The sequence below is a fragment of the Myotis yumanensis genome, unplaced genomic scaffold, assembly GCF_028538775.1.
Source record: "Myotis yumanensis isolate MYYU_CA2020_CCGP unplaced genomic scaffold, mMyoYum1.0.hap1 SCAF_1, whole genome shotgun sequence".
Classification (NCBI taxonomy): domain Eukaryota; kingdom Metazoa; phylum Chordata; class Mammalia; order Chiroptera; family Vespertilionidae; genus Myotis; species Myotis yumanensis.
Window position 1 is genome coordinate 54,606,798 of NW_027223752.1, and position 1,153,433 is coordinate 55,760,230.

At 42.4% G+C, this 1,153,433-nt stretch overlaps 3 protein-coding genes and 2 pseudogenes across 8 annotated transcripts; all 5 read left to right on the forward strand.

Annotated features, from left to right (window-relative positions):
• The first annotated feature begins 64,954 nt into the window (after positions 1-64,954).
• Positions 64,955-781,037, forward strand: RORA (RAR related orphan receptor A). Of its 3 annotated transcripts, none has more exons than XM_070421618.1 (12): positions 64,955-65,227; positions 232,022-232,075; positions 604,386-604,415; positions 745,536-745,621; positions 760,781-760,922; positions 763,440-763,835; positions 770,260-770,381; positions 772,226-772,355; positions 773,287-773,394; positions 774,986-775,096; positions 776,001-776,113; positions 777,124-781,037. In XM_070421618.1, the coding sequence occupies exons 1-12, from the start codon at positions 65,062-65,064 to the stop codon at positions 777,286-777,288; spliced, it is 1,623 nt and encodes a 540-aa protein (XP_070277719.1). In that variant the 5' UTR covers positions 64,955-65,061; the 3' UTR covers positions 777,289-781,037. The 3 variants fall into 3 exon arrangements, with proteins under 3 accessions (XP_070277719.1, XP_070277717.1, XP_070277725.1); XM_070421616.1 differs by having other exon boundaries at positions 64,957-65,227; positions 772,223-772,355; XM_070421624.1 differs by lacking the exons at positions 64,955-65,227; positions 232,022-232,075; positions 604,386-604,415 and adding an exon at positions 685,768-685,936 and having other exon boundaries at positions 772,223-772,355.
• Positions 781,038-791,797: 10,760 nt separating this feature from the next.
• On the forward strand, positions 791,798-848,183 carry ICE2 (interactor of little elongation complex ELL subunit 2). Of its 3 annotated transcripts, XM_070421633.1 has the most exons (16): positions 791,798-791,874; positions 792,798-792,925; positions 795,694-795,798; positions 801,516-801,777; positions 801,909-802,028; positions 809,463-809,600; positions 810,376-810,492; positions 810,662-810,821; positions 813,167-813,348; positions 821,364-822,363; positions 823,076-823,251; positions 828,733-828,862; positions 832,979-833,063; positions 834,406-834,456; positions 841,456-841,714; positions 846,416-848,183. In XM_070421633.1, exons 2-16 carry the CDS (start codon positions 792,885-792,887, stop codon positions 846,536-846,538), a joined length of 2,949 nt encoding a protein of 982 aa, XP_070277734.1. In that variant the 5' UTR covers positions 791,798-791,874; positions 792,798-792,884; the 3' UTR covers positions 846,539-848,183. The 3 variants fall into 3 exon arrangements, with proteins under 3 accessions (XP_070277734.1, XP_070277741.1, XP_070277745.1); XM_070421640.1 differs by lacking the exon at positions 795,694-795,798; XM_070421644.1 differs by lacking the exons at positions 791,798-791,874; positions 792,798-792,925 and having other exon boundaries at positions 795,715-795,798; positions 801,676-801,777.
• On the forward strand, positions 839,534-840,139 carry LOC139002968 (mitochondrial pyruvate carrier 2 pseudogene; annotated as a pseudogene).
• A 26,713-nt stretch (positions 848,184-874,896) lies between the features above and the next one.
• On the forward strand, positions 874,897-918,757 carry ANXA2 (annexin A2). Of its 2 annotated transcripts, XM_070421646.1 has the most exons (14): positions 874,897-874,991; positions 877,527-877,579; positions 886,904-886,962; positions 890,537-890,636; positions 903,916-904,010; positions 907,121-907,234; positions 910,239-910,329; positions 911,247-911,326; positions 912,973-913,032; positions 914,555-914,648; positions 915,188-915,283; positions 915,930-915,988; positions 917,109-917,231; positions 918,393-918,757. In XM_070421646.1, the coding sequence occupies exons 3-14, from the start codon at positions 886,915-886,917 to the stop codon at positions 918,450-918,452; spliced, it is 1,020 nt and encodes a 339-aa protein (XP_070277747.1). In that variant the 5' UTR covers positions 874,897-874,991; positions 877,527-877,579; positions 886,904-886,914; the 3' UTR covers positions 918,453-918,757. The 2 variants fall into 2 exon arrangements, with proteins under 2 accessions (XP_070277747.1, XP_070277746.1); XM_070421645.1 differs by lacking the exon at positions 877,527-877,579 and having other exon boundaries at positions 874,919-874,991.
• A 206,291-nt stretch (positions 918,758-1,125,048) lies between these two features.
• Positions 1,125,049-1,126,219, forward strand: LOC139002280 (transmembrane protein 248 pseudogene; annotated as a pseudogene).
• Positions 1,126,220-1,153,433: the final 27,214 nt, after the last annotated feature.

Here is a 1,153,433-nt window from a genome sequence, read left to right on the forward strand (position 1 = left end):
CACCTCTCACAAAGCCCTGATTCTAACAAAGAAGTATCTTTTCCCTGAAGTAATTTTTCCCTTCCCTGAATCCCCTGTGGCTGTTGCAGCTCTCATTTATAAACTAAAATAGTCCAGATGACAAGCTCCAAATGTACTAACACTTTAGCATCATAACCTGTTAAAATATTCATGGTCATCTTCCTCTCTTTAGGATGTTTTCTGTTGATCAATCACCATGCTTCCCTCTAGGGCACCTCTTTAAAATACCTATAAAGGCAAAGCAGGGTATTCAGCTTTATTTGTGCAATTGTTGCTGGCATGCTGTACCAGAGACAGATGTGAATTTCATCTTTCATTAGCACAGTACCTATAGTCTTTTAAAAATGGTCCTGCTTATGAGTGTGAGGTATGAAATCCATCTGACTATACTCTTCACATAAAAAAAAAGACAGCAAATTTCACACCAGTACCTTCCTCCTGTATCAGGCAATGGGGTGAGATGAGGTTTTGACAAAAATGGTAGGTATTACATAACACCCCATCTTCTTACAGATGCATACGCAGCTCCAAAATAGAAACGGGAGAGCGGTGCATTGTCTGCAGAAGCAAACTATTTGGGGGAGGAGAGCAACATTCCCTCTGCCCACAAATATTAAAGTACTGAATAAGAAGGCGGGGAGGAGATCCCTGTTGGGCACCTCAGAGTGACCTTAAAGAAAGGATGTGGGCAGGACATTATTGAGGAGAGGTTCGTGCTCACAGAAGCGTTTCCATCCCTTAAGGGGCAGCTGCCTTTGAGTCAGGAGACTCTGCTCCCGTTCAGAAGCAGGGTCTTGGTACCCACTCTGTGAATTGTACCATCTATAGAGAGCATGGAGTGGGTTAAATAGTGTCCCGTGAAATTTTGTAGGCACTTAGGACCTCAGAATGTGACCTTATTTGGAAATAGGGTCTTCGAAGATGTCATTTCTTAAGATGTAGTCATATTGGATTAGAGTGGTCCTTAAATCCAATGACTAGTGTCCTTATAAAAGAAGGTCATGGGAAGGTACACAGGGACAACCATGAGATGACAGAGGCAGGTATTGGGGTGATGCAGCTACAGATAAGAAGACCAGGGTTGCTGGGAGCCACCTGAAGACAGGGAGTGGCAAGGAGGGATTCTCTTTGTTTGAAGCCACCAGTTTGTGGTAATTATTACAGCAGCCCTGGGAAATGAATACACCATCCAATCCATTTCACAACTGGGGGAGGCAGGCTCTGTGTCTTACTACTGCCCCCTGAACATGCTGCCCACATCACAAAAGTGCCTTTCTGTCCTCCAGTCTACCTTGCCCATTTCCGTCCTCAGGCTCTGGTCCATAACCTTGACATTGGCCTCTCTCCTCACCCACCACCAAGTCTGATTCTTCAAGGCCCTACTCAAAGCCTCAACTCTCATCAGACTCAAGCTGTGGTATTTTAGGGTAGCTTTCTGCTTCTCCATTAATTGTTTAGACCGATTATTTGGGCCCACTGCTGCCAGCTTTGAGCCCTCTCCACCTCTAGGCATGGGACCTCTGAAGCAAATCAGGGAGTGATGTTCTAGGCCTTCGGTGGGGTTCCCTGTCCCCTCTGTTTGAGATTCAGTTCCCTCAACAGATCTTACAGTAGCCTGTTGTTATTTTTATCTATAAAATTAGCAAAACAGTGGTATCTAACTCGTAAACTTGCTATATGGATTAAATGTGATAATGCACCAAAAGAGCTTAGTACAATGCCCACACACAAAAAAAGGGCATAGATCTTATAAATGCATAACCCTGGATGAATCACAGAACTTCTTTGAGCCTCAGGTTCCTCCTCTGTGAAATGGGTTATAATAATGATTTCATATCTAACACTAGGATGACACCAGCCACTTTTTTTGCTCTTCTCCTTTTCTTCTGAAAAACCTATGCTCCGCCACCCTGGCTTATTCAAAGTTCCCCAAATAGTTAATTATTTTCAGGCTTTTGTGCTTCATTGAATTATTCTTTTTGCCTCTTGTAACCACACGGTGCCTATACTTTCCTGCTTAGGGAAACCTTACTCATCCCTCATTTACTTGAAGCTCACGTTCACGGTGAGTCTTACTAGTTCAGGCTGCGGTCCCCTAGTCATTCAGTCAAGAAGTCTTTATTGAGCATCACTAGGCTAGTCTGAGAACACAGCCAGGAGCAAGATAGACAAGGCCCTGCTCTCATGGAGCTACATTTTTAAAATAGACTTTATTTTCTAGAGCAGTTTTAGGGTCATGGTGAATCTGAGAGGTAGGTACGAAGATTTCCTATATACTGCTTGCCCCCACACATTCACAGCCACCACCCCCACTATCAATATCCCCCATCAGAGTGGGATATTAGTTATAACTGATGTTGTTACATTGACACACCATTATCACCCAAAGTTCATAGTTTATATTAGGGGCTACTCTTGGTGGTGTAAATACTATGTATCTGGAGAAATTAATGACATGTGTCCATCGTTATGGTATCATACAGATTATTTTTACTGCCTTAAAATTCCTCTATGCTTCACCTATTTATCCCTCCATCCTTTCGAATTCTTGGCAACCACAGATCTTTTTACTGTTTCCATAATCTTGTCTTTTCCAGAATGTCATATAGTTGGAATCACAGTATGTAGCTGTTTTCAGATGGGCTTCTTTACTTAGTAATAGGCATTTCAGTTTTCTCCATGTGTTTTTTGTGGCTTGATAGCTCATTTATTTTTAACATTGAATAATATTCCATTGTCTGGATCTACCATAGTTGATGTAACCATTCACCAACAGAAGGACATCTTAGTTGCTTCCAAGTTTTGGCGATTATAAATCTGTTATAAATACCCATCCATGTGCAGGTTTTTGTGTAGACGTGAGTTTTCAACTTCATTGGGTAAATACCAAAGACTCTGATTGCTGGACTGGTAAGAGTATGTTTAGTTTTGTAAGAAACTACCACACTGTCCTCCAGAGTGGCTATACCATTTTGCAGTCCCACTAACAATGAATGGAAGTTCCTGTTGCTTCCCATCTCACCAGCATTTGTCCTTGTCAGTGTTCTGAATTTTGGGCATTCTGATGGGGATATAATGATATTTCATTGTTGTTTTAATGTTCATCTCCCTAGTGACAAGATATGGAGCCTCTTTTCATGGGAGCTGATATTTTAAGTCTGGGACCTTAGTCTCTTCTCTCTGCAGCCCCAGGCTGTCGTGCACAGCCCTCTCCAGAAGCCTCCAGTCACCACAATATCATTGCTGTCTCCTACAGGCTAGGAGGTTTGAAGCAGGCCCTGTCAACTTTATTTTCTTATTCCCCAGAGCATTGGGTGCACAGTGGGTGCTCATTACATGTAGGTGAGATGCCTGCGTGTTGAATGATTGTTAGAAAAGAGGAGCACACTGGTTCAGAGAATTCATGACTGCGGGCAGGAGTAAAGAGTTATGTGGCAGCATTTGTGAGGCAATAAGCAACAGGCGTGTTATGTCAGTGTCCAGATCAAGTGCCGCTCTCAAAAATGCAAATTGACTTCTGGCCAGAGTCCTCGTGGAGGTTTTTCATTCTGCAAGTGTAGCTCTTTTCCTCAGCTTGACAGGGGAGCGTACTGAGCACTCCCAGATGGGCTTACCCCAGGCAGGGCCCGCTGGGGCCCGAATGAATCAAGTTGAAGGAGAGTGAGCAGAGTCAGCAGCAAGAGAAAGACTTTACTGCAAGGTCAAACCCCATTGAAAACAGAGCCGACAGAAGTTTTTCTCAGGTCATTGTATAAGAAGAGGGGATGCTTTGTTTCTTTGCTGATGGTGCCTTCTCACTGTGTGACTAAATAATATTACCATTACTGATTCTGTGTCCCTCACCTAAGATGAGACCCAAGAGGACAGTGTCAAAAGCCTAGAACCCAGTTCTAGCCCTAGCACTACCCTAGACAAAGCCAATGACCTTGGGCTCCTGACCTCTCTGTACCTTAACTTCCGGAACAAGTGAAATGGGTTTGGTGAAAACTTCTTCCTGGGTGTGTTGGGATGAAATATGGTCGTTAATATGCAATGCTTTAGAAAACTGCAAAGCACCCTACAAAAGCAGAGTAATAATATTTTCCTCTGAGAAGCATGTACTCAACAGGACCATTGCCTAGTCAGCATCCTTTGCTCTCCTCTGCCTCTGCCTCAGGAAGCAGCACATAAAAGTCATGGGAGAAAGAGCAGAGAATGCAGAATCGAAGGAATCGCTGGTCTCTAAGAAAGGAAAGGAATAGAGAAGCAAGAACATGAAGGGACCAGCACGGTACAAGGACACCAAGCAATACCTGGCCTCCTGAGGATTTTCTTGCACATTCAAAGCACATTTACTACCTACCTTGTTCTGTCCTCACAGTAGCTGGTTGAATCTATCCAAGTAGGAGAGGCATTCTGCTCCACTGGAATGATGAACACACTGAGGCCTAATGAGCATCAATGACTTGGCTGAAGCTTGTGGAAGTTGAGAGTAGAGCCAGCACTAGAATAAAGGACTCATAAATCCTAACCTGGAGCTTTTTCCAAAACAGCACCATGCTACAGGATCAGGCAAGAGCGAGTGTGCCTCAGCTGCAGTTCCTGAACCCAGAAGGACCCCTTGAGTCCTAATAGATGGCTTTGAGATTGTGAGGAAGCTCTTGTAAAAACCAACTTCCAGGAAATGCACGCGCAGCAATCTCTATTTTAACATACAAATTCAAGGCTTGCTTGAAACCAATTTTTGGATCTGGAGTGAGTCCCTCTTCCAGGGTATACTTAGAAGCATGTTCTAAGGAAAGGGCTGAAATGTTACTGACTCTTCAGGGGATAATGATAGGAAGGGAGTTCATTTTGGTGTTTTTCTACATTATTTTTCTTAACTAACTCATAAGTTTCAAAAAGAAACTGAGTCTGGAAACAGGAAAATAAAAAGTGGATTTCAATCCAAGCAACCTGATCTAAGAACTACCAATGTTTTAGAGATAGAAAGCCAATTTTTAAAGGCTTCAAAGTAGGCCCAACAGGTTATTCATTTTAGAAATTACTGTATTATTATCATTACTACTACTACTACTACTACTACTACTACTACTACTATAGTTTCTATAGTTCCAGTCACTCTTCTTCAAATCTGAGATCTTACCTAGCTAGTACTAGATGGGGAAGCTAAATGTAAAATACTGAAATTTTCAAAACTCTTTGCTCAGGACAGTATCAGCTGGTGGTAAAAAGATCAAGAATAGTTTCATCTCCTGTTCGTTAATTGAAATCAAGACAACTTTAGAATAAAATACAATTGTGGGTTTTCCTTCACCCCAGTGTGCATTCCCACAGCCATTCCTTTCACCCTTGAGTGCGAACATGTCTGTGCCATTTTTTATGTAAATCCTAAATGTAAATTCTTAACAAAATCCTGAGGGAAATCTGGGTTCAGTAGTGCTTGAGCTTCATCATCAAAGATGTGCTTAGTTCATTCAATGTGAGATCTCTTTATTGATGAGAAATTCTTTAAAAACTGGGTATTTAAAAAATCTTATCCAAAGAAAACTCACCCACTCTTACAGCTAATGGGCAGCCCCTCCTGACTCTCCACGGTTTCAGTCCTTCCAGGTTTTTACATGAACCCTGGAAGTATTCCTGAAATTTCTCATTCAAAATCTTTGAGACCAAAGTCTCTTTTCCCCTTGAAACATAATCCTCCTCTTCAAGCTTCTACTGAAGACAACGTTACCTGCCTAGGCATGCAGTCAAGAAACCTCCAAGACACCTTATATGTTTCCATCTCTGTCCCCGCCCCCAACACACACATACACCACCCCCATCCATTCCAGCCAGTTGCCAGGCCCTAAATTGTCCATCTTCAGAGCATCTCTCAATAGCCCCATCATCTTCATTCACACAGGTGCTCTCTTAGTTGCTCTTATCTGTACTGATGTTACTGATTTCCCCACATCTGGTATCTATGTGTTCTTTCTTAATATTGTGTAGTACTTTTGAGCCAAGACAAAAACTGAACAAACAAAACAGCTCTAATCAAGTAATTCCTGAAGCTCAAAACCTTCAAAGGCTTTCTAAAAAGTATTCAAATTACTTAACATGGCATTCATTCATTCTTCAGGATCTGGGTAATACCTAGCTTTCTGGGTGTCTCTTCCTGCCCCAATTACACACTACAGACTCCAGTCAAATTTCACCGTTTCCTTGTCTCCTGCTTCTTTTTACTCCCACTCTTTACTCCATTAGAGGGAGAGCTCTGGAGCATCACTGCCTAGTTATTCAATCTCAGCCCATCACAAGCTGTTACATTGGGCAGGGCCTCTTGTTTGTAATGAGAGTAATAACATGGGCGCTGTGAGGGTGACATGATTTGAGTATGTAAACTGCTTAGCAGAGTGCCCAGCACACAGGAAGATATAAGTAATTGTCAAGCAATTGTTATAATTGTGCCCAGAATGCAGTTTTTTTCTCCCTGATTTATTTTTTATCTAAATTCCTGTCATTTCTCAACACTGAACATGGTCACCAATTCTTTGAAGCCTCCTCTTGTCCTTATGACTAGAAGGATAATTTTCTTCTGTGAACTCTCACTGAATTCCTCTCCACCTTCTTTATGACATACACCATTTTCTAACTTACATGTATTTGTATCCACACATTATCTCTGCTACCAAATTATAAATTTCTTTTTAAAGCAGGATTTATCCATTCAGTTAATAGTATCGAGGGCCTGCTAAGAGCCGGGCACTGTGCTAAGCAAAAGATGACTATCATAGCCCTCTTTCTGTGCTCGCCAGTGAGACAGAGCTGGCACTGAACAGGTGCTTCTACCATCACTGGATAGTTATACCACTCCATTTGTATTTGGTAAGGACATAAGTGATCTCTTTTCCCCCAAATTGGGAGAGAGTGTTTAAGGCCCAATATAGTGAAATTAGCAATCTCAGACTATGTTAAAACAGAACTTTAAAATTATAATTCTAATAGTTTCTATCTACCATTTTTTAGTATTTTAAAAATTAACATTTTTATTTAACAAACTCCTAGTTTTTTTTAGAACTTAAAAACATGTATAGGTCCTAGCCAGTTTTCTCAGTGATTAGAGATCAGCCTGCAGACTGAAGGGTCTCAGGTTTGATTTCCAGTCAAAGGACCCATACCTCAGTTCCAGGCTTGGTTCCCTGACTGGCCCAGGATTGTGTGGTATGCAACCAATCCATGTCTCTCTCTCACATCGATGTGTCTCTCTCTCTGTCTCTTCCCCTCTTTTCCATTCTCTTTAAAAATATCAATGGAAAAAATATCCACAGTTGAGGATTAACAAAAAATAAAGCATGTGTAGGTTTATGGGGTTTATGGAATATTATTCAGCATTAAAAAAGAATAAAGTAATCATTCATACAACAACTTGGATGGATCTCAAGGGTGTTATGCTAAGTGGAAAAGCCAAATCTAAAAAGGTAACATTCTGTATGATTCTATTTATATAACATTCTCAAAATGAAAAAAATATTGAGATGGAAAACAGATTAGTCAGGGGTTAGAGATGGCGAGGGGAAGGGTGGGTGTGACTATAAAGGGTCATACAAGGGAAGTTCATGAGGAGCTGGGGTTGTTCTGTATCTCGGTTGGGGTGGTGGGTACAGGAATCGACAGGCATACCTCATTTTATTGTGTTTACCTTTATTGTACTTCAAATATATTGGGTTTTCTTTTTGCAAATTGAAGGTTTGTGGCAACCCTGTGTTGAGCAAGTTTATTGGCACATCTTTTTCCAAGAGCGTTTGCTCATTTTATCTCTGTGTCACATTTTGGTAATTCTTGATATATTTCAAACAGTTTAATTATATTTGTTATGGTGATCTGTGACCAGTGTTTTTTTAAAAATATGTTTTATTGATTTTTAGAGAGAGAGGAAGGGAGAGAGATAGATAGAAACATTGATGAGAGAGAAATATCATTGACCAGCTGCCTCCAGCACGCCCCCTTCTGGGGGATGGAGCTGCAACCTGGACATGTGCCCTGACGGGGCATCAAACCGGTGACCTCTTGGTTCATGGGTCAACGCCCAAACACTGAGCCACACCAGTGAAGCCATGACCGGTGATCTTTGATGTTACTATTCTAATTATTTTGGGTGCCACAGACCACACCCAAATAAGATAGCAAATGTGACTGATAATTGTGTGTGTTCTGACTGCTCTACCAACCAAATGTTCCCCCGTCTCTTTGGGTCTTCCTATTCCCTGAGACACAACAATATTGAAATTAGGCCAATTAATAATCCTACAATAGCCTCTAAGTGTTTAAGTGAAAGAAATAGTTTCATGTCTCTCACTTTAAATTAAAAGTCAGAAATGATTAAGCTTAGTGAGGAAGGCATGTTGAAAGCTGAGAGAGGCCAAAAGCTAGGTCTCTTGGGCTAGGTAGCTAAGTTGTGAATGCAAAGGAAAAGTTCTTGAAGGAAATTGAAAATGCTACTCCAGTGAATACAGGGATGATAAGAAAGTAAAACAGCCTTATTGTTGATATGGAGAAAGTTTTAGTGGTCTGGATAGACGATCAGACCAGCCACAACATTACCTTAAGCCTAACCCAGAGCAAGACCCTAACTCGCTTTAATTCTGTGAAGGCTGAGAGGGGTAAGGAAGCTGCATAAGAAAAGTTGGAAGCTAGCAAAAGTTGCTTCATGAGACTTAAGGAAGGAAGCCATCTCCATAGCCTGATAGTACAAGATAAAGAACAAGTGCTGATATAGAAGCTACAGCAAGTTATGCAAAAGATATAGCTAAGTCAATAAGGGTGGTACACTAAACAACAGGTTTTTAATGTAGATGAAACAGCTCTCTATTGGAAGAAGATGCCTTCTAGGACTATGATAGCTAGAGAGGAGAAGTCAATACCTGGCTTACAAGCTTCAAAGGATAGGGTGACTCTCTTGTTAGGGGCTAATGCAGTTGGTGAGTTTAAGTTGAAGCCAATGCTCATTTACCACTCAAAAAAAATCCTAATGCCTTTAAGAATTATGCTAAATCTACTTTGAATGTGCTCTATAAATGGAACAACAAAGCCTGGATGACAGAACATCTGTTTATAACAGTTTACTGTATATTTTAAGCCCAGTGTTGGTACCTACTGCTCAGAGAAAATAAGTCCTCTCAAAATAATACTGCTCATTGACAATGCACCCAAGAGCACTGATGAAGATGTACAATGAGATTAATGTTATTTTCATGCCTGCTAACACTACATACATTCTGCAGCCCATGGATAAAAGAGGAATTTCAGCTTTCAAGTCTTATTACTTAAGAAATACATTTCATAAAGCTATAAGCTGCCATAGATAGTGATGCCTCTGATGGATCTGGACAAAGTAAATTGAAAACCTGAAAAGGATTTATCATTCTAGACACCATTAAGAACATTCAAGATTCATGGGAAGAGGTCAAAATACCAACAGTAACAGGAGTTTGAAAGAAGATGATTCCAACCCTCATGGATGACTTTGAGGGTTCAAGACTTCAGTGGAGGATATAACCACCCAAGTGACAGAAAGAGCAAGAGAACTAGAATTAGAAGTGTAGTCTTAGGATGACTGAATTCTGAAATCTCATGATAAACTTTAATGGATAAGGAGTTGTTTCTTATGAATGAGCAAAGAATGTGGTTTCTTGAGATGGAACCTACTCCAGTGAAGATGCTTTGAAGACTGTTGAAATGATAATAAAGGAAAGAATGTTGCATAAACTTAGTTGACAAAGCAGTGGCCAGATTTGAAAAGATTGACTCCAGTTTTGAAAGAAGTTCTACTCTGGGTAAAATGCTGTCAAACAGCACTGCATGCTACAGATAAATTGTTCCTGAGAGGAAGAGCCAACCAATATGGCAAACTTAATTTTAGTTTTATTTTAAGAAATTGCCATAGCCACCCCAGTCTTCAGCAACCACCACACTGATCACTCAACAGCCATCAACATCGAGGCAAGACCCTCCACCAGCAAAATGATTATGGCTCACCAAAGGCTCAGATGATAGTTAGCATTTTTTTTCTAGCAATAAAGTGGCTTTTAATGAAGGTATGTACATTGTTTTTTTAGACATAATGCTCTTGCACCCTTAGTAGACTACAGCATAGCAGAGACATAACTTTTATATACACTGGGAAACTAAAACATCTGTGTGACTCACTTTATTGGAATACTTGCTTTATTGTGGTGGTGTGATACCCAACCCCCAATATCTCTGAGGTATGCCAGTGCACATGTGATAAAATGATAGAACTGTGCACACACATTGTGACAATGTTGATTTCCTGGTTTCTATGTGCTAAACGTTCAGTTTACCTTAAGATATGGTTTGTGCTCTTCTTAGTAATAAAAATTTATCACCATGTTTACCAGAGATTCATAAGGCTGGGACTTCATTGGAAGCATAGGCAACTTCATGGGAGACTGTCCTGTTGGTCCTGATGTCAGAGCTCATCAGAGGTGCTCTTGTCATCAGGTAACATGCCCCTTTATCCTTGTCACTGCTTTCTTTTGGTACACATTTACCCACTATATGCATTCTCTTGATATCTTCATTTCCAACCTTCTTTGTTTTAGGTATATTTCTCATAAAGAACATTTTTATTTGTTCTCAATGCAATTTGAGAATCTGTGTATATGAGTTTAACCTGTTTATGTAGTATATTGATCAGAGTTCAGCTGGAGGAACAGAATCAGTAGGAGATATATATTAAGACATTGGTTGTAAGGAATTGGATCACATTATTAGAAGGGGGACTGCCTAGATGCGTCTGAAATCGTAGATTGGGCTGTCAGAAAGGGCAGGCTGGAACTCTCGGGCATGGGCTGAAGCTGCAGTCCACAGACCAAATTTCCTCTTCAGGGAGGCCTCGGTTCTGCTTTTCAGACTTTTGAACTGACTGAATCAGACCTCCCCAGATAATCTAGGATACTCTCGGTTACTCTCGGTTACTTAAAGTCAATTATGCCCTGGCTGTTGTTGCTCAGTTGGTTGGAGTGTCGCCCATACACCGAAAGGTCGGGGCACATACCTAGGTCAATCCCGGTTGGGACTCATAAGGGAGGCAACTTATCAATGTCTCTCTCTCACATCCATGTCTCTCTCTCTCTCTCTCTCTCTCTCTCTCTCTCTCTCTCTCTGCCTTCCTCTCTCAAAAACACAAAAACAAACAAAAAATCCTATCCTCAGGTTAGGATTAAAAAAACACACAACAACAATAAAAAAATAATGTCAATTGTGATGGATTTTACCCACATCTAAACAATACCTTCACAGTAACATATGGATTAGTGTTTGAGTAACTGGGGACTGTAGGCCAGTCAAGTTGAGGAATAAAACTGGCCATCACAATATATGTCATTAACACATTTGGATTAATTCCTATCATTTTATGTGGATTTTTATATTTACTAAGTTTTTTAGTTGCTGCTGCTGCTCCTCCTTTTCCTTCTCCCTCTTCTTTTTCTCCCTCTCTTCTCCCTCCTCCCCCTTTTTTCTTAATTTTTGCCTCTGTTGAACTGTGACTTTCTCAGTTATCTTTTTTATATTTCCTAGTTTGCAAGTGTAAGTTTTTTTTTTTTAATTTATGATTGCCCTTACATTTTTCAAGACCCACATCTAACTTTGTATTTTTCCAACAAAGTCTAACGTTATTCATCTTTGTTTACCCAAACAACACAAGGAATACAGAATTTTCTAATCCTGTGTCAACTACTCCCCTCTAACAATATAATTCATGTTTTATAAAGCCTTATTTTAAACTCTTACATTAGTGTTTTTTTTCTTTCACTGTGAACCCTCATTTTTATTTATCACATGTTTACTAATGTTTTTTTCATCATCACCACTTAAGTTCTATTCCTTCCTTCTAGATTATATTTATTTTATTAGAAAGTTAATTCAGTGAGTAATAAACTCTCTTTGTATGTCCTAAACTATCTTTATTTCACCCTCATTCTTGCCTGGTCATCCAGTCAAGTGTAGGATTCTGGATTGGCTATTATCTTTTTCCCTTGACACTTAGAAATCATTTTTCATTTCCTTCTAGATTACCTTCTGGCTGATAAGGCCATGGTCAATCTGATTGTTTTTCCTCATAGGTTATCTGTTTTATCACTTCTGGTGGTTTTTAAGATTTCTTCTTCATATCTGATGCTCTCTCTCTCTCTGAGCATTTATGTCTTATTAGAAAATTCCACCAGCATGTTACTCTTACCACATTACTTCCTCTCCCTCCTGGAACTCTTAGACACACATTGGAATTTTTTATTCATTCTTCGCTTCTCTCATTGACTCTGCCTTACCATATATCCTTTGAGGTCTCCAAGTTGCATTCTGAAACTCATCCAGTTTATTAATTCTTGCTTTGGTATACTTTGAGATGTTCTGTTGAATTTTATAATCCTGATAGCAGGATTTTACATTTCTAGAATATATGCTTATTGTCTAGTCTGCTTACTCTGTTTTTATGTCTTTTAACATTATGAATTCAGTTGATTCATTTATTTCTTTGAACATTTTTTTAACATAGTTATTTGAAGTCCCTTTGGAAACTGCTCTGTTTTCCTTAGCCTCTCAACTGGGAGTTCTCTCACTTGCTGTGTTTTCTGACTCTCTCTTATGGAGGTGGATTTCCTGATGTGCTTCATATCTTCTTGCTATTAGCTTATTTTCAACAGCGGTCTTCCCAGTAGTTTCTCAGTAGTGCCCTGGATTGTGGAGGTGATCTCATCTAGCAGTTTAACATTTGCTTTTAACAGTGCCCTCCAGATTCACCAATTTTGGACTACTTAAAAAAATGTTTTATAATAAAATATTTATATCATATATCTGTGTATATATTTATTCTTTTATTTTCTATTTAAGTTTTAGATTACTCAATTCTGATGTTTCTAACAATTCTGACAATCTCTATGTTTAACCACTGAATTGAGACCATTCATGGTCATAACTGATATATTTGGACATATTTATGCTATGTAATTATGTTATTTACTGAAACTTTTTTTCTATCATTTTGTCTCTTTCCTATTTTTTTTAATTGACAAAGATTTTGGAGGGTTGTTTTTTTTTTCCTTCCCCATTGTTTTTTTCTTTACTGATTGGGAAATTGCATGTTCTTTATTCTTCTAGCAACCCTTAAAATTTAGCACCATAACATTTTAACTTTGGTTTCTGGGAAGAGATATCCTCAAACAATTATGAAGTTAGGCCCCTGTGCCTGCTGGGTGATGTGAATTTGGCCCTGAGCATGTGGCACACAGCACCTAGCATGAGATTCCACTTGCTTCCTTTGGCAAATGTTTTACTGTTTTATCCACAGCCCAGGATGAGTTATATGCCACCGTGTTAGTGTTACTTCTCAGGCTACTGATCCTGGTTTTTTGTGACAATAGCCAGCTACTTGCCCAGTGCCAGCTACCTGAGCTCCAAACGTCTTCTTACCAGGCATTATCTGCCCTGTGTCACAGCATCTAACAGCCCATGTCCTCCCTATCATCAACCTCTCATGGCTTTCATTTTGAGCAATATCTTCATTTATGGCATCTTGACATTTATATTTCTTGCGTTCCTACTTAGTTACATTTTTAAAATTTTCTGAACATCCTGTTTATAAGCATATCATGTTTGGAGTAGAACGATGGCATCCAGGGTTAGCTCAATATTCCATCTAAATTTGCTCTATAAAGCCAGACAATTTTTAAAATTTACAACAGTTTCTGCTTTAGCATGAAAGGTCCTTATATATAAATCCCCTTGTCATTACAGAATGCTTCTCCTGAAGTAGAGGAGATACTGTGATGTAACTAAAAATCCAGTTTGTAGGTAGACAGAGTACTTTAGCATGTGTCAGGGAATTTGGTCTTAGTGCTAGTTCTATCACTAACTTTGTGACTTTGAGTAAGTCATTGACTCTCTCTGGGATAAGCTTTTTGCCTTCATATAATGTGACTATTGCTGTTTCCATCTACCTCCTATCCTATATAATAAAAGGATAATGCAAATCGACCCAATGGTGGAACGACCAGTCGCTATGACGCGCACTAAGCACCAGGGGGCAGATGCTCAATGCAGGAGCCGCCCCTTGGTGGTCAATGTGCTCCCACAGGAGGAACACTGCTTAGCCAAAAGCCGGGCTCACAGCTGGCAAGAGCAGCAGCAATGGCAGAAGCCTCTCCAGCCTCTGAGGCAGCACTAAGGATGTCCGACTGCGGCGGCTTAGGCCAGCTCCCCTAAGCCGTCAGTCGGACATTCTCCGAGGGCTCCCAGACTGCTAAAGGGCACAGGCTGGGCTGAGGGACCCCCTCCAAGTGCACAAATGCCATGCACTGAACCTCTAGTTTCAAATAATTCCCTTGAATTTTAAATGGAAGATTAAATTACATAAGTGAAAGTCCTTAAGTTTTTTAGAAATATCTATAGGCAGATACTTTTTACAGTTATTGTCATTACTAATGATGAGCTATCTATTTAGAAGAGAAGAGTTGAAACTTCTGGACATTAATAATTACATTTCAGCTTCCCTACAGCTTTGAGCATAGTGCCCTTAACAGAACAGATGCTTAGAAATTATGGATGGATCGATGTATAGCAAAGAATCCATAGCACAATTTATAGGCTAGTGTTTTATTTGTGTAAAACTTAATACGTTTATATTTAGATCTCATGTCATAATCTGAAGTATTAGGTCAGGAAATATTGTCAAGGTATTGCTCCCTAGAGTAGAATTCAAGCAAATGCAAACATATTATCAGTTATTGGTAGACACTTAAGCTTTTAATAATGAGTTTTTAAAAAATCTTACTCAGAATGAATGATTGCCGTTGATAGCTGAAATATAGTAAAGCCTTAAATAATACATTAACTAATTGCTTGTTTTCTCTGATATTTGCGGTTAGTGTTTTTTAATTGTAACATATGAACTTTAATTCATTTGCCCCCAGAAACCAGAAGAGAGTGAAAGTAAACATGGTGACTGCCACCAACCCCAGAAGTTATTGAGGTACACTTCATGTTTCACCTATCTGGATGACATAAATTGAGTTCTCTGCATGAGACCTTCAGACACATTCCTTATAATAGAGAACCAAAGCGAGAGAGTTGATTGCAGTAGCTACCCTGGGCAGAGTCTTTCAGAACGAGCTATTGCCCAGCATTGTCTAAAATGTACTTGTGCAATCTCCCTGTGTTTTTTGGTCCCAGTGGGGTACTGTAGGCACAGGCTTTGTCCACAGGACAAGGGGGTAATATTAAGATCTCTCTGTTATATTTATAGATCTGACCAAAACCTGGGAAACAATCAAAGAAGCTGAGGCTCCAACGATACCTAGACTGAGTTCATCAGTGCCCATATGTTATTTCTTAATGGGGATGTCAGTATCCCCTTTATCTGGGGAGTGAACAGGGGTTATTCAACTCCTCCCTCACTCCACTTGTTTAAGCCCTACTCTGGAAAACCCAACCAATGCTCTTGTCACTCTAGCAAGCTGTGCCTCTTCTAGTCTTCCTCTGCCTTATTATGAAAGCACCATCTATTTTATGCCAATCTCCTACTGAAGATTGCTTAGCATCTAAACTCCTTAGTCTGCATTCAGAACATCCTCTATGTCAGTGGTTCTCAACCTTCTGGCCCTTTAAATACAGTTCCTCATGTTGTGACCCAACCATAAAATTATTTTCGTTGCTACTTCATAACTGTAATGTTGCTATTGTTATGAATCGTAATGTAAATATCTGATATGCAGGATGGTCTTCGGCTACCCCTGTGAAAGGGTCATTCAACTGCCAAAGGGGTCGCGACCCACAGGTTGAGAGCTGCTGCTCTATGGGATTCTGGTCTTGACTCTGACCCTGGCTCACCTCTCCCACCTGAACTGTTGCAGGCCCTCAGTCTGACAGCCTAAGTTATACAGGGGCTCAATGTGTTCTACTCATTTCCTCTTGTGATCCCGGGGCTCCTTTAGCACAAAAGGGTTCTCCCACCTCCAATGTAACTGAATCTGCTTTTCTAACTAAAGACAGGTCTTCCTTTGTTTGGAAAGTTTGCCATTTTTGACCAAGTTCTCATCTTTTGAATGGCTCCACTTGGAACAGTGTGGGATGAGGGTGCCCGTTAGCCAAATCAATCTAGAATCACCTGGGTGGGGTCGTTGCTGCCAGATGTCACTCTCATCTGAATTCTCCATCTTTCAGAGCTAGTCCAAATCCTACCTTTTCCAGTCCATCTCGTGGGATCTCTTCTTCTTCTCAATGGTTATAAATCTTATAGATTTAGAGTAAAACAGTAAAAGTTAAGATCTTGTCTGTATCAGTACTTCTCAAACCTGAGAAACATATCAACCCCTTCAGGGGAAAAAATTATCTCATATCCCTAATGGTAAATTATTTTTATGATGATACTTAAATTCAACAAACATAGCAGGTACAAATCCTTTACAATTTTCTTGTAAAAAGTTATAAAGTAAATGAAACAAAGCCATGACCACAATTAAGCCCACAGCATGTTATAACACCTGCTTTCTGAATAATTATGACAGATGATATCATTTCACTGAAAGTAAATTATCAACAAAAATGTGAATGTGGTTCAGAGTCCGATAGTGCAAGTTCTTCTGGGTGCAGCCAGTCTGTCACTTTTACACCTCTGTAAGCATTCAGACAGTTTCTCTGAGCCTCAGTTTCCTCATCTATAAAATAGATCAGTAACTGTATCTGTGATATTAAATATGTCTGGAAAGTATTTAACTATAAGATAATTGTGAAGTATTAAATTAAATAAACATGTAAAGTGCTCTGTATCAAGTCTGACACATGCTAGGTGTACAAAAGTTGTTACATATGTTACCATTATTATAGTTATACTACTGTTCTCATTCTATAATATTTAAAAAACTGAATCTTAGTCAAGTAACTGTCTTTAGACAACACAAGTTCCTTTATGTCAGAACTGGAGGCCCGGTGCATGAATTCATGCACCAGTGGCGTCCCTCTGCCTGGCCTGCGGGATCAGGCTGAAACTGCCTCTCCGACATTCCCTGAGGGGTGCGAGAAGGCACAGGCCAGGCCGAGGGACCCCACTGGTGCATGATTGGGGCTGGGGAGGGATGCGGGAGGTTGGCCAGCTGGGGAAGGATCATGGGAGGGCTCCAGGGCATGCCTGGCCTGTCTCGCTTAGTCCTGATTGGCTGGGCCTCAGCTGCAAGCTAACCTACAGGTCAGAGCATCTGCCCCCTGGTGGTCAGTGCATGTCATAGCGAGTGGTTGAGCAGCCTTAGCATATCATTAGCATATTATGCTTTGATTGGTTGAATGACTGACCAGACAACTGAACAGTTAGCATATTAGGCTTTTATTATATAGGATGCTCTGGTAAGGCTACTAATGTAGGGAGAAAATATTACAAATTTAAGCTTCTTACTGGTCATATATAGATTGACTATATTTGAACAATATTTCAAACACTATGGAGCATAAAGTTGGTATTACAAGAATATTGAATTTCATTTATTAATTTATTCCAACCTTATCCCCACAAAGATTTGAGACAGCTTTCCTATGTGTAGTGCAAAAACTTGATAAAGTAAATTGAAAAGGAAAATAAAGTAAAAAGAAAATAGAGCCGAAACCGGTTTGGCTCAGTGGATAGAGCGTCGGCCTGCGGACTGAAGGGTCACAGGTTCGATTCCGGTCAAGGGCATGTACCTGGGTTGCGGGCACATCCCCAGTAGGAGATGTGCAGGAGGCGGCTGATCGATGTTTCTCTATCATCGATGTTTCTAACTCTCTATCCCTCTCCCTTCCTCTCTGTAAAAAATCAATAAAATATATTAAAAAAAAAAAAAAAAGAAAATAGAGAAGCGACTGAAGAGGTTAATATCAATTAGGCATGCTGTACATTTCAATAAAGTCGCTAAAGGTAATGCAAAAATGTCTAACTTTTTAAGGAACTGAAGCATAAGGGATTTTCCTCCTACGAGTCCTCAAACAGGAGTACTGTTTGAAGGAGTGGCATTGATTTCAACAACATACTTTTTTAAACCCAATTGTGAGTTTCATGCAAATGACAACTGCTGTGTCCCTAATGCAAGTGAGTAGCATGATGCGGAAATATAATCAGTAAGAGGCTGCTCCTGCAGGAGGAGGGCCCAGCGGCTCCTGTCTCCCTTCCCCAGACCTCCATGGACAACACTTCTTTCATATGGGCCTTTGGCAAATATTGAATAAGAGGTATTTTTTTAGGTTGATGAAGATAAAAGTAGTGCACTGTGAGTGACTGCTATGTCAAATCAAATGCTTTGCATTCATTATATCCGATAGTAATGATTATTACTATTAGACCCCTCCAGTAAGACAATTTTATTAACTTAAGTTATTTTTATAACAATACTTAAAATATAGGAACATAAAATACACAAACATCTATTTGGTGCTTTCTATGTGGTAAGTTCTATGTGACTCTATAAATGATTTTTGCATTTTATCCTACAACTACCCTGTTTACAAGGAGAAAGCCAACTCTCAGGGAGCTTATTAACCTTGTCCAGGGTCACAGAGCCAACAAGTATCAGAGCTGGGGCTCCATCCCTGGTTTGTCTGACCACAGAGACAATGTTCTTAACCATCATCCCATCCCTACAGAGCACCAGCCCCTCTCAGAGCCGCTGGGGAGGACAGGAGAGCAGAGCCAGGCTTCTCCTCACTGAGCAGGATATATATATATATATATATATATATATATATATATATATATATATAGTGATTTTTATTATAGTAATAAACACTTATTGAGCCTATTATGCATCAGACACTCTGCTAAGCACTTTAGTTGCATCATCTCAGGTAATCTATTGCCCTGTAAGTTAGATACCAATATTATTATCCCCACTTTAGAGATGAAGAGACTGTGGATTAGGGAGATGAAAATTTCATTAACTTGCTCAGAGTCACGGAGGTGGTGGTACCAGAGTTTAAACCCAAGTCTGTTTCCAGAGCTGGCTCTACTATCCTGCATTACAACTTGGACATGGACAGAGGGCAGAGGGAAGGTATTATCATTATAGATTTTCTTATCTCTCAGGTCACATGACCATCCAACTGTGGATACTAGAGAACAGTGGGTTGACTGACTGAACTGCCAGGAACACCAATACTATGGGTTGTATGCTAATGGCTATACTTTAATGATGCATATAGAAGGAGGTAAAAAGCTGTGGCTGCAATGATGATAAATGCTAGACAGACAGACATATTTCCCAGTACTTCTCAGCTCACATGTCCTGTTCTCACGTGTATCATCTTCGGAAACTTTGCCCATCAAATTATTGGGCAATTTGCCAGCATGCTCCTGTGGTAAGGCTAAAGAATACAAAGTTTAGGTCAGCCATTTAGAATTGGGAATTTTTTCTGTCCCCTGAGCAATCCAGGTTTTTATATGTTTAAACAATGAGGTCACATGGTGAAAAAAAATATTACGTTTGATGCTCACTTACCAGGAAATTACTCCCAGTTCTCCACTTCTCTTAGTAAGTGTAGACCTGGCCAAGTTGTCCTCAAACATCCTCTCCTGGCCCTGAAAGCCGGCCAAACTCCAGGGCAGAAGGTAACAGATTTCCAGAATGAAACCTTTCAACGCAGCAGCCAATCATGTGGGAGCGAAGGAAGCTCTCTCCTACAACTGAAACCGCAAGGGAGTTAGAACAGGAGGCAAGATAATTACCTAGCTGGACAGCCGCCAGGGAGGCAGCCCGGCCTCTCATGAAAATGCCATGGGAAATACAATGACCACATGTGGTAAGGAGGACCTCGGCTTCCTACCTGATCTGATAAGCAAGGTCAAGGCAGGACGCTGATCCCAGGGACATAAGGGACTGGCATTTATTATTTATCCAACACTAGCAGCCAGGCAGGCTCTGCACGATGCAGGGATCGAGCTGAGCACCTACCTTAGGGCTTACCATTTGTCTCTGGAGACCTAAATTTCTGGAGTTCTAAGGTCCCACATTTCCTTAAGCTAAACCCTTAAAATCCAGGGGTCTTTAGTGATCTGAATGGGAGTGGCGGCAGTGGCTTCATGGATATTGGGAGTTCATTCTACATCCTCATTCGTTTCCCTAGGCTTCTCTTCCCCTGTCTGACCCAGGTCTCTGTGGCTCATCCTTCAGGACGTAACTTAAACATCTTTTCCCAGATCCCCCAAGGGTGGACAGGGGCACCACCTTGGGGATGCACAGCACTTTGTGATATCTTCTGCCATAGCATTCACCTGTGAACTCTACTCTCTTCCACTAGACAGGACTGTTCAGTAATTTATTCAAAGGCAGTATCCCCAATACAAATTGCTCTTCCATACACAGGTTTTCTGTGATGTGATTTACATACACAAGTTATAAAGAGGGATACGATATCTACATAATGTGGAAATCTTATTGGTTCACAGGCAATTTGTTCCAACACTTTCTTGTTTTGTCCCATGAAACAGCAGATGCAAACTAGCACAGCAACTAGTAAACCAGCAAAGATTACAGTACTAACCCGATGCTCTTTCTCCTATGTTCAATCCCCATTCACCCACTGCAGATGCTGCCTGTAAAAACTTATTTTACTCCCAAGATCCTCTCCACCTGCCCACTTCTACTGGGTCACTGCAGACAATTCCAGAACCTGTCAGTCACTTACTGTCTCTCTCTAACAGAAGGTATTGTCTGGACTACAAAGAGATTATTTGGCCTGTTAAATACTAGTAAGTCAAGAAGGGCCAGGAGTGATCTGCAACCTGGCAGGGTCCCACATGGGGCTGAGACTCAGGGCCCATGTGTTAGATCTGCCCATTGAATTCAAGTTTCCGCCTTTCCCTGTCTCACTGTGTCACTCCCTCACTGTGCTTCCAGGGAGCACCTCCCTGCAAACTTCTTGCACCAAAATCCTGATCCCAAGGTGCATTTGGGATGAAACCTAATGAATACACCTCACTCTTCCTCTTGACTCTGTCTTCATGGGGTCCTGGGAATACTTGGAGCACCATCCTCTTGTAGCCTTGGTCCTGCTTCCAAAACTCAGCAGCCTCCACCCTACCACACACTGCACACTCACTGTACCATGCAACCATAACCTTTTTAAAACAACTTATTTAATAAATATGTACTGTAGTGTTTATCTTTTAGAAAGTTTACATGTCTTTGTAACTGTACTGTTTTTTTTTTTTTTTAAGAACAGTTATCGTTTTTGTTTTTTGTATTAGTGCTCTTGTTACAAAATTGTCTAGATTTCAAGTGGTCTGTCCCAAACTTATTTTACTCCCAAGTCCTGTTATTTTTAGTGCATAATTTTATATAACATGAGTGTTTTTTAGGAATGCATTTATTTTGTTACACCATGATCACCTGTGTTTAGCAAGGTACCCGGCATTCATAAGTTGATCGATAAATATTTGGTAAATAATCAAATAGATGAATTACTAAGTGAGCATTCTGATTGTCCCCCTTAAACTTTGCAAAAGCCACAATTTTCTATGTGACCAAACTTTCCATTTATAGCTAAGACACAAAATTCATATGTCACTTAGAACTTTCAGCAATGTTTTCATTAGGGTTACCTGTCTTATTGGATTTAATTATATATCACTAGAGGCCCAGTGCATGACATTCATGCACTGGCGGGGGGTGGGGGGGGGGGGAGTGGTTCCTCAGCCTGGCCTGTGCCCTCTTGCAGTCCGGGACCCCTCAGGGGATGTCCACCTACCGGCTTAGGCCCGCCCCATGGGGAGTGGGTCTAAACTGGCAGGTGGACATCCCCTGAGGGGGCCTTACTGCTACAGTGGAGGCGGGAGAGGCTTCCACCACTGCCACTGCACTTGCCAGCCATGAGCCTGGCTTCTGGCTGAGCAGCGCTCCCCCGTGGAAGCGCACTGACCACCAGAGGGAAGCTCCTGCATTGAGTGTCTGCCCCCCAGTAGTTAGTGCATCCCTTTGCTGTTTGGCTGACTTGCATATTAGGGTTTTATTATATAGGATTAGGTATTAGAAGACACTTTTAAATGCTTAAAGACAGAAAATATTCAAACAAAAAATCCCTCTCAGAATTTAAATGTGTATATTACATTATCTCTGGTGACATATTTAATTCTCCGGAAGCACCACCATCTGCAAATCGATGGCAGCTATTTTGGTGTCTGCATGTAGGTTGCTCTTATTCCTGCTATTTCTAAATTTTACAAACATTATTCACTGACAATATGCTAGAATAAAGAGTGGAGTCCATTTATACAATTTAAATAAATAGATTTCAGCCAACAAGATTAAAATGATCTACTTAACTCCGTAGAGCAGTAGATAAATCAGCATGTATAGAATTGATGAAACATTTTTTATGTGGAAATAACTATGCTATGAATCCTGAAAAGATGCACAAAAGTATAAAATGATAGTCATCCTGGGTTTTTCGCGGTTGGTCTTCAAATATTCTGCCCTCTTGTGCCCAGAAGTGCATGAGCCCCACTTTGGGATTTGAATGATGTCATAGCCTGAATAATCCATTTCTCCACCTTCAGGGGCTTTCATTGACTCGGGAAGATACACATATGTGGGAAGAACAACATGTTGAGACAATAATGCCAGTGGCACAGATCAGTTTCCTCCTAAACTATGTGCCCTGCGTCCCAAGTGTTCTTTGGGAGATGAGAGGGAGCTGAGGGTGGGGGTCTGTGATGTCCCAGAGCTCTACTTCTTTTTTCAAATTGGGCTTATGCATAAGATTCCAATATTCTGTAAAGAGACCACTGCTGGGGGAAAGTTGAGAATATAGGCAGAATCAGTAAGAATGGGGAACCAGACTCAGGGGCTGGGTCTCCGGATCCCTGTGAGCTCGATTAATGTGGGAAAGCCTTTTGAGGGAGAACAAGGAGGAAGGTCTTAGGTGGGCCTTGAAAGAGGAGTGAGATTAAGTGAAGGGAAAGGAAAATGTTAGGCCAATCATGTGGGTCATCATCGTATTCACACACAAGGACATAGAATTGCAATTAGCAAGTTGATGCCCCCTCCCAAAACACCAAGGCAAACCAAACCAAACCAAACCAAAAAACACACAGCTCTGCTACCTGAAATAATTTAGAACTCAGTTCCTGATGCAGCTGCTCTGGCTGATGCTAGAAAAAGCTTTGGCAGAGGCTGGACAGCCTGGAGGCTTTGGGTCGGGGGCAGGGCTGAGGTAAAAAAGAAACACATGATTTCTCTTTTCAGCAAAGATCTTTGTTCTAAGAAAAATCTTGACTAATTTAATCAAGGAACATCTCTCTACATATTAGCACCACCTGGACCAAGCCCACTCTCTACCACACCTAAATAAGCGATCCCCACCTCTTCGCTTGGCATTCCTTCTGAAGGCCCCTCTGCTGGTCATCTCCTCCCTCCTTCTTTACTTGCCCGGGGACCGACATCACCTGCACTTGGATTAATAGTGTGTGACACTATTTCTTGCTCCTTTAGTGATCTGTAATGGAGATTGGATGGGTCTTGCAGAATAGAACCGAATTTAAGGAAACAGGGACTTTAAATGTCTTCTGACCGACATTGGCTAGCGTGGCTTTACCAATCCCGTCCCATGTGCATGTTTGAAAGCTTCCCTGCTAAATACTAAAAAATAACCTTGAGTGTGTCCTGGGAGCTGTAACCGCTTCCACTCAGTGTTGTCAGTGGCTATGCCTCACGGGCCTGAGAGCAACTCCCAGGGCCGCATCCTCTTGAGAGTTTCTGGTGCTCAAGGGCAAGAGTGGGACAGCCTGTAACTGCAGGAAGGGGGAGCTCATAAAGGGATAGTCTCTGTTTATCTCTGGGACTGTGTCCATCTTTCAGCCAAATGGAGCTGCGACGAGACCTGCCATGTGGCTGCTCTGATGTCCTCCTTCATGGGAGCTGACATAAGGGCCTGGTGCCTCCAAACCCACACTAAGTCCCGGGGGGCCTGTCACAAGGAGCAATTTCATTTTAATTCATTATTCAACATTGACACAAGCTTAGGTTCATTTGGTATATGTAATAGCGAGCAAGCCAAGTTTCTTTTATGAAAACTGAGAAGCCAAACACAGAGTAATTACTCTGGAGAGGGGGAAAACCACCCTTGGTCAAATAGAGCCACTCTAAATATTGACACTGTGCACATTCTGTCTGGTTAACCGTTTGGATCCCTCTGGCCTTTGCATGTAATTCTGTCTCTGCAAGAGACACTGTGTGCAGGAGGGGAAGGGATGAGGTGCAGGAAAATAGCAGTCTGAGCGGTAGCCTAGGAGGCAAGAATGGGAGGGTCGATGTGGTGAGTGGGGAAAAGGAATGTGAGCCACATTCACAGATTACAGTGATCATAGCCGGCGCTCACTGGTACTGTCAGCCCCTGTGCTAAGTGCTTTCGATGTGTTAGCTTATTTACTGACTGCTCACAAAACCGTCTTCTGGGAAGGTGTATGATGCCCATCACCGCTGCAGCCAACGAGCAGACCGCGCAGTTACGGCTAATGGAGTGGAGGTCTTTGAGTCCCAGGAAAGCATCTTTTGATGCCCCTTCCATTGGGATGTCTCTATCATCCCACCTCCCCCAGTGAGTCTCTGTTGACAGTTGCTTTGCATTTTCCCCCCCCTCAAAACAATTACACTGAGCATCTTTTTGTGTCAAGAATGTTTATGTGAGCCCTGGCTGATTTGGCTCAATCGTTAGAGCATCAGCCGGCCGACTGAAGGGTCATGGGTTCCATTCATAATCAAGGGCACGTACCTTGGTTGCAGGCTTGATTCCGGGCCCTGGTTGGGGCACATGCCAGAGGTCACCAATCCAGGTGTCTCTCTCATATCATTGTTTCTCTCTCTTTGTCTCTCCCCCTCCCTTCCACTCTCTCTAAGAATCAAAGGAAAAATATCTTCAGGTGAGGATTAAAAAAAAAAAGAAGAAGAATGTTTATGTGAGAACCAGGACCTCTAGCTGAGCCCAAAGTAGAAGTACAGCATTCCTGTCCCCAAGGCAGGAGCACCTTCCTGATTCTAGAGGCAATGACTTTGGGTGAAAACAGTCACAGGTTTTCAAAAACAATCAGTTCTTCCTCTTTTTGTTTAAAGAAATCAGACCTCAAGTGCACATCACAGTAGAAAGAGAATCCCAAAACTTGTATTACAAGAAAAAGCTTGGCTATCACATGCTCTCATCTCTTCTTTATACCAGTGAAGAAACAGGCTCAGAAAGGAGGAAAAGCACATCTGAGCTCACAAAACCAGTTAGCCTTAAACCTAATCTGTGTCTTATGCTCCACCAGGCTGCTAACTGGCTACTCTCAGGAGGCCAATGGGAACTGGAGAACCAAAATAATTTGAGTCTCAAAGCTCAGTAATTAATTACTGGAATTCCATCCTGAGCAAGAACCTAAAACTATGCATGCACTCACTCCCACCCAGATGTGAAAATCCAGTTAGCAAACTCAAAGGTGAAGAACTGTTTGCTCGCTACTGCGCCGAGCCTCCCTCTGGCCCCTCATTACTGAGTTCCAGAGGTACCTGCAGCCATGCTTCACTAGTCTGTAGAGATGTAGTCTCCCAGGCACGCAGGGCTGTTGAAATGTGTGACACTGATAAGGGAGAGAAGGGTGTTTTTTCCCTTTCAGTAGTGTAAAATTTTACTAGGAGCCATACACGGTTATTATCCAAATTAAGAAGATAAAGGTAATGGGATGAAATTTAAGGACATCTAAAATCTCACCACCCAGAGATAATCAATGTCAATATTTTGTCTATCCTTCTCGGTATTTTTCTCTGTGTGTGTGTGTGTGTGTGTGTGAGTGTGTTTCTGTGCTTAAATATATTTCTTCTTACAAAAAGAAGATAGTAACCCTGGCCAGGTGGCTCAGATGGTCAGAGCATCATCCCATACACCAAAAGATTATGGATTCGATACCAGGTCAGGGTACATAGCTAGGTTGCAGGTTTGATCCCCCATTGGGGTGCATATGGGAGGCAACCAATCAATATTTCTCTCTCTCTCTCTCTCTCTCTCTCTCTCTCTCTCTCGTTCTCTCTCTCTCTCTTTCCTCTTCTTCTTCTTCTTCTTCTTCTTCTTCTTCTTCCTCTTCCTCTTCCTCTTCCTCTTCCTCTTCCTCCTCTTCCCCTTCCCCTTCCCCTTCCCCTTCCCCTTCCCCTTCCCCTTCCCCTTCCCCTTCCCCTTCCCCTTCCCCTTCCCCTTCCCCTTCCCCTTCCCCTTCTCCTTCTCCTTCTCCTTCTCCTTCTCCTTCTCCTTCTCCTTCTCCTTCTCCTTCTCCTTCTCCTTCTCCTTCTCCTTCTCCTCCTCCTCCTCCTCCTCCTCCTCCTCCTCCTCCTCCTCCTCCTTCTTCTTCTTCTTCTTCTTCTTCTTCTTCTTCTTCTTCTTCTTCTTCTTCTTCTTCTTCTTCTCCCTACCTTTTTGTCTAAAATCAATAAGGAAACACATCCTCAGGTGAGGATTTTTTAAAAAAAATTTACTGTTAATAATTTGTCATTAATAATAATGGCAAATTTCTCCTCAAAATAGGTTCTATAACCTATTTTGATGGGTGCAGAGCATTTTATGATTATGTATCCACTGAATTACCTTAGCAAGCAAGCATTTATTAAGTACCTATTTTGCCCAAAGGACTATACTACATATTAGAGATACAGAGGTGACTAAGACAGTCATAATGTCTGCCCTCATGGAGTTACATTACTACCCAGCACCCCAGTCCGCTTCCCAGCACAAGTCAACGTTCTGAAGATGGAACTTTTAGGTCTCTGGAGCAGGGCAATAGCTGGCCCCCAAAATGCTGTGGTGGCAGCCTCAGGTAATAGTTAGCTTCAGGTAATAGTTAGCAAAGGCAAGGAGATCCTCAGAAATGGTTTCCAGAGAACAGAAAACTTTCTCATATTTCCACTTCCCTTGCCTTCTGATCCCGCTCTTACTGTAGAGCAGTGGTTCTTAACCTTCTGGCCCTTTAAATACAGTTCCTCATGTTGTGACCCAACCATAAAATTATTTTCGTTGCTACTTCATAACTGTAATGTTGCTACTGTTATGAATTGTAATGTAAATATCTGATATGCAGGATGGTCTCAGGCGACCCCTGTGAAAGGATCATTCGACCGCCAAAGGGGTCGTGACCCACAGGTTGAGAACCACTGCTGTAGAGTCTAATGTGTATGAAGTGCCTAACAAATTCTTGTAGATTGACTGCATGCCAATTATTATTATCTGATAGATGAATCTACTTTTTAAATGTTTGTTATAAAATAATCTACTCCCCAGCAAGTTAATGTTAGCAAGCAGAGAACACTGCGCAGAGGTCACCTTACCATATTCTTTGTACTTCACTGGCCTGTTCAATATTAAACTCTACTGGTCTATACTGTGCTAAGCTAAAATTAATACCATGTGAACAGCTCATCACATAATTGCTATACTTTGCCTAGGGATGAGCCTACAAACATTTTTTTTTTATTCACTACCCTAAATGGGTAGGAGAGCATTAGCCCTCTTTAAACATGGAGAGAGTCAAGCTCAGAAATGTTAGGTAACCCGCTGAATATCCCAAACACACGCTGGTGGGACCTGAGCCAGAATACAGGCCGTGGCTTTGCTTGTTACTTTAGCTACAGAGCATCAGTAACAAAGTTATTAAATTTGCATAAAATTAAAACTAAAGTGGAGAAGTAGATGACAGCAGAACCTCCTCAGTCTGCAGAAAGAGTTATGAGTCATAGGAAAGTGGGTTTCAAGCTCAGCTCCATTTACAAATTTCTCAACTTCTGGGACTCAGTAGGGATGTGCAGAGTTGTGGTGCGTAGTAAAGATAATGTATATAAAAGCGCCTTCCCAAGGGCTGGTACATAATAATGACCAGTCAGAAGATGATATCGTTGATAGCATCCTTATCAGTATCACTATTATTAGTATCTGCTGCAAGGGGAGGATGCATGCTTTTCCAATTTCTTATTAGAATATGCATAAGCTGAGCAAGTTTGGTACTGCTCGTCCGTCTGCCACGGGGCTCTGTTTACATCTTGAATTACTCAAATTAAATGTAAAAAGAGTTTCACAGCATCTTAAAGTGCTCATTACTTTAATTCAAACAGCACAGAGTTCCCCTCAAAATAGATGACTCTGTCCATCTGTTTATTTCCCTCTGCTGCACTGATTTCCTGCTTTTCTGGAACTGGTGAGAAACACTTCAAAGCCAGCTGATGTAAACTACAAGGGGAAGTCTCCAGCTCACGTCGCTGGGCTCTGGAGGGCCCCGGCAGCCTGGAAGGAATAGGCGTCCACATACTCTCCGGCCCATGCAGAGCATGCTGTCCACAGTGCACGGGCTCTGTCCCTCCGGAGATCCGCTTTAAGGCAGGATGGGTTTGCATGCTAGTTTTTCCATTCATGGCGTCAATAATCTTCTTATTTTCAGTCATATAAATTTTCTCACATTTTTAAAGTTTGTCATTATTTGTCCAAAGTTCTGTCATTATTTGCCCATATTTGATTTAACTGTTTGATAAACGATGGGTTGATCCCTTCAAATATTTAGACTTACTATATCTCTGCCTCCATTTATATTCTTGCCCCAGGACTAGAAGGGGAGGGCCTATTTCTAGCTTCTGGTGACCACAGTGACTGTATGAGTCCATGTTCTAGTGGGGCAAGTGTTGGACTGACTAGGAAACCCTGGAGGCTCTGACAAAGTAATTGCTTCTTTTATGATTTTATATAAAATTGATCTTTCTATTCTTGATTGTAAATGTCAATCAAATGTTCAGGGTTCTCAGACTGTGAAGCTCGTAAGCACTGCAATGCTCTTTGAATTGTAGGCAACCTTGAATTCAGTGTCATTCTGGATAATTCCCAAACAGCTTTAATAACAGGCAGATTTCCCCATTTACATTTGAACAATAATTACAAAAATCTTACCATTTTTATAAGCAGCTTATTTTTATTTTTCTATGTGCCACCATAGTCCATATTATATGCATTACTAAAATTATTAAAATTTTAAAGTCTAACCTAGTTAGAATTTTTATATTCTATTTTGGTATAAGTAATTTTTTTCTGCGTTGTCACAGAATCATCACAAATGACTGCAGAAAATTCATCAGTTTGGTAGCCTGTATTGTATATAATCATTTTTCTATTGCAAGTTTTCGTGTGTCCAATTGTTTGCTATTAAACAATGTTGCAGTGTATTATTCTCCCTCTTCCTGACTGGCCCTATTTTGGGGCTTACTTAGGTGAACTAGTAGTAATGGTAGTAGAAGAAGCAGCATTCCCCAATCCATTATCGAGAACCCTTGGGACAATTATGTTTTGGAATTCAGAATCAATTAGATTTTAGAAAGGTTACATGGTGAGTTTGCTGTGTATCATGTAAAACTCCTAGCAGTGTCTGAAAGCAACAGCCCATAATCAATCCCATTGATATTTCAGCAGTGACATATATGAATATTCACACCAAGCAGTAGAAATAAAGACTATAAATATCCCCTCATTAGTTGAGGTTGGGTTTTGCTATCAAATGAGATCACATCAGGTCAGTTATTGATGCCATATGAGTTATGGAAAAACTTTTCAGCACTTTTTGAATTTGGAACTGAAAATAAGATAGTGAGGACTAACAGAAACTATAATTAATATGAGCTTCCATGAGTTTATTATTATAACCAGAATTAATTATTAAGGTCCAGGCACTATATATGAAGCTCTTTAAACAGCATAGATTTCAGTTTTATTTTATTTGAAAACATTTTTCTTTTAATAAGATTACAACTACATGAATGTAATTTTTGGTCTCTATGCTGTCATGTCATCTTATTTATAATTACTGGTTGTATTTACTAAGTTTATTTCTTTATTTGAAGTGTCCTGTTTTGTTTTTAAATTATTCTACTATTTCAGAAGGTCCGTATTTTTATTTTAATAGTTACATTTGTCTTAATATTTTTATGGTGTTCTGAATTCCCTCTTTACTTACTTATTCTTGTCCTCAGTTTAAATGCCATCCTTTAACTCTCATCTATTACCTATATAACAGTCAATTGTCTTACTCTAAATTCTCCCTTTTTTCTCCTTTTTATTAATTTCTAATTGCATTCTTTCTACTCTATCAGAACATATGATGCTTACATATTACTCTTCAACTTATGATACCTTTCTCATTCTAAGATCTGTAGCTAAATATATGAAATAGCCACCTTTAGTCCTTTGGCAAACTTTTATTTATTTATCATTGGTTGGATGATATTCATTGCCTAAATTAATGGTTGGTAAGCATTTTCTGTAAATTAGGGCCAGAGAGTAATTATTTTAGGCTTTAGGGGCCAAATTTGTCATATCGGTTCGATTCTGCCATTGTTATCACAAAAGCAACCATCGACACTGTGTAAGTAGATGGGTGAGGCTGTGACACAATAAAATTTTATCTTAAAAATGAGTGGTACTTCCCTGGCCAGTGTGACTCACTGGTTGAGCATTGTCCCATGAACTAAGAGGTTGCAGGTTTGATTGCTAGCAGGGCACATACCCAACTTGTGGGCTCAGTTCCCAGTAGGGGGCATGCAGGAGGTTCTCGCTCATCAATATTTCTCTCTCTCTCTCTCTCTCTCTCTCTCTCTCCCTTCCTCTTTCTCTAAAAGCAATAAAAACATATTTAAGAAATAAATAAAAATGGGTGGCAGACTGAATTTGGACTCTGGGCTATACTTTTGACCCCTGCTCTAAATCCACAGGAATGGAACATGTGTTTTTGACCCCTGCTCTAAGTCCACAGGAATGGAACATGTGTCCAATATTCTCTGAGTTCTGGCACATTCAAAACAATTTCTTATGGACTTGATAGTTGGAGGACAGTAAAGCTGGGTACAATAGCCTTTGTCTGCACTTTCTTCCTCAAGCTTATTGAAAATACTGTTTCATTGTTGTTTTGTAGTATGTAGTTTTGGAAAATGTGATACCATTCTGATCTCTTTGCCTTTGTAATGTATTTTATCTTTTTGTCTGGAGACTTTATGGGATTTTCTTTATCTTTAAGGTCTAATGGTTTTACCAGGATATTTCTCAGACATATAAATTATCCTCTGCAGTATTCCGGTCTTCTTTTACCTAGGGAAAGTTTTCTTGGATTTTATTAATAATCATTACATTGGATTCATTGTTTCAAGTTTCTTCTTTCGGGACACCAGTTATACTTAAGTTCAATCTTCTTTGTCAGACTTCCATTTTAACCACTTTCTTTCTGACCTGTTTTATTTTTTCTTTATCTTATTTTAATTCTTTTGGATGTTTATCTGCATACTTCAGTACCCTTTATTAAGTTTTTACTTCCAATGTCATTTTTGCCTTTTTCTTTTATTTTTCTAGAATTCTATCAACTCATGTTTCATTCCTCCTTTTTTTCTCTGTGTTATTAGTTTTTGTATTTCTGATTAGAGGTGTTTTTTTTCTTTTTTCACATTCCCAAATCTTGTTTGCGGATATGTAATTCCATTTAGAATGCTGTGTTAAAGTTTTCTTCAGTTTCATGTCACATTTGTGAGAAAAGAATTTTCATCAGAAGTAAATTTTTGTTCAGATCTTCTTTTTGCACTAGCTCTGTATAGATATGATATGCTTTTTATTAGTCCCATGCACTTATGGGTATTGATTAGTCCTACTCATTTTTCTGTCAGTTATGCTCTCTTTGGGGCAGGTCCTTTTAATGATGATTTTGTTAGTGGGCAGAGGTGGGGCAAGATTTGCATGTTTTGTTTCTCTTTCACTTCTTTAAAATCCTTAATATTCTTCTCTTTCTTTTTTTTCTCTTCACTGCATCATTTCCAAGGGAAATCACCTTTTGTATATTTATCTGATTCTCCCCAGAAGCAACCATTCTCTAAGCTGACACTTTTGGTCCTGCACACTCTTACGCCCCTTTCCTATGGCCAGGACAGTGAACAACCAAGTCTGATCTGTGTTCAGTATTTTGACATTTACTGTTGTACTTTTGCTTTCTGTGGATGATTTTGTCACAACTCTTTCTAAGTCACACACTCTCCTCTGTTTTTTTCTTTTGTTTTGTTTGTGTGTATGTGTGTTTTTTTTTTTTTTTTATTACCGAATCATTTAAGACTCTATTCTCCCATTCTCTGCACCTACAGACTTGCAGCAGTGATGGGCAGCAAGGTCACTGTTAGAATTTATTTATTTATTTTTATACTCATGGGTAATGTAAAGGTTGTAGTGTTCTCTTTATCATGGTAATAGAGAAGATATGTTTTCTATATTCTCTTTGTTGATTTTATGTTTTGAGGGGAAGAGGGAAAGGAAGATTTACAATCAGGTACCTATCATTGTTCAGCAAACCTAGATGCCCCACCTGTTCATTACGATAATTTTGAAAGTATATCAAAATTTCTTGTTGATTCAACAATGAAATCTAGTAAGGTTTTTAAAGATACAATTCCACATCTCTGGGGTGCATAGTTACATCATTATGGAGAGTGACTTAAATATTCATTTCCAATGCTATGAAATACCTACTAGCCAACCCTGTTTTTCTTTAGTCAGTGGTTCTCAACCTTCATTATGCCGCGACCCTTTAATACAGTTCCTCATGTTGTGGTGACCCCCAACCATAAGATTATTTTCATTGCTACTTCATAACTGTAATTTTGCTACTGTTATGAATCGTAATGTAAATATCTGATATGCAGGCTGTATTTTCATTGTTACAAATTGAACATAATTAAAGCATAGTGATTAATCACAAAAACAATATATAATTATATATTTGTTTTCTGATGGTCTTAGGCGACCCCTGTGAAAGGGTCATTCGACCCCCAAAGGGGTCGCGACCCGCAGGTTGAGAACCGCTGCTTTAGATAAAAGTTCCTGGCATGAATTAACATAAATTTTTTCATAATGTAATGAGGTATAATACCACACAGTTATTGTTTGCTTCTACTACTGAATTGTAAATCATTATTATTATATAACTTACTAACCTTATAAGGACATGTCATATTTTGGTACTTGAATACATTTGTGCAAATCACAAAATCTTAGAGTATTAGCTCAGCAATTCAGATGCAGAGCAAATAATTTGATGGGGTTGCCTCAAGGCTCCAGGCTTCAAATTTCTCTCTCCTTATGCTTCACCAAGAATTAATGGTATTAATGGTTAATGTTCTCCATTTCTCATATTAATGATATTAAATACACCTGTTATACTAAATATATTACCAGAAGAAGAGGCACATTAAATTATTATAATCAATTAACAGTTCAATCCCCAAGCAAAGCCCTGAGAAAATGAGACTCAGGATCAGTAAGGCTATCCTGTTAAAAGGGAGGCATTGATGAAGTTAAAAACAGCAGTAAAACAACAACAGCAAAATTAGTAGCAGCAGCAGCAGCAGCAGCAGCAGCAGCAGCAGCAGCAGCAATAGTATTGGCTAACATGAAGTGAACACTGACTCTACTAAGCCAGGGCACTCTACTAGTCTATTTACAGAATTCCATTTTCTTGATAATCCTTTGAGGTATTAGTATCGTTATTTCTATTTTACATATATGGAAAAAACTTTAAAAATCTAAGTCACTTTGCTAAGATACAAAAGGAATTCATATTGGTGGGTATAAATTATCTCATTTAATCATTGTAATAATCTTATAAAAAATTTACTGTGATTATTCTGATATTACAAATAAGAAAATGTAAACTCAGATAATAAAGTGTCCAACTTTAGAAACTTTAGTATCAGTTAAAAACAAAACAAAGGAAGCTAAAAAATAAAAAAATTTAAGTCACCCATATTTCTACTATCTTATAGTTACTACTGTCAATATTTTACTGTATCCCTTTTCAGTAAATATACAAATACATACATGGAATCATACCAAATGAACTATTTATGAACTGTTTTAGTAACTATGTGAAAATTCCTAATGTGCATGTTTCATTCCTCTATTGTTGATTACTTAGGTTGTTCCTTTTTTACTTGTTTGTTTATTTATAAATAATGCTGTGATGAATATTTAGGACAATATTTTTGCACATACCTAGTTATCTCCACTGGATTTAATTCCTAAAGTTCACTTCTGACTTATAAAGTATGCAGCTTTAAGAGATTTAATACTTAATATTAAAATATATTTCTAATAATCTAGCATGTTACAGATCAGAATAATGCTGCATTACATCATAGTTTTGAATGTCACTAAATATGTTGCAATGTGTTATCAGCACTCTATACACACTTGCACCTTCATACTCCAATGCATAACAATGGCTAAAAATATTTTTTATTGAAATAATTGTAAAAGACCTGTCATTGAAAAATTAGATAAACATTTTTGTAGATCAGAAACACTCAAAGGCAAATGGGAGCTGAAACCTTGTTTCTACTGGACTTCCAGAATAGAAGCAGACAACGGCAGCCCAACTGGTCATTCCAAGAGAATGTGATCAAACACACCTGTTCATGGTGGCAATCATATTTAGACTCACTTTGTGAGAAGTTATACAGTAGGGTTCTCCCAGTGAAGAAAGGCTGAAAATGTTTCAATTGCTTCCTGGATCTGCGAATGGCTAGGTAATTAAAGATATAGTCCCACGAGACAAGAGTTAAAGGGCTCCAAATATGAAACCTGTTTCTGAACTAGGGACTCTGCTGTGGTGCCCAGATGAAGACAACCAAAACACATCCAGCTGGGAAGATCAAATGCTGAGAAAAAAATATAAAATATACGAAATGAACTTGCATATCAAATGTCAAAGTTAATGCAGAAAATTGAGGTCTAAAAGATACCTCATCAGCCAAAAACATTCCACTTTAAGGAAATGGATATAATAGGAGATTCTTAAAGTAATTTCAAAATAAATTTATTTAACATATTTAATGAGATTAAGGGAGATCAGAGGATTATTAAAGAAACCAACTAGATATATATTCTAAAAATGAAAAATATGGCTATGGAATTGAAGAACTTGCAGGCATAATAAACACCACACTGACTGACATAGTTGAAAAGAGAATTAATGACTAAAATGATTAATGCTGAGGAATTTATTCAGATTGCAAAATGGGAAGATAAAAGAAAAAATATGAAACAGAACATAGGAATCACTGATAATAGAAGGAGAAGCTATAAAATATAATAGAAGTTCAAGAAAGAAAGGATGGGATCATAGAAACTCAGTGTTAAGATGTTAACTGAGAATTTGCAGACTTAAAGAAAAACTTCAATTATCAGATAGATTTTTTTAAAGCACTGAAATTCACTCAGGAAAAATAAAAATGTGATGGATACATCACAAACTGATGAGCACCAAGTTTTCTGTTAAGAAATATTTACAAAGTTACTTATTTTATTTTAACCTTGGTCACTATTATTAGCTTTGTTCCTTTTGAAACAATTGTTAAGTATAAATGGCTAAATAATGGGGGAAGCGTCTTGTAATACAGAACAGTGAACTATAGAGCATGAGTTTTTCCATATGAAACTTCAAGGACTTTGATATATAGCTCAATTTCTCCAGTTTCTGGCCACCGGGTACTATTTAAAGGATATAATTTATATATAGAAACAACCAATTTTAGGTTAATTTTTAAAAGATTTTTTCATAAATTTTATAATATACTAGAGGCCCAGTGCATGAATTTGTGCACTGCTGGGGTCCAGCCAGTCCACCCCATGGGGGCCTTCAGGGTGGGCTGGCTGGGGTGGAGGGCCAATCGGGGGCGGGGCCGGCCGGGGCAAGGGGGTGCTTTGCCAGCCGGCCCCGCCCCTGATCGGGGTTGGGGAGCCTGCTAGGGGTGGGCCCAGCCAGAGCAAGGGGCCACAGACATTCTGGTCGTTCTGTCGTTCGGTCTATGTGCATATTACCCTGTTATTATATAGGATCATTAGCATTTTAAAACCAGAGCATTAATGATACTTCCAGTGGCCATTTGCCTTATCTACTGGCAAAGCTGCTCTAGCCACAGCTCACTCCATTCCCAAGATTCTAAAGGCCAATCTGCTGCCAGGAAGTCCACCACTGAGGAAAGCCCATGTGTGGTGTCAACTGACAAGGAGAGGACCCCACTTGCTGGAATGGACCCCTGGAGACTTGGCTGAGGGAGAGTTGCCACCTTTCAAATGGACTTCAACTGGAAGAGGAAAGGCAAGGGAACCAGAAAATACATTTGCCAATCTCCCATCTCAGTCCCCTCTGTCTTCCCTGCTCAGCATTGTTCTGAAATACAAAAGTTTCATATGGCCTCAGTGATGACACCTCTTTAGGAGTGAACAACTGAGCTGCATTGGTAATGCACTTGCTGGTATTTGGTCTCTTTCCATCCCTTAATTAATTCCCCCTTTCCCTCACTCTTAAGTCCCTGAAATGGCACTGCCCAACAAAGTGTTATCAGATAATCTTTTGTCTTGGACTCTTTTCTAGGGAGCCTGGGCTAAAAACTATATTAATATCTGACAGATAACTTGAGCCATAAGCCATATTCTGTATCCAGCCAATTTCTCCTCTTTTTATTCACTATATCTAAAAATCCAAATTTACAGTCACAGGTTGTCAGGAATGGCAGCAAGTTTGTGGTGGTTCTGACAAATGGTTCTGTATGGAATACAGACATAGAAATTGAGAAGAGATTTCCTACTGACGACTACTTTCATCATTCAGTCAGATACTAAATCAATGAGTATATCACATTCAAAAGCCAGAGGTTGAATATTTCAACTTGAGAGATGACAGCAAATGGATTCCCAATTTTACTCTTATTGCATTTGATTTTGGAAAGTATTTCTTCATGTCCTTATGGTTCTCATTCTCTGGTTAGTGTAGAAAATCAGTAATAGAATATGTCAAATTCTTAGTGATTATGTTATTTGTACCACACTCTGGCCTTTGTAAATCATCCTAACCTTTACCCTTGACATTAAAAAGAAACATTTTTAAAAAACTGAACTAATAGGTTTATCTTATTTAAAAGACTTAAATAATTGCAAAGAAACACCATATGATTAAACACTTAAAATCCTAAGAATGGTCTTTACAAGGATTATAAGAACCATAATTTTATTTATTAGACACATTTTAATATTTTATTATTAAAATTTTCCAACATACAGAAGAGTTGAAAGAATTGTGCTGTGAATAATTATGTATTACCTACATTCTACAGTTAACATTTTCTTTATCATGTCTTTCTATCTCTCCATATTTTTATTCATCCATCAAGTCATCTCATTTTAGATATATTTCAAAGTAATTGCTATATGTATATTGTTAACTAGAGTTGAAAATTTTTATAGTTTTTTGTGAAAGTAAAATTAATTATATATAATGAATGCACTAGTTTTAAGTGTACTGTTCTATTAGTTTTGACAAATCCAAACATCTATGTTATTCAAACACCTACTGTTAGGTAGAAATGTACCATCATCTCTAGGAAATTCCTTCATGTGACAACCCCATTCTTATTTTTTAATGATAGATTCATTTTGCCTGTTCTAGAGTTTCATGTAAGTGTAATCATAGAGTATCCACTATGTACTATTTTATGTAATAACTTTTTTCACTCCTCATAATGTTTTAAAGATTCATCCAATCCATTGGGTATATTGTTGCAGAAGACCGGAGAAAAATCAAGCCACGCTTAGAGAAAGGGAGTTACATTTTATTATTAAATTCTGTGCAGGCCCAGAGAAAAATGTGTCTTTCAAATTCTGGGCGCCCCAACATGGAGGAAACTCTCTTTATTTATACTTTTCCCAGTCCTTTGTCTCCCAAATTTGAAATGAGACTTCCGGGCCTTCTGAGAAAGAAGGCCAAAATGCTGGGAAGGAGCCATGAGACCATATCTCAAGGCCTGGCTTTGTGTCAGCACTGACAACTCTGTCTGGGGCATAGTTTATGGCCTCTCTGGAACGGGAGTAGTCTTATTTCCCTTACTATTTAAGCAAGCAAGTATTTACAGAAGCCATACTATCAGGGTTAAAATTTCAAACAGCAGTTTTTATATAAGATGGATGCTTCAATATGAGTAGTCCATTCTTTTTTATTGCTGGGCTTTATAACATTATACAAATATACCACAGTTTATTTAGCCATTCTGCTATTGATGGACACCTGAGCCATTTTAAATTTTGGGTTATTATGAATAAAACTACTATGAACATTTTTGTATAAGGTTTTTTTTTTTTTTTTGGTAGATGTATGTTTTTATTTTTCTTGAGTAAATACCCTAGGAGTAAAATTTCTGGGTATAAGGTCAGTGTAGATTTACTTTTATTAAAAAATTGCTGTACCATTTTTCCAAAATGATTAAAGCATTTTATAGGACATCAGCAATACATGAGAGTTTTCATTGCTTCACAGCCTTGCCAATATTTGGTATTGTCAATCTTTTTTAGTTTTAGTCATGTTAATGGGTATGCAGTGGTATCTCATTGTGGCCATAATTTGTATTTATCTGATGATGTTGAGCACATTTTTATGAGCTCACTAGCCATTTGTATATCTTCCTCTATAAAATATTTTTTCAAATATTTTTGCTCATTTCATATTGAGTGAATTATACTTTTTATTATTGTTATAGTTCTTTGTGTATTCTGAAGGCCAAATTTCTGTCAGATTTATATTTGTGAATATTTTATCCTAGTCTATCTTGTATATTTATTTTCTTAACAGTATTTATTGATTAATGCAAGGTTTTTTTTTGTGTGTGTGTTTTTACCACAATGAAGTCTAATGTATCATTTTTTTCTTTTATGTTTATTGTGTTCTGCGACCAAGAAACATTTTGTCTACCCCCAAGTCACCAAAAATATTATTTTATATTTTCTATTGTAAGTTTTAAGGTTTATCTTTATATTAAGCTTTTTATCTACCTTGAATTAATTTTGGGATACTGTATAAGGGAGGGGTAGAGATTAATTTTTTATATATGGATATCTATTTTTATCACCATTTGTGAAAATCTTTGTTTTCTCTATTGGATTAATTTGGTACCTTTTGTGAAAAAATCAGTTAAACTTCCCTGTAGAACACTCCACCCAACAACAGCAAATACATTTCTTCTTTTCTAGTGCACATAGAACATTTTCCATATGTTAGGCCATAAAACTAGTCTCAATATATTTTAAAATGTTGAAACTATACAAAGCATGTCCTTCAACTACAATGCAATGAAATTATAAATCAATCTTAAAAAGAAAGTTGGAGACTTCACAAATATGTTAAAATTAAACAACACAGTTCTAAATAACCAATGGGTCAGAGAAAAATCTACAAAAAATAGAAAATATTTTGCGATAAATTAAAACAAAAACCCAGTGTACTGACACTTGCGAGAAGGAGTGAAAGCAGTGCTGAGAGGGACATTTATAGCTACAAATGCCTTCATTAAAATAGTAAAGATCTCAAATTAATAGTTAAACTTTTCACCTCAATGAAGCAGAAAAAGAAAGAGCAAGAAAAAGGAATGAAATAATCAAGATTAGAGTGGAGAAAAACAAAATAGAGAATATAAAAACAATACGGAAAATCCCTAATATTGGTTCTTTGAAAAGATCAGCAAATTGGCCACCCCCTAGCTAGACTGAATAAGAAAGAAAGAAAGAAATTACTAAAATCAGGAATTGAAGAGGAAACCTTAACTACTGATCTTATAGAAATAAAAAAAAGATTCAAAGAAATTGTGAATAAATTAGATGATCTAGATAAAATGGACTAATTCTTAGAAACACACAAACTACCAAAACTGTATTTAAAAAGCAATAGAAAATCTGAATAGAACAATAACAAGTGAAGAGATTGACTTAATAATAATAAAAAAAATCCAACAAAGAAAAGCCAATCACCAGTCAATTTCACTGGTGAATTCAACCAAATATTTAAAATAGAACAACAATCCTCAAAATCTTCTAAAAAGAAATTGAAGAGGGGAGAATACTTTATAACTCGTTCTAGGAGACCAGCATTACAAAGTCATACAAACACATCAAATGAAAACAGAACTAACGATCATTTTTTCTTATGAATATAGATGGAAAAATCCTCAACAAAATATTAGCAAACCGAATCCAGCAGCATATTAAGAGAATTATATACCATGACTATGTGGGATTTATCCCAGGAATTCAAGGTTGGTTCAACACACAAAAATGAATCAATGTAATATATTATATTAAGAGAATAAAGAAGAAAAAAACACTTGACCATCTCAATAGATACAGAAAATCATGTGACAAAATCCAACACACTTTTATGATAACAAACTAAACAGACTTGGAATAGAAGGGAACTTCCTCAATCTAATAAAGGGTATCTATGAAAACCCACAGTAAACATCATACTTGATGGTGAAAAACTTAAAGCTTTCCCCCTCACATCATAAACAAGACAAGAACTTCTGTTATACTGGAAGTTCTAGCTGAGGCAGTTAGGCAAGAAAAAGAAATAAAAGGCATGCATACTGGAAAGGAAGGAGTAAAACAACCTCTAATTGCAAATAATATTGTATATGGAAAATCCCAAGGAATCCAGAAAAAAATATATTAACACTAATAAGTAAATTCAGCAAAGTTGCAGGATACAAGATCCATATAAAATATCAATTGTATTTCTATATTCTTGCAGTAAACAGTGTAGTCAAGAAAATTCCAGTTATAGTGCCATCAAGAATAAAATACTTAGAATAAGTTTAACCAAGAAAATAGAATACTTGTGCACTGAAAACTATAAAACATTGATGAAAAAAGTCATAGAAGTCCTAAATAAGTGGAATAATATCCCATATTCATGAATTAAAGAGTTAATATTCATTAAATTGCAGTACTCCTCAAATTGAACTATAAATTCAATGTAATTCCTATCAAAATTTCAACTGTATTTTTTGCATAAATAGGCTGATTTTTTAAATTCATATGCAAATGCAAGGAATTCCTTAAAATAATCTTGAAAAGGAATATGGGAGAGCTCATTGGAGGATTCACATTTCCTGATTTCAAAGTTTACAATAAAGCTGCAGTGATCAAGACAGTAAAGAACTGGCAGAAGGATAGATATAAAAATCAAAGGAATAGAAGTGAGAATCCAAAACCAAACCCAGACAGCTATGGCCAACTGATTTTTGGCAAGAGTGTCAAGGTTATTTAGTGTGGGGAAAAATAGTCTTTCAACAAATGGTATTCAAACAACTGGAATATCCACATGTAAAAGATGAATTTGGACCCTAAACACACACAAAGTGCAAAAATTATTTTTTTAAAAACCAAACCTAAGGAGCAAAACTATAAAAGTCTTAGAAGGACACATAGATGTAACTCTTCATGACTTTGGGTTAGGCAATGATTTCATAGGTATGATACCAACAACACAATAACCACAGGAAACAAAAGATATGTTGGACTTCATCAAAATTTAAACTTTTGTGCATCAAAGGACACTATCAAGAACATGAAAACAAAATAAACAAAAAATACCTGTACAGAATAGGAGAAAATCATATATCTGATAAAATTCTAATGTTCAAAATATATAAAGAACTTTTAAAGTCCAGTTGGTGTGGCTCTGAGGTTGAGAGCACCATTCATACACAAAGAGGTCACTGGTTCCATTCCTGGTCAGAGCACATGCCTGGGTTGCAGGCTTGATCCCCAATAGGGGCTGTGCAGGAGACAACCAATCGATGTTCCTCTCTCATCGATCTTTCTATCTCTCTCTCCCTCTTTTTTCCTCTCTCTGAAATCAATAAAAGTATTTTTTTAAAGAAACTTTTACAACTGAGCAATAAAAAGACAAATAACCCAATTTTTAAAAAGTTCAGAGTGTTTTAATAGACATTTCTTCAAAGGAGATATACAAATGGCAATAGGCACATGAGAATGTGTTCAATATCATTAGCCAGTAGGGAAATGCACACCAAAGCTTTAATGAGATACCACTTCACATCCACGAGGATAGCTATCATTATAATAATTTTTAATGGAAAATAAGAAGTCTTGGCAAGGATTTGGAGGAATTGGGACCCTTATAAATTTCTGCTTAAAATGGTACATCTGCTGTGAAAAGCAGTTTGGCAGGTCCTTAAAATGTTAAACTTAGAGTTCCCATATGACCCAGGAATTCCTTTCCTTGGTACTCATAGAATTTAAAACATATGCTCATATAAAAAAACAAATTTCTTAGTAGCCTTATGCATCATATCCAAACAGTGGAACCAACCCAAATGTCCATCAGCAGATAAATGGATTAACAGGATGTGGTATATCTATATAATGGAGTATTACCAGCCATGAAAAAGGAATGACGAAGTACTAATGAAGAAGTTCTAATACTAGGAGGATATTACACTAATTGAAAGAATCCATACACTAAAGTTCACATGTTGTATATTTCCATTTATATGAAATATGCAGAATGGACAAAACCATAGAGACAGAAACTAGATAGTGGTTCCCAGGGGAGAAGGGGACAGGTAGTGAGACCTAACAGGTACAGGTTTTGTTTTGGAATGATGAAAATGTTCTGAAATTTGGTAATGGTGATAGTTGCACAACATTATCAATATACTAAAAAAAAACATACACTTTAAAATTGTACACTCTAAAATGATGAATTCTATATTATATGAATTTTATCTCAATACAAAAATGATTTTTAAGTCAATTGATGACATAAATGCTGGTCAATTTCTGGGCTTTCGAGTCTATCTTACTGGTCTATTTATACCACATTGTCAAGACTCTTGTAGCTTTATTGTGAATTTGAAAGTCAGATGGAGTGAGTCTTCTAACTTTTCTTTTTCAAGATCACTTTGGGTAGTTTGCTATGCTGTTTGCTTTTAAAAACTTGGGTGCATATCTTCCCTTTCACAGCAAGCATACATCAACATAGAAGAGTATTCTATGGGTACGTTACCCTTTTCTTTTTCTTTATTTTTTATTAAATGTATTGTAGTGACATTGGTTAATAAAATTATCTAGGTTTCAAGTGTACAGTTCTATTATACATCATATGTATATTGCATTGTATGTTTACCACAGTTAAATCTCCTTTTCATTTCTTAACATAGCAAATTGAAAAAAAAAAAGTACACTTGGTAGGAATGATTTAGTTGTATTCACAGAGGTAAATATTTCCTTCAGTATTTCATCAAGATCAGAAGGGAATATTGTTCATTCACAATGGCCTTTTTGGAACAAATCAGTCTGTGAATTGGTGTTAAAATAAAGCATCTTTGTGTGATTATGATGATACCTTTCCTTCTTGCTACATGTCTGATGCTCCATCAGTATTTATCACAATACACCTTTTCCAGTTTTATCTTACTTCACAAAACACCACTACCTAAATTCCTATACAACAAAGGCTCTTTAAGCCCTTCTCCCTCTGCGTGCACCATGATTTGCCAGGACCTGATTCATGTGCTACATACCCTTGTTTTTTTTTCCAGTTGAGAGGCTGTCTATGAGAGAGCAATTGCTCTTCCATACTGCATGCCGCTGTTGTTGTGCGGTGTCCAGCTGTATCATTTGATAAAGAAATTTTACCAATAGCTTGTTCTCCTATCTCTCTAAGTATAACATTTGTTATACTGGGGATCATTTCATAAGCTTTCAGTGATACTTGTTCCATTTCATGCTGTAAGGGATGCGACTTTGAAGGATGCTACCGTAGTTTGCTCTCTTTGCCTTTAGCAACAATGTGCATCAGTTTTGTGCGGAAAAACAATTTTTTGTGCTTATTATGGAAAATCTAATTTTATTTACTAGAGAAGTCACTGTGTTTAGAGATATTTTTTTTAATGTGGTGGTTTCATACTACTATTTGACAGTTTCACATGAGACAAAATACTTAGAATTGAGAGTGAACAGCTGGCTGGTTCAATAAAATCTAATTTTCAGATTCATCACAATTCTTTCTATTACCTTTTTTTCTTTTTAGACTGTGTGTGAAAAATCATCACACTTGTAAGCAAAACACACAGACTCACATTTTCTGTTAGCCTTCAGCTGCTCACTATTCATGTTTTAAACATTATTTCGAATTGTGTTATTTTGTCACCACTCACCATAACCCGATTTTTATAAATCAAAATTAAGCTCACATTTCAAACATATATAAACAGAATCATTTAGAACCTTTTTCTGTGAAATCATGAAAGACCTGGGGAACCTTTGATAGACTCCCAGAGACCACCAAAATGCCTAAGACCCCTGAGAGACATAACCAAAATGTTTAAATACTCCCACCTAGCAAGCCTATCTTCTTGAAGTGCTTCACTGATTTTTCCCCAACTTAGCCAACAATCTGTCCCCTTGCTTGTTCAACAAGTGACAGTTCTCAGACACCTCCCAGGCTCTGGGATCATGCAGTGCCAAATTACCATCAAGAAAGCGTCTATCAACTTGTATTTCCCACCATCTGTGGGTGAGAAAGTCTGTCTCCCCAACCTCACCGGCTCTGGGTAAAGTTGCATTTTATACGATGTTTAAATTTTGGAAACAGCACTTAATCAGATACAGTCCAAATGACTCCTCAAGGTCCCTTACATTGTCTGTGGAGTATAGATGCAGGAAATGGATCCACATGTCTTGTATGAAGTGCAGTATTAGAGTTCGGGCTCATTGAGTGGAACGGTAGTCATAATAACCCCGATCATTTTTATTGTGATTTTTCTCTCTCCCTTTATATTTGTTTATTTGTTTTTGACTGCACTTATGTTTTAGTTTTCTTAAATGAAATGTAATTGTTTTATGAATTGCCTTTGTATTTTGTTTGTCTTTTTCTTACACTAAGGGTATGATTTATTATATAATTATTATGTAATTATTCTAAACATGTTTCCTAATATGCCATCTCTATGCATGGTATGATCTGTGTGTGTTTGTATGTGCATATGTGCATGTGTTCTGTTTATGACCCTATTTAAGTATGTAACATCCTAAATTTAATTTGTAGAATACTTTCAATTTATTTTATATTTCAATTTTTAATTTTAATGGAATTTCTTTTTATATATAGCAGCCAAGTTTATTTTTCCTCAAGGGTTTAAACCATTATCTCCTGGAGGGACTTCCTTAAAAGTTCTCTGATATTTTTATATTTTCTCATTCTGGTTTTTCTATAAGACTTTCAGCTCTTAATAATCTGAAAGATCAGAAAACATGTAAAGTGTTTTCTGTACACAAATTTTTCCTGTAACACACTTGTGCCCAGGGCTCTTCCTTCCTCCTGGAGGAGAATGATGCTACCTCAATGATTTAGCTATAAATAAGACAATGGAGAAAAGAAAGCAAGCAAGCTCTTTAATCCTGTGGCAAACACTGTTAATTATCCCTCAATATTAGTTCTTGCATTCCCTCTTAGTAATATTACTAAATTCTTAGCTGGGTATATGACCAACCAGAAGAAATACTAGAGACTATATAATTCCTAGTCTCCTTGAAGCTGGGAAATAACTGGTTTTTGTAACATGTCCTCAAAGGTGGGAGGGATAACCTTTCCTGCCCTTAATTCCTTGTTGCTGGTTAGGATGTGGCCATGATGACTGGAGCTAACACAGCCATTTTGGACTGTATAGCATCCTGTTACACTGGCCAGAGCAATGAGATGGAAGTAGCCTGGGTCCCTGACTTTGTGGAACTGACATCTGGACTGCCTCTTCCACCTCTTCTTTTACGCGCCCCCCCCCCTCTGCAAAAAAATATTAACTTTTAGCTGGTGTAAAATGTTGTGTGTGTGTGTGTGTGTGTGTGTGTGTGTGTGTTTATTGGATTTTTGTTATATGTAGCTGCACTTAATCCTGAATCATACAGAAACATATGAAGGACATATATCTTATTCAGGATTATATTCACAGGACTTGGCACTGGACCTAAAATATAGTAAATGCGCAGTAAATGTGTGTGGAAGACATATTTCCATTTATAGGCAAGATAGTAGTGCTTCTGAGAATTCCAGGTAAGTTGATATAGTATATACATTCCATGTCTCATCTTCCCTAATTTGAACTTTGAAACCTTAAAAAAAAAATCATCCTCTCAGCTATGGTTTGCATAACAATAATCTTTCCTAAAGGACTCTGTAGATGCACCTGCTTTATTTGACGTCTACTTTTTAAGAATGGTCAGGTCTGGGAGCATTCCCCACCACTTGATTCATTTTTCTTGGAGCACACCATAAACGGGGGACGGTGAGTGCTCCGGAATAGATCCCAGCCAAGGTCTGGCACTGCAGTGACAGCTCGCTGCGAGGTTTATGCACCTATTTAATTGCAGTTACATCCTCTCTATTCCCTGGGGGCCCATCTGTATGAAGAAATAGGCAGTTGGCCGAGGATGTTGGAATTAAACATTCCTTGCTAATTATTTAATTTTCGTTTGGCACAAACTAAAACCTCTTAAGTTTAGTCAGAACTAAGAGTCAATTACCTTCTTTTGCTATCAAAGAGCCTACCATTTATAACTAAAAACAAACACACGACTTTATTCTTGCCTTTGTCTTCAACCCTGGCCAATGAAACTGCTTTTCTCTCTCACCAGCTCTTCCTGGAATAATGACAGGAGCATCTCGTGCTTTCTATCATAAAAATGGAGGCGTGGGTAAACATGGAGTGTAGACAGCTTCTCAGACCTCCATTCCTTGCACATGTTCAAGCCTTCCTTTATTTCATCTACAATTTTTTAAAATATATTTTTATTGATTTCAGAGAGGAATGGAGAGGGAGAGAGAGATAGAAACATCAATGATGAGAGAGAATCATTGATCGGCTGCCTCCTGCATGCCCTCTACTGAGGATCGAGCCCACAACCTGGGCATGTGCTCTTGACCGGAATCAAACCCAGGAACTTTCAGTCCGCAGGCCGACGCTCTATCCACTGAGGCAAACCGGCTAGGGCTATTTCATCTACAATTTGTCACCTACTAGCTTGGGATATGATATCCATACCAACTGAGGAAGATGTCAGGGAACTGGGGCTTGGAGTAAAGCTGCTGTCCCACGGCCATACAACTACTACATATCAAAGAGGGTTTGAGCCAGATCTGCCCTGCTTCTGATGTAGGCCCTGGACCATGGACCTATTGCCTTCACTACTCTAAGAGGGTCTTTGACCTCCTTCTTCCCTCATGGAATTCTACTCACCTTTCAGAACACACTGCAGGTGCTGCTTTATAGGACATGATCCCTGCTGCTGGGGCTGAGGCCCCTCTGTGCTTCTGCAACAACCTGTACTTTTATTCCAATCAAGTGTTTATTTTAGGCTAGGAATGTTTTACGTGGATCACCTACTTTAATTCTCACAAGCCTTCTCAGGGAGGCTGCTATGATTATGGACTCTGCAGCAACTAGCACCAGGAATGCAAATTCAGGTCTTTTTGATTCTGAAGCCTGTGCACTTAACTTTATGATGCTACACATTGCAATTAATTTGTTTCTTCATTTGATGACCTCTCTCATGAACTCTGAGTTGTTTTAAGACCAAGAACAGTGTCTTATTCGTTTTGTGCTCTGAGCAGGTAGTACAGAATCAGACCCATAGCCAGCACTAGTTCATCTGATTTAAACCTCCCTCCCTCTCTGTTGGCCCTTGAATGTGTTACCGCCACATGAGATGGGAATATTAACTTTTTGGAATGGGCATAGTTTCAAAGCAAGTGCACACACCATCAAAAGGAGAGAACTGTAGGTTTATGTTCCTCCTACCCACAATTCAGCTGAACTTCTTTCCAGGTGCTTTTAGGTATGTGATGAAGAGTGTCTTTCAAATGCTCCCCATGGTCTGGTCCTCAGTGTGTGATTTTCCCAACTGCTTCCCATGCTCCGTTCTGGGAATATGTTAGGATTTTCTCTCCTGACCACCTTGAATCAGGTGAGCCCGTGTGACTTGTTTTGGCCCATGCAATGTGGATAGAGTGACAAAGGTCACCTATAGGCTGGAGCTTTAAGAGTCCATGCATGACTTCCCACCATTCTAGTGACCAGCATTGTTTGAAATAGGACTATGGAGATCAGAGCTCCAGACTCTGTCCTACAAGTTTATTGCGATTAGGGTGAGCAAGACATGAACCTTGGTTGTCATAAGGTACTATGTCTGAACTGCTGTTGGCTACCTTGGTGCAACAGTCAGACCTGACTGAGACAGTCCTGAAAGTCTCCAAGTGAGTTAATCTTGGCATTTTTATTTTACACTGAGGAATGAGAAGGATAATTATTAACCTGAGGTCTAACTCCAAAAGCTGTAGACTCACTAGAAGCTTACTAACTATCATCAAGCTTAAGAAAGTTGTGGTTTAAAGAATAAACTCAAAATGGATGAAAGACTTAAACGTAAGACATGAAACCATAAAAGTCCTAGAAGAAACCATAGGGACCAAAATCGCAGACCTCTCTTGTAGCAATATGTTTACCAATACATCTCCTAGGATAATGAAAACTAAGGAGAAAATAAACAAATGGGACTACATGAAAATAAAAGGCTTCTGCATGGCATAAGAAACCAATATCAAAATAACAAGAGATCCCACTACATGGGAGAACATATTTGCCAACGATACATGTGATAAGGGGTTAATCTCCAAAATATATGAGGAACTCATACAACTTAACAAAACAAAGATATATAATCCAATTTAAAAATGGGCAAAGGACCTAAATAGACACTTCTACAAAGTGGACATACAGAAAGCCAAAAGACATATGAAAACATGCTCAAAGTCACTAATCATCTGAGAGATGCAAATCAAAATGACGATGAGGTACCACCTCACATTTGTCAGAATGGCTATCATAACAAGTCAACCAAGGACAAGTGTTACTGAGGTTGTGGAGAAAAGGGAACCCTAGTGCACTGCTGGTGGTAATGCAGACTGGTGCAGCCACTATGGAAAACAGTATGGAGTTTCCTCAATAAATTAAAAATGGTACTCCCATTTGACCCAGTCATCCCACTTCTAGGAATATATCCTCAGAAACCTGAAACACTCATCAGAAAGGATATATGCATCCCTATGTTCATAGCAGCACAATTTACAATAGTTAAGACTTGGAAACAACCTAAGTGCCCATCAGCAGATGAGGGGATAAAAAAAACTATGGTACATTTACACAATGGAATACTATGCAGCAATAAAAAAAGAACTCTTACCATTTGTAATGGTGTAGATGGACCTGGAGAGTATTATTCTGTGCAAAATAAGCCAGTCAGAGAAAAGTAAGTGTCACGTGATGTGGAATCTAATGAACCAAATAAACTGATGATCAAAAATAGACCCAGGGCCATAGAAGCATGAACAGACTGTTGAGCCTCATAGGGAAGACAGGGGAGGGTGAGTGGGAAGAGATCAACCAATGAATTTGTATGCATATATGCATAACCTGTGGACACAGACAGTAGAGTGGTGAGGGCCTGTGAGGGAGGAAATGGAGTGGACTGGAAGAGGTTAATGGGGAAAAAGGAGGATCCATGTAATACTTTCAACAATAAAGATTAAAAGAAAAAGAAAACAAATGTTGTGGTTTAGAGCGTTCTGTCCTCCATCTCCACTGGGGACAGAGAAGGTGAAATAAGCCCAAGCTATCGCTGGAGGGATTGAAGTTACTAGGTGTAGAGGTTAATAATGCGGATTTTTTTCAATAGATGGAGTTACACATATGTTGATATATATGCGATTTGATATGTATGCTATTTTGTTGTATTGACAACAAGCTTCAAAACTTCATATGTCAAATTTTCTGAAGGTGTTAACATCATAGATATTTTCACACTTAAAAATGTTGAATTTCATGCCAAAAAAAGAGCATTTGCGGGAAATTTTAATTCGTTACTTTATTTTGAAGAAAAATGCTGCTGAATACTTTGGGAAGCTTATGGTGAATATGCTTCATCTCAAGATACTTCTGTACGCTGGTTTAAATGTTTTAAAAGTGATGATTTTGATGTGAAAGACAAAGAACATCCAGGTAAACTGAAAAAGTTTGAAGACCAACAATTACAAACATTATTGGATGAAGATGCATGTCAAACTCAAAAACAACTTGCAGAAAGTTTAAATGTTGCTCAGCAAACAATTTCTGATAATTTACAAGCAATGGGGACGATTTTAAAGGAAGGAAAATGTGCGCCACTTCAACTGAACAGAAGACAAATGAAAAACCGAAAAGTCATCAGTAAAATGGTGCTTCAATGGCACAAGAGAAAGTCTTTTTTGCATTGAATTGTGACTGGCAATGAAAAGTGGATTTATTTTGAGCATCCCAAATGCACAAAATCATGGGTTGATCCAGGTCAACCATCAACATCAACTTCAAGGCCAAATTGCTTCAGAAAGAAGACAATGCTCTGCGTTTGGTGGGATCAGGAAGGTGTGGTGTATCATGAGCTTCTAAAACCAGGTGAAACCATTAATACTGATCGCTACCAACAATAAAGAATCAATTTGAACCACGCTTTGATAGTGAAATGACCAGAATGTGCCAGAAGACACGGCCAAGTAATTTTGCTTCATGATAACGCACCATCACACTCTTCAAAACCAGTTAAAGACACGTTAAAAGATCTTGCCTGGGAAGTATTAACCCACCCACTGAATTCACCAGACCTTGCTCCTTCATATTACCACTTGTTCCAATCGATGGCACAGGCACTTTCTGAGCAGCACTTCAAAACGTACGAAAAAGTGGAAAATTGGGTCTCTGAATGGTTTGCCTCAAAACAAGAAAAGTTCTATTGGGACGTATCCACAAATTATCTGAAAGATAGGGAAATGTGTAGCTAGCGATGGACATTACTTTGAATAAAGCACTTTTGATGTTTCTCTTGAAATTGTCGTGTTTTCTTTGATTACAAAATCCAAATTATTAACCGGTACACCTAGATGAGTAGAATCGTCTGAAGGTCAAAAGGAATCTCCTCCCTGAAGCCCTTTTGAAATCAGCAAGGATGGCCACCTTGCCTGAGACTGTGGTGAGAGTTACAGAGAGGGTGGTGGGGGCACCTGTTGCTCTCAAGGAGTGCCTTCTGGGTTTATGATTTTATATCTTCAATCTTGACTGGTTAGAAGATTCATTTATACATTTAACCAGATTTTCCTAGGGTGTAAATTCCCCCCCAGAGGTAAATGAAACACTTTTAGGGATACAATCAGTCTGCGAGGCCACCAGGGTACCATTCTCTGCTTTGCAGCAGCAATTTACCAAATGGTACCCTGGTGACTTAGGGAGTGAGTGCGCATCTGTGAAAGGGCTTCCTTCACATCCAGGGATGCACTGTCAGAGTCCCCCCCGCAGTGCATGGACAGCCAAGGGTGAAGATGGGGGAGGGAGCCCCTCGCTGCCCTTCTGTTCCCATCACTCTCATGCTGGGCTGCTGTGTCAGTGGAAGACAAGCCAAGGTAAATTAGTGAAGGATAGAACTCAGCTCCTGAGCACATGCCATTTCCACTTGGTTAGAGTCACCTCTCTGGGGACCTTCCCGGGGAGGGGTTGCCCAGGATCCCAAGTGTCAAGGGCTTTTTCTGGACCACAGTTCCAGAGAGATGGCCCATGCTTTTGCCCTGTCTTGTCTCTCTCACTTCATCAACATATAACTTAGTTTTCCTTCTTTTAGGATCTTAAATTCATCCATTCATTCATTTATTCATTCAACAAACAATTAGCAACCACTTATTATATTCGGAATAAAGTGTTAGTTAATCACGCAGGCCCTTGGTTTAGATGCCTCTGAGTTTAAATGTTAGCCCCATTATTTACAGCCCTTCTGCCTCTGTGCCCCACTGTACCCATCTATGAAATAGAAGTTAATAAAAAGGTGCCTCCAGCCCTAACTGGTTTGGCTCAGTGGATAGAGCGTCGGCCTGAGGACTCAAGGGTCCCAGGTTTGATTCCGGTCAAGGGCATGTACCTTGCTTGCGGGCACATCCCCCGTGGGGAGTGTGCAGGAGGCAGCTGATCGATGTTTCTCTCTCATCGATGTTTCTAACTCTCTATCCCTCTCCCTTCCTCTCTGTAAAAAATCAATAAAATATATATTTTTTAAAAAGGTACCTCCCTCATGTTGTTATAGTAAGGATTAAGTGAAACAATGTATGTAAAAGATTTAATAAAGTGCCGAGCACAGAATAGATATTAGCTATTGTTCTTATTTACCATCTACTGCATGTACCAGGCACTGAAGCTCAAGAGATAAATATAAATAAGGCCTGGTCTGACGCTGAAGACACACATGGTCTGGAGCAGTGATTCACAGAGTGTGGTCCCAGACCACCATCAGCAGCATCACCTGGGAACTTGTTAGATAGACAAATTCTCAGACTCCACCCAGACTTACTGAGCCAGAAACTTGGGGACCCAGCAATCTGTTTTAACAAGCCCTCCAGGGGACTCTGACCCTCGCTTGGTTTGAGAGCCTCTGCTTTAGAGCAATACTAGTATCTGGTATCGGCAGGGTGCTGAAAGTGTGCAGAATGCTGCTACATGCTTTTAATACAACAGCCCTGCAAAGAAGACGTGGTTATGTCCCATTTTCAATGGCGAAATGGCAGGTTCTGTAGTAGAAACGGCTGGGTCACTTACAGGACTGCACTTGTGCTTGGGTATCCATCCCTAAGGGAAGGTGACCTTCAACCATTTAGAATAAATCTCAATTAGCCTAAACCAATTCTGGTACTCCCAGTCCGTTTTGTGTTTGGTTTAGGATTGGGCTTGTGACTCAGTCTGGTCAACAGGCTTGAATGAAAATCTGTTGAGGAGTTTCTGAGGATTGTTTTTTCTCTTAAAAAAGAAAAAAGGCAAAAGGACAAGATGATCCTCTTCTTCTAGACATGATACCCAGAGCAGCAGCAGCCATCTTGTCACCATGAGGGAGGCAATGAGACTCAAGCTGACATTCAGAGACTGTAGATGAGGCAGATGGAAAGGCCCTTGTCAATACCACTAAGGGGCAAGATTAGCCAACCTCAAGACCATCCTATTAAAGGACCTCTTGTATTATGACAAATTTATCTTTGTGTTTAAGCCATTTTGAGTAAAGTTTTCTGTTTCTTGGAAATCCTATCTAATAAAAGAGTAATATGTAAATTAACCATCACTCCACCACAAAGCTGGTGGCGCCCATAGTGGCGGGGGGGGGGGGGGGGGATGCTGGCGGCGTCACCCCAGCAACTCGAGCCCAGTGTCTGTGCCCTGGCCACGCGTAGGGAGAGGAGGGGAGGGGCCCCGACCGCACAGAGGGAGGGGAGAGGAGGGGCCTTGGGCCAGAGGCCGGGGTGAGGGATGCTGGCATTGTTGCAGGCCCGGCTGAGGGACCCCCCCCCCACCCCCATGCACAAATTTCATGCACCAGGCCTCTAGTAGAATATAACCTGATGAACTCCCAAATAGAGAAAGACTGGGCGAGGGCAACAGAGCTAGCAATCTGAACTCATGTTCTAAGGTCCTAAACCCCTGCTCTTTCTATAACATAACTTGATGGTGGCTGGTTCTGATGGATGGGGGCAAATTGATGCAGTAATTCACATGCACACCTCATATTGCATCCCACCCCACTCTCCCCCCCACCCCACCCACCAGCTAGCTTCTTGAACTGAAACTCACATCTTTATACCAATACCTAGCAAAAATGCCTGGCCCACAATAAATGGTAACTAGTATTACTTTTACTTTTATAATGCCTTAACCACATAGTTGCATGAATACCTGAATGAGCGACATCAATAGTCACTTATTCATTTATTTGTGTGATATATAAATTTAAAGTAGTCCTGCTCTATCAAAGTCAGCTTAATGGTAGTCTTCTATGTCTTTACCCAGACAAGTCCTTACTAGAAAAAATCAGAGTTCAGTGGGGAATTGACGAGAGAGGAAGGAAGATAACATATAAGAGCAGAAAGGGACTTTGTGGTTACTGAGCCCAATATTTTATATTTTTAATTTTTTGTGGATTTTTATGAGTTTATTTGAGCCAAACTGATGAGACATACTGGGAAGCAAGATCTCAAATGCTCTGGAGAATGGCAGTTTTGCAGTTCCTTTCATGCATTTAGACTCAAAGGAGAAAAAAATGTAAGGAAAATGAAATCCATTGGTAGTAGATTAACAGGGTAGGAGAAAGCAAGTGGGGGACATCTCTAGGACTGAAGTAAAAGCAAAATGGAGAAACACATACTTCTTTCTATTGCTGGGCACAAAATAGTCAATAAGAGTAGGAAGTAGCAGTATGTTGGGAGATTAGGGAGGGAGGGATGACACTACTCCCCCAGGCTACTGCTCTTCTCCCGCCTCTCCTTTACCTCTTACTCTACTTTCTTTCTGATCGTGTGTTTTTCTTAGTCTTCCTTTCTCACATAGAATCAGCAAATGCTAGATTTGAAAAGGATCCTCCTTGTTTGATTGATGAGGAAGCTGATATCTGGGGAGGGAAAGTGATTTGTTAGGAACCTTGAACAGCTCTAGCCAGTGCATTGGGAGGTGAAAGGCAGGTCTAGTGTCAGCCCCAAATTGGGAAGGTGTGAGGGGGTATCAGATTTCAGCTCTGCCACCATGAGTTAGAAGGTCTTGGTCATATTATTTACCTTCTCTCTGGGCTTCAGTTTCCTCAACCATAACATAGGAATAATAATAGTGGCTGCCTCATTTCATTGTTTTGTGAGAAATATGTGTAATGTTCAAGAAATATGTTTACAGCACTTGAAGGGTGAGTGCTCAATGGCTGTTAGTTGAAATATATATATATATATTTGTTAATCCTCAGCTGAAGATATTTTTTTCCATTGACTTTTAGAGAGAGTGGAAAAGAGGGACAAAGAGGTGGAGGGAGACAGAGAGAGAGAAACATTGATATGAGAGAGACACACAGATTGGTTGCCTCCCACATGCACCCCAACCTGATCCAACTGGACTGGAGATCAACCTGCAACCCAGGTATGTGTCCTTTATCTGGAATTGAACCTGAGAACCTTTGGTGCACGGGCTGGCATTCTAACCAATGAGTCACACTGGCCAGTGCTATAAAAATATCTAATATGTGAATGGGAAGATGATCAAGAAGAAAGACCTGGAATTTAGATCCAGGTATCCTCATTCTTGTTTATTTCCACTAACCCACCTGTTTTGTTTTTTTTTTTTCCTTTTTCTTTTCCCTAGCCTGAGATTAAAGCTTCCTTTTCATTTTGTGTTTTATTATTGTTGCCATTAGAGAGAAAATATGTCATAGAAAGAATATGGGCACCGGAATTAGACAGACCTAGGTTGAGAGCCTATATTCACTAAACATTAACTATGGCACTTTGGTCAAAGCCCATACTAATCTAGGCTAAGTTTCTTTGTAATGGGGGGATTCCATCACCCAGTTCCTAGCGCTGCCATAATATAAGTAACACTCCTGGTATAGTTTAAGACATGTTGATTTTTCCCCAGGGCCACAGCCCTGTAAGTGTCCAGGCAAGGCTCCCAAGTCTTAACTGTACTTCCTCTGGGGCACCCCAAGACTGAGTAGTGGCACTATTTACCCAAATTAACTTTGGCCAACTCCAAATTAACTTGATTGCAACCTGATCATTTGGTTAAGCAGGGACGATTGCTCACCTTCTAGAATCTTACAGTTAAAGTGTGGCTGACAATGAAAGTAAAATATTGACTGGGTTTGGGGCCACACTCATTGGGATCCTGCTGTCTCCTGTGTTATAGGCTATGCTTGTCCTCAAAGATCCTTTTGCTGGAACTAAAACAAATAGTGCTTTAAAGTGACCTTTCCATCAGCCCAACGAGGATAGCTGCCTGTAAAGTCTGGGGCTGCTGAACTTGGGCCATGAAGCAGCTTGGGGCAGAGGGGAGTTGGAAGTCCCGGGTCCTTCTTTCACTTGGCCACCAACTCTGAGAGTGACCTTGGCCAAGTGCCCCCTAACCTTTCTAGTTTCCTCTGAGTCTCCAGTGTTATTTCTCTGTTTAACGAGCTTCCTTAGCACCAGAACATTCCACCCCTAACATCTTCCATATTGAACATCTGCTTTTATCCATCTCTTGTAGCACAGTTCCCTCCAACCCTGTCTTTTGCAGTGCCAAGTATTCTTTAGGCAATTAAATGGAATTGCAGAGGGGCCTTGGAAGTCATCTAATTCATCAGATGAGAAACTGAAGCCCAGAGATGTTTAGCAACTTCTCCAAAGTCACATAGCTTTTTGGAATCACTTCTAGGGCTCCTGCCTTCAGCCTCCTGCAGCGAAATGGTGGTTGTGCGTGCTGATGCATCCTCTTTGGTCATGTCATCTGGGAATAAATGTGAAGGGTAACAGCTGTGTAGACCCAAGGCTTTATTTTCTCTATTATAACAACATGTCCCTGGGAAGAAAATATTTGTGGATCTAACTTTTGGATGTGAAGTAAGTGTCAAACCAAAATGTTATTGACTCTATAGTGCTTCCTACTCTGATAAATGTATCCAATATGTTCCCAGTGACTCATCTGCAGGGCGGATGTAACTTTTTTTTCCTTCTTCTTCTATACTGACATTTTTGTTGCTCTACATAGTGCTCTTGCCCCAAATCAATAACTAGCCATGACATTACAGAATTTCATCCAAAATTAATAATTTGATTGGTTATTCAAAGTCTCAAGCATTCTGACAGCCAGCAATCAATTGAGAGGAGGAAATAATGTGTAAACCATAGTTTAGTTTAGTTTTCCAACAAATGAGCTCACCTAGACAACATATTGGGAAATTATGGGAGGATGTTTTGCTTGATCACTATATCTAGCAGATCCCTGAGAAGGATTTTCTAAAACATAGGTTGGTTCTTGAAATATTATCTTTCTTAAACACACACACACACACACACACACAGAAAGGGGTGTGTGGTGTAATATGTTTTCATAGTTTCATAAAGAGGTTTAGAAAGATCCTAAATGGAAAAGTGAAATAAATTAGTGATGGAATAAATAACATGAGAGTTCTAAGACTAAAATAATCAGAGAACCTTAGGTGGCAAAGCTCTGCCGGGAAGAAGTATGGTTTACAAAGGACTAAGGCTTTAATTAGTCCCAGGTATCCCTTTTCCAAAATTATATGGCAGAAAACAACCCCCTTAGAAATGATCTTTTTAAGGACAGTTGTAAGGTGCTTTATAACTTCTGTGCATTTATAGAACTTTGAATTCTAGAAGACACCAAAAAAGGCGACAGAGTGGTGGGGGAGGGTCTTTCTCCATGTACAGACATAGAGTAACATGAACATAAATGAAAAGCAAAATAAATGTGTTCATCATCTATGCAAGTGTCTTATGCCTTGAGATGGTAGAGTCTAACTTCTCCTAATGATAACACAGCAGGGTTCTACACTCCTAGGTATGGGTTCTCCAGAATTGTAGTCATTTAGCAATTAGCACCCACACCAGTGTTTTCACTTTAACCACAGGTACGTAACAAACAGAATCACTAGTGATTCATTAGAATTCAATGCTAAGAAAATCTCTGATGACACCTTTTCACGAGTCTAACCGGAGGCTGCTCACTGGAGGGAATTGAAATTGCATCTGACATAGTAATGCTTTACTGTAAAAAGTCTTAAAAGACAGGAAGTTCCCCAAATGCATAGGAAAGGGACCTCCCTAAAGCAGTGGTCACATTTTTTTTTTCATTTGTTTAAGCAATAGCATTGGGTTTAACACCAGTGTTTCTCAGACTTGGCTGCTCGTTAGCATCACCTGGGGAGCTATTACCACTCCCAGCCTGGGCTGCACCCCAAACCAATTAAACCAGAATCTCTGGGGACAGGATCCAAGCATTAGTAATTTTTAAAACTCCCCGGGTGATGGCAATGTACAGCCAAGCTTGAAAACCTCTGGTCTACAGTTAAGCCATCTCTGATAATTGAATTATTGGCCTCAGATATTCACTCTCCTGTAGTCATTCTTTACATTCACAGCCTTGTTCTGTCTCTTGAAGGGCAAAGGGTGCTTCCCCACCCCTGGACTTTAGATTTTGCCATGTGACTTGTTCTGGCCAATGGGATAGTAGCAAAGGCTTGGCAATGCTTGGTTGTTGGTCTCACTCTCTTATGCACCTTCCTTTGCCATGAGCTGAGCAGGCCCCATTCAACCACTGTCCCAAGAATGAGAGAGTCATAGAGCAGACTTAAGCCCCACCAGGCACCTGGAGCCAAGCCCAGCTGAACCCTAGCTTCCCCAGAACATAAGGATGAGAATGAGCTTGTTGCTGAGTTTGGGGAGGGTTTATTATTTAGTGTTGTTGTATAATAGGTAACTGACATACCTACCATGGAAAAAAATCGTTTAGTGAGATGCCCAACCACTTTTTGGGGCCAATTATATTTCTCCTGGCATGAGAGGAGGGACAACTCAGACCTATTTCTAAAGGAAAGTTTGACCCATAATGTCTAGTCTGATGTCGCTTTTTGGAACAGTGCTCCCGTCTTTGTCACCCTTCTGATCTGTTAAGCAGAAAATATTTCCTGCTGATTTCTTACTCAGTGTCACACAGGGCCTCTATCTAAACATCCTTCTTCACCAGGGCAGAGCTGGCAATCTGAATCATCAGTGCCCCAGGCTGGTTTGACAGCTTTTTTCCCCTCTTTTTCTTTTAATTTTTAAATTTAAGCTCTATCCAAGTTTTTGTGCAAGAACAGAGAAAAAAATCATCTCTATGTAATTATCACCAAAATAATGAGACGGGCTTAGGCTTAGTTATGGTTCCTCACTTGGTGCTGGAAAATCTGGTTGTGCCTGAGTCACACAGTGGAGGGATCTCATCTCTCATGAGAAGAGCTCTCTTTTTTAGGATTCAGAGTTACTCATATATGTGTCTCTACAAATCAGGGGGTCTTGAATTTAGGACAGTTGCTCTCAAACTTGAGCAGGCATCAGAATCACAATGATGGCTTGTTCCCGCCCAGATTGCTGGGCCCCACCCCCAGAGTTTCTGATTTAGTAAGTCTGGTGTGAAACCAGAGACTTTGTACTTCTAACAAGTTCCCAGGTGATGCTGAGGCTGCTGTTCTGGGGACCACACTTTGAGAACCACAGATCCAGGGTAGAAATATAGATGTATGAGATATTCTAGCTGGGGCATGGCCTGGCACTGTGAAGATTCTGATGTATTCCTTAATGGAAAACTGTCTGTGTGCAACACTAAGACTAGGTCCACTTGGAGAATACAAATGGAGTCAGTGACTTCAACTCTCTGCAAAAAGTTCATCTATACCCATAACCACATACCAAATGAGTACGTATCTTTAGCCCTGACTCCAGGAAAAACAACTCACAAAATGTCCCCTCCTCAAAGAAACCTTCCTTGATTTCTCCTTAGGGAATATTGACTCCTTCTGAAGTCCTAGTACTTTACCTGAACCTGTCCTGTGGCATTCAATACTTCATATCTTAAGTATTGAAGTGCTGATGGACTTGTCTTTGCTCCTCACAGAGCTCTACCCAGTTCTTAGAATCCCTTACATCATCTTTCCATAGCAGGTGCAAAGCAAGTATTTATAGAATCTAAAATTTATGAATGAATATCCATGTGAGGGTGGCTCAGAAGATCAAAAGATTAAAACTGGAAATGAACAGCCTGCAGTCCAATACAATGACCAGTAGTCACATGTGGCTATTTACTTTATGGCAGTTTGGTTTGAGCCTCTTCACTGAATGCCACTTAGTCTGGGTGTGCACATCTGACCTCTATGAGACTCAGTTGTTTTGTCTCTATTTTCCTTAATACCCAGCTCAACATCCTGCAACTAGCAGGAGTACAATGAAGACTTTGTAACATGACAAGACAGATTTCACTCTTGACCAGATGGTGCCCCCAGCCCAACCCTAGCATTTACACTAATTAAATCATCATAATACCTCCTACCTGCCAGACGTGTTTCATGCCAGCACTGTGTAATATATAGATGTAATGTAAAGCGAATAGTAATTTTATGTTTTCTACTAGCCAGATTTTAAAAGGTTAAAAGAGATGAAATTAATTTTATTTTCTTTATTTTTTTAATATATTTTTTTATTGATTTTTTACAGAAAGGAAGGGAGAGGGACAGAGAGTTAGAAACATCGATTAGAGAGAAACATGGATCAGCTGCCTCCTGCACACTCCCCACCGGGGATGTGCCCGCAACCCAGGTACATGCCCTTGACCGGAATCGAACTTGGGACCTTTCAGTCCGCAGGCCCACGCTCTATCCACTGAGCCAAACCGGCTTCGGCATTAGTTTTAATCATACGTTTCATTTTAACCCAATACATCCAAACTAGTGTCTTTTCAATATGCAACCAACATAAATTTATTGATGAGACACTTTACATTTTGTGTGCTGTCATTGAAATCGAATGTGGATTTTAGCATCTACCACATATTTCACTTTGGATTAGCCATATTTCAAGTACACCATAGCCACATGTAGTTAGTGGCCACTGTATTGGACAGTGCAGTTTTATACAGAATTTTATTAAACCCTGTAAAAGGCAAAACAATAATAGCAATATTTTGAGTGGCAAGCATTTTAGAAGGATCATCTCATCTAATCCTGATAACAACCCTCATCTCTGGATGAGGAAATATAGACACAGAAATGGTTAGTGACTTACCCTCAATCATACTGCTAGTACGCGGCTGTTGGGTCTTGAATTCAGGTAATTTAAAGCTACCACCTAGTGCCACAGATTAATTGGGTGGTCTTGAGCAAGTCACTTCTCTGTATTTAGTTTCTTCATCCACAAAGTAGAAAGAGGGGTGGAGTGGATTATCCAGAGTGAGTGCTGCACACTTTAATCTTCCTCTTTATTTCCTAGTTTCTGGCAAGCCTGGCTTTCCTGTTCCCACCCATGAGAACCTCAGATTTACACCATTCCTTCTTTCATTTGCACCGAGGGCTCTGCTATGCTGGACTCTCCTGGTTGGGGCTGCCCTGGCCACATACACACTGTGCAGCAGGATGGAGCCCCTCCCATGTGGCACTGCGTTTTCATCTGAGCTTTTATATTTTCAGCATAGAGTCCAGCTCCCACTTCGTGATGCTTTTTTGAAAGAAAGGAAACTTGACTGGGTACTATCTTTTACTTTTCTGTCTTCTTTGTTCTTAGGCATGTTGTAGAGAGCTTCCCTCTCCCAAGAAAATTCTACTATATATTTCCATAATTTTTCTTCTCTCCATCTCCAAGAAATGCAAAGAAAATAACTGTCAACTTTTTTTGCATATATAAATTTTAACAGCCCATGCATGTCAACTAATCTTTTATCCCGAAAGGAAAGGTTTATTTCAAGTGATTGAAAGCTGAAATGCTTAGGTGTTCACTCCTGTTGTGTGATGGAATCACTGTGTGAATATGCTACCTTATGATTAGTTCATCAATTCCATTCCCCAAACTCACTAACTCTAATGAGTGCCTACTGTGTGCAAGGCCAGAGCCCCTGTTCTCAAGGCATGCATCTTCTATCAGGGAGGGTAAGGCAGATGTTCAATCAACCATAGCACGGAGTGGAGTATACCAAATGCTTTAAGAGGGATGCAGAGTATGCAGACAGTTCAAATACTTGGTTTGGGGTAAATCAGGAAAGGTTCCACAGAGAAGTTGCCTTCTAGAATGGAACTTGAAGGAAAAGCAGAGAAGTCAGGAAGGGCGTTTCAGGGGGAAGAGGCATAGGCACCTGTCCCCGTATCCTGTATCCTGGACTACAAGGAGGAGGAGCAGGGATCAGCATGTGGCCTGGTTTGATTGCAGGGATTATGTAAGGATGGAATGCAGTTTGGCAAACTCCTGGCATGAATGTTACACTCCCCATCCTCCACCCATGGGAGACAGCACTAGTCAATCACACCCCACACCTTCCCAACCAACCTCAGGAGTCCCTTCAGGAGATGAGGTTGATTTGTCATCCCTGGAGCAGGAGTGCAGCAGCAAGTAAGGTAGAAACTTGAATACCACGTTGACTAGTTAGTAGTTAATTGGATAGGCAATGGGGAGCCATTAAAGTCTTGTAAGCAGGGGAGTGACATGGTGGGAAATGAGAGCTGTAGTTCAGGGTAATTAACTTGGCAGAGCTGTCTGGGATGGATTAGAATGGTGGTAAGACGGAAGGCCAGTTATTTGGAAGGTTACTGGCATGGTTTAGGCAAGCAATAATGTCTGGAACTGGCATGGTGGCCACAGAAAGGAGGGGCAAATGTTAGAGATAGATGTTCAAGCACCTGACAAATATGTAAGGACGCGAGGAGCTAGGGGCAGGAGTGAGAGAGAAGAGTTAAAACTGACTCTGAGGTTCCCAGTAATTACCTTGGGGTAAGAAAAAAGTAGTGTTAGCATTAAGAGAGGAGCCTGGCACCTGTAAGGAGGTAGGGAGAGTCCTGGTGAATTTGGGGAGGGAGAGAGAAGTTGTGAAAATTGAGTTCAGCTGTTCTACAAAGCATAGTTTTTGTTTGTTTGTTTCTTTTTGTTTTTTGTGTGTTTTTTTGTAAAGCCATTGTCTGTCAGAGAACTCAGTAGTACAAAGTGAAAGAATCATTTCTAGGTAAACACTGTTGGTCTTTGTCAGTGTGCAGAGTCTAAGGAAGGCTCCGGTCTTTCCAAATATTTTGAAAATTGGAAAGCCTTAATTAGTAATCAGAGTAGGGGCAGGAGGGAAAGAAAGAAATATAAACCTAATCACTGTGCTTTTCAGGTTTCAAATGCTTCCACAATCCAGGTAATTTACACTTTAGTAACAATGATTGACAGTCTGGGAATGTATCTAACTCACTTTTATTTTTCCCTTGGGGAAAGCACACGAGTTCCAAATTGTTTTAAATTGCAGAAGCAGTAATTGTTTGAGAGAGTTAGGAGAAATGGATTTTTGGAGCTGAAATTTACTGCTGAAGGGACTATGGATTTTACCTTAATTGACTAGGGTCACTGGGGCCATTTTCAGGAAGGTCTTTCCAGGGTGAGCAAATACCAGTTTAGGAATCAATTGAAGGCCCAGGGGAATAGACTTAACCAAAAAAATGTTAACAAGTGGCTACTGGTACCTAAAAAGGAGATATTTTTAAGCCACTTGCATTCCAAATTATTGGTGAAATTTAATATGAGAAGTATTTTTTAAATATTCTAAAATAAATATGAGGCAGTGGATGTATTTTGAGACACCCAAGGTCCCACAGGAACTTACTAAACTATGCACTTTGATATATGTGTTTACTTAGAAAAGTTAAGTGTGACAAGCTAGGTCAATTGTATGGAGAACATTAACAGACTAACCAATTACAAATGGTGTTGAAGGCTGCTCTGAAGTCTGTGCTCGAATGTATAGGGACATGCACACATCTGATTTGGGATGGAGGAGACAATCATGGCATTGTTCGTAGGTGCTGACAGATAGGCTAACGCCAGGGATCCTTGCAGAGACTGGATTAAGGTACCAGGACTGTTCACATCTCATTTACATCACTCCCAAGAGTGGACCACAGGTTTTGCTGATTAACACAGAGACCATGGCAAATAGCATTGTGTATTTGAAATCAGACCAACATCAGTAACAGTAACACAAACCACATGTGAAGTTGGCATGTGGAGGTCCTTCTTAAGCTATTATCTACCCAGGTTTTCCCTCCTTATTTTTAAAATGCATTTTTCCAAACCAGGAAGTTAGCAAATGCAAAATGTGCCCCAATTATCACCCCCTAAATTTACATATTTATGCCACCTTCAGTATGTAATAATATTTTTATTGTCAAAATTTGTGAGCGAGCAAGCGAGCCTTCTGAAAGGAAGGTGGGGAGTATGTGTTTAAAATGTACTGATTTCATCTGTGTCTCTGCAGGCAAAAGGAAATGGTGGATTGAGTATTGATGCAGAGAAATCAGGCTATACCACCTGAATGTTTTTCACTCATCCAATTAGTATTGTTCCTTCATATTGGAGTTGGGGGGAGTCAAACAAGCACTGATGCAATTCTCCATTTTCCTTGAGTTTTATTAAACACACTGTGTTTCAATAAACAGTGGGTATAGAGTGATGCCTGCAATGATGTGACTTATTAGGTGCCGTTAAATATCTGAATTTTATTACCCGGATGTTATTAATGCTTCTCCAGCATACATTTTATAGATGAAACTGTACAATTAATAGCAAAAGGAACAGCAGACAGTTAGCAGCCTTGCATGAACAAGATGCATCCCGCTTAGATAGTCATGGACCAAACAGGCCAAAGTTTTCTTCAGTAGAAATTGCCCTGCCAAGTGTTTCTGGACCCTTCGCGGAGGAAACAGCAAAGGAGCCCCAAGAGATCTTTTTCAACCACACCAGAAGCTGGCCATCCATGAGATTCTAAACTCACAAAATCTGCTTTAGCCACGCATGTATCAAACCCAGGTTGGAAACCCACTGGACTTCCCATCAGAAGTCGGAAGTGCCCGGTCCTCCCATCCTCGGCATTTCTTGGGGTGTCAATTCCAGGTCTAATTCCTTTTAAGTTTCTCCTCAGTCCTGGGCTGGGCTGGGCTGCAGGAAGCTACTGGCTGTTCCCCAACGTGGATAATAGATCTGTCTCTTCCCGGGCTGATGCGGGTGGGGACGAGCTCAGTTCCCCAGAGTCTCAGAAGTAGGCACAGAATCATCTCGCCGGTCTTAATTTCTGCCCCTGGACTGGGGAGAGTGGAGGACAGGCGCACGAGAGGCTCTCCTCTCCTCCCCGCCTTTCCCCCACCTCCCAAAATTAGCAGCCTGTCCGTGGCTCCCGGTCTGGGGTCTGGAGGGTGGGGAATGTGGGTGTGGGGGCCGGCTGGAGAAGCTCTCGCTAGCGCTGCCTGTGGCCAGACCCGCCTCCCGTCCCCTCTCGGGCGCACACACACGTCCACCCAGACACACTCCGCGCTCTCTCGCGCTCTTCCTCGCCCGCCCGCCGCTGCTAGCTCTCTCCCTCCAGCTCTCCCCGGTCTCCTTCTCCTTTTTTTTTTTTTTTTTTTTTGGTACCATAGAGTTGCTCTGAAAACAGAAGATAGAGGGAGTCTCGGAGCTCGCCATCTCCAGCGATCTCTACATTGGGAAAAAACATGGAGTCAGCTCCAGCAGCCCCCGACCCCGCCGCCAGCGAGCCGGGCAGCAGCGGCGCGGACGCGGCCGCCGGCTCCAGGGAGACCCCGCTGAACCAGGATTCCGCCCGCAAGAGCGAGCCGCCCGCCCCGGTGCGCAGACAGAGCTATTCCAGCACCAGCAGAGGTAGGAGGCTGCGAGAGGGGTGAGGAGGGGGCGGCGGGAGCCGGGGCGCGGAGCGGGGGGCGACCGGGAGCGGGCGCCCGGGGCGCGGGGTCCCGAGCTGCGCGCGAGCCTGCAGCGGCGCCCCGAGCCCGGAGCACCCCGCTCCCCTCCCCCCTGGGCCCCCCAGAAATGTTGCAAACTTTTGCAACCCGTTCTCGGTTTGCGGGAGGAGAGGGGGGCGGGGAAGGCGGCAGGAGGCTTGACAGCCGGCGAGCTCACCCCCTGGCTTTGATTTTTCTGCAAACAGAGGAGGAAAGCCGCGCTGCCGAAATTAAATACGCTCCCCCAAAATACGGTGAACCGGAGAGTGGGGGCCCGGGAAAGAAACTTTTAAAGCGGCAGTGTCCTTTTAAGAAGGAAAAAGAAAATCTGTTTATGGCTACCTTCCTCCCCTTTTACCTTTTCTCCTTTTGACAGTTTGGGCCCAGGCTGCCGGAGGCGGGCTGGGTTTTTGATCCCCTTAGAGCTGAGGGAGGGCGGGTGGAGTGAGCGACCAGGGAAGCCCCAGGGGTGGAGAAGGGGCGCCCCGGATCTGGGGGCGACGTGAGCACCTTCTCTGGAGCGCGGCGGTGGGCTAGGGATTTGGAAGAAGGGCTGGAGGGAGCAGGCTGCGGGCGCGAGAGGTGCTCGCCAAGTTGCCTGGCGGGCGCGGCGAAGGGAGATGCACAAGTTTGCAGACTGGGGGTTCGAAGCCCGGCGCCAGGGCTGGCGGGGGGCGTGTGCGCACCAGCGCGCGGAGGGCGGCGGTCCTGTGGGGAGCTCCACGCGCATTCGGAGTGAGCGCCTGCAAAAGCAAACAAGCAGTAAAAGAAAGCTCGAAAGGCACCCAAACTTATTTCTGCCCTGGGAATCCTTCCCTCCGTGAGGTTCCAAGCGTTTCTGCAAGAAGCTGGGAATGGTCTGTGCAAGTTGAATGCTGGTTGGATAGTGCGAGCGATGTTCCCCCCTCCTCTCCTTCCCCCTCCCCGGGCGATTTTTACACTTCATTTGGAGGGTGTGGGTGTGGGTGGTGTGGGGGGCTCCATTGGCCCCTCCTTGCTTTTTCCTACTTATTGTGGAGTGCTCGGGAAAGCTCACTCTCTCCCTCTTAAAGGTGTCGGGACACGATGTGGGGGTTTTCTTGGGGTTGGAAGAATTATTTATTTGAATGCGCCTGGAGTTTGGAAAGAAGCGGAGGAAGCTATTGCTTTAATTACTGTTGTAAATAATGTATAAATCATGCCTGTCACTCCGGAGGAAGCAGGCTCGCGCGAGCAGCCCAGGGCTGGGGCGGACAGGATCTCCAGTCCCGGCCTGAGCGCGGCCCTGCGCGCCCCCTCCTCTTGCCACTCGGCTTCCAGCGGCCTTTGGGGAGGGCTGGGAAGAGGCGAGTGGGGACCCTGGGAGCCGCTCCCTTACTCTCGGTGTTAGAGTTGGAGGTAGGAATATGGCTGATCATGTGCTGGCTGTTTTACAGTATCTCCCCCCCCCCCCCCCACCCCGCCCCAACCCAACCTTGGCCACACCCCCTGTCCGGGCGCTTTTCCATTCACGGAATTCGAGTACAGTAAAAGCCATCAGGATGACACACGCGAAAAACATTTAATTAAAGGCGATTTCCGAAGAGTGAACGCACCGAACCGCCTTGGAGCGGGAGGGTGGGCGCAAACCGGGGTTGGAGCGGGAGGGGTGGGCGCAGCGAGGGCCGCGAGTGAAGGGAGAGGGATCAAGGCTGGGGGCCCAGACCTCCGGACCTCAGGCCACCTTGGTGAGTTTGTGTGTGGCAAGCTTTTGGCTGCAAAGAGTATATTTAGACCCTGGGACGGTGGATTTGGAATGCGAGCGGGTTATGTAACAGGGTTAATCAGAAACACTGGAGAAAATCCCCTTCATGTGTTTCTGAGGCTGCTTTATTTTTTTTGGAAGGGGAGATATATTATTTAGGGGGCCACACTAATTTCTGGTTGGAGCTGCCACTCCCCTCCGTCTTAGGCCCCCCCTCCCCCCAACCTCCCCCAAGTTTGTTATTAGCATCTTCAGGTGTCATTCTTGCCAGAAGGTGTTCTTGCAAGAGATCAGGGTGGCAGGCTGCAGAACCAACTAGCAAATCCGTAACTTGCTGTTCTTGCAAATTATATAACGCTGGGGCATTCAGTACCACCAGCCCCCTAGGCTCAGCAAAAAGGGGAGAGGGACAAGGAAGAGGTGCAGCTGACCTGCTGACCTGCTGACCTTTGTCCCTACTCCTCTGTGAAGCAACCCCTTGTCCATTCCTCAGGAGATTTCATGACGGGAGGGAGAGGGGTAAGGCCCAAACACTCAACTCACATCCTGCACGCAGGCACTAGGTTATATAACAGTCTGAATGGAAAAAGGAAGGTCAGAGATGGAGGCATCCTTTAGCTAACACAGCAGTAGTAATAGCTTCCAGAAATGATGTGCATTTGCAGACTCTAACCTCAGACGTAGCGCCTGCTCCTCAGGGGTACCAATCTTTGTGTGTGAGCTAGGGCAAAAAAAGAGTGAATGTGTAAGTGTGCCTGGTAGTTGAGAGTGGTTTAAAAACGGGAAATGTTTGGGTTTTCAGATGATGTAATGGAGTTGGCAGAATATGCAAGTCGGCTCCCAGAGTGTAAGCAGCAAGAAAATTGGAGCTGGCATCCAGTATTAATGTCGCATAAATTACAATATCGGAAAGAAATTAACCTACACACTAGGTGATTATGCCTTTATAATACTTAAAACATAAAGGCACACAGCTCAGAGGAAAAGCAAACATCGCCACTTTATAATTAGCATTTTCAGCCTCAAGGATGGTTGAGTGGAGTTCTTGGCATTGGGTGAAGTGGGAAGCTTTCGGACTTGGGGGATGCCTTCCTGAGAGGTTGCAGGGTTCACATCCTCCAGCCAGTGTTTGAAGGCCACAGAGATTGTGGTCTGGAGTCTCATGACATTGAGGTGACCTCATGAGACATTACCTCGGTAGACTTAAAGCTGTTGCTAAATTCCGAACTCCTGGGAATCCATGTGTGAATTGGCTGTGTATGGTTTGTGCCTGAGCTTCCAAAATTCTATGTGTGACTTTGTAATGTGAGGTTTTGACCTCTCTCTTCCCTAAAAACTGGGCAGGGAATGTTAGCAGTTTTCATGAAAACTGCCCCGTTTTCTAGGTGGTATACATGTTGGCTGGTGTCATGGAGTCCCATCTTGACAAAATGAAAGGGAAAAAAAAGAACGGCAAGAAGCAACATGGGAAGTAAGAATGAAGCAGGAAAAACCACAGCGAATCTTTAACTTAACAAGGCTTTTCAGGGGCTTCGGGGAGCCATGAGCATTGTGACATAACTGTTGTTAAAAACCCTTTTCCAGAATCTCCTTATTATATGCATGCCAGAAGCTTACATATTTTACTTCACTGGAGTTATCCTCACCGCGGGCGGGCGCCACACGGTTGGGTTGGAACGCCAGTGCTGAAGGTTGGATGCTTTTAGGGCACGCCAACCTAAGGGGAAAATCGAAACCAAAAGATGGGATTAACACTGAAAAGCTCAGTTGGGTTGAGATCGAATCCCCTGGAAGCTCAGTTTAAATTGATTTAAAATCAGTTAACAAGGCCTATAGCCCTGAGGAATTCTAGAACCACACAAGTCTTTGACTTTGAAAGTGTTTTGCCTCCACTCACCCCTTCAGTCTCAGCTGATTCACTTTCTGGTAGGTGCTCTTGCCTGGCAATTTAGACCCCTCTCTAGAGACTGATTCTCAGGTCAACTTTTCTTACATGGACCCAGCTCTCCACAGTGAACAAATGAGGCCCCATAGTTTAAAAGAGATGCTGGCTGGGATAAAATCCTTTGCCAGAGGGACAGAATAATTATTTTTTAAACCAAGGGACTTTAATTTTCCAGTAAATTGCTCATAAAAACAGTTATAATTACACCCTCTAAAAATGTAATAGAATAATTTTAGAAAATGCATTTGATGATATTTATGATAGCCTTTTTTGTTGCTTCCCCTTATTTCTTAAAAAAAAAAAAAAATTGAATTATTAATCCAGAAGTCAAATCCTCAGCGGCTACAAACATTTAGAGCAGACTCTTTTTATATTAGTCACCTGCTGGAATTTCCCAAAGCCTCCTGGCATTATGAGGAGCCCTTGGCTTTAGGAAATGTCTCTATTTCTGGTACTGAAATATGGGGCCTGTGTGGGAACCCCTAACCATGAGACCCCTAAGCTCGAGTTTTCCAGGCAGCAGAGGTGCCGGTTCTCTACTAGACTCCTAAATGCGATGCAGGCAGGTCCCAGAATGTTCACAGCGATAGTTGTGCCTCTGGTTGAAAAATGTTCTGAGGAGTTTTGGTGACAACTGATCCCTTTGGGAAGCAAGCCTACCAGAGCTGACCTCTGGAACACCCCGAGACAAGCCCCTGGGACTCCTTGCGCCACACACCTGTCACTTCTGAGTTCAGATGCGCGCTTTTCTTCCATTTGGGGGAGACAGTTCTCCCATTTTTGCCTTTAGGAAGGTGTGGTGTGATGTCGGGAGGACAGACTGAGTTGGGTCTCACGGGGAATTCTGTGGTATGTTCTCCACAGCATCTGCGCTTTACCTGAGTGTTCTCTTTCTGTCCCCTCCATCCTTCGAGTCTACTTGACGAGCTGTGCTTCTTAGCTTAAATACGTACTTCGGTGTCTGTAGAAGCAAAATGCTTAACTATATTTCAGGTGTCTGGGGAGAGTCGTAATGTGACTGCCCGAAACGCCAAAACTTTTTTATAGAAAATGCAGCTCTCCTCATATGACGTTTCCTGCAGCTCACCCTCTTTACCCTCTTTGTCTTCTGTGAGCCAACGTGAAGGGACTGTGAGGTAGACATCACGCACTGCCTCAAGGAGGTTCCTGACCCGTTCACTCCAGATCAGTGATGAGTTTTCCAGAGCAAGAGGGGGTTGCTGTGAAGGCCTTGTGTCTAGGCCCCTACCTAGAATCTGGAATGCCCTTGTGAATATGAAGACTGTCTTCCTTGCTGGGAATCTAGGATCTCTCTCTCTCTCTCTCTCTCTCTCTCTTTCTCTCTCATTTATCATTTAAAATTTTTTTTTCTCTTCTACATGATGGGAAGTGTTAGTTTGGAAATGAGCTGTTAAATTTTTCACCCATCTTATTAAGCTTTATGTTAAGAAAAATAAAATTGAGTCATTTTGAATTCATGCCTCAAAAAAAGTCCTCAGATAATCAGTGTTTGAGTGTTGATCAATATTCAGTAAACCGTGATTTTTCTATACGGGCACCAAGATATTACTGATGAATTTTTTTTTTTTTTACAAACAGATTAACCAGAAATGTTTTGGTCTTTTTCTTTTTGAATGTAGTTTTTAAATATGCAGATCCCATTTTCTACCCTAAAAAGAACATTGAGGATGTAACCGAATCTTTCTCTGAGGTTTGAGGATCTTATGGTGCCACAGGGCCACTGTTCGGAGGATGAATTCTCCTTGTACATTGTAGAAACTGTAAGTAGGGACGGAATCTGAGATTGGACTAGATCTGTCCTGACTCCATATTGAAAATTGTTTTTTTTTTAAATCTTTGATAGCGATATGTTTTGTTATTTGTCTCTCTTGTTCTCCAGGTTGCAAGAAGCAAAATAGAAATTCAGTTCAATTATTTGGTTCTGATTAATTGAGGTTTTTATTTTATGGGAAAATGTCAACCCAAGTCTGGAGCCATGATATTTTCTCTGGAGTTGTAGAGGATGTAAAATCATTCTCCGATATTCAGGGAGGCTATTGTAGTCACAAATAAGTTATGCACTGTAACATAGTAGCATTTTGTAACTACTCCCCTGTATGATGGTAGATAGAAATGCCAACTAATGTTGCCTTTTGCTCAGATATATTCAAGGTGTGTCTTTGGTAAAGGGTTCATAAATCTGGAAGAATAGGAAACTCCAGGGTTAGAAGGAAGACTTTCAAGAATATCAATAAAGAGCACTGAGATTCCCCCCAAAGGAACTCTTATTCTGAGCGGAGGCCTTTGCTACCTGCAGGAGCATCCCTGGGACCACACCAGCAGGGGCGGGCTTTCCCAGGGCCGTCCCACTTGAACTTCATGAGGAAGTTCCTAGGTCCAGACCATAACAGATGAAACTCTTTGGGGGTACAAGGAAGGGTGCCACTTAGTCTGGGACCCAACTTAACGATAGTCTGCAGTTACCTTTTGATACCTTGGATGTCATAGTGTTGGGAATTCAGCTTGGGGGAGACTTGCTGTGCTTTTGTGACATCCCAATTACTTATTTATTTTTTGCTTTTGTAGTAAAAACACCCAGGAGATTTTCTAAAGACATCCTGAGAAGCAGGGAGCGGGGCATGATGAGGAATCCATGTGCCAGAGCCATGGGTTAGGCAGGCTCACTTGGTGCTTCTGTTTTTGCACGCTCATGTTAACAGGAATTATAGGTAACAATTCCTTTGAGCTGATGGAAGAGTTTTTCCACCCCCAACAGATGTTAATGGCCTTACCTGACGCGTCATTATTGCAAACTGTCTTATCACATTATGTGCTGTGGCACATGGACAACGCGGGGCGCTGTGGTTTCCTGGTGATTATGTGGTCCACAGAGCCGAGGCCCTGGTGGCCAGCTGGGGAGCCCTTTGCAGTGTCCCCCTGACAGCAGAGAGTGCAGGTGTCCCACATCCTGGAAAGGGCTGAAGGACTCCAGGCCTCCCTGGGTAGTGGCTGTCCCGGGGCGGTGTTCTCTGAAGCTCCGTCAGCCTTACGTCATCTCTAATAGTGGGATTGGGCATTTGAGGTTTGATTATGAACTATCTGAAAGGTTTTTTTTGAAATCAGGAAGTTCCTAGGTCCAGACCATAATAGATGAAACTCTTTGGGGTACAAGGAAGGGTGCCACTTAGCCTGGGACCCTCAAGCCTGTGAAAGAGGTAGCACACTGTTAAAAATACCTGGCTTACTTCGAGGGAGAATTTGGCTGAATACTGATGAAGTTTATGAAATATAAATGCAGCGAAGTTGCTGTACGTTAAGTGGTAGGCGTGTGTGAAAGGAGTAAGAAGAAATAAAATTGTGTGTAAACGACACTCTGAAACTTGATGGAATTGTATACGTGATAAGAATGGTGACATTTGGGTCTGTGGCTAATGGGGGAAAATAAGCTGGCTTAAAATCTATATGTCAAACTAGATGTGGGAATAAAAACTACAGGATCTGAAATCACTTGACTTACTTTATAAGCAAAGAATGCCACCAAGGATAAATAGGCAGGTTATGAAGAATAGAGGTGAAAACAGAATGGGGGTTGGGGGGAGAAATGAGGGACCAACACTTAAATTTATAATGAGGTATGGTAATCACTGTTTTAAATAATCCAGAACATTAATTGTGCTGCTAGGTAAAGAATTAGTTATAGCAAAACAAAAGGTATAAATATGAATTTTAGGTTGTGTTGGGAGAAATCCTTTTGATCCCCAAAGTATAACTGCATGTACTGAGAAGCAGAGCTGCACACGATGTAATTTTTTCTGTCTTATCCTGATTAATTGACAGCCACTGTATGCCTCTTTCCTGAAGGTGACTTTACAATCTCCAGACACAGACATTTCTCTCAGAAGTGGAGTGAAGGAAGGAGAACCACAAGCTAAAGTGTGTTTCGCTGGGTGAAGTATTTTGGGGAAAAGATAAGCATGGTGAAATAAGGGAATGGAGCAGTGAATACAGAAATTCAGAATGCCTGTCTGGGGCTGGGGAGGGGGGAGGCTGTGAATGAAGGAAGGGGATCTTTAGAGGGAAAAGAGCCTTCCATGCAAAAAAGAAAATGAAATTAGAATTGACTCTGAAATGTCTGGGAATGTGCCTTTCTAATTTTAAATTATCTTTAACAAGGGCAATGGAAAGAGGGAAAGTTGGCACTTTGAGAAGTTGTGATGAACTTGTCGAGAATGCCAATTGACAAAGGCAGGTAAGGGAATACTTGGGAAAACAGAACCGGACAAGGGCTGAAGGGCACGGTGATCTGCTTCCTAGTGTGTGAAAGAAATCAGCATGTTTATTGACTCTTCCAAATAGTTTTAAAGAAACCTGAAGAAATGGACACAGACAGAGAAAAGACAGTCAGATGTGAGTCTGCCCTCCAGAAGCAAAGAGGCTTCCATCATCCCATACGATCGATGCCAGTCATGGGGAAGGAGCCACTGTATAGAAGTTAATGGATTTTCAACATACAGATCACAGAAGACACAAGATATATTTAGCAAGTGTAAAAACTCTTCAGTAAACTGCCTTGCTTTTCGTTTTCACTGCACAGTAATAAACCCAGCACATGGTAAGAAGGCCACAGTAGCCATATAGCATGTAGTCCTAGGAACATTTGTGTGATGGGGCCATGATGTCTGGAAGGACAGGGCAACAGGGAGGGTGAACTGCCCATAATTCTCAATTGTCCAGGTAATGAAGCGTTGAGAAAGCAGAGGCAAATGAAATACTCCGATAATCAAAAATGATTCTTCTTTTGGTGACCGTGTTAGTTGACGGGTGATGACAAGTGAGAAATTGCCAGAGGTGTGTGTTACCATTTCTGGCGCGCACGGACCCCTTCTGATGAACACGGTTATGCAGAGAGTGGACAGTTTCTAGAGGCCGGGCTGTCCGCCCAGAAGATGTAAACCTTCACGGTGTAAAGGATGAAGGTTGACCATCAGGGAGGTTCTGCAACTTCCTTGAGGCCTCGCAGAGGATCAGGGAGGAAGCTGATGCTACTCTGAAAGGGCTCTTGAAATTTCTCATCTGGAGCTTGGGGGTGTAAGTTAGATTTGTAGTGCTTACTCTATCTATATGATAATAGATAATAGACAGAGATAGATACAGAAATACGGTGCTGCCACTTCTCATGTTTTATTAGAATAAAGCCTGTCAGAGCCAGAAGGGGTCTATGAATCATCTGGCCTAGCCTCTTGTCTAAACCGATACCCAGAGATCTAATTGTGTGAGCTCCCGTTCCTAGTACGCAGCGAGGCTGTGCCTGCAACACTAGTCTTCTGCTTCCTTACCTAATAATTAGTTCCTTCCACTTTGGTGCTGTGCCAGGATGCTCAAGTTCCAATAAGCTACAACATCAAGTTCCCGTCTCCCAGGAAAAGCCCCCGAGGATACTAAGACGAACAGGAGTTAATCCAGCATTAGGTAGTGGATATCTATGAAAGTCAGCGCAAGGTGTTTTGGCTGTTCATCAATAGTGGAACATTGTCAGTAATTGTTAGTTTTTAAAATCCCGCTGGTCATTTTTATTTTTAATTAAAAATTAGCCAGGGAGCTTGTGGCTGTGTCAGTAAAGCCATTCTAAAGCATAAAAATAGTGCCTGCGCGTCACGGTCTGGCTTAGTGGAGAGTAAAGGACAGGATATGGAGCTGAGCATCTTGTACTCAGTGCTTGTGGGAGCTAGACGCAGCTGGGAGGGGGAGGGTGAATGGTGGTGGGGGAGGATGGATCTCAGCAGCAGTCCTCCCGCAAGGCAGCCAGTTTAAGGTTGTGCCTTTTATGAGATGTCAAGAGCAAGTCTGCAAATGGAATACTACATGGCCAGTGAAAATCATATTGTACTAGAAAAATATTTCTTAACTGGGGGAAATGTTTATGACCTATTGCTTAGTGAAAAGTCACAGCTTCCGCAGTGTTGTGCACAGAATGGTATCCTCTTTGTGAAAACTATAGTGTGTGTATGTGTATATGTATGTGTATTTCTATGTGTATATGTGTGCATGTAGACACATGCGCACATATACACATATTAACATATGGAACCACATATACCTAAATGATAAAGTTATAAAGTGGTCGTCTCTGGATGGTGGGATCATTTACAAGTTTTTTTTTCCTTTGTGCTCTTCTGTATTTCATTGTTTCCTGCAGTATGCATGTATTATTTTTGTAACTAAAAAAAATAAATTTTTATTTCAAAATAACATTGTGTGTTGTAAAACTGGGGATACCTCGAAGGAACTGATTCTGAAGTTATCATGTTGCGTGGGATTTTTCGACGTTTCAGGGTGGACCAAGCTTACTGGCCTGAAGAGTATTACCTCTGATGATCACCCTCAGCCAGGGAGACAGGGTCATTCAGCTGGAATGTGAAAAGGCGTGCCCCCAAATTGGAATTTCTTGCCCCTCTAGGGCATTGTCTTCAGGTGTTTATACTGTGACCTACAATAAGGAAATATACTGCATTGTGAGCCATTGCACGCGCGCGCACACACACACACACACACAAAATAGTTTTCACAGAAAATATTTAAGCTTTACTTGTGATACACTATAATTTTTGTTGTATTATTTAAAGACAAAATATAAGTCACAGCCACCAACCTTACTTTTTATGATCTGTTTTGGGGCTGCTCCTGCAGTTTGAAAAACCCTGTCGTGGGCATGAGGTAGAAGCCACCTTTCTGCAGGGCATGGCCCTGTGGTGGGAGCGGGGGTGAGAGAGGGTTTCCATAACTGATGTTGAACCCTAGGTGTTCCACATTATGATTTCAGGGAGGGAGTGGGGCAGGGAAAACAATGTAAATACTTATTTGTAATCATATGTTATCTTTATGCCACTTTTAGCACAGGCTCATTAATACACTATTACATTTAGGTATGATTCTGCCTAGACTGGCTTAGAATGTAAATTCTGGGATCCCCTTTGCCTAGAGTTAAAGTCATTGTGTAAAAGCAAGAGATGGCATTCTTTCATTCAACAAATATTTGTTGAGCACCTTCTATGTGCCAGGCACTGTGCTAGTCTCTGGGGATAAAGCAGCAAACAGGAGAGGTCAGAGCCCTTCCTTCCTGGATCTTACATTCTAGTGGTGTTGTTTCTCAATGTAGCCTACTGTCTGGGATACTTCTGATGGTTATCCTCTAAGTGTATCTTGGCATGGCCTTTTTCACCCCTATTCCTTCTGTGTGACTTAATTCTATCCTCCTTCCCTCACCCACCCACTCTCCCTTGTTTGTTATGTCCCAATTTCTCTTTGCTTATTTAAATCCTACAATCATTTTAGCTCTAGATAGGATGCATCCTCTTCCTTCTGCAGTTCCCATGACCCTGTCTTTTACAGTAGTCAGTCTGTGGGCCTTGCTCATTCAATCAACATGTAACCTCCTCTTTTGCCAGGTTCCTTTGCATTGTCTTATAGCGTTCTTTCCTGGGTAAAAGTCTAGTCACCCCCAGGAGACCAGCACCAGGAATTACTCTCTCACTCCTGCACAGTGCCTTGCAGAAAGTAAGTGCTCATTAGCTGTGCAGATAATCTCTCCCACATTGCTCTGCAAGGCTGTTTGCTTCCTCAGTAGATCCAGCTCTACACTTCCCAACTCTGCAAACACAGCTTCTACCTGCTTATTCTTCTAACTGGGCCTTGGGTTTGGACCCATCTGCCCTTGTTCATCCCCCTTCATTTGCCTTGGATCCATCATGCCTCCTCTCAATGGCAGGTTCAGGCCTGTTCCAGGCTTGAGCACTCAGACCAAAGCTGGATGTGTTGGGAGACAGCATGCATGGTTGTTACAAACCTGCCGTGAGTGAGACAGACATAGGCCAGAGGCCAGGTCTGCTGTGTGACCTTACGTAAGGTCATTAACCCTCAGTCTATTTCTTTCAACACCTGGAAATTGGGGATGATGGTAGTGCTGACTTTCCCAAGGTGGGTGAGAGAATACCAGGATTCTGCATGTTGCCGCCCCTGGCAGGATGCCTAGCACACATCAAGTGTGGCTCCAGTGACGGTGTTGATGATGGAGCATGTGATGGTGATGATGGAGCACATGGTGGTGATGATGGAGCACATGGTGTTCATGATGGAGCACTTGGTGGTGGTGATGGAACATATGCTCAGGTCTTCAGCTCTCATTGCTTAGAGCATTCTTCCTTGGTTTCTCTGTGAAATAAGCAGGAGTTCCAGCGCTTCAAAGTCCTAAATCCTTTCCTTTTACTGCCAGTTTCCTTTCCTGGACTGCATCCTGCTGTAGTCCCTCAACTCAGCTGCCACAGGATGGATCCTGCCAAGTGAGGACAGACGCTTGAGTTCAACCCCATCAGCCACTTGTTGACTTCCCTGAGGTTATACCCCATCCCTTGAGCTGAGATAGAGGAAGGCCCATGTCTGGCTGCCACCTTCCATCCTGCCCCCACTACTCCTGTGGTACCCACTGGCTGCCCCTTTAGCCACTGTGGCTGGGGCAGCTCTCTCCACTGTGCTGCTACGTTCTCTCACATCTCATTTTGCAGCAGCCCATCGTTCCTCGCCCTCCCTACCCTTGTACTCACTTTCTCCTTGCTGCCAAAAAAATCATGTTGAAGAAGCTTGTCTGCAAGGGTTCCATTCAACTTGTTCTACATTAATGCTCCACTATGGTGACCCACTGCTGAGCCTTTCACTTGTAATGTAATCTAATAATTTACATGCACTTTGCAAGTAATACTCTCAGAGTCTCACAACCTGCTTGAAATTGCTCTGCTGTTACAGAATTTGAGCTGATGAGAGAGCAGCATGAGAAAGAGTAGTTATTGGTACACAATGGTATTGGGTAAACCCAGGAAAATAATGCTAGCACAAGGTGAGGGTGTGCTGATGGATTATTATGTCCTTTCTTAGAGAACTTGCTAAGGCTCTTTTATTGATTTTAGCTTGTAATTAGCCTAGGATAGGTCAAAGTATAGTAGGGGTGGAAGCATAGCAAGCTAGAAGAAGTGAACCAAGAGTTGAATCCCGTCTTTGTGGGCTGCTGGGAAATGCTTTAGTTTTGATATACTACATGACTTTTATAGAACTAATTGTCACTGTGATTGGGTTTTATTTCTGCACTCAAACATGTTGGAAGCGGATTCAAATATGCAGTAGTAATGAAAATAGAGTAACGCTGTAATAATAGTGCCATTGTAAAGTGAATTACACCATTAAGCATCTATTTTGTCTAATTTGTATTGTGATAGTGTGGGTGATACACACACACACACACATACACACACAGACTTAGAGTGGCTGGTCTTTAAGAAACAGACTCTTGCTGCGAAACCCTTGTAATACTGAACAGTCAGTCAATGAAAATAAGCCCTTGTTCCATGAAAAAGTGAATTTGTATATATTTAAATATAAATGTGTATACACATATGCATATACATACACACATATACATGTAGTTACACATATACCCATAGGTACATAGGCATATTCAGGTAGATCAAGGAGAAGTTATAATACTGTACCATAAAAATACTGGCCTTGTGGTGCCTTTTAATAGTTTGACGAGTCTGTAGGGGACAGCTATCAGTTATGACAGGCTAAGGCAGAAATACCATCAAGGGTAAGGTTGAAAAACAAGGCTTTTGTGTATTTGTTTCAACCTTTTCATCCTCATTACCATGTCTGAGAACTTCTAGTAATTGATATTTCTTAAGTTTGGGAAGAAGGACTAAAGGCCAAGGAACTTCTTTCACAATAGAAAGATAGAGGCATTTTTTTAAGCCAGAGGTTATAAGCTAACCCTCGAGCAGAAACAGAATCTGAGAAGGCAGAAACAAATGGGGCCTCTCCCCCGGTGAGATCTATAAATTCAGAATTCTGAGAGAGTATTACATTTTGTCTTGGTTCCAGACTGTATCCCTTCACCACCACCACCCCCCTGCCCGGAAGGCCTGACATTAGGGGGTCATTTAGCAGTAATTGTTCCCGAGTTTCCAACCATTATGGTGGTATCTCCAGGGAGATCCTGAAGGCTTACCTGGTTCACCTCCAATCTGGATTGATGCCTTCAAGACTCCATGTTTTCCTGCAGGGCCATCCAAAAGGGATTTTACTGGGAGCTTCCATCTCTTACTTGCTGTCATTCCAGGATTTTGCCTCTGTAGCTTTGTCAACACCACCACTTGGTAACCCAGAACCACAGAAAGACCTTGATTAAGGAGTTGAGATTTTATGTAGTTTAGAATATATTTAACATTCATATATATAATGCTTGCTCTGATGACCAAACTATTGAAATAACTTTGCTTCACACACCACTATGCACTCCCCTTATCTCAGTGCAACAAGGTTGATTTTATGTTTTTATTTTTTTAAATATTTGTATTTATTTCAGAGAGAAAGGGAGGGGGGAGAGAGAGAAACATCAATGATGAGAGGGACTCATTGATTGGCTGCCTCCTGCATGCCCCCTACTGGGGATCGAGCCTGCAACCCAGGCATGTGTCCTTGACTGGAATCGAACCTGGGACCCTTCAGTCCCCAGGCTGACGCTCTATCCACTGAGCCAAACCAGCTAGGGCAACAAGGTTGATTTTAAACTCTATGAACATTTGAGGGGAGAGTACACAGCATCAATCAATGCCTGGCCTCTGGATTAGGAATATATTTAGTGGAGAAATTTTATTGCAAACCTCAATGAAAAGTATCAATATTGAATTGTGTCTAATAAAATGTTTTAATGAAAATTGCCATGGTGTTTGACAACATCCCTTTATTAATTGGTCTTTCCCATTATTATTTTCTTAGTAGCAAACACACTCTGGTTTTATCACTCATTAGTTATAGTCCTTATTTAAGTCACATTTTGCTGCTTCAGCTGTGTTTATCTTCTCACTGGTCTCAGTTCCTTCAGGGCAGTGTTGTAGATTGTCTTGAGTCTTCTATCCCATATCTCTGTCTCTTACTTTAGCATTCAGTGAATGCCCTTGGGATGCTAATGATGGTGCAGTTTAGAATCAATATATGAAGAACCAGCCAGCTGAGGGGAAAATGGGATGAGGCAAGAAAATCTAATATTCATTGAAAGTTTCAGATGTTTAAAGGTGATGCTGTACATTGCCTCCTTTCATTGATCCATCAAATATTTATTGAGAACTTACTATGTGCCAGGTCCCTTGTTCAATGGAGATACAAAGTTGAACTAAGGGAATTGATAGGCAGGACAGACAAAGTAACTTGTAATTTCAAAATATCTGAAGAGTGCTAGAATAGAGACACTTACAAAGTATATAGCACACAGAAGAGGGAGAAAACCCTTCATGAGGAGTCAGGGAAAGTTCACTGGAGTGGGTACCTTTGCCTAGCTTTTGGAAAAATGGAGAGAAATTTGCCTAGAGGACAAAAAAGTGGGAGGATATTCGTGGCCAGTTTACACAAGGTGAAAGTTCATGGCACATTCAGGTAGTGTGATTGAGGTGTGTAGCTTAGCATAAGTATGAAGTACGTTGGTGAGAATTAGGAGATGTGGTTGGAAAAAGTAGGCAGGGGTTAGGCTAAGCATTTTGAACTTATTCTTATGGAAAATTTCTGAGCAAGTGAAAAATACCTGATTTTTTATTTGTAGGCTAGATATATATATAAAAGCCTAATATGCAGATTGTCCCCTCAGGAGTTCAACCGGGAGACCGGGAGTTCAATTGCTTGCTATTATGTGCGCTGACGACCAGGGGGTGGTGCAGAACAAAGGAAGGCCCTGGATGCCAGCTGGCAGCCGGGGAAGGGAGGCCCCGGCTGGCAGCTGGAAGGCCCTGATCGGCCCTGATTGCCAGTCAGGCCTAAAGACCCTACCCGTGCATGAATTTTGTGCACTGGGCCTCTAGTTTAAGTATAAGTATGTTGAAATTGGGATAGAGAATTGATAGTGTAGCTACGGAGCCAAGACAGGAGATCTGTGTGATAATTCTGGAGAGACATACTGCAGGCTGGGGCTTGAATGGGTGAAGAGGTGGACTCTAGGGTAGAATTTCCCAGAAGATGGAATTGGAAGGGCATGATGGAGGCAATGACAGAAATCTATCCTAGAGGTGGGTTGATTTACTACTTGGAATGTCTTGGAGTGGAATGAGAAGAGGGGAGAATGCATGGGTTCCATTTTGGGTGGGGAGTTGGAGGTGCCAGGGCAGTGTTTGATGGGCCATTGGAAATGTGGGTCCGGAAGGGATCATGCTAGTATGTTACTTGTGGAATTAGAGGGAAAAATATTTTAGCAAGAGCCTGGAGCTCAGAGGGACAGCTGGGCTGGAGACATGATGGAGTAGCATTTTCGACAGGCAATTGGAAGGTGAAAAATTTTTGTTCTTTTTTTGTTAATCCTCATTCAAATATATTTTTCCATTGATTTTTAGGGAGAGTGGGAGAGGGAAAGACAGAAAGAAACATCGATTGGTTGCATCCTGTACACTCTAACCATGGGTCAGGGAGGAGCCTGCAACCAAGGTACATGTCCTTGACCAGGAATCAAACCCAGGACCCTTCAGTCCACAGGCCAATGCTCTATCCACTGAGCCAAACCGGCTAGGACAGAAGGTGAAATGTTTATACCAGGTCAAGTTCATGGGTTTTGAAGTGATATCAGGGGAAAAAATAAGCCTAGAGTCCAAGTAGGTATGGTTGAGAAAATAAAGGGGATGGATCGGTGTAGTGAAAGAGAAAACAATCTCAGAAAACTGGCTTTAGACCTGGACATACTACTGTTACTAAAGACATAGAAAACAAAGAGTGTGTTAAATCCAGAGGGAGGTTCTGATACACTTTGCTGCTTCTGGTTGCAGTGGGTTGTATCTGCTTTGATGGTGGTCTCCTTCATAACATGTCTAATTGATGACTGAGGAGTTGCTGCCTTTTTTTTTTTTTTTTAATCTTTCTGCCCAGCATTGATTTATCCTGTCTCTAAAGGGAATCTGCCTCACAATTGGCAGAACCTCAAGGCTGGGAGAAACGGAATGAATGGTGGCTATAAGAGGTTTCCACCTTGCCCTGGGAGAAAGGCTTTGTAGGAGGGAAAGATGAAAGGGGGTCTTGAGGAAGGGGGTCAGGTCTTCCAAGGGTGGGTCTAGCCATGGGAAACTAAATGGAAGATTTTTTTTTTTGTTAACTCAGAGGAGAAAAAATGTACAAGTGTTTACTGGCAGATGGGGGACGATGTTGATTATGACTATAGTGGGATTGCCAGTCTGTGCTCCTGGCACTTAACTGTTTTGGGGGGCTTCACATCTGCAGTAGCCTCTGGAGGTCATGGGAGGAAGTTGATAATGTTGTCGCTCACAGAGGGACTGTGTAAAACCTGTTGACTTAATTCCTATACTGATAGGCTGGACTTATCTTTAACTCCAGCGAGTGTGACAAGGGGGGTCTTTGCCCGTTGGCAGGGCCATGCCTTTGCCTTCTAAGGCGGCAGCCAAGCTCCTTATTGTTTTCAATGAGCTCTGACTAAATACTTTCCCTGTAGATCTTCCACTAATACGTCATATGAATTATGTGTGTTATCTCTGTGCTGTGAAAGTAGAGACCTTCCCGCACAGTGTGGTAAGTAGATTAAGATGAAAGCCTGTTTTTTATGGTCTGGGGGAAACCAGGCAGATATCGGGGGGCCCTTTTGTGTGTGTTTGATCTGACAGTGGGGAGGCCTTGGGATGCCAGTGTCTTCTAAAGCCTGAAAGCTGAGCTCCGGCTGGAGTTTTCTTCAAAGAGGTTTATATTTTATCCCTTGGCACTTCTGAGAGGGAAGGAAGGTTGGAGTGGGTGATTCTATGATGATTCTTTTCTTGTTGCTGTTTTCTTCTCCGTCTTTTTAACTCTGCAGAAAGCCCTTCCAGTTCTACGGTCAGACCCCATTCGGGACTTCGGTGGCCAAACAGTCCCCTTTTGTTAAGCAAGCGTCCTATTTTTGTTTCTTTTGAAAGGTGCCCTTCAGGACAGCAGAGCCTTTCTTTGGGTTGTTTAGAATCAAACCCTGGAGAAACCAAGACAGAAATCATTCTCAACCCAGGCCAAGTGCCTCCTTTGCCTAGTGAGGCAAAGCTAACCCCACACAAGATGAAATCTAACCAGCTGGTTACCTGAGAACCACCTTGGGGAGTTCTCCAGCTTGACTTCTCTCGCTTTGGCCACCTTCCCAAGAGCCAGTGAAAGCTGAGGGTCACGGGCTTTCTGTGCAGAGATGCAGGAAGCCGAGTAGATTTGGTTATGTTTTAAAGGGCCCCGTGTCAGTTTGAAAAACTGTAAGGATCTATAACAGCCGTGGGCAAACTACGGTCCTCGGGCCAGATCCGGCCCTTTTGAAATGAATAAAACTAAAAAAAAAAAAAAAAAATAGACCGTACCCTTTTATGTAATGATGTTTACTTTGAATTTATATTAGTTCACACAAACACTCCATCCATGCTTTTGTTCCGGCCCTCCGGTCCAGTTTAAGAACCCATTGTGGCCCTCAAAGTTTGCCCACCCCTGATCTATAAGAATCCTGAATGGAAATGGGGTCACAGAAGATATTTATGACCATCAACCTCGTTGGCTGAAAGTGGAGCAATTTTTCTTTATTGATCAAGCTTTCAATAAGTTCACTTTATTGAATTTATGAATTCAGATATTTTTATTGATTTCAGAGAGGAAGGGAGAGGAAGAGATAGAAACATGAATGATGAGAGAGAAACATTGATTGGCTGCCTCCTGCACGCCCCCCACTGGGGATCAAGCCCATAACCCTGGCATGTGCCCTGGACTGGAATGGAACCTGGGACCCCTCAGTCCACAGGCCGACACTATCCACTGAGCCAAACCGGCTAGGGCAAATTCATATATTTTTTAAGATAAATGTGTCTGTGGATTTAGCCCACCTCACATACTTCTGTTATTCCTGGTTCTGCCATAGCCACAAATTAGGTAAACTGAGTCATCTGAGAAAATTAGAGCATATGTGGGATTTGATCATTTACAGGTTGTGCAGTTTGAGGTTATTTTACTTTCTTCTGTTATACTCGATGTGGGGTTAACCTCTGCGATTTGAAACAGAACATTTGTTCCTTACCCAAAGATCAGGTGGTTTAGGGTTCAGACAGGCCTCATTGCAAAAGGGCTGACTTCAGCTTGGGAGCTTTTCTTCCTTCTTTAGGTATCACCTGGGTCACTCAGGGCAAGAGTGCTGGGTGTTGTTAGAGAAAGAAAGACTGGCTGGACAAGTTTGATCCCTAGGGGCAGTTCAGAGCCTTTGGGAGTGTGAGGTCATCCCTATATTTAAATCCTGAGCTTCCACACATACTGGTCAGCGAAGCTCTTCCCTTCCTCCTTAACTGCCTATTTCCCCCTGTGCTTTGAGGAGGAGACACCTGGGGAACAGCCAGCATCCAGGGAGCATCCATCCAACTGGCCCCTGTGTATACAGACAATTCAAAGTGAAGCAGTTTGGAAATAGGCATCATTTTGAGGCTACAGTCATACATTTTAGAAAGTTAAGGACTGGTTCTGTGACAGGGAAGTTGAGCTAAATATGCAGTTCTATTTAAATTTTTACTTTTTGCCAAGGCAAAAGCATTGAGAGATAGGCTATAAATGTACAAGTAAGTCACTGCAAGAATAGCCCCTTGCAAAATGCAGATTGAGGAAGGCTAAATATTTTCTCACATATTTTAATGCGCATGAATAACTAACCCCTGATAGAGTTCCTGAAAAAGGGACATTGTATAACCAGTTAACCTTGGTCACTGTAATGAATTGTACAGAGGTCTACATAACTAGGGAGTAAGTATTTGGTTGTCTGAGGTTGGGCTGCAATAATAAAATACCATAGACTAGTCCTGGAAGCTGAGAAGTCCAGACCAAGTGTTACTGGGGAAATTGAGGTATCCTTTTCCCCACCGAGTGCTGGGGGTAGACTCTTTACGATATCTCAAGAAAAATAACTTTCTGAGACTCACATGGGAGAGTGAGGATTTTTATTTTTTGTGGAATTACATCCTGTGTTTCCAAAGTCCCGTTTCTCTTAGTCCAGTTATAAAAGAAGTGTAGAGCTAGAAGCAAAGCCAGTGTTCATATTGCAGCCTGGTCCAGTTCTGCACCAGGCTAATTTCAGTTCATTATTCCGTTGAATGTGGGGCCCGCATGGTCATGGGCCACGTGGGCGAATCCGGGGGAGCCCACGAGCACAAGAGAGTGAACTCCTCTGTTGGGGGGTTAAATATCCCAAATTTCTAGCCCTTACAGTGGCCACACCTTTTCTGGGCAATGATCTGTTTCCAGGTGTGACTGACAGAAAGTACCTTCGCTAGTCCCTCAAACTTTACTAAGCATGGGCATATCTTCTCTTTGGCCAGTCTGCTGGGGTGTATAAAGCTTTAGCTTCCTGATGAAGCTGTCTAAATGACATGCCTATAATATTTGACCTTTCCTGTTACTAATAACTAGGTTAATTACAATGGTATCACCAGGTCCTGGAAGATTTAGTTCTTCATGAGGGCTCTCTTCCTGGCTTGCAGATGGCCATCGTTTTCCTGTACCCTCACATATTGGAGAGAGGAAATTCTGGTGTTTCTTCTTATAAGAGCACTAATCCCATGATGGGGACCACATCCTCATGACCTCATCTAAATCAAATTACCTCTCAAAGACCTCACTTCCTAAGACCTTTGCATTGGGGATCAGGACTTCAACCTATGTATTTTAGGGAGACACATAAGTTCATGCCATTCATTGGTCAATGCATAAAACTTAGTAATTTTCAAGGTGATCAGTTTTTCTCCAAAAAGTTGATTAAAATTCTTAATTTTGTCATCTGTTTTTTAAAAAGGGGTCATGTCTTTCTATGAATGTTTTATCTTAGGCATAGCTGTGTCTCTCATCATATTCTAGCACTGTTTGAGAGCAACAGTAGTAAAGCCCATGGTAATTAAGGCTCTCGCATCATTGTTTTAAATTAGTGAGTGCGACTTTTTTTTTTTTTTGTAATTCAACAAGTTCCTTCATATTCTGCATAATTGGATCACATTTTAATTTTGTATCAAATAAAGACCTATTTTACATTTCTATTAGAAAGATGAGCCCCTGTGGCTAGTCTGAATTAGGATGTTTGCTATTGGTTGTACCGAAGCAGCAAGACTTTCAGAGTTGATTCAGCTTCTAAAAAATTCATCTTTGAATCTTTAGCATAAGGAAAGAATCTTCAGTCTAAAGGTAATACACAGCCATAGATTTTGTGCAAAAACAAATATTGAGAAGACAAGAAGACATGTGCTTGTGAAATATACAAGCACTAATGCAAGCAAAGAGTAATTAAATCATGGGTTATCCAGGATGGTATATCTTCCAAAACACATTGATCGGTGACTCAGGCACATCAGCTTGTCAGATGGTTAATGCCCTAGAAGTTTGCATGAAGCAAAATAATGAAGATAAACTGAAGCGTGTTAGTGGACAAGTAATCAAAAGGCCTGGGTTCTGATCCCAGCTCAACCATTATTTATGTAAGTGGCTTTGAGCAATTGGTTTTCATCACCCTCCCTCCTAAGGGCCTCTCTTTCTCTAGGTGAGCTACAGGTGTAGCTCAGGGATGCACTGAGCTACAGGTTAATGCCGGGTCTGACATCCTATGACCACATGGCTAAGACCCAACATTTTTAAGGATCCAGCAAAGAATACACTGTACTTATTCTTTCTACCTTTTTAAAATTGAGGCATAATTTACATATATAAAATTGGCCCTTTTTCCCCTGGCCCATGTCGCTCACTTGGGCATCGTACCATGCACCAAGAGGTCTGCCAGTTCAATTCCTGGTCAGGGCACATGCCTGGCTTTCGGGCTCAATCCCCAGTAGGGGGCATAACAGGAGGCAGCCGATCAATGATTCTCTCTCATAGATGTTTCACTCTCTCCCTGTCCCTTCTCTGTCTAAAAAAAAATCACTAAAACCATATTTAAAAAAAATTCACCCCTTTTAAGTGAATAATTCAATGATTTTTAGTAAATTCATTGAATTGTATAACTACCACCACAATATAGTTGTGGAACGTTTCTGTCACCCAAGAAAGATCCCTCATTTCTATTTACTATTACTACCTCTTCTTCCATTTACTTTCTGTCTCTATAGATTTTCCTTTTCTGGATACTTGATTTAAATGGAATTATACAATATGTGGTCTTTGTGTCTGGCTTTTTTGACTTAATGCAATGTTTTGGGGTTCATCTAGGTTGTAGCAAGTATCAGTACTCAGTCCTTTTTTATTGCTGAATAATATTCCATTGTATGGATATACCACATTTTGCTTATCCAATCATGAGTTTATGGGCTCTTTTTTTTCCCCTTTTCTTTCCTTTGGAGCACTTATGCTCAATGTAGACTGCTCCATAAGGGGAAATAACAGGTCTCTCTCAGAAAAATGCAACATCTTTAGTCTTTATCTCTGGTTGGAGTTTTGTGTTTAAGCCACTTACAACATTCCCAGTCATTGGACTGAGCTGGCTGGGTCATTGAAAATGGGATTAAACACTCTCAGTTAATGTGAAAGCACTGGCTGTAGATCCTTTTCTGTGAAATATAATTAATATAAATGGGAGGTCTCCCCACTAGGGAACTTGACTCAAGATCTTCCCCAATGATGGCCTGCTTGTGGTTTTACACATTGGGTTATGAAATACTTGGAAGCAAGACTTAAGGACACTGGCCTTTACTCTGACTCAGTAACGTCACTTTCAGCATTTTCCTCTGGAGGTCATCAGAATTATCATGAACAACAACAATTCCAGAGAGAGACATATTCGCAGAGAAATTCCTTGCTTTGCTTCTCATCTATGAGTTACAAAGGTCACTAAATATAATTTTGAAGGAAAGGTAAAGAGGTTGAGAAGAGGACTGAGTTAAGTGTTCAGGCTATTGATGTTTTTTAAAGGGATACCAGAGGCTAGACAACTCTAGCGATTTCAATACTCGGTGCTCTTTTTGTGTTGTGCGTGAAGATGGGTTGTGCCTTTCCATTTGGTAATCTCCAAACAACTAATGGAGGGTAACAACTCAGTGGTCTCAGTTATCCTCCAGTTTAAGCTTAGCTCTGGAAATGTGGTTAATCTGCAGTGTTTCCCTCTTTAGCTGCTCCCAGGTCCATTCAATTTCCTGGAATCCATCCTTGGCTTGTCTGTAGGGTGAAGGAGAAAGGCTATTCCACTTGCCTTTCTTATCTCCATGTGGTAGATGTGTTTTGTAGCCATGTTCTATTCTAACTTTCAGAAAGATTGGACCTACAAGTAGTGTGTGTGTGTGCATGCATATATGTATATGAGTATACATGCACACATATATTAATACACACACATTTTCCAAAGGTATAATATGGCTAGGGCTATGAAAGCCAGTAGCTTGTCTTGGTTTTATTTAGCATGCTAATTATAAACAATGTCAGTAATCTCTTTTGGAATTTAGACATTAGACTGTTTACTATTCCCAGTGGTGGAAGAGATGTTTAGAGCATCACACCCTGCCTCTTGGGTCCTGGGAAAACTTCGCCTTGGTTGATCCATATGGTAGGCCCTTGTAAAGAAAGATAAATGGGGCATTCTTCAGTAAACCTCAGCCCCTCCCTGTGCTGAGTCGGAGGTGTGGTGGGTGTGGGCAGAGAGGCTGCGGGGCCGGGGGGCGGCAGGGGGGGGGGGCGGGTGCTTCCAAGGCTTCCTAAGGATGAGCAAGCTGCACCCAGACATGGTCAACTCTCCCCCTTCTCTTTTACGGCTGGAAGAGGGAGAATTTCCTTCTCTATGTCAGGAAGGAACCCTTTAGGAAGAAAGTGTCCTTTTTGCTGGGTGGTGAGTAGGGAGGGAAGTCTGGGGGCCTGTGTTACAGTGTGATCACAGTTGATCATGGCTGGATGATTCATGCATGAGTCTCTAAGTTGTGAGATCCTGGAGGACAGGGATGCAGTGGATTGGCATTGTGTTTTCCTGGGATCCCAGCACAGTGCTTTATGTACAATGGGCACTCAACTTTGTTTGGTAAATAAGTAGTCGATGAATAAATACTTTCTGTACAGCAAACAATATTTGGGAATGTGTTAGTATTCACAGTAGTGTCTGGCATTATTGTCAGGGGCCAAAGAGAAGAGAAATAAAAGACAGAGTCCCTGGCTCTTTCCCTTCCTCCTCCCTCCTTTGCTCCCTCCCCTCCTTCCTTCTACAACTACAAATGCATTTCTTATGCTTGCCAGGCACTGTACTTAGGGGCTGAAGTTGCAAGGATGAAATAAAATAGTATCTGTATCTTCAATGAATTTGCAAGAACAGTTATCCTGGAGTTCATGTTTGACTTGATTGTAATTCATAGTAGTTCTGAGCTCCTACTGTGCTCCAGGCACTGGGCCCACTGAACTGGGCAGTCCTTAACATTATGATCCCATATTGCAGATGAGAAGACTAAGGCCTAGAAGAGTTGGTCTGTCAGATTCAGAACATTGTACCACACCAACTACCACAGCTCCCTGGCCCCTTCCCCTAGCTGTGACACATGAGTCTAGATAACAGCCCCGCCCCTAGCTGGTTTGGCCTTTGGACCAAAGGATCCCGAGTTTGATTCTGGTCAAGGGCACATACCTTGGTTGCAGGCTCCTTCCCGCCTGGGCTCTGGTCAGGGCTCATGCAGGAGGCAACTAATTGATGTTTCTCTCTGTCTCTCCCTTCCACTCTCTCTAAAAATCAATGGAAAAATATCCTCGGGTGAGGATTAACAAAAATAAATAAGTAAATAAATAGATAACAGCCCTGGTCCCCTGGGGTCCCTTTGCATCTCTGTTTCTGCTCCTCTCCATCTGCAGAGGTTGCAAGCTAGGCGAATGGAGCTCCTTGAATTGTGCAGTGTTCAGCCAAGTCAGCTGACCACAGCCGCCCCTAGAGACTGTTTTTTGTGTGTGTTTTGTTTTTTTAAAAAAACTTTCTCTTGTCCTCTGGCTGTTCCTGTGGCAGCTTCTTCATCCTTCCGGTTGCAGGTTTTCCTTTCATTCCTTAGGTATCCCGTTGCCCTTCCTGGGCCTGAGATGGTCCTGCCAGAGCCCCTGGAGACTGAACTCTCCTCCTCGCTGCCTGGGCTGACTTCCGTCTGACTAGACCAAATGAAACGCCAATCTTGCTGGAGGAACTCCTGCGTGCTGTTCTGATGAGTAACTTTATCGGATTGCCGAGAGCAACCTGCGATCGCAACTTGGCAGATGTGTGTGGTGTGGGCACGAAAGTTAAGATGCCGGTCTGCCACGTGGCAGGGCCCATGCACGCAAGGATGAACTGTCCTCAGAACCTCCCAGCTCCACCAGTGCTTTGCAGCCTGAACAGGAGCTGCCAACAGAGACGTTGCTGAATTTGACATTGACTGGGGCGTGCTTTTATTCAGCCAGGCTCTTCGGGGCTTGCTGCCCCCTTTCTAGAAGCTGCCTGCACCAGGAAAGCCATAGTCGGTATCCTAGACCCTTCTCTGCTTTAGCGTTCATGCAAGAAGGGGAAAACTCAAACTTCACAAAAGTTAGTAGCCCTTGCCTGGGCTCACATGTGACATGTTGATATTTCGGGGGAGGGTTTGGACCAGTGTAGGGCAGACAACATGAGAACAGCAACGGTGCCAACCAGCACATTGAAGTTTTTAGATTGAAAAGCGGAACAGAATGTTCAGCTGGAGCTGGGGACATATTCCTTTCCTATTTTATCTTCGCCATAAGCCTCAGGGCTGATCGGAAAACATACCCACTGCAGGATTTGGGTAGCCAGGGTTTTATGTTTATTTCTTAGACCTGCTCACATGGAGTCTCTGTCTCTCTCTCTCTCTCTCCCCCCTCATTTCCCTTCTTCTCTCTCTCTTTTTCAAGCTCTTTTGGGTGGAGATTGGATTGCTGCTCATTATATTACTGGTGAGAAACTTAATCTTTCACTAAGGTCTCTGACATTGACACTAGGACCCACATGATTTTTGCACATGTAAATCTAATATATCTAAACCATCCCACTTAGAATAAAATGCATAAATTGGCCTTTGTCTAGTTTTGCAGTCTCCTCTTCCACCTGTCCTGCTCATCCCCCATTTTCCCCATTAATGCTCTGTTTTCTAGCCATGCTGAACTTTGGGGCTTACACATGCTATGCTTCCTCTCTTCCACATGCTTTCGTGTGTTCAAGCTACTCCATTGGTTTATCCACTCATTCATTCATTCCTTCATTCAGCATTTATACCGTAGTGCACAGACAGACAAGCCCCTGCTCTCACAGAGTTCACAGTCCTCGTTTGCCAATCCCATTCATCTGACGGATCTCAGCTTGGATTTGCTTCTTCGTGGAAGCTTTCCCTGGGTTAGACGTCTTTGCTTTTGCCTTCCAGAGTCCCTGTATTTCAGCCAAAGCAACACTCAAAACATGAATTGGGAGTTTTGAGCTCTCTGAGAGCAGGGAATTTCCTTAGCCAGACTGGCACAGAGTAGGTGCTCAGTAAAAACCTGATGACGGCATGAACAAAGGATGCATTTAACGTGGAAGGCCTTTCTGAAAAAAAAAAAAAAGTTCTTTCTGCAATCATTTCAAATGAAACTCATTTTCCACATTGTCAACAGCTTGGGGTGGCCTCTTACCAATAGAAGGCATAGACTGGGCAGTGATAAGTTTGCTGTCAGCAACATCATTGTTCCTTTATAGGTGATTTGTCCTCCTGGTTGCTTTTAACACTTGGAGTGGGGGAAACGAGTTAAGTCGGCTCGCGTGAATTGCACGTACTCCGCGGGAGCCATCTTAACTCGGTTCATATAGATTTGCGGTGGAGTGTGGGAAACGTGTAAACTCGGGCCGATTGTAACTGCGTATTACCAAATATTTGTTTGTTTGCCGTTCACAAAGATACCTACCTGCGTATGCGAACCGTTTCATACCCATTGGGGTAATAGGTATCATAAAAATCCCTGATTTTGCGAGGGAAACCTAAATAATTGCCCGCGCCATCTTATATTTTGGCGGGAAATTCACCCCACACCGGAGTGTTAAGATGGTCTCTTTCTTCGGTGTTCTGTGATAGGTTTGGGCATGGATTTATGTATTTATTCTGCTTAGGACTTGGTGTGCATATTCATTCTGATAACTCATGCTTGCTTTCATTTCGGAAAATCCTCAAACACTGTCTCTTTTCTCAGTCTCACTTTCTGAACCTCCTTTGGATGTATGAGAGATAGTCTCATTTCTCTTCTCTTTCCTATCTTTTATCTGTTTCTCTGTTCAACATTCTTGACAATTTCCTCGAGTTCACTAATCTTCTCTAGTTTACTATTTAAACAACCCATTGAGCTTTTAAAATGGTGGCTTAACATACATGCAATGAAGTAATGATGGCTTTACATGTGAATACACTCGTGTAACCATCACCCTGTTCAAGATCAAGAACATTGCCTGCTCTCCTGGCAAGACCTTCCCAAAACTAATGCTCTTCTGACTTCATCATCTTAGTTTAGTTTTGCCTTTCACTGAATTTCATATGAATGGAAACTTACCAAATACATTCTTTTATCTCACACCCTTTGAGTTTTTAATTGTAAAAGATTAATATCTGTCCTTTAAGACATTTTTTTTCAAATTTATCTATTTTTGTCATTATGTCCTGTAACTGCATTATTTATCCATTTTTTTCTTTTTTTACCCACTTGAATAATTTTAGAGTTGCTTATTTTATAGAACCTTTCATAATATTCTATTATGTCAAGTTCTTATGGCGCTATTTTTTGTTATTTTTATCTTATGCATAGTGGATCTTTCCCATATATGACTGTAATTTTTCCATCAATTGCAATTGACATTGAATATAATGTTAGTTTCAGGTTATGTGACTGTAATTTTTGATTGTGACTTCAACTTTATTAGGGTGTTTTTTTTTCACGCAGGGAATTATGTCTGTCTTGAGTTGTGGAAGGGTCAATGTCCTGCAGCACTAGAGGAATATAAATTAGAACCTGGATATATTCGCATAGGTTTAGGATTTTAACTTCTTACAGGATACTTTTATTTCCCCACCTGGACTTCTAGGTAGGTGGCAAGTTGCTTTTCCATGTCCCTGCACAAGTGGTAGAGTTTTTCTAGTGTTTCTTTCATGAAGGGGGCAGCTTTTTAAGGAGGATTGTTTTAATAAGAATCTCTATTCTAGCTTCTGGCCAAGCGAGGATGCGGGAGGGTGGTAGCATCGCAGCTCCTGGTCCCCTCCCCAGGGTGTTATATGTGGGGCTGTGCTCCCCCAGCCCCCAGGCCATTGTTGCATCATGAGACCACTCCTTTTCTGACTCAAACTTTTTGTTGTTGTTTTGAAATGTATTTTTCTGGCTCTGATATGTTTGCTTTGCTCTGGCCTCCGTGTTTTATCCTAAGTTTTGGCCTCTGGTAAATTTGTGTAAAAGAATAGATTAGTGAGGCCCAGGCCAGACCTCCTAAATTTACATCTCTAGAAGAAGGACCTAAACACCCTATGTTTTCATGAAATACCCCAGGCAGCTATAAAAATCAGGCAAGTTTGAGAAATATTATAAACTGTTATCTCTTAGGTTCTATTTAGTCCGGGATGGTATGAGGGCCAAATGGTTATTTGGTTGTCTCTGTCCATCTTCCTTTTTCTTACCTCACCCTTCACATCCCTGCAAAAGTGGGCATTGAAATGTCTAATCTGGATATTCTGGCAAAAGTGAGTGGGTCGCATTCTATTTTTTTTCTTTTTTTACCCATTTAAATAATTTTAGAGCTGCTTATTTTATAGAACCTTCCATAATATTCTATCACGTCTGTTATTTTGAGGTACATTTAAGCGCTTCTGGCCCAGGGCTGGAGGAGGCCATGTTACAGTGGCTCACTTCTTTCAGTTTCTCTGTCTCATCAGCAAGTGGTGTGTAAACTTCTGAAGAAAATAGAAAGAGTTACTAAACACTTTTAGTTAATTCAGGGATATTTCCTGGGAACATTTGAGTTAATGTGCAGTGTTTGAGAAAACCGTGTGCAGTGAAGTACCCATGGGACTGAGCCTGACTGGAGGCAAATCACCCAATTACTGGGAGGGAATGAAATCATGTTTGCAGAGGAACCTTCAGAATCCCACCCGTCCCTGTTCCAGTTCTTCCCTGCTTTCTGCTGGCAGCCTGAATGCATTGCTTTGGGGGCCTGGTTCCGGGTTTATCTCTTAGTGGATTGTTTTACCTGCCTCCCCTACCCCCAGCCTTTCTAACCACCATGGCTAACATGAGATACAAGAAACCGTCTGTCATTCTTTCCCTTTATTTTGAATAAGCAGCGGGCTCATGGATGTTCCAACAAATCCACAGAGACTTCATATTCACATCATTTCATAGGCTTGGTCTGACCTTGCTTGGGCACCTGGGTCAGAAAACCTGGTCTGACCTTGTTTGGGTACCGGGATCAGAAAACAGTAGCTATCCATCTTTTGAGTTTATGTGGGGTGCCTCCAAGGAAGTGCCTCAACTTTCAAAACGAAAACCCCTGAATGTAAATGATGAGGGTGGCATGGAAGATAATAATGGCCTAATTTAGAAAAATCATTAACTGTGCCGCTCTATCGCAGTGAAAAAAAAAATAGTCTCTTGCATTTGTTAAAACAAGTCAGCTTCTGCTTTCTGGTCTCAAAACACACTTTGCATTTTTTTTTCCCTGGGACCGTCAATTTAATTCAGGAATGATCTAATTATGAGGAAGTGAATCCAGTCCTCTGGATGGTAAAGTGTTGACTGCCCTGGGAGCAGCCCTGGCAGATGGTTAGTTCAGAGTGAATTTACCTTGGGACTGGGGCTTTAGACTGACAGCTTTTTTCACTCAATTAAGTGCAACAACTGCCAAAAGGACAGCATTGAACTTGATGCAAATCACTGCTGTCTCGGGTGGGCGTTGATAAAGTTTAAGTCTGTACCCGAGTCAGGCAAACGCTTTAGGGTGTTTCAAGGCGCCACATTGTGAGCAGAAAACAGAGCCCAGTGATGCCCAGAGGAGCACCAGGCCCCTCCTTTGAAACGCAGGTACTTACTCCCTTTGCCAGGGCAGCTGCTTTGTGGAGGGCCTCTATTTCGGTGTCCTGTCTGTCAGTGATTCATTAGCTCTCTCTCCTGCTTTCGCTCTGGGCCCCACAGATCCTGCGGTGACTCTGTGCTCCCCAAGGTTAATTTATTACTGTTTTGTTTGGGATACACCATGACCCCACTCTGTCTTGGCCAACTCTGGGTGGCCCTCTAAACACCTGAGGGGTTAGGGTCCAAGAAGAAGAGAGGCCTTCCCAGCATGCTTGGCACTTGTGTACTTTGAGGAGCCCTACTTGCCTTGCGAGGCCCCTCCCCAGAAAGTCAGCTCACCCCAGACCCCGTGCAGAGGGCCTCTTCCCTGACTCTTCTGGCACCTGGAGCTCTGATGGCCTCCGGTCCTCACCGCAGGGCACCACTCTGACTTCTGTCTGTCTCCTCCTGCTCCCCGAAGACCCCTTTGACTTAGTGCTGTGTTTCTGTGGTGTCCAAGGTCAGGACCCATTAAAATGTTTTTGAACAGTGTGAGGAGAAATGGCTTCCTGCAAAACAAGGTCTGGAGGTGGGCCTTTCAGGGGGAGGGAGGCTCCTTGGCTCCCCCACACCCTGCTTCCTCACTCTCCTCTCCCGCCCCACCAACCCCAGGCGCCCAGGTGACTGCCCGCACAGCTTGTTCCCTGTTGTTATTTCTGTTGTACAAGCCGGGGGAATCTGCGCCTGAAATTCCTCCGTCAGGTACATGCCGTTGTCAGCCTGTTATCGGTGTCCTGATTTACTGTGTAAGCAGTTTTGATAATCCCTGTCATATGTGATTACGTTTCCCCCCCTTCCCAGAACATCTCGGTGTAATTGGTTTGATAAACTCAACCTCAGTCCAGGAGTTTGCTTGGAATGTACTTTCGCCTCCTACCTGTGTGACTAAGGTGGTTTTGAATTGCTCGGCTCAGGAAGATGAGGCTTCGCACACCAGGCCCTTAGCTGTGGGAATCAATGTGGCTGGGCAGGCGGCACAGGCCCGGGAGAGCCGGACTGTAGTTCTGCCTCAGGAGGAGAAATGGGAAGTCTCGTCCCTCCCCTGCTCGGGCCTGGAGTGGCTTGTGCTTCTGCCTGTGCATTCTTCAGGCTCCAGAGAAGATCGTCTTGTGTCTGCACCTGGGGCCATTCAGTGGCCCTCTTTTCCATACTTTCTCTTTCCTAGAAGTTGGATGTATTTATTTACCCTTTTAGTGAATACCCATTTTGTTCCAGGAGGAAAGGGAGCTTTCTTTTTCTCTTTTTTCCTTTTCGTTTCTCCCACTGGTGGTGCCGCTCAGAGAGTAGAGAAGGAGGAACCCGTATGCTTTAACAACTAGGGGTTTGTGGTAAATTAAAGCTTTGTTAATTTGGGCTTAAACCGAAATACAAAAGCTACTTGTAGCTCTTTCTTACTAGCATTAATTTGTCTCTTAAGGTAGCACCTCGCCGAGCTCAGAGGATTCTTGGAGGCAGCTATAGAACTGGGACTGGAGGCATGGATACAAGATTTAGACAAGGAGCGATGGGTTGGGGCAGGTGGGAGGAGGGCGTTTCTGGGAGAACAGCCTCAGCACAGGCAGGAAGGCTGGGAAGCCAGGGTGGGGAAGGAAAGAAAACAGAATCGTAAGCATTCGTGTGGAGAGGAAGGCTCTCAATCTGGGGGCTTTGGAGTTTGAGGTTAAGTTTGCAGGGGATTCAGGAACCCTGAGGTTTTGGAGCAAGAGTGGCACCATGAGGACCGCACTTCCACAAAATAAACACGCAGTAGCATATACAGTCCTCTTTCCCTTTCAGAGGAAACTATAATGCAGGGCAAAGCTTAAGCAGTACTTGACTAGTAATTACTTTAAAGAATTATTAGTCTAAACTAAAAAAAAAGGATAATATTTCCTTCTAGGACACAGACATTCCCAGAGTCATCCTGAGAATTGCTGCTCAGTCTGGTCTTAGCAGATAGAAGCCAGATAGTCTCTCGTTGGCATATCCCACCAGCATGACTCCATAGCTCTATTGCTCATTCTCGCATACCCATCATCAGATGTGGCTGAGACAGGGATGAGAATGTGGACAGGTCATCAGCAGTAATTTCCCCTGGTTATTTACGCGGATCTACTTTTAAAATGGGATCTGAAAATGTTATAATGGCTTATCTCACAAAAATCAGACCTTTTTTTAAAAAAAGTGTTTTTTATTGATTTTAGAGAGAGATGAAGGGAGAAGGAGAGAGAGAGAGAGAGAAACATCAACTGGCTGCCTCCGGTACCGGAGATTGAGCCTGAAACCCAAGCATGTGCCCTGACTGGGAATCCCTTTGGTGTCCGGGACAATGCCCAACCAACTGAGCAACACTGGCCAGGGCAGACCTCTCTTAAAGGAATCTGGTCATTACTAGACTGCTGTTCTATTTAAAATTTTGATATTTTGCTCATAAGATTTTTGTGCATTGACATTAACTTTAAAAGTATTGTATTAAAATATTATTTGTCTTGATGACTGATGTTTTTGGCACCCTTGAAATTCTGTGCTTGAGGTGAGTTCTGTACTTGCCCTGTGTAATCTGGCCCGTTGCATGGACAAAAGGGTGGAAAATCTCAATGCTGGGCCTTTTCAGCTTCTCTTCCAATCTATCCTAAGCTATGTCCCTCACATCACACAAAACAGACAACAGACAACTCATCGCAGCCCTAAGCCTCCCTTGAACTTACTGGGGTAGCTTGTCTTCAGATGTGGTGAAGGGCTCTTCCCTGGGCGTACCCTTTCCCGTAAGGTCTTGAGATAGGCCTGGGGAGAACATCTTATGAGTAGACACCTCCTTGTCGAGACTGACTTCACCAAGCCTTTCTGGATGCAGTCCAGGACAAGCCTGCTTCATAATGAGTTCTGCTAGGGAGTGAAGAGGGTTGGAAACATGGTCCAGTGGATTTATAGGTTCTGACATCTTGACAGTTCCCAGTGAATGTCCTTCTCTTAGCCTCACATGACATAGCTCAGTTTAGAATGAGAGGTTCCCCGCAGAGTTAGTCCTTGCTCATAACGAATAAAGATCCACCGATAAAACTACGGGGAAAAATGAGAGAATTGCAAGGGCATCCTGGAGCACTAGCCCCTGTCCCTTATTTTGCAGGTGGCAAACCTGAGAGAAGCACAGGGAGGTGAGGGGGCTCCTCCTGAGACACAGGACCAGCAGTGCAGGGGCCGCCCCGGAACCCAGGCCGCAGCTCTCTCCTGGCAGGCTTCGCCTGGCCCTGGGAATGGTGGAGCCCTCTCCTGGGGACGGGGGCCCACTTTGTTCTCATTGTCAAGCAGCCTATTATTAAAGCCTCCCCCTGATTCTAGGTTTCAGCGCCTTTCCTTCCGAAGGACATGAGGCCCCCTAAGTGCCTTTCCTGCCATGTAGGGAGAGGGGGAATGCAGACAGCTTTGTAATTGAACAACCATGCTCTTGTCAGTACTCATTGTTTTCAAACCACCTATTAGGGGGGCTACTGCTCTGGTATGGCGCAGGCAAGCCGCGCCAGCCTTCTCCACCTGGCTGTCTGGGCAGCTCCTGTGGTCCACGGGGCAATGTATCTTTAAATTTTCGTTGTTTCCTAAGTTCTGCTCTGGCAAGCAGGCTCTGCCTTAAACCTGCAGAGTTAAATTTACCCAGACTGACAACTGTATATGCAGGGTTTAGTTACATAACAGCAGTTGCTGCTTTTCACACCGTGCTAATCCAAACACGGTGCTCAAAGCGACTACGAGAAAGCAGCCTTCCGTTTGCTGCCCCACATGGGCGACTGGATTATGTGTCTTTAAATTTCTTTAAACACTGTCACAATTATCCCATTATCCTGACTTTGGTGCCATTAGGTGACTTTTTAAAATATCTTAATTATTAGGTTGCCAGATGCTGTGTGCACATGTGCAATTTGTTAATTTATGCTGTTTGAAATGAGATCCAGTTGTTTGCGACGTATTTCATAATATTTTGGTGAACTGAATCATTAGCTATCAGAGTTGTAAAGCTACTAGAAGGGGGAATGTGCATGTCAGCCCCATGTCCTCTCTGGTAATCGCCTTGTGTGCTGCTTGTGTAACTGCTCTGTGACTCTCCTCCCCACTTCTCATCTAGAAGATCATTAGATCCTTATGACCTGTAATGGGCCAGGGCGGGACGGGGCAGGCATAGTGCCCTGCAGAGCCACCCCAGCTGGAGGAGGAGGTGACCAGTCTTCAAGCATCCCTGGCTTGTGGGGTGGACTGCTGAACTGCCTAGGTTGTCACACAGGTTCTGAGGACTGGGGCACATGCCACTGGTTGGCTGATCCTGTAATGTTGCAGATATATGATACAAACTGCTTCTTATCTATTTAAGCAACTCATAAATATTTACCAAGGAGGAACTATATGCAATGCTAAATACATATGATTTTAATGGAGCAAAATTACATCATCCTCAGGGGCAGATCAGTTTTGTTTTTTTAAATCCTGAGGATATGTTTTTTATTGATTTTTAGAGAGAGAGGAAGGGAGAGAGAGCGGGAGCAGGAAATGGAGAGAGAGAAGGACAGAGAGAGAGAGAAACATCTATCTATTGGTTACTTCCTGTCTGCACTCCGACCCCAACGGGGGATTGAACCCATGATCTCAGTTATGTTCCCTGACAGGGAATCAAACCCACAACCTTTCTGTGTATGAGACAATGCTCCAACCAACTGAGCCGCTTGGCTATGACCAGATCTGGTTTTTAATTCTGGCTTTTGGATTACCTGCAATGAGGTTGGCCAAGTAATTTTACATCCTTAAGACTCAATTTCTACGAAGGGAATGGAAATATCCATCTTAATGGGCTTATTAATCAAGATTATGGAGTGACCAGCAATGTGATTGGCACATATCAGGTGCTCAATGAATGGCATACATTGCTTTTATTGTTCTTGGACACTCATGTGGGATAGAAAGGCATATGTGGCTTCAGGAGCTTACAGTCTAGTTGGACAGGCAAAGCATCCATATGTCCTGGTTTAAAGAGAGGTACGAAGTAATAATGTGAGCTGTGTCACAAATAGGCTGGGACTCATTGGCTAGTTATTGGCATAGACCTAAAGTTCAGGGAGTTCAAAGGAGGGGCTCTATTGTCAGTAATTTGAAATGCAGAAAATGCTTCATGAAGAATGGGACTTTGGACCAGTCATGGAAGGATGAAAAGAATTTAGATAGATGGAAAGATCATTGGGGAGTGTGTGTGTGTGTTTGTGTGTATGTGTGTGTGTGTGTGTTGCTTATAAGTGGGGGTAAACAGTATTTGTAAAGGCATAGAAATGAAGAGTCCTAAGAACCATTTGGAAAACAATGAAATTATGTACTTGTTTGGGAGTGACAGTTTGTATATGGTACATAGTGAATAGGAGGTTAGAAATGTAGGTAGGAACCCCTTAGTGGAGATCTCTGAATACCAAGTTAAGGAAATAGTTGCATTACTTAATGTGGTTTGGCTTGTTATAACATGGAATTCTGGGTAGACCAGCGGACCTCTGGGAAGCCCAACAGAGCAGTGAACCCATGAATGAAGGGTAGACCTCTAGTGGCCAAGAGAGTTACTGCAAAGCTTAATGGTATGAATCTTGTTTCATGCGTGTTTCTCACAAGCTCGGCTATATTGTAAATTGGAGGCAGAATGTAAATAATATGCAGGCTGACAGCTGTAGTGACTCACAGCCTGAAATCTTAGAGTCAAAAGAACTACAGAAAGCAGAAAAAAATTATAAAACAACCTGAGGTCACTTCGGGATGGTGTAAACCCACTTCTGTACCTCTGTAGACCCCAAGGAAATCACTGCTTTACAAAAACTAATAATTGATGACATGAAAATAACATTAACAATATTACTATTTGTAACAACAAAAAAGCTAACATTTTTTGGCAGGCACAGTGCTAAGCATTTTATTTGTACTATCTTATTTAATTCTCACAGCACTTGGACAAGAACGGCCCTGCTATTATCCCTGTGTTACAGATGTAGAAATTGTAACTTAGAGAGATATACAGTTGAAAACTTTATATAACTGGGATACAAACCCAGGCAGTGTGGCACTACCTGTGCTTTCGACAAATACTCTGTAGTCCCTAATAACCTCCATACCTTAGGTCATGATGAAATAATGTTGAGCAAACCCTTTTAACAACATTGAAATGCCCAATGGTTAGTTCAAAAATACAATGAAAAAATAAACAGTGAGTTTCTTTTTCTATGAAATCATTTATGTGGAATATGGTCTAAAAATTATTACACATTTAAAGTCGATACAAGAAATATATGTTGGTTTGTTCCTATTCCCCCTACTTCTGACATGTGCATTTTTTTTTCTTCTCTGGGAACTTTGGAAGGACCCAGAGTCACACATCTCTGGAAGGTCTTCCATTTACCTTCTGCTCTAGGACTTGAAGGAATTTCATGAGTGCTCTCATTGGTTCCTGCTGAACTTAAGGGCACTTCCCACGGGCCGTTCATTATGAGTCTTGGTCTCCCTACAAGAGTGAGTGAAGGGCAGTGAGAGGTGCGGTTTGTAAAGGTTCACACCTCCTGGCTATAGTAAATTTCTGTGGAGCCCCTTCCAATCAAGTTCTTGAAAATGGGGTCACTGTACCGCCAGCAAACTTTCCTCCACGCTCCCAAAGCCATCCTCTAGGGTTAATGTCTGCAGGCGGCATATGGTGGAAATGGAGCATTAAGCTGGGGGTCTTGACATTTGGCACCATCACTACGTGTGTGACCTTGGGGAAAATTATTGAACCACTCTGAATCTCATCACGTCTATAACTGTAAAGGTGGACATTAAAAGATATGTATCTGTATAGTAATTAACATAATGTTTCTTTACATTCAAATGAAATGCTATTAATATTGCTATTGCTCACATTCTTTGGAGTTGACATGAGACAAACCGGACTTAGACTACCAAAAACATGGGAATTAATAAGCTTATGTAACTTCCTCTCCCCTGGACCTATATGCATCCTTAAAAACATGCCTATTGGCTCAGATTGGGTCATGTGACCCTCACCCTACCCAGCACCATTAACTGTGTCTAGGAGGGGTTGTATTCAGTCAGTAGCCAGCCTGGGTCTTGTTCCTATCCTGTGGAGCAAGCACATAATAGGTCCCAAAAATATATTATTGGCTTATGAATGGATAGAACTTAGATAGGCTGAGTTGAGACGAAGACATGAGTATTTCAGGGTGATGTGAACTAAAGTATAAGGATTGGGAGTTGTATAATGTGTTCAAGAATTAATGAGAACATAATGGTTGGAATCGATAATTCGTATTGGGAGGGAGGAAGATAGAAGGTGGGAGAGAGAACATGGGCTGGGGTGGGTCTTGATCTCTGGGCTGGGGATTTGGTTGTTATTATCTCTTGGTAGTTGAGAGTTGTTGAAGGTTTCAATGCCAAGGCGTTATAAGATGATAATATCAACAACTGATATTTACAAACACTGTTCCATTTGCCAGTCACTGCCACGGGTAAATCTTCTGTTTGACATCACAACAGCCCCATGTTAGCGCTCTTTTACGGATTAGAAAACATGCACTCTGAGATTCAAAGGGGCTTGCTGGAGCTCTCTGATAGCCAGAGTTACAGAGCTGGGAGGTGGACTTAGTCTCTGCTCACCAAAGCACATCCTGTGGATGGGAACATGGTGGGTTTGGATGTGAAATGGTAAGCATGTGCATCAGTCATTCATTCCTTCCCTAAATCTTGTTGAGTGTTAACCAAGGAAAAGCAATAGACTGACTCACTGCCTGATTGGCTTTGGATCTCAGAGAAGTAAAGAGCCACCTGTATTTGGGGTGCTTCCAGGTAGATGAGGCTGGGCCCAGTGCTGAGCTACAGACAAGGCCCCAGTTACTGTGCGTGGTTCCCCATATTTTGTAGCAGGTATGCCTTATTGTGGTGAACCTGTGGGCCTCAGATAGGGAAGGTAAATGTTATCTTCTTTTGTGGCCCATTTAAATTTTCTCTTCTACCCCGGGTGCAGTGGGCTGGATCCCTTGTAGCCTGGTTAGAAAACCGGCAATCCGGAGTAATATGCCCTTAAGCAGGAGCCAGTACAACACATCACTTTTAAAATAAAACACATTAATTTACAGAATGACTGTCTTACGGTGAAGAGCAGCCTGTCTAAATGAGAGGAATTAAAGGCCAATGGTCAAGTCTTCTGCATTATTCACACCACCCTCCTCAATAAATCACCATTGCTGAAACTGCACGTTAGCACTTACTTAATAGCAACGTGCTGGTTGAGGACGACACATGCTGACATGACCTCTGTTTGCACACAACATGCTCCATGGAGAGCGGCCCCCCGAGAGCTGCACATATCCCTTGGCTATCAACCTAAGTACCTGTGCACCATTAAACAGGGTTCAGCTTGAGTCCGACAGCGGTTGTAATCTTCATTCTGGGCAGCCCGTTCTGGGAGAAGTGAAGCTTGAATGGCAATGGTATTTGGCATTCAGACCTGATAGCACTCAGCAGACTTGATTTTTAAATATTCTCATTGCCACCAGGTTTGTGGAACAGATGCAAGACTACAGAATATGGGGAAGCAGGTTCCTGGATGAGCCCATTGGTGCCTTGGGTCTTGTTGAAGCTCCCTTGATGAACAAAGTTGTACTCGGGCCACTGGGTTTTGTCCTTGGGTTAGTGTTTGTGGAATGTCTGCCCGAGCGCCACTTCACTGTTTCTAATGTCTGGAGAGAGCCCAGATAAGCAGCCACTCTCTCAATTCTGCTAGAAGGAAGAATAGAAGGGGCAGATGAATATTTTAAAGGCTGACAACATATTCATCTGAGAAGCACTGGTTTTGTTTACAAAGGCTTGGACACAGCCTAAGAAATACAGTAGCCAGCCTTTTAATATCCTAGGACACATCTCAGTGAACGAGAAAGGGGCTGCCTGGGGGTGTCCTCTTCCCATTCTACTTTTCACTCACAGCTATGAGGTGTGCCCTTGATCAGAAGTGATTTTTATTCTCTTTGCTATGATGAGAACGATGGTGGTATGGATGTGCTTTCCTTTAAGAAATATCAATTTGTGAAATAATGATGTGGGTAACAGTTACTGTGCGCTCTGTGCTGAGAGTCCTTCCAAGATGCTTCATGTGTGGGTTTCCATCCTGCATGAGGGCTGTGCGGGGGGGTGGGGGGGGGGAAGAAGGGGTGCTATTGTGGTGCCTATTTTTAGATGAGGAAACAGAGGCTCAGAGCTTTGCCCAGAGCCACAGAGGTGGGGCCGGCATTTCAGCAAAGGTCTCTTCAGCTCTAAAGATGGAGTTCTTCCCACTAGACAACACTGCTTTTCAGATGAAAGCTGAAATAGACAAAATATCTCCCTGCTGCATTTAGTCTTTGTGTATAGACTATTAATTTCTCTGCCGAAAGGCTGAGCATCTCAAAACTATGTTGTTTGTAATGAACTATTGAAGATCAATCAGGAATTTGTGTGTTTTTTTTAAAGGAAACCAGTGGGAAAATAGGATTCATATATGCAAACAAAATTATTTATACTTTATATAAATTATATATGAAATTATACTCCCATATACACAAACATGCGTATGTGCAAGTGTTCTGTAGTATACCCATTGGGTGATGTATAGGCCTTCCCCGACTTCTTTATGTTAGCTTTTATGGCTTTGTTTTTAGTAGAAGCATCTTCTGATATCTGACAGTGGGCCTCACCTTGTGCAGGAGATGTTTCTGTAACGGTCATGTTAGGTTAGTTTTCACCAGATACCATGCTCTCCTTGCACCCTGTCAAACATTTGATTTCAGAGAACCTATTGGTATCCCTTTGGTAATGGGAAAACACCCTTTGTGCATGAGGAGTCAGAGCTGTTTTTGTGTGTGTTTCCCAATCTTATGTTGAGCACACCTATATTCTTAAGGCAGTACACGATGATTTTGTTTTCTCGGCCAAGTACTAATTGACAGAGGAAATCTTTTTTATTGACATGCATGAGAATTTGCCTCAGCAGGCTTTTGGGGTGATGAATTGATACATTTTTAAATGTATAATGGACTTCATTTCAAGTCAATGGATATAAATCTGATTTTTTGTTAAGAATTGCAAAATTTCCCATAGTATAGACATACACTAATTTATTCATCCCTGTTGAAGAATATGTACATTGTTTGCAGTTCTTTTTTTCAGTACAAACAATGCGAGAATAACTATAGGTAGTCTATCTTTAGTGTCTGAGACCCTTTTAGGCAGTAGCTCTCCTTCTTGTTTGTACATTGTCATGCTGCTGGCCTCATAGGGCTTCTTCTTCCACCATCCTTTAAATCTTCTGCTAGGAGCTGGGGAAACAGGTAAGCAGGCTGGAGGAGACCCTCTGTAAGACAAGAGTCCAAGGATGCTAGTGGGAATCCGCAGATACAGTGCCTGCATGTAGATGTGTTGTTTGTCTTCACCCTTTCATGGGCTTCATGATTATACCATTAACCCTAGGAAAGCAAAGATTGTCCCATATTCATCTTTACATTTTTTATGACATCAATCATGGATGTGGATTTCATTCATTCAAGAAACATTGTAGAGTCACCTGTTAAGATGTGGTATTTAGACTCAGTGAATTGCCACTTGTTACCCAGCAGGTTGTCCAGAGAACCAGGTCTCCTTGCTGTTGTTTTCTCCTCACTCTCATTTCTCCCCAATGTTGTGGATATTTTTATCTTGTTGTAGAAAATGTGAGACAGGGTTGGTAGTGCCTTTGGTTCTGCTGGGCTGGTAAAATATTTCCTTTCTCAGTGAGTACCCCCAATATTAGCTCTTGATGTGGACAGGGGTGGCCAGGCTTTTTCACACTGACCTGAGTTACTCACGTGTTAGGAGGCAATGTCCTGCTTCATCAGAAGTGTTTTGAGCGACTTTAGGGAATTGCCTACCGTGGTTCTCAACCTTCTGGGCCTTTAAATACAGTTCCTCATGTTGTGACCCAACCATAAAATTATTTTCGTTGCTACCTCATAACTGTAATGTTGCTACTGTTATGAATCGTAATGTAAATATCTGATATGCAGGATGGTCTTAGGCGACCCCTGTGAAAGGGTCATTCGACCGCCAAAGGGGTCGTGACCCATAGGTTGAGAACCGCTGGCCTAGAGAAACGCGTAGTGTGAGATGCTTTTGAGATGCCCTATTTGCTGCTAAACAGTGGGCTCACTTTTATTACTTGCCCTCCCCCCATTATAGACCTCATGTTTTGAAAGATTTTCATCATCCACCTTATTTATTATTGAATATTTCCCAACTTGTAATCCCAGTGTAAGGTAGTTATCAAAACAAGTAGCTGGTACAATTCCAGTGAAGAGATTTTGGTTAGCCCATGTTATTGTGGCGAAAGCAAACGTATCTTTGCTGTCAGAATTTTTGAAATATCCCGTCTAGTTTTGCAGAACTTATCAGTCCCTGGTTTCCTGTATTGGGCACTGCTGCTCTAGAGTGAGAGTCAGCAAACTACAATGCCTGGGTCAAACCTACCACACTGCCAGTTTTGGGAAAGAGAATTTTATTGGAGCCCAACCACACCCATTCTTCCATGTTGTCTAGGTTGCTTCAAACCACCAGGGCAGAGTTGAGACTGAAAAGCCTGCAAAGACTAAAATGGTCACTACCTGGCCCTTGCCAGAAGTTCTTCATCTCTGGCCTGGTCCAGAGGAAGGCTGCTACGGTGGGTGGGGTGGAAAAGCTCTGTAAAGCATAGGCAGCTGGGGGTTGGGTTATAGGGTAGCTGCAGGGACCACAGGGACTGTCCCAGCTGCTAAAAGAAAAGGCATGAGGGAGAGAGGCATGGCCCGGAGCCTGTCAGTACCTTCCCTCGCTGGGCCAGAGGAGGAAGGTCTGGGAGGCCTTGAGGAATTCAGGGCTGGCAGGTGTGCTTTGAGGGGGAGCCTGTTGGGGGACTTGCTTGAAATTCCTGCCTTCAGACCAGCACTGGGAGAAGTAGAAGCCCTGACACAGCGAGCAGCAGGGCAGTTCTGTCTTCTTCCTCACAGAATGTTCTCTGGAGCCCCCAGGGTGCTGCTAGGGAAGCGACCAGATAAACAGCAGCGCTCGCCAAAGGTGCAGCCTTGTACGCTTTTCCTCCTTCCTTTTATGCCTGTGGTGACAAACATATGCTTTGAAGCATGAGATTTGATTATCCTGTCTTAGTGCTTATAAATACAAATGTGATTAATGGTCATAAAAAACGGGTTGACAGTGGAAGACTGATTCTCAGCAGAGTAGCCCCACACTGTCCTCTGGAAGCGCCAGCTCCACGCAGAGGCCTGTGGCCGGTGTGGGTGACAGGGGCCCTTCTGTCCCCATGGCATCCTCTCCCCCTGCTCTCGGTCCCCCCAAGACCTCCCCATCCTCCCTCCCAGGCTGCTCTCCTTGATAATTAAAAGCGCTGGGTTTCCCGGGGGAGCCTCTTGGGGGGGGAATCGGGCCTCCTTGTCAGGCCATTAATAGCCCGGGCTGTGCTGTGTGGAGAGGCTCCTGGCTGCGTCTTCCCGCCCGCTCGCCCGGCGGGCCGCCTGTACAGGTTGCGGAACAACACAGCCTGAATCCGGACAATTTGTATTTGAGCAGTGACGGGGAGAGTTGCTCTCTCCTTCTGTCATTTTGCATTAAAGACCTGCCATTAATAAAACTAATTAATAACTGCTGGCTCGGTGTGGAATCGCGGGCTCCTTCAGCCTGGCAGGCTGCCACCAGCGCCTTTGAAAGCAGCACTTCATCTCTGTCACGGGCAGGATGGATATTTCTCCACACTTCTAATTGGACAAAGTGCCTTTCAAACTCGCTGGCATTTCTCAGAGTGCAGATAAGTAGTTGGTGTGCTCTCTTCATGCAGTCACCTCTCCGCGGCCTCCCAGATGGGGAGCCAGGTCCTGGGAGAAGCCGGCACATGGGGCCCTGAGCTTTCTCTCTCTCACTGACTCCTTGGGACATCACCTCTGACCTTTGACCCCAGAGGGAGGGAGCTTGGAGAGCAGGGGACCTGCACTTGTCAGACCCCGGGGTGACTGAGTGGTTCTCATGTTTGGGGAGCAGCACAGTGAACTGGCAGGAGTCAGGGACCTGGTGGAAACCTCAGACTTCTAGAACTCTCTGTGGTCCTCTGAGTCAGAATCAGCAGGGGCAGCGCTAGGGCTCCTGCATGTTTCACAAGCTTCCCAGCTGACTCTGATGCACACCAGCGGCTAGCCCACAGGTGTCATCCTGATGCTGTCACTTCCTTGTACCCGATGGTGTTTGCTCTTCAGTCATGCAGGACCACATCCTTTTAAATGACCCATGTATGCAAGTGGGAGGGAAGATCTTATAGTTCAGTCAAAGAGGCAGCACAGATGCACATGAACGCTTCAAGGATGAGTTACATAATTAAATTCAACAAAGAAACTGTGCTCTGCAGACAATTCTTGAATGGGCAATTGTCCACATCCTAGTAGGGGCCAGCCACATAGAGAACTTTGGTTTGGATACCAAGCAATGCAATGCGTTTGTGTTTTCCCTGGGGTGAAGGTTAAAGCTGGGTGTGGAAGGATGTTTAGGAGTTTTTCCGGTAGAAAAAGAGAGGGGGCAGCCCAAGGAACACGAGTGGTGGCAGCGTGGGTGTCCATCGGGCCATTTCCAGGTACGTGTGGCAAGAGATCAGAGAGGAAGTGACTGTGGAGCAGTTTCTGGTGAGGCCTCGGGCTGTGGTGAGGAGTTGAGATTCTGTTGAGCCTGAGGCACAGAAACCAGGTAGGCCCTTGTCACAGCTGTTTATTGTGTATCCCTAGGACAGTGCTTGGCATGTAGTCAGTGATACAACAAATGTTTGCTAAATCAGAAAATGACTTATCCCCATTCTCTGCCTCCCAGCACCCAGGAACCTTATAAGGAGGCAGACACATGGGATGTGCAGGTTATAGCCAGGGCGATGGGTGTGTAAATAGGTAATTAAAACAGAGTGTGTTGCAAGTACTAAGGCAGAATTATGTATCGGGTGCAGAGGCACCACAGGCAGGAAGCGGTTCATTCTAAGGAGGATGAGCCTTCTCTCGGGGAATGCTAAGGGGTATTTGGGGAAGGCTTCTTGGAGGAGATGGTAAGACTCACAAAGTTTGGGAGGACGCCGGAACACTTTTCAGACTGAGAAGGAGATGAAGGGTAATCTAGGCGAAGAGCACAGAGCATTTTAAACAGTATTTGCTTTTTAGACGTGTAGTGGATGAGAGCAGTGTGCTGTGTTGGATCCTGTGAAGAGACAGAAATATGGTTGCAAAGATAGTTTGTATGTTTAACTCGTGGAAAGAGGGATTGGGGGCAAAATGATAGAATGCAGCTAAATGCGTATAGCTCATCCATGGGAAGCAGGTGCATCTAACAGCAGCTGTGCAGAGATGGGTTTGTGAGCTCTGTAGTCACAGGGATGGGCTGTAGTAGGAGATGTCTCTGTCGGGTCAGCCCCAGGTGAAAGACTCATTGTGTTAGGGCAGAGGGGTGTGGGAGCACCAGGGAACCCTCCCCTTCTCTGTGAATTCCAAGGATGGGCAGGTTTAGACAAGGTAATGTGTGTCTGACATGAATGCAAGGAGGAGAAGTATGAAAAGGACAGCATGGGGCTATTGAGTGTAACTTATTCATTCATGTCGCTGACATTTCCCCCCAGTTTTGTTGATATAATTGGTGTACAGCACTGTATACTAGTAAGTGTGAGGTTATAGCATCATGATTTGACTTACATATACTAGTATTGTAACACTATAAGTTTAGTTAACATCCATCATCTCATATAGATATAGAAAAGAAATGTGGTTTTTTTTAAAAATATATTTTATTGATTTTTTACAGAGAGGAAGGGAGAGAGATAGAGAGTTAGAAACATCGATGAGAGAGAAACATCGATCAGCTGCCTCCTGCACATTTCCCACTGGGGACGTGCCCGCAACCAAGGTACATGCCCCTGATCGGAATTGAACCTGGGACCCCTCAGTCCGCAGGCTGATGCTCTATCCACTGAGCCAAACCGGTCAGGGCAAGAAATGTGTGTTTTTAATTTGTAATGAGAACTCTTAGGATTTACTCTCTTAACAGCTTTCAAATATACCATCTAGCAATATTAACTGTAGTCATCCTGTTGTACATTGCATCCCTAGTGCTGATGTGTCTTATCTTAAACATGGAAGTTTATACCTTTTAATCACCTTCTTCAAAGTCCCCTCCTCCCCTACAGATTCTCCCTTCTCTTGCCACTGGTAACCACTACTCTCATCTCTTTTTCTATGAGTTTGGTTTTAGATTCCACATATAAGTGAGATCATAGAGTATTTGTCATTTTATGAATTATTTCACTTAACATAATGTCCTCAAGGTCCATCCATATTGTCACATTTGTCAGGATCTTCCTCTTGTTTATGGCTTAGTAATATTCCATTCCGTTTATACCGCAACTTCTTTATTCATTCAGCCATCAATGGACACTTAAGTTGTTTATGTCTTGGTGTAGCCAACTTTTTAATTGAGCACTTACTTTGTGGAAAACATAGGATGAGGTGCTCTTAGCAGTAATAAAGGTTCTTCCTGGTTTTTGCCCTTAAAGCATTATCATTTTTAAGTTAGATACACAAGTAATTAGAATAAAAAATTAATAAGGGGTTGAGAGGAGGGACTGGACAGTCTTCAGCTGTGTCTCCTGCCCACCCATGATCGACTTAAAACATTTTTTTAATTTGAAATAATTTTAGACATGCAGAACTGTCGCAAAGATAGTACAGAGCTCCTGCCCATTCCTCAACCAGTTCACCCAAATGTAACACCCCCCACAATATGCCCACAGTATAATGATCAAAACTAAGAAATTCACGTTGGCACAGAACTAGTGTCCCTTTTCTGTTTCGGAATCCAATCCAGGATCTCACTTTGCATTTAGTTTTCTTGCCTCCTTAATCTCCTCCAATCTGTGACATATCTTGGGTTTCCCCCTGTTTTTCACAATCTTGACTCTGTGAAGAGCACTAGTCAGGTAGCTTATAGAATGTCCCCAAGCTTGGGTTATGTCATGGTTAAGTGGAGGCCAGCATTTTTGGGAAGACCACAGAGGTGAAGTGTCCTTCCCAGCACATCATATCAGGGGAACGTGACATCAGTTTATCCCATTTCCGGGGATGCAAACCTCTACCCCCTAGTTAAGGTAGTGTCTGCCAGGCTTCTTAACTATTTTTCCTTTTGCAATCAACAAACACTTTGGGGAGACACTTTGAGGTGAGGCAAAGGGCCCGTTTCTCCTAGACAGCTGCGTGGACCATGTTCAGCCTGTGCCTGGCTCATCTAATAGCAAGCAGCTTTTACAATCAACACCGCTGCTTTGAGGTGGTGCTGGTCTTCCATCTTCCGTCTTCCCACAGTTGGCTTGAGGGGATAAACACCTGCAGTGGATGTTTCGGGGTGGCCGTGGCAGGTGGAAAGCATTGCTTTTTATTTACGTAGGGAGGAAATGGTGCTTGGGGCTAGCAATTTGTCCAAATGCCCATTTCCAAATGAGCATCTATACTTCTTTGCTTTGGTATCATGGAAACAGCACTGAATTAGAGGAGAGGAGACCTGGGGCCCTGTCAGTTTCTGATAGTCGTTGGCTGTGTGACCTCAGGCAATGAACTTGAGTTGTCTGGAATCAGTTATCCTGAAGTGGATGGGGTTAGATTAGTCCACTCCTGGGGTGACTTTCAGCTCTAGCATAGTGGGATTTCCCCCTGGGCTAAGACTCTAGCTCAAATGAGGAAAACTGAGTTATAAATAAAACAGATATGGAGAATGTCTGGGTGTTATATGACCTCGGACTCTCTGATAATTGAGACATTCAATAAGGTGGTTTGAAATCAGACTAATAAATGAGAATGAAATTGCTATTTTCAAAGTCTAACGAAAGGATACATACCCAATTATGTTGTCAGGTTGTAAGGATGGACAAGCTCTTCGTGCTTCAAGAGACTTTTTCTTTCTGTAGCTTTTCATGAGATTACATTGCCTGTCATTACCCAATCTCAAATTTCCTTTGGGTATCACTGGCATCGGCTCTTCCTTTGGAAGTATGCAGACAGCTCTTCCATATTAGAGTCTGAGCAACATCTTAATTCCTACCATATGGCCATATTCTTAAAGTAGGAAACAACCCACTTTACCCATTTCTTTGCCAAAGATAATCCTAGGCAAACAAATTCTGCCTTTGTTCTGCTAATGAAAGTGTGTTCTTGCTGATGGGCATGTCACTTACAAGGTGGCACCAAAGCTCCGATTGACTGTGGAGCATGACTTCCCAACCATTTTTGATGTTGCACAAACATTCCAGTTTGTTAGATTTCCCCCCTTCTCCAGTCCTTTTCTGCTAATTGACTGTTTTTCACTTTGGTCCTGCTTTCTGCCTTGTGAGTTCCTACCTTCCTTTAATCCATCATGTGCAATACTTGCCTATGTCACTTGCAATTTGTATCCTTTCAGGAGGATGAAAGAACTAGATGTTCTTCCAGGAGGTATGTTTTTATTTATAAGGGGGCTTTCTTCACGCAGACTGCTCTCTGTTCTCAAGCATGGCAAGACTAACTCACCATCACTGGGACACACCTCCTGGCTTTGTAACTGGGCTGAAAAATATGGAATTTCACTGCTTCCTCATTATTATTTTGCAATTAGTTTAATTCTGGTAATTGTCCTATGTGTCTGTAAGATGACTGACTAGAATTGGTGTGGGTTTGTGAAGTGTCTCCCAGGTTTTGGCACTGTGACAGGTACTAGAACATGCAGGTGGCGACACATGGCCGCTTTCAAGTAGTCTCCTGTCTACTCAGGGAGAGCGTGAAAAGAAAGAATTTCAATAGCAAGTGCTACTTGCTGCCACAGACGTGTGTGCATAGTATAGAGATAGGATAGATGAAGGAATGTTAACCTTCTCTGGGAAAGAGAATTCAAGGAAAGCTTTATGGAGGACATAATTGTCCAAAGTGGATTTTCCAAGAGAAATAAGACATTACTCGGAGGAAAACTGGGAGAAGCACATGAACACTATGGCCATGGAACCCAACAGAGGTAACTAATTGATCCACACAGACAAGCCCAGGACCTTGTGGGCTCTAAGCACTTGAAGCATGCAGGGTTTGCATAGTTTAATTAGCCTGTGTATGACATTCTCATACACTGCTTTAGTAGAACTGAATTCATAGAAGATATTGTTTCTCTGAAGTGAGAAATAAGTGGGGAGAGGATGGGTAAAGGAAGTCCACTTAGAATTAGAACCTATTTGTACTAATACCTACCCGCCTTTACTTTACTTGTCTTTAATTACCTGCTATGTCTATAAGCCATACTTATAATGCAAAACAAATATTGTATTATCTTTAATGCAATATTGTTTTTTCTACACTTTGTGTTTGTACCATCTTCTTTTAAATTGCATTGTAAGCAGATGTGGAGGACCTGAAGATGGTCATCCCAGGGCCTTTCCTGGCCATATCCATTTATTGAACTGTGGAGTTTCTTGTATATTTAAAAATCATAATGAAAACCCTTTAATCAGTCAACTTGCTACACACGTATTGATCATCTACTGTATGTCAAGCATTGTGTCAAATTGATGGTTGTCAAACTTTTTGGTCTCAGGATCCCTTAATACTCTTAAAAATTATTGAGGACTTTCAAGAGCTTTTATTTATAGGAATTATATATATTGACATTTTCCATATTAGAACTGAAAATGGAGAAAATATTTTAAAATACATTTATTTTTAAAATAATAAACCCATTGCATCCTAACATAAATAACATTGAAATGAAAACACACACACACACACACACACACACACACACACACACACAATTTCCCAAAACAAAAACAGAAGATTGGCCTTCTTTTTTTATTTTATGAATAATCTCTTTTATGTTTGGCTTAATAGAGGGCAGCTGGATGGATTCTCAGCTCTGTTCCTGCATTCCGTCTGTTGCCATAATACATGTCATGTAACCTCTAGAAAACTCCACTTCTTGTGATAAGTATTATTATGAAAATAGTTTTGACCTCATGGGTTTCCTTGAACGAGTCTTGGAGACCCTCAGGGGTCCATGGACCACTCTTGTGGGACCTGCTGAGCTAAATGATGCCCTCGCTTTCCACAAGGTGGAGATGCTGAAACATTGGGAATGGCTTGAAAGGACTCTGAGGAGGCAGAGCTGCAGGCTGATGACCTCCTGTCTGAATTTCAGTTCAGGATTAATCTGTGGGTATTTCACATAACTGTGTTTCTGAGGTTTGCATGCACATTAGAACCTATGTGTGCTTACGATTTCTTTGAGCCAAAGGAAAAAATGTGTGGATGAGGAATGAAAATGGGAAAACATGAAATATGGGTTAGGCCCCCCCAGATGTTTTCATACCATCCAAAGCTAATTTAAAAGTTTTATCTATTCTATACAGTTAGTAATTCAAGGACTGTGCCATTGGTTTGATGTTTTTATTTATCAGATGTCTCTTGGTAGTCTGTGCTCTTTTTTTGGTGTTAATTATATGTAGGCTTGTTTTCTACGTTTACTAATTCATAAAGTAGATTTTCTTGTCCAATTTACTTTGTGTGTATTGGTAAATTGGTATCCTCATTGATAGTTTCTTCTTAGAGAGTATCTTTTTTCTTTAAGAAGCACTTTGGGATAATTTATTTTAGAGTTAAATTAATCAAAATATTGAAAAGCTTTTCCAATGATACTTTGGAAGCATTTTAATAGACACAGTACTATCATTTTTTTCAATATCCATGAAAGAAATGGGTATTGGTATTCTAGACAAAATTGATATATTTATCTGTACGCTTCAGTTCATAAAATGGAATTTGATCACTTTGGGAATATATTTTGAAATATTTAGGGCAAAGTATTTAAAATGTTCTAAAAGTTAACTAGAGAGAAAAGATGAAAGCCTTAATTTCCTTGGACCTGAATAATTCAAGTCAAAAGCTTCTGTATTCAATTTTCCTTGACTTTTCTTGGTTGGTTTGGGATTTTTCTTGGCCTGGGATTGAATATTTTGCATCACTTTAGGAAAGTCAGGATATATCTAGCTTTTCAAGTAATAACCCAGATTTATAGCTGAATGGATTTAGAATCAAAGGATTTTGAAAAGCACACATTAGGTCCATTGCTCTTTTTTGTTGTTGTTCAGTTAGTGCCATTAACAGAGAACGAGAGTATTCTAAACACATTGACTCTTGGAAGTCTTTGTTAAGGCTAAGAAAACAGAAGGATGATTATTTTTCCTCCCTTGGTTTTTCCCTCTGCGTCTTCCTTCTTTCCCTCACGTCTCCTTTCTTCCTTATATATTTTTTAATTCTTTATACTTCCCCCTTCCAGATTTGCAACATTTAGATGCACGTTGCAATGTACGAACAGTGATGTGATAGAAACTGGGCCTGGTGCTGACAGCAGTATTTTTCACATGGTGGTGAACATGTGTGCAGCCACAAATTAGTCCTTGGTTCAATTATTTGAAGCAATAGTACAGTGATTTATAAAGTCCCCTTTCAAAACAAAATCTGGAGTGTGCAGACCACACAAATTACAAACATGTTGAGAGATGTAGGGTGAAAAAGCCAACCCCTTCATATCTCTAAAAGCAGATTTTTGAAAACACAAGTCTTCACTTACCTGCTCTGCTAATTGCATTTTCCTCAAAGCCCCCTCCTGGACACTTGGATGCTCTAACTTTAATTTGGAAATGCAAGTCCTCCTTCTTTGCTGGAAATAGCCTTAATTGTGGGTGCTGTAATGTTCTAGACTTAAACATCAAAGCTCCTTCTGTCAGCTCACAGAAGGCCCATGATAAACACTGAGTGTTCTGGGCGGGGATTATCTCTTCAGTGTTTTTTAAATGTTCAGCCACCAACATCCATCTTAAGCTGACTGACCCTGTTCCCTTCCTCTTTATCAACTCGCTGGCACCCCACCTGTGGTCAAGACGTAGAAATCCTGAACATTCCTATGAAAACCTCCGTAACTCTCTTGATCTTGTATGAATGCCATCCGTAATTTCAATAACAACAGTAATAGTAGCCCTTTTTAGTAAATGCTATTACGTACCTGGCACCACGCGAAGCCCTTTCTATGTATTACCTCACTTAATTATGAGTTGTACAACTCTATAAGGTAAGTACTGTTCTTTGCCCATTTTACAGATGAGGAAACATTGGCTTGCCCAAGTTCAGTCTGTTCAATAAGCAGGTTGTTAAGCAACCAGTAAAAATACTTCATTTCCAGAGACTGGTTTACTTAAAGTGCTGGCCATCTGGTGCCAGGAAATGGAACTTACTCTCAGAAAACCGAGTGTTCCCCTAGACACTGCATTTAGGAGACCAGGTTTTCATTTTGATCCACATAAGACCACACGAGTTAGAGGACACCCTTTCCCCACTACAGTTGGAAGAGTTCATTACTTAAATGGCACTAGGGGGGCCAGCAGAAGGCACACCCAACAATTGGACTACCCACCAGGAAGAGAATGTTTAGACACATCGTGCAACCTCCTGACTGTGGAGTGTTGTATCACTGAATAAGAAAGAACCATGTCTAGTTGACCTGGGAATATATTCAACTAAGTGATAAAAGTTTCAGAAATGAATGTGTGTGTTCACCTTTGATAAACAAAGAATAGGGGGGTGTTTGTATACATGTGTATGAGTTTAGGAAATCGTCTGATGATGTATGACTTGTACATACCAACCTCTCTAGAGGGCAGGCGCTTGGGGTTGGATTGAGCCAGGGGGACACTTTTTTCCTTTATGTAAGCTCTTACTGTTTTTTCTGCTGCAGTGATCCTGCTTTTTGTGTGTCTGATTTTCTTTTTAAAGGCAAAAGACGAGCCTGACTCACAGCAAGAAGCATGGGGTTGAGCCTCAGCTTAGTGGTTCATTAGCTGTGTGACCTGGACAAACACCTAACTACCATGGGTCTCAGTTTCCCCATCTTCAAAATGAGAGAATGAGACCCTGGATATTGAGAGTCTCCTTGGCTGTTCTGATTTTGTGAAACCTGATGAGAGGCTGTGCTGGTGAGGCAGCTGGGCATCTCTACTCATGGAGGCCTGGGCGCCAGGTTCCCTTGAGTCCAGGGTTCTTAGGACTGAGAGTGTGGCCTCGTAGGGCCTGGAGGGGTCCCAGGCAGGCTCAGACCTTTGTCTGATGAGCTCTGTGCTCTTGGCAAGTGAGCCCTCAGGATGGAGCTCTGTCCAGCAGCTATAGCATAGACCCAGAGCCTTTCCTTCTTCCACTAACATTCTGATGTCATTGCATATACTCTGTAAAATCATAGAGATCCTCTTGTTAAAAAAACTTAACGGAGTAGTAAAGAACATGGACTTGCCAGACAGACATATTTAAGTTTAAACTCCAGCACTGCTATCTGTGCAACTGGAGGCAGGTTATTTAACCTCTCTGAGCTCAGTGCTTTCATCTATGAAATGATGATAATAATAGCTTAGAGAGCTGCTGTGAAGATTAGATATTGTGCATATACATAGGGCTGCAGTTTCTGGGACACAGTAAGTGCTCCATAAACTTTAGTTGGTAACCAGTAAAATCTGTCCCCCAGGGAACAGATGCAAGTTGAAAATGCAGACTTGGATGGCTGAGGATCACTGGGGTCTGGGAAGGTGCCATAGGGCTCAGGAGGCATTCGCTTCCTTTCAGGTGTGATTGAGCTAGTCGGTCATGATGACAAATGCAAATGTTAAAACTTTATGTCAGAGCTCATTACAGGAAGTTTTGATCGCAGTAAATACAAGTTCCTGAGAGCCATTGGTCCATTAATAATTCTGGATCACATTTGTAAGGGAAACATGAACCACCCCTTTTTTCTCTTTGTTTAATTCCCATACAAGCCTCTCATCTGGCCCTTTCCTTTCCCCCATTTATAGGTGAGGGAAGAAGCCTTTTTCTAGTACAGTGGCTACTACTGGTCTCCAGTGACACATTAGACCTGTTAATCCTTATTAAGAACCTTCTATGGCCAGTGCCTATACAAAGAACAGGGTGAGCAAAGAATGTTAGTAAGAACCAGTCCTGTTCTTAAAGAGCCTACTGTCCACTGAGTCAGACAAGGGAACAGCTCTCCAAGGTAAAAGGCAGAATGTAAGCAGGGTGGCCCGGAGACAGGTGGGACGTGGCAAAGTCTAACGTAAGCCAGCAGACAAGGTTTCCCAGAGGAGTCCTTTGAGCTGGGCCTGGGAGGAAAGGGTGAGACATGCATTTCAGGCTGGGGGAAGGTCATGAGCAAAGCACAAAACTGAGAGAGTTGGTAATGAGCCTAGAGAATGGCGAGTTGCTCCCAGCTGGCATGGCTCAGGAGTTGAACCAGGAGGTCCCGGTTTTTGATTCCTGGTTAGGGCACATACTCGGGTGGCCAGCTCAATCTCCAATGGGGGGCATGCAGGAGGTGGCCAATCAGTGATTCTCTCTCATCATTGATGTTTCTCTCTCTCCCTCTCCTTTCCTCTCTAAAAATCAATAAAAAGAAAATAAAGAAAATGGTGAGTTACTTAGGAGATTAGAGTTATGCCTGTGGATAGTCATGATCAGATGGAAATGTTTCTCAGTCCAACCTGCCAATGAAGATCTCCCCAGGAGCTTGCTAAAAGTACGGGTTCTCAGGACTCTCACCTATTGATTCAGACTCCGTGCGTAACACAGTTCTGGAAGATGGATTTGAAAAGATAGTGAGGGCCAATTCAAGAAGAACCTTGAACTTCATTCAGAGTTTTGACTTGATTTAACTTTATTTCCCAGGGCATCAGGCAATATGTTTAACTAGCTATTTTTGTTCGGTCCTGGAAGAGTCTCATTGCCAATGGTATCAGGTGGTTCTAGGTCAGTGGTTCCTAAGGTGAGGTCTAGGACAACTAGGGAACCATGAAGACTTTAATGGGGCTCTTCAAGCTATTTTGGGTGTTTTGGAAAGTGTAAGGCAAGTTATCTATTTATCCTTCATAAGTTTGTAACTACTTTGACTAGTCCTTTCTTTGGTCTGGAACTGGGTTAACAGAGATTAACATGGAGAAGGTAAAGCAGTGCAGTGCAGTGGTTAAAAGTATGGGTTTTGGAGACAGATCTGAGTTTTGGATTCATTGCACTACCTTCCAGCTCCAGGATCTCAGGCAAGGTACTTCCCCTGTGTGGTCCTGTTTCCCATATGTAAAGCATGGCTAACAGCAGTCCTCAGCTCATAGGATTGTGGCAAGAATTCCAGGAGAGAATGTGTGTATAGGTTCCACATAAACACAATTCTCGGAAAATGTTATTCATATTCAGCTGCCTCATGGAAAAATAATTATAAATGCCTAGGTCATTTTGTGTGGTAGCAAAACTCGGGGAGGCAGAATAATAGTGGCAAAGGATCCTCAAAGGTGAAAAGTTTGGGAAGCTTCTCCGAGGGCTTGTTTGGACCTAGCATCTAGAGCAGAGAGCAGACACACGCCTTTTCTTCCCTCCCCTGTCTAGGATAGATGATCTTCAGAGGATCCTCATGCTTAAGTTCTGCCTCTGGAGCACGATTTATCCTGGAAATGGTTCTAACAGAAAATAGTAGAAAATTACTTGTCAGGGGAAGAATCAAATGAGAGTGTGTATTTACTTTGGGCGATTTTCCCATTGCACTGGGTTCGTCTGCCAAGAAGTTAAAAATAGTGGTGATAAGCAGTCTGTGAATCGGTCCCTTTTGGGGTTGCAAGGGTCAACTGAAAGTAGAATTGTTTCCCTGGGCCCCCGAGAAGGCTGCATTGTCCCCTCTCACTCTGTGGAGAGCCCCTCTTGCAGCTTCTGTTGGCTGCTCTCCTATGATCTGAATATTCTGCCTGAGTTTCCCTGCCTGGCCCATGAATTCCTCAGACTTGTTCTAGGCAGCCTATGTTAAACTGGCCAGTTTTGGATGGCCTCATACTTTAAATACGCTATTTATAACCAGTAATTTATGTTTTCATGATACTTCACGTAGCAGCTGGTCTTTGTGCCACTGTAGTAAGGGAATAATGAAATACATGGTATTTATATGGGTGGCTGTGGTGTTTGTCATTTTGTATATGGATTGCTATTGTAGAACACGTGTAAAATTGCAGAGGGATTTTTTCCCCCTTAAAGATAAGCCCTAGCGTATTAAATATTCATCGGCTGTGTAAGAACACTATACCATCTTTTTGTTTCCTTCATCCTTATTTTCTCATGGAAATATATTCAGATGTCTACAATATGTATTGTTCTCATAAAATGCTCCTCATTGCAACTGGTCCCCTGAGCAAAACTTAACATCTTTATCAACAGCTGTTCCCAAATATGCTAGTGAGCATGCCCTTCAGCCTTAGGGTCACATCTAAATAATGCCACTAGCACCCTTGAGAGCTTGGCTCCTAAATTCCTTGAAGCCCAGCAAGTTCATGACTTTGGTGGGGGAGGTGTTGAGGATTGGTGGCCTGAAGAAGCTTTGCTCCTAAAAAAAAAAAAAAAGAAAAAATTGCCACTGTCTCCTGCTGCCTCATTTCCAAAGGCACTGTTAGGCTTCGTCCCTTGTATGTCATTGTCTGGTCTAGCTGCAGACTGGGAGCACAGGTGACCCGGCCCCTCTTCTGATGCTGTGATAACGCCAAGGCTGCAGATGGGGCCACCTGGAGCGACAGCAGGGAACTTGAAGGAGTTGTTGTGAGTTCCATGGAGAGGTCACCCCCATCCCTCTGCTGGGCAGTGTCAGTCAAGTGGCCCCCACAGCCCTGTGGACATAAAAACGTGGAAAGCATTTGTGGAGACCAGTGAGCATTGATCCCACACATCTGAGCAGTTTATTCTCCTCTCATGGATTTACCTCCAGATCTCTCAGGAGCAGTGGTTCTCAAAGTGGGCCTGGACCACAGTGTCACCAGGGTGCTTATTTGAAATGCAAATTAAGACCTGCTGAAGTCTGGGGGAGGGGCCGAGGACCTAGTGCTCTGGCCCTCCAGGTGATGCTGATGGTGCACTGGTTGGGTTCTCCTATTCCTGGAAAAATGACAAGGGCTGTGGGGGACACAGGAGAGGCACAACCCTTGCTTTCTGCCCTGAAAGAGTGTGTGGGGGTAGGCCTGGTATTGTTCTGCCCATCAGAGAGCATAGGAGCCAGTAGTTCACCCCATCCTGGTGCCCAGAGAGAGGACAGACAGGCTCTTGAGTCAGACACAAGAGAATTCAGTCCTGCCTTTGCTAGTCACTAGTTGAATGACCTGAACAAAGTGTGTAACCTGAGTCTTATTATGAGGAATGAAAAGTGGTGCTACCTGGTGGGTGCCCAATAAACACTGGTTTTTAAGGATAAGGATATGAAGCCATAAAGGGATGTCTCTGGCACTACCCAGCCCCAATAACACTTCCTCTGGCTCCCATTAAACTTGGAAGCACATGGCCCCACTCTATCTGAGTAAGCATTAACCACCTCTTCTCTTAACTACCGATGCTGGTGCTGACATGCTGCTGTAATCCTAGCTGATGTCTTCTCAGCACTGCCAGGTGCCAGGCAGCATTCTGAGGACGATGTGTGCCTTCTCTTTCTGTATTTCTATAAAGATCCGATGAGAGAAGGGCAGGAGGCGAATTAATGAGCCCCCAATGATGTCCATATCCCAATCCCTGAAACCTGTGAATATGTTACTTCACAGGTGTGATCAGTTAAGGGCCTGCAGATGGGAGGTTATTCTAGAACAGTGGTTCTCAACCTTGGCTGCACATTAGAATCACCTGGGAATCTTTTTAAAATCCTGATTTCTGGGCCTCATCCTCCGGAAATTCTGTTTCTTTGTTATGGGGTGAGGCCACAACATTAGTAACAAAGAAACAGAATTTCCAGAGGATGAGGCTCAGAAATCAGGATTTTAAAAAGATTCCCAGGTGATTCTAATGTGCAGTCAAGGTTGAGAACCGCTGTTCTAGAACTAGAGGCCTGGTGCACGAAATTCGTGCATGGGGGGTGTGTGTCCCTCAGCCCAGCATGCACCCTTTCCAATCTGGGACCCCTCGAGGCATGTCTGACTCCCTCTCACAATCCAGGACTGCTGGCTCCCAACTGCACTTCTGCCTGCCAGCCTGATCACCCCTGAACCACTCCCCTGCCAGCCTGATCGACACCTAACTTCTCCCCTACCAGCCCAATTGCCCCTAACTGCCCTCCCCTGCTGGCCTGGTCATCCCTAACTGCCATCTCTTGCCAACCTGGTCTCCCCTAACTGTCTTCCCCTGCCTGCCTGGCTGCCCCTAACTATCCTCCCCTGTAGGCATGGTCACCCCCGACTGCCTGCCCCTGCTGGCCCTAACTGCCCTCCACTGCTGGCCTGGTCACTACCAACTGCCCTCTCCTGCAGGCCTGGTCCCCCCCAACTGCCCTCCCCTGCAGGCCTTGTCCCTCCCAACTGCTCTCCCCTGCAGGCCATCTTGTGGCAGCCAGCCTGTGTCCACATGGGGGTGGCCATCTTTGACCACATAGGAGCGGCCATCTTGTGTGTTGGAGTGATGGTCAATTTGCATATTACCTCTTTATTATATATGACTAGAGGCCCAGTGCACGAATTTATGCACTGGTGGGGTCCCTCAGCCTGTCCTGTGCCCTCTCGCAATCCAGGATCTCTCAGGGGATATCAGAGAGCCAGTTTTGGCCCAATCCCCGCAGGCCAGGCCTAGGGACTATACCGGTGCACAAATCCATGCCCTGGGCCTCTAGTATGCATATAAGATCTTTGGTAATCACTTCCCACCCTCGTCCCCCTCCCCTCTGAGATTCATCAGTCTGTTCCATGTTTCCATGCCTGTGCGTTGAGCGTCTGACCCCAGTGGTCAGTGCGCGTCATAGCTACCAGGTAAACAGTCGCTTAGGCTTTCACATATATAGATGATGATTCGGTGGGCCCAGTGTAGCATGGTCCTGCTAAGACAGCGGTTCTCAACCTGTGGGTCGTGACCCCTTTGGCGGTCAAATGACCCTTTCACAGGGGTCGCCTAAGACCACCCTGCATATCAGATATTTACATTATGATTCATAACAGTAGCAACATTACAGTTATGAAGTAGCAACGGAAATAATTTTATGGTTGGGTCACAACATGAGGAACTGTATTTAAAGGGCCAGAAGGTTGAGAACCACTGTTCTAAGAGGCAGGTGGGAGAGTTGGAGGTAGAGGAGGAGAGGTGATGTTGTAAGTGGAGGGAGGGCAAGAGGGATTTGAAGGTGAAGAAGGGGCCATTGGCCGGACTGCAGGGGGCCCCTAGAAGCTGGAAAAGGGAGACTATGCATCCTCCTAGGGCTCTGAAGGACCGCATCCTGCCAGCACCATGATTTGAGGACTTCCTCCATCCAGAACTGTAACACCTTTGTGTTGATTTAAGATGTGGCATTTGTTTCAATGTACATGGCAAAGCAATGCTGGGAGTCTTACATTTGACAGCGGGACATGGGGATCAGAAAGACAGAGCAACTCCCCCTGGGTCGCACAGCTAGGAAGTGGCACAACAGGGAATCTTACCTCAATCTGGCTCCAGAGACCACATGGGAAACTGGTGACACACGTCGTCTCCAGGAGCAGGTGCCGTGCGTAGCAGGGCTGCCTTCTGCACCTGCTTCACTTCACTTGCCTAGTAGAGTTGGCAGTAAGGTCCACAGGAGAGTAAGGTCCACAGGAGACTCAACTTTGTGGTGAAATCTGATGAGTTTCCTTCCAGAATGTTCTGTAACTTTAATGTGAGGCTCTCTTTTCTAAGGCAGTTTTTAAGGAAGGCAGTTTCTGGGGGCTTTGAGGGAAAAAGCAGGAATGGGCTTTAGCTTTAATACAGACCAATCAGCTGTTTAAAAAAGAGTCCAACACTGGGGGGTAAGGGAGGGTAGGGGTTTGTCAAGGGGGGGGGGGGAAAGGATACTTATGTAATACCCTTTGTAATACTTTAAGCGAAAAATAAAAAAAATAAAATAAAAAAAAAAAAAAATAAAAAAAATAAAAAAGAGTCCAAAGTGCTTTTTCATGAAAAATAAAACCCAACAACGAAGAAAGCATGAGGCCAAGAATGCCGAGGCTGGAGAAAGCCTCAGAGAGGTCTGGCTCCCAGCGGAAGCACTTGGTCGGTCACTATGTGGAGGAGGAGGGGTGGGGAAGACACTGCCCTTCCGCTCACCTGGCTAGTTTATTCTCTGGGATCAGAGAGACGACAGCACTGCTGCCAAGAGAGAAGCCACAGTGTGGAGATGCCAAGCATCGCGACTTCGTCAGGACCCTAAAGAGCCAAGCTCCAGACTGAATATTTTTTAACATCAAAGTCAAGCCAGGGTCTGAAAGAAGCCCAGACTCTCTCTGAAGCTGTGTACAGGGATGCAAAAGGGAACAGTTCAGAATGGCGAGTGGTGGTTAAGGCTCAAGGAGGCCCCATGCAGTGCCCACCTGCGGAGCCAGCATTGTGCTGGGGGCTGCAGACCCACCTTCAAGGGTCTGCTTATGCCCTGGTAGGAAGAATACAGCATTTTCACATATCCCTCTAAGGTAGAACCAGCAGGATAGAGCCACAGGGAGGCACAAAGAGTAGTGGGGGTTGGGAGAGAAAGAAATCACACTAAGTGGAAAGGAAAGGGATGCATAGCGATTGAGGGTCACTCTGAGGCAGGCTCCATGCTAGACATATTCACATACATTCTCTCACTTGGGCAGTCAGAGACACTGAGGTAGGCATGACACTGCTTCATAGAACGAACTCAGAGACACTAAAGAACTTGCCCAGCCTTAGGAAGTACATGCCAGAAGCAGAATGGAAACTGGATGTTTTGGTTTCAAGCCTAGTGTACTTTCTGTCACACGGCATCCTCTCCTGGGGGGTCATAAAATGCCTCATATGCTATTTAATGATGTGGGAAAATGTTCAAGAGATATATAACTAAGTGGATGAAGCAGGTTATGTGATCCAGCTCTTATTAACACACATTTATCCTAAAAAACATCAAGGTTAATTTATAATACCATCAAGTGGCTACCTCTGAGTGTTGAAGTTAGAACTATTGTTAAAAATCCTTTGCTAATCTACAGTTTACAAATTTCCTACAGGGAACAATCCTTAATGTATTTATAAATACTAATAGAACTTTGGGCTCTAGGCCCCTTTGAAGAAGGAGTTTTTCTGAGTAAAGGTCTTTGGAGGTACCTAAAGGATGGGTGGCCATGGAGGGATTTCCAAGCATATCAGAAGGGCAAGAGCCAATGTATAGAGTGGGGACTGTGGGGTCTAGCTCTGCATCGTGAGTATGTGTAGGAAATATGAATTGAAGGGTGGCTGAAACATGGGGACTGTGTAGGAGATTAGTGGGGGTGAATGTGGGTCGTGGGGTGGTTGTTATTTTGGAGGGCCCTCAATGCCTGGCTTAAGATTTGATGCTGAGTTCTGCAGATTATGAGGGACCTAACCTAGAGATCATGATTGAAATGCTTTGCTAAAGGTAACATTTTAAATGTGGTAGAAGACTCGGTAAGGTGTATGCGAAGAGGTTGCTCTTTGATAGATAGCAAGTGTTGGGGAAGGTCCGCTGATCTCAGCCCCACTGGTTCTGGGTTGTGGCACACTATCACCATCTAGTGGTCACACAGCCAAATTGTAGGGCTAGTGGGTGTAGAGCCCTGGTGGTAGAGAAACTTCATCAAAGCCCCAAATCCTAGTCAAGTTATCTACATCTCCAAAGATGTCTAAAGGTTTATAAATATCTGGATAAAGAACTGAATATTTTATTGGCAACTTGGGCGTCATTAATGATGTGGATGCTGCTTCTTCGAGTTACTTAAAACCATTCAAACCCAGCAGGTAGAGAAAGAACATGTATATCCTCTGGAATATACAACTAGCTCAGCTCGAAGTTGAGAGCACTCAATGGCTTTGAGACTTGTAATGAAGGAGAAAAACTTTCTTACTTCCTACCAGGTTGGCATTTAAGAGACTTAACTGCTGAGAACTAGACGAGCAGTGATTTTTACAGAAGCCCTCATTTCAGCTGATTCCTCTGCCTGATTAGATGTCATTACACAAAGGCCTGGATTCGGAACGGAAGCAGAGTTGGGGATGTAGCCGATTCTGTGATTTCTGTGTCACTGCAGCCAATTTGAGACATCTTCTGGCAACTTGACTTTTTCTTTTTCTTTCTCTGTTGTAATTGCAGGGAGGGCTGGTCTTAAGAAGGGCGTGTAACTGGGCTCAGATAATTGTTTGTTGGTAAGGGGTTTGAGGGGGTTGAGGATGGGAGGGCAAGGAATCTAATCATGGCGACAGTGAGGGAAAAGAGCCTTTTTACCATGTTAGCTTTTGGCAGGCAAAGTAGCTGTGGATAAACACACCACAGGCTCTGTCCTCTTTGTGGTGGGGCGGGCACTGTGCTGGAGTCCTGAGGTCTGGCTCTCCCTCTAATTACCTCTGTGACTTTGGGTAAGGTGGCCTCTCTGAGACCACATGTCCCTTGGCTGTAAAGCTTGGTTTTGTATATGCCCTTCGTCTACTCTAGGGTACCACGAGGCTCCGTCAAACATCACTGAGCGAATAGAAGTGTTGTAGGCAGTATGATGGTTATCAGTGGATGTGCAATTTCTTTGAAGAGTCCAGGTGCTATGTAAGGTTTACTTCTTATTCTCCTTCCTGTCCCCCTCCCTCTCCTTCTATACGTCCTCCTGTTCCCGTGCCCACTCTTGTGTGTTCCCATTCCTGGCTCTGGCCCTGGCCCTTTTCTCTGGTCCGACTCAGAAGGCCAACAGGGGGACATTATTGTGGAATTCCAAGTTGTGTCTTACTCATCCGTTGTCTCTGAGCCCAAACTGAGGCTAACGTCAAGGTTCTGCCACTTAGGTCTGTGTGACCTTGGGCAAGTTACTTAACCTTTCTGGGCTTCAGATTCTTCATCTATAAGCTGAAAGTCTACAAACCGAAAAGAGGGTAGTTGTGGTGATAAAAATGCCTGTATTAAGGGGCAGGTATTTTTATGTTTTATAAAGCAGGCCTATGAGTTTAATGTTTTTGTGTGCCCCGGACAATTAAGAATGTGTTGGCTGTTATCAGCTTCCACGTTTAAGATGGGACATTGCTTTCCTCTCTTTCATTTTTATGAATCTCCTGTTCCCCCAAGTCTTGTTTATTTTTCCACTTTCAGGGATATGTACCACCTGGCTCAGTGATCCACAGGGGTTTCTTCAGGGGTGGGGGACCCCAGCCCCCAACTCTGCTTTAATCTGTTTTACATTTTGGAGTTTAAAATGGGATTTATTTGCGGTAAAGGTGCTTTAGGAAAAAAAAAAGAGAGGGTTTGAAAACACCAATCTCTGGCCTCAGTGTAGGATAAAGACATTGGATCAAAGAAAGAATTCAACAAAGGGCTAGACTGTGGTGAGGTGTAGCAGCTAGAACATCACACAAATGCTTTGGAAATAAAGAGGGGATTGAGAGGCACATGGCCACTTTCGAACTGTTGAGAAGATGGGGCTTTAATTCCAGCAAAAAGTAACCCCAAAGGATGACAGTTAGAGTTGCCTCCACAGTTCATTTTTTAACTGATGGCATTTTCCTAACCAGAGGCTGGCGGAAAGCTGACTTCTGCCACTGGATGCTTGACGTGGTGTTAACATGGGGCTGCTACTCCCCAGGCGGACACAGCAGGAAGGTGAAAAGAATGAGACTGTGTTCTTTCCACAGCACAGCGCACAAATGCTATTTGCAGTCACCCCAGTTTCTTCTTGGGGTTTGCGGAGGGCCTGGGGGGAGAAGCGAAACACCTGCCTCTCAGTAGGTGCCGGGGGAAGGCCTGAAGGAGCTGCAGGGTGGGGTCCAGCCTGCGGGGGCAGGTAAAGGCTCCTGGTGAATGTTATCTATGATTGTAGGCAAGTTGTGCGATGGCTTGAGATGCCAAGATGACACTGGATCCCATCAGAAACTGTCTCTGAAATGAGCCTCTGCTGTATAATAAATGGCACCGCATTCTGTAGCATTGATGGGCACTTAGAATTTTGTGGCGCGTCTTTGGAAAATGATCTGTAATTACCTGCAATCATCTTATTTTTTTCGGTTACACCTCCATACCTCTGTTTTAATTTTTCAAAAATCAGTCTCTTGGCTTCTAGATCTCTTTAACTCTTATCAGGAACCCTCTGTAGACTCTGCAGACCTGGTACAGAAAAGAGTAATTTAGACCTCACGGATGAAGAATTTGTGATCATGTGTCAGAGGTAGAGCAAAATGTAACTAGCCTGGCTTGGGAGGAATAGGCCATCCAGGGCAAGTTCAAGGGAGCAAGCTGCTTGTTGGATTTAAGAGCATGCGAAGTGCTGTTCTAATTACACATCCTTCTTGCCTTTTCATTACAGCAGGACCTCTGCCAGGCAAGGTTGTGTTCCCTGTGTTACTCTTCTTGATAAAATAATGACACGTGATTGTTCAGGAAAAGGCAAACTTTTTGTCATTTATTCTGCTGCTCCTCCTCCCTCCTTTCTCTCTAATTAGCCTGAAGTGGAGAGGCTTAACTCCTATGAAATTATCAGCCTGCCAGCAAGTGCTGGCAACTTTTGGGTCTGAAGACTGCAGAGATAACATGTGGGAAATGGCTCTAAAGTGCTGATGAAACCTTGTACTCAGAGTCGGAAAAAGCACACATTAGTATGTAATTAAGAGTGTACTCTCTACATGTGTTTGATCTGAGGGCGGTCACGGAGCCATGTGGCTACCTGTGTGTTGTTCCAGTGATGGAGACTCCTAGGCTCCCTTGAGAGAAGAAATCTCCAGTCATCTTTCATTTTGTTTATTTCTGATACATATGTATTTAAATTATCTAGCAGTTCATTGAGCCCAGCCTCTATCCTACTGATTCGGATCAATTTTGTCTGTGTTACCGTGGGCAAGTCATTTGATTCCAACCAAGACTCAGTTTTTCCTTGTGAATCATGGAGAGAACAGCCCCTTTTTTGGAAAGAACTCGCTGCGGTTCTTAGCAGGTAAAGGCTCCTGGTGAATGTTATCTATGATTGTAGGCAAGTTGTGTGATGGCTTGAGATGCCAAGATGACACTGGATCCCATCAGAAACTGTGCAAGTCATCTTTGCTTCAGAGAAAACCAGCAGCTATGCTCTCTCTACTCTTTGACCAGCTACCATGCTTTTGTATGACACCTATATGCCCAGGTCTCCACACATCTGCTCTCAATTTCCTGTCTCTTCCCTCAGTACCCCCCCCACCCCACCACCCCATCTCCAGTTGAAAGTATAAAGCATGACTTGTTTTTACGTGCAGATTAGGTCCTGTCAATGTGTTGGTTGCTGGTGCTATTTTCTTCCATTGTCTAACTTGTCTGATTCTAGAACCCTCCACATGTCCTACCACCTGAAACCTTGTGGCTTTTGGAATGCTGACTTGCCTCTGAGCAGGTGCCCTGTCACAGCACTTACACACACAAATGGAGGCATAGATCATTGGAAATGGAAAGTCGCTTTTTTATGAAACCCCACTGAAATCGATGGAGAGAAGTCATGATGTTTAATTATGCTGAATGTGTTGCTTTGGCTACTTGCAGCCACTGGCATTGATTCAGTCATTCATTGACTTCTACCCAACATATATCGGGTCCGTACCTTATGAGCTATTCTTCTGGGTAAAGTGAGTGACACATAGTTTGGAAGACCCATTCTGACCCTATTAAATGGAGCATAAGACAATTCTGTGTTCTGCCAAATGCCTCAGTAATAGTGGGCTAGTGTCTGGTGCTGTGTTGAAGAATTGTGGTGTGGATCACAGTAGCTGGAAACTGGTTGCAGAAAGCCCTGCTATGGAGCTGGCCCAAGTAGCTTGTATACAGCTCCTGAAGGACTGGAAGATGTGTCTGGAGACTGTGTTTATGGTCTCAACTCGTTCACTAAGTGTGGGTCTATAGATCCAGCATCTTGGACCTTGGGTTCTTTAGCCATAAAAAGAGGTGGCTGGTGTAGGTGAGCCAGTTCTTGAATTCTGTTCATTGATAAAAATGATTTTGAACTTCAGGGCTAAAAGAGAGCCATGCTGGCTTCCACCTGGCCCCTCTGTGTTACTCAGAGTTGTTGGGTCCCCCCACCAAGACCCTCCACAGGAGCCTAGTGCAGAAGTGCCTTTCCGACTTTCAGCACCAGAAATGCCCCTAATGGCAACATCTCACTCATGAACCATCCAGCCCCGTGTCTGGTCTTCTGTGTGTGGCCTGACAGGCTTTTGCCAAGACTGGTTCTATAAAAATACACACAAGGCATTTCTTCTTTTGCTTTTGACAAATTTTCAATTAATGCTATATGAAGAGCAAAATTAGCTTTTCAAAGCCTTCACCAATGTAATGATCTAGAACTGATGACTGGACCATGTGGTCTTTTTTTTGTAGTTTTTTTAAAAAATATATATATTATATTGATTTTAGAGAGGGAGGGAGAGAGAGATAGAAACATCAATGATGAGAGACAATCATTAATTGGCTGCCTCCTGCATGCCCCCTATTGGGGATCAAGCCTGCAGCCCCGGCATGTGCCCTTGGCCGGAATCAAACCTGGGACCCTTCAGTCCGCAGGCCGACTATCTATTGAGCCAAACCAGTTAGGGCATGGACCATGTGGTCTTTAAACACAGCTTCTCTAGGGCTGCTGATAACCCAGGGCACCTATGACATGTACATATGATTGGGCAAGGAACATCTACATTTCAGAGCAAATTAACAGGTTATGGAAGCCTATTGTTATTAACCTGTGAAATATTTTTAAAGCCATCTTTAATATTTTTCTAGTTATAGACAAAATATATGCTCATTGGAATAGAAAACAATAATAATAAAACAACCAATTTTACATATTTGTGTATATATAGTGTATAAATATATACATTTCTATTTATTTGTGTTCTGCCTTCTGCATCATACATTACAGCTTATGCATTACTTTTATGATTAAAAATAATTCAAAACATGATTATCAGTGGCTGCATAGAAAATCCGTAATGGGTGTACCATAATTTAACTGTTGCCACATGTATCACTGTATTTTTATTTAGACCTCATGAGTTCTTGTTTGTTGCTGTTGCTTTTTAAATGGCCTTTGTAGTTGGAAAGACAAATATATAACACATTTGAAGTTAATATTCAATGTGAGAAGAAATTGCATGTAACTAGCATATTTAAATTTTCCATTACAGCCACAGTCTAAGATGCTTAATATTTAAAGATGCAAATAATACATAAGGATTTCTTTTGGAGATTCTATTTTTGTACTTATGTGTGACCAAACCCAGTAATAGAGATAAAATACAGTCAAAACAATAAAACATTAGGAAGAGATAGGAAGGGATGAAAACTGACATTTATGGAACACATGCTTTGTGGATGCACATAAAATATTTCATGAAGGTCTCACCTCCAGTGTGTGAGATAAATGGGACTTATCCTTATTTCTCAGAAGACACAACTGAGCTCACAGAGGTTTTGCACTTGCCCAGGTTCATGTAGCTAGAAAATGGCAGAAGCAGTATTGGAATCTAGGTGTGTCAAATCTGAAATCTAAATTCCATCTCCCTCATAACATGCTGCCCAAGTACAGTTCTACTCTGGCTTAAGGTAGTTGCTTCCTGCTCCCTGGCCCATTCACTATAAATCTGTAGGAGAAATTCAGAAGGAAAACCTCTGTTCCTGGGCATTTTCTGTTCCTTGGAACCACTCTGGGCCTGGGAGGCTGGGAGTTTCTATGGCATCCATGGTCCATAAGTCCCCACCTGCTTCTCTCCTACTGCTTCAGAGCAGCTCGGCTTTTCCAAGTTCACAGATAGGACTTCTGAGTAAGAAGATGCCTCTCACTTTTGCAAACCCCCCAACATAGCAAATGTCCTGCCCTGGTGTTTCAGAGTAATGCAATTGGCTTTTAAAAAATATCTCTTGATTGATTTTTAGAGAAAGAGGGAGGGAGAGAGAGTTGTTCCACTTTTTCATGCATTCATTGCTTGCTTCTTGTATGTGCCCTGACCAGGGATCTAACCCACAGCGTTGGCGTGTCAGGGTGATGCTTTAACCAACTGAGCTACCCAGCCAGGGCTGCAATTGGCTTTTCATGAGAATGTGGCTCAAAGCAGATCTGTGCTCACCCAGTGCACAGTGCACTTGTTAGATTGGTACACCCCCCTGAAATGTCCTCCTCAGATTTCCAATGGAAACATTCATTTATGGAACAAATTATTGTTTTGTTTGGGCCTTCGGTGAAAAATAATTTTCTTCATACTAACTCTGCATTGTGACTTTTATGTCTTCATTTGTGAAGACAGTTCTCTTCCAAACCCCCCAAGAGTTCCACTCAGAGAGATCTCTCTTTTCTATGATCAATTATGATAGCTCTGAAATAGCATGCAGTTCTGAAATTCCCCACTTGTCACCATGCTTCTTATCACCTCTGTGGTGAACTCACTCATCCATTCCTTCACCAAGGAGTCACTGAGCACCAGCTGCCAACCAAACATGAGGCCCTGTTGCATCCTCACCCATGTTCCTTCTTAGCATTGGCAGAATGCTGTTGTTCAGGGGATTTTTACATTTACTTGAAGTAATAATAAGAGCTAACTTATTTACTGAATATTAAAGCTCAATAATAAGATACTCAAGTGTGAAATGTGGTTCAACATTAAAACAACAATGCTGTGAAAAAATAGGAAATGTAACATGAACTTGCAAATTATTAAAAAAGTTTTCTTTCTCACCTCAGTTACTTTACATATGTTACCTTAGGCTAAAGACCTCACAAACTAATGTCTATAAATGGGGAACAGCTTGTACTAGCATCAGTAATTGGAGGCAGGTTTATGTGACTTTGCTATTTTGAACTAGGTCTTGTCAGGTTCTTGGATTAGTGATCCCTGTCAGTAGCATGAGAGCTGATGCAGTGTATTGCTTTAAGTTTGTTTAACATTTTCACATCTTTTTAAAATTCTCCCCAGCAGCCGTCTGATGTGCGTAAGTACTAGTGTTTCTGTTTTATAGACAAGGAAACTGGCATCATGCAGCAGGTGATCACAGAGAAGGGACTGGAACCAGTCACTTCTATCCAGAGTCTACTACTCGGTAGTTGGATTTTTCAGAATTATGGAGGAACTAGTAGCTCAGTGCATGAAATTCATGCACATTAAAAGGGAATTAATTGTCCTAACCAGTTTGGCTCAGTGGATAGAGCATTGGCCTGCGGACTCAAGGGTTCCAGGTTCGATTCCGGGTTCGATACCTTGGTTGTGGGCACATCCCCAGTGGGGACTGTGCAGGACGCAGCTGATTGATGTTTCTCTCTCATCGATGTTTCTTTTTTTCCCCCCTTTATTGAATAAGATATTACAAATGTGTCCTTATCCCCCCCAATGTCCCCTCATCCCCCCAATCCTGCCCTCACCCTCACCCCCTGTTGTCCACATTCATCACTTATGCTTATATGCATGCATACAAGTCCTTTGGTTGATCTTTCCCCCTCACTCCCACCCTCCCCTGCTTTCCCTCTGAGTTTTGAGCATCTGATCAATGCTTCTCTGTCTCTACATCTGTTTTTGTTCATCGGTTTACGTTGTTCATTATAATCCACAAATGAGTGAGAGCATGTGATATTTATCTTTCTCTGACTGACTTATTTCACTTAGCATAATGCTCTCCAGCTCCATCCATGCTGTTGCAAATGGTAGGAGTTCCTTCCTTTTTACAGCTGCATAGTATTCCATTGTGTAGATGTGCCAAAGTTTTTTAATCCATTCATCTGATGATGGGCACTTAGGCTGATTCCAAATCTTAGCTATTGTAAATTGTGCTGCTATGAACATAGGGATGCATATATCCTTTCTGATTGGTGTTTATGGTTTCTTGGGATATATTCCTAGAAGTGGGATCACTGGGTCAAATGGAAGTTCCCTTTTTAGTTTTTTGAGGAAACTCCATACTTCTCATCGATGTTTCTAACTCTCTATCCCTCTCCCTTCCTCTCTGTAAAAAATCAATAAAAAATATTTTTTTTTTTTAAAAAAAGGGAATTAGCCATAACCTGTTTGGCTCAGTGGATAGAGCGTTGGCCTACAGACTGAAAGGTCCCAGGTTCGATTCCGGTCAAGGGCATGTACCTTGATTGCGGGCACATCCCCAGTGGGGAGTGTGCAGGAGGCAGCTGATTGATGTTTCTCTCTCATCGATGTTTCTAACTCTCTATCCCTCTCCCTTCCTCTCTGTAAAAAAACCAATAAAATATTTTTTTAAAAAGGGAATTAATTAGCAGAGACATTTTAACATTGCTATTTGCCCTTTCTCTATAATAGAAATGTGAGAGATGAAAGGAAATTAGTAAAATGTATATGAAAATAATATATAAATTTATTAATAAATAAACAGTAACAAAAGGATATAACAACAACAGAGGCATGATATAAAAACGACAAACACATGATATGAAAACAACAAAAACATGATATAAAAACAACAGTGATGCAAACAATGACTGATAAAGTGATTAAACTTATTCTAATATCCCCCTGTACACCACATTAAGAGTGAAAACACTTTCAGAGTGCTTGACTAATTTCCCTTGTGATGAAGTACTTAAAACTTTAACTGTAACATCACATGCTCTTCAAACTCGAGAGAAAGCAACATATAACTGACAATGTGCAAAAACGGGTTCAGGTAGGAACATGCCTACTCTGTCTAGAATTTGTCCTTGTGATTTATTAATAGTCATCACAAATGCTGGCATCACGGGAAACCGTCGTCGAATTAATTTAAATGGGAGACCAGTGTCAGATGGGGACAAATTAATTCTTGGAATCAGAACAGCCTCTCCCTCTGCAGATCCTGTTAATACTTCAGCTTGGATAATGTTAGGTCGTAATCTTTTGATAATAAATCTGGTACCATTACAAGGTCCCCATTTACTATTGAGATTTCTCAATAGCATGATGATTGCACCCACTTTCAATTTTAATTTATGACTCGTCATTCCCGAAGGAGTAATACTATTCAGAAATTTGATGGGGAAATTTTCCTTTGTTTCTTTGTTATGGGGTGGGGCCACAACATTAGTAACAAAGAAACAGAATTAAAACTTTATTGTGGGGAGCTGCTACAGTGTTTGGACAGGTTCAAGCCTTGGACTGATGAGAGGGCACAGTCCTCTCATGGCCATGTGCATGTCCCAGCTTGGAGGGCAGGGCGCTCCCAGCACAATTATAGCCAACAGCTGTAGTTGTAAGCTTGAACCTATGGTCCGAACACGTGGCCCCTCGTGCCTGAGTGATGTGGGCTTGATAGAGTTCAGGTGCATGTAGTTGAGTAGGATTGAAACCCAGGAGAATGTTTGTAAACATCTTGGTCACACCCTTACTTTGCCTCATAGCATCAGCTATAAAATAAAGGCCTGGCTGTGGGCGTGGTCGCTGTCTTTCAGAGAAGCAGCATCCCACGGAGACCCTGGAGACCCGGCTTTCATTCTCTTGTCTGTCTTTTCTAAGCCTTTCAGCCGCCCCACTCAGGTTCACCCAGTGCTGGTGTGGCACACTTTAGAAAGATCTGCCTCCAAGCTCTCAGGGCAGGTTCCTGCCTCAAACTCCGCCCTTATAGGAAACAGCTCCGGGAAATAGCTTGGGGGAGGGCACAGCCTTTGCCGAGACAACCCCTGTAGGACTGACTTCCTTCCCCTCAGTCGTGGCTGTTTGTCTGTATGTGATGAACACCACCCATAGTTTTTATATAAGTAGATTGTATTTTATCATTGGAGGTACCCATCTTCAGATCCTCACAAAATAAAACTTCTCAGTGAACATACATATTCCTACTTGAACAAACACATACTTTTCATTCGCAGTAGAAAATTCAACCTCATTGAATGAATTAGGTAATAGCTGACCCCTATTTATGGACAGCTGCCCGAACTGGTAAAACATACAGAATGTATACTGCTGCCATTCCCCATTTCAAACACAGTGTGACTGACGTGAAAGTACATTGCTACCTCAGTCAGTATGTCACCTAAATGTATGAATGCAATAATACAGTGTGGTATTTTGGAACACGATGTTAGGTTTCCTAATTGGAAATGTTCTTGAACTAAAATATCCTCCGTGAAAAGCTTTTTTTTTTTTTTCTGGTTATAAAAAAAGATCAGCATCTCACAGGTTACCGGATTTGCTAATTACTTAGAATGCAGATCAGGTATTTGTGGTGAAATTAGCATGCAATAACCATCAGTTTTTGACAAGGGCTTCTGATGGAAGAAAGCAATAGCTGGAGGTGATAAAGTGATAAGAAAAAAAGGAAGGAGATTTTCATGGTTTCATTTTATCACCTGGGTTAGATGATGGCTTAATGTCTTAATGATGTTCAGCAAGAGCAGATGGATAAATAGGAAAAGCAAAGTCACTTCTTTATGAGAAGTGTCTCAAAGGGTGTGGCTTTTCCTTCAGAAAGGCTAATAACTGGAACTCTTAATGTGGGCTCAGCTACCCCTTGCACTCTGTGTAGGAGGGCCTGCAGGAACTGGTTATCTTCCAATTAACAAGGGGTAGAGGCCCTGATTTATTTCTATTTACATATGTCTCTGTCTGTCTATATATTTATAGATAAAGTCCTCTATGCTTGCACTTTACTGAGGACTAATCTTAAAATGACTGAGGCTGACTGAGAAAAGACCCTACTACACTTGGGTCATTCCCATCCCTTAGTGTCCTCTGTCCTTGGCTTAAGATGCTGATACCAAGGTGAATGCAGTGTGGAGAATGTTCTTTCTTCTTGTGGCCCTCCCCTTTCCATCTCTGCCTCCACCTTTCAAATGCCATAGACTGTGCTTCAGAAGGACTCACCCTAAAACGGAATGGAGCTCTTCTAACTCTCAAGTCCTCCATCAAATATTGTTTCAGCTGACGTGACGGCTCCCACAGCCATCCAAGACTGAGAGCTGTTTCATAGCTTCTTTGGGCCTCAGTTACTGCATGAACAAACTGGGGGAAATAATAGTACCCACCTGAAAGGCATGGGTGAGGAGTAAATGAGTGGATATTTGCAAGGCACTAGGAGAGCAGTTACTATATATATAGCAAAGGCTCAAAAAGTGTTCATTTGATTAGGCTAAGTGGACTGCTGCCTGGGAAGTAATGAGCTACCTAGCCATTTAGACATAGAGGAGGTCAACATAATGTGTCTGTGAACAATATTAGCGACTCCAGAGAAAGAATGGAAGATGAACATCCAATTAATGCTGAAGATTGCCCATCTCCCACTGGTTCTAGAAAGTTGAGAGTCCAGGATTTGCAAAAACTGTCCTGGCTGATCACCAGTAGAGATGACCTTCCATGAGGAGACTGTACGATCTCCTTTTAAGCCAAGTCAGATCAGCACGTAGTTCCCCGCTGCCTGGAGCAGTGGAAAACTCCATGCTGTCATTCAAGCACTCTGGAGATCACATCTGTCAGGATGGAATTGTTCCTCCCACACTCTGTGGACAAGGGCTTGGCCTCCAAGCCTGACATGTGATCAACACTCGTTTGGGATAGTGGTCACGGCAAACTCTTTTGGAAGGGAATTTGGTGAGTTTTCCTACGAGTCACTGTGCAGCTGGGGTTGGGCTTTGGCATGTCCCCCCATGAATTGGACTGTGGCCCTCATGCTCTCCAGGGGTTGGGGCTTGGCTCCAGCTGAGGAGCATACACATGCCTCCGAGGCCTGACGTTGTTGCTCTCGGCAGCTCCACGGATCATGGAATTTTACTGATGTGAGGCTGAGGCGTGGGGAGATTTGCCCCAGTGCTGCTTTCATTTTCATCCAGTCATTCATCCATATGTGCATTTTTCCACCCATTTATTCAACAGTCATCTAATAGTGGGTGATGGCCCAATGTGTGTCTGTCACTATAGACACTAGTAGGATAGGTCTGCGTCAAATTAATGGCAAGGATTTTTTTCTTTATTTCATCTGGTTATGCCGAGTCTCTTTCATAGTGCCTAGTACTTGGAGGATGGGTGGGGGAGGGGTTATCCCTTACATTTTGGCTATTTGAGAACAATGGGATAAGTGCTACAAGAATCAAATAGATGGTATTTGTGTAGCACAAAGAACCTAGTTTTATCCAATATTTTCAATGTTACAATTTGGTTTAGTATTCACTGTATCACTTAGTTTACACAAATGACTTTAAAAATGAAAAGTTATTCTTTTTCTCTTCTTTTTTAAATATATATTTTTATTGATTTTAGCCAGGAAAAGGGAGGGAGAGAGAGATAGAAACATCAATGATGAGAGAGAATCATTGATCAGCTGCCTCCTGCACGTCCCCCACTGGGGATCGAGCCCGCAACCTGGGCATGTGCCCTTGAGTGGAATCGAACCCGGGATCCTTCAGTACGCATGCCAACACTCTATCCACTGAGCCAAACCAGCCAGAGCTTCTTTTCTTGATGGATTATACACAGAGGAGCTAACTCAACTCCCCAATATCACACAGCTCTTTGGCTCCTATGACCATCATTGAATTGCCTCTGAATTGAAGTTCCCTTTTACATTCTGTTATGCCCAGATTTCAAGATCTCCAAGAAACCAACATCAGGGAGCCAGCCAGTCCGATGCAAAAGCATAAGAATCTGTATTTCAAGCTAGCTTGAGCTCCCCGTCCACCAGACTCGCCGACACAATGGCAAGCCAAGTGGCCGAGAGAGCAAACCCCTGCGTAGAGATGGGCTTTATAGAGGGGGGTTGGAGTAAGGGGAGGAGAAAGGACATAGCCCTCCCCCCCAAAGTATGTTTCAGATGTTGCAATATACTTCCATTTTGCCAAACTAATTGGTTTTGGTCATGTATTTATTCCAAAAACATATGCTGAGAACCTATCATGTGCTAGCTCCTTGGTCAGCAAACTGCGGCTCGCGAGCCACATGCGGCTCTTTGGCCCCTTAAGTGTGGCTCTTCCTAAGCCTTAGGAGTACCCTAATTAAGTTAATAACAATGTATCTACCTATATAGTTTAAGTGTAAAAAATTTGGCTCTCAAAAGAAATTTCAATCGTTGTACTGTTGATATTTGTCTCTGTTGACTAATGAGTTTGCCGACCACTGTGCTAGCTTAAGTGTTCTATTTAAGATTTACAACATGAGTCATATGGGTTTTTTGGTTTTCTGAAGCTTGGAAAAGGATCAATTGTGTTCTATCTTGAAAATGTACTGATTATACTATTGCTTGTGTCATTTGGAAGGGACTTGATGCTCTGACAGTCCCTAGGATCTTCAATACAAACATTTTTCTAACTGTTCATCTATCAAAAGATAGATGGCGCTGAGCTGAATGTAAAAATTGGCTGTGTTTTACATTCTGGAAAATTCTTTTTAAAAGCAAAGCCTTGATATGGGCCAGTACTAAGTAATACAAATATAATCTTGAGCAATTTTGTTAACCTCTTTTCACCTTAGCTTTAACATCATCTGTGAAATAGGGGGGTCTGTAGAATGAGTCAGTTCTTGGGGGTCTTTCTATGTAATGTCAAGCATTCAGGACCCAAACCTAAGTGATGGCTCTTAGAATGTTGGCCATCCTTACCAACATTTTCTCCTTCCCAAACAGCAGGAACCTCCTAGGGTCTCAGGCTTCCTGTTTGCTTTTCACTCCCACAGATTCCTGCTGAGCTGTTCTCTGGCGCCATCTCTCCCTGTCTCTGGGGAAAATGAATAGAGAGGAACTGAGGACTCCATGGAGCTGCCTCCTCCATCAGCTATTTTATGACTCACATACTGTAGGGGGTGCTGGCCTGTACGAGGGAGAAGGGAAACATCCCTTTGTTTATTCCTTTCTGCTTAAAATAAACAACTCAGGGATCCTACTATCTCAGTCAGCTGCCTCTTCCACACAGGGCATTGGACCATTTGCAAAAATTACAAAGCAAACTCTAGAATCTGAAAAAGGGTAACAGGAGCAGATTTTTAAATAGCTTAATACCTCTCTTCTGACTATTTCCCACCTTGTTTTACCCTCTTTTCCTCTACTTTATTCTCTTAAAACAAACATGAAAGAGTGACAGGCAATTGGCTTTTTACCCAATGAAGAACAGGAACATCCCTTTGGCTTTGGAGCAGCTCATGAGATTTTCTCTTCAGAAGTTTCAGGGAATTTCTTCCAGAAAAGTCTTGAGTGAGGAGGGTAAATGGTTGCAGCTGGATTAACACACTGCCTGTTGGGTTCTGAGGCATCAATGGCATCTTTCTCTGTATAATTGCATTTTCCAGAACACAAAGCTCACAAGGCACTCTTGGCCATTGCTGCCTTGACTTGATTCATTCGCTGGGGTCTCCCTTCACCTTGAGAGTGGGGAGGGGAAGGCGCTGCTGTTGTGAGGTGTCTGGATCCTGAGACCTGCGCCCAGTGATTCACCACATTCTCTGTATCTAAACACATCATGAGCCTTTGTCAAGTTTCTGCTCCGGTTAGATAATTAATATCATTGGCGGACACAGTGAATTTTTTCCCCGCACAGCTGAAGAAGAGAATTTGTCAGGCATTACACACAAGTGTATTTTGCTTAATCTTTCCCATTTGAATGATCTGTGTTGCCTAACAGAGCCCAAGAACCCCTCCAAAGATCTTTCCATGCCTGAGGCCACAACTCCCCAAACAGCCAGCATCCATTTAAAGAGGGGAACAAAGCCACTCTGTAGCTTTATTCTTTAACTTCTCTTTTTCACTCTCTCTCCTTTTCCTTCATAATATGGAAATGCTTTTATGCCTTCTCTTGAGCTGGATTTGGCAGTGTGTCTAAGGTTCACATGCCTAAAGAATATGTCTTCCAATGTCTTAAACCAAGAACTGATGGCGTCTGTATCACTGATGTGCCCACAGATCTCCTTGCCCAGGTTGACGCTCTCTTTATAGTGCAAGAAGTATAACGGTCATTTTCCCCATTTCTCAGCTCACTCTCTGCTTTGGAATCAGCTGGAGGTCTCAACATGTGTTTTCTGACATGGTACATGGCAGACATAACCAATGACATTTCTATGTAGGACACATGCCCATATGGAGTCATAGATAAAATGGGTATCCTAGCTCTCTTCTTTCCCATTTGAGGAAACATACTGAATGTAGGGCTGCAACAGGGGCTTTATTTTGTGATAACTATTCCTCTAGTTTATGTAGGAAAGTTTAGATATTTGAAGACTAGAATTTGTATTATTCGTGCCCACAAATGGCTTATGACACATCTAGAATCAGTGAGAACCACTTCTTTCCATCCCAGAGATTTTTCCACAGTCCTGTTGCCCAGAAGTTCAGCAAGGGATGGAGTGCTAAGGCTCAGTTTCTTAGTAATTGTGGTTTTCACCTTGAAAACCAGGGCATGAGAAAGTTTACGTGTCTAAGCGTCTGAGTAACCTGCTTGGTATAGTAACATTTGACAGATGGCCTCAGGGAAGTCTGGTATGTAAGGATTGAATCAGCTTATCTGTCGGTTCTTCCTATCTTGCCCCTTCCTTTTGTATCTCTTTCCCATCTCATAAATAGGATATGCTCATAATGTTATTCAAAGAGTAAAGCAGTTTTGTTATTGGGGAATAATATCTTCAAAATGAGCTGTGAGCTTTGGGGAGGTGAAACATTAAAGTGGGCATGAGAACGGGGTGAGTTAAAGCCTTGACACTGGGACATGAGGGACAAATGGAGGAATAGTTTACTTAGAAACTGTGGGATGTAAGCACGTGATCCACTGATCGAGCAGAGCCACCTGCTTCATATTGATAAGCTGTGTGAACCCACTGCAGGCAAGACGTCCAAGTGGCTGGAAGCAGCTTGGCCCTACAAAATCTGCTCACTTGTAGAGACCAACAAATGCTAGCTAGAATGAGTGATAATGGCTGTGTCCCACTCCATTCTGGGCCTCCATGTCATTGTGTGTCCTTGCATAACACTTTGCTCCTGGAGGTTCTGAGCAATTGAGGAGGGAGCCCATGCATGAAACCCACAATCCAGAATGCACGAGGTCATTACTGATGCATGTAGCCATAGAGAAAAGTCATGGAGCTTTAGAGCCAGAAGAAAATTCAGAGCGTGTCATGCCCAAATCCCCTCATGCAAATCAATTAACAAAAATTATATAGCCAAACATTCACATTGATGCCCTGTAATTAGTAACTAGAGTTTGAGGTACTCAACAAGGTAATAAAGCCCATTAACAGCCATCAGACCCATGGAGTCTCTCTGGCACAGCTAGTGCGTTAGCAGCTGCTCACTGGATGAAGTGGTTGAATGGAAGAAAATACCAGCTCTCTGGATATGTTGGGCCCAGTCCAGCCTGGGCCACTCACACTCACATTTCCATTTCTGGTAATAATTAGCAAAATTTTCCTCATTCATCTGGGGATTGGACAGGGATCAAAACTGAGGGACAAACCATCCCATCCCACTTAAGAAGTACGTAGTATAAGTTTATTTGAACAGGATATTAACCCAAAATGGGTTCATCATGCTATTCTCCCAGGTTAAAGGACAGACTCCTGGGCAGGCTTTGAGACCCAGCCCCTTGGGACTCACTGCCTGTCTTTCTAGAATCCTCTCCTCCTCATCCCCACCCGTGCTCTAGGTCTCAGGGTTTCCAATGAATCTTCCAGCCCTCTCTGTACTCTCACGATTCTCTCTCCGATGTGATTCTCTGACAGGATGACTTTCCTGCCATAGCCTATGTGGTACATGCACTCCTCTTCATCTGTCACAGGCCAGCTCAACTGAGACTTGTGTCTTCCCCCTAAATATGTAGGGAACACTGGTCACCTCTCTATCCATAGGGTTGTGTCCATACCTCTGTTAGAGCAGCCTGTTATTCTATAGTGAGTTACTTATTTATCTAAGTGCTTGGATGTTATGGTCTTGTTTTGCTCCCAGCTTAATCTAAAGCTTGGCATAAAATAGTTACCTATCAAATACCTCTGAGTGTATGGATGGACAGATGTCCCAAAACACTGCTTCCCTGGTTTTCTTTTCTAATGTAAATGTAAACTCTATATGGTCATAAATGTCCATCTGTTCTGTTCACAGCTGAAAGCCCAGCCCCTAGCCTAGTGCAGAGCACATAATAAGTTTCAATAAATATTTGTTGATTGGATGAATGAAGCACAATAAAATACAATTTTCAAAGTTTTAACTAATAAACTTTTGCTCACAAATATGATTGATTTTTATTAGACCTGTAATGATTCTTTTCCTCCTACTGGGTTGTCACCTTCCTCAGGTCTCAGAGTGCTGCTTCCTTCTAGTAGGCTCCTACTAATAGTTGGGCAGTTGCTCAGCTGTTTCTCCAACTTAAGAACTGGGCAGTCTTTAAGGGAATGTGTTGGCTTCAGAAAAATGTCCATTTAAAATATGTGTTTAGAAATTTACTTTTATACTGCTGCCTTCGCTGTTTTATCATTCTCTACCAGGAGACTGGTGGTGGAGGGGGCACAGGGGGCTGGGAGGTGCTGTTGTTTGCTTTCCTTTGCAGATAGAGGAGAGAAACTACTGAGTTGCAGAGAACATTTGAAATAGCACTGGAATTTTTGCCAAGCAACTCTGACTGGCAGCTTGATGGAGAAAGCAGAGCTGATGGCTGTGAACAGCTATTTTCACCAACTCTAAAGTAAATTGGGCCTTGTTTAAGACATGAGTGTGTCAGGTGGGAGACAAACCATGTGCTAATAGGGGACATGGGAACTGGAGGGCAGTCGGCGTATTCTCTTGGTTGATTGTGCCTTTCACCTACCAAAGAGCTATGCTTACAGCAGGCTATTAATAAATAGGTGCTGCATTTAAAGTTAATGTTTGAGTTTCATCATCAAATAGAGTGTTAGAAGTCAGACCTTTGAAACTTTCCATTTAAAAATGAAAATGATGGTGCTCAGAGAAGAGAATATTCAGTTCAAAGTGTCACATCTATAATAGCAAGGTCAGGAATGGTGTGCTGTACTTATCCGGTGGGATTTAACTTGTGGGGTATTTGGTTTGGTAAATATGAGATGTGTAATAATGGATGCTCCAGTATTTTTAAATCCAGGAGTGGGTTTTAGTATTTTCCACTTGCCTACCAATCTTCCTTTGGTACCCAAATATTATGGCTTGATAATAATTAAGAGCATTGTTCCAATACACGTCTTCTCACAAGGGGAAGGCACCCCAGAACACAAAGGAAATGTCCATTTATTCACTTATCCATTTAATGATTGCTCATTAAGTGTACCACACTGTACTGGGAGTCTAGTGAAAGAACACTGGATAAGGGAATGTAGAGGTCAGGGTGTAGTCCTGACTCATTGCTTAACAACTGTGCACCTTAACCAACCTGGAGTTTGGTGTCTTCTTCTCAACATTGGACATGGATGACATAATCAAATGCAAAGAGCCTTCACCTCAAGTGCTGTCAGTTGGTATTAACTACCTGTTGTGCTATGTTCAAAAGAAATCAGAGGCCACATTTGGGTATAGAGTAAATGAATGCTATCCTTGATTGACAGGTGATGATGTCTGCTATGGACAGTGGGCAGGAGGTTATAGCATGTGTGTCACTTAATTTCCCTCCTGGACCAGATAATCTGTGAAGTTATGATGCCTGTATACTATTACCCCATAAGGTTGACGTTTTGCCTTCTAAGAACTTAAAACTTCTGCATATATCCATGGTTCTGTGCAAGTTAAAGATGATAGCACCAAAGGGCAACTGAGGCAATGTAATGATGACAAATCCCTACTTAGAAGTAAAGAAAGGGCAATTTTCCTACAAGCACTTTTTCTTTTTCATACCAGTGGGCCTTAAACAGAACCAAAGAAAGCTATGGGTCCTCTGGTTAATCTAGTTTCCATGTATCTCAATGAAGAATATGTAAACAAATCCAAATGCACCAGAAGAATTTTGCCTGAGTTACTATTTAGCCTAAATGAAAGTTTAGTCATCTGTGCCTCATTTCAGTGAAAACCTTGAATGTTTAAATAAGTCACATGAAGTTTAAAAATATAAGCAAGAGTCTTTTTGTATATTTTGGTCTAGGAGGCAGATTTAATTCTAGCTTGAAATTGTTTTTCATTAGGATGTTTTCTTTTGACTATGGTTTTAAATTAAGGTTGTTATACATAATAGTGTTAGCACAGGGAGGACAAAACAAGGGGGGCTTCTATGTATTATCTCTGTGTGTTCATCTCTGGGCAAGTGATGGCTCTAAAATTATTATTTTTAAATTGCATGTTCCATTTTAAAGAATTGGGCAATTGATGTAGAGCTATAGAAGCCCAAACAGGATCAACCAAAGAAGGCCACATCTGATTTTCTAATAGCGTGTTTCTTTTATTTCTAAGAAATAAGATAGAACAACTCTTGTCATATGTGGCCTCTTGTCATAGTGAATCATAGACTAATGATTCCCATGATGCCTAAGAGTTCCTTTAGAAGGAGGATTTAGTCTTGCTTGTCTACATATAAAGGAGTTTTACCAGGTGTGATATTCTTTTTTTTTTTTTTTTTTTTTTTTTTTTTTTTTTTTTACAGAGAGGAAGGGAGAGAGATAGAGAGTTAGAAACATCGATGAGAGAGAAACATCCATCAGCTGCCTCCTGCACATCTCCTACTGGGGATGTGCCCGCAACCAAGGTACATGCCCTTGACCGGAATCGAACCTGGGACCTTTCAGTCCGCAGGCCGACGCTCTATCCACTGAGTCAAACCGGTTTCGGCAACATTCTTAAACTCTTTAAAAACCAATGATATCTATAAGTCATATAACATTGGGATTGGAAAGGCTATGTTTGGTTCTTGCCTCTTGTTTTACTGCAAAGGGGAGGCCATTTGCCTAATGCCCCTGCTAGTTATGGCAGAACTAGGTGTCACGTGAAGAACTCTGGACTCCTCTTCCAGTTCTTTCCTCAAACAAATAATGAAAAGACAGTATAAAACGGATGAAGTCGTATGGACATTATGGAGAAGAAATAGGAGTTCTTATCCGATGATCTGGTTTTCCCGAATCGGTGCTTTGAAAGCTGCTCTGAAGTTCTTCCCTCCAGGATATTGGTATGTTTCATTATTTCTGATCCTAAGGAACAGGTAGCTATTCCCTAAGTGCTTTTCCTTTTCTTGTGGCTACCTGTTCATGTCGAATCTCAATAGTTGTATTGATTATTATGGGATTAGAGAGCCGATACTAATATCGCTTTCCTCAGAGCTGATTTTGTTTATGGCATATCTGCTATTAGCTCCTTCAAATCCTCTCTGGAGGGAAGTGGAAGAGGAAATGAATAAATAAAAAAGAAACGATTTAGTGAGAATGGCATCTTCTTAGCAGCTGGAACAACTCTTTTCTAGTAGTGGTAGTGAGGTTCTTTTGATGAGAAACTTGTCCCATTACCTCTGTGTAGGAGAGGAGAAAGACTTCGGGGTAACCAGGTTTCAAACCAAAGTTAAGGATTCTCTGTAGATGAAGAGGGACAGGAAGGACCATAGATGGTGAGCTGAGCACAGAGATGTAGTAGGAGACTGTCTAATGGGGACTCCTCCCTGTGGACCCACAGATGTTCAATAACGAGAACAATCATCATAGGCTGGGAGTTCCTCATGGAAGATGGTGGTGACAGGAGAATCTTTTCTGGAGGTGACAGCCAGGAACAGAGTCAGCTGGCTACATGCAGTCCCTGACTCCTGAGTTACATAAGCCACACCTCAGCATTTTCAAGCTCCAATGTAGTTTCTGTCCATTTATTGAAGCATTAAGGGGAACAGAGCAAATTGCCTGATGTGAAGCCTTAACAGAGCTGGCAAGGAGTCCCGTCCCACAAGCACGCAGGAAGGAATCTGAAATGGATGCATCCGCAGGTGCAGCTTCCCTCTCCTCTTCGCGTCTGTGCACTGTGCGCAGGGCTTGTGAGCGCCCTTTGTCTAATCAGCCTTCAGAGGGTCAGCTGGGTAGACTCTCACCCATTACAAATGATCACCCAGGCCTCCTCCCCTCTTGGATTAGCGAGACCACATGATCCTGTTATAATCTGATTTTAAATAACTGCTGAGAAGATTTATATGGGCCTCTTAGTAATATTGAACATTTGGTCAAAGTGTTATCTGTTCCACTTTCTGACCTGAATGGATTGAACAGGAAATTGCAAGAATGCTGTAAACATCATAAGGTGGTTCCTCCCACCCTTTGTTGTTCTCCTTTCTTTGGGGGGTGGGAGAGGTGGTTGGAATTAATTTATTTATTAGGTATTTTAATAATACTTAATAGGAAGAGGTCCCTTCTCTTCCAGACCTTGGCTGTTTCTGGAAACTAGGGAGAACTTGGCGATAGTGGGCAAGGTGATGTGGTGGCTCAGGTGACAGGTCCCTCTCTGGCTGCTTCCGTAGTCCAGTGGACTGTTTGATATCTGGGAAAGCAGGAACTACAAGCCTGAAGTCCAGCACTAGCTTCTGAACACCTCGTTCTGGATGTACCTCAGGTGCCTGGCCCCCAAAGTGCTGCTTCCTGTTCCCCTCTGACCCTTAGAGACCGGCATCACCTTCTGCCTCACTGTCCTGGCCTGACTCCAGAATGTCCATGCCCCTCTCTTGGCCCATATTGCTGCTCACTTCACTCAGCCCCACTGCATGCCCTTGGTCCAAGTCTTTGGTTCCCTTCTCACCCAGACTGATGTGACAGCCTCCTCACTGATCTCTGCATCTCCTCCACACCGGTTTCCACCTCACTGCCAGACTGATGGCTCCAGGAAGCAAACAGTCCCTGTCACTCTATTTAAAATCCCCAGTGGCTCACTATAACCTTCCCGATAAGGTAATTCAGAATGACCTGTGCTTGTTTCTGCCCAGCCATGTTTCCCACCTTTTCCTCTGCATAGTATTGGGGTGAAGCTTGCAGACTCATCCTAGGTACCATGGTTGGACCTAAGATTGGACACACACCCACACCCCCACCCATACTTGCCTCCTGGTTTAGAACTGCAACAGTGAGTGCCTCCATCCAGATCACTTGGGCTTGAAACTTGAAAAGAGGATCAACTGGCTAAGAAAGCCTCCCTGCTTACTTATTCCTCTTGTCACCCTTTCTACCAGAATAAGAAGTTACTGATGGAAGGCCCATTTGTCCTCAATTTCATCCTTTTTTTTTTTTGCCTGTTTTCTGGAAGAGCTGGAGCCAGGATTTCCGGAACCCGAGTCAGCTAGCTTCCAGCAGGGTTGGAACTTCCTTCAGTGTCCTCTTGCACCTGTCAGGTGACCCTCCTCTCTGTTACTGAAGGGTCCGGGAGGGTGGCTGGGACTTGCTGTGCTCAAGCTACTTGGCTTCCAGCAGGAGCAGAAAGAGCCCAGCTCAAGTGGACAGCCAAGCACCACGGAGGGCCAAGTCTGGGCTGCCCAGCCCCTGAGCGTCGCCAGGGCCCCTCCCCATCCCCATAGTGCCCTCAGCTGGTGAAAATATCTGTGGTTCAGGCCCTGGCTTTGTGGTTGACTCCTGAAAGTTCTGGGGAATAAAATAAGATGCTTGAAAATGGCCAGAATGCAGGAGGCATCTGCCCACATTGGACCTATTGTGATGTTTGGCCTGCCTGGTGCTCTCCAAGCGCTCAGGGGTGGCAGGGGAAATGGAATCCATTTAGTTCCCCCGTGACTGCCCGCCCCCCAGCCCCCTGCCACGAATCGCCTGGAGAGGGTTTTCTTGTGAAAACGTCTGCTTCAACCTTCTGTTTCTAGCCCTTGTTTTATTGCCCCCCCCCCCCTCCTTTGCTGCTGATATTTCACTGCCTGTACTCTGACAAAGCACCAGGTTTATTCTCTTTCTCTGTGTGTTCTCCCGCTTGGGTGTCTAACCAATGTCTCCTCTGCAGCTAATACATTAGAATTTGAATAAATGTATAACAGCAGGTAGCAAGTGACTGGTGACAGGGTGACATATTGACTTAATATCGTGTGTAATGTGATATGAAGGATGGGCCTTTTGGTGTGTATTTTCATTTTAATTATTTTGTGTTGCTTTTCTTAGGCAGACACTTGTAGGCAGTTTTGAGTAATTGTCTGAAATCATTAACATGTTTATTAAATAAGGAAGCAGAGTGCATTATCTAGCGAATCAATTATGTAAATGCACAAAAAGCAGAAGAAATTAGTCTTTAACTGTTGCTGAGCTGCATCCATTTTCGAAATTATTAATGAAAGTTGCCGTGTATGCTTGCTTGCACGCTGGGGGGAGAGAGGTATATTTGGAGTCAGCCCCCTTTCTTGGAGTTTTAAAGCAGCAACAATTTCTGGTTTTCTTTCGGAGGGGGCATTTCCGGGGGACAGCAACTAGTAGGGATTTATGTTGATCCTTCATGCAGATGACAACAGATGGTCCATGTGAGAAACAGAGCAATCGCCATTGAAGGGTCCGGGAGAAATGATAAACAGTATCAGCGAGGCGGAAGCAATCCGTCCCTCCTCTGGCTAACAACACGCTCGAGGTCCAGAGTCTTCAGTACTATATATTTTTTAAACCAATCCATCACTTACTCTGATTACTCACAATTAAAAAACCCTTTTTAGAAGTTTTCTGCTGGTGAAGCCTAATTTTTGGTAGCACGAACCATTTTCCTTTGGGAAGTGCTGGCCTCATCTATTTAGGAGCTCTCTCCAAGTACCCAATGTCCCTGAACTCATTAAATCATCCCCACATTTAAGAAAAGCATCCTTCAGTTTATCTCCTTATTGTTTGATTTTGTTCCTCTCAGAATTTTGTGAGTTCCCTTCCTCCCCACAGACTCAAATAGTTCACCCAAACATACATCGGTTTCCATGACTTGGCCTTGAGTTTAATAGCTAAAAGGGAAACAATGGTGCTGGACTCCTGCTCCTTCTCTTGGCTGAATGTGTTTCCTCTAAGCCTTCTTCCTCCTGGCAACCCCAAAAGGAAGCCTGGGGCAGAGATCCCACCTACTTTGAATTCTTTTTTAGTAAGAGTTTATGAACAGATTCAAGTCTACTCAAAAGCAGATAGTAGGAGGGGGAAGACTGGCATGCGAAATTTTATCTCTCCGAGCTAGAAAGAGACATTTGCCTGTTACTGTTTCTCTCAGTCCTTTCTTCTTTAAAATGGAAATCATGCCACTTATATCTAATCATACCAACCATGGAGGTTCCCAGTGGTTGCCTACAAAATTTTTTGGAAGCCAACAGAAAAATGGGAGGCAGAAGGATGTGGTAGAAAGAGTTAAACATCTAGTTATAAACTGGACTTCGGGAACTTTTAGTTGGATTACGTAGAACTGGTCATTTAACCTTTGTGCACCCTGTTTTCAGATTGGTAAGTTAGAAATAATAAGACAACTCACAGGCTTTTTAGAATTAGGTTGGAATATATATTAGAGTACCAATTAGCATAATTGGCACCTTAGTATTTCAACAACTCAGTCTCCTTTTCCAGAAGTGTTAAGAAGTAGTAGGATTTGAGTTAAATTGGCATAGTTTCCTATGCAGAAGATATATATATTTGGAGACTTTATCCAGGTTCCTGCAAATAGGGATAGGTTTATGATATTGGTTGTAAGAAATCGGGAGATATTCTAGCTATAACAGTATGCAAACAAAAAGAGAGATCTATTAGATACAGAAAAGTCTTGAAGCATAGACTATATCTTTATAGGTAGATATTTCAATTTCATTTTCAGATTTTCTCTTGACCATTATGATTGTAAAGTAAAAAATATCAGCATAGTATAAGAGGGTAGACGATGAAACACAGCTCCTATCCTTTCCTTATGGACTGACTCCCCAGAAGTAACCCGTCTTAATAGGCTTTGTAAGTACTTTGGATATACATTGCATCTGTCTGTAGGAACAATTCCTAGAGGTGGAGATGCTGGGTTCCAGGATGTGTGTGCACTTTTAGAGAGATAGGCCAAATTGTCGCATTCCTCTCAACAGTGTCTGAGAGGATCAATATTAACAACTCTGCCTTGGCAACTGTTTTATCTTTGTTTCTCTGACAGGACAAATGGTACTCCTTGTTGTTTTTAATTTGCATTTAGTTAGTTGTGGATGAAGTTGAGTCCCCTTTTGTATGTTGATTAGCCATTTGCCTTACCTTTTCCCTGAAATGGCACTAAGGCAGGGACTGCTGTGCCCTGCTACCCAGATGGCCCTTCCAGAGGATGCCATTCCCTCAGTGGCTGCACAGGAACTGAGCTCTCAGCCCCACTTTGGGGATCCCATCAGCTGGAGAGAACCCACTAGCCAAAGGTCTCACTCCCTTCCTGGGAATACCCATATCCAATTACCCATCAGTATGGGACCTTAAGAGTTCAACCCCTTTGCTACCCATTTGGCCACCCCAGCCCCAGAGCTGCCTTTCCAGCCATTTGAGGTCTTGATTATGAGCCAGCTTCATCTGTGCAGACCTGTTTCCTTCTCTTCCCCCATGGGGACTGATCCTGGGAACACTCCTCAGTGAGCACCCTATTCTCCATCTCTAAATCTGCTTCCAGGATTACCCAACATACAACACTAACCATACTTATTTTTACACTGGGCCTGAGGTCTCTTTTTAAATGATTTTAAGGTACTCTGCTTAGGATAAATTAGCTGATTCTCTATGAGTTGCCGATATCTTGCCTTTGTCACTTTTTTTCACGTTGTCGGTTCTCTGTGCCTTTCAAACATTTCACATGCTGATGCAAATTTATCAGCTTTTCTTTTCTTTTCTTTTGTGATTTTGGCACTTGGTTTTTGTTCCTAGCCTAGTAGGGCCTTCCTTATGTTAAGGCATCTTTTTTTTTTTTTTTTTTTTTTTTTTAATGTTCTCATTTTTTTGTTCTAACAACTTTATTTTTCATTTACATTTTTGAGCCATCTGGGATTTTTTTTTTTTTTTTTTGATGTAAGACAAGAATGGAATCTGCCTTATTTTTCTCCCTAGTAACTGGTCAATCGTGCCAATGTATTTATTGGTTAATCCATCATCCTTCAACATCTGAAATGCCAACTTTATTATATAATACATTTCTATATGTCTTAATATCTGTTCCTGAAATAGTTTTGTCCTATTTTTCTGACTGTTCTTTTGCTAATAACAAACTGTTTTAATTACTTTAGCTTCATAGTATGTTTTAATATCCAGTTGGGTTAATAACCTTGTATTTCCTTATAATTCTCGCAGGTTAATATTCAGTGTGCATTTTAGAATTAACTTTCCAAGTTTCAAAAATATTCTTATTGGCGTTTTTACTGGGATCACATTAAATTTATAAAGTGATTTGGAGAAAATAAATATTTACAATGAGTTTTCTATCTATGAGCAAAGTGTGTCTTTCCATTAATTTGTCATTCTTTATGTCTCACTGTAGGATTTTTAAAAAATAATGAATTCTATATACTTTAAAATTTACTTCTTGAAAAAGTCTGCTCTTTCGCTCTCATACATAGTATCTTTCTTCTATATCTTTAATTAGTTTTTGTCTTGTAAGAAAAGCTATTAATTGTTGTATGCTAGTTTTATAATCCATCTACCTTAATTGTCTCTTAATATTTATTCATTTTCAGTTCACTGTCTTTGGTTTTCTAGATTCATACATGTATCATCTGCAAAAATAATAATTCTGTTTCTTCCTTTTCTCGTTTTATTATTCATGACTACATTACTCTTCATGGGCTGCCATAACTAAACAGGTAGACTGGGGGTGCTTAAACAGAAGATATTTTTTTTCCTCTCATTCTGGAGGCTGAAGTCCAATGTGAGGGACAGGAAAGGAGCTGAAACACGAGCTTTCTGATATCCCTTCTTGTAACGACTCATCCTATAGGATCACAGCCTACCCTTATGACCTCACTTAACTTTATTACGTCCTTACTCCAAATACAGTTACACTGGGGTTGAGGGGTCCACAAGTGAATTTGGGGGTGGTGCACACAAACATTCTGCCCGTAACAATGACTTTCTCCTAAAATTACAGGATACTGGTCATACCCATTCTTGTCTTAATGGGAATGCTGCTTATTTGTCATCATTAAACCTCTTTCTGTCTTCTGAGTTAAGAGATATTTATATTTATATTTATATTTATATTTATATTTATATTTCTTTTTTGTATAAAGTATTCATAGATATCTATTTTATTAGCACATTCAGTCATAATGGATTTATATTTTATTAAATGCCTTTTTAGCATCTATGAAATGATCATATGGTCTTTCTCCCTTAATGTATTAATATTATGAATTATAGAAGTACAATACTTGTTCTTTTTTTTAATATATTTTTTTATTGATCTTTTACAGAGAGGAAGGGAGAGGGATAGGGAGTTAGAAACATCGATGAGAGAGAAACATCGATCAGCTGCTGCCTCCTACACACCCGCCACTGGGGATGTGCCCGAAACTAAGGTACATGCCCTTGACTGGAATCGAACCTGGGACCTTTCAGTCCGCAGGCCGACACTCTATCCACTGAGCCAAACCGGTCAGGGCTACAATACTTGTTCTTGCATGATCCTCGCATCCCTGTATGGTTGTGCTATGTTATTCTTGTATGTGCTGGTGGATTCTGTTTGCTAATGTTTGAGTTATTATTTTTGCATCATTATTTATAAGTTAGATCTGGATTTTCTTTCTTGGGTTATTTTTGTCAGGTTAGGAATCAGTGTTAAAGCTGTTTTGAAAAAAAAATAACTTGGAAGTTTTCTTTCCTGAATATATATTTAAGTATTTTCATGTGAATTGGCATGGAACAGCTTACTACAGTGTCTTTTACAGTGGTTCCCTAAATATGTTTTTAGAGGAAAGTATTTGATAAGTTACAGTATTGACTGTCTAAGTTGGACCTGTCCTGTTCAAGCTGAAAAAGGGAGATCGTTGGAGAGGATAACATACATTTTTTTGTGCATTCATTCCAGACCACTGCAGTAGAGTATCACAATAAAGTCATCTTTTTGTTGGTGAGGTCTTGCCTTCAATTTAATATCCAGTTGGGTTATCGGTGAAGTGCAATAAAACGAGGTATGGCCCAGCTGGCATGGCTCAGTGGTTGAGCATTGACCTATGAACCAGAAGGTTACAGTTTCATTCCCAGTCAGGGCACATGCCCTGATTGCAGGCTCGATTCCCAGTGTGGAGTGTCCAGGAGGCAGATGATCAGTGATTTTCTCTTATCATTGATGTTTCTATCTCTCTCTCCTTATCCCTTCCTCTCTGAAGTCAATAAAAATATATTTAAAAAAGAAACAAACAACTAAACAAGGTTGGCCTGTGTTCCCAATGAATGAAGAAGTGCTAGGGAGCTGAGAAATGTGCCTGCAAGTGCTATGAAGGCGGGGAGTTGTGGAATTCAACTGGCACACTCTGGGAAGCCATAGAGAAACCGTGGAGATCTTTAGGGTAACAAAAAGCCTTTATAAATTGGTCTATGTTGTGTGCACTCTGAAATTATGAATCCTTATATATTCGCACTGTTATCCTGTGGCAAAATGTGAGGAGGGTAAATGTCAGTTACCCTGTGTGCCCCCATTTATACTTTATTTGGAGGCCTTACCATACCTTAGCCTCCTGCCCCTTCCCCACTTAGCTCAGGATCCACCTGGTGGCACTCACAGGCTGGGCACCAGGACTCTGTCACTCTCCTCCCACCAAAGCAAACCTTTGTTAAGGAATTGTCTGGCCAATCCAAGCTCAAGTCCAAATTGGTGATGATGGCTTCTTTCTATGTTTTCCACAAGTGACCTGTTTGTGTTTATTTTTGGGGGCGATCTGACAATACTTAAACCCCAGGAGCAGGTGATGACCTATCAGGCAGGCTTCTGGCGCCTTTGTGTGTCCAGTGGAGCCACACTCCCCATTTCTAACTCTGGCTGTTCTGGGTAGAGTCAGTTTTATGCTTATAAAATCAAGCCCTCATACCATCTCATTCGGTCTCAGCAGTCTGACATCTTTGAAGGGGCTGGATCCTTTACAAAGTCTTATTGAGGTTACTCCTCCAATAGATTTCTAAAATTTAAAGAAAAAACAGCCTTTTTTTTTCAGGTTTCTTCTTTCCTATTTCTCATGCTGGACAGTGGGATTGAATTGGATTATTTTGCCATATATATATATATATATATATATATATATATATATATATATATATCTTGTTCTCTTGCTGCTAGTCCTGAGTAATTGTGTGAGACCATATAACAGGGCATAGGATTTTTATATAATAATATGTGCATTGACTTAAAACTGCTCCAGCTACAAACTGTCCCGATAAAGTCTTCATTCCAAATTCTGCATTGATTCCAAACTTAACTGGTCATGAAAATGTATTCCTGATAACATATACAGAAGAACATTGTGCATAAGAAAAATCTATGAACTTTGCTTCCATCCCAGAAGGCAATATGTGCCCCTTTCTAAGTATAGCCTTTTTAAATATGACTCCTTGCCCAGCCGGAATGGCTCAGTGGTTGAGCGTCGACCTATGAACCAGGAGGTCACAGTTCCATTCCTGGTCGGGGTACATGCCCGGGTTGAGGGCTCGATCCTCAGTGTGGGGCGATCCCCAGTGTGGGGTGTGTGGAAAGGCAGCCAATCAATGACTCTCTCTCATCATTGATGTTTCTATCTCTCTCTCCCTCTCCCTTCCTCTCTGAAATCAATAAAAATAAAAAGACTCCTTGAGCAGTTTTTGGCGTTAAAACTACAAAGGATTTGGGTGGGGGAGTCCAATCTATACTTTTCCACTGTGATACTAACAGATAAGGATACAGCAAATAGAATGGAAGTCCGTAGGATTTGGGGTTCTGAGAGGAGGTTTCTTGTGTGAAAAACAGCTTCTTTTTTTTTTTTTTTGACAAGCTGCTTGTCAAGGTTTTCATCAGCCTCTCTTTTCATTTATTTATTTGGTTTGAGGGAGTTAGCAAGTTATTTGGTGTATTTTGTGCTGGCAGCTCACTATCAAAAACCCCAGACTAAAAATATTCCTCAATATGAATATTCAGTAGTTTCCTCTTCCCTTATCCCCCTAGAATACCAGAGTCAAAGCCAAAGGACTGGTAACTCCTGGTAACACTGCCCAGAGCTGAGCCCCTGTGTCCCTGCTCTTGGTTTCCTGGTTCCTCACCCCTGGCCCACATTGGCTACTCCTGACCAAGATTCCAGGTTCTCCTTGGGGTTCCCTATCTCACCAGCTCCTCTCCAATGGGTAGGACCATTGTTTTAAACTAAATTTATTGGGGTGATGCTAGTTGATGATGACATTGTATAAATTTCAGGTGTACATTTTTAAAACATTACATATCTATATTCTGTGTGCTCACACTGAATGTCACTTTTTTTCACCACCTTATGATCCATTTTCATCCCTTCATCCTTCCCATCCCCATAACCTTCTTTCCCTTCTTATGTTTGCATCTATGATCTTTGTCTGTTTGTTGCTCTTTGTTTTATATCCCACATATGAGAGAAATCCTAAAGTTCTTGTCCTTTTCCACCTGACTTAGCATAACACTCTCAAGACCCATCTGGGTTGTCGCAAATAGCAATATTTCATCATTTTTTATGGATGAGTAGTATTCCATCATATGTATGTATCAGTCATTCGTTGAAGGACACTCAGGTTGTTTCCATGTCTTGGCTATTGTGACTAATGCTGCAGTGAATACATATATCTTTATGAAAAAATGTTTTCAAAACTTGGGGGAAGATACCCTGAATTGGTATTGCTGGGTCGTACAGTAGCTCTAGTCTTAATATTTTGAGGAACTTCCATACTGTTTTTAATAGTGGCTGCACCATTTACATTCCCACTTAACAGTGCACAAAGGTTCACGTTTCTCCACATTACCTGCGACACTTGTTGATAATAGCCTTTTTGACAAGTGTGATGTGGTATCTCATGGTTTTGATTTGCATTCCCCTAATAACTACTGATATGGAATATCTTTTCATATATCTGTTGGCCATCTGTATGTCTTCCTTGGAAAAATTTTTATGTAAATCCTTTGCCCATTTTTTAATCTGATTATTTGGATTTTTGTTGTTGTTGTTGAGTTTTTTGAGTCCTTTATCTATTTTGGATATTGGCCCCTTATGGGAGGTATTGTTGACAAATATCCCATTCAGGTGGTTGCCTTTTGTTTTGTTGATGGTTTCTTTTGCTGTTCAGAAGTCTTATACTTGATGTAGTCTTATTTATTTATTTTTGCTTTTACTTCCCTTGCCTTTGGAGTCAAGTTCACAAAAGCCTCTATTGGTTCAGGTCTTATATTCAAGCCTTTAATTTATTTTGAGTTAATGTTTGTGTATGGTGTCATAGCAGTCTAGTTTCATTCTCTTGTATGTGGCCTTGTAATTTTCCCAACACCGGTTATCAGAGACTTGCCTTTCTCCACTGTATGTTTTCGTCTCCTTTGTGAGAAATTTTTGTCCATATATGAGTGAGTTCAACTCTTCTGTCTAGCGTTTGAACTTATCTTTCCTGGTTACATTGCTTTCTATTCTTAAAAAGTAAACTGAGGCATATTCAACATTTTAAGGGTTTATTTGAGCTAAAACCAATTTGAACCTAGCATCGCCAAACAGACGGTGATTAGGAGCACTGCGCCAACAGCAAGCAGCTCAGCGGAAAGACTTACGTACAGAAAGTGTGGAAGCGCAGAAAGGAAATTGTCTACTGGCTCAAGTTTAAAGGCTACATGGCTGTTTGTGATTGGTTGTTTTCAGTGTTTTGACCTCAGACCTTGAGGCATTTACAGGTTAGATTTTGGCTTGCTTACCTAGGCCACCATTGGACTAGATTCACTTCAGTCTAATGGTCTCCTTGTCTCATTAACTTCACACTCTCACAGTATTTTCTGGAATTCTAGCAGAGAACCATTCAAGTGTGAGGACGAGCTCACATCTGGGTGGAAACATCATAGAATAGATATTGAAAGCGATGACATTTAAAATGGGTCTTTAGGATGAGTAGAATTTTGACAGGCGTTTATCAATCAGGCACACCTTCTCATGCAACATAATTCCTAACTTACTGGCGCAGTCCCTGTACCTAGTGGCCTTGAGAGAATTTTAGGCACTGTGTTTGGCCTTCTGCCTAGACATGAATGGAGTGAAATCAGAACCAAGGGTTCTTCTTCTGTCTTCGTATTTTTGGAAGTGAGCAGACACCGGTAAAATGAAACAATTGACATGTTGAGGAGACATTTTCTCTCCTGAAAAATAAGTTCGACATTGTACATTCAGTGTACTGTGGATGTGTATGCATCCCGGTGGTTACATTTATAGCAGCACAACTGAGAATGTGCAAATGAAGTCTGCGAAGTGCCAGGCGGGGTCCTCCAGCACCTCGCAGAACGTTCCTCGTGTGAGAGAAACTTTCAATCAGGTAACAATTCCTTTCTGTCCAATTTTTTAAACTCTATTTGGAAAGAAAACCTAGGAAAAGAGGCTAGGATTTGGGGAAAACAAAATGTGAAGCCTTAGGGGGAGCATCTTTTCTTTTTTTCTTTTTTTTCAATTCTTTTTCCCCTCATCAGATATTAGGCTCCTCTGTCCCACTTGACCCTCCTGGCAGCCACCCAGGCAGGACAGCAGGTGTGTGTTGTCCTGTGGGAGAGTTTCTGGGTTTCGTCAAGAAAATGGTGAGCAGGAGATTGTCTCACTGAAGAATCAAGCTCTTGGGTTCCTCCAACTTGCTCTGCTTCCCCCAGTGAGATGGAGTCCCTCAAAGCCAGAAGGTCACTGTCATGCTCCTAGCTGAGCTGGCCCCTGGGTTAACTTGGTCACATTATCTCACCTGCAAACCAAAAAGCTTTCTATTAACTCATCTGTATGTGGACATGCCAAGATCCTCTTCCTTTTTGTCCTAGTCTGACTTCATGCAATACAATTTTTTATTCCTTTATTTATTTTTGTTGATATGTTTGTTTTAGTTTTTTAAGAAAGCAAAAAAGACTTTGGGTCTTTTCAGGCAAAATTTTACCCAAACTGAATTCCTTGGAACACTGGTGGTGGGTGAGGGTGTTACAGTTATTCTATGGGAAATATTTCCTTGGTCAGTTTAGTTAGGGAAAAGCCTACCTACTGTGTCTCCCCTTCCCTTCCTTGCTTCCAAGTGCACATTAGCATATTCAAGACCGAGAATTTGCAATTAAAATAGTTTTTAACTTTGGTTAGCTTACCATTTGCAGATTCTTTTACTTAGCAAAATTTCCCCCTAATAGTACCTCTTCACATCAGAGCTACACAACAGTGCCATAGACAGCCTAGGCTGCAGAGCAAGACCCTCCCCTCCTCTCCCAGGAGCTCCGCTGTCTGTGCTCCCAAGCTTTTGCTGTGGTACTAGTTTGATTTTGAGGCATGAAGGGACTTGGATTTCTTGTGCTATAAAAGCTCACACATTTTGCAAAGGATTTCCAAAAATCTGTGCTTAGAACAGGCAACTGCTGCAATTGGAGCATTTTTAGAGTGGTCTTCTTTGCCCCGGGGGAACAATGACAGCCAACCTGAAGCAGTAAGTTTTCACACCCTGTGAAGTCTGCTCTCTGAATATTTTTGCTCATACATCATTCAGCATACAGGGAACCAGCTAGCTCCAGCCCACGTCTATGTGAGTCACTTTTTTTAAGGGCTTCTTTTTTTAAAAAAAATGTCTCATGCACATAGATAATTAGAAAAAAAATTGAATAAAAATAAATCTTGTTGTTTAATTTAAAAACTCAAATGAGTCTTAAGAATCAAATACATATGTTTCTCACTTTCTTGGATTACCAATAATTACCACCTTTGTTCTGGTCTTATTCCAAGCAGGCGAGTTAGCATTTTTTACCATAAAAATGAACACTATGAAAACAGCATGTCAAAATAGAGGTGTTACTGTATTAAATTCCTCCAAGTGACTCAACATAAATAAAGTACGGAAAAGTTCGTTATGACCATATGCTTCAGGTTAACTGCCCCTTGTATTTCTGCTTCCAGGCTAATTATGGTGCCCTGCTGGACAGTAACTTTTCAGTTTATATGCTCCTCTTTCAAGATTGTTGCCCAGGAAATGGGATGTTTAAAGTTCTTCATTATTGTCGAGTGGATTTATTGATTGTGTGATATTTGTCAGAATTGTAACCTGTTACTACCTATTATTTTATCATTAAATTTAATGTATGAAAAGTGTAATTTGATAGCTGTTCATTACTGTGTTAATTTAACGTGATGCAAATTGATTGTTCAGCAAGAGTGGCACTCATCTAAGCACACGTTTTAAATTAAAAAATGCTCACTGTGCTCAGCTCTGTTCTGAGCAGGGAGAGGAGGTGCTCCTTGTAGCTCAGGAGAGTGTCTGCACTTGGAAAGGCCCTGCACACTGAACAAGCTCCCTCATTCACGACTGCAGGCTGATGCCTCCTTCTACTGCAGGCTGCACCAGGCTGCCTGCACACACTGCCAGGAAAAGGGGGCATTTTACAAAGGAGAACACGTGTGTTATTAACTTTGCCGGAAAGAGCTCAAGGTCGGTTTCTTTAAGAAAATTAATATTCAAAAACACAGAAGGGAGCTGAACCTCAGTCTTCAGGTTTGGGCTGCCACTCTCTCTCGAGAGAGAACAGTTTTGGAAGTTAGACCAGGGACTGGTGACTGTAGTTGCTGAGATTTCCTGTGTTGTGTGCGCTGCAGATGAAATGAGTGATGGAGAGCCTGGAGAGAAATAAAACACGTCAGTTTGTGGTATCCAGAAGGCAGTATTAGAGTAAAGGTGCCTAGATTTCTTTGGAATCTTTTTATTTATATTGGGAAATGTTGCCCTTGTTTATTTGGGTCTGGAGAGATATGTGCGCCTCCTCTTTGGACTGCTGTTAGCTTTAGTCTCTGGTCACTGGATGCTAAACTGTGCCTTCTAGGGATGGGTGGATGACAACATGGCAAATCCAGGAAATGTCATGCAAAGCTGAGGCCATTCTTGATATTGGACTTAATACAAACATCATACTTCTGAGCATCATTTTAAGAGTGTAAACTTTAGGGAGAGAGAAGATCCTGAACATCAAGCACTGTGAACAGAGTTTCAGGTGATTTATGTACAATGGCATTGTGTTATAATTGCCATGATTATGATGATCACCATCCTTAATGCCTGTCTTCGGTTGGCTCATCAATCCTGGTGTCTCTGAATTACATATTAATTGAAACACTTTAATCTGGAGAACTGCCCTTTCTGCTGCTCGAATGAATCGTCTTATTTATTTTGTTCAGTTTTATTGAGATTTAATTGAAGTACATCACTGTGTAAGTTTAAGGTGTACAGCATAATGACTTGACTTACAATACTGTGAAATGATTACCACAATTACTCAACACCATCATCTCCTAGAGACACAAAATAAAAAGAAAAAAATGTTTTTCTTCCTTGTGATGAGAACTCTTAGGATCAACCCTCTTAACTTTTAAATGTTACATAGTAGTGTTAATGCTAGTCATCCTGTTGTGCAGTACATCCCTAGGACTTACTTATCTTATAACTGAAATTTGTACTGTCTGACTGCCTTCATCCCATTCCTCTTCCTGCCTCTCTCCCCACCTCTGGTAACCACAAATCTGATATTTTTTTAATGAGTTTTTGTTTGTTTTTAGATTCCACATGTAAGTGAGATAATACAGTATTTATCTTTCTCTGTCTGACTTATTTCACTTAGCATAATACCATCTATCTATGTTGTAGAAAATGGCAGGATTTTCTTTTCCTTTTATTATGGCTGAAAAAATCCTTATTGTATGTATGCACAACTTCTTTATCCATTCATTTATCAACAGACACTTAGGTTGATTCCTTGTCTTGGCTGACAGAAATAACACTGCTATGAACAAGAAATGCACATATCTCTTCCATATAGTGTCTTTGTTTCCTTCAGATATATTCCCTGAAATAGAACTGCTGGACCACATGATAGTTCTATTTTTAATTTTTTAGGAACCTCCATAGTGTTTCCATAATGGCCGCACCATTTATAACCACATCAGCAGTGCACAGGGGTTTCCTTTTCTTCACATCCTCATCTGCATTTGTTATATCTTTTTGATTATCACCACTCTAACAGCTGTGAGGTGATATTTCATTGTGGTTTTAATTTGCATGTCTCTGATGATTGGTGATATTGAGCACCTCTTCTAGTACCTGTTGGCTGTTCTTATAACTTCTTCTGGAAAAAAAAATGTCTATACAGGTTCTTTGCCTATTTTTAAATTGGATTTTTTTTTTTTGCTATTGAGTTATATGAGTTCTTTATATATTTTGGATATTAACTACTTATCAGATATATTGTTTTCGAATTTCCTTTTGCGTGGGTTGTTTTTTTCATTTTGCTGATTGTTTCTTCTGCTGTGCAGAAGCATTTTAGTTTGATGCTTACTTGTTTATTTTATTGCTTGTGCTTTAGGTGTCATATCCAAGAAAATCATTGCCAAGACCCACATCGAGGAGGTTTTTTCTTATGTTTTCTTGCAGGAGTTCTATGGTTTGGGGTATTACATGGAAGTCGTTAATACATTTTGAGTTAATTTTTGTGAGTGGTGTAAGATAGGGAACTAGTTTCATTCTTATACACGTGAACTTTCTTAGTACCATTTATTGAAGAGACTGTGTTTTTTCCATGGAGTATTATTGGCTTCCTTGTCAAATATTAGTTGGTCGTATATGCATGGGTTTATTTCTGGTCTCCTAATTCTGTTCCATTGGTCTATGTGTCTGTTTTCATTCCATATCATTTGATTTTTGTTGCTATAGCTTTATAATATAGCTTGAAATCAGGGAGTGTGATGCCTCCGGCTTTGTAGTTCTTTCTCAGATTGCTTTGGCTATTCAGCATCTTTTGTGGTCACATATACATTTTAGGATTTTTGTTTGTTTGTTTTTTTACTTCTGTGAGAAATGCCTTTGGAATCTTGATGGGCATTGTACTGAATCTATAGATGGCTTTGGGTAGTATGGACATTTAAACAACAGTAATTTTTTCAATCCATGAACACAGAATACCTTTTCACTTATTTGTGTTTTCTTCATTTTCTTTCATCTATATCTTGTAGTTTTCAGTATAGAGATCTTTCACCTTCTTGGTTAAATTTACTCCTAAGTATTTTATTGTTTTTGATGCTATTATAAATGGGAATGTTTTCTTTTTGTTCCAAATAAATTGTTAGAACTTTTTTGACTGTGTTCATGTATTGTTTGTTTATAAGCAATAAAATATATTTTGCCCCAGTTTTGTCTTGTGGTGACAAGGTACCCATTCTGTTTTGTCTCATTGAAATCTATTGTATTCTTTATTTTTTCTTTAATTAAAAAAAACAACAACGATTTTGTTAGGATTGTCAATAACTGTAGATTAAATCTCAAACATTAGATACTAGTTACAAAGTTATTCCACTGTGAACGTCACCACTAAAATGGGACCATCTCTAGAGTCAAGTGTAACAGCTGGTTAACAGTGCCCATAGGCATCACTTCACCTTTAAGAAAGAAAATGGGGGGATTAGTATATGGGAAAATAATAACTAGGAAAAGTATAAATTCTCCAAATGGTTTTGTGGGCAAATCATTGTGGGGAGAGTAGGGATGATAATGACAGCCCCAGATTCTGAGCTTGTATGGCCAAGAAACATTCCACAGCCTTTCAAGAATAGTGCAGTGTAGAGATCTTTCCCCTTTTTTCTTGAACTTGAGGAGTCAGAAGCTATTTATCCCCCTGCCCCTCACAAAAGATTTCACTTCTTCACCCAACTTAGATAGCCAACTACGGGTTGTCGATTGTACTAATCTCTCAGACAGAGCTGGAAGAGAGGTGGCCCGTTGGGTCAAGATCATAGTGGTACATCTACACGATGGAATACTATGCTGCTATAAAAAAGAAGGAACTCTTACAATTTGCAACGGCATGGATGGAGCTGGAGAGCATTATGCTAAGTGAAATAAGCCAGTCAATGAAGGAAAAATACCACATGATCTCACTCATTCATGGATAATAGAGACCATTATAAACTTTTGAACAATAATAGATACAGAGGCAGAGCTGCCTCACACAGATTGTCAAACTGCAGCGGGAAGGCCGGGGAGGGTTGGGGGGCAGGAGGGAGGGGGGTAAGAGATCAACCGAAGGACTTGTATGCATGCATATGAGCATAACCAATGGACGTAAGAGACTGGGGGGTAGGGGAAGCCTGGGTATTGTCAAGGGCAGGGGAAAAAAAGGACACATATGTAATACCCTTTGTAATGCTTTAAGCAATAAAATAAATAAATAAATAAATAAATAAAGATCATAGTGGGGCATGTTTGGGTTGTCTCTCTTATTTAATCTGAAATGATGTGTCAGGTTTGGCTCCTCGTGGTGCTTGGCATCTCCTAGATTTTCTAATGGGCCCGTTTGTCACTTTCAACTGTCTCTCTCAGTTCACCACCCATGGTTCGGTTCTACTAGTCCTGCTTTCTGCTTTCCTGGTGCCAGGCGAACCCCTTACAGGTAGAGATGTGCTGGCATTTGTAGTGACATGGTATTAGGGTTTGGTGGTAGGCTTTATTTAAGTCTTTTAAATGTGGAAATACAAGTCTCTGACGTTACAAATGTGAGAATAGCATCAAAGTGTGAGAAAAGCTCTCACACTTAGATATTATTCTCACACTTTGAGGAACAAAATAGGCTTTAGTGGTAGGTTGCACTTGCTATAAGTGGAATATATAAAGTTATGATATAAACAGACAACACAAAGTTTTGTTAAAGCAAACATTTAACTGGTACATTTGCCAGAAATAAAACAACATAAAGAAGAAAGTGAACTCATTATTGTTAGAAAACAAGGGGAAGGAGGGTCCTTTTTGTGATTTATAAGGATTCTTGATTTTGTCTGTAAGAATTACCTCAAGAAATGCACAAATTGAGTTCTACTGAAGCATTGGAAGTACATAGCACAGATAAATTCTAGCTGATAAGAAACTAGTGACTTTGATCAAGACTCTTGTTTGAATGCTTTTAGATTAAAAAGGAACAAAGATACTAATTTTTTACTGATGTTTTTAACTGATGGATGTTAAGTTTCAACAAAGACATTTCGCTCCTTTCACAAATTAATCCATCCTACCTGTAGTTGAAAACGAATGTAAATAAAATATGTATCTCCTCGTCAAGTTCCAGTTTCTGGTCTCAGATCCAGTCTGGTGTCCTTTGGTTTGATTTCTGTCACTATGAAGGGTTTTCATCTTTAAAAGGAAGCTAATTATTGACCAAGAGTGTTGACTTTCATGTGCACTCTCCAAAGCCAAGGGGCGAATTGAGTAATTATAAAGACACCTAAGAATAAAAACCTACTCCCCTCGATTAAGCAGATAGAATTCTTTTTATGTACTTTTCCTAATAGACCAAATATTTGTTCACCTTTTCAACTCTGTCGCCCTAGGGAAAAATAACCTTCCCTGATGTGTTCTCCTGAAATCTCTCAGGACAGAGGTTTGTTGCCACATTTCTTGAGTCTGTAATCAGTGAAGGATGGGGGGTGGTGACTTCCTGATAAGGAAAATGCCTGCTCTTCTGAAGGCCCATCAAACCCTGAAAAGTGTCGAGGTGTGAGCACACCTGTCAGATACTTGCTTATGTTTTGTTTGTTGGCCCAAGGAAAACTAGAAAAGGCCCGAGTCACATTTGAAAATTGGGATATGGGTTTGGTCATCTAAAATGAAATGCGCATTTACAGTTTTTATAAATCAAACCTAGACCTTTGCATAGTTTGTGTTATTCCTATGCAAAGGGTTGAGAACAGGATTTTTTTGCTCAGTTCTGTATGGGTTAATATTTGTTGAATGTCTGCTCTGGTCCTGTTCTAAGTGCTTTACATGTATTCTTTAGGTCTTGCTTTACAGAGTTTGTGAGGTACTGTTATTATCTTCTGGCCTTGTGAATGGGGAACTGAGGCACAGAAAGTGAGGCAGGAGCTGGTCCTCAGAGCCCAGCAATAGGCTGCAGAATCCATGCTAACTCTGTGGGAAAGGAAATCTCTTTCAAGCCCGAGTGATGAAGAAACTCTCCAGCGTGTGCTAAGACTGCTAATCATCAGTGTGCCCTCCAAGTCCAGCAGACTATCTTGTGCTTCCAGACTGGCCTGGCCACGCCAGTTCTCAAAAGGTTTTTGAGGGAGAGAGAGAAAGTTTCAATGAACCATAAAAGGGCTCTAAATCAGGGTGCTAAGTATGAGTACCAAAGAAGAGGTCTGATGCTGAAGGAAAGAAGTCTGGGGCTGCTCTGTGGTTCCAGAAATCTGTGACCTCCCTGCCTGAGCCTGCAAGAAATCAGGCATATCCTAAAAGAAACCGGACAGTGGTTTCAACAAACCACCTTGGCTTCCACTTTTAGTTGCATTTAGGTAAGATGCCTCCCTAAATGAATTTGAGGAATTTCAGTGTATTTTGCCACAGTTAGAGATTATTTTCATTGAACCTGATGATGCAGTAGGAGGAAGGGTAGGTTTTAGAAAACGGGGGTAAGAGGGGCATCAAGGCAAAGGTTCCCAGATTCCTGGAACTAAAAGGGAACCTTAATAGGATGCCAGAGCAACCAGTCAGTTTCAACAAATGGCTGGTTAGTTTCAGGTTGGAGAAGAGCAGAGAAGAGAAGCTGACATAGAGGCAGTCATGGCCTGAGAGGACCTCCACTGGAGCCAATGGACCTTTTGTCTGTCTGGGCTCTCCCTGGCCACTCTCACTTCTGACTCAGCCTCTTCCCTGGCTTGCATAACATTCCACCATCTGCTGACCACCTCCTCCCTCTCTGATCAATCAGCAGCCTTCCATTTGCTGGGTTTCTTAATCCTGATATATGCTTCTCCAGATTCTTCTTGCTTTGGGTCATTTTGTTGTAGTTTGTTTTGTTTTCACACAAAGATGGTTATGTAAACCTGCTGAAAGGACAAATTTAACTTATTGCACTGTTATGACAATACTACCTTAAGTCTTGTGAGAGTTATGCAATTTAAATTTATAGCTATCCCACAGTTAAAAGATTCAGGAAGGTGTTCAGAACCGGCTTTCTCTCTCCATTCCCACGGGGCATTCACAGTTACCATCCAGAGCCTTCCATATTAGGTGATTGGCATTATTTTATATATATATATATATATATATATATATATATATATATATATTAATCATTTGGAAATAGTACTTACAAAATAAAGACAACTCTTGTTTGGGGATAAGGAACAAAGCTAGTGTTTGTTTTATACATTTGATAGTATATACAGTTGTACTTTTAAAGAGTTTACCTTGTGAAGCATGCTTAGTTAGTATTAAACTATTGTATTCCCATAGTTGGAAGAATCTAATAAAAAGTAGGCTATTTTTATTAACTGCCAGATTTCACAACAGTGGAGTGTTTCATTTTGATACAAAGAGATATATAGCCAGATTTATTCAGAGCGTTCTTTATATTTATAAAAGTGTCAACAGTAACAACAGCATACACTTATACAGGTCAATCATATAAATGCACCACGTGAACGGCGGTACCAAACTTATGGGCTGTGTTTCCCCCGCCAGCTGCACAGTTTGACCTTATTTATAGAACAGTAGGTAAATCTGTGTTTGTTCTTTCAGCTGTTTGCATTTCTGGCAGCAGTACTGTTACAACAGAATGTGCCCCAAAGCCAAAGGAAATTCTATTTATGTGTATAATTGCCAAAGAACAAGCCCTTAATTATTGCACTTCAGTGTTTTAGAATTGTAATTATAGCACATTGAAATGTACATTTTCATTATTCATCTTTGACATTATTTATTGCAGTATCAGGAGATTATTAAAGATAATATTGGAAACAAGGAAAAAGTCTGAACTGGGCTACTCAATGCCGATGAAATAGGGACAAGGATGAGTGTATTATATTGTGGAAAAAAGTTAACTACAGGAATATCAAACCTACACACTTTGCTGAATTGTCTTTGTTTTGTCGTGACAAGGGCATGGTTTATTAATCATTCAAACATCCGTTCAGATATAAAACATTAGTAATTTTCCTGTTGACATGTATTTATACTAGCATTTAATATGGTGATACTTTGGGGAAATTAAGATGAATTGAATTTACTTTTCTGGGATGGCATGGTTTCTGTAAACCACTCTGAATTATTCATTTAGATGAATTTCTACTTCTATTTTATACAGAAACACACAGATTAGTGAGTAAATTTTCTCTTTTTTTAAAGATTTGAATGCACATCTGATTTCTTTTAAAAAGAGAGAGGGAAAGCTAGAAGGAGAAGGAGAGGGAGGTGATGCAAATGCCCAGAGGGATGTGAGGTCTCCCCACATGCTCCAGATCTATGAGGCGTCAGAGTCCCAGCATCCACCTAAGGCCTATTTTTCCAAATGGAAATTTCCTGACTTGCCAATGATGAAATTTTACAAGACAAGTATCTGACCCTAGAACCATTTAGTGGCAGAATTGAGGAGTCAGGTGTCCTTTTGCTTAGTCCTGCACCCCTCTTTTTGACTCCCCTGTCAGTCTGGGAGCTGTGGCTCAGTGCGTTTTTTCCCACTGCACCAAATCTGGGCTTGAATTTTTGGAACATTGACTTTCATCTTGTATTTAATGAGATAATATATGTAAAGTGCTTAGGTTACTGTCTAACCGGGAATAACCGGTAGAGCATGTTTGCTCTTGGTAATATTACTTTTATAGCATAAGTCATTTGATCCCAGTTTCTTGAGCTTTCCAATTAATAGCCAAAGCACCCAGTAATCTCCCTCAGTCCTTGCTCAGCAAGCACTCAGTGCCCACCCCAACCAATACATGCATAGCTTCCTAAGGGACCCCTGCCTTGTTCCTTGCAGAGAGGGTGGGGCCACCCTGCCCCAGCAAGCACCACCCTAATCTGCTAGGAGACTCTTTGGCAGAGACTGGATTCATTTTCCCACAGATGAATCAAAAGAGTTTCAAGTCATCGTATCCATTTATTTTTAGTGGGGGCGTATGCAGATAGTGGAGGCATTTTGCTGAGACTTGAGCAGGATCAGGTCATCTGGAGAGGCATGGAAATAGGCCCTGTTAGAAGCAAAGGCAGGAGTGTTAGTGACTGTCAGGTTCACAGCTACTGTTCAGAAATGGTGTGACCATGCTGACCAAGCAGAGCACACTGTCTTCCCACTCAGCATGCTAGTGAACTCGCTCTTAGGTGATTTGCCTTTTACCTCGCTGGATATCACAGAGGGCTTGCGTAGTGGGTGCATCCTAGGAACGAAACACTACTGTGTGCACTGAGGTTAGTCATGTGTGTGGAGCATTGGGAAAGCTTGCCTATTTGGAGTCAGGAGACCTGGGTTTCAGCTGTGACGGCAGAGCTGGGTCTGAGTGATACCATGACTACATTGTGCAGATGGCCGCCAGCCTTCCCTTCTTTGTTTTTCCTGAAGCCCTAACCTACTTTTTATGAATTTCATGACATTTTTTGTAAACATGTTGAAACACCCCCCCCCCCCCCCCCAAAAAAAGTTGAAAGAAATGTATAGGGAAAACTCATTCTACAGTGAATTCCAACAGACGTGATGCACCAACAACCATCATGTATTGAGAACTTATGTTAAGCCCCGTGTTCAACCTTTTACCTGTATGTTCCTCTTAGTGACATTAGAGATAGATTTACTTCTCCCCATTTTATAGACGAGGAAATCCAGGCCGAAATAAATTAAATTACTTAGAGTACTTTTAGCTACTAAGTGGCAAAACACAATTTGAACCAATCTGTCAATTCTAAGTTCTAAATATCTAACCACACCCTTCTGCCAAAACATCTCATGGTGCTAATGACAATGCCTTCACTTGATTCTTCCATTTTCATAGAATCAGAATCTTCAGAGCATCAAAGTATTCAGAGCCCACCATAAAGATTGTCTTTTCAGATCCTCAGATGCTTTACTTTAACTCCCCGGGCCTCTCTTTTATTACCTGGGAGATGAGAGGGTTGAAGAGAAGACTTCTAAGCCTCTTCCAGCTCTAAGACCATGTAGAACAGTGGTTCTCAACCTTCCTAATGCCGCGACCCTTTAATACAGTTCCTCATGTTGTGGTGACCCCCAACCATAAAATTATTTTTGTTGCTACTTCATAACTGTAATATTGTTACTGTTATGAATCCTAATGTAAATATCTGATATGCAGGATGTAATTTCATTGTTACAAATTGAACATAATTAAAGCATAGTGATTAATCACAAAAACAATATGTAATTATATTTGTGTTTTCCGATGGTCTTAGGCGACCCCTTTGAAAGGGTTGTTCGACCCCCATGTTGAGAACCACTGATCTAGTTCCAGAACTTTTTCACCCACTTAAAGGGAAACCTTGTTGTACTGATTAAACAGTCATTCCCCATACTCCCTCCCCCAGACCCTGACAACCACTAAACTACTTTGTCTTGACTTGCTTATTCTGGAGATTTCATATAAAATGGAATTATGCAATATGTGGCCTTTTGCATCTGGCTTCTTTCACTTATTCTGTTTTCACGAAAACATTGACATTTTAAATCAACAGGTATTTTATTGTTTTGTGTTGTTGTTTTGTGTGTGTGTGTGTGTGCGTGTTTGTTTTGCCTTCGAATCACAAATGGTACCTGATTTTTTTAGCCTCTTTAAATGCCTTCTTTAACATACAGAGAAGGAAAATATCTAGGAGTGAAGACCATATCTAGAAATAGAGGAGATCAAATAAAGAGGAGACATATTTCCATAATGACTTGTAAAACTGCCAAATGCAGATTTTGATTTTCGGCCCAGCTGGAAAGTCATTTAGTGTTAACGAGACATGTGAATTCTTAAATTATTCATTTTTTAAAAAGTTATTTTCAGCTATTTTAATTCATGGTACTAAATTATCTTCTGAAGGGTCGGGGGCATTTGAAGAAGGGGCTGGGTCATGGGCAGACCCAGGTGTCCTTTCACATGGAGGACTAGATGCGGTTCCCATTCCCGGGCATCACTTACCACTTAACTTTCTCTGTCTCCGGCTGTGGGCTGCGTTGTCCTTGTTGAATTGTTCCTGAGAGAATCGATCTCTTGTGATTGGCATTGATTCCTCTGGAGGAAATTCAGAAGTAGTTCTCCTCTCTCCTTCCCTGACAGATGTCACAACTTTCACATGTGTCCCTGGCCATTGAGAACCAGAGAAGGGACATTGCAACCCCCTGAAAAGCTGTAAAGACCAAAGGAATATAGGTGATAAGTCGATTGCAAACCCCAGGATTTCTCTTCCCGTATCCCTGAGTTCTCTAATATAATCAACAACCTCATGGGTCTGTGCTCATGGTATCTGAAATTTTATTTACTTGTATGGGTGTCCAGAGAATTCCAGTGATGAGCCCTGAGAGTGGCTAACTGCAAACAGGAGCCTGCTGGAATTGCAGTGTCACTGGGGGTCTTACACATTTCATGGGGCTGATCTTACATTTATGTACTGCTTGGTTTGCTTTACTTGTTTACTTGCAGTTTAAAAAAAATAAAGGTAAGCCAATCATTCTCAGGTCAGTTTATCATTTCTTATGGGTGCTTTTTAAATGTATCCCTGGAGGGGAAAAAAAAAACCAAAAACCCATGCACAGCAATTGTGATATAGGGGAAACACAGGAATCAATCCAATTTAAGGAGACATGACAAATAAGCTGACTCCTGAAATTGTTTCAGTGTGAAACCAAAAGCATTTTCCCTCTTTTCCCTTTTCATATTTTTTCCTCCAGATTTAGAATCCTGTGGGTAAGCCTCTTCCACTCACTGCATAATTAGGTAGATTAATTAGCACCTGTCCTATAGCTGTAAGAAGTTGGTGCATACAGCGTGGACACATAGTCTATGCCAGACCGCTTAAAAAGAAACTGTTGGGGTCCGATGTCTGGCCCTTTGACATTTGCATAAATTAAAAATACTGAGAGCCAGCCATAGTACTATGTTCTTGCTGGCGCTGGACAGAAGAATGGAGTTGTGCTGGGTGATCTGTCTGAATGGCCCATATTAATGATGACAAATGAACTTACAGACAACTGTTGAAAAATATTGGAAGCCTGAGTTCTGGCATTGAAATGTTCTGTCAAATTAAAAAGTCAACTTAAATGTCAGCAGTGCACATTTGTAGCAGGCAACCAGAAGGAAATTCCCGGATCATCAGATACGCTGCACCTTCGATACCGCCTCTAATTTGGTTTGTGCGTCATGTTAAAAGAAAAGAAAATATGGGTAGTGGGGAGATAAGTGCCTGTGTCTTTAGATAAGTATTTGCTAAACAACTCAGTGAAGTAACAAGTTTTTAAACAAGGTGTCTAAAGAGTCTGCAGGTCACCTATGAACCATTTCTGGTGACCCTGTGTTTTCTGACCTCACACAAAATCCCACCAGTTTAAATGCTGTGTTTAATTTGTTTAATAATCTGTGTGAGGAAAGCTTAATATTCCTCACATGTCATCCTCCAGAGTAAATTGGTAATGGTGTTATTAAAGCTCCTCCGTCATGAGAAATAAACCAAGTCCTTTGCTCAGAGAAAGGCTGCCAGGCATTATTTAACACACACACAAGGTCAGAGGGCACAGTCGGCAGTACACAGGGAAGCCATGTGCAGACTGTGACACACTGCCTTTCAGAGACGGTCCCCCGCTGGCTCTTTCGTGAGTAGGTGTCTAATATCATAATATATTTATAATTGGATTTTAATTGCAGTCTGATTTTAGTATGTGTGTGTTCCAGTTTGCTGCTACAGAAGGACAATTCTCCCAAAGAAATTGTATAGTGCCTCTCCCAGGGCAATTTGTTCGCCACCAAAAATATATTGGAAGGCTCAAATGCACACAGTATTATTTGCCTGAGTTTCTTGACTTAACAACCAAGTCACTTTATTCTTGGTTGTTTTCTCTCTCTCTGTGGCTCACCCAGCAGTGGCACATCATGGTGGACAGAGCCTGGGCTGGGTTTCAGGCTATGTATAGAGTTGCCGGAGGCTCCCTGGCCCTTCCTAGCCTTGAGTCCCTGGGCAACTTACTTACTCTCTTTAAGATCCTTTTCTCATCTGTAAAGTGGGAATAGCAATCTTTGTCAGGTGTGTATGTGGTGATCATTAAATAGGATGAGGCAGGAAAAGTATCTGGCATCTAGAATAGAAGGTGACTTCTATCAATATGTAGTAAATTGTGATTTACAACTCTTTCGATAATGATAATTTCTCATTTAGTATTCTCCACTGTCTCCATATGTCAATCATAAAAAACATTTGAGAGCCCTTGCTGATTTGAGATTTTGGAAAAGCAAGGTCCGGTTGTTGACTGGAGGAGTGGTTAAATGATAGCTACAGTTCATTCCTTACTAGCCCAGTGCACGGATTCATTCACCAGTGGGGTCCCTCAGCCTGGCCTGTGCCTTCTCCCAATCCGGGACCCCTCGGGGATGTCAGACTGCCAGTTTCAGTCCAATCTCCACAGGCCTGGCCAGCCCTGTGGGGCTTGGTCGGAAACCAGCAGTCCTACACCCCCTGAGGGATGTAGTAGTGCTAGAAGTGGCAGGCGGCTGGGGAGGAGCCCAAGCTCAGGCCAGGCACTGCACCATTCCCGCTCATCCCAGCCCCGCTGTGCCTGCCTCCACCACCACTAGGTAGTGCCCCCACCCGCCCCCCTCCGCCTTAGTCACAGCGCCCCGCCAGAGTCCCCACATGGAGATGCAATGAGCTAGGCCAGACCCAGCAGGCCTGGGTGCAGCATGGGCCTCTCGGCCGCAAGTGGCGAAGCATGGAAGCCAGGTGGGCAGCGTGCTCTTTCCTGCCTGCCTCACAGACCGATTCTTGCGAGAACTCACAGGGAGCCCGACTGGCCCCCGTGGTCCCGGCGGTTGTCACCCGGCTCACCCTGAAGACACTGCATAGGTTCGGGGCGGGGTCTTTGCAGGCACCGGGCAGGTGAGCATGGGGACTTCCTGGCACATGAGCCCTGGTGTCCCGAGGGAGGGTACCAGGGAGTGTGAGAGCAAGCTTGGCAGACACCCCGCATTCTCACCGCACCTCTGTCCCTGTCACCCCCGCCTCCAGGTAGCAGCGAGAGGTCACAGTGTGTCGCCAATGCCCACCATGTTCCGTGCTGCCCCCTGGTGGTCTGTGCACATCATAGCGAGCAGTTGAACTCCTGGTCTCCCAGTTGAATGACCACCTGAGGGGACAATTTTCATATTAGGCTTTTATTATAGAGGATTAGAGGCCCCATGCACTGATTCATGCACTGGTGGGGGGTCCTTCAGTCTGGCCTGTGGGGATCAGTGGACATCCACACCGCCGCAGCCCGCCTTACCCACCAGCTCACTGGGCTCCAGCCCACTGTCCATGTCGATCCCGCATAGCACGAAGTAGTGCGCGAAGTGGCAGGCGGCTGGGGAGGAGCCCAAGCCTGGGGTGGGTGCCGCGCCACCCCCTCTCATCCTAGCCTCACTGCGCCTGCCGCATCTGGTGCCCGTCTGTCAGCTGAGTAGTGTTCTCGCTGTGTGAGCACACTGACCACCAGGGGCAGCTCCTGCGTTGAGCGTCTGCTCCATGGTGGTCATTGCGCATCATAGCTACTGGCCGGTCGGCCAGTCATCCAGTCACTTAGGCTTTTATATAGATAGATAGCCTCAGAAGAGTGACTTTCTAGAGGAAAGTGACCAGAGAGCATCCCAGCTCTCATTACCCAGCTGTAAAACTGTAATTTAATGTAATGTGAGATTTCAAAAAGAGCACAATATTAATACTCGTGGCAGTTGGTATTAGAGTGTAGCTTCCCAACATGAAATTTTGCTTTTCTGAATCCTGTGCCACAGTTCCTATGCTGTTACATTGTTGCTCACAGTAAATGTGACAGTTTTTCACTACCTTTTAGCTAATTGATTTTTTAAAATGTGCTAATTGGATTGATTATATTTAAATCAAAAGCACTTGATAGCAGGGCTCTGATGGAAAATAGAAATTTTAGGTTCATCCCTATTGGTAGCTCTGATTCAACAAGGAGGAGAAATGGGGAAGTACCGAAAAAGCAGCAAAATTATAACAGTACTAGAGGCCTGGTGCACAAAATTCATGCACGGGGGTGGGGTAGGGTCCCTAGATCTGGCCAGCGATCAGGGCCGATCTATGGGGTGACCAGTGGGGTGATTGGGGCCCCTCCACTGGCACCCTCCTTGGCTGGCCTGACGCCGCCCACTCACCGGTCCCGCCCTTGCCACCGCCGCTGATCGCCTCCCTCTGCGGGGCGACCCATGGGCCATCGGGGGGGCCTCCACTTGCACCCCCCTGTGAGATCAGGCCTAAACTGGCAGTTGGTCATCCCCCGAGCAGTCCAGATTGGGAGAGGGTGCAGGCCAGGCTGAGGGACCCCACCTCTCCCCATGCATGAATTTCGTGCACTGGGCCTCTAGTTTATTAAAATAGTATAACAAAGTTACTGCATTCTAATCTATTTTTACAAAAGGGAATATTTGAGATCAAATAATATGACACATTTATTATAATCTAACTAACAAAATGATTTGATATGTTGTAATTGAAATAAGCATGGATTCAAACAAAAGAGTAGACATTCTGTGCCCCCTCGTGTGAACACCACTCAGAATCATGAAGTATACATTTGTGTTTTGTAATCTAATAGCAGTAATCAAGAGACTGACTGCTTTGCATAGAAACAATAGCAACAATCCCCTATTTTATAATTTGATAACTGATACCTCTCTATCTGCAATACCAAGAATATTGCCAAAACTCCATCAGTTCACAGAAATATAGAGAGAGTATTTAATGTCACATGCTGTGGTTCCCTCGTCCCTTTTGCCCTCAAAAGATGTGCTTTTTGAAATAATGTGGTGGTTGACTTTTGATATGAATACTAATGTTAATATATGTAAAGTATGACATTTAGTGGGGGGAAAGAGGCAGTTCTATATTATAGCTAGTTTATTTTCATACGACCAATGCTGCAATAATAGGGAAAAAATTAAATTCTTCTGATTCTCCCCTCCTCCCCATCAACCCCCAACACACACTTGATTTTGGGGGGTGGCAGGGATGGACAGGGATGGGCCGTATAAGGGAAGATAACAGGGTTAATGCCTGCTATGGATTAGATGCTAGACGAATACCTAAAGATTATTATGGGATGAAAAGGATTTACAGTCTTAGAGTCATGTGAGGTCAGAATGGAAGATTAGCAGTCATCTGGTGAAGTGTGATCTTATCACAGGGGAAACTGAGGCCCAGAGAGGCAGTCAGTTTTGGTCCATTACAAGGCAGTACCTGCCTGGTTTAGGGATGAGGGCTTATTGCTCCCAGGAATTTAAAAGTAAAGGAATTAGGGAAAAGTGGTGCTGAGAAAAAAAGCAAAAGGAGGGTTAAAAATGGTTAAATAAATACAGGCAAGGTATTTAATGTTACCCATGTCAGACACTGTAGGATGATTCTCTTGAGATGCTCTGGCTAGAAAGCCAAGTTCAAGTTCAGCCTCTTCTGCTGTTGGTCTTGCTGAGCTTCTTCATGAGAAGCCAGGCCTGTGAGGCCAATACCACACTCTGCTCCGAGCAGCCCGGAGGGTACTAAATTGGCACAGGAGGCTGGCAGAGCCTACCCTCTCCACGGGGTCGCTGCCTCCAATTGCATCCATTCTGTTCCTGCCTGGAGGTAGACTGTAGTCGGGATCCCGATACATGGGAAACAAAACCGACCAGCATGAATTATTATAAGCACCCACTAGAATATAAAAATAGTATTTCCCTAGTGTTTGCATTTTCTCTGAGCCCTGATAAGGGAATGGCTGAAAGGAAAAGAAGCTGATACCTTAGTGGTAGGGAGGCCAGGCTGCATAATGGGCCAGGAGGAGGGAGCCTGGCCTGGGGAAGCTGTGAGGGAAAAGTGCTTTGAAGGGAATCAGCAGAGCCAGCGGGCGCTGGGTGCTTGGGGGTAAGGAACCTCCCACGCAGAGCCTCCGAAGGCTGTTTGCCTGTACTCCTGGCAGGCTCAGGCTGATAAGCATATTGTTTAGTAGATTAAGCAGAGACTGGAGGACTTTGAAGCAGTCCGAAATGTTGCTCCTGCCTTCTCACCAGCATCCTAAGTGTCAAGTGCCTGGGAAGGTTGGCCTTGAGAATGTAGGGAGTAGACAGTGTGATTGCAGCTGTCCCAACTTCTCCTTAGGGGTGGACACAGATGGTGGAAAGACCTAGATCAGAGGCATGCTGGGAAATCTCACTTAGACCTACGCTAGAACTGAGCTTCTCACACTTGCCTGCATGCTAGAACCACCTGGGGAGGAAGGGGCAGGGTAGGGCAGTTAAAATCCCACTGCCCATTCTGTAACCCAGACCAATGACATCGAAGTCTGGAGGGATGGAGTGAGGGGGTGCCCAAGCATCAGCATTTTTAAGAAGAGGTGAGTGCTTTCTATATGGATTTAAGTTTAAGATCCAGGGGCCTGGAACATTCCAGATCGGTCTGCAGATAGCTTTAACTGAGGAATTTGGGGGGATAGGGCTGTCTTGGGCCACAGGAAACTCCTTAGGGGCTCTTTATATGCACCCTAAAGTGGATTTCACACCCTGGTTTAGCCCAGGGGAAGGAGGAGGAGGGGGAAGACACAGACCAGATGCCACCTGCTCTCTGTCACCTGGGGTGATGCATTTGCAGGTTTTAGCTGCAATGTTTTGAGGTACATTGATCTGTGAGTCAGTGAGAGCTCTGTGCCCTCCCTTCCAACACACACATGCTGGTTGGCAGTTAATCAGCCTTTGGTGCATTAAGAAAAATCCTCACTACCCATGTAGGGTGCACCATCCCCCCAAGTGCAGGGCAGAGCCAGACAGAAGAGGGGAGCCCCAGGAAAGAAGTCTCATTGGGAGTAGATTAAAACCCCAGCCTCCTGACCTCCACTCTTAAGTTCTGGCTCTGGGAAATAGCTCTCTAATGGGCTTTAGGCAATAAAGCAACAAGGCTGAAATTGAGGTTACATTAAAGCCTAATTTTCTTATGAGGAAAAATGTGCAAATGAATATGAAAGTGATGTACCTTTGTAATACAGCTTCTTGCCTCTGCCCAACCATCCTCAGCCCTTTGTCTCAATTTTCTCAGGACAGCGTGTGCCTGAAGCAGCCTGAATATATTTACCCAGTAATGCAGTGTCCCTCAACTGGGGTGTGGGCAGGGAGAAATGGCTTAGCTCCATTTGGGTGAATCAAAACTAAAGAAGACTGGTATAGCCCGGACGGTGTGGCTCAGTGGTTGATCATCGACCTATGAACCCGGAGGTCCAGGTTTAATTCCCGGTCAGGGCACATGTGCCGGTTGTGGCTCGATCCCCAATGTGGGGCGTGCAGGAGGCAGCCTATCAATGATTCTCTCTCAACGTTGATGTTTCTATCTCTCTCTCCCTCTCCCTTCCTCTCTGATATCAATAAAGATATTTTTAAAATAAATAAATAAAAATAAAGAAGCCTGGTATAGTGCCTTTGCCTACTAGCCACACACCTAAGATGGACAGCTTTCTGGATACCAGAGAAGGATTTCAGATACCTGGCTTCCAGAACTGCCCCTTGCTGGCTTTGTTAGCTGGGGGTGGGGCGGTTGGGGGGATCAGATCCTCTGTCTTGGCTTTTCCACCTGAAGAAAAGGTACATCCTCCATAGGGTATTCATGACATCATATCTGGGCATGGGCTTTAAGTGTTATGGAGCCACATGTACATATGTAAGTTATGACTTGATTAGACTCCGTTCATCCAGGAAGCCAGCTTAATTACCACAAGCAAATTACTCCACTGCCCTGAGCCTGGTTTCCCCATTTTACAATCAGGAGTTTGGAGTGGACACATTGAATACGTTCTAGCTCTGTAGTTCTTGTGTCTAGATTCTAAGGAAAGACGGTAGGTATGCAGTTTTCCCAAACTGCCCTTTTTCAAGTGCTTCTCTTAGTTCCCAGTCCCTCTCCTCCTCTTTCCATTATCCATTATGAGATCTTAGAAATAAAGCAGGGGGGCTAAGGACTGACAGCCTCCAGAACTTCTCAAATCTGACCTATGCTAGAACTGAGCCGAGCCTGGCTTCAGAGAGAAGCTCCGTGAGGGCAGAGAGCTCTGAGACACTATCCAGAAACACTGTTTATCTCCTACAAGCGTCCTGAAAGGTGATCCCGAAATACCAAGTGAATATTTTCCCTCTTACATTCAGATCTTATTTCCCTGGTGTTTCTAGGCAGTATTAGCTTTTATGCTTAGGCAACCCAGCTTATATTGTCCGGGGTTTCATATGCACTAGATGCCATTACGCTATTATCACTTCTAACGCTGCAGTAATTCTCATAACCTGCAGGATGTATATGGATCCTTATTATAACTTCTACTTGGGTCTTTTTTTTTTTTTTTTTTTTAATAAGAAGTCATCTTTTTCTTTTGGCAGCTCCATTGCTAAGGGCTTTGAGGGTTTCCTTAATGCTGTCACTCAATGGGCGTGTGTTCTGAATTGTCATTTTCTGCTTTTGTGCAGTTTCTCCTGTTCCTGTGAGCTTCGTTACCTGCTCATGAGGAATTTGAGTCTTTGGAAGTATGGGTTGCAGGCAGCCCCAGCGAGGCCCAGAGTCTTGTTAGGAGGGCATCTCTTCTTGCCCTTGGCATGACAGATTGGAGATTCGGGTGCAGACTGAAGCTGAAATGAATTGCTGAGATGAGACCCCAAAGACAAAGAGACATGCAAGTGGCGAAGGGCTTCAAGGGGCAATTTAATCATTGCTGACTTCAGGCTTACTAGTTTGCAGAAATTGTTCCTGTAGCAGCAAAGAGCTCCCACTTTGAGAAGTTATTAGAGCTTGAGTCAGAGAGAGTGGTGGGCTCCCAAGTCATTTGATGGTATCTAGGCATTTCCTTCAGAATGAATGCATGGATTCCTCTGGAGAAACACACATCCCTTCACTGCACACAGGCCCCACCCTCCAGTTTTGCTTTTTACTGTCTCTGTGCCCTTGGGCAAGGGAGTAACCTCTCTGAGCCTCAGCTTCCTCATCTTTAAAATGGGACTCTTAGAACCTAGTTTATTTTACAAGGTAAAGTTAAATGATTAGAGATAATGCTTGTGTGTGTGTGTGTGTGTGTGTGTGTGTGTTTTAAAAACAGCACGAACAGGATCCTCAATAAATTTTTACTAATTTCTCTCTAGCAGATAGAGGAATATAAGGTTTTGATTCCTGTTAAAAAAATATTTGCTGCCCTTAAGTGATGGGGTTTTTATGCTGAGCAAATAAGCCAATCAGAGAAAGATAAGTATCACATTATCTCACTCATATGTGCAATCTAATGAAACAAATAATCTGATGATCAAAAATAGACCTAGAGACATAGGAGCATAAACAGACTGTTGAACCTCAGAGGGAAAGCAGGGAGGGTGGGTGGGAAGAGATCAGCCAATGAACTTGTATGCATATACTATATGCATAACCCCTGGACACAGACAATGGGGTGGTGAGGTCCTGGGGAGGGTGGGAAGGGAGCGGGCTGGAAGAGGTTAATGGGAGAAAAAGGAGGACCTATGTAACACTTTCAACAATAAAGATTTTAAAAAATTCTCCACCTGGGACCGTGGTCTTTATTCCTCCTTGCACATTAGATTCTCACTTAATTGCTTTGGATTGTAGCCTGGGAATCAGCATTAACATTTTTTGCAATGTGGTTTAAGACAGCAAAGTACACAGATGTCAGACATATGCTTGGACAAATTTCTACACAAGAATACATCCAGGTAACCGCCACCCCTATCAACATATAGGACATTTGGCATTTGTATTTTTTTGTCCAGATGATTCTAGTGGGCAGCTAGGGCGGAGATCCATAGCCCAAGCAGATGGCCACCCACATGGGATGTGACACTGGCTTTTCCTCCCTCTCGTAAATGTCCTGTGTGTTGTCTCAGCTCTGGGCCCATGCTCTCCTCTACCATCATCTCTGCTTCACAGAGCTCTGGTCCCTGCCCTCTGTGTGCCCCAGCATCTGGGCACACCTCAGTAGGTGACCTTGCACTACAGAGTAGCGGGTAGATGTCTGTCTTCTCCACAGAGCGAGGAGCTCCTCCAGCCCACAGTCTGGATTCCTCTGGCTCCTTGTGTCCCCAGGGTGAGCACACTGAACCCACGTCGAATAAATGGTCAACTCTGCTGCACCCCTACAGTCTGCTCAGCCATAAGAATGAACTGTGATGGGAGGGATTGGTGCAGTTAAGTCTAATTTTTGATTGTGGCCCTTGTGGGGAAAGCCCTAATCACACATCACCTCTGAGCACATCTCTGGGAAATGCCCTTCCCCTGGGTAAGCCCAGTGCTTGTCCCTGCACCTCATGGTGATTGTTCCACAGAGGTCGCAACCTCCTACTCTGGGCCCTGAATCTTCCCATACTTCACCCAGCTCCAGCTCATATCCTCGTTTACAGTGTCTTCCAAGGACCCAACCCTCACAGATTCCTCCTTTTCCTTTTTTTTCCTCTCGCACTTGAAGCCTGTATCATGGTGGCTCAGGACAAGCACGTGAGGGCCAAGCCTAACATGAGAGATGAACTGGGCCTTCTTACCTCCTCTGTCTGCCTTGGAAAGAAATGCAGAAAGAAGTGTTTCAGAAATATTGTGGGAGTTTTAAATGTGCATTTTGTTTCCTTTCTGACTTGCTTTTGTGAAGGGAACAGGAGAGAAAATGACTCTTTCCATTGTTGGCAGGAGGAGTGTACCCTTGAGGGGCGTGTAATGGAGGAAAGCGCCACCTCTGCTGTCCCCACCACCCAGGCCTGAGCATTCTAGGACCTCGCCTGAGGCTTTTTTCATTTCTTTTTTTTCTTAGCAGAGTCTTCCCTAACTCTCCGGGTCATGCGCCTGCATGTCCTCATCTGCGAAATGGAAATGTGTAGTCCTTTCATTGTAAGTCCTCTGTAAATACAAATGAGATAGAGATAATCGGCTGAAACTGGATCTTTAAAAAACATCTTCCAAATCAGGTTTGGATGTTTCCCTTAATAGCTAGAGATGCCAAAGCACCCATTCATTATGCTACAGCTTTCTGTTCCTCACCTGGGAAATAATCCCAGCCCCGCCCTTCAGTGCTTTAGTTCACAAGGCCCTTTCTCAGGCTTAGTCTTAGGAGAGCCTCACACCTGTCTGTGAGGCCAAGCCAGGGCAGGTATTACACTCAGTGGAGGCATCACCTTCTTTAATAAACCCAGACACCACCCCCCATCCCCCACTACCACCCACTGTCACTACTAATGCTCTCTGTGCATCTTTAGTGCTGCACCTACCACACTGTAGGATTATCTGTTTGTATCTCCCTCCTCCCACTCCAGACTGTGGGCCCTTGGGGAGCAGAGACCACCTTCTGTCATTTCTCTATGACTAGTATCCAGCATGGTACCCTGCTGTCAACTTCAATGTGTCTTTGGGGAATGGAAAGAATGAATGAAAGAACAAAATGAGGAAGGTTGCAGAGTTATCAAGTGGAGGAGGACTAGAACCCTGGTATCCTGCGCATTTGAGGACATGTAACCTAAATTCTTTTATATGATTTTCTGGCTGTTTTATTGTGGATTTGAAATCACTTTATATTAAAGTGCATGTGTTGCTATTGTATTTCACAGCAGCAATAATTAAGAATACCTACACTTTTATTTTGATGGGTTGTGTGATGCTTCAAAACAGAAAATTTGCCATTCCAGGAGCCCCAGTGCAGGAGCTAAACTGAAATTATTGGCTCGTCTTTTGTCAGGGAATGACTTTGAAATATCCGAGTGATTTCAAAACCCAGCATCCCAATGTCAGAGAAAATGCCTCAAACACATATAGCAGTCAAAATAATTCTGTATAAAAGATAGCATTTCTATTTCAAATTAAAGTTTGCTAATTATACAAATGAGAAAAGGGTGAATACTTAATGGCAAAATATTTTTAGCAGGGAAGAGTTTAATTTGGGAGGCACATGGGCATATTGCATTATACTAACACTAATGAACAACAAAGTCAGCAATTGAAAGAACCTGGATTAAAAATTTCTTTTCTATTAATATCTATACTTTAATGTGGAGAACAGTCTGTGAATGGGAAGTTAACCAAATCATGGTAGATAAACTGTTATGAGAATAGAATATTCGAATGGTCTTATTTGGATTCACTTACTGCCATTCACAGACTCCTTGTGCCTGCAACCCAGTGGAGTTTTATTTTTGTTTTAATCGGATTTGTTGGCTGAGGCAGTTATGTCGTTAAAAAAAAAAAAAAAGATAAGTAACTTTTAACATCCAGCTGCTTTTCTGAGAATTACCCATCTATGAAAAAAAAAGTGGCACCATTAACATTTATGAGAAACAGACTTAACATTATCATAAATTATACAGTAAACCATCTTGGCCAGGAATTGAAAGGTGTGTGTTTGTCTTTGAAGCTGATGTATTTTGACAGCACACCAGGAAGCAGCTCACTCCGAATAATGGGCGTGATGAGAGCCTCTGAGGAAAGAAATCACTCCCTTAAGTGAGCATAAACCAGATAGGGGGTAAATGAACTTCCCCACCTGGACACATCACAATTTTAGAAGCATTGATCACACAAGAAGTTAGTGCTAGCAGGGGCCCAGGAGCCATTTAGTTATAGCTTTTCTATTTACAAATGCACAATCAGAGGCTCAGGAAAAAAGCATAATTCTCTCGGCTTACCCAGTGTGTCAGTGGTGGAGGCAGGAACAGAGCTCACCCAGTGCCACCTAGTCCCGCTCTGGGAGCCTGGGGGACCTGCAGCCACTGGCTCAGCCTCTGCCACCTCCTTTATAAAACGAGCGTATTTGGAGCTTTACCTGAAAATCTCATGTTTCAATATTTCTAATCATCTAGGTCAGTGGTCGGCAAACTCATTAGTCAACAGAGCCAAATATCAACAGTACTTCTTCAAAATAGACTCGCCCTGGCCGAAAACTGACTTCTGCGCATGGGCCACGAAGTTTCAATCAAACTGTACGTGCGCCCACACGTGGTATTTTGTGGAATAGCCACACTCAAGGGGCCAAAGAGCCGCATGTGGCTCGCGAGCCGCAGTTTGCCGACCACAGATCTAGGTGATTTCTCTGTTTTTTTTTTTGTAGTTTTTTTTAAAATATATTTTATTGATTTTTTACAGAGAGGAAAGGAGAGAGATAGAGAGTTAGAAACATCTATGAGAGAGAAACATCAATCAGCTGCCTCCTGCACATCCCCCACTGGGGATGTGCCCGCAACCCAGGTACATGCCCTTGACCGGAATCGAACCCGGGACTTTTCAGTCCACAGGCTGATGCTCTATCCACTGAGCCAAACCGGTTTCAGCGATTTCTCTGTTTTACTACCTTGTCTTATTAGTTCACCTTACAGGAAATGGTGCCGTGGTATGGAGCATCCAGGAATGGAGTGTCCTGGGTAGGTGACAGTGCAGTGGCATCGTTAGGAGAAGGGACAGGTGGAGGTCCTTCCACTGCTGCCCTCTTGCTATTCGAGGGACACAGTAGGTCCTACTTCAGGTCAGTGGTGCATGTGACCAACCCCCACCCTGTTTTGTCTGCATCTGAAATCCTAAAACTGGATCCATAATTGGGCAGTGGCTCAGGGGGAGGTCCTCTCTTAGCTGTGCCTATTAATATGCATTTTCATATTCACCATCTTCATTCTAACACCTTCGGTATCACACCTGAATGATAGCCTTATAACTAGTCTTATCTTTCCAATTCATCTTGCCCATCATTGCTAAATGCTTCATCCTTCATCAAGACAGTGATTTTGAGGAAGTGTTGAAGGACCATGGTGGGTTGCTGTGGATCATCGCTGCCTTGCCTGGCCTACAAAGGCTGCTCACTGGTGATGGGACTTCCTTTGGCCTTGAGCCACCCAACCAATTTACCTTGTGTCCCCTACGTATGGCTCACTCTTTTCTACCCTACCCAAGTGGCCTTTCTCTCTGCCTATACGGAACGAGCTCATGACTACTCCATCAAAAAAGCCCCTCTTTGACTGCGTCTTGGCTTTTGGCCTCTGGGTGTTGCATGTGGAATAATTACTGAATCATTCTGTTCTGGTGCCCACATTGTTGATGTCCTCTTGAGTCAGAAGAGTTGTGGTACTATAATTTCTTCTTCCTTCCCAAGGCTCTTGGATGCTGCGTAAGCCTCCCAAATCCTGTGGGACCTTAAGGGGGAGGTATTTCTCTTCCTGTTGGGCTTCTATGGGGAGGCCAATTCTCTGAGACTGCGACCCTATGAGGGGAAGGGGTCCAGTTAGCAATGCCATCCCTCTGTAGTAAAGAGAAACCTCACTTCACTCTGAAGCCACAGAAATGTGCTCTTGGCTTTGTTGGATGGAGTCTGTTTTGGAAATTCCATGGTCAGAACCAGCAGAGCTGTGGCAGGAGGCTGTGTGGTGCGGCATGTTCAGGATCGAGTGTCCTGTCTTTTCAAGTCTGCCAGGCTCCCTCTAAAGCCAGTGGTTTGCTGAGAGACCTTGTGTGGGTTTCATTTAAATGGTGCCCTTGAATGTGGCTTGTATTTGCATTTCATTCCAATATCTATTACAAAGCCTTCCTACTAGGGAACCTCCCAGTAAAGGGGGCAAAATTAAACGGCTGGAAAGCCAGCTCCTTCATGCACTTTGGAGATATAAAACAGAGCAGTGTCTCATTGGGCCAGAGCTGAGATTCCAAACCTGTGGGTGCTGGACTCCAGGGACCTCTGGTCTTCACTAGGGGTGGGAACCCATATGCCTCCCACCACCAAACAGTGCCTGCCCACTGCACACAGAACATCGTCTACACCACTCTTTTGCAAATAAATGTAAATGCCTTGGGATTTATTTATGTTAAAGCACTGGTGAGTAATTTGTGAGAGTTTTTAATTAATGGGCTCAAATTATAACTTGAATGATGTGGCAGTCACACAAAATTTTGATGTCAGAAAGGAGTTCTCATGGGCAAAGAGCCCTTGAACAAGGGCCCTGGTGTTGTGTGAGGTCATGTCCATGTGGACAAATGCTGGCCAGGACTTGAAATCGGAAGGGGTATGCCCACTTGGGCTGATTGCCATGACAAGAGCGAGATGTTGGGATGCCTGGCTTCGCTGAAGAGCCCATTGTATTTTATCTGAGGGGGTTACAGACAGGCATCTCGTTAAACCATTTTGTGGGTGTAGCATTCATCTGCAGAAGTTTTACTTGGTCGATTCTTTCAGGCAACAGAGGTAAATGTTAACACCCAATTTCTCTTAGTCCGAGCAACAGACAGGTTAGTAAATATGGATGCAGTGAAGAAAGTTGAGAACCAAGCCTCACAGCAGGGCGTTTTTCTGCTAAAGATCATATTAATATAGTTGTTTTCCCCCCTTCACAGGCAGATGCTAATGGAGTGAATTCCCTGGTCTCTCTCCTTAAAAAGATTTCTAAAGCTGAAACCCACGGGAGCACTGAAGGAGTTTGGAAGTGTGTGCCAGCCATGGCAGAGAGCTGACATTTCAGCCCTTCGCTTCTTTCTCCAGAGCTCACCGGGTTTGGGGGAGAGGAAAGTGGTGACATTGGATAGATGGGACCGTGACATCAGTCTCCAGGCACTTGAAGGGAAAGGTCTCGGTGCCCCTGCGGTGAGCCAGAGTTTCAGCCTCCCAGTTAAGTCCCCTCTGCCAAAGCCTCCCCAAGCTCCCAGTTAAGTGTAAACCTAAAGCTGCGTTGGCTGAACTGAGAACTCTGCGGAGTGACAGTTCTGCTTTAAGGTCTTCTGTGGGGACTGTCTTGCTGCCATAGGAATTTAGCTTCATGGAGCAGGAACCGGTTTCCAGCCCTAGTGAGTAATGTTCCCCTGTTTCAGATGGGAAAACGTTGATTTTGGCCCTCAACCATCAGCTGTAGGTGGCTGCCATCGTTAACTCTATCTATAGTTTTGCTTTGGCAACGATGGCCAGTTTACCACAATAACAGGGACGTGGCTTTTGTGGCGCTTGACATCTTAAAAATGTGCTGAGGTGTCTCACGAATTGGTAAGCAGTCCAGACCAAATGTGCCTTCTGCGTTCAGTATTTCAAGAAAAGGTGTGTGGGGGGCTATATATGTGTGTGTTTGCATATGTATACATATAATTTATGTATGTGTATATACGTATACTTTAAATATTATAAATTATATGTATACATTATTTTTATTTATGTATTATGTTGTGAATATAACTTGTTTCAAAGCAGGCTCAGGAAATTTCTAGCTAGACATTTTTTAAAATATATATATATATATATATTTATTGATTTCAGAGAGGAAGGGAGAGGGAGAGAGAGATAGAAACATCAATGATGAGAGAGAATCATTGATTGGCTGCCTCCTGCATGCCCCCTACAGGGGATTGAGCCCACAACTAGGCATGTGCCCTTGACCTGAATCGAATCCGGGACCCTTCAGTCCGCAGGCCAACGCTCTATTTACTGAGCCAAACTGGCTAGGGCTAGCTAGACATTGTAAGGCCCTGTCTGCAAAATGACTACAGGCATCTTAGGCACCTGCTTTAGGAAGCGCTGACCGCTATTATTTCAGGCCGTCTTTCATTCCTCCAGAGGACCTTGCCTGGGGCCACATGAGTAACTTTGTCATTTCCCACAGTATTGTCCTGCCTAGTCAATGAATGTTCTCCGTGGCAGTAAGGAGCATCCCGTATGATTTTTATGCTCCATCCATCTGCATTAGGTCCTTACTGTCCTCAGCTCCCAGTCCACACCCTGAGCCCCTCTATCTCCTGGCCCCAACCCACTGTGCTGGTCTCCCTCCCTTCTGGCCTCTCTGGAGGCAGCCAGGCCCGAGTTCCAGTCAAGATACAAATGACATCACACTTATTTAAAAGCAAGTGCAGAGCTTGCTTTTAAACACATCTTGTAAATTTAGATTAAGCTCTGTATTTAACTAGCCAGACGTACCAAATCTTGCCCATGTGATGTGAGCTAACTACTCATCGGGGGTCAGATGCCAGATGCAGCCCAGCTCAGCAGAGCTGCCCCAAGGTCCCTGAGAAGGGGTCTGCAGCAACAAGGTCTTGCTGGACCTGGGGAGTCCATGCTGTTGCTCACCTGCCCATTCATTCGTAGGCTCCTATCACCATTCCAAACAACCTGCAGGACAACTCTATGCCCTTGGTTTAAACAGAATATTTACAAATCTGCTCCGTCCCACACCCTCATCCAGCCTGAGGCCATGGAGTTGGTGCCCCTCGGCCTGTGAATGGCCCTGTCTCCCCTTCTTCCCAAGGTGCACCCTCTCCTCTGCCTGAATAGCCTTCGTCTGTCAGGAAACCATTTTCACAAATCACTGTCCCTGCAGGTAGTTAGAAGGAACAAATGAGATAATTCTCAGCATAGAGCCCAGCTCACAGTAAGTAGTCTATAAATGTTAGCCACTATTATTAGCTTATTATTCACCTGCCCTAAATATGTACTGTACCTGTAGAAGCCCTTCCATTTCCTGCCCTCCACCTTTCACCTTGCCTCAAAAGGCCTTTTCTCCTGTCTCTGCCTCCAGATCTCAGTAGTTGAATCAGACTTTGCTCTTGTGCCACCCCTTTCCCCGGCTCCCTGCCAGACTGCAAGTGCTCTCACTCTCTTGCTCTCCCTCTCCTGGGCTTTGTGCACCTACCCTTTCCTCCAGCAAGGCTCCTCGGACTTCTTCCACCTTCAGTCCACTGTGGAGCAATACTCATAGAAGATATAATTAAAAAGAAAAAAGCAATTAAAACATGCAAGCCCCAATTATGTATTATGAGAGTCACCAGACATAAAACTAGACTGTCAAATTTATGTGGAAGGTTTTCAAGGCTTACTTTTGCTTTCTGTCTTGTCCCAGACTGGCAATAACCAGGCTGGGGACCAGCGCTGTCCACAAGGCACACTCTGAGCAGTACACGTTATGTCATCTCTGCCTCCCCTGGTACAGTCATTCAGGTACATGTTGAATCCAAGCCCTCAAACTCCCACACCTGGCAGGAGCCTTGCACATAGAGCGTACTTGATAAGTTAGTTGAAATGAATGGATGAATAATTGAATGCACAACAAATATTAGTTACATTGAATGAATGAATAAATGATTTAAAACTCATAATCCTCAGGAAGAATTTTCTTAATGAATGGTATGCCAAAGGGATTATAATTTGTTCTTTCCCTTTTATAAAATACACTCATTTGCATTGCATATTATGACTCATCCTTTTTCCTTAGTTTTTAAAAATGTCTATTTCTGATAGATAAATGGAGACAAGGTTTATGCTTTCACCTGAATATGAGCATACTTGATAATATCTTGAGCAACAAGACTTAGAGGAGACTCTTCAGAGAACCCTGGTGCTTTAGTGAGAGCCAAGATTTCTGAAGTTAACAATTGCTCAGTAGAGAGCATAAGGAAGAGATTGGATACTTATATGTAAACTAGAGGCCCGGTGCACGAAATTCGTGCACGGGGGGGGGGGGGAGGGGTTGTCCCTCAGCCCAGCCTGCACCCTCTCCAATCTGGGACCCCTCGGGGGATGTCTGACTGCCAGTTTAGGCCCAATCCCTGTGGGACATCCCTCTCACAATCCAGGACCGTTTGCTCCAAACTGTTCGCCTGCCTGCCTGCCTGATTGCCCCTAACAACTTCTGCCTGCCAGCCTGATCACCCCCTAACCACTCCCCTGCAGGGCCGATCGCCCCCAACTGCCCTTCCCTGCCAGTCTAGTCGCCCCTAACTGCCCTCCCCTGCTGGCCTTGTTGGCCCTAACTGCCCTTCCCTGCTGGCCTGATCACCCCTAACTGCCCTCCCCTGCAGGCCATCTTGTGGCGGCCATCTTTTGACCTCATGGGGGCAGCATTCTAGTGTCCACATGGGGGCGGCCATCTTGTGTGAGGGCATGATGGTCAATTTGCATATCACCTCTTTATTATATAGGATGATCTTGACAAGAATAGTTACAAATCAAGAGCCATATTTGAATTAACAGAGGTAAAAGTTTATTTTATAGTATTGCCTTTAATCACCAAATCAACATTGGGCAAAAAGAAAATCTCCCTCTCAAAGTTTTCTTCTCCTTGAGGAATGTACTCTGGTTATTGTCAGAGATGTGGAAAGGGACCAGTTCCCAGCCAGTGGGGTGCTTGCCAATAACCTCTGCTTCCATCTCAACAAAAGAGAAACCCTACTAGACATCCTCCATAGCCACGTAAAGGAGGTTTTGAGATTTGAGGACAAGCTCTGTACATTCTTTTTTAGAAATCACATATTACTGTTGTTTCTTACCTTAAACACACACACACACACACACACACACACACACACACATACACACACACACACAAAAAAAAAAATACTGCCAAGACCTACAGACAGTTCAGCATTCTTCATTTTACTCTCTCACTGCCTCTGGTCCACCTCTTTACAGACTTTAAGAGCACAGCAGTCTCTCCTTCCTTCGGGGTCCACACTGCACAGTCATTCAGTCCACAAGCAGGTATAGAAGTCTCCTGTGTGAAGCTGTAGTAGACAAGACAGAAGCAAACAGCTGCACACGAGTGGTTGAAAGTCTATCTCAGAAGCAAGTACAAGAGTGATGAATCTGTGGAAGGGCAATGCAGGAGTGTGGGCGTTGTCGGTGGATGATGACCCAGTCTGAGAATGGGTTGGTTGGAGAAGTGACATTTCAGCTCATACATGAAGGATGGATAAAATTAACCAAGGGAAGTATGGGTGGGGGGTGCTCTAGGATTTATAGATGATTGTAGTCTCTAACCATCAGCTCTACCAACACATGGGATTAGATTATATTACTCACTAATTGCCTCAGGGGCCAGTTTCTTATCTTTCCACTCGTAGAATTAGGTAAATATAATAAAAGTCACTACAAGTATATATTAGTACCTACTATGTGACAAGCACTGTAACTGTGCAACACCCTCTTTGCTGGGTACTGTAATTGTCCCCATTTACAGATGAAGAAACTGAGCCACCCAAGATCACATAGCAAGCATTGATGGAATGAAGATGTGATCCTTGAGGAGTCTTTCAGAGCTATGATTTTAACAATGATACTATTTTGTGTATGCTACAGGCAAAAAGCACTATATATAGTGTGTGTGTATATATATATAATTTTTTATTGTTGTTTCTAATACAGTGTTAAATAAATCAACCCCAATAAAATTACTAACCACTTAATCAGGTTACAGTTAGTTATCCCATTGCCAAAGGGTCTTTATTGAATTGGAAACAAGATGGGCTGGAACAGGGCTTTCTGACTGAACCACATGTTAACAGGGGCAATGATATAAGTATCAAGAAAATGAAAACACCTGGCTTCAAGTCTCCATTTTCCACTTTGCCTAATACCAGCAAAAACTCCATGGCATTTTTGTGAGGAGTAGCCTCTATTCATCCCTCAAATATTTGGGGGGTAATGTTTTTTTTCTTTTTCTTTTTTTTTTTTGTTTTTAAGTGCACAATTTGATGAGTTTAATAAATACAATGACCCAGCAGTGCACTGGCCAGAAGCAGAATATTTCCAGTACCACAGAAAGTTTTGTTGTGCCACTTCCAGGTGAAGTTTTTTTTTTTTTCCAGAGGCACCACATTTTTTACATTTTTAAGCATCTATGAGTTCTGCCTGTTCTAGATCTTTTTATAAACTGAATCATATAGTACTCTCTTGTGTCTAGCTTTTTTTACTCAACATCATTTTTATGAGATCCATCCATGTTTTTTTTATCTATTCATAGCTCATTTCTTTCCATTGTTAAGTAGCATTACACTGATTGGCTAACCTCAAATAATTACCTGTGTTCCTGGTGGGGAGATTTGGAATATTTCCAGGTTGGGGCTATCTATATAATAAAAGCCTAATATGCAAATTGTCCCTTTGACTGGGAGGTCAACCTCTCACTATCATGTGCACTGACCACCAGAGGGTAAAGGGTGGTGTGGAATGAAGGAAGGCTCTAGCTGGCAGAGGGCAGCCACCAGACGCTAGTGACCCTACCCATGCATGACTTTTGTGCACTGGGCCTCTAGTTATAAATAAATGGCTGTGAGCATTCTGAGATATATAATATTTTCATCCTTGTGAGTAATATCTACTAGTAAGAGTGAAATTTCTAGTTGATAGGGTAGGCAAACATTTAACATTTACTTAATTATTTTTATTTAACAGCCAAATCTCCAGAATGGTTCTACCATTTTACCATAGCACCAGCTATGTATTTGATTTCATCACTCCTCATCCTTACCAACACTGGGACTTGAACTCAAAGTTTTTTGTTTATTTTTGTTTGTTTGTTTGTTTTGTTTTAGAACAGGGCTACTCATTGTTCTAAGCACTGAGGATTCAACAGTGAAACAAGCAGACAAACCCTGCCCTCATGTTTATGTGTTCCTGTTTGGCACAGTGCCTATGGCTATCTGTTAATGTTATGATATGGTGCTGCTGTTTACTGCTTTTTATAGGAAGTGATTGCACATTCCTAATTTTTCATGATGCATGTCAAATATGGCAAATTAGGTGTTGCAAAGTGATTTTAAGGTTTTTTGGAGGACTTCATAATGACCACTGTTGAATTAATCATACAACAGTTGGCCTCAGTTTTTTAAGATATCTAAAGTGTTCTCTTTGGGAGTTATGCTAGTACTAGAGGCCCGATGCACAAAATTCGTGTAAGGGGTTTGGCCCCCAGCTGCCGGGGCCTCTGCCTTGGCACCTGCCACCCGCAGCAGCCACCTCTGCCTTGGCCCCCGCTGCTGCAGGTTCGTCCAGAAGGTCGTCCAGTCTAATTAGCATATTATGCTTTTATTATTATAGATTTTTAAAAATATATTTTTATTAATTTCCAGAGAGGAAGGGAAAGGGGGAGAGAGAGAGATAGAAACATCAATGATGAGAGAGAATCATTGATCAGCTGCCTCCTGCACACCCCCAACTGGGGGTCGGGCCCACAACCCAGGCATGTGCCCGTGACCAGAATTGAACCCGGGAGCCTTTAGTCCCCAGGCTGATGCTCTATACATTAAGCCAAACTGCCTACGGCTATTATAGATTTTTGATGCTGTGCATTTCTTGGTACCTTTTGGTGGTAGCAAGGATCTACACACTCTTTCTGTAAATGGCCAAATAGTAAACATTTTAGGGTTTGTGGGTAACACTGTGCCTGCCACTCTAGCAGGAAAGCAGCCAAAGGCAATGTGACAATGAATGGGCGTAGCTGTGTTGTGTTCCCATAAAGCAAAAAAAAAAAAAAAAATGTGTATGAATATCATAAAATACCATTGACTCACTTCAAACTCAGAATACACTTGTAGACAGTTTTAAATTTGGTTTTGACACTTGATGGTTTAAGTTTCCTGTTTCGCATGACCTTCTTTCCTGATTCTAAGATCAGTGCAAGGAAGAAATTTCGAGAACCCAGCAAGGGCATCTTTCCTGGAACAGAATCCGAGTTAAACTGTCCCATGGGATTTATGTTTAGTAGAAGGACAGATTTTCAGCAGTGAGGGCTGTGCATTATTGAAATAGATTATGCTGGCAGAATTCCCTTCTCTAGATGTTTTAAATTCTAGGAAGGCCCCTCTCTGGCTGCTTGTCAGCACAGTTATTAACCGCTCACTATTAAAAAATCTAACTTTCACCTTCTCTTGTCTGGGGTGGTTGGTTCCTGATCTAGTGGATGGATGGCTGGTAGTGGATGAACTTCGTGGATTGTATGTTCTCTCTGGGAATCTGGTCATCGGCTGTGTAATATTAGCAAACTAGAATGAAGTCTCTACATTGAAGTGAGGGAGTGGAAGCCGATCTGACATAGAGAAGAGGAAGACTTTTCTAATGTTTTTCAAGAAATGAAATTTTATTCAAGAAGCCAAAAGTGCCACAGGGTAATGGGACCATGACCAGCAAACACCTATCCTAGATAAAAGTAAATTTTAATTAACATATCAATAGTGTGCAGATCTTAGGTGTTTCTAAAGTGCTTGAGGGTGTTTGACAACTTTTACTTCCCTTAAGTTCTTTTGCTTTCTCTTTGAAGAGCTATTTTAAAGAAAGAGAACCCCTGCCCTAATCTATTTTGATCTCAAGGATGACTGATTTAATGTAATTTTTCTCACGTTCCTACCAACTTGCCCAAGGTGAGGAATAATTTAGAGAAAAAGAACAAAGAGCTTTCTGGGAAATGGAGAATAGTGGACTTCCTTTAAACATAAGAGAAAGTGCTCTCGTTTTGTACATATTGGCAAAGCTGCCACTAATGATTTTTAAACGTCTTCCTTCTTAGATGGTCTTACTTGCATTGAGAGGCCTTTGTGACTTTGTTCAAGTAGCCAGTCATGCAGAAATAGCTCGTGTTCTTCTCTGTCGGTGGTTTCCTGTGCATTTAGATTTGGTTGGTGGGTGTATTAGGAGCAAGCAGAGGTGATTCCAGCCCATTGGATGCAGCAAGTAATTACGCCCACTTGGGGAATGAATGTGGCCAGGGTCCAGGTGGGCGGGTGCTGGCTGTTCAGTGATCTTGTTCAGGAAGATTGTGTAGGAGGGGAGGAAGGGTTCCAAGAAGACTCCATCTTAAATGGGCCTGAGGAAAGGACCGAACCCGGCACATGTCTCCTTGACCATAAAGCTTACTTGCCATCCTTACCCCCTTTGTCTGCTTTCAGTTGCTCCTACAAAGACCTACTTTGACTCAAATAAAAATGCATTCATTTTCAATCTGCAGAAGATTTGAGGGCCCATGGCCTCCTGGAGTTCTTAACTAGATGCAGAAAATATGAACTGAGAAAAAGGGAAGTAGAGCTATGCAATAAAAGATGACTGTGCTTAGCAGCACAGGCCAAGCATTATTGAAAGAGTAATAAAATCAATATGCAAATACAACATTTTTATAAGGTGTGCATGGGGGAAGGTGGAACTGATCCAGGATGGTGAAGGAAGGATTCATGGGGGAGATGTGATCTGACCAAAGCCTTGATGGGTAAGCAGGACATGGATGGATGGAGAGGAGGGGGAACCAAAGGTGGTGAGTGTTATGAGGGCCTGAAGAGTAGTCATGGATTGATTTTTTAAAATCATTGCCTGTTGTCATGGCCGGTATGGCTCTGTTGGTTGGGTGTCATGCATGCACCTAAAGGATGCTGGTTTGATTATCTGGTCAGGGCATATGTCCAGGTTGCAGGTTCAGTCCCTGGTAGGGAGCGTGCAGGAGGCAGCAAATCCATGTTTCTCTCTCACATCAATGTCTCTCTCTCTCTCTCTCTCTCTCTCTCTCTCTCTCTCTCTTCCTCTCTCCCTCTCTCCCTCCCTTCCTCTTCCTCTAAAACTAAATTAAAAAATAATCATTGCCTGTTGTTTGGTAGGTACTTAATAGATGTTTGTTACACGGATGAATGATTCTTTTGATTCTTTTTCTCCTCTGCACTTAGCCTGTATCTCCTAGGTTAACACTGAATTCTGTACTGTCTCACACTATCAAGGCATTTCTCTCTCGGGTTGTACTATTAGTAGTGCCTTGTGGGAAAAGCCCCTGTTTAATATTTCTGCATCTTCTACTGGAATGTTGAACATGGAGCAGATGCTGGCTAAATACTCTTCATTATTGAACAAAATGGCCATAATCACAGAATGCTAAGCTTTGATTGAAACTAGTATTTTGTTGGGCACTTTGAGAAAGAAATCTTTGTAACATGAGCTGCTTTGTGGTCACAGAGACTAGGCCCACCTCTGCTGGACCCCAGTGGGAATGAACCCAGGTGCCTATTATGAGTCTCTGTGCCAGCTAGTGACAATAATCCTTGATTTTCCTGGCAACTAATTTTGTACATGAACTTGGCCCATGCTGCTCCTACAGTATGTCAGCTTTTAGGCATGAGGACTTTAGTTTATGATGGGCTAATTTGAAGAATGGAAGTGTTTTGTGTGGTGAGAGCTGGTGGTCACCCTGTATCTATTATTTGCCAGGAAATGTCTTCAGTCCTTGGAAAATGCCATTTTATTCAACTTTCTCCATAGTCTTATAAAAACTGTTTTTTCCATCTTGTAAAAGAAGTACAGAGCATTGAAATGGCTTGGTTATGGTCACACAAATAGTAAATAGTGAAAGCACAATTTGAACCTAGGACTTTGATCCAGGGTTGTACTTGTATAACTGCAGTAGGTAGCCTGCTATGTAGCTGCACCTTCATAGGTAACTAGGGTTGAATGGGCAGATGAAAGAAAAGTAATTTCAGATGAAAAGCCATGACCAAGGCAATGACCTTGGCAGGAGAGGAGAGTACCTTTGGGGGACTGATAAGAAATCTTGAATTCCTCTCTTTTGGTGGGATTATGAAGGGTTTGAAAAATTTCAGACTTCACAGAATGTTGTGGGAGCCACTGGAAAATTTTTAACTTGAGGAATGACATCAAATTATTAATTAATTAGTTTAATTATAAACACTTGGAGCACATCATTATGTACCAAGTTTTGTATTGGAACACAATGTACATTGTTTCAGCTCTCATGAAACTTTGGTGGGGAAAATAGAGATTAGTTAAATTTCATAGGTACTATATTTAAGTACCAACTGTGGAATGTATATCAAAATAAATGTTTAAGAATAAGAGAGGGCAAATGTAAGTCCTTTCCTCATCTGTGGAAGTGGCTTTTGAGTTAAGACTCCCAAGGATGAGAAACGACTAAATGAGAAGAGGACTCCATGCAGAGGAATAGCATATGCAAAGGCCCTGCGGCAGATGGAACTTTGACCTGTTTAGAAAATTGAGGAGATAGCCTTTAGTGGGACTGAAGGTCCTGAATTTGTATAATTCTACCACAGAAGGGAGAGGGTCAAGCAAGAAGAGTTTGGGTGGACTGTTTTATATTAACAGAGGATGAGGGTAAGATATGAATGGAGAAGTAGACAAGAACTAAAACTTACCAGGGCCTTACAGGTGATTGAAAGATATCAGTCTTTATTCAGTAAAGTGGTTGCATGCTCCCTAGGTGGCCCTGTGTGATGAGCAGGGGGATGAAGATAAATGTGAAAGTTGCTAATGACCAAACGCTGATACCTCCTCTATTTCAAAGGAAAAGACAGAACTCAAAGGCACCACCCTCCTGTTGTGTTTGCAAGCTGTCCACAGAACCCGGAAAGGTTAAGAGTTTCCAACAGACTTGTCAGAGTTTGTGTTCTGCGGAAAACTGACAGAGCCTACAGGCTGAGGGGCTAATTTTAATAGAGATAACCTAGGTGGGTTTGTTAATTTTCTTCATTCCCTCGATGACCTGTCTGCATAGCGTGAAGGTGCTTTGATGTGACTGGGAGAACAGAAGGATATTTTGTGCATAGCCAACCATGAGAGGGATGCTGGTTTGGCAATGAAGAAGCGCAGGAAGATGACAGGTGAGTGTGGAAGGGGGAGATTAGAACAGGTGTGTCTTTTCCCACCTGCCCAAGTGCAGCCGTGTTGATCTAAGATCCGCCTTTCTTCTAGCACAGAATTAAGTTTTCTGGACTCAGGGTGCCTGGAGTTGCAAGGATATTAGACAAGCTAGGAATTATTTTGTAACTGGAGTGTGAGCATCAGGGTAAGAGAAAAGACCCTTCCTCCTTCCTCTGATTTACTGAGTTTGTTGTCATTCCTCTTCAGTTCCATAAAACTGCAGAGGGCGTTTTGGGTCCCAGCCTCAGGACACATTTGCCTGTGTAAATGGGCAGGATGGGGTGGCCTCTCCCCTGCATGCAGATGATCTTGGTGTTGCCTTGGTAGAGTTCTTTGCTGGCTGCAGTGTCTGGGATCAGTTCTGAGGGGCGTTGCCAGGACATCAGCCTGAGGGTGAGTTGGCAGGGCAGTGGGAATGCCCTGCGAATTAAAATGGACCTCTGAGCCATCTGCACCTGCTGCTTTTGGATCTCGGAGGTCTCCTCCCAGTGGCAGGCGGAGTCTCCGCAGTGTGGAGAGGCCCAGGCACTGAGAAGGAACGGGTGCTGGGCCCTGGTGGTCCTTCTTGTGGCCCTGGTGTCTGCGATGGTGGTTGTGTTGCACAGCCGGCTCCATGTGGGGAGGGCTCTGCTGCTGGGTGCACCACCCTCTCTTTGAAGTAAAGCCCTGGTTTTCATCATGCAAGTGGATGTCACTCTTGGCCCTCAGTTTACTAAGAGGGAGGGATGGGAGGAGATAAAAGAGCTGCTGGATAACCCCAAGTTTGCATCCAGTTAACTCTCAATTATCAGGCGGCTGCAGTCATGGCTATGGTTCCCCCGACCCCCAGCCTATGAGCTCAGTGCCAGTCCTCTGTTGCCAAGTACTCAGCCCTGCCCCTGAGGGGAGGGCAGCCAGGGCCCCCCTGTGCCTTCCTGTGGTTAGCCCGAACACTGCTTCCTCCTCCCCATATTCCCCTCCAGAGCACCCATCTCCAGTTCCCCACCTGAAATCAGTGGAGGACTTAAGAGGGAGGGAGATGTGCTCCCTCTTATGCAGATCTCTCTGCGAAGCATACAGTAGGCACTCAGTAGTTTTCTGTGTCGCCGTAATCCACTGAGCATCCTAAATTAAGAGACATTTGGATTCAGAGTACACGCTCATTCTGAAGTAGAGGAATGGGGTCTCTCGCTGGGGCTTTGAAACACATCTGGTGGTCCCTCTTAGGAAAGCATCTGGTCCCTTAACTGGAGGATCTGATTTTGTAAAATTCCACCACGGAAGGGAGAAGGCCAAGCAAGAAAAGGTTGCGAGGACTGTTGTATATTAACAGAAGGGAAAGCGGGGGCATCTCGCAGAGTAGGGCTGGCGCTGTGGAATGCAGGCTGGGGACTGTGAGGAGTGAGCACTTGGGGTTTAGGAGAGGATGCAGGGGTGGGGGTGAGCAGCAGAAGAATTTGGATTGGTCTCCAGCAGGGAAAAAACAAACAAACTGTGCTTTCGACAGTGGGGGCCATATAAAAGGGAAATGGGTATCAAAGGGTGTCTGAAGAAGAGCTGAGCATGTCAGGGGGTGGAGCAGGCGGAATACACAGCACAGGGGGAAAGCTTGGGAGGCCATAGGCCCTCCGCGGTGGCCCTGACAGTTGGAGCAGCCAAGGCCAGAACTCACAGTGGGAAGCAGGGCTTTCATTTGGTTGTTTTAAAGGAAGGATGTTTATGGGCCACTCCAGGAAGAGGAGAGATTAGATTTCACTGTCTGTGTGACATTTGAGAGTCAGTCATTGGCAAAACTGAGCTTGTCAAGTCGGCGGGGTGGAGGAGGGGCTTCTCATATGGAAACCCCAGGGGTGGAGGGGTGCACCCTGCTTGACATCTGTTCACAAGACCCAGTGCCTGGTTCGCTCAAGCGAATGCTTCCTTCAGTGGGGCCAGGACCTGGACCAGGGTAGGACCTTGTGCCAAGGGCTGGGGTAGTGTGTGTGCAGCTTGTGCCGGAACTGGGACCCAGGGGGACACCTTGGGGCTTGTTAATGTGCATCATCAAACAATTCTCCCATCCCAAGCCTGCCCCTGGAGGTCTAGGGTAGCTTGAAGAATGCCCTCGCCCACATATGAAATCCATCACCCAAGACCTTGAGAGTTACCTCCAACATCATAGCAAACCTATCCTTCATCCCCACTCTGTCCAGCGGCCCCACTGACTTCCAGTGGCCCTCTGGCCAATCACGATTGCTCTTACATCCTGCTTTTTCCTCCCCCAGGCTATCACAGGGAGAACGTCCTTTTCGAATGCAGATCTGGTCCTGTCACTCTCCTGCTCAGAGGCTTTCTGTTGACCTGAGAACAGAATTAAAACCCTTCAGCTGATGTGCAAAGCTTTGCTTGATTTCATTTTGTTATTTTTAAATAAGGATACTTTCAGGACATTCAGGGAAAAGGAGAAATTAGATCCCCATATCGATCCTGCTTCACCTTCTTGCTAAATTCTAGTCACACTGACTTATCAGTTCCTTGAAACAGCAAGCTCTTTCCCACCTCAGGACCTTTGCACATGCTGTTCCCAGTACCTAGAAAACTTTGTCTTCTCCTTCTCTCTCCTCCTGGCTAATTCCTACTCATTCTTCCAACCTCAGAATAAATATAATCCCTTCCTCAGTGTCTCAAGGTCCTTTACTGCCCTTCCTTTTCTTCATTTACTTTGTCACAGTTTGCAATTGGATATTTATTTGTGTGATTACTTGTTCAAATTCTGTCTCCTCCATTAATCACAAACATCCTAAGAGCAGAGGCCATACTTGTTTTATTCCTCTCCATGTCTCCTGTGCACTTTAAATATTGATAGAATAAAAGAATGAATGATTGAATAAATGTATTATAGCAGGTTGTTATGTCCATGTTTGTGCTTCCAAGTAGAAGAATTTAAGCATTTATTCATTAATTTGCTCACTGTACACACGTGTGTGCAAGTCAAGAATAAGGTATATTTTCTGTCTTCAAGGGAATTCTGCTGGAAGAGACAGTCTTAGAATAAGCTAATATTCCACTCAGTAGAAATATTCTAATAGAGCTATAGACAAGGTGGCCTGGATCCACGGTCTCTTGTTGGTGTTCCAGGTAGGTTATTAAGTGTAATATTCTGAAGTTAAAGATGGTGAGAATCAATGGACCTGGGCAGTGATTAAGCATTCCCAAATCTCATCAGAAAGACATTAACCTAAACCAAGTGTCCTCAAACTTTTTAAACAGGGGGCCAGTTCACTGTCCCTCAGACCGTTGGAGGGCCGGACTATAGTTTTAAAAAAAAACTATGACCAAATTTCTATGCACACTGCACATATCTTATTTTGAAGTGAAAAAACAAAACGGGAACAAATACAATATTTGTATTTGCATGTGGCCCGCGGGCCGTAGTTTGTGGACCCCTGACCTAAACTGTAAGGAGTGTGGGGTAAACTGAGATTGATCTAGTTCATTGTAACGTGTGGGCATATACTGCTGACAGGTAGTGTGGTGGCTGGTAAGGAGTATTGAAACCAGGATCTGGGAGAGCAGGTGTGGGTCATTGTCCAGCTCCCGCTGGGAGAGCGAGGCCTCTCATTCCGAATGAATGGCCCCTTCTCTGGGTACAGAGAGCCCTAGATTGGAGAGAGGCAAACCATTCTGCTTCTTTCATATAGAACCCCAGTCCTTCTGGCTTTCCAAAATGCTATTACAAATTAGGAGAGTGTTTAAAAATTAGGTGTTGATGGGGCGAGGTGAGGAGGTAACTCCTGGCTCTCTTGAATTCTGCATGTAATTTAACATGATTGACCATTTTCTTAGATGTAGTGAATTAAATGTCTTACCCCCTTTCTTAAATTATAGATGGCAAGAGGCAATAGTACTGAATCCAAGTTTACTACTTCTAGAACTTTCTTCACGCACTAAAACAATGACTTTTAAGATAGTTCTCTGAGAGTGTCCTACCAACGGGTCCCCTTCACCTGAGGGTAGAGGGTTTGAACTTTATTTCCTGACTTGATGAGTATTTCATGATAAACCAGTTCTGGCCCATTAACTTCATTTCTCCAAACGCAGGTTTTAAAAGAGCGTTTCCTGAAGGAGTTGCCACTAAAAATGGAACGAACCCAACTTGCTGGAAATGAAAATGGTCAGAGCTACTGGATACACAGTCTTGAGGAAAAGAGTTTTTTTTTGGTTTTCTTGGAGTGTGTGTGTGTGTGTGTGTGTGTTCGTTTTGAAGTAATCAGTAACATTTATAAAGAAAAACCAACCTGTATCTGATGAGCAGACTAATGTCCAATAACTATGAAGAATGTTCTCGTTCTCCTACTATCTTTCCTAATTATCTAGAAAATTAAACAAGTGAGGTAATGTTCCAAGAAAGTGTCCCGTCCCCTGTGGGGGGATTTAGCAGAGAACAAGATAGACTGTCCTTTCGTAGATAGGGCACCTGCCTATGTATAGGTAGGATTACGTAAGTGAAGGGGCCCAGCCCTGCACAGGGAAGTTGTGAGCTGGAACCACATGCTGGATGGAATTGACTCCTCATGGGGTGTGGCCTCATTCAAGGTGTTTCTGCAACTCCCACTTCAGGTTGACTAAACAGGCAGCTGTGAGTGGCCACCGGGGTAAGCCATAATTAGGTGTGTCCTTGAGACTTGAGAGCGATTCTTTCAAAGCTTTTTAAAACCGACAAAATTCAAGAAATTTTCCCCACAGATGTTTCAGCTAATTGCTCCTTCCAGGTAAAGAATGGCCCCATTTCTTGGTCTGTCTGATGATGACTTTTTATTTTCCGCCATAAACTAACCTAATTTGCAGATGAAAAATTCCACCCAAGCATCCGTTGCCTGTGAGGGAATCACAGCCGTGCGCCTTTGGAAGTGTTCTGTTAAACACGCGGTTGCCTTTTAAACAGAAGACTTATGATCTTAATTCGCAGCTAAAATAACAATTGCTCCTAAGTGGTACTTATTATTTTTAAAAGTTTAGACATTCCAATAACAGTAATCAAGAGGAGTTATAGGAGGAATTGTCAAAACTCGCTTAGCACTTCCTGTTTGTAGGGGAAGCACACCACAGTTTCTTGGTGATACATTTCACTGAATCTTCCTGGGTAATTGCAGACTGGAAGCCCCATACAGCATCCTGTGAAGAATAGGAGTAACAATTATCTTCCAAGCCCAACAGATCAGCTGGGGTTTTAGTACAAGCCAATAGGATTTAGACCAGGCAGAGGGCTCGGGTTCGAGTCTTAGTTCCTACAGTTATTGACTCTATGACTATCCAAAAGGTGTTTTATTTCTTTTTTGTGGGTTTTTTGTTTGTTTGTTTGTTTGAGGTTTTTTTTGGCTTGAGTATCAGTGAGGGGAGGGAGGAGCAGGAGCAAGAATTGAAATGCCAAATCTTTGTGTGGACTGAGATGACCCTGCATGTAAGAGCTGCAACAATACGCTGGGCATGAATGGTCATAGTGTATCAGGCTTAATCCTCATAGTCCTGTGGTTTAGGGCAGGGGGAGTGATTTTAGCCTGGCCAGAGTTATTTAAAATGTAAAAAAAAATGTATATCCAGGTGAGTTATCCAAGGGAAGCTTCTACATTACATTTGTTGGCTAGTTCAAGCTTTATTTTATTCATGCATTTTCTTCAGATTAAGTTCCTACTGTGTGCTAGGCACTGAGGATACAATTGTAGATGAGACAGTGGCCTCGCTCTGATGCCATTTATCCTCCAGGCAGAGGGGAAACAGCAGTAGAAAGTCCTGGGAGCTGGATGAGCTTGGAGGGCAGGGTGGCCGCAGTGAGGGGAGGGAGCAGCAGGAACCAAAGGTTGGACAACAACGAGGCAAGGTGGGGACATGTGGGCTTGCCATTTGGGGGAAAGAGTTTGGATTTACTCCAGGCATGTGGCAATTCCTATTACTCACTTTGCATGCAGAAAGCCTGTTAGAGTTTGGATATTTAGCCGAACCTTCAATGTGCAGAACAGCACACAAGACAAGGCAGCCGCCTCTCTCATTCAATCCGTCTCCGGCTGGTCAGTCTTACCTGTCTTTCTGGACCCTGCTCCAATCTCATCTTCCACAAGATCCTTCGCAGTCTCGCCACTTGGAATCACTCCCCCTCCTGTTTGCTTTTTTCCTTTTTATAGTACTTCTCACATTCTGCCTTGTTTTAATTCTCGGTGCCGGTTGCCTCTGATAGAGTGAGAGCCGTGGGCTGCCGGGGCCTTATGCTACTCCCTCTTCCTTCTGCATCCATGCCCTGCACATGTGCCTTCTACGTGGGAGATGCCCGATAAATATTTATCAAGTAAAAACAACTCAAATCCGGATATCAGGCCAGCAGGGCATCGTTTCCCAAACACCACACCAGAGAGAAGCTGGTTGGGGAGCACAGTGGAAAGCACTTCATGAGCGCCCAAGAACAGGTTTCATTATTTTATTTGTCTTTTCTTTTCAAGGACATTAGAGATTCAAGGATATTTTAGTTCATTTGTTTCATTTGCTTGATGGATTTAATTGAGAGGACTGTTAACCTAGAAACTTTTAGGATTAAATTCCACTTCAAGCGAGGGCATTTCTATGCATTATAAAAATTTCAAACATATACTTAAAAATGCAAACACTTAGGAAAATACATAAAGTGAAAATATTAAACTCAACCTCTCATATCCTCAGTGTCACCCCCCCCCCCCCCATGCCCCGGTTCAGAGGTAATTATCACTAAGAATTTCTTGTTTATTTTTCCAGAATTTTCTGGCTAATATTCCAATCCCCTTTGTCCATGTCCAATACAGATCTGCTTCATTCTATGAATGTTGCATGGTCTTCCCTAAAGAGGACATATTATTTATACTGCCCCCTATTGAGGGCTTTTGAGATTGTCTTCTATTACAATGAACTCTTTGCCCATACCACTGTACCTCTCAAATGGTATATTTTGCAGAGTCAGCATATGAGTGCATTCTTTTTTTTTTTTTTTTTTTTAAGCATGCATTTTCAACTACCTACTATGTGCCTGGCACTTTGCTCCCCTCGTTTTCCAGACCACACAACAATAACTTAGGCATTACCAGTGATGTCAAGGAGCTCCCTGTCTGCTGGGGGGGTAGGGGAGGGTTTGGCTCTACCTAAGTAATTGTAAACTGTGTGTGAAAGCCAGCCTAGAGGAGGGTGCAAGGTTTCAAGGTGACCTAGAGGGAGATTTGCTGGTGGGTGTCAGGGAAGGTTCTGCCAAAGAGAGCTGGGCTTTTAAATCAGGGGTGGTCTGGAGGAGGGCATTTCAGAGAAGGGCAGTTCAGGACAAAGAAAAGCACCAGGAATGGTGCAGCTGGGATATAGGATGTTGCGGGAGGGAGAAAGGGAAAGAGATGAGCCTGAAGGATAAGCCAACCAAATTGCAGAGGCCTTTGTAAGAAAGAGTTTGGAGTTTTTCATGAGCTTTGTTCTTACTCCATTGCATTTAATGCAAGAGATTGCTGAATATTCAAATCCATGTCTTTTAGTAAATAATTCTCTATTTCAAAGAAACCTTGCTAATAAGAGTAGAGGTGCTCTTACAGCATATGGTGCATTTCAGCGGGCCTGCCCCTGGGTTCTGGTAGCCCTGCACCGGGGCTAACATACTTCTCGCCGTCCCTCCCCTCTCACCCTCCTTTACCTCTGTGTGGAGTCTGTGTGCAGAAGGGCTGAGCATCTTTTGCGGATCCTGCATCTAAATGGATAGGACTGGTCCCCAAGGATGTCAGCCTGGCAACCTTTAGAGTGTGAAATCCATTTAAAAGGGGATCAGGGAAAGAAAATCAGAAAAAAATGGGGAAAGGCTGTGTAGATGGGGTGGTTTATACAGTTAGTGGCTTTAATTTTTATTTCCTGGACAGGGTTTGAGAGAAAGACATGTAAGGTAAATTCTTCCGTGAAGTGCTTATAGACTTGCTACTCCATCAGCAGGGAAAGCGCAGACCAGGGCATAAGTACTGTGAATTTAAAGCAACCTTGGATTAAATTCCTCAGGTAAGCCTGCTAGTCATGTCTCCCCAGTGCCTATTTATCCAGATGTCCTTTTGGGATGGGGCAGGACCAATTTTTAATGACTCTGAACCGCCTCCCCTGGGGACTCGGAGGCTGCGTTTTGCTGACAGTGGAAGCTCTTTGTGTGAGCTCCACGGGCGGGCGGCTGTGTGTCAGGAAGATTCCTGCTCAGGGAGCTTGCACTTGTCAGTTTCTCCATCTCTGAAATGGGGATTACAGCCTCGCTCTCAGGGCCTGTGTTGCAACAGATAATTTTGTGCGGGACTATTTGGTTAAGAAAAAATAAAGATTTATGCTATTAAAATATGCACGTCTAAAATAGCTCCCTGTGCTATTTGGCCGTCTTTTTGCCTGAATTTCACTATGTCTGTAAGTGAGATTCAGCACTTTTTTGTGGATGGTGAATTGTTGCTACTAAATGAGCCTGTCAGTCTCTGCTAAGGAACAAAATGTCCTTGGATTTACCCCACACGCCACGGCTTTGTGTACTTCTATGGGCGTGCTAGATATGGAATGTGCCCAATTCCCATGCTGCCCCAGAAGGCTGCAGCTCCGCAAGGGAGGCTGGTGTACACAGCCACTCCCGAGCCACGGAGGGGCTTGGAGCCTCAGGCCTGGCTCTGCCACTGCCCCTGCCCCTTGCCCCCTTCCCCTATGGGTGTAGGCCTGGGCCAGGTGCCGCCCCCTGGGCCCTCAGTGTGTCATCTGCAGAATCCCAGCTCTGGAACTCAGAGAGAGGAGCCAATCTTTTGTTACTCTCATTTCTCTCACTCTGGGAGTTTTTCTTTGTGGCCCGTGATTCATAATTCCAAGCCTCCTGGTGATTATACAATCAGCAGGAAGTAACCCAGATGCCTTTGGGGTACATCTTGTCATCCATGAGAGCTGGGTCCTTGATGGAAAAGATGGGCCAGTTTGGAAGTTTCTCTGACTTTTGGCGAGAATTTTCTGACCCAGGGAACTCCTTGGGTGTTTGTTCAGGGCCTCTGAGGGCTGCCTCTGAGAGGAGGGGGGGACAGGCAACAGTGGACCCTGGGGTCTCCAAGCTCCTAGGACTCCATCTCAAACAAGGACCCTTATTTTATATCTGATTTGCCTCCTGGGTTTTGCATAAAGTATCAAGGAAAGGGTTCTGCTGCTTTAAAACTTCTGGTTTATGCGCTATGTGATTTTGTATCCTTGCACAACCTTGGCGCCGTCTTATCTCATTCTCCATGAAATTGGAAAATGCATTTGTCACCCGGGCCCAGCCCCCAGCCTGAGTTGATATTTACAAAGTTGCCAGGATTCCTCAGATGGGTAGCCACTGACCTTGTATAGTTGTATCAGTCTTTTTATTAGTGGTTTTGTACATAGCTGTCTTTAAAATCATTAACACATGTTATTAAATGTGCTTTCTTTCCAGAAAATAAACTTTTGAAAAGGTGTTGTCTTCTTTTTTTAATAAATCATTTTTAGAGTATCTTTTTGGTAAACAAATCCCTATTATAAGTGTTTGAAATACTTTTGGAAACGGCCTTCTGTGATGATCTATCGGCATGTCCCAGTCCTCCCTGCTCCTCAGACCATTTGCAGCATTCTCCGATGCAGGAATTCTCGATAATTCCCAGGCAAGCCAGCTCACTCCCATTCTCCAGACCAGCGGTCGCCAACCTTTCGGACCTCACGGGCCACCAGTGGTCCGTGGACCACCAGTTGGTGACTGCTGTTCCAAAGATTTCCTTAAACCAGCGGTCGCCAACCTTTCGGACTTCAAGGACCACCGGTTGGCGACCGCTGCTCCAGATTACTGGGAAAATCTTTCAGAAACAAGGGTCTGACCAGTGACTGCCCTGATGATAGCTTTGCATCCAAAGTGCAGTCTGTGGATCCATGCCCTGAATTCTTGGACTCATTCAGCAACCTTTAATGAGTGCCCAAGTGTTCCAGGCACTGTGCTGGGCACTGAGGGATCAAGGTTGATGTAGGAAAAATAAGACCCTCAAGGATATGCAGTGCCTTTTCCCTGGAATTCTTTTTTTTCTACCTGGCAAAATGGGGGCTCATCGTTCAATAACAAGCCCAAATAGCACCTGTTGTGAATTCTCCTTCACTCAGGCCAAGGAGCTCCTCTCTCACTTCTGGGGCATCATAGCATTCTCTATTTTTCTTCCTCTACAGTAAGGTTATTGTAGGTTAACAACTGGATCCTGTTTGTCATTGTATCCCCAGCATCTCGCCCAGCCCTAGATACCTGCTAGTTGTTCAAACAATATCTCCCTTTTCCTATCTGACCTGAGAATAACTTATTCATCTCCTTTTATGACGTTTATCTCTTTCTGCCTTTAAAACAGTTATTTATCTATCTGTCTTATCTTTCCTACTGGAAGGTAAGCTCCCTGAGGGCTGATCTTTTGCCTAATTTGTCTTTGTCTTCCTCATAAAGCCCTGAGCACAAGTGTGCTTGATGCCTTTGGGGACCCTATCACATCTTGTTTGAGAGCCCATTGCAAGGAGGCTCCTTGTCTGAGAACATGAGCCACATTCCTGGTTTGTCAGTGGATTGGACATCATCTGGAAGTGGGGCAGAGAAAAAGCTGGGCTCTGTACCATCATCTCTTAAAACAGACCAGACTGCAGCTGCCAAAATATCCCTTACATAGATTCTGTTAGTTATTCCCTTGTAGTCATATTCTATTAATTAGTGTGGGTAAGTGGAAGATATCACTTTGAGGCCAACTTAATGGCCTGTTCTTGCTTCCTGTAACTGGAGGGTGGATCTCAGCCATCTAAATATGCAGGTCTTTTTGTGGGTAAGAATTCTCAATATTCAGAGATCCCTGGAATCTATGGAAGTCTCTGTATTGTTGTGTACTCACCCGAAGGAATGGTCACCCCAGGAATGGATGTCTCTTGATCCTCCATCCTTAGGAGAAAAAGCTGGGTCTTACCAATGAATATCACACCTTCACCTGCGAAATTCACCAGCATGAGGCTTTCTCCGTGCCCAAGTGCTACTGGGAGGCACAGCCCTGGGCTATGTTGACCTTGGTCAAGATCTCAGGCCATCATGTGCCTCATAGGAGTTGCCATTGGAAGTGTGGAGTTCTCCCCTCTGTCCTCTGTGGGAGATACTGTTTCAGTTTCAGTCAGTATTTCCCTGTTCAAACCCCATTTCATGGAGCTCTGGACCTCTGTCGACGGGGAGTATAGGATGATGGCACATAGATCTCGTGGAGCAAGAGAAAGTATGCTTTGCTCCTTCCTCACCTTCTCAGATTGTTAGCTTCAGAGATGGCTGTCAACTTTTTGGTCATGATGAGAATAGCTTTGCTGCAGTTACCACCTCCCAGGGGTTGGTGTGAAATGTGCTTTCCTCAAGAAGGAGCCATAGCCCTAGCCGGTTTGGCTCAGTGAATAGAGTGTCAGCCCATGGACTGAAGTGCCCTGGGTTCGATTCTGGTCAGGGGCACATATCTCACTTGCAGGCTTGATCACTGGCCCTGGTCTGGATGCATGCTGGAGTCAACAAATTGATGTGTCTCTATCACATTGATTTTTCTCTCTCTGTGTGTCTCTCCCTCTCCCTTCCAGTCTTTCTCTCTCTCTGAAAAAAAAAAGTTAATGGAAAAATATCCTTGGGTGAGGATTAATAAAACAAAAAAGGAAGAAGGAGCCTTGATCCCACAAGTCCAGATGAGCACTCTGGCTTATCGTCAACTCAACTGCAGTCACCACCATATCGTAAAATTTATTCTGTGTAGGTCACTCTCCCAAATGGTTTTCTGCATTTCCCCACTGTCCAGTGTAACTTCTGAGTACAAGGATGAAAAAAAATCATCAGGTTGGCCATTGGTGGTGGAGAGAGAATTGCATTGTTTGTTTGGGTCTCCAGGCTTAGGGGATAATGCCCAGATAGTGTCTATGTGTCTACTTCATCTGTTTGGCTTGTGCCCTTGGCAGACTCCAGATCCTGAGCTGTGTCTTGGAGAAGCTCTGAGTCCAGGATGGTCTCTACTGGCACCCAATACATTCATAATGAAGGGAAATTGGTCATAGGAAAGGAACCTTTCTTTCTAGTTGCGATTTGAGAAAACTACTACTGCAGGAAGAACATTGCCCTATTTTGTTCACTTATCTCTTCCTGGACTAACTGAGTGAATGTTGTGACCTGAGTCACATGAGGAAGATATCAGCTGTCCATCTAACCAGTGTCTGAGAAAACAAGGAGAAGCCCAGGAGAATGAAGCCCCAGTGTTTGCAACAAGTGAAGGAGGCGAAGCTGGAGGTGGGAGTGTTCAATGGCAAAAGGGCTGGAGGCAGAATGTCTGAGTAGGTCTGTACCTACTTCATCATTCACCTATGTGGTTTTCTTGCTTTCACAGGGGTTTATCTGGTGAAAGGAGCTGTGGAGAAGTCCCCAAATCTCCAGTTTAAATTCCCTTAGTGCATTGCTTCAAAACCTCAGATGGTATCTGTTGACTGGAGGGGAAAGAGGTTCTGACTGTGGTTTGTACTCACCATTCTTTGCACAGTGCCAACACCACCCAAGGCAGTTCATAACATTTTAATTTCCTCCTAAAATGTGCTTTTATTTCATTTTGCAATGTGTAAGCTTATCCGATTGCAGCGATTGAAGTAAATGGAGACTGTTATTTAAGTGGAATCTCATGAAAGACACACCCAGTGATCATTTTCATTCATATTTTTCCATTTCTTTTGGCAGCAATAATGCAGTATTTCCATTTTTCATTGTTATGCAGTGTTATGGAGAATATTCTTTGTGGGTTTAGATTCCAGAGTAGCATATCTGATTTATACTTGATAGAGCAGTGTTTGCCAAGTAATTTTGTTGAAAAGCAGCTGCTTAGGCAGAAAAGGAAGAGCCTACTATAAAAATAATGGAGCATGTTATAGAGCCACAGTGGAGTTCATAGGGACCTAGAGACGTTGGCTCTGGTGAAGTGTGGAGGTGAATTTGGTTTGATTAGACTTCAGTTTCAATTTTATTTCATTTTGGGGGGATAGTCTGCCAGCCTTCCTTTAAGTTAAACGAGTTTCATATTTGCTTATCAACAGGACTCTTGATTATTTCTTCCCTGTAGGACTGGTCACACCAGGCTAAACAATATAGGTGACTACACGTTTATTGTAACCATGGAAACTATTGTCGATGATTTATTAAGCATTCTTTCTCCTGATCCCAAACAATACATTGTGTTGGCCCACGTTCCCTGGAGTGTTTTATAAAAATGTCTCAAAGAACATTTTAGTATATGCCATTGCATTACAAATCAGGAAAAACTGAAGCTTACGTTGTTTGTTTGTTTGTTTTTTCTTTGATTGGATATGGACCCGTAGGAATAGTCCTTAGGTTTCTAACTTAGCAATCTGGGGCACCACTTCACAAAGGTGTGTCAACTTGGCTTTTTTCCAAGGAGTTGTGCTAATGTGAAACTGCTTGTGGATCAGTAGAGAACATCATTGGACTGCTGCCTGTGGTTAATCTATGACAGACTGAGGAAATTGGGTGGGGTAAAGTACTCAGCCCCGGGACCCTCCTCCCAGGGGGCTTTGTGGTGTCCTGTTGGGCAGTGGGAGTCTTTGTGCGCCCAGTCCTGGAGCACACGGGGCTTCGGGCTTCCTCCTTTAAGCAAGCCCTTGAATCGGGCTCAGGCAGTGGCCGTGTAGCTGTGCTAATGGACTCCCATTTTGATGGCAATTTGGCAGGGAGTCAAACTTTGGCCCTAAAGCAGAGGTGGTGCAATTAGACAGCTGAGATGCATTCTCTGAACACACACTTTTAATTGATTTCAGCTTGTTCAGTTCACAAAGATAGAGCTCTGACACATAGCAGCCTTCTTAGAGGGGCTTATTTTTACTTTTCCTTTATTCAGCAGCGTAATTCAACAGCAACAGAAGCAACAATAATACAGAGCTCTACAGAGCGCGGATCTGGCATGGCTCAGATACAAAAAGTATTATTAAGAACTAATGAGTGAGATAGTTAGATGTTAACCGGAAAAGCATTAATGAGCAGAAGAGAATTCTGGCATAAACATCTGTTTCTGAAGCAGATGTTACCTTGTAAATCTGCTGAAGAAAAGCCTGTGCAAATGGAACAGCGGACCATTTTAGGTAATAGGAGGGACCTAGTCCTATTGCGAGGTTTTCAGACCGTTTGGGACTGTTTTGAAACTCAATGACTTTGTGTGTTGAGGCGGTGAATTTAGGAGGGCATTTTGGGGATGACAAGAGGTTCAAACAGAGGCGAATTACAGTGTCAGATCACAAAGAGCTGTAGACCATGGACTCCAGCTTCGCAGGAAAGATTTGGGGTTTCCATTAACTAAAGAGCATGTCTCTTGCCCCATCTTGTCCAGTGCTTTAGACTTTTCAGTTTCTATGAATTGTGGCTGTTGTCACCTGGGCTGGAGATTTAAGACCTCTTCTGCCCCAACAAACATTACCTAACCTTTAGCTGGCTGATTAGATAGCTTACTTCCTGCAGATGACAGCGGGGCTGACAATGGGTTAGTGGTCACACATTCCAAGATTACACAATGAGTACATTTTAGCAGCTTTCAGTCTTTCATCCAAGACTCAGGAGGTGGCAAGATTTTCAGGGATCCCCGGTGGAGGCTTGGGTATTTTTTCAGAGCCTTCAAAATGATGCTGTGTAGGCAACTGCCTCACTCATATCTACACAGGGACAACTTGATTTGGCTGATTTTCACTTAGTATCATGGAAGTAAACTTAGACCTAGAAGGAATTTTAGGATTATCTAGTTGGTCCAAACACCTCAATGAACAGACAAAACAAACAACAAACAGACAAACACGAGGTCCTGAAAGTGGTTTACCTAGGATCACTGGTGAAAGGTCTAGTTCCCAGGACCCTGACTCATGTCTGGAGCACACCCTACCTCACCCCTTTCCAGGGAAAAACTCCTTCCTTCTGTAGCCTCCTGGAGATCAAGAATGGAGAGTTTCCTTAGCAGTAACAGTCACTTCAGAGAAAACCCTGGGCGAGCCCCATTTGGTGCTTTGAAAGTTAGAGGCAAGGACTAAAGTGAGAGACAGTTCCAGCCCCCAGGCTGTATAGTTAGGGGTTGCCCTTAGGGGTCACTTGTTTATTTATATCCACCTTCAGAATAACCACAAGTATGGTAATAGGAATATGTTTTTAACCATTCATCTTTGGAAAGCTGTGTGCACCAGCAATGTAACAAGGCAGTGGCTCCCCCAGTGACATACTTGGGCCCCTGATTGTCATTGCAGTGGAGGGGGGAGGGGGGGTGAGTGGGAGGCTGCAGAGGGACCCAGCAAGCCAGTTCCCATCCCAGGGACCCAGTGGCTGCAGTGATGGTTTGTGCTGCAGCTGGATAGGTCTAGCCTCCTCCAAACAAAAAAACACACACAACCAAACCAGCAAAAACCAAACAAATAAAAAGTGTGGCTCTGAAATCTTTGAAGGAGAAGAATGTCTTGATTAGGGGGAATTTTTTCCCCTTTGTGGCCACACCAAGACTCTCTTCCTGGGCCCTAGGGGCTTCGGCCAGGAGACTGCTCAGAAGAGCCTCCCAGGGTGGCCTGGTATTCAGATTATGTGCAAGGTGCCCCTTCCACTTTGTACTATGTTTCTCAACCCTGTGGGCATGATGACTCCCTTTTCTGCGTGTGTGCATGCACGCACACATGTATTGTTCATGCAACAAAGAACGTGAACAAAAGCCATAGTTGCAAGAAACGACATGATTTCCCAAGTTAGCAAGGTCTGTGATTCCTCTGGGGAATTCCCTCTCACACAGAATCCAGGAAGGCTTGGTGAAGAGTAGCTGCTAATCTTTGACTTTTCCCAGAGCACAGGCATCTACTCATAATCATGAGGGGCTTTTTATTCTCCCTAAGAGAAACTGGAACAGCTCGTGTTAACAGAAAATTCTCAATTAATCCTTTTTGTTATGCTTGAGGTACTGACTCATTTCTCTGGAAAGAACCATTGCATCTGTCATGTAGCTCCTGGCGTGTCACACGCGGATTGTGTGTTATTTCAAGGGGAAGTGGCTTTGCACCCTGCGGTCCCAGGGACACGGGTGTGCGCAGAGCTTCCGTTGGGTTGCACCATCAGGAAGGTGCTCATGGGGCTGCCATTTTAAACAGTGAAAATTGCATTTGTGATTCATCGTCTCCCTGACAGTGTTTCTTTTACCTTTGTGACAACGACTTGGGAAAAGGGGAGATTCAAGCAGCGTTGCTCCGCCTTTGAGTTTCTCTCTTAAATGACTCCTTCCATCATTTTCAGTGCTGATGGAAGAGGCTCTCCATAGAATTCTTAAAAATTCTTCAATTCTTAAATAAATAAAAGCCCCTTTCTTGCTATATGGAATGAGTGTGTTTCCTCCTTGGGTGACTTTGCTGTGAGTTACCAGTTTAGTAGCTCTTTTTGCTCTTAGGACGTAGCCATTATCTCCCTGATCCTCATATGAACCCTCTGAGGTGCACACTAGTAATGAAGACTCTAAAGATTCTGGAGATTCTGGATGCTACTCAAGGTCACGCAGCTAGCAGATGATGAAGCTAGAACTTGAACCAAAGTGTGTCTCACTCCCAGGCCCATTCTCTTTCCTCAGTGGGTCCCACCAGCCCCAGCCACTTTATGCCACACCATTAGCAAATGTCATGGACATTCTGGGAGGAAACCATCCTGTTTCTTGTAACGGTGGCTTTGTTCCTGTTCTTATCTTGCAGGAGCAACACACACACACACACAGAACTTCCTCCGCTCTGTTCCTTCTGCCGATCTTTCAAGCTTTGGTTCAGGCAGGACCTCCTGCAAGCACTCTTCTCTGCGCTCTTGGCTTTGCCCCTGCTCTTGTCTATTCAGAGCTCCTGGGGCACTCTGTCAGCCCTGTGGTAGCATTCTCCATGTCATACTGTGTGTGGCCTCTCACCTGGCCAATATGTGAATGCCTTGAGGTCAAGGGCCTCATCTCAGGGCCACTAGCCGAGCGCCTGGCACACAGAGGCCCTGTGATCTCTCTGCAGATCTGAACCAAACCGATCGTGGGAGATTTTACTCAGGGCGCATGGGTAGTCCAGATCACCTGCACGTCAAGAGGTGGCATAGCCTATATCCTTAAACGGGTCTGGAAATGGCTTGCTAATAGGAGACATCTGTGCCTTTCTACTTTTCAGGCACTGTGACAATCTCCACAAGCAAAAGGTTTGAAGAACTATAACATTTATGGCTCCCTGGCCATAAATTCACTACAGAACACATAAAAAATGCCATTCCCACAGGGTTATGGCAGAGATTCAGTATTGCAAACATCTGCATATGAGCAGTAAAGCTAACCTCTGGTGTGCAGCGCTCGCCTGTTACTGACATATATTAACGTTAGTGACAATCAGATGTGATTATCTAAGATGGCATTTAATCTGCCAACTGCAGACTTATGGCTTCTAAACACCCAATTTGCCCCCTTCTTCATATGTTGTTTTTATAGGACTCAAATCACATGCAGAAATTTGTGATTAGTGTGGCTCTGCTTTAGTGTTGTTGTTTTGGTGGATAATGGCGTACGTATAAATTTTCAGTACTTAGATTGATTTTAGCACTCTGGATAGAATAGGCTTTCAAAAGTTTGTTGAACAGCTGAGTAAATTTCAAAGCGTTATTACTTTACATTTGGAGACATTACTGAGAGCCAGAAAAAACGAATGGATCCTGATATTGGCAGAGAGTGTTTTTGATCCAACAGGTTGTAATTAATTTAGAAGGTAATTGATTGGTGTCTGCATGTTATGTATCCCATCTCAAGGTTTAAATTGCTGCCATTATTTCTTCCCTGTTATTTAAACCAGGGCTTGGCAGAATTTTTCTGTAAATATTGTAGGCTTTGTGGGCCATATGCTCTCTGTAGTGACTACTCCACTCTGCCATTGTAGCAGAGTGACAGTAGACAATGCGCTAGCAGATGAGAGTGGCCATGTTCCAGCAAAACTCCATTTACAAAAACAGGCAGTGGGATAACCCCCGATTGAAACAAATGCAGATTTTTCAAACAGCTATTGGGAAATTTATAACATAAAATGTTTTTAGACTTTTTGGCAATGGACCTCTTATCTGGCTCCTATTCCACTTAATAATTTCTAAAGAGGTCAGATCAAATTTTAAGTTAAAGTATAATATTTTAAGTAAAAAAAATATTATTCTTTATCTTAGTGCAGTGATTCTCAATATTTATTTGATTTTAGTTAACCTAATGCATACAATACATTTCTAGTAACTGGCTTACTGCAGCAAAAATTTTCAAAAAGGAGAGGATCTGAGAAACACCCAGGTCTGGTGACAGTACTCTGAATTATTTTCTCTAAATTCACTTTTAAAATTCCGTCTCAGCATGAGCTCTGTTGCATTTGAATAAGTAGATGTTCAGATGGGCAGAAATATTTAGGCATCTGCAAAGAAGGAGCTTAGAACCAGAATTCCTTCTTAGCCATAATCCCAGCATCACCAGCCCAGGCTTTCTCTGTCTCAGACAGGACCCCTCAACTCGGGGAGAATGGACATATGCAAGAATTTGCAGAGATCTCATAGGTGAAGGTCAGGTTGCTGAACAGCAGAAAGGTGTCTGGTTTTGCAGTTTGAAAAGGATTATAGAGCTTGGAGCAAGGTAAATATCTGAGAGTTTACCTTTTAATACTTCTTTTCCTATTGCTTTGGAGTTATTTTTTTATGCCTCTCCAAACAGTGCATGAGACCACCAAATTTGCATTGCACCTTTCCAGGTGACTTATGCAGTTTGCAAAAATATGACCCAGGATAACAACCGAGGCAAGTGGAGCCTATATAATCTATTCTTATTCCTTCTTTGCTATTTCAGGTTGTTTCCATCTTGTAATTTCAAATGGTTTCCAAGCTGCCCTCACAGGTGTAGCAACTGCTGACAGCTTGAAGTTAAGCCAGCAGCACTCCTTACCCCTGTCTTTGCTGCTTGTCTTTGCAAATGACTGAGCAGGAACTGGGGACAAGAGAAAAACTGCAAGTGTGGGAGAGGCCTGTGGCCTTTGCAGCCCGTTGTGGAAATTTTCATAAGACCAGAACCAAATCTTCCCGACTTCTCTTAAGCCACTGAGTTCAGGGATAGAGCAGTGGAATATTTGAGATGGAAGAGACTGCGGGCCAGTGATTTTCAAAGTGTGGTCCTTGCAGCATCAGCATCACCAGGAAGGATGTTAGAAATGCACATTCTCAGGCTTATGGCCAGCCTGTTAAACGATAATCTTTGCTGGTGGGCCCAGGAATCATTTTTTTAAGTCACCTAAATTATTTTTAATATATTTTTATTTATTTCAGAGAGGAAGGGAGAGGGGGAGAGATATAGAACATTGATGATGAGAGAAAATCATTGATCGGCTGCCTCCTGCATGCCCACTACTGGAGATCAAGCCCCAGGCATGTACCCTGATCTCCTAGTTCATAGGTTGATGCTCAACCACTCCTCACAGGCCAGGCCAGGCCCAGGAATCTTATAACAAGATCTTTTAACAACAGTTTTAACGATGTCTCTGGATGATTATTGTGCATAGCAAAGTTTGAGAAGTACTGTTTGAGTCACTAACCAGGAAGATCTGTCTAGTCCATTTTTAGGGTTGTGGAAATTGAGGGCAGGTAACTTGCCCACCATGAAACAGCTGGTCTAGAGCTCTCTTCAGTGACAGTGCCCATCTAGGTGGATTGCAGGGAGGCCAAGGGCATTGAAAAGATTGATGACTTGGGACCAATGTCCGCCCACCACTATGCAGGCCATGGTGGAGAGGTACTGGGGTTAGAGGAAAAATGGAAGTTTGTGACTGTGAGCTCTCCTCCTATCCTGGGCAGCCTCTCTCCATTTAAAAGCAGGTGACCCTGCTGCTGAACTTCCTCTTTTAAATAAACAGCCCCCTAGAACATCCTTGGCTGAGCTTAGCAATAAGGTGGGAGGGAACAGAGAGGGGTGGGAGGAGAATAGGCACCCCCTTATCATCATGTCAGTGCAATCACTGGGGATTACTGTTGAGGATTAAGAGTCACTTGGGGATAATTCAGCTAGTCTGGAGAGGGAAACACACACATGCACACACACTCACACGTGTGTGCACACACAACACAGACAGATTGCTGAAACTCATGGCAGAAAACAAACAGCATAGGGAAGCAAGGATGAGCGGAACTAAAAGGGCCTGCATGCTGAATAGGTGGTATGGGCTCCAGAGTGATCTGTTTCCCAAACACTTTGGGGGAAGTTGTATACACAGTGACTAGAGTGGAGCAGCTGCTTTCCCAACTCTGCGCATTGCTCTGTTTCAGAGCTAGCATCCTTCTCCTCCAAGCATCTGTTACTGAGAACACTTGCAGGTTCTGCCAAGAGAACTCAAACTGGCAATGGAAGACTTGAAATTTAGAAAATGAGACACACACACACACACGCTCCGAAAAAGATACAGCAAGTCCCAAGGAAAGTGTCAGATATTTCCCAATATCTAGGCACCTCTTGAAAAGGTCAAATACATTATCTATCTTCTGTGATTATCCTTGGACTCGACACAAGACCTCAACAAGTTAGTGGATTGCTTTTCCAAGAGGGGCTGTGGAACTTGCTTCCCCCCTTTTGACTCTGGGTCCCCCAGGTTTGGTACCTAGAAGGCTTTTTCTTGCCATGCTGGGTGAATGTCCAGCCCAATGGGCTCTCGCAGACATGGTTAATGGAGTCTGGGAGAACCTTGTGCTTTTCCAGTGAACCCTGAGAGAGCTTAATAGACCGGAGCTCTCTGAAACAGAGGAAATAATTTGTCTGCCTTCACTGAGAGGCTGGGCAGAAAGTTCAAGTGAGAGGAGTGGCCTGGAAGGTCTAAGGCAGTGATGGCAAACCTTTTGAGCTCGGCGTGTCAGCATTTTGAAAAACCCTAACTTAACTCTGGTGCCGTGTCACATATAGAAATTTTTTGATCTTTGCAACCATAGTAAAACAAAGACTTATATTTTTGATATTTATTTTATATATTTAAATGCCATTTAACAAAGAAAAATCAACCAAAAAAATGAGTTCGCGTGTCATAGGTTCGCCATCACTAATCTAAGGTGAGGGAGCTCCCTTCATCCCCCTCTGCCTCCCCCTGCTGGCTGGTGGTAGAGACTCCTCTCCCTGCTGGAGAGCCTCTTGCCCACTCCTACCCCGTAAGTCCCAGGCTTCACAGGACTTCACCTATGGGTTATACCAGGAGGGGTGGGAACAGCCCCAGCTTCCAATGCAGGGGTGGCTTAGGGTATTTGCCTGTGCTCTTACTATCACTTTGAACCAAACAGAAATGACTCTTTTTGCCTTCTTTCTCCATTCTTCTTCATGCTTTCGGAGGACTTGATGATCAAGAGAGTCTGTGTACTCCCGTTTTCTCTTTGTCCTGCACAGTGGGGTTGACTCTAGTTTACTTCCTGGAGAGGAGCAATCCCCACAAGGCAGGAGGAAGCAGGGAGAGGTGGGGGAGGTGGGGCTGAGGGGTCTTTCTTTGCCTTTTCTGAGTTTCTCGTAAGCCCTAGAGCACTACAGAATCCTTCTCCAGATGAGCAAACACTGCAACAGATGTGTCGACAACAGTGTGTTCTGGGTTATTTGGGTCTGTTTAAATTGGGCCTTTCCTGCACCAAAGGATTTTGTGAAATAGGTTGGGTTTTTGGACATAGATTTCCAGCCTCCGATTTGGAGAGGCTAAGAAATTAATTACCCTATCCCAGAAGGTCTGTGGGAGTGCATGGCTTTGATTGGGGAACTTGATCTTGACCTTCCCCTCTGGATGCTGCCTGGAATTTTAATAACATGGTCACTGTTAGTAAAGCTGATGGCCCATTCAGACGCTGGGAGGGGGGTGGAGAGGGAAGCCATGTCGGGCCTCAGGGGAAGAAACATCAGCCCTGTCTGCCTACTGGGGAGGGACAGAGAGGAGAGGTCCTGTGGTGACCAGTCAGGCACCACCCTCAGCCACCAGACACAGCTTTCACACCAATGCCACACCTTTTAAAAAGGGACACTGTATGGTCTCAGTTGCTGGCTTCCAGTGGAATGCTGGGCAAAAAAGGTTTTGTCTAGCATGGAGCACTGAAGATTCTGAGTGCCCAAGAGGTCAGGAGCCCTTCAGTCCAAACCTGATTCTGTGGTTCTCTGTCTTGGGGGGGAGGGACGTGGGGGGGGGGGGTATTCATTCAGCTCCTCCCTCCTCCCTTTCCTCATCAGCCAAATGAGGAGATTGCATTAGAATGAGATGCTTTCTTAAAACAACAACAATACCAACAACAACAAAAACTCACAGACACCAGTATGGTGATTGCCAGAGGGAAAGGGGGTGGGAAGGTAGGAAAGGCATAGAAGGGATAAATGGTGATGGAAGGAGACTTTACGTGGGGTGGTAAACACACAATACATTATACTGATGATACATTATAGAATTGTACACTTGAAACCTGTGTAATTTTATTAACCCATGTCACCCCAATAAATCCAATTAAAAAGAATTAGATGCTTCCTAAGTTTCTTCTAATGACAACACTTTTTGATTCATGGGCTCAGTATTAAACTGATCAAGTCAGCTATTTGAATTCTACCTCTTTTCTTAGGATCCTAAAGAAAGATAAAGGAATAATTGAGGAAATTTATTTATAAGTATGACTTTAAAATATGCAGGTGTACCTTTTCCCCCAAGAGAGCAACCCCATTGCCATTTGACCTTCAGTCCTAATGAGGAACTAGAAAGATCTGAGTTCCTACAAAACTTAGCCTTTACAAAACCGTTGTACATTTGATCATCACAGCCAGCCTATGAAGCCCTATGTGGGAGCCCCACAATATGGAAGTGATTAGGGAGGGGAGTGGTAAAACCACCATCTAAATACGGATCTTTTGTCTCCCAATTTTCCAGAATTCTAGTTATTATTCTCAGGGCTAGTTTTAACTAATTACTGATTGTAAATCTTGGTTACTCTATTAATCAGGTAGGCTTTTAGCACCTGCTACAGATTCCACTTGGTTTTATTTGAAAACTAAAATATAACCAAAGGAAAGTATACACACTAAGAAGTAATTAAGGAGATCAGTTCACATTTAGTATCTGCAAATATATATATTTTGGGTTCCAAACTTATAAATAAGTTTTAAAACATGACTCACCCTCCTGCCTTTTTATAAAGCTGTATCTAGTTCGTTTCCCTTTTCCAAATATAAATCCCTAAAGGTTAAGAGTACTGTTATTTTTAAGGCAATAAGGAACAGACAAAGTTAGCCTTTTCAGGTATTTTCATGTAGGCAGGGAAGCTCGCCAAGGGAGTGAGGCTAAGATGGCTCAGTGCCCTCCGGCCTTCAGAAAGCGTCTCGCGGGGATCGAAGCTTTGATTCCCAGCAGTGCAGGAGGGAACAGATGTGAGGCTCTCCATGGTGCCTCCCCGAAATATGTATGTGCTGTGGGACAGAGCAAGGCCTTTGAAGATGGGAGAATTCAGCAGCCCTGCGACTGTTCACTTTATTGCTTTCTTCCTGTGCAAAATGTCTCCGGACCCAGAGGGAGAGATACCAGCCAGACAGTGAGTCAAATGACAAGTTGACAAAATGGTTGTAATTCTAGAAGCTGCAGTCCCATCGCAGCTCTTTATGCAGGGGCGGGGATGAAGCCAAAATCTGAGACAGCTCCCAGGAGAGCAAGGAGATATTGTTACTAACAGTTGACCAACTCGAATTCTTTCCACATGTGTTTATGCCAGACGCTGGAATACACATGCGAATCACATCTCCATTCACACCTATACCTAGCAACTGGCAAACTCGTCAAGAGTCAGCCAGTGAAGCCTCCTAATGTGCTCTGTACCCACCGTGTGCAGGTCAGGCAGCTGATGTTGTGCTTGAAAGGCCTGCAAGTGTCACCGCAACCATCTCTACTTCTTGTCCAGAGATTTAATGACATCAGGCACAAGCCGGGACAGCAGAATTTGATGCCACTACTTTTATTAGGACAGACTTGTGCAGGTTTGGACATGGTATCTATTTGCGCTCATTCATTCATCCTCTGCACAAATGGTTCCTGACCACCTGCTGCCATCCATTATTGTCCTAGGAGCTGGGGAGAGAGCACTGGCACATGGTCCTGCCTTCCAGTTTCTGACACTCTGGTAGGGGGTGTAGGCAAGCAAATAGGACTCTCCGAAGCGAGTGGCAGGTTCAGAGATACAGGTGAGCTTAGGTGCTTTGAGAGCATATGGGAGAGTCATCACTCTTGTGATGGAGTGGGAGTTTCAGGGAGAAATGGGAATGGGGGTTGAGGTTAGGCTGAAGGACGAATAGAGGTTAACCAAGTGAAGTGTGCATGGAGTTCAGAGCTAGGGAAGGTGCAACCAAGCAACATCCTGGAGAAGTAAGAGAGGGAAGCTCTGAATAAGTAAGGGCTTCCTGAGCTGTCTGCCATGTGGAGGATGAGCCAGCTTCCATTTCCTCAACTGTGTTCTCTCCTTGGCTTTCATAATCCTTGGAACATGTTGGTCACAAGCTAGCCTCCTTACATACAAGATTTGCTAACTCCTTCCCACTGTATAATAAATACTGTTGTCTCGATTTACAGTAATGGAAACTGAGTCCTCAGGAGGTTAAATAACATGTTCACAGTTGCACAGTAAATAAAGCAACAGAGCCAGGTCTCAGAAGAGATCGGGTTCAGAACATGAGCTTGTCAGCATCACTGTGCTGAAGTGCCCAGGCCAAATGGGCACCTGATACTTAGCTTTGTGTTGTTTGAGTGGCTTCCTTTCTCAAGGCCCTGCCAGCTCTGTGAGGCTGAGGATTGGGGTTACTCTTAAGGTAGCCCTGCCGTGCCCACCACAGAGCAGGCACGTTATACCTTCTCCATAAATACTTGCGAACGGAAGTGGGGCTCTGCCTTGTGTTCCCTTCCCATCCTTCTTGCAAATGTAGAAGTAACTTAACAGTGACCTTTGGACTTAGGCATTTTTAAATAGTTCTTCTGAAACTGGGTAGGTGACTGAGCAAACGATGAACTAGTTGATGTCTGAGAAATTTAGCTATTCCTAAGAGACCCTTGAAATCCTCGTATGACACTCAGTTATACAAATGGGATGATGATGCTGGAGATGGAGAGAGCATAGCTTGTTCCAGGGAAATAGAATCAGTCTATGCCATGGGAAAGTTTTATAAATGAGAGGAATAATATAACACTGCACCTAAGACCTGGTAATGAAATAAGTCACTCACATCTCTTTAACTGATCTATTAATAAATTTCAATTTTATCACTTTTTTAAAAGTGAGTACCTTTTATATGAGAATTTGAAGGCAACATCTAAATGAATTGGTGGCACCATTTCTGCTGCTCAGAGTACAGTGGGGCCTTGACTTACGAGTTTAATTCGTTCCATGACGGAGCTCATAACTCAAATTACTCGTATGTCAAATCTTAAAGTGAACAAGTGAGACACGAGATGCTGGGCTGATGTTGTTGCATTCACTGTGACGTTCGCTGTGCCAACTAGCAGTGGGGTATCTGAAGCTGGCTTGTAACCCGAATTTTAGCTCGCAACTCAAAGCAAAAAATGGGCCGAGAGACGGCTCGTATCTCGAAAAACTGGTTAGTCAGGACACTCGTAAGTCAAGGCCCCACTGTATATAGCTTCTTCAAGGGTATGGTCTTAGAATAGTCTGGATTTGAGTTGGCTTTTTTTTTAACTATTAGAGGGAACACGATAATAAGTTTGTAATTGGTTAATAAGGGGATCTTGGATGAGAGGGCAGAGTGGGAAGCCTGCACCTATCACCGGTGGAGCATAGGCCAGTTATTCAGTCATGCCAGCTCAGGGTTGTCTTGTGTAAGTGAGGCTAAAACAGCTCACCTTTTAGAGTCTGTAAGTTTTGAAATAGCACATGAAGAACAACAGCTCATTGCCCACCATGCAGACATTGCTTCTGTGAGATAGATGAAAACCCACAATCTGCTTCAAATTGTCCCAGTGTGGTATGTGCCCTGGTTGTGGCATGGTTTCTGGCCTTGAATACAGTGTGAGCTTGGACACTGCACTCAGGGAGATGTGGGTTCAAATCATGAGTGCACCACTGCCACTGTGACGTCTGCAATTCATTTACTAGTATTATCTGTGCGTCGGTTTTCTTTTCTGTGGAATGGGTTATTGTTGGGATTGAATGAGAGAAGCTGTTTAAAGCCCTTAGTATGGATTGGCACAAAACAAGTACTCAATAGATGCCAATTATCATCATCTCCTTTTCTTATTATGCAGTGGTTGCTTCACTAGGAAGTATCAGGTTCTTCCCAGGGCTTGCTCTGTTCATTGAGGCTTGCTTTGCAAACAAGGTTGCAGTTCCGTGTTTTTGAGAATGTGACTTAACCACCATGTGGAGGACAGTAGTCAGCAAGGGAGATACATTCATGGGAGAGCTGCCGAATAGGGTGGTGCAAAAGGCACTCGAAGAGATTCCTCCACATGGAGTGGGTGGGAGGCTTCAGAGAAGTGCTGGGCATTTACTTGTATTTCAGGGACTTAATAGCAGAGAGAGGTGAGAGGGCAGGTCTTTGAAAAGATTTCCTCAGAAGGTCTGCATCCTTAGATAAACATGGAGAGAAAGATCTACAGCAGACATGTATTTGGCAGTCGGCTCTCAGTTGCAGACAACTGCTTTCTCGTCCCTTCAACGAAGGACTGTATGGAGGTGGCCATGACTTTGCCCAGAAAGGCTTGTGGACTGGGCAGTGTGGGCAACCAGTTTCTGCCTCATCTCGTCCATAACCCTGTCTCGGTATGTGCAGTCTAGACTGAAGGAAATGATTGCCACTTCTCAAGATGTAATGTCATATCTGAGACACGGATGAAGGAAGATGAAAAATAGCAAACAACTGAATGCAGAATTCTTTGGTTTCCTTACACAGTGTCTTCTTCATTAGGAATCTGAATCTAAGTCTGCTACATCATCCCTAATGTGATAGCCTTCTGAAAATATGTCTACTCATTCGCTCTCTCTCCCTTTTCCCTCCCACACCCTCCCCATGTAAAAATCATAGCCCCCGATCACACCTGGTGTCATCTGCAATTAAAGATTACTTCAACTGCTGACAGTATCCCAAGCTGTTCTTTAAGACAATTTCATTCTACTTAGCAGTACCCGGTGCCTGCTGATTCTGCTGTCGTGTTTTCTCCGTTGAAGACATTGCCTCAACAAAATCTGCTTCAGAGTTTTCCTGGCTTCTCCGTGCTGAATTACAGTGGCAGTCAACGGCCCACTTGTGTGTAGTTCAAGAAGCAATTAAGGGCTCTTTCTTCGAACGAGCAAGGGAGGGGGTAGAGTGAAAAATGATCATTATTCGGATGATTCCTCTGTGTAGCTGAACAGTTCGCAGATCTTTGATGCCGAGAGTCCCTCGCATTGAAACCCACTCCTGTCACCGCCTCTGCAGCCTGCCTCTTGGCAGAGCAGCTCAATGGTGGTCAAGGACTCACACGCCATTAGGTCTGAGCAGCTCAATCTGACATTAGGATTGTGATTAAATACAGTTGAAACGGCGGCACAGCTGTCCAGGGCATGATGACTGCAGCCCCGAAAATCAGAAAGCACCAACTTCTGAATCTTCCCAAGAAAGCTGGCCATCTCCATTGTCAGCCCTTTGTTTTATTCTGGGCGGATTTATTGTAATTGGGATACGGCAGTCTCATCTTTCTAGGCATGTCTACATGACTTACGTCTATCTTTAGAGGCAGGGTCTTTAATCTAACTTACACCACACGGGATCTAAAACAGAGCTGTAGACAAGTGGCTTCACTCTTTCTGTTTAGATCATCAGCTGGCACCTTTCTTGATGTTTCCCAGTAAGTATCTGCTGTGTGTAGAGAAAGAAAGCACATGCCAGTGGTCCTCCAAGGTGGTTCCTGAACCACCAGCAGCAGACCTCTTGGGAATGTGTTAGAAATGCACATCTTTGGCCCTACACTCAAAACTCTGGGAGTGAGAGCCAGCACTCCAGGCATCAGTAAGCCTTCAGGGGATTCTGATGCATGTGCATGACTTTCTTCTGAAGAGGAGACCTTGGGTATGAGTGAGACTAGAGGAAAGAGGGCTGAGCCTCCTTGAGGAGAGGACACCTTTGACATAGCCTCCCAGCTGTCTCTTTTGGATACTTTTGGGGTTCCCTGGCAACTCAAGTTTCACAAGACCATGTGGGTGTAATGTTGGACCATGCTTACTTTAGAGAATGTCTTCTTCCTTCTCCACTGAGTGTGCTTGTTGAAGCAGAGAAGGGCACTGATTCTTGCTCAAAACCAAGCAGCTGTGGTGCAGTGAGGGGAGGTTCAGTCGTAGGAGACTCAGGTCAAGGCACAGCTGTCCAATAGCTCTGGGACTCTGGGAAAATCCATTAACCTCACTAAACTTAGATGGACCTGAGTTCCCCCATCTCAAAAGTGGAGCTAATTATATGTGCCCTAGCTGTTTCACAGGACGTTCTGCTCAATTGAGATGGAGGATGGGATTTTCCCCAAACTTGTTCCTGGGTGAAGGTGCCCCTCCAGCTCAATAGGGACAAAATACTTGGTTAATTTATTAAACTGATGCATTTACATACTGTGCATACATGGCAGGGCTGCTCTGGTAAGGGGAAGTAGAACACAGGGCTGAATCATGTCAGCCCAAAAGAACCTCCCATATCCACCTTGTGGCCACACTCTGTGTCCAGGTGCCCAATCAGATACGACCAGCTGGATCCTCAGGCATGACCGAGGTCAGCGTGTGATGACCACACAAAGGCAGGGACCTGAGTTGGGTCTTCCCAGTACAGACACCTGAATAAGAGAGGGAGGTGAGCCTAGACAGCTGCATAAGAGGACAGCCACTCTGCCCCTTGTGATCATGGCCCAGTGATGGCCAGCCTCCAACCTAGTACATTGGGCAGCCCCTCTCTTGGGAGAGCTAGCAAGGAGTGGAGGGTAGAAATGCAAGTCTGAGGCAACCCCCGCAAGACTCCCCTCAAATAGGAGAATGCTCAAACTCTGTACTCTGTCAGGCAGAAATCCTCCTTCCCTGTAGTACAAACCCTTGGAGAGGATGAGAAAGGTTCCCTCCTCCCTCATTAGCCAAGCAAACACTCTGAAAATACTAATGATTTATCGGTGTGCAGTTTCGTATGACTTTAGTATTTCCTTTCTCCTGTCCCTCAATGCCATGACTAGCGGCAGGTCCTGAAGACCCTCATTGGCAGGGTTGGCTCTTTCCTGCCTGTTGGGCCGGGATGGGGCTCTCCAGCAGGGTGAGTAGCAAGCCAGCTCAGCTTGGTTGCTGAGGCAATTCCAAGGGAGTTGGGAGAATGGAAGATAGGGTGGGGTCAAAAGGAAATAATAATGAGAATCATCATTAGGATGAAGCACTCATTGAAAGAAGTGGGGGGGATAGGGGAGGGGTCTTATGGATGAATGCTTCCAATGGGGCTGGTGTTTGCTACTTACTTTCACAAGCCAGTGGGGCCTGTTGAATGGGTGGATCTGCTAGGTCTAAAATGCTGGGGATGCCACATCTTTTGGCATAACCTGGCAGCACATCAGAAGCCCTAGTCCTACTACTAAGTGTTACCTGAAGTGTGTTTTGCTGTTGGCCTGCCCTCTCCCACCCCCAGCTTATAAACTGTAGCCACCCAAGTCTCTGCATGTGGGCCCGGTCACCACACTGCGCTTCTGCTTAAACTGGTGCTCTGCCACCTGCCCACCTGCGAGGCCTGGAGCCTGTCCTCCACCCCAGCCTTCCTGAGTGAGATCCTGAGAGCCCTCCCCCTGGTGTCCTAACTCCCACTCTGCTCATTGCTGCCCGGGTTCCCATTTCTACTTGTCTGGAGGTACTATGTGAACACTCACCAATAGTGAACATGGCTGCTGGCTAGAGACACCTATCTCTATTTTCTGTCTGTCCAATGGGACTTTAGGATTCTGAGCAGACATATCCGGCAGCCCTAAGTGCCATGGATAAGACCTGAGTTTGTCATACTTCTTTAGATATGTATTGTAACTCAGACTGATGAACTCAACTTTGTTCAGCTCCATGGCTCCTTGCAAAGATCTGCTCTTGGGGTAAAAAGGAGAAAAGAACAGGTTCAGACAGATTACATTTTTTCAAGTCAACTAAGTCTGGCTAGAGATAATCATCACAACCATCCCCCTTCCACTCACTGCTACTACTCACATTTACTGAGCACATACATGCTTGAGGGGCATCCTTTCTCTCACTGTGATTTGGCAGGTCCATTGCTTCTTCCTAAACCCAATGTGACATGTCACACAGTGACGAACAACTATTAAGTCTCCCTTAGCAGCTCCCTTCAAGGATGAAGGGTAGGGGCACTCTTAAGCCTGCTGCTGAGGACACCGAGATCTGATGGAGAGAGGTCCTCCTCCCGTATTCCTAAGGCTCCCAAACATTCTCAGCTCACGGCACCTTCGTGGGTCAGTAACTTTGTCACTCCCTAGACCAAGAGAAATACCTAGCAGTTCACTGTTGGTCTCAAAAAACTTAAGGTCGTAGTCTCTGCTGTCAGACAAATGTAACTGTGTGGCCCTGGACATTTTAAAATAGCCCATGGCTTTGCTGTGAGTTTGTGTCAGCCCCCAGCATGGCCACCAAGACTGAAACCTCACTGAGGCAAAGGGGGTGGGCCTTAGAACAGGGAGAAACATTTCCAGGTGTCTGCCACCTTTACTCACCTTCCCTGAACAATACAGTAAATATTAAGAACTTCTATCCCTTTCTATGGGGATGGAGATAAATTGGGGAAGGTTATTTTGATAAATTATAAAGAATTGGTAGACATGGTTTTTCCTTATAGGCATTTTAATAACAGAATCAATTTCAGGCCACTGGACAAAGCTTCTGCCCAAGAATGTCTTTGGGCCTATTTGCATATGTGCTACCTGTGGGTTAGTTTTGAAATAATGATTTCTTTCTGGAGTAACAGAAAGATTGCCCATGTACCCTGTCTGTTTCCATGTCTGAATCACTCAGTGGACCTTGGGCTGCTTCAGGGCAGTGTCTGGTATAAAGTTGGTGCTCAATTGCTCAATGTATGTATTTTTTATTTTATTTTTTTAAATTATCACCTGAGGATATTTTTTTCCATTGACTTTCAGACAGAGTGGAAGGGAGGGCGGAGGGGGAGGAGAGAGAGTGAGAAACATTGATGTGAGAGAGACACAGCAATTGATTGCCTCCACGTGTGCCCCAACCAGGGATGGTGTTTAAAATGGCAACTGAGATATGGGCCTTTCACCAGGAATCGAACCTGAGACCCTGCGATCCATGGGTGGACACTCTAAGTACTGAGCCAAACCTGCCAGGGCTATATTTTTTAAATTATGTAATTTTTTTTATGGATGGCTTGTGAATATATTTTTAAAGTTTCTCCAAACAGCCATCAGAAATACTTTAATTTATTAAGTGTCCCTGACACACATAATGACTTAAATTGGATCACTATTTCTCATGTTGTAAATTTTTAAATTGAGGTATAATTGACATATAACATGTATTAGTTTCAGGTGTACAACATAATGATTCCATATCTTTATACATTGTAGAATGATCACCACACTAAGTCTAGTTAACATCTATTACCATACATTGTTACACATATTTTTCTTGTGATGAGAACTTTTAAGATCTACTCTCTTAGCATCTTTTAAATATGCAATACAGTATATTGACTATCGTTGCCATGCTGTACATTCCATCCCCAGGACTTATTTTATAACTGGAAGTTTCTATCTTTGACTCCTTTTACCCATTTCACCAACCCCTCATGCCACCCCACCCTACCCTCTACCTCCCTACCCCATGCCTCTGGCAACCACCAGTCTATGCTCTGTATCTATGAGCTTGGTTTTTATTTTTGTTTGTTTTAGAGTCTACGTGTAAGTGAGCTCATACAGTATTTATCTTTCTCTCTCTGACTTATTTCACTTAGTCTAATGCCCTCAAGATCCATCCACGTTGTTGTAAATGGCAAGATTTCCTTCTTTTTTATGGCCGAATAATATTCCATTATTTCTATGTACCACATTTTCTTTATCCATTTATCTATCAATGGACACTTAAGTTGTTTCCATATTTTGGTTATTGTAAATAAGGCTGCATTGAACGTGGAGGTGCATCTATCTTTTTGAGTTAGTGTTTTTTATTTTCTTCAGATAACTATCCAGAAGTGGAATTGCTGGATCATATGGTACTTTTATTTTTAATTTTTTGAGCCACTTCCACACTGTTTTCTATGCTGACGGCACCAATGCACAAGGGTTCCCTTTCTGCCACACCCTCACCAACATATCTTAGCTCTTGTCTTTTTTGTAATAGCCATTCTAAGAGGTATGAAGCGATAGTTCATTGTGGTTTTGATTTGCATTTTCCTGATGATTGGTAATCTTAAGCATCTTTTCATGTACCTTTTGGCCATCTGTATGTCTTCTTTAGAAAAATGTCTATTCAGATCCTCTGCCGACTAGTAGGACTAGTGGATAGTTTTAATTTCTCCAGTAGCTTTCCTAATGGACATCACTGCTGTCATTCTCCAGTCTTGTTCCTGTTAGGTTTGCAGGAAAATGGTAGTGTAAATGCATTCAGCAAAGCAGAGAAGGCCCAGGCATATCTTTACATGAGTTCCCAAGGAGAAGTGAGATCAAAGTGTGCTGGGAGGTGGGGGGCCCTGGGACCCTTTGCCCCTCGTGATCATAGCAAGCACACCCTTGCGAATCTGTACCTAGGCTCCATTCTGTAGGTGGTCTTGTTCTAGAACAGGAAGCTACTGGAACCTCAGTTACGAGTGCTAAGACAGAGCTTTGGTGGTAAGAAATAAAGTCATTGAGGGACTACGTGATATTCTGGAAAACAATGATACCAGGGAATGCCTTTTGAAATTTAGCAGTTTGGCATTTGGGGTGGGGAACATTTCAGTAACTCCAGAAAACACCAATGGTTTTCCTTTTAAAGTATGCCTACCATGGATTACTTGTTCCTCATCTGAGATGGGTGAAGCATAATTGTATTGACGAAGGAAGTAGCTTGGGGAGGCAACATGCTCATTTCCTATTTAATATTGACTGTATTTTACATCAGATACCTGACAAATTGTCAGATATCTGATAATTTCTGTTCTGTGTTTTCTCGACTCTCTCCACAAATCCACTAGGCCAATACCATTGAGTCCCTCCGGTAGAGGCAAGTCAAGCCCAGCAATATAAGCAGTGGTACGTTTGCGAGGCAGGTCAGGACACGGGAGAACCTTGCACCACTGAGCAATGAGTGATAGTGCTGAGGGAGTGGGCCTAGACAACATTTAATACTCATCCTCACCCTGATGGAGTCTATGTGGTTGTAAGCTGTTAATAAACCCACAGGCTCATTATTGTCTTGGTTTTAAATAAAACAGGAGCAGTAAGGAAGCTTGTTGTCACAAACAGTACACCTGCCCACTGCCCTCTTCCTTGCCTTACAATCAACAAAGGCTCTTTAACATATCAATCTCCACAAGCTGCTCAAAGGAGCCATGTACAGCACAGAAAGAAGCAAGGGAGAAGGGACCATTCCAGGCCTTTGCCAGGTGTAGTCAGGGAGCCATGCACTGCCTACCTCGCTCCACTTCTTTTCTGCAGCCAATTAAGAAAAGATGCATCTGATGGAGGTGAGAAACGGATAGGAAGCCACATCTTTATAAAAGCCATTATTTGCTCCAAACCACCTTGGGACTGCCCAGATTTAAATTCCTGTAACTCACTTCCCCTGGGACCCCAATGGAATGGAAACACTGACTTTGAACACTTAACATTATTCCAATACTTTTCCTAGGGTCCATGCCCTGTCCTGTGCTTAAGATGCACTAACTCATTTAATCCTCAAAACAATATTAAAACCCATGAGAAAGATACTATTAGTGTGATCTTTCAATCCTCCTTAGGGCCATATGATAGCCTGATAGCTCTATCTATCTATCTATCTATCTAATCTTGGTATTCCATTAGTACCTGGGAGTACAGGTAGGCTTTATAAAATAAGAATTGTTTATATGAAAATAAAAATAATGTAGCTTATGGTCAAATTTCTGTTAATCCAAATGTACAAAGACCCCCATCTTATACAAAACTTCATTTGGGTTCTTTTAAGGCTCAACTTTTTTGTTGCTGTTCAATGGTACACCTTCCAGTATAGATTTATTTGAAGGTCAAAGAATTGAGTAGCTCTTGGGACAAATGATATCCCTATTCAACACTTAAGTTATAGGCTTTCTGCTCTAATGATTCTTAGAGTAGATTGAAATATGAAAATGTGAGTGATGTGCTTGTACCCGTCACTTTGGATGTTATCCCATGTTCTAAAATCATAACATGAAAATATGAACTTACTGTTGTATTTCTTGTAGGCGTATCAATGCCAGTGTCCACTGAGGGGACTGAGAGAAGGGGGCATGATGCAGGTAATGATATATTTTCATAAAAAGGAAAGAAATGGAAATGTTTTGGCTTTCATTCAGTAACATATAATTTGCAATGTTCTTCCCCTCATTTACAACCCTGTCCATGTATAAACAGTAATTTGCTCTTATAAACATGTACTGTAGTTAGAGTTCTGTTGGGAGCAATTGGTGTTCTTTATCTGTGACATCATGAACATTTAAAAAAACACAATAATTACACATATTCTGTAGGGGGGAAAACAGTAGAGAGAATCACAGAATCTGTCTAGAGGCTAATTGTTTCTTATTGCTCTGTTTCTGCGTGTCCTGCCCCCCACTCCCTTTTCTCATCCTTCAGAACTCAGGGCACATGTTTCCTGTTGCAAAGCTCTAAAGATGTTGTTACTGTTTGGAGAACTGTATTTAGTATTTTTTAATATCTGAAATAACTTGTTGCCCTCGTTAACAATGATCATTCAATTCTGAGATCTGACAATGAATAACCCTGGATTCATTTGCCTGATGCAGTACATTGTGGGTTGTGATTTTTTTTTCTTTTCCTTTCTAATCTTTTTCAAATCCAAGGATGCTGCAGTGGAGTCAAGGTTTGTATTTCTCTGAATGGTTTGAATTAGAAAAAAATCTGATCCTGGTAACACTGGTTAGTGGCACCAGCCACTAGCATAAGTCTCTGGGTGAAAAGCATCAGCCTATTATAAAACTTGTTACAGGGTGTCATTTCAACAGAGGAGACCATTAGATTACTAATGGGGTATTTACAGGAGGAGCAAAGCACAGTGGAATCTGAATGTATAAAGAGCTTATGTTCTTAAAGTCCAGATTCTACACTTTTTTTTTTGGTAATTTGCAATGTGTTTCCCCATTGGAACTATATCTTGCATGCTTTGGTCTCCCAAGCTAGCTTATGAAAATCTTATAATGTAGAAAATGGATTTTTGGAAAGACCCAGAATTAGCTATCAGGTAGCCCTGGGTTTGAGTCTAGGCTGTAGCACTTACTAGTTGCATGGCCCCAGGCAGGTCACTAAACCTTTCTAAGTTTTGGTTTACCCATATACAAAAGTGCTGAAACCTGAAACCCTGTGTTTGATGCAGAGTTTACTAAGTGAGTGAACAAATAAATAAGTATATGTTTTATTTCTGTGGAAAACATTCATCCAAAGAATGAAAGACTCTTACAACCTCTGCAGTCTTGTGGAGATTTCAGGGCAGGATCTGCAGAAATTGAGATTCTATATATATATCGATTTCAGTCAGTGATGAGAGAGAATCATTGATTGGCTGCCTTCTGCACACCCCATGATGGGGTTTGAGCCTGCAACCTGGGCATATGCCCTGACTGGGAATCGAACTGTGACCTCCTGGTTCACAGGTCGCCGCTCACTGAGCCATGCCAGCCAGGCGAAATTGAGACTTCTTAAGGAGCCTTCCATGGCCACTTGTTTGACCTGCAGTCTCCTCTGCAGGACCTGCGGCTGCGTAGCTTCGGGGCAAGACCAAAGCTTTGTGAACACCTTTATAGGCTCCTGTCCAGGTAGTGGTCACATTGAAGGGGTGCGGTGGTCATTTGTGTGTTTGACTCATGCACAGGTTAATGTTTGCAAATAAAGGACTTTGTCTCTAGTCTGTGAAATGTAACAAAAGGTCTAAAACATATATTTTTAGAGAGTATATTAAATATAGCTACATTTTAATTGGTGCAAAGGAGATAGGTTAAAGCATTTGAGAAGGAAAAAAATAAACATACTTTTTTAAAAAATGAAATGCCTAGTGCTACTCCCAGCAGGGAGCAGAAGGATACAAGGTATTTCAGACTTGGAGGCCTTTGTGGAATGGACTTTGGGGTTTTTTTAAACATGACCCCTATTTTTCTAATTATAGTCAGTTCTCAAAGAGACCCGGGTGGGAGCAGTTTTAAATCTGTCTTTTCTTTCAGTAGGCATACCTTCTGAAAAATCCCCAAAATTTCAAGAGGAGCTTTTCTTCTTCTTTTTTTCTTAAGCAATTGCTGTTTTTTGAGCTCCAAGGGCTGACAGCTGTTCTAGTTTTGCTTGGGGACTTTTTCACATTGTGGATTAATCAATGTTATGAACTGGGTCCGTGGGGTTTTGGGAATGTAATTGGTTTCAGATGACACTTTGCTAGTCAATCTGTGAAACAGCCGAATGTTGACACAGCTGAACAATTCCAGCTGTTTCCACTCGCCCCTTCCTCTTTCCTTGGACGCTGCATCCTTTGCCTTTATTTTTGCCTTCCCTCTCTCATTGTGACTTTGCTAAACTAATTTGTTATCCTTTCTGAAATTTCTTTTTGCTTTTCTCTCCTTTGGGATACCATGGCTCCCTGTTTAGTATATCTTCCACTCAATTATATTTTCAAAACTTTTTCCCTTGGTTTGCATAGTTTCTAAGGAAATAATAGTTTTACCATTTAAGTTCCCTTTTATTTGTGGCAGTTGCGTAGTTTGTTTATTTAAAGGCACACAGCAACAAATTTGGGCTTTACACAAGTGGTTGGATTCTGCGAATATTTGGTTTCACAACTGCTTGATTAACATTATTTTTAAATTACCAGAGGCCTTCCATTGGATAAACAATGCAAGCCATTAGCTCCATTCAATGCATAGCTCTATTTGCTACAGCATATCTCCCTGACACACTGAGAAAAAGATATTCAGGTGTCAGTATTGCTGCGAGAAAGATGTATGATTAGAAGGGAGGAGTCAGAAAAAGACCAACCCTGAATTATGTACAGCATATTAAGAGTTTTATACTGTCAGGGGAATGGCATGTAAATTGCTTTCAGTGGTTTTTCATTATCAGACTAATTTCTCTTTGTATTTTCAAGAGGACTTGTTTCTGCATCTTACTCAATGGAGGAAAGTTTTTAACTGCTTGTGTGCCCAATACAATTTTGCTCTTTTACTGGATGATGGGCTGTAGATCTAAAGCTGAATGAGCTAAACTAAAGGATAGGGCTACACAGATAGATCCATGCATTATTGTTGTTATTCCCAAGAACTGAAGGTATTGAAGTTGGCAGGGTAATCCCATCTTCCCAGGATGGTCTGCCTTGAGTAAATGATGGCTCAGGTTTACAGGACGATGGGCCAGCCAGCCACTTACTCTGCCTTGCTTGTGTAGACTTAGGTGCACGACACAATTAAAGTCTGAGGTCAAAGTCAGAGATGTCAGAGAATGTGGAACAACTGAGCAATTATCATGAGAATTTGGCAAATAAATATAATAGACAAAGTGAATTTTTCCAGATATTTCCTCTCACCATAGTTGTTAATGAACATGGTATCAGAGGAAACAGTGTCAGATGGAGACTGTCTTAGAGATGGGAGACAATGTTATTTCTCTGAATGGAGAACTACAAACAATACAGGCCCTTAGACATTGCTTAGGCTGATACAGTTGAACACTTTTATACAATCCTGTGGAGTGAAACTTCCGGATATTTCATAATACTAAGATGTCATGGGCAAGTGTGCTCAAAGGAGGCAGACGAGCATCAGTATGAACAAAGCATATGGAAAAAATACCTCCAATTGCACTCAAAGATGAGCAGCCAGAATTATCTATACTAATAAAAGGGTAATATGCTAATTAGACCGGACGTCTTCTGGACATACATCCAGACGTTCTTCCGGACAAAGCCACGATGTTGGGGGCCAAGGCAAAGGCAGTTTGGGGCAATCAAGCCGGCAGGGGAGGGCAGTTAGGGGTGATCAGGCCAGCAGTCAGAGGCAGTTAGGGGATATCAGGCCAGCAGGCAGAGGTGGTTAGGGGCGATCAGGCAGGCATGGGAAAAGTTAGGGGTGATCAGGCCAGCAGGGGAGCAGTTAGGGGTGATCAGGCAGGCAGGCAGAGGTGGTTAGGGGCGATCAGGCAGGCAGGCAGAGTGGTTAGGGGCGATCAGGTAGGCAGGCAGGTGAGCGGTTAGGAGCCAGCGGTCCCGGATTGCGAGAGGGATGTCCCGGATTGGAGAGGGTGCAGGCCGGGCTGAGAGATGAATTTCGTGCACCGGGTCTCTAGTAGGTGATAACCCAGCAAACAGGTTTATAAATCACTGCAGGCAGTTCTCTGAAGACTGATCAAAATGCAAAATGTGGCTGTGTTCCACGAGGGAGATAGAAACTGGATGTAGTCATGGACAATGCTGGGATAGAAAGTAAAAGCAAGTCTCTGGCCATTAATTATACAATTTACAGCTGAACTGATACACCTTAGCAACAACCTGACAAAGCCCAGGACAGTTCTGAGAGGGGTTGAGCAGCTGAGGGATTGGAGATGTGCCACGTGAGGGCAAACAAACACATACCCTCATCCCCTTTATTTAGAAAGCTGAGACCAGATGGGATGAAGACTATAAGATCATGGAGGGCATGACTGTGAACCTAGACTTGGTAGCCTGAATGTTGAGCATGGTCTGTAGAGTGCCAAATAAGAACACTGTTGTCAAATCCTTGTCCCAGCATTTATTTGTCTGACCACAGGCATTTTTACCTGAATAATAGTACTTCAGATGATAACACTACTGTTAATTTGTGAAACATCCTGCAGCCTTAAGGACATGGTTTACTCAGTTCCTTAGGACTCATTCTCCACGCTTGAGAACACTGATTCTTTTTTAGTCTCTGTAGTGGGAGACTGGGAAGAGTGAGTAACTAGTTCAGGGCAGAGAGGCAGCCTTCGGTATGAGGGGACAAGGACTAGGGTGGGGAACCTGGGGAATGTGTATTACTCCCAAGTGGACTTGCATCTTAGAAATTCTAGAATTCCACTTCTGGGCTAGGAAAGGGGATGGGCGGATCGTGCATAGGTTTTTCTTGCTGCCTGGCAACAAGGAAAGCACAGAAACCTCAGTGCAGGTAATGGTGGGGTCACTCAGCCATCCGTAGAGTCTCCCCCAAACTATCCAGGATGAACTCAGAGAGTCATCTTCACAACATGATTCACCAATATCAGATTAAAATGGCACATCCCTGGGCTCCACTAATCGACCTGCAACATCAGTTTGGAGGGGAGGGGGTCTACATTTTTAATAAGCTCCCCAGATGACTCTCATTCAAGTTTGCACTAGAATTTTAAGCTATGTGGGAGCACTGGCTACAGCCAAGTAATGGGATGTAGCTCACCAATGGAATATCAATCCAGTAGGAATGGGCCATGTAAATGTGCCCTTGGTAACCCAGATATTGCAAAGATAAAAAACTCTTCACGCAATTGGTGCTGAAAAGGTACAGCCTAAAATTATCTGGACAACCTTCTTAAGTGGAAACTGTGGTTCTTCTCAATGACTTCATGTGAGTTGATACCTTCCCTCAGAAAGTGACTGCATAATTGTACACAGAAACTCCCCACCCTGGAGGCAGAGGGCTAATTCCATGGTGTGTCCAACAGTCCCTTCACTCTGTACTCTAATAGTGGTTTATAAAATGTACTGTGTTGACCATGGCCATCACAGATGCCTTCGAGGTTGACTCCAGAATGTTATGGCTGGAAGGGCCTTGTGACTATGCAGCAGTAACTCTACCAAAGCCGTATTCTGAAGCGAGTGGGAAGCCAGCGAGGTGCAGTGATGTGCCCGAAACTTCAGGTAGTTCAGGACCTGGTGTTTTCCATATCCAGTAGCCAAACATGCTCTTTCTTTATTCTACAACACCAGGTCATTTTTCTCAGGAAACCTGATTTAGAACCACCTGGGATTTATAAGTTGAAAAGTTGTCATTTAGTGTTCTTACTCTTTTATATTTACAAAAGTGAAAATTTATTGATAACATGCCATATGCTAAACCCCAAATATGCATTAACCATCAAATCCTTTCAGCAGACCTGTGGAGGTAAATAGCCCATATTAAAGATGGGAATAATGAAGCTTTAGAAACTTTTAAGAATGTTTCCAAGGAGATACAACTAGTAAGTAGCAAACCAAAGATTTCAACGAGGCCAGTTTGATTCTAGGATATTATTTTATATTTTAGCAGACTGTTAGTAGATCATGTTGATGTACAAAAATTTATTTCGTATAGATTCAAGGTTGGGCAAACTTATCTAAATTACTCAGTACATTGAGATAATAAAAGATGAAGTGTATTCAACATTCAATGTGCACCAGGCTCTAGATTACACAAGTTTTTGCTTTATCAAGTTACTTTGGTAGAATATTAATAGTCTAGCATGTTCTCTCTGGGCCGGAGCTGTCTTCTGTCTGCCAGGTATGAATGCCATGGAGGCACTGAGTGCATAAATTTATTACATATATATGTAATAAATTTTATATATATATATATATATATATATATATATATATATATATATTGCCCAGGGACTCCTCCAGGCTGCTCATCTGAGAGTCGAAGTCACAAACATGCCTTTCTCCAGGCTGTTCCCTCTGCTTGACCATCCTCCCTGCTCTGTTTCTCAATACTTGGCTCAAGGTCCCCTCCTCTGAGACCTCTTCCCTGACTCCATCCGGGCCAGAGCGCCCCTCCTCACTGCCTGCTGCTTTGTGCTGACCTTAGTCAGCTTCCACTCTGTGCTTGGTTATAATTTTTTATCTTTTTGGCCAGACCTGATGTTCAGGGTTCCCATCGGCCTCTCCAGGGAAATACCAATCCGGAGAAATGCTTCTTTCCAGCCAAGGGAGGAGAATGAATACTCTTCTTCCTTTCTTTAGCATCTGGGCCACTTGCTTGGGGTTAGGGACTGAGACCATCATCATTACTGGCCGGGAGCCACTGCATGGCACTCTGGGAGCTTATCATCTCAGAATGTAAAAGGGGCTACTTAGTAAGGTCCAAATGAAATGCAGAATCAACAGTGTGGTGCTTCGGAGAAGGGGTAGGTAGCTGAGAACAGGAGGGTGGGGAGAGGGACCTGAGCGAATCTTGAGGAAGGGGCTAAGAAATAGCCATGAGGTGGGAAGTGTGGCCCGTGGCCATCTCCTCAATTCTGTGGTTGTGCAGCAACCAGCCTGTATGTGGGCACAGCCTTTGCCCTTTGAAGGTGTGGCATCACCCCTGTGCACTCTGGAGCATAAGGAGCTGAGAAGACCTAGTGAGGAGGTGGCAGGGCCCCTCAGGGTGCTGGTGCTGGCTTCACCTCTAGCATTTCTATTCCACTCATTAACAATTAGTGAGTGCTTACTATATGCAAGGTACTGATACAGTGGTGCATAAAACCCTACTCTGCAGGCTCCTTGTGCACAGCAACTCAAGCAGTAAATTTCCTTTTAAGTCTTGCAATTAGAAAAAGGCTATGTAAATCTGAATGATTTTCAATATACGTAGAGATAAATCATAGAGAGCTTTAGGGCTATGCAAGAGAACATGTAAAGTCTAGGAATTGTACTTTAGAATGAGGTATGAGTCCAAAAGCTTATGTACCCTGTGCCACCAACACCCACTAAGACAATCCAGGTCTTGCATCAGCGCATGACAGATGTGCTACCACTTATACCAGCATCACCCGGATATCCACACTTCCTGCCATGCCCTTTATTGCCAAAATCCAGGAGGGAAGAAAGCAGCTCCTCCCTCATAATGACTCTGGAGATACCTGCTTTTAGATACTGGCTGAATATTTTATTTTATTTTATTTTTAAAATCTTCCCCGGAGGATATTTTCCCATTGATTTTTAGAGAGCATAGAAGAGAGAGGGAAAGACTGAGAGAAATATTGATGTGAGAGAAACACATTGATTGGTTGCCTCCTGCACAAGCCCCAACCAGGACCCAGGCCAGGGAGGAGCCTGCAACCGAGGTAAGTGCGTGCCCTTGACTGGAATCAAACCCAGGACCCTTTGTTCTGCAGGCCGACACTCTATCTACTGAGCCAAAAAGCTAGGGCTACCAGCTGGATATTTTAAGTAGTCTTTGATGCCAGATTCTATTTATTTTGCTTGTTTTAATACAAAGAATGAGTGTGACCACTGACACGTCCTAAGCTACTTTTCCCGGGTGTTCTTTGGGTGAGAAAGCAGAATCTTCAGTGACAGGGTCCCCAGTTTCACTGAGCGGCTGACAGTGGTCTGTGGCCAAGAGAGATGTTATCAACTATGTACAGGATCTCCACACTTCATCTCCTGCTATGGGCCTCAGGGTCTCCCGCACTCCCTTCTGCCCTGACGTGTAGGGGAAGGCCCTTGTCAGGTGCCTGCTATTAGGGTGTGTTGTCATGGCAACCACCTGGGACCAGGCCAGGGAGAAGCCAGCTCCTACATCCCATTGACTTAGCTGGAGCTGAATGGATTGTTAAAAGTGAGCCAAGAGGACATGTGAAAGGGGAGTCTGGATGCCACGGGACCAGGGAATGTGATTATCACAAATTTTATATGTAGTGATGCCAGGAGTGGTGGAGGAGCCTGGGAAATGTGAAATCTGTCTCTCCCTGAAAGCAGGAAGTTTACAATCACTCACTTACCAAGCACTTACTGAGGCCTTCTCTGGAGCCTCACCCAGCACAGGCGATGAGGATTAATCAGGTGACATACACACCCCTCTGCCTCTATGGACTCCTCATAGGGTGGCATTTACCAGAAAGGCATTGTTTTTTTCAAATGTGGAACTGCATTTTGATCTTTTACATTTTATAGATTATTTTCTTGAAAGTAACCACATCCCCTTTTCTTGGTTAGAATTGTTGGAGTTTTGAATCTACTTTAATTTTTCTCCTCGTTGCTCTCTGTTCTTGTCCCAGTTTTTAGACTGATCCCTATTTAGGGACAGAATCAGTAAGGAAAATTAAGAAAAAGAATCTTTTATTGTAGTACATGAATAGCAGGAAGTCCTGGGCTCTGATTTCCCCACCAGAGGAGAGGTTCTGTTGCTATCAGCCACAATAGTGATCTCAAAGCAGATTCTGAATGAAGGAAGATTTCTGTAAACCTCTGTTCCTCCAGAAACATGTGTAACCGCTTAGACAATGGTTTTATGATAAATAGGGGTAATTTGAATAACTCTTTGCAAAATAAAGTGAACTGTCCTTCAGAGTGACAATTAAGTGTCATTATTCACAGTTGAGTAAACATCACTGGCTGGAGCACAGTGACCATCTTCTGAGATCATCTGCCGATGGCTCCATGGCCTGCATTTTTGTGTTCCTTCGGTAGCCACGGATCTTAGATGTCCTGACTCTGTTAAAACAACTGGAAATTATATTTGTCTTTCTCCTCCTCCTGCCAAGATGGAGGCAGCCCCTGAGGTTCAGTTACTGGTTGTCTTGTCTGCCCTCTGGAGACCAATTCATCGTAGTCGAAACATTTATCTGGCCATAGGAAAGGAAAGGATATAACTCATAGACATTAGGAAGAAAGATGCAAGAGGAACTGTATATTATTTGAGGGTACTTGAGAAAAAAAGTCAAAGATGACCTCTCCCTAATTTCAGCATCAGTTACATCCACAGAAATGCATTCATTGCCATAAATTCACCCTCATCTTCCTCCCAAATGGAGCCTCCCCGTACAAGAGCTATTTCTTGAACACCTCTTTTGTATTGGGTGCTGTGCTTTAGAAGCTTGGAACATATAAAGGAAAATGAGACATAGGCTCTATCCTTCTCTAGCTTACAATCCAGTGGGCAACACCGAATACTGATAATCCAGTGTGTTCTATCTGGTTGAAATGCAAAGTGATAGGTCCTGGAAGTCAGGACAAAGTGCTCCTGAGTTCCCTGCCTCAGTCAATGTTATCGTCACTCTTCTGGTTCCCCCAGAAGAACTAACTGGTTGTCAGTCATCTTGTCCTCTCACCCTGAGCTCACCTCACCCTATGGTAGTCAAGTTAGTCTGCAATTTTTTTAAAAATATATTTTATTGATTTTTTACAGAGAAGAAGGGAGAGAGAGAGAGAGAAATAGAGAGAGAGAGTTAGAAACATCGATGAGAGAGGAACACCAACCAGCTACCTCCTGCACATCTCCCACTGGGTATGTGCCCGCAACCCAGGTACATGCCCTTGACCGGAATCGAACCTGGGACCTTTCAGTCCGCAGGCCGACGCTCTATCCACTGAGCCAAACCGGTTTTGGCAGTCTGCAATTTTCCTGACATTCCTCAGATCATCTCACTTGCTTTCTTCTGCCATTGCCTAGACCAGTGGTTGGCAAACTGCAGCTCGCGAGCCACATGCGGCTCTTTGGCCCCTTGAGTGTGGCCACGAAGTTTCAATGCACTGTACGTGCACGCCTGCACGTGGTGTTTTGTGGAAGAGCCACACTCAAGGGGCCGCAGTTTGCTGACCACTGGCCTAGACCTAGGCCAGTGATGGTGAACCTTTTGAGCTCGGCGTGTCAGCATTTTGAAAAACCCTAACTTAACTCTGGTGCCGTGTCACATATAGAAATTTTTTGATCTTTGCAACCATAGTAAAACAAAGATTTATATTTTTGATATTTATTTTTTATATTTAAATGCCATTTAACAAAGAAAAATCAACCAAAAAAATGAGTTCGTGTGTCAGAGGTGTCATAGGTTCGCCATCACTGACTTAGGCCCTTCCTACCTCCCACCTGTATGGTTTCCTTGCTTCCTAAGCTGATTTCTTTGACCTTGAACTGACTTCCTTTCAATCTAAATCAGACCCTGTCACAAGATTAAGGTTCTTTAAAGCATTTCCTTACTCCTGAGCTTTCATCTTCTGTACCTTCACTCATTCAACAAATGGCTAAGAGGTGCTTTGTGTCACTGAAACTACCATGGCTTTGGGGATAAACTGCATACCATAGCCTGATCTTCTCCGTTATAGTTGCACCCTACCTTTCTGATCTACCTCTCCCCTCTTTACTAGTAAATGTGACCTTCCACCAAGCACTGTTTCCTCAGGGTCTCATGTCATGCCTTGTATGTTCTTCTCTCCTCCTTTGCTCTTTTCTGTTCCCTACTAGGGCATCCGATGTCCCACCATGGTCTAATTAAAGTCCTTTCTTTTCCATGAGGCCTCTCTGACTACTAGTCATTAGGGAATAGAACTGAACAACAGAAACATCCTCTCCAGTCAGTAGCAACTCCTACTACCACTGAATCTGTCATCAAATTGCTTCTTAAACTTGAATCATAATTAAATACTTGTCCTTTAAGCTTCCCTATGTGTAGTGGTCTATTTTAGCAAGTATTATTTTTTTCCAGAAGGACAGATTCCTAAATGAAGAAATGTTGGGAACTCTAGATTCCAAGTCACCTTCTATTAGCTTGAGCTCTGCTCTTTAATAAATCTGGGAGAGGCTTTCAAGTGTAAGTGATGAGCTGAAGGTGACCTTGTACAAAGACAGATACTTTCTGTGTGGTTTCTCCTCCCCTAAGTTCCTAGCTTTAAGGAAACTGGAAGAGACAAAGAAAGAATCTAGAGGTTTCTACAGATATCTATGCCTCAGAGGTGGCCATTAGACCCTGAGTATGAGGCCGCAAGAAGGCTGGTGCCTTAGAGATGGGCATAATTATTTCCTTGTTCCTTTCATTATCGTATGACAATGTTGCATGCTGACTCCAAATTCATGTGCTTTCAGTTTAAAAATGCTTCATGACATCTAAGGAAGTGCTGAAGGCACTTGCCTTCCCAACAGAGAATCCTAAACATGATCCCGCCCAGAAGTGCTGGCAGAGAGATCAAGGTTGAGTGTGCAGGGCCCAGAAGTCACGTGCGCATGAATTTCTCCATCTGGGGGCTTGGCAGTCAGAAATAATATTCTTTGTCTTTTATCCTGCTCTTCTCTTTTCCACTTGAATATTAAAAAGCCAGGCGTAATGAAGTGCATACAATTGAATGAGAAGTGGGAGGAAATGCCTTCCTTCTATGTGGAGTATCCAGTGAGTTGCTCAGGCTGCCTTGCTCAGTCTTCCTCCGCCCGTCGAGCCTAAGGAGAGCTGGCAGCCTGAGATACCCTTGGGTGTTCAGGGAGATCCTCAGCGACAGGCGCCTTTGATGTGCTCACCTACCAAAAATGTCACATCACCACCGGTTCTGTTGTTTCACATTGAATGCGAAAGATTCACTAAAAGGTTAATTTCAAGTCTTGTCCAGTGCAGATCACTAAAGGCCTCGCCTTTCCATAGCACTCCTAGCAAATCTCAGGGGCCAGAGGGAAGGCAGATGTGCAGGTTGACTGGGCTTAATGCTGTCAGATGCCCTTTGGACCACATCAGGGTATTTTTATCTCTACTCAGCACAAGCTGTGATTGGGGCTGTTTGGAGAAGGAAGCAGGGTGGGTGTCTGCCTTTTTTAACAGGAAAAGAGGCCTACTGTACTCCAGGACTGGTTTTGGTAACGATTTTTCATTTTTTGCCTTTATTCTAGGGTAGGGATTGCCCATATTTTTTAAAAAATGGTTTTTATGTTTCTATTTGTTTTGATTTCTGGGACTGTGTTTAGATGACAAAAACACCAGCTTGAAAGACGATCCATCTGGTATCTTTGGCTTTCAGAAGAGCCAGTTTGAATCACATTGTAGTTGATCCAATGACTGGAAAACACATATTTACTCAAAATATGGTTAATTCAATGTCTCTGAATAAGCCTGGACTTTATCTTCTTGGCTGGGTCAGGCTTCAATGTCTCCCCTTTGCTTTCTTCAATGTATGAACAGTGGAAGGCACGTGGGATTCAGACAGACCCAGATTGGAGATCTAGGTTTTCCATTTGAGAGCTTTTGCCTTTGGGCAAGACACTTAACCTCTTTGTACCTCAGTTTCTCTGTTTGACGGAAGGATGTTAATATCTCCCATAGGATTTAGGCTGAATCCAAAAGCCCACATAAGAGTAATCAGGAGCCAGCAGATTAATGATAGTACACAGTTCAAAACTGGTGTTCACTATTGATAGTATTGTTTCTTATTTTCTTGATTATTTCTTTTATTTTTTACTTGCTTTTATTAATATTTTTCTTTTCCTTTGCTTTAAAAACAAAACAAAACAGAAGTAGTGCCTGGTTGGCGTGGCTCAGTGGTTGAGTGTCGACCTATGAACCAGGAGGTCATGGTTCGATTCCAGGTCAGGGCACATGCCTGGGTTGTGGGCTCAATCCTCAGTAGGGCTATGCAGGAGGCAGCCAATCAATGATTCTTTATCATCATTGATGTTTCTGTTTCTCTCTCCCTCTCCCTTCCTTTCTGAAATAGATAAAAATATATTTAAAAAACACACACACAGAAGTAGTGTATGGGTCTCTCATGCATGTGAGCTGATAACTAATTGGATATTTAAGGGGTGTTTTATGGTTGTCTGAGACTTTGCATTTAACGGAAGTGTGCTTTTCAATAGCAGCTCAGTTACCTTGAACACTCCAGAGTTATGGCCTCACATGAAGGGCTATCACCTGTCAGGAGACATTTACTCTGCTGGATGAAGACGGGGGAAGAGTGCCGTGGTGTTAATTATTTAAAGCCACTTTTTCTGAAACCATCCTCAACCCCTAATGATTCTGTTTGTTGCCTATAGACATCGGCAGTGCACTTCTACACTTTCATTGAGATGGTGCTAAAAATACAGAAAGGAAACTGTGATGTGCGATGAAAGTTCAGGATGATCAACCTTTTCTGCCTGTGCGCCTTCTCTAAATATTGCTTTCAAAACGCAGCTGGAGTCCTCAGAGCAGCCTCTTTCTTTCTAAAATTGTTCTGTACGGTGGGCCCAGTGGATGACCTGAATGCCTGAAACACCTTAAGAAGCTGAAACACCTGCACAGCCATGCCTGTGAGGTGGTGCGAGAAGTAAGAAGGCAGATGTGTTTCCTTGGGGAGAGGAAGTGATCTTCCGCTGAGTAGCTGAAGGTACTCTGGAAATATTAGATAAATGTTAGTCCCCACATGGGCCCGGGTCGCTCCGAGAAGCCACATGCACTCCATAAACTGCTGTGACGAAGAGTGAGGAAAGTTTTCAATAAAAACCAACCCATAAAACATGACATTAAAATCCACGCCACTGACTTCACTGCAGAAAGGGTGAATTCACACGTCAAATGTAAAAGAAGAGAAAGAACTGGGGAACAGAGGGGCAGGCTTAGCAGGGTCAAGCTGGCTTTCCTTAGCCAACCTGGGGGAGAGCTCAGGTAAATAAATGCAAGACTGTATTTTACATGCAAGAAAGTTAAAGGGAGAATCCTCCGTGACTTCATCAGCGTAGCTTGGAGGATATGGGCTTTTTATACACAGCCCATTATTTCCCCATTTCCCCACTGTTCAGATGCCCCGCGCTGCTCAAAAATAGAGTATTTAAAACAATCTGGTTAATGAGAGGAAATATAAAACTACTCATTGAAAGGACTTTATTGGGACACTGAGTATTGATTGGAGCCCAGTTCGGAAGGCTGGGTGTTTCTTATGCCCCCAGGGGCTGAGGGATATAAAAGCAGTGGATTCCAATCCTTATGCTGTAGCCCTGGCCTCATGGTCGCCATCACCCCCGTTTGCCATCTCTAAGGGGACCCCCAGATATCATTTGAGACCTTTTAGAAATAGAGCATGGCTGTGGAAGAAATGAATCCTGCATCTGTGGGAGAACATTTTTCTGGAAAAGAGAAGTGCTTTTCAAATGTGTTCAGGGGCTACAGGGAGACAGCACGGCTGATGGCTACTTTTGCTCCCTGCCATATTCTTTGCTCCTCGCGGGACAATGTGTGTCTTCCTGTCCTTGGGAGAAACTGCATCCATCGATATGAACGCCACAGCTAAGTATGAGAAAGCTGACTAAGCCCAGCCTGAAAACTTCCCATTTCGTCACCGCCATTCCTGTTGCTTTTTTCCTGTTCGTGCTCAGCCCAAGTGGGTCTGCTTGAAACAAACTGGAGATGTCCAAGTCACACCTACCACCCAGCAGCTCAGGGGTACAAATATAAAGCAGTCTCTTCTAACCGGAAAGGATTCCTTTTAAAGAAATAACTTTGCAGGAAACAAACTAGTAACAGTAAGCTGTCCCCCTCACCCCGTTTCCCTTCAGTACTGATTTTTCTGAAGGAAACCTTTCCCAAGGATGAATAGATGTATTAGCTAGGGAAGTGTTAAAGGGACAAAAAAAGGCTGAGGCCTCACTGCTGGGTAGATTCTGAGTAGCGTCTTCATGAGCGCATTTGTCTGAACATGTGCCCAATTCTTACTTTACTTGTTTTCTGGCTACAAAAATAACCATCCGCTGTGCTGTCTCCCTGTAGCCCCTCAAAGAGAAGCAAAGGTTTTGTTTTCGAGAGGCGTGCTCAAAGACTGCGCTCCCAGCTTTGTTGCCGGGAGTCTGCTTCTATGTCCTGGGCTTAGCGCTTCCCTGGACAGCAGCCTCAGGGCCAGTGGTGACAGGGGCACCACCAGGGTCCTCCCCACGTCCGCCCACCTGTGACTAAGTGCCTCACCTGCGTGCTGGCATCCTAAAGCCTCAGTGAACCCTCTCGCTGAGCGCTCTCTGCTGCAGAGGGGTCACCTGAGCAAGGCTGATTACGTCTGAACAGGGAGGGGGCAGAGGGGACCTTTGTCCTTTTTGTCAGTGGGGGGTCAGTTGGAGTCTTGACAGAAGAGGAGCAAAGGCCAGATTTTTGTGTCCAAAAAAGAATGTTTTCACAGCTGACAGCTGTAGGCAAACAGTAACAGTACATGGCACGGAGCGCTTTAAAATACGGGGCGCTGAGACTTTCTGGCTTTGGGTGAAAACCAAGTGATTGATAGTTCCAGTCAGGTCTGTCTCTTCCCAACAGCACAGGCATTGGTGTTCCAGGGACAAAGGAGGAGTGATGTGCCTGGTTAAAGCTTTAATCGTATAAAGTAAATGAATGAGCATGAAGATGAGATTTATTTTTCTTTAGGACACTTTATGCCGTGCTAGCATTTATTCCCAAGAGGCACTTTGAGTGAGAGAAAGGGGTCCCTTCTGTAATCCTGTACCAGGCACACAGGTAGGTAGGCAGGGAGGACACAGGCTGGACACCTTTGTACAACCTAACCTGCCATGTACGTGGCATGCTGCCCGAAGTCTTCAGCTTTGCCTCTCTTCCCTTGTTGGGCTTTTTGTACACCGTCTGTGCTTTTGTCTTATTGATTAACTGTAGAAGATGATAGGAGTGCATGGAAATACCTATGACCTAGACTAGAAGCAGTCAGCGAGGGAATCCACTATCCAGTCGGAAAACATACACTCAGAGTTCCTGGAACGGTTCCCACCGAATTGGTGATGATGTGTGGAAACGGGCTGTCTTTGATTTAGTGAAGCAAATCCATTTCTGGAAACTACAATCTGATAAATGCCATTCCCCCTCCATTTCTCTCCTGGACTGATGTTTTTCTTCCTTACGGGAAACTACACAGTCATAGTTTATTATAGTAGCATCTTATGATACTAGAACCACTGTTTGAAAACAGTGTTAGTGGTACTGCTACAGGTAGCTGCCTTTTGAAGGATGAACGGCATGATGCATGAGGCTGTGCCAGCCAGGCCGCTAGAATTCCAGCGATTCGGTAGCCCTCGGGCGGAGAATCTGGTGTGTGTGCATGGGGCATATCCTTGGGTAATTAGTGCTACAGAGTTGGGCTGCTCCTTCTTAGCACAAAGTCATTCATATCCTATGAGCCTCGAGGGGAATGGTTAAATGCAGCCACAAGGAATGTTTTGAAGTGAAGGTGGAGAATTCAGACTTTTTTATTTGCATGTGGAAAGTGTTGGCCAGAAATAGCAAATGCCAGGCCTCCCCGAAGCCTCTCCCGCTTTCTTGAGGATGAGAACAGTACATGCAGGCAGCACTAGGTGGCATAGCTGCCTTGGTGTATTACTCTCCTACAGACAGCTTGGGACTGCAGTGGGATGGTTTGATGATACACCTGATGCCTACCCAGAGACACCAATGAAGTCCATGCTGGGCGGGTTGAAGATTCCATCAGCAGGGGATCATGGACTGACTCCAGGAGGAAGAGGAGCTGCGTGTTGGGTCCGTCACCCCGGCACCTGCTCAGCACAGCTCCTCATTCCCAGGCTGCTGCTGAGACAGCAGCTGCGTGAGCTCAGACTTCCAGGTTTACAGCAACGCATCCCTGAAGTTACAAGACTCGGATGAATATGCAGCAAACCATTTTGATTTGGCCACTAAGCAAAGTTTCCGCCCCACACTTTCATCATCCCTATCGCTGGGGGCAGAACACCACCCCTCATGGGGCAAATCTGGCCACTGTCTGTTCAGTTGTACTGGAGCAGAGCCAACCTCATCCGTTTATCCATTCCTTGTCCATGGCTGTTTTCACATAACAGCAGAGCTGTGCAGTGAGACCGACCTGGCGTGGCTCATAAAACCTAAGATATTTACTCTCTGGCCCTTTAAGGAATAAAAATTGCCAACTCCTGCTCTCTGGAATACAGTTGGGGAAAGTTATTTCATTCCTGGTGTTGGTATTTCTAACAAATGTCTTAAGCTGCAACATTGAGGCACATCCCGTGGTTCGTAGAATTTGTTTAATACCTGCAGTGAATAACTTTCTGGTTGACTATTACAGCATTTTGGCACCAACACAGAAAGGCACCGTGCCATTGTCTGTGGCCCTTGTCTTCAGGGAGCTCACAAGCTCCTCGGAAGGCATTATGTGAGAAAGTGAATGCAGGGCGCAGGCATGGGGCCAGCAGGTGTTGTGAACAGGAGGCAGTGCGGCACAGTGGGAGGAACACAGGAGTGTGGAAGGGTGAAATCTGCCTGGGGTTTCGAGCCAAAACTGTTGGGATTTAGTATCGGCCGTAACACTTCCTCCTGTGATAACAGTAAACTTACTTTTTATCGAACAGTTACCATCTGCCAGACACCATCCAATTGCTTCACATGAAGAGTTTCTTTTACTTCTCATCATAGTGAAGTAGGTCCTATTATGACTCCAGTTTATTGTGAGGAAGCCACATCAGGTCAACATAGCAAAACAAAGCCCATACTAGGGAGTGGTGAACAACGGCCCAAACAGGTGTGTGGGACAGGTAACCACATGTGATAGCGGCTCCTCCTTAGGAATATCGCTGGATCTCTGCATGTCCCTCGAGGTGGTAGGATGCCCCAGCATCCCCTTCTCCCAGGCACAGCGTGGAATGTAATGTTCTCGAAGCTCTGACATGCAGCTCATGTTTGCTGACCAGGCGATCGCACAGCGAGCACCACAGCATCTGCGGTGGAAGGAAGGTTACTCTGGGCTGGACGGCTCACCCAGAAGGCCACCTCTGAGCTGGGCATTGAAGGATGATGAGAGGAGGGAGGGAGGAACAGGGCTTTCAGGGTGGACAGAAGGGGAGAGCGCCGCATGTTCAACTTTGAAGGAATCAGGAAGGTTTTGGGGGAAATACATCCATTTATATTGACTTGGGTCTTGTAACTTCACAGTACTTATTACCATATTCAAAGCTCTGGGAAGTCCTGTAATTAAGAAATACCTTTGGCCCTAGCTGGTTTGACTACAGACTGAAGGGTCCAGGGTTCGATTTCGACCAAGTCTCTCTCACATTGATGTTTCTCTATCTCTGTCTCTCCCTTTTACCCTCTAAAAAATCAATGGAAAAATATCCTCGGGTGAGGATTAACTAAGAAAAAAAAAAAAGAAAAGAAAAAGAAACACTTTTGGTTTAACCTACAGCTTCCCTATTTCTGTGAGCACAGGGTATGTGTTGTTGTTTTTTTTATAGTAGATCAATTAACATCTCCTAGGCCAACCATTAGCCCTCACCTCACCAGTTAGAGATGCTGGAATTGTTTTTGATGTGGGCTTACTTCGAATCACTACAGTTAAACCTACTATATTTTTCAATGGTAGGGTATTTGCATTTATGAAATTGTTACTTTCATTTTGAGGACATGGGCTTAACGATGACCGCTTTCTGCACATTTGAATTCGTCCGTGGAAAGAATGGAACTCCTCATCAGAAAGGAGCCGCGTGCTCTAAGCCCGCACGGGAGGGAGTGGGAGAAGGGTGTATCGCAGCCTCATCTCCGTGCTGAGCTCCAGCGTAAGTGGGAGTTCTTAGAAGCCGTGCGGTTTAATACATCTGTCTCCTTGGCTGCCGTGCCAGCGTTTCATGACAGTGCTTTTCATCATCTGAAACATGTAATTGCTTTTGACGACAACAAGAGAATTGTGGCCAGAGAGCTCTCCACAGTTTCCGAAAACACCGAGTCGCCAGCGCCTCAGGTCGGGTTGACTTCAGCAGACATGGTGTTGGACAGGAGGGTTTTCGGACCCAAAGCGGTGCCCAAAGGGGCAGGCCTCAGTGGGCATGTTTTTCAAAGTGAGAATTTATGGATGGAGCTTCATCCACGAGGCAAAGGCACGATGGAGAGCTGAAGTGGGACACGGTGTGGAGGAGGAGGTTACGGGGCGATCCTGTGGGTGCAGTGGGATGACCTTGGCCATCTCCAAGACCAGCAGTGGGTCCCCACTCCCATTAAGCTCCAGGATGTGGCATGTGCTTGAAGAGCCAAGTCTTAAGTAGAAGAGACTGTATGTAGGAAGCCAGCCCCCCTCCTCTCCATGCCAGCCCCTATTTAAAACCTCCCCTTAGGCTTCCCACACAGACGAGAATTGTTCGAGGGGACTGTATGGTTCCTGCTGGAATTGACGTCAGAGTCTCCTTGTGTCCTGAGCTTATGAAATTTCTAAAACTGCACATGCCAGCAGATTGTCTCCGTCAAGCAGGATAATGAGAAACAGGTTGGCTGCTCGGCCAGGATGCTCTCTGAGCTTTTGGGGTGAGGCCTGCCAGGAGGAGATTTGAGGTCCAGGGCCAAGAGACACAGCTCCCCCAGGGAACGGGGTCTTGTCCTCCCACTCGTGTGCCTTTTCCTACAGGGCGGAGACCCTGTATCAGGCACATCTGCGCCTTCCTCCCTTCCCCGGTCCTTGCTGAGTTGCTGACCTCCCCGGAGGCCTGGCTGCCGGGGGAAGAGGAAAGCAGGATACAGGGTTATCTCTCATTTTCCTGCAGCCAAGGGGGCACTCGGGTAAGTGAAACCAGGCAACTTCAGGAACATGTTATCCAAGGCTTATGGATGAGCCCTGCAAAGTTGACCTGCATACAATGTACCCAGCGATACCAGTTTTGTTTTTATTACAAAGGAAAGAGGCCGTGGAGGGTGTGAGTTAAGAGGAACGTGTGTCAAAGATGAACTCAGCACAGTTTTGAACACGTAGGTCACACACTTATGAAGATGCTGGGAGCCCCTTTTTGGACGGAGCTTGAATCACTACAATTAAACTTACTATATTCTTCAATAGTGGGGCATTTGCATTTATGAAATCCGTACTTTCATTTGAGGCCGTGACTTTATCGTGACCACTTTCAGTACGTTTGTGTTTGTCCACGGAAAGAATGTAGCTCCTCCTCCGAAATGAGCCGCATGCCCCAACCCACAGGGGAGGCAGTGGGAGAAGGGTGTAACGCAGCTCATCTCCGTGTCGAGATGGGCATCCGTTGTTCTCTTTTTCCAAAGCCCTTTCTAAATTCCTGTTACATAATTACATGAATCACTTCTGCCTTGTGGGGAGTTTTAAAGTTAGTCATTTTGTCACCATGAGAACAAGTATCTCACTCAGTGAGGGTGATCCATCCTGGAAAATGGGCTTGTAAGAAATGCTTGCTAAATAAATGGCTATGCCCTGTTTTTGCAGCTGGGAAACCACGGAAAAAAGTTGTGACCAGAGGACCACGCTTCCTCTGCTTTTCTTTCCGGGCCTACACAGGATACGAGCAATTATGCTGCAACAAAGGAGTAGGATGTTTTGTGTACTATCAGGCACGCAAAAAATATAAAACTCACAGTTTGCATGGAACATTGCAGCAAAATGGTAGAGGCGCCTTCGACTTTTCACAGAAGCTCTTCATGGCCACTCTTAGCACCTCCTTCTAATTTATTTCTGGTGAGCAAAGCAGGAGACACTCATAGGAACAGTCCCCTCGCCCTTTCGAGGAGGCAGAGAATACGCTGGAGGCTGCTATTACCAGGCCCTCCACAGGCACTTCTAGGTCTTAAAGCATTTTATTTCTTCCTACTTGTGGTTGTTCTCTTCAGGAGAAATGTGGGTATAGAATGAGCAGAGTGGTCTTTCTTTTGAAATTTTTCAAAAATCGGGGAGCACAGGTCAGTTCCCTGGTAAACCAGCCTCATTGCCTACTCCTGTGCGGAGAAGGATTCTGGAGGGGGACCCAGGCCCTGTGCCCGCCGACGGGAAGAGAGGTGGTGCAGATGCTGGGCATCAGGACAAACAGACCCCATTTGCTCACAGCGTCAGAGAAGACCCTCTGAGCTGCCAGGACCAGTCACATTGTGTCACTTCTCTGCAGGCTGGAGACCCCATCCCTTTCTAGGATAAACAGAGACGATCCTTGCAGGTGCACGCAAGGTGGCTACAGTGTGGCTGGCTGCCCCTTTAAGGTGATCACCTGCGTGTTCTGAGTGGCAATGCCTAGAATAAGCGCATCAGGTTGCCCCACCATCTGGATCAAACCAAGACAATCCCCGCTTCCCCCTCCTCCACACACACACATCTGGTCTCAACTTCTTGTTTCCATGGAGTGATTGAGAGACCCTGTCCATTACACCCCAGTTTTAATTCATTAACATGCTTACAACTCACCTGGGGGTTTATTTGTAATCCAGATTCCAAATGAGTAGGTCTGGGGAGGGATCTGAGATTCTAAATTTCCAACCAGATCCTGGGATCTATGAACCACACTTTCTCAAGGACCACAGTTTCTCAAGACCTGAGTCCAGGGTCTGCTACAATGCAAGGTGATTAATCTGATGAGTACCTCATCAATATTAATGAGGTAAAGAGAAAGTCAGGAAGTAAAAGCCTTGCCCTTTTCCCAGATCTTCTGAGTACAATAACTTCCTGGAGATAACTCATTAGTTCATTCAATAAGTACTTTTCAAGAGCCCATAGTGTGCCGGGCAGTGCTTCTCAAACTTTAACAGGCATGCAGATTGCTGTGGGGTCATGTTAAAATGCAGAGGCTGATTCCGTGGGTCTGCGGTGGAACAAGCTCCCAGTTGATGCTGATGCTTCTGGTGAAGGGAGCACATCACAGATGTCAAGACTCTAGAGCAGTGCCATACAGTGGAAATAAGGCATGAGCCACAAATGATAGCCATCTTTGCAAGTTTAATTTTTTTTCATGGCCATATTAAAAAAAGTAAAAAGAAACAGGTGAAATTGTTTTTGAAGAAATGTGTACTTTAACGGGGTATGTCCAAAATATTATCATTTCAACATTTAATCAATATAAACAACATTGAGATATTCACATTAAGTCTTTGAAATCAGGTATGGCTTTTGCACTTGCAACACATTTCAGTTTGGACGAGCCACATTCCTCGTGCTCATGGCCACATGTGGCTGTTGGTTACCATACTAGACAATGCAGATTATGCTCTCATCACTGGGTAGCTCAGCAGAGTGACTCTGTGAAGAGCAGAAGGTACCACCACCGGGCCTGGGGCTCTCGTTACAGGGCCACATTGTCTCCTCGAGTGAGGAGCAGCTCATGACATGAATCTTAGACCAGCTCACTTCCCACCCCGTGTGAAAAATGAAATAGAAAGCTCAGAGCCCGGGTACAGTTCCTTCCTTCCAGAGAAAGCTGCCCACTGTGGGGTGGGTCAGATTTCCTTTATATCCCAAACATTGTGCCCATCCTGCTTCATTAAAATGGAATCACCTTAAACTCCAATGGGGAGTTGTGGGGGTGGGAGGGAGGAGGAGTCTGCAGTCCATTCTTGTCATCTTTCCAGATTGTTTCTGACGTCAAACCCTGTGAGCATAGTTTTACTTTGGGAAGCAAATTCCGACTCAAGCAAATTCTCTTGACCCTCTAACCTGCTCGGTGAAACTGGGCAGTGAGAGCAGGTTGCAGCGTGCTCATGAGTCACCACCTCCACCTGTCCTGCCAGCCAATCAGAGGAAAGGGACCAGGTTAGAGGACTGGGGACATTTAAAAAATAAAATCCTTTTGCTTCCTTGACTTTACCCTCTTCTATATTCTCCATCCGCTGTACTCTGTGCTTTTATAGTGTTTTGAAGGTTTTATCCTTGCTGACAGCACATTGGGATGTGGCACATGTTGCCAGCCTGGGAGGTAACTGTGCGACAGGCTTTAACCCAGGACAAGATGCATTTCCACGATGGGTGGAATTTGCCCAGGTCCTGTGCCTGATGTCCAAGTTAAATGGCTCTATTAGAATAAAATAAATTATCTAATAGCGTTTAAGGGCTAGTGTACTGATAACAGTTCACACTTACATAGCACTTTTTACTCTATGTAGTTTTTTGACCTCTCCTTTCATTTTTACAAAGTACTGGGTGTGTGTTTTCTGGAGGAGGAGGAGGGACTGAGCTGAGGAGGTGAGAGGCATGGGTCTCTCCAATGCCATTTGTCTCTGACATTGTTATTTGGGGGTGTTTGTGCATTGGAATGTCAAGGCCCAGTGGGCGAGAGTGTCAGCTCTGGGACAAATTACCGATGTTGGACTTCAGGCAAAATTTTTGCCCTAAGTCTCAGTTTCTCCATCTCTAAAATGGGAATAAGAAGTGCACCTGCCACATAGAACTGAGAGAGCATTAAATGAGTTAATTTATGTAAAGCATGATTTCAATCATCAGCAGCACCTGGATTGCCCTCAGCCCGGTCTCCTTTGTGTCTGACTGTAGTTGAAATCAATGGGAAGGAGATGAAGGATCTAGATAACCTTGATGTAGCTCAGTCCTGAGTTTACCTGCTTGTCATGCACTCCCATGCCCTGATTCCTTCCTGTTTTGTTTTAGAAGGGAAATCTTGTGTCTTGCCCAGTATTTCCATTTTCAAAAGAAAAAGGCCCACGAGGAAAATAAAAACTACAAGTTAGAATTCCTCCAGGCAGGCAAAAATTAGGTAAATTAAGGGCTTGGGTGGCAATTCCCAAAGAAGCAGGCTTGGGAGGGACAGTGTCAAGAGTAGATAGAAAGGCTTATGTAAGAGAAGCTGCCAGGCCATGCACAAACCCCATTCCCTATTGAGTCTGCTCAGCCAGCTAAATACAAATTAATCTCTCGTGGCTGACCAATTACGTACAGTCTTCTGTGAGAAAACAAGTTGAAATGGGTTAGGTAAAGAAAGGGCCAACAGCTCTTAGAGTGGAAGGAGGGATGGGCTTGCACAATGTCAGAAGGCATTTAATGTTACCTCTGTAGTCCAGCTGATCTTATTGGAATGTCTCTGAAAGTGACTATATCTAATTGTGTGTATGGACACATATTCATTAGTAGGGTAACCAGGTACCCTTTTTCACCTGGGACAGTTCCAGTTACAACTGTAGTGCTTGGTTGACTATAGTGCATCCTTCCACTCTCAGATGAGTCTTGGTTTGGGCAATAAATTATATAGTTACCTTAATTATAAACACATAGTGTATCTATTTATATAATAAAAAGATGATTTATATTGCTGGAAGAGTCTCAGAGGCTGTTGTTGAGGTATGGCTTTTTTTATTGTATCTAGAAATATATATCAAAGTTGTATCCTGGAGAGAACCTTTTCCAAAGGCCAACCTAGACCCTGTTATAGAGCATGGTTAGGTGTGCTAGTTAAGAGATTAGGGTCCAAAGTTGACAGTGTGGGTTCCAGCCCCAACTCTGCCACTTACCAGCTGTGACTCCTTGTACAAGTTACTTAACCTCTCTGTGTTTGTTCTGTAACCTCTAACAAGGGCATGGAGGTATCCACCTTGTAAGGTTGAAATGAGGACTAGATGAGTTAATAGTTAACACACAAGAAACAATGACTGATATTGATTAATCCTTCAGTAAATATTTGCTGTTACTTTGGTCCTGGCTTTACTGTTCTTTAGCTGTTTGGCCACAGGGACAGAGGTCTCTGAGCCCTAATTTCCTAGAAAATGAACATACTACTTTGTACTTCCTGGAAAGTAGTAAGTACCAAATGGGATCCTGTATGTGAAGAGTTTAGTGTAGCACTGTCAATGGATTCTCAACAAAGGTTAATTTCTCATCTTTCCCTCATTTTTCTGATAGCTCATGTTGCTTTTTTTGAGGTAATTTAAAGGTGGTGTGTGTGTGTGTGTGTGTGTTACTAGTATGAGACTATGACACCCACCAGTGCGATAAGTAAACTTCCCAAGGATTGCCTCTCATCTGAATGATGCATGGAGGCTTGAGCCAGGGAGGACTGTGGTGGTGAAGCAAAGACAGTTTTTAAAGACGTCTGAATCTTTACAGGTTTTTAGAGTGCCCATTGCTAAATACCTTGGTGAAGTTTATTGTTGTTTTTAATTAATTTTCCCATCCCCCTTCCCAATTCCCCCTTCTCCTTCACTCCCCAAATGTCTGCATGTTTTTTGGCTTCTAACGGCATTTCTGTTTAAGTCATGACAAAAAGGAAATGAGCTGAAGACTGCAAAGAAAAATCTGTAAGCTAGCTGGGATTACAAGAGGGCAAATACTATATTTGCTTTTTGGTTTTTATGGGGTAAACAATGCCTAACCAAGAGGTTTTTTTTAATCAATAAGAACAACCTTTGAAAAAATGAGTAGTCACTGGTTAACACTGTAAACTATGGACCTTTCCAACTTTATTCAGTCAGACAGTATCCAGACAGGTGAGCTTTTACTTGTTGTTAGTCATCCATCCATTCTTTTATTCATTTATGTGTTCAACAAATATTTATTAAGTGCTTGCTATATGCCTGGCAGTGTGCCATGTTCAGGGGATATAATGGTGGAAAAAACTGAGTTCTTATAGCGTGGACTGTACCTAGTACATATACAATATACTTGTCATCATTTAAACACACTCCAAGGCCCATCAGATATCCTGAAACACGTAAGTGAAAGACAAAAACTGAGCTAAGAAGGAAATTTACTGATTCTGAATCAAACAAAAGCCTTATATCAGTGCTTTGCAAAGGGATAAAATAGGTACCTTGAGCTGAGGTCACGCAAACAGACTAGAGAAATGAAGCAACTCTTTCTTGTTTAAGCTTCCACACTGCTCTTGCTGCAATTACTGGTCTCCTCTCAAGCCTGGAGCTGGCTCTGTTCTGCTTTTCCACCTCACCTGCCTTAGACAGATTTGGATGGGGTGAGTGGGTGTCCCATATACCACCTGCCTATCTATAATAATAAAAGCATAATATGCTAATTAGACCTTCTGGATGAAGCTGGGGCTGCGAGGGAAGCCTGGGTCCCAGGTGACAGAGGGAAGCCCGGGTCCCGGGTGTTAGAGGGAAGCCAGTGCCAACAGCCCGGGGAAGGAAGGCCTACTCTTGCATGAATTTCATGCATTGGGCCTCTAGTTTAAGATAAAGGCCTACTTACAACTAGTAGAAAGTGGTTATATATGTACAAAAGCATGTGATCATACCCATTAAACTGTGTTCTTGTGATATAGACGATACGTACAATTCATGAACTTGAAAGTGGCTGGGAAGAAATGTGATGAGAAAACTTTCATCAAAAAATGACCCAGCCGAAACCGGTTTGGCTCAGTGGATAGAACGTCAGCCTGCGGACTGAAAGGCCCCAGGTTCGATTCCGGTCAAGGGCATGTACCTGGGTTGCAGGCACATCCCCAGTAGGAGATGTGCATTAGGCAGCTGATCAATTTTTCTCTCTCATCGATGTTTCTAACTCTCTATCTCTCTCCCTTCCTCTCTGTAAAAAATCAATAAAATATATTTTTAAAAAATGACCCAAATTCTTTACTAAATATCATTTCCAATGTTTTTCAAGGCGATTGGCAGAGAAAGTGCTTCAGAATGACCTGGACTTCTTTCTAAAAAGGCAGGTTTCTGGGCCTAACCCCACCTTTTAAATGAGGATTTCTGGAGATGGAGCCTAAACAGCTCTGGTCTCATACACATTGAAGTTTGAGAACCATCAAGTTGATCCATTTTACCAAAAAGAATGTGAATATCAACCTCAGAAAACTGTCTCAGAGAAATGGGCAAAGCAATAATGCAGTATAAAAGAAAAAAAAAAAGGAAACTAATAAAGCAATTCTTAGAGATAATACAGAGGAATCTTGGGAATATTTGGGATTTGCAGGACTACACCTACATTTACGAAGGATCAGTGAAACAAACGTCTTTCCAGTCCTTCAGAAGTCCGAAGTGGCTTTTCCAATGTTTGAGGTTGACAAGAGCTCAGATGTATTTGCCAGAAGCAGATTTCCCTCCTCAAATTTTACCTCCCACTGCCATGCATTTTTAGGGAAATTCATTCCATGTGTTCTTGATAGCCCTGCCCTAAACTCATCAAAATGTCATTTTGTAACAATGATTTGGTAGCCCAGTAGTATTTCAAAGTCTTTTGTTCCTCCTTAGAAACAGGAAGTTGTATTTGCCCAAGGATAGACTAACTCCAAACAGAAAAGAGTTCCAGACAACTGCCAAACACAAGCCCACTAGCATCCTGGGAGTCTCCCACAGACTCTGGGCTCTCTTTTTGGAATTGGAACCTAACCTTCAACTATCCTACCCTCTTGCCTCAAAAAAAAAAAAAAAAAAAAAAAAAGACATTTAATAACAGCGCATGACATCCTGGACAAGCACTGGGCTGGTAGAAAACTCTTGATTTAGTCTTGGGTTATCCTCAGTTAGCTGTGTAGCTTTGGGCAGAGATTTTAACCTCTCCAATCCTCTCTTCCTTCTTGTTTAAATGGAAGGATTAAATTATATGACCTTTGGGTCTAAAATACTTCTCTGTCTCAAGTGTCATACAATTCACAACCACAGTGTATTTTGGTTGGCCTATCTGTTTTTTGCCTTTGCAAACACAATGCATTACTCTGTCTATGGCTTCTTGCCAGGGAAGACAAGCCAATTTGATTATGTTGCTTCTGGATGTCAAAACATTCTCATCTGACCACACCATAGAAGAAGTTTGTTGAAAGTGCGACTGACTGACATAATGACTGATTGGCTGATAACGGCGGCTGACAGTGATTGATTGAGTGTAAAATTATCTGCTCTCATTACTTCTGAAACTGAATTCAGATTGGTTCTATTGGAGGGTTTCCATGGAGACCATAACCTGCTGTAGCAGGTGTTTGTGGCTTATTGTGATCAATACCTGTTTCCTGTGCTGTTCTGAACAAATTATTAGTGATTGTAGTCCAGTAGAAAGAGGCAGCCACATATACAGAAAAAATACTCTCCGTTACATTGCTACATAAAACAAATGCGGGCTTTCTCAGGCTTTTGCTTGGGCCCACTAGCCTAGTCCATGAGACATTTAGTCATTTGCCTTTCTTACTTTGTTATTAACTTCAAGGGTATGCTTTCAAAAACATAAAGTATTCTTGGATTTTTTCTGTTTGAAGATCAGAATAGTAGATAAATGTTCATATTTGTTTTTATAAATGTGATATATTACAGTAACAACAAACATGTAATCCCATCTTATGCACACACATGTTAATGCAGAGACAGGGATGGTCCCTCAGGCTTTTTCTGGGTTGTTTCCATGAATGAAAAAGTCATTAAACAATTTCCTAGGCTTGCCTTATTGATCTCTCATAATGGCATGCTCCGTCTGCTCTTCAGGGAAGCCATTCCTAACTGCTCCCGTCAGAGTTCATTACGGCTTCCTCTGTGTTTGAATGTCATTCTTCCATCCTCTATTAGAGCACTCATTCAGGCGACCTTGCCTTAAAATTACTTGCATCTCTTTTGTATGACATCCTTGAGGACAGGGTCTTTTTCTTTTTTCTTTCTTTATATCATCCTCAGCATCTAGTGGAGTTCCTGATACATCACAGGGGTTCAATAAATGCTTGTCGAATTGAATTACCTGGGTTTGCATTGCGAGGTCATCTCTTTCGAGATTGGGGTTTAATGGGATTCCCACGAAGTAAGAGAGTGGAAGTGGAATGTGTGGTTGGTGGTTCAGTTGCATTGTCTGCTGCCTAGCAGCTGCATCTGTGCCCGAGAGGGTTGTTAGGAAAGATTGTGCTACAGGAGGTTCATATTGTATAGGAAGTCTATACAGCTTCTAGAACCACACTGACCTCCTGAGATAATGGTGGGAGGATACCTAATAAGGATTCAAGTTTTTGCTTGCTTAGCTGTATTCATTCATTGGTTCAGTTGGATTTCTGCTTCAACTTACCTTCTCCCCCCACATTTGGCTCATTAGTTGAGAGCACTTTAGGTGAATCCTCTATTAATAGCAGCTAACATTTTTTGAGCACTTATCATGTGCCTGGTGCTGTGTAAAGTATTCACATATTCTTCAATTCTTTCACATCACTATCATTATCTCATTTTGAAGATAAGGGAACCGAAGCACAGAACAGTTAACCATAATTTCCCAGCCATGCCATGTCCTCTTTCCTGTCTTTCTAGCAGAATTTTTCCTGTTTGATTCCCATTGCCTTTTTGGAGAAATGTTCCCTGCCATGTGTCGCTTCCAAGGAGAGCCTCCCACCTTATGCCTCTGGAGTTCATTTAACCCTCACTTTCACCTTATGCCTCTGGAGTTCATTTAACCCTCACTTTCACCTCAGATTCCCCGTTATCTCCCTCTAACTCAGTGATTCTCAACCTTCTGGCACTTTAAATACAGTTCCTCATGTTGTGGCCCAACCATAAAATTATTTTCGTTGCTACTTCATAATTGTAATGTTGCTACTGTTATGAATCGTAATGTAAATATCTGATATGCAGGATGGTCTTAGGCGACCCCTGTGAAAGGGTCATTTGATCGCCAAAGGGGTCACGACCCACAGGTTGAGAACCGCTGCTCTAACTCATTCCCTAAACTACTCTCAAGGGCAGAGACTATTTCTTAAAGCTCTTTTTCCTACCCATTTTCCTCATTCCAGTGACAACCACAGAGTCTCCATCTCCCTGGACCACCATGACCTCTTAGCATTTATTTCTCCCCCCACCCCAGTTTTATTGAAATACAATTGGCATATAACATTGTGTAAGTTCAAAGTGTACAACTGAATGATTTGATAGATGTACATATTGCAAAATGATCACAATAAGTCATTTCACAGTTACCGCATTAATTTATATTTTATGTTTTTATTGACTTTATTTGTCTATCTTCTGCCTTCCACCATTAGGATGTTTGTAGAAGAAATGAATGCTTATGGGTGAATGGATTTTCTCCTTATTCCCTTCCCCAACTTTTCTGTCTCTCCTTAATATATATATATATATACCTAATATGCTAAGTGTCTGTCCGACGTTTGACTATTCGACCAGTCACTATGACATGCACCATGCACTGACCACCGGGGGAAGACACTCTGACTGGTAGGTTAGCTTGCTTCTGGGGTCTGGCCAATCGAGACTGGGCGAGAGGGGCCGGACATGCCTGGAGCCCTCCCATGGCCCCTCCGCAGCCGGCCGGCCCCAATTGGCTCAATCAGGACTGGGTGAGAGGGCCCCCAATCAGCCCTGATTGGGACTGGGTGAGATGGGCCAGACACACTCTGGAGCCAACCTCCCGCAGTACCTCCCCAGCCTCTAAAATATTTCTTCTAATTAATTTCCTTTCAATGTGCACGAGTCCATGCACCAGGCCTCTAGTCTCTTATAAAGGCTTCCACTCAGGTAGGCATAGCCACTGTCTGGGAAAAGTCATGAGGTTTTGCATGTAGCACAGACATTTTTTTAAAATCTTAATGATTCAAACACCTATCTTTCAGCTTCCCTGCTGTGGTCATTCAAGGTGAACTGGAAAATTCTGTTTTGTTCTTGAAGCTAGTCACAATCTAAAAGCCTCCAGGTGTCTTCCCCAGGGGTCCAGCAACCCCCCTGCAGTCCAGGAATGCTCTGTAACCCCAGCTGTGTGGTTCAGACAGGATTCTTAGGTCTCTTAAGTGAAATCGGACAGGAAATTGCTCGGTGTATTTTCCCACCTGAAGTACATGTAACTGTTGCCTGTTCTTTATACTTTTTCAATTAAGAACTCTCCTAACATTGTGTGGGTAAGTAAAAAATTATTTTTATCTTTATTTGTTCTGTTTTTTTTTGAAAAAGAAAAAAATCTAGGCATTGTCAAAATATTTGCTTAATCTTGCAGATTTGGGAAGTTGTAGAGCTGCTTGCTCTGACAGACCAGAACAATGATCATGAAATGAGAAGCAGATGCAATAAAGTGTGCAGTAAAAGCCTTCTATTACGGCTGCGAGGGGGGGGAAATTAGTTGTTAACAGAACACAGTAAGCTTTATGAAATAAATCAGAACAAAACCATTTCCAATTACTGTACAAAGATAATTAACGTCTACAATGCTAATTAAGGTCTGTTTATATCTATTTCTACTTGTGTACAAACATAGGCACATAGTTAAATATTTCCTATTGTTTTTTATCCAATGCTAACTTCCGAGTTGAATCTCTCTGAATTAACTTTTGTTTTTATATCACCAGGAAGTACAATATCCAGAAATGGAAACTCCAGTTTTTCCTCCTAGATTTTACTTTATTTTTCTTGGCTAACTCCAAAAAATTCTTCAAGTATGTAACACTACTTGAGTGGATTTTTTTTTCTACTGTGTTTTCAGTGGGATCAGCAGGGTTTTGTTCTCTCCATTAAAAAAAAAAAAAGATTTTACTTTGAAGTTGACCAATATGCCAAAGTATATTCACACACACTAGCATTACATAGGATTATAAAATGTCCTTTGGATATGAATCTCAAGAAAATTCAAACTTGAAGAATGAGGAATTGATAAATAATCCTTCCTACTGGCGGTTCCCCAGGGTTTTCTTCACAGGCTATAAATATCACATAAATATTCCCTGAAATGTAAGCTATAATGCTTTGGATGGATGTCATTGGTTTTTAGGGGGAACAACAGTGAGCTATAATTATCGTGCAGAAGTGATCAGCTAAACAATTGCAAAGGCAACAGCTTTCCAAGAAGAAGGTCCAGGAATAGCCTCTGTAGATACTGTGCTTGACTCAACCTTGTGAATCAGGAAGAAACTTAATTCTCACTTGCTGTTGGCATTCTTTTAGAAATCACTTTATGCCACCAAACAGATCAACAATTACATTTTTAATAGAAAATGCTTGCTTCTTCTCTTGGCTTCCTTCCCTTTCTTTCACTCCTTCTTTCAAATCCACCTACGTTCCCTTTTTCCGCCTTAGTGTATGTTCACCCAGGAGTTAATACAACTGCAGTTTTAATACAGTTCTTTCTTCTGGGATTAAACTAAAACAAAAAGAACTGTATGTGGTATGGACTTTTAGTTGTCTTTACGAAGCGCTGGCAAGCCTTCTTCCCGACCAGCTCTGCCCAACAGAACTATAAAGCAAGAGGCATGTGTAATTTTACATTTGCTAGGGAAAAAAAAGTGAAAAGAAATTGATGAAATCAATTTTGATAATATACTTTATTTAACCTCATATATCCAAAATATTTTCATTTCCTCCACGTAGCCAACATCCTATAATTGCTACTGAGATATTTTACATTTTTTTTTACTAAGTCTTTGAAGCTCAGTGTGTATTTCACACCTGCAGCACATCTCAGACGGAAGTAGCTACATCTCATGTGCTCAATAGCCACACGGGCTGGAGGCGACAAAACTGGACAGCACAGCTATAAATATAAATGAACCAAACCTGAGGCTTGGAGGTTTTGTTTAATCTTGTTTACATGAAGCTACTTGTCCAGGGCAGTGTGGTGATAAAGGAGGAATCACCCTCTATTTCTTCACTTGGTTGGTGATGGATTTGGAGGAAGGAAATGGCAGGAGGTCTAAAATTTGAACAGTCCGACAGCATGCCTTATTTTTTTGAGCATAAAGCTACAAATATGGGGCTCTCAAGGTATACTTCTGTGAGAATACTCTGTTGTTGGGCTTCACATTCTTGTTATGAGCAAGCGAGAACTGAACTAGAAGGATCATTGGGAAGATTTAGCTCTCTTTGAACAATCTCAGAACAGAAGGAACATAAAGGCAAACTCAGGGCTCCTCTGTCCTGCTTGCCTGAGGCCGCTCCTGCTGCATGGAAAACTGTGTTGCCGCTTCAGTCTTGTACCCATAGGATAGAGCCTAAATCCATCCCAGGCTTAGCGATAAATCCACACAGACTCCTTGGGGTGTAGCCAAGAGACCATGGACTTTTAGGATCTGATAGCCCTCAGTTTGAACAGCTGGAGGACTTGCAGCAAATTGCAGCTCTGAATCCTTTTCCAACTCTGAAACCAGTAACGATAATGCCTACCTTGCAGAGCTGTTTGAGGAATAAATACCATCAAGTATACAAAGCAATCGGCAGTGTGCCTAACACATAGTAGCAGTCAATGAGTGATAGCTATCATCATAATATACATATGCTATATTTATATAGATAAATGTTAGTGATGTCACATTTAATTATTGTCCCAAGCTGCTGCCTTGGCCCTGTACAGGAAGATCCTGTGTATTGCTCTATGGGCCATGAATGAAAAGAATGCTTTCTAGCTTATGATCTGTATGAATAGATAATTTTGGGTGAAGCTAGGGTAGGAATCAATAGAGGTTTGGGCTGTGTTAGAAAACTCCTAAGTGTTTGTCAAACTAAGCTCCTCCTGCCTCTTTTCATTGTTTCAGAGTGACTCACTGTGAATGCAGAATGTTTCTAACATTGGCACTTGGTCCAACATGGTTATATTACTGTGCAATTCAACTCCTTGTGGTTGTCATCTGAAAAGGTGGTGCAGGCATGCTTTGGTCTACTCTGTTTACCAAATACAGATAAAAGTTTTAGTTTTTACTTTTTAGGAGCTTGTGGTTTTCTTGGAAACCAAGTTTTTTATTATTTTTATTCTCTAACTTTCAATGTTGCATGTTTAGCAAAATCTCCCAATGATTCATTTTCATGGCCAGAAAGCCTCTGTTTGCAGGCTTCTATTTCATTTGGGGGGTAGAGGGAAAGAGGGTCTTTGTTATTCTGTTTGTAACTCTCTTTGCATTAGAATTATGTTTGGACCACATTTTATAGCTTATTTTATGATCCAGGACAATGGTAAACATAATTGGTTAAATGTGATGTGAGCCATCTTTATAATCCTGTGTAGTTTCAAGCACTCTGCATGTGATTTTGCTAACCAGTCAATTAGCTAAAGTGTGCTTCATGGGTAGAGCATGTGCTGAATTTGACATACACGCCTTACTTAACACATAGCCCTTTCACAGTGCATTTCTCCCACAACACAAAAAGACACGGTTTTAAAGACAAACCTGTTTAGGTAATCAGTGATAAATTGACCATTCTTGGCAGGACGCGTAGGAGGGACAAATATCCTCCAACTCTTCAGAAGGGAAGTCGGTGATGTGGAGAACAAAATTATGAACTTCTTTAACTCTTACTCAAAAACATCTGTATATAATATTTTAAATAAGAAGGTTCTCCAACCATTTCTGTGGTTCCGCCCTTGTGCCCTCACCCCCCACATCATGATGGAACAAGAATACAGACTGTTGTTCTTTTACATCTTTTGCTTTGCTAATACAGATGTACATGTTTATGGACACATGTGTCCAGGGGCTCTCTTGGTGGGGGGCGGGTGGCATGGAATTAGAATCATACTACACATATTTTCATTTTTTGCATTTCATGGTGCATCACATATACCCCTAAAACTCAGTAGATGTAGTTCGAACCCTATCCTTTCTTATCTAATTTGCTAAGAAGGTCTTTAACTGCCTCACACATGCAAGTTTAGAATGCACACACAACCACATTGTGTTCCAAATCTTTACTGACAGTAGTCTAGGAAGTTGGTTGCTTGCTAAGCCAAGTCATGTGTCAGTTCAAAAATGCATTAATGCTAAAACCAAATCAAGAGTATTTCCATTTGGTGTAGGCCAGAAAAGAAGTAACTCACATGAATAAACTGGAGGCGTTATGTCTCATGGACATTATAGATCCCAGATAAAGATGTGTCAAATAAAGGTACCCTTCACCTGGAGACCAGTGAGATCTCAAAAGGAAAGAATATAGAGTTTTGTGAATATCTCTTTTCACTGAGTTTGATATCCAGAGAGAATTTTATTTATATCATAATTGAGTTTCAGTTGGCCAATAACAATTTTGGATTTCATATATTTAAGCAGTTGTTTCTCTTACCCTTTCTTTTTCATTGCCAAAATATTGTCAAGAGGGTAATAATTTGTAAAGAAATTCAGCTTAATTTAAAAACTATGTATTGAACAGTTACTAAAGCAAATTATGTTGGTCTTAAAGTATTTCCATGATATTTTAAAACAATCTGTGGTAGTATTTTATTAAAATTATATATATATATATATATATATATATATATATATATATATGTGTGTGTGTGTGTTATGTGTATACACGTATCAGACATATACACACATATAATATATACATACTGAATTTAACTTCTGTGGGTTTTAAAGTATATTTTTCTAATATCTTTCACAACTGGTCATTTGAATTTTTCTCAAATAAGACTGAAAAAGAGACAACCTAAAAATATAGTTTATCGCCCTAATGGGTTTGACTCAGTGGATAGAGCATTGGCCTGCGGACTGAAGGGTCCCAGGTTCAATTCCGGTCAAGGACATGTACCTTGGTTGCGGGCACATCCCCAGTAGGGGGTGTGCAGGAGACAGCTGATTGATGTTTCTCTCTCATTGATATTTCTAACTCTCTATCCCTCTCCCTTCCTCTCTATAAAAAATCAATAAAATATATTTAAAAAATATCTATATATATATATCTATCTATCTATCTATCTATCTATATATATATATATATACAGTTTATCTATTATTAGAAATAAACATGTTTACTAAATTGGATATATATAGCACATAAAGAATCAGTTTAAAATGCTACATTTTAAGTCCTTGACTGTGGTTCAAAGTCACACAGTTGTTGTCCCTATAGCACCATCTTGATAACGAACCCCAGACCGGGCAGTCTTATTCTTCTTCTCTCATCAACTCATTCTCTCACACAACATCACAACTATTTCAAGTCATTTTGGAAACTTTCTGGGCACCATTGGTTATTCCTAGTCTTCTACAATCTGCTCTCCTCAAATGGACATGCCCACTGGCTTAGAGAAAAGTAGCAAGACTAATACAAAAAACTTTCTTTTGCCAGGCCAGTGTGGGCTCAGTGGTTGAGTGTTGATCTATGAACCAGGAGGTCATGGTTCGATTCCCAGTGAGGACACATGCCCTGGTTGTGGCCTCAATCCCCAGTAGGGGGCATGCAGGAGGCAGCCGATCAATGTTTTTCTGCCATTATTTATGCTTCTATCTCTCCCTCTCCCTCTCCCTTCCTCTTTGAAATCAATAAAAATATAAAATTTAAAGACAAAACAAAACAAAAAAACAAAAATACCTTTCTTTTCCTCTGAATCATTTGAGAGTAAGTTGCCAACCTCTTGCCCTATCACCCTGGAATATTTTAGTATGTAATCCCTGTATACAAGGGTATTTTCCTGCCTCTCTATTGTATAACCATCAAAATCAAGAAATTAGCTCTGATACAGTACAACTTTCAAGTTACACCAGTTGTCTCCATCTTTATCTCTTTATGCATAAAGATATAAAAAGGTGTATAACACATATATTGTCCCTTTATAGCAAAAAGTTTCAGTTCAGAATCGTGTATTATGTTTAGTTGTGATGTGTCTTTGGTTTCTTTCATGTGGAACAGGTTCTAACTCTTTCCTTGACTTGCAGGACCTTGACATAGTTGAAGGTTATAGGCTGCTTATTTCATAGAATGACCCTCAGTTTGGGTTTGTCTTATGCTAAACTTTAGTTATGTGGTATTGGGCTATTAAGTGTCAGAATTCCTCAAAGTGCCGTTTCAGGCCCCTTTGTCTTCTTGTTTCTACTTGTTCTACTTGTCTTTCTTTAGGTGACTCACAAATTCACATGTCAGAGAGCACTGGAGTTATAGAACCAACTGCCCCCTCCCCCCACCCCAGTTTCTCCACTTGGATGCTGATTACCAGTCTAACCCCTTGTCCTGCTGATTTAGCATCTTAGACAACTTTCTAATGTGCCCATCAGTGCCACCTCCACCCTTGCCCTTGACACTCATAGCCTCCTGCGTTCTCTTTACATGTACTCTCTGGTCTGTTCTCCTTAATTCAACCAGAATGATCTTTTTAAAATGAAAATGTGATTGTTTCATTTTCCTTACCTGCTGAAAACCTTGCAGTGGCATCCCTGTGTACTTAGGATATGAATAAGAACATGGCCTATGGGTCCTGTGTGGCCTGGCCCCTGCCTTCCTCAGCCTGATCTCATGCCTGATCCTCCTGCACTGGCCACATCAGCCTTCTTTCTGTCTTTACAGTTGTGCTTGCTGCTCCAGTCCTGGCCCCCTTGCTCCTCCGCTCATTATCTTTCTAACCTTCCAATATTTTACAATAACTTTAGTGATAGATAGTTCACATACCATACAATTCACCCACTTAAAGTATAATATTCCATGATTTTTAGTATATGCAGATTTCTGCCACCATCACCAGTACCTAATTTTAGAATATTTTTATCACCCCCCCACCTCAAGAAATCCCATATCCATTAGCAATCATTTCTCATTCAAACCCATTAACAGTCACTCTTCACCCCACCCACCCCTACCTGTTTAGCCTAAGGCAACCACTAATCTTTCTGTCTCTACAGATTTTCCTGTTCTCAATATTTTATATAAACGAAATCACACAATATGTGGTGTTTCATGACTGACTTCTTTTATTTAGCATAATGTTTTCAAAATCCATTCATGTTGTAGCATGAATCAGAACTTCATTCCTTCCAAAGCCAAATAATATTCCCCTGTGTGGCTATATCATATTTTGTCTGCCCACTCATCAGTCAATGGGCATTTGGGCCAACCTCCAAATCTTGAATCAAGCTTTCCTTCCTCAGAGAACTTCCCTGACCTGCCTAGCTAGGCCAGATCCTGCTAGATGGAGTTTCATTGCACCAACTTTCTTTCCTTGGTAGTATTTCTCTTAGCTGCAATTTGATGTTTGTGTGCATGAGTGTTGATCTCATTTAAAGCTGCCCTTCTCCACCAGAAGTAGACTAGAGGAGGCAAGGACCCCCTCTGTGTTTGGCTCCCCATGGTATCCCAACACCGAACACATGGTCATGCCACAGTAGGGACACATTACTAGATATTTCTTAAATGAGTGGCAACACGATCCCATTCATTAAAACAAGATTGCTTCTGGAAGTCTAGATATTTGAACCATTTGTATGCACTTCCTTGGCATGGCCTATCGTGTGCCTTAGATTAGAAGGGCGTTCCATAAACCATTCCGTTCTTCCCTCTTGCCTCCAGCACGCTTTTACTCAATTGTATTTATTAACAGAATTCAGTATTTATTGTATGTTTGTATTTGAATTAAGTTGCAAAAATATGGTTGTAACTATGAGAGGCAAAAGCAGAGGAGCATGCTGAGATTAATGCATTGCCGTTGATTGTGAAGATAGAAGGCCTGGGTACTCTCAGGTGGGAAGAGAAATGGGATTCCTGGGGCAGGCTTCTTTAAGTGTCTGGGGCATATGTGTTAGCGTGTTTCTTCTTTGTCATTAAAGTGTGAGAAATAGTGTACAGTTAACACTGTTGCTTGAACAGGTGGTGAGCTGGAATGACAGTAGCCGCCCTGCCTGAATCTCATTCTGTGGGTCAAGCCCAGTGTTCTGGGCTTTCGGTGTGGAGGCTTATTTCATTCTCCCAGCATTGCTGTTTCCATTTTAAGATGAGTAAACTGAGGCTTTGCGAGGAAAAGTCACTTGGCCTTTTTAGCCCACAGTTTTTCTAATTCCAAATCTCATGTTAACTACCACAATTTTAGATACTATCTGTCCATTTGTTCAGATTTCTGGGATCCCCTTTTAACTCGAAGGTTTAAAGTACAGAATTATAGTAGAAAATTAAAAGCTATTAATGATTATGCCTGGATAAAAAAAAATGTTTGTTGTAACAAAACAGGGGAAATAGCTTAGGCTCTGGAGCTAGATGGATCTGGATTCAACTCCCACCTCTACCGTTTCTTAGTTAAGCTTGTTACTTACTTTCCTTGAACCCCAGTTTCTAATTTTTAAAAGTGGGAATAATTATATCAATATCAGTGGTATAGGTAGGGATTGAATTAAACAAAATAAAACTCCAAGCCAATGCATGGTGCAAATTAAGTCCTGGGGGAGGGGAGGTGGAGAGGGCGCAGAAAATGCTACCTCCCCTTTAATTTCTTCTGTTTTGATATTAATGTGCAAATGAATTGCTTCAGTATAAAGTTTTGCCCAGCATTTCCAGTTAATACTTTTCCAGGGCAAGACTAGAAAGAAAGTAGGTACTAGATAGTTAAAACGTTTTTTAGAAATATAAACTTGCAATCTTACCTTAAATATTCTTCTCTTCATTGCAGTGAATATTAATTCACCTAATACTATTTAAGCACAGAAATGAAGATGATAGTAATGGTCCTTTCCCCACTGGGCTCATATTCCACTAGAAGAGACAAAACAAACAAGCTTTTCAGTTCAGCCAAGTACTGTACAGCTAGCTCACTTACTATGACAAATGCCCTTGAAGCTGCAAGGGGAAATTTGACAACATTTTTTGCAGGCCAAAAGGCTTTCTAAGCTTACTCCTGATGCAGTTCAAACTCTAAGGCGTTGTCCAAGTGTCCCAACTAGTACTCCTACGCAGACAAAGAATTATCAGCCACAGGTACTTCCTATGTCTGGTGTTTAAGAGTTTAAAACAGGAGTAGATGAAGGACAAATTTGGAGGCCTACTGGAAAAGTTAAATTCTCTTGATAAACATTTCTTATTACTTTGTTGTGAAATAGAATTTGTGAGGCCAGCAAGTGACTTATTTCACTCTTTATGAGGCCAGCATATTAAATTTGACATAGACCAACTGGAATTGTAGATGGTATTTCATGACACAGTGTCAAATTCTGGGGGTGAGGGAGACAAGGAGATGAAGTATTCCTGGTTTTCTTGGGAGTCACTTTGCTCTTAAATACCCAAATACTAAAAAGTTTAGAGACATTTTTATGACTCCTTTATATAAAGAGCAAACAGAATGGCTACCATTGTAATTCTGCTGCTCCAGCAATTCGCCAGCAGAATACTTCCCAAAATAGCACATATACAAAGCAGCATGTGCTTTGGTGAATCTAATAATCTTGTGAACTTCGTCGCTGCTGGGTTAGTAATCTATATAGCTTTACCGGTGAACTTTATAAAATTGGGAGCCTCATGAATCAGAAGAGAAAAAAACAAAAGTGGACAGTTTTAACAATGATGGATGAGTTGCTAGGGAGTAAAATTAAATGGTTGATAATAATTGTGGTAGCTCACAAAGACTGATGTTATTTACAAAAGCTCCATTTTGCATGTAATCAGATGTCTATTCCCATGAGCTGGGTCATAATTCATATTCCACTTTAATGTTTGTGGAAAATGTGCTTCTCTGTGTGTATGTATTATTTTTAGGATGTTATGTTTCCTTGGTGCATACACAATGAGCCTGAAATCCTTTAGGAATGTGTTTAATTTGAAAGTTTTATCCTCTGGGTCTGGTTAATTCAAATACACGGCTAGGAACATTACTGTGGGGCCCGAAAGAACGTAGGCATGGCAAATTATGTGCACAGAGGCAACCCCAGCCAGTGCTGCCAATGCTCATTTGGTAAAAGTCAACCCCTCCAGTATTGCCGACACTCATTTGGTGAAGGGTGGCAGGGAGAATTCCCCCGTCCCCTGCTATTTTTTTCATCTATCCACTTACTATGTCAGCACTAATTCTTACCTTAATAAGCTTCATTTACACAGGATCAGATTTCTCTGTTATTAAATTCAGGATCATCTCTGGGACTCTTTTGAATTAAAATCTTCAGCCCAGGGACCTTTTATAAACCCAATAGCTTTATATTCTCTCTGATCCTTGGTCACGAAGATGGGCGGAGCTGCTTCTTCATCACCAGAAGATGGGGAAAGTCCTAAGGGCATGACTCAAGGATCATGGCTCTCATGAATGAGCAGGGTTTATGCTGACAACACAGAGGACATGCTCCTGAGTCATGTCACTGAAGGACAATAGGGTCCTGGGAATTTGGCCAGCAGCCCGTTCAGGGCATGAGTGGCTCTCCGGGTGCTGAGAGGTCTCTCAGGAGAGACACTTTCACAGGGCTCTGTGATACCCAGTCTTACATATGGACGGAGATGTGTCTCATGAATTGAGAAGTCTGAGGTAAAGTTAAATCTTGTACCCGTCTGTAGTGCTATGCTGAGGAAATGGTTAGAACATTCTGGAGCATCCTGAGCCTGATATTTTTATGCATTAGAGTCACAGAGACTTGGGTCTGAGTCCTGGCTGCTCAGATCATTAGATGTGCAAGCAGGGCCTGGCTGAAGCTTTGGAGGTCTTAAATACCTTAGAGTTTGTAATGCAAAAACATGTAATGCAATCGTGTTGTGAAAAAAAAAAAAGTTAAACCTGAAAGTGAGTACAAGGAGACCTGGTACATTCCTATTTTTTCCCCAAGATGCATGCTACATGAATGGCTTCTTTAGAATATCAAATTGTTTTGCCCCATATTTTGCTTGTGCTTTGCTCGGGTGGTGTCCTTAGTTTGGGTTTTATGTAGAAACCCAACACCTGGGATTACTACCATCCTCTGTAGGGGTGTGCACACTAAGTAAACAGAAGTATATCAGGAACCTTGTATAGTGCCAAGCATGCACACAACATTGATTAATTTTCTTTTTAATTCCTCATCTTTTTCCCCCTCCATAGACTCTTTAGAGGCCATTTAATGGGTCCCCAGTGCAATGTAACTGGGCTGTCTAAACTGAGTTTGCTCAAAGTAGGTAGGGAAGGACCGTGGTTATACATATCATGTATACACTTTGGATGCTTTCCTTTTTTTCTTGAGCCACTGAGAGTTGCCTATTGGTGAAGACAGCATGTGTGATGAGATCTCTCACCCCATGGAAATCATGGATGGAAAGAAGTCAGGTTTGTGATTATGATGAATAAAGGTGCATCGTTTACAGCTTGTTCCTTTGTTTTAGTATCTGCCCACTCCAAGGGAATTTGGTTAGACAGAAATATCCAAAGCTCTTAAATGGAATAGTGCAGGGACACCAACATCAGGTTTGCCCTCTCACAGGTTGGTAGCTGATCCCGAGACAGTCTCACCTCTTCATAGCCCTGCAGAAGTTCAACACCTGGTTCTGTCATTCCTTGAACATTGGTTCCCACCAAGGGTACTGCTTTCTCCCTACATCTCTTCGTGGAAGCCCAAAACAAACTGCAAGGCTCATGTTCAACACACCACTTTTGCCCCCCTGTTTAGGCAGCCGAACCACAAATGTTTTGAGCATGGGATTAACCGGTTCATCCTTGGTTTGCCATAATGTGCCTTGGGAGTCGTAGTTTTTACCCAGCTCTGAAAACACACAATTACAGGAAGGTGTTTTACTTACCAAGGCAGGGCTGTGACTATGATCCCCATCTATCTATTCTTAACCCCATAAATTTTATTGTGACTTGTAAAAATTTGTTTATTTATTTATTTTTACTATTATTTTTTCACTGTGGCATTTCTAAGGCCTTGCAACACAGAAGGCATTAAGTGTATTATGTGTCTGTGCTTTGCCAAGTCTATAGCTGATGTCACAGCAACATGATGTGTCTGTGGGCACCAGGCATGGTACTGGCACCAAAACAAAGATGGCTCTCTGAAATTTGCACTCCATTCTTCAAAGCGTTGGGAAGATGGTATTGCCCTTCAGGTCAAACTCACTGGCTACACATCTGATCCAACCTTCTTTCTTGAAACATCTTAGCACATGACACAATCACCACACACATTTTTACTCAGACATGTTTATTTACACAGTTAATTAATGTGTGTGAATTAATGGTTACCAGGATTTTGAGTGTTTCTGTGTTGGGCAGTTGACATGCATTAGCGCACAGTGGTTCCCACCATCCTCTAGACCAGCGGTTCTCAACCTGTGGGTCGCGACCCCTTTGGGGGTCGAACGACCCTTTCACAGGGGTCGCCTAAGACCATCGAAAAACACGTATATAATTACATATTGTTTTTGTGATTAATCACTATGCTTTAATTATGTTCAATTTGTAACAATGAAATTGGGGGTCACCACAACATGAGGAACTGTATTAAAGGGTCGCGGCATTAGGAAGTTTGAGAACCACTGCTCTAGACCAAGGGTAGGGAACCTTTTTTTGCCAAGGGCCATTTGTATATTTATAACATTATTCATGGGCCGTACAAAATTATAAACTTGAAAATTAGCCTGCTATATTTGGTCAAAAATTTAATTAACTCAGCCCTAATGCCTTGGCAGGGCCAGACCAAATGATTTCATGGGCCTTATATGGCCTGCAGGCCAGACATTCCCCACCCCTGCTCTAGGCTAAGTGCCTTTGTTATCATGATTTTATAGGTAGGGAAACTGAGGCAACACACTAATGAATTGAATTGTCCCAAGTTATAGACCCCACAAGTGGTTGACATGATATTTAAATACAAGTGATCTGACTGTAGAGCTGCCCACTCCAAGGGAATTTGCTTAGACAAAAATATCCAAAGCTCACTCCTCACAGCTGCTGCCTTATGGTCCTTTCTCTAAGCAAATTCTACCCACCTTCCAAAGCTCCCTCAGGTCAGTACACAGTTAACTGATAAGGGCACTTCCTCTGGGCAGAGTTCCATGGGAAGCATACCAGGAGATGCTCCACCATTCATGTCTAGTCCCTGCCCACACAACCCATTGCACCAGTGAGATGTGACCTGATGTGTCTGCAAGTGTTCTTTTGGAGGATAAAACTGCAGGGAGAACGGTCACATTCTGGTTTGCTTGGGACAATACGTCCTCCCGATGTAATCATTAATCCACCATGCTTTTGTTCACTCTCACACATGCCCTGCTTTGGGTGATACCATTGCCCTCGCCATAGAAGTAGGTCTGAGGGTTTAAGGCAGGAAGGGGGATTGCATGTAAGATATTCTTTATGGAGAAGATTGTAGTTAAGTTGTTCCTTGCAAGGCAGTATTGTGCTGTGGCTTCGATTGTAGGATCTGAAGTCAGGCTGCCTGTTTTAAACCCCTCACAGCCTCAGTATTCTCACTTGTGAGACCAGTATAATAACATTTTTACCTCAGGGTCATTGTGAAGATTAACAGAATCTCTCTGTGCAGCCAGCTCCTGCTTCCTGCATTGGAATCTAGGTATGGACTTGATGCTTGAAGCTGCTGCTGTCAGCTCTTTCTCTTGGAAGACCAAGAGAATTTTCAACTGAGGCCTCGAGCCCTGCCCTTGTACAACCTCTGAAGCAAAGTACAAAGCCATTTGCCCTTAGACTTCATGTTATGTGGTGAGGGGGAGATGTTTATTTATTTAGGTCACTGTCCACTGGGTTTCTGATACTTATAACTGAATTCATCATAACTGATAGGGAACAAGAAATAATTTAATTTGGCACAAGGATCAGATGCCATTTGGGAAATAGAGAAGATAGGTGAGGCGGGGCCAAAATGTCCTTAGAAAACTAGAGAGAGCCCTTGAAGTCTTCTTAGCTTGGGTGTAATATGACTTGAGTTATGCTTTAGGAAGGTAATTCTGGCTTCGAGGTCTATGATGGATTAGAACAGAGTCTTTAAAATCTAATTGTGCATCAATATTCCTGAGAAACTTTTTAAAATACATATTTGAAGGGACTTTTATGCATATTCTGAATCAGAATCTGTGAGGGTGAAGGCTTTGGGAACATCTGGATTGGAGAAGGGAGACATTGGTGGGCATAACAATAGCCAGGCATTGCTATTTTCAATAAGCCATAAGTAAGGAGCCCATTTACATTTTAGAGGTGATAAAACTGAGCCTGAAAGGGACCAAGTCAATGTCCAAGGTCACTTTGTGAAGAGGCAGCAATTCTGAATTGGACTCCTGGCCCATCTGTGTCCAGAGTGTGTGTGATTTCCCCTTGCAAGATGCTCACTTCTGAGACAAAGGCGGCTCCTTCATCCTGGGTGGATGGATGCAGATCTGACTGTGAGTGGTGGGAGAGGTGGAATATGACATGTGTGAGGAGCTTTGTGGAGGTGATACTTGGAAGCTGACTTAAGGTGAGAGCCAAAAAGGTGGGGGGGGGGGGGGGCAAAAAGACGCACTGAAGCATTTCCCACTGGTAGACTCTAACGGTGGAAGCCCCAGTGGAATTTTGAAGGAAGATGTGGCCTTCAGAGCTGGTTTCACAGCTCCTGAGAGAAGTTAGCCATTCCTTTGATGGTTGGTAGTGAAGGATATAGGAGAGGAGGGGGTCAGAGGTCAGTATGTTGGCCATGGGAGTTACTTGAAGCCAAAGAAGAAATCAGAAGTTGGTGAGAAGTGGGAAGGGAACCGGGAGTGTGCTGTGCTATAGAGGTGAAAAGAGGCAGAAATCACCAGGTGATTGGCTCGCCATAGAGAGGGCAGTGAGGACAGCATGGGGAACATCACACAGAGGATCGGTCCTCGTTCGTGCAGTGCAGGAGAGGCAAAGCAAGATACACAAAGTTAAGGAAGGGGTTGTGGGGGATCTGAAGTAGCAGAATGCTTTATTCTTTTGCGAGGAGCACCTGAAAAGGTGGGGGTGGGCTGGACAGGAGGATTGCTCAGTTTCCTCCTCTTCCCAACCACGCCAGCCCAGAATATTCTTTGTGTCTTCTGAGCATCAGTAGTGGTTACCATCTGAACCAAACCACTCAGCACTGAGACTGAATCTTCCCTTGGCCTCTAATTGTTTGAGATGCAAATCTTGTCTCTTAAATTCTCACAGATGGTTAGTTAGTAGATAGTGGGGTTTACTATATACTAGATAAGTGACTGACAAACAACACCAGGGATCATCACATGAATTGGGGGAGGGACTCAGAGGAAGAGGTTCTTCCTCTTGAAAGGAAGGGCATGATGAGGACGGATATGGGGAAAATGTTACTTTAGAATGTGGGAAGCACAGCCTGAGAACAAATGGGGTTATCACAATAATGCTAGAAATTTGGGGTGAGTAGTGCTGGCAATATCCATTTCCAAAGCGCTGTGCTGTGCTGGGCTGTGTAATGTATTCCGCTGGGCATGCTTTGCGGAGCCAGTGCAATTCTGTGCCTCGCAGCAACTGGGTCCTTTTGTATTAGATGGCTTTGGAGATGTTAAGAGCATTTGGGGATCTTAGCAGAACTAAAAAAGATCTTTCCTTTCAGAGGGCGTAGTAGATAAGAGGGATGGAAACTCGGAGGGGAAAAGAGCTGGATAAGCTCTGCTTGCTGTAAGCCCTTCAGCCTGGACACAGAGGTCTAGATTTAGTCGTAGGTCGTTTCAGGGACTCACTATTGCAAAGGGCACAGGTGAACTGGCACATAGAGACACATATATGTATGTGAGTATGTACTAATGAGCAAATATGAATAATGAGAATGTAGTTAAGTATATCATACGCATACATGCTCATATGTGTAATAAATCTATGGTTGAGGTTACTGTATTCATATATACATCTACTTATACATGGGTACCTATACCTATGTGTGATATGAGCTCAGTATCCAAATGCATGCATATATATATATATGAATGCAAATACAGATGTGTATATAAATACAAGCAATGTAGAATATATGTGTGCTTCACCTTACACTCACAACCCCTCACAATTTGGATACCCATGGTACCTTACATTTATGAACTATTTTAGATACTTTTCCAGGTTGTTTTGGCAGCCTTTCCTCCCTCATTTGATTCCTAAAGCAATCCTGGAATGTTAACAGCTGGGGTAAAGGGGGGGAAGCTCCTTAAATGAAAGAGGCAGTAAGTCCCTGAGGCTCTTGGCCTCTGAGCACAGGAGGCAGTGACAGCGAGAGCTGAGCCAGAGAGGCCTCAGGAACTTGTCACCTTACGCCCCCTACATCTGGCTGAGGAATGGGAAGGCGGGGCTCCTCTGAGTTAGTGAAAATATAAAAATATTCCGGAATATATAAAAATATTCCGTTTCACACTTTTCTACTATGCCTGAAATATAGTGGCCTAACAAAGCATGCCATAGGAGAGTTCTTTGGGGGATCCATCATAATATATGGGAAAGGCAGTTGAGCAGTTTCTCCAATTTTCTATGTAAACAATGTTCCTAAATGCTTGGGAAGGGCTTGTTCCATTATGTAGGCTGAGTGTGCTGCTTCGGTACTTGTTCTGATATTTATGTGCTTTGTCAACCCTTTCACCCCTTAGATAACAGTAAACTTGGGCTCCGCCCTGTCGGAATGATCAACACAGAGAACTCAGGGAATTGGGATTCATATAAGGTTTATCTGCCCCAGCAATGAGGGAGGAATGCACATGTGTTTGTCTCTGAGACAGTTAGAAATGGAAATAAATGCAAAAATATGCTTTTCTGGCAAGTCATCATTTTTAATACGAAAACGGAAAGCACAAGACAGCTTTGTTTTGCCTTTTCTTGGGCTTGTGGTTGATTTTCTTTTCTTGCTTCCTGGTTTTTGCTAGAAAGAAACTTGTTCATTTCCCACCCACTCTACACCCCCCACTCTCAATCTGAAATATCTGTCCAAGATTATCCTTTTAAGTGCCCAGTCTTAGAGAAGAGAGAAGAAAAAGAACGACAATTTAAAATATATATGTACATCTCTTTTTTTTTAAGCTTGCAAACTGGGATTTCTAGACTCAATTTGTGTTTCTGAGACATTGGAGTCAAGTTTATATATAGTTTTTGATGTAAGACCTAATTAGGCTCTCAGCATATCTTAATACTTTCTGCTACATCTGCATTAAATATAACATTGCATACATTTGCATTTCATTTACATAAAAAGTTAGCCATGCTGTATGTAACAATCACTTTAACCAAGTACAGTTGACAGCAAATATTTTGAATGAGCATGTGAAAATCCATGTCTACACAAAGCCTGTCCTGGATTCTGTCGCATCTCCCTCATTTGGAACTTGTTTATGTGTAACACATTCCAACAGAGCCCTTGAGGTTATGCCAACAAGTGAGGACATAGGAATCACAAGGGTCTCATGTATGCAATACACGCCACTGGGGAAAGAAAGGCTCAAATGATACTCTTTTTGATGCTGTTTATAATTTTATCAATAGAGATAATCAGTGGTAATAATCATGATGTGATTTTTAGGATGTGTTTTAAAACAGGGGACAACCTTGAAATAAAAATATTCATTCATTTCTTTATTCATTCATACGTCTCTGGATGAATCTACATGGGGCAACCTTATTTCCAGGTCTCATTAATGAATCTCAGGTTTATCTGGGCCATTTTACTTTAACAGTGAGCTCTTACAAGGGGACTGTACCACCAGCTTCCTCAGAATGAGCTGCTCCTTTTTTAAAATTTTTTAAAAATATTTTTATTGATTTCAGAGAAGAAGAGAGAGATAGAAGCATCAATGATAAGAGAGGGTCATTGTTTGGCTGCCTTCTACATGCCCCCTACTGGGAATGGAGCCTGCAACCTGGGCATGTGCCCTTGATCAGAACTGAACCTGGGACCCTTGGGTCCACAGGCTGGTGCTCTATCCACTGAGCCAAGCTGGCTAAGGCAAGCTGCTTCTTGCATCTTATGTCTTGCATCCACCAGGCACATTTCCTTTATTACAACCTGCCCAATGGCCCACCTCCCAGGTTTGTTCCCTCTTGTGGGTCCTGAAACCTCCAAGCAGACTCTGGAGTGCATGTGAGGGACATCAGACAGTGGTAGACACAGCTTGGGATGTGTTGGCCCGTCTGTAGTCATGGGACCCAAAGCTTGTTCTGGGGAACACATATTCCTTCCAGGGAATGTTCTTTAAAAATGGTTCTAACCAAACAGATCTTTGAATTAGTATATATAGTATATACTTCTACCTCTTCTTACAAAGCTACACTGCCTAGAATAAAAATCTAAGTTGGTATTTCCCAAACCTTTGGGACCATGGACACCTTTATTGGCATGCCGCCTACTGACCCCAGGAGACCAGTTTTCTGCAGTGATTTTTGGAAATTGCTGTTGTGTTTTCAGAACCGTAAGAATGACAAGGATAGAAACAAAAATAACAGTAGCTAGAATTTGCTTAGAGCTTTCTGAGTGCCAGGTACTAGGGTAAGTGCTTTACTTATACTAGTATATCCTCATCTAATTCCTGAGGGTAAGGTGTCACAGTACTGCCACCTTAGAGATGAGAAGATTCAGACTTGGAGAGGTTACATAACTTCTTCCACATATTGCCACAAATAGGAGGAAAAAAGGTGAGACTTGAAATCAGGCCAGTGCTCTTATTTATTACTAGAGGCCCGATGCATGAAGATTCGTGCAAGAATGGGCCTTCCTTCCCCTGGCTGCTGGCACAGCCTTCACTACAGCCCGTAGCCGCCTTCCCACCTTCCCACACTGCCCAGAGGCCCAGAGCAGCTGGAGTGGTGCAGAATGCCTGCATCGTCGACGCAAGTGTCCCGCCTCGCCCCCAGCTGCTCGGTGACTGTGTATGCAAATTAACCCACCATCTTTGTTGGGTTAATTTGCATACTCACTCCTTATTGGCTGGTGGGTGTCGAGAAGGTACAGTCAATTTGCATCTTTCTCTTTTATTAGTGTAGATTGCACTGTTAGCCATCCTTCTCAAAGCCTGGTACTCTTCTGTTTCCAGGCTACCAAAGCTAGCTCTTTCAGTCATTCCTCAGGTGTCATGACTCAAGTCCCTCCACCCTCTCAGCCACCTCCCCCATGATTTGTCCATATCCCATTTGTTATACTGAACACAGACCCCCAGATAGATGCTGTGGTCCAAAGAGTTAGGCAAAGCCATCACCACCCTTGTCCTGGACTCTCTACTACCATTAATACAACCTAAGGTTGTGGTGGCTCTATTACAAGTATGAAATTAGCTTGTATCATTTGGAGCAGATTCTCAGAATATTCTTCTTTTCCCATGGATGCAGCCGACTTTTAAAAACTGACATTTGTGATCTATCGCACATTTTCAACCTCTTGAAGCCTCACTTCTGATGAGTAATAATAGTACAGACCTCCCAGATTTGTGGGGAGGCAGGTGAGCATATGCAGATCTCAGTACAGTGGCTTGTATAGCATGACTCTTCAGCAAATATTAACCAGTATAATCATTGTTGTTATTGGAAAATTACAGATTTCCTGTTGAGCAAAAAGCCTGTTTTCCAGACACTTGACTGTGTCTTTCCATGCAATTAATTTTTCTTTGCTTTAAAAATTTTGAGTTAATATCTCAATTTATGAGTGGTTTTGTCAATGCATTTGAAATGATTCCCACACTGCTGATTTAGGCAGTTTACATTTTTATATGCATGTTTAGCTGGTTTTTAAAGACGCAAGACTCTAAGGAAAAAAGCTAATCCTTAGTTGGCAGGCAAGTCCCCTTCCTAAATCTGTGGATTAAAATAGAATCTGCCGTCGGGGCTTTCCTCGTCTTCTGTGATTGAGATCTGTCTCCGGCAGAAAGGCGTCCCACACCTGTGCGTGGCAAGTACATTCTTTAGAGAGAGAATTTGCAACTTTAATATTTATCGATAGGCACACTAATTCTCCTGATGATGGTAATTAATGAGGTGCTTATAACTTACTTTGCGGTAGTTTAATGAGTTTCAGGCTAGAGGGGAGATCTGGTGCTTATTGTGAATGCTAGAATCAAAAATGCTACAGGAAAATGGAGCAGAAACATTAAGTTTTAGTAGATAAAATGACTCAGATTAAAACAATCTCAAAGCCAACCTTGGTAAGGCAGCAAGGTCTAAAAACCTGAGCTCTTTCTGGGAAGAAAAGTCACGTTCCTCATTCCTCTCCCCCAATTGTGCTGTTCATTTTGACTGCCCATTTGTCTTTCTGCCCCTTGGTCTGGTCTGTATTAGTTAGAGGTGTGGAGTGAAAAATTGAGAGGAAAATATTTTGCTTCTTAAGGCTTAGATAGTAACAAGCCAAAACGTTTTTGTCATATTGGGTTTTGAATAATTGGTTCACATCTACACTTAATTTTGCCTTAGACAGCTAACCTTATAACCCTAGTTAGCCTGGGTTTTCTCCTGTTCTTTCATCCTTTGGAAATGAGGTCCACAGAATACAAATTCAGAAAGGCATAAATTCCAACTCCTCAGAAGACAGAAATAGAAGTCAAAGTGACCTCAATAAATCAAAAGCAACTTGAAGTTCAATAGGGACAAATGTAAGGCAGGATACTTATGTCCAATAAAAGGACTCCCAAATTTAAAGTGATCCTAGCACTGTAGTGGTAGAAACGTGTCTTGGTCAACCATGTGAGGAAGACATCCCTGGCCTTGTCCTAGGACCTACTGTGTGCAGGGCATTCTGCATAAATCAGCTTATTGACAAATGCACTGTGGTAATCTCTACAGTAGCTCTCTAAGCTCTGTGTAATTTGTTCTCCTATTTATAGATGTGGAAGCTGGGGTTGAGAGAGGTTAAATAATTCGCTCAAGTATTCACAGTTAGTAAATGATTTAACTGGTTTTGGATCATGCTCTTTCTACTTGACCAAGAGTGCTTCATTATAGAGCTGTTATTTTAAAAGCCAACTCCATTCTTGACTATATTAACTTGGATTTCACTTGAGAACCAGATAATAACCTTCCCAGTATATTATACATTAATTAAAATTTACAAGAAAAACGAACAGGAGGAACTGGAGCAAGTCCAAAAATACCCCTCCCAGTAACAAAGTCAAAGAAATTGAAAACAGAGCCAATGGGACAGGACCCAAGGTGTTTAGGATTGCTTAGCTGGGAGGACTGCAGCTGTGGGGTGAAGGGCACACTAATTACCTATAAACATCGAGAAGGCAGCAATAAAAATGTACATTTCACCCAAATGCTGCAGTTTACAGAGCACTTCCAGACCCATCATTTCATTGGTTTCTAACCACAGTCTTCCAGAGCAGGAGTCGGCAAACTTTTTCTGGAAAGGGGCAGGTGGTTTCCTATGTTTGGCTTTGAGGACCATGGATCTCTGTCATAGCTACTCAACCCTGCTGTGTAACACAGGAAAGCAGTGCTAGATGGACGTGGCTGGGGGCCAATAAAACTTTATTTACCAGAAGAGGTGGCAGGCTGGATTTGACCCTGGGGCTGTAGTAATGTGAGAACATATTATTGTTCCTCTGATGCAGATGAAGAAATTGAGGCTTGAAAAAATAAAGTGACTTGTCACATGCAACTCAGGAAATAAGCAACGGCTGTGGAACTAGAATTCAGTCCCCCTGGCTCACAAATTGATGCTCAGTACACCAAATTGATGATGTGTCTCCAGAAAGATTTCAGGGAAGTGTGTCATCCCAAGATGCTATTTGCTGGCAGTGGTGATTAATATTTGGAGCAGACTAATCAGGAAGTTAGGTGACCACCTGGTGTAGTGAAATAGTATCTGTCAGGTACGTGCGAAGGGATATCTGCTCCAAAAACATTTCCAAGCTTGCCTGAAATTTTCATTAATAAAGCAATTACTTAAGGATCTTCCTGAGACATGTGAATTTTATTTAAATTACAGCATTCCTATAGCTGGGACAGAAAATACATTAGGCGGCTTACGAATTCGTTTATCTGGTTATCATGTTGGTAAAGGGTAGGATTGGGAGGGAATAAAGCAGCGTACACATTAGTATTTATGGGATTGGGGATGAGGCAGAAGGTTGTCAGCAAAGATCATTGTACCAGAGTGGGTGTCCTCATATGAACAAATGGGGAAATCATTGATTTTTTTTCTGCTAAATTTATTGGGTACTCAATACCATCTTCTAGCACATGTTCTAAGATCTGTGCTAATGAACTCATTTAACCCTCCAAACAATTCTGTGAGAATGATGCTGTTATTATTTCCATTTTAGAGGTAGGGACACTGAGGCAGGCTCACAGTAAGTATGGTGGCGGTGCCACACCTAAATTATGTGCTCTGTAATCTGTTAGCAACATCCCCCCAGCCCTTCCTGGTCAGCTCTGGGGAACAGAAACTGCCCCCCTGGGAAGCTTGGACTGCAGAGCCAGGCTTTCCATGCCAGTGGCTGGAACAGGTGGTCTCCTAGCTCTTTCTGTTTCTTTGATAGAGATGTAAATTGAGATAAACTGTGGAGAAAACCTGGCACTTTCTCTGGAAGTTAATGCCTCATTCCTGTTGAGGCTCCCCAGCATAAACTCTAGCTGAAGAATGCTCCCTCTTGTTTGCTGAGAGAATCCTTAAGTGGGCACTTGTAGCAAGCTTGGCTAAACATACTCTGCTTGGGGTTAAACCCTCATAAAGCAGAATAGCTCAAGTGACCGTAGTAAATGCCAGGTACCGAGCAATGGCTGGAGTAATTCAATCTGCTTTGTACGTGTCAAGTAGCTAATACTTGTATTGTGTGTGTGCCTATGTGTGTGGGAAAGCTTTTGCAAATATACTTTCAATAAGAGTATTTTTCCCAATATCTCCCTTGAGAAAATAGAGGGGAATGCCACTTCTTTTTCCTCTTTAGATTACAGTTTTTATTTCAAACCACTACTCACGTAAAGTAGATAAGATTTATACATTTACATACAAACAACAAATGCAAAGCCTTTTATCATTTGATTAGTCTTGACATCGTTAGTTTTAGGATATCATTATTATTGCAATTTCTTCTGAAATTTCCAATCTTTCCTTAGGGTTCAGAAACTTTAATACCTGTGCAGCCAGAAATAGATTGAGTAATGAGATAATGGCTGCTTATAAAGGAAGGGTAGAGATAAAGAAAGAGAATGTGAAAGGTACAGATAGTGGGAAGAGAAGGAAAGAAACAGGAAATGGAGATAAAGAAGAAAGACAGGAAGCTAGCTGTATGTGCAGTGGAATGAGGAGAGGGGAGGAACACTGAATTTGGAATCAGAAGACCTGGGTTCAGTTCATAGCTCTGCCCCTTCGCTGCACAACCTTGGACTTATCACTTGACTTTAATCAGATTGCTTTCTATCAAGTGAAAATAATTATAACAAGCCTTAAAGAGTGTTTAAGTGACATGATGTGGGTGAAGGTGCTTGGTTTAATCAAGAAAAATGTGTAGTTGTCTGGCCTGCATGGCTTAGTGGTTGAGCGTCAGCCGGTGAACCAGGAGGTCAGGGTTTGATTCCTGGTTAGAGCGTATGCCTGGGTTGCGGGCTCGATCCCCAGTGGAGGGCTTGCAGAAGGCAGCTGATCAGTGATTTTTTTCTCATCATTGATGTTTCTATCTCTCCCTCTTCCTTCCTCTCTGAAATCAATAAAGATATATTTTTTTAAAAAAGAAAGATGTGTGGAATCTAAATAATTGTCTTAGAATAACAGCAAAATAGAACCAAAGCAGATGGGAAGGCAGCATCTCAAGGATTAAATTCATCTTGGAGTTCTTAGCAAGAGTGCTCATTTCCAAGCTCTGGAAAGGCAGGGGCCATTCTTACTGTTTGCTATGTATCACACAGCACCCCTTACATCTAGATCCTAATATTACCAGGCCACTAATTTTCACTGGAACTTTATAAGCCAGTGTGTACCATCTAGTACATGGACACTTAAAGGGGTCGTTTTGGTACTACAGGGACCTTTTAAGTAGGACTCAGGATGACTCTACTAGACTCTCTAAGATAACGTTAGATTCCATGTCTAGTGTGCCTTAAAGAATTCTGTATAAAAAAGTACCCCAAGTTCTACCAAGTATAGGCTTTTCTTCCCCAAAGCTAGGCATTTTCATAAGCTAGATTTAAATATACATCTTCTCTCCCAGTGTCTTTTCTTTGTTACTCACCATCTGACAGGGAATAGTTAGTGTATAACCCAAAGCATATGTGGTAAGCTTGTTCCTCTCTGCCTAAATATGAGTTTAATAAGAAATAGCAGTTAAACATATGTTAAAAATGAAGCAATACAGTTGGGGGCAAAGACTAAAAGGCGACACAACTGTTTATTAGTTGTGTTTTTCATTTTCATGTTCAGAGAATTTTAAAACCCATGTGGGGTTTTTTTTTTTTCCCTCAAGCCTGGGCCAGATCTGCATAGTTACATACTCTATTTTGGTCTTTATTTCCTACAGAAAAACACTAGCTTGACAGTGTTGAAGTCCATGTCCAAAGCAATGAGCATCAATTATCAAATTAATGAATTAGGATCCTTTCATGCGTCAATTGTCCAGGTTAATGATGTCAGGGCTTATAATGTATTACCTCAAGAGAGAGCTTTGGCATTATGTATTGAATTCAATTTAAGAAGTGGTAAGTGATCTTGGCTCTCTGGATGTCAGGATTTGTGAGTTTTAAACCGGGGACAAATCCGATGTTTCTGTTTCTCGTTGTGGTTCTGTTACAGCTTTAAGACAGCTCATCTGACTTAAAATCGGTGATTAGTCCTGACCTTACATGTGAGAATTCATTTGCCCATTTTTCTTTCCTGTGTCATAGAGACATTTTTCATCTTAGTGACCGACTACACTAAGCCATACTTGTTTTAAGAGTAGAACTGTGCCCAGGGCCTTGGCTCTTTGTTTCATTGTAGTGAAACCAGGGTGGTAAGCCTAGCTTTTCTTTTCAATGTGAATTCTCCCTATAATAAATTTTTGCCTTAAGTGTATGACATCAGTGGCAACACTCTATTTATACCCATCCCTCTATCCAAATGGGCTGTTTTAAAAGGAAAGAGAGGTAACATCAGGACAGAGAATGGAATGGAGAACACCGAGTCAAGGCTCTTACAAAAGTGTTGGCACAGGAAAGCTTTTAAGACTCAAAGTGATGAGTCAATAATGATGTATAATGTTCTTTTGGATTCAACTCTAATTTGCCATTTGCAGCAGTCTTGTGAAGTGCCGGTTTTGAATTCCACTTTAAAGATAAGGAAAGCAAGGCTCTGGGTGGCTAAGGTGTATTCAAGATGACGAGTGATAGGACCTGGTACTTTCTACACCCTTTGTCTAATTTTGTTGAATGGGTTACTTCCTATTCTTGAAGTTGCCCCTGGTCAGAGTTGGCAGAGAGGAGGAAAGGCTGAATATGCTCCCATAATCCTTCCATGTCATTTATTTCCAAGTCTTTTTAATTCTTTGGGTGTCAGTGTATATACACACTGGGCTTTATGTCAAAATAAAAATGGTCTAGAGATAAGATTAACCCATTAGTTTGTGACCAATTTCAGGAGAGGAAAAAAATATACACCTTCCTGTAGGTACTGACCTTATCCTCACATACCCACCACCCTCTACACAACTTTCTAAATAACATAGTGCACTTAGTTGTGGGATTTTTGTCTAACGAAATAAAAGATAAAGCATTAAAAAGGTGGTAAATAGTAAGATATGGCCAAGGGAGAATTTCTGCATGTTAATTTTTCCATAGTACTTCTTTCATTCTTGCAGATTATACATATAAATTACTTGACGATAGCTTTAAGTAACGCAGGTGGACCATTTAGTTTTCCTTTGCTTTTATGAGTCAGAGTCCTCAGAGCTGCCTCATGCTCATTTCTCTTCAGGTGCTGTAAGCACCAGCTCTACTTACATGGGAGACCCAACCAACACCTGGCCTGTGGCTGCAGGAATGTGGTCAGATCTCTTGAAAGGACTAGATCAAGTACTTTTTGTAGCCCCCTTAAACTCAATAAAATGTCATTCTCCTGAGTCTCATAAAGGAAAAAGGATAGCCATGAAATGTAGTAGAAAGTGAACTCCAATTTTTTTGATCATTTCACAGCTCCCCCAAATTGAAAATTCTTTGTACCACCTTATACATGATTATCTAAAGTTTGACATTTAACATTTTTCATCATAAGTTTAAATAGTTGCAAGGGATATGATTTCTGGTTAATTATAAATATTGACATTTTAAAAGAAAACTGAATCTAAATACTATTTTGTGTGATTATTCACCCTCTTTCATTTATTTTTAAGTACATGAGCAAACTGTTCTTTAACAATCAAAATTTTACATCATTTTATTTTTTGAACTTGTGTTTCTATTATATTTTCCATGTGGAATTTTATCCTTATGTTATATACTTTCTGCTTAAAATTCTTTTATTGATAATGCTATTATAACCCTTTGAAATTAAAAAAATATTTAAATACATTTTCATTTTAAAAGTTCCTTGATCATAAAGCTCTAAGTAATAAAAAGTCTTCTAAATTGGTTTATCATTACAATGATAAAACAACAAATGTATTAAACATTTTGAGAAGTCATTATTAAATATAAGAAGTAAAAATTTATTAGAAATACATTTCTTAATGAGATGGATGGGGCTTTCTTTTTAATGATTTCAACCCATGGAAGAATATTTATTGCTAAGGTTTCAACATCAGTTCCATTCCTAGTTTTAGTTTTTTATGCTGTAAATGATGAGAAACATTATCTACAGACTACTAGTATGTGATGAGACAGATGGAGTTTTGTTGGAGCAGTATCATTTCTGTCTTTGAACTTCTGAGTTATAACCCCAAAACAAACCACCATCTATAGCAATCTTTATTGACCTCTCTGTTAGTCAATTGAGTAGGTCTTTCATTGATTTTGTGAAAAGCAAAGAATTTGTGGGCACCTGGCTTCCAAAGCGTTTGTTAACCACTTTTTAAAGTCATCTGCTTTCTTGGTATATACCAAAAAGTATATGGCAAGGCTTTACCACGGTATTAAATTACTAAAAATTATGTACTCCTTCACTTAGTGGCATGCTGCTTAACTTGATCTACTTAGAAAGTGTTAGCAATTTAGAAATGTTGGTAATTTCAATATATCTTTGCCTGCCAAACAATATTTTAATGTAATTATGGCAAAAATCCTTTAGTCACATCCTTTAAGTATGTATTCATCAATCCTTGGATCTGAAGATTTAGTTCATTCAGTGCATAGTTAATATACCCTAAATGTCCTCATCATTTATTTGACCAACCAAGTCAGATTTATTTTGTGTCAGAAAAGGTCTGACTTTATTTTTCAATGAACATAGTTTTAAATATGTCAATATGCATCCCTGTGACAACCAAATTTTAACATAGAATTTTATTAAGACATAGCTCTATGAGGACAGGGTATATGTACATATATTTTTTTTGAGTTTGAATTATTCAATAAATATTTATCAGAGACATATGGAGGTATACTGATTGAAGAATGGAGCTATAGAGCCATGAACTTGTAGCTTGGATGTGGTAAGTCTGCACAGTAGTTCTCATTGACTCTCTTTGCTCTAACGGGTCCTCTAATAATAGTTGAGGGATAGAAGAGAAGAGGTTGTGAAATCATAATTATGGTCATTCTCACCACCCCATTCCAGCTATCTGAATTCCCCAAACAGGTCAAAATATACTATTTCTAACTCTTTACAAAATCCCTCAATACCTGGGATTTATTACCCACCTTGATTACAGTTGGATCACCTTTAACCCATATCAGATCGGTCCTTTCTGGGAACCCCAGTGCTGTTCAGAGTTTTGGACAACGTGGTAGAGTAGATTTGTGATGTGAGAGTCACATCTTTCTCCTATGCAGTAGGAACCATTGTAAGAGTGTGGGTGAGGCTACTGGAATGAACCTTGAACATAGATACATTCTCAGACAAATTTAGGAGTCTTAGGGAAATGGAGGTTCTGGAAGTTAATTCCCTTAACACTATTTGTGTCCATGTACTTTGTGGAAGGACTTTTGTTATACGTCAGGTATATATGTACATTTCCTAGCTTGTGAAGACCACTGTAAGAGAGAAAGAAATAACCTTCAAAAACCAAGGACTAAAGAAGGCTAGCATTTGGGAGGGAAGGGAAGTCCAGTTGCATCTAACAGGCATTTTTTTTTCAGGCAGAATACATTTCCCTTTGATTTGGGGTCAAGGGTCTTCCCTAAGACATTGAGAACTGTGTATTGGTCAGAGTCGGAGAATGCCCCTCCTGGAATCGGTGTGTTCCAGAAGACAGGTGAGAGAAAAGGGAACAGCATTCATTGAGCAGGTATTGCGTGGGGTGGTTTTACATGCCTTAGCATATTTATTTCTCGCTTTATATACAGAGGCAAAGTGACTTTCCATGGCACAGAGTGAGTGAGTGAGCAGCTGTGCCTGGCTCCACAGTCCATCCGGGAAAAATCTGTTTGCCACTTTCTGCTGCCTCTTGAATCCTCCCGGGTCCCAAGGAGTCAGATGATCATAGGATATCATCTCAAAGGAAACACATGTTTATTGGAGAAGTTGAGAAAACACAGGAAAGCACTGAGCAGTAAACAGAAATCATCTCTGAGCCTACTGCTCAGACATGATTACAAGTATTTTAGAATGCATGCATCCATGTACACGAACACACACACTCATTCTCAGGACAGAGAGAATGAGTGTGTGTGGTTCAGACCTGCTCTACCTGGGTTTAAATGTCCGTACCCCCACTTCCCAGTATCTTTATCCATGACAAGGTAATAACAGTACAGACTTCATGGGGTTGTGAGTGTTACATGAGATAATGCAAGTATGGTTCACACACAGTAAGTATGATAGATAGGTAGGTAGGTAGATAGATAGATAGATAATAGACAGATTGATAGCTTTTAGACTTTTTTGGTTAGCAACATTTTCTGAACATTTATCCATTTCATTACTTAAGCATGACTTCCAATCACAATCATGGTGTGACTATAACACAATTGACTTCAGCAGTCGTCCCATTGTTGAACATTTTGTTCCCAACAATTTTCCTTCCTAAACAACGCTGTGATGAACTGAAGGTGACTGATACAATAAACTGCTAAAAGTGCAATCAATTTTGGTGCAAGGCATTTCCCACAGGTTGCCTAATTGAACTTCAGAAATAAAAACTCTGCTCATTTATATTCCAACTCTAAATAGATGTTTGCATTAACCTCACCAACACTGGTATTATCTTTCTTTTTCATCTTTGCTAATTAGGTAAGATTTTAAAAGTGCAACACATTTTAGTTTGCATTTCTTTGTTTATAAGTGGTTTGACATTCTTTTTTTTTTTTTTTTTACTTCTTTGGATTTAAAAAGAAATCTAACAATGAAAACGCATGCAGGTGTTTGTTCTTATAGTGCTTAGTGTTATTTACTCACAGTCTGTATCCATCTCTTTTCTGTAGGAAACATACTAGTAAAATTAAAGTTCAGCTTTCCTGGAGTGGCTGTGTGTGCATAAAAGGTTTAATCAATAACTGACAGAGAACATGGGGTTCAGAGTGCCCTCCCAGAGCTTGGATTCTTTCTCTTGGAACCTGGCTGCTGCTGCTCTGACAGGTGTACTTCTTAGTGCCAGGGACCGGGACCAGACAGCCGTCAGCTCTCACTCTGCCCGACGTGCCTTGGGATTCTGGACGTTGCAGAAATACATATGGCCTAGAGAAATACACAATGCAGGAATACAAAAGGTCACAGGCTTATTTTTAGGTGGAGAAAATAAAACTCCATTTTGAACATAAAAAACCCTAGAATAGGATGCGCCTGCTTGCTGTGTTATTTGCATTCTGATTTTTCTCTGTGTCTCTCTCCCTCTCCACTCGCCTCTCTCTCTGTCAAATTCTACTTTTCCATGAAAGAAATGCTGTCCATAAACAAAGCACATGTTTAACAAGGAATGGAAATAATAGAAGAAAATGTCCTGAACCTGGACAGACCTTCTTGTTTGCAAATTGCAGGGTGAGAAGGCTTTTTCTCACGTGGCAAAGAGTTGAAACCTCATCTTGTCTGAGTTCTCTCCACTCAGAGATCTGAAACCGGCGACAGAACTCCCTCCTGCTTCAGTCCCTCCTCACTGGGATTGTGGTATTTTTCCCCTTAAAAAATTCTGTATTTGACCCCCTACAAAAGATTTCTCATTGAAATAGAGAGACAGAGAGAGATGGGGCACCGCAGCCAGGGCCAAGCCTGTGCCTTTCTCATCCCGTTTCCCTGTTCATTTCCTTCCCACCAGGAAAGAGGCTGGGCCTTGTTAGCCGAGGCTGGAGAGAATCAGAACTATTATCTGTACCTTTTCTCACATTTCGGCATTTCTTTCTTCTAAAAGCCATCTGGGATAAAGATAATTTCTTCCTAAAAGCTGGCCCTGTTCTCCCCCACCTCCCATGCCTGACTTGACCTTGTTTTGCATGTTGTAGTGAAAAGAACATTAAATAAACTTTAAAACGTGCTTGATTAAATATATTAAATAAATGTTTTCAGGCCTCATAGATACACACAAGACCACATGGTCACTGTGACCACACTAAGCATATGTGGACGCCAGAGATAAATCTGGTTTGTCTTTGAATTTCCTAAGTTGGCATCTCCCAGCTGGAATCCTCCAGTGGGCCTGCATTCATATACATTCAATACCAGCCTAAACGGGATCCTAATTAATGAGCGTGTTAATTCCTCTTGCCAGCTGGGGACAAAATCCATTGTTTGGTCTCTAGCCATTGTGTGTGTGTGTGTGTGTGTGTGTGAGAGAGAGAGAGAGAGAGAGAGAGAGAGAGAGAGAGAGAGAAAGAAAGAGAGAGAGAGAGAGACAATTTGGAATCTCCAGATTTCAGATCAGCAGATTATGTAGTCTTTTTTTATCCCTCAAGATTCTTATAAAGTGTAGACATTATTTTTTATAATATTTAATAATCAGAACCAACCTTTTTTTTTTTTGGCTGCATGCTATATAATGGATGCATAGAGTAATGGATGTTGGATAGTTACATCCTTGCATTTCCAGATGACTTACAGAAAACCAGTTTTATGGCATAGGTAAGCTCAAGATATTTATATTCCCTGGCTGGGTGCATCCAATAACTCCTTTTCAAATTGGATCACTTCTCAGAGTTTAAACCCTTAAAGCGGCATCATTCATAAGAATGATTTGCTTGCAGAGTTTAGCTCTCTGACCAGATGATTTAGTCAGAAGTGGGCTGCCTAGTTCCTCAATTACAGGTAGGCTGCATTCAGAAACTCTAAGGTATTTTTTCAATATGATACAAGCCCTTTAATCTCTCTGCACGGCATTGTTTTAGCACTGAGCAAGGCTCCTCAAAGCCCAAGATTAAATTAGGAGAACTCCCCCTGCTGCTTCTATTGAATTGAGTTAATATAATGAGTTTATTGTTAAATTAAACAAAATGAAACTTGCCATGTGGAAGAAATACGGCTGAGATCGCAGTGGGATGCTGTCCTTCCCTCCCTACCTGGCTTCCTGTTACCTAGCGGCGGCTCACAGGCCTGGCTGCCGCGCCGGCAGGCTGCAGAGCTTTCCTGGCAGAGGGAAGCTGGGAGTTCAGGTTGGCACATAGAGCAGAAAGGAACTTGAAACTTTCGGGGTGGTGAGTTGCAGTGCCCAGCCTTCCTATGAGGCTCTCCTTCTTTGTAGATGCAGGTGCTAGTGTTACGTGGATGTGGCTTCTGTTCCCCTCCCGTTGCTTCCATTAAAAGACAAGGATGAAACCAGCCAGCCGACCCACTGCCACAGCCTGGCAGACAGAGGAGCTTATTAGGCAGCAGCCGGCTTCCCAGCGGCCCCTCTTCTCCATCAGTTGCCTGTTCAGCTACACTCTGTTTGATGTCTAGAATCTCCACTATATACTCCACGCCCTTCCCTCCTGCTCACTTGATCTGACTCTTGCCCAGATCTTCACATGGCTGGGGCCTTGGGTCATTCTGTTCTTGGTTTAACAGTCACCTCTTCAGAGAGCTCTTTTTCCCTTCGCCATGTAGAAGTACCCTCTCAATCACTCTCTGTCAAATTCCCTGGTCTTATTTTTGTCATATTTCATACTACCAAATATTTCCTCATCATTAGCTGCTCCCCCCTCTCCCCACTGGAAAGTACACTGTCTAGGCAGGCCGTGTCAGCTTCTCCCGTGCGTCCAATGGTGTCTAGGACAGAGTCAGCTCGCTGTAGGTGCTTGGTAAAAGGGGAACTCCTTGTCTGCCCTGGTGACCTGGGGCAGGCTTCTTCACCTCTCTGAACGTTAGCCCCTCACTTATAATGAGATAGTACATCATGCCCACCTCCCCATGGCATGGCAAGGCTAATAGCCATTGTAAGCATACTAGCCCAGAACAATGACTAACTTGCTAAGTTTCCTTCTTTGGGCTCTAAAATATCAGCTTTGATTTTTTTCACTGACTTTTAGAGCCCATAGCTTCCTCAGCCAGAACACTGTGGTTGATGTGCCCAATGGGGAGCTGAGCTCTAAGTGAGGTTATTACTAACTTTTCCAGAGCCCACTCTTACCTTCCCACAATGGTTTGTAATTCATTTTTTAAAAGCATCATCTCCTCCAATAGACCAGGCATTGGTTAATATCATATCTATTCCAGCAGTGATGGACATAGTGGCAGGCCAGCAATTCCGTGAAAAGCCTGTCCAGAACCAGAATGTTGGGAGGGACCCTCAAGAAACCATTGGGTCAAACATTTGTCTTTTATTAAGGAAATTAAAAATGGAGTGTCCACAAGCTTACCTGACACTTTTTAGTAACCTTCTAATTTGAGAGAGGGTATTTTTTTTTCAGATTATTTTAGATAAAAGATCCTCTTGAACCGGGATGTCAGAAGTCATTTGCTGCAACCTTTGTACCCCACAGATGAGGAAACTGAGGCCTACAGAGGTTGAGATGTTTATCCAAGATTTCCTCAGTTGTTAGTGACAAGCAGGTCCATGCAGGCCTCTAATTCCCTGACTGATCACCGTCCTCTTGCCTGGCCTCCCTCCCCAAAGGCCCACCTGAATTTCTCTTGCTGTCTCTTAATTTTCCTAAAGCCTCTTATAAAAGTCAGTCATGTGCTTGATGAGAGGCATCAAGTTGCCCTTTTTCTTTTCTTCCAAGGTTGAAACTGTGCCCTAACCGGTTTTGCTCAGTGGATAGAGCTTCAGCCTGCGGACTCAAGGGTCCCGGGTTCGATTCCGGTCAAGGGCATGTACCTTGGTTGCGGTCACATACCCAGTGGGGAGTGTGCAGGAGGCAGCTGATTGATGTTTCTCTCTCATCGATGTTTCTAACTCTCTATCCCTCTCCCTTCCTCTCTGTAAAAATCAATAAAATACATTAAAAAAAAAACAAAGTTAAAACTGACCTAATTGCACTAATCTTTCCTCACCAGATCTGCCTTCCATCTAGTTCAGTGGTTCTCAACCTTCTGGCCCTTTAAATACAGTTCCTCATGTTGTGACCCAACCATAAAATTATTTTCGTTGCTACTTCATAACTGTAATGTTGCTACTGTTATGAATCGTAATGTAAATATCTGATATGCAGGATGGTCTTAGGCGACCCCTGTGAAAGGGTCGTTCGACCACCAAAGGGGTCGCAACCCACAGGTTGAGAACCACTGGTCTAGTTAGTGGCCTCTGTTTCTCTCGTGTAAATCCTCTCCACTCGCTTTGCTCCTACTTGGAGGGGAGTGGCCGGCATGGCTTCTTTCTGTCCGAAGTCCTCTCCCTGGGCGAGGTACTCTTTGCCTCTGAGCCTATGATCCTGGGCCTCCCTTGACTTCAAAGTTCTCTTACCAGCATGATTAATGATCAATTAATTTCTATTATAGAATATTCACTTTGCATCCGATATCATTTCTAGCCTTGATGCTGCTCATCTTCTATATTAGTTGGCTGATCAGTAGGATAATCCATTCACCAACTTTAAATTTGTATATTTAGTGCTTTAAAATGTCTAGTTAATTGTAGGTAAACCTGAATGAGCCTTATGAGCCTTACGTTATGCTGATTAAAGTATGATTTAGTATAATGAACATTTTTATTTAGGATAATGAACATTTTAAAAATTCTTGCCTTAGTCATCAAGAAGTACTAAACATCAAATGTATTTTCCAAGAAGATCGTCTCTAGCTAATAATAAAAAAATCTAAATGCTAAGTTTATCATATAATTTTACATCTGTTAAGTGATTTGAACTGTGAAATGTTCACACTGAAGAACAGTTTGCCTTTCCAGCTGTTGATCGGCTCTAAACATTGAACATTACAGCAAGTCTTCCTTGCAGCCTCCAAATAGTTCTGATAGGATACCTTTAGAGGGGGGATGAAAAGCAGATTAATTAATATGTCTGCAATTTAGATGGTTTCATCTTTTTAAAATATATAAAGTATACTTGGAATTTGCCCCCAGAATTTTATGTACTTCTAAATGGCCATAAGTCAGTTTTCATGACTCAGCCCTATTCAAAAAGGGTTGAGTCTAACCTGGTCAGTGTGGGTCAGTTGGTTGAGCGTCCTCCCATGCACCAGCATATCACTAGTTCGAAGCCCGATCAGTACACATGCCCAGATTTTGGGCTTGATACCCAGTAGGGAGTGTGCAGGAGACAGCCAATTGCTGTTTCTCTCTCATTGATGTTTCTATCTCTCTTTCCCTCTCTTTTCCTCTCTCTAAAATCAATAAACACACACACATACACACACACACACACATATATATATATGCTTAATCTTCTTTGAAGCTAGCAGGAAAAAACAAGAACCCAGAGCAAAATTTATTCCATTCTTTCCCTTCCATGTGCATGGTCAAAGATGCCATGGGTCCTTTTGAAGGCTGAGTCCTGGCATACACATGTGCAGGAAGTCTTGATAAGACCTGGTCCATATAAGATTTAATTTCAAAAGAATTCTGTTGGGGTTTTTTTTCTAACAAGCATGATGATTTTTCAGCTCCCTTCTAGCTCCAGGGTGCTGTCACTATAGTAAAATCCAGTGTGGTTGGTCATTATGTTGGGATTCCCAAAACCACCACTGTCTCCTGAGTAGGTTCATTTCTGCTTGTGGGCAGTAAGTCCCCCCATCTTCAGTGTGACTGATATGGATATGAACATCCCATTAGCATTTGTTCATTGTGGCTCACTCTCTATATGAACAGTGAGTTGAAGATATGAATAAGAGCATTGGTTTGTTTCTTCATTAAACACAATAATTACTTTCATGGAATTATGGTTTTTACCTTATCATTACCAATTCTTAAAGCGAAGAGAATAGGATAACTTGCTTAGTCACTGAAGCAAAGTCAAAGGAAGCATTGAGGTCCAAATGGAAAAAAATGTGGGTTTATGGTGATAAAAGTGCCTTTGAGAATCTTGTATTCTAGGCATGGGATATCAGCAAACATGAATTAGAGTTTTCAAGAGCCATAACTATTATTGAGAAAATATACATGAGTACTTTCTAAGAAGGTGAACATGAGTAATTGAGTATAACACTAGGCTATCTTAATTTTAAAAACACACATTTTTTGAACAACCATTTTCAGGGAAAAAAACATTTTTCTGAAGATGTTTTACAATATTACATGGTAAAAATATTACTTTGTAGGAATTTGAGGACAGATATAAATATCATATTTGCTTTAAAATCTTAGTAGAAGGTGGCATTTAAAACAAGAGTAATGCAAAACTGGAAGGAGAAATAGACTTGAGATCCAGAAGACCCACATCTGTGTGTTCCTGGGCAAATGGCTTTCCTTCTCTGAGCCTCAATTTTTATATTGATTTAATGAGTTGAATAGACTATATAATCCAATACCCTTTCACCTCTGATGGTCTATCGCTCTCTTCCTGAATTGAACAATGTGCTCATGTCATCTGCAATCAGTATAGTTCAAACCAATTTTGTTGCTCTTCCCTCTACACTCCCAGCCAGCACTGCCCACATTAAGGCTTTCCAGACCAAAGAAGTCAAGTGCCTGACATACTTTACTGTCAGATTATAACTAGTCAACTCATATATAACATAAAACAATATCATTTCTCTCTCACAAAGTATTTTTGCTGTAAGCTCCTAGAATGTATTTGAAGATCATATAGGAATCATTTTCCATTCTTTTTGAAAATATTGCATTATGTAAAGGATAACTGAGGAAGTGACCTCATGAATGTTTTCTTTGCATATTTTTACAGTAGGGACCCTTCAGTGTGCTGGTATGGATGCATTATGTAGGTATAGTGAGTGTTACTGGAACATAGGCACTTATATTTAAAATTTTTATCTGGATATAATTAACATATAATAAAATGTGCAGAATATTAAGTGTTCAATTCAGTGAACTTTGGCAGTTGTATCCATCCATGTACCACCACTCAAAACAAGATGTAGAACATCTTCATTCCCTAGAAACTTCCCTATGTAAACACTTATTTTAGTGCAGCAGGTCCTCGAATAAGGTCATTTCACTCAGTGTGTTTCCTTATAACATTGGTGAGATGCTCTAGGAAATTAACTCTTGTTTCTATCAATTAGCCTATAGAAAAATTGATTTCTTTATACATCGTTTTGCTTAGTTGCAGACCCTATGGATGATGATAAGTGAGAACTTACTTATCTTACTTCCTCATTTTTATCCTTTTTGTTTGTCAAATAATTCATAAATAAGACTTACAGAAAAGTGGACAATTTAATAGGTAAGGAACTTGCACCACTACTTTACCTTGAACTCGTTCCAAAGTGTTAATTGCTTTGCTTGAACTGTATAGCCAGATGTGCCCTCCTTTTGTCATGGTCATACTCTGTGTCCACATAATAATGTGTAAATAAATGTGTGTGGCCTACTCTTTGGTGTTAGTGAACATTTACAAAGAAGCCTTCCCTGACTTGTGGGGCAATGCCAGGGTGTTCTGCCAGGGTGTCCCCAGACTCTGGTTCAGTGCAGTGATGGGAAAGGGCTATGCATCAGTTGTTCCCTAAGGACCTTGAGTTGGGCCATCAGATGTGTGCTCAGACACTTGGGAACAAGAGTCCTTTTGTTGCACCAAGTGAGCAGGAGGAAATCCCACCAGTTTTAAGAGAGGAGAGAATTGTCAGGAGGGTGTTGGGGAGGGGAAGAGAAACTAATAGAGGAAGATTCCTCATCCAAGGTCACCTTTATCCAGCCAGGAGGTAGAATGGAGCCAGGAGGTAGGAGGGGGTGCTGGTGAGAACCTGGAGGCCAGCAGGCCACACACTGGCCCACGATCTCTCAGCCATGGCTCTGGAAGACTTCCTGCCACACCTGAGGCAGCCCCTCATCTCTCCTAGCCTCTGTGCCAGGGCTGCTAACAACCAGCTCAAATTGGCTGATTTCTCCACATTTGTCAGGGAGCCAGCTGCACTGGCTCAGCTGAGCATCTGCAGAAAAGGAAGCAGAGAACCAGAGGGGGGAAAAAAAAGCTTTTAAGTCATTATTCTTATTCATTTCCCTATTCTGTGCCCCACCCCCTCGCAGTCTCCACTGCCATGCCTCTTTCTTCTTCTTCTTCTTCTTTTTTTAAACATCTTTTTATAACAATCTTTTCCTTTATGTGGCTAGAGCCCTTGGCATCCTTCCAGTGACCTGTCTGTAGAGAGATACTCCTCCCTTATAATTAGGCCTTTGTTACACCACTTCCTGATTTTCTTCTTTCTTTCCTTTTTAAAGCTTCTGGCCCTTGACACCCCAATGCCCCAATGGAAAACCACACTTGTTAAAACGAAGTGTCTTCAAAAGGGTGATGAAGTTGGCTTCCTCAAGGAGGCCTGTGAGTTCTTTCAGGCCTGTGGGTACAATGGATGAGGGCATGGAAGGACCAAAATAAGACATGTGGTGAGATGTCTTCATTCTGGTCACAACCTCACCTGCGGAGCTCTCCCCAGCATCTTACTTCCGATGCTTGGGCCACTTAATTTCTGGATCACAGTTTCTCTTTTCCACCGTTCCTGGGCTATAATCATATCAGGGTTTTTTTGGTAGTAGGATGGGAGCTTTTGTTTTCAGATACTCCTGCAAGGACAGGAAGAGCTAAACCCCAGAGGCAGGGAGAGCCAGCGATGGAAGCAGGACAGGTACAAGATGGATGAATGCAGCTGAGGCCCCCTTCTCCTCCTGAAATGCTGGGGAGGAGGGCCACACCTCCATTAGCCTCCTGAAAAGAGATAGACCTGGCTACTCGCCTAAATACTTGGTTGCATTCCATTCAGTCCCTTTAAAGACATTTGCTATCCGGCTACCACCCTTAGTAGCTACCACATTTGAGAGGTCTCGCGTGAAAGCCTGGGAGTCTTGCAGTCACTTAAGTCTTCAGAAAATAAAGAAGAAGAAATGTAAAGTTTTAGTTCTTCCCCGTCAGGACTGGTGACCTTCCATTCTGTTTCTTTGTGTGGAAATCAGAGGTTCAACAGTAAATAAATGCCATACAATCTAGATAACTACTCTTAGTGACCTCTCTTTCTCTAAGGTGACTTTTAGAAATAAACCTGTTTGTCCAGTTCAAACTTAGGCAAAATATTAAATTTTTGTTTGCCCTCAGATTTTTTCTCATTACCCCGAAGTGTTACCAGGTGACTCTAGTGGTCTTAGTCACATGAGGGTAATACTAAGATTTTGTCTCCCCTATTATGGGTTTTAGAATTTTTTTGATAGAGATTGTATTTTATTTCCTTTTGAAAATAATGTTAGAAGAGCATTAAAGGGAAAAATGTTTCATCAGTTATTTTTGGTATGCCAGCCTACTCGTAGCACTATTTGTAGGTGCCCAGTTAAGAATACCAAATGCTCTTCCTGATGGTATAAAAGATTGAAGCTCGGTCCCTTGGGAAAGTTTATACTGGGTTGAATTGAGAATTAAATGAAGTATTGATTGTAAAGTCAGGTCTAAAACAGTGAAGCTAAATCTTGGGTCTATAATGTGCTTTGCAACTTAGCAATCTGTAAAAGGGGGTTATTTCTACCTTCCTCACAATAGTGCAGTCAAGACTAATGCGATCCTGTATATGAATTACCTGATGGGATCCTTGGCATATGCTATATGCTAGAAGAATGAACACATTAGCCATTTTTCAGAGACCTTCACCTTTCAAAGTGCTTTTTCAACTTGGAAAGATTACCACTAGCCAAGTAGGATCTGAGCTTAAATTAACATGAGAGTATTGTAGGTAGCTAGCTGCTTAGGTACCCAATGCAAAGGGTAGGTAAGCGTTGCAGAAGAGCTTGACCAGAATCTCATTCCTTCCATCTAAAATAGTCCATCAAAGGGGAGGGGAGAAGTGCGTGGGACATCTCCAAAATATGGATCACTTGTATTGTGTTGAAGCACTTGAAAGTTTTTTTGTTTGGTTCCAAGAAAGACTTTTCCTGTAAGGAGAGTGGGGCAGTGTTTTAAGTATCAGGTACCCAAACCAACCCACAATAGGTTTTAAAACAAACACAAAAACAACAACATAAAAACACAGGTTGAGTTTGGTTTGTGTCTATAGTATTTTTTTCTGTGAAGTAGTGCATTCTGATTTCCAGCCATCTCCGCATCTTATGTAGAATGGCTCCCTGATAAGTTCCATGGTTTTAGGTAAGGGGTGACAATGGATGGATAGATGCTCCTGGAAATAAATTTGTGTCCTCTCCACAGCTGAGGCAGCAGTGAGGAGGAGGAAGCCACCCGACTGTAGCTCCCCTTCTAGATCTAGCCTAATTCTCAACTCTAACTGGGGAGAAAAAGGATTCCCACCTTCAGGGGATAGAAGGGTCTGGTCTGGACTGTTCTTTGTTTCCATTCTTATATATGAGTCATTCATAGGTTAAGAGTAAGTTGTGTCAGTTTTGACACACCCTACATGAGTTGTAATGGCAGATTTGTAACATACAGTTTGTATGGATATTTATCTTATGGTAAGTATAGGAAGTACAAATACCCAAATTCCTCACTGTGAAAGATAGGATTTCTTGAAATGAGGTCCCTAGACCATCAGCATCAGCATCTCCTGGGAACTTGTTAGAAATGCAAATTGTAGAGCTCCACCCCAGACCTCCTGAATCAGAAGCTGGTGTTAGGGCCAGGTCTCCAAGGAATTCTTGTGGATCCTAGACTTTGAGAATTACTGACTTAAGCACTAAATAGGATTCTTGCTTACACTGCAGTCTTTGAGGCATGGAATGTGGGGTGAGGAAAGTTCCATGGTGGTGAGGGCTCAGTGAACATTTATAGCTGTTATTGAGAAGTTACTTCTGACAGTAGGACTGCCAGATAAAATACAAGATGCCCAGTTATATTTGAATTTTAGATTAAAAAATATGTTTTTATTATAAGTACTAGAGGCCCAGTGCATGAAATTCATGCATGGGTGGGGTCCCTATGGGCTGCTGGCTACCGTCTTGGGCCTCCCTTCCCTTGGCTGCCTGCCACCACTGGTGGGGGCCTCCCTTTGCACCTGCCTTGGCCTGACACTGCCTACTCACCTGCTCCACCATCGCACTATGGTCCTGCTCTCATCGGGGCCCATTGAGGCCAGCAGCGCCTCTACTGCTGCCTGCTGCCAGTGCCACATCGCCAACGCCTGCCATGATCTGCACTGTTGCTCAGTGCACATGGGGACAATTTGCATATTAGCCTTTCATTATATAAGATGTCCCATTTGAGGTCCTGTGTTTTTATTTACTAAATCTGGCAACTATGTCCAAAAGTAAAAAGTTAGGTTGTGCAGAAATTTGGCAGATACCATAATAAAGAAGTGATCAGTGACAGATCATGTTAGTAATTATATGCCCCCTGATAAAATATGAAGAGTAGGGCCCTTCACTGCTGAAATATGTCTTCAAAATCATAACCTCAGTCTAGTCATGAGGAAACATCACACAAATCCAAATCGAGAGACTGTTCAAATGTGTTCAGATCATGAAGAACAAGGAAAGACTAAGAAACTGCCACTGATTGGCAAAAAATAAAAATAAAAAATAAAAATTAGAAGACATGAATGACTAAATGCCATAGGAGGTTCTGGATGAGATCCCAGAAAGAAAGGGAAAAAAAAGACATTAGTGGAAAAATTAGAAAAATCTGAATAGAGTCTACTAAAGTTTACTTAATAGTAATATACCAATGTTAATTTCTTAGTTTTAATAAATGTACTTTGGTTATATGCGATATTAATATTAGCAAAGCTGGGTAATGAGGATGTGGAAACTCTGTATTATCTTTGCAACTCCTCTATAGTTCTAAAATGATTTCAAAATGAAAAAAAAAATTTAATTGGGTTGGGTACACCTTAGCAGCTTTGTGATACCACCTTCTTTTGTTTTCTTATGGGAACAAAGAACTATGTTGCTTAAATGCTGACCTGTGTGAGAATATTTAGATGAATTCTATCCATACAGGACATGACTCTTCTAACACTACAGGGGCCAAAAATGTTGCAGTGGTTTTAAATTGCCATGGACAAATGTAGTCTTTTCCATGCTCATATAATGTGTTTTGCCTACACATTCATGGAAATCCATATTTACTGTTATGGCTTATGAACCACAGAGCTGATTGAGATGCTTGTTGGATAGGAGAGGCCAGCAAGGGGACAGGGAAGGGGGGCAGGGCGTGTAAAAGGAGGTTGCAAAAGGCTGGTGGTCAGAGTGGCTCAGTAGTTTCAGGAAAATTCTGTTGTATTCCTCCAGTTTATAGTTTCATCCACAGAATTTGGTCCATGTGACCCCATGAGCTTGGGGATATGATAGTAGCTTTTCTGCCCAAAAGATTTTTCCACAGCACCAATCTGGGGGATGGTTGACCAATCTGTCCTGGAATTAGTTATTTCAGATAAAAACACTTCTGGCAGGGTCTCTACTCACAGGCATATGGAATTAGGCTGAGTTCAGTTTATTCCCCACCCAATCCCCACCTCCATTCAGTAATTCCTGTATTTCCTTCCATGGGGATGTGTATTAAATTATAAGTGCCCAAACCATATGGGGTCCTCTTCCCAGAGGCTCAGATGCTGAGAGCCCTCCCACAACAGAAGACCTAAGGATTGCAAGTAGCATCTCTGTGAAGGCTTGGGTTATCTTCTTCCCTGGTTCAGTTCTTAACCAGAAATGGGTGTGGCCAAGATCCTAGCTGCTAGTTGGAAGTCTCCGTTTCAGTCAAGTCTCCATTTTCCCTCTCCTCCCCATCATTCCAAATCCTTGCCTTCTTGGTGCCATTGCCTCCAGCAGAAATCCATTCTTCCCGGTTTGAAACCCTTGTGTTTCTTAATAAAATAATCTCTAAATACATATTTTCTATTAATTATAGATTTTTTTAATACTGATATTAACACTATTTCATATTGGCTTCTCCTTGGGTCTAAAGACATGATTTCATTTATTCACTTATCATAGTTTAATTTTCTTCTGATTTCTTTCTGTCAGTCAAATATAAACTGAGTGGCCAGATTATTATGACCACCTGATGTTTATAGGCAAATTACTTATAATTTTGCGCTGAAGTTGCTAGAGGGCCAGACCATTATAAATAGGGAAGCAGGTTGTTTACCACGACAGTAGAAGTGATTTTTTTCTGAAGATATGGGTAAACAACGCGATTTAACAGCCTTTGAACGTGGGATATATTTGAACGTGAGTGGCCAGATGATTATGACCACCCATCAGTACTTCGTTGGGCCACCTTTTGCCTTCAATACTGCAGCGATTCTTCTTGGCATTGACTCCACGAGATGTTGAAAGGTGATGCGAGGAATCTGGCATCATGCCTGATAAATAGCACTGTCCAGTTCTGAGATTTGATGGTTGTGGAACCAGCTGCCTGATGGCTCTTTTAACTTTGTCCCACAAATGCTCAATTGGATTGAGATCTGGTGATTGTGGGGGTCCCCTAAGTAAGGTAAAGTCTCCCTCATGTTCTTGAAACCACTCCTGCACAATACGAGCACTGTGGCATGACACATTGTCTTGTTGGAAGAAGCCATCTCCATTGGGATACGCCATCAACATGATAGGATGAACCTGATCAGCAACGATACTTAGGTATGTTGTGCTATTCAGACGTTGTTCCACACAAATCATGCCAGGAAAACATGCCCCAAACCATAACACTGGCCCCACCAGCTTGAAGGGTTGTACTCATGCATGTGGGGTGCATGCTTTCATGCTGTTTCCTCCAAATTCTCACTCTGCCATCTGCATGATGCAACTGGAAATGTGATTCATTGGACCACATGATTTTTTTCCAATGCTCGACTGTCCAATCCTTGTGTTCCTGTGCAAATTGGAGACATTTTATCTTGGTAACTGCAGACAGCAAAGGTGTTCGAACAGGCCTTCAGCTTCCATATCCCATACGATGTAGTGTACGGCTAATTTGCCTACAAACGTCAGGTGGTCATAATAATCTGACCACTCAGTATATATCTCCCACGTTCAAAGGCTGTTAAATCATGTTGTTTACCCATATCTTCAGAAAAAAATCACTTCTACTGTTGTGGTAAACAACCTGCTTCCTTATTTATAATGGTCTGGCCCTCTAGCAACTTCAGCGTGAAATTATAGCTAATTTGCCTACAAATGTCAGGTGGTCATAATAATCTGGCCACTCAGTGCATATATAAAAGGCTAATATTCAAATTGTCACCTTGGGAATTTGACTGGGAGAGTGGGAGTTCAATTGCTCACTATGATGTTTGCTGACCACTAGGGGGCGGTGCGGAACAAAGGTAGGCCCCAGCCAGCAGCTGGCAGCTGGGGAAGGGAGGCCCTGGCAGGCAGCTGGAAGGCCCAGATTGGCCCTGATCGCTGGCCAGGACTAGGGACCCAACCCATGCAGGAATTTTGTGCACCAGGCCTCTAGTTTATTAATGTTAAATGTTTATTAATAATTTATTTCTATTGTTATTTCTTGTTAGTTGTTTTTAAATTTTTACCATAAAAAAATAACAAAACATATTGTTAAATTACTACTTTTTAAAAATTTATCTTCTTTATTGATTAAGGCATTACATGTGTCCTTAACTTTATTTCATGTTTTGAGTCATTTTTATTAGGAAAAATTCTTAGGTATAGTATTACTGGGACACAAAAACTCAACTTTTAAGATTTTTAATATGTAACACTTGTCAATTTAATTTTGGTATGTCTAAAAAGACCACAACATCATCTGCTGTCCCCTATAATCTGTGCCTATCACCTCCTTAAAAACCAACATGAAACTCCTCTCACCCAGTCTGAAGTTTCCAAATAAGTTCTATCTACTTCTTTATCCCATCTAGGGTGTTTCATTCATTCATTCAACGTACGGCTCTACTTGCTGTATTAGTATTATTAGTTTTGTTCTTTGGCTTGAAGCCAACTTAATACAGGAAGTTTTGCTCTTCTCCCTTTTGCTTCTGAGAAGAATGAGGTGGTTATCTCCTGGGTGTAAGTGATATCTTCTCAACAGAGGCTAGGCTTCCATTCATTTTATCATAGCGAACATCCAGTGGTGTTGAATAAATGAAAATGAATAAGATTTGGTTCTTTGTCATTTGAAAAACTTGTTTTCTATTTTAATAAAAATAACATATAGATAGAGATTACTGGGGATTTGGTGACATACGGAGTAATTTTACTTAGCTGTCTGTAACTCATTTTAGCGAAGTAGCTCTAAGGCATATCATTTGATTTCTGCCTGCATCATATTTTGAGATACCATTTATTTTAACTCCTTTATAACATCTAGTGCTTGGTAGCCTCAAGTATTAAGCGTGTGTTAAAATAATGGTCTCAGTATTTTTGTTCTGTTGGGAACCTGGAAAGTTTGCTTCATGCTGATGGCAGGTGTTTGGGTGCAGGTGGGTGTATGTACACGGACAGGTCTGTGAGGAAATAACTTTGTAGTACACATGTATATTAGACACATTGTAAATGAGCTATTATCTCACTCAGACAACACAAATTCCCCCAGAATTTGCTGTCTTATGAGTAGACATTCCTAATGAATGTTCAGAAGATATGTGTTGGCAGTTTGATTATTTCCTATCCAGGAATAATTGGCTTTGAAGGAAAGACACCATTTCTTAATAGTACATAGGACTCCCCACTATATTTCACTTTTTATTTTGTTTTCATAATTCACTGAAAAAAAAAGCGCATGAGTAAAAATTTACTCATTTTCTATTTTTTAATGACTAAGTTCCTGTCCAATCAGTACATAAGACAAGTATAAGTGTATCTTAAAACAATGGCTAATAGAAAAGGAAAATGGCACGCAAGCCTTTCTAATTCCAAAGTATTCCAACACGTTTATACTATTAATTATCAAATTAAAATTTAACTGATTGTTTCACTAAGTCCTCTGTGTTAAGGCATAATTGAGGCTTTTTAAAATAAAAGTTATAGTTGATCTAAAAAAGTCAAGTCTATTGCTGTTGACTTGCCTGGGAAACAAAAAGCTCAGATCTCAGCATGAGCCTAATGAAACTATGTTCCACGAGTTCAAATTAGTTTTATTTATCATGTGACCTCATGGTGTCTGAGTTGAGGTTAAAAGTCAGAATTAGTCTACAAAATAATTAGTGATTTTTTTTTTTTAACTCAAGAAGTTTTAGAGTTAGAACCAGGCAGACCTGGGTCCTAATCTTAGCTCCACCCCTGAGGATTGGAATGACCCTGGGTTGGGTACCTATCCTCTCTCAGCCTCAGTTTCCCCATCTTAAAGCAGGCTTAAGGCAACAATTCCACTCCTATGTATAGTTGCATGAGAAACCAAAAACATATGTGCATACAGAAACTTGTGCATGAATGTGTATAGCAGCATCATTCATAATAACCAAAGAGGAGAAACAATTTAAGTATCCACCCATCAGCCAAAAAATAGATAAACAAAGTATAGCATGTATGTACAATGGAATATTATTCAGCCATAAAATAACAGAGTGTCATGTATGTTACAAGTTGGAGGAACGTCAAAAACATTATGCTAAATGAAAGAAGCAGACATGCTAAGTTTATATGTCATATGATTTCTTTGATATGTCATATCCAGAATAATCCAATCCATAGAGACAGAATGCAGGTTAGTGATTACCAGGGGATGAGTGAAGAAAATGTGGAGTGATTACCTAGTAGGTATGCAGTGTTTTTTAGGGGTGATGAAAATGTTTTGAAACTGGAAAGGGGGGGATTGCCCAACATTTGAATACACTAAAAGCTACTGAATTGTACACTTTAAAATGTTTAATTGTATGTTATATGAATTGCACGCCAATAAATCCTATATAATAAAACCCTAATATGCAAATCAACCAAACAGTGGAACAACTAGTTGCTATGATGTGCACTGACCACCAGGAGGCAGACACTCAATGCTGGAGCTGCCCCCAAGAAGAAGGCGACTGGCGGTGGCGATCGGGGGGCAGGGCCAGCTGGTGGGCAGTGCCAAGGCGGGTGCCAGCAGGGGCCCCCGATCACCCCACCTGCTGGTCACCCCACAGATCGGCCCTGATTGATGGCCAGGTCTAGGGACCCTACTATATATATTGGGAACAGTCTCTCAGATTTAATAATTAAAACCTGGCAAGGCTACTCTAACACTGAAAAAACAGGATGATGCAGTGATGACATGCATGGACTCTGGCTTGGACATTTTGTGGTTAGCCCTGATTATGACACTTATAACTGTGTGACAAAGCCAATGACTTAACTTCTCTCTGCTTCAGTTTTTCCACCCATAAGATGGGGTAAATGATACTACTGCCTCAGAAGGATCATGTTATGTACTACTTTTTATAATCAGGGCAAAAAAATGTAGTTGCCCATACAACAGCAAGATGTTTTTCACCTGTATGAAAAATATGGTCACTGGTGCATGCAGCATCCTGGATTGCGAGAGGAATGTTCATCTGCCGGTTTAGGCCCGACATCCCCTGAGGGGTCCTGGATTGCGACAGGATGCAGGCCGGGCTGAGGGACCCTCAGCCCATGCACGAATTTCGTGCACTGGGGCTCTAGTGTATATATAAAAGCCTGATATGCAAAGTGTCCCCTCAGGAGTTTGACTGACAGGGAGTTCAATTACTCCCCATGATGTGTGCTGACCACCAGGAGGCAGCAGAGAACAAAGGAAGGCCCCAGCCGCTGCTAGGGACCCTATCCGTACATGAATTTCATGCACTAGGCATCTAATACTACAATAAGAATACATAACCCTGAAGTTCTTTAGGATTAGACTGACATGCATACAGTAGGCACTCAAAAGATACTTTCTTTTCATTATTCTACCTTTATCACTGCCTGCCCCTTCACCCCCCTTTCAGGATGATTCCTTCTTCTCATGAGAAAAGAAAATAATAAGATAATAGTATTTTCAATGGAAAGTGAGTGGATATGATGAGGGAGGGTGCAAATACAATTTCTGTGCACCTGGAATAGATAAATCTAGGTCAGCCCTGTAAGATGTTAGTGTCTATTAAGCCACATGGTGTACCTTGTTTAAAGTGTTTCAAGTGACCTAGCTGGTTTCACTCAGTGGATAGAGCATTGGCCTATGGAATGAAGGGACACAAGTTGGATTCTGGTCAAGGGAACATGCCTAAGTTGGGGTCTCGATCCCCAGTAGGGGGCATGCAGGAGGCAGTCGATCAATGATTCTCACTCATCATGACTGTTTTTATCTCTCTCTCCCTCTCCCTTCCTCTCTGAAATCAATAAAATATATTTAAAAAAAATAAAGTGTTTCTGGTGGCCTTTAAACATCATAAAGGCGTGGGAAAGGACAGAGGCAGCTGCAGCGTCTAGAGCACTCCATCTAGGGCAGGCATTTGCCGAGGAAGCAGCGAGTCGTAATTCTAATAGTTTAGCAGCACATGATGTGCCATAGTTGGTAGGCCATCTGTCAGCAAGGCAAGTGTTCTGCCTTTGGCTACGACTTTTATATATTCTTTCCAACAGAGGAAGAACAACAGAACAACAGAAATCCCAAACAGTGCACTCACTGGTTGAAAAATAGGCATTTTTCTAGCTGAATGAAGGCAATTGCCATCTGACCTATGTGGTTATTGGTTCATTTCTAGAAGCACCAAATGGGACTCCCGTCCTATTAGCATGCTAGGACTGATTGCAGGTTATGATTCCTTCTGATTTCCACCCTGCAGGGAATTAACATTTCTACCTGATTCTAGAAATAGGTCATCTATCACTTGTCCCCAGAATCTTCTCTCACAAGCCCCCCTTCAACCCTCTCAGACATGCTTGGGGGTTTTGCCTGCCACCTTGTTTTCACTCTTACCACTTAGTTGCCCCCTGAAATATGTTTACTCACTTTCTGAGTCCTTATAACTCTATGGCGCTGTGCTGATACTCCATGTGATGGCAGAGGGAAAACAGAGTCAGAGTGGGAATTCACATCTCAAAAGCAAGGAGGGTGGCAGGTAAAGATGCTATGGAGACAAGGATGTAGTCTGACTGGGGGTATGAGTGCAGTCAGCTGATCAGTCAGTCATTATCTGCCCTCCAGCACCTTCTGTACCTACTGTTTGGAGAGCACTTGCTGTGATTTTTTTTAAATATATTTTTTTATTGATTTTTTACAGAGAGGAAGGGAGAGAGATAGAGAGTTAGAAACATCAGTGAGAGAGAAACATCAGCTGCCTCCTGCACATCTCCTACTGGGGATATGCCCGCAACCAAGGTACATGCCATTGACCGGAATCGAACCTGGGACCTTTCAGTCCGCAGGCCGACGCTCTATCCACTGAGCCAAATGGGTTTCGGCACTTGCTGTGATTAATGAAGGGCTTGGGTTCAAGGCCAGTTACTAGCTGTGGCCTCTGGAGTAACCATGGGCTCGGCCTCACTTTCCTCTTCTGTAAACAGAAGGTAAAAATCTCTTCTTAGGGCCATTTTAAGAATTAAATGAAACAGCCCAGCACCTACCACAAAGCAAGTGTTCCATAAGTGACACTCAGCATAACTGAATCTCTGCTTCAAAGATGGGGGTGTCTTCACTGTTGGGATTCCTAGGGAGATAAGGCCAAAACACCTGAATTATTTCAAAAATCATACACGTGCCAAAAGATGTGGTTCTGATTCTCATGTTTGGGGTATCCATGAGAAAAGGGCTCCAGCCAAATAGATGGCTGGAATAATAATAGAAGTTATACCCACCACTCATTTTTTACATCAATGACCCAGCATTTTATAGTGAAGAATCTGTGAGAGATTAGGCAACTTGCCCATCTCAGGTCTGACTAACCATGGTTTTCTTACAACCCAAAACTATTTGGGAAGGAAAGCTTTGTGGGAGAGCTAGAATTTGAGTTGTACCATAAAGAATGAGCTGATTTGAATGGACCATGAGTCTGTCTTGGATTATCATGATTGGATAGACCATCCTCCAGGCAAGGAGGAGCAGCTGGGACCAAAGCATGGAGAGGAGAATGAGGTTGCCCAACAATAAGGAGATACAATCAGTGTGGAGTGGGAGGAAAGAATGATACATCACAACCCCAAGTCTTCAGTCTTAAAATTGTTCTATGCTTCACTTTTTCCAACTGACCACAGGATGTTGCCAGCATTATTTTGTCCCTTTTTACGTGATTACAATCCACTTTAGAGGGCCACCTTAGCCTCCACGGAAGGAACATTTAGTATTTCTGAACATCAGAAGGAGCCAAGTCCAGAGTGCTCTGATCACCCAGCTGAAGGAGTGTGCTAAATGAAAGTCCCAATGATTTTAGGTCCATCTGTGTCCCGCTAAACTAAAACAGGACAGATACTTCAGGGAAAACTGGAACACGGTTTGTGTTTATACAACCTTATGACTCAGCCAGACCCCATGGGACTGGCTTTGAGAAAGCTGCCCTACAGTTAGAGACAAATACATGTCAATAACAACAACCACAGCCCATGATGTATGTACTTCACAATATAAGCAATACAGAGCTCTTCTAAGACTCAGGGTTTGTGTGTCCCTGGGAAAATCAAGCTTGAATGGAGCCTCCACCTGCCCCTGACAGCCACCCAGTGAGCCTGGGTGAAGCTCCAGTGGCCACCAACAGTCGCCAGCTTCTTGCCCCACCAGCCTCGTTCTGTACCCTGACTTGCTGTGACCACCCAGGACTTTGGCTGCTTGACCAAGTGGCCTCAAGTTGTTCAGGAATGTGAAAAGCAGGTTTCTGAAAGCCGATTGTGTGCAGTGTCTAATTCTACTAATAGAAAATTACAAAAGTAAGTGCACTGGGTTAGAAATTAGGTGACCTCGTTTCCTTTCCTCCCAATCAGGGTCCCTTGTCCCAGGGCTACCTACCTGTGTCTTGGACTACCAGGAAGTCTTAGCTTCTCATGACTTAGGACTCTTCAAGTCCAAGTTTAAAGGACTTTATTTGGATTAGACATGGTTCTTTCCAGTTCCCACAGACTTCTAATACTGTGGAGGCTTTAATTTAAAGCTTAATATATGTAAACTGTTTACTACCTTCCCCCACTCCATTTCCCTTTGGTAACCGCTATACTATTGAAACCAACCCATATAATTTTAGTAACCAATGTCACCCCAATACATTTAATAAGACGTTTCAAAATAAAAAGCTTGATGTAAACTGCTGATTTTGAAGAACTCCTGGCTTTAAGTAAAACATGTCAAGGTGAACTCCTTGTCGAGCCTCAGGATAAAATTAATTTTTCATACATGAGAAAATCATTGTTTCCACCCATATCCAAATAGGATGAGGGCTTTAAAAAGTACAGGACTAAAGTTTAAGAAGAATTTAGTTTTTCTCAATTTGGTCAAATGTTCTGATTACTTTCAGTGCCAAACATTTTAATTTAGTTCTTCTTTCTCTTAGGTGGGCTCAAGCTCTTCTATCTAATTTTGAAAATGAGAAGACATTTAATTTATGTTTTCTCATTCGCTTCAAGATTCTACCAATCACACCATTTAAATTCTAAATCACTTATTCAAGTCACTTCAAAGCCAAAGAGGAAATTAAAAGATTGTAATCCATTTCCTGATTTTACCCAACATAATGGGAAGGGATTCCTATACTCAAACAGGAGAGATGCAAAACCTTAGGCGAATTTACATGCCTTTCTAAATTTTAGGAAGCTCGATCCCGGGATTTTTCTTCATTCTTCACCTGTAATTTATAACAATGTAAAATCCCACTTGTTCTATAAATGCTGCTCAAACACTCTAATCCACAGTGATCCAGCTCTGTTCCTCTAAATCCAGATAGTAACTGTCACCCAAACACATTTCCCAAACCAAGTAGCATAAGTTATCTAAGCTAGCATTTCTCAAACTGTCTCGGTAAAGGACTGGTTTCTCCCCTCTCTGAATTATTGCAGACTAATACCTTTGTTAAAATAGAACAATGAAATATTTGAAAAATGAAATAAGAAAAAAAAGACATGTAAAATACAAGCCCATGTTTATTGTTACTACATTGCACAGAGAAAATTTTTCATTTTAGAGGGGATGTGCCCCATTCTCAAAGTGCCTTAAAGTGTGTAGACACTATTCTCAGTTTCTGTACTTATCTCGTCTCACACCAATAACAACGAGCTTGCAGGTCCGGTCTGGCTCTGGCCTCATGTAGCACTGATTATTACATGCAGGGCCTCGGTATTTTTGCATGTGTTACCATTTATGTTGTGCGAATTACTTGTAGACAGAAATTACATAGGTACACATTTCTGTATCTAAATATTCCCACTTCCTCCAGTAAGATGCATAAGTATATAATTATTAGTAGTGGTTACAATAATAATGGTAATGATAATTCTAATTTTTAAACATAATTAGTAGCATTATTGGTAATATTAATGAATTATTATTACTGTTCTTTTAAAAATCAACAAAAAGATATTGAGAACTCACTCTTCAACTTCTCTTTAACATTATACTCAAAATACTCAATTGTTTAAACCTAATTTTTTATGAAAAGTGTAATTTTTAAAATTCTAAGGAAACATAAGCATCTTGAATTATTATTAAACAGGGTGCTGTGTTTCTTCCACAGTGGATCAGAAAAGAATGACATATGAGAAACCCCATACTTTGCATGTTCTCCACATCTTGGTTCTTGTTCTGCTAAAATATGCTCAAAAAGTTTTTAGTATTATCTTCAGTGTGTTCAAGACCTAGGAGTGCTTAGAAAGAAAAATACAGTGGAGTATCAATTTTGCTATGTAATATTCAAAACCTAAAAAAATAATTACTGCTTCTTCCCCAGAAACCCCCCAAACCTCAGTCCCCACTCTCCAGTCAAAAAGAAGAACTACAAACGTAGCTGTCTTCGTGTGAAACCCAAATGAAGTCATATTAATGATGGGGAGAAAACAAAATAATAGGTGACATCGGAGAAAATGGTGACGTAAGGAATTCTAAAAGTCTACCTCTCCATAAAAGAAAAAAAAAATCTGGCAAGACTATCAGAATCACATTTTTAAAACTGGAATCTAACCAAAGGCTTACAGTAATCTGGGGAGCATTTATTCTTTTTTTAAAAAGCCAATTCTTAAGAAGATCAGACTTACTGGTGTTTTAACTTACCTTAATCCTATCAACAGCAGTCATGAAAATAGCAGCCCACATTCTCAGTGCATGTATTGTTACAGGAAAGGGGACCTGGCCCTGAGCCGGTCTGCCAGTAGTGTATAGATTGCAGGTGATTTTGAAAGTATGTTTATTAAAGCTGGGGACAGTGAAACAAAGGATGGAGTTGAGATAGAAGAAGCAACAGGAGAGAGCCTAGGATGGGCTACTTTGGCTCTCTGAGAAGTCAGAGAAAAGGGGGCCTTGGAGACAGGTTCAGAGGGTTAGCTCGGGATGAGCTGCCACTGCCCATTGCTGCCTTAGTTGCAAGTCTCCTGAGGTCCCTTAGAGTTTAGGAGATGCATGCCTGTAGGGGGGAGAAGAGGGGAAAGAGAAAGGTGTGTGCCTGTTCCTAGGAAGGAGAGTGTGTGATAGGTCCTTTGTTTTGAGGGTTTTTAAAGTAAGTCTGGGAGTTAGGGAAGGTCTCAGTAGAATAGTCATCAGCTTTTCCAGCTGTGCCTTTTTAGGGTTGTGGTCTCCACTGATTGGTCAGTGCCAGGCAAGGGGTCATTAGTCATTGCAGCTGGCCCTGGGGTTGTACACCTGGTTTTGCTGCTTTTCTGGGCCTGGAGCTGAAATACAACTGAGGCCTAGATGTTATCTCTAGGGAGGTGACCTTCTGTATCTGGCTGTAAATTGCTCAACTAGTTTGTTAAGCTATCTGTCTCAGTTTCCACTTGCCAAGGAATTTTCTTAGCTTCTTACTATCCTGTCTCAGTATCATGGACCTCATTCACAAAGAATTTTTATTTGGTCTGTCTGGAAGGCCCACTCAAAAGGAATGCCTTTCTCTCTTGTTTAATGTTAAGTTACTCCCCAGGGGGCATGATCTAAAACATATTAGGTTAACCAAATAGAAATTCAGGAGTTGAAAAGTACAATAACTGAAAGAAAAATTCACTAGAGGGACTCAACAATGGATTTGAGCAGATCAAAGAAAGAATTAACAAGCTTCAAATAGGTTAATTGAGATTTTTCAGTCAAAGGAACAAGAAGAAAAATAAAAATGAAGAAAAATGAACAGAGCCTAGGAAACCAGAGGCTATCAACTACACCAAGATGAAGAGAGAAAGGGCAAAAAGATTATTTAAATAAATTGGTGAAACATCCCCAATTTCATAAAAAAACATCAACATAAACATACAAGAAGCTCAAAGAATGTCAAGTGAGATAAACTCAGAAATCCACACTAAGACACATCAAAATTAAACTGTTGAAAACCAAAGACAATAAAGAATTCGGAAAGCAGCTAGAAAGAAGCACCATGTCCTATATAATGGATTCTCAATAAGATTAACAGCTGATTTTTTTTTTCATTCCAAACCATGGAAGCCAAAGGATAGAGCTAACAGAAAAATACTATCAACCAAGAATTTTGTATCTGACAAAATTATCCTTCAAAAACGAAGGAGAAATTAAGATATTCCAAGAGAAAAACTGAGACAGTATGTCACTGGAACACCTGACCAATGTTAAAAAACAAAACAAAACAAAAACTTCAAATCAATAACCTAATCTCTACCATATCTAATTACAAAAGAGGGAGGAAACTAATCCCAAAGCAAGAAGAAAGAAGCAAAAACAAATATTGAGGTAGGGAGAAATGAAATAGAGACTAGAAAATAACCGAAAAAAGTCAGAAACAAAAATTAGTTCTCTGAAGGGATCAATAAATTTGACAAACTTTAACAAAGACTGACCAAGAAAAAAGATGACTCAAATCAGGAATGAAACAATAGACATTACTACCAATTTTATAGAAATACTAGAGGCCCGGTGCACAAAAATTTGTGCACTTGCGGGGGAGGGGGGCATCCCTCAGCCCTGCCTGTGCCCTCTCCCAATCTGGGACCCCTCGGGAGATAACGACCTGCTGGCTTAGGCCTGCTCCTGGGTGGCAGAGGGCAGGCCCAATCCCTAGGTGCAGCCCTTGGTCAGGCTCAGAGCAGGGCCGATTGGGGAGTTGGAGCGCCGCCCCCTGTCATGCACAGAGCAGGGTGGATCAGGAGGTTGTGATGCCACCCCTAGTCACGCTCAGGGTAGGGCCGATTTGGGGGTTGGGGCACCGCCCCCTGTCACACTCAAGGCAGGGTCAATGGGGAGGTTGTGGCACCACCCCCTGTCACACACAGAGCTGGGCCGATCAGGGGGTTGGGGAGCTGCCCCCGTCACTCACAGAGCAGGGCCCATCAGGGGGGTTGGGGCTCCGTGCCCTGTCATGCACAGAGCAGGGCCCATCAGGGGGTTGGGGGGCTCCCCCCTGTCATGCACAGAGCAGGGCCGATTAGGGGGTTGAGGAGCTCCCCCCTGTCACTCACAGAGTAGGGCCGATGAGGGGGTTGGGGTGCCGCACCCTGTCACACACAGAACCACAGGGCGATCAGGGGGTTGGGGAGCTCCCCCCTATCAGGCACAGAGCAGGGCTGATCAGGGGGTTGTGGCCCCACCCCCTGTCACACACAGAGCCACAGGGCGATCAGGGGATTTGGGCACTGCCCCCTGTCATGCTGATCCCGGTGCCGGGAGGCCTCACGGCTCTGCTGATCCCAGTGCTGGGAGGCATATTACCCTTTTACTATATAGGATAGAGGCCTGGTGCACGAGTGGGGGCCGGCTGGTTTGCCTTGAAGGGTGTCCTGGATCAGGGAGAGGGTCCCGCTTGGGTGCCTGGCCAGCCTGGATGAGGGGCTGAGGGCTGTTTTCAGGCTGGCGGGTGACTGAAGCTCCCAACCTCTCCTTTTTTTCTTTTTTTTTTTTTTATTCTGGGCCAGCTTTAGCTCTGAGGCTTGGCTCCAGCTCTGAGGCCTTGGCTGCTGAAAGCAGGTACTGGGTTTGTTTGTGTTCTATAATTGTAACACTGTTGTGGTTCTGCTCACTCCAGCTCTGACGGCTGAAAGCAGGTTTCTGGGGTTTTGTTTAGCTTCTATATTTGTAACATCGTTTCTTAAACTGAAGCTCAGAGGCCAGCAAGGCAGGCAGGGAACAATGGCTTCCTCCGTCACTGGAGCAAGCAAGCCTCCTGTTCGCTTCAGTGCCTGGCTGCCGGCCGCCATCTTGGCTGGCAGTTAATTTGCATATCTCCCTGATTGGCCAATGGGAAGGGTAGCGGAGGTATGGCTAATTACCATCTTTCTCTTTTATTAGATAGGATAAAGGATTATAAGAGAGTATAATGAGCAAGTGTATACCAACAAACTTGAAAACAAAGATGAAATGGACAAATTCTTAGGAACACAAACTACCAAAACTGAAGAAGAAACAAAAATATGAATAGACTTATAACAAATAGATTAAGTTAACAATAAAAAAAAACACTTTCAACAAAGAAAACTCAGGGCCAGATAACTTTACTGTTGAATTATACTAGACATAATTTAAAGAAGAATTAACATCAATCCTCCTCAAAGTTTTTAAAACATTTAAGAGGAGGGAGCACATTCTAACTTATTCCATGGGGCTAGTATTACCCTGATTCTAAAGCTAAGCAAAGACATCACAATATAAGAAATCTATACATCAATATCCTTAAAGAATATGTAAGCAAAAATTCTCAACAAAATACTAGAAAACTAAATCCAGTAGCATATTAGAAGAAGTGGACACCATGTCTAAGTGGAGTTTATCCCAAGAATGCAAGGTTGGCTGAACATACAAATTGATCAATGTGCAATACATAATCTATATATATAAAAGCCTAAGCAACTGAACGACTGTTTGACCAGTCAGTCACTATAATGTGCACTGACCACCATGGGGCAGATGCTCAATGCAGGAGCTGCTCCCTGGAGGTCAGTGCGCTCCCACAGTAGGAGCACTGCTCAGCTGACAGACACACGCCAGCCACGGCAGTTTGCTACCTAGGGTCGGCGGCAGGTGCAGCGGGGCTGGGATGAGCAGGAGCATCGTGATGCTCAGCCCTGGCTTGGGCTCCTCCCTGGCTGCCTGCTGCTTTGTGCGTTGCTACACCCCTCGGGGGATGTTGGACTGCCAGTTTTGGTCTAGTTTCTGCAGACCAGGTGGGCCGAAACTGGCAGTCTGACATCCCCTGAGGGTGTTCCGGATTGTGAGAGGGCGCAGACCAGTTTGAAGGACCCCACTGGTGCACGAATGCATGCACCGGGCCGCTAGTGTTAATAGAATAAAAGAAAAGAGCCCACATGTTCATCTCAATAGATACAGAAAATATGTTAGACTAAATCTACATTCTTTCAAGATAAAAATATTCAACAAACTAGAAATAGAAGAGCATTTTCTTAACTTGATAAAGGGCATCTATGAAAAATCCATAGCTAACATCATACTGACTGAATCATCACACTTCCCCTGTAAGTTCAGAAACAAGAAATGGATGTCTGCTCTCACCACTTCTAGTCAACATAATACTGGACATTTTAGTCAAGACAAATAGGCAAAAAAGTAAAAAGCCTCTGAATTGGAAGGAAGCAATTAAAATTATATGAGCAGATGACATAAACTTATATATGTTAAACCTTAAAGACTATACATTCATATACACATACAACTAGAGTTAATAAATGAATTCAGCAAAGTCGCATGATAATAAATCAACATACAAAAAAGATTTGTATTACTATGCAGCAGGTACTTGAATAACCTCATTTCATTCAATGTCATTTCATTATAATGTTGATTAAGATGCCATAGAAACAACTCTTTTTTACATTTTTATTGAATTTGTTGGGTTGGTATTGGTTAATAAAATTATGAAGGTTTCAGTCACACAATTCTATAATACATTACCTGTATAGTATTGTATTGTGTGTTCATCACTCAAACTTATGTCTCCTTCTGTCACCATTTATCCTCTTCTACCTCACTCCACTCCCTTTCCCTCTGGTAATCACCATACTGTTGTCTCTATCCATGAGTTTTGTGGGGGTTTCTTTGGCTTAATCCCTTCACCTTTTTCACTCAGCTTCCCAAACCCCCACCCCTCTAACAGATGTCAGTTTTCTGTATCTATGAGTCTGTTTCTGTTTTGTTGTTCATATTGTTCATTAGATTCCACATATAAGTGAAATCATATGGTATTTGTCTTTCTCTGACTGGCTTATTTCACTTAGCATAATACTCTCCAGTCCACCCATGCTGTTGCAAAAGTAAGATTTTCTTCTTTTTTATGTTGGAGTAGTATTCATGTATAAATGTACCACAACTTTTTTATCCACTCATCTACTGATGGGCACTTGGGCTGCTTCCACATCTTGGCTATTGAATAGGGGTACCTATATTATTTTAAATCAGTGTTTCATGTTTCTTTGGATATATTCCCAGAAGTGGAATCACTGGATCATACGGCAGTTCTATTTTTAATTTTTTGAGGTATCTCTATAGTGCTTTCCATAATGGCCGCACCAGTCTGCATTCCTACCAACAGTGCATGAGGATTCCCTTTTCTTAACATCCTCACCAACACTTGTTGTTTGTTGAATTATTGATGATAGCCATTCTGACAGGGGTGAAGTGATATCTTATTGTGATTTCAATTTGCATTTCTCTGATGATTAGTGACATTAAGCATCTTTTCATATGTCTATTGGCAATCTATATGTCCTCTTTGGAGAGTGCCTATGCAGGTCTTTTGACCATTTTTCAATTGAATTGTTTAGGTTTTTTATTGTTGTTGTTGTTAAGTTGTATAATTCTTTTATAAATTGTGAATATTAACCCTTTATCAGGTGTATCATTGGCAAATATGTTCTCCCATTCAGTGGGTTGTCTTCCTTTGTTGATAGTTTCCTTTGGTGTGCAAAAACTTTTTAGTTTGGTGTAGTCTCATAAGTTTATGTTTTCATTTGTTTCCCTTGCCTGAGGAGATATATCAGAAAATAATATTGTTATAGGAAATGGATTTTTATGGTTTTGAGTCTAACATTTAAGTCTTGAATCCACTTTGTTTATTCTTGTGTATAGTGTAAGAAAGTGTTCTAATTTCATTTTTTTGTACATACCTGACCAACTTTCTCAGCACCACTTATTGAATAGACTGTTTTTACCACATTGTATGCTCTTTCCTCCTTTGTTGAATATTAATTGACCATAAAGGCATGAGTTTATTTCTGGGCTCTCTATTTTATTCCATTGATCTATATATCTTGTTTATATAAATTAGCCTATGGTAAAATTGGATTCCTTATACATTGTTGCACTTAAAGACGTGGAACCTATCAACAATCATTTGAAACATGAAATATAGAAAATAATTTTCCTTTCAATTGCATCAAAGATAATATATATTTATAAATAAATTTAACCAAGGAAGTGAAACTCTTGTATATTGAGTACTACAAAAATTTTTAAATAAAGTATGCCCTGTGTTCATGAATTATAACACTCAATATTGTTAAGATAGCCATATTCCCCAAATTGATCTACAGTAATCCCTATCAATTTCCTACTGGGTTTTTTGCTGATCCCCAAATTCATAAGGAAATGCAAGAAACACTGCTTAACCAAAACATTCTCATTAAGAAAAACAAAGTTGGAAGACTCACACTTCCCAATTTCAAAGCTTGTTACAAAACTACAGTAATTAAATGAGGGTGATACTGGCATAAGGGTAGACCTATAGACCAATGAAACAAAATTGAGGATCCAGAAATAAATTCATATGTGTTTAGTCAATTGATTTTCAACAAGATTGCCAAGACAAGCCAATGAGAAAAGAATAATCTGAACATTGTTTCTCAGATAACTGGAATTTGGACCCTTACCTCACACTCTATACAAAAAAATAAAATAAAAATCAAAGAGTTAATGTAAGATATAAAACTACAAAACTCTCAGAAAGGAAACATAGGTATAAACTTCGTGACTTTGGATTAACTAATCATTTCTTAAATATAATCCCAAAAGCATAGGCAACAAAAGAAAAAATTAATAAATAAGACTTCATCAAAATTAAAAACTTTTGTGCAGGAAAGTGAAAAGCAACCCACACAATAGAAGACATTATTATAAGGATCTAGTGTCCAAAATATGTCAGAACTCATACAACTCGACAATAAAAGATAAAAAAATAAAATGGTAAAAGTGTAGGAATAGATATTTCTCTAAGGGAAATATGCAAATGGCCACTATGAAAACATGGTCATGAAAGGGCACATGAAAAGATGCTTAATATCATTACTCATTAAATGAATGTGATTTAAAAACACAATAAGATACCACTTCACACCTACTTGGTTGACAATAATAATAATAATGACTGTGGAAGAGGGTATGGAGTGATTAGAACCCTCATACATTGCTGCTGGAAATGTAGAATGACCTAACCTCTGTGGAGACCAGTTGGAGAACCTCAAAAAGTTAAATGTAGAGTTGTTATTCGACTCAGTTATTTCACTCAGAGGAATATACCTAAGAGAACTGAAAACATATGCTCACACAAAAACTTATGCGTGAATATTCATAGTAACTTTAATACTAATAGCGAAGAAGTTGAAACAAAATGGTCTGCATCAGCTGATGAGTGGATAAGCAAAGATAGTATATCCATACAATGAAATATTATTCAGCTATAAAAAGGAATGAAGTATTGCTACATGCTACAACATGCATGAACCTGCATGTCAGAAAAAGAAATCAGACATGAAATGTCACATATTATATATCCTGTTTATATCAAATGTCCAGAATAGGCAAAACCTTAGAGACAGAAAGTAGATTAGTGGTTGCCAGGGATGGAGGCAGAGGGAAATTGGGACTGTCTGCTAACAGCTATGGGTTTTCTTTTGGGGGCCATGAAATTTGTCCTGGAATTTCTGTTGATGTTCATAGAAAACTATAAAATACTGAAAACTACAGAATTATGCACTTTAAAATGGTAAAAAATGGTGAATTTTATGTTATATAAGTTTATCTTAATAAAAAACGGAAAAGCCTTTGTTTTTATAAAAATATCAAACCTCTGAGGGAAGGTAGGGGAGGGTGGGGGTAAGAGGGGGAGATCAACCAAAGGACTTGTATGCATGCATATAAGCATAACCAATGGACACAGACACCAGGGGGAGTGAGGGCATGAGTGGGGAGGTTGGGGGGACAATGGGGGGGATAAGGACACATATGTAATACCTTAATCAATAAAGAAAAAAATAAAATAAAATTTAAAAAGTATGAAAAAACATAATTTACTTGGTTTAACACGGTGTTTTATTGTTAGATACTGGATACTTTATTAAGCTAAAACTGACATTGTTGTGAGAGAGAGAGGAAGAGAGAGAGAGAGAGAGAGAGAGAGCTACCGAATACCATTCTTTCTTTCTTTTTCTTTTTTTCCTGCAAAAAGCTTTATTGTTTCATTTTGTCCAATGGAGAGGGCATGGGAGAAGGCTTCAGGGTGGTTAAAAGAATGGCCAATAGTTTCTGTAAGAGGCTCAGTAACAGCCAGACAGCAGGGGGCTGCAGAGGGCCTCTGAAAGGCCTCTGGGCTCCACAGGCTCCTAGTCGTGCTTCAGGGTGAGCCTTTTGAGGAGATACTGGCCCAGCCCAGCCTGGTGGTGGGCAGCCTGCAGGTGTGAGTCACGTGGTCTCCCATCGTCTTGATAAGTTTCACCTGCTCACCCAGGAAGTGGTTCTCCAGGCAGTCACAGAGATGAGTCTGTGCCGGTAGAACTCAGGGTCTGCAGCTCCAAAAGGGCCTGGTTCAGGTTCCTCTCCAAGGCCAGGGCGGCTTCCATGGCGTCCTGAGTTTTGCCCCACTCACCTGGGGAGGCTTTAGCACATCCTGGGAGAGAACACGGCCACCGTGCTGGTTTTGCAACTTTAAGAGATGCTCAGTGCCTTCCCGCTTCTTCTCCACCAACTTGCTGAAGAAGTGGCCCACGCCCTCGAGAGCCACTCTCCAAGGTCAAAATAGAAGTCCAGAGAGAGGTAGGTGTGGGAGGCCCGCAGATGCAGGTTGGCTAGGTCGGCAAATTGCGGCTCGCGAGCCACATGTGGCTCTTTAGGCCCTTGAGTGTGGCTCTTCTTAAGGCTTAGGAGTACCCTAATTAAGTTAATAACAATGTACCTACCTATATAGTTTAAGTTTAAAAAATTTGGCTCTCAAAAGAAATTTCAATCATTGTACTGTTGATATTTGGCTCTGTTGACTAATGAGTTTGCCACCTAGCCGCTAGGTGGTTGACCCAGCCTCCACCTCAGTGGAATAATTCTGATGAGCTCACGGTTGTTTGGCAATAAGAAGTTAAGGTAGAAAAGAAAAAAACAAAAACAAAAAGGTGTGTTGGCTGGTCTTGGAGGTGGTTCTGAAGGTGGTGACTGGATAAGAGGCAGGAGTGTGGCCAGAGGCTGGAAGAAGGGGCATCCCTGGGTCTGTTCTGTCCAAACACTATAGAAGCAAGAGACAGATCCGGATCCGCCGAGGGCACTGCCCAGAATACCATCTTGCTTATATAATCTTACAACACTAAATTGCCTTTACTATCTCCTCCCCACCTATACCTCAAACTAAATATATAATAACTTTTGTGGGCAAAAACAGTCTTTGTGATCTTGGAAAAGTAATCTTACAATGTAATCATTCCTAGTTCTATCGTTTTTTTTCTTTCCTCTAACCAGTTTTGAAAACAACTTGGTAGAGCCTAGGTAACCACATTATTTATTGTCCAAGCGGGATACTTTTGAGTGTGAAAGCGGGCAGTAACCACATGGAATGCTGGCACAACAAGCATAAATCAGACTGTCCTGGGCAACCCAGGGCATATGGCCACCTAAACAGAGTCGACATGTACATCCAGGCACAGACTCAGGGCTGGATACTTAAAAAATGTTTGTGGGAGGGAGGGAGGCTTGCTTCAAAGGCACTGGCTGTGCTGCTGCTGCAGGTGGTGGTCGGGAGCCCTCTGTAATCTCATCTCACTGCAGCCAGGGCCTCAGTGGAGGCAGGAAGGGCAGGGTGTCAGTGTGCCTGTTCTGAGATGATCACTGCCTTTCGTGTTCTGCATCAAAACGCGGGCTCTGGGATTGGCCAGGGCTGCGTTGCTAACCCTTGTCTCTCCATTATCAGCTGCTGTATGTGAAAGAGAACATCCCTGTGGTCAGATCAATTTGGCAAACGTTGGCAGATGTTGGCGGGCCCGGGCAGTTCAGACACAAGCAGAATGAGCAGGTTGTGAAAGAATCAATCAGCAGTACACTTTATTATGATCTGCATTTGCCTGGGACACTGAAATTATTTCATCTGACTCCTCATTTTAGCAATGAGGAAACTGAGGCTCAGAATTGGCCAAGATGTTTCCATTTAACACCCCTGTCCTGGAGAGGGAATTGTTCCCTATCTGTTCTATCGTGGCAGTTGGAGGGGGGCACTCTTAAAAGAAATTTGCAGAAGTGTTGGGAGGTTATCCAGAGGGTCCGAGATATTTAGTCCTGCAAGGGTGTGTGCTATGCCATAGGCTCAGGTAGCTAAGGTTCTACTGTATTTTCTGTCACCATGGAGCTCCCATTTGCGCCCGCCCCCCCCCCCCCCCCCCCCCCCCCGCAACCTGCTGAGCCACTGCTCAGAAATCTCATTAGTGAAATGGCAATCCGCTGTCAGTCTCCTGGGCTGGGATGTGGATTAATTGCTAATGGCTCACAAAGTACTTTAAAGAAGGAGTCGTTACCTGAGTCTTTCCGGCTCATTTCAGCATCCATGCCAGTCCCTGCTGATGGGTGGGAAGAAGAGGTTCTGGCCCTGCCCTGGTGCGTGTTGTGGGATCCGAGATCCCCAAGATGGGTCCCTACTCCAGAAAGCCTGACAGATTGCAGACCCTAACTCTTAACTGACAGTTGAAACTTATAGGGGGATTGTGTTTATTGGTGGCAGCTGTGAAGTAAGAGGGGACACCGCCAGGCATGTAAGAATCGGAGAACTATGTTAGAGGAGTCACATTTTCTGTGCCCCACCTGACACTGTATCAGTTATTCTACATGCATTTACGCTTTTAATCCCAAGTCCTCAGACATATCCATTATTACCCCAACTTTCTAGATAAGTAGTGAGAGTGGCCAGCTTAGCCTACATGGGAGGTGGTTTCATTAAAAGTGGCCCAGAGTCCACACACTCAAGGCAAACATGTCCAGAATATGATTCTACAGGTTTACTTCAATGCTCTTCATAGTGAGTGGTGGGGCCGGCTTTTCTTACTATCTTCTGCGTGTGGCAAAGGGGAGAGGGGCTCCTTCTGGAAGGTCTGTCTATAAAATTGTGCTTGACAAATCCAGGAAGAGGTGGTGAGGGCAGCAGGACTTGGCAGGCCGGGCAGCTGAGCCACAGGAGCCCAGCACTGGGTTTGCAGACCTCAAATTTAGGGTCTGCCTGTCTTTGCACTATATGCCTCTGTAGAAACTGGGATTGTTTAGGCCTCATTGCTCTCTGCCCAGACCCTTGCAGCAGCTTGTGAGGGCAGCCACAGGACATCTGCACTTACCCAGCTCTGTCCCCTCCTCCCTCCACTCTCCCCAGAGTGACCTCAGGGTGCTTATCCCCTTGTTGAAATCCTGGTGTCTGGGTGTGTGCCCTCCCACCTCCCCTCACTCACACATGGAGCCCGGGCTCTCTGCCTTCAGGCCCTGGCCCACCTTTCTGGTTGCATTCTCCCCAACTTGTTCACCAAGCCCAGCCAGACAACACTGCCTTTCCTTCCCCTGGCCTGCCAGCCTTTCCCTGTTCTCTTCCTATGCCCAAGGCAGCTGCCTCCCACTTCTCCACTGGCTGAACCTGACAAATCTCAAACTAGCCAGGGTGAGGTGGGGTGGAGCAGGCATAGGGGGATCCCTCAGGAAAATGACGCCCTGGCCCTGCCCCTCTAGGCTGGGTGCTGAGGCTGTCCTATGCTGAGACCACATTCCGGCACTGAAGTCCCTCAATGCTGCCACTAGTCTAAGCTCCTGGGGGAGGGGGGCTTGTTTGGGTCTCTCACTATGCATTCCCTTGCAGAGCCAGGGCAGAGAAGAGGCTCAGTGGGTGTGGAATGAATGAGGTCTTTGGGGAGCTATAACCCCATAACATGTTTCTCCCAAGACTTGCCTCTTAAGGGTCCTGATAAAACTCAGGAGTCACAAAGGTAAAGCACAGAGTGAATCACTTCTACACCCCTCAGGGGGTAATGCCATGCTAGAGGGCACAGCACTCTGCACAGTCGCCTGCTGGCTGTGAAGGGGAGAGGTGACTGAGGCAGGGATTCTCCCGCTTTATAGACAGGAGACAGAAGCACAGTGACCTCTGACAGACGGGCACGGCCCAGCTGGTAACAGTATTCTGCTTACAACAGAACTCGCCCTCAAGACCCTTGCAGCTGGGCCCTGGGAGGAGGTGACACCCTCAGGGCTGGGCATCGTGAACAAAAAGAAAAGTCACCTCAGCTCTGAGGGTCGGAACCACCAGCAGCCCAGTGTCCTGCAATCACACACTCCCTTCTGCCCCTCTGTGCCTGAGACCTGAGACCGGCCCCCGAATGGCCAGTTGCACACTTCGGCATGGGATCTCTATCAGCAATTAGCTGATGGAGAGTCATGTTACGTGGGGCCTTTTTTTTTTTTTTTTTTTCAGAAATCCACACCTGAGGTGCAGGACATAGCATTTGAAAGTTACTTTAATTGATTTCATTTAATGAACATGCTGAACCGTGAGCCCTGGGGGTAAGTTGCCCAGATAAATATCCCTCTGGAGAAAGTCTGTGGATGACTTGGGAGGACCTATGGCCCAACCTCCACCCTGGCCCTATGGAGACTGCCCAGGTAAGGCAGCATCGAGCCCCATTACTCACCCCTCAATCCTCTAATGTGCTTGGGCTATTTCCTGTCCTTCCAGGCTAGTAAGGCAGGTGTGGGAGGAAGCACAGAGGCTTCCTCAGCACCTCTGCCAGCACTGTGCTTCCAAGTTCAGAGTGAACATTTTTAGTAGCTGAGACAGAACTGCAGGCTACACGTTAAGGCTGCAGACTTGAAAAATCAGAGCATTTACAGAGCACTGAGCTAAGGCTGACCAGCCACCCCTGCTTGTCCCTCACAGGCCCTGCAAGCGCAGACAGAGCCAGCTCTTAATAAAACTGGGCAGGTAGCAGGGAAAAGTCAGTGGCCCTGGAAACCGGATGGGAGCTGTGTACACCTAGGCAAGTAACTTAACCTTTCTGGGTCTCACTGTGTGTGGACTGGAAGGAGGGTTCTCAGAGATCTTGCTCTGACAGTCAGTGAACCTGTGATTCCAGAGTTCCCTCCTGTTTGGGCACCCATCACATTATGTCCAGGGCTGCCCCAACCTCTTTTTTGATGTATCCACTCAGTGGGACACACGGGGCTTAATTTTTGTCCTCCCAGTGCCCAGCTGCCCAAACTGCCTCCACTTTTCATTCTAATCCCGGATTTCCCGTGAGTCACGAATGGTTTGGCAAAGCTGCCTGTTTTTTTATGCTTCTTGATCAATTAAAGCAAGAACTCATCTGTTATCTGAAGAGAGATGGGGATTCTTGGGTGAATGCTGCTCAGGGATGCTGGAGACTTCTCAGGTCAGAGGATAATAGTAACAATGACAACAGCAACAAATATGAAGAGAACTTACTCTATGTCAGGCCCTAGGCTGAGTGGTTGTGGTATTTTACCACATTTCAACCTCCCTGAAAACCTTACAAATTAAGTAATATTCTCATTTTACAAGTGAGGAAGCTGAATTTAGAGCGGTTAATGGCTTTTCTGGAGTCGCACAGCCAATAAATATTGGAGCAGCTTTTGAATCCAGACTAAACACTGTGAGGCATTTTGTCTCTAAACACTAACTAGAGAAATTGTAGACTTGTTTTTAAAGCTGTGAGCAGAACACAAAATCACACACACACTCACACACACACACACACACACACACACACTGGGTTACTCATAACCAACAGGAGGATTCATGCATATGAATGAGTTCCAGACTTCAACTCCATCACCTTATGAAGTCAGTTTATGCATTTAGTCCAATAGCGTCACCAGTGCTTGGTTGGGGTTTCTCCTGGGAATCCTTCATGAGCTATGTACACACCCACTATTTCTGTATCATCACCACAGTCTACTTTCATTCTGTACTTGTCAACCTGTTTCATCTACCAGTGGTATTAGTCCTTGTGCTCACATATCATTTCACCAATCTTGGCTCCAAGTGGTCTTTGGCTATTTCCAATAAGCAAGGCCAATCTGCCCTGAAAGGAAAAAGCTGTCACCAGTTGGACTGGTTATACATTTTCCCACTATTCCAGTGGCTCACAAATATTTTAGCAGTGGAACCATTTTTATTTCTGTTGGGGTCTTTTAGAAATGTCCACTTTGTAAGGCAGATCCAAGCAGAGCTTCTGTGTTTGAAGCATGTGTGAGAGCATGACCCCTGCCTACTCTTCTCTTCGGCCCTTCACCTTCTCCTCTTTGGCTTGAGGATACCACCCAGGAAGCTTCAAATTCCAGGCACCCCCTTCCCCCGCCCCCGCCTCATTTGCAAATGACTCCCCTGGCCCAAGCTGCCCTATGGAGGGAGGGGCAGTGTCAGGAGCTCTGTGAGAGCAAGTCCTATATTTAAACCGAAGGAACGTACTGTCTCCTTTAAATTCTTACTGGCTACAAGGAAGGAGGACATGGCTCCTTGGTGAAGGCCTCCTCAAGGTCTTTAATCCACCATTCATATTTGTAGAAGAGCTTGAAGAAGTTTGCAGAAATGCTTTAAGGAAGGAAGAAGAGGGAGCTTTAGTGGCTAGAAATAGAAAGGCTAGTTCTGAGGTCAAGCATGATAAAAGGGGAGAGAAAAAAATGTAAGGATTGAAGTGGAAGGAAGAAAAGAATCACAAAGATATGAAGGAAAAGCATGCAGAGCAGGGATTTCCAGCCGAAAGTGAAAGGCACAATGTGTTGGACATCTACTGTGTCCTCTGCTGCGTCTAGCTGCTCCTCCCAGTTAGGGGCGCACAGAAATGGGAGAGACAAGAGTGTGCCTGCTTCATGCTAGGCCCTGGGAAACTTGCTGTCTAGCAGGGAACATACTCAGAAACTAAATCCGAAAGGAAATCAGGAAAAGCAGTAAGGAAGCTACAAACGGAGTGTTAGGAAGATCAGAGAAGGGGCCTTCTGTGGAAATATCCAAACCAAAGCTGGTTCCTCAATCAATGAGGTCCCTTTCAGTGCTTACATAGGAACTTAAGGTGAAATTTTGGACTCTCCAGATTTTATCTTACCCAGCTTATTTAGACTCCCTCGTGCTAATTTAGTCCTAAAGAAATTACTCCTCTGTCTATACCCCCACAGGAGTTGTGAAGTTATGACCATGTTTTTCCAGCATGAGTCAGTTGGACTCTTGAGTTAAGTCATGATTGCAGAGGGCTCGGGAATGCTTCTGACCTGCCTTCTGAATGTCAGTGGAGCATAGTAAGGCCTTTTCATTTTTCCTTAATTACTGTAAAGTTGCTTTCACTCTAAAGTGTCATTATGTAGTACCTCAAACCAGGGAGTAAGAAAAGTATCTTTTTGAAAGTCCAGGGGGAAAAAATGACCTCCTCTGGAGGACCTCATCCAGTTACTAGTAATCGAGGAGAAGACTTTGTTACCATGTGAATATAATGAAACCAAGGGGGAGAGTATGGAGGGTTGTTGGATCTAATCCTATGATTTACTCATTCTCTCAGCGGCCCAGCGCTTGAGACAGGTTCCAGACCACATTTCTGTTTCCTCTTGTGAATCAGTCCCTTTGCTACAAATGGGATTTGAAACAGCTTCTAATGTTGGCCAGCTGTGGGCAGTGTCTTCACTCTTCGCGTTGGTCTTGAAGCAAGGCCTCGTTGAGCTCTCTATCCCCAGGACCTCGTGCAGTGCCTGGCACACAGTAGGGACTTGCTCAAATACTGTTTGTGGGACTGAACTGATTAAGCAAGGATGTGAGAGAATACAGGGTGTGTTCAAGGATGAGTAATAGAAGTAGCTGACACTTATTAAGCATTTACTAAGAGCTAGTACCATGGTAAGTACTTTATGTTTTCTTCTCATTTAAACCTCACCAGACCATCATAAGGTCGGACTATGAGTATCCATTTGACAGATAGAAAACAGACTTGTATCATATAAGCACCATTTTAGCTTGCTAGGGCTGCCGTAACAAAATGACATACACTTGTAACTTAAACTACAGAAATGTATATCTCATAGCCCTGGAGGCGGGGAAGTCCAAGATTAAGGTGCCAGCAGAGTAGGTTTCATTCAGAGGCCTCTTATTTTAGCCTGTAGACGGCGGGCATACTGCTGTGTACTCACATGACCTCTTCTTACATGCGGATTGGGGAGTGGAAGGCACAGGTGCCTTTTCATTTAGGAGCCCTGTCTTCTAGGGCCCCACCTGCCAGCCCCGTTTGACTTTACTTCCTCAGAGGCCACATGTCTAAATGCAGCCATGCTCGGTGTTAGGGCTTCAACATATGAACTTTGAAGGAACACAAACATATGGTCCATAGTAAGTAACAAGCTGAGTACATAAGAAATTGCACAGCTAAGAGTGTCAGAGCAGAAACTCAAACCCCTTTCCCTGAAGTCCATGTTCCTAATTGCAGGGCAGCACTTCTTTGGTTTGTGGGGTTATGGTCTAGTATAGACATGGAAGGGTAGGACCCCATTGTTGGAGATAATAATGATGAAGTCGTCTGGGCTCAAAGGAGCCCTGAAGATTGAATCTCTTCCCACCCTGATCCTGCCCACCAGCAGCCTGAAATCCTTGCTTCCCCTGAGGCTTCTGCTCATGGACTGCAATCCTCAGAACACGGAACTTTGCTCTCCCTGAGGAAATGGCGTTCTACCTGTTTGCACGTTAGGATCACCTGGCCAGCTTTAGCAAAACCGGGAGTCAGAGCCAGATGGCGGCTCCCACTGGCTTCAAACAGATAATGATAGTAACAGGTCATAACCTACTGAACAAAATACGAAATCAGGCTTCATGCTGATATAAATTACCTACTGGGTACATTGGAAGTTTGGCATGAAATGGGATATTTACGTAATTTCAAAGTACCTTCCCACAAAGGACTGATTACTTACAGAGGAAAATGAGTGAATTTATAGTGATGTCAGCAGTCACCATCGCAATCAAGTGACCAAGTTGAGCATCATCATTAAGGTGACAAATAGGAACCATGTGCCATGTCACAAGTTATAAAAGATGGCACCATGTTGCTACTGTAACAGCCCCGCCTAAGGGACATAATCTGCATCTCATCATGAAGAGACAGCCGACAAACCAAAATTAAGGAACATTTCTACCAAATAACTGGCTTGTAATCTTCAAAAGGATCAAAGTTATGAACATTATGGAAAGACTGAGGAAATGGCTTCAGAATAAAGGTGACTAAAGAGACATGGCAACTAAAGGCAACACAAAATTCTGAGCCAGAGCCTTTTGCTATAAAAGAACTAACATTTGGCAAAACTTGAATATGTCAGTATATCTATGTATAATGCATCAATGTGGATTTCCTGATTTTGATGATTGCATTTTAGTTATGTAGGAGAATGTTCTTGTTTGGAAAAAAAATACACACTACAGAGGAATGGTTTCATAAAAAAAAGTTATTTATACTGTAATTGCAATTTCTCTGCCAGTTTTAAACCCTTAAAATACAAACATAAAATCCCTGCTGTCCAGTTTACAGACCAAACCTATTAAAGCAGAATCTCTAGGGAAGATGCAGGGCCAGGGTTCAGTAGCTGTTGAAATTCCCAGGTGATTCCCATGTGAGCTTGGGCTGAGAACCCACTGGCCAATTCTCCAAATGGGTCCCGGAAACAGCAAAATTAGAACCAGTGGGAAGCTGGTTAGAAATGCAGCTTCTCTGGCCCCACCCCAGAGAAGGGTAGGGCCCAGCAATCTGTATTTGAACCAGTCCTCAACTCATTTGGGTTCATGCATACATTGAGAACAGCGGTTCTCAACCTGTGGGTCGCGACCCCTTTGGGGGTGGAATGATCCTTTCACAGGGGTTGCCTAAGACCATTGGAAAACATATATAATTATAATTACGTATTTTTTGTGATTAAGCACTATGCTTTAATTATGTTCAATTTGTAACAATGAAATTGGGGGTCACCACAACATGAGGAACTGTATTAAAGGGTCTCGGCATTAGGAAGGTTGAGAACCACTGGTTTAGAACTTTCCTCCTCCTCCTTCTGTCCATGCTCGTTCCCACTTATTCCAGAGCCAGATCAGACCTTCTCCAGGTCCCCTTCCTGAGGTTTCCTCACTATCTTAGTGTACACCTCAGGGTTTAGAAATGATCTACTTAAGCACTTGTCACCCCCACCTGAGCTGGTCCAGGTCTCATTCACAAAGTCCCTGGCATAGAGTTGGCACCAATGCATGCTTATTTAATTGGTACTTATATCAAATGGGTTGAAGGACTGGTGGTGCTGTTGAGTCCCTCTGCCACATTGATTTCCATTTGCATGACCTTAGAGGCATGCAGTGATGTGTCTCAAGTTGTTCTGTGATGGAAATCTGATAAAGGGCTGTGCAGAGGCCAGGAAAATGACCAGCATCTAAAACCACATTCAGAAGCACCCCCACCTTTTGGGGAGCCTGTCCTGCTGCCTTTTACTCAAAGGTGCACGCAAGCGGCTGGACTCTCTAATTAAACCAGATGGACTGGATGATAGCTGATTAGATTCCTGACTTACCGATCCCACTTCTATTTACTCACATAAATACGTTGATGAGCCAGAAACCATCTTCATTCAGGAAAAGCACCTCGCTGAATATTTTTAGAAAATTAAACTTTTATGGATGACCCAGTCTGTGAGCAGCTAAAATGCCAAAGTCTGTTTCCTATGGCACTCGGATGGTCAGGCTATCAGCAGGGGAACCATGAACGAGTTTGTTTCTGCAAATGTGTGCCAAAACAGCAGCAACAACAAATTACAGGCCCATCAGTCATTTCAGAGGGAGAGAGGAGCATGTCAGAGTGATAGACATGGCCAGGGTGCAGGCACTTCTTGCAGTAGCTGCCTCTGCCTCTCCTAGCTCCACTTGATGGCATCACACTGTTGATGCTAATCCAAGTTTCCTTGGCTCTCTTTATTGGTAATATTTGGGGGTGGGGTGATGAAGTAGATACTCAAAACGTATTACATTAAAACATATTTTTACAAACACATGCACATAAACCTAGCTACATCTGCCCATGCATAAATGCATATGCACATATTATCAATAATTATATGTTACATTATTTAAAGATCTACTCAGGATATGGTTACTCAAGTAGCAAGGACCTTAAGTAATGATGGGTCTTGAGAGATTCCTAACTTCAGGTCCTGCTACTGATTAGAATCCAGATCCATGCCCTGTAGACGGTATGTGGATGGCCCAAGTTGAAGCCATGGAACATTATTTTGTGTAATGCATGGCTTTAGGATATTTCCAAGATAATGCTGCTGAAGTGACAGAAGAGTGAGTGGAATATTCTCAAGATATGACATGGAATGGATGGCCTGGAAGAAACCATGGCGGTTTAGAGGACAAACCTCTATCCTATGTGCTCAGATGGGCTTTGACCTGGAAACTGGTGATGAGCTGGACTGACTGTAATCAAAATTCCAGTCAATCACACTCAAAAGAATATGTTTGACTTCCGGATGGATTGTTGCCATGTGTTTACTTCCCAGGGCTAATGCAACATATCGAGAACGTATTAGATTTATGGAGAATGTGGAAATATCCCCTCCCTCAATGAAAGCCAAGATCAGATTGTTCTTTAAAGACAAGGTGTGTCTCTGGAAGGTCAGAGGGATGTAATCCCGATGTGTAACTTTCTGATCATTCATTCATTACATTCATTACATAGTATTTAATACATTCCTACCACCTGACAGATACTGTTCTAGGAGTAAGCCATGGTTATTAAGACAGGCACAATCCTTCTTTTGTGGAGCTTACAATTTTTAAATGTTAACTAACCATTACGCTTTGTGAAAATAGAAGTGAATGACATTGGTGGAATTTGCAAACTATCTGTGGATAAAAGACTCATTTTCCAGAAACCAATCAGAAAGCCTTCTCTATGGAATCTTGTTATGGGCTGAATTGTGTGCCCACCCCCCCCCCCCAAACCAAATGCTGAAATCTTAATCCCCAGTACCTCAAAATGATACTTTATTTGGTGTAGGGTCTTTAAAGAGATAATCGAATAATCAGGGTGAGCTCTAATCTAACATTACTGGTGTCTTTATAAGAAGAAGACATTTGGACACAGTTAACATAGAAGGAACTCAGTGTGAAAGCACAGGGAGAAATGGCCATCTCCAAGCCAAGGAGAGAGGCTATAGCAGATACTCACTTCACAGCTCTCCAAAGGAACCCACTCTGTGACCCCCCAGTGTCAGACTTCTGCCTCCAGAACTGTGAGACAATACATTTCTGTTAAGTCACCCAGTCTGTGGTGCCTTGTCAGAGCAGCCCCCCAAAACTAATACAAATATATTAAATGCTAACATGTAGATAGGGAATGGACTGCCCTATTTGGAGAGGGACCAAGTATGAGATGGGATGGACTATTATTGAGGATTTGAGTAGGAATGGAGGGTGGCATAATTAGTGTTTCGGGGGGGGGGATAAACAAACCAATGCTTGCCCCCCCCCCAAAAAAATCACAAATTGTGCTTGCAAATAGAGAAATCAAGATGCAACTCTCTTTGCATCCTAATAGCCTCATCAATGTGAAAGCCACTCCTGCCCTCTCCAGAGGACACATTCCCCTTGATGTCAAGTTTACTGAATTGTCTTGTTGTATATGAAAGCAAAATGGCTGCATGTGGGGGCTTGATCCTTCTTTCGCTCAGCTATATTAAGTTCATCCAATGTAAGACTCTCTGTCCCTTGTAATTAATTATACATGTAGACATTTCCTTAATACTGGGGTGCAGAGATCAGCATTAACTGCATTTGGTTTTGTGCCCCAACCACAGATGGCCTTCGGGACAACATCATGACACATATAGGTGGTGAGAGAAGCCAGAGTGCTGAGAGGAGTGTGATGGTTTGCCATGACTGTTCTATTATTAGGATGGTCTACGACTACGACATGATGTTGATGACTTAAGCTGTGAAAGAAGAGAGGGGGAGGTCTACGTCATGATGCTGATGACTTAAGCTGGGGAGGAAGAGAGGGGCAGAAGCTGAACGCCGTGAGTTCACACACTGCAGACACGTGGCATGACATGGCTCTTCACTGGTGCTCAAGAGCCATGAAAAATGCTGGGGTACATGAGGTCCCCACATCAGTCCTGCTGGTCCAGAAAGCTGCCTTCATGGATGGCTCTATGATATCCTAGTGAAAGGGTCTAGCTGTCGTTAGCATTAGTTGAAAAGGCCATTGTCCCTCACCCCATAACACAGCTCCTGTTCCTCCATGTCTTTAACCTCCTGCCCACTGGTCACCAGAAAGATCTGCCCCAATGTGAGAGGAGTTGCATCAACTCTGGAGAGTAATGGGTACTAAGATGATCAAAGGGTCCTCATCACCACTTACTCTTCTGTCTTATAATTGATAATTATTTCTGTCTCCCCCAACCCCCATGGAAAACACTGACAGGGATCCCCCTATAGTTTTCTCAATATCCCTAGAAACTAGTCTATGCCTGGTTCATAGTGGGCACTCAATAAATGTCTGTTACAGAGAGAAAGAGAGGAAGAGAAGGTTTCTCTTTGGTCTAGGTGGCATAAGTAATGTGGCATTATTCAGTCCAACTTATGTTTCCCTAGAGTCTCCAATAGGACCTCTCCCTACCCACTGCCCTTTGTAACTGTTTTCCCAGAAGGATGACTCAGGTGTGCTTCTGAAGCCACCTGAGTCACCTGAGCAGTCACCACTTTTCTGTTTTCCCACGCCAGCATCTGTGAAGCCCTTTGCCAAGGGGGCTGCAGTGCCTGTTCTGCAGTAAGTTCTCCCCTCGCTTCTCCGGGTCCACGTGGAAGCTTGCCTGGCACACTGCTCAGGCCACTGCATTCTGTGCCTGTGCCCCAGCTCCTGCTGGATGTACTTACCTCCATTTGCCACAAGGCAGCACTGCCTTCCCTACACTCCCAGGCCCCAGGAGTGTTCACTAGTTCTGCTATTCTAGCTTCTGGACTCCAGGCTCAGGCATGAGGTCACTGGAAATGGGACTGAATGGAAGCTCAGAAAGACTCTCTCCTCTCTGCCCCTGGCCTTGGTCCTTAATACTGTGGCTCTCAAGGCTCATTCCCATAGGTTGGGGGCTTTCCCAGGAAGCTCTCAGAGCTTTCTACAATCAGACACTCTCCCCTACCCCACCTCCCACCAGCCAAACCTGAATCCTATAAGGTGGGTACCAGTTAGACTCAAGCTGGGATCCCCACTTCATGGAGAAGTTGGCTGGTCCTCCTCAGCTAAGAAGCCACAGCTCATCAGGTAGGCATATTCAAACCATATTTATATGGCGGCTCAAAGCAATCCATATAGACCCCAGAAAGGCTTCAGTAGAGTACGAGAGCCATGCGTGGGTGGGAGTCTCTTTGAAACCAGACTGTACCACTTACTAGCTGTGTGACCAGGACAAGTTACTAATTCTGGGCTGTGGTTTCCAATAGTTTCTATCTCATTGGGCTCTGAGAGGTTTGTGCGAGTGGGAATACAAAATGATGGGAGGGTATTGCTGACAAATAACAGGTACTAAATCTACCCTGCTTTTCTTGTCTTCCCAGTCTCTTAAATTAGGAGTGAGGAAGAACTTGATATAAAACTTTGACTTTAAACTACTCGCTGACAAACCTCCCATTGAGTATCCTAGCAGGAGAGCCCCATCAAGGACTCCCCGTTCCCATAATGGGGGCATACAGTACCCGAGTCTCTTCATTCCAACCATCGCTGAAATCCACACCTGCCCACCAGACCCTCTGGAATGTGCTAAGAGAGGTGCCTGGGCCATTCCTGCTGAGTTCTGTAGCATTTCTCAGACCTCTTTCATCAGGATGCTCAGAAAGGGCTTTGGGTGAAGCTGAGGAAGGCACCGTAGCAAAGTGAGCTAAGCAGGGAGCAGAGGAATGGGAGATAAACCTCCCAAATAAGAACAGCCTCTTCCCCAAGAGGCCAGGCATCCAAAACCAGAGTATCCCAGCATTCTTTCCAGCACCACTTGGAGATGGTTCATTGCTCTAGAGAAATTAATATAAATCTCTTCAGGTTCCTTCAAAAGTTGCCCCTTTCAATCATTTGCTCCCACTGCCCACCTTTACTATTCCTTGTCAGTGCCATTCTACACAGTGGGCAGTCCTTAGGACCCACGCCCCTTGCCCATGTTCTGAAGCAGTGGCCTCCTGGACCACACCACCTATATGAGACAAGCATATTCTAGCTGCTAACTTTCAATGCCTAGGGCATTAAGGGCTCAGACTATAGAATCAGAGCTGGCCTCCTCTACTGGCTGTTCAGTTTGGAGGCAAGTCATTTACCTTCTGAAGGCTTCAGTTTCTGCTGAGTGTGTATGAAGATGGTCAAGCCTGCTTCCCAAGTGTGAGAATTAAATGAGATGGTGCATTTACAATGACATCATTGGTTGCTGATGTCATGGGAGTGGAAAGCATGACGGTTGCTAGATGCATTTACTCATACCAGGAATTCTCTCCCCCTACCTTTTAAAACCATTTCTACTTTTCATGACCACAAAGGGCATCACCTCCACATCGTCTTCACCATCCTGTAACCGTCTAATTTCCTTTGAGCTCATTGTACCTATTTTCTACCATTTGGGGAGGGGGCTTTATCTCTTGCCACCAATTCTTCTGAGCAAGTCTCCTATGTTACCAGTTTGACTGTGAGTCTGTTCAGACAGGATCATGCCACAAAAATAAAGTGTGTAGTGAGTGTTACTGTACGGGCTCATGGGAGCTGTGAATATCAGTGAATATCAATATTCATGTTTGGGCAGGTGGACGTTTTAAGGCTGCCAAGTGTTCATTTCATGGTGTTAGAGCCAGTGGACGTGTGTACAGAAGATAGCTCAGAAATAGCTAGGAGAAAGTGCAGGAGGGAGGAACCGGGCCTCAAATAGAACTTGAGGTGCCATGTCGAGGGGCTGCTCTTTGATCTGTGTGATCCTTCAGGGACCAGGTGATTAAAGTTGAAGATGGGTTCTGGAATTTCCATGCTGCTGAGGACACTGTCTGAGAACATCCTTATACTTGTCTCTGACACCAAATGCTGAAGTATAAAAAATGTTTTCACCCATCTGCCCTAATCTCTTATTTCTCCAGCAGTTAGAGAGGGGGGAGGGGATAGATGAATGGCTGCCTCCGAAAAAATGCTGAAGAGCCAGGCTATGCTCAGTCCCCTGCCAGGTCACTTTCTAGTTGGTGCAGAAAATGCCAAACTTCTGTGGCTCTTGGGTAGAGGCGCTGGAAATATAATCATTTGAACTGTGATAATTGAAGACATTAAAGAAGAAAGTCCAACTGGAAAATTTCCAAAAAAAGCAAAGGCCCTCAGGGTTCAAAACGGCCACTTCACCCTCAATCTCATGGCCACAGGAAGGAACAAACTACACTGGAAGGAACAAACTACACTGGGTCAGGTTCGGGGCCCCTTCCATGCCCCAAAAGGATCCCCCATCTGCAGCTGGTGCTATGTGCCAAACAAAATCCCAACCTCAGCACCTTTCCATGTATTTATGTACAGACCTTCCATGTTTGTGTGCATGAGCCCGTCCACATGGTGCATGTATCAGTTACTGCTTCCAGGCTGGGACCCCAGGCAGCATAAATATGATGAGGGATTTGTGAGTACTTCCGTTACACAATCTGAGTCTTGTTATGCTGCCCATTAACTTAGCATGTGCTTGTGTTGGCTCGAGCTGGTGGTTCTCTGTGCTCCTGGAGACTGGCCAGGCTGACAACATATATCCTCGGATTAAACCATTAAAGCCACCGCTTCTTCCCCCTCCTCCCTCCTCCTCTCCTTTGGCCCATTCATAGCAGACAAGTCTCTCAAAGGCAAGAGGCTCTTGCCCATTCATATCTGAGGCCAGATCTAAAGTAGCAGCTCAGATGCTTCCTGGCCACACAAACATGGTTGTTTTACATGATTGGTACTTAACGTTTAAGTCTCTATCATGTGCATTGTTGGGTGATGAACATGTTCTTCTTGTTTACTTATATCTCTTTCCTTGTGGATCTTGGCTTCCAGGACCAAGTGTGTCTGTCTTAGGTGTGAGAAGACTGAGAATGGTCTAATGCCAGGTTTCTGTTGAGCATGAAGTTCCTTGAACCTGACACTGTGGAAGGTATTGCAGCAGATGTAGAAGTAGTAAGGTGTCTGATCCCTGACTTCAGGAGACTCACGGTCAGATCAGAAGCCACACACACACAAAATCAGGGTGACGACATGAGAGAGAAAGAGGGAGTGGTGACAGGGGGCCTCCGAGCTCTGAGAAGATGCTTCCCGAAGGACGCAGGATTGCACTTGACCTTGATGGACCAGTCAGATTGGGAGAAGAAGACAAGATGACTAAAGCCTCTGTGAACTGGTAGTGAAGAGGAAAGATGCTGGAGACACAGGGCCAGGGCCTGAATCTCAGCTGCCCTCCTCCCTAGCTGTGTAACTTCGGGCAAGTTACTTAACTCCTTCGTCCCTCCATTTCCCCAATTGTAAAATGATAGTATCTCGTTGGGTCGCTTTGAAGGTTACCTACAAATAACACCTGAAAAGCGCATGGCTAAAAAGCAGTGATGACGGTGGTGGTGCTAAGCTCTCAAGAGAGCTACTAGGGGATCTGCCTAGAGTGAGGGGAACAAGTCATAATCCAGAAGGAATCAAGTGAAGCCAGCCCTCAGAGGGTCCTGAGGTCACTCAGAATAGTTTGGACTTTGTGCCATAAGGAAGACAGAACTGTTTTTAGATTGTGTGTGTGTGTGTGTGCCCACACGCACAGCACTAGAGTGTAACATGGTGACAATGGACTTTAAAGGGAAAACTACCTCTTCAGTGTTTCATCCTTCCTGATCAATTGGCTCTTCAGACCCTGTTTCATACACTTTGGGAGTTTTTGAGGAAAATGTTACAGTCCCTATTGGCTGTAGGAAAGTAGAGAGGACAGCTTCTCATATGGTGAGGCCCGCCACTCCCCGTTTTCAAACCCAGCAATGAGCAATGATGACATGTTAAGGGTTGGGTGGTTGAGGACTTGAGAGACATGCTCATAGATGTGTCTGTACCAAAAACTCATATGACAAAATGAAGCCCTTCTCCGGAGGAGCAGGGGCCCCAGCAGCAGAAGACACCTTCAGGATCACTTAACCCAGTATTTCGAAAAGTACGTTCTACCAGTTTCCCAAGATGTTTAAAGGTGTTACATGTCCTGGTGCATTAAATTTGGGAATGATGGCTTACAGGTTTGCTTGCATCAGAAATTTCAGAATCTTTAATGTGCTACTATTAGCATCGTGACTCTCCAAGAGGGCATGCAAACCTGAGCCCCACTTATGGTTTTTATGACTATTACATTGTTGTTGTTTCATTTTTTGTAAAGAATCCTTTTAGGTTAAGGCTCCTGGCAACATCTCCCCGCATTTGTGTTCTGTGGAGCTCAGGACACTCTGATTTTATCTAATACCTTAGTTTACAGACAAGGAAATCGGAACAAAGTCATTGTCAAGTTCATGGTTGAACCAGGACTCAGCCCAGATCTCCTGAGCCTGTCCTTTAGCGTTCCAGAATTCACCTTAGTCAGGCCACATGGCCCACTTTCACTGCAATTGTTGGAATGGTTCAAGGAAACAATGCTCTTAAAAAATATTTCCTTTGATCTCTTTGGGTCCGTATTTCCATTTTTCACTCTATCTGTCACACAGAGGCAAACAGCCACAGAATAGCTAATACAGTCCTCTGTCTAAAAGACATGATGGGAAGGAAAAGGAACACTTAATTTCTATTCCTTCTGCACAAAAGTGCCCAGGTGGAATGGCTGTCCTATGCAGGCTGGTAATCCTGGTTTTTTGGAGTTTCCAAAATCCTGCCCATCATGAACCTTGGAATGTATCCTTAAGGAAGTATTAGCAGGTACAACTAAATGGGGGTGCCATTTTGCAGACTATGGCAGTGTCTGGAGAGTTCTGGTATTCTGGTTTGTTAGGAAAGAATCTGCCCCGTGTGGCCCAGAAGGGTAAGTAAGGGACCTTGCCTGTCTCTGGTCTTGACAGCCGCCTAAGAATGTGCTGCGCCAAGTCGCTGTGGAAACCTGCAGGGCAGACATCTAGGATTCTGTTTGATCCTGTCCCATGGTCAGGACCCTTCTTCCTACAGAGTTCATTTTCCACGTAATACATTTTGTGGGCATTAACTCTTTGATTTTCTTAAATGACAAAGATGGCTACCATTATTCTTTAGCTATTAGTCACCATACTAGACATTTAACGTATGTTTTATCTCATTCCTCACAACAACCATTACTAAGTTCGAGTTACCTGACTTGTTTATAAGACTTCTAGTCCCTCAGGTGGGGTTGGGAAGAGTGAGTAGGATGAGGTATGATTAAATGACCATCGATCTCACCTTTGGCATATACTAGGCAATTAATAAATAGTTGCTTATTGGGGCCGAATTTATATTATGTAGGATATTATAAAATCCCACTTCCCTCTTTCCCCATCTCTATCCAATGCAATTGGATATTTGTAATATTATAAACGCATCTGTTTTGATATAGAGGCAGTGGACCACATTAGCCTGCTAAATCCAGACTGACTCTGAGGGCAGCTTCTTATCAGGACGAAGTGGAACTTGATTCTCCATACATGTGAGGGCTCAGGTAATTTGAATCTGATGCTTAATCCAGTATGAACATCGCTTGTATAAAATATCTGCCATCAGCACTTTAGCAAAATTAATATTTATATCAAACATCTTTTGTAATGAGATATAAACCAAAATTCTAGCTCAGAGTTTAGATTTGTATGACCCCATAGTCAGGTTTCTGAATAATTTATTTATCTAATTGGAGAAATAAAACCGATGAACTATTTCAATAGAATCAAAGTGGATCACTAATTATTCCCTTCTCAGAGTATTCTGGTTCAGGAAAATAAAAGGCAACTCTGAAATCAAACATACTTCACAGATAATTGTGAATACTGGTTATGCTTATAAAGTCTGAAATCAAACATACTTCACAGATAATTGTGAATACTAGTTACGTTTATAAAGCTCCTTATAAGAAAAACCATGAAAAGTGGGTGACATAACATGATTACAATTTGAGACCAAGTATTTATATTTGAGAGGAAAATGTAGTAGCTTCCTGGGATAAGTGGTTAGCTCTTTCAGAATAGTTTCTACCTTTTGTTTGTGCTTTTTCCTTTGCCATCACAGTCCCCTTTTTTCTCACCTTGCTAATTAGCTCTTACCCTTTAAGACTAAGATCAACTGTCACCTCCCCCCTGGAACCCTTCTCTGGCCTCCTGGTGGGCTAAGGGGCCTTTCTCCATGTTGATGTTGAGCCCTTTGCTTACAGAATCTCAACCATGAGCACCTTATTCTGGAAGAATTAGTATGTGAGTCTGTCTGCCCCAAAGAACTGCAATCCCCTCAGGGCCTGAGCACAGTGCTCTTTCCATCTTGTTTATCATACACTGACTGGCGTACAGTAGGTCTTCATACATGTCTACTTAAGGGAACTGAAATACATGCTGGGCACCATCCTTGCATTGGTGGAAAAAGAGCTGAGGAGTTATATGGTGTCGTGGAATGGAGGGAACCATGGGTAAAAAGGCCTCTTGTACTTACTAGCTCTTCCGAGCTGAAGAAAGACAACAAGCCCAGTGCAGTCCTCACCTGCCTTTCCTGGCAAAGGTCCTAATTGTGGGTGTTGAGAGGATGTCTTTTCTCTCCAACAGGATTGTGGGTGTGTTCGCATTTTTAAAGTGCTCTTGTAGCCCCCAAGGTGTCTATTTTAGTAATAGGTGCAATGTAATAATACCTTACTTAAATTCATATCAGAACATAGTCATTTATCATATTATATGTCTGTCTCCCCCACTATCTGATTCATTTTTTTAATCAGTACTGTTTAGTACAGTGCCTGGCACTTGGCAGGCAAGCTGCCAACAGTCAATGAATGGCTGATGAATAAATGAATGAATTTGCATCACACCTTATAGACTATGTAGTACTTCCCTTTCAAATCTCACTGATTTAATTCATATAGCCACACTGTGAAGCTGATAGGAGTAGAATTATTATCCTATGTCATAGATGCAGAAATTGGCCATCAGAAACAGAGAACTTGCTCATGACTTCATAACTGATAAAAGGCAAAACCAGGACTCATGCCCAGGTCTTCCAGTGTTTGAACCCAGAACTTATGCCCCCAACTCACAGCTTCCTCTATTATTTAGTAGACTGGGTATGAATCTGATAATTGAAGGAATAATGGGACCTGATAAAATACTTTTCCAGGGGAGGAAGGAGTAATCATAATAACCATAGCAGTTACTAGGCCTTGAGTCCTTAAGATGGGTACTCAGAAAATACCAAGCACTTTTCACAAGTCATCCTAGCAAAATAACACATCCTGAGGTAGCTACTATGGTTACTTTCATTTCACACAGGAGGAAACAGAGGCACAGAATTTGTGTTAACTCGTGCTTGGTCACAGAGCTAGCTCATAGGAGAGGTGTGATTTGAACCTAGGTAGTTTAATTTCAAGGCCCATACTCTTAACCATTCTGTCATACCTCCCTCCACTGAAAGACCAGTTTTCTTCTAAATTTCCATTGTTTCTTAACAGGGTAACGGCTGGTGAGCAATTTTGACCTTGGGCAAATTATCCAATTTACCTGGGCTTTTGCTTCCTGATGTGTAAAATGGAGAAATTAATATCTACCTTTTGGAATTTTTGTGAGAATAAAATGGTAATACATGAAGAATGTGCTTTGTAAGCTGTAAAGCATTATACAAATGAAAGTTATTACTGCCCAGTGGGGAAAAAAAGCCACAAGCTATTGTAATAATAATTCGATTGGACACGTGTTTATCGAGTTCATACCATGGGCAAGGCATGATCAAAATAAGAGAAATACTTCTATTCATCACTGAACATAATGCTAGTAAATTGCCAGCAAGAGAATCTACGTTCCCTGCTTCTTTTTGTTACAAACCTGCTGGTGAAATTATCTAACAAGAAAGAAAACAAAACCAGGTAAAGCAATCTTGCTTAAAATTGTGCCAGTGATTGCAGTGCTGTTCGTGACTTTCTGTTTTCAGTAATACACTATCCTGTTAAAAGCTTTGCCTACCATTATTGCCATTTCAGACGTCATCAGGCCCCTTGAAGAGTCTATGTATGTAAACGGTCCTTTTCTCAGTGGAATAAACAAAATGGATAAACTAAAAACATGTTGGGATGCTTCAGGGAAGAAGGAGCCAGACAATGGGCTGTCAGGGTAGGAAGTCAGGATTCGTGGTTGGGTCAGATTCCTCCTCTGGCTCCATCCTGGTCCTGTGGCCTTGAGTCAGACACGTAGGCTGGTCAGGCCTCCATTTCTTCACCAGCAAAATGCAGCAGTTGAAGCTCTAACAAACAAGTTCACAAAACCCTCTGTGCAGTATAAATGTTTTATATTGAATTTCCAAGACTATTTAGCATCATTTTTAAAAATATATGCACTACAGTTAGGACCAGGAATTTTAAAGGCACACAGTTAATGTCTGGGTAAACTTATTTATAACAACAGAACAGCCGCTAACATGTATTGAACACCTACAATGTAACTGACATGTGCTGAATGCTTTACATGTGTTATTCATTAATGTTCATAACTCTTGATGTGAAATTTTAGCTATCTGAAATAATACATATAAATTTAAGATCATCTTTAAAAAGATATAAAACCCACATAAATGTAAGTCAATGCCAGGGATAACTGTAAAAAATAATGCCCGATTTTCCTCAATAATTACCAATTGAATTACAATCTGCCAGTTACTAGATGGCTACAAAGAGCAATGAAACAAGTCCCAGTCCTCTGGGACCTCACCATCTGGCTCAGATTGTGATGAACAGATGTGATGACCACCCATAAAGGCCTGAGGGGCTCAGGAGAAATGGTTCTGCCTGGGGACTCACAGAAGGAGCTCAAGAACAGGTAGCAATTCTCCTGAAATTGGGAGGCCAAATAGGGTTTCCCTTTGAAGTTTTGGCACAGGCCACTTTCAGGTTTGTTAAATCCAGTAGAAATCCATACTGGTCACTAGGTGGTGAATACCGGGCCCGTTGGGGACCAGTTCAGGACTCACCTCCCAAACGTACCTCCACAGAGGAAAAGCTGTCCTCACCCTCATGCAAGGAGGGTTGGAGTCCTGCCCTTACCCCTGTGGGAAGTTCCCCCTGAGGATGTCCAGATGCTCTTTAAGTTGAGATTTAGCCCCTAGCCCACAGAGCTTGAAATTATTCTAAAAGTTTCCGTAGTCTTCAAAGGTCCCTCACACCCATCCAGCAAAACCAGTGTCTGTGACACATAACGGATGGTATGAAATGGAAGATGCATCCGTCCATATTTCACTTATAAGCCCAGTGCCCATAGAGATGTAAGGAGCTGCCGAGGGAAAAGCGTAAACATTTCTAGGAATGTGTTGCGCACAACCCCCCCCCCCGCCCCCACCCCCAGGGGATTGGTGGCAACCGGAACTCAACACCAGGTGACTAAGGTTAGAAAGCATCCCTGCAGTCTGTTCCCTGTGTCCTGCCAGGGAGCCTCCAGCTCCAGAGTTCAGATGAGGGGTGACCATTGGAACAGGTGGCAAGGTCTCTGCGTGGCGACCTGGTGTCAGCCCAGCTGCTCTGCTGATCGAGTCTAGAGCTGTGTGGCATGTCCCTGTGTGCAATGGCATGTACCGGGTGCTGGTGTTTGGGTGATTTATTTTACATGCTGAGTTTCCCCCCTTTAGCTTCACACTGAGAGGTTTGATGTCTGTGAGGCAATGCTGATAAACTGCCTGAGGAGTCAAGTGAGGTTTGGACTGGCAACTTGCAACATTGTCATTGTGGAAAGTTGGTGCCAGTTGGGATGGCCTGGGAATCGGTGGGGTCCAGCTGCCTCACCATGTTAGTCTGTGAGCTTCTCCAGGGACAGACCGTGCCTTGAGGAATGGATACTCCTTCCTGGGTGTATGTAGCAAAGTGCCTGGCACACGCCGGGGGCTGCAGAGATGTTTGGAGAGAACGAAAGCCTGGGCACTACCAGCATGCTGCCTTCCCTCACTCCAGGTCAGCTTAGAAAAGCAATTCCTGTTTCTTCTCCTGGTTCCCGCCTCAGTGTATACTCCAGCTCCCCCTGTTTTCTACTTGCCTGTTCCAATCCTCACATCTCCCCTTCTCCACAACAACTCGGACAACCCAGCCTTCACTGGTATCTCCCTGCCTGGGTTGCGGAATCCCTTTGGCATCCGTCCTTTGGAACTGGGAAGGCACATACCCAGCTTCTACTTTTAAATTGTTCAATTGGTTTGGGTCTCATGGCTCCTTGCAAGCAGGGAGTAGGGCCAGTTGTTAGTACTCCTCATGGGGGACGAGTGTGGGGATGAAAAGTCTCTGGAGCTAGACTTGGAAAATTCAAGTGCCTGACCTGGTCTGTTCCTTCCTCTGCCTAGGATCTTGGCCAACCCACTTAACTTTTCCAAGCCTCCATTTTTCCATCTTTTAAGTAGGAGTAAACAGTGCTTGTCATGGTGCAGTCATGAGGATGAAATGAGGTTGCTTATGTGAAAATGACAGGCATACTGTTGTTTTTCCCATTGTTGTTATTTATCCCAGACAGAGGTGAGCACTCGCTGGAACTTCATCTATTTTTAGCCACTATGTGTTGAGTGACTGAGGAAATGAACCACGGAGAGCATTTTGCCTCCCAGAAGTGACTCCTCTAACTCATTTGTAAATGTTGGCATTTTGGAGTGGAAAGAAAAAATGGATTTCGTTTCTTTGAAATGGATGGTGTTGTGCATTTGCATCATGAGAAAAAGCAGAGAAATGGTCCCAGTTTTATTTTTCTTCTTTAACCTGTGGCTTGTGTTTCTTGGGTCATATTTGCCTGGAATAGAATAGGGTCTCAAAATAGTTTTGTTCCCACCCTCGGGAAAGAACTCTAATCCCTTACCTTCCCAAATATCTTTGACGTAATCTTGGAGTCTCGGGCATGTCCCAGGTGGCCAGTTGTCTTCGCTGTCTTCACGTTCGTTCCCTGTGGCTCTCGGTGGTGACATCTTTTGAAGCCGCTGTTGCAGAAAACAGCAGCTTGGACATGATATCTAAGTAAGCTGTCATCTACCACCAGAGATGCCCATAGGTGGCCATGGGTGGGGGGAGTGGTGCTGCTGCCTGTTGACAGCAGCGATGCCACTTCTGATGCCCGCAGATGGCTCCCCCAAAGCACTGAGGCCCCATGCCCTTTCTGTTCACAGTGCCGTCACTACTGAAACTCCTGCCAGTACCCTCACTTAGGTACCAGCTCCCACTGTGGAGACTGCAGGCAGCAAAACAGCCAAGTTGGCTCACTAGGTGCCACCCACGTTTTTTGGGAAATTGCTGTTTTTTGTTTCATTTTTTTCTACTCGTCCATGCTATTGCAGCTGTTCTCTCATGAGGCACAGGACAGCTGGGGTGAGGAACACTGCACTCCACTTAGAATCACCCTCCCTCTGGTCCTGGCTCATTCTCTTTGCTTCCAAAAGATGCACTTTGGTCCACTTTCCCATTGAAATGCATCTTCTTCCCAGAGCATTTTGATCCCACCTGCATATTAGCCACACCAAGTGCCACGTCTCCTCCCGACCTTCCTGAATCCTAGGGTCAGCCCAGCCTGAACTCCAGCTGTGGGTCCTGCTACATTGACTCGTCAAAGTGTCCAGCTTGCTGGGGGCCCTCATCACCACCACGAGCTGGGGGAAAAGGCAGGAAGCAGACCTAGCTTCTCTCATGGATGAAATGCAGGCTCCATGGCCCGGTGGGGTGACCTTAGATGGTCCTGGCTTCCCCACAAAGAGAGGTGACCTCATGATTTCAGGTCTCGCCACTTGCACTGTAATAGACCGGCACACGACCTGTGGCAGATGCCTTCCTTTGCCAAAGGGGTGCCCCACCCCTGAACCAATTGTTTTCCCTTTTCCAAAACTTAGTCTTGACTGTATCCCCTGATATCTAAACACACTTCTTGGAGGAACATCTTTTTGTACATGTTGTTGGGGGTGAGGTGGGTGACTAAATGGAAGGAATTTGGAGAAAGCTGTTTTTCTCCCCAAACAGGGAGAACCTTTCTCTCTTCTAATGAGCTCTGTTCTTGGCTGTTGTAGCCTGAAGAGCCTCATGCTTCCCCTCACCTTCTCATGTGCGGCAGCCACGATAGAACAACATTTCCCCTGACAGGAGTGCAGACCAGGCACTGTCTCCTGGCTGTGAGCCAACCCCATAGCCAGCCAGTTGGCACCACCCGCCTGCACACAAGAAGCCAGGCTCTGCTCTGTTCCCAGAGATGTCAGCCCTGCATTGCCTCGCTTCTCCCAACAGGCACCTTGGCGCACATGCAGGGGTGGGCAAAAGTACAGTGGGGCCTTGACTTACGAGTGTCCCGACTAACGAGTTTTTTGAGATACCAGCTGGCTCTCGGCCGATTTTTTGCATTGAGTTGACAGAGTAATTTGAGTTAACGAGCTCCTTAACGAGCTCGGTCTCGGAACGAATTAAACTCGTAAGTCAAGGCCCCACTGTAGGTTAATAATAATAAAGAGTATAATAACTAATAAACAAATAGTAATACAAGAATAGTCCGTTTTGCATACTCAATGACTGTAAGCCTACTTTTGCCCTCCCCTGCATTTCCCTTCAAAAGGGGGAGGAGAGTCCCTATTTTCCCCTCATGACATTCGTGGTTTACGTGATCGTGAGTTTATATTTTCAGAGAATGTGTTGGGAGGGGCAGGGTGTTCTATAGGATGTCTCTCCACTGTAGTCCCACGCTGCTGGGCTTGCTGGGTGTATCCAGAAACAACCTCCTCCCCTTTGCTCTTCAGCCAGCCAGGCCCCGGCTTTTCCATTCTAATACCAGGTGAGCTGTGTGCTTCGGCCGTTGCCTCCTTCTGTTTATTTTGCTCACCTGCATCTGTTATATCTCCAAGCTGTGGACCCCGTGGGAACTCTGACGTGTCTGCACACTCCACCTGTTGCTAAACCCAAGTCACTGTCAGTGGGAATTCAGACCACGCTGGGCATGTGGCATCCTGGGCCACGGGCCTGGCATGCAGTTTTAAGTGTTGCTCTTTTTGCTAACATATTTCTAGCCTTCTGCGGGGACAGTCTTTGGAAATGGTTTCCTGCCCTCTGAGAATACAGGAAGTGCCATTAAGGAATTCTGGGCCGTGCTGCTTGCCTTGCATGGATTTGTTTTGTGTGTTTTTTTACCTGCAACTATGTTCATTAAAGAGGTTTGTGCCAAGTTCCTAGTGTGGCATCCACTGAGGCTGGCTGGGTCTAGAGCAGGGGGTCCAGCCCTTGTAGAACATGAGAATTTTCAGGGGCCTTTTAAATAATACTGATGCCCACACCCCATCTCCCACCAGTTGAATCAGACTCCTGGGGAATGGGGCAATGGGAGTGGGGCAGGCGGGGACTCAGGAATTTTTAAAGCTCCCTTGGTGCTTCTCATGTTCATCCCATGTTGTAATTCTTCACTAGAAGGTTTCTGGGACAGCTGGATGATCTGTGTGAGTGCGAGACTGTCTGTAAGTGTGTGTGTAAGTGTGTGTGTGTGTGTGTGTGTGTGTGTGTGTGTGTGTGGTTTTCCCTTCACAGTGATGGTCAGCTAACAGACTGTGGCAAAGGCCTATTTGATGATTTGTTTAAAGAGTAGGAGTGCTTAATTTATTCTCACATTACTGTCCCTCTTGCCCAGTCCCCAAGAGAGCCAGCTGCAGTTAAAGATGTGCTGCTTGGAGAGGGGGACAGGTGCAGCCCTGGTTGGGCCAAGACCCTCAGTCTGACCCTCATTCGTCCAGTCATCTGACACAGTGGCAGAACCTTCATGCTGAAAACACAATCAATCTCAGAACCCTGATTAAGAAATAACATTTTATGTTAAGTACGACCTTGATTACCGCAAAGAACAAGGGCGCCTCAGAAGAGTGACTACAAGAGCCAGAACAAGATGGAATAGAACCAGAAGTGACATTCTTAAGCTAATTTAAAATGTGAAAAATTAAACTCTCACCCTGGCAGTCCACTTTCAAAATGTCCTACAGAACTTGGCAGTCTGGGTTTCCCTACAACATCAGAGCAAAGTTGCCTTTCTTTCTAACCCTCTCGTTGAATGGACAAGTCTCGGAATGAGCTGCTGCTGTGCATAGCTGCTTGGGTTTAGATTAGACCATGATGTCAGTAAAGATGGGTACAGGTACGCTTTCTCCTGTTTTCTTGATTTGGGTGAAGCAATTACAAAAGGGTGTGCATGCTAACAATAGGAAGTTGTTATTCAACCATTCTTCAAGTGTAGAACAGAAAATCTAATCAATTTGGCCTTCAGTGAGCTGCTATTGCAACTCTAACAGGGCTTTGTGGGCTTGATAATATTATTAACCTTGTTTGTTCCATAATAGGTAAGGCCAGCAAGGACCAGTCTTTGAATTGTGAGTTTTTGTGTCTTTGCTCTCTGGCTATGCTCAGCTTCCTATGACCTCCCCACTCCCATCCCAGTGTATGTCTCTATTATCACTTTTGCATAGAAACCTAAAGGTGAAAGACCTGAGGGGTTGTGAAGGAGGATAGGGAGAGCCAGGTTCATGAGAAAACAAATGTGCTTGTTATGTATATGCAGATAACACACATGCAGCCAGCGCTCTAAAAGCTGAACAGTAAGCATCATCAGTAACAGGAGAATTCTTTCAAGCACTAATCTTATGAAATGATCACAGGTCACTGCTCACCTGAATGTGTGCCTGAGGCTACGATGCTAATGTGAAGTAAAATGCAAGGCTTGAGAGACCTAAACACACACCTTTTCATCCATGGACAAATAATCGCAGAACATGTTGCTTCACACACATGAATAGAAATGTAAACAGAGGCCTGGTCTTTGAATTTGAAAATAAGCTGTAGAGGGAGAGCATTGGTTTTGGGATTTGGTGGGACAGGGGTGCGTATTCCAGCTCTGCTTCTTACAAGCCGGATGGCCTTGGGCTTGTGATATGGACTCACTATGACTCAGTTTCCACATTCAGTTCTCTGGTTTGAAAGATCTATCATGTACAGAGTACCTACCCATTACAAAGGCTTCATAAATAGTTATTTTTATGATTCACTGTGGCTTTTGCAGGTATATTAGTTTTCAGACAGAAACATCAAGTGGAAAAATAACGCTTTCAGCAAATTAATAGGAGTCTTTCCAAAATATTATGGATTAAGGTTTCATTCAGTCTTTTAGGATTTGCTTGTAGACTTAGGAGGATTTTTGCATAGACTTACCTTCTCACTGGACTGGTAGATGCTGCAAAGATGGACAATTGGTAAATGCTCTGCTTTTGAAAACCATTCTCTTGGTAATAACTGCAAGTGCTGGTCGCTAGAATCAGGTTCTCATGTCTTTCAAGGGCAAACATTTAAAGCACTTCCTTACCTCCAGGATCTTTGATGAGATGAAAAATATTGATCTGTGAGAAGAGGGAGGGCGGTCATGGGTTACAGATGCTAATGTTCTGAATGACTCATAATTGCATTAAAAAGTGAGATATAAAAATTTCTTGTCTTGAGATCTAAAAATTTTCTTGGACTACAAAGTAAGGACTCACCAAGGAACTAAAAATAAAGCAGATAAGTCACTGGAAACCTTCCAAGAACACCTCTGGGTGAAAACATAATAGAAACTGGCTACTGCGTCCAGATCGGGAAGTTAGCCATGGGGGTGTCTCATCATGAAGGTCTGTGACACTGGTAATCATCCCTCCGGGTGTCTTAGAGCCCTTCATCCCATTGTACCAATGCTGACATTGAGGCCAGCCATACTGAGCAGGGATATGGGTTGGGGATGAATCCCAAGAACTAAGTGGAATCATATGATATCAAATCATTAAAAGACTTGGGGAGATAAAAAAAATGACACAGTTGTACCATTGAAAAGCTTTAACAGCCATCATGTCCAACTCCTTCACTTTTAAAAACAAGCAGCCTTTAGTCCAGGGAAGTGAAACCACTCGCCTGAGATCATACTACTGGTGAATTATTCACTCCATCATTTTAGTGCTTTTAGACCCAGCTTCAATTTGCCAGAAGATGAACTGAAACTGACAGGACTTTTCCATCTCAGTGGTGGTGTATGGAGCTTAGCACCATACCATAGAGATTATGAAGTGTTTGGTTTCCATAAGTTCATGCTCTTAAGGTTGGCTTATTCATTTTTACTTAATGAGTATAAGCCATTTTCCTATACAGCACCAATTCTGTCTTGTGGGAGGGGCTTCTATCATATCTATATATATAAAAGCCTAAGCAACTAGCCAACTGGCCAACTGGCTGGTAGCTATGACATGCACTGACCACCAGGGGGCAGACGCTCACCGCAGGAGTGGAAACCATAAGCATGGAAACATGGTACAGACTGATGAATCTCAGAGGGAAGGGGGGAAGGGGGAGGAGGGGAAGAGATTAACTAAAGATCTTATATGCATACTAGAGGCCCAGTGCACAGATTCGTGCAGTAGTGGGGTCCCTCAGTCTTGCCTTTGGGAATCAGTCTGAAACTGACTCTCTGGCATCCCCTGAGGGGTCCTGGATTGTGAGAGGGCACAGGCCAGGCCAAGGGGCCCCATCGGTGCACAAATCTGTGCACTGGGCATCTAGTGGAAAAATAATGGTGATTTTCCTTAGTCAACAGTCTTTGCTTTCTGGGGCCTGTTTTTTGTTGTTGTTTTTAACTATATATTTTTATTTATTTCAGAGAGGAAAGGAGAATGAGAGAAAGATAGAAACATCAACAATGAGAGAGAATCATTGATCGGCTGCCTCTCACATGCCTCACACTGGGGATTGAGCCTGCAACCCAGGCATGTGACCTTGACCGGAATCAAATCCGGGACCCTTCAGTCTGCAGGCTGACATTCTTTACACTGAGCCACACTGGCTAAGACTCTGAGGCCTGTTTTTATTTTTCTGCTACATTTAGATTTATTAAGGTATTATCAACAATTTTAAGTGTACAATTTGATGAACTTTAGTAATCATGTGTGGTCATATAACCACCACCAAAATCAGTATGCAGAACAGTTTCCTCACCCTGAAAAAGCTCTCCTGCCCCAATTTGTTCTTACTTCTCTCTCCCCACCTCTGGCCTCTGGCAACCACATATCTGCTTTCTCTCACTACAGTTTTGCTTTTTTTTCTAGAATTTTATATACATGAAAAAGTACAGTCTTTTGTGTCCAACTTCTTTCTCTTGCATAACATTTTTGAGGTTTCATCCATGTTGTTGCATGCATTAATACTTCATTTATTTTGATTGCCGAAATAGTTCATTGTATACAGGACACAGGATATACATTTTGTTTATCCCTTCCCCATTGATGGCCATTTGAGTTGCTTCCATTTGGGGCTATCAGGAATCATCTTAGCCAACAGTTTTATCCTTGATTTCTTTTAGTCACCTAATACCTTGGCCCAGGCTCTAATTTTTATGATCTTAGATGGTTTGCCATCACTACTACAGTGAAACATTTTCAAAACCTGCTGATGGGGTGGAGATGTTGACCCCTGATCTTCCCATCTGTGACTTTGGAAGTGATCTACTGATAGAGAAGCAGCAATGTCAAGGCCCCAAGCTGACAGGATGGCCTGTTTAGTGTGCTATAATGTAATTTACCATCCCAACAAACCCTCGGGGACATGACAGAGTGCAACAAAATGCAGTATCCAATATTTGTAGTAAATAGAGTTGAGTGTTTTTTTTTATCTTGCCTTGTAGAAAAGTGCACACACTCTGTTTTCTTTCACCCATTCTAAGTGTCCAGGGGGTGGAAGAGGGAAGCCTGGTGGGGATACTATGCCAAGCTGGTGCCGCCGATGTGGAACAGCCTGGGATGAGTTAGCACTTAGACCTAACAGGAGAGACTCTCCTGAAAAATGTGCTGTCCCCCTGTTATAATTCACCGTAATGAGCGGGGAACAAAAGGTTGTGAAGGAGAGTGGTGACTGATGGCCGACACGGCCACCCCGTGCTGCAGCTGGCGCAGCTCCCGCTGGCGAAAGGCATAATATATTATTGCTCCAGGTCACATAGTGGTAAATGAACACTTACGGCCGCTATGGCAACTGGATTGATTATCACAGCTACCTCAGGACCAGCCTGGCCCAGCGTTACTAGTGAGCACGTGCGTCCCTGCCGTGCTTCAGTCAGAAGAACACCTCAAAGGCAGTCTGTACAGACTGAAATCTCTGATGACTGCATGTCCCTCCTCTCCAGCCCCTTGCGTCCAGTAGAGACTTTGGGTAAGGCTGGCCCAGATGTCTGGGCCTCTCAGAGGGGCAAGGCAGGACCACACTGTTAAAAGAATGCCTGCTTTATTGTGAGAGCAGGACAACTATTTGTTGAATACAATGAAATGAGAGAATCTATAATTGGCATGCCAAGAGGTCTCTGAGCGAGTGCTCAGTGCAAAGTGGGAAGAGAGGATAGGGAGGCTGAGGGGGAGTATCAGGAGCTGGGATGCCAGGCAGGAAGTGTGAGAGAGAGAGAAGAGGAAAACACACTATTTCAAGTTAAAATAGATCAACTTGATGAAGCCATTGTTGGTCACGGGGCTTTTACATGTTTGGAAGCATGCTGCTTGAATAAGCTGGTTCATTTTAGCAGCAGGTGATGGGCCAGTTCATTTTCTTTTAATCTACAAACATTGGGTGGAATTTATATATAAATGTTCAGTTTTCCCAATAGCCAAGGGAAAAGGAGCAAGCTGTGTCATCACTGGCAAATCTAGGCAGAGTTGTACTAATGCTCTAAATACACTCAATTACCATTTTTAGTTTTTCCAATATTTTATTAAAAATGTCAAAATGAGCCCTAGCAGGTAGTTAAATGGTTAGAGCATCTGCCTGGGGACTGAAGGGTCCCAGGTTCTATTCCCAGTCAAAGACATGTACCTCGGTTGCAGGCTCTATCCCTGGCACTGGTTGGGGTGGGTGAGGGAGGCAACCAATCATGTCTCTCTCACATCAATGTTTCTCTCTCTGTCTCTCTCCCTTCCTTCCACTCTCTCTAAAAAAATCAATTCTCAGGTGAGGATTAACAAATAATAATAATAATATTACAAATAAAATAAAATAAATGTCAAAATGAGTTTTTCCTCTTCTAGTTTACATAAATTGATCTAAATAAGCATCATATTGAGGGAGATAATGGATAGCATTAGTGATGTATTAACTTTCTGTTTTGATTGACAGAAAATTTACTTTTTGGGATTTAAATGTCAAGGTATTTTAACTTTTTGCATATTACCTCTAAGCTAGACCATCCACAGTGGCAACTAAAGTGGCCATCACCTTCTCTGTGTTTGAACACAGACAGCATGCAGCCTTTCATTGTAGGAGCCCAATGGGAAATGGGATGAGGTAGTGAAGGTTGACCAGTATTTCTCAAATTTTCTTCATTATTGCTTTCCAAAGAGCCTTTTTAAGATACTGTTTTTCCTAGTTACCCTCCCGCTAAAATTTTAGTACCACAAATACACTATAGTCTTTTTTGTGTGTTGTGTGTATAGCTGTGCTTTATACGTAAAAAGGGTAAGATGTTTTTGCCCCCAAGAACCAATTATCTGCCTAAAAATGCATGAGTTAGAAAAACCTGGGCTCAGATTCTGCTTCTGCCAATTCTCTCTCTCTCTCTCTCTCTCTCTCTCTCTCTCTCTTTCGATGCCTCACGTTTCTCTTCTTCACCAGCAATGGAGATGTTAGTATCCACTCAGGGGGATTTCTAGCACGTAAGCAACCAAGGCATGTTATTTATCATTGCTGTCTTTGTTATGTATAGATATCTTCATGTATGGTGTTTTCATTGACCCTAACTATGAGCCTCCAACGTATGGGGATTTATATCGCATTATTGCAAATACCATCCTCACTTGACGGCTAACATCACAGATGGTCAGAGTGATTTGATGATGTGCTCAAGGTCATGTAAATAGTAACACAGATTGGAGCTGAGACTTGAACCCAGGTGTTGTAGTTCAAAACTCTTTGGTTGACAACTATCTTGGGTGCACCCTGCTGTGCATGGTGGTACCAGACTCTGTTGTGTTACGAAGACCTAAATTGGAGTTCAGGGAATTGGAGGAATCACCCATGAGGCTGGACTTTAAGGACCAGTCATGCATTTTCTGCCCAATGTGCAGAAGAAAGAATTATCAAGGTTTTCAACCAAATAGTCACACCCAGTTTCAGGAAATCTGTGACAAGCTTTTCCTGTGCTGCTTGGTATCTTCTGGATTTAATGCGGCAGGATTTCCCAAGCTTGGAAGGGCTTGGCTTTCCAACTAGATGAGGGTGAGTCTTTTCTCACCAAGATAAAAACCTTAGGAAGTGAACAATAGTAATCACTCAGAGGAAATACTATCTTTTTAAAATATATTTTATTGATTTTTTACAGAGAGGAAGGGAGAGGGATAGAGTTAGAAACATCGATGAGAGAGAAACATCAATCAGCTGCCTCCTGCACACTCCCCACTGGGTATGTGCCCGCAACCATGGTACATGCCCTTGACCAGAATTGAACCTGGGACTTTTCAGTCCGCAGGCCGACGCTCTATCCACTGAGCCAAACCAGTTAGGGCATCAGAGGAAATACTCTTAAGCAACTACCATGTTCAAGCTCAGTGTGGACTGCCTAGAAGCATTCACAGAGTGCCTGTGCTGTGCCTCACAGTCTTCTGAGTCCTCCTGAGAAAGGCTGTGCAGCAGAGGGGGCCGGGCTGAGTTCTGGTCTGATTTCTTGGGTTCAAATTCCAGCCTTGACATTTGCCAGCTATGTGCCTTGGTTTGTTCTAGTTTTATTCTGTAATCAAACATAAAGCACTACGTACAGTGTTCGGCACATATTAACTAAACGTTTGCAATTATTATCACTAGATAAAAAATACAAGACACCCACCACTCCCTTTCTAGAGCATAAGATCTAATCCTACTCCTATCTGATCATCATACCCTTATTCAACACAGAGCTTTGTATCTGTTGAAGTGGTTTTACAGAGTCCTTGGTATCTGGAGATTTCTATCATCTTCCCTTGCCCCATCAAAATGCCTGTCTTACACATTTCAACAGTATAAACTATTCATTTTTCCAACTAAGAGAGATTTAATTCTCTGCACAAGAAAAAGAGGATGCATAGAGGACAAGGGTTTGTTTTTTGACAATTGTCACCGCATGGTCAAGGGCAGCACATGTTGCTAAGGCGCAGTGATCTGCTTTGGTTATTCCACATTGCTCTCAGGGGTGGATAGAGCACGGTGATCTGCATTTGAGATCCTGGATAGTAGTGATGGTGGTGGGGAGGGTAGTGAGGCAGGTGTTCTCACTTTTGTAGCTAAAGAGGTTGAGGGCCTGACAGGTGTGTAGGATGCCCTCCGCCTATCCATCCTGGCTCTTTCTGTGCTGCTAATCACACCAGATCTCTCCAGCAGAGCCACTCCACAGGTTGCCAAGCACCAGGCTAAGCTGAGAACTGGGGGAGAGTAACCTAGATTGTTCCAGCTAAGAGAGGGCTGTTATGATCAGCCAGAAGGGAAACTCTAAGGGGTGAGGCAAGTGATGTTGCTCCCAGAGATGGGTCTTCCCTTTACCCAGAAGAGCTCCTCACTGGACCGTAGGACATCAGTAAGGCTTGAACCTGATGTGGTTGTCTTTCTGCTGGAACTTTGCATGGGGACTCTGATGGCTTCTCTCATGTGGAGACTTCCCTGTGGCTAGTATTATCCTGGTGAACCCTGAGGCTCGTTAATTGCAGGGCAGGCCAGTGGGGAAACCCTTGGGAGTGACCCAGAAACTTCAGTTGGTGATGAATTCAAAGTCAATTTCAATTTACCCAACTCAAAGAGTTTTGGGTTCAAACTCACTCTGTAATTGTTGTCTTCCATCCACAGCAGACAAAAATATTCTCCAGAAAAGGCAAAGCTAAGTATCTTGAGAAGAGCACAAATCTTAGGAATGACCTACCTGCCCCTGTCTCAAAGGGTCATCCTTTGCTGATCATCTGTGCATCATCTTGGTAAAGACCACCCCACCCCCAAAGCAATGAAAGCTGAAGCTGCCAGTTTGAGTCTGATATTTTATTTATTTGTACTGGTAGCTTTATGTACGGTATGTTTTCTCTATTTGGGCCTCAAGGCTGGTTAAGCAAAAGGCGGGAAACATAAATAAGTAATAGAGAGGGCTGTCCATTTATAGGCTTTCAAAGGTGACCTGGTTTTCTGTTCCAATATGAACATTAGTGTTGCATTAGAGTAATATTCAGCCATAGATGTTTTGCTGGTGCATTTGGTGGTGATAATCGGGAGAGACATATTCATGTCCTATTTTTGTAATAAAAATTAAGAAACCTCAGCCACACCAAGGGCCCCTGTTGGCATTGTGAATGCCACGAGCCCGAGCAGTCCATTTTCCTCAGATTGTATGGGATCACTGTGTTCCTCTCTGCTCTTCTCCAGTTTCTGGTTAGTATTAAACAATCCTTTGTGAGGAATTAACTCTGGCTTTGCTCCCAGCGAGGAAATGTCTACACAAAGCCAGAATACCTAGCCAATTGCAGGCAAACGGGTTATTTGGTGTAGTACAGGAACAAATAACTGGTTGACAAGCCAATTCTTCACTTTTTGATGGCTTCCCTTGGCATGAGAACAGCCTTCTGTAGTGCATGGTATAAATGCTTATGAGGTCCTTTTAGCCATTCATTCAGAAAATATTTCCTGAGGGCTCACTCTGGGATGCATTATTTCTGAAGTGGGGATAATAATAATATCTACTGCACAGAATTATATAGATTAAATAAGTTAATATGTGTAAAAGCTTTAGTACAGAGCCTGGCACACAGGGCTTGGTCAATTTGAGCTTGGCTATGGAGTTCAAGTTTTATTTTATAGACAAAGAGGAGACAATGGAGTCAATGGCACAGGCAGATCTGTGCTTCTGAAAGGTGATTTCTGTGACAGAGTTGGGGAGGATCTTAAGAGAGCAGAGCCTAGAGGCAGGGAGACAGTCTCAGTATCTTTTGTCCAACCTCTGATGGCTCCTTTCACTTGCCTTTCTTGGGGTAGCCTCTTGGGGTAGGTCTCAGTCTGGCCCCCAGACTAGCATCACCTAGGAACTCATTAGAAATGCATGCTCTTGGGCCCTATCCCAGAGCTACTGAGTCAGAGACTCTGGGGTACAGGCCCAGCAACCTGTGTTCTAACAAGCCCTCTTGATGTTTGCTAAAGTCTGAGGACACTGGGCTAGTCTCTTGAGGAAAAGCAAGAAGTGGGAAGGAGAGCTTTTAGAAACTCTTCCTCTTCACTCCCTTGGACGCCATGGGACCAGCATGGGGCAGGCACGCAGCTTTGGGGAGGTTCTCCACAAGAGGCAGGCTAGGTGGCAATCTCCTTGCTAGTTGGACACATAGAAGCAGAAGCCTCGTTAATGTAGATCAGGGCCACCTGTTGAGCACAGCAAAAACCAACCCTCAAAGCTCCTGCTGGCTTGCTGTTGAGAAGGCACTATGGCCCACCCCTGTTGATGCATATGGTGTAAGCTGCAGTGGTGCTATGCTAAGTAGGTATTTCTTGACAAGAAAGACTGTCAGCTCCAATACTCCAGTGCACCCCTCAAAACACTGAGAAATGAGGGAGGCCACACGCTCTGATCCCTTTCAGAGCAGATGCCGCAGCTGGTTTGTAGGAGTCTGTGCGCACACCCAAGATATTGCATGGGCATCAGCATGGATTGCACCAGTGCCTCTATCCTTTCCCAGAGGAAAGCTTGTGGTCAGGCTGGTTTTTACTGCCAATATGCAGCCACCTCTGGAATGAAATACCACAGCTGTAGGTAATTTTAGAACGCCCATCTAGATTTTTGTGAATTCTGTCATTTGTTCATTAGTACTAACTTGTGTAAACGGATACAATGGGAAATAAAACAGGAATAAGACATTCCCCTCACCTCCCACCATTCTTTAAGGAGTATGCCATCTTTAAGGAGAGATACATCATCCACACAAATGCTGGAAGTTCAGAACAGCGTGCTGTGGGTCAATAGGAAGACACCAGCAAAGTGTAGTGCAAGAGATCAAAGGGACTTCCTAAATGATGATCTGGGGAAGTTGGATGGAGGAGGTGGTAGCATTTGATCTGGGTCTTGAAGGGTGGGCAGAATTTCAAGAGATGGAGAGAAGGCATTTCAAGTAAAGGGACCTGAGAAACCCTGGGGGATAGGAAGCACACATGCTCCAGGTAAGAGTGAGTGGTTAAGTCAGCCCAGAACACACAAATAGGGTAATGGAGGAAGGTGAGCCTTGAAGGATAAATTGGGATTTGAATACCAGGCTAACGAGATTGGATATAATTTCATAGGCTGGGGAGCCCATGGAGAATCTAGGTTAGGAGATCAGTATGATGATCATGGCACCAGAGAATAAATGGGCTGAAAATGGAATTGGGATGGGGAGGACTTGAGGCTACTGAGAGGAGATTTGCTCAGGGTCCTAGTCCCTGGAAACAGTAGAATCAAAGCTAGAGCTAGTTCTCTGTCCCCAACTTCATGACTGTGGGAGGCAACTCAGAAGCTTCTGGTAAGGAGGAGTGAGCCTTTAAATTGAAGGTCTCTTGATATGGAAAGCCATCAAAACTCTCTAGGGCTTAGGAGGCAAGAGAGAGAGCCTGAGTGATGTCAGCTACTTTTCTACTCCATACACCTTGGTCTCCTGTCAGATAGAGTGGTTCTCCCTTTATAGATGAACGCCAGAGGTCCTCAGTATCCCATGCCAGCCAAGCCCAGAGCATCTCAAGAATGGCACAGAGCCTTGGCACAGGCTGGGCCTTGGGCTTGGTTCTGACTCAGAGGAGTCGGAACCACCTACTGAGTCATTTGCAGGAGCTGTGGTTTCCTGGGAGGCTTCCCAACCAGTTACCCACCCTGCCAATAGTTGGTAGCATTCGAGATCTGAAGGGAGCCGTGCAGTCACCGTGCCATGGCTTCAGGCAAATGCAAAATTGCACATCTCACGCTGTTGCATGGAAATCATTTCCTTGCTCTGCATAGAGAAACTTGGCACTTGGCAGTAATAGATAAACAGACGAAACTTTTTTTAGTTACCTGCTAGCTATTTGATCTTAAGAAGGCCTCAGTTTCCCTAACTATTAACAAACAGTCACAACTTGAATGAATTAGTGGTTCCTATTGGTTTCTCTTTAGAAAGGTCCAGAATGTCCCAGTGTTGACAAGAACCTGGGGGTGGGGGTGGGGGTGAGAGAGAAGAGATTGAGCAAAAAAGGAAACAAAAGGAGAAAGAACTCATGGACTTGACAACAGTGTGGTGACGGGGAGGGGAGTGTGTGAAAGAGAGTGCATGGAGGATAAATGGTTACAGGAAAAAATAATAAAATAAAGAGGGGGAAAGAACCTGCCTTCCCCTGCAACCACTTGCTTGAGGATCTTGGTGGGAGTGGAATTATGCCAAGTCTGCTCATGGCACCTCCATTTTTTCATCTTGATCTGCTGCCTCTCAAGCAACTTTGCCTTCTTGGGTCTCCCAGATTCCCTCATAGTAATCTTTGAAATTTCAAACACTATGAAATCTTTCCACTCAGAGATACCATGGTTTGTTTTTCAGTGTAAATTCAAATAAATTGGTATTGCCGTGTTATTCCAAATAGAAGTTGCCACTCTACCCCCACTGTTGAAAAAAAAATTAGGGGGGAAACATCTCTTGATTCAATATTTTTCTAGAGATTGCTTTTAGAACTCGTGATTAAAAGAAGTCTCATTGATAAACTCCAGGCCCTAATTTTCAGCATTTAGTTTAAATCAGCAATTTTTAACCACTGTGCCGCAAGAATTTTGAAAACATGCAATACCTGACTATTTAGTCAGGGGCCCTGATGTCTTTTCCCTTAGATTGCCAAATAATAATTTTAAAAAAGGCAATAGCCAACACAACAATAGCCATCCGATGTGAATGAATCAAAACTATTCCTATTTTTTGTCAGATTGGCAAGAAACATATTTCTTGGTGTGCCGCAGAATTTTAGCAATTAGCTTGTGTGCCATGAGATGAAAACAGTTGAAAGTTACTGGTTTACATTTAGCTGAGTGCCAGGCTAATACAGTGACTTAACATGGCTCCTAACATTGAGCTACTGTTGATCAAATGAGTATATAGCTAGAGAACTCTGCCAACTCTTTTGGAACTAAGCTATTATTATTCTAAGCAGAATGGCTTGGGGAGAGGGCTGAGATGTTTGCCATTCCAAATCCCTTCTTTGCCCTCCCTTCCGTTTGGTTCAGAGGAACCCACAGAGGCCTGTACCCTGTGAGGACTTCTCCCATCGACCTCTCTCTCTCTATGTGTGTGTGTGTGTGTGTGTGTGTGTGTAGAGGGAGGCACGTTTGGCCCTGTGCAAGGCGCTCGCATGGGAACATTAAGTCTTGGCACCAAACACACAACTTTTGATACCAGTGCCTGTTCTCTGGAGGCAAAATAAGGCCTCCAGTCAAAAAAAAAAAAGATAATTGAGTGTTGAGACTTGAAAGACTCCAGGACTCTGGGAAATTGGCAGGGCTAGATCTCTGGAAGCTGGAGCTGCTCCTTCCCCTGCAGCTATGAGCCAGGTTCTGCCTCCCTTGAGCCAGAAGAGTGAGGAGGAGGGATGTCCAGTGGTGACCAGGGGTCCAGTGAAAGTCTGTGGGCTGCCCCTTCCCTTCTGGAATGGGGCCTCTGTGCCTCTGGTCAGGGGGCAGCCCACCTTCCAAGGCCTCATACCTCCTGCAGGGTCCTGCCCCACTATAGGCCTTTCTGCAGCAATAGTTAGATACACCCTTCAATTTCTCAGGTGAAGTTTCTTCACAGAAGAGGAGTTCCTCCTCAGATCCTTGACCAATCACCCTTCCATATGGCTTTCCCTCTACCCTTTAAAATACAGTAGGTCCTTGGGTTACATTGGAGATCCGTTCCTACGGTGCAACGGTGCGACGTAACACGATTTTAAGTCGGAACCCACCTACATAAGCACCTACGTCACTCACATGGAGCACATACACAGCAGTAATGAAGTGAAACAGTAAAAGAAAAATTTAAAAGAAAGATAAAATTCCTGACCTTTACTTGTGGTAAATATTAAAAAACATAAAGCACATATGTACATACGTCAAAATGACGGAACTATTTTTTTTATTAATAAATGGGAGATGGCGACGTATGGCAACGTAACCATGAAACGACATCCATCGAGTCCGACATAACCCGAGGACTGTCTGTACACATGTGTGGGGTGAGTCCCTCTTTCTACACTGTAAAGGAGAAGCACTCATATCCTTTCGCCATCGGAGAACAGACCACTTCTACTTTCAGGGATACTTGCTCATCTGACTCTCAGCCGTAAGCGAGAACTTGGGGCCTCACCTGGGCAAATGTGAGGCCATTTCCTTGTAGTCCAGACTGGTTGCACCCTACCCCTGTCAGCCCCAGACTAGGCCCTGGGGCTCCCAGGTGAACAATCCCTGATGGCTCCTTATGGATCTCAGCCTCTACAGGCTAGCAGGGAGCAGGTGATGACAGCCACGCATGTACATGGGACCACAGAGGTGGGTCCCATTTCACCATGGCCAGCACGGTGGGGAATCTGCCTTCAACACTTCAAGGAAGGAATGTAGAAGTCTCAGTTCTCTCAGTGAGTTGGGCATCGTTAATGCCAAAGCAAGGAAGGAATGTCTCATGTCTAATGTCTCAGGACATTGGCAAGGGGAGACCAGACTCCTGGCCCCTCGCTTCTGTAGGTGTTCTCTGTTAGAGAACCCCAAGGTTCTCTCAGAGCATTTATCACGCTGTGCCCTCTGGTGCTGGGTCACTTGTGTGTTTATCTCCTCTCCCTCATGGAGAAAGAAGGGACCTAGCCCTCAGGGACCAGGGCGTATCTTTCTCTCAAACCAACCCCTCATAGCCCACAGAAGGTGCTTAAGAAGTTGGAGCTCTCTGTCTCTTCACTTGTATAAACCTTGGAAGTAGAGACGGGAGGATATGCATAGCTTCCTGCCTCCTGCTCGCCGGTGACTAAAAGGGCACACCCCAGGGGTTGCAGTGTTTATTGGCTAGCAGAATATGGGGGAGTGGGAGGAGACCGGAATATCGGGTCTCCTGTACACATTGAGTCTTTCCGTTTGCACATGCTCTCCAGAATTCAAGTAGGCAGAGTGATGGGTTAGAGCTGGCCTGTCAAGCAGGGAAGCCACTGACCACATCTGACAGCTTAAATTTCAATGAATTAAAATTAAGTCAAAGTAAGAAATTCAGCTCCTGTCTCACACTAACCACGTTTCAAGTGTTTGATAGCCACAAGTGACTGCTGGCTATGGTGTCAGTGCTGATATAGAGCATGTCCATCATCGCAGAATGTTCAAATGGACGGCACTGTAGACATCAAGTGGCTTTTATTTTAATTGATTTTTTAAAGAGATGAGAGAGAGAGAGAGAGAGAGAGAGAGAGAGGAAAGAGGGAGGGAAAGAGAGAAACATCAATTTGGTGTTATTTATGCATTCATTGGTTGATTCTTGTATGTGACCTGACTCAGGATGGAATCCACAACCTTGGAGTATAGGGTTAACACTCTAACCAACTGAGCTACCCAGCCAGGGCCACTAAGTGGCTTTTCTTGATTCAAACTGTGTGTCACAAATCATATGTATCTGAATTATTCAAAATTAAAGGGAAAGGAGATCTTGTCAAAATACAAAATCCTGGTTGTTCCCTCCTGAGTCCAAATATCTAGAGGGTGGGAAAAGCTCGGAATCTGTATTTTAACAAGCACCCCCACGAGACTCTTGCACAAACTCGCATTTCAGGATCAGAACTCCAAGGGATGCCAGAAGTTGAGTAGCAAAGCTGGAAAACCTCTGGGTACAGCAGTCCTGAGCATCTGAGATGACTTATGGCACTTTCCACTCCAGTATAAGGTTTCCTAGCCCGGCATATCCAAGAGTTGTGACTGGGGCCTGCAGACTGGCAACTAAGGGCACCATCTCAGTAAAGAACTGGCTGTTCTCCCACCAAGTAGTAAATAATGAAGAAAGAGGCTGTCCCGGCATTATCTGCCCCCTTTCCTCTTGCAGAACCAGGAAGATGGAAATAAACTCGCTGATCCCCTTGAGCATGTTTGAATCACAAGTACCTTCCCCCTAAAATAAATTTATTTCCTGCTGCCTTCATCCCAACAAAGACCAGCCAGTGATGAATACTAGACTTCATAGCTTATTTGTCAAAGCAGCACACCTGTGAGGATTCCTGTGGAAGATAAATTTTGGTTTGGGGGAGGGGGGGCCTGGAGGAGGAGGGACCTGGCCAGGAATAAATCTTAACATGTTGCACCAGACGGTGAATGAGCGTTTGCCTCACAAGGCTGGCTCTCCTGACAAGGTATGATAAATTACCCTCTTTGTTGACACCTTCATTGGGTTATTTATGGCTCATTAATTGAACCAAAAAGGGACCTTGTAGACCCAGCAGGGGCACCTTACAATGCTCCTCCAGTGGACCCAGCTCAAAGAGAAGAACAAAGGAGGGAGAGGGGGAGGGGCGCACTAGTGTGTCAGCTCCTTGGCTTGAGATAGTCTTCACCAAAGGATTCAAAATTTGTTTTAAAAAAACACACAAAACAACCACCTTTGGCAGCTCAGGTGAACTGCTCTAGAGATGAGCTCCTCAGTCCCAGCCTGTGCTGCTGTCTGGCATCTTTTAGAGAAGCCTGGGCCTGGAGCTGAGTGTGATTGCCACATTTGCTTTAGGCTCGCCTAGAAAGTCAGCATGGCACACGAGACCATTCCAGGATCCGGACACAGTCCCCGCTTGTTCACATGCTTGCTGTGGGACTTCAGGGAGGGCCAGATCTTGAAGAGGCTTGTGTGACATGCAGAGGAGCCTGCTCTTTGTCCGGAAGGCAGTGAGGAACAGTGGGAGCTTCATTCAGAGGAAGGGCATGGTCAGATCAGTGTTTATGGAGATCCTCTGGTGCCAGGGTGGAGTGAGTGTCAGCATGGAGGAGACGAGGGGAGGAAAAACCTGCTAGATGACTATTACAATCAGCCAAGCCAAAGAAACTATGAGCCCCACACAAAGGCATGGCTGTGAGGAAGGCAGAGAGCATAGGACCAGAAGACCTTAGCTCTAATCCTGTCACTGCGCAATCTCTGTCAATATCCAACTGGAATTATTTTCTCTACAGTGTGTATCCCACTCCATCAAATGAGGACATTGGACTGGATGGTCTCTAAGTCTGACTCTGACATTCTGTAAGGATTGGGTTTCTAATGTTCTCCAGCAGTTAGAAGTGGGAAGAGGGAGCAGGTGCAGGTCTGTATTGAAAAATGAGAGAAGTCTTATGTAAGAGTAATGGTTGGAATGTTCATCAACTGCATCCTGCTAAGGATATACATGGGCCTTAGTAAATGAACATTACAGCTGATGGTAGGTCAAGTGCTACAGCATGGGGGTTTGTAGAACTCCCATTCTGCTCGAGGCATTGATTACCTGGCAGCTAGAAGGGAAAGCACTTGGGAGAACTGGTCCACACATATTCAGCACTTTGTATCTACTCGGTTGTGAGAAGGATGAGCATGGCGAGTGCTAAACCCTTAGAAATTCATTTCAACAATTTGGAGAGATCTTCACCCTTTTTCCCTTCCAAGGTTGCCAGTGAAATTCTTTTTTATTTCAAAATGATAATAATTATTTCCCTAATATTAAAAAAGAACATGTTCTGCAAAGAGTTTCAACTGGAAAGAGAGCAAAGCAAAGAAATGAAAAGTAAAGAAAAGGAAAGGAAAGGAAAAAAAAGAAAAGAAAAGAAATTTACTCAAAATCTCTAAATCTATTTAATAAGTTAACATTCCTGTGAGGATCCTTCCTGTCATCTCTCTATGTATAATAACCTGGATATATTTACATGTATAGGCAATATCACATAAACTATTTTATTCAGTCCATAATGTCTTCTGGACATCATTTGTGATATATTTGTGCATTACCATTTTTATGATGCGTAGAATTTCATTCATAAGCAAATCATAATGTATTCAACTGATAAATCATTATTAATGGACATTTAGGTTTTTTCTGATTTTTCTTTTATAAACAAGACTAAGGACCATTTATGTACATAAGCATTTATGCACTTGTCAAATTATCTCCTAATACAAGGGCAAAGTGTCTGCAAGTTTTAAAGTTTTGCTACATATTGCTCTCTAGAAAGATTTATGAACATGCTTAAAATGTGATTTAGTGTCTTGTTTTACTGGAAAGCCAGTGTTCCAAGGGGTGGGTTGGGGCAAAACGGAGACAGGGAGAAGTGGGAAGAGGGAGGGAGTTGCTGGCTAGCTACTCTGTATTGCCCCAACATTGCTGACTTCATAGGCCCAATTCGGGGTGGGGATGGGGGTGGGGGTCGGGGGTGAGACATTGCCAAGGGCTCATGGAAGCTGTAGAGAGTCAGGATGCCAGCTGATGCCAGATCAGATGGGGTGCCTTCCAGGTTCTCTGGATGACTAAGCCTGGATCTTGGGACATTTGGCTTTTGACTAGTGGTGTGTCACTGGGTATCAGAGGTATGAGACATGGAAATGTGGAAAGAGCTCCAGAAGCATAGATGCATACCTGCTGAAAAATCACCTTCTCCAGGCCCCAGTGCAATGCTTTCTGGCTCCGGATAGGGCAGCCTTCTGTCCCTGGTGTTTGAGAGCAGTTGCAATTTACTGCACTTCATCCTGCTGCCCTCAGGGCTGCCTCCATGCATGTCAGACCATGCGGGCCAGATAGGGCTTCAGCAGTTTTCCTCTTGGCTTGACACCATGTGATGAGTTAGAATAGAATTCCTCAACTGTTGTATTTGTGTTCATGGCAGGCACAGAGTTTTCATTCATTTATTCATTGATTGTTCATTCAGAAATATTACTAAGAATGTATGTTATTGCAGACACTGTGCTAGGCACTGAGAAGAACTTAATGAATAAGAACTTATAGGTTTGTGATTATTTGCGCAAGAAGGAATCCTGACATGCATCAGGACGAATCCCATGTTCTGGTTGAGGAAACTGAGGCTGAGAGAAGCACAGTGCTCCACCTCTGTTGGCCAGTCAGCTGATCCCTGCCCCAGTCAGGGGTAGAGAACTTTTCCTGAGTTGTGGAGCTCTTGGGCCAAAGCTCCACATGGGCCTCTCTGAGGATGACCTTGACTCCCTTCTGAGGACAGCCAGTCCTAGAGAGCCAGAGTGTATGATTGGGCCATACAGACACTGGGTTGTTGGTACTGTGGAATTCTGGGATGCAGGGGAAACATAGCGCTGCTTTGTGGATGCTAACAATGTGTGCAACTTGACATCTCTGGGCTGGCCTCGCTGGTCCAGCCAACTCCTTTATGTGTGGCTGTGGGAGCATTTAAAATGCTCCTTGGAAGTTGATCCTATAGAGGGAGGATAGATGGGCTGAATGTGACAACCTCTGAGCTGGGAGATGTTCCAACACTGAAAAACTGACAATTTGCAAAAAGTGCTGCTGAGAGAGCCTTCTAGAATGTGACTGCAGTGAGGATTCACCTGCCAAGGTGTGATGTGGAGGAGCTTTCTGAATCGTTAGATTACCTTTGAATCCTTACAAAATATTTTTACCACATTAGCTGGTTCCTTCCCTATGCCACCCAGTGTATTACTACCTCACTAATTAATTTGACTGTGTATTTGTGCTTTGCTAATTAATGGGAAATCTGAAAATGGAAAGGTTAAGTGACTTGCCCATGAGCTAGTAAGAGACAGAGTTGGGATTTGAAACCATTTTTCTGACTTCAAGTTCCAATGTTTTCCCAAACCTGCCTTTGCCAGCCCTTGGGTTTGTACACTGACCGGTCACATGAATGGTCATCTGAGAGGGTCAGCGGGAAAGAGGCCTCTCTGCCTGGAGATTGGAAGGTGGGCTGGGAAAGACTCTGCCTTAACCATTTGGGCTTACCACAAAACATTAATTCCCTTATATCTTGGAAACTTTCTATTATTATTAAGAATTCCCTGTCAAAATACAGGTCCCCACTTCAGTAAATTAAGTATGCAACCACATAAAAAATCATATGTATTCTATTTCATTAGAATTAGAATAAAAGGGAAAGGATTGGAATGGCGTGGGATGAGGTGGAATGGAATGACATAGAAAGGAAAGGAAGGGAAAGGAAAGGAAAATAAGTGGATTTGTATTCCATTAAAAATAGTATTTCATGAAACTATGAGAAGTATGATTATGAACACATAAGAAACATACTCACTGGGCGAGATTGGCTTACTTGGTTGAGTGTTGTCCTGTGCACCACAAGGTTACAGGTTCGATCCCCGGTAGGAGCACATGCAAAAGGCAAACAGTCGATGTTTCTCTCCCCTCCCTGCTTCTTCCTTTCTCTAAGCATGTCCTCAGGTGAAGATTAAAAAAAAGAAGAAGAAAATAAATATACTCAATATATATATGAAAAAATTAGGCTCTATCATGTAAAAAGCCTATAGAATATGGTAAGTTTAGTTTTCTTCTTTATTTCAATCTGTATTTTTATGTTTTTGTACCATGAGCTTATAGTAGTGGCAGTGGTATGCAATAAGATAATTTTTTAAAATTAGGGAACAATCCCAGCTGTTTCTTTAATTTCAATGAGTAACAATGAACAGAATAAATATAACTCAACACCTCCCTTCCATTCTCCCAGTATCCATTTGGGTTATAATTTAAGCCTCAAAGAAGTCATCAGCTAACACCTTTAGGAGATGAATTGTCAACAAGCTAAGAGCAAGAGTATTTTTCTTCTAGAACGGGTTAGTATGCAGGGGGTCTGAGATGGATGACAGGAGAGAGAAGAGCAAGTACCAAGGTGAGAATTTCACTACTTGGTAGGTTTTCAGTGGGCTGACCTTACCTGTGCTCACCTCTCCTTACCTGTGCTTACCTCCTGAAACACAGCACCTTTCCCCACCCCTCATGTCGCTCTCTTCACAGCAGAGTCAGACATGGACTAAGGGGAAAGATAAGCCTTCTTAGTGCCTTCTGGCTCCAGCTTCCAGCATGACTTAGTTGAACCACATCTAGCACACAGCATACCATTGGGTGTGTTAGGTGTAGGGTTCTTTCTGGCCATTCTGTGTGGGGTTGTTGCTGCTGCAATTTGTGGTGAGGACACAAGAGGTGCAGAAGGCATAGGACAGCTGGCAAAAAGTTGAGTTGCTATGGAGTGTTCTGAGAGACATTGGTGCTTTGCCCAGCTGTTAGTCTTTAGATGTAAATGAATAGATGGATCAACACAGAAGAGACTTAAGTAAATACATTCTAGAATTGGGGAGTCTTTCTTAAGACCCTGGGAAGAGACCCTAGAAATTACTGCAAGCCCCCAGAACTTAGTGCCTTGCCTGAGGTCACCCCAACAGTAAGAGGCCAAACTGCAGACCTCCATCCCCCAATCCATTGACTCTTCTCACTCTTGTTCATTAATTTTTCCAACAGGTTTGTTTTAGGGCCTACTGTGTGCCAGCACTGTGCTGGGATGGGGAATCCACCGATGAATAAAATGAGGACCCTTCCCTCGGGGCATTCAGGATCTGGGTGGAGGAGGCAAAACCATTAGCTAATTGTTTAAGAAAATGTAGTAAGATGTCCTGCAGTCCAGGAGACAATAAGCTTTTTTAAGGGCTTTTCACAAGGTAGCACACTGCTTGGGCACATGATCCTGCCTCTCTTCAGACTCAGAAATCAGCATCCTGGGTGCGAGCTAACACAACAAGGATGAAAATGAAAGAGCAGAGGGGAAACATGCCAAGTGAAGCTTTCACCTTCATTTGGGCAAGTTCGGAACACTTTTTTCATCTAAAGGGCTGAGACCAGTGCATGACACCTGCCTGTCTTCCAGAAAATGCCCTGTGCGGGATTCCTTGTCTGTTGTGTGCCAATAGTAGCTCTCCCATTTGTATTGAGTCTGTGGCAAAGGGTATGCCCTCTTTTGTGTTAGAACTGGTTTGACAGTAACAGCAGTCATCCATGGTTCTGAAGAGTTCAGAAGAGTGCTGTGGACAGCAACTGGGTTGCTGTGTTAGGTGTGGGGTTTTCTGGAGCCTTTAAGCAATGTTCTTTTCCTTCTCCACAAAGGGTTCTGTCATTGGTGCATAGATATCAGACGCCCTCGCTGCCTATTGCCCTCGTGATTTGTTAAGAGACTAAATGAATTAAGAATAAAATAATAACAGCCCGGCTGGCATGGCTCAGTGGTTGAGAGTCAACCTATGAACCAGTAGATCATGGATCGATTCCTGGTCGGGGCACATGCCCGGTTGCAGGCTTGATCCCCAGTAAGGGGCATGCAGGAGGCATCCTATCAATGATTCTCTCTCATCATTGATGTTTCTATCTCTCTCTCCCTCTCCCTTCCTCTCTGAAATAAGATAGTACACACATATTTGTTTGGATCTTGTTTTGAGCAAACCAGTTATAAAAAGACAAAGGTGATCAGTGAAACTTGATAGGTAGCAGCCATAGTTAACAAAAATGGTATTAGGATTACGTTTTTTAAAAGAGTTATTTCTTCGAGATGCAAGCTGATCTATATATATATATATATATACATATATTTTAAACATATAAATCTACACTTTAAAATGTAACTTTTTTATAGTTGTTGAGACAAATTTAGATAAAACAAGATTAGCCATAGGTTGGTAATTATTAATTATTGAAGCTGGTTGTTGGGTGCATGGGAGTTGGTTATAACTATTATATATTATACTATTTTCTTTTCTGTGTATATTCAATAATTTCTATATTTGAAGCATTTAAGTCATGAATGACTATATGTCAAGCAGTTACCATGTGTCAGGTTCAGGGCTGGATGTTTTATATGTAACCTCTTATATTTTCACAACATCCCTATAAATAGGTTTGTATTATGCTGATTTATCTGATCAAGAAGCTATAGCATAAAGCGGCTCCTCAAAGTCACACCGTGAGTGGCAGAGCTGGGAATTGAACCCTGATCTTTTTCTTGAAAGTTTGAGTGAAGTATCACACATATACAGAAATGTGCATAAATCATATTTGTACAACTCAATGAATTTTTGTGACCACATCAAATAACCTTGCTCCACATCAAAAAATGGAATAGTACCAGCATCCTCGAAGCCACCGTGTGACCTTGACAATCACATCCCTCCTCAAGGTAACCACTGTCTCAACTGCCAGTACACTAGATGAGATTTGCATATATTTTGAACTTCACAGAAACAGAATCATACTCTTTTATGGATGGCTTCTTTTCCCCAGCATTATGTGTGTGAAGTTCATCCACGCTGATGCCTCTGACAGGTCTTTCCTTTTCATTGCTGTCTATTTCATGGCAGAAATATGCCATAGTCTATCCATTCTGTTATCGATGGAATTGGGAGTATTTCCACGGGGTTATTATGAGTGTTGAGTCTGTGAACATTCTGACACATGTCCTTGAGTTGACCTAAGTGTGGATTTCTGCTGGATGCATTCCCAGGGGTGGAATGATGGGGCGCAGGGTGTACATAAGTCAGGAGCTCCAATTTTCCTTTTTCTGTTATATCACCCAGTTCTCTTGAAATGGATTAAGAAATTAATTCCTTTATGCGATTAGTTCTGTAAGACTGGTGAAAATATAGGGTCGTGGAGGGCTCTGAGGAAGAACCAGCATTGGAATTGATCCTGGAATATTCTGGCCCAACATTGATGAACCCCAAGTCCCAATCCAGACCTCCAGTGCTTCATGAATCTTCCTTGAAATAAGTGTAGTGCAGGAAAAGCTCTTGGAAGTGTCCTGCATCTGTGATTTAACATAAGAGCATGTCATTCCAGGACACCAAAAATCATATAACAAAGAAATATCAATACTGTCCTCCAATCCATCAACAGAAAAATTCATAAAATAAAAATTTTAATAAAAGCCAACTTGACATTTAGTGCACTTGAAGATTTGTCAATATTATAACAATGGTATCATTACAGTTTCATTTTGGAGGATGAAAAGTAGCTCATGGTTAATTTAGAATCCCAGGGAATGGGCTTCTACCCCTGGTTAGGTGGTTCATCCTCCTCCTTCATACCTGTACCCTCAACCTGTTCTTCCCAGGAGTTCAATTGGGGTGCTGCTAAAGCTTGGTGACCTCAGGTCTAAGAAAGACCTAAAATGGGTGGCCAGGTGACAGTGATTGTCTGAGGCTGTGGGTGATGTGGAAGAAAAATAAATATGTGCTTTAGATACAAATGAGAATGGATTCAAACCCCATGTCTACGTATTATTTGGCCTTGAAAATATTACCTAATTCCAAATCTCTGCTTTCTTATCTGTGAGAATAAGGATGACAAAATCAATGTTAGCGAAAATTAGAAAGGTGATAGAGGTGAATGATAAAATGAGAGAGAGAGAGAAAGAGAGAGAGAGAGAGAGAGAGAGAGAGAGAGAGAGACCACGCACCAGCACCAGGCACACTACCGCCATCTGGGGAAATGTCAGTTCTTTCCTTTGCTGTTTATCAAATGTGCTCCAACTTATTCTAGTTATCTAATGGAATCACACATCTCCAAGGTCTCCAGAAGCCTTTTATTCTTCCTCTGACTCTTTGGATGCAATGGGTAGTGGGGCGAGTGGTGCTTCTGCAGCCGGTATGGGGCCAATAGAAGAACTGGTGTCCTCTGTCACTGTCCTGTCCTCACTTAAATGGAGCCTTCTTCCCCTTGCACTTCATGGGTTGTACAGGAGGCTTGTGGGATTCTTCCCAGCTGGTCTGTACATTCTGTCAGAGTCTATTTTCTGCACAGCTGAACCCCAAGGTATAATATTATTGGATCATTGTTAATTATTAATGGTTGATAGTCCCACCTCCATCCAGAAAATTTGTGATAAAAATGCAGATATAAAAATATTCAAACAACTTTCCTAATGCAAAAATGGGTATCAAGTGAATGAGAGGGGAAGAAAATTATAATGAAAACTTCTGCCTGAGGAAAATTTGAGCAAATAAGCACTAAATGTAGCTCTCAGCCCCCCAGCAACCGGGAAGAAAAAGGGGAGTCATTGTCGACTATGGAGTTCTTGTTGTCCATAGGAGGAGGCATTTCAGGCCAGCGGGAGCAAACGTCTGCCTGCTCTTGACCCCTTAAAGGCATAGGTATAAGGTTATTTTAAAAAGCAAAGGAAAATATCTATCCCAGAGTAACTTGTATGATGGATGCAGAGGCACTCCCCATATGGCTGTTATTGAAATTAGCTTCATCTTAATTTGCAGCATCAACAACTCCTCCCTTGCGAGGGAGTTGCAGTATGGAAAATCACCTGGCAGTGATGGATGTGGGTCCTGGGCCTGGCTCTGCCATTTATATGCTGGGTGACATAGGACCACACATTCACCCATTCTGTGCCATGGGTTTTCCTCTGTTAAATGAGGGGTCCCTTGCCATTCTAAGAACCAATCATTCTCTTACTTTACCTGTGCCAAGCATAGAACTTGTTCCTGGAGAGCTGAGGACCCACCACAGTGTGTGGGTTTCTCCTCCCCATGCCTGGTGTTTATCCAGGGAAAATAAACAGCAAGATCAACCTCAGAGAATAGCTCGAGGGGATGAGGAAGAAGGGACAAGGAGAACACTGTTGCCAAGAAAATCAGCCTTGGACCAGTTTTGTTTTCTGGGGGTGGTGCACACCCAGTATGTTATATGAGCTGCATGCCTTTTCACAGCACCCTAGTAAATGGAGTCCACCATCTCTCCTTCTGGCCTCCTTTCTACATACATTTTCCTGGTCCTTACATGGCACACAACCAAGCAATAATTCAACTTCCATTCCTGGGCCCCTTCACCCAAGCATAGGTTCTCTGAGCTTCCTCAGGCTCTTCTCAAGTCGGTAATTCCCACCTGTGTCCTGGCTCAACAGATGAGACTAGCCTGATACTACGCAATGCTTGCACCCTTTGCTCAAGCTCACACTTTCTGCCCCCTCCCTGTCACCAGGGCACCCAGACAGGCCCAGAAACAGAATAAACCTGCACAACTACACCCCACCCTGTCAGAAAAAGGGATGGAACATGTTCCTGGTATCTCCAAGGCTCCTGCTTTTTCTGTCCATTGGGAATGAAAAGATTAAGTCCCTTGCATAACAACCTCTCTTACCAGGCCACCACTAATCACGTCATTAATGGGTAATTCTGAAGTAGCCAGTTGTTGATAAACATGTACCTCCAAAGTGCTTAGTTTCTACCTGGCCATTCCAATTTAATTACCATGAAATTATGTAACTGCAAATTACCCTGCCATGTGAGTGGTATAAATATGTTCCTGCTCTGTAGTAATAAAGTTAAATGGCATGGCTAGTTCATTAGTAGTCATTGGAAATTCACCAATGGGCTACCAAACCAATAACTTTCTCCTAAAGAGGGAGGATGAAGACAGTGGCTGGAGCTTGTTCAGTTTGGTTTAATGAAGGCCTCAGTGAAGGCACTGATACTGCCTGTCCTCTTTTCTCTTGGTCCCCACTGTTTGGACCTGGAGAGTGAGCTTCCCTTGAGTTGCCAGCAAGAGCTCCTAGCAAAGAAGCAGAACCTGGAGCCCGAAGGTTGACTGTGGCCTGACTTTGGGACAGTGTTCATTCATCTGTGATTTCATTTCCTCCTCTGTGAAATGAGAGCAATGATGGCGATGCGTGCCTCCTGGGTTGTCATGGGGATTAGATGGGGTGATGCACTAGAAGGTGAGGTCACCACTCACCCCTCCCCAGGGTTAGCTGTTATCATTGACCAGGCACAGGAGGAAAGCCCAGGGTCAGAGGCACACCACGTCTGTTCTCCGAGGGCCGGGTCTGATTCAGTTGGGTGTGAGGCGCTGTCAAAACCAAGACACTGTCATGTTTTGTCACTTGAGGATGACAGGTTGAACCCAGCTCTGAACTTTTGCCTTTTTTCTAAAGAGAAATCATAATCCCATTCCCATCAGGAAATAAGGGGTGATGCTTCAGATACATGAGAGGAAGGGATTACACCCAAAGAAATGTAACTCTGAGAGATTATGTTCTCTGCCCTTGCCTTGAGCTGGGACATAAATCAGCCAAGAGTAAACAGACTCGTAGCAACTCCAGTTTTGCAACAGGAGGGCTCTGGCCTGGCAACCAGAGCTGCCCACAGCCAGCTTTTCCGACTTAGTCCCTGATAGCTCTTTTTATGGGTCTTCTGGGTGCTTTACACAGGCAGGACTATCCCAGGGGGAAGAAAGTGGGACAGCACCCAGCAATTTCCAAGGAGTGGCTACACTCGGAGGACTTTCAAATACAATTAGACCAAGAAAGGCCACTTGCGTGAAGATGGAAAACTAAAGCCACTACTCAGCTTGCTTTTTGATGTGCGCAAAGGCTGCACCTTGACAAATAGAACGCGGCTTTCGGGGATGATAGATTTATCTTCCAGAGTACTGCTAAACTTGTAACCATAGTAACAAACAAAGCTATTACATGAAATGGCTTCACCATGTGAAAGCAATAATTATATTAACCTGATGGGAGGAAAAAGGAGAAGCAAGTCTGATCAATGTGGAAGGCACCAGTAAATTGGATTGAAAATGCATGACAATTTCCTAAATTACATCTGTTTGGAGGAGGGGCTGCAGCCCAAAGCTCAGGAGCAGGGAGAAAGCTGGGACCAGGCCCCACCAGGTGGCAGTATGCAGAAGTTGTTGGAGCTGCTCTTCGGTTGATGGTTTTTGGGCTCTGGAAACCAGCTTCAAGGGTTGATATTAAAGCACCATCCCCTCCTATCACCAAATCATTGGGGAATTCCCCTGTCAGCACTAACAATGTGGAAATGGCCCAAATTTGACTTTATTAAAGAGGATGTTGGTTGAGAAACATTCCAGTTGCAATAAGCAATGTTTGCTAAACGAAACATCAGCAGGATCTGTTTAGGCCTTGGGTGTATGATATAGATCAGGGCTCCCGGTGCAGTTAACTCCTGAATTTCTACCCAGATGGCTCCCTCTGAACACTTGGTTCCCAAACATAGTTTGCATTAGAAGCATCCAGGAGACTTTAAAAAGTACTGTGCCGGGGTCCCACCCTCATCATTTGATTTAAATGTAAGTGGTATAGCCTGAGCACTGGGATTTTAAAAATTCCTCCGGGTGATTCAAAGGCTGTTGGTGAGGATTGAATGGGTAGGAAGCTATTGATTAAGATGGAGCCAAGGTGAAGTATTCAGAGTCGGCATCGTTGGGGGCAAAAGGAATTGGGGAACGACTTTCTCATCAACTACTTTGTCTTTTAGACTAAAGGGTAAATCTGTCTGATTACTCGGGCTAGAAGATGCCATCTAAGTTGCACGGAAAGTGTCATCCTGGTGTGTCAGGCTGTGTGTGTTTCTTAGGATGTCAAGGACCCTTCCCTTGTTTCTCATGAGCTGTGAATCTCAGTGGTGATGCCTCCTGTAAAGTCGCTGGCCAGTCAGATCTGTTCCTTTCCTTTACAAGGCTGGGAGGATTACACAATACAGACACATTGGAGGGAATCAAGATCTTGTGTAATTTGACCCAATCAAAGATACATACAGGTACAGCCCCAGGGAATATGTAAAGTAGGCAAACCTGCCTTTCCTTCCCGCCCTCCTATCTCCTCTCCCATCTCATCCCCCTCCCCTACCCCCAGCGCCCTACCCAGTGGATTTGAATCCTCTCTTTCCTTTCACTCACTTTTAGATGTGATGTGATAGTGAGTGAAATAATGTATTAATCAGAGAAAGAAATGTCCCCACCCCTTCATGCATGGAGCCCTCATCATGTGCTAGGAAATAAAAGCTTTATCTTATTCAGTTTTCACAGCACATGTGTGTAAAGGCCATCATTATCTCCATTGTGTAGAAGGAGAAACCAAGGTATGAAGACATTAAATACCTTGTGCTTGGCCCCAGAGCTAATAAGTAGCAGAATGGGATTTGAACCCACACCCATGTGAGCAGGAACTCTTAATCCTACCTTAGGCTGCTTCCCTGTCCTCACTTCTCTGTTCAATACAGGACTCACTAGCCACATGTGTCTACTTAAATTTGAATCTAGAGTCATTGATATTACATAAAATAAAAAATTCAGTTCCTTGATTACACTAACCATGGTTCAGGGATGTAGAGGCATGTACAGCTAGTGACTACTGTATTGGGCAGTACAGACAATAGAGTGTATAAATTCTTGCAAAAGTTCTACAATGCTTAGATCATATGTCAAACCTTTTCCATTTACAGATGAGAAACAAAGGTCCAGGGAGGGAAAGCGATTTGCCTGAGAGCCAGCCTTCCTCTCTGCCCTGCTGCTTGCTCCCTGACCACTGAGAAAGCTGGGGCTTTGCACTGGGCTTTGCAGAAGACCATACCCGCCACTCAAAACCCTCCTGGAACTCTGGATAAAGGAAGACTGACCACCAAGCTGGGAGGCTCTGCATTATCTGTGCAGGGGCAGCCACAGGGAGGACACTTTGAAGGCTGCCTTGCAAAGCTCCAGAAGGCCTTCCTAAGCCCCCAGGATTATGGCTGCTAAGGTTGAATTGCAAGGGTCTGTGTCAGAGCAAGGAAGTATCTCTATGGAAAGTCTGTGCTCCACCAGGGAACTCAGCGCCGCCTGAGCACATCCTCCAGGGCCAGCGTTTGTAGATGAGCCCTCCCTCAGGTGGTTGTGGGTATAGCCAGACCACTTTTTGGTAAAGAAGTGTCAATGTCTGTGATATAGAATGCAGCTCAGGAAACGTGTATCCGTGTTTCTTCTGGCCCACACTGGGGAGAGCAGGGTGTGGAGGTGATGACTGTCTCTCCCCTAAGGGACTCAAAAGCCAGAGGAACAGTAGGACCCAGGTACATGGTGGGCTGGAAAGAGCTTCATCTTTACAGTTAGGTAGATCTGCATTACAGTTCTGGCATGGCTACTTTCTAGCTGGGTGACCTTGGGTATGACATGCAGTGTCTCTGATCCTCCTCTTCTCAATTATAAGTCATGATCACCATAACCATCTGGTAGGTTTCATCGTCCTAACTGAAATGAGAGACAGTAGTTGGCCCAATACCTGACTCAGAGTAGGTGCCAAAGAAATCTTAGTTCCCTTCCATCCTCTTCCTTTCTGCTTTCTCCTTGATAGTCCCAGAGTCCTCTGATGTTTCTGGGGTCACTCAGAAGGTGGGTAATCACTTTAGGGTGTCTAAGATTTTGAGTCTTCACTGCATTTACTTTCTGAATAGTGGCACTCCAGGCCTTGGTTCCTGTGGATTTGTTTTACTTATTTCCCATTCGTTAATGGTATTGACGAAGTGATTCCTAGGCAAGTGAGATGTTCAATGGAAAATTCATTCCAGGACATTTGTGTTTGTGGAGCACAAGGAAAAAATGCACATCTTATGGGATAAGAAGCCAGTCAGACTATGAAATATTCATTCACATTGCAAGTATTTACTAAGTGCTCTCTGTGTTCCGGGTACTGTGCTAAGTAAGCATTGAGATACAACAGTGGGCATAATAGATGAAATGAAAACCATGAAGGCAGTTTAAAACACAAATTGAAAGCACACCTTTGTATTTCCTGTTGTGGATATAGCTCTGACTGTAGATGTGTAAGGTGGAGCAATTGCCTTATCTTCACAAAGCATGGCTATGGGCTTACAAAATTATTATCTTTTCACTGGGAGCCTGCACTCCCCTCACCTTCTCAATGGACAGGGACTTAGGGAAACACCCTTTCCAAAAGCCTCCAGCCCTTTCTCTTGCAATCCAGCATTGCAGTTTACCTTTGGTGCCTCTTGCATTCAACAGATTTTCATACATTATCACAAACTGTTCCCTGCCCATGTAAAGCTTGGCACATTAGCACAGCTGCCTGCGTGTGAAGCCCTTTTTGTTTCCAAGGTGCTTTTCTAGTCAGTTGAGTGGGGATCATCTCTCAAGCATCCTTTATGTTCTCCATGTGGCATGAGACATCAGGGTTACAAAAATGAGTAAGACATGGTCCCCTGACCGCAAGACTCACAGTGTGGAAGGGAGGCAAACCTGCCACAGAACACCTGTGATGGCTACACTACTATGTTGCATATGAAGGAATGACCTGGGAAAAGGGAGTGGTGAGGTGTTTGAGTTTGGAGAACTATGAGACAGAATAGACAAGAGGAGGGAAGAGAATTCTCTAGAGAACAGCATGGGTAAAGACATACCTATCTTTTGTTCTGACTCTCTTTAATAGGCCCTAACTCCACGACTGTTACTTTGACCCTGAACAGTAGATTTTTAGTGTTTAATTTGAGCAGGTTCTATACTCACCAACATATTTGCTCATATCCATTCTTCACCCATGTCTGCTGCTAACAGAATCTGGCAAAGCACAGCCGTGTCTTTGTTCTAGCGTGTGCCTGAAAATAGGGCTGCCTTTCTGTCTTCCACTTGCCTCCCAGTGAAACAGAAAGACCTGGAACAGTAGTCATTTAGTGTCCTGAGATAAAGGGCAGCATAGCCTGTCACATGGCCATCAGGGGGAAGGTGTGCTGACAGTCTCTAAGAAGTACAAAAACAATAAGGGGGTTTGGCAGCTGGCATGGAATGCCAAGACGCTGACCAGTTTCCTCAGGCTCTCCGAGGATGGGTGGGTGTAGGAGGCTGGGGTGGAGGGGCTGATCACATGTTTGTTCTCCCGGCTTTGGAAACTGGAGGTGTGACCAGGAGCTCTCTGTAACTTTCCAAGTAGTGGGTGTGGAGGCTGTGGAAGTGACAGCGGACCTTCCTGTCAACACCAGGGGCCCCTCCTGGCGCCTGAGTCCTGGGAGACTGGGCTGTAGCTCACCCCAAATCTCACTGTGCAGTCCTCACCAGGCAGGAAAAGAAGGCAGGTCTTTCAAAGCATGGCTACCCTTAGGGAGTGGGGCCTCCCTGAGGGAGAGATTGATAAGAATAAATCCTTTGAAGTGTTGGGATAGACAAGCAGAATTACGTTTTCCAAGTATTCTTTCTTCCAATTGAACTTGTTTCTAAAACTGGATTATTGTGATGGCTACACTACTCCATAAATTTACTGAAAATCATTAAATAAAACACTGACAACATGTTGATCTTATGGTCTATAAATGTTAACTCAATAAGGATGCTTTAAAATTTTTTTTAATCAAACCTGTTAACAGATCCTCAAACCATTTCACTAGAACAGGTAGCAGGCATCCCTTAAGCCAAATGCTGTAGTCAGTGCACTGTTTTCCAGGTTCCTGGTATGCTTGTTTGGCCTCTTTCCCACCTATGGGGGCAAATAATTGGTTATTATTTGACCTATTCATTAGTGAATGACCCTGTTGCCCTGAATTGGTTCTTTAATATATTTGTACTTTATACCTGTCTTTCAATTGTAGGATGATTCTTTTTAAATTCCCACTCAAGGGATGTGAAACCTCAGGGAAAGAGATAGAAGAGACTTGAAGAAGAGGTGCTTTCCTCTAAGCCATCTATTTTGTCTGCAAATAAAATCAACTGACCGAATAAAATGAAAGATTGGGTTGGTCTGAGGTTCTCAGACCTGGCCATGTGCAGGGCCTTGGGAGCAAAGGACATGCTGCAGGACCAGTCCAGGCATTTCATCTTACCCGTCAGTCAATCCAACCCCGCCAGGGCTTCCGGAGCTTGCTGCAGTCATAGAGATGTCCAGAGACTTATCAAGATGATTGATGTCCATAGACTCCTAAATATGGACATGGCTGACAGGAGGAAGATAATTTAATGAGTTGTTATAGTGTCACATTTTTTAACCTTAGAAAGCATTTTGCGTATACCACGATTGAAGCAATGTGATCCTGTGGAGAGAATTGGATGTGGAACTAGCCGATCTAGGGTTGTCCCTCTCTGTTGCTCTTAGCTATGTGAACGTAGATGTGCCACCTAATTGCACTGAGCCTCAGTCCCCTCATCTCTAAAATAGGAGCCTTCCCCCTAACTACATGAGGTTGTTTTGAAGGCAGGTGATAGGCACCTGTTTGCAGGTATTGCAGGGAGTTGTTGAGATTGAGTAAAGGAAGGGGCTTTTACAAGTTGAAGTGTTCTACAAATAGAAAGCATTATTATTTACCTGATCTTCCCAATACCTTTCAGGAAAAGGTAATGTGCATGGTTGCTGTGTACCTACTGGATGGCACAGAAAGGCACCAGTAGCTGAGTGGCGTGATTAACATGCCCACCATTAACATTCACGTTTCCTGATAGAAACGGGATTTTCTGGAAGGCACCAGTTTTAGGATTTGGGGTGAGTTTCCACTGCGGTTCAGGGAATCTAGACAGACAACATCAACACTGACATTTCTGAACCCTTCCAATTAGTCTCAAGAGTTCAAGTAGCCTTCTATTCAATACAACCCGGAGTGTAATTGTTTGTTGGTAATAACCTAGCCCTTGTTTAGCTGCATAGATCTGACTCTGATCCGAGACATCCCAGGGACAAAAACACCACTTGCTTTTTATTGGCATGTTGGGTGGAATGGCTCCACACAGCTAGGAAACAATTTTATTTTTCCCCTTTGCAACTCAATTATAAGGCTGAAGGGCACATACAGATTTTTTTTTCTGCAGGAAGCAAAGGGCTTTCAGGCTTACTTTATTGGGAGATTTCTTCATTCCTCTCCATGGTGAAGGGTTAGCTGCTTTTAAGAGGCAGAAACACCCGGACTGAGACAAAGCAGGGAACAGTAATAATAGAGTCCAGATTGCCTTGGGAAAAAGAGGTGAGCATTCTCAAGCATGGCTTTCACTCCCCCCTGAGACCACTCTCTTCCCAGAGGCTCCAGGAATCAAACAAGAAACAACAAGAGCCTGGGTGGTGGTAGGAACTCCGAATTAGGAGCCAGAAGCCCCGGCCAGGGCTCTGCCTCCAACTCAGACACGTGCCAAGAGGGGCCTGTTCACAACCTTCAGCCTGTGTTCCTCAGTTCTTCACCTGCAAAATAAAGAAGTGGACTGGCTGCATTATAAATGCTCCCTTTATAAATGTTCCCGTGACTCTCTACAGATTTTCTGAGTCTACCTTTCTCCATTTATTGATGCATGTGAGGAGAAACTCTTGCCAGGAAGGCTACCTTTGAGAGAAGATGAAAAGGCAGGATACACGGTGGTCCTGGGTTTATTGCTAACTTTGACTCTGCCTGCTAGCCCACCTGGCTGCTACAGAGCTAGTCCCCTAAGCATTGACACCTGGCATTTTGTTTTTCTGTTAACATCCCAGAAATGTCCTAATACCTCCAATAGGTCAGCTGGGACTTTGTGACTGAGGCTGACAGATGTGTCCAGCTGGCATCGGAAATTGCAGGGACCCAGAGCAGGTAGGATATTGGGTGCCAGGGCCCTTACAGCCTGAATATTTGCAATGATTTTTCTAGCCCAATAGAGCTGCCAATGACTAGCAGGGCTTCTCAGGACACACCTCAACCTGCCCTGAGGTCACTGGCATGAGCAGACCCTCCCTTATCCCTCCCTGAGGTAGCAGTGACAGGAAGTTTATCTACTGAGGGCAAAATAGAGTGGGCAGTGCACTGGGCTTCCTGGATGAGAAGATCCCCAGGTCTGAGGGGACAGCCTTTCTCTCTAGAACTTGTTGTTTATCTATATTAACCATGGTATTCTGCTTAAACAATAAAATAAAAATAAAACACAATAATTCCCATTGTACACTAAGCAGCAAGCAGGGCATAATTGTCCCAGCACTGTGGCATCTGACACAATATTCAGTTGGCAGAACCACACTGTCTTGAATGGGTAATATGCCCAATATTCAGCCTGCATTGCTGGGCAGGGGTGAGAGTAGGGGAGGGAGTGGGAGAAAATGGAGGAGAGACCACTACAGAAATGATTATCAAATCCAAAGTATTATTGTTGGAATCTCGGGAGAAAATGGCTCCTGAACATACAGGCTTTTCAATACAGTTTAAAAAAAGAATGACTCTTCTGGTTTTTCCATTTATTGTAGCTTCCCAAAGTTTATTTTTAGTAGCACTAATAGTGCCGCCTACCCCTGTACTCATTTTCTACAGATTTTAAAATTTGGTATTATCCTTTCTCTCCAGAGGTGCCTTCTATTTCTAAAACATTAGTACCATCGAGGGGGAGGGGGCGGAAATAGGGCAGTTCTGAGAGAAAGGAGCCTTGGATATTTGCATTCCATTTTGATTAGTATTTTTGCTTGTCTTGGTTCATTCTGAATCAAGGGAAAACATACTTAAATGGAAATAAATTGATGTCAGGATCTCTGGACACCAAAGGTTCCTCCCACCCCTAACATACAAACACAACACGTCTCTCAGGCACGAGTGTTCCCTGGGTGCTGGGATGACAGAGGCCCTGACCCAGGGGCTTCACCAGAATGGATCAGCTATGAACTCATCTATGGAAGGCTCCTGTGCACATGAGCCTGTGGCCTGTGTGTTTCTGGGTGAAGCTGGGGGTTCTAAGCGGCCAGGCTGACCCCATTCACAGGCTCAGAGGCCAGAACCAGGCATCTGTGAATGGAAGAAGTCAAGAAACAGCCATCACAGAGAGACCCTCTCTGTTAACTGTCCATCTGGGAGCAAGATTCCGTCCACCGGGTCTGCACCGAAGGATGACGATACTTGAGTCCTGACCTGAGTTTCAGGCCTCAGTGACTTTGCCCAGACACCCTCACAAATGGGACAGTTTTGCCCACCCACACATGGGAGCTAGATGGGGGCAACATCCGCTATCTATACCTGTTGGCTCCTGCGGTGGCTGATTGTTCCTGAGAGCTAACTGTGGGCTAACATCATTCTTCCTTTTCTAAGGTGATAGCTTTGTGACAACATGGCTGTCTCAGTTCTGACAGGGACATTACTAGATCTAGTCTTGAGAAAAGAATGTTGTTAGATTTCCATGTGTGGCCTCTTCTAGCTCAGAGAATTCATAATTAGCCAAGAATGTTAGATCGGGAAGGGACTTAAAAAATCTGACTCACTGTTATGTAGTTGAGGTCCCTGTGCATAGAGAGGGCATGCCACTGGCTGAAGGTCACCCAGCAGATTTCTTGCATGGGTTGATAGGTCCTATCTCTTGGGCTCTTGTCTTGCTCTTTCCACTGATCCCCCATGGCCACCTCTTCCCCCTTCTTCCCAACGCTTCCATGATGGTTAGCCCCGAGCAAATGGCTTTACCTCTCTGTGCCTCATCTACCACATGTGTAAAACACAGATGTTACCGATGCTGATAGGGGTGATGACGATATTTCTCTCCAGAAATGCTCAAGTGGTCCCCAGTGAGCTTTAGAGTTAGAAAATTGGTTTCAAATTCTGGTGATCTCTCATTCTGACTGCTTGAAGCACTTGGAGCCTCTCTGTGAACCTCAGTTTCCTTGATTTTAAAATAGAGGTAATGATTCCTAACTCATAAAGTATTTGTAAGGATTAAATGATCAGCTATATATGTAAAGCTCTTAGCTCCAGTGCTCCAAAAATGGCCACTGCTATTACTATAATCACCAATTATAATAATGGATTAGAAAAATGTAGATAAAAGTCCTTTTAAAATATTAGTGTGTGATAAAAAGAAAAAGTAGTTATTATTAACCAAAGTGGTTATAGTATCCATCCCAAGCTGTTGATAAGATCCCTGCTTATCTAGCAGCTGGATCAGCGCAGAGCTGGGTACCAGGTTGGCTTGGGAAGACAGCTTAAATTACTTGTTTGCCTCTGACAGAGCCTGGCTATTTCTGACATGGCCAAAGAGACCTCAGAGGGCATTAAGCTGCAAAAGAGAATCTACAAACAAGATTTCAGAGGGGGAGCGATTTCCTATAACAGCGGGGACCACCTCCCTGCCAGTTTGATTTCTTGTGCAGTTGAGTGTGTTGGAAAGATTGATGTGGGCACGACCTTCAGACCCTGTTTAGAAATTACACGAAACAAATGGTACTTTAATGGTACGTGTGGCAGTTGGAGGGTTGTGTTAATTACATTTGAATAGAGAGATGGTGATAAGTCACCAGCTCAGCCCCTGGTAGTTAATTTTGTTACATCCAGGGGAAAATTCTGTTGGGGTCTATGAGTAACTGTGGTGCAATTAGGCGGCAAGAAGGTTCTGTCGGTACAGTTGCTATTGATTAGTATTTACTTTAAAAGGAGTAAAAGCTATTCCCTCGTGCCAGAGCTGCCTAATCTGTCAGGGATGAGGCCACACGTTTCCGAGACGCATGGCAGGCTTTTTCATGTATTATGAAACCCCCCAAAAGAGAGTCCAGTATAAAAATCTCCCCAACTGGTTTTAATGATGCTCCAATGAAAGGCATGTACCACAGCCAAGCTCTCATTAAAAGAGGGAAGTCTTTTTGTAGATTTGCTTACTTATTTATGAAATGCCTCTGAAATATTTATAAATGCTTCCCTGATATTTGTCTGCAAATGCATTTTAGGGCTTTTTTGGTGGAAAGTGGGGGGGGAGGAGGAGAGGATGTGGGTGGAAGAAAAAGTGGTGAGTTCGGCACAGTTCCTTCTATAGCTGTGAGCCGCATATGCCAGGGTATAGGAATGTGTCACTAGGGGGTGCCCCAAGAACCAGGCAAACTAACCTGCTCAGCACAGGTGGCCCGACTTGCTTGCATCTCCTAGACAGAAGCCATGACCACTGCAGGTGCTGTTTCATTTTCCTGGCAGAACCAGGACGATACTGACGCTCTTGGGGCCTTTATCCCTTCCCTCGCTTTTAGAGTTATTTATTAATTGAAATAATAGTTATGCTACCCCTTGCCTCAGACCTACTTTCATCTGTTTAGCAACTGCTTTCTATGAAACACAAAAGAGCTGAGCGATGACATTGGTGTCTTAATTAACCATTGAACACCTCGTAGTGCAGCTGTCACCCCTCTTGTCACTTGAAAGAAAGCACAGTGGTCCCAGTTTAAAAAAAAAACAACAACGCATACACAGAAAAAAAAGAAGTTGATCTAACGTGCTGTCTTTGACACATCTTAGAGTTATATATTTTTATTTTTTATCATCATGCTTTGCACTCACATAGCAATGCAAATTAGGGAATCTCAGGCTGCTCCGGAGGAAACCAGGGAATTTACTTTTCTGTCCGCCTTTCAGAAAAAGAAGTTGGTTGCACAGTGACTCAGGGAAGTGGTCCAAGATCAGAGATGATAACAGGGCTAAGACTGCTTGTCAGTTAAAAGAAGAGGAGGGGCTGATGTAAGCTTATGTAACTAAAATGTTTCCAAGCCTTCCTAGCCCACTGGTATGAATGATTCTCATTAACATGAAGACCACAGCCTCAAGCCCTCACCTGCTAGGTCAAGCAGTACAGTCCCTTACAAAGCTCATCTCAACCTCAACATCCCTTTATGATCCCAACATGTCATTTTGTGTGTTTAGGAATTAGTCTGGGCTGCCACTCACTGCTGAACCCTGCTGGCTATTCTGAGTCCCACTTGTGTCATCAACATTGGCCTTGCCCACTCCAAACCACACCACCCTATCTTTCTTGACTGTTACTTAGGGACTTCTTCTCATGGTTGATAGCTAGCCCTAAGCACCAGCCATCTCAAATCTTTCATTACCCTAGCAAAATAGCAGCCTACCTTGAAGTGAGAAAAAGATTTCTGTCTCTGGGCTCATTTAAGAGCATGTCACCTTAGCAAAGTAATTTGAGCCCACTAAATGTTCTAGAATTTAGTGATGGAGTTCTTTCAGTATATACCAATAGATATTTGCCACCCAAGGTATATACATCCCCTGTAAGGGAGGGCTGGATGGGTTCAAACACCAACCACCACAATGAAGAACATCCAGCCCATCTAAACATCTGCCCCTGGGCTGGGGCTCTCAGCCTGTGGCCCAGTCGAGTTGGCCCTGCCAGATTCTCCCATGATGACCCCTGTTTTCTATCCCTGTCTCCTGACTCCCATCCCAGCTCTCTTCTTCAAGTCACCATACTTATATGAATTAATCCCAGTGTTGCTCAAGTTCAAATCTACTTCCCCCATCAAGGAAACTTAACTGCCATGCAAATCAATATTTAGGGAAAAGACTCATCTGACTCCACATACCATGTGTGTGAAGCTCAACTCTTTCCTAACGAGACCCTCCAGATCATGAAAGTAACCCTTAGAGGAGAGGGGGACTATAGTGAAACCCAGGATAAGTCTTGGAGAGGATAAATGTGCAAATGGAATAATAATTGGCTTGTTTCAGACATATTACGATAGCCACATGGTATTTGCAAAAGGCCAAAGGACATCGATGCCTAGTAACTAGTCTGCAAACTCAAGGGCTAAGCAAATGCTGTTTCCAGCATGGAGCTTAAGGTCCAGAATGCAAAGGCACTCAATGTAAATGATGGGGAAATCACTACAACCCAAGAATTGTTATTACTGACCTTTCATTTTTCAAAGCAAACAAGATACTTTTTATGTCACTATATATGAATGCAAAGTGTACCCTCCAGGTTTATCAAATCAATGGAACAGCAAAGCATTTATAACAGGAGTTTGCCATGGAAATTGTTCCATGTTAGGAGGTATTGTACTCATTGCTACCTCATTGCAATCACTGTTATGTGAACTGTTAGACTGGCCTTCTTCTGTTTCGCACTATTCTAAATCCAGAGTCCCTGGGGAGGTAATAGCTATTGTGTTTCTGTTTATTTCATTCATCTGTGAACTTACTTTGGGTATTATGATGTATTCTGAATGGCCAGGCTCCAAATTTGCTACCTTGAATTGCACAGCATTTGGGGAAAGAGTTGGTAGAATAGAAGAGTTCTGTCAGTTGAATTTCAAAATAAAGCAGAAAGTTGAAAGTCAGTGCCAGATCATGTGCCTGGGGCTAGAGAAAGTGAGGAGCGTGATGCAAAGTGGACAGAGCTAGGACTCTGAGGCCCCTGACTCACACTGGGCAGATTGATTCTGGAAGATGTTATATATAGAGCTTCTTGCCAAATAGGCCAGCGGGGCCCGTAAATGTGTCCAGCAGTGGAAACAGTGGATCCTGCTTGGTCTCTGCCAATGCTGCCCCCGGGAAGACAGTGTTACTTGATTTACTCTAAAGTTGCAATGAGAAGAGTCCGGAACCGGGTTTTGCTTGTTTCAAGTGTAATAAGCCTCCTCTCCCCAGTGGCACTGTCTGCTCCTCAGGACAGACACACTACACTGTTGTCTCCCGGGCTCCTCCAAAACTGCTGAGATAATAGTGGGCCTCCGGTGCCTGATGGATTCCTGGGGACTTGATTTCCCAGGGCTGGGAGGCTCAGCCAGCGAGGTCAGGATCGTTTCTGCATTCAGAGGGGAAGGCCCTGCATAATATGCTTCGGATTAGCCTACTTTTCCTCCAAAGCACTCTCCTTTTTCTACTTTATTTATTGTGTCTGGGAGAAACCCCTAATTAGGAGCTGATAAATCTGAACATTTGCATATCCTCCTTTCAGCAAAGAGTATGTCTTAATCCAGAGCATCGTCAGGCAGCTGTAGGAGAGAAGACCCTGTGTCCAGTGGCGGCGGGAGCCTGCCCTGCAGAGCCCATGGGTGCTACTTCCCCAGCACCGGACTCAGTGACCTCACTCATGCAGGGTAGGGGGTTTCATAACATAGAATTCGGCCTTTGTTGCCAGGCAGGGTTTTCCTGTCACAGAGCCATTGTTAAGCAGGTGCAGCATAGATCGTCTGCCCCACTGTGCCTCTGCTTCCCTGAACTATCTTCCTGCGCAGGTTTAAACCATCTTTCAGCTCTGGGGACATGTCTATAAAACAGCTCAGACCAGAGTCTGAGCGGGGGCAGGGGCGAGCCCCCGGCTTCCCCAGGCCTGGATTCCGGATGCTGAACAGCAAACAGGGTTCTTATGTGCTGAGCTCTTCTCACATGTAAAGGGGAGTCTTTCTCTTCATGAACTTAGAAGAAGCTGATCCCCAGCTCACAAATTCCTAGTGAGGAGAAGGATCGCCGGGTAAACTTTGCATTACTCTGTGGTTCTTTGAGGTAAACAAATGTTTGAGAGATGGATTAGTAGATGTTTATCTGAGTCCTCAGAACCTTCTTGCAGAATTTGTCCGGTGACCATATGAAATTACTAGGCCATATTTTTTCTAAATAGATGAAATATTAAAGACTTAAATGTCAAAGAGAAATACAGTTTGAACACCATCATAGTAGTTCTGCTACTACTCAAATGTGTCTATAATGTCCAGTTCATAGTGCTGTGATACAGACACATAGAAGAAGGACCTGATTTGAAATGGTGGATGAGCCTTCCAGTTCCCAGACCATGAGCCAGGGCACCCTGGACATTGCAGCAAATGCAAAAGAGTGCCAGGAAATATTTTAAAGAGTTGAGGAAAATACATCACTTCTTGACATCTGTCAGGTACCGTGTGAACCACCAGCTCAAGATAGTTCAGTTTCACTACTGGAACGCACGACATTCTCTTTAGTGATGTCATACTGCTGTGAAGCTAGGTTTCTTCCAGTTGCTATAATGTAAAGTGGTACCTTGTGGTGCAGTGTGCAGCAGGAAGCCAGGGTGGGGGTTTCCACTCTAATGCCGAGGTTTGAGGAGCTATGAAGTGCCTGATAGGTACACCCACCTGGGCAGTAAGTACTTGTGATCAGTGGAGAAGCAAATAAAATATTTTTTTTATTTATGTGCATTGTTTTTTCAAAATCTACTAAAATGTTAGGACATAAATATTTATTAAAATATTTGAGCTTCATTAATAAACAGAACTGTTAGATGATTCTTTTAGCCTACAAGTACTGTAAAAAATTGCTGATAGATTAATCAAGAAACAAGAATGTTTGGGGACTTCTGGATTAGACAGTACAAAAGGTAAAAAAAATCAATGTTTGCTATTGAAAAAAATGGCAAGCAGTATTTATTGCATGCCTGTTACATATAGGCATAATGTCAAAACTAATGATGCGAGTGCGCGTGCACGTGCACACACACATACACACACACACACACACACACACACACGCACACATCTCTCTGCCCAAAGACAGAGTGAGGGATGGAGGGGAAGAGCAGGAATAATATTCAGGGTGCAGTATGTGCCAGGGCCAGATGCTTTATGTGAATCATCTTATATCTGTGTAAAAACCCATGGGCAAGGTTATATGGTCCTCATTTTATAGGACAGTTTTGAAAATAAGATACTTGCCCACATCACACATTGGTAGGGAATGAACAGGCTAGCATTTGACTTAACTCTGTTTGATTCTGAAGCATTTTCAGACTTGAGCTACCAGAGTCCTGGACCATATGACTGCAACATTGAAATAGCAATACACGCGTTTCAACACAGATCAAGAAAAGGCCACTGTAGCTCTTCCGTGACCATCCAAGTGACTGTGTCCTCTCGGGGTATTGCTGCTAATATTTTCCTGTGTTGATCATTTTGTGGGCACACTTAGTTCTCTATGAGAGCATACATTTTAATTCTTTCTTTGCCCCTAATTATGTGACTGAACCATTCTACTTTGAAACATTCCATTTGGCAGACAATAAATGACCCTTTTAGTCTTGGACTTTGTAGCTCGTACCCAGCAAAGTTAAGAACTACCCGATGACGCCAGTGGTATTGTCGTTGTGAGGCTGTGTGATGTCCAAGCTTCACCCACAGCAATGAAAGCAGGTCAGAGAAGGTGCTCTCCCTGCCCACGAATGGGGAAAGGCTCTCTTGCTTTTTCTGGGAAACAACTCAAATGATCCTGCATAACATTTGCTTTCTTGCTCTTTGCCTAAGGAAACACAGGCTGCAGGATGGAAGCTAGCATGACGCGAGTCTTCTCTGGCTCTCCTGTATTGGCTGGATTTAGGGAGTCCTTAGCAGCATCTCAAAAAAAAAAAAAAAAAGAATTTGACTTTGTGGTCGGACATTTGTGTAATGGATATTCTGTACACTCATTCCCGGGATTTTGTTGATTCACAGGTTACTCAAACTCCATCCTGATAAAGCTGTATTTAATCTGGGTTTACTTAGTTGTGTGTTTAGTTTGAAGTGTGGAGAGGAGTTGTTTTGGAAAGTGGGTTGATACTTGCGCCGAAAAGGCTTTTGCTGACGTCCTTACCTGGTGTAATGACAAGAGGTGGTTTCAGCAGAGGGTCCAGGAGTGGGTCAGAGATCTATCAACCTGACTCAGAGAGCGCCATGAAAGAGACGGGCTGAACACTGCCGGCAATGCTTGCTCAGGAAACTCCCCGTCTGGGTTACTTACCTTTCATTACTAACTTTTTACCCAGTCACTCTACTGGATTTCCCCTTTTGTCCCTCAGAAAATTAGTAATCATGTCATTTCCAATCCACATGTGTGCACTTCAGTCAGATAAGAGCCGTGGAGGTACCACAGCTCTTCTGTCCATATTGGAACATGTTATTTGGCTACTGAATGATAATCTGCTTTTGACTTTCCCAGGTGGCTGAATGCAGCCATGTATGCTTCCCATGTTGAGAACTCTGGAAAATGATGTATTCATAGTTCTTTCTCTGAGATCTTGCCTAGGATACCCTACAGCAAAATAGAAGAAGCTAAGGTTTGAAAGTCATGTGTTTGCATACTTGCTGCCCTGTCAAGGCTCAGGCATCCATACAGACAACCGCTGGTGGCCTGGAGATGAGATGCTGCTCCTTGTTCTTCTAAGTAAGACGTGGGCCACCCCTGCCCCCAATGCTGTTTACAGAAGCATGAAGGTCAGTTACTGCTCCTGGGACTCCTCGTGAGATGTTTTCTGGAAACGCCAGGAAATATCTATCATGGTCTCACCCACCAACAAAGCTAAGATTACGGCTTGTCCCCCATCCCATCTGCCCTCATATCAGATCCTTGAAAACTGGGTGCTATTTTATGCTAGATAAAACTTCTTTACGGTCATTTTGAATAGTTGTTCTTAGAGCACTTCAGCATGGAGCCCCATGTAATATTTCTCAAAATACATTGCCTCATTTTCTGAAGACCTCTGCCCTGCCTACCTTCCTGCCTCTATTGTAACCCCAGAGGACCTAAGCTCTGCAGAGGTCTGCCACTTCTGTTCTTTCCCAGAACTAGACCCATGCCTCCGACGCTCAGAACATCCTGACCCCACCCCACCCATACTTTGGAATCACCAGAACTCAGTTTGAGTATTAATAGTAGTTCTGTCACTTACTAATGCTCACCTTGACCAAACTGAGCCACTGCTTCTTTGGCCTGTAACATAGAGAAAAGAATTCTACTTCATTGTGCTCCTATGGCATATGCTAGCTGAGTCGGTGCCCATCAAATGCCTAGCACATACATAGTAGGTGCTCAAGCATTATAGCTTCCTTTCATGATCTTACGATTTCGTGACTACTGCTTCAGATCCACGTTCAACATCTGCCCATCCAAGATAAGGCTAGAAGGAGATAATGGTGAAGGGAAATATTAAGACCTTCCTCTAACTCAGTATGGGCCCTCACTAGTCTTTCCACAGGGTCTCCTCTCTTTATTGTGGGCACAGTTTTGCTTTCCCATCTGCATGACTTTGTGCTTAAGAGGAAGTTCAAAAAGATGGAAGTGAGTGAATTACAATGTGGGACTAGCCGTTGTTATCTGTTGTGGGACTGAATAAGCATTCTCTGTTGGCATTATCTATAGACAGACTATAAAATTTCCAGGTTCATCTCTTTCATGTAAGCTTCATTTTTTTTCAATGAAAGTGCAATTTCTTAAGAGTTTTCACATAAATAAAACTCACAAATCATTTAGAAAACAAGTGCCTCCATTTGGGGCTCAAAAACATGTCTTGAGACCCAGCAGGTGTATCCGTGGATATGGAGCATCAGCATGTAGATTCCCCCCTGAGCAATGGTAAGTTAGACTGATGGAAACGTGTGTCCTCACCCCCAAAGAATAGGCAGCGTGGTCTCTGGACATGTCACCTGGAGCATGGCCTCACACTTTCCTTCACATAGCGATCTAACATTCAGACCCCTCCACTACAAGAAAGAGATCTGAGGCAGCGTGGAGATTTATGTCTATGTCCTGATTACTCATTAGTCCCATGGGCCAAGATCTTCAGATATCATTTCTGAGATAATGAATACAAGGCCCTGATATGTAATCAAGTTAGGGCAGAGCTGGAGTGAAACTTGTAAAACCTTGGGTAGAGCTGGCTATCAGCAGATGTGTGGGGTAAACAAAAAGCTGTCCTTGCGAGCCTCCTCTGATCCTCTCTGCTTTTTACTGTTGTTTCTTCAACTCTGCAGTCCTTTCTCCCAAGTGACTGGTATTCTCCTTGCTTCCACTGCTGCACATTAAATAACACACACACACACACACACACACACACACACACACACACACACACCTACCTGTTGGCCCACTCCCTGGAGCTGCCTTCCCAGGATGTGCACTGTTTGTTTTTAATCTCCTTGAATTTAGGAGGCAATGTATCCTGACCTCACTCTCTCTGACCAGCCAGCTCATGAGAAAGGGAATTCACACTATTGAGCACCATTCAGGTGGCAAACCCCACACAGTATATTCTTCCTGTTTCTTTATTTATCCCTCACTTCTTTATCATTCCCCTTTTATGAATGAAAAAGCTGAGCCTCCCAGAGGGGAAGTGACTTGCCCAAGTTCACAGTGCTAGGAAACAAGGGCTCCTGGGAGCCAGCTCAGGTCTCTCAAGCCCCATGGCCAAATTCTCTTGGCGCTGCAACCAAATCAAAGACTGGCTAAATTCTCTACAGTCTTGCTGATTAGGAAGATGTAATGTCTTGTCTCACAGAATACTTTATGAAAACGGTTTTCCTGGACTTTAAAATGTCTTTTTGGTGGTGAAATTGTAGGCATAATATAGATTGGGGAGGAAGGGAAATATTTGGGAATCAGAATTTTGGATCACCCCCTCATATCATACCATTCTCAGGAATAGCCTGGTATAGTAATGCCTAGAACAAGGTCTATAACTAAGCTGTGCTATATGGGTATCAGGAGAAATAATTGTGTCTGTCAAATGGATGTTTTTAAAGGGTCTTATGGTAAGAATGGAAAATTTAGAAAGTCTGTAGCCAAGGGGGTAAAATCAATTCATATTCACATGTGAAGGGTTTTACAACTGTGTTAGCTTTCCATTGATTGGCACCAATGACATCCAGGACGTGTTAGCCTTGAGAGCTGCATGACATGGGAACAAAGAATTGGGGAGAAAAAGTGGAGTGTAGCCCTCTGGGAGGCAGATATGAAGCAGCCTTGCAGGTCACCCTCTCAGGGGGATAAATGCAGTGTCCCTAAATGTGTGCCATATGAGCGGGTGTTTTCTGCACACTGGAGACAGACAGACAGACAGACAGACCTCCATATCCAGCGGCAGGAACTGCGAAGACTGCTCAGGGGTGAACACAAGTGCTGCCAGTGGTCTTAAGGGAGTAAGACCTTTCCTGGCAGAATTGAAATGGGTACTCTCAGAAAAAGTGTGGTGTTAACAGTGTTTGCCTTTTTCTAGTTAACAAAGAGTAACCATTGCCTGGCCAGTGTGGCTCAGTGGTTGACTGTGGACCTATGAACCAGGAGGTCAGGGTTCGATTCCCAGTCAGGGCACATGCCTGGGTTGCGGGTTTGATCCCCAGTGGAGGGCATTCAGGAAGCCGATCAACGTTTCTCTATCGTTGATGTTTCTATCTCTCTATCCCTCTCCCTTCCTCTCTCTAAAAATTAATTTAAAAATATTTTTAATAAATAAGAATAACCATCTACACACATTTAAGGGTGAAGTTTAAGCTCTCGCCCTCACCAAATGAACAAAAAGAGACCACCATGGGAAAAGTTCAAAAGCTAAAGTCAGAGTATTAGCTTGTAACAGCCATGTATGAATTGTTCTCAGGGAAACCGCTTGGAGGGGAAAGGACTGTACTTGAACGTGGGTGTTGTGTGGGTGTTGTCCGAAACACACAGCTAGGTAGGTGCCTGCCACGGTTTGTTTCAGCCACTGACTTTGCTGGGAATGACAGCGTTTATTTCATTTTATTTTTTAAAAGAAGAAGCCTCAGTTCCAGGAAACACAGGATGCCGAGCTATTGCAAGCGCCCTCTGCGAGGCGGGTGGGAGCAGGGGGAATGTATTTCCTAAGATTTCCCGATACTAAAACCCATTTACGAGTGTGGAGAAAACCTCTCTGAGGAGGATTTAGCTCCCCCTAATCCTGAAGTGACTTGTTTTGACAGAGCCTTCATGGGAGATTTGCTCGGGAACTTTGGTTCGCTCTAAAGGAGCAATTACTGATCGGTCCCCCCGCACCCTCCCCAACCTTCCTCTTTCCGTATAGTTTCCTGTTTCATGGACGCCTGTTAATGAGCTCACGTGTGTTCCAGGAGTGCCAGCAGCCGATCGGCACTGTTTGTGGTAGAAACTCAGGAACATTCGGATTTCCGTGGACCCTTCGCTTCTCTTTCTTGCCTCTGGGTATCGAGGACCTGGATTTCATTCCGTGTGTCATGTGGCCTCCTCAGCACATTTCTCTGAATCCTGCTGGTGGAAATCGAGCCCTCATTTCTATTTACACTGCACTTTCTCCACATGAAGACGGTTTTCCCTGCTTGAGGAAGGAGCAGGGGGACCCCAGGATTTTAAGCCTCCCAGTGTTTGTTTTTGCTCAGATAGGCATTATCTTTGTAGAGGTGACTAAAGGAGCTGGAGGGCACGCCTCACCTCCCTGTTAAAGGGCCTTGGACGCTGACGCTGTGATGGCCCAGCTGGGCCCTCAGGTCTGCCCACTGTTATTTCCCACCCCGCCTGCTGTGCCTTTGAAGGGATTTGTAAATTCCACCTCACACTCTGTCTTCCACCTTGTAATTAAGCCCCATCCCAGCAGAGGCCTGTGGGGAGATGGGGTCCTCACAGCCCAGAGGCTCCCACAGTGTGGTCCTTAGTCCAGCAGCAGCACCCCTGGGAACTCCTTAAAAATTCGGATTCTCAGGCCCCGCCCAGACCTGCCAATCAGAAAGTCAAGGAGTGGGGTGCAGCAGCCTGGGTTTTCACACACTCCCCTGGTGATGGGGGCAAGCGAACATTCCCGGAGCGCAATTTCCTTGTCCCTTGCCCATCCCATTTGCAGGAAAGACGGAAAAGGAACCCTCCTCCAAAGGATGGATCGCCTACCCCCTCAGAAATCCCCAGGTCTGAGATCCCATGCACGATTTTGGTTTGCGACATGGAAAGCCTCATCTGAACAGTTAGGTTTCTGGTCCTCGTGGACAGCTGGGCTCGCTGTAGTTTTCTCTTCACTTCAGTAAACCATGCTGGCGGCCGGCTGGCTGCTGGGGTGTGGCGGGAGAGATTTATGGGTTTTCACCAAAGTGTACAAAACTCTGGACAAGCGTAACATAGCGCGTTGTAAATTATTCTTGAGACTTTGTACAAGCTGCCTGCTTTAATCCTCTTGTCAGGGAGCAGCCGCATTAAAAAATGATCGCCAAAGCGCTTCCCCAGCTTCCCAGAGAAGTCAGCTGTGAGAGCTGTTCCCAGGAGGGACTGTCCTGGCCCATGTGGGGAGGCCTCTGAGGTGGACCTGGGTCATCCTGAAGTCACTTTAGTTGCAGCCGCGGGCCACTGTGGAGAATGGCTGAGTTAGGGGCCTGGGAGAGCTAGCTTTGGGTCCTGGTTCTCTCTTCATGGGTTGTGTGACCTTGGGCAGGTCCGTGAGCATTTCTAACTTCAGTTTCCTCATTTATAAAATAAAGGAGGTGACCTCAAAGGGTCCTTTCAGCTTTCAAATTTATGGCTCTGGGATTCCTTCTCCCAGCTGCCTCCCCACACCATCCCTGCCCCCATGCGCAGGAGCAGTCAAATGTATTGATCCCTCAAAGTCTCTGTCACCCACTTCTCCTCCACGCTGCCTCTTCCCTGAGGAGCCTTTCTTACAGGGTGTGGGGAAAAAGACAAACAGATTCAATGGAACGTTCTCCTTTCAGCTGCTTAGAAATTCAACCGCAAATTGACTGCTTTGATTTCTAGTTGGGGCGGCATGGGGGCGGGTAAGGAGGGCACCTAGCGATGATGGAGGCTGGGTCAGATAGAGGTTTGCTTGTCCAGAAACCTTCAGAGAAACTCAAAATAAAAATGTGTAATACCCGCTTCCCTCAGAAAAGCAGGGCTCCCCGGCCAACCCCATTCCCTCTTGCCCTGTCCTCTGAAGAAACGGAGCTGCTGAAAACACAGTGGAGGAGAGACGAAGGACATGGCTGCTAATTGCCGTCGAGCATCCTGGGATAGGGGAAGTCCTTACATCATCTCAGATTTGCTTCCAGTCCTGGGAATTCTCCTGTCTCGGTTAGAGCCGAGTCCTGGGGTAACCTGGCTCAGCAGGTCACTTACTGCTGAAGCCTCTAACAGGGGGCACAACCTGGTGAGTCTGCTCAACCCAGTGGGTTGAAGTTTAAAGGTTAGGCGACCCTTGGTAAACTCAAGCCATTCTGGGAGAATTCATTTCAAATCCCAAACTCTCACAGAAGCATGGGTGGTGGGAGAGGGGGTGAACAAGCAAGTGTTTTGTGCTTCTCACCATGTAACATCTCAGGAAAGTGCATAATAGAATTTGAGAAGATGCTCCAGCTAAACTTAAGTGCAGCGGTAACATGACGACTTCTTGTCAGACTGAGAGCGTGCCCGTTTTTCTTCCCGTGTGCCTCGTAACCTCCTGAAACTGGAACCCACTGGAAAATTCCTCCCACTAAGACAGGGAAAGAGTTTATCTAGTGACACTACTCCAAGTAGATTTCTTTCCCAGGAAGTTTCAGGTTCTAGGGCGAGGAGTGAGGGATGAAGCTCCCTCTGCCTTCCTTCCCCGACACGGAGGAGCGCGCATCACTCTGAGGGCGTGTTTGTGATATTGGGAGCAGCAGCTCAGAAGTCTTCACTGGGACTTGGGTAACAGGCACTGGCAGTGTGAGCAGCGTGGCCCAGGGAAGAGCAGAGAGGCGGGAACTTACAGAGGATTTGTCAAGAGAAAACATTCTAAGACACAGGGTTACCACGAGTGGTGTCCAAGTAAAATCACCAACACGCTTCCCCTCCCCTGGTTCCTTCACCATCTGGCTGCCCTCTATCCCTGAAAGAGCTAAGAATCTGCTCAGGGTTTCAATCGTCCAGATTTAGAACCTTTGGGAATCTTAACCTTTAAAAGGAGCACTTGGTGAGGCGTCATAAGACCTGGAATTCCTGTCTTGATTTTAGCCTTGTAATGCTGGGCAGGTATTTCCCGTCTTTCAGCCTCAGTTTCTCATCTGGCTAGTGAGAAAATTAGTCTACAGCAGGAACAGCAAACTGTGGCCTGCGCCTGGAGTGGCAGGTGTCCTCCACTGACTGCAGCATTCCTCCCAAATCACTCCAGACGAGGCCTCGGAGTCCTCCTCCACACAGCACCCCAGGCAGCCAGCATTCTTTTAGAATTGAGATTTGACCTTTCCCATGAAACCTCTTTGCCCTCTTCCTTAGGCAGAAGCTTGGAAATCGACCCGAGGTCATCAGAGCACATAGGAGTGGTAGTTCGCCCAGCCTAAAGGTTTGGGGAGCAAGGAAGGCTTCCAGGAGGAGGTGGCTCTACAGCTATATCTTGGAAGATTAGAGACATTGTGAGGAGAAGGGAGAAAGGATTGTCTGGGTACTGGGAACAGAAAGCACAAAGAATGGAGAACAACATAGAGCAGGCTGCGTTTTCCATTTGATGGCATGTCAAGCGACAAAAACACAGTATATGATGATGAAAATACATTTATTTTTTAATGTATACATATACACTAATAGTCCGACAGAAAACTTTATGACTCCGTTTGATATTATCAGTGGGACTTTTGCTGCTGCATCACTGATGACAGAGATTTTACATCAGGTTGATATTTCAGGACCTTCAGAGATATGCATGAGCTACTACTTTCATCCGTCAAGCTACTCCTATTATGAGACTTAACAAAATTCATCACTGAGAACAAAGATTCACAAGCGTATGTGGATGGAACCAAAACACTGGTCGGATCTAGGAAGGCAGGGAGAGTTAAGGCAGAGGCATAGAAATTGCTCTTCCCCTCTCTGGTCAATCCATCTCTATGGTCTTTAAGATAACTTGTTATGTAAAATTATTTATTTATCTAAGATGCATCTACACTGAATTTATCTGAAAAATAAAAAAAGTTGATATGAAGAAAAAAATTGCAAATAGAAGATTATAAGAGAGGGTTTCGCGTGCCAGCAAAAGTTACTGGCGTGCCATGTTTGGCACGCGTGCCAGGGGTTGCTCACCCCTGCTCTAGTCCTTTATGTCCCTTCCTTGCCCCCGACCTGCTGGCTGATGGTTTCTGAGACTGCGCTTCTCTGCCTCTGTCTCTCATTGCTCTCTGTGCGGCTAACGTTGTTCCTCTCATCACCTCTGACTATGTTACCTAACCAGGTGCTGACCCCTGACCTGAGGCTCACCCTGGATGCTTGACCATTCTTCCACACTCTGAGCAGCTCCTCATCCACTTTCTCTACTTTGTATGTACATCTTATTCTTTGCTGCCCCCTCACTTCCCCACTGTGCGCACACACACTCATAAGAGCTCTGAAGCTTACATCAAGGGCACCTGGGAAATATTACATAATGACAGCGTCCTTCAGATAGAGTTTGGGGTGGTTAGAAAAAGAAAAACGGGCTCATTTGCAGGATCATATCAGCTTGCACATGGATGAGGGTCTTTTGAGCTCTAATGGGCAGGCAGCTGATTCTGACAGCAGAATACTGGGTCTTGATCTTCCCAAGACATCTCCCCCCTGTTTTGAACATCGGCTGTGGTGTGGGGCCTTCCCATGGAGAACTGTGAATCCTATTCAGCCGCCTCCGCGTGATTTGGACAGGAACAGGGAGCTGTCTCTGTCTACTTAATTCCCTTTGAAAGCTTTCTCGTCCCACCATTGGGCACTTCAGAGGGAGCACCGCATTAATGTCTTCTGCTCTGGTTTCAACTTGGTATGGTTTTGTGATCTTAAAATAGATGGAATTACCACGGCAAGCATTGTTCTGCCTTGAACTTAAAGTCTCAAGAGCAAGTACTTCTAAAAAAAAAGTTAATCCTTTTCTTATTTGTAAGGATTTTGGACTGCCGTTTACAAAGAAATATGCTAAATTATTTATAATCTGGGATTATTGCAATGCCAAAGATTTCCTTGCATAACATCCCAGCTCCACGAAAATGGCACAAACAGAACAGCCCTAGGCCACACCTTATCGCTGCGGCTGCTGTCTGCAGTCCCTGTGACGGGACCCTGGAGCCCAAGAGGGTTGCTAATGTCCTGACCTCCCTCTGAAACACATGTTCTGCAAAGCACCCCCCTCCATAGCTCACGGGGTCATGGTTCTGCTGCAGGGCCTCCCGGGCAGGGGTGAGGCTGTGGTGATGGTGTGGATGTGCAGTATACCTCTTAATGGCAAGCACGTGTTCATTCCTTATTTCACATTTGTACCCTGCATTCTTCTGAGAGGAGTTGGGATGGTGAGTCGTTACAGAGCCGCATTAAATGAGACCTTTAAAAACATGCAGTGTTCTAAGCCTACCTCTGCTCTTAACTGTGGGAATACTCATTGTGCTCCCAGTTTTCCCAAGTGTGAAGTAAGGGGGGATTAGATCAATGATCAGGAAGGTGCCTTCAGCTCTAACATCAGATGGCTTTATGCAAGTACTGGTATAAGACAGGGACACTGTCAGCTTTAGCACAGACAGCTGGAAGATGAGACAGCGACCCCTGAGTCTCCTTTTATAGAAAGACAGAACTGGGGGACCCTAACAGGGCCTGACGTGAGCAGCGGGCCTTCTAGAGTGGATGTCTGTATGTCTAACACATTTTCCTCTATTTTTCAAAACAGGGAAATTACTTGATGCTATTTTATAATCTCTTACTCCTCATAAGTCATTCCCAGTTGTCAGAAGTGATCTTTGTATATGTTAAGGTATTTTTATATTCACTGCCATCTGAAAGGGTTGTTAGAGTTTACGTCTCCAGCAGTAGGTGCGTGGGTTTCTGTGTATGAATTCCCACCTCCCACCTCCCCTCCCACCCCCTGGGTGTAAGTTTAACTGCCAGGGGGCAAAGGTGAAGGGGCGGGCTGGAACTAGGTGTTTTCCTCGTTTGGGTCTGTTGCCCTTCGATATTTTAGCTTGGAGGCTCCTGTGTCTTTGCCTCACAGACAGGCCACAGCTAAATTCCAGCGGGCTTGGTCCCTCCAGGCCCCCCTCCCAGCCCTGCAGGTTCACTGAGGCTCTGACGCTCATGTCCCATGTCACTCTCCTCAGCTGCTGAGCCTTTGACTTCATACAACCTGGAATTGTGTTCTCTCCCAGATACATGTGTGTCCCCCACTCACTGGCAGATCTGCAGGGCAGTGGAACCTAATGCCTCAGGGTTTGGGGGGGAGGGGCATGTGACCTAATGAACATCACATGCCTGAGATGCTCTCTAGCCTATGGGTATTCCAGAAAGGTCGATTTCCCCCCCTCTCCCCTTTTCTTTCTCTCTAAGCACCAGTTTCCTCCTCTGCAAAAGGAGGCTCCATAGAGACTTCTCATTCAACAAACATTCAGTGACTGTCTCTGTAGGGACCTGCGTGGAGTGCTGGATGCCCTATTCCCACCATCAGGGAGTTCTTAGAAAATGTCCATGAGCTGCTGACCTTGTGAAGATCGTCTCTGTGTGTGTGTGTGTGTGTGTGCGCGCGCGTGTGTGCATGTGCGCGCGCATAGGAGGTAGCCAGCTACGGGCCAGGGAGATGGCAAGTAACGGAAAATGCTCAGGGACCACAGGAGGCAGGCGGGACCCAGCCCAGGGCAGGGGCATGTCAGGGAAGGCACCTCCTAACCTAGGCATCTCCTGCAGTGTGAGCATCTTCTGGGTCCCAGTGACGTTCTGTCCATTGAAGACGCATGGTCTTCTTTCTGTGGTGCAGGCCCCATTCCCACTCTCCTCCCACTCTCCCCCCTCTGAGCAGAAAGAAGATGAGCATCCAGTTTGGTCCCTCTGCCTTGTCCCTGCAGGGCAGGAGGCCTGTGGGCACCCCGGCAAGGACTTGCAAAGTGGCAGGCTCTCGTACAGAGGGCACCACAGCTTTTCTCTCTCTGCTCACTCACACTGGCAAGCACCCACCTGACCTCTTAAAGGGAAAGAGAATCTCAGAGGAGAGACAGGAGCAGCAGAAGGGGTCAGGGGTAGGAGACGACATGGGCCACCCTGCACCTAAAATCATGTTGAGGTGGGCCAGGCAGCTGCTGTTACCTGGAGTTTTGGTTTAATTTTATTTTGTTGAGAAAAAATGTCCATGAGCTGCTGACCCTGAGAAAATCGGCTGTGTGTGTGTGTGTGTGTGTGTGTGTGCGTGCGCATGCGTGCGCATGCACGCATGCATGTGCTCAAGGCCTTCCTCTCCCTGCCTGTCCTTGCCTCCACCCCATGTCACTCACACACGTTCTCTCCTCCACACTGAAAGAACTTGGTAGAAAAACCCATAGCAGAAGTTGGTGACACTCAGGACCACAGCCAGTGCCCTGCTGCCACTGTTTCAGCCCAGGGCAGTGGCCCTCAAGGGGATTCCTGACAAGCATGCCAGCCCCCATCCCGCTGAGGCCGGAGCTTCTCATTAGAGTTGATGGAGTATGAGCAGTTCAACCACATAAACAGAGGACACTTGCTCAGATGAAGTGCTGTGAATCAGGCAGGTGCCACAGCCATGTGGCTAGGAGCGTACTCGACTAGGAGAGGGAGGATCTGGAGGCCAGGGGCCTGGGGAACAGGTGCAGATCAAGGGAGACAGTCCTGGACTTCATCCCATAGGCGGGGCTAGGTTATCTATGGATCCCTTTTATTGGATAAACAGGGCTAATGTTTAGTAGTTTTTCTTCATTTTGAGTTCTCACTAGCCTTCTTTTCAGATGCCCATGAGTAAACTAATGAAGTATTAGACTAGGTGGAGGAACATGGTTGCTCTTAGGTGAAGCAAATACCATTGCTGGAACCTTGACGTCACTCCTGCTCATCAGCGCAGCCAGGCACAGGCAAGGACATGGTGTGGTCCTTCTGAGAGGACAGCCCTGCAGCCTGTAGTAGAGGTTTGCAACAATCAGCCTTTCATGCTCACACTGCCTTGTGCCAAAGAGAGTGGGCTATTTTTAAAATCCCCTTCCCTAGCCTCTGCCCAAATGCCAAATAATCACAGACATAGAACCACAAAGAAATAGATGTCCTCAGAGTTGCATCAAATGTGCATGAAAAGATACTTCTTTCCACCCATTTAGTACTCCTGCTTCTTTGCCTTTTCCTTCTTTCCCTCCCTGCTCCTCTGCTCCTGTCTATACTACGTAGAACACTTTGATGAGCTGCACTCGGGTTTAATCCAGGTAAGGGGCTTCGAGAATGCTGAGCCCTCTGAATTCCTGTACAAACCCAGTGTGGCTCCCTTTCATCATGAACCAGACGTGCACCCTAGTGACAGCATGACATTCAGAGTAGGAACAAGACAGTGTCATCACAACTGACCAAATCACTAGATCCCTTCAGGCCATGAAGGGTTGCAATCCTGATATGCTTTACATCTCTGTTAAAGGATCATAGATGTCAGAGAGGTCTTGAAACTTTTTTTCAAATTCTAGCTTTTTTTTCTCTCTCTCTCTTTCTCACTTAGCCCTGCAAAGGCAAGTATTTTGCTGACAAAGACACCAGCTTTCTTCTGACCTGTCTTGGTTTTCACTTAGGAAAACCCGATGAAGAGCAAATCACTTCCAGAAGCAATAAAAACTATCAAGGAAGGTGATTTTTGTAGTCCAGGCGCAAAAGAGAGATAGTCCCAGATTATGTCCTTCCAGTGGCTGTGAGATTTCAATGGAGTGGCTGCGAGTTTCCTCTGGTCTTAGCAAGTGGTGGAGCTTTTTAAAGTTTTTAGTTGTCTTCCAAGTCTATGCCACAAGCACATGGCAGGTGTGCCAAACCATTTCAGAAAGAAACCCAGTTGTCTAGGAAGAAGTTGTAGCTGTAAAATATATTCATTACAAACCCTGGATGAGGACATGGTAATTTTAGTAATGTCTTAAGTTGTTCTTTAAGAATTTTAATCCTTTCATCATCCCTATAATGGTTTATGAAAGAAAAGTTGCTTTTTTCATTACTGTTGACCCACCTCAAATGGAGTTCAAAGCTGTCTTTGTTACTGACTGACTAAGCAAATGGGTTGAAATATTTTGCAGAAGAAATTCAAGTCCATGGTTGTATCCGGGTGGCCCTTGGCAGACCAACTCTATAAGGAGTTTCACATAAGTAAGTGTAAGGAAAGGTTCCCCAGAAACCACCCAGGCATGGAAGTTGGGCCTTTCATGTGGGATATGTCTGCTCTTGTCTGTAGGCAAAGATGTCGCTGTGTAAAGCCTTTGAGACTGAGGTATGTCTCAACCCTCATGAGTGGTAAGATGAGATGGAATGACAGATACTGAGGGGTCTTGACCTTGCTCATCTTTGTTCAGCCAGCAAAGATTCCATGTTAAGATTCCATGTTAGAATCTTCTAGTTCTTTTTCTTATTATTTCAATTCTCAGGGCTCACATGTTCCCTGCTTTATGTCTGCATTATGGATGCTTAGATGGTCTGCCTTCTGTCATGTCACGTTGTCTGATGTTGTTGGGGAAATGTGATCTCCACATATAACAAGGTCTTGTCTCGCACTTACTTAAGGACCTTCTGCCTACCAGATGGGGTTCCTTTAAAGATGCCCTCTATTTGCTGAAGTTTGAACAGTGAGGCAGGTTGAGATACAGACAAACAGTGAAAAGTCAGAGTGTCCAGGCAATGAGGTGGCTGAGAAACTCCCTGAGGATTGGCAACCAGAGGCCAGGGTGGGCAAGATGATGCAGAGGCCACGCCTGTGGGAGCCTCTGCCTGTGCACCAGGTGCTATGCTCCATGCTACACATTTGCTTCCTCATACAACAGTCACAGCAACCCCCGCAAGAAGGTTTTGTCAGCTCTGTTTTACAGATGAGGAAGTTGAAGCTTCTTTAAAGAGGTTAACAATTTCCCTGAGTCATTCTACCAGGCTAGTTGCAATGCTGGTACTCAGATAGGCATTGTTTGCATTGCATTCCTTGAAGAGCACAGACTATATATTTTTTTTTAATTTTATTTTAGATAGATATATAGATTTCTTAGGCAAAGTCAATATTGAAAATGGACAAACATTATCACCCTCTTACCTGGGATAGACTATCGCTCGCTGTATAACATAGATATACATCATACCCCAAAACATTGGAGCTTAACAATGCAACCATTTTATTCTCTCTCAGAAATTTTTGTGGATTAGGAATTCAGGCAGGGCGAATAGTATCATGTGGGCAGTTCTTCTGTCCCACATGATAACAATTAGAGTTACTTGTTGCTATTCAGCTGCAGTCAGGCTGGTCTGAAAGATCCAAGATGGCTTTACCCGTATCTTCAGCAATTTGGCAGGGACAGTGGAAGTCCGGGGCTCAGATGAGTCCCCCACCTTCTTTTCCACGGGGTTCTACCAGAGAGTATTTGTACTTCTTTTGTGGCAGCTTGGGGCTCAAGAGAGCATGGTAGAAGCTCCCAGTGCTCCTGAAGGCTGAGCCCCAAACAAGGCATAGCATCTCTTCTGCTGCACTCTCCTGCTCAAAGCATCATGTGCCAGCCTAGATTCAGGGAGAAAGAAAACCAATTCCGCTTCTCACTAGAGAGCGTGCAGAAGAATGTGTAGCCATCTGATCAACCACAATCACGTATGCTCTTTCCATGGAATTGGGTGAAAAGTCTCCTTTTTAAGACAGGGCTTAAGGTGGGCCAAACTATAAAGAACGTGACATTGATTTTTGAGGCCCAGTATCCTCCTGTCAGTGGTTCTCACATTCCTCGAACCCAGCGGTTCTCAACCTGTGGGTCGCGACCTCTTTGGCAGTCAAACAACCCTTTCACGGGGGTCGCCTAAGACCATCCTGCATATCAGATATTTACATTACGATTCATAATAGTAGCAACATTACAGTTATGAAGTAGCAACGAAAATAATTTTATGGTTGGGTCACAACATGAGGAACTGTATTGAAAGGGCCAGGAGGTTGAGAACCACTACAACCATTCCCTTCTGTCCCTAAAACCCATGCTGATGCAATGCGAGATACCCATGACTTATATGACCTGCAGGGGCCATTTTATCTTGGACTGCAGCTCTAATTGGAGAAGGAAAGGGTTTTTCTCTTGTGATAGAAATGCGTTTTGGGAAGATAAAGAAGGCAAGAGAAAATGGGTTTGGACAGAGGGCCCTGACAGAGCCAACCAACTCCAGACCACTCCCATCACTGCCCCAAGACAGTGCGTGCTGGCTCCTCTCGGTTTTATAAGCTGCCCACATTCTCCGTTCTTTCTCTGTGTCCCTCTCTTTTTTTCACTCTGACTCATTTACTGTCTCCATACACACATGTGGACTGATATTTTTAGGTTTGTTTATTTTCTTCAGTCACCCACCAAGATGACCACAAGTAGTCGAATATATAAAATCACCAGGCTTTTTTTTTTTCTACCCAGGTGACATAAGGACCCAACAATTCCAGGAAAAAGACAGATGACATTTTTCAGGGTTGCAGTCCCAATGAGGCATTTGTGAAAAAGGAAAAAAAAAAAAAAAAGTTCTACAAAGGATGTGAGGATCATATTCACGGGTCTGGGTTAACGGTCTTTTTAGGCTGTTCCAGAAGCTAGCCTCTCATGTCTGTGTCATTTTCTTCTTCTTCTCTCTCTCTCTTTGGGATACTTTTTCTGTTCTATTTTGAGCACCACAGCATAGCTCTTTTATTCCATTTGTCAGCCACAGACGCACATCCAGTTGAAAAGCACCCCCAGCCTCCACTGCCACAATGCCTATGATCCTGTGGCCGCTGGGGCCTCTGACCACACGAGTCTGTTGGTTTGTGGCTTCTCTTGTTTTAGCCCTTGGTGCTACCAATGGGTAAAAAGCTCAAGCGAGGGAAGAATGCTGAAAGAGTAAGCCAGTCATGACAAAGGACTGCTGTCCAGTGGATTACTAGTATATATAATCCCATGTTTGGATCCATGGCAACTGTATCATTGTATCCCTTAGTTGCATCATGGTATAGGCTTCCCTAGCACTGAATGGCTTTTCGTTTGCCCTTTCCTACTTTATCTTTTTTTCTTCCTTAATTAAGTTCTACTGCATTCTCTTACTTTTTGCAACAACAAGAAAATAATCCATATCTTTCTTTGTTGTTGTTCATAACAGTAACATATGCCTATTGGAGAATCTTTGAAAAACAAAGGAAAATAAAATAGTTCTGAATATCTTTAATACTGTCACTGATTGGTGACCATATTCATTGATTAATTTCATTCATTCCACAGTAATGATCACATACATACTGTGTGGACTGCTTTGGATCCCTGGAGGGAAGAGGAAATCCAAAAGGCAAGATCGCTGGCCTTGTACACTTTAGTTTATTGAGAGACGAACACTGAAATAATAAAAAACATGATTTTTAGCAGCTGCATAACATTCCATCATTTGCATATATTTGAGGTTGGGTTGACACTGTTTTTTTTTAATATAATTTATATATTTTATTAAGCCTAACTAGATTTTATTATGCTAATCACAGGTTATTGTATATTTAGGTTATTTCCAACATCTTCTTCATATAAACTAAGATTCACTTTGCATCCTTACATATGAATCTTTGAAACCCTTCTTTTCTCGAGATAAGTTTCTTAAAGGATGACTACTGGGTCAAAGACTGAACACTTTCAAAGACCCAATCCCTGTTATCTATTTGTTTTCTAGAAGAGTCTCCATTTATACACTTGCCCCTCCCACTCTACCACTTGTAATGCTGGTCTTGCTCTATTCTTGCCACAATAAATATTAATTAGTCAGGTTAGACTTTACCACATTTTATATAGTTTTTCAAAATAAAAACAGGTTTTTTTTCTGTTTATAAAAGTGGCAAATGCTTATTATAAAAAGCAGAACAAAACTAACAAACCAAATAAATCCAGGTCAAACACATCAGAACAAAGAGGAAAACGCAGTGCATTCCTACTGTTCAGAAATAATCACAGATTGCACCTCGGTGTAATCCTTCCAGACTTGCCTTTTTTAGGAGGTTAACCACCATTTTCAGAGTAATTCCTTTTAGAGTAAGCACGCTGTAGGGAAAACATGTAGAACCAGCCAAACTGGGTGCCATGCCTGTCCTTGCTCCTGCCTGGATGAGTTCTGCGCAGATCCTAGCATCACCCCCCTGAGCTTCTGTTTCCTCATCTGTGAGATGAGAGGTTGGCCTAACAGATTGTCATTACTATTTCACTTAGGCCATGGTTTCTCAACTTTAGCTCTATTGACACTTTGGCAAGAGAATTCTTTGTTGTAAGGGACTGTCCTGTGTAGTGTAGGAGACTTAGTAACATCCCTGGCCTTTACTCATGAGATGGGAGTGGCCACTACCACCCAAGTCATATCAATCAAATGTGTCTCCAGAGACTGTCAAATGTGCCTACTGGGGAGGTGGGGAGTGGGAGGGGGGCGGATAAAATCCCCCAAGAATGAGAAGTACTGTTTTAGGCGGAAAATACCATAATTCCATGTCTAGTGAATTTTAACTGTTGCCACAAAAAAAGCTTTGGGTGCTAGCCAGCGTGCTTTCTATTGGGAGACAGAAGCAGTGGGAGACATGGAACAGCAGGGCTAATGGAGGAGCAGGCGCCACCTGGGTGCTGGCCTGGACAGCCTGCTGGGGACAGCTCCACACACGCACATGGGGACAATGCTCAGAGCCATATTTAAGTCCCAGGTGCCCATTCATGGTCAGCGAGGAGGAAAACAAATTTCTTTTGGCGTAGATATATTGTACGCCAACAAGGTGATGGATTATTGAGTGGCTTCTTTTTCTATAAACATATTCATCATCTTTCTTTTTCATCAGTCCTGTGGTGAACAAGGGAAGGCAGAAACAGGGAGACATTTTGCAAAGAGCTTCAAATGTTACCTCTCTTTGGTGAATGGCCCCCTGGTTTGAGGTGTTATTTCCTTCTTGAGTGGTTTATCTGCCTCAAGGACACCTGTTAATGCCGCTATTGTTCAGGAAAAAACTCGCCCTGTTTTCTAACATTTTCTCTTTCACACACTCACTTTTTTTATTTGGGTGGTTAAAGGAAGACTAGGCATTTATTTTAAAATGGGAGGACAGTGGCAGAGTGGCCATTTCTTATTTTGAAATGTGCTTTGAGCCTCAGCTGTCAAGGCCACCCTAGCCCTTTAAGCCATATCCTGGATGTCTAAGTAACGCTGCTCAGCCCTACTGAACGGTGCGATGGTCTTTCATCCAGTGGGTGGGACAGGGACTTCAGGAGAGTGGAATATGCTAGGAACACTCTTGTGGAGCCATGAAGGGGCAGCACTGGGTCCCCTCTGTGGCTGGCTGGCAGGTGTCTGTCCAGACCCCTGGCCCAAGGATGGACCTCTCTCCAGCAGAGACAGCCCCAGTGGGTGTTCTCAGGAGAGGGCAGTGCCAGAGGCCATGGGAGTTCCAGATCTCAGGGGCAGGAGAGGCAAGTGCAGTCAAAAAAGCAGAGGCAAGGCTGACAGTAATGAAGATGTATCAGGGTCTGAAGTTCATGATGAAATTAAGTCAGTAAGACTCATCGTAGGAAAGGCAGAGTGCAGGCCATCCTTGCCAGCTCCCTGGTGATTAATGTGCGTTTGTTTGGATCAGTGTTTTCAAGTGGTGTTTTCAGGAGATCTGAGAGGGTCCACAGAAGAAGCCACAAGGTTAAATGAGAGTTGGTGATGGTGGCTGAGGGATTATATGGTAAATAAGGGTGCATATATTCTTTCTGATAATAAAAATGTTAGGTGATTTTTATTTAAGGAACGAAATCCTCTAATTAAGGGGAGAGGGGAGTTAAACCAATTGGCAGATTTTTGTATTTCTGGTTTTCTCAAAGCAGACATATATGTAATTTAATCTTTTTGTACTATGACTTTAATGTCTATAAAAAATCAGACCATGACTATTTTATTCATACCTTATATCCTTTTACAGAGGCTTTGAACTGGCCTACAACATATCTATAGACTAAAATGGTAAAAATGGGTTTAATCAAATGAAGTTGTCGAAATTCCGTGACTTTTGACCTACGAAAATGGCAATAGCTTTAACATAATAGAAATTATTGTTTAGAGATTAAGCCAAGGAAAAGTTAGAGTAAATAGAAGGATGCCACATCAATGCCAGGGAGAGGGTGGGGTGGGAGACTAGAAATATATAGACCTGGGGACCCTCAGGATTGTTAGTAATTGAGCCTTAAGTGGAAACCAAGGTGTAAAATGAGGTGCTGTTGGTCAAATGAAAGTATTTCAGTCTTTTAGGGAGACAAATCTACTTCTTACACTTTTATCTAAGAGAAATTTGTGTGCAACCCATGGCTGATAGATTATTTCTTCAAAGCACAATAACAGGAAATATAATCGCAGCTTTCATAAATCCCCTCCTAACAACCCAGATAACAATACCACATTCATGATGATAACTTGTACATTTGTTTTTTAAAGGAAATAGGATTCTAAAATGTCACCTATAGGTGGAAGGTTTATGTTTGTATCTTATTTTATCAATGGTGGAAAAGGAAAATTTGCTTTTCCTACATAACATTTACAAGCATTTCCTTTTAGTATATGAGGACTATCCAGAATCCTGACCCTAGACCCCAGTTGTGTCAGTCTATTAGGGACAGCTTTTATTGGTTTTCTCTTATGTCTGGTGTCAGTGATATCCTTCAAGTTGTCTTAGAGTGAGTCCTTACTATATGTTTCTATAATCTAAATAATTGATCAAGGACCCTAAATGTTCCTTTTGGGGAAAATGCTTCAAATCATATAAGTAGTACATTTATATGATGATCAGGTTGTATCTAAGTAGATGTTTGATATGTTTTTCCATTGACTTTTTTTTAATTTCTTTTTTTAAATTATTGATGTACCCAATCCTCCCCCCACACCCCGCTTTGCTCACCTTCACCCAACCCACACCCCACCCCCCAGCCTTTACACTGTTGTCTGTGTCCATGGTCTATGCATATATGTTCTTTGGCTAATCTCTTCACCTTCTTTTATCCAGTTCTCCCACCTGCTTCCCCTCTGGCAGCTGTCAGTCTGTTCCATGTTTCCATGTCTTTGGTTCTATGTTGTTTGTCAGCTTATTTTGTTCATTAGAATCCACATATTAGTGAGATCATATGGTATGTGTCTTACTCTGATTGGCTTATTTCTCTTAACATAATAATCTGTGGTCCCACCCATGCTTTTGGAAAGCATAGGAGATCTTTCTTGTTTTACAGCCACCTTGTATTTGATTATGTAAATGTACTGCAACTTTTTTATCCACTCATCTACTGATGACACGTGAGCTGTTTCTAGATCTTGGCTATGGTAAATAAGGGTGCATATATTCTTTCTGATTGGTGTTTTGGGATTATTAGGATAGATTCCCAAAAGTGGAATCACTGGGTCAAAAGGGAGTTCCATTTTTAATTGATAGTTGTTTGATTTTTCTTCTCTAAGTCACACTAACAGCTAATATTTCTGAGCAGTCACTGTACATCAGGCTGTTCTAAGGAATTTACATGGTGCATCATCTCACATACTCTACCCAACAGACCCATGATTGTTCTCATGTCATTGATTAAAAAAAAAACAACTGAGGCTCAGAAAGGTCAAAAACAGAAACAAAAAAACAAAACTTCCCCAGGGGCCAGCAACTAGCAAAACCAGGATTGAAACTCCGCGTGTGGGCCACGTGACCCTGGTCCTTTACCTTGGTCCACTGCAAGGCACAGATGATTGTTCTTAATGGAGATGAAGCATGTGCTTCCAACACATGGAAATAGCTTGACCTTGTCACACAGGAATGAGATCAGCAGTAGAGAGACTGGGTAGCCAACAGGGTCAAGGACAGTTAGGTCTCAAAAAGCATGACTTCAAGAGCTAGAAGGGTCATTGGCAGTTTCAGGTCCTGTCCTGAAACCTGCTTAAGCTGACAGGTGGCCGAGTTGAGGCTTGAAGAGCAGAGAGATACACGGTGGAAGAATGGAGGTCTGGAATCCAAGGAGCTCAAATAAAGAAAACACAGAGTGAAGACTGTAGGACAAGGCACCAGTTCTGGATACCTAGAGGAAGGGCTATGTAATGGGAATTTCCTTTAACCAAACCTGCTGTGCTAACTTGGGGAAGAGAACCTTCTCTCTGGGCAGACGTTACATCTGGAAAAAATAAGGTCAGTAGGTCACTACAGTGATGTTGCTTCTGATAGCTGCTTCCGTGGGGCCCAGGTTTTCAGACATAGGTCTGAGCAATGATGAAAGTCATGAATTAGCCATTGAACTAAACATATTTAGCCAGAAAGCTAAGCAGAGTATTCATAAAGAAACAGACCTTTCTTCCAAGCAAGAGCTTTCAGGGACCAAGACTGGCCTCAGAAATTGTCCAGGACTCGGCCGTCATAGGACAAGCGGGCAGACCTACAAAGGAACGAGGCAATATCATCAAGTCTACAGTTTCTGAGCTCCTATTTTCCTTTCTTCTGAGTCACACCGAGTAGGTGAGTGCTGGTGAGGGGAAAGACGCCTCCTTAACATTGGAGAATTCTGTCAACTTAGTTCAGCGCCACACTGACTCTTCACCAGCCCAAACTCACTTTCATGGAATCCATTTTTAAAGTTTGTGTACTATGGTGAGATGTGAGAAGTAGGGCACTTTACAGGTTTCGTTTGCCTTGAATACAAATGAATCCAAATCAGGTCTCATTTGTGCACCGCTGGTATGTAATCTAGGGAATTTTACCATTATCTTCAAAAAGAAGAAAATCATGGGTACATTCAGATGTAATTCCATAGCATAAAAGTGAAATCTCCCTTTTATTGCTGGACTGCTAGACTCATCTGAAGTAGTAAGCATCAGGCAGCAGGGAGTATGATCTCAAATTGTTAATGAATTTTTAGAACTTGGAATGGTTTAATGTTTTTTTTTTTTAGGGTGAACTTTGGTGTTTTCATTTAAAATGCTTGGTTATTTTTTGACTTGAGAAAAGACAGTAGCTTTTTTATAACATTGAAAAATGTTTACTTAATTTCACTCTGGACAAAGACCTGGGCAAGGTACCGTGGAAAGATCCCAAAGAGATAGAACACAGAAGCTGCTCTGAAACAAAGTCCCTGTGGGCTGAAGTTGCAAAAGAGAAATCCAACCAGCAGTTATTTTGTAAAGTCTTCAGCTGGCATGAAATAACTGCTTGATGACACTCACTACCATGTTGGGAACAGTAATGATAACAATGAGGATCAGAATATCTGTCATAGTTTTTTTTTAATAACAGCCTTATTGAGATATATATAATTAATATACCATAAAAGTCACCATTTTAAAGTTTATAATTCAAAGGATATTAACAGAGGGTTCAACCTTCATCACCACCTAATTTCAGAATATTTCTATTGCATCAGAAAGTAATGCCAGATCCACTAGCAGCCACTCCCCACACTCCCTTCCCTTTCAGTGGTTCTCAACCTGTGGGTCGCGACCCCTTTGGGGATCGAACGACCCTTTCACAGGGTCGCCTAAGACCATCGGAAAACACATATATAATTACCTATTGTTTTTGTGATTAATCACTATACTTTAATTATGTTCAATTTGTAACAATGAAATTGGGGGTCACCACAACATGAGGAACTGTATTAAAGGGTCGCGGCATTAGGAAAGTTGAGAACCACTGCTTTAGATCCTAGCAAACTGCTACTCTATTTTCTATCTCTGTGGATTGGCCTATTCTAGACATTTCATACAAGTGGAATCATGTAATGTGTGGCCTTTTGTGACTGAATTATTTCACATGACCTCTTTTTGTGGTTCATCTATGTTGTTACATGTCGGTACTTCATTCCTTTTTATTGCCTAATAATATTCCATTATATGGATATGCCACATTTTGTTTATCCATTTATCAGCTGATGGATATTTGGCTGTCTATTTTTTTCTATTATGAATAATGATTCTATGAATATCCATGTACTAATTTTTGTATGGACATCTGTTTTCAGTTTTTGCAGGCATACACCTAGGAATAGAATTGTTGGGTTGTATGGTAACTCTGTGTTTAACATTTTCAGGAGTTGCCAGAGTGTTTTCCAAAGTGGCCATACCATTTTACAGTCTTGCCAGCAATGTATGAGGGGTGCAATTTCTATAAGTCCTCTCTGACACTTGTTATTTTCTGTCATTTTTATTTCAGTCAACCCTAGTGTATGTGAAATGGTATCTCATTGTGATTTTGACTTGCATAATTACTAATGATGTTGAATATCTTCCATGTACTTATTGACCATTTGTGTATCTTTAAAGAACTATCCATTTAAAAACTTTGCCCATTTTTAATTTGGTTGTTTATCCTTTTTATTGTAGAGTTGTAGGTGTTCTTTATATATTCTAGATATAAATCCCTTATCTGATATATGCTTGCCAAACTTTTCTCCCATTCTATGGGTTGTCTTTTACTTTCTTGATTATGTCATTTGAATCACATTTTTAATTTTGATGAAGTTCAATTTATTTATTTATTTTTTTGTCATTTGTGCTTTTGGTGTCAAATCTAAGAAAACATTGCCAAGTCCAAAGTCACAAAGAATTATTCCCAAGTTTTTCTTCTAAGAGCTTTATAGTTTTAGCTCTTGCTTTTGGGTCTATGATTCATTTCGAGTTAATTTTTGCACACAGTGTGAGGTAAGAGCCTAGCTTAATTCTTTTGCACATAGATACCCAATTGTCTCAGAATCACTTATTGAAAATACTATTCTTTGTTCTCTGAATTGGCTTGTAATCCTTATCTAAAGCTTGATTTTTTTTTTTAATTCACTAACTAAATTGTCTAGGTATCTTAGCATCATATCAAACAGTCCCAGTTCCTATCTCCAAAGACCTTGCTATCACTTAGCGAGAAATGCCTGAAAAACAAACAAACAAAAAGGCACAAGAACACCGATTTATTCATTTAACATCATCATTGTATTCTTACCAAATTTTAGACAGTATACTAGGCCTTGAGGAGACTGGGATACATAAGAAGGAAGAGCATACTGAAGCAAGTGAAGGAAACATAAGTTTTCCATTTGAATGAGGTCACATTAGGTCCCAAGATGATTTATAATCTATCTGTATTTGTGTTTGTACATGCTCAGCTTGTGTACACTTGCCCATTTACTTGCATTGATGAACTATTTGTTACCCTTGGATTCAGATGTCATTTCTTCTGAAAGGTCTTCATCAATATTCCCAGAGTTGTAAATACTTCAATAGTAGCTCTTAGCATGTTGAATTGTAACAAGGTGTCTGTCAGTCCTACTAATCTTTGAGGAGAGAATGGTGTTATTGTGACATCATATGACTTAACAATCCTCAGGTATAGAAGATGTCTCAATCATGTATATTAAACAAATGAGTAGGAAGTTGCTCTTTGAAAACTTCCTGGAAATGATTTCAGAAAAGAAAATCAACAAACATCTGAACAAGTTCAACACATTGTGTTACAAGTGGACTGAAGTCATTGGTTGTCCCATTGCCTTGATCAGATACCAAAGGTTTTAAAAATGGGCAAAGGCATGTACCTGGGTTGCGGGCATATCCCCAGTGGGAGATGTGCAGGAGGCAGCTGATCGATGTTTCTCTCTCATCGATGTTTCTAACTCTCTATCTCTCTCCCTTCCTCTCTGTGAAAAATTAATAAAATATATTTTAAAAAAAATAAAAATAAAATAAAAATGGGCAAAGGGCTTTGGCCGACGTGGCTCAGTGGTTGGGTGTTGACCTATGAACCAGGAGGCCGTGGTCAGGGTACACACTCAGATTGCGGCTTGGGTTGTGGGCTCTATCCCCAGTGTGGGGCATGCAGGAGGCAGTCGATCAGTGATTCTCTCTCATCTTGAGGTTTCTAACTCTCTCTCTCCCCCTCTCCCTTCCTCTCTGAAATCAATAAAAGAATATTTAAAGAAAAATGGTTAAGGGGAATGGTGTATATGGGCACCAGTGCAGTGATATACAGGACTTCCAAAGAGAACATTGTCTTTGGCTTGGGAAAAAAGACCTCAAAATCGAATTTAAGCCCAATGTGACCCAGATGTCTGCAGTCAGCAAAACCATGTGTCAAAAGGATAATTCTACTGACTTGAACAGTGTGGTGGTCTTCTAGGCCTCCTGCTTCCTGTCAGAACCCACAAATGATAGATCCCAGAAGACACCAACCTCAGAAAAAAATAGTGTGTGTGTTGTTGTTTTTTATGGACCAACCTTAGGAAGTTAATTCTCTGCACTCTAGCTGTCACATTCACAATGAATTAGCTTAAAGTTCCTTGAGAGGACATTTATGCTGTTGTAACTTGCTTTGCTTGAAACAGTAGAAATGTGTGGGCCTTCAGGAGGGTATGGTGGTATGAAACCCTTGGCTCTCACAGCTCTGGTTTTTCTCTTTCCCTAAGGATAACTTACATGAAATACACTGAACAAATACACTGTGGTCTTCAAAGGAGTTTTTGGAGAACCTGATCCTTAAGTGAAACAAGCAAAACGTTGAAAATAATTACCATGAAAAATAATATTTTGAAGGGCTCATTGGGTGGTCTCCTGGAGCATGCCACCAGGTGGAAGAAGCCAAAATGTTTAACCTCATCCAGGCGTTCTGGCTCACAGTGATTCTACTGAAGGCCTGGCTTTATTCATGCAAGGAGGGATTGAGTGCTTGCATCCACCTTAGGCCTCTACTACAGAATTTATTCTCTGAATGACCATATTTTTCTCACGGGTAATTTCCACTGGTCGCCTCATTATTGGACATATTAATGGAACAACAACACAAGCATTACTAACAGAAAGGTTTGGGGCCCCAAGTCCCTCTCTATAAATCGGAATGCAGCCCTAACATCCCCTGGTGAATTGAACTCAATGAGTTTACCATTTATAGACGTGTCTAATTTTTATTACTCATGGATCATGCGGTTTAACAGGACCTTGACTTGGGAGGCACAGGGGCCCAGGTTCCCATCGGGACTCTGATACTCAGTAGCTATGGGACCTTCTACAAGTCATATTACTTCTCTAAGCCTTAGTGTTTTTGTTGTTAGCATTATTATTGTTGTTGCCATCACGGTTCTGATGAAAAGCTAGAATTTGTTGAGTTTCATGTGAGTCATGTGCCCTGATAAGTGAATGTTTACCCAGATGATCTCAAGAGCCTCCTGAGATATAGGGATTATTATTAATTTATTTTATCAATGAGGAAAATGAGGCCTAGAGAGATTAACTAACTTGCCCAAATCACCTATGGTAAGTCAAAAAGACAGGATTTGAACACTGGCAGGCAGACCCAAAATGCCACACAGTTAACCTCAGTGCTACCACATGAGGGGAAAGGAAGGTTAAAACACATCGATATCCCTTTTCAGCTCGAAATTTCCATAATCCTATGCTCATTCCATAAATCCTGTAATACTACTCTTTCGTTTCAATGGTTTATAAGAAATTTTATGCACTCTAAGACAAGTTGGCAAACTATAGCCTGCAGACCCAATCAGGACCCCTGCCTATTTATGTTGATAAAGTTTTATTGGAACACAGCCACATTCATTCCTTTACGTATTGTCTGTGGCTGCTCTTATACTACAGTGGCAAGGTTGAGTACTGCAAAAGACAGTTGGGTGCAAAGCCAAAAACATTTATTCTCCTAACACTTTGCAGAAGAAATTTGCTGACACCTAAGCCAGGATGTAGGGCGATCGTGCTGGGGCCTTTATTCTGTTGACTACTGCATTCCCAGCCCCTATATCAATGCTTGGTGCATAGTAGGCACTTGATAACATAGTTTTGGAAAAAATGAATGAGATAAAATTCCTTGTTTGTAAGTTTCTCAACTATGCCATCATAGACATAGTTTCAGTCTGAAAATAAGCAGAATTTTAGTATAAGCTATCCCCCCAAAATCTATAAAATTTAATGTTCAAATATATAAATTTTATGAGCAGTGAACTCATAAAATGAGATTTTTATCAGTTTTCCTGAGCATTTACCGCAGGCTGTGCGGAGGGATTCTAGATGTAAAATAAACAGTTGGTTTAGGTTTTTCCTCCCCACCCGCTTTCAGAACTTGATGCTGTGGCTTGCTAAAATTAATATTGACATTGAAAGCTAGTTTATTTCTTTAAGTTTGAGTCTCTATAAAGCAAATTGGAAAATATGCCTAGAAGGATAGACAGACTGCTTTGCATTCTGTATTTGCCCCTTTTTTATGAATTAATATGCAAAAGACAAATTCCCTGGTATTATACAACCATCAGTTGCCTATAAATTTTGCTTTTTTGCTCCAGAATGTATTATTTGGGAGGTATCTCTAGTTGTATCCCAATTTAATACAGCTAATACAGCTAATTGGAGGTGGAAGTTGTTCAGTGAAAGGTACTTTCTATTCCAGAACAAACTAGAAACATAATAGCTATGGCGGCTTTCTTTCCCCAAGTTCTTAGTCATTTATCTTAGCAGTGAATTAATTAATTTTCTTTCATTATCTGGTACTTAGTCACAAAATGTTGTCATTCTCATTATGTCATTCTGCAAAATGCTCTGTACGTGCTTTTAGTACTGCTGAACTGTGTGAGCTCACTGCTACTCGAATGAGCGTAGTATTTGAAAATTATCCTGTTAGAAATAGCACATACTGTTTAATAGCAAGTGTTCTCCTGGCCTTAGAAGTGCATGCATACTTCGGGAATAGATCTCAGTGGCTTAAACATTTTATTCATTGATTCATTTATTTCTATAACCTAGTTTGTACCGAATACTTGGCTAAATGATTAGAATACTGGGAAATTTGTTCACTCACACATGCACATACACACACACAGATTCTTTACCAATAAAAGACCACAATTTGGTGTGGATGATGATAGGGAGACAGATAGGATATTGGATGGACAATCTGATCATGAATTAGTGGGAGGCACCAGCTGAGGCTGGGGGAGGGGAAGGATCAAGGAAGAAACTTCGAGGACACTTGATGTGAAACCTGAAAACTAGGAAGAAGGAGAATGGGGAAAGGCAAGAGGCCATAAATAAAGGATTAGGAAAGAAAAGATGAGTAGGGATTCTCCTGGGGAGAAAGAAATGCAAGGGCATTCTAGGGGATAGGAAGAGCAGGTGAATGGCATAGAGCATTGAACAAATGTGCATGTGAGAAACAGCAAATAGGCGAGATTGACTGGGTATAAGGAGGAAAGTACAGCGATGAGCAAAGGTGAAGGATCTGTGTGCTATGCCTAGCAGGTTAATTTGATAGTTGAGGTGCTGGAGAACCATGGAAGAATAAGCTGATGTTCTGCAATAAGAGGAACTAAACAGTTGGAAAGACAATTCAACAAGTAAGATGAATGAACCCTGCTTGTGAATGAACCACCTCCTCAATCACTAGAATTGAGGTGATTCGACTCTGGAATCCCAGAGATTCCAGGAGATGCTTAAGAAAAGCCTTGCTGCTGTCGCTGCCCTGTTTTGCACTTGGTCACTGAATACCCACTGTGGGCCTCCAAGTTGTCCTGGTGTCTTTTCTCATGCACCATTTGAAAAATGTCTCTTGCTACAAGCTTCCAGAGCTGAGACCAAACTATACCAGCCTATATGTTTGCCATAGATCATGTCTCTGTACATTCTCAAGAAACTCGGTGGCTTGTTCAGACCACCTTTCTAGTTTGTTGTGCTTTTAGGTTTTCATTGAATTCTCTGAAGCATCTTTGCATTTGATTCTCATAATGCTCCCAGGAGGGATGCAGAGCCCCTTACAGATAATGCCCATTTTACAGGAGGTTAAATGACTGATGCAAGGTCATGGCTTTCATTATATGCAGACCTCGGCTCCTACCTCCTAGACTAGTGCTCTCTCTGCTGTGTTTGACTTGCTTTCTGATATAGATACTTCCTTAGAGCACTGCCAGTGACTCACCCTCTATAGTATAAGTTTGTTCATAATTTTTCAATAAAATATTGATTTTAGAATAATTTTAGAATTATGAAGAGTTGCAGAGATGATACAGAGAGTTCATGTATACCTTTCACCCAGTTTCCCCTAATGTTAATGCCTTACATAACTATGATTCATTTGTCAAAATTCAAATTAATATTGGCACTTTACTATTAACTAAAGTCTCAACTTGATTTGGATTTCATCTGTTTTCACATTAATATCCTTCTGTTGTTCACATTGCATTTATGCATTTATTTACTGCATTGCATCCTTAAAACTGTTAATTATGCATGACTGCGGTGTATGGAAACTGACTACTTTGCATAAAAGGCTTTGAAACTGGTGAGACTGGAAAGGAGAGACATTTTTGCAAAAGGGAAAGATTTCCTTTTTTTTTAAGTGGAAAAGCCAGGCAGCCTTTGGAATGTGGGCGCAACATTCCCCTCAACTCTTCTAGGCTCAGTGGTCTTAAGGTAGAAAAGAATTAGACAAGTCAAAATATGACTTGGTAATATTTATTTGATGAGTGGTATGATGAGTAGTCTGGCTAGCCATGTCCTCTTGAAACAATTGGTGCTCATAAAATACTTCAAACCTCATGGAGATGGAGTTTCCTGGTTCCATAAGCAATGCTTTGTTTGCTAGGGCAGTGGTTCCATAAAGGTCATTATTTCGTACACCTCGGCTTGTAAGCTGAACTCCAAATTTAACAGGAAAGTTACCAAACACTTCTTATGTGCCTTGAATAGTTTAGCCTCCAAATGTGTTCTTTGGTGTGGTTTGGGAAAAGGACTTTGATCTGTAGCAGGAATGTAATTTGGGAAAGTGTGCAAAATTTATGGTGCCTGAATCTCTCCAACCCATCTTCTTTCATAGACCTGAGCTGTTCTGCACTAAAGCCCATTCTAATGACCACTTCCCATGCTCATTCTGATGTGCCATTTCAAAAAGTTTCTACTTTGGATAAAAGAAGATCTGACTTTGTTTTCACAGAGTAGCAGAACCTCTCCAGCTCAAATCTTCTGGCAAACCAGTCATCTATGGTGTGTTTTCATAATAGGACTAGGGGAGTAACTGAAAGAGCTAAGAAGCTTCTTAAAAATACTTCTTGGCAGAAGATCACATTGATTGTCTTGGAAAAGAGCAACATGATTAGGACTTGTCTCTCACTAGGGCCAGAAGTAGGCATGTTCTAATTTCACACATGGACAGTTAATGAACTCTATAAGGGACTCATCTGTGACTAGTGAGGGTGAAGATTGAGCTAGCATAAAATGCATGTAAACGTTGAAAGCCAGAATGTTCAATGAGGAGGTAGAATACTCAGACCATTGTCCAGGTCACATGTTTTTATGACAACAAGCAGGTTTCTATCCATATTATTTGAGTGTCATCACACACAGTCATAAACTGACTGCCTCGTGCCATAGTAAAGTACCTTCTTAGCCTTCAGGACAAGGACATTTGCTGACCTATGCCCTATCATTGCTGCCACTACCACTACCCACAATCTCCTTGTGTTCAGGTTTCTTTTATGTACCAAGGACTAGCACATAAGCTCCCTTCCAAGTAAGCTGGGGAATAGTTGCAGGAAGAAGACATCATTGCCCCCGCTCAAATGCCCTAAATCTCTGCCTGTGGCTCTTAGATTCACTTCTCACCCTCTAGTTATATAAGTAGGTATCTAATCCTCACTCATTTTGTATAATACATTTTAGCCCGGGATTTGTGTTTAATTGGCCTTCGTATGTCCCACAGTGCTTAGCATGCTGCTTGGCACATAACATCGGTTCAATAACTATCTCAATAAACAGCACCTGGTTTCTGTAGCCAGTTATGCAGCTGATGACACAGTAACCGCAGCCTTGCTTATCACCTTATGAGTGAAATCATGAATAATAAGAAATCCTAGCCAGATGTCTGATTGAATTCTAATGCCATTGTTGCAAAGACTACTTTATGGAGATATTTTCTGTGGTTTAATCAACAATGATGAGCTTTCAGTGAGTGAGAAAAGATAAACAGGCACCAGAAGAAGAGAGAGAATCCCAAAGACACTTTTTCTTGACATTGCTGTGATATCAGAGTCAAGCACTGTATCCTAGCTGAGTTGCCTCCTCTCTCTGGGGTGTAGGGAAGGGAGTGTGGAGGGAGGAGAAACAAGGACACACCAAAAAGCCAGAAGAGACCAGCAGAGGATGCACAGTGTCAGGGCCAGCATTCTCCTTGGGCCAGCAACTTGCACAGTTTCTTATCCATTTTATGGTTTTCCAAAGGGAGAGGGCGCTATAGTTGCCTCCCCACTCCTTAATGTCCTCCCACTGCCCTCCGTCCCCTTCTAAGGCTGGAGAAGTTCCTAAATAAAAGCTTTGTGAAAGCCCTAACCTGGGGTCCACAGAGGCAAGTTGAAACTTCTGACAAATATTTATAGCACCCATTATGTGGCCAGCCACATGCTGGATACTCCTTGCCACCAGACCTGACATTCACATTTTAAGAGGCTTACCAGTAAGAAATTGTCAACCCTCTTTCCAACCAAAGTACTGACCGATCCAGAAACCTGTCCTCCATTACCAAGGCTGCCATCTCTTCTCTATCTAGGCGCAGGTGCCGCTGAACTCTCCACATTGGGCACCTGGGATGACACTGCAGCCTCAACCTCAATGATTAATGCCCCTTTTGGGATTTTCATGGACAAAATCCATCTTTAAAATCTTGAAATTAATGTATGGCTCTATATCCCTGGAGAATTTTCCACATGTTAATTCTGCCTCATTCAGTGCCTGACAAATCCTTAGGCAAAGGTCAGTGGAAAGTTACTATGGTTGGGTGGTGACTTGCAGTGTTAGGGTCATTCCACCCAGAACATAGAGAGCTGATATTTGTTTGTGTGTGTTTTTAATGTGGCATGTTTTCTGAAGGACACCGCTATCAAACTACTAGAAAATCATGGGGGTGTATCGTGGAGCAATTTGGTGTGAGGTAGACAGAAATGAAACAAGCATCCATTGCGCTCAGCATGCGTTCTGGGCAGCTTTGCTGTTTGAAATGTACTGCGTCTACCTGAGTGAAAATAATCAGGTTGCCAACCTGTGTTTGGTGAGCCATGGAGAAAGCAGCGCTTTATTTACAGATTGACAGCGGGGCATGAAGCACTTTCCTATATTTTCTCAACTCTCCTCTTCCTGGGTCTTTTTTTCCTGGAAAATATTTTAATATACAATTGATAGGCCCGAAAGGAAATTTACACATGAAAGAAGAAAGAACTCCTAATAAAATGACACTAGAATCTTTTAATGTTTTTCCCCAATACCGTTATGCTACCTCTGATTAAATGGATTTGAATCCCGAGTATCATGAACTTGGATTTGAGAGGAAGCCCAAAGACTACCACATCCAGCCCCTCGTTTACTGTTTAAATCCCTCTCACTGTAGCCATACAAGCAGGTTTGGTCCATGACTCCAATTATTCTTGTTCTGATGATTGAGAGCTTGCTAACCAACAGCCATTATTGGAAGTGAATTAAGCTAATAAAACAGCTTTCCATGCATGAGTCCCCTTTAATAATAATGGCCAGTTTTTTTTCAAATGCATGAGACAATGGGTGAAGAGCACCCCGAATATACTATTCACAACAACCTCAAAGGCAGATATTTTTACTCCCATTTTATAGTTAAAGAAACTGAGGCTAACTTGGCCAAAGTGTTTATCCAGTATGTTCACAGACCCCTCCAGAGGCAGGAACCATGCAGCTCTTCTTTAAGCAGCTCTGACTCTCAGAAAGTGCTTCCTTATAAAAAGGTGAGTGTGTCTTCCTGTAAGCCAAGCAGTAGGCATTTATTGAATACCTGCTCCATTTCAAGCACAATGCTAGGCATTTCAGATTCAAAGAAATGATGGGTTTGATTCATGTATTTACTGATATTTTATCTCATTTTAAGAAATACTTGGGACAAATTAAAAGACGCTTCTGGTATACAACAATGGCAAAATATAAATATCAGAGAAAGCATAAATAAAATTGAAAACTATTATGACCAAATGAAACATATACAGTTCATAGGGAAGAAGGAAAATCATATCAATTCATTTTACAGTTGACCTGGGTTTTCTGGCAGCCAACATGAAAGGTCAGACACTGTTGGTTTACAATTCTTATTAACAAAATTATCATCCAAGTGGGACAGTCATGTTTCTGAAATTAAATGGTAAAAGAAATCTCTCTCATAGGACTTTGTACAGGGAACCTTGAGAGATCGACTTGGCTGTAGTCTCAGTGAAATTCCTGTAGGATATGCATTAATACAGTTTGTGCTCTTGTTCTTGCAGCATCTTTTGTTAGAACTGGAGAGCAGAGCATTAAAATAAACTTGGCAAACAGGGCAATGTAGGTCAAATATGTAGCTCATGGCCTTCCATCCATATCCCCCCAAAGCATAAGCCATTGCCTCTGGCACAAAGGGTCTTCAATATACATCTGCATATTGAACCATATAGACATGCTCGAGTCCCAGAGTGTAAAGAGAAGGAATCTCCTGAGGTTCAGAGGAATAACCCACCACTCTGGGCTGAGGCTAACAGAGGCTACTTCTAGGAAGGGTTGGCCTTTGGACTGAGCTGGACTGAACAGGCATTAGGAAGGAGATGGACGAAAGATGAATCAGACCAACTATGACTGATGCTACTCATTCCTTTCACTTAAATGTGTTGTGCCTCCGTTTCATGTGTTTGTGGAGGACACTCACTTTTGGCACCAACCGGAAAGTGAAATGGCAGGGGTTTTGTGGGCTCTGGCCAAGGAGCCATCAGCAGTCCCATCACCGTTGCTTAGAATAAGTCTCATAAGGCAGATTTGGCTCCAAGCAGCAACCACAGCTCTATTTTCATAAAGTAATTTCACTTGTTTGCCCCAGTTAATATTAATAAGCCCAGGGCTACATGCTTCTACTTATAAGAGCACAGAGATAATAGAATAAAATGTTCTATATAAGAGAATGGAATGTTCAAGCTGAAATAGACCTTGGAAATCATCTAGTTCAACCTCCTCATTTGATAGATGAGGAAACAGAGATGTAAGGACACGTATAGGGCCAGGTTGCAGACAGTCAGATTTACAGACAGGGATGGAACCCAGTTTCTCTGACAGCCAGCCCTTCCCATAGTCCTTCCAATCTGTCTGACATCTTCCTACCTCATGCTTAAGAAGTGGGAACATTGGACCAGGTAATGAGAGAGCCAGGATTTAAACACATCTTCATTCATTTTTATCTTGCATTTCTCTAGCCTCATATTGCCTCCTTACATCAATTTCATTATGAAAGTGGATGCCTTGTACTTTTCCCCAAAAGGAAGAGATGAGATAAAGAAAAAGTCTCTGCAATGCTGGCAACATCATGGTCCTTTAGAAACAACCCAACCTTGAGATGAACCCAGTGATGGTGGTACTTTGTGCTCTATGACTTTGAACATATGGGATCTAAGGTTCATTGGATTGCAATTGCTATAAATATATACAAAGCACATAGCACAAGGCCCAGCACTGAGATGCTAAAACGATGCTCATTCTCTTTATTGTGCACCAGCCTCCTTCCTTCCTGATGGATCACATGGAAGCCCATATGTATCACAAAGGGACATGAATCATCCATAACTCCCTGTAGTCAGAATGTAGAGTGATCTAACGTTCCTAAGTTACTTACCTCTTTCCCCTGAATAAGTCAGCCTGCAGGTCTCATTTCCATTTCTCTTGCACTAGCCAAGTATCCGTTTTCACCTACATGGAACCTTCTACTGGCCTGGGGACAAATAAATCACATTTTGAGTGGTCTCAGGACAATTCAGCTTTAAAGAAAAAGAAAGGATGGCAACATGAAGGACATTTACTGTGTTGGGCTGTCACCAGGTCCCCATTGGAACCATGAAAAATTATGGCGAATAAAATAACATTTTTCAAAATGCGACACTACCCTTAAATGTATCTTGGGCGATAAATGGATTTTGAAGAGAATATTTGAGGGCAATTCATTCTTCAAGCACTCAATAACACATCGTAAATGAGTTGCTTTATTAATTTATAATAGAATAATTGTTTTGTCTCAGTATTCATTTTCACAAGCTCTGGCATTAATTTTATCTTTCTTTTTAATCATCTCAAAATATTAGCACAGACATCACGCCCAGCGTGCCACCCCATCTTCTCCACCTCCTCCTGCAAATATAAAAGTGATTTTGACTGGTTAGCATACAGAACCTTCTGGCCATCCTTTTGGGATAATGAAGAGAATAAGAACAAAAGCAGCCAGCATTGACTGAGATTAACTATTTTCCAAATAGTATGCTAAATAATTTAACTGTGTTATTTCATTTAATGGTCCCAACAATCCTGTAAGGTAGGTACCATGATTATGCCAATTCTACATCTGAGGAAACTGAGGTGGGAAATCCTTTCCTAAAGCAAAAAACAAAATACCACCATCTCCATTGAGGAGGTTTCATGAATACAGGTTTCCCAGACCAGCTCTGTTTAAATCAGGATGTTTGAATACTATTCCTTTTGTACAACACAAAATGCAACTCTCCCTTTTCACTGTACCCAAGCCTAAGTAGTGAACAGCAAAGAAAAATGAAGTAAAGTACCTATTTAGTGAAGACCAACAAAATGATGTCTTGGGGAAGGAATTCTTTTTTAAATAGATGATCCAGTTGGGTTACTTGTGGATGATGTAGTGTTAGGATGACCTTAAGGTGACATGTGCAAATGTTTTGATTGTGTTGCCCCTGGAGAGTCTGGCCTCCTGGGGGCCAGCCGGCTGTCACTTACTCTCTGCACCGCATCAGGTAGATCACTTCATCTTCCTGAATCTTCACTTTCTCAGCTGTAAAAGATTGGCCCTGTGATCCCAACATTCCCAGAGGTTATATTGACCACCACAGGGTAGATCCAAGCAACAGTTTACATGTTAATCGTGAAGATGCTGAGGGAACAACAGCCCATCTTAAGCGTACAAAGACTCAGCCTTGAACTTCAGCCTGTCTGAAGAGAGAACTGCATAATTGGACTGCAAAGAGGAAAAAGCCAGGATGAAAGCTTAATAATAACAATACCCAAAAAAAGGCAGTCTTGAAGCATCACGACACTAAAAGCTCATTAAGATCTCTGTCCCAGCTATTACACTCCTAATTGAACAGTTACACAAATAGACGTACAATACAGTCATGACTCTAATTAAGGCTCCGACCTCAGAATCTAGCAAAAGCTTGTACAGTCCCTGCTCCCCCTTTAAATAGCTGTTCTGGACAAGCTTGGGGAAGAGAAACTGTCCTATTATGACTTTAGTGAAATAACATGAGAACTCATACAAGTGCCTCTTTTTGTTTATTTTCCCAGCCCATAGCATTCCGCCCACTCTCTACTTCTTTCCTCTCCCTAATGGGAGTGTCTTCCTTTGGCGGGAGAGGATGAGGTTTACCAACTGCAATGGTGTCTGCCATGTCACTGTCAACATTTTTCTCCAGTGCCCTCCATCAGTGAGTGCCTTGATCCAGAGGTTGGCTCTGAGAGTCTCGTCTGGCACTCTTATGCCAGGCTCTCTCTCTAGGGGACAATTGGTCTTCTTGCCCATATATAAGTTAGACTTTCTCTTGCCCACTTTTCCTTGCCCATATGTACATCCCAGCTACTAGGAAGAGTCTTAAAAGGTAAACACTTTCTTCGTATTCTTCCCTCTTTCCTCTTGTCTGACCTTTCAAGGCAGAGGGATGCCAGAGCCCATAGTAGGTCACCTTGGGAGGAGGAGTAAAAAGCAAACGCTGCCTTTGAATAAGGAAGAATCCACAGGCTTAGACAATTTCTAAAGGGAGTTAAAGATCTGTACAGCAGGTCATTGAATAATGTCATTTTGTTCATCATCATTTTCTTATTAAGTTGATGAGAAGAAAAAAAAAAAACTTGACTCCCTGCCAGGGCCACTGTGAGGAGTCTGTATGTTCTCCCCATGTTTACGTGGGTTTCTCTAGGGCAGGGGTCCTCAAACTTTTTAAACAGGGGACCAGTTCACTGTCCCTCAGACTGTTGGAGGGCTGGACTATAGTTTAAAAAAAAACTATGAACAAATTCCTATGCACACTGCACATATCTTATTTTGAAGTAAAAAAACAAAATGGGAACAAATACAATATTTGTATTTGCATGTGGCCTGCGGGCCATAGTTTGAGGACCCCTGCTCTAGGGGCTCCAGTTTTCTCTCATGTCCCAGAGATGTGCTGGTGAAGCATCATGTATTCTCACTGTCCCAGTCTAAGTGAGCGTAGGTGTGTGAATGGCCCTGTGACGGAAGGGTGTCCTGTCCAGGGTAGGTCTTGCACCCTGATCCGCCAGGAAGAGCTCTAGCCGCACAGCCCTAAACTGGAATAAGCGAGTTGGAAAGTAATTATCTTCCTTTTTTATTACTCTTTCTTAATTGTATCTATAGTTCACATTTATTTCAGTGTTTAATGTTAGAAGTGTTTGGGGTCTTCATTTAAAAGTGTGGTGATGTTCTTGTGACCAGAAATATGCCATAGGAACTTCATTCTTGTTTATATCAATTAGCCTATGGCAAAATGGGTTTTGTTATACCTGGTTTCTCTTAAAGTTGCTATTTTCAAGAAACTAGCAACAATGTTAAGTGGGGCCTTATTGTACACTAGGGGCCTAGTGCATGAATTCGTGCACCTTGAAAGAAACTGTGGGCCGCAAGGCTGCGGTGGGCATAGGAGCAGGTCTCAGCCCATCCTACGCACCCCCGCCCGGCCCTGGTGCCAGCAGCAGGTGCAAGTGCCGGGCGGGACCATGGAACGTGGGAGCAAAGAATTTTCAGTAACTACCAGAGGCTCACACCAATGACAGCAACCGTTGTCCTGCCTTGGTCTGGTGCTCCCACTCACCTGCTCCACCATACCACTGTGGCCAACGCCCGCCATGTTTCACGTGTGCCCCGTGGCGGACAGCGCACGTCATAGTGACCAGTTGCTTGGTTGTTCCGCCATTCAGTCTATTTGCATATTAGGGTTTTATATATATACCAGAGGCCCAGAGCACAAAATTTGTGCACTCGGGGTGAGGGGTCCCTCAGCCCAGCCTGCACCCTCTTGCCATCTGGGAACTCTGGGACATCCTTAGTGCTGCCATGCAGGCAGAAGAGGCTCCCGCCACTGCCGCTGCACTCGCCAGCCATGAGTCTGGCTTCTGGCTGAGCGGTGCTCCCCCTATGGGAGCTCATGGACCACCAGGGGGCAGCTCCTGCACTAAGTGTCTGCCCTCCTGATGGTCAGTGCGTGTCATAGCAACCAGTCATTCCACCTTTTGGACTATTTGCATATTAGCCTTTTATTATATAGGATATATAGGAGATATTCAAAAAGTGCCCATTGCCTGTCACTCTAAGCTAATCACCTTCCATGTTATTCAGTGTTGGAATATTCATCAGGCAAAGCCAAGGTAAAATCTAGAATGAAAATAATTTGAATTTATAGTTGACCACCTTCATGAATTAGCTTCCTTCCCTCTTAAACCTAAGGACTTATTTTTAAGGCAGCTTAGCATACCTACTGAGGAGAGCCCAGTGACCTAGAATTCCTTTGGTCTCCTTCAATCTGAGTGGTGGAGACTGGACTTCTGCAGAGCCAGATGAATGGAGGAGAGTCTACTACACCAGGATACCCAATGGCAAGTTACATGAAAAGGAAGGAAGTTAGGGAGATGCTTCATTTCTTGGAATTTCAAAGAAGTATTTCTCACGTTTTTAAAGTGAGAGATAGCTGCCTTTTGCTTGACCGAGGGCGTAGTATAAGAGAGTCCTCATCTCAGCGCTGCACATATTAGCCATGTCCTATTGTGACAAGCCACCAGCTACCGCAGGGTGACTTGGATGGCCCAGTGAACAAACATTTATGAAAGTACTTTTAAACAGAAATGTGGCTTACCAATATAAGTGGCTGGGTCTACAAACATACCTAACTCCTCTAGTAGGAATTGATCCACAAAAATTAGGAGGCAAGCACATTTTTATGAGATATGTGATTGACATTAAGCCACCCCTGCTATGGGTGGTTGACCTCATTATCATCTCTGATATGAGTGTGCTTCCCTCATGCCATTTCCATTCCAAAAACTATATAGCATTATGAATGGAGTCTTTAGGATCTAGTTTTATTGTTGACATCCTCAGGGACAGCCACAAAGTCTTTCCAGGGGGTCAAGCTGGAGCATAATCATTAAGAATTCCCTAAGGACCATGCACACATCATTTTTAAAAGACTTTTCTCACCATGTTATTGGTTGATGCATCTGTCAGTCCGAGATGGGATGCAAGGGGCTCAAAGAAGAGAAAACCTCCTGCTCCAGGCCTAGCACAGTTTTGAGGACACAGTAGATGGTTACTGAATATTTGAAAAGAGAAAGGCAGTTAAGTAGTTAGGATTCAATTCCACATTGAATCCTAAAATACCTAACACTTGCCCTCGTGCATGGTGAGTGCCCACATATGTACACCGGATTAATAGCTTTGGTATCTATAGCTGTCTGTTCTGAGTCCATTATGAAATTTTAGTTTTGTACCTGAGTAGTAACTGATACTTGTTTAGCATGCCACAACTTATGGAACTGAGGAAACAAAGCTGAAGATTTTGGTTTCACTTCCTTTGATTTCCACAGTATCTCCATGCCTCACTGGGCGATGACTGTGGGTTGCTATTGGGTGAACCACACTTGGACCAGTCTTCTGGGGTGTTGTTGTTTTCATTAACACGCTAGCAAAGAGCTCAGCCATTTTTTAAGGACAGACTGTTTAGACTGGACTTTGGGTCATACGGGCTGTATTTTCTTCAGAAGGTTTGACTGAAGCCTTTATGATTGGAAGCTTGAGGTTTGGCACCCTCTCAAAGGTGTCAGGTTTCTCGCTACTATTGACCTTTGGTGCTACACTTAGACTTTCCATTGACGAGCAAATTATGTATCTGCTATTAGAGAAATGACTGTCCTCTCTTGTATTGGGTTGGACAGCAAACTGAAACTAGTGATCAACACATTTGGAATGGCCTGAAAACACAGATTTGGTTTCAGTCCCTGTCTAAAGGTTTGGATGCTTATCTGAACTTGACTCATCTGATCTCAATCCAGACCATTGAATTTGCAACATGAAGCTCGAAACCTCAAGCGAAGACTCCTTGACATCTCTCGTCATGCCAGCTTCCCATCAGGCAGCCACATTTCAATGAAATGTCCTCAGACCTTTTGATACGTTCGGTTCTATTCCAGGTTCAGGTTGTGGTTTATTTGAAAGGAGTGGGTGTAGGTGGTAGGTACATGGAAACAGGCCACTAGACTCTGCAAAGTTCATCTCCAGGACCTACTACAGAGCTGAGGACCCAGGGCTGAAGGGTGTGCCTTCCCTTAACCATTTGTTCTGACCTCCCGGAGGAGAGAACTTCAGTAGGAATAACTGGATTTTTCAGGTAAATTCCACAAACACTGATTAAGTGTTTCTCACTCCACTCCATCCAGTATCTTAAACTTGAATATGGCCATGAATTACCTAGGGATCTTGTTAAATTGAGTATTGAGATTCTGTAGGTCTGGGTGGACTCAGACTTCACTTTTCACAAGCTCCGGCTGGTGCTGATGCTGCTGGCCCACAAACCGTAAACATTTTGAGCAGCATGGACCTGTGTGCGAAGCACTGTGCCAAGTGTGAATAATACAAAAGTCAGGAGGAAGAGGAGGGAGAGGATAAGGCCATTACCTAAGGGAACCACTTTGTGGTGGGGAGACAGACAGGTAAAGGCACCATTCCACGAGTGATCAGAGCAGAGGTGGAGGTGACTGGGGCCCTGTCAGAGCCCTGAACTGGACTTAGAGGGAAGTAAGGAAGCCAGAAAGGAATCTTAGGCTGAAGCAAGAGCCTGGGGAGAAGAGAAACCAAATACAAACTGATCATCTTTCTGCAGAGCAGATGCCTAAAAAATTGTCCACTTCATTCCTGAGCCCCAGGTGGGGGAATGAAGCCTATGAAAGCGCAAATCATTCCAGTGGCAAGTAAGCAGTCGCTCATGTCCAAGGGCACCAGGCCTTCTTTCTGCTGCACATTATAATAGAGCGCTCAGAGGTGGATGGGGAGAGGCACCAGGCTGAGGGACTGTGAGTCGCTGAAGCTGCGGAAAAGTCGAGCGCGTTCTCATGCTCAGTACTGTTTGCAGCCTTGCCTTCATTTCTTGTGGACTGACCAACCTGGGGTTTTGCTTGTTGCCTTTGGGGGGATGGATTTTCTTTCTGTTTAATGAATCTGAAAAGTCAGAGTGAGATGCAGGTAGATTGCTCGGTTTCCCCAGGTTTTTCCTCCCCTTCCTGCTGCCCAGGCCTGCCTCTCTGTTCCCACCATCCCTTGGAATCCCTCCCTGAAATGAGACCCTTTTGCATTGCATGTACTGCAGCTCTTCTCAGGCTTGAGCTCCACGTGGGCCCATCAGATTTTCTGATTCCAGCTGGGAGAAGCCAAGCATCGCAGTCCAACTGTTGTCCAGGAAAAAATAAATATATAAATAAATCACCTGCTCTTTCTCTTTCACTGAGCATGCCCAGTCTTGGCTCCACCAGAACATGTCTTGCCATAACAGTAACAACTTGCTTGGAGATTTACACAGCTCTCATTCTCAAGCCCCCCACCTATCCTGACGAGTAATTAGGGCAGGTACTAACATTCTTATCCCTATTTACCAGGTGGGAAAACTGAGGCTCAGGAAGCCACAGCTCATAATGGGTGATCAAGGGTAGGGATCTGTTATGTACTTACTATGAGCAGGCCCTGCAGTAACCTTCAGTCAATTTTCACAGCAACACTCCAGACTTCAAAGAGGAAACTGAGGCTTAGAGAGACCAAGGATATTCCATGTGGTCAGTGGGTTTCAATTGTCTGATCTCAGAGTCCTCACTCTTATCCTGTGGCCATGTAGCTTCTGAAATCGTTCCACAGTGCATTCTGCCTTCACTGCACCTCTCAGGGCCTTACTTTCTCATCTGTGAAATGGAGGCACAGCCTGTTAAAGTGGGATGTCCTTCCAGGGGGAATTGCTGCGATCCTGTAATTTTGTCTCAAACCAGTTCTTCACTGCCAGCTTCTATCCAATGCTAATCATTTGGCTCAATTATGTTTAACACTGAGTGTGTTCTACTGCGGCTGTCAACACACGTCAGTTTGTGAGGCTGCCGGAGTTGATAGCTGGGTGATAGCACCTGTGTATTCGGCAGCCAGGCGGGCCTTCTCCTTGGCTGCATGTTACCTTGTTCTGCCTTAAAGTTACCCTGTTCTGTTTATACTGGAAAGAAACGGGCATACCTTCAGCTATAAATACCCGGAAAGCAATATCAATAACCTTTGGCTGAATGTAAACTGCTGATTGTGTTCCAGAGTCTGGCATGCTGTGCCGCTGGGGTATTCAAGGTGAAGACAGCAGAGACTCACATATATACATTTTTTTTCCATGTTAGCTGTATGAGCAAAGAGAATTTCAATCTTGGGCTTCTCCATGATAACTCTACCTCCTGGGTAGCTCCCCCTATTTTTGAAATCTCCTCTCATTGTTGCCCTTCAAGCCTCCGGAGGTGCCACATTATCTCAGAAGTTCTCCCTAACGCGTTCTATCTACTCTCGTGTGTCCCTGAACTTCCATCCATCATAGCCCTTGCCCCACCATAATGAAAATGTCTCATTGCTTTTCGGGCAGAGGGACCAGCCATATGTCATTCATCCCTGGATGCTCTCCACTAAATATTTATTGAATGAAGAGTGGAAGAATGAATGAATCCACACGCCTTTTTCTGTGTTCACCCTTCCAGTGTTCCACATATTAGGAACAAGATTGTACTTTGTCTTTCTGATGTTCCCATCATTCCTCCTCCTTCTGAAAGATTTGCTCTAAGTTTATCCAACCGCCCTATCTCGCCTCCTCTGTGCCTTCTGTATCCAGAACAGCATTCCTTCTCCCTCCCTTTCCTTGCCCTGAACACTTCTTTGATGAGATAGGTTTTCTGTCTTCTGCCTCGGAAATGATACCCAAAACTCTGTTCATTCTCCATACGTTCTTTGACTAGAAAATGGGCAGCACTGTCCCTGGTGCCCCAGTTGAAGTAAACATGCTGTTTTCAGGTCTGGTCTGTCTTCACACTACAGAACACTCCTTTTCCTTTGATCCATACACAATGTAAAATTTTATATATTTTAGGATAAGAAAGTATTAATTTATTTGCATCAATACGTTTTCTGAAATCTGGCTTGTCAACATAATATTTGATCCTATCAAAAGATCCTTATAGTTCTAAAAGAAATTTAAGTCTATGATTCTATAAATCAGGAATGGATCTCACCTGAAGGGGCTCCATTAAGGGGACCTGCTACCAGCCCTCACATCTTAACAGGTCACTGGTTGGTAAAAGGGAGACCTGACCAAAGTGAATGCCATTGTGCATTATTGCTAGGGAGAGAGTTGGAAGGGAAATGAACTAGTGAGTGTTGGGGGGCATTTGAATAGCTTCCTCCTTGAGAGACAAAACCTATTGTGCCACTTAATGGTGGCCTGGAATATGCCAGAAAGATGGTTTTATCTGAGCTTTTTCTAGTTGTCTCCCATATTTCCTTTCTCCACTTGATAAGTTTCTCAGGTTGGCAGTGACCATCTTCAGACCTGAACAGGACTGTGACTGGTGAGGAAGGATCAGCACAGCCGTGTTTAACTCAGTGGGTTTAAGGCTCACTGAATATTGCTAAAAGCTTAGATGCCCAGGACTGTTCTCAGGATTCCCAATTTAATATACATATATGGACTAAGCCCAGAAATCTACATTTTATTTATTTTTTATTCAAATTTAATATAGGAACAAGTTTTTTTAAAATATATTTTTTATTGATTTCAGAGAGGAAGGAAAAGGGAGACAGATAGAAACATCAGCGAGAGAGAATCATTGATCGGCTGCCTCCTGCATGCCCCCTCTCCCCCTGGGGATGGAACCCACAACCTGGACATGTGCCCTTGACTGGAATCAAACCTGGGAGCCTTCACTCTGCAGACCAACGCTCTACCCACTGAGCAAAACTGGCTAGGGCATGGGGTTTTTTAAAAATAAGGAAACATTATAAAAGAATAAACAATAAAATGTAAGACCACTCATTTGCCTTCCAAGACCAGAGTCCAAATTCTGCCTGCGCAATGGGAGCATGTGGCAAACTCGGACATCACTAAGCTTCAATTTCGGCCCTTGTCCGCCTTCATAATTTTGTCACTAAATATAACCAGTTCTACCAGGTGAAATTCTATTGTACTGGTTCTAAACTTTGGGGGGGCAGATTGGAATAGAATGGCAAAGATCCCTGAAAAATCTGATGAAAACACAACTTTCTTAGACACATGCATGGATTCCTTTGGTGAGGGGAGCAGAGAGATTCCATATCCATACATGTCACATGAAAAATCTTGCCCATGACGAGAATTGCTCATCTACTCAAGATGGCTCCTTGTAGCTGCAGAGAGCAGAGCGCCTGGGGAATGCCTCAGAAGTTATGCAAGCTCCTGTACAATCTATCCCTCCCCCCTGCCCCTGCTTATTTTCAACATGAAAGGCCAGGAGTCATCTCACTTTTTTGATACCCAGTGTTCCAGGAAACTTTAGAGAACAGATTTATCCTGCATCTTACCAAAGAGCTGTGTCTACCGATGAGTTATAGGCAGCCCAATGAAGAGACAGTCCCAGGAGCGTCATCAGTGTGGTCAGGCACACAAACGTGATCTTAAGCTCTGCCCCAGCCTCTGAGCCTGAGTCAGCTTTGGAATTACTGTGCTATGCTCCAAACTACCACGAGCATCTTTTCCAGACCTATTCACCAGGTCAGGTACAGAACTTGAGAAAGAAAACCCTTATTGCTATATTGGGTGATTCTCTGGAGTATTGCTGATACTACAATCAATTTCTTCCTGGTAAGGAAGGGGAGAAATATTTTGAACTCCTCAACTATCATTCCTGCTTCATCCTCTATACTTAGCAGGTTTGAACTCAGATTCTCCATTACCTGGATGAATTGATAAATGCCAAATGCCTTTAGCTAGAGCACACTTGGAGAGACCAATATCACAACATAATGTTATGGTGTTTTTAGGGGATAATTATGATGAAGGTTTGTTATTTGTGTATTTTTGTTGCTAGGAAGCTTAACTGAAGTGCTGCAAGTTGGTAATTTTGCTTCCGATAGCCACCCCCAAAGGCTACGTTCAGCCCATGCTCATGCATGTACTATTGTGGCTTGGTTTACTTCTCTTGTGGTGTTTTACATATCACCCACCTAAACAGTTGTGTATCTAACATTTTTCAGATTCCATTTAATCATCAACGGCAGAAAGTCTTCTCTCCTAGGAGGGTCGAAGACAGAAAAGCAGCATTACCTTGGCGAGTATAGGGATTGGGGTCATCTCAGAGTGGATGTTATTATTAGCTAATAATAATAATAGCAACTAGTATTGTTTGTATTTGTATTGCGCCTGATTATTTATAAAGGACTTTTCCACCTTTTCTCACATTTAATCTTTGCTGGGACCTTAAGCTGTAGATTACTGAGATCATTCTTACTGTCCAGATGTGCAAACTGTGGAATCACAGGGCAGGAATGATAAAACGTGACATAAATTGCCCATCAGATGTGGACAGCAATTGAGATTTGATTGCAGGTCTAACTGACTCCAAGTCCAGTGTCCTTCCAGTTCATTCTGTGTTAAAATTTCTAAAATGCTGTGAATTAGATAGCGGTATTTGGCCACAATAATGGGACTGTTCATGGAACCATGTGGCTAACACCCTGCACTATTGTATCAAGACCTGCCCTGATATGTTTCTTGTGAGCCCATTTCCATGCCAAGATGATGTCCTCAGATGTTTTAATCATTGCTTTTTCCTTCTTCTTTGATGTCTCCTTGTTGGCAGTGGGATCCCATTTGTTACTCCCCCGATGAAGTCAGCAGTCTTGTAGTCTTTTGTAGAATGTGGAAACTTCTCGTTTTATGCCTTGTGACTCTGCTTCATGGAGCCGACAAGAGAGATGGCGGAAAAGGTTACAGTCACTCCATTTCTCTAGTACCGTCTTCTCCTGAGAGCTGATCACTAATTTTGGTGTCAGAGCAAGAGTCATTTTGAAGCCTCATGAAAACCTACATCCTCCCCAGAAATGCAGACACCCCTGACCTTTGCGCCTGGAGATAATGGCCAAGGCTGAGGCACAGTGACCTTTGGGCTGAGAGTGGGTGGCAGCACTTTCTTTTCTGTGACATTCATTTTGCTTTTCTCTCGGTCTGTATTTTTAATTGGATGCATGTACAGTGTGAATCTGCCTGATATCCCCCTCACCCCCACTCCCCCACATCCTGAACTCTGAGTAGAAAGATTGTGTCTGGCTGTCTCTTGTCATAAAGGAATGCTCTGGATGCTAAGCTGGGGGTTGTTACTAATTGCCACAGTTCTAGACACAGAGGGTATTATGGGTGACCTTTCAATTGACGATCCTGTTAGCAGAACAGGGCCTGTGTCTCACCTGGCCCAGCCCATGCTTCTTTCTCTGTTCATTTTACCCCCCTGATCCCATGAGATGAGCCTGGCTCTTGGATTTTTTTTAAAGGGCATGTTTTATTGTACAGAGCCCTCATCACTCAAGGGGAGCCACAGCCACGTAAGCCATTTCTTCAAGTTCCACCCAGGCTTGTTTCCTCCATGAAACTGTTTTCTGCAGACTCCTCCAGCCCCCTTCTTTCACACCCCTGGGCTGCAGGCAGCTCAAGCCCATACCAACGATCTCCTTATTTGTTCCATTTAGTTCTTTATTATTTGCTAACTCTGTAATGTTTCCTGATTACTTTCTACATGTTGATCTTGTTTCCTTGGATTGACTTTTTTACTACTTATCAAAAAGATGCTGGCCAACCAAATTTCCTAAGCACCTACTATGTGCCAGGTCATGTGTTAGGCACTTCATACATGGTTTCATTTAATGTTCACAGCACACCATGGAGTTAGGTGTTGCATCCCTGTTTTATAAACGAGAGACTGGAACTTAAACACACCATGTATGTCATAAATTCGCCAAGGGTCACACAGTGCTAGGGAGCAGGGGAGCCACACTGCTGTGGAGCCCTACATGCCAAGCAAGGCAGGATGCCAACCACTGGGTGCCTATTGGGGGTGGGGTGGGGTAAGCTCAAAGTGTGTTTGATGATAGGCTCCTGCAGGCGCCCAAGGACAGATCACCTTACCTCTGTGTCACACTCCACACTGCCAGGTGCAAGGTTGGTGTTCAATCAGACCATCATGATGGTGTTGTTAAATGTGACATCTTCGAGTAAGGAGTGCCCCTCCCTCTCCCACTGAGGCTCAAGCCCTGGTGTGTAGCTGGGGCAGGGAGACTCAGCGTGGGCACATCCTGGGCCCTGGGAGACCCATGGGAAATGTGGCAGAGTCCTGGCCCGCAGGGAGATCAGATCAGAAGCACTTCCTCCTTCTTCAGAACCATCCAGGGAGCCAGAAGAGAAGTTCTCAGAACTTACATCTGGTTGGCATGGTGACCTCTTTGACAAAAACTGGAGGGAGGAAAACTGTTGTGGGGGAAAATATCACACACACACACACACACACACACACACATACACACACACACACACACACACACACTCTGCCATAAGTCAAACAACTGGATTATCCCGAATGTAGGAAAACTGACCGCATGCCAAGATTTACTTCCTTCCCCTTCATGAAATTGTTTTTATTTTCAGAAAACTCAGAGTAGGCAACAGTGGTCTTCTCTTACTTTGAGTTGTATGATTTGGACAGCCTGGGACCTTGAACCGCCCCCCCCCCCCCATTCTTTTAGTACCTCAACCTCCTCTCCCCACAGGCATGTGGCTGCTACTCCTCCCAGCTCACCCCAGCCCAGGCCTTTCACACAGCAGCCAAGGGACCCTGAGTGTCAGGATCAGAACAGGCTTGCCTTCTTCTTGGGGGACAGGAGGAACAGTGTTTCCAAGGCAGCAGAATTGACACCTGAAATTGTCCATAGGGATGACAAGGTGCCAACGTCTTAGAAGAATGCTGTGCTTTTATGTCCTGCCAGCTTTTGAAATCCAGTTCCTGCTCGCCAATCGTCATGTACCATGTCGAGGATTATGGAGGGTTTTTATATTTATATGTATGTGTGCATTGTTGTTCTGATGATTCAAGCACCAGGGCTAGCGGGAAGCTTGGGCCACCTCGGGGAGCTCTTAACAAGAGACTGGACAGTAGCAATATGTTACCTCTTTTGTTTGTGCCGCATCTTCACACCCACTCACTCAGCAACAGGCTGAATGAAATGGGCTCTGGTGCTTTGTGTGAGGGAAAAAGAATGAAAATAATGGCCACTCAGGCAAAATAAAGCTTTTTAGTGCTTTTCAGAAAGTGGTCTTGTTTTCATTGTTATTCCTGTGTTCACATAATGGCCTTATCCTTGTCCTTCATTGAAACACACCCAAAGCAAGGAAAACATCTCACCCTGCACACAAACAAATGCATGTTCTTAAAGTGATCAACAAGCCAGGCCTGGGCCTGGGAGGGCTGCTGGGCCTGGGATCTGGGGCAGGTGACTGGATCATAGGAAGGAACTTGTTAGGAAATTAGCTTTGACAATTAGGTTTTGTCTGCAAGACCTTGAGAAAGGGGAAAACATGATTTTCACCTTCATCACCACCCTAGTACACATTGATCGGCCATGACCATGCTGCAGGTGTGGTGCGGGGTGACTTTTATGCATCCTGTATATCTTCACAAAACCCTTTGTGGAATATATTAGTATGATCCCCATCTTAGATATGAGAATCCTAAAAGCAAGTCACCTCCCCAGTGTCACTCATCTGGGCAGTGGTGGATTCAGGATTCAGGTTAAGGCGACATCTGACTCTGTACACCAACTTCTTACATACACTCTAGGACCCTCAGAGTCAAATCTCCCAGGCTCCCAAATTAGATGAGATGACTCTTTGATGAGGATGGGAATTTTAAGGAGGCTCCTAAGTTTGGGCATTTAAGTTTGGGCACCTTAAGTGGATTGTCCCAAGTTCACGTGGCAGTTCATCTTTACACGAGGACTGCAAGGAGCTGCATGTTGGATCAATCAACCTAAATTATGACAGGCAGCCTGGCCAGGTAGCTCAGTTTGTTAGGGCGTCGTCCCAATTTGCCAAAGTTGTGGGCTGGATTGCAGATCAGGGTACACACAATAATCAACCAATGAAAATGCATGCAGAAGTGGAACAACAGATCGATGTTTTTCTGTCTCACTCTGTCTCTCTCTTTCTCTCTCAAGTCAATCAATAAACTAATTTAAAATCCTATATAATAAAAAGATAATATGCTAATTAGGCTGAACAGCCAAACAACCATCCAGACAACTGTCCTGACGAAGCCGGGGCTGGGAAGGGCTTCGAGGGCTGGCTAGAGCAGCCAGAGCTGCGAGGGCCGAGCATCTTGCAGGAATTTCATGCATCGGCCTCTAGTAAATGATAAGAGTCAAAATGAATGAGGGGATTAGCCTGGGTTCAGGTATGGGTCCCCTAACCAGCTCAGTGAACAAAGGCTGTTCACTGGTCCTCCCTGAGCATCAGTTTCCCAAGCTTTCAGCTCTGCCACATGCTCATTAAATGTCAGTGCTGGGGGAAAATTATCAGGATCCTCCTGGCAATGAGACTCTGCTCCTGCATCTTTCCAGCCATCCCTCTTCATGATTACTTCTGTTAGTTGCTTGTTTCTGTTTGTCTCAATGATAAGAAACCCAGTAGAGCCACAGGGGCCATTGAGACCCCAAGTCACCAGCCCAGAAGAGATTTTTGCCTTTGTGTGCATCGTGCCTCCTGCCTGAGCCTGAGGCCATCCTCATCCCACCAACTCTTCTAGGTCCAGTTGATAACCCAACTTCCAAGCAAGTCCTTACTTGTGGATAGCTCTTCCCAATGTTATGCTCAGAGGCATTACAATGGTAGCCTGAAATCAGTCATTGCCGGAGTATTTACCTCACAGGAATTGGCAAGCACTACAGATCAGGTTGTAGTTGTGGTTGTCGTTGTGGTGGTGATTTTGAGAGCTGGTTTGCCAGCACACCACTGCTTATGCCTAATGCCCCACCACTCATTTGCCCCAGGCATGTAACACCCCCACTGGCCATTGTTTTATCATGTGCCCTCTACAGAAATGGTAGGAAGGAAAGGATCACTGAATTCTTTGTATCTCGGCAGTACCATCATGGTGCCTTGTGAATAGTAAGCACTCTCTATCAGTATTGTTCATTTCATCTACTTGGGTATAATTTTTATGTAAAATTTTTCAGATGACATCCAATTGGTTAAAAGTGAATCTTGCCAATAGCCAGTTGTCATCGTTTATTTATACATTCACTCATCAATCATTTATTCATACCACAAGCATTTACTATGTGTAGGATACTAATTTAAATTTAAGCAGAGTACCTTGTGGCAAACACAGCAGTGGGGGTCTCTGCCCACAGGGAGCTCAAGTTCTAGTCAGGAGAGACAGAAAATAAATAACTAAATAGATTAACACATAAATTAGATTGTGTCTGACAGCAGTAAATAATATGAAAAGAGTAACCTGAAAGGGTAGAATAGAAGAAGTTCGGGTTGGGTGGTACCAAGTCTCAGACTTGTATTCATTTCCTTTTGTAGCTGTTAACAAATTACTGCAATGTTGTGGCTCTAAAACAATACAAATTTGGTATCTTGCAGTTACCAAACTGGGTTCAGACATGTAAAGTGTGTTGGCAGGTCTGTGTTCTCCCTGGAGCTCTCTGGGAGAATCCATTTCTTGCCTATCCCAGCCTCTACACACTGCCTGCGTTCCTGGGCATTGTCCCTGCCTCTGCTTGTATCTTCGAATCTCCTTCTGTGACTCTGGTTCTCTTGCTTTCTTCTTTTTCCTTCTATGTCAGTGGTTCTCAACCTGTGGGTCGTGACCCCTTTGGGGGTCGAACTACCCTTTCACAGGGGTAGCCTAAATACATCCTGCATATCAGATATTTACATTACGATTCATAACAGTAGCAAAATTAAAGTTATGAAGTAGCAACAAAAATAATTTTATGGTTGGGGGTCACCACAACATGAGGAACTGTATTAAAGGGTCGCGGCATTAGGAAGGTTAAGAACCACTGTTCTATGTGATGTCATTGGGCTTGCCCTGATAATCATGGATGATCTCATCTAAAAATCCTTAATGCAGTCATATCTAGATAGTCCCTTTTTCCAGTAATTTAGCATAATCACAGGTCCTGGGCCTTAGAAAGTGGCCATCTTTGGGAACCATTATTCTGTTTATCACAGGAAGAAAGGGAAGGACTGACTGGGGAGGTCACATTGGAGATAAAACCCAGATGATGAAAACACATGAGGGAAAAATATTCCAGGTAGAAAACCAGCCTGCAGAGCCCCGGAGCCTGATGCAAGCGCAGTTTCTGGGGAAGATGCCAGCCTACGCAGGTGAGCAGCCAGGGGTGGGCTGAGCATAGGCAGGGCCCAGGCAGCTCAGCATCTCTGGGCCAGGGTCAGAGCAGGGATCGTTCTGAATGTGAGGGGGCTGGCCGAGGGCTTGATAGTTCTGTCTTTCACTGGGCTGAGCCATGATTCAATGGGAAATACTTTTCTGGTAATCATCCGAAACAGTGATATACAGTAGAAATATAATGTGAGCCGCATTTCTAATTTTAAATGTTCTAGTGGCCATATTTTAAAAAGTTAAAAGAAATGGGGAAAATTCATCTTAATAACAGATTTAATCAAGCCAATACATCCAATAGGCTATCATGTTGATATGTAATCAATATAAAAAATGTGTTAATGCAACATTTTACATCCTTTTTGGGGAGCGTACTACATCTTCAGCATCCGCTGTGTGTTTATGACTAAAGCCCATCTCACTGGAGACTGGCCATGTTTCAAATGCTTAGGAGCCACCTTTGATGACTTTTAGGGGCCAACATTTTGTGCTCTCCTGAGTCCCAGGCAACATCTCCTCAGGCTACGTTTGCAAAAACATTGAATAGTGGGATGTCTCAGAGAACGTGGGGCATATGTCACTCCCATTATCTATCCCAAGCTTCCGAGGCTGAGTAGCCCATGGGGAGCGAAGGATGGAATAGCAAATTCCAGACAATATTATGCCCCTTGGTGGGCTTGTGCGGGCCCCAGACTCTGAGTGGGCTCTTTGGCTGACAGCGGTTCTCAACCTGTGGGTCGCGACCATCGGAAAACACATATAGCATATCAGATATGTACATTACAATTCATAACAGTAGCAAAATTACAGTTATGAAGTAGCAACGAAAATAATTTTATGGTTGGGGGTCACCACAACATGTGGAACTGTATTAAAGGGTCGTGGCATTAGGAAGGTTGAGAACCACTGCAAGGAATAGCTATCTCTATCCATTAGATTGGTCTTTAAGTTTACCTCTGTGTCCACCACTTACAACGTAAATGCCCAGCGGGAATTTTAGCCAAAGCCAGACTTTTCTCATTTCTTTATAGACAGGGCCATTTATTCAACTCATTATACCAATATTATTAAACACAAGGGCAGAGGTCAAGAACAGGAAAAATTCAATGAAGCAATGAAAGGGTATCAGTCACTAGGGAAAGAACTCTACCCTGGGCCCTTCCAAGCTATTCCCATGCTCTCTTGTGCTTTTATAGTGACCCCAATGTTAACCGCAAAAGTCGAGCCCCAAAAGATTAGGACCAATAGAATATCACATACATCCATTTGGATTTTTTCTACAATGATGTTACATTAAAAGGGTTTATGAAACAAAAAATAAAGATCCAAATTAAACATGTAGGTCATGGTGGCTTGCATAAAGGCCAGCTTCTGAGAAGCATATTCAATCCTGCGCCAGACAATAAAAATAACAGCAACATTCATTAAAATATCCCATTTAGGGCCAGAATCTGCATAGCACACTCAGCCTTCAGAAGAAGGGTTGGTGCCAAGTTCCCTCCTGACAATGGACTCAGTGGGCTGGCATCTCAACCCTGCCATCTGGGCTGTGAGTACCAGCAGCCCCATCACTAGGCACCTTGGCCATTTTGACATGGAGTGACAAAACCTGCAACGGGCAAGGACAAAGGTGCCTTTAGTGAGTGCTTTGGGGCTTTAGAGCATCAGTCAAATTACCTGTGGCTCTAATTAGTGAGCCTGCAATCTGGAGCAACCTCTGTCTGCATTCCAAAAAGGGGCGGGATGTTTTCCTCTGGAACACATCAGCACAAGTCCTTCTAGGACGAATTTTCCAAAATGCTAAGGATGCGATCGTGTGGAGGAGCAGCAGCTATGGCATAGAAACCTGTTGACTAGAAAATCAGCAGCTATCTTTGCAATCAGCTAATTAGCAAATATTTGTCCAATTCCTGTGAAGTGCTATACTTGGGAGGGGGGGAATAAGGGGAGGACTTAAGAAGCACAGATCCCTATTTTCCAGAGACATAAGACCTGGTTGGAAAATAAATAACTATGCAATGCAAAATAACAGAGCATGGTGCCATTGTGGTATCAGTAGATCTGAGTTCTGCCACTAACTCAGCTACTTACCAGTGCTGCTGCCTTCAGTCTAGTCATTGTCTACCTGGGGCAAGAACTATTGGATCACCCAAGACTCATTTCATTGGGACAAATCACCTTACTTCTCTGGACCTCAGGATCCTCTTCTAGAAATTGAGATGGTTTAAATAGATTATTGTGGTGGAGATAATAATAATGGCTCATGATTGTGCTATGTATTTTATATGAATTAACTCATGCATTTCTAAGCAAACTTAACTAGGAGGTGGGTTCTGTCCCACCTCCTAGTTTATAGATGATAAAGCTGAGATTTAGGTTAAGAAAATTACCCCAAATCTAAGAGCATTGACTAATGCAGAGCTGAGATTAAATCACACATGTTTGAGCCTGTAAAGCTTGGGATCTTAATACCATAAAGCCCATCCCAAATGTCACATTCTGTAGTTCTGGGGACCTTAAAGGATCCTGGGAAGATTGCTTGGGGCTAAAAAGGGGACGAGTGATGGAGGGAACCTCATTGTAGTAACTTGGGCCAGGCGTGAGCGGAGCTTCCAAGAGGAGAAACTCCCTTGTCTGTGGCTCAGAGAATTCAGACCTATTTCGGAATAGCATGAGGCTGAAGTTCAGTATCTACTTCCGGAACACTGATCAGTCAATGCTAGTGTCCCAGTTCACATTTGTGTAGCACACTGGTCACTTCAGCAGGTGAGTCACACAGCAGGTGGAGTCCCAGGAATGGGATTTCAGACTGCTGCATGGCAGGTCTCACCTTTTCAACCTTTTTGTTTTATATCAGCCTCAGCCACCAGTCAGGGAGCTGTGAATTTCACTTTAGCCATAATGTTTAGTAAGGACACACACACATACACACGCAGATTGGCACCCACAAAGTCTTCACCTTGAGACGAGGGTGGATTTGGTTTCCTTTGCTCACACAACTGATATGGCCCGGGGACACTTTGGTTTAGATGGCTCATTGGCCACAAACCGTTTCGTTATGTGTTGCCCAGTTACCTTGGCTTCCTGCACATTCTTTTGAGCAGATAGCTCATCTTCTTATCTCAGAGAATTGTTTCCCCAGTGTAGCCCCAGAGTCAAGAGCTTTGATACCATCGAGGCAAGAAGGCATTAAACCACCCATTTTGTAATTGTTTGAGTCGTACTTTCTCATGTCTTTCATGAAAAGATGATGTGGTTAGATTGGAGCTGGGCCTTGCCGCGGGTATCATGTATGCCTGGGGTTACCACATGGTCACGTGGCTCCCCTCTGTTGCAGCCTGGTGATCTTATCTTCCGGACTCCACCTTGCCATAGAGCACCCAGCTCCCTCCAGCTCCTGTGTGTGCACACATGCGCAATTGGGCGTGCATGGAGCTCAGCTCAGGGCTTGTAAAATGTGCCTTGACCATTCACCTATAATGAGGCCTTTGCTATACTCTTAAGAAAAAAAAAACCTTCACTGGATTTTCCACATGGGAATGTAGAGCGGAGTTTTCATTAAGCAGACACATTTCTATTTCATTTAAGCTGGTAATTCTGTTGTTCCCTCTATGTACCAGGAACTGATCTAGCCACTCTGAGTACCAAGATGAATATGACTGCTCTACTGTCCTTGAGAAATTCTCAATGCAGCCATGGAGAGAGAACTTGTTAAAAAATAGCTGGCATTCAGTGCAGAAAGGGCCAGGGGTTGCCGTGAATGGAGTTCTTAGGGAAGATGGATGAGGGGCATTAGGGGAGAAGGGGCAGGGGAAACAATGAAGAGAAGCATTTACACTCCCAATTCAAAGGCAAGTTCAAGTTTACCAGTTAAAGAAGGGACAATATTCTCAACAGAGGGAATTACAAAAGAAATAATGAAGCCCTAGCTGGTTTGGCTCAGTAGATAGAGCATCGGCCTGTGTACTGAAGGGTCCCAGGTTTGATTCTGGTCAAGAGCACATGCCTGGGTTTCGGGCTCGATCCCCAGTAGGGAGTGTGCAGGGAGTGGTTCTCTCTCCTCATTGATGTTTCTATCTCTGTCTCCTTTCCTCTCTGAAATCAATAAAAATATGTTTTTTAAAAGAGAAAAAGGATATTTAAAAGAAAAAATGAAGATGTGAACTGTGTGCTCTGAGCAGAGATGGTATATGAGGTGAGGCTGTAGACGGGTGGACTGGCCCAGCTAGGGAAGGACTTTGTGCATTGTCCAGAATGTTTAGTACTTGTGATTTAAACTTATGAGTGCACCAAAGACCCCAAGAAAATCGAGAGGAGTCTTTCGGGGACCCACATGAAGAACTGTGCCTTCTCCAGCCAGACAGGGCTGTGCCTGTGCATCAGTCGCTGGGTCTGACTCAGCCGGTGACTTTCCTTTCACAAGTGACTTCACCCTCCTGGTACTTGGCTTGCTGTGGTCAGATATGAATCTTCAGAGTGTCCTTGACTCCTACTGACAACTTAAAGGACACATGGGGAGAATTGCTTTCATGTCTTATCTGGAACTTGGGAGGCCAGCGGGTACCTAACCATCACCCCCTAAAGGAACAGTTTTGTTTGTGTGGCTGCAGCTGCCAGGTTGCTGGGCCAGGCAAAGGGCTCTAGGCCTGGGTGACTTGCAACTCCTGGTCTTGTCTGAGCTTTGCCACTCTTGCGCTGAGTGACCTTGGGCAAGGAGTTTCCCTCTCGGCACCAACAAACTCATCTGCAAAATGAGCAAACTACGGCCCGCGGGCCGGATCCGGCCCATTTGAAATGAATAAAACTAAAAAAAAAAAAGACCGTACCCTTTTATGTAATGATGTTTACTTTGAATTTATATTAGTTCACACAAACACTCCATCCATGCTTTTGTTCCGGCCCTCCGGTCCAGTTTAAGAACCCATTGTGGCCCTCGAGTCAAAAAGTTTGCCCACCCCTGTACTAGATTCGGGCTTCTAAGCGTTTTTCCTGCCTCGCCTGAGACTGCCTCGCTGCTTTAATTTTGAGGAGGTCAGATTGGCCTCTGATGGAAGAGTCTGACCAAGAAGTGTTGCGTCTTATCAAGGAGCTCTGGGGGGTTTTGCTTGTGTTTGGACAAGAGAAACAACCAACTGGTGGGGATGCCCCTTCCTTCATTTCCCTGAAGTAAACCGGCAGGAGTGGGGGATTCAGCACCCCGCCTCCTGCCTGTTAGCCCTTAGGTTTGGAAGTTTGGAGAACACACCCGGGCATGGAGCTTTGTGAGGGAAGCAGGCAGTGTGGGAGAGCAGGCGGCAGCTGAGTGCAGGAACCTGCAACTCAAGTGAGTACAGCCAGCCCAGAGTTCCCGACCACTAGTCTCCCCAGCAAGGCTTGGGGCCTGCTCCCCTGCCTGCCTCTCAAAGCTTCCCAGGCAGCATATCGTGTTTCAGCCTACTTTCTACTGTGAAGGCTGAGAGTCTTCAATTAATATGCCTAAGGCTCCTCTGTACCAGGTCCCAGGTTGGGTGTTGGAGTGGATGATCTACAGCAGCCCAGGACTTATGTGGGGGGCAGGGGCCAAGAGTGTGTTGGCTGCAGCACGAGGCACCCATTCAGGCAGACAGGCAGTGGAGAGAGCTGGTCATGAGCATGGGTTTTGGTGACATAAGCCCTGGGTTCAGATGCTGGGCCTGCCACTCCCTCGCTGTGCAGCCTTCCACAGTAACCTCTCTGGGCCCCTTTGCTCAACTGTGAAGTGCAAGTAACAGGACTTCGCAGGACTCTTATGAGAACAAAGTAAGACAAAGTGCTTAGCGCTGTGCCCGACATGTAGTAAGTGCCCCATAATGGTACCTTTTAAAAAATCTATTATTATTAATGTCAGAAAAAGTAAGTAAGGGCCAGAATGTGGAGGCGCCTATCTGCCAAGGCAAGGAACTTGGACTTTCTCCTGCAGCCGTGGGCAGCCTGTGAAGGTCCTCCCGCAGGGGATGGCATTAAACAAATGGGTGTTTGGGGAAGTCTCCCCTGGCATCAGTTTGGGACACATGGGAGGGAAAAAGGAATTTTGGCGAGGAGGCTCTGTCAGCGTCCAAGTAAAGTGGGCGAGGGCCCAGGGAGGTGGCAGAGGGAACGGGATGGAAAAAGAAGACTCAAGAACTTTAAAAAGGAAGGTGACTGAGGAGGAAGGGTGGGCCCTCAGCTTGGAGACAGTGCAGGAGAACGAGGGAGGAATCAGAGATCGGTTTGCAGATGTACCAGTGATGGCATCCACCCAAACTGAGGTGTGTGGGGAGGAAGGACACTGCTCTTCTCTGGGAGTGAGGGTGGGGGTTGGGGGGCATGGGGTGAGGGAAGCCCGCCATCCTGGTCACATGACCCAGGTTCTGAAACCCCATGGGCACATTGATTGGTTTGTATGTTTCTGTCCTGCTTTGTCCAAAAGAGTTGAGATGGTTTCATAGCTGACAGGTTATAGCTGACAGGTTATGTGGTTTGTATTTTCCTCATAAGTAAAAATGAACTGAAACGGTAACAACCAAAGAATAGAGGAGCTAAAAATAAATAAATAAATAAAATAGAGTGATATGATGAGGAGTACAGAATGCCGTATAAAATGACTGAAAAAGAGGGAGGGCTTGTTTAGTCCCCAAATATCCACTCTTGGCCTTAAACTGAAGATCCTATCCTTTCTAACCCAAGCCCCTTCTGAGGAAAGAATCCCTCCCAAAGGGACAGAAAAACCAGGTTCTTGGCCCGCTTTTCTAACTTCCAGAATAGCAGGGGTATTTCTCAATGGTATTTTACCCTCCCTGTTCTTTGCAATGGAAGAAGCAAAGGCAGGTTCTTTCTTCTCCAGAATGGGTACAACTCCTAAGAAAGGATGAGAGGGAGGGAGAGAGGAAGCCAAAAAGGCAACAGAAAGGGAGAGAGGGAGAAACCCATCGCCAGTGGGCACTGCCAGGTGACCCGGGGGCTGGTGGGATGGTGGTGGCAGCGGCTGCCACAGAGCCATCCCGCTTGTGGCTTTGCTTCCTCTTTCTCTCTCTCTCTCTCTCTAGCAGCACAGAATCACTCAGCCCCAGATTCCTCTGGGTTTCGGAACCCGAGAGGTCTGCGAGGGCACCTTGCGGTGCCTGAGGCCCCTGGGAGCTCAGAGCCACGCAGAATGTGTGCGTCTCCCTGGGTGAGTGCTCTTTCTGCAGAGGGGCCAGCTGCTGGGTGGCCTGGGAGAAAACCAGGAAAGGCTGTTCCCCGTGGGTCTCTCCTGAAAATGCTAACGGGGAGGCAGTCAACACTTGGTAAGTGCAGTGAGCATTTTTGCTTTCAATGCCCGCATTTCTCTGGCTTCTGTGAGGTATTATTGTCGAGGGAGAAGGTGCTATTGTCACCACCCTCCTCCCCTGTGGTGTGACAGTGCAGAGATAGTTATCGCTACACCCAGCTCAGCATTGCTTTTCTGGGTAACAGCTTTCAGAAAACCATCCGCTGGGCTCCCACCAGTCAGGCTTCAAGGGCAGTGACCACAAGGCTGACAGGCAGGTGGCTTTGTCAGGCTGCAGGGCCACAGATGCAGGCTCTGGGGGCTCATGAAAACATCCCCCGCAGAAGATAGGCCCACCCCTTCATGGGATCAGAGAGAGGGGGGCTGGGTGAGAAATTGGACTGGTTAATCCCCAGAAGCTTATCTTCTCTCCCCTGGGGTCTGGCCATGGCTGGGCACATGCAGGGTCTCTTTCTGGAGAGGACAGGCAGCTTGGCGAACATCTGGCTCTGTGGTCCTCTCCCTAATGGGGACCCTGAGGCCCAAGGTACTGAACTGACTTCCAAGGTGGAGCCACTGAAGCTCAGAGCTGGAACAAGACTTGAGGTGTCAGGACTCTGAATTCTATGTTCAGAGATTTCTACATTAAGTTGCAAAGAGCTTGGCTTTGTAGCCTAAGGACCTGGGCCAAATCCAACCTAAGGACCTGGGAGATTTTGTCTTCACCCAGCTACGTGCCAAGCCACCACTCCCACCCTGCCGGGATGCTGCAGAGCCCTCTGGGACAGATGCTGCGAACCTCTGGATGAGAGGACAATACACCCGGAGTCACTGAGTCACAGAAACAGGATCCCCTCTTTGCCGCCCTAAGCAGGTCCTCCTCGGCTACAGTGGACCACCCTAGAACAGGGCAACAAAAGGAAACCAAGCCTCCGTGCTAAGGCAGCAGTGGGCAACATCAGTCACCTGGAAGCAGTTCCAATAGCTGCTGCAGACCCAGGTCTCCCTCTTCCCACTGGGAGCCGTGTCAGGGTCAGCGATATTGTTGACTCCTACAATCCTATTGTATTTAGTGTGTGTGGGGAGTGGGGGAGGGTTAGTTGTGAAAGACTTCTGTTCCCACCTTCTTTCCCCCATCTTTGCTTCTTTTCCTAAGAAAACTCCCACAAGGTGAGGCTTGAGGTCTGTGGTCTTCGGGCCAGGTCTCACCCTACACAGAGAGAAGGTGGCAGCCCGGGGCCCAGGGCTCTGACTCCACGGCCAACATGAGGCACCTGTCAGTGGAGCCCAGGACCTGCTGCCTTTCAGCTTGGATGGCATGCCCTTGTCCACAGGGCAGGTGCCAGGATGTCCCCTCTTCTCCATGCCAGACATCTGGATGTTTAGAAACAGTTGGATAGCTTTGTTCTTTTCCATTATGTTCCAGATGCTTGGTGCTGTGCAGTCACAGCCTAGTAAACCCCACACCCAGGCCTTGCCTTGGTCCCCTGATGTTCAGTGATAAAAGCAGGATGAGGGTCCAGGACTCTATGGGCCAGGCCAGGATGAAATCAGTAGGTTGGGATCAGGCCTGAGCGGCTGGGGTTGAAGATTGTGGTTGTTGGTGGATTAAGCAGACTGTGGGGTGTGACTCCAGAGGATCAGTATGCTGGGGGTAGAGCAGGTCAGAGGAGACAGCAGGGGGTGGGGGTAGAAGAAGACCCGGGCAGGTCTCAAAGAAGAACATAAGCACTAAGGACAGAATCTCCATTCAGAGAAGAGCTGGGCAGCCAAACCCCGAAGGATGTGGAAGGTTCACTGTGCTCCACCTTGCAGCACAGGGCCTAGGTTACTTGTTTATAAGACCCCATCTCAAGCATCCATGGGCATTTCCTCTGCCAACCCCTATGAGAGGAATGAGGACACAGAGATGAGGGAGACACCTCCTGTCCTTTTTTTTTAAGGATGTATCTTTAGGATGCCAACTGCCTGCCTACAAAGTGAACAGCTAGTTGCATCCAGAGGTTTCCTGGCATCCAAGCTTTTGACATCATGAGCAGAAATAATCAAATGCTAACATATTTGGTGGGGTCTTCTGTGATTTCAAAACAAGTGAAGACCGTGAGCACTGTGCCCCCAGTTAGCTCCTTAGAGGAGTAAATGGTGTGCTGTCTCTCACATTGTGGTCAACATGGAAACCAAGGGCAAGGCCACAGGCCAGCCTGAGACATGACTTAGAGTGAGCACATCACTACACTCGACAGGCTCCCTCTGGAAGGCTGTTTTCTTGCTTTATGTTTGTCACATGTTAAACTTGTAGTACCTGCTACCAAGCCTGTGTTGACGTGTGCAGGGAGGGGTGGGGTTGGCATCGTGCTGTGCCCATTGATTGATATATGGGCATCCTCGTTGCTGCATAATTATTCCAGCCCCACCTGCAGATGAGCTTGTGTAAGCCAAGCTTTAGCTCATATCTGGAATCACCTCGATCAAATAGGCTTCTTTTTTTCCCCTCCAAGTCACTTATTTTCCCAATTACAATTCATTGATCAAAATATAGGAAATATAGGATAGAAAAAGAACAAGAAACACTGGGGTTGTTTTGGGGTTTTGTTGTTGTTGTTGTTGTTGTTTTGTTTGTTTGTTTGTAAGATGTTGTTTTGTTTGTTTTTTTGCAAGAATTCAAGATGAGAAGATAAGTTTGCTGGGCCCTGACCCAGCATCTGCCTCTAACCTGCTATGTCCCTTCACTGTCCTGGTCCCCATTTAGGCAGCCTATAGGAAGGACAACAGACAAGGCTATGGAGGGCCTTAAAAGTCAAGGGAAGGGTTTTATGCAGCCATTGAAAGATTTGTCAATAAGGAACATCCTGGTCAGGTTTGCCTTTCAGATGCCCGGCCGGCTGCATTGTGCACAGGGGCTTGGGTTGTAGAGTAGGTGAGAGACACGGAGGCCCTGACCAAGGACAGTGTGCAGGAGGGCAGAGGAGGGGACTGATTTGGGACTTTAGCAGATAAACCTTGAGGACTGGTGAACGTGAGCTATGTAAAGAGAGTAGAGTATGGAAAGATTCCCAGCTTTCCTACTGATGAAGAAAGAATGGTTAGAGAGGTTCAAGTACAACTAGTGGAACGTTTCAGGTCTCTCCTCATTCTGTCATCATCAGTGTGAGAAAAATCAAGAGCAACACTGAAGTTTCTCTGTTTCGCTCCTCTCTTAGTCGATACTTAAAACAAAATGGGCCAGCATTGATTTTTTTTAATCCTCACCCGAGGATATTTTTTCCATTGATTTTTAGAGAGAGTGGAAGGGAGGGAAGGAGGAAGAGAGAGAGAGAGAAAGAGAGAGATGTGAGAGAGAGACATCGATTGGGTGTCTCCAGCACATGCACTGACCAGTGCCTGGGGATCCAACCTGCAACCCAGGTATGTGCCCTTGACTGGAAATGAAACACTCCACCCTCTGGCTAAGCAAGCATCATGACATGTCAACTATATTTTCAGCTGAATGCTATCTATTAAAAAAAAAAACTTTTAAAATCAGTCTTGCCTATCAGCTGCTCTGATCAAAGTTTAACCACCAGAAATATACCCATTGATGGATATATTAACAGAGGTCAGTAAAATGGAATAAATAAGTGACTGGGCAATACCCTTGGTATTAAGCTGTGCCTTAAATATCATAGAACTTGATAGTCCTTTAAACAAAAGTAGATAAATAGCAGGAAGGCTACTTGCTTTTCAATTGGTAGTAAGTTTTCATCTCAATGCTAATTTTTGGTATTAAATCAAAGGATTAATAAATTTCTGACCTTTGGAGGGGAAGCAAATGACACAGACCAGCTATCTTCTAAGGTTGCATATTTGAACAGTAAACTGAACCAGAGCATCAGAGTGATTAAACAGACAGTTTGAGTTTAAAATATAAAAGCTACTGAGGAATTTGAGAAAGGGAGTAGGAATCTCAGACCTGGGACCAGGTTTCTCCCACCACCTCTCTGACTTTCTGGCTTCTCATACATAAAATGGGGATGATGATAAATTGGAACCACAGGTTGTCGTGACAATTCAATGTGTATGGAAATTGATTTGTTATGTGTAGTGTGCTGGGCACAGGTTGTTTTTGTTGGTATCTTATCTTGTGGGAAAGGCTTCACTTTCAGGTATGTCTCAGGCCCCGGGAAGGCCAATCAGAGAGCTGATGGTCTTTCTGCAGGTTGTTTTTGAAACCTTCTTTGGCCCACACAGTTTTCGCTTTCCCTCACCCCTTTATGAACATCAGAAAGATTATATGATTGACTGATAGAACGCCAGCAACCCAGAGAGATACTGTACCATGGCCCAGGGCTATACTTTCCATTTTTATTAAAATTCTTATTAACTCATAGCCCAAGAGCTTTTAAGCCCAGCCTGATCTCCTTTAGGGCCCCTTGATTTGATCAGAGCAATTTGTGTGCAATGTTCAGGTCCCATTTTTTGGAAAGGCAGGGAAGACAGCGGCCAAGTGATGTTATTCTGAAGGTACTGGGCTCTTCTCTCCCTCCAACATCACCTTTCCTAACAGCGCCACTCCCACCCTGACCATGTAGACACACTTGACCTCCATAATGATAAGTGCACTTTCTGAGTTTAAGACCTCTGGTTCCTCTGAAATTATAAATATTTCTAGGAAAAATAACTATCAGTCATTTGTAGCTCATTGATGCTGAGTTTGTTGACTCCTATTCTGAGTACAAATATAGCTCTTTTAGGGGAAAGATCCTGCAATGATAAGGGTCCTGGGGGAATATACCATCATAAATTATGTAGGAAAGGGGGAAAAAGGGGGGCCTGGGGCACTGGGCTAGCTCATAGCCTTGGTGAGTGGGAGCTGTGTCTTGGAGCTCTGGCGCTCATAGATTTGAGTAAATGTCTCTCTCTGAACCAATGAGCAGGAGCTGTGCGCCTGTGATGGGATCAGGTCCATGGTCTGAGCTGGTGGGTAAAGCTGCATCTCTCTTCTTTTCTCATGGCTTTCCAGGGTGATTTTTATCCTTCAGTTGGTGTTTGCTTAAGTGACCTCCCTGAATTACATTTATCTTTCCATTAATAGGTAGTCTTAAACTTAATGTCATCACCTTGGTAATCTGCTAAACTATAGAGCACAAGAAAATAGCAATTCTCTTTGCAGTGTGCTGAGTAGAAGCCATTTTTTCCTGACATAAAATGCATGTGGAGCCGTTGTGATTCTCCCCCATGTCCGTGTTGAGGTGCAGAACACACAGAGTTAAGGCTGAGAAGGGTGGTGTTCATAGAAAGGGACCCGTATCTCTAGTATTGTTGACTTAGACTTGATTGCCATGAATTAGTTAGTTATGTGGCTCCTAGGAACCATTCATGAATGAAAACTTGTGTCAAAGGCCTCAGTTTGATATGTGTCCAGTATTTTGTGCCGCCTTTGCATTTGAAGGGGTAGATATCCAGGCAGAGCCTTATTGTTTGCAATTTCATAATGTTTAAGAAACAGTTACTTTTACCTTATCCCCTCCTCTTTTATTAATTCTAGGAGGATTTGTGGATCTGTCATTCACTATGTTCCTGGCACTGTAGTAAGTCTGCTAGGAGCATCTGGTGAATATTAGAGAGAGGACCAATTCTCAAGAACAAAACATGGCTGTGGTGATTAATGGTTGAAGAAGTATTCTCATAGTATCTAATTTCACCACAAAACAGTGGAGTAGGCAGAGGAGGGATTGTAATCACTGTGGCCTTATAAATGAGGAAACTGTCACTCATGATTCCCCAGGCAGCAAGTGCTAGAGCTCAGACTTGAACCGAGATCTAAACCTAAGCTGTATTCTCTCTACCTCACTGACTCTTCCCAAGAGACAAAACTTAAACATGTAATAAGATAAAGGACTGTGCAAAGAAGTCTCTGATTAAATATCAAGGTCAACATAGGTATTGCCATATTATAGAAAAGAGCAAATTCCTGATAGCCAAAAATGGTATAAGAGATGGAGATTGGTGGGTTAGGTTAGCTGAAGAGAAATGTAGAAGGGACCTTTAACAAGATAGAAGTTGATTTCATCTGTCACATGGAAGTCCGCTGGTGTGGCAGCTGTGCTACATGAAAGTGGCATAGACCCATGATCCTTCTATCACTCCTGGAGTTTCCCTTTATCTATCTGTCCAAGATGGCTTACTACCTTGTCCATATTCCAGAAAAGAGGCAGTGCAGAGGTAGTCACCAAACATCCCATTTTTCCCAGAACTAGGGGATATTCCAAGGCATGAGACTTTCAATGCTAAAACCAGGAAAGTCCCTGGCAACCAAGGGAGTGTGTCATGCTAGTTCTAGGCCCCCCTACAAGTTGCATGCTTCATATGTGGTTATACCCCATTTTCTAGAACTTAGTCACATGGTCACACCTAGCTGCAAGAGAGGCTGTGAAATACCATCTTCATTCTGAGCAGCCATGAGCCCAGCTCAGGTCTTTTTCAGGGTAATAGATATTGGGCCATCTGCCATAACATAAGTATTTTTGTTGGTAGAAGAAAATAGTGTTCACAAAAGTTAATAAGCACTTGTGTGACTGCTGGTGCTGTATCAGTAATGATAGCATTGCACTGCAAATATTGTCCCAAAAAGTCAGACTGTGGGCTTTGTGAACATCCTACCATATTAGCTTCAACTTCATCCTGTCTGAGATAAAGATGTTTATAGGGATAACCTTGGACTTGACTAGCTTATTAAAAGAAAGTATTAATCAGTCACACATGTTTCTTGTGACATTCCCACCATGGATTGCAACACACCAATGTGGCCAGGAAGGGAAACTCAGATGCATTCTAGTAGGTTGTCAGAATCATTTTGTGTTTAGGGGTTATGAAATGACAGTGATGAAAAACTACTTGAGAAAGATTCATCTGGAGGGTATCTCTCAATTTTAGTTGGTACCCAGACCAGCTTTGAGGAAAAGGTCTGCTGCATGACTCGCATTTTTAGGAGGTGATATAAACCCTCAAGCTGATGTCATCAGAGGGAACCAGTGTACACAGGTGTGGCCACTGAGTGTTGAGGATACTCAGTTCTGACCTGCAGGTGATGCTCTCCAGGCTTGTTCTGGCTGTACTCGAGTGAGTTTTCAATGCAAAATCTTCCTAATTTGAGTTTTAAATCCATTGTGTTGAATAGTCCAGCTTCAGGACAAAGAAGACTGGACTGGGGTAGGATGGGGGCCCAAGGAGTGCAAGACAATGTGACAACATTTGGAAATCAGTTGTTCAATACAAAACAGTTCAGAACACAGCTTATGTAAGGGTTCCCAGTCTGACAGGGGCCCTTCATCACCTCCAGTGTGAAGATAGCTTCACAGATATTCCCAGTTTCCCACTGACGACACAAGAATGTGACCTGGTGTGTACTTTGCACTATTGTTTCTTTCCTGATGGTTGAAGATAATATTTTCAGCAAAATCACTTTCCTGTAGAGAACTAAAATATTTCTGTCCTAAATTGAGGCACGGTCCCTCAGGCCCAAGTAAATCGCGAGTGTTTGGTGGATCCGCTAGACTCTTGCCATGTGTTTCTCATCATGTTCTGTGCCTGTTTTCTTGTGTACCCTGGAGCTTCCAACTTGAGGAGAATCAACATTCCAAAAATATTAGCATGCTTGTATGAATTAGTAACTCCGAGGAGGGAAAAGCTGGAGATTAGACCCAGTCATACTTGCAACAGCTTTACTTGCCTGGAAGTATTTATTGGTCGTTGTGTAAAGGTTTTCAGTCAGCATCAGCCACCACAACAGTTACGGAAGCCTGGGAGCAATTTTGATTGTGCAGTGACTTGGGGAGTTATTAAGGGCAATAAATCTGCATTAGTTAAGAACTGGAGAGCTATAATGTAATATTATGCAGCCATTAAGTATAACATTTTCAAAGCATATTTGATGATGTGCTAAAATGCTTGTGATATAATGTAAGTGGAAAAATCAAGATTTAAAATGGTAAATACAGCATGATTCCAACTTTGTAAATGTGTATGTTTAGAAAAAAGACTAGAAGGAAATTCTCCTAACAGCTAACAGTGTTGGTGAGATGATGGGCAATTGGTTTTGTCCTTAAAAGCATATATCCTTCCCACATTTTCTAAATAAGCACTATTCCTTTTATTATCATGGAAATACATACTACATTTTTAATAATAAAAAGTTAAAGACTAAAGACAAAAATGCCATTTTCTGGAAATGTGAAGATATTGATGGAAGATAATTTTCTGCAAATGTCCAAGACAAATGTTGTGATCCCCCATCTTTGAATGAGTTCTAACATACAGTCATGTGCTCAGTGGAATATCTTTAAGTTTGTTCATCAGTTCGTTTGTTCGTTCATTCATTCATTCATTCATTCTTTCATTCATAAACTATTTGTTGCTCTCCCACTACATGCCAGGTACAGTGCTAAAGTGAATAGGGCCTACGCCTCACCCTGAAGAAACCTGAAATACAGTAGGAAGATATTAACTGCTAATCAAGCAACATGTTCATTGCCTTATAGTGTTGTGAATGGAGTGTGTGTTTACTTGATGAATTAATGGATGGATTAATTAATGAATGAACAGAAGCAAGAGTCTGTCACCAGTACTGACCTTTCCTTCAGGAGTTTTCTAGTATCGTGAGATTTGTCCTACCTATTTGTAGGAATTTCAAGCATCTGGGCCCTACCCTGTCAGCTGATTGCTTCATAAAATGACAAAGGCTCATGGAAGAACTGACAAGCACTTTCCACGTGCTGCCCTGATGAGCTTGTACCAATTAGGGAGTGGATGAGTCTGGAAGGAGTCAGAGTTGGAGGCCTCCAGATGTGCGAAGTGTCTCCCTGGTTAGTACAGGGAACCTAGGGGACTAGAACTAAAGCTAGAGACATGAACAGACCACTGTTTGGGGACAGCATTGGGCAGACCAAGAGATAGAAGTTAGTTTCTCTACCATGTGATCTCAAGAGTGCTGAAAAGGCCCTCTGTCACCCATTCTGTCCCCTGGTCATTGATGCAGTAACTAGGGACAGCATCTTCCACTCCAGTGCGAAATCAAGTCTAACAGGGCAGTGCCCAAGGAGCAGCTGACCCACTGAATTCCATGAGCCCCAAGGTATATATAAATGCCAAGGGAAACTAACACTTCCTGCTGTGAAACTCCCTGGGCACATCCTGCCTCCACACAGGTAGAAATGCAGGTAAGCAAAGGTGAGGCCTGAGCCAGGTTGGGCCAGAGGAAAGACAACTCCTCCCTGGTAGATTCTTACTAAAGTCTCTATGTGACTGGCTCTCTCACAGTCTCAGACATGCCACCTACCCCCAGTAGCGGAGCTAGCAGTTTTTGTGAAAATCTTGGAGGTGGGGTGGGGGGCAACTCCTAATGTCCCCTTTGCAGGACTCCTGGAATTCCTTAAGTAAATGAGTAGCTCTTTGGATATTATTGCAAGATGAAAGTGAATGAGTTGCCCTGAGAACATAATGAATGCAAATAAATTCTGTACCTTTGCACAAGTTTGAGAGAGACTAGAAGAGCTACTGGTGGCGAGACATCTGAACATGAGAGAGAATCAAAATCAATGGGAATCCAGAAGCAAGGGAAGGAAATGTAAAGTGCTAGTCCTTGGAGAAACTATTAGCCAAGACTTGGCTTTTATTACTTTCTTCATAAGGTTATTAAAAAATCCTGGATGGTTTATGCCCGGTACCTTTAAGAGTTTTCTCTTCCAGGGTCCCACGTCCCTTGGGGGTCTGGACTAGAAAAGGGGTGCATCCATTTGACCTGTAGGGCATACAGAGGGTGTGGCCCACTCCCCATCCAGTGCACCTCAATCATAGCTGCTTGGAGGGAGTAGAAGTGAATAGACCACACGAGGTGGCTGAGTCCAGATCAGATGCTCACTGGAGAGTATTTCCACCTCCCTTTCCATCGTCCTTCCTTTAGATTCTCTTTCCTCCTGGGAGCTTCTTGATGCCCTCTGAAGCCTTCCTTTACCTGTAACTTATCACTAGGTTGACAGGCCCACCTTTCCCGCTCCCTCTCTCCCTCTCTCCCTCCTTTCCCCGTCCTGCTGCAGGCTGAGGTCTGAGTCAAGGCTGAGAGAGTAGGGAAAGTGACTCCTAACCCACAGCTCTGCCCACTCCTCACACTGGCCACTACTGCTCCCTTCCCATCTCCTCCTTCATATCTTCCTCAGCAAGCCTCTAGCCTGTTCCTCTTTCCCTGCTCCTGGGATTGCCTGTTCTTCATCCCTACCGACCCTCTGCAATGAAATGCCCCACTTAGTTGGTATGACTTTGTCTCTGAAATGCACATGAGTCTCTTGCTTCATCTAGTTCCCGTTGAGCACCTAATACATGTCATCCAGGGGTTACAAACATGAACGAGAGGTTGTATCTGCTGCTTATAAGACACTAGCCACAATTCCGTTTCCTAACCACTTTCATAGCACTGACTGCTATAAAAGTGTCTTCAAGAATCATAATAGAAAGGGACAATAATAGGGAGCAGTTAATAGCCCTGGGGTCCTGGGAAGCAGACATCCCCAGATGAAAGTAGCCTGTTCTTAGGAACCAACACAGGTAGCTCCTTCCCGCATCTGGATTCCATCAAAGATGACACTTCTCTTCCAGGAGGCAGTCTATAACCCGCATCCACTGCAGCAGAAGGTGGAGTATTGGCTCCCAAACTGGTTCCTGCACACACCTTCCTTGCCCTGAAGGGTGGTTTGGGGTTACCTTTCAGAGTATCCTTCAAGTGCATTATGGTTAAAACATACCTTTCTAGACTGTCCTCTGGGGACATAACCACCCTTCATAATTTTGCATTTCTGGGGAAAAGCTTCCAAATAACAAATGAATAAATGAGTTCACTTTGGATTTTATATATACCAGATGTTTTCTTACCAGCCCTCAAGGCTCCATTTCTACAAGCTAACCCATCTTTTAAAGTCATTCATGTTGATACATTACTGGGTTCATATGTTACTTTATTAAGTAGCATGCATTTTAGCAGAGGGTTCTGATTGACTAATTCCTTAACCCTTAACGAGAGAGAGGGAGAGAGGGAGAGAGGGAGAGAGATAGAGAGAGAGAGAGAGAGAGAGAGAGAGGCTTCTTCATTCGGGTAGTTCTCTCCACAGTGGTAAGGGAGGGAGACTTGGTACTCTGAAATCATATACCTAGAGTAACACCCAGTATGTGTAAACACAGGATTAATATTGTTTTCCAATTAGGCTATCACAGGTGGGGGAGGGAGAGGGTGGTGGTCTACCCAATCAGATGCCTCTAATTCTAAAGTGTAATTGAAAGTTGTGGATTCTGAACTAAGGTTGTATGCCTTTTCTTTTCTGTTGTTGTTAGGGCTTGGGAACTAAAGCTAAAAACAATAAATATCTTAAGTTTGAAATTTCATGGGAAGAAATAAAAGTGTATGTCTTTAAAAAGGGAGAGAGAGGGAGAGAGCAGGTAGAAAAATGTCCCCAGGCCAGGAAAGTACCAGTCATTTTCAGATAAATTACACCCTCCTCCTCCTCCATGGGAAAAAAAAAATCATACTCAGACTTAACTGTCCCTTTGGCACTTTTGTCAAATGAGTTTTAGTAGCAGGAGCTGCTAAAAATATAAGCCAATTTCTTTCTTCATTTAAATCAAGTGCTTAAAAAAAGGGTAGCGCCTAGAACTGGTGCAGGGCTCAGCACGCAGCAGCGGGTCCGCCGGAGCCCTGCCTGGTGACAGCCAGCCCCTCAGAGCTGGGACAAGGCAGCGGCAGCGGTGGAAACTGCCCGTAGAGAGTGGGGGCTGTTTTTCACACCTTGGAGGCAGGTTGAAAAAGTTCCCTTGGGTACATACTGAGCAGGTCAGATACGGGTGGTACTCTCAAGACTACTTTCTTGTTTGGGCATCTGTTAATCCTTCTTTCTCTTCTTCCTCCTTTCCTCCCTTCCTTCCTTCTAACAAAACAAAAGCCAAAAACATTTAAAAGTACCAAGCATGTGCCAATAGCTGTATGAAGACAGGAGTTAGGCTCTGAATGAGGCATGGTGCCCACTGGCAGTAGAGTGGGATTCACCCCGTCCCATCCGTGTTCTTACTCATGTTGAAAAGCAAGCTGGCCCATTGGCCTGACTCTAAGGCAAGGTCTAGTGGAGGCTTCACTCGTTTCCAGTTACCTGCCTTTTCATAGAAGCCTCTTAAGAATTTAAAGTCCTTTGAAGTCCAAAGGAAGATATTTATAATCATAAAATGACAGGCACTGTGCTGGGGGGGGGTGGGTATTTTTTCTGCAGGGGGACTCCTCATGTTATCCTCTGTGACATCTGTTTGTTCTGTCCAAGAATCATATAAGTTATATCTAAATTTTGCATTTTGAAAATCATCTCACATTCAAATTTTAGAAGTGGAAGGTCTTAGAAACGAGCTACTCTAATTTCTGTATTTTTACAGATGAGGAAGTTCTGAAAGAATAGGGCCTCTGCGGTGCAGTCTGCTGTCCTTTCTCCCTCGCCCTGCTCTGTGCTGGGGGAGGGGAGCAGCAGCAGCCCACTTCGAGGGTGGAGATGGGAGATAGGGGAGCAGGCCTGCTCAGAGATGACAGTGGGTTACGCTAGGAGTTCACTTACTGCCTCCAGTTCTTGGCCTTGGGACTTATAAATGAGGCCACCTTGAATCAAACCCCCTATGGAACTTCAGTGATTCAAACAAACCTCCTGAATGACACTCTAAGATAGCTTTGCCATAGTTCAAATTCTAGTCTCTCATGAATAGTGAGCATAGTTATTAATGTCACCGTGACTTCCACAGAATAGCGACATCATTTTTACCACCCTATGCAACCTGACTTTCCTGTGCAGTAATTGCATTAACACCCTCTGTGTGTGTGTACGGTGCAGATGTAGCAATGCCCAAGCATGTGTTCCATGCAGCGACGGGTTGTAGCAGGCCATCTCCACTGTGCTTTCTTCCCATTCTTCTTGGTAACAGGGGCGCAGAAATTTAGAAGGCTGCCCAAATATCTCTGTTACCTGGGCACAGGAGGGGCGTCTACTCATTCCCGTTAGGATGGGCTCTGTAACCCTTTGTTCCTCACAGCGATGCTCCAATCACCTGTGCTAACACTCAGATCAGCACTAGACAACTCCACAAGTTCCTGCTGCACAGTCCTACTTTAACCTGTTTAGACCCTCTTTAGTTATGATGTTGAATACCCCACCACTGAAGTTACCACTGTGGTCTTTTCCATAAGTGTCAGATTATACTGTCCTTGGCCAGCTGCTTTACTGTCCCTAAGCAGAATTACAGTTTTTTTGGGCGGGTATCTTTTGGATAAGCAAATAGCTCTGGACAACAGATTGCATGGGTTTCAGATTATTAAGAGGGTTCTAAATAACAATTTCTAACACTTCTGAAGTTTCTTATGTGTCTGGCACTGTTCTGAAACTTTACATCTATTGCCTCATTTTATCTTCACAGCAACAATCTTACAAGTGAGGTATTATTATTAGACCCGTTCTACAGATGGCCAAACTGAGGCAAAGGGAGGTTATGTAATTTGTCCAAGGTCACACAACTATTACATGGCAGAAGCTGAGACTTGACTCCAGCCAGTTAGCTGTAATCACTACAGCACACAGCCACTAGCACACCGAGTTCTGAAACATGGATGTTATTAGTGAACGTAACACCCCAGTTACTGGCACTTGAGGATCCCTTTTACAAGGGAAGAAGTCTATGAAAAGGGCCAGTTGGCCTCTGTCTGAAAAATGGTATTGGAAGCTCACAGAGACAGTTGTTTCTCCTCATTTGAACCCCCAAATCACATCCAAGAACAAAGTTTGTCTTGACTTCATAGATGAGGTCTGTTCTGCACACAAAGCTAGAGAGAAATGTTGACTATGTTAACTTCCAAAAGCCTCGCTGAGTCAAGAATGTTTCTAAGTCCCAGACCTCCTCCACAGAGGCCCTCCTAATGGTGCCAGCAATCATATGCTCTCCCTTGGGGGACGTCTCCCTTACCGCTCCCCAGCCTCACGTCAGGACAGCTCCTCTGACCCGCACACACCTATGTAAGCATTCAACAGACATTCAACCAACCTGCATGTTGGAAATAACTTTACTACCTGCTAACTTATTTTTTTTTCCTTCTTATAATTTTGCATCAACAAGCTCTGTTTTCCCAGCAACCTTAAAGGCCCTGAACCATGTCTTAAACTTTATTATTTCTCTCAAAAGGCTTATTAATATGCTGGCCACCCGCAAGCTACCTTTAATAAGTATTTAGGGATCTGATCTAATAAAGCAATAATGTTTTAGGCAAAGCCACTTTTGGGGCCAAAGTTATTACATTGATTTTTGTTGTTGGCAGTATCTATTTTGTATTTATGCTTTTTTGTGGGGGGTGGGGGGGTCTCTTCCTTTTCCTGGTAGTAGTCTAAAAGTTTCTGGTTACCTGCTACATTGAGTTGCACTTGTTTTTTCTTCTTTCTGGGGGAGAAAGAAAACATGTATTACATATGTCCGTGTTCTATCTCTATAAGACCACAGTAATGAATTCTGAAAAATGGAAAATACAATAGTACATCTGTCTTGCCTATATAAGCCTAACACTTATTCATTCATTCATTCACTCACTGAATCTGCATTGCTTAATCTTTCTGGTGGGCCAGGTGCTCTGAGTAACAAAACAGACATAGTCAGAACCTCAAATCATGAGGATTACCTACCATCTGGAGTGAAGGGGGGCAGGCAAAGGATATTAAGTGAATAAATATGTAATTTCACTTCTTGTTGAGAATTATGAAAACTAATAACAGAGTACTATGAGAGAAAATGACAGAGAACAGCTAATGTAGTATTTGGAGACCTAGCAACCTCCCTGATTTGGGGACCACACTCTGAGAACTTCTGCTCTAGGATATTATGGATAGAGGACATTTCTCCTGCCTTGTGATTGGCTCAGCCCACCTTGGAATTATCTGGAGGCCTTTAAAAAAATACTTATTCCTGGCCTCATCCCTGGAGATTCTGTTATAGCTGTTCTGGACTGGGACCTGGGCATCAATATTTTGAAAGCCACCTAAGGTACGTGAGGGTAAAGAACCACTGATGCTAGATGGCACCAGAGAGGGGCTAGTGTGTATATCCTTGGGTGGTTTACAGCACGAATGCTGACTCACTCACTCACCAGTCAGCCCAGTCGGGAGCAGTTCTGCCTTTTCCAGTGTGGATCTCACAAATCCCTGGTTGCAATGTGATTCTGTAACTCTACCCACCTGTCATATGACAGAACTGGATCTTGATGGACATGCTTGCCGTGAATTTGAGCTGCAGCATGGAGTGTGTCTAGTAAACTTCGGTTGGACGCTCTGCTCCTGAGCTGAGGAGCCTGGGACAGAGGGTGGTGGGGAACAGGCTGCCGAGGGGGTTGATGGTGGTGCAGCTGGAGTCAGGGGACCGGGTTTGTTTCCAGCTCTGCTCTGATGAGGTAGAGACTTTGGCAGTTCATCTGGCTCCTCCAGCGACGGCATTTTCATTTGCAAAATGAGGACATTGAACAGAGAGATCACTGAGCTTCTTTTTAACGATCCAACTCTAGCAATTCTAGTTGTGGAAGCAAATATGAACCTCAACAAACCCGTTTTCTCGTCCATAAATAAGAGTTGGATTCATGACTTCCAAGATGACTGTCAGCCCCAAATACTATGATTCTACCCATAATAGTGATAATTAACTTTTAAAGAGCATTTATATATACCAGGCAGTATTCTAAGAAATTTACATTATCTTACAACAAAACAATGAGGTAAATTCTAGTGTTATCATCCCCATCCTATAGATGAAGAAACTGAGGAACAAAGAAGCTAAAGGACTAGCCCAGGCCCACGCAGATAGCAGATGACAGAGCTATATTCTGACCCAGGCCATCCCTTCCACAGCTTGGACCCCCCAGCTTTTCCTCAGACTCCTGGTTTCACAGTTCTGACCCTCAATTTCTCCAGCAATCAAGTTGGGGTTTGACCTAATGGTCTCTCGGTCCTTTTTAGCTCCAAAATGCAGTGCTTCTATGGACACTTCCACTGGTTCGTTTGTTCACATTTCCTTCACTGATTCAGCAAACTTTGAATGAGCTCTTCGTATGGGACTTGGGAGTCAGACTGCTCAGATGCCAATCCTGAACAGACCACTTCTTCGCTGTATGACTTCGGTCAAGTTACCTGAACTCTTTGACCTCACTGGCCTCACTGATTCAAATGGGGTTAATGAGAGCGTCGCCCATGGAGGGTTGCTGCGGGGATAAAGTGGCATCTGCCTGAAAGTACCTAGCACAGTGCCTGCCAAACAGTAAGCGCCCAGTAAATGTTTGTGTCGGTATCATGAGGCTCCACACTAGTTCTCAGGGATGCAAAGCATCATAGAGCTTACAACCGAGGCAGGGAGGAGAGGTGGATGGAAGTAGTTTGAATTTGTTGCAAAACCATAGGAGATGTGTGTAGAGGAGGGAGTGATTATTTCAGGGGCAGGGGATCGAGGTGGGGAGTTTCCAGCCATATAGAAGCCTTCGGGCCACTTGGATGGCAAGAGGAAGAATAGAAGGCTACCCTTGTAACGTGAGCTCTACCTTCTGGAGGGCGGAAGGCTCCGGGGACCACTAGGGCATGGGCAGCGTGTGGAGTGGGCTCAGCATCTCAGAGCACAGAGTCTAGGAGCACAGGGTGTCACGCTGATCCGAGGATCAAGGCAAGAGTCCACCTGCAAGAGGTGGGCAGGCAGCAGGGAGCAGGGCGACAGCGAGAAGTGACAGCAGGGAGTTGTCTGGATATGGAGACACACCACCAGTGATCAGAGAGGCCGAGGGCACTGGCGGCATCTTCAGTGGAAGACAGATTCCTCCTACAGCCACTGATCATGCTTCTGGGCTCTTCCTTAGGAGCCAGTCGTGGCCAAGGCCCTAGGCCCTGCGGTGGGCCTAGATAGTTGGTGACACCTGCAGAGGTGGGGTGTCCTGTGGCAGTGGTAGCTGCAGTGCCTGGCGGTGCCCCGCTCCAGGGAGTCTAGACGGTAGAGCAGCAGAGATGGGGCAGGCCGGGTGGGTGTGGAGATTAGAGATCAGCCATCTCCTCTACAGATCCCTGGACCACACCCAGCATCGTTCAGGGCAAGGCCAGGGAATCGGCATTTTAACAAGCGTCCCTAGTAGTTCTCATGTCTTCAGTCTGCAACGGCACTTTGAAAGACACATGGTGGAGGGAAGCTCGGCCCTGAAACACCAAGCCTGAGCCGACTGGTGCAGGACTTGGGAGCTCCCGGCTCACAGCTCAGGAGCAATGGGTGCTCTTTCCCTCCAGGCTTCCTGTGAAAGCCTCACACCCGCCCCTCCTCTCACCCTCTGTGCCCATTCTCAATGTGAAAGCTACCGGTCCAAAGGGTAACATTTAGCTTAAAAATAATTTTTGAAAATTTTTCAGGAAAGAGAATGTAACTTTTAAAAAAATGTATATGTTTTTATTGGTTTTAGAAAGAGAGGAAGGGAGCGAGATAGAAATGTCAATGAGAAACATCAACATCGACGGGCGGCCTCCTGCACCACGCCCCCCACTGGAGATTGAACCCGCAACCTGGGCATGTGCCCAGACCGGGAATGGAACCCTGACCTCCTGATCCATGGGTCAACACTCAACCCCTGAGCCACACTGGCCGGGAGAGAATGTAACTTGCTTTTACCTCCAATCTTCAACCCTTCACACATAAGGCAGGGTTCTCACCACCCTTTCCCATGTGTGGCATGTGGGACCCCAGGCCGCTTTCTGTGAGACCTCTGGCAAGCGAAGAGGGGGGGTCTGTCCCATCCCTCCTTTTCTCAGCTCCTTTTAAAACTGAAGGGAAGTGGCTTATAGCTCTGATTGGAGGTGTTTACCTATCTCTGGGAAGAAAAAAAAAAGGCTACTTTCAAAACACATGCTAGAACCTGTGCTGAGCAAGGAGAAACCCTATAAATTTCCTGAGCCACCCTCAGGTTGCTGGGAGGCAGAGGGGAGCGTCTCAACTTGCAGCATCCCTTGTCAGCTTGTCCCAAACGACCAGTTTCCCTTTGCAAGAAAGCAGGATGGTTTCGGAGACCCATGGCCCAGGGGAGGCCGGGCTCAGTGAAGTACAGACACTGGCACACTCTTAGTGTAGGCTGTCAGGGAGGGGAGGGGTTGTGCGAGAGAGATTTCCTTCCAGGCTACCCTGAGGCCCTCACAGGGGAGAGTCACTCTCCCAGAGGCTGGCACGATCCCTTCTCTCTGGGAGGCTTTGCCTAAGGAGCATTTGGGGCCTGGGTCCTCGCTCTGAGACTGGGTAGAGAGAAAGGCCATCTGCTCCACCCATGAAAAGAGTGTGTGTGTGTGTGTGTGTGTGTGTGTGATCTCAGTCCTGAGACATAGTCCCAAAGCTCTAGAAAGCCCCTGCCTGGAATTCAAGTGCCCAGCCAGCCAGGGGTCCAAGGGAAGCAGGAGGAAGCCAGCACTGCGTTCCTTTCACTCCACAGACAAGCCCCAGCCTCGGTGGCAGCTGCTGAGTCGCTGTGGAAATTTCTCTAGGGAAATCTCACAAGCCTGTAAGAAACTTGACCTCATTTGCATTTTCTGATTGAATCACAGATAGGTTTTGGTTTTCTCCCTTCCCTTCACAAAGACAGGCCGGGAGTGAATAAAGGCTAAGTCTCCTAGTATTTGCAGGAGCTACATGTTATTATTGATTATAAATAAACTTGGGTCTCTTACACATGGTATTTCTAGGCCTAGTCTAATTCCATAGAGGGTGTGTATCCGTATCCTGTGGTTTGAAACTCTCTCTTCCCTTCTTGTACATCATTGTTTAATGAAAAGCTCCATAGCATCTGAGCGCACCCCTGAAGGATTTATTAGTTACGTGAGTCTTCATCCTCATTACGGTAGTGATGGAATTTCTTTCAAGGACCACAGTTGCAGTAATAGTATAAATCAAAGACAAGGCAGTTGCTTGTTCTACATGGGACTCTTGTTTTTAATCTCATTCCCCACAGGGAGAGGAAATTTAGATGTAGAAAACCAGGGAGTGAGACCAAGTTATTTAGATGTCAGTTAGCATCTGGACTGCTGGCATCTATTAACTCGTGTCATGGAGCCTTTAAGAAAGGCGAGCGGCGGTGGGAAGTTTATTCTCTGGTGAGGTCTGTTAGGCTGTCTTATGCTGGTTTTGCAGAAGTCTATAAGCACAGTGCTGTGTGCCAGGCCCAAACTAGCAGAAACTACTGCTGTGATGAAGAATGAACAACTAGTGCTTGCTGCGTCTATGTACACAGGAGGGCTCCGAGACGGGCACCTAATAAAGGAAAAATAAACCAAGGGCCAAGGAAAGGCAGTTCAATTCGTCTTCCTTCTGATGAAAGAAAATCTTTTCTCTTTTTTCTTTTTTTTGCAAAACTAGGAAACTGTTCTTCAACGTACAGCATTTAACACTTAACTGGGTGCTAAGTTCCTTTTTCTTCTTAGTTATTAGTTACTCACTTTGTCTTCCTCATACCAAAGGAAGGGACTTGTGAGGACCTCAGAGCCCCCAGGGAAGGATGCTCCATCAGCGGGGTGGATATCTTTGGTTTTTTTTTAAATTTTTTTATTGATTAAGGTATTACATATGTGTCCTCATCCCCCCATTACCGTCCAAGTCCCCACCCCCCACTCATGGGAGAACATATCTGCCAATGTTATCACCGATAAGGGTTTAATCTCCAATATTTAGAGGGAACTCATACAACTTAACAAAAGGAAGATAAACAATCCAATAAAAAAATGGGCAACAGACCTAAATAGATACTTTGCAAAAGAAGACAGAAGGAAGGCCAAGAGACATATAAAAACATGCTCAAAGTCACTAATTATCCGAGAGATGCAAGTCAAAACGACAATGAGGTACCATCTCACACCTGTCATAATGGCTATCATCAACAAATCAATAAACAAGTGTTGGCGAGGATGCGGAGAAAAAGGAACCCTCCTGCACTGCTGGTGGGAATGCAGACTGGTGCAGCCAGTGTGGAGAACAGTATGGAGTTTCCTCAAAAAACTAAAAATGGAACTCCCATTTGACCCAGATCCCACTTCTAGGAATATATCCCAAGAAACTAGAAACACCAATCAGAGAGGGGTGGACATCTTATGCTTCTAAATTCGAGAGGTGAGATTCAGTCATATTTAGGTTTCCTGTTAGGCTTTGCCATTTATTAGCTGTGTGACCTTGAGCAAGGTATTCTACCTCTCTGAGCTTCTCTGCCTCCCTCTGTTAAATGTGGCTCTAGTGGCTGACTAATAGAGTGAGTGTGAGCAATAAAGGAGATAATATAGGTTCCTAACAGCTTCTCCTCACTTCTTACTTGGCAAATGCCTGAAAAATAATTGCAATATAAGGATGGTTTGATCTAATCTTAGCATATTAGAATCCTTGTACCTGTTCTCTTTCATTTCAGATCCTCCCTTCCCAATATTCTTCTTCTTTTCTCACTTTGCCTGGTTTCTAATCCCTCACAGCTGTAGTATATCTCTCTCCTTTCAGGAATTTATGATTTTCTTTTCTCCATTCTTGATCCATTTTACTTCCCCTTAGTTGGTATAGGGGAGGGGAGGAAAGGATTAGGGTTAAGGTTAGGCATGGACTATAAGAGAATGGGGTATAAGAGGGAAACTATATTTTTCAAGCCTGCAACACATTGATTAAGCACCTACTGTGTGCAGACTTAGGATTGCCACACTTGATGCTCCCACAGAATTCCATGGGCAGACCTGGAAGTTAATAGGCAAGTTTGATTTTCTCTGCCAGGTGTTTGGCTCAGGATACAAAGTACGCTGTGGGGTACCCAAGAGGGCTCAGAAAGAAGGTAACATCTACCTGGGAGCTGAAGGTACAGACAAGAGAGAGAGGGTTTGCAGGGGCTGAGGAACAGCCTGTATAAAGCCCTGAAGAGAGAGACAGAACACGTGTGTGTGAAGAAATAAAAGACTGGGGTGAAGGAGCAGAGCGCAAGGGACAGTGTCTGAAGATGAGGTGGAGGGCGGCCAGGGGTGCTGCTTGTAGGCTTTGCACTTGGGGAGGGGTGTAGACTTGACTCTAAAAGCCAGAGGAAACTGGGAAATAAAGAGGGGGCAACGGTGATCAGACCTGTGATATGCGCCCTGCTCCACCTGCAGGGTGGGAAGCTGGGCCTGTGTATCTTGGCTCTGCGCCTATCTTTTCACAGTCCTAGGTTGGGCCCTAAGTGTTGCCAAGTCCCCGGCTTTGAAAACAAGCTGCCTTGCTGAGGTTAAGTGCTTTCAGTGGTCCAGCAAATTGAGATCAAAAGAGCCCCCCCTTGGCCAGGCGCTGTTTTAAGGACTCTGCTGAGGGTTTAAACCGACTAGTTTTGAAATGTAAGACAAACCATAATCACTGGGCAATGCTCCCTTGTTTTGCCAGGGAGAGACATTTATAGGTATTAAACTAGATCCAGAAGGCCTCTAATACAGTTTCTTAAATGCAATAATAACACAGAATTATTAGGGGAAACTATTATTATTATTTCAAGTAATAACATAATCTTGTGCCCATGGAGGGCATCCAAAGTGCTGAGAGAAATGAGCATTGGTTAATTAAGCCTTGCCACTCCTCCATGAGTTAGGCAAAGTATCATTAGACTCCTTTATAGAGGCGTAAACTAAAGCGCCCTTGGGTTAGTTGACTTCCTTAAGGTCAAACCGTGGGAAGATAAACTGGGGTTTTTGCATTTTATCAACCCCTTTGCTTCACGCATCCCGCTTAGGAACACAGGTTCCGATTTTCCCAGCGCCAAAGCAGAGAATACACCTCAAGCCTTGGGAGAGACCTTCGAGGAGAGGAGGGGAGCGCCCAGAACCAATCCTGATAACTGTGCCCCTACCGCTCCCCTCTGCATTGTCCTTGATGCACATGGAGCGGCTGGTTCACGTGCCAAGGGCAGCTCTCTGCAGAAGAATCACTGCCCCAGTCAGAAATGGCAACAAAGCCAAATAGCATGGGGAGAAGCACGCACCCCAAAGATTCTTAGGCATCTGCTGGTGTAGCCCCTTTCTTCTCTTCTACCCATTTTCTTCAGCTCTGGTCTCCTGCCTCCAAAATTCTAGGCTTCGAGCTTGTGAACGATACAGATAGGTCTATATTGGCCAGCTGTGTTCTCTCTCTCAGATCATTCTTTTTTCATTACATGAACCTTGAACTCAGGTCAGGAACCACACTGGACCGTGAAGATACAGAGCAGAAAAAGGCTTGATTCCGACCCTTAGGAAATCAGGGATTTACCTAGGGAAAAAAAAAAGATCCCATATACCCCCTCCACCCTGCCCACCTCTACCCCAAATCAACAAACATAACATATATGTGATTTGGGCTCCAGGGCATCCTGGAGAAAGAAGACTGATTAATTCTACCTGGGGAGTTTGCAGAAAAATTTGGGGGAGGGAGTAGCATAGGAGCCAGCATTCAAAAGAATAGGTTATTGGACTGAGAACTAAGAGAAAGCTCTCTGTGCAAAGGGAGCAGTCTGGGCAGGGGCATGGAGACATGTTTCAGAACTGGATTTGGGGCCATTTAAAAACTTTTGTTTTTGTTGCACAAAATTGTCCCTTTGGACTGCAAGAGCTAAATTAGCCCCTAATTCCACATTCTCTCCTAATTTCATAGATTGTTTTAGGCCTCTTTACCAAGATCGATTATAAATTACTTAGGTTTCAATACCTTGATTTCCCTCATAGCACAGAACTGAACAGTACTGAGTACTAAGTAATCTCAGTACTTAGTACTGAGACACACAAAGGAAACATCACAAGTTAAAGTTAGACAGAAGTTGGAAAACCAGGCACTAGGGTCCCTTGCAGCTGCAGCTCACTGACTGATCTCAATGTGGCACTTCCATTCTCTGAGTCTGGATTTTCTCATACTAAAATTTCAATAATTCTGCTCCTTATTCCCCAGAGTATTTCAGTGATAAACTAATGCAACAAAGATAAAACTGCTCCGTGATCTATAATATATTATACAAAATATTGTCATTACGTCTGACCTAATAAACAATTATTCTAAAGATATGATTTAGAGCAATTTCTTTTCTTTCTATCCTCTCAGCTGTCACCAATTAGAAGCTCTAAATTCAGCCACAAGGCGGAACTGATGGGAAGATGGGCAAAGGATACAATGGAGCAGAGCTCATTTTAAAGCTCAGGTTTCGGTCAACAGATTCCAGACCACACACACCCCTAGGGATGGAGCTCCTACTAGACTGACAGCTAGATTCGCCCTGCCTTGATAACTGACAGGGCTAAGCACACAGGTTTCAGGTCTTGACCACCTGTGGGTTCCATGGGACTTGAGCAAAGAGACTGGAAGGCCACCACACACATTCAGGGGTGCTCAGTGAAGAGCTAGGAAATCATTCCCTAGCGAAAGCAGCTGGCTGTCCAGTTATCTCTCCCCAACAGGTGTGGCCCTCATGAGGCTCTGTATTTACCACCCTGTATGCTCTTCCTGGCACACAGGCTATGGCATTTCCCAGGCTCCTCACAGTTAGGTTGGGGCTGTGAGACTGAGTTCTGGCAAATTGAATTTCAGTGGATGTGGTAGTTCTACTGCCTTTTCTATTTCTCTTCTCCTCCCATGGGGAGCCTTAGAGGCCAGCTGTTTCAGATGGCCGAGAAACAGGATGGAGAAGAACTATTCACCCGCTCCAGGCTTCATGGAACCTAGGGGAAAGGCTTTTCCCATTAAGCTACTAAGATGCAGGGATTTCTTGGTTACCACAGATCCAGCCTTTCCTGGTTGGCACAGTGGAATTGCCCTGGTACTTTCACCAGGATCCAGACTCTGGAGTATCCTTTTTAATACAAGAGCAGGACATGCCCCTGGTTATGGTCATCTCTCCAGGGTGCACCTTCCATCAGTCCCATCACACTAGGGCCCTCTGACCTGAGACCTCCTTCCTCCTGACTGTGTGTGTTTCTACTCAAACCCACTAGGTGCTGAATTCACAGTTTAACTGTCAGATGACAGGATTATTTCTCTTATAAAACTGAGGGCTAAGGGAGTGTCTCATTATCAAGTCACGCTTCCATTGGATATATATTTATTAACTTTATTCTGAGTCCTTAAACATATGGGATAATAAGGAATAGCATTAGATAACATATGTGCTCTTCTATGTGTCAGTCACTGGGAAATGTGCTTTATCCATATATTATTTAATTTAATTTTCATGATAAACTTAGAGTGCAGGTACTATTATTGTTGATTCTATTTTACATATGGGGAAACCAAGGCACAGAGAGGTTAATCAGTTTTCCCAAGGTCTAACACAGGAATGCAGAGATTCACATGTAGGCAGTGTGATGCCAGAGGCCACGCTTATAAATATAGTGTCCTTTTCTATAATATGCATAATTCTTCAAAATTAAAGAATGCTACCACATGATTCAACTTTGGGGTGTTGGGGCTTTTTTTAACAGGTATGGAGTGAGCATTTCAGTATTAAAATAATGAACAGACAAATGATTCAACTTTCATAAATAACTTGAGATGGAAAATTATTAGCTGTCCAAGAGACAGTATGTGAAATCAACATCATTTGGTCTTTGGCTGGCTTTGTACATTGCTCACCATGGATTAATGGCCAAATAGATATTTCAAAGGCTCAGATTACAAATCTATTGTGCAGGGCCAGGCCTACAGATATGTACTAGGCAGAAGTGAGAATTGAGATTTGGGCAATAATAAATGACATAAAGAAACCATCACTTTTCTAGTGGATTAAGATTTCTTTCAATGTTTCTATACTGTTGGTCCAAAGTATATTTAATTATTTTACTGTGTAAGAGACAGAATGACAGGGCTTAAACGAAATAGTTAGAGAGAGAAATTAAACACACATTTAATGCTATTCTCTCCTCAAAATCCACTAAATGATTTGTAAAGAGTCTATTTAAAGGATAACCTACAAAACCACATATGAGAATACATCAGCCACAATATTTGGAAGCTGGGAAGCCAATGGAGTAGAGGTGACTGATGTACCAGATGACAAAGCTGAACCTGAAGCCAGACTGGGGAAAACCTAGAATATCACAGAGCCCACTACCCCAAAGTTTCAAGCATTGATGGCATCAGTTACTTCTGAAAGTGTGCTACAGGGTGGGCTAACAATAGAATATTAATTCAAAGTCTGTTTAAGTGATAGATTCCCTCTGGGAAACTGCCTCACCCCTTCTCTGAGCAGAACTATATTTTTGGAATCTGTAAATAGATAGTCCCTTGACTTGGGACATCATATGCAAACAGTGGAATTAAGGGTACATTCATATAACTAATTGGAGAATCCCTGCTTTCTTCCACTGACTTGGCTCCCACGCAATGGCAGCGAGATGTCAACCTCTTAGCAGAAGCTGGAATCTTTCCTGTAGTATCTGACCAGACCAAGAGGAATAAAACGCTAAAGAATCTGGAGTTGGAATTCCTCAAGGAAATAGTCCAATCAGTCAGTGAATGAACCCCTCTCATGCACACAAAACCATACTCAGCATTTTAATGTCCCATTCTTAAGAGCAGATAACCAAGAATTACCAGGCATTTGAGGAAAGTGTCTACTAGGGAAGAAATTTTTAAGTAGCATATTAGAGGAAACAAGCTATGAAGGGAGAAGAAAATTACGGGAGACAGAAATACTCCTGTTTTTAACACACAAAGATAAATGGACATATGACTTCCATGAAATATTATAGAATATTATAAAAGAAGAAACACTCAAAAATAAGATTGAGCTATAACAAATTTAAAATCTAAGAGTCTGAATGAAAAACAAAGAAGGGGAGTGGGAGAAAAAGGTAAAATAATTCAAGAGATGATTCAGGAAAATTTGGAAGTGAAAGACATGAAGTTCCCGTAAAATCTATCAGGATGCCTAATAGAATAGATGAAATTGGATCTGTACTAAGGCAGGATCATTTTGAAATTGAGAACACCGAAGACAAAAAAAAGACCTTTGGTTTCCAAAGAGAAACCAAAGTTTCATATAAAGGGTCAAGAATTAGATGAATAATATGTTTCTGAATAACAGCCTCTGAAACTAGAAGATGGAGGAACAAGGTTTTCAAAATACCAAGGGAAAATGATCTCCAGCATAGAATTCTATATCTAACCAAACTATCAATTACATGTGAGGTCAGAATAAAAACCATTTTCAAATACTGTGAGATCTCCAAAAGTTTACCTCACACGTTCTTTCCCAGGAGATTCCATCAAAATGAGGACATAAACCAAGAAAGACACAGGCACTTACAGAACAAGGAAGCCAAATAAACTGATAGTGAAGAGAGTCCCAGGATGATGGGAAAGAGAAGTCACAAGACAACGGCTGGGTCACAGCCCAGAGCAAAACCATTCCACTCTGGAGCTGGTCAGAGACTCCTGGGGAAATTGCTTTGAGGTGAAATTGGTAGAATACCTGCTATATCTGAATGTGTTGAAACTGATGACACTAGAGAAGAGTTTGGGCTTGGGTAAGTAATCAATACATAGAAAATTAAGCAAACAAAACTGTTCATTATTAACACCAGGAGAAACATAAGATTCTACAGAAGAGGAAGATTACCCATTGGATACAACTTGACCTAGCAGTGAATAGCATTTTCCTTGTGATTAAGCCAGAAGCACAGAATATTGATCCAAACAAATTGTGATAGAACTACATTGGCAGGAAATGTGCTTGTGTGGTGGGGGTGGTGGTTCTTAAAAGAAAGCAAAAACCTCATCTTCCATAGTGGAAGGTCAGTAGATAAAGCCTAAAACTGAAAAGTCTAGAAGTAGGCATATAAACATGTTACTTAGAGATATGGAGGTAAATATCAAAAGAATCAGCTAAAGGAGTTGATAGTGGTTGCCCTTCAGGCATGAGAAATGGAGGGAGGGGACTGTTGGTGTTTCTGCAAAGCTTTCTAGAGTTACTTCTCTTTTTAAATAATGTTCAGGAATAACTTTTAAACATGAATTTTTAAAAAGACAGAACTGGAACGAATTGCGTACATTTCCACTGATTGCTGTTGTTTAGGCTGCTATTACTGTACAATTTACCAATCCAAATATGATGTCAGTTTGGTCATTCCAAGGAGGCATGCAAGTGGTTATAGAATTTAGAGTTGAAGGACATTGTCTTATGGGCAAGAACCTCCCTTCAGAGAAGGCAAGAACTTGCCCAAGGTCCCCCAACTCGGAGCAGAATCTAAACTGGAAAGCAGACCCCCTGGCACTTGCTCAGTACATTCTTTCCTTAATACCCTCAAGACAGACGCTGCTTTTCTCCTTTTTTCATGTACGGATGTGCTCCCTGGAGTGGAGGGGACACATGATGGTAGTGGAGCAAGTCAGCCCTGACTCCAGTCCTAGCTCTGCTCCTGACCTGGTGGTCCTTAATCTCATTAAATATACAGTGTCCCCCAAAATGTATACACACTTTGAATAATTATAAAGTCAGTGCTTATTAACATACAGTTCATCAAAATATAAGAGAAAATTAAGTGAGTTACCAGCTGTTAGTGTGTAGACATTTCTTGGGACACTCTACATAATGTTTTTTTTCATCTGTGGAATGGGAATCAACGCAGCGTTGCTGTGGGGATCAAAGGAGAGTGAAGAGAAGAAACATTTTATGGAACTGTAAAGCCTTTAAGTATTCTCATGCCACCACAACTCCCTGGAAGAGGGAACAGTAAAGGCCATCTAACAGTCCCCACTAGCATGGCAAGCAATGTTTGACCCATTCTCTTCCTATCTGGCCCAGGGTTAGCTGCTCTGTCTATGGGTGGCTGTGTAGACGCCTTCACTGATGGTCAGTGCGTCGTGTTGGGTATCTTTGGTCAGGCCCTGGGCCAGCCATCCACTAGAATGTGGACTTTCTTCTGTCCCTGGAGTTTTTGTTTTTAAACCCCTTGCATTTTTTTCCTTCTTGGGTTCTTACCAAGGAATCAAAAGCAGAAGCATTAGACATTTTCTGACAGTTCCGACTTTCCTACTGAAAGGAAACATTTCAAAGCAGCACATCACTGCCTGAAATGCTTGGTAGAGATGCTGAGGAAATTGGCTGGAACACTCCAGAGGGAGGCTTTACAAACAATTTCTAGGCACCAACCCTGCCCAGCTGCCCTCAACATTCCTGGAGGAGGGGCAGACTCAGAGAAGAGGACCCCTACTCCATAGGAAGGGGCTCCTGGGCCCCTAACATATACCCTTTGTCACTTGTGTTAACAAGTTGGTATGGAATGATGGGTAGAGGGAAGGACACTATATTAGAGACAATCGAGCTTATTTGGAAGAAGTGGAAACTGACACCAAGTAATGTGATTGCCTCCAACTGGCCAGAGGCAAAACCAGGGATGTAATCCAGGCCTCTTTCACATTCTTCTTAATGGTGTAGGGAACAGTTTGCCAAGTGAGAGGGACACATTGGGCTCTAGAAGGTTAACTTATGTTCAAGGAAAGCGACCTACCATAGGATCCTATATTAATAATGCACTATAAGTCAGCAAACACGAATTAAGTGCTATGTGCCATGTGTTTTACATAAATACTTCGAATCTTACAACACTATGAGTTGGATAATTCTATCCTACAAATAAGAACACAGGATGAGAGAGTAACTTTCTCAAGGTGGCATTTCCAGGAAGCAGAAATGCTGGGCTCAAACCCAGTTCCTTCTGAATCCTTCCTCCTCCCTCTAGCTGCATTGTCTCCCTGATTTCCCAAGCCCATGCAGGGGTGACTGTGTTTTGTTTATGGCACCAGCTTGTGCCTATTCTCTCTCTCTCTCTCTCTCTCTCTCTCTCTCTCTCTCTCTCTCTCTCTCTTTCTCCCTCCCTCCCTCCCGTTTTATTTCTCTGTTTGAGTTCCCAGGCCCTGTTGGATTGTTGTTTGTGGTTTAAATGACATGGTTTTATTTGGGCTGTTGTCAGAGTGATTGGTGTGGTGAAGTCACCCTCTGGCAGGTGTTCCCTTGCCTGTCAGGGGAAAGTGTTGTCATGGTCATGGTGAGAGGGGACAAGGGGACGGCCGCATATGAGGGGGCGGGGAGCAGAGAGGAGCTCAGGGCAACTTGGGCTGCACACTGGGGAAGTGACTGGTGGAAGCAGTGATTCACTGCCCTGAATGTGCTCAGGACTCGCTCCATGGGATTGCCACAATTTTCACGCCCTCAACAAAACAGGCGCCTTAAACAAACTGTGGCTGGGAAGACATTTTCTCTTGATTTACTTGGGTGATGAAGAAGTAATTTTTAAAACTACGTGTATAAAGAGGTCATTTAAAAAGAACAATGGACAGATTTGGATTTTAGGTTTCTTCTGTTGAAAGGAAGAGACTATTTTAAGAGCTGCGATCACAGGCTTATAAAGAGAAATCAACTGAGCCAGGATTTCTGAATTTACAATTCAAATATATAAAACCTGGCCAAAATGCAACAAGATTAGTTTTTGTGTGCCTCTTGAAATCAGTTGTTTAATCTCATACATATGTAATTTTATAGTCACACCTCTGTCGTTTGTGGAAATTAAAAAATATTTGTTATCCCCCTTGGTTACAGGTGATGTTAATCACCAGTGAGCTTAAGCAATCAAACTTACTAAACAACATTCTGAAGGACCCTGATTCATGAACTTGCCCACGTCAGCACTGTGGACATAGCAGTCAGCTGGGAGTCTGGTGACCCTGGGTTCAGATTCAATCTGCCACTCCCTGTGAAATCATGGTCAAGTTACCTCTCTGTGCCTCAGTTTCTTCATCTGTCGAATGGAGGGTATTAATGTGGGCCTCCCTAGGTTATGTGAAGTGTTAAATGAGATAGTTTTACTCAAATATTGTAATATAATACCTAAAACAGAGCAAACCCATTTTGAACTCTGTTAATGTTAATGCTAGTTCCAGATAGTGTTTTCTCTATTTCTGAGATAATGGAAAAGAGAGACACTGAAACACAGAGAGAGGGGGGAAAAGAGAAGGAAAGAGTGGAGATAGAAAAGAAAACCAAATACAGGTTTCCCTGCCAAGATATATAAGAACCAGCTCTCCATATCCTGGGTCAGAAACATAGCTGTCCTTTCCCCATCTATTTTGGTGTAGCTGGAGTAGTAGCTGCATCATGGGGGTTGAGGAGTAATGAACAATGAACTACTTCCTCTTGGATTGAGTCATGGACTGTCAGAGAAGAAAGATCTTGGAGATCTTTTATTTTACTGCTAAGGAAACTGAGGCCCAGAAAGAAATGACCTGACCATTAGCAGCAAAACTAGGACTCCCAGTCCCAACAGCCACCCTGGCTCTGGGATGCTGCCTTATGGGTTCCATGGTCCTCTATCTCCCGCCTTTTTAAAACCTTGTCTTTCCTTGTAGCAACAAAAGCTGACACACCTACTACGCGCCTGCCCCTCGCTCTGGGCTGGCATCGGTGAACATTTTATAATAGGCTGCTTCCTTGGACGATGAACATGAAGAGGCTGAGCAAGTGAACTAGAGAGGACTGTTAGGCCCCAGTTCTCTTTCCACCAGTTCCTTCCTCCTCCCCTGATAGTGGAAATAGCATAGGTTCTTCCCTGCCCTGGGCTGTGCACCATCGGTCCTACGGGGCTGCTGCTGGGGATGTGCCAATGAGAGGGAAGATTTCAGCCAACCAGAGTTCTAATTTGAGGCATAAATTAATGCACACCTGAGCAGGTGACATTATCCAAATGATAAATGGCTACAGGCACAGGCCATTGTGTTCATAAGGGTGATTTATGGCCCAGGTTTGGAAATGAACAGAGAAAGAAATATTTAAATGTAGCCATTTAAAAACCAAGCTGTTAGATTTAGGGTTGTCTTTTTAAAATTGAGGCATCTTTCCTCTGTCACAGTTGTCCATATTAATCAAAATATAGTGGAGGGGCTTTGTACATTAAAAAAAAAAAACACAGAGAAAAAAATAGCACTTATGTTTTAAATAGGACATGTAAGGCTTTTTGTTCTTATTTCATTTTTTCCAGAACAGAGAACCCAGAGAGAAACCTCCAGGAATCTGTATACATTTCTTTTACTTGGGCCTTTTCTCATCGTCTTGTCTTTGGAGGCTAAGCAGAGAATGAAAACTTTAATTGATTTCCTGCCTTATTGAATCTGAGCAAAGATTTTCCTCTCTGTCTGTTGACACAGAAATATCTGAAAAAGACAAAGGTGGTTTGTCAGTAACAGGTGAATATCATTTCAAAAGTAAAGGAGTGTGGAAGAATAGGCAACTAGGCTACACACACACACACACACACACACACACACACTATGCTTTGATGGGCATGGTTGTTCCTACTGAACATGGAAGCCAAATCCATACTTGAGCTGTTTGTCACTTGCTAAACCACTAAAGGGGGAACAGAGAGATGGTTCTCATGAAATATTAAGACTGATTCCCATGCAGGCAGAGTCCCAAAGAAATTAGCCCTTTCACAGCGTCAAGAGCCTCTGTAAGGCTAGAAATAAGGATAAATGCCAGTGCCTACCATTTGGGGGATTCTACCGTGTACTTTATCTGCCTCACTCCCACTTGATCCTCGAAACAATTTTTGAGTGAGGAATTGGTATTCATGCTTTCAGATGAGAAGCCTGTGGCCAGGGGGAACATAGGTGGCCCATGGTCGCGAGACCTACTCTTGGGCGGGTCCAGGTGCAGAATCAGGTCTGACTCCAACATATATGCTCTTCCAAATTCTCTCCATGCCTGGCGATGCTCCTCCCCAGATCCCCACCCCAGCCCCTCCTACCAGGCCCCCTGCAAGAACTCCAGGTCCTGCTGCAAGCAATAGGACCTGGCGCCCGCCACGGCACCTCTCAGTCTTCAGTTTCCACATCCCGTAACATCAGCAATTCACTCCCTACCTAGCTAACAGGGTTGCTGTATCAAATAAAACCGGAGAAAAATACATACGAAAACAGCTTTTTACACCGATACACCTCCACCATCACCACCACCACCGTCATCATCATCATCTGATATTATAAGACAGGGAGGAAGTCATCCAACCAGCATGCTTTCATTTTATTAGGAAATGCCTGAACACTAAAAAGCCCTTGAAGAACTATGTCACTCCTCTGAAAGGGTGAGTTTTCTTTGCAAGAGTCACAAATTCCACGCTGTGGCAGGTTGCCTCTCGTGGGCTCTTGGACGGCTGCGTCAGGGGCATTTGAGGCCAGAGAGCTTCATGTCTTTATAACATTATGCATTAAAGTCATTTGTAAGATGAAGAGACATTCCAAATAGCCCTTATGTTTTTCATTTTTTCTTTTTGGCACGGGGACATAGAGCAATTTTCCAGAATGTTTTAAATAGGAAAAAACGGTCATTCTCAAGACAGCCTTTCTGTATGCCTGAGCCTCTGGGTTATATTCACATTCTGAAATATCGAGCCACTGAGGTCTGTGTTCCTTTAAATGGGTTGTTTCTTTTAATAAAACAAATGAAGGCAGCATTCACTCCTTATGTAATATTCTTACCTCCGAGCCCTGTGGGCAGGGAGGGTTCCAAATCCTGGAATAAAGCTGTTGGAACGCACTGGGAGGAGGAGGAGGAGGCCCCTCGTTGGAAGAATGCTTCTAGAGTTCCTAATTGATCCTTTCTGCACAAGTCCTCCAGGTGTTCCCGAATTTATTCCAGCAGCTTTGTGATTAAATGCTTTAATAGGGTCTGCATGGGCCAAGGCTGTTCCTGAGACTTGCCAGGGGTGTGTCACCCTTTTTGTGGTTTTCCTTGAGAATAACCCCTTACATTTTATACATTATGTTCACAGTGTAACAGCCCTTCCACAGCTGGTTTTCAGTGGCTCACTTTCATAAACATGCACTGATCAACTGCTATGTGCCAAGCCCCTTGAAAAGCACTGGGAATGCAGCCTCTGTGTGGCCTTTGCCCTTGAGGAGGTCACAGAGTGACAGAGGTTGGGGGACCCAATCTATCAGCAGCTACGTGCAGCCCAGCACAGTAAGTGCTGGAATTGAGACAGGAATGGTGTGCTGGGAGGCCTGCATGCCAGGGAGCAAGCCCTTTTCTTCAGGAGGCAGCAGGATGGTTCTGTCCGAACAGCAGAGGGACAGGGATCTGAGAACTGGGTTCCAGAGAATAAATAGGAGGTGGCGGGTGGGTGAGGTTATCCTGTACATTAGGAGAGGTGTTATTTTCTACTCAATATCAAGGAAACCTGCACTCGCTCACTGAGGTCACAAAGAGGAGGCTGCTCTACCTGACTACTCGCTCCTGGAGTCCTTCCTCTCACACCCCTGTCCCGGCGTTTAGTACGCTTCTCTTTTTAACATAAAAAGAAATGAGAACTGGTGTGCAATCTTCACCTCTTTCCTGTGGGTTCATAAGGTTGATACTTTCCACCAGAGTTGAGTCAGAGTCTCTGTGACCAAAGAGAAATGTGGTCTTAAAGTAGTCTTCCTGGCATTTCTCTCTCTGCTTCCTAACTACATCCTAAGGCTTGTCATCATGTTGTCGAGAAGAACCTAGAGAGGGTTTGCGATGAGTAAGGCCGGAGAGATGTTGGACATGGCTGGGTTAAATGCAACAGCTCATCATGCTTCCTTTGTTTATTTAACAAATATGTATGCAATACCTATTATCAGTGGTGTGCTGATAAATGTGTAACAATTGGCTCTCCAGATAAAAGAAAATAGCCCTGATTTGTGGTGTTTGCCAAGTACTTTGACATAAACTCTCCCATTATAGTCCATTTCAGGCAGCCAATATAAATGTCTCTGAATGCGGGGCTGAGAGGAGATGCGCAGAATTGGTGCAGGGTGTGGGCTCATGCTGGAATTAGACACAAAACAGACACGATGTCTGTCCTCTGTAAGAAATCAGAACCCCCGTCATTGGGCAGATGAGGTGTACATCATATTTTCCATTTGATCCTAGTAATATTTCTGCTGTTGTTTTAAGTAGAAAGTCAGAGATAGAGGTACTGAGAGACGAAGACAGAGCGCAGGAGGGAGACAAAAAGGTGGAGACAGCCCAGTATACACATCTTGATAAATTCTGAAAAGCTTCAGCCATTAGTCTCCTGTGCCACTCCCTCCTTATCTACCTCTCAGCTCCAGCATTCTCCAGCACACGGGTGTCTAAAAGAACATCAGATTGCAGAGGAGAGTGAGAAAAAGGGAAAAGAATTGAGTGCCACTTCTCAGTGCTTTTTAGCAGGAATGCATAACGATAAACTTAGATTTTGATGGTGGGATCTCATTGGCATAAGACCTCGTCACTCTTAGGGACTCAGCACCCCATCCCCAATATTCTTGGACCAGTGCAGAATATAAGTACATTAAGCATGTAACTATGAACCAGGGAGAAGGGGAGCTATAATGTTTTGAGTGGATACCTATCAAGCTCTGATTGGGAACATCAGATACCGTTCCCAGCCAGTACTGGGCCCGATGAGTCCCCCAGGCTCCTGATGAGAATGCTTCAGACTAGCCATGCAGAAGAAACTGCTTACAGGTGTGATTGAGAGGACACACCTTTGCTGAGCTGTCACTATGAGAGATATATTCCTTTGGCTGCAGGCAGTCCCCCTTGCTAACTGATACCCACAAGAATTTAGCTTTGCCATTATCAAGCATTCATACCTTAGAATGGATCAGTGTATAAGATAACTTGTAGAAGAATAGTTACTTGAAAGTAAGTTTTAAAAGGAGATCGAGAGAATCAGAGCAGGGCTCCAGAGATGGGCACAAAGGGATGGAGGCCTGAGTTGCCAGGTCCTGGGGGAGGAAGGGGATGGAGATCCTGGTTGGAGGAAGGTCCCTGCCTTCCCCCTGAGAACACACAGCTACACGTTAAAGCTCTCTGGATGACTCAGGGTTCTCACTGAGAACATGAATAACCAGACCACACCAGGATACCCTGAAGTTCTCAGGTCTTTAAAAAAAGTCCTTTATTGAGCAATAACTAGATGCTTCTGTTAGCTCATTACATAAATCATCTCATGTTCACAATAAACCTGTAAGGTCCATATGCCTGTTCCCAGTCTCAAGTGAGGATGTATCATTCCTTTATAGAAAGAAACTAGGAGTAAGAAGAGAAGGGGAGTCATTTACTCAAGATTGCACACCAAGTTAAGTGGCAAAGTCTGGCCTTCTAACGGGGGTCTGCCTGACTCCTAAGCCTCTCTTCCCCCCACTCTGCCAGGCTGGCCTGTTAGGGTGGGTATGGTTTGCTGGTACTTCGCGTGGCTCCAGGTTATCGAGTGTTTGGTTACTTCAGCTTTCTTTCAGTTGGATTTTCCTTCCTTGGTGGTCAGTGATCACATGTTGCTGTAGTCAGGGTACCTTGCCTGTGAGGGTCCCTCTCTTCCTTTGACGGAGCCAGTGTTTTGGTTTAGGAACCAGATAACTAAGCCTGTTGTTTTTCTTCATACAATAAGAGTTCATGGATTCTTAACAGAGTCCTTGGGGCTTCTCCAAGTTTAACTTCTTGAGCAGGTTATTTTTTAAAATTTTTTCTAATTTTTTTTTTGCTATTTTCTGAATAAAGGACATAATGAAGTATTTCATTTTATTGATAAATATTCCATTTATATTTAGATATATTTTTGTAGGTACACTCTAGGTGAAGTGTGTGTGTGTGTCTATAAGAAGAGAGGGAAGAGAAAGAGAGCTCATGAGCTTAGCAACTTATTTGGGGCTCATGCATTAAATATGTGGGGATTTTTTGTTTCATTTTTTCAGATATAATAATTGGTTGTCAAGTGGAAACTTTTTTAATTTGTGTCTCAATGCCAGAATTTAAGCTCAATTGACCAAACGAGTCATCTTCTTGCTTGGGCTATGTCACAGCTATAGAGCACTTATGTTTTAGATACCTAGGTGATTTTAAAGCCTTCGGTACACCACACTGAAGCATCAGCCTAGCTCCTGGAAAAAGACTAGAACTTTTAGTAAAACCAATTAGTAAGGCAAGTCCTTCACCTTCTGGGGCCTTCCTGGCCTCATGTGGAAAGGAGCAACCTGGCCATGGCTTAGGGGCCCGTCCAGATGTGAATCCAGATGACTGCTTCTTCCCGTCAACCACGAGCTGGTCTTGGTGGAAACCAGAGTGTGCTGTTACTTTATAAATGACTCCGTGTGCTTGGCTGTGCCAGTAAGGAGTTAACATCTCATGTGCAGAGTGTGAGGCGTCTTACATAACGCATTCAGTCTCATCTCATGGGTGTTTTTCTGTAAACTCTGCCAGAACTAATTTCACGGTTTTAAAACAACTCATGGTACCAAAAGAATGCGTAATGAGCTGCCATGAGATATGATTGTTTCCCGTTTGTAAGGAAAAGACTCGGAGCTCCTTGGGACTTATTAGGAATAATTTCTCAATTAAGCCGACAACCTCGGCCCTTGGAAGGGCATGTACAGTGCGCAGTAATGGCTCTGGAAGGTTCTGGAGCTCCACCTCCCACTTTTGTCTGGCATTTTTTAAAATTGTGGTTTAATTCAGATAAGATTTGTCATCGTAGACATTTTAAACTGTACAATGCAGTAGCAGTTAGCACATTCACAGAATTGTGCAACCATCACCACAATTTGGAAATGTTCCAAAACATTTTCATCACCCAAAAGGAACCCCCTTTTAAATAAACAGTCATCCCCCATTCCCAGCCGCTGACAACCACTAGTCTGCTTTGTGTGTCCATATATTTACCTATTGGGAGTATTCATGTAAGTGGGATCATCCCTTATGTGCATTTTGTGCCTGACTTCTTTCACTTGATAGTGTTTTCAAGGTCTATCTACATGGTAGCACGCATCAGTCCTTCATTTCTTTTCTTGTGGCTGAATAATATTCTAGTATATGGATATACCAGATTATGATACCATAATCTATTGTATGGATATACCAGTTTTTTGTTTATTTCTTCATTATTAATAGACGATTAAGGTTGTTTCCCCTTTTGCCGATTGTGAATAGGGCTGCTATGAAGACTTACATACAAGTTTTTGTTTGAACACCTGCTTTCAATTTGGGGAGGAATATACCTGGGAGTGGAATTGCTGGGTTACATGATAATAATTCTATTTTCATTTCCTGAGGAACTGCCAAACCCTTTTCCAAAGTGGCTGCACCGTTTTACTCCCACCTTGATGTCCGAGGGCTCCAGTTTCTCCACATCTTTGCCAACACTTACTTTCCTTTTTCTATGCAGTTTTCATTCTAGTGGGTATGACATAGTCTGTCTGGCCCTCGTCGAGGGGGATTTGTTTCTCAAAACAGCTTACATATTTCAGTGGCGGAAAGCTTGTCCGGACCTACTGGGCCCTCGTTGTGTCTCTTAAGCTTAGATTTGGCTCCTGCACTTGAGGGAGTTGAAAGGGTTACCTCCGGGATTGCAGTGCGCATCAGAACCATCAGGAGCGCACCGAGCTCCGTGAGCCCGTGCCAACTCCAGAAATCCCTTCCAGTTTCAATTGTCTGCCTGTCCCTCCAGAGCTAGACCACCACCTGCTACGTGCCACAGGGAGGCACGGAGGCCCGAGGAGCCTGATCCAGCTCACAGAGTGAGACTAGGGCAGAACTGCAGCCAGGCCCAGACTCACTCCTGCTCTCAGCCTTCTTTCCACTCTGTCACCAACCACAGGTTCACTTTACACTTCCTGTTTTGAGGATGCAAAGGTTAGGAAAATATTGTGATGGTGATGATGACATTTAAGTAGACTTTAAACATTTAGATACTCACAATAACCCTCTGAGGTAGGCCAAACATCAGGGATTACTATCCCCATTTTAAAGCTGAAGAAACCAAGGCACAGGACCATTTAGGTAATTGCCCAGAGCTATTTCCTCTATAATATATTGCCCTAAATAATGTTCCATTTATGGTACAGTGCCTTACAGTCTACAGGGCACCTTCACATAAGTAGGGCTGGAGGAAACGGACGGATGGGGGTCCAAGTGAGGGGAATCAATATACACTGGGGGGAGTCATTAGGAAGGTCTCCTCCGGTAGTCTGAGGATGACAACAAAAAACCACAGTTGTTTCTGGCTGGCTCATGGTGAAGGCAGGGAAGTTGCAACCTAAGAGTTCAGTGGCCGCTCCAGGTCCTACTCATTACCGTGCTATCAGATAAGATGCCCATATTATGCCATCCTTTGGGGGAAAACAACAAAGCCCTGGGGGAAAATACTGAGCAGCCTGGAAAGAAAGTTAAAGAACTGAACCATCCCTCAGAGAGCTTCCCACCTAAACAATTGTCAAGTTTTTAATTCAAAAAAAAAAAAAAAAAAAAACCTCACAAATCTCTCCCAGGGTCTGGCCACCTTTCAGAGATAGGCCATAAGAAGAGTGTGGAAGGCAAGTATGTCTCAAGCAAACCATGTGGGGCTGAGGTGTAGTCACTGCTCCTGCTGCTGCTGTTTGGGTGAGCACAGGAGTGAAGGGGCAGGCTGCTGCCGGCCTGCAGACAGTGAACTGCCACTGTTGAGCTTGGCTTGGGGGCAGCCTTTTGAAATTCTCTCTATTCCTGTCCCCATTACCAGCCACAAAATCCAGGTTGGCTCTTTAGAGGTGAGGATGCTTTGATTCCTGAGCAGGAAGACACTGAGTGGGTGGGGATTTTGGAGAGCTGCTATCCCCCGAGGATATGCATGCCAAAATGGCAATAGGTTATAAATCCCATTGCGTGTGGCAGTGTTTCCTTGAGGCTTTTTATGTGGTTGGCAAGCAGTGGACGGGGGTGTCACATTTTTGAAACGAAGATCCAGGATTTGGTTTTAGAAGACAAACCCCTCTGAGAGCAGCCTTCCCCCTCCCAGTTCCCACGTTGGCTGGGTTGAAGGGCCGGAAGTGGGGAGGCAGACCGCCAGGTCTAAGCTGCTTTTGAGCAGTGAACTCCAGGGTGGGGGCAGATGGGCCAAGGCACCCATCTTATGAGGAAGGAAGCCAGGTGCTTTTCACTTGCTTGAATTACTTGACTACTCTGCACTGTCAGAATAGAAGGCCTGTTATTCGACAACCAGTAGCCAGTGGCTTAGATAGTCTGGTTGTCATTTTGAAAATATGTTGGATTTTGCCATCAGACACCCTCAGGCAGCTCACAGGAGCGTCAGTGACTCCTTGCCTCTGACGTCAGTCAGGGGAGATTTGGATACTGGAAAGCAGGCTTTGGCTCACTGATTGTGTACCCAGAATTTCCCCCGAGGGCTTTGTTGTTGTTGATTGTTTCCCCCCAAAAGGATAACATGAAAGTAGTTGCAATGGTCTGGAGGTGGCAAGTTCCGATCTGTGCAAGAGCCGTTCAAAAACACAAATGATGTGTATACGGCATTATGTGCTACAAACTGGGAAGCTGGAGCAAATTAAAAAAGGAAACTTTCACCTGGAATGTGTGTGTAGGAGGGAAAAAAGGCTTGTCAAGAAGGCCGGGAAAGAAGCGGAAAATTATTCAGCATTTATCTGCTCCGTTCATTAAAGCCATGGTGTTAGGCTTTGAAGTTTTCTGTTTTAGTCAGACCTTTATTTCATTTATGCCAGTATTTGTAAATAATTATATTAACGTGGCATTTTAAGTAGACCTGTTTCCAAACAGCAAGTTATTCACAGTGAATGTTTTCTGGGGAGAAAAGAAACAATCGAACACACTGCGCTCAGCAGAATCCGAAAGCTACTTCCCATAAAGGGACCACATTATTCTGCCTTTTCCCTGCCTCCTGGAAGAGGCGGCCCTACTCTCATGGCTTCCCTACTCTCAGCTTCTCACACAGGTAAGACTTGGACAGTGAACTTTTGTGCTCGGCTAAGCACACTCTGATGCAGCCTGATGTAGCTCTTCAGATGACTAAGAACTTGACTACCTTAGCAATGGGACTATGTTTTGGGTTATTTTTGAATTGTGAGGCACAAAAGGTTTTGTTGTGTCTCAGAAGCTTCTGGGTGAACTTTATGAGTTTGTCTGATCATTGAGAATGAGACTCAATTACCTTAAGTATAATCATGGGAATAAAAATATTAGTAAAATAAAATGGACAACATTACTAGCCTAGTGCTTTGATTTAGTCATAGAAACACAGTATAATCAGGCCAAAAGGAACTTAAGAGATTTAGTCCATCTTTTCATTTTTTAAATTGAGAAGCAATGCCCAGATGAGTTAACTTTTTGCCTAAAATCGCACAGCTAGATAATAAAACCAAGGCTTCTTTTCTCTTTTTGTTGGGGGGGAGTGGGGAGTGAGGGGTGGAGAGGAAGCTGAAAAGATGAGAATGTATAGGATTTATGACTTTACAGATCATGTGGCATTTTCTTGTAGGTGGTGGGAACGCTCCAGTCTCCTTTTAAGCTCATACAGTAATGTTTTTTGACTGGTGGGGTCGGGTTCAGTAACCTCGGTACTTGAGTTCTGGCTAAGAAAAGAATTCAGAGCCAAGACTCAGACTCGCTAGAGATTTATTGGGCAAACAAAGAGAAAGTACACTCAAAAAGAAATCTCCAGCTAGAGGCTCAAAGAGTTGCCCTGGGGTGTGGGCTAGGGCTCCTTTTGCCCCTCAGAGAGGGGTTAACCGTTTTCTTTTTCTTCAAACTGCCCTATGGGGCCTGTTCAATTGTCTTCTGTCCTTGTATGGAAGTTATATGGGGCTTTCCTCTGACCCCCTTAGGCCCCTTGTTCTCCTCTAAGGGCAGGGGTCTACCACATGACTAACCACATGCCAGGGGAGCAGAGGTCAGGAGAATCTGACCTGCATGACAGAAGGCATTCTAGGGTGGAGAGGGGGTTTTAGGGGTGGGCGAGGTGCTGATTAACAATACTTATCTCCAATACCTGCCTTTCTAGGGATGGAGAGGGTGTCTGAGCAGCGAGGTATTGATTAACAATACTCATGTCCAATATCTGCTCTACCAGTTTTTTTCCATCGCTAGGGGTCCGGGATGTTCTGCCCAGGTGACCTTCTGTAATGGGCCCATCATCCTTGCTCTGCTCATGTCTGTCTAACTGCCTACCAAATTTTAGTCTGGGATAAAGTATGATTACGTGTGATAAATTTGTTATCCACTGCAAATTTAATAACTGCTTACATCAAAAAAGTGTTTTTCAGCGATCCTCATTCCTTCCTGTAGATCTGAGTTACCTTTTGGTATTATTTCCCTTCAAACCAAGCAATTTCCTTTAGCATTTCTAAGGTCTCCTTCTAGAACAGCAGTTCTCAACCTGTGGGTCGCGACCCCTTTGGGGGTCGAATGACCCTTTCACAGGGGTCGCCTAAGACCATCGGAAAATGCATATATAATTACATATTGTTTTTTGATTAATCACTATGTTTTAATTATGTTCAATTTGTAACAATGAAATTGGGGGTCACCACAGCATGAGGAACTGTATTAAAGGGTCGCGGCATTAAGAAGGTTGAGAACCACTGTTCTAGAAGGTCTCCTGGTAATGAATCTCTTCATTTTAATTTACCTGAAAATGACTTTATTTTGCTTTTATTTCTGAATATAGAATTCTGGGTTGACTTTTTTTCTTTCTTTCTGTACTTTAAACATGTCATTCCATCATCTCTGGTCTTTGTTTTTTGAGAAAAGTTGGCTGTCACTCATATTGTTGTTTCTCCTATATGTCATATGTGTTTTTCTCTGGCTGCTTTCAAGCTTTCGCTTTATGTTTGGACTTCAGAAAATTGACCACGGTGTGACTAGGTATGGTTTACTTTGTATTTATCCTGCTTGGGCTGTAAGTTAATATCTTTCACCACATTTGGGAAGTCTTCAGCCATGTCTTCAAATATATTTTCTGCCCATCCTCTCTCTCCTATCCTTTTGAGTCTTTAATTTCATATATGTTTGACTGTTTGATAGTCTGTGATGCTCATATCTCTGAGACTCTATTCACTTTTCTTTAATTTTGTTCTCTCTGTTCTTAAGATTGGATACTTTCTAATGGTCCATGTTCAAGTGCATTGCCTCTTCGGTCCTCTCCAGTCTCTTTTTAAGTGCATATAGTACTTTTTTTTCATTGTAGCTATTTTTCAATGCTAGGATTTTCATCTGGTTTATTTTTATAGCTTCTGTTTCTCACTTATGTTCCACATCTGGTCATTCATTATGTATATATTTCTTTCAATTCCTTGAACATATTTATAGTATCTTCTTTAAAGTCCTTATCTGCAAAATGTATCATTTGAGTATTTGAAGGGTTCACTTTTGACTTCTTTTCTTGAATATGAATTAAATTTTACTTTTTCTTTGCACGTCTAGTGACTTTTAATTGGATGATAGATAATGCAAATGATTATTGCAGAGACTCGATTCTGTTGTGTTTCTCTGAAGAGAAAATTTTTTAGCAGCCAGTTAACTTGGCTGGACTCAAACTCTAGCTCTGCCTTTCCTATGCTCAGTAAGAACTAAAGTCTCTTTTCTGTTCTTTCATCATCCAGCTGCTGCTTCTGTATTGGACCCCCTGATAGTTTCTTTATGCATGTATATTTTAGCAGTCAGCCAAGAACTTGAGTAGATTCTATACACAGATTTTGTGACTTACCCCTCTGCTGTTTCCATCTTTCCAGAATTCCTCTCCCAATCCTGGATTTATCCTCAGGTAGCTCAAGCTATCCTGAGCCAAAAGCTGACTAGAGAGCTGTCTGAGGCAAAATTCCACAAATTCATAAGTTTCACAAGTGGGGGCCCTATCTTTCAGGGTGAAGACTCTCTAGTCTTAGACTTCTGTTTGCTTTTGGTTGCACTCTATTGTCTTCAGATATTTTTTTAATTGTCTTGTGCAGGTATTTTAATTGTTATCCACACTAGGACTAGTAGACCACTGCCAGAAGCCAATACTCCTTATATTTACATTTAGATTTTTCGAAACACATTGGCTCCATATCACAGTTCTGTGAGGTAGAACTAATGTTATTAACTCCATATTACAGATGAGGAAACAGACTCAGGGAGGATAAGTGACTTGCCCACATTCACACAGCTTCATAGTATTTGGACCCGGCCTGGAAGCCAGAGCCCATGACTTAGGCCTGGGCTCAGTTCCATAGTTAGTGTTATGCCCATTTGATTCTAAATGAGCCAGGCTTTCTAAATGCCAAAACTCCAATTGCATTCTCTTTTCACTAAATATCATTGAACAAACAAATGATAATCCTGGCTTTTTGAAGCTTGTTGGTCCAAAGGAAGGACCTGGGACCTCCATGGTTTGCAAATGTCTCTGGGAAGAAAGAATGTGCCGTGCTGGTGTCAGAAGCTAAATACCTATGATAATCCTTGAACTAACTGATACCTTCAAGCCCCAGCTTGATTGTGAAGCAGAAGCCAGCCCAGAAGTCCGCGGCAGGAGTGTTGTACATCACCTTTCCAGAGCTACCTATTGAAACCTTTGAGTATGGCAGAGCTGGAAACGTTGTCAACCTGCCTTAGCCTCTGTCATGGGGAAGGTGTCCTGTTCCTCTTCTTCATGGGGACTCGCTGCAACGCATCTACAGGTCGAAATTCACAGGAACACCGGGCTGTTCTTAAACTGAGGTTTGCACAGCTATTTCCAAGGAAATCCAAAGCTCTCTCTGCTCTCCAGGTTCCAAATGCATGTTTTCCACTGTCAGTCCTGAATCTTCCTCAGGCCGCGATGCCACATCATGGTTAAGCCACTGTCCAGCTTCTTAAAGGAAATATTGTTCTCCACCAGCCCCCCTCCCAGCCAGCTCCCACCCGGTTCCCCCAACCTCCTCGCTTTCAACATTAGCATTTGTATTTAGCTGAGGTTTCTCAAATGCAGTCTTAGAAAACTTGCAGCAAGATCATGGGTGGTTCTGGGGATCTGCGGTACAACATGGTGACTGTGGATAACAATGCTGTACTGTATATTTGAAAGTTGCTATGAGAGCAGTAGAGCTTTAATGTTCTCACCATAACAATAACAACAAAATGGTAATTATGTGAGGTACAGGATGTGTTAACTAATTAACCCTATTGTGGTAAACATTTTCAATATATACTTGTATCAGATCATCACATTGAACACTTTAAAATTTCACAATGGTATATGTCAGTCATTTTCTATAATAGTAAAAGCATAATATGCTAATTAGACCGGATGTCCTTCTGGACGAAGCCAGGGCTGCAGCCGCGATATGGAGGCAGCTACGGCAGCTGCGAAGGTCTACTCTTGCATGAATTTCATGCACTGGGCCTCTAGTGTCTCAATAAAGCTGGGAGAAAGATCATACATATATACATATTTAAAATGCATGTTCTCAGGCTCCACTCCAGTTATAAGAAATCAGAGTCTCTGCTATTTGGGCCAGGGAATCTGCTGTGTAGATGTGATGCATGTGATTTTGGTGCTCACTTAGGTGGAAGAACCACTGATCTGGGTGAACTGATGAATGCTAAGAGCAATGTGAAGTCTAAACAATGACCTGTTTGAACTGATGTCTTTTCACTTGGGAGCCTCAGTCCATTTTTTTTTTTTTTTTTTCAGTTATAGGTTCTCTGACGGAAAGACATGATTCTTGGAAATCAGATCTTATCCACTGAACCATCTGGGCTGCTATGATGTTAGAAACTACCCTTGCCAAAGTTCTTGGCTGAGTCTATCACAGACTAGGCACTCAAAAATAGTTCATTTTCCTTTAGTCATTCAGTGCATGCTACCTGCATTATCAAATGTTATTATGAGTAAGAAACTATGCTCAAGAGGCCAGAATAGACTCTCTTCAAAGCTGATAAAGCTTAAACATCACAATCCCTTACTTGCACAGGGAAGGCCCTGGGAGGGATCCTCATATTATGTTTTCATGAATATGCTTTTGTGTATTAATTGCAAGTTAGACAGTTTTACATTCTTTTTTCTTAAAGGAAGTCCCCCAACTTGAATAAGCTTCAGCCACCACCCCAAACCTGTACCTATTCTGGCAAAGAGCTTATAACCAGTGGGAGAAAGAGACATATACATGGATTATTAAAATATAATGTAGTAGGTGTAATATGGACCCTCTCCTGGGTATTGTGGGAGTATATACATATAAGGAAAGAGGGTGGTCTGGGAAGACTTCCTGGAGGAGGTGATGCTTGACCTTGACCATGAAGTAGGAGAAAAAAGACTTCTGAAGAAATAACGAGTAGAATTGAAGAGGTGAACTATATCATGGTGTGTGTGTGTGTGTGTGTGTGTGTGTGTTTGTGTGTCAGAGGAAGTCAGAAGGGAAAAGAGAGAGAGAGAGAGAGAGAGAGAGAGAGAGAGAGAGAGCACTTTGCTATTTGAGGGCATGTCATTTAGGCTAAGGGAACCTCTGATCACAGGATGGTTCCAGGGAGCTGTATGGACTATGGAACTGTGTGCCAAGAGCTTACCTGATCCTCGGGATCCTGGAACCCAACTGCCCCTCTTCTTGACCTTTCAGAGACCTATTAGTTGAATACATCATTAATTGTTCTTCAAGGAAAAAGAACCCTTTTACTCCTCACTTCTCCCATATCCCTCCAACCCTTCTTTATATCAGCCTTGCAAATCAATATTTCATTTTGAAAAACCGTGTTTGATGCCAGTTCTGCTTATTTGCTTCGCAGCCACTGTGGGCAACGCTTTGTAGGTCTGTCAGTATGTAAATTAAACCAAGCATAGATAGCTTTGTGTTGCTTAATGTTCAGCTGATAAAAATTAATGTGCTGTGAAATGAGCATTTTATCTGACTGCAGATACAGTGACGGAGTTAATTAGACAGGCAGAGGGAAATGTTATTAAGCAGGATGGGGCTCTCTCATAGAAGAGGCCCCGACCCTCAGATGCCTGGTATGGATGGGCCATGGGTGTGGCCAATGTGCCTGGGCTGAGGCAGGCTGGGAGCAATAAGGCAGGGAGGGTGCCCTCTTTAAACAATCGAGTTCATGGTGCTGGTGATTGTGTGGATTCTGCCTGGGGAGGAAGGGAGGGAAGCACAGGCCAAGCCAGGCTGGCTCCCTCCAACTCACTGCAACATGCACCTGTCAGCATTTGCTGAGGCAGCTTCTTCTCAGGGTGGCATCACCGTCATTGGTAGAGAGAGGAGTTTCGTTCTTAAGCAAGAAGAGCAAGGCGATGGGCCAAGCAGGACCCTGCACAGCAATCCCCCAGGAGAAACCCCCAGCTCCGACTCAGATGCCTTGAGCTCTGTCCTCCTGGCCTTTGCACATGCTGTTCCCCCTCCCAACCACGAAGGTAACACATCTTTCTATCATTATCAGCCTCCTCCACTAGACTGAGCACTCCATGGGATCAGAGGTGTTTTGCTCTTCATGGTGACCACATGGGTACTTCATAAATGTCAGTAAGATGAATGAACCCACGTGATGTTTCCTCTGCCCCAAATCTCTTCCTGCCCACACGTCCAGCCCTTGGCCTTGTACACTGCTGAGCATCCTTTCCATCTCGGCTCAAATGTCACATCCTGGCCAGAGCTCCTCCTGCCTCCCAGACGAGATCAGATGCCCAGATAGGCTCTCTGGAGACACCTTGTACTTTCCCTTGATAGCAGTTTCCAAATTTAAGATTAACTCTTCGCGTGCCTACCACAGTGAGCTCTCGGAGGGCAGGAGCTGGGCTGTTTCGCTCACCACTGTCTCCCCGCACCTGGAAGGTGCCAGCACAGATGAATGTTGACTGAGTAAAGAAATGGATAGTCTTTCTGATGCCTGTTGAATTCCTAGTCTTTCATCAATACCTTGTTTGAAGAAGGGTTCCTAGGCTCTTCTGGCAGCGTTTCTCCTTCCCCTGAGTTCCTCCCATAACATCGTGAATGTTGCAGCAATTGGCTTGCCAGATTAGGATACAGCTCCTTGAAAGCAGTCAGGGTGGGTGTCTTTCTCAGCTTTGCATTCTCAGTGCTTAGCACAGGGGCCTGGCCTTTGCAAGAGCTCAATGTAGGGCTGCAGAATTAGTGAAGGCAATTGTAGGAGTCCCTGCATTCGGTAAGCAACGTTTCTGTTACATAAATAAATGCTGAGCCACTAACAAAAGCTCTCCCCACCACACCCCTTGAAAAAGTACACCCAGAAAGGACGATTGTCTGTGGCCATCCCTCCTCCATGTTGGCCACAGCCAAAGGGGAAAGGTTGTGAGGAAATGCCACTGTTAGTGGCTCCATGATTCTTGTCACCATCTGATGAGGGTCTAACCTTTCCAGACAAATCAGAAAGGGGCTGGTACGCTGTTTCATTTGGTGACTGCCATGCTGTCGCTCAGGTCGGCCGGGGTCCCTCCACTCTCAAACTCTGCAGCAGCTGCTTAAGCAGTAGCAGGGCCTTCTGTTTTGATAGCCCCGTGTGGTTACTCAGCACTTCTCCCCTGCTATCCTGCTCGATCTCATTTGATGAACCTACACCTACCTTTGCAGCATTAGATGACTTGCTTCTTCACCTCTCTGCTCCTCATTTGCAAAATGGGATGACATTGCATTTTGAGAACCTTAGACTGGAAGGCTTGAGTATTTTCAGAAAACGTTGATGAAGTTCCACTCACCCTTCCCCCAACTGAGTGGTTCCCAAGTGATCTTATCCTGAGAAAGGCCATGGCTCTCACTGTGGTTATGCAGGACTCTCCATACCTCTGCTCGCAAGGTTTCTGAGTGGTTATCACACGCTGAGACTCCAGGGTGAGCGGCCTGAGTGAGGGTCTGGATCCAGTCAGGTGAGCATCACATGGGAAGGAGCCTTCCTGTTTATTTGCCAAATCCAGGTGAGCCAGGGCTCAAGCACCAGAAGGGAAACAACTGAACTCAGGGCAGATGGTTTGCTTTACAAAAGAATCTGCTCCTTTGCTCCTTTCTCCTGGTTCCCTGCTACCACGGGAGGCATCTGGTCGGTATCCCTGTTTCAGAGCGGCAGTCCCAGTGCATGGCCCATGGAAGGAGGATGGTCCTCCCAGCTTCCCTAGAGTAGCCCCCTCTCCTCTGCCCTCCTGCAACCTGGCCCAACCCACGCCTGCTGCCTAGCTGCATTGCCCAGAGGGTTGCTTCCTAGGAAGACCCAAGACTCTTCATAGAGGCAGCCAAGGAGGCAGGTACTTGTACGTAAAAAGTAACATCAATATTTCCCTTTCCAAGGCACTTTCATTTCTGTTATCTAGTTTTATCCTCTGCCCATGCAGCAAAGGGCACAGTTATTACCACCATCTGACAAATTGGGAAATGGAGGATCACGAGTTTCAGTGGTTTGTCCAAGGCAATGGGTGCCACCTGGGACACACCTGGATTCACGTACAGCCCAACTCTCAACCTCCGTGACATGGTTTACGTGTGAAAATGCTATCTGTAGCTGGTGGAAACTCCGGAGGCCTGGACCCGTCACTTTTAACTTGTTCCACAGGGTGACTTGCAGAGGCAGGTCATTAAAACAAGATTTTGATGAGGTTCATTTTCAAGGATTTATTCACCCCATTTATTTAGTACTTGAACAGTTACTAAGCACCTGCCACATGAAGTGCTGGCAATAAGATGGGGAGCACACACAGGCACAGTGCCTGTGCTGCAGAGCTAGCAGTCTCGTGGAGACAGAGTTCATCAAATTGTCACCAGATAAACTAAAATGACCACAGCAACAATTGTGATGAAGGATATAACCTCCAAGAATATGTAATAGGAGATTTGAGTCATCGTGAAGAAGAAGGTTTCCCTGAGGGAGGGACGATCAGAAACATGACTAGGACTGAACCAGGCAAAGGGTATGTCATGTGCAAAGGCCCTGTGGAGAAACAAATCTGTGTTTGAGGAACTGGGTGAAGGCTGCTAAGGCTGGAGCCCAGACACAGGAAAGAACAGTGTGAGATGCAACTGGGGAGGTAGATGAGCGGTCTCGCTTAAGCTTCTTACACTTCAATAGGCAAAACACCTGATGTTTCTTTGGGATTGCCCTGGCAGTTACAACTCTCTCTTGCACCTTCATGCCTCACTTACCAGCACTTAACATTCAAATCTCTTCTCCATTTACCCCTTTATTAACTTAAAATATTTACCTCTGGAAAAGGGAGGCTGAGAGTTCCCCTTCTTCGTTTGCATCATTGACCCTGGAAGAAAGCACATGAGTTTCAGACCGACACAACGCCCCTGCTGGTGTCTCTGGTAGACCCTCTGAGGGTATGGATGAAGCCCATTAGAAAGAGGCTTACTGATGTTGACGTTTCAATTGCGTGAGACCAGACATTGAAACTGTTCATTAAACATTCCTATGTTCAAGCAGACAAAGAAAAATCATTTCAGAAGCTCTGTAATGAATGTACAAGCGGGTATAGCTTATCTTGTCAAACACAATGATCATGAGTAAAAGCAAACGGATGCCGCTTGTATTTGATTTTGTCTGCAGCACGCTGACAGCTGCCCTGGCCCTCCAACGGCTCTGAGTGGGAGGACCTGGCCTTTTGCTTTCCGATCCCCTCTGGCCAGGCCTGGGGTAGGGTGACATGTAAATATGAGTAGCACCCAGACAGGGAACAAGATGGAGAGAATGAAGTGAAATTAGCACACATGTAGGCAATGTCATGTGACCCATCCACAGGGACACAGCTTGGGTGCCGGTGGAGGGTGAAGGAAGCATTTCTGCAGTTAGAACCGGAGAGGCAGGCGACTGCTCAAGTCAGACAACCAGGATTCTGACTGGGTTATCGAAACCCCCCGTGAAAGCTTTCTTCTCAGTTCCACAGCTGTTCCTAAGATTCCACCCCCTGTGTCCATCTACGGAATAGTTTAACGACAGTTTACTCAATGCTGTGTTACGCACCAAAAACCACAAAGCTGAATAAGACATGGTTCCTGGGCAGAGATGCTCACAAGCTGGAAGGTGAGACAGGCAAATACAGCTATGGATGCAAAGCTCTGTAATAGTGCCCAGCACATTTTGAAGAGTCAACAGGACCAGGCGTTGTTGCCAAACTGTTTGGTGTGGCTCCATTAGAATGTCCAGAATCTCCATCTCCCTGTGAATGAGGGAGGGCCCACAGTTAACCGGTTTAATAGAGCAGTCTGACTTCACTAGCATTTGGGGGACCAGTAGAAGGTTCCTGTATCTTACTGCAAAGGAAAAACAAGAAAAAAATAACTTCCATCTATTTTCATCATCTTTCCCAAAAGAGAATGGAGTTTTATATCATATATATATATATATATATATGACATTATCTTAGAGTAAGAAATCATTTGTCACTTTGAATATATTTAGCTTCATGAAAAGTCACTATATTATCTTTACCTTCCCTATTGGACACAGACCAGTGGAAAGCAAAGCTTGGACCCGCCCACAGGGTTTCCGGACAGGCATGGAGAAGCTGCTGATATATAGCCAAGGGATGGCTACACTGAGTTTGACCAGAAATTATTGAGTTCAACCAATTATGGGACTGGATTATTATCATGTATAGAGATTCACTTCTTTGCTAGTCTTTGCAAGGTGATCAGCAACTTGAGTGTCCTTAATTTCAGAATGGATACTAGATTGTCAATCTAGAGCAGTAGTTCTCAACCTTGGCTGCACATTAGAATCACCTGGGAATCTTTTTACAATCCTGATTTCTGGGCCTCACCCTCCGGAAATTCTGTTTGTTTGTTACTAATGTTGTGGCCCCACCCCATAACAAAGAAACAGAATTTCTGGAGGATGAGGCCCAGAAATCAGGATTTTAAAAAGATTCCCAGGTGATTCTAATGTGCAGCCAAGGTTGAGAACCACTGATCTAGAGGGTCCTGAGACCTGGCAGTGAGTCTTCTCAGGGCCCTTGAGGAAGTACTTCTAGGACCTGAATAGATGTGAGCTAACGTGGCTGGTGTGGGGAGAGCAGGGCCCCACTTTAGCACCTCTCCATGTGTTCCCCATTGGAAACATGGAAGAGGTCTGCAAAGGTGATACTCAAAGGCCAAGGTCCCAACTGAGATGAGAGAGTCAAGGACGCAGTGTTTCAAGCCCTCCCTGAGACTCAGCATGACCTTGGGAACCCTCTATATTTCATTATTTTCAATTGGGAAATTCTTAATAAACACCCCTGTACAGATGATCTGAACAGGAAAATAATTGTTTGATAGGCCTCCTGGTACATTCTCTGTAATACATATTTTTATTTATTTTTTAAATATATTTTATTGATTTTTTACAGAGAGGAAGGAAGAGGGATAGAGAGTTAGAAACATCGATGAGAGAGAAACATCGATCAGCTGCCTCCTGCACACCCCCCACTGGGGATGTACCACAACCAAGGTACATGCCCTTGACCAGAATCGAACCTGGGACTTTTCAGTCCGAAGGCAGACACTCTATCCACTAAGCCAAACCGGTTAGGGCTACATATTTTTATATATTTTTTAAAAAAAGATAAAGAAAAAGGTTCAGCCGAAACCGGTTTGGCTCAGTGGATAGAGCATCGCCTGTGGACTGAAAGGTCCCAGGTTCGATTCCGGTCAAGGGCATGTACCTGGGTTGCGGGCACATCCCCAGTAGATGTGCAGGAGGCAGCTGATCGATGTTTCTCTCTCATCGATGTTTCTAACTCTCTATCTCTCTCCCTTCCTCTCTGTAAAAAATCAATAAAATATATTTTTTTTAAAAAAAGAAAAAGGTTCAAGTAAATCTTATCACCCTTGTGACATTAGATCTTAAATGTTCTCACCGTGTCTTTTGGAGTTTAATAGTCACATTATAGCCCATTGTCAATACACCGTATTTTGTTAAGCCATCCCCGGTTACTGCACATTAGGCTCCTTCTGGAATTCTGTGTGTACGTGCGTGATTGGATTTGATCATTAGAGACAGTGCCACAGTTTGTGTAGCGTTTTGCTTCTGCCATATTATTTCTTTAGTAGAAATTCCCAGGAGGAGGATTACTGGGTCAGAGTAAGCACATCTTTATGATTCTTGTTACACATCGCCTTATTTCTTTCAAGAAGAATTATGCTGATTTAACTCAAGGGCTATAACATTTGAGTCTATCGGTTTCACTGCAGCCTGGCCATCATTAAGGCATCATTTGGTAAGGCTAAAATGCTGCCTCCTCATAGTTGCTTTAATTTGCATTTTTTATTAATAGGAGGGGTGAACATTTTCCCACAGTTATCTAATTCTACTCATTTAAAATGTTTTAGGGCCACAAGGGGAGGGGAAAGTAGGGGAAACGTTGCTTCGCATAGCTGGAGGGGCAGATGACAGCTATGGAGGAGCCTATATGAATAAAACTTCAGTTGATTTCTGTGATATGAAGTGACTGCACATGATATAACTACCTTTTTCAGCTTAAAATCACACAGAGATGGTTGTCACTCTTGTGGGCAAAAGAAACAGACTCCCCAGAATAAATAGCCAGAAAGGATGCTCATTTTTTTTTAGCCTGTTGTCCTCATTGAGAGGTTTTGGGAGCTTCTGGGAGGCCATCCATCTTCAGGTCTGTTCATCTTCCCGATTGTGCACATTAAGACTTTAGAAGCAAAAGAGTATTTGCAAAACTTAGGACACTTCCTTCACTGTAATTGTGCATTAATTTTCACATGCTCTTCCTCATCAGCTTCGATCTCCAGAATACAGTCGTACAATGGGCATATTTTAAGGCTAAATAAACTCACTGCCCTGTTCACGTTGCCAGCCTCCCGTTCCTCAGCTGACCAGACTCAAATGCACAGGTTTGGAAGATGATAGAACTAAATGGGAAACAAACTACTATATGGGAAACAAACAGTTCCAAACTCTCAAGTCTCTGGAAGATTTCAAAGTCTGTTTTCTTAACATTGGGCTAATAATGCCTTTCCTGCTCCCCGCCCCTCCCCCGCCCCTTCTCCTGATCCAGGGAGGCATTCGGCCCAGTGGTTATATAACTGTGACTTGACACCACACCAAGGCACTGAGCTGGGAGCTCGGTTCACTGAACTGTGGTCAGGCCCTGGCCAGGGAGGAGTCCAGTTAGAGGATAAATAGATGACTCTGAGTTACAGATCAGCTGCACCTAAGTCTGAGGGCTGGCCAGCCACTCTGTGCTGCCGAAAGGTTGGTAAGCAGGCCAAGCAGTGTCCTGCTCCAGGAACTGAAATAAATGGCTCCCGGGTACCAAATGAAGTCCCAGCATGAAGAATCCAGGCTATGTCATTTTCCCCCCTCAAGAGACCAGCCTCAATGGTCCTGCTGACCATAAGGCTGCCCAGGCTGCTTGGGCGTGCAAGTTCAAGGGGAAGTTTGGGGGGGTTCTTTATCACCAAACTTGAAAACCGCAGGCACCCAAGATGCTGAGCCCGCTCTTATTTGGAGTAGCATTGATTAACAAGAGAAAACAATGTGCTCAACTCGCCCCATGCACCCCAACACAGCCAGCCATGCCCCAACCCCCACATACCTTCTATGTATTTAAGAAGCAGGCTGAGTCAGAGAGACCTAGCTTGGCTTCTTACAACTTTTGTGACCTTCAAGAAGTTACTTAAGCCCTCTAGGTTTCAGTTTCCCCATCTGTAAAATGGGCGTAATCATAGAACCCATCTAATAAGGCTGTTGTGAGGATGAAATTAGAAATGGAACAGAAAGCACTTGAAATATTACATAGAAAGAGACAAATAAAAATCAGCTTTTATTATAGCACTTTTCCTTCATTTTTCCTTACCCCCTCCCTCGCCAGGCTGATGGTTGTAGCATGCAGGAACTTTATTTATCTGCCTTATCTCAGTCCTGCTAGGCTGGAGCACAGCTCCTGACACACAGTGGGCCCTCAGGAAGCTTGGCATGTGCCTGGCGAGCTTTGAAAAAACTGCGCCCCAGGGATCAGGGTGCAGCAGGGCCGGTTTTATTTTTTGTTTTGTTTTATATACATTTTTTTAAATTTTAAATTATTTTTGAGTCAGTAATGTAATCCCTAATTCTTCTCATCTCTCAAGCAGATTGTTTCTTTTGAGTTCATTTAAATGAAAATAAGAATGAAGGATTTCTTGTTTTAAAATGGTTTCTCACATGAAAGATCCTATAAAACTAAATTACTAATTGAACAATGATGCTGGTTGGAAGCAATTATCAGAGGAGGCCATGCCTGGTTCTTTTTAAAGGGACATTTCTCTTGCATATTCCCTGACAGGTAATGTAACATGTGTTCATAATCTTCACTGTGCTCCCTAGACCAGCACTGTGCTTCCCGGGCCTGGCTACACAACAGGATTACAAAAGGAGCTTTAAGTTTAAAAACATATATATTGATTTTAGAGAGGGGTAAGGGAGGGGAAGGAAAGAAGGAGAGAGAAAGAGAAAAACATCAATTTGTTGTTCCACTTACTTAAGCATTCATTGGTTACTTCTTGTATATACCCTGACTGGGGATCGAACCCACAACCTTGGTATACAGGGACAATGCTCTAACCACTAAGTACCTGGCTAGGGCCGCCCTTTTTTTTAATGCCCCTGTCTAGCCCTGCTCCTGGAAAAGCAAGTTCAATAGGACTGAAATAGATATGAGAATTCTCAGAGGTTTTCCAGACGGTTCTGAGAAGTAGCCGGGGTTGAGATCCACTCCCAGGTGGTGGTGAAGAAAGACATTTCTCTCCCCTTGTTTTTCTTTAAATTCCCATGCTCATTGAGGCTCATGTGAAACTCTTCCTACCATCTCCCCACCGAGCAGACACATTTCATGTGTGTCCTATGACGTATAACTATTGGTACTTCCGAAGGTACTTCGGTGAGATGTACGAGCATTTGCTGAAAACCTCCAAGTGCTTTGGAAAAGATACATTCACGTGTTATTGATGAGGGGGAGCCAAAATCGGGGTGCCCCCACCCTCTGAGCTTCGGCAGATCTCCCCAGTGCATTTGAACCACAAGCATAATTCCTCCTGGGTCCCAGTTGACCATTTCATAATGTTTTAGTCAACAGAAAGAATGTCAGTGTTCATCAGGTTGTGGCAATTCAGGAGGAAAACGTAGAACCATATCAAGGTCATCAGCAGTGCCACTGCTAAGACTGTCTTGAGAAAAACCTTGCACAGTTTCCTCCAAAGCAACCACCAACGTGGTCTTTGTAAAAGACATGTGGATAGCTAGGAGTAGCCAAAAGCTTATATAGTGAAAGGTTACAATATGTATTGGCCAGTTCATCTATCTATCATCTATCTATCTGCCTACCTACCTAATCACGCCAAACAGCATCCCCCTATACCAGTGGTTCTCAACCTTCCTAATGCCGCGACCCTTTAATACAGTTACTCATGCTGTGGTGACCCCCAATTTCATTGTTACAAGTTGAACATAATCAAAGCATAGTGATTAATCACAAAAACAATATGTAATTATATATGTGTTTTCTGATGGTCTTAAGCGACCCCTGTGAAAGGGTGGTTCGACCCCCAAAGGGCTCGCGTCCCACAGATTGAGAACCACTGCCTATACAGTCCAGCCACTGTCTTACATCTCCCATGGCTGCAGATACAGGTGCAGAGAGCAGTCTGGATTGAAGGTGACTTCCATAGCCTAGTAAAACTCAAGCCTGTGGCTCATGGAGTCTTATTAAAGAGAGATGTTGGCCAGGCTTGGGCATTTATATGACCCGGAGGGGAGCCTTTGATCTGAGCTCCTGTCAGTTGTGTTCGAGGAAGGCAATCCCTTCTGCCGAGAAAACTGCAAAGGAAAGTGGGTAGTAGCCATGCTGAGCCAAGAGGTGTTGCTCTGACCACCGCAGAGATCCAGCCAAGCCAGGCTGGGGTTCCTGATCCTGGGACAGGGTTTGCAGTGATTTTTGTGAATGAGAAAAGTCGCATGAACCCCTACTGCACACGGGAACCAAAATGGCTCATCCCTTCACCGACTAAAGTCCACCTGAGCTTGGAAGGAGTCATCCATGCTTCCCACCTACCAGTAAAGGTTCCCATCCATAAAATGGGGCCAGTTCATACCTCACACAGTGTAGGGAGGGGGGGACTGATTAATTAATGTTTACAATCTGCTTTGAACTTGAAAAGGATTCCCTAGAAGTTGTTATTAAGCCTATATCATTTTTACTTTGAGTTCTGGGGTGTGTCCAAACCTGAAAATCAAGGGAACCTTCAGTTTGTTGCACACTTAGAGGTGAGAAAAAATGTAATAAGACTTTAATGCAAATTCCCTGGAAATGCCTGCCCTTTCACCAATGGACAAGGTGTTCTTTATAAGGCTCTAGGGACCCTGAAGCAGAGGGGAAAGGGTAGCCGTCTCCTGGGGAGGAAAAAGGAAGCAGCCCTTCTAACTGAGAAGGGGCAAAGAGGTGGGGATGGGGCGGGGGTAGGGATTTTGTTCTTTGGTAAAGGCAGTCATCAATTCTCAGGAATTTTCCTTTTTGATCTCCCTGCCTTCATTGGGTCTCCAAGAAAGCCAGAGAGTCAGGTTTGCATGTAAGGCATTAAAGCATACTCAGTGTAACTTAATGTCTAGCTCTCCTCATTTATCCTGTTGTCACTCAGCAGCAAACAGTGAGATACAGACACTTGTCAGCAACCAGGTAACTGGGCTGCGAGATGGAGTGAGGTGGAATGCCGAAGTGACTCGTGGCAGAGAGCACAGGAATGGACCTTGGAGACCGAGGTGTTTAAACCTTGTGTTTGAGCAGGGAACAAAAAATCATGATAATCTAGTCCCCTTGGAGCAGCAGTCGCTAAACTTCTGGACCTCACCGACCACCAGTGGTCCCCGGACCATGGCTTGGCGACCCCTGCCTTAGAGAACCTTGTAAACTGTAAAGATAGCAAGCCTGCGCCCGGCTCTTCACTCAGCCAGAATAAAAAATGATTAACCACATTGATCCTTGAGCACTGGCCATTCCCACCAAGCCGGCTTGGGGTAACTGTTTCTTACTGAAGAAACAACTGCCTCTAATCCAGTGGTTCTCAACCTTCCTAATGCCTCGACCCTTTCATACAGTTCCTCATGTTGTGGTGACCCCCAACCATAAAATTATTTTCGTTGCTACTTCATAACTGTAATGTTGCTACTGTTATGAATCATAATGTAAATATCTGATATGCAGGATGTATTTAGGCGACCCCTGTGAAAGGGTCGTTCGACCCCCAAAGGGGTCGTGACCCACAGGTTGAGAACCGCTGCTGTAATATGTACCAATACCAGGTCTGTGCGGTTGCATTAGATTTTTCTTGCCAGAGGGTATGGCTTGAGTTTTAAGTCAATTGAGTCTTACAACAGAAGCTCATATTGACTATTGGATTAGACAGCAAGTCGATTTATTTTTCTGGGTTCAATATTCAAGGATGCATGAGAGAAAAGCAATCCTCCGGATGTGTTTTTGGGCAGTGGTGAGAACCCACTTGAGTTGTTGTGATGCTTTTTAAGCCATTTGGAAGAGCGTTTGCACACCCCTTGCTCTGCGGTTCAATGCACACCTTGACTATCGGCGTTTTACTCATTCCCTGTGCTGGCGAGATTGCTTTTTGATTCTGGTTCCCCAAAGTGGCTGTGAGAGGTGAGCTCTTGGCCTCTGCTGCAGCAGGGGCTCTGAGCACCTCACCTCTTGGAGTGAGCACCTCTTCTGCTGGGTAGGGGTGTCTGAGTGAAGGTGTAATCCACCTGGGGGCTGCAGCCCACAGGTAGGAGGGGAGGGGATGCAGCTTTCATCTCTCTCCCATGATCAAACGTAGTAGTCGGCTATTTCAGCATCTTAATATTGAGTGGGACTGGGAGGGTAATGCCATCTTAGGGCTAGAAGTGACGAAGTGGGCATTCATTACATATTTAAACTCAGTGGAGCCTGACTTGGATGTAGACCTGAGGCCCGGGAGGAAGGGTGATTCGCCTAAGTGCACACAGCGGGTTTGTGCTGAGCTGGGTCTTCCTTATATGTAGGCCAGCGAATTTTCCTTGCTATCATGAGGCTTCTCCTTATGAGGAAGGAGACATATCTATTTATTCGCTCAGGAGGAAACACGTATGTCTGTGTTTGCCTAATGTTCTGGATTTGTTTGCTTTTGTCAGCTTTTCACTTAACTAATCAGAGTACACTTTATTCGAAAGGACTAAGCTGTGCAAATGCTTATTCTTTGTTTTTGTGTTGTTTTGATTTCACTACTGCCTTAAAGGGTCCCCGGTGTTTTAGAGTATGAGAGCTGCATGTAAGAACCAACAACATTCATTTCCTTACTAAATATTTATTCAGCACCTACTATTAACCAGGCACAATTCTAGGTACTAGGAATATATCAACAAACATAAACAAATATTCGTGCCTCTGAGTTGCTTATATTCCAGCAGGGAGAAGACAGACAATTAGCCACAAATATAAGAAATAAGTAAGTTACAGTCTTCCCTGGGTATCTATGGGGGATTGGTTACATGCAGTTCCCAGGGATCCGTGGACGCTCACCTCCCTTACCCAAAATGACATAAAATAATGCATAAAGTTCATCTTCCTTGTCCATGGATTCCCAACCACAAAGTGAAAATACTGCTTTCCATCTGCAGTTGGTTGAATTGGGGGGTGCAAAACCTGCAGATACAAAGGGCCGACTGTGTGAGAAGGTAAGAAGAGCTAAAGGGAAGGAGGAATCAGTAGAATGGGAAAGGGAAGGCAGGTTGCAGGATTAAATAGGATGGTCAGATCAGACTGCATAAATCCAGAGACTGTAATTACACTTCATTAATGCAGCATCTAGACAGTGGTTGGTGCAGATCAAGAGTCAAAGACTCTTTTCAGTAATTCCATTCTCCTGACCAGATTAGGACCCCAACTCTGGGGACCCCATACCTTGTCTGCCTTTTGCATCCAAAACTCAGTTGAAACCCTTTTGCCTGGGGATCTATGTTCTGCTGTAACTGGTTGGTTTGCTTAATTTAAAAGGAACAGAAAAAGCACATGTGTTTCAGTAAAGCCCTGGTGTGAAGTCTCTGATGTTCCCTCTTTCTCTCCCCTCCCCCAGCATTCATCTCTCAGTTGTGCTCTGAGCTCCCCAGCCCTTCACTCCTCACCAGGCAGCCTTTGGCATCTCCAAAGGCCTGGGCCAAGTTGTCCTGTTCTATTTCCCTCCTCCTAGAGACCTTGCTAGGAGATTACCTCACCATCTGACAGACTCAGCCAAGATGAAGGGGAAGTGGCTGACACACTGGAACACATCCCTCCTGGGTGACATTTGCATATGAACAATAATCACAATAGCAAACACATACATCTCTTTTGATGTGGGCCAGGCACTGTTGTCAGCGTTTTATAATACTAACCATTTAACACTGACAACGACCCTATGAGAAAGAGACTCTAATTATCCTCATTTTACAGTTAATGAAACTGAGGCACAGAATAACTTGCCCAAACTCACACTGCTTTTAAATGGTGGAGAAGGGATTCAAACTGCTGTGGTCCAGGCTCATGCAGTGCCTTAGCCCAGGAATGTCATAGGATTCAGCCCTGTGTCATCTCCAGGTGATCCATAGTGACTGTTCGACGTGCTGTAGAGGGAAAGGTTTGGGACTGTGTTTGGTGTGGATGGGAAAGAATTCTGTAATTGCTTAGCAGTGTCTGCATGGGTTCAGGATGAGGGGATGTATGGTATGATGGTGTCAATGGGGAGGATGCCCGAACTCAGAGGGCTAGTGGAGAGTCAGGCCTAGTGCATCACCCATGAGGGAGCTCTTTAGGGGCTCGTCCCTAGTAAATCATACTGGAAAGTCAAGCAAAGTCAACTCCCTAATTTACCAGCTGAACCTGATTCTTATTTTTTCACTGTGGTCTTTTTTCTCCCACCAGAGTGGGAATTGTGAGGTTGGGAATACAGAGGATGCAGCCTGAGGAGCATCCATGGAAAGCAGCAGGGAAAGGTGGGGAGGGCAGCCGCAGGGGAGGGCTTCACTCCTGCACGCCGACCATGGGGTCCTTCACCTCAGGCAGGTTGCTGATCACAATATCCTGGGTGCTGTCTAAACTCAGTTCTAACTGAGCCAGCAAAATACCTTCCCCTTCAACAAAGTTTCAGGTTCCCATCGAATTACCGATAAGGACTAAGCCACAGAATGTGAGGTTGAACTAGTTCACACACAGGCAGTGCTGATGTCGGCAGATCTGAGGCCTTTCCCGGCACCTAGGGATGGAGGAGACGGAGGTAAAGGGCAGGCGGCATAGAAGCCCAGTGCAGGGGACTTTTCCTCCTGCCTCACTGTATTCCTTAATGACTCAGCTGTGAAAGGACGGTGGTACTGCATAAGATAATTCTTCTATGTCAGTAATTTTAAACCTAAAGAGGTTTGATGTCCCATAAGCATTTTCATCTTTCCATGTTTATTAAATTAAGTCCTTCATGAATCTGCAACAACATACTGTTCATTAATAGGAAGAGAGACCATTGTTTCCCCCCAGGGAATTGTTGGCTCAGATGTGTTCCAATGTAGGCATAAATGAAGTGTGTGTGTGTGTGTGTGTGTGTGTGTGCGTGTGCACGCGCACGTGCGCCTTGATAGGGGTGATGGGGGGAAATGTGGGGGGCCTCATAGCAAAGAGGGAAAGAAGGAAAAGAAGTCTTAGAGCTTAGACCAGAAATAGCTGAGAAGAGTTCTTGTCAGAACTAAATCTAAGTACTCCTGGCGGAGTGCCTAGCAAGATATTAGTTTTTATAAGGAGAAAAACGAATATGTAATTGTAGTGTCTCTACAGGAAGAAAAGTGCAGATCTGTTCAGGAGAACCCCCCACGCAAATTTGAAAACAGCTTACATATGGGAAAATCAGTTTTTCCCTTCTAGCAACATTAACATACTCAAACAACTGAAGAGAGAATTCGATTAACAAAGTCAGTCCCATCAAGTTAAAGCCTCGTAATGCTGCCATCGGGGCTCGGTGGGGAATCTAATCATTTGCAGCTTGGACCAGAATAACGTGGGAACCCCATTCATTTAGACTCACGTTACTACTAATGCTGAAAACAAATCCGGGAAGCCCAGTGCAAGTGTAGGGAACTTAGGAGAGAAGGGTTGAAAGAAGAGGGTACAGATATTCCGGTAGCCATGTGATTCGTCAGTGAGAAACCTAAGAGGTGTGGGGTGCCTTCGACCCCACTGATAACTTGTTTCAGGACAACATACTTTATTCAGAGAATGTTACGGTAATACACTCAAAATATCAGTCACAAAGGAAGTTGAGGAAATGTGTTGAGTAATCATGAATTGATACTACAATTACCCTAAATTTTCAAGTTTCCAGTTAAAGGCCATGGTTGTTTTGTAATAGGATCTAAGGAACATGCTTATAATGTGGGTTCAACAAAGAGAAAGCTTTTGTCCTCAATTCTTGTGCTCTGCTTCAGGATGAAAATAAGATTGCCTCGGGGGAGGGGGCAGACTAGAGCATTTAGAGAGAGACCGGAAATGACTTCTGTCCATTTGAAATACTAGTGACAAAGGCGGTGTAGCTCAGGACTTTGGTGTAAAGTGAGATGAAGACTGAGACATTTGCGTGACCTAGATATGGGTGCACCCATTGAAGCTGAAATGCTAAGACCGGGGGCTACTCGAGGCACTAAGCAGGGTAGGGAGATGGCAGAGGGGCTTTCTCTTTTCCAGGAGTGAACTCTATCGATAGAGGCAGGAAAATCAACAGCCCTCAGAAGGAGTCTTTAGAAAGGTATGTCTGGTGGAGGATCCAAGGAGATTGGCCTCCATGATCCATCTGAGGCCTCTTGGGATGAAACAGTTTCTGGTGATGGCTCCTGCGTAGGACAGATTTTCAGATGAAGACACCAAAAAATGGGTGGTGCATTTGAAGATGACTAAGACTGACCTTGACATTGATAAGTTCACTCCACCAATGTCTGACCCAGATATTCTGATAACAAAGTTCATCCATCCAGATCAGTAGCAGGATTGCGTGGCCTGGCATGTACAGCAGGGAATTGTTCATTAGGAATCTCCAGAAGCCGTGGCTGTGGATCAGCCAGATCCTCGAATTTGACTCGGGCCAAAGGCACACATGTTATCAAAAGGCCCTTTAGCTGTGTTCCACCTTGGTCTTCACATTGCTGCCTAGGGCCCCTGATGTATGCCTCCCCAGATGTATGCCACACAGTGTTTCTGAAGCAACCAGAATCTTGAACCTCGGAGAAAAGGTGTATTTTAATGACACGGGTACAGCTGTCATCCAGTCTTTATTACACATCACACAAGTGCTGAGCCCACACCTACAAAAGGAGCTCTTGGCCCTGCACTGGGGAGGTCTCCACACCGAGGTTAGGGAAGTGTCAAGTCTGGCTGGGTGGATGTTCCCCATGTTTCCACAGTCAAGGCTGACCTGGCCTTCTTTGATTCTCTATGTGCTGATCAATGCAGTGGTCAGCAGTTGGCCTTATTAGCCTTTTATTTAGCTACTTCGGCTCCTTCATGGCCAGTCCTGAAATGTTGGTTAGCAACGGCACTTTTTTTCTTCAACATAAGAGGCAGTGGGTGGGAGGAGACTGCACCCACTCTTCTCGCCGGTGACCGTGGGGCCCTGCAGCACTGTCCGAGCTCCACTAGCAGGTCGGAGAAGCTGATACAGTACATGGTCCCAGAGTCGGTCTTGATTCTGCTGTGAGTGTGGATCCTTCAGCGAGGATGTTACCTTCCTGGGTCTGATTTCTCTGTCTCTAGGATGGAGAGTCCTCTTTTCCTTGAAAAGATTATTTCATCCTCTTGATTCATTCCTACCACATTTTTGTAACCAGGTCTTAAAAGGTACCAGGGCGCCCTAACCAGTTTGGCTCAGTAGATAGAGCATCTGCCTGCAGACTGAAGGGTCCCAGGTTTGATTCCGATCCAGGGCATGTACCTTGGTTGCGGGTGCATCCCCAGTAGGGGGTGTGCAGGAGGCAGCTGATTGATGTTTCTCTCTCATCAATATTTCTAACTCTCTATCCCTCTCCTTTCCTCTCTGTAAAAAATCAATAAAATATATTTAAAAAAATAATAAAATAAAATAAAAGGTACCAGGGCATTATTTAGGGAAGTAGACTTCAAGGTAAATCAGCGTTGGTAGAGGAGATACAATTGTTGCAGCAATGTAAATTTACATAGTTGATAACTCAGCTGTGGTTATGTAAGAGAATATTCTGTTCTTAGAAAACACCTCAGTGAAGAGTTTAGGATTAAAAGCTCCTGCTGTATGTACCTTACCCTCAAACTACCCAGAAAATAAATTATGCACATCCATATAGAAAAAAGAGAAAGACAGGAGAAAAAATTGTTTTAAGTAAATCATCATAAAGTATAGGAAGAATATCAATCTTGCCCAGCCAGTGTGCTCAGTGGTTGAGCGTCGACCCATGAACCAGGAGACCACAGTTCAATTCCCTTTCAGGGCACATGCCCAGGTTGTGGGCTCAATTCCCAGTAGGGGGCGTGCAGGAGGCAACCAATCAATGTTTCTCATCATTGATGTTTCTATCTCTCCCTCTCCCTTCCTCTCTCTCAAAAAAAAAAAATCAATAAAGACATTTTTTAAGAAAAGAATATCATTCTTCAGGTCTAAGTTCACCATCAATATATAAAGGGAAGAGCACACACAGATGCCTGTGGCTCCCTGTTCTCCAGCTTCCACAGACTTGTCAAGATGGATCAAGGCTTCACCATCCCACTCTGAAATGTTACATGCAAATGAGCTGTCAAGGGAGATTTCCAGAGAGCAATGAAAGAGCCTCTTCCTCAGAGGCCAGGAGAGTCCGGGGCTCCCATTTTAGTCAAAGGAAGCTAAATGGAACTTGCAACCCAAAAAATGTAATGATTCACCCCCTGGTAATAAAGCAGCCCTGGAAAACTCCCCAGAGGGATTAATCTTAATCGGCAATTAAGATAAAGTCAGGGCACAAGCTAATCCAGGGCTTAATCGGAGACATTTTAATGTGCTGCTGTGGTCTGGATGTAAGACTGGATTCCACTAATTGAGCCTGGACGTGGGTGTGAGGTGGAGGATCCGCAGTGCACAGATGGCCGGCACCTCAGCAGCAAAACGTGGTTTTGCAAGGGAGCCGGGCCATCCTGGCTGGCACGGCACTGTGCAGGGCTCGCCCGCTGCTAAGGCTCCCAGGTAAATGAAAGCCGGGCTGTCTCCACTGCAGTGCAGCAGAGCAAAAGGGAAAGAAAGCTCCTAATGGGGTGGATGGAACACTTGCTGCCCCACAAGCCTGTTCTGAAAGCCCAGGTTCATGACATGATCGAGGACTTGCTCACACAAGGTGTGGGGACCAATGTGAGCACAAGGAAAAGCAAAATATGAAAATGAAAAAAATGTAAACAGTTTTCAAAGAAAATTGAAGCCAGTATCATTGCTGTGTGATTTCTTCCTAGAATTCCCTCTGCTGGGTATTTCTAAATCCAGATAATCCTGTGATGTAGTTTGTAAGTATAAATCCCAGTGATGGTGACTTAGTACCCTCCCTAGCTCACCCGGGGAAGCCTGCCACCTGCTCTCCAGCTGGTTTGGTCTCCAGTTGTGTCATTTTTAACTCCCACCTTATCAACCAAAATTTGAAGATTTGATGCTGGCAGGAGCCCTGCAGTATGACAGACAGCATGTGTATACGCTGCCCCATGTGCCTATTCATATTGTGGAGCAGGCACTGAGCCTTCCCTCAATACAGAACAATAAGTAAGAAAAATTTGAAACTTCACAAGAGATAATCAGTAGTTATACTTTAAAACAGTAGGTATCCCGTGAGCACCAACTATGTGAAAGGCCTAGTGCTGGCTCGAGTGCTGGACTATGTGGCACACGCAAAGAGCTGGAGGGATGGCCACTTCCTTGTAAGAACATGTGCTTTCCTGAGAGGAATACAATGTACTAGTGAAACAATAACCAAAGCTCCTTGGTGGTATGTAAGAGGCACCAAGGTAAGGCGCAGACAAAAAGAGCTCTCTGATCTAAATGGAGCAAGAGATTACTTTTGGCTGGGTGTTCAGGGAAGGCTTCCTGGAGGAGGCATGTTTGAGTAATCCAGGGAGAGAGAAGGAAAGGAGGCATTCAAGACGGGAGAATAACACAAACTCAGAGATTAAGTGGCGCATGGGATTGGAGAAGGGAAGAGGTCTGAGATATAGTAGAAAAGAAGGCAGAAAGAACAGGGTTGGAGTCTGTGTATAGAAGACCAGAAAGCCTGTCCTCTTATTCTGCAGGTAACATTGCCAGATTTTGTTTAAAAAAAAAAAAAAAAAAAAAAAAGAACAACAAAGAAAAATAAAAGCAGAAAAACACCTAGTTAAACTTGATTTTCAGGTAAACAAAGAGTGATTTTTTTATATAAGTATTCCCAAATATTGCAGGGGACTTACTTATACTCCCCCCAAAAAAAGTATTCATTGTTTATCTGAAATTTAAATGTAACTGTGAAAAGAAATCTCTTCCAAAAAGAAGTCTGAGAAATAAATAGTGAAACCTCACTCATCGTGAGCTTTTCTTTACGGGGAAGCTCAGTGGAACTCTCACGCCCCATGTAAGGGGTTCCGTGTACCTGGGATGCACAAATAAGATGGTTGTAAGACATGAGCTTAACATGAACTCTGAACAATGTCACCCAGAAAGCAGCTGCCCCTAGAAAAGCTGATTCGTGTAGAGCTGAAGTGGGCTTTGAAGATATTTCTTACAGATCCCCGACTCCTAGGCTCTCTGCCCCTGCCTGTGTGTGCAGGACAGTTAAGAAACGCAAAGGGAGATCAGACATAGCTGGCATGCCATAAAAAGCATAGTAAGAAAATAATGCTGGGCCATGACAATTTTCATTAAAAATCTTTTTTTCTCCAAGAAAACATGTATTTTTTTTTAACATTTGTATTTTTCAGAATTTAAATGGGCAGCCTTCAGAAACAAAAGGCCCTTTAACGAAGGTGTAAATTGTGCCTTTTAAAATGACTTTTCTTCCCTACCCTGGTATTCACAGTAATGAACACTCCTACCCAATCAAAACAGGAAAACAAAATTGGAGCTGTGTCAGCATCTTGGCTGCAAATAAAACTCAAAACAGGTTACAGCACATGCTAGGAATACAAAATAAGGTTAGCAAGAATGCTTCAGCTGTGGGTTCTTCAGGCTGTGGAAATAATAGAGCATAATTTAGCAGAGGGGGAACTAGGGAGTCAGCATCCACGGGAAAAATGAAAGGAGCGAGAAAAATGCACGGGGCAGGAAACAGGTCTGGGAGAAAGTGGAGGAAGATGCTGGGTGGTTAATTATTAGAGAAGAAGAAACGCCCAGCCCCATCAGAGAAGGGCCAGGAGCCTGGAGGCCATCTGGTTGGGTTTTATATAAACTGTTCATGCTGTGTTTTCAAAGTGATTCTACATGGACCTTGGACTTCAGAGAGCAAGCCCATAGCAGTAAGTTTTGTGACGTCGAGATCTGATTCCCGACAAGACCAGCAGGAAGGAGTCCACTGTTCTTACCTGGTGACCAAGCATTCAAGGGCCGCTTACTTTTCTCATCTAAGATTATCCCCTGAGACTTAACCAGATTTGTAGAGCTGCTCCTTAAGTATCTTCATTTATAGATTCAGATATTCACTCACAGCGTTCAACCGAATGGATTTTTTTTTCTTTCCTTTTTGCAACTTCATCAGAATAGTACTAGTCCGGATCCTCCCTCCCCCATTCCCACCCTCAGAGCACCTGACCCTGGGGAATAAAGAAGAGACAAAAATAGTTAACAAGTTTTCTGCTTCCCATTGTGCCTGCAAGCGGCTTATCAAGACACTTATCTTAAGTAGCAGTTTGCACATTGACTTTCATTCTAACTCAATTAAAGCGTATTTTTCTTAACAAATATTGGTCATAGGAGTTAATTTCTCTTTGCACTTTCCTTCCTGGTGCTAACAGTGAAGAGCCTTCTGAAGGCAACAGGGCAGCCTGCCTCTCCTCTCCTTTCAGACCAGGGAAAAGAATTCACAAAATGTAATCTCCACCACCCAGCGAATGAGAGCAGGGGTCAGCTGCCTGATTATGATGTGGACCGAACTTTTGCCGGCCACGAAATGGACACGTGCCGATGAGCCTGCTCCGCCCCCCACAAAAAATGTGCTGCAGCTTCTACTCTGCGTCCTCTCGTGAAATAATCCTTCTGTGAGAGGACACATTTCTCACCTCTGATAATTCATTGCCAAAGTCAACTCCCCCTCCCGCCTGGCCAGCCCCTTCTCACTGTCTGCCTGTGACAAGTTCACTAGAAAGAATGAAAATCCACTTTCTCAGGCCAGCCCTCCACCGTCGTCTGTCAGTGCTCCTGCTCTTAATCTTACCACTGCCTGACGATGTGGGTGTGAGATGGAGTTTGAGTCTGGGCCTCTGGGTGGCTTATCCCGGGCCTATGCTAGTCCATATTAATTTCTTTTTTAAATGAGGCCTCTAGTGGTTCACTGTAGAGGCAATTATTTTGCCGTCTCAAAAATAATATGGGGGTAGAAAATGAAAACAGGACGTAGAGGTGAGGCCTGGCCAGTGATTTGGATGGAAATCAGTGTGTGCTTGGGTAGAGTTTCCCCCTCTCCACATGGGCAAGAGGTGTTCAGCCAGGCCTCGGCTCACACCTGGGCAAGCCTGCCATCCTCTCAAGTATGTCCCAGGCTCTTGGTGGGGCTGGTCATTTCCTGATTGACTTTACAGCACGTCATGACCCCACTGTGCACGTGTGCCAGTTCCTCCTTGCCCACGCTCTGCCCAGGATGTGTCTCAGATCTGACCCACTCGATGGATTTAGTAGTGAGCGCGTTCAACCATCTGGCACCAGAGGGCTGAGTGGCAAAGTCTTGTTAAGTAGAGAAAGTGGAGGATAGGTGTGGGGGCAGTGATGGAGTGTGAGAAAACCAACAAAATGTGGATGGAATTTACTGTTGACCCTTCCAAATTAATTTTACTTCCTCACAGAGACCTTGAAAAGTGCGTGGTTCAGGCCCCTCCACCCTGTAGGCCACCCTGTGTTGAATACTTACTGCATGTCTGGCACATGTGCTAGGCATGGGGATACAGTGATGAACGAGATATGGTTTTGCCCTTTAAGGAACTGACAGTCGGATGAGAGGAGACATGAGTGGACCTTCTACCATGGAGTACTTGAGTAAGAACGGAGGCTCTAGGTGCTCCAAGGTCAGAATAATGGACTTAGGGGTTCATGAAAATTGTCACAAAGGAGTAGACAGTGAAACTGGGTTTTGCAGAGGCATTCCCAGGTGTAGAAGGAAGTTGAGGGAAGAGCATTCAAGGCAGAGGGGAAAGAACATGCAAAGGCAAGAAGTGACGAAATGATCTAGAATATCTAGGGCACAGTGACAGGTTGAGTGCAGCTGGACTGGAGCAGAGCTGAATGTGAGTGGAAGTGGAGAGTGTGGGGACCAGGCGCACCTCCTGCACCCTTCCCAGGGACTGTCTTGCATTGGAAAGAGGGAGGCTTCTGAGCCATCAGCTCCAGTTCCAGCACCCAAGCCTTCCATTCGTGAAGCCGTGTGAAATTGTACAAGATCCCTGAGCAGAGAGCCTCCATCTTTTCATGTGTAAAGGAGGCCTTAGAGTCCCGGCCGTGTCGATGGGTTGGAATGGTCAAAGGAGATGACATATCTAAAGCCCCTGTTGGTGGCCCCCATAGATGCCAGTTATCATTAGTTGCCTTTGTGTGTATCCTTATCTTGGACCACAAACTCAAAAAGCCAGTGGCCCAGCAGGTAACAGAAAGACATTAAGAGAGTTTATTGTTATCTGCCGCTTACCTCCGTTGAGAAAGAACATATGCACCTGAAACAGGAACCTAAGCTAGGAAGCCCTGCACAATCACATCTTCCAATTTTCCAGGAAAAGTGGGAAGTACAAATTTCTAAGTAAAATTTCCCTACTTTTCTGTGTTGACTATCAATTCAAATTCAAAACACAGTGCAGCCCTAGTCCGTTTGGCTCAGCAAATAGTGTCGACCTGCGGACCAGGTTCGACTCCGGTCAAGGGCACGTACCTTGGTTGCAGGCTCCTCCCCTGCCCAGGCCCAGGTAGGGGCTCGTGCAGGAGGCAACCAATAGATTTGTTTCTCTCACATCGATATTTCTCTCTGTCTTTTCCTGTCTCTTCCACTCTCCCTAAAAATCAATGGAAAAATATCTTGGGGTGAGGACTAACAACAACAAAAAAACACAATTCAGGCAAAACAGTACCTGTCTCTGGGCCATACATGCCCATGGGCTGCCAGTTTATGGCCTCTGATCTCCATCTCCTCTCCCCTCCCTTCCCCCCATATACACACACAATTCAGGCACTGACAGGGCCTGGGCTGTGGTTGCTAGCGATGTGTATCAGAGCTGGCTCCTGGCAGATGCTTCGTGCGTAGTTGGAGGGCACAGACTAGGGCCGCATACAGACGCTGGCACTAGGAGTGAGGACAAGCCAGCCAACTAGCGAGGTGTTCAAAAGTGCAGAATTCAAAGAGTGACCCAGCACCATCGCAGAAGCCCAGGAATGAAAACTTTTAAAACTCGGCCCCAGCAAGAAGCTCCTGGGAGAGGAGCAGATCCTGGGGGGAGAAATGTGCAGCCTGTGAAGGGCAAAGTTTGGCAATCTATTAAACAGCAAGTTACAATAGGCGAGTGCGGAGATCACAGAGGCTGGGATTCATGTACACACATCTATCCAGGGAACTTTGATGCTTTCAAATGCCTGCTTGCCATCTGAAAAGCGGGCAGCAGGCATCGCCGACATATTTCACAGCAGTCTACCTGTCTGGGTGTTTGGGCTTGACAGCAGGAAGCTCTTTGAAACGAGCCCGAGGCATTTCAAACACTTCTGCTTGTTGAATATCCAGTTTGTATATTCTGCTGATGCCTTTTTTTTTTCCTTAATTCTTTTTTATTTTATTTTTTTACTAATTTTGGAATCACCTATGAAGTCGGAAGTCTGCAAAAGAGCAAATTACAGAGCTAAGATGCCTTTTGACCATCTCAAGTCAATAATCAAATGCACGGGCTCACATGCAGCCCCGTGGTAATGAGAAGAAAGGGCGTTTTAGTCACAGAGCAGGACTATTTTGAACCACAGTCCAGTAAAAAGTGTCAAATGTTTGGACCATTTAACTCCTGACCAGATAATTTCATAATGGTTTAGAGAGGGATGTTTAGCGCTTTCGATGAGTAATAAATAATTTAGAAGCCATTCATTAAAACCTTCTAAATTACAGACACTGCAGGCAAATTCCTTCTTATAAGAAGAAAGGGATGACCTGAAAATTCATCCCCTGTCTCTTGCCTTCCTCTCTTTGATTCTCCTTTTTTCTTATTTTTTCATTCTCGCAAAGAGAGTAAAATAGCAGTATTGGAGGGTTTATGCCGCCATTGTACAGGTAAAAATGAAGCTGGCCGCATTCACTGGTGAAATTGTGGATGGAGATCTGAAGATCTTCAATTTTATTCTCAGGAGCACACCTGTCTTGTTCATTTTTCTCTGCTCATTTTTAAAAGAAGATGCCAATGTCCTGGCCGTGAGAAGGAGAATGTGGGGATTTGCATAGGGAGGTTCTGTGACTCAGGTTTTCAAAGCTGCCACATAGAAGGCAAAACGTATTATCCTCATCGGCATCATGACAGAGGTGTGGTGGCTTGGCTATCTCTTCTGACACCACTTTGCAAGGCCTTGATGGTGGGGTGTGGGAGTATTACACAAGACCTACCCAAGCCAGAGAGGATTAGTTTTAATTTCATTCAAAAACTGTGAGTAGGAGAAAAAGCTGTCAGTACCCTAAGGCAATACTTAGGAACAGGTAGAAGTATGGTAGGTGTGAGAATGACAGGAAGACCATGAGTCTGAGTCGATCGCATGGACTCCCGGGCCAACTCAGTGGGCACACAGGGACTTACTTTCATTTGGTTTGGTTGGGGGTTGTGGTTGCTGGGAATACTAGCCCGGCCTACGGATATAAAAGGTTGGAAACCAGACCGAGTGCTTGGGCCAAAGGTCTCCCGTTTCACAGGCTGAGAGATGAGTTAGCAATGTGCTGTGGATTCTAGGTTCTTCCCAATAAAACTTCCCCCCTCCTCCAACACAGGCATTTATAACTCCCACTGCTTTGTGGTCCATATTGAAAAGTGGCTCCAACATTCCCAATCAAAGGGGATCAAGGTGATATGGGACACTCTCTTTTGTGGTGATGGTCTCTAGACTGGCCGCTGTTACTGAGGGCCCACTTTGTAGTCCCGGCACGGGAGCCGTCTCCAGCGACGTGATGAACACCTTTTTAAAGACGCCCTTGCTATGGCTTCTTAAGTGACAGTATTTTAACACAACATGATAAAGAGTCATGATCAGAAAGTGATGTGGACGGGAAGGAGGGCATTTCATGTGAGCAGGCAGAACTTTATCAATGAGTGGAATTTCCTGTAAGGAGAAAGAGAAATGAATTAGTAACCCAGAGTTATTTTTTAAAAATACATATCCAGATGAAAGTTTGGATAAGTTTGATCCCTTTTAGCCAATGAAGGATGATCTCTAATTAGGTTTCCACGCAGACGGCGCAGGCTTGGAGTACATTTCTGAATCTCGTTGACCTTTTCAGCCAGAGAAGCCAAATGATTTCCATTCCATGCTCTTTAATTCTGAAGGAATTTCTAATTTGTTGCCAGAGATAAAAACTCACTCTAAACGGGGGAGGGGGGTGGTAAAGGAGGGGAGTCTTAAATAGTCCTGAGTCCCATTTATAGAATATTAAAATTTTAGAGCTGGGAAAACCCTCAGAGAGCATTTTATTCAATCCCTTTATTGTGCTGATGCTAAAACTCAGGGCCAGAAAATCAAATCAAAGACTGGCCCAAGGTCACTCAGGGACTTAGGACCCAGGACTAGAACTCACATCTCCTGCCTCATCCCCCAGACTCCCCGCCTGCCTGGCTTCGCATTCGCCTGCCAGGCTTTTTGGAGTCCTCCATATGTTGCTGAATCCCCCGCCGAAACCCAGCAGCAGGCCCGCGTTAGGGAAACTTCCACGGGCCAGCACCTACCCTCTTGCCTTTCTTAATGTCTTTTGGAAATTCTCTATTCTCTCACCTTATTAATGTTAGAACAAAACGGGTTCTTTTATTGCCACAGGCAGCAGGAGAGTGAACTTCTTGATGGAGGAGCGTGTCTTCCCTAGTGAGAGCGAGTAAATTAGTTCTGAGGTACTCTCACTCACTGTAACGGTAATGAGAGAGACACAGCCCTTCTTCATTAATGAGATGCCAATCACACAGGGAGCAGCCTCGGAGAGCCTTTGGGGAGGGGGTGCCGGGGGGAGAGCGGTGATTGGCACCCGTGCCAAGGCAGGAAGCAAGAAGCCTCCAGAGGTGGGATGCACACGTGGAGGATCTGGCTTTGGAGGGGCAGGTCCGGCAGGAGCTCGCGGGGCTCCTGAATGGGCAGGTCGGCATAGGTTCACGGAAACATCTCTGAAACTGAGCGGGAGAATTGGGGAGCAACCGCCTGGCACATTTCCCCACATGCTTCCTGAGGCAAGGCTGTGATCACGCTGAGTGTGTCCCCACGGGGACCCCTGCGGTCTGTCGGTGGCAGTTGGGGCTGGTGAACAGCGGGGCTCTCTTGGAGAGCTGGAGGCAGCCTATCTTGTCTCTCCTCTGTCTTAGGACTTGTGTAGAGTTTAACAGACTGTGTCACCTCCTAAATTTTGAAAGGGAAACTTTTTAAAAGGAAGTGAAGGAGAAGGAGGAATTTGATGCTGAGAGAGTCTCATCCTTAACATGAAATAATTTCCCTGGTAGGAGACCCTGGACTTCAATTTGCCCAAGGACCAAGTCACCCAGGGCAGTGGAAACATCTAGGTCAGCGATGGCCAACGTTTTTCATCTCACGGCACACATAAACTAACCGCTAAAGTTCTGTGGCACACCAAAAAATACATATTTTTGCCCACCTGACAAAAAAATATAGGTATAATTTTGATTCATTCACGCCAAACGGCTATTGTTATGTTGGCTGTTGTTACTTTTTTTATTTGACAATCTAAGGGGAAAGAGGTCAGTGCCCCTGACTAAATAGTCAGGTATTGCATGCTTTAAAAATTCTTTGAACGGCACACCGGTTGAAAGCCGCTGATCTAAGTCATATTTGTTTAGCTCTCACTGTCAAAAATGGTTTGAGAGTAAGTCCTTCCCCCAGCAGCATGATTCTGTCTTTCCCCTGTAGCTGCCCAGACAGCTTTTACCAGACTGTGGAGAAAATTTGGGGGAAATATCTGTGCAAGTCTCTTAACTCAGTTTTCAACATCTGCAGCCTGCCTTTGCTTCGGTAGGTTAGTTAAATTTTGTGCCTTTCGGAAATGAACAAAACTTCCATTGGGAATTAAATGCCCTTTTTCCCCCAAGTTGTTTTCTCACTAAAACATTTACCTCTTATGAAGATGAGTCTCTATGAAGGTTAAGAGACTTTCAGCACTGAAAACAACTTACATGTCTGAGCCCACATGTAGGCATGCTTGTGTCTTTTAAGAATCAGGTGGCAGAAGTTCCAATTGGCAAAGCAGCGTCTTGAATGTCATTTTCTAAACCCATTAGACCAGTGGTTCTCAACCTTCTGGCCCTTTAAATACAGTTCCTCATGTTGTGACCCAACCATAAAATTATTTTCGTTGCTACTTCATAACTGTAATGTTGCTACTGTTATGAATCATAATGTAAATATCTGATATGCAGGATGGTCTTAGGCAACCCCTGTGAAAGGGTCGTTCGACCGCCAAAGGGGTTGCGACCCACAGGTTGAGAACCACTGCATCAGACATGTCTAATAGAGAAAGAGGAGAAGCAGTAACAGTTTACAAAATACCAGCAGTGTCCTTCTTGGAGACATCATTATAAGGGAGCAGTCAGATGGCATTGAACTCGCAGATGTTACAAAATACACAGTGGGGCAAAAGTAGGTTTACAGTTGTTCACATGGAAAATAAGACAATAATTAAAAAATAAATCATAATACAGGAGTAAACTCTGTTTTGCTTACTCACAACTGTAAACCTACTTTTGCGTCACCCTCTATAGCTACAAAGTCACAGTCACTTCAAGCAAAGTGACAATTGTTAAGATCATGTGTAGGCCCACTGATTTGTAGTAGTGGGAATACGTGTGTGCTAGCAACCTGGAGACACTCCTTCATTGTGTGTGTGTGTTGTGTGTGTGTGTGTGTGTGTTTTACACATTTCCTAAAAGACACACAATCATTCACTGGTGCAGTGACATGGTCTCCTTCCTCTGAATTCTTCGTGATCTTTCTCCACCAATTGGGCAAGATCTAAGCTTGTCACTTGATAAAAAGACAACACATCTGTCAAGTCATTCAAACCTGATACTATGACCTCCATGTCTGGCTGCGTTGGGTTTACCACCCTTAAAATTCAAGAAGACCTGGAATTTTTTAGTAAATCCAGACCAGAGCTCCTCCAGGAGATGTTAGTGTGCCTGGGGTCCCCTTGTTTAGTTTAGCTCTTTGGAAAATCTGACGAGACTCAGCTAGGAACTCCATTCCTTGTTGAAGGCCAAAGGAGGAATTGCCATGGAAAATAAAGATTCATAAAAGCCAATTGTGTTTCATTTTTGACGTTTTGTTTCTGCTAGAATCCTGTTCTTCAAAGACTTAGTTGGCAAAGCTCTTTGTGTACTTCTTCTCCCCTTAGGTTTTAGACACCTGGGTTGTTAAAGATAAAATTCTTTTAGATGTTTTGGATTAATTTGCAAGGACTAAAAGTTTTTTCTTCGTTACCAATTACTGCAGTTTGCCTGGGCGGGGTGGGGGGGGAGAGAAACTCAACGTGTGATGGCTCCAGTGTAGTAGAGTCACTTCCTCCGATTTTTAGGAGCATTTGAAATGAAACAGAGCACTAGTGTGCTACCTGGCTTTGTTTTTTTAAAAAAAATAATGATTTTGTCAACTTTGTCAGACCAAACTTCTTATATAATGAATTGAATTTAAGGAGAGGCGTATATAAATGGTTAAAGGGGAAGAACAAAAGTGTACCCAAAAAATGGTTGGTAGGAAAATGAGGGAATTTCAGTTTTACATACTCAAGCATATTGTAAAATAGGTATTTCTCCAAGCTGATTAATGAGCCATTTTTCCAGAGAATGGAAACAGTATTCTGGGCAAGAGCTTGAAGGAAGAGAAGGCCTGAGATAGAACATTATCTCCTTTTTTAAAATTGACTTTTTTGAGGGAGAAGAAGAGAAAGAGAGAGAGAGAGACATCAAATTGTTGTTGCGCTTATTTATGCATTCATTGGCTGATTCTTGTATGTGCCTTGACCAGGAATCAAACCTGCAACCTTGGCATATCCGACCACGACGTTCAACCAACTGAGCTACCCAGCCAAGGCCTAGAACCTTATCTTTTTAAAATATTGTAAGAGAGGGCTGCTCAGGACTTTCTTAACCAGCACTTTTAGTGAACTGGCTCTTCCACACATTCACCATAAAAATAATTGCTGTTTGTAATGCTGACCCTAAGGCACTACAGGATCCCAAATGCCTTTTGAATCATTAAAGAATGATTCATTGCGTTCTGGGTGGTTTTCTTGTTGAGTGTACTTTATGGTATACTAATCCCTTTGAAAATTGGTAACACACCTATGACGATTAACAGAGGTTTGCAATCAAGAGCACGCAGCCACGGCTGGCGAGTGGGAAGCTCCTTTGGTGCAGGCTGCCTGCCACCCCCACAGTCTCCATCCCCCAGCCTGCCAGGAGATGATGCTGCCCTGGGAATCGGCAGAAATTGCTCTCTGAGAAGCTCTCCATTCAGCTCCTCCCGCTCCGGCCTTTCTTGCTCAGCTTGCTAGCTGGAGCCCACGTGTAAACAGAATTCCATGTTCCCACCCCTCCCTGGCCCAGAAGTGGAAGGGCCAGAAACTTGGGCAGCATTACTTCGCTTGAATCAATATGAACATTCTGATATTGGACCACTTCCTCTCTACAAAAGCAGCGATTTCAATGTGACCAATTTCAATCATTATAAATATCCGGAGCCTGTGTGTACGTGTGTGGTAGATATGCACATATCATTCAATTGCTCAGAAGACTCGGTTAACAAAGAGCTCCCAAACCCAACCAGCCCACAAGGTGTGCTGCCCCCTGGTTTGTTCAGCCAGTGATTTTTCCTTCTGTGCCGTTTTTAGCCATTCTGGGCTAAACCCAGCGTGTCACAGCACTGCTCCGTGGTCGGGGGAAATGGCCTTCCTCTTGCTTGGGATGCTCTGTTTATATTTAAATGCTGTTTACAGATGGAATATTCTATAAATATTCATAGAGTGCCTGCACAAAGGCAAGGCACCGAAGAGCTCTTTATTAACAAGCTCCCTCAAGGAAGGGTGACTCCGGGGGAGAGGGCTTTCATCCATCCTTGGGAAGGTCTCGTGCAAAAACAGCACCACCCTCTCTACACAGAATGGTAGGCTGGCCTGGGACTGACCAGCTAAATTCACAGCTGGAAGTGTCAGCTAATGAATTGTTACAAGTGAATTAACAGACCCCCTCAGAATCCTTTTTCAGTCCCGCACAAATGCTCCCTTCATTAGTGCATGCTCTTATGGTACGAGACAGGTGAAGTGGGTGCCCAGAGGATGTTCTGCCCACATTCAGCCCCTCGATAGCTCCCCCACCCCAATCAAGTTTGAAATGTATTTTAACGCCTGTGTTCAATCAGCATTTGTTAGAAGAGACTCTTCCAGTGGAAACATTAGAAAAAAAAGTATTTTTAAAGGTCACAGAGAACTTGTAATGAAACAAATTGAAACAGTTTAAACACACACACACACATTTGTTTTCAGGCTTCAAATGTAAAACTATTAAAAAAAAAACACACACACAGCCCAAGGTTATACATGAAAACATTTTAGAGACTGAGTTATTGAGTGACTTAGCAAATCCAAAATACTATCAGACTTATTTCTGTCCCAAAGAGATTAAAGTAAAAATAACAATTTATTTGGTATTTGGATGGGGAGAAATAAGGTATCAGATGATAATTTCCCCTCTTATCTCTGTATCTAAGGTGGGGAAACAGTCCTTTCTCTTCAGCCAGACTGGCTTAACAGGCAGGTACTATTTGGGAAGACCAGGTAGAAGGAAGGAGGAGAGTGGCAGCCGCTGGGGTCCAGAGGGCACAGCCTGGCATATGCTTCTTTGAGGCCTGCCCTGAAGTGGTTAATCTGAGATCAGGGACCATGTCAGGTTACATCAGAGGCAGATTCCTCTGTGTTTACGGGCAAATCCGCGCTGGCCGGTCTCTCAGGTCTGAAGCTGCGGTTGCACACAAAATGTGATCCTAAACATGACATGCCAGCATTTAATCCTTCCCGCAACGGAGCTTCCTCACTATTCCCTTGTGGGAATTGTGGTTGCTACCCACTCCAAGCTGCCCCCCTCCCCTCTCCTTGGTGATGAATTCATTGCCAGAGGTGTCCCCAGCGCTCACCTCGGCCTGGACGTGAGCTGAGGGTCCTGTAATGAGAATTCAGTTCCTCAGAAGGTAAAACTCAGCAGCAAGAACTTCTGTGCACAGCACCCTGTGTATATATATGTGCGCTGTGGTGTTCACCCTGGAACCCCGTCTAGGCTGGCCTCCTCGGGTCAGGCCTCTCGGCGTGTTCTCTCGGGCCCTCCGTGGGGAATATATCCTAGCAGAGCACATTTTTGTTACATGAGGCCATAGCTACATGTGGCCGCTGAATCAAACGTTTTGACGTCAGTTAGTTCTTTCCAGTTGTCCTAATGACTGTTCACTGAGCATTTGATTGAATTAGGATAGGTTGATGCAATTCAACTGAATCAAGGTGTAGGAGGGAGGAGACAAAAGCAGGCAAGAAAGGTTCCAGCTCAGCTCAGCCACCAGCTTGCAACGGGACATTCAAATCTCTTGACCTCTCGGAACCTCGGTTTCTTTGTCTGTGAAATGATCATCTGTCTAGCCTCTCTTATCAATCTTTCAGGGTTTTTGTGACAATTAAATGAGTGGTGGCTGTGAAAGTCCTTTCACTCATTTGAGTTACCGGCCTGAATTTTATCGAGTTCGTTGGCATAGTGCTACAGGAGATCATTTGAGGATGGCTTTGCGGGGAACTCGCAGGCCAGTCAGAAACATTCTCTTATTATGCAGCAATGGCAGTAAGAAAATGAGGGAGTCCACTGGATCCGTTGGACCCACGTGCCCATCACCACTTTAAAGTTGAGAGCAAAATAGTGGCAAGAGTCATGGCAAATTCTTTGCACTCGCTGTTACTAAAGAAACGGAATGGAAAATTCCCACTGCCCAATTGTATCTGAAAACAGAAAAGTCTAAAGCTGTGGTGAATGGACAGGATGTCCTGGAATGGCACTCTAGGTGTAAATAAATCACTGGAACTGATGGCATCCACCCAAGAGTTTTGAAGGAACTCAAGGGTGAAATTGTGGAACTGTTGGCCAAAATGTGTAACTTGTTACAAATGGGTACTGTGCTCCAGACCTGGCAAATTGCCACTGCAGCTCTGAAAGAAGAGAAGGACAAATAGGGAGTCTCGCTTCTGTACCTGGCAAGCTGGTAGAGACTATCTGAGTGGATAATGTCACTGAATACGCGCTTATCATTGCACAAAGCCTTTATTGAGCATTCGCCATGCCCCGGGCACCGTGCTGAACATAGAGGTGAACATATGGAAGTGTCTAGGATGGTTTGATGAGGGGGTCTGAACACTTCAGTGCTGCAAATAGAGACTTGGGGAGTCATTGGCATGTAGGTCAGAGAAACAGATCTCATCTGGAGTGCTGACGCTATCAGCTGGCAGAGCCTGCTTGGAGTGCAGTATATACTAGGTCTAGACTGGTTTGAAAAGAGAGCTGAAATCCACAAGTAATGTCTGCCCAGGCACTACCATGCTCTGCATTTGTCATCTCTATACTGAGGGGCGAATTCTGAGGTTGGCTATGATGACCCAGGGAAAGTGTGAAAGGGGAGAACAGAGTAGGTTGGAAGGAAGACTCCTACACAAAGCAAGCATTTAAGGAGTGAAGAAAAAATCAGCAAAGGAAACTGAACCAGATAATAATGTATTCATTTGTTCATTTATTCAATGAGTAAATGCCACGCAGTTTCTCTGGGCCAGGCACTATTTCACATGCTGGAGTCACATCCAGGGTGCAGAGAATACTCTCTCTCTTGAAATTCCTCCAAACTAAACAAGAAAAGCATTGGGTGGTAATAAATCCTCAGAACCAGAAGAGAGTGAAGTGGTGGAGAGGGATTAGAAGGGCACTTTGGCAAAACTGGTCAGCTCTCGGAAGAGCTGGCACCTGAGTGACGGGACTCAGCCGGCTATGCAGAAAACTAGGTGAAGCGCATTCTAGGCAGACGAAGCAGCTAGTGCAAAGGCCCTGGGGCAGAGGAGATGGCAGGAAAATGTTCTTCCCTGAAGTTTGTCCGTGTAAGGTGGCAGCTTGAGGGGGCTGCACAGGAGGTTTCCTGATGCTGCTTAGAGTTTGGCTGGCGAGATGTTTAGAGTAGGGAGACTTGATGACTAAGGAAAAGGAGAAAGTGAAAAGGGAAAGATTGACTGTTCAGGAGACAGAAAGGATGATACGTGGTGCTGAGAAGGAGAATGGACGGTAGAGCAGAGACAGATACAGAGTTTAGAACAGCGTTCCCCCACTGTTTTTAAACTCGTGAACTCATTTCTTACTACTATATATTATTTGGAATTTTTTAAATCATCTGATCAGTCTGCATGAAATACAAAATGAAGTGATTTAATGTTTTAAAATATATGTGTCATTTTAGATCAGTATATAGCATAAATTTTATTGAATACAATATTTACTAATCCTCATGGATTATAATAATAAGTTCTGAATGAGTTCCATCTAACAGTGGTGCACATGATTAAATTTACTTTAATTATGTAAGAAATGACCATTTATAAAACATACTTTAAAATGACACCTAATAGTATGTTTAGTTTGGAAACCAAATAAATATTAGACAGTGCTTGAAATTTAACCGTGTATCATAACATCAAATACAGACAAAAACAGATAAAATCTGCTCTCTTAAGTAATGTCATGAAACCTCGGATTTGGGGTAAAAAAAAAAAATCTGGTTTGCCTTTATTCTTTTTTATTTCTAAATAGTGAATTAAAAAAGATTTCTGGCCACTAATGATAAACATGTCTATAGAAATAATTAAAAACCAAATTGGGTATAAGTAACACCAAATATACTATTATCAACAATGCTTTTCATAATAAGGGAGAGATTTCAATGGGGTATGTGATAGGTCAGTCAGTTAAATGTAATTCTGTAACCTGGTAAAGAAGAAATGGAAGAATATCTGCAAAATTACTATCCTTTTTATGCTTTTCAGAAACTTTTCAAATTTTTACTCCAGAATTCTTCTATTTGCCTTTACCCAAAGGCCCATTCTGGATAAAGATTTGACAACTTAATCAGGTAAACAACTTCCAAAAAATAAACATTTTAAGTTGCACGACAGTCACATTGCCACAGTGGCTCGTGACCTTCAGCACCACCAGCCCTCCCCACCCCCCCACCCCCCCACCCCCAGTAGTGGAGAGTGACCTAGTCATGAGCCCAGGTACCTAATACCAAAGTCTTCTCTTTCGAATAGAAAATGCATGTAAGCAGTCATTATATTTCTTTAGTTACTTGAGTAGCAATTAAAATATATGCCATTATCAGTTGTCATGTGTGAACACTCTTGGAACTTTTTTGTGAAACTCGGGGTTTCCCAAGAGTTGGGAGCTGTTACTTGGGAGGGAAAGGTGGAGCCATTGAGGGATGCTAAGCTCCAGGAGGGCAGAGACTTCATCATGTTCATCGTTGCATCTCCAACACCTAGGACAGTGCCTGGCACACATAATAGGCACTTAACAGATAGTTGCTAAGTAAGAGAATGAGAGGATGAATGAATGAGTGGTGAATTAGAAGGGCAAGTCCTCAGTGGAGATGTGGAAGGGGTGAAAGAGGTACTGAGGAGAAGAGAGGAACAGGCAAGGAAACCCACAAGGGATGGGTTAGCAAACAGCTTCATAGATGAAGACGCAGGCAGTATCCATAAAGGATATAGTATCCATAAAGGATATAGTATCCACAAAGGACAATCCTTATCCCCAAACTAGGTCTTGAATAACTACTATGTGCTTGGGCTTGTGAAAGATGCTGTGGGGTTCAGAGATGAAAAAGACTCAGCCCTTGCCTTCTGAAGCTCGCCAAGTTTATGGAGTAGTGAGACAAAGATCCATTCTAGTCCACGTACAGGGCACGTAGCTATACAGTCCACAGACCTAGGGGAGAGGCAGTGGATCTAACAGAAGTAACACTAACCTCAAGAATCAGGAGAGTAGGGTACTCACTCCAGCTTCAGCATCAACCAGAAAGTCATGTGACCTCTCCATTGAATGCCAGTCTCCTCCTCAACGCAAGAAGGGATTAGGACTGGATGTCCTGTAAGGAACCTGCTGAGTAAACCTCTGACAACCTTCGGGCTTTGGAAATTCAGAGGAGGGGGATGCCAGTGCTGGTAGAGGTGCTGTGAAAATGTATCCTCACGGACGCAGAGGTTGAGTTGCCTTTGAAGAATGGGAGATGGTTGTAGAAGTTAGGTGCCAAGCATTTCAAGCAGAAGGACTAACAATGAACTAAGTCAGGAGGGAAAAGTCGCCAAAAGAATTTTCTGGTGGCCATTTTATGAATTAGTTAAGAGAAGAGAGGTGTGGACAAGCAGGGCCAAGTTTTATGATGAATTCCATGCTAACGTTGGGGTTAGCATGAATCTCTTCATGGCAATGTTTTATCGCTTACATACAAGAAAAAAAGGGTAAATGATCAAATTGGAGTGGTACCAACTTTGGGAACCCCACCCATTGATGTTAAGAGCAGCCTTACTGAAGAGCTAAGTGAGGAAATGCACAATGAAATCTCCATGTTAGCGAATGATGATGATGTTAATAAAAGATGATGGCACAATGCTGCAGAATCCAAAAAGGCGGAAAAGCAGCAAATGATTGCCAAGGTGTGCAAGTGTAAAAATAGCCCATGCCATATTTTAAATGTGGATTTCTACCTAAACAAGGGATTGCATGGAGACTCAAAAGACTGACACATATAGGTGGTATCCAGAAATCTATTGAAGCCAAAACTGGAAACATCAACCTGCACTCATGCAGACCCATTGAGACAAGGTTATGGGGATGCGAAGTGAGAGAAGAGTCACTGAACTGTGTTCCAGTTCTAGGCTGTTCTAGGTCCAGTTCTGGCGAATTATGTAACTTGGATCTGCCCATCTGTGCAATGGGAATAATAACTCCTGCTCCGTGTCTGTACAACACGGTTACAAGGATCAAATGAGATACTGGGGATGAATTTGCTTTAAAAAGAACCAAATGCTATAATTGCTGGAATAAGGCAACCAAGAAATTGTGCCTCATTGTTATGATCTCTGTCTGTAGAAGAACATCTGTGCAAAACACTTAAAATAATTCCTTGTATTTGCAGCATGCTTTAGAGCTTATCAGGTTCCAAAAAATAGCAAAGGACCTAGTACCATTTTAAATTCAGAAAGCTTGGGTTTGAATTCCAATGTTGATGCTTCCTAATGTAATTTGGCATAGAGTTTTTAAGAGTATCTAGGCTCCATGTCCTCATTTGTAAAATAGATCGGATAGTGATACCTGCTCAGGCAGGGCACTTGTGAGATTTCAATAGAATGATGGATGGAGGGTGGCAAGGCCAGCACCTGCCCACACAGGCGGTCGGTGCACGGTGGCTGTCCTTATTGTCACTCTGCACTACTAGGACGTGAGCTCCTGGGGCTGAGACCATGTCAGCAGGTATTCCCAGCGGCCACCATAGCCCCCGCAACAGAATTGGTGTTCAGTAATTATTTGTTGAATGGATGGATGAATGGGAAGGAACAGGTGGGTGAACATCTCAGTAATAGAGATGAAAAAAGACAATATCTGTTTTCACGGGTAAGAAAACCAAGGCTCGGAGAGTTTAAATGACTGTCCAACGTTAATGTCAGAACTGAAAACAACAAGCAGGCACTTAGGTGGTCTTGAGCCCCTTTTCCAAGCCACCACACGCTGCCCTCCGTGGTAAACCTCTGGCCTTTGGTGAGATCAGAGGCTAGAGCTGGGTGAGCCATTATCAACCGAACTCTTAGAAAAGCGGAAGCAGTGCTATTTGCCTCTGCTTTTTATGCCTGGTTTTAAAAATCAGGGTTCAAAAAAATTCAAGTCAACTTAATTTTTTTTTCTTTTGAAAAGGAGCCAAAAAGAAAAGAACAGGGGGAAAAAAAAAAAAGCAAACATCGCAAATGTCTTTGGTTCTGACAGTCCTTGCCTGGTGGAACGTGGCCTGAGAAAATAATCTTCCCTGAAAGGTACAGCTTGTTTCTTTCTCCCGCAGACAGAAATATGTGTTTGGGAGGCTGATTCATCCGATGGCCCTTGCACCAGGCCTGGGACCAGCACTTTCCATTATTTGCTCTGTTCCTCTTTCGTTTACAAGGTCAGAGTCCATGTTTTGGTTGTTTTCCCAGCAGTGCTCTACTGACCGACTTCGCTCTAATCCCTTGATGTCACTTAAATAAACTCCAGGCGGGTGGGGGTGGGGGGAGCGATCTGAGAACTCCGATGATTTCCTGCCGCTGTTGTTCTCGGCGGCAAATTAATTTGATGCTGTTATGTAAGTGTAATCATCCTCTCTAATCACATCACAGGATTGGGAACTGCCAGAAATAACAGAAGGGAACATTCGAGGTATCAAAGGGGAGCCACTGAAATAGATTGTTTATTTAGGTACCAAATTGAAATGCTATTATTGGGAGGTGGAAAACAACCCTCGCCACACTTTCCTTTCACATGTCCCTGCATCTTACATACTGTATTTGTCAGTGTGCATCATCCAGAAGGAAAAGGAGATATGAAATCAGAGCTTTCATCGGGGAGGAGAGGAGGGAAGTCGAGGCGTCTGAACGGCCGGGGGTTCTGGTGGACGCCTGAATTGTTCATTGTGCTTATGCTGTTCTGAGGGGTTTCTCTCTTTCCTCTTGAGGTTGTTTCTTTACATCTGCCTCACTCCCTTTGTTATTCTCCCCCAACCTGCCCCCACTGCCTTCTCTCACCCCCGTTTATTGTAGCAAGTCAAAGGAACCTCATCCTAACTCAGACGACCCTCTCCAAGTCCTACTTGATGTCCCCTTGCTCACTTGATGGGTCACGGGAAAGATGCTAAATGATTGCTTTTGGGAAATAACGTCTGGAGCAATTGGCAGTTGTCCAGCTCCTACCTGGACATAGAGCCCTGGACAGGAGAAATAGGGTCCCAGTCCCACCCTTATCTCAGCATGGGGTCCACAGAATGGCCTGGGGAACCGTGGAGAATGGCTTAGAGTCTTGTTTTTGAACGTCAGCTCTACTCCTCTCCTTGAGCAGAGGACCATTCCTGAGCCTCAGTTTCCTCATCGGTAAAAAGAGAGCAACGACCCCCTCAGCTTGTGTCTGTGAGGATTCAGAAAGGTAAGACCTACGACAACCCGGCATATGGAGGTTAAGAATTCGGGCCCTGAAGTTGGACACTGCAGCCGGACTTTGGGATCTGGGTCCCAGCACCATCACTCACCAGCCCAGTGACCTTGGTCAAGGGTTGGCCTCTTCCTGCCACAGTATCCTCATCTGTGAAGTCCATTCATGATTATACCGATCGGAACAGTGAAGGGTTAAATAAGATTGCATATTTTAAATGCTTGGCATAGAGCCTGACTTAATAAACATTAGCTTATCTGCATTATTATCATTCTCATTATTATTATTTATTGTTATAATAGCAAAACCTAATTAAATAAAAACAATAATCATCATGATGATCCATTTCCTACTATCTCCACTTCTTATTCCCACCACTTATCTTCACACAGCTGCCAATCGCTCCAGATGTTATTTCCCATAAGTAATCAAGACATGACAACAGGGTGCAAGAGGCAGAACCATTTAAAACAGGGACAGGTTGCGGGGAGGGATGCCTCACCCCGGGGAGGGAGAAGACATTCAGCGGAAGGATCTTAGGAGACTTTCCCCTGCTCTCCTGGGCTCTGCAGGGCTCTGCCTTGTTCTGTGTTCAGCCCCCACCTTCCTTTCTTCTCCAGCTCTGAGCACCGCCTGCTTTGAAATGCCTTCCACCAAATGCCTATCAGGATGAAGTGATCTCTTCATCCTGGTGTAATGAGGTGAGCCCACAACCTGGGGATGCAGAGGCGTGAATCTTTCCCCATATTTCACCTCTTGGGTGACTTTGTCTACAGGCCTCAGTGGCCTTGTCTGTGAACAGGGACATCAGGGGCAAAGCCCATGAAACCTGGAGCACCAGCAGATGAGATGCCCTGTCTGAAGCAACGACCAGGACATGGACACAGATTTTCCTTGCCTTCCTTCTATGGACGACAGATAGTTTATAAGTTAAACAAATTCGTTTCTAAAACTATTCTTTCCATGTGGATCACAAAAGGGAATCAATGGCTACCCATGGCCATCTTTCCCTCTTTTTGCTCCAATCCACCCTCAGTTTGATGTCCTCTAAGGATTTTCCACACGGAGAGCCTAATGCTGAGCCTGGAAGGAATGCTGAGGTTCGCTCACAGGTCCAGGCGAAGCTGGGTTCTGTGGCCATCAGACCACAATGTGTTTGCAAAACTAGATCGAAAATGAAATTTAAAAGGGATTTTTGTTTTTCCTTTTTCCTAAGGAAAATTATCTGGACAATTATTTTCTGTGCCCCCTCGTTGAACATAAACTTTTAAAACGGCATGTGTGAGCTAGCCAGTGTGAGCCTGACACAGAGGAAAGGCTGGTGGGGCAGGCCAGGAGCTGTGTGGAGCGGATTCTTTCTCAGGTACAACACAGCCATGGTCCCCTGGGCTTTAGTGTCAGACTCGAGCCATGCCACTTTATAGTGGTGGGACTGTGGGCAAGTAACTTAACCTCTCCGAGCCTCACTTTCTTCCTCGGTAAACTGGTTGATAAAAGGATCTATAAGGATGCTGGGAAGTCAGTGTGAAATAATGAATAGGAAGTACTTGGCACACACAAAGGGCTTGACTGATAGTAGCTGTTATTGTTATTGTTGTTGTTTAGATTTAGATGTTCAGATGCCTAAAATCATGAAGCAGACATTCCTGGTGAAGGAGAGAGACACTGTCTAAATGTGCTAACAGATGCCCTGAAACATTTATCTGGGCAGTTCTAGTTCATGTTTATTTTGTTTTGCAAAACTTTGGCCTGTCAAGGCAAGGATTACTTAGATGACCATCAACTCTGTGCTCCCTCTCCTAGCGGGGATAAAGATAGCCTTTAAATTAATCTCCTGAAATCGCTAAAGCAGTTCAATATTTGACTGTATGTCATAACTCACTGCCACAGACTATTAGTTAGGGGAAAAACAAGCATTCACAGCAATCTCATTAACTTGCATTTCATCCATTCTTAGAGCAATTTGCAGTAATTTAGTCTGGATCAGACTACGTTAACTTTTACATCTGTGTTTTACAGAAATAACTTCCTGGAAGAATTAATGGTGCAAATGAGATTGTCAGGGATATACTAAACTTTTAAAAGACAGCAACTATTTTTCTTAACAATAATTGCCTGTATGAAAATAAAACTTGTCATTTATCCTGGGTGTTGTTCCATGAATACATGGAGAAACATTTGTCAAAATTCCATCCAAGAGAGAAAATCATGGGGAGAAAAAGCCCAGGATTCCTGAACTACACCCCAAACTTCTGAATCCTAGGGTCCCTGGGAATAGAACCTAGGAATGTGCATTGCACCACATACCTTGATTGAAGCAACCAGGGAAATCTTCTTAGCAGCTGATGAGAGCTCCCCTATGTCCTGGAAAACACCAGCGCCTCTTCCTTCCCTTTTAAAATATTCCAGAACTTAAACTCACTGAAATATACCGCAAGTGCCCCTGACCCATGCCAAGCTTCCTGCTTTATAACCCTATAGCAGTCAGAAAACCTCATGGCCTAAAAATTATGATGGTGACATTGGGATTCAAGGTGATGAGGAAAAGAAAGAAATCAGGCCAGGACCCCTGGAGGCCTAGCAAGAGACCCAGGAAAGAACATGTCAGGGACCCATTGCTGAGACGGGAGAGGCTTGGTCACAGAGGACAGACAGGGGCCTGGTTACAGGAATGATACTCAGGACAGGTTGGCAAAGAGGCTGCCTTGATTTAGAGCCTCTGTACAGTCCACCCCTATGTTGATATGTAAGCCAAAGTGGCACTAAATTCTCACACATCTAAGAACAGGAGGAGGAATCTTTTTACTCTATTTGCATATGACTTTTTGAAAGCAGATGGCTTGTTCAGTGTGTATACCCATTCCCTTGTTAATAAAGTAATCCCTATGTATGAAGGTGCCGGTTTATATCTCTTCAGATCCTTATTTACTAACTAGGGGCCCCGGGCAGGAATTCGTGCACCTTGAAAGGAACTGTGGGCCGCGAGGCTGTGGTGGGTACAGGGGTGGGTCTCAGCCCATCCTCTGCACCCCTGCCCGGCCCCTCCCATAGCAGCCCCTGGTCCCCTGTCTGCTGGCAACCCCGCTCCTGCCTCCACCGCTCCCATGCACTGATGGTGCTGGCCTGGCTCACACCCAATGACAGCGCGGAGCAATTGGGGCCAGCACCACCAGGGGGTGCGAGTGGGGCTGGTGCTGTCAGTGGGTGCAAGTAGCGGCTGCTGCCCCAATCGCCCCTGAGGAGCGGGGGGAGGTAAAGAAGCCTGAGGGGCAATCAGGGATGGCAGCAGGTACGAGCATCAGGCGGGACCACGGCGTGTGGGAGCAAAGAATTTTCAGTAACCACGAGAGGCTCGCCCCAATGACAGCAACCAGTGCCCTGCCTTGGTCTGGCATCTCTGCTCACCTGCTCCACCATCCTGCTGTGGCTGATGCCCGCCATGTTCCGCACGTGCCCCCTGGTGGTCAGCACACATCATAGCAAATGGTTGTTTGGTTGTTCTCCCATTCAGTCTATTTGCATATTAGCCTTTAATATGTACCTCTATTGGGTTAGGACCATTTATTCCCATTCATTTCTGTATACAATATGTCATGCATACACACACATATTTCAGACCAGCATGCATATGCACATACTTAAACTATTTTACACTAGGCTTTGACTCAAAATCAGATCTTTACATCTTATTTTATAATGGCAAAGAATGTGCAGCAAATACAAAATTGACCTAGAGGTCAATTTAAAATAAATAAATAAATAAATAAATAAAATATTTATTAAAACTAAAGAGACAAGAGATGTTTCGATAAATATGAAATGTGCAAGGGGGAAATAAATGTTGATATATATACTCTTTTTAGAGTTTACTTCATGTGTGATTCAACTAACAAATGGCTATCTCAATTGCATGGTAAACAACCAAAATAATTAGTTCAGTTGTACCATAGTTTCCTTATTGCTGGTATCATAGTGGCCAACTTGGTTTGATTGCACAATACTAAGACATGACTATGTGCAATAATAAGATATGGCTACAAACTGCAAAACATGAGTCAACTCATCTAGACCTGACTACCATGATTTCCTTCCCCCATTATTTACTTACACACGAGTGCATTTAGTCGTTCAAAAACCACTAGGCATTCAAAGATCTAGCCTCACCCTCAGGGAGTCCTAGGCTGGAAAAAAGATAGACAGGTAACCCATATCAGGTCTTTGTGAAGGGCCTGGTGTGCCCCAGGAGGAGGAAATGTTTGCGTGGAAGCTTGATAGAGAAGGAGTAGATACCAGGAAAGAAAGAGAATTTCAGACGGAGGGAAAAGCAGGAACTACTAATGTGGAAAAGAGAGAGTTTGGATGGGCAGGGAGCTCGGGGTGTGCACAGGGCAAAGAGGCAGGGAAAGGCTGCCAGGCCCGTCTCCTGCAAGGCCTGCTGTGCTCTGGGAAAGTTGGACTTCATCCTCTAGGCTAGAGGGTTGTGAGGGAGTGGGGGGGGGGGGCGGGGGGCAGGGGCAGCGAAGGGGAGATGAGCAGGAAGGAGAAGAGAGACTGTGAGACTATAGCAGTCAATTTTATGTCACTGTTTGCCAGAGATTAAGACCATGGGGTGAGCAAGTTTGCTTGTAACTAAAGCACAGACTCTTGGCTATTTGCAACATTTTAAACTTTAACAAGTGGGCGATGCAATATAAATGATGCTTTAAACATTTATGCATTGGGTGGGAATCTATATTAATTATAAAACAAAGGGCCAAGTCCTAGAAACAAAGAAGCATCCGTTTTTTTCTTCTTGAGTTGCTTTCCTAAGAATTAGGTCCCTAAAGGAAAGGCATAGAATCAAGAAAGCTTCTACCTACTTACCAATACTTGACTGTGGCTTACCTGGGAGCCCAAGACAACTCATCCAAGAACTTCCTGTGGTCTGTTTACAGACTCTGCTCCGGGCCTTGCTTGTGTCCTCCAGCTACCATATGCTGTATGTCTGAAGAACACCTCTCCTATGCACAGCCCTTATTCTTATGGTCCATATGGTAAAGCCTCACCTATTCTGAAGTCCTGAGATGGTGAAGGCAAGCCCAAATCATAGGAGGTTTATAAAAGTCTCTCTGGAAGGCGACCAGGGTACGCTAGCATTTTTCTTTCTGCATAAAATAGTTGTGCATATTTCTCTACTAACAGGGCAAGATTAAGTAAAGAAATGTCAGTTATTTCAAACCTATTTCTTTATGTTTGCTCTACTTTGAGTCACTTGAACTCCACACCACAACCATGTCCTTACAATTTGCTCTCCATTGAAGGTGTTGGATAAGAAGAGTTAAACATGCCCACCTCCCAATTAAAAATATCTCTCTTACCAGTTCCCCTTGGTTCCAAGGGTTCCAACTTTTTTTGGACTCTCAGTTATTGGGGAGGTGGACATACTCAGCTAATCACAGCTCAACAAAAATTACTTTTGTTGGTTTCTTAGAGAAGAAACCAACTTTTAACTTGAGCAAGGGACCATTCTCAACCTGGGATGCTGCCAGACTGTAATGGAGGATCCCTATTGCTGGGGGACAAGGGGAAATAAGAGGGGAGGGCCGTGGGCTGTGAAAACAAATGTTCTCCGGTCCCCAATTCAGCCTGAGGCTGACACTAACTGGAGTGGATCAGTGAGTCTCTGCTCGCTGTTTTATTCAGAGTTATTTGATATGGAATTCGACTCTTTCCTCCCTGGAAATGAAGTCCTAATTCTACAAGTTTAACTCAAGTGGGCAGCCTGCAGCATGAAGTTAAAATAATAAACGGAGTTATTTTTTCAAAGTCACAGAGGGAAAGGTATTTTTATGACCACATGTTTGAGATGGTCTCTGCAGGTTTAAGTATCCCGTTAATTGTCCCGCCTTCCGTTTCATCTTGTCGGCCCACACATCGACTTAGTGAGAAATAGTCACGCACAATGAACCCCGGGCCTGGAATCTTTACCTCTTCCGGAAAGTCAGTAGAAGCTTCTGTCTCCTTGAGTTTCTCTTTCAAAAGGTTTCGGCTTTCTCTTGGGAAAGGCTAGCAGGAGCCTGGCTCATTGATCACAGGTAGTTTAAGGTCAGAATGTTTTCTCGCTCTCTCCCTTTCCAATCTTGAAGTGTGTTTATACAGTGAGTTCTAACGACTGGAATTTATGAAAATCAAGGCTCATAAACCACTCTCCGCCCACCATGGAGTTGTAAGCTGCGACTGTACACATCTGCAAGGCGTACCTGGCATGTTCAGCATCCGAAAAGCCACCGCTGGGCAGCAAACTTCCATTCATTAAAACCATAAATAAAATGAAATAAGCGCACATGGCCCACCACCCCTGACAGCTGGCGGCCCATGCCTTTCCAGCTGGGTTTTAGCTTAGCACCTTTTGGGCTGCTGTTTTCCAAGAGGATGTATTGTGCTTTTCAAATCTGACTTTTGGGTTTAAAAAAATGGAGCCCAGAGACTGTGTTGGACACATACTTATAAATCCATGAAAGCATAGTCTACAGAAGCCACAGGAAATACTGTGATATTTTGGAAAAGGTCGAGTTTCATAGATTCTGTAAAGGCACTCAGCAGGTTCTAATTATTTCTTTTTTATTTAAAAGCCCTCCAGATATTTTTTTTTCCAAAGGGTCTCTGCAATTGAGGGTAGCAGACATTTTTTTCATACTGTACATTCTTTTTGGCCGGGTGCTGGAAATACACAGGAAATAAAGTGGGTTTTGGAAGCTCCAGGGGAGGCCAGGCCAAGGCATGAAGTCACTGAAACAAAATGGGAAATCTCCAGATCAGCAGCCTCGGGTTTGGGCTGCCTTTGCCCGCCTCCCTGTGCAGGGGGGAAAAAATGAAGCAGGTGAACACACTGATGTGCTGTGTTCTCACAGAAACCAAATGTCACCGTGTCCGCAGGCCTGGCGCAGCAGCTGGAATCGCTCAAGAGGTTTAGACACAGGCCGACAAGACAGATGTGTTGAGGCGGCCAGGAAAGTGGAATGAGTTGCCTGTGTCTTAATTCAAGGTCTCAGTGCTGCTTTTGGGCCCTGATTCCTGCCGGCCTGGCTCAGGGCGAGGGCAGGACTGGCCATGCCGAAGCCAAAGAAAGCAGGCAGCTCCTTGTTGCACCAGCCTCTGTGCCTCTCGGAAAACCAGTTGCAAAGACTCTTGCCTCAAACCAAAGAGAGCATAGGCCAGCCTTTTGGGCTCTGTTACTGAAAATGAAAAGACAGGCTATGATGTTGAGGCTTCCTTTCCAGGGGGAGGTGCAGATCCTAGGTGGGACCGGAGCATAGGGGAGACGTCCACTGAAGGCTGGCTTTCAGCTCCCACCATGCATTTGCCACTGTGGTTGGATGGGGTTCTGTTGGAATCCTGAAAAGCAGAGAACTCCCCTGGAAACCAGCGTGGAGTGTGTGAGGTCTTCACTCACTGCCATCTCATTCAGATTCTTCTGGGCTGCTTTGGGCTCAGTGGGGTTAATTTTGAGCAAAAGGGCAAGGACCTCTGCCAGCATGAATGAGACGCTCCCAGGACGAGTCACAGAATGGCCTTTGAGAGCCTTCCATTGAAATGGGAGCCAGCAGGTGAAGTCACTGTCAGCCCAGGGCGCGGTAGCCGGGCAGGGGCTGGATTCAAGAGAATCCTGGCGGGTACCCATCATGCCCTCCAGCATTTCCATTTAATCAGTGGTGGCAGCCACGGGTGAAACGAGGTGGGGAAGTTGTGCAGTTCCCAGTAGGTTTCCTAGGACTGAGTTTATGCCTCACTGTCTCCCAACTCAGAGATGATACCAGGAAGGGGCAGTGAAGATTTGCTGATAGCCCTGGGCAGAGTCAGTTCTGGAGCCATGCCAGCCACCAGCGCTGTCATCCATTGCAGTAAGTCGCTGAGTAACCCCCTGTGCCAGAGGCCGTATGAAGTGATGATCTGGGGGGCTCTTTGGGTTCACAAAGCTTGCTCACACCCACTGCCCTCACCTGGTCTCACAGAGGCCCCTGGTACAGGCAGAGGTCGCCCTCATTGGCCGCAGTGCACTTGTGAGGACCTTGAACTCAGGGAGGTTAAGTGACATGCCCTGGACCACAGCTGGTAAGAAGAACCGGAACTCAGACTGAGGCATTTGGATTCCTACTGCAGAGCTCCTATAACTATGACAAGATGCCGCCCTGGATATAGCAGAATCAGCTGCATGGGTGTGGGCCCCGCCCCCCAGAAGCTGAGCATGCAGAGCAACCCATGTAAAACCCAGCTGCCTCGTGTCCTCAGGGTCAGCACAGGTCACTTCCAAAAAGAATTTAAAGGTAACTTATAGCTTTACCACAGTTCCTCAGAAAATTCTAAAGGAAGGGTTCCATCTATAGTCTACAGATTTTCTGGGGGAAAAACATCTCTTTATATATCTATCTCCTTACCCCACCCATCACAAGATGACAGCTGCCTATATCACTCTCCTTCTACAAAAAAGAAGAAGAAGAAGAAGAAGAAGAAGAAGAAGAAGAAGAAGAAGAAGAAGAAGAAGAAGAAAAAGTTCCTTCAAACTTCTCAAACCTAGTACTTTCTGATTCTTATCTTTTTCTCTCTCTACCTCTTCCATATGTCTGGTTTCTCCAATGTAAACCAATCAGTCTTGGCTTCTGCCATTCTTCTCCTCCATCCCCAACCCATGACTCTGATGGCAACAATAAGGCCCAGGATCAAATTGGACTGAGGCTGTCTCCTCCCTGGAGTGCAGGAAGGAAGGAGAAACTGTGGATCTTTTCTTTCGTGGTCACATGTGCATCTATATATGTAAAGCCTAAGTGACCGAACAACTGAACAACCCGAACGACTGGTCACTATGACGCGCACTGACCACCAAGGGGCAGACGCTCAATGCAGGAGCTGCCCCCTGGTGATCTGTACACTCCCACAGCGGGAGTGCCACTCAGCTGACCTACCTGTGCCGGCAGCCCTGGGGCAGCCACTCACTCCCTCAGTAGACCTGTAGGTCCAATCTCCAGAGAACAGGCCAGGCACTAACAGAGAATGCTGGCCTCCTGAAAGTCAGCCTCGGGCACTGCAGCCACTTCCCCTCCCTAGACGCTCCACAAGGAAGAAATGATATAAAAGTGGCTGCCAGGTGGCTCCTGACAACAGGCGTGAACATCACCGCTGGACGGATCTGGATCCCAATTGTGTCTCAGCCCTCCCCACCCGCCTCGGGTCGGGAACTAGATGCAGGGCTCATGGCCTCTCCTGACCAGGACTGACTGGGTGCGAGCCTGTGGCAGGCACAACAGGGCCGGGATGACCAGGTGTGGCAAGCAGGAGTGGCAGGCAGTGTTGGACTGCCAGTTTCGGCCCAATCCCCACAGGCTACGCCAAGAGACCTCACCCATGCACGAATTCGTGCACCAGGCCTCTAGTATGACATAAAGACAGCAGCCTCAAACCTTCAATCCAAGCAGGCAGTACAAGGAGGTGTGCGTGGCTGAGCCTCACACTGAATGTGAACTTAGAATCAGACTCCTGCTCTCTGGTGATGGGCAGAAAAATTGGCAGATTTGCTCACCATGCCTTTTGTACACTTCTTTGATCACCTCAATCACTCTTTTACTCAAACTGATGTTCCCTGCCTTCATTAGACTCATCAGTGAACAGCAAAGTGATCATGGGATTGAACTTGACTCATCTTCCACTTCACAGTGGATATCTTGCATCTGTTCAGTTTTCTTATGACAGTCTTAGTCAAGCTTAAGGTTTCCACTTAAGCATAAAAATGACCCTTTCATGGTAGAGATATAAACAGGACCAATTAATAAGGAGCTGCAGTGCTATGGAACTTAGCTCCCATTTAATTTTTGTCTGTGTCATATATGTCAGTCAAGATTAAATGCACTTACATGATGTGTGATTTCCCATTTCTTCTGGATAGATAGGTTTCTGTATCTACAAATCCAACTGTTTAGTGTGAGCATTTGGCATTTTTATAATGGGTAAAACATTCAAGTTACTTTCACTTTTTAAAAGAGTAACAGCATTCACTGTGGGTAGCAGAGAAGGAACACCTAGAAGTTGGTGGCTGATGGAAACAATAACTCCTAGAATTGTGCATATATTCTCGGGAGGCCGTGGACTAAGTTGCATTTCTCTCTAATCAATCTAGACTGGCTTCCTGGAGGAGGTGGGATTTCAGAGGTTACATAAATGCTGTGAGAGGAACTTTTGTTAAGCTGGGAGGAAAGGAACTGGAAGGCAACGTTCTGAGGAAGCTTGGCAAGGGGTGGCATGTTGGTTTCCAAGGAGATTAGTGCAGTTGGTCTGAGGCATGGGGGAGGGGGTGGGCAGTGGGTCAGCTGTGGCCATGCAGGAAGTGGGGAAAGAAGACAAGGAAAGTCAGGTTGCTGAGACCTCCCACATGAATAAGGAAAAGGAGAAGGGCCCTGAGGCCCTAAAGGTGAGATTCCAGGGAGTGAACTAGACCACAGCCAAGTCCTGGAGTCCATTAGGTGGATGAGGCTGTGGTCCCAGGTCCCTGTACTGTGCTGTGGCACCAGCACCTGCTGTAGTGAATCCTGGGGCAGGTGCTCAATGCCCAGGTGTAAACCTCCATATTTTCAGGGCCAGACAGGGAAGAACCCACCACCTCTCCCCTGGAACACTGCCCTCCGAGCAGTGTGATGAGAATTTTCACAGCCTGACCCTGCATCTGCCCTATTCCATTCTCCGGAAGCTCTCACCCGGAGGAGGCACTTTGCCATCTCACTTTGCCCTGGTGCTGGTTATTATAGCCTCCAGAGAGCCTGAGGCCCGGGCCTGCTGAAAGCCCTATTATCAGAGATCACGTGGACAGGGAGCAAACAGTCTTACTCCTTTCCGGGGAAGGAGAAGGCTGGGCGTGCACGCCGCTCCTGCAAAGCAAAGAAAGCCTCAAGGTCGTATAAAGCAGAAGCCACTGTTCCTTAGGATACGGTCTCTGAAATCCAGACCGAGCCACCTGAGTTTCTGGCTGGGAATTGAATTGGAGTCCCTTGTTCACTGAGCCCTCTCTTCCTGTCCCACATGACTTGCTGATGGTCAGTGTGGTGCCTGATGAGTCAGCGAGGCATGTGGAGAGGACTTTGGGATGCCTCCAGCAGTCTGTCATCTACCCACCTGGAGCACAGAACCTCCATTCATTCAAAACCGCACCATATCCACTGCGCAAGTCGAAGGCCTATGGCGTGTATTTGGTAGTTGCTGAACATCATGGGGGAAATATAGGTGATCTGAGTGTACTGCCTCGTGTACCATAGCTTCTGTCTCACCCAGGGGTTGCTCAGCCTTTGGGCTGAGTCTGGTAGGTAAACCACAGTGAGGGTCTTTTTTAAGGAGGAAGGAGGACCCTGCTAGCTTCTTCCACGAGTCATTCTATGTAGGTTCCAGTATCACTTTTTTTTCTTAAGTTAACAAAAACCCGAGACTTTCGGCTCAGAGGAATCACTGCCGTTATTTTGTGACAAACTGTGCAGAGAGAAAGCCTTTCTCAGGTGGTTTTCAGCGGCTCCTCCGAGTACACGTCCAGCTCTCCCATTTTGGCACGCACACCCTCAAAACACTTTTTGTCTTTTACCGCAGCCCACTCCAAGAGAGAGCCACCTCCCAGGGACGGCTCGGCTTTCGACACAGCCTACCGGCCTTGTCATCGGTGCCTTTAACGATGTCTGAGACGCGGGTTCACATCCAGGGCTGTGAACGGTGTTGCCAGACCCAACTGTGTGTCTGCGAATGAGCTGGAGCTTTTGCAATGTAAATGGACAGGCCAAGTTCATGTGCTGTTTCAGTTCTCACTGTAGGGGCCCCCTCGGGCTGTGCTGCTTTATTTGGCTTTTTTGTGTGTGTGAGGTGATTTTTCTTCTGAATGTGTGTGTGGGGGGGGAGGTGTGGGGGGGAACGCGTTCCAGGAGCGGAGCTTGCACTTTGTTTGGGTTTGTAGAATCCTTTGGGAATGAAACCATTGAGCCAGGGACTGAGAAAGAATTCAGAGGCCTTTGTTGCAGTGCACTGATAGGAACTTTTAAAAATTGAAGCAAAAAAAAAAAGGGGGGTGGGGTGGGGGAGTGATAATCTCAGGTATTCTTTACAGCCTCCCTCATTCTTTTTCTCTCTTTTCCAATAGAGGAGAGGAGACAAGAGGTTGGTGTCTCAGGGGAGTGGGGGTGGGGTGGGGCAATGGACAAGTCTCTCCCTTCAGAGGAAGCCTCTCTTTCTTTCCTCCTCTGTATTGGGTCATCATTCAAGACCTGGGGCAGGCTGAGCAAGAAGGGGAAAGGTTCAGTTGGGGGAGGGAGGGGAGCATAGGCAGTATTGCCTTAGTGAAATGAGATTTTTTTTTTTAATTGAAGTTGTATTCTTCCTTAATTCCTAGGAGGGCTCAGCTCCAAAAACATGCAGCACACATGCAGGATAGGAACTTTAGGGTGGAGAAAGGTTTGCTGGTTAGTCTTCCGAGCAGTGGGAAGGTGGGAAGCTCATGAATTCTCTCTGCTGTGTTCCATCAGCCCAGAAGTATTTTTAAATACATTCTTATTGATTTCAGAGAGGAGGGGAGAGGGATAGAATGATAGAAACATCAATGATGAGAGAGAAATCACTCATAGACTGCCTCCTGCACGCTCCACACTCGGGATTGAGCCCAGAGCTGGACATTGAACCGCGACCTCCTGGTTCATAGGTCAGGGCTCAACCACTGAGCCACGCTGGCCAGGCAACCCAGAAGTACTTATTGACCACTTTCCCGGTGCAAGTTCTGTGCGGGGCAAGGCAGAGAATGCCAAGCTGATTTATCCGGGGCAGCTGATGTTCCAGTGGAGAGAGTACGGCCTGGTTGCTCCTGAGCCAAGGCAGGGTTAGGGCTCACCCTGGACCTGTTGGAAATGGGGCACCGAGAGGCGGTAACCTTCCTCCAGGTTGAGCTGACCCACAGAAGATCTTCCTTGAACTCTTTTTGAATCCTGAAGCATTTCCTTTAAAAACCAGATAACACACGACATAGCTCGTATCCCTCTTTCACCTCCTGGCCCTCGTCTCATTTCTGAAGCCTTGGAGACCCATGACTTGCATCTCACCTTCCAGATCCCAGAGAAGGCTTTGCAAGGATGATGTCTCCATCAAGGATTAGGACCCTGTTTCCAGGTTGAATTGTGTCCCTGAAAATTCATGCACTGAAATCTGAAATCCCTCGTCCTCAACAAGGCCTTTCAGAGTTATTAGTTAAGATGAGAGCACACCGCAGCGGGGTGGGCCCCTCATCTGACATGACTGGTGTCCTTATAAAAAGGGGAAATTTGGAGATAGACATGCATACAAGAACACCAGGTGAAGGTTGCACTTATGCTGCTACAAACCAAGAACCTACCAGAAGCTGGGAGTGAGACGGGGAACAACTCCTCCCTAGAACCTTCATAGGGAACATCGCCCTGCCGACACCTTGATCTTGGACTTCCAGCCGCCAGATCTGTGAGACAGTAAATGTCCATTGTGTAAGCTGCCTTGTTGAGGGTCCTTTGTTACAGCAGCCCTAGGAAAGTGCTTCGGGCCCATCATACTTTAGGGTCCCACACAAATACTTCAACTTTAATTTTTTTTCACCAGAAGGAAATGTGAGTGTAAGAATGAATATATATGAATGAAATCCAGCCTGGATAATATTTGTCTGTATACCTATGCAAGTCATGAAATATCAGTTTTATTTTTATGTTCTTATGAAGGAAGGGGCTTGTGAAGGCAAAAGTAGCCATGGCCCACAAAACATGTGCTGCAACCTGAGGCTTGGAGTGGGTTCAGAATAGGTGTGAGGCCTCTGCATTGCTGGAGAAGCCCAGGAGTGGTCGGAGCAGGAGCAGGTGTTAGCTCAGGCACAAAATTAAATAAATAAATAAATAAATAAATAAAGCAAGCAAGCATCCAATAGTTGGTGTAACTGTGTTGCAAAATGTTCCTCAAGCTTTGCTGCTCCTCCCTCCTCCCTACCTCAGTGTGTTGAGTTGTTCCCATGATTGATTTCTGTGGGGGGAGAAGGAGGAGGGTCTGCAGAATGTCTCCATGTGGTAGGTTGTCTATGTGCTAATGCAGCCCGAGCACAGAGTGTGGCAGAATCCTCCAGGGCCTCGGCTGGTCCCCTGCAGAACTGCTCGCTGCGCTGAGATGAGGAGGTAGAGCTTCACATTAAGTCTGGCCTCCCTCATCCTGCTCCCAATGGGTTTTTCTTTTCGGCCATCTCTTCCAATTCACTTTCAAAAGCTGTATTACTTATGTATGACCCAATCCAGTAGAAATAATATGCACTTAACTCGCACTTGTAGCTGTTATCCTATTAATTACTCAGTTAAAAGCCACAGAAGTGGATGGCTATCACCAAAGTCTTTGCTAAAATCCTGACGAAGGGGAGCAGCTCTTGACAAATTCATTCATTAGGACCCAGTATGTAGTTCTTCGGAGTCAAATAGCCTGAGCTTCCAGGATCCCAGTGGCCTGTGAAGATTGTATCCTGTCCTCTCCATTTGAAAGTTCACACAAACTGCAGACGTAAAGTGAATATCTCTTTTTTTGCAAGCAGCAATACACAGAGGACACTCGGGTCAAACAAACAGATGATTCTAAATTGATGTGTATTATGTACACACGACCTTCATACCCCCGAGTCTATAGACCAGTGGGTCTCAAACTGTAGTGAACAGCACAATCCTCTGCAGGGCTTGGTAAAAGCACACACTGCTAGGCCCACTCCAAGAGTTTCTGACTCAGCAAGTCTGAGATGGAGCCTGAGTATTAGCATCTCTCCCTCATTCACAAGTGAGGCAGCTGCTGCATGCCAGGGGACACACTTTGAGAACCACTGGTCTAGACATTAGCCTTCAACTTGTCTTTATCACTAATAAAGAGAACACCATCCTGCAGTTACTAGGAGACATAATGAATGTTTAACATAGAAACGGACTGCCTGGAATGATAGACTCATTCCTGAATATGAGTTGGAGCAGACACCATCACTTTTCCAAAAGGGTTTTAGGCGGTTTAGCTTCAAGACCATGAAGCACTAATGACAATATGATCAATGTGATTGTCCCCCTGCTCCCCATCCATGAGAATGGCTACTCTCCTAGTACCCCATTGGCATCCCCTCTAGGGATGGATAGATATCAAATGGTTGTACAGGATGGTCCAAGAGGAAAGCATGCAGGGGTTCAGGTGTGAGAGCGGTGCACTTGGATGCTGAGGACGTAGGCACAGCTACACAGGTGGGGTCCAAGAAAGGGTGCAGAGGCTGGGGAAGGAATGTCAATCAAGGTTTAGCAAGACCTTAGTCTTCTGAGCAATGGAAAGGCAGGAAGAACCCAAATTCTCTCTGCTATTCTATCAGCCAAGTTGCATTTATTGAACACTTTTCCTGTGCCAATACAGAATTGGCAAGGTGGAAATTGCCAAGGTGATTCATCCGGAGGAGCTGATGCCCACAAATCCTTATAATACGTAGTAGACAGTACCACTAAAGCAGATTCACAATTCCTTAAAATGCTCCAGAAATCATCATACCTCAAATGTAATTGTCTTTCAGGAGGGGAATAAAAGAGTGTCAGATCAGAGTTTGTTTAAATCAGAGACTATCTAGTCAGAGGTCATGAACTGAGAAACCAAAGCCAAAAACCTTAAACTGAATGCTGGTTGGTGTATGCAGAGGTCTTCCTTTAGGTGCAGAAGTCCTTTTTCTAATATTACTAAATGCTGAAGAGCCTCTCTTATCAAGGCTCTTCGGAAGATGGAGACAGAAGTGGTTGTGTTCTGAGATGTTTTCCTTAATAACTGACCTCCTGTCATGTGGCTAGCACCTCCGTCGCCTGCCTTAGGTCCCTGTAGCAGCCAATGTGAAAACTGTAATCCAACCAGAAAGTACTACTCCTGGGAAAAAAGCAGAAGATTGAATCTGGGCCCTACTCTCAATCAGAAATGAACTGGCATTTCTACCCACACTCTCCCACTCCCACAGCCTGTACAACTCCTCCCCCAGACTCCATCCCTGCTTCTCAGGGCATTTGCTGGGTCCCTAGATGACTTCTTAGAGGTGACAGGCGAGGAAGATAATTAGGAGGAGTAACAGCTGAAATATGATAGATAATACCCTGATGTGAAGGGTGTAGATGCATCTAATCTACTGTGTGTTTAGAATTGGGAATGGAGGATTAAGTTGGGCTTGGGCGGTCAATATGTCTTTCTCTGGCGTTGAATCAACCTTCCTATTGGTGATTTTGCTGCTGCTTCTCAAATGGAAGTGAGGTATTGAATTTTATCTTAAAAAAGCACAGGGTCCTGATTCCATTTTTCTGCTTTGCTTGTATTTCCTGCCAAACTTCCTTGTGAAATTTTACCCAGTGAGCAAAGCTCATCTCTTCCACAAAGGCTTCTGCCATGTGGACCTCCCTAAGCACAAACATTTCTCTACTGAACTTTTGTTTACTTTGTCTCTTCTGAAGGCCTAAGTGGTACCTGCTTTTCATGTTTTTCCCTTGGGATGCTTCGCACAATTCTAAAGATGGTAGGCCCGGAGTAGTGCAATTTTTTGTTTGTTTGTTTTGTATTTAGCATTAGTTTCTATCCCTGAATAGAAAATCAGACAGGAAGGATATAGACATCATATGCTTTCCCAAACACAGATGAGGATGATGTCTGCCACAGATTCAGTAACACTGATTGGTCTCTGTCTTCTTAAAAGGCCTACAGAAATAGTGTTTGACAATATTTCATATATATATATATATATATATATATATATATATATATGCTTTTATAAAGCAAGCTATGTTTAGTTAGGGGTCAGATGATGCTTTGTTCAGTATGTCTTATCACAGATGTCTTTTATCAAAAGCAACAAATCTTTCTGTGTTGGTGAACATCTCTGAAGCAGATGTCCTGTGACCCAGGGTGAAGGTTTACTCTTTGTTCTGTGATATATTTGCCTTCTCTTGAATTGCGGGCTTGGTGACTCAGCTTCTTTTTCTCCTCTAAAGAGATGTCAGTGACTGTTGTTTTGCTCTCTGATGCTTTATGCCTCACAGAGGCTTGCTTTTGTAAACTGCATGGCTAAGGGGTACACATTAAATAACTCTCTTTTATACCCAACTGTGCTGCCCACGGTTATCTACAAGTCAAGTCTAAGTGCACATAGCAGAGAGAGTGAAACAATAAAAGCAGTATAGCAACAAACACCAGATTGATGTATTGGATTACAGGAAAACAATTTGGTTATCTGTTGCCAAAAGCGTCACAGAAATTTCTAGCCCCATCTGTCACCTCAAAGTGGTTACCTGATTATTATGACATAATACACAGAACTGAATGGCCTTCTTAAAGAGTACACTGGATGTTTCTGCAGCATGGTACCAAGGTATGGGTCTCTCTCAAATAACAGAAACCTACTTTTCTGTAAAAGTCTGATAATGGGGGAGGACCCACTCAGCACATGGAGAGGTTAGATGTCCCAAAAAGCCCAACAGTGGGCATTATCTGGATTATTCTCTCCTGTTGGCAGAGAACAACTTTCAGTACCACTGGCTCAAAAACTTGTCTCTACAGTGTTCAGAGATGTGAGGACAGATTAAAATCCCATCAACTCCAAATATTGATGTGTAAAGCAAGAATGTCCTTATGCTTGTTTAAATGAGAGATTTCTCCAGCTGTTTCTTCAGGGGAGCTTCAAATGCAGTAGCTGGCTTGTGTTGAAGGCAGTGGTTCTCAAACTATATTGTGCATCAGAATCACTGAGAGAGCTTGTTAAAACACAAATTGCTTGGCCCCACCCACAGAGTTTCTGATTTAGTAGGGACCTGGGTGGGACCTAAGTTTGCATTTCTAACAAATTCCCAGGTAATGTTGATGCTGCTGGCCCAAGGACCACACTGGGAGAACACTGATTAGGGGTCATGTTGGATAAACAAGCGCTATAATTAAACACTAAAAAATCATAACAAGAACAGAGAGATGCTCATAGGCAGAAAAATACTAGGGCTGATTGAAGGATCAACAGAGTTGTATCTCCTATATCCATCTCACTCTCCCTTTCTCTCCTCCTTCCTCTCTGCTTTCCTTTCTTTTCTCATTCATTCTCCTCTCAGTTCTCTCTTGTCCTATCCCTCTCCACCTCTCCCCCTACTCTAATGCCTCATCTGTGTGCAGATAGTGGGATACAGATAAGTTAGGCAAATTCCCTGCCATTGGGAACAACTAATTTTTCAGATTCTTTGGCCTGAAAAGTCCCTAGAAGGGCATTGCCTATGTTTATCTCCATGACTCTCCTCTCTCTCTGTTTCCATAGCCAAACTTGATTTATCATACCTTCTTTTATATATACAAAAGATTATATACTTCATTAGCCAAAGTCAAGTCTCCTTCCTTCACTATTTATCCCCCTTTTACACTCTTCTACCTCTTCCATCTCCTTTTCCCTCTGGTAATCACCATACAGTTGTCTGTGTCTATGTCACCCAGCCCCCCACCCCCTCTCCCCTCTAATAGCCATAAGTCTGTTGTTGTTGTTTGTTATTTTGTTAGGTTATAAATGTATTAGGTTTCAAATTTTGTCTTCCAGAAACCTCCATAAGGCAACTACATGTCTCTGCCGTGATCCTTTATGTGGGATCATGCAGCTTAACTTGCATGCCATGGTTTGCTTGTTTTTTCCCTAGTACTCATTCTTGGGGAATATTATCTGTCATCCCCAAATATTGACAACATTAATATTTGTACTTTAAAGTATAAATACCTCCTATATTTAAGCATGTTCTTCCTTTGGAATCTCACAGTAACACTATTCACTTCTCAGTAGAATTCAGTATTAAAGGGAATTGGCTTGGCCCATACAAGGACACTGCCTGCCCATGGGCCTTCACCACCTACTGATCATATTCAGTATCTCTTTCCTCACTAGTACTTTTTACCATCTCACCATGGCACCCTGTTTGTGGTTGCTGCAGTTGGTAGCTTTACTAATTCAAAGAAATTACCCCAAGAAATAAGAAAAAAAAAGATTGAGAAATGAGTAGGGGAGGACGTTGAGAACATTGACTAATGTATTTCCTTATTTAGCTCCATTTCCAAATTTAGGGAACTCATAGAAGCATAATTGAGTCTCCTACTTATAAAGGTTCTGAGGCAGAATTCCTCCAGAGGAACAGGCTCATACCATCTCAGCAATAAAAGGGCCGGCGGCAGAGCCAGTGCGCTGATTCTGCTCACGGTCCCCCGGGCCTGGTGTTTATGAGAGTGTCCCTTAGGAGGAGATTTCTATCAAAAGAGAGTTGCTCTTGTTTAGAAGGAAAATAGTATGATGGGGAGAGAGGGCAATATCTGAGTCAGCTCCTCTGGGACTGATGATAGGACAGTATGTGTGTGTGAGAGTGTGTGTGTGAGTGTGTGTGTGAGTGTGTGTGTGTGTGTGTGTGTAGGTGTAAGTTTTCATGTGTCAGTGTGTGTAAGTTTTTATGTGTGTGAGTGTGTGTGTGTGTGTGAGTGTGTGAGTGTGTGTGTGTGTATGTGAGTGTGTGTAGGTGTAAGTTTTCATGTGTCTGTGTAAGTTTTTATGTGTGTGAGTGTGTGTGTGTGTGTGTGAGAGAGAGAGAGTGTGTGTGTGAGTGTGTGTGTATGTGAGTGTGTGTAGGTGTAAGTTTTCATGTGTCAGTGTAAGTTTTTATGTGTGTGTGTGTGTGTGTGTGTGTGTCTGAGTAAATGAGAGAGAACGAGAGTGATCATCCCATTTCAGACAGCCTGGACGGGCTTGCTCTGACCTCCCTCTGACGAAGTGAAACAAGGCTGGCCAAAGCAGGGAAAGGCTGATTTCATTTGCTTAATATTTTTGACTGGGCAGACTTCTACACTGAAGCTGCAGGAAAGCTCCCTGAAACGTGGTGGCAGGTCCTTCCGTGTGCCCTGGTGCGGGAGGCAGCTGCTGCTGAAGAAGCAGCCCCGGGAGGAAAGCTTGGGCCTGACTCGCCACCTCGCAGGAATCTGGAAGGTGCTGGCTCACCCTCGCCTACCTTTCCTCTTATATAACCCGACACTGTGACTCTCACATCCTCTTCCTGCTGGATTCCATTTCCACTTGCCTTCATGGTTATGGTATTTTAAAACATTGCACCGTATTTTTAGATAATAGGTTCTCTTAAAGATGTCTAATTTGGGGTGTGTGTGTGTATATGCAGAGGCTGCCCTGTCGAAACATGACATTTGAAGGCAGACTTTTAATTTTTTAATTCTCGAGAACTCTGTATACTGAACGTCTGCCGGAGCTGTGTTCTCTTCCATTGTAGAGTTGATTTAGATGATCTTTCAGCTCAGCACCTGCGGACGTTGGGTGTTCTCTGGGGCTCTAGGGGAACAGAGCCTCTGCCCACACAGAGTTTCCAGTCTGGTGGAGGAATCCTGATTTATTAGCTCAGAGAGACCTGTTTTCCCTGGGATGTGCCCTCCTGCAGATACTTGGCTGAAAAAGAATCCTGACAGCAACTTTAAGCTTATGCAATTCACTGCTGCTTGTGAAATTCAAACTCATGGTTGGTAATAATGGAGCTGATGACTCCCGAGACTGAATGAAAAACCGGATTTCATATGGGGCAACAACTACAGTCAATTGGTAGTGGCTGCCCGGAGTGCTGGCAATTAGGGCTCTCTCTAAATAGGTGACTGATATTTTGGCTAATTTGGAACTCTTGCAGTTTTTATTTTTTCTGTGTTTTTTTTTGTTGTTGTTCTTTTCTTTCAGCACACCCACTCTACCTTACATCTCCCCTTCCCAGCTTCAGAGTTCTGTCCCACCAGAAATACTCAATGTTTCAGATTGAATCAGGTTTTCTGGGAAGGAAAGCATCCAACAAACTAAGTGGTTGTTCATTCCTGAAACATATGCATATTTAAAGAGAATGTTTAGAGTTAACCACATTTAAACTAAAGGAATGAATTTCTATTGGTGAAATTTAAGTGTAGTACTTGAAGGTTTGAGACATAGTTCAAATGACCATAGTCACTTTAACTGATACTTGTTCACCAATATGGCCCATCAGCATTCTCAAGTCTCTTGAGGTAAAAATAATAGATTGTTTCACTACTTATTTTACTATTTACTACTGCTTAGCCTCAATATGTGCCAGATTATGCTTAAGAGCAATGTGAATACTGTTTCTTCTGTCAAAAGAATCATTCCTTTCTTACATAAAAGTAGCTAACCATTGAGACATAAAAATTCAGACTGCAATATCCCTTTCCATGTATTCTGTGTAATGCTATACAACAGGTAGAAGGAATAATGCAAATATAGATATAGTGACTTGGAAACTAATCCATGATATAGTTTTAGGTAAAATAAAACAATCACAGAACCATATACAAAGAAAAAAAGTACATGAACACACATGCACACACACATATATGTGTGTGTTCACATACATTTTTCTTTGCACATTATATATATATATATATATATATATATATATATATATATATATTATAAGCCTGTATTTAAAGCATATATAAATAAGCCTAGAAGAAGTTATATTAAAAAGTTTTGCCTCAGAAGAGAGGAGAGGGATTAGAAATGTGGGAGGTCTTTTGATCTTTATTCTACATCCGACTGTATTTCTTAGCTTTTTACAGCCAGCATGTATGACTTCTATCATTTAAAGAACAAATGATTTAAATCAACTGGAAGAAAGCCACAAAAGAAATGAGTCCATAAAAGGTTAAGGCCATTGGATCAAATGCAGTTATTCAGAATGAGAAGAACGGCATTTCCTGTTGTCCTTGATAACCCAAAGTTCCTGCTGCTCATGACCATCCCCCGGGTCCCGCACACACACGGGAACGGGAGGAGAGCCGCCTTCCTTCAGAGCAGTGGTTCTCAACCTTCCTAATGCCACGACCTTTAATATAGTTCCTCATGTTGTGGTGACCCCCAACCATAACATTATTTTTGTTGCTACTTCATAACTGTAATTTTGCTACTGTTACGAATCGTAATGTAAATATCTGATATGCAGGATGTATTTTCATTGTTATAAATTGAACATAATTAAAGCATAGTGATTAATCACAAAACAATATGTAATTATATATGTGTTTTCCCATGGTCTTAGGCGACCCCTGTGAAAGGGTCGTTCGACCCCCAAAGGGGTCGTGACCCACAGGTTGAGAACCACTGCTTCAGAGTGAGGAGGCCGTCCAGCAGGCTCCACTGTGGGCCCTCTCCCGTGGTCCACAAAGGAAGAGGGGATGCTGGGAACCTCCTATGGAACTGCTGACTATTTAAACATTATACCAAGATCAGCTTTTTAAGAACTGCTTCAAATACTAGCTGTTTACTCTTCTTTGTGGTTTTCTTTATTTTGGATAAGAGATAAGTATGAAAGTGACAGGTGCTGTGACAAGGGCCACTTTGATTCAGTGCTGCTGGTGTTGCTGCTTCCAGAGACAAAATCAGAAAAGAGAGAATCTAGACTTTTTTTTTTTTGCATGCTGAAGCTAAATCCGTTGTCAGCAACTAACCTTGAAGTGAGGAAGTTAGTTAGAAGATACTAGATGATCCCAGCCCTTAACTAAATAGAGTGTAGACTGTTCAGACTTGACATTTTAGATTTACAGCAAAGTTAGGTGAACAAGTGAATGCGGGACTGGATGAAATTATTACAATCCAATTGGGATGGATGTGGTGCCATTGGTGGGAACAGTAGGACAAAACTCCTCAAGGCCCTATAGACAGGTCCCTTGCATCTGACTAAAATCCCCACCCACGATTGTATTAAAATGTATTTACATAATTAATTCATGAGAGCTTTGTATTACATTACCTACCACATTGGGAGGGTGTTGTTGCTGGATTTTACAATGAAGAAAATGGAGGCTCAGAGAAGTAAGTGGGTTTGCCCAAGGTTACTACAGTGAGTGACTAATCTCGGCCTGGAACCCAAGACTCCTGATGGTTCTCTCCAACTCTGCTAACATGGAGTTTCTTTTGGTTCAGGACCCATCCCCAGACAACCTTGTTAAAATATAGTGTATTGTTGCAGTTGGAATAAGAAAGGTGACCAAGAGATGAAGCCTCTCCAGCTAATGTGTTATCCTTTTAGTGGCATTCCTGGGGCTCTTCAGCAATGAAGTTTTGATGGCAGAACAGAGGTAGGAGACATCCAGAGAATGGGGTGGGGTAGGGGTCTCTGGGAGGGAGCCCAGTGTGGGAACCTGAATCCAAAGCTGATGATAATATTTACCAAAAAAATAGGAGGTAAAGATTCTCATCAGCTTTACCTCTCCCTACTGGCTTCCAGCTCTTACCCTGCCAATATTAATTACACCTAGATAAATACCCCGCCAAAGGAAGTTGTAAATACCCCATCTGTGGAGATACTAAAGTGTTACTTTCTCTTCAAATAGGTTAACTTAAGGGGAGACCCCTGCCTAATGAGATGAGTAGTATCTTACATTTATATAGCAACTGTAACCTTTTTTTAAAAAATCTGCACCTCTCTTATGGTACTTTTTACACTCTAACTTGCAATTTAATTATTTGTTTACATATATGTATATTAAATATATACATATATTTTGATTGATTTCAGAGAGGAAGGGAGAGGGAGAGAGAGATAGAGACATCAATGATGAGAGAGAATCATTGATAGGCTGCCTCCTGCACGCCCCTTACTGGGGATCGAGCCCAAAACTCGGTCCTGTGCTCTTGATGGGAATAGAACCCAGGACCCTTCAGTCTGCAGGCTGACGCTCTAGCCACTGAGCAAAACTGGCTAAGGCTTGCAATTTAATTATATATGCATGTGAGTTACCTCCCCCACCACACTCTAAGTATTTTGAGGGCAGGATCTATGCCTGCCTCATCATTAGGTATCGAGGAATGAATGGCACTTCAGTATGGACTTGTTGCAGTAATGAATGAACCGGGAATGTTAACACAGATCTTTACATTCTCTTTGATGCATTATACTTACAAGTGCATTGGACTTACAAAAATTAAAAACTGGGAGACTCCCAGTCTATCCTTCATGTTTAATCTGCTTGTTCAACTTCATAAGTGAATTGTGTATCTTTACACGTGTTTTGGGTAAGAAAAATGATGATGTATTTAGTAGAGATATTTTAAAGTACCAATGACCTAAGATCCTATGTTTGTCTGAGTTAATGGACTATTACTTACTGTTCAACCAAATATATAATTGAATGGGAGCAACCTACTACCTACAGAAGCAGGGGCAGTATAATCCTATTCCATATTGTGTAGGTCCAACGGCAATGGGCATATTAAAGAGCCTTAATCAATACTATTGAATGATAAGGGAACATTTGTCTCTCAGTTATGGGTTCTGGTTTTAACAAAACAAACAAACAAACAAAAATAATCTTCTTATCTTGTTAAATTCTACATAAAGAATAAATATCCAGATGGAAAGTAGAAGTAAGATTTTAGTTCTAATAGCACACAAGAAAAAACAGGAACATTTGTTTTGATGGAGGAAAAACACCGGGCTCAGTGTTTCCCAGACCTCAGTTTCCCTGTCTCTGGTTAAACTGCAGACGTCGCCTGTGGTGAACAAGCAGACCTTTCAAATGCCTTTGCTGTGTAATGCAGTGGTTCTCAACCTTCTGGCCCTTTAAGTACAGTTCCTCATGTTGTGACCCAACCGTAAAATTATTTTCGTTGCTACTTCATAACTGTAATGTTGCTACTGTTATGAATCGTAATGTAAATATCTGATATGCAGGATGGTCTTAGGTGACCCCTGTGAAAGGGTTGTTTGACCGCCAAAGGGGTCGCGACCCACAGGTTGAGAACCACTGATTTAGAGGGAGGAGGTGAAGCCAGGCTCAGGAGTACATTTAAAGAGGGGACAGGCCGAATACCTTCTGAGTGCTGTGAATATCAGAAGCCCTGTGAATCTCTCCTAGGGTTTCACTTGGCAGGCAGGTGCCCCATTGAAACTATCTCCCCCAAGATCTCATGGGATCTGAGATCCTGCTCCTTCTCTTACCGGGTGGGATAAGAGCAGTGGCCGGTTCATGTGAGGACAGGGACAGATTCTTTTCATTTTCGAGCCATTAAAAACAAAAAGTCCCAAACCACCTATTCCAGGCCCTTCTCCGTTCACAGGCTGGTCCCAGTTGCCTTTCCTTGGCCTCTCTCTTCCCAGGGACACCCCAGACACCTGAGGCGTAGATCTGTCTGCATTCTTTCCCTGCTCTGTTCTGCCCCCAAACTATTCTAGTTGACAGTCTGGAGCTTTGGTTCATAAGCGATCAGCTGTCAGGGAGAGGAATGTGAAGCTCTTAGTTTGAATGGGATTTGGGCAGAGTCTGTCTGAATCTTTGCTTTTGTCTGGAAACATTCAGAACGACTCCAGCAGTGTGTGCCCAGTGGCCGGGGAGTGTAGGTAAAGCTAAGCCGGGGTCTGCTAGCTAAGGAAGGTATGCAGGGAATCCAGTGGGTTTGCAAGCATCCCAGAGCCCGAGTCATATTAAAGGCTAAAAATGAGCATAGGGAAGCAATTACAGAGAAGGGGAAAGAGGCACAAGTATGGTTGTGTTTCGGGCTATTCCTGCCAAAAAGAAAAATGAAAGCCGTGGGCTGAGTTCAGCAGAGTAGTGGAGTTAGTTGAGGGCAGAAATATTTGTCTTTTGGGTTGTGGATGGTCATGTAATGGTGCGGTTCGCTGGGGAAGAAAACCCGACAACCTGTGAGGACTGCTGTTTGGAAGGCATTCACCGGAGTTTGCGATCCAAATGATTGTGAATGTGAAAGTTATTACTGCTCAAAAAACACTTTATATCAGGGTTAATTATAAGGAGATTCTGGAGTATAATTAGTGTTCTTTCTATGGAGGATTAAGGGGCTCTCCTAAATGGCCTTTTTGATTGCCTTCTTCCCTTTTTTAATTTCCTCCTTGTCCTTTTTGATTATCTACCCCACGACCCTCAGGGCTCCTCAATGTAATACAATTAAAATAACATTTTTGGTTTAGAGGGTTTTATTTTATGAGCTATTAACCCCCTGCTCGCCTGCAGTCTGGCTCCGTCTCACCGCACACCCACCGCCCCCAGACACCTTGGTGCATCTACAGCCCTCAGGAAGCCCTGGGAGGTGAGTGTCTAGCCCACCCACTAGGGCCAGGCCTGGGACTACCTTGGCTGGTCTTTAAAGGGGTGATTGGAAGATGACTTTCAATCAGGAATGCAAGGCAAAAGTAGCCTCCCTGGCTCAGCTAACTTCAGTATAAATCGGCCTCTGGGTAATATGACTGTCCCTATTCTGTTCCCCTTCTATGCTTCGGCAGGTTGCCTTGCACACAGTAGATGCTCAAAACTGGCCATTAAGCCCTAGCTGGTTTGGCTCAATGGATAGAGCGTCAGTCTGTGGACTGAAGGGTCCCAGGTTCAATTCCGGCCAAAGGCACATGCCTGGGTTGCGGGCTCGATCCCCAGTAGGGGGCGTGCAGGAGGCAGCCAATCAATGATTCTCATCATTGATGTTTCTATCTCTCTCTCCTTCTCTCTTCCTCTCTAAAATCAATAAAATATTTTTTTAAAAAACTGGCCATTAATTTCCTGCTTCGAACTATTTGCTCTCTAGTTTTTGCAATCCTAATACAATCAGAAACTTAGACATTTCAACTTCCCCTCCCTGTTTGTCTTGAGCCCATTCACTTATTAGACTTGCCAGCTAGGCCTCTTATTAACATTTATCTCTGTGTGCTGAGCCTAACGGGGGATCCCAGCCAGTGCATGCAGTGAAGGTGACTGGGAAGCAGTGTGGAGGAAAAGTATAATTTTAGAGTCAGATAAACCTGGAGTCATTCTTCAACCCCACCACCTTCTTAGCTATGTGACCTTTTTTGAGTTACTTAAATTCTCTGAGCTTCATTTTAATCACAGGTAGAAGGAAAGGGGAATTATGTCAACATCTGAGGACGTTGTGATGATTAAATAAAATCAAGTGTGTAAACCATTTAGCCCAGTGCCTAACATATATGCTCCTTCCAGAAATGTTGTCGACCCCACCACATCACCACTATCACCACCTGTCACCCCTCCCACCATCACCCTCACCCCTACTTTCTTGCCACTCACATCTGACCAAAACTTCTACAGTTCTGCCTGGAGAACATTCTATTGAAACTCCCTCAACTTCACTTATGAGTGACCCAGCAGTGGAAGACATTTATATTCAGTTGATTTGAGGAACATAATCTTTTATGACAGCCCATGGTCTTTCCCAAACTATCATGGAACTGATACTTGCATGACTAGACTCTATGAGAGGCACAAGTCACAGTGGTCTCTTGTTAAGAAATTCCCATGGGAGAAAACTCAGAAACATGGGGACTGTGAGTTAATAATGCAAGAGTTAAATAACATATACTCCTAAGTAAAACATGATTAATTGTCAAGTAAATAGCCCATGTAATAAGAGCGTGGGGAGACCATGTCAGAGCAGGAGAGGGAAGGCTTTGGTGCTGGCAGCATTGTTCTAAAGGGAATTGATGTGAGGAGAGAGGGAGTTGAGAAGACAACGAAATGCCTGAACTCATAAGTGAATTAAAAGTGCCCATTCCAATTTCAATTATACTAAGTTAGACTGAAATCAAGTCAATTTATGATCACTAATCAATAAGACCTTTTATCCTTGCAAAATGTGCTTCTCTGTCTTTGATAAATCTGGATGTATATGCTTTACAACTCACACACTAGTAGTTGCTTAATTTTAGCAGCATCACCTAGACAGGTAGAACTGTCCAAATACAAGTGAGTGAAGCTGCAGAGCCATCACCAAGGGACCAGTGCAGGGAGAAGGGAGCCAGGACGTGGATATGCCTCTCTGGGAAGGCTGCACAGTGTCCATGGGAAAGTGATGGGGTCCATATTCAGTCAGTCAATCCACACCAACCCTTTTAAACATCTGCTGTGGCTCATATATGCTACCAGGTCCTGACAACTTGAAAGTGAGGTGGACATAGCTCCTGTTCTTAAGGAGCTCATCTTCCAGAAATACAGGTGCTCAGATATGAGAGCTCCTACTAACCCAGCCACAGGGTCAGGGAGGAGTCACAGAGAAAATCAGGCTAGTATTCAAGGAGGCCCATAAGACTAGTTAGGACACAACATAAGAAGAGTCTTATAGTCAAACAGTAGAGGCAGCCTGTTGGTCAGACCAGTAAGCAAAGGGCTTCTGCCCTGTCAGGAGACCTGGAGAACTTGAGCACCTGCATAAACCACAGGGACCCCTTCCACAAGCAAATTGTGCAGGTTCAAGTCCTGGCTGCACTACTAACTCACATGTGACATCAACTCTCCGTATTTTGCTTTCCTTATCTATGACATAGGAATAATAATCATAATAGTCTCAAACACTTATTATGAAGAATAAATGATAAAATACTTGTAAAGTTCTTGGAATGGGGCCTGATACATGTGAGTCCACAATGGAAGTTGCCAGTAATAATAAAATTGCTATCTTTATTATTATTTTGTGATCTTGTTGGGTAAGTGTATTTTTTTTTAGAAATTTAGACCCATTTATTTCCCAAGATGGTTTGAGGTAGTTTATAATAATACATGTAATACGTAAGATAAAAATTAAGTAAGCAAATCAGGGTAGAAAGAAAACAGGTAGGAATAACAAAATGAAGCCAGAGGTAAAGTAAGTACATAAATTGCCTGCTATTAGAGTTAGTACATTTGACAAGCCTTAAGAGAATTAATACCTTTTCCTAAGTACATAGTCTAAGACAAGGTCAAGGGCTCCAGAGTTAGTTGTGCTAGACTTATCTGGTCTCTGGTGTGGTTGAGGAGAGCCCTACACACCTTCATATACTTCATACTGTTGCCTCCCTCTCATCCTACTGGAGGACTGAGAGCTTGTCTTGGTCCTTCTTGTACCCCAGGCCCAAGAACAGGATTATGTACATAGTAAGTACTCAATCAATACTTCTTGATTTGTTATTTGGATGCATGGATGCATGGATTGATGTACTGATGTGTGGGTGGCAGAATGAATGGAATTAGGTATAGTTCTGCCTAGAGTCATAAATCTGACCCTAATAACCTCTCAGGAGTTCATGTTATATTTATTTTGATGTGAAAGCCACCAGGAATAATTATTTGCTTGGAATCAATCATTTATTGTATTTAGAGGGATTCCGATTTTCAAGTCATTTCACTGAGAAAGTGCTCCATCACCAGTCCAACTTCCCTTCTTTTCCTTTGTTTTTTCCTCCTCCTGACCTGAGGAACGTGTCTTTCCAAAACATTTCCAAGAAAATGGCTATTTGTGTGTGTATGTGTGTGTGTGTGTGGCTCGCACACAAATGGTTTGAAAGGGTCACATTTGTCAATCTCAACCAGTTTTGAGGTAACTAAAGATCTTTATTTTTCCCTCTTTTCAGCAAACCTTTCCATTTCTATCCTCATCTACACCAGAGGTAGCTGCTATTACTGAAGTAAAACTTTACATATTAATCCATGTATCTATGTATAAATTTTAGGCTTTTCATAAAATTTAGTCTTGGCATTATCTTCCTTAGCTTCCATCCTTGGGTAAGAAGTTCTATATCCTAAAAAGGAAAAAGTTTATGTTGAATTTTAATGTGTTACTAAAAAAAAGTGAAGCTCAATTATCTGCACACCCTTAGAATTCTCAGCAGCCCAACGACAGGTAATCCAGGGAACCAAGGGTTTCTCGCAAACTGGTCTTGTTCCATCTTTGCAAAGATCTGATGAGATTTTAAACTAATTGATTTGTGGTAACGCGTTCAGGTGCAGGACCTCTGACTTCCTGTCTTGCTATGCCCTGGACATTTCTCTGGGGAAATGTTCTCGTTGTTTGTGAGACATGGAGAGGGGAGGATGAGGAATGGGAAGGAAATCCCTCATGTTTGATGTTGGAAATGTTCAGCAGAACAAGAAGGTCTACATCAGCTGAGGGTGTGGTCCTCTCCCTCATTCTTCTTGGATGACTGCAAAGCAAGGCTGCCTAGAAATGACCCAAGTCCAGCCTTGCTCGAGGCATATAGCATAGGTCCAGGAGAACAAGGAAGTCAGCTGGACCAAGAAGGAGCAAATGGAGGTGATACCATGCATGGGCGGGGCTTAGAGTCCAGAAGGTCAGACAGGTTAAGAGCAGTAAGAGTGAGCCAAGAACATTGATTCTTCAGAAAGGCAGCTTTCTGCTGGTGTCATCAGTCTGTTGTACATGGGTACCCAGGCTCCTTAGGGGTTAAAGCCAGAAGACGTTCAGAGAGCTGCAGGTAAGTTCTCAACAGGAATAAGGCGGGACAGAAGCACTCTTCTGTGCCAACGTTGTTTGTACATATAGAAAGATAAAAATTCTAGGAAATGGTGTAGTGGTGATGAGGGTGGGCGAGGCTTCCTGGGTTATCTTTGTGATCCTGTTTCCTCTTCAGTTTGCTAACTGCAACACCAGCTCAGTTATTTAATGATATGCAGATAATGTCATGCATTTATGTTAATGATGTGCATCATGTTGATAACACACAGAACTTTTCTCAGAACTCAGAACTTAGGAAAATAAATAGTATTTAGCAAACTTGAAAGGGAAGAGAATGTAGACAAGAGGAAAATGATTGAGAATAAATAGTGATAACATGAGCTATTATTTCTTTGATAGATTTTCTGTAGAAAAGGTACTAGTATAATATTGCCAGTTGTCATCATTTAGACACTGGCTGGACTAAAATCCACAATGAAATGATTTGTTAAGCAAATGAATATAGGTATAATCTGTTTGAACAATTGATGTGTTACTAATGAGCCGGTTGTACACCTTCTATGGTGCATCCTTCAGTAAAACAAATCACCAGCCTGTAAGGAATGGCCCCCAAAATGAGGTTCTGGTTGGGGATCAGGTACTGCTATCAGAGGTGTCCTTTAGCAGAAATAATATTTGCTCAAACTGTAAAGGGTCTTATCTTTTGTTTTAATTTAAAAAACAAGACTGATTCCTGATTCATCTGTTTTAGAATTGTTTCATATAAATGTTTCATGTCTGGTTTGTTTAAATAGCCTTGTATAGAGATAGTGTAAATAAGATTTCCAACCATATTTTTTTTCCTACCAGAAGAGTAACTTCTTTACTAGCATTTTTTTTTAATGGTTATTTACCAAGTTCTTTGAAAGTACCCATAGCTGCCTTCCCCATGGCACTCTGTATATGAATTGCCCATCATAGTACGCAACAAATCTGGTTTTCCTGAGCAATAAATGCATACGTAAATGATGTACATAAGAATACATAAATAAGAGTCTTGTTGCAATGGAAGCAGAGCCTCACTCTCCTCAGAGGGAGAGATACTTGGCTATTGTGGTTTCAATTTCCTCTTATCTGTTTGTGCATCGGAACTTACACCAGGCAAATTTATTTCGCTAGCTCTTGAGACTATATATAAAATGGCAAAACAGAATTTTGATCCTTCACATTTTCTGTGAATTGGGTCTGTCCTCTCCCAGGCGACTGGTCCAGCTTAATGAGGTTATTTTTCTGCAGAGACTGATCTCTCCGAGACACGGAGTCAAAGAACCCGTGGCCTCCTTTTCTCTCTTCTGCCCCTGACTCATTCCGTGACCTTCAAAACGCAGGCGGCGCTACCCCAGGAAAGGTGGTTGTATTGATTGCAGTTGAGAACTGAGGTTTCTCGGGTCGTTTGATTGATGATGTGTGAGGCAGGGAAAGCGGCGTTCCGGGAGGCTCTCAGGTGTGGGGGCGGAGGGAGTAAGTTCAAGAGTACCACGAAGCTCCCTGGCTGAACGGAGAGCCGGCTGGGGGTTTTGGTTAAATTGTGTTTGAAAGCCCTCGCAAGCCCCCAGACGAAATATGGCAAATTCGAACACAAGGAACGCTGCAGAAGTCATACCCACAAACTTGGGAAATTACAGCCGACAGTTATTAGTCATTCTTACGGGCAGTAGAGAGTGTTTTTAAGAAAATTCAGACCTGATGCTATGAGTAAAGAGCGGTTCTTTCCTGGGCCGGATAATAATATTGCCAGGATCGATTCAAGAAATTAATAGGAGTCCTTGTTCTGTGCTGCCAGCAAGCTTCGTTTCTTGTCAAGTTCAGCGTGCATGCCGGTGTTGTTGAGTTCCTGGGGAACCGTCGGTGCACAGACCCTGGACACATTTAGGCAAAAATGCAGAGTTCCTAAGGAAGAGGGGAAAGGGAAAGCATATCACAAATGGAGGCCCCACCAAGGGGTATCGATAAATTCCCTATTGATACAGGGTGATTGGGTCCATTCAGAATTTTTTTTTTTGGTTAATCCTCACCAGAGGATATTTTTTCCATTGAATTTTAGAGAGAGTGGAAAGGAGGGAGAGGAGAGGGAGAAGAGAGATTGTCTCTGTGATTCACATTGACTGGTTGCCTCCCACACACACTCACCCCTACCGCCAGGGGCCAGGGATTGAACCTGCAACCCAGCTACTTGCCCTTGACTGGGGATCGAGCCCACAACCCTGTGGTGCGAGGGCCGAGTCTCTAACCATTGAACCACACAAGCCAGGGCTCCCTTCAGATATTTTTGACTGGGGAGTCTGGATTTTTAAATTGTGGACCTAGCGTGCATGGTGGGTTATCCTCTGCCCCTTTTTCTGTTCACATTAAGCTTTGCAACCCAAAATAGGATACTCGTCTGCCATCCAATTCTGGGGGAGGGGACTGGTGGTGGAGGGTGGGCACATCAGACCGGCTCTCCTCCAAGTCACAGGCCAGGCACTCAGGTGTCTTCGAGCTAGAAGGGACCCAAGAGACCTGCAGGGTGTGAGATGTGGCTCCCACATCCCACAGGAGGCCTCCAAGGCAGGGTCATTGCCAAGCTTTATACTACCACTCACCAGTGGGGGACTACAGTCCAGGCACCTGCTCCCCTCAAAATTCTGCCTCTCTCCATTTCTGGGGACCAGAGACTGAGAGAAAAAAACAGAAGCGGGGACCGGGGGGAAGGAGGGGCCGTGGGGGGACCGTTTTAGACTCTGAGTGCCTCTGTAGCAAGGTGGTCTACTTTGCATTCCTGAAAGGTACTGTGGCAATGCAGGACATGGAGAGCTGTCTCCCCCTGCCCCTTCGTAAGCATACAGCACCTTTAATTTACCTGTGAACGCTCACCCCCACACCCAGGTCAGTTTTGCTCCTACCCAAGGACCTCAACCAATCCTTGAAGCCGGAGTCTGCACGGTGAATTTCCTAACAAGCCAACTTTTCAAAGGTTTTTCAGCTCTCAAAAACATGAAAGCCGTGTTTAAAAATTTAAGGGTCTGATATGTACCAGTTCTTCGAAGCAGCAGCAGGACGCAGCTTTTTGCGGTGCCGTGATTCCCCAAACCCCAGCTCTTTAAATTAAGATGTTATGGCAGCTGCTTGCACCTAATGGCATGCACGTAGGATTGGCCATTAATTACTGCTCTCGTGGTCGTGTGCTTACTCCCTGCATTTCACCTCAAAAGTCTGTATTGTTGTGTAAACCATTTTTAGTACTTTTTGAAGAAAATCTCTTTACTTTAGGGTTGGATTTCTTTTTGACTTTTATTGTAAAAATTTCTAAACACTCAAAAGTTGGAAGAAAATGCAATCCTCCAATGGACCCATCATTCAGCTTTAACAACCATTCAAACTTTACTATCGTTCTTTTATCTAACCCCACCCACCCTCCATACACACGTACACCTGTTAATGTTGCTGGAGTATTTTAATGAAAATCCCAGATACTAACCAGGTCATTTCGCTACTAAACGTTACAATGTACATCTTTTTAAAAATATATTTTTATTGATTTCAGAGAGGAATTGAGAGGGAGAGAGAGAGATAGAAACATCAATGAGAAGAGAGAATCATTGATTGGCTGCCTCCTGCATGCCCCCTACTGGGGATGGAGCCCACAACCCAGGCATGTGCCCTTGACCGCAGTCGAACCCAGGACCCTTCAGTTCGCAGGCTGGCACTCTGTCCAATGAGCCAAACCAGCTAGGGCCAATGTACATCTTTTTTAAAAGATTTTTGTATCATCATAATACTATTATCAAAATGAAATAAAATTAATAATCCCCTAATAGTGTGTGATATTAAGTCCATTTTTTAAATTTGCAGTTGATTTGATCAAGTGAAAATGCAAACAAGGAAGAAAAGCATTGAATCATAACTGAGCAGTTTGCATGTCATTTAGCAGCTTTAACTGTGTTGTTAACCATCACCTGGAAAACACACACACACACACACACACACACACACACATATACACACTCACACCCACATACACATACACACACATATATACACACATACACACAGACACACACATACACACACACATTGCTGATCTTTTTTTTAAAGCTTAAGAAAGGTCAGTCCTTGAACTCTGACCTCCACACTTCACTTTCAGAATAGCTCTGGAGCCTGTACTAACCAGAAACTTTGCCTTGGTAATGATACAGTACCCTGAATCAATTGTGGAAATTCCTCAGCTTTGTGACAGAACTTATTATTTCCTTGTGGCAAATATTTGTACAGTTCCTTTTGTTTTTTCATCAGTGAAAGGCACGTGGTCTTGGTGTGCCTTTGAGAGATCCCTTTCCACATATTAATGACTTCCCCGGCTGCTCTCTGCCAAGTTTCGTACTGCGGGTGAGCAGGAGGTCACAGCGTGGATGTTTAGATGAATTCCCTCCTCCCCAAGCCTTGTGTATTGAGTTCTCACTATTCCACTCTGGCTCGAGTTATCTTTGTAAAGTCTGTTTGCAACATGATGACAATTTGACAGGAAAGTCAAACTTAGTAAATGACCATTACTCATTCCGATGGGATTAATCCAAAGACTTTAGTTCCTATCTAACCAGAAAAGCCGCTTCTAAGTGGTCTTTCCTATGCAGTTTGTAAATCTAAGTTTTTATTTTATTTACTGGGCTCATGTTTAAAGTAGGGATCGCCTCCCTAGGTGAATGTCTTTACTTCTCTGCTGTCACATTCACCTTGAAGTCAACCACCAGAGAAAACCTTTAGGCAGTGGGCAGGTGCAGTGGCTGCATCCTCAGGGATGAGGTGAGGACCTTGAGCATTCTTGAAAGACTCTCCCTTCTGTGACTGATGGGTGAGCAGAAGGATACGTCTCTGCTTAGTATTGTGCAGAGCGCCTTTTGTTTCTGCCTGTGGGCCGAACTAATTGTCATTATGCCAAACCTACTGTGCTGCCACAACTTCACAGAGAAGACCCCACCTATAAAATGCCAACCCTTATGAAAATGCAACTTTTTAAAAACCAATTACCCAGTTTCTCAGCACAAATTCCAACTAATCTGGAAGCTTGTTACTCTTGGAGGCTTCGTCTGGCTATTTGATTCAGTGTGTGACTTAATAGGAATGTTAGTAAACTAATTGATAAAGCCAAGACATATGAAATTAGCAGTGATGACAGAAGACAGTAGAGCAAGACAAGGCTTTTTTAACTTACTGCCAAGAGAGTATTGTACCTGTACTTCCGCCCACCTGGCTTTCCAACTTCCAACATCACAGCAGATGTTATTAACATGGTTTAGGCATTACCAACACATGCCTACCTTGTCTGTGCTGAACAAGCCATGCATGAAGCACCGGTTCTGGGCATGACACTTTAAAGGAAAAGAGCCTGATATTTGTTGAACTCCTACTGAGTGCAAGGCACTCTGCAGGGTACTGTAAATTCCCTCATTTACTCACAATCACAGGTACATGGATGGGAATCACAGCCCCATACTGACAGATGTGGCTCAGAGATGAGAACTGCCTGGCTAGGAAGTGGTGTTGCCTAAATTCAAACCCAAGTTCGCATGCTCTTCTCCCTGTGCCAGTGCAATGGACTGCCTCCTTTAGGTGAGTGACTGCAAGTGCATTCAGAAGAGAGGGAAGGGAGATGGTACTGCGGGAGGTAACTAAATGAGGGAAGATTTGCAAGGAACAGGGTAGCCCAGGGAGGCCTGTTATCCCAACCATAATTATGGCCTATTTCTTGCCCTGGTAAGAACAATGTTAAGTAGACTTGGTCAACAATTTTGCCTTTAGTCCATGGACTGGAAGTTTTGGCACCACCTGGGAACTTGTAAGAAGTTTAGAATATCAGGGCCACCCCCAGACCTACTGAATCAGAATCAGCATTTTTAACAAGATCTTCAGGCAATTCGTATGCACATTAAACTTTGAGAAGCGCTGGCCTAGAGGCTTGTGGGAAATGATAATTAAAGATGCTGACTGAGTAGTTCTAGTGTAGCGTAAGATCATTTCTGGGTAAAGGCAATTCTCCTGCATTAGGCTGAGAGGAAGACTCATAATTTTTTTATTTTTTTTAAAAAAAGAGTATAACAATTTCTTCCAACTGTGAATCTCAAGATTGGTGGCCCGAAGTAGGAAACAGTTCTTTCCCTCTAAAGTTTTAAATTGCTTTTTGACTGCAGAACTGGGAGTGTGTTTGTGCACATGCACACCCAAATGGAAAAAAAAGAAGCTAGCCCATAAATTTATTAGAAACTATTGTTGGGGACTATTTGGAAGGTTAATAGAAACTCAATTGTGTTTTCACTATATTTCCTTTCTAAATATATGATTTTGGGTTTTGTTGCTTTTCAACATACAGAGCAATTTTCCTAGTTTCTGTGAATGCAAACCTTAAGGAATGAATGAAATTGTGGTTTCTCATAGTTTTGTTCGCCCAGTCTTCTATTGTTCTTAGACAATCTCCAGGGAAGCGCTTTGCAGTCTGCCACCCTATGAAGGTCTTTGGGAAAACAATGTGGGACTTTCCCGCCCACCTGCTGCCGGCAAGCTTTGTAAGAAAGTTAGCTGAGGAGGGAGCTGTTTCTCAGGTGACTGTGCCACATCACACCACTGATGGAAGGTTCTCAGTAATCAGTGTTTTCAAACTTTCACCACAACTGAAATTCTCCCACCCCGCCCCCCTTACACACTCCTTTCCTCTTCACTGTGTCCTTGTACATTGGATTGCTGTCCCTTGTAGGTCTTCCTATGGAAATGATTGTACACTGGGTGGCATGGCCCAGACCCTGCGTCACTGATTCTGCTAGAGAAGGAGTGGGATGTTTTGTGTAGTTGTTCAGGCTGATCCTCCCTCACAAGAAAGAGCTAGTATCAGAGTCTTACAAGGTCCAACACTTTCTAACACCATCGACCCAGCTACCAGAAATAGTTTGGTGAAATGTAAAACTCATTTAACAGGATGCCAAAACACTTGTTTTCTAGTCTCACTCTTGCCCCTATCTAGTTAAGAGATTTGGGCCACATCCCCTCAACTTTCAAGGGTTGGATGGCACTTTGGCAAAAGGAGGGCCACATGCAGCCGCTTCTGCCTTCAAATTTAAGGATTCCATGATTCAGTCTATCAAATACAGAGACCTCGTTGAGTGCAGCCATGAGCTCAATAGGTGTTCTCCTTTTCTAACTGGTCACAGGTCACATCAGTATATTGTCAGACTGGAAAGGCAGACGCTCATTTTGACATCCCAGGATTCCCCTAATACATATTTTCTATGTGGGAAGAACAATCCTTCTTTAAACAAGAAAGAGATTAGCAACAAGATGCTAATTTCAATTGCTCTTGGGTTTCTGCAGGGCCCAGTTTTGCCAAGTGAGAGTACCTCACTCATCTGAGGAGACTGCAGGCCTTGACTTCATCCCTCTATAAAACCTTAGCTTGAGAGGCTCAGGGTCAGTGTCTACCAGATGGCAGCTATTGCTCTGCACTATAAGTCCTGCTATAGGGTATGGGTCTTAGAAATCAGGTACTTCCCCCAAAAAAGTTAAGTGATAATCCTAGCTCATATACATTGAGCCTTTTCTGTATGACAGGTATTAGAACTAGGGACTGATATTAACCTCACTTTACTGATTGGAGATTGTGACATGAAAATGTTTGGTTATTTACCTAGGTCCACGCAGCTAGTTAGGGTCATTGGGATTATTTTATATATAAAATAAATCAATATATGGTATATATTGATTTTAGAGAGAGGAAGGGAGAGAGAGAAAAAAACATCAATGATAAGAATCATTGATTGACTGCCGCCTGCACACCCTGAACTGGGGATCAAGCCCACAACTCAGGCATGTGCCCTTGACAGGAATTGAATTGAACCTTGACCTCCGGTTCATGGTAGATGCTCAACCACTGAACAACACTGTCCAGGCAGGGTTATTAGGATTTGAACAGAGATAATAGGGATATTACAGCACCTCCCTCCTATGGAAATATTCCTGTGGACTAAATATGACTTGGTTGGGGAAAAGAGGAAAATGAGGAGAACGGGAAATACAAGGGAGTGTATTTTAAAATGTTCTTTTCGTTTTGGATCTTTTCCTCCTTGTTGCCACTGTTCAGTCTCAGTTTCACAAAACTCTTCAAACATCCATTCGGTGTTCTCTGAGAACTGGGAACGCTGACAGTGGGGACCAAGAATGTTAAGTACAGAATTAAACATTCCCTTTGTCTTTTTGCCAAACTGATAAAAGGCGCCGTTGGTTTTCTTAGTGGGTAAAGAGGAGTAGGAGGAGGCAAAAAGCCATTTCCTTGAACCAAATGACCTCTCCAGCCTCGTTGCTATGGCCCAAGGAATGACTTATATGCTCGTGGGTGGCTGGACACCCTATTAAGAGGTGAAATTCCTGGGCTCCCCTGGCATGGATTGCTGGCTTGAGCACATTTGTTTTCTGATGGGAGATAATTGTATTAGTGACTGTAATCTTCCTACATAATTTAGAACAATTTAGTGTGATCTTCTCTATTGCCAGTGAAGCCCTGGCCACAGTTTGAATAAAGCAAAAGAAGTGAAAAATCATTTTGCCTTGCTGATTAATGTAACCTAAACTATTGGTTTTTCCCCAGCTTAACTCAGGTTAAATAGGATACAAGTCTAATGTCTATGAGCAGAGAGATTTGGGGCTTCTTTGTCTGAGATAAGGTTTCCAACTTCAAGGTTCTTCTCCCTCAGAGGAGAGCAGTCTGCCCTCAGGGAAGCAGCGGCAGGACAATGTGAATGCTAACCCTGGACTGGGTGTGGGGAAGTCCCGAGTCAGGGAGAGTAGCCTGTGCCAGCAGTCAGGACAGGCATCCCAGAAGCAGTCGGAATGGAGCAGACCTTGTACAGTGTGGAAGGAAGGCTAGCGAGAACTGCCAGAGCTCACGCTGGGCCCTGTCCCATAATGTGATGCCTTGCTGTACCCTGGGGTCCTAACTGTGAGTGGCTAAGCCAGCTGGGTGCTTATTAAAAAGACAAACCAAAAAAAAAAAAAGACAAACCAAAAGGAATCTAAACCACAGTGCAAACCTAACGTTGACATCTGACCTCAGTTCCACTAGCAGGAGGGAGTGGGGTGGATTGTGTCAACTTGAGAACTTGTGCTAAAGACAGCAGCCACTCGTCTAGATCAAGCGTAATTGTGTAATTTGGAACACAGGCTTTGTGTTGCTATATTTTCATTTCCAAGAAAAGACATAAAATACAAACATATGGAAAATAATAGATAATTAATCAATAATAATGCAAGAATAAACTCTGTTTCCCATACTCACAACTGTCAACCTACTTTACCCCACTCTGTGTGTGTGTGTGTGTGTGTGTGTGTGTGTGTGTAAATATCTGGATGTTTAGATCTTGGAATACGCTATATAATTTGATTTTTTTAAAAATGCCAGGCAGCACAGCCAGCATGGCTCAGTGGTTGAGCATCAATCTATGAATCAGGAGGTCATGGTTTGATTCCCAGTCAGGGCACATGCCCAAGTTTCAGGCTCAGTCTCTCATGGGGGGCATGCAGGAGGCAGTCTATGAATGATTCTTTCTCATCATTGATGTTTCTATCTCTCTTTCCCTCCCCTTCCTCTCTGAAATCAATAAAAATATATTTTTTAGAAAAGTGCGAGGCAGCCATTAGTAATCCAAACACAACATGTAGGGAACTGCTGTTATGTCATCCCTCAATCAACACAATATTTTTAGCATGTCCTATTTGGGGTATAAGTTCCATTTGAAAATATAAGCCACTCTTTCTAAGATAACAAACATCACTTCTAATATTCATAGAAGAAAAATATGCTGTCATTGACATTTCAGATTTAATTTCTAAAAAAAAAAATCAATGTATTAGAGGATTACATATCACAACATAGTTTTATTGTACTATTGCCAAAAAAAAGAGAATTGAAACCACTGCTATTATAATTTATAACATCTTCAGAGTGAGCATGGGAAGTAAAGGAATTTGGCATTTCATTTTCATGTAATTTGTTTCAGTAAGGGTGTTTTAAATTTGCAGGTTTTCTAATAGGTCAGGGGTGCAAAGGTGGAAGCTTTTAAGAAACCTATAGGACCAATCTGGGGTTCAACCATCTGTCCTACAGGAAGTATCACCTCCCCAGAGACCTTGAACTGGAGGGTATCAGGACCAGAGGAGCCAGCAGGGCCAGGAACAGTGGGAAAGAACAAGGGCTGAATGGGGACAGAACCAAATCCACCACTAGGGGTGCTTCTCACATGGTAGTAGGCAGTCCTCGATCTAGTTTCCTCTTCCACAGGCGAATTCTTGTAGTCCATGGTATGTGCATTCATGGAAGGCAGGGCACAATCATAGGGAAGAAGAATCACCTAATCTCACCCCTTATTGCATTTGGCTTCTAATTAGCCGCTGCCTCCAGCTGTCCATCTTCTTGAGTACTGTAGGCAACTTTTTGACATTTGTTCATTATGCATTCATTTATTTAATAAGTATGATGTATTGATTACCTGCTCTATGCTGGCAGCTATTTGGGCAAAAGGAAGTTGGCAGTGAAGAGAGAAATATATAGAGTCCCAGGCCTGCATTTAGAAGTCGAAGTGAGATATGTACATTAATAATTAATTCCAGGTAAAATAAGAGGTACCCAGGGCTTCAAGGGGACGGAGGCTGTGTTGGGTGCTGCACAGAGGAAGGGCAGGAGTGACCCACCCTTATGAGGCCTTATAGAGCCAAACTCTCCTCTGGAATAAATTTGCCTCAATCAGGGGAAGAGTGAGGCTGAAGAAGCTCTGGCAATGTGTGATGAAAGGAGCCCCCCACTAGCAGGGTGATCAGGTGAGCAGGGAGTTTCCTCTCGCATTGCTTTGGTTCCCACTGCTTAATTGTGGAGTTGGAGGGATTATCCCTGAGGCCCCTTTCTGCTGAAGGGGCTATACAGGTGCTGACTGTGTACATGCCCTGGAGCACAGAGGGTCAAAGGTTTGCTGGGATTCCTCATGCAGGGCCTGCCCTTCCTCTTCCCTGGCCTGTGACCAGTGCAGTGAGAAGAGCCCTGCCCTCTGCTATACCACAGGAGCCATCCAGAGGCCCACTGTGGTCTTCCCACTGCACAGGGGGAAAGTGGGCTTCAACAATGAGAATGTGAGTAAACTCATGTCAAGTGAAGGCCCCCTGAATGTCTCTTGGACCACATCCTAGACAGATATTGACCCATGATCTGCTCGAACATTTCCAGTGGGAGGGTTATCTATTCTATTTTTTGATGTGGGTCATTCTTAAAGTTCAGAAGAATCTGTTTCCTCCATTCCAAGTGCAAGGAAAGATAGGGTTTTGTCCAAAGTGGCAAAGCCTGGATGAGAATCCAGTGTCCAGCCTAACAAGCCTTTACCCCAAAAGTGTTCTTGGGACAGTACAATCAGGATAAAAACTCTGGTTACCCAAACACTTATGTCAGTTACTTCTTCCCTCCCCACCAAAATCCTTGGAGTCTACCTCTTAGGCATAGTCATTACCTCATTTGCAGGGCACAGAGGCAAGGTGATTTAGAGAAAAGTGATGGGTTTTAGAATCAAAGCAGCCTGAATCTGAATCCCCTGTGTACATGCCCTGGAGCACAGAGGGTCAAAGGTCCCCTAGTCTGTTACTTAATAGTTATGAAATTTTAGGGGGTTGCTTTACTTCTCTGAGTTTCTTAATCAGTAAAATGAGAGTAAGAATAATTTCCCAGTGGTGTTGTAGAATTTAACGAGATCTGTATGTAAAATACCTGGTGCATAGTAGACTCTCAATGAATAGTAGAAGTTTAAAAACCTTAAATATAGTTAGTTCAAAGAGAAAGTTTACATGAAGTTCACCAGATTAAGGGAGGAAATGTTAGGGTGTACTAGATTGCACAACCCCACTGCTGATCTCTTTGAAGTAAGTCTGGGGCTGGGTAGGCCTGGAGGAAGGGGCTGAAGCTCAGTGGTTCCTGGAAGGCCTCTGTGATGCTTCCCATCCCCATGGACTTCCAGGAACTACCCTGAGATAATCATGTCTACCTGCTCACAGAACCTTTGTTTGCCGCACTGGCTCTCTACCAAGGCCTATTCCCGATATGGCCTGTGCTATTTGAGGTCTATAGTGCAGTAAGCCTACTGTGTAGTGTGGGGTTTTACCTTATCATGAGTGCTTGTTTTCAGCCTGACCCCTGGATGCCCTGTTAGGGGATAGATCTCCTGATTCACTTCCTTCTCAGAATTCTACTGCATAAACAAGCCTGAGCTCTAAGATATAAATAATTCTAACTCTAATACCAAACAGACTTAGCCACAATATTACTGCTATACCCTGGGAACAGGGAGGGTGAAAGTGTGGGGAATTCAAAGGGGCTAGGAGGGCGGGGAAGATGTCAGAATTTCTATGGAGAGTCTGGGACATTAACTAAAAGAATTTTTGTGCACATAGTATGGAAAATTCCTTCATAGCCCTTTATATAATAGAAGCTATTTCTGTTTCTCCCACCCACCTTGGGACACACACAGACATAAAATGACAAAGAAGCTCAAGTTGTAATGCTAAGCCACAGTCAAATGCCACTTGGATGAGAAGTTGGTGACATTTTGTTTTTTAAAAGAAGGTAGGTACCTAGGAAAGTCCCAGTTGAGCAGTAAACACAAATAATACAGAAGAACCCTCTGAGGCCGGAGTGCGATGGGCAAATTCAGATAATCTTTACTTTTAAGAAGCCTAAACTTTAAGCCTCAGTCCAAGAACTCAAGAGTTTATTTGGAAAGACCAGCCTGAGCAAACACTCATTTAAAAAAAGTATGCAAATGAGAAACAATCATTAAATTAAGTATGCACCCAATTAGTTTTATGTAAATTCTATGAGGCTACTGAAATGATCGGGATGAGGAGCAGATCTGAGGGAAATCAGAGTGAGCTCCCAGTGTTAACAGGGGGGAAGGCTAACCTGGGAGAGATGGCGTGACATTCCAGGCTGGGGAATGGCCAGTGTACAAGCTGAGAACTGGACACCAAGGGAACCTCAGTGAAAGAAGAGAAGAGTTGTGGGAGAGGAAGGAGAATATTCAAAGGGGATTTATGTGGGAGTGAGAGAAGGAGGTGGCCTTAGGGGACACTTGAATGACTTTAAGAAATAGAGGTTTGTGGATGCTTAAAGGAAATTATTTTTGTTTGTATGAAGAGCACACTAGAGTCAGAGATTTAGTTCATAAAATTGGGTTAAAGGTCTTCCCTTTGCAATAGCCAGCAGTAAACTAGTCTGCCATGCTAGTAAATGCTCACCTAGCAAACCAAGACCCACAAACTCCAGTGACCAACTGAGGGTCATCTGATTGACCTGTTAAACCCCCAGCTTCAGCAAAGTGATATGTTTCGTCAAAACACACGATGTATACCTCCATTTTCTAAACAAATGACATTATTAGTGTCTTTTTTTTGAGAGAGAGAAGTAACAACATCTCTGAGCTAGGTAAGTAAGAATCAGAAATGATTTATTATTGCAATGTGTCAGAAAATGTAGTTCACATCAGAAGCATCTAGTTCATTAATTTGACTGAATTTTCTCTTGGGGGGTTTTCTGTTTCGGGAAGTGATTTTAGCTGAGCCCCAACTCCCCAGAGAGTTTGGCACTACAAAGAGTTTGAAGTTGAGGAAGTGCTACTTCGGCTGTTATTTTAAGGCTTGCTCACTCTTTGCCGAAGCACCCTCTTTAGTTCATCAGTTACTGATCAAGACATCGGTGTAGGCTTCTGTCTCTGGAGAGTGAGTGCCATGGAATTCTGGCCACGAAATGTTTACAATTGACATGGAGCAGTACCTAAGGCAGAGGGCAAACACTTCTCTCAAGACTCCCAGTTTAATATTTCTCTTGATGCAAGAGATGAGGACTTGTGGCATGACTCCTATTGACTTACTAGATAGGGATGACTACCAATAGATCATTCAAGCCCCTGACCCCTTCTCATTACACCACTAATCCTCCAAATACCATGCACAAGCCCACATTGCAGAGGGCAATGGAAATGAGCATAGACAACCAAACTTGTAAGGGCAATGAGAAACGAAACCATAGCCCCATGGTGGATGGGCTCTTTCAGGGTACTGTGTCTGTCAAGCAACAATATTTAAGTTCTATCGGTGCTATCCAAGTTTTCCTTCTGAAGAGACCCCCAGCCTAAAAGTTAGGAAATGTGGGTTCCTTCATTGGCACCCCATTAAAGTGCTTGCCATATGACCACAGCTGGGGGAAGAGCAGAACATGAAGTCTAATGGTCCTGACCTATTGGTCATTCAACAACCAGTATCCAACTTGATTGATTCTCATTTTTGATGAGTTGATTAGGTGCTTTGAGTTCATGCAGACCTAGCCTAAATGACTAGGTGTGTGCCCTTTTTACCACCCTTGCTTTGGCTCCATTTCCTCATCTGAGACATGTTGATGGTGCCTGATGAACCTTCATCATACCTGCCGCCTCCCTTCCGCCTGGAACCCTAGGAGGATTAATTAGATAGCAGCTATAATATACTCTGTGCTCCTTGGAGAAAACATCTACATAAAAGCAAAGTATTATTATTTCTAAGAAGGATTATACTTATTAGCTTCTTGTAGGATCATTAAGCAAATAGATTATGCTTCCATTTCGAGAAATTACCTCCCAGTTTTCTAATTCTTATAGTCTATAGAACAGAATATGTACTCTTGGGAGGAAAAACCAGGTTGATTGGTGAAAGAGAATGGGGTGGATTTTGAATCATAACTCCAGAAAGTTGTATTAAGGACTTAGTTACCAAGAAAGAAAAAAAAAAAGACACTGCTAACACTGGTATCACCTTCTCTCAGATTATATAAAATGCCCTTGTCTCCTCTGAAGACGGCTCTATATTTCTAAGTTGGATCATTTTATGGCCTTTTGATCCTACTAGTGTTGAATCCTTTTATTAAGTCACATTGTAGTTAAGTAGTTGCTCCGAAATCACAAGGTCACCATTGCACACATATTTGTGGTGATATTTGACAAACTGATAATGTAAGTTATGAGTGGAAAATTTTAAATCCAAACTCCAGTCCACAGAAATCTCAGGGAAAACTCAAACCAGTATTCATTTTATATTCACCTCATTTTCCAGATTGTGTCAACATTCCTTATTTAATACAAGCTGTCTTCAGATAAAACCAGTTGAACATGACCTATGCTTTGGACAATTTACTACAATGAGGTGCAAACTGCCTAGGTTTCTTCACTGTGTTGGTTGGGAACCGCTTTCTTTTTCTGGCACAAAGCACCAGGATGAGAAAAAGAATCTTGGTGGGGAGTCGGGGAAGAAAACAACACACAATGCAAAAACAAAAACGGTGAGACCTGAAAGTGAGTTGTTGAGTGAACTGTAGAGAAGAAGCCCCAGCGCCCATGTCTGTGATGCCCCTGCAGGTAGAAGGAGAGCATGGCCAGGCCCCAGCCATCACAGTGGGAGCTCATTCAAATCAGATCCTAATCCATTAAACTCATTCATAGGAAAATGTAACATAGACCAGCGTGGAGAGCAAGCGGGTGGCAGAATACGAGTTGCTCATTCACTACCCAGAGCAACATGTCAGGGTGTTCAATGTGGAAGACTTGAAGCCGATATTGTAAGATGCAGAAATGTAACCATTGTATGAACCAAATCAATAGTGAGCAAGGCCCCAATGTCAGAGTTTCTCATATAGCTTTCTGACCTAGATTATGCATTTGAAGTACCCGCAACTTCAGTTTTATCTTCTCCTTCTTTCCGTGGCATTCTTGGCCATCTTTTTCCAGCTTCATCTTTCCCATGAAGAAGGAAAACCTTCTCTGAAGGATTTAAGCCAGTGGTTCTCAACCTTCTGGCCCTTTAAATACAGTTTCTCATGTTGTGATCCAACCATAAAATTATTTTCGTTGCTACTTCATAACTGTAATGCTGCTACTGTTGTGAGTCATAATGTAAATATCTGATATGCAGGATGGTCTTAGGTGACCCCTGTGAAAGGGTCGTTCGACCTCCAAAGGGGTCACGACCCACAGGTTGAGAACCGCTGATTAAGCTAAAACCAGTGGATTGTAGATGACAGAAAACTTTGCTCCAGAGAGCCCTCCCTGGTGGTGGTTTTTATTTTTTGCATCTCAATCTCCTCAGCCCCACCCTCTAAGAGTGCACCTCCAGCAACTTCAGGGAGCCACCCAGGCAACATGACAACAGGGTTTGTGGGTTGTGTTTGCTCTTAGGATGGGTGTGATGAAAAGAGGGGCCAACACCCTTCTTTCCTTGTAACTGATATAGCCCCTCCCACAACTCATCTCCAACCTGAAACCATGAAAAAGCACAAGAAAAGAGCTAAAATGTAAACACTTAAAAAAACACACACACACACAAGCTTAATTGTGTTCTTTTTCCATTCAAATTTGGTGTCACCCACCCTGGTCACAGCTGTGTTGCCTAAAGTTAGAAGTAAAATTCCTTCAGGGCAGTGAGGGCTTTTAAAACAAATTCAGTAGAATTGTTTTTTGTTTTTAAGCACTGTTATTAAATTATCAAAATCAAGTTCATTCTAATGTCCCCACTATAAAGGTAAAACAAAACTCATTATAAAAACTTTGGAAAAGATATAAAAGCAGGGAGGATGAAAAATACTAGATACTATCACTATTAAAAATTTGATGTATTTTCTTCTAGACCTTCTTCCTTTCTTTTTCCTTCCTTCCTTCCTTTTTCCTTTTCATGTCCTTTCTTTGAAGTGCTCAAATGTTCCTTAAAGCCAAGGTACTATTTTTCCAGGCTCAAATACATAGTATTTGGAAATGTATTGTTTTAATCAAAACACAGGGATGTGTAAGGCACCCTGAATTTCCCCATAGCACCTTCTTCATTCACATTGACCAGAAAAGATGTGTGATGTGAGTTGGCATCTTCTCAGTCCCTGAAGCAACTGGAAAAAATGTTAGGGTGGCATCCACCATCAACCTAATTGCCTATCCACAGATTAAGCCTCCTACTTCTAGTGGTAAAACCTGCTGGAAACTGTCCCCATCTGCCCCCCGCCACACACACACACACACACACACACACACACACACACACACCTAAATCCTGATTAATTGCAAATTTGCATGCTTCAAGACAGAGGGGTGAACACTTGTGCCCCTCTGGTGTTCTCTGTGCTGTTCTGTGTTCATTGAGGGAAGAAGAGTCGGTGGGAATGTGGCCAGCAATGCAACTAGCTTTCAACTGCATGTCCCTGTAACATATCTTAGTGCTATATTTATCAATGGGCTCCAGGCCCCTGAGAAGTTCCCAAGGCGAAAACCTAACATAGCTTCCATGGACGTGGAGGGTAAAAGCCCTTAACCCTGCGACTTGATGAGAAAAAAATTAAGTGCTTCTTTAAGCAGCTTAGATTTATCTTGTCAATATAAGTGATGGGAGGTGTTTGTTTTTTTGGTTTTTTTTTTAACATGCTTTAGAAAGAGATTATGTGTGTGCATGTGTGTGTGTTAATCTAAAGCATCGTCTGCTTGCTTCATTATGTCACCATCCACACTGTTCCTTTATGATAGACAGGGTTCATCTATTCCCCTGCTCTAAACTTAATTACTTTGCAATTAATTCTTTGTTGAAAATAGCAAGGCTCCTAAACTCAGAACATCTCATTGTGAGAAAGGCTGTTTATGGATAGAGGTCAAGAGGACGTGTTGGAATATTCCGCAGCTCTGCCACAGATATCTTGAATGAAAAACGGCAAGAGAGAAAAGGCCCCTTTCCAAACAGCATGGCTGCGGAAGATGAGGGCTTCCTCCCGAACACACTGAGCTCAGAATGCTAAACATCGCCCCGTAGGAAATCTTATTCCCATCGTCTTCAGGAGCTAGCCATTTTCAGGACCTACTTTATCCGAAGTGAGAAAACTGAACCTCCAATTAGACGTTTCTGTGTGAGACCAGCTCACCTCCTCTGTGAAATTTCTAACTTCTGCAGTCCCCTCTCATCTTTGGTGCTCCTTATCTGAGCCTCTTCAGAAACTTAGCATATGAAGCATTTTCTCATGTGTCATGGTACTTACAGGAGGATAAGGTGCTCGCTCAGAGCTGCAAGCTAGTTGAAGGCATTCATTTTTTATTCATTCAGCAAATATTCAGGAGAGCTTTTCCAAGGAGCTACTACGATGTGCTGTGCACAATGGCACAGGTTCCGGGTCCAGAAAAAAAGGTGTCCCCATACTTCATTGGAAGGAGTAATGTTTTATATCCTTGGGAGGGAGGATGTTGGGGGATAGAGTGTGCATGGGGGTTGTGTACAGACAGATAAACAAAAATGGCACAGTATGAAAGCTGTAAGAACGGTAAGCAGAGAACAGGCAGCGTTCGGGGGTAATTTAGAAAAGGTGCCCCTTCCTAGGGGTGTATGCAGACCGGCACCTGGGTTTGTGAATAAAATATATCCCCTCCCATCCCTTCCCCAGTATTCTGGAGCTATGACCAAGCTGCACAACAGACCACAGCAGGCCAGACTTCCCACATCTTTAAGGACTGAGCTGAAAGTACACCTGTTCCCTGTGAGTGGAATAAAAGATTTCTCTTACGCATCCACACATCAGCTCTGCTCCTTCCCATTTCGGCAAAGCTAGAGATCCCAGGGATCAGGGCTCTGGTCAAACAGGATGGAGGTCACCACCCTGCTCTCCTTCTCTTACAGAAACACATGGCTGCCTAAAATCTCGTTCTGCGATACCTCCTTGCTGGCAATTGTCCTGGCAAAGGGGAGTAAGAAGGAGGGGTTGTTGTATCTCAGACACTTTGAATGAAGTGAGAAATTGTTATTCAAATCCAATTTGATGGCCACTGTGCACATTGTTCTTCCCATGCGCTAGTTTTTTCACAAAGTACGTGCTTCCCCGGCCCCTGCCGCCCTGACCCGACCCGCTCCTCCTGTTTCTCCTAATGAGCACAGTTCCCTTGTCTGGGCAGGGCAGCCCACTCTGCAAGGCCCTTCCTGTCTCTGACCTCCCTGGCTTTCCTCCTGGACAGAAAGCAGACCAGCTCGGGGAATAGCAGCAGGAGTGTCACGTCATGTCCTATCCGCGTACTTTATGTGAAATCAGTGAATGGTGAATGGCGCCCTTAGCTTCTGGAATAGAATTCTAATCTAAACAAACTTGGGTAAATAGCTCACAGAGCCTTTTATATAGAATCAACTCAATTTGAAAAACCATTGGTAAAAACTATATTAAAATATCAGCAGTAGTTTTCGTTGCAAGCAAATACTAAATATACTAAGGATAAAAGTGAAATTTTCTATTGTGCCGGTGATCTGTTACAGAGAGCATGAGCGTTGGTGTTATGTTCTATGCTTCTCTTATTATAATTCCATTTTACAAAGAAATCAGGAAACATGCCCAGGTGCACTCAGTGAAAACAAATTTGAGAAATTGATGCTCCAAATCTTAATGTTGGCCTCATTTTCTTAACAAGGGGTGAGTTCAGTCAAATTTACACATACAGTTTTGGGGCTAGAATTTGGCTGCAAGCCTTTTGATATTCCTGATTTTTTTTTTTCTGACAGAATAGACAATACCTCATTTTAGAGAAGAGCAAGAAAAAGATATAAGACAGTTGGTATATTGTTTGGACTCAAATTTTAAGAAATGGAGTGGAATAATTTACCTATAAGCAAACCTTAAGAAAGAAAAATAAAAAAGTATATCTAGATAAATTCCATTTTCAAATTTTAAACTAAATATGAATAATAAAAACATAAAAATATTTTTTAAATATAGGTAAATATGTTTTTGGAACAAAGTCTTCAAAGACATACAAACAAAGGCAGAAATCATAAATAAAAGACTAACTAGATTTGATTTGACCCTACCCCCTTAAGTAAAATAATTTTATTTGCGTATGTGGAAAAAAACAACCTAAACAAAATTTGGAAAGAAAAAAAAAAGAAAGAAAAGCAACATATAATTAATTTTACAGAGTTATTATAAATTGGCAAGTGAAATACTAATAACAGAATACAAAAATGAGCAGAGATTATGAATAGGCAATTAACCAAAGAGGAAATACAAAAGTCAGCAAACAAAACAATCTCATAAGTGAACAAAAAAAGTATAAATTAAAAGAAGATACCTTTTTTAGTGAGTTCAGTTTCAGGATTTGTTTTTCATGATAATGTTTAGTGTTGGTGAGGGTGCACACGACGCCAGGAATTAGAAATTGACAAATACTTTACGTAAGGCACTTTAGTGGTTGATATTCAATTCTTTAAAAAAGCTATACTTTCAAGAATGCAATATTATTAAAAAAAATTATAAATGCCAACAAAGACATATGTAACCAGAATATTTATAGTAGAGCTATTTTTAATAATAAAAAAATGGAAATGCCATAATGGGCTCTGATTATCAATAAGTGGTGGGATTAATGGGACTTTATACTCCCTAATTACTTTTTAAATTTTGTGTAGACTTTCTACGGTAAGTATGCATTACTTTCATTTTTTAATGATAAATGTATCTTTAAAAAGATATCGGAATGCTCTCACAGTGGCATGTCAGAGAGGGGACAGGCAGTGGACTCGGCCTGCCTCTGGGGAGAGGAATATTTTACCACTGACATTGCTTAGAATTGTCAGCCTTGGCAAGAATCAAAACCAAACCAGCTGTTAGTCCGCTTTTTACCCTTTTAAAATTATTATTATTTACGTGATGTAAATCATTGCACGCTTGGCAACTGCTCCCGCAGCCTTGTCCCCTGCTTGGTGCACGACTGTGGCTGCTGAAGCAGCTAGAAAGAAAGAAGGAGGGGTCACGCCTCAATCTCAGCATCGAGTATGTGAGGATCACTTGAAATCGGTATTCTATTCCAGTTTCTACAGTAAAAGGCATAATCATGACAGGACTACCGACACAGCAGCGTGTTCCCAGTGTACCTCGGCGATCCCACTTCAGGGGTGGAGTGGCATCCTTTTCACTTTGGAGGCTTTTGTGTTTTGCGTGCGTGGAATCCCGCGGGAGCCTCGTGGGAGAGCTGTGGCTGACTGAGAGGTGTAACTCCGCGGCTCTATCCCGGAGGACCTGTGAACGAGATACCATATCCTATGAAGGGCTATCCCCGCAGGCACCCTATAAATTTATTATAAAGCGCTGGATTGTGCAATAACAAAAGAACCTATGAAATTGGAGGAAAGTGTAAAAATGAGAAATTTATGTCTCTTCAGAGTCACCCTGGACAACCTAGGACCATAGGCCGGATTTCATTAACACAAGAGCAGACCTTGTTTTAGTCAGAACAGACAGAAATACTGCCGTGCGCGTGGATCTGAAGTTTCCAGGGTTTGGGAGAAGAAAGTAGACACATGTCAGTCGACTTTTCTAGTAGCAAATAGCAAATGTGGACAATTCTGTAGTTTGAGACAATAAGAAGGGCTGACTAGACAATGCTCCGATCGCGTTTAACATCCATTTTGTAAAAGCTCCTTGGGAAGATCCTATTTGGGTTGAGGGCTGCACTGGAAGGCTGGGGTGGGGAGGCCTCATTGGGGCAGCTGGGTGGGATGTACAGCATCCAACGGAGACTTGGGATTTTTGAAAAAAACAATATGTTAGGGATCATGTAGCTCTTTAGATGTTTATTGTCCCAACCGGCTTGGCATTTAGTCATTTTTTTAAGGAAGTCATAAGGAGAGGTAACATGTGCAATAGGGTCCTTACTCAAAATCCTACAAAAAAGCAATGCTTAGCCATTGGAGCTGCTATCAGTTGGTCGGAGCTGAGAAATCCCTGCCCCTGTTTATTGTGCCAACCCGTCCAGAGTGAGGGCAGAGCATAAACCCCCTTCAGAAACCAGACCCTTGCTTTCCCTGCTGAAACCCCTTGGGAGTCCCGGGAAACGGTGTTTCTGTCCCAGTTGCTCACTTTACAGGCAGATACTGTATATCTGCTCTATAAGTGTCATGAGAGGACCAGCTCCCACATGTTAGGTTGATTTAAAAAATGATCAGAAGGATCACGACTGTGCCCTTGGAGAATCCAGGCGCCTCCAGGGCTGCACCCGTTTTAGGAAAACCAGGTCTTTATCTTTGCTCGTGCTTCCCCTCGGCATTTGCTTCCGCAGCAGTCATTTTGCAGCAGCGGTCTCATGCATTAAGGATTGCAGGCGCTGTTCCTGGAATTTTGACTCCGCAAACTTTATATGGTGAGCGGGTCAAAGGTGGCAAGCACGGTCAGGTAAAGCAAGGACTCTATGGAGCTGTGAGCCAGGGAGGATAAGCAGAGGCACCCCACAGAGGTGAAGCAGATGAGGGATACATGACGCACAGACCGTCAAAGACCTATGTGGCCTGGCCCTGTGCTGAGAGAAGGGGTCGGGGGGGGCCGGATAGGAAAATGTAAAGGATAGGAAATCAGCCCAGCCCCAGTGGCTCGGTGGTTGAGCGTCAACCTAAGAACCAGGAGGTTATGGTTCGATTTGTGGTCAGGGCACATGTCCAGGTTGCAGGCTAGATCCCCCTTGTGGGGTGTACAGGAGGCAGCCTATCAATGATTCTCTCTCATCATTGATGTTTCTATCTCTCTCTCCCTCTCTCTCTCCCTTTCTCTGTGAAATCAATAATGGAAGGAAGGAAGGAAGGAAGGAAGGAAGGAAGGAAGGAAGGAAGGAAGGGAGGGAGGAAGACAGGATATCAGAGAAATGTGGGCCTCTGGTTTGTTACTTTCCTAGAATTAGGGAGTGGTTATATAATCCACACCAGCAGCTTGAGGGCCTTGGGCTAATAGTTAACTTAATTTTTCTGGAATGTCCTTTCTTTTTTCTGTAAGTCAACCTAAGCAGAAAGAAAGTGGAACTCTCCTCAATGAATCAAACGTGGGGAGGGGCCAGCAGGGAGGACCCATTCCCCCTGGATGCTGTACCTGTTCCCCAGCTCCTGGCTGCACGTCCAGTGCAGGGGAAATGAATGGGTCCCATCAGCGATCTGATAGGACAACTCCTTCAGATGAAGGAGACTGTGTACTTTGAATGTCACCCTGAGAAAAAGGTGGCCCTCCCAGAGAAGCCGACAGTGCCACTCGTGGCAGGATTTCACTGTCATTGTTAAACTATATAAAATGATGACTTACAGTAAGGCTCAGAGTTTCCACATAATATGTAATAATAATAAGACTTCTGCCAGCTTAGAAGTGGTGTCGGGATTCTCCAAGGGGCGGTGGCTTATCTGAGGTGGTCGCAGAAGCAGGGCCTGGTGCCAGACTCGCTGTCTGAGGCTGATGAGCTCTGACGTTGGTGCTCCTGGCTCAGTCGCATTCATTCTGATTAGTCACTTCTGCCTTCATTTGCTGGAACTAACATTCTGAAAGTTTCCTTGTTTCATCTATGTACCTTTTCTAGCCATTTTTAAAGCCCCCCTTCAATAAGGGACATCAGTATGACTCTTGGGGGAAAAACATTAGAACCTGGCGACATGGAGTGGGCTGAAAGCTTCCTGATGTCTGAGTTCACAGCCACCTGACCTTTGTCATATTGGCATCAGGGAATGACTTGTTTTATTTGTTCTGTTGCCTTGGAAACTGAGGCACATGTTTCATTTGTGCAAATTAAGAGTGACTGAAATAGTTCTCTTCTTCTTATAGAAGTTGAAGGGGTTATTTGGAATATTTAGATCACGTATAAGGATATTTTTAAAATGCAGATTAAAAAATCAAGATGTTTGTAGGGGAAAATACAGGGTGTCCCCCGCCCCAAAGTATACACACTTTAACAGCTGATAGCTCAATTTTGAAAATGAAACATACTTTAATAAACACTGCCTTTATAATTATTCTAAGTGTATGTGTACATTTTGGGGGATACCCTGCTTATAAGTAGGAAGATATCCCTGTCACATATGTTCCTTGATGGACACGGGCAGTTGAATCGTCAACAGGACCTCCAGTGGCCAAGGATGAAAGAGAATATGCTAAGGGTTGGGCTAAATTAACATATCCTGCATTTTTTTCCTGTGCCCCAAAAACATGTTTTGCTTCCAAAGCTCATGGATATCAAGAGCAGTATTTGGGCTTCATGGAGAGAAGAGATAACTTCTAGGAACATGAACGGGGCTGGTGCAAAATGGAATTTGGGTCTCCAGTTGAGGTTTCAGCTGACACTCATACTGTAGGCTTTTCCCCTTCAGCGCCATGAGGACGGACACTATCGCTATCTTCTTTGCTGTTGTATCCCCATCATCTAATATAGTGCCTGACAGCAGGAGCAGGGAGAGGACAGGCAAGCATGCAGCCAGCGAGAGGCAGTAGACAGGGATGGGCAAAAGTAGGTTCATATGGAAAAGAACACAATCATTAATAAATAAACATGCAAGAATAAACTCTGTTTCCCGAAATCATAACTGTAAACCTGCTTTGTCCAATCCTGTATATGGCAAGTCTGAACAAATTTCACTTTGAGCTGAAAGATCAGATTGTTCATACATTGTTCATTCATAAGATGCTCAAATAGTTTCAAGCTTTCCTTTGGCTCTGAGCTCAAATTAGTGATAGCTCTGAGATTAGAGATAACTAATGCTACCTCACTGGATAGGGGTTGATTTCCAAATTCATAAAGACATTGAGAGCGTTTTGATGCTGTGTGGGTGAAAGGGCAGAGAGTGGAGCACATGGCACTGTGTGGCAGAGTTGACCCACTGTATTTGGATAATGTCATAGTGGTCCCATTTCTCAACTTGACAGCTAGGAGTGTCCTCAAGGCTTGGACCAGTCCCCTCCAGCATCTTGCTTACCAGTACAAGGGGGTAGAACAGAGGGTCACTTACTTACACAGCAGTACAACATCTGGACTGCACAAAATGAGAAAGGACTGCCAGAATGTAAAGCTAGGAGAACCTTCTAGTGAAAAAGTCGATGCTGGTAGAAGGGAGAGGACGCCACAGGGTTTTTGAGCCAGGATACAGATGTTCATCTCCGGTGGGTTTTGCCGGATGCCTTGGCTCTTGATGTGGGCTTGGGAGGAGCACATAAAGGATTCCCAAGAGAGGAAATACTGCAAGGACCACAGAAAATGCCGCTGACTGAACTCTGGCCCTGGCTCTGCCACACGGGGGCCAGTCAACCTTGAACATGTCCCTTCATCTTTCTGACACTCAGTCTCCTCACTGAAAAACAGCTGAACAAAATCTTCACTCCTTACTTCACAGAGGGAGAGGAGGAAATCAGAAGTGAGGTTGAAAATATGCTGTCTACTGTGCAACAGTGGATCCACTGTTACAATGGTTAACTGCAAGTTGCCCTTGAATAATCTTCAAGTGATTAAAAATGTAGGACACACACACACACACACACACACACACACACACACACTGATGGGGAAATGCTACATCTTGTTTGAATGAGGATCAGATTGCTCTTCTGAATGATGAATTGAAATTATCTGTAAAGGGGCTGACCTGCAAGTTAGAAGCAGCCATATGCCTTAAAATAACTGCTTAAGAGAGTAGCCAGGATTTCTCAGGTTCTTGTTTGAGATCATTAACCAGGGGATGTCTGATTCTGTTTAGGTTTCTAGAGAGTGGCCTGCTTTCAAGAGTGGCTGCTATTCTATGCCACTGATGGGACTTTTATTCAGTCAACAAAACATGGACTGCTGAGAGCAAAGAGAACCAAGGGAAAGATTATCCAAGAGGGCAGACCCATTAAAACTATAATAAAAAGGTGGCCGAGGGCCAGGGGAGAAGAAGGTGGGATTCAAAGTCAGGTCCGATTTATTTTCTACCGCATGCTTTCTTCACACAGCCATACCATTTCCGTATTCCCTCATCAACCAAGGAGGTTATGTTCCTAAAATGTATCCTAGCTGACAAAATCATGATTGGGAGGGATTACGACTCATTAAAAACAAGAATGCAAGGAGGAGAAATGAAAGGTATTAAATGTTTCTTTTCATAAACAGGAGAAGATGGATGGCTAAATACGTACATTCTGAAAGTATCTGCTCTCCAAAGCACTAGAATCGACTCTAGGGAGTAACACTCTCCCTCAGGAAATGCCGCTAATGCTGCTATTGCATATTCAGATGCGCAGTCACAGTAGCTCACACACTTAACACAAGGGAGACTGAGCCTCTTTGTAAAAAGTTTCCCAGCCAATAAGGATGTTTTATTATGAAAATTTCAAACATACACACAAAGAGAGGCAACAATGCAATGAATTCCCTAACACCCAACACCCAGATTGAACGCTTTTCAAGATTTTGCCACACTTGCTTCTTCTATCATTTTTTCTTTGCTGGAGCATTTTAAAACACATTTCAGACGTGGTGTCATGTCATCCCTGCAGGTTTCATATTTCACTATGCAATTCTGTGCCTGCTGTACTCACATTCTCCCTCGTTTTCAAGGCCACTCAGAGGGTTTATAATTGTTATTTTGTTTTGTTTTCTGGACCCACTCTGTGGCATAAACTCACTTTCCCTTTCTGTTTCACTCCGGGAGACATGACCTGGACCACGTGGTTCAGAAGAGTATGAATCAAGAAATGATGCTACGTATTCTATTTAAGAAGAATGATCCCAAACTCACATATCAACTAATAATAATAAAAATAATAATAGTAATAATAATTCAAGGATTTCAAACCTGGGCTATACAAATAGAAAACAGAACTATCTTTTAAAAATAAACACTAAGTTTGTCTATTGATCCCAGTATAATTCAGTGCAATGACATCCTGACTTTCATTTTTAAATCACTGTGAACAGAAGGGAGATTGCTAAACACAGGTTAACTTCTAAGCTGTTATAGCTAAGAGCCGTGAGTGCTGAAGTCAGTGTTTTCAAAACTGCTTTCTCAATCTCAGAAATGGGAGAGTTAAACTCTCCTAAATTCCCATGTATGAGGAGTTGTGCAAGCTCTTCTTGCTAGAGCATGTGGTTAAGAGGGAATTTTTCTGTAGGTTCTTTATTATGCCAGAGCCAATGTGAGATTAGCTTTACAAGTTAGGTTATAACCTTTACAGCTTCTGCGTTGGGACTCTGTTAACAAGATCATAAAGATCTTTCTAACAGACGAGGCCTATGTGCCCTGTGTTCTGCTCTGGTAATGACCAAATTGATTTTATCAGAAGTGTTTAAAAGTGCCATTTTAACTTTCCTATTGATTGTCTGACCCCTGGGTCCTGCGGTTGGTGTGTGTTCTCTCCCCTCTCACTTTTATCTGTAGCCTTCCTTTCATATTTTCCTCTTCGCCTGGGCAAACCTTTCCTTCTGTGCCCCCTGACCATCTCACTGAGCGCTTGCCTCACCGCCTATAACCTCTGTGTTTTCCGTATATTTCTAGAGGCCTAGGCTTTGGGGTCACAATTGGTAAACTAGATGTGTGGCTTTAGGGAGCCACTCATTCATTTATTTGACCAATTTTCTTGCGCCCCTACTATGGGCCAGGTACCATTCTAAGCACTAAAAATACAGTGATTATCCAGGAACGTGAAGTCGCTAACTTTAAGAGGTGGCATTGTTGGAAAGACATAAACAACTATTTAATAGAATGTCACAAGGAGAGAAGTACAGTTGAGAAAAGTGGAGAATGGGGAAGGGAGCACTATTCTAGAAAAGCTGATCTGGGAGCCCTCTGGAGGGGTGACATCTGAGCAGAGATCTGAATGGAATGTTGCTGCATATTTTTTAGTCTTTTTTTCTATACATCTTTGTCTAAATGTTTTTCTTCTTTTGACAGAAGTAGAATCACACTGTGCTTTGGGACTTCGACTGCTTTTTCCCTCTTAAGACAGCTTTCTGTACAATTAACTTTTCACTCTTTTAAGGATGGCAGAGTATTTCATCATGTAGACATGCTGTGGTTTATGTAACTCACTCTCTACTGTTGACATCTGGATTGTTCCTCCCTACCATTTTGCTGATAGAAGCAATGCTGTGATGAAAACTTTCTGAGTACGTCGGTAATTATTTTCAGAAGCCTACATTTCTAGTGATCGAATTGAAGAAGAAAACATTTTCCCTTCTTTTTAGAGATGAGGAAACTGAAGCTCAGAGGGATTCTTTTAGCCAAACTCATACAGGGGCACATGGCGGAGCTGAGACTGGAATCAGATTTCCCGACTCCAACTCTCACATGGGAAAATAGATTCCCTAATCTAATCACCATCAGCGTAGACAAAGTCTGCGATTGCAAAGGGAAGGCCTTGGTGACTACTTCTTTTCTTGAATTGTCTCCAAGCAGTGGCCAGTCCAGACAAACTATGTAACATTCTCTCAGCAGAGGAGAATAAAAGGTCTGCAAATACATATTTCATTGACATTTTCATCTTTCTTCTTCAAGATGATAATAATTTTTAGAACTCCTTTATAGACCCTTGGCATCCTGTGTTAAGAAATGATTGAAGCCACCTCTCAACTTCTAAGTATTTAGTTCTATCCCACTGGATCCTGGGGCTCTTGGTATTCATCCTGGTTCTGACTGTGGAACTCATCCCTCCCCCGCCCCCGCCCCCAATTTAGAACCAAATTTCCATTGTTTTCACCTCAGCAGGTTCCCTCTCCTTTCTAGGCGATCCAGGACATAAGTGAATCCCTGGAGGTGTTTCCTCTTTTGCCATAACTACATCCCTGGTATATCCAGACTTTGGTTTGGGGGTAGCTTCAGACCAGGTGAAATTTCTTCAGTCATTACTTGCCTTGACCTCATAGGCTGATCAGGATCCATGCTCCAGGAGGCATGATTTAGTTGTCTACACAAGGGCATAATATGCGAAAAATGTTCACAGTGCCTGACTTGCTTTGGGGCCCAGCTCTATAATCTCTGGGTCATCCTCACCCAACCAGTTCTGGTAGCTTTGAGCGTGTGGATTGCAGCTCTGGCCACGTGTTAGGCAGCATCCAGGCAAGTCACCTACAAACAGTTCAAGTCAATACCTGCCCCTATTCATGACAAAGATAAACAATTTCAACAGATTACAGAGGTACAAAAAGTAAAGCATTTCCTGGAAAAGTGTGGTAAGAACTGCTGATTATTACCTGAGTTGTACTATTTACTTATAAGATAAAACTGCTCAGTTCTAAAAGGCTCAGCTGGAAGTGTCGATAGTTGTCATTTCCCACATTCATGCTCAGAGCGCCAATATCAAATTTAAGTCAACTGGGTACTATCTAATGCAGTGATGGCGAACCTTTTGAGCTCGGAGTGTCAGCATTTTGAAAAACCCTAACTTAACTCTGGTGCCGTGTCACATATAGAAATTTTTTGATATTTGCAACCATAGTAAAACAAAGACTTATATTTTTGATATTTTTTATATATTTAAATGCCATTTAAAAAAGAAAAATCAACCAAAAAAATGAGTTCGAGTGTCACCTCTGACACGCGTGTCATAGGTTCGCCATCACTGATCTAATGGGTAGCTCTGTTTTCCATATAGAGACTCAAAAAAGGACATTTGAAAGAGCAAGGTTTCATATTATTCTTACTATCCATGAGTGCTAGTCAAGCATTTGGCACCAGCAAGTCATAGGAGGAGAAATTTCCCTCCTTGGGTATGGACTTTTCATCATGCATTGAATAGTGAGCCCTAAGAGACAAGGTGGATATTTCCCCAATAAGCTGAATCTCAAACTTTCTTTCTAGGATAAAACTGAGGGTCTCTTTATGTTGACTTTGCTGGGGGAGCAGGAATAAAGTTGTATCCTTGGAACTGGTTTGTCAAGAATAAAGGCAGGACTTGAAAGAGGATATAGTGCTGGCCCACCTGTCCAAAATTAAAAGATATTTCTGAGTACAAATGTCAGGACACATGACCTACAGATGGAGGAAAGTTATACACATTTTTTTTAATTCAAAGAACTGAAAAAAAAGTCCTTTTATCCATACCAATAACCACTTTCAAACTAAAATGGCATTTTTGTCATGTTGTAAAAAGCACCTTCATTGGTAAAAGGACTGAAGTATTACTACTGAAACAGCTCAACCTAGGCTCACATCTAAGATAAAAGAAAGCTCACATTAAAGTATTATTTATCTTCATAATTAGTATTTCTAAATGATTCTTAAAGGCTTTTTATGCAATTATTAAATGTTTGATTGTCGGAACATTGCTAATGCCTTGATGCCTTCTGCCTGTTGTCCTTGGTCCCTGCAACCCTGGCACATCATTTATTTCTCTTTCAAGTGAACCCAAAGCATTAGTGTCCATTAAGAATTTTTGAAACAAAGTCCGGAGATTACTTGGAGCACTTTCAGTCATATGTACTGATTATCATTAATAGCTCCTTTGTCCTAGACAAGGACATTGTTTTGTAACATCATGTTGGTAAGGCCCTGGTCAACTGAGTCTCTGGTCTGCCTCCTGCGTAGATTATCTCCTGAGCAATGTGAGGGAGAGAGCAAGCTCACAGGACAACTCAGGAAAGCAGGGGGCGGGGGGCGCACAGGGCCAGTGCGAAATGATAGTTTGTTCTTTATGAAACAATTGTCAGCCATTAAAAAGAAAGAGCCTAAATGCTGAGCCTTGTTTCTAAGCTAGTATTCATGCGCTATATTTAAGTTGCTGTTTTAACTACTAGCTTCGTACAATAAGGCATCAAAAACAAGTCCAGGTAGGAGTGAGTGGACCCAGGAGACAGCAACTTTCTGCGCAGGATGCTTGCTGAGAATATGGTGGGAAGGAGGTTACGTGTTCCAGATTTTGTTGTGAAAGTTCTGTCTGAGCTCTCAAACCCTCATTTACCAGGTTATCCACCTGTTTAACAACATTGCCCTAATGGGCATGCCTGTCCCCACCCACAGGATATCTCTCTGCTTCTCCCATGCAAAGTGTCTGCCTTAGAAGCATCCTTAGTGGAGAGGGGACAGTTGTCTATGGGGACACTATGCTGGGTATGAGAAATCTCTTACTGGTCTTACTCTAAACTTGTCACAGAGAATTTTATCTCTATTCCATAGAGAAGAAAACGAAAGCTCGGAGAGGTTAAGCCATTTGCCCAGGAACTCATGGCTTGACCAGTGAGCATCTTATTAAATTCAGGCGTCTAGTGAGGAGGGAGAATAAGGCTTTTGAAGGCCTTCAGAGTGGGAGCCCTCCTTTTATAGAACTTAAACTGAATCTATGTGTGGGGCTAGTGTAGACTCATAGCTAGTTGGCCAATTATAGATTTTGTTAATTTTCATTTAGTACATCTCCCTGTCCCTACCATACAAACTCACTTGAAATGTGGAAACATTGGCATATTTTAAAACAGAAAGAAGAAAAAACGAAAAACTTAGCTGCATTTTATTTTCAGTATTCTTTATTGTGGTTTTTTGTTTGTTTGTTTGTTTTTCTTTTTGTTTTATATTCTAGCACAGAACTTACCTGGGTTGGAAATATGTCTTTCTCAACAATTGTCATTTTGAAAGAGAACAAGAGCAGACATGCAGGCTGAGTATTGGCAAAGCGGCAGAGGGGCATCTCTGTGGCTGGGGACCAGTCCGGAATGCAGGCCTCTAGCTTAGCAATTGGCATGTCTAGGGAAGAGGAAAGGTGCCATTTCTTACCCTCCCACCCCCCCGCCAAAAAAAAGAAAAGTTAAAATAAACTTGGTACCCAGACAATTGCCTAGAAACCAAGAGACAACAAGAAGTCCATCAAAGAAGTTAATTGGTCCAAGATCTAACAATATTGGAAATATCAGATCACATTCCTAAAGTGCTCTGCTCCATGATGACTATAACTCTGCAACTACTGATAACAGTGACAGTGATAAATTCGTGGCATTTCATTACATTGCCTTGGCTTTACTGGGAGGCATGGTGGGCTAAATAGAGTCAGGCAGTCTTGCTGTATTAGAAGCCCTACCTTGGGTAGAGTATTCATGGAGACTTTTCCTCTTAGCTTTAAGAGTTATTAATTTAAAACTGCTGTCATATTGCTAAGTTAGAAATTAAAGCATTAACTGAAAATAAATCCTCTCTTTCTCTCTCTCTCTCTCTCTCTCAGATCAGATCTGAGTGAAATATAATATAAGGAGTCTTGCAACTTTATCAAAAGGTACCATTTTTCTCTAGCCCAGATAATTTTAAAATATCACCCCAAAGAAGTGTATCTTTTACTTATATAACCTTTTGTGGGCACTGCCTTCTTTCTTCTTTGGATTTAAAGGCAGAAAGGAAAAAGTTTCGGGTGGTTACCTTTGATTGTGAGCTCCATCAGATTTTGTATAGCAAGAAATAGACCTGGCAGCCTGTTGCTTAGAAAGAGGAGGTTTGATTTGATAGCTAGAAAACAGGGCAAGGAGCCATTGATCAATGAACTAGAAGGGAAATTAGGATCATGCAGTTCAACTACCTCATTAAACGATGAGAAAACTAAGGCCCAGAGAAGTTAAGTGACTTGCCTAAATCACCCAGCGTGTTCACTTTTGGCTTGGGGTATGTTAGTGCTTTGCATTTAGGAAGTTGGTTCTACCCCATCACTGTGCTACAACTCCATGAAGCCCCGGTGTCTGTAGAGAGCAGTACTCTGCTCAGTGGCCTGTTGGCAAATCTCAGGGAAAGAATCGTGGTGTCCTTCCCAGTCATTTGGAAATGAACCTAAGCCTTCACAACATCTGGACTAGGTTTGATACACTTGGGTGGTGGTGATCTAAGTCCTTCGCCTGTGCTGGTCAGCAGCCCACTTAGCCCACCTGCCAGTGAGCAAGTAGCTTCCCTTGAGTTCAGAGAGTAAAGGCTCCAGTGGAGCCCTAACCGGTTTGGCTCAGTGGATAGAGCGTCGGCCTGTGGACTGAAAGGTCCCAGGTTCGATTCCGGTCAAGGGCATGTACCTTGGTTGCAGGCCCATCCCCAGTAGGGGGTGTGCAGGAGGCAGCTGATCGATGTTTCTCTCTCATCAATGTTTCTAACTCTCTATCCCTCTCCCTTCCTCTCTGTAAAAAAATTAATAAAATATATATTTAAAAAAAGACTCCAGTGGAGTTCAGGGTCTAGAACAGAGTACATTTGCTTTTAGGAAGTTGGTTGTCTGTTTCATGCTTTCCTCCATCAAATATGAAATTTGAAATCAAGAGCATTGATCTCAATACCAGAGTCCTAGGTCATGAGTCAGTGTAAAACCCAAAAATATCATGAGTAGCTATGGCTTTTCTTTTAGGTGAACATTCTAATTCAACTTTGTTAAAATAAGGCTGTGTGGATTGCCCACTCTTTGTCAAAGTAAATAATTAACATTTATATCACCCTTCCTAGTTTGTAAAACTTTCCACACATCCTTATTTCATTTTAATTTTCACAACAGCCTCCTGAGTATTATTCTTATTATATGACATACTAGAGGCCTAATGCACGAAATTCTTGCAAGGGGCTCGGCCCTCGCAGCTGCGGCGGCTTGCCTTGGCTCTCGAAGCCCTGGCTTCATCCGGAAGGTCGTTCAGCTGTCCGGTCTAATTAGCATATTACACTTTTATTATTATAGATAATATAATACTTTCTAATTACAAAAGGCCCAGAGCAGTTAAGAACTTGCCCATGGTCTCTCAGCCAAGAGGCAGGAGTGTGGATGGTCTAAGAAAGCAAGCTCAAGTCAGCTTGACTCCAAAGCCAGTTATCTTAAGAGCTGCCTATAAAAAGTTTACTCTTTTACTCTTTACACCCTGGCTTGGTGGCTCAGTTGGTTGGAGCATAGTCCCATACCAAAAGGTTGAGGGTTTATTGCAGGTCTGGGCACATACCTAGATTGTGGCTTCCATCCCCAGTCAGGGGTATGTTTGGGAGGAAACTGATCAATGTTTCTCTCTCTCCCTCTCCCTTTCTCTCTCCCTTTCTCTCTCTCTCTCTCTCTCTCTCTCTCTCTCGCTAATCCTCTCTGTCTCTCAAATCAATAAAAACATGTCCTTGGATGAGGATTTTTTTAAAAGGTTACTCTTTTCTACAGCTATTTTCCTACATAATACTCATCAAAATTTGTATTTCGAAAACCTAATTCTCCAAAAATTTTTTGATTCAGAACTGCAATTGCTACCAGTAGCATTAGGTCCAGATAAGTCTTCCCTCTTCCACTTGAGGACCTGAGCAATATATGACTGCTGCGGTCTCACTGAGGATGAGTTCTATGATGAGAAAGATGGGAATCTGGCAACCTCTGGGGAAATGAGAAGAAAAAGGGAAGATCCCCCCACCCCATTAAAGGGTGAAGAAATGGCTGCTGGTCACAAGGCATGGCACCCAGGCCTCTGGTGAAGGCCCTCTTTCACCCAAGCCCTGGTGGGCTCCCTGATTTAAATATTCTTTTTGAATATTTACTCTTTTTTATTATTAATATTTATTGTTGAAAGTATTACAGATGTCCCCTTTTTTCTTCATTTGACCCCTTCTAGCCCACCTCCTGCCCAGGCCTTCATCACACTATTACCTGTGTACTCTTTTGAGAGGCACTCTCTATACCATGGTTTTAAAATGTGTGCCATGGACATACTTCCAATCTGATATTAGCTTCCCGAAAAGTTTTTTGTTATGCTAACTAAAAACTTCCCTGAGACTCAGCTGGTCCATCTGTGAAATGAGAAGGAAGTTTTTTGCTTTTTTACCACTTCTGTGGTGTCAGTTACTATGGGGTTCTAGATCTTTTAGAGAGAAAGGAGTGGCACAAATTCAAGGCCTTAGTGTGATCACACTTCTTATTTGTCAGGAAAGGAGGGGGAAGGGAATTCCGATCAATTTTCTGATCATTCCATTCAATTTGTCTTTTGTGTGTTCATCGTTTTCATTTATTTGCTTTTTCTAGGAAAATAGAATTTTGTCTTCATAATGGATATCAAGTAAAATATGCACAGTCCTATCTCCATATTCAGGAGCTGTGATACTTTTAAGAAAATATATTGCTTTTGTGAGAGGAGTGTGTTTTTTAACCCATTCTCTATAAAAAATATGTTTATTGATTGGTATATTATTCATTGTATATACTAGATAAAATTCACATTGTATTTGTATAGGTCCGGGTTGCCCAGTTAAATCTGAACTTCAGATGAACACTAAATTGGTATCTGAAATTCAAATTTTACTGGGGATCCTGTTTCTTATCTGGCAACTCTAATACAGGTGTCTCCCCTGATTATTTCTATTGACTATTTATTGGCAGCTACACAAAACTGAGGGACCAACTTCGTGTTGTTGCTGAAGTCATGCTTTCTCCCAGGGACAGAGATGAGACGTTTCAGCTCCGTGCGACTGTGATTTCAAAGAGCAGGCAGCGTTCCTGGAAAGAGTCTCTAAATCTATTATCAGTGTAATCATCATGGAAATATTTGATGAGAACACTGCATCACGCTGTATAATACATTTAAGTAGAAAAGTCAAAGCAGTGGTATTTTCATCAGGCCTTTGGGCGTCAGGAGAAAATAGTCCCACACTCAGCGAATATAGATAGGTCTGTCTTGGGCTGTGTTAAATCCAATTGTGTGGAGGTTCTGAATAATCAGGAGCGACGGCATAAGCACTTTCTCTTCAAAGTGATTTTACAGAAAGCATTCTTTCCTGAGGAAGGTACACACAGAGCTCTCATAATGCTGAAAGAGCACTAATGTATCAATTTGTGGGCGCTGGTGTCATGAGCTGGAGCTGCAAATTGTACTCAGATTTTAAACTCCACTCGCGGTTGCTGTTGAGGGAAGTTCCCTTCCCATGACCATGCTTATTTCACAAACTTCTGGAACACTGTTTCCCGTTCCCTTGTGGGAGAGAGAGAGCCTTTAAGGCTCTTTGCAGTACGTTCTAACTTCACTTTGCCATGCCAACTCAAACACGATGAAAAACAATAGTTACGTTTTCCTCAATAAAATGGGGGTGGGGAGAATTTGAGTTGGGCTATGTAATTTCAGCTTCCCTAAGTAAGCCCGTTGGAAAGTTGTGGGGGGAACAAGTGTGTGATTTTGGTCTTGACGTACAACTTTGGAACTAACTTTTTTTTTTTTAATGTCTACCGTGGATTTTCAGAATAGATTTCTTCTCTGTACCATATGTTCCATAGCTCAGTGATAAGTCTGATGTGGGTGCCAAATTTTTCAACAACTTTTACTTTCCAGAGGAGGGTTAAATAACTCTCTTAATAACTTGAAAGAAAAAAAATTCAAGGTTTACCGCAGTTCTTAGTCACAGGCCTAATGTGTTCAAGAGCTTTATGACTTTGAGCCCACTTGGTCTGAAGAATATCCTCCAAGAATAAGGAAGCAGGAAGCGTTCAAAATGGAGTCCTTCTAAAAACAGAGAGAGCACCGTTGGCACTGAGCACGCATGCATGTTATCTTTATGTGGTCTCAGGTGCCTAGTCTTGCTTGGTTGCATTTCGTCACCTGCTCTCTGTAAATGATCTTGGAAACATCAAGGGTGCTGAGTCATGAGTCCATGTTGTCATTCGGTCCGTGTTCATTTTGGTGCCGTGTGCAGTGAAGTCATTCCCCTTCTGACCCTAACGAGTATGAACAGATAGGTGCGTTTTGTGGATGTGTTTTCCCTCACCATTAAAAGTGAAGCTTCAGGCGAGCAGGAAGAGTCATGTTCATTGACAAGCAAACAGAATCAATGGCCATAGCAAATTAATTGCTCTGTTGTCTGGGTAGGTTGGCATCACTCTCTTGAGCCTTGAATCTTCCCCACTCTGCCTATAAAGATGATTGTCTCCCCTATTTAAAATTAAAAAAAATAAGAGTCTTCTCTCACCCTGTTTAATCATTATCTGTGCTACTTCGTTTTACCACGGGAGCTCTTACATTAGTAGCCGATGCTCACTGTCCCCGTCATCCATGGTTGCATTATGCTGGGGTAGGTCCTGTAATGCCGCCACGTAAGGCTAATCCTGCTTCTGCATCACCATCTGAACACAATGTGTTTCTGAATAGACTGTGCATAATGTACATTCCAAGAAGCACACACAGGACACGTTCTTACCTTTGTCATTATTTCCTCTCTTCTAGGTATCTCAGTAACGAAGAAGACGCATACATGTAAGTAATGCTTTATTTTCTTGTCCCAAGTTTTCTGAAGAATTGGAATTCGCATATGTCTGGCTGCTGTGACCCTTCAAGTATAAACTAATGTTTCAGCTGTGATCCATGGTCAACAGAGGTCATATTTTTCTACGGGTAGTGGTTGGAAGGGGTACATTTCCACCTGTGTGTTCTGAGTGTGTGTTAAAAAGAGTCTAGACATATTCTGATGAGTTCTAGTGATTTAAGCCATTAAGCTGTAGAAAAATCATAAAATCTAGCTGGGAGGATCAGTTAATTACTTATCATTCTTACCCTCGATCCTTCTTAGAAGAGTTATGTTTCTAGGAAACATCACCTTGTTTTCTTTTAAACTTTGGTCTCCTTTTCCTCACCACTAGTTCACGATGTAGGCCGTCTTGTACTTGTGTCTGTGGAGCAGAGATACTGACTGGGAATAGGTGCTGTTGTTTGACCATGAGTGTGGCCGCCAAGGGCCCTGGTTAATGGCATCGGCAGTTTGATGTGGAAATGTGCGCTGGATTTATACTCTGTACTCATTCCCACTTCTCAGGCTCAACTGCTTTCATCATTTGCCTTCATTCAAACTGTACCATAGTTTACCAACTCACGTCAATGTAAAGTGTTGTGATTTTCAATCTGAGCAATAATGTTTGACTGTGCTTTGAACCTCAGGATGAAATGAATACATCATTGATGCAGGCAGTCAACGTTCACTGTACTTGACCAGCATATTTAGACTTTGAATTAATAGCGTCATTAGAATTTCATAACTATTTTAGACCACAGATATGTGCTACCTCTGAGATATGTGTGGGCATCCTTCTAAGGCAAGGAGTGGAGATATTTATGGCACAATATAGGGCTGACAAAGACATGTCCCCAAATTTTTCCTAATTACACTTGAAATTTTTTTGATTTCTTGTGAAACATTTGGGGGAAAAAATGTGTTTAACCTCAAAATAGTTTATCTTGTGCCTCAGTTGATTCTTGAAGAAACCTGCTCTTGGGTTTGTCTGTCTGTCTATCTGTATTTGTAGCAAACAAACAAGCAAACAAAGAGAAATCCCACTAAATCAGATGGTTGCCTTACTTTTAGGGCCCAGTCCTATAGTCTCCCCACATTGCTCTCCCAGGGACTTTAGTGGAATATTTGTTTGAGGAAAGATGAAAAGGTCAGGCCTGTAATGGACACATGATCAGGGCAGCACCTCCATCTTTCAACACACAGTTCCAGTTGGCTGTCCCTTCATCAGGGTAGCCTGTGGCCCTTAGCTTTTGGGGGGATGTTTTGTTGTCATCGTCGTCGTTGTTCTTGCTGTTGTCGGTGCATAATTGAGCTCATGATGACTGAGAGATTGACAGTACAGGAGACTGAAGTCCTCTGTATATCCGCAGGGCAGGCATGGTACAGAGCGCTTCCTTGCACAGCCTTGCCCATGAGCTCGTCCCTGGCCTGGAGGGACCCACTCTAGAGGTGGTAAGTAATTCAGTCTTTCTGCTAGCTCAGTCCTGGGCCTCTCCCAAACAGGGGCGGATGATTGTGCCTACTGTTTCTGGTGGTTTGGGGTATGGACTCCTGGCCACCTGGCAATATACAGAAAGCCACTAACTATTTGCATTGTGACTTGGCTCTTGGATAAGTGAATAGAACCACTAGTTCAGCTCCATTGGATACCAAGAGTCCTCCTCAACTACCAGTGAGACAGAGACTGTAGGTTTTCATTAATATATAGACTGTCCATCCATAAGGATCTTCAAGGAATTGTCATTCTTGAGAGTAATTTCATTGGTCTATTGTAGAAACAATCGCCTGTGGTTGGATTTAAATTCATGGGAGGATTTAGGTGACAGCATGATACTGGTAGCTAGTGATGAAAACCTGGATTTCTAGTAAGAGGCAACAAACTTGGTTGGCCTTGCAGCAAAGGCTTAATTAACTAACTCCATCAGCTATCCAGATACAGCCAAACTGGGGGGATTTTGATTGCCTTTCTAACTAAGAAAATGAGCAGGGAAATTCTTACACATTAAGCATAAAGTAAATGTAGAAAGGCTTAAAATAAAGCTTCCTTTATGTAATTCAAATATTAAGTTGACAGAAAGATTTAGATCAGAAATCACCTTCGTTTTTTGATTGATGTTTACTCTCATGATTTGGGGAAGGGGGCCCAAAATAAAACAGCAAGTCAAGTTGGGCAGCACGGCACCTGAATAGACACAAAACTTTGCCCATGCCAAGAAGAAATTGAATTGTCCAAGTTGTGTGTTAGTAAAAGTCTTATGCCACTTAAATGTGGAGATTGTTTTTGTCACCACACTCAGCAGACAGCCCATCATATTTCTGATCTTAGCATCTCTACAGGGCCCACAACTTGTGAGGAGGAAGAAAATCAACCACTTCTTTCTCTAATAACAGCCACCTAAATGACTTCTTTAGCATCTGTCGGATTCTGCTTGAAAACGGAACTGTCCAAACTTGCCTATAAGTTGTCTTAAGATGTTAAATTCCAGCTCCTCTTAAATCATCTTGACATCTGTTCTTCAAAAAGTTTCACTATCAGTGAAGTGTATGAATTCATTTATGTCCTGTCTCACAACTTCCATTTTTAGCCAGGGTTCTGGAAACCTTGGTCAAGGCTTGACTACATAATCATCAACGGCTCAAGTCACCCCCCATTAGCACTTTCAATCTGCCCTCACAGAGAGATTGTTCAACTTACAAATTAACATGTACAGTTGTAGAATATATTATCAGACCAGAGTGTCAGCTCACAGGTACACCAGTCAGAGGTGCAAGAACTACAAAATGAACCTGAATAGTTGTGACACCTGATAATATTTTAGGCCACCTTATTACCTGGAAAGCACAGGTATTGCTTTTCAAAAAAAAAATGTTTTAATAGAGTTGAGCCAAAAATTCCCAGGAAAGGAAATCTTATTGTTAGCTTCAGAGGACTCCATAAACATGGTCTTTGGAGAATTCATTCTCCTGAGTTTCTGAGAAGAGAACCTTTTGTGTTTGTCATTAGCTTTACTTGACCAGTGGGAAAAGACAAAGCTTTGGGGCTTCTAGTACCAAGTCATCAAGACCAAATTGGCCAAGGAATTCTTACATTTTTGCTGTTCTTCAATTGTTGATTGGAAATATTGCTGTTGGTTTTGGGTGTGGGAACATAAAAGGGAGTTATTACTTATAGGATAGGAACATACTAGAGAAATTTTACACTGTGATATAGAATTTCAATCCAATTTTTGTGGTGATTATATAGCACCTGTATTTGGTTGGACACTTTCAGGATTGTTTTTGCTATGGTGTTTCACAAGTTTGTTCTGGTCTCTTTCCTGCTGAAATAGTACCATGTAGAGAAGTATCTTTTTCTTGGAATCGACTGCTATCTTGGTTTTTCCTATTTGCCAAGGACAACTGGTCATTGGTCCTGACTTCTTACTTAATCTAATTCTACTTTAATAATTCCGCATTCACTAAAATGTTAGAATATGACAAATATGGAGAAGAAGTGAAAAATGCAATAGATCATCTTAACTGCTTCCAGCTACTGGGAAGTTTAGCATCGTAGATCATAACCTTAGGGATTATATCAGCCAGCCCATCACAGATCACTAAGATACCTGGTAGGCTTCCAGAAGCAACAGATCATCATTACTTCCTTGTGTTCTCATCCTTGTTTATATCCCTTATTCTTCCTGTTTTAGTCTGTTCTGCTTGCTTTCTTCCATATTCAGAAGCATGCACTTACAAACATGCAGAAACTGCAGGTTATTCAGGAAGCAGTCAGGAAAATGTGTCCTTTTTTCCAATTTAATGTCACTTTTCCCCAATAAATAACAAAATAAAATATGCTTCCAAACCCTCCAAAATATTTTAATTTTAACATAAATTGCCGTTAAAAGGTAAATTAGTACATTTTGTTTGACTGTAGCAGGCTACTCCCTAAAATATAAAATTAAAATACTGTATTATTTATAAAGAGATTTAGTCCTCAATAGTAAAAATATTTTTGAAAAAAAAAAACAGGATAGTTCTTTGAGAAATAATCTTTTATATCTGTAACAATAAAAAGTGTTGATTGCAACAATTTAAAGTAGAATAGATTAACATATTCACTTTTTACCCCTAGAGACTCGGCTTTGAATTTGAGTTAGAGAAACTTGGCTTCGAGGCATCAACCTTCTCTCCTTGGGCATTTGTTGATATCATAAAACCAACCCAACAATTTGTCGCCATTGTTGTCATTTACTCAGGAGGTCCAAGAACAAGAATAACTGTATTTTCTCATGTTCTTTTACTTTCCTTGAGGCCATTCCTTTTTATTATAAACTCTTAGCAACCCAAACTTGGGGCTCACCCACATTATTTTCACAGTCCAGGAAAACTCAAGAACCATTCTTGGCAAAGCTAATGGAAGGTGCTTTGGTTGTATAGTTAATAGGTTGCCATGACAACCCATGTGACTCATGGCGTGACTCACAGCAATTATAATTCCAATTGCTGGCTGGGTGTTTATTAGGACAGACCTGAGAAGAAGCCACTCTGAAGTTCTTTTAGTAGGCTTTCGTCCAGATCCTCTCTATCCATTCACAAACAGTCAGCAAAAGAGAGAAGCAAATGCTCATAAAGGAGCCAGAGGATTGATTTCTTAGCTTGCTAAGTCCGCTGGCCATCCCAGACATTACGCTTGCCTGAGGATGGGCTTTTTGGCCTCTTAGAGGACTGACCAATGGACAACTGTTTATTGAGGAACTACTGTGTGCTGACAGGTTCTTTGCCCTCAAGGTTGAAGGTGGGAACTTGGTGGGCAGAAGGGGAAGAGCACATAGTCACAGAAAACAATCTGAAACACAAACACCAAGTGTACCATTTCTAGAAAATTCAGTTCACACTGGAAAGCAGACTAAGCTGGAAGTGTGGAGAGGAGAAACAAATTATAGAGAGACCCTTCGGGATTCTGATTCTGATCCAAGCATACAATAGCATTAAAGGGAAAGGGGAAGATTGAACCTTGGGTGCTAAAAAAAAAAATGATCCCTCCTGCTCATTTATACCCATTCTCACCCAGAGTAACACCTCTTCAGTCCCTTCAAAGTCAACTAGTCCAAGGAAGTAAAAATCCCTCTGTACTGTCTGGAAACATATTGCCTTGTTTAGACTCAGCCAGTATGACTAGAGCCAAGTCCTCCTGAGCTTAACAGGATTTCTCTGCCTCATCATATTAAGATATAAATGGACTGCTCTTGGCCCTGCCAGTCAGTTCTTCCAAGGTAGAAGTTTCACATAGTATTACAACCCACAGTTTATGGTGACGATCTGTGAATTCCATTTAAAAAAAAGACAAGAATAGTTAACTAAATGTTTCCATTAGAGCATCCAGCTGATTCAAGTTTGCTCTGTTAGTAGACTTCGGATTCATGAATTGAACTTGGACAAAAAGTATTTGTGTTCTGATTTCATAACAAGGGTTTAAAAGGGTGTGTTGAGATGGTGAGAATGGCTCTTCAAAATCAATGACCACTACTAGGGAGAAAACAGAAGTGGCTAGCCTACCACGTACTGGCGTATACTTGATAGATTTGTTATATATTTAATGAAACTCTTATACACAGTTGGATTGATCTTTAAAGAAGAGCTGGATGTCTAATAATCCAGGCATTACGTTTAGTGCTTTCTATGCATGACCTCATTCAATTTTCTCATCAGCTCCGTGAGCTTTGTACTACATGCACCCCCATTTTAGATGAGAACATTTATCTGAGGGATCAGTAACTTAGAGAAGTGAAAAAATTTCCAAACCCAACCAGCTGGTAATGGGCAGGGCCAGGACCCAAAATAGAGTAGGGTGACTCCTTGCATGTACATAAGTGCCACACCATTATCTCCAAAATCAACATTGGGTAATAGTTTGGGAGCACTTACTGAGTGCTAGATGCTTTTCTAAGCACTTTATAAGCATTAATTTATTTAATCTTTACCACAATCTTGTGCGATAGGTAATTGCTACTATCCCCACTCTATAAATGAAAACTGAGGCCCAGTGTCCTACAAGTAGCTAGTATGTGGTGGAGCCAGGATTTAAAGCCAAGCCACAGAGTCTCAATGCTTCAACAAAGAACTTCATTCCTTAGAGTGGTCTTTCCATTCTAAAGTAAAAGAAGAAAACCAAGCGTAACACAGTTATTCTTACAGTTGACTCAGATTTTCTTGTACCACACAACTATTCACCTTTGAAGGCTTCAAAGTGTGGTGAACCAACTGATTATAAGAAAGGGGGAGGTTATTCGCACTACATAAAAACGTTTATTTAAACAAGGTAGTCTACTCAAAACTATGCAACCTTCTTACTTTACAATGATTGTTACTTATCTTTATAACAATCTAACCTAATTCATGAAAGAACAGGCATCCACGTAATGTCACTGTTCATACAACTCAACTAATTCCATAATAAAAATATAGTTCAAAGTGGCCACTTCTACTTCTAAGATAGTTGTGTTTCCCATGCTAACAGTAATGTATGTTTCTTACAGCAATTTTCCACTGCAACATAGCCTTCAGTGGACATTCATGAGATTTATAATAAACGTGGGCATTATTCGTTTGTCAGACCAACTTGATAATTCATTGCCACTAAGAAGTGATATGATTCAGGATACTGTGGTTTCTTGAAACCTAACCAAAAACAAACAAAACCATCAAAGCTAAAAAATGCCTAGGGAACTGAAATTCATATCCAAAGGGCACATAAGCGAATTAAATATCTAGGCTTTGAGTATGATTAAGCACACCTGAATTTAGGACTGACTGGCTTTGCAGTTACATCAGCTTCTCTCTTTGCAGCCAAAGGAATAAAAACGTAGGAGAAGCAGGGGTGCCAAATTGTTTGAAATATGAAGAATGTTATTAGTCTTCATTCACTTTCTCTATAAATTACATGACAGTTTTTTACACTAACTCTACTGTATATGTAGTCCCATGGTCCTTTTGATATAACTGATGTCAGTATCTGTATAGTGACTAAGGTTTTATTTCCAAGCTATTCAATTACCCTTTTTCCTTTGCCTGCCCAAGATTCCTTACAGTGGAATTCTCTTCATTCCACCTCTGGGGAAACTATTTTCCTAGATAGGAGTGATAGCTCTCCCCTGTTTAACTTTGTTGATCACCTAGACATCGATTCCAGCTCCTCATGCCCTAAATAATTAACAGCCATGCATAATAATTAGAAGGCATATTAAGGAGTAGAAAATGCTAGAATGGGCAAGATTAAGGTTTGGATTCAGGGAAAGAGACTTAATCTATAAATCCTTTATTCAAAACTAGAGGCCCAGTGCATGAAATTCGTGCAAGGGGCTCAGCCCTCGCAGCCCCACCTGCCTCGGCCCTTGCAGCCCTGCTTTCATCCAGAAGGTCATCCGGAAGGTCATCCGGATGGTCATTCCACTGTTTGGCTGTTTGGTCAATTTGCATATTATGCTTTTATTATTATTATAGATGTTTTTTAGAGGAGATGATATGGTGATAATCTGGATACCTATAGGACAGGGCTGTAGGGAAGGAAGGCTGGACAGCAGACCACAACCAGTTCCTGTGGAAAGAGAACAGGGCTGGGGTTAGAAAGATTTTCTTAGCTTAGCATTTCTATCCCCTCCTCTGTGCTTAGCCCTGTGTTAGGCACCATGTAGTGTAGAAAGTTTAACGCATAATCCTCCCTCTCCACTGGTTTAGTCTGCATCAGAGGAAAAGAAAGGACAGACCCGCTTGAGGAACTTCCAGTAATGAAAGAACTGCAGGAAAACGCAGGGTTGTGATTGGAGGTGGGCTGTCCCTCTGAGCTGGGACACTCGTGGTGAGCTGAGCTTGATCTGGAAGGGTAAGAAGGATTAGGTGTGATCGGGTGGATCCGTGGAGGGCTTGGAGGATGATGGTGAAGGCCTGTCTGACTAGAGGAGAGTATTAACAAGGAAAAGAGAGGACGTGAAGAACAGAATTAAGGTTTGGTCTTTAACTCATCACCAATGCAGAGCTACAGAATGTATGTGGAAAACACAGTGACCTGTAAATAATGTTTTTATTGCCACTGCCATTTAGTTACATGCCTAAGACATTCCATACTCCAGCCCCTTCTCTGCACTCAGACAGAATTTGTATCTATAGATGGATGTTCTTCTCTGGCCTTTCCTCTGATTAACTGTATAGAAAACGCACTAATTGAGCAGGTAAGAGCTGGTCTAAAAAGGGAAGGCTGTTCTGATTATTATAGAGAAAGAGTATTTCACTTTTTCTCCATCTCCCCAGTTTTAAGGTCTAACTGTAAGACCAGTCCTTGCCATCTCATCAAATTCAGAAGGATGAAATGAGCAGTGAAACTCGAAAATACATATGCACCCTGAACTACGTGGCTAATGGTTCTCCTTGCTTTCTTTCATTTGTACTGCTAATTGGCTGGAGGCTACTGTAATGCATTAGGAGTCTGTGCCTTCCCAACCCTTTTAAACTCAGCCACACTTAGCTCTCTAAAACTTGAGCCCCAAATTCCAATCTTGTTCACACCTTAGGCAGGCGAAGTAAACGGCGGTGCTTATTATTGTCTCATCAAAGAATTATGTCCCTCACACAACTGAACAAGGATAATTACACTTCCTTTTCTCTTTGCTGGTATTTCTTAATTTTCCAAGAATGATTTGCTATTGTGTCCCTGAAAGGACACGAAAGGTCCGTTGCAGGCATTTTCATTGGCTGCACGTTCATAAAAGTCTTCAGTGTATAATGAACCGCACACGTTAATTTATCTGTCTCTCTTACACCGTGTCTTTTTTTGTGTCGACAAAGCTGCAAAGCCACTTTCCCTCACCAAGTGGGGCGTCAGGATAATTGATTGTTACCAGCCTGTGCTGTTGGTAGATGGGATAACACCAGCGCCTCTAGAGAACAGGCGAAAACTAAACTCTGTCCCCCGAGGCCAATGAAATAGCTGTTTGGTCCCTTGTGTGAAACTTCCTAATAACTTAACTGGGCAGCCTCTGGGTCCCTGGAGGGTTTCTCCACAAGAGTATTCCCTCTCTTTGTTAAGATTGCTTATTAAAAATGATTTTATAATGAAGTTGCCTCAAATAGCAGCTCTTTTCCTGGTTGTCCTTGAAGCCGTGGCGAAGAATCTTAGAGACAACTGTCTAGGGTTTTCCTCCTTGTTAAAAACTTCTCTCTTACCACTGTTACTCTTGATTTTTAAGGAGACAAAGTCTAAATGACACAAGTCCCACTCCGGTTGATTATGTCGCTTAAAACCCGGAGCAAGGCATTATTGGTAGTTTAGCTTGTCATTCGGGCTCAGGAGGCGAATTGATCTCCGTGGATTGGGGACATTTAAGTCTGCGGTGGGAACAAGGCTGTCGGGCCTCCCCGGAGAGCGGCGACCGAGGAATGCTATTGCTAGGTCTGCCCCTGACGGCATCAAAGCAATGATTTCCAGTTATTTCATCTCTTTGGTCCTGGATTTATCCTACCTGCAAACTAACTACTTGCCTGCCACAAGGGAGTCACGAAGAGGAATCAAATAATAAAAAATGAGTATTGCATCCTTTGCTATCCATGCACCGTATAAACCCAAAGAGTTTCCCAAAGGGTAGGCAAGTAAGAGAAAAATATCAGCGTGTTGTTGCTCACATCATCAGCTTGGCTTTGGGGCTCGAGTAGGGCTTCAGGATGCTGGTATATTTAACAGAAAAAAATGATAGAACCATTGTCAGGGAGACTCCCCGCTGGAAACATCTACTTCAGACTTGGTCTCCCAGTGGCCAGGCAACTCAGGAAACAACAAACCATATAAAGTTGTTAGTGACAGCTTTAGCTTGAAGTATTTTTTTGACGTAAAGACTTATCAGGCAGTAAATCTGCAGAGCACTCAAGGTGCGGCTCGGCACTCCTGCTCTGCTGTGTGACTGTCGCAGAGCACCGATGGCAAGAGGGCCCACTGTGAGCATGTAGTGCCGAGATCAGAGTCTGGCCTAGTGGTGCTAAGCATCCGTGTGTGCTGAGAACACACCTAGGCTCGATTCTGATCTCTGAGTCCCGGCACAGGAAAAAAGACCACTTTCCCCTTCAGCAGTTCCAGCTCTTCCCTCCCCCAGATCAAAAGAAAAGGAAAAGAAAAATGATGGCCTGCTCTGGAATTTCACGGTCAGCAGGATCTTCTTATTCCACTTCCTTACTAACTGTCTAGGGTTTTCCATTGCCTAAGGAGTCCAACCTTCTTAGTACAGCCCTTGAGGCCCTCCACACTCTGATCATTATCTTCCCACGGCTCTCTCCTTGACTTCTACTAAGTCTTTGCCATCCTTGGTGACTGGTTCCTAGAAGATTCTGTGCATGGGCATACCCCAGTGCCTTTGCTTCTCCTGCACCTCTGTCTTAGAATGCCCTTCACCAACTACTGCCCCTGTAGAAGCCTTACTGCTCCACCAAAGGCCAACACCAATAGCACCTGCCACACAAAGCCTTCTCCAACCCTACCTTGTTCATTGCTGCAGGTCCTCCACCCACATTGTCAAGGTGACAGTACAGAAAATGCCTTGTAGAATAGTTGTTGTGTGTGTAGCTTTGTCCCACTAAATATGCTTTAATTATCTTTGTATCTTTTGGGCTTAGCAGGTGATTGGTATCTACTATGGGCTCATTTAATATCTGTAGATTTTAAATATGTGTATGTGTTTACATACACAATTGTATGACCAGACACTCTTCTTGCACATTTGAGTCTAAGGAAAAATAATAATCTTTCCATGGTTAACAGCTGTAAGGAAAACAGAGATTTATTATTTGAAACTATATGGTGAGATTTGTACTATATTTTTTTGGAAACCAATACTACAACTCAAAGGGCTTCTGGATGTCTGGCAATGTACCACATGTATGCTGAGGTTTAGGATGGATTGCTTTAAAGTTTCCTTTAGCCGTTTGTAAGATTTAAGTCAGAATCCCATCCAACAGGTTTAACAATACCTGTCTATCATTCTAAGGATGAAGAGTGGATTATTTTTCTGAGTTTTCATTATCAATACTAGATTTTATAAACCAGATAATCAAATTTATAGAGTAAACAAGAGACATTTCCCGTGCTCATTGGCATCTATTTACATGTAAAAGAGAAAACTACCTACCAGAGAAAAGAATTGGCCAATCTTTCCAACAATGGAGGGCATATTCTATCAAGGGAAATGTCCTGTATTTGTCTGGTCTGTAGAGGAAAAAGTGATCCTTACATATTAAGAAATTTGGGAAGTAGATGTTCTGATCATCCTAGATCAGTTACTGGATCTGCAGGGGAAATCTGGAAAAATCTGACATTGATGTGTTCCAAGTCAGAACAAATGGCATTGCATGTATGTCTGGACTGGAATGTGAGCATGTTTCCTCAACTTAGCAGGGGCCAATGACTTCAAAACTACTGTCCAGTTGTCAGCAGTGCTCCCAACAATGGCTTCTGCCTGCTCTTCCATGGAATCCTCTGTCTTTTAAGCTTCATGTGCAACTTCCTCCCTCCTTTTGTTTGTAGCTTTTTCTTGATTCAAAACAAGAGGAACAAAATTATCCCCTGCGGTATCCATTCTTGAGTGGAAACCTTGCTTACAAATGAGAGGATGAGATGTGACCCAATAAAAGAATCTATTTTCATTTTAATTTATTTCCTGGTGGCCTTTTATGCCCCCTTAGGCGATGACCTAACCAATTCTATCTTTACACTAATTTTTTTTTATTTCCAAGGTCAAAAAGCACTTTGGAATTATTATAATAGGAGAATAAATGCCCTTTGCCTCTAATGCAAAGTCCATCTCTTCATATGAAATTTAAATCCTAGGTTTCTCAGCGTCACAATAATTCTTCTCTCATTAGGCATCTATTAGCAAGCTAAATGAGAACAGGATGAAGGAGGAAGATCTTTGGGGACTCTGGAGTTGATTTTTGATAGAAGCATCATCTCTCATAGCCTCTTTCATCCCTTTTCTTTGCAGATGGGGGTCTTTAAAAACACAGTGGAGGTGCTGTCCTCATGTTGTGCTGCAGTTTTCACACAAAAAAGTGCAATTAGAGTAGAAACTGCCCTAGAAGGCAGCTCAAACTATGGTTTTTAGGTTGAAAAAGGAAAAGTTGTTACACCATCATACATACAGACATACCAGTATCCCATTCCTCTACACGCCGCCCCCCCAATAAAAATAGTTCTGACTGATATCTCTAAATCAAAGAACCCTCCAGGGCCTGATTTGTGGAAGAAGTTACCTAATTCTGTGTATAATTGAGGTGATTTGAGAGACGGGGAAATGTTCTCATTTTCATTATGGGAGCCACTGGGAGACAGTATCATGTAGGAGGATATGTTTTTATTGCCCTAAAGTGTTTTACCTGAGATTCTATTGATGTGTTTCTCTTAAGTTAGGTTTCTAATGAACAAAATGACCAATATGGGTCCCATCCTTACAGACTCCCCTGATGCTTAAGCTACTACTTAATGGTCAGTGAGTTCTTGTTCATTCTATCCCAGAGTGTCACTTATAAGGAAGATTATAGAAGATTGGGTTGCTCTACCCCTAAAACATGGAAGAGCCAATTTCCAACAGCCTGCATATGGCCAAAGGGTCTACATACTGTCCATGATTCATCTATAGTAACGTAATAGTAAAACTTCATCATGAAGCTTCTTATGTGATCACCATTGAGTTCACCATGCGATTCTAGACTCAAAAAACTTATGGAACCAACCCTGTTGGCACACAGCATGGCTGGGTGTCCCTCACACTAAGTAAAGTGAAGTTCTACCATATTCTTATCTAAAATTTATCATTAATCCTGATTAGTCATTCCACTAAAGTATCTTTAAATAAATGGATATCTTAGAATGGGTCCCCAGAGAATAGGCTCTAGGACTCAGATCTGCACACAGAAAGTTGAGTGAGGGTGCTCTTAAGAGCAGCACCTCCAAGAGATAAAGGCAGCTAGACTGGGCAGAAGGAGAAATTATACTGTCAACGGGGGCAGCCTGAATTCAGCAGATGCCACAGAGAGATCAGAGGTGGGGATCATTCTTGAGAGATGTCCCAAATCAAGGCAAGAGGGCCGGATATTTTACCCTACATCAACTAGCCACTGGGTGCCAGCTGCCCCAAGGGAGGGGCACAGTCTGGGACAGTGCGGCTTCTCTCAGCTACAGGCACATTTCAGGGGTGAGCCATGGGTAGTCAACAGCCAAGGTTCCAGGGGGAACAAGGGCCTCAGTCCTGAGAGGAGGTGTCTCGGGGGCACACCATAACATCACCACAGGGGGCCCACCATGGACATTAAATTTAACTTTTGTGAAAAAGCATGTTTTCTTTATTTGAAGCAACACACATTTTATTGCTTAGCTAGGATTTAAACTAATAAAATATATGCTTGGCCTCAGCATTATGGTATACCAGAATTGCAAATGCTGAAGAAAAAAAAATTTTTCTGTTGAATAAGGTTCTTCGTTAGAATTTCTGGTCTTGGATATGTGCATTATAAATCATGTGTGTGTGCAACTCCATATAATGTTTTATTTTTCCACACATGGACATTCCTGGACTTAACACATTTTTCTCAATTAAGAAAAGAAATAACACATTTCCAACTCTTTGGGCTCATGTCAAATGAGTTCATAAAGGAACAAAGAGAATGCTTGCAAGGGAGACTAGTTATACATATCACATGCTACCTTTCAGATTCTGACAGTCTGCTCTTGTCTTATAATTGAGATACAGCATCTGAAATATTTTCCAAGGTTTATCTATGTACATAACATCTCCCTTTTTAGCAGCTGATGGGACTCCCACCTCATTTTGCCTGTTAGCAATTAGTAGATGAACTTGGAGTTCAGTTGGAGATGAGTGGTGGAGAGGAGAACCATGAGCCAATCATCCTGTCCCCAACTGTTGTCATATAAGAAACAGCTTCTTGCCCTAACCGGTTTGTCTCAGTGGATAGAGCGTCAGCCTGCGGACTCAAGGGTCCCAGGTTCGATTCCGGTCAAGGGCATGTACCTTGGTTGCGGGCACATCCCCAGTAGGGGGTGTGCAGGAGGCAGCTGATCGATGTTTCTCTTTCATCGATGTTTCTCTCTCATCGATGTTTCTAACTCTCTATCCCTCTCCCCTCCTCTCTGTAAAAAATCAATAAAAATATATTTTTTTAAAAAAGAAGAAACAGCTTCTTGGTGGTAATTCGTGATGAAGACAGAATGAATTTTCGTTCCATTTCTCAAAATCTCGATGGAACCTCTGATTTCCTGAAATTTGACTTCAATTTGACTTCTAAGAATGAGAGATCCCACCTGACAAAAATCAACCCAAACTGGAGTATAATAAGGAGAGAAAGAGCTCAGAGTTTCAACTCCTCCTTGGTTCAGAGTATCTTTCCCCAACACCATTCCAACATTCCAAAGCCCCAAGTGTTTCTTCCTGTGTTTCTGAGATGTTCGGGGTTCAGAATGCCCCTGTTCCCTCCACGGCCAGCAGCTCGAGGCACCTCGCAGACCTGAACACGGGCTTTCTAGTCTCACAGATGCCAAAAGCTCGGACAAACATCTGACCCCGCAGAGCCCAGATAGAGTCAGGGTTTATCTCCATGGAATCCAATCTCCACGGCTTTCCAGGGCTGAATTTCTGTGCCTCTGCCCTGGAAAAGAGGGGCCCCTTTCAGATGGATTGTGAAGTTAATTCAGATGGTTCTTTCCCTTATTCAAAGACAGTTAATAGAGAAGCCCTTGACCTGATCTAAAAGCTTCCATGGTTCCACCAGCTCCTACCTGGGAAAATCCCCAGCCATTATTGTGCAGCTCCCTGTGTCTGAGCCCCAGTGAAAGGAATTCTGAGGCTGTCCATTGCCATCAGTAGCTCCATCAGTCTGCCCTGGTTATTACCATAATAATTACAAGGTCCTGACAGATAGCAGCTTTTCAAGTGGCCAAATCACTGGGAGAGGACAGTAGCTCCTGTAACGCGCTCTTGGGAGAGGAATCCCATGTATGCTGTATCGAGTAACCATCTAAATCTGCCATTTCACAGAATCCGTCGGACCCAACCCATCCGATTGCACGCATTGTGCAACCACTCCTCTTTACAACACATGCTGGGAGTTACTGCAAATTATAGTGATTTTTTTCTACAAAGGTAGCTAACGAGCTGAAATGTAAAGTAATTGCTGTTTTCAATGGACAGGATGACTTTGCTCCTTAATTTTTTCCTGGAAAAAAAAAAAAAAAACACTCCTTATTTTAAAAAAAAAAAAATTCTTTTTTGCCCAGAATTTCAGTGAGTGATTCACATTACTGTCAATTACACGCCCTTATTATGCATTACAGCCACCAGGCAGCTGTCCAGGAAAACACAAGTCTGAAAATGCTTCTGTTTTCAGAAAATTCAACTCACGGTTGCTCCTCCTGGGGGCATGTGCAGCAGGCAGGAAGCCTCCACATCCGTGCCAAGGAAAGGCATGAGGCCTTGCCCACTTTATCTGGATTAAATAGCCACTCTGACATCCTCAGATCTTGATACCAGTGCCCAGATGCAGGGTTTGGTTCGGGTTTCTGCAGTCTTATTTTTGTGTGTTTCAGTGTGTGTTACAAAACACAGACCGGTGTTATAAAACAGTCTTTCTATGAGTCACAGCAGCGCCTGTGTGTTAGCAGAGAGGCCTCGTGGAAGCTGAATGGAGAAACTGTTCCCCGGCTGCCTTCCCAAAGGCTGAGGCTGCGACAGGTTAGAGCTCAGGGTCCGGTTTACGAAGCTGCCCCCCTAGTCGCCCCATTCAGTCAGATGCCTCTTTTTTGAAGTGTGGAAGAAGCTACACCTGAAAATGCTCCGTGCGCTCGAGGGCTGCTGTACGGTCTAGGAAATTCAGCTTTTTATGGGATGTTTTCTTCCTGGGAATATGATGAAGTTTAACAAAATATCTTTAAAGTATGTGGTTAAAGTTGCCTAAATCATTTATGCATTTGCAAAAACAATTACTTGATATTTTTCCAGTTCTGACCCTTTAACTACATTTGTATCTGATTCACAGGCTCAGACCTTTCAAGTAATGAGCTATTTAGTAGCAGTGAAGTTGGCCTTCACATTTTTGTGTGTCCCAGATACATTGTGTCTAAGCAGTGTTCGCATCTAACAGAAATATTTAAAAGACAAAGGATTGTGAATGGGGTGAAATTGGTCTCACTTCTACCCTTGTTTAGATATTAATTCAAGCTAAAAACTGGAAAAAATTATTCTAGATGACTGATGAAATTTGAATATGGGCTGGTATTTTAGATAATATGAATTATTTTTTTAAATATTGTCAGATATAATAATGGCATAATAGTTGTTTTTAAAAATCTTTATGTTACAGACGAAAACTGAAGTAGTTGTGCATGAAATTACAAGATATATGAGATTTACTTTTATATGTTCAGGAAAAAATATATATTCAGTGGGACTGGGAAGAGGTGAAGCCAGAATGGCAAAAATAGTGTTTCATTAGGGGATGGAGGGGGAGTGCATGAAATGTGTTATACTATTCAATTTTTTATAAAGTTAAAATGTTTAATAGATTAACTTTTCTTTACCTTCTTGTATGTGATTTCTAAGATTATTCTTTTTACATTGGAAGTTTGGCCAATAAGCCTATCAACCTCAGGGAGTTGATAGTGATCTCTTCAACTGCATTGCTATAAAAATTCTGATTGATTGTTAGCATACATTTGAAAAAATTCACCTTTTTATAATAAGGCTTCCCCACCTTCATTCCAGCTAGGCAGAAAAGAGGGGGCATTAGTTGTTCTTGTTTTTTTCATTCTTTTCAAATTTATGGTTGTAGAGGCCCAGATTTCAGCATCGAGTGGACCAGAGAGTTAATCTGGTGGCCCTGCCTCCCATGGTCGAGACAAAGATTTTTCTCAGGAAGGTATAAAGTGTCTTTCTTGTTCAAGATCCATTCCACTTGCTTTGAGAGAAGTGGAAGGAAGCCTGGAACCCTTGGAAACCAGTACCCTTTTCGACACTGTCATGCTACCTCAATCTCATCCTTTAAAATACTCATTAACCACCTCCTCTCTGGGGATCAAAGCAGTTTTCTAAATCCAGACCAGTGACTGCGTGTCAGGTGTTCATTCCAAGCACTGTGGCCCCAAATTATCTTTTCCTTTATTGAGCACCATTTCCAAGTTGTGTGATAAGTCCCAGGAGTGATCATTTTTAATTCTGTTCTTGTTAGTGTTCTGCAGCAGGTTTGCGGCGTGTTCCTGTTCCTCTGCCTTCCATAGACTTTCTGTCAGGGACAGGTCGATACGCTCCAATGACACGCTGGGCTGACAGGAGGATACACTCGGCCAAGTGACTCTGCAAGGACCATCAGCCACTTCTCTACTGCCTTGCCCCAGGCCTTTTGTAGTTAAGCTGAAATTCCAAACATCACAATCGTTTTTCTCCAAATGGAAAAATGGATCCTGCTTAGCATTTGTGGCCAAAAATCTTATAAGTACAAACTTCACTGATGAATTTTCACTTTTTTTTGAACTATACTTAGTAGCAACTCATTGCGATGAAGTAGAGGATCAACCCTAGCCAGTTTGGCTCAGTGGATAGAGCATCCGGCCAGGGATAGAAGGGTCCCAGGTTCAATTCTGGTCAAGGGCATGTATCATGATTGCAGGCTCCATTTCCAGCCCTACATCGGGCGCATGTGGGAGGTAACAAATCTGTGTGTGTCTCTCACATCGATGTTTCTCTCGCCCTTCCTTCCACTCTCTCTAAAAAAAAAATCAATGGAAAAGTATCCTTGGGTGAGGATTAACAACAACAAAAGGTAGAGGATCAGATTGGCATTTATAATTTGTACCCCCAGTGTTTTTAAGAGTTTTATAATGAGCACGCCTCTGGGTCCTAAAAGCATTGTTATACAAGTAGATGGAAACTGGAAATAGAGTCAGAGGACCTTGCCCTGTTGGTATGGTCGGTGGGGAGAGAACCCACTGGGTTTGCTCCTCTCGTTCTCCTGCTCATTGTTTACGATTCTGGAGCCCCTTGTCTGCTGGAGGCCCAAGAAATACAGATTTCATGTACTCATTTAGGAATACTCCTGACCTTACTGACCTCCTTGTATGTGGAAGGTAGGGTGGCTAGAGAAAATATAGAATCTATCACCATCACCACTCCCTTTGGGGAGGAGGCAGAGACAGAAAAGTACACAAATGCCTAATCTAAGTGCTTTGGATACAAGTGCTAAGGGAAGAGCTGAATGGGACCTGCCTCCCACTGGGGGCTCCCGGAAATCACCTCGGGTGAAGATCTAGCTAAGGAGTGTGACAGAGACTGCAGGAAGAGCTGAGAGAACGTTCCAGGCCAGAGATAAACGAAAGTGCAGTATTAAAGCATAGCTCATTTATCTGTCCAGGGTATACTTAATCCTGGGGATTTGAAAAACTCATTTCATCTTTTTCTTTTTGTCTCCAATTATACCTTCTGAAAGACATCTACTTAACTTAGAATTCAAGATAAGAATCCCATAGGGGAGTCTAAGATTGGACAGATGAAACCAGGGAAGTACTTTGTTTCCATCGCAGGTTCCCAAGGAGAAGTTCTTAAAAGGTCTCCCTTTGGGCTCAGCGTCTCAAGAATTGGTTTTGTTGTTAATAACAGGGGGGTTTGTTTTTCCTCTGGGCCTGCAAATGCAGCATGATCCAACTTTGTTAGGGGAAGGTTGGTAACTCCTCCACAGAGTAATAGAATGAGTTTCCCTGGGTTGTGTTCCTGGAAATATGGTTTGTCCCACTGTCCAAAGCTGCTTGCAGATAGTTGTCATGGAGAGGGCCTTTTTCCTCTGGGGGTTGACAGAAGCCACAGTTTGACCCAGGAAGATGCCCATATTGAAAATGAAAAGAGAAGGAGCAGGAGGAGGACAAGGAGAATGAGGAGTAGGAAATGCCCAGGTAGCCCTGGAGGTCACCCATGGGCTTCTTTCATGAGCCAACCTCCAACCTGGCAATCCGTAGACAAGGCCTTTTACTTTGTTCAGGAATCTCTAGAGACTTGTGGTTTCTAGTATGTACGGTGCCATGTGCCAACCCACAGAGCCAATTCTGCAAGCAGCTAGGGCTGCCGACACATGACCTATATTGCTCACAAATCCCACTATTCAATGGTCTTTCTATTCTTCTGATTATCCAAAAAGAGAGTCTCGAGTGGGTAATCATCTCTCTTTGCTAATGCTTTGCAGCTGAGTTCCAAACCAGAGCTTTCCTCTATCACAGCTTGAGCGTGTGATTGTTATGTTAGAGGCAGCCACGACTCATGGGGAGGAGAGGGCCTCTTGCCTCCTGGGGTGGTGGTCAATGGATTTCTCCTTCACTCTTCCTTCCTTTTTGACCTGGTGCCACATTTGGCCTGGCTTCCCTGGGCAGTCGGGGACACCTGCCCAGAAAACCCCATCCAACATGTGTCGTGTGGTCTGGCTTCGTTGTTTACTTTTCAAATCAGATACTCAAATAGCGTGTGTGGTGAAATCTTTAAGTTATCGTCCAAGTGCTTGGTTTAAAGGAATATTGGGAAAAAAGGAGGAAATTTGCTATTTCACAAGTTTGATGATGATTATTATTTTTTTTTAAATGAAAAAATTTCAGGGATCAGTGATTTAAGGATTCCTTTTAAATCCATACCTCTTTTATGGAGTTTATCTGTTTACTTGGTGTCCTGATTGTTTTATCTACATGTGTTATCTCCGATGTTAGAGTGTAAACACCTTGAAGGCAAGATTGCTGTCTATTTACTTCTTGTACCATCATCTAGTGAGAGAAAGCACTTGGGGATGCACAGGATTCGGGACTCAGAAGGCCTGGGCCCTGGTCCTGAGCCTGCTGTTCCCCAGCCTGTGTGATCACAAGGCTATCTGGGCCTCAGTTTTCCTCATCTGCAGAGTGAGGAAGCAGGACTAGATGATCCCCAAGGTTACTCCCTTCCTAAAATTATCACTGTATGGATTGGAAGAGCTGGAGTTATTTTCAGTGTTTATCATTAATTTTTCTCTGTTCCTACATCTCAAAAATGAATCACTTACATTTCTCCAGTAGAGTGTATTGGTTTTACCTCTATGATAAATCTAAAAGAATCCTGAATGAGAAGTTACTGTAAATCACTAATCTAACCATTCAGTGCTCAGTTCCTTAGGGGAACTATTCTTCAATCAGCCAGAATGGCTTAATTTATTTTCCTTTAAATTAAAAGACTTGCAAAAATTGAACAAGCGAGAGGGTCCCCAGAAAAGGTGAGCTATATAGCTATGGTCTGCAGTCCTGTGCCCAAAATACATGTGGCATGTGGACAGGTATGTGTGTCTGTGGCTGAGGTTGGAGGGTGCACTTCCTTAGTTTATGTGAATAAAGTCTTATTAAAATTAACATTCAGAGAGGCAGAAAAGGCAGAGAAGGTAGAAGATTGACTTCTACTGTAGAAGGATTTGGGAAGGGGGTGAGGGAGTCCCTTTAAACACTGGCCCTGAATGTCATTTTTTCTACCATTTCCTTGCCGAGTGTTTACTATATACTGGACATCATTCAGGGTGCTGTTATTTGCTAGTTCTATTGTACAGTATAGATGCTGCCTCCTCTTCTTCCCCATCTCCCTGGCGGTTGAGTCTCTGGAAGCACTAGATAGGTGTTCTTAAAGCACTTGGCCTCTAGATACTGTTCATCATGCTTGGGGTCCCGCCCACCTGCCCCCAGGAAAGACCTTGCTAGCCCTGGAGAGCCAACACAAAGCTGCATAATCATACACCTGGCCACGCTTTAAAGAACTGTTCTTCTCACCCTCAGAAATAGGGAATTTTTTTTTCAAGCAAAAAATGTTGCCATGAATTGGGTACTTTTCATTCTCATGATTCCCTTCCTTTACATTTTCAATCCTTTCAGTAAATATCAATTTATAAATCTGTATTGTATGTCAAGCACAGGCTGGACATAAGAGATGTAATAAATGGTAAGCAATCTTATTAGCTTTCTGTTGCTTCTATCACAAATTTGGCATATGAAACAACAAAAATGTAATCTCTTGAAGTTCTGGAGGTCAAAAGTTCTAAATCTGTTTCACTGTTTCATGGGGTTAAAATCAGGGAGTCAGCAGGACTAGTTCCTTAGAGGCTCTAGAGGGGAGTCTGCTTCCTGATTTTCCCAGCTTTAGAGCCACCTGTATTCCTTGCCTCGTGGCCCTTTCTCTGTCTTCAAAGCCAGCAACATAGCATCTTCGACCCTCTTTCTCTCTCTGCTTCCATAGTCATATCACCTTCTGTGTCTTTGACCCTCCTGCCCACCTCTTATGAGGATCCTTGTTATTACATTGAGCCCACCAGGATAATCCAGAATAATCTCCCCATCTCACAATCCTTAACTTAATCACACCTGCAAAACGCACTTTGCCATCTGACATAACATAGTCCCAGGCTCCGGAGGTTAGAATGTGAACAAGAGACCCTTTGCAGCCCATTGCAACCAAGTATGCAGCATCTCTAATCTCAACATGCTTAGCTTCCAGTTGCCTAGCAAGGAAAAAATGGGGTAAGTTGTTTTGTTTTCATTTGCTTGCTTGCCTGCCTGTTTGTTTTTGATGCTTTATTCCAGCCATATGGTTTGGGTAGAAATAAAGTTATAAAATATAATAGGGAGGTGGAAATGCCTATTCAATTCACATTGTGTCAAGGTGAAAAATAAATCTTCCCTCCTATACAACTCTACCTTGAAAACAGGACATTAACTCTACCATCAAACATGTTAGGCTATCTATCTAAACTGAGGCATTATCCATATTTCAGTATGAAAAGATCAGAACCTTTATTTGCAAAGGCAAGAACTAAGCCTTCTCTGTCCTTTGCCTGTGAGAAACTTCAGTCAACAAGCCTTCATTCCACAGCTTCTTTGATGAAAATGATAGACAGTCTCAATCCCAACTGTCCAAGGAGGCAGCTTGTGTGGGAGAGGAAGAACAGCCACGCGGCTGGGAAGGTTGGGGTCTCCTGGTAGAATTCATGCTCTTGTTGAGATTGTAATTGTCCCTCAACTTCTTTGTAGTTTTGAAGTTCCAACATGAAAACTGATGCCCTAGGATATCTGAAGCATGAATTATAACATCAGGCAACTAAGAGAACCAACTTGGAGAGGGAGGAATCTGGCACAAACAGCAAGAAATATAATATCAGAGGCAAAAAATAAAAGAGACAAAGTGGCTAACACAGGGCCTGAGAGGCAGATACAATGAGAGTCTTCATTGCAAATCACCAAAAAAGGACTCTCCTAACAAACCCAGAGGCCTCAGAGGGTTACCATGGGGCAGCTTCTGCCTCTACCACCTCCTGGGAGGAACATGGCTGTGGTCAGGCTACTGAATCTTTCCAAGATTCCTCTGTAAAATGGGGATGATAGTCCATTAGCCCCCAATCCACAGTTTTGTTTTCCCAAGTTTCAGTTACCTGAGGTCAACAGCAGTCCAGGAATATTAAATGAAAAAAATTCCAGAAATAAACAATACGCCGTTCTGAGTTGTGTGATGAACTCTCGGCCATCTAGCTTCGTTCTGGGATGTGAGTCACCCCTTGGTCTGGCATATCTACACTGTAGACACTACCTGCCCACTAGCCACTTAGTAGCCCTCTTGGTTATCAGATCAACTGTCGTAGCGTCGCAGAGCCTGTGTTCAAGTCGCCTTTACTTTACTCCATAATGGCCTCCAAGTGTGAGAGCTAGTGATACTGACAATTCAGATATGCCAAAGAGAAGCTATGAAGTGCTACCTTAAAGTGAGAAGATGAGTATGCATAGGATAAAACATTATATATATATATATATATACACACACACACACACACACACACACACATATATGAAATCGCTTGGTACTATCCACAATTCCAAGTGTGTGGGTCCAAGTGCCACTGCCTCAGTACCTGGCTGGTCAGTGTGCAATCCATGACAGTCATTTTGTGAGGGTGGCAGCCCGCCTCCCCTTTGAAACATCTGTTGACTGTTGCTTAGGCCAAACAGAAGGTGCTGTCTTGTAAGATACACCTCTGATTTGCTTCACGTCCTGGGCATGCTCAAATGCACATGCACACACTCTCCCAGAAAATGACCCTGGATCCAGGATTCACACAGGGCAGCCAATTTCCCAAGCACCTCAAATACTCTAACAGGGGTTTGGGCTTCGCCTGATCCGTTGGGATTTGTCTGCAGGCTCACAGGTCATTTCCCCTGGGAAGCTAAAAAAAATTCACTTTCAAAGTGGTTCGTAACCTGTCGAAACGAAAGCCCTCTGTGTAGCATCTCAGGCAAGGAAATCCAGCATCACTCAGCTCATGCTTACCGGCCGACCTCTGGTGATTACGAAGTGAACCCTGTTGTTGGAAACCTGGGTGAACATCAGAGCCTGTCATCACTTTTATTGGCAGGTGTCATGGCTCAGTCGGCAGGAGAGCAGCTGGGAGAGCACTGCTGGGCTCGTCAGACATGGAGACAGTGGAGAGAAGGAGAGCGAGAGGCAGCATAGAGAATTTAGGTTTTTCTAAAAACCGAACCATTTGTGTGGTGGGAAGTAATTAAAACTTATAGCCATGTAGGTTGTGTTCCATGTTCAGTGTTTCAAAAACGGTTAAATGTATTCTGTACACTCAGCGAAAACGGGATTCTCTGGCAGGTAATTGAGTGGAGGGGGAAAAAACATGGGAGGGATTAGTTTTCTAGAAGGAAAATGAAAATGAGAAAAAAATAATGTCATTTCTGCTTGTCTTCTCCTTTGGGGATTTTGAGAGGCTTTATCTCGGCTTTTCTGGAAGGACACATATGCAAATCAGAGAATCCTGGAATTTCAAGATTAGCAGGGAAATTTGCAGGAGCCAGAGTGAACTCCCATCTGCTCCCAGGACCCTCCGCCAGCATCCAGCCTGTGCACAACCCTGCAGGAGAGGGTACTTACTTCCTCATTTCTTTTCAAGGCAGCCCATTCTATTTTTGAGACAATCTGTTTTTTTAGGAAGTTCTCTCTACTAAGCAGGAAATCTATCTTCGTACAATCTCTACCTATTGGCCCTAGTTATACCTCTCATACACTATTATCTTTACTAATTTTACGATCTGAAAGGGTGGAGCTAAGATGGGCAAAGTAACTTGTGCATGGTTTTATAGTTACACATGGCAGAGCAAGGATTAAACCCAGGTCTGCCTCATTGCAACTCTTCTGTTCTCTCCATGTGTCTCCCAGCCTTTTATTCTAGGGAGGAGAAAGGCAGCCTGCAATTGTGCACAGGAAACACATAATAACGACCTAGCAAGCACTGAGCTCAGAAGAGGGAGGGACGGATTGGTGAGTGGAGTGATAGAGCCCGGCCAAAGGACCCCCTCTCTGATCAGGGCTACACATTCTTAACCCCTGGCCGAGTGGTTATCTTCATGTAGCTTGCAATCAGCTATTAACAGCTCTCCACCTGGTGACAAGCTTAATGGGCCAGGAAATTCTAGCCCTCAGGACTCAAGCCTGATATTTATGGTTCCCCACATACACCTAAAGTGGATTATAAATTTATCTCCCTCAGATTTAGGGGACTGAAATGGTTGTTTGAGACTCTGGAAGGGATGGACGACCTTATGGACATGTTATACCAACTTTTTAAAAAATTCAGGTGATCTCTGGCCAGTTTGGCTCAGTGGACAGAGCATTGGCCTGCAGACCAAAGGGTCCTGGGTTCAATTTCAGTCAAGGGCACGTACCTTGGTTGCAGGCTCCTCTCCGGCCCAGGCCCTGGTCAGGGCTCATGCAAATGGCAACCAATCAATGTGTTTCTTTCACTTTGATGTTTCTCTCTATCTTTCCCTCTCTCTTACACTCTCCCTAAAAGTCAATGGAAAAATATCCTTGGGTGAGGATCAACAACAACAACAACAAAAAGATTTGGGTGGGAAGAAGGTGCAGAAAGCTGCTGCTCCCAGAAGCCTCCTGGGACTTCCTGTGTACTTGAGGATATTGGTGTTATGGGGTGAGAGGGGTAAGGGAGGGGTATACAGCAATTTTGCACCATAGAAAAGTTGCATATTTTTGTAACCAAAACCTACCTACAATAATAAAAAGGTAATATGCTAGTTAGACCAGACAGCCAAACGACCTTCCAGATGTCCTTCTGAATGACCTTCCATATGAAGCCGGGGCTGCAAAGGTTGAGGGCAGCTGCCACAGCTGCGAGGGCCGAGCCCCTTGCACAAAATTTGTGCACGGGAAGGGGGGTCCCCTCAGCCCAGCCCACACCCTCTCCAATCCAGGACCCCTTGGAGGATGTCCGAATGCCGGTTTAGGCCCGATCCCCAGGACAGTCAGACATCCCTCTCACAATCCTGGACTGCTGGCTCCTAATCACTCACCTGCCTGCCTGCCTGATCGCCCCTAACTGCCCCCCCCCCCCCCCGCCGGTCTGGTTGCCTCTAACTGCCGGCCAGGTCACCCCCTACTGCCTCCTCCCTGCCATCCTGGTCGCTCCTAACTGCCCCCCCTGGCAGCCTGGTCACCCTTTACTGCCCCCCCTGTTGGCCTGGTCACCCCCAACTCCCCTCCACCAGCCTAGTCACCCCTCACTGCCTCCCCCTGCGAACCTAATAACCCCCAACTGCCCCCCCCCCCGCTGGCCTGGTTGCCCCCAGCTGCCCACCGCCCCCCCCCGCCAGCCTGGTTGCCTCTCAGAGCCCCCCCCCCCCCCACCGCTGGCCTGGTCGCCTCACATAGCCTGCTTGTTCAGTCATTTGGTTGTCCCTCACTAACCCCCCTGCCAGCCTGGTTGTAGGCAGCCATCTTTGTGAGGGTGTGAGGGTTAATTTGCATATTACCTCTTTATTATATAGGCTCTTTCTTGGGAAGTTATTCAGCCCAGGTAGGAAGCTTCTTCTAAGCTCCTGAGTAAGCCAAGTGGATGTTGACTCGCCAGACATTTATGTAGTGGGAGATACTAAGTAGGAACACCTGGCTTGCGGGAGACTTGTTCTTACTGACATCTCCAGAGGCGAACAGCTGTGGCATTTGGGTGAGTTGGGTGTGTGCATCCTTTAGACAGGACACTCTGGAGAGTGCAGCTTTCTCATCTCTTGCTTCTCCACCGGGAACTTGTACCATATGTGGGATATAACTTAAATTTCACCAGCAAGTTCCAACATGCAGATGTTTAAAGGAAACTGCTGTATACTTCCAGGAAAAGATGGGAACAGAGTAACAACGACCAAAATGGTAGTATTTCCGGCCTCACACTCACTCTCCCCAGTCAGTTAGTATTCTCCAGAAGTTTCTCTCTCTACCCACCAATGAGAATAAGGAATTAGTTAGGAGCAGATGTGACATGCTGGAAAGAGCTCAGGTACTAAGGCAGGAAGAACCAAGTTTGCATCTTAGCTTTTCTCCATGTTTGTTGTGTAACTTTGGACTTCATCACCGAGCCCCAATTTTCTGATACATCAAATGGGGGGAAAACACCAACCAGAACATTGTTCTGAGCATGAACGACACTAAGAATGAAAAGTAAAGGCTTTGTTAAACAGGAATATTGCCCAGATGGTGTCGCTCAGTGGTTGAGCGTCAACCTATGAACCAGGAGGTCACGGTTCGATTCCAGGTCAGGGCACATGCTGGAATTGTGGGCTTGATCCCCAGTGTGGGGCATGCAGGAGGCAGCTGATCAGTGATCCTCTCTCATCATTGATGTTTCTATCTCTCTCTCCCTCTCCCCTCCTCTCTGATATCAATAAAATATATATTTTTTTAAAAACAAGAATATTGTTTGCAAGGGGTTGGCATAACTCCTCCTTTATTCTGAAAGACAATTTGCTTAAAAATTCAACTGTGTACCAAATCGTCCTCCCAGGGACGAGCAGAAAGTGGCAAGCGCCCTCTGAGTGGAAGCCTTCACTGGGGCTCCCCAAATAGGCTCTCTGGTCTCACGGTTTCACCCCACAAACAGAGGCATTCTCCTCATAGGCATGTTCACGCTTCGAGAAAGCTCCCTCGGCCTCTCCCTGTGGAATTGCTGCCTCTGGTATTTGAGCTCTCCTCCCCTCAAGGACAGAGCAGTGGTTTGCAAGCACATTCAGATCTGAGAGCTTCCCCTCCCCCAGCGGGGGTGGGAATTCCAGGCCTCCATTTGCCAAGGTACTTTGCGAGGAACCTGAAGTTGAAATGCCCTCCTGAGGTCGATGTATAAAAGCCAGCAGCACAAATAGGAAGTGAGGCTGAAGTAAGCATAAATGTTCTTGAATAACTTCAATAGAGGAACGCTTGTTTGATCCTCTTTAAGCTTCCTGAAACCGAGCTGAATGTTTGTTTGTTTTGTGGCAGCTCCACTTTTTTTTTCAGGCCTGCATGGCTGTTGGTTTCTCAGCTTAAAAGGAAAGTGCTTTTTCTCAGTAATGCTGCTCGTGTTCTGAGCCCGGTGATACCCACTTCTAAGGGCCATTTCATCCTAAAGATAACGTTCTGCTAACTCTGAGGACCCAACAGATCAAGGATGTGGCCAGGTACCATGACTCGTGCTTCCCTCCCCTCCCCGAGTCATTTGGCACTCACACCTACAAGTGTGTGAACAGAAAGTTTCTCGGTTTATTTTCACATGGAAGATTTGATCCCACCAGGGGGAAATGTCAACAGACATGACAATGCAAAAGTGACAAAATAGCCTTTTCACCTTTCCATTGCCAAAGAAACAAAGGCCAAGTTCAGGTGAGTTTGCTCTTCCATTGTTTCTCAAGGTGCTATTGGTCATTAGCACTGTTGTTTGTTGTTTTAATATTCCGGGAACTTCAGTTCCATGGACCAGAACAACTGCTGGAGAAAACACTGGGGGCAAAGCTGGGGATGGTTTGCAGAAGACAGCGGTGGAGGTGAGCCCTTCCTCTTGGCCTCCTTTCTGGAGATGTGTATCAAACACCATAAAACTGGCATATGATGTCGAGCTAGCTGACAGCTCCTAAGACAGAATGTTCTGCAGATGGAAGAGCCAAGAAGTGGCATGTCGGGGCTGAGGTGCTTAGCAGCGTTTCCAGAGACATATTGAGTGTTTTCCTGTACCTTGTCTCCCAAACGCTAATGTCCCCAGGTTTCATGTGTCTCGGGGCCCCTCCAAGTGTGGGAGACAGCACTTATGGCCATGACAGCAATGGCCAGATCGCTCTGTGGCCTGTGAGCCCAGGGAAAATTTGCCATGTGTCAGACGCAAGCATCCTATCTGCCATGGATTTCATTTTTTCCTGGAAGCAACTGGAAACCGACTTAGTGACACTTAAGTCCTTCACCTGCTGCGTTACTGTAGCCAGTGGGTGTGAGCCAGCGTGGGACCATGAAGAGCCCTCATTTGAACAGCCGCAAGAGTTATGGGCTCTGACTTGGAATGGAATGTTAGACTATGTTCAGAGTCATGGCAACTTGAACTTGGCAGCCCTGTCTGCTTCTGAGGTTACCAGTGCCTCGAGGCCAAGTGCACCTGTGACAAGAGTTGACCTCGGAGTGGGATGCAGATTGAGAAACCTCTTTTAGAGCGAACGATTCATCGGAACTCCTTTAACAGCTGGATGGTTCAGTAGCAGTTTAAGTGCTGGAATTACCTGGCACTCTTCCCATCCGCCGTATAGTGAACAAAGGATACATATGGAATCACTAAAAGCTTCCCTCCCCCGTCAAACAAAGAAAAGGATGCTTAGAATTAAAAGGATGTTTCCATAGTGTCTTTAGTTTTCATCATCAAAGTAAATAAAATTAACTTTAGTTGAAACCGAGACCCCCTCCATGAGGTATAATAAGTTCTCTTTGCAGAGGGGCTATTTTTTAGAGGGTTATTAAGACCACATTTCATGATAGGCATGTTTCAACATATTTGTCCTTCTCAGAACAGGCTACATTCGCTTTCTTGGGTTATGATTAGCTGGTTTCTGCGTTTAATCCATAGCATGTGGCATTTTTCTATAATAGTGCTTCCATAGAACGTTCTACTCCAGGCACGCGGGAGGCCAGTTATAATGCTTCAGTCTGGGGAAAACACAAAAACAAAACCATTCAACATCCCCAATAGCCATGTTTCCAAAGAAAATGATCTACGGGGCCCCCCAAGGTTAAAGTTCCAAATATTACTTTTGCATTTTCTTCATGTGAATTTTAAATGAAGTTGAGAAAAAGTATTAACAATGCATCCAGTATTGATGTCATTAGGGTATATTTTATATTCTATGAACACCAACCTTCTCTGATGTTTGTATATATTTAAAATAGCATGTGGTTTACTGCATATCCAATTTCCCATTTGTCCCCGCCTTCCTGGGACTGGACTTGGAAGGCTGTGTCTCACTTGCATACAAATGAGATACCATCATGCTTTCAAAAGTGTCTTCTCTCCCTCTCCCCCCTCCTCCCTCAGTTGGCCTTGTGCTAAGTGAGCCAATCAAAGTCAACATTGCATCTTCCCCTTTGGCCTGGCTTCTCCCTCCTCCTTCTATAGACCCTGGTGGCCCCACACCTTTCCACAGCCACCGCCACACCTGGCCGGGCAGCCTGCAGTAGCTGTGTCACTCCTCCTCCTCACCTGATGGCTGCAGCTGACCCGGCTTCCTCTGGGCTGTGCTGCCAGGAGCCCTGCAGACAGCTGCAGCAGGCTGAGGGTACCCAGGAGGCTCTGGGTCCATAATGGGCATCTTCTGGCCTGTGTTCCTCTCCCAACAGCGAACACTGCACACACGAGGAAGCGCTGGTTTGGGGTATACGACATTGGACTGGGTTTTGTTTTGTTTTTTCTTTCTGAACAATTTTGGTCTTTGACTATCCCTAGCTCAGGGGCAGCTTCTGTGATTTAAAACACACACACACACACACACACACACACACACACACACACACAAAAGGTGGTAGTGATAAGAAGGCTTTTTAAGGCAGTAAACCAAGCCACTGTCCTGGTTTGTTTTGCTGTCTCTCTTACCTTCTCACTCTTGCCTCAGGATCAGTTGTCCTTTTGCTCTGTCATTCAGCAAACAGTAGCGCCGAAGCCGCAGGCCTGGCAGCGACGGGAGCACCGGGTCTGCCGAGGACACCGGGTGCTCGGGAGACAGTGGGCATCTGCGGAGTCAGAAGAGCGGCGGTGTCATCTGTGGAGGCTTCACGGGTGCCTGTGTTTTCCGGCTCGGGGAACCAGCCCCTGGGGCTTTGCCCACAGACGTTTTTGTACCATCCGTGAACCTTGTTTCTGAGTGTGGTTTGAGGGTACAGGCCCTGAGATCAAAGTGTCAGGTCTCACAAGACATCTGACCATAAAGGAATCCTAGAGAAAGTCCTCGTAGTCAAGGAAACTGAGGCTAGAAGCCTGAAACTGAGGCCAGAAGTTAGCAGAAGTTAGCAGCAAGGGCTATGGAGCATCCTGGAATAGAAGACACAAGTAGGTGGTCCATTTCCCAATCCATGAGCCACTTGAAAATGAAAATAGTAGTTAGATTTTTTTTTTTTTTTGCTAGACTCGTCTTTCAGGTCATAAACACTTACTACTATGGGTGACTGAGTCCAAAAATAAATATGGGGAGAAAATCCTTTGCGTGCATGAAGCACTTTATATTCTCTGCCTCCTTCTCAATCCTTAATTAAGCCCGGCAGCCACCCCATAAAGCCGGTCATTACCACTGTGTGAGGAGATGGAGTCCCCGGGACTATGTGACTTGCCCAAACATACGGGCCCGACAGGCCGGGCAGGGTGAGACTTCCCAGTTACTGAGGCCCACGCCCCGTGTGCAATCCAGCCTCATCACCCTGGGTCTTGGCACAAGGAATAAATAAACAAACAAACGATGATTGCATTGCTTTTACTTCTGGGGAGCAATGGGTTCTTACTTAACACGGGAACAAGGGGCAAGACAAATAGCATCTAATAGCAAAGCTATTGGGGGACAGTAGTGCCACCATTCAGGGCCTTGGAGTTCTGCCCTTTCCGGAGCTCTGTGTCCACATCGAAGTTTCTCGTTACCCAGATTTTATTCAGCAAAAGTGCCGTCTGTCCTGCTGGGCAGCGGGCATTCAGAAGTGGTACCGTGAGGTCTGCTTTGTTGTATTCAGGTTCAATACCATGTGCTGGAATATATGGAGAGATTGGAAGCTGAGAAGAGGAAATTTACCCTCCCTGAGGGTCAGGGAAGGCCCCACAGATAAAGTGACATTTAAATAGAATAGAAAATGATGAGTAGGAGTTTGCTAGTTGGAAACTAGGGAAAAGAGCATTTGGAAAACTATGGGTAGAGGATTGATAAATTATGACTTCAGAATCCACCCTCATATTCAAATTGTGTTCCCTGTAACCGACAGTGTGACTGAGACAATACGCTCAGCTCTCAACTCAAAGACAAACTATTTCTCTCTGCCCTTTGAGATGTCTCTCGATGAACTTTCCCCCCACCATACGGAAAGCCACAGCCTTGGCAGGATTTCTGAGAGCTCCAAGGTTTGAGAGCATAAGGGGAAGGCACCGGGGCTGTGTTTGACGCCACTCCTGGCAGTGAATTTCTGCTTTTTACTGATTCATTTCAGTTTGTCTGATGTCCTTTACATAGTATGTATACTATGTATGTGTGTATACATGTTATTTATACATGTATATATACATATCACATATACACCTATAAGTATATGTGAAACACAGGGATGTGTCATGTGTACATGTATGTGTATATGATACCCACCCTTTAATTGATTTTTTTTAATCTACAGACAGTCCTCAGGTTACGTCAGACTCAACGTACATCATTTTGTGGTTATGTTGCCATCTCCCATTTACTTATTAAAAAAAAGTTCCATCATGTGTACATATTTCGACATATGTACATATTTGCTTTATGTTTTTTTATTTTTTATTTACCACAAGTAAAGGTCAGGAATTGTTATCTTTCTTTTAATTTTTTTTTTTTTTACTGTTTCACTTCATTACTGCTGTGTATGTGCTCCATGTGAGTGACGTAGGTGCTTACGTAGGTGGGTTCCGACTTATGGCGAAAATCGCGTTACATTGCGCCGAGGACCTACTGTATTTCACTGAAGATTTTACTAGGATGGGGGAAGAGGAAGGGTAGCAAACAATGGACTTCTTCAACAAAAACAAACTTCATGTGGACCCTTAGCGACCTCGTTTTGGATCCCTTCAGCAGCTGAGCCACCCTGTGTCTTCCTCCTTTGTCCTTTTCCTCTCTGCCATCCGTCTTCTCTCTCCCCCTCCCCCTCTCCCCCTGAGATTCCTAGTTATCTCTCTCCTCCCCCTCCCTCTCTCCTCTCCTCCTTCTCCCTACAATCCTGCTCAGCTCTGTTATGGTGCCTATTGGTCCTTATCACCCATATCTTCAAGGTCATAGGTTATCAGGGAATTTTCCTAAGCCAAGGCAGTGCCTTTGCTAAGAGAAATTCTGGTATTACGGTGGTTTCAATTTCCATTTGTCTGTCTGGGACTCACCATATCTCTGCATATAGGACAGTCCCTGGCCATAAGTGAGCAATCAGTATTATCTGTTATATGAATTAATTCATCAATTACATAGTACTTTTAAAAGGTCTGTCTTAACCTGGTGTCTGACTTTACTAGACTTCTGCCCTGAATGCTAAATAACTCAAGGCTTATAAGACATTTTAATCACAGAGGCCCCGGGGCTGCTGCCCACTGACTGTGATGCCCCCAGCCACTGAAGCCAGGCTGCCTAAACACTGCAAAGGCCACATTCGTTAAACCAAGTGGCCTTGGTCAGGCCTGCCTACTGGGCAAGGATGGAGGACACGCACCTGCTGTGGAACAGGGAAAGAGGAGGAAAGGAGCACGAGAGGAGGAAGGACAAAACATCACATCTGTCTTTCAGAAAGAATTCAAGTAGCAATTGTGAAATCTTGGGCATAGGATGTGCATTTCCCAAGTCTCTGCATTATTATACATGTTAAATATTTTGTAGTTGAAAAAAGTTTCCATAATTTTGAAAAGAGAGAAAATCCCGTACCAAGATGTCAACTGAAAATGAAATTGCTCCTGCTAATAAAGAGACATTTCAGAGTATGGTGCTCTTCCAAGAAAAGAATTATCTAGGGCCCTAAGCACCCCAAAACAGGAGATGGCTCCCAGTGAACATGATCAGCAGGAGGCAAAAGCCCCAAGCTTGCTCTGGCTGATGTTGCTCAGAGGTTAGAGTGTTGGCCCATGCACCAAAGGGTCACAGGATCAATTTTCGGTCAAGGCCGTGGACCTGGGTTGCAGGTTCGATCCCCAGTTGGTCAGGGCACATGCAAGAGGCAACCAATCGATGTGTCTCTCTCACATGAATGTTTCTCTCTCTCCCACCCACCCATCCCTTCCTCCCTTCCACTCCCTCCAAAAAGAAAAATCAATGGAAAAAATACCCTCAAGTGAGGATTAACAAACAACAACAACAACAACAAAAACCCTCAGACTTCCTGAGAAATCTTTGTCATTTCAGATCTTTGTCTCTTACCACTGTTATGGCATTAACTTGTTAAAGCCCGGTGGTAAAGCACTATTCCCTGGGCACCTCCAATTCTTTAAAACTTTTGCTGAAGTTGTCTTCTCTCCCGCACCTCCCTGTGCAGGGGATGTTACGAAGGGCTGTAAAGAATTCTCTCAAACTAGTCCCCTCCCCAAGTCCTTTTCAACACAACATGGAGATAGTATTTCAAAATGAATCATTAAAAAACAATCCCAGTGGCTTCCAGGGCTATGCTAGTAACTTCCTGGGAAGGTGAGAGAGATACACAGATATTCCCACAGCCACTCTGGTTACTAATAAGGCGCAGAGAAGCCCCGGACACGAGGTTCTGTCCAAGTTGCCACACAGTCCTGAACCTCCCTGCCCAGCTTATTTATTTATTTTCTCCCATTCTAGAACAGCCAGCAACTGATTTCACACCTTTTTGTTTAGCTGCTAAAAGCAACACAATAACTCCCCTCAGGGCTGCCTCTGTGGGTTCCAAAAATAAAATGGACTCATTTTCATGCTAAGCATGTAAGGGCTCATGGGGATTCTAATGAAAAGCAAAGGAAGGGAGAAAAGAGGGGTCAGGCTGGGGCTGTCGCTGAGGGGGGTCAGCTTCTGGGGAGAGTTACCAGTACCCCCTTCTACCCCCACTAGAGGGAAGATGTTAAAAACAAAACCAAAACCAGGTAGCTCTTAGGTTACAAATTAATCCAACGCTTAAACTCTCCAGCTTATCTTCTCTCCTAAACCCAGGGCCGTCTTGGAACACAGACTGGCGTCCACCAAGAAGCGCAGTCGCCCGCTTCAGCCTCCCAGATAAGTCTTCTCTTGGTAGGAAATAGGCAGTAACGTGCTTCCAGGTCGGAACATAAAACCATGGGTCCATGAGCTTCTAGGCTAGCTTTGGAAACTCACAGTTTTCTGAGTCTAAGTCATGAGCAATGGCAGCCTCAAGTCACACAATACTGGCCCTGCTGGCCCGTCTAGAATGCAGGAAGGGATTTCCACAAGGGCTTGCCAGGAGTGTGCGTGCTGCTCACCTGTAATAGGGGGAATCCACGCACGACCTGCAGCCCCCGGGTGTGCCTGCCACAATGCGGTGATGCCGCCTGTCCCTTACATTTCCAACCAGGACTTTGCTCACGTAGGAGGCCAGACTGTTGGAGACCCCCTCCATTGATGAGCCAAAACCTGCCTCCCCGTAGCTACTCCTCGTCGGTTCTAGGTTTGTTCATGGCACGTGCAGCAGAGTCTGTCTTTTCATGAAAAATTTTTAACTATTTGACAATAACTCCGAGCCTCACAGTCCCCTCCCCTGTCAGTGAGGCTTCCCATTTTCTTCTCCTAACACGGTTTCCAGTTCCTTCGCCGGGACGTGATCCAGTTTCCAGCGTGTTCCTCTTACAGGCCAGCCCAGCAGTGGTCTGACCCGCACAGAACACAGTGGACAGAACATGCCATTCACGCGGCCCGCGCTCACCTGAGCCGTCTCTCTTCGCACACGTGTTATGCTGCAGAGTCATATTCCTTCCCAAGACCTGTGAAGAAAGGATGTGCTAAGCCAACGGTAAATAGGGTTGCTCAGAAAATCTCAATTTACTTAGAGGAACACAATTTTGAATTAGTTTAAAACAATTCCTTTACATACAAATACTGGATGTGCAAATTTTAAGTCCACGTTTTTTTCCTTAAAGCAGATACCCAAAGTGCCTCCATTTGGCAAACCTTGGACAAATTACTCTTTGAGTGTTTGAACATCTTCTAACTGTCTTTCTTTAACATTATTCTGGGATTCGGACTTTCTGTTCAAGGAATCAGAGAATCTTCAGAAATGGAAAGGACAGAGAAAGATTTTCAAATCCAGTCACAGCCGTTCGGGATGATAGCATTACCCCTTTCTCCATGTGTGTTGAGAGTTCATTCACAGAATGCTGTCCACATGCCTACTCTACATTATTCTAGGCTTATGCAGGGGTGAGAAAGATAGTCCCCTTCTTTCATGGAGTTTACATTCCCAAGGGAGAACAGAGAAGCAAAATGTGAAATAATTTCATGGAGTGATAAGTGCTGTGAAGAAAATAACGAAGGCCTGTGATAGAGGCGAGGTCAGGAAAGACCAGTTTTAGGAGGGAATATTTGATCTGACTGTTAAGAAAGTTTCAATCACAGCAAAATATCGAAGAAACTTCTTCCAAACTATGGGATCAGCAAATGCAAAGGCCCTGAGGTAGAAATCGATTTGTTGTGTTCTGGAAGGTAAAATTAGGCCAGTACAGCTGAAAAATTAGTAGGAGAAAGTGATAGCAGATGAATTCAAGGAAGAAAGGGGTAGGCAGGGGAGGGATCGCCTGGATCCTCAAAGACTGTGGTGAGGAGTGTGGGTTTGATTCTATGTGTAGTCAGAAGCCACTGGAGGGTTTTAGGCGGAGGAATGACATGATTTAACTTACATTTAAACCATCTGTCTGCTGTGTGCAGAGGTGGGTTGTACAGGCTTTATAAACAGAAGGAGAGGAAGGAGTTAGGAAGCTGTTGTAATGGCCTAGACGAGAGATGGCAGTGGCTGTGCTTGCGTGGTGGCAATGGGGTCGGAAGGAAGTGCCCACGTTCTGGATGTTGTTTGAAAGTAGAACCAATGGGACTTGCTAGGAGAGAGACAACTAGAGTCCGAGGAAACTCGAATGATTTGCCTAAAAGGGAACACAGAGACCAAGAAAAGTTGGGCTCTTAGTAGTGCCATGTACTTTAATCCTAATAGCACTGTGAGGGATATAGTATTTTACTGACATTTTATATATAAGGACTAGACTTATACATTTTATTTTGAACCCCTAAGAGATGCTTTCCAGATGTTTATGTTGCCATATTCTTATTTGAATGCTTGAAATGACTACATCCAATTGCACACCTATACCCTTGGTATTGTTTGTTAACCTTCCTGGAATTCATTTTCTAAAAAATAAAGTCATTTTTTAGCAGGGATGGGGGGTGTGGGGGAAAGGCGACATCAGAGAAGTTAAGTAATTTACTCCAAATCAAACATTTGGTCAGATTAAGCTGGGATTCAAACTCGGGACTTGATGCCATATCTCATAGCCTCTTCCCACTATACCACATTGTTTTCCAAAGTGTGATGAAGAAGGAACCCTGGGCAGGGGTCTCCTGAGATAGGGCTCCTTCTAGGTATCTTTTCTTCCAAGTTATTGCTGCTTAATGCGTTGTTAAACCAATACCATTATTTATTACAGATCTCCCCATGTGTCATTACATTTAACCAAAACTAAGATGACCCCCCTCCCAGCCCCAGTTCCATTCTGCCCGCTTCCCTTGCCCCTCACAACCCGAGCCAGGGTCCGCTCCCTTCTGTGCAGTGTAACCACCAGAGCCATGGGCCCCTGTGCCCGCCTCCCTTCCTGAGGAGCTGTAGCTGGAAATTGCGTGTGCAACCCGATGACAACTTACCTATATTTAGCAGGAAAAAGTGGTGGCGAGGATCTGTCCAACTCAATGTTTGTTACGGCTGCAATGTTCGGAATCTCACAGGCAGTCTCCTGACAGGCACATTGGCCCTGACAGTGTCTGAGCGCAGGAGGCTTCCTGCCTCTCACAGGGCTCTCCACCCACTGAAGCCTCCGTCCAAGAATCCCATGGCCGCCCCTTGGGGAGCAGAGGCTTCCCATGCTCAACACTCCCCCCGCCCCCACGACGTGAGAGCTGCTGGCACTGTGGGCGCTTTGATGGCTTTTAAGTGTTATTCTAAGACAGGAAAACAAGCATGAAAGGTTTAAGGGGGAAATGGACTATTACCCAATTGTTTATGTGTTTAAGTGATATGTATGGCGCTTGGTTTTTATATCTTTTCAATGTGGCATGGAAAAGAAATACAAAGTGCTGCTTATGGTGTAAGAACAAAGATAAACTTGCTTGGGGGGTGGGGAGTGACAAATTGCAGCAGGTATTCTCAAGTGCTTACTATGACAAAATCCTTGCCATGGAGGCGGACTATCCCTTCTACTTAAGTGACTAATTCAAGGCTGGGGCATAGTTTAGCTTTTCTGGAGCCAGACCAAACCAGATATAGTATATTGCCCATGACTCTGACCCTCATCACTGCTGGTCAACCAGACAGAATTATCTACTAATGAAAAGCAGAACAATTAAGAAGAGCTCAGAAAAGAGGAAAGTAAAGACCATTAAAGAAAAAATGGGAATCTTTAAGACAGTAACATAACGCCAACTGTATCACACAAAAAAAGGGAATTTCTGGGGCGGTGGGGGAGGTGGGGAGCACTCGAGAGGGATTGTAGCCTGTGAGCACTTATTTAGACTACTCTACTTTTTAACATGCAAGATGTATCAATCCTTAGTCAGCAAGGGGGAAAAAGCTATTGGAAAACATTCCTATTCACTTTAGAAATAGCAATTTCAAAAGGTAGTTTTTTCATACCTTCTTCTAGTCCCTAAACTAATTTGGGGTTAAATATTATTCAGAGGAAAAAACACTTGGTTTAGAAATGGCCTGTCTCCTTTTCACAAAATCTCTCCCAATGAGATGAGTTTTAGTGTCACCGTGTCTATGCAGGAAAAGAGGAAGAAATAGAAAATCCACTTTTTGTACCATTTCATTTCTTGGGACCAAAACTTCCAATACTGTATTCCAGAAGTCAATTAACAGACTATTATTACGAAGAAGAAAAAAGCTTTTATGCAATTTATGGGGAAAATGAAAATACAATTAAAATGTTTAAAAGTCACCCATAACCCTATCATCCTAAGATAGTCACTGTGAACAAGGCTTAAAAACAAAACAAAATTATTTGGCCCATCCCTTGTATAACCCCAACAGGAACATTTTAACTCGGGCTTTCTCTCATTTTTCATTTTATGAGTTTCCAGCAATTTTCTGTAGATCCATGAGTTGATATCTTTACTGACACCCTAGAAGCCCAAGCAGAGGTGATCTTTCAACATTAAATGTCTAACACCCTCACAGGAAATACTCTTTTCTTGAGATGAACAAAGAGATGTCTAATTCTTCTTTATATTACTAGTCCTACCACTATCGAGAAACCCGGAAGGCCTTTCTGGTTTTCTGTGTCATAACATGAACCCCACCTGTCAAAGACACAAGAAAAGCTAACATGGTATTGCTCTCACCTAAGACCTAAACCTTTCAAAGCTGACATTCTCTTCCTCGAGTAATTTTAGGCAGCCTTCTTGTATGCCATGTGGACCACCTGTTAAGTTGAAAGAATCAGTATAATTGCTAAAAGAACTTCTATTTTAACAAAAAGGATTAAAGGTGGAAAAACTACTGGTAAAGAGATCAGTGAAACAGAGAAAACCCAGAAACATAATCTCGCATATGTGAGAATAGTCTTGAATATCTATATACAGAATATATGTAAAAGCTGTAGTAAACAGCAGTCAACAAGTGGGACTGTGATATTGTTAGCTTATCAGGAAAAAGGGTAAATTTTTTGTCATACCATATAAGAAATCAAGTGCTAGATAAAGGAAATATATTTTTATTGATTTCAGAGGAGAGGAAGAGAGAGATAGAAACATCAAAGATGAGAGAGAATCATTGATTGGCTGCCTCCTGCATGCCCCATACTGGGTAGCGAGCCCACAACCTGGGCATGTGCCCTGATCGGGAATTAAACCGTGACCTCCTGGTTCATAGATTGATGCTCAACCACTGAGCCACACTCTCTGAGCAGAAATATTATTTTTTAAACTAAAGAAGATATATTTTGCTTATTTATCTAATCTAGATGGGTAAAGATCTTCTATGCTTTAAAGCAATGGAAGAAATCACAGTAAAAGGTCAATAAATTAAAATATAGAGAAATACAAAATTTCTATATGTCAAAAATAATCAAACAAAATCAGAGGACAAAACGCAAACTGGTAAGCAGATGTATTTTTCAAAATTGAGGCACTAAAAGTTAATGGCCTTAATTTATAAAGTGTTATTATAAATCAATGACAAAATTGATGAAGGTCATGAACTGACAGTTTATGTAAGAGAAAATACAAATAGCTAATTATACAGTAAATACTTTTCAACCTCACCAATGAATACAAAGCTAACAGGGACCTAACAAAATAGCAAAGACTTTTAAATGACATTAATCAATGCAGCCAGAGCTTCAGGAAAACATTCATATTCTGTGTTACATCCTTCCCAGTAATATGTATTAAAATCCTGAAATATGATGCTCTTTGATCCAGTAATTCTACTTTCAGAAGATTATACTAAGGAAATAATTTGAAATGCTAAGATTTATGAACACACACACCCAAAAAAACATTTAAGTTGTTCCTAAATATCCAATAATAGGAAAATTATAATAAATTATAGTATAGGTATAAAATGGAAAATTATAGTGCTATTAAAATAATACTTAAAGAATTAATAATGGCATGAGAAAATATGTTTGATTGAGTGAACAAAAACATAGTTTGTGAAATTCTTTGTACAGAATGTCCCCAGTTATGTGAAGATTTTTAAAAAGCATAGGAAAATATACTGGAACCATTTCTAGATGTTAATGGAGGTTGCATATGACTAATAAGATTTGGTAATGGTTTGTGTACTGTTTTGTTTATTTCTTCAAAATATTTTATTGATTGATTTGAGGGAGTGAGATCGAATTGTTGTTCCACTTATTGATGTACTCATTGGTTGTTTCTTGTATATTCCCTGACTAGGGATGAACCCAAACCTTGGGGTATTGGGAGGATGCTCTAACCAACTGAGCTACTCATCCAGGGCTTGTTGTATCCTTCTTTTAACTTCTTTCCAAATTTCAAATATTCTACCATGTAAATGTATTATTTTTAGAACCTTTTGAAATGAAAGAAAAGTTGATCATTAAAGCAGTTCAGAGTATGCCACCCACAAATATACCACTCTGGTATAAGGCTTATTTTGAGGTGAATGCAATTGAGAGATAGCAGACACAGGACAACCAACATAGATTCCTCCAGGATGGGCAAGATGATTCTTAACCACCAGAGACAACTCTAGACTCTTAGCCCAGAAACTGAACTGGAGGAATCTATGCAACAAATCTTGCTAAAACAATCCTTATCTTCCATTATTTTCCCCCATATATTTACCTTCCCACATTTGTTGCCCTTGGGAGCCTGGAACAAGTCCCTTCTCTACAAATTTGTTGTTCTTTGCTAAGATGCTATAGAAGCCCAAATTCTGATCATTCCCTTGAGTTACTCATCACTGAGTATTCCATGTATTGTATGCTTCATAAGTTAAGAAACTTGTTGTTTTTTTCCCCTGTGAATCTGTCTTGTGTCAGTCTAATTTGCAGCACTGAAAGAACCTAAGATGAGTAGAGGAAAAATATTTATCTCCCCTACAAACGGCTATAATAATAAAAAAGAACCAATGGTAGGCATTCCTTTCCTTTAGCAATCTTAGATTGCGCTCTACTTGATGGTAGGGACAATTGGTTACTTGTTAGCCCATTGAAATACCACTAACAACTGTGAGTCAGTTTACTCAAAAGTAAGATTGCTAGGTGATTTGGGGGTAGGCAGCTACATTCTCTTCTTCTCCTTTCTCAAGGTTTAGTCTTCCCTTCTCTTTCTACCTTTCTCCCCCACTTGGTCAAGCAAAAGCCAGAGAACATGAGCACCACATCTCTTCCCCTCACGAGAGTGGAAAGATAGGATTCTTTTCATCTGTCCTTCCAAGCTGGAGAAGATAAGCCTGATGAGGAGAACACAGGCTTCCTGTAGAATGCAGAGGAATGGTCTCTGGAAGAACCAGGACATGCTCCTCCCGCCTTCACTCTTGTAGACTGCTTCCAGATATTCACAGAACACATTCCCTCAAGGAGTTCGTTTGAGAAACAGACAGAAGGAATGTTTAATGTAAAAAAAAAAAGATTTTGGTGTTTCAAATGGTAACTCTTAGGATGACAAACCCCATGACCACTACACAACCAGCAAGGGAGTCAATCTGAAAATAAAGAAATCGAAAATTCAGTCAGTCATACCTGAAGTTGACTCCAGCAGAGGATAGAAGATGGACAGGCTCAGTTCAAAGCCAAGTTCAAAGTGAAAGGTTTTGTTTGGTTTGTGTCTAGTTAAAATTTAAAGCAAAATGCAGAGTGTACTTTGCCCAACTCATTCACCCTAACAGTTTAAGCACGTTTCTGTTTCTAAGAAAGTGGAGGGCCCAAGTCGAGGATTCATTTCCGCGATGCTACATAGCATCCTTGAATGAAAGGATCTCTGTCCAAGAAGCCTTGATTGCTTTTTAAAAGCCTTTTAAAGGTGTTCTTCTTCTTTTAAATCTTGTACTTACATTCTAATTGCAGACAGCATATTTTAACTCAATAGAGAGAAATGTCATTAAAATCCGAGTACCCAGATTTTGAATGTCTGGGAAGAAATACCTTATCAATGACTATACTTCCTTCCGTGTGATTACTATATTATTAATTGTGGCTATTTTTCCTACATACCTAGAACCCAGGAACTAGGAAAATCTAGCTTTTTCACCTGATTTTCTTTGGATTTCTTGCTCTCCTTTCTCCCCTCTCTCCACCAAAAGTCTAATTTATTCTAGTCAGACTAAAACACATAATTCAGCAATATGCCACTATCACCCTAAGGTTTCATGTTCTTTCCACTGGAAATAAGTAAAAATAGTACCTTACCCTCAGACTCGGTGGTTAGGAAGAGAAATAAATGGGAAGAGTATAAGCTAACAGCTCTCCTTAAATTGCAGTGTGAGGGCCACAGATATTTGCATTCTTCCACTTGCCCTGAGGCAGCACCCCATGTGCACAGTCATGGTGGCGGCAGCTTGGCCCAAGTGACAAAAACCATTACAGAGACGCTGTAAGAGGGCCAGTCTGTACTCCTTGGGTTTCACTAGCTTACTTCTTGTGTAGGAGGCAAACGGGTCTGAAGGGCTCTGGACTTGCTAACCAAAATGTTAATGGCTTAGAAACAGCAAGAAATTAGTTAGTGAGATGTTTATCAAGTATGTGAAACAAGAGTTGACTTTCTGTGAAACATCATTCTGGAATCAAAGCCAAATCTCTCTCTTCTATTCAGTTGAGTATGAGAAAAAAAAAAAAAAGTCATGTCAGAATTAGTAAGGCCAAAAACAAAGAGAGAGGAATGAAAAGAAGCTGATATTAATAGGGAGGGGGGTGGAGTGGGGAAGAATACCTGAGCTTCAACAATTACAAAAAAAGCTGGGATTTTGAGAGGTTAAAAGAAATTGGTTGCACTACTTCTCTCAGAAAGAGAAATGTCTGGAATACCAAAGGGGTATTGAATTTCTCAGGTAGGTCAGTGTTAGGACTAAGGGAGGGTGCAATTAGGAGGTGATGCTAAATGACCTCCTAAAATTTCAGGTTGAAGTGATTTTTGATGGAGTGTATGTGTTTTATATCTTTGTTTTTTTTTTCTTATTATAAAAGTAAGAAATAATTAGTCATTTAAAAACACTATCACTACAGAAAACCAATACTACATTTTTTTTTAAAAAAAAAAAAAAAAGGCCCCTATCCATATCCAGTCCCCTAAGGCAGAGAGTATCACTTATTAAAAGTTGGGGATAAAAATTGTTTATATGATTTGTATTATATAACATTTAAAATAAAGTTATGGCTAGATGCAACAACATGATACATATTTACGTAGTAATATTAAGTTTAAAAAGTGTATGCATAACAGAATAACCCTATGCATAGCAATAATCCTATGATTAGAAAAAAAGACTGAAATAAAATGTGTTAAAATATTTCCAAAGTTTGGGGTATTTTTCATGTTTTTTAGTATAATATATATTTTAAAGCCTGTGTGTTTAATGACTACTTTGCCTTGAAGAGCCCTTGATAAGGGTTCTCAGTCTCCAACTTCATGGCCATGGGGAGAAGGAAGAATATTTGCAGATCATTGGTAAATGATGTTTTGAAACTCTTTGCAGCATATGAAATTGAATTTCAGTCTTATTTAAAGGAAAGTTCCCCTGGTTTAAAAAAAAAAAAAAGGTCTTTATATGTGCTTCTCGGGCAAGAGAAGGATAGAAGAAACTGCATACAAGACTTGGGTTGGGCAATTGATTTTAATCGTGGTTTCTCTTAATTACTCAGCAATTTCAGGCAATTATCCACTTGCACACCATCGTTTTCCCTTGTGTAAAATGGGAAGGGTGATAGAAAATCTGAACCTAGGGACTTGGTCTCCAAGCACTGCTACCCCCAGTATCTGCCTTTTGACAAATACTCAACTCTGCCTGGCTGGGGTCACACATTCTGTCAGCTCACAGGAGCCAGGAGGCTCAATTACCTGTAGTTTCAGAGACCTCTGAACTCTCTTAGGAAGGGGGCTATTTAAGTTCAATGTCATATTATCCCATTCCTGAGGCATTGATTTTGCAGAGATAAGAGAGGAAGAGTACAGAGATTGGGCTGTGCTCCAAAGGAAGCTTAGAGGATGGTTTTCTATATAGTATGGGTTGAGGAAATGCTTCGTGGTTTGAGAAAAAGCACAGTTTATTTCCACTCAAATAATATGCTTCTCAGAAAGAAAATATTGAGATTACATATTAATTTAAGGTCATCAGAGCTTAAACTGGCTGTGTCTACCTTCTCTTTCCTTTACTAGAAGGTGCTCCCATGACTGTCTCCTACCTGTACAAACCTGTGTGACGTGCAGTTTAGCCGCTGTCATTTCACAGGTGCTGCCGGGTACAACCTTGTCTGTGAGGTCTCCAATCCCAGGGCCCGCACCATGTTGTGACAACGTGTTCACAAAACTGAGGGCAACGTGTTGGAAGGCTGCCAGCTTTCTTTAAGAAGTATTGCTCTTAATTCTAAGAGTGTGTCCTTCCTGCTTTGGGGGTGTTAAAATGTTACTTTCTTTTCTGAATGAATGGCAATTGAAGATGGTCGTTGTATTTTTTTTAGCCTCCTTACTGGATCAGATTTAGACTTGGCAGCATGTTATTGATCTTCCCACAATTTCCTTTTCTTTTACATTTTACTGATCTGCAAAATCGAAACTTGGAAAAACATAAGTTTGTGGCTAATTCTGTTTATATAGTAATAGGAAGAATGCAGATGATCACCATTTTTAACCCAAAATATCAAGCTACTAAAACATGTGCCTCAGCTCATGATAAGTAGGACAGCCAGTGTGCTGGAATTGTATTTCTCTCTCCACCCTCTAATAGGGTTCCTAAAATTAAGCCACTGAAAAAAAGTAGGAAGCAGGGAGGGGAAATAATCTGGATGATACATAAACTGGCTAGTTAATGGACCCAGTGCTGATTAATAATGAATAAAATAGGCCCCATGCAATATTTGGACTATGCTTACACTAAACTTATTCATTATTTGTTTTGTTTTATTGTTGACAGTATTACAGATGTCCCCCATTTTCATTGTTTATTTTAAATTCAAATTTAACTGAATATTCTGCATTTCATCTGGCACACCCAAGAGTGTCTGACCCTTTAGAAAATATATAGGCAGTAAAACATGAATTAAAGTAGCCCCTAAATACAAATGACTATCAATAAAACACACATAAATGCCTTTTAATGAAATATTCCTTTGGTTCCTTTATGTTGTCTAGTTTTCCCTTCTAAATATGAACTATTTGAATGATTGAGTTCTTACAAGAGCATAATATGAAATCCAGAGAACAGTAAAAAAGTTAACTTGCCCCACTTGGCTTACCTTGTAAATGATCTGATAACCCATGTTTACAGCGGGGTCTGCCAAGTCACCTCAGCTGCCCACCCCTGAGCTGGCAGCTCAGGTGCTGCAGAGTAATTCCCTTCAGCCCACTCTGATGTTTTAGGATTGGAAAGTCTGTGGGTGGGAAGCAAGGAGGAAAGCCAGGTCCTCTGAGGAGGCCTCAGAGGCACTCAGCATGCAATCAGCACACTTGTTCTTTGTTTCTTATTTCCCCCTGTGACGTCAAAAGGAATGCAAAGTTGAGAACGCTGCATTTTTTTCACCATACTACCTGGCAAATGCTTGAAACAAAAGTAATCATAAAACTGTCAAGTAATGCTAGTGACCTCTCTGGTCCTATTTGCAAGGAAATTGCATTTCCATCTATAAGGGAAATGAATGGATACGAGCTGGGGATCGGCAGGGAAGTCGGAATGGGGGTCAGGTACTTGGTGTGCATTTCATTGAAATGAGTGTGAATGAGGGTGGTGCTTTGTTTTTTCCTCCGTCCACCTCCAGGTTGTTGTGAGGGAGGGGAGCACGGTGAACAGTGCTCATATATTCAAATAAAAGGAGAGTGGCAATCAAAATGTATAATCAAAGCCAACGTCATGGTCAGTCCCTAGCTGGGCTGCTTAGGATTGTGAAAGGAAAGCTGGGTCAGAAGGTCTCGCCCTGGCTCCAACGCCACCCACCAGGGTGACTCTGGGTGAGTTGTGTTGTCCTTGGACGTGAGAGTGCCCCCTTCTCCCATGAGGAGACTGCACAGGCTAGCACCTCTTCTCCCTTTAGCCCTGCTCTAAGGAGGCACAGAGGAGAGAAGGGATTCCCGAGTTACAGGTCAGCAAACAGGATTCACCCACTTACCTTTGAAGGTTCAGAGGTTATAGAATTTAGGTAACAAAGACACAGTCCTTGTCTCATGCTCTGACCTTTGCATGTAGACATGCAGCCATTTTTTATGCCTTCCTCTGCCCACCCCGCCTTGTCAGAGGAAGAACACTTGAATGGTTTCTTGGTCCTCCTGGGAATCCCCTGAGCTCTGTCACCGACAGTCCCTTTGGAATCTTATAGGCACAGGTCATCGTCATCTTTTTCAAAGCTGATCTTCTGGCTGGATGAAAAATAAGCAGGGTTCACCCATCGTAAGTATTGATATGGGTACACGAAGACACCACATCTCTTTTTGTTTCTAAATCATACTCTGGCCTGCCAGCATGGCTCCGTGGTTGAGCATCGACCTATGAACCAGGAGGTCACAGTTTGGTTCCTGATCAGGGCACATGCCTGGGTTGCAGGCTTGATCCCCAGTGTAGGGTGTGCAGGAGGCAGCCAATCAATGATTCTCTCTCATCGTTGATGTTTCTATCTCCCTCTCCCTCTGTCTTCCTCTCTGAGATCAATAAAAATATACTTAAATCATACTCTGGACGCCCAGGGTTTCTTTGCCATGCACTTTCTAGGCCTCCTCCCTCTGGGCTCATTCCAGCCAGACTCCGTATGAAACACTGCCCCTTTGGTCAGCATTTTCAAATTGAACTTAGATGGGAAAACATATACTTCTCAAGGTAGTCAGTGTGTACACCCTAGTTCTGTCCTCTGTAACTATGTGGACCACATGGTGGAAAAGATCAAAGATTTCTCTGGGGCCCTGTCCACTCTGAGTCCCGGAGCTCATGATTGCATCGCTCAGCATTTCCTCCTGCTTACGAAGATGGCTGTCCTTTCCCAGAACTAAATCCCATAGCAAAATCATGAGCCTTCATCTTCCATGTTACCTTTCTTACTCAGAAGCATTGACTAGCAGGCCCTTTTTTCCCTTGGGTTTGTGCCAACACCAGAGAACTTAAACTTGGTACCCCCGTTTTGCCTTCCAGGAGCTTTTGTGTTATTCTCATTCGTGGGATATGTTGTCAATTTATACAGATGTTCCTATGGCCCCTGCACCACCCCAACCCCAGTTATTCCTTACCCCCATTCTTTGTCCTGTGAACCCTTGCTGGCCTTCCCAAGATGGAAAATTACTAGATGGCCTCTACCTCTGTGTGGCCCACACCTAGTACATTGTTGGCCTTTGCCCAAATTATGCCACCCCACTTGGGATCGCCTGACACCATGTGATCAGTCTCATGCCTGGCAGCATCCCATCTGCCTACCCAGTGCACTCTGGCTCCATTGCAGCCTCTTCCAGGAGTTGCTCATTATCTCCTCGTCATTGTCTCATATCTTGTCAGTCTTATCCAACATCAACCCTTTTATTCCTTCACCAAGGTCATTGGAGGATCACGATGTGCCAAGGAATGGGCTCTGCCAGAGTGAATTAAAAATGCAGTACTTGTCCTCTAGGAGCTTAGACTCTAGGGAGGGAGACAGACAATAAAGAAATCAACCATAAATCATTACACACGTTGGCAAGAGCAATGAAGGAAACCAACAAGCTCCATGAGAGAGAGTGGCAATCGGAGTCGGTTTGAGATAACATGGTCTGCAGAGGTGACATGCAGGCCTAGACCTAAAGAATGAGGAAGGCCAGCCATGCAAGGAGAAAGGTTGGAAATGCAGGAAAGAGCCTGGTATGTTTGAGAAATTCAGAAGGCCTCTTTGAACCCTCCCCACTTTTCCAGTCCCTTCTTACACAGAGATGTTGCTGACTTCGCCCACGCATACTGAGTAATCCACCTCCTCAGCTGCCGTAGGTCATTCTCTCAGTTCCCTTGTTTGACACTTGGCTGCATATTGTCTTTTATTATTCAGCTATGTCATAGTTCTTTACAGAGCTTGAGTTCCATATTTAATCTCTCCAAGAGTATCAACAGCTTCTCTTTATACAGAAGGTGCTAAAGAAACCCTTGAATTCTGTTCAGTTCAATAACCATTAATCAAATTTCTGGGCTGTTCCAGGTGGTACATGCTAGGTATTTAGCTCAATGCCGGTGTTTAAAAATAAACCCCAGTGTCATCATGAGGAAAACATAAAACAAACCCAAACTGAGAGACATTTTGACAACATATGTGACCAGTATGCCTCAAAACTGCCAAGGTCAGCAAAACCAAGGGAAATTCAAGAAATTGTCTCAGACCAGAGAAGGCTAATGAGATGTGACGACTAAACATAATCTGCTACCTGGATGGCACCCTGGATCAGGAGAATGGCATTAGGTGAAAACCAATGAAATTTGAAAACTGTGAAATGTAGTTAATATACCAATGTTGATTCCTTAGTTGGAAAAAATGTATCAAACTTAAGCAACATGTTAATAATAGGGGAAACTGGGCAAGGGATATATGTAAACTTTCTCTACTATTTTTGTAACTCTTATGTAAATCTAAAACTATTCTAAAATAGTTTATTTCAATTAAAAATAAATAAGCTACCAACACATGTTCCCTCCCTTCTATGAGTTTATGCTCCAGTAAAAGAAACACAGATCTAAATAAATATTTGCAATACAGCATGATAAGGGCAACAATACAGTTGAATACCAAATACAGAAGTAGCCCAATTGAGGGCATGGTTGCCTCTAAGAATTTAGCAACGATCCATGGAGGAAGCCCAATAGGGAGGGAATAAGCCAGCTGGTGTCAGAACAGAGTGAGCACCGAAGGTACAGCGAGAAGCAGCAACCCTAAGACAGGGATGCCGTGCTGCCCGTGAGCCTGCGATGGAGAGAGGGACAGGGTTTCCAGATCCCGGCTCCACTCTCTCTGTGGAAGCAATAACAGTGGTGGCCTCATGGGTTTGTGGTGCCATGAAGGCGACCTTATCCACCAATGCTGGGCACCCCAGGGCTCCATAATTGTTCATTTTGAGGTTGTTGTCTCATTGTTCTTATTAAATCCCCATGAGAACTGTGCTATTCTTCTTACTCCATATGCATGCTTGCAATAAGCACTCCTAGTTTGGTGAGTCTTTGTGCCTTGCAACCGAAAACCACCCGATTCCAAAATTATCTCTGGTCAGAGTTGTAGCAAATATGTTTGGCGTAGCCCAGTAGGAGCCCTATTTTAGGGATCATTTCCCCTCTCATTCCCTGAATACTAAGATTTAATGGGATAGATCTGGTACAGATCAGGGATTTCTTGATTTGGGGAGAGTTTGCTCTAACAGGCACCCTGAATCCGGAGGCCGGGAAGCCTGGTGTTGAGAGCAACATGGGAACACGGGAGAGCTCTGAAGACACACGCCTCTCGCCCCTCACCCCCAGAAAATGGTACAGAGTTCATCTTTTTACATTGTTAGTTAATCAGTGGTTTCACACACATTAGCAGTACTTAAAATTGTTTTTGTCCAGGTACATGACACAATATTCAAAAGGATATGAAGTCAGAGGTGAGCCCTGTCCTTTAGCCACTTACCAGTTTTTTATGCAGCCTTCCAGAAATAATCCCTTCTGTGAATATGTGAGCATGATGAACTCAAACATACATATTTAAGTGTATATATACACACACATATGTACCTATATACACATACTGTTCTGCATATTGATTTTTCTCAATTAACACTACATCTTTAGAGCTGATTCCATAGCAGTGCATCTGCAGCTGCCTTGTTCTTTTTTAGCAGCTGTGTGATATTCTATTTGATTGGTACGCCTACTAAGCAACTTTTAAATTGTTTTCAAACTTTGCTGATACAAACAGTGCTGCAATGAACATATGCCATTTTGAATACATAAAATGTATACAATTGAAAGCCCTGGATGTGGAATTGTTAGGACAATGGGAAAGCGCAGTTTTAAGTCATGTCATTGGATACACACAGTGGTCCTGCATAGAGATTTTACCAGTTTGCATGCCCACCAATAATGTAATCAGTGCCTGTTGCCCTGCACCCTCACCAACACAGAATGCCTACTTTAAAAAACAAAGCATTTCATTTTGGAACAAATATCAACATCTGGGCAAAAGCCTTTTGCATCATTTTCTTCTGAAGCCCAGGCTGTCTCTCTGAATGTCTGCCTCTCTCTTCTCATCTCCTGTGCAGGTGCGAGCACACACACAGCACCTTGCCCTCTCCCACCGGAGATGGAGTTTAAAAGCTTTCATTCTTTTTTTGTATTGCAATGGGTTTTCATCTTTGGTGGTTTTCATTGGAAAAAAAGAAAAGTAATTCTTGGGCGAGTATTTGCACTGAGTCCTACATTCCTGAGTGTAGAGGGTCTCTTCATCTTTCCCGAAGCGATTTCTGCTGCCAGTGTGCCAGGACCTATTCCTTCATTAATTTTTTTCAAAACCCTGATAATACTGAGGGGACCAATACCAGGGCCAATAATGCCCAGTAATTCTCAGTATTTACAGAGCTTCTTTGTCTGAGGTCTCAAAGCATTTGACAGCATTAAATCTTCATTCCCTTGGCTCTCTCAAAGGCATCTTTGAACCTAGATGGGTGAGGCACCGAAATGAAAAGTCTGCCTTCAATCCAGGTTGTCTGAAAGGTTACCGGGAAGAGAATACAAACTAACCAGCCTCATTGCTAGCCATAGCAGCATGTCTTTGGATGACTCCAAATTTTTCACCTTTGGTGGGTGCATTTCTACTGAACCATCTGTAAATAAATAGCAAATAGAGAAGTCTCTCGTCCATACAAAGGGTAAAGGGGTTAAATGAGATCAGGGACTTGGGTCCATTGATGCTTTCAAGCCACTCACATTCTCTGTGGCCTGAGTCTCTGCTAGTCTTTTCTATCTGAGAAAATGTACAAATATGACAAAACACCACTCTACTTGCAGAAAGAAAGAAAGAAAGAAAGAAAGAAAGAAAGAAAGAAAGAAAGAAAGAAAGAAAGAAAGAAGAGAGGGAGGGAGGGAGGGAAGGAGGGAGGGAGGGAGGGAGGAAGAAAGAAAGAAAGAAAGAAAGAAAGAAAGAAAGAAAGGAAGGAAGGAAGGAAGGAAGGAAGGAAGGAAGGAAGGAAGGAAGGAAGGAAGGAAGGAAGGAAGAAAGGAAGACAGGAAAAAGGGGGAGAGGGAAAGGGTAAAAAAATGAAGAAGCAAGGCAAGGGAGAATGGAACCTAATTCAGCTCCGAAGAATTTGTCCCATTGTGGACAATACCTTAAGAGCAGAAAGCCCAGCCCATCCTCATGCATCATGTTTGATTCCACCAGTGAGTAATTGCCCTTTTAAAGAGTTTTTTGACCTCACTCCACCCTACTCCTCCCCACCCTTTCTCACCCCCTCGCCGCCACACCCACCATGTTCTATGCACACCACACACAGAATATCAACCATAGAGCAAGTATTTTAGTGGGAAAATGTTAGCAAATATTCTCTCATATTTCAGACACAGAAGCCAAGGCACAGAGAAGCTATAATTTACTGGGTGACAAAGATTCTATGTTAGGTACACATATCCCAAACTGCATCTATTGCTTCAATCTATGGGATTGTTGTGGTGTCTAAAAATTATTCATTACACAAATAATACTAAACACTAAAATGAAAATAAACATCACTGCAACCCCACCACCCCAGCTAATCATGTTGCTTTCCTTTCCCCCTCCATGTGCTTTGAAATTCTTAGTTCACATGCACATAAAGTAGAGCCAGAGCTTAGAGAATATAATATTGTGGGTAAGAGGCCAGGCACTGGGACCAGGCTACTTGTGCTTATATTAGATTCCACCATTGACTAGCAAGGCCTTAGTTCTCTCATCTGTAAAATGGGAATATTAGTAGTACCCACCCCATGGATCTGTTATGGGCAATCAATGAGGGACCCACGTTAAGTACTTAGCAAAGCACCTAGACTATAGTAGCACCTGGGAAGTGTTAGCTACAGCTGTTATTATTAAATTTTGCTTTCTGCTTTTTAAAATGTATCATAAGCAAGCACAACAGAATTGTCTGACAAATCTCAAATTCTTACTAAGTTGACGCCCACTCCTGCTGGCACTACTCCCTCTAGGTTCCTGGGGTGGGTCCATCCCCTGCAGAGGAACAAACAGCACCTTCTGCCCCTTCCCGCTCAGGGCCCTCAATGACCATAGCTGCTATGGGTGCCACTGCCCTCCTGACCCTCTCATCCTACAAAGCTCAAGGTTTCAGGGAAAAAAAGAACAGGGTGCGCAAGTAAGGAGGGAACCACAGAGGGCACGGCACTCCTCAGAGGTCCCTGTCTCCATCTGACCAAATTACATTCTGGTTATTGCTAACGCTTTTCAGAGTGATGGTCATCAAAGGCAATGTCCTTCTGGTTGTTTTAAAGCTAATTTAGTATTTTTTATATTTTAGAAATTCTCATTAATTTTTTGTGTTGGTATAATTTCAAATTTATAGAGACATGCAAATATGGCACAAATGCCATTTATCCAGATTCCCCAGTTGTTAACATTTTGTCCTATTTACTTTATCATTCTCATTCTCTCTGTGTCTCCCTCTCCTTATGTCTGTATGTTTGTGTGTGTGTGTGTATGCATATATATACACACAAATACATACAAATATATACATGCATATGTGTGCTTATACAAATGTGTGTGTGTGTGTGTGTGTGTGTGTGTGGAGAGAGATAAGACAGTCCTCTTTAATCTATCTCAGAATAGATTTCCTAGTAGCATGGTCTTTCTCTTCCATGGCCACAGTACAATGACCATAATCAGCGAATGCAATGTTGATATAAGACAGTTCTCCAACCCACGATCTGTTTTTGTATGTTTAAAGCCTCACTTGAAAAAGCAGGTGTGAGACAAAGATAATAAATGTACATCACAGCCTAATTAGGCCACTTGCTCACCTGATGACCTTCTCTCAGGAGTCATTCTTCAAAGCCCAGCTCTAACCAGACTCCCCTGCAGGCCCAGGCAGGCCGCTGTCCCACCTGACAGGAACCATTTCTATGCGGGGCGCCCTGTGTGGGGTCCGGGGGGACAGCCCTTCATATCCCATAGCCACAATCCCCTGTCTGTCTCCACACTGGACTATGAGCTCCTCAGGGTCCCCTGGGCCCACCTGGGGAACTGACAGATAATGGGTGCTTGGGAAATGTTTGTTGAGAAGTGAACGAGCAAATAGACACACGGAAGACTCCGGTGAGTTGAACTTTATAAAGTGTTAGGTTGTATTTTTTAAATCTATTAGATTAAAGTTCAACTGTACACAATACAGTGGGTAAAGGTATACATTCACCTTGAGGCCATCGCAGGGCATGCCTTCCCTGCCACTCCCTCAAACCTTTCCTCCTCCCTCTGCCCCAAAATAGAGTAACTGCTGAGAGAATACAGTTATGTACAGGGGACGTGTATGGACTAGACTCTCAGAAGAGCCGTGCCTGTGAGCAGAAGCAGCACAGCCCAGCATTTCAGAACTTGGCAGCCCTGTGCTTTCCTGGTCCTGCCACGTTAGCAGTTAGCACGCAGTAACTTTCCGTGCGGGCGGGCGGGCAGGCGGGCGGGGAGGCTGGGCGGAGCCAGGCTGTGCCCCTCACCGCAGCAGCTCACCGCCATCGGGGGCGCCAGGGTGCCCAGCAGCTGCTCCTCCAAAAGCCACATGATCCCAGCCCTGCTAGCGCTCCAGCTGAGCCGAGTTGGTGGCAGAACCGGGTAACTTCCAGGACCCTTGGACTGGAGCACGGAGCTTGCTACGCTCCCAAGAGTTTGTTCTCCTAGAAGGCATGGTCACCCAGCAGCCCACGGGCCCTGGCAGCTGCTCCATCCCAGGCCCTCGCTGGTTCAGGTGTCACAAAGCAAAGAGTTCAACCTTTATTGAGCAGCTTCCCCGTGGCAGACTCTGTGTTTGGTAGATTGGGGCATGGCCATGTTCTTTAATGTATATTTTCATTTAGCAGACGCCTGTGTGCATTTGCTGCATGCCTGGCACTGTTCTAAGCACTTTACAAATATGAGCTCATTTAATCCTCATGACAGCCTATGAGGTAGGTACTATTATTTCAACATTTCTTTGAAACTGACATACAGAGAGGTTAAGTAACATCAGAGGGTGAGACTGGGTTTCTGCCCTTACTTGAACTAACACTGTGATGTCTTTTTCTCTTTCACATTTTTGCATCCTTTTCACTTACCTACTTTTCCATTTGACAATTATCTCGTCAACAAAGTTATTTGGATCAACCTATGAATATGCAGTAATACTCTCTGTGCACTAGATATCCTGGGGGGTCAGAGAAGTCTAAGGGGCTTCCTCGCTCTAAAAACAGTAGAGTTTGATTCGGAAATGAAACATCTACCCTCTAGCAAAAAGGAGATGAGGAGAGAAGCTGACCACCAGAGCTTCAGGAGTCAACAGGAAGGGGGCAGTCTTCTGGGCAGGAATGGTTGGGGAAGGCCTACGAAAGGTGGATGGAGCTATAAACATCTATTCAGCTTTGGATAATCCCAAAGGAGAGGATCAGCCTGTGTGGACATGGCTTCCGGTGCCTTGGGCTCTGAAAATGCAGGCAAAGATGCTATGCAAAGGTTCTGCAGAGAATACCTCAAGCAACGCCTGCAGTTCTATACCTTAAAAATCACAGAATCCTAAAATCTTGAGTAGTTTTATTGTTCTGCCAGCACATGAGCTGCAGTGAAGTGGTCAGAATGGTGGATCCTTGGGCTACAAGCCATCATGATTCATTACGGTGGAGTAACGACACAGGGAAGCATGGGGCTGAGGGGAACGCCAACCTGCATGCAGATAGATGTCAGTGCTGAGACCAAGGAAGAAGAAAAGCAGTTTGATGTGTTTAAGGTTCCAGGATTATAAGTGAGTTTCTTAGTTTCCTTATACATTATGATATTGTTTTTTTCTTATTGTTTCCTTTTTACTAGTAAAATTTTTTAGTTTACTTTTCAGTTACAGTTGACATACAATATTATGTTTCAGGTGTACAACATAGTGATTAGACATTTATATACCTTATGAAGTGATCGCCTCAATAAGTCTAGTACCCATCTGACACTGTACATAATAATACTATAATATTATTGACTACTAGAGGCACGGTGCATGAAATTCATGCATTTGGGAGGTCCCTCAGCCCAGCCTGCACCCTCTCACAGTCCAGGGCCCTCAGGGGATGTTCAACTGCCATGGAGGCAGGAGAGGCTCCCACCACTGCTGCTGCACTCACCAGCTGTGAACCTGGCTTCTGGCTGAGTGGTGCTCCCCCTGTGAGAGTACACTGACCACGAGGGGGCAGCTCCTGCATTGAGCGTCTGGCTCTTGGTGGTCAGTGCACATCATAGTGACTGATTGTTCACCGTAGGGCCAAAACCAGCTCTCTGACATCCCCCAAGGTGTCCCGGATTGCGAGAGGGCACAGGCCAGGCCGAGGGACCCCACCAGTGCACGATCAGGGCTGGGGGGAGGGACCGCAAGAGGGCTCCAGGGCATATCTGGCCCATCTCATTCAGTCCTGATCAGCCAGACCCCAGCAGCAAGCTAACATACCAGTCAGAGAATCTGCCTCCTGGTGGTCAGTGCATGTCATAGCAAGGGGTTGAGCAGCCTTAGCATATCATTAGCATATTATGCTTTGATTGGTTGGACGACCGGACACTTAGCATATTAGGCTTTTATTATATAGGATAGTTTCTATGCTGTACTTTACATCCCTGTGACTATTTTTACAACTGGCAATTTATACTTCTTAATTCCTTTTACATTTTTACTCAATCCCCTCTCATCTGGCAACCATCATCAATTTGTTCTTTGTATCTGAGTTTGTTTCTATGTTGTTTATTCATCTTATTCATTAAAATTTATTTTTTTTTAGCAAAGCATAAGCAAATATTCCTCAATCCTGCTGATTTTGCATACATCCACAAGGAATCACCATGACACATCATCTGTGAATACAGGTGGCCATATTTGTAACCCCCAGATATTTTACCCCAAAATTGATCAAATGAAGTTGAAATGGCTGCTGTCAGTGCATAAAACTAAATTCGATCTTCAACAGTCACAGGATTCAGAACTTACTCTGTCTCCAAAGAAAGATGGTCTATTGAAGAAGTGTCCATTTTTGTAATGGTTTGATTACCATAATACTCCTTTAAATCAAATAAGCCATTTCTGTGTGTGGAATTCTAGAGAGTGCACTTTTCATTATGAAACACTACGATAAGCAGCTTATGTCCAACATGACTGCAATTAGAGCTTAGTGAACCACAAGAAGGGACAATCCATGGCGGACACATCAGTGTAAACTCATTTGCCAAGAGCAAGTTTTAACCTTTGTACAGCTGTTTGGGGAAAGGTCCCAGTCAGTGTTTCCTGTGAGCAGACTTGTCGTGCTTTCATTCGAACTGGGAACACCTAGTTTATGTTTTCAAAGACCACTCCCTTGTTAAGCTGAGCACCTCTGGGCGTGTCAGCAGGAGGTGTTGGGACAGATCAAAAAGAAATACATGAGCTTCAATCCCAGAAGATTAGCAAGATTTGGGGACATAGCAAGGCAGGAAAAATTCCAAAGAAATTGTCCTTTCCATAACATAAATTTTAGGAAGTGAGATTTGGGGAGTTTTTATGGGGGGTGAGAAAGAGATTGCTTTAAAAGGTAAAACTCACAGGAACAATGGCCTTCTGCTATCTTGAAATAAGAAAGTAAATTATATTTATTTTTGCCACCAAAGTACAAAATAAATCTTACTTATATATCCTGACTGTTATGAAGCTCCTTTATAGAGAATGAAAACATGAATATAAGTTGTATTCATACAATTTTATAATGAGTTGAAGCTTGATAAAGACAAATACAGGATGGAGTAGGTACCCTGCCTCCTAATATTTCAATCCAATCATTCAATATTTAACGTATTTATTGGGCACTGCTGTGTGCCAGGGGCCTGGAGTGCACACACAGAACAGGCTTCAAGAAAGATGTGTGTGTGTGTGTGTGTGTGTGTGTATAAGGGTTCTGTGTCAGTGTGCACTCTGTGTGGCTGTGTGGGTAGGAGGAGTCACTGAGAGGAGGAATAGAGCAGAGGTCATCTATTGGCCTCAGTCACAATTGAGAGAGGCTTGAGTTCTGATACCCAAGCATAGTTCCATTGCTGTCTCTGAACATGGCATCCCCATGAGATTCTCAATTCTCAGAGTTGCTAGTTACCTCTGCTCACCTCCAGGAACACGAGAAGGGGAAGTCAGCCAAGCTAAGTGTTAATGAATAAGAAAAAAAAGTGGTAATAGAAGACTGTTTGTTATCTGTGGCCTATAATAGTCCTATTCCTCTCTGATCATTAAAAATTGCTCTCAGCCAGCCAGTGTTGCTCAATGGTTGAGCATTGACCTATCAGTATGAACCAGGAGGTCAGAGTTTCTTAGTCAAGGCAAATGCCTGGGTTGCAGTCTCGATCCCCTGTAGGGGGCTTGCAGGAGGTGGCCAATCAATGATTCTCTCTCATCATTGATGTTACCTTCCTCTCTAAAATCAATACATAGTAATATATATATATATATATATATATATATATATGTATATATATATATGTGTGTATATATATATATATATATATATATATATATATATTAGAGGCCCGATGCACAAAATCCGTGCAAGAGTAGGCCTTCCTTCCAGCACCCAGGACCCGGGCTTCCCTCGCAGCTCCTGCTTCATCCAGTCTAATTAATATATATATATATATATATATATATATATATATATATATATCCCATTCTGGGCTTAGCAACTGTTGTCATGGTCCAGAGCAAACCAGGCTTTCTGCCCTCTGGGGGGTAAACCTGTCCATCACCAGGTTACAGGTAGTCCTGTGTGAGTGTATATATATTTTTGCTTTATTCTTTCCTCCTTCCTGATTAATATGGCTCATAATCACTGTGCTATGAAACTGGAACAGGCATTGAGATTGACCCAGGACAGCTCTACCCACAGTCCCTCCAAGGGAGCCTGTGGATGAGGGCTTCTCAATGTCACCGCTGTGCCTCTTGCTAAGTTGCTACCTCAGACCTCACTGCCCTTTAAGACTCAAAACAGGGGCCCCAAATTTCATTATCACCAGGTATATTTTTTGCTTCAATTGAGGACCTACTGGGTTCCCACCCACAATTTAGTTATTTATGTAACAAATCTGAGCAACCAAATGGCACCTGCTGTGTGCCAAGCATTGCAGTGGGCTCTGAGACTGTCACTCGGAGCCAGACAGACACCTCCTGTCCTGATGGGCTCCCTGGCAAAGAATGTGTATAATTTCAATAAGTTATGCTAGGGATTGAAAGGAGATAGCATGGGGCTGCTGTTCGTTTTTGTTGTTTGTTTTGTTTTATTTTATTGTTTTGTTCTTGAAGCAATTCTGTCTTGTGAAAGTCTTTCCCTAAATGCACAGCCTTCTTATATGAAGCTTGTCTGTCGCGGTGAAAGCATTTCCATCAAATCTTCAGGTTGTCTTCCGGGAGAGCTGCTCCGGAGGCATGTGTGACAGCAGGCTGGGATCAGGGGCTTTCCTGCAGCCTCGCCACTGACTCAGCAGACCTTTGAGCTAGTTGGGCTGGACCTGGCTTTGCCCCAGCCCTAGAGTGGAGGTGTGGTCATCCTTATTTGTGCAAAGTGCAAGATTATTCAGGGAAAATCGGTTTATTTTTACCTGACAAGCTTCCTTTTCCAAGCTCTTTTCCTGGAATGCCGTTCTGACATATTTGGGGTCTGTTTTGGTTCCAAGATCAGAATCTCTTAAACCTTGTGGCCTGCGGAGTTCCTGGACACTTCCCGCACACACTCCTTTGGTCGTCTTCCAGGCGTCTGAGTCCATTCTGAACCTTTCTAAGGACTACAAGGGATAGCTTCTAACTCTTAGTTAACAACGGATACCAGTGAAACAACAAACAGAAGCCAAAATGTCTCAATCCTCACCAACCTGCGACGGCCTTCGTGCAACTGGGAGGGTGCGTGTCAAGTGTGGGAGACAGATTTTAATAGACAACAGGGTGAGAGAGGGGAAAGAGCGGGTGTGTGTGCTGGCATGGGTCTCATACACGCTGGCGACACGTCATAGCACCACCCTGGAGAAACACACCCTTCTGGGGTTTGATCAACACCTTAATTGGTTAACACTATCAATCCACATGTTCTCGAATTCACCTTGCTCTTGTTGGTACCCAAACCACAAATACATACATGGGTATGCATGTCTGCCTGCATACAGTAATCATGATGTACAGTAAAGTGTTTTATGTGGGCGTCTACAGATTCATAAAATTTTATTTTTTTTTAATACTCTTCGTACTGAGGTTTATGAGTTGTATGGCGATGCATTGGCTTCCCCTGGAGCATGAAACAGACGCAGCTCATCCCAATGCGACATGCTGGCCCAGTGTGAAGGAGCAAGACAGTGAGAAACAGACTTCTTCCCAAAGCGCCTGCTCAGAGGCGTCCAGGGGACTAACTGTAGGCATCTGAGGTTTTTCACCATATGGGGCCTCATCCGTCACTCACTCCTTGCTCATTAACAAGAGGACTTGTCACCTGGAGAACTGGTTGCTGTGTGTTTATTGTAAGGAGTTCAGGACAAACAGGTTTCAACAATGCACAAAGGTTTTTGGCAAACAGAAAACATAAACAGTTTCCTGATGAGTTGGATTGGGAGGTAGCAGCCTCCCCAGACCCTGGCTATCACGCGCTCCCATTCTCCCTCTCTGCCTACCTGGTTTTGCCAGGTAAACTCGGATCCCATTAGCCTTCTGCTCCTGGCTGCTGACAGAGCCCCAGGTAGAGCGACCTGCCTGCTCCCAGCAAGTTCTCAGACCCCGTAGAGAGAATCTTCCCTACCTTTCTCATGTTACACATGTTGCAAGGTGTGGGTTAGAGATACTGGCTGGGGTGTTAATCTTTTCTATTACCAGCTTCCCAGATGAGATAGGCAAACCTTCAGGACTCAGAAACAGTCTCCGGGCTCAGTAGAGAATAGAAGCCACCCTCTGCCCCTTTATCAGTACCCTCTGACCCCAAGCATGGAGTGTCACAGGACTCAAAATACAGGAATCAGAGCGATCAGCTCCGCCATGTGCTCCGGCCCTAAGATGAAGAAGCACCAGAGAGCATGAAGATGTGGAACTGTGGATAATGGCAGCTAATCCACTACCACGTTCTGGGCAGCAGAGTGGGGCCCTGTGGGGTAGCGCCATCCATCTCCACTGGCAGTTATGAAAAGGTAGCATGACCCCCCGAGGAGGCTGTTTTGATTCCTCCTTGTGCATATAAACCTGCAACCATTATGGAGCTGCAACCTTAACTTTATTAATTTTTTTATTTTCTTAGGCTGGGATTTGTCTTTTCTGCTCCCTGTAACAAGAATAGATACATTATTTGAGAGATGACTATGTTCCAGGCATTTTATGTGTTTGTTAGTGTGTGTGTGTATGTGTGTGTATAATCTCATTTAAACCTTATGATAACTATGACTATCAAGTATAACTATGAATATTAATTGAGGAAACTGAGTTTCAGATGTTAAGCAACTTGCCCAACCCGCATAGCTAGTGTGTGGCAGAGGAGGAGTTGAACCTGCCAAGCCCTGTAGCCTTGTCCTTCCTAATGTGCCATGCTGTCCCCCTCGCCACAAGTTCATAGAACCCACAGCAGACAATCTTCATAAGACAGACTGTCAGTGAGCTATGTTCTGAACTCCTTTTTTTAATCCTCACCCAAAAATATGTTTTTATTGATTATTTTAGAGAGAGATAAAAGGGGAGAGAGAGAGAAACAGTGATGTGAGAGAGAAGCATCAACCAGCTGCCTCCTGCATGCACCTGGACCCACCAGTGATCGAACCCACAACCTTGAGTGTGTGCCCTGACCGGGAATTGAATCCAGGACCTTTCAGTGTATGGGGCGATACTTCAACCAACCAGGCCACACTGGCCAGGGCTGTTCTAAACTCGTGAGTACTTTCCTTGGACACTTCTCAAGAGATGAAACTCATCAATGCTCCTTTTCTTTAAAAATAAGCACACATACCCCGAAAAAATGACCCTTTAATGCTTCTCCCTACATTACATGCCCTCATCCAAGATGACAGCATAGTAGGTGGAAGCTACACTCACCTCCTCCCAGGACCAGACTGGAACTACAACTAAATTATACAACAATCATCCTGAAGAACCTACATTAGTTGCCTTGCCTCTACAGCTTTTCTCATTTCCATTCATTCCACCATCTCCAACTCCTTGAGTTCCTACCTAGAGCCCATTTTCTCCAAGTCTGCTTCCCTCAGCTAGTGGCCTTCCTTCAGAATTTTCCTTCCTTCCTTCCTTCCTTCCTTCCTTCCTGTTCACCACAATCAACACTTACAGTCTCTCTGTGCTATTAGGGGGAATGTATTCCATTTAGCCAAATTAAAGTTCCATTCCTGAGATATTTACCTTTCTTTTCACGAGGTAACCTATCAAGCTGAAAGGATGAATCTCCAACCATAGAATTCCCTAATGTCCATCTAAATGTCACACCTCATTATAAGAATGATAAAGGGTATTATAGAGAAAAAAAGTACCCATTTTTCTCACGAATCTTTCTAAAAGATTTCCAGTTTTCCTTTTTCTTCTTTGATCATATACATGTCACTTTTCTTTTTTATAATTATGATTCAATGCTGTATTCTTTTTTCCCACATAGTTTACCCATATCAGACATAACCTGTTGTCTGAGGAAAGGCTGACTGAGGTAGCCAACTTATTGTCTCATGAGTTATCTGCATGAGAATTTAAGGGTGTCCCTTTACTAAACAGTAAAGATGCAGTCTTTTTCTTTGATGATCCTTTTTTTCAGGTGATCTTGGTGACCCTAATCCTAACACAAAAGCCAGACATCAAATTTGAAATGTTATGATTATTATCCTCTCCTACATATTAATGATTTTTAGGATTTTCAGAGGAGATCAGAAAGAAACATTCATTGAACACCCTTGTGCTAGGCACCTGGTGGACATGCTATAAGTTGTATTTAAACCACACAACAACCCTGTGGGGAAGATATTCTTACCCTCATTTACAGATGAGGAAACCAAGGCTCAAACCATGAAGCTCCCTGCCCAGCTGACACAGTGACAGGAAACGTTTCAATGTTGGATCCACCTGACTCCAAAGCTCTTTTCAACTTGCCACCTCTCTTTCTCTCATCTTAGGAAAAACTTCACTAAATAAGAGTTAGTCCATGTGTCATTTCCAAGGCCTACTAGAGCAAATGTAACAAAGAAAAGGAAATGGAGAAGTTTTTATGGTCAGTGGCACACACATATATTACAGACACACACAGAATATGAAACAAATGCAAATTTATTCAAAAAATAGGAGCAAGGCGGTTGTAGTGGCACATGTTAACAGGAGACCTATTACTCATAATTGATTTTACTAATATTTTAGCATCTGACCTGTTTCTCTTAATTGAATTGAAATGACTTATGCAACACATTTGTTTTACTGACTTTGGAAAGATATAATCACCTTCACCTACACTTCGAATTTTAAAATAGAAATTTTTTAGTGGCCTTACAGATAAGTGAAACACAATTAGAGTTTTCTTCCCTAGGAAATGCCTAGAAAATTGCATGTATGTTGTTTTAAGGGGGGAAATAAAGAAAGGGCATTTTGCACAATGATCGGTGAGGTCACCCTGAACGAAAATAAAATATGTCCATTAAACTCTTCCCAAGAATCACAGATGGAGTCACTCGGGAGTCACTACTCTGCCCTGTTTAACTTAGTCAAAATTAGTCATTCCAAAGCCCTTAAAATATAAACTAATTTCATGTTTGCAGAAAAAACTTTACCACCGGGAGCAGGGTAAATCAGAGAGGCAGAGAAAGAGATTCTTATGGGAGCAGAGGCATCTCAGATCTCCACTTCTCGGGACAAATGGCTTGCTCTGCCAACCTGCAGAGAATGCCAGTCTGCTGGGTTTGCCAGTGTCCAGGCCAGCAGTAGACCAAGGATGAGAAGTCAGAACATACCAAGAGATTGTTCATTAAAGCAGGTAAAAGTTATAGCTCTAACCTCAGCTTTCAACTGGGCACGCATCCACCAGTTTCTGCCCGGGGTTAGTTGAGGCTTGGAGGAACATGCCAAGATTAGGGGAGGTTCATTTCTGTTTTTCAACTTGGCAGGTCTTGTCTTGGAAAAGAAAGAGAAGTGGTATACCAGCTTTAATGGATTATCAGATGACTGGGCGTTGGGTGAGAGCAGGGAGGGGGTTAGGGGGAGGCAGGGAAAAAGAAAAAAAAATGTTTTTGAGAACTTGCAAGAAATAGGTCTTGCTGGCCAACAGTGGCCCTAGGTTGACATCTGTTGTATGTTAGTTTCAAATGCGCCTGTTTCTGAATAAGTGATCTCAGAACTTCAGCAATAACATCCAAAGGAAAAGCACAGAGTGAGCTTGAGGAAACATTTTTCTGGGTTCCTTCTCCCTGTGCCCAACAGGGAAAGAGCCGAGAGAAGCCCTGCCTAGTCTAACTTGAGGCCGCCCATTGGCTGGTAGACTAGGATGAAACATCAGCACCTTTAATGTGGGGTTGAAAAACGGAATGCCAGGAAGTTAAAAGGACTTAGGGGAAAATGTCCTTTGGCCTTCCGCTGCGTGACAGGATTCTGAAGTGGCAGCTAGTGAGCAGAGTAGACTCAGTTAGTCCAGTCAGAGGAAAAAAGCAGCAAAACCAGAGGACCAACATCAGTAATACCTTTGAGTGCAGTGATGAAAGAGTGAGGGTGGCTCTGCCAGAAAGGCGGGTCTCTCCATCAGGTTCCCAAAGGCAGCTTGTGCCTCCGGCCCGCTGTCAGAGGAAACCAGCCCTACCTATCGGCTGATCTTTCTTGAGCACCTACTAGGTGCATGGAGTACGACAAAGTCTTCATGTAAAGAAGGCTCCATTCTTCCTTATTTTTGCCAAACTTATTTCTATTTGAGACGGAGACCGATGATGATTTTGTTTTCTACCTGGGCAAGGAAAATAAAATTTGGAATGGAATCGTGAGAAAAAAATATGTGTATTTTCATGCTGATAGGAATCCAGTAGTATACAAACACGGAGGGCTCTGAGGAGGGCTGATGCTATGGTCAATTGAATGCCTTTCTCCTTCCATCTGTGCCCTGTTCTCACACGGATTCAGTGCTGCTCATCTGATGGGGTGTGGAATGAACGCCAAAAGTGAGAGACACAGGAAATCAGAACAAGTCTCCAGCCACTCCCCTCGGGAAACTCTCTTGGAGATCTTTTGAGATCTAAGGCATTGAACCCATTCAAGAGTACAGAATTTCCCATTCCCCACTGCCTGTGTGAGAATACCCAGCCCACAAGAATGAGGATAATCAACTAGGAAGAGAAATTTTATTTCCCTCTGTACACAAACTCCCTTGGACTTGTCCCTACTAAGGAATACTTCCTTTCTCCCTTTTGTCCAAAAATCAGGTTAAAGATTAACACAAGAAAGACCATTAGCCCATAAATGTTAGGTGCATGACTTCTTAACTTTGCTATAAATACATGCATCACTTTTGACCATTTGCTGATTCTTTACCTGACATGAACCCAAACACTCTCAAACCCAAGGTGTTATGGGCAATTACCTGCATGAAAACACAATAAATTTTTAAAGTCTATATATTTTATCTCCATAATGCAATTTATCTGCATTGTACTTGAGTAAAATTGATTTTTTTTCCGGATGATTGCCCTGGATTGGACACAGTCTTAAAGAGGTTCTCTGATTCTTTAATTTTCTCTTACTCTCTGATCTGGGTGCTATTGCTCAGTCGTGCTGCTTTTATCATTGCCTATTTAGTAGCAGCAATAGGAAATGAGCCTTAAAAGTGATAACCCATCATATTTTTTTATTCTGCTGGTCTCATAAAAAAAAAACTACCAGTCATTTATTTCATCTCACTTATTGTCGATCAGCCCCACATTCTTCACCTCCTTACTGTGATTTTCTTTGTGCTGTGGTTCCCAGCCATGGCCTGCTTCCTGCTGAATTAAACTGCAGCTCAGACAAAACCAAAGAGCACATCTCTCCCAAAGTTCACTCCAAAGGTCACCCCTGGTGAGATGGACATTGCAGATGTGCTAGAAAGATTAGAGGCCGCTTTGATAAAACCTGCGTCTGTTCTTTGCTCCTGGTCCTTAGAGTGGAAGATCAGATTTTCGTTGCCTTGCATTATTTAAGAGTTTTGATGAGCAGCTCCCATCAAAATTCCCCACAGATTTTGGACTGTGTGTGTGTGCACATGTGTGTGTGCATGTGTGAGTGCATGCGTGTATGCGCGCGCGCGTGTGTGTGTGTGTGTGTGTGTGTGCGTGCGCCTGTGTGTAAAACAGCACTGTAGAATGATTGAGATGTTCAAAAGGACCTTGCCAAGTGAGCTCTTTGTAGGGCTCGTTTTCCATTAGGTTGTCCTTCCTTAAGTCTCTTGGTGGCCTTCTGTTCTATTTGATGGCAAATTCTGTTCCTGCCAGATTGTATGAAATCCCTTTAGCAGCTTCAAACAGCTCTCTCGCCCTGCAGTTTTAGCACTTGGGTGCTGATCACATCAGTCCCTGGACTTTTGTTATTCTCCCCCCTTTGATGGTTTTCCTCCGTTCTTCTGTTTTCATTGGCTTCCATTTTCATCTCCACTGTCTGTTCTGCGATGTTGTTATCTATTCATTGGAGAGAGTCCAGCCATTCAGCCCATGAAGAAAAGGCCATTCCTTCACGTGCCTAGCCTGGCTGGCCCAGTGGGTGGTCTATGATGTGTGCCTTTCATCACACAACTGTGGAGGACCCTCTTTGGGCAATCGCTTTGGTGATGGGACAGGGATTATTGTATCATGATTTCGTTTTTATCAGCCTCTTCTGTGTCTTCCCATTTTTAGTTGAGACGTAGCGGTTCCTGTTATGGCTGGTATTTTTATAAATGGCTTCATCTCTGATCATTGCCAATAAAGAAAGGAAGGCCACCTCATTTCCATCCTGTGGATGTTCCACAGATAGACATGCATTGTCTCATGCTGGAGTGTGATCAAATGGTCAGAACATTGAATGGGAATGAGACCTTGAGCATTATATTCCTGGGTCTATTGGGATCTCTACCTGAGACTTGATGTCATTCACCCCTAAGGCTACAATGTTTTTGTGCCTTCTAAAATCCTTGCTATAATTATTGCATGTTATTTTTGCCCAATGAAATATTTCATGTTTTATTTCAAAAGCCCTAGTACCAAATAATATAATTTGTAAAGGTACAACATACTAATGGTTCTTTTCTAAACGAATTCAATATTTCATACCAAACAAAGGGCGGTAAGAGCAAAGTGCTGAGGGGCAGAGATGCCAAATGAATAGCCCTTAAATGTGGAAAAGGGTTGGTTTTAGAATCAATCATAGGAACCACTCCCTATGCTATTGGCAAACACACGTGATATAGCCTGTCTGGATGCCCCCTCCATCTGAATGGATAAAGTATTAAAATTTATTTTCAAAATAAAGTAATGAAAAAGCAAGCCATAAAAAAGAAGAGACATAACTTCACAATATGTTCTTAATTTCTGAGGCCAATGTCATGATGGGAACCAGGGCCCTTACACTGAAATGAATCTCATCACACTGAAAGGACTGGAAACTGTGAAACCACCATCATATGACCAGGCTTGTTTTCCATTGATTGTTATGAGGTCCAGTTAATTAATAATTAATTGGTGATTTATTGGTGACATTTTTATTGAGTTTATTGAGGTGACATTGGTTTAATAAAATTATATAAGTTTCAGGTGTGCAATTCTCTAACACATCCTTTGTATATTGTATTGTGTGTTCGCCACCCCAAGTCAAGTCTCCTTCCATCACCATTTATACTCCTTATGCCCTCTTCTACTACTGGTGGCATATTTTTGAAGAGGCATGTAAATTATCTCTTGTGGCAGGAATGAATGGGTAATATAAAAATGTATGAACCAAAAGGAAGGTATAATTAGCAACCAACATCCTCTGAAAAAGTATAACACAGCTTCGTGTTTACTTTTCAAAAATCGTCCTATGGAATATTTTCCTTACACTTGCCAATTCCTCAGAATGTGCATTCTTAAAGAACAGGGAATCAGTTGTTAATATCTTGCATGTGGCAACATTTATCCAGCACCAGACTGAGAGTCAGAAACCTGGGCTGCTGAGGCAGCTCTACCATAAGCTGTGTGACCCAGGCTAAGCTGGAAAACCTCTCTGAGCTTCATTACCCGCTCCGGGAGTGAGGAGAAGGATCCCTGACTGCCTGCTGTCTTCCCGGGTGTTTGTAAGTGTCCATTTGTAGCCCCTAAACTGCATTCTCAGTAACAACAACAACAACACTGTAATAGTAACAAAGAAGATGATGATAAATTTTATAGCAATTTAGAGGGGACCATGGGGATTTAAATACAAAAAGCACTATTCTGGAGCTCAGATAATACGCAGAGTGCAAGTGAGAGAAATCTGAAGGTAAGGCCCAGGACATCGACAGCAGCGCTTCCCCTCCCTTTGTCTAGCCTGGAGCGGAGAGAATTCACCTCCTGCGCTGTGGAGTCTGCACAATGTGCATCCAGCCTGGCAGGTGTAGAGGCAGCAGTTTCCATGACTCCGATAAATTAACTAGTGTTCACGGATGTTTTGCAGCTGCCCTGGAAACAGGCTAGCAGTTTTGAAAAAGCATTGTTACAGCCATGAAGAAGGTGTTGCTGTCATGTGTGTGCATGTAGAAAGCATACTTTAAAGAAACAATCCCTTCGCCTGCGCCGGTGAAAACAGGGCCAAGTTGTGCCGATGCTCTTCTGTCTCTTTTTTCCTAATGAAACTACTTTCATTGCTAACCTTTCCTTCTCCAGAATTCCAGCAGGTTACACATAATTATATAAAGAGCAATGGCTATTATGTGAATAGCCAGTATCTTAATATAATGCTATATATTTAAACCTCAGCCCTGAACACTCATAATTTAAACATTCACAGAAACAGTGTAGCTTTAAAGAGAGAGGCATATTTGAACGGTTTTTATTTTATTGATAGTTGGCTAACATTGGAATTGAAGTGCCGGTGTACAAAACAGTTCTTCCTACTATGGAAAGCTCATTCGTTTTCCATCAGGCTTCAGAGCATTGCTTCCTGAAACTGGACTAAGACCTGATTGTAAGGTCTTAATTAATTAGGGTTATTATTTCAGATATATATCCATATACATACCCACTCACAGATACTATTAGAAAATGAGATAACCCTATATATGAAAATTAATTTTCTGGGGTATATCTGTGTATGCGCCTAAGGTATTTCACTTTATATGGGGGAGAGGGCGGCTTCCAAGTGTATTATGTAAGTCCCTATGTTCTTAGAGTTCACGGGTTAATCCATTCTTAATGTTTCAAACTCATTATAAACATTAATTATTGTGGTGTGTACAGTATGCTGTAATACAGGTTGTCCTCGGAGTCTCTCAGGTGTGGCTGGTTGTTTGCCCCTCTGCTAAGTGGCACCATGCTGCCTACTTTGTGAGTGCTCATGTCTACTTTTCATCCCTTTTTATCTCTTCCTTCGATATTTATTGTTTTTCCTTGCTTCTATGAGCAGAACTCTCTACTCCTTTCTGTTGTGCTTTTTATATATTCTATATAATGAAAAATCAGATCTCAAGGTTGGCAAAATTATCTTACAGAAGAGTAAATAGTCTATGAGTGGATGCCCTTGGGATTTTTTTAAGCAGATACGAACTTTAGTTCTTAGAATTTTAGTGACATCTTTGAGGATCTTTCTCTACTTTTCCCCTTCCTTCCTTCTATCCTTCCCTCCTTTCTTCTCCTTCCTTCTTTCCTTCCTTTCTTCCTTTCTGTTTTTTTCCATGTTCCATTTCATAAGGTTTTCAAATGAGAAATCTGTAATTGTAAACATTGTTATAGCAATTATTTCAGCTTCATCGATAGCAGTTCTAATTTAGTATTATTTAATTAGCCATTGGCTCACCTAGTAAATATATTCTTGAATCTATACACCTTCTACTAAGTCTTAATGACAATTTTTGCTCTGTAAGCAAGGGGAGGACTTTTTTAATTTCCTTTTTTCAAATATCTCACACAGTGTCTCACCCACAGTCTGTTCCCAGAAAATATCTGATGATTAACTGAGATTTAAAAATAATTATCACGCACAAGCTACATACAAACGACACTTTCTAAGAACTATACTTGTCTTTCATGTTCTGGAAAATGCTTCTGAGCTTTTCACACCTTGGTTTACAAAAAAAATCAAGAAAGACCAAGTTAAACTAAGTGAATTTTTTAATGTGTAAAATGAACTAACTAACAAAATAGAGACAGACTCGTAGATGGAGAGCAGGCTGACACTGCAGGGGGCTGGGGGGCTGGCCGGGTGGGAGGATTGGGCAAAAAAGAAATTTTTAAAAAGAGAGAAAAAAAATTCATGGACACAGACTAGAGTGTGGTGATTACCAGGGGGAAGTGGGTGGGAAGAGGTGGAGTAAGGGGAGGTGGAAGAGGGTATGTAGGGATAAATGGTGATGGACAGAGACTTGACTTGGATGGTAAACACACAATACAGTGTACAAATGATGTGTTGGAGAATTGTGCATCCAAAACCTGTATAATTTTGTTAACCAGGTCACCCCAATAAATTGAATAAAAAGGGAAAAATGTGTAAAGTAGCTGAAAATAGAACGCCTCATAGGTAGGAATTCCAAGTACACTGCAGCTTTCCTTTGGGACTGTTTGTTGATGGAGGAATTTGTAGCTCATAATTAGAAACCCTTTAATTCATTCATTCATTCCAACAATAGCATTTATTGAATGTCTGCTGGGCCCCACCAGGGATGCACGGGCTTATCAGACACAATCTCAGGAAACAGACATTTTGGGCAGAATTTCAAGGTTGCTGTGAGTCACAGCCCAGCTGCCATATGTTAGAAGCATTCCCCCAGTTAAAACTGAAAGCTTTCACATGAAGTCTAAGTTGTTCTTGAACCAGTCTTGCTTCTGTTAGAACAATCCCAAGTATTTCATGTTCTGGGAAGAAATCTGGAGAAGTGGTGTCATAGTGTTTTCCTGTTCCCTGACAAGTCATTCAGTAGCCCTGTCCAAGATCATTTAAAACAGCCTGGCAATAATCAGAAGTGAGGTGCCTCCGTGGAAAACACTCAGAGGATGCCTGTCAGCAAGTGATGTTTTGAACCCGAGGTTTAATTTATACCTGTTGTTGGGTTCCGCAAAAGAATTTACGTGTTTAAAAAATGTCATCTCAAAAAAATATATAAATGTAAGTTAGGAAACAACGAAAGTTTCATAAAAAGAATGATTATTGATTTTGAGGTTTTACCTAGCTCTTCTGCTTTGTAATCAAATACACAAAGTTAACATCTCTCCCTCCCTAATATTATCTTGCTTTGTCAATGAATCATCATGTTTTGCATTTACTTAAGACCAGTAATCTTAAAGTGTCACTTAATTATATCTGATCATCATAATTTTATAAGGCAATCATATGTATATATTTTGAGTAATGAAAGCATTATGGCTTTATTGTAGCCTCTTTTGTTTACGTAGCTTCTTTTCCACTGTATTTTAGCATTTAGATTACACACAGGATGATTGTGATAATTTTATAGAAATTATTAATTTTTGTTGCCTTGAAATCGTAAGGGGCATTTTTGTAAGAAAACATTTCAGGCTAAATTATGATATGCCTATTAATTAAATTTAATTTTTTGCTTTTTCAGGAGTGTTTGAAAGAAAAGAAAATCTTGTTTCATGAGAGTTCAAACTCTATGTTATTGAAAAATCACTTTAAAACAGTCAGAAAGTATTTTTAATTGGAATGAATCATCTGTTCTCATGAAGATATTTTTATAGTCTATATAGCCTTTGATCCTGAAGAGTGTGGCTAGATTAACAGAATGATAAAATATCTACTTCTAAAGTGAAAAATTATCTTAACTGTTGAATTCCCTGAGTACATAACACCATACACACAAAAACAAGTTTATGTATTGAGCAGTTGACAAAACTATTATGAGCACAACCGTCTCCCAGGTACCTAACCCTAGGGGCAATGATACAGTATTCACTAATGCAGTGATAGCAATGACTTTATAGAAGCTATCTACCTCAAATAACAGGAATCAACAATAGATAGATATCTGGCAACACCAAGTGCTGGTGAGGATGGGCAGCAACTGGAATCTCAGAAACTGCTAAGAGGAAGGCAAAATGGCACAGCCACCCTGGAAACCATTTGACATTTCTTATAGTTAAACTTCTATATCCCACATAATCTAGCAATCCCGTTCCTAGATATTTACCCAAGTAAAATAAGAACTTGCATTCATATGAAAACCTGCACATGCATTTTCATAGCACCTTTATTTGTGATTGTTAAAACACAGACATGGCCTAAATGCCCTTCAACTAGGGAATGAGAAAACTGGAATGGACTATCAGTGAACAATAGAAAGCAACAAATTATTGATATGCTCAACAATATGGAATCTGTCATGCATTTGCTAAAGTGGAAGGAACCAGAGTCAAAAGGCTACCTAATATATTATCCCACTTAAGTGATATTTTTAAAATATCGTTTAAAGGCAAACTTTTGTGCTGAGAAAAAGATCTGTGGTTGCCAGGGTTTGGGAAAGGGGAGTGAGTTGCCTACAGAGGAATTTGGGAGGAGAGGGAGATGGAACTGTTCCACATCTTGATTGTGTTGGTAGTGATGCAATTAAAAACTTCTGTCAAAACATGAAGAACTGTACATAAAAGAGCGAGTTTTACTATATATAAATTATATTTTAATAGCAGATGAAAAAACAGATATGAAGAATAAATCAAAATACAAAAAAAGTTCAGTTTGCCACAGTAACATCAGAAAATAATATAAAACTACTTCCTATGTTTTACTATAGTTCTAGTTGATAAACACCATGTAGTAATTTATGTTACACTGTGAACTGAGCAGTTGGGGGCTATGAGCAGATATAACATGTTTTCTTTTCTCTTGTGTTGTGATGCTTACATGTAGCGTGATTCTTACTGGTTTACAGGAAATGGTTTTTTACTGTTTTTGACAAATGGTGAAATCTGCTGACTATACTATAACTGCATTATTCATAAGAGGACAACACTTTTATTTGAATTACTTAGTTACATGGCATTTTGACCTTAGGATAAGAGAAAACAAGATAAAAATAATATCACTTGGTTTGACTCAGTGGATAGTGTCGGCCTGCAGACTGAAGGGTTCCAGGTTCGATTCCGGTCAAGGGCATGTACCTTGGTTGCGGGCACATTCCCAGTAAGGGGTGTGCAGGAGGCAGCTGATCGAAGTTTCTCTCTCATCGATGTTTCTAACTCTCTATCCCTCTCCCTTCCTCTCTGCAAAAAATCAATAAAATATATATTTTTAAAAAATAATATCACTTACCTTGCTTATACACAACTATTTAATGAATACTGAATACTGAAACAAGAAGAGACTTGGGCATTTTTGTCTACTCATGTTCTATGAGGCAGGAAGGCCTACCACATGATTCTTTGAGTGCCTAACAATTCTGATATTTCCCTTTTTATTCTTCCTTGTTTATAATGTCTTTGCCACATTACCTCTGTCATATTTCAAGGAGCAAAGATGTAAATGGGAAATCACCATTACATTCAAGTTTATGAAAATCAATTTCACTCTACAATATGGACCTCGCTTTTTTGGAACAAGAGGCAAGTTGGGTTATCTGAGACTATTATTGTACTTAAACCTTTATAACAAATTCAATAATGCAGATCAATAGTTTCTCAATAATACCTTCGCTTACACAAATAAGTCACTTTTTCTCACATTTATTATGACATTTTAAAAGTTACTTTATGTATATTTTACTTAAGATGTGTTGTCAAAACATCTCAAGGCTCTATACATAATATGGCTTTATATGAATAACAAGGCCATGCATGACTATAGTCAATAAATCTAGACTTTTTGAAAGCATGTTGAAAATTAAGTGGCTGTGCTTAAGATTATCATACTATCAAAGCCATTTGTTGGATGATTAAAATAGGTGAAGGAAATGCTATATTATAGGATGTTGTAAAAACTTTATCAAAAGAGCAGCAGTGATACGATTTGTAAAAGTAAAAACAGTGAATATCTCTACCTTGTGCTTTTCTAATAGCATGAACTATGAAATTATTATTTTTTTTTTGTTTTTAACAGATTTGTTATTTTGCTTGGAGTCTTTTGGAAACACAGCCTTGGCTTTTGTATTTCTGAGTTTCCTCGCAGTCCTCTGTAACATTCCATTACCAATGTTTAGAGTTGTTTATTCTAAAACAGGAAAGAATTCCCTTCCAGAGTTAATTTAATGTGTAGCAAGTGTTTCTTAAATGTACAAATGGCAACATTGTTTTCAAACAGGATAATTACAACAGTGTACAGTATGTTTCTTCATTAGTAAGTAATTAACTAATTTACTAAATTGTGCAATAATTCATAATGACACATACTAACCCTGCTCAATTACAGGAGCTACTGATAAAAGAATTTCTTGCACACATGCCTACAATGTATTAGAGAAGTCATTTTTGAATCCTGAAGAAGTCAGTTTTGCCATTTTCAAAATACTGAGTAGTGCTTAATTTAAGGGAAAAAGTAATAAAATGTTGAGTGGTAGCATCACGGTTAAGGGTGCACACCCTAGAATCAGTTTACATAGGTTGTTGTTATGGTTTCACCACTTACTAGCCTTGTGTGCTTGGGCAAGTTACTTAATTTGTCTGTGCCCTACTTTCCTCATCTGAAAAAAAAAAGAGCGTTTGGGGTGAATTAAATGTTACAAAGAGGATAAAAGAAGGGCCTGCCACAGAGTGTGTCCCAAGGAATTGTTAAGCAATAGGAGAGGTAAAATTGGCAACAGCAGCAGGGATGGATAAATATTAGAAAACCATTTTTATTTTGGAAAATTATCTTTGGGGACACAAGGCTTAACTGGATATTCAAAAATTGAACGTGAATTTTGTAGTCTCTGAGTGGAATGCCTACTTTAATCTATTACCATCTTACAAAATGTAGGAATTGTTTCTCATTCGTGAGAATGGGTATTGATTGTTGTTGTTTTAATGTGAATCTAACATATTTAGAAGAATTTAACATTTTTTATTAAAACAGAAAAAAAATACCCAAGTCTCTTCTTGTTTCAGTATTCACAGCATATTTCCCCAGTGCCAGCCTGGACATAAATAATACGTGTGCTTCTAAGAGCCGAGAATAGACTGCTGGTCAGACACCGTCAGCCCATGAATCCCCTCCTATCAGCTGGAGCCTAGATGTGAGCATCCAAACCACTATTGACATGTGGCACAACTGTCTGAAATGTCAATAGTTATAAAATGAGTATTTCATAATGCAGAATAATTGATTACTGTGCTTGACTGCACAGAAACATATTTTCTCTGAGAAAGCAAAATAACGCCAGCACTTGCTCCTGGAAGGCTCCTCGCTGCGAGCCCCGGATTTCCCAGCGAAGCCCGAGTTACTCTGCGCTCCTTAATCATGCATGACAAAAAAAGGAAAAGCCATCTGTAACTGCTTATCTTTTTTCCATTTATTTGAAAATGTATTTTTAAGATCGTTTTTAAAAAAATAAAATACAGTCCATATAGGAAACATCTATATTAATAGAACTGTCTCAGATAATTCTCAGAATTGAAATGGATGAGATACAAAATCAGATAACATTTAATTTATCTTGTTCATCCTAAAATGCTCCAGTTAGCTTTTTGCTCTGATGAAATAACACCCATTTCCAGTTTTATTCTTCCTCAGTGTGCTGTGATGTGGAACTCTTTTGCTCTATGTGTTTTATTAAGTGTAATTTAACTTTATGACTATCAAGCCAACTATTAATCCTTACAATAAGACAATGAAATAGGCAAGCGGAAAAGAGATTTATTTTCTAAAGCACAATTCCCTCCTTCTGCCCTTATTTTTTTTTTAAGACTCATTCTCTAAATGTGAATAGTTTGCAAAGCTCTATACTAGGCACCTGGAAGACATTTCTACAACCTACATTGTGAGCTTTCTCCCCTCCCTGTCTGTATGTGCTTTTTATTACTATAAACCTTCACTACTAGTTGTTCCTTAAGTAGGAAATGCATTTTCTCTCTCTGTGTCTTTACCTATGTTCTACTCTCTTTCTAAGATGCCCATTATTCCTTTTTCTATCCACTAAGATTTGATTTGTCCTTCAAGGTCTAGTTCAAGTGGTACCTCCTCCATGGAGTTTTTAATCTTATAAAGTTTAAGATTAACCCTGCACCAAGTAACCTCTCTTACTCTTGGCTTACATAACACCTTATTTCTGGAACACTTCGAGTATGTGTCACACACTCTGCCTTACATTATAAACATTTCATTCATTTTCCTAGTAGATTGCAAGCTCCTTGAGGGCAGGTCTGACATTTATATCTTTTCCCTTCCTTCTCCATGCCCTAGAACAATGTAATGCACAGCAGGTGTTTATCAATATTTATTGGATAAGAATTTGCACTCTTACAGACAATAGGATAGTAAAAAGATTGTACTCTTATAAGAAACTAGAGGCCCGGTACATGAATCCGTGCACTGGTGGGGTCCCTCGGCCTGGCCTGCGGGTATTGGGCCAAAACCGGTTCTCTGACATCCCCTGAGCGGTCCCAGATTTCGAGAGGGTGCAGGCCAGGCAGAGGGACCCCACCAGTGCACGATCGGACCAGGGAGGGACCACAAAGGGCTCCAGGGTGTGTCTGGCCCGTCTTGCCCAGTCCCCACTGGCCAGACCCCAGCAGCAAGCTAACCTACCGGTCGGAGCGTCTGCCCCCTGGTGGTCAGTACGCATCATAGCAACTGGTCAAACAGTCGAAAAGTCAAACACTTAGCATATTAGGCTTTTATTATATAGGATTAGACCTAAAAATGTGAGATCATGAGTACCCTTACGCCATGGGGTAACAATTTTTATTCATCTTCATATTCCCAGTACTTAGCAGGTACTTAATAAATGCTTGTTTTATACACATGTTTCAAAATTGCAGAAAGCTTAGCCAAAGTGCATGCTGACAGTCATTTCAACACATCTTTATGAAGGCCAATAATTTACGGTAGGCACAGGCTCTGTGTGTGTACAACAATGCAGAAGCTGGTGGAGGGAGTGGTGATGGTATTTCCACTAAGGAGCCCTACTAAGAGAGAATCATCCTTTTCCTCTTTTAGATTGTTTAATGTATTCCTCCCAGTGGCCCTACAGGGCTCACCTATCCTTATTTGACTTATGAGAAAATAAAGGTTTGCTCAAGATCACTCAGCTAGTGAGTGGGATGAAGGTTGGTTTTGAGCCCAACTTTGTCTAATGCCAGAGATCATCCTACTATACCAGGCAGTTAAATGGAAAAAAATGGTTCAGCACAGAGAAGGAGATGAATGTATCTCTGAGAAATGGATGGAACGTGACCCTCAAAATAGTTACAGGATGTCTGAGTTGCAGGAGACCTTTGAGGCCTGTTCCCATTCATTCATTCCACAGGAAAGGGGATGATATCCTGAGGGGTAAAGTGGTTTGCCCATAGTGATGCAGAAAGCTAGTGGCAAGGGTGGAACTTGAACCCCGGTCATGAGGTTGTGAGTTCCTTTCTAGTTCTCATATTCCTTTAAGTAGAAAATCTTGATTTTCCGAATGCCCTGTTGCACTGCCAGCCATAGGAATGGGGTGAGAACACTCTTAGGAACACAAGGGCTGGATGTCCCTCTGGCCTCTGATGTGCATGTCCTTCCTTGGCAGGTGTGTGTGTAGTGAGGCACCTGCTAGCCACCTATCTGGAGATTGCTCAGGTCTGTATGCCTGTGAACTTTACTCTTTCCCTCATTGTGATGGTTACAAAACATCTGCAAGTTCTTGGATTTCCTAATAGATGTATGAGAAGTGAGGTTCCAGAAATCTCAAAATTCCTTCACCATTGTCTCAACTCAGCCAAATCTTTCACCTCCAACATCCCATTACACTAAAAGCCACACTAATTAGTTGCGGCCATCTATCAACTGTGAGGGGCAACACGCTGTGCAAATGTCTTTTCCATGAGCAACCAGACACTGCCTTCCTGTAGGAATGTTCAGACTGACACAGGGAACTGACTTCTCTATAGGGTTTTCAGAGCCAAGGTCAGCGGATTAGTAAGCTTCTCAAGATCAGAGCTATTGTCTTGTTCTTGTTTGACCTTTCCAGTTATCATGCCAGGTGCATAATAGGAATTCAGTTAATATGGTTGATAATGTGAAATGTATGTGTGTGTGTGTGTGTGTAAAATTGAAGATGTTTCTCACCACCGAAATAGCTTATTTTGCCCTATTCCATGGACTGTGTATGTGTATACATACCTGCGTGTACATTTAAATCTATTTCTATATTTGGTTTAGAAGCATATGAGACAGATAAGCTGTGTTCATTTGTTCATCCCCTCCCCCTTAACACTCCTCAATAGGGGCCCCTTTGTCACTTTTGGTGGTCAGGTCTCACCAGCATTGTTCCATTCATAAACGTTCCTGTAGGACACACTGGCTCCTTCCACTCAAAATTAAGCAAGGCTATGATCTATTGCAGGTAAGTTTGTGCATTCTCTGAAGTTTCCCAAGAAGTCTTGCTTAGAACTCTCTGGGTCTGACCATGTTTGGTCTATGGGAGACCTGCTCCCGGCTCTATGCGGCCAGAAGGGCCCGACTCCCACAGCTCACAGTGCAGTGGTGGCTCAGGATGCCGCTGAATCAAGCTGCCTGGGACCACATTAACCTTTCACTGATCCCTTTCTTGTTCAGCTAGAAAGAAATTAATTGAATTAGCAAGCTGCCACACACTGGAGAGAGAGAATCAGGGCCCGGGCGAAACAGAACCACAGAGCCAAAATGCTCTCTCTCATGTACATCAGCAAACTTTGAAATCATCTTTGTACCAGAAGCCACTGGCCAACTGGTGATAAATTTGCCAGCCCCTTGGTTTGCCATTCTCCCCAGTAGCGCTGTATTTGTGATTTAAGGTGGTGTATATCATAAACTTAGACCCCATTTATAAGAGAAACAAGTACACTCCCACAAAATCAAGGATCGTTTATTTAACCCCATGAAAGTGCAAAGACTGGCACCAAGTTACTGATTATACTCCAGTTCAGAACCCTGCAGAAATATACAGGCTTTTCTCATAGGTATTTGGGAACAGCCTGGCATCAGAGTGTTTCTCCACTTCCCTGCTAAGTGACAGATCCACTGGGAAACCCAGTACATAGGGACACCAGGTGGGGTTGTCACGGTATCTAGAGGACTCTGAGTTGAATTACATGTGTGCCTTCTTTTTCTGAAATTAGTCAGTAGAAACATTTAAGCTGAGAATTAATGCGTAACTTACTCTCATTTATGGTCAAGAATTCCCATCCTGTTTAATTGTCTTCATGTAAATGATAGTCTATTTTTTTAGAACGCTTGGTAAACTAATTTTTAATGGAAAGAATATTTGCTTAGCTCTGTTTCCCCCATAGTTGGTATTCCATAAGCATTTAATATAATCCAAATAATTATTCCTACATTGTAATATATAGTTGGTAAAAGTTTGCCCTGAAATGTACAAGATTTATTGCTTCAGTTTGGTAGTGTTGAAGGAAGATATGGATCCTTTCATTCCTGACTGATTTATTTGGTTGAGGACTTACAATTCCATAGAAAATTTGTATTTCAATAGATTTTTTTTTTACTTTCAAAGTTTCACAAGAGTTTTGTGTTAATATAAAGAACAATATAATATACCCTGGGTTAAATGCTGAAGACCATTCATAGAGTCATATTTACAAATAGCGTCTAGGTACACTAGAAGATTAAGACTTAATATCTGGGATTCTGCTGCTCATTAGTTGTAGGATGAGAATGAAATACATTTCTAAAGGGCAAGGTCAGTATTACATTATCCTGAAGACATCTTTGTTGAATAAAGGTGTAAATAATTCAAATTAGTATTCTATTTCCATTGGAGACATACCTATGGGATGAATGATTCTGCTACATGTAATTGCAGGAACATGTCACATTACATGTCATTCCCAATTACTGATTTCAAATGAATTGGAAATAAATACCAATTACTAGTAATGTAAGACTATTTACCTTGGAGTCAGATGGCTGACAGGCAGGCTCAAGCTAATGGATTTGGTAATTTTCAAAGCATTATTTTCTAAAGCAGAATACTGTTTAAAAGTAACATTGTGAATTTCCACAGTTGTATATCTGGATTCAATTGCAATGACTATGGAAGACCATACCTATGAGCATACAGTCTCTGATGGTTTCCCATCCTTTAACAGTATAAAGGAGAGAAAAATGGTACCTGGGACCTACGTATAGATAGCTTGGCATTAGCCTTCCTTGTTAAAGTCTTTAGCACGAGGGAAATCAAGAACCAAATATGAATGACAGGGTAACTGAGGGGTGTTGCCTCACTGGAGATGCAGTTGCATCATGGGAACATGGTGTGATTTAATTTCATAATTATAAACATCACAGAGGGTATGATTGATTCATTTGAAACTCTTGTCCACTTCGCTATGGCTGGACAGCTGAGTTAACATGGGTAGGTCTTGGCTTCGTATTTTCATGACTGCTTTTCTTATTTTTGTGGTTTTATTTGGAAAAAAATTCTAAAGGAAAAACTGCATTAGGATGACTTTAACTGAAATCAAACTTTTATAAAGCAATGACTTGGTTTAAGGTACAATGGCATTTTTTGACCTTCTAATCGGAGTTCTGTGCGTATTTTGCCTTGAAAAGGGGGTAGGTTGGGCAGTGTATGATTCTTACAGTGCTGATCGTCTATGCGTGTTTTAAATTACCACCCAGCCCTGGGATCAAGGACAACACAGTTATATATAAAAAAAAAATTCTAGGTCTCTGTTTATTCACCATGAGTGCAACGAATAGACATCTAATATTTTAAGTTGTAAATGGAAACAGACCATCAGAAAAGAAAACAGAATTGAAGGAATAATAGGTATGAAAATGTGGATTTCGATACATTTTTCTGTTATGCACAATACTACAGACATGCCTGATGAAATTTTAAATAATGCAGACTCTGGGTATGTAGCATCTGAAATTCACGGTAAAGAGATTCATCTGATAATAATGTCATGATGTAACGTTTCCGTAAAGCCAGTAAAAAGGATTAAGCGTCAAAATTTGGAAGGAATTAAGCTTAGTTGCAAGTTAAAACGCACAAAGTTAACCTTTAGAGGCCTTTTTTTTTCCCTGTCCAAAGTACCACAGAGTCCCATTTTTAGGGTGTGAAAACTAGAGTCTTTTCCATTTGTGGATGGATTCTCAGAGATGGAACCCAAGATATGGAAGTGCCTGGGAATTTACTAGTAGTGGCTCAAATTGCCAGGCGCCAGGAGCCCTTCTTCCAGGTGTCAGTGGTTGAGGGGGGCGGAGGGACGGGGAGAGTAGACGACCAGGGCCTTCATTGTTGGTGTGATGAGAATTACCAATGTCTGGGTGGAAGAGTTCCCCTTGCCCAGGCTGAGTCTCTCTGGAAAGACTTGGGAGGCACTTAGTTCACTCCCCCGGGCTGCGTTCTGCATGTATCAGAAGGGGACTCTACCTTCCCTTCCCAATAGAACCGGGGCGCTCTGGAAAATGGGCAATGAGGCTGACGACGGCTCCCCCAGACCAAACGCCGACGAGCCTGAGCATTAACACCCCTGGGGGCTCCGGGAAGGGAGCGAGAGAATGGCGTTAGGTTGCGTGCCTCTTGCCCCGCGGACTGGGGGGAGAAAGTGGTCCGGCGCGAGTTCTGAGCACAGGAGGAGCCCTGGCGGCCACGGGGACTCGCGAAGGCGAGGAGAAGGCCGGGGTCCCGGGCGCGGGCCGGGGGCGCGGACGGGTAGCGCCGGGCCGGTTGCGCCCTCCGAGCAGCCGCCGCCGCTCACCTGCACGCGGGGGCGGGGCGGGCGCGGCGCTCGGGCGCGCCAGCCTCCCGCCTCCCGCCTCCCGCCTCCCGCCCGGGGAGGAAGCCGAGGGGCGCGGTGTAAACAGAGCGGCGGCCGTGATGTCAGCCGGTCACATGGAGCCTCTTATGGCTCGGGATGGCTCTCGGCGGGCGGGCAGCTGCGGCAGCTGCTGCTGTGGCTCGGGCGGCGGCGGCGCGGCGGCGGCAGAGGGGGCTCCGGGATCGGACCAACCGCTCTCCCTGCGCTCTCCGCACCGCGGCTTAAATGATGTATTTTGTGATCGCAGCGATGAAAGGTGAGCCGGGCGCCCCGCCGGGGCCGGGTGGGCTGGCTGCTCCGGGGGGCGGGGAGGCGGGCGCGCAGGGGGAGGGGGGGTGGGCGCGCCTGCCCGAGCGCACGTACTGCCCGGGGCCGGCCGCCCGAGCCCCGCCGGGGCCTCCGGGGCCAACGCGGCGGCGCCACCTGAGCCCGGCCGCGGGAGCTGCCCACCTCCTGTTGGGGGCAAAAGCGCACGGGGCGGACCCCCTTCTTCCGCCCCGTCCGGTTTCTGCCAGTTGCCCGGGCCCGCCGGCACCTGGCGGGGCTCCCTGAAGAAACTTTGCGGGCCGTCGCCGCGCTTCTGGCAGGGAGGGAAGGTCTGGGGAACTCGGAGGAAGCCGGGGGCGTCCGCGGCCGGTCCCCAGGGCCCGCACCCGGGACAGCTACGGCCTACGCAGGGAAAGGCTCTGCGGCCGGGCCGTGCGCGCGCGCGGACGCGGGGTCATCCCTGGGGACTGGTCAGCGCCCCAGGCCTGGCGCCCTCCCGCTCGGCGGCCCAGCAGCCCGGGAAGTGCGGCGGGTCCGCGCCGCGTCCTGCCGCAGCCGCTTCCGAAAGGGCCCGGGCCCGCGGGAGACCGGTGTCCGGAGCGTGCCCAGGCTCCCTCGGCGGCCGCCCGCCGCCGCAGCGCACCCCAACTCGATACTTTGGGTTGTGGACTTGCGGGAGGCGAGACGGCTGGGAGGGCCGACGGGCGCGGGTTAATCGCGGCCAAGCCTCTCCACCCGCCTTCGCCCGACCAGGATTCCGTAGCCAGGCCGGTGGCAGGATGGCAGGGGGCACTGGTTGAAGAGAGGACTAGCTCAAGGTCCTCTCAGGTGAGGAGGAAATAAGCCATAGCAAGTCAAGGAAGTTTGTCAGGGGAAAGCCAAAGTTTGGAGGTGTGCAGGAAGTCGCCCGTGCGGCCTGGAGAAACCCAGACGCGCTCCTAGGACTGTTGCAAACAGCCCCGGAGACACTCAGCCCGCAGCGCGCCGCCGGCTCGCGCAACAGCAGGTTCCTCGGGCAGATAATCTGCCTGAGCGGCTTCGCAGACCCGGCCGCTGGCAGCGGGGATTTAGAGCCCCATCTGTTCGCGGCGGACAGGGCTCTCCTAATGCGCAGCGTTTTTGCAGAGCCAGCCTGTCTTGCGGGTTCCCCCTTCCGTGCGGGCGCCGCTCGTTAAATGTTTGCTCGGTGGAGGTTTTGTTGCAATCCAGGATGAAGGGCACCCGGTTCGATATCTGCGCTGGGTTTACTTTCGGATCACCGAGCTTTGCCTTTCTTCACTAGAGATTGGGTGGCATCTCTTTTATTAATTATTAACAGGCCGAAACGTCCTGGACGCTGAGATGAGCTGCTTGAGATGAAATTCTACAACGTGCCCACAGCAAAATGTCTCTCTTTTTTTCCTGTGACTTTCGGAAAATAGGATTTAATCACTTTTAGAATATGCAACTGATAAAGTAAGAGAGAGGAAACCTCCCCGTGATTCACGTTGTTAAGCACTTAAAATCATTTTGGCAAGAAAAAATGTTAAGATTTTTCTTACCGACTTTTATGTAAAAGAAATCTATGCTCCTCCCTCCCCCCCCCAAAAAAAAACTTTTATTCTGTTTCCTGCATTTCATTAAACTTGTAAGAATAAAATGAGTCAAATATCCTTTGTAGTTCAGACATTTTCTTTCATTTTTTTTCCCCTTTAAGTTATAAAAGAGATTTTGCTATTTGGGAGGTGCCAATGTCAACCCTAATGCATTTTATTTAGTATAATTTGCGTTGATTGGGACAAGGGCGGGCAAGAAGCTAAGACCATTTCCTCTAATGAACAGTAACCAGACAATACAGTACGTTTTAATATCTTAATTTTGACATTTCCAAGTATATAGGCTTTTTTGCTTTTATAGTTCTAGCACAAAGTGAACTTCCATCCTATCCCTCACTAATATCATCATGAGAATTACACCACCATCATCATCCCCACATTTGTCTTGGAGTGACCTCTGGCTGCCGTAAGATAATGGATTCGTAGTGTTGTGCTTTGAGAAAAGCAGCTCAGGAGTACTGGCAATGCCGTTTTTCAATAAGCCTGAAAGAGAGAGAAATAGAATTATAATGCAACTAGATAATTAGGATATTTTATCCCCAATATCATAACGCCCTGTGTTTTAATGGGATTGTCTTGCTTTGGTACAAATTTAAACTAAAGAAAAATAGTTGTGGGGAAATGAATGCTGTAAATGTTTCCATATCAGATTTAAGGGGGTGGGGGAAATGACCCAGAATCATATTAAATACTTCCCCACTGCCTCTCAGTATTAATAGTTAAATTGGTTCCATACGTAAGAGTTTGTACAATTGGAGTTTTCATGGAAAACAGAAACTCTTTACAATCTAGCTTTTTGGTGTGTGTATGCATGTGGACCGCCGAGTAGAGAACAAGCCACCATAAAAGAGGAACATTCTCTTTGTTGGCTGATTTACTGTTGTTTTTTAAACATCATTAAATCAGGCCTTTTGAACTCACCAAAGAAGAAAATCCTTCCTCTGTGTTAGTTGTCAAATAAGTTTAGGCTTAAAGTGGTTTCATCCTTAGAAGTAATAAATCTTCATTTGAGCAACTCTAGTCTCATCCTTCAGTTTAGTTTTTGTTTAATTAACAACACAGTTCCAATACCATTTAGATTGCTTCTTGGGCAAATGGAGAGAGCCAGCGATAACATTTAGAATCGGTGGAGCGCTTGGTCTGCTCATCATCAAAGTGCGTTGGCCAAATGTCAGGCGGCAGCCCCGCGCTGAAAGGAAATGCAAGTGCTTCATCAGTTTCAGATTATGTTCACCTTTGCTTCTTGTGAGTGCTCAGCCTGTGTTCATGTAAATGGAGTGTGGAGAGTGAAGGGGAGGCTTAAAGGGAATTTCTGTCCCATAACAGATTCTTCTCAAATACAGTTCGTGTACAAAAATGTCAGGCACCTTGCTATTTTGAAAATACCATATATGGGGTGAATGGCAGTATTTCCAACTCTTAATAAATTTGATTTTGTAGTTTTGAATAATTTGGCTTTTCTTTTTACAAAATGAGTTTTGGATTTTTCCCTGATTTTCTTTCAAGCACTATGTCAATGATCCTGTAGCTAGGATTTTTGTCCCATTATTGTGACCTTTGATGGGTAGGATTGGGAGAGGGTGATGGCCCGGTCTTGAAAGGAGGAAACCCAAATGGCTGCTTCACTGAGCAGAGTGCTTATCGGGCAAGGAGCGGTCAGTTCTTTTAAAGACAAAGAGGATCTCTGAATCCATTTTTCCAGGGGAGGAGGGGGAGCTTGGAATCGCCGTGAAGTAGAGAATATTTTAAAAGCACCATTTTGACAAGCAGCCTCTTGATTTTATGTATTTCAGTTGCAATACTTAAAATGCAAAGCAACATCATATTCAAGTAAGCAATTTTGCCTTCTATTTGATGAGAACCATATAACTTCTTCAATGCTGCCCAGTTATAAAATAATACAATCTCTAAATAGAAATAGTCTTTTAAGTGAGAAAGAGAGAGATAAAATTTTAGGGTTTTTAAGGACTTAATAAATATGTTAATAAATATATTAATAGTTCTCACTAGACTCCTTTTTCTCCTATCTTTCCCTCCCAACCTAGTGAGCCACAATATAATAGATGTGACCGGCAAGTAGATAATTGCAAAGCACTTGCAATAGCACCCAGTCACTTTGTAATTTGCTCTGGCCACCTAAGAAAACAATGGTTACAAATAACCATTTACTGGGAGAAAGAGTGACTGGATGGATGGATAGGTAGGTAGGTAGGTAGACAGAGATAGATAGATAGATAGATAGATACATACATACATACATACATACATAGATACATACATAGATACATACATAGATAGATAGATAGATCTACAGAAGTAGAGTTGAAGTTCAGGTTTCTTAAAATTCTCTCAAATTATTTTAGCGATCAATAAAAGGCATTGTATGGAACGAATCTTCTAAGAATACTTGGTTACAGAAATGTTTTCTGCATGCATTCTAAATATTCACAGTGTTTATTAATAAGAAATCGGGTTGCTTTAACCTATCTACTTCACATTTAGTGATTTTAAAAACCCTAAGTAGATGCTCAGAGTGAGCATTACATAGTGCTTATGTTTCTCTGAGTGAAAAATGATGATTGGGAAACACCCACCCAAAGGTGTGAACTGACATCTGATACTATCTCAAAGACCACATAGTGACCCCTTTGAGAATGATGTACAAGTTCTCTCTCGCCCCTGCAGCTCCTCCACAGACAGTACCTGCCTTCCACAACAGCCTTTGCGTCCTGGACTTAGAGATTCGTAGTCAAGAACTTTTGGTATCTGACATGCAGGAACATGGTTTTTCTGTACATTGTCAGAGTGTTCTATGTCCAGAGATAGAGGTCTACATAGACAGATAATACCATGAGTTAGCCAGTGGGCCAAATGCAAGAAAACAATTAAAACCTTTTTATTTCTGGATTTGACATTTGCTAGCCTCAGCAGCTTATAAGGAGGTAATGTAAATTTTTGCTTCCTGTATAAAAAGTAAGGTCCAACCCATTCCGTACGTGTACCAGTGATTTCATATTTTGCTTTAGATTTCATTGTCTCCGAAGTTTACTGGGCGTTTCATACATAAATTGAGGGGTGGTGTCCAACTATCTTTGCTCTGCGCTTTACGTTTTACAAACATTTTTATCGCATTTACTCCTCCTTGGAAAGTCATTGATACTGTCTTGCTTTTTAGTTGAAGAAACTGAGGCTCACTGGGGTTATGTGCTGTCGCCAGGCTCTCCCAGCTGAAACTCGGTGAAGTGAGGACTGGAGCCCTAATTTCTACTGTCTTCATGCTGCCTCCCCTGGAGGAAGCTGTGAACATGTCCTGGATATAACTTTGTCTCTAGTTAGTGGAAATTATAACTCTGGCATTTATGAGGGGGAAAAAATAGATTCAATTATGTAATGCTTTGCTGAGCCTAATATCCTTAAATTACTATTTAATAAAATCAATTTGGTACAAATGGGGTTATTCTTATTTGCTTATCATTAGCTCTCTTCATCCATGATTTTCATTAAGTCCACTTCTTATGAGAGGATCTGGGTGAAATGTAGGCATTTCTGTACTTTCCTTAAAAATACAGAATGCCATGAAGTGCAGCGAACCTGTGTAACCTATCTTCATTGTGATGAAATGAGCTAGAGATTTATCTGTATGTCCCACTGTCTTTACACGTAGGCACATTAGAAAATGCATCTTCTAATGTTAATATGCCTTTATGTAGTAGAAATCTCTGGAGTCCTTGAGCTTGAGAGTCTGGTTGTTTCCGTGACAGCTAAGGGGCATGGTTGTGGACATACTCAAGAAATCTGTTGTCTTTTAGAAAATCACATGAGGAATAAAAGTTTCCAAATAGATAGATCTGCAAAAGCTCATGTCTCACTTGATGGGTGTTTACCTCTCTGGCAACTGGTTTGAGGTATGTTTGCCTGAAAGCAAATAAGCATTATTTTGTAGAGTTTCAGGGAAAGAAGAAAGCTTAAAAGTCATTCCGACACATGTCCAATTGGCATTTGGTTTCTCTCCACAGGATTTCTGCCAACTGATTATCTGGTTATGCCAGAACATCTCCTATGATGGGAAACTCACTATTGTTATAAGTAATTTATTTCATCTTAAAATAGAAAATTCTTATATCAACCATAAATCTCTCCTTTTAATTCTGATTTGTTTTTCCTTTTGGGACTGTTTAGAACAGATTTAATCCATCTTTCATATGAACAACTTTCAGTATTTTGAAGACTAGGTATCACACACACTCTAATTCTTAATCTTTGCTGTTCCTCTACACTCTACTTTGTTCACGTTCAGCCTTCCCATAATCTTTGTCAGTTTTTTTCTCAAACACACTTCAGTTTGTCTAGAACCTCTCGAAATTTTTGTGCCAAAAAGTGGAACCCAAGTACTAGTTGTGGTATGATTGACTCAGCACTTAACTCACCATGGAGTAAAGAGTAAAAGTTTTAAAACTTTGTTTTAAAATGTTGAACAGAAGCTAGGCTGTATCTTAGACCATCTCAGCCTTTGTGATCTTGTGAGTTGTGAAAGTGAACCTTGGACCTATTTAGGAATGCTTCCAGATAACTGAAGTTGATTATTAAGTATCCAGGAAAATAAAAGATATTGCAAAAAAAAAAAATAATTAAAGGAACATTGGAAGTACTTACGAGATGTTTTTCTCCAAAGTAGTGTCAGATCTGAGATAAGTCTGCCCTCTAGTGGTTGCTTACTCATGGAAAGCTAAAAGCCATAATAATGGTGCCAATGAATTTCCCATCAGGCTAGTGGAGAGGTCAAAGGTTGAGATTATTTTCTCAGTTGTTCTGGGGAATTGTACATCAGATTCAAAAGAGTAATTCATTGTTTTACATGATTATTAGAAATGTGCCAGAGGGGGAGATCATGGATTTTAAAAGTTTGCCTGGAAGGAAGGAAGGAAGGAAGGAAGGAAGGGAATTTTTTATAAGATTCTGTTTGGCTCTATATTAAATTTAAAATTTTAAGTGAGATTTGGTTTTTAAGTAAATAATTATTTTGACCTTTATGGTAATCCTTTTTGATTTTTTAGAGTTTCAACTTTAGCTCTATTCCACTACCCCTAAATATGTTTTTATTTTTTGGTGATGGGAGTTTTTGTTTGTTTGTTTTAATGCTCACCCGAGGATATTTTTCCATTGATTTTTTTTTATAGAGAATGGAAGGGAGGGCAGGAGTGGGAGAAAGAGAAACATTGATGTGAGAGAGACACATCAATTAATTGCCTCCTGCTTGCACCCCAACCGGGCTGGGGAGCGAACCCGAAACCCAGGTATGTGCCCTTGACCAAACTTGCAACCCATGGGTCTTCAGGTCGACACTCTAATCATTGAGCAATACCAGCCAGGACTCAAATATGTGTGTGTGTGTTTAAACTGTCATTTTTTTGATCAGAGAAATCCAGCATTTCCCCTTTTTAAACCAAAAGCATTTTTCTTCCAAAAAGATAAACAGCTCCAAAGAAGTAAACTGCTGTAGCTATTTTTGGCAATAAAACAATTTTAAACTTGGGTGCAAAACTATTAATCCCTTGGGTTCTGAAAACTTACAATTAAATCATTTGGTTCATGTAAATATATATAATTTGCCAAAGACATAACATCGATATTTCAGAGGTTTTTAGGACGTTTCATGGTTTATGCTTTAAAACACTGCACAAAGTAGTGATATGCATCCATTTGTGTAATTTTTAGGAGAAATGGGTAATGCAAATGAATTGTGGAATTTTCATGATGTGAAACAGTCACAAAACAATCTGATTTCTGTATTGGAATCAAAGAAATAAGTACTGGTCTTCCTATTTCCTTCAGCACCATTTGTCCTGATGCTGCCCAGAGGCATGAGCTCGCAGGTCTCCGTGGCTTTTGCACTGCTCTCGACTAGGCGAGGCTTCGGAGTTGAGAGACAACAGCCAGAGTAATGATAATGACGGGCGGTCACCGGGATCGCAAAGGCTCACAGGGCCCACTTGCTCCCACTGGAAAGTGAAATTGCCTCTTTACGTGAAAAACAAGTAAGGGCAGGGGGAGCGTGAGGAAAACCTGCTGTTCAAGCCTTCCCCTCATAGAAATAGGTAGTGGTTCAGAAGTGAGGATTTGTGGTTAGGTTTCAGGTCAGTTCTTGAAGCAAACTGTTTTCCAAGCTGCGCCACCCAGAAGTGTGATTCTTTTACCACGTGAGAAATAGTCTCTTGTTCACAGACTGTTATGTTATTTTCATTTTTCAGTTGTCAGGGTTTTTTGGGGTTTTTTTTTTCCTCCTTTTTTCTTTTATTTGTTTATCTCATGTCGCATCTTCTGGACATAAGGAATAAAATAAGTTTGAGCAAATATTTATTAAGCGCCTACTGCATGCTAGGTTATTCAGGTGCCACTTGCAAGGTTTTATAATAGGATCGAGACAACTTCCTCCTAGTCATGTCTCTTAAACCATGAATCAGCGTTTAAAAAAATACACTGAGAAATTGGCAGCCATGCTTAACCAGAGAAGGCTGCTTTAAGACTATTGGGCTTATAGGTTTGCAGTTTCTGTGAGCCACATGCCATGTAAAACAACAGAGAGCTTGTGACAGGCAATGGGAATGTTAACGTAATTGGATAAAGCCAATGCTTATGCTCATGTGTGAACATGATTTCCTTCTAAATAAGTCCTAGGTAGACTCTAAAATCCTGTCTAAAGCAGTGGTTTTGAAACTTTACTATAGTAGAACCCATAACCTGAGAGTTCCAAAGGCAGGTTCCTGAGCCCCACCCAGAGAGAGCCGGATGCTTTTGTCTCTTCTGTCCTCTGGTCTTCCTGACCCAGGAGGCCGTGGATTTGAAAAGCATCTCAGCGTTGGGTGGTCCTCAGGGCTCCCTCTGTGAAACCTTGTCCTTGCCTGTCTGAGCTGGATGGGCACTGAGTCCTCCAGCCATTCAGTGGTTTCCAAATATCGTTGATCTTCACAGTCAACTAGGGAGCATTTAAAAAATAAATGCCTGTTCTCCATCACTTGCAGGGCCCCTGCTTACAATGGGCTGCTGGTCCAGGTGAGGCCAAGGAATTTGAATTTGTAAAAGCTCCTCTGGTGGCTGAAGATCAGCAGGTTAGGAAACCACTGCTCTGCTCTCACCCTCTCCTCTTCCTAGCGAGGAAAGTGGAGCTTGGAAAGGTAATAATATTAGGGGGAGCATAAGCTTCCCTTTAGCCCACTTAAATCTCCTTCAGAGTGAAAGAGGTGTCCACTGGGAACCATTTCTGCCATTATTTGGATGTTATTATTAACATACTTGAGATATTCTTCTGGCTATTTTTTTGTTTTGCCATTAACCAGCTAGTAGGAGGGTGGGCAGACTTTAAATCTGTCCGCTGTGGCTCAGTTGGTTGGGTGTTGTCTAGTGCACCAAAAGGTTGCAGGTTCAGTTCCTGCTTGGGATTTCGGCTCAATCCCCAGTGGGGACATGCAGGAGGCAGCCAATGCATGTTTCACTCTCACATCAATGTTTCTCCCTCTCTTTCCCTCTCCCTTCCTCTCTCTCTAAAAAAAACAATTTAAAATATTTTTTTAAAGAAAGAACACTCTACAAAGAGTATAATTTCTGCTAAAAAAAAAAACAAATAAACAAACAAAACAACAACAACAAAAAACTGTTACTCCAAATGGTCCAAACAGGAGAGGACCTGAGGTTACCTTGGTGCTGGAGGTGTCTGTGGCACTTTGCAAACACTACTCCTTTTCTGCATAAGTCCCGCCAGGAGCTCGGGCCTCACAGCCCTCAGTGAGCTCTGAGCTGGGTTTTGCCACCACTGTGATCACTAAGTGGGGGTAGGCTGGGGATCATGCTGGCGTCACGGCCGACTCCAGTGGAAACAGTGATGTCTTTTTTATGTTGCTTTTTTTTTCAGCATCAAAGTAAAGGTTTCAGTGCCCTGCAAGCTGTCAGTGCTTCTTACTTACAAGATGGCGTTTCTCAGGCCCTGAGCACATGGCGTGCATCTGCCCGCATCTAGGCACTGACGATGGCCAAGTCTGAACAAGACAGATACAGCGCAGCCTTCCTGCAGCTTAGCTTCTAGTCCAGTGAGAGAGGAAAAGTAGAACAGCTTTTGTTGTGGAGGAGGGCAGCTTCCACACGGCAACTCCAGGTGCCTCTTTCTTTGGAAAGTGTTGTGCGATGTCCCATTATCCTGGCAAATGTGATGCTGCCGGGCAGGGCAGCAGGGAAGGCAGCGGCCTTAGCCTCTGGTGTCTGTGAGTGTAAATTCTGGTGGAGGAGGGAGACAATATACCTAAGTACACGCATACATGAACTAGATCAGCGATTTTCAAACTTTTTCATCTCATGACTTATGGCTCACATAAACTAATTACTAATTAAATGAAAATTCTGTGGCACACCAAAAATATAATTTTTGCCAATCTGACAAAAAATAGTTATTATTTTGATTCATTCACATCGAATGGCTATTGTTGTGTTGGCTATTGTCTTATTTTTTCACAATCTAAGGCAGCGGTTCTCAACTTGTGGGTCGCAACCCCTTTGGGGGTCGAACGACCCTTTCACAGGGGTCGCCTAAGACCATCGGAAAACACATATATAATTACATATTGTTTTTGTGATTAATCACTATGCTTTCATTATGTTCAATTTGTAACAAGAAAATACACCCTGCATATCAGATATTTACATTACAATTCATAACAGTAGCAAAATAACAGTTATGAAGTACCAACAAAAATAATTTTATGGTTGGGGGTCACCACAACATGAGGAACTGTATTAAAGGGTCGCAGCATTAGGAAGGTTGAGAACCACTGGGTTAGAGTATTATCCTGATATGCCAAGGTTGCGGGTTCAATCCCCAGTTAGGGCACATAAAAGAATCAAAAAATGAATGCATACATAAGTGGAACAACAAACCAAAGTCTCTCTCTTCCTGTCTCTCTAAAATCAATAATTTTTTAAAAAAAAAATTGCTGTCCTAGCCGGTCTGGCTCATTGGATAGAGCTTCGGCCTGTGGACTGAAGGGTCCCAGGTTCGATTCCTGTCAAGGGCACATGCCTGGGTTGCAGGCTTGAGCCCCAGTTGGGGGTTTGCAGGAAGCAGCTGATCAATGATTCTCTCTCATCATTGAGGTTTGATTTCCTCTCTGAAATCAAAAATATTTTTAAGAATTGCTGAACTAGATAAATACAGATAGTGACAACAGCTAGGCCAACATAAAAACAGTATAATGCCTTAGAAATGCTTATGGCCTCATGGATGGACATCGGAGAACAGAATCCAAGTTTTTTTCCAGCCAGTGGTGAATGTTAGGCAGTAGTCCCAGATGGGAACTCAGAGGTCATCTGGTCTCTTAGTTCTCAACCTTGTCTGCACATTAGACTGTCTAGAGAACTTTTTAAAAATATGCAAGACCAGGCTGTGCTCCTAGAGGCTCTGATTTTATTGGTCTGAGATAGGGCTCAAGTATTGGTAATTTTTTAAAGCTCCCCAGGTGATTCTGGTTGAAACCCCCTAAAGTCCAACACTCTCACTTTACACATGAGTCACAGTCCCTGGTGCAGGGAAACGTCATTGGATGGTGGAAACCCCCTCATGTAGGGTGGGAAAGGTATGGGTTCTCCTCCAAGGTCTGCTATCCAGTCATTGTCAGGTTACCTCAATTGTTCAATTTCCCCACTTGTCAAATGAGAAGGTTGGGTATGATAGCCATCAAACACTTTCCCAGTTCCTTTATTCTATGAAAATGTTTCTGTTAGAAGAGAAAAAGGCTCTGGTCTCTTGTTCAAGACTTGGAAGGCCTCTGGTTTCCTTCTGCCCTGTCGCAGCCCCTAGTTGCTATAGGTGCTTCAGTCAACTAATCAGTTCCTTTTGGAGGTGAAAATGAAACGTAAAAAGAGATTATTTCTTTTTGCCAACTATTTAAATAAATTAAAGAACAAGCAAGCTTTCATTAATATTAATAACCAATATGCCCAGACTTAGTTCTTGTAAATTACAGTCATACCTTATTTATCAAATTCTAGCCCAAAGCCTTTTTTTCCATTTTTGATGGTTGACTGAAAACCCAGGCGGTTGGGGGTAGGGAGGTTGTTTAAAAATGGAGAACCTGGAATAGTCTTAACAATGGCACACCACAGTAATTTTATCCCTTATGGAATATTCCAGGCCAGAAACCTAGAGAAATTGAGGCTTTCCTAATACATATTGTTTGGCGTTTACTAGCAAGCAGAAACAGTGTCTCCTGTGTTGCCATCTTATAAAAAGAAAATAACAACACTAAGCTCTATCATGAAAAATATCATTGTGCTTCCTCCGTTGAGACCCGTATCTCTAAGAACTTGGGTTTCATTGAAACATTTACTCAGAAAGATAACAGTTCATTATACACCAGCATGGCGTGATGTAAGCACCTTAGCGTTATTTCCTTTTTGTGCAGAATCTCCCAGTGGGTTTTGATAATATTCAGCAGTCCCAGAAGTGATAAAGTAGTTTGAAAAGTAAATCTGATGGGAGCTGGTCAAAGAAATTAGAGCCTTGTCTTTTTCAGTGGAGATTTCTAAAGAGGAGCCCATTTTGCACATACGTATTTAAGAAACTGTGCACACGTTGTCCGCACATCCACATGTTTACCTCAGACATAAAATTGTGAACAACCATCTTCCTCTAACTTAAGTTGCATCCATAATAGCAAGCACCTTCTGAAAATGATACTGTTTAACAAAATAATCGGTTTGGCAGAAATCTATTTCAAAAGCAATGTTTTCATCACAAGCGAAAAGGTCTAGAACAGAAGTGTTCTATTTCCACCCGTGCAGAGAAACCAAGTTGTTTAAGAGGAGTGAAGATGTCTCAAAAGTTCTGGCAGGCTTTCTAAGCCCCCTGCTGCTGTTTCATTCCGAATCCCTTTCAAAGCGGCGTGGAAGTTTCTATGTGATTTCAATGGCTGCTTTGGGGAAATATTGACTAAACTACTCCTTCTGACTGTTAAGTTGGCTTAAGCGTTTTTAGAATGTTTTCATTTGCTAGAAATATGTTTTGCGCTCAGGCTTCTCTCGTCGAAGAAGAAGGTTGGTTACCAGCCATCTGATGACGCCTCGGGGTGTTTACAGAAAACGTGGGTGCTGTCGTTATATTTGAGCACAGCCCTCCCCCAACGAAGATAGTGTGGTAATCGGCAGGGATGTGAAAACATGTATTTAAGGATTGATGCTCGTAAAAGAGGTACCGTAAAGAAACATCGTTGTTCAGATGTAAGAAATGACTGACAGCTCTCCTTGTAGGCATGCTAGTAACAATAAAATCTAGAAGTTCAACATCAAAGCGATCACAGCTTACTCCACCAGTGACTTGCACATCAAAGAGGGAGCGCAAGACAAAGGAAGTGCGCGGAGGTATATTTCTGCCTCGTAGCCAGATGCTCAGGGGGAGCTCCCAGAGCTCCTTTCATGAATGCAAAGTGATTTTTGCAGATCAGCGTCTTCATTTCATAAATGACCACGAATATAAAAGCGGGCAAGCGAGTGCTGTAATTGCTCCCCATCACTTTAAGTTTGGTTAGGAGAGAGTCATCGCAGGAGAGACGGGTCTCTCTGGTTTCCTTGAGTAGCGAATTCTGTACCAGTGTGGGCAGCTCTAACTTCACCTAATGTAGTGCAGGGAATTATCCACAAAATAAGAGAGTACATCTTGGATACATTTCAAGTTCAAGTTGGTTGTTTTGAATTATGCTTGAGAATATAATACTGGTTCTAAGTTTGTGGGCTTACTCTTCTCTCTCTCTTTCTCTCATGCCTGCTTGTTTTTTAATTCTTTAACCTTGTGGGTGGATTTTTGCTGATTCAGGTGTACATTACTTAACAGGTGTGTGTGATAATAAAATTTAGACCTGTTAAACTGGCTCTTAATTAATCACCAGATCTGTGCCTCAGTTCTCAAAATCAAATGGCCTGTACTCCAAAATGCCAAAAGTAGAACAGGAAGAAAAGTCAAACAGGATTTGACTTTTTCTTCCCTTCTCTTGATATTAAATTGGAAATAGAATTAACCATGCAAGTATTATGAGTGGTTTGAAATGATGTGCTTTTTTGTTTTGCTTGCCTTTGAAATTTGAAGTTCTTTTATAGTTCATCTTTAGTAATTTACTCATTTTTAAATGCTATTGAAAAATAGTAGTGCTCTGTGTAGTCATTAATAAATACAAAGCAGCTTTCTCAAGGCTCTAGGGAGACCTCATAAACACAACTGTGTTACTAATTGATGCTATACTGAGCTGACAAAAGTAGTGCATCGGTAAACAGAAGTTAGAAAGCAAGAAGTTAAAGAACTATAGGGGATTATGTAGACATCAAGGGTTGGAAATTATAATAAGGTCTCTTTAGGGGAGCATTAATTTGCATGTGGCTGAATTAGGACACCCAATTATTTCTGAGGACACTACTAAGAACTCATTCAAAATACCCCCAAAGTGAAAGGTTTGGGGAGGATTGGGATTTAGATGGGGTAGACGGGGAACTAAGCATGTAGTGTTTCCTATAACGTATGATAGTTTTCCCAATAGCTTGTTAGAGTAGCTTTCTTTGTTAGGGAGAAAAATGCTGATGAAGTCAAGAGTACTGCAATTTCTTTGTTCTGTACACACAATTTATGTTGCATTGCCACAATGGAATTTTTTTTTTTTTTTTAAGCCGGGAGGGCAGGAGGGTGGAGACAGAACTAAACCTTGTAAATCTTCTTTACGTGAACTCCACAAGGACTTGAGCATGGAGCAGATTAGAGAGTGGATTTATACTGTCACTGCCCTCTGCAGCAGTGGTCCTCAGCCTTGATCCGGGCACCCCTGGGGGTTCCCCAAGGCCCCTTCAGGGGTTCCAAAAGATAAAAATGATTTGCATAACAACACTAAGATATTATTTGCCTTTTTTTTTTTTTACTGTGCTGACCATTTGCATTAATACTGCCAGAAGCATTGGTGGGTGAAATTCCTTCTCCTCCGGAATCAAGGCAGTGACACCAACTTGTACTGGTAGTGGTTTGTGTTCCTTATTACTGTGGACTTGCTGTTCACAAAACATCGCCAGGTTCACTGGAGAATGTCCTTGATGAAGCAGTAAAAATTATTAAGTTGATTAAATTTTGACCCTTGAGTACAAGTCTTTTTAATATTCTTTATGACAAAATGGGAAGTACTCATAAGGCACAGAAAGCACTTCAGCTCCGCACCGGAGTAGGATGTCTGTCTCCAGGGAACAGTGCTTGGACCATTGTATGAGCGAAGAGCTGAACTAGCTGCTTTTTGAATGGAGTGCCATTTTACTTACTAGAACGGCTGACTGTGGTTATTCAGACTTAGGTATATCTGTCATACATTTTCTCAAAAATGAACCAAGTGAGCCTGTCATTTCAAGAAAAATAGTTGGCTGTATTTATTGCCAATAAATTCCGGCTTACAGGCAAATATTGGAATTTTGAAGCACTTGTATCCAACTCCATGAACTTGACAGCTTCCCAGCACTTAAAGACTTTTCTGATGATGTTTGTGGTGATATTAATAAATGTGGTTACTTGATATAATCACATTCGTTAACAACATATGTGACCATCTGGGAGAGCTACATAACTCAGTGAGCTAATGGCTTCCAAGTGACCAGTGCATGCTATCATAAAAATACAAGTAGCCCTGCCCTGGCTGGTTTGGCTCACTGGATAGAGTGTCGGCCTGGGGACTGAAGGGTCCCAGGTTCGATTCCAGTCAAGGGCATGTACCTTGGTTGCGGGCACATCCCCAGTAGGGGGTATGCAGGAGGCAGCTGATCTATGCTTCTCTCTCATCGATGTTTCTAACTCTCTATCCCTCTCCCTTCCTCTCTGTAAAAAAAATCAATAAAATATATTTAAAAAAAAATACAAGTAGCCCAGCTGGCATGGCTCAGTGGTTGGGCGTTGACCTATGAACCTGAAGGTCACAGTTCGATTCCCAGTCATGCCCAGGTTGCAGGCTTGATCCCCAGTGTGGTGCGTGCAGGAGGCAGCCAATCAGTGATTCTCTCTCATTATTGATGTTTCTATATCTCTCTCCCTCTCCCTTCCTCTCTGAAATAAATAAAAAATACATTAAAAATATGGGCAAAAGATTCATTCAAGATACAGAATATACCAACATGCTTAAATATTAGAGTACAAAAAGTTACTGATTCAGTTTCAGATTTTATATCCCAGCTAACCTTTAAGAATCTTGTTTAACTTGTTGAATTTTGGTGAAGTATCAAACAAGAATATCCAAAACTATCTGAAAAGACTATTGAAATGTTCCTCTCTTTCCAGCTACATCTCTGTGTGAGGCCAGATTTTCTTTATAACCTTCAACCAAAAAACCCTCACAGCGATTGAATGCAGAAGCATATGTGAGAATTCACCTCTCTATTCAAGAGATTTATAAAAATGTGAAATAATGCCATTGTCTTTATTTTTATCAAAAATATACTTTTTTCATAAAAGTAATTTATGTTAATATGTAATGAGTTATTGCTATTATTTTAAAATTAATTCTATATAAATATTTTTAAATGTTCCCAGTTATATTTCACAGTAATTATTGATATAGAACCCATATAAATAAAAGTTCCTTGGGGCTTATAATAGCATAAAAGGATCTGGACATCAAAACATTTGAGAATCATTGCTCTACAATTTACTCTGTGAGACATGGAAGATTTTGTGACAGAGCACAAGGTAGCAATAGAAGGGGCTTTCGGTTTAGACAAATTTATCAAATAAGCCATGAATTATATACTAAACAAATCGCTTTCAAACATGAATTCAAGACCAAATTTTCTAATCCCCATTTTCTTTATGAGGTCTTCACTGTTAACGGCCCTGGGAGACAGAACCATTGCTGATTTTATGTTTTCAGAGTTTTTGTTGCTTTTCTTTTCTTTTCTTTTAATGCACAGAGATTTGGCATAAAATGGTGGTTTACAGAGGCTTTACGATGTAACTTGAATCATCTGCAACCTACATTAGCAAAAATAGTGGTTCAAATTATTGCTGTTTGTTTTTTCAGTTTGGACTTGTCCTGAGAAAAAACTATGTTGTACAGTTACAACTTCCAGAGCTGTCCCAGCTCCTGGGAGATGCAAGCTGTTGGCCACTACTGCGGGCACTTGGGGGACTTTTATCACTGTGTGTAGTGACAGACAGCCCTCCAGGCCCTGCCTCCTGCAAGTGATGGGATCGTCTCCACCTGAGGCCTGTCATTCACACGCCCTCAGACTCTCTCCCCAGAGGGAAGAGTTCTGCCCAGATATCTGTCCGCACCTAGAGTACCTTCCAATAACTTCAGTGGCCTTGTCAGAAGCAGTTCCATTATACTAATTAAATGTATGAAAGTCCAACCTTCCCTGAAATTTCTTGTGAAAAATAATGTACAGTTAGAAAACAATGCTCAAACACTTGTTCTTAATTTTATAATCGCTTTGTTGGCATCTACCATATAGACATTTACATTCCCCTTTGTAGCAGGGCCATCGCCTCTTGGTTATTATCAAATCAGTGGCACGCAGGTCTTGGTTTCATTTGGTTTCCTATCAGTCGGCTGTCAGTTGAGTGGGAGCAAATGCGTTTTGGCACATTCTGTATTTCCAAGCTCGCTCCTGGCTCTTGTGACTAAGAGAGGAGTCGGTGCCCCTGAAGTCGGACCAGTGTCAGAGTATCCGGACAGCCCCCTCCAGGGTGGTGTTACTAGTCAGTTAAAGGTGCCGGCTGAAACACACTCACTGTGTAAACAGAGGTTGTGTAGTGGCCCACCGCTAGCCTGGCCCTGAGAGAAAGCACCTCATTTCCTCTTGGATCTGCCCAAAATCAGGAGAGCGAGGGGGAGTGAGATGGCCTAGTTTCAGAACAACTCAGGATGACAATGTGGGGAAGGAATGGGAGTGGAGAGGAAGGAAACAGAGATAGATAGCATCCTCTCTCCTCAGAAAGGCTGTTGGGAAGGTGAAGTGCTAACCTTTGTGTAAAGGGTTAGAGAAATAACTATGTGCCTATTCATGGTCAAAAACAAAACAAAACTTCCTTCAAATTTCCAGGATAATGATCCCCTGTGAAGTCAAGTGGATCTTTTCAGGCACTGTGTTTTATTAACTTTGTAGCATGTTTCTGCTAACTGTACTTAAAATAATACATTTTATGCATGAAGTTTTGCATGATTCTGTAGTTTGGACCCAGGTATAGAAAACTATTAAAAAACTGAAAGGCTTTTTTTTCCCCCTTGATCTGAGATTGTTCACTTTGAAAATTCATCAAGCTTACAGTTATTACTTGGGCCTGTTTCTGAGTGTATGTTGCACTTCAATATAAAGCTTACTATTCTACTTTTTTGGTAAACAATGCACTCCCGGTACTGAAAGTATTCTCTAGGCTCACAGCTTTGGAATTTTTCACTGTCGTTTAACACACATTTTGTTTATTCTCAATGTCTTTTATTGCCACTTCGAAAACATAAAATTGAATCTACGACCTTGCAGAAGGGAGCCTAAAGGCTTTGTATACTCCACGTGTGTGTATAGAACGGTAACTGTATCATGGAGGCCTGATCACAGCCTCATGCTTTCCTTTTCCTGTTTGTTTCTTTCACATTGGCTTTGGAATGACCTGTAAGGAAGGTAGGGGGAGAAAATGGATCAGAGGCTGTGGCGATATTATACTAGGAATAGGAAGTTCTAAGACTTTATGCTCTCTGTGCACTTTTTAGCTCTCTCTACAGGTTCTGGCCCTGGGTACGGATGGCCTCAGGCAAACAGGCTGTGATTTCAAAGTCCATCATCTCCTTCCACAGTGTTCTCAGAGTTCCTGGGTTAGCAGCCGAGGGCAGAGTTGCCCCCCTACCACGTAAAGATGGAGCAGCACATCTGCCCAGACCGCTTCCTCTTTCTTCTCCCCTAACTCAGGGTTTCATCTGGTGTCCCGTTTCTTCTCGTTCTTCCAGGTGACCTGAGAGAAATGAATAGGAAGGAGACTGAGAAATTTGACATAGGTGTAAGAGCATGTTTGGGTTTGGAAATTTTTCCAACTATAAGGTTTAAGTCCAGAAATGCTACGTTCTAGCTGAAGGATCTTGGGCAAGTCATAAAACCTCTCTCATCCTCGTTTTTTTCCAACTATAAAATGAAAGTCATAATAATATTGAGGGGGTTTGGAAAGTAGGATGTAACACAGAGAAGGCACTTCCTACGATGTCTCGCCTGTAACAGGTATTTAGCACATAGTAGTCACTGAGTAGGTGTGATTAATCTCATCATCATCGTGTTCCCATGGGGAGTGGTACACATCAGGTACATGAGTTGGAAGTCAGGGTAATGACTTCATCCAGTCTTATCTCAGCTGGTGCACATTGGCGATTTTACAGCAGCATTGGCCGGTGCCCAAAGACATGACTTGTGTGATCTGAACAGATGGGGGCTGATGGAAGGGGCACTTTTTGATATTTCTCATCACATGATGTAAGAGGCTTCTAATTCTGCAAGATCCAAGCCCTGCCGCTGTCAGTAGTGATACATGTTGGAAGCCTGTCATTTCTAAAGTGTTTCCTCTGTGCCAAGCACTGTGAAATGGACTCCCACGTTTATTAACACTCCCGGGAGCCTTTCATCCCCGTTTTTACAGAGGAGGAAGCTGAGTCTCAGGGTGGCAGCACAACCTGTCTGGATCTCAGAGCCAGCACGCAGCTGCCATGGCAGGCCAGGCCTTTCTGCCTCCAAGGCTGTTTCTAACCTCCTTGCTATGCTGACCCAATCGGGGTTGGGGCTCTTTCAGAACACTGTGGTGGGGTGGAGAGAGGCAAAAGAAAAACAGGTATTTATTGAGCATTCACTGTGTGCCAGGCACTGTACAAAGTGCTAGAACCACAGAGGTGCCTTCAAGTAGCTCACAGGCCAGTGAGGGAGGACCCAGGTGGGACTGAAAGCACGACACAATGTAAGTGCCGGACAAGCAAAGTACAAAATATGAGGGGAGCACACAGGAGGAGCTCTGGACAGACTGAAGGGTTAGGAACTGCTTTCTGGGGGAGGTGAAGGCCTGGCTGAACTCTGAAGCGAAGAAAGGCATTCCCAGCAAAGGATAGAGCTTGTGACAGTTCTCAAAGGCTAGCCAGCGAGTGAGGGGACTTTGGGGATGGCATGTAGTTCAGTGTGGCCTGGAGGAACCACAGGAGATGAGGCAGCTGGAGGAGGCCCATGGGATTTAGACCATGAAAGGCCCTGGCTGCCATTGGAAGGGGTTGTTCTTTCATCAGAAGGTGATAGGGAGCCACTGAGGATGTCGCCAAACATTTTTAAGACTTGTGACTTGTGGAATCATTAGGAGCAATCACTTGGGACGGGGGTGCAACTTTTTGGATATAGCAAAAGACCCTTCTATGGTATGATTTGGGTTTCTGTGCAGACACTGCAGCTCGGGTGCAGTTGAGAGAGATCTAAAAGGCATCCACCGCAAGACTCCTTCAATGGGTTTTTGTACTTTGCTTGTTATAAATTGATTCCGGGACTTCATTAGTATGTCGCTGAGATGAAGGGGGCAGTGGTGTTTTGGCTTGCGCTGCCAGGAGGAGGGAAAACAAGATTCCGTGGTGCCGCAGTTCAATCACGCTGCTTACAGAAGCGGGGCCATGAAAGGGTGGAGGAGTGCGTCTTTGATACTGGCAACCCTGTGGCCCTGTTGGTGCTACAAGCGAATGCTTAAATTAAAGGTTGGAGCCTGCTTTCAAGTATTGACTATCGAGCAGAAAGCTCAGCCCACACTCATGCACTTACTCAAGCTTGTTAAAATAAAAATGCACTCTCGGCTAAGCTCATGTCACAGCCAGTGTAATTATTACATTGGCGAGGGTTGTTTGAATTGGAGTTGCTGTAGCACACGTTTATTTTAAGATATGCTTGGTAATTTATGTATGTTAGTCGAGACTCATGCCCAAACCGTGAAGAAGGAAGGATTCCTGCCAGCTGCCTCTCAGGTCGTTTCTCCTTCATGTAGTCAAAACAGACCCTCGGCGCTGGGCAGACTTATCCAGAATAGAGGTGATTTGACTTCTTTACCAAAGGATCAGCTGCTTAACTCACTGAGCCCTCACTGGCTAGCGAGGATAGCCATGGCATTGATTGTTTTTTTTCTTAATTGAATTTATTGGGGTGACATTGATTAATAAAACCATACAGATTTCAAGTGTACAACTCTAAAACACAGCAATTTTCAACCTTTCTCATCTTATGGCACACTCAAACTAATTACTGAAATTCTGCAGTGCACCAAAATATATATATTTTTTGCCAATCCACCAAAAAAATGATATGATTTTTATTGATTTACCAAAAAAAAATAGTAATTACCTGCCCTTTTTGCTCCAAAGTGACTTTTAAAAATAAAATCAAGTGCCTATACTTGTATGTAAGGATTTTGGGTACCAAGAATTAACCCATCATCAGACACAACCTTACTATGTGATGTGACCAATAAGATGCAACTCTATTTTATGACCTATACATTTAGGGTTCAAAACAGGGCATTCACACCGGATAGCTATTGTTGTATTGGCTGTTGTCATATTTTTATTTGACAACCTAAGGGAAAAGAGGTCAGTGTTCCCTGACTAAATAGTCAGCTATTGCATGTTTTAAAAATTCTTCCGGCACGAGGATTGAAATTGCTGGTAACGCACCATCTGCATACTGCATCCTGCACTCACCACCCAAAGCCAAGTCTTTTTCCGCCACCATTTACACAGTGGATTGTTTTGAGAATTCAGTGAGATAATATTTTTAAGGTGCCTGGCCCATCAGCAAGAGCTTCATTATGTATTTTGATTATTTATATTTTTAAGGTGCCTGGCCCATCAGCAAGAGCTTCATTATGTATTTTGACTATAGATAGATTTAAAATGGTGGGAAGGGGTATGACTTAAATGCCACTCTTTTTGTCTGGCTACCAATGATAAAGGCAGGACAGTCCAGCTCTCTGTAATAGCTGCAAGCTTATTAAACATTTTGGGTTGTACTCCCCGCTCTTCTTGTGGCGGAATATGCCCAAATTACTCAAGTTTTAGGAAAAGCTGCGAAAGACTACGCAACCATGAGGTATCATATTCATTTTTGTGATTGGCTTCTTACGGGATTCTTTCTGCTCCTTGACATACACATTTCTAAGTCATCCCCCTTCTTGCCCTGTATTGGCCATGAGAAATGCGGATGGCCTCTTTGCAACAAATGCATCCACTTTATACCCAATAGCTGCACTTCTTTCTACATTTAAAGCTACTCAACTTTAGGATCCTGAAATTCAAATCACGAGTATTGAGGAACAGAGGAGAGTACACCTAGTGTCTTTTCTGCAGACCTGTGGAAGCTCATGGAGGGCACATAGAGGTTGGACCTCCCTCCCCGCATCTTCGAGTGCTAGGATTTCTGACGGCTGTGGATTCTCTGGTATGTTCAAGTCGGGATATGGTTCTATTTATATCAGTTACCCTCACACCCTATACTTTTGCAAGGATTGTTACTTTTTAACAAGGTAACAGAAAAACGGTGAGGACCGTTTATGTGTTGGCACAGTGTTCTGATGAGTGAGTTTTGATAACTTCCCCAGTTGGGAGCAGAATGTTGATCATGGGAGGTGACATCGCTAAAAACAGCAGCCCCTTAGCTCGTCAGGCACAAGCAACTTCAGAAGCCACCTACTCCAATCCGTTTACTTTACAGATCTGGTGGTTGGGAGAATAAATCCCAGGGCCAGGATAAGCTGTGGCTGGTTAAGGACCAGGATCAGTTCCCCTGCTCCCCTGCCACAATGTTCCCCCTGCTTTATCTAAGAGTAGGGGAGGAGTATACATGTAGTGTTACCAGATTAAGAAGTGCTGCCAGTGATGTGTTAGGCCCGTTTAGCTCTTTAGTAACTAGGCCAGACATTTTTATCAAAAGATCCACTTATATAATTATTTGTATTTACATAGAAAAGGGGGGAAATTCCAGCTAAGAGTAAGCACAGAGACCCAAATGCACCTGACGCTGGTCCTGTCATAGATTCAATTATGGGGTCACGTTACAGTATTCTTTAAGCGCACAGGAAAACACAGGAAACCACTTCATGAGCCGTCACGATGAATTCAGTTCAGACTCTGAGAGCAGCCAACAGAGCAGGGTCCCTTCGTGCTGAGTATTGTGAAAATCTATCCCTGTTGTTTGCTGGGGTCTCCCTGCAAGAGGCACATCGAAGTTCCTCTCCTTCCTCCTGCCCCTCCTCCCTCCTGAAAAGAGGAGCAAGGGTCCTTTTATCTGCCATTCAACCCTGGGCACGAGGCAGGATGGAGACAGAGCTGGAATACGTGATTAACATGGTAAATTAACATGGTAATGTACTTCATCGCATGCGTAAGATCTTAAGAGGGTCCTGAGAGTTATCCGGCCCAGGCCACTCCCATTTCTCCAGAGGAAAGGGAAACTCAGAAAGGTTAAGTGGCTGGCCCCAGCGTCGCACACTTCACAGCAAAGCCAATTTCGGAACCCTGGTCTCTTGACTCTCGCTCCAGTGCTCCAGCTACTGTAACGTGACCCCCTAATTGAATCTATGACAGGACCAGCGTCAGGGGTACAAGATGAGGCTCATGGAAATTTCTCTAAATAGCTGTTGAAGAATCGTCATTAAAGCTTTCCATGCCTTTTAGCATCTCCAAAGGGCGACAACTTGTTAATACGGTATCGTATAAAAAGCTTGTTATCATCATATCCAAAAAGGAAAGAACTTTTCCTCTATGTTTAGTTATTCGGCAAATATTTACGACGTGCTTGTGCTGTATTCGTGTAACCTGTGGTCCATGATCAGGTATTCTCTCTCTTTCCTCTGAGTCTACCAAGCAGGGGATCCTTGGATCTGTCCCCTTCCCTCCCTGCTGCCTGAGGATGTCATGCTCACATCGTCTTACTTTTCTCTGGTTTTCCTATCCTTTTAATCTGGTCTTTAAATGTCAGTCTCTGTTCTCTTCTCTGTGGTTGGATTTTTTTTTTTTTTTTTTTTTTGCCAGTGTGGGTTTCTCCTGTTTATCTTGCTCTCCTTTCGCTGACGTATTTGCATCTCTTTAGCTGCAGTTAATATCTGCTAAATCAAACCATAGTGGTCTGAATGGCTTCCATTGATTGGTGAATAAAAGGATGCTTCAGCTGCCCAGCCCTGCTCTCTGCCCGTTCTTTGTCACCAGTAGGTTTAACTTACTCAAAACCCTCCTTGTCCTTGTCCCTCTTTTACCCCTGTATTGTTCATCCTCCCCCTGTCCAAGCCGGCTCACCCTTTTGAGCTGCCCTTACTGTAAACAGGATCTCTGTTTTGGTGGGTGACTGCTATTTCATTTACTCATTAGTTAGTGAATAAGGAGACCAATTGTCGTTTCTCTTTGCTGTTGTCCTGTTTTCACTTTTAACCATCCACCCCTGTCCCCAAAGTGTCCTGAGGACCAGACTCACTGTTGACATAGGCTAAACCAGCGGTTGCCAACCTTTCGGACTTCACAGACCACCAGTGGTCCGCAGACCACCGGTTGGCAACCACTAGGCTAACCCATATTGAGCATCTACTGTGTATTTGCTGAGCATCCTTCAGAAGACTTGGATTTTGTAAAAAGAAAGGAAGGGAGGGAGGGAAGGAGGGAGGGAGGGAGGGAGGGAGGGAGGGAGGGAGGGAGGGAGGGAAAATGAAGCCTTTGGTTTCTTTTGAGAAGGGTTGCAAAAAGCCACTTTCATTGATTAATTTAATTCGACCAATTTCCTGTATATGATATCTCTCATCACAGAGAAATAGATTCTATATGCCAGAAAAAAAGGTGTGAAAAGACACTAACCACTAAAAATATAACTTTGTAAGTCATATCATCAGCCTATCTATTTTACACTCCAGGAAACGCCATAATCTTGATAGCTTTTTCTTAGCTCAAAACCAATCCAACCTGAAATCCATCTGAAAAAAATATCAAAACTCTGCAGTCAACTTTTACCTACTTCTTGGCTTTGTCATTCAACAACTGCCCACTCCTCCCCCACAAAAAAAAGAAGCTTTCATTTTACTTATTCTAGGAAAACATACAAAATCTCATGCTGACAGTTTGCTGCTAGAACAGTCATGCTTAGATTCTAGGTAAATGTGTATTACAGGAAAAATGAAAGAGGCTCTCAGATGCGTGAACTTAGATGGCAGACGCCTTAGAGTTGGAGGCCGGGAAGCCCTGGAAGGTGGTCGGATGTGTTCGAGACCTTGGTTGGCCTGCTTCCAACCTCCCAGGTGTTAGCAAGTCCTGCCATCCCTGGCGACACCCAGACTGGACCTCGCACTACCTTGTTGTTCAGAAGAGGCTTCTTCTGTCCTCAGAGGCATCCTGACACCACACTTGGCCAGGGTCTGTGAAGGGGCAGGTTGGAATCTTGAGTGTAAATCATGCAAGTCCCTGCTGCTTTCCCTCAATTACATCAGTGAGAGAGCGTGTGGAGACAAAAGCCTTGACTGCTGTTCCATCCATGGGGGTATTCGGAGGTTCCCGCAAACCAGAGAGGCCTTTGGCACTTATTTTGGCATCCCAGTGAGGCCGCCTGGCTATTCCACCTCCTGTGGTTGGGGCAGCCTTTGCCTCTGGCAGGATGGAGAGGTGCACGGGGCAGAAGTCAGAGCGGGAGGCATGAGGCATCATCCTGTCCATTTCCCAGCAGAACACCACTCTCCCACCCAGAGCTTATTTTCCTGCAAACCCTCATCCCCATAGAACTGTGGTTCTCAACTGGAGGCGAGTTTGACCCCCAGAAGACATTTGTCAATGTCCAAGACTTTTTAGATCAGTGGTTCTCAACCTTCCTAATGCCGCGACCCTTTAATACAGTTCCTCATGTTGTGGTGACCCCCAATTTCATTGTTACAAATTGAACATAATTAAAGCATAGTGATTAATCACAAAAACAATAGGTAATTATATATGTGTTTTCCGATGGTCTTAGGCGACCCCTGTGAAAGGGTCGTTTGACCCCCAAAGGGGTCGCCACCCACAGGTTGAGAACTGCTGTTTTAGATTATCACAGCTGGGAGTGCTACTAGCACCCAGTAGGGAGAGTTCAGGGATGCTGCTAAACATTCTACAGTGGCCACGACAGCTCCCTTGCCACCACCACCCCCTCCCACACACACATAATAAAAATTTATCCAGACCAAATGTCAATAGTGTTGAGGTTGAGAAATCTTGCGATAGGGAATGTTCTTTATCTCATGTTCATCCTGGGCTTCTCATAGACGATACCTGCATTTTCAACTCAAATACATTTTACTTGAAAGTACTTATCTTCACTCTTAAATAAAGGAATAAATGGGAAATTTATTGTCATGAGTACAAAAAAAGGGGGAGAGTAATGCATTAGCAAAAGAGGCCACAGATAATCAATATGAATTAACTCATTTAAGTGCATTCAGGGCTATCTGCAATGGTAGAAAGATTCTTGCTGGTGAGAAAAGACCTGTCTTTAAAACAGAAGGCAGAAACCCAAATACATAGTGTCCCTAGGCAGATCAGAGGAGTGTGGCAGATAGAAGAGGCACCTGGACCACACATGCCATATGGAGGGAGCCACCTCTCTTGGTTCTGTTGCCAACTGTTGCCACTTAGAATAACTGGTCTACCATTGCCAAGTTTTTTGATTTTTCAAGAGAATCTGGAAATCTGAACTTTATTATGAAATTCCCTGGTTATTAATTGTTAGAAACAAATTTAAGTGCTCATAAGCTTTGTGTGGTTGAACATTGGAGAGATGAGACAAAAATTTTTAGTATATGGATCTGAATAATAAAGTTAATAAAAACTGTATTTAAAGCTTTAAGTTAATAAAACCTTTAGAAAATAAGTTCAAACTCCTTAGAGTATTCAAGACCCTTGCCAACCTAGCTTCCTGCTTTACAACAATTTGCTCCTCTCCACTCCTTCCTTTGAGACACAATGAGCCCGTCTTAGAACACACCAGGCATGCTCATGCTGGGACATCTGCCTTGCTTTCCCTCATTCTCATCTCAACTTTTGCCACCTGTTGAACTGTGATATTCATTCTTCATGGCCCATCTTAACTTTGCTGTCTATTGATCTATTGAACTGTGATATTTTATCTCCATGATCTTCCTGAATGCCCTCAAGAAATCTGTACTGTTATATTACATTATTTTGATCTTTACAACTTACCACATATTGATGTAGTCATCCATCTCTCCTACCTCAGGTAATATATACAACTGGGAGGCTAGGAATCCAGCCTTATTCATTGTTCTTTCCTCCATGTAAACTTGGCTTTTGATAAATTTAAATCACCTGCTCCTTAACCACCCACTAGTGTGCACTGTGGTTAATGTGACACTTTCTGCATGTTATACTCAAATTTTTCCTCTTCCCTTTCTACGTCCAAATTTTTTTAAAAAAATAAAAACATTAAAGTAATGGAATTATGATTTTTTGCATCATTTAAGACCTTTTAAGAGAAAAAGTAAAACTTGAGAGATGAGCAATACTTATTAAACATTTGAAATAGCATTAAAATAAGTATTTTTACACAGTTAAATATTTGCGTCTATACTTAGATGTATAAATGACTACTCTTTGAACTTGAAGTGGAATTTGATCTGTGCTCTCCATAATTAAAATAATCATACATTTATTTATATACAGTTGGGCTATATAGACATTAGCCAATTAATTCTTGATCACATGGCCTAATAAGAAGACTTTCCTTGGTAACCTATTTTTAGAGTGTCCATGTGAGTGTGTGTTAATTATAGACCTCTCTTATTAACTTTGCATCATGTTACCCAAGTGCTTATTGAACAATTTACCAACATCAAGGAGGTAGGTGGTCAAGATACTTGTATTAGAATTAACTTCTGTTTTTTAAGCCAGGAGATGAGTGACATTTATAAACCCTTTCAAATACTTGGCCTGAGTCCAAGGACAATTCATTTTCTTTAAGTGTTTGAATGGTTGTTCAAGGGGGTGTGTTGACTTTCTCAGCAACAATAATAACACAAGCTGACATTTAGTGAATCTTCTTTATATGCCAGGCACTGGGCTAAACAGTCAAAGTGCATGGTCACATTTAACTTTTAGAAACTCTGTAAGTAGAACTGTTGTTATCTCCCTTTTACAGGTGAGGGGAACCAAGAATCAGGGAGGTTAAAGTGACTTCAAGATCACACAGCAGTGGCAATCATGATTGAGCCCCTCAACCATGTCTCCACAGCTGTTCGGTATACCACTTGTAAGCATGTGTATTTCTCAGATGTGCGATTCATTGTTTGGACATTAATTCACAGGCTAAAGGAAAGTGTGTGGTGACACGCATGCTCAGGTTAGGAGGCCCACATGTGAGAGGACAAAGTGAGAGGTGGATCCAGGACCAAGGCATACTATGAGAATGCTTCATCCAATACTGAGTGCCATGTTTCTGTTCAGGTCACACGTAGGCCATTGTGACCTGTGTGTGTACTTGTATTGGCACAAATTTTCCAGTGACCACTAAGAATGAACCGCAGTGAACTAGAGCCTGTATCCTCTGATAAACAATGTCCGTGATGTAGCCACACAGGAAAAGCCATGTTTTGAACCTCATTCTCATCTCATCCCATAGTTCAATGAGGGAGTCGGTTTCTGAGTAGTCTCTTTCGGGTGTACAATAAGAGCTGTCATTTACTGAGAGTCCTCTATCCCCTGAACACTGTACTACCTCATTTTGTTTTTAGAATACCATGAGGTGAGGTTATTGGTAAGATCTCTGTGCTACCCATGAAGAAACTGAGGTTCAAGGAAATTTTTTCTAAGATCTACATAAGTGGCAGACAGGAATCCTAAGTGGTTTTGACCACTGCAATAGTTGATAATATATACATATGGGTTAAAATATCCTAAGTTTCCCTAATCAATCTCACAAGATAGACTTCATGTTGAAGTCAAGTGAGATACCTTCCAGTTAAGAGCCTGTTTAATATCCTCTATCCATCAGTATAAATGCACACTTCAGCCAAAACCAAAAAGTGGAATCCCACGTGGAAAACTGCAGGTGTATCTAGTTAGACAAAGAAGCATACTAGTAAAAGACTGGGCAGTTGTCTGGCACTCCTAGTATTTGCATAATCAGGATCTTGGACATGGTAGATGCTAAGCAAATATTTGTGGTTTGCTTTAGTAACAGGCATTTTTGTCTGAATACTTGAATATTCACCTCATTTTGGTTTTGCTTTGGTAGACTGACTCTGCTCACTTTGGGAGCATTTCAACTTCTACAGATATCGTTTTGGGTTGACATTTATTTTCCTCCTGTTTTGTCTGACCCTTTTACAAGTGCATTGGCCCTAGCCAGGTAGCTGAGTTGATTAGAGTATCATCTCGATATGCTAAGGTTGTGGTTCAAACCCCAGTCAGGGCACATATAAGATCAACCAATGAATGCATAAATAAGTGGAACAACAAAGCCATGTCTGTTTCTCTCTCTCTCTCTCCCTCTCTCTCTCTCTCTTTTTCTCTCTCTTTCTCCCTCCCTCCCTCCTCCCTCCTTTCCTTCCTACGTCCCTTTGTGTGTGTGTATGTGTGTCTCCCTCCGTTCCTCTCTCTCTCTCAAATCAATAAATAAATTTTTAATTGCATTGGTATTTTACAATTTGGAATCTATTACATTATGGAAAGGCATCCAAAACCTTGGGAACCATCTTGTGTTTAAAATATCTTCTTCAAGTTTTCCTGGATCTACAACACTGGGTAAAATTCTTGCATTCGTTTCAAAGTAAAGAGTTTAACTTTTTCTTATCATAACAACTATAATTATGTCTCAGTTATTTAGTGTGTATTTCCTAATACTAAAAAACAACATAAAACTCACCATGTATAGAAAGACATAGTTTAAAACATCATGTGTGTGCTCATGTGTGTATGTGTGTGTATACAGAGGTGTACTTTACTAAAGCCTTGATTATCTTCTGGAGTAAAGGCTGTGAATACTTTTTTTTGTCCTTTATACTTTTCTATATTGTTTAAATTTTGTTCAGTAAGCCTGTGTAACTTTTAAATAGAAAACAATTTTTAGCCTAAAATTACAGCTAAATATTAGCAGCTGCTGCTAAGGGCAGATTGACAGATTGCCCAAGCAGCCACATTAGAGGGAGGATCACCACTTGAATATAGTTGTTAAGCATAAACATAACAAAAATGGAATGGCAGCTCAGTTCCTGTGTTAATAAACTGTCAAGGGTGTGACAGGGGCAAGCTGACCCTGGTTATGTCACATGAATTTGACTATTTCAGAAAGCACTCTTGAAAACAAAAATAAACAAAACAAAAAGAAGCAATTAAAAAAGAAAAAAAAATAGAAAGCCACCCTTGTTACTCCCTGTTTTTTTCAAATCATTTTTTATTTTTCAATTACAACTGATATACAATATTATATTAGTTTCAAGTAACACCCCAGTGATTAGACATTACATAACTTACTAAATGATCATCCCAATAAATCTTGTACCCGTATGACACCATACATTGTTATTTGAATATTATTGACTATATTCCTATGCTGTACTTTACATTCCTGTGACTATTCTGTAACTACTAATTTGTATTTTTCAATCCTTTCACCTTTTTCACCCATCTCCCAAACTCCCCTCCCATTTGGCAATCATCAAAATGTTCTCTGTGTTTATAAGTATGTTTCTGATCTGCTTGTTTGTTCATTTGGTTTTTTAGATTCAATTGTTGATAGATATGTATTTACTGCCATTTTATTGTTTACATTTTTATCTTTTTTTCTTCTTCTTAAGGAAAACCCTTTAACATTGCATGTAATGCTAGTTTGGTGGTAATTAACTCCTTTAGCTTTTTCTTGTCTGGGAAGCTCTTTATATGTCCTTCAATTCTAAATGATAGCTTTGCTGGGTAGAGTAAACTTGGTTGTAGGTCCTTGTTTTTCATCATTTTGAATATTTCTTGCCACTCCCTTCTGGCCTGCAAAGTTTCTGTTGAGAAATCAGCTGACAATCTTATGGGAGCTCCCTTGTAGGTGACTAACTGCTTTTCTCTTGCTGCTTTTAAGATTCTCTCTTTGTCTTTAACCTTTGGCATTTTAATTATGATGAGTCTTGGTATGGGTCCCTTTGGGTTCATCTTGTTTGGGATTCTGCATTTTCTAGACTTACATGTCTATTTCCTTCACCAGGTTAGGTAAGTTTTGTGTCATTATTTTTTCAAGTAAGTTTGCAAGTTCTTGCTCTCTTCTCTTTCTGGCACACCCAGGATGTAAATGTTGGTACACTTGAAGTTATCCCAGAAATAACTATCCTCATTTTTAAAATTGTTTGTTCTATTTTTTTGTTCTGATTGGGTATTTTTTTTGCTTCCTTACATTCCAAATTACTGACTTGATTCTCGACTTCATTTTCTCTACTGTTGATTCCCTGTAAATTATTCTTCATTTCAGTTAGTGTATCTTTCATTTCTGACTGCTGCTTTTTTATGGTTTCCATGTCCTTTTTTATGCTGTCAAAGTGCTCACTAAGTTCCTTGAGCATCTTTATAATTATTGTTTTGAACTCTGTATCTGTTAGAGTGCTTGCCTCTAATTCATTTATTTCTTGTTCTTTCACTTTGAAATTGTTTCTTTGTCTCCTCATTTTGGCTGCTCCCCTATGTTTGTTTCTGTGTACTAGGTAAAGCTGCTATGTCTCCTGGGTTTGGTAGAGTGGCATAATATAATAGGTGTCCTATAGGGACAATGGCTCAGCCTCCCCATTCACCTGAATTGGGCACTCCAGGTATGTTCTCCTCCCACCCGCACCATGTGGACAGTGTACACCTTCCTATTGTAGTTGAGCCTTGATTGCTATTGACAAGCCAATAGGAGGGATTTATCCCCAGGCTGATTGGTTGCGAGGACTGACTGTGACCACCATGGAAGACCAGCTGTGCAGGGGCCCATCCCACAAAGTAGGACTTAATTTCAGTGGGCTCTGGTGCCAGCTGAGTTCACCCCTTGAGTATGTCACTTATGGAGATTGTTAGGTGGTACTTGGACATGGTCTGAAACTGTCCACTGGGTGTGCTGGCTCTTGAGCCTCCCAGGAGGTGAAGGACAAGGTCAGCCACCATCTGTGTTCTGCCCAGGGATATCAGCATGAGCTACAAAGCTATCTGCAGATGGCTGATACTTTTGCTGGGCTTTGAAGCACCCAGGAGAGGCCAAACTACAAACGATGGCTAACTGCTGCTAATGCCAGGTCTGTGGCCACTTAGTGAGAGGTACAGGGCATGCTAAGACCAGATGCTGCTTTTTTAAAGAGATTTTAGGAAAATCTGAAGCATGTGCCACTGGAAACAGCTGGGAAGGATGGGGTCTCAGGATATCACCAGGGTGGGATGAACAGTGTGAGCCTGGTTGATAGAGACTCAAATGTGGTGCCCACCTGCTGGTTCTGTAGGGGAGGTCTCAGAAAAGGAACAGTGACCTCTGCCAGCACTTTTGTCTTGGAGAAAGCTGCCCCTCCAGCTCTTGTGTTGATGCCAGACAATTCAGTTCCTCCCCATATATCGCTGGTATCTTTGTGGCTGCTGCCCCAGCACTGGATCTCAGAGGGAGTGAGTCCAAGTAAGTTGGTGCATGGGCCCTTCAAGAGGAACTGTTTGGGACTCCAGAAGCCCTCCATCTAACTCAGCCACAATCCCTACTGGATTTTACAACCAGAATTTAAGGGGAATTATCTCCCTGGCACTGGAACCCTGGACTGGTGGGCCTGGTGTGGGGCTGAGACTCCTCACTCCTCAGGGGACCTCCGCAGCCAAGATATCCCTCCTGACTTTTATCTGCCACATATGGGTGTGGGAACAGACTGTTCCATGTCTCCAGCCCTCCTGCCAATCTTCATGTGGCTTCTTCTTTATGTCCTTAGTTGTAGGACTTCTATTCAGCTAGATTTCAGGTGGTTCTTGATGGTTGTGCTGTAGTTTAGTTGTAATCTTGATGTCCTCAGTGTTTTTCAAGGTGACATACATTTTAACATATAACCAGACTACATTCTGTGCCTGGATGATAATTTTCAACCTAAACTGCCTGAAGAAGTCAGTCAAATTCTCTAGAGTGATTGAAATTTAATGTCTCATAGGGAACAAAATAAATACTTGTTCTGATAAACGTTTTTGCTTTTGTCCAATATAGAATACAAATGGTTAGTTGACATGGTCCAAAAATGAACTAAAACTACAAATTCAAATTATTCACAAACTGCTTGTTATAACTCAAGTAGCTTCCTTCAGAAAAAGCAACTATAGTAATTTTTGACTATGTATAATAAAGCAAACAAAAAGTAGCCAGAATTTAGAAAGTATACATATTTGGCTTGGAATATTTGGGGGGGGGGGGGGGGGCATAACATTTGTTTAAGTCATATTAAATCAATTTGCCATTCCTTACAACATTTGTACGTGATGACATTGAGAAAAGATCAAGAAACTTTCTCAAACTGAACAAGCTTTGGATAATTACCAAAGACCATAATGCAAATAACAGAAAGGTGATTGTCTTACTCTCTGGGTGATTAGTCACCATTTGCACCTTCCTAATCCAGCACTACTTTACCTAGGATGAATCTATCTGCTTGTAACCTCTTCTATCAGGGAATATCTGAGAACTTAGGAAGTAAGCAGATAGGCCTTTGGCTGCCAAAATAGAGTCCCAAAGTTCAAGCTTGAGCCCTTGACTCAGAGGAAAATCCCTGTAGACCCAATGTATCCTACTTAAAATGGTTTTTACACAGGTCCTCTGACAAATTTGGTTATCTGGTTAGGTTCCAAGCACATGGCTAATTCTAAGATGAAATATTAGTTATAAATAAGAGGCCCTCATTAGATTGAGCATAAGACTACAGATGGAACTCATAAAAGGGAAAAAAGCTATTTAAAAAATCAACATAATGGACATTTAGTTTGGGGGCAAAATGTCATCTAAATCTTAGAAGGCCCTCAGAGTATTACAGCATATATAATAATCTTGTGCTTTTGGGGTAAATTTCTGATAAATTTTGAAATATTTTATAATAACACTTCATCATCAGGAAAGTCAATTACGTTCAAAATGCTCTCAGAGAAAAAATAAATGTCATGATTTTAGAAATATTTCATAAAACATACTTACGATACTACCTCCTTTGTTTTGATGTGCTTGCTTGGATAAAACTTGAGCTATTTGAAAATTCAGCTATCCCAAATTACTTACTAAGGCTCTAATCGGCTCAGATTCCTGCTCTTTGCTCTGGTGATACTCTAAAAACATAATGCTCACAAAGGTTTCTGAAGTTAGGAGAATTTACTTCATCGAATTTGTTGAGAGAACTATCTAGAAAATAACTTATATTTGTTTCCAATTTGCAAGATGTTTCTTTTGTAGCCCTAGGCAATGGTGCTCCTGATGAACCTCAGGCCTGACAGACTAGAGGAGAGAGGACAGAATTTCCTGTTTATCCTCCCATCCCAGAATTTGTAACAGTTGACTCTGGAAATTTAAACTCAAGCAAGGCTGAGCTTATATCTCATTACATAACAGTACAAAGTAACTTAGCCAAAACACACTGTTCACTACCCTGGCCCCTCTGGTCACGTAATCATGACCTCTGTGGTTCCTGCTCCTTCCAAGTGAAGGCCAAACCATATGTCATCTTACACATCCTCTTCTAGGCCAGAAAGCCCCTGCTCTCTAGTTCCGAGGTAACTGTAACAGTTGAGGTCTTAAGAAAGGGAGTTAATTTTACAAAGCATTAATGCAGATTCTTCCAAAGCAACTTGAAGTTCAACCTTCACAGAACCTGAGTACTAGGCAAAAAGAATACAGGTAGTAGAAAATTGTTGCTGCCAGCAAGAGTAGGAGAAGAACTTTCTTTAGAGTAATAGAGAATAACACATATCCAGTGACAGTGGGATAAATCAGAGAGTAAGAGTTCGCTATTTAAAGAATATTTATTGGGCACATATTGCAGTTCAAGCATTTGGAGAGATTCAAACATTTGGGGAGATTCAAACATTTGGGAATGATGCAGAAATATATGCTCCAATAAATCTCTTCCTTGTCATTTATCATTGAATTGGGGAGAACAAACAAATGTTCCTGGAGGGAAAGGGGGTAGGCAATATATTAACAAAAGGAAGATAAGGAAGTTCAAACTGGATACATGAATGGTGAAGGGCAGCATTTATTGTCATTTGCAAGGTTTCTTCATTTTAGAAGGCTCTGAGGAGGAAGTGAGGTTTGACTTAAAGATGGGGTATCCAGTGGAACCTGAAATGATGAGAAAGGGGAAGCCATGAACTTTCAGCTTAGAGGACCCCATTTGCGCCCAGTGGATTCATGGGATGCTGACTTTGGCTGCTGACACACATGCACGTTCGCCTATCACACCTTCCCAGAAGTGTGGGGCACAGTCAATGGCAACATCGTCACCTGCAGAGCAAGCAGACCTGAGGAGATAGCCTGGACACTCAAAGCAGGAAAAACATTCCCCTAAAATATTTAGATGAGTAATATAAAACTTATTTTCAGATAACGGCCTTCTCTACTTTTTCATGATCTGCTCATAAAAGAGAGGGGGCATGGGAGGAGAGAAATGATTTAAATTCAGAAGTTGTCGCTTAGGCCAGATTTTCCTCCTCCCTGTTTCTATTTATGGAACTATCCACAGCACCTTCAGTTTTGAGAGTAGATTTCATTTGGGGGTGGATAGGGAACAGCGAGCCCCTCATCTACAATTGAGTGGGTCTATATGGAAAGAGAGCTTGACATCAAGATGAGAGAGACTCACACACATAGGGTGCATCCCGTTTTTTTCCTAAGCACAGACTTGAAATGCCAGGCACCCCCAAAGCTTTCATTACAGATACATGAACTCCCTCTGCTGTCTGTTCTTCATTAGGAAGTAGAGGGCCACGGTTTCAAGTAGAAGAGATTCGTGTAACAGAAAGAAGTAGCAGAAAATAGGTCAACAAAGTTGTGACTTCCACAGATGGCTGTTTCGAGATGTGTAAGCTGTGGTTCCACAATCACAGATTCACTTATGAGTATCAGGAGTAAAGGCCGGAAGTGGAAAGATATTTTCTGGGCAGGTGGGAGTGGGGAAGAGGGAGAAGTCGCTTATCATTCTTCTTTCAAATAACTACCACTTAAAGCATCTGTTAAAAGTTTCCTTAAAGACATTGTGCTCAAAATATGACAGTATTTCTTAGAAAGGAAGTAGAAAAAAATTTCAAGCAATATGAGTGTCCTCCCTACCACCACTGTCCTTCTCTTTCAACCTGTGACTATAATTTCTTTTTCCCTTATTGACCCCATTTCTGCTTCACTATCGCAACATGGTGCAATCACTTCGTGTTTCAAACAGTAACCTAACACCAAACAGAATTTTAACATAGCCACGGAGTCTTTTGAACAAGGCTGTGTTGGCAATTATGACACAGGGTAGACGTTGGCAAGCGCTTTCGGAATAATTACAGGGTTCCTCGAGTAGTACAGTATAAATAATTGCTGGTTTAAAAGCATTATTGTGAGCAGCCATTTATACTCAAATTTATATTTGCTCCTTGAAACCAATATACGTCAAGAGTGCCTCGCTCCCGCCCCCACATCCCCACATTGAGATCTCAGGGGCTTTGGAACCTTTTGATGCTATTACACTTTTCACTTAGCAAAGCAACTGCAAGGCACGTCTGGCTATATAGTCAATAAGGGTAAGAGTAATGCATTTAATAAATGGGCATGAAGGAAGTAATGAAACTATTCCAGCTCTGGCCACCCGGTGTGCTCCCAGGGTACTGGTGTCCAGAAAGGCCATCTTGGTACAGAGAGAAGCTGAGAACTGCAGTGGTATCACTTTTGCCTGGCAAGTAGGGCATGCCGAAGAAGCTTATCACCTCCGCTTTGGCTTGTGATGGTGTGGCTGTGGGGCACAGAGGACCGAGACACAGGAAACGCGTGGAGATAATGCAGCTCTAAAATAGCCACAGAGACTTATTGAAACATAGATTTTCCTCTCTGTGGAGATTTTCATGTTAGCCTATGGCACATTAAAAATGGACAGGTGTGTCCGAAAAACAGGGTGAGAGGGGCGAAGAAAGCCTGGGTGATGGGGCAGCTGATTGGGAAGGGCTCCCCTCTCCTGTGAATGCTGAATAGAGGCCCTTCTTTTCCAAGCAGGTGACTGTGACCGTGTGTGTCATCTCCTTGTCTTTCTGTCGATCCTGGTGGCTTCTCTTACCCGGTATGAGAACTCCCCGGGGATTTTCACATCCTGAATGTTTCTCACCAAAGTAGCTAGTGTTCTAGGATAATGTGTTTTTTTGTTTCAACTGCTATTCCTGGTTTCTGCTCTCGAAAACCCTCTTAAGCCATATTTTCCATGATTGTTCAGTGCTGGCTTTGGTATTTAAATAAGCCTTTCAATGGGTCATTAGCTCTGTAATTAATTCCAGCTATTTTTAAATGGTGCCTTGGTTATTAAAGAGCTGCCATATTCTCAACAGCCTTGTCTTTCTTGGAGCATCCCTAAGCATTAGCTGATTTTTTTTTTAGTGCCAAAAATATTGTAATCTTTTTTCTCCTTTCAAAAATATTCCTCATTGATCGGAAGAGTCAAACTTTTGAATGAGGGCGGGAAATATTTAACTATTACACTTCTGTATGATAGTCTTGGGCTTTTATTCTTCTTTCAGATAATCTCAACAAATAACCATCAAGGATGTCCTGTAGGCCAAGTGCCCTGCCCTATATGTATTTACTTACATTTTCAAAATCAATATTGGCAAATCAACATTAGCTCCAGAGCTAGAATTAGAGCCCAGACCACTTGACTCAGCCCATTCTTTCCATTTCTTTATGCTTTGTTATATAATATTAACTTGCTGTTAGGCTCTGTGACACTAGCAGAGGCTTACCAATTCTAATATTAGAACCAGCAAGCCTGGCCCCACACCCTTGGCAGATGTCAAAATCAATTTCAGCACAGTGCATCTCAACCAGCATCCCAAACATCCACTAGAAACCCATCTGAATTAGGAAATGAGCTGACACCCACTTGCTACCTTGACCTTATAAATAATCCCAGGATAAAGCAGTAATTTCTGGTTCAGAAAAGCAGATGGAGATTAACTTTGATTGTTGAGTATTATCTGAGATCAAGTCAAAATACCAATAGCTCATATAATAATAGCAATAGCGGCTACCATTGTGTGCCAGGCACTGAGCTAGTTGCTTAGATGTACTCTTGCATTTGAGCCTCATAACACCCTGTGGAATAGTTACTCTTATCACCATGGTACAGATTAGAAAATCATAGACTGAAGAGGTTGAATAGCTTGCCCATGATCTCTGAGCTAATAAGTGGCCTACTTAACATTTAGGCTCCCATCTGTCTATCTCTAAAGCTACTCCTGACATCTAACAGCACACACAGGGCGCCCATGTGAGGACTACTTTTGGGCTAGCCCTTGATGTCAGAAGAGTAGTTACCATTTTTCTCTCCATGAGCGTGTCCCCTCCCCCAGCTTCCATGGCCATTTTTTCCTAATCCTGTGAATTTCTTTGGCATCTTTGGGTTGTAGGTTCTCATAAAAGTAGTTCAAAAAAGAATGCTTGCCCCCACAGATTTTATTATTTGTTTGTTTCATTTTATGATAAATTAGGAATCCTTTAAGTTATTTTGGTTCTTGCCACAGAGTTTCCATACTAGAAGAAAAACTCGTTTAGGGCTGTCTAGGATAGCTTTAACAACCCTTTCATTCCCTCTAGGGCAGTGGTTCTCAACCTTCCTAATGCCGCGACCCTTTAATACAGTTCCTCATGTTGTGGTGACCCCCAACCATAAAATTATTTTCGTTGCTACTTCATAACTGTAATTTTGCTCCTGTTATGAATCGTAATGTAAATATCTGATATGCAGGATGTATTTAGGCGACCCCTATGAAAGGGTCGTTCGACCCCCAAAGGGGTCACGACCCACAGTTTGAGAACCGCTGCTCTAGGGTGATAGGGATTAACTAGTACATGCTAGAAGCAGGTGATAGGATCCCCTAACCCACTTCTTTGGAGCACCTGCTGTATGTCAGTCACTGAGCTAGGCACTGGGAATAGAGAGTGAGAAAGACAGGCCCCTGCTCCATAGACGTTCCATTCTAAACATGTGGAGAGGGCTAGTACTTACATAGCATTCCAGGAAATGAGAAATGCTCTGAAAAATGAATTCAGTTGTTATAATAGCAAATGACTTGGGAAGAGAGGACTAGGAATGCCTCTGGTGTTTGATTTCTGTGGACCCTAAAACAAATATTAAGGGAGACTTTAACTTAAGAAGCAAGTTAAGCTTCTGTAGCTCTAGATATGTCTGAAGTGCACGTGGCTAGGGCTGAGACTGGGGGAAATGTCAAGTGGACACAGGTTCATTCTAGGGTAATCTTCCTCCGTGGCTCTCCCATTATTTTTCTGATCTCCTGGGACCTCTCTTCGCCCTTAGTTGCCCAGCATTCTGTCTGTGATGCCAAAGGGTACTGCCTCTCCTAATGTGAACCATGAACTATACCACTTCCTGTCCTCAAGATCAGCCCCCTCCCCCCACCTGCAGCTGCCAAGGCGTCAGCCAGCCACCCTAATAAACTAATCTCTGCCCACTCCTCTCAAGTGAGTGATTTCTGTTGACCCTGGTTCTACTGTTCCATCTGTGAAATGGGAGAGTTGGTATGTTGGGAAGATGGCAGGAGAATGAGCAGATGTGGATAGTGGCCGCTCCTGGGTTTCACCCCAGCTAGGTAATCTCAAAACAATCACTTTACCTCCCAGAGCCTCAGTTGCAAAAAAAAAGGAGGGGTCTGATTGGGTCATCTCAGAGGTCCTTAAGGGTCAGAAATCTGTGATTTGAAAGGGTCATTTAGCTCTTTAGAGCATCCTAAACCAAACAAAAGCTATGATTGTCTAAAGCTAAGGAGCTTCGGAGGAAGAAGTCCAGCAAGGCTCGTTGCAAGGCAATAGATCTTTCAACTTCCCTTCCTGGGGAGAACTAGTGTGGGCAATGGACTCGCATTGCGATTGCTTATGAAATGAAAAAATGACTCTTCCTACGCCCAAATTGTGTTTAATATCTTAAGCCTTCAAAATAGCAGGTTTTAACTGTCAGCCACATCTGCTGACAAGGATGTGGGTAATTCAGCAGAGACCAGAATGAGCCAAAGCATCCAAATCATTTTCTTGTGTAAGTGACCAGCTTCTACTTCTTGTTATCTGTCATTTTACTCCACATTGAGGTCAGAGTGGTAAAGCCATTATGCAGTATACATTTCCTTTTGCTTAAAAGACATGAGATGATCAAGACAACAGGCTAGGGCACTGAATCACTCTCACCAGCCATTTCCAAATGCTGAAAGTAAATATGCATAGATCTCTTCTGCCTGGGTATATTAATGTGTTGCATATTCCCTGCAGAGCTCTAGTTATTACTTAAGTTATTTCATTTATGGAATCATGTGAAATCTCCTTGCAGAAATCTAAAAGATGAAAAGGGACTGCTTACTGCATAGCTGTCTTGTCTGCCTCTAAAGGTGTTGCCTGAGTGTGACAAAGAGCAAGTGGTCCACACCATGAATCTTTTGCACAATCTAAATTAGCAGAAAGAGCAGCAAAGCCAGCATAGTTCTGCAAAATGCTTCTTTTGTTTTCTCTAAGTGTGGTCATGCTTTCACACAAATGAAAACTTATTTTTATAAGCCTATATTTGGTGTAATTTGAGGTGTGAATTCAGCCATTCATTGCTTGAACTTTTATTATTTCAGAATTAAGGTAGTATTATTTAGACTTCTTCATCTCCTTTGAGTCACATTTTCCTTTTTTTCTGACTGCCCTTGAGGAAAACAAACAACATTAAGAAAGATTAATTTTTTCCCAATGAAAGCTTATTGTATGGTGACGATAGTTTTAATCTCTTTAATGTATAAGGGAGAAGGATTGATCATTGATAACATTTCTGTTGGTATTTTCCAGATATCATTCTGTAGCAAAGTTTCTTAATGTATTTTTGTTAAATACTGTAGGGGGAAATCATTGATACCTAGATTATAAGTTTTATGACTTTAAACATTATTTTTTTAAATGACTATGTTTGGGGTTGGGTGTGAACAACTTAAAACATTAAAATTCCCATCAAGATTTCAAGTCTTAGGTGTTCCTCTCCTGTATTTTTTACTGGGTCAAAAGCAGCTCAAATATAAGCAAGTATGTCCTTTGTCCATTTAGTTTCAAAAATCACTTATATTTTGTTTTATGAAATGAGCTGCATTGTCTTTATGATTTAATTGATGGCTGGGGAAAAATATACACTTATCAGAAACCCTAGAATCTTACTTGTGGCTACTTCACAAACAAATAATAAAATAGAATTTTATTTTTTTGTTTTTTATATTAAAAATGAGATAGGAGAGAATGGAAAGTGACATTGCATTTTCAGCTTATAATTTGAAAGCATAGAACATAAGTGAAATTAAAAGATCACCATAAATGTATCACGAGATGTCCCACCCTCCCCAACTCAGGCAATCTCTTTGTGAGAACTCAACTTGGAGATTTAAAAACCATTGCAATAAAAATGTAATATTAAAAATGCCATACTACCACTACAACAAGTATGACAAATATGTGACATCCTGGGAAATTACAAAATATTTTCTTATCCAAAATTTGGTATTTCCCTGGTTGAGTGGCTCTGTTGGTTGGAGCATCCTCCTGTATATCAAAAGGTTGCATGCAGGTTCAGTTCCCAATCAGGGCACTTACCTAGGTTGCACGTTTGGTCCTCAGTCAGGGCGCATGGGGGGGGGGGGGGGCAACAAATCGATGTTTCTCTCTCTTTAAAAAAATCAATAAAAACATATCCTTGAGTGAGATTTTAAAGAAATGTTATCTTTCTCTTAGAGTGTTTGAAACCAAAGAGTAGAGCAAATACTGTTTTATATTTAGCCTATTCCTGAATGCCTTGTTTGTTTCTTAAATTAATTCATGGACCATGAATGGGGGGAGGAAAATAATAAGAACAACAAAGTACTCTGGTGATATGATAGCAAATACCACTTCCTAATGCTTACTCCCTACCTCAGAAAATAGCTTTATTTTCTTCTCTCTTGTGCACCAGTTGATTGCAGAGCGAGAAAATACAGGGCAACTCTGTTGTTTAATGTTGTACCATTAACTCCACCCACACAGCACGCTTCATTCTACAACCTTCATAACTTTGGGATGAAGCATGGTGTTTTGTTGCTTGTTTACAACATAATCAGGCAACAGACACAGTACATAAAAGGTGTTACACAGCATCAGACATATCAAGAATACCAGAAATTTGTCTACTTTGTCAATAAGACCATGCTAAACTGTACATATCAAGAAGTTCAAGGGAAGTAATATAAAGCTACTCCGAAAGTTGTATACTTTTATCCACCACATTATTTTGAACCAACATTTTGTACCTTTAAATGTAGTATTTATACTTGTCTTCCGAAGTTTGAGGATTTCATCCTTCACTCTCAATATTTCTCAGAAAGGAACACATCTTCCCGTCAAAATTATTGGATGACTTTGGCAACCTCAGGCCACCTATGAACTGAAAAGTGTTCTATGTGTTGGAGTACCCAGAATGGATCGCCCAAAGGTTCTCTTTTGGGAAAGTACCAGCCCAGTGCCCGAAATGCCGGAGAGTGGAAAGTCCTGGTCTCGGCAGGGAAATGACGGTAGTGTTCTTGGAGACAGTGTTTTCGCATGGCTGACATTAATGACAGCCCGATGCTCTGCACTCACTGAATGTTTTCATTCCAGAAGAGCATCAAAACCACTGAGTCCTTTCAAGTCATCTTCTTTTACTGCAAAACCAGAAACCATGCCGACAACGACTTTCGGTAATAACCTGTGTCCCAGCTGCAGGCTGTATTAAACGCTTTGTCATATAATTTTCTAATTTGTGTGTAGGTAGTTGTAGCAAACAACTTCGTTTATTTCAGAGCATGACATCAGAAAGCATACTTGAGTGCAGCAGCGATGGCAATGGAATCAGAATTTCCACGAAGCCCACTCTAATTGAACGGTATGGTGAGGAGAAATAAAACATGAGGCTCCGAGTTTCCTCCCAAACTTCGGAAGACAATGAAGCTGATTTTATTTTAACAAAAGTACTGGGAGGTATGCTCCCACATGAACATTGCCCCTTCAAGGCACTCAACTGGGGAGGCTAATAAATACTTGTGCCAAAAATGCTCACGGTCACTGCCAAAAACCCATATGCAATTCCTCTTCTGGAACTACTTTAAGCTCCTTTAGCAGTGTTTTAATATTTTCCATCGTGGCCATTGTTCTCCTGGAAAACTGGATTCGATTTTTGAAAACAACCAATAGCTAATAGTAAGAGAAGAAATCAGCCCAGGCCATTTTCCTTAAAAAAAAAAAAAAAAAAAAAGACTATAAAGTGACAAACTTGTCTTTCTCATCTCATTGGTACGGAGAACAGTTGCCAAAGAAGTGGTTCAAAGTAGTTTGTGGCAATGACATCACTACTTTGAAGGTCAAGCCTCATTTTGGTGTAGAGACTGATGCCAGTGATTTTATTGGAAGAAAATATTGGCCACTAATTTTCTTCTTCCAGAAAATTAACATGATAGATGACAGCAATAACAAAAACAAAGGACATTCGTCCTAGCCAGTTTGGCTCAGTGGATAGAGCATCGGCTGGCCCACAGACTGAAGGGTCTCGGGTTCAATTCTGATCAAGGGCACGTACCTGGGTTGCGGGTTCAATCCTCAGCCCTGGTGCAGACGCGTGTGGGAGGCAACCAGTCAATGTGTCTCTCTCACATCGATGTTTGTCTCTCTGTTTCTCCACCTCCCTTCCACTGTCTCTAAAAATCAATGGAAAAAAATATCCTGAGGTGATGATTAACAAAAAAAAAAACCACAAAAAAAAGGACATTCAAAGGCAACACAGGAGCACCTCCGCCCAAGCAGTAGGCGTCCATTGTCTAGATCACCCCACTCCTGATCATACACGCTTCTGGTTGGATCAGAATTACTACTCCCTGACTAACAAAATTGTACAGCACACAGTGAGTGAGGGAAGCTGAATGGAGGGAGAACCAAAGGGAAACTCCTGCCCAAAAGGACCCCAGAATAATGACTTCCGTTGTCATAATCTCTGGTAATCACAGGAGAATTCCGACTTCAGCCACCAGTTCAGAAGTCACTCAGAGGCAGCAGAGTTTGGTCCTGGGGCAGCTGGGTGCTTGAACAGCAGTCAGCACAGACTTCGCTGTTTCTGGGCTGGGCAGACCTCACTCAGCCATGGGGGTCAAGACAAGGGCACACTGGGAATTCAATGGAAATGGTAGTTGTGACACAGAAGCTCTCCCCATGAAATGTCATGTGCAGTATTTCATCCCATTTCACAGTTCGGTGGTTTGGAGATACAAAAATGAGCTTTCTTAAAGTTTCACTTTTTAAGGTTTGGGAGATGTTACTGAAGAATGTAGGAACTGCTGCTTATTTTCTGGTCCCCGTGCCTTTCTCCCAGAGCTTGTCTGGGCTTTGCTGTAGGCGGGGAAGAGCAGCACCGGAGTGAAATGCGTGGCAGCCTTCCTGGAGAAACCTCGGAGATCTTAGATCTGCTCCTCGGGACCTCACACCCCTTGGCCCACTGGCCACTTATACCCATTGCTGAAGTCTTTGTAACTCACTTCCCCCAGTTCAGCAATTACTCTCTCAGTACACACACCAGACATTAATTCAAATAACAGTTAATACAAATTTAAATTCCTAAAATATTAAAATACATCATTAGGCTCTAACCGGTTTGGCTCAGTGGATAGAGCATAGGCCTGCGGACTCAAGGGTCCCAGGTTCGATTCCAGTCAAGGGCATGTACCTTGGTTGCGGGCACATCCCCAATAGGGGGTGTGCAGGAGGCAGGTGATCGATGTTTCTCTTTCATTGATGCTCCTAACTCTCTATCCCTCTCCCTTCTTCTCTGTAAAAAAATCAATAAAATATATTTAATAAAATAAAATAAAATACATCATTAGTTTAAGATATTCATTATAGTTGGCTCTTAGGGTTTTCAATTTTCTCCTACATCATCCTTTTTGCTCCCCATTTTTTGGTTATAGTTGAATAAAATGCGGGGCCTGGCTAAGTCCACAGGGATGAGGAGTAGAAAACAGTGGTATCAGGTGGGACTGAGGTCTCCTCGGACCCTTGCCTCCCTCACAGGTTAGACTGAAGGCAGCCCGAGTGCCACTTTCAAAGGCTGGTTTTCTCCATGTTAATCTCTTCCTTAAAGCCTCATTCAGGAAGGTCCCTGGAGTGACACAATATAAAAATCACACGGATCTTTTAAAACCATTGTTATCACTATACCTAAGATCTCCCGGCTTCATTGATGATGTTGTGTTTACAAAGCGACTTGAACTTTGATATAGGTTCTCAAAGACTATTTGTAAAATTATGTCCAAAGAAAACATACTTTGAACTTTATTAGGAATGTCCAAAAATCAAGAAAGAAAGGAAAGGAGGAAAGAAAGGAAAAGAATAGATCCACTCTAAAATGTACTGTGCTATCTAATTGGCAAATGAAATGTCCTGCTTGCGTACCATTCACTTCAACAGACCCAGAAAAGGAGAAAGACTTGCAGTGTCATAGATGGATGAATTCACCCTCAAGAAACATTTTGATATATTTCTTTGGTAAGAGTTATCTGACTTGATATTGACAATGGTAAATTTTATGGTCAGGTTATCAGTTCATCTTGCCTAACTGACAATTCAAAAAGCTAATTCCAAGAACAAGAAATTGGCTTCAATAGAAAGACTATTTGTTTATGTTAGAGGGTGGGGATGGGTGAGGACCAGGTAAGCTTATTCTTGTGACATATTTTAAAGGATATTTTAAATGAATAATTCCTGTCAGGTGTTAGCTATCTTTCTGATTATTGATGGATGTGTTTGAGGTGTGACTGATTTCTTTTTAAACAAACATGCCAAGATTATGCACCCCTCCTCCCCCTGCAAAAAAAAAAAAAAAAAAATCCTGTCCCATTCAGAATTTCAGTTTGGAAGTCTGCACACTTCTTCAAATGATTTTTTCTGAGCCTTTAAAAAATTTTCTTTTAGCTCCATTTCTTGGAATTGCTTTCAGTTTCTGCTTTGGGTCCCTTTGAATAGCAGTGAAGGCAAAATAAGGGCAGTTCACGGTGAGTAGTTGGGTTAATTTCCTGGAGCATTGGCCTCACTCCAGCCTCCCCTCAGGACACTGGCTTCCCGACATCTCACAAGGATGGCGCTTGTCTGCTGAGTACACTTCGGTGTTACCGCCAGACCCTGCTTCAGAAGTTACTTCTCTGTGCCTGATGTCCTTGGGATGGCCTTGGACTTGGTCCTTGACATATAATGCCTTAGACAGTGTAGCTGCGGACCATGTAGCTTGAGGTCCTAAAATCCTTTACTGATGGAGAATGTTTTCTTTTGAGAAATAAACAAATAATGAGAGAAAGAGAGATGGAAAGGGAGAGGGAGGGAGAGAAAGAGAAAGAAACAGCTTATATCTGTCCTAGCACTTTCCATTGACATTGTTTACCTTGAAGGGAAAAAAGTACTTTCTTCTCCATCAATACCATATTAGCATTGTGTTGCCCTGTCTCTTCTATACTGGCAGGGTGTGGTATTAAAAAGAATTCTCTTTGATTGACAGTAGTAAACATTATGGTATGTTTTTTTGTTTGTTTGTTTTTGTAAGAAGACAAAAAAAGGAGGGAGTAGGTGTATTGGAACAGAGTGCTCTACTCCAGTGAGTACTCTGCCTGACCTTTCACTCTGGACATGATGAGAACACTTCAGGGTGCTCCCCTTTCTAAACCAAAATGTGAGAAAATAGACAAATTGGTTGCCAGGTGAACTTCTCTTCCACTTTTTTCCACCACTTCTCCCTGAGTAGATGGCACCTGGTGGATTTTGCTGTAAAAAGATGTGTCTACTGTTGGGGAGGTGACAATTTGACTCACACTTACTCATCAAATGGCAGTGTGAGATAGCAGGCCCAGGTCTGCAGCACTTACCCGAGAGCAGATGAGGGAGCTGAGCCCTGAAGGAAGGTGGTCACAAAGTGTGACAGGTGTTTTGTAAAAGTTGCTCATTACACAGGTAGAAGCCTCCTAACCTTAGTCCAGTCTTTTCCCCACTTCACCACACAGCTCTTAGAGGTCTCTCTCTCTCACTTCCTCCACTTGCCACCTCTCCAAGAGGCCAGGCTGTGGGCTTTCCCACAAAGTGGGCAGCTGACATAGTGTGCACTGTTTCTTCCAGTCATGCTTTGTACCTGCTGTCACTTCTGTTAGGCCTCTGCATTAGAAATAAAGCTGCTAAACTCCAAGTCTTAAACTAAAAGAAACATAATGACCTATCCCTCTTCATTCTTCTAATAATTCCCTCAACTCCAGTTGCAACTCTTACCAAATACCACCTTCCTTAAAAGATAAGTGTTGGTTGCTTTGGCCAGTGTGGCTCAGTTGGTTGAGTGTTGTGCCATGCACTGAAAGAAAGATTGCTAGTTCAATTCCCAGTCAGGGCACATGCCCTGGTTGTGGGCTCATTCAGAAGGCAGCAATCTATATTTCACTCTCACATGGTTGTTTCTCTCTCTCTCTCTCTCTCTCTCTCGCTCTCTCTCTCTCTCTCCCTCCCACCCTTCCTCCATCTCCCTCTCCCTCTCCCTTCCTCTACCTCTAAAAATCAATTTTTAAACATTAAAAAAAAGATAAGTGATGGTGATGATAGCTAACATTATTGAGCACTTACTATGAGCTAGGCATTGATTCAACAGGCACTGTATTTGGGCACCATATAATAATGAGGTGATGAGGTAGGGATCCTTTTCAAGGTGAGGAAGATCAGGCACAGGTTAAGAAATCTCCTCAAGTTCTCATGACTAGCACGTGATAGGCAGGGATTCAACCCCAGGCTCTAGAGCTTACAAACTCAATCTTGACACTTTACCTTCAAGATTGTACTCAACTCCTTTCAAAAAAGTTTTCTCTTCCATCCCTAATTCGTACACAGTGAAGCTAATGTAACAAGATGAGGGGTGCTGACAGGCTCTATGTACCTTCTGCATCCCTGATGCTAGTCATGCAGGTTCTCAGCAAGTGGTGGTGGGACTGGCAGCTGGATGGAGCTGGGTGTGAGTGTGTGGAATGTGTGATGTGTGTGTGTGTGGATGATGATGATGATTTAAGATGGTAGCAGCCATTGGCATTAAAAAGGACCTGCTCTTCTGAGCTCCTGCTGGGACAGTAGGATGTGCCTATAGCCACTGCCGCTGTTAGCCATCAGACCGTGTTTCCTTCTGACGTGAAATGTGCCACTGTCACTTGTGAAACGCACTTCAAAACCTCGTTTTACTGAAATATCAAAATGTGTGAATGGTGCACTTTTACTGCAAATTAGGAAGATGCACTTATTCCAATGATAATGTCACACCCACTCACTCACGAGGCAGACACATTGCCGAATGCTGGAAGGCTGATGGCAGGACTTTCAGGATGGGTCGTGAAATGTTTGCAGGCAAGAGAAGCTCCTTGGACTCCAGGAGTAGAAACTGAAAAATGGGATGATGTTGCAAACCTTATTTTCTATCTTCGCATGGCTATGGCATTCTTACCTCACCTCCAGGGCATGACTTACATAAAAATAGATAGCGTCACGATAAACACCCAAGATATACATTTCCTTTTGTTTCGGGGGGGGCGGGGGGGGGGGGGATGACATTTCTTAGGTGTTGTAGTCTGTGAATTGATGCTTAGATGTCAGACCTTCTTAAAATAAATCTATCAATCTCTCACCTTGGTCCAGAGCATTCCTTCTCCTCATGTCTCACAGCTGCTTAACGTCCCCAAGGCGCTGCTGCCTTTTTCTATCTTTCCCTTTCCTCTGAAGACACAGCCTCCTGCTCTGCTTTCTCCCCTTTGGCATGGGCCATAGCAATACATGTACATCAGATTTCAGCAAGCATTGTTATCTGTTTTCTGATTGATCGTATATATTTTAATTAAAAATGGAAATGTTTCTCTAATAAGCAAGTTTAAAGAGCATGTGTTTAGAGAGAGTGTCAGAGCACACTCTTCAGGCCATTTGTCTGGTTATTCCTCGGCCTGGCCACACTGCCTGTCTTAGAAAAGCATTATGAAAGAGAATTTTCAAAAAATCAACAACATTGAACTGCATTCCTGAGGTGCATCTTTGATGTATTTATTTGAAAGCTTAGAATTCGCCATGTCTATTGTTTTTATGTCATTGGCTACGTCCTGAAAATTGTAGGTTGAGAACCTAGAAGAACTTTTCTTCCAGGGGGAGTTGATCACTGATCTTTCAAGGTCCTACAGCCTTAAAATGATTAATATGGCAACACCTACCTGGTACACTTCTCTTTCTGGCAAGTCTAAGTAATTTGCTTGTGATTTTTAATAAGACCAGACCCTTCCCTGGTCTCTTGCCCAAAGTTCTGTTCTCCCAGTTCATTGTAGGGAGACTTTGTGAAGTGGGAGAAAGCATAAAGTGGGGATCTGGGCTGTGGGGTTATCCTCTTAACCATCCTCACCCACTAAAATGGCCTGTAGACCAAGAAGGTTTTGGTTTCACCAGTCTATGGCTATGACTATGGATCTGTTGTCATTTTAGTCTTCTATGGCTTAATACAGAGAAGTGTGAATGTATTTTCAAGGTTTAAAGTTATAATTATTTCCAATCTTTTGCCGTGAATTCAAACTTAATTTGGTTGGGGAATATTTCTTAAGTGATCTATTCAATGAACAGTAACTGATCTTCAAAAAAACCATCCAAGTGAATGGAAAGAAGCAATGGGTTCCTTTACCTTGTAAGCTTTGGTGACTTAACCTAGATTCCTGTTATTTTGACCCACTTCTGCATCTCTGCATCCAGTTGACTTTTGTGATGGCACTGTAAGTGGTCATAGAAATTGTGCAATTGGAATTAGCAATCAATGGCTGACTTTTGAGGTAGAAGACTCTGGCTCTTTAAGGAGTATTCTGAGGCAAACAGAATGTTTTGAATGATTTATTCAGTGAACTGTAATGTTGTATGCTAAGCTGTATCTGTATGCCATACTCATAGAAGTCATAGAACTGATATAGATTTTAATAAATGTCCTATTTGTTATAAGACTCATTTCTGTGTCAATACATTTTCCTGTCTTTGGACTTGTAATTGAAGCACCAGGTTTGTTTATTTTTATATTATATGTACCCATTTAAAAAAGCAAAAGCATCTAAATAGAAGTACCAAGATTGTACAATGGGTATAGCTTGAGGTATGCATAGGCAGATGCAAAGATAAGAGAGCTATAAAATGGAGTGGTTATCTTCTTGGGCTTAGATATGAGAACTTAGGGGGAATTGTGTAAAGGAAGGTTATTTCATAAAATGCAGTAAAAGTAATTCTGATGCTTTTGGCTACGCAGAAATGAGATAAGATCTCCAGATTTGGTTTGGTTTTAAAGATGTTCTTTTCTGTTGTTGTGAAAAACAGACTCTGAATGATGAAAGCAAAGAGCTGACTGACCCCATTGCTCTCAACTGTGAGCAAAGGAAGACTTAACCTAAATGTGGCAAAATTGTTCTTGTTAAGGGGAAAAAGGTATTGGTTTCTAGAGTGAGGTTGATTGCTAGATAAGATTAGAGGCAGTTCTGTGACTTTTTTTGTCTAGTACGATCCAGAATTATATAAGGGACACACACCCATAGTTGGAAAAGAAGTTACTGGGAATTTCCCTTCAGCAGAGTCTAACCACTTAGTACTATAAAGTGGATTCTCTTTCCTGCTGATATGAAATGACAGTTAACCCACACTGAGAGGTTCAAGAGGAGGATTTTTATTAGATGCTTCTGATCTCAAGGTCCTAGAAGATTTTCCAGAATTATATATGGAAAAAAAAATGCAGTTAATTCTAAAATCTTAGAGGGACTTTATTCCAACTGGGAGTAATTTGGCCAAATGGCCAGATACTTCTGTCTTGATCCCTGATTTCTCAAAATCCCACAAATTCTCAGCAACAAATATGTTTCATTGTTTACAAAGGCAATAGAGAGGTTAAATTTAAAAAGCAAAAAAGAAGAAACTACTCGTATTGCTGATCTTAATGGCATCACCTTCTATTGGGTGATAATTTATTCAGGATTTGACGCACTGGATAAGCTAAGTGAAGTATTGGGAAGCTGCTTCTCTTGATATTCAATTAATTTATTCAAGGATTTAGTTGGTTACTACCTAGTTACCCAAAAAGGTAAAGAGTCAATTGCCTCAAATTTAGGTATTCTTGTGTATAACTGTGTAGTAGGAGAATTCTAGAGAGAAATGATTCTAAAAATCAAAGTTATCCATTGTTCCTCTATATGAAAAGTCTTCTTTCTCTCTGATTTGACAGAATTTCCCTGTCTAGGGACAAAGAACTCATTTGGTTTTCGCTTTTAGCAGAGATACATATGCATCAGGGAATGTGAGTCAGTTTCTCTGGAAAGCTTAATCTAGTAGGGATAGAAGCATATTACAAAGGATTAATATTCTGTTCCCATTGTCAGAACTAGCTGCATATTCTCAGAAAGCCACATGAGAAGATGTGCCTGTTGTCCTTATGCTTCAGAGATTTCCTGCAAACACAGCTCCGCTTTCTTTGAATTTCGATGGGGCACTCTGGCCCTGTGTTTTAACTCTTATGCACCTTTACCTGTATAAAGACTAAAGGGAATAGTCAAAGTTCCAAAACTCCAATTTTGTCTTTTATTTTAGATCTATTTCATTTGCAAATGCTTGACCTCTCAGTTGTTTAAGGCATGCTTATGTGTATGTATCAATGATTTTTAAAAAGCTGTTGCGTTTTCAGCAGAAACCACAGTCAAGTTAAAGCCTTTAAGAAGTGGTTTTAAACAGTAGGTAAGGGATAGGACTTGGGAGGGGGCCAAGTAAGGCACGGGACTTTTTTCTTTAATGTTTACAGTTTGGCAGGGCCCTTTGAGTCAGATATCAACTTAATACTAAGGCTCAAGATGTCAGAGGGTGACACATATGTTTATTGTATTTATACATGGGGATCTTGCCATTTCCACGATGCTCCTGCGAAACCATACAAGCCCGGGTGAGAGTTTAGTTGAGTGACTTTGCTGGTGACAGCTGGTATAGAGAGGTGACTTCTCCTTTGATGTGCTCTTTTTCTCTCAAGTAGAGACTAAAATACTAACATCTGGATGCATTGGTCTCTCAGGAAGGCATTTTAGGAACCAACAATTTAAAAAAAAAAAAAAAACTAAGTCTAGCTAGCAGATGAAAATTACAGTTCCGTATATTCAGTATTCTCTTTGTGGCAGAGCCTGTTGTGGGTAGTGAGGGCGCGGCGTCCTGGTCCTTGCCAAGAATGATATGCCAAGCTTCCTAAAGCTTCCCTCCCATTTATGTAGGTCTTTTCATCTTCAAAGAGCTTTGCGAGCATTCATTTACCACCACCTGCCTGGGAGGTAAGAATTATTCCCATTTTATAGATGGAGGAAGTGTAGATGTAAGTGACTTGCTTGAGGCCATCCAAGGAGTGGAGGGTCTGATGGAGCCTTGGAAGGATTGCCGACTCCACTTCTTAGCTGGATAGACCTCCATTTCTTACTCTCATATCATTTCCCCTTGAGTTCCCCAGGGAGATAATAACATAAATTTAAAGGCACCAAATAATCTTTAAAAGGAAAGAAGCACCAAGTCTTTCTGCTTCGTGGCTGGCTGCCTTTACAATTATGTAGATACTGGGAAATCTAGACATAAGTCATTGAATCCTCCTGAGGTTCATTTTCCACATTTGTAGAATGGGCATAATGATACCCACCCGCTATTCAGGGTTGTTGTGAGCACCAAAATCTAAGCAAGCTAATGAGGACAAAAACTTACAGAACCCTGCAAATATCAGGCATTATTGTTGCTGCCAGAAATGACCATGAGTCTATACCAAAGGGGTAAGGCTTTTCCAATTAGGGGGCTAATTGCTTAGGTGATGTTTAGTGAGGATCAAGTGCTATCATAAAAGAATCCAAAATCAGTGGAAGAAAAGACTCGACTAAGGAAACATATGAATATCATATTTAGTATATATTTAGTGGACAAAATGGCAGAATAAGTTGATTATCTGTTTGCATAGTATGCGATTGAAACTCAGCCCTTCCCTCCCCGAAGGACCATGGAACAAGCCTGGGCTGGGTCATGGGAGACATTCATGCTGCACTCCAAGCCAGGGTCCAGGATGACAAAATGAGCCAAACCGTTCGAAGCCACCATGAGATGTAATGAGAGCTCTCTGCAAACCCATGAATGGGGTGGCCAGGGCTTTCAGGGGCAGCAGCAGCAAGAGTACCCACAGCCACCACACATAGCACCTTTGCACACTGCAGAGGAGGGCACCACCTCTAGAAGGATGGTTGAAAAAAGGCTCCCATCTGGGCAGACAAATTAGGAAAAGGCTCCCTTAGCCAGGCTGTTCCAGCCTCTGTGGCAGGACTCACAACCAGATGAATGTCAGCCCCTACGTGTGCCCCCTGGCCTGGGCTCCACTGGGCAGGGCACAATGTCCTTGGAGCTAGGAGGTGGCTAGACCAGAGAGGCCACAAGACTCTAGAAGCCAGGAATTCCCAGCATTGCTTCAGGGAAGCAGGCAAAGGCTACGCCACTCCACCATCCGGCCTTGACATGCACGCCGGGCTGTCGTCAGGCCATGCAGAGCCTTTAATACCCAGCAGTTTTGAACTGGGGATAAAATAAAGTGACTAATCCATGAAGGACTCAAGCCATTTTACCGAAAATAAAATCAAATGCCTTGGGGTTTTTCTTTTTAATCTTTATTGGTTTTCCTGCTTACAAAAGTAATACATGCTGGTTGTAAAAAATTCAAACATCAGAAGTATGTAACATAGCAAGTAAAAAGTCCTCAATATTTTCCCTCCAGAAAAGCAGAAAACAAACAAACAAACAAAAAACACTGTCAACAAATTGACGTAAAAGGTATTTTTTAAAGTAGTAGCTCTTGACCATTTTTGCAAGACACACGAAATTACTTGCCATTCTTATGTGACATATTCTCATGGGTGTATCCAGGGTTTAGCCATTTCCTGGCAAGCCAGCAGGAACCCCGCCCTGTGCAGTCTAATGCAAGAAAATATGTGATTGTGCAAGTGAGCTAGGTGAAACGTATTATTGGGGTAACCTGGGTCCATATAAGTTTACTTTTATATGAACCCATCAAAATGTTTAGTCTTTTTGCCATTATTAATAGCAAATTCTATAGGACATATCCACACCTGATCGCCACCTAGCACTGTGTGCAGCAGACAGTTAAGTGCCAGTGCTGCACAGGATTGCTGTGGTGGCTGGTATGAACTGCCTGTCATATTATTTGGAGGCTAAGCAGCTTTTCTCTATCCCCACTTTGGAAAGAGCTTACGGACTGCAGAAAATAATTTCATTTCGCTATAAGGCAGGATTTCTTATCAACAATAACAATAATAATAATGACTGTGTGTTGAGTGCCAACAATTTCTAAGAACTGCGTGATGTGCATATATATAGAATATATATACTATATATATATACATATATAATAATCGTTTATGTGCTGTGTCATTTATATATCATATCATTGAATCTCCACAAATGAAACTGAGGTTCAGAGAGGTTAAGTAACTTTCCCAGCCTTAAAAATTGTTAAAACTTGGTATCAGTCACCTTAAGGTTAAAAACTACTTGGAATTTTGTAAAATGGAGAAGAATGACTTAGAAGGTTGATGATTACTTCCAGTTTTAAACTAGTCAGGTAACTCCCAGAAAGACATCTTGATATCAGTTCGAAATAGTATGTAAGTTTAACCAAATTACTTATAACATGTCTTTTGATCCTTGGTAATGGTTGCATGCCAAGCGCAGTAATCTCCTGATGTTTGTTACTGGAGAGATTGGATCTTGGCAGGGCGGAATGGTGAGAAGGGGGAACCCTACATTTTTTTTTAAATAAAATACTTTCTAAAAAATATATTTTTATTGATTTCAGAGGAGAAGGGAGAGGGAGAGAAAGAGAAAAATACCAAAGATGAGAGAGAATCATTGATTGGGCTGGGGACCGAACCTACAACCCAGGCTTGTGCCCTGACTGGAAATCAAACCATGACCTCCTGGTTCATAAGTCAAAGCTCAACCACACTGAACTGCACTGGCCGGGTGGGAGCCCTAAATTTTTAGTTAGACAAAAGGACAAAATGTGCCCAAATTCCAGTCTGACCTCTTCCTAGCATTCTGACTTTGGACAAGTTATTTAGCCTCTCTGAATGTGTCTTCTCACTTAAAAAATGTGGATGGTCATGATGATGGTAATGATACCACCAACCTCATAGGATTGTTGAAGTAAATGCAACAATGCCCTGCATTATAAACACAAACACATGTTCACTATTTATCGAGAGTGAAGTGATGGGTATAACTCATACTATTGTATTTTTTTTAATTCTTTGGGAAAACAGACATTTTTCTCAAGACCAAGATATATCCCACAATAGGTCCTGAGAAATAAATGAGGTGTTAAGAATGCCAGTGCCCATGTTCTTGTCCCTTTTATAATTAAAAGTAAAAAAGCAAACTCTGTGTGGAAGTACATCCAAGGCTCAATGACAGCCCAGCCCAAGGACCACTTGGCTAATTAGCACACGTGCATTGTCGGATTTCCTGACGCCCCGCTGCCGCTTGTTGTCAGGTCCTTGAAACTGCAGAAATTTGCCTCTGCAGGTGTGGAGTGCCTGCTTGAATTACTCAGGGCGCATGAGAGAGCAAATTATTTAGGCAATAGAGCTGAAAATATAGGCAAATGAGAATTTTTCATAGCAAGATTGTTCATTGTTAAGCCAATTCATGATTATCTGTGTGCTTCTTGCTTCAGATATTCCCCTACACAATAAACCTCTTTGCTGAGATGAATATGTATGTGGGCTAATTTAATCAATATACTTGTGACCGGAGTGGTGTCTGACAGAACTCATCCTTTGAAATGCTGGCTGAGTTCATGCGTGCAGTATATCTATGGGCCAAGACTCATAATTTGTGTTAAAAGAAGATTATTTTGAAAAGACACAAGACTGCCTGTTGGAAAATGGAAAAGCCTGAGGGATGGACAGCAAAGGGCACGGGGTTTTTTGCCTTTTCCCTCTTATTGGACTGAAAACTAAAATTTATGAAACTAAACTGCCTTCCTTTTGAAAAATTTGCAAGTCAATGACTACCTTTTTTTTTTTTTTATTCTCAGTGTTACTGTTGAATTCTGTAAATTGACTAAAAGGTGGAGGGGGCGGCTTTTGTGCATTGTTAGATTAAATGGGAGGCTGAGTGCCCTGCTCCAATCTGCAAATGTTTGCTTTCTGGAAATATCAACATGTGTGATCAGATCACATTCAGCGAGTTTACTCTTCGGAGCAGGTGTATTTCAGTCATTTCTTAAAGAGCACTTGTAACTGAAATTGTCTTCTGAGATAAGATTGCTCCCCAGGAGGTAGGCTAGTAGAATAGTTTGGTCGGACCAGCCAGAACCCCTGAACCTTGCTTTGGAGAACCTTCCCATTACCATAATTACCACGAGCTTCCTAGTGAAGCTTGTTCTAACGAATTCTGATTCTTTGGCCCACATTGCCCACTGGAAATAAGCACAAACACAGTGGCTGACAGATGGCCTCCTGCTTGAAAATACAAGTCATCTACAGTGAGTATAGATGACTCACTGGCCTCCATAAATCTTGTGAAATATATCTTAGCTTGAGTGTCCTCCAGATCTGGAAGACCCTAGGCCAGTGATGGCGAACCTATGACACGCATGTCAGAGGTGACAAGCAAACTCATTTTTTTGGTTGATTTTTCTTTGTTAAATGGCACTTAAATATATAAAATAAATATCAAAAATATAAGTCTTTGTTTTACTATGGTTGCAAACATCAAAAAATTTCTATATGTGACATGGCACCAGAGTTAAGTTAGGGTTTTTCAAAATGCTGACACGCCGAGCTCAAAAGGTTCGCCATCACTGCCCTAGGCCCTAGGGCAGTGGTTCTCAACCTTGGCTGCACATTAGAATCACCGGGGAATCTTTTTAAAATCCTGATTTCTGGGCCTCAGGCGCTGAAACAAGACTGAAGACCAAGAATTTGAGAGCCTGACTCAGGCTAACAAGGACCCACCCTCCCCCTAGCTAGACCATGAGCCATTCCAACAGTGAGAGTGCTGGGCCAGAGTGGCACTCCTATCCCGAGCAGACCCCTCTGTATCACTGGCAGGATCACAGCAGCCATTAGCAGGCATTTTGATCATTGGCTTAAAGGTCATCATTTCACTTCTGATGAGTAATCCACTAAGAATCCAGGCCCACTCAACAGAAATATGCCATTTTCCATTTGATCCAGGCACAGTTTTACTCAGTGTTCCCAACAGGGCCTGCCCAGGGCCTTCATCCTATATAATAAAGAGGTAATATGCAAATGGTTGTTACGCCATGACGTGTAATGACGGATCATCAGGAGGGCAGGGCAGCGAGCTACAAGTAGGGAGAGCTATGAGCAGCGGTGGGGCAAGCAGCAGCGAGCACCTCGCGCACGGGCCACTAGTAGCTTATAAAGTACTAACTAGATGTGTTGATCTCTCCATTGTTAAGATGGAATCAGGATAACGCTTGAAAAGCCTGTTTAGCACTAGTGCTGCTTTAATTGCATCAGATAATTTTGATGCTGACTTGAACCCACAGGGCCTAACCAGGTTTGCCTATATCTAATTTCTGTGAGTATAGATTGAGGTGAGACATTCGCAGAAGCAGCTTGGTGCCAGTCTTCTTTATTTCACGTATAAATTTTGTTTAATAGATGATCCAAGTACTTTGTGTTGCCTAATTATTCGATTCCTCAGGGGTCAGAGTCGGGGAGGCAGGTTCTCATTATAGACTAGTTCATTCAGATGGGAAAACCCAGGCAATAACTCTCACCTGATATCACCTTTCAGCTACCCCTTGGCTTTTGTGAGTCCCTGAAAAACGTTGGGCATTAGCTATCTCGTCTCCAGTTGCAGACAATCTGTAGCACAAAACTTTGCCTCGACTGTGTTAGAATATTGGAGGGACCACAAATGTGAAACACTATTAGGTTTCAGATTTCATAGAGAATTTTCCTAGGTGCTAAGGATAAGGAGGCAGACTTGGAGGTGATCATTTTTGTTAAATGAAACCTTATAACGTATTAAGTTGTATAACTCACAAATAGACATATTTGACAGTGTACAGACAGCGTTATTGGGTTTTAGAAAGCTTCAGGATTATGGAAAATATATTGGACATGATATTTTGAACCATCTCTAACTCTGGACAATAAAACTCAGTATCTCAACACTAAAAGTGACTCATAGGAAAAGGACTCTCTGATTAGCTTGCACTCCCTGGTCAGTACTTGTACTAGTTCCCTTGAAAGGAAGTTAGCAGGCACACGTGCTTTATAATGAGGTTGAATCCAAGAATTTCATGTGTGCTGTCATTGTTGAATACAACATCACATGAAATTCAAAGTAAGTGTTGTGGAAATTATCCCAGGGTATGGGATTACATTGGGAGAAAGAGTGGGCTGTGTGTAAATGTGTTACTTATATCGCGTAACTTACATCATTGCTTTGTGTAAGGCATGGGGCCAGATAGGAGCTATATGAAAATGAAATACACTTGGACACTTGGCCTTTGTGTTTGTGTGTGTGTGACTTGTAGATAATCTGATATGATATCCAGTAATGAAAACCATGGAAAATAAACCTACCCTAATGGAACATTCCAGGTAGACTGGTGAACACTGCCATCCTGTATATACACCTCAGTGTGCGTCTCTTTTTTTTCATATACAAATTTTATTTCATAGTTGATCCAAGTACTTTGTCTTGCCTAATTATTTTATCCATAGGTTATTTTTTAATCCTTAATTATGCTATGTCCAGCTCTGCTCAAGATATAATGTGTTTGCTTAGAAATATATATTGTCATATTTGAGAACTCTGGTAATATATATATATATTAAACATATATATATATGTTTTAAAGCATGAGGCATCTTTAAGTAATCAGTTGGATAGAAACACAAGCATGCTGTACCAGGAAATCAATTTCCAAAGTAAAGAACTTAGAGGCTACTTATTCTATTTGTCAGGACTCATCATTATTAAAACCAGATAGGATATTATCTTTATGGTTGAAAGGTTTTGATCGTACACAAATGGACTCATTTTTAACACATGGCAACTGTGTTAATTAAAAAAGGATGAGTAAGGAATTCTTAACTTGCCATCATAAGTAACATGAATATTTGGAATTGAATCATTTTCCTAAGTAGTCTTGACTTTTTGGAGCATATTTTTCTCGACCAGTCTAGCTACAGTGCTCAGCCAAGACAGATTTATGACCTTTTAAAAATAATGATGGAAAATGAGATCGGAGGAAACATTCTAGTATCTGCTTTGCTCTGAGGCCTAAACTGCGAACTCTCGGGTTCTGGAAGGCTTTGAAATGCTGATTCCAGCCTTCTTGTGGGTCCTTAAACACCTTCTCAAATGACCCATTTTAATAACCCGAAAGCTATTATATAACGAGCAGCCATAATTTAGTCCAGGGCTCTAGGGGGACCCTCACAGTTCAGCAATGAATAGTTAATGCAGTATAATGTTTAGCAGGTTATTAGTTTTCACTATACAAATGCTGATCTGGGAACGCTTTTATAAGGTGTTTAAAAGAAAATGTAATTAACTGGTTGCGTGCTTCTATTGCAGCTCAAATTGAAATTATTCCATGCAAGATCTGTGGAGACAAATCATCAGGAATCCATTATGGTGTCATTACATGTGAAGGCTGCAAGGTAAGCCTTTTTAATTGTTGTTGTTGTGTCTATTAATGTTAGACTGTATCTTTGAAATTCTTGGTTTTTATTTCTACTGTGTCTAACAATTCAACTCCTGGGAATTTTGAGTGATGAGAAATGACAGGGCAGAATATTTTGGTGTTAAATTACATGTAAAAAAAAGTTACATGTTTTTTTTATGGCTTCCATCAAATTAAGAGGAGGCTAGAGAAAGGTATTTGAGCATTGCTTGCTTTTCACTTCCAATCCCAGAATTGATTGATCTGATGAATAATCGCTTTGGTTATCTCTTTTAAAAAAGAGATAACATTAGACTCTATAATGTCCCTGTTATTAGCTTTATAAGAAGACATTTGCAATAAATTCAATCAAAATATGATTGAAAGTCTTATTGTTGGCACACAGATGTTGACACAGCTGGCCAAATTATGGCAAGGCTGTTGGAAATAACTGAGTTCTGGCCCTGTTGCCACCACTTGTCCTTATAGTTTTGTGCATGTTTTAATATTTTAGTGACTCAGTTTCTTCATCTATAAAGTGGGCATAACACCTATTCTTCCTGTCTTTTAAAACTATTCTAAGAACAGAATGAAAAACTGTAAATAAAAGTCCTTATAAACTGAAAAGCGCAATTTAAATCTAAACATTATCATTCTTATTGCTGTTGTTAATATTTTAATTTTGACTGATGCTGATTTCACGGTAATATGTACAGAACGTGCACAATATGGCAATGGGAAATAGAGATGGTTATCCTAATCTTCCAGATTGCCTCTGTTATTCAAATTTCAATTTATTGAGATCTAAATCCTCCTGCTTATATTGGAAGAGCCTTGAGATAGCTTACAGGATAAAACAGTGCAAAATAAACAGAAGAGCAGCTATTTAAACATGCTGAAGGCTCTGAGACCTTCGATTGCCACTGAACCAAGCCTGATTTAGCCCTAAGGCATTTTGAAGCTGAGGCAAAAAATAAAATCCACGAATTTGGTTAGCTCTCCTTTAGAGAAATTAGAAAAATACAGTGTCATAAAATTCAAAATCACCTGCAGACACAAATAACTACTGAAAGACAGCAGGAAAATTTGCCTTGTAATTTCCTTAAGTCTTTGTTTTACTGTTAATCATCATAACATTTGCCACTTTGTACGCATACAAATGCTTCATATTGAGCCCATCTTGATGAAGCTTGAGATTTCTGCACACTGCCGAACACAATAATCTTTTTAAAAATTGCCAGCCTTTTAAGAATAGGGGTCCTGCTACTTAAAGGGGAGTTTGAATTATTCATCTCTGTGGTAACACTCAAAGCCTCAGGGTTCTGGATTATCAACAAAAAAAGTTATGCCCTTTTATTCCCTCCATCTTCCCTCCCTCAAAATGAATTAATGAGTTGAAATAAAACAAAATGAAACCGACTGCCTGGCCTCCGCCATCTCAGAGAGGGATCTGCCTGTGACAGTAGCCGCCTGATTGACTTTCAGAGTTAAGCTGGCTGACATGGCTGGGCAGGTGTAACACCTCACCCTCATCCACTCTGTGCTCACACCTTCCCGGCTAAAGATGACATGGCCTTTCTGGATGAAGGATATGGAGACAGTAGTCCTCCCACACCTGGAGTTCCACCCAATGGCGACTTTTGTGTACTGCCTGCCACCAGGGTGTTTTCTTAAGTGGACAGGTTCCTAGGTATTAACCACTCTGAGTATCTTCATTCTGCCCAGGAACCTGATCTCCCCCCAACACCCCCCGCCCCCGAGTCTGTCAGTAATGCCACATGTGGTTTTATGTAGCAAACTGAAGTGAGTGTCTAAGAATGGAGTCTGGGGGTGGGGGCTACTTCCTGTGAATGGAGTCTGGGGGTGGGGGCTACTTCCTATGATTCTGTAAAAGTGAATTGACTCTCTGAGGACCACTGTGTTTACATAGGCATCGACACTGTGTGTTTTCTTTTTATCCCAATGTTTATGACAGAAATAAAAGCAATAGAAAAACAACAGGCAGCTATTATGTCACGGTTGTCACTTTTCTAGATGACCCTTTCAGATCTTGTCCATACCAATATACGGACTCAATGCCAAAGTGGTTTTTGGTTATCTGTGTTCTTCTGTTCAAAGTCACAGAAACAAACAATTAGAACTTAACTTTATTAACAGATTGGGCCTGTGCCCAGCCTGGGACCTATACAATTGTACGTGTTTATATCAGATGCACATACTGTTTACTCTGCAGAATAGTTTCTCTCTGCTATAACTAATGTTTTTATTTCTAGTTGTGGTGAAGTCAGGAGCCTCTGCTTTTGCCATTGAGGTTAATGATTTACCATGTTCTAACCAGGTGGAGGTGGTTACTTTATGACAAATTGTAAATAATTTTTTAAAAATATATTTTATTGATTTTTTACAGAGAGGAAGGGAGAGAGATAGAGAGTTAGAAACATCGATGAGAGAGAAACATCGATCAGCTGCCTCCTGCACATCTCCTACTGGGGATGTGCCCGCAACCCAGGTACATGCCCTTGACTGGAATCGAACCTGGGACCTTTCGGTCTGCAGGCCGACGCTCTATCCACTGAGCCAAACCGGTTTCGGCTAAATTGTAAATAATTTATCTCTGTGCTAGTGTCATTAGACATAAGGAAAAATTATAATTAGATATATAAATATATAAATAGATATCTAGGTATCTAGATATCTAATGAGAGGGGGAAAATGACTCGGTCATTTTCAGAGCTAATCATTTAAATGCAATTTCATGTATTTTAAATTGCATTTAAAATTGAAACCACAAGAAACCAGAGAACCTGGTTAATTGCTGAAATGATTTATCATATATTGGCCCAGGTAAGCATTGCCCGCGAACGGCGAAAACAGTAGACGTTTTGGTAGCTCTTTCCCTAGTTTCCGGTTATTCCCTGCTCACTCTCTCCTGGTCCCTGGCCTACCTGCAGAGAGACAGTTTTGGGTCATGCTTGTGCTCTGACTCAGGAACCAGACTGCCTAGGTTTGAATCTCAGCTCTGCTTTTTCCCAGTTTGAGCAGCTACCCAACCTCTCTGTGCCTCTGTTTCCCCATCTGTAAAATGAGGATAGCAATTGTAGTTAACTTCATAGAGTTATCACGTGCATTTTGGTAAAGCACTTCAAAAAGCGCCCAGCACATAACAAGCACTCAGTAGGGATTGGCTGTTGTTATCATTCCTGGCCACACTCCTTATGCCTGCATAATGCTTTTCTGGATAGTCAGATGCTATTTCAGGTTATCTATGGGTCCAGTCCCGATTTTTATGACCATTTGTGATTTGTTATGTAGACTCTGCCAATAAAAACAGCAAACATATGAGCACCCATCTTGGGACCAGGCGCTTTATAAGTGTTGTAAGCGATCCAGAGACACAGAAGGCCTAATCCTTCCATCAAGCAGTTTATGGTCTAGTTCAGTGATGGCGAACCTTTTGAGCTCGGCGTGTCAGCATTTTGAAAAACCCTAACTTAACTCTGGTGCCGTGTCACATATAGAAATTTTTTGATATTTGCAACCATAGTAAAACAAAGACTTATATTTTTGATATTTATTTCATATATTTAAATGCCATTTAACAAAGAAAAATCAACCAAAAAAATGAGTTCGCATGTCACCTCTGACACGTGTGTCATAGGTTCGCCATCACTGGTCTAGTTGTTAGAGAGGAGGCCAGCATAGGAAAAGCTAAATAGCAAAGCAAGAACTAAATACCAGAGTAAGACCACAGTCTGTAATATAACTCAAGGAGACATATCCATGAGGCAGCAAGAGCCTACCGATGGAGATGTCTTGGTTGTACTTTAGGGACAATATATAACCCAGTTTGACTAGAGTGAGGGGTCACTTTCTGTGTGTAGTGTAAGCTAAGGATGGACAGGCACACCATTCCAAAAATTTTAAGGGCTCCATTATGCTAAGGTTTTTATTTTAAAAGTATTTTACTTGTTCTTTTGAAATAATGAGGAAACAGTGTGCTAGCCCCGCTCAAGCCCTGCATGTTTCATTTCAGAAGAGTGTAGAATCCAGGCCTGCAAACTTAGTTCTGTCGGTAAAGACATTTCTGAGCTCTTGGAACAGAATTTAGTCCCGGCCCTGGGTGAACACTAGGAGGGGTGTAAGGTAAGTTGGGGTAGACCTGCCAGGGAGCTGGGGCCAGACCATGGAACATGCAGGCAGAGGAAAAGGCCAGAAAGAAAATGAGAGGCTATAGATGTGAGGGTTAAAGTTCACAAAGTGAATAAAAATGCAGAAGTGTTTATAGAAAAATGACCATTAGTTGAGGTTTTCTTTTGAAAAATTGTCTTATTTATCATTCAACTTCAGTTCCTAGCTTCATTACATACAGTGGCTGCTCGGATGATGATGACGAAATATTTATTTCAAGATAAAAAAACAAAAACAAAAAAAAACACAATTTTTTAATCTGTTTTCTTACAGAATTTTTGGCTCTACAGTTTCTATTTTTTAAGATATATTTTTGTTGATTTCAGAGAGGGAGGGAAGGGGAGAGAGAGACATAGAAATAACAATGATCAGAGAGAATCATCAATCAGCTGCTTCCTGCACATCCCATACTGGGGATCCAGCCCGAAACCTGGGCATGTGCCCTGACCAGGAATTGAACCATGACCTCCTGGTTCATAGGTTGATGCTCAAGCACTGAGCCACACCAGCCAGGTTCTACAGTTTCCACTGGAACATTTCAGATGCTAATGTACAATTGAGTATTGGAATTAGTGAATTGATTTCTGATTACATTTAAGACCCTTTGCTCTTGATAGGTCTTAGACTAGCATTTGTTTATCATAATACATTTAAGATGTCATGCTAAACCTCCTCTTTTACCCAGTAAAGGGAGAATTTGGAATACTTTCTTAGCATTAACAAATATATGACCTGAAATTAACAATAGAAAGACATCTAGATTGTATAATTATACATTATTTATTCCTGAAAGAGCTAAAGCAATTTCTGGAGCTTTTTATGTATTAGATTAAAAACCAATGTCCATAAATGTTCCTTTTAGGCCCCAATTGTTTTTAACAGGATTCTAATATTTTTATTTCAGTTGTGAAATGCCACTAGTCTTCGGCCAGTTTTGTCCACTTTCCAGCATTGATGCATTCATGTTCAAACATTTTATTGTACTGTTTTATAACAGCTGGGCTGCACTATTAGAGCTAGCCATTTAAAATGAAAATTGGATTTGGCTATTATTGCATACTGTGACCTCAGAGTTTCAGTTCTGCTATATACAGGTGCTAAAAAAAATTTTTTTTGGCCCTGAATGGTTTGGCTCAGTGGATAGAGTATCGGCCTGCGGACTCAAAGGTCCCAGGTTCGATTCCAGTCAAGGGCATGTACCTTGGTTGCTGTCACATACCCAGTGGGAGTGTGCAGGAGGCAGCTGATCGATGTTTCTCTCTCATCGATGTTTCTAACTCTCTATCCCTCTCCCTTCCTCTCTGTAAAAAATCAATAAAATACATTTAAAAAAATTTTTGCTTAGCTCAATCTTCCAGTCCTGTGATGAAATGCACAAGTGGTAGGGTGTGTTAAAACCCCAATTTACATAAAGATAATTGGGATTTTTTTTCTTTGTTTAGGTCTTAATCATGTATCAGTAGTTGAGTCCTTTCCTCAACTTCTAAAAAACGCTGGATTTGTGGCCTTGTTATAAGTAGGGCTCTAACTTAGTGTCTGGCTCAGACTACGGCCCCTCATGCCTGCTTATGAATCACTGTTGTTGAATGTGCTCGCTTGGACTGGATCTGAGTATAGAAGATCACCATATGGCAAAGCAGACATCTACACTTACCAAATATGACACATGAGGTCAGCTTTAATCAGAGATCATTTGTACATACAATTCTACAAGGAGGCTAGTCATTATTGAATGAGAAATAGTTCAAGAGATCTGTGTTTCTGTGATTTATTGCTGTCAGATGTATGAGTGTAGGACTCACACATGATTGGAGGAAATAACCACAATCTCCCTGTCCCTTCCCCGTGATTGGAGGAATTGAACACACCCTCCTGGCCCTGCCTTGTGATTGAAGGAATTGAACACACCCTCCTGTCCCTGCCCCAGTGATTAGAGGAAATGAACACTCCCTCGCTGGCCCTACCCTGTGATTGGAGGGAACTACCACAATGAAAGTGTTTTGCTAATGAAGTTGCCTGTTCTTTTCTAAAGAACAAATTTCCTTCTTTATTTACTTTCTTGGGGACTGTTATTCCTGCCCGCCCCGCCCCCTTTTAATTTTTTTCCTTTCTTCTGTTTCTCTTCCTAATTTTAATCAATGCATGTCCTCTCTTTACCCCTCAATAAAGTTGACAAGAATAGTCTTTTTTCCTTTATCCAGATAATTAGCTTTCTGCCCTGTTTATCCAAAGATATTTCTTCTTTCTCATCCCCACACTTCTCAACAGAAAGTTTCCAAGATAAATAAAATCTTAACATAGTGCATGCCTTTACATACAGGCTTCTCCATTCTTCTGAGCCTCAGAAATCCATGAGAGGGAAACATACACCCACTTCAACATTCCCCAAATTCTGGATTTTTACTTGTATTGGAAAATACAATAATTCGGGCAGGCATGCAAGCATTCATAATAAATCATAAAGTTATGAATAAATCTTGGTTGTCAAAAGCAAATGTGTAGCCGCTCCAAAGCGTCTGCCATTAGAATTCAGCAAGGCAGCTGTCAGCTGTTTTCTTGTAATTAAACAGCCAATGAGCAGCTAATTAAGACATATGTGTATACAGAGTGGAAGTGGGTATGTTAATGAACTGTAGGAATCAATTCATTAAGTGAAAATTGTCAAAAGACCAAACATCAGATCAGCATTTCAGCCTGTGCCTCACTGAGAAGGAGCCCCAGGCAGGAGGGGAGCCCTCTAGGGCAAGACCCCGGAGGACCTCCTTAACCACACTCCCCATTCTGTGTCCAGCCAACCCACACTATGGGGCAAAACTATTAGTCACCGCAATAGGAAATGCCATGTATGTTTCAAAGCTTTTTATTAAGTAGATCTTGCAAATAAAAGTGTTTTACTAGCTATATGTTAATAAATATGTGTGTGTGTATATATATATATATATATTTATAACAAATATATATATATTTTTTATATATATACATATATATATATGTAATCAATAACCTGTTGAACTTCATACATCTTCCTCACCTTGTGTCTGAGCCATTATATGGAACTTTAATTACAGAACTGAAAAGCGTTTTTTGTTGGTTTGTTTTGTTGTTTATCTGTTTTTTTAGGTCTGGCCTACATGTTTGCCTCAAGGTTTTTTTTGGTGGTGTAGTAAGAAGTGTATAGCCTTTGGAATAAAATGCCCGGGGTTCAGGAATTCAAATCCTGGCTCCTCCCCTTAGCAGCTGTGTGATTTTGGACACATGTCTTAACCTCTCTGCACTTTAATTTTCTTAATTGTAAACAGGTATAAAGATACTTACTTTGCAGAGTTGTTGTGACTTGCAAATTAACAGTGTTTGCCAAGAATCCCACATGGTGCCTGATATGTAATAGGTGCTCAGCATCTGATTGTCACTGCTGTTTTTATCCCTACCATCATTTTTTTCCTCTAGACGTGTATTCAGCAAGTATTTGTTTATTTCTCTAAGTCCCAGGTTAGCTGTTGGAAACAAACAAACAACAAGGCAGTCAGTGAAGGTGGCAGATTAGGAATACAGTGAATTAAGGGATATGAGGGGGATACCTACAGCGCTATAAGGATACATATGGGAGGGGCTCTTCCAACAGCCTTGGGAGAGGCAAGGTCAGAGAAAGTGAATCCAGAGGAGAAGAGAGCTTTCCAGGAAGTATGCACTCATGTGTGCATGTGTGCGTGTGTGTGTGTGTGTGTGTGTGTGTGTGTGTGTGTGTTGGGGTTGGGGGGGTGTCCTTTGAGGAACTGTGAACACAGTAGTTTAGGCTTGGCCAAAGTGTGGTTTTTGAGAAGAGGATTGACTATAGGAGATAGTTGCCTGGACAGGTGGTCATAGCCTGGTCATGGAGGAGCCATGGAGGGCTAATAAGCAGGGAAGTGACTTGATCAGGTTCACAGTTTTTAGAAAGAGATCTTAAGTGACTGTGCAAAAATGAATTGGATGGAGTGAACAGAGAGACCAGTTGGGAGGCTGTATAATAACCAATTAAGGGGAAAATAGGTAAGGAAACTTGAGAAAATTGCAATAACGACAGAGAGGAGTAGATAAATTTGAGAAATATGAAGGTGTGGACGTGAGTGTGGAGGAAGCAGGGCTGAAATGATGACCATTTTTCTGCCATGAGTAACTGGGGTGAAGGTGGTGTCCTTCACTGAACAAGCAAGAAAACACGGGAAGAGACAAGGCTGGGAAAGGGGGAGTGGATCGGGATATATTCTGTCCTGGAAGGAAGATAAAACTATTCACCTAGAGATTCTGGAAAGGGAGGAGGCTGGAGCTATGAAAGCCAGCCCACCACTTTGGGTAAATTCCTATCCAGAGTAGGGAGGACCATTCAGACAGCCTGATGGGAAGCTGGGGACCAGCAAGGGCTGGGCTCAATCCAGTCATGAGCTGGTCAGTTTTTAACAGCCAGCTCTCTGTAAAACAGTGTCTGTATGTCTGTACATGACTGTAGTATATTTCACAGATATAATTTCACATGATTTACAAAGAGTAAAGTCTACACTACTCTTTATTTATGAACTTCATACAAATGATTCCCACTGAAAGGTCTCACTTATTTTTGCTGAACTCTTACATCCACACCGGTAGTTGCAGTGGGCGAAAGACTGGAGTGCCAACACGAATGTTGGTTGGTTTATTTTATTTACGTTATTGAATAAGAGGAAAGTGAAACAAGGATGACATTTTGGAACTTCATTCATTCATCCGTGATGACGTGAGCAACTTCTTCACCGAATCAGATAATAGCTTTTAAGTACTTGAAACTTGTTTCCTCAATTTTTGTGCACTATTTAAAATGTGATGGCTGCAGGTATGACAGACTTTTACATTTAACCCACGCTGTTATCATATTCTTTGTCATGTTTCAAAACTAGCTAGTAAGCAAAACAATACATCAAGCCAGATTTGAGCATTTGCCAATTGCTGTGGTATAAATATTACCACCATGAGGTCAATGTGAAGCCTCCCAACATGTAATCTCACTGACTACAGAGCAGGGAAGCGATGCACAGTAACACACCATTATGTAGTATTGCCACCATTCAAATAGCATTGATGTAAATAGCCTCCAGAACATGGATAATAGCAAAATAATAATTTTTAAAAAGTTGATTTATAATAATGATTATGTTTAACAACTGGCTCATAAAATTTTAACATTATGCTCTTGCAACCTGGTATGAGCCTTTTCCCACACACCCTTGCCTCTGCCCTGGTCCTGGAGAGCTCCATTGTAGTGGGATTGATGAACAGTGCCATATTGTTAAAAAAAAAAAAAAAAAGTAATAGAATTCTCCAGAGAATGAAATAAAGGGCCAAAATCAGAAATAAAACTCAATGAGAAGCACTTAGAAAGCTAGGTGAAATGAATGAGGAATCACTGGAGAGTTCTCCTTGACACAGTGGAAATGGAGACAAAAAGTTGATGTGCAGGGAGGCTGTGCGTGAGCAAATCAAGGCTGTGTGACATTAATTTTATTAGCCCAACACATGGAGACACACTGACGTGAGTGGGCACTGCACTGAGATTTAGGACACTAGAGTCTGATCCCAGTACTGACTATTACCTGTTGTGGGACAACCTTGAACAAGTCACTTACCATTCTGGGCCTCATTTTTGTTACCTGCAAAATCAGAAAACTAGAGTAGATCTGTGTTCTGCAAAAAGTAATACAGCAGATCTTCTAGGAAGCTTGTTAAAATATTTACCATTCAAAATTGACATTTCTGGGTCATAAGGCAGTTCCATTTTTAATTTTTGAGGAAACTCCATACTGCTTTCCACAGTGGCTGCACCAGTCTGCATTCCCGCCAGCAGTGCACAGAGCTCCCTTTTCTCCACATCCTCGCCAGCATTTTTTTTGTTGACTTATTGATGACAGCCATTCTGACAGGCGTGAGATGATATCTCAGTGTGGTCTTACTTTGCATTTTTCTGATGATTAGTGATATTGAGCATTTTTGCATGTCTCTTGGCCATCTGGATGTCTTCTTTGGAGAAGTGTCTATTCAAGTCCTTTGTCCATTTTTAATTGGATTGCTTGGGGGGTTATTTGGTGTTAAGTTTTATAAGTTCTTTATAAATTTTGGATATTAACCCCTTATCAGATGTATCATTAGCAAATATGTTCTCCCATTTAGTGGGCTGTCTTTTCATCTTGCTTATGGTTACCTTTGCTGTACAAAATCTTTCTAGTTTGATGTAGTCCAATTTTTTTATATTTTTATTGATTGATTTGAGAGAGAGAAACATCGATTTGTTGTTCCACTTATTTACGCATTCATTGGTTGATTCTTTTATGTGCCTGACCAGGGGACTGAACCTGCAGCCTTGGCATATCAGGTCAACGCTCTAACCAACTGAGCTACCCAGCCAGGCCATTTGTTTATTATTTTTCATATGATTTCACTTATATGTTCCATCTAATGTACAGAATAAACTAACAAACAAAATAGAAACAGACTTATAAATACAGAAAACAGACTGAAAGCTATCAGCAGAGAGTGGGGTGAGGGGCTGGGTGAAAACAGTGAAGGGATGAAGCAAAAAAAAAAAGGATACTTAATAGGCAGATAATAGTATGGTGATTACCAGAGGGATAGGGATTGGGGAGGTAGGAGAGGGCAAAGAGGGGTAAATAGTGATGGAGGGAGACTTGACTTGGGATGGTGAACACACAATACATTATGTAGATGATGTACCTCTGAAACCTATATAATTTTATTAACTAGTGTCACCCCAGTACATTCCATTTTAAAAGTTTTTAATTGACATTTCTGCTCTTTTGACCTACAAAAATGACAATTTCATATTGTTTAAAGTAATATGTATGCCTGGACTACATCTCCAAAAGTTCTGGTTCAGTAGAGCTAAAGAGTATTTGTTTAGCAGCTCCATGGTGATTCCATGGCTTTTTGAGAACTACTAAACTGACCATTTCTCAACTCCCTCTAAAGGCCTGTTTTCTAATTTACTCTTTGCAATAAATGCATGTTAGTTTGCTGCCACTAGGTGGGAGTAATGTGCCACCGTCACACCAAGGAGCTGTGTGTTACCTTGAAATTCATCATGGTGGCTCTCTGCTCAAGCTCAATATGTTTATAATGGAACATCTCCATGTATTTTGACATCTGTAAAGAATGAACTTTTAAGAAAAGGCTAATGAAATAATTCATTAGCTCATCTTTTAGAAATAAAACTCCAAAATCATGTGCTTAATATCTTTCCCAACTAACTCACAGCTTCAGCACTTTTTCTGTTCTTTCTACATACTTCCTCCATTCCACCCAAAACTCCATGCACTGGCTTGTATTGTCCCTGTTCTCTGTGTGGCCTCAAACTCCCCAACCCCTAGAACTAATGTCTCAGCTCACTCGTTTCTCAGTGAAACCCTCTCCAGAATTGCCCCCCAATCAGTCAAGATCCTGCTTCTACACTTATGAGCATACATCTACGTTTAGGTAGAAAGAGACCTACCATCTTTCCACCCTTCTCTTCCTTCTCACTCTTCTAATCTTTCTCCCTCTTACATGTTCATTAGCTTTACATATTTTATTAGTTTAACTTCTTAAATCCTTAAACCTCTGAGAAACCCCAAAGAATGCTGAAAAGAAGAGTTGAAGGTGGGGGAAAAAGAAGGAAGACCAAGTTCTCATTCTGTCTGACATGCAAAGTTGGGTGTTTATCTGTGTCACAGAGGTTAACCTTTTTCCTCTCTCCCTTCAGGGCTGATACTTTATAATCCCACTTGACCCTTCCTGTCTAGTATTTTATAGCTCTCCTTGTGACCATGACTGTTGACTTAGTCCAAAAGAAAGATCTCTTCTCTAGTTCTTAGTTCTGCTACTCTAGGCACTTGCTCAACTGGCTTAGTGAACAAAAATGGTGTTGTGAAGAGCAGGGTGTCTATTTGCTCACTTGCTGTTCCTAGCCCCTCCTCCTCCTCCTTCTTCTTCTTCTTCATCATGCCCTCTCAGAGTTGCCTTATAGCAGAGCAAACTGGTGGTTATATATGGCTTCTGTGCTAACATTCTGGAACTTTATTAGTGGTGGTCGATGTTAACTTGAGTTTAATACATGAAAACGAAAAAGTAGCATCCGTTTTGTTAATGACTCAGTCATTATTCAAGAGCTGTATCTAATTCTAGGTTTCAGGTTTTTGAAGAAAGCAGAGAAATTGGATATGATCCTGAGAAGAAATACTAAAGGTAGAAAAGACCCTAGAAAGAAAGGTGGCAGATGCTATGATTTGGTGTACAGACTAAATATTGATTGTTAGCTTGGCAACCCACAACTACTGCTTCCATTTGAAGAAAACAAAGAGATCACTTAGACATTCTCCATATTTAGTGATCATAGAATAAAATGGATCATAGGATAAAATGGAACATTGTCAAGCAAGCAAAATTCAGCCTCAACTAAAGGAAAAGCAAATAATTCCTGACCCTACACATTTGCAGTGATAGATTCAGACACAGAGGGTCTGCATGGTGGTACAATCTCCAAAAAAAATACCTTTTAGCTTTGACAGAGATTGCGTCTCAGACTAAACTGAATACCTAGACAGCTGGCCTCTTGTTATCTCTTTCTAAGGATTATCTGCTTCTGTTACCATTTATATTTTCTTGAATTCTCACCATTAAGCCCCAAAGAAAGCTTTCCTTCTTCTCACTTCCTCTTCACAGAGGAAATAAAAAACAACCCACAGCTTTAGATATTTTGAGAAAAGAGAAATTGCTTCACAGAAGAGGCCAGACTTGATGTAAGGAAGGTTTAAAGTACAACAGAGAGACAAGCCTTGCCCACGTTGAGGTTAGTAAGCAGCTTGGCAGAGAGGAGATGAGCTGTCAGCACCCTGCTCCCTCCCTCTCATCCCAAGTTGGCTTCCAAAAGGAAGGAATTGAGTTCATATCCCCATATGCATTGACTTAAGCCACATAGTCCCCCAGCCATCACAAAAGGAAGCAGGTGTACTAGACTATTTTTCCCGAGTGCCTCACATACCTTCCACCTGCACATTATAGAAAAATCAGAAAGCACAGATAAGCAGAAAGAAAATGAAAACCACCTGTGGCCTCACCAACCGGTGCCAAATCTTTTCATTTGGGGGCATAATTTCCCAGTTTCTTCTATGTTAAATATATGGATTCTTTTTTTAAAAATTGGATTATATTGTCTTTAATCTTTATCTGTTCTTTTAAATTTAGCAGTATATTTTAATACCTTTTTGTATTGATAATTATATTTCTGAAATTCCATTTTTAATGGTTGCTGAATGTGTGGATATCCAATATGATTCTTCCAATTCATTAATGTTGGACATTTAGCATCCTTGTAAATTTTTTATATTACAGATAGTGCTGTGATGGACATCCTTGCAGATAAATATTTGTACTGTTCTTAACATCCTTTTAGAATATACTCCCTAGCCCTAACTGGTTTGGTTCAGTGGATACAGCATCGGCCTGAGGACTAAGGGTGCCAGGTTCGATTCTGGTCAAGGGCATGTACCTTGATTGCAGGAGGCAGCTGATCGATTTTTCTAACTCTCTATCCCTCTCCCTTCTTCTCTATAAAAAAAAAATCAATAAAATACATATTTTTTAAAAAAAGAATATACTCCCTAAAAAAGCAATTATTGGTTCAAGAGAGAGGTCATTTTTAAGGATTTTGATACAGCTGCTAAGTTGCCGTCCAGAAAAATCTTTAGGTGAGAGAGTATATCCTTTCCAACCTGCCCACCACTCTGCCAGTTCTTCAGGATTTATCTCTCCCCTCCAGTGGCACTAACCCCACTAGTGTCCCCTTGGTTGGCATCATCTATCTTAACCCTTAAAGATCTGAGGATGATAATACTCTTGTACACTTCATGGCTCTGCTTCATAGAATTAACTCTGGTTCCTGCTCTTTCTTCAGAGCACTTCAAACCCACTGAGAGATAACTCAACAATAAAAAGATAACCCCAAACCACCCATATCATTGGATATTAAGAACTGTGCTTCTAAATAACATATGGATTAAAGAACTCTATTTAAAATTAAGGCATGTTTTCAATGGAATGATAATGAAAATACTACATGGCAAAGCTTGTGGGTTGCTACTAAAACATAACTAAAAGGAAACCTTGCAGCTTTTAAGAATAAATACTGAAAATTAATGAGCTATTAAGGATCCAACTCAAGAAGTTAGCAAAAATTCGTGAGTGAATGAATGAAATCCTTAAAGTCAGCAGTTCCCTACGCGTTTTTGTATACCCTCTCATCTCCAACACAGTGCTTAACAAATAAGTGGAACTTGATGAACATCAGATTGGATTTGTTAAATCGTAAAGGTTATGTGGTATTTTCAAATTGTCAGTGTTGAGTATTCCCAATCTGATTGATCTGCCAAAATAATTTGTCCAAGCATCTTTAACTTCTTGGGCCAGTAGATTCTGACTTGGGGAATGCAAGAAACCTAAAGCGTGGTGAATTTCAGTGGGTTAGTAGAGATTACCAACCTGTAGGAGGATTGCAGCTTCCCTGGGTTATAGTAAGGATGCATTTTTCCCTGTCTCTGGACATCCAGAGAAGTGTTTTGTGTTTACTCTACTAAAACATATATAGGAGATAAAGGTTAAATAAAAGTGTCTTTGTGCTGTTACATCAACACATTGCTTTGGCCATCAGAAGCCAAGAACAGGGCCTGGCAACCGTCTGCTGGAGTTCAAGAAAGTTTTGCCTGTGTAAGGGATGGAGGATTCGACTCCAGGGATCAATTTTACTCAAGGAAAAAGAAGTGACTTTAATTTCATTAATGGCCTCCTGGATGATTCCGCTACAAGTTTAATTCTCATTAAATATTAATGCCGCTCAGTTCTTAGTATACTGCCTTTAGTCTCCGACAGCTCAAACTGACACTAACCTGTTTTATATTTTATAACCGAATCACAGGGCTTTTTCAGGAGAAGTCAGCAAAGCAATGCCACCTACTCCTGTCCTCGTCAGAAGAACTGTTTGATTGATCGAACCAGTAGAAACCGCTGCCAACACTGTCGATTACAGAAATGCCTTGCTGTAGGGATGTCTCGAGATGGTGAGCACTCAGCTTGAATTGTAGGGTGGGGACACGGGGTTATGAAAGTGCCTTCCAAAACCCGGACCCAGATCTGCCAAAATATGCCCTCCCACCCCTGGCGGTTTTGTGGGTTTCACGGCAGTTATTTCCTCTCCCATAATCCATCCGAGTCAGCTGGCTGGCTGATGGCATTGGAAAGTGTGGTCAGAACACCTTCGGATTTTTTTATGTTGAAGATATTACAGGTGGATGAATTGATCAAAAGTTATTGTCATCTGAGGGCCTTAATAAATATACCTCCTACAGGCATTCTCCCCCAGAAGGAAACACACAGGTGAGAGCTAATTGTTACATGCTTTACACTAGTGAATTTATTGGGTTGAATTGGCTTTTATGCTAACTGCATATTTTGAATCACATGCCAAAGTCAAATATTTGTACATGCAGAATGTGTGAAAATAGTGCAAAATGTGGCTCGATGACAAATGTTCTTTTCATTAAAAGAAGCTATTTTAAGAAATAGAGACCATCTACCACTCAGTTGCAGAACATTTTAAGATCTTCCTGGAAAACTATCTTAAGTGCACTGAATAATCAACACCAGATTTCAAGGCAGTTATTCTTATATAAGGAAACTGGGCAGAAAGTACAGCGGGTACATTTTTCAGGACTTTTCCGAGTATACTGGCTGGCTCTCTTAAGAGATCCCTTTGAAGGAAACATCTCTTCCAGCCTGTGGAAAAGTACTTCAGGACGCTGGGCAGGCCTTCTGAAAGCCTGTCTTCCCATAGTCAGATGTTCTTGGGGTCTGTGGACCTGCCCAGGCACAAGTGGTGATAACCTCCCATAGAGGGGCACAGGGTGGTCTCTTAGAATATATAAAAACAAAAACGAAGTTGTTGCCATCAGAATATGCAAGTCCCAGAACTTACACCGTATTCTCAGAAACTCCTGTGGTATGCAGCTCTGCAGATTTCATCCTCAAAGTTGGGCTCATCTTTTAGGAACTTGTAAGTTAAAATCACAAGCTGTGTGTGCATTTTCTCAATTGCTGATCTTTTCCTTTCACCTACAGGATGGTATGATTACTGTTGTTAATATCCAGGCAAACGTTAAAACACCATTCAGAGTACACAGAACAAGTTTCACCTATGGTATCAATCCCCTTGGGTGTTCTAGAACACAGATTCTGCCACACAGAAATACTAGTAAAATGCCTTCAGTATACCTCCGGAGGTTTTGTATAGAAGTGAGAGTGCAGGTTGTTGTGGGCTTAGAGTGAATTTGAGTGAGAGCTTATGCAAATTTAGGTCTGACATTCGGAGCCCACATCAGCCTACATGCTATCTAACCAGCCCCACCCAAGTTCGTTCCTTCAGTCCTAGAACCCAGAAATTGACCAGTATCTAACTCACTCGTTCCCTCTCTGCAAAAGGACAGTGAGTGTTCTCCTTGGTGGAAAAAGAATCCAACAGATGGTGGCCCTGGTTCCCAACTTCATATCCATTTATCCTGCCTCTTTCCCATAGACTCACCGAATTATGATGATGGTTAAGTAGTTGAATTCACCCACCCCATCAGGTATCAATTTAACCACAATTAGGACATTTTAATCCCTCTAGCAGAGGCTTAATCCAAATAGGCAGGGTTGAGCTGAAAAATAAATGGGTTAGTGGGAGAGCTCAGACCAGGAAATCATAGGGTATTTCCCTCAGATATATCAGTGTTTCAGGAGAAATCATTTGGGACTCCGAATGAACTGGAGAGTTATTACAGTCATTGCTCCACTTTAAATATGGAACCTCCCAAGTAGAAGTGTCGAGAACACAAATTTGTCTGACAGGGAGGGATCTTACACAGGGTTTGCCCTTTCCAGAATTCTGATACTCTTTTTACTTGAGGCAAAATAAGAACAGTAGAAAGTGTCATTTAAATGTGGGTCCAAGCATTTTACAAGGGCTACCATGACCCAGTGTAGGGGAGTGGCTTCTTCGGTAGACTCAGAGATGTGATTCAGGGAATCGCAAAGGCCTCCTCCAGTCTGTTTAGGTCTTTCAGTGAAGCCACAGGTTCAGCTGTTTGATCGGGAAGGAACTCATTTGAGTGTTCAGAATAGTGGAATGAATGAAAATGAAGGTATGACTGCTTGTTCCTCGATGTACCTCTGAGTCTGTACATTAATCTGAACACCATGAAGAGAGAGAGGTGGTCCAGCCCAGCCACATGAGTGGGGAGTGAACAAACCCGCTCAGTCACATACCAGTGGCTCCCACTGAGCATAGGGTCTTATGACACAAGGAAACCATGTGTGGTCATTGCCCTAGGTCTCTCCTACCTACTCGTCCTTCGTTCCTCTGGGATGTGTCTTTGCTGTTGTGGGTGTGGGGTGGGACTGTTGGATCACATTCTTATTTTGTGGTTATGTGGGTTTTGATTGAGATTGTCTGAGACTTCAAAGGAACCCCTAAAGCATGCCGGAGAGGAGAGTGAAGAAAAGCACATTGTATATGGTGTGGTTTGGCTTGTGTCTTCCAGCTGTAAAATTTGGCCGAATGTCGAAGAAGCAGAGAGACAGCTTGTACGCAGAAGTGCAGAAACACCGGATGCAGCAGCAGCAGCGAGACCACCAGCAGCAGCCCGGAGAGGCCGAGCCGCTGACTCCAACCTACAACATCTCGGCCAACGGGCTGACGGAACTACACGACGACCTCAGCAACTACATCGACGGGCACACCCCTGAGGGGAGCAAGGCAGACTCTGCCGTCAGCAGCTTCTACCTGGACATACAGCCTTCCCCAGACCAGTCAGGTCTTGATATCAATGGAATCAAACCAGAACCAATATGTGACTACACACCAGCATCAGGCTTCTTTCCCTACTGTTCCTTCACCAATGGAGAGACTTCTCCAACTGTGTCCATGGCAGAACTAGGTAATGGCTTCCATGTTTCTATTGGGATGTGCTATCTATGCCCTATGAAGTAAATAGGATGTGCCTGGCTTTCCTCTAATGAGTTATGATGTTATTAAAATGATGGAGCTAGAAGGGAAATAGACCTTTACCCTTTGGACCACTTCATAATCCCACCTGCCCCCTTGCTTTTGACTGTCCACTGTTTCATTGTATATGCAAGGGAAACCTTGACCTCTCAGCTTCAGAGATGGGTCGACATGAACTTAAAGCAGCCTTAAAATGCCACAGAAAACTGGTAAGTTCAGGGAAGGGCCCCATTAACTTCATTAGTTATTTACTTATTTATATTCCAGGTATTGCTTTATATCTGAAGTCATAAAAATGGCAGTCCACAAACTGAATCTGGCCCATAATATATTTTTGGATTAGTACAGAGTTTTAAATTTTTGAATCAGTTGCCCAAATTTAAAAACTGGTCCACATAAAAATTCAGATAGCCAGATTCTTATGGGAGGGAACAAATAATCGAGGTATAAGGGACCAGCAACAATCAGGTGGCATCAGTTAGGGGCTAACACCTTGAGGTGGGCCCGCCCCACTTCCCCCATCTGTGTGATTGCCCATGCCTGCAAGTGTTGCAATCCTGGTGTATGCTATAGATATTAAAGGGAAATGGGCTTCTTTATTTGCCAGAATGTTTTGATGAGGGATATTGGTGACAAAACTGATGTTTTTCATAGAAGACTCACCATACAAAAACACACACACACACAACAACAACAACAAAAGAAAGAAAGAAAAATATCCTGTCAATTTCTTACTCCTGTGACATTTTTGCTTCTTGGGTGATGTGACCTAGAAATGTTAATAACACAGACAATGAAAAACTTTCCATTTCAAGGAGGCTGTGTTAGCATCCTCTGATATATTTAATCGATTTTTAAGGACAGCACTGTTGTCAGAGGAACTTTGATAAGAACCTTTACGGTTTTAGAATTTGATCTGTCCCTCCCCATGACTCCTCACACAAGGTTATAATCCTTTGGGATATTTCAATTAGTTGCTGTGGCGATGGCTCAGTTAATACGAGGAGAGAATAAAGACTTCAGATGGAAAGGCACGGGCGGGTGCTGACTTGAGCACCGAAATCCTCAGTTCACAGGAAAAGCGGTTGTGCTCTTTAGATGGTTTCTCCACCTCTGTACCCCATAAAACATTTCTAAGTGAAATTTATATTTCCAGTAAAATATCTCTCCAAATAGAACAAATTGAATGTTCTTTACGGTTTTTGCACAAGCGCCTCTTTATGGGTCTAAATTTAAATCCTCAAGAGCAGGGCCATTTTAAGCCTGGTCTGTAACCACTGAGCAGCGTTAAAGGTGGATCGCAGCTCTTTTGATTAACAGAGAAACCTCTGAACTAGAAGCCAAGCTGAGCAGAGGTAGGTTTGATTTTATTTTTCTTGAACTAGAACAAAAACCTTACATTTTTGTCATGAAATCTTGGTTGGCTGAGCCTTAAGCAGAACGGTAATGAAAGTAAAATTTTCAGAAATGAATAAGGATTTGATTGAAAGCTGACATGATATCATGAAAAATGACCTGGCTCACTTTACCTTGGGTCTGCTTCCACCTTCCCATAAATACTAGTGAGTCTATCCAGTTTGCTTATCAAATGTTCAACCGTGAAATAAATCCACAGGACTTAGCAGAAGTGTTTCCCACGAAGGTGGCACTTAGGCTAAATGTGTACTCGTTAGCACCTGAGTGGGGCCAGAAATGCTAAGCAGATTCCCCCAGCTTCCTCTTCCCCCACAAACCAGTTTCCTCTTCCACTCGTGTCATCTCCCAGTGTAGTCTGGAAGCTCAATGCCCTCATACATTCTCCAGGTTCTCCTAAATGAGGGAGTTTTTACATGTGTTGTGGCATTTTCCAGGATGAATAAACTTAACTTGTCACTAAGTCCAACACCCAAAACTTGAACAAGAATTTATCTGAAAAGGATATTTTCTATCCCACTTACTTGTACAAAATAGTTTGAAGAGTTAAGAGTAGCCTAGAAGTGACCAAAGACTTTGCTGTTCCTTCTTCACAGCTGTATTTCCTTTTGGGCTTAAGTCCTGCTATCTCGTTAACTAAGACTCTTGACTCCATTTTAGGCTAAATTTTGTCATCAGATTTTAAACAAATGAAAACATTATTCAATTGGAAAATAAATTATAAATTAACATATTGGAAGCCCAATTCTTTCAATAATAGTATCCACAATCCATTACTTTTAATGGGAATATGTCTGTATTCATGGCCAGGAAGTGCTGCCCTTGATGTATAATTAGTACCTGAATTACATACTCTAGATAAGCCATCTAGGTTCATTAAAAAAAACTAACTGCAATTGTACTGTAATAAAAAAACTAAAGCCCATGCAAGAGAGACAGTGACACGCTGGGCAAAGCGTGAGACAAGAAGTCAGTTTATATGGGTTGTGGTCCTGGCTTTGCGAAAGGTTCTACAACCCAGTATAAATCATGTAAACTCTGCAAGCTATAGTCTCTCTACCTATTGAGTATAAAGACTCTGGAGCCAAACTGTGTGTGTTTAAATTTGGCCACTTGCCACCTATGACACCTCTATAAAATGGAGATAATACTAGTACCTTCCTCCTAGGGTTGTTACAAAGATTAAATAATAAAAAAGAAAAGAAAATATATATATATATATATATATATATATATATATATATATATTCTGAATATATATTATAAGGGTGGCACATAGTAAATGCTACATAAGTGTTAATTATCATCACAATTAATATTGTTATTATCTGTAAACTGAAGAGAGTTTGGACCAGATGATGTCTAACGTTCCTTCCCACTGAGAAAATCTGTGACTAACTCAGAAGTCAGGATTTTCCATCTGAAGTATCTAGACCTTGGCCGTATTGATGAAGCTATCCTGATTGAGGAAGTGAGCTGATTTGCCCATCACAGCGTGAGTTATCCTCTGAACTCAGACCAGAAACCAGGTCTCCTAACTCCTAGTTACAAGTGTTTCACTATTCCAGGCTGTTTTGCTGAGAGACCACACTAACTTGTTGACTTTTACTCAGTCTGACATGTTCTCCTTCGCTGAAGTGGAGATTTAAAAACAGCAAAGTGTCTAAGATCTTGCACTTGCCAAATCCACTCGTGAATCGGGAGTCAAAGGCAGTTGGTGAGCAGTTGGCAAGAAAGCAGCCACTGCCCTCTACTGGTTAGTCACGTACATTGTATCATTCACTTCCACTACAGAAAGCTGGACCCAAACAGGTAGGGGTGAGTGGGAACGATTTTTAGGATGGAGTGAAATAACAACATGCTGACCATATTAACTGGGGAAAAAGCATGATCTGGAAGAGAACACTATGATCTTCTTCGCTCCCTTTTCCTTACAGGATCCCCGTTTCTCTGTGAACTATTCATCATTTTTTTCATATCTGCAAAGCTTGGTTTACATTCTGGAATCTGTCTTCTATAGTGACACTCTTCCTTTAGGCTATAGTTCACAGGCTTATTTACACACTGCTTGTTTCTGACTTCCCATTATTTTTGTCTTTATTCTCCTCTTCACAAACATCATTAATTCTAAGACAGATGATTTAGTGGCTTCTCCCTCTTCCTCTCAGCTTCTCTGTGTCTTTCCTTTAAATTCTTTTCTTTTGTTCGTGTTCTATTTTTATGATATTGATTTGTATTGTTTTGTTGCTGTGTGTTGTGAATAGAGCCATTAAGATTTATTGTTCCAGTGTCTCTAAAGCAAGCATGTTAAACTCAAAGGCTAACTCAGGCCAAATAAACAAGGTTTTAAGTTTATGTGGGCAGCAAAAAAAAACAAAAGCTTCAATTTTCACAGAAACATAGGTTTATTTTGATAGAGTCATGCTGAATACAAAGGGCTGAAATAAATGAGTAATCGTTGACATAAAATAATAAAACATTTTTAAACTAATATTTTTTCTTGAACATTAACTTACCAGACACTAAATAACTGCACAAATTAATAAGCGTAATGCAAATAAACCTATTTTTCTTGTTCTCCGAAAGCGAAATATTTCCAGTTGCACACACCAAACAAGTCAGTCCAAGACTAATGACAAGGCAATCAGCCCTAAAATATTCGCTGCTAGTATTAGTGGAGAGAAATGGTGTGCCTGTACGCAAGGCATGTAAGGGAAATGAATGCAACCCGATTATAGTAGTCATTAGCAAACGTTGTAGTTCATTATTAATAATTATGTATAACAGGATATTGTAAAAATTAAGTTACGAAATTTTTATTAAAATGTTTCTTACATACCATTATATTGGCTAGGCCGCAAAAATATTTGTTGTGGGCCGCTTGCAGCCCGCTGGCCATGAGTGTGACATGCCCTAATTTCAGGCTTCCTGGAGGTGAGCTTGCTCTATTTTCATGCAAACAAATCTGATTCTGTTTTGACAAAAAGCAGCAACAAATTCCCAGATAAATAAATAGTCTTACTACTGTTACCCAGTTTACATTGAACACCATTCTTTTAAATGGCGTTCCTATTTAATATTCAAGGTCCTGAGAGGGGGATTCCTTTTTGGTATGGTTTCATATTCACAGAATCTTATCAATTTTTCTTTTAAAACTTTTCACTATCCTTCCCTTCCATAACAGTGATTGCCAGCCTGCTTCCAGCTCTTAGTCCCTCACCTCTAGTTCCAGCAGCCTTCTATGTGGTCCTGCTGCCCCCACCTTCTCCGTCCTCCAATCCAATCACGGAACTGCTGGTTCTGTTTCCCCAGGTGCAGTGTTCAGTACCTCCGCTCCTGGAGAATCCTGTGGACTCCTATTGTTTTATCAAGTCCAGACTCAATCCTAACACTCAAGATCCTTCAGGATTTGGACCCTTACCTTCTCATATTTCTATTTTGATTCGATCACTTTATCACATCTTCCTGTCCTATAATGCTATGTTGGTTCCTTCATCGGCCCTCCCTCGAATGTAGAACTGGCTTACCCCTCACACCACTGGCCTCCACCTACCAAATCCGACCCATCCTTCTGACTCCAATTCAAATGCCCCTCTTCTGCTGCCGAGAAGCACTCACTAATTTCCCTAAGGCAAACATTCACCTCTCCCTTCCCTGACAGCATCTATTATCATTTTTTCTTTCTCTTCTGATATGATTCAACTTTACACTTTTTTAAAAATATTTTTTTACTAGAGGCCCAGTGCACGAATTCATGCACAGTTGGGGTCTGGCTCAACCGCACCAATCCAGCAGGCTTGCGGGGGGGGGGGGGGGGGGGGGGAATTGGCCTGCTGGCCCCACCCCCTAGTCAAACTCCTGGTTGAGCAGATAATTTGCATATTAGCCTTTTATTATATAGAATTGATGTCAGAGAGAGGAAGGGAGAGAGAAACATCAATGATGAGAATTATTGATTGGCTGCCTCCTGCATGCCCCCAACAACCTAGGCATGTGCTCTGACTGGGAATCGAATCATGACCTCCTGGTTCATGGGTCAATGCTCAACCACTGAGCCACACAGGCTGGTCTCAACTTTATCCTTTATTGTCTCATGCCTTGAATTGTCCTTTCAGCATGTCCATACATGCTCACCACATTATAAATTCCTAGAGAAGCTTTTTTGGCATCTATTTCTTATAATATCTTCCAAGTCCCTATATTCTAGTATAATAAGAACTAATGTTAGCTAGCACTCACTTTGTAACTCTCCCTAAATGCTCAACTCATTTAATTCTCACAGAAGTCCTATGGAATAGATACTACCTTCCTTGTTTTACAGTTAAGAAACCAAAACACAAAGAGGTTAAATAACTTACCCAAGATCACACAGCTAGTAAGTAGCAGGGCTGAGGTTCAAACTCAGTCATTTTGGTTCCAGAGTCTATTCTTAACCACTGAACTATGTATAGCAAACATAGTAGGCCCTCAGTAATGCTTGTTCTGCTATCTGCAGGAAAACACTAAAGAAATGCATTGCTGTTGTCATAAAAGAGTACCACTTACTAATTTTTCAAGAGTAAAACTTAGGTCAGTGTATATGGCAGGTGTGTCCTTATAAAAATTCCAAGAAGAGGCTGTGCCCATCATTTCCCACGCCTATCTAGATCAATATTTGTTTATTCCAAGACATTGGTGGAAAGGCATAGAAGAAGGTCAAGGTCAGGAGTGTCTTTGAAGTCACCAAGATTTATTGCTAACTGTTGGCTTTGCCTGTCTTTCATGCTCATGTTCCAAAAAACAGAATAGTTCCAAATTGCTATTTAAGTGCATAAAGATCATAAAACTGGATCCGCATGATGCTTTCTGATTGTTACTTTTTAAAGCATATATTAAGCAGGGAAAAACACCGATTACCCAAAGAGCTTGGCTTTTCATGTCGTGATCTCCTGTTTTCCGCTTAGAACACCTTGCACAGAATATATCTAAATCACATCTGGAAACTTGCCAATACTTGAGAGAAGAGCTCCAGCAGATAACGTGGCAGACCTTTCTGCAGGAGGAGATTGAGAACTATCAGAACAAGGTATATTCTGGAGAATTTACCAAGGGTGGAGGGAAAGTGGGAGGAGTTTTCCTGCAGGGGATTTGATCAAGACTACCAAAGGCCAAAGAATGAATGCCTTACATCAGATATCAGATTTCTGTGTAAAACTCTTGCTTCCAGAGCTGATTATGTACTTGAGGCATTGTCTTCTTACTGAGATGCCAGCATGCAAAATTTCAGCAGTAGCAAACAAATTCTATTTCAGCAGTAGCAAACAAATTCAGCAGTAGCAAACAAACTGTACACACATCTCCTATCACTTGTCAACAGGGCACTAAATTAAGCAATTTCCAGAAATCTAAATGAATTGGGATTTGTCCCACTATCATAATGGAATGTTGATTCAAGATCAGGAAGTTCATGTAAAATATGTAATCTTAGCCTCATGTTCCAAAAGGGTCAGAAGAAGGAGTTTAGAGAGTATGTGCACAGAAAAGTTTGGAATCCAAGTTTGTCACTCCAGTCTGAACCTAACAGTGTGAGGCTGACAAGTGTTGCTACTTGACTTTTTTCTATAAAACAATGTGATCAACAAGCCACCAAAATGGGAGGGCAGGGCTAGAGAAGGGGAACTTTTAATTATTTATTCTCCCTTTGGGTAAAGAAAATGTGGTGTTTTCCCCTGATATAGAAATTCAGACTTAGGAAGGACCCTAGAGAGTATTAAGGCTAATGCTGCCCTTCATTATACATAGGAGGACACTAATTTCCATTGGCATGTGGTTGGAGAGTGCAAACACCAGGACTAGACCATGACTCTAGCTCAGCCGTGGGCAAACTACGGCCCACGGGCCGGATTCGGCCCGTTTGAAATGAATAAAACTAAAAAAAAAAAAAAAAAAGACCGTACCCTTTTATGTAATGATGTTTACTTTGAATTTATATTAGTTCACACAAACACTCCATCCATGCTTTTGTTCCGGCCCTCCCTCCGGTCCAGTTTAAGAACCCATTGTGGCCCTCGAGTCAAAAAGTTTGCCCATCCCTGGTCTAGCTCCTAATTCAGTGTTTCTTCCACCCCATCCTATTGGTGGAAACAGTCTTACACTAAGGTTGGGGGAACAACCAAACACCACCGCTGATTCAGGTTACCCTGTCACTGAACTGGAGAGTGGGTATATAAAAAGAATTAAACAGGACAGATTGGGAATAGCAACACACCCTTTGTTTGTCTTTGCTATAGCGGATAATACCAGCAGCCAAAGGGAAGTACAGAGGGAAGCAGGAAAGCAGTAAGAAGCAGCACAGTGTCTGGAATGGGATTCAGAGTCAGAGATGCTAGGAGTTGAATCCCAGCTCCGACACCTATTCACTGTGAAATCTCCCTGAGCATCTGTGCCCATTTATGGAAAATGGGGAGATGCTTTTATGAAAATGAAATAAGACAAGGGTGTCATAAAGCACCTAGCTCATAAGAGGTACACAATACATGTGATTGACTCCCCCTATAGTCCCCTTCCCCCAGTAAAATGGTGTTAAATTCCCCAAGACAAAATAATTGCTTAAAAGAAGACCCTGCTTTGCTATTCTCCGCAGCTCAGGGTGAAAGCAGTGACCTGTATTTTCATCTTCTGCTACATAGATGCTCATAATATCTTCCCTGGTCCCTTTGCCACTAAGGAGGTAAGAGAGGAATTGAAGATGAGAAGGGACTTGGAAGCAATCATTGTATCAAATAACTGGCCAACTGTTTACTTTTTAAACCTCTAGCCTGTTTGAATCCATTTCCAAAGAAGGATTTTACAAAAGAGGAATAGTTAAACCCATTGAGCCAAGGATGTGGGTAACCATGTATGCTAACCTGTCTCCCTCTTTAACAGCAGCGGGAGGTGATGTGGCAGTTGTGTGCCATCAAAATCACAGAAGCTATACAGTACGTGGTGGAGTTTGCCAAACGCATAGATGGATTTATGGAACTGTGTCAAAACGATCAAATTGTGCTTCTCAAAGCAGGTATGTGCTTTGCAAGTGAATTTTGAGATCTCTTCCTAACCTGCTTTCACCTGCCTATTAAAGAAATGCTTGGTAAGGAAGGTGTCGGGAACAGTTTTTCTCCGATGATAATAGCTTAGGTTTCTCTTAGCAGAGACTGAGTTCTTCTTAAAGGTTTTGGAGCTATTTGCCGGGAACCTTCCCTCCATAGTCTTCTCCTCTGAGTGAAAAGATTGATTTGAAGGACACCTGCATTCCCTAATTTTACCATTGCCTGTGTTTTGTTTTACACTTCAGGTCCTCAGAGCTTCCAATAAGTTGTTAGGAAAAAGACTGGAACCTCAGAGAGAACCCTGGAGTGTTTTTGTTTGTTTTTTGGTTTGTTTTTTTGCTTGTTTGTTATTTAAGTTTTTAATTGATTTTAGAGAAGGGGAAGAGAGAGAAAGAGGGAGGGAGGGAGGGAGGGAGGAAGGGAGAGAGAGAGAGAGAGAGAGAGAGAGAGAGAGAGAGAGAGAGATTGATTTTGTTGTTCCACTTATTTATGCATTTATTGGTTCTTGTATGTGCCCTGACCGGGATCGAACTGGCAACCTTGGCAGATGGGAACAATGCTCTAACCAACTGAATGACCCGGCCAGGGCTTTTTATTTGTTTTAATAAATATGAATAAATGTTTGATTATCAGCTCTGAAATTTCTTACTGCAAGACAGAAGAGTGGCAAAGAAGTAATTTGTAAATCACTCCTCTCTTCGGTGAAGCAGACCTTGACTTCAGCACAGGTGTTTAATTACACTAGTGAACTTTGCCCTTTTAGACAGACAGGCAATGTGACTGAGCACCCACTGGCTACACAACCCCCAGGGCGCTCACTCAGAAACGGGTCTCTACATCAGTGCCTTTGAAATCAACTCGCCAAGGTGGAATAACCCACGCCCTCCTGCCTTTGCGTAGGTTCTCTAGAGGTGGTGTTCATCAGAATGTGCCGTGCCTTTGACTCTCAGAACAACACCGTGTACTTTGATGGGAAATATGCTAGCCCTGATGTCTTCAAATCCTTAGGTAAGGAAGTCTCTGGCTGTTTGTCTTTAAATCAGAGTTATAGGAACAGGTGGGAGCTGGGTGAAACCTCTTTTTGAACAATATGGGAACTGGTTATTTGGAAAAAATAATTAAAGAATTTTATACCTATTTTACTTTATAGCTAGACCAGGGGTGGGCAAACTTTTTGACTCGAGGGCCACAGTGGGTTCTTAAACTGGACCGGAGGGCCGGAACAAAAGCATGGATGGAGTGTTTGTGTGAACTAATATAAATTCAAAGTAAACATCATTACATAAAAGGGTACGGTCTTTTTTTTTTTTTTAGTTTTATTCATTTCAAACGGGCCGGATCCGGCCCTCGGGCCGTAGTTTGCCCACGGCTGAGCTAGACACAATAGAAAATTCACATGCCTCAGATGCTCTTTGCCTGTATTACCTGTGAAGATCTAATATTTCATTTTATCTAGTTGGCAACTGAAGACATTTATATTACATATCCATTCAATGTCCTTCCAAATTTTAAGATCCAGATAAGCAGGGGGCATATTATTTAGATAAATTAGAGGATGTGATCCGATACATAAAATCAAGCAAAGAGCTCAAAGTGTGCCCTCAGGTAATTATTAATGAGAATTAAATGTAGATCTCAGAGAAATAAAGTATTACTAAGTGAAACTGACATACACCATATAAATAATTTATATTGGATTTTTATAATTTAAATAAAGTGGTTTATAGTTATTAAGATTGGGACAGTATCCAAGATAGCTTATGTGAATTTTAAAACACCAAAATGACAGAAGGGGTGGATAGCCTGTTTCCATTTAAAATACAGGGTGGGAAAAGGAGGTTTCCAGTTGTGAGTACGTGAAACAGTTTATTCTTATAATATTATTAATTATTGTATTATTTTCCATACAATAATGTGTATGTGTGTGTGTAAATATAATATGCAAATCTGAAAAAATAGACACCAAACCTAACCAGTCTTTGGGGAATGGATCATTTTTTATAGGACTTTCACATTCTATATTTTCAATTCTGTACCAGTTACAATGATTTCACCACTATAATATGTCATTTGTTAGAATTTAGAGGAAATAGAGACAAACATCAAAATGAGAGGTTTTCACATTTCAGTAAGATTGTAGCTGTTAAACTCTGTTGGTTAAGAGTGTGAGCTCTGAAGTCAAGCACCCTGACTTAGAATCTCAGGATGTTACTTCCTATCTGTATAACCTTAGGTATATCACTTTCCTCTCCAACTTTGTTTTTTCACCTCTAAAATGGGGATAATAAAAATAATACGTCCTTAATAGGGCTGTTGTGAAATAGTAGGAAACCCAAAGAAATTTCTTAGAGCAGTACCTAACATAGGAATCACTCAGCACAAGAAGTTTACTCTCATTATTTTGAATGATGATATGATGATGATGATGATGATAGGGATGGTGGTAGTGATGATGATGTTGGCTAAATAGATGTTTCCTCTAAGATTTCAAACTCTTAAACTGCAGAAATGTTATCACTATCCCTCTTCACCGTCTTCCATATTTTTGTCCTAGGATAATCATCAAAACCCTAAACTCTCTTTATTTTAATGTTGGCAGGTTGTGAAGACTTTATTAGCTTTGTATTTGAATTTGGAAAGAGTTTATGTTCTATGCACCTGACAGAAGATGAAATTGCATTATTTTCTGCATTTGTACTGATGTCAGCAGGTAACAGAACCAAATAAAAATAAAGTGGTTTAAAAATTGTCCAGGTAGAGACTTTTTACAAGGTCCATACTTTTAGAATATTCGGGTGGCTGCCAAGAGAGGCTGCCTCACTTATTAAGCCTATTTTTAATTTTTCCAAATAACAACCTCCCCGCCCCACACACACACACACATACATCTGCCTTTTAAGAAGACTCATGCCATTCGGATAAACTCCTAATAAATGAGTATTGAGTAAAACCCAGTCCACAATTAACCTCCTGACACCAAGAGAAATGGTGTCCATCTTAGTACCAGTCTCCAAGATAACATCCAACTTTTTCCTGAAATCCACTTGGATGTCCTCTACAAGTTTATGTGCATTTAATCCATGTTTTCACCAGCACTGCCTCTTGGAGATCATCACTTTACTGTCTTCTACTTGGAATTCTTACACATAAAGAATTCATCCTAAATTACCAACTTTTAAGTCATCTGGGATTCTATTGGCGGTTTTAGTTGTCTTACATTATAAAGTTATCTCCATAATTTCTAGAAAGGCTATCAGAATTGCTATGAATATTTCATTCAGAAATGTTATTCTTAGAAAGGCTTGAAGGGCCATAGTGATTTCATTGTACCTGTATGTACATGACCTCAGATTTAAATTGCTATCCTTTTTGGAAGGGAAGCACCCTCCCTTCCCTTAAGTACCAGTAAGAATGGAAATGTTGAATACCCTTTATACCTGTCATAGATCAGTTTTCCGCTCCCTTAGGAATATATTTTGAAAGAATAGTGAGACTGGCCTGCTAGTCTCTAACTCCGCTTTGTGGTATGATACTCTGGCTCTAAGAGTCAGGAGGAATTGGGTATCTGGCACCATGTTGGAGGAACACTAAGGGCTCTCATTTCTCATGTTTAGATCGCTCATGGCTGCAGGAAAAGGTAAAAATCGAAAAACTGCAACAGAAAATTCAGCTAGCTCTTCAACACGTCCTACAGAAGAATCACCGAGAAGACGGAATACTAACAAAGGTGAGAACCAACGGTTTCCAGTTGGCATAGCTTGAATTACCTCTTGCCACATACCAGGCGCCCTTGTAGGTCATCTGACCAGCCCCCAAAAGTATCAGTAAGCAACAGGCCACTGAAAGGAATAAATATCTCCATTTCAAAAAAGTTCTGTTGGGCCAAACTTCTGGTTAAATTCTATTTATCATCATTGCTTATAAAGTGCCCTACAGTAATAGGGAAATAATGTAGTAGAATTTTTTAACAATTAATACATTCTGGAAATCCTCTTCCTAGTCCATCAAAGTTGAACACAAAGCAGAGTTAATGTTCTGCATTGATAGAAATTAGAGAATTTTTGAATGTTGGAAGAGAAAATTATGAAGCACTAAAACAATTAACCAGGATAACCTTATATTCTGATATTAGTTCAATTTCCATTAAATTCATCAGTCATCAACAATAAATGACTTTTTTTATTTTCTTCATCAATTTACCATTACTACCTTGTATTCAAAGCATAAGGTTTCATTTTTGCTAATTATTATATTTTGCAATAAAAGCATAATTAGGATGTCAAATTAAAATCTGCTAACATTCTTCAGTGCTAGAGCCAGGAGTATGTATTTGGTCTTAGAAAAATTAGCCCCTTCTTAGATTTTTTTTATGTGTTTCATTGTTCCAAAGGATGATTTGAAAGTGTTTCTTTTTCCTGTTTATTTATTTATTTTTCTGTGTTCTCCTGATAACTAGGTTAGGTCAGGGAGCGGAAATTGGGGGTTAATTCTTGCTTTGTTTTTGATACTCTTTCTCGAGAAGAAACTCATTGTCATTAGAGTTTAATGTATGCCTGGTATTCTATGATATAGCTATATCCTCATTTATTTTTACCAGTCCACTATTACTAGACATTTAAGTTGCTTTAAGTGTGTTTCGCCATTATAAAAAGTGTTGTAAAGATCGCCCAGATTCCCTGAATTTTGATTCTCACGTCTGTTCTCCCCTGACAACATGTCCTTTCTTCCACCTTACAGTTAATATGCAAGGTGTCTACATTAAGAGCCTTATGTGGACGACATACAGAAAAGCTAATGGCATTTAAAGCAATATATCCAGACATTGTGCGACTTCATTTCCCTCCATTATACAAGGAGTTGTTCACTTCAGAATTTGAGCCAGCAATGCAAATTGATGGGTAAATGTATCACCTAAGCGCTTCTAGAATGTCTGAAGTACAAACATGAAAAACAAACAAAAAATATTAACCGAGACACTTTATATGGCCCTGCACAGACCTGGAGCGCCAACACACTGCACATCTTTTGGTGATCGGGGTCAGGCAAAGGAGGGGAAACAATGAAAACAAATAAAAGTTGAACTTGTTTTTCTCATGCATATGATTTCCATTATGCCTACAGATATGGACCCTTTTTCTGTCTCGACTTCTTGATCATTGACCTCTGTTTACAACAGAAGGAGGGTACTAAAGTTGGAAGATTTCCTTTTCTTGTAGCTCACTGCCCACAGACTTTCTGCAGAGTCACCAATCTGTTAGTAACAAGAGAGTCCAGCAATAATCGGTGACCGGTGTGCATAGCGGAGGTTGCAGCATTACTTTGCACAACTTGCTCTTTGTCTCATGAAGGAAGTTTTTATTTTTTTTTTTCACCGATTATTGCCAGTCAGCAGGATGGCACGTAAAGGGTCCATAGCACTAGCAACAATAGCATTATAATATATTACAGGGTAAATGGGCATGAAGACTATATATAGCTAAAAGAGATATTGTTTATATATTGTTTTAATTAATATAAAATGTAGTTACTGGTGTAGCTTTTCCTGTTGAATTGATAAGGCACTTTCATTTTGCACCTTTTTCTTTAAATTAAATGCTAGCGTGTTCACTGTCGTGTCGCATGTGCACCAGAAACACAAGTTTTACTGAGAAGGCTTGGAAGGTACGTCGGGAGGTATTTATGCTGCTGTTTACAAAATTACTTTCAAAAGACTGGCTGGTCATATCTAGAAATCACGATGTTGGATTATTATTTTTTTACGTGTGAATTTGAAATTAGAAACTGAACTCTCCCTAAATTACACCTTGCATTTGGGTAAGTTTAAGGATAGATGTGTTTATGCTTCATACAAAGTTGAATGGTTGATTGGTGCTGTGGACTTATACCATCATGAATATTATTTTTTAAAAAGCTTTTTTAAATGCCACCTAAAGGAGGCAGGGGAGGGGAGGCTCGTTTTATACAATTCAGTAGTTATATAGACTCAGCCTCAACTTGGAATACTTATGCTTTGAGAACAAATCAGTAACCAGAATAGTTTATTGGAATCTAGCTTTGATTATAAGAAGGACCCAAAGATTTATATGTGGAGCAAACGCACACTCCTCACATGAGGACATAAAGCATTTACTCTGTGAAAGTTTATGTTCTTGGTGTAATCTAGGAACTGTAAGGGTTGATCTCAGAGTGAACTATTTCTAGACTAGCTGCCTCTAGATGCTATAATTCTAGAACGTTGCTCTCCATATTTCATAGACAATGAATGAGAGGGTGAGGGAGGCATACCATGTTGAATTAGTTTCTGTTATTTAAATATTAAATATTTTAAGCCTTTAAAGTGAAGTCAGTGCTAACTGCAAACATGTACTTTTGTATTTATCGTCGCTAGAAAACTGTGGACTATAATTTATTTCATTAAATATTTAGAAGATTGTTTGGTTTGGTGTTCAGGTGAGATAGAGTGAGGGTTGTGTGTTTTTTTTAATTTCATGAATTTTTAAAAATAATTCCCAGTGGGGGAAGGGAGAAGGAACTGTCTGACACACAAGTGAGCATATTTTAAAAATAAGTGACCTTTGAGATGGTAGGCATTGAGATGCTGATTTCAGTCCCACTCGGGGTAGGAGTCAAACTTCTGGTCTGACATCAAAGGCCACATTTGTTCAGTAAAGGGAACATCCTCCCGTCATGCAAAGGCGGGAGTTTCCGAGAAGCCCTTTCTAGTGGAGAAAGTGTCTCCTGGACCACCAGGGCCCTCCTGACTCTCCCGTGGGGACTGTGGCTCCTGGTGTCAGGCTGGATCTCAGCGCAGGCTTCCCAGAGCCCTCCACTCTGCTCAGACCTCCGCTGACTTCCCGACTTGCTTCCTGAGGGACTTGGAAAAGGAGAAGGAATTATTCACACAGAAGTGTGTATGAAGCCTAAATGACATCTAACTTTTTCCCCCAAAAAAATATAGTAAGGGTTTAACCATAAATAGAAGACAAGAGTATTATTTACTTAAATTTCTTACAAGCATATAAAACTTTATGAGTGTTTATATAGAGAGGTTAACTATAAGCATATAGTATTTATATTTGGGCAGGAGGGGTTAAAGCAAATTTTTAATTTAAATAAGCATAGTTCCTTTAAAGAGCAATAGTATTTATACTCTGAAAAAAGTACCAAGCTTAGTTCAGTTATTTATTTGTCCGTGTTTCTCCTATTGTTTCTCCTTTGGGGAGAAATGGTGTATTTTTATTTTGGTTTGGTTTCGTTTCCTTTGTTTTCTGTCGTTCTGATTCACTAAATTTGGGGATGGTTTTATTAAAATATATTAACTTCTTTTTAACCAAAGCTTTCTGAATATGACCAGCCTCAGGTGCTAGCGCATTAAAGAGCAACTAAACCTAATTCCAGTGTCCATTTATGAAATGAAAAGAGTTCATTGAACTTCTCTAGGGGTGAGAGAGAACATAATGTTGAACTTAAAAGAAATTCTTTTTTCCAGAAAGGATTTTGCATGTACATAATGCAAAAAAAAAAAAAAAAAAAAAAAAGATGCTCTAATTACAGTAATAGTCACACCATGGTGACAGTGCTCTCAGAGTAAACCGAGATACATTGACATGATGCTGCTACTAGGTCTTTGAGAAAGAAAAGCAAGTGTGGACTCTAAGAGCAAATTACCTCTATAGGGTAGGAACAAGATAGCAGAGGCATGCTCGGTGGCAGGATGGAACAACTGACTATTATTTGGATCAAAGTTGGGATCTGAAGTTAAACAATAAATTCAGCTGACAAAATATGACGTATAGAAAAGGATGTGAAAAACTTTGCATTTGCATTTTCTTCCTTATTATAGAAACACCTGTGTGATGATACAAAATATTTGGTGATACAGAAAATTATTTGTAATAGTTCTTATAAAGCTCCCTAAACTTAAATAGTCCTTTGATTATTGGAATCACGTCATTGTCATCCCAGCTGCTATAAGGCCTTTTATACAATGTTTTACATCAGCTAAATGAGGCTTTTGTACAAAGTCCCAATATCATCGGTTACAATGGTGTCCAAATGGTTGCATTCCATTGTGAAGAAACTGGCCTTGGTCACAATGAAATCAAAAGTGCAGATGAAAGTGCTTTTTTGGGACAGTTTGCAAATTGTGTTAAAGCTATGGATTTTTTTTAAGTGTTCGGCATCCTAATTTACGTTAAAGCTATGGATTTTTTTTTTAAGTCTTCAGCATCCTAATTCACCCTTCCTAACTTAAGGAAAACATGACTTAAGACACTGCTTCTAAGTTTGGTTGTTCTTTATAGTGTGGATACCCAGATGTCTGTGAGCGTATAGGCGTGGGCTGAGGGTCAAGTGAGGAGGGAGGGAGTGAGTGAGTGTGTGTGTGTGTGTGTGTGTGTGTGTGTGTGGTTTTTGTGTATGACCTGCGTGTGTCAGACCGCTTCTAGGCTACTACGTGTCAATGGAAAAGAAAATGTATTCAAAATACTTAAATCAAAAAACTAGAAGATGGGAATAAAAAGATTTATTCTATACAAAGCCTTGTCTGGACCACTTTAGAGAGACTTCTATTTTTTTAACCCTTCTATAAATATTTGATGGCACTTGAAATATTCCTGCAATAAAATGTGATTTGTGTAAAGAAAAAAAAAGATTTTGTAATGTGAAACAAAGAAAGAAAGTAATGTAATTTTCTAAAAAAAAATACAAACAAACAAACTTTGTATTATTTTCTTGATGGAATTTGTCTATCTGTCTTTGGAAAACTTTTTATTTCATTGAATGTGCCATAGTAGAAATATGTGTTTTTAGTTTTAGACTAAGGAATAGCTGTTTGTGTTCCGACATTCCAAAATGCAAAACAACCTAGTAGAATCTTTAATGAAAAGGTTTAAGTAGGATGTAAGCTTCTCTCATCGTTGCTTTTTTGCACATGTTCTTCATTCCTCTCTAGTGCAATATGTACATAGAGCACTCGCGGGTGTACCTTGATCCCTCAGGGAAAAATACATATTTGTACAGTTGTTATTATTGTTGTTTCTTTTTGTTTTTGGCTAAGGAATGTCGACTGAATCACTTGTTATTGTTGAGGGGCAGCCAGATAATAATCCTAAAGCCACTGTTTCAAACATTGATTGTTTAAATCATGTGTCCTTCCAGTGCTATTAAGATACTAATAATAAAAAGTTATTTTCTGACAGTTCTTTGTGCTGATTGGTGAAAAAAAAGGGTAAATAAGCACCTTATGATTGACTTACTGTGAATGACAATCCATCTTGATATCAACAATAGAAAGCCCTATCATTTTGGAGTTGGGTTAAGAGTCAGAAACAATGTGCTCAGGGATCTTCTAAAACTCTTAAAACAGGGTGGCCAGTACTACTGGGATAAATTGTGTTTTTTATTATTAATAATAATGATAATGCTATCCCTCCAAGGCACAGTGAACTGTGTAGAACCAACTGCATGTGTGTAAATGTCACTATCATCTCATTTTGTTGAGTTCAAAACGTGTGTTCTTCAGTCTTGTGTACTTAAAAACACTGAATAACTTCCAGAACTGTGGAAAGTTATGCCAGTACGTTCAAAAGATAAATGAACAGGTCATCCACCAACAGAGAGCATCATTCAAAGTACAATCTTGCATACTCCATTTACCATTTCTCAAATAGTTAAAATATTTATGATAAAAATATTTATAGCCTTCAACAATATATTAAAAACTACTTCAAATTCCACATAATATGGATACAAGTGTTTAAACCAAATGAGATAAGGACCCTGCCTATCAGTGGAGTGAGAGAGGTAAAAGGTAAAATACGTTTTTTCGAATAGCAGCAAACAACTACTAATTTCACTTGGTTCATCTCTAGAAGCAAACCAAAAAACTTTTTTTATGTAACACGTCTCCTACTTCCACATTTATAGGTTTTTTTTTTCTTTTTTAAAAAAATATATATTTTATTGGTTTTTTACAGAGAGGAAGGGAGAGGGATAAAGAGTTAGAAACATCGATGAGAGAGAAACATCGATCAGCTGCCTCCTGCACACTCCCCACTGGGGATGTGCCTGCAACCAAGGTACATGCCCTTGACCTGAATCAAACCTGGGGCCCTTGAGTCTGTAGGCCGATGCTCTACCCACTGAGCCACACTGGTTAGAGCCACATTTGTAGTTTTGAATCTGTCGAAGTAATACAAGAGATAATGTTTAAAGATAAAACCCACCTGGTAACAATAGCATGAGCCAGCTTTTAGGGTCACGTTTTACATTTTTGAAATACAATTTTGTTCTCATATTTCAATATATTGCTTTCCATAAAGGCAGTGAACCTCAGTGTAATTGTTGCCTTTGATTTTTCCATTTCACACTTGGAATACACATTCAGATGTTTTTTTAAGACCACACAAGAGTATAATTTGGGAAAACTTTTCATGTTTTTTTGCACATGTTCTTTATGTCATTTAGATGTAAAGGAAGCTTTTACCTTATTTTTGAAAATAAATACCATGGAAATGGGAAGAAATCTCTCTCTCTCATATAGGTATACATATATTCATACATATATATGTATACATATATACATATACACACACATTATTGACAACTTTACATATTATACCATTTGATTGCCACTTCTTATAAAGAGATGACACAGCAGAACCCCATAAAAACAACTTTATACAATAGATGAGATTGTAAAGGCAACTGAAACATTAAATCTTGATCTATTGCTAATAGTCCACCATCCTATCCCTAAACACTAGTAATAGCGAAGAGTTCCACCAGCTTTCATTAAAGAGACCTTCCTATATGATTGTTTATCCTGAAGAGATGAGGAGGCTAGCAAGCAATGGCTTTACAAAGCAATGGGTTTCACTTCTGGATCTGTTTGCTTGCTAGTGCAAATGAGATCCGTTTTGTCGGACTCTCAGAACAGTTTTAAAAATAACCTAAAAGCCTGGTTTCATACCAAGGAAATATCGTCGAAAGGGGTCGGGGAGGGACTTCATGTTTAAACAAACCCTCAGAACTTCAAGCAATAAATACATTCAGTCATTTATTTATTTATAAATGAGTGACAGCATAGTGAATCCTAAGAGAAATGTTTTTTCAGCAGTGAAACATAAAATGGAGTCTTGTGTTAAGGAAGTGCATATGAATATTTTAAATGGATGCCTAGAGAAATCTGTGTGTGCTGTTTACATTTAGTATGTTTACCACACTAGCAGTATCACACTTCTTTTCTTATTTTTCTCCTAAGAACTAATGAAAGATAGCTCGCTCTCAGCTTTGACATGCTGCACATGCCATTATGTTGTTCTCCAAGAGCAACTAAAATTTCTCCAGTGTTCATGTGTGATTCCTTTCTCATTCATTATCACTTCAATGTGGACGAATACTATTTCTAGGAACTTGGTCATCGGTGAACAGATTACATATATAAATGCAGATCATGCTTGAGCATATAGTGAATATGATTTCACACACACATGAAAAAATTCATATGTACTGTACACGCTTTCCTGAATCAAAAATTCTCTTCTATCCACAGTGGTTTGAAATCTCACATAAAACAGTGGTAAATTTTTATACATTAGGACATTAGCTGGCTGCTTCTTTGAATGTCCCTGTATTGTCTGCCTGCTCCTTTTGTGGAGATGTGTTTTTGTATTGGATGTTTGGGCCAATGGGAGGCTTCAAGCTACAACATATTTTCCCAGTTTAAATATATTTAACATATGACAAACCCCAGACAAGGCTTTTGATATGTATAAAGAACTGCAGTGTTAGGTGGTTTATTTGCAAACCGTTTTTCAATGTTGTCCATTTTTATGGCACCTTTAACAATATTCTTGTTTCCAAAGTACAAAAACTAGGTTAAATATCTAGCCATAACTGAATGTCAAGCAATAAAACAAATGACCTTTGTGCATAGACTTAAAAAAATACAAATGTTAGACATCTGCATGTAAATGCAATCTCTTGTTTACTGCTTTCCTCAACTCGAGCAATTGATTCCTTATTTACTGTTAACTTAAGAACTTGTAATGGCCTGTAAACATTTTCTCTCTTACTCTTCTTTCAAATTTACCTTCATCCCTGCTTTTGAGTCATAATATTTAATGTTGTTCTGCACATCTCTATACAGTTAACTTTTTGGCTTTCATTCTGTATAGATAAGAAAATGTTATATTATAAACAGCCTACTCAGTGCAAATATTTATCTGTTTATCAAATCCACAATATGCTGTATAATACTGGTTTTACTATATAATCTATTTTAGACATAGCTGTTTAGAACTAGCGTGTGCTATTTTTGTGTTTTTCTGATGTGTGGTGCTAGATAAGTTACTTTTGTGAACAAAAAAAACACACACCCTTTTATTCCTAGACAATACCACCTTTGGGTCTTGTTAATTTCACTGAGTATAACTATATATTTGTATATATATACATATATATATATATATCTACCTATGCCCAACTGGCAGCTGTATCAGAGTGCTGGATTTGGGACATGCTTTTCTCTTTAAATACGTACTATCAATATAAATTATTCTAGAGTGTATTTAATTAGGATAAAATTACTTCCTTAGTATGGATATTTGACATCAATAGGGTGAATTTGTTTATAAATATGGATATATGAAAACTTATTAGCATTGACTTTATGTTTGCTACTTGGCTTTATACAATATCTCCTAAGCTGAAAAATAATTTGCCAGGCCTTCAAGATCCTAAAGAAACACTCTAGTTTAATGGAGTAATCCTTTTTTTTTCTTCTTACTAAGGAATTATATTATTGACACCTGACTGGGTTGTGTACTTAGCTCCTATTATAGATAATAGGTATTTATATAAAATATCCTTGGTGGCTTGATGGCGGAATAAACCTTTCCCCTCCTACCTGAACCATGAGAAGTCTGAAGACATCCACTGTCATGGCAGAACATGGCCTAATAGAGCAAATTCTATTTTAATTCTGACCTCGACCAGTTCTATGAACTGAGTAAAGGACCTTCATGTTAAAAGTCATTTAATAATGAGTTTAAACTCTTTCCCCTATTCTCCCAAGACCTATTGGCATTGTTAAAAATCAAAGTATATCAAATATCTAACTAAGGATGTAGTTAACCTTATTAAATATTGATTAGAATTGTTCTGTAATATTACTGAATTTGTAAGATCTTTAGCAAAGATTTTTGAGCAATTTATAAATATAGAGCAAATGTTTCTGTTTACTGCACTTTTTGTAATTGAAGGTGATAAATTCTCAAGCCATGGTTATTGGCTTCCATGCACTGCATATTTACCCACAATTTAGACATTTTCCATTTTTATGGAAGAGTTGCTGTTAACTTAATTACAAATGCAATCATGTGGTTAATGAAAGCTAATGCTAATAGTTAACCTTTTAAAGTGAATTGGCTACAGTTTAAGGAGAAATCTCTTTTACTACAAGTCATGTCATTCCTTACTACTTCACATAGAAAGAGATGGAAACTTTTTTTTTTTTAAGCACCATTCAATAGCCTAAGCTTCCTGGAGATAGAGATTGTATTTCTTTGTGTCTGCACAATGGCCAGCACATGCCAGTATTTTATAATTATTAAATAACAATGAGTGTGCCCCAATCCAAATTCTTTTTCTGGGTTGTTAAAGTAAATTTATAAAGTATACCAAGCCTATGGTTAACACTTTCTTCTACAACCAAGTATTAGACCCACATTTTGAAATGCTGATTCTCATTGTGTGTAGGTCTTGAGGATTAAGCACACAAATTTCACAAAACTCGTGAGTAACAAACTCAGCCTTCTGTAAATATACATGCAAGTTTGGAAACAGTAATACTGTACCTATAAATATATCTGTCTGTTTTGTGTACAGTATGTAAAAATTCCTTTTCTGCCACACTAAAAATGCAAGCCATTTATGGGTATCCTAAAAATAGTATTGTACTAAAACTTTGCTAATGATCTTTATTAGAAGATCATCCAACTTTTCACATACATTGGGTTTTCTTTTCAATTCACTCTTACAGTAGTCTGCTTATTTCCAGCTGTTTGTTATTTTATTGTGTCCTGAATTTAAAAAGATATTTTGATTCATTTTGTAAATATAAGCTGTAAAAAAAAGAGAGATTTAATGTTGTCTTTTAAATACTCCAATTTTCATTCTAATATGAATGTTGTTATATTGTACTTAGAAACTGTACCTTTAATATTACATTACCTTTATTAAAAGTGCATTGAACACATCAATTTTAGATGTGCTTTATGTACTATTATCCTATAATAAAACTTCAGCTTCTAATGGAACACTTGCCTTGTTTTTCTTCTTTTTTGCTTATTGAGTTGCATTATACATAGTTTTCTAGCTTACAGATTTGTCTCCAGAGAACAGTCTAGTAGACCTTACTACTCAACGTGTGTGGACAGACCAGTAACCCTGGCATCACCTGTGACCTTGACCTTATTAGAAATGCAGAGTCCCGAGCACCACCCCAGAACTACCAGAACAGAATCTGCATTTTTACAAGATCCCCAGGTGATTGCTTTACATACTAAAGCTTGAGATGCACTAATCTATAGTATAGTATTTTTTTTAAAAAAAAACCAATTCATTTCCATTTTGCAGAGAGAAAACATGTACAAGGATCAAACTACCTTTTTGATCAGCGAAGACAAAGAAGTTTTCACTTGTGAGCTAATGTCTATTGACGGATAGAGGCTTCTGAGGCTGCCTCCTGTCTCAGAGGAGAAGGGTCATGACTGACTAGTGACATCTGCTCTGAGAGTAGGAGGGGAGTACTCCTGGATGCATACAGGACTTTGTCATCTTTGCTTTAGAAACCTTTAAAATGTAACATCAGAAATGCTGCCAAGGATTTTAATGATGCCAAAGACTAAAAATACTTCTTTACTGGGGCTAGCATTGCCCCCTCCAGCCCCATCCTTCCTCTTGAGTAGATGATATAGGAGTGAGCCAATACATTTAATATCAGCTAAGTATCACACTCTTATAACAATGCAAAAACCTCACTATAAGTTATTTTTAAAGTAACATCAAGGACATTTAAGTTATAAAATATTCTGAAATCAGAATAAAGGCAACTAAGTCGGCATTTTCCTACACACACACACACACACACACACACATTACAATACCTAAGTGTCTCTTGCACTCAGTAAAATAAATATTTGACTTGATCCCCAAAATTGTCTCATGTAATAAACAGTCCCTAATCCTGCCTTTATTTCCAACTGCCTCAGAGAAGGGGGAGAATGACATAATGCGTGTAAACTATTTGTGGACTGTCAAATTCCATATAATTATAAATATTCACCACCTTCCAGCATCTTGGAAAATTGAGAGTAAATGGAAATAGTGAAGTTGAATATATGAAATCTGTCACCTCTAGGCCTTTGGCCAAACTCATGCCTAAGCTCCTTCTGATAAAAAATGGTTTACACTTACCTCTCCACCGTGGATTAGCTTGCTCCACTTCCAAAAGGGTACTTCAATAGGAGCATAAGAGGGACACCTGATAGTTTGTTTATACTGATCTCATGGGAGAATTAGATAAAACAAATCAGGTTATTATTAAACTCTTGGAGATAAAGCCAAAGAAGTAATCATAGACTAGTCAGTAAGACCTGACCACACATGGCTTAGTGCTACTGTTACTACTAAGCTTTGTTTCATGGGACAAGATCAGCCCCTTAAAATTAGACTTCTATTAGGACTTATAATGTGCATTTGGAGCAAATGGACTGGTGTGAAGCAGACCTGCTTCTCATGCCAGGTCTGTGAAAAGATAGAGCCATCCTCGTATGCCGGGAAGGCTACCCGCTGATGTGCTGAGATGCAAATGGTCTTGCACATTTCTCTGTCCTGGTTTCATCCACAAGAAGAAATACACATCTAGTATTAACAATTATGATAACCTTACTTAGCTAGATGCTTGCAGTCGTAAGCATTCTTTTTGAAATTTTTGATCCTATGAAACGTTTACAAACTCAAACTAAGTACCTACTGTTTATAAATTCTTTCAAACTGAAATTGACTTCTCATTCAACTTCTGGGGTTGTTTCCCTGTTTACCAGATATGGACAACCAAATCTTTCTTCTGCTTAAAATTCCAAAGAATAAAAGAGTACAGTCACTTTGGAAAACAGTTTGGCAGTATCTTAAAAAGTTAAACATAAATTTATATATAATTCCACCCCTAGGTATCTAACCTAGAGAAATGAAAACACAAAGTTCATAAAGACTTGTATACAAATGTTCACAGCAACATTACTCATAATAGCTAAAAAGTAGAAACCACCTAATGTCTATCAACTGTCAAATTGGTAAACAAAATGAGGCGTATCCACAAATGGGCTACAATTCAGCTACATGATTACTAATACTGCTACAACATGGATGATCCTCAAAAATATTCAGCTAAGAAAAGAATCCAGATGCAAAAGACTACATGTGATTTGATTTATATGAAATGTCCAGAAAAAGGCAAATCTATAGAGATAGAAAGGAGATTAGTGTTTGCCTGGGGTTGAGGGTGGGAAGAATAATTAATTGCAAATGGGCACAAATGATTTTCCAGGTCAATGTAATGGAAATGTTCCAAACTTGGTAATGTTGAGCATTGCAAAACTCCCTACACTTACTAAAAATCACTGAATAACACAACTAAAATGAGTGAATTTTACGGTAGGTAGATTACACTTCAATAAAGCGCTCTCTCTCTCTCTCTCTCTCTCTCTCTCTCTCTCTCTCACACACACACACACACACGGTAGTAGCTTTTCCCCTTCCTCAGAACATGCTGTTTCACACTTCTGTTATTTTTCACACCTGAAAATGCACAGTCCCTTCTCTACCCAGGACACTCCCAATGTAAATCAGACTTCTCTGAAATGGTCTCTAAAGTGTCTCAGTCTAAAAGAGTTTCTTCCTCATAGTGTTCCCATAGAATCTTCTATAATGTCTGTGTATATCACTTCTTATTTGTATTATAACCATATGTTTTCAAGGCCACCTTCACTGCATTGTGGGTTGGCGGCGGGGGGAGCAGAAAAAGCATATACTAATAGCCACTATTTGTTTAACATTTACTCTTTACATATTATTTTTGACACATTTACTCATTTACATATTACTTCTAATCCTCACTACAATCCTGTAGGTGAGCTAATACTGTCTCCTCTAATTGGCCTCAAAGAAGAGACACAACATGTTTAGGATCACACTGCCAATAAATAGGAAACTGAGATCAAATCCATATATGCTGAACTCCAAAAATCAATGTTCTTTTCACTAAACTGCTTCTGGTTTACAATACAGAGCATAAAGAGATGCTTATATTTAATATATCGTAATGGCAAAAGTTATGAGATCTGATTTTTAGTATCAGCTTTATCCCTGATCATGCAATGTTGGAAAAGTCACTTGACAATCTGAGCCTCAGTTTCCTTATCAGGAAAACAAGAGTGTTGGACTAGATAATCTCCAACGTTCCTTCTGGCTCTAAAAAAATCTGATTCTGTGTGGTATCTTGCAACCCCTGGAACTCAAGATAAACCAAACCAGAGCAGACTGTCTGATGATAATCTAGAACCTCAACACAGGCCATATCTGGTGATGTTACCACAGCACACTACTGTGGGCTGGTGCATCCCAGCAGCATGAGTGCTTAGAGTTCTGGAGCAGTCCTTGAGCAGTTGCTGAAGACTAGGACAGGACTCCCAACTCTCTCTGCCTGTATGCTTTGTGAGATAGTACCCAACACATTAACTCCAATTGCCGGGATGTCCATCTCTATCCTAGCACAGACCACCCATATCACACCTAATAATAACTGCTACCTACATAGTGCCAGGGCATCATTGTACCGGTTGATCTGCAAGTATTCACAAGCACTGTCTCCTAACCAGCCTCTGCCTTACAACTCATTCAATAATAATTGCCAGATAAACTTTCTTGGAACGTATATCTGACTGAATCATCCTTCTGCTTATAAGCTCCCCTCTCCTCCCAGCATTCTATTTCTTACACAATAAAGTAAAAATTTGTACTTTGGCTTATAAAATCTTCTGTAGTCCAATCTCAACCTATCTTCCCAAACCCTTGTCTACCAGTCTTCATAAACCTTGCATTCCAGGCAACATAAACTACCTCGGGGTTGTTACATTCAAGAGATATTTTTAATGTAGGTATGATTTTTATGTTAACATACTTTAAACATCATAAAACATTCTAAGATTTAGAGCATGGTTTCTTAATAGCACACAAACTGGACTCTGTTCATGCAATACGGTTATGGAACTCCCTGTGCTGGTCTCTGTCTAGAATGCCCTTTCCCATCATCTTCATACTTCAACATCTTCAAATGAGCTGACATGTTTAGTGCCCAATGTGGTAACTGACATATAAGTACTCGCCCATGTTTTTAGCCATTCGAAGCAGCCTTCTGTCCCTCTCACTAGTAACTTTTCTCTCTCTCTGTACTCACACCATCTTTTCTATATACCTTTCTTATGTTGCTTATCTCTTCCTATTTTGTTTTATAATTATATAATGTAAATATCTTAGATTCTCAACCATCGAAAGCCCTTGGAAAAACTGGTACAGTGGGGCCTTGACTTACGACTGTCCCGACTAATGATTTTTTCGAGATACGAGCCATCTCTCGGCCAATTTTTTGCTTTGAGAGCTAAAATTCGGGTTATGAGCCAGCTTCAGACACCCCACCGCTAGTTGGCGCAGGAACGCCACAACATCAGCCCAGCATCACCTGTCTCACTCGTTCACTTTTGATTTGACATACGAGTAATTTGAGTTACGAGCTCCATCACGGAACGAATTAAACTCGTAAGTCAAGGCCCCACCGTATTTGGTCTTAGTCCTAGATGTACCCAGCACCAAGCACAAATTATCAGTGCTCAATAAATATTTCCTTAATGCATTAAAAAAAAAAAAAACTAGGTGGAAACTGACATCTAAACTGGGATGGGCATGGAGTGGAGGAGCTACTACTGTGTGCCAGGTACTGTGGCTGAGCACAGTTAATCTCTTATTCTACTTAATCCTTTCAAAAACCCTACTGAGCATCTCCATCTTACTGATGTCAGTGTTAGGGAAGTGAAGACAGTGGGCTAAGATCACCAGATGAGTCCGCTGGGACCTCCCCAGTGCTGTGCTGGCCGCTGGCCCTCCTCCTAACTTGTCACCCTCCGGGAGGTGGAGGACCTCTTAGGACCACGTGCAACCCGCAGCCCCTCCCACCTGGCCAGCCCCGCCCCGCAGTTGCCAGCTGATCGACTCCCGGCGCTCGGCCCCGCCCTTGCGTCGCGTGACGTCACCACGCTGGGCCGAGGTGGCGTGGTCACGTTCCTTAAATAAGGGCTTCCCAAGGCGCGCGCAGCAGTGTGTGGAGTGGGGACGCGGCCGGGCCGGGGCCGGAGCGGCCGGGACCGCGAGGTGGGCGGAGAGGCTGCTTCCCGGGAGACGCGGGGCGGAGGGCGCTGCCCGGGAGACGCGCGCTCAAGGGGCGGGCGGAGGGAACATGGCGGCCCCCGCGGCCGGTTCGGGCCGGGGCGCACGGCTCCGGTTCCGGCGCGGCGCAGGCCCGGCTCAGGCTCCCCCTGGCCCGCCCTCCTGAGACCTTGTTTCTCGTCGAAGTCCTTTAGTCCCCTTTCCCGCAGCCATTCCTTTTGCCCGCACTGGCTCTCTCTCCCTGCCTCGCGCCGGGTCGAGGTGTGAGAGGTGGGTTCCGTGGGAGCCGGTGAGGCCTGCCGGGTGCCCAGGGGCCGCCTCCTCCGTTTGTAAGTTTCTCGTCCACACCCGCTCGGTCCGCCCAGGGCCATGGGAGAGGCACCGAGCACGGAGTGGCCCAGCCCGACGTGCGGTCCTGGTGATTCCCCAAAGGGACCTGTGACATGTCACCTGAGGTGCCTGGACCTCAGCCTCCTCAGCAATGGGGTTCTCTTGGAAAGATTGTTGGTCTCCAGGCCTTTTTGTTGTGGTTTTTGTCCTGCATTGCTTGCCGAGATGACCCATAGCAGGGCATGATGGGGAAACCCGAAGCCAGATTTCTTTTGGCAACTGGGGGCCGAGGGAGCGCTGAGACCTACGGCTCCCCGCCATGCAGTGATGCGCGCTGTAGGCCATGAGAACGCCATTCTGTTTGGGCTCCGAGAGTGCCGTTCCTGGAACAGGTTAAATGGAGAAGGACTGCACCGTCGTTGCCGTTCTACCGCAAGAACCTGGCGAGCATTGGTCTGTCCGCTGCATTCTGTTTCCGGGGTCCTGTCGGTTTTAGGACAGGTGTCAGGAGCAGGGTTAACAGCACCTGGTCTCCCCAGTCACCTGCTTTCAGTGCTGACCTTTTTGTTTTTCCTCAGGTGATTCTGGAGAAACCCTGCCTCTGCTGGAGCCTGCACGACCAGGCAGCAGAACCGTGAGCTGGAGTGACGCAGAAGCCTGGGAACATGAGCTCCGTAACGGCCCTGAGTGAACCGAGGCTGAATTGGTGAGTTGCCTCTGTTTGTAATCACCTAAAGAGAATGAACCTGGGGCTAGGTTAGATTAGGAAAGGCGGGGTTTTCGACCTGCAGGGCTTTGGAGGAAACAGAAAGAAAATAGAAGTTCAGTGTCTCAGAATCTATCCCATCCTCATCTGCACGTACTGAGCACGTTTGCGGTATAGCTGACTGCACTTCCTCGCCGAAAGTGACAGTTCAGCACTCAGATCGCTACCAAGTATAATTCCATCAGGTGCTTATTGACGCTCTGTTAGTGAAGGAGAGATGCTGGAATTTTCTTGTGTCCAAGGACCTTGCCCACTGCTGTACAAGTAGGAAAAAGACCCCCCCTTTAAGAATAGACAAGCTTCTTTTTGTTATGTTGGAATCTGTATCAAGTGCTCATGTAAATGCATAGACTGTTTTAGAAGTGTATGAGAACTTCACAAATAGAGGACTCAGTTAAGTAACATAAGTGGCTTTGCAGAGATCTAACTAATACTCGTGTTGCTTTAGGTTAATTTAGCGCACGTTTACTGAGCATCTACAATTTGCTAGCCAAGGAGAATATGAAAGTTACGAGACACTATAAAGATAATTAAAATAGTACCTGATTTAAAGAAAATTCATTCAGTATGTGTTCAATAAGTATTTATTTAATGCAAACAATGTTCCCTTCCCCCAAAGAGCTCGCAGTCGATCCCTGAGCCCCATGACTTTGTTTTTGTATGATATGCAAAAGCCTTAAAATGTAATGAGATGGCAAATATACAGTAGCATAATAAGTCATAAGAACCACATTGGTGCATAGCAAGTAAGACATTCTCATTTTACCATTTATACTTACTTCAATTGTAGTTTTTTGGATAAATGCCTTTAAAAACAGTAAGAAATGAGTATGGTGCAAATATGCTAGAATTTTTCATTTTGGAAATGGGCCAGCCAGAAGTTGCCATTCAATTAGAGGTATACACCAAGCATGTCAAACTTGCAGCCTGTGGCCCACAACAAATATTTTTGTGGCCCAGCCAATATAACATATGTAAGAAACATTTTAATAAAAATTTCATAACTTAATTTTTACAATATCCTGTTATACATAATCTATACTAATATACATAATCTATACTAATAAAAGGGTAATGTGCTAATTAGACCTGACATCTTCCGGACATCCATCCAGACAAAGCCACTGTGGTGGAGGCCGAGGCAGAGACATTAATGGGGCAATCAGGCCGGCAGGCAGAGGCAGTTAGGGGTGATCAGGCAGGCAGGCAGGCAGGTGAGCGATTAGGAGCCAGCGGTCCTGGATTGTAAGAGGGATGTCCGATGCCTGGGATCGGGCCTAATCTGGCAGTCGGACATCCCCTGAGGGGTCCCAGATTGGAGGAGGTTCAGGTCGGGCTGAGGGACACCCCCCTCCCCCCCCACCCCCCCCCCACCCCGCGCACGAATTTCATACACCAGGCCTTTAGTTATTAATAATGAACTACAACATTCGCTAAGGACTGATTACTATAATCGTATTGCATTAATTTCCCTTACGCACCTTATGTGCAGGTGCACCATTTCTCCCCATTAATACTAGCAGCAAATATCTTAGCAGCCCATTGCCACGTTATATTAGTCTTGGACTGACTTGTTTGCTGTGCACAACAGGAAATATTTCGCTTTCAGAGAACAAGAAAAATAGGTTTATTTGCGTTATGCTTATTAATTTGTGCAGTTATTCAGTGTCTGGTAAGTTAATGTTCAAGAAAAAAATATTATTTTTTTTATTAAGATGTCCTATTATTTTATGTTAACAATTACTCATTTATTTCAGCTCTTTGTATTCATCATGTCTCTATCGAAATAAACCTACGTTTCTATGAAAATTGAAGCTTTTGTTTTTTTGTGGCCCACATAAACTTAAACCTTATTTGGCCCGTGTTAGCCTTTGAGTTTGACATTCTTGGTATACACGTTTATGCTCCTTGCCATAAAGTGTATGTTCAGAAGCAGCACGGATGCTCTTATACTATACCATTGACATTGTGAAACCCAATGTGATTTAGAGCCTTTGCACAGTATTGAAGCCCTTGAACTATCCTTGTCCACAGAATCCTACTAATCTTGTCCTCCCAAGTTAATGGTTCTCAGTGTTTTTAGTTTTTTAATTCCTTCATTCAACCAGCATTTATTGGATGTTATTATATGGAAAGCATTGACTATAATATACTAGTCTCTAAATTATTTATGTTATGAAAAATCACATATGACCTTAGAAGTGGTTTTAGTACAGACACACCATTTATCACATTTGCCAGGTTAATGAAAGTGGGAGATATGCTGTCTTTTTAGTGTCTTGTGGCCTCACATAATAGTGCATGAAACAAAAATAAATAGAGAAGCATTTTCTGTCAGTAACCAAACAAAATGTTATGCCCAGAGCCAGAGGTGAGACCTGCCTCTGACAGACCTTTTATTGTACTTATCATCTGTTCTATTTTTAACTCTCTAGTTATCGCTGACATATATTTAATTGGATACTAAAGGAAAAGCAAGGCCTGTTGTTGGAACTGGAGAATTTCAGAATAGGCCTAGGGTAAAAGCTATCTAAGAAAGAAAACATCTGAACTCATACATCTGGTACATGAAATTAAAACTATGAAGAGATGACTGTCTAGGAAAGGGGGTGTAGAGGGCATGTAGTTATAAATTGCAATTGTACCATTATGCTGCTTACTCTAGCTTGAGATTTTGAATTGTCAAATACAATTACTTTGCTTCACAGGGATGTCGCCTCAAAAAATGGCCTTAAGACATTTTTCTCTCGAGAAAATTATAAAGATCATTCCATGGCTCCAAGTTTGAAAGAACTATGTAATTTATCTAACAGGTAATATGTTTATTTATTTGGTTAACTATTTCCATATTTGGTTGTTATTTTTCTGATAGTTGAAGTTTTATATCTGTCTGTATTCACTACTAAAAATTCAAATTGCAGAAATGTAAAAATTAGAAAACAGAAGAACCCAGTGACCACTCTTTAGTATATATCTTTCAGCCCTTTCCCCGCCCATGAACAGATAGATATGTATTAAAACAAAAATAGGGTCACATTATAAATACTATGTAATACCATAAATACTATATTTTATAGTTTGTTTTTTCATTTAAAATAATATTTCCTGGATCTTTCTATGTCCCTGCATATGTAGCTCAATCTTCTTGATGGTTGTATATTATATATTATAAAAGTGTACTTTTTAATTCATTTAGCTAGTTTTATATTGCAAAATGTTGTGTTCCTCTTTTTTTGAAGTTATAAACAATACATTGATGAACTTTTTGTAATTATTTCTGAGATAAATTCATATAAATTTCATTGTTTGGCCAGAGGGTATATACATTTTATATTTTAATAGATACTGGCAAAATGCCAGAGATTTTTTTTCACTCTCTGGTATGAAATACCCATTAAGTGATAATTTTCCCTTCTCACTGCTTACCTGCCTCTAACAGTTCTTTCCTTTGTGATCAGTTGTTTCTACTGTTTGTGGATGGATCCTGAAACCAAATAATCAGGTTTACTAGAAAGGAGTAAATATGCCAAAAAGGAATTAGGAAGCTCCCCATGTATTTTCATCCTTTGACCATGCCTTTTGCAGCGGAGGAAGTATTATTTCCAGCCTCTTCATCCAACAGGAACCCCATCTTTCCCTGCCTTCTCAGTACCCTTTCTGTCAGTTAGCATCCCCTCTTCTATGCCTTTGTTCTCTCTTGTCAGTGCAGGCCTGCCTCATTATACTGAACCTCACAGGTGTGTGTTATTACAAATTGAAGGCAAGACCAATACCTGCAAAAAAGTTACAATTCACTTTATTTCAAAACTTACTTTATTGCAGGAGTCTGGAATGCAACCCACAATAATTTGCAAGGTATTCCTGTATTTCAAAGTGCTCAAGTTTTTCTGTCTCTAATCCCTGGACTCCAGATTCCCTTCTAGTTACTTTTTTATTTCTTTGCTCATTTATACTTAGACTCCTTTAAAGACTTGTATATACTTGCAATATACAAGGAAGAAATAGGGGACAAAAATACTACTGTATAACACAATGCAGAAAACAACAGACAAGGCAATAGTAAGTCCTTCCCTATCAATAATTACTTTAAATGAATTAAACTCTCCAATCAAAAGACATATTGGGAGAATGGGTTTTAAGAACAGTATTAAAAAAACTACTTTCCTTCAGTCCAGTGAAAGCAAGCTCACTGGACTTGGTTTCAATGAACATCACACTCTAATCTGGATTTTACTGTCTTTAGTCTAAGATTGTTCCTCTCAAGATCTAGGAGCTATTGACTACAGAGATATTTCACTCTTAGATTTCTGGTGACTGGTATTTTTCAGTCTCTTTTGCCATCTTCATTGTCAGGCTTACCATGCTGGCTCATCAGATTGTGGAGCTTTTAAAAAAGACTGATTTTGCACTCTCAACCCAGCCTTTTGAATTTGAACCTTTGAGGATGTGTCTGTGAAATCAGTTAATTAACACCGTTGATACTCATTTAGGTCATCTCCGTAGCAAACAGTGAGCATCCTTTTTATACATGTGCTGGTATAAGAACTAGGATAAATTTCTGTAAGATGTGGGTATGCATGTGTTTTTTATTTTGATACATAATTGCCAGATTGCCATTAAAAGCATTAAAGAAACAAGTACTTTTTTATTCCATCAAATTAATACATAGGTTCACGTTAAAAGCAAGCAAAAACTATATTAAAGAGACAATTGGAAAAAAAAAGAGACAGTTGAAAAGAAAATGTTTTTAAAAAGGCAATTTCAGAAGCAGTATTCTTCTTTCCAAACTGCATAATTATGTGTTTGCTAATATCAGCTATAGACAGGTAAGACCATAGATCCCTTTTGAATGTGCATCTATAGCTGTTTTTTTAAAGCTATTTCTGTTATTCAACTGTACCGTTTCTTAGGGATAACTATTTTTTTCTAATTTATCTTTATTGTTGAAAGTATTACAGATGTCCCCTTCCCGCCCCCCCCCCCCCCCCCACCGGCCCCTTCCTCTCCACTCTTAAAACTTATTGATGAAATAAAGAATTGTCTTCGTTTATTTGAATAAAAGAATACCTACCAATTCTAGTATTCTGGAATTCAGCAAATATATATCTTTATCTTAAAAACATAAACATTTCAAGAACTTTTATCTCAGCCTTCCTTTTTTTTTATCAGACTAAAAATTTGTAATATTAATCTTCCTTAATCTGCCACTGCTTCTTCATTATTTTAATGGTTCTTTATGAGTCCACTTCTGTTCAGCATATCCCAGGTGTGGATTATAGTCTGGATTATGTAAGGGAGAGGACATTTTTGCTGGCAGTTGGGCTCACTTAACTCCTAAAATTTATTTTTCCTATAGTATGCATGTCTTTCTTTAGATTTCTAAATAGCATAAAATAATTTATTATTATGACTTACCTTTTAGTATAGAAAAAATAAAGACAAAAGCATTAATTCCATTTATTTCTAGTCTTTTTGGCTAACCTTGAGTTTTATTAAGTTTTACAGTAGGGAATGGATTTTCAGACTGTTAATTTACAACTGTTTTCTGGATGGAAAACTAGGAAGAATATATAACATTTTTGTTAGCTTTAATTTTGTATTTCTCTTGTGTTTTCTAACATTTGGGAAATTATTAATAACTCTAACTGCACTACTTTTAACAATGTGAAGTTTTCATTCAACCCTTCATTGAAAGGTAGACATTTGCCTTTTTTCCAAATTAAAGTGTCTGGTTGTAGATATTTATAACTGAGTTTCCAACAAGGGGGAAAGTAGTTGTAAATAGAAAAATAATTATCAAATTTCAACATGTTTAATAGAGAAAAGTTAATCAAATTCAAGAGGTACAGATAGACTTCAGATGGAGATTACAAGCACCATTTCCAAATGCTACTTAAAGAAGCTGCCCAATCCAGTAGATTTAAAATTAAGAAACTTGAAGTTTTGAATTCTGCCTTTTTTTCCATAGAAACTTTAAGTAAAAAAGGAGAATGGGTAGTAGACAAAATGAAGTGTGAAAACTTCAAACCATCAACTGAAATAAAATATAATGCTGTAAATGTGGTTAGAGAAACCCTGTCAGATGCTTTTGGCTTGCACCCTGATGAAGATTTTGACAGCACTGCACACGGAAATGATCTTGATGTGCTGCCATTTCATTCTTTGCTGAATGTAGCCAATTTAAACTGCTAGAATTTCTTGACATTCCTACTCTGGCATATCTGAGTCAGCATCTTGTTGCTGCAGCAGCTTAATTAAATTTGCCAGTTTGTGCCACAAGGACAGACATGTTCCCATATTCAGAGAGACAGCTGTGAAGCAGTATTGTTAAGAGTTGCGGACACAATACTGTTAGGTTTGAATAGCTCTCAAGACATTTTCTAGTGAGAAATCAATTTGCTGTGATACATTTCTCCCAAGATCAGCAGTTAATATTCATTTTGTTAACCATAAATGTGCTTATTTTTACAGTTATTGGAGAAACTTTAGTCACTAAGTATGTCCTTTTTATATTATTTTCAGAGTCAATCTAATCATCCTTATTTTAATTTGTATAATTCTTTCCCACCCATTAATAACCTCTCTTGATTAGCTTTCCATCTATTGTTTATCTCTAAAAGAGTGGTCTTAAATATTTCTGCTTTATTTTGGGACCCTAAAGTCATTTTCTAAAAATTCTGGCATTTTTACCATATATATTTTTTAGTATTAGAAAGTTGGTTTAAAACAAGTCAGTGTTAGTTTTAGGTGTAGCTTAACTCACCCTTTGTCCAGATACAGATCTGATTTGGTAATTCTCAACCTTAATCAGACTAAAAACCTCCCATTTTTCATAACAAATATTTAAAAGAAATAAAACACCTTCTTTGCTAGCCTGAATTGAAATTCATAGGTAATAATAGCCACAGACATAATTTTAGAAATAATGTCCTAGATATATAAATGTGAAATAAAAGAAAAATAATTTATATTCTAATATGTATTTTAATATGTGAATGCCTCATTTCTACTGCACTAGAAGATATAATGAAGTAGTCAGATGCACCAGCTAAAATGAATAAGGTTGAATTTAACACGTTAAGCGCCATGTAGTCACCAGTGACTGACACTATACTTTCGTCCGGATCTCGTCAGTCTTCAGCCACCAGCATTATCGGTGAAATCAGATATTGCGGGCTAAATTGAAAGGAAGGCGAAATAGGCTTGGCTCCTAACGTTTTAAAAGAAGTAAGATAAACTATACCATAAAGCAGTGATTTTCAATTGGTGTGTTACAAGAATTTTAAAACATTCAATGCCTGGGACACTGACCTTTTTTCCCTTAGGTTGTCAGATGAAAAACATGACAATAGCCAACACAACAAGAGCTGCCTGGTGTGAATAAATCAAAGTAAATCAAAGTAATACCTTTTTTTTGGTTCAGATCAGCAAACCAACATTTTTTTTGGTGTTCCACCGAATTTTAGTACTTAGTTTGTATGCCATGAGATGAAAATAGGTTGAAAATCATTGCCATAAAGGAATCATAAGAAATTCAAACAATAAAATGTATTGTTAAGTAATAACAGATTAGATTTATTTGTGTATGATAACAGAAAGCCTGAAGAAACCTTTGAAAGTTGTGCAGGACAGCACCATGTTATAGGCAGGTAGTATTCCTCACTTTTAAATGCCTTTAATTTTTTCCCTCTTTTTTTACAACCCAGATGCACCCACCGGCTTCCAAAATGCCCTCAGAGAATTAATACTGTCACAATTGAGAACCTCTGCTCTGGATATTTCTTGTCCCTCCCCTCTCTCCCTCTTAATCTATGATCTGGATGTCTTTAGGATTCTTTTCAGTCACTTATTCAGTGTGTTCAGTTTGGAAACCTGAGAGCTCCATAGTCACATTGTATTGATGTACATATTTGCCTTTCTTTTTTCCCCATTCAGTTGTCTGATCTACTTGATTGTAACATCCTAGCAAGTAGAGATTGTATCATGTTCGATGTTGGTTGCATCTCCACTACCTAACATAGGACTGGCACATGGTAGTCACTCAATAAGTTTTAATTAATGGAGGAATGAAAACTGAATCAACAGACATCCATCTTTTTCATTACTTTTCTTTCCTCTTGGATTAACGTTGTTTAATTTGGAACTAATTCATAGGGAATAGTTACTGTCTTGGAAATTAGAGTTGTTGAGGCTGTGTGTGTGTACTTTAAAACTTGTTAAGAATAAAGATTACAACAACCAAATATCAGGGAAAAAGCTTCCAAAGTGAATAATTTGTCTAAGAATTATGCCTCTTCCTCTCCATCAGATAATTGAAGGTAAGCTTATAATGCGATCCTATCCTACAGAATACTTAATTTACACCAAATAGCTAAACATCAAAGTGCAGGTGGCAAAGTTAGATAATAATTCAGAATTTACTGTGTTAATCACGCTATATTCTTCTTGGTGGTTAAGAATCATGAGGTTTCATGATAGAAATCTTCATGTGAAAAGCACATATTTGTAAATTGTTTTTTTTTTTTTCCAGACGTATAGGAGAGAATTTGAATGCCTCAGCAAGTTCTGTAGAAAATGAGCCGGCGGTTAGTTCAGCAACTCAAGCCAAGGAAAATGTTAAAACCACAGTTGGAATGGTTCTTCTTCCAAAGCCAAGAGTTCCTTATCCTCGTTTCTCTCGTTTCTCACAGAGAGAGCAGAGGAGTTACGTTGACTTGTTGGTTAAATATGCAAAAATTTCTGCTAATTCCAAAGCTGTTGGAATAAATAAAAATGACTACTTGCAGTACTTGGTATGTATTCACTTAATTATTAGATACTTTTAATTATTCTTTAAGACAAAATAATTAGAGCAATGATTGAGAAGTGATTGTTTTTAACCAAACTTCTTATTCCACAACATGTCTACTTTTTTAAAAATTAGGATATGAAAAACCACGTAAATGAAGAAGTTACTGAATTCTTAAAGTTTTTACAGAATTCTGCAAAGAAATGTGCACAGGATTATAATATGCTTTCTGATGATGCACGTCTCTTCACAGAGGTAAAAAAATTACTTAAACTGCCAAGTAATAGTCAATAGCAGCATTTTTAATTGTGTGATGATCCTGTCAAATGCATATGGAAATAACAGTATTATCGATTTAGAGACCAAATCGTAGGTAGGGTTTTATAGTCATATTTAAATAATAGAAATGCTGTGCTTACACCTCAAAATCATGTACTATAGTATATTCTTTTTTCTTTTACTGAGCCAACTACTATACTGTATTTGAGAGTTATGTTTTACTCACATGGATGGTTTGATCAGATGCACTGATTTCCCTTGTGAGAGAATGGGTGTTCAAGGAGTAAATTTAGTCATTAAAAATCTGAATGGTCCTTTAAAGCTTAGTCACATAAATTTGCATTTATTGTCTTCATGATAGCCAATCACCAAATAATAAATTTCAACTGTGAGTTCATTTTTTTATAAAAATCATCCATGCAAATTTACTAGCAAAGCTTGTGTCTTGCACCCTACCATCATTCAGTGAGCCTAGGAAAATTTAGAGTAACATACTTAAATAGTTACTTTTAGTATATACAGTTGACCTTTGAACAACACAGAGGGTGGGGTTGCTGACACCCTACATTGTTGAAAATTTGTGTATAACTTTTAACTCCCCCAAAACTTAACTACTAATAGCCTCTGTTGACTAGCAGCCTTACCAATAACATAATTGGTTAATACGTATTTTGTATGTTACATGTATCATACTGTATTCTTACAATAAGGTAAACTAGAGAAAAGATAATGTCATTAAATAAATTATAAGTAAGAGAAAATACATTTACAGTATTTATTGAAAAAAAATCCGCATATAAGTGAACCTATGCAGTGCAACACCATGTTGTTTAAGGGTCAACTGTATTAATCCTTTGAGTGCCAACCAATATCCTAGGAACTATGCTAAAATTGCCAAGGCATTTTTGCTGATTTTACAGCAGTTTAGGAAAAAAATTATGAATCGCAAGTAAATGAAGTTACATATTCAAAAACTTAAGGAAACCTTTACTACATTTGTTTTCATCTTTGACATATATTGTTTGCTGATTGTATTATAAAATACTAGTAGAAAAAAAAAATTTGAACAAAACATACAATGTTAAAATAGAGGGACACCCTTCTCCAATATCTTCCACAAAATCGTCTTCACAGCAAAAATTGACATATTTAGCAATATCATCATCACTAATAAAAGCAGACTTAGAACTGGACGCCATTTCGAAGCTTTAGGGCCTCAAAATCTGAGTAAACTTCATAAAATCGTAGTACCTGTAAAAAATTAGGCAGATAAATGCTAGTGGTCAATTTTAGAACTAAAAACATTCAGCATCATAAGTAATCTGCACTTAGGTGCCATCTGTCAATAAAGAGTAAACTACTAGCATCTAACAGTGACACTGCAGGAGGAGCGCAGTAGCGCTCCCAGCACTTTTGGCGAAAGACAGGAGGAGTGCGATCCGTTCCCCGGCACTCTAGGGGTTAATATCCCTTCATTTCACTGGTTTAAACCATCTTCTTGAGACAATCTACAAAGATCACACTCCCACCCCCAGCCTGCTTCATCTTCAACATACCTTCCTCCCAGTTGTTCCACATCAGCCGACTGGCCTCTTTGTCTCTTGAATAGTCCTTGAGGCCTTTTTGGCTGTTATCTTTCTGGCAAGCTGTTCCCCAGTTATCTGCGTGGATTAGTTCCTTGATTCCTTTAAGTCTCTCTGTTCAGATGCCAACTATCAATGAAGATGTTCCTAATTACCCTCCAAAAAATAGCATCACCCTTACTATTTCCTTTCCAGGTTTTATTTTTGTTTTTTGTCTTTTTCACAATGAATGTCTTAGTTCATTTCAAGTTATGTTTTGTGCAAGATGTGAGTTTTGGATCAAAGTTCATTTTTCTTTCATATGGATAACTAGTTCCAGTTTAGTGATTTTCAACTGAGAGTGATTTTGCCTCCCAGCGATGTCTGGAGACATTTTTGGTTGTCACAGTGAGAAAGGAGTACTTCTGGCATCTAGTGGGCAGAGCCAGGGATGTTTTTAAGTATCCTACAATGTGCAGGGACAGCCCCCACCACAAAGAATTACCTGGTCTAAAATTTCAATAGTGCCAATGTTGAGAAGCTCTGTCTAAAACCATTGGCTGAAATGACTGTTTTTCCCCCTCATTGAATTGCCATATCACCGTGGAAGCGTGGGCCATAATTCTGTTCTATTCCATTAGTCTATATATCTGACTTTATGCCAATACCTCCTAGTCTTGTAGTAAGTTTTGAAATCATGTGGTGGAAGTCCGATAGCTTTGTTCTCTTTTTTAATTGTTTTGGCTCTTTTGAGTTCTTTGCATTTCCATGTAAATTTTGGTCACAGCTTGTCAATTTCTCAAAAAATCTAGGTAGGATTTTAATTGGGATTGCTTTGATTCTGTAGAACTTGTATTTTACAGATACCTTCTAAAATAGTGTTCAACTAGATTGCCTTTTTTCTTTTTAAATAAAATGATCATCTTTTTTAATTAGAAAATTTATTCATTTACATTTATTATGATAATTGCCATATGGACTCTTTATAATTTCTACTTGTCTTACTTTTTCTAATCTTCTTTCTTTTGCTTCTTTTAAGGGGATTGACTCCCTCCACCCTGCCTTTTCCCCTCTCGGTTGATTTGGTACTTATACATTGTTTTGGTTTTTTGTTCTCTTAGTGGTTGGTTACTCTTGAATTTTTACAATGAATTTTCCCACTCGTTGAATTACCTTGTTACCATTGATGTGTGGGTCAGTTTCTTAACTTGATTCTGTCCTATTAATCAATATACCTCCAAAGACCATAGAGCATTTTGACTCGTATCACATCCTCCGACTGATAATGTTTTAATGCTGTCTTTCTTAAAAACCTAACTATAGTACTATTTTACACAATGTTTTTTTATCTAAAAATATTTACTTTTTTGTCTTTTTATTTATTACTTCTCTAATCTACAATCTGAGATCCTCTTCATTATTCCTGAAATATTGTATGTTCTACTTGTTTCTTTGAGGAAGGTCTCTTGATGATAATCCTTATTTTAATCTGGAAGTATTTTTATTTTGCTCTTATTCAATTCCAAACATAATTGTAAGTTCACAGTTTGCTTTTTTGCTTATATACTAATATATAAAAAGCCAGGGGCCGTCATGAGCTAAACGACCGGATGGACGACTGAACAACAGGCTCCATTGATCAGGGGATGGCTAACTAACAGGGGAACTGGGGTCCCTCAGGCTCTGATGAATCCATGGCAGCAGTGACTGGGAGCGGGCAGAAGACAGACCTCTTGGTCCCTCCCCTGGCCGGCAGGCTCCCATTGATCAGGGGATGTCTAACAGGGGAACTGGGGCCCCTCAGGCTCTGATGAATCTGTGGCAGCAGCGACTGGTAAGCATGTGGGCAGAAGACAGACAGCTTGGTCCTTCCTCCTGGCCCTCAGACTCCAATCAATTGGTGGCGGAGGCGGGGTGGAACTGGGGACTGGCTCCCTTAATAGTCGTGCAGGTTCAATCTCCAGAGGACAGGCCAGGCACCAACGGACCAGCGCTGCCAGCATGATCCCCACAGAGCTGCCGGCCTCCTGGAGCTCGGCCTTGGGCACTGCGGCCACTTAGCTTCCATAGACACTCCACAAGGAAGAAGATACTGCCAGCAGCGCCAGGGGCGACCAGCAGTGACTGCTTTCCCGTGCTTCCTCCAGGTCACTCGAGCTGGGCCCCCGCCCACCACACTCCAGATGAAGTGTAAGCACTGCACACAGAAGGAATATAGTAAAAAACAAAAACGGATGACCAAGAGAATGCTGAAGTCAACGTCTGGAGTCCAGATCAGGAGAATGGAGAGAAGGGAGAATTCCATAATATGGCCGATGCCAAGATATTTCTGACTGACTGCCTGGCATGTGACAGTTGTGTGACCGTAGAGGAAGGAGTCCAAATTTCTCAACAGAACACCAAGGACTTCTTCCATGTTCTGAACTTTAATAAGAAATGTGATACCTCACAGCACAAGGTGCTGATGGTGTCTGTGTGTCCTCAGTCTCTGCCTTATTTTGCTGCTAAATCCAGCCTCAGTGTCACTGATACATCCAGAAGGCACAGCGGCTTCCTCAAAAGCCTTGGGGTGCACTGTCTTTGACATGAAGATAGCTGCGGACTTCAGCATCCTGGAGAATCAGAAGGAATTTGTGCGTCGATACTGCCAGCACCGTGAGGAAGAGCCCCGGCTACCCTTGCTGACCTCCGCCTGCCCCGGCTGGGACCGATATGCAGAGCGCGTGCTGGGTCACCCCATCACCCCCCACCTCTGCATGGCCAAGTCTCCCCAGCAGATCATGGGCTCTCTGGTGAAGGATTACTTTGCCAGACGGCAGAACCTGTCCCCAGACAAGATTTCCCACATCATTGTGGCCCTGTGTTATGACAAGAAACTTGGAGGGCCTTTGAGAAAATGTTCCCACAGCTTTGCATAGTTCCCAGGGTGCTGACTGCGTGTTAACCTCAGGTGAAATTGTCTAGATATGGGGCAAAGTGACCTCGCCTTGAATGACGCCGCCGTGGACGCTCTGGAGACATGAAGGAGGAGGAGGTGAGGCTCCACAAGGGGGCCAGCTCCGACGGGTACCTGGCGCACATCTTCAGGCATATGGCCATGGAGCTGTTCAACGAGGATGTGGGGGTGCTCACCTACCGCACCCTGAGGAACAAAGACTTCCAGGAGGTCACCCTTGAAAGGGACGGAGAGGTTCTGCTACGCTTTGGGGCTGCTTACGGCTTTTGGAACATCCAGAAGTGGTCCTGAAGCTGTAGAGGGGCAAGTTCCCCTGCCGTTTCATGGTGGTCCTGGCCTGCGCCGGGGATGCCTACGCGGCAGGGGCCAGGCCCAGGCGAGGACGGGCGTGCAGACAGGGCACTGCTGCGGCAGATGGAAGACGTCTACGCTGCCATCCCAGTGTGGCCCCCCAGAGACCAGCGCCCATGTGCAGGAGCTGTACCAGGAGTGGCTTGGGGGAGGAGGGGAGGCGACTCCCCCCGGGCCCAGGCGGCCCTGCACAGTGCCTAGCAGGGCCCTGGGCAGCCTGCCAGGACATCAAGTGGTAAAGGTCCAGCAGACGCCCGGCCGGCAGGCCACCTGAAGAGGGGTGTCAGACGCATGAAGGAAAGGTTTAGCATCTCTGTCATCGCTTTGGTTTTCAGAATTCCCTGCTCCCCATCTGTCGTCTCCCCCCTCTGAGGGGCGTTGTCGTCGTCACATTGGTGCAACTGGAATATTGTATCTTGAGAGGATTGCCCCAATGTACGTATCCTTTTATCCAACGATGAAAAAATCCCAAAGAACAAGAATGGAGACAGACTACTGTCCTTTAGGCTTAAAAAATCCCCGGAAGTGTCCTGTGAAGAGCTGAAACTTGGTTTTGTCCACGCACCTCAGAGAGATTGGATGAGGAAATGGTCCGGCTTGGCCCTGGCTTTACCCACTTATGTTACTCTTGAAGGTGTCTTTGCCACAATGTGAATGAACTGCCACCTTTTGGAATAGGGGCTCATACGAAAGTCTGCATTCCCAACTTTTCTTGAAACAGATCTATGTTCTGCAGCTGTGGCCACCGTCCTGAGATCAGGTCCTGTTGCTGGGAATCGGGGCATTGGGGTGGAGGCCTTGTTTGTTATGGTTCGATTCCTGGTCAGGGCACTTGACTGGGTTGCAGGCTTAATCCCCAGTGTGGGGCATGTAGGAAGCAGCCCTGATCAATGATTCTCATCACTTATGTTTCTATCTCTCTCCCTTTCCCTTCCTCTCTGAAATCAATAAAAATATATTAACAAATAATAACATTCAGTGGATGAATGATGGGAAACAACCTGAGTCTCTTAACCTTCTTTATTCATTCACTCTTAGCTGTTTTTCAAAGACAAATTATTAGTTTAAAAACCCTTTTAGTTAAATAATGTTTCTTTAGTTGCTTAATGCCTACCAGTTGTGAAATACCTTTAATAATATATAACGTATGGAGTATAGGGATAAAACTCTCTTAGATTTTCCTTTGACTCTTTCTCTTACCATAATTATTGAATTTAGGGTAACTCAGTTAAAAGCACTGTGGCATGTAGCATTTTTACCATGAAAAACGTGCTAATAAACATCTAGCCAGAATAGTCTCTATATCGCATAGTGATTATATATTGTTTTCCTTTGCATGTTCAAATTCTTGCAAATACTGCCATATGACAGGAATGTTAGGGAGAAGGGATGTGGGGAAGTTAACTAACTAGTGAAAGTTAATATTATAAATGAAGAACAAAATCTTATGCTGATCTGAGTTTGCAGTTGACTAAGGTTTTTAAAAAACAGAACTTTTCTATGTTAACCTGCATCAGCCTTAGTTTCAAATAATATTCTGAATTAAATATTAAGGCCAGTATTGAAAAGCATGAATTGGAGGGAGGGGAATTTGAAAGATAGCTAGGAGCGAAGATTAAGAGGGGAAGAAGGAAATATGAAACTATAGATGAAAAGATATACTATAATAAAGTTATTGATTTGTAGCTTTACATATTTTATGATTGTCTAAAGGGAAAAGAGATACACATATAGTATAAAGACATGCTTATTGCTAAGAGCTTTTGTGATGTAAAATATATTCTATAAGTCTCAGATTTGATTAATTGACAAGAAGAAAAAAATACTTAGGAAATAATACCTTTGTATTTTTAAAATTATAAACCCCCACTGCCACCCAAAACTGCTGTTCTCCTTTGAGTTATCTGCATGTTATTACAAGTGGCATATACTAGTATTCTGCTTGGGTAAAGCTGTGAGTTTTATTTCCTTCCTGATTACATTTCCTGGTAAGTTATTAATATTTTGGAAACAGTTTAGAGAGAAAAAACATACTCCATATTTGATTTAGTTACAACATTTCTCATTTATTTTTTAGATTGCAGATTAGAATGACATATAAGGCAACTACTTCATTAATTCCTGTGCTTGGGAATCTTTTAAGGATATTAAACTTACTTATTTCTAATTATTCATAAAACAACTTCTATTGCAGTAAAGTATGTTGAAATTTTCATGTGGCTTTATTTCCTTGACAATTTTTTAAATAGTATAGAAAATATATCTTCTCTATTTCATTTTAAATTTTAATACAATTGCTCATTTTAATATTATCAAATATCAGCATTTTAAGAAATTAGGTTTAAAAGAATTGTTATGAAAAAAAATGAGATTACATTAAACAAGGAATATACAATATGCTTGGATTGTTAGAAATTTGAGTAATGAAATGAGGCTATATTGCCAGTGAACAATTATATAATCATATATAACTAACTTATTTTTGTTGGATTATTAGAGAAGTACAATACAAATGAATTTATTTTGGTTTTTATTTTCTAGCAAATTTTAAAAGCTTGCATTGACCAAGTGAAAAAGTATCCAGAATTTTATACTCTTCATGAAGTCACCAGTTTAATGGGATTCTTCCCATTCAGAACAGAGATGGGATTAAAGTTAGAAAAAACTCTTCTTGCACTGGTAAGGCTTGCCATATGAAAGTATATACTTATTTTTGTTTGAAACATAATTTGTATTTCACATAGACAACATTTGTGTTTAAATTTTGAATAATAATGAGATACAGCTTTATGGATATCAATACTTGATGTTTTTAAAAATGTCACTACCCACTTTATTTATTGATTTTCTTTTCTTAGAGTTCCCATCTTACTGAATATAAACAGGAAGCCTCCCCCCACCCCACCCCTTTTTTAAGGGATTTTACACACAATTATACTGAAAGTAAGTGTGTGTGAAGAGGATATTTTAGATTTTCTCCTATACCCTGTGATGATATGTTCCTCATCAAATGAGAGGTTAAAGTGGCAGGAAAGATTCCATGGTACCCTTCTCTTGGACCCTTTTTAAAAAATATATATATGGTGGGTGTCAAGCAAAAACATTATAGTCTTGCCCTGGCTAGTATACTCATTGATTAGAGCATCAATGACCTGCGACTGAAGGGTCCCAAGTTCAATTCCGGTAAAGGTCAACCAATCAGTGTGTCTCTCTCACATGGGTGTTTCTCTGTCTCTCCCCCCTCCCTTCCACTTTGAATAAAAATCAATGGAAAAATAACCTCAGGTGAGGATTAACAACAACAACAAAAAGTCTTGACTTAAGGCTCTAAATTTGACATTTGCATTTAATAGAATGAAGAATTTTTACTTTAAAGTTTCCTATGATGAGAAGATACTTGGGGGAAAAATACATCAAGATTTTTGTAATAAGCAATGATTTCATTCTTATTTAGGGTAGTGTGAAATATGTGAAAACAGTATTTCCCTCAATGCCCGCAAAATTGCAGCTCTCAAAAGATAACCTATCTACCAATGAAATACCAGAACAAACAGCTGCAGCTATGCATTATGTAAGTATGAAAGTGGTTTGGGATGGGATCTCTATAAGTAATCTTCTGTACCTCATAAAGTACAAATAATCTGATTCTTTTAAAGTTTCCTTCAATTTCCTTTTTGTTATTTTAGTAAAGAAATTTCCAATAAGTATAATGAAGTAACAGGGTATATTTTGTTTTCCAGGACATTAGTAAAGATCCAAATGCAGAGAAGCTTGTTTCAAGATATCACCCACAGATAGTTCTAACTAGTCAATCATTATTTGCCTTATTAAATAATCATGGACCGGACTACAAGGAACAGTGGGAAATTCCAGTGTGTATTCAACTAATACCTGTTGCAGGTTTGTGATTTGCCATGTCAAGTAATGCTCTTAACAGAGGAGTTGGAATGGTTCTATTTCAGCTGTCTAAACAGAGGTAGTTATTTGTCAAATACAAATATCTAAGTTTTGATTTAAGGAGGATATAAGTTTAATACTTATACTCAATAGAACTTTTTAAATAGAACTACCACAGAATTGACACTCATCTAAATATATATAAGAGCCTAAGTGACCTTTATGACAGAATGACCGGTCGACCAGTCCCTATGACTCAACGCAGGAGCTGCCCCCCTGGTGGTCAGTGCACTCCAACAGCCAACCTGGCCCCTCCCCCTGGCCGGCCACCCATTGGCCCCTGGTGCTAAACCATTTGTAGAGACCTGCTTCTGGGTCGGGGTTTTGTACGTAGCATAGCAGCTCCCTCACTGCAATCTATTGAAATTCAGCCCTTGACACAGGGATTTGTCTTGCTCCCATTCTCTCCCTTCCCTGGGGGCCACCCACCTGCCACGGTGAGGGTAGGAGGAGAAGGGGAGGCAGCATCCGACATTTGTTCCTTCTGCACCTGGCCCAGCGACTGTCTCCTCCTCTCTCTACCCTATTGGAGCCTTTGGGCCCCAGGCTGGTATGAGGAACTGGGGGTGGGTGGTGGCGGACGTGGCCCCTTTTCCAGGGGGGGCAAGGGCTGGCTCCCTTCTTGGGGCCAGTGGCCAAACTCCCGCAGTCCATTACCCAGTCGGCCAACCTCCCACGTTCCCTCCTCCCCCGCCCCTCCCCCCCCCCCCCCCCCCGCCACCATGCACGAATTCATGCACCAGGCCTCTAGTCTATATACACTGAGTGGCCAGATTATTATGACTGGCCAGATTATTATGACCACCCCATCAGTACTTCGTTGGGCCACCTTTTGCTTTCAGTACTGCGGTGATTCTTCTTAGCATTGACTCCACGAGATGTTGACAGGTGATGCGAGGAATCTGATACCATGCACTGTTAAGTTCTGTGAGATTTGATGGTTGTGGAACCAGCTGCCTGATGGCTCTTTTCACTTCGTCCTACAAATGCTCAATTGGATTGAGATCTGGTGATTGTGGGGGCCACCTAAGCAAGGTAAAGTCTCCCTCATGTTCTTGAAACCACTCCTGCACAATATGAGCACCGTGGCATGGCACATTGTCTTGTTGGAAGAAGCCATCTCCATTGGGATATGCCATCAACATGATAGGATGAACTTGATCAGCAACGATACTTAGGTATGTTGTGCTATTCAGACTTTTATAATTATCTGGCCCTCTAGCAACTTCAGAGCGAAATTATTGCTAATTTACCTACAAACGTCAGGTGGTCATAATAATCTGGCCACTCAGTGTATATAAAAGCCTAAGCGACTGTTACAGCCATTTGACCAAACAACCAGTCACTATGACGGGCACTGTCCACCAGGGGGCAGATGCTCAACACAGGAGCTCTCCCCTGGTGGTCAGTGCACTCCCACAGCCAACCTCCCACGGGTGGCCAACCTCCCGTGGTCCCTCCCCCTGGACTGGGCAAGATGGCCCTGATCGCTGGCCAGGCTGAGGGACCCCACCCGTGCATGGATTCATGCACCTGGCCTCTAGTAGATAAGTTATATCTATAGAACCTGTACTCATGTTGAGGGGTGAGAGGTATTAGAGAAATAATTATAGTTTAGGGTGACTAAAAACACATGAAATGGTGAGGTTCTTCTATCTTTTAATGAAATGAAAGGAATGCAATACTTCATTAGACACGCTCAAATGGGTGAGTACTTGTCTGTTATTGGAATTCAGAATTAAAATAGGTCTATACTTATGAGCATAGGATAATCTGTCTATTGACAGTAAAATTATATTTGCATATAAATTCCTCTGTACAAAAGATTATTCCCCTTCAGTTTTGGTTCATATTTAGTAGCTTTTTCTTATATCCCAGAATTAATAATATTATATGTGACAACATAATTATAGTAAATGAAGGACTGTGTCTAATGAAACAAAACTGCAAATGTAACATATTCTCTGGTAAAAATTTCATTACATGTCGAAACCATAATCCTTTAAGATCTGAGTATTAATCACAGGAAAAGTATAATAATAAAATAAATCCTTTTAAAAAATTATTAGAAAAAATATATATTTTTCTTGCCAGTTAGATTCTCTGGTCCTTAGATCTCTAAGGGATTTTAAAGATCTTCTGGTTCAGGGGTGCCAGATATTTGGGCTTGTGCTACCACTTTCTTACCCATGCCTCTTTGTTTAGTGATCAATCTAGCATACATTCTGGGTTTTTTCCCTAAATATCACTACTAGAAACTAATAACTCCCTTCTCTTTCTGTTTTAAGGTTCAAAACCAGTTAAAGTGATTTATGTTAATTCACCACTTCCCCAAAAGAAAATGACAATGAGAGAGAGAAATCAAATCTTCCATGAAGTTCCATTAAAATTTATGATGTCCAAAAATACATCTTTTCCAGTCTCTGCAGTATTTATGGACAAACCAGAAGATTGTGTGCCCGAAATGGATGTATGTAATGTTTTTTTTCCTTAAGGGAATGTATTTGTTTATTCTGTTGAAGCTTAAAGTTTTATTACAAGTCTCTAAATCTGGTAGTTAAAAATCTAGGCTGTAGATTGAAACTTAAAATTGAACCCCAAGTCAATGTAGCCTTTGGGCAACTAATTTAATTTCCCTCAGCCTCTGGTTTTTCTCCCTTTTTTTAAAAAAAGAAAGGCAATACCTATTTCACAAGATTGTTGTAAGCATTAGGTTTGCTATTACAATGTAAAATGCTGAGCACAGTCATTAGTATGCATGTACTAAAAACTCAGTTAATAATGGTGATAATTATGGTGGTAGTTTTAATTGTTCTCATTTATATTTAAAATTTTTTAAGTATGAAAAGGAACAGATGAATTGGATTGGTACAGAAAGTATTTGGCCAGATTGTTAATCCTTTTCAATATACTTAGTAGCTGTGTGACCTTAAGGAAGTTACATAATCTCTCTGTGTCTAGTTTGCTCATCTGTAAAATGGATATCATGATATTACCTAACTCATAGGATTATTTGGAATTAAATGAGTTAATATGTATAAAGCATTTAGAACAGTGCATTTAGAACAGTAAAGCATTTGCATTCCAGAAACAATAGCATTTGTTATTTTGTGTATTTTAAAATATCCATGATTATTAAAGTAAGACATTCTGTTTATACTAGACTTTCTTCATTTGTTCCACAAATATTTATTGAGTAGATACTTTTCTATGCACTGAGGATACAGCAGTGAATAAAAATAGTCTTTTTTCTCTTAGAGCTTATATCAGAGCTTAGCAAAATAATAGCAAAAAAGCAGATAATGGTAAATGCTATTCAGAAAAATAGAGTTGGTTAAGGGAAAGAGATAGAAATGAGACTATTTTAGACTCATAGTCAAGGAGGTTTTCCCAGAACAGGAAATATGAACAGAGACTTGAATAAAGTGAGAAAACAAACACAATTAGGAAGTGAAATAGAAAAATAGTTTTCTTATTACTAGGAGTTCATACTATTTAAAGGATATTGGCTTTTTGGCTTTTATATGGTTTGGCTTTTTATGTTTTTCTCTGTTTGCCATTTATCTTTTAATATTTTATAATATAAATGTCATACAGCATTTCCAACTTTTCTTAAGTTATTTATTTATTTTTGCATTTTAAAATCTACCTATAACTTATATTAGTGTGAAGTGAATGTCAGGAAGTAACAAGTATTATGAAGAAACATGAAATAGGTTAAAAGGGATGAAAACGGACAGAGTAACTCTTTTTGTTAACAGCAGACCAGGTTATTTGGATCTTTCTCATTACTGCTGATAACTACACTTGATCTTAGCCAAAAAGCCAAGAAATGATTATTACTGCTGACAATGAAAAAAAGCTGGAAAAAATATTAAAATCCTTTCTTAAAATCATCAAAGAGCTAACAAGATAGTAAGGGCTGAGATATCAGAGAAGACCAGAATCCAGGGAGGTGAGGCTGTCACTTAGGGTTATTTTTGCCCTGGATGGTATTGACCAGCTCTGAAGATGCAACAGAAAATGAACTGTGGTTTTGGCAGCATCAGAGGACTAGGGAGACAAAAGTCACAGTTCAGTTTTTCATCAAAGGCTTAGACACTGCAGGGCTATACCCCAAAAGTAAGGGTGAACCAGAAATAAATCAGCTTTCTCAGAGGTTGTAGCCTGAGTTTTCAGGCCTTGAACTTGGATTCAGATGGTTTTGGATTACTGGACTTTGCAAAAGCAAATGAAAATAATTCTTAGAGGAACATAATATAATTTTGAGCCTCAAATAGTTTCTGTGAATAACCTTTAAAAATATAGATAGCTAGAAACAGGAGGAGAAACAATGACCAAACAAACAGATTCACATAAATGGGTCTTAGAATTATCCATCATAAACTGTTAGTCAATTCTGTTTAATTATACAACATTCAAAGAAAGTAATGCTTGAAAGAAACTGGAAACTTTTAAAAGCTATAACAGCCCAGCTGGTGTGGCTCAGTGGTTGAGCAGTGACCTATGAACCAGAAGGTCATGGTTTGATTCCCAGTTAGAGCACATGCCAGAATTTCAGGCTCACTCCCCAGGAAAGGGAGTGCAGGAGGCAGACAATCAATGATTATCTCATCATCCATGTTTCTGTGTCTCTCTCTCCTTTCCTCTCTGAAGTCAATAAAATATATATACACACACATACGCACGCACACACACACACACACTCACTCTAGAGCAGTGGTTCTCAACCTTCTGGCCCCTTAAATATAGTTCCTCATGTTGTGACCCAACCATAAAATTATTTTCGTTGCTACTTCATAACTGTAATGTTGCTGCTGTTATGAATCGTAATGTAAATATCTGATATGCAGGATAGTCTTAGGCAACCCCTGTGAAAGGGTCATTCGACCGCCAAAGAGGTCATGACCCACAGGTTAAGAACCGCTGCTTTAGAGGCTCAATGCACAAAATTCGTGCATGGGGGTGGGGATGTCCCTCAGCCCAGCCTGCACCCTCTCCAATCTGGGATCCCTCTCACAATCCAGGACCACTGGCTCCTAACCGCTCACCTGCCTGCCTGATCGCCACTAATCCGTCTGCCTACCTTCCTAATCACCCCTAACCCCTCTGCCTGCCTGTCTGATTGCCCCTACCTTGCTCCCCTGCCGGCCTGATCAACCCTAACCACCTGTGCCTTGGCCCCCAGCCTAAGCCACAGTCTGGCCTCCCTCTGCAGAAGGCGACCATGCGGATCAGGGGAAGGCGCTGCCTCCATTACCCCACTGCTGCTGCCACTGCTTGCCTGAACCTCGGCTTGGCCCTCGCAGCAGCCACTGCGGCTTTGTCTAGAACAGTGGTTCTCAAACTTGGCTGCACATTAGAATCACCTGGGAATCTTTTGAAAATCCTGATTTCTGGGCCTCATCCTCTGGAAATTCTGTTTCTTTGTTACTAATGTTGTGGCCTCACCCCATAACAAAGAAACAGAATTTCCAGAGGATGAGGCCCAGAAATCAGGATTTTAAAAAGATTCCCAGGTCATTCTAATGTGCAGCCAAGGTTGAGAACCACTGGTCTAGAAGGACGTCCGGATTGTCATCCGGAAGATGCCTGCTCTAATTAGCATATTACCCTTTTATTAGTATAGATATATGTATATATATATAAAGCTATAACAGATTTGAAAAAGAACTAAATAAAAATTTTAAATTTTAAAACTGAAAAATATAGTAATTACAGTTAAGAATTCTGTAAATGGGTTATAAGCACATTAGATAAAGCTGAAAAGAGAATAAACTGGAAGATGAGTCTGAGAAGACTATCCATATTGTAACGCAGACAACAGAAAGATAAAAAAATATATAGAGAATAAGGCAAGAGATAGAGAAGATATACTAGTAATGAGAATGTTTAATGTGTGTAGTTGCACCCAGAAGGATGGTGTAAAAGAGACATTGGGACCAAATCAATACTTGGAGACAAAGAAAAAACTCTTAAAAGACCTCAGAAACAAAAGGCACATTACCTATATAGCACTGAGAGTTAAACTGCCAAATAACTTCTCAATAGCAACAGTGGAGCCAGAAGACATTGGAATAATATTGTGCTAAAAGACTATAACCCATTTACTAAAATTTTCTAACCAGATTAAACAGATTTTTCATTAAATACTGAGTTTGCTACCAGCAGACCCCCTCTAATGGATGTTCTTTAGGCACAAGGAAAATAATCCAGATGGAAGGAGGAATGAAGAATAACAAAAGTGAAAATAATATGTGTAGACTCTAATTTGTAGGTGATTGCAGGGGCACTCAAGAAGTTAAGAGATTTCTGAGATGACGGGCGCCCTAAGTCCCTTCCAAGGCAAAAGCCTTTGTTCAGGAAAAATTACTGGTGGTAGAGTCCATATTGAGCAGAACAAGGGCATTAAAGACAAAAAAATTTTCAGATAACTAATTGTAGGTGAAGGAAATAGAGGAACCAGATCTCAGAATGTGCTCAAGATTCACACACATACACACGGACCTACATTTTTGCATACTTTGTGGTAACAATGAAGCATGAGCTTAGAGCCATGAAGCTAAGAAAACTGTCCTGGCATACAGGATTGTTCTTCCATACCAGCAAGAGAAACCATCACATTTAAACATGAAGAACAGAAGAAGCTTGTTGATGGAAGCTCTTACAAAGGTATTAGAGGGGGAAAAACATATTGTTATAACATTTCTACAGTGAAGATGTACCCACAAAATCTGAACACTGTATTCATCCTAAAAAGCTCACTTCTAGAAATGTAGCTTAGAAGTACCAGGAAAAGAACAAAATGTATGTGCAAGCTATTCATTGCAGTACTGTTTGCAGTAGCAAAGGATTAGAAACAATGCACACGTGTACAGGTATTAATTAAATAAATGGTACATTTTCAATAGTATACTAAGCAGCTATTAAAAAGAATGAAAGAAGCTTTAGATATGCTGCTATAGTGACATCCAGGATATATTGTTGAGTGAAACAGGCAAGGAAGAGAACATTTTTTTGTAATAGGCTACTTTTTATTTAAGTAAGAAGGATATATAAAATCCATGATTGGTCAAACATAGATTTACAGTTGTGAGTACATGAAATCAGAGTAAAGACAATCCACACCATGAAGAATAAACTTAAACTAGTGAAAATGGTTAATTGGAGGAGGGATGGAACAGAGCAGAGGAGGTAGGATTATCAACTAGATTTCTCTGAATGTTCTTTGTTTTATACTTTTAACTGAGCCAAATAAATGTTTTACATGTCTCTAAAACAAATTTTAAAATGTTATAAAAGCCAATCAAAGCTGAAGTGAAACAAATGAACCCACTGTATACCAAGTTAGTGCTTTAACCAGTCAGAGAAGAATTATTTTAAGTGATAGAAACTTAGTAAATTGATTGTTACAGCCCTAAAGATTCATATCCTAAATTCAGAAAGAACTGCCAAAAAATCTTAAACTGCTTTTAGTAGTCATATTGTTATGAATGATATTGCTGTTTTTATTTTGAACACATCAGATAATACAATAAAACAAATAAGTCATAATTATATTAAGAATCAAGTATTCCTAATATATGCCAAGCAATGAAGTTAAGTAAAGCTCTATAATAATATAGGAATTGTATCAAAAAGATACCAGAACCAACTTGAAGGGTTTCCTATTGGACAGAGATGTGTCAGTTTAACTATGACAAAGGATGACAGCAATGGATTGAAACATGAAATATGTTAAAAAAATCTATAAATTCATAATGATACTTTTTACAAAAAGTCCTAGTCATCTTTGGAGAATGCTAATGCATGAAGTCATTATTCTGAAAACTGATTTTTAAAAACAAAGTATTGTCTTGCCTTTCCAGTACAAACTATATATCAGGGTAATGAAAGAATATGACTGTCATCATTTTGTAGCTCCTAATAAAATAGTGAATCTAGGCAGTGATCCTCATCAGTGACTGCTAAAATCATTAGAAGATCAATGAGGAATTTTATAATAGATAGATTAAGTTGATGAAACTTGATGAACCAACAAATCAATTGTAATACCACAAGAAGAAAGATAACCAGACATGGTTAGCTTCCTGATTGAAACAAATATACAGTACCATAAATAAATATTCAGGTTAAAAAATTATACCTGAATCCGATCAAGCTATTAGATCATTTTAATAGGAAATTCTAAAGCTATATGAATGTGTTAAATGATATCAGAGGGATGCAGAAATTAAAATCTAAAATGGAACTTTTGTCCATGGCTAGGTAGGTTATTTTGTTAGAGCTTAGTTCCAACACACCAACGTTGTGGGTTCAGTTCCTGGTGAGGGCACATACAAGAATCAACCAATGAATGCACAAATAAGTGGAACAACAAATCAGCGTTGCTCTATCAAATCAATTTTAAAAATGGAAATTTTTACAAGCTAACTAATCTGGTTTCTTCTATAAGTATCTGGCAGGTGTGGGAGTTGGCAGAGTATGGGGAGAAGCATTTGACAAAGAAAATTGAGAGATGTGTCAACCAAATGCAATGTAGAGATTTTGGTTGGATACTGATTTCAATAAACAATTGTAAAAAGATGTCACACTGGGAAATTTTAACACTTGATTAAATATTTTATGACATTAAGGAAGACTCCTTTTATAGCTACATGCTAAAGTATTTACAGATAAATAAGATTTTTAATTTTATCTAAATTCTGTTGGGGTAAGAATTGTTTTTCAATTCATTAATTTTTATTTAAATTTTTTATTTTATTATGATTATATTATGTATTGAATATTCTGATTTTTAATGTCTAGTGTTCTAGTTTTTGTTGCTTTTTAAGTATTTTGTAATTATCCTTAGTTAATATCTGGAGTGTTTTTTCATTTCCAAGTGCTTGGATTTATTTATATTTTTCTTAATGATTTTATTTCCCTCTAAACAGAGAGTAAGACCTTAGCAAATTGTGCTTTGTGCTATATTGATGTTTTCTTTGTATATTAACTTATAGTCCATCTTTGGAAATGCCCCTTGGAATCTTGGGAGGGAAAAGGTATATCTTTGTAGTCTATACGTATGTTTTCAGTCATTCATCTACATTTGTTTCAGTACTTTAATATTATTCATACCTTCTATTTTTACATACTTAGAGACATACAATTATGTTCCTGTCAAATTTTCCTTTTATTTTTAAGTTTTGACTACATATTTTGATAGTTTAGGCATGTCACAATTCATGACCAGACCATTATCTGTTTGTCATCGATTTCCTCTTTTTTTTTTAACATAGAATTCCCTTTTCTGTTTAATGCTTTGCATCAAATTCTGTGTTGTCTAACACTTAATATTACTATTCCTTCTCTCTTTATTTCTTGATATTATGCCCTGTGGTTTTGTTTTTCACCTCTTTGTGAAAGAATGCTTTATATAAATAACATAGTTTATTTGTTTTTTACTAAATCTAGTAGTATTTTTTATTTTATTAGGATCTCCTTTTACTGAGAAGCTATTTACTATGTGCCAGGGACTATGTCAAGTAACTTTCTATATACAATTTCTCATTTACTCAGAACAAATCCAAGAAGATGACCCTGTTACCACTGTATTTTAGTGATGAAGAAATTAAGGCCCCGAAAGGTTAAAAGAACTTACACAGGTTGATTTACTCACTATCTGATTGCTGTCAGACTATTTCTTTCTCAAAACCTAGGCTGTAAGGCTAATGGGTTTACATAGCCCAGCCTGTAACCAAATTTCCATGGTATTTCTTTAACATGCTATGCCAGATTAAGGAGAGATCTGCTGCTGCTTAGGGAAGAGGACCATTTATTCCTGAATAAATTAAATCTGTAATTCTTCCATTACCAAAATAGTACATGAAAAACTGCAGTTTCAGTGGCTTCATGTCCCAGAATACAAAAAAATCATGTCCTGTCCATTTCTCCTCCTGTTACTGAGATTCGTTTTCCCTGAGTAGATGTAGAAAGAAAGTCACTGGTTGATGCACCCGACTCAGAGGCTGGCGACCCTTCACCAGCTGCATTAGAGAGCAGCTTCCTCACAGTGGCAAAGAGGCTTTTCTCCTGTCAGCTAAGTCCACCTGTCTGTCTCTGCAACAGTGTGTGGAACGGGTGTGAATGAAAATCTGCTTCCTTCCTATTTGGCTCTATGTCTTCTTTGTGGTCCTGTCTGCTGTTTGACTAGTGGAAATTCCTCTTGGGATGTGATAGTTCACAAATGCAGGTATTCCCCATTTCCTGTGTTGATAACAGCTTCACACATTTGTGTTTCACCAACATTTCAATGGGAATGTAAGGTTAAATAAATTAGTTGATAGTCGTTTATTGTCATTCTTAAGCAAGAACTCTTCAGAGCCATTAGACTTTCTGCTTTTAAAGAGCATGAACTATGTATGTGAGGAGTAGGGGCATTAAGAGATAGATGAGGTATGGCCTGGAACTTTTGCTAATAGTTTACCAATATATTTTCTTAAGATGTCTCATGAAGTTAATGACTGCCGAAAAATTGAAACCCTTGAAAATTTGGATCTGGATTTTGATGATGATGTCACAGAACTTGAAACTTTTGGAGTAACCACCACCAAACCATCAAAGTCCCCAAGTCCAGCAAGCACTTCCACAGTACCCAAAATGCCAGTTGCTCCCAGAGCCCCCAGTGCAGCATCCACACCTGTGGCACCAGCTGCACCAGTAGACATTTCTGCTCATGCTAGAAGTTTATCTCAGATTCTAATGGAACAGTTGCAAAAGGAGAAACAGCTGGTGACTGGTATGGACGGTGGCCCTGAAGAGTGTAAAAATAAAGGTGATCAGGGAGTTGTACCATGTGCTGAGAAGGTATCAGATAATTGTGATATGCCTCTGGTGCAAGATGGTGACTTGCAAACATCTGATGCATTACAGTTAGGAAGTTCTGTGGAAATGGAAACCTCTAATAAAAATGACATGGCTACTGATACAGTGTGTGCTGATGAAAGACTAAATATTCCAGAGAGTACTGACAATTCAAAGGAAGAGACTGTTACATCAGAAGCAGAGAAACCTGAGGATGTAATTCTTTGCCATAGTGATACAGATGAAGAATGTTTAATCATTGATACAGAGGGTCAAAAGAATAGTACCGGAAAGATAGCTGATGTGGGTTCTAACTTAAATTCTAAACCAGCCAGCCCAAATTCTTCCTCAGGACAGGCTTCTGTAGGAAACCAGACTAATACTACTTGCAGTCCTGAAGAATCCTGTGTTTTAAAAAAACCTATCAAACGAGTATATAAAAAATTTGACCCAGTTGGGGAAATTTTAAAAATGCAAGATGAACTCTTAAAGCCAGTTTCCAGAAAAATACCTGAATTGCCTTTAATGAATACAGAAAATTCTAAACAAACTCCTGTTTCCGAGCAACCCTCTGCTCCTTCAGATGCCACTACTTGGCCAAAAACTGCATGGACCTCTGCATTTCAGAAGCCAAAAGGACGTAAGTAAATATTTACAAAAAACTTTATATTTATACTCTTGCCTGTACCTTGTCCTTCAGTTCTTCTCCTTCATTCACCTCACTTTCTCTTTGTATTAACCTGTTTAAAATCTTTATATGGTCATTGATATTTCACTTCATTTTTAATCTACTTACCAGTATTTTAACTTCCAAACCTTCTTTCTAAATATGTACCCAAAGATGTATAGATTTTGTACCCTATGTTTATCCAACATGTGCAGTGGCTACTAAGCTATAGGCAATGTAGTTTGCCAAACTGAAGGGAAACTGCATAAAAATCATAAACATTTATTAATCCAAAATGTATTTCTTCTTGGTATTGGACTGTAATTTTGTACTTTTATATTTTGTGAAGTAGATATAAAGCTGCACTTCAGCTCTGCCTAGATTAGGAATAACATTTTTCTAAACTCTTCTCACTTCATATGTTGTCTCACTAATTTATACTTGCCTAGGGATAAAGTAGTAGTTAAAAGAAAGAAAACTGTAAAGCTTCGATTTCAGGTTTTGCTGCAGTTCCAATAAACATAAACAGAAGTGATAATAGCTTGAAGATATACTCAGAGGAAATATAAAGTTAAACTTGATAGAAATTTAAAAATAAATCATTGAATTGTTTTATCTTGGATTATGATGAATAACCGACTAATGTCTTTTAAAATAAAAATGAGAAATATAATTATTTTTAAAGGATTGCCATATGAACTTCAGGACTATGTTGAAGATACATCAGAATATGTAGTTCCTCAGGAAGGAAATTTTGTTTACAAGTTATTTAGCCTGCAAGACCTGCTGTTACTTGTACGATGCAGTGTCCAGAGGATAGAGACCAGACCACGTTATAAAAAACGGAAGAAAATCAGAAGAGTAAGTTGTTACTTGTGGAGTTGGGATGTAGTAGCCCACATACTAGTAAATGATCTTCAAATATCTAACATGGCATTGTTGTGAAGTTTAATTTTAAGTTTTTGATCACACTTATAGTAGTTTCTCCAGGTTGAATTTTTAGTAAAATACTGAAAACATTTTTAATAAGGGAAAGTACTTAATTAAATATAATTAGTCATGAATGCTGATAACATTCTTGCATGAAATGTATAAACTTTGTGAATAATGGCCCCATCATAGATTTGACTGAGACTGGCACATATGTTCCTGCTTTCTCTGTGAATTTGGATTTCCATTATGAAGTATTAGAGGCCCAGTGCACGAAATTCATGTACGGGTAGGGTCCCTAGACCTGGCCGGCAATCAGGGCCAATCGGGGCCTTCTGGTTGCCAGCCGGGGCCTTCCTTCTGGCTGCCAGGTGGGGCCTCCCTTCCCCAGTTACCAGCGCCTTCCTTTGTTCCACGCCGCCCCCTGCTGGTCAGCGCACGTCATAGTGAGCAATCAAATTCCCAGTCTCTCAGTGGAACTCCTGTGGGGACAATTTGCATATTAGGCTTTTATATATATAATAGATAGATAGATAGATAGATTGATTACCCCTCTCTCTCTCTCTCACTTTGTCCAAATTGTGAAAGGTGGGCTTTCACACACATTTGAAAAGTCTTGCCAGGATTGTTAGAAGACCAATTGTCTTCCTTTTTTCCCCCCTGTTTCTTTGGGGTTTGATATCAATATTTTCCTTAGTTAAAAAACTTTTTGGTACAATTTGAGTAATTGGCTCTTTCAACTGCTTTCTGTATTTGATATTTGAAATTATCTTCCAGATTAGTTTGATTTGTGTGTGTGATCACAGAAATCTGGTAAATGAAGAGGAGCTTCTCTATTATAATTGATTAAGAAATAATGAAGTCTCTAATTTTTTTACAATAATTTTTCCTTTTGTGTACATTTGCCATAGTATACTTCTTAAAAGTTTTAATGTCTGCCTCATGCTGTCTAACCTACCACACAATAACAATCTTCAGAGATCACTGTATAATGTCAGTGTGCTTTGGAGCTAGCGTTTAAGTTGAATTAAGAATTGTCATGTTCCAGCATTGATCCTTATAGATCAGTCATAATAAGGAATAACTGAAAAAAAGAAAATTAAAGTGTCAACCTTTTTAAGCTAATAGCAGCAGTGTTAGGGCCTATCATGAAAACACTCTGGAGCTAATTGCGGGATTTGGATGTATACTTTGTCCACCAGAATCCAGTGGACTGGGTGGATCCTTTCCTTGATGATACTTTATCCTTTGTTAAATTTAAGAAAGGTCGTGAATAAGTTATTAAATTCCTAATTCTCATAATTGGGTTTTCATCACTATATCAGACTTGAAATTTTAGAAAGCAAATGATTTTTAATTAAATGCACGGGGCACTTTTGTATGTTTTTTTAGTAAGAGAAAATCCAGGAATGGCAAAAGACTATACATTGAACACTGATATTCTCTGTATTAAAATATTTTTACTTTGTTTACTAATTTTCCTGTTTTATCTGTATTTTACTGTGATCAACTTAATGGCCACAGCATGAACATCTTAAATATATGTAGTGTCAGTGCTATGGATTATATTTTCGAGGTTTTATATCTTTCATTCTTACTTAGTGTCTTTGATTTATTTGGGAGATAATCTCTTTTCTTTCACATTCTACCTTATGAACGCATACATACCATTTTTGTAGTGATCTGCCAGCTTACAGCACTCAAATATTAATGGCCAGTGTCTCTTAAGTAAGAATAGCCTAGGGATGTTTTGGATATATATTTAATTTCTGAAGACATTGTCATTCATTTGACTTAAGTGAAATTTGTAAATGTGAGAACAAAACTTTATAGGAGAGACTCCACCCTTCATAAAAATATATCCAAAATAGTCCAGCCCCGAAGAATATCTGAATAGCCTTATATTTCTGATTGTGTCAAACCCAGAATAAAATTTTAAAATTTTCAGTGAATAGTTATATGGTACCAGTCATTGTATGTAATAGTTTAGTACATATCGTTTAAATCCCTTAGCAAAATGTGTTCCCCTTGGAATCATATTTTATACCATAGAAACTCAATAAATAGGTACTGAATAAATGAGAAAACTTGAGGGGTGAAGAAGGAGGGAGATGTTGATAAGAAAAATAATTTAGGGAAGTTGAGGCACTAGTTTGAGAAATTTTAAAGTGGTACTGTTTAAACTATAACTAGGTTAGAATCTTCCTCATTAATATTTCCTATTTAAAAATCAACTTGTTTAGGTAAAGCTATAAAATATGTTATGGAAGTTTCTTCAACCTCCGATGTCCAAAAACCTCATCTCTCTTTTATTTTCCTTTGGGTCTTCAATGTTCTGTTATAATAGTTGAGATTTTAATTTCCAATATCATTTGTCCTTTCTCGTCAAAATGCTGCTTAATAAGAACTGTGCATTAGAGAACTTAAAACAGGAGCCAGTCTTAAATGATGGAATGAAATAAAAAGAGCTAATTTGGACCACAAGATGAAGCAAGAACTTACTGAGTTATACCCATAGTTGTGAAATCCACGCCAAGTAACTTTGAATGATTTGATATTATCTGTCTCAGTTAACCAAATTTCCTAAGAGATATATTCTAAAATAATTCAAAAATTTAGATCCAATTATTTTGTAATTTATATTGGTATTCTAGGGTGAAGAAAAAAGATATTGGAGGTGCTTGGATAGAATGAACCCAGTGGGATCAGTGTCAGGAAATAGCTTTGAAGTATCTATTTAGGAATGTATGTGAAAGTTTAAAAGGATTATGTGAAAAATTGGAAGACAGAGAACCAAAGAAAAGCTTTCACTTAGGGAAAATAGGAGCTACTTATCAAGGGAGAAAGGAAATACTAGATTTAATTTTTATAGTTAGAAAACTTTGATTGCACTTAAACTTTCACTTTCATTTTGGAATACTAAGATAAAATATTCAGACTTTCTTTCCTGTGGCTTCCTGGAGATGGCAGTAGAATACATATAGAATTTAAAACCAGAATCAGATATGGCAGTTATTAACAAAGAAAATCCTCTGAAGTATCAAAGTACTTTCTTTTCAGAAACAGTAATATTTTCTTATTTTAAAAAAATCTTAACTCTGTTATCTAGTCATGATTCAGAAAGGGGTCTTCTTCACCCAGTTGTTCTTTTCCTAACCCTGCTGTAAACTGGCTATGTGTCCTTGAGCAAATGCCTTAGCCCTTTGGGCCTTCTTTTTTTTTTAATCCTCACCTGAGGATATGTTTGTTGATTTGAGATACAGAGAGAAACATCGATGTGAGAGAGAAACATTGATCGATTGCTTCCCGCACATGCCCTGACCAGAGATGACACTCACAACCTAGGTGTGTGTCCTGACTGGGAATCGAACCTACAACATTTTGGTATATAAGTAGGTGCTCCAATCAGCTGAGCTACCTGGATCTTCATTTCTTTATCTCTAGCTACTATTTGCAACTATAACTAATTTTAAATGCAGATTGCCAATTGCTGAAGAATTATCCTATATAATAAAAGCCTAATATGCAAATTGACCGAACGGCAGAACGACTTGTCTGTGGCGGGGTGGAGCTGGCAAGCAGGCGGCGCCAGGCCAGCCAAGGTGGGTGCCAGTGGGCAGAGGGAGGGGATGGTGATCAGGGGGCAGCAGTGACCAGCGGCAGCAGAGGGTCAATCGGGGGACTGGGCCAGCCACTTGCTGGCCAGCACAGTCCCCTGATCAGCCCACTGGTTGCCTCCCGTAGAGGTAGGCCAGACTGTGGCTTAGGCCTAAGTCATCAGTCAAACATCCCCTGAAGGTTCCTGGACTGTGAGAAGGCACAGGCCAGGCTGAGGGACCCACCCCCAGTGCACAAATTTTTGTGCACTGGGCCTCTGGTTCTAGATAATAAAAGCGTAGTGTGCAAATTGTCCCCTTGACCGGAGTTCTTCTGCGAGTTCGACCAGGGGAGCGGGGCTGGCCGGGGGAAGGGAGGGAGTCCCTGGCCAGTGCAGTGGCAGGTGGCCAGGGGAAGGGAGTGAGGCCCCAGCCAGCCTACGGCAGTGGCAGGCAACCGGGGGAAGGGAGAGAGTACCCGGCTGGCATCTGGCAGCCACTAGGGACCCTACCAGTGCACGAATTTCGTACACTGAGCTTCTAGTTATACAATAAAATGCTTTTAGCAATAAAATTAAATCAAGGGGCCTTATTACTCATGTTTGGTCCCTGGAATAACAGCTTGTTAAAAATGCAAAACCTTAGTCTACACCTCAGATTCTACAATTTAATAAGATCACCAGGTTATTACTATACACATTGAAATTTAAGAAACACTACTTTAGAGTTTTATAACAATCATGTTATCATATAATCATATAAACCAAACCTCCAAACTTGATGTTACAGAAATTTTACTGGATTTGAATTGTTCTTACTACCACTGTTGTGCAAAGCTCATTAGATTGGCCACTTTGTGAAAATCAGGAATTCTGAAACATTTATGAAATATTTTCAAGTATATAAATAGTGACAGCTTAGTATAATTTTGAAGTACTATGTAGCAATATCACTCAGTAAGTTCCATAAATCATGTGTCTCTCCTTCTGCAGCTGGAAATGAAGACACTGCTATTAACAGTAGAATTTTCTTTGACAGAAGTGAGATAACATGAGCACAGTGAACATGACTAACATGATATTTCACAAGCATGTATTTCCTTGCATATCCTCCTTTAGACCAGTAATGGGTACAGTCATTTACCTAATCTATTTAGTGTCCTGACCAATAAACTCTTACTCTATAACTTTCCATGTGGTTAGTATCTAGATAAAACTTTTATATTAATGAAGCTAATGACATTCACAGATGTTAATGTAGGTATTAATGCTCATACATTCATAGAATGAAAACAAGCTGCTCAGACTACTTGAGCCTTAGATAATGTGACTAATGCTTTAAAGGGACAAAAATTAGTACCTTTTTTAAATCCTCTTGAAAATTACTAGGATATTTCACAGTCATTGCTTCCAGAATCTGGTTTTTAACCTTTGGGCAATTGTGTATCATAGGCTTTGTTTCAAGGTTTCTGCTGTCAGTCACATTCTCTGGCGGAAGTAAATGTAGATTGCCAGTTGCTAAAGAGTTATTATACAATAAAATGCTTTTAGCAATAAAATTAAACCAAGGGGCACATGTGAGGAGGAATACTGACTGGGATGGGGCTATTTGGGGAAGGGGGTGGTTAGGGTCTCTTATTCATCCACCTCTCACCCACAAGGGTTCTGTCTTTCTGTCTGAACCCCACTGTATTTAAAAGGATCAAATAACATTACTTGAAAGCATTTTGAAAGTGGCAAAACTGTATAGGCAAATGTATTTGCTGTTAATAGTAAGTTAATGGAACTTTTTGAAAGAGTATAACCTTACATTTCAGCAAGTCCCAGTATATGTTCTTCCAAAAGTGGAGTATCAAGCTTGTTATGGAGCTGAAGCTCTGACTGAAAGCGAACTGTGTCGCCTATGGACTGAAAGTTTATTGCATTCCAACAGCTCCTTTTATGTTGGTAAGTTTATAAGAGTCTTTGTTCTCCTTTTTTATTCTCTTGTAAGTACATACTTTTTTATTCAATTATACATGTCTATTCTATACTTTTTGTTTTCAGTTTTCTGATTGTGTTAACATTCCTATTAAAACACCATTCCCTACTCCAGAGTTACATGGCAGTGTGGGACTGATGATCTCAAATGTCTTAATTTCCCTCTTATCCCATATCTATTTAGTTGTACATGAATCTCAACCAAATCATTTTATTTTTAAAATACTTTATTCAATAGTGTAAAAAACTAAAAATATAGAGGTGTTTTCTAATGAGCTTCTTTAAAAGTACTTTTTAATTGGTTTAAGCATATGTTTTGAAATGTTTTTAAAATTATAATGACATTGTTTTTGAAATCTCAAATATTTTTTTAATGTATTTTTATTGATGAGAGGAAGGGAGAGGGAGAGAGAGATAGAAACATCAATGATGAGAGAGAATCATTGATTGGCTCCCTCCTGCACATCCCACACTGGGGATTGAGCCCACAACCTGCGTATGTACCCTGGCCAGAAATTGAACTATGACCTCCAGGTTCATAGGTCGATGCTCAACCACTGAGCCACCCCGGCCAGGCTAAAATCTCTAACACTGATGAAATAGTTTTTCTTTAAGTTTATTTTTGTTTTGCATCTTTTAGGGGCAGGTAGTTAGGCAGGGATTTAGTTTGTGTTGGCTGGGTTCATGTATAGAGAACATACTTCACATGAAGAATTATTGATATTGTTCCCTCCCAGTGGAATGCCTAATCCCACACATCTCAATCCATCCCAGCCAACTCTAGTTGCCCCTCTATTAAGTCATTTTCTTCCTGTGATCTCTCAATACATTGTCTTTTTTTTTTTTTTACTGTTCTCATGACTTGTTGCTTTCTACTTTATTGTTTTGTAAATCTATCTTTTCATTAAACAATAAGCAGTTTAAGAATCTGGTGAAACTTTGGTTTTGAATTACATTTCTCTGTTGATTAGTGATGTTAACCAACTTTCCATATGTCTTTTGGTCACCTGTACGTCTTCCTCGGAGAAATATCTATTCAGGGCTTTTGCCCACATTTTATTTATTTATTTACTTTATTTATGTATTTATGTATTTATTTTATTTCATCACCATTTATTTCCTTTATGCCCTCTTTCACCTCTACTCATCTCCCTCCCCAATCACCACACTGTTTTCCATGTCCATGAGTTCTCTTTTTTTTTCTTTTGCTCAGTCCCTCTACCCACCTCCCAGCAGCACTTCCCTTCCCTCACCCCTCGCCCCTAATGCTCTCTAACTATAAGTCTGTCTCTATTTTTCTTGGTAGTTCAGTTTGTGCATTAAATTCCACATATGAGTGAAATTATATGATAGTTGTCTTCTCTGACTAGCTTATTTCACTTAGCATAATGTTCTCCAGGTACATCTATACTGTCACAAAGGGTAAAATTTTCTTTCTTTTTACTTTTGTCCACTTCTTAAATTGGGTTTTTTGTTTTTCTGGTGTTAAGTTGTCTGAGTTCTTTATAAATTATGGATATTAACCCCTTATCAGTTGTATAATTGGCAAATATGTTCTTCCATTCAGTAGGTTGTCTTTTTGCATTTTTTTGTTGTTGGTTTTGTTATTTTTTTCAATATATTTTTATTTATTTCAGAGAGGAAGGGAGAGGGAGAGAGAGAGATAGAAGCATCAATGTTGAGAGAGAATCATCAATTGGCTGCTTCCTGCATGCTCCCCACTGGGGATTGAGCCCACAACCTGGGCATGTACCCTCACCAGGAATTGAACCGTGACCTCCTGGTTCATAGGTCGACACTCAATCACTGAGCCACACTGGCCAGGCTGTAACATGGATATTATATTGGTGTGATTATCTAACATTTAACTCAGGTCTTTTATACCACTCTTCCTTGGTACATTTCAGGGTTTCAGTGTTTTATCTCCACCTGTTTTGCAGAAATTATGAATTACTTTATAAAATAGAAGTGTAATCTTGAAAATTAGCCATTTTTTTTGAATTATAGATTTATGCCATGTTCAGAAGAAAGTAAAACTTTGAATATACTGTTTTGATTTTATTTTTAACCATAAGAAATCTTATGTGTGCTTTAATTAAAAATAAGCCAGATTTTTTTCAGCTTTACTGAGGTATAATCGACAAAATGGTAAGTTATTTAAGTATAATTTACAAAATAGTAAGATATTTAAACTGTACATCTTGATGATTTGATATACCTATACATTGTGAAAGGATTTCTCCCATATAGTTAATTAACACATCTCCTCACATATTTATATTTATAATTTTTAATGAGAACATTTAAGTTCTATTTTGTCAAATTTTAATTATAAAGTAGTGTTATCGACCATAATCACCATTTATACATTAGATCCTTAGACCTTATTTATCTTATAGCTGAATGTTGTACCCTTTTACCAACCTCTTGCTATTTCCCTGTTTCCCCATCCCTGGGAAACACTCACTTTTCTACTCTCTATTTCTAAAAGTTTGACTTATTTCTTTTTTTTTAGATTTTCTGTACAAGTGATAACCATGCAGTATTTATCTTTGTCTAACTCATTTCATTTAGCTTAATGCCCTCAGGATCTATCTTTGTTGTCATAAACAGCAGAATTTCCTTCTTCCTCCTGTATATATATCACATCTTTATCCATTCTTCTGTTGATGGATACTTAGGTTGTTTCCATATATTGGCTATTGTGAATAATTAAGATGACTTTTTATAATCTTAATTTTTATCTTAAGAACCAAGAATGTCTTAGGGATGTGTAGAGAGTGTCCAAAACAAATTTTATTCTTTCACTTTGATAATAAATACAATATTTCTCTAAAAATTGAATCTCCATAAAAATTCAACTTTTATAGCAATTAGAAGCACCAATATTTTAAGTTGTTATTCTTAAACTAGGGGCCCAGTGCATGAATTTGTGCACCATGAAAGGAACTGTGGGCCGCGAGGCTGCGGTGGGGAGCGGGGGTTTCTTGGCCCATCCTCCGTGCCCCCTCTTGTCCCCTCCCGCCATGGCCCCCGGTCCCCTCTCTGCGGGCAGCTGGTGTGGCTGGTGGTGCTGGCCCTGCTTGCATCCACTCATGGTGCTGAGCAATTGGGACCAGCGCCAGCAGCGGGTGCAAGCGGTAGCTGCTGCCCCGATTGCCCCTCAGGAGCAGGAGGAGGTGGAGAAACCCTCAGAGGTGATCGGGGCCGCAGCCATGGCTCGCACCTGCTGACAGCACCGAGTGATCAGGACCAGCGCCGGGCGCTAGCAGCAGGTGCAAGCAGTGGCTCCAGCACCAGCTGCGGGTGCACGTGGGGCTGGCACTGGCAGTGGGTATGAGAGGTGGCTGCCAGCTCTGATCACCCCTTAGGAGCAGGGGGAAGTGGAGCAGCCCTGAGGGGTGATCAGGGCCGGCAGCGGGTGTGAGCAGTGGCTCCGGTGCCGGCAGCAGGCGCGAGCGCCAGGTGGGGTACCATGGCATGCAAGAGCAAAGAATTTTCAGTAACCACCAGAGGCTCACCCTGATGACAGCCCCCACTCACCTGCTCCACCATCCTGCCGCGGCCAATACCCTCCATGTTCCGTGCACACCCCCTGGTGGTCAGTGCACGTCATAGCAACCGGTTGTTCTGTTCCGCTGTTTGGTCTATTTGAATATTAGGGTTTTATATATATGTAAATTGTGGACTTAGAGATTATTTCTCTCTTTGTTTTTGGTGTTGACACACGTAATCTTTTCTACATTCAGCACATTTTTAAAACTACTCTTTTGGAATGTAAAGATTCTTTACAGTTATTAGAGTTTTATAAAAACACTAGAGGCCCAAAGCACAAAATTCGTGCAAGAGTAGGCTTTCCTTCCCCCGGCTGCTGGCACTGGCTTCCCTCTGGCACCCAGGACCTGGTCTTCGCTCGCAGGTCTGGCTTCATCTGGAAGGTCGTCCAGAAGGACATCTGGAAGGACATCTGGTCTAATTAGCATATTATGCTTTTATTATTATAGCTCTTTAAAGAGACTGGATAACTTGGTTTTTAGTTTTTTAAATGCTACAATTGTTTTTAAGTTTTATATTTTATTTTAGGTCATATCGATGCTTTTACTTCAAAGCTTTTCTTGCTAGAAGAAATTACCTCAGAAGAATTAAAAGAAAAAATTTCAGCACTCAAGTAAGAAAGTTTACTTTGTGGTAGTGATTTTTAAACTTGTTAATCACAAATTTTTCTTTATTTCTAAATACTGGTCAAGTTTAAATCCTTCCATTTTCAAAACTTTTAAGCCTTTTATACATTGAGGCTTCTCCTGACCCAATTTGTGATCTATCCATATTAATCTCAATCTCCAAATTAAATATAATGCCAGTGGCACCAGTCTTTCTATGTAAGACGGCGGAGGCTAGAGCAAAGAGTAGCCCATCATCTTGGAGGTGCACAGAACCATACATTGCACCCCTCTTCAGGGATGGGAAAGAAAAGGACAGTCACAGACTCTTAGCTCTCAGGATTGTATATACTCATTTAGACGTACTAATTTCTAAAAGTTTACCCCTCTACCAAGCATTTCTGTGTATCAGAGTGAAATGAATTTACTCGGAACAATAAATGCAAAGGAAATAACTTATGAGCATTATGTAATTTGCACCTCCCAAATTTCTAGGAAGGACTGGTGGTAGTATTATCTCCATTTTATATGTGAGGAAACTGGGACTCTGACTTGCCCCGGAGCACACAGCTAAGCTAGTGACAGCCTTGGTAGATAATATATTTGATTTACCACTTAGGATGAGAAATTGTCCTGATTTACGCTAGTTGCATAGTTCCAGCCTTGAGGCTTGACACAGTTTTTCAAACTTTATTTCTCTGCTTGAACTTATAAATGTCCACTTCAATTATAAGAATTGCTTCTTTCCAGGGGTAACCTCTGTAAAGCTTTTTCATGCATCACATTTACAACATTTACATATGTAAAGTTTTTGTGTACATTATTCAGCACCTGTCCCACATCACTCAGTGAAAACCATTTTTAAATAAATAAGAAAGGCAGTGAGTTTAGGTTTTGAAAAGATATAAAGAAATACCGTATATTTCATTTGTTTTTATCTTGTCCCCTGTCAGTGGCTTCTCTGGCATCACTCAATTTCTCTAAATTTAAAGTAACTCTCAATTTCATTGGAAGCTAATTTAGGACCATCTCTAAAAGGCAAGCTCTTATGCAGATTGGTTCTGCTAAAGACATCTGAACATTTTTAAAAGTTTATAATTTGAACATAAAATAGTGATCTCCTTACAACTGCTCTAACAAAAGCCAGTCCTTGGTGATTTTGAAGAAAACACAGGAAATGGCAAAAAAATAAGTAAATATTATACTTTAATCAAATTAGAAATAAATTTTGGTATTCTGTGTTTTAGCTGTTTTCTGAGGGCATTTCTCTTCCTAAAGATCTATAATTGTTAAGAGTAAGGGGTTTTTTTTTTGTTGTTTAATTATACATGAATTTCTTCCATTTTCTAGGATTTCAAGTTTATTCAATATCCTCCAACACATTCTAAAGAAATTAAGTAGGTAAGTATTTTTTTGGACAGTTTCTTGGATGAAAATTCAAGAATACTAACTTCGAATATGTGCTGTTAGGAATAAATATAATAAAACTCAGAAGATTTATATTTTTTGTGTCAAAGTTGAAGTTGTGAAAATGTAACTAAAAAGATAATATTTACATTTTTCTATAAGGCTTATTTTATTGGTTTCCTATTGCCACTGTAACAGATTACCACAAACTTAGTGGCTTAGAACAACACAGTGTATTCTCTTACAGTTCCGCAGGTCAGAAACCTGAAATCATCTTCCATTGGACTAAACTCATGTCAGCAGGGCTGGTTCCTTCTGGAGGCTCTGAGGGGACAATCATTTCCTTGCCTTACTTTACAGCTTTTAGTGGCTGCCTGTATCCCTTGCCTTTGATTCCTATCTCCATCTTCAAAGCAAATCACTCAAATTTCTGCTTTCCTTGTCACATTTGCAAAGCCATTAAACGTAACATTAACAGTTCTGGAGATTAGAATGTGGACATCCTGGGTGACCATTATTCAGCCTACCATAGCTATATTGTTCACATTTTCAGGGTAAGGAAGCAACATAGACTAGTGATCAAAAGTCATTAGCTCCATGGAAAATATTAGAATATGGATTCTCCACCCAATCATTTATCAAACTAAATAAGTGAACTTGTTAATGAACTTTTGTGTCTTTCTGTTATGCCCTTACCAAAAGATAAACTAAAAAACAATTCAAGAGTCTGATAAAAAATCTCAAAGTTCTAACTCTCCTACTTATGAAATGATGGTGTTGAGTTCAGTAATTTTCTAGGTACTTTTCAGTTCTCAGATTCTGTGATTCTGTAACAGGATTTTTATTTTATATATTCTGTTATTCATATAAAACACAATGCTTATACATGAAATTTTTAAAAATTTATTTCTTTATTGTTGAGAGTATTACAGTTGTCCCCCATTTTCTCCCTCTTTGCTCCTCTCCACCCAGCCCCCCGCCCCACCCCAAGCTTTCACCACACTATTGTCTGTGTCCATGGGCTATGCATATATGTATATATGTTCTTTGGTTAATCTCTCTCATCCATCCCACCTGCCTCCCTCCTGAGATATAATTTGAGTCTGTCTATCCCATATATCCATGCCTTTTGACCCATTGTGTTTGTCAGTTTATTTTGTTCATTTGATTCCACATATAAGTGAGATCATGTGATATTTGTCTTTCTCTGATTGGCTTATTTGCTTAGCATTATACTCCCCAGGTCTATGCTGTCACACAGGGTAAGAGTTCCTTCTTTTTTACAGCCACATAGTACCATAAACTCTTGATTTGGTGGACTTCAGATTTAACAGACAAAATTTCCAGTCCATATGTCATGTGAAAATTAACACTCTAATGATATTAAAATGCTTTTAATAAGATTTGCTTATAATTAAATTAAAAGGTTTTTTGTTATTGTTACCAATTCACTGTTATTTTTAATAAATTTTTGCATATAGGCCATATATTGGGAAAAACGCTGTATTAATTTCACCAATGTAAATACATATTACATGTTGACAGCTATCGTCTGCAAGAACAATGTTTGGCAAATGATTAGCATGTGATCAATTAGCACGGGAGGTAATTGATTCTGTTGTGGCATTGCGTGACTTTCTGAAGCAATTGAATGCCTGCCAGCAGATATTCCATGTGCACTATGCCATGCCCTAGCTGTATGCATTTGTTTTGTCACTAGAGGTGACTGGTGAATGCACACATTTACTAGACCTATTCAATATAAATTTAAAATTACAGTAATACATATAGAAAACTTTTCAGTGAAACTAAACTTTTCATACATATTTGATTTTAATTACACAAACATGTCTACACTAGAGGCCCGGTACACAAAATTCGTGCACTGGAGGGAGGGGTCCCCTCAGCCCAGCCTGCACCCTCTCCAATCAGGGATGCCTTGGGGGACATCCCTCTCACAATCCTGGACCGCTGGCTCCTAATCGCTCACCTGCCTGCCTGCCTGGTTGCCCCTAACTACCCACCCCTGCCGGCCTGGTCACCCCCAACTGTCCCCTCCACTGGCCTAGTTGCCCTTCACTACCCCCTCCCCCCCGCCAGCCAAATTGCTCCCAACTGCCCCCCACCCACCAGCCTGGTCGCCCTACACAGCCTGCTGTTCAGTCGTTTGGTAGTCCTCACTAATCCCCCAGCAGGACTGAGGGGACTGGGCACCGCCATCTTGTGGCTGTGGGTGCTGCCATCTTTGAGGGCATGGCAGTCAGCATATCCCCTCCTTATTGGCTGTGGGCGCCACCATCTTTGCGATGGCATAAGGGTCAATTAGCATATTCCCTCTTAACTAGATAGGATAAGTAAAAACAAGTAAACTAATTTGTCAAATTTTTAACATATGTATTTGGGAAACTTTATTATATAACAGACTTCAGCTTTAACAGACATCCCCTCGCCTGAATTAGTTCCTTGTAGCAAGGTTTAACTACATTCCATGGTGTAAATGTACCACAGATGAGTAGATAACTCATCAACTGATGGACACTTGGGATCTTAGTTATTGTAAATAATGCTGCCCTAAACATAGGGGTGCATATTTTCTTTCTGATTGGTATATCGGGACTCTTAGGATAAATTTCCAGAACTCGGATCACTGGATCAAAGGGCAGTTCCATTTTTAATTTTTTGAGGAAACTCCACACTGTTTTCCACAGTGTCTGCATTCCCACCGGCAGTGTACTAGGGTTCTTTTTTCTCCACATCCTCGCCAGCTCTGTTATTTGTTGATTTATTGATGGTAGCATTCTGACAGGTGTCTGGTGATATCTCATTATAGTTTTTATTTTCATCTCTCTAATTATTAGTGACCTTGAGAATTTTTTCATGTGTCTCTTGGCCATCTGTTTGTCCTCTTTGGAGAAGTGTCTATTCACTTTGCTCATTTTTAAATTGAATTGTTAGCCTTCCTGGTGTTGAGTTGTATGAGTTCTTTATATATTTTGGAAAATAACCCCTTATCAGATATGTCATTCGCAAATATGTTCTCCCATATAGTGGGTTCCATTTTCATTTTGTTGGATGGTTTCTTTTGTTGTACAGAGCTTTTAGTTTGATGTTGTCCCATTTATTTATTTTTTCCTTTGTTTCTCTTGCCCTAGGAGATGTATTTGCAAAAATACTGCTACATGAGATGTCTGAGGTTTTACTGCCTATGTTTTCTTCTAGGATCTTTATGGCTTCATGGTTTACATTTAAGCCTTTTATCTATTTTGAGTTTATTCTTGTGTATAGTGTAAGTTGGTAGTCTAGTTTCTTTTTGTTTTTTGTTGGGGTTTTTTTTGCATGTACCTGTCCAATTTTCTCAACACCATTTATTGAAAAGACTATCTTTACTCCATTGTATGCTCTTGCCTCCTTTGTCAAATATTTGTTGACCATAATGGTGTGTGTTGATTTCTGGGGTCTCTGCTTTATTCCATTGTTCTATATGCATGTTCTTGTGTCAGTACCAGGCTGTTTTGATTACAATGGCATTGTTTGTATAGTTTGATATCTGGTATTATGATCCCTCCAACTTTGTTCTTCTTTCTCAAGATCGCTGAGGCCATTCGAGGTTTTTTTGATTCCATATAAATTTTTGGAATATTTGTTCTAGATCTTTGAAATATGCCATTGGTATTTTAATAGGAATTGCATTGTGTCTGTCAATTGCTTTGGGTAGTATGGACATTTTAATGATGTTATTCTTTCAATCCATGAACACAGTATATGCTTCCACTTGTTTGTATCTTTCTGTTTCTTTTTTTCAATGTCCTGTAGTTTTCAGGGCACATGTGGAAGGCACCCAATAGCTGTCTCTCTCATATCTCTCTTCTCTCTCTCTCTCTCTCTCTCTCTCTCACTCACTCTCCCTCTCTCTTTCTCTCTCTCCTCTCTCCCTTTCTCCCTCCCTCCAACTCTATCTAAAATCAATTGAAAAAATATACTCAGGTGAGGATTAACAAAACAAAAATGCCATCAGTTTCTGGGTGTTAATTTTGTATCCTGCTACTTTTTTGAATTCACTTATTAAATCTAGTAGTTTTTTGGTTGAGTCTTTAGAGTTTTCTATGAAATTTTATTATCACTATCTTAGTTTGTGCAAATGTAAAAAAAAATTACCACAAAATTAGTGTTGTAGAACAACACAAAGTTATTATCTTGCAGTTCTATAAGTCAGAAGTCTAACAGGTCTCCCTGGGCTAAAATCAAGGCATTGCAGGGCAGCTTTTTTCCTGTAAGGCTCTGGTGTGTTCTGTTTCCTTGATGTTTGTGTATTCTAGAGGCCACCTGCTTCCTTGGCTCATGCCCCTCTTCCTCCATCTTCAAAATTTCAAAGGCAAATTGAGTCCTCCTCACATCACATCACTCTGACCTCTTCCACAGTCGCATCTCCCTCTGAGTGTCTTCTGCCTCCCTTTTCTACATATAAAGACTCTTATGACTATAATGGGCGCCCTAAGATAAACCCCCAGGAAAATCTTACTGTTTTAAAATCAGCTGATTAGGAACCTGAATTCCATCTTGATTCTCCTTTGCCATGTAGTGTAACATATTCACAGATTCTAGGGTTTAGGACATAGGCATTTGGGGGAGGCCATTTATTCATCGTGAATATTGTACTTTTGTGGCACTTTTAAGATACTCTTCTTTGGAGCACCTATCTCATTTTTATAAATTCTTTCTGTAAACCAAAGCCACCCTTATTTTTAGTGAAGTTAGTTAAGCTGTTATTTTCATTGATGAAATATCAATCTTTAAGATGTTATTTATTCCTATTACCTAATCAACTATTATTCATTTCTTTATATGGAAATATGAAAGTGATGGTTTGGGAAAGAAATTCTCCAGAGGGTAAGAATAATTTTCTGTGCCACCTTGGTCTATTACTTTTCTGTTTAAAAATTTAATGAGATTCACCAGTGGGACAGGCTGAGCGGTGGCGGGGAGAGCACCTGAAGGGAGCGTAGGACGCGAGGCCCTGAGGCCAGGAGAGTGACAGGCTGCTCTTAGTCATCAGCCGGGGACGAGTACGTGGCTACCCTCGCACCCGCCCGGCCACGATCCCTCGTCCACAGAGATGTCAGCCGCCAGCGTCCGGGGCCTGAAGGCCACCTACCACCGGGTCCTCAACAGAGTGGAGCTCATGCTGCCTGAGAAATTGAGGCCACTGTACAACCACCTGGCAGGTCCCAGAACAGTTTTTTTCTGGGCTCCAATTATGAAATGGGGGTTGGTGTGTGCTGGATTGGCTGACATGGCCAGACCTGCAGAAAAACTCAGCACAGCTCAGTCTGCTGTTTTGATGGCTACAGGGCTTATTTGGTCAAGATACTCACTTGTAATTATTCCAAAAAACTGGAGTCTGTTTGCTGTTAATTTCTTTGTCGGGGCAGCAGGAGCCTCTCAGCTCTTTCGTATTTGGAGATATAACCAAGAACTAAAAGCTAATGCAAACAAGTAAAAGAGTTCCTGATCATCCCAACAACCTAGATGTAGCCATAACCATTGGGACCTAGTTTGATTTATTTGTTATTGGTAAGGTGATGCTCTCTATGCTAATAATTGGGACGCATTTTAAAAATCGAACTTAAATGGAAACTAGTACTCAATTCAGCAGAAAAATAAAGCAAATTTTTAATAACAGTATCTCTCTACATATGACTTAAGGAACTTATCTATGGGTATTAGTAACATTTTTTCCCCACTCTTTTCCTGTAATAAATCATACTTGCTCATTCATAAAAAAATAAAATAAAATAAAAATAAAAATTTAATGAAAACGTAACTTATCAGGTTTGTAGGCAGATACATAACAGTAAAGTATGATTAATTCTTATTTTTAATGACATATTATGGGTGAAAACTGATGTTCTCCTTAGCATTTTGAGCTGAAAGAGTGTAAAATCCTAAGAAAGCACAGTATATTAACCATTCTTTTAGCTCTTTATGTTGCTACACTGAATTCCCTAAAGCTTTCTAAGGAAAAATATACATTTGATGTTTGACAGATCTGATTACTGTGACAATGGAGATTATGACTAAGGGTATGGCCTGTGGAGTTCAACTGTCTGATTTTTATCCAAGGCTTATACTCAGAACTTTGGGCATATTGCTTACCATCTCTAATTCCCTTTTATCTCTAGTACTAGAGGCCCGGTACATGAAATTCGTGAATGGGTAGGGTCCCTAGGCCTGGCCGGGGCCTTCCTTCGTTCCATGCCTCCCCCTGGTGGTCAGCGCACATCATAGCAAGTGATTGAACTCCCGGGGGGGACAATTTGCATATAAGTCTTTTATATATATAGATAGATAGATAGGGTTAATAATATTATGCCTTGAAGGTTTGTTGTGGAGGATTTAATAATAAAATGGATATAAGCAGTAGAAGAGTTAACTCATGATAAACATTCAATATATGTCAACTGTTATTGTTACTCTTATTTTCGTAGCACCTCATATTGTATTGTGATTGTTCTGTTGACTGTTTCTGCTACTTTCTTTTAAACTGCTCAGTGTGGTGAACGTGTTACATTCATTTTTGTATCTCTCTTCACCTATTACTAGACAATGTTGGTTGAATGAATTAAAATGTTCTGTATAAGAATTATAAAAATGTACATTCATGAAATGTTTTTCTGTATAAATGTGTTGTCCATGGATTAGAGGATTAGGCAGACTATTTGTTTCCCATTAAATTATTGAAAACTTACAAAGTGGCTGATAAGACAGTAAAATGAAAAGCATTATATATCCTGAACTTTGGAATAAGAATTAAAATTAGTTACCTAAAAGATGTGAAAATAGTTTAAAAGACTTCTTAAATCTTATTTGGTCATAAAAGTATTTTTAGAGGTGATATTCTATTCCCATATTATTTTTCATTTTACTCATAGACCATGATTAAGAAAATGCTGTTAAAATTGACAAACTGAGTTAAGTTTTATTCTGTGGATTTAGCTTGCAGGAGGGTTCCTACTTGTTGTCCCATGCAGCAGAAGATTCTTCACTCCTGATCTACAAGACCTCTGATGGAAAAGTTACTAGGACAGCATACAATTTGCATAAAACACATTGCAGCCTTCCTGCTGTACCTTCCAGTCTCTCAGTTCCCTGGGTTCCATTAGACCCCAATCTGTTGTTACCATATCATATACATCATGGAAGAATACCTTGTACTTTTCCACCTAAGTCACTGGGTCCCACAACACAACAAAAGGTAAGATCTTTTTTTAAAATAAATGTTCCATTGTGTTGTTTATTATTAATCTATTTCACCGAGTATATAGTGTTTCACCCTGATATCCACATTTGCCATATTAATCATAATACCATTGTAAAAACTTCATCCATAGGAAGGATAGATAAAGTTGTATGCTCTACTGAGTTCAGTTGTTATGTCAGGAAAATTTCTCTTTTTTTGTAAGCTTTATAAATCAACTAAAGGAAATTCTACTAGCTTGCCCGGGTGGGGGATGGGGAGACGGCATGAGTAAGGCATCCACATAGTTAAATTCTTGTGTTCCTATGAAAAGCAAAGTTATGTTTTTGGTAGTTTTTGTTTATGATACTGCTTTACTTCATTAAATATTTGAGACAATTTACAGAAGAATACATACAATAAAATTATGATGCAATTAAAAATTGATAAGCAGGATATAAAAACATATAAAAATAAGTGTTAGTAATTAGGGAATGCAATGTGCCTTATTAAAAGTACAATAAAACACTCCCTCCCATGTGAGGATGCAACAAGAAGACAGCCGTCTACAAACCAGGACACAAGTCCTCACCAGAACAGAATTTGCCAGCACCTTGATCTTGTACTTTTCTGCCTCCAGAACTGTGAGAAATAAATGTTTGTTTTCTAAGCCTCCCCCGACCACCCCCCCAAAAAAAGTACAATAAAATGTTAAAGACTTTGTGTTTTGCTAAGTATTGTATAACTCAGTATTTATTGAATTATAATTAATGTTACTCTCTTTATAGAATCCTTCCCAGAAATACCAGTTGAATAATTTTTCTCTATCTGAAACGTCTGTAAAGCCATGACTAGAAATACTCTTTACCACGTCACTCATTCTTTATATCACGGAAGAAATTTCAATTTGAGTTTAGTTTTAGTAAAAGTTTTGTCCCCTACAAATATGAATATGACTGTTCAGTAAACAAAAACCCAGTGTATTTTCCTTCCCTCCTGCCAAAAATCTTTGAGTCAAAATCATTGTCTGAGTTCTATAATCTCTTTAACATGTGTGTCCCAGAACATATATCACTTGTCTGTCCTGTGGATGTTTTCCATTCTTGTATTTTCTTTCTTTGTGAGTAAATATACTCAAGTCCTTTGAAAAATAGCTGAAATTTTTTCCATAAGTTAGTGAATGGGGTGTTTATATGTTTTTCAGTTTCTAAATGTTACTGTTTGAGAAGATCTTTTTAGAAATGAGGACTCCTTACACATTCTTAGCTAACTTTGTTCAAGAAGATCTATAAATGTTAATTAGTTGCTACTAGTGAAAGATTAGAGAAAGTTAGTTGTTAGCATTTTAAGTCATTTCATCTAAAATTTTGGTTGGCTATTTCTAGTTTACATGTAATATAAGTAGTGATTTTTATAACCTCCTAAAGCACAATTTTCTTAACTAAACAATAGTAATTGAAAACCATTTTTGAAGGATTTATATTATTTCTAGAATAATGATTTCCTTTTGATTTAGAAAGAGTGATGTTAGTTTCTCAATAATTCTCTGTGGAGTGGCTTATTCCTTTTAATACCTTGACACAATTCAATATATCCAGGATTTGGCCACATAAATGCCAAGTTAAACAATTCAACTATATATATACTACTGAACACTTTGTTCATTTGTATTTTTTAGGATGGTTCATGCAGCCTGGCTGGCATGGTTCAGTGATTGAGTGTCAACCTATGAACCAGGAAGTCGGTTCAATAACCAGTCAGGGCATATGCCTGGATTGTGGGCTCGATCCCTAGTGTGGGGCATGCAGGAGTCAGCCAATCAATGATTCTCTCTCATCATTGATGTTTTTATCTCTCTCTCCCTTCTTCTCTGAAATCAATAAAAATATTTTTTTTTAAAAAAAAGCTGCTTCATGCATTCAGTCCAAGGACAAATACTTAATGAGGTTATCCAAGGCCCAGTTGCATAGCTTAGCATTAGGTACACTCGAAATTAGGTAACTAATGCTTGGTTTGATTTTTTCTCTAAGCCCGTGGAAAGTTTTTGGTGACCTCTGACACACCTCCCTAATCTAGCCCTACATTGGGTGGGAGTTACTCCACTTTCCTCCCTACTTCCTGCTAGTTAGGCCATAGAAATTGGATGTTTTAATCTAACCAAGGTAGGCACAGATAGGGATACTAGTCTTAATAGCAATAGAAAAAGACCAAAGCTTCAGGAAACTTGGGGAAATAAGACACTATATGAAACAAATCATCTATTTCATGGTGTAAAAACTCATATAACAAATGTTTCTGCCTCTAATGTGATCCCCTAGTCTCTAGTCTACTTGAATTGAGATCTCATCTTCATGTAGTGCCTTAGGCACTAAAACCCTAAGAGTACCCCAGTAGATCCTCCCTCTGCACAGAGCAGAGCTTAATAGGAGGATCCCATTTGCTTTTTGTGCTACTCCTGACTTCTGCTTCCAGTCCTTTTGCAGTGGGTCTGTGCCTATCCCTTTTCTTCTTCAGCAATCTCTGTAATAAACATTCATTATACACACATACACACACAGTCTTACAATGGAAATTTCAGAATGCTTGCTTTCCCCAGTGATATAGTAGGTAACAGTGTGGTCAGTATACTTTTATAGTAAACTAGAGGCCCGGCACATGAAATTCGTGTGTGGGTACAATCCTTAGGCCTGGCCTGTGATCAGGGCCATCTTCTCCACCCCCCCCACCACCACCCCCAACTCCTCCCCCCCCCCCCCATGTCCCCTGCCACCACCCACCCCCAGTTCCCCATTCATCATCGGGCAATTGGAGCCTGCTGGCCAGGGAAAGGGACCAAGAGGTGGTCAGTGCACCTAATAGTAACTAGTCGAGCGATCGTTCTGGTCATTCTGCTATTAGGATCAATTTGTATATTATCCTTTTATTATATAGAATAGAGACCCCGTGCACAGGAGGGGGCCAGCCACCCTGCCCTGATGGGGGCCCCGGATTGGGCCGGGGTTCCCCTGGGGGGTGGGGCTGGCTGGGGCAAGGGGCTGCAGGTGGTTTGCCAGCCTACCACGCCCCTGATCGGGGTGGGGGGTCCCCACTGTGGGGCAGGGCAGCCGGGGCGAGGGGCCACAGTCATTCTGGTCTCTAGTCATTCTGCCGTTTTCGTCACTGGGCTTTTATTATATAGGATACTAGCTGTAGTGGGGAGTAGTCTAGATAATCTAAAAGCCATAGCACTTTTCTAATCAGTATGTTACAAAAGTTCATCAGATTCAGACAGACTAGCAGACTCAGATCCCAACTCAAGTTTGTCCTTTCTAATCATCTAATTGTAAACCAAAAAATGCCCCTAAAGGGACAAGATATTAGGTGAGAGAAGCTGGGATCTGCTTCATTCTTAGTGAGCGAGTAACCCTTTGGAACAATGCTAGTAATATGTCTGTTGGGTTAGGAATAAGAGAGTGTTGGGAGTTCCAGTATCACCCATTACTCCAAGGTCTACACTTCACTGGACAAGATGTGAAGGGTACAAGGTGGCTAGGGAAAATAGAGGCAGAGCCCAGCCAGTGTGGCTCGGTGGTTGAGCATCATCCCAGGAACCCAGAGGTCCCCGGTTTGATTCCTGGTCAGGGCACATGTCCTGCAGGACACATGTCCTGTGGAAGGAAGCCAGTCAATGATATTTCTCTCTCATTGATGTTCCTCTCTCTCTGAAAATCAATAAAAACATATTTTTAAAAAGAAAAATAGAGGCAGATATGGACAGGTTCTGGGGGAAAGGTCTCAAGTTATGCAGCTTTGGTCCTCTGTGAGGCATGGCTCTCCATTAACCTATTTTAAAACTTTATGCTCTCTCAGTGGCCAAGGAGATGGCAGCATTTTCAGATCTCATCTTCAGAATGACTATAATTAGCAAGGGATTGTGTCTTAAGAATATATCTCTCTCTTCCCTCGACAATGAAATATAGCTAGAAAGTGAGGATGAGCAGCAACTTGCACCGAAGAGTAGACATTAAGGCAGAACTAGCACCCCAAAAAGTTTCTTCCCCCACTTCCCTTCTCTTTTTCCGTCCTCTGTGGTCTCCTTCCATTTTGGAATTTCTCACCCTTTACCAGCTTTAACCTTCTTGTATTTCCTTTCCCTCCCTTCATAGTTTTCATTTCTCTCGCCTGCCCTTCAGCTTTGTTATGGCAGACATGTTGCTAAAAAGGCCTGTAATTCCCTCATTTTCTAATTTAACATTTCAGCCTCTTCCAAATTTAACATAGAAAGTGGTTTCCCCTCCACTTCTCTTTATCTACCCTGATCTTGAAAATTTAGTCCTTTAAAACTTTGTGAGGCCGAAACCGGTTTGGCTCAGTGGATAGAGCGTCGGCCTGCGGACTGAAAGGTCCCAGGTTCGATTCCGGTCAAGGGCATGTACCTGGGTTGCGGGCACATCCCCAGTAGGAGATGTGCAGGAGGCAGCTGATCGATGTTTCTCTCTCATCGATGTTTCTAACTCTCTATCTCTTTCCCTTCCTCTCTGTAAAAAATCAATAAAATATATTTAAAAAAAAAAAAACTTTGTGAGATTAAAGCTTATTTAGAAGCAGCCAGGTGGTTAGGGATTAAAAAATATATAACGGACCACTCACAAAGAAAGTAATACATGTGGTAATAATGACTGTATATAAATATGTTGTAAATGTGTTAAACCATTTTCTGTTCTTTGCTTCATCTCTTAGATTAGTGGAACAAGAATGCCTACACACAGCCGCAGGAATCCAGTTTCCACAGAAACCAAAAGCCTGCCTGCTCAGCAAGTTGAAAATGAAGGAGTGGCTCCAAATAAAAGAAAAATAACATAAGGACCCTACCGTGGAAAATGAAGAAGAAACAGTTATAGCAGTTCAATGCAGAAAAGTTTGAGTGGACACATGCCTAAAAGATCATTAGACAAGATGAACATTTTTCCTGTAGTGTCCTTGAGAGTTCTTAGAGTGCCTTGAAAAAATGTGTTGGCTATGTGGGAATGTTTTAACTAAAATGGAATGCTATACTCTTAACTCTTGATGTTTGAGGAGAACCTAGATATGTTTTAACATTATCATGGCAGGGAAATATATAGCAAAGAAAATTATTTTTGTAATAAACCTTTTTCAACAATTATAAATAGGAAAATAATTTGCTTTTTTTTCAAGAGCAATACTTATTGTGTGTTATATTAATTGAGCTGTATCACCAGCCTGCTGAGAGTGGCTCAAAAGGTTAAGTCTTGCCACTGTCAGAGATAATTTTGAGCAACATGAAACCTTGTTTCTGACCAATTGTGACAGTTTTTATATATGATTTTTAAATGATGATTGTTGCAGGTTAATAAAGTTAATACCTTTAAAAGCTTAGCAAAATTCCATTGCAGAAGCCAAATTTTAAAATAATAAGCTTCCTGCCTTTGAAAAGTTAACAATTTTTGTTGGGCAACCATCAGTTTATTAAACAACTTTTATTGTGTTACAGGTTTGATGACCAATACCTCTATCTCTTGGCACAAATCCCAGCTGAGTGTTGAAATATACTGAAAACGGAGATGAGCATGTTTTCCAGAAACATCTCATTATTTCAACTGATAAGGCTAATGTGTGGTAAAACATAAGCTGTTTTTACCTTATCTATACTGATTAATTTAAATTTTCTATAACCATATCAGTGAATTTGGGAAAGTACATGATCAGCTGATATTAATGTAGCTAATTTGGTCTTAAGAAGGGGTGGACTTACTTAATTTTTATATTCTTGTGCTTTAATGTCCACTAAAGTTTTCAGAGATACATGCAACATTTGTAAAGCAGGTTTTGTAGTCTACGGCAATATGAGCTTTGTTTTTGTAATTTTTATGTGTTTTATATTAATATTAGAAATTTACAATAATATAAGAAATCTAGAAATTTCTAGATTCCTAGAAATCTTCCCAACTGTGATAAGAATTGATCATTTTCATCTTCGATTACCAAGTTTTGTTTTGTTTAGACTTTTGGTCAGTTATAAAGTATTTTTATTTAATGAGTAATTATTAGTAAAATTTTTTTATGTATTTTAACATATGATTTCCTCATCCTCCCACTTCCTTTTTAAAACATTGAGCCTCTTTTTTAATGGATTTGGTTTTTTGTTTTATTTTGTTTTTAGCTTTGTCACAGACTCCCATGTCCCAGAAATACTTTAGTTGTGAATCATTTGGCACTTAACCTAGGGAAAGTCAGGGATTCCCTTGGAATTTGCTCTTTTAAAAGAACCAGACGATGATTTCTTCAGACTTCTAAATACCAGAAAGTCTTGGCTTTTCATTTTCTTTTTTTGATACTACTTTTTACTTAGTAAAATGATTGATCTTGCAAGTGATTATTTTGAAATTATCTTAGCTATACATTTAAGTAACTGTGATAATGTATGTAAAGCTAGTCTTAGTTTTCCACTTGTGCTTAAGTAAGCCTTTTATAAAAATATATTTGATCATGTCTTGTGTTCTTGTTCATGATTCTTAGTGCTGAGAATGTGTAAGTAACAAAATGACATTGACAGTATAAGCAAAGATTTTTTTTTTTTCTCTAAGAACAAAACACTCAGTGTTAGCAAGGATGTGATGAACCTAGCCCATTTATATGTCCATGGTGAAGGTATAATTTATACATACCTCTTGGAAAATATTTAATTCAGTAAAATTTGATCTAAAGTAGGCCCCACTCTTTCATAGCGTGTATGTATACATATATCACAGTTTATTTGTTTATTTGACTTACTGTCTTTTTTCTTCAATAATAGACTCCATGCTCCGCCAGGACAGGGGCATATTTGTTTTGTTCACCATTATGTAACCACACCTAACATAAGTGTCTGTCCTGTAGTTATTTTGTAAATATAGGTTTGCTATATGAATAAATGAATGTGTAGATGTCAGGGATAGATTCTTTTCCCCAGAAGCTCACATTCCAATGAAGGACATGATACTGATCTATGTAAGTAAGTGCTCTGGTAAAGTTATATGAGAAAGTCATCTAACCTAGACCTGGTAATTAAGGCAGATTTTCTGAGATAAAGGTTGAGCTGCATCTTTTAAAAATGAGTGGAAGTTAGGTCCTAGCTGGGTAGCTCAGTTGGTTAGAGCATCATCCCAATATGCCAAGGTTGTGGGTTCGATCCCCAGTCAGAATACAAGAATACATATAAGAATCAATCAATGAATGCATGAATAAGTGAAACAACAAATCAGTGTTTCTCCTCTCCCTCTCTCAAAATCAAGAGTAGGAGTTATAAGGGAAGTATGAAAGAAAGCCGCATATGCAAAGGTGAAAGATAAACAGATTATAGGCTGTGGACATAGGAGATGAGAAAAAAAGATATAGGACAGGAACAAACCTGCCATCCTGTGACATTTAAAATTTGTCCTGTGCAATGTGAGAGCAAGTAGTGAATTTTAATAAAAGTAAATAACATTCCCTGACCAATTGGTTGGTCATTGTCCTCTGCACCAAAAGGCTGCTGGTTTAATCCCCAGTCAGGGCACATGCCCTGCCCGGGTTGTGGGCTCCATCCCTAGAAGGGGGCTTGCAGCAGGCAGTTAATCAAAGTTGCACTCTCATATCAATGTTTCTCTCTTCTCCCTTCCTCTCTCTCTAAAATTAATAAAACTTAACAAACAAATAACATGATGAGATATGTGCTTGGGAAACCTTTTGTTGCCATTAGTCTAAGGCAGCGGTTCTCAACCTGTGGGTCTCAACCCCTTTGGGGGTCGAACGACCCTTTCACAGGGGTCACCTAAGACCATGGGAAAACACATATATAATTACATATTGTTTTTGTGATTAATTACTATGCTTTAATTATGTTTAATTTATAACAATGAAAATACATCCTGCATATCAGATATTTACATTACGATTCATAACAGTAGCAAAATTACAATTATGGAGTAGCAACGAAAATAATGTTATGATTGGGGGTCACCACAACATGAGGAACTGTATTAAAGAGTCGCGGCATTAGGAAGGTTGAGAACCACTGGTCTAAGGAATGGAATGGAGCTGGGAAAGACTGTAGGAAGAAAGAAAAATTGGAAATCTGTGCTGTAATTAAAAAATGGTAAAGGCTCTGAGTTAAAGCTGTAAGTATAGGGATGGACTTAAGTGATAATAGAAAAAGGATAATTCAGTGATATGGTTGGTAGGGAGAGTCAAGTTTGGCCTCATGTTTCTCATTTGGAGTGCTGGGTAAGTGATGGTTTTATGCATTGAGAAAGTAAGAGAATAGGAAGAAATTCAATAAAAATGTTCATTTTCTTTCACCATTTCTATTCCTTGGGTTTCAGGTTTGAATATTATATTTGGTATGTATTGCTACATAATAAATTACCCCAAAATGTGGCTAGTTAAAATAACAAACATGTGTTATCTCAGAATTTGTGTGTGTCAGGAGCCTGGATGCCGCTCAGCTGGGTGCCTGTGGCTCACAGCCTCTAATAAAGTTACAGTCAAGTCCTTGGCTGAGGCTGCAGTCACTTGAAGGGTTGTCTGGAGCTGGAGCATCTGCTTCCAAGAAGGCTCACTGTTGGTGGGAGTGGGATGTCAGTCTCTCACTGGTTCTTGCCAGGAATCCTCTCCTCACTGCATGCATCTCTGCATAGGTCAGCTTGAATGTCTTGGCATGGCAGCTGGCTACCCCAGAGTGAGCAAGAAGGAAGCCACAATATCTTATACCTGAGTCTTGGAAATAAAGCACTGTCTTCTGCCTCATTCTCCATATTAGAAATAATTTAGTTTCACCTCTTGAAGGAAGGAATATAAAAAAATTTGTGAGCATACATTTAAGCCGCCACAATGCTATGAACATTTTAGGGATATAGAAGAATTTGGTTTAGGGTAGAAAGAAGAGAAAGGCCAACACAAAACATCAACACTAGAGGCTCAGTGCATGAAATTTGTGCACGGGAGGGGGTTCCCCTCAGCCCAGCCTGCACCCTCTCCAACCTGGGAACCCTTGGGGCATGTCCCTCTCACAATCCAGGACTGCTGGCTCCTAACTGCTCACCTGTCTGCCTGCCTGATCGCCCCTAACTGACCCCCGTGCCAGCCTGATCACCCCTAACCGCATCTGCCTGCCGACTTGATCGCCCCTAACTGCCCCCTGTGCCTGCCTGATTGCCCCTCACTGCCCCCCCCCCCCCATGGCCTGGTTGCCGCCAAGTGCACCCCCTGCCGGCCTAGTTGCCCCACGCAGCCTGCTGTTATGTTGTTTGGTCATCCCTCACTAACCCCCCTTGCTGGCCTGGCTGCCCCATGCAGCCTGCTGCTCAGTCATTTGGTCATCCCTCACTAACCCCCCTGCCGGCCTGGTCGCCCCACACAGCCTGTTCCGGTCGACAATTCAGTTGTTTCGGTTGCGGTGGTTGCTTAGGCTTTTACATTATATATATATATGTTAAATCTGAGATAGAGGTAGTTGATGTCGAAGATAGTTGATAATTTAAATTTTGAACTTAAGACTGATCGCACCAATACAGATTTGGGAATCAGTGTGTCTTTGATATTTGAAATCAGAAAAAAAGAATAAAATGACATAGAAAATAATGGCATGAAGAAAAGGCCATGAATGGATCCCCAGGGAAAATCACAGAACTTCGGTAAAAGAAGTTTCATTAAAATGGCAAGTATGGAAGTCAGATTGATAAACCTGAGGAAATAAGTACAAAGTGAGGTGGAAACAATCAAAGCCTTCGTTGCCAATTGTTCAGCAAAACTTGGAAATAATTTCACTATTTGGATTTTCTTTTGCAATTGCAAAGGGAATTGACCTGTTTGTTAATTTCCAGTTCCACTTAGATTCCGGGTTCAGACACCTCAAATATTTTAGAGGTAAAAGGAGTTTAGGGTAGAGAGGGGGAAAGAACACCTTTCCTTTCTAATATTTTATAATCAACATTTTAAATCTGAAGTTTCTGATGGACATACAGATAAAGATATTAAGAGGCTTGATGTGTTATAGGTATATGGTACTTTTTAATCAAGCTTTAGAATATTTTATATCAAGATTTCTTGAGTTTCTCATTGAGATGTTGAAATAAAAGGGATACATTTAATTGAACCTTCCAATCTTGCCATGTTCCTTTGGCTAATGTCCAAACTTCTTATCAAGGTATGTAAGGGAAGGTTCACGGGCCTCTATCTGGGGTTTGGGTCTGATCTGCCAAGGAAAGTTTACTGAAAGAGTTGAGACCCAGGTGCATATTTCTAGGATGGGTCTCTAGATTGCCTCATCAAATAGGAAGGTTCTCTCAAGAGTTCACCTTGGCATGTGTGTTTTCTTTCAATATATGAGCTACTGTTAATAATCAAGCCAGGGGCTACAAAAGGGTTGTTTTTTATAGCTGTACATGCATGGTATCTAGTTAATTCTCTAAGGAAGGGGTGGGCAGTGTAAATTAAATGCGGCTTTGAAATTCAAGAAACAAAGATTCTGTGGTTAGTGGGTTGAATACTTCCCTTTTCTTGAAGGGAAAAAATATTTTCTATACTTCCTATCTGGGTTTTGCTTACCAAAAAATATACACAGCACAGGAGAGTATGTGCATATTAATCCTGAGGCTCACTGCAGTAAGGCAGTGCCACACCGACACTGTGGGTTTTGGGTCTCTTCCAGGCATCACATTCATGCACGTCTGCTCCAGCCAGACTTTGCCATCACACGAATTAGCCACTCTTGTCCCTGCATGCATGCCTTTGCACATAAAGCTACATCTGCTTGGATTTATTATCACCTATCAAAACCGCGCCTGTCCTTTCTGTAATTAATAATGCATTTTTGAGCATCGGTATGGTCTAATACATTATACCAATCTCTTGGGATTTATAGATAAATAAGTTTGATTTCTGACTTAAGGGTATTTCCTAGTCTAGTTGGGGATACACACACACACACACACACACACACACACACACTTAGCTATAATACGAGGCAGAATAGTCAAATGGCACAATAGTGCATAGGAATAAGAAAATGAGATGCTTGCACATAAGAGAAACTCATGGTAAAAATGGCCTTTGAGCTGTGTTTGAAAACAAGTAAAATATTAATATGGGAAAAAGGAAGCAGAGCATTAGAGCATGAGGAAAAATCATATGAAAAGTGCAGGTTTAGGAAATCACAAATGTGTTCATGTCACAAGTATGGGACTAAAGGATAATAAATGGGAGATGGAGAGGTAAGTTAGAGCTTGACAGTGGAAGGTATGAACTGTATTCCAGATTTTGAAAGTAATCAGGAGACATTGAAGGCTTTTTGAGCAAGATGACATCAATTTTAGGAAATTTACAAATTTAAGGATTATTTAGAAAGGAGGAAGACTTATGAAAAGGCAGTGTTAACCATACAAATAGCAGGCAGATGGTAAAGATGTAAATTGGAAAGTCATTTAAAAGTTAGCCATCAGAGTTAGCCCTGTCACCAAAATGAATGTCTACCTCAAATAACATTGAGTCACAACTCAGTAACAGACAATAGGTGTTGGGAATACAAAGGTGAATTGAAGGTCATAGCACATGAAACAGTAATTATGTGGAATTATGAAGTGAGAGGTTTCAAAGACAACTGAGGGGTTTTAGCCTTAGTGCTGCCACTGACTTAAAATATTAGAGGAAGAGTATGGATGGGATGAAAAAACAACAGTTACGTTTTGAACCAAATAGCAGCAGTACATAAAGGTGATGTACTATAGACCCTATAGACTGAAAATGCAGGTCTGGAACTTAGGGGAGAGAAGTAAATAGGAAGGTTGGGAGCCCATACGCCAGGAAATTATGGATGAATTTTCATTCTTATAAATTGAACATAATTAAAGCATAGCAATTAATCACAAAAACAATATGTAATTACATATGTGTTTTTCGATGGTCTTAGGCGACCCCTGTGAAAGGGTCGTTCGACCCCCAAAGGGGTCGTGACCCACAGGTTGATAACCGCTGCATTAGTCTCTCAAATAATCAGTAAGCAATCTTCAAAATATCAGGGTCGCCCTGACAGGTGTGGCTTAGTTGGGCATCCTGTGCACTAAAAGGTTACCTATTCAATTCCCGTTTGGGCAGCTGATCTGTTTCACTCATATCAATGTTTCTCTCTCTAAAAATCAAAATATCTTTATTTATCAGGGTCATGAGAGACGGAATGTGTCACATAAAAATTAACCCAATGGACCCATGCTCCTGGTTTGTGTCCTTGTCCAATAAAGGACATTACTGGAACAATTGGCAAAATTTGAATGGAGTGGATTATGTGCTAGAAAGGTATGGATATGAATTCCCTGATTTTGGTGTGGTTATGTCAGAGCTGCCCTGTACTTAGAAATAAACACTGAGGTATAAATTAGTAATGGTGTCTGCAACTTACTCTGAAATTGGAGGACTCAGGCAGAGATATGTTAACAGGGATGACACAGGAGCTATGTGTACTATCCCCGTAATTTTTATATGTTTGAGATTGTTTCAGAATAAAAGCTGTGTAAGAAGGGTGTAATTCATAGTATCAGGTACTACCAGGAGGTCACAGAGAACAGACAAAGATGGGGGGTGGGTGGGAAGAGGGGGGGAGACAGTTGTGTTCAAAAATCAATCAGGCATAAAGACAAACGTGTTGGAATGAGAAAATCAGGGATTCCTGTGTTTGGGGTCTAGGACATGAAACTTATAACTCAAATCACTAAAGCCTTTCTCCTCTAAATTCCTACAGTAGTTATTATAATAACACAAATTCTGAATCTCAGATGTTATCCTATATTCTTCTTCTTTGAGGATTTTGTATACATCCCCAAACAGATGGTAATCTTCTCATGGGCAATGGTTGTGTCTTTATACAGACTCTATGTTTACCCCAAAACCAGTCCCAGGGCCAGGCAGCCTCCAGATGTTCTTTCAACATGTACTAACTCGAGCTGATACCGAATGAGGACTAACTCGAGCTGATACTGCAGCGCTCCCCGTAGACCAGCATGTAGCTAGGTTGTCTCCACCTCAGTCCCAGATCTTCCTGCCCACAGGGCAGGTCTATGGGCAGCTATGAGACCTGCACAAGAAAATAAATATTTAAAACTTGTGTTTATTAAAGGCAACACCAGTCACCCTCTAAGAAGAATAAAGCTCTCTATGTTTTGAATACATTTTACATTAACTCTTTTAATGCTATTCTCATTTCAGAGTAATAAAAAAATACAAATTCAGGTTAGGTTTAACCATTTGGAAGATACCATATTTCAACACTTCTTAAAAACATTCTACCTGGCAGTCAACACTTTGTCTGGACAAGTCTGTGAGTCTTCCTGGACCAGAAACAAACTCCTTATCAAAGGGAGAGACAGATGGGTGTCCAATCACTGTCATGCTGAAAAGCAGCCTGTTGTTTTACACGTCTCTACAGCTGATGTTCTCCAAGGCCAAGTAAACCCAGGCCTTCCACAGCTTAGCAAGCTGGGCTCTCAACAGACCTCTACCCAACCTAGGCTCCTCAACTAACTATTGGGTCTTCTGGATTTAGCTGTTACATGGGACTCCAAATAAATGAGGATATTGTGTCCAGGAACAGTCTTACTGATGGCATAATCCTCCCTGAGGCAGTATTTAAATTTGCACCTAAAGTTTTTCAACTGAAAATGAGAAATGAGTCAAAAAAAAAAAAAAATCAAGTGATTACAGTTTCTTTGTTTAATTGAATGAGAAAGTTAACATGTCTATACAACTAAGAAATAGTATGTATTTTATGGAGTTTGTGTTTTATTTTTATCTATTTGGTTATGGTTCCCAACAATAAACTAATGTGAAACATAAAGGATTGAACACATTTTGCAAGTATAATGTCTGCCCTCAGCCCCACCAAAAGTGATGCAAATTTTAGTTTCCCAAGTGCCACACTGGGCAGCCGGAAATAGCCTCTGTCCAATTCCAGCATGCAGTCTCATGGAATTGCACAATGACTTCTTTGAGTTCAGAAAGGGGGTGAAACCGCAGTGCATTAGGCTTGAATGTCTCTGTATATGTGTGCATGTTGGGAGGCTAATAAAGTGGTAGGTCAGTCCCTAATTCAGTCTGGCTTTTTTTTAATGCTACACTCTAGTGCCTGAAAACTTTTACTCTTAAGGAGGAAGGACTGTGTAACTTAGGAAGAGCCTAAGGCCAAAATGTCATTTTGCATACAAGGAAGTGCTGAGTTTGCTGTCAGCCAGGCCTTCTGCCTCCCAAGAGCCCATACTGGAGTTAATTCATATCCAGAACGTTAAGACTGTCAGCTGCAACTTGAAGAGAAGTATGACAGGTCAGGTCTTAGAAGGAGCCAGCCCAGAGCTGGAATTTGTTCGAGGAGGCATTGGGGGTTGGGTTTGGAGCTGAGCATATCCTTAGAGTCTCCACTCCATCACCTGCTCAGGCAATCTCTCTCCCCTCTTTGAGCCAAGTCTTCTCATCCGTAAAATCCAGATATTTATGCCTTCCCAGCAAATCCTACAGGCTCTAGTGGCCTTCAATAAATAATGGATATAAAAGTTCTTTTTAACCTGCAACTAACTCACTGTTTAAGTGTGAAGAATTGTCAAATTAAATCAATGAGCCATGTCATTTGAGCTAAAACTGGAAAGGAGCTTGCCAGACTGGAAGGGAAATTTCAAGCTGAGAGACGAAGTATGATCAATGTTGCAGAGGTACAGACATGTATAGCATGTTGGAATAGCAGGTCTTCCAGGGTGGCTCAGACCTGGCCAGGTGCCCATGGTGAAGCGACCAAAAGGAACTGCTAGAAGCATTCTGGGAAGAACTTCTCAATATGAAGCCCTGGGTGCCTCATTAGAGACTGTGGGTGTTGTCTTGAGATAGGGAGTAATCAAAAGGCTTTTAATGGGGGTGGCAATAGAGGCAGGCAGCACGGTTAAACTTGCATAATGGGAAGCATGGCTATAATGTGTAGGATAGATTTGGGGCACAAGGGAAACTAGGGAAGTCTGAAGGCAGGAACATCAGGGGATGCTAGTTTTTAATCTAAACAAAAGCCTCTAGTGATCAATCTTACTTGGCAATCTGTCATCTTTGTTTCTTCATTATCAAATATAGCTGCCATATTGGTGAGAATGTGGTCAAGACAATGAGATCTTAAATCTACTGGAGCTGGACATCAGATACAGGGTGATAAGAACTGCAGACTCTCACACCAGTTGGGTCAGATGCCTTTCCATCCTCTACAGCCCAAAGCTAGAGGGTAAGGTTATCTTTGCAAAAATAATTCTTTGGGGGATTAAACTCCATTTATATTATTTGGAAGTGGACTCTAAATCTCAGGGTGGGAAGTCACTTTAAAAAAAAAAAAAGTGACTCCCAGGAAAGTCACTTTTTAAAAAAAGCCAAACTGAGCCCTAGCTGGCTTGGCTCAGTAGATAGAGCGTTGACCTGCAGACTGAAAGGTCGAGGGTTCGATTCAGATCAAGGGCACATTCCTGGGTTGCAGCCTCGATCCCCAGTGTGGGGTGTGCAGGAAACAGCTGATCAATAATTTTCTCTCATCATTGATGTTTCTATTGCTCTCTCCTCCCTTCCTCTCTGAAATAAACAATAATATATTTTAAAAAAATAAAAAAAATAAAGTAAAAAGCCAAACTGAATTAGGGACTGACCCTACCACTTTATTAGCTCCCAACATGCACACATATACAGAGACATTCAAGCCTAATGCACTGTGATTTCACAATTCCTTCACCCTCTTTAGCCCTGGCCAGGTAGCTCTATTGGTTAGAGCATCATCCCGATACTCCAAGATTATGAGTTTGATCCCTGGTCAGGACACATACAAGAATAAACCAATGGATGCATAAATAAATGGAACAATAAATCGATATTTCTCTATCTATCTCCTTCCTTCCCTCTTTTCCTCTCTCCCTCCCTCCACTTCCCTTCCTCTCTCTAAAATCAATTTTTAAAAAAGGTTACTCTAAAAGTTACATTTACCTAGTTGGTCTCTCTCTTAACCTTTTAAAACTTGGACTCTGGAGTATAAAATAAAAAGGAAGTGAGCCGAGCAGCTGAGCCCAGATGCCCAAACTGAAACCCAAGTTCCCCTCCGTTGAGGAGCTTGAGGGTCAAAGTCGGTCATGCCATGAGCTCCTCCCAAGAATGCTTGGATATTGGTGTGATATATATGTTAATGTTTCAAATGAGTACTATAGCCTTGAAAGAGAAAATTTGCTTGGTTGAGACTACATAGTAATATGAGACCAGCACTACCAGCCCTGCCAGCCCTGCGGGTCTCAGCCGTTGCTCTTCAGTTTGGTGTCATAGGTCTGAACACTTCATGTATTCTTTTTAACAATACAAGGCAGATCCTTTTATTAAGTGCATAATGTAGTAGCAGACACATTTGTGAGAATGCTAATAGAAGCAATGGTAGTTAGTAACTCTGAGAATGATTTCTGATTATGAAGGAAGAATAACACTGCAGATCCAGGAAAGGGACTGGCTCGCAGGGTCTTTGGCCGACTCTGTGTCCACTAACTCTGAGCTCCTTTCCTCTGCAGCTGTCTGGGGCCGTGTCTAAGTGTGTTCCAGCTCTCTAGACTGCCCACAAGAATGCCACTGGCTCGGGAAAAGGGAGGGGCTGATGGTGGTAACTGAATCCATTTTGATGGTGATCTACAGGAGACAGATGTCATTCATTGGAAACTTCAACCAGCTTGGCCATGGGCAGGTTGGCTTTTGGGACTTTTTTTGGTGTGTAAGTACCTCACCCAGAGGTATGTTATTACTGAAGATTTCATTTCAACCCACTCTATTTTTGGATATTTTCACACACAAAAAACATCAACAAATAGTTTTAAATAATATTGTTACAGAAGACCGGAGGAAAAAACAAGCAACGCTCAGAGAAAGGGAGTTACATTTTATTATAATTATGCGTAGGCCCAGAGAAAAATGTATCTTTCAAATTCCGGGCCCCCAACATGGAGGAAGCCTTTCTTATTTATACTTTTTCTAGTTCTTTGTCTTCCAAATTTGGAATGAGACTTCCAGACCTTCTGAGAAAGAAGGCCTGCATGCTGGGAAGGGGCCATGAGACCATATCTCAAGGTCCGGCCTTGTGCCAGCACTGACAACTCTGTCTGGGGCATAGTTTATGGCCTCTCTGGAATGGGAGTAGTCTTATTTTTCTATTATTTAAGCTAGCAAGTATTTACAGAAGCCAAAATAGCAGGGTTAAAATTTCAAACAGCAGTTTTTATATAAGATGGATTCTTCAGTATTACGTGATTTTGAATATTTGGTATCTCAGGAACTCTGAAATTTTTATTGGACTGATGGATAGCCACTTCAGACCTCATATCAGAATGATCAAACTTTCTTAAAACTGGAGAATAGATACTGCTGAGTCCATGGAGCAATGTAATCATATAAGGGTCTGATCATGACTTCATGTATTTTTAACCCCACTGAGCAATATCCTTTCCTCCTACCGTTCTTTGCCCTCTTAGTCATGAGCCTCAGCTCAAGAATGACCTTTAAATGTTTCCCCAAACTCCTCTCAAGTGACCAGAATTTGCCTTAGGCTCTAGGGTAATACTTTAGTAGAGAAGTTCCAAAAATACTTCACAATGGTGGCATTAAGGAAATATATGCCTTCTCTAGAGGCTAATCCTTTCTGCCTATTTCTATACTGGAATGTTCCTTTTAAAATTAACAGCCACACCTCTCTGCAGTGACACTCCCTTTGGATATTGAATACACTGGTATATGTGACATTTCCTCTTTTATGCTTACACAATGACTTGAACAGCTATGAGTAACTGACTGCACTGGCCCAGATGGAATGTGTGACTTCCTTTCACTGATTAGGGAACTGCTCCTGACAGATTTGTCGTTCATCGGTTGGGCTCCTCTAGCCCTTTGATTTCATTTCTGATGTATTTGTCAAATTATGATTACTTATTTACCTCCACTAGACCATAAGGTTGGAGTTACCTTGCTTCTTGATAGTTTGCTTCTGCTATACAGTCCTGCCCTGGGGCCTAGCGAGTAGTAGGTGCTCAATGTTTGTTAAATCAAATGAATTTGTCTTGAGAATTCCTCTATTTTTATGGCCAGACACTGGCAGCTTTCTCAGGAACACGAGTGATCAAAACCACCTAGGCTTCCATCTGTACTAAAATAAGCATTTTACCAATTTCATAGAAAATATTTGTAAAGCACTTGCTAAATACAGAAGTTCATGTAATTAATAACTGTGAAGAGAAAAAATAGGAGGTGCTGGATATAGAGAGACCTTTCAGAAAATATTTCCAAGTTAGGCATATTCTGAGTTACATTTTTCCATTTTTTTACAATCTTAGCAGTTTTCCTTCTTTTAAGCTCCAACATAACCTGCATACTAGAGTTGTGTGTTTTTTCCACCCCACCCTAGTTGCTATAGCTGATGAATCATAGTAACCAGAGAAGGGAAAGACCAGTGAAATCATCTGGCTCATCGCCTAATTAGGGAGTGGATCATGGGATTTGGAGAAGACTAACCTCTCATTTAAAAAGAGAGAGAGAGAGAAAAAAAAAACCTACAGCCAGAGCTGATCAGAGCCCCTCACCAATCTGTTTGTCTTTTGCTTCTAGCATAACGCTGAGATCTACCCTATTGGAAGTAATCAGGAATTCTGATCAAGGGCCCCAGGAAAACCAGATACTAAAGTGTTAAAGGAGTAGAGCTCAATGTCTACTCCCTGAGTAATGAAGTTGGATTATGAACCTTTCCGTGGTTGTGTTAACCCAGTCTTATTGAATCTGAGACTGTTTTAGGAAGACTACACATTTAAGAGCTGGCAAGGACTTTACAGATGACCTGGGCTAAACTAAACTGTCCTGTTCCCAGATGCAGAAAGTAAAGAGAGAGATGTGAAGAGATTATAGGTGTGCCTAGGCCAGGAGTACCTGTCGATCCGTCTCTCTCTGCTACAATCACACAGTACAGTAAAACTTTGGTATAACGGACTAATTCCGGCGAACGTCCGTTATATAACAAAGCTGGTCTTCTGAATGCGAATGTTAAAAAAAATTGACAAATTAGTTAGTTTACCTGCTTTTACTTGTGTAGACATGTTTGTGTAATTAAAATTATGTATGAAAACTTTAATTTCACAGAAAATTTTTCTATATGTATTACTTTAATTTTAAACTTATCCTGAATGGATATTATAAATGCATACATTCACCAGTCTCTGAGAGTAAACAAATGCACACGGCTGGGTGTGGCTTAGCACATGTGGGAACATCTGCTTGCAGGCATTCAAACTGCTGCAGAAAGTCATGCCACATGAAAACAGAACCAGTTACTGTGTCCAATGCAGTATGATCACGAGCTAATCATTCGCCCAATGTTAAGAGTGGCAACTCTTAGATATGTAGACTATAGTTGTGGATATGTAATAATTATTTATGTCAGAAAAATTACTGAGTATTTTTTCCAAAATATAGTCTGTTCACTAAAATTTGTTAAAAATAACAGTGAATTAATAACAAAAAATAACGTATTAATTTAATTATAAGCAAATCTTGATTGAAAGCATTTTAAAATTAACAGGGTGTTAATTTTCACATATGACATATGGATGGGAAGAAATTTTGTCTGTTAAATCTGAAGTCCACAAAATGGAGGGTTTACTGTATCCTCCTCCTCCTCCTTGTTCTCTATTATGTTGTTCTTTCAAGAAATAGCAAAGCTGATTTAGCATCCATATTCTCTTCGTGTCAATCAAGCCTGACCCCCAGGCATCACTTGTCCTTGAGCCACAGAGACGTGAAGAGATGTGAAGAGATTATAGGTGTCCTTTAGCCCCACTTGCAGCCCCTCCACCATTTTCCTTGCTTCCCTCGGACTTGCTTCTGTGCTGTTCCTGCTGCAGAACCATGTCTTCATCTCCTGTTCAAACTCTGCTCCTGTCTTTTGGACTTTTTAACAAATCATAGTGTCCTTAGCTCCTCCCTTGGTACTTAGCTGAGCTCTACCCCAGCTTCCGATGTCCTCTCATAGCATCCCTGCCCCAACTCTAGCCTCTCAGGTTGTCAAACTGGCACCATGCTGCCTGCTTTTTGCCAGTGCCCCCTTACAGTGAGAAGGGATGTTTGTGCCGAATGGATAGTGATAGCATCTACATTCTTGTGTCCCCAGAGTAATCCCCGTATCTCGTGACCTGAGTGTTATCACAGGTTCACATTATTAGAAGTCTAGGTTCCTTTGCAATATTAGAGATATTCAATAGTTGCTGGGGTTTATTTGTATAATATTCTGGACAGCCTCATTTTACTTTAAAGTGATATTTCTTGATCGCAGCTCTACATTTGAATAATGTAGGGACTAAAACCATGCTAAGATCCCATGATCCAAAGAGGCTAAATTAAAGTAACAATTTTATGTGGATATTTTCAGTTTTACAAGGGATATTCATCCCATTTTGGACAAAAAAAAAAATGGAACACAGAGACATCAGGTTAATCATATTTGATAAAAATTATTTCTTGATCTACTTGTAAAGAGATATAATTTAGTAATTCGAAGTAATTCCATTTAGAAATCCCATTGGGCCTTTTTTAATGAATAGATAAAATGTGTTTATGTTTGGTAACATCCATGTGCATGTATACAATTAATGTACCTAAATCTATTACATTTGCATATTAAGGACTGAGTATTACAGCTAGAAGGGAACTTGAAGATTTTTCTCATTTTTGCCCCACCCGTATGGCTCAGTGGTTGAGCATCGACCTATAAACCAGGAGTTTACAGCTCCATTCCTGGTCTGGGCACATGCCACTGTTGTGGGCTCGATCCCCACTAGGGGGTGTGCAGGAGGCAACCAATCAATGATTCTCTCTCATCATTGATGTTTCCATCTCTCTCTCCCTCTCTCCTCATCTCCAAAATCAATTAAATATATATATCACCCTCATTTTCCAGGTAAGAAACCTACCCAGAGAGCCTAGGTCAAGCATGTCAAACTCACGGCCCACAGCCCGCATGCAGCCCACAATGAATATTTTTGCGGCCCAGCCAATACAACGGTATGTAAGAAATGTTTTAATAAAAATTTCATAACTTAACTTTTACAATATCCTGTTATGCATAATTATTAATAATGAACTACAACGTTCGCTAGTGACTGATTACAATAATCGTGTTGCATTCATTTCCCTTACGTGCCTTACACCTAGGCACACCATTTCTCTCCACTAATACTAGCCTTGGACTGACTTGTTTGGTGTGCACAACAGGAACTATTTCGCTTTTGGAGAACAAGAAAAATAGGTTTATTTGCGTTACACTTATTACTTTGTGCAGTTATTCAGTGTCTGGTAAGTTAATGTTCAAGAAAAATATTAATTTTTATAAGATGTTCTATTATTTTATGTTAACAATTACTCATTTATTTCAGCCCTTTGTATTCAGCATGTCTCTATCGAAATAAACCTACGTTTCTATGAAAATTGAAGCTTTTGTTTTTTTGCAGCCCACATAAACTTAAACCTTGTTTATTTGGCCCATGTTAGCCTTTGAGTTTGACATGCTTGGCCTAGATGATTTGTCCGAGCACACCCAATTAGGATAGGACCAGAAGCCCTGCCTCCTGAGATCTGTGTTTATTAGCACAGGACTCAGGAATAGAGCACAACCCAACAGTCAGGTCTCTGAAGATGCAGAGCCTGTTGTGAGGAGCTGGGATTGCAAAGATGAACAGAAGCTCCCAGTCTGAGGGTGCAGCCTGACAATAACAGTCACAGTGCCATGAGATAAGGATGTACTACAGGTAAGACAAAGGTACATGAGTAACAAAGAAGCCCCTTCTACCCTTCCCCTACACCTCATGCAACAATCCATCATATTTATTATATTAATTTGCTTATCAAACCTTTCCTTTCAAACATTATGTGAACTATGTAAGATTTGATCCCACTTAGGTTGCATTATCATAGATTATTATTAGAGGAATCAAAACCAAATGAAATTTTACTATATTTAGTGTTTTCTTTGTTGGCAGAGGGTGCTATGATATACAACTTGTCCTCTGTAGTTTTTAAACTGTGTATTATAGGATATATATGAAAAATGTCATCCAGAAAATTAAAGTTTTCCCTAAAGCCTGGCATGGACTGTCATAATCTTAATTTGTAAGAAGGAAGCCTTTTTTATACTAGCTATATATCTTTTGTCAACTGTTTAAAAATTATAGATGTAATATGTATTCATTGTTAACAAAGCTTAAATAATATTTTTAAAAGTGTATATAATAAAAGGTGAACATTCTCCTTTACACAAATATATCATTTTCTTCTTTCCCCAAAGTAACCAATATCAGTTTGGTGTATATCCTTCCAAGTATTTACATATATGTGTATATACATATATACACCAACACACATATGTAAATGTACATAACATAAATATTAATATAAATAGAGTCAAAATAGCCATATTAGTCTAATTGATTTTTTACTAACTCAGTCAACATAAGAGTTTTAAAATATCCAAAACACTCCACATATATTTAGTGCTTACTTAATAAAGATGAAAACATTCAAAGTGTAGCTACCTTTGTGTGGGCATTTTTATACTCACACTACATATTTTATTTTATGAAAAATACTGTCCTCTTTTGAGAAAATGCTTATAACTAGGAGATGTATCTTTTATTACAGAATTCAAATTTTTCCACTGATAGCAGACACTGAGCACTTAAGTATTTGTACATTTTTTGTGCGACATTATGTGGAAATGCTGCTTAAAGACATAATAGAGGCTGGTAGAGTTTGAAATGTTCATCCTCTGCCTTGCCAAACCAAATAATTGCATCCAATGTTCTGAGGTAAGAACTCAGATGCTGAGGGCTCAGAAAGCATCCTAGTATCACAGCGAGTGCATATGTGAATGATCACAATGCAGTGGGCATTTTTAGCCAAATTTATTTTCGTAATGTTTTTTATCAACTTTGCCACACATGATGCCAGCAAGACACAATCTAGCCCACATTCTCCTTGTCCTTCCACTTAACACTGTATTTTTTAAATCCGTCCATGTCGGAACATATTGATCTATTCCATTCTCTTCAGCAGCATCAGGCCATCGTACTATACACATTTTTCCATAATTAATTTTAATTTGGCCTCACTCATGAGCACTAAGGGTCTTTAAACTTTAAAAGGCTGCAGTAAACATCCTTATACACATTACTGTTGTGGTCATGTCTGACACTCTTCAGGATAGCTTTCTAGAAGCAAAGTCACTGATTTCAAGGACATGAACATCTTAAACATTGATAGATACTACTGCATTGCCTTCCCACCATAGCATGTGAGAATTCCCAACTCACCCATTTCCAATGGCACTGGATACTATCAACTTTTTAATTTTTGGCAGGTGAGCATAAGGAGAAATGAGAGCAATGTAGTGCATTTGTGGAGAGAAGTCCAATAGTAACAGGTACTGGAAAGACGATGTCAGCACAATAGGAAACAAGCAAATGCCTCTCCTTAGGGAGCTCCTGCCTGGTTACAGAGACCAATAAATAAAATACAGTAGGGCCTTGACTTACGAGTGTCCCCACTAACGAGTTTTTCGAGATACGAGCCGTCTCTCGGCTGATTTTTTGCTTTGAGTTGCGAGCTAAAATTCGGGTTACGAGTCAGCTTCAGATACCCCACTGCTAGTTGGCACAGCGAACGTCACAGTGAACGCCACAACATCAGCCCAGCATCACGTGTCTCACTCGTTCATTTTTTGATTTGACATATGAATAATTTGAGTTACAAGCTCCATCACGGAACGAATTAAACTCGTAAGTCAGGGCCCCACTGTACAACGATGCAAGGTGACAACTGAGAAAGGAGAGGTTTATGAAAATTGCAAAGAGAAGCAGATTAGAGCCACATCTGCCTGAAGGGCTTGGGAAAGGCTTTCCTTCATGATAAAATAATATTTGCTCTAAGGCTGAAGATGAGGCAAGGTTCACCGTTGAGGAAAACGGGAAAGGCATTCCAGGCAGGGGAACAGCATGGAGAAAGGCATGGAGCGTGAATGTGCTTGGCAGTGGTGCCTGATGGGAGTGAGGGGGGAAGCTGTGGGAAATAAGACCACCAGGTAGGTCAGACCCCCTAGAAAGGGCTTCAGGGAGGAGTCATATAATCAGAACTAATTTTTTAGAAAGGTAATTCTGGATGCCTGTAGAGCAAGAATTGAAACAAAAGTATCAGGTACAGCTGGGAAAGAGAGGTTGGAGCCATTGCACTTGTTTCTGTGAAAATAGACATTGTGGTTTGTCCACACCAAGAGCACCTTGTGGGATTTTGGTCATGATATCTTAATTCAACAATAGCTTATTGAATAGTTTACCATGAGTTCAGCAGGGCTAGATGCTGAAAACACCCAAAAACTAATGAAATAACTGCTGTTTCTTCAACACTTACCAGGCACTTTTTATACCTTGTCTAATCTTTACAATGGTCCTGCCATACCACAAATTAGAAAACAGGTTTTCAAAACTCCACCTGGCCAGGAAGAAGCAGAAACAGAATGAGAAGCTGAGACCAGCTCAGTCCAAATCTCATGTGTGTTCACTCATTCTCTGATTATCTTCGCCCCCCCCCCCTTTCTTTCCTTCCTCTTTTAATTTTTATCTTTAGCCAAGTTATATGTGTGAATATTTCTAAAAGCCACATATTTACATAAGAAGTCTATATAGTTGTATATCAGTTAGAGTTAAATTTGTTAGTAACAGAGACTGGAAATAAGTAATTTAAATAAGGTAGAAATGTGTTTTTCTTTTATATAAAACACTAGAGGCCTGGTGCACAAGATTTGTGCACTAGGTGAAGGGGGGGTCCCCTCAGCCCAGCCTGTGCCCTCTTGCAGTCTGGGACCCCTCAGGGGATGTCTGCCTAAGTCAGCAGTCAGACATCCCTCTCACAGTCCAGGGCTCTCGCAGTCTGGGACCCCTGCTCCTTACCACCTGCCTGCAGCAGAGGCAGGAGAGGCTCCCACCACCACTGCTGCACTTGCCAGCCGTGAGCCTGGCTTCTGGCTGAGCGGTGCTCCCCCTGTGGGAGCGCACTGACAATCAGGGGGCAGCTCCTGCATTGAGCATCTGCCCCCTGGTGGTCAGTGTGCGTCATAGTGACCAGTCGTTCTGTGGTTCGGTCGATTTGCATATTACGTTTTTATTATATAGGATATCTGAAGGAAAGCAGTCCAGGGTTGAATTGATGATTTCACAGTCATCAGGGAAATGGTCTCCTCCTAACTTTCCTCTTGTGCTTTTGTTTTTATCCTCAAGTTTTTGGTTTTTCATCCTTTGTGCCTACTTTCCATCTTCTAGTTTTCCTCAAGGTCCTTGGTAACGGAGAGAGCTCCAGCCATCACATAAAGTGGTAGGTAAAGGAAATAGGAGGAAAGAAGGGGCAGGGGAAAAGCTATGTCAACTGTTTTCTCTTTAAAGTTGTTTTATTGAAACTGTACCTTATAAATTTCATTGGCTTCTTCTTGGCCAGAATTTAGTTAAATCAACACATTTAATTCCAAAAGAAGTTGAAGACTGTAATCTTTTAGCTTAGTACATGCTAGCCACTGGGGGAAAAAAACAACACTGTGTTTGTTGCTAAGGGAAAAAATAAAAATATATGTTGAGTGGGGAATTCATACTTTCTTTCATAGCTTACACACACACACACACACACACACACACACTCACTCACTCACACTCACACACTCCCAGATAGCAGTTACCTTGATCCACAATACCCACAATTTCTGCTCTCCAAAGCCAAACATTTTCAACACTTGTAGCTAATTTCTTATGGAGATTCACCAATATATTTCTAAATAACATGCCAGTGTTTTCTAATTTCTCAGTTTTAAATAGTATCTATTGTCTACTATAAAAAATACATCTTTTTATATACATACCCACATACTCTAAAAATGGTTGCATCATTTTTGTCTAAATATTTTTGAAGAATTTTGATTATAGAAACATAACCTGAGCATTTTAATGTACTATGTTTATATTTCCCTCTCACAGTAACTGTTTCAGTTATATATTGCTGCATAACTAACCAACTTGGAATTTAGTTTCTTATAACGATAAGAATGTGTTTTGCTTCCTAGTGTGCAGTTTGGCTAGAGGTTAGTGGGGGGTGCTTTTCTCTGCTCCATGCAGCCTCAGCTAGGGTGGCTCAGGAGGAGGCTGGACAATCCCATTTCAAGGTGGCTCACATAGCTGGCAAGTTGGTCCTGGCTGTCAGCTGAAGACTTTGGTTCCTCTCCACAGGCTGCTTGGGCTTCCTCATGGCATGGTGGCTGGATTCCAAGGCACATGTCCCAAGTAAACAAGATAGAAATGCATCCATGATCTAGCCTCAGAAGTCACAGTGTCACTTCTGCCATATTCTGTTGGTCAAATAATTCACAGCAGGTCATGAAGTTCAAGGGGAGTGGGCATACACTCCTGCTGGGAAGTGAAGAAATTCTCGAAGAGCATACAAGATGAAAAATATTACCTGGTCATCTTTGGAGACTGTGATACGTTGTGTCTTAGTCTTTTCAGGCTGCTACAATAAACCACCATAGATTGCATAGCTTATAAACATAAATTTATTTCTCACAGTTCTGGAGAATGGAAATTTCAAGATCAAGGTCTGGTGAAGACCCACTTCCCGGTCCATGGACAGCCGTTTTCTCTCTCTAACTTCACATGGACTTCACATGGGCATGATCTGGGGCCTCTTCTAAGGGTACTAATCCCACAGGAGGCCTAATCACCTCCCAAAGGCCCCACCTTCAAATACCCTCCCAGGGAGGATTAGGTTTCCATGTGTGAATTTTTGGAGGACACACACATTCAATGTAGAGGACTTTGCAATAATTTTTTGTTTTCCTTGAGCTTTTCATATGATACTACTTATTCATTCCAAAATCAGCCAATAAAGCTGTTTCTTTCTTCTCAGTACCTTCAAATTCATTGAGTAATTGCTTCCTCCTACTCTTTTTTGGGTATCCTTGTTAGAGCCTCATTTCTCTTCTCCAATCTAAATTGGTCACTCTGTGTACCTCCTGAACAGCTGTGGGTCCAAGTTCTCTCCTCCCCATCATTCTGGAAATTCTAATTTATGTTTTTATAAAATATACTGTTATTGATTTCAGAAAGGAAGGGAGAGAGAGAATCATTACTGGACTGCTTCCTGCATGCCCCCTACTGGGGATCAAGTCTGCAACCTGGACATGTGCCCTGATTGGGAATCGAACTGTGACCTCCTGGTTCATAGGTTGATGCTCAATCACTGAGCCACACCGGCCCGGCTCTACTCATTTATTTTTGCAGTAATCCCATTTTCTAGATCCAGTACTTCTTGGAAAAGGTGTGTACTAGAATGAATGGTGGCCACCAAATATGTGACCACATCCTAAACCTCAGAATCTGCGACTATATCCGTATCTGGAAAAAGGGTCTTTGCACATATAATGAAGTTATGGGTCTCAAGATGAGACCATCCTTGATTATCTAGTTTGTTCCTTAATACAGTGACAAGTGTTCTTATAAGAGACAGAAGTGGGAAGACACAGAATCTGAGAAGAAGGCCCTGTGAAGATGGAGGTAGAGACTGGAGGGATGTGAAGGAACAGCCACGAGAAGCAGGAAGAGACCAGGCATGAAACTCCCTTAGAGCCTCCAGAGCGGTATGGCACTGTTGATACCTTGATGTCAGACTTCTGGCCTCCAGCTCTGAGAGAATGAATTCTGTTGTTTTTAACCACCTGGTTTTTGGTCATTTGTTATGGCAACTCCAGGAAATGAATACAGGGCATTCTGGCATAAACAGCATCTTTGAGACATGTTTATTATGTATGCATTCTTGGTTTATAGTTTTCTTGGTATGGACTCTACTTGCAAAGTAATGATTATCTTTTCAGATACAGGTATAAGTTGGCATTATTTTGTGAATAAGAGCTTTCCCTATCCCATCTTTTTGTGTATTTTTTTTACTATCAGTTTAGACTAGTCAGTATGATATAATCAGTTCCTATAATTATCCAATATGATGATAAATTATCCCAAATTTTAACCAGTGAGAGCCCCTTCAAATTGGCTTTTGTGTCTTTTCCACATGTTCCCATCAGTTGTTTAGCACAAAGCTCACCATGTCTTTTCTCTGTCTGATCTCTGAAGCCAGCTGTTTCTCCAAGGAGAACTGACTCATTTACTGGGGAATGGCATGTAGAAACCAGGATCTGAATATTGAGTATAATATCATTCCTATTTCTTACCCTGCATATAGGACCATTTTTTCATCTCTCTGGAATCTTTCAGGACCTTGCCCCTGTCCTTATCCAGTATTCTAAACTTTCATGATAAACATCCAGTATTCTAAACTTTCATGGAGCTAGTTTGTTTCTGGGAATAGGTAACTGTTTTCCATTTATTGTGGCTTTTTCAATCTAAAAACCCATGGCCTTGAGTTCTAGAAATTGTCTTTAATTATTTCGTGATGATTTTCTCCCCCTCCATTTTGCCTATTCTTTTTTCCTAGAATGCCTATTATTTGGCTGTTGGATTATCCAGATAGATTTTTTTGTTCCTCTTCTGGCCACAACTTCAAGTACAAGACATTATTATATACTGATTGCATATAACAAGGCTCAAGGAAATAACAGCTTGGTGGTTAGTGAGAATCTAAAGCATAGAAGGTAGAAGACTTGGAGGCAACTGTGTCTCACTGAAGCAATGGTGATATGTGAGAAATACGGTGTAATGGAAAAAAGCAGTGTACTGAAAGGCAGAAAAATATACTACAGCCTTAGCTCTACCACTTACTATACTAGTTTAAGGAATGTGGTAGATTGTCTACAAAGGTGGTTGCCAACAATTCCTTCCACTAGTATGCACACATGTCACTCCCTGTATGAAGAGGTGGCATCTGCTTCCCCTTCCCTGGGTTATATGACTTGCTTTCACCAATGAATTTTAGTGGGAGTGACACTGTTCCAGTTCTGTGTCTGCAGCTGCTACTTTCACTCTTGAAAACCAGCAACTGGCAGCTGGAGAGAGGCCCTTTTGGGTCTTGCAGCCTCATCTGGGTCTTCCTGGCCAACGCTAACTAGACCAGAGAAGGGCTGACCCAGTGAACTCTGCCCTTTGTAAAGTCGTGAACAAATAATTGATGGTGGTTCTAAGCCTTTAAGATTTGGAGCTGGTTTGCTTCTGGGAATAGGTAACTGAAATAGAAATTAGTATGTGGAGTGTTGCTGTAACAAAACCCCCAAATATGTGACATTGACTTTACTGCCAGGCAGTCATAACAGAGAGAAGACTGTTGGTGGAGGTTGGAAGAGTGATGGGGAAATTGCTATGGGAGGTTGGGTAAAAGGCAACCTAGGCTATGTATTGGCAGATGTTTAACAATATTGTTACCTATGGTAACATGAATAATAGAAAATGTGCCAAATGAACTGCTAGCCAAGGGGATTTTCAGAATGTTGAAAGTGTCAATGGTCTTCTTTTAGCTGCTTATGATAAAATACAACAAGAAAGAAATGCACTAAAGAATGAAATGCTTGGTTTTCAAGCAGAATTCTACCCAGTGGAAGATTTACAAAATACATGGAAATTTACAAAGTAAGTATAGCCTCAGGGTAAAGATCAGATCATGTATGGCCACAAAACTTTTTTTATTATTGAGATTTCAGAAAGATTTGATATTACTTTGAAGATGATTTCAGGGCTTCTACGAATCTTACATGCATTGTTCAACTACAGCCTAATACGTACAAAGTAGAGAGAGAGGTCTGTTTTCGGAAAGATTCATGAATGTGGACTTTTGAGCATGGGGTAAACCTCAATAAGATTTACAGAAGATCCACGATTTTTGAGAAAATTGTATTGGATATGAATTTTAGAGCATGGAGTGAAGCTTAATAAGATTTATAGAAAGTCCACATAGTTTTAAAGAAAATTGTATTAATTAAGGAACTGCTATCTTGGACACAGAAGAAGTTCAAAATTTAAAAAGGTTTCTGAATCTTTGAGTTTCTATTGGCATGAAACAGAGAGCTACCCAGCTACAAATCTGGGCCAGTTGTAAGGAAAGGTAAGACTGTCTCGGAGAGTGGAGCCAAGAGTCCAGAGGGCAAAGCCAAAATCTTATCAGACAATGAATTAAAGCAAGGATCAGCAAACTGGAGCCCACAACGCCAACCCAGCCTGTTGGCTATATTTGTATGGTCTCCAAGAGAAGAGCAGTAATAGCTTTTGCTTCTGGAAAGCCAGCTGCCATTACTAACTACCCTGGTACAGAGAGAGAGGAGGACCTAGAGGATGAGAGGTCAGGGAAGAAAAAGATCCAGCTGGCTCTCAGCCATTCTAAGAACCCAAGCTGAGGCACCAGACAAAGGAGCAAAGCCACTTTCCATCCTCCAGACCCATTGAGCTGCCCCGCTCAGCATCGTGAGGCACAGAGCCAAGCTATCCCCACCGAGTCCTGTTCAAATTGTAAAATCAAGAGCAAATATATGGTTATGTTTAAACCACTAAGTTTTGGTGGCAATTTGTTACATTGCAACAAGTAACTTGGGTGCATTATTTAATCTCTGGACTGGGCAGGAAACTTTATTTGGGCTCCAGTTTCTTCATCTATAAAAATTTAGAATTGGGCAAATTAGTCTCTTAAAGCTTCATTCTGCTGTGACATTCTATTACTGGGTGAAAATTTTTGGCTATAACTTTTAGTGAGTGCCTATCAGTGCTAGCAAGTCACTACTAGAGGTGTTGAGGTGCAGGAGATGGGAGTGTGAACAAAACAACTCTGGCCTTTGAGGACAGCATGTGTAACAGCAGATGTAATCTGGGATCTGTTGTAGTAAACACTCTCCCACACCATAGGAGAAAAGAAAGAAAAAAAGAGACTCTTTGCACTAAGACATTTGTTAGTTTTGTTTTGTTTTGTTTTGTTTTGTTAATCCTCACCCGAGGATATTTTTTCCATTGATTTTTAGAGAGAGAGGAAGAGAGTGGGAGAGACAGAGAGAGAAACCTGGATGTGAGAGACACATCACATCCACTGGACTGATTGCCTCCCACATGCACCCCAGGCTGGGGATGGATCCTGCAACCAAGGTATGTGCCCTTGACCATGCCCTTGACTGGAATCAAACCCATGACCCTTCAGTCCAGGATCCTGTGCTCTATCTACTTAGCTATACCGGCCAGGCCAAATTCTTTTACATTAGCATAATTGGCCCACATGCCTCAGTTATTGCTAAACCATGACTTCTAATTGCTTCATTTTTATAATAACATCAGTGTATATTCTGTAGCATGAAGCAAAGTCTGGCTACTGCAAAGAGCTGTTTGGATTTGCTGGGTGCCTAAGATAAACAGAAACATTTTTGTGTGTACTTGGTGGCTTTCATGTATTCCACATGATTGGACTCAGATCTTATCTTCTGTAGAGGACCTATCACCCATGGCACAATTTGGAGTAAGAGACTGTGGAATCTGCCTAGAGGAGTAGAGAAAGGTGGTAGAATCCTGTCCAACCATTACTGTCTGTCCCGGAATGTTTATAGTAGAAGTAGGCAGTTTCTGCCCTGGAAGGCGTTTGGCCTAAATTGAAGAGCTATAAATGTAAATCAGAAATTGTATCAAAATTACTTTCTGTTTGTCCTCCTAATAGGGCTTATCATGGATCATTCCAAGTGGAAGAACAGGGTTGCCATGAACTCTGGGCTGAGTGTCCCGAGACCCCATTTGCAGTCTGGACTTGGCAGCTAAGTGGCATGACAATAATGTCTTTTGGCCTTGCTATCGCTTTTGATTCCCAGGAGTGAAATGATGCTCAACTGGAAAGTAAAAATGAATGTTAAGATAGATGGGAGAGCCGGGCTGGTGTGGCTCAGTGGCTGGGCATTGACCCATGAACTAGGAGGTCGCTGTTTGATTCCCAGTTAGGGCGTGTGCTGGGTTGTGGGCTCTATCCCCAGTAGGGGGCCTGCAGGAGGCAGCCAATCCATGATTCTTTATCATTGATTTTTCCATCTCTCCCTCCCACTTCCTCTCTCTCTAATATCAACTGAAACATTTTTTTTAAAAGGTAGGTGGGAGATTAAAACACAAAAGCATTAAGACTAGGAGAAAGAGCTGCATGAGTGAGTGTGGAAGGAGGGAATCCAAAGGCGCAGGCATTCTTAGCGTTAACATTTCTGTTTGTTTGAGTCCAGTGTTTGCGCAGTCACACAAAACCATGTTTGCTTAGTGTTGCCCCTGTGGCCTGTGGAAGCAAAGCCGCAGAGAAGAAAAGCGAGAGAAACTGCGCAGCACCAAGTGAGGGAGCTGCCTAAGTGGCTGTGAAAAACAGACAATTGTGAAAAAAGGAGCGGAGGAACCTCCTTTGTTGGAAATCCAGGTCCGAAGCCCCGGCCCCACCCAGCCCGAGAAGGCCTGCCAGGAGGACTCGCGGAGCTGCCTGGTGCTCGGGGGGCTGAGTCGGGGGCCCCACAGGCTGGGAGCGCAGAGCAGAGCTCTCCCAGGGAAAAGGCGCCTCCCGGGGGCGGGAGGGACTGGGATCCCGGCTCCCGGCTTCTGCACCCCCTCCCACGCCCCCCGTCCCGGCTCTGGCCTCCGAGTCTTGGCAGGGCGGGAGCCGCAGGCTCGCCCTCCCCGCTCCTCCCGGGAACTGCTGGCCAGAGGTTAAGCTAACATGTTTGCAGACGGTAACGGGGAGCTGGATGCCAAGGGCCCCAGCTCAGGGGAATCACGACTTAAGTTTCTTGGAACAACTTTTCCTTCCATTGCATTGACGCCAAAAAAGAAAAAAGTTGCTTAACTAAGCTCAGAGTCTACTAAAGTCTTGTGAATTTATTAATCAAAACCAGGGCCGAGGACGCCGCGTGGCGCTCGAGAACTGGAATGGGGAAGGGGGGAAGACCATGGCCGTCGAGGAAGCCTCCGGGGCGCCTGGCTGGAGGGCAGGGCCATGGCGGGGGGCGCTCGGGCGCAGCGCGGGGAGCGTTCCAGGGCGAGGCTGCCCTCCTGGCGGGCGGGTCGGGGAGGGTGAGTCAGCCTGGCTCCGGGTGGGAGCGGACGGGGAACGGGGAGGCGGGGCGGGGCGGGGCAGGCGGGCGGGGCGGACCTCGCCTGCAGAGTGAGGATGTGGCGGCTATAAATGCCCCACCCAGGCCAGACGGCCGCGCTCGGCATCTGGGGACACTCACAGCTCTCGGCGCCCGGCCCAGGTAAGCGGGGCGCGCCCAGCCCGTCCGCTATGGCCCGAGGCCCGCAGCACTAGCGGGGCGCGGAGAGGCCGGGAAGAGACGGCCTTGCAGAGAGGCTCGGGCGACGGGGACCTTGTAGGCCATCCGGCGGAGGGGCTGGGGGACGGTCCGCACGGGGTTTCTGCGGAGAGCGGGGCGCAGTGGCCAGGGGGTCCGGGCTGGAGTGAGGGGCCGGGTGTGCCCTGGCGTTGGGGGTACGGGCAGAGGGACCGGGTCGTGCATTCACCCCCGAAGGCTCTCAGGAAGCCCGGGGAGGCAGCGCAGGGGAGGGGTGCGAGGGAGGCCCCGCGTTCCGGGCAAGGTGGGGGTTAGGGTGTGGCCGCCCGGGGAGCCGCAGGTCCCAGCGGAGCAGTCAGCGGGGCATTTACCTCCGCGTTTAATGGAAGCTGTCCGGCCATCTAGAAAGTAGTCCCCCTCTGTTCCAAGTTACTTTACTTGAAACAAACGCGCATTTGTGGAACTTGAACCGACCAGCGGGAGGGAAGCCGTGGGGGCAGGATGAGGGGTGGGAATTTCTAGTAGCAAACCCCTCTCCCCAATAAAACAAAGCAAAATGAAAAGAAAAAAACCTCAGCTCATTCTCCTTTGTCTAGATTATTCTGTAAGAGAGGCAGCTTCTGATTTCCGTAGATTTGGAGCGTTTCCCACTTGGCTGACCACTTTTGAGTCAGGGAGGAAGTGTCCCCGGGGTTCTGTGGGGAGGGGTGTCACCATGATGCCACAGTGAGTCAGGGACTAAGTACAGAAAAGGGTGGGGCCCCTGGGCCTCTCCTGCAGCCCTGTGGGGTGGGTCCCGCCTGGTGTGGGGGGCTGGATTCCACCACCTGGCTGTTGAGAACCTGGGAGATGAACATCAATTTTCTTATCTATGAATGTGGTTTAAGGATATCCATTTTTACCTCCACTCACATGAGGTTATTGAACATTCCAAAAAAAAATGTTCATTCAAAAATAAATATGTAAAGCATACCGAAAACATTGTGTCATACAATTCTAGAGCGCCATTTTTGTGTTAGGATTTGTCATTTTGAAGCTATGGGTATTCCGAATTGGTGTGTAAAAGAGCAGTGTCCTTAAGGGTGCACGTTGGGTCTTTACCAAGCACTTTTAAGTTCTGGAGTCCAGGAATCGGGCCCCTGCGTTCAGACGGATGCTGTTCAGAAGTGTGTGCTACTGTGCCTGCCTACAACTTGGAGGTTTGAAACACGGGATGCACCTTCCCACTGACACAATGTCAGGGGAGGCGCCTTGGTTCCCAGGGTAGCTCAGAAACACCTGCTTAAGTGCACGGACAGTACATGCCTGCTGTGGGTGGGGGGGGGGGGGAGGAGGTGGGGGGGGTGGGGGTGGAAAGGTGAGGGAGGATATGTGTAGGAAGAATAAACCACGGAAATATTTTTTCTGGAACTTTTATTAGTTTTAAGGTTGACACAGATTAAATTACCTTAATTTGAAAAATATGTCTTTGCCCCCCCCCCCTCCACTTTTCTCTGCCTTCCTCCTGCCTCCTTCGAGACCCTCTTTCTTGATTGACATCTGATCAAAGTCATCCAGGCCTATCCACTTCTGCATCCCCCCTCCTTCCCATTCCATTGGCCTTAACACCCAGCTAGAGATTAGAGATTAATATTCAGTATTGGGAGTGGTTGGTGATCCTAATCTTCAACACCCCAGGGGAGTTGTGTTATGAAAAAAACACACAACAAACCCACAAGAAAACCTCGTTACCCAAACACACCTGTAATTCATAGAAGTGGAGGCTATGGAATCAAGGAGCCACGTAACATTCAGGCATTGTGAAGAAGGATTTTAGTTGAGGCCAAGTTCGGAATGGTGTCCCCTGTGGCCAGTGGTGTGAAGACATTCCCGCTTAGCAATTTCCTCCCCTCTCCTAAGTCCCTTTGTTCTCTAAAAGCTTCAAGGGTTTCTCCAGAAGGATCCAGCATCTGCAGTAGAAGGGTGTGCCCATCAATATACATTTTTTCAGTTGGGGGTTTATGATTTAGAGACCGCTTGGATTTTGTAATTTCCTGCAGTGCCAAGTGGCCTGCCTGGGGTAATGCCCAGGAAATATTGCTGACTCACTGGCTTTGATCAGGAGCTTGGTCTTGGGTTGGCGTCTCAATCTTTAAGATCCTGTGTCTGAGCTATTAAACTACTTCATTGATTGTCTTTAGGCCAGTAGACCTGGCCATTAGTTTCCTGACTAATTTCTAATTTAAGTAGTTTTGCTGGCAAGATAGACATCTTTCTGTACTTGCTATTGATTTTGAGGTTTGTAGGCTCTTCCTGCACCATTGGCAGTAGGCTCGGGCACTAACACCCTGTCCTGGGCCTTTGTTCTCCCTCTTGGCTTGTGCAGGCTCTGGGCCTATGGAGGCATTTTTCATTAATTGAGCGTGGGTGTGTCACAAAGGAGTCCCGGGCTCTGCTGGGCTGCTTTCAACATCATTGGTTCCACAATACTTACTAACCACTGCTCTGTTCTGTTCACAGTTATAGGCATTGGAGACACAGCAGTGAACCAAACAGACAGAAAAATAGACAAAGTAAGTGCATTGTACAGGCAGTAATTGGATTTTGAATGTTCTGTATCCCCAAATCGGTTAGTTTCCAAGTTGACTGGGGCTCCTTGCCCCTTTATTCCAGCTGCTCCACAGATCTGAGCATCACATTTAACCTCAGGGAAACTGTTCTGAAAGTTATTGTGGTTTAACCTGTCTCTTGGATTTGATTGTGAGAATCTGATAGAATTGGAATGTTTTGATTGAAATAGAATGCTTTTTTTAAAATATGGGAATCCACCCTCATTTTCCCTGGTGCCACACCCTATTCTAGTTTTAGGCTAACTCAGAGGAAATTCCAGTCCTTAAAAAAAAAATTATTTCCGCCCATTCTCTGTCTGGTATATTTGTCCTTCTCCTATTGCCAGAGGCAGTCCCCATCTCCTTTGTTGGGGAGCAGGTCAGCAGGAGGAGACAGCAGATACCCAGGCTTCAGAGATTACCTCCGGATCTCCTTTTCAGGGTACAACCTGAAGCTTTTCAACCACCTGAGCTCCATCTTGTCAGAGGTCAATAAGCATCCACATAGCCAATCCCAGGCTGCTGTGGGAAGTCCTGACTTCCAGGAGTGGCGGTGACGGGGATCCTTGCCCTTTGTCTCCTTGCCACGCCCAGTCTACACCCGCACAGCGCACGGGAAATCAGAGGCCCGAGGCCTCTCCGGATCCTTTCTCCTTCCCACCTCCTTCCTTTCCTTTCCTGCCATAGGAGATGTGGGTTCCATGTCCACGTGGACCAGTGGACAGAGCTAGGAGAGGTGGGGTGCAGAGCTGGGCTGGGAATGGGCTGCATTTTATGAGGAGAAAGAAGTTGCCAGGCTTTGGCAAAGATTTGCATGGAAGCTGGGAATTGAAGCCTCCAGCTCTGAATGAGTGGAGCTGGAAACCCATTGGAGATAGTCTGTGGGAGGCAAAGAAAATTGAGGAAGGTGGGTACATTGGAAAAGAAGAGGGAAGAAAAAAAAGACAGAATAAGTTAAGACCCGGTGTGTGTGGATCCTCCAAAAATGTGGCTGAACGCCTAGTGTGTGCTGGGCTAGGCACTGTGCTCAGACCCATGAGGAAATGTATGAGTAAGACAGAAACCCTGTGGGCGGATGGAATGGAAGCTCGCCTATAGACACTCGGCTCTGAAATTTCAGACACACTGGAGAGCCACAGCCCAGAGCAGGAAGAGGTGCAGGAGAAAAGGTAACAGTATTCTTTTGTGTCCTGAGGTCTTATGAGGATGTTAGCAGATCATGATTGAGAGAGCACAGTGGAGGGAACTTGGAGGACCTGGGCCTAGAGCAGTGGTTCTCAACCTTGGCTGCACATTAGAATCACTTGGGAATCTTTAAAATCCTGATTTCTGGGCCTCATCCTCCGGAAATTCTGTTTCTTTGTTACTAATGTTGTGGCCTCACCCCATAACAAAGAAACAGAATTTCCGGAGGATGAGGCCTAGAAATCAGGATTTTAAAAAGATTCCCAGGTGATTCTAATGTGCAGCCAAAGTTGAGAACCACTGGCCTAGAGGTAGCAGGACAGCGCTAAGTGTGTTTGGAGAACGATACCATTGGCATTCGATTTCAATGCTGGTGTGTGTGCATGTCTGTGTATGTATGTGTGTGTGTGTGTGCATGCACTCTCGTGTATGCTTGGGTGTAAGAGATATTTATGAATCAGTCGGAAAGTCCAGAGTGCGGAAGATCTTGAAGGCGGAGTTTAGACTTTCTGTTGGCCCCATTGGAAATACAACATGCAGGCCATAAAACACTGAAATGGAGCTGTCGTTGTGAAGGCCTTGATTTCTGAGCTCTGAGAGTGCTTCCTGTCAACTGACCTCATTCTTCCTGCTGGTCTCTTTCCACCCACTCCATTCCTTATCAGGAGGCTGAGTAGGAGAGGCTCTGAGATCAGGAGGCTGCAACCTGCCTGTAGGTAGCAAACAAATATTGACTCAGATCCAGCAACAAAAGGGACAAGCAGGCGCAAGTGGTGCCCGGTCCTTCCCGCCCAGTACTATCAAGGCTGGAGGGCCGAATTCCAGGATTTCTGGAGAATGACTTGGCCCTGTGACTCAGGCTTAATCAAGACCATAAAACCAAGGAGAAAAATGTGTGCTTTCAGGAAGTTTCTGTTAAATAAAAATGCTTGGGGGAGGGGTGGAGAGTGGAGTACAGCGGCACTCCCTGCCCACCCCCACGAATGGGTTCTCCCGCCCCCCCCCCCCCCCCCCCCCCCGCCGTTCCTTTAAAATTGTGGCTGTTCCTTTAGACCCAGCATTTTGCACAGTAAGGGCTTTGGTGGGGAAGCCCAAACCTCCACACTCCCCACCCCCACACCCACCCCCGTGCATTTTTTTGGTTTAGAAATTCTCTTTTGTGTCATCCAGTCCCTGATTGATTCAGCATGGTTGCTAGGGCTGTGTTTTGTGGTTACGCATCAACACTCCACCGTGAAACTATAAAGTGGGTGTGTCAGCGAAACTGTTGGATGGTTGTCAGGTTTGCTCTGCAGACCAGCCCTGTTGCAACATGTTTTTGTTTGTTTGTTTGTTTGTTTGTAGGAATTCATATTTGGTCTTTCTGGAGCTAACTCTTAATTCATTTCCTATAACTTGTTTTTACTATCTCAGTGTTTACTTTTAGGCTTACTCTTTTTTGTTTGTTTCCACTTGTTTGCAAACTGTTACTTTTCTTTTGTGGGGAGAAGGTAAAGCCGTTTCATTGTAACTGTTTTTTTGTTCTAACTCTGTTTAAAGTGAAACAATAATGTACAAAACAATCTGTCGGGTTTTAAAAAAGGACAGACCCTTTAAATTATCTTTAAGCTAGACCTCATGCTAACTGTAAATCATTTGGTTTTTGACAGTGTTTCATTAATGTCTAGCTTTTCACTCCAGTAAGAGCTACTTTAGTCAGGCAGTTAACAGTCTCCTTTATTAATATTTACAAGGTAGAGGAGTCCGCTCTGTTCCCTGCATTAGGGTGGAGTTGAGTGAGTCTGTTCTTACCCCAGTGGCGAATAATTTCAAACCAGTTTGAAGCGGGTGTGGCTTTTCAGTAAGTCTATTTTCTTAAAGGAAAAACTTTCCCTGATAAAGGTGCTAATGATCTTGTCTGATAGCCCAGCCCTTCTCTGGGAATGGAAGGTACTGGTATGTAGAGATTCTCACCAACAGATTGAATTTGCTGATTTTTTTTTCTTTTTTGCAAGTCGAAACCAGTTGGGGATCCGGGTGTGGTGGAGTGCTGGGAGGAGAGCTGCAGACTGCCCTGTGGAGCCGTGTGCAGAAAGGCGGGGTTCTGCTGTCAGTGCGCTGGTGAATTGTACTGTGCTCAGGAGTTGGTGGGAACGGAATCGCCTCCTGGCGCATAGACTTGATTTTATTCTCATTTAGAACAACAGGTGCACTAAGGCAGAGCTATTGTTTTCACAAGTGCTGTGAACAGAGACTATGCGTATTGGGAACGAATCATGTTGGCTTTCTGGCCCTCCAGTGTTCCCAAGCTTCCACGTGTACCATTCAGAAATGTGTATTTAGGGCCCCGCGAGGACCCACAATAGACATGGCTGGTTTAAGCCTGTCTTCTTGTTCTTCTGACACCCAGGGACATTCCCGTCCATCTGCCAGGCTCTCCCCACGTTTCTCCAGCTCAAATCTTTCACTACCTCACCCTTTAGGCCAGAGGTTCTCAACCTGTGGGTTGCGACCCCTTTGGCAGTCAAACGACCCTTTCACAGGGGTCGCCTAAGACCATCCTGCATATCAGATATTTAAATTACGATTCATAACAGTAGCAACATTACATTTATGAAGTAGCAACGAAAATAATTTTATGGTTGGGTCACAACATGAGGAACTGTATTTAAAGGGCCAGAAGGTTGAGAACCACTGCTCTAGGCTCTCAGGTGACCTCACTCCTATTGCTTTTATCATCCTCTTGGTGTCTTCATCCCTTAGAACAGTGATGGCGAACCTATTACACGCGTGTCAGAGGTGAAACGCGAACTCATTTTTTTGGTTGATTTTTCTTTGTTAAATGGCATTTAAATATATAAAATAAATACCAAAAATATAAGTATTTGTTTTACTATGGCTGTAAATATCAAAAAATTTCTATATGTGACAGGGCACCAGAGTTAAGTTAGGGTTTTTTCAAAATGCTGACATGCCGAGCTCAAAAGGTTTGCCGTCACTGCCTTAGAATGAAGAACAGCTGTGGTGAAGTTGAAAGGGCAAAGACCTAAGAGTCAGAGAGCCTGGGATCGGCCTTGTCTCCCTACTCATCAGCCAGGTGACCTGGCTAATCTAATCTCTCAGGTGTCTCACTGGGGCGAGGAGGGAAGAGAGCAGACGGCCCTGCAGGGTGGGGTCTGCATTTCATCGTTGGTTGTCAGTGCGCTGGTGAATTTTACTGTGTGGGCGAGTGTGTACTCAGCCTTAATGCTGTGCGGGCGAGTGTGTACTCGTTAGGACTCTGTTCATAGATTATTTGAATGTTCCCAGTGTTTGTAACCTACAGTAACACTACCAAGACTGTCTTTTCCCGCTTTCAAGAGTAGCAGCACACTAACACGGTCTCATTAATCAACGGTACTATATTAAGCTAATGTTTTAACAAACACGAGTGGGAAAGCCAACTCTTTCTTCTAGAGACCAATCAATCATCCACGGAATGACTTGGCTTTGCCAGGGGAATTGGATGCGATAAAGAAACAGGGGCCATAGTTTATTTCTACGGTGAAGATAAAGTTTGCCATGAAGCTTGCAGGAAATAGGAAATAGTTACATGGATGCAAAAGACATGCATGTAATAGCCAGTTTCATGGACATTACTTTGTGGTTATTGACATATTTGCTTTTTCTGCAGAATGATTATAAATAATATACATATAAATGGTTAATTATGCAAAATAGCAGCTCATTGTTTCAAAACGTTTATTTAGCACCTAGTGTGTGCAAAGACACCCTTAAATCTGTGGGGAAGCAGACTCTGGGGGAGACGAGGTAAAGCATATTGCCGGCTGCACTGAATTGGACTTCAGCATTTGCCGTTTGAATACTTGGTACGTGGCAGGAACTCAGGACACTTGTGGTCAGTGGATGACTCTATCGGCATCAGTAAGTGCTCCTGGCACTGAAAGGAGGGAGAGAGCACTGTGGAATGGGGGCTGCAGCTGCCCCGCTAGAGCAGAAGCCAGAGCAGCGGCGGCCTGAGGAATGGGCAGGCTCTCTAACTAGAGCAGCTGAGGGTAAGGCCATGGGGGGGGGACAGGCATCGAGGCGCCGTGGATTAAAGGAGCACAGTGTGTCTGCTGAGAAGCAAGTCCACTTTTGCTGGGGAATGGACAGAGGGCGCTGAGGCTGGGTTCCCGTGCCAATCTTTTTTTTTTCATTTTAGGTTTTTAATGAAAGTTGTATATACTATTACTTTATTCCTGCATCTTCTCAATTTTTTTTTCCTTGTATTTGCCTTTTTCTTTCCTACTTGGTGAGATTTGGTTTTACATCCAAGGACCTTTTTGTGGTCTTTGTCCAGCTTCAGTCTGGTGATGACCACCTCGCTGGGGCAAATGCCCACATGCGCAGTTGCACCCTTAGCTTCCTCCCACTGCACTCATTCAGTGTCAGTGACGCATTTCTTCCTGTAAACCTGCGCTACTTTGCCAATTTGCTGCCCTTTGTCATGTCCTCGGACAACCTGAACGTCATCATCCTTTCGGGTGGGCATGCATGGAACACTGTACTTCTCAGCTCTTGGGAAAGAGAAGATGTAATCTTCCCGCTGGCACTGCTACGGTGGCCGCAAAAGGGACCCGTATGAATCTTTGAGGGCTAAGCTGAGCTAGAGTGAGAGGCCGCCATTGAAGGATGGACCTGAATGGGTAGTGGCACGGAGGGCTGATCCGAGGGAAGGGCAGCACAGCTTGTGCACAGTAAAACAGGAAGGGAGTTGTGGGGCTTTTAAACATCCCTGTTTTCTGTCTCTCCTCAGTGTGTCGTGACTGGGAAGAGAGTGGACCTAAGTGGAGAGTGTATACCAGCCTGCCTTTGATTTGTACAGTCCTGAGGGGGCCCCAGGCAGAACATGGCTAAGCAGCTGCCTGCAAAGCCAGGGCTCCATAAAAATGCACTGTGCCTTTGTGGTGGAGATTTCTTAAACAATAGAGCCAACGGGAGGTGCCTGGTTTAATGAATAAATGGGATTTAGTCCCCACTTCCCTGTAAGCAGAAGCAGCTCTGTTTGCATCTCTGACTTAATGGTTCCCGGTGTGTTTGGCATTTTTATTTCTTAGGTGTATACAGTGGGGACTGGACTTCTGCAAGGCAGGTGGCAGGAGCCGACCCGTCGCTGTAGACCTAGTCTGCTTCTGGGGGAGCCCCGGGGGAGATAGCCAAGGCTGGCCCGAGAGATGCAGTGTCCTGGGGGTTTTCTCTCTGCTTTGGTGATTCTTAGGCGGAAGGATACTGATGGGACCCTGTGGAACATTTCTTGGCCCAAGTTGGAATTGGAGATTTCTTGAGCAGACCCAAACTCGTTTGTCTTACGAGGAATCTCAAACTTGGTCTTTAACTGACCCAGCCACTCCAAAGGTTTTGGGGCAGGATTGGACCATGGCACTGCAGGACCCTCCAATGCTGTCCAGTAGAAATAGCATGTGGGCATATGCTAGTATAATTTTTCCGGTAGACACAATAAAGAAAAAGTAAACGAAATAGGTAAAATGGCCTAATTGTCGCTCAGTGGTTGAGTGCTGACCTATGAACCAGGAGGTCACTGTTCCATTCCCGGCCAGGGCACATGCTGGGGTTGTGGGCTCAATCCCCAGTAGGGGACATGCAGGAGGCAGCTGATCAATGATTCCTACCTTTGATGTTTCTAGCTCTCTCCCTCTCTTTTCCTCTCTTAAATCCATAAAAATATATTTAAAAAAAGAAATAGGTAAAATGGAATTTAAATTGTTTTTTTTTATTTAACCCAGTATACCCACCACTTCATAACTATAATATCTAATCAATGTAAATTATTGAGAGATTGTTACATTCTTTTCCTCATACCGCATCTCCCGAAGCTGGTGTGCACTCGACGCTTATATCACCTCTCCCTTTGCACTGGACACTTGCCAAGTGCTTGGCAGCCACAGGTGGCTGGTGGCTACTGATTGGAAAGTCCACCTACAGAGCAAGACCTTTTGAGAAGAGGAAGAAAAAGGAGACTTTCTTTTTCAGGGCAGTGTAAGGTTCCCAGAAAAACTGAGTGGAAAGTCAGAGCTCCCATATATTCCCAGCCTCACACATGCGCAACCTCCCCACTACCAACAGCCCCGCCTGAGGGGTGCATTGGCTACCGCTGATGAGCCTGCACTGACACATCACTACCGGTCACAGTCCAGAGTTCACCTGAGGGCTCATTCTTGGAGCTGCACATTCGATGGGTGTGGACAGGAATATGATGATGTGTACCCACCATTCCCGTGACACACACAATAGTTGTATGGCCCTAAAATCCTCTTTGCTCTGCCTATACATCCCTCCTTCCTTCCCCTCTAATCTCTGACTGCTGCTGATCCTTTTATTGTCTCCATAGTGTTGCTTTTTCCAAAATGTCATAGAGTTGGAATCATATCATATGTAGCCTTTTCAGATTGGTTTCTCTTGCTTAATAATATGCATTTAAGGTTCCTCCATGCCTGTTCCTAGGTTGATAGCTCCTCTTTTTTCAGTCCTGAATATTACTTATTGTCTGCATGTGCCACAGTTTATTTATAGAGGAAGACTTTTTGCAAATCAGGATTATACCCCAGCTCTGGGATATTTGGGGGGTGGGTGTCTGAGAGTTATGGGAGTGGGAGGGAGTAGAATAGCTGTGCTTTTCTTTTTTGCTGTGCTTAAAAATTGTCTGTGAGATTCAGAAGAGAGAGGAGTGGTCTAGGAGCGAGACTGGGATGAAAACCTTGCAGAAGCCCAGCCGGCGTGGCTCAGTGGTTGAGCGTCCACCTATGAACCAGCAGGTCACGGTTCGGTTCCAGGTCAGGGCATATGCCTGTGTTTCGGGCTTGATCCCCAGTGTGGGGCCTGTAGGAAGTAGCTTATCAATGATTCTCTCTCATCATTGGTGTTTTTATCTCTTTCTCCCTCTTCTGTCCTCTCTGGAATCAATTAAAAAATATTTTTTTAAAAAGAAAACCTTGTAGAAATATACCCATAACCGCAAATAATGGAGAATCCCCTCCTTTTTCATTCCCTCGCCTCCACCCCACAGGGAGCCTGGAATTGGCTTAGTTCAAAGCCTTCTGATAAGTTAGCAAGTGTCTATGTCAGTACTCCCTCAAGCCAGTTTTATGAAAATATTTAGACTAAGCAAACTGTTGGAAGAGAATAGAAAGCTGAATTTGCATGGACACAATTTCCTTGGTCAAAGAATATTAAGAAGAAAAAAAAATACCAAAGCAGGAGATGCTGCAATCCAGATGTCATTCCCACTATTTCGGATGCAGCTCTGCTCTATTTCCTTTATTTGGGGGATGCTGCTGCCTTGGCTCAGTTGAGATAAATTTAATGCCCGCCAAGCACTTTTTATTGGCAGGGGTTGGCGTATCGATTCCGAGAATTGTGTGATTGCAAAGCTGGAAAGCAATCCATCAGACGATAGTGGCATAGCTCCCAGTAAATGTATTAACTGGAAGATGACTTCATTTCAGCCATTTTGAATGTTAAATGCAAGGATCAGTCTTTTATGGAATGAGATAATGCCAGAAAATCTACCCACTGTCTTTCTCATTAACAGCTTGATATCTCCTAAGCATCGGTGAGCTAAGAAAGTCATTAGGGATCGTAGTAAAGGCTTCCCTTTAGGAAGGGGTCAGCCTAGAAATGCTACTGATTTCAGTCCACACCCGTAGCTTTCAGGTCCCTTTCAATAGGTCAAATTACTGGTGGGAAATAACAGAGTTGTGGCTGGTGTGACAAGCTTATCACTTTGTGCGAGAAGTGGGAGACTCAGTGTTATCCTGTTGGAACAAGTTGCATTAGCCTAGGGGGGCATTTTGGTTTCGGGTTCACAAATCCGTCTCCCCAGGGTCTGTTCACACAGGGCAAGGCGGGGACTGGCCAACTCAGCAGCCCATCCCAAACCTCAGCAAACCTTCGCCAAGCTTTAATTTTCCCAATCATGAGATGGAAATTGCATATATTGGTAAAAATTACTCTAATATCCTCAGATGAAATGGTCCGAGAAGTAGAGATTAGTGTAATGAATCGCTGTGCTTCGGGGAAGGAAAGACTCTTCCTAAAGACTTCTTGTTGTATTTTTTTTTCCAGCTTCTTTCAAAATGTCTACTGTTCACGAAATTCTGTGCAAGCTCAGCTTGGAGGGGGAGGTAAGTATATCATTTTCACTTGGTGTCATGTTTGCAAATTGTACATCTCTCTGGATAATGCTATTCCCTTTTCTTGTGCAACTAAGAAAATGGGATAATATTTAGACAATCACTCCCCCTCCTGGTTCTCCGTTCTCCCCCAATCCATTGGTTGCTTCCCCAGTGAGGGAGGCAATCAATCTATGTGTCTCTCTCATGTCAATGCCTCTTTCTCTCTCTCTCTCCCCCTCTCCCTCCCCCTCTCCCTCCCCTCCTCCCTCTCCCCCTCCCCTTCTCCCTCTCCTCCTCCATCCCTCCTCCTATCCCTTCCTTCTACTCTTTCTAAAAATCACTGGAGAAAATATCCTCGGGTGAGGATTAACAACAACAAAAAAGATCCTGAGGGTTCGGGACTTGTAAGTGTCCAGGAAGTTATTCCACACAAGAACTTACTTCTTTAAAAAAAATTATTTTAGTACCTGGGAAAGCTTTTCTCCTAAAAAGCTAGGATGTTTGTTCTTTTTTTTTGTTTAAAAAAATTAAATAATGAGCCTACTGTGATTCATCATGTTTCCTTTTTGCTTTGGCTATCACAGAGCTCAGAATTATTTTTAATTGTCTTTCCCAGGAAATATGTGAACCTATAATTCTGGTGCATTTGCTTCTCTGTTTTATATTAAAATTTGTCACACTACATGTGAGATTATATCATTGGGATCAAGTAGAATATAAATTATGAAAATGTAACATATCTAAGAACATCATACATCTTTTTTAAAAATATATATATTTTATTGATTTTTTTACAGAGAGGAAGGGAGAGGGATAGAGAGTTAGAAACATAGATAAGAGAGAAACATTGATCAGCTGCCTCCTGCACACTCCCACTGGGTATGTGCCTGCAACCAAGGTACATGCCCTTGACCAGAATCGATCCTGGGACCCTTGAGTCCGCAGGCGGATGCTCTATCCACTGAGCCAAACCGGCTAGGGCCGTCTTACATCTTTTAGGTCATCTTAACTGAAATGGCTTTTACAAAAACTCAGCTGTGAGTAACACCGGTTGTAGGCATGTCTTGGGAGAATTTTCATGATATGCTCTCAATTAAATTAAAGTACCAAGAAGCGCTCACCGTGGGTCGACCGCAGCTTGGAGCATGTGGGTACAGAACCCTCTATTGTCTGTGGTGCTTGACATCAAAGTGTTCAGATGGACGGTGTCCATGCAAGCACAGGTGTTACGGTGTGGAGAGCCTATACGTACTTCTAATCTTTCCTTTTGGAACTGGTGCCCACTGCTGTTGGCGACAGTACAAGCTGCATGTTGAGGTCCAGGCAGGTCCAGGAGCTGAGTGATTTCTTTCTTTAGTGGACCCGATCATTATATTGTCTTTAGAATCAGGCTTCCTGACAGGGCTTTTCGAGCAGCCTCTGAGGTCGCTGCACTCCAGTGTGATGCGTTTCTCTGTCTGGGGAGATGGGCCTGCAGTAGAAAATGCCATGTTTTCTCTAGCGTTTTGAGGGAGGATCACTTTTGCCTCAATAATTTGATTTTCAGATGTGTGGATTTACAGGTAACAGGTTTAGTTATCCATTTAATTTTGTTTCCATGGACACTATAAAATTATGCCAAACGTTGCCCTTCTCATGTTTGGGTGTAGGATGAGAGAGCACTGTGTAACAGAAGCCACACATGTTGTGGCTCAGTGACCAGACCATCTGCTTTGCAAATCATGGATGGTACTGCCATTACATAGGGAGATATTTTTCCTTTGATTTCCACCCACACTTTGCAGCCACCATGGCAGAGAGAGCTTTTCAAAAGAGCACGTTGTTCTTACCTTTCCCTGAGTGTGTGCTCGGTTCCCATTGAGTTCATCTTACTGGAAAGTTTAAGGCGTGAAGTGAGGTGGAAAACACCTGGGTAGCTCATTGTGTTCCTGAGTTATACATATGAACTGGACTTCCTGCTTGGCCAGGAGAGTTACAGGCGCACTGTGAGATGTTGTGTCCAGTTCTGAACTTAGATTTCTGGCTTGTCCTGGGACACACATTCAAGAGGATGGACTCTTGGTTGCTTCCCTGTAGAAGCTCCCTGCTAACACAACCAAGTGGTGGGAGAGGGAGCTGGTGCCCATAACGTAATGTCTGTGGGTGGAGAGGTCAGTCAGGGCGCCTTAGTCTCTCCCTCTTTCCAGGAACCGAGCCAACACAGAGTCGCATATTATGATGGGTTTTATGTACTGGGGGAGGCGGGGGTGGTTCAGGATGGGGAACCCTGGCACTGAAAGTGGGACAATTGTGGGTGGCTGTGCCGGCCATCAGCCAACCAAAACCACATTGTCTGTCCTCTTGTCTGTCCTTTGTGCTGGGGGTGGGGGGGGGGGGGGGGGCAGAGGAGCAGGGAGGAGGAGAGCTGCAGGAGCTTCAAGGGGAGGCGAGCTGACCCTGTGGGAAGGAGCAGGTTGTTGCCCTCACCTCGGTCTCAGGTGGGGTGGGGTTGGTCCATCCCATCAGGAAGGCTGATGGGCTTTGAAAAACATTGCGACCATACCCTCTTCCTTTGAAATTTTTTCAAAGCCCATTACCCCACGTAGCTCAGTGATTGTCATTTACTTATGAACCAGGAGGTCACGGTTCGATTCCTGGTCAGGGCACATGCCCAGGTTGTGGGCTCAATCCCCAGTAGGGGTCATGCAGGAGGCAGCTGATCAATGATTCTCTCTCATCATTGATGTTTCTCTCTCTCTCTCACTCTCTCTCTCTTCTCTCCCTCTCTCTCTCTTCTCTCTCACTCTCTCTCTCTTCTCTCTCTCTCTCTCTCTTCCCCCTTTCCTTTCCTCTCTCCCTGAAATCAATAAAAATAAAATTTAAAAAAAGATGGCTGTTTAAAAAAAAAGGCAATAAGGAAAAAAAATACTAGTTAGAGTGGTAGGCAGGGAAAGATAGTGATAATACAGCAGAGGGAGGGGACAGAGAGGAGAGGGGAGAGCAGGAGGAACTGGGCCCACATGAAGGAGGATGTAGCCACGTGGCCTGACCACTTTGGTGTCACAGTGGTGGCCCAAGGTGGGGGAGCTTCCTCACTTTAAGAGGCAAGCAGGCCGGCGTTTTGCATTTGCTTTTAAACGCATCATGAGCTCAGCCAACAGGCCCAAGTGGAAATTCGTGGGCCTGTCACAAAAACTTGGCAGAACACACTTGCTATTCAGGCATTTTCACATTCTCTGTTTGTTTTGATTTGTTGCCAGCCTAATGTGAATGCTCTTTCAAACCTTCCCAAATCCACAGGTGCTTTCGAATGCCCAGCTTTGTGTTGCCTGCTTTTGGGCGTGCACTAAAGTAAGAAAAGTGGACATATAGACAGCACATTCTAAACTCACCGGGCCTTTGAGGAAGAATTCTCACAGGAAACAGTGCAGTTCCTTATCTTATATTTGGTGGCTTGTTCATACTTAAGTGGTTCTCTAGTCTACGAATGATTGGAATTGTTAAAAGAAACAATAGGAAAAATAAATCTATTGTTGAAATCGATGTTTCAATGAGAGGATCTTCAGTGTGCATGACGTGGTTGCCTGTTTGTCTTTTGCCCTAGCACTCCACACCCGTAAGTGCGTACGGGTCGGTCAAAGCCTACCCCAACTTCGATGCTGACCGGGATGCTTTGAACATCGAAACGGCCATCAAGACCAAAGGTAGGCATTTGTAGTTGTCTCTTCATCCTGCCTCGAATCTCCATACATTAGGCATTCACAATTGTCTTAATGGAGCACATTCAACCCTACCTTACCCCATACCTGCTTGTTTTCATCCCTCCCTCCTTTTCCGCCTCTTCCCTCCTCAATTTGGAGAGAAGAAGATCTAAAACATGAGAACATAGTTTAACCAAATAGCATAGCAACATGGAAATTGGCCCAGGCTGAGAGCAGCCAGGACCTGGTCCCCCGGGTGTGCGCTTGGGGCCCCGCCCTTCCCTCTGAGGCTGCAGTGCCTCTCCCAACAAGGAAGAAGTTGGTCATGGTGATCCCTAAGGGCCTTTCTTTTTGTCCTGATTCCCCTTGAATTTCATTATGTTTGTTGGCAAAATGCTGGGGAAATTTTACTGCTTTGCTCTTAGATTGATCTAATGAGAGAAAAATTCAGACTCTTTTTTATTTTTGGTGACTCTACAAGTCACGCCACTCCTTAGGCCTGGAGCTGGAATTGGAAGAATTGTTGGAATGAGTATGTTTCCTCGAGTTTCAGGATGAGTAAGAGGACCAGGAGGCTAAAAGCCTCCCTATCTAACTCCCGCAGATAAAGCCCTGGATTGGATAGAATTGAGCAAGAGCGTGTTCAAGTCATCACGCTGTTCTCTGTGTCCACGAGAGTAAAAGTTCCGACTTTTGGGCTCATGTTAATGAAGCACGTATCTTTGGGGTTTCCCCATCCCCGGAATCCCGGGAACCATGGTGATCACTGTGGTGATGCTGTGATTTCTCCACTCGTTTCCCCTTCTGGACTTCCTCTTCACTGTGAGGATCCTTTATGTGCCGTGGTTTTAACACAGGGTGGGGAACATCCAGCCCAATAAGGCTTGCAAAATCATTTGGTCTGGCCCTTCCAATGCATTAATTAAATGTGTGACCAATTGTAGCAGGTTAATGTTTAAGTTAATAATTTTTTATGGCCCAAGAATGACGTTATAAATATCCAAATGGCTCTTGGCAGATAAAAGGTTCCCCACCCCTGTTAACAGGACCTAAGGCTTTGTTTCATTTGCCTCAGAGCAGCCTTGCGTTTCAGGGGGCCGCCGTGGGCACTTCCCAGAATGGCTGCCTGGATCACGGAAGGGAGAATAAGGAAGCGTCCGGATTTGACCTTTAAAAAGTCTTCTTTTTTTGGTGTTTGTAAATGACTGTACTTGTCAAAGGCCAGGTTGGGAAGCCAGGAAGTCACTAATCAGAAAATAAACTAAAATCTGCAGGGCTTATCTCAGTACAGTCAGTACTACTCAGTGGAGGGAGTGGATGAGAGTGTATGTGATCATGGGTTCAGATCTCGACTCTGCCACTAATTCACTAGCTATGTGACTGGAAAATTACTTAACTTCCTTAAGCCTCAGTTTTTTTACTCGTAAGTAGGACTCATCAAAGCTCCCACCTCACAGGGCTATTGTGAAGTACCACTTAGCATCTTTGCTTAGTGCCGGGCGTTTTCACATTGCTCAAAATAGTTTCCCTTAACACACACACACACACACACACACACACACACACACTCCACTTTCCTAAAACTCAGCCTGTCTTGTTAGTATTTGGGTGTGTCTACATTCCTGGGGCTTCCCATCATGCCATCGTGGGAACACACTCCAGGTTCAACAGTTAAATTCATCTGATGAAGATGGTGCCTTTCACCAGCTGGAGACAAAGACAGCTTTTATCCTTGCGTGAGAAAGCTTTTCGCACACTGGAATGTTAAGATTGCGCAAAGGAGCTCTGGTAACGGCTGAAACTCCCATGGCAATAAAAATACCTTCAGGCCCTTTCTAAGTCAGTAGAAAAAGACTGTAGTTTCTAAGCAGAAAGTCTGCAAGGCTGAGATTTGGATTCCTGCTTTCTCGTTTGGTCACAAGCAGCTGACATCATCATTATCCCAGTTACAGCTATTTATTGAGTTTATTGATGCTCCTTATGGGCACGCATTGCACCAAGCACTTTCGGAACTCTCATCGTAGGTGGACTTCAGATTCACCCTCTGATGTAGTGTGCCATCCTCCCAGTCCACGGGGACATTGAGGATTAACATGCTCTAGGTCTCTCGGCCTTGGTTCAAACGGGTTTGAACAGAGTTCTGCCAGCCCCAGGCTGTGTGCCTGAGCATCCCTATGGGACACCAACCTGCCAGGACTTTTGCTGAGGGAATGTCAGCCACAGAACACGGAATTCTATTGTTATCAGACTCCTGTCATATTTGTGGTCCTGCTTTAGGTTCCTCTCTTCTTCTCTTTCAGAGGTAAAGCCCAATGAGTTCTTTTAGGAACTAATTTTTTTTTTTTTTTTTGGTGCCTAATGATTTTACAGCGTAATTAAATTTTCTTGAGTTGTCAGTTGGTCCTTTAAAATAATTTCTGGATTGTCAGTATGTTTAAAACCTTAAATCCGCCTAGGCAACTATTGAGAAGGAAGACTATGATATGCATATAGAGCTCAGTGTACCAATCATGTGAGTGTCGGTATTGGTTATGATAGTGAAAAACCCAGATAGCTTCTAGCTGGGGGGTGACTTAGTAAATGGTGGTAACTCATGCTACATGACATAGAATGTCTGTAGAATATTAGAGACCAGAAAATAAAGTTTCTGAACAATTTTTAACATTTTTATTTGATGTAGTTCACATGCCATACAACTCGCCTATGTGAAATGTACAATTCACTATTTTTTTGTGTATTCATGGATTTGTAGTCATCACCATAGTTTTCCAACACTCATTTTAATATGAATTCACCATAACTGTGACAGTTGCATTAAAAAAGACAAAAGAGAGTATGTACAGTATGATTACACCACCACTTTATTTTATGTCAAAAAGGAAAAAAGGCATTATTAACTGATATATGGAGTTATGGGTAATTGATCCTTTTCCTTCCTTGTGCTTTCAATATATTCTGTATTTTTAAAATTGTCTATGATGACATATTTACCGTCATAATGGAAGGCATTACATTTAATTACGAGCTAAAATAAAGTTATTCTTCAGGAGGGTAAAATCCCTTTTGTTCCTTTTCCTTCCCTTTGATATTTTTAGACAACTAACACCACTTAACGAATGAGCTAATTAAGATCTTAACCCTCCCTTTTAGAATGCCTTCTCCCTTCAGTGTAATTAAGAAGCTGCGCCACACCTTGCCCCCACTCCCTCCTCAAACGCTTTACGGAGAGGACACCATGCTAAGTAATTGGTGTTTCCTTGACATGAAACGAAGGGTAAACCTCAAATGCTGATACAAACAAAAGCCAGAGGACCGTGAAAAGGAAAGATGACTATGAGGGCCTTCTCTCCTAGAAAGGGTGCCGTAAGTGTGTGTGCACACATGTGTGTGCACACGTGTGCGCCAAGTGCAGAGCATGCTGGGAGGAGCCTGCTCCATCTGACACAAAGTCTACTTCCTTGTTGTGTGAGCAGTCACCTGTGGTGGAGGGTTAATCAGTTGCTGTTAAACACAAGGACTGCAAACCCTGAGCAGGCCTGGAGTGGGGAGGATTACCAGCAGGAGTCGGCCTGGGTGAGATCTGTGGGCTGGCACGGCCCGGACTGGTCAGAAGGTCCCAAAGCAGCTCTTCCCCATCTCTCCCCCTCCACCTTTCTCATCTGTCGCCTGGCCTGGTGTGGCGTCTGCCCCTTTAATGGGCCTCCTTGCCTCACCCGTTGCAGATTTGTTCCTGTCTTCATTTCTAGGTTGCTCGGTGCCCCAAACAGAGCCTTTGCTCTGATAGGAGTGAGTCACCCCCTTCTAGAACAGCGATTGTCAACCTTTCTCAACTCGTGGCACATGAAGTAATTACTACAATTCTGCAGCATGCCACAAATACATTTTTGCCAATCTGACTTTAAAAGTATAATTTTGATTCACTCACACTGGACTACTATTGTCATTTTCTTATTTGACCATCTAAGGGAAAAGAGGTACATGTCCCTGACTAAATAGTCAGGTTTTGCATGTTTTAAAAAATCCTTGTGGCACACCAGCGTGCCTCGGCACCCCAATTAAAAACCAGTGTTCTAGAGGGAGCATTAGCCCGCTCCTGACATCCAGCTGGCTCCCCCTCACTCCTCAGCCCCAGCTGACACACAGCCTCTTCTCCAAGCTGTCTTTGAGGAGGAGGCAGAATCCATCATTTCTTGGTCTGTCTCATAATATTTTCTGTGCTCTTACTTAGCTCTTGTCACATTGTGTTGTCATTACTTACATACGGATTTATCTCTCCCACCAGAATGTCAGCTCCTTGAGGGCAAGGACTTTATTTCACTAATTGTATTTAATCTTATTTACACAGCCCTTGGGACTGTGTGAGAAGGTATACATCTCACCCGAATAGTCTAGTGCACACAGACACAGAGCACACAGTGAGTGCAGGGAGCGGGCCACACGGCTGGCAGAGAAGGTAGCAAAGAACAGTTTATCCGGACAGCATCCGACGAGGGTACCAGTCCCCTAGTGAGCTTTGATCTGTTTTCACAAAGTGAATTTAGCTCACTCTCCTAAACCTGCTTTGTTTCTAGTTTGACGGGGTCTCAGTAGTGCTTGGGTATGTTACCTACACCCACTGCACGGTTACTTGGTGTTATGCTCTGGCTTGAGGTAGACTGTACAATTACTTACCTTAATTCAATGTCTAGTTAGAAACCGAGTAAAGCTGTGCATAAGTAGTAATATTGCTTAATTAACAAGAGGTTTCGGAGACTTAAATCTGTAGGAGTCTCGTGGTCTAGATTGGCCTTGGGTTAAATATATACTGTGGCGTGTACAACACAGCTGTGAATGGTTTACCATATGGGTCCAAATAACTAGAAAGGAAAGTCAGCTAAATGAGAAAAGGATGAATCTAGACTACATCAAATAGATTGTAATTAGAGGCAGCACAACCCCGGAGTTAGTGTAAGTGCCAATAAACTGGTACAGCTTGGGTCTCTCTCTCTCTGGAAGGGGGTAATGAGTTGCCCTATTATTATTGCCAGTTTTGATTTCAGCAGTATTTGTGTTCTCCGGAAGGAATGCAAAAGCGGGTATGTTCTTCCCCCTTCTCAAAAGCATAAGTATAGAAGCGTAGCTGCAGCAAGTGTTTGCACATTTTTTCTTATGTTTGAAAAGTGGAACCATTTAAGATTTATTTCCGGCGTGGCCATAGCACCAGCAGCCCGTGCCAGTGGAGAGCAAGACAGGGCACGTGCTCTCGGGCTCAACAGCACACCGAGGCATATGCATTGAGTTGAAAGAGCTATTGGGCCGGTACTCTCTCTAGAAGATGCCAGGGGGCTGAGTGGCTCTGAAAAGTAGCTTCTCTCCTCTCAGAGGCGGGTAGGAGGTGAGGGCCCAGACCAGCAAGACCCCCTATGTCAGAGTGAGTGTCCTTGTGAGAAAGGCCTTGTGACTCGCCTGGCCCAGGGTGTCTCACGCTCCAGGAGGGAGCATTCCTGCAGCTGAGGCCTTGCCTTGTACGAATTTACTTTCGATGGAGTTCTGCTCTTACAACACTGCTGGGAACAAAGAGGGCCAGTGCTGAGTCACAGCCACCTGAGAGCACAGGTTTTCTGATTTTCTGAGTTCTGTCTACAGAGGATGGGGCTGGGGTGCAGAGGCCCAAGCAGAGCTAAGACGCTGGTAAACATGGCTGGAGGATCTGTGCTCCCTTCCTAAGTGGTAGTTCTCAAGGATTGTTGCCTGCCTCTCCCTGAGGAAATCCAAATACCATATCACCCAGGGATGATGGGAGGGTCCAGATCCGTCCTTCATCCCCTCCCTCCCTCCCTCCCTCCCTCCTTTCTTTCTTTCTTTCTTTCTTTCTTTCTTTCTTTCTTTCTTTCTTTCTTTCTTTCTTCCTTCCTTCCTTCCTTCCTTCCTTCCTTCCTTCCTTCCTTCCTTCCTCCCTTCCCTTCCCTTCCCTTCCCTTCCCTTCCCTTCCCTTCCCTTCCCTTCCCTTCCCTTCCCTTTCTTCTCTTTCTTCTCTTTCTTCTCTTTCTTTTCTTCTTAAGGTTGATAATCCGGAACATGGGGAAAAGAATAAAAGAAGGGACAGAGTCAGGGAGCTTGCCCGATCGGTCAGACTAGGAGGAGAGCTTTTCTATGTTAACTTTTGGGTTTAGTTCAGATCTGTAGAGTCTGAACAATATTTCTAGGATATTTATTGTGTAATGGGTTGAAGTGTTCTGCTTATGGGTTGAGCTCCCAGGGCCCCAGATTTTTACCTGGTGTCAGTGCTAAGTCAATAAACAGTCAGTTCACTGTGGGGTGAGTTCAGAGTAGGGATGTTAGGCCCCCTTGCATCTGTCCAGATTTTTAATTTTCTGTCCCCAGAGGCTGGCAGAGTAGCAGGCACAGAATGGTGCTGGCACTGTACGTATAGCCCTTCATTTGCGATTCTATTTGATTTGAATCCTGAGTGCTGGCCTGCTTTGTCTTTTTCTGCTGGTCCTGTAGAGCAAGCATGTCAAACTCCAAGGCTAACACGGGCCAAATAAAGGAGGCATGCGGCCCGCGGGCCGCAAGTTTGACATGCTTGCTGTAGAGTATTTCAGACATACTATTTTGCATGGAAAGCAGACAGGGGTCTAGATTAAGTATCCAGTGAGATTACCAAATCTAAGCATTTAAATCTTTCTAAGGGACTCAAATGAGGAGAGACCAGAGTAGAATGGAAATAGAAATCTGATTTCTGGCCTAAGCCTTCCTGGGTACTCAGCTAAATGACGCTTCCCCTGAGTGGGACCAGGTCCCCTGGCTGTGCCGGACTTGGGAGAGGGGCCGAGCGTCCCGGTCTCCTCCCACCCTGTGCAGTGCTTGTTTTCTGTCCCATCTCTCAGGCAACTGCCAGAGTTATCATGAAACTGGACTCTCTGCCCTAGTTTTTCATAGACCAAAACTGAATACAGGCAGGAGCCAGGCCTGCAGTCAAGAAGCTGAGTGGAGAAGGCATAGACACGCTCCCAATCATTAACCCAGCGGGTCCTTGCTGCGTCCCCATGGATTAAAATTTCTCGTGATCTCTGTGTTACAGGGTGAGAAACTGAGGCATAGGGAGTTCTGAGACTGTAAGTTCTGAGTCCCACCTCACTACCAGAGCGCGACATCTGTTGCCTCCACGTACACAGATGCCACCCCCTTTTCATCTGTTGCCCACCTGGATGTCTGGCTCCTGGTGAGCCTCTCTGGAGAGAGAATGCTCACTTCTGCTGAGTGATCCCGAGAGGTGACTTTGAGAGCAGGAATTCTGGCCAGACAGCTGGCTGATGGCCGGGAGGATACTTTTGGGCAACAGTGTGTGTGTGTGATTTGTTGCCCCTTTCCCACTGAGTTATTAATGACTATCTTCAGAAGAAAGTCTTCTAGCTCTTTCTGTTGAAAAAAACACACAACCCAGCTGGGTGGTCTCTTCGGTGGCGTGCATGGTTACTTAGTGGCAAATCACTGTCTACTGATTACTAAATGTGCTCATTTTTATGTTCTAAATAAGTTCAGTTCTGTAGATATATAGACACATTACTATCCCAAATCATTTGTAAGAACTGTGGGGGGCTGGGGAGGAGTGTGGTATAAAGAAGTATCAGTATAATTTTTAAGAGATACAAACATGCCCTGGCTGGGTCTCAGTTGGTTGGGCATCTTCCTGTGCACCAGGAGGTCACCGGTTCGATTCCAGTTAGGGCACATGTCCAGGTTGTGGGCTCAATTCCCTAGTAGGAGGTATGCAGGAGGCAGCCAATCCATGTTTCTCTCTCCCTCTCCTTTCCTCTTTCTCTAAAATCAATGAAAAAAAATTTTTTTAAAGGTACAAACAGGATTCATAAATAGAGGATGATGATCACATGTCAAATATTTATTTAACTCAGATAAGGCTGGTTCACGGGGAACTTGAGAGACTGGGTGTTTATAGGTGTGGAGTAAAGAATGTTGGAGGAAGATTGCTGGGCTGGATACCAGACCATTCACGTCCTGTAGGGCACGTGAGTGGGAGCACGCACCTGCGGAGGCTTGAATGGGCCTCTTGGCCACACTGGGAGGACTTGCTGTCTTCCTCTTGCCTTACTTCCAAGTTTGGATAATTTTCTGAATCAGGAGGCAAGATAGCCCAATTCAGTGAGCCTGGGTCTTTAACCCAGCTTTGAATCCCAGCTGTGCTGTGTGACCTTGGGGAGCCCCTGCCTTCTCTGAGCATTGCTTTCCCCCTGGGTAAAATGGGATTGACATTATCGCCCACCTCGCCTGGATGTGGTGAAATCACATGACAGGATTACATAAAGCACCTAGCAAAGTGCCTGGCACATTGTAGGTACTCAGTGAATGGTTTGATACGATAATAAATAAAATGTGTCCACACCTATGTAGATGTGGCCCTCTCCTCTCTCTGTGGCCTGCCTGCGACCTGCTGTAAAGATGATTTCTTCTGAGGTTTGATACCGATAGGCCCAGTCATCTAGGCCAAGTTTTCGCCGGGATCTAGATAAGGAGAAGATCTGGGCAGTTTTCCCTCAGCTCCTAATCAGTCGGTCCTCCCTTGAGAGTCTCCGAGCCCTTCATCAAACAAACGAGATCCATTTTCTTTGTGCAGTCAGTGTGTCTTGGCAGATGTGAGTCAGCATCCTGTTCAGAACGGCCTCTTGGTTCCTTGCCCATGGACAATGAAGACATTTTCCATGGGTGCCAGATGCCGAGCTGACTTGGGGTTCCACCCGCAGAGGGGAGGAGGAAGCTCCGGGAGGCTGATTTTGTGGTTTGGGATGCAACCATTATTTTAGGCTGCAAGTGTCCTTTATGTTTTAAAAATACAGCGGTGGTTTAAGGAACCCACCACCCCAGGCTCCTCTGCTTGGGCCCCGACGTCCGCAGCACCTCCCTGTGGCCTCACTTGATTGAGGTTGACTGGCCCTTGGGACAGTGGCTGGCCTTTCTGATGCCCAGCTCAGAGGGTTGGAAACAGCTTAGTTAACCGATGAGGACAGCTGACCATTTTCTTTCAAGGGATAAATGCTTACAGACTTCATGGTACTATTTCCCATGAGGAGCCAAGAAAGTTTGCCTTAGGTCCTCACCAATTGTGAAACTCTTAACCTCTATTAGTTTTGAAAATAAATTTCTAAAAATCTGCCTGGATCAAAGGATTTCTGTGTTCTCACCCACGTTCTGTAGGATTCCCCCCCCCCCCCCCCCCCCCCCCGCAACTCACTGTTTCCCAGTGTGCGCCTTTGCTTAGAGTACTTTGTGACCGTCCACATCAAACACAAGTACAGTGGGATAGGAAAGAAACATTACCCGGGTTTGTTGTTTTTTCCTTATGTTTTTGCCCGAGCCACACAGTTTTGTTTAGATCCTGGGCCCTTCCACCCAGCAAACACTTCCCTACACACTGGAACGTGAGCCATCTAAATAAAAAGTACAAATGCAGAGAGGCCGCGCCTCGGCCCCCGGGCATCTGCGCCTGGGTTACATTAGTTAAAGCTTTCCCTGCGGACTGCACTCTGTCCATTGTGGACGATGATTGTGCTGGTGTAGGGAGCGGAGTGTTCAGTCCTCATCCTTCAGCTGCATCCTGGGCAGGAATGGTGAGTAACCGGATGACCCTTGCAGCTTCCACCTGGACTGGACTGTTTTCCACAGGAATAAACTGCCTCACCCATCATGATGGCAGGTCAGGAGGAAGCAGCAGTGCTCTGGAGATAAGATGCTTAAGTTCCACAAACAGATATGTGAATTCTGGTGTCCTGACCCAGGACATGCCTGGAGTGGCTTCGAGTGGGCAGTTGATCCTGGGCTCCATAGTTCTTTCATCCTTCCAGCTCAATTTGAAACGTGCAGACAGTGGTATGGCAGAAATAGCTGACGTAGGTGAGGTGCTCAGAAGGGGGAGTAGGCTTCCACTTGGAGAAATATCTTCCGCTTAATTCCTCTGCATTAGCATTTTTGTCAAGCGTTGGAGTGTTCCCTGGTAAGGCGTCCCCGCTTGTCGGAGGCTGCATCGCAGCAGGCGGTGTGCTTGGTAAATAATTTAGGTAAAATGCATTTAGATTTCTTCAGACCACAGCAGCGGCTGCCTCCTACGTGAGACTCAGGTTAACTACCCGGGCTCTTCGTGGGGATTTCCAGTAATTGGATTGAATTCCGACTCACTGAGCCGGTGCTATGAACTGAAAAGCAAAAATCTGGTTGACTTAAGAGCATGACTGCACTGCAGTCTGTGTGGTAGACTCTTTTCAGGTGTTATTTCTTCCCTGGGTTGTTGGGACAGAGTTAAACATTTCTTTCCCTAAAATTATAGGCGACCCCGCACCTGACAGAAGCGGTTGGTGGAAGCGTACTTGCCAGTCTTGTACATGGGCAGATTTCTAAAGAGCTTCCAGTCTGCGCCTGATGCTCAGCCATCTCCCATGGTGATTCTTAAATAATCCCCAGTGAGGTGGCTGAAATGCTGCTTCCTGGGTCCAGAGTCCCAGAGAGCCTTTAATCAGTAGATCTCAGGTGGGGCCCAGGGCACTGTGTTTTTAGTAAGTGCTCCCGGTGATCCTAATTGAGGTGGGCCAGGCCACATTCTGACACAAACCTAACTGCATTTGTTCCCAAGAGAGGATCGTTTTTTATGGATCTGTGTTCTTGGTATGTGTTCAGGTCAGCAGCCCCAAATTGATTTCAGGAGCTATTAGAATTGAGGTTAGAGGATACAACTGTATTTTGCTGCTGTTCTGCATTTTCAGACTTGGGTAAGAAAGTTAAGTATAAAGCAAAAAAAAAACAAACATGTACATAATAAGTGGTTTTCCTAATTTAGAGTTAGAACCACAGAATAGAGACAGAGAGAGCCTGCTGGCCAGGGAGCACACGTGTGTGGTTAGGCATGCATGCAGGTGCACATGCCCAGACACACATGGCTAAAGTAGGCCCTGACTTCAACGAGTCTTTGGATAACTCTACCCTGCCCATACCTAACTGAAACTAAATATATGGAAGCTCGATTCTGTCTGTTAGTGTTTTGTGGAAGCAGAAATGTAGGTCATTATTCAAGCCCCTTACCTGTGCAGGTATGGAAACTGAGACCCACCAGGGCAGATGTTCATACAGGTGACATGTGCACAGCTGGGCCTCAATCTCTGAGTTTACTGTATTCATCTATCAACTAGGAAAAGAAATAGCTCTCCCCACTGGGTGATTACATAAGACAGTTGTTAGGATGTTTTAGAAACCAGAGAGAATTACATAGATCGGGCTCCTAATTATTTTGCACATCGTGTTTTATTAATTAATGTATTGTGAACCATTCCAGGAGTCTGTTGAAGTGAAATCACTAGTTGGTGTTAGAACAATGAATGCATGTTACTCACAGTGTATTAAAAAAAACCTTTTATGGTCATTATGATGAACTTTGAAGTAATGAAAAGAAAGAGAACTTTAAATTATCCATAATTCCATCACTTACATGACACTTAAAATTTTGGTATAAAAGCTTTTAGGTATTTTCTTATACATGCAATATGTATCTTACTAAAATTGGGTTATACTGGGTATACTGTTTTACAACCTGTTTTTTCATTTTATACTTCACAATATCTTGTGAGTATTTTCCCATGTCAATATTTTATTTTATTTATTTTTAAAATATTTTTATTGATTTCAGAGAAGAAGGGAGAGGGATAGAGAGATAGAAACATCAATGATGAGAGAGAATCATTGATTGGTTGCCTCCTGCACACCCTACACTGGGAATCGAGCCCGCAACCCTTGCATGTGATCTTGGCTGGAATTGAACCTGGGACCCTTTAGTCCACAGGCCGGCGCTCTATCCACTGAGCCAAACCAGCTAGGGCTCAATTAATATTTTATGGCATCATTTTAATTGACTATGTACTATCCCACTATATGAACAAAAAACATTTACTTAATCCGTCTCTTAATGGACATAGGTTTTTCCTCCTTTGATTTTTTGATATTATACACAATGCTGAAGTAAGCATCTTTGGAACTGAACCTCCCATACAGCAGTTGGGTTTCTATGTTGACACTGGATACTCCAAAAAACCAGAGCTATAGATGCTGCAGTTAACATACTGACTCACTTATTGGTATGAGCTCACTTTTATTTTTATTCCCAGAAATTCTAACTTTCTGCTTTTTGATCGTTCTAACATGCTTGAGAGTTGAGGGGGCCTCTGTCAGTCTGCTCATTGACTGCCTCAGAGCATCCCAGTTCTGACCTTCCTGTGGCTTTGGGACTCCTGACTACCTCTAGGCCAGGCTGCTTGCCATGTGACCTTGTAGGCATAGCTGCTCTGCTCTCTCACCCAAGAAGTACCTGTGCAGTTATGGCAAAGACTCCATTAAACAAAGTTCATATTCAGTTAAGAGAGAGACCTTTCGCTCTCTGAATTCTTAAAATTGTGCTTTCTGAAGGTAAATGGCCCGTTAGGAGTACTTCTGACATTGAATGGGAAACTTTCAGACACCAGAAGGCATTGCTTATCTGTGTAAATACACATGTTCCAATTAAAATAGGCGCTAAAATATTTTGGTGGCACTTCAGAACTCCCAATTTAGATTTAATTTAGATTAAAACACTTATTCTTTTTAATAAAGTTATAAAATTGATTATTAAAATTGCCTATTGAAGATGAAAAGCAGTGGAACATTTATTTTCCTTACAGAACAATTTAGTCTTCAATAAGTATGATTGTATTAATCAATTATGCTATTAAAATACAACTGTCATATTAAATATGACTTATTTGTCATGACAGTTCCTATAATTATAGAAATTATACCTAGCTGATTATATAGTCATACTCCTGCAATAAATATAAATAATTGTCTCTATTAATTCGGTTCCCAGTTACTGTCTATTAAATCCTCATTTAAATGGCAATTTGGGGACCTTCATTTAAAATCCTCCTACATCTTTGTGTTCCATCTGACTTCCAAAACCCCACAAATGCACCTCCTACTGTTGATTCCAGAAACCTATTTATGAATTAAACCGTTTTTTAAAAAATAAAAATATGTAAATGGTCCATTTAGGCTTGAGGTTTGAAGTAGTCAGGAAAAAAAAAGAAAAAGGGGTATACATATTGGGTGGAGGGTGCTGGCAAAAAGAGAGAGAACAAATTTTGATGTCCTGGCATTTTTGTTTGGAAAAGAGGATGTAAGTTTTTATTTTAAAAACTCTATTTAAAAGCTTCTATATAAGCCCAGAGGATTAGAGTATGTTGTTAACTCTTCATAACTTGTATTTCCATAGGGGTGGATGAGGTCACCATCGTCAACATTTTGACCAACCGCAGCAATGAGCAGAGACAGGACATTGCCTTCGCCTACCAGAGAAGGACCAAAAAGGTACGGACAGTTTGGGGGATGGAGGGCATTCCTTATTGAATTTCTTTTTAAAATCATGTTTGCAGCCCTTGCTTTTTCTTTTCATGAATTCTGGCTTGTACCAGCAAGCGCCTTCTGGAACCCTTGGGGATCCAAGGTTTCCCTCTTACATCCTTGTAAGAGTCACAACTTGCATACACGTGGCCCTGGAGTGCTTGGAGCCTTTACCCAGGGTGTGTGGAGGGGGCCGCTCTGGGAATAGAAAGTTAGAAAGCATAGGGAGTAACCATAACAGGTGCCACTTACTGAATGCCTCTGTCGCGCCAGGCATGTCGTTCTCCACACATAGCAGCAACTCGTTTCATCTTTATGACTTCTGTGGGCTCTTGATAAGATGTTTTTAATTTTTCTTTGGACACTAGCCTCCACCAAGCATTGATCCTGAGCCGTTCCTCATGTATTTTAAAAACAACAACACTTGCATTCTAAGAGCTTTGCAATGAACGGGCTTTGTGGTCCAGTCGGTGTCCCAGGCTATCTTCAGCATGCCATGTCCCCACTCTGTGAAGGTCTTTGTGTGCTTTCTCTCCTGCTTGCCCACTAGTGATTAAAGAACAGCCCGGGCTTATTCATCCTTTATTTTGTCACAGTGTTAGGAAATTTTATTTTTAAGGATGGGCTGCTTTATTTTTAACTTCTTGCTATTAAAAGCTTTTGATTTATTCTGGGATGGTGCAGTAAGCGTGGCTTCCTGCGGCTCCTGTTTGACTTATGGCTTTCACTCTCGGCCAAGTGGAGCTGAGCCGGGTGCATTCTGGGAGACATTTCTGCTCTCGGGGTTGACATGACCACCAGGGTTCCGGGAGGTGTAGGTCAAGCCAAGTTACTGCTTCAACCCCCACCTCCTGAACCAGTCGGAAAAGACATACACAGGAAGGTATCGCTTCTTTCATCTCATGTGCTTTAAAATTCTTCTCCCGATAGACTTATAGTGATCTTTTGCACTGAGGCACGAGGGGAGTGTATCATTTCTCCAGTTTCCCAATGGGATCTGTGAGCTGGAATGAGTTTCGGTTGGCATAGAAGATCCACCTCTTTGGACAGTGTGCCTGTAATTGCTCCTCAGCTGTCACCCACAGGGTGGGGTCTTGGAACACACATAGGGGTGCACAGAAATATAGAAGCCTAGGTCTTGATTTTAAGTTAGATGGAGGACAAAGCTCTTCATACCCTGTTGGAGGGAAGAGATGACCAGAATCATGATGGGTTCAGTGGCCTCCCCAGCTTTGCTGTGTGCTGGGGGCAGCTTGCTGTCCTGCTGCTTCTTGGTGCTTCTCAGCCCTGGGCTAAGAAGAATGCCCATCTTGTTGTTGTTGTTTTTTTTTTTTTAAATATATTTTATTGATTTTTTACAGAGAGGAAGGGAGAGGGATAGAGAGTTAGAAACATCAATGAGAGAGAAACATTGATCAGCTGCCTCCTGCACACTCCCTACTGGGGATGTGCCCGCAACCAAGGTACATGCCCTTGACTAGAATCGAACCCAGGACCCTTGAGTCCGCAGGTTTCTGAAAGAAACCCTGGACACAGAACCTCATGGCTTTGAAGGAGTTGTTTGCATAAGAAAGGAGAAAGCCCTGCCTTGCAGATGACTTTAGGGCTAGGGGCTGAGGCTGCTGAGGTGATAAATTTGAGTAGCATGGGCGGAGCTGGTAGGAGTGAACAGCAGCTGGGAGAGGGCTGGCTTTGTGTTGCTTTCTCACTCAAGCAGATCCAGATGCCAGGTTTCTCCGTATAGGGAGAGATTATGTTTTATTTATCAGACATTTCTGGAGTTTCTGTTATTGCATAGCCTTGAGCTAGACATTAGGAGCAGAGGAAGCTGGGGGCTCATGGGTGTTTATAATAGAAGCAGAAGACGTCAGTAGGTCCACAAATGCTATTTGAGGTTTGAACAGAGAACAGGTAGAGAGAGGGGAGTGGCAAGGGTAGGCTAAGTTTGGAATTACCTAACCTCAAAGTTCCAAGTTGGAAAATTGGTGCTATAATTGGAAGGTGTTGCTTTTAATGTCCCCTCCTACGTGCCGTGTGTAACTAGGCCGGCGGGAAGCAGGAGAAAGTCGGTGTTGGAAAGGTTGGGCCGGATCACTTCTAGGATGATCCATCTCAGTTGTCAACCTCTGTGAATGATGTGAGAAGATTCTCTCATCACCTCTTAGTGCCCACAAGCACCTCTAGGGTCTGGACACTGTAGATGCCATGGGGTGCTGTTGGCAAGCAGGAGAGAAAGGAAGAAGGGAGAGAAGAGGAGAGGGAAAGGGAAAGGAGGAGAAAATAATTAAAACAGCAGAGTGCGTTGTCACCCAGTGCTCATGATTTGTAGGAAACGAAATCCCGAGGAAGCATCGTTAAGAGCAGCATTGAATTTTGGGGTATCTGTCTGCATCCATGGGTGCCACCGACTCATGACTTAAAATCTGTGTTAATGTGACAGTGGAACCCTTGAGAAATAGCATGCAGTGGGGACATCAGAGAGGTCATCAGGGGGGCTTTAGTCTCCATCGTCACTACCAGCCCATCCCAATGTGGCATGAACAAAGCGGCATTTTCTCGGTCTTGGGTGAGGTGTTCTGCATAGGAAGGCTTCATGAGCCCCTTCCAGCCACAGTCCCTTCTGGATACGTTCATGAGCCACCTTTGGCACATCTGTACCAACACCTTTCACAGGACAGTATCTGCAGGTCACGACGTCCCTGCTCTCCACTTAAACCAGCTCCTTCTTGGCAGAGGCCCTGACCCCAGAAAGTGCCCATCTTCCGCCGGCTCTGGCCACCTGCGGGTGTATTGGACACTGCCGTCCCACTCGTCGCTTCCTGAGGAATTGCATCCTGCTCTGGTTTCCTTGTAATGCCTGGGCGAGGAGGCACCATCAGCTTGGGTTTGAAGGGATTTTGTCAGGGGAAGGTCTGAGCCTTTGGTTTCTGACACCTGCATCTGTTGAAGGGCCTGCAGCTGAGGGATAGTTTGATCCAAGACCCTGAATAGTCACAGAATCACAACCTGCTTCCCAAATACACACACCTCTCTGAATATTGGTTACCAACCATGATTTCCATGTTTTTTCCCTGAAGGAACTTGCGTCAGCACTCAAGTCAGCCTTGTCCGGCCACCTGGAGACCGTGATTCTGGGCCTCTTGAAAACACCTGCTCAGTACGATGCTTCCGAGCTGAAGGCCTCCATGAAGGTAGGCACGTGTGGGGTGCAATCTCGGCCGAGTCTGCCGTTAATATTTGTGAATTACAGCTTTCTGAGTATAAGTGGGTGATTTTCGGTTTTGTTGAATTCTCATTTGGAACCATCTTTTTTTTTTTAATGAACTGAAGCGATAAGTCTTAAGATTTGTACCAAAAATATTTCAATTACTTTTTTTTTTAAGCCTGTAAAGAAATTTCATGATGCTGAGAAGTCAGTTACCAGCTGCTACTGCTTGGCACCTGGGCAATTGAAGTACCATTTGGAAAAACTACTTCCTTGATTGCACTTCCTCCTTGGAAAAGATTTGTTTTGATATTTGAGGCAAAAGTAAAACTCAGAGCTTTTGTTCAGTGATGCTTGCAAATTCTGCCCATGTTCTTGGGTGTTTCTTTTCCTGACCTCCTTGTCAATCCTATTGTTTAATTCAAATTCAGGCAAAATCAGAACATCACAGTGCATAGAAAGAGTGATTTCAGATCGTGAGTGGTACCTGCGTTTCGTTCCAAGTATTGTAGAACATATTTCCTCTTGTTTTTCTTTTCGAAGTTATTTTTGAACATGGAATTTTAGTTTCAGTTACAGCGTCAGAATCCCAGTTTGGAAACACCCTGAATTTTGTGTGCACCTAAAACATCAAGCAGTATACAGATGTAACAGATGCATACACATAAATGCATGTTCCCGCAGAGCACAAAACGACCCTTTCATAGTGTGCGGCTGCAACACTTTGAGTAATCAGATACTGCCCTCTGCTGACAGACCTGGGGAAAGCCTCCCCTTAGGGAGAAAGCTGTAGTTCTGATTTTTTATTCTAAGTCGGAGTGCGTTTTCTACGGTGCCACTGTCCCTGAACTATGAAGAGACTGAGCCTGTCACCAGAGCTGATGTCTCAGTTTGGTTGTCATCCCTTTCCCCAGAGAGCCCCTCTCGAGGGAGGCAGCTTCCCACACCGGGCATGTCCAGGGCCTCGAACTTGATAGGTCGCTCCAGGCTGCTGAAAGGTTTGTGGCGAGATCTTCCTTCCTTTTCTAGTTTATCTGAGCAGCCTTGCCCTGAGTTTCCTAAGTCAGCTATATTGCAGGGAAGATCTGATTAAGAATGATAAAAGTTGACAACACACCATGATCCCGCTGGATAAAAAGAACTCTCCCTTAAAACCAAGCCAGGGACCTTTGGAGCCATCGATGAGCTGGCCTCTCCGAGCTGTCTTCTGACCATCATCACTGCACATCTGTGTGTCTTATTTTCATCAGGAACTCATTAGTTGTGACTCATGCCATTTCACTAGTATCTATTACCAGGATTAGTGACATGAGACGGACCTGTTTGAGCTGTCAATCACCGTGGTAATCTTGTGATTGGGCCCAATGAAAGGTGCTTTGACTTCTAACTCTTTGACCTGATGCCAGCTCGTCCATTAGCCCTCACAGCCGAGTACCCCTCTGAAATCCATAAAGCTTGAAGTGACATCAGCTGAACTGTGCTTTTAAAAAAATTTTGTTTTGACTTCTGGCGATACCAGTGCGATACTGCCATGTGTTACAGGAGAAGTTGCCCTTGTGATAGGAACTGTGGACAGTCTGGGGAAAGCTGGGCCCAGTTTTAGAAATTGCCAAGGTCACCTTTGAATATAGAGATAAAACCACTATTGGAATGTCCAGATGTTAGCTCTGGTATCTCAGTGGTGGGGGAAAACACACCTCACATTGCATGTCTGCATGCATTTCCTCCAATGCATGAGTTATTGGTAGATGGAAAAACTGCCCTCTGCAATATTTGAAGATGTTTGGTAGTCATTCTGTAGCACCTGCACAGAATGCTTTGTAGACCCTTGGCTAAGAAGAAAATAAATTTTGACTTTGCTTGGAACCTCTATGAATTGTGATGAAAAACTCTGGAGGAAGAGGCATTGGCTCACAGATTAGATTAAGAATAAAATTCAAAATTAACCATTAACCTGAGGCTTAGTTTATATTACACAAACCACTTTTCAGGGGCATATAAACTCTAATAAGTTTAATTAATAGCTGACATACTTTTCATGTGGATCAGGAAGTTTCTTATTGTAGTAACACCTTATAATTGATTTACATTTTAAACAGTTGTAATTCCACTTAGTTCAAAGTGATATTTCCATATTCAGAAAGACAAGTATTAGAGAGTCCTGATTATTAAATCTTGACTTTGATCATGAAGCTAGCTTTGAAATACATGTTTCATTGCGTCCTTTCAAGCTGTCTAGCTCGCTCAAAAGTGTATATATTAAATTTGAATACATCACCCAGCAAATTCTTATTCCTTAATAAAGTGTTGATGTCTAGGTTTATTTGGCACTTCATTATTTCCTTTTGCTTCCCTAAAATGCCCGAAGAGTGCATAGTAATCAAGCAAAAATGGAAATATAAGAATGAAATTTTTAACATTAACTCAATTTTACATTTCAAAGAGGCGAAGCTAGAAATTTCATCTTATCTCTACCTATTCCTGGTTAAAAAAAAAAAAAAAGACTTAATTTAAATCTGACGATGTTGGCTGGAAATGATAACATGAAATCTCTACATTCCTTTATTTTAAATTACTGACCAGAATTCTTTAGTAAAGAAAGTTATTTTCCCATCTATTAAATTAGTGGGTGATTATAGAAATCAAAAAATAAAGAAAAATGGGAATAAGAAACGGTTACCCATTTTATAAACCCATCACCAAAAGGCAACAACTTTTAACATTTTGGTGTCTCCCCCTATTCGCTATAAAAAATACATTTAATATAGTTGAACTCAAGTATGTCATACCATCTCGTATTCAGGTGAAGCATTTTTTAAAAGAATAGAAAATAACATTAGCTTGTGCTGAGGAATACAGTACAGATCCCTCAGTAGGATGCAGAAGGGAGCATGCGCCCTGGTCATGTCTGCAGTTTACCTGGTTGAGATCAGAGAAAGCTAATGGCCAGGAGGACTTGCCTGCTGACATTTGTCCTGCCTGGTTCACAGGGGCTGGGCACGGATGAGGACTCTCTCATTGAGATCATCTGCTCCAGGACCAACCAGGAGCTGCAGGAAATTAACAGAGTCTACAAGGAAAGTGAGTAGCCCTGCTTCTGTGATACCTCCTCTCAGCCCAGCTTCTCTAGCCCCCATCATAGCTCTCTGGGCCATTGTTCAGTGTAGGAGGCCTGGTTACGGATGCAGAAGTGCCTACCCCTTTGTTCCAGGGGTTTGCCGTGGTCCAGGTCCCTCTCCTCCATCTGCTTTTGGCCAGGGTTTTGATTATTACCTTCCACTAGAACTTCTACAAAAGGACAGGCAGGAGAGAAATCAAAATCTATTGAAAAGGTGAGATGGGGAGAAGTGGAAGGTATACATGGTTTTCATTTATTGGGTGCCACCCAGCCTCCGCTCAGGGGGTTCCCACCTGTGGACCCAGAGATTGTTGTGAGAGAGAGGGGGACCTGTGTGCACTGAGCAGTATTGGAGGCTGTGGGTAGGATAAATGATGCAGCTTACATGGGAATGTGTTGTGTTTCAATATAGATGCTATTTTGAATAATGGAAACTAACTCACAAGTACTACTTAAATCTTACTAGTTTCTGCCATTGTGCATTTTCTTGCTCAATGGATAATAAAGCACCAGTGTGTGTGTGTGTGTGTGTGTGTGTGTGTAGCCCTTCGATTTTTTTTATGTTCAGAATGAGTATTCCTAGTCAAGCAGGGTGGGAACCAATATTTTAGTTACAGAAGGAGTCACTGATCAAAGGTGAGCTTGAGCGGGATCTGATCCATGATCCAGCTCGGTCTGCCCCTTGTTACTGATAAGAAAGAACACTGGCTCTGGGTTGATGAGGGTTCGGTTCATTCTAGGAAATCCACTTACATTTGGGCAGGTACAGCCGTGCTGCCCAGGCATCTCTGCTTTTCAGAGGCTCTGTGGGCAGGGGTGGGTGGAGTGGCTGGCTGGCTGCACAGGCAGGAAGCGTAACCCACGTGTGTTGCTTTCCAAGTGTACAAGACTGATCTGGAGAAGGACATTATTTCCGACACATCTGGCGACTTCCGCAAGCTGATGGTTGCCCTCGCGAAGGTTGGTTTCCGGTTTATTTCTTTGTTCTTGCTTCTTCCCAAGGCAAGTCCCATACCTCATTTTATACTTGAGAGTGAATTAACTCAGTCCTCTGTGCCCGCACCAGAAACGGCAGCTGCATTTCCGACAGTGGGTTTGCCCTGTCCCTGCAGAGTTGTCATTTTTTTGTGATGGGATTTCTTATCCAGCAAAATGGCGTGGTCAGGTGGACTTGTGGGCCAGAGGAGGGGTGGGCGGCTCTCACGTCCTGGCCTGGACTTATGTGCCAGCTCTTGCCACATGACTTGAGGAAGGTTGCTTTGCCTCTCTCTGTGGTCACCTAGGACCCAGTGGAAGCGACCCTGTTGTTTCTTTCACCTGCTCTCACTTCTGATGAGAGGATTGGCCTGTGTAGTCTTTTGCCTGGAGAGGGGTGGGGAGGCCTTTGTTTGCTAATGTTAACACATTAATGAGGGTGAAAGGCATTTCCTTTCTGAATCTGAGTTCTGACCAGTATGCAGTTTAAAGCCTACGTGCCAGGGAGGGAAGAGAAATTCTTTTCCTCAGGAACCTGAGGACAAGTGACCGATTGGATGCTGCCTCCTGCCCACTCTCATCTCCATCCCTGGGGCAGCTCCGAGCCGCCTCCCCCCCCCCCCCCCCCCCCCCCCCCCCCGGCTCTGCTCCCTTCTACCGCCCTTCCTGCCGCCATCCACTGGTCTTTTTTGCAATTCATTTTCACCATTTTATTCCCCTGATCAAAAACCATTTCAGCGGCACCAAATCCAGGCTTTCTGCTTTTACACTTGGATTGCGGGAAACGAGTTAAGTCGGCTCGCGTGAATTGCGCGTACTCCGCGGGAGCTGTCTTAACTCGGTTCATATAGATTTGCGGTGGAGTGCGGGAAACGTGTAAACTCGGGCCGATTGTAACTGCGTATTACCAAATATTTGTTTGTTTGCCGTTCACAAAGATACCTACCTGCGTATGCAAACCGCCATCTTATATTTTGGCGGGAAATTCACCCGACACCGTAGTGTTAAAAAAGTCCCCTGTATGCTGGTTCTCCCTACTTGATCTTCCTGGGATTCCCTCCTCTCACCTGCTGCAGCCGGCATCACCTCCCTCCCCCGTGCTGCTGGGTCTCAGCCTCCCGTGCTGGTGCTGCTGCTCTCAGTGGCTTTCTCCCCTGCCCTTCACGAGCCCGGCTGACATCCTTCCAGGCTCACCTCCGCTGTCCCCACTGTCCGCAGACCTCGCTGGCTCTACTCCCTGACAGATTCTCCCTCACTTGCATTTCACATCTTAGAGCCAGAGATTGCTGTGCTTTTCCACATGGGCCATGCTTGTTCTCCATCTGGACTGTATGCTCTGAGGGGAGAAACTCAGGATCATTAGCTCTTTCTTTTTCGAGTGGGGATGTTCTGTAAGGGGCTTAGCCCAGGACTGGGTGCCGAGAAGCGGGTGATACTGTGAGGCACAGCCCCCACCCCACTTCCTCAACTATTTCATCCATCCTTGGTCTGGTCTAGACTTCAAAGTGAAGAAAAATTTTAAGTGGGTATTTGTTCAGTGAATTAAATAATGGCTTACATGACTTGGAAAGAAAAATAGCATTAAAATGTGCAAAGGAATATATTTGATGTTGTTAACTTTTCCTCTGTAGGGTAGAAGAGCAGAGGATGGATCTGTCATCGATTATGAGCTGATTGACCAAGATGCCCGGGTAGGTGCCAGAGTGCTGTTGTGGGTTTCTGTTTTCTGGGAAGCCTTTGGAAAGTTTGTATAATAATTATCTACACTGTGTAACAGATTACCTCCAATCAGAGTGGCTGAAAACGGTAATCATTTATTGCCTCTCGGGTCAGGAATTAGCGAGTGGCCTGGCTGGGTGGTTCTGGCTCAGGGCCACACAAAATGGTGACCAGGGCTGCTGGCACCTGAGGGCCACCCACAGGACTCTTGGCAGAGGCCTTGGCATCTCTCCGCATGGACTCTGCATGGCTGCTTGAGTGTCCTCACAACATGGCAGCCAGCTTTCCCTGATTGAGTGATCATGGGAGAAGCAAGGAGGAATCCACGTGCTCTGTGATCTGATCTCAGGAGTCACACAGTCACTTCTATCCTGCTCTGTTCACTGGAAGTGAGTCACTGTGTCCGGTCCACAGTCCAAGGGAGGGGAAGGGAGGAATGTCAGAGAGTTTGTGGGCTTCATTTACACTTTCTGGGAGCACTGGTTAACGGGCATCCCCTTACACTGCTGGTGGTAATTACAGGATCCATACCTGACTCACATGCTCCTTTAGGCTGTGTGTGTGTGTGTGTGTGTGTGTGTGGTGAGCTGTGCACACTGGTGTGCATTTGCTACAGTGAACGCCAGCAGAGCAAATGATAGAGAAAGCCAAAGGAGATGGGGGAGGCACAGCCAGCCTGAAGGGGGAGCCCAGCAGAACTCTTTCTGGTTCTAGTCGCATATTCCCCGCGAACGACTTGTGAAGCTGATTCACATTGCTCTGAGCTATGTGCCTTTCCCGGGTGTCAATAGCTATCTCAGAACATTCAGAAGAGCTGCAGAACAAAATTTATTTAGATTCATTTTAGTTTTAAATTTTGATATATTTTACACTGTACTTTTAGCAAGTGGTGGAGAAGGTTTTTAAATAAAGTAATAGAAGGTGGGTTTTACGGTTTCCAGATAATGGATGGTCACGGAATGAGTATCTACCCTTGCATTCGCCTCTCCCCCATCCTCCCCACCATTGTTTGTGTTATTTATAGCCTTTAAATTTTCCAGAAGCTGAAGATAAGGTTGGCCTGGCTCCTTTCTCAGCTCCGTCATTTCCCGAGTCTCTAAGAAGCTTAGGTGTGGGCACTGGATCTTCAGTGTTTGGCCACTGGCTTACTTGCTGTTATGGTGCCAACAGGGAAGGAGGGCTGGGTGTGCTAGGAACGCTTGCATGTCCTTCTCTATATGCATAGACGCCCTCAGTCCTTCCGGTATTCAAGGAAGGAGATTTGGGCAGTGCTGGCCTCACGAACAGTCTAGTCTCATGACGATCTGTCTGTGCCTAGGGAAGCCTTCTCTTGATGAAAACTTGCGCCCTTTTCATCCTTTTCCCCACGTCTGTAGCGCAGTCATCCTTTCTCACTTGGCATTTTGAATGTGTAGGTTTTAGTGTTTTCACATGACGTTTCTATGACTGGCTGTGGATCCTGTAGTTACCTTTCCTGGTGGGTTGTGCTCGTAGGATCTCTATGACGCTGGAGTGAAGAGGAAAGGAACTGATGTTCCCAAGTGGATCAGCATCATGACCGAGCGCAGTGTGTTCCACCTCCAGAAAGGTGGGTGCTGTGCGCTCCGGGAGCCCCGGGTGTCGGTGTTGGGGCTCACATCTGCCAGAGCCAAGTCCACTCTCCACATGGCACCCGCTGTTTCCCTCCCCAGATCCATTTGCCCTTCTCTCCCATTGTGGATCCGTGTTTCCCCTAAGTAGTTCCCGTGGTCCGGTGCTTTAGCTTGCTGCCCCTTGTTGTCTGAGGATCCTTCTGTTCTGCTACGTGTGTTGAAGCAATGGACTTGGCTGGATGCTACGTATTACTTCCTGTGGCTTCCAGATAGAATGGGTTCCACTCCGGGGAGATGGAGATGTTCAAACATGGCCCAGGCCGTGCCATTCAGGCCACGTGCACGGGACAGTTGTCCCAGGGCAACTGGTACAATGTCAGCTCTGGTTACCATGGTAACTCCTTAGCCCTTAGGATGCTGCGATGATTATTTTCTTTTTTCTTTTTTTTCAATTGTGGTATATAACCGTGTGGGTGATCATTGACAGCTTCGACTGGTGACTCCGTTTTAGTAATTACTTGTTGCTTTTCCTTAGTATTTGACAGGTACAAGAGCTACAGCCCTTATGACATGTTGGAGAGCATCAAGAAGGAGGTCAAGGGAGACCTGGAAAATGCTTTCCTGAACCTGGGTGAGTAAGTGTGGTTGGTCCCCCATCCCCGGTGGACATCTGCTCTCAGTAAACTGCTGACGCAAAAGTAACAAGAGAAAGGGCTCTGTTGGAGACGTTCTCATTGTCCCTGGGTTTCTGTGGCCTCAGAGTCCCCAGGGTACAGCCTCAGGGGGCTGAGTGCTGCACAGGGTCCCCGGTGTTCCCTCAGGGGGCTGAGTGCCGCACAGGGTCCCCGATGTTCCCTCAGGGGGCTGAGTGCCGCACAGGGTCCCCGGTGTTCCCTCAGGGGGCTGAGTGCTGTACAGGGTCCCTGGTGTTCCCTCAGGGGGCTGAGTGCCCCACAGGGTCCCGGTGTTCCCTCAGGGGGCTGAGTGCTGCACAGGGTCCCTGGTGTTCCCTCAGGGGGCTGAGTGCCCCACAGGGTCCCGGTGTTCCCTCAGGGGGCTGAGTGCCCCACAGGGTCCCGGTGTTCCCTCAGGGGGCTGAGTGCCCCACAGGGTCCCGGTGTTCCCTCAGGGGGCTGAGTGCCCCACAGGGTCCCTGATGTTCTCTCAGACCCTCCCGTTTTGCAGCCCATTCAGGTCGTCTGGTGTGTGCCTAGGTCAGAGCCTAATTCCCCCCTAGTGGACAGAGGAGTAACTGACCCCTTTGCTTCTCCCCACAGTCCAGTGTGTCCAGAACAAGCCCCTGTATTTTGCCGACCGACTATACGACTCCATGAAGGTAAGGGCAGCGGGCTGAGAGGTCTAGGTTTCCACACTAGGCTCCTCTTTCATGTCCCCAAAGTAAGTCCCCTGCCTAGTGATGGAGGGAGGAGCCCCGAGGTCTAGGTGCAGAGCGCACCAGCCAGCTGTGGCTGCATTCGACAGGTGAGGAAGCCACCAATCCATCTTCTCACTCTCCAACCACTCGAACACGTGTTTGTGTACAGGCAGAAAACAAAGCGCCCGGGAGAGAGAGAGCCAGGGGATGGTTGCGCCTGACTCCTGCTCAGGTTTCTCAGTGATTCCCTCCTATCACCTCTGAGAGAAAACCAGCAAGGGAGGGAGAGACTGTTAAGCAAACACGCTGTAATAGACATTGTATAACTTACATGAACTTAAATGATTACCAAAGAGCCTGAGGCTCATTGTTTTATTGTTATTATTTGCTTTATAGGTGAGGAGGCTGGAGCTCAGAAAGCTTCAGCTTGCGGGAGGTTCCATAGCCAGATTAGAACTTGGGTCTACGGACTCCAAAGCCAGCCCAGCCACTGTCCCTTGAATGAAGCATCTCTTCCCACAGTCCCATCCCATTGTCCATGCCTCACATGTGCCCGGTTCTTTCCATCTTCCAGGCCCACCCACTTCTTCCTGGGTCACCCCCTTGTCCACACTGCCTCTCCCCCTCTCTCCTCAGGCTCATGTAAAATATGACCCTTACCTTGGCGCCCATGGTCTGAGGCTCTGCCAGTAAACTCAGTGGTCTTTCTGCTCATGCCATGCACGCTGGCACAGGGCAACGATGGAAACGTGACACTGTGGCCTCTCTGAGCCCCGGAGAGCCGGGACCTATTTGTTACATGTGCAAACTCGCACACTCGTTGAACCGAGCCTTGCCGTGCTTAGTGCTCAGCCCGAGTTCAGTGAATGCACACGTGGGAGTCCGTGCTGACATCATCCTGCTGTGTTTCATGCTCATTTTCTCTTCAGGGAATAGTCAGTCACACTGTTCCATTTGTGATCTCCTAGTGAGCAGCATCAGGAATCCAGATCAGTTCCAGGGGCAAGAAAACGTGCTCGATCGGTTTGTGGTTAGCATTGCTCTCAGGGAATGTGACTTGGAATGTTGCCTTGACTTTCAGGGCAAGGGGACACGCGACAAGGTCCTGATCAGAATCATGATCTCCCGCAGTGAAGTGGACATGTTGAAGATCAGGTCTGAATTCAAGAGGAAGTACGGCAAGTCCCTGTACTATTACATCCAGGTGAGCCCACGGTGCCGCGTCGCCCGCACTGCCCTTGGGGGGCCCGGGGCTCTGGGGAGAGTCTGTGTTTTCTAATTCACTGGGGAAGAGATAGTCACCAAATATCAGGGATTTATTTTGAAAGTGCCATTTGTCCTGGAATCCTATAGAACAGGCAGATGTTTTGTGTTTCCCACATGTGTTATTCTACAATGTAATTGGTGTTCCTGATGATGACCTTGTAAGAGCTGCTGACATTCTCAAGAGATTCAGATCAATTACATTTTACGTTTATTATATTTCCGTTTCTTGGAAAATCCTCTGTGATTGGCCTGGGGGCATTGACCCAGAACGCCCATCTCTCCCGCCAGTTTAGTCTCTGTTTTGGAGAGATGGAGAATTCATATGTAACCAGCAATGGCCTTCACAGTGGTCCCGCTGTGTGTAGGACAGACAGGCATTGCAATCCCTTTTTAGATCCTGACGTTTCCAGAGGCAGGTCTGGTTACAAGGATGAATTTAGAAGTGGGTTAGCTGTGCCCAGGTGTATTAGGGCATATGTGTAAAGTTTAGGTCCCAGTTAGACTCCTAGTCATTGTTTCTTCACTTCACCAGCTTATTTCCGTGTGACCTTAAGAATTTAGGAAACAGTACTATGAGGCAGGAAAGGACGCCACCTTCTCTGGAAGGGGGAGGACCAGGGAGAAAGTGGTGGTGGTGTCAGGGTAGTTAGAGCAGTCACGTACCATATGAGTCCCCAGTACCTCACATTTGCTCAACCCTTGTGGTAATAATGTGACTTGAAAGTCTCCCCCAGGCCACATTCCCTGAGAGTCCTCCGGTGATGATGATGATGGCGGTGGTGTGGTGGTGGTGGTGGTGGTGGTAATGGTGGTAATGGTGATGGTGATGGTGATGGTGATGGTGATGGTGATGGTGATGGTGATGGTGATGGTGATGGTGATGGTGATGATGATGGTGATGATGATGATGGTGGCGGTCGTGGTAGTGATGATGGTTTGGGTGTGGCCTTCCGGGCCTTTGTATCTAGGCAGGTCCTGCAGAGTCTTCTCTGTTCATTTGGGAGAAGCTCTGTGTGCATTGGCTCTGCCTGTATATTATGGCGAAGTTTGGATCTTTTTTTTAATACTGAATTTCCTTTTTCTCTTTGACCATTTGCAGCAAGACACCAAGGGTGACTACCAGAAAGCGCTGCTGTACCTGTGTGGTGGGGATGACTGAGCCCGCGGTGGCCCAAGCATCAAGGAGTGGTGCTCCTATGCTTCTAGCTAACAGTTCTAGGAAATCTGCTTGCGGCTAGTGCCCATCCCTGTGCTCGTCCCTGTGAGGATGCCGTTAGCATTGCTTCTGCCTCACCTTATCTCAGTTGCCTAAGCATTGCCTGGCTTTCCCATTTGGTCTCTCCTTTTAGCCAAAGAAATGAACATTCCAAGAGTTGGAAGTGAAATCTATGATGTGAAACACTTTGCCTCTTGTGTACTGTGTCGTAAACAGATGAATAAACTGAATTTTTACTTTAGAACCAATCACTTTGTTGACCTTGCTTTTAATTTAATTGTTTAAAAATCAAACATCCCTGAGGGCCGTGTGGTTCAGCTGGTAAGCCTGTCCCTAGAGGATGAAGCCTCTAGAACTGAGCAGTCTTATATGATGGCCACTGTACAGATGTGACTAATGAAATAAAACAAAATGAAAGAAAACTAATTCATGTCCTCAGTCATACCATCCACATTTCAGATGCTCAGTAGCACGTGTGGTGAGCAGCTAGTGGCTGCACAGCGAGGGAGAGAACGTGCCCATTATAATAGAAAGTTCTACTGGGCAGCTCTCCATGCCCAGGAGATGATGCTGCCGATGGGGGAATAGCCCAGAGTTACCCCTCATCTGCTCATCTTTCAACAGCGAAATAAGGTGAAAATAAGCATCGGTGGTGGCCTCAAACTAGGAAGAGGAGAGGGGTCGGTGGGTTCTGTTTAGCAAATATTTTTTAAGCCCTTAGATTTATAGAAATAAGTAACATCCTGCCCGAACCTCCCAGGCCACCTTCAGTGAGCCAGGCCACAGCATTCTTGTAAAGGACGTCTAACGGAAGTTCCCGGATCAGGACCATAGAGAACGTGATTGCTTTTGGCTAGGAAGAAAGATGACCCAGAGGGGAAGGAAAGATTTGAGCTGTGCCCTGAAGTGTAAGGTGAAGTTTTATAGCTGAGAGGGAGCTCTCCACACAGAGTCTTAGGGTTCTGATAATGGAGTAAAGGCAATTCATACAACTGGTATGCATTTCAAAAGACACAAAGATTATATACAGTGAAAATTATGTCTCCCATGCTCTCCTACCAGCCAGGGGCCTTCCCTAGCCACATGGTTTATTGTTCCTTTCATGGATAGACTGCACAACAAGCATGTGTGTATTACTTATGTATCTATGTTCATTATGTAAAGGTGGTGTTCATAGGCTTGCCAGCCTAGGACAGTGCTTATACAGGTACTGCAGACAGCTTGCTTATACAGGTACTTCCCCTGAGCAGGGTGTACGGCTGGGTGAAGGTGCAGGGATAGGGGGGAGGCAAGGGGGTTTGGTTGAGTTGCCTGTCCCACACCCTTACACTGCATTTTCTCCTCATTAGAGGGTGCTGTATCAACCACTAATTCTTGACACCTGGCTGATCCTGGGTGAGAATCAGTGACTCTAGAGCAGCCGTGGGCAAACTATGGCCCGCGGGCCAGATCCGGCCCATTTGAAATGAATAAAACTAAAAAAAAAAAAAAAAGACCGAACCCTTTTATGTAATGATGTTTACTTTGAATTTATATTAGTTCCCACAAACACTCCATGCTTTTATTCCGGCCCTCCGGTCCAGTTTAAGAACCCATTGTGGCCCTCGAGTCAAAAAGTTTGCCCACCCCTGCTCTAGAGTCTAGACCCCGAGCAGTTCGCCTGTACCTTTCTTGGCAAATTCCAATAAATTCTAGGGCAGGGGCTGGGCAGGTGATAAAAACAAATGTGTGAAATGGGCTGGTTGGACAGAAGTAGAAAGTCTGGGGAAATGGAAGATGCCTGCCCCACTTCAAACATTCAAATTCAATTAAAGCGATACCGTGTTGACCAAACATAACTGGGCTGATTGATTTGCTCTTTTGATCCTTTGGCAAGCTGTAGATAGGAACTCCGGTGGAGCATGGCTCCTGAGCCCCTAGTGGCCCATGGTGTCTAAGTCTTTAAAAAGCAGATGATGCAAAAATAGGATGTTTTTTCGAATGTACCCTCCTATGCATATTAGAATCGGTGCCTCAAATCCCAAAATGTACTTTTCCATGTGCGTGGGGCGGAGTTCAAGGTACTGAGTAAAAAGCAAGACCTGTGTTTAACCCAAATGGTTGAATTGAACTCAGCTTTGCTAGCGCTGGGCAGAGGCTGTCAGGAGCAGTGTTTCAGATCAGGGAGGATCTAGGCTTTGTTTGCTCCCACCATGCAGTGTGCTTCAGGCGGCAGAGGAAAGGTGGTGGAGGAGAAGGCAGGGCTATGCAGCCGGCGTGAGGGCAAGCTTCTGCTCCTGCTGGCCCAGCACAGCCCAGCCTCTGGTCTGGCCGATGTGGACCCTCCAGCAGGCATGAGGCAAAGTCCAAAAGGCAGGCTGGCCCAAGAGAACCATTCCCAATGTTGCCTGCTGTCCCCCTCTTCTCCTGCCCCGCACCCCGCCTGCAGAGCAATGGTTGTCTGGTGTTTTCCAAAACTGACAGAAAGGGCACGTGCAATTTGATCTCATACCTTCCTGGATTCCAGCCAGGCTTCCTCAGTCAAGCTGTCCAAACCTTTTCTTGAAGAACCATCTGGAGGTTGGAGTATTCTCCCAAACAATTTTACTTTGGAAAGGAAAGGAACCGGACACACATTTTGTCCGCTAATAAACTGTGATTTTATTCTTTGAGGAGGCAGGTAGGCAATGCATGCAGTAGAGCCATGAAAGTTTACTGAACCATGACTGAACAAGAGGACACCCCCCCACCCCCGCCCTCTGCCATCTGTGTGGTGGTGCTGGGCGGGGCTGTCACTTTGCACTAATTCCAAATGGTCCCCTCCGCACTGTAGTCTGGGAACGGTGTCTCCCCTGGAGTTGGACCGCGCACAACCTGAGCAGCCATGCATGAGGGCCCGTATGGTGACCCTGTGCGGGTGTGAGATGGCCTGTTAGACATTTTGTCACAGAGTAGGCTTCTAGATTGAAGCTGGAAGACAAGTCTTACTTGGGAACAGATGGATAAACCTCACAAGGCCTCATCTTTTCCATGGACTCGTGATCTTTGGGCCCGTTTTGGGGGGCTGTGTACAAATGACTATGCGTAGGAGTCTACCCAGTATGCGGAGCTCCTATGGTATAAACTATTAGTAAAGATAGCTAAGGCAGGGAAAGCCAGGTTCACAAAGTGGCTACATTTAGCAAGAAAAATGACTTGAGGACAGAAATCTTTTAAATCAATTTTTAGTGTTTAAATGACTCCAGGCCTCTCCCCACGTTTTGACAAACGGCTTTGGCTTCTTATCCACATCCGTTTATTTGACCTCCTTTTTCCATCAACTACCAAAATGAAAGCTCCGCTGCGGGAGAGAGAGGGAGCAATTTTAAACATCTCATAGCAATGAGGCAGAACATGCTATAGCCATCAAGTTTTAGTTGTTCATTCTATTTATTGAAGAAAGCCTGTAGCCTGATTTCTTTTATGCGAGTACATTTGAGCAAGCAAAGTTTATAGAGATGACTTATCTCATTACATTAGAAGAGTGATTTGCTATCTCAGCATCTATAAGCAATTTTAACAGACATTTCTGGATGAAGAAAAGCTTTTGTAAATATATGCGAAAGACACAATTTCATCAAGCATTAAATTGGAGGTGCCCTGGAAAAAAAATATTACATTTGTGCATTCAATTAGCTTGATTGTGGCTGAATTTTGTCCATGGAAGGCAGCATTTCTGCAGAAAAACAGAAGCATTCCCTATGTCAGCAGGTTTTCGAAAACAGAAAAGCACACTTTCCCCCTTTGCAAGTCCTCTTTTGCATTTGTGCTGTTCCCAGCTCTGCGTCCCTAATCAGGCTGCTCAGTCTTGTTCTCCACAGAGGAGGGTAAGGGGAGAGTGAATCAGAAGCCACTTTATTTAGGCCTTACGGAAATCCAAACCCAGCAATTCCAACTTTAAATAGCCTGTGTTTGGTCTGAAAGCTAGGTGAGCTCTGAGCAAAATTGGGACTGAGGAAATGGAGAATGGTTGGGGTACAAGAGGGCTTTCTTGGACCCCTGAAATCACCATAAAGAAATGAGCTAAGTTTTTAAGATGGTCACCAGCCTACCCACTGCAATATCAGAAAGGCATCCTGATGAACAAGAGGATCCTTCCCTTTGCTGTTCTGTATAGTTGAACCATCAGCTTTCTATTAGGCAATGAACCAGAAAAGACATATGTCAATGGAACCTGGCTGTGGGGGTGCCTGTTATTTTTTAAAATATAGTTTTTAATTGATTTCAGAGAGGAAGGGAGAGAGATAGATAGAAAGATCAATGATGAGAGAGAATCATTGATTGGCTGCCTCTTGCATGCCCCCTACTCAGGGGGGTTGGGGGGGGGGGCGTTGGGAGTTGAGCCTGTAACTTGGGCATGTTCCCTTGGCTGGAATTGAACCTGGGACCCTTTAGTCCGCAGGCTGATGCTCTATCCACTGAGCCAAACTGTCTAGGGCTGTTATTTTTAAATACTAGGTGAGAACAAATCAGGACTTCCCCAGCTATAGTCCATTGTAGCCCAAGGCTATCATTTCTAAAGATTAATTAATTGAATCAGGAGTAGAGAAATGTTTCAAGTAAGGTTTAAGTTTCTATGTCAGGGACGGTGCCAGATTTCAAATTTAACTGTGGATTCTTGAGCTTTGAGGAAGCACCTTGGTCTTAATGGATGACCTTTGTCCTAAGAGATATGAACTCATGTATGACTAGGAAAAATTTTAAAATCTGGAGTTGAGCAGGTAATATAGCACCTCAGTGATTCTCTTATTCATTCACTGATGTACTAATTTGTCAGTGGACAGGCCTACTCTGCTGGCCCCTGAACTACTGGGGATTCAAAGAACAAGGCAACACTGAAGAAAGATAAGGGCTGAGATTGAGGAAGGCACAGGTGAGGTGCTTCAGGGTGCAGAGTAGGTGATTCTCACCCAGGGTGAAGCATCTGGAAGGTTTCTGGGAGAGGCAATACTTAAAGCAAGATTTTTATTTGTCGCATTTTTTTCTGAAGTGCAAGAGGAATAATCATTGGTAGAAAAATGCAATAAAGTATAAAGAAGAAAATCTGAATCATCTGGAACGCCAACCAAAACCAATCACGGTTAGCACGTTGGCAGGTTGACCTGTTTGAGAATTAGCCCTTGTTTCCTTGGAGTGAGCTCATCAGGGAAGAGCGAGAGGCGGGTTTCCCTCCCCCTCCTCAAGAGGACAGGCCGAGCGTTAGGAGGTGAAAGTCAGGCTTCCTTTGCCCCACAGAAAAGGTAAGTGGCTTTTGATTTTTCAAAGTCTGGTCCAAGAAACAGAAGGCCTCCTGCATGCATGCACCAAAAAGGAGGGCTCTGTAGAAGCAGGTCACCTATTCGTGGGGCAGCTGGGTTTCCAGGGACCGAGCGTGCAGTGCCCAGGTGATGGGGCCAGTGTCCCGCCTCCACAAAGTGCCTGAGTGTCCTTTGATGGGAAACTCTGGGTGCTTGCAGGGGATAAAAAAACTGCCCACAGCAGCGTCGCCTACCTCTGGGAACAACGTGGTGACTGGGCGTGGCGAATGAGGAATGAGGCTTTGCCAATGTTAAAACCTAATTCCCAACCCTGACCTGATTCTATACCACTTCTTCCCCCATCACCAGAACAGCCCCCGTCCCACCATGAATTGCTAGGAGGGAATATTTTTATGTTTACCTACTGATTTATTTTACTTTTTGACATTTTATGATATATAAGATCTATCCCAGATACATTATAATAATAAGTATTCCAGAACACCTCAGAGCTTTAGATCTAACTCTGCTTTGAAGAAGTCTAAGTTAGCTAAACTTTGTGTATCAGCAGGGAAAACAGTTTAGAGTCATAAAACAGGAGGAGGAAAATGAAGGATGCCCTCCTGATATTGTATTCCAAGTTGCGGGCAACACAAAGAAATAACAAACAGAACATGATTTCAGAACATAGACAAAACGGAAGAGGCAGAATCAAAACTTTTCAGCTCTCCAGTGGGATAACTGCTAGCTCTATTTTAATAGGATGTTTCCTTGGAGTTAACATCTAGCTTCTAAAATGAACAGATACAGAGTAAGGTATACAGATATGTCAGTCTTATTCCTAAACTCTGGATCCTTTGTTTCTCCCCTTGGGTGAGGCCCCCAAATCCCTGCCTGGAAATTCAGGCCTGGCCTGGCCCTGGTTTCAGACTGACGCTTGCCTGAGCATGGAATATTTAACCAGCGTGTCTCCCACTGCTCCTGGGCGCTGATGGGCTCTGTACTGCTCTGGGAAGCAGCGAGCTCTGCCTGCTGAGCTCTGAGACCTTGGAGTGGGTGGGCACCGGTGCCAGCGCCCAGGTCGGGAATGTGCAGCAGAAACCATGTGCACCAGGGTTCAGTGTCTGAGATGGGCTGGAAAGGCAGAGCTGGCTGCCTCCCCCTGGCAGGAGGGAGCCCAGGGGTGGGTGTGGGAGGCAGGATCTGCAATTCACACTGCAGGGGCCGACCCAGAAGCCACAGCCTGGCGAGATCACACAGCTCCTCAGCTGCAAGGCCTCCCTCAGAACTGCTTGTTCTTTATGCAGCTGGTCAGCGAGCGGGAGATCCCGGCTCACAGTAGACCAGGACCTTGCCTCCTGTTCCCTGCCACAGGCAGTGACATGCATTGCTTCTTTAAAGTAGGAGCGCATGTCAGCTGTGCGGCTTCTTCCCGGGACCCGTGTGTGGTGCAGGAGGCTGGTGCAGGCCTCAGAGGGCCGCCGGAGCATCCAGCAGGGTCGAGCTGAGCAGGTGATAGGACCTCGCACCTGGACGTGCATGCTAGGCACTTCTGGGGCGTCGGGGGAGGGGGAAGGACCGGAAGGAGGGTTTCAGCTCTGCCACCCTCCTGCTAAGCTGTTAGGCGGGCCTTGGCTGAGGCTGAGCACTGGTTTCCCGCTCCGGCTGATGCGGGGTCTCTGGGTTTCAGTCTTCTCCGGGGAAATGGGGCTTATAGGCACACAGTGCTCAGGAGATTCTGAGTGCAGGGTCTCGTATCCTGGTTTGAGGAAGCCGACGGAGGGCAGGCAGGCAGGCAGTGATGTAAGCGGGGATGCTGGCGCCCTCCTCCGCACCCTCCTCAGGGAGCCCAGCCACCACCCTGAAGGCCAGGGAGGACGCAGTGGAGCCCGCACACCCAGCCTACGGGAGGCTCAGCCCCCTTTCTCGCCCTGCACGCTCGTTGCCCCTGCAGCTGGGCCAGAAGGTTTGAATGGGGTGTGAGGCTAACAAAATCGCGCAGCATAACTGGAAACTGAGGATAAGATCACATGGGTCAGGAGGGGCCAGGTCAGATGGGTCCCTCCTATGCTAGTACTTTTGATGTATTTTCTAATGGAACTCTGGCGCAGGTATCAGGAGTGTGTGAGGGCTCCTGCTCAGAGAGGAGTGAACTCACTCAGTCATTCCCCATTCTCCCTCAAATAAAGAATACAGATTTGAGGGTGCCCAGGGGTTTGCCTGTGTGGGGGTTCAGCAGTGCTGCTGCAAGGTGAGAGGGCCATGGGACAGTGAGGATGATAGGCTCACCCCAGCACGGGTGTGTTTCCCTTGAACACTGCGAGCCTGCAAGTTCTACTTAGGTTGAATTTTTTGCCTGGAGTCTCCCCAGTCAGTGTGCCCTGGGAATAATATTATTTATCTTACTAGAGGCCTGGTGCATGAGATTCGTGCACTGGCGGGGGGGGGGGGGGGCGGGGGAGGGAGTGGGAAGGGTCCCTCAGCCCAGCCTGTGCCCTCTCCTAGTCGGGGAGCCCTTGGGGGATGTCCAACTGAGGGCTTAGGCCCCAGTCCCCCTGGGGGAGCCCACTTACAACCAGGGGGCAGCTCCTGCATTGAGCGTCTGCCCCCTGGTGGTCAGTACACATCATAGCAACCAGTCGTTCCACTGTTCGGTCGATTTTCATATTAGCCTTTTATTATACAGGATAACATTGTTGTGAGGATTAAAAGAGATAATTCATGTAATGTCTCTAGCACAGTCCTTAGTATAGTGGCAACATTTGATACATCAAATAAATATATTCCATATGTAATCTGATAGATAATATGTAAGTAAGTAATATTGTATAGTAGCATTAGAAAGCTGGCCCTCAGGGACCAAGGAGACACCGTTCCCACTGTTTGGTGTTTGCAGAGGGTAGTGGACAGTAGTCTCAAGAGCCCCATGTAGCTTGTCCTTCTATGGCCTGCTTCCATTTGGGAACTGGCCTCCTTGGTTCTCTTGGCTCAGTTCTCAATAACCTGGGAGGTGCCTCCCACTCCTTCCTGTCTGTCCGTGGATCACAGGACCTGACTTTGCAGACCCATGAGGGAAACATACAGGGTTTGGTTCTTAGTGTGGGTGTCCTTGATTTTATTTCACAGCTGATGTCATTCATCTTCTTGGCTGTGAAACAGGATATTTTTATTATGGGTAGGAAATAATGTTTCATGATGGATGGCATTCCCTCCTGTTCTTGAAAATTGTTTACATTTTTTAATCCTCAATTGAGAATGTGTTTTTACTGATTTTTAGAGGGAGAGGGAGAGAGAGGAAGAGAGAGAGAGAGAGAGAGAGAGAGAGATGTGAGAGAGAAACATTGATTGGTTGCCTTCTGCATGAGTCCAGGGATCAGGGATCAAACCTGAAACCTAGGTATGTGCCCTGGTTGGGAATTGAACCCATGACCTTTTGGTATATGGGACGATGCTCCAACCAACTGAGCCATCCAGCCAGGCCAATTGTTTAATTTGATGACCTAACAGAGACCAATTACTTTAGGGAGAAGAGTTAATGGCTCACTTCCTGGAACTGTGTGACAATTACTGCAATGAAATGATGGTAGTAAAAACTGTAGGAAATACCAAGCTGCCTAGATTCAGAGGAGTTTTGGTCCCATAAGATCAGAAAATATGGGAAAGGCCAGGAAGCCTTTTGGACATTTTAAACCAACATGGTGAGACTTACTAGTAGGCAGTGCTTCTCACCCTTGGTCCTGTAGCCAAGTCCCTGCAAGAGACATCTCAGAATAATGATCCATTTTATATTTACGATATAAGCCAGGAGCAGTTTTATTGATGGCAAATTTTATAATCATACAAGTACAGCCTCCATGCCTCAAACACATATGCAAAAAAATATGTCTAGGAAGTGACATGTATAGTGCTGATCCTTTTTACACCTCTCCTCACCTCCTTTCCTGGAGACTGGCCCTTGCTGAGTGGGTGAGACTCCCCTGTTAGCCTAATCCTATATAATAAAAGGCTATTATGCAAATCGACAAAACAGAATGACTGGTCACTATAATGCGTACTGACCACCAGGGGGCAGACGCTCAACACAGGAGCTGCCTCTTGGTGGTCAGTGCCTTCCCACAGAGGGAGCACTGCTCAGCCAGAAGCCTGGCTCACAGCTGGCGAGCACAGTGGCGGTGGCAGGACCCTCTCCCACCTCCACAGCAGTCGGACATCCCCCGAGGGGTCTCGGACTGTGAGAGGGTGCAGGTAGGGCTGAGGGACCCCCACAAGTGCACGAATTTTGTGCACCGGGCCTCTAGTAACATAAGGAGGTTTTCTGGTGGGAGTTAACCTATTCTGGGCATAAGGTTTGGTGGTCTTTTAGTCTTCTCCATCTTCTCTATTTTTAGGAGTTGAAGACAGAGCAGAGATTAGCAGAGAATGCCCACTCCATGCATAAGAAAGGAGAGGCATGGAGGGTTTGGGGAGGGGGGGCAGTGAAGGAGCAAAAAAAAAAGGCAGAGAGAAAGAAGCACAAGGGGAGGGTGGAGAGAAGGGAGAGAGAGCACCTTTTCCAGGGTGCACCCAGAGCCAGGGACTAAAGTCTCATTTGTATGGGCTGAGCCCAGGAGTCAAATTGAGCAGATTAGAGAAGAAACCCCAAATTTCTCCAACTAGAAAGGCTTTCTGTTAGTTATAATGTATCGGTTGAATCTGTAGTAAATATCTGTGTGAATATTTTTCTGGAATTGATGTTGGTGCTTGATGGGTTAAGATTAAGACTTTATCATTCTTGGTTCTGCCTCTCAGAGTCCCGGAGAGGAAGCTGCATTGGAGTTCCGACCAAAGCCGGACTGTCCCGCTTCTCCTGTTTGAGTCTGGGTCCCTGGAGACTCGCCCGGATCTGGAGCTCAGAGTCTGAAACTCCCTCCCGATTGAAGGCAGCAACCGGGCCCTCCGCTGCCGGCCCGCTCCACATGCACTCCGCACCTTAGTATTTCACTTCCACACTACGCCTCCTCTGAGACTCGGAATCTGGGAAGATGGCGGCATAGGTAAACACTGGAGACTGCCGCCGTAAACAACCACTTCAAAAATACAACTAAAAGTCGGAACGGACATCAACCAGAACCACAGGAAGGCTGGCTGAGGAGAGACTCTTCAACTAGAAGCAAAAACAACAGCATTCCGACGCACAGAAGAGGCGCAGTGTGGAAAATTTAAAGGTACGGTGGTGCGGTGGTGAGGTGGTGCGTGCGCAAAGCAGGCTGGTGGCTGAGGGCGCGGTTGTCGTTTTCACTCGGGGGTGAGTCTCGGACTCTGGGCTACAGATCCGGGCGAGTCTCTAGGGACCCGGACTCGGGCGGGAGAGGCGGGACTGTCTGGCTACGGCCCCTCCGAGGTTTGCAGCGGTTGCTGGGACAGAGAGGCAGAGCCCCTGGGGACGGACTGAGAGCGGCCATAACTGCTCCCTCCGCCCGCCCTGTGGATCCCGCCCTGCCCAAGCCCTGCGCACAGCCATTTGCTGATCGCCTCAGGCAAGGGCTGGACTAGCGCCTCCCCAGAAGACAGACGCTTTCCAAACAGCTGATTCCTACAGCCAGTCGGCCTGGTGGTCAAATCCCTCTAGTGTTAACTACAACAATTAAGGCTTGGCTAGAACAAGACTGCGCACAGAGACCACAAGGGGGTGCACCAAGAAAGCATAAAAGATGCGGAGACAAAAAAACATGACAGAAATGGAGGATATGGAGCTAAGAATCGCAATTTTGAGGGCTTGCCATAAATTTGTGCAGAGCCTCACGAAAACTAATGAGACCCTCGATGCTACGATAAAGAAATTAGAAAGTAAGCATACACGGACTGAAATAAAGAATATTATACCCAATAGCAGACCAGAGGAGCACAAGAATCAAACCAAAGATTCGACAAAAAACACCCAATTGGAAAAGCAAAATGAAAAAAGAATCCGAAAGTGTGAAGATAGTGTAAGGAGCCTCTGGGACAGCTTTAAGCGGACTAATATCAGAATTATTGGAGTGCCAGAAGATGAGAGACAGCAAGATATTGAAAACCTATTTCAAGAAATAATGGCAGAAAACTTCCCCCATCTGGAGAAAGAAATGGACTTACAGGTCCAAGAAGCGCAGAGAACCCCAAACAAAAGGAATCCAAAGAGGACCACACCAAGACACATCATCATTAAAATGCCAAGAGCAAAAGACAAAGAGAAAATCTTAAAAGCAGCAAGAGAAAGAGGCTCAATTACCTACAAGGGAATACCCATACGACTGTCAGCTGATTTTTCAACAGAAACTTTGCAGGCCAGAAGGGAATGGCAAGAAATATTCAAAGTGCTGAATACCAAGAACCTACAACCAAGATTACTTTATCCAGCAAAGCTATCATTCAGAATTGAAGGTCAGATAAAGAGCTTCACAGATAAGGAAAAGCTAAAGGAGTTCATCACCACCAAACCAGTATTATATGAAATGCTGAAAGGTATCCTTTAAGAAGAGGAAGAAGAAGAAAAAGGTAAAGATACAAATTATGAACAACAAACATGCATCTATCAACAAATGAATCTAAGAATCAAGTGAATAAATAACCTGATGTACAGAATGAACTGGTGATTATAATAGAATCAGGGACATAGAAAGGGAATAGACTGACTATTCTTGGGGGGAAAAAGGGTGTGGGAGATGCGTGAAGTGACTGGACAAAAATCATGCACCTATGGATGAACACAGTGGGTGGGGAGTGAGGGTGGAGGGTGGGGTGGGAGCTGGAAGGAGGGGAGTTATGGGGGGAAAAAAGAGGAACAAGTGTAATAATCTGAACAATAAAGATTTAAAAAAATAAAATCAATAAAAAAAAAAGACTTTATCATTCTTTCATCTACAATAAAGGACTCAAGGTAGAGATTTTATAGATTCTGAGTTTTTCTCCTTAAATCTATTTACTACCAGGACATTTGCTTTGTCAATCAGTCCATACTAACTATCAAATAACATTCTAGCTAGTATGGGCACTGTGTTAAATGCCTGACATACATTATGATGTTTAATTCCTATGAAGTATTACCTATGAAGGCATACTTAGGAAGTAGGTATCATGAGCCCCTCTGACTGATGAGAGAACTGAGGCTCAGCCAGGTTAAGCACCTTCCCAAAGTCACACAGCTAGTAAGGGGCAGAACCCATATATCTTACTCCAACACCTTTGTTGACAATCAGCTCACTCTACTGGTTCAGCATCAGAATTTTAATTAAAAAAATGGAAGAAAAATGTGTCCATCAATTGTGTGTATGTGGACTGGTAAAAGACTATCAACATCCCTTAAACAGTTTAGTTTAATTTTATAATGGTTTTTAGATTTACAAAATCATTGTGAATTTGGTACAGAGAGTTCCTATATTCCCCACACCCAGTTGTCCCTTTTGTTTTGTTTTATTGCTTAAAATATTACAAAGAGTAGTACATATGTCTCCTTTTTTTTCCCCTTTGACCTTCCCCTGGCCTCTCCTACCCCCCATTGTCTTGTGTCCATTGGTTATGCTTATATGCATGCATACAAGTCCTTTGGTTGATCTCTTACCCTCTCCATCAACCCTCCCCAGCCTTCCCACTGTAGTTTGACAATCTGTTTGATGCTGCTCTGCCTCTATATCTATTTTTGCTCATCAGTTTATAATGGTCTTTATTATCCATGAATGAGTGAGATCATGTGGTATTTTTCTTTCATTGACTGGCTTATTTCACTTAGCATAATGCTCTCCAGTTCCATCCATGCTGTTGCAAATGGTAAGAATTCCTTCTTTTTTACAGCAGCATAGTATTCCATTATGTAGATGTACCACAGTTTTCTAATCCATTCATCTGCTGATGGACACTTAGGCTGTTTCCAAATCTTAGCTATGGTAAATTGTGCTGGTATGAACTGTGCTGGATGCATATATCCTTTCTGATTGGTGTTTCTGGTTTCTTGGGATATATTCCTAGAAGTGGGATCACTGAGTCAAATGGGAGTTCTATTTTTAACTTTTTGAGAAAACTCCATACTGCCTTCCATAGTGGCTGCACCAGTCTGCATTCCCACTAGCAGTGCACGAGGGTTCCTTTTTCTCTGCATCCTCGCCAGCACTTACCGTTTGTTGATTTGTTGATGATAGCCATTCTGACAGGTGTGAGATGGTACCGCATTGTCATTTTGATTTGCATCTCTCAGATGATTAGTGACTTTGAGCATGTTTTCATATGTCTCTTGGCCTTCCTTCTGTCTTCTTTCAAAAAGTATATATTTAGGTCCATTGCCCATTTTTTGATTGGGTTGTTTATCTTTCTTTTGTTAAGTTGTATGCGTTCCCTGTAAATGTTGGAGATTAAACACTTATCAGTGATAACATTGGCAAATATGTTCTCCCATGCAATGGGCTTTCTACCATGGCTTTTTTATCCACTCATCTATTGATGGATACTTGGGCTGCTTCCAAATCTTGGCTATTGTAAATAACACTGCAATGAACATAGGGGTGCATATATTCTTTCAAATCAGTGTTTCTGGCGATATATTCCCAGAAGTGGAATCACTGGGTCATAAGGCAGTTCCATTTCTAATTTTTTGAGGTAACTCCATACTGGCTGCACCAATCTGCATTCCCACCAACAGTGTACAAGGGCTCCTTTTTCTCCACACCCTCACCAACATTTGTTATTTGTTGATTTATTGATGATAGCCATTCTGACATGTGTGAGGTGGTAACTCATTGTGATTTCAATTTACATTTCTCTGATGATTAATGATGTTGAGAATCTTTTCTAATGTCTATTGGCCCTCTGTATGTCCTCTGGAGAAGTGTCTATTCAGGTCCTATGTCCATTTATAAATTGGATTTTTTTATGTTGCCTTTTATAAGCTCTTTATAAATTTTGGATATTAACCCCTTATCAGGTGTATAGGCAAATATGTTCTCCCATTCAGCGGGTTGTCTTTTCACTTTGTTGATGGTTTCCTCTGCTGTGCAAAAACTTTTTAGTTTGATGTAGTCCCATTAGTTTATTTTTTTCTTTTGTTTCCCTTGCCCAAGGAGATATATCAGAAAAAATACTGAGATTTTACTGCCTATGTTTTCTTCTAGGATTTTTATGGTTTTGAGTCTAACATTTAAACCATTTTGAGTTTATTCTTGTGTGCAGTGTAAAAAGATGGTCTAATTTCTTTCTTTCTTTCTTTTTTTCATGTTACTGTCCAATTTTCCCAACACCATCTATTGAATAGACTATCTTTAGCCCATTGTATGTTTCTGCCTCCTTTGTCAAATATTGACTGTAAAGCAGTGGGCTTATTTCTGGGCTCTCTATTCTTTCCCATTGATCTACATGTCTGTGTTTATGCCTGCACCATTTTATTTTGTTACACAATTTGTCCCAGCCACTGGGAGCTCTTTCAGTTGGCTCCTGTGTCCCTTTGATGCATCAACTTAGATGTATATATTTTTAGTACATCCCTACTTCCTGGTGCTACAAGATGCTCCAAGTTTATCTTGTATATCTCCTGTCCCAGTCTTTGAACCTGACATTTCTCCAAGAAGCCTTAATTCCTTTCCCTGGAGGACAGCATTAAAAATCTGCTCCTTGCTGCTGGGATGTCATTGCTTCTAGGTCCTATCAGCTGGAGGAACAGGGACATATGTATGTGTATGCTAACCTGTGTGTATACACATATCTATAAAATTGTCCCTATGTAACCACCTATGTCTATATCAAGTTAAACATGAGTTCATACTGAGATCTCCAACTCTATGCATTATTGGATCACTCTAGCCTCCTCCCCTGTTTATCTGTGAATTCCCACTCCAACAGTGAGAAACCTGGGTCTTTCCATTTGCCACCCATTGCTTACTTGCTCAATTCCAGTACACATGTATAGCAATACCTGTGCTAACCTGTATCCCCAAGGAAGCAACCTTATCAACTCGAGTTCTACACTACAAGCAGTTCATTTTCCCTTTGGTGTGAGAGATGCTTAGATCAGCACCATTTTCACCCACAACCTTCCATATACTATTTGTAATACAGTTGGGTTGTCATATTTTGTATGCCATCCTAGGATCCCCTTTCCATACACACACACACACACACACACACACACACACACATATTTATTGATGATAGCCATTCTGACATGTGTGATATATGTAATTTACAGTATCATACAGAATAGTTTCTCCATCCCCAAATCCATTGCACTTCATCTACTCAACCCCATCCCCCTAACTCCTGGCAACCGCTGATTTGTTTGTCAGCTTTACAGTTTTGCCTTTCCAGAATGTTAATAATTGGAACCACACAGTAGGCACCTTTTGCAGACTGGCATCTTTCATTTAACAATATGCATTTAAGATTCATCCATGTCTTTCACTGGCTTGATAGCTTGTTTCTTTTTGTCACTGGGTAGTATTCCATTTTCTGGATGAACCAGTTTGTTTATCCATTCACCATTAAAGGACATGCTGGCTGCTCCTAGTTTTGGCAACTATGAATAAAACTGTTATAAAAATCTCTGCAGATTTTTGTGGGGACATAAGTTGCAGCTCATTTGGACAAATACAGAGGAGAACAATTGCTGAGTCATATGGCAAGACTGTTTAGTTTTGTAAGAAACTGCCAAACTGTCTTTCAAAGTGGCTGTACCACTTTGCATTCCCATTAGCAATGAATGAATGCTCCCACTACTCTGCATCCGTGCCAGCATTTGGTGGTGTCAGTTTTTCTGGATGTAGTCATTCTCACAGTTGTACAGTGGTATCTCATTGTTGTTTTCATTTGTAGTTCTCTAATGACAAATGATGTTGAGCAGCTTTTCATATACTTATTTGCCATCTGTATATCTGATTTGTTGAGATGTCTGTTCAGATCTTTTGCTCACTTTGTATTCTGTTTGTGTGTTTTTATTGTTGACTTTTAATAGTTCTTTTTTGTGTATGTTCTTTATTATAAATTTATTTTTCAATTACAATTGACATGAAATATGTACAACATAGCAACTAGACATTTATATACCTTATAACATGATCACTCCACTAAAGGGATCTCTCATATTTTATATGTAAGCCCTTTATCAGATAATGTGCTCTGCAAATACAGGGTGGGGTAAACATAGGTTTACAGTTGTGAGAAGACAAAATGCAAAGTTTATTTTTGTATTATTACTTATTAATTATTGTAATATTTTCCATATAAACAACTATAAACCTAATTTTACCCCATCCTGTATTTTCTTTTAGTCTGTGACTTGTCTTTTCATTCTCTTAACAGTGTCTTTCACAGAGCAAATATTTTAATTTCAATGAAGTCCAACTTACCAACTTACTTTTTCTTTCACAGACGATGCTATTGGTGTTGTATTTTAAAGCTCATCAACAAAACCAAGGTCATACAGACTTTCTGTTTTCTTCAAGAAATTTTTATTGTTTTCCATTTTACATTAGGACTACCATCCATTCTGAGCTAAGTTTTGTTTAAGGTGTAATGTCTGTGTCTAGGTTCATCTTTTCCACATATGGACATTCAATTGCTCCAGCACCATATGTTGAAAAGTCACCATTTATTTTTTCATTAGCCCAATATTTCTGTTCAGTTTGTGGAACAGGAGTGCTATGGAAGCAAGCTTTGAGAACTCTGGCTCCAGTCACTGAGGTCTTCTCATAACCTCCATGTATTGTTTTTACTCACCCATCTTTCTGCCCAACCAGATGTTATCAGCTGCTGACTAAAGAGAACTATAAAGATTTTGTTTTGTCTATAGCACAGGAGAGGCACTGCTGTGTGTGTGTGTGTGTGTGTGTGTGTGTGTGCGCACACCCACAAAAGACAAAGACAGTAAAGTCCCTTCAGGAGGGAATTTGTGGAGGAAGGGGCATTGGTTAGAGAGCATCGACTTTGGCCTTGAAGATAGAAAACTCTTAAGACAGGAGAGAATCTAAGGAGCAAATGTTTTAGACAGAATTCACCTTTTAGGAAAAATATAGAACCATGCAGTGTATACACACACACACACACACACACACACACACACTTTCTCCCGAAGCCTGGGAGAGTCAGGCAGGAGCTCTCCATGTTATACGCCTAGTCCTTGGTGTGATAGGGGGCAAATTTTCATTACTGTGGTATATGTTACAACATTAAACATGACAGTATATTAAATCAGCTATATATTTCACAACTCCATTTATTCTGGACTGTGTGAAAATCACTACTGTTTTTGTTGGTTTGTTTGCTTGCAGTGAATTAAAATTAAAGCATAGTAACAAACAAAGCCCAAAGTAAATATAAAAAAGAAAATAATAAAGACCAGTGCAGAAATAAACAAAATAGAGTAAAAAAAAGTAAAAAAAGGTCGGGGGGGGGGGGAGACAAAAAAAGGAGACATGTACTACTATCTATAATACGTTAAACAATGGAAAAATTTAAAAAATTAAAAAAGATTAATGAAACCAAGAGCTTGTTTTTTGAAAAGATTAACAAAATCAACAAACCTTTAACCAGACTCATCAAGAAAAACAAACAAACAAACAAAAAAAGAGAGAGAGAGAGGGGACCCAAATAACTATAATCGGGGATGAAAGAGGAGAAGTAACAACTGACAGCAAAGAAGTAGAAAGGATTATTTAAAAAATATTATAAATAACTATATGCCAACAAATTGGACAATCTGGACAAATTGGTGAAGTTCCTAGAAACATCCAATCTTCCAAAACTGAATCAGGAAGAATCGTAGAATTTGGACAGGTTACAGCTAGTAAAACTGAAGCAGTAATTAAAAACTGCCAACAAACAAAACTGCTGACTAGCTGGCTTCATAGGTGAATTTTACCAAGCATTCAAAGATGAATATATCCTTCTCAAACTATTCCAAAAAATTCAAGAGGAGGAAAGACTCCCAAACTCATTTTATGAGGTCAGAATTATTCTAATTCCAAATCCAGATAAAGAAACTACAAAGAAAGAAAATTATAGGCCAATATCCTTAATGAACATAGATGTAAATCCTCAACAAAATATTAGCAAACCAAATCCACCAATATATTAAAAAAGCTCATACACCATGACCAAGTGTGATTTATTCCAGGGATGCAAGGTTGGTACAATATCCACAAACCAATAAACGTGATACATCACATAAACAAAATGAAGGATAAAAACCACATGACCACATCAACAGATGCAGAAAAAACATTTGATAAAATCCAGCACCTGTTTATGATAAAAACTCTCAACAAAGTGGGACTACAGGGAACATACCTCAATGGAATAAAGGCCATATATTATACTCGGTGGGCAAAATCTACAGGCATTTATTTCCCTTAGGATTGCAAATAAGACAGGGATGTCTGCTTTCATCACTCTAATTCAACATAGTACTGGAAGTCCTAGCCATAGCAATTGGACAACACGAAGAAATAAAAGGCATCCAAATTGTAAAGGAAGAAGTAAAACTGCCATTATTTGCTGATGACATGATACTGTATGTAGAGAACCCTGAAGATTCCACCAAAAAAACCTACTAGAACTGATAAATGAATTCAGTAAAGTAGCAAGATACAAAATAAATATCCAGAAATCAGTTGCATTTTTATGCACCAATAATGAACTATCAGAAAGGGGAAGTAAGACAACAATCCCACTTACAGTTGCATCAAAAAATAAAACACCTGGGCATAAATTTAACCAAGGATGTAAGAGACCTGTACTCGGAAAATTATAAGACACCGAAGAAAGAAATTGAAGAAGATACAAATAAGTAGAAGACTATACCATGTTCATGGATAGGAAGAATTAACATCATTAAAATGTCCATACTAACCAAATCAATCTATAGACTCAATGCAGTTCATATTAAGATATCAATGGAGTATTTTACAGAACTAGAACAAATATTCCAGAAATTTAAATGGAAGCACAAAAGATGCCAAATAGCCTCAGTAATCTTGAGAGAAGAACAAAGTTGGAGAAATCACGCTACTTGATATCAAACTATACTACAAGGTCACAGTAATCAAAACAATATGGTACTAGCATAGAAACAGACATATAGATCAATGGAACAGAATAGAGAGCCCATAAATAAACCCATCCTTTATGGTCAAGTAATATTTAACAAAGAAGGAAAGAACATACAATGGGGTAAAGATAGTCTATTCAATACATGGTGTTGGGAAAACAGGACAAATACATGCAAAAAAATGAAACTAGACTACCTTTTACACCATACAAAAGAATAAATAAATTCAAAGTGGATTGAAGACTTAAATGATAGGCTTGAAACCATAAAACTCCTGGGAGAAAACATAGGCAGTAAAATCTCAGACATTTCTCACAGCAATATTTTTTCCTGATATATCTCCTTGGGCAAGGGAAACAAACAAACAAAAAATAAACTAAAAAGTATTTGCACAGCAAAGGAAACCATAAACAAAATGAAAAGACAACTGAATGGGAGAATATATTTGCCGATACATCTGAAAGGTGTTAATATCCAAAATTTATAAAGACTTATAAAACTCAACATAAAAAAACACAATTTAAAAATGGGCAAAGGACCTGAATAGACACTTCTCCAAAGAGGACATACATATGTCTAATAGAAATATGAAAAAATGCTCAATGTCACTAATCTTCAGAGAAATGCAAATTAAAGCCACCATGAGATAGCACCTCACATCTGTCAGAATGGCTATCATCAATAACTCAGCAAACAAGTGTTGGTGAAGACGTGGAGGACAGGGAACCCTTGTGCACTGCTGTTGGGAATGCAGATTGGTGCAGCCACTGTGGGAAGTAGTATGGAGTTACTTCAAAAAATTAAAAATGGAACTGCTTTATAACCCAGTGATTCCACTTCTTGGAATTTATCCCCCAAAACACTGATTTGAAAGAATACATGCACTCTATGTACATTGCAGTGTTATTTACAATAGCAAGATTTGGAAGTGCCCAAGTATCCATCGGTAGATGAATGCATAAAAAACCATGGTACATTTACACCATGGAATGCTACTCAGCCATAAAAAAGAAAGAAATCTTACCCTTTGGGACAGCATGGATGGACCCAGAGAGCATTATGCTAAGTGAAATAAGCTAGTCAGAGAAATACAATTACTATATGATTTCACTCATATGTAGAATCTAATGAACAGAATAAACTAATAAACACAATAGAAACAGACTCATAGAGAACAGTCTGACTGACAGCTGTCAGAGGGGAGGAGGTTATGGGGCTGAGTGAAAAAGCTGAAGGGATTAAGCAAAAACAAACAAACATAAAAAACCTCATAGACACAGACAACAGTATGGTGATCACCTGAGGAAAAGGGATAGGGGGAGTAGAAGAGGGTATTTTGTGGGGAGATAAATGGTGATGGAAGGAAACTTGACTTAGGGTGATAAACAGACAACACAATAAACAGATGATGTATTGTAGAATTGTGCACCTGAAACCTATATAATATTATTAACCAATGTCACCCCAATAACAATAAAAAGTAAAAATAGGAAATAAAAAGGAAAAAAATGCATTCCTAAATAAAAAAATTAAAATTAAAAAAAGAATAGTGCCATCTTGTGGGCATCTTTATTACTGCCACAACCACATCAGATCCTGGTGCAAGTCCATCAATCCCTGAGAATCTTTCTGCTATGTACACATCCGTATGTATCAGCTGAAAGCAACGGATCACAGGCCTCTCTTTAGTTCTTTTACCTCAATGATCAGTCTATGGGCTATCTATACTAATAAAAGGGTAATATGTTAATTAAACCAGGAGACCTTCCAGACATCCTTCTGGACAAAGCCATGGTGGCGGGGCCAAGGCAGAGGCAGTTAGGGGCGATCAGGCCAGGAGGGGAGGGCAGGCCAACGGGGTGGGGGGCCAGTAAGGGGCAAGCAGGCTGGCGGGGGGGGGGGGCAGTAGGGGGCAAGCAGGCTGGCGGGGGGGCCAGTTGGGGGCAAGCAGGCCGGCGGGGGGGCGCAGTTGGGGCCGAGCAGGCTGGCAAGGGGAGCAGTAGGGGGTGAGAAGGCCAGCGGGGGCGGGGGCAGTTGGGGGCAAGCAGGCCAGCAGGCAGAGTGATTAGGGGCAATCAGGCAGGTAGGCAGGTAAGCAGTTAGGAGCCATCAGTCCCAGATTGCGAGAGAGATGTCCAACTACTGCCAGTTTAGGCCCGATCCGGCAGTCGAACATCCCCCAGGGGTCCCAGATTGGAGAGGGTGCAGGCCAGGCTGAGGGACACCCACTCTGTGCACGAATTTCATGTACCGGGCCACTAGTTATATTCATAAATGACTAAAAGGAACTTCCTAATAACATTTAAAGTCAGGCATCGAGGGTTACCAATATTGGCATTTATAAGTTTAAAAAAAGGCAGATATCAGTTCCCTTATGTCCTCTAATTCCATTTTGTATAAGAACTTTGGCTTAGAAGCCATACAATACACGAGATTATGTGTAATAGGAATTCCAGAAATTTCCAGGGAGGTTGTTTTCTATTTAGTGTATATCGAGTTTGGTTGTGGTTTTCAGTTGTTGCTAGTGACTTAAAGAATATAGTTGTCATTTATTTATCATTGTGAGGCAAGAATCTGTAGCAGAAAAGTTTGAGTAGCCGTTCGGGGGCCATAGGGACAGATTGTAGACTAGGGCCAGGATGCGGGCTGGATGGCCGGACGCAATTTGACAAGATGGAGCCCAGGAGGTCATGCTGGTTATAGCCGAGAGACACCCTTCTATGCCCAGGTTTGCTGTTGTTGCTCTTTTTTAATGTGTTCTTTTTTGTTTTGTTTTTGCTTTTTACCATGAGACCTTGGGCAACCCCCTACACTCCGTTGCTTTTGTTTGTTTGCCTGTAAAATGACAGGTTTGAAATGTATAATTTCCAAGGTCCCTTCAAGATCTGAAATTTGTTTATCAAGCAGAAAGCCTCGTTTCTCAATCTTTTTTAACTCAGGTTTTCTGGCCAAAGGCAGGATTTATGACAAAGATTCTTCTTTGTTGTTGTTGTTAATCCTCACTTGAGGACACTTTTCCCACTGATTTTTAGACAGAGTGGAAGGGAGGGGGAGAGATGAAGAGAGAGAAACATCGATGTGAGAGAGGCACATCAATTGGTTGCCTCCTGGATGTGCCCCGACCAGGGCTGGGGAACGAGTCTGCAACCCCTTGGTGGTTAGAGTGGGTCAGCGCTTTAATCACGGAGGCAAACTGGCTAAGGCAAAGATTCTTAGTTTCAGTGAAGCTTCTAGGTAGAGCATTCTGAAGCCATATACATAGTTTATATCTAATTGTTAACAAATTATGGAAATGCATCACTGTACTTGCTCCCTTCAATATTTGTATCCCCGCTTTGAGTTCCTATTGCCCTATGGGAGGGGGGTACCAGAGAAAAGAATCACTTCCACTGGACGGAAGCAGCTGGGCCCTTGCTCCACTGGGGATGTTCTCCTTGTCGACGGTGCAGGCAGCATCAGCATTTTGAGACCGCTCAGGCAGTGATGGGTGACACGATCCTCCCGGCCTGCAGCTGCTACCTCAGACTCAGGCTGTCGCTGTCCGATGCGGGGGGAGAGAAGCGCTTGCTCCCAAGGGCAGCTGAAGGGCCTTCGAGGATGGGTGTTATTGCACGAAGAAGACTATGTTCCCCAATCACTACGGAACACTACTTTGCATCTGTGTTTTAATTAGTGTAGTACATATTTTAAGAGCTCTTACTCATTTAAGAACTCTCATACATTCCTGTTTGCTTGAGTGAATGCAATTTAAGGTTTTCCTGGAGAAGAGGAGAGGAGCAAAAATTCAAGAAGGTACTAGGAAGTTCGACCACGAATTGCAGCTTAGCTTTGCCACAGTTATGCTATTGAGGGTTGTCAAACGTTCCTTTTAGAAAAAATGTGGAACAGAAATTGTGTTGATGACAAATGACCACAGGAGGGCGCTCTAACAAAACACCTCACAGCTCAAAAAAATAAATCTACATCCTTCTCAAACATTTACATGCTACTATTTCTGGCTGGTCTTACGATATAAAGCTCAATGTCACAAATATTGTTTTAAACATCATGAAACGAGATTTTTAAAAAGAATGTTGGTATCCTTGGAAGTGAATCCTGAGTACAAGTTAAACTACTTTGATTAGCTGGGGAAAGAACCCATTATAATGGTTTCTACATCATTCCTATATCAACTTCCAAAAAAAGGGGAAGAATTTACAAACCTTTACTTTCTTTAACAAAAGGCCAAATAGCCCTCGCTGGTTTGGCTCAGTGCATAGAGCATTGGCCTGCGGACTGAAGGGTCTTGGGTTTGATGCTGGTCAAGGGCACATACCTTGTTGCAGCTCCTCCCTGGCCCGGGCCCTGGTTGGGTTTATGCAGGAGGCAACCAATCTATGTGTTTCTCGCACATCAGTGTTTCTCTCTGTCTTTCCCTCTCTCTTCCACTCTCCCTAAAAATCAATGGAAAAACATCCTCGGGTGAGGATTAAAAATATATTTTTTAAAAAGACCAAATAAACAATACAAAATCAAAACATTTTAGGAACGTGTCCATTTCCAAACTAGAGCTTGTATGGATTATGCTTGTAAGGATTTTAAGTCTAAATATGTGATGAAAAACAACCACCCACCCAAACCAACCCACTCTCCAATCTGGATAGAACTCTCAGAGAAAATGCCGTGTTACCTCCCCGGGGATGCAAGCATTCAAAAGAGAAAGTGGGGGAGGCCGTGCGGGGTCTCTGAAGGAAATTAGAGTCCAGGCTGCGTTTCCCTCGCACACAGATAACACCTGAGGGCATCATTGCCAGCAATGAACATCCTTTACGTTTAAACAATCCTTACTGATAACAAAGTAATTAGAAAAATTTATGTGCACGTGCACTATGATTAACATGGCTTTGCCGAAAGGAGATGGGGCTGGTCGCTCACGGATGTTAGCAGAGTCTCCCTCCCCGTCTCCGATGGCATGTTTATACTCGGGCAGCACTTCTAAATTTTTAATAGAGACGAAGAGATTCCATTTAATTAGGTAGAGTGACTTGTTTATGTGCAGGTTACACATTTACGAGTTCTAATGAAGAACGGAAAATACCTATTGAGCAGCCTTTGAAGGTCCCCTTGTTTGAGGATAATTGTGCATCCAGCCCCTGGAAAGCCAGGCAGCTCGGTCCGAGGAGAGCGGCGCGCGGGGAGTCGAGTGCAGGAAAATAATCGCACCACGCGCGTGTCCATCAGTGTTCTAAGGGTTTTTTTTCTCCCCCGAATCAAAGTTCTTTCACCAGACATTTGATTGGCATATTGAAACTAGGTTATAGGGGGGAAAATGTTAAGGAAGTGACAAGATGTTTTTTCTTAAATACCAGCACCATTTATATAAAGCCTTTCTCTTCTTTCCTTGTGATTTTTACTTCTTCCATTCTGTTAGCCTATTTTATTTGCACATTAGCTGACATACACAGGTTACTGTCAAAAGCATTTTTCCCCCCACAGTCTTCAGTCCTCTCTGAAAATGAGAAGTTAATTTTTTCTTAACCTCTGACCTAAGGTAAAAATTCCAAATATTTGCGTGCCTCAGATGGACTGCAAAAAGGCCACCTGAATTAATGAGGTTCCTTGAATCGGTGTGCAGAAATGAATTACAAAGCTTAAGAAGTCGAAGCGATTTTTCGTGATTTTTAAAGCAGTATTAATGATCGCAGGGAATGAGAAACTGAGCTTTGTGTTATTACTGTAGGATTAGTTTTTAGTTCCTGAAAGCTGGTCTATTTATGGGTATAGAGAATGGAATTAAACTCTGAAAAGGTTAATTTTTATTAAAAAATGTTCTCTGGAAGGTCTCTTTCCTAGCACCTGGTATAAGTTTCCCTTTGAATTGTAGTTGCAATCTGCATTTGGAGCGAGTCCAGGAAGCTTGAATAATAACGCCGCCGTCCCTGCTGGAGCCTCTCTTAGGGAGGGAGCAGGAAAAATGAAATGCGACATGCGGGTTCCTGACAATCTGTATATAAATCTCGATATCATCACAGCTGATGGGTTGTAGCAAGGCGACTCCCAGGGCTTGCGTTTGCCATCTCTAGTGTACCTTATAATTTCTGGGAAACCAAACCCCAACATATCAATGAACTAAAGCCATCCCTAATTGAAAAGTAACACCTTACAAGTATTCACCTAGAGAAAAACATTTGTCTTGCTGCAGGGTGAATGGAGAACAGGGAGTAAAAGACAGAAGAAGAAAGGAGAAGAAGCCAAAGAAACCATGGCCCTTTGCTTAGCTTGCTGACCACACTGAAGGCTCTCGAACATGTTAGCTCTTGCATGTCCACTTTCTCTTTGATCTGCGTGCTTGTCTAATTTATTTCCCCGAGAAAACGGCGGAGCCAGCTTTATGTAGCTGTGATCTTGGATGGTGTGGGTTTCAGATCAAACAGGACCCAATACGGGGGGATTTGTTTCCTTGTGGATCTATTGCTGGGGTCGGGCTGACAAGCTGCAGGAGGAATTAGGGCAGCAGCTCCTCTGAGAAATGCACCTCGAAACGGGAGAGCGAGAGACGGCGAACAGCGAGAAGCCAGGGGCTCCGAGGCGGGCAGCGTGCAAGTGGGCCCGGGGAACCCCCAGCAGCACACATGTTAAACGTGGAAGATGCCAGCTGCTTTTTATTTTTATTATTTTTATGTGGACTAGATATTCGGTTTGGCAGGTGGGCCGATGTCCTTGATTGGCGTTGCTCGATATACCTAGCTCAGGCCTCATTTAAGAAACCAAAGCTTCCTGAATTGGTTGGAAACAGAGAAAAGCAAAGGAGTTTGGTACTTAAAAAAAAAAGAAGTCCACTTAAGAGTAAAAAAATACTTGTTTACAGGAAGCTACAGGAAATTAGAGTGAGTACAAGAATTTTTGGACAAATTAAACTCTACTAGTAAATGGAAAGAAGCAGGAGAAAAAGTTTTTTGTTTTTGTTGTGTGTTTTTTTTGGGGGGGGAGGGGGGCAGTTACAAGTCATTCTGGTCCAGTCTTTCTTTCTTTCTTTTTAAAAATCAGGGAAGAGTTTATTCATTTATCCTCTTATTCAACAAAGTTTAGTCATCGTGTCCTCTGCCGCGCGGGGCCCAGTCTTTCACACACAGGGAACTGAATCAATCATCCGTGGTCTTGGTAGACACCGTGACCTGGAAGCGTTAAAGTCCGTCTTCTGTCAGGGCGGATAGCCGTGTGTCCCATTATTTCCATCAATAAGGAAATGTCTGTCGGTGCTGCTTCATTTTCAACACCCACTTCAGTCAGCTCAGGCACAAAGCATCATGTTCTGTGCCTGCCCCCTTTCCATGTTGCAGAAAATCCAGAGGGGAAAACAGAACAGAAGCGAGTAGCCATTCCCAGGGAAATACTGTCCAGGACGTGGGGACTCCTGCCCGGAGAGCTGGCTTCTTTCCGCAGGCTCTGGGCCAGGTATTTACAGATGCAACATTTCTGTCAGTCCCCTCCCTTACCCCACCCTTTGTTCCTTTAATGGGTGAGTTCGCCTTAGGGTCTTGGTAAATCTGTTCCTTTTGGGAAGGGAAAAGATGGCCTGGCATTACCAGGAGCAGTGTCCCCCTTCAGGGTGCTTTCTTGTGGGGACGCAGCTGTCACCAGCTGCCTGACCATCCGCTTCTGGGTTAGCCTCACTTCCGAGTGCCCTCCTGTGGGGCGAAGGGAAGACAATATTCAAAACTGTGCTAGTGAGAAAGAATTTAGAAGGCGCCTAGTTGAACAATGTAAGGGGCTAGGGGTGCTGATCCCGATTCCCACAGTAAAAAATCTGCATATAACTTTTGACTCACCCAAAACTTTACCCTTGGTATCCACGAGGGACTGGTTCCAGGACCCCCTGTGGATACCAAAGTCCATGGAATCTCCAGTCCCTTTATAAAATGGCCCAGCTCCATGCCTAACGCCTGCCCTTTGCATCCGTGGGCTCCCAACCTTGGGTGGAAAGCCGTGCAGGTATTTACTGAAAAACAACAACCCTGTATAAATTTGAGAAGCACCGATGTCCCAAACCCAAACTAGAATGACCAGGCCACTCAAAGCTGCCTAATTTCAGCAGGTGTCATAACTGCTTCTGAAAAAGATGTTGTTGTAACCCACATTTCTAGCTAAGGTGGGCACATTCACATTTGAAAATACTAAATGCAAAGAGTACAAAGAGTGCTACTACACAGTGAGGGTGAAGATGTGGGGAAATGGTGGTATGTAATGGTACAGCCTTTCTAGAGGGCAATTTGGTAATAGGTATTAGTCTTAAAAATGTACATACCCCTTGACCCAACAATTCCACTTCCTAGAAAGTTATTCTGGAAAAACAATTGAAAAGACGTATGAATAAGAATGTCATCATGTTTATGATAACCAAAAAAAAAGAAACAGTCTTTATATCCAATGGTAGAAGGTAAAGGAATTATGGGACCTATAATGGGATAGATACTATGCAATCACTTAAAGTGATAAATTAGAGGAGCACTTAGTACTCCAGAAATAGCCTATCCAATAAAAGAGTAATATGCAAATTGACCATCATGCCAACACACAAGGTGGCCGCCCCCATGTGGACACAAGATGGCCGCCACAAGATGGCTTGCAGGGGAGGGCAGTTGTGGGCGATCAGGCCAGCAGAGGAGGGCAGTTGGGGGGACCCAGGCCTGCAGGGGAGGGCAGTTGGGGGGGGACCAAGCCTGCAAGGGAGGGCAGTTAAGGGCAATCGGGCTGGCAAGGGAGGGCAGTTGGGGGTGATCAGGCCAGCAGGGGAGGGCAGTGAGGGGTGATTAGGCTGGCAAAGGAGGACAGTTAGGGGTGACTGGCCCAGCAAGGGAGGGCAGTTGGGGGGCAACCAGGTCTGCAGGGGAGGACAGTAGGGGCCACCAGGCCGGCAGAGAGGTCAGTTAGGCATCAATCAGGCTGACAGGGGAGTGGTTAGGGGGTGATCAGGCTGGCAGGCAGAAGCGGTTAGGGCAGCGGTTCTCAACCTGTGGGTCACGACCCCTTTGGTGGTCGAACGACCCTTTCACAGGGGTCGCCTAAGACCATCCTGCATATCAGATATTTACATTACGATTCATACAGTAGCAACATTACAGTTATGAAGTAGCAACGAAAATAATTTTATGGTTGGGTCACAACATGAGGAACTGTATTTAAAGGGCCAGAAGGTTGAGAACCACTGGGTTAGGGTCAATCAGGCAGGCAGGCAAGGGAGCGGTTGGGAGCCAGCAGTCCTGGATTGTGAGAGGGATGTCCGACTGCCCGTTTAGGTCCCCAATTGGAAAGGGTGCTGGCTGGGCTGAGGGACACACCCCCACCTGTGCACGAATTTTGTGCACCAGGCCTCTAATGATTATATATGTTTGTTGAGGAGTGAAAAATTCAGGTTACCATGCTTTGTATAAAATGACCTCTTATTTTGTTTAGAAATAGAAACATATTTTATTTATTTAAAATATATCTTATTGATTTTTTTACAGAGAGGAAGGGAGAGGGATAGAGAGTTAGAAACATCGATGAGAGAGGAACATTGATCAGTTGCCTCCTGCACACTCCCAACTGGGGTTGTGTCCGCAACCAAGGTACATGCCCTTGACCGGAATTGAACCTGGGACCCTTGAGTCTGCAGGCTGACGCTCTATCTGCTGAGCCAAACCGGTCAGGGCGAAACATATTTTATTTTTAAATACGTGTTTTTTTGTTTTGTTTTGTTTTGTTTTTCTTTTAAAAAGAAAGGAAAAGGGATAGAAGGATAAGAGAGGAAACATCATAGATCAACTGTCTCCTGCATGCCCCCTACTGGGGATTGAGTGAGCCCCAAACTGGACATGTGCCCTGATGGGAAAGGAACCATGGCCTCTTGGTTCCTGGGTCGACACTCAACCACTGATCCACACTAGCCAGGCTAGAAACATATTTTAAAATCCAGAAGGCCATGCAGCTAAGTGTTAGCAGTAGTAATTTCAGACAGTAGGATTAAAGTTTGCTTTTTGCTTATCTTCATTTTAGGATTCTTTTTTTACAACCGAAGTGTGTTAATTACCTAATTAAATATGATAACATAGCTATTATTTTGGAAGAGCATTTTTTTCTTTACATCTTGAATATCTTGTGTGTAACTTTTTCACTTACCAACTGCATGATATTCAACTTTTCTATTCAATATATGTTTGCATATGTATGACTATTTCTAAATCATATGAATTACTTTATTAGAAAAAGTTTTTATTCCCTTAACTTCCTTTTCATTTTTAATTATAGATAGATATAGATAGATATATGTATATATGTATGCATATACACTGAGTGGCCAGATTATTATGACCAGACAGATTATTATGACCACCCCATCAGTACAATGAAGTGAATTAGTTATGCAAATAATCCTATCTAATAATAGACAAACATGGTAATTGACCATACCTTCGCTATGCTTCCCATTGGCTAATCAGCGCGACATTCAAATTAACCGCCAACAAAGATGGTGGCTAATTTGCATACTGCAGGCAGGGCAGGACAGCACCATCCTGCCTGCCCTGCCACCATCAGGGCCTGCTATCTGCGACCTGGGGCAGCCGGGTGGGGCAGTAGTGATCCGCTGGCCTGCCCAGTCATCCTGTGTGCGACGGGACCTGGGGGGCCGGGCAGGGCAGTAGTGATCTGCTGGCCCGCCTGGCCGCCGTCTGTGTGTCCTGTGTGCAACCCACCCAGGGCAGCGCCCTAACCCCCGGATCGGCTCTGCTGTGTGCGCGACCCGGGGCAGCGCCCCAACCCCCGGGTCGAGCCTGCCATCTGCCACCCAAGGAGTGGGCCTAAGCTAGTAGGTGGTTATCTCCCGAGGGGTCCCAGACTGTGAGAGGGCACAAGTGGGGCTGAGGGACACCCCCCCACCCCCCCTCCCCCACCAGTGCACAAATTTTTGTGCATCGGGCCTCTAGTAATTATAATAAAACCTTGAGAGTATTTGCTTAGGAAGTTTTCAATATTCAGTATTTTTGGAAGTGTCAATGAAGTACTGATGGGGTGGTCATAATAATCTGTCCACTCAGTGTATATTGATTTCAGAGAGGAAGCAAGAAGGAGAGAGAGAGATAGAAACATCAATGATGACGGAGAATCATTGATCAGCTGCCTCCTGCATGCCCCCTACTGGGGATCGAGCCTGCAACCCAGGCATGTGTCCTTGACTGGAATTGAACCCGGACCCTTCAGTCCACAGGCCAAGGCTCTATCCACTGAGCCAAACCGGCTAGGGCTGGACTTCCTTCTCTATGGCCTGACTTTGTGACATGTTCAGCCCTGGCCCCCACCTCACAGAACAATTTATCACCAGAGTAGAGATGGCAGCTAAACCAATAGGTCTAGTCATATGTGGCCCTCAATAGTTATTTCACCAAGCACATTACCTATATGCAACAGCAGCCAATTCCAGTGAGCTGAGAGAGAGAGAGAGAGAGAGAGAGAGAGAAGGAAATGTGCTAACCAGGAGCTAGCCACCCTCTGCTCCTGTGGAGCCCACTGCTCCCCAGTGGGTCTAGGGCAGGGGTGGGCAAACTTTTTGACTCGAGGGCCACAATGGGTTCTTAAACTGGACCGGAGGGCCAGAACAAAAGCATGGATGGAGTGTTTGTGTGAACTAATATAAATTCAAAGTAAACATCATTACATAAAAGGGTACAGTCTTTTTTTTTTTTTTTTTTTTTTTTTAGTTTTATTCATTTCAAACGGGCTGAATCCGGCCCGCGGGCCGTAGTTTGCCCACAGCTGGTCTAGGGGAATCCTAGGTGAGGACCCAAGTGGAAGTTCATGGGCAGTGGAAACTGGGTTTCTGGGTCCCAGTCTGTTTGTTTGTTGTGGTTGTAACTTTGGATCTCATCCCCGTAGGAGACAGAGCTGAGATGCTTGAACTATTGCTGACCAGTGCTCCCTCTGTTTTGGCATTATGGTAAGAAGCATTTGCAAGCCTGCTCTCACCTAAGGCTCACGGCTTCCTTCTGAGAGAGGTACCCATGTTAAGAGCAGGAAACTGAAACTAAAGAAGGTTAAGCTACTTGCCCCAAGTTCAGAAACCAGGAGGTGGAGCAGGAAACCACTTGGGGGGCCCTTGACCCAGAGCCCCAGCCCTCCTGCCATGCTATAAAGATATTGGGGGTGGTCTGATGGTCTGGAACCCCCCAATTCTGGTATACTGCACCAGCACTGCCCCTGGAGACATTCCAGGGCCTTTCTGAATTTCTCCAGTTCTCCTTGTTAAATAGATTCTGTTTAAAAATGAGCCTCCATATTCTGTGGGCACTATTTTTTTTCCTTGCTTTCGGCTCTAAGTGAAGTCACCAGAAAACCTATTTTATAGCTTAAAAATGAAAAGGAAGTTAAGGGAAGAAAAGCTATTTCTAATAAAGTAATTCATATGATTTAGAAATAGTCATAAGTTTCAAGAAAGGTGTTTGCATATTTTACTTAAAGGTAAGCCCTAGCTTTAATTTGGCCTATAATTTAATTATGAATTAATTTTAATTTATAAAGTTCTGAGAAAGTTCATGCAAGATTCATTGAATGTATCTGAATGTAGGCTTGTTTCTCGGATATTCCAGTTTCTGTATTTGGAAATGTTAATAGCATAAAAAATGGTAAGATCTAATCTATAGAATTGGGGAGATGTTTCTGATGTTTAGTGATATGGTAATGGAATATAACCTATATAATAAAAGCCTAATATGCTAAGTGTCCAGTCATCCGGTCGGCCGTTCTACCAATCAAAGTGTAATATGCTAATGATATGCTAAGGCTGCTCAACCGCTCGCTTTGATGTGCACTAACCACCAGGGGGCAGACAGTCGACTAGTTGACCAGTTGCTATGACGTGCACTGACCACCAGAGGGCAGATGCTCTGACTGGTAGGTTAGCTTGCTGCTGGGGTCAGGTTGACCAGGACTGAGCGAGATGGGCTGGACACATCCTGGAGCCCTCCTGCAGTCCCTCTCCGGATGGCCAACCTCCTGCATTGCTCCCCAGCCCCAATTATGCACCTGTGGGGTCCCTCGGCCTGGCCTGCATCCTCTCACAATCTGGGGCCCCTCGGGAGATGTCGGAGAGCTGGTTTCAGCCCGATCCCGCAGACCAGGCCAAGGGACCCCACTGGTGCATGAATTTGTACACCAGGCCACTAGTTTGTTTATAAATCTTTTTGGCTGCTTTACATTTGGAATTTGCATAGTAATACAGAAGGATCTTGAAAGACATCTGGGGAAGAGTTATAATTTGGTCCACATTATATACCCAAGAAGTTTCTAAGTCATAACTACTCTGAGCTTTCTTAGTCCCCCTACACCTTTGGGTTATATCTAAATTGTAACAGTTTGTAACTTACATTTATTTGTGTGATTATTTGATTGATATCTGTCTATTTCACTATCCTGTGAGCTTCATGAGAGCAGGAGAGTCATCTCTGTTTGCTTGTCATTGTCTATACTTAGCACAAAATAGGATATTATAGCACATAACAACGTAACAACAACAATAATGATGGATAAGAGTAACAAGCACTTGCTGAACTCTTGCTGTGGGCCAGACATGGTTCTGAGTGCTTAATCCTAATCCATGTAATGGAACTTTGACAGATCTTGGTTGAATGACTTTTATGTAAATGAAGCACAAATTTTAAGTTTATACATCTGGTAACTATTTAGTGTCATCGAGTTCTGGGAGACTGTTACAACAAGAACTGGAAGATATTGAACTTGGAAGTGATTTGACAAAGGATAGCTTTTCTTTTTCATACCTGACAAATATTTCAGTTTTCATGTTCTTTGTTTGTCAATTGTTGGCCCCTAGAGCAGTTTTTTAAGAAACAAAAGAGGGAGGGAACCAAGATGGCGGCATAGATAAACACCGGAGTTTGCTGCCTTGAACAACCACTTCAAAAATACAACTAAAAGACGGAAAAGACATCATCCAGAACTACAGGAAGACTGGCTGAGTGGAAATTCTACAACTAGAAGGAAAGAGAAAAGCATACCGAGACTCAGAGGAGGCGCAGTGCGGAAGTAAAATACTAAGGTGCAGAGTGCATGCGGAGCAGGCTGGCAGCTGAGGGCGCGGTTGTCGTTTTCAATTGGGAGGGAGTTTCAGGCTCTGAGCTCCAGTTCTGGGTGAGTCTCTAGGGACCCAGACTCATATGGGAGAAGCGGGACTGTCTGGCATTGGTCAGAACCTGAGGGCAGCTTTCTCTCTGAGTGGCTTGCAGCGATTACCCAGACACTGAGAAGCAGAGCCTCTGAGGGCAAGACTGAGAGCAGCCATAACTGCTAGCCCCACCCTGTTGATCCCCTGGGACCCGCCCCGCCCAAGCCCTGCAAGGAGGCTTTGGCTGGATAGCCACAGGCAAAGGCTAGATTAGCACCTCCCTAGAGATCCAGGAGCCAGGAAGCCCAGAGGTAAGAGTGGGACCATCCAGTTTGCAGCTCCGTGGAACCATAAAAGACACACTCAGGGGGCAGACTCAGTGAGCACCAAAGCCCCATTGAAGCAAGTCTTGTCTCCAGCACAGAAGTTCTCCCACTGCAGACACAGCTGATTCTCACAGCCAATTGGCCTGGAGGTCAATACCTCCCAGTGATAACTACAACAATCAAGGCTTAATTACAACAAGACTGCACAAAGCCCACAAGGGGGTGCACCAAGAGTGTCTACCTCAGGTAATTGGGACACTTAGCACAGAAAGGCACTCTATCGACACAGCGAAGCATAAAAAATGCCGAGACAAAGAAACAGGACACAAATGACAGAAATGGAGGAAAACAAACTGCTGGATATAGAGTTCAAAACCACACTTTTAAGGTCTTTAAAGAACTGTCTAGAAGCCGCCGATAAATTTAGTAAGGCCCTCGAAAAAACTGGTGAGACCGCCGATAAATGTAGTGAGATCTTCAAGAAATCTAGTGAGACCCTCAGTGTTGTGATAAAGAACCAACTAGAAATTAAGGATACACTGACTGAAATAAAGAATATTATACAGACTCCCAACAGCAGACCAGATGATCGCAAGAATCAACTCAAAGGTTTGAAATACGAAGAAGCAAAAAACACCCAACCAGAAAAGCAAAATGAAAAAAGAATCCAAAAATATGAAGATAGTGTAAGGAGCCTCTGGTACAGCTTCAAGCGTACCAACATCCGAATTATAGGGGTGCCAGAAGAAGAGAGAGAGCAATATATTGAAAACCTATTTGAAGAAATAATGATAGAAAACTTCCCCTACCTGGTGAAAGAAATAGACTTCCAAGTCCAGGAAGCTCACAGATCCCCAAACAAAAGGAATCCAAAGAGGACCACACCAAGACACATCATAATTAAAATGCCAAGAGCAAAAGAAAAAGAGAGAATCCTAAAAGCAGCAAGAGAAAGGAAATCAGTTACCTACAAGGGAGTACCCATACGCATGCATGTCAGCTGATTTCTCAACAGAAACTTTGCAGGCCAGAAGGGAGTGGCAAGAAATATTCAAAGTGATGAATACCAAGAACCTACAACCAAGACTACTTTATCCAGCAAAGCTATCATTCAGAAGTGAAGGTCAGATAAAGAGCTTCACAGATAAGAAAAAGCTAAAGGAGTTCATCACCACCAAACCAGTATTATATGAAATGCTGAAAGGTATCCTTTAAGAGGAGGAAGAAGAAGAAAAAGGTAAAGATACAAATTATGAACAACAAATATACATCTAGCAACAAGTGAATCTAAAAATCAAGTGAATAAATAATCTGATGAACAGTATGAACTGGTGATTATAATAGAATCAGGGACATAGAAAGGGAATGGACTGACTATTCTTGGGGGGGGGGAAGGGGTGTGGGGGGGTGCGGGAAGAGATTGGACAATAATCGTGCACCTATGGATGAGGACAGTGGGTGGGGAGTGAGGGCGGAGGGTGGGGTGGGAACTGGGTGGAGGGGAGTTATGGTGGGAAAAAAGAGGAACCAATGTAATAATCTGAACAATAAAGATTTAATTTAAAAAATAAAATAAAATAAAATAAAATAAAGGGCGGGGGTGGGGGGGAAGCTAGACTCAATCTCGAAGAAACAGAACAGCATTGGGCTTTAATTTTAAGGGATACGTGTTGGACCAGCAGCTCTCTCACTCGGATGACGGGAGGGCAGGATTGTCTTTCAAAAAAGTTTCAAGCTGATGTCTGTGTTGTTGCTGCAGCGCCCTCCACTTAATTTATTGTCATTTAGTGCAAAAATGGATGAGAACATAACCTTTGTAAGGTTTTTATGTTTTATTGGCTATAAAAGATAAAATATGGAGCAAAGGAAAGTAAAATAGTATTTTGTTAGGGCGGGGGATGGATTTATGCTTTAACTAACTGACAGAATAGTCGGAGGGTCATAAAGACCAGTCTCTGCCTCCTATCTCTTCTCTTTTATGTGCAGTGCATTCAACAAGTTCCTCTCTTGGTTGTCGGGCCCATGGGAGCCTACCAAACACCGGGCCCCCTTTGTCCCAGGGCATTAATTCAGCTGTTGAGATTGAGAATATCAGGGGGGCTTCTGTTGCAGACATTAAGCAGTTGGGATAAGTCTCAGTGAATCAGATACTTGACATGTGCAAATGGGATGTTTGTTCACAAGGGACCCCGCGCTGCATTGTGTCTTGAATGAACAGGCAAAAACAAAGTGTGTGAGTTAAATTGAATTTTTCGGGAAACACACAAAAAGACCCGATCTTTGGTGATTGTGGTGTGGGGAGGGTGCTGGGAAGGTCAACCCAGCTAAGTCCCCCAACACCTCCCCAACAAAACAAAGAAAAAAAAGAAGACATCAAACAAATTTCAAAATAATTAAAGTTGATTATCGAGGCCAGTGGTCCTTAGACGTTAGCCCAAGATCAGAATCACCTGGAGGGCTTGTGAAGGCCCAGATTGCTGGGTGCTGCCCAGAGTTTCTGATTCACTAGGTTTGGGGTGGGGCTTGAGACTTGGCCTCTCTAACAAGCTCCCAGGTGCTGCTGCTGCTGCTGCTGCACGGGGTCCACACGTTGAGAACCACGGCTTTAGGCGCTCGCTTGTAGTGGCTGGTGGTGTGGACGTGCCTCCAGGAGCTGTAGGAGTCCAGGAAGACATCTCACCTCAGAAACGGAGGTGAGTCTGTGGGGATGTGTGTGCGTCACAGGTAAGCAAGCCAGGACTTTCATCTGAGGATAGGTAATCGCTTTAATCTTTAGAGCTTGCAATCTAGGGTTTGGCTGAGACAGAAAACAGGCAAGTTAGTATCTTTCCTTAAGTGTCCTGTTTGTTTTGTAAGATTTGCTTCCAAAGTAATATACTTGCTCAGAGCTTCTGGAGGCTGCTGGCCTGTTTTATTGCTGTCTCCTGGCTGTTAAGTCCAGCACATGCACCCAGCCTGCTACATAATTGGCAGGACTCGGTACAAAATGAAAGTTTGGACTCCTTGTTTCAAAAATTAAGAATTCAAAGACAGTGACAACAGGGCTCCACAGATGTGGGTGTTTTTTTTTGTTTGTTTGTGTTTTTTTGTGTTTTTTTTTTTTTTACAAATTGAAGGCAAGACTTTTTTTAACCAGCAAAAGGATCACAACTCACTTTATTGCGCCGATACGCACTGTATTGCAGTAGTCTGGAACGGGACCCACAATATCTCAGAGGTAGGTCTGTGCACAACAGAAGTAAGCAATTTCTTTCTTTCATTTCCTTTGTAAATCCTTACCCAAGGATATTTTTTCCATTGACTTTTAAAGAGAGTGAAAGGGAGGGAGGCAGGGGGAGAGGGAGAAACATGAATGTGAGAGAGACATATCCATTGGTTGCCTCCCACACGCTCCCAGACCTGGCGATGGATGGAACCTGCAATCCACGTACGTGCCTTTGACTGGGAAGCCAACCTGAGACCTTTCGGTGCTCAGGCCAACTCTCTAACCACTGAACACCACTGGCCAGGGGGGAAGCAAGCAATTTTGTAGCTTCTTTCACCAAGGGATCATTGAGTAAATATTGTCCAAGAAAGGATTTTGAAGGACCCTCTGGTTGACTCCCTCTTTTTGGGGGTGGAGACAAGTGCTATCATTTTATGCAGCCTTTATAGTTATCCTGATGTCTCTGCACCTGTTACTGCATTTACAGCAGCTCTGAGGGCATTATGATCCCACCTCCACACGGCTCAGCTGTGTCTCGGTCATAGTGGTTTGTACCAGTTCTCTGAAATCCAGTGCTGGTTTTTTTGTTTTTTTTTTTAAGTTATTTTTCAGTAATCACATTTGCCTCTCAGAGAGATTTAGCTATTTACTTGGAGACACACAGCCAGTCACATTGAATAGGAATCTGAACCCAGTTTTCTAAATCCTACTTGGAAGTTCTTTCAACTACCCACTACTGAATAAAGCAAGTTTTGGGAAGTTTGTTGATTCTATTGGTCAATATTTTTTTTTAGCTGTGAAGCTTTAGAATTGGTCCAGTTAATCTAGGTGACTCCTGATCTATTTCTGAGAACAAGTAGCTCCTCAAATATACCCTATTCCTGGGAGAGTCTGGCTCCTTAAATTTTACTACTGTTGGCTGGGAATACTTCCTCTGAGTTAATCCCCAAGTCCCAATGCTTTTCTGCAGTGCTACCCAATGTTTAGACTGAATAAAAACATTTATTCCCCAGTACACTGGAATGCTCCTCTGCCCCAGCTCTCTTGATTTCTCTGTGTGCACCTGATGCTCACTCTCCTGTGGGTGAGAAACTCCACCTCCCAGGGCATCAAGCCAGGCAGGCATGGTGATTAGGGCTGGTGTCCATGGACGGAGTCTCCAGGTTTGAGTCCTGCTTCTACCTCCTATTTGCTGTCATCTTGGCTAAGTTTGTTTCCAATTTGAGGTATAATTGACACATAGCATTATATTAGTTTCACATGTACAATTTGATGATTGCCTATGTTGCAAGATGATCACCATTATAAGGCTAGTTAACATCTGTCACTATACTTAGTTTACAAAATTCTTTTTTCTCGGGATGAGAACTTTTAAGATTTACTCTCTTAGCAACTTTTAAATATACTAGAGGCCCGATACACGAAATTCATGAAAGAGTAGGCCTTCCTTCCCCCGGCTGCTGGCACCGGCTTCCCTCTGGCACCTGGGACCTGGGCTTCCAGAAGGTCGTCCGGAAGGATGTCTGGTCTTATTAGCATGTTACACTTTTATTATTATAGATAAAACAATATTAACTGTTGTTACCATGCCATACCTTATATCCCATGATCTCACCCATTTCACACCCCCTATGCCCAACTGGGCAACCACCCATCTAGTTTCTGTATATATGAGCTCTTTTTTTTTAGATTTCACATATAAGTGAGATCATATGAGATTTATATTTCTCTTATTTCACTTAGCACAATCAAGGCCTATCCATGTTGTCACAAATGACAAGATTGCATTCTTTTCTATTGCTGAGTAATATTCCACACACACATATATCACATTTTCTCTATGCATTCATCTATGGACTTTTAGATTGTTTCTATGTCTTAGCTATTGAAAACAATGCTGCAATAAACATGGGGGTGCATATATCTTTTTGAATTAGTGTTTTTGTTTTCTTCAGATAAATACCCACAGGTATTGGCCAAATTTTTGACATAAACATCCTTGAGCTCAGTTCCTGGTCTGTAAAGGAGGAATAATGCAGTAACAGAGGTTTGCTGTGATGATTAAAGGGCACGATTTATACAGAGTGCTTTGCTAATAGCATTACTGTGTTGAAGTCTGGCCCTAGACACAACTAGGCAGTGGGTCAAATTTACTTGGTTTGTTCACCAGTGATTGTTTCATCCCTTCCCACCCCCTGAGAGGGAACTGCTGGCATGTTGCCTTTTCCCATGGTGCATCTGCATTACAGTCCATCCAAGATTTCAAACCAAAACCAAAACACAATGGAGGGAAACATGTTGCCACAATTGGCAGAAGCAGTAGAAGTTTTGAAGCAGACTTTTTTGGTGGGGGATGGAGAATACCATTAAAAAAAAAATTACCCCTGTAGTTGACCATGTGTTCTGACAATGTGAGGAAATGAATGTGTGTATGAGTGTGTGTGTAAGCAAGGGTGTGAAGCACTCCTGAACTTCACCATTAGAATCTCTCTTCCCCCAAGCCTCCCGATCTTTGTGCAGTGTGTTTTGGATGAATTGATTCTGTGGTTGTATGGGGCTCATTGTATTTTGGTGTGCTCACTATTGCTTCTCATCCTCAGTTCCTTCTTTCAATAATTGGAACGAATGCAAATGTTTATTTACCAATATCTTAATATGTTTTTCTACACCCACAAGTATGTTTATACAGCTAAAATGTTAGCATAAACATCAAATATAACATCAAGATAGACTGTCTAATTCCAGCTGCGTTGTCTGGTAATGGGGGAAATGGAGGCTTTGTACTTTGAGCTCTCTTGACTTTCAGCATATGCTTGCTTCATCCTGTTGGCTGTCCTGTACCTGTGCCATAGCCTCCGGTTCAGCACTCCTTCCGCTCTGTCCATCCTCCCACCAAAACACAACCCATGGGCCTAGGCAACTATTCAAAGTCTTTGTAATAGGAATGCGATGCTTTAGATTTTCACAGAGCAATTTTGGGGGGGAGATGGGGTTGAGCGAATGCACAATAGCTACATTGCAATTACTAAGCTTAACTGAATGATTTACTCACTCCAGTGCCAAAGGAGTTCTCTAGATTTTTGCATTATTAAAGATGCATGAAATCAAGACCAAAATTTGGTCTATAATGTGACAACTTCATGGAAAATCCCCCTTTGCTGGTACCCAATGAGAACCCCACTTCTCTTTTGGTATCGATGAGACTTGTGCCATCTCTTCTAGGATTTGCTGCCCCACTCTGGTTGAGCCAGGTGAGCGAGGATAACGTGGACTAAAACTAGAGACAATCTAGGAACTTCTCCACTGCTATGGGATTCTGTCTCTTTCCTTATTGTACAGAAAGAGGTAAACCAGCCGATGCTTTCTCCTTTAACGTTCCTTCTTTCCACTCTGGGTTAGGCCAATGAGCACCAGCTGGCTGCTTCAATGCAACCTCAAGGCTGAGTCATCAGATGCTAACTTGGACTCATCTCTCTTCTTTTCCTTTCCTCCCATTATACCAGCAACTCTACTTCTCCCTCCAAATTCCTTGCCTTCCTTCTGAATTCCTTATCCAAACCAGATTTTTGAGGATCATCCAGGATGCTCCCTCTTCCTCACCTCAACACCCAATGACTCATTAAATAGTGATTGAACCTCCAGTCTCTCTAGACTCCCTCCCTTCCTCATCCCCACCTTCTCTGACCTCATTTAAGCTATTACATCTCTCACATGCTGGCTGTGGTTTCCTGTCTGGCACCCCTGCCCCCCCAATCCCCACCCCCACTCTTGTCCTGGACTGGCACTCCTGCTCCGAACTCATTGCTTCTCAGAATGGAGACCAAACTCCTACTTTTAGAAGGAATAACATATTTTTACTAATCTTCCCTTGCCTTCCTCTCTCGTTCCATCTGCTGGCCTCTCAAAAGCAACTGGAACTCATCACGTAATTTCCCCAAATGTGGTATACTTCTTTAACCTTCTGAGCCTTTTTGTGAGTTCTTTACCCATGCTTCTTTTACCGTACTCTGTCTAAATGACTATTCTCAGCTTAAGAGTCACTTTCTCTTTGAAGTCTTCCTTGATTTTCAGGCAGACTTGACTTCTCTCTCCTTTTGACTTCATATAAAAATGTCAGGGTACAGGTGGCACCACAGTACACCTCGTTTTTAACAGATGCTTTAGAGATAAGAAGCTGATCACACCATTATTATTCTAATATTGAAAAATTTTTTGTCATCATAGAATATTTTAAATCTATTTTAAACATTTTTATGAACTGTAGAATACATACAAAGGAGGATTTACAATATATATACTATATGTGATTTCAAGAACAGTCACAATAAAATCAAACACTCATGTGTCTATTACCCAGGCCTTCGACATAGGGTCTGCCCATCTTCAGAAATCCCTCTCCTACTCCCTGTACATAACCATTATTCTCAATTTCATGTGAATTATCAATGCATTCACTTACAGTTTTAAAAATGCCACCTAAATATGTATCCCTAGGCAATACATTGTCTAATTGGGTCTGTTTTTGAACTTCACATAATTGTTCTGTTGTATCCATTTATGCCTTGCTGCTTTCTCCCATTATTATGGTTATGAGATTTATTCTGTTGATATGTGTTGTCATGGTTCATTCATTTTTTTCATGGTTGTATAAATTCCATTTCATGAATACCACTGTATTTTATTTACTGAAGCGATTGATGATGACTTGTTTCTAGATTTTGCAATTATGCACAAGGCTTCTGTAATATTATTGCCCATGTTTCTGGCACATGTGCAAGACTGGCAGTAGGCTAGATATAACTGGAACAGGGCATCTGGGTAAACTATATATGCACTGGTTCACCTTTACCAGGTATTACTAAGCATTTGCCAAAGTAGTTGTATCAGGGACTGTATCTTTTTAATCTTGGTATCCATAGTACCTAGGACAATGAATGGCCAACCACAGTCTCAATACATATGGACTGAGTGAAAGTAGAACAATAAAGTAGGTGTTCAATCACAGCCCTTGTCTGAGAAAAGCTCTGGGAAATAAAGCCAAAGCAAGTACCTTTCCCCCTGAAAATCAGCCAACAGAGGGGGCCTGCTGGCTTAGGATAGAATGGTGTATTTTAATAATAATGAAGTAGAAATGATGCAATTATAGTGTCTTATACCACTTTATTATTTAAATATTTTTAAAATTTTTGTTATTTTTAAATCACAGTTAACATTCAATATTATATTAGTTTCAGGAGTAGAGCCTAGTGGTTAGACATTTATATAACTTATGAGGTGATCCCCTGCATTAAGTCTAGTACCATCTGGCACTGTATGTAGTTATTATAATACTAGAGGCCCAGTGCACAAAATTCGTGCATGGGGGGGCGGGGTGGTGGTGTCCCTCAGTCCAGCCTGCACCCTCTCCAATCTGGGACCCCTTGGACATCCCTCTCACAATCCGGGACTGCTGGCTCCCAACCGCTCGCCTGCCTGCCTGCCTGCCTGATTGCCCCTAACTGCTTCGGCCTGCCAGCCTGATCATCCCCTAACCACTCCCCTGCCAGCCTGATTGACGCCTAACTGCTCCCCTGCTCGCCTGATTGCCTCCAACTGCACTGCCCTGCTGGCCATCTTGTGGCAGCCATCTTGTGACCACATGGGGGTGGCCATCTTGTGTGAGGTCATGATGGTCAATTTGCATATCATCTCTTTATTATATAGGATTACTTGTGTATATTCCCTATATTATACTTTGCATCCCTGTGACTATGTTGTCACTGCCCATTTGTGTCTGCTAGCACTTTAAAGAGGATTCTTAGGAGACCCAGTGACTATGATGACTGTAGTAGACAGAACCTTCAGAGGAAAATGGGTCCCAACTATGCTTTCAAATGAATAGTCTTATCACAGATTGCTGAGGGGCTAGGGCTTGGGAACTAACATGCTTTGGAATGTGGGTCTTTCTGGGGCTTGGAATATAGAGATTTTGACAGAGGAGAGATTAATGCTTCTAGAATGGGTATGAAAGACCACAACTTTACAGAGAAAGACATAGATGGGCTTTCTGGGGAGGAAAAACACTGCTCAGCCCTGTTACAATGCAGCTCATACATTTTAATAAAGCATTAATTTAATCACGTTCCTAAAAATATCTCTCCATAAAGCAATATTTCTGGTACCTCTTCTTTTATCCAAGCCTTATTTAATAAATTGATTCTTTTAAAAAGAATCTTTTTATTTTAAAATAATTTTAGACTTACAGAAGAGCTGCAGACATAGCACAGGGAGTTCTGTGTACCAGTCACTCAGTTTCTGGGGATGTTAACAGCATCTCATATAACCGTGGTCCACTTGTCAAAACTAAGGAAATATGTTAGTGCAGTACCAGTAACTAAATTACAGACTTTTTTTTCTGACGTCACCAGTTGTTCAGCTAATGTTCTTTTTCTTTCTAGGCTCCAATCCAGGATGCCAAATGCATATAGTCGTCATAGCCCTTCCAATCTGTGATTGTTTCTCAGCTGTCCTTGTTCTTCACAACCCCTGCCCTTTTGAAGAGGGCTGTTAGGGTTAGGGTTAGGGTTAGTGTTAGGTATTTTGTAGAATGTCCCTCAATGTGGGTTTGTCTGATGTTTCCCCATTATTAGACTGGGGTATGGATTTGGGGGACGAATAGCATAGGGATGAAAGTGTGCTTATCACATCAAGTGAGGGGTACATGCTATCAACCTGATGAATCACTGGCCATGTTCACTGAATCCAAAGGAGGGAGAGAGGTGGGAGAAGAGAAACAATTTGGGGGAGGAGAGAAGGAAGGCCTTTGAGTCCCTGGATCCAGCTGACCCTGCGTCTAACTCCATCTCTGCCTTTTACATAGTTTGAATGCAGAAGCCAACAAATCCCCCCCTACATCCCCCCCCCCCCCCCCCCCCCCCCCCACACACACACACTTTTTAGAGCTGGAGTTCTGTCACTTACAGCCAATGGGTCCAGGCTAATACCAGGAGTCAGCACGTTTTTTATCATTAGTCAAGAAAAAGTTTTTCAGATTCAAAACAGAGATCATACAGTCATGTCCATTAGTCCCTGTTTAACTTTTTATTTTTAACAATTGGGATTATGTCATTGACAGGAAAAGACTCTCAGATGGGTTTGAAAAGGAATCTAATGTTTTGGCAATGGGCAGAGCTGCTCTGGGTCAACCTCTACCACAAGAATGCTTAGTGTCTGCTGGTTTTGCTGAGATAAAGTTGATTCAATTCAGTGCCAAACTATTCATTTCATATGAAATAAAAAAGTTTATTTAAAGAGTTAAAAACCAAGTTTAATAATGACCTTTTGGACATTGTGTTAGGTTGGAAATTTGGAGAAATTCAGAATAAGTATAATGTGCAGCCCATGCTCTCATGTCACTTAGAATCAGTCAGCAAAAGATGATGTAGACTCTGTAGATCTTATGCTGTGAAATATTTCAGTATCACAGTCTAAGATCTACAGACACCCTCCCAAAAGAAAGGAGACATTCTCTTGATGCAACTTCTGGCCACTGTGGTCTAGAACTTGCTTGTAAGTCTCTGCCCTAATAAACTGATCATTCCCGCCCCCCGCCCCCCCCTCCCCCCCCCCCCCCCCCCCCCCCCGCCGCCCCGCCCCGCCCCCCGCCTCTTTCCTTGAACTTGGCCTGAGGCAAAGGACCTTGGCTATGCCTGAGAATAGAGCAGCAAGTCTGCTTTTGTGGGGTGGGGTGGGGTTGTAGATTGTGTATCAGCACCCTTGGTATAAACAGAGGAAGAACTCCAGTGCTTTGTTAGGAAGGAAGTGAAAAGCTCAGCTGTTCTGTGGGCCAAGAAGTGCTGAGCCTGCAGGAGCCTCAGCAGAAGGGAAGAATCTGCTTTGCCATGGCTCCACGCCTCCAGGGTTGCCCTGCTCTCATCAGATGCTTTCCCTGTTCCTACGGCAGGCCTCGCCCAGAGGAGGAGGAGGGGATGGCGACGTGCCAGCCCTAAATAATGAATAGTGCCCTCATTTACATTCTTCTTTAGTGGTGCCTGTTTGCACACAGCATTGCAGGAACCTGGAGCCCGAGGAACTCTGACTTGGGGCCTGTGTGGGCTCCCTCCCTCCAGTGTGCCTAGCTTGGGAAGAGGCAGAGCGCTTCCCGTCAGACCATCTGGCTCGCGCCAATGTGCTTATTAGTAACAGTGGAGGTGGGTCTGTTCGGCTGGGACAGCAGCTCGCAGACAGATGCTGAGTTGATGTGTAAAATATGGCTTCCAGCCAAAGCACTAATCATGATCGCCTCTGAAGTGGTTCCAATCGTCTGGATGAGGCGCTCCGGCTCTTATGTTGTTTGTACAAGCTGGTAGTTAGAGGTGTTGTGTACAAGATATTTGTAGTCATAATTTCTCCAAACAGGTTAAGGCAAACATTATGAGAATCAGCATATTAATGTGCTGTGTTTCAAATTAGAATTATAAACACACTTTCCTCATTGGAGGCCTAATCTGCTAGGAAGAAGCCAGATGTTTAATGATGAAGCCATTATTTAGGAGGACCTATCAAAGTAAAACAAATTGTTGTGGTTTAAGTGGAGGGGGAAACCTGCTTTATGTGAGGGAACTCGGGAAAATCGCTTTGAGAGGATTCTTGCTTGTGTTGAATTTCCACACATCGCTTGCTGCTCAAGAACAAGAGTTCCTTCTGGAAACATCGCTTAGTAGACGGGTGTGCTGTTCTCCTAGGACCAAGCTACCGGCCAGGATAGCTGGTTTCCTGGGGAAGAGGTGATAGCTGATATGCGGGAGTGATAGTTGGAACAAATTTGGTCTCAGAGGCCTTTTGATATTAACTCCTCTTCCTCTTTCTACTGTGTCTGAGGTCCAAGCCAGGAAGCACTGTTTGGTGACTGTTGACATTTGTGTCCTCCACTTGTCTTCCGGGCTTCTTCCAGTATGCGGAACTGGCTGCCACATTCCTATTACTATGTATAATCATACTAGTAGCCCCTAATTTTCTTTAAGGGGGCACAACCCACACCCTTTGCATCTGTCTGTGAAGATATTTTTCTTTCCTCTTCTCCCTTCTTCCTCCTTTCCCTACATCTTCCACTCCACTTCCTCAAGTTTCTTCTTTCCCCATTTCTTGTTGGAAACACTTCTTAGAGATTATATCGAATTGTTACTTTAGGGCCCCCGTGGTCGGCAAACCGCGGCTCGCGAGCTACATGTGGCTCTTTGGCCCCTTGAGTGTGGCTCTTCCACAAATACCACGTGCGGGCGCGCACGTACAGTGCGATTGAAACTTTGTGGCCCATGCGCAGAAGTCGGTATTTTGTGGAAGAGCTACACTCAAGGGGCCAAAGAGCCGCATGTGGCTCGCGAGCCGCGGTTTGCTGAGCCGCAGTTTGCCGACCACTGCTTTAGGCCAAAGGGCACACAGAAAGTAGGAAGAAGCACAAGGATGGGCATTGGAAATGGTTTTCTAAAATTGAATGCATCATGTGTCTTATCTGAAATATCCAGAGTGCTCCCACTATCTTTTTAAGAGTTTCCCAAAGTTTTCTTTGCTGCTGGCAGGTTTCTGGAACATCCAAGTCCTTTAAGAGTCCACGAGCCTCTCTCCTGGCAAAGTAACCAAGGCCATTTTGATGTGCACACATTTTTAGTTATTACAGCTAAGAAAGGAATAGCAGCTCAAAGTGACTAGAAACCATCCAGGTTTGGAGGCTTCCCTTCTGCTGGATTCTAGACTCTTGGAGCTGTCAAGTCTTGAAAGGATCCAGAAAAGTCAGCACCTCCCCTTAAGCTTCCTCACCAAACTGGGAGAATGCATGTGTCACAGGGCTCATTGGCCATCTCACCACTGTCATTATAAGGGGCCTGAAAGAAATCATCCCATAGAAGAGAATGTTTTCTGCTAGTGAATCTGCCTATTAATGCCATCTCATTTTCCTTGAAATACATTTCATTTCTCCTTCTGTTGTATTCATTCAAAAGCATCTGCTCAAAAGCCCTTCTTTCTTTATATCTTTTTTATTCTAGCGAGCCCAAGAAGGGACTTAAAGTAGGTTCTCACTCAGCTACCCATCTGATACTTGAATTCTCTCAACATCTTCTCACCAAGGGTGTTCCAGCACACAATTGGTGAGATCCAGGGACAGGACACTCAACACCTTCCAATGTGGCCTATTACACCTTTGGGTGACTTTAATTGTTAGGATATTCTTCTGTGTGTTGGCTTTAAATCTATTTCTTGGTAACTACCCCTCACTTATATCTACATTATTGTGACTTAAATGGGTAATGAATAGAATATACTTAGCTTAGTGTCTGGCACAGAGAACAAACACAATAACTGTTTTTATTCTTGTTGTTATTGGTTCTTGTTCTGCTCCTTGAAGTTGTATAACACACATCAATTCATTCTTCCACATGGGAGCCCTTTGCATAATTGAAAACAACTATTGTCTCTTCTTGACCCCTAATCCCCCTCCCAATATTTTAAGATAAATATTTCCATTAACTTGAATCATTCCTCACATGGCAGGGGTTGAGTTTCTTTACAACTGTAGTCACTTGAAGTAATATTCATGTAGGAGTAGGTTCTGATTCGTACAGTGTGCAGCAGCTGTTAATGAGGCCCAAGTCACGTTGTCTTTCCTGGCAGCTGCATTACATGGGTGATTCATATTGGATCAATTGAGACCAAATCTCTAAGCTTCTCTGATTTAACAGGATAACCTATACATTGACATTTTTTAAAGGAAACACATGTTTATCATTGCTAAATACCATCTTATTAAATACCTGCAGCTCATTATTTATTATTCTAGCTCTCAAAGACCTCTTTTGGCTCCATCTACATTGCACTTTGCTATTGGACTCACAGAAATTGTTTCTTTGTTTTATGGTTTGAGGTGTTGTTTGTTTGGTTTTGCAGGGTTAAACCTGTATTTCTGTAGGATGATGTCTCAGCATGGGCTACAATAACAAACAGACTGTAGGCTGGGTGGCTTATAAACAACAATTTTTTTTCACAGTTCTGGAGGCTGGAAGTCCAAGACCAAGGTGCCAGCATGGTTGGGTTCTGGTGAGGTCCTCTTCCAGGTTACAGAAGGCCCACTTTTCATTGTATCTTCAAATGGCAGAGAGCAGAGAAGGGAGGCAGTCACTCTCCTGATTCTTATCAGGGCAGTAGTCCCATCATAAGGGCTTTACCCTCATGACCTCATTCAATCCTGATTACCCCCAAATGGCCCCGCCTGCTAAGACCATCATGTGGGAGGGTGCAGTTTCAACATAGGAATTTGGGGACACAAACATTTGGTTCATAACAGATGAGGAGATTGATGAGGAGGGTTCACTAGAAAGAAGAAGAGTCTGGGTGAGCACAATTGTTCAAAGTGGCAGAGTCATTCCAAATTCAATTAGAGTGAAATGGGGACAGAGAAACAGGTAAACATAATGGATTAATTGACCATGAGCATGAATTTGGAGACATCATGAACACTTGAAAATAACCTGGCTATTCTGGTGGGATGCGGACACAAGTACTGCATTTAAATGGCCAAGCATTTAGAGCAGTTATGAAAACACTCAACACCCTCCCTGGAAGGGCTTTGGATTAGGATCAAATGACATCATATTGAAAGAGCTAGAAACCTAATAGGGAATCAGTAAAAATGTGTCTACCTCATACCTGCCAGAATGGCTACCGTCAATAAGTCAACAAACAACAAGTGCTGGCGAGGATGTGGAGAAAAAAGAACCCTAGTACACTGCTGGTGGGAATGCAGACTGGTGTAGCCACTATGGAAAACAGTGGAACTATTAAAAATGGAACTACATTTTGACCCAGTGATCCCATTTCTAGGAATATATCCTAAGAATCCTGAAACACCAATCAGAAATAATATATGCACCCTTATGTTTATAGAAGCATTATTTATAACTAGAGGCCTGATGCATGAACTTTGTGCAAGGGACTCGGCCCCTGACGCAGAGGCAGCCGCCTCAGCCTCAGCCCTCACTGGGGCTTCATCCGGAAGGTCGTCTGGAAGGACTTCCAATCTAATTAGCATATTATGCTTTTATTATTATAAATAGCTAAGATCTAGAAATAGCCCAAGTGTCCATCAGTAGATGAATGGATTAAAAAAACCGGTACATTTACACAATAGAATACTATGCAGCTGTAAAAAAGGATCTACTACCCTTTGAGATAGCACAGAGGGACCTGGAGATGATTATGTTAAGTGAAATAAGCCAGTCTGAGAAAGACAAATATCACATGATCTCACTTATATGTGGGATCTAATGATCACAATAAATCGATGAATAAAATAGATCCAGAGGCGTGGAAACATGGAACAGACTGACAAATCTCAGAGGGAAGAGGGGGGTAGGAAGAAATTAACAAAAGAACTTCTGTGCATATATGCATTGCTTGTGAACACACACATTTGGGTGGTGAAGGCCTGCGGTGGGGTGGGTACCAGGTCGGGGGTGGGGGTGGGGGGGAAGGCAAGAGGGAGAATAAAAAGGGACATCTGTAATACTCTCAGCAATAAAAAAATGTGTCTAGTCAACATGTGCCTTCCTTGGGTCCTTCTAAATCTTGACTTTGGCCTTCATCTCTTTCTCTTTCATGATTTTTTTTTAGGTGATTGCATTTAACACATTAGCTCTTTATACTTCTCTTCACAGTTCCCTTCTCTCATCTGTCATTTTGTGAACAAACCCAGGTTTATGCTGGATTTGTTCATGATTTCATAGCCTTTGATCACCCCTCCCTCTTTTCCCCATCTTTTTAGGCTAAAGAGCCCTAAAATTTGTAGCTCAGCTAATTCCCTACCACCTCCCTCCCTCCAGCTGTCTCTCTTAGGGCTTCCCCTAGCTCTCTGCCTTACTTGATGGAAGACTTCTTGTTGGGCTTGGCAGAAGTCTCCCTAGTCTTCCCTGGCCTCCTGGTAGGCACAGACTTAGTTTCTTCATCTGAAAAGGGGGACATGAAGCCAATGATACCATAGGAGGAGGTGATGAAATTTAAGTGAGTTGATGAATATAAATTGCCTAAAACAGAGTGTGACGTCAAGGAGCCATTCAGAGATGTCATGGTTGAAACCATCATGTTCTTAATTAAATCTCCTTTTGTAATTTAACTTAGAGGCAGTTAGTGTGAAGTATGCAGGCCTTTCTTAAAAATTCACACTGTAGCCCAGCCGGGTGTAGCTCAGCAGTTGAGCGTCGACCCGGGAACCAAGAGGTCGTGGGTTCGATTCCTGGTCAGGGCACATGCCCAGGTTGCGGGCACATGCCCAGTGGGGGGCATGCAGGAGGCAGCCAATCAGTGATTCTCTCTCATCATTGATGTTTCTATCTCTCTTTCCCTCTCCCTTCCTCTCTGACATCAATGAAAATATATTTTAAAAAAAGTTAAACTTATTTAAAAAAAAATTCACACTGTAGATTTACAATGAGGAACACAAGAATGATTTTTCTGTTAACAGGTTAACTCATTTTAGCCTCATGGTAACAATGCTTTTGTCATTTGTGTGGACAACAGTGAGAAAGCCCTAATGAAGTCGTCTACTGTGCCCTGCTGCCCTTTAACCCGTCACTTTGGTGGGTGACAGCTTACAATCCATAAGGAACAGTACTTATGGATTCCATGAGCATTATAGGAACACATCCCTGAAAAATGTTGACCTCTATGCCACCTGTGACCTCTGTACCATTAATAAGAGTGATGATGGTGACAACGATAACTTCCGTTTTCGAGCCACCTCTACCATATATTGCCAGGGACTGTATTCGACCTTGGAGTCAAAAAGATGAACATGACAATTATAGATTAGAGACAGCCTACCTAGAACTCCTACCTCAGTGCCTGGCACATGGTAGGTGTTCAATAAATGTTTGAAGGGGAAAAATCAGTAATACTCAGAGATTTTAAGTGATCTCCAATGAGGTCTTTTGGATTCTGGTGGCGGGGGGGGGGGGGGGGGGGGGGCGGGGGGGGGAGGGGGGGAAGCAAAACCTTTTTATGAGGCTCAAAATGTATGCACTCCATACTAACTTCAGTTCCTTGGAGAGTGATGTGACAGATCCTATTGAATTTGGGGCCTAGTCAGTTCAAACAAACTTACATGAGGCTGACTTGGGGTTCCTTTCTCCTCAGTCCCTTCAAATGTCTCCTTGGTGCCCCGCACTGTTCCATGGAGCACATCTCTAGACTAAAGCTGGCAAAGTGTGTTACAGAAAAGAAGTAGCTAAGGCCATAGGGCACTTAATTCATCTGGATAAATGTTCTAAGTCTAACTTAGGAAGATGATGCTTTTCTCCTTAGGTTTCTTTTTTCCCAATTACTGACTTTTAACAAATGGATCTTAATTGTTCAACAAATAAGTTGTTATTAGGTTGCTTTGAAAATAGGAATGTCATGGTGACCAGTCTTGAGCTGACTGTTCTTTGTAGCTTTAAATGCAGTTTTAAATGACATTTGGTGGTGAGTATGTTAGGTACACTGACTCTTTCCGCCTCTTAGGGTCCATTTGTTAAATTACCTCTGGTCCTGAGGAAGTTAATGCCCCACTGAAAGTGGGCAACTTTATTCCTGAGCCTCCCACATTAACAGGATCATCCTCAACGTTTCTGAATTACTTAAGGATGTGAAAAATATCTTTATTTTCTATTTGATGACACTTGTAGGTAATGTGAGGAATTATAGAATAAAACCTTAGCGTGAAGAGGATTTTACTCCAAAATAAAATCAAGTCAGATTCTCAGCTGTTGCCTGTTAAGTGCCAGTTTGACATTCGAAATGATCTGAACTTAGTGATTTGGAGAACCCCACAACCAGCAGCTGTAATGTTCATCCACTTGAAACCCATGTGGCCATGACTGATGAAGGAGCTCATTTTGTTTGGGAGGATTGAATTGGAGCAATTGGGGATGAAAACTTAAGTCCTAATGGTGGAGTGTCTGCTATGCAACTTCAAGGTCCAAATTTGTGTTCACTCTACAATAAACACTTACTTTTGTGCTTCTTTTTCCTAGGAAATTTAGGATGGATCAAAAACAAATTAATGTTAAGAAATGGTGGAAGTAAGACATGTAAATATCCTTTTGGTCTTAGTGAGCTGTCTTATGAACTGGCCAACCACAGGGTGCTGGAGTTGAGTCCTGGCTCTGTCCTCCATGGCAATGTGACCTTGGGCAAGTTGCTCAATCTTTCTTGCCCTTAGTCTCCTCAACTATACACTGACACTGGAAATAGTGCCTTTCTCAGAAGGCTGGTAGATGATTAAGTAGACTTCTTCCCTATGGAATGTAAAAAGCACCCATAGGGGCCTGCTCTTAGGAAAACGTTCTAGGTGGGAGGTGAAGCACTAGCAAGCTTATGAAACTTAAATTTCAGGAATCCTGACTTCCACATATCCTTTTTAAATAAATATTTTCTTTGGTATGTGATTTTGTATTGTGGTGGTTGTATCTTCTTAAACAGGGCCTTTCAAATTGCAGGGTTCTTTAAAGCCTGAATTCTCCATGTCAAGCCCTCTTCATAAGTTTGTTCCATTATTCTTCCTATTTGGGTGCAGACTCCAGAATTTGTCAATTTTAAAAAAGCTTTTAATGACTGCTAAAAAGAGGACTCTATTTTTGTTGTTGTTGATCTTCACACCAGGATATTTTTTCCATTGATTTTCAGAGAAGTGGGAGGGAGGGAAAGGGAGAGAGAGAGAGAGAGAGAGACAGACAGACAGACAGACATCAATGTGTCTTGCATAGATAGGTTGTTTCCCACATGCACACCACTCTGAGGATGGAGATGGAACCTGCAACCCAGCTATGTGCCCTTGACAGGGAATTGAACCCATGACCCTTTGGTATGTAGGCTAACACTCAATCCACTGAGCAACATGGGCTAGGGCTAGATGATGCTATTTTTAAAGCGTCTGCATGGTATATGTTATGATAGGCAGGACTTAACTAGAGGGAGAAAACTTCATTTGTCCCACATATATTAAACAATGGACTTATTTCTGTCCAGCAAAGCAAGAGCTTTCTTGATGAGATTTAATCATTTGTAGACTGATAGACTGATGAATGTCACCTGGTGTGAACAGTAAACCCACTGAAATAAAATATATAGTCCTTTTGGAATGCCTCTGATCGGAACCCCAGTTACATGAATATTTTATTGTATTTGGTTAAACGGTGAGTTTATGTTTTGCAATTTTGGTTGTCTGTTGATCAGACCTAGAAAATCTATGGCTTCTTTAAGGAAAAGAGAATTATGGGACTAAGAGGGAAGACATTCTCCCAGAGGTGTCCAAAGGTCATAGGTAGAACGATGAGAAATGCCTGGCCTGCAGGCAGAGCACAACTGTTTCTTCCCAGAGTACCTAGACTTTTCTTACAGGGAGGAAAGAATTTACTTGATGGGGCATTAAGAGAGAGAAGCTTTTTGTTGTAAGTATTGCTCATACTAAAGGAGGCATTCGGATTAAGGAGACTTACACGCCCACACTCACTCAGATTGAGTGAGTGGAGGCTGAGAGAGAGAGATCAGGAAAGACCAAGCAGCTTCAAACTGAGATGAGGAAAAAAATTATAGTGCTTCCTGGAGCGGTTGGAAGATGGCGGCGATATAGGCAGACGCGTCCCAGGTCTTGTCCCGGAGCAAACGGAGTAAGCAGCTGAAACTAATAACACCCACCCCGAATTGGCAAATTTACTCAGCTGGTGAGACGGCTTGCAGCCTGGAAGGGCAGACCTCCCCTGGAAAGGTTAAAAACCAGGGATCTGGGCAGGAAAGTTTGCCAGACCTGAGCCCAGAGGGTCGGAGGGAGACCGCATGGTAGACAGCCGCGTCTCTTGGGACAGACACAGACCCTGACCAGGGTAAGGAGTTCCGCGGGTTTGCTGGCGCCAGGAGATTTGAGATTTGGATTTTGTGATTGCGGAGAACTGAGACTAAAGGGGGCATCCTGAGGAACTGATCAGACCATGCAGTGCCCATAAGAGAGGAGCGTTTCCCAGACCGGTAAGAGGGGAGCGTTTCCGCGGCCGGCCGGCGTTTGTCTGTTTCTTTGTTTTCACTGAACCCTGCTCATAGGACAGTTCGGATACAGACACTCACCTGTGCTGAAGAGAGGGTGAAGGTGCAGACGAGGGGAATCTGGGGAGAGGCTGAGGAAAGAGGGGGAGCCGGAGGAGGTGGCAGCGAATTGAGTGCTGAGACCCCCCCTGGGCCCAGGACTGGGGCAGCCATTCCTCCAGAGGGTGGAATTCCTCCCCCTAGCCCCCCAGGCAAGGAGCACAGCCACTCCCAGATTCCACCCTGTATGAGATAAAGGACTAAAACAAGCTGATTAGCCCCTGGGAGTTACCAGGGTCTGGCCTATAGAGGGATTTTCAGTCCCACCAACAACACAGAGCAGGGTAAGGATTAAAAAAGGATAGAGAAGCTGTATAGCCTCAGAGGCCAACCCAAAAACACTGCCACCCAGAGGCTGAGCCACAAACTGACTCTTAGGGGAATACAAATTAAGGCAGACTGGATCACAAATACGGCCTGCTTTAAAATCAGGACTGTGATTTACAACACGGAGGAAGAGTGTAATGCAGGCAAATTCAACACTCTCCTAAATACCTGGCAGGACTAAGGCGAACCAGGCTGAAGAGTAGAAGAACCGAAAGACCATCACTACTGCAAATTTTTTCTTTTTCTTTTTCTTTTTAATTTTTTCACCTTTTTACCAAGAAACCAAATTTTTTTTTTCTCTTTTTCTTCTTTTTCCATCACCTGATTTTACCCTTTCAATTACCACATTTTTATTTTTAATCAGTATTATTACTGCTACCATTTTACCATTTTTTAAAGTGCCATTTTATTTTCTCTTTATTTTCTTTTGGGATTAGTGTTCTCCATTCTATTTTCATCGTTCCTTTAGCATTAATTTTCCCTATCTCAATTCCACCTCTTTGCTAAAACCCTCTTCCTTACTTTTCCCCTTTTGGTGTCCTGTTTCTCTTACCCTATTCCTGCTCCAGACTTTCCCAATTCCCTCTTTTTACCCCCTGTCTAATTCCACCCTACTTATATATCCTATTTCCAATCTACTGCTCTAAATCCTTATACACCTATTCTTTATCCTTCTTCACTTTCCAAACATTTTTTTCTCTCTTATCTTTATTGTTTTCTTGATTGTTGAATTTATTGGGCTTTTTTTTTTTTTTTTAATTTGTTTGTTTGTTTTGTGTTGTGTTTTTTCTTCTTTTTTAGAACTGGTTGTGAGGTTGTTTTTCTTTTTCTTTTTCTTTTTTTTCTGCTGGTTTTTCCCTTCCCTCCTCCACCCCACCCCAGTTATTTTTGTGCTTCTGTTTTCCCTTACCCCTCTGGATATTATTGGTGGTTTGTAGTTTGCATTCATCTCCAGGGATCTGTTGCTGGAATTTGTTGAGATTAGTGGCAGTTCTATTGGAGTTTGCTCCTCATACGGGGAGTCTCTTCCACGCTTCTACTTCATTCTCTCTTTTCGCTCTCTTTTTTTCCCCCCTCTTTTTTCCCAATTCTATTTTTTCACTCCTTTTTTGTTTGTTTTTTTCTTATTTTTCTTTTCTGTTCTCTCTTTTATCTTCTTCTCTTCTTTCTCCCTTATCCCCTAATTCTCTCAATTCGGGTGGTCACCTTTATTTGGGGTTATTAATATTGTGAATATACTTGTGTTCAGTGCCTGGTACGTTGTGCCTTGCTCTGTTGTATTTTGTGCCTTTAAATCAACGCAGCAGATCCAAGCAACAGCAGCCCCCTGAGCACCGCAGCCTCCTGATCACCACAGCCTCCTGATCACCACACCCTCTGTCTGTGGAACAGCAACTGTACTTGAAGCCTCCCCCTACCAGCCAGAAGAGCCAACACAGCTGTGAACAACACCCACCAGAGGAGCTGCTGCCAACTGGAAAGCAGCTGCTACCGCAACCATCTGAGCAGCAACCACAACCCAAGGAGCCCCTGCCACCCAGGGAGCAGCCACTGAACATCTCAACATCTACATATGTCAGCGAGATCAAACATGGGTAGGCAAAGAAACCCCCAAAGGAAAGAAAAGGAGGACTCCCCAGAAAAGCAGCTAAGTGAGACAGAGATATGCAACATGACGGAAAAAGAATTCAGAATAAGGTTCCTAGAGTACATGCACCACATGTTCAAGAAGCAAGAAGAAACAGATGAAAAACTCAACTACTTATGCAAGAAGCTAGAAGAAACAGATGAAAAAATCAACAACTTAAGTAAGTCCCAAGAAGAAATGAAGAGTGACATAGCTTCAATAAAAAACTCCATTGAAAGTATCAACAGTAGACTGGGAGAAGCGGAGGACCGAATTAGTGAATTAGAAGACAAGGAAGCAAAACACACTCAAACTGTACGGCAAATGGAGAAAAAAATTAAAAGACAGGAGGAGAGCCTAAGGGAGCTTTGGGACAACATGAAACGAAACAACATACGAATAATAGGGGTGCCAGAACAACAGAAAGACGAACATGGATTAGAAAACCTATTCGAAGAAATAATATCAGAAAACTTCCCTGAGGTGGGGAAGAAAAAAGTCACACAAGCCCAGAGAGTTCCAAACAAGGTGAACCCGAAAAGACCCACACCAAGACACATCATAATTACCATGGCAAATGTTCAGGATAAAGAGAGAATCTTACAGGCTGCAAGAGAGAGACAGAAAGTAACATACAAGGGATCTCCCATTAGATTATCAAATGATTTCTCAACAGAAACACATCAGGCCAGAAAAGAATGGACGGAAATCTACAAAGTGATGCAAAGCAAAGGACTGAATCCAAGAATACTCTATCCAGCAAGGCTATCATTCAAAATTGAAGGGGAAATAAGAAGCTTCACAGACAAAAAAGGGCTAAGGGAGTTTATCACCACCAAGCCAGCCATGCAAGAAATGCTAAAGGGACTGGTGTAAAAAGAAGAAATATCAAGCTCAGAAAGAAAACAGCCACATACACACACACAAAAAAGAAATGGCTACAAACAAATACCTTTCAATAATAACTTTAAATGTAAATGGACTAAATGCTCCAACCAAAAGACATCGAGTGGCTGAATGGATAAAAAAACATGACCCATACATCTGCTGTCTACAAGAGACCCACCTCATTAGAAGGGACTCACACAGACTGAAAGTGAAGGGATGGAAAAATATCTTTCACGCAAATGGAAAGGAAAAGAAAGCTGGGGTAGCAATACTTATATCTGACAAAATACATCTCAAAGTGAAGGCCATAACCAGAGATAAGGAAGGCCACTTCATAATACTAAAGGGATCAATACAACAAGAAGATATAACCCTGGTAAACATATATGCACCCAATGCAGGAGCACCCACATACATAAGAAAACTTCTGGAAGATATCAGGGGAGAGATCGACAACAATACAATCATAGTAGGGGACTTTAATACACCACTGACATCACTGGATAAATCCACTAGACAAAAACTCAGCAAAGAAACAGCAATCCTAAATGACTCACTAGATCAGATGGACTTAATTGACATCTTCAGAACACTTCACCCCACAGCTGCGGAATATACATTCCTCTCAGGTGCTCATGGGACATATTCAAAAATAGACCACATATTGGGTCACAAGCAAAGTCTCCACAAATTCAAGAAGATTGAAATCATAAAAAGCTTCTTCTCAGACCACGATGGCATAATGTTAGAAATAAACTACAATAAAACCAACCCAAAATACTCAAACACTTGGAAGCTGAATAGCATGTTATTAAATATTGATTGGGTTACCGATGACATCAAAGAAGAAATTAAAAACATCCTGGACACTAATGACAATGAAAACACAACAATCCAAAACCTCTGGGACACAATGAAAGCAGTCCTGAGAGGAAAGTTTATAGCTCTACAGGCCTATCTCAAAAAACAAGAAAAAATGGTAGTCAATCATCTAACTCTACAACTCAAAGAATTAGAAAGAGAGCAACAAGAAAACCCCAGAGTGAGCAGAAGGAAGGAGATAATAAAGATTAGAGCAGAAATCAATGAAATAGAGACCAAAAAAACAATACAGAAAATCAATGAAACCAAGAGCTGGTTCTTTGAAAGGATAAACAAGATTGACAAACCCCTAGCCAGGCTCACCAAGAAGCAAAGAGAGAGGTCCCAAATAAACCAAATCAGAAATGATAGAGGCGAAATAACAACAGACCCCACAGAAATACAAATGATTGTTAAACAATACTACGAGCAACTCTACTCCAACAAACTGGACAACCTGGAGGAAATGGACAAATTCCTAGAAAAATACAACATTCCAAAACTCAATCAGGAAGAATCTAAAAACCTCAATAGGCCAATAACTATGGAAGAAATTGAAGCAGTCATCAGAAAGCTTCCAGCAAACAAAAGCCCAGGGCCAGACGGCTTCACAGGGGAGTTCTACCAAACATTCAAGGAAGAACTAAAACCTACCCTCCTCAGACTACTACAAAAAATTCAAGAGGAAGGAACGCTTCCAAGCTCATTCTATGAAGCCAGCATCACCCTAATACCAAAACCAGGTAAAGACATCACAATGAAAGAGAATTACAGGCCAATATCCCTCATGAACATAGATGCCAAAATCCTCAACAAAATCTTAGCAAATCGGATCCAGCAGTACATCAGAAGGATCATACACCATGACCAAGTAGGATTCATCCCAGAGATGCAAGGATGGTACAACATCCGTAAATCAATAAATGTGATACATCACATAAACAAATTGAAAGAAAAAAACCACATGGTCATATCAATTGATGCAGAAAAAGCATTCGACAAAATCCAACACCCATTTTTGATAAAAACTCTCAGAAAGGTGGGAATAGAAGGATCATACCTCAACATAATAAAAGCCATATATGACAGGCCCACAGCCAACATCATACTCAATGGACAAAAACTAACACCATTTCCCCTAAGAACAGGAACAAGACAGGGATGCCCACTCTCACCACTCCTGTTCAACATAGTACTGGAAGTATTAGCCATTGCAATTCGGCAAGAAGAAGGAATAAAAGGCATCCAAATTGGAAAAGAGGAAGTAAAACTGTCCTTATTTGCAGATGACATGATATTATACATACAAAACCCTAGAGACTCCATCAAAAAGCTACTAGACTTAATACATGAATTTGGCAATGTAGCAGGATACAAAATTAACCCCAAGAAATCTGAGGCATTTCTATACACCAATAGTGAACTTTCAGAAAGGGAGATCAGAAAAACAATCCCATTTACCATCGCACCAAAAAAATTAAGATACCTAGGAATAAACTTAACTAAAGAGGTTAAAAACCTCTACTCAGAAAACTACAGGACGTTGAAAAAAGAGATAGAGGAAGACATAAACAGATGGAAGAACATACCATGTTCTTGGATTGGTAGAATCAACATCATTAAAATGTCCATACTACCCAAAGCAATCTATACATTCAACGCACTTCCCATTAAAATACCAATGGCCTTCTTCACAGATCTAGAACGAACTCTCCAAAAATTCATCTGGAATAAAAAAAGACCCAGAATAGCTGCAACGATCCTGAGAAAGAACAAAGTAGGTGGGATCTCAATGCCAGATATCAAGCTGTATTACAAAGCCACTGTTCTCAAAACTGCCTGGTACTGGCACAAGAACAGGCATATAGATCAGTGGAATAGAATAGAGAGTCCAGAAATTAGCCCGAACCAATATGCTCAATTAATTTTTGACAAAGGAGGCATGAACATACAATGGAGCCAAGATAGTCTCTTCAATAAATGGTGTTGGGAAAATTGGACAGACATATGCAAGAAAATGAAACTAGACCACCAACTTACACCATACACAAGAATAAACTCAAAATGGATAAAGGACTTAAATGTACGACAGGAAACCATAAAAATTCTAGAAGAATACAAAGGCAACAAAATCTCAGACATATGCCAAAACAATTTCTTCACTGATACAGCTCCTAGGGCAGTTGAAACTAAAGAGAAACTGAACAAATGGGACTACATCAAAATAAAAAGCTTCTGCACAGCAAAAGAAACCATCAACAAAACAACAAGAAAACCCACCTCGTGGGAAAACATATTTGCCAACGTCATATCTGATAAGGGCTTAATCTCCAAAATTTATAGGGAACTCATACAACTTAACAAAAAGAAGATAAACAATCCAATCAAAAAATGGGCAAAGGATCTAAATAGACACCTTTCAAAAGAGGACATTCAGAAAGCCAAGAGACATATGAAAACATGCTCAAAGTCACTAATCATCCGAGAGATGCAAATCAAAACAACAATGAGGTACCATCTCACACCTGTCAGAATGGCCATCATCAACAAATCAACAAACGACAAGTGCTGGAGAGGATGTGGAGAAAAAGGAACACTTGTGCACTGCTGGTGGGAATGCAGACTGGTGCAGCCACTATGGAAGGCAGTATGGAGGTTCCTCAAAAAATTGGAAATGGAACTCCCATTTGACCCTGTGATCCCACTCCTAGGAATATATCCCAAGAAACCAGAAACACCAATCAGAAAGGATATATGCACCCAGATGTTCATAGCAGCACAATTCACCATAGCTAAGATCTGGAAACAGCCTAAGTGCCCATCAGTAGATGAATGGATTAGAAAGCTGTGGTACATCTACACGATGGAATACTATGCTGCTGTTAAAAAGAAGGAACTCCTACCATTTGCAACATCATGGATGGAACTGGAGAGCATTATGCTAAGTGAAACAAGCCAGTCAATGAAGGAAAAATACCACATGATCTCACTCATTCATGGATAATAAAGACCATTACAAACTTTTGAACAATAATAGATACAGAGGCAGAGCTGCCTCAAACTGATTGTCAAACTGCAGTGGGAAGGCCAGAGAGAGTTGGGGGACAGGAGGGAGGGGAGTAAGAGATCAACCGAAGGACTTGTATGCATGCATATAAGCATAACTAATGGACATAAGACACTGGGGGGTAAGGGAGGGTAGGGGTTTGTCAAGGGGGGGGGGGGGAAAGGATACTTATGTAATACCCTTTGTAATACTTTAAGCGAAAAATAAAAAAAAAAAAAAAAAAATAAAAAAAAAAAAAATTGAAACTACATGTAAAATAACTGATTTTATACATAGTTAAAGTCAAGTGACAAAGGGATGAAAATATATTTTTAAAAAACTGTTAAGTGAATAAGAATTTTGCAAAAGTTCAAATTATGAATAAACAAAAATAGATGCTACAAAATAAAATATAAAATCAAAATGAAAAAAAAAAAAAAAAAAAAAAAATTATAGTGCTTCCTCTTAGATCAGTGGTTCTCAACCTTTCTAATGTTGCGACCCTTTAATACAGTTCCCCATGTTGTGGTGACCCCCAACCATAAAATTATTTTCGTTGCTACTTCATAACTGTAATTTTGCTACTGTTATGAATCGTAATGTAAATATCTGATATGCAGGATGTATTTTCAGTGTGACAAATTGAACATAATTAAATCATAGTGATTAATCACAAAAACAATATGTAATTATATATGTGTTTTCCGATGGTCTTAGGCGACCCCTGTGAAAGGGTCATTCGACCCCCAAAGGGGTCGAGACCCACAGGTTGGCGACCCACAGGTTGAGAACCGCTGTCTTAGATGAAAGCATCTAAAGCTGTGGCTGATTTTGAAAGAAAAGGAAAATAAAACAAAGATTTCAGTTGGTTTATAGAGACTAGTGTTACTAAGCTGGAAAGCAGTTAGGGGGGTAGTTCTGTTTCTGAACACCATCGGAAAGGGCTAGAAAGAGCTCAGTGAGACAGAGGGAAGGGGACAGAACCCCCAGGCCGACCTGCTCCCTTAGGAGCCCCAAGTGGCTGAGGCAGCTTGCCTTGGGAGGGGCCTAAAGCAGGAAAGAGTGAGAGGGAGTAGCTGCTGGACCAGTCAAGGCCAACAAGGCCAAACCCTGTATAAAAGGAAGACACCTTCGAGATAACTGATTTTATTAATTGAGAATCCGATAAGTGTTCTGATGCTTTGTGGTTTCTCCTTATGATTCATATTCATTTCACTTACAAGTTACTTAGTGTTACTGGCTTATTAACTCACAGTATAACTTTGACTGGTAACAGTAAATACCATGACTCAACTTTTTTTTTTTTTTACTAGTACATACAGTTCATATGTATCTTGTCATGACAAAGTTTTCTGCTGAAACTATACTTAGAATTCCTTAGTAATAGTGAAATCTGAAAGACGAGGAGGTAAAAGTGTTAGCTGGTAGAAAAACCTGATAGGATCATTTTACTGACAGTGCAGGAGATTTTACCAAATGGATGCTGCTACTCGTAGTGCTCAGGCACATGGCTGTTCTCTGGCCATGGTGTGAAATGACCTAAGGTTTGGCCCCATTTGCAATTCCATGGTTATGTACTCAGTGCATCCAGTGATGGGCTGGAGCGGCTTTTACACCCCCAAGAACTGATGATGTGCATCTCTCCCAATATTGCTTTCAGTGACATCATCTTGGTGGCTTGAACTTCGCCATGGTGGGAATATTTACATCATGGAAACTGACAATCACTACAAATCAGTTTTCCGCATGCCTGGGGAGCTGGTTGTTAAAAGTTTACCACCATACAAACATCCCATGTGCAGGGCACTGTAGGGGCATTAAAATGTGAGTGAGATACATCCCAGTCTTTAAGGATCTTGTAATTTAGACAAGGAGTTAATGATGATGATCACTTCCTATACTCTGTGAGAGCCTTAGAGGTGTCAGCCCACTTAATCGTTACAGAGAGGGGGAAGGTTTGAGGAACTAGTTGCATCAATTTACTAAGGAAAGCGGTATTTTATCCTAATACATCGTTTGCAGTGCCCAAACTACCCCTCTTTCCAGATCCCCTCACCTTCCCAGCTATATTCCGGCATTTTGTGAACAAGCTCAGGCGTGTGGTCTCTCTGTTCTGGATGACTTTAAAGCCTTTGGCCGTTCTCCTTTCACCCTCCATCTTCTTAGAATAAAGCGTCTTAGGATCTTTAGCTCAACAGGCTCCCGTCCTCCCCCTCACTTCAGTTGTCCTTCTAGGACCTTCCCTGGCCCTCTGCCTTTCTTGGAAGACTTCTTGTTGAGATGTGACCCCATAGCCCCCCTCCCCTGCTTGTTTTGAGGTACAGACATGGCATTCATATCTTTATTCATAACATATCACTTTCAAAAAACCTCACCTGAGGATGCTTTTCCATTTATTTTTTAGAGAGTGGAAGAAAGGGAGGGAGAGGAAGAGGGAAAAGGAGAGGAAGTGGGAGAGGGAGAAAGAGAGAGAGAAAGAAACATCAATGTGAAAGAGACACATTAACTAGTTGTCTCCCACAAGAGCTCTAACCAGGTCCGACACCGTGATCCAACCTGAGACCCAGGTATGTGCCCATGACTGGGAATCGAACCTGAGACCCTTCAGTCCTTAGGCCGATGCTCTAACCACTGAGCAACATCAACCAGGGCTCACAAAGCATCTTTAATGCATCTTTCAAAAAGGAAGGAAGGAGATATTAATGATGATCACATCTTTGGAACAAAGGTTTTCAGAAAAAGTCTGTTCACATTCAAGTGGCATCTAAGTCATACATCAGCACAAAGGGCTTTGGGCAAATGATTTTCACCCAAGCTGTGTCGTGGAGCAAGGTTGGTACAGTCAGTACCTGTCTAGGATTGTGCTTTGAACCACGGCTGAGTAAGCCACCAAGAGGAGTTCTTTGTGTGTGTAAATCTGTATTCTTCCTTGACTATTTGTTGTAAGTTCAGACAAAACCAGGATTAGAGTAGGGATTGCTGCTTCAAACCTTACTATCTGATACATCAAGGCATTTACAAGTAAGGTATTTTATTCATCTGAGTGGAAATATATCACAGCTTCTGAGAATGGGTCAAGATTCTAGCTAAGAAAATTTTATTTATTTTTACAACCTCGACTTGATCCACCACCTTTCTTGTTCCAAAGGCAGATGGAACCAGTGAGCAGGTAGTGGTTTGTGCGGGGAAAGGAAGAGCTCCGCCTCTGCTTTGGAGTGTTCAGTGATAGCTGCTTCTTCTCTTTCCTTCAGGTTTCCTCCTTCAATGTAAATACATTAATGGGATATGATTTCCCTAATAGACAACACTGATAGTAGCAGGGGTGGGACTGAGCCTAATGGCTTCTGTAACATGTTTGATTTCTGATGTTGCTGTTAAATGTTGAGGAAAATTAGTCACATTTAGAACCATCTGTTTCCAAAAGTGGTTAAAGTGTGGATTGCCTTCTGACTAACCATTTTATTGCTTATGATCATAATTGTGGCATGAAATTATTGTTTATATTCCCTTTTGTTGTTTTCACACATTTTGCTTCTAGGGGACTGGGATTTAAAATGTCAAAGGATGACCTTCTGGTGTGTTGGCCATTGGAGATGTAAAAAGGAATCTAGATTTTTACTTTCCTCTTCAATCCCAATAGAGCTTACCTTCCATTTTGATATAGTTACAGATTGGAAACAATAATTATGAAGAGTATGGAATCTTCAGTAATAGTAAGCACTGTATGATCAATACATGGTGGAGACATGAATTTAGGAGGACCCTAATATGTGATGCCTTAGACATTTTTATTTCCTGGGTTGAAGGAAGGGGAAGAGGTGGGAGACAGTGGAGAGAGACCTTCAATGTATGTATGCCTTTGTCAAGAAGGAAAAACCCATTTTTAAAGCTGGTGACCGAATAATTTGGCAAGTGTTTCCTCAATTGTTTTGCCTTCCAAATAGTCATTTCCCCAAGAGTGGGCAGGAGACTTAAATATGCCTGTGCACGTCTTTTAACAAGCAGGTCAAAGTTCTGCAAAGCCACCTGCAACATTTACTTGGGTATTTAAAATGTTTACATCATGTGCTTCTTTAAGAAAAAACAGTCTACCTTTCTGGATTGTGAGTGGTGCTTTTTTCTTGAGGGGTCCCTGGGACCTTTGAACAGTTTGCTAATTTTAGATTGCTCCCTAAGTCTTCTCATAGAAAAGCCAGACTCAAAATCTTTTTCTGTCTCGAGTGGCTGTGGATATTTGAGTCTGCCCTGACAGCGACACCGTCGGTAGCCCTGCTCTGCAGGCCCACACGGTGCTCACCTGCTGCCTCCTGCTTAGGAACTTATTTCAACTGGATACCATCGGAAACGTTTGTTTACAATCCCTTTTTTGGACAAAGAAGGAGGGGGAGTTGTTTATTGCATCTATTATTTATTGCATCTATATTGGAAAGTTTTGGTTTTCTAGAAATTAAGAATGAAAGTAATCCAAATGTGAAATGAATTAAAAACACACACAACACAAACAAACTGTGCTAGAGTGATCTTACTTCCAGGTGTGTAAAGGAGCAAAGCTTTAAAGGTGTGCTAACCTCACCGGGCAGGGAAAGTGACATAGTGCCCCTGCCATCACCCCTTAGCTTGTCCAGGTTGGCAGCAGCTTGGCTTACTCACTTGAGGTTGGATGGTGCAGGCAGCTTTGGGTGTACAATTGTGGGTTAGTCCTCCTGAGGGTAGAACGGTTTCTGTCTGGCTGCCTGAATCTGCTGGTAAGGGAGGAATTGATTATCTTCCGAAACCATTTGTTTGCTCTGTTGAATAGGGGTTGGGGGTAGCTAAAACGTTGGCCTTTTAAAAATGAAGAAGTTTAGCTAATTGGCGGAAAAGTTCTCCCTTCCAGTATCTAGCTGGGCAAGTGCCTGGATTGGTCTCCACAAAATGGATTTTCCAATGGGTTGCTGACAGCTTGCTTAATAATCCTGCATGACAGAAACTTCTAAGTGACATTTTGCTCCTATGAGGGCAGTGGCATTGATTGCTTGCAAAACTCTTAAATGGTAGCTTTTTGTGGGTACAATTTACAGGACAGATGTGAACTGAAACACTTTAATTAGGCCACTTCGAAAATGAAATGGCCCACACTTCCAGGATGTGGAGTCCTCAAGGAAAGTTCAGGAGAGAGAATAGGTGATGGCTGTAGTTGAGCTTAACAGCAGTGCCAAATCACCATCAGCCTGTGGCATCTGTAATGAAACCAGCAGGAGCTGCTTCACTGTGCATCCTCTGAAATACCTCCTGACCCTCCCTCTCTCCACCTTCCTCCTCTTCATTGCCCAAACACCCCTCACATAACAAATTGCCAGTAGGGACTATTGCATAAGGACTTTTGCTTGGCATGTTAATAATGTATTTTTTTTTTTTTTTAGCTATAAGTAGACATGGATGTGAGAAAAGGAGAAAGAGGGTGAAAATTGGATTCTTTCTGCCCTGGAATATCTATTTTATACAAAGAGAGTTTACAGTGTAAAAGAGAATGTACCACTTTTACATGTTTCTGGCTCCTTTTCTCCACCAGGTGCCCCATTTCTGCAGGTGACTAGAGGTATGTAGGTTATTTGACTAGAAACAGCTGTCAACACAGATAGGTGATTATGATGAGCATTAGTGAAAAATGGTTAAAAAAATTTATTTTCCCACCATGACATAGTTGGATGAGAAAAATCTTTAACATTATTTTATGTGACTAAAACAGGTTATCATTCTTGCTGGGTGCCTAGCCTTTATTTTTTCATTAATTTATTCACTCCTTCTATAAATATTCATTCTGCCCCCACTAGGGGCAGCTCTGTGTGAGGCCCGGGGAGACACAGTAGTGACTCAGTCAGACATGGAGCTTACAAACAGTGACATTTACTGAAAGAATGAATGACAATGGTGACAAAAGCTTGAAAGAGAAGTACAAAGTGCTGTGTGAACACTACTCAGGGGTGTAATTACAGATAAGGATGACCCGATTGCAGTCTGAAGGCTGCATTTAGTCTTGGTTGGTGCTTATAAAAATACATAGATTGACAGGTACTATGACATAGCATTTCTAGAAAGGCATTTATAGAGAAATGTAGCTGCCTGCCCAGTGACTGTGTGGAAGCCCCTGCAGGACAGAACGGTAGCTAAGAGGGAAGATTATTGGGACCCTTTTATGTAAAGCGGTAGCCATCTCCCTGGGAAATGGATTCTGGTTGTTTTGCTGGCTGAGCACCAGGAAATGGTGGTCCTGCTGCTCTGGATGAAGTGTTCCAGGGTGTCAGCGAGGTAGCAAACGTGTCCTGGGTTATGAACACCATTAGCACCTTTCCCCATCATACAGGTGGGGCAAAAGTTGGTTCACAGTTGTTCATATGGAAAATAATACAGTCATTAATGAATAATAATCCTATATAATAAAAGGCTAATATGCAAAGCGACCAAACAATGGAACAACCAGATGCTAGGATGTGCACTGACCACCAGGGGGCAGATGCTCAATGAAGGAGCTGCCCCCTGGTGGTCAGTGTGCTCCCACATGGGGAGCACTGCTCAGCAAGAAGCCCTGAGCTGGACTGGCTAGTGCACAGCTGCAGTGGCCTCTCCCGCCTCTGTGGCAGCATTGAGGATTTGGACTGACGGCTTAGGCCTGCTCCCCACAGCAAGTGGACATCCCCCTTGGGCTCCCAGACTCTGAAAGGGCGCAGTGTCCAGCTCGTGGAAGGAGCTTGTGGAGCGAAGGGCAGCTGAGTCAGACTAGAGCTAGGAAGCTATGGAAAGAAAGATGAGCAGGGACCATTTGTGGGTGTGGATCCTGAAATAAAGACAGAAGGGCACGTTTCCTATTTATAAAAGCTCTGGCTGCCCCTCTGTCATGGCTCCGCCCAGTCTGCCTGTGGCAGAGGCAGCTAGTGGCCAGCTATGCCCATTCTTTCTCTTCTTCCTTTAGTAATAGAACTGCAGAGTTCAGCTGGGCACATGGCTTCCCAGCCAGGGGCTACATTTCTCACATTCCTTTATAAGATGGGGTCATGCAGCAAATTCTGGCCAGTTAGGTGTGAAAAGAAATATTGTGTGGCAGTTCCATTCAAAAGAATGAAACATACTGTCTTCCACCTGTTCTTGATCTCCTATTGGCTGTGCAGCAGATGTGATGGAGAGGGGAGAGCATCCCTTTTGGGCCTGGAGATGGAAACTGAGTTGAAGATGGCAGAGCTGTGCCACGAGCCCCAGACTACCAGCTCCTGACTGTGACCACAGAAGAGCCATCTGTCTTGAGTTACCCATTGTAGTTTGGATCTCTGTAGAGATTGGACATAAATAATAAATACCTTTTTAAGGAAGTGTCCATGAACTGCTTTGTTATTTAGCAGAAACATACATTGGTGTGTACCTTTATATGCATGTTTTATCACATTTATTAAAAAATTATGAAAAATTTATAACATGCACAATTATAATCTTTTGTAATATGTGCTTTATATTTTTCTTTGCTGTTTTCTTAAAGTAATAAAGTGTTATATTTAGAATTATTCTCATCTCCAATCCCAATTCTTTTTTTAAAAATATATTTTATTGATTTTTTACAGAGAGGAAGGGAGAAAGATAGAGAGTTAGAAACATCAATGAGAGAGAAACATTGATCAGCTGCATCCTGCACACTCCCCACTGGGGATGTGCCCGCAACCAAGGTACATGCCCTTGACCGGAATCGAACCTGGGACCCTTGAGTCCGCAGGCCGATGCTCTATCCACTGAGCCAAACCGGTTAGGGCCCCAATTCTTTTTCTCTCAGAAACAACACCTATTTTTATTTTATATATATATAAATATCATGCATATACTAGTATTTATACTTTTAAGTACATGTTTATGTGCTTCTAAACATACACTTTTTCCTAGTCAATGTTTGACTTTTGTGATTTGTTAATCTATACATAGTTGTTTCAGTATTTTAACTACTATATAATATTTCAATTTAGTGAACATTTTAGTGATAATGTTGAGGTTTTTTCTAATTTATAACTATGATGAACAATTGTCTTATTACTGTCTTTTGTGGACATATGCAAGGGAGATAATGGGGCAGAACCAATATTTGAAGAGCTACTAACCTAGGGTTTCCCCAAATGAGAAAAGATACTAAATCAACTAAAAGGCAAGAGGTTTATGAGCCCTAGCACTCAGATTGATGGAACATTTGCAGGTATCATGGTGATGGAAAGAGAGTTCTGGAAGGTTTTACACTGACAATTAAGTGATCTGGCCTAAAAGTGACACATGGCTCTTGCTCTCACAACTGTTGACCAGAACTAGTCACAGGAACCCCACCCAACTACAAGAGGCCAGAAAGTATAATTCTAGTCTAGCATGTGCCCAGAGGAGAGAAGAGTTAGGATATTTGGTAATCAACAATAGTCATCACCATAAACTCAAACCATGCATACCTCTTATTTTTTTAATAGAATTTTTAAAAATATAATTTTATTTCAGAGAGGAAGCAAATAGCAAATAAGTGACATTTATTAAGTGCTCACTATAATCCTAGCTATGGGCTCTATGTTCCTTTTTAATATATTTTTATTGATTTCAGAGAGGAAGGGAGAGGGAGAGAGAGATAGAAACATCAATGATGAGAGAACCTCATTGATTGGCTGCCTCCTGCACGCCCCCCACGGGGGATTGAGCCCCCAACCTGGGCATATGCTCTGACTGGGAATTGAACAGTGACCTCCTGTTTCATAGGTCGACGCTCAACTACTAAGCCATGGCAATTTTCCTTATTTAATTAAATGTTCTCAGTGACCCTAGGACAGTGGTTCTCAACCTTCTGGCCCTTTAAATACAGTTTCTCATGTTGTGACCCAACCATAAAATTATTTTCATTTCTACTTCATAACTGTAATGTTGCTATTTGTTATGAATCGTAATGTAAATATCTGATATGCAGGATGGTCTTAGGCGACCCCTGTGAAAGGGTCGTTCGACCACCAAAGGGGTCGTGACCCACAGGTTGAGAACCGCTGCCCTAGGAGGAAGGTGGTATTATTATTATTCCCATTTTACAAAGGAGAATACTGAGGAAGATGCTCAAATGAATAACTAGATCATAGAGCTGGGGGCAGAAGGGCCCGGGTGTAAATGCCAGTGCTTGCCTGGGACTCTTCCCCCTACACAGATGGCCTAGCTGAGCCCTCACAGCCTCCACTTTGAGGCCTCCTGTTTAACAGAACCAGTGATGAATGCCTCTCTCTGCCTCTCCTCACAGTTTAAAGCCACTAGACTTTAAACTCCAGAACAGAGTTTAACAATATTATGCTCCCACAGTAAGGGTTCAAAGCATCTCTGTGTTCTAGTCGGGAAATAAAACAGCTGTTTCCTCCGAAAGGCTTACACTGAAATGTAAATGGACAAGGACGTTGGAAAAAAGGAAAATAGATTTAAGTTCTTGCCTTTTAAAATTTTTATCATATCCCATCCAAGCTTACTGTTTTTGTTTAATCTTGCCATTCCTTTTCTTCTCCCTTGTATGCTCTTTTTCTTAGGGATATGCAAACTTTATTAGTCAGCTCCTCTTTCAAGCTCTGTGTGCTTTTGTGTTTGAGAATTGGGAATCAGGTACTTTTACTGTTAGCCCCAGGGTGGATCTGAGCAGGAGGAAGGTTTATGAATAATCAAGGTTGACATCTCCAACGTCGCTCCTTCATTATAAATATTGTTAAAGGAGCTGTGACCACCATGGGCTCCCAGTGTGCAGGGGGAGGCAGAGACAGCCTTTGATTTCAGCTCTTTCCTGCTTAGCACTTCACTGATGACCCTGGAGTTGACAAGTCTCTTAGATTTGGCTGCCTTTTTTTTTTTTTTTTTAGAAAGTTTCTCTTCAATTAGCATAAGTGTTTGGTCTGCAGGAAGCTGGGATCATCTCGCCAACTCTGAAGGCTAAGAACCATAGTTAATATTAGTGCTGTGCGTTGCCTTTTCCTGATTCCCTAATGAATGCTGAGCTGTTCTGTGACTTTAACTATTTTTGTTCCATTTGTATTAGTTACGGCATCATGATCTTTTTTCAGGGTGAAAACAAATTATTGTGCCCAAGGTCATTGGCTCTTTCCCCACCTCTTGAGAAAGCTCAGGCTCCACAAATGTCTGAAAAGACGCCAGTATTCTATCTATATGTCTACTAAGGTGCCCCCTCCTGCCTGTACCCCACTAAACCCTGGTTGTATTATTAGTGAACCATAATTTAGATTACTTATATTCTCTGGACACTGTTTCTGTTTTCAAAATGGAGGAGACATGTGAACTTAAAGTTCATAAGTAAAGCTTTATAAATTTTCTCTGGCCTCCCTTCTCCAGATTCATTGCTTTTTATTCACCCCCAATAAATTCACTGAAGAGTGTTCTAGAACCTATTACGTACTAAGAAATGTAATGGATTTAACTTCAGTTAGTTGTTCCAATAGCTCTATGAAGAAGGTGATATTGCAGTTCTGATTTCCTTGAAAGATACAGCAATCTAGCTTTAGGTTGTGAAGGGACTTGCCCAAGGTCACATGGTGAGTCATGGTTAGACTCAGGGATTAAATGGTGGGCCTCTAATTCAAACCTCACTCTCCTGCCTATTCTACGTTTGTTAGTAATATTTGCCATTCATTCATTTTGCCAACATTGTTGAGCATTTGTTTATGTCAGGCACTGGGAGTACAAAGATTCCTAAAGCAGTGTTCTCAGGAACTCAACTCATAGCGAGGGAGAAAGCCCTATTAACTGGTGGTGATGACTTTGTTACTAAGATACTCAACAATGCAGTGGTTGAAAGAGGAGAGCCATTTAACTTGCTCTCTGGGGCGCAGGGAAGCCTCCTTGGAAGAAGTGATATGTGGGGTTGACTCTTGAGATGAAAAGGTAGGTCTCATTAAAAAGGAGCTGAACCTGGCTAGATGGCTCAGTTGGTTGGAGCATTATCCCGTACACCAAAAGGTGGTGGGTTGGGTCCCTGGTCGGGGAGCATATAGGAGGCAACTGATTAATGTTTCTCTCTCACATTGATGTTTTCTCTCTTCCTCTCTCTCTGAAATAAATAAAAACATACCCTCAATAAAACAAAACAGGAAAAGAAGCTGAAAGTCTGCTTTTAAGTAGAGGGAAGGGGGAAAGGATTCCACCCTTTTCTAGGCCCTTTTAAAACACTTCAAACACTGTTGAGTAAGCCTCCCAAAGATTTTAATGTATGAATGTACAAGTGTGTGTTTTGGGTTCTAAAACTACATTTCCAAATACAAAAAGAAATGCATTTTGTTTTGCCAGATGTGGGCATACTGAAGACTGGAGGAGTAGCAGGTTTAGGGAGGAAATCTGTGAGTTTATTTTTGAGTGTGTTGACTTCGAGATGTTTGTAGGAAGTTCAAGTGAAGATACACTGACATTTGGCTAAAGATGGTGGTCCTGAGTTCAAGAGAGAAACCAGGGCTGGGGATGTTAATTCAGGAATGATTACCATGCAGGAAAGCAGTAAAATGAGTATGCAAATAGACAGATAAGAAGGCCAAAGCTTGAGTCCTAAATAGGACACAAGCAAAAGATGCCCTCAAAGGAAGGACTCACTGAAGAGGTAAGAGTAAAATAGGGTGAGTGTAGTATTGTGAAACCCAAAGGAACATTTCAAGAAGAGAGCTCAAAAGTGAAATGTGCTGTCAAGCAGATGGTATTTGATGAAACATGTCCATTGGATCTGGCATCAAGGAAGCATTGTCAGCCTTCCTGAGAGCAATGTATGTGGGGAGTGGGTCAGTCTCTCCACTGAACGAAGGGTGGGAGTTGGAGATCGCCTTTTAGAAGTTGGCCTTTGAACAATGATAGACCACTTTTTCTATCAGTTTCTCTGAAGAAGAGAGATGTAGGGAAGTCACCAAAGAAGGATAAGTGTTCAGGGAGGAGATGACTAGGAGGAGATTAGGATGCAGATGGGGGGAAGTTAACAGACAGGGAGGAGGCAGTTCGCAGAGCAAGTCTCCAAGGTGGAGGGAAGGGTAGGGGAGTCCAGGGAAGAGATGGAAGGATTCCTCTTCCTTTTTGACAGGGAGGATTGCAGAATGGCTCATGACCAGATGGGCGGTAGGAATTGAGACTCCGTGATAATTTTCTACGTGCTGTGTGTCAGGTATTGTGCCATTCACACACATAAACAAATTGTTTTAATCCTCATTCTAGAGGTAGGGAGAAGGAGGCTCAGAGAAGTGCAGTAATTTTTCCAAGGTCACAGCTCATTCCAGAGCTGGGACTGGAGCTCAGGCAGGCTAGGGGCAGGGTCTGCTCTCTGACCACATGCTCTGCTGCAGGAGGAGGCAAGGCTGGCGACTCAGGCAGGTGCCAGGGGTCTTCAGGAGTTTGGGCAAGAGGTCTGACTCAGGCCTCTTCACTACCCTGGTTTTCCCCTTCCCCAAGCTGGCTATTTCTTCCTACTTTATGAAAATTAATTCACGTTGGTTCTTGGAAGCCAAATAATATGTGTATTTTGAGGGTGCGAATATTTAACACCTCTTCTTCCACATTCTGTACTCTTCATCTCAGGGTTATTTTGTGTGGTAGTCGATGTTTTTCAAATTAGAGTTTTCAAATATATTTTAAAGTATGTCTTCTCTATAATAATTTACATTTTTTGGTAAATATTTTAGGGAAGCCTTAGAAAATCTTAGTGTGCTATACTTTAGGTCACTAAGAGTTCACCTTGTAATTAGCCCCTTTCCCACAACTCCAGGCCCCATGTAGCATTTGTATTTATAATTGTGTTGGCACCAAGACCCCAACTATGCTTATTGATTTGGGCTAGTGAGAAAAGGTCAGAGGCTTGAGCTGTAAAGAATATATCCAGCCCTGACCGGTTTGGCTCAGTGGATAGAGCTTCTGCCTGTGGACTGAAAGGTCCCAGGTTCGATTTCGGTCAAGGGCATGAACCTTGGTTGCGGGCTTGATCCCCAGTGGGGGTTGTGCAGGAGGCAGCTGATCGATGTTTCTCTCTCATCGATGTTTCTGGCTGTCCATCTCTCTCCCTTCCTCTCTGTAAAAAATCAATAATATATATAATATAAATATATATATAATATAAATTATATATATAATATAAATTATATATATAATATAAATTATATATATATATATATATATATATATATATCTCCATACTAGATGAAGAGCAAATGAACTCAGCGAATATTTAGTACCGGGTGCTATAGGAAAAACAAAAGACACAGGAAGAATCTGGAATATCAGTCATGCTTTCAGAGCGATTACAGTTTATTTGGGAAAATTAGACTAACATGAATAAAACCAGTTGGCATGTTTGTAGGGCTTAAGTGGCTAAGATTTTGCTAGGGCTCTTTGGCAAAATGTGAAGGGAAACAAAGAGAACTTATTTTCTGTCTTAGACACAGGCCCAGTGCTGACAATCCTGCCACAGCACGAATGGTTCAATATCCCCACAGAACAGCGTCCTGATGCCTTGCCTGTTTCATGGCTGGAAAGTCAAAGCACTACACCCCTTCCTTCCCTGTTGACATCTGTCCCTCAGCATCCAGTGGGGTGGCCAGTGCTACTGCCTTTGAACCCCCTGAAAATAGATGAAAAACTGTCTTCAGCTGAGAAGCGGTTTCTAAATATCCATGAAAGCTCTAACTGTTCTGAAAGTAAAACCCAAGAGGAGTTTCTATGCTCTCTTGCTGAGTGTGCCTCATGGACATCTTCCTTTCCCATGAATGTAACCAGTGCTGGAGGACACAGGATGCAAAGCAAAAGTGAGCTGAATTATCTAACAGGATGTAAAGGGCAGCCAGAAAGACACCTTTTATCACCAACTGAGGTTTAGAAAGAATTTTATTTAGAAAGAAAAAGATAAGGCTTAGGCTTGAGGACAAATGATACATCCTATTCCGTGCAAAACCCCCTACTTACCTTATCACCAAATTGAATATTGAAACCCATGTGTTCACAGTCATGGGGATATAAATTCCAGCATAAGGAATATAGTCAATAATATTGTAATAGCTGTGTATGGTGTGCCAGATGGGTACTAGACTTATAGGGGGAATAATTTCGTAAGGTATATAAATGTTTAGCCACAATGCTGTACACCTGAAACTAATAGAATATTGGATGTCAACTGTAATTGAAAAAAAATTAAATAAAAATAAAGGAAACTTTGCCTTCAGTTGAGCCTGTGGGAATAGAGTGGGAGGTGATTGGGTCTGTAGTCTCAGCTGTTTCCATCTCAGAGGAGGTGGGAGAAGAGAGCCATAGCTGGGACCCAGGTCACAGAGGAGAGCATCAATGGGGACACTGAGGACAGCCACCTTGTCCTATCCTGTCAGTGGCCTGACAGATGTCCATGAGTCAGACCAGAGCAGCAACTTGTCCTCCCTTGGAGTTGGGCAGTGGAGGGTCTGGTGGGGAAAGGGGGCTGCAGAGTCCCCATCTCCTACACGTCTGATGAGGCACTGACATGTATGTGTTGTCATTAGTGATCCAGAGCATGTTGGAGTCACACCAGTGTGGGAGTCTTCATATTGCAGATTGGATTGCTCAGCTTTTCAAGAACAAAACTCATTTTCCCAAAGGGGATTAGGCCGAGAAATCAATTCACACGCACAGATCCCTCAGGAGACTGATGCTTAGGCTGGGATGATAATATATTAATTGGCAGAGGGAGCATGTGACTGACATCAGCTCCCCACACCAGACATACTCTCCTTCATGTTTGTACACTCAGGAGATTATATTATAGGTTAGAAGGTTACTAGATGCCTCCCAAGTTTAAGTAGAGGAATTGAATGTTCTCAAGCGATAACTTTATGAATTGCCCTCTTCCAATCTAAGGATATGTCTGATTAGCTTGAGAGCAACAGTCTCATGGACAATAATTTTACTGTAAATTAGAAGCTTTTCTATTATATGTATTTTTATTGAAATATAATTAACATATAACATTCTATTAGTTTCAGGTATACAACAGTGAGTCGATATTGATATATATTGTGAAATGATCACACTAAGTCTATTTAACATCCATCACCACACATAGTTCCAAATATTTTTTTCTTGTGATGAAAACTGTGAAGATCTACTCTCCTGGATTACATAAGCTGTGGTTCATCTATAAACCACCTAATAATAGTTATTATTTGAATGGAAGCATTGCAGAGAGCATTTTGGGAGGCACCTTTGTCTTATAAGTCATCTCTACCTGTGGAAAACATTCTAGAATGATCCACAAATGGCCAATGCATAACTTTATGCTGACTTTTATTCATTTCAGTTTCTTAGAGCAGTGTATATTCTCCAGGTCTCATAAATGCAGAGTGTACCCCATATTTGAAGCTTAGCAGTTCAATGTTTTGAGCACAATAAAAGAAAGGCAATGAATTAACATTGCTAAGCACTGTGCTAGAAATCCCGAGATGCTTGGTGAGGTACCATTGAGGAAGCTGATCTGAGGAAGGGTCCGGAACTGTCTCAGGACACATGGCCAGTGGAGGACCTTGGAGTCAGCTTACGCTTGCACCCAGAGGAAGCACTTTGGGAATTCAAAATGTACCTTTTGCAGTTGAAGGGTTTCTTTCATACAGGAGGTGAGACTAGCTGAGTCCTGAAGGGCAGGTAGGAGTAGAAAGAAGAGAAATTTTTCATTTAGTGAACAAGTCTGCATTGCCCTGGCTAACCCACCACTTAGTTTTTATGTTCAGTCTGGCTAGAACACTTTTCAGAGAATGTAGACAAGCTGGGATATATTTAGAGCAATGGTCCCAGCCTTTAATCCACCATTGGTAACACAGTCAATCACTTTCACAGGAGCAAATATTCACCTGGGTATTTTTAGTTTTTTTTCCTGGCTGTGGCATAAAATGATGGAGAATGGAAATTATCCTTAATTCTCGGTGCAGTTGCTGTGTCTAATTTACCCTTTCTTTTCTTATTGATCACAAGAATGATTGTGTTTCAAAATCATGGTTGAAATTCACTAATTTAGAGATCAGAAACCAGGATGGTAATGGAACCAGAATCACGTTCTATGAGGAATGACTCGAGGAACTGGGCATCTTTAGAAGAGAGTGTTCAGGACAGTGTAGAAGACTTCAAATATCTAGAGGGCTGTCATATAAAGGGTTTACACACATCCCAAGAGAGTCCAAGGGATATAACTAGCAACATGGACAAAAAACCTAACTCAGGGTAAGGAAAACATGTCTAAGGTAATGTGAGAAGACAGAATAATCTCCCTCATTAGGTAGTAAACTCCCCATTGCTGGGGCTGTTGGGGCAAGGGCTGGACAACATTTGTTATAGATGTTGCAAAAGACACTCAAGCTCTAGATAGGGTCTGGACCAAATGTGCTTTAAGACACACTTCAACTCAAATTTTAACACTAATGATTTTTAAAATTGTTTATTGACTTCCCATTATGTATCCAACAAGGGTTTTAATAACCTGATTAATAATAAAAAAATAAAAAATTTACATTGTTGTCCTATAGGAATCCAGCCATGCATTTAAAACAATTTTTTTGTTGTTAATCCTCACTGGAGGTTATTTTTCCATTGATTTTTAGAGAGAGTGAAAGGGAGGGGGGGGGGAGAGAGAGAGAAACATCAATGAGAGAGAGACACATTGATTGATTGCCTCCCACACATGCCGTAACCAGGGCTGGGGATGAAGCCTGCAATTGAGGTACATGCCCTTGCCTGGAATCAAACCCGGGACCCTTCAGTCCTTGGGCCGACAGTATCCTCTGCGCCAAACCAGCTAGGACCAGCCATGTATTTTATCTTTAAAATTCAAAAGTTGAAAAGGCCCTGGCTTCTAAGGAAATTACAAAGTTGGTTGTAGATTATTGATTGTGTTTGAAAAAAGTGTCCTTGAAAAGGAAAGTTTTTCAGGAGCCTTTGCATAGAATAAAGAGTCCTTGAGAATACGGGAGACTTAAGAATACTGGAGTCCTTGGTATTTGTCAAGAGTTGATTTTCCCCCAATACTAAGCTTATGATAAATGATTATTGAAGTGTGTTAGTCATCTATTTGCTGTCTAAGGACTTAGTATTTAAATGCCATGGGAATGTATACATTTTTATCTAGAAAGAGTATAGGGAAAGAAAGGGCCAGTTGTCTGAGATTATTTTTCTCTGTGTGGGGTTTCCTGTTTGTGTGTAACTTGGAGCATTTGTATCAGACCTGCTGTGTTCATGTAAAGTTACCTTTGGCTTTCATGTGTTTGTAGAACACGAAGGGTATTATTAACCGCCGATCTTATAATGGACATCATAGTAATAAATTTTCTATATGTATTTTTATATCAATCTAGTAGGAAGCAGTAATCTTATTCCAAATTACTTTTTGAAATTTATGAGATGTCTATGTATTAAGGTTTTGCAAGAGCAAAGCAAATTTTGGTTAAATATTTGGGCTTTCTTTCTGATAAATATTTGATAAAGGATCAATGGGGAAGATCACTGGATTCTGATAGCTAATGGCCAATGGCCACTGAGAAAATTGCTTAGCAGGTTAGATAATGTAATGCTAGTAGAGAAAGAGTTTAAAGAATAATTTTCACTCTTAACACTGTCTTCCATATTTATATTCCCAAAATTAATCAGAGTAGCTAGAGCACAGTAGGCATTCAATAAATGTTTGGGGATGAATGACTTAGGAAAAGGAAAACTACTCTAAATTTTAGTTATTTCTTTTACTGAGACCATATCTGCATGACTGATTGAAAGGCAAAAATTCCAGTCATCATCCAGTTGTTAAATATTTAGGCTGCCAAATCATTTATTTGATTGATGTTTATACTTTTAGAATTGACTGACTGCTTTGGCTCAGGGTAGACACAGCATGAGTCATATGCTGCAGTTCTTGTCACTCAATGGTTGTATTTCCTTGCATAACCAGTTGACTTATGTTGGTCACATCAGGCATACACATAAATCATGACAGCACTTGGGCTTTTTCTGGCTGGAATGATTTCTTGACCATTCCGGCTTTAATAACCCAATGATTGAACAGCATTCACAGCACTTGCCAGCTGCCTAAAGAAGTTTCCTACCCTGAAAAGATCTTAAACTATAGTGTAAAATAGAATTGGCCAGTGAATGTGGGTTCATCTAAGTGTGAATGCAATTGTAGAACACGGTGGAGAGTGATTGTTCTTCCCGCCTGCAGCAGTCCACTGGCCTTTATTTGCATCGTGTAGGGTAGTGTTTCCTACTCATGTTCTATTTAATCCTGGTGTTACTTTAGATGTTTATGATGTTCTGTAATCAGGGATTCTGTTCATGGGAACTAAAAGAAGGCTGATAATGTTTATTAGCTCTAAGAAATTCTACATTGAAAAAAAAGACTCCTACTCAATATAGTCTAACCCAATATTTTCTCATCTTAATCAATCATGGAACACCCCCCCACCCCACCCACCAAAAAAACCAACAACAACAATTCATACTTTGTTCTACTGGAACCAGTGGCTACTACTATTGAGAAAGCATGTGCTCGCCTACCTGGTCTTGCCATATTACAAGCAGATAGTATGCAGTGTAAATTTGGAATGGTGTCCTCAAAACTTAAGGTGATTAGGCAGATACCACAGAAATCACTGACTAGTGTATCTCTCCAAGAGATATCACAAAAGCTGGGTAAGGGAGATGCCCAGATTAAGGCATATGATAAGGAAAAGCCTTGTCATTGTAAAGTCCTAGATCTTCAGCCAAGTTTAAAAGTAGTCTTCTGGTGCTTGAGCATTCACCTATGAACTAGGAGGTCACCATTTGATTCCTGGTTAGGGCATATGCCCAGGTTGCAGGCTCGATCCCCAGTAGGGGGTGTGCAGGAGGCAGCTGATCAATGATTCTGTCTCATTATTGATGTTTCTGTCTCTCTCTCCCTCTCCCTTCCTCTCTGAAGTCAATAAAAATATATTTTTTAAAAAGAGTAGTCTTCTGGGAAATTGGGCAAAAAATCAAGATCATGGGGACTCAGTCCCATTTGCTGTTGAAGTGGTAACTGTGTTATTTGCATCTGGTGCTTGATTCAAGTCTAGTGCAGGATTTAATATTTGGTCCAAAAACTGGTCTGAAACTGCTGCTTTAGAGGCCTGACATGTTTCTAAGTCCAGAAGATCACTGGAGAGAGTCCATATGAAGTGTGTGCTTGGACACATGGGGTTAACAGCATTTCTTGCTGTCACTGAATTTGCTGGGGGATGAATGATTCTTTTGATTTATGGCTTGCAGTGGGGAATCTCGACTGCTAATAAGCACATTTAAAATGAACAAATATATTACAACATGAAAAACTTTTAAAACATTCCCCAAATACATTAAACCCCTGATTTGGCAATGGGAAGTGATTTTTCGTACTCCCTCAGGGCTGTGTCTTCAAACTTCAGTCAACAATTTCTGATAGTCTAATATTTGCCTCTTGAAGATATTCAGGATTAAAGAGAAATTAAAATGGAGTCTACATTTTGAATATATCCCTAGACTGAACACTCACAGTCACACAACCAAAATGTAAGACCGCCCTAATTTCTCCAAAATGTTGACTTGGCCTTTGAACAAAACTCAAGCTATCGACATGTCAGCAGGACCTTGCAGCTTCCTAGCCAATCAGCTGCAAACAAGGAAGCTTATGTGATGAAGAGGAATGTAAGCTTCTAGAAACAAATCACAAGAGAAAACAATGTACTTACTCGCTCATGCTTTATAAACTGAGCTGTAACTACTGAGAGCGAAGAACTTCTTACCCACTTTCTGTTACTGAACAGTTTTGTTTCTGTCTCAGTAAAATATTCATATCAAGTGAAGCTTTCTGAGTTTTTCTTTTGACAGCTTCCTTTAATGGGAGTTCTGGTTATTTCATTTTAAGCATTTGAAAGAGGGGACTGGCAAGGCAGTTCTAGGCTGTGTGGCAGTGACTGGAGAAGCCATGGAGATGACTGCCTTAAAAAATGGTTTTGATGGACAAATGAGAGTAGCATATTAATGAAGGCCTTCCTATCTAGTAATGATCTCATTTGCTTATGTAAACAGATGAAAACAACATTGGGAGAAATATCCTAACACCCTTTTTTGGTATATGAGTGAATTTTGGTAAAATATGGGAGTGCTTATTCCAGAGCTCTGGAAGCTAAGGCCAAATGTTCTGTTTCCAGTCTCTGTGTCAGTTTTCCTGTGTGGGTCCCCCCCTTGTTTGCTTGCTTTTTCTCATCTCTGGAACAGGGAACTGTGACAAGGGGACTGGTTATCATGTTTCTTGATAAACCTTCGTAAAGCAATGTGCTGTTGCGAGTAATGGGCTCCATTCATTATTAGCCCAGTTGATTTTCATTTACACTTGGCTCTAACAATTAGCTTGAGCAGGTGTGAAGGTGATGGAGGGGCTGGGACACCCAGAGGTCAGCCTTGGCTGGATGTGATAAATTAACCATTATTATGAGCAGTGAAAGTGGTTCTTTACGCTTGTCAGCGGCAAACAAAGGGACAACATATCTCACATAAACTCACTGTTCCGAGCTGAGTTTGCTGAAAGATCAGGGTTTCCTTCCAGAACCTACAGACAGATGGGAGGGAGGCAAAGAACCCACAAAGTAGGGGTGAGGGTGCCCTGAAGGGATGTCTTGGTTGGTGGAGTGGCATGTGGATGTCCCCACCTGGGCTGTTTTGCAATGCTCGCCTGTTCCCATATGAAGCCATCAGTAGCCTCTGTTGATGATGGGGGATCCACCTGTGCTTAAGGGTTGTTAGGGGGTGAAGGGGGTGGACATTAATGGAACAGACATGGTTTATTACAAAGGGTATGGATAGCTACATATTTCCATATACCAATCAATATTTTTGAACAATGCCTTATAATTGAGTGCATTTATATTCAATGAAAAGAAAAAGTTAATTGGCACTCCTCAGTTCTCTGTATGTACCAGTTTTATAAGACTTCAACAGACTTAAAACTCAGAAAGAAGCTTCAGCAGTGTCCACAGAAGGCAACACCAGATCCTATCTAATCTAGAAACAGGAAGTGTTTTTCCTATTGAATTACACCCTGGTGTGGAAACTCACTGAGCACACCCAGAGGTAAAAGAATCAAATAAAGGAAGAGGTGACAGTTGGTAGTCACAATCCATATAATGAAATCCCATAGATATAGTTTTGTTTGACAATAATTGGGGGACTATTATGGACTAAGTGTTTGTGTTACCCCTCCCAATTCATATATGAAAACCCTAATCCCCAACAAGACCATATTTAGAGAAAGTAATTAAGGTTAAGTAAGGTTATAAGAGTAGGCCATGACCCAATAGGATTAGTGTCCTCATGAAAAGAGACACCAGTGAGCTCACTCACTCTCTCTCTCCAAGAACGTGCATAGAAAAGCAATGTGAGCACACAGTGAGATGGTGGCTATCTCAGAGCTAGGAAGAGAATCTTTACCAGAAACTGAATTTTCTGGTACCTTGATCATGGAATTCTAGTCTCCACAAGTGTGAGAAAACAGTTTTGCAAATGTCTATTGTTTAAGCCGGTCTGTGTCATGTTGTTATGGCCGTACGAGTCGACTAAGCCAGAGACTAAATTCTGATTGGAATATTGGAGCACATCAGTGGACTTTGTTGGTGTGAGCTTTGTTTTAGAAGCGTCACACTGAGCCTTTGGTGAGGAACTGTGATGCCAACATGTGTAAGTCTTTGCTCTTTGGCTGGTGAGGCCACATAGATTTTTCCATGCTCCTCCTGTGGGTGACTACCTGGAACCAGGGTCCTCCAAGTTAAGTCAGGTGTGGCTAGGAGGAGGATCTGTTTCACTTTTTCTCCCTATTTTGTGAATGGTACATCCACCACCAACTGTTCCTGGTAGTTTTTAGTCCAAATGCCCTTTGATTTACCTTCATCAGAAAAAACACCTTTCAGTCCTCTATTGGTTGGGGTGGGGTCTTATTCCATGGCCTGGATCTTAGAATCTAACTATTTTAAAAATAGCCTTAAACAAATACTCCTTAAAAAAATAGCCTTTAAACAAATACTCCTTATTTAATTTCTCTCTTTATTCCCACCTCCAGATGCTTCCACCTCATAAGCTTTTTGAAATTTCTGTGATTCCTGAGGGTGCAATGTTCTTGAAGTATCAGAGCTTATATCTTACTAGAGGCCCAGTGCATGGATTTGTGCACTGGTGGGGTCCCTCGGCCTGGCCTGCGGGGATCGGGCCAAAACCGGCTCTCCAACATCCCCCAAGGGGTCCTGGATTGAGAGAGGGTGGTTCTCAGGTGACGCACCCCAGAATCAGGCTCCCTCCTCTCTGGTTCTGGGTGTGTCACCCGAGAACCACAGCTGCAAGTAACCACAGCTCAGCAGCTCCTGCATTGAGCATCTGCCCACTGGTGGTCATTGTGCATCATAGCTACCGGTCGGATGGTTGAATGGTCAGATGGTCACTTAGGCTTTTATATACACAGATAACAGTCAGGTCCCACACACAGTGGATATGGGGCTACATATATAATGATGCAAGAAATTAGAAACAGCTGAGAAGACAGCCTTTGAATAGTGGAAAAACAGCTAGTTTGAAATGCCACCTTGGTTCCTCACTATAAGAACCATGTACAAATGGCTGGCCCATTGAAAACCAACTCATTTAATAATAAGTAATGTTAAAGGAACTAGAACAATGTCTGTAAAAAAAAAAAACTAAGGAAAAGAGGAAGAAAGGTATAGCAAACATATTAGCAGATGATGAACAAAGATGTTGTCATTAGCAGATGAAAACTGTGAATGGATATTTTGACATAAATTTTTTAAAAAAACTCAATGAAACAACTCCTATTAGTAAGTACTACCAGGTGGAAATGTAATATTTGAAAGAAGAGATAATGAGATGGTATGAGAAGAAGTAATATAAACTAGTAGGACTCAGGAAAGAAGTAGAGGGAAAAAATAGATGCAGAAATCAAGACAAGTTGGAAAAATAATAAACAATGTGGAAAACACTGCTAAAAATGTAAAAGATAAAAATAGAAATTAAAAAAATTAATTACAAGAAAATGAGATAGAAATTTAAAAAATTTTTTAATTACAAGAAAATGGAAGACACAGAAAATATATAAGGAGGATCCAACAAGCACATGAATACCCAAAAGAGAAAAAACAAAAAATGGTACAGAACAAATATTTAAAATTATAATTCAAGAAAGACTTGAATTTGTACATTGAAAAATCATACTGTGTGCCAAGGAAAACTGACCCAGAATGATCAACACCAAGATGGATCCTAGGAAAGTTATTAGACTTTAAAGATAAAGCAAGAATCATTGGGAAGACTGGGGGGTAGGGGGGGCAGAGATTTCACTTAGATGAAAAAAATTTAGCTGGGATCAACCCTTTCCACAGCATCTTTCAACACCAGCAGGTTGTAGAGCATTACTTAGAATTTTCTCAAGGAAAGAGTGAGCCAGCCACACTGTTCTCATATAAAGGCTAAGCATGTAGGAATCCAAGGAATATTAGGAGCTTTGGGCACAAGCTATAAGAGGGTGCCAAAAATCTCTGTAATTAAGAATAATATTTAATGCAATATTAAAATAAATAAAAATAATGGAAAATCTATGATAAATAAAATATCAAAATTTTAAATAAAAAAGGATCACTATTACTGATTTTTATTTTTTGTCCAGGCTCCAGTATGGCTTGGCACAACACTGTCATGAGCTCTTCCTGAGGAAACTACTAGAAGACAAATTTTAGCTAACCAGGATAATGACTAGGGTGATAGTCACAAAAGGATTAGAAGGAAACACTGAATATATTTAACAGTATAATCCAGACTGAGACTAATGTGGGAATTAGAATAATAGGAAAAATATAAACATTATACATCCTCTTATCCTATATAATAAAAGGCTAATATGCAAATTGACCCAACAGCAGAACGACCAGTCGTTATGATGCACACTGACCACCAGGGGGCAGACACTCAATGCAGGAGCTGCCTCCTGGTGGTCAGTGTGCTCTCACGGGGGGAGTGCTGCTCAGCCAGAAGCTGGGCTCATGCCTGGCAAGTGCAGCTGCAGTGGCAGAAGCCTCTCTCATCTCTGCAGCAGCACTAAGGATGTCTGACTGCCAGCTTAGGCCCGCTCCCCTTAGGCCAGGCTGAGGGACCCCCCAAGTGCACAAATCTCGTGCACTTGGCCTCTAGTCTATAATAATAAAAACATAATATGCTTATTAGACCAGACAGCCAAACGACCTTCCGGACGTTCTTCCGGGTGACCTTCCGGACAAAGCCGGGGCTGCAAGGGCTGAGCCCCTTTCTTTTTTTTTTTTTTTTTTTTTTTTTTTTTTTTTTTTATAATTTTTATTTCTTAAAGTATTACAAAGAGTATTACATATGTCTCCTTTTTCCCCCCCATGACATTCCCCCAGCCCCTACCCCCCGCCCCCCCCCCGCCCCGTGTCTTGTGTCCATTGGTTAATCTTATATGCATGCATATAAGTCCTTCAGTTGGTCTCTTAATCCCCCCCCCAACCCTCCCCAGGCTCCCCATTGTAGTTTAACATTCTGTTCAATGTTGCTCTGCTTCTGTATCTACACCTGTTCATCAGTCCATACTGGTCCCCTTTATTTGTCCCAACCTCACTGGAGTAGTCTCAACCTCACCAGGGCCGTCTGAGCCTCACCAGGGCCATTTCAACCTCACCGGGGTCGTCCCTACCTCACGGGGGCCGTTTCTACCTCACCGGGGTCGTCCCTACCACGCCGGGGCCGTTTCGACCTGACTGGGGTCGTCCCTACCTCACGGGGGCCGTTTCAACCTGACCGGGGTTGTCCCTACCACGCCGGGGCCATTTCGACCTGACTGGGGTCGTCCCTACCTCACGGGGGCTGTTTCAACCTCACCGGGGTCGTCCCTACCTCACGGGGGCCGTTTCAACCTGACCGGGGTTGTCCCTACCACGCCGGGGCCGTTTCGACCTGACTGGGGTCGTCCCTACCTCACGGGGGCCGATTCAACCTCACCGGGGTTGTCCCTACCACACCGGGGCTGTTTCAACCTGACCGGAGTTGTCCCTACCACACCGGGGCCGTTTCGACCTGACTGGGGTCGTCCCTACCTCACGGGGGCCGTTTCAACCTGACCAGGGTTGTCCCTACCACGCCGGGGCCGTTTCGACCTCACCGGGGTCGTCCCTACCTCACGGGGGCTGTTTCAACCTGACCGGGGTTGTCCCTACCACGCCGGGGCCGTTTCGACCTGACTGGGGTCGTCCCTACCTCACGGGGGCTGTTTCAACCTCACCGGGGTCGTCCCTACCTCACGGGGGCCGTTTCAACCTGACCGGGGTTGTCCCTACCACGCCGGGGCCGTTTCGACCTGACTGGGGTCGTCCCTACCTCACGGGGGCCGTTTCAACCTGACCGGGGTTGTCCCTACCACGCCGGGGCCGTTTCGACCTGACTGGGGTCGTCCCTACCTCACGGGGGCTGTTTCAACCTCACCGGGGTCGTCCCTACCACACCGGGGCCGTTTCGACCTGACTGGGGAGGGCTGAGCCCCTTTCATGAATTCCATGCATCAGGCCTCTAGTAATCAAATAAAATCTCTGCTAAGCAACAATTGAGTCAAAGAGGAATTGGAAACTGAAATGTTGGGATAGCTAGAAAATGATGATTATATAAGTACCAGTTATCAGAAACTATGAGATATTACTAAAGCAATTCTCAGAGGAAAATTTATACATATATACATGTACATATATATGTACAGTGGGGCCTTGACTTACGAGTTTAATTTGTTCCATGACGGAGCTCGTAACTCAAATTACTCATATGTCAAATCAATTTTCACCATTACAATGACACGTGATGCTAGGCTGATGTTGTGGTGTTCACTGTGACGTTCGCTGCGCCAACTAGCGGTGGGATATCTGAAACTGGCTCATAACCCGAATTTTAGCTTGCAACTCAAAGCAAAAAATCGGCCGAGAGACTGCTCGTATCTCGAAAAACTCGTTAGTCCGGACACTCATAAATCAAGGCCCTACTGTATATATACACAATGATAAAAATAGAAATACATGTTATAAGCATCCAACTTAAAAGTCAGAAAAGGAAACACAATAAATTGAAAGAGGGAAAGAATATAAACAAAAAATAAGTTTAGTAGAACTAATAAAGCCAAAAGCTTTGCAAATCAGAATAGAAAAGGAGATAATTATAAGACACTACTTTACTCAATTTAATGCACATTAATAGTTTATAAAAATAGACTTCAAAGGATGTGGAGCTAAACAGATACATCACAGAAATAGAGGAAGTTGTCTAAGAACAGATCCCCAAAATACTAAGACCAGGAAGGTGAATAACAGTATAGTATTTGGATAAAATAAGAGGTAGAAAAACATATACTGCGCTTGTATATACATTTAATAAAATCTCTGGAAGCACAAACCAGAAACTGATAACAGTGCTTGTCCATTAGAGGAAGGTGGGAACTGTGTACTAGTAGATAGGTACGTTGATGGGAAGGAGGCTTCACAGACTATGCTATTTTGTATTTTTTGATGTTTGAACCACCTGAATATTTTACCTAATCAAAACAATAAATGAACATTTTTTTTAAAAAAATTGGATATTGGTATAAGAACTTAAACAGAAGTAGCATACATGAAATGGCAAAAAAGTCATTACACCATAACAGAGTTGCAACAGGAATCCTAAAGAGCTAAGCTCATTGGAATTTGTGTTGCATTTAACTTTTGAGGCAAATACCATAAAAACAAGAAATGTAAAGCAGGAATTTAGTCACTAAACACGGTTCCAAACCATGATATTGGAGCCAGTGGATGTCAAACCTGCTACACCAGCAGTCATGGTTCATGTTGATGATAAGTGATGGTTAGCTTCATAAGCTGTAGTTCCTATGAGATACTTAAATAAGAAGGAAAGATGTAACTGTGCTTAATTGTCTCAAATTTATGTCGAGTTCCTTATCAGCTTAGCATTGTGATAACTGAATGAAAGTGAAAATGAAGTCTTAACTGCTTTGGCTATCACATGTGTCAGAAATACACTAAGGGTATTTTGCTAGATTCATTGCCTTACTGCTTTCACTGAATACAATCAGAGCATTGGGTTTGTGTTGACCAGTAGGGTATAGATAAAATACTTAAACCATCCCAAAGTGCTTTGCTTATATTGTAGTTAACTAGAAAATATGGTTAAACAGATTAATCAATTTCATGGCATTATAATATTTTCTTACATCAAAATCATGGTTATTGTACAAAATTTAGATAAAGGAAAAGGTGAAAAAAAATTAAATCATGTAAAATAATCTTTGCTAGCCTTTTGATGTCTTTTTCTTATATATATATTTAAAACCACAAAAATGGATCCTACTTTTTTATGACTTGCTTTTCATATAATAAGGTTTTACATAACAGCATTTCCAATGTCAGTCAGCATCCAGAGCATGATTTTTAATGACTCCTGTGTATTGCATTGTGTGGATGCACCATAATTTATATGACTAATTTTGTAGTCTTAGACATCTAAGGACATATTCCAAAGCACTTTGTTTAATTAAAAATGTCCCGTGTTGCCCTAGCCAGTTTGACTCAGTGGATAAAGCGTTGGCCTGTGGACTGAAGGGTCCCAGGTTTGATTCCAGTCTAAGGGCACATGCCTGAGTTGTGGACTCCATCCCCATCCAATAGGGGGCATGCAGGAGGCAGCCAATCAATGATTCTCATCATTGACGTTTCTATCTCTCTCTTCCTCTCCCTTTCTCTCTGAAATCAATAAAAAAATATTTTTAAAAAAATCCCGTATTTTGCTTATGATGAAGGATGAATTTAGTTTGCTTTTTACAAAGTTCCCTGTAGAATTCTAACACTAGCTGCCTGATAAAGATGTGATCCTTGGTCTTGTCCCATTGTGGCTCCAGTCCCAAAGGCAGACTTTAAATGTGCCTGCCTCGTTTGCCTCTGGAGTGGTAAGACCAGTCACCCTTGGCTGTATCTCCCAAAACCACTTGAAACAATGGTTTTGCTGGTGGATGCTTGTTTAGGTTAGACTGTTGCTAAGATGCTTTAAGACGTTATAGCAGCACATTAAAAACTGTGGTGAGGCCATCATTTTTGGAAAGCTAGGCAGGGATTTGACAGAATAAAAACTAGTAATCTGGCCCAAGCATTTTGAATCAGAGCTTTGTCTCAGTTTTACAAAATTACTTGATTTTTAGAAAACCACTCCGTTTGTTATATTTTCAGCATTTTTTAATCAAAAATATATTGCATAAATTTATACTGTGACTTCAGTTTAGAAAATGTGCATTGGATTTGTAATGTGGAGGACTTCTTTACTTTTGCTTTAGTCATTGTAATGTGACTAAAACTAGACAAGTCATGGTCTGTCTCTAGTTTCTCTAAAAGTGAGCAAACTTTCCTTTCCTGATAATGAATACAAAGATTATGAACAGATTTACTACTAGTATATGAGTGGATGGACAGTTTTTAAGGATTCCCAAGCACATTACATAACTTTTCACTTATAAAAGAATAAGATATTACTTCTAAGTAATTATTTTCTGTATCTTACATTGTCTCCTAAAGCTTGTTGGATGATATAATTAGCTTCCTGTTAGTTACTGTATATATTATGCAAAAAATGATAATAGTGGAGATTCCTTTTAAATATTCTGTAGTAAAGTCTTTGCTAATTACAGACCAGTGAGATTTCTATGTTATATCCGTCTGTCCTTACGTATATGCATTTCCAAGTCCTCTTACCTAAGACTTTTCTGGTAGGGGCGGGGAGGGAGGTAATTAAGGTATATCTTGGAGTGTGTGCTACGGGCAAGCCATGAACAAGCTGGAACATCAAATGGGGAAATAACCGAAGTCAAAGTCTGGAGCCACAGGAGTGGGTGCTGAGGCGCCCAGAATGCCAGAGCCAGAGCATTTGCCCTTCCCCGCTCCATGCTATGTGAGTGTAACATTGAAGCCAAAGGGACTCTTCCTACATCCCCTTGCGATCTGGAATGAGGTCATCTCTCAGGCTTTCCCACACCAATCTGGGGTGCATCCCCTAAGGGCTTGCTGAGAGGGTCACCCTAGGAGGGCACGGTACCTTTGTCTCTGGGGCTACAGAGCAGCCAGCCAGGCTGGGACCATCACAGGGAGTATTGGCCAAGGCAAGAGAATGAACCACAGATTCACTAGCTGCTAATTCCAGCACCGAGGCTGTCAGGACACCCAACAGCCGGACAGTGCCCTGGACCTAGAAGTAGCAGCCAGCACATGCCCAAGGGTCCCTCTCTCTCCAGCTCACCAACACATGTAGGTCATCCCCCTCTCCAGGAACACAGATACAGTGGGGCCTTGACTTAGGAGTGTCCCGACTAACGAGTTTTTTGAGATACCAGCTGTCTCTCGGCCGATTTTTTGCATTGAGTTGACAGAGTAATTTGAGTTAATGAACTCCTTAATGAGCTCGGTCTCGGAACGAATTAAACTCGTAAGTCAAGGCCCCACTGTACTTTTAGAGCAACAGCAAGAAGGAAAGGCTGACCAACTGACCATTTCCTAAAAGACTTAATCAGATCAGACTTCACTTTGAACTCAATTAAATAGTTTGCTATTTTTCCCCCTCAATAAGTAGTGGATGGGAGTATATGAAGGAAAACATCAGCTATAGGTGAAGTAAAGAAGTTACATTTTCTCTCCACTTCCAAATCATTGTAAGTTAAATTTGTGGTTTTAATGTAAAGCCTCCCCCCCCCCAAAAAAAACCCACAAAACACAAACAACAAGTAAGTTCCCTCACTTCTTGGGTTGTTTCAATCCTAGGATATTAGTGCTATTCACTAACTCTGTTATGCTATTTCTCTGTGTGAGAAAAATATTATCTGAGCTGATATTCAGTAGTAGATGCAAGCAAATCCACAAATGCCGTGGTGACCAATGTTTAGATTCTGATGTACCCATTCTAAAGGCAAGAAGATACACTGTGGAAGGAATGTATGAAATAAGGCAAGAAGATACACCATGGAAGGAATGTATGAAATAATTATACATCTAGTTTAGAAGTAAGAATGGTAATAGATAGCTTCTGAATAAATACTGTAAAAGGCAAAGGCAAAACAGAATCTATCAGGTACTTATTTCATTAAGTTGAAAATTATGTTGAGAAAAATCTAAAAATGGAACAACTTTTAGAAGGGAATCAGGAAACACATCAGATTTAAAGCACATCACTTTTAAATGCATGCAGTGTATTTGCTCTAGAGTAAAAAAAATCTATTGACAGTGACTAGCTTTAGTTCTTTAAGTGCCTCAAGGCACTCGGGAAGTGTTCCTTTGCAAAGGGCACCAAAAGTTGATTTGTTTGCTAAAAAGTGAGATTTGAGGAATAATGTGGAATAATGAGGTCAGATAATGTGTGCTAATTAGAAGTTGAACAAAGAAGGCAATGGAGATGATTTTTTTTTTTTTTTAGATTTTCATGGCAGATAAGTTGTTATGTAGATCATTACTCAGGAACCAAGAGAAGCATTTTACTCAAGCTGTTTTCATGCCATTCCTAGGAGTGTTTCCATCTCAAAAACTCTATCAGCAGATGAAAGTTGTCTTCAAATTTAGAAACCAATTCTGTCCATTGAAGGCTGAGGCAGACGGAATCTCAGCAGCTCATTTATTACTTGTTGGGAAGCTGGGTCCACTCTTCTCTCAGTTGTGTGAGTGTGGTGGTGAAGGAGCAAAGCTTGAGCGTTCGGTCCCCAAAGAACTAATCCGTTTTGCAAGGGAACAAATTACCTCCTGGAGTCCATATACCTATCATCTCTTCAAAGCCCTTGAAAACAAATTCATTAATGGGTAGAGGGAGGAGGAGAGAGTGGGTTACTCAGAACTCCTAGAAAAGCAGCTCCAATTACATTTACTATTACTAGAGTCAGTTTCAGATGAAAAAATATTTATAGTAGATCACGTGTTAACCTGACCAATACATATGCTAAAAGGCTTTCATCCTGATAACAGTACTGTTAAAAATGCCTACTCTTGGAGATTTTCCATACAGGGTTAAATTTATGCTGGCCTTTGTGATTATGCCATCCTGTAAAGTCCCAGAGTAACAGAAGGCAAGACTGCAGATGGAGAAATGTAAAGAAAAAAAATCCAATTGTGATACTGTCATTACAGCAGTGCTTAAATGGCATTGCCCTATCAAAACTTTCACCTGCATATCTCGTGTATAGACAGTAGAGGTGAGTGAAATTCAAGAAATAATACACTGTGGAATTTGCACAGCCAGGAGAGATCTTAGGGAGCCTGTCTTAAATGACTTCTTTCTAAAACACTAATCTCTCTCGCTCCTGTGAAATCACTTGATGGATATCATCTAACAGCACGTTGGTGTCAGAAGCCTTCAGAGGGCTACTTAACGTCTGGCTCAGAATAACTGTGTTTTGAGTGTGAACAGTGCAGTCAATTGTGTGGTTTCACCATCAGGTAGCATATTTTAATCCCGGTGAATCTGTAGTTTGATTTTTACAGAATTTAATTGTATTCATATCCTATAATTTACAACTTAATTATACAGTATCTGATATCTGCTCATTGCTTTAGGTGTGTGCAACTGCCTCTACACAGATTGTCTTTCCAGCACCTTGTGGGTAGAGGCCAAGTCTTAATAGTTTTGTGTGCTTTGCATCTCCTAGTAAAAGTCATCTTTATTTTGATTTTCAAAGTTCCTCAAGCAACAAAAGGGGTGTGTGTGTGTGTGTGTGTGTGTGTGTGCACATATCCACAGCGGTCATTGCTTTTTATAATTCAAGAAATACCTACATAATGCAAATTTTTTTGGAAGTATGATGAAAAGGTATTTCTTTTTAAGCAACTAATTATGACATCCTCTCTCTCCTATAGGAATATTTTACCACACCTTTCTTGGCAGAAAGTTACTCGGCTCTTTCAGTTTATCCATTCAGATTCATTCACTGCAAGTAATAGAACACCCAGCTAGTCACATTGCAAACTCTAGGTTCCACTGATGAAGGGAAGGGGTCAGGAATATCCCTTGGGTTGGCGAACACTACCAGCATGTTTGCTTCCATGTATGTATTTCCTCACATCGACTAAAATTTTAACTCCTTAGGATTACCATCTGTGAATGTCACTCTATTTGAACAGTATGGAATGATATTATTCTCTTTTCCACCAGAAAGCGCTTCAAATATTTCTTAACAGCTTTGTTGAGGTATAATTTATAATACCTACTTCAAGCATATAATTCAGTGATTTTAGTGAACTTAAAGAGCTGTGCAGTCATCACCAAAATCCAGATTTAAAGCATTTCCATCACCCCATTCAGTGCCCTGTGCCCCTTTTATAGTCAGCCCCACACTGTGCCCCTCCCGCCTTCAGACCCAGGCAGCCACTGATCTACTTTCTGGCTCTAAATTTATTTCTAGGTATTTTGTTCTTTTTGATGTAATTATAAATGATATTGTTTCTTTTTTTAATAGTTCATTTTTAGTGTATAGAAATTTAATTGATTTTTGCATATTGATTTTGTATCCTACAAATTTACTGTATTCACTTATTAGTTCTAACAATTTTTTTAGTGGCGTCGTTATATATATAAGATCATCTGCAAATAAAGACAGTTTTATTTCTTCATTTCTGATTTCGGTGCCTTTTATTTCATTTTCTTGCCTAATTGCTCTGGTGAGGACTTCCAATACTATGTTGAATAAAAGTGAGAGTAGACATCCTTGTCTTATTACTGGCCTTAGAGGAAAAGTTTTCAGTTTTCCCCATTTCCCCAAATGTGAAGTAAGAAACTAAAAGACTACAGTATGATGTTAGCTGCGGCCTTTATTGTGTTGAAGTATGTTTCCTTTATACATAGTTTGTTGAGAGTGTTTGTCATAGGTGGATGTTTAATTTTGTTAAATGCTTTTACTGCATCTATTGAGATAATCTTATGATTTTTATCCTTCATTTTATGAATGCGGTATAATACATTGACTTGTGGATGTTGAACTATCTTTGTAACCCTGGAATAAATCTCACTTGAATGTGGTGCATGATTTTTTAATGTATTGATGAATTTGATTTGCTAATATTTTGTTGAGAATGTTTTATCTATATTTGTCAGGGATAAATATAATAATTTTAAATTTCCTACTTGATAATTTCAATATCAATGTCAAAGCTGAGCATAGATCTGATATTTAAGAAGTTTATGATTTGGAACCCTGGCCGGGTGGTTCAGTCAGTTGGAATGTCATCATTGGAGTGTCCCTGTAACGAGATACACCAAAAGTCTGCAGATTTGATTCCTGGTCAGAGCACATACCTAGGTTGTGTGTTTGGTCCCCAGTTGGGGTGCGTATGGGAGGCAACTGATCAATGTTTCTCTCTCACACATTGATGTTTCTCTCTTTCTCTCTCTCTCTTCCCCCTCCTCTCTCTCTAAAATTAATGGAAGTATATCCTCTGGTAAGGATTTTTTTAAAAAAGTAGTTTATATGTTGGAGAAGACAGGTAAGTCCACTTGGGCAGAGCACCAAGCACAGGCTCTATGGAAGCAATGTACAAAGAGCCTTGATGAGGGCTGGTGCCAGCGATGTGGGCAGGCAGCGTGGGGTTTTGGAGCAGCAAGTCATGACCGTGCAGACTTGGTTCTGGCTTTGTCAGTGATAAGCTGAGAGATGTTGGGCTTGGACACCAACTCCTCCAAGCCCACGTTTTTCATTTACACCTCGGCAATAATAAAGTTTGCCCTGTGGGGATGATGAAGGGGCAGTGAGACCCAGCAGGAGGATTCCTGTTAGGATCGGCAGTGCCTCCTGACCACAGTGCACCATATTGGCTCAGACTTCCTGCCAAACCAGCTTCCCTTGCTATTTTTTAGATGTTAAAATGTAGTAAGAAACTAAAAGACTATAGGTAACACTGTGTTATATGCTATACTAATATTCAAGTTTAGTATAGCATATAACATAATGATAAGGATAAATCATATGGCATCAGCAAAGATAGGGTTTGTTGGGGTTTTAGGGATAAAATTCCTGGTCAGGTGATGACTCTGTCATGGAAACAAAAACTAACAAATTTCCAAAACCTTTTATTTCCACTTGCCGATTTCCTCACTCTCAAAACCAGAGCCATGGAGACCAACAGCTCCAGCTAACTCCAGGTCAGGGTTTTATTAGCTCAAACCTGGCTGAGCCTTGGTGGTGTAGCTGTTTACCACAGTATGAAAGAGTTTTGCAAAACACACTGAGGAGGTAAGAAAGTCACTTTATACCTCTCGTTTTTGTGGTTCCTAAGTTCTCACTGCTGCCGCTAGAGGCTCTGAATTTTGAGATCTTCATGGTGCTTTGCCCAGCAATCATTTTTATTTTCTCCTCTTTGGCCTGATTTTATTGAAAGTCTAGCAAATGTTCCCAATAAACGCTTGTCTGGGAGTAGAAGCAGTTTATGTGGTTGTATTAAAGTGACCGTTTCAAGTAGGCTAGCACGAGCACTGAATAAACACATATTGATATTATAGAACAAAAATAATATATTAGCACATTGCTCATTTGTGCTCCAATAGTCACCGTGATACTATTCGTCATGTGGGGAGTGACAAACACAATTACACCCGAGTGCTAATAGAGTGGAAGGGCAAAACTGCCTGACCTCGGCATCCCGGGTCGATTTAAATGTTTGATGTCTCATTGAATTAGTATCACAGTGTGAAAGACAAAGCTCAAACTAATGGAAATGAGCCTGGACATGCAATACTGCTGATTGGGCTGACATAATTAGAATAATATTCTGCACAGAGCTAATAACAAGCTGAAGAAATAAATAACCAAGAGATAACCTAATTGCTGCGCACTAAAACGTTCTTTTGAATATGCTAAGGTTAGCATTTTCTGTTTACTTATAAAGCACACTAGTGGGCTTACACGAAAAATGTAGTACGTGTGGCAGGAGGGGTGGCCACCGAAATACACTGCCCTCTGGAGGGCCTCGATCTGTGTGGCTATTCACCCAGGAATCTTTGTGTGAGCCTTCTCTGTGTCAAGGCAGGTGACTAGGAGAGGGAGATGGTGACAGTGTGAACCAGGCACACACCTTGCCCTCCAGGAGCTTAGGGCCTTGTGGGAGTGATGAGACGTATAAAAACAGCACAGAGCCCGAACCGGTTTGGCTCGGTGGATAGAGCATTGGCCGGCAGACTGAAGGGTCCCAGGTTCGATTCCGGTCAAGGGCATGTACCTTGGTTGCAGGCACATCCCCAGTAGGAGATGTGCAGGAGGCAGCTAATCCATGTTTCTCTCCCATTGATGTTTCTAACTCTCTATCCCTCTCCCTTCCTATCAGTAAAAAAATCAATAAAATCTATATATTTTTTTAAAAAATAGCACAGAGTGGGAGGAGGTCATTGTGAGAAGGCAGATCTGAAGACTTAAGAAAATTCTGCTGAAGGAGACTTCACTTTAAACAGATTTTCAAATTCTGTGGCCTGGAGACTCTAATAGAGAAAACAGTGATTTACTGGGATAGCACTTTGGCATCTTACCCAGCTACCTGAGGAAGGTTTCAATTCATCATAGATTCCAGCATCCCAAGGAGGGAAAGGCAATATTGGGATTGGTTTGCCAAATCTTTGCTTATGCTTGAGGAATGCTAATAAAAAATCCCCTACCATTTGTGTGTTGTTTTTGTGGTGTTGTTATTGTGTTTTGTTTTTTTTTTACAGTTTTCACAATTGTTTCATCTATGAGATTGTGCTCAGCTCCTGCAAGTTCTAAGGCAAAGAGGCACGCTCTCCTTAACCTTATTGTCAGCATCCAAAGGGCAGTGAGGAGGTGGGGGAAACTCTCGGAAGTAGAAACGCAGGCCTTGCGGAGATGAGAGCTCATGTTTGTTTTGGTTTATACTGTATCCCCAGTGCCAAGAATGCTACCCGGTGCAGAGCAGTTGCTGAATCAGTATTTGCTGAATGAGTGCTTATGTGCTTCCCCCTGGTTATCTCATCTAAACCTCCTGACAATCCATGGGAACTATTGATAACTCTGGTTACATCTGAGGAATCAGGGTTTGGAGAGGTTGATTTGCTCCAGGTCTCTCAGCTAAGGCTTGGGGAAGCTAATTCTGGCCCAGAGCATGTGGCTGTGAGTGTAGATTCTTCTCAGCAATCCAGGTATGAAAGGGAAGAGGGAAAACCAGGTTGTATGTTGAGCTGGAGACAGGGTTTTGAGACCAGCATGCTATGAACAGATTGCTAAACAGGGGAAGCAACTGTGGAGAAGGAAGTGCCCAGCTTCACAGACAGTGGGAAGCAGGGCTGCTGAATTTACTGCCTTTAACAAACAGGAAAGCTGAGGTTAAGAAATTAAGTGACCACTCAATTGGAAGGGCAAAACAGGATGAAACACTAGTATTTCTGAGGCTTGTTTACCATCTCAGCATGATTTGCACATCTTTGGCTTATACATTATCAAGTTTCCAGTTAGATTTTAATAATATTTTCACACAAAATGAACCGGCGGCATGGGATAGTGGAAAGAATACAGGCCTAGGAATTAAGAATCATGTGTCCTGGTCTCAGCTTTGCCATTGATTGGTTGAGTGACTTTAGGTAAATCCCTTCACCTTTCTGGGCCAATCTTTTCCAGCTCTAAAATCCTATAGGCCTGTGGAATATTTTTGAGTTATCTACTTTTTCAATTGACTCCCAGTTGAGCTTCTTGTGATTACAAAGCTAATGAGGAGTGGCTTCTTTGAAATCCCCTAAGTCCCTGCACAGCAATTCTCAGAATCTTTTGGTCAAAGGGCTGCCGTCACCTGAACCACCCAAACCACTGTGTTCACAATTAAGGCACCCTATAAGAGACCTTGCCAAAGACCAGAGGTAAAATGGCGTAGACTTTGTGAGAATGTGATGGGATAATATGCGGGTTTGTGAAATATTAAACGAAAACATTTTAAGCCTAAGTCCTATTATAGGTTCCACCCACTCACCAATGGATTCCCCCCCACCTCCACCCCCCCCCCCCCCAATAAACCCTTTGAGCATCTAGCCAGGTGTGGTATCACGTTTTTCACAGATGTAAGAGGTCATCCAGCCTGTGGCTTCCTGGTAGGTTATAGGCTATGGACATTATTTTAAGAACCACAGTTCAAGATGAGACATGGTAGAGATGTTTTTTAAAATTTCTGTGGTGAAAGTTGCTTCATATGAATAAGGATGATGGTGATGAAGATTTTTTTTTTATTAGAGAGACATGAGCTGTTAGTATTTTGGCTAATTAAATCTTTTATTATGTATTGAAGACAGCTAAGCAGTTGAGTTCTAGTACAATGAAACTTGAAATGAGTTCATTTATATTTAACTAGAGGCCCGGTGCACAAAAATTTCTGCACTCGGGGGGAGAGGGGGGCCCAGCCTGGCTTTGCCCTCTCGCAGTCTGGGACCCCTCGGGAGATAACGACCTGCTGGCTTAGGCCTGCTCCCGGGTGGCAGAGGACAGGCCCAATTCCTAGGTGCAGCCCCTGGTCATGCTCAGAGCAGGGCCGATTGGGGAGTTGGGGCGCCGCCCCGTCATGCACAGAGCAGGGAGGATCGGGAGGTTGCGATGCCACCCTCAGTCACGCACAGAGCAGGGCCAATCAGGGGGTTGGGACGCTGCCCCCTGTCATGCACAGAGCAGGGCCGATCAGGGGGTTGGGGCGCTGCCCCCTGTCACGCACAGAGCAGGGCCCATCAGGGGTGTTGGGGCTCCATACCCTGTCACACACAGAGCAGGGCCGATCAGGGGGTTGAGGAGCTCCCTGCTGTCACTCATAGAGTAGGGCCGATAGGGGAATTGGGGCACCGCCCCCTGTCACACACAGAGCAGGGCAGATCAGGGGGTTGGGGCGCTGCACCCTGTCACACTCAGGGCAGGGCCAATGGGGAGGTTATGGCTCTACCCTGTCACATACAGAGCAAGGCCCGTGGAGGGGGGTTGGGGCGCTGCACCCTGTCACACTCAGGGCAGGGCCGATGGAGAGGTTATGGCTCTACCCTGTCACACACAGAGCAGGGCCGATCAGGGGGTTGGTGTGCTGCACCCTGTCAAACACAGAGCCGCAGGGCAATCAGGGGATTGGGGAGCTCCCCCACTATCAGGCACAGAGCAGGGCAGATAGGGAGGTTGTGGCCCCGCCCCCTGTAACACACAGAGCCGCAGGGCGATCAGGGGGTTTGGGCGCTGCCCCCTGTCACGCTGATCCCAGTTTTGGGAGCCTCACTGCTCCGCTGATCCTGGTGCTGGGAGGCATATTACCCTTTTACTATATAGAATAGAGGCCTGGTGCATGGGTCGGGGCCGGCTGGTTTGCCTTGAAGGGTGTCCTGGATCAGGGTGGGGGTCCCCACTGGGGTGCCTGGCCAGTCTGGGTGAGGTGCTGAGGGCTGTTTTCTGGAAGCGAGTGACTGAAGCTTCCAACTGCTCCTTGTTTTCTTTTTTTTCTTTTTTTTTTATTCTGGGCCAGCTTTAGCTCTGAGACCTCGCTGCTGAAAACATCGATACAAAGTTTCGGTCCGCCTGGCTTTCAGTCCAGCTGGTTTCTGAAGTTTTGTTTATCTTATTATTTGCAACATAGTACATAGTTGCTTAGAGTTGTAGCTCAGAGGCCGGCAAGTGAGGCGGGGAACGTTGGAGTCCGCAGCAAGCAAGCCTCATGTTCGCTTCCAGCTGCCTGGCTGCCTGCCGCCATCTTGGCTGACAGTTAATTTGCATATACTCACTGATTAGCCAATGGGAAGGGTAGCGGTCGTACACTAATTACCATGTTTCTCTTTTATTAGTGTAGATTATAAAGTATAACACTATACCAATGAGGTCCATAGAGGATGGGTTAACTCTAGTCAAGTCCTCTAAGGGCAAAGAACTCTGGGGATCCCATGTCTAGACAGGTATGTTTTTATTAAAGCAATATCAAAATGATCAAGACTGTGTATTTTCTCCTTTGCTTATAATTACTAATTAGGTCAGACTCTCATCATTTCTCACCTGGATTATGTTTTTTTTTTTTTTTTTTTTTTTTTTTTTTTTTTTATTTTATTTTATTTTTTTATTTTTCGCTTAAAGTATTACAAAGGGTATTACATAAGTGTCCTTTCCCCCCCCCCCCCCCGCCCTTGACAAACCCCTACCTTCCCTTACCCCCCAGTGTCTTATGTCCATTAGTTATGCTTATATGCATGCATACAAGTCCTTCGGTTGATCTCTTACTCCCCTCCCTCCTGCCCCCCAACTCTCTCTGGCCTTCCCACTGCAGTTTGACAATCAGTTTGAGGCAGCTCTGCCTCTGTATCTATTATTGTTCAAAAGTTTGTAATGGTCTTTATTATCCATGAATGAGTGAGATCATGTGGTATTTTTCCTTCATTGACTGGCTTGTTTCACTTAGCATTATGCTCTCCAGTTCCATCCATGATGTTGCAAATGGTAGGAGTTCCTTCTTTTTAACAGCAGCATAGTATTCCATCGTGTAGATGTACCACAGTTTTCTAATCCATTCATCTACTGATGGGCACTTAGGCTGTTTCCAGATCTTAGCTATGGTGAATTGTGCTGCTATGAACATCTGGTTACATATATCCTTTCTGATAGGTGTTTCTGGTTTCTTGGGATATATTCCTAGTAGTGGGATCACAGGGTCAAATGGGAGTTCCATTTCCAATTTTTTGAGGAACCTCCATACTGCCTTCCATAGTGGCTGCACCAGTCTGCATTCCCACCAGCAGTGCACAAGTGTTCCTTTTTCTCCACATCCTCTCCAGCACTTGTCGTTTGTTGATTTGTTGATGATGGCCATTCTGACAGGTGTGAGATGGTACCTCATTGTTGTTTTGATTTGCATCTCTCGGATGATTAGTGACTTTGAGCATGTTTTCATATGCCTCTTGGCTTTCTGAATGTCCTCTTTTGAAAGGTGTCTATTTAGATCCTTTGCCCATTTTTTGATTGGATTGTTTATCTTCTTTTTGTTAAGTTGTATGAGTTCCCTATAAATTTTGGAGATTAAGCCCTTATCAGATATGACGTTGGCAAATATGTTTTCCCAAGAGGTGGGTTTTCTTGTTGTTTTGTTGATGGTTTCTTTTGCTGTGCAGAAGCTTTTTATTTTGATGTAGTCCCATTTGTTCAGTTTCTCTTTAGTTTCAACTGCCCTAGGAGCTGTATCAGTGAAGAAATTGTTTTGGCATAAGTCTGAGATTTTGTTGCCTTTGTATTCTTCTAGAATTTTTATGGTTTCCTGTCGTACATTTAAGTCCTTTATCCATTTTGAGTTTATTCTTGTGTATGGTGTAAGTTGGTGGTCTAGTTTCATTTTCTTGCATATATCTATCCAATTTTCCCAACACCATTTATTGAAGAGACTATCTTGGCTCCATTGTATGTTCATGCCTCCTTTGTCAAAAATTAATTGAGCATATTGGTTCGGGCTAATTTCTGGACTCTCTATTCTATTCCACTGGTCTATATGTCTGTTCTTGTGCCAGTACCAGGCAGTTTTGAGAACAGTGGCTTTGTAATACAGTTTGATATCTGGCATTGAGATCCCACCTACTTTGTTCTTTCTCAGGATCGCTGCAGCTATTCGGGGTCTTTTTTTATTCCAGATGAATTTTTGGAGAGTTCGTTCTAGATCTTTGAAGAAGGCCATTGGTATTTTAATGGGAAGTGCGTTGAATGTATAGATTGCTTTGGGTAGTATGGACATTTTAATGATGTTGATTCTACCAATCCAAGAACATGGTATGTTCTTCCATCTGTTTATGTCTTCCTCTATCTCTTTTTTCAACGTCCTGTAGTTTTCTGAGTAGAGGTCTTTAACCTCTTTAGTTAAGTTTATTCCTAGGTATCTTAATTTTTTTGGTGCGATGGTAAATGGGATTGTTTTTCTAATCTCTCTTTCTGAAAGTTCACTATTGGTGTATAGAAATGCCTCAGATTTCTTGGGGTTAATTTTGTATCCTGCTACATTGCCAAATTCATGTATTAAGTCTAGTAGCTTTTTGATGGAGTCTCTAGGGTTTTGTATGTATAATATCATGTCATCTGCAAATAAGGACAGTTTTACTTCCTCTTTTCCAATTTGGATGCCTTTTATTTCTTCTTCTTGCCTAATTGCAATGGCTAATACTTCCAGTACTATGTTGAACAGGAGTGGTGAGAGTGGGCATCCCTGTCTTGTTCCTGTTCTTAGGGGAAATGGTGTTAGTTTTTGTCCATTGAGTATGATGTTGGCTGTGGGCTTGTCATATATGGCTTTTATTATGTTGAGGTATGATCCTTCTATTCCCACCTTTCTGAGAGTTTTTATCAAAAATGGGTGTTGGATTTTGTCGAATGCTTTTTCTGCATCAATTGATATGACCATGTGGTTTTTTTCTTTCAATTTGTTTATGTGATGTATCACATTTATTGATTTACGGATGTTGTACCATCCTTGCATCTCTGGGATAAATCCTACTTGGTCATGGTGTATGATCCTTCTGATGTACTGCTGGATCCGATTTGCTAAGATTTTGTTGAGGATTTTGGCATCTATGTTCATGAGGGATATTGGCCTGTAATTCTCTTTCATTGTGATGTCTTTACCTGGTTTTGGTATTAGGGTGATGCTGGCTTCATAGAATGAGCTTGGAAGTGTTCCTTCCTCTTGAATTTTTTGTAGTAGTCTGAGGAGGGTAGGTTTTAGTTCTTCCTTGAATGTTTGGTAGAACTCCCCTGTGAAGCCGTCTGGCCCTGGGCTTTTGTTTGCTGGGAGCTTTCTGATGACTGCTTCAATTTCTTCCATAGTTATTGGCCTATTGAGGTTTTTAGATTCTTCCTGATTGAGTTTTGGAATGTTGTATTTTTCTAGGAATTTGTCCATTTCCTCCAGGTTGTCTAGATTGTTGGAGTAGAGTTGCCCGTAGTATTGTTTAACAATCATTTGTATTTCTGTGGGGTCTGTTGTTATTTCGCCTCTATCATTTCTGATTTGGTTTATTTGGGACCTTTCTCTTTGCTTCTTGGTGAGCCTGGCGAGGGGTTTGTCAATCTTGTTTATCCTTTCAAAGAACCAGCTCTTGGTTTCATTGATTTTCTGTATTGTTTTTTTGGTCTCTATGTCATTGATTTCTGCTCTAATCTTTATTATCTCCTTCCTTCTGCTCACTCTGGGGTTTTCTTGTTGCTCTCTTTCTAATTCTTTGAGTTGTAGAGTTAGATGATTAACTACCATTTTTTCTTGTTTTTTGAGATAGGCCTGTAGAGCTATAAACTTCCCTCTCAGGACTGCTTTCATTGTGTCCCAGAGGTTTTGGATTGTTGTGTTTTCATTGTCATTAGTGTCCAGGATGTTTTTAATTTCTTCTTTGATGTCATCGGTAACCCAATCAATATTTAATAACATGCTATTCAGCTTCCAAGTGTTTGAGTATTTTGGGTTGTTTTTATTGTAGTTTATTTCTAACATTATGCCATCGTGGTCTGAGAAGATGCTTTTTATGATCTCAATCTTCTTGAATTTGTGGAGACTTTGCTTGTGACCCAATATGTGGTCTATTTTTGAATATGTCCCATGAGCACCTGAGAGGAATGTATATTCCGCAGCTGTGGGGTGTAGAGTTCTGAAGATGTCAATTAAGTCCATCTGATCTAGTGAGTCATTTAGGATTGCTGTTTCTTTGCTGATTGTTTGTCTAGCGGATTTATCCAGTGATGTCAGTGGTGTATTAAAGTCCCCTACTATGATTGTGTTATTGTCGATATCTCCCCTGATATCTTCCAGAAGTTTTCTTATGTATGTGGGTGCTCCTGCATTGGGTGCATATATGTTTACCAGGGTTATATCTTCTTGTTGTATTGATCCCTTTAGTATTATGAAGTGGCCTTCCTTATCTCTGGTTATGGCCTTCACTTTGAGATGTATTTTGTCAGATATAAGTATTGCTACCCCAGCTTTCTTTTCCTTTCCATTTGCGTGAAAGATATTTTTCCATCCCTTCACTTTCAGTCTGTGTGAGTCCTTTCCAATGAGGTGGGTCTCTTGTAGACAGCAGATGTATGGGTCATGTTTTTTTATCCATTCAGCCACTCGATGTCTTTTATTTGGAGCATTTAGTCCATTTACATTTAAAGTTATTATTGAAAGGTACTTGTTTGTAGCCATTTCTTTTTTTGTGTGTGTGTGTGGCTGATTTCTTTCTGAGCTTGATATTTCTTCTTTTACACCAGTCCCTTTAGCATTTCTTGCATGGCTGGCTTGGTGGTGATAAACTCCCTTAGCCCTTTTTTGTCTGTGAAGCTTCTTATTTCCCCTTCAATTTTGAATGATAGCCTTGCTGGATAGAGTATTCTTGGATTCAGTCCTTTGCTTTGCATCACTTTGTAGATTTCTGTCCATTCTTTTCTGGCCTGATGTGTTTCTGTTGAGAAATCATTTGATAATCGAATGGGAGATCCCTTGTATGTTACTTTCCGCCTCTCTCTTGCAGCCTGTAAGATTCTCTCTTTATCCTGAACATTTGCCATGGTAATTATGATGTGTCTTGGTGTGGGTCTTTTCGGGTTCACCTTGTTTGGGACTCTCTGGGCTTGTGTGACTTTTTTCTTCCCCACCTCAGGGAAGTTTTCTGATATTATTTCTTCGAATAGGTTTTCTAATCCATGTTCATCTTTCTGTTGTTCTGGCACCCCTATTATTCGTATGTTGCTTCGTTTCATGTTGTCCCAAAGTTCCCTTAGGCTCTCCTCCTGTCTTTTAATTTTTTTCTCCATTTGCAGTACAGTTTGAGTGTGTTTTGCTTCCTTGTCTTCTAATTCACTGATTCGGTCCTCCGCTTCTCCCAGTCTACTGTTGATACTTTCAATGGTGTTTTTTATTGCAGCTATGTCGCTCTTCATTTCTTCTTGGGACTTACTTAAGTTGTTGATTTTTTCATCTGTTTCTTCTAGCTTCTTGCATACGTAGTTGAGTTTTTCATCTGTTTCTTCTTGCTTCTTGAACATCCGGTGCATGTACTCTAGGAACCTTATTCTGAATTCTTTTTCCGTCATGTTGCATATCTCTGTCTCACTTAGCTGCTTTTCTGGCGAGTCCTCCTTTTCTTTCCTTTGGGGGTTTCTTTGTCTACCCATGTTTGATCTCACTGACATTACTTGTTGTTGAATCGTTCAGTGGCTGGACCCTGGGTGGCAGTGGCTGCTCCCTGGGTGGCAGTGGCTCCTCGGTCTGTGGTTGCTCCTTGGGCGGTTGTGGTAGCAGCGGCTCCTCTGTTGATAGCAGAGCCTCTGATGGGTGCTGTTCACAGTTGTGGTGGCTCTTCTGGCTGGTGGAGGGTGGCTTCAGACTCAGCAACTGTTCCCCAGGCAGAGCGTGTGGTGATCAGGAGGCCGCTGTTGCTTGAATCTTTCCGTGGAGGGGTGCAGGTCTCCCCTTGGCTCTTGCAGTCGCGCTGTTTGCGAATCGTTGCCTCCGGGTCAGTAGCCGATCTCTGGATGCCGGTGAACGCTGCCTGAGATCCTCACCTGGATTATGCTCATAGCTTCCTAACTAGTTCTCTCTCTTGTGTAATGTGACCAAGGGGTATTTCTGAAAAGGAAACCCAGGTGTGACATGATGTGTAGTGCTTTGGCTTTGTATTCTAGAGGTCTCTGTTCTCAGGATCAGCGCAGCCTTGGCTGAGCTGCAGGGCTGCTGTGGACTGGGTTCAGCGCTCTTCACTGTTCTTAATCCTTATCCTCCACATCCTTTGCTCTAACTTTACGGAACTGCCTTTTTCATACTGCTTATATGAAAAACCATCTCTACTCCCATCCCCAGGTCTGTGTCTTCACTATTCTCCCCTTCAAGAAACTGCTGCCTTTTCTTTTCTTCCTGATCTTTTAAGATTCATCCCCCACAGTCACTTTCTCCAAGAAGATGGACCAGGTCTCAGAATCACCTCCTGGGTCCCTCCCTAAAGGACCTTGGAATTGTGATTGGTTATTATAGGTCCATCTTTCTCATGGTATCACAGGGCATGCATAGACCGCAGGCTCTCCAGCCAGGCAGCCTGGGTAGAAGTTCAGCTCCTCTACTTACTTGATGTGTCCTCAGGTGAGTTGCTTAACCACTCTGTGCTGCAGTTTCTTATTTATGAGACAAGGATAATAATGGTACTTATCTCCTAGGGGTGTTGAGAGGATTACATGTGTAAAATTATCGAAACAGTGCCTGAAAAATAACATATGATATGCAAGTAGTAGCTATTACTATCAGTGATGGTAATGATAGTAATGGATATAAAATAATCTAGAACAGTGCCTGACCCATAGTAACTGTTAAATCATTGCTAGCGATGATGATAGTGGTGGTGGCGGTGATAGTGGTAGTGGTGGTGATGGTGGTGGTGGTGGTGGGATTGGCTCCATAGGGCAAGGTTGGCTTGGGACCCTTGCAGTAAAGGGTAAGGACTCAGAATGCAGAGGTTTGAGGTGCCATTGAGACATGTCACTAGGAGATGGAGTGGTGACTCCTCACCTGAAGGAAGGCAATTATTACCTGCACTCCTGGCTCAGATGCCTAAGATCTCCACTCGGGACAGTTACTGCAGCTTTGCTATTGCCCTGGAGATGCTTCTTGGCAAGCAGCAGAGTTCAGATCTGTGGAGGACGGCAGCGACAAATGTGGTTCATAACTGACCACGTGGCCTTGGCAGTGATTGAGAAAGTCAATATTTAAAAAGCAATTTTTTTTCCTCTGGCAAGAAGTGATGTCAGTGTGAGGCATGCTAGGCTGGGTGAAACCTGTGAAGCCTGCTCTTTGTGACAAGGAAGATGTTCTCAAGGTAAAATCGCCCAGTGAATTAAACTCCAGGACCGCCTGTTTCCCTGTTGCTCTGGAGTTCACTAAACAGGTCTGGAGCGTGGACGTCTGAGCACAGGCCTTCAACATAGGAGAGACGCAGTCTTGCCATGGAGTCCTCTGCCTCTTTACAGGTGAGGCTGCTTGGTTTTTGACCCAGCTTTCATCATTTCTCCTTAAAAGGATGGTGATAAATGTCACTTCTGTGTGTGGGGGGATGTGTACCTTCTTTGGAGGGAGAGGTATGGGCCGACCAGGAGGGTACATCATTGCATTTTATCAAGGGCCAAAGGCTTCAGTTCTATTTATGATCAACTGGTCCTGACAGAGTAATGCTGAGCCCGCAATGGCCACAGGAAGATATTCCTTTGTATTTGTTTGCTGATTAGTTACTTAAAGAGGTTTAGTCAAAAGAGGGAGCAGAAGGCCAAGGGTGAGAAATACAAAAGCCAGTCTCAATAGATTCCAACCAGTGACAGAGAAAAGAAAAGCGGTACTACTTACTGTTCTTAGTCCTGCAATGAGATTGTACTTAATTAACATCGTCATGTACTTGGTGTCCTTGTGGAATAGGCTGTTGCTCTGGCAGCTGAGGGCATAGGAAGACACCTATTCATTTGCAAGTAGACCTCTGAGTGGCCAGCAGGATTCCTCCCAAGCATTATCACATAGGGATTTTCTTTTTTTTTTAAAAAAAAATATTTTTTATTGATTTCAAAGAGAAAGGGAGAGTGATAGAGAGATAGAAATATAAATGATGAGAGAATCATTGATTGGCTGCCTCCTGCACGCCCCCTACTGGGGGCATCGAGCCCACAACGTGGGCATGTGCCCTTTGTCAGAATCAAACCTGGGACCCTTTAGTCCTCAGGCCTACACTCTGTCCACTGAGCCAAACCAGCTATGGCTCACATAGGGATTTTCAAAATTCTAAACATGCCCACACATTTTGAAATGAACCAAATATTAATGCAGCTCTCAAATTGCTTCTAGTCAAGATCATCAGACTAAACAAAACAGTGAATTTATTGGACTTTTTGTGTGATGTGTGAGTTTAAAAATCTTACTGTGGAGGCTGGAAATATATCTAGAAAAGAATCACTTGAACCTTGAGTTACTGAAGTTTATTGAAAAGATGCTAAAAGAGGCAGGGTGGCAAAAAATATGGACCAATCATTCATTCTAATATTCTGACCTAACATTCATCTATGTAGAACTTCCAACAGCCACAAAGGAGGCCCTGCCTCTGTTTTTATTCAACGTTAGAATGATCATTTTAGTGCTTGCTGCTTTTGCTCAGACAACCCACTAGTTTTGTCATTCAAATTCAGAGCACTAGCAGCCGTGTGTAAGAGAAGACAGTGTGGCCGGCTTGTGTGCAGTGTGTAAGGTGACCCCTCTGCTGTGCAGGCCAACATTTATTTTTTTTCGTATTGTTTCTTAAGTGGGACAGACTTGGGAAGGGCAATAGATTCCTTACTTGTTATAGTTTAATCTAATTGTGAAATGGTAGAAAACAAGTCAAAAGCTTTTATGGGGAAGCAAGAAAATTTTGAAATCTCTTGGTAAAACCCATTTCCATGGACTGCTCTTAAGAAAGGATGGTTGGGCCACCAACTGCTAAATCTGAGGCTCAAAGGTATATAGCAGTGATGGCGAACCTATGACACGCGAACTCATTTTTTTGGTTGATTTTTCTTTGTTAAATGGCATTTAAATATATAAAATAAATATCAAAAATATAAGTCTTTGTTTTACTATGGTTGCAAATATCAAAAAATTTCTATATGTGACATGGCACCAGAGTTAATTTAGGGTTTTTCAAAATACTGACATGCCGAGCTCAAAAGGTTCGCCATCACTGGTATATAGGATTGTCCCCCCAAATGTATACATATTGTAGTAGCTGATAGCTCAATTTTGAAAATGAAATGTATTTTAATAAACACTGCCTTTATAATTATCCAAAGTGTATGTATACTGTACATATTGGGGTACATCCTATATTTTGGGAATGGACCACCTGAAATGGCATCATTACCCCAATTAAACACAGCTATTATATTCTTTGTAGCCAAACTTGGTTCCCAGTCTTCTCTAGAACTGGGTCATGTTAAAATAGTATTGACGGATGCTGAAAACTTGAGCCATCTGTGATCATGTCTTCTCCATGGGATGGTGAATTCAGTTATCTTGAATGGTCAGGGCATGGGGTTCTTATTATTTTGTTACCAAAATGCAATGCTGATTATTCACAAAGAATAATGAGATTGCATCAAGGTAAACTGTAGGAAATTCCAGACCAGGTATATCAGAATTTTCTAGGACATGATGATATTATTATGGACATTGATTCTGGTAACTTTTGGAATTTTGTTGGTTAGAGATTCCTACTGTTAGAAAGTGAGATAAACCATATTTTACTCTTACCAAAAGGAAATTCTTCAGTTGGCTATATGGATAGATAGCATGAATAAAAGAATGTGAGTGACAACCCCAATGTTTTTGCCAGTATGTTTTTTATGAGAAACTAAAGCCCATCCTCATTGTGCTTTATTCTGTTGGGCACTTACTGTCTGTCAGGCACTGTTATGAATTTTACAAACATTATCTCATTGAATCTTCTTTAGAACCTTAAAAGACCTACCACGTCCATCTCCGTTTTACTGAGGAAAACTCTGAGACCCTCATGTCAAGTCATGCAGTAAGTGGTGGAGCTGATTTAAACTTAGGTCCATCTGAGTTCAAAGTGACTGTTTTTTTATATTTGAACACAGAACACATATGCCAGGAGCCCTGTGCAAGTCCCAAGATGTCCTACTATTCCCATGGAAATCCATGGTCAGTCTGAGAATACATGTTGTTAATCAATGACTCCTTTCACAGCTCAGTTGTTTACCCTCAAAGCCTAGGAAGTGTACGTGTCAGGATCTGCTTGGTGCCCTAGCCCCATATCTCCTTCTCCCCATACCTGAAGTCCTTTGTTATCTCTTATTCCCGGGGCCAGTGGATTCCTAGATCAACTCAGTATCAGCCAGCACTAGGTTAGTCTGCCCCAGCCTGGTGCCTGGACTAGTCTCACTGCCAAGGCCTCACCTATCCTTAGCTTGGGTGAGTGAGTGCCTGCTCTGTGATGGGGCCCTGCCACCTGCTCAGGGACTTTCTGTAAGCCACCGTGGTGTGCTCTGCCTGCCTGTCAGAGCACACGCATTCTTCCTTTCTGTTGCTAGTGCTTACCTGGACTCCCCACTGTTTCCTCTAACCATGCTTCCATCCGAGCTTCTGTCTTTCTGATGGCACCCACTCCCATGGCGTGTCTTTTACTGCCTGGCACATGCCCATGGGCACAGCCAGCTTTTGGTCTCAGCTCTTTTCATGTCTATTCTGTCTCTGTACCCCACCCTTCTGTGCCCAGCCACACTATTAAACAATAAGAGTTACAGATGGCACATAAGCGATAGTAATGATTTACCATTGTGCTGACTCTGTCACCAAGCACAGTGTCTGGTCCTTAATGGGTGCTTATTAAATAGTTACTAAATGGCTAAAATATGGCATTTGTTGTTTGACACTTGTTAGAGTTTTAGATAAATTATCTCATTTTATTTTATTTCTTCCTTAATTGAAGCATAGTCTATATATATATAAACATACAAATCCTAAATGTGCAATTTGATGAATTTAATACCTGTGTAACCAATACTCTAAGATATAGAACATTTCTGTCCCCCCAAAAAGTTCTCCTGTGTCCTTCTTAGTCAATCCCTGAACTCTGCCCAGAAGCAACCGCAGTTCTGACTTTTTTTTTGATATTTTAAATTCTTTATTAGTTAAGGTATTGCAAATGTGTCCTCATCCCCCCCCCCATTAAAGCCCCCCTCCCCCCCAACTCATGCTTTCATCCCCCTGTTGTCCATGTCCATTGGTTTGGCTTATATGCATGCACACAAGTCTTTTGGTTGATCTCTTCCCCTTGCCCCCTCCCTCCCCTACTTTCCCTCTGGGGATTAATAGTCTGATCATTGTTTCTCTGTCTTTGGATCTGTCCCTGTTCATCAGTCTATGTTGTTCTCTATATTCCACAAATGAGTGAAATCATGAGGTATTTATCTTTCTCTGACTGGCTTATTTCACTTAGCATAATGCTCTTCAGTTCCATCCATGCTGTTGCAAAAGGCAAGAGTTCCTTCTTTTTTACCGCAGCGTAGTATTCCATTGTGTAGATGTACCACAGTTTTTTAATCCACTCATCTGTTGATGGGCACTTAGGCTGTTTCCAAATCTTAGCTATGGTGAATTGTGCTGCTATGAACATAGGAGTGCATATATCCTTTCTGATTGTTTCTGTATAGTTCCATTTTGCCTGTTGTTGAACTTCATGTGAATGGAATCATACTCTCTTTTGTGGTTGGCTTTTTTCATTAAACATTGTGTTTTAATTTTTTTCCATTTAGTATTAATCCTTAAAGCAATTTTGCAAGATATATATATTGTTGTACCTGTTTCATGGAGGAGAATTGTGTCAGGATATGAAGTAGCTCGCACAAGGCTACAACTAGTAGGTGACCTAATGAGATCTGAATCCAGCATTGACTCCAAAGCCAAGGAGCTGCCACTTGAAACATGGAGAAAACAGCAGATCAGCATTCGGAGGAAGCCCTGGCTTAGGTCCGAGATTTGGCATCCATCTAAAATTCCATGGCAAACACTATCTGAAAGCTTGTTCTCCCTCCTACACAAGCATGCCAGACCACAGGACCTCTCCTGATGGTGGATTCTCCTGGAAGGTTGCACAACCCAGTGAGGAGTTCGTGTAAAAGTGGTGGCTCTTAGCAGCTGGGTGTTCTGTTTGTCTAAAATGAGGAAGAGCCCTTGGTATATATGAATCATCCCCCTTGTGATGGCTCCAATCCTGAGTCCACACTTGCTCCGTAGACCACCTTTACTAAATGCTTTCTGGTTGGGTGTGAGCTCCAGTGAGAGGCAAGGGATGTAACAGTCATGATCATGGTCCTTGAGAAATTTGCATTTTAATGGAGCAGGTAGATGACAAGAGGGGAATATACAAAATGCAAGTAATAGAAACACAGACACTTGTATATGCCTCAGCAGTAGGTGTGTACTTGCAGGGATTCCTGCTATGACTGAGTTTACAGTGTATATGTCTGTGTCTTCTGGTGGATAGGGATTGTTAGTTAACGAAGCCTCCATAGAGGGAGGAAAGGGAACTACAGTGACCTAAGAAAATTTAGAGTACAGATTCTGGAAAGATGCTGTTTACTAGCTATCATTTGGGGACGGTATATTATCTCTCTAAGCCTCAATTTTCTCATTTAAAGTATAGAGATTCTGGCAGTGACCTCATAGGATTGTTTTGGGGGATTAGACCAGAGGATGTGTGTCTGTCACGTGCCTGGCATACAGTAAATGTGACAACAGCTCCTCCTCCTCCTCCTCCCCCTCCTCCTCCTCCTCCTCCTCCTCCTCCTCCTCCTCCTGGTTAAATGAGATGATTTACATGTCAGATAGAGTCCTAGGAGCTTTCTCTATATTCTCTCATTTAGAGCTTCCCCAACCCTGAGCAGTCAGTCAGTGTTATCTCCATTTTTTATTGATACAGCCGAGGGCTAGAGAGGTAAGTGATTTACCCAATGTCACAATGCAATAAATGGCAAACTCAGGAATCCAAGGTAGGCTTGAAATTCTAAGCCCAATCTTTCCTTCCTGACTTTGACTCTTGGAAGCTGTGATTCCAAGGAGTTATAAGACATGATCTAACAGGAAGGACTAGGAACAATAATAGCAATTGCTATTAATTAAACTTGCCAGATGGCAGGAATTGTGCCAGGCCCTTCCCAGGAATCCTCTCTGATCCTGACCGGAAGCCTCTAAACACCATTTTGAAGCAAGGGAAACTGGGACTCAGGGATGGTAAGTCTCCCAGTGATAATCAGCTATTAGGGGGCAGAGGCAGGAATGTTGTGAGGAAATGGGATTTGCTCTTATAATATGACTAGAGGCCTGGTGCACAAAAATTTGGGCACTCGGGGGGGGGGGGGGTGGTCCCTCAGCCCGGCCTGTGCCCTCTCACAGTCTGGGACCCCTTAGGGGATGACCACTTGCTGGCTTAGGCCTGCTCCCTGGGGAATTGGGCCTAAGATGGCAATCAGACATCCCTTTGGCAGCCTGGCAGCCCTCGGGGGATGTCCATTTGCCAGTGGGGAGCAGATCTAAGCTGCAGTCAGACATCCGTAGTGCTGCTGAGGAGGCAGGAGAGGCTCCCACCACCACTGCTGTACTGGCAGCCATCAGCCTGGCTTATGGCTGAGCAGAGCTCCCCATGTGAGAGCGCCCTGACCACCAGAGGGCAGCTCCTGCATTGAGGGTCTGCCTCCTGGTGGTCAGTGTGTGTCATAGTGACCAGTCATTCCCAGTCTTTCTGCTGTTAGGGTCAGTTTGCATATTACCCTTTTACTATATAGGATAGAGGCCTGGTGCACGGGTGGGGGCCGGCTGGTTTGCCCTGAAGGGTGTCCTGGATCAGGGTGGGGGCCCCGCTTGGGTGCCTGGCCAGCCTGGATGAGGGGCTGATGGCTGTTTTCAGGCTGCCTGCACACCCTTCAGGGTGGGGGTCCCCACTGGGGTGCCTGGCCAGTCTGGGTGAAGGGCTGAGGGCTGTTTTCAGGCTGTGGGTGACTGAAGCTCCCAACCTCTCCTTTTTTTATTTTTATTTTTTATTCTGGCATTTATTTACCTTCTATGGCTGTCACTGGAGCTGAGAGCCGGCTCCAGCTCTGAGGCCCGGCTCCAGCTTGAGGCCTCGGCTGCTGAAAGCAGGTATCTGGGGTTTGTTTGGCTTCTATAATTGAAACATTGTTGCAGCTCCAGCTCTGAGACCGGCTGGCTGAAAGCAGGTATCTGGGGTTTGTTTAGCTTCTATAATTGAAACATAGTTGCTTTTGGAGCTGTTGCTTTCAGGCTCAGAGCTGGGCCACGGCAGGCAGGGAACCTTGGCTTCCTCCATCACTGGAGCAAGCAAACCTCCTGCTCGCTTCAGCTGTGTGGCTGCCGCCCGCCATCTTGGTTGGCAGTTAATTTGCATATCGCCCTGATTAGCCAATGGGAAGTGTATCAGAGGTATGGTTAATTACCCTATTTGTCTTTTACTAGATAGGATAGCTTTGGAGGGACATTAGAGATGAAAAACTCAGTTAAGGGCCTATTTCAGGATTCAGAAGAAGTGGTTGGAGCACATACTTGTGAAGATGCACATGATGAAATGAGACAGTCTGGCCACTAATTCTAGAGTGCCCCCTCTTCTTGTTTCTTACAAGTTTGTCATAATAGTACAAATTCCAATCTGCTGCTTACTTACTGTGCAGCCTTGCATACATTATGTAACTTTTCAAAGACCTTCCATAGTTAAACATGTAGACAAGAAAAATGCCTGTTCCACAGAATTGTTATGTTAATTAACTGCTGTATACATCATATATTTTCCTGCAGAACACCTGGCAGACCCACCATAGATGATGGCTAGGAGTGTTACACACATCATTCTCATGTTGGAAAGGCCAGTGGAGAGAGAAGGGTTGGGATGGATTATAGGCTATTAACAGTGGAGCTATAACTACTGTTAGTAAGGAGGGAGTGTGGAAGAGGAGGAATGTTTTAAGAGGTTCAGACTGGGCAAGGGTGGGAAGATCATGGGCTTCATTTGGGATGCATGTGAGTTAGAAGTAAGTGGAAGGTAAAGATTGGGAAAACTTACATGTGTGAAGCAATCAGAACCATAGAGTAGATGGGTTATTTGCTGTAATCTACACTAATAAAAGACTAAGATGCTAATTGACCATACCTTTGCTATGCCCAAGCCATGCCCGCCAGCCAATCAGAGTGACTATATGCAAATTAACCCAACCAAGATGGCAGCCGGCAGCCACGGAGCTTGAGCAAGCAGGAGGCTTGGTTGCCCAGGTGATGGAGGAAGCCAAGTTTCCCGCCTGCCCTGAGCCGGCTGTGGCCTCCGCTCATGGCAACAAAGTTTCAATTATAGAAGACAAATAAATCCCAGATACCTGTTTCCAGCCAGCCTCCACTGGGAGCTTGGGTGGCTGGGGGCCATGGCCAGCCTGCAAACAGCCATCAGCCTCTCACCCAGGCTGGACACACCCTCATGGAGTGAGGGTCCCTGCTGGGGGGCTTAGCCAGCCTGAAAATGGCCCTCAGCCCGTCACCCAGACTGGCCAGGCACCCCAGCAGGAACCCCCAACCTGAAGGGGCTGTGGCCAGCCTGCAAACGGCCCTCAGCCCCTCACCCAGGATGGCCGGGCACTCTAGTGGGGACCCCCAGACTGAAGGGGATGTGGCCAGCCTACAAACAGCCATCAGCCCCTCACCCAGGCTGGCCAGGCACCCCAGGGGAGACCCCCACCCTGAAGGGGCTGTTTCCAGCCTGCAAACAGCCATCAGCCCCTCACCCAGGCTGGCCAGGCACCCCAGCGGGGACCCCCAACCTGAAGGGGCTGGGGCCAACCTGCAAACAGCCATCATCCCTTCACCCAGGCTGGCCAGGCACCCCAGTAGGGACCCTCACCCTGAAGGGGCTGCGGCCAACCTGAAAACAGCCCTCAGCTCCTCACCCAGGCTGGCGAGGCACCCCAGCAGGATCCCCACCCTGATCCTGGACACTCTTCAGGGCAAATGAGCTGGCCCCCACCCATGCACCATGCTTCTATCCTATATAATAAAAGGGTAATATGCAAATTGACCCTAACAGCAGAATGATTGGAAATAACTGGTCACTATGACACACACTGACTACCAGGGGGCAGATGCTCAAAGCAGGAGCTGCCCCCTGGTGGTCAGTGTGCTCCCACAGTGGGAGCTCTGCTCAGTCACAAGCCATGCTGATGGCTGCCAGCACAGTGGTGGTGGTGGGAGCCTCTCTCGCCTCAGCAGTGTTAAGGATGTCTGACTGCAACTTAGGCTTGCTCCCCACTGGCAAGTGGACATTCCCTGAGGGCTCCCAGGCTGCCAGAGGGATGTCTGACTGCCAGCTTAGGCCCAATCCCCCGGGGAGGGGGCCTAAGCCATCAGGTGGTCATCCCCCGAGGGGTTCCAGACTGCGAGAGGGCACAGGCCAGGCTGAGGGGACTGTTCCTCCCTGAGTGCACAAATTTTTGTGCACTGGGCCTCTAATTCTATCTAATAATAGAGAAACATGGTAATTAGCCATACCTCCGCTACCCTTCCCATTGGCTAATCAGGGTGATATGCAAATTAACTGCCAACCAAGATGGCGGCCGGCAGCCAGGCAGCTTGAAGCAAACAGGAGGCTTGCTTGCTTCAGTGACAGAGGAAGCCAACATTCCCCGCCTGCCGCTGCCGGCCTCTGAGCTTGCAGTTTAAGAAACATTGTTACAAATATAGAAGCTAAACAAAACCCCAGAAACCTGCTTTCAGTCAGCCGGGCTCAGAGCTGGAGTTGAAACAGTGTTTCGATTATAGAACCCAAACAAACCAGATACCTGCTTTCAGCAGCCAAGGTCTCAGAGCTGGAGCCGAGCCTCAGAGAGAAAGCCAGCTCTCAGTTCCAGTGACAGCCATAGAAGGTAAATAAATCCAATAATAAAAAAAAAAAAAAAAAGGAGAGGTTTGGAGCCTCAGTCACCCGCCAGCCTGAAAACGGCCCTCAGCCCCTCACCCAGACTGGCCAGGCACCCCAGTGGGGACCCCCACCCTGAAGGGGGTGTGACCAGCTGCAAACAGCCATCATCTCCTCACCCAGGCTGGCCAGGCACCCAAGTGGGACCCCCACCCTGATCCAGGACACCCTTCAGGGCAAACCAGTCGGCCTCCACCCGTGCACCAGGCCTCTATCCTATATAGTAAAAGGGTAATATGCCTCCCAGCACCAGAATCAGTGGAGCCGCGAGGCCTCCCGGCACCGGGATCAGCAGAGCCGCGAGGCCTCCCGGCACCAGGATCAGTGGAGTAGTGAGGCCTCCTGGCACCAGGATCAGCGGAGCACTGAGGCCTCACTGCCCCTGTGTCAAGCAGAGCCTTGAGGCCTCCCAGCACCAGGATCAGCGGAGCCACGAGGTCTCCTGGCCCCTGGAGCAGCTTGACAGGGGGCAGAGCCCAAACCCCCTGATCACCCTGCGGCTCTGTGTGTGACAGGGGGCGGGGCCACAACCTCCCTATCCGCCCTGCTCTGTTCATGACAGGGGAAGGCGCCCCAACCCCCCCCATGGACCCTGCTGTGTGTGTGACGGGGTGGAGCCGCAACCTCCCCATCGGCCCTGCCTTGAGTGTGATGGGGGGAGTGCCCCAACCCCCTGATCTGCCCTGCTCTGTGTGTGACAGGGGGCAGTGCCCCAACTCCCCTATCAGCCCTACTCTATGTGTGACAGGGGGGAGCTCCCCAACCCCCTGATCGGCCCTGCTCTGTGTGTGACAGGGTACGGAGCCCCAACCCCCCTGATCGGCCCTGCTCTGAGCCTGACCAGGGGCTGCACCTAGGGATTGGGCCTGCCCTCTGCCACCTGGGAGCAGGTCTAAGCCAGCATGTCATTATCCCCTGAGGGGTCCCAGACTATAAGAGGGCACAAGTTAGGCTGAGGGACACCTTCTCCCCCGCCAGTGCACAAATTTTATGCACCGTTCCTCTAGTCTATATATAAAAGCCTAAGTGACCATCCGACCATCTGACCAGTAGCTATGATGCTCACTGACCACCGGGGGAAGATGCTCAATGCAGGAGCTGCATAGCTGCGGTGACTTGGCAGCTGCAGTTCTTGGGTGATGCACCTGGAACCAGAGAGGAGGGAGCCTAATTCTTGGGTGCATTACCCGAAAACCACCCTCTCGCATTCTGGGATCCCTCAGGGGATGTTGGAGAGCCGGTTTTGGCCTTATCCCCACAGACCAGGCTGAGGGACCCCACTGGTTCACAAATCTGTGTACTGGGCCTCTAGTAAGTCATAGAGAGATAGAAGCACAGGGCTGAGTAGCACTTGGCCAGTAGTTAGTAGTGCAGAACGTGTGTGTGTGTGTGTGTGTGTGTGTGTGTGTGTGTGTGTACGTGCACATGAGGGCAAGGTGGAGGTTGTTTTCTTCTTTTTTCTTTATTGAATTTATTGGGGTGACACTGGTTAATAAATTATGTGGGTTTCAAGTACACAATTCTATAATACACTATCTGTATATTGCATTGTGTGTTCACCACCACAAGTCTCCTTCCATCACCATTTATCCCCTTCCCCCCTTTACCTTTCTTCCTTGTCCCCTACCCCCGCCCCCTTTCTCTTTGGTAATCACCATACTGTTGTCTGTGTCTATGAGGTGTTTTTTTTTTTTTTTGCTTAATACATTTACCTTTTCAACCAGCCCCCCAAACTCCCCTCCCCTCTGACAGCTGTCAGTCTGTTCTCTGTATCTGTGAGTGTTTTTCTATTTTGCTTGTTAGTTTATTTTGTTCATTAGATTCCACATGTAAGTGAAATCATATGGTACATGTCTTTCTCTGACTGGCTTATTTCACTTAGTATAATACGCTCCAGGTCTATCCATGCTGTCACAAATGGTAAAATTTTCTTCTTTTATACAGATGAGTAGTATTCCATCAAGTAAATATACCACCATGTTTTAATCCACTAATCTATTTATGGGCACTTGGGTTGCTTCCAAATCTTGGCTATTGTAAATAACACTGCAATAAACACGGAGGTGTGGATATTCTATTGAATTAGTGTTTCAGGTTTCTTTGGCTATATTCCCAGAAGTGGAATTTCTGAGTTATAAGGCAGCTCCATTTTTAATTTTTTGAGGTATCACTATACTGCTTTCCACAGTGGCTACACCAATCTGCATTTCCATCAACAGTGCACAAGGGTTCCCTTTTCTCTACATCCTTACTAGCACTTGTTGTTTTTTAATTTATTGATGATAGCCATTCTGATAGGTGTGGGGTGATATCTTATTGTGGTTTTAATTTGCATTTTTCAGATGATTAGTGATGTTGAGCATCTTTACATCTGTTGGCCATCTGTATGTCCTCTTTGGAGAAGTGTCTGTTTAGGTCTTCTGCGCATTTCTTAATTGGATTGTTGTACATTTTTTGGTGTTGAGTTTTATAAGTTCTTTATAAATGTTTTATGTTAGCTCCTTATCAGATGTATTGGCAAATATGTTCTCCATTGAGTGGGTTGTATTTTTATTTTGTTGATGATTTCCTTTTTTAGTTCGATGTAGTCCCATTTGTTTATTTTTTTCTTTTGTTTCCCTTGCCCAAGACAATACATCAGAAAAAATACTGCTACAAGAAATATCTGAATTTTTACTGCCTATGTTTTCTTCCAAGATTTTGTTGTTTAAAGTCTAACATTTAAGTCTTTAATCCATTTTGAGTTTATTCTTTTGTATGGTGTAAGAAGGTGGTCTTGTTTCACTATTTTTTGCACATATCTGTCCAATTTTCCCAGCACCATTTATTGAATATCTATCTTTACCCCATTGTATGTTTTGCTTCCTTTGTCAAATATTAATTGACCATAAAGGTGTGGGTTTATTTTCCCTTCCATAGATCTATATGTGCTTTTATGCAAGTGCCATGCTGTTTTGATTACTGTGGTCTCACCTGGCTGGAGTGGCTCAGTTGGGCATTGTCCTGTGCACCAAAAGGTTGCTGGTTTGATTCCAGGTAAGGGCATGTGCCTGAGTTTCAAGTTTAATCCCTGGTCAGGGTGCGTACTCATCAATGTTTCTCTCTTACATCGATCTTCTCTCTGTCTCTCTCTCTCTCTCTCTCTCTTTCTCTCTCTCTCTCTCTCTCTTCTTTCTAAATATGTCTTCGGGTGAGGATTAAAAAAAGAAAAGGAAAAAATATATGATTACTTGGTATGTTCATACCATTGCCTTGAATCTATAGATTGCTTTGGGTAGTATGGACATTTAATGATGTTAATTCTTACTATCCATGAACCTGGTACATGCTTCTACTTATTTGTATTTTCTTCAATTTCTTCAGTGTTTTGAGTACAGGTCTTTTACATCCTTGGTTAAATTTATTCCTTGGTATTTTTTGATACAATTGTAAGTGGGATTGTTTTCTTAGTTTCCCTTTTTGATAGTTCATTATTGGTATATAAGAATGCAATTGATTTCTGGATGTATCCTGTGACTTTACTGAATTTATTTATCAGGGCTAGTAGTTTATTGGTGGACTCTTTTAGATTCTCTATATACAGTATCATGTCATCTGCAAAGAACGAGAGGTTTACTTCTTCCTTTCCAATTTAGATGCCTTTTATTCCTTCTTCTTGTCTGATTGCTATGAATAAGAGTGGTGAAAGCAGGCATCGCTGTCTTATTCCTGATCTTAAGGGAAACATTTTTAGTTTTTGCCCATTGAGTATGAAATTAGCTGTGGGTTTGTCATATATGGCGTTTATTACATTGAAGTATATTCCCTCTGTTCCCACTTTGTTTAGAGTTTTTATCAAAAATGGGTGCTGGATTTTTATCAAATGCTTTTTTTATGTCTATTAATGTGATTGTGTAGTTTTTATACTTCATTTTGTTTATGTGGTCTATCACATTTATTGATTTGTAGATACTGTCTGAACTTAACATCCCTGGAATAAATCCCACTCAATCATGGTGTATGAACTTTTTAATGTGCATGGATCAGTGCATGGATCTGGATTGCTAATATTTTGTTGAGGATTTTAGCATCTATGTTTGTCAGAGTTATTGGTGTATAATTTTCTTTCTTTGTAGTCTTTATCTGGTTTTGGGACTAGGGTAATGCTGGTCTCATAAAATAAGCTTGGGAGTCTTCCCTCCTCTTGAATTTTTGGTATAGTTTGAGAAGGATAGGTATTAGTTCTTCTCTGAATGTTTGGTTAAATTCACCTGTGACGCCATCTGGTCCAGGGCTTTTGTTTATTGGGAGTCCTTTTATTATGGCTTCAATTTCACTAGCTGTAATCTGTTCAGATTTTCTGATTCTTCCTGATTTGTTTTGGAAGACTGTATGTTTCTAGAAATTTATCAATTTTGTCCAGATTTTCCAATTTGTTGGTATATAGTTGTTCATAATGTTTTCTTACAATCCCTTATATTTCTTTGGTGTTAGTTGTTACTTCTCCTTTTTCATTTCTGATTTTATTTTTGGGTGTCCTCTCTCTTTTTTGCTTGATGACTCTAGTTATAAGTTTGTCAATCTTTTTTTTATCTTTTCAGAGAACCAGCTGTTGGTTTCATTGTATTATTTTTGTAAAAATATATATAATTGATTTTAGAGGGAGAGAGAGGAAGGGAGAGGGTGAGAGAGAAACATTGATGAGAGAAGTATCAATCTGTCTGCTGCCTCTGCTTGCCAGCCCCCCCCCCCCCCCCCACTGGGGATCACACCCACAGCTCAGGTGTGTACCCTGACCAGGAATCAAACCAGCCACCTCTCGGTACATGGGACAATGCTCAACGAATTGAGCCACACTGGGCAGGCCTTTTGAATTGTTTTTGTTTCTATTTCGTTATTTCTGTTCTGATCTTTATTAATTTCTTTTTTTCTACTCAGAGCTTTTTTGTTGTTGTTTTTCCAATTTCATGAAGTATAAAGTTAGATTGTTTATTTGAGATTTTTCTTGTTTTTTTGAGGGAGGCTATGAATTTCCATCTTAGGACTACTTTTGCTGTATCCCATAGATTTGGGGTTGTTGTGTTCTCATTTTCATTTGTTTCTTTTGATTTTTGCCTTGATCTCATTGTTTACCCACTCACTGTTTAATAACATGTTATATAGTGTCCATGTCTTTGTGTGTTGTTCATTATTTTCCTTGTAATTGGTTTCTAGTTTCATACCATTATGGTCAGAGAAGATGTTTAATATGATTTTGATCTCTTAATTTATTGGAACTTGTTTTCTGTCCTAACATGTGGTCTAGTCTAGAAAATGTTCCATGTGTACTTGAAAAGAATGTATTTTCTGCTGCTTTGGGGTGAAATGCTCTGAAGATATCAATGAAATCCATCTGATCTAGTGTGTCATTTAAAGCAATTGTTTCCTTGCTGATTTTCTGTTCTGGAAGATCTATCCCTTGATGTTAATGAGGTGTTAAATCATCTGTTATAACTATATTACTGTTGTTTTGTCTCTTTATGTCTATTAAGATTTGCCTTATATATTTAGGTGCTCCTGAGTTGGTACATAAATGCTTACAAGGATTATATCCTCTTGTTGGATTGTTTTAAAGTCTATTTTGTCAGGTATAATTATTGCTACCCCAGCTTTTTTTTTTTTTCATTTACATTTGCATGAAATATCTTTTTCCATCCTTTTAGTTTGTGTGTATCTTTTGTTCTGAGGTGGATCTTTTGTAGACAGCATATATTTGGGTCTTGTTTTCTTATCCATTCAGATACCCTATGTGTTTTGATCAGAACATTTAAGCCATTTAACATCCTATATAATAAAGAGCTAATATGCAAATGGTTGTCATGCCCTCATGCCATCATGCCATAAGGGCTCAGACACTCACAACTGGAGAGAGAGGAATGGGGACCAGCCAGGCAGAAATGAGCTTGCAAGAGAGGAATGGGAACCAGCCAGGCTGTGGCCTGGGAGAGGGACAAGCCGCCCACCCCAAGGTCCTGGGTGCCAGTGGCTGCACTTGCGTCTGCAGCCCAGCCCGGGAAAAGGACAAGCCGCACGCCCTGCAGTCCCCGAGGTCCCAGGTGCCAGCGGCTGCATCTGCACCTGTGGCCTGGGAGAGGGACAAGCCACCCGCCCCATGGTCCTGGGCGCCTGCGGCTGCAATCCTGACAAAGCTGCCCACCCATGGTCCCCTGTGGCTGTGGCTAGTCCAGGTGAAGTCGGCCTGGGTCCTGGGTGCCTGCAGCCAGCCAGAGGGAGGGAAGCCCAGGTCCTGGGTACCTGTGAATGGCCGGAGGAGGGAATCTTGGGTCCTGGGTGTGGGGTGAGGTAAAGGCAGTTAGGGGCGATCAGGCCAGCAGGGGAGCAGTTAGGGGCAATCAAGCAGGCAAGCAGAGGTGGTTAGGGGTGATCAGGCAGGCAGGCAGGCAGGCAGGTGGTTAGAAGCCAGTGGTCCCGGATTGGAGAGGAAGTTGGTCATCCACTGAGGGGTCCCAGATTGGAGAGGGTGCAGGCTGGGCTGAGGGACCCTCACCCATGCACGAATTTCATGCACCGGGCCTCTAGTCCTATATAATAAAAGCCTAGGTGGTGCGATGCCCTCGTGCAACGTCATCACAAGATGGCTGCCCTCACATCATCACAAGATGGCTATCACAAGATGGCTGCCACAAGATGGCTGCCCCGGCAGGGGAGGGCAGTTGTGGGCTATCAGGCTGGCAGGGAGGACAGTAGTCGGGGGCAAACAGGCCACCCGGGGAGGGCAGTTGGGGGTGAACAGGCTGGCAGGGGAGGGCAGTTGGGGCCAATCAGGCCGGCAGGGGAGGGCAGTTGGGGGCAATCAGGCCGGCAGGTTAGGGCAGTTGGGGGTGATCAGGCTGGCAGGGGAGCAGTTAGGTGTGGATCAGGCCAGCAGGGGAGCAGTTGGGGGCGATCAGGCTGGCAGGCTGAAGCAGTTAGGGGCAATCAGGCAGGCAGGCAGTCGAGCTGTTAGGAGCCAGCAGTCCTGGATTGTGAAACTGGCCTAAACCAGCAGTCTGACATCTCTTAAGGGGTCCCAGATTGGAGAGGGTTCAGGCAGGGCTGAAGGACACCCCCTGCCCCCCCGTGCACGAATTTCATACACCAGGCCTCTTATTTCTTATAATACTGGATTGGTGGTAACAAAGTCCTTTAGCCTGTTCTTGTCTAGGAAGCTCTTTATTTCTCCATTACATTTATTTATTTATTTATTTATTTATTTATTTATTTATTTATTTTTTGTTACTCCTCATCCGAGGATATTTTTCCATTGATTTTTAGCGAGAGTAGAAGAGAAAGGGAAAGTCAGAGAGAAACCTTGATGTGAGAGAAACACACTGATTGGTTGCCTTCTGCACAAGCCCTGACCAGGGCCTGGGCAAGGGAGGAGCCTGCAACCAAGGTACATGCTCCTGACCAGAATTGAACCCATAACCCTTCGGTCCACAGGCCAAAGCTCTATCCACTGAGCCAAACCAGCTAGGGCTCCATTACTTTTAAATTATCTCCTTTCTGGGTAAAGTAGTCTTTTAGGCCCTTACTTTTCATCACTTTGAGTATTTCTTGCCAATTCCTTCTGCCCTGAAATATTTCTATTGAGAAATCATCTGACAGTCTTATGGGAGCTCCCTTGTAGGTAACTGTCTTTCTCTTGCTGCTTTTAATATTCTCGTTTTGTCTTTAACCTTTGCCATTTTAAATATGATATGTCTTGGTGTGGGCCTCTCTGGGTTCATCTTGTTTGGGACTCTCTGTGCTTCCTGGACTCGTGTGTCATTTTCTTTCACCAGATTAGGGAAGTTTTCAGTCATTATTACTTTAAATAACTTCTGGATCCCTTGCTCTTTCCCCTCTCCTTCTGATACCCCTGTGATGTGGTGGTGTTATGCTTCATATTGTCCTAAAAGTCCCCTAAACTATCCTCATTTTTTAATATATATTTTTTTATTGATTTTTTACAGAGAGGAAGGGAGAGAGATAGAGAGTTAGAAACATTGATGTGAGAGAAACATCGATCAGCCGCCTCCTGCACATCTCCTACTGGGGATGTGCCCGCAACCCAGGTACATGCCCTTGACCGGAATCGAACCTGGGACCTTTCAGTCTGCAGGCCGACGCTCTATCCACTGAGCCAAACCGGTTTTGGCAATCCTCATTTTTTAAAAATTATTTTTTTTTCTTTTTGCTGCTCCGATTGAGTGTTTTCTGCTACCTTGTCTTCCAAATTGGTGATTTGATCCTCTGCTCATCCAGCGTACTGTTTATTCCTTATAGTGTATTCTCCATTTCTGTTATTGTATTCTTCATCTTTACTGGTTCTTTTTTATGGTTTCTATGTTCTCTCTCATGCTCTTGAGCATCCTTATAATCAGTTTTTTGAACTCTATTTCTAATAAATTGCTTGCCTACATTTCATTTAACTCTTTTTTTCTGCAGATTTTTCCTATTCTTTCATATGGGGCATGTTTCTTTGTTTCCCCATTTTGGCTGCCTCATTGTATTTGTTTCTATTTATTAGGTAGATCTGCTATATATGCCAGTCTTGGTGGGGTGGCCCAATGCAATAGGTGTCCTTTGGGATACCGGACAGTTGATGACCTGAGCTGGGTGCTCCATTAATGTCTCTTGTGTGGGTTATGTGGACCCTCCTGTTGTAATTGAGTCTTGATTGCTATTGACCCATTTGTTTGTGGGATTAACCTCAGGCTGGCTGGGAGGGTCAATACCAAGCACAGTGTACAAGATGCTGTGCAGTTGCTGAATACACAAAGTGAAATTTGCTTCAGCGGGTTCTGGTGCCTGCTGAGATTTCCCTTTGGATATGCCATTCTTAAAGCTCATTGGATCCTGCTCTGATGTTGTTTGAAGCTTGCCACTGAGTATGTAGGTTCTGGGACCTCTTAGGAGGGATTCTGGTATAGGCCAATTCCGATGCTGCTTGTGACTGGCCTTGGGCAACCTGTTCAGAGCTACAAAGCGGTTCACAGTTTGTGGCTGCCTCTGCCCAGCCTAGGTGTGTGTAGGAAGGACCAAGCTTCACACCAAGGCTGGCTTTTACCACCATCTGGCCCGAGGAAGGTCAACAAAAGTCTCAAGGCATCTTGAGATCAGCCTCAGCCTGCTTCAGTCACAGAAAAAGCCTCTGGCAGTACTCAAGTTGCATGAGGTGGGTTCATTAGAACAAGCACTGGTACATCAGATCAAGAACATTTTCCCCTTTCTAATAGCTTTGAATAATTGCCACAGATCTGGTGAATAAAGCAAGATAAATTTTGCATTTAGCATATATGGAAATATTATGAATAGTTGCAGACTCAATTCGCTTTGATGCCCTTTGACAATCTGATAATTTTTGCAAAGATGTACTTACGATGCTGTTTCATGCAAAGTTCAGATTGTTTCCCCTTGTTTAAAAAATACACGACATCATTGATTTGCAGACCTGTATAATAATTTTGCTGAGAACCATTTATTTCTCTTTCTCTCCACTTTGTTTAAAGCCAGTTGTTGACAACTCTCAAGCGTGTCAAACTCTCATCGCCAATAATTGCTTAAGGACCCCTAACTTCTACAAATGTTGGTTCCAGCTCCAAACCCCATGCTAGCCCTGAAAGAAGAAAAAAAGAGTGGGGGAAGAAAGAACTTCTTCTGATGAATTTTTGATTTTCCTTCTTAACAAAGAAATGTCTGAGATTCAAAGCAATAGCTTAAAGTGATATTATAAAATAGAATATGGAGTGCACTGTTCTGAATGACTCTTTGCTTTTAATGTGGGGCTAAAAAATTGTCAGTGCCTTTTTTTGATTAGATGGGATTTTTTTGTTCTTGATCTAAGAATTGAGAAAAACATGCTACTTGCATTTGAATATGGCATGAGCAGTGCTGTAATGTATTGGAGATAAAGTAATAGCAGCAACGCCTTAAGGCAGCACCTGTATCTCTGGGTCAGTGCCGTCTCTCTTTAGATCGCTGCTGCGCCACTCTTTCTGCGGCTGCTTTATTAGGCCTAATTAGGCGGGCTGTCACTTTTATTGGTGATGGGAAAGGAAGATAAGTAGATCACTTGTGTCATCTATCTCTATCCAGACGTGTCTAAAAAGTCTAAAGTGATTGCTGTAGGCCACAAATGTATACCACAAGAGGGAGAGGGAGTGGAGAAAATGAAATAACACCCAGAACTGTTATATATAAAAAAGAAAACAAAAGAAAAAAACCTCTAGAAATGTCTTACCTTTGGCACTGCTGTGTGTAATTTCAGACTCACAGAGAAGAGCCTGGGAAACATCCTGGAAGCCCTTTTGTTCAGAGGGAGAAGGATGTCTAACGGATCTTTTGATAGCAGAATGGATTGTGGGGTAGGGGGAAAGGCTTCTCGCTTAGAATGTAGCAATAGGTTCTCAAGAAAAAGTTCATCCAAGTTGTAACAAGAGCCCCACCTATGGTATTGCTGAGCCGTAAAGAGTCACACTAATTAAGGAGACTCCCAGAGCTGCAAAGTGTGTGTGTGTGTGTGTGTGTGTGTGTGTGTGTGTGTGTGTGTTGATTATGATAGTGGCAGGGGAGGGATTTCTGAAAGTTTTAATAATGGGATTCTATATGGGAAAATATTTCCTTTCATTTACCTGTAAAAATGGTACCAATAAAGAACAATCAATAGCTCAGAGGACACTGGCAACGTTCTCTTCAGCTATAGTCAACTGCCTGAGGATGTCAAGAAAATGACTTCTTGGGGAAAGGACTCCTTATCTAACTGCGCATTCCTGGTAATGACTGGCAAATTCATTTCTTCCCAATACTAGCTTGATGCTCTCATGGCCTGGTTGTGGGTGATCTCTGGCTGCTGGCAAAATTACATTCTGTTGATTATGGCTTTTGAGTGAAATCCCTTTGCCCAATCTTGTCTCCTCAGGAGATTATAAATTTTACTTAAGAACCATACTTTATACTTTCTTTCTATCCATGTCATGCCTAGAACCATCTAAGTATGTAGTAAGGGTTTAAAAAATAACAGTTTCATTAGTTTCTTAACTCCTCTGCTTGAGTGGGTTTTTTAGTATAAAATGAGAACTTGAATTTATTGTGTTACACACAGAAAATGATGACTTCATAAAATAATTTAAACTTACTTATGAAGTTTACACAATATCAAGATGTTTTCACCAACTCAGTCTAAATTTATGCTCATCATTTTTATGTTTATTATATACTAGAGGCCTAGTGCATGAAATTTGTGCATGGGTGGGGGGGTCCCCTTAGCCCAGCCTGCACCCTCTCTAATCTGGGACCCCTCGGGGGATGTCCGACTGCTGGTTTAGGCCTGATCCCGGGGATCGGGCCTAAACCGGCAGTTGGACATCCCTCTCAAAATCCCTGACTGCTGGCTCCTAACTGCTCACCTACCTGCCTGCCTGATAGCCCCTAACTGCCCCCCCCACCAGCCTGATCACTCCTAACTGCCTCTGCCTGCCTGCCTGATCACCCCTAACTGCCCCCCTGCCAGCCTGATCACCCCTAACTGCCTCTGCTTGCTGGCCTGGTCACCCCTCACTGCCCCCCTTGCCAGCCTGGTCACCCCCAACTGCCCCCCTGCTGGCCTGGTCACCCCCAAGTGTCCCCCCCACCAGCCTGGTTGCCCCCAACCCCCCCCCCCCCACTTCTGGCCTGGTCACCCTCAATTGCCCCCCCATCAGCCTGGTTGCCCCAAACTGCACCCCCCCTTGCTGGCCTGGTCACCCCATGCAGCCTGTTGTTCAGTCATTTGATCATTCCTCATTAACCCCCCTGCTGGCCTTGTTGCCCCACGCAGCCTGCTGTTCAGTCATCCATCCAGTTGTTTCGGTTGTGACGGTCCCTGGCTTTTTATATATTAGGATTGTCAAATATGTGGATTGATTAGATAGAATTTATTCCCTAGAAAAGGCAGAGAATATTATAATCAAGAAACTGTTGGGGAGACAAGGTCATGTCAACTGATACTAATGTGTTAGTAAACTTCATCACTTTTTAATATCACTTTAAGCCATCTGCCTAATAATAATTGCAATTCCTAACCCCTACTATGTGACTTACCTTGTTAAGTGTTTTACATACATTACTTCCTTTTTGGTTTGATCAAACACTCTGGAAAAGATATTATTTATTTTACAGATGAGAAAACTGAGACTATGAGCAATTGAGTAACTTTCCATATAGCAAATAAATGAAAGAGCTAGAATTCAATTTCATGTTTCTTTGATTACTAAGCCTGCACTCTTAACACTGTTAGGCTCAGTCACCTACTTCTACGTGTTGTTCAAGAGAATGTTTTGCTTCTTTGAGAAAAACTTTTCGCCAACTGATAGACTCATGGAATGTTAAATGAAAAGAAACTTTTATCACTGATGTTGTTGAATAGCTATAGGCTATGACCCTTGAACTTAAGAACAATATTTATTTTGATCTTTATATTTATTTTGAACATTAAGCACCAGTGAAAAGAATTTGAATTCATTTAGTCTGAAATAAATTATACCGACATCAGATTGTAGAAACATTTGTCACTTGAGGCAGGAGGACTATCCTTAACTAGAGACAGGACTTTGAGGGTGCCAAAATCCTGTCTGACCACAATTTTGTCTCCCTTCATCTTATTAGTTTATTGTGTAAACTAGAGGCCCAGTGCACAAAAATTTGTGCACTCGGGGGGGAAGGGGGGGTCCCTCAGCCCGGCCTGTGCCCTCTCGCAGTCTGGGACCTGCTGGCTTAGGCCTGCTCCTGGGTGGCAGAGGGCAGGCCCAATCCCTAGATGCAGCCCCTGGTCAGGCTCAGAGCAGGGCTGATTGGGGAGTTGGGGCGCCGCCCCCTGTCATGCACAGAGCAGGGCGGATTGGGAGGTTGTGATGCCACCCTCAGTCATGCTCAGGGTAGGGCTGATTGGGGGGTAGGGGCACCGCCCCCTATCACACTCAAGGCAGGGTCAATGGGGAGGTTGCGGCACCACCCCCTGTGATGCACAGAGCAGGGCCAATCAGGGGGTTGGGGCGCTGCCCCCTGTCACAGAGCAGGGCCCATCAGAGGGTTGTGGAGCTCCCCCCTCTCACGCACAGAGCAGGGCCCATCAGGGGGTTGGGGAGCTCCCCCGTCATGCACAGAGTAGGGCCGATAGGGGAGTTAGGGCACCGCCCCCTGTCACACACAGAGCAGGGTGGATCAGGGGGTTGGGGCGCCACCACTGTCACACTCAGGGCAGGGCTGATGGGGAGGTTATGGCTCTACCCCGTCACAGACAGAGCAGGGCCCGTGGGGGGGGGGGGTTGGGGGCACCACCCCCTGTCACACACAGAGCAGGGCCGATCAGGGGGTTGGGATGCCACACCCTGTCACACACAGCCGCAGGGTGATCAGGGGGTTTGGGCGCTGTACCCTGTCATGCTGATCTGGTGCCAGGAGACCTCTTGGCTCCGCTGATCCCGGTGCTGGGAGGCATATTACCCTTTTACTATATAGGATAGAGGCCTGGGGGCAGGCTGGTTTGCCCTGAAGGGTGTCCTGGATCAGGGTGGGGGTCCCCACCGGGGTGCCTGGCCAGCCTGGATGAGGGGATGATGGCTGTTTGCAGCTGGTCACACACCCTTCAGGGTGGGGGTCCCCACTGGGGTGCCTGGCCAGTCTGGGTGAGGGGCTGAGGGCTGCTTTCAGGCTGACTGAAGCTCCCAACCACTCCTTTTTTTCTTTTTTTTCTTCTGGGCCAGCTTTAGCTCTGGCTCTAGCTCTGAGGCTTCCGCTGCTGGTTTGTTTTGGTTCTATAATCGAAACAATGTATAACTTCAGCTCTGAGATCCCAGCCAGCTATATTTGTTAGAATGTTTCAAACTGCCAGCTCAGAGACCTGCAAGGCAGGCGGGGAACGTTGGAATCTGCAGTCACAGGAGCAAGCAAACCTCATGTTCACTTCCAGCTGCCTGGCTGCCGGCCGCCATCTTGGCTGACAGTTAATTTGCATAAGGATACGCTGATTAGCCAATGGGAAGGGTAGTGGTCGTACAGCCAATTACCATGTTTCTCTTTTATTAGTGTAGATAAGAATTTTAAAGCATATGTAGAATGATTACTACATGCCATGCATATTCACACATTATTTAATCCTTTAACGCTTTGGGATTGGAGTGTTATCTCTTTTTTAAAGATAAAGAACAGAGGTTCTCAATTCCAGTCTCTATACTTTCTTTTGTTATTTCTGCTTCCTAGTGGGGCATAAATGAAATGTTGCATTGCCTGAAAATTCAGAAGAGATACAGTGGGGAGGGATAGAGTACACTTTTGTAATTAAAAAATTGAAACATGGCTCTTGTCATCTGGAAAATAGGCCCTCCCATTTGGAAGAAATCAAATGAGGAGGAAGAGTGGGAGGACTTTGGAATGTTTTGGTCACCTCAAAACTTTGCTGGTATCAGTTTTGTCAGTTGGTGCAAAGTTTGATTTGTGCCCAGTGACTTTTTTTGATAGGACCCATTTGCCGGATCCAGTCAGATATGCTGTCTTATTCTATTCATTTCTCATGAGTTAGCATTGTCTGGTGCAGAGCTGGCAAAAATCTGATATGCTGCCACTCTCCTTTCCTGCTATCATGGCAGACATCATCAGTTTGTCACAGTAGCTTTCCAAGCCAGAGTCAATGTCACAACCTCAACATAGTGCTTCAAGTAATGATTACCAATTCATCAGAGTTGGTAGACAACATGAGACCTACTTGTCAACCCTGGCTTAATGGGGCTAATGCTAACTCCTCTCTGTTCCAGCTGCCTGCGTGGGTTGAGGTGAGCATTTGTCTCTCTAAGCCTCACCATCATCTGTAGAGAGGAGGCATTACCTGGCCCACGAGCTAGACCAAACTCATAGGAAGAGCAAATTCGATTTATAATAAATAAAAATAAGACTCATTTTCAAAGAGATATTTTTACTGAAGCTGACTGTTGTTTCAACAACACCATAGCCCATTAATCCAGTCACCAAAGTAGAATCATCATTATTTTCATTCTTTGCTTTACTCCCCTCTATCCAACCAACTCTCCACATCCTGTTGATTTTTCCTTTTCAGTAGCTCTTGAATCCTTCCCCTTTCTTCTCAGGCACACTGGAGCAGAATCCATCTCCTCATCATGAGCATTCTAGGGAACTGGCCCTGCTGCCCTAGCCCCCTAGCTCCTGGTCTTTTCTCTATGATTCTATGGCTGGGTGACCTCTTCAGATAGATCACGCTCTGTGTCCCCATGTGTCTCCCACACTCTCCACAGTAAGGTCTGAACACCTTAACCTGATTCATGTGGCCCTTCAGTTCCCACCCACTCCATCTCCTTTGTACACTCTTGATTCCATAGATCCTCAGGCCCATTTATGATACTGCAATATTCCCCAGGCTGTGCCCCTGCAAATGCCATTTGCTGTCTTTATTCACTTGGGAAACTCAGACTCCGCTCTTGTGAATCAATTCTGTGTTGCTTGTCTGGGCCTCTGGAGGAATTGTGGTGAAGAGAAACATTTCTGCAGATGCCTTGGGATGAGTTGCTCACCCATGTACCCAGGTCTGGTAGTGACATTCTTTGCAACAAGGGAGTGAGCCGCAGGGAACAAAAGGCCTCCCAGATGGAGGCAGGTGGTGGCCTCTAGTTGCAAATATCCATAGGCAGACGTGGTTTCCCCAAGTAAAGATGTTCAAATCTCAGAGGAGTGTACGGGCCTGAGAATAAGAAAGAAGCTGATCACATAGGGGGGAGCTAGTTGTGTGGATTTAAATTTTGGTAAAATCCCTTCTGCCATATTTAACTAGGAACACCCTCCGTGTGCATGCCTGCGACTGTGGGAGCACGACAGGACTTCTGCTCAGGGTGGCTGCGCATTTCTCCTCTTCCTCTCTCTTTCTTTCCCTTCTCTGTAGCCTCTTCCCTCCCCTGAAATTGGTAATAATTATGCCATTTTAAAATTTATGAAGCACTTTCACATACTCCATTTTATCTACGTAACAACCACTCAGTTTTAGAAATGAGTAAATTGAGGTCTAGAAAAGTTAAATTATGTGTCTAAAATCACACAGTTGGTAGGTAATGGAATTGGGATTTAAACTAAGGGTATTCAACTCTGAATCTTGAGGTTTGGTTGTTTATTTGTTTTATAGAGTATTGTAAGATTGATATTTAACTTGGAACTATGTTTTAATTTGTAGCACCTTTATTAGTATTAGAAGATCTTGTTTTATACAATCTCATTACACAATCTGCTTTGGCTGCATTGGATAAAAAAGCCATTTTATGTGCTTGTATGATATCCTGTATTATAATTTGCCAGCATCATTATAAATCTCTTTGTGTTGGTCTCTCAAAGACTGTGAGCAACCTCAGGGAAGGGGGTGTCATATATCATGCCTGATTTGTCACATATTGTCAGGCCTAAGCATATTCTCACTGGTGCAGAATAACTGTCTGATCAAAGTTTATTAAATAGGCAAATGATTAATAATAAAAAGTAACATCTGATGAATACCTACCATTACTAGCCACTGTGCTTTACTTTTTATATACATTAACTCATTCAATTTTAGTCAGTCATTGCAAAACCCTATGAGGCATGTACTATTATGATTCCCATTTTACAGCTTGGCAAACAGAGGCTTAGATAGGTTAAGTAACTTGCCAAGGGTCATCCAGCAAACATAAATGGTGGAGCCATGATACAACCCGGTCATAGCCCGCACACCTACACTGAGGCTCTACTACGTCTAGCAAATGAGTAATATCTGTCCCAAGGGGCATGATAAGAAGGAGCAGCTTTGAGATCAGAAGACCTGAGTCTCAACTCTGCCCTTAACCAGGGGAGCTTCTCTGCATTTCAATTTCCTCACCTGTTAAACAGGTGATAAGCTGTGTTTCACAGGTTGGGTATGAGGCTCACACTCTATGATGGCTGGAGGCTTTGTAATTCTAAAGAACTTTCTAGATATTTTGTTAGTGATGTTATTGCTGTAGTTGTTACCAACCTGATGACAGTCCCTGCTGGTGAGCCATACGTCTCTTGCGGACACTCCAGGAGGTTTACTAGCAATGTGGTGAGTACAGCTGAGAGCCAGTGCCCACCCCTAGACCCATCAATTAACTCTGGAGGAGTATTTCTAATTATTCTTTAGCCTTGGGGCCAGCCAACACATTTCATCTTTATATTCTCAAAAGAAAAAAAAATCCTCTTTTGACCTTTGGGTGAACTAATCTGAATTCTTGACATTTTTGCCTTTTGCAGGAAAAGTTGCTTAACCATATCCCTTTGCTCCAATTCCCCAACTCTATTCTTTTCCTTTTGTTGATCACTGACAATGTAGAGCAGAGATGGGAAGCTCATATAACAATTTGAGAATCAGGTCTTTTGTGAATTATGTCTTCAGTTTCCTTCTGGGCAGTAGGATTTTTTTGACTCCTTGCATAGTATGAAGGTTGAGCTTGTGAGCAAGGGGGTCAGGTTTGCCTGGGTCCAAATCCCAGCTCTGCAACTTTAGCTTGTGTAGAGCCTGATAAGCTGCTTAGCTCCTCCAAGCCTCAGTTTCCACATCTGTAAAAAGGGAGAGATAATAGTAGTCATATCTTGGGGTTCTTGTGAAACCTAAATGAGTCAATGCATGTAAAACACTTAGAAACATGCCTGATGCATCACAAATATTAAAAAAGTTATTTATTCAAAAGATACACCGTTGTTTTAAATTCTACTACATGGATAGATCTAAACTGCTGACCATGATATTGAGTACTTTGAAAGAATTTCAAAAGGGCAAGAGCTGTAAAATTTCATTAGGCTAATTTTTATATGATGCCTAAACCTCTGGCTAAACACAGAAATTGACCACTGTTGGCTTTTATACATGAAATCGTAAGCATTTGGATATTTCAAAATGGTTTATATAGTTTAATACAAATGTTTACCTTATTTCAGTTTCAGCTCTGGGGCTTTGGTTTGGGTGTGGCCACCACCTCATCCAGTCACAAGCCCACGGTTATAACACCTTGATGTATTGTGGTCAGCTGTGTGGTGTGACCCAAATAACTGATCATTATTGATAAAGTGCTCAAGGTTGTGAATATTTAAAGTTTTTTTTATTACTTTTACAAAGTAAAGTAGAACAAGGCTACCTCAGTGATATTTCTAATTCTCTCGCATTCTGGGAGGTTTCTTGAGTGGGTGAAGCGGGCCAAGTTATAGTTACTCCGAGACCTGTCAGTACTCTTAACCCTTGGGGAGCCTGGGAATTTTTGTGGTGCATGACTTTCCCACAAATCTATGGGATATTTGAATCTGGGCATAAAAGTGAGTTCAAGTTTTATGTTAATTATCACTGTCATGTGTTTCCCAGTAAAGAAAAACTTAAGAATTGCTGGATTAGAATGATCTCCCACAAAGTTTAGGAATTTTTTTTTTATAGCAGTGGTTTTTAAATGGTGTGCCTTGGAGCTCTATGAGGCTGGCTGAGAACGTTGAAGCAAGGTGAATGAATGAAATTCTAGGTCCTCCATCTTCTACTTCAATCAGAGCAGTGCTACAGTGGGGCCTTGACTTACGAGTTTAATTCGTTCCAAGATCAAGCTCGTTAACTCAAATTACTCTGTCAACTCAATGCAAAAAATCGGCCGAGAGACAGCTGGTATCTCAAAAAACTTGTTAGTCAAGGCCCCACTGTATTTTTATTTGTCATATTTTGGGATTTTACATGAGATTTTGAGACAAATACACTAATTTTTTTTAATCACTGTTAATAACATCCACAAGTCTTTCAGCCTCTTATAAGGGCCTCTACCTGTAAGTTACCCAAGTCATTCCTTACTGTACAGTCACTAGGAGGTTCTCGTGGAGGCCCTGACTTTGCATCACTGTATTTTTTTACCCCCTGGTCCTAGTTTTGTCTCCTGACACAATATAGGACAGTTTAGCTCCTTTTACTGCTTGGCAGCACGTGACCATAAATACTTTTAGAATTAATGTTCCTGGAAAGTAGCCCAAAGGGTGATGAAGTTGTCATCTTTAGTTTTCCTGGGGCCTGGATTGGGGTCATTGGAGGATGGTGATGAGAGCCAATCATCTGCCAGGAAGTCAACTGCCCATCACCCACATGTACATCCTCAGCATTATGCATGCAACAATTTTGAAATGGTTGTGAACAAAATTCTCTTCTTTCTTCACGAAAAATCATCCTGAAAAACACACCAATTCCTATTGCTGTTAATGAAAGAAAAGGCGATTATATTTTACTAGAGGCCTGGTGCATGAAATTTGTGCATGGGTAGGGTCCCTAGGCCTGGCCGGCGATCAGGGCCAATCCGGATGCCCTGCCTCCCTGGCTTCCCACCTTCTCCTCCCTCAACACCCTGCCACTGCCACTGATTGCCTACCATGTTCCATGCTGCCCCCTGGTGGTCAGTGCACATCATAGTTAACGATCAAATTCCTGTTCTGGTTGAACTCCCGAGGGGGCAATTTGCATATTAGCCTTTTATTTATATAGATGAAGTGATGGTAGCAAGAGTTGTGGTAGGCCTACTCAAGAATTTAAAAACTCTATATGCTTAATATGATTGTGGGAATTTTCGTGTTACCCTGGAATTATAGTCACATCCAAATGTCTTCTTTTAATGGTCTGTAAGAGTAAGGAGAACTCATTATGTTAGCTTTTCCATTACTCAGAACATGATCTGATTGTATTAATGATATTCTGAATTTCCCTACAATCATATTAACATTGGATTTTACTCCTTGAATTTAAAAAAAAGCCACTGCTAAAATGCTCAAATATTATTGTTCTGAATTAATGGCTTCCCTGTCCAACTTGTGAGCATTACTGCTGCAATATATTTATACTCAGACAGCACACCAGAGATAGCCAAGACACTCCTGTGTACACGCAAGCATGAAAAGAATGAAAAAACAGAGGCCCAGAACAGTTTTATTCTTTTACATTAAAAATGAAACAAAAACTCATGACTGATGTTCTAATTTCCACTTGCTTGGCTACTAGCTGCAAAGAGAAGGGCTGTTCGTGGGCTCCCCCCCCCTCTCCTTTTTAGAAACGCTGTTGCAAGCTGGGTTGTGCTGTGGCCCTTGTTGGAACACTGAGCAGGCTAACTTTCTGGCTCCTGCCAGATCTCTTCAGGTGGGAGGACCGGCCACCTCCTGGCAGAGGACGGTGCTCACCGCCCACTGCAGGTGATAGAGCCTGTGTGTGAAGCACATTTTAAAGGGAGATTCTGTATGTTAATGGTCAGTTAGTAGCCGGCTACCAACCGTCTGTGCTCTCTGCCTGGGGACAGGAGTGCCAGGCTTATTAAATATTGAGAAGTTGTTCATTACCCTGTGGATCTGTGACAACAGCCTATCTGCATATTGAGAAACAGCAAGTTTACATTCTTCAGAATAGCTGCTCCAGTTCTGGGGAAGGACGAATGTTTATCTGGCTAAAGATGCATAAAAATGCAGCCTCTATCTTGGAGATCTGCTTTTTTTTTTCCCCTTGAAAGTGAAAATTTCAAAAACCAAACTTGCTTATGGAGAGAGAATTACAAACAAACAAGACCTTTTGAAAATTTAGTTATCTAATCCTGGCTGTTTTGGAGGAAATGCCAGATTATGAAATACTAACTTCCATGTTAGTACATTATAAGAAGATATTTTTCATTAAATTACTTGGGATTCTAAGCAACTGAGAAATTTGATGGGATGTAGGTAAATTGTAGGGGATAAAATGATGTAGGATTCGCTGTGTCTCTGAAATCTTTTCAATAATTGGAAAAGTATAATCACCGAGGGCTCGGCCTATGCCGGCTGCAAATTAGGAACCCAGGAACAGGTCTTCAAAGAGAGGCTTTGTATATATGAATAGTTGTTAAGAATATTACATAGCATTATATTATATAGGATTAGACCATTGGTCCATCCAGCCCGTTATTCAGTTTCTGACCATAATTTTGATTATGATTGCCCCAAAAGAAGTCCCTGAAAATGTCTGGGATGTACCCCAGGTGTGTACAACTTCCCTTTATCATCAGGTATGGCTACATCATTAATAAGGTTCTATGGCCCTTGCTGATGCCAGTGATTCCGTGTTTCAGTAGGAGAGAGGATCAGTGCCATCTTTCTGTTGACTCCCATCAGTCTGCATGCGACCAGACACATCTACTTCACCATTTAGCACAGGCTTTCAGATGTGATATTTATATACTAGAGGCCCAATGCACAAAATTCATGCAAGGAGCTCGGCCCCGCTGCCGCCACGGTGGCTGCCTCTGCTTCGGCCCCCGCCTGCCCCGGTGGCCACCTCAGTCCTCTCAGCCCCGGCTTCATCCGGAAGGACACCCGGTCTAATTAGCATATTATGCATTTATTATTATAGATGAAACAATGAGGCTGTTGATCACAGGGGTAATTCCTGATGCACTGTGAACCATGTTCTGGGGGCCCCTCCTTCCTCCCCACTTCTTCCGATTCCTCTTTTCCTTTGGATATTGCAGATTTGAATGTCTTTCTCTTTTAGACATTTTGAATCAGACCCATAGTCCTGAGAGTTGAGTGGTGGAAACATGGCCTCACAATGTTATCCGTAGATACTGGAGATGTTCTCTTATCATCCCTAACCTCTGATTCTTGGAACAAAACTCTTTTTGTAATTTGCATTTTCTGTTTCTCAGTGGATGCGTGTGTGTCCCACTTGCTTTTCCATCTGTGACATTTGCCTCACTCCCTAGCTGATAACTCTCAGTTTGTTACCCCATGTGGCTGCTTTTGAAGAATGTAGTGGATAAGAGCTTTGGGCTCTGAGCTTTGACATCACAGTGTGGATCTTTTCTCCATGACATAATAGTTCTGGAATCCTGGGCAAACCTGTCATTTTTTTCTCTCAGTTTTTCAGTTGTGCAGCAAGGGCAATGATAATATTAGTTTTATGAGGTTGTTATGAGGATTAAATAAATAATTAACATCAAGTGCTTAGCATCAGTGCTTAGCACAGAGTAAATGCTTAATATATGTTAGTCATTATTGTTATCATTATGGATTCTACACCATCACGCAATGCTAATTGAACACCTTTTCTGGACAGTCACCGAGGATAAAGAGATAGCAAAATATAGACATTATCTTGGAGTAAGTGCAGCGTCTAGTAGTAGAAATAGACAAGGAAGTGATTGCAATGCAGTATGATAAATTACTTTTGTAATCACATGTTCATTGATTCTTATTTGGTTTTTAAAACAATACTGTGAGATGTTAACCCCATTTGACAATGAGGATTCTGGGGCCCTGGGAAGTGAAATGAAGAGCCTGCCGTCACGGGGCAGAGATACATCTCTCTCTTAAGCCTCTTGCCTCCCATCTCTCCTCTTGCTTTGTGCACCAGGCCAAACCTGCCTCATGGCCACACATTCCTACAGTTGTGCACAAACAATCCTGCCTTGGTCTGGCTCTGTAACTTCCCACGCATTATGGTCTCCACTGATTCCATTAGGTGCCCAGTGCTATAGAAAGAGCACTGGGCAAGGGCTCAGGGTTCCTGCAGGCACATTCCAGGTCTGTTATGCTGCATGAGTACTTACCTGTGTGCTCACCTCTCTGGACCTTTGTTCCTCCAGCTGTTTAATGAGCACAGTGGTTTTCAGAAGGTGGGTTCTTGGGTGGTGCCTCAGCTACCATTGTGGGGGGTGAGACCCACCCCCTCCATTAGAGTGTCCTGCTTTTGCCTGTGTCAATATGTGGATGTTTCATGAGAGACTGTGTTTGAAAAAAGGATTCTGCAGCTTACAAACACTTAAAAAGTCTATTGACAGAATGACTTTTAAGATCTTAGTCTAAAATGTCATGATTTTAGTTGCTGAAAAGCAGTGAGAACCCCTAGAAGGAGGAAAAGTTGTTTAATAAATCCTCACTCTCCCAACCCCTTGGAAGGAATGCTCACAAGCAAACTACAAGTGATTTTTAATAGCTAAATGAGTAGTAATTAGGTTTCTTAATTAAGACCACATCTCTCTATGCAAACAGAAAATGGGTAGCTGTTTAAAGTCAGCGTGGTATGTAGAGGGGCAACTTTGGAGTTAAAGGACATGGGTTCAAGTTCTGGCTCTAGCATGGGCTGTGCGTGACCTTCCCCAAGTGACTTGACTGCTCTGGGCTCTGGTTTCCTGTGCTCAGCTGGCCTCACAGGAGTAAGACTGAATGTAGCAGCTATGAAAATATTAATTCTCCTTTTATGATTGCTTTTACCATAGTGATAAAGCTCCAGTTAATATTTGTAAGGTTTTCAAATCTTGAGTTTCTCAGTGTTGCAGTCATTTCTCCAACGTGCTCCCACGGCGGGGATGTCTCTGGAGTCTGTTCCGACAGACAGGTCTTTATTTAACAAAGAGAAGAGGGGTGTGTGTGTGTGTGTGTGTGTGTGATCATTGTCATTGCTGTCCAGGCTGACAAATGGGTTTACGTCCAGACTTCCCCCCTACATTATTAATGAAAAATTGCAGATCACCTGAGGCTAACCTGGTTCCTCTCACAAGTCTTTGGCGACTAACAATCTCGCTGCCATCTGAAGAGAAGTCTGCCAAGCAAAGAATCTCCTCCCTGCTCTTTCCCTTAAGAAACATTTCAGCATGTCGAGCGCACAACTGCTTCAAATTAGGTTTGAATAAAACACTGTGATAAATAAGTGTCTCCCCTACACAGATTGCCACTTGTTTGGGGATTAAAGTATCGATTTTCGAATGTTGCTGAGATTTAGACGCGGGTTAATTAAACATTTACATATATGTGCTGAACAATATATTGCATGGTACAATAATGTGCACTTTAATCAGAAACTGTGGGTGTTTGTGTTTGCTTTTTCCATGTTAATTGGCACCATGCTGGCTCAAGCTTAGGTATTTGGCTAGATGGAAGAAAATAGACGTGGTGTTTTAAATATTTTAATTAGGACCAGCAGTTCTCTGCTCCCTCATTTCTCATTGGATTGTTTTTCATGCATGAATAAATTAGCCGGCATGGAAGTACTCTGTAGAAAGTGGTTGCCCTCTGGCCATAAAAAGAGTCCTGTTCATTAATACTTTAATGAAATTAGCTGTGAGCAAAATATTATTCCTTTTAACTGTGTTCTAATTTCTTAATTTTAATTAGGCACATAATTGTAGGGTGCTGAAATTATCTTCATGTTCAGCAGCTAAAGTTCCATCATCAGGAGCCTGTGGCTGAAACACCACACAGTCCCAACATGTTCCAGCAGGAAATCTTCTGTCCAACTTCCTCCCACCCCCATTTGCTTTGCCAAAGATCCCTCTCACCCCCTCTCTCACCCCATACTCCACTTGAGATCCATGATGTGATTTTTCAAAACTCCTGACAAGGGATTGATAATGAAGCTGTTGTATTGAGGTCTCTTTAAGAGTGAGACACTGTGAAGGTCTACAAAGAATCTGCTCTGGTGATTTTTTTAACTTCCAGTTTTCATGTCCTCAGGCCCCCACTTCAATATCTGCCTTCCTGGTTTTATTTTAGGGTCCTCTGTTTCTCTCTTTATGACTTACTCTTTTATTGGCTGATTCAGATTGAATCTGGAAGCTCTGTGAGGTCAGCAAATATTTTTGTCTTTGAATCCCTAGTTTGTGGCACATAATTCCTAGTTTATATAAGCATAGCTGTTGAATTCATGATACTTAATGGAACTAGGGATTCATAATGCTGAAATTTTCTCATTTTAGTTGTGGAAGGCTGTAGCTTTAGGTAAATTAGGGAGTCCACAGATAAATACCAAAATGGAACTTTTGAATTTAATAGAATAATATTCTGAATTTGCTGAGTTTTTATTTTAGAAGAAATAGTGTGTAATCTGGATTAATATTTAAGTAGGAGTAAAATATATGATACAGTGACTACTTAAAAAATGAAAATTTATTTAACAATTATTTGCAGCATTTTTGCCCACTGCCTACACTACCCTTAATATAATATCATGTACTTGGACTGATGATTTTTTTTGTGTTTGTTTGTTTTAAAATATATTTTTATTGACTTCAGAAAGGAAAAGGGAGGGAGAAAGAGCTAGAAACATCAATGATGAGAGAGAATCATTGATTGGCTGCTCCTTCACATCCCCTACTGGGGATCGAGCCTGAAACCCAGGCCTGTGCTCTGACCTGGAATCAAACCGTGACCTCCTGGTTCATAGATTGACACTCAACCATTGAGCCTTGCTGGCTGGGATGAACTGATAGTTTTTAAGTGAAATTAGTAAAGCACTGACTTAAGTATTTTATAGGTATTAAATAAATACTATAGCTAAATGTTTTAAAACTTGTTTTTCATTGATTTTAGAGACAGGAAGGGAGAGAGAGAGAAACATTGATGTGAGAGAGAAGCATCGATTGGCTGCCTCCTCCACACACCCTGACCAGGAATTGAACCCACAATGTGGGCATGTGCCCCAACCAGAACCTGCCACCTTTTGGCATATGGGACGACATGCCAACCAACTGAGCCACACTGGCCAGGACTATAGGTAAATATTTTATAGGACCATCAAAAAGTTACATATTTAGTCTGATACGTAAAATGGAAATAATAATAGTATCTCCCTCCTAGGCTTATTGGGAATATTAAATGAGACAAATATATGTCAGACACATACAAGAGTATCTGACATATAGTGAATACTCAGTAAATTTCAGATATATTATTGGCATTCTAATTAATACTTGCACATAGATTGTCATTTTACAAACTGTAACATTTGACAGTATTTTCTGTGCAAAGCCCTCTTACCTGTGATATCACTTAATTTAACTATTTAATAAAATAAAGGTAAGAGATTGCATTTACAGAATGAGGCAAATCTTATCCCACCCATATTCTTAAAAAGTAATTTCATTAACCAAACTTGTTACAATCTTTTGCTTATACAAATTTTACAAACATATGACCATGTGAACACATTGTCAGAGCCCCTCTGAGAGCGTTGCAAGGGGCCCAGGCAAGCAAGGGGCCCTGAAGCTTGTCTCATTAGCATTGGAGTAATTTTGCCTAATAGGTTAGTTATGTATAATGACAAATTCTAGGTCAATGATATGATATTTATCTTTTAGTAACTTTTTTCATCACTCAATATTAAGGTTTTCAGATTTATCGTTATTTATGCACATAAGTCCATTTTATTCATTTTAACTTCTATGCCATATTCCATTTCATGAAGATACCACATTTGGTTTTTATTTTCCTCTTAATGGCATTTAGATTAATTCCAATTTTTTTTACCACTAGTCCCTTTTTGTCTGTTAATAGTTTTTAAAATTTTGTCCATAAAATTCTTGCACATAGTACTTTTTTATATTTTCTATCTTTATTTTTAATCTGTATTTTAGTCTGGATATTTTTATTTCTTTTGTGAACAATTGTCCATTTCTTCTCTTTCCCTATGTCTAATCGGCTGTTAAAGCAGTTCATTTAACTTTATGATACAAATAATACTGAGCCAATATCCTAGTCTCCTTATTTGCATATGCAAAAAGAGAGGTTCCATAGCATAATGACCAAGAGCACCAACTCTGGCATCTGATTGCTGTGTTGTTTCCTAGTTATGTAGCCTTGGACAAGCCACTCAACCTGTCTGTGCAATGAGTACCTCCCTCATGGGGTTATTGCAAGGATTAAATGAGTTAACATATAAAACATTTAGAACAGGGCTTGGCACATAATAAACCTGTAGGAAGGTTTGTATTATTATTCTTATTACCAAGGAATGGCGTTATTAGTTGGTAAAATATGTATATACTAGAGGCCCAGTGCACGAATTCGCACACCAGTGGGTCCCTCGGCCTGGCCTATAGGATCGGGCTGAAACTGGCCCTCTGACATTCCCTGGGGGGTCCCGGATTGTGAGAGGGCACAGGCCAGGCCGAGGGACCGCACCGGTGCACGACTGGGGCCAGGGAGGGACACTTGAGGTTGGCCAGCTGGGGAGGGACCGTGGGAGGGCTCCAGGGCATGTCTGGCCCTTCTCTCTCAGTTCCAATCGACCTGACCCCAGCAGCAAGCTAACCTACTAGTGAGAGCGTCTGCCCCCTGGTGGTCAGTGCATGTCATAACTACTGATTGACTGGTCGACTGTCTTCCCCCTGGTGGTCAGTGCACGTCATAGCGAGTGGTTGAGCAGTCTTAGCATATCATTAGCATATTACGCTTTGATTGGTTGAACGGCTGACTGGATGACAGGACACTTAACATATTAGGCTTTTATTATATAGGATTCAATGTTATTAGATGTTGCCAAATTGTGCTTCATAATTGTACATAATTATTTTCCTGTTATATCATATTCTACATTTGGTATTGTTATGTTTTTAAAAGTTTTGACAATTGGGTGGTATGAAATGATATCTCTTTGTTGTTTTAATTTTCATTTCTCTGATTATTACTGAGGTTGAGCACCTTTCCTATGTTTTTGGTCATTTATAGTTTCTTTTCTGTGAATTACTTCTTTATATATCCTCCTTTGTTCATTTTTCTTTTGTATTGTTTGTCTTTTTCTTATAGTCTTGTAGGAGTTTTATATATATTCTGGGTACTAATTTCTTATTGGTCCTATGTTTGAATAGCAAGATTCCTTCTAATCTGTGCCTTTTAACTTTATGGGGATTTTTTTGTTGTTGAAAGTTTTACTTTTATATCATACCCAAATTTGTCAATCTTTTTCAATATAATTAGGCCTTTTGTGTTTTTGAAAAATTACTCCCATACCTTTAGGTCCTACACATATTCTCTCCTATATACTTTTAAAAAATGTTTTAGAAGTTTCTTTTTTTCACATTTATTCTGCAATGCACTTAAAATGTATTTTTATGTACAATATCAGATTATGACATATGTTTTTTCTTATGTGGATAGTTGGTTGACTTAGCACTATTTGGTGACGAGTTCTTCCTTTTCTTGATGCTTGACAATACCTTCAAGTTTGCATAGGGGACTCACTTTCCTGGCTCTCTCTTCCATTTCATTGATCTATTTATCATCCATGAGCCACCACATACTTTTTAAATTGTTATGGATTTATAATAAGTCTTTAAATCTGGTGAGTTCCCATTGTCCTTAGTCTTTAAAATTGTATCAGCTATTTCATAGTTCTTTACTTCCATATGGATTTTAGAGTCTGCTTGTCAAGTCACACACACACACACACACACACACACACAAACACAGCCATGTTGGGATTTTGATAGAAATCGCATTATATTTAGAGACCAATTTGAGTGAGAAATGACACATTTATTATTGTCTAATAATCATTATACATATTTTCACTCATTTAGATATTCTTTCCTATCTTTTAATAGTTTTATAATTTTATCCATAAAATTCTTGCAGATAGTATTTTTTGTATTTTTTACTTTTCATTTTTATTTTTTAATATGTACTGTAGTCTGGCTATTTTTATGTGTGAACAATTTTTCAGTTTCCAATTCTCCCCTTTAGCCAGTCTAATCTGCTGTTAAACCAATTCATTGAATTTTTAATTTCAGTTATTATATTTTTGGTTTTGTACTTTCTATTTGACTCTTTTTAAGCAATAATTTCCAGTTCTCTGCTGAAATTCTCTATTATACCATCTTCTTTCTTAAATATATTAGTCAGTCTTTTTAAAGTTCTTTTGTCTGTATATCTAGTGAGTCTGAAACATTTTTTTCTCTTAATTGTCATGTTCTTTTTATATTTATGCACATTTGGTTATTTTTTAATGTTAGATAATATGTATAAAATTTTAGAGATAATTTGAAACTCTGGATAATTTTATAGTCTTTGAGAGATGATTAATTTTTACTTTGAAAGGCCTTAAGAGAGAGGATAAATTCGTTTTATTTTATTGAGTAAAAAATTATCCCAGAATTCAGTAGCTTCAGAAAACAAACATTTATTATCTTAGTGTCTCTGTGCATCAGGAATCCAGGTGTGGCTTAGTTGGGTCACTGTCTCTAAGGCTCTCACAAATTTGAAGTTGAAAAATTGTCAAGGGTTGTGGTCTCACCTGAAGGCTCCACTGGGGGTTTTGTATATATTCAGGTTGGTTTGTAATTCAGCTTTCAAATTTACTCACATGACTATTGGTAGGCCTTAGATCTTCATTGGCTATTTGCTAGAGATATTGATTCCTTAAATATAAACCTCCTTTCTACATCAGCTCACTATGGTATCTGGCTATCCTCAGAGCAAGTGTGAGAGGCAGAGAGGGAGGGTAAGACAGGATAGTTTCTTTGTAACCTGATCTTGGAACAGCACTGCTGTGACGTGGTCTTGGGTGTGAGGTCTCTCTGGCTACACAGCTCTGCTCTGGTCTGCTCCACCTGCTCCAGTTCAGTCCTCTCCACTCTTGCGGTCTACTCTCTGGAAATGCAGGCTTCATTCTATAATGGAAAGGGAAAGGGAAAATGCATTCCCTGAGCCAGAAGACAGCTGACTTATATAAACAGAAGTCCCCACCCCTGGTCCCTGATTGGTGTGTCTTCATGCAAATGAGGACTCCAAATCCTCACAGTTTGATGGATCAAAAATCACTGTCCTGATTTGTCAGAATGGAGCTGCTCTGATTGATCAGTGAAGATGTTGATGGGGATATAGCTGTGCAGCTCCAATTGGCTGGGGAAAGTCTCAGTCCTATTGGTTGAAATAGGATTCCAGGAACTCCTTTATAAGAGCTGGCTCAGATTTCAGGCAGTCAGTTCAGTGCAAAAGGCAGGTAGCTTAGTGCAGGCTTTTCCCTAAAGGGCGGTTTGCAAGAGAGGCCCCTGTATAGAAATGATTGCTACGATCCATTTTGTTTTCTTTTGTTTTAATGTGAGCCTGATGAGCCACTAGGATCCCTTCTTAGTAGATATCATCTTTTTCAGGGGCCACATGAGATATCTAGTTAACTATGAGATTCATGAAGATGGGCTATATCTCCTTATTTTGGAGTCTCCAGTACCTAGAATGGTGTCAGAATAAGTTAGATGCTCAATAAAAGTTTTCAAACTGAGCTACATTAATATTGCAATAAAGTTACCTTTCCTGAACTAATTAGGGATAAGGGATTTGAACAAGCATGTCAAACTCGCGGCCCACAGGCCACATGCCTCGTTTATTTGGCCCATGTTAGCCTTTGAGTTTGACATGCTTGAATTAGAAGATGACTTGTTGATATGTCTAAGTTGTAAAAATTTTCCCCTATAACCAATATTCTGAATTATTTAATTAAAAGCACTATCCAACTCAACAGTACACCTTCAAAGCAATGAGGTATTTAATAATAATTAAAGGAAGGAAGAAAGGAAAAGGGGAAGGGAGGAAGGAATTCAGGTGGTGGAGCCCTGGAAGCAGGCACTTTGTCCCTTCTAGTTAATGTATTTCAGACACACTCTTCTGGTTAGGGGTTGGGCTCTGGCATAGTGGCCACAAATTTTTATGGACACATAGATGTGGCCCAAATGAAACCATGTGGACTAGATATGCTAGAAGATATTTGCATTTTTAAACCATTTCAACTGGTTATCAGCAGAAGAGTTGGGCAAGATTGAGTGTCTGTTAAAGAGCAATTTGGTCATGGGTCTTTACTGTATGACTTCCAAGTGGTGTCTGTGTAGGTGTTTTTTGGCTACAGGAAGGCAGACAGTACCGACACTTGTAGTTCTTAATTATATATTCCCTTTGGGAACTGAATTCAGGTTGGTTTGTAATTCAAAACAAAGAATTATAAAAGTAGTCTTGATATAACTTAGGAGCAATTTTGTGCTTTTTCACAGATTGCTCCTAGAAACCAGAAAGCTAAGAGAGTTGTCATTTCCACTGGCAATCTAGTTTTGCTATATAAACAATTTAAAATATAATGTGCTGTGTGGTCTGGTAGCAAGTGACATGACCATGGGGAGGGCTTATTTTTCACCTGTGGTCAGTCTTCCATCAACCTGAATACTCTTAGGACTCAAGATGGAAAGACTGGAATCACATAACTTCTAAGTCATCATTCATCACTTGATCAACAATTGCTTCTGATTGAGCAAGCAGGAGTATTATTTATTGGTAGAAGTGGTTGGAAAGAAACAATTTTGACATTGTCAAAGAGGCAATTGAGGATTTAAATCATCTAGTACTGAAAATGCTGGGGCGGAGAGGGGGGTATGTCTATTATCTATTTTTCATCTATCTATCCATCTATCTATCTCTATCTCTCTATTTATCTAATCATCTATCCATCTCTTTATCTTTCTATTTCTCTCATTGTTTGAACATGGATTTAAGAGACCTATACAAGTACATACACATACAAATATATATACACAGGCATTCTCTCTCTCTCTCGCGCTCTCTCTCTCTCTCACACACACACACTCTTTCTATGGAAAAGATTGGAAGATAATAAGTATATAGGTAGGTATAGAAATAACATTGAAAGACTATACTCCAAAATGTTAACTAATATCTGTGAATGATGGGATTACAGATTATTTGTATTTTCTTCTTGAGTTTGTCTATATTTTACAATATTTCTGCAAGTGAATATGTATCATTTTGTGATAATATCATATAATAAGAAACATATATTTAATCTTCATCCTTTGTTCCTGGCATAAAGCTCCTAAAACATTTATAATTTCCTGAGTGATGTGGGTAATGGGAGCATTTTTTGTTATAATATTTGTTTTTAGTCCCTGGTTCCAAACACAAGAGCTTCTAAAACCTTTGGAATCTGGGGTGATAAGAGTGTCTGTGGGATGACTGATGGCGGAAACTCCCGGATAGGTTCAGGATGGGGACTGAATGGTCACCAGGAATACCAAACAGGACTGGACGCTTGGAACTTTTAGACCCACCCCTTATTCTCTGGGGAAGGGAGAGAGACTGGAGATTGAGTTAATAATCAATATGCCTACAAGATGAATCCTCCATGAAAATCTGTTAAACTGTGGTGAATGCATTTATGCGCTGGAGGGTAGTACACTCCAACTCCACTGGGACAGAACCTTCTGTGCTTGGGACCCTCCTGGACCTCATCCTATGTACCTCTTTATCTGGCCCTCCATTTGTATCCTTTATAATATCTTTTCTAATAAACCAATAAATGTTAGTAAAGTATTTCACCAAGTTCTGTGAGCCATTATAGCAAATTGTCAAACATGGGGAGGGGGTTGTAGAAACCTCTAATTTTTAGTTTGGATGGACAAGAAATATAAATATCTTGACATCTAATACTTGTAACTGGAGTTTGAAGTGGGGCAGTCTTGTGGGACTGAGTCCTCAGCCTGTTGGGTCTGCATTAATTCTGGGTAGTTAGTGTCAGAATTGAATTAAATTGTACAGCGCTCCGCTGGTATCTACATGTGTCACCATAGCAATTGCTCGGTATGGAAAACCCACACATTTGGTGACAGGATTGTTCTGAGTAGAGGAATAGGTGCTGATTTTATATATATTTAAGTATGTTTTAATTAATGTCACTGGTTAAAAATAATTTTTATAGAATTTTGCTAAATGATACATAGCAATGTGTTAAAATTAACATAGAATTCAATATATTCAATGAAACAAAAAACCTTTTAAAGAAGAAAATAAGAATAGGAAAAGTAAGTGGAAAGAAAAAGAAAACGGAATTTGGCTACAAAGAGGCAGGCTTGGTGAAAATGGGCCTCAAATTTGTTGAGTCTTACCTCCATGAACACAATAAAGGTGCCATAATTGGTGATGATCTCACAAAAGGCTAAAATAATTCAATTGCTCAGGAGAAATAAGAAGGCTTTTGGCTCTGACGCCAAAGACTACTGTCTTTTAGGAGTTTTCCTAAAAAGGAGCTTCTCTATGTCCATGTAGACCTTTTGGAGGATGGTTCTCTTAGACCCACGCAGTGCCTTGGTAAGGGGAGAATGGGACTGAGCCAATGTATGTGTCACCAGGGCAATTCTTCAGCCACGCTGCCTCCATCCTGGCCCAGACCATCAGCATCTCTCACTTGGGTGGCTGTACCTGCCAATGAACTAATTTCCCCATGTGCACGCTGGCTTCTCTCCAGCTCATTCTCAACGTGGTAGCCAGTGATCTTAGAAATTACACATCAAATCATGTTGTCACTAGCCTTCCTACTTCTGTTCTTTGATCCTCTTTAGTACATTTCAACATGGAAGTCAGAGTGCTCTGAAAACTTAATTAGATCATGAATGGCACTATTTACAACTTTTTGATGACTTCCAATCTTCTTCAAAGACCAAAATCTTTACAACAGTCTTCAAGGCCCTTGGTGAGTGGCCCTGGCCTACCTTTCAGATTCATTTCTACCTCTCTCCCCTTGACCCTCCTTGACACAGTGGATGTGCTGCCCTGCATGCCTTCTTATTTCAGGCCATTTGCATTCGCCATTCCCTGTGCCAAGGAGGCACCCTCCCTGCTCTTATCCCTTTATACCTATTCATCTTTCTTTTACTTATAATTTAACTAAAAAATTCAGACAAAGTCTGTTCCCCCTTTTATAATTTCCTATAGGACCATATATTTTTCCTTCCAAGAACTTACTATAGTTTGTAGATTTATATGTGTTTATGTAATTGTTTTATTTGTGTTGGTCTCCCATTCCTAGGCAGGTTTCATGAAGGTGGGAAATCTTTTGCTTATCATCTTATTCCATGTGGTCACAATGCTCAAGCACATGATAGAAACTCAATAAATGCATGATGAATGAATGAGTATCTTAAAAGTTTCACTAGAGGGTCTTCACTGACTCCTCCCACCACTCTACCTTTAATGACTAGTTTGGAAGCAAGGTCCAGAAGGAAATTGGGAGCCTGGTCATTCCTTAGCCTAGAGCATCTCTCTGAGGAGAGTGGGGATTGAGGGTTTCTGGGCAACAAAAGAAAAGTCCCAGAAAAACACAGCAAGCAACATCCTCTAGTCAAAATTTTGGATTTTGGATACAACACTCTGTTTTCTGTTTGTAGCTTTTTGTGGGGTTGAGAACAATTTGCCTCTGCTTTGTCTCCTTCTCAGTGCAATTATTCCGATCTTGAGAACATCTCAGTTTTGAAGGGAGAGAGGCATGAGTTCTAAAATTGCATCCAAACCACATCCAGAGTTCTTGCAGGAAAAGAAACATGGAGTAGTTGGGTGGAATGTGTGAAAGTGAATGAAGAAGGTTGAAAAATGTATGTAAAAACATTTATTGGGCTTTGAAAAACAGTGTTTTTCAGGGTATTGACTTATTTAATTTTAAGCATGGAGTTTTAATTTGGTGATATGCTACCTTTTGCTTCTTCTACTGCTTCTTCTTTTTTTTTAATAGTGACTGAGAAACGTTTATATCCAGGATCAAAATCCAATTTTAAATCTCCAAATGGATCTCTGAATATTAGATGACAAGATGGTGTATAGCATTTGTGAGAATTGCCTAAGGGAACATGACTGTTCAGTTGCAGTTAATGATCCTTGCAATTCTGTTCAACGCTACTTTTTTTTTCTTCTTCTCCTGATGGTTGCTTTATGGACTGACACTCTCTTCAAGCTTAGAGTTGAGAATTCTTTGTTCATGCCATGTTTGCAAAATAGCTATTTGGTTTATGAGTTTGACCAGTTTTGCTTATTATAGTCATCTTGAACCCATGGAGATATTGTTATGGTATCTTTAAATGAGATCCTTCTAAAACTTGAAATAAATCTTTTATTGCATATGTGCCATGTAATAGTGACAATTTATTTTGCAATACTTAGAAATAGACTAGAATATATATAATCAACATAAGATATACCTTTTATTACCAACTTTTAGTTCACATCTCTAAATGGCGGAAAGATGCAAATGTGTGGGGAAAGGAAGTGAAGGGGTAGAGTAGATACATGTTAGTTGGTAGAGAAAAAGATGAAAGGATTAAGGCAATTATGCAATTTTAATTGCTTTAAATCCCGAGGTCTGGAACAGGAAATCTCCACCCATTTGTTCAAGAAATAATTCTTGATTACATAAGAGATAGGCATTATGCTGGTAAATTTAGAAGTAAAAACAAAAAACGATGAAGGTCCCTGGCTTCATGATATTTGAAGTCTAATAAAGAGAAACAGCCAAAGAACATATATGCATAACCCACAGACACAGACAACAATGTGGTGATAGCCAGAGGAAGGGGGGCGGAGGCTGAGTGTAGGTGGTCAAAGGGGGAGGGAATGGGGACATGTGTAACAGTGTTAACAATAAAAGTAAGATTAAAAAAAGGAATAGCTCTATTTAGCAGCTGAGCGGGTAGGAGATGGGACAATTGAAAGGGCTCATTCATGTGTGCTACATGTTGCACATGATAAGGAGCCAACGTATTACCTACCTCAATAGCCATGAGAGAAATCTGCATGCCATGTCAAAATCAGTAATTCAGATGTGGAGGAGGGGGAAATGTAAATTTTAAATTGAACAAAGGGAATCTCTCTCTCTCTCTCTCTCTCTCTCTCTATATATATATATAAATAATAACATATATATATATAGAGAGAGAGGGGGGGGCATTAAACAAAAACTCATACTAATGAATATATACTTGCAAATTATGACTTAACCCCAGAGATTTAATAAGATTATATTAGGGAGACCTGATTTAGATGTGGGAAGAGTCCAGGGAAAACTTTTCTATTAAAGAACTTTTAAGCTGAGACCTCAAAGCTGAGTCAGAGCTGGCTGACTACAGAGGAGAAAGAGCATTTCAGGTGAAAGAGACATGCAAAGAGCATAATGCCTATAAGAAACTGAAAGATTAGTGTAGTTAGTGCAGAGGACAAGGAGAAAGATGAGAGGTCCTTATTGGCAGTTTGGGATAAAGGGTTTGGGGTTCCTCCTTAATGTGTTGGGAAGGTACCCGAGTTCAAAGTTGGGAGTGGCATGACCAGATTTGAGTTTTTTAAGATCACTCTGACCAAAGTATGGGGAATGGATAAGGAGGTCAGGGAAGATGATGGAAACACTTTAAAAATAACAACTACATGAGATACTGAAAGCCTCCTGTCTAAACCTTCTATATCTGTCTATCACTGATGCCTAAAATTATTTCCTGTGGTTTGAGATATTAAAGCCCCCCCTAATGTGTTATGAGGTGCGGCGACAAACCATTATTATACACCCTAATAGGAAGAAATAAGTCCTCTTTCAAGCTGCTGCTGGCAGAGCATATGGGTGCAACCACTTTTAAAAGGCTCTATTGTAGCTTTAGCTTAATCAATAATGATTTCTTTAAAATAGGAATCTGAAGCAAATATGGCAAAATAATAACATTTGTTAAATGTGTGTTGTGGTACAGGGGGAATTATTATATTATTTTATGTAAGTTGGAAGTATGGAAACATTTTGAATTTAAAAAAATAAAAGCCCTTTCTTTTCTTTTCTTTTCTTTTCTTTTCTTTTCTTTTCTTTTCTTTTCTTTTCTTTTCTTGTAACAGAAAAGGAATAGAGTGAGGGAGGGAAGGAGTGGGAAAAAGAAAAGGAAGGGGCCACTTGGTTGACAGTTTTACCTAAGGTCTTCCTGCCTTCAAAAGCTAAATTCTGATTTTATCAAGCATTGCCGTCTGTGTTGGGAATATAATTTCATTTGGGGTGAGTTTAGATATATTAAATATGCAATTGTTTTCTATCTCCCTCTTCTAACAGTTGATCTAATGGAGATGATCACACTTTTGCATCTTTAGCCCCATTTAGAGATAAGGGTTGGTAATAAAAAGTATGTCTTATGTTGATGATATATCTTCTATTCCTACTAAGTATTGCAGAATAAATTGTTACTATTATGTGGCATATATGCAATGGAATATTTATTTTAGAAGAATCCCTTTTAAAGATACCAGAAGAATACCTCCATGAATTCAAGTGACGGTAATAAGCAAAAATGGTCAACCACATAAACCAAATAGCTATTTTGCAAACATGGTATGAACAATGCCGGTATCTAGGATGCTGCCAGGAGAAGCTCCAGGGCTAACGTGCATTATGTCGCACAGCTGCCCTGTCCAAAGTTGCTTCTTAATTTGTTTTTGGGGGTAGGGAGAGGACAGTGAATTAGTTTGGGATACTCGAGGAGCCTCAGCGGTATCTGTCATATTTCATTTCCTTAAGAAAAAAGATCTGATGCAAATCTGGCAAAATGTTAAGTGATGACATTGGTAAGTGATTTTCTATCCTTATTTCCATTAAATATTTCATAATAACAATAACCTTTGAGATTACTTAGAAGGAAACTCAATAAGGGATGCTCATTTATATGACTGCAGCTATAAAGGAGGTATAAATATGAATGCCTACAAATGCCATATAAGGCTCCCAATTTAAAAATATTGGTTTTAATGTTAACTTTTCAGGTCCGTTTTTAATCCTCACCTGAGGATACACTTTCATCGATTGAGAGAGAGAGAGAGAGAGAAACATCTATTGGTTGCCTCCCACAGGGGATCGAACCACAACCTAGGTATATGCCCTGACCAGGAATTGAACCCTCAATCTTTTTGGTGTATAGTTTGTTGCTCCAACCAACCAAGCCACCCAGCCAGGACTTGAGTCTGTTTTTATTTTTTACTGTTATCTTCAATCTGGATGAAATATAACCTATTATTGCTGGTAGATAGTAATGTGAGTGAGCTAGAAGTTGCACATTTACCTAGTTGCCTATGAGAAATCAGCAAGTTACTTTCATGTTTCCAGTTCTGTAGATTAGAGAAAGGGCACCCAAGTACCTCTGTCTTTCAATCTGAATCTCTTTTAATTGCTCTAAGCTTCAGAAATTATTCTCATTCATTTCTTGAGAACAGAACAGATTGCAAATATGATTAAAATTAAGTACACTTAAAAATAAGTTTTATTTCAGGTTAACATATTTTTATAATTCTATACAGAAGAGACTTTAAATCCTTAATAGGAAAACTTCACATTTACTTAATCTGGTCTTGAAGATTAACAGGTGGTATCAGAGGTTTCTTCATTGCCCAAACTTGATGTTTTTCTTAATATTAGTGGCACTAGAGATAGAAATGCCAAACAGAAATTTCCAGAGAGCTTCTTACTTCGACATCAGCTCATGGTCTCAGTCCTCTCACTTTTGGTTCTACTATAAAAGTCCAAGTGTTTGCTTTATAAGTAATGATACCAAGGTGCCTAAAGCTAACATCCCTTGTGGTCAGGGGGGATTTGGGCATTAAGGCAAACATCAATTTTTTAAGAAATGGAAATGATTTACAGATGTGGAGAACTCCAAGAGCTCATGTGTGCTGGGCTTTAATCTATCTGAAATTGGGGACATTTTAAATGAAAATCAATTTAAGAATAAAGTTCTTTTGGAGAGAGGAAGGCTTGACTTTTGTATGCGTGCTCCCCTTTCCTAGCCTTCATCCCCCATCCCCTATACTCTGTCAATATGAAGACAGGATCACCTTCACCAATGACACAATGAGCAGTGACTTGTTAAAGGGAATCCAAAGTCCTCAGACAGAATTGCTTTTATCTCTTTAAACTGAAACCACATTTACTTCTGTTAGGTTTCAGGACATGCTGCTTCAAATGTGGTCTCTTTGCATACTGAGTATTTTAAGCTGAAAGAGTTTGCAAAAACAGAAGTAGGAAGGTCCCTCACTGACCTTACCCTTCTCCCCTGAAACAAGTCATAAACTCACATGTGAGAGGTGCCCTCCCTATACCTGTAAGTAAAGAATATCCTTATCCCTGAAGACAAAGAGATGCTGAGAATTAAAGCAACAGTCCTAGTTCAGTTTCCCCTAATTTACTACAATTACCTTAGACTCTTTGACCTAGCATATTTCTACATGACTGTCCCCTCTTCATCAAATCGAGCATAAAAATACTCAGGTATAACTATTTCCTTGGGTCTTCGTTTCCCTATGAAGACTCCAGTGTCATGTAAAATTCATATTAAATAAACTTGTGTGCGTTGCTCTTGTTCATCTGTCTTTATCAGTTTAATTTTCAGACCCATCCAGGGACCCTTAGAGGGTCGAGGAAAACTTTTTCTTTCGCTAAACTTATGGTAAATTGAATATTTACAATAAAGTATCTCATTTTACTTTCCCTTTTCTCAGCAATATTTAAATGAGCATTCTGAAAGAAAAAATAAATAACCATAATTTTTCTTAAATTTTCATTTGACAGTTGACAGAATCCCTATTTTGCATTTTTACTTTTTTTTTTTTAAAAAAAAGGAACCGTAGGGCCTGTAGTATATGTTGTATGTATAGTTGCAAAGAACACCTTTGCTGTTTCTTTTGTTGTTAGAATTATTAATTGTTAGTAGATTAAGAACTTACTGCTAATTGGCATATTAAGTCACTTTTCCAATGTTATTTTAAACATGTCAACATAGTAAGCTAATTGTTTTCTATCAAAATAGAATTTTGTGGTAGATAATTTCCTAACAGGAAGAAAGTACTATTTAAAAAGAAAGGTCCAGATATGTGTAACAAGTCCTCAGAAGCAGGCAAGATTATGTTTTGATGCCATTAATTACTTTTGGTTATCAAACTGCGGCATTCATGCTAATAGCTAAATCCCGTGAGATCTCACTAAGATGAGATACAGCCAAGAATAGACAATAAAACCCCAAATCAGCTGAGGTGGTGATTTTAATATCTTAAAAACCGTATTTTAAAAGTACATTATAGTCATGACATTGCGGCAGTAGAGGCAGAAACCACTCATTAATGAACTGCTGTTGGGGGAGGGGCAGCCCTGCCATGATGAAGGAAGTTAACTTGTTTCCGTGCCCAAGAGGTCCCATCCAACCCCAGAGCATCACAGATTTTACTTCTAGATGTCGATGGGAAAATTTAAGCTGAAAACTGGGTGGTTAAGATTTTAAAATTTGCTTTCTTTCAATTCACCTACATAATAGAGACAAAACCATTGGTCTTCACTCGACTCCCATTCTTCTCTGCCTGGACTGAGGAAGAGAGGCAGTGAGAGAGAAGATGACTAAAAGGAAGAGATGGAGGAGGGTAGAGGGCCATGGGGTCAGGCAGAAGGTAAAGAGAGAAGTGGGGAGAAGGAGAAAATAAGAGACAGCTTAAGAAGTAGAATGTTGCCCCTAGCCGGCTTGGCTCAGTGGATAGAGCGCCAGCCTGCGGACCGATGGGTCCCAGGTTCGATTCCAGCCAAGGGCACATGCCTGGGTTGCGGACTCGATCCCCAGTAGGGGGTGTGCAGGAGGCAGCCGATCAATGATTCTCTCTCATCATTGATGTTTCTATGTCCTCCCTTCCTCTCTGAAATCAATAAAGAAATATATTTTTTTTTAAAAAGAAGTAGAACGTTTTAAAAGGAGATGGAGAATGATCAAGAGACTCTAGAATAGCAACCAGTGATCCTTTTCCAAGTAGAAACATACTATGTGGAGAACCATCACGATCTCAACCTATGCCAATAAACAGACGCCACAATAAGCAAAGGTCTTTTCTGCCCATGTTTTCTGGGAAAGAGGCAGCAAAAAGTGAGTTGGGAATTTGCATGAAACAGGCCAAATCTCCAAGAAACTTGGCTGAAATTTGTGATCAACAGATGATCAGAATAAATTCTTTGAAATCACCTGCAAGAGCACCAAGTCAAAATCCTGGGGACTGTTTCCTCCAGGACACAGCCATCATAAGAACCTTTCCAGAGAGGCATCCCTTAAGAAAGCACGTTAATGAAATTGGGCATGATTACATGGAAGTGAGTCTCTTGTTTGGTTTTATTAAAATGAGTCTCTCTTGAAACAGATCCATTTCCCATTTCTCACCATCTTATCAGAGGATGTCATTGCAGTGGGAACCAAGTGCTCCCTTTCCAATTTAATGGGAAATCAAAAGTGCAGGGCTACTGCACAGACAAAAAACAACAGCGCTGGATGACCCTTCAGTGGAAATGCATTATGGGCAGACCATGTGTTTTCCTGGAACTCACATTTTAACCCCAGCGTTCCTGGTTCTCTATACTTTATCTCAGTAAGATCCCAGCTTATGCTATACCTTACACAGTGTCTGGGGTGGGCAAACAGTCATTGTCAGAGTTCAGTTTCTCTAAAACCTCATATTCTCAGGGCAAGCATTATAGGTGTAAAGACCAGTGAAGTTGATAATGAAATAGCAAGTATTCCTTAAGGATTTTGATGTCAGAGAAAGGAACTCATCGACTCTGTTGCCAAGAAGCTGTCAAATATGCCTTAATTATGATTAATAACGTACATATACCTGAGAAGATTTTTTTCTCTCTCTCTTGCTGACTTTCTTAAAATGCCTCTTTGCTAAATATTATCTCAGGGGCCGACACAGCTATAGCTCTGAGGACAGACCAGGGTGGGGCCTCTGTGTGCTGTGGTGTTTATAAACCTCTGTGCCTGGCTGAACAAGTCAGTGGCAACAGCTCTCCATGTAAATTTACTTTTGTTGTGGTTGCCAGTTTTACAGTGAAAAAAAAAAAAAAAGAATGTTTTGGGAGGACAATTTAAGTCTTTTCATAGATGAATGGTCCGACTTTAAAGCAAATTAGTAAATACTTATCATTTGCTCTTGAAGAGGATGGCAATCATTATGCCTCTGAAGTGAGCACTTTTATTGTTCGTAGAGGAGGGAAAATTGGGGAGTAATTATGTTATTGATGTAGGAGTTGAGAAAAGCGCATATTAATTGTGAATTGTGGTCAAACAAGTGCAATAGAGCTATCTTGATAGTTGCAGTGTAGTAAACAATACTGGTCAATGTTAATCACACACAAAGAAATAAAAACAGGAACCATTTATGGTGGAGTCCTAGTAATGATGCACATGTACCTCTGTGTTATTTAAATAGAAAGTGAAATGTAATACTTTAAACAATAAAGAATTTAAAATAAAAAAAATAAGTGGAAAGTGAATTCAGAGGTGCATATGTTGAAAGAGGATATTAGTGTAGTATATGCATTTTGCACAGGTTGTGGCTTTTGTTTTTTAGTATAGACATCTTTTGCTTACCCTTGTTAACATTACCAGAGTATTTTATATTTGCAAATTGTTTTACTCTGGTTTTACGAGTTATTCCCAGTGCTACTACACACCTGACATCATTCTATTGTTTAGGTAAAGTTAACAGGCCTCAGACTTCAGCCAGCTGATGACTCCATCTCTGGCTTAATTGGACAGTTTAAGCTCTAATTGGCTGGTGTTAAGTCAATCAATCAGGGAGAGGGTTGCATATTCACACACTGGGAATCATGGGAGTAATTGATCTAGTTGGTGCCAGACACTTCAGGAGGAATCGCTTATTCAGAGTGCTGCAGAGGCCCTGGCAGCGGGGTCCGTGATGCCTGGTCAAGTGCAGCATGCATCTCCACCTCCATGTGCAGGTTTGAGGAAAAGCAGGTCATCCTGCCCCTCGTGCCGTGCCGGGGAAGGAAAACATGTTAGAATTACACGTGTTTTCGCACCAACATGGAGACAGAGGTGACTGTCAACTATAACAAGAGCTGCCTTTTTTAATGTTTTATTGCTTAAAGTATCACAAAGAGTATTGCATATGTCTCCTTTTTTCCCCACCCTTAACAATCCCCCGGCCTCCCCCACCCCGCAGTGTCTTATGTCCATTGGTTATGCTTATATGCATACAAGTCCTTTGGTTGATCTCTTACCCGCCCCCCTCCCGCCCCTCAACCCTTCCCAGCCTTCCCGCTGTAGTTTGACAGTCTGTTCGAGGCAGCTCTGCCTCTGTATCTATTTTTGTTCATAAGTTTATAATGGTCTTTATTATTCATGAGTGAGTGAGATCATGTGGTGTGTTTCCTTCGTTGACTGGTTTATTTCACTTAGCATAATGCTCTCCAGTTCCATCCATGTTGTTGCAAATGGTAAGAGTGCCTTCTTTTTTTACAGCAGCATAGTATTCCATCATGTAGATGTACCACTGTTTTTTAATCCATTCATCTGCTGATGGGCACTTAGGCTGTTTCCAAATCTTAGCTCTGGTGAATTGTGCTGCTATGAACATAGGGGTGCATATATCCTTTCTGATTGGTGTTTCTGGTTTCCTGGGATATATTCCTAGAAGTGGGATCACAGGGTCAAATGGGAGTTCCATTTTTAGTTTTTTGAGGAAACTCCACACTGTCTTCCATAGTGGCTGCACCAGTCTGCATTCCCACCAGCAGTGCACAAGTGTTCCTTTTTCTCCACATCCTCTCCAGCACTTGTTGTTTGTTGATTTGTTGATGATGGCCATTCTGACAGGTGTGAGATGGTACCTCATTGTTGTTTTGATTTGCATCTCTTGGATGATTAGTGACTTTGAGCATGTTTTCATATGTCTCTTGGCTTTCTGAATGTCCTCTTTTGAAAGGTGTCTATTTAGGTCCTTTGCCCATTTTTTGATTAGATTGTTTATCTTCCTGTTGTTAAGTTGTATGAGTTCCCTATAAATTTTGGAGATTAGGTCCTTATCAGATATAACATTGGCAAACATGTTTTCCCACGCAGTGGGCTTTCTTGTTGTTTTGTTGGTGGTTTCTTTTGCTGTGCAGAAGCTTTTTATTTGATGTAGTCAGATTTGTTTATTTTCTCTCTAGTTTCCAATGCCCTAGGAGCTGTATCAGTGAAGAAATTGCTTCAGCATATGTCTGAGATTTTGTTGCCTTTGGATTCTTCTAGTATTTTCATGGTTTCCCGTCGTGCATTTAAGTCCTTTATCCATTTTGAGTTTATTTTTGTGTATGGTATAAGTTGGTGGTCTAGTTTCATTTTCTTGCATGTATCCGTCCAATTTTCCCAACACTATTTATTGAAGAGACTATCTTGACTCCATTGTATGTTCTTGCCTCCTTTGTCAAATATTAATTGAGCATATTGGTTCGGGCCGATATCTGGGCTCTCTATTCTATTCCATTGATCTATATGTCTGTTCTTGTGCCAGTACCAGGCAGTTTTGAGAACAGTGGCTTTGTAATACAGCTTGATATCTGGTATTGAGATCCCACCTACTTTGTTCTTTCTCAGGATCGCTGCAGCTATTTGGGGTCTTTTTTTATTCCAGATGAATTTTTGGAGAGTTCATTCTAGGCCTGTGAAATATGCTGTTGGTATTTTAATGGGAAGTGTGTTGAATTTTTAGATTGCTTTGGGTAGTATGGACATTTTAATAATGTTGATTCTACCAATCCAAGAACATGGTATGTTCTTCCATCTGTTTATGTCTTCCTCTATCTCTTTTTACAGCATCCTGTAGTTTTCTGAGTAGAGGTCTTTTACCTCTTTAGTTAAGTTTATTCCTAGGTAGCTTAATTTTTTTGGTGCAATGGTAAATGGGATTGTTTTTTTAGTCTCTCTTTCTGTAAGTTCACTATTGGTGTATAGAAATGCCATAGATTTCTTGGCGTTAATTTTGTATCCTGCTACATTGCCGAATTCATTTATTAAGTCTAATAATTTTTTCATGGAGTCTTTAGGGTTTTTAATGTATAATATCATGTCATCTGCAAATAAGGACAGTTTTACTTCCTCTTTTCCAATTTGGATGCCTTTTATTTCTTCTTCTTGTCTAATTGCAATAGCTAATACTTCCAGTACTATATCGAACAGGAGTGGTGAGAGTGGGCATCCCTGTCTTGTTCCTGTTCTTAGGGGAAATGGTGTTAGTTTTTGTCCATTGAGTATGATGTTGGCTGTGGGTTTGTCATATATGGCTTTTATTATGTTGAGGTATGATCCTTCTATTCCCACCTTGCTGAGAGTTTTTATCAAAAATTGGTGTTGGATTTTGTCAAATGCTTTTTCTGCATCAATTGATATGACTGTGTTTTTTTTCTTTCAATTTGTTTATGTGATGTATCACGTTTATTGATTTTCGGATATTGTACCATCCTTGCATCCCTGGGATAAATCCTACTTGGTCATGGTGTATGATCTTTCTGATGTACTGCTGGATCCGATTTGCTAAGATTTGTTGAAGATTTTGGCATCTATGTTCATGAGGGATATTGGCCTGTAATTCTCTATCATTGTGTTGTCTTTATCTGGTTTTGGTATTAGGGTGATGCTGGCTTCATAGAATGAGCTTGGAAGTGTTCCTTCCTCTTGGATTTTTTGTAGTAGTCTGAGGAGGATAGGTTTTGGTTCTTCCTTGAATGTTTGGTAAAACTCCCCTGTGAAGCCGTCTGGTCCTGGGCTACAAAAGCTGTCTTTGAAAGGGAAGCAAGGACACGTCCGAATACCCAGAATTGCTGATAAGACAGCTGTGTGGCCAAGCTGGGTCTTAGGTGCCAGAACCAGCACAACCTCAAATTCTGATCTGTTGGGTGGTGAGTTCCTGGAGGAAAAACTGACTCATGCATGTTTGTATCCTTCACAGTGACTACTGCTGGGTCTCATGGGAGTAGTTACTGGATAGACACATTCCAATAGTGGCTAACACTACTTATTTTCAAAGTCAGTTTTACCCCATAAAAAAGAGGCTACTTCCTTTCTTAAATTATTTGTTTTCAATGTGGAAGTTCAATATGTATTACTTAATATTTATCATCTGAATGGTCATCTACCTTCTTCTCTGGCTTTGGTTCTCAGCCACGTCCTCAAGTCAACCTTCCCTGCTGAGAATATGCACAACACTGTGTCCCTCCATATTAGAGATTGTGTCTCAGGGTGTCCACCTTGCAGGGGTTGTGGATATTTGGTTGCATAACTTCTGATGTGCATGAAAAAAGCCAGTCATGATACAGTGGTCATAAGTTGTGAAGATTGATAATGGCTTCAGGCAGGTTCACTATGTAGTCTCTCCACTCTGTGAATTGTTAGCATTTTTCTATTAAAAAAAGCTAAATAAAAAATCAACTACATGACTTCTATTCTCACTTTGAACAATTTGATGTAGACTTATAGGGCTGCCAGATACTCTAAAGGTCATCTAGTCCCTACCCTTTACTTTGCTCAAGAAGAAACTGAGGATATGATGGCGAAGGGCTTCCAAAGGCCAATTGTAAGGGAGCCTGTGCAAGAAGACAGGCACCATCAGGTACTTTTTATTTTATTTTTGCTCTGGCTATTTTGTATGTGGGCCCTGTGGTGTGACCTCGAATGTGTGCATAAATTAGTAGCTGAGAAAACATTCTAATCAACGTTGCAGCCTGTGGTTGTACCAGACAATCTGAGGCAGGTGTCATGATAAACAAATCCAGAAGTCAACCTTACCCTACCTATCCAGACAGTTGAGGAAAATGCTTTTAAGTGTAGTCTTGAGTTTTATTCTAGTTGATTTGGGGATGCCAGGTTTCATTTATAATACTAAAAATCCCCTGCCTGATCTGGCCCTGCCAGCCTCTCTGAGCTCTTCTGACATTTTCTCCCTCATTCACTACAGTGAAAAGCCTTCTGGCTTTCCTGACCCTCCAGGGAGCCATGATTACTCCAACCTCCATGCCTTTGAACTTGTTATTTCCTTTTCCTGGGACTCTCTTTCTTCTGTATCTTCACAAGTATTGGTCCTTATCATTATTTATTTTAAATAGAATTTTTATTTCTTAGCAGGTTTAGGTTCCCAGCAAAACTAAATGGAAAGTACAGCGGTTTTTCCAAATACTTACACACCTCCCTAGACACACAGCCTCCCCATTGTCAACATCCCCACCAGTATAGTACATTTGTTACAACTGATCAACCTACACTGACATCATAGTCACCCAGAGTCCATCGTTTAAATGAGGGTTCATTTTTGGTGTTGTACATTCTTCGGATTTGGACAAATATATGATGGTGTGTGTCCTCCATTAGGACATTATACAGAATAGCTTCACTGCTCTAAAAAGCCTTTTTACTCTGCCTATTCATCCCTCCTTCCCTTCTAATCCCTTCTCATTATATTTTAAATCTCTGTTCATATATTACCTACTCAGAGAAGACTTTCCTCAGCAGCCTACCAAAACAGCAACCTCTCCTCACTGTAGTCATTTTCTACCCCTTACAGATTTCTTTTATTTTCATTATAGCATTTACTAACACCTGAACTCATATCAATTTGGCTGTTTTTTTTCTACTTCTGTCCATTATAAGACTCCCCTCCCCCCTCCATTCTAAGAGTAGAATATATTGTTCATTGCTATATCCCCCAGCTCCTAGAATAGTGTCAGGCTTATAGTAAGTCCTCAATAAAGATTTGTGGAATGTATGGGTCTACTGAGTTCTTTAATGTGTCAGGGACTATATGGTGATACAAAAATGTCAGGCACAACCCCTTTCCTAAAGAAGCTTAGAGGGGAAGACAGTTACATTTATAGTATGATCTAATATGTGCCATGATTAAGCATCACGCTACGAGAATCAAGTGAAGGACCATCTAACTCAGACTGGCAGAATCAAAGAAGCTTTCCCAGAGAAAATAGCACTTAGACTAAGACTTGAAGATTACAGAAGACTTAGCCTGGAGAGTAGATGCTGTCAGTGTCTTACATCTCCTTGGCATTCACCATTTGGATGTTCCTTGACCCCACTACTTCTAACCTGTTCAGCTAGTGCAGGGAGCAGCCTGGAAGTTCTGGGGAGTGAAGTACCCACCAAGAGAAGCCCACAAAAGCCAATGGAGCAGGTGATAAATACCCAGCCTCCTTGCTTTTGGGAAGTGGGCAGTTTGAGGTGCATTCTACACTGTCAGAGATCTCCAGGGGATTGTGAGCCTCCATTGCTCACAATTTGCACTCACTATAGGATTATGGGTCTTCCCTGTCCCACACCCTCAACCCCCTACCTGTGCTTCCCGGGGTCACCTCCAGAATAAATTACTTTCCCTCAAATGCTTGTTTCAGGTTCTGATTCTGGGATAATTCAACTTGGGACATTTGGCAGAGAAAAAAGAACAAAGGGCATTCTGGGCAAACACAAAGATTTATAAAAGCCCAGACTAGAAAGGCCTGACATATTTAGAGAATAATGAAAAATTAATTGTGGATTAATTGTGAGGTGAGTGGCCAGGAGTAGTAGGAGTTGAAGCTGGAGAAATATTGGACCAGATTGTTTGCCTCTTGTATGGATTTTTTTCTAAGAATAGTGGTGGCAGATTTGTACTAATCTACCCATAGTTCTCCTTATTTGAACAGGAAAAATTATATATATGCAACATTTATACACACATATTTAACATGGATTCTTATAAGTGCTGAAATATACAGTTTTGGCATATAGCAAAAGTTCCTGGCTTATGCCCCTGGTCCATGTGGCTCAGTTGGTTGGAGTGTCATCCTGTATACCAAAAAGTGGTGGGTTCAATTTCTGGTCCTGGCACATACCCACATTCCAGGTTAATTCCCTGGTTGGGGAGGCAACCAATTGGTGTTTCTCACATTGATGTTTCTCTCTCTCTCCCTTCTTCTCTCTCTGAAATCAATAATTTTTAAAAAGTACCTGGCTTCTGCTGGGAATTACACCCATATCTTAATCTTGTTCTCTTTCAACTCATCTTTCCCTCAAGTGCACTAATTAAACACAGAGCAGTAACAGAGGTGAATCACAGTTTTGCATGTGAACTTAAAAAAGAGAACAAAAATCAGTCAATATAAAATAACTTGTACCTTGATCTGGAGTTTTCAAATAAATACCTGAACAGCCTGTCAGGAATAAAATGGCTTGTGCCTGGGCCTCCCCCTATTACCTGGCAGATCTGATGGGAAGAAACCATCTGTGGCTTCCAAAATGTGTTTGGTCCCCATGTCCCTGACCTCATGCATTTTTTTGAAGGGGAATCTTCAGAGAAACCCATGCTACATTTAACTTGGGGATCTCTCTTGTGGGCCTGTGTCTAACCAGACACAGCCAATCTGAATATTTCCTGCATGCTAAGCAGACCATCGTCAGCCTTTCCTCTAGGCTAGATTGTTATAAATGCTGTTTATGATCCTGCTATGACAACTGTGAAGGACATGGCAAAGAATTTATCACAGGATTATTCATCCACCAGCAGAATACCTAATAAGATTCTAAATGACCCAAGATGATAATAAGATCTAGCTTGTAGCAATAAGGTATTAATAAACTGCTTTTTTCAATAAGGGAGAGTCCTGGCATCATTACCCTGACATATTTGTTTTGCTTCTATTTTGCGAACAAAGTAGGGCTGCTGGATTGAATAGTAAATTTATAAAAACCCCTGATGTATGAAGAATACAACCCACATGAAGTGGAACCCATAGGTTAAAGTCAAGAGCACGGTGTTTGCTGGTGACATCTGAGAGCTAGACTCCCAAGCCATCGATTCTAATTGTTCCGTGCCATTTGCCTTTGTATTTAAAAATTATATAAGAATAATATATCGCCTGCTGTTGACCACAAGGCCATAATTCAAATGAAGAAATTTAGTAAAATCATAAACCAAGAAAGTGCAGTGTAGATGAATAATGGATGAAACAGGAACACTGAATTTAAAATGAAATCTGGGCTTCTGCATGTTTCTATTTTGAAAATAAAACCATTTAGTATTAAGTTAATAAAAAATGGATCCCGTCCATTGTAACTCAACTATTCCTATGGAAGAAAGTGGCAGAGATTTAAGATCCCATCATTAGTGCATTTTTGAATAGCAGCCACTGGAAAAGTGAGATGTAACTCCACACTGCCCTGGTTTTACTTTTCTGCTTTACAGTTTTTCTCTGTGACAACACTGTACAAGGACAAGGCCCCAAAAGCTGAAAATACTTGTACTTCATTTCCAGTTAAGTAGCCTTGTGCCTTGGAAGGTGTTCTCTAGCGGATTAAATTCATCAGAGCAAATGTCAGCATTGAGATCAGCAAAGTTCCTTTTTTTTTTCTTTTTTTTAGTTATAATGTATAGCAGTAAAATGCACAATTCCTAAGTGTATACAGTTTGAAGAGTTCTGACAAATGAATTCCTGAGTAACTATCACTCAAAACAAGGCATGGAACATTTTCATCTCCCCCAGAAATTTCCCTTGTGCTCCATTCCAGTCGGCATCCTCCCATGCTTATGCCCCGGCTACCATTGTTCTGACTTCTATCTATGGGTTACATTTGCTTGTTGTTAAACTTCATATAAGTGGAAACATACAGAGTACTCTTTTGTGTTTGCCCTTTTTCACTTGACATGATGTTTTTGAGATTAATTTATGTTGTATGTATCAATTGTTCATTCCTTTTTGTTGCTGTATGGATATAACACATTGTATTTATCCATTCTCTTATTGATGGACACTTGGTACAATAGTTCCTAGTTTTGGACTGTTATGAGTAGAATTTCTATGAACATTTATGCACCAGTCCCTTTGTTAACTCAAAATGGATCATGATGTAGATATGAAAGTGAAAACAATAAAACTTCTAGGAGAAAATTAGTAAAATCTTCTCAACCCTGGGGATAGGCAAAACTTTTCCTAGATAAGATACAAAAGCATGAACTGTAAAGTGAAAACCAATAAGTAGGACTTCTTCAAAATTTAACCTTTTTCTCATCATGTACAAATCTTTTCATAGACCTGCAGTTTTATTTATTTTATGTTAAATACCTAGGAGTGGACTTACTAGGTCATAGGTTATATGTAGATTTTATTATATAAGAAAATGCCAGAGACCGGGAAGATGGCGGCATAGGTAAACACCGGAGACTGCCGCCGTGGACAACCACTTCAAAAATACAACTAAAAGTCGGAGCGGACATCAACCAGAACCACGGGAAGGCTGGCTGAGGAGAGTCTCTTCAACTAGAAGCAAAAACAACAGCATTCCGACGCTCAGCGGAGGCGCAGTGTGGAAAATTTAAAGGTACGGCGGTGCGGTGGTGAGGGTGCCCGCGCAAAGCGGGCTGGCGGCTGAGGGCGCGATTGTCGTTTTCAATCAGGAGCGAGTCTCAGACTCTGGGCTACAGATCCGGGCGAGTCTCTAGGGACCCAGACTCAAACGGGAGAAGCGGGACTGTCTGGCTACGGCTCCTCCGAGGTTTGCAGCGGTTGTTGGGACAGAGAGGCAGAGCCCCTGGGGACGGACTGAGAGCGGCCATAGCTGCTCCCTCCCCCCGCCCTGTTGAGCCCGCCCCGCCCAGGCCCTGCGCACAACCATTTGCCAACCGCCTCAGGCAAAGGCTGGAATAACGCCTCCCCAGAAGACAGACGTTTTCCACAGCTGATTCCTACAGCCAGTCGGCCTGGTGGTCAAATCCCTCTAGTGTTAACTACAACAATTAAGGCTTGGCTAGAACAAGACTGCGCACAGAGACCACAAGGGGGGGCACCAAGAAAGCATATAAGATGCGGAGACAAAAAAACATGACAGAAATGGAAGATATGGAGCTAAGAATCGCAATTTTGAGGGCTTGCCATAAATTTGTGCAGAGCCTCACGAAAACTAATGAGACCCTCGATGCTACGATAAAGAAATTAGAAAGTAAGCATACACGGACTGAAATAAAGAATATTATACCCAATAGCAGACCAGAGGAGCACAAGAATCAAACCAAAGATTCGACAAAAAACACCCAATTGGAAAAGCAAAATGAAAAAAGAATCCGAAAGTGTGAAGATAGTGTAAGGAGCCTCTGGGACAGCTTTAAGCGGTCTAATATCAGAATTATTGGAGTGCCAGAAGATGAGAGACAGCAAGATATTGAAAACCTATTTCAAGAAATAATGGCAGAAAACTTCCCCCACCTGGAGAAAGAAATGGACTTACAGGTCCAAGAAGCGCAGAGAACCCCAAACAAAAGGAATCCAAAGAGGACCACACCAAAACACATCATCATTAAAATGCCAAGAGCAAAAGACAAAGAGAAAATCTTAAAAGCAGCAAGAGAAAGAGGCTCAATTACCTACAAGGGAATACCCATACGACTGTCAGCTGATTTCTCAACAGAAACTTTGCAGGCCAGAAGGGAATGGCAAGAAATTTTCAAAGTGCTGAATACCAAGAACCTACAACCAAGATTACTTTATCCAGCAAAGCTATCATTCAGAATTGAAGGTCAGATAAAGAGCTTCACAGATAAGGAAAAACTAAAGGAGTTCATCACCGCCAAACCAGTATTATATGAAATGCTGAAAGGTATCCTTTAAGAAGAGGAAGAAGAAGAAAAAGGTAAAGATACAAATTAGGAACAACAAATATGCATCTATCAACAAATGAATCTAAGAATCAAGTGAATAAATAACCTGATGTACAGAATGAACTGGTGATTATAATGAATCAGGGACATAGAAAGGGAATGGACTGACTATTCTTAGGGGAAAAGGGGTGTGGGAGATGCGGGAAGTGACTGGACAAAAATCATGCACCTATGGATGAACTCAGCGGGTGGGGAGTGAGGGTGGAGGGTGGGGTGGGAGCTGGAAGGAGGGGAGTTATGGGGGGAAAAAAGAGGAACAAATGTAATAATCTGAACAATAAAGATTTAAAAAAAAAAAAAAGAAAATGCCAAATGGTTCTCTAATTTGTTCCATTTTACACTCTCACCAACAGTGTGGGTGGAGTTCTAGATGCTTCATGCCCTTGTCAACACTCAGTATCATATGTCTTTTTAAAAAATTTTTATTGAGAGAGAGAAAGAGAAACATTCACTTTTTTGTTTTTCCGCATATTTATGCATTCGTTGGTTGATTCTTGTAAGTGCCCTGTCCAAGGATTGAACCCACAACCTTTGCACATTGGGATGATGTTCTAAGCAATTGAGCTACCTGGCCAGGGCTGTACAATTTCTTTTTATTTTCAACATTCTAGTGGGTTTGAAATGACAGCTAACTGTGATTTTAACAATCAACAATGTTTTTAAGCATTTTTTAAAAGAACATAATAGGTAGATTGGCAACTAATTGGATTTGTGTTTGGCTTGGAATCACAATTTGCTCCATTTCCTTTTGTGTGAAGCCCACACATTAAACATTTAAAGCAGGATATTTTGATCATTGCATTTTTGACTGCCAGGGCATCTTCAAATTGCCTTTGATCACATTCCTTCCATGTTTGTTACCAACTCCAGCTCCCTTTCCCACTGATTAGTTATAACTCATTAAAAAGAGTTAATATTGTTGGTTAAGCATTCCACTGGACTGGTCTAAAAGACACAACCGAAATGTCCTAAACCCATGGTTACTCAAGTTACAAAGAGTATTAGTTCCTGTGTAGGATGAGATATGCGGTTTTCTGTTAAAGCAGTAGATTGTGCAAAGCCTGCTCTAGTGCACCGAGTTCAGAGGAAAACCTACCCTGATGGAAACCATATGCCACACCTTCTCAACAAATTCCATTTTGTATCCTTGTTAAAGTAAGATATGGGGCAATTGCCGCCTGCTACCTACAGGTTATAGCATTTACTGTAAGAGAATCTCTTGGCAAATAAAATAGGAACTTTAACTCCTTTTCAACATTTGTTTCTATACGTTCAATCAACCATGTGGGACATACCCATGGGATGGGCCTATTGAGTTATAACTGAAATGTCTATCTTCCTTCTTTTTTAAAAATATTGAGGGCCATCTGAAAATGGCATTCTGTTCCATTATGAATAACCTCAGTGTTCTCTGGGATAGAACTTCACATTGCTGATCTGCAAAGATCTGCTTTTGCATGAAGTACTAGAAAGGCCAGGAAGCCAAGTGTCTGATGGTTACACTGCCCCCTGACTATAAACTACCTCTTTGTATGATGTGACCTTGTAGCCCTGGCCACAGCTGATGGTCTGGAAATTGCTACCTGTCACCAAACACTTCGTTATAGGCTGATCATGATGAAAATGATGATATTGATGACAATAACAGCAGACATGAATGTAACACCAGCACCAATGGTAGCTGAATATTTTTGTTAGGAAAATGACCTCTAAGACATACAACTTTTTGGGTTGCTGAGCTGTGCCACTAGAGGGTAGCATCATTGCTATTGTCTTGTGTTTATCAAATGTGAATTCTGTTTGCAGCTTCTTAATTTTTAGAAGAAGTGTATTTTTTCCCCATTTAGAATGAATATAAGTGATCCTCCGGTTAGTACAGTAATTTTACAATTTAATAAATAAGCCCGGTGTCTCATAAATGCTGCAAAAGAAGTACAGTGGGATAATACATTCGTTTCTCTTTTCAATCCATTATTTTATGTCTTCGTTAATTATTCTACCTGTCATAATTTTGCTTGTTAAAAAAAGTGTCTATCAGTAATAAATTATTACCACATGTGCCATGCATTTGCATATAGCACTCAGTCTTCCATCCATTATATGAGAAGGGGTTAAATACTGTTACTCTTGTGGGGAGGGAAAGTGCAACTCATATGCTGGGGAACTTGACAGAAGATACACACCCTGATCTCAAGGACCTTACAGTTTTGTTGTGAAGATGAGATGTATGCACATCAACTAGATGTATCAAATCTAAAACAGGGGTGTTTAAACAATCTCCCGGCGTGGTGGAGAATTTATCAACTTTTTCTTGTAATTTGGTTAATTTTTTTCTTCATATAGTTTGAGCCAATGCTGTTTAATTCATTCAATTTCATGATCATTATATCTTCTTGAGAATTATCACGTCATTTCTCATAAACTAATGACCCTTCTTGACTCCTAGTAAGGTGTTTTCCCCCCTTAAATTATTTTTCTTTGATACTAGCACTTTAAAATTTTCTTTTGGTTAGTATTTGACTGGCATATCTATTTCCATTCCTTACTTTTCAACTTTTATGTCATTATATTTATTGCATTTCTCCTTTAAAACAGCTTATAACTGAATTATTAAAAATCGAAGGACATCTCTCTTATTTGGTCAATTTAATTCATTTAAATTTCATGATTTAAATCACAATTTACTTGGATTTTTTTTCTCAATTTTGTTTCAATATGCCTTGCCTTTTCTTGGCTTAGTATTTTCTCGTTTTTGTCTAATTTTTTTAAAAGTATACTTGACATAAATATTATAGTAGTTTCAGGTGTACAGCATAGTGATTTGGCATTTATATACCTTAAGTTCCAATCACCATACTAAGTCTAGTAACCATATGTCACCGTGCAAAGTTACTACAATATTATTGACTATATTTCCTGTGCTGGCCCTTATTTTATAACTGAAAGTTTGTGCCTCTAATTTCTCTTCAACTTTTTCTCCTATTCCCTGAATCCCCTCCCAAGTGGCAGCCATCAGTTTATTCTCTGCGTCTATGAGTCTGGTTTTGTTTTGTTTCGTTTGTTCATTTTTATTTCTTAGATTCCACGTAGTATAAGTGAAATCATATGGTATTTGTCTTTATCTGGCTGACTTATTTCACTTAGCATAATACCCTCTAGGTCCATCCATGTTGTTGCCAGTGGCAAGATTTCATTCCTTTTTATTGCTGAGTAATATTCCATTGTGTGTATATGCCTCATCTTTATCCATTCATCTATCAATGGACACCTAGGTTGCTTCCATATTTTGGCTATTGTAAATAATGCTGCAATGAATATAAAGGTGCATATATCTTTTAAAATTAGTGGGGTGTTTTTTTTTTTCCTTTGGATAAACACCTGAGTGAAATTGCAAGATTGTACGATAGTTCTATCTTTAAGTTTTTGAGGGACCTCCATACTAATTTTTATAGTGGCTGTACCAATTTACATTCCCACTAACAGGGCACGAGGGCTCCCTTTTCCTAAGTCGACACTTATTTGTTGACTTTTTTATACTACTGGCTTAGTTTTTCTCCTTCACTGGCTTCCCTTGGATAGACTGAATTTTCTTTATTTCTTTTCCCCTCTCTGCTGATTTGGAATTTATACATTCTATTTTTTATCTTTTAATGGTTATTCATTTTTTAATATGCAAACTTGAAGCCAAAATTTAACATTTCTTCCCTTTCCCCAAATTATATAAGAATCTTTGTGCCCAAAGATCCTTCTTATCATCCATGATATTTTCAGGATATTAATTCTTCATTGGTTCAAAACTAGAAATCTTTACTGTGGGTGTTTCAGCAAGTGTTTATTTATATTTACCTCACATGCTTATCAATTTCTTTCTCACCATTGCTCCTTACAATGCTGTTCCTTCATTATGAGTTCAATTTCTTGCTGCTATGTATGTACTTTTCAGGATAGTCGGTACATAGTAAATCTCACACTCTTTGTTTAATTGAAAAATGTCTTTGTTTTATCATGCTCTTTGAGAGATCATTTTGCTAACTTTTTCTCCTCAGTACTTTGAAGATATTATTCCTTTATCTTCTGCTCTTTTTGTAAAAATTTTTATTGAACTAAAATTCATATATAGAAAAGCTCACATATCATGAGTATACAGGTCAATGAGCCCATGCAATCAAAACCTAGACAAAGAAATAGGACATGGACAGCACCTCAGAAGCCCCCCTTATGTCCCCTGCCAGCTACTAGCCCCGCAACAGTTAAACACTATTTCGACTTCTACCAGCATTGATTAGTGTTGTTTTGGTTTCTGTTTTTGCTGATGAGAAATCTGCCATCAATCTAATCCTTATCTATAGTTAATCTTTTTCCCCTCATTTCTTTTAAGATTTCATTTTTAACTATCAGCATTTTCATTATGTGATATATATGGCTATGGATTCTATTTGCCCTGCTCTGCTCTTGGCATGTGTCCTAAAATGAAGGATACGTTTTTCATAAATTTTGGAAAAACCTCATCCATTATCTCATTGAATAGTGCTTCTCCTCATCCTTTTTACTCTATCTTTGTGAAACTTCTAAGATATAGATATATATGTACATATGTACATGTGTATACATGCATAACATATATATGTGATCTTATTTTGCCCTATATAAATTTGAAATTTTAAAAATATTTTCTATCTCCTAATTTTTCTATGTTGCATTCTGAGTAATTTTCTGATTTATCTTTTCTTTCACTGATTCTCTTCTATTGTATCTGATCTAATATTAAACCTATTCATGGGTTGAGTTGTGTCCTCCAAAAAAGATACATGGAAGTCCTAACCCCCACTCCTTTAGAATATTTTCTTATTTGGAAATAGGGTCTTGAGAGAAATCATCAAGTTAAAATGATGTCATTGGGGTGGGCTCTAACCCAAGCTGACGGGTGTCCATAAAAAGCGGGGGTGGGGCTGGCATTTGGACCCGGAGGCATGCCCCGAGTGCAGGCTGCCTGACGAGACGTGAGGAGAGTGCCATGGGAGACTGGAGTTATGCTGCCACAAGTCGAGGACCATCTGGGATCCCAGAGGCTGGGGGAGGAAGGAAGGTCATCCTTCCCCTGCAGGCTGCAGGGAGCACGGCCCCACCTGCCGCCCGCCGACACCTTGATTTCAGACCAGCAGCCTCTACAGCTCTGACAGCACATCGCTGTAGTTCTAAGCCACTCGGTTTGTGGTGGTCTGTTATGGTCTAGCAGGGCTAGGAAAGTAATATGCTGTTTGTGAAGTTCAAACGTCAGTGACTCCATGTTTTCCTTCATTTCCAGAAGTATAATGTGACTTTTTCAAATCTATTTCTTTGTATTCTGTGGCTCCTGTGCTTGTATCATGGCTTCTAATCTTTCATGTCTTTAGTTGTTTGAATGTACTTGGCTTTCTTGCCTGTTTCAGATGGTTCTATTATCTTAAATTCTTAGAGTATAATCTTGCTGTTGGTTTTGTTTGCTTACTCTCTCTTTCGGGGGATCATTTCTCCTTGTGAGCTCTAATTTTTTTTTTTCAATTGTGAGCTTACTCTCAGCAAGGGGCAGTCACCATCCTGGGGATGTTCTGTGTTCCTTGGGTTGTGAAAATGTTTGTACGAGTACTTTTGTACTTTCTTTTCTTTTCATTTTTTTTTTCAGAAAGGAAGGGAGAGGGAGAGACAGAAACATCAACGATGAGAGAGAATCACTGATTGGCGGCCTCCTGCACGCCCCCCACTGGGGGTCAAGCCTGCAAACCCAGGCAGTGCCCTTAACCGGAATCGAACCCAGGACCCTTTAGTCCACAGACTGACACTCTATCCACTGAGCCAACCCAGCTAGGGCTGTACAGTGGGGCCTTGACTTACGAGTTTAATTCGTTCCGTGATGGAGCTCGTAACTCAGATTACTCATATGTCAAATCTTTTTTTTTTTTGTATTGTTTCCCCTTTATTGCACCTTAATGATTTCTTTTTTTTTTATTTTTTTTATTTTTTTTTTTATTTTTTTATTTTTTTATTTTTTTTATTTTTCGCTTAAAGTATTACAAAGGGTATTACATAAGTGTCCTTTTTTCCCCCCCGCCCTTGACAAACCCCTACCCTCCCTTACCCCCCAGTGTCTTATGCTTATATGCATGCATACAAGTCCTTTGGTTGATCTCTTACTCCCCTCCCTCCTGCCCCCCAACTCTCTCTGGCCTTCCCACTGCAGTTTGACAATCAGTTTGAGGCAGCTCTGCCTCTGTATCTATTATTGTTCAAAAGTTTGTAATGGTCTTTATTATCCATGAATGAGTGAGATCATGTGGTATTTTTCCTTCATTGACTGGCTTGTTTCACTTAGCATAATGCTCTCCAGTTCCATCCATGATGTTGCAAATGGTAGGAGTTCCTTCTTTTTAACAGCAGCATAGTATTCCATCGTGTAGATGTACCACAGTTTTCTAATCCATTCATCTACTGATGGGCACTTAGGCTGTTTCCAGATCTTAGCTATGGTGAATTGTGCTGCTATGAACATCTGGGTGCATATATCCTTTCTGATTGGTGTTTCTGGTTTCTTGGGATATATTCCTAGAAGTGGGATCACAGGGTCAAATGGGAGTTCCATTTCCAATTTTTTGAGGAACCTCCATACTGCCTTCCATAGTGGCTGCACCAGTCTGCATTCCCACCAACAGTGCCCAAGTGTTCCCCTCTCTCCACATCCTCTCCAGCACTTGTCGTTTGTTGATTTGTTGATGATGGCCATTCTGACAGGTGTGAGATGGTACCTCATTGTTGTTTTGATTTGCATCTCTCGGATGATTAGTGACTTTGAGCATGTTTTCATATGTCTCTTGGCTTTCTGAATGTCCTCTTTTGAAAGGTGTCTATTTAGATCCTTGGCCCATTTTTTGATTGGATTGTTTATCTTCTTTTTGTTAAGTTGTATGAGTTCCCTATAAATTTTGGAGATTAAGCCCTTATCAGATATGACGTTGGCAAATATGTTTTCCCACGAGGTGGGTTTTCTTGTTGTTTTGTTGATGGTTTCTTTTGCTGTGCAGAAGCTTTTTATTTTGATGTAGTCCCATTTGTTCATTTTCTCTTTAGTTTCAACTGCCCTAGGAGCTGTATCAGTGAAGAAATTGTTTTGGCATATGTCTGAGATTTTGTTGCCTTTGTATTCTTCTAGAATTTTTATGGTTTCCTGTCGTACATTTAAGTCCTTTATCCATTTTGAGTTTATTCTTGTGTATGGTGTAAGTTGGTGGTCTAGTTTCATTTTCTTGCATATGTCTGTCCAATTTTCCCAACACCATTTATTGAAGAGACTATCTTGGCTCCATTGTATGTTCATGCCTCCTTTGTCAAAAATTAATTGAGCATATTGGTTCGGGCTAATTTCTGGACTCTCTATTCTATTCCACTGATCTATATGTCTGTTCTTGTGCCAGTACCAGGCAGTTTTGAGAACAGTGGCTTTGTAATACAGCTTGATATCTGGCATTGAGATCCCACCTACTTTGTTCTTTCTCAGGATCGTTGCAGCTATTCGGGGTCTTTTTTTATTCCAGATGAATTTTTGGAGAGTCCGTTCTAGATCTTTGAAGAAGGCCATTGGTATTTTAATGGGAAGTGCGTTGAATGTATAGATTGCTTTGGGTAGTATGGACATTTTAATGATGTTGATTCTACCAATCCAAGAACATGGTATGTTCTTCCATCTGTTTATGTCTTCCTCTATCTCTTTTTTCAACGTCCTGTAGTTTTCTGAGTAGAGGTCTTTAATCTCTTTAGTTAAGTTTATTCCTAGGTATCTTAATTTTTTTGGTGCGATGGTAAATGGGATTGTTTTTCTGATCTCCCTTTCTGAAAGTTCACTATTGGTGTATAGAAATGCCTCAGATTTCTTGGGGTTAATTTTGTATCCTGCTACATTGCCAAATTCATGTATTAAGTCTAGTAGCTTTTTGATGGAGTCTCTAGGGTTTTGTATGTATAATATCATGTCATCTGCAAATAAGGACAGTTTTACTTCCTCTTTTCCAATTTGGATGCCTTTTATTTCTTCTTCTTGCCTAATTGCAATGGCTAATACTTCCAGTACTATGTTGAACAGGAGTGGTGAGAATGGGCATCCCTGTCTTGTTCCTGTTCTTAGGGGAAATGGTGTTAGTTTTTGTCCATTGAGTATGATGTTGGCTGTGGGCCTGTCATATATGGCTTTTATTATGTTGAGGTATGATCCTTCTATTCCCACCTTGCTGAGAGTTTTTATCAAAAATGGGTGTTGGATTTTGTCAAATGCTTTTTCTGCATCAATTGATATGACCATTCGGTTTTTTTCTTTCAATTTGTTTATGTGATGTATCACATTTATTGATTTACGGATGTTGTACCATCCTTGCATCTCTGGGATAAATCCTACTTGGTCATGGTGTATGATCCTTCTGATGTACTGCTGGATCCGATTTGCTAAGATTTTGTTGAGGATTTTGGCATCTATGTTCATGAGGGATATTGGCCTGTAATTCTCTTTCATTGTGATGTCTTTACCTGGTTTTGGTATTAGGGTGATGCTGGCTTCATAGAATGAGCTTGGAAGCGTTCCTTCCTCTTGAATTTTTTGTAGTAGTCTGAGGAGGGTAGGTTTTAGTTCTTCCTTGAATGTTTGGTAGAACTCCCCTGTGAAGCCGTCTGGCCCTGGGCTTTTGTTTGCTGGAAGCTTTCTGATGACTGCTTCAATTTCTTCCATAGTTATTGGCCTATTGAGGTTTTTAGATTCTTCCTGATTGAGTTTTGGAATGTTGTATTTTTCTAGGAATTTGTCCATTTCCTCCAGGTTGTCTAGTTTGTTGGAGTAGAGTTGCCCGTAGTATTGTTTAACAATCATTTGTATTTCTGTGGGGTCTGTTGTTATTTCGCCTCTATCATTTCTGATTTGGTTTATTTGGGACCTCTCTCTTTGCTTCTTGGTGAGCCTGGCTAGGGGTTTGTCAATCTTGTTTATCCTTTCAAAGAACCAGCTCTTGGTTTCATTGATTTTCTGTATTGTTTTTTTGGTCTCTATTTCATTGATTTCTGCTCTAATCTTTATTATCTCCTTCCTTCTGCTCACTCTGGGGTTTTCTTGTTGCTCTCTTTCTAATTCTTTGAGTTGTAGAGTTAGATGATTGACTACCATTTTTTCTTGTTTTTTGAGATAGGCCTGTAGAGCTATAAACTTTCCTCTCAGGACTGCTTTCATTGTGTCCCAGAGGTTTTGGATTGTTGTGTTTTCATTGTCATTAGTGTCCAGGATGTTTTTAATTTCTTCTTTGATGTCATCGGTAACCCAATCAATATTTAATAACATGCTATTCAGCTTCCAAGTGTTTGAGTATTTTGGGTTGTTTTTATTGTAGTTTATTTCTAACATTATGCCATCGTGGTCTGCGAAGAAGCTTTTTATGATTTCAATCTTCTTGAATTTGTGGAGACTTTGCTTGTGACCCAATATGTGGTCTATTTTTGAATATGTCCCATGAGCACCTGAGAGGAATGTATATTCCGCAGCTGTGGGGTGAAGTGTTCTGAAGATGTCAATTAAGTCCATCTGATCTAGTGAGTCATTTAGGATTGCTGTTTCTTTGCTGAGTTTTTGTCTAGCGGATTTATCCAGTGATGTCAGTGGTGTATTAAAGTCCCCTACTATGATTGTATTGTTGTTGATCTCTCCCCTGATATCTTCCAGAAGTTTTCTTATGTATGTGGGTGCTCCTGCATTGGGTGCATATATGTTTACCAGGGTTATATCTTCTTGTTGTATTGATCCCTTTAGTATTATGAAGTGGCCTTCCTTATCTCTGGTTATGGCCTTCACTTTGAGATGTATTTTGTCAGATATAAGTATTGCTACCCCAGCTTTCTTTTCCTTTCCATTTGCGTGAAAGATATTTTTCCATCCCTTCACTTTCAGTCTGTGTGAGTCCCTTCTAATGAGGTCGGTCTCTTGTAGACAGCAGATGTATGGGTCATGTTTTTTTATCCATTCAGCCACTCGATGTCTTTTGGTTGGAGCATTTAGTCCATTTACATTTAAAGTTATTATTGAAAGGTACTTGTTTGTAGCCATTTCTTTTTTTGTGTGTGTGTGTGGCTGTTTTCTTTCTGAGCTTGATATTTCTTCTTTTTACACCAGTCCCTTTAGCATTTCTTGCATGGCTGGCTTGGTGGTGATAAACTCCCTTAGCCCTTTTTTGTCTGTGAAGCTTCTTATTTCCCCTTCAATTTTGAATGATAGCCTTGCTGGATAGAGTATTCTTGGATTCAGTCCTTTGCTTTGCATCACTTTGTAGATTTCCGTCCATTCTTTTCTGGCCTGATGTGTTTCTGTTGAGAAATCATTTGATAATCTAATGGGAGCTCCCTTGTATGTTACTTTCCGTCTCTCTCTTGCAGCCTGTAAGATTCTCTCTTTATCCTGAACATTTGCCATGGTAATTATGATGTGTCTTGGTGTGGGTCTTTTCGGGTTCACCTTGTTTGGGACTCTCTGGGCTTGTGTGACTTTTTTCTTCCCCACCTCAGGGAAGTTTTCTGATATTATTTCTTCGAATAGGTTTTCTAATCCATGTTCATCTTTCTGTTGTTCTGGCACCCCTATTATTCGTATGTTGTTTCGTTTCATGTTGTCCCAAAGCTCCCTTAGGCTCTCCTCCTGTCTTTTAATTTTTTTCTCCATTTGCTGTACAGTTTGAGTGTGTTTTGCTTCCTTGTCTTCTAATTCACTAATTCGGTCCTCCGCTTCTCCCAGTCTACTGTTGATACTTTCAATGGAGTTTTTTATTGAAGCTATGTCACTCTTCATTTCTTCTTGGGACTTACTTAAGTTGTTGATTTTTTCATCTGTTTCTTCTAGCTTCTTGCATAAGTAGTTGAGTTTTTCATCTGTTTCTTCTTGCTTCTTGAACATCTGGTGCATGTACTCTAGGAACCTTATTCTGAATTCTTTTTCCGTCATGTTGCATATCTCTGTCTCACTTAGCTGCTTTTCTGGCGAGTCCTCCTTTTCTTTCCTTTGGGGGTTTCTTTGCCTACCCATGTTTGATCTCGCTGACATATGTAGATGTTGAGATGTTCAGTGGCTGCTCCCTGGGTGGCAGGGGCTCCTTGGGTTGTGGTTGCTGCTCAGACGGTTGCGGTAGCAGCTGCTTTCCAGTTGGCAGCAGCTCCTCTGGTGGGTGTTGTTCTCAGCTGTGTTGGCTCTTCTGGCTGGTGGGGGGAGGCTTCACGTACAGCTGCTGTTCCACAGACAGAGGGTGTGGTGATCAGGAGGCTGTGGTGATCAGGAGGCTGCGGTGATCAGGGGGCTGCTGTTGCTTGGATCTGCGGTCTGGGAAACGCTCCTCTCTTACCAGCACTGCATGGTCTGGGAAACGCTCCTCTCTTATGGGCACTGCATGGTCTGATCAGTTCCTCAGGATGCCCCCTTTAGTCTCAGTTCTCCGCAATCACAAAATCCAAATCTCAAATCTCCTGGCGCCAGCAAACCCGCGGAACTCCTTACCCCGGTCAGGGTCTGTGTCTGTCCCAAGAGACGCGGCTGTCTGCCATGCGGTCTCCCTCCGACCCTCTGGGCTCAGGTCTGGCAAACTTTCCTGCCCAGATCCCTGGTTTTTAACCTTTCCAGGGGAGGTCTGCCCTTCCTGGCTGCAAACCGTCTCACCAGCTGAGTAAATTTGCCAATTCGGGGTGGGTGTTATTAGTTTCAGCTGCTTACTCCGTTTGCTCCGGGACAAGACCTGGGACGCGTCTGCCTATATCGCCACCATCTTGCTTCCCTTCCATATGTCAAATCTTAAAGTGAAAGAGTGAGACACGTGATGCTGGGCTGATGTTGTGGCATTCACTGTGACGTTTGCTGCGCCAACTAGTGGTGGGGTATCTGAAGCTGGCTCGTAACCCAAATTTTAGCTCGCAACTCAAAGCAAAAAATCGGCCGAGAGACGGCTCATATCTCGAAAAACTCATTAGTCGGGACACTCGTAAGTCAAGGCCCCACTGTATTTTCTTATTATGGTTCTATTGGTCTGCAACCTTTGCTATTTCAATTTCTTCACTGAGGTTTCCTTATGGGCGGATGACAGGAGTTCAGACTCTGCACCCTGCACACCCAAACAGGAGAGGGATTTTGATTTCCCACTTGGAGCTGGTAAAAGACAAAGTTCCCTGACCCTTCCCTGTTCTACCTTTCCTGTTGTTAAGGGGGCATCTAAACCCAACCTCTCTCCATTTGGCCCTCCATCTGGATCCACACCTGCTGGGCACCAGAGCGTCACTTCACCAGGGGCAAGGCGGCAACTCTGGCTCTCTTCCTCTTCATTTCTAGTGCCTGGGAATGTCTTTCTTCTCTGCTCTCTCTTTCTAATTTTTTCAAGTTCCATTCTGCTTCAAAATATTTTTGCTACAATTCCTCCAGCATTTCTAAGCCATTTTAGAGGAAGGAGATTGGGGCATGCCAGTGCAGTCTGCCATTTCACTGGAACACGAAGCTGGGACCAACCTCTGACACTGGATGATTGTGAATTACAGGGCAGTACATGCTGGTAGAGGTTTTAAGGGAGTGTTAAATATTTTAAAATATGTCAGTTAGACTTAGAGCTATACATAAGGACAAAGATGGGGTGCACCTGCATCCAGCACAATCTAATGCACACAAGTGCTGTTATTTTCTGCAGATTGACAACTTTCCTCCTCTTGCTCTTCTTTATGCCTTTTCCTTTATAGAAACAAAACTATGCTCTGGGAACTGCAGGAAGCTGGGTTTTTGCAGGGAGCACCACGTGGCTTCAAAACCTCACCATGCTGACTTAGTCCTCAAGGCAGTGGACAGTGTGAAGAGAGGAATTAGAATATTCCTGGGGTGTTAGAATATAACCTGTAGTTAATGGAGGAAGGAGACTCAAATCAGAAATTTGGTTTTTAAGTTTTAATCTTAGCAACTGCGACTTTGTTATCTACAAAAGTATAAAGCAAATCTCGTAGTCCACTTTGGAAATGTCCTCAACACCCACTCAAATGGAGATTTCCATCTAATGTAACTCCTGGAAAAGATTGCAAAAATGAAATGAGAACACAGAAGTGAGCATGCCTTAAGATTTTAAAGCGTGTTATATAAGACAGGCAGCATAATCTAGTGCAGGGGTGGGCAAACTTTTTGACTCAAGAGCCACAATGGGTTCTTAAACTGGACCGGAGGGCCGGAACAAAAGCATGGATGGAGTGTTTGTGTGAACTAATATAAATTCAAAGTAAACATCATTACATAAAAGGGTACGGTCTTTTTTTTTTTAGTTTTACTCATTTCAAACCGGCCGTAGTTTGCCCACGGCTGATCTAGTGGTTCAGTGCACAGAATTCAGAGCCATGACAGGATCAAAGCCCTAAGTCTTCCACTAACTAGATGCTTTGTTAAATAATCTGTGCCTCAGTTTCCTTATCTGTAAAATGGGGACAGTAACAGACATACATCTTAAAGTTGCTGTAGGGGTTAAATGAGATGTAATAGTACCTGACATTTGGTAAGCTCTCAATGAATGTTACTTTATATTACATCCCTTGATATCATAATCTATATAGGTCCTAATATTAGGTCCAGAGGCCTCAAGTAGGTCTAGAAATAAGATCAGAGTGTTTGAGAGCTCTCTGGAATTGTACCCCACACAATTGTACCCCAAAACACACACACACACACACACACACACACACACACAATAGGGGGTGGTGCATTTTTCTTGGGAACCAGTTCATATTTTCCATCAGTCTTGAAAAGATATGCAACCAAAAAGTTAAGAACCACTTTTGTTTAACTTAAAGGGCATTAAAGCTGAATACTGTTATACATCTCGCCTAGGTGTCTGGCCCTTGTTTAGCTTAATGAACACTAATTGGGAGCTTGGCACTGGTCCTTGGCTGTCATTCGGCCACGCAGAGCAACACCATCACCCAGGTTACTCTCTGTACCTAGGGAAGCCCCAAATGAGAACCCTGTACTTAGGAAAGCTCCACATGAGAAATCACTTGGATGATATTTGCTGAAGGTCATCCATGTCATGACTTCCTTTATGGGCAATATCAGTGCCTGATGAATCAAACATTACTCAGATTGTCTGTGGGAGGACTGGAGAATCACTTCAAGCTTTTGGTTGAGAGTAATCAGGGTTTTATTCCTTCCTATGAAATGCCATGAGAGCCTCTGGTCACTTCCAGTAAACACCAAAGGTCATGAGAGTAGGAGACCTTGGTGAAGTGTCCTAAGATGTGTGATAGAGGACTCCCCAGACTTGATGAACTCTAAGAATTATTAGACTGTTTTCTTCTATACTTTGAACCCTCTCTTGCTTTGACTCAGCTTAGGCATTTAAACAGATTTGCAAGGTGTAAATGTCAAACTTTTAAAAAATGATATGTGTCATCTAAATAGCAATGCCATCATTGATGTTGTGTTTCTGTTATTTTTCTCCTTCTACTCTCAGTTGCCTTTTAGCATATGTAAAAATATTTATATAGTGTTTCAAGTCCACAGGATTCAGCACAGGCATGCTCTTTTGAGCTCTCCCTTTTGACGATATCATATTTAACTCAAAAGAAGTCATAGGCATATTGAGGCAGATAGTAGGTACAAATCTAACAAAAAGCTAATGAGCTCTCCTGTGATTACCAGGGAGGATGGTGACTCATTAAATCTCATTTCCTGGGCAAGTCCACACAGGGAGAAGAAATGATCTGAAATAAAGGCCTGAGAACCTAATGCAGTCAGATTTATGGGCATCCCGATAAGTAGCCACACAATAATCAATGCAAATAGTAAAATGTTTTAAGGAGACTCACTGAAATATCTAATTGGTTACTTTATTAAATTTTTTAATACTTTTGTTGTTTCTGTTAGGAATTAGCCCTACAGCAGGGAGGGTCCAGAAACCAAACGAGGTTGTCTTTTGGTTGGATTCAATCCCTGCTCTTGTTCCCTGACATAATCTCTCTTCATGAGTATTAACATTGTCATGGATATTCAAGGCTGTCTGGAAAAGAGGTTCAGGATGGCGAGAATCCATAAGCACTTCTCTTGGTTCCAAAATATATGAGTATCTATCTGCTTAGAATCAGTACTCTTCCAGATGCCTTATTGTGAATCATTTTTCATTCTAAGGGTTTTCCTCTACTAAGAAGAAAACTTTTTTTTAAGGGCAAACCATACGCAAGATGAAGAAAGCACTGCTATTTGTTTTTGACACATTAACTTCCTTTTTTATTTTTTTAAAAATATATTTTATTGATTTTTTTTTTTTTTACAGAGAGGTAAGGAGAGGGATAGAGAGTTAGAAACATCGATGAGAGAGAAACATCGATCAGCTGCCTCCTGCACACTCTTTACTGGAGATGTGCCCACAACCAAGGTACATGCCCTTGACCGGAATCAAACCTGGGACCCTTCAGTCTGCAGGCCGACGCTCTTTCCACTGAGCCAAACCAGTTAGGGCTATAAATTTCCTTTTAAACTTCCATCTTCACCTTCCTGATGTTTGCTTTATATCTTGTTCCTCACCCTTGGGTTCTAGTAGCTTTCTAATCATGAATTAGTTAAATGAAAATAGTTTAAGATATTGCTCTCCTCAGGGACAGATAAGTGCAAATAAATGAATTTCTCAGGATAGAATTATAGATGACATATCAGGTTGGGTGGGGTCGTGATATTTTGTATGTCTCAGGTCACACCCACTCATCATGCCAACCTTGTTGCTTGATTACCCTGTATATAGTGGCACTTAAAACTATTTGTAAGAGGAATTACACGCTGACTGGTGAGGGTGAGGCTAAGAAGTGGTGTGTGGTGCCTGTTGCTATATGACCAGTTATTACCTCATCATGTAACTCATTTGGGAACCTCATCCTGAAACATGAGAAATCACACTTAGTTTCAAAGTCTTCCCTAACTTTCTATTTCCAGATTCTATCCATATCGTCAACTTCTAAACTTGTGACTAAGACCCATGATTTCTGCCAACGATGAAGAGAAGGATCACCTACAGGTATGATTCATTTTTAAAGGGATGTGGGCAAGGTTCCTAATGAGGAAATCATTCCAGTCAGCCTTCTCATGGCAAAGATGGGTTTCCCAGCGCAAAACATCAAGATGATTTAGATTCATTAAGGTCCCAACTCATGTTCGCGTCAAACATCCAGTATTTGAGACTATTCATCTTGTAAGATCATAGATATCTAAGATGACACATTGGGGTAGACAGGGTCAAAAGATGGGGGCAGGGTATGTGAGATCTTAGTTCACATCATGAAAAATGGGTGAAAGTGCCATATTTTCTTGATTCAAAAAGTGCACGTTAAGAAAAACATTTCAATGTTTCAGAATTCATAAAATCACCTTACAGTTTGTAAATATGCTTAATATAGTATTTTGTTATTTCTGACCAAAATACCTGTTATTAAATCTTGTAGGCAAGGTTTTCTTATAATCCAGGAAATACTATTTGTTTCCTCTAGGCTAGAAGGTCTTCTTCACAACTTCTTATTTGCATTTTGGCTTATAAAGACACCATGGCCAACTCTCTTCTATTGCTGATGAGAGGAAGGCCAGGCAACTCTTTAAAAACAAGAGGCTCTGCCCTAGCTGGTTTGGCTCAGCGGACAGAGCGTCGGCCTGCAGACTAAAGGGTCCCAGGTTCGATTCTGGTCAAGGGCATATGCTGGGATTGCAGGCTCAATCCCCAGTAGGGGGGCATGCAGGAGGCAGCCAATCAATGATTCCCTCTAATCATTGATGTTTCTATCTCTCTCTCCCTCTCCCTTCCTATCTGAAACCAATAAAAATATTTTTAAAATAATAGTAATAATAAAAACAAGAGGCTCTCAAGTTGCCAAGACTACAGCTCAGACACAATAAATGGCTGAACTGACTGAGAGCTAGGCCAAGCAGTCAAGGCAAAGGTGCTGTGGTTGAGAACCTAGCCTGAACCCGTGGCAGACATGAGGCTGAGGGTGTATCCAACGTTAGAGACCAGGGTACCACAAGAGACTAAGCAGATTTAGAGGGGCACAGGGTTCAGAGGCAGAATCAGTAAAGAAACTGGGAGCATATAACTACAGTAATGTATGCTGGGAGATGTGCTTAGAAAACGTTTTGGAAGGAAATGCCCCAAAATATTAACAGTGTTGAGTAGGATGGATGGGGTCGGGAGAGACTGAAGCATTCTTATTTTTCACTTGTACATGTCTACTGCTAATATATCTTATAATTGGCATGTAACTTTTTTTATTTAGAAATCATAAAAATTACTAAAGAGAATAAAATATACCTTAGAACTAAAACCAGTTTTTAGCTGCTGAGGTATGAGCTTGACAAACCCAGATAATTTATTTAGGCAGCTGTTGGCACCTGCTCTGCTTCTGCATGACCAGGGCCACTGTCTCTTGGGCCTGCCCTGACCATGTGTGGGCTCAGACCTTCTCCCACCCTGGCAGCAGGGCCCAGCCTCTTCCTCAAGTTATTCCCAGGCAACGTTGAAAAGAGGAAACCTCGCTCTAGGCTGCAGAGGCCACCCTCTCAGGAGAGACCAGGAGGAACCCGTGGCTGGGGTTTCCTTTCTCTGAGCCTGGAAGGGTGTGTGGCTTGCTCCACACTGATGGCAGAGGGGAGGATCAAATACCCTGTTTAATGGAAGCAAACATGAAGTTAGTCTCCCACGCATTGGGACCTTTGGTCAGGATCCTCCTAGAAGGAGCCTTGTTTCCCCGCAAAGGCCAAGAGCTGGGAAACCTGGACCTCACCAAGGCTCCTGTTTTCTGAGGCCATGTCCAAGCAAACCAGAGTGTATGTGTGTGTGGTGGACGTGGGGGATCAGGGGAAGAGATCTTTACTTTCCCTTCTCTTTCCTGTGCATAGAACAAGGAAACCAAGGTATGTGGTGGCCCATCTGTGACTGCGATGGAAAATGCCTCCTATAAATCATCATTCATGATTTGAGTAAAAGGGCAGAGGGGATGCCATTAAAACTACCAACACCATGTATTTCTTCTCTGGGAAGAGGTTTACCCACAGTCTGAGCCTTCAATCCAGAATCACCTCTGTCCGTGTTGCATTGTCCTTCTGTCATTGGCTCCTGCCTTTTCCTAAGCATCCTTTTTGCTGGGGACACTTCTGTAACTTTGAAAGCTAAGTCCTGCAACCAGTGTGGCTGCCTGGGTGTGTGTACATTTCTTAAAGTGGGCGCTGTTTCTGAGTTGAAACTGAATCGGCAAAGAGTGCCTGGATCTCTGTGGTTAAAAATTCTTGAAAGAAGCGTTATTCTTCTAAAAATATCCAGAAATGGCTCGGTGGTGTTATCTTCCTTCTGGCCCACATCCCTGCCGTACTAGGGAGTTGGAGCCACATGGGCATGGCATGAAGGGTGAACCCTAATGAATCGTTACAGATCCTGGGCAGCAACAAGCAGAATCACGGAGTGGCTTTGCTGTCTGCTGCTGTTCACCTTATAGGCCTATTTTTCCCCTTTACACTTCAGTGTTTCGTTCCAGTGTCCCCCTTTGAAGAAGATTGATGTGGCTGGCAATGGTGACGGAACTGACATGAATAACAAATGATTCTTACACGTTTGAAGTTAGAGGCCTATTATCCTTGCCCTTTAGGGAAACACTGGGCTTTACTGAGCTATTGTTATTCTCGACAAATTTCAGTAATTATTACAGCTTGGAGTTGGGTTGCTGGGTTTCAGCTCAGCTTCTACCAACTGTCCATGCCTGTTGGGAGGCTCTGACTGTCTGATTACAGTGAAGGAGGCTGCAGGGGGCAGGGCAACCTTTCTCAACCCTACATTTTGCAACTAAGCTTTAAACTGTCTAGATGTTTTTCATCTTTGGCCTCAGGCATGACCTAGACGAGATGAGTGGGTAGAGAGGACCTGGCATAACTAGACTAGTATTTCTTCAGGAGGAAGTGGAGAAGAGGGGTGGGCTCCAGATAGCAGTAGTTTGTTCCCAAACTCCATAGAATGGTGATTGGGAAGAAGCAAAGAATTGGAAATAGCAGGTTCCTATCTCTGATGGAGCCTAAATCAATCATGTGACTGTGGCAACTGAAGGCATCCTTTGCTCATCTGTAATTGGGTATGATACAAAACTGCTTTCGGGCAATGCAGAGGACTAAATAAAATAATGAAAATTCCTTCCTATGTAAATGGTTTTTACAGATATTCTTTTGCGTACTGCTAATGCCAGCTTGCCTCTCTCTTATATTTGAAGTTCTGCTCATAACCTTGAAAAAGAGGGCCCTCCAATGGGCTGTGCAAAGCATCTATGTGGAAGAATATGGGTCAAATCAATATAATAAGTTATATTAAGCACTTATCTGTGCCACCAGATTCTAAACCCAGCCCCGCCATTCATTAGCTGTGCGACCATTTCCATGCCTCCACTTCTCTCTCTGCAAGTCAACAGTTCCTATTTCTCAAGGTTGTCGTGAGAATCAAATAAGGTAACTACCTGGAGAGCACATAGAAGAGAGCACTGAAGTCGTCATCTCAGCATAACAGGCCACCAAACCCACTGGGCAGCCCCACGCCTCCCATGGCTTTAGGATGAGAACACGTTGTTGCATAACTTCTTAGGCGGTGTGACTACTCTTCCTCCCAGAGGCGGTCCCCCTCCTTCTCAGGAGGTGTCTATTGGCATCGTCAGAGTGGTTGTGTGGGTCCATTTCTGGGTGGACGCTTATGTGGCGTGGATCCCTATGGGCAGTGTCTCTACCCTAGGCTGCTCTTCTCCCTTCATGACAATGCCCAACAATGTTCCAGACTTTGCCATTAACAAGAAATTCTAAATCCCCAAATCCCACGTGACCATAGATGGGAAGCTCAGGCTACATGGCCCCAGCTCTGCCTGTGACAGGCAGGTGCTTGGCACAGAGAGCACCCTCAAGTTGGTTAGAAAAAGTGTGCACCCCAATTCACTCTGAGCTCCCAGTCCTCCCCTTCTCAGCCCTCTCACCAGCATTTGGGGAAGTGGCATCCTCCTTTGCGTGCCTCATTTCCACTCCACTGCTGTGAAAGGAAGCAAACTGTCACTTGGGGGGCTGGCAGGAGAGCACCCAGCATGCTCCTCGCGTGTGGTGCACAGGCCTTGGGCTCTGCAAGCTCTTTGTTACAGCCTGAGAGGAGGTGAGCAGAGATGTTGAGGGTAAGCCCTGAGAAACTTCCATGAAAACTATTATGCTAAGTGAAATAATCCAGTCAGAGAAAGGTAATTTCATGTGATCTCACTTATTTGTGGAATCTAACGAACAAAATGAATTGACCAACAAAATAAAACCTGAAGCAGGGAGGCATGGAACAGACCAACATACCTCGATGTGGGGGTGGGGAGGATGAGGAGAGATAAAGTGGAGAAAATGGGAGACGTCTGTAATATTGTCAACAATAAGTAATATAAATAAATAAATAAATAAATAAATAAATAAATAAATAAATTTGCCATGGCTGCTACATGTAAGCATACCTATTGAAATGTGATTTTATGTTTGTGGAATTTAATTGTTTAAAAATTGGGCTTACCATTTGTATGTTTTTGTTTCATTTTTCACTTTTCTAGCAATTCATTTTTATTGTTTTGGTGGTTTTGTGTGTGTGTGTGTGTGTGTTTTGTTTTTGTTTTTGTTTTGTTTTTTTAGAAAGGTATTGGTTTATGACTGATTAGCAAGAAAGAAAATAGCTTTTCATCACTGGTAATTAAATAACTAGGGAGCGCCAGCCGAGAGTTTGAGTGTGTGGACTCCAGGGTAGTAGCGCCTCGATAGTGGCCTGGTCCTCTGGGTGACCTCAAATGAGTGTATCATTTTCTGTATGACTTCAGGAACTTATCCTCTCCTGCTCTGACTTCAGTATTTGTGAAATGGGGGGCAGTGGTAATGCTACCTACCTCACAGGGTTGTGAGGGGTAAAAAGGGTGATACTCTCAAGGCTCTCAGAAAAGAGCCTCGCACCGAGAAGGGCTTGGTGTGTTTTAGGTGTTGTCACCTGCGCTTTCAGACCTGATCGCTCACCTGTATCTTCGCATAAGCCAGGGCTTGTGACTAATGCAATATGGCTTTTGAGGACCCTGGACACTTTTACCTCTTCTTCCATTAAACAAAGGCAAGTATAACACAGGCTAGATCATTATTCTATATTCATTATCATTGTATTCATTTTTCCTTCTGATTTTAGAATAAGTTAGAGCTAAAACATTTCTGCAGTCCCCTAAATGTATCTTGGGCCCTGGGCATGGTGCCTCTGGGGGCAGCTCGGACAAGTTGGAGTCTTTTGGCTAAGTTGGCCCCAACATAAGCCCTCACTTCTCTCACTGGAAAGCTCTTCTCATCGCATCTTCTTCTCTTGAGCATTGTTCCTTCTCCTTTTGAGCATCTCCTCTTCATCATTGGAGACTCCGCCGAGTTTCCTCCTCAGCTTATTCCAGGATTACTGTGGTATTATAATTGTCTGTTTGCCAGTCTGTCTCCCAGGCTAGACGTTCTTCAAGCTCAAGAAACACCTCTGCCTCCCCAGTACTAAGTACATTATAGTGAAGCTGATTAATTACTTCACGTGGTTGGGGCAAATATGTCAGAGTGGAGAGAGCAGCATGGATTAGAGACCCAGGGAGTCTTGAAAGGTTTAGTTAGAAAACAGGAGAAGGTTAAAGACAATCACTGTATTCCCATTCCCTGCTAGCACCTGAACAGGGGTGGATTTCCAAACAGAAAGAAGATGATTTGAGCGTCAAGCTTTACAGGACCGTTGCCGGAGTAGTGGGAACTCTCACTGAGGAGCATTAGCAGGGCTCTCCACTCATACATCACACTGAGAACAGACCCCTGAAAGCTGGTCTGCTGCCTCATTAGAAGCCAGCCAAATGCTTTCCGTGTTGAGTAATGGATTTGGCTGAACAGACTCCAGGAGCAAAACAGCGGCGAGGTTCTCTGCTCATTTCAGAGGTTGTGGCGAGGCTGGTGCAGAGAGGAGCCCCGGCAGGAGGATGTTGTGGCTGAACCACAGAGTAACCTTCTGTACAGGAGGACCGTCCCATCTGCTGATATTTCCTGCTATCACATCCTCCCCACATGGAAGAGACATGCTTTATTTCACAGCACGGCCCAGTCTCACCAGCCACTGCCTATCGGAGCTGCTCCAATTTCAGGTGCATGTACAGCGCCCAGTAATCTTGTTGAGCAGGCAGACCCTGGGCCCACTCCAGAGCTGCTGAGTCAGGGGTCTGGGAGGGAGGACAGGGCTCACAGGTTTAATAAGAAGCCTGGGCAGATAATGTTGCAGATGGATTAGGTCAGAGTTGAAGAACATGGATGCTGCTGGTTGGATGAGCTCTGCTCTGGCCCCAGTGTTCTATGTTTATAGCTCTTGTTTCTTGGATACGTGGAATATAATCCTAAGCATGGAAGGAAGCCAGAAATATTCCCTCTATGTCCCAAACCATCTCCCTTGCAGATCCTGAAGCCTCCCTTATTTTCTTTGCTCTTCTGGTTTTTGGGGTTGGCACGTGGGCACCTGCAAGATAGAGTCGTGTCTCTTTTTTCCAACACAGACCTGAGCCCTGTGCTGTGAAGCCAGCTCACTGGAACTCTGCACTGGAGTTCCATTTACTATTAAGGGCTCTAATGAGGAGGGACAGGCAATTATTATTATTTATTTCACTAATTAGCCAGATAATCATTCATTTCGAAACTATTCAGGGTTGGAAATCTGTTCACTTTGTGCCCTTTATGTAATTCGGATTCAAGTTATTTTTCCCCTCTTTTCTTTACAAAAACAGCTGCTTTGTTAAATGATGGGTAAGGATTGAGGATGAGAAGGCGGAATTAAAAAAGGAGCAAGAGGTAATCTTTGAGTTGTGAGGATAATGCAACCAGGAGCCAGAGTCCATAAAAACACCACCTTTCTGTCTCTGAAGACATAATGCTTGATGATAACCATAAAACATGGTCGTGCAAAATAAATTGCTGTTCTATTCAAATCCTTAAGCGTACTACTGTGGGTGTCACTGGAGATATGCAACTCTTTTTTCCGACCCTGAGGTATATTTTATCATAATTTGTAGGGTGGGTGACAGCCTTGTACACATGATTGCCTTTTCCTGCTCAGTTAGCTTGTCAAGGTCAGAGTCCTTTGGCCTTTTATGGATGTAGGACTATTAAGAAATGAGCAGGATAACTGAACAGCATGGAGAGGAAACTTTATTTTTCTTCACTAATCAATACACTACATTTTCATCGTGTTTGTCTAGAATAGCAACCATTCTCCTCTCCAGGTTATTTTGGTGGTTGGGAGGGGATGTTGTATTTTTGCTGTGAAATGGAAAGAACTTCTGGGAGGCTGAGATTCATCTTCAACGTCACAAAATAAAGTGTTCAGGAGCACTTCCACTTCTGGGTAGAATTTTTTTTTAAGGTGGATAATTACAATGAGAAGTTGGTGCTTCCATAGGCACAGGATGACACTGCTTTTGTTAGGCAAGTTTCCTGGATACAACCAGCCTGGTGGGTTAGGGGTGTCTGTGTGTGCGTGTGTGTGTGTGTGTGTGTGTGTGTGTGTGTGTGTGTTTTATGACTCCCATTTTGAGAGTTTAAACAAGATCTGAGGATGATAGAAACTGTAGCCAAGCATCTCAATGCAAAGGAACTTGAGATGGTGGCCATTTCACATAGAAATGGAGAGCCTTGGTAAGCACTGGAGTGGGGATAAAGCTGCCAGCAAAAAGTAGAGTTTCACCATCCCAAAGGATGACCTAGCTACTTCCCATAATGTCACCTTTGCATATCCCTCAGTAGGTTAAAGGATTCAGTGCAGGGAATTTCTAGCCTGAATGACTCTTTCCCATTAGTGGGTTTCTTTGATGTCACTAACACAGGAAATTACTCCAAAGTCTTGCTAAAAACAGTCAAAAAGGCATAAAAACGTCCTTGTGCAGGGTTCAAGGAACCATTGCTCCATGTCTTCAATTGCTCTTGCTAAACTTTCAGAAACTCTATCAAAGGGACTCTTTTGTGCCCCCAAAAAGTGGAGGCATCAGGGTTGATTTTGATAGGAGCAGCAGCGTGAAAAACGTGCTAGTATCTAATCTACTGACCACGACAGTGATCAAATATTTACTACTGAAAGAATAGAAAGAACTTTAAAAATAAGAAGCCCTTTATAGCACTAAACATGATCCTAACATGGTAATTTACTGAAGCTGATCTTTATACTTTATATAGAAGAAAGTAATATAAATGAAAGAAATGTTTACACTATTTAAGAGTGAGATACAATTACTGAATCCAAGAACCACTTTAATATAGTGATTGTTAGGTCGCCGAAGGAGGAACACACGAGGCCAGAATGGTGAGGGATTACGAATTTATTCGATCATCCGCACACCAGGTGGCTGAGCCTGGATGGCTCCAGCACCCATTGACGGGAGTCAGCGGCTTTTAAAGGACTTTTGTTGGGCTTTTTTCTGGGCAGAGACTTCTTTATGCATACCCGGAGAAGAGACAATGGAATGTGGTCACTTCAAGTGAAATGTGGTCTCAGCAAAGGAAATGTCCATAGTGAAATGACCTGAAAAACCAGTTCCTGGGGGGAGGGGTATCAATTCAATTATTTGATCAGACCTGGCATTTCTGGCATATTACAAATGAATTTGATTATTTTAAATAATTCTGCCCTATTCTTGAAAGCACTTTCAAGAGCTCTAGAGGAAGAAGAATAACTTAGACTTCTCCTGAAGGTCATCTTACCAACTCACACCTTTGCAGGATGACTAAGAGGGAGAGATAATGGACAAGTGCCAGAGGTCAGGTTGTAGACCAGCCACTGGAAGGAACAGAATCTTGTAATAATCATTTAAGATGGCAAAGGGTAGAAATTAAAAGTTAAGGAAGAAAAACGGCTGAAAGAGAAAACAGGTAGAATTGGATGAGGTAAGCTGGAAGCTCTCATCCCACTGTAAGGTCCTATGTTTGGTGCGATATTCCAGTGGCTGTGGGAACACCACCTGTTAATTTCCATGGGGCTAGAGAATGGCAGTGGCCACAGCTGGGAGAGTAGTTGCTCCCCTTTAAAAATAGGCTCCCAAAGTGGAACTTTCTCAGACCTTGAGACACACAAGGGATTGTCAATGTAAGCTTTGTAAGCAGTGATTCCCACTGGGCAGCAATTGAGAACCCGAGGTCTCTGTGAGGCCAGCATTTCCAGGTAAACTGACTCAAGGAAACCAAAATATGTTTTCCTGATCAATCTTATCCATAATGGTTTTCCGCTGACATGTCAAGCACTCGTGTGCATCGTCAGAGTGTTTGCACTGAGTGTTCACTCCTCCTAGAATGTTCTTTCCCCAGTCTTACTTCCTGACTCTGCTCAAATGTCACTCAGTAGCGCTGCCTTCCTTCCCCAGCCACACTATTGAGAATAGCTATTTCTGGTCACTCTCTAACCACACCCTCCTGCCCCCCCCCCCCCTTTTTAGCACTTATTATCATCTGATGTAAAATATTTGTTTTTCTTTCCCATTAAAAAGGAAATTCTGTGAGGAATAGGGTCTGTGCCATATAGAACTTCCCAACAAGTGGGGAGTTCCTTATAGTTTTATTCCCTGTGCCTCAGATTATGTCTGTCATATCATAAGAACTCAATGAATGTTTGTTGAATGAATGACTGAGTAATAACAATAATAGCTTTCCTTTCCAAGGGAATAATAGTAATAACTTACCTGTGCCGAGCTCCACCTCTAGTTCCCCACATACTTTAGAGCCTGCCGTCACAATGTGCTGTAAGCTGAGTCACTGTATTTTGCACCCATTTTACAGATGAGGAGACTCTCCTAGTGACCCCATGTGCACCAACTTTGCTCCAAGGAATACCAAACTACCCTGAGAATATTAGCATGCCGTATCTTTTCCCCAATGAAGGATTTGCTATCACACACAAATTTAAAAAGAAAAGGAAATTAAGAAAGCATCAACATCACAAAAAAATTAGTAGGAAAGGAGAACTTGACTCAGAAGGATTTTCATTTCAACAGGCTTCTTGGAAGGGACCAGTTGCTTAAAGTTGCCATGTCTGGGGACAGGGGATGCAGGATGCCTAGTTAAATTCGAATTTCAGACAAGCAATAAATGATTTTTTAAAAAGTTATGAGCATGTTCCATACATTGTGTGGGACATACGTATGCTAAGAAATTATACATTGTTTATCTGAAATTCATATTTATCTGGGCATCCTGAACGTCGTCTTGCAATGTGGCGCTGAATTTCAGATATAAGCTTTACCAGCCCTACCTTTACTGGTTTCCATTTCTAACAAGACAGAGCAGAAAACATACTGGAAATAATAGCAATAAAAAACAATTACAGTTACCATTTCTGTTTGCCAGGAACTGTGCCCTTTGCAGGCATCATTTCCAGTCCTCACAAGGACCCTGAGGTAGATTCTATTTTCCATTCTCTAGATAAGGCAAATGAAGCTCAGAGAAGATGAGTAATTTGCCTTAAGTCACACAGCCAAAAAGTCCATTTTCCTTTCACAACACTAATCACCTGAAGGAAAATATTTTAATTGTTTTTGTCTCCTCTATTAGATCTAAGTTTTGTGAGGATAGAGTCTGTGACCCCTGAGAACATCCTGGTGACCAGTCTCTCTATTTCCCATGACCCACACTGTTCTTGGGGGTGCTAAGTCAGAGCCAGTCCACAAGCAGGAAAAGCCATTGCTAGCTGAGCCCAGAAGGAGTGCCAGGGACCTGAACACCCATCTCTGCCTCCTTGGTCCTCATGTCCGGGGCAACTTTTGTGCCGAGTCTGATCCATCCCTCCTGTGACCACTGAGACGCCGAACTTCCTTGCGATTACCATTTTTTATTTTTTTGGTTCACTTGGAAAAAAACTAAGGATAAATGGAAAACAGCAGCAGCTGTGCTGTTTCATTTCCAGAGTCTCATGCATTTTATTCTAAATGACAATATTTAACAACAAAATTGCTTCATTTCAACCTCATTGCATTCCTTCAAGAGGGAGTACTATAATTTAAAAATAATAAATGCAACAAAGTGAATATATTGCTTTCATTAATCCCCAATACTGCTTATTTTCAGCACTTTTAAATTATTTGGGTGTGCTCGATAGATTTAGTTGAAGTGGAAAAAGAATCATTCACATTTCAGACCATTTGCAGTTGTCAATTTATCTGCTGTTTTCCAAGCCAAGTAACTGAACTTCAGAGTTGCATTTAGTTTGAATGATTTCCTCCCCGCCCCCTGGCTGGTATGAAACAGTGAATTAGTCAAGTAAAAATGTCTTTGGAATTGAAGGTGCTATAAACAAGGGCATCATAGCCTCTGAATGATCAGCCAGCATAGGTGATGTTGATTGCTTGTCATGGTACCCAAGGACATCCGGAGTGACAGTGGCAGCTTGCTTTCTCTATGCCCAAAATGAAGTGAAGAATTAAGGTGATAATCTAAACATTTCATTTCTAACCTGCCCTTTACTCGATCCCCAAGTATTTGAAGGAAAATATGAAATTGTGAGGTCTTTAAGTGTCAGAACTTATGCACTAAACTGCCAGGTAAAATACAGGATGCCCCGTAAAATTTGCATTTCAGACAGACACTGAATAACTCTTAGTACAAGTATCTCCCAAATATTGCATCCGGTATTTTTCTCTGCTACATCTGGCTTTGGGGGACCAAGACCTGCATCTTATTCACTTGCCTGGTGTTGCTTTATTTTTAAATATACTTTTATTGATTTTGGAGAGGAAGGGAGAGGGAGAGAAGAGAGAGAAATGGAAACATCAATGATGAGAGAGACTCATTGATCGGCTGCCTCCTGTATGCCCCCTACCGGGGGTGGAACCCACTGTGACCTCCTGGTTCATAGCTCAGGGTTCAACCACTGAGACACACTGGCGGGGCTGGTGTTGCTTCTTAAATATGGCATGAGAGTGCATTATTCTAGTGGCTGGAATTTATTGAGTGATTACTATGTGCTGAGGATTATCCTACATGCTTTATATTTATGATCATCCAGTCCTCACAGTTCTTTCAATTAGGAATATTATTACCCCATTTTACAGAAAAAAATGGGACTTAGAGGTGAAGGTACTTGCCTGAGATCACAGCAAACATGCAGTGGAGGGGGGTGGTTGGAGTCTGTACAAAGACCTTTCTGATTTCACGACACCATCATGCTTTTTAATGAAATGAAACCAAATGATCAGTTGTCGATAAAATCATGTGTCTAACTTTTCTTTAAAGGTACAAATAACAGTCTTAAATTCATACAGACATATTCAAGGCTGATTTTTGCAATGAGTATCTTGAGGCATACTTGCAGAACTTGTCTTATTGACAAGTGCACTAGTTCATCCCCTTGTCATTTTTTTCTGCCTTTTTCCTTGAAACTAGCACCCTCAATTTATTACTGGTAATGGGTCACCGAGAATAAAGGCGAGGATTCTTAGAGGCAACTACGGAAGAGTGTGGTTATGTAATTAACCTGTAATATAGAGGGTGAGAGATCCAATTTTGTCACCCCCTTGTTATTGAAAAGAACATCCCAACTATAGCAAAAGTATAAATTCAAGGTGTGAAATGCAGTGGTAATAATTGGACAAAACTTCAAATGAGTGTAAGCAGCTCCCAAACAATTAGTTGTTACTCAGTAAAATTACTGTTATTTAATCTAAATTTAAATTCATTATGGTTGCCCTGAGGTGTTTAAATTTAATTTTGGTGTTTGTCAATTGTGAATTTGCTTGAACATAGCCTCCATCTCCTAATTGCAAAAAGAGCAAGTTCATTTGCAAATGGGCCAGGTTCCATGCTGAGGGTCTTATCATAACATTTCTTCTTAAATATCTATTGCGTGTAATTATACAAAAGGATGAAACAACATTTTGGGGAAATAATCAAAAGAAGAAAACAGTGCTCACGACACAGCACAATTGTTTTCATTTTTGCACATTTGTTTTTCTATTACTGATTTCTGAAGTAGCTGGAACTGGCAGATTCCACAATAATTGCTAGAAATGAATTCATGGTTTCTGTCAGGAAGAAGCTGCCTACAGACAGGAAAGAAAACACATCTTGCAGTTCAAAGCAATTCTATTTTTTCTTTTAATTCCATGAAAAGGCCGTGCGATTAACAGTTTTTTCCTCTTTCACCATAATTATCCCCTTTATTGTGGAGGTCTGAGGACCTGAGAATTGCTTTCTGGAATCTGAGAGCAGGAGGTCCAAGCACCTGCCATAGAATTCACTGAAAGAGACTGAAGTTCAGGTGGGCCTCCTCTGTCCTTCTGTTATCGGGGAAGTTCATGTATCCCTTTCTCCAAGGAGTGCTGGGGGTGGAGTCCTTACAATATCTCAAGAAAAAGAATGTTCTGAGACTTGCCTGGGAGGATGAATGATTTCTGTTTAAGTGTAATTACATCTCTACGTTTCCAAAGACTCATTTCCCTTAATCCAGTTACAGAAGAAGTGTAATTGGGCTTTAGTAGCGCTAACATCAGAGCCAGTGTTCAGAGTTTCCGTTCGTCCTGCAGCCAGGTCCAGCTCAGCATCAGGCTGGTTACAGGCCATTGTGTGTGGGGTCCACATGGCCGTGGGCCATGTGTGTGATGCAGGAGAGCACAGCACACCAAGGGCACAAGAGGAACCAAGAGAGACCAAGAGAGCCAAGTCCTTTGTTTGGGTCAGGGGTGGGGAACATCTAGCCCACAGGCCATATAAGGTCCACAAATCATTTGGTCAGGCTCTGCCAAGGCATTAGGGGTGAGTTAATTAAATGTTTGACCAAATATAGCAGGCTAATTTTTAAGGTGATAATTTTGTATGGCCCATGAGTGATGTTATAAATATCTAAATGGCCCTTGGCAGAAAAAAGGTTCCCCACCTCTGGTTTAGGTGATGAAATATCTCAAATTCCATGCCCTCGCCCATTCTGGCCAATGATCTGTTCCCAAGTCTGACTGACAAACAAGTACCTTTCTGAAGCCACCCCGGCTTCATCGGGCGCGTGTCTGTCTCCCCTCTGTTGGACCCCTGGGCAGTTACAGCTGCAGCTTTTTGGCAGAGCGGCTCAAATGACACGCCCATAATGTTTGGCCTTCCCTTTTCTCCTTCCCTGTTATTAATAACGAGTTCATTACAACGGTATCACTCCCAGGACTCGTTTATTGAGCACCCACCTGGCACCCAGCTCTAGGCTGAGTACTAGAAATGAGCAAACACGTACTGAACTTGAGGTTGCCAGGCTGTGACAGAAGTCTGAATTATTGTGGACAGATAGCAGCATTGTGCTGATGGACTCAAATGACAGACATGACAAGAAGCAAGGTCACAGGGTCATGTCATCATTCTTCCGTGAGAGACTGCCTCAACCCCAGACAGTGTCCACATGCGACAGGAACGACTGTGGATCATTTGGTCATGGTAAGACATTTAAGAAAACAATGATTTGCCAGAAAATGAAGAGAATGCAACTGCAGCCCCAACAGAGCAGCCTTGTTATGTAATAGTTCAATCGTAGGACAATCCGGGGCCTCTGGAGGAGTTAGCTAGCTACACCAGCGAAAAGCAAAATGATTTACATCTGGAAGCCACAGCTGGCATGAAAATCAACATTGAATCAGTTCCTTCCTCTAAGTCCATGTTCCATTAGAATAACTACGGTAGGTGACATTTTTCACATTTTAATTGGTGTTTTGCTGATTTTATCAGAATTTCTGCTGATCAAAGCAAAGTGGCTATTTATTTATTTTGCAATGAAGCTAACTGTTCACTGGGAGTTTAATGTACTGTAATGAATTTTAAATATCCTCCCAGTCAGATTACAAAGTGTTTGAATCAAGATGTCCTTGTTACACTTAAAATTATTAATTACTCAAGTGGACAAAAGGCAACTTTCAGATATACAGTCACATTTCAAATGGATCTGAATTGGGCCAAAATGTTGGGCCTGAATTTAGATGTCAAAAAAAATAAAAATGTTTCCCCCTGCAGTCTGCTTAACCCACTCGTACCTGCTTGGTTGTTAGACATATGATAAATACTTTCATTATTAGTTTATCTCCATAGCTCACAGAACAATAAGTTTTTATGTTATTTACACTCCAGTGACTTTGGTTTAATTGGCTTCTTTTATGTTATTTATATAAATATAAATCATACTGGGTTTTAAAGTATTAATGGTGCATTTTATGTTATAATGTTATTTTCATCCAGACTAGCATTCTATAAATGCATACTCTCCAGCTAAGGACCTTTGCAAAATCTACTGCAAGAGTTGAAGCAGTCCTGTTTGGTGTGGCTCAATTGGTTGGAGCATTGCCCCATGCACCAAAAGGTTTCAGGTTCGATCCCTAGTAGGGGTGCATATGGCAGGCAACCGATGGATGTTTTCTCACACATTGATGTTTCTCTCATACATCTATGTCTCCCCCCCCTCCTCTCTCTCTTCTCTTCTCTCTCTCTCTCTCTCCCCAAGTATGTAGGGCTGAAATGACATGATGTGTGCAGTTTCTTTAAAAATAATTTGCCAAGCCCTGACCTGTTTTGCTCAGTGGTTAAAGTGTCAGCCCACACCCTGAAGGGTTGCAGGTTCTATTCCCGGTCAAGAGCACATACCTGAGTTGCAGGTTTGATTCCTGGTCCTAGTCAGGGCTCATGCAGGAGGCAATCAATGTGTCTTTCTCACATTGATGTTTCTCTTTCTCTCTCTTCCCCCTCCTTCCCTCCCTCCCTTCCTAAAAATCAATGGAAAATATATCCTCGGTTGAGGATTAACAACAACAAAAACAAAAAAACAAAGACAAAAATAAATGATGAACGGCATATAAAAGTTAATAAAAGATGTTTCTGAATGGACAAGTGATGTCATTTCAATTGGTTAAAAATTATGTGCCTTAGGGGTGGGGTTGGAGAACAAATAAAGCAATGTGGTAAGTTTAGTAAAACAATAATTGTTTAATGTGATGGAAGTGGTCATTTAATTTCAGTTTATTTAGGGAAAGTTAGGTACCCATCTAAAGCACAACCTTGATCTTTATGGTGACAAAGAGGGAGTGAGGGACGAAATACTTCTTGAGTACTCCTTTTTAAATGTCACTCAAACCCTACCCAAACACAGGTTTTCTTATTGAAAGGTGTATGACGTGAGCTGGTTCATTCACCTTTGTCCCTATCTTAATGTGCTCAGTTTTCAAAGTGCCAAAGAAATTCAGGACAAGATGATTTTATGATTTTGTTTTACAGGGTGAGCCCATTGAAAGAACTCTTGGAATAAAAAATAAATAAAAAATAAACCATCCTTGCTGGAAAGCTTTGGCCAAGTTCTTTAACCTCTCTTGGCCATGGTCATCTTATTTGTAAAACAGGGATAGTTGTAGCACTTGCATCAGGATTGTTTTGAGAAACAAATGAAATAAGGTATGTGGAGATCTAGCATAGTACCTTGTTCCTAATAGTTGCTCAATAAATAGTTATTATTTTAATGCAACTTCAGTAGCTTTTCTCCACATAAGTTTGAAAGGGTATCAACAAGTAAGTCATTCTGCTAAATATGGCATGTTTTAAATTCAGATGGAAACTACTGGGGAAGGAACAAATATTTATTTAGTGAGAATGATGTCACCAAAGAGGAGAGATAATGTCTGGCATCTAAAGAAGTACAAGAGGAAGGAGGAGGGGGAGGAGGAAGAGGAGGAGGAGGAAAATAAGTACTACACAAGACACTAGAGAAATAGCTTACAGATCAGCGGTTCTCAACCTGTGGATCGTGACGCCTTTGACGGTCGAACGACCCTTTCACAGGGGTCGCCTAAGACCATCCTGCATATCAGATATTTACATTATGATTCATAACAGTAGCAACATTACAGTTATGAAGTAGCAACGAAAATAATTTTATGGTTGGGTCACAACATGAGGAACTGTATTTAAAGGGCCAGAAGGTTGAGAACCACTGTTATAGACCATGGCAGCTGCTCTCAGAATGAATCGAGTGCTCTGAACAAGGGGGCACGATGATCAGCTGCTGGAAAGAAACCTAGAGATAGTTCATGGGGTTCACACTCCACCTGATGACGGGAAATCACAGTCACGGTGGTGAGTGTGGCATATGTTTGCCTTAAATAGCTCATTCAGTTTACAAAGAACTTACACGTTTTCTCACTTTGTCTTCTCACCAGCCCAGTGATGTGAGTGGTTCAGATGTGATTGTCCCGTGTACAGAGGAAGTCACTGTGTCTCTGGGAAGGAAAGGGGTTTGCCCAAGGCAGAGCTTGCGCCAGATCGCCCTTCCTCAGAAGGAGCCACCTCAGTGAGCTGTTAAACCTCACAAAGGAGCTAACAATGGATAAAACAATGTATTTAATTCTTACAACCATCCTATGCATAGGTATATGACTATTAACCTCATTTCACAGATAGTGAAACAGAGGCACAGGAAAATGAAGCAATTTGTACAATACAATGTAGTTAGTGGGAGACCTGGAATTTGAAGTCGGAAAGTCTGGCTCTGGAATCTACACTTTTTACACTACTCTCTCCTATGACCAGAGCCATAATGATCTGTGGTTCTCAACTTTAGCAAGTATCAGAATCACCTGGAGGGTTTCCTCAGGTGAGGATTAACAAAACAAAAAAACAAAACAAACAAACAAAAAGCATTGCTGGTACTCACATCCTGAATTCTGATTCATCAGGTCTGAAGTGAAGCTCTATAATTTGCATTTCTTTTCTTTTCTTCTCTTTTCTTTGCTTTTCTTTTCTTTCCTTTTCTTTTCTTTTCTTTTTTTGTTAATACTCACCTGAGGATACGTTTTCCATTGATTTTTATAGAGAGTGGAAGGGACTGGGCGAGACAGAGAGAAACATCTATGTGAGAGAAACACATCCATTGGTTGCCTCTTGCATACACCCCGATCAAGCCTGCAACTGAGGTATGTGCCCTCGACCAGAATCAAAACAGCAGCCCCAGCTCTAGCTGGCTTGTCTCAGTGGATAGAGCATCGGCCTGCGGACTGAAAGGTCCCAGGTTCGATTCTGGTCAAGGATACATGCCTGAGTTGCAGGCTCGATCCCCAGTAGGGGGCATGCAGGAGGCAGCCAATCAATGATTCTCTCTCATCATTGATGTTTCTGTCTCTCTCTCCTTCTCCCTTCCTCTCTGAAATCATTAAAAATATATTTTTAAAAAAAAACTGCAACCCTTCAGTCTATGGGCCAATGCCAATATTCTAACTACTGAGCAAACCAGCCAAGGCTCTTTTTAAAAAAATTGATTAATTGATTTTCGAGAGAAAGGAAGGATGGGAAGAGAGAGAGAGAGAAAGAAGAGGGAGAGAGAGAGAGAGAGAGAGAGAGAGAGGAGAGAGAGATTTGTTGTTCCACTTATTTATGCATTCATTGGTTGGTTCTTATATGTGCCCTTTCCTGGCATTGAACCTACAGCCTTGGCATATTGGGGCAATGCTCTAACCAACAGAACTACCTGGCCAGGGCTGGAATTTGCATTTCTAACAAGTTCCCCACGGGATGCCAATGCTAGTGGTCTGGAGACCATACTTTGAGAACCACTGGTCTAGACTAGAGACACAAACTTTTGATGGTGCAGACACACTGTATATACCACAGGTTCTTTGGCCTATGAAGGAGTGTTGGTAAATATCTGACTTGGGGGGAGGGGACTACACCTGGTGCTCCCAGGAGGCTCATATCGCAAGACTTTTTTAACACCCACAACATACCAAGGTGAAGACACTTGTTTGAATGTTTATAAAGGCCCCCCTAGGAAAGCTAATTTGTACAGTTATGGTCATTCTTGGGGATAGTCTGAGGATAGGGGGCAAGGAAAAGCACGTGGATCCCTTGTGATTTTTATAGATGTGCAATTAGTGGAAGTCATTTTCACAGGAAGTCTGGAAATGGACGAGAAAAGACCAGATGGAAGAAATGGGAACATCATTCCTTTCCTTCCATAGCCAGGGTCAACCAGCATTGTAGGATGGTTGTATGGATTCACATCTCCAGAGCTATGGCTGCTTTCCTGAGATTTTTAGCAATATTATTATTTTAACTAGAAGCCCAGTGCCTGAAATTCATGCACTGCAGGGGGGCTCCCTCAGCCTGGCCTGCGCCCTCTTGCAGCCTGGGACCCCTTGGGGGATGTCTGTCTGCTGGTTTTCTTCTGACTACTTTAAGATGTTCTCTGCCTTTGTTTTTTTGTTTTGTTTTGTTTTTGTTTTGTTTTTGTAGTTTCCCTCTAATGCACCCAGGTATTAATTTTCTTTCTCCTTGCAGCCCTCGCAGTCCTCGCAGTCCAGGACCCCTCGGGGGATGTCCGCCTAAGCCGGCAGTCGGACATCCCTCTTGCAGTCCAGGACCCCTCACTCCTTACCGCCCGCCTGCTCGCTGCTCCTTACCACTCAGGTTGCTGCTCCTTAGCGTTGCCGAGGAGTCAGAAGAGGCTTCCTCCACTGCTGCTGCTCTTGCCAGCTGTGAGCCCAGCTTCTGGCTGAGCAGTGCTCCCCCTCTGGGAGTGCACTGACCACCAGGGGGCAGCTATTGCATTGGGCGCCTGCCCTTTGGTGGTCAGTGCGCATCATAGTGACCAGTCGTTCTGATAGTTCCACTGTAACAGTTGCTTAGGCTTTTATTATATAGATCAGTGGTTCTCAACCTTCCTAATGCCAAGACCCTTTAATACAGTTCCTCATGTTGTGGTGACCCCCAATTTCATTGTTACAAATTGAACATAATTAAAGCATAGTGATTAATCACAAAAACAATATGTAATTATATATGTATTTTCTGATGGTCTTAGGTGACCCCTGTGAAAGGGTCGTTTGACCCCCAAAGGGGTCGCGACCCACAGGTTGAGAACCGCTGACATAGATGATCAAGGTGGCAGACTGGTTACATTGCCTAGAAATACCCAGACGTGAACTTGTTTATTCATTAGCTAAGATGTTGCAATTAAAATAACACAGCAGGGAGAAACCAAGATGGCGGCATAGGTTAACGCCAGAGTTTGCTGCCTCGAACAACCACTTCAAAAATACAACTAAAAGACGGAATGGACATCATCCAGAACCACAGGAAGGCTGGCTGAATGGAAGTTCTACAACTAAGAGGAACCGAGAATCAGAGGAGGCGCAATGCTGAAGTAAAATACTAAGGTGCGGAGTGCACGCGGCGCGGGCTGGTGGCTGAGGGCACAGTTGACTGTTTCAATCTGGAGGGAGCCTCAGACTCAGAGCTCCAGATCCGGGCGAGTCTCTAGGGACCCAGACTCAAACAGGAGAAGCAGGACTTTCTGGCTACGGTCCCTCTGAGGTTTGCAGCGGTTGCTGGGACAGAGAGGCAGAGCCCCTGGGGACGGACTGAGAGCAGCCATAACTGCTCCCTCCTCCGCCCTGTTGATCCCCTGGGACCCGCCCCGCCCAAGCCCTGCACAGAGGCATTTGCTGGATAGCCTCAGGCAAAGGCTAGATTAGCACCTCCCTAGAGGACACAAATTCTTCCACTGCAGACACAGCTGATTATCACAGCCAGACGGCCTGGAGGTCAAATCCCTCTAGTATTAACTACAACAATCAAGGCTTAACTACAACAAGACTGCGAACAAAGACCACTAGGGGGTGTACCAAGAAAGCGTAAAAAATGCGGAGACAAAGAAACAGGACAAAACTATCAAGGGAGGATATTGAGTTCAGAACCACACTTTTGAGGTCTCTCAAGAGGCTTCTAGAGTCTGTCGATCAACTTGATGAGATGTACAGGAAATCTAATGAGACCCTCGATGGTGTGATAAAGGACCGTCTAGAAAGTAAGCATACACTGACTGAAATAAAGAATATTATACAGACTCCCAACAGCAGACCAGAGGAGCGCAAGAATCAAGTCAAAGATTTGAAATTCGAAGAAGCAAAAAACACCCAACCGGAAAAGCAAAATGAAAAAAGAACCCGAAAATACGAAGATAGTGTAAGGAGCCTCTGGGACAGCTTCAAACGTACCAACATCAGAATTATAGGGGTACCAGAAGATGAGAGACAGCAAGATATTGAAAACCTATTTGAAGAAATAATGATAGAAAACTTCCCCCACCTGGTGAAAGAAATAGACTTACAGGTCCAAGAAGCGCAGAGAACCCCAAACAAAAGGAATCCAAAGAGGACCACACCAAGACACATCATAATTAAAATGCCAAGAGCAAAAGACAAAGAGAGAATCTTAAAAGCAGCAAGAGAAAGAAACTCAGTTACCTACAAGGGAATACCCATACGACTGTCAGCTGATTTCTCAACAGAAACTTTGCAGGCCAGAAGGGAGTGGCAAGAAATATTCAAAGTGATGAATAGCAAGAACCTACAACCAAGATTACTTTATCCAGCAAAGCTATCATTCAGAATTGAAGGTCAGATAAAGAGCTTCACAAATAAGGAAAAGCTAAAGGAGTTCATCACCACCAAACCAGTATTATATGAAATGCTGAAAGGTGTCCTTTAAGAAGAGGAAGAAGAAGAAAAAGGTAAAGATACAAATTATGAACAACAAATACGCATCTATCAACAAGTGAATCTAAGAATCAAGTGAATAAATAACCTGATGTACAGAATGAACTGGTGATTATAATAGAATCAGGGACATAGAAATGGAATGGACTGACTATTCTTGGGGGGAAAAGGGGTGTGGGAGATGCGGGAAGAGACTGGACAAAAATCGTGCACCTATGGATGAGGACAGTGGGTGGGGAGTGAGGGCGGAGGGTGGGGTGGGAGCTGGAAGGAGGGGTGTTATGGGGGGAAAAAAGAGGAACAAATGTAGTAATCTGAACAATAAAGATTTAATAATAATAATAAATAAATAAATAAATAAATAAATAAAATAACACAGCAATAAAGAATATAATAAGGGGAAACCATGGCTGCAAGACCCCGACCAACACGTGCCGTGGTTGCAAGCACTAGCAGGGCCTCTGGTCCTTGCTTCTGCGTTGCTCCCGGAGCAGTGGGGAGGATGGTGCCCAGTGGCCCCAGACGCACTACGAGTGAGGTCAGAGCAGCCACAGGCTTGGCCCAGGGGCACACTGCTGCTCCCCCCTCCACCACCACCACCTCCCCCGCCGCCCCCGGCATGGGGTGGATGGGGTGGATGATCAGACATCAAACCCCTGGAGAACCTGACACTGCCTTCAGCAGTCGGTCTCCCCTGCTGGTCTTTATGACCAGTGTAAGCGCCCTGGCAATAGCTTTCCTGACCTTGGGCTATTTCTTCAAAATCAAGGAGATTAAGTCACCGGGAATGGCAGAGGATGGGAATACTTTTCTGCTGCTGTTTAATGACTTGGACTTGTGTGTATCAGAGAATGAAACATTAAAGCATCTCACAAATGACACCATGACTCCGGAAATCACAGTGACCAGTGGGCAGGCAAAGTGTCCACCCCATCCCCACAGGCACTGGAGGATTCAGGCCCTGTTAACATCTCAGGTGCAATCACCCTCACCCTGGACCCACTCACACCCTTTGGAGGGTACTCTTGTAATGTCACCCATCTGTACTCGACCATCTTAGGGCATCAGATTGGACACTCACGCAGGGAAGCCAGCGAAGAGATAAACACTACCTTTACCCTGCCAGCTGCTTGGCATGCGGATGACTGTGCCCTTCAGTCACTGTGAGCAGATGGCGTTCGCAGCCTGCATGACGCTCACAGCCAACCCTGGTGTGTTCCCGTCACAGTACAGCCACCGCACTGTGATCCGGACACTTACAGCAATGCCATGCTCTGGTACCAAATCTTCCTGACTGCTAGAGATGCCGACACAAAATATGCTCAAGATTACAATCCCTTCTGGTGTTATAAGGGAGCCATTGGAAAAGTCTATCACACTTTAATCTCATGCTTACAGTTATTGTTCCAGATGATGACCGTTCATTAATAAATTTGCACCTCACGAACACCAGTTACTTCCTCTTCATGATGATGATAACAAGGTTTTGCTCTCTGGTTATCAAGGGAAAACCTAGCCAATTGCGTCAGAGCACTGAATTTTGTCTTGAGAATGTTGCTTTGGCTGAGAGAGACTGAGTAAACTGTAAGCATTGTCTTGCAAAGTTGGGTTATTCCAGCCGAAGACATTTCAAGCGCCTGTAATTGATTTATACATATTTATAAAAACCTATTCAGAAATTGGTCCACTGATGCACGTGCCTCACACTGGCTGCAGTCCGAGCCCCGCAGCCTCCCCTGTGGACTTGGCAGGATGTTTCACGTAGTGCCAGCCATGTTGCCCGATCTCCCAGCCTCAGAGCAGGCCTTGCTGTCTTTACCAAGATCTCAGGGCAGTTCATTTCTGGAGGGGTTGAGGTTTGCTTCTGTTGGAAACAGTCTGCACCTTTGACATGATATTGCATTTCCCAAGCCACCAACCCATTTTGTGGATTTTACGTGTCTGTAGCTTAATAATCATAGTATCACTAATAATACCCCTTTCTCTGATTTGCTTGCAAGGAAACATGCTTATCTTTCTAAGATTTCTTTTTAAAAAAATAGTCACATTGTAATACGACTCTAGTTAAGACAGACTTGTGCTTTCAAAATCTTGAGTAAAATGTTCAATATTTTTTAAAAAGAATATAATAAGGACTTTGAGCTATTATCCTCTGTTATTTAATATTGAATGTAGTTATCCAAACTTCTCCCTGTTTTATGCATTTATGACACTTCATACAAAAACATACTACACTAACAGTTATGGTTGATTACATTGTTCATTTGAAACAGAAATTAAGTCTGAAATGGCAGTGATCTGACTCTGCATAGAGATCTGGTGCCTTGCTGCCACCCGGCCTGGAACCCAGCGATCTTTGCCCACTGGTACCCTCAGCACTGCTTGCCCCAGGGGCCTTTCATCGAGGCACTTATCTTCGCCAGGTTCCACAAAGCTCCGAGAGGGACATCTGTCCTCTGCCAGCTTGGCTGAGTGTCCAAGGCACTGACTTTAACAGAAGAACTAAGCACTTGGCAGGGAATAAAACTTTGAACCCAGGACTGTCTGTTGCTTATCAATATCTCAGTTAGGAATAATCTCATTTAGGGAGGATTTTCTGGAGGAGAGAACATCAATCCCACACAATGTAGTATTCTGTATCACTGGGGTTGACCAGATCACCAAAAAAACAGGTCTTTAGTTGGCATCATTTTGGCCACCTCCCCTTCTCACCGAGTTGCATACACTAAATTGCATTTCTTTCAGCCATGTGCCACTGGCTTTCATCAGGCAGTATTAAAAAGAAAGGGCTGAGAGACTTTATACTTATTACTTTTGCTTTTGGGTTATTGAAATACATTGCCCATTATTTTACACATGTAAAAGTTCAATCTTTATATTTATAAAATGTTTCAAACTTACAGAAAGTAATAGACCCAAAGTAGTCATGAATCATTTACTTTTTGCCGTATCTGTTTCAGTTTGAAAAAGAAATAGAATGTTTTAATTACAGTTTACCATCCCCCCCAACTCCTTTTCCTTCCCGATTCCCTAGAAATAACCACTGTCCCAGAGTTTGTATATTTCTTTCCTGTCCATATTGTGTGTGCTGTTAGTGCATGGCAAGTATCTACAAACAATATGTAATCTTGCTCAGGAGGTTTTCTAAAGTTTTCATTAAGTGTCATATAGCACATCTACATTTGCATACAGTGGGCTCTTCGTGAAGAGATTTGTGAGAAACGTGTGTTGGGTGTGATGCTGAGCATGTTTTTCTCATGGACACCATGGAACATGTATGTGGAACTCTGTGCAGTGCTGGTCGGGAATCTGAACTCTCATTTGTCCACTGTCATCTTGTCTGTTTACTTCATCTGAATAGTTCCTTACCTTATTTTCCCTCTGCCTACATTTATTCATTAATTTCTTGAAGCTTGTTGCATTTGTTTTTGTATCAAGATCCCTTTTTTCTTATATTTTTGAGCTCCACTTCTTCCTCTCCCATTCAATGCCTCCTCCAGTTACATACTAGTTACCAGCAGGCACTAAGACCCATCCCCTCACCCCCTTGAGCACTGAACCCATGACAATAGGCAAGGTTTACTATATGCTAAGCAGGACATTATTTAGCAAAATAAATTTGATAAGCCTAAATCCAGATGCATTATCTGTCAATATCCGAGAAAATAGGGACAAAATGTGCAATGGTTTCTATGTTAAAATACTTCCTCCCAGGAGTGGGCCCCTGTAGTTTATTCCCCCGTCCAAAAGTTGTTTTCAGTAGTAGAAACAGCCTTAGGATAGTAGGCTGATGAGCACACATAGCAATATTTTTATAATTCAGAGCCAAGATGATAGCACAGCAAAGGAGCAGAAGCCTGAGGAAGCTATTAACAATTTAAGAATTTACCATTTCCAGTTAGTACAGGAATGTTAATTCCATTTCCAAGGAGAAGCATAAAAATGGCATGTGTTAGGACTCTTAGAGATATACTTTGTATAGTAGAATATTAAAATCTCAGACTTTGGTGTTTTTACCCTTTGAGATTTGCTAAGTTTCCCTCCACCTTATAGTTAAGCACAACTCTGGGATACTTTTTAAAGGCAGTCATTCCAAATGCATCTGAACTCATCTCCTTGGAGTTACAATGGCCACCTTGAATGGCTGTGTTAGCCTCAAGATAACCAAGTGATCCCCAAAATTTAGGCAAGAGACAAAAGTAGTTATATATTCATTTTAGTATGAAAGAACATTTTTGAACAGGATAGAAATGTTTAATCAAATAGGGGTAAGTTTCTACAAGACATACAAATAAATGAGTATTTATAATTGTTTTTTAAATAACAAAAAATTATGAATTTTAATATCATATTGATATTCACCCATGTGTTCAACTAAGGCTCTCTGTTTTCATATTCAGTGCATCATAGCTCTAATACCTGCACAGATTATTGTGTTGTTAAGTAATACAGCTTTCTTTATGAATATACCGATCATACTACCTTATTCATTTATCCATATGTGCATATACTTATAGATTAAGATATTTACTGAGTTCATTGAACTGCAGATGCTCAGGTACTAGAAATACAGAGATGATGAGGTCTCTGCCATGCTTTCAGGAAACTGGCATCTTTTTGGTAAGTGATAGAATTATAAGCAAGTCATTATAGTAAAATGTTATAACTGATATTGTTGATTTATATAAAAATGTATGGAAATACTGATAAGTAAATTAATCCTGCCAGAAACCATCAAAAGCTGTAGAAACAGAGGTTGCATTTGAATAAGGGTAGTTTAAAATAGCATTCCCTGACTCCCCAGAACAGATTTAATCTTCCTTGATCTCTCTCCCCAGAATACTGTATGCCTAGCTCCATTAGTAAGTATTATTGTATTTCATTATAGTTAACGAGAGGCCTGATGCACGAAAATTTGTGCAAGAGTAGTGCTTCCTTCTGGCTGCCAGCACCGGCTTCCCTCTGGCACCCAGGACCCGGGCTTCCCTCCTCTGACCACTGGCAGACACCTGGGACCTGGGCTGCTTCCCTCCAGTCCCGGCTTTGTCAGAAGGACATCCGGAATAATGTCTGGAAGACTGTCTGGAAGACATCTAGCCAAATTAGTGTATTACTCTTTTATTATTATAGACTAGAGGCCTGGTGCACAAAAATTTGTGCACTCGGGGGGTCCCTCAGCCTGGCCAGTGCCCTCTCGCAGTCTGTGACCCCTTGAGGGATGACCACCTGCTGACTTAGGCCCACTCCCTGGGGGATTGGGCCTAAGCTGGCAATCAGACATCCCTCTGGTGGTCAGTGTGTGTCATAGTGATCAGTCATTCCCAGACATTCTGCTGTTAGGGTCAATTTGCATATTACCCTTTTATTATATAGGAGTGCCTGGCCAGCCTGGGTGAGGGGCTGATGGCTGTTTGCAGGCTGGCCACAGCCCCTTCAGGGTGGGGGTCCCCCCTGGGATGCCTGGCCAGCCTGGGTGAGGGGCTGATGGTTGTTTGCAGGCAGGCCACAGCCCCTTTAGGGTAGGGGTTCCCCCTGAGTAGCCTGGCCAGCCTTGGTGAGGGGCTGATGGCTTTTTGCAGGCTGGCCACAGCCCCTTCAGGGTGGGGGGTCCTGCTGGGGTGCCTGGCCAGCCTGGGTGAGGGGCTGATGGCTGTTTTCAGGCTGGCCACAGCCCCTTCAGGGTGGGGGTCCCCTCTGGGGTGCCTGTCTGGGTGAGGGGCTGAGGGCCGTTTTCAGGCTGGCTAAGACCCCAGCAGGGACCCTCACCCCATGAGGGTGTGGCCAGCCTGGGTAAGGGGTTGATGGCTATTTGCAGGCTGGCCACAACCCCCAGCCACCCAAGCTTCCACTGGAGGCTGGCTGGAAGCAGGTATCTGGGATTTATTTGTCTTCTATAATTGAAATTTTGTTGCCATAAGCGGAGGCCACAGCCAGCTCAGGGCTGGCAGGAAGCTTGGCTTCCTCCATCGCCCAGGCAACCATGCCTCCTGCTTGTTCCAGCTCCATGTCTGCCGGCCGCCATCTTGGTTGGGTTAATTTGCATATAGTCGCTCTGATTGGCAGGTGGGCATGGCTTAGGGCATAGCAAAGGTATGGTCAATTAGCATCTTTGTCTTTTATGAGTGTAGATGGCTCCCATATCATTCTACTCTACTAGATAGAGCTCCTTAAGGAAAGAAAAAATATTTGATTCAATTTTGTATCCTTAGTACCTAGCGTACAGAAGCTCAATAAATTGTTTGTTGAATGAATAAACAATGAGTCAAAGAAATCTCAAGAGATATTTTAAAACATTTTTAACTAAATGAAACTGAAAACAATTATCAAAATTTGTGGACTGTAGCAAAAGCAATGATTAGAGGAAAACTTGTAACATTGAATGCATATATTAGGAAAGAAGCTAGATCAAAAATTAACCATCTAAGATTCCTCCTTAGGAAACTGGAATAAGGAGAGCAAATTAAATGCAAACATTTCCCTAAGGAGTGAGTGATTTGAGCTCCACATCAGGCACTCCTAACTTTAGCTCATTCTCAGGAGACACGAGCCCCCCAAATCACCTGGCTTTGAAAACCAATGGGGAATATGTCCAGGAAAAATATATCAATGCAGGGAAAGGAAAACACACACAGACTCACCTGACATAGAAGCCAGTGCAAAAACACCAGAGAGGAAAGTGCGTAGATACAGGTGAATGAGTCCCACTTACAAATGTTGCAACACCTGCTGGAGAGGCAGGAGGCAGCTGGACTCTCCCTGGGAAAGAAAACATTGTCAACAGCCATTTTTGAGATCTAGTTCTGATGCCAGCATTGGTGGATGCCATTTTGAGACCTTCCATCTATCCTGCTAATGCCAGTGGGTATGCCCTGCTGAATGCCCTGCCCACCCTTATGTTTCAGTCAACCAGCCACTGAGGTCAGCCCCACTCAATGCTCCTACAGCAACAGAAGGACAACACGGGACAACCCTCAAGCACCTGGCTTTGTTGGCCAGAGACGAGTGTGTTGCTGGGCCCCAGAGGATATCTCCTATATAAGACCACTTCAAGGCCTGGAGATCTACCTAATACAGAGAAATGAACATAGAATGTTAGGTGATATGGGAGATAGCAGAAGATGTTCCAAACAAGAGAACAAGACAAAGCCTCAGAAAAAGAACTAAATGAAATGAAAATAAGCAATCTACCTGATAAAGGGATCAAAGTAATGGTATGAAGATGTTCACTGAACTCAGGGAAAAGAATGGATGAACACAGTAAGAGCTTCAAAAAAGAAATAAAAAATATAAGAAAGTACCAATCAGAGCTGAACAATACACTAACTGAAATGAGAAATTCACTAGAGGGAATCAACAGCAGATTAGATGAGACAAAAAAATGGATCAGTGATCTGGACGGCAGAGTAGTGACAATCACCAAAACAACAACAACAAAAATTTAATGAAGATAGTTAAGGGTCCCACAAGGTATGGGAGAGAGAGAGAGAAAGAGAGAGAGAGAGAGAGAGAGAAAAGAAAACTTATTTGAAGAAATAATAGCTGAAAACTTCCCTAACCTGTGGAAGGAAATAGACATTTAGGTTTAGGAAGCACAGAGATTCCCAAACAAGATGAAACCAAAGATATCCACACCAAGACACAGCATAATTAAAATGTCAAAACTTAAAGATAAAGAGGGAATCTTAAAAACAACAAGAGAAAAAAGCAAATAGTTATGTACAAGGGAACCACCACCAGACTATCAGCTGACTTTTTAGCAGAAAATTTTCAGACCAGAAGGGAGTGGTACAATATGGTCAACGTTCTGTAAGAAAAAATCAAAAGCCTACAATCAAAACTACTCTGCCCAGAGGGTTATTATTGAGAATTGAAGAAGAGAGAGTTTCCTAGACAAGTAAAACCCGAAGGAGTTCATCACCACTAAACTGGCTTCACAGGAGATATTAAAGGGACTTCTTTAAGTGGAAAAGAAAAGGCCATCACTAGAAATAAGAAAATATATGAAAGAAAAAATAATCTCACTGATAAAAGCAAACATAGTAAAGATAATAGATCAACTACTTATAAAACTAGTATGAAGGTAAAAATAGTAAAATCATCTATATCTACAATAATTAGTTAAATAAATAAAAAGTTATAAAATATTATGGCAAAAACATAAAATGTGGTGGTACTGGTGTTAAAATGTAGTGTTTTTAGAATGTGTTTGAACTTAAGTGACCGTCAACCAATTGATATATACATAGGTTGTTATTGTGAAACCTGATGGTAACCACAAATCAAGTACCTATACTAGATACACCAAAAAATGAAGAGAAAGAAATCCAAACATAACACTAAATAAAGTCATCACATGTGAAGAGAGCAGAGAAGAAGAAATGAACAGATAACTATGAAAACAACCAGAAAACAATTAACAAAATGGCAATAAGTACATATCCTATATGATAAAAGCCTAATATGCAAATTGACCGAACAGCAGAATGACTGGTTGCTATGATGCACACTGACCACAGGGGGCAGATGCTCAACACAGGAACTGCCCGCAGGCCCCAGGCCAGCCAAGGCGGGTGCCAGTGGGGCCCCCCAATCACCCCACTGGTCACCCCGCAGATCAGCCCCAATCACCAGCCAGGCCTAGGGACCCTACCCATGCACAGATTCCGTGCTCCAGGCCTCTAGTGTATCAATAATTATTTTAAATGTAAATGGACTAAATACATAGGGTGGCTGAATGGATAAAAATATGAGACTCATATATATACTGCCTACAAGAGACACACTTCGGGTCTAAAGATATACACACAGTGAAAGTGAATGGATGGAGAAAGATATTTTATGCAAATGGAAATGAAAAGAAAACTGGGATAGCTTTTGTCTACCAGAGAAAAAAGACCTTAAAACAAAGACTGTAACAAGACACAGAAGGCCATTACATAATGATAAAGAGATCAATGTAGCAAGAGGATATAACAGTTATAAATATCTATGCATCCTATGTAGGAACACCTAAATACATAAATAAAAAATTAACAGACACTAAAGGAGAAATTGACAGTATTACAGTAATAATAGGGGACTTTAGCACCCTACTTATATCAATGGATAGATCATCTAAACAGAAAATCTATAAAGAAACATTGGCCTTAACCGATACATTAGACCAAATAGACTTAGTAGATATAGATGGAGTATTCCATCCCAAAATAGCAGAAACACATTCTTTTCAAGTGTACATGGCACATTCTCCAGGATAGGTCATATGTTAGTTCACAAAACAAATTTCAATAAACTTAAGATAATTAAAGTAATATTAAGCAACTTTTCCAACCACAACAGTATGAAACTAGAAATGAATTATATGGAGCACAAACATATGGAGACTACAAAACATGCTACTAAACAATCAATGGGTCAATGAAGAAATCAAAGAGGAAATTAAAAAATACATTGAGAGAAATAAAAATGGAAACATGGTATTCCAAAATCTATGGGATGCAGCAAAAGCAACTGTGAAACAGAAGTTTATAGCAATGCAGGTCAACCTTAAGAAACAAACAAAAAATTCAAATAAACAATCTAATCTTAAACACAAAGGAACTAGAAGAAGAAGAACAAACAAAAAGTGTTAGTAGAATAAAGGAAATAATAAACATTAGAGTGGAAATAATGAAATAGAGACTAAAAAACAACAGAAAACATTAGTGAAGCTAACAGTTGGTTTCTTGAAAAGATAAACAAAATTAATAGCCTTTATCCAGACTCATCAAGAAAAAAAGGGAGATGACCCAAATAAAAAAATCAGAAATAAAGTAGGAGATGTTAAAACCAATACCACAAAGGATTTTAAAAGAATACTATGAACAATTATACACAAACAAATTGGATACCCTAGAAGAAATTGATTAATTTCAAAAACATACAATCTTCCAAGACTGAATCAGGAGGAGATAGAAAATCTGAACAGACTAATTACTAGTAATGAAATTAAATCAGAAAAAAAAAAAAACTCCCAACAAACAAAGCTCCAGGACCAGACGTCTTCACAAGTGAATTCTACCAAATATTTATTTATTTATTTATTTATTTATTTATTTATTTATTTTGTGTTGGGTGTTGTCATTTTTTTATTTGACTATGTAAGGGAAAAGAGGTCAGTGCCCCTAACAAAATAGTCAGGTATTGCGTGTTTTATAAATTCTTGCGGCAAATGGGCTGAAAATCGCTGTTCTAAGATGAACTGCAAACTGTGTTCACTGGAGCCCCTGTCAGGGGCCCCAACTGGTAAGAGTTGTTTTTTTAAAAAATTTCTTTATTGATTAAGGTATTACTTTTGTGTCCTTATCCCCCCATTACTTCCCCGACCCCCCCACTCATGCCCTCACCCTTCTGTTGTCTGTGTCCATTGGTTAGGCCTATATGCATGCATACAAGTCCTTTGGTTGATCTCTCCCCTTTACCTTCACCCTCCCCTACCTTCCCTCTGAGGTTTGACGGTCTGATCAATGCTTCTCTGTCTCTGGATCTGTTTTTGTTCATCAGTTTATGTTGTTCATTATATTCCATAAATGAGTGAGATCATGTGATATTTCTCTTTCTCTGACTGGCTTATTTCACTTAGCATAATGCTCTCCAGTTCCATCCATGCTGTTACAAATGGTAAGAATTCCTTCTTTTTTACCACACTATAGTATTCCATTGTGTACATGTACCACTGTTTTTTAATCCACTCATCTGCTGATGGGCACTTAGGCTGTTTCCAAATCTTAGCTATGGTGAATTGTGCTGCTATGAACATAGGGGTGCATATATCCTTTCTGATTGGTGTTTCTGGTTTCTTGGGATATATTCCTAGAAGTAGGATCACTGGGTCAAATGCAAGTTCCTTTTTTAGTTTTTAGAGGAAACTCCATACTGTTCTCCACAGTGGCTACACCAGTCTGCATTCCCAGCAGCAGTGCACGAGGGTTCCTTTTTCTCTGCATCCTCACCAGCACTTGTCATTTGTTGATTTGTTGATATAGCCATTCTGACAGGTGTGAGATGGTACCTCATTGTTGTTTTGATTTGCATCTCAGATAATTAGTGACTTTGAGCATGTTTTCATATGTCTCTTAGCCTTCCTTCTGTCTTCTTTCGAAAAGTATCTATTTAGGTGCATTGCCCATTTTTTGATTGGGTTGTTTATCTTCCTTTTGTTAAGCTGTATGAGTTCCCTATAAATGTTGGAGATTAAACCGTTATCAGTGATAATATTGGCAAATATGTTCTCCCATGCAGTGGGCTTTCTTGTTGCTTTGTTGCTGGTTTCTTTTGCTATACAAAAGCCTTTTATTTTGATATAGTCCCATTTGTTTATTTTCTCTTTAGTTTCCATTGCCCTAGGAGCATTATCAGTGAAGAAATTGCTTCAACATATGTCAGAGATTTTGCTGCCTGTGGATTCCTCTAGTATTTTTATGGTTTCCCGTCTTATGTTTAAGTCCTTTATCCATTTTGAGTTTGTTTTTGTGTATGGTGTAAGTTGGTGGTCTAGTTTCATTTTTTTGCATGTATCTGTCCAATGTTCCCAACACCATTTATTGAAGAGACTGTCTTGACTCCATTGTATGTTCATACCTCCTTTGTTGAACATTAATTGAACATAGCAGTTTGGGTTGATTTCTGGGTTCTCTATTCTATTCCATTGGTCTATATGTCTGTTCTTGTGCCAGTACCAGGCAGTTTTGAGAACAGTGGCTTTGTAATACAGCTTGATATCTGGTATTGAGATCCCACCTACTTTGTTCTTCTTTCTCAGGATTGCTGCAGCTCTTCAGGGTCTTTTTTTATTCCTGATGAATTTTTGGAAAGTTTGTTCTAGGTCTGTGAAATATACCATTGGTATTTTAATGGGGAGTGCATTGAATCTATAGATTGCTTTGGGTAGTATGGACATTTTGATGAAGTTGATTCTGCCAATCCATGAACATGGTATGTTCTTCCATCTGGGAACTTTAATACACCACTGACATCACTGGATAAATCCTCTACCAAATATTTAAAGAAGAGTTAATGCCTATGCTTCTTAAACTATTACAAAAAAAAAATTGAAGAGGGAAGAACATTTCCAAATTTATTCTACAGAGCCAGCATTACCTCGATACTAAAACCAGACAAAAATACTACCAAAAAAATTACAGGCCAATATTCCTGATGAAGATGGATGCAAATATCCTTAGCAAAATATTAGTAAACTGGCCCTAGTTGCTTTGGATCAGTGGATAGAGCACGGGGCCTGTGAACCAAAGAGTCCCAGGTTCACTTCCTGTCAAGGGCACGTACCCTGGTTGGGGCTACTGCAGGAGACAACCAATAGATGTGATTCTCTTTGTCTTTTCCTCTCTCTTTCACTCTCTCTCAAAAATAAATGAAAAAATATCCTCGGGTGATGATTTAAAAAAGGAAAAAAAAGGCAACCTACTGACCATTGGGTGTGACTCAGTGGTTGAGGGTCAACCTATGAAACAGGAAGTTATGGTTATATTCCCTATCAGAGCACATGCCCAGGTTGCGGGCTCAATCCCCAGTAGGGGTCATGCAGGAGGCCGGCAATCAATGATTCTCTTTTATCATTGATGTTTCTCTCTCTCTCCCCACTCCCTTCTTTTCTGAAGTCAATAAAAATATATCTTTTTTAAAAAAAAAAATAAAGATTAGATTATCTAAAAAAAGTCAATCTATTAAATGGGAGTAGATATTTGCAAGTGATATATCTAATAAGGGATGATATCCAAAATATACAAAGAATTCATATAACTCAATATGAAAAATACTCTAAGCAATTTAATTTAAAAATGGGCAGAGTATCTGAATATAAATTTTTCCCAAGAAGACATACAGATGGCCAACAGACACATGAAAAGATGCTCAACACCACTAAGCAAGTCACAACCGCAATGAGATATCACTTCACACCTGTCAGAATGGCCATTATCAAAGACAACAAATAATAGATGTTGGCAAGGATGTGGAGAAAACAGAACCTTTGTGCATTGTTGGTGGGAATGTAAATTGGCATAGCTACCATGGAAAACAGTGTAGAGGTTACTAAAAAAATTAAGAACAGAACTGCCACATTTCCCAGCAATTCCACTTTTGGGTATTTATCTGAAGAAAATGAAAATACTAATTTGAAAAAATATATGCACCCCTATGTTCACTGCAGCATTATTTATAACTAGGGGCTCAGTGCATGAATTCGTGCACTTTGAAAGGAACTGTGGGCTGCGAGGCTGCAGTGGCACAGGGGTGGGTCTTGGTCCATCCTCCGCGCCTCTGCCTGGCTCCTCCTACCTTGGCCCCTGGTCCCCTCTCTGCCGGCAGCCCCGCTTCCACCGCTGCCACTCCCACATGCTGACAGCACCAGCCCCACTGGCACTGGCTGACAGTGTGGAGCGATTGGGGCCAGCTCCAGCAGTGGGTGCAAGAGCCGACTGCTGGCCCTGATTGCCCCTCAGGAGCAGAGGGAGGTGGAGAAGCCCTGAGGGGCAATCGGGACTGGCAGCTGCCGCTCGCACCTGCTGATGGTGCCGAGTGATCAGGACTGGAACTTGGTTCCAGCAGTGGGTGAGAGCAGCAGCTCCAGCACTGACTGTGGGTGCAAACAGGGCCAGCGCTGGCAGTGGGTGTGAGCGGTGGCTCCTGCTCCAGCAGAAGGTGCGAGCACCAGGTGGGACCATGGCATGTGGGCGCAAAGAATTTTCAGTAACCACCAGAGGCTCCCCCCATGACAGAGACTGGCACCCCACCTTGGTCTGGAGCCCCTGCTCACCTGCTCCATCATCGCACAATGGCCAATACCTGCCATGTTTCACACACACCCCCTGGTAGTCAGTACATGTCATAGCAACTGGTTGTTCAGTGTTCCAGTTGTTCTGCCATTTGGTCTATTTGCATATTAGCCTTTTATTATATAGGCTAGCCAAGATAGGGAAGTGTTCATTGATAGATTAATGAATAAAGAAGATGTGGTGCACATACACTCGGGAATATTACTCAGCCATAAAAACCATGGAATTTTGCCTTTTACAACAACATGCATGGACTTGGGATATTATGTTAAGCAAAATAAGTCAGACAGAGAAAGACAAATACCATATGATTTCACGTATATGTGAAATGTGAAAGGCAAAACAAACAAAACAGAAACAGACTCATAGATACACAAAAAAACCCTGATCAATAGAAGAATGATTAAATTAGGGTAAATCTAGTGGCAAGAGGAGAGAGGGTTGGGAAGGTAGGAAAAATGGGTGAAAGGGATTAAGAGGTACAAACTTCCATTTATAAAATAAACTAGAGGCCTGATGCATGAAATTCGTGCATGGGGGGTGGGCGTGGGCTCTCAGCCCGGCCTGCACCCTCTCGAATCTGGGACTGCCAGACATCCCTCTCACAATCCAGGACCGCTGGCTCCTAACCGCTCACCTGCCTGCTTGCCTGATCGCCCCCTAACCACTCCCTTGCCAGCCTGATTGCTGCCTAACCACTCCCCTGTCAGCCTGATCATCTCCTAACTGCTCTCCCCTGCCGGCCTGATCGCCCCCTAACTGGTTGCTCCCCTGCACCGGCCTGATCTCGTGCCTAACTGCCTCTGCTTTGGCCCCCACCACCGTGGCTTTGTTCAGAAGGAAGGCAGGATGACCAGAAGATGTCTGGTCGATCTGGCCTAATTAGAATATTACCATTTTATTAGCATAGATAAGTCATGGAGATTGAATGTACAGTATAGGGAATATAGTCACTACTATTGTAACTAGAGAACCAGTGCACAAAATTTGTGCACAGGGGAGGGGTGGTTCCTCAGCCTGGCCTGCAACGACGCCAATGTCCCTCACCCCAGCCTCTTTCCAGAGGCCCCTTCCCTTCCTCCGCGCAGCCAGGGTGCAGATGCTGGGCTCGTGTCACTGGGGGTGATGCAAGCCTAGCATTCCTCACCCAGGCCTTGGCCAGAGGCCCCTCCCCACCCTCCGTGTGGCCGAGGAGTGGACACTGGGCTTGCGTTGCTGGGGCGATGCTGCCAGCAACCTGCCCCGGCCGCTATGGGCGCCACCATCTTTGTTGCAGAGTGATGGTTAATTTGCATATTGCTCCTTTATTAGATAGGATAACTATGTGTGGTGACAGATGGTTAGTAGACTTGGTGTGGTGATCATTTTGTATGATATTTAAATGTTGAATCACTATGTGTACACTGAAACTAATATAAATTGTATGTCAACTATGCTTCAATAAAAGAGAAATTAGAATAATTTATTACTCTAAAAAGTGTCAATTATAAGGAAAGATTAAGCATTTAGGTTGTCTTTCATGTACAAACAGTTCATTGGGTAATCAAGTAACCCTAGGTGATGAGTGAGATTTCTTTACAGAAAATTTACACATACTAGAAATATAAAGAATAATATAATTAGAAATTCAGCATTTTAACTTCTAGTTAACAGTAGATTGAGGTAATAATCATTAATGGATAAAACCATTAGATGACATTTTATTGGAAAGTTTCCACTGGAAGAAGTAGACTATCATGCCCCAAACCTATTGATTAATCTTAGCATCAGATAGTGCATGCCTCCTGACAGGCCTCCAGCTATAAAGTACTGTTTATGATCTATAAAGCACTATTTATTATCTGAACCAGAATCTAATAAAATCTTTAAAGCTAACTTCAATTTGGAGAAGATATGAGTGATTAATGAATAACCAATTGACACTACAAAGAAGTGAACAGACAAATCCCAAATTGTGGATCTTCTGTAGGACAATACATTTGATTTCTTCACAAGTCAATTACCTGAAAAGGGGGGGGGGGGGAATAAAGGGGAGGGAGGAGAGACAATTCTAAATTGAAAGACTTTAGATAATTAAATATAATATGTGGACCTTCTTTGGGTCCCATAAAACCAAACGGAAAAGCATTTTAAATACCTAGGAAAATCTGAATATGTCTAAGTTTTATATGATACCAAGAAAATTTATGTTTACTTATGTGTGTAAAAATGGTAATATGGTTATGAAAGAGAATATCATATTTTCTAGATATGTACACTCAAGTATTTAGAGCTGAAATTACATGATGTCTGGGTTTTCTTTAAAATAATTTGCCAACTTTAAGCAATAAAACAATTAAAAAATAAAATAAAATAATTTGCCAAGACCTGGCCAGTTTTCTCAGTGGTTAGGGTTTCAGGTTCAATTCCTGGTCAAGGGCTTGTACCTGGGTTGCAAGTTTGATCCTAAGTCCCAGTCAGGGCATGTATGGGAGGCAACCAATTGATGTGTCTCTCTCACATCGATGTTTCTCTCTCTTTCTCTCTCCCTTTCCCTTCTACTCTCTCTGAAAATCAATAGAAAAATATCCTCAGATGAGGGTTAACAAAAAATAATAATAATGTGCCAAAAGATGAGGGGATGGAGGAAGAGAGAGATAGAAGAGGAAAAGGGGAGGAGGGGGAGGAGGAAGAGGAAGAAGAGGAGAGAGAATAACAATAGATGTGATAAAGACAAGGAAAACAAGAAAAAATGGGAAATTAATCATGGCTATAAAAATAATATTTCTCTAAACTGAAGAAAGACTCAAGTGCTGATGACATCATTCAAGAATCAATATATCATGTAAACCCAGAAAATGTGTACTTGTTTGGGGGAAATTAACAAGCTTGAGTATGGATATGTATTATTTTTTTTAGCCAACAGAGAACATCTATTCCTTGCAAATAATTCCTAAACTTTTACTGTAATTGACAGTTACAAAGAACTATTTTTTTTATAGTGATAGTGTTGTGGAATTTTGATTTTCAAATTTATTTTATTTGATTTTTATCTATCTCTCTCTCTCTCTCCCTCCCTCCCTCCCTCCCTCTTCCTCCCTCCTACCCTCTCCCTGCCTCCCTCCCTTTTCCAGTCCAAAACATACTTTTGCTGGCTGTGGGTTCCTAAGTTGTAGTGATATTAAAGATAAAACAAATTCACTCCCCAACATTGAGGGTATCTGTCTTCTTTCTCTTCCCTAAGTTTATTTGGTTGTTTCTCACACCTACTATTCTAGAATAACTACACTCAGTTTGTGAAGTTGTATAAACTATCCCGATACCATTTTTTTTTTTAGAATTGCACTGATTTTTGTAAGGATAACTGAGATAATTGATATGTTAACAATATTGTATGGTCTCACCTAGGAGGAAGGTATACATGCCTCTACTATTCTGATCTTCTTTTAAATCTGCCAATAGATTTTACAGATTTTTTCACACTGTTCTTGCATATTTCTTCTTTTCTATCACTGTGAATGAGCTTTTTAAAAAAATGGCATTTCTAATTAGTTATTAGGAGTGTATGGGAAGTTCTTGATTTTCATATGTTGCTCTTATATCTGGAATCTGGGAAAATTGTCATAATTGTTAAAAATTGATTTGAAATAATCTAAATCTTTATCAATAGAGGAATTATTAAATTAAGGCAAATCTAGTTAATAGGACATGACACAGCTCTTTAGAAAAAAAATATGTATATAGTGATAGAGAGAGAGAGAGAAAAATAAATCTCCAAGATAAAGTGGGGCCTTAGCCAATGTGGCTCAGTTGGTTGAATGTCATCTCATGCACTGAAAAGTCACTGGTTCAATTCCTGGCCAGACCACATGCCCAGGTTGTGGGCTTGATCATCGGTTGGGGTACATGCGGGAGGCAATCAATGGATATTTCTCTTTCACATTGATGTTTCTCTCTTCCTCCACCTTCCTCTCTCCCTAAAAAAATCAATAAAAACATTTTTTTAAAAATAAAGTAAGGAAAAAACAAGTAAGGAAAAAAGAATAATAGCATAATGTGGCTTAAATATGTAAACGACTACAGGTGGATATATGCATAAACCCTATAAATGCATAGAATAAGGTCTGGAAAATGCATCCCAATGTTAACTGTGATTACCCTTAGGTTGGGGAATAAAGATTTTTTATTCTTTTTCTACGTATGTTTTTGTATTTACAATTTTTCTAAAATGTGAATTTAATAATGCTTTTGTAATTTAAAAAAATTTTAAAGGTGAAAAAATAAGATGCTGGGAATAGACAAGTTGATAAAGATTGACATGGAGGAAGCTCCGGGGAGGGTAGATATAAGTCCATAGAAAACCCTCACGGGTCATTAATTTCTACAATATCTTTAAAGTCACTTCCATTTGGCTTTGGAAATCTGTGGCTCTACACAACCTGTCAAGAAGTATTACCAGATCTATTAGAGCAGAAAATGAAGATAAAATGTAACACAACTGCCCAATGAAATCAGTGGAGACAACCCCTCCCCTATGTTTATCTACCTCCTGTGATGTCTCCCATGCTAGAGCCATGGACGAGTGAAAGACCTAAATAAATTAGCTGGCTAAATGAATTGGATAATTTTCCTACTAGCCCTCTCTCCTTGTCAGCTGGAAACAAGATGAGACCAGCCTTTATTTTCTAGGTCTTTCTAGTGTCTAGTGCTTCTGCATGGGAAATTCTTTCAACCTGAAGTGAGGAAGGGGAGTCCGGTTAGTTTACCTGCATCAGGTGGCTTGAGGCACGCTTGTTTGCCCTGAAGCAAGGCTATTCCTGGGCTTGCTATGTGAGGTCTTTATGAAAGGTGCCTGACTGTCTCACATCACTGTAGATGTTTGTGCTGTATCCCTTGCAATGAATTAGAGTTATATCTTAAGTTGTGCCATAAGCAAGTTTTGGCAGATGTGTAACCTGGACTTTCATTTTATACACATTAATTGGAGATCAATGATGAACACCTAACACAGTGTCTAGCAGTGGTTTTCAGAGTTGAATGTAGGAATCGTGTCAACATGCCAATAGGGTCTGGGGTAGACACTTGAATTCGCATTTCTAAGAAGCTCTAGGTCTGTGGATGTGGCTGGTTTGGGGAACCACACTTAAACTATCAGCAGTGAATGGCATATGCTTGGGACTCAATAAATATTTGTTGAATGAGTCCTTTTCTGTCCTATCCTCCAGAAATGTGGGACCTCCTGTAGAGGCACACACTTCCTCTTTAGTGTCTGTGTTAGACAGTGAGGAATTTTTACTGGAAAGCTGTCTATCAAGCTACTGTGTTTCACTTACTTCCACCCTCACCCCAAAGTTCTACTCACGCAGTTTCATATAGCCAACATCATTTTGCGCAGCCTGACCTGGTCACCCTCTCCCAACCCAATGTAGCATAGTTACCTGTCTCTGCACCTGTAAGATGCCCCACTGGAGCTGCAGGTCACATCACAGGCAAAGCCAAGAGAGAAACGGAAGGCCCTTTATGTAAAACCAGCTTTCCCCCAGAGCCACAGCCCCTTTCCTATCTGGGATAGTGATTTGCAGGAGCACTAAGTTGGTTCACAAAACTTAACAAACCAAAAAAGTAAAAATCTAGCTTCACATGGACTCTAATACAGAGATGCCCTAAACAGAGCAAGGACTAAAAGTTAACTAGACAGGTCCTGGCTGGGTGGCTCAGTTGGTTGGAATGGTGTCCTGTACACCAAAAAAGGTTGCGGGTTTGATTCCCAACTGGGTCACATACCTAGGTTGCGGCATGTATGGGAGGCAACACGTCGATGTTTCTCACACTCTTCCTCTCTCTCTCTCTCTCTCTCTCTCTCTCTCTCAAAAAAAAATATACATATATATTTTTTTTCAGGTGAGGACTTTAAAAAAAGTTAGACTGATATCTTGAGAAATCTACTTAGATTTTCCTTTCACTAGAGATAAAACAGTGTTTGCCTATTGAGCTATGGTGAAAATGCCTCATAAATTAGAATCTCAAGCCTGGTTTTTTTGGAGTTATTTTCCTTAGAGTAGAATCAAAAGCTGAGCTGGAAAATGATCCGAATATGTGTGTTGAAATATTCTTTTGGAATGAACTAGGTATGTTTTGGACAGATGGAGATGTCAGTTTTATTGTGTGAAACCACGTTTAATATTTTAAGAACTATCTTGTTCAAGATGACTGAATTGTGTAGACAGAGAAATTCTGTTGTCTTACAATCAAGTTAACAGTTATTCTCACGTATTGGTCACTCCCCTGGGAACTCTGGGGGTACAGTGTTAGCAGAATTCACTTGGGGATTCAGGCATGTGCACATTAGCAGAATAGATGGCACTGTGATTTGTAGCACAAGCCTGCTTTTACAGGGAACATTTTCCACCCACCCACAGCTTCGTGGTGATGTTGGAATCTGTCTAGTTGGTGGAGGATCAGTAGCTTAAGGAGCTAATGAATATTCATTTCTTTTCCCTGGGTGCAAAGTAAAATAACCAGTAATTAGTATAATATTTAATACTTCTATTCAAAATAAATAAATCTTTTGTGAAAAAAAACCCTAATTATTATAATGTAGCAAATTCTGCATATGTAACTGGAATTGGATGTGGTAATTTGAAAATGCTTCTAAGCCCTCATTTACATGTTTGAGATTAGTTAATTATTCCCCTTGTATGCATAAAACAGAACTTTAAATTTTTACCTGCATTTATTATTCATTTTCCTATCTCCCAAGCTTAGCTGAGTCTAATATTTAAATTTTACATTTTCTTCGATACTGGAGATATTTGTATTTTGAAGTAATGTTTTGAGTTTGCTCTTGTCCTCCCCTTCTCTTATTCCACAGATACAGGATGCAAATGGCTTATGGCTATTCCCACGTGGTGTTTCTTATCTGATCCTTGGTTCACGTGGCAAGGTTTAGCGGTTCCAATTTTTTTAGATATACATTTTAATACATAATACATGGTCAGCACTGTGCAGGGTACTTTCACACATGCCATCATGTTTTATTCTGCAACCATACTGTGGATTTGTTTTTCTACTGCTATTTTGTAGATGAGGAAACTGAGCTCAAAAAGGTTAACTCCTTTCATGCAAAGTATAAAATTCTAAATTATCCATGTATCTGAGTCTAAATCCAGTTTACACCACAACAACAAGATTCTGAACTTGTTCTTCCAAGTTACTGAGGAAGGAAAGGTTTGGAGGAGGTGATGGTATGCTTGTGTGCAAACGAAAGTTCTCCAGGGTGTTGTCATGGGCTTGAGTGCTTGTGAGTGCCAATCACTGCTGGGGGTGAAGGACAGCCCAGCATCATTGGCCTTGCAGGCAAATACTTTCTGGGCCTGTGACTAACAAGGACACTTAAGATCTACAGCCCAGTGGTTTCTCAGTGATACTGGCTAGGGCCCGCCAGAGAGAATTCACATTCTTGCCCAAATGCAAATGTACGGATCTGTGTAGGATGTGGTCAAAATCCACAAAGACCTAGGTAATTTATAGTGCTGTAATTTCTCAATTCTGTGAAAAAAAATGGAAAGCTGACATACCAGGAGTTTGTATGATTCATTTGGGGTAGGGAGCAGAGACAAGAGCCTCAGTTTTAGATTCTTTTGAAAGAGTTCCAGGACTAGAATAAAATTCTGAAGAGGCCCAGCTACTGCCTGCTTCTCTCAGCTCCTCGTGTGTCACCTTCCATGCTCAGCCCCCTCCAGCCACACTAGTCACCTCCTTTCTGTTCCTCCAACTTGCAAGTTTGTTCTTGCCTCAAAACCTTTGTATTTAGCCCTAGATGGTTTGGCTCAGTGGATAGAATGTCCGCCTGTGGACTGAAGGGTCCCAGGTTCAATTTAGGCCAAGGGCACATGCCTGGGTTGCGGGCTCAATCCCCGGTAAGGTGGGGGGAGGGGCGGAGTGCAGGAGGCAGCCTATCAATGATTCTCTCTCATCATTGATGTTTCTATCTCTCTTTCTCCCTCTCCCTTCCTCTCTGAAATCAATAAAAATGTATTTAAAACAAAAACCTTTGCATTTATTGTTCCTCCTACTTGGGGTGATCTTCCCTGTTACCTCCAGGTGGCTGATTTTTTTTTTACCTCATCTTCGGGCTTCAGTTCAGATACCTCCTCCATAGGGAGCCTTCCCTGCCATGCCCCATCTACAGGGGCCTCTCCCCATGATCACCCACAACTAGCAGGGACTCATTATCCTAAGACCCTGTTCTCTCAACTTCAGAGCACGTTTGCTTTCTGAAATGATCTTTATTTATTTATTTTTGTACTGTTTTGTTTTCACTTTGGCATCTAGAGCAGCTCTGATACATAATAGGTACTTGATAAATGTGTTGAATAAATGAACGCATAAATCCACGAATGAATGGAAATTAGACTCAAAGAATTACACATTCTAGCATTTGAAGGCACTTGCTAGCTACTAGTAATCAATCCCAACTTTATACCCAGTATCTGTATTTGATTATTTCCAGTGAGAGAAAGCTCATTCTTTTACATAAGAGTCTCCAATTTTTATATTGAGAGGGAGTGTTGGACTGTGACAAATAAGTCAAACTCACCTTAATTCAAATCTAAATCTGTTATATACTAGCTGTGAACCTTGGTTAGGTCAGTTAACTTTGCTGTGTCCTGTTTCATCTGAAAAGGGAGTAACAATACCTACCTAGGCAAACTGTTGTCAGAAATAAACAAAGCCATGTAGACAGAGTCATACTAGTACATGTTTATAAACACACTAGAGGCCCTGTGCACGAATTCGTGCATGGGTGGGGTCTGGCCAGCCCAACCCCAATTGAGGTGGATCAGGGCCGGGCCTGTCGGGAGGAGGAAACAGTGGGAGTTTGGCCGGCTGGCCCTCCCCGATTGAAGCCTGATCAGGGCCAGGCCAGCTGCGGGGAGGGGCCATGAATGATTGGCCAGCGGGCCCCACCCCCGATTGAGGTGGGGGGACTAATTGGGGGTGGGGCCGGCCGTGAGGAGGGGCTGTGAGCAGTGGGTTGACCAGCCCCGCCCTTGAATGGGGTGGAGGGGCTAATCAGGGGTCAGCAGCCAGGAGAGGGGCTGTGGAAGGTTGGTTGGCCAGCCACACCCCTGATTGGTGTGGGCGGGGGTAATTGCGGTCAAAGCTGGCTGCGGGGAAGGGCCTGGGGCCAATCAGGGTGGTGGGGGCCCATCAGGGGTGGGGCCTGCCAGGGGGAGGGGCTTCAGCAGGTTGGCTGGCCAGCCAGCCCTGCCCCTGATTGGAGTGGGGGGGGCCAATCGGGGCAGAGCTGACTGGGGAGAGGGGCTGATCAGGGGCGGGCCGATTGGGGTGGTGGTGGCCCATCAGGGGTGTGGCCAACTGGGGGCAGGGGCCACAGGTAGGGCTGGGCAGGGGGAGGGGCTGCAGGAGGTTGGCTGGCTGGCCCCACTCCTCGATTCGGGCCAGTTGCTGGCCACAGTGGGTGTCATAGCGATCGGTCATTCTGGTTGTTACGGCATTCCAGTCGCTGGCTTTTTATATATAGAGATGGTGTAGAAAGGTTAGCCTGTTAAGGGGGGTCAGATAAATGTTAGTTTTCTTCTTTTCTGTTCTCTCTGCTACTTTGTCCTGTACTGTGCATCACACACACGTTCACATGTAATTCTTCCCATGAGGTAGGTACTGTGCGTCAGTCCTGTTTTACAGAAGAGAAAACTGAAGGTAATGCTGTTAAGTGATTTGGCCAAAGTGCCCCTTCTAAAAAATGGTGCAGTCACTGTTGTCAAGTTTTCATCCCATCAAAGCTACCTCCTTTCTCTGCTCCCAACACCAAAGAGCAAGCAGGTTGATAAAATGGAAGGATATAAATCTATTGGCCAATTTAACTCTCAGGATGGCAGAGGGCATCTGCTTCACCCCCAGGAAGCACAGTTGACTAGAGCTAGAGGGCCTGTGCAAAAGAGATGAGCAAACATGTGCAAAGGAGGATGCACCAACCTCTCATGCTAGGGCCCCAGTCCCTCTGCCTTTAGAGCACCACCCCGCTTCTTTAGTTAATCCCGGCATTGACTCTGAAATGAATTAAAGTGACGGGCAAGTTATTATCACTTGTCATGATTATTGCATACCAAAGAACTCTAGCAAATTGCGACTGGGCACTGTGATGCCCCAGCCATAGTTGCTGGGTATCATAGGAGCTAATTTGGAAGTGGTCACTTAGGAGGGCAGCAGGGCATCAGAGAGCATGTGATTCAGAGTCAGACTTGAGTTTTAACTCATTCCATCATGTATCAACGGAATGACATTGGGCAGGTTATTTTCTAAATATTCTATTTGCTCCTTCTGTATAATAAGAACAATTCCATTTACCTCCCAAGGCTTACGTGGAGAATTAAATAGCCCCAGCACATGTCAACTTGTAACATATGGTAGCTACTGCAACCATCCCCTTCTCCTTTTCCAGGTAGAAAGTTGATGGAAATGGTTGGAAATAGCTAAGGGCTCCTGCCATGACCCCACCGTAACAGGGCCAAAGCAGGGAGGCTCTTCCTGTGTTTTGTTTTCCAAGTAATAAGTGAATTCTGGGGAAATTAGACAGTTTACTTCTGAACACGTCTTATGTAGAGTGGAAGTAATGTGAGTAATAAATTATCCTCTCTTCCCCAAGATCTTACTGGTCATTATTCTCTAATGTAATTAGAATGCCAGATGCGGACCCATCCATCTTCATCAAGAAGCAATGGTAAACTGGGGGAAATGCTTACTGCAAAGGAAGGGTGGATTTCCCGTGGAGTGGTGAAGTTTCAGACTTAAAAACTTGAGCTGACATTCAGGGCTTTGTTGTCCTTTCTTTTCCACTATGCATGTCTAGGCACTTACTTTCCTTTTAATAGTCAGTCAAGTGTCTTTGTTAGAAATCTCCCTATGGTGTCTCTAGAGTATATTCTTGCTTCTGTGGTTTTCCTCCCTTCATGTGAAGGAAAACATCCAAACTTTCTTGGGACCCCTCTCACCACATTCCTCAAAGTTTCATGGGCCTAGAGTCTAGGCTATCAGTGTCATTTGTGGTCGTTCGTGGCATCATTGGCTTACATTTGTGGCTAATACATCCAGGTATGACCGTCAAAATACCTACCAAATGAATCTCAGAGAGAAGGCGGGGGAGGCAAAGGGGTGGAAAGAGATTAACCAAAGAACTTGTATAGATATATGCATAACCCATGGGCACAGACCATAGTGTGGTGAAGGCCTAGGGGAGGGCATGTGGGAGGTGGGGGGGGGGGGTAATGTGCAGACTAGAAGGGGTCAATGGGGAAAAAGGGGACATCTGTAATATAATAAAGATAAATTAAAAATAAAAATAAATATCTACCAAATGGATCCAGGTACTGCTAGAAGACAATACATACTGATAGAGAAAGTTCTCTCTCTTTTGAATCTTCAAAGAGAAATAAGTAAATCCTTATGATCTATATGCTTCTCTCCATTGGAAATATAACCAGGTGGTGTGATTTCAGCACCTGTTAGGGATTACCCAGTTCAAAATCTTTCTTGCCTAGCCCTAATATATTCATTTAAATTCCTGTCTTTAATATACCTTTCTCCTTCCCTCCCTCTTTTCCTTCATGTGAATGACTATAGCTGGGTGAGGGTAAGGGTCCTAGCTATCTTGCTCACCACTCTTTCTCTAGCATTTAACACATATTGTAGAAGCTCAATCAGGTTTTGCTAAATAAACAGATGAATGGACCCTCACTGAGTACCTTTTATGTCTCTAGTTCTTCAGTTTTTAGGGATAAAATTGTGTTTTCCAAACTCAGTTATTTACATACTTCCTTTGGGATATTTGCCAAATCTCTGAACCACTTTTTTCTATTTACTTGACATTTTTCTTTAAATGGACTTTTCTTTACACTTAGCATCATCCAAAGCAATAATATTCATGAAATTATAGATTTGGTACCTATTTACAATTTTTTCTAAGGCCCATTAAAGTGAATTTATAACTATTAAAATAAAAAAAATTTGTGCCACCTAAAATCATCTAAACGACCTCTATTAAAATACCAATCTATCTAGAATGAGTTTAAAACGCAATGATCACATCTACTAGCTATGAACCTCTGAAGAAGACGGGGCCCAGGAACAGCAGTTCTGCAGAGGAAAGACTTCTTAGTGGGGGTCAGTGCTCCTGGTTGCAGATGGCCCCCACATCCCAAGTGTCAGTGGATACTGAGGGAAGCGTCTGCCATATGGTTCTAGCTCTTTGTGACTTTGGCTGGATAAATACAGGGTGTCCCCAAAAATGTATATACACTTCAGCAGCTGATAGCTCACTCTTGAACATGAAATAGACTTTAATAAGCACTGCCTTTGTAAGTGTTCAAAGTACAGATATACATTTTCAGAGGATACTCTAAGTGTGCTGAGCCTCCCACTCCTCAAATCTAGTATGAAAGCAACAACCACCTCACCTCCGGGTTTGGAAAGCACTGAAAAAGTGTGAAAGACCATTTATATCCAATAATAACTGCATGGCAGATGCACAATAAATATTTTTAAATTTACATTATCATGAGGTCAGTAAGCAATTAATATGAAGTTGAATGCGGGAAAGCAGAAAGAAGTTAAGAAAAAGGTTGGAAAAATATCTCATTTACTTATTTATTCATTTACTCATTCATTTATTCCTTCATTCAGTTGTTTGATAAATGTTTAACTATATCATGCCCCAGAATGAGGTGCTAAGAATATTACAGCAAAAAGACAGACATAGTCTAGAGCAGTGGTTCTCAACCTTCTGGCCCTTTAAAACAGTTCCTCATGTTGTGACCCCCAACCATAAAATTATTTTCGTTGCTAATTCATAACTGTAATGTTGCTACTTTTATGAATCATAATGTAAATATCTGATATGCAGGATGGTCTTAGGCGACCCCTATGAAAGGGTCGTTCGACCACCAAAGGGGTCGCAACCCACAGGTTGAGAACCGCTGGTCTAGTGGGAGAGTCAGTTACACCAGCAATCACACTGACAGTTATTTGGATGCAGCAGTGCTCGATGCCACAGTGAAAAATAAAAGGGCAGCAATAGTGCACAGCAGGGAACCAGCGAATCTGAAGAGTCCGGAGGGCGTGCTTTCCAAAGTGATATGGAAGCCAAGGCCTACAACATCCGTGCAGGTTAAGCAAACATATAGGGGAGCACTGAAAACCTACTCTGCAAATTGTTATGAGGCTGGGTGACCCCTCTCCTTCCTGCTTAATCTCTTTCTCACCAACCAACTAGCCCTTGAAATTCTGGTGGGTTTCTCTTCTCACTCTCTTGCCAGTTGGTGGAGCACATTGGCCGCCACTGCCTTTAAAAGGGCACATCTGGCAGTGTGGCCTGAGAAAAGATCACAGAGCCGAGAGAATGTCACTCAGCAAAGCACTAACGAGAATCTGTCTCCATCCCTAATCATAAAGAATTAACTGTTAAAAATTCAGCGTTTGCTCTTCTTGTGGGAATTCCCTTTACCAAAGAAAGGAGCAAATGTGGTAGGACATTGTAAATGTAAGGAGATGAGAGTCTAAAATCCACACTATAACGTGTCTAAGTGTCTAAGTGAAATCTCTCACTCTGTCCTACATATAAATATCATTGCCAAGCGTGTTAGGCCCCCGTGGGGTCCTAGTGGGGTTTTCCTTGGCAGGTGGGCTGAGAGAAGGGGCCATTCGTAGGCATCAATGAAAACAATCATTCTGCTTACAGTAGCCCAGCCTCCCCCTGCTTATGCTCCCAGAATGCTTCGATTTGTTTTTCTTTAGTTGATTTTATCATTTTCTTTAAACAAGGAATACATAGTCATTATAAACAAAAACAACAAATACCTATTGGTAAAAAATAGTGAAAGAAAAATTAGCCATTATTGCACTACCCAGGAAATATATATATATATATATATTTTAAATATACTTTATTGATTTTTTACAGAGAGGAAGGGAGAGAGATAGAGAGTTAGAAACATCGATGAGAGAAACATCGACCAGCTGCCTTCTGCACACTCCCCCTGGGGATGTGCCCGCAACCAAGGTACATGCCCTTGACAGGAATCGAACCCGGGACCTTTCAGTCCGCAGAACGACGCTCTATCCACTGAGCCAAACCGGTTTCGGCTACCCAGGAAATATTAACCATAAGCATTTCATGGTATATCCATGTATATAATTAACTTGAGTTCATAGTGATATCCCACTGTTGGTTATTAGTCTTTTACAATCTTTTTTAAACTTTCCACAACGAGTGATTTTAGAATAAACCTTAGGCTTTCTCTGGAGCCAAGTCTCCTAACAAAATCATTTGAGAAGATTACTCATCCTAATAATCCACAATTCACAATCCCTCTCAGGAGAGTTTGTTAACCTTAGGGATTAACAATAGGCTGCTTGCATGCCTGCCAGTTGCTGCTTCTGTGGGGGCCTGGGGACTGCTGGGTTTGGGAAGCATTTTTGCAAATTTGCACAGGAAAGTGTCGCTTAGGCTTCCCCCCTTCCTTTCTCTTCAGTTTTCAAAAGCAGAGATAGCAATAGCCTTGGGCAGAAAAGTGGCTTCAACTGCAGTTGACAGGAGCTGAATGTTTTGGAGGATTGCAAGGAAAAGTCATTCTGCAAGAATTTGTAGGTTAATAAAGATGAATTCAAACTCTTCCTGGCAGGGTAACGGTATACCAGAGTTTACGGGTGGGGTTAACACCCAGCTGCTGTTGGGTTGTTTCTCCTGTTTCCTGTTCTTGAGGCGGCTCACAACACTGCCACGCCGTCAATGTGCTCAGATCAGACCCCTGTGCTTTCCTGTTCCATCACCGAATGCTTCCAAACTCCCCCAAACCCCACCTAGTTTGCACCCGCTTCCCCACATTCTGGGACCACTATGCTCCAAACTTCCAGACACAGACCCATCAGGGGGAGAGCTGGTGATAGAAGGGGCTATGGGCAA

Coding starts and splice junctions, on each gene's coding strand:
- RORA (XM_070421616.1), top strand. CDS start 65,062: ATGGAGTCAGCTCCAGCAGCCCCCGACCCCGCCGCCAGCGAGCCGGGC. Junction 65,228..232,021: donor CTATTCCAGCACCAGCAGAG/GTAGGAGGCTGC, acceptor TATTTCTTGTAG/GCGTATCAATGCCAGTGTCC. Junction 760,923..763,439: donor TGTAGGGATGTCTCGAGATG/GTGAGCACTCAG, acceptor TGTGTCTTCCAG/CTGTAAAATTTGGCCGAATG.
- ICE2 (XM_070421633.1), top strand. CDS start 792,885: ATGAGCTCCGTAACGGCCCTGAGTGAACCGAGGCTGAATTG. Junction 813,349..821,363: donor ATTGTGTGCCCGAAATGGAT/GTATGTAATGTT, acceptor TATTTTCTTAAG/ATGTCTCATGAAGTTAATGA. Junction 822,364..823,075: donor ATTTCAGAAGCCAAAAGGAC/GTAAGTAAATAT, acceptor TTATTTTTAAAG/GATTGCCATATGAACTTCAG.
- ANXA2 (XM_070421645.1), top strand. CDS start 874,922: ATGCCCCACCCAGGCCAGACGGCCGCGCTCGGCATCTGGGGACACTCA. Junction 886,963..890,536: donor AGCTCAGCTTGGAGGGGGAG/GTAAGTATATCA, acceptor CTTTTGCCCTAG/CACTCCACACCCGTAAGTGC. Junction 915,284..915,929: donor AAATGCTTTCCTGAACCTGG/GTGAGTAAGTGT, acceptor TTCTCCCCACAG/TCCAGTGTGTCCAGAACAAG.